Raw genomic sequence first — 1,015,618 nt, forward strand, 5'->3', positions numbered from 1 at the left:
TTTGTCTAAAACGTACCACTGCTGTGTCCAATGCACTTGCTTTGTCCACAAGTGAAAATAAAATATAAGCTTCTTTCCTTGCTGAAATGTGCATTCATTAAATCCTTCTGTTTTTGTTCTCTGTGTATTATTTTATGCTTCACTGTAAATGTCACCACTTGAGTGCTGTCTCAATAACTGAAAGTGATGACTTTTTAGTTCATTCCTACTTACATTTTCAGAACATGAACAGAATATACCTTCATTCTTTGCCAGCTTTATAAACTGAGTGGATTCAAATCCATTTACCAACAGGGTTCTCCTTGCCATCTGAATCTTTGTAAGCATAGTCCTTACTGTCTTGTTTTCTATGTGATTTTCATCTTCAGTACTCTGGTTCAAATCTCTCATTCTGTGGAGCATACAGCTATGCAGTGCTTCTCCAGCCTACATCTCCAAACTTCTCCTTGTTCCTATTGTAAATAAGTTCCAAAGTGTAAAAACCACATGATCAAGTTTATCATACAAAAGTTCCCAGATGTTTTAAATCTGTCTATCACTTTTCTATTTGCTGGCACAAAATGTCTGAGAGAAGTAGGAAGTTTTGGCTCATGGTTTCTGAGAAACTTCAGATAGTCAGGTTGGGTAAGGCATCCCAAACTTCAAGGCAGGGGAAGCATGTGGCAAAAATATGTCACATGAAGGCTCACCTGGGGGCAGGCAAGAACTTGAAGTGGGTATAAGCTTCAATATCTTTCCTTCAGTGATAAACTTCTATCAGCCTAATGCTTCCTCAAATAGAGACACAATCTTGGGACTTACCAGTCAAATAATGAACCTGAGCAGATCATTTCATATTAAATCTATAACACTTGTACTGAAAAGAAAGATTAAGGATTTATTTTGTACTTTGATCCCATGTATATTCCTTTTATGAAGATTAATAACTGTATCTACTATTGATAATCACTGCTTCTCACACAGTTATTAATTATTCATAGCTATGTTGCTACTGGACTTTATGGGCAACACCTAATCAGTTGCAATGAATAACACTAAAGAGGTAAGAAGGAGTATAGTGAATTATTGCAAAACATTTATTATAGTGCACTATTGACACTTTCACTAAACTGAAGTAGAAGAGAATTTACAGTAAGCCAATAGCATAAGAAAAAGAAGGGGACAATTCCCAAGCAACCATTCATAGAAACCATACAATTTTTCAGTGACTGAGAACTGAGCATCCTATAATAATAGTTCAACAAAGAAAAGAACCCTCTAATTTCAAGTTCTGTACTATTTATATATTTTACAAATTTGCCTTAATTTATGGCATAGTTGTTTGCTTTAATATTTACACATAATATTCTTTTTTTTTGTTGTTTTGTTTTTTTGGTTTTTCAAGGTAGGGTCTCACTCTGGTCCAGGCTGACCTGGAATTAACTCTGTAGTCTCAGGGTGCCCTTGAACTCACGGCGATCCTCCTACCTCTGCCTCCCGAGTGCTGGGATTAAAGGCGTGCGCCACCACGCCCGGCTACATAATATTCTTTAAACCAAAGAATTAAGGGCAGTGTTTAGAGGCAGTACCTGGCAGAGCCTGACTGCCTTGGAATAGATTCCTCAGTACCCTTATAAAGCAAGCACCAATTGGCACATGGGTCTGACATTCATTTACTTTGGCAAGAGGCCCTGACACTCGCATTTTCACCCTCTCTCCTTACAAATAAGTAAAATAAAAGATAAAAATAACAAAATATCTATTTTGTTATTGTCAATGACAATAAATAGCACAATTAATAGAGATGCTGAAAAATCATAGTATAGATAATCATTTTGAAAACTTTTACACTTTGTTCATTTATATATAGCATCTAACAAACATAACCTTGCAGGCCAGCAGTCTAAGATTATTTTACATTTAATTCAAATGCACACAGTAACTCCCCAAAATTCCATCCTCTGTTGCCAATCAGTATTTAGCATTTCCTTCTATATCTTGGATTTACAGTGTAATGACTTCTCAAAAACTCCTACAGATCATTGTTTTGATGTATTGATGTCAGTTCATTACCCAATATATCAAAGTAACATTACATTTTAATAGAGTGTCAAAGGATTAATGTCCAATTTCATGTGCAGATAAAAATCCAGATAATAATGTGGATAGAAAAAAGTACCACTGAGAGCTTCCACTATAGGCTTTTAATGTCTGTCATCCTGTCATTTTTTGTAAAGAAGTTTGTACTGAATGAAATTGAACAAGGTAAAACTAAAAAAAAAAAAAAAAAAAACAAACTTTCCAATATATGGTACTCATTTAAATCCATTATATGTAGCCAACAAAAATTTCATTAGAATTATATGCACTGTACATTTTCTTTCTATTGAAAATTAATCAAAATAATTATGGATCATTTATAAAATTTTAAATTTATTCTTAGAATAGGACAAATGGCCAACATACTTATTTGAAAAGTATCTTTGAGGGGTAATGTTTGCAAATATGTGGCATTTTATCCAGAGTAAGATCTAAGTAAGTAGGATTTTAAATTCCACTGAGGATACACTTCTCATTTAAATTATTGCGAGGAATACTAGAAGGATTCTCAATTGTTACTGTTTTCATACTTGTTATGGATATTACCATCTCTGTTATGGAAAATTGAAAAATACTCATGTTGATTAAGATTCCTACAGATTTTAAATGTCTCCTATAGGCCCATGAGATTTCAGAGTTGGTCTTTAGGTTCTAAGGGTACTTTGTAGGTTGTAGAACCCTTTGGGTAGTGAAGGCTAGCTGCAGGGATCGAGTTTCAGTGGTGGGGTGGGCAGAACTCCTTTATGTCCTGTTTTAGCTTCCTGACTAAGGATATGTGAACAGAAAGCATCATCTCCCTTCCCATAGAGCTACCTACTGCAGTGCCTCACCTTTTCCACAACTAACTCTTGTTTATCTTTTATCATTCAACTTAGCCATTACTAGGACCTTTTAAACAAACATTGTTTAACAAATATCTCTCTTTAGCTATGTATATCTAGGTAAAAAATATATAGCATTTGCCTTTCAGGCTCTACAATACCTTAATAGCTTTTAGTGTTTATGCTGTTGCACAGAGATGAGAAGGTTTAATACAATAAGTTGCTATGTAGTCTGACTTTTCCTCTGTCAGCTTATAGAAAAAGAAATGAAGCAATAGTTTGGTGATAAATTATGTGCTGAGATCAATATAGGTCAATATTTGGAGGGAAACAAATATAAAATTTAATTTTGTAAACCATAAAGGAGTATGTCTTTGTTTTTCATATTTCCCTTTGCTGAGGGTTGATCATCATCATCTCAAAAAATGTGTGTTAGCTACAAATACAGTACCAGGAGTTAAGGTTAGCTTTGTGGTGCAAGCCTGTAATTACATGGGAGGGATAGGCAGCAGGATCAGGAGTGCAAGTCAAGCCGCAAGTGCAAGACAAGCATAGATAACATGAGACTCTGCATTAAATAAATCAGTAGGGCTGGAGACATGGCTCAGAGGGTAAAGGTGCTTGCTTGCAGCCAGATGCACAATGTAGAGCTTGCATCTGGAGTTCTTTAGCGGTGGCGGGATCCCCTGGCTCACCTATTCTCTCTCTCTCTTTCTCTATGTTTGCAAATAAGTACAAATATTAATATTTATAATAATAAATAACTGCATATTATTCCTATGTCCATACATACATACATACACACATACCTAGAACTAAGCTAAATCAAAATGCCAGGGATTAGGTGCTATGTAGGTGTGTTGGTATTTGGTTAGTAATTAATATATGTGAAGTCTTATGCAAATAGTATGCAAATATGCTGAGGTCTCCCTCATTTTACATGAGACAAGAGTTATACATCAGGCAATGGCAATTTTTTCAAGTTCAACATGAAAGTTAAAACAGACATTGAAATAAAAGGAACTGGAGAGATTACTCAGTGGTTAAGGCACTTGCTTGCAAAGCCTTATGAACTGGGTTAGATTCCCCAATGCTTACATAAAGCCAAATGCACAAGGTGACACATAAATCTAGATGTTTGCAGTCATTGGATGCCTTGGCACACCCATTCTCTCTGTTTTCTCTCTCTGTCTTTCTCTCCACAAATAAATAAATAAATTAACCTATAAGAGGAGTGGATAGTATCAACCGTTTTTTTTCTAACTGTCTTTAAATTCCTACTGTAGAGGCAGACCCATCAAATGTTTATTCATTCAAGTAATTCAGTTTATTCTGTTTATGGGCTAATGGAACTGGTGATTTACATTTTTGGCCATGCATCTCACTGCAAATGACAGCCATCATTGCTCAGCCATCCTTGGGTCTGCAGAAATTCTCATGACAGTAGTACACATCTTGATTCATTAAATAGTTACTTGTATATATAACATTAGCGCGGTAAGTTCTTTTACTTTAGGGGTGTGTGTGTGTGTGTGTGTGTGTGTGTGTGTGTGTGTGTAAAACACTTGTGTGATGTTCATCTCAGGAACAGTAAAAAATTGAGGTGCTGAGTTTCCAAAATTCAAGTCGAGGTCACATTGATTTAAGCACCTGTCTTCTTCAAGAACCTGATTCAATTTATTTTTATTTTGTAAAACTAGGGATAAGGAAGTTAAACTCTTGTTTTTATAAGGGAAAAGTATTTTATTTTAAGGGAGTTCTTCTCACAGAGCAAGAGTGTTATGTCTGAATCAAGATACTTGGAGAATAAACATATTTCGAGTTTTTAGTTGAATAGAGTCAATTTGAATAACTGCTGTGAAAACAATGTAAAGAGTTAGGATGCAGAAATGACACAATGGATAGAAGGCTTGCTGCTGCAAGCATAAAGACGTGAGTTTACAGTCCACATAAATACTAAGCAGGTAAGGCAGCCCACATCAAACACCCTGTGGTTCTTTGCAGGCACTGAGAGGAGATTCGCAAGGCAAGCTGCCTAGCTAACCTGTCCCCAGTCAAAAGCTCTGGGTTCAAGTGAGAGAGCCTGTCTCAGTGCATGCAGTGGAGAGCAACTGAGGATGATACCCATTGTCAACCTCTGGCTTCCACATGATATACACATATGCATGACTGCACACATGCATATGAGCACACCTATGTGCAAGAACACTATGCCCACATACACATGCAAAACATATGAATAGTGATTATCAGGAAATAGAGGAAAATAGGACAATATGAGATTGATCCACAGTTGTTAGGAATTACTGATTTTGGAGATCAGGTATACACACTGGTCACTTCCTCAACTCACTTATTCAGTCATTTTCCTCTTCACTGTAGTGCAAGCTTTTCCTGAAGCATTCAGACACACGTGAAAATGACTAATGGTTAAGTATGATCACAGGAAGTCTGCTTTGTAAAAAGGCTTATAAAGGGCAATGAAATGTAGAGTTAACAATATTGGCAGAATGATTTCTGCAGAATGATGGAAACTCACACAGTATGTGACAAATATTTAAGTATTAAATTGATGAAAATCTAACTTTTATAAATTCCTTGATCCAGCATTTTCATGTTTAATAATTTGTGCTGCAGAAATTCTTACAGAGGACACAAACTTGTAACCACAGAGGCATATGCCAAACAATTATTTATAATAAGACAATTGCAAACATAATTATACATACACCACAATATAGAATATTATTAGGCAGAAATTACAATAAGCATAAATATAGAAAATTACTATTTTATGATTCTATGTTAAATCATAGTATGATTAAAATATTAATAGAAAACTTAAAAATAAAATGCAAATATTATCTAATAACTATTGCCTCGCTGTGGATTAGTGTATTTTTTTCACTTTTACTTCATATAATCTTAACTTCAAAATTATCTTTTTTGAAGCACATATCATAGTTTTTTCTTTAAAAAATGGCAGGAATTAATTTAATCTAAACTGGAACACCTTAGTAACTAAGCAGATAATTTGCTCGTCAAATTAAATAGTTCTTCATGTCATTAGATATCAGATGCAGGCAGGGTATTTGTGCATCAAGTAGGTGTGAGGGTAAAAGTCATATATCTCTCAATACATACAGTTTTGCAGTTCTCAAAGAGAATTATCATATGGTTTATCATGTGGACATGGATGTGTGGTCAATGATTTGAACCTAAATCTCATCCCCATAGTTTATGTATAGATTATAAAATCTATAGGCACATAAGGACCTTTGGCCACTGAAAGACTGCAATGGTAATGGTGATCCCAGAGGATGTTAATGGAGCTATTCTTATTGCTAATTTTCTGAAACTGCAACTCAAATACCTCATATGACTCAGTCCATGGCCTCCTTGTTCATTGCTTTTGGGATGTTGCAAGACAGTATATCACAGCAAGAGTGCACAGTGAATACTGTTCACCTTATGGAACCCGGAATAAAAAGAGAAAGAATAGGGGATGAAGGTGATAATATTCCTTAGAGGGAGTACCTTAAATGATCTAATTCTCTCCTGCTGCTCCCCACTTGTTCAAGGTACTTGTAATGGAAAAGGCTGGTGACCCAGCACATTAACTTTGGGGAAAAATTTATTGAAACTATAGCACCCAGTGAATTCAGAATCCTCATAACATCAGAACACAACACATTATGCTCAAGTTTGTGGTAATCCAGAAAAAAAAAAAAATCCTACTTTGCTCCTTGTATAAAAGTATGATCTCAGTTATCACACTGCGAAGAATCTGGGAGTTATAAGAAATGGTGATGTTATTGTTAAACATTTATCTGCTTCAACCATTAGTTTAGATTATATTTGCTCTACTTATTAAAAAAATGTTACTACAAAAAATAGTCCCAGCAGGTCCTCCAGGGATATTCTTCAAAAGGGTATTGCTAATATAGGAGATGGCACCATACACATATTATGCCCTGAGACATCTTCCAGTGGGACAGAATGTGGAGCTGGCATACAGGGCTATTGATGACCCTGACATTGTAAAGTCATGCTTACATTTTTAACTTAGTTTTTAATAAAATAAAGTTCATTAAATGTAGAAAAAAATTAAGATTGTAAATTAAATGAAGAACTTTATAATAGTGACATAAACTATTTTGTATAATTGTATAATGTTCTTGTGTACATTAAACAATACGACAGACCTAAAGTTTAAATAGAAACATTCATAAAGAAAAACGGTTATAAAACAATATAGTTCATTTATTATTAAAAGCTAAAAGTTAAATTGTGTGTTGCCTAAAGATAGTGCTTATGGAGTAGTGTCACCTACTATTCATAGACTTCACATTTGCTTTCTCACCAGCAACACCAAGTCTCCGGCCTTCAAGCTCCACTGCTGATCAGTTCTGGATAAACCTCTCTGTTTCATCATACTGCTTTACATACAAACACATAATTGGATAAATACTTACTAGTTACTGGAGTAACTAAGCAGTGGGCATAGGGATGCACACATGCATGTTCTCACAGAGGCAAAACCTCCTGCTCACGTTTCTCAGAACACATCCTTATGTTAAGTGATATATGACTACAATAAAAACGCCAAGTCTTGGCCCAGCAGGAACGTTTTAAATTGCATTGTGATTGGATGATTCAATGCTATCTCTCCTTTTTAAATAAACCAAACATGTGGCATAAATAATTTAATAGAGTGATCAAAATTGAAGAGGCATTTAAAATGGGCTAAACAGAAAAAAAAAATGTAAACATGATCAAGAAGAGAGAATAGTTATACATGCTACACAGCCAGTCTCCATTAACAATCAGCTTCAGAAAATTCCTTTCACTGAAGTTGTTGAAAGATTGGGTGACATATGTGCAAATCTAATTAACAGATTGACACTTTAAAAATTTGTTTCTCTTCCAATTGTTCTATTTTATGATCCTTTCCTATAAACTGTTAACAACTTCTGAATTTTAAATTTGACATGTGCTTTGAGTCTTATTTCAAAACTTTCAGTTTTCAGCACCATTCTAGCTAACCTGCCATCTTGTCCTATACACATTGAAGAAATTTTGATGACAATATACATATCACATATATATGTATATATTGCATTTATATTGTGTGTGTGTGTGTGTATATATGTATTGAAAAAAAGCCACGTTTAGATCACATATAATTATTCTTCTGTATGTATCCTTTGGGATCTCTAATGAACACATTTGTTCTTTAAAATTTTGTTCTAACCTTTTAGTCTTCATAGTCTTTGCTGACACTTAAATTCACAGATCAGTTGCATTCATTGGAAGAATAAAAATTGCAGAAAAAAACTTAAGTGATATATTTTCAAAATTTTGATGTTTGGATGACATGGTGAAAATATTTAGTATCCCTAATTATATTATGTGTTACTATCATTTGTTACAGAGTTTTAGTTTTAATGTTATAAGACATATACATATATATTACTTAATTTATTAAATTGAGAGTGAGATGGGAAGAGAGTGAGATACATAGATAGAGAGGGAGAAGGGAAGAAGAAATAGAGAGAATGGATGAGCCAGGGCCTCCATCCACTGCAAAAGAACTCCAGACGCATGTATCACCTGGCTTATGTGCCTCATGGGGAATAAAAACTTGGGCCCTTATGCTTTATAGGCAAGCACCTTAACTGCTAAGCCATCTCTTCAGCCCACAAAATACATTTTTGAATTTTCTCATAGTAAATTGGAGGCTCTTCATCTTCCCCTGATGCTCTATTCCTCAGTAATCACAGACAGGCTATGATCATTATACCATACAATCATACTGTGGAAGAAGCAGTGTGATTTTAAAAGGTAGTGTCGTATAGCTATTTTGTTTTAGTAACAGTCCCTTGTGGAGGAAAAGGCCAAGTCTTTGGAGGCTCAGAAAACTGACAAGAGTCTCCGAGTCTGCAGATGGGGGACTCTTGGGTGATACAACTACTTTGAGGTGTAGGAACTCCACAAATGAAGCTTTCAGAACTCATTGGCCATGCTGGGGTCACTGGCATTTCACATTACTTTAAGTCACCAACCCGTCTCCTTTGTTGCCATAAGTGATCTCCAAAAATCTCTCTGGCTCACCAAGCTGGACATGGACAGGATAATAATTCCTGTTGCTGCCTTCTGTATCTAGGGTGAATAGATACTCCCTAGGAAAAGTCATACAACAGGTACAAATGGAAACTCTTGGGCCACTCGAATTAGTAACACATTGTCCAGAGGGTAAAGTAATGCATCAGAATGCATTTTAATTCTTGAACTTGCAATTTGTTCTGGAAAGAAAGGACAATCAAAAAAAATATGTAAGAATACACATAAAGGTTTTAAAATTGCATGCTAGCTATTAGCATAATAATAAGTTTGATATTTCAAAAATGAGCTTATTCACTTAAAAAGTAAAGAAGAAAGAAATTGCCTGATCTAGAATTGGTTATACTCATGTCTTCCCTGAAAAAGCTTGAAATTCTTAAATATTTTTCAACAACATGCCCTGTAGAAATATGTAGACATTTTTATGAAAAGGGTAAATATATTCATTTTATTCTTAAAAATATTTCCCTATGAAATTCATTAGCACCACATAACTATAAAATGAAAACAGTATCTAATTTTTATGAAGTATTAGTAGTATATATTCTGTTTTTGTTTTAAACAATGAATTAAATTATTTGAATCATGTAGAAAATAGTCTCTCAAACTTTCTAACTTACACGTCCTTTTAGCATATTTTATGAATGGTTCTAATGTAAGCATATTTCATTGACAGTAAAATTTATGTGATTATCTGTGAGTATCCTTGAATTCAATAAGCACGCTTTGTAACAAAATAGAAAATTGCATTTTAATTTGCAGTTTCTTCTTGATCTACTACTAATGAAAGTTTCAATGAATTATCTGCTTAAAGGTCAACATGCTAATTAGGAGTTTCTCGTCAAGGATAATTTAGATATGTGGGAAAATGATGACACCAGCTTTTTATCTTCTTGTGTTAACTTATTTTGTACTCTGTCTTCTCAAAGTTTCAATAACAAACAGCCGTTTGTAATAGTTACAATTTCCCATTTAACTCAGTACATGTGTTCTCCCCATCATGAGCTTTTCACATAGACTTCATTGTAAATTTCTTCTTTCCCAATGTGACTTCATAATACCCTGTTTCATGCCTTCAGTTTTATAGGATACACTTTAAATTACAAATTGAGCATTACACTTTAGGTAACATTCACAGTCATTACTCTTTATAAAACATGGTGTATGTTTAAAAATTCTCAATCCTATAGTTTAAAACTTCTAGATCTAGAAAGAACGAATCATTTTACCTCAGCTATTCTTTCATGGGTTTAATTTCATAATTTAGAGCATATAAAATGACTTCTTACTAGTGAATAGCTTAAAGAACATGAATATTCACTCATTTATAAGAATAACATTGCTAAGACACAAACATGTCTGTGTTTTCCAAATATATATTTTAAAGGGTGTGGTGGTTTAATTCAGGTGTCTCCCATAAACTTACATGTTCTGAATACGGGATTCCCAGCTGATGGAGATTTGGGAACTAGTGTGTCTTGGAGGCAGTGTATTGTTTGAGGCAGTCTTATGGGTGTTATAGCCAGCTGCCCCTTGCTAGTGTTTGACTCACTGTCTTGTTGCTATTGTCCACCTTGCCCTCGAGAAGGTAAGCTAAAATCAACCTCTTTTTTTCCCCTCACAACCTGCTATTGACTGGGTGATTTCTACCAGCAATGGAAACCTGACTGCAACAGTAATGTTGGTACCAAGGAATGGTGTCATTTTCTGACACCTAACTGTGTGCCTTTGGCCTTTTGGAGCTGATTTTCAAGAGGAATGTGGAAGGATTTGAAACCTTGGCCTAAGAGATGCCTTGTAGTGTTGTAAGTACAGCTTGATAGACTATTCTCATCCGAGCTGAAAAACCTGAATGCAGTAAGAACTAACAACTGTGAGGTTTTGCTTGTGAGGGTGAGAAAGAACTTTGCCTGGACTGGGCTAAGAGCAGTTTGTGTGAGAGCTTGCTGTTATGCCCATGTCCTGAGAATTTGTACAGGGGTGCATTGCATACAAATAGACTGGTGTGAGCAGAGGGATATGGCACAGAAAGAAATCTTTAGGCCAAAAGTGCTGCCTGTTAGGCTGTAGCTATATGAGAGATTACAGCCTTTGAGATTGGGCCAGCTGTCCTGTACTGGGGCAACTGGAAGAATGTAGACTCTTTTGAAGGGGCCTGAGTGCTCGAGTGTCCTGTTCTTCAAAGTCTCCTTTATTCCTCCCTGGGTTAGCCAATTGGCACCCTACGTGGTATTGTGGAGCATAATACCTGCAGGAAAGAGAAGGTCATTGAGTTTGCAACATGGTTTTATGTTTTAGAAACAGTCATGGTGAGTGTGAAGCAGCTTTGCTGGATGCCTGAATGGAGACCCAAAAGCAAGCAAATAAAACACTCTATATCCTGTCTGAAAACTTGTACTCAGTAGGCTGGCCATAGCAGTAAAGTAATAGCACATGGTGATAAAATGATCTAGAGAGTTTAAGGAGGGATTCTAAAGCCTTTGGCAGACTTAAGAGAATCATATTACAAGGAAGTTATATCCTGATAAACAGAAGAAAAGATGGAAACGTTAGAAGTCTAAAATACAAATAAAAGATGTTCCTTCTGAATATTATAGCTTAACAGCACAGGGCATGGTGGAGTTGCTGTGCCTTTGAGATCAAAGACGTTGGTGGGGCCTGTGCTTTCTGATGCTGCAGAAGAAAGTCAAAGTGACTGTGGCTCTCTAATGTGGCACAAGAAAGTGGTAGGGATTGTGTTCACTGACACTACACTGGCAGATCCAATGCCAAAGTATGGAGAATGGCTTCAATTGACTATATATTCTTGTGCCGCAGTATTGTTAGCAAATAACAATATTTAATGATGAGGCGGGAGCTACCTCAGTGGATAAAGGTGCTTGAGTGCAGAGCCTGACAGCCCTGGTTCACCTCTCTGGTACCCACATAAAGCCCAATTCACAAAGTGGTGCATGTGTCTGGAGATCCCTTGCAATCACAAGAGCATCCTCCCACCCCCTTGTCTTTCTGTCTGTCTTACTGAAATAAGCCAAGTGCTATCCTGAAAGCTGAGTCTTTGGTGAAGAATAGAGTGATCTCTAAATCACTGTGTCAGGAAAAGTGCAAATTATATTCCATCCTTTCTCATCTCCCCTCCTATTTGCCCAAGTCACCTGGAAATCAGAGAAAGAGACTTGATGAATCCCATGGATGTCAGTGAATTCCACAGCAATGCAAATGAACGAATTGTAGCCCTAGAGATAAAATATTTTTAATTTAGTTTATATTTTTAGTAAGTCGTATGTCTATGGATTATTACACAGTATAGAAAGAAGTCAAGATTTCTTTTCTTTTCTTCTTTTCCTTTTTTTTTTTTTTTTTTTTTTTTTTGGTTTTTCAAGGTAGGGTCTCACTCTGGTCCAGGTTGAAGTGGAAAATTAACTCCGTCATCTCAGGGTGGCCTTGAACTCATGGTAATCCTTCCTCCTACCTCTGCCTCCTGAGTGCTGGGATTAAAGATATGTGCCACCACCCCCAGCTAAGATTTCTTTTCTTAATGCACATGATGATTCAGCACTTAAGACCCTTGTCTGCAAAGCCTAACAATATGGTTTCAATTCCCCAGTACCCACTTAGAACCAGATGCACAAAGCATGTCCATTCTGTCCATTCTTTCTCCTTTCAAATATATATATCTGTATACAGACAAACCCAGCCCAATGAAAATTTGAGACAATAATTTTTTGAAGAAATGTGAATTCTTGGAGCTGGAGAGATTGCTGAGTGGTTAAGGCGCTTGCCTACAAAGCCAAAGAACCCAGGTTTTATTTCCCAGTACACACATAAAGCCAGATGCACAAAGTGGCACAAACATCTGGAGTTCATTTGCAGTGGCTGGAGGCTCTAGTGCTCCCATTCTCTCTGCATGCCTCCCAGTTTTTATCTTTTTTTTTTTCTCCCTGATAAATAAGTTTAAAATATCTGAATTCCAAAGTTCCAAGAGATGGCAAATTAGAATGTGCCTCCCAACACACAGAAACAAGAAAACGTATGCAGCCGGAAAAACATGAAGCATCCACACTGCTGCCTATCAAGACTTGCTATAAAGCTGCATGAATTAAGATGACCTGGCATGGCTTCAGGGAAGCAGAATGACAAGAAGAACGCTGAACTAGAAACACCGTGTAGATGTGTCTTGACAAGCAGCTGCAGAGTGCTTTCAGTGTCATTAATGTCAAGAGATAGCATGAACAAATAGTTCATAGCATCTAATATTTATTAAATGGTAATATAAAATATTTTGAAAACAGGCTTATGGAAGAACTAATGTTGTAGTGATTAGGAAAAACAAAGTATCTCTGAATATGTGTTTCATTTATTTTCAGAATGAGCTAGGATTTCAACAGTCATTTGACACCATGTGTATTATTGATAGTTATAATCGCTGACTATTGTGTTTCTCTACACAAGTAGAAAGAAATCAAACTCTTCAGAATATTATATCTTCAAAAACTTTCCTAAGCTGTACTGATGATAGATTTTTTTTCATAAAATTGTATCTTTCCATAAGTAAATGCCAAGTTTAAATTGATTTCAATTTTCAACATAATAATTTGGGAATAGTCTAAATTGGCTTTGTTTTTCAGGCTTTGGATTCTTTTAGTTATTTGTGGAAATTATATTATCGACAGACCTTTTGTTACCACTTTTCCATTCTCCGGAATTGGTTGTCAGGCTAGCAGTGAGATCAGCACTCATATTTAATTTTCCATTTCCTCTGTACTGTCTCCTGGGGCCTGGAAAATATGGCTTAACCCCACTAGGCTATCTTTTCTTGTCATATTGATGCATCTTGGCACTCATGGTTTTTGCTGCCTTTTGTAAAAAAAAAAACAACAAAAAAAACAATAATAAAGTAGGTTATCCAACCAAGAGTAGGATTAAAGAATATAAGTAAAGTTATTTATGAGAATTTTTGGTGTGTATAGTCACTCTTCTTGTCCAAAGACTAGTGGGAGCTTCTCTCAGGAGTCTATGACCTTCATATCCATAGGATACTGACCTGTTTCTCAGTACAAGACACGAGTCCTCTACCCCTGAACTGGTCACGTGTCTAATCAGAAGGATGTGTGCCACCATGGCACAGGAGGGTACACCTTAGTGTCTAGTAGGACCCCTGCTTATTCATGTTGGTATCCATTGTCTCCTCCCAGAGCAATTTCCAAAACCACGAAGGAGAGCCTGCAGAAAGCTGGATAGCAGCACCTCCGCATTTTTGTTAAGCATTACTTCAGTCATTATGCACATATTTAAGGATTAGGAATACCGAAATGTTATGCATTTTGTTTATATCTTCTGTTGAGAAGATTGCCTAAATCATTGTCTGCATGTATTCAAAGGTATTGATGTAAAAGATCCCACTAGTAAACTTATTCCTGTCAAATAAAACATGGAAAAAGATAAAAATGAACAAATAAGTTGACATTATAAAATATGTAGATCCCACATATTAGAGAACACGTGGTATTTCTGTTTATGAAACTGGTTTATTCCAGTTAGCATAATGGCTCTCAGTTCCACTCATTTTCCTCATAATATAATTTCATTTTTAAAATTTTATGAATAAAACTTAATTATGTATTTGTGCCAAATTCCTATACCTTTATCAAGTCAATAAATAACTGGAACAATGATCTGAAGTAGATAATTATCAAAAGAGAAAATACTTGAAATAAATAATTAACATCTCCTTTAGTCATCAGGCAAATGCAAATTAAATATATTTTAAGATCCCATCATAATTCAGTCAGAAAGAAGGAATCATCAAGAAAAAAATGAACAACAAGTTCTGGTGAGGGCATGGGCAAAGAAAAAAACTTACTTATTATTAATGTGAATGGGAACTGGGTCAGACACAATACATCAGTGTGGTGGTTCTTAAAAACTTACATCTGGACTGAAGGGATGGCTTAGTGGTTAAGGTGTTTGCCTGCAAAGCCAAAGGACCCAGGCTCTATTCCCCAGGACCCATGCTAGCCAGATGCACAGGGCGTGCACACATCTGGAGTTCGTTTCCAGTACCTGGAGCCCTGGTGTGCCCATTTTCTCTCTCTCCCTCTTTCTCTGTCAAATAAATAAATAAATAAAATATTTTTAGAATAACTTAAAACTATTGCACACAAAGGGCTCTAAACTGAGGTCTCAAGGACATCTGCTTGTCCTGCTGTGGTGATTTGAATGCGAATGTCAGCCATAGCCTCAGGTGTTTGTCATTAAGCTTCCCACTGAGCCCTCAGCTGGTGGAGCTTTGGCGAAGTGGAACCTTGCTTAGCTGTGTCACTGGGGGAGGACTTTGAATTAGTCCTACTCTCTGCTCAGAGCTAGCTCTCCTCTCTCTGCTAAGGATGTGTGGTGAAGACAGCCAACTTCTTTTGCCACGATGAAACTTCATCTCAAATCTGTAATAAACCCTTTACTCCCATAAGCTCCTTCAGGTCAGGTGTTTGAGTCCCAGTAACATGCTTATTAAAGCTATATTTAGAATAGTTAGACAACAGACGTACCATCGATGTCCTCTTCAAAGAATAATGCTGAGAAAGAGGAGGGCATTTATATGAGGAAGAATGGAACTGTAGCTATACTACATCACCATGTACAAAAACAGATAAAAATGACTGAAAATCTTAACAGAAAGCCAGACAATTTGGAAACTGTTAGAGGAAAAACAGGTTAAAACATTTCAAGACATAGGCAGATGCAAGAAGTTTATGAAAACTTCTGTAATAACACAGGAAATATTCACAGGAATTGAAACATGAATACATGACATTAAAAAGTTTCTGTATGGGCTGGAGAGATGGCTTAGTGGTTAAGCACTTGCCTGTGAAGCCTGAGGACCCCGGTTCGAGGCTTCCCAGGACCCACATTAACCAGATGCACAAGGGGGCGCATGTGTCTGGAGTTCGTTTGCAGTGGCTGGAGGCCTTGGAACGCCCATTCTCCCTCTCTCTCTCTCTATCTGCCTCTTTCTATCTCTGTCTGTTGCTCTCAGATAAGTAAATAAAAATAAACAAAAAAAATTAAAAATAGTTTCTGTAGAGTAAAAGAATAAGCATCAAAATGAAGAGAAAGCCTTAAGAAAGTGGGAAAAGTTATCTTTTTTTTTTTTTCTTTCCCAACTGCACATCAAAAAAAGGGGAGTGATTAGAATATATTTAAAATAATAATGAAAATTCCAAGTATAATTTTTTGGGTATCAGTTAAAGTAATTTAAAAACAGACAGAAGAATAGATTTATTTCATAAGCTGTAGCTTGTTGAACAGTTTCGTAAAGGAACAACTCAAATTTTACTTTATAAGAGATAAATTAAAGTGATTCTCATCTCTTTTTGTAAACGCAAAAAAATACATCATGAATATGCCCAATCTGATGGCCATTGAGCCTGTCAATTGGCTGCTCAAAAATCAAGGTAGATCATTTTGAGATTTGGCTCAAGGGAGCAATGAATTACCAACATGACAGAGAACACACTGGTCTTGACTGAAAAGCAGCACAGAGAGGCTCACGAGGGACCACAGACAGCAAGTGTGTTCACTCATCTGGCACCTGGCCCACAGGCAATATGCCAAAGGCCACCAAGAATAAAAAAATAAAAATATATTTTTTTCCCAATTACAATATGGAATTGACCTTATTCTACTTGGCTGAATTGGAAGTCCAATAGAATGAGATATATCAACTTCTTGGATGCTATTTTTCTTCAGTAACTACATGACCCAGCCTCAAAGACTTCTAAAAGGGCAGTGGGAAAAAAAGTCAAATACTGTTACAATTTTAGACAACAATCATAAAACCTAGAGCTACATTAAACTTTGTATATTATGAAGTTTCTACCTATTTATTATGTGAACCATGAAGAAATAAACTTTATAAAGATATTTTTGACATTTAAAATCTATGTTACAAAAATATGTACTACATAGTTTATTGTAGTTTCCTCTCTAAGATAAATAGATATGTGCATACATACAAACAGTGACCCATTCATAAGCAAAACATTTGAAACAAGTTAACATGAAGCACACCAGCTATATATTTTATGGCACATCAGATGCAAGGGACCTGAAGTTACTGATGCAGACATTCATTCCCAAATATCCATGGAAAATCATCTCTTATAAGTAAGAATCACATTAATCAGCTTTCATAAATTGTACTTTTGTCTTTCATTTCTATTTTCTGAACATTTTTCGTACATCAGATTTTTATTCTTGAAGATTATGGAGCATGCAGTTAAGTTTTTATAAACCTTTGGTGATTATTGCTTTACAAGTTTTCAAATTTCTTTTAAATCATGAAGGATTTTAAGCACTTTTGCATTTCTTTATTTCAGATAAAAATTTTATAATCCAATTTAATAATTCTGGTTTATGCCTATAATCCTAGCATTTGATGGAAAGAAGTAGGGACTAACCACACATTCAATTAAGACTGATCTACATAGTGAGTTTCAGGCCATTGTCAGACTCTATCTCCAACCAAAACCAAAAACAGCAAAAACAAAACAGAATAGATACGTTTGAACAGGTTTTTATCAAAAATGTTTAGCTTAAAATTTCTGTTCCTATTCTTTCTATAAAGAATCATACTTCATAATCCAGACTGGCATGAAACCCATGGTGCTCCACTTATCTCAGCCTTCTGATTGTCAGGATGCAGACTTGGACCGTCAGGCCTGACTTTGCTGGTGGGCGGGCTGATTATTGGCATGTACAACTCGAGAACAGGGTTTGTTATTGATGTTTTCTGTCTGTGTTGACTGAATTCCCATTCTGTGTCTGCTCTTGATCCTCTTGCTCTGCGCTGTTTTGTTTACAGGGATAAATATTACTTTCTTCTTTTTTTTCTTTTTTAATGAGGTAGGGTCTCACTCTAGTCCAGGCTGACCTGGAACTCACTATGTAGTCTCAGGGTGGCCTTGGACTCATGGCAACCCACCTACCTCTGCCTCCCAAGTGCTGGGATTAATGGTGTGTGCCACCACACCTGGCAAGGATAAATATTTCTATCCACAGACATGACCACAGTAGTTGGAACACAAGAAGACATCAGTAAAATTTTGATGAACAAAGGAACATATATGTCAGTGAAGATTGTATGTGCATAAAATTCACATATTTTTTATTCCATACAAAAATGTACTTTTAGGCTGGAGAGATGGTTTAGTGGTTAAAGTGCTTCTCTGTAAGGCCTAAGAACTTACATTCAAATCTCCAGGTCCCATGTAGCCAGACACACAGTAACAGGATCCAGCCGTGTCACATATGTGCACAACAGGTGTATGTGTCTTGAATTCAGTAGCAGCAGCTGAAGGTCCTGGTGTACCCATTATGTTTCTCTCTGTCCATCATTTTCTCTCTCTCTCCCTCGTTCTCTCTCTTTCTCAAAATAAACAATAAAAATGTAGTTTTGTACCACTTCAGCATATACATCACACTACAGAGTTTTACTATCCATCAGTTTAACCACCATTTCCTGGGTTCCACATGCTCAGCATTACAGCTAATAAGTGGCACTCAGTGCCAGGACAGATTGCAGAAGAGAACAAAGGGTGTTACACTCCAGACTATATATCAGTATTGAGTACCTTGGAGAGCTAAATCTTTATTGCCAACTTGTTTATATCAGGGATATCACACCAGAGATAAGCCGTTTTGGAAGGTCTGTGAAGGCATTGCCAAGAAGGATTAACTGAGGTAAGAAGACCTTCCCCCAGAGTGGGCAAACCTACCAGTGGCAACCTGTAAATAAATAAAAGTTTTCCTGCAAGAAGGGACCTTTTCTGCTTAGCTGTCCTCGCTACTTTCTGATGACTGAATCCGCCTTGTTGCTTCCGTCCTTTGCCGACTTGGAGCCTGGCATCTTCCAACTTTCCAATGTGGACAAAAGGCTTTCCAGGAGTCCTGCTGGCCATCAACCCCAGATCACAGTGGCTGAAAAAATCCTGCTTTGTGGCAGAAGAGCTACTGTTTTTTCAGAGTCACCAACCTGTAGACAATTGGAATGCCCACACCATATTGTATAAGTTAATCTAGTTATGTCCTCCTTAAAGAACATTCATTCTAATAATTGTCTCTCTACATGAATCTAATACAGTACAGATATTCCAAAGTACAAAGAAAAGGCCTACTTTTATTAAACAAACCCTCCCAGTGCTTTACCATGACCTCTCTACCTCTCTGCCTCCAGCCACTTGATAACATGGTGTGTCTAAGTTGGTTCACTAACCAGCTATTGTTTCTGAAGTAAACCTTGATTTATTTGTACCTGTGTGATATGTTGACTTGGATTTTCTCAGGTAATTATATAAGGACATAAGGAAGTTCTATTTCAAAACTACAAACAACTTAATTTTATAGAATACATTTCAATCTTTTATCTTTGTAGTTTTTTTTCCTGAGCCTCTCTGTCTGCTTCCTTATTAGCTAAGTAGCTAAAGGAAGGGGATGAGTAGGCTAACCGAATAGTCTCAGAGTATTCAAGAAAAGGGCAGAAGGAAACCTAAAGCAGAGTTTAAGCTTCTGAAATTTAATTTAAAAATAGTGCTAGAAAGAAGTGACTGGAGTACTGAGGAACATCTCTATCACACCTTCCAAGGCTCAGGGTCTAATGCGGAAGAGGTGGCGGTGGAAAGAATGTAAGAGCCAAAGGAAGGGTAGGACTCCTTACAACGTGCTCCCTCCAGGCATAGGATGGCCTGCATATCCATGACCTCATAGTGCCTGACACTACCTGCACAAGACCATCATAAGAGGAGGAAAAGATCATGACATCAAAGATAAAAGACTGATGGAGATGGGGAGGGGGATATGATGGAGAATGGAATTTCAGAGGGGAAAGTGGGGGGAAGGAGGACATTACCATGGGATATTTTTATAATCATGGAATGTTAATAAAAATTGAGAAAAAAATCAAAATAAAAATAAATTAATAAAAATAAATTAATAGAATTATCAAACATATTTGGAAGGTGGAAAATAAAGTCTTTATGTCCTTGTAAATTTTTTGGATATTAGTTACAAGTATATCTGTAAATCTAGCTTGGAGAATTGTTACAAGGATCCTAAAGAATTAGAAAGTAGTGTTTTATTTTTCACATATATAATAATAACATGAGATAAGCAAGTAAACTTTGTTAAGTATTTACATATCTCAAGAGAAAAAATCCACTGAGCTTAAATATCAAGCTGTTGTTTACCTCTTATGATGGAAGCAAATTTGAATTCAAGTGGATTGGCCCAGGATCCTTTCTTTCTTACTTATATTTTATAAATCTTTTTTCCACAATTTTTATTAACATTTTCCATAATTATAAAAAAAAATCCCATGGATAAATCTTCATGCTAACAGTACACTGTCTCATGTTCTTGGGTTTTCCTTGACTAACAACAGTTATTAATCAGTTATAATGTGACCACTGTGGTTTTGCATAGGCCTGGATTGAGATAGGAGAGGTAATTTATTCCCTCAGGTCTCGATACCTTCTGAAAAAGAACAACAGAATCTTCAACAGAGAGTGAATTCTGTATAGATTAAGTGGAATAAACTTCATTATTTTAGGTGCATTTTGATGGGTGTATCCCCACTTTTAGCCAAAGACAACTGGTAGCTTGACATTGGAGAGCAAAATCTTTGTCTTCATAGGATTAAGATTTTTAAAATAGTTTATTTTTATTTATTTATTTGACAGAGAAAGGGAGAGAGAGAGAGAGAAAGTGTGCACACCAGGGCCTCCAGCCACTGCAAACAAACTCCAGACACATGCACCACCTTGTGCATCTGGCTAACGTGGGTTTTGGGGAATTAAACCTTGGTCCTTTGGCTTTGCAGGCAAATGCCTTAACCACTAAGCCATTCCTCCAGCCTGGATTAAGATTTTTAAATTATTTTTAATGATGGGGAAAAAATAAACACATCTGCAATCAAAACTTCTGGAAGGACAGCTTGTTCTTGTCCATCCTGTATTTCTCCACACTTGACCTTGGCCTCCCATCTCCCCACTTGTTTCAGAGCTGGGTCTTTGAAGACAACTTTGTTGGTAACAGTTTTGTCAAAGGGGATATCTACAGAGTATCTTGTGGGCATGCGACGGTTATAGTTATAAACCTTCACAAAAGAATTGATCTTTGATTTTTTTTGGCAATATTCTTGCCCATGGACGCTGTCACTTTGCAGGGATAGCAGTCAGATCCAGACAGTAGAGTATGGCTGTAGGGACGATTGGAGGTGCTGTCATCCATGTTCTCAATGATGTTGGCTCTAAGTGTGTCCGGAGTAGTGTCCAGACAGGACAAGCACCACTTTCTTGAGTTTCATCAACGTGCCCGTTTCCAGAAATCTGACCCCCAGGCTGCAATGGTGGAAAATTAGAAGACCCTTAATAGGCCTCTGTTCACCGACCAAAAGTTCTTTCTTTGTGTGTGTGTGTGTGTGTGTGTGTGTGTGTGTGTGTGTGTGTATTTTCAAGGTAGGGTCTCACCATAGCACAGGATGACCTGGAATGTACTACTTAGTCTCAGGCTGGCCTCCAATGAACAGCAATCCTCCTGCCTTAGCGTTCTGAGTGCTGGGGTTATACACAAGCTCTACCATGCCTGCCTAAAACACTAATCTTAGTGAATATTTTCTAAAAAGGTTTCTCCAAGAAATTATTGCCTAATCACTAATGGTTTGAGTGCATCTATATTATAAATAAGTAAACAATTAAATCAAAAGATGTTTTTTTTTTTTAAATTTTTTATTTATTTATTTGAGAGCGACAGACACAGAGAGAAAGACAGATAGAGGGAGAGAGAGAGAATGGGCGCGCCAGGGCTTCCAGCCTCTGCAAACGAACTCCAGACGCGTGCGTCCCCTTGTGCATCTGGCTAACGTGGGACCTGGGGAACCGAGCCTCGAACCGGGGTCCTTAGGCTTCACAGGCAAGCGCTTAACTGCTAAGCCATCTCTCCAGCCCTCAAAAGATGTTTTTTACAACTTGCTAATTGAAAAAATATATATATAGGAATTTTCCCTTAGGGTATGTGCTAACTAGAACAATTGATTCATAAAGAGTCTTAATAATTACTTGCTTTCATGATCTGAAAAATTCATTTATCATTTATTTTCTTTGTTTTACACACTACAGAACTGGGGAAAACAAAGGTAAGATTGCCAGATTGCTATGTAGGAATAGTGAAGTGATTTTAATAAACCATTCTTTATAAGAAACAGTAGACTCTGCAAGTTACACAGCTGGCCAGTCAGGCAAAATGTGCCAACTGGTGCAATGGTGCATATCTGTTATGGGGGACAATAACTGTTCTGTGACTGGATTTGAGGCACACTCCACAATGTATAGATGTATACATTTTCATAAGCTAAATGAAAGCCAAAAACACTGACACCTATTTCAATGACTTTTCCTTTTTTTGATTATAGTTTCACCATAAGCTATATCTTCTATTTCCTTTACACTTTTGTTGTCAGTTCTTGTGTCAAAGAGGGCCACTCATTTATCTGTACCATATCAACCATGGAGGTATGCAGAATATCTTCTGCATTTCTCCTTCTGGAAGTGGCTATCTAAACTCTGTCTGAAGAATAATGAGGTTCAGAGGTCATATCTACTGTGCTGAAGTAGCAGAAGGAAGAGACGTAACAATTCATGACCGTCAGGCTCTCCTACTATCAAGGGCGAAAGGACTGCCTTTGAAAGTTCTCTGCCAGCCAATTCTTGCTAAAGAAAATAATACAGCACACTCTAAAGTAATCTTGTTCTAAAAGTATTGCCGCGTAGTGGCTTTATCTGTCAGTGTACTAGCATTCCAATAAATCTAATTTCATCTAAACTTAAAGTCCTTGTGGTTTAGTTATAGAGAAGTAGGTATGTGTGCGTGTGGTGTGTGTGTGTGTGTGTGTGTGTGTGTGTGTGTGTGTGTGTGTGTGTTAGAGTTGGGTAATGGGACATACAATGGCAATGACAAAAGAGATTGTCCTGGAAATAATGGAACTTGTATTCACCATGAATCTTACACACCTTTGCATTCTGATTCATTTTTCATAATAGCCACAACTAGTAGATGAAGTAAGCTTCAATACTAAGAAGAAAAATTGTTGCATAAAGTTTTAGATAATTTAACATTTAGATAACTAGTTCTTTAAGTATGCATGCAGTTTATAATATGGTAGTTAAAGTCAGTACATAACATTGACTGCTCTCTCTGATTTCTGATCAAACCTAATAGAAGAAGTATGACTATATTCCTGACAAGTGGGAATAGCAAACATGCTTCATTGACATTTCATTAACTTGGTGATTGTCCTCAGTGTTTCATTACTTTTCAATCTGAAGTTTCAAATAGCAAGCACTATTCATCTATATAATAATGACTGTGTCATCAAGCATATATAAGCAGTTTGTTTTCATTTCCTCTAAGTTACCAAAGTCTACCTTTTATATTTTTAATCATACATATCAAAATATTTATGGTTCTGTAACCTCAGTGAGTCTAAGATTGTCATGCAGTCTTTTTTTGTATGTTTTTTTTTGTTTTTCGAGGTAGGGTCTCACTTTAGCTCAGGCTGACCTGGAATTCTCTATATAGTCTCAGGGTGGACTCGAACTCATGGTTATCCTCCTACATCTGCCTCCCCAGTGCTGGGATTAAAGGCGTACACCACCATGCCCAGCTATCATGCAGTCTTTTAAAAAATATTTTATTTGTATTTGAAAGAAAGAGAGAAAGAGAGGGAGAGAGGGAATACCAGGCTGTTGAGATGGCTGAGCATTTAAGACACTTGCCTGCAAAGCCAAAGGTCCCAGATTTGATTCCCCAGGATTCATGTAAACCAGATGCCTAAGAGGGCACACACATTTGGAGTTCTTTTGCAGCAGCTAAAGGTCCTGGCATGCCCATTCTTTCCCTCTTTCTCTACCTGCCTATTTCTCTCTCTCAAATATGTACATACACACACACATACATACATACATGCATAAATGTAATTTAAAAAGAAAATACCAGTAGCCCAAGATTTCAGGGGAGAAAGATTCTTTAGTATTTTGAGGGATGTGCTCTCAAACACCCTCATCATACCTCAGTAATCTCCTTCTGTAGTAGGAACATCAGAATTGTCTGAGTTGATGTAGATGATCCAAGTGAAGGGAGACACTGGAATACCTCCAGCTTGCTTTCTGATTAATGGTGCATTTATTCAAATGTGCTAAGAACAAAATGGTTAAGGAGACAAGCAGAAAGACAAAGAAGAGTAGATAAATAGTGTCACTTGGGCTGGAGAGTTGGTTCAGTGGGACAAGTGCTTATAGTACAAGCATGAGAACCCACGTGAAATATCAGGTGTCATGGTATGTCCCTGTCATCCCACCTTGGAGGAAGAAGACATGGAATTCCTGGGACTCACTGTCTAGCTAATCAAGGCAAATTGGTGAGCTCTAGGTTCAGCAAGAGACCTTGTCTCAAAGTATAGGGTGGAATGTGATAGAAGGATCTGAATAGCAACTCCTGGCCTCTGTATGCATGTGCACACACATGTGCCCACACAAATACACAATCACACACTTACCTTCATATACACCACATGCCCCCATTCATATGCAAAAAATTGTGTACCTTGAATACTGTCATAAAAATATTTAATAATACTTAAAACGTTGGCAGATAAGAAAATTTGGGAGGTGTATGCACACATAAAATAATGAAATATGAAGCAGGTGACAGGTAAATGGAGTATTTCAACATTAAGGGAAATTGTATGGTAGATGATTGATAAACTGAGTGTACTGGGGCTAATTTTCGAGAAAACAGTTGTGCTTTTATGACAACAAAATAGGAGCTAACTCCTACTATATTACCATTGTAGGAACACATTAAATAGTTAATATCTGTTTTGTCTCTTTAAAAAATATATAGCATAAACCAGGTGCTAGTAAATGACAAAATTTTCATTCTCAGCCATCTGAGTAGTAGGAAGTCCCCAATGAAAACGTAGTTGAGTTTGTGTCTATTCCACCTCAGTTTCTCATGAAGACACTGTCACATCTTTCCACATTGTCCATCTATGGCAGAGGGATGAACTGGCTTCTGAAGTCTTTTTCAAAATGGCAACTATCTCATTCAGGTTGCATCTGTGCTTATGACCAAATCATGCCCCAATTCCCTGTACCCTAGAACCTTCACCTTGACACTGAGGATTTCAGCATATGACTCTTAGGAAAATTCATATATTCAGACTTTAGAAATTCATATATTCAGACTCTAGAGGTTACTTTTCATCTTTTAAACAAAGAACACTGCACTATATCTCAGGGGTGGATGTGTGCTTCTCCTTACCATCACTGAGGAAGAGGGAGAGGAGCATTGTGCTGGACAGCATGTTCTCATGCACCCTGTTTTGCTGAAAGTCATAGGAAGGTAAGAGTTACACAGATTTCATACTTGAAAACTAAAAGGAGCATAATCAGAGGCCTTTGCTAAATATTTGTTTTGATCTCCTCTGCTTTGGCACCTCACTCTTAAAAATTCATCATTTTATACATACTAGAGTGGATGTCCTTTTTTCAGATAAAAGAAAGCTGCATCACTCTTCAAAAATATTTCATTTGTAGTTCCTGAAAAATTGTGAAGTTTCAGCTAATGGAGCATTAAGAAAATAAAATAGAAAATAATTTAAACATAATTTATTATTTCAGGGTTTTACTAATGCTAAGCTTTAAGCACAAATACAAGAAACTAAAACATTCCCTGACCTTTGAGGGAGAATTGTCATTTCAGTTGATGAGCCTACAAAGCCAATATGGAGTATTGTCCTCGGAGTTTGGCATCTTTGGAATTTCAGGATTGTCTGCAATAAGAATTTCTTGAGCAATACTTTCCCTCCTTAACCTTCCCATACAAATCTATAGACACCAGTGCTTTGACAATGGCTTCACAAATATTTAAACAGTATGAAATATTTAAAGTAAAATCAAGTCTTGATTTCATCTACTGTTTAGAAAACTCTTATTTAATCCAAGAACATAAGACTTTATTTTTTTGGTTCACCAATGTTTGGCTAAAAACATGAAAAGTTTATAGAACATTTTATAAGCAATGACAGCATGGATTACAATGAATGGGTCCACACAGTGACTTTTATCCATGTACCAAAATGAGTACATAAATGTAATAAACACTTAATTATTCCTAAAATTGTTACAATAATTTCTGGTCCAAGGTAAAAGAAATGATTTAAGTATAAATATATGCATAACGTTTAAGTAGAGGTATTGGAAAAAGCAAGGATAAATATGGGGTGCAGAAGAAGGGAAAAGAGAAATTCAAGGTGTCATGCTGATAAATGGGATTATTGGAGTTTGTCTATTATGCTATGGTCATGACCTATTTAATAAGTTGTAAAATCATATAAAATAATTTGTGACATGTCATAGACATTATATATCAATAAATACAGAATCACCTTTCAGACCACTGAAATATCTTCTTGATTCATACTCTCTGTTGGAAGAAATCAAGTAACATATACTATTTTTTGGTTGCCTACATGCGTGCATATAGACTGTGTGTGCATGTGATGTATACACATGTGTGGACAGAGTTCTGACCTGCATGGTAGAGCAGATGAGAACATCCTGGTGCCCTTCTCTGCCCCTCAATCAAAAGCTGTTGTTTTCAGTAGAAAGCCCCCAGGGTCCTCTAATCTCTGCCCCTCTTCCGTCGGTGCAAATGAATTAAAGTGTGCGTGGCCATGCCCGGGTTCTGGGGGAAACTCCAGCACCCTGAGGCTTAATTGGCAAGCTCTCTAAACTGCTAAGCCACCTGCTCAGACAACATAACTATTTTTTGTTGAATAGAATGTTATTAATTCTTAAAAAAAATAAAAACATGGAAAAAAAGTGCAAAAGTGCTATGAAGTAGAACTACAAAGACCTGGCACTACAAAGACAAGTTCCCACATGACAGACACTTTCAAAATGCCCTAGATCTCTAACAGAGTCTTCGTTGATCAAATCAAAAGCTATTCCAAGTGTTTGTGTAATTTCTGATCTCATATTGCTTGGTTTATTTTTTTTTATCCACTCTCTGTCCTATATATCAATGTGATTTGCTCAATTGTGATGAGATATCCAGCTCTATTGTTCCTTGCTTCATCACCACGATTGTCCTTTGTTACATTCTGTGTTCCACACTGCCCTACTCTGTCCTTATTATGATAAGCATGTACACATGGGCATCATTGAGATCCACATGAAAAATAAGGCAATCAGGACATACCGATTTCATCTGTCTCTCTTACATTGTTATACTATTCTTACATTTTAAACTGTAGTAGAAATAATATTTTGCATAGTGTTTGTTTAGATGTCTTTTTTTCTATTCTTTATTAATTGAATCTTCAAATGCCAGCTACATCATATATATATATATATGTATATCTATGTATGTGTGTATATATATATATATATATAGTAATATAATATATAATATAATATATATTATATATAAAATATATTATTATATATTTAAACATATATATAAATTAAATATATATTTAATATACACTTAATATATATTTAAATATATATTATATATTTATAATTTATAGTATGTATATTATATATTATATATTATATAAATATTATATAATATATAATATATATATACACACACATATTGATATATATATATATATATATATATATATATATATATATATCTACCAATATAATTGTCATCATGAGATGTTACCCAAATTGCTGAAATATATATAAAGAGTATATCAGCAATCTGACCTGTTTATGATTGAACTTTTTATACCTACTGAAGTTATCATTTAAGAGGTCATTTTGTTTTGTTTTGTTTTTCAAGGTAGGGTCTAACTCTAGCCCAGGCTGACCTGAAATTCACTATGTCGTCATCTCAAAGTGTCCTGAAACTCATGGTAGTCCATCTACCTCTGCCTCCTGACTGCTGGGATTAAATGCATGCACCACCAAACCCGGCTTTAAGAGGTCATTTTTAACTTAACACTTACAACTTTTTCTAAGGTTCATTTTGTTTCCTTATAAGCAACTTGCTCTCCTTTGAAGAAAACATTAAGAACCCAAATGTTACTGTTGTGGTCTGGTTTGCATTGCTGCTAAAAATCACCCAAGCAAGAGCAGCTTGTGGGAGAAAAGCGGTTTATTTTTGCTTACAGGCTTGAGGGGGAAGCTCCATGATGGCAGGGAAAATGATGGCATGAGCAGAGGGTGTACATCACCCCTTGGCCAAAATCAGGTGGACAACAGCAACAGACGAATATGCCAAACACAGGCAAGGGGAAACTTGCTATAATGCCTATAAGCCTGGCCCAACAATAACACTTCCTCCAGAAGGTGTTATTTCCAAATCTCCATCAGCTAGGAAACTAGCATTCAAAACACCTACGTTTATGGGGGCCACCTGAATCAAACCACCACATTCCGCCCTTGACCCCCATAAACTGATTACCTTTCATGATGTAAAATGAAATGCATTTTGTCCAACTTTAAGAGTCCCAATATTTTTTATCAATCATAATGATATTCAAGCATTCCCATAATCCAAGGTGTTTTAACTGAGCCATAATACCAAAAATACACCCAAAATCCCATAATGGCATAGAACAAAAACACTGCAAAAGATGGCATTGGGCATAGCAAAGAAATACTCAACCAATAAAAGATTTAAACAGGGCAGACATCAAACTCTATAGTCAAAGTCCAACAATCGTAGTAAGTGAAAACTCTCCAAGGCCAATAAGTTTAACCAGTAACAAGTCTCTGGCATTCCAATTCTACCCCTCCAGCTAGGCTACTCAGTCCTGGAAAACTTCATCCAGGGCTGGTATCTTTCCTTAGCAGCCATTTTGTGGTCCCAGCAGCTCCACTGAGTCTCCATTGTAACCCATAATTCATCCTCATGGCTTCATGGGTCTCCGTTGAGGCATCCAGCAAACCTGCTTCACACTATAAGAGGCTTTAGTCCATGGGATCATGGTGCATACATTCAATCTGGGTCTTTTCTTTTCAGTGAAACCCTTATGATGATAGCCTCACAGATGATTCCACAGGTGGATTCCAGGTGATTCCAGTTCTTACCAAATCACCTATAAAGATTAACCATGTTAAGTCCAGAACCAACTGTGCAATAGTACACTGAAATTCCTTATCCTAGTTAACTTTAACTTATACCTGCATGGCATCCCCACTCCCCTGTAGACTTTTTCTCAAAAGATGTTTTAAAGTGTCTGTTATAGAGTGACTTTCTGGTTTATCACCTGTCTCTTACACTCTAAAATGTATGTTTCCTACAGTATGGCCTTGACAACAAGAGCAATGCCATGCAATTAGTAAAAGCCAACAACATTTATTAAAACAACAATCTGACATAATTTTATTTTTGTGTTTGAGTTTGTTTGTTTGTTTTTTGAGGTAGGGACTTGCTCTTGCCCAGGCTGACTGGAATTCACTAAGTAGTCTCAGGGTGGTCTTGAATTCACAGCTATCCTTCTACCTCTAACTTCCATGTTCTGGGATTAAAGGCATGCGCCACCATGCCTGGCTGTATCTATCTTCACTATGTCATTGATGAAATCACTAAAAATATAGAAAAATGAAATGGGTTATATCCTTGGCTACACTTATCTACAAAGAAATCCACAATGCATAGAATTTCTGAATAAATATAGGTAATGCTAATCCATGTCTTTTTGTACCTTTGTTAAGAAGTTGTCTTTGTTCATTGTTCAAATAATGGAATGGTGAGCCCACTAGTCATATTTAGTATTAGGATAATACCTATTATTTTAAGAATTCTACTACATAATATTGGTATCATTTTAAACTATGTTATTTCATATTACCATATTAAGAGCAATATAGATTAATATTACTAGCTAAATGGTGTTTTATGATTTTTGGTTTTCTGTCAGAACTTCACTTTAAAAAGTTATATGGGGCTGGAGAGATGGCTTAGTAGTTAAGGTGCTTGCCTGCAAAGCCTAAGGAGCCAGGTTTGATTTCTCCGTGTCCATGTAAGCCAGATGTACAAGGTGGTGTCTGTTTCTTGAGTTCTCTCTCTACCTCTCAAATAAATAAATAAATAAATAAATAAATAAATTTTAAGTGATGTTATGATTTTCACAAGAATATTGTAAACATTTGTTTCAAAACAGAGTACCCAAGACAGCTAGATTGCCCTAAATGTTGGAAATATTTTAATATTGGAGTTTTTTGAATTGCCCCACTGTCTTCATTCCCTCTTTCTTTCATGAAATTTTAGAGGCATATAAAATGATACTTCCAGTTGAACTTCAGTTCTTTTAAGTACTTTACAAAGGAATTTGCCTGATAATGGGAAACTTGTATTCACTTAGAGAAAAGTATCTCGACCTCTGTTACTTTTCAGTACTATCATTTTAATTCTAAGTATTTCTTTTAAATTTTGCAGTAACTATATTGGCTAGAGAATGTAGATACAATTTATCTGCTCTTTATTCAAAATTCAATGCATGGTACTATGCATATCTTGTGTTTTGAATATGGCCACAGTAACACCTCGTGCTGTCCTTCTCTTTCCTCTGAAGCTTAAGTTAATTCTTGGTTTTAACCTTCCTTTTCTATACCACTGTATGTGCTCCTTCACTTTTGAATTGTTAGACACTCCCCTTAGCCAGTTTTAAATTTACAATATTGTGCCCTTCATGGTTAGATCAGTTTAAGGATATAAGTGAAACATGTAAAGTGTTCAATTTGAATACATAAAACAATGCAGCAGTCGTTAAAATTGCATGTACCATATAAAAACTATGAGCCTTGAAGTACCACTCCATTAGCAAAGATCAATTAAGAAGCATAGCTGCTGCACTCTTCCCTGACGGTCATTAGAAGAAAGGTTTGAGACTGAATTATCAGAATCACCTATATTTCATATTTTCCCACCTCTTCGCAAAATTTCAGACAGATTGTGAAATATAATTTTAATGTTGATTATCCTATAACAATATGCAATATATAAAATCAGGAAAGGAAATCATGTTTATTCAAGAAAGCATCTTTGGAATCCTTTGTCAACAAAGCTCTTCCTAGTTACTGCACATATCTCTTTACTGCAAAACCCACTACTAGTTTTTCCCAGGCTTGACTTGATCCTCTCAGACCACGGTAATTGCTATCAGAAATAAGACTATACCTGATGTGGATGTGGGACTGTGCATTTGTTGGAACAAGTTTATACCTTATGGATTGAGTCATGATGATTGCTGAACCATATATTTTGAGAAGTGCCTGAAGACTATTGAATAAGACAGCCTGATATATACAAGACCCCAAAAGACAAGAAAACTAAAAAAGAATAGCATATGTAAAATAAGAATTAAAATGTACCCTTTTTCCTAAGTAGAATCAGGGAGAACAATAGATTATGTTTTCTAAATTTGTTTTACCCGAATCCTATTATTTATGCTCTAGATTTTAGCAAATCTTATTGAAAGACTAAGGATTCTAAGTGTTTAAATTACATCTCAAAAAAGTTGCATCTCTTTAGAAATTAAATCATTAATGTAAATGACATTTGGTGATGGGATCACATCTCAACTCTTTGATAAAATCTTTGTGAATTGTTTTACAGACACATTTTACAAATGTTAGTCATTTTTGTGTTCCTGTTTGCCTGAGAATTGTTGTTGGGCTTAGAATCTCAGTAAAAGTCTTTTACTTGGATGGGACACCTCTAGTAGAGATAAAAGATATTAGCCTAGCAATAATGATGGTGTTTAAGTTCAGTCTATTTTTTATAATTATTTCTGTTGTAATCACTATCTGAGTTAGTCTCGTGAGTGCATATTAACAATATATCCTATTAACAGCTAGCATATGAATAGTTTGTCTGAGGACATGGCTCAGTTATTGGTGCTGCTTGAATGTAAAGCCTGCTAATCTGGGTTTGATTCTCAGTAAGATGCACAAAGTGGGTCATGCATCTAGTGCTCATTTGCATTGTCAAGAGAACCTGAGGGGCTTGCTCACTCTCTCTTAAGTAAATAGAATATTTAAAACAATCAAGTCATGTTTATTACAAGTGGAATTTGAGACATGCATCCTTACACAGAGATTTTCAGAGCGTCTTGAAGAGAATATAGCAAATCAGTGAAGGCTAGCTAGATGTCTTCATAGAAAAAGTCGCTATGCAAGCTATTGAGGGGAAAAAAAATATCAACAATCCTACCCAGCTGTGGACCATGTGTATTCCACAACTGATGTGCTAGGCAATGTATGACCATTGGTACAATAGTAGCATGAATCTTATGACTGTATCCAAAGACTTACCTGTTGGATTTAAAGTCCATTCCACAGGAAGAAATTCCTGCCTTATACAGTAAATCTGATCAAAAGCCTATGACTAGGTAACACACACAGACACACCCAGACACACACACAAACACACACACACACACACACACACACACACACACACACACACACACAGATAGTAAGGCTGTGAAGGACACATAAAGGTATCCTTCATACAAATGATGTATAATGGCTGAAGAGATTGTTTAGTGGTTTAAGTACTTTCTTGCAAAACCAAAGAACCCAGGTTCAATTCCCCAGTACCCACATAAAGCCAGATGCACAAGGTGATACATGTGTCTGTAATTCATTTGCAGTGGTTAGAGGTCTTGGCACTCCCATTTCTCTCTCTCTCTCCCTCACATAAGTAAACAAAATAAAATAAAATAAAAATTTAAAATACGATGTATAAAAATTGGCCAGGGTAACAAGAAAGGAAAACGTGAGATGAAGCTTTATATCATTTGATTTCATGCTTGTCTCTGGAGCATGTATTAAATACCAGAGATCATGCTATCCAAATATAAGGTGATTGAGCTCTGTTGTTGATTAAAGGCAGTGATGAGAGTGAGGGAAGGGAATTTCCTCCTGGATATCTTCTAGGAGGATTTCTATTAGCTACAGGAAATCTGGGATGAAGATGCAGTGAGATCCGGACACCTCCAGCATCTCCTGGTGGGGGTTCTAGCACAGTAATGAAAACCTTAGTACAGCTACATAAATACCTGCTACATGGAAAACACAAGCAGTGAAGAATACATGATGTTGAGAAGACTTCAGAGTTATTTCTTTAAAGGTCATGATTATGCTAGTAAAGCAATTTGCATATTTTAAAATGCAGAGAAAATCATTTGCCACCATGAAATATGCAGATGAATGGAACCAGACAGTCCCCAAATTCTGTTTCACATTTTCTCTCTTTAATTCATTCAAGGTTTTCCCATATCCAGTGGCACCTCACATTCACACAAGCCAAGCATGTATTCTTTTCATTAAAAAAAAAAAGATGAATGGGGGCTGCTTCACTTATTTAAATATGCCTTATACACAGGAGAAGAGATTAGAAACCTAGCTAGGCAAAATGCAATGTCAGTGGTCCAAGGAGGAAATAACAAACAAGCAACAACAAAAACAACAACAAGACAGAAAATTATTTGTTGTAGTTACCTTCTCATTGCTTGGACAAAACACTGCCAAAAGCAGCTGATGTGAGGAAGTGTTTTATTTTGTATTACAGTCTTGAGAGCAAGCTACATGATAGCAGATCAATTTTAAATATTCCTTGATATCAGTTACCTGCTGCCTAAATAGGAGAGGAAATCATGCTTGGATTTTTACTAAATATTAATCTGAACTACAAAGTTTTGTATTATGCATGAAGCAACTATCATCTGAGGAAACTGATGATGTAAAAGTTGTCATAAAACATTCAACAATCAACTAGAAAAGAGAACATGTGTTCACCTTGTGAATATAATGATAAAATACTGCAGTACTTGATGCTGACAGGATATGTAAATACTCAATTCAAATAAATTCTCAAAACACTGAAAATATAAAATATAAGAAAACACTGAAATAGCAATTCTTTTAAACCTACAAAAATTCCTCTGTTGAAAGTACATAATTTGGTCACAGATCATCCAAACATTTCTGAATTCATTTGAATGTATGAACATACATTAATATGTGCTATATATATATATATATATATATATATATATATATGCATATGTATACATTTCATTTTCAAAACTGATTATGATCGCATTCTAACAAGGCAACAGAAAGAATAGACTGTGGAATCTGTTCACAGTGTTCTCTTATGCTCTGAGGCTACATCCTCTTATGTTATTATGACTTATTCTCTAACGGGCAATTTAATCAAAATAATAAAAGAAATTGAACACTGCGAATCCTCTGCATATAGAGTTTTCCCAGTTTCAGAGCACAGAGCTATTTAGCATAGGTGTTTCTGTAACTGTGATGACAGCGCCAGGTTTTGATTTTGTTTACAGTGCCGTAGGGAGCCACCTGTAGCCTGGAGCATAGCGGGTGAGCCAACATCTGGCACAGCGTGATGGGAGGAAAGAATTCAACTTGCAGAGGACTAAAGCGTTTCCTAGTACAAATTATTTCAGGATTTCCTTTCTACTTGCTCTCCAGTAATTTCATTTCTCTCCATTTATACAAATTCAAATAGAGAAAAGCCATTATTTTTTTGAAAATTTGAAATATCTGGGTGAGACATTTAATGTACATCAATTAGTTCACTGTTTGTAAAAACGAGATTATTTATTTATTTTTGTTTATTTTTACTTATTTATTTGAAAGTGACAGACAGAGAGAGAAAAAGGCAGATAGAGAGAGAGAATGAGTGTACCAGGGCCTCTGGCCACTACAAATGAACTTCAGACGTGTGTGCCCCCTTGAGCATCTGGCGTACGTGGGTCCTGGGGTATCGAGCCTCAAACTGGGTCCTTAGGCTTCACAGGTAAGTGCTTAACCACTAAGCCATCTCTCCAGCTCCATACTTTTAATTTACACCATTTCATACACGTTGTTCTACAACATGTAAAAAATTGACATTTAATTATATTTGTTATTGTAAGATTTGTTAATAATTTCTGATGTAGAATGGCTTTTAAGCAAATGTAATCCACTGATTAAATATAATTTATATGTAAGAAAATAAAATGAATGCAGGGCTTTTCAGATATATTCATCTTTGTGGCTATAGTACTCAATTTCTTAGTACCACTTTATAGTTTAAGATTTTTGACTGCTTCTTTATTTTGTCATTGTCAATTTTTAAATCTTTATTTATTTGAGAGATAAAGAGTCAGATAGGTAAAGGGTGTCAATGGGTGTACCAGGGCTTCTAGCCACTGCAAAGGTACTCCATATACATTTGCCACCTTGTTAATCTTGTTTATGAGTATTGAGGAATTGATCCTGGGTCCTTGGGCTTCACAGGCAAGCAAATTAGCCTCTAAGCCATTTCTCTAGCCTCGTTATTACAAAGGGGAAGGAGACCAACGCAGAGAAAAATCAACTCCTACCAAATCAGAGAGCCAGAGCCTTAGATGCCCCCAACACCTCAGCACTGAAGCAGACCAAAAATGAACCCAACATGGCTCAGGGAAATTTTGAGGAAGAGGGGGTGGAAAGAATGTCAGAGTCACATGTTGGGTCATGATTTGCAGAGACATTTAGCATACCAATAACTGGGGACTAACTCCACAATGCACAACCCATTTACATCAACAAGGAGGGTCTAATGGGAGGGGGTAGATCATAGATGAGCCTAAACAATGGTACCAAACTGCCTGTATTTGATGAAAAGAAAACTAATAAATCAAATTTAAGAAAATGGTTGTAAATATGACTTGATTTCAATATAACACTCTTATACCTACCTATATCATGTGTTGAGCATGTCCACATTAACTCTTTTCTGTTCCTGTCCTCCCATGTTTTCTCTTCCCCAATAACCTTTACCTTTTTGCTCCCTGATCATACCTGTTCTACTTTGAAGTCATTTTATAAAATTTATTTTCTGTCTATATTTTCCATATTTCATTTCAAGATGTTCCATTCAATTTTTTAACATTTTTATTAGTTTTGTACTCAGGTAATACATTCATGTTGGCACCGTAGCCTCCTCTCTGCCCTCCTCCCTCCACCTGGACCCTCCTTGTTTGGGTATGTGGGTCGTGCATTGTGGGGTCAGCCATCAGCTATGGGTAGGAGGAAATGTCTCTGCATGTCACAACCCAACGTGTGGCTCTGACATTCTTTCTTCCCCCTTTTCCACAAATTTCCCTGAACCATATTGTCTTCATTTTAGGTCTACTTCTGTGTTGAGATCTTGGGAGCCTCTGGTTCTCTGGATATCTGCTTTTGAAGAGGTTGATTTTTCCTGTGTCTATCTCCTTCACCATTGTGCTGGTTTCTGGATCATCAAGAAAACAGTGCCCTTGCATGTTTCCCCAATTATCCTTAGTTTCATCTAGGGCCCTTTTGAGGTATGATGGGGTGGTTCTCTCCTTAGGATCAGCATTTATCTGTAAAAGAGAAGCAGATTCTCTGACAGAGAGTAAAGTTAGCACCAGATGAATGGGATAACCATTATTTTTTTTAGAGAGAATTTAATAGGTGTAGGCCCTCTTGTAGCCCATGATTGGTGGTACCTTGATAATGGAGAGTGGGCTCATTTTCAAATAAGGTTTTGACTTGTTTCCCAGCTCCAGCTATGGGTTCCATTCCACTGAGCAAATCAGTTACCCAAATCAAGAGCAGTTGCTTTCCCACCATGGCTGTGTGCCACTTTTGAACTTTTGTGAGCATCATGACAGGTTATTTACTGCTAAGTAGGTTATACCATGAGTTGCTTGGACAGATATTGGTCATTTTCCCCAGTTGCCTATTTACCACCTTCTGGCACTAGACATGCTGTGTGGAGACTGACTCTCTTCCAACTTCCAGACATGCCACTCCATGTGATGTGCCAACAGCATATGGTGACTTCAGCAATAGGGTCTTACCACTAGCTTTTGGTGGGCCATCAAGTACCCTGACAGAAATCTGTCATTCTTTTAGGAAATCTTGTAGGTCTCTCTGATCAAAAGCTGATTGTGGATGATAGCCACCTGCTGGTACTGGGAGTTACAGGTCAGTGCCTATGAAGGAAGAAAAAGATAAGGAATATTAAAGTTGGAGATAGGAGGAAGAGAGAGAGAGAGAGAGAAGCTGTAGAAGATTAAGGTCAATCTTCATCATACCCTCTCCAGTGCCTTGTGGCTCATGTGTTCCCTCTGAGGGCCTGGTGAAGGTTCGACCATTTGGTCTGCCTTTTAGAATGTAGAATATTATGGTACTATTGGAGTTTGGGTCCAGATTTGTGTCTCCCATCCCCTCCTTTGCCCTCCCCTCCCTCCCCACCCACCCTATTGCCCGACCTTTGAGATGCTTGCTAGGTATGTCAGCATCTTGGGTAGATTCATGTTATGTGCTATAGATGAGTGAGACTATGTGGTAATTATCTTTCTGTTATTGGGTAAGTTCACTGAGAGTGATTTGTTCCAGGTTTGACATTTTTCTTCAAATTTCATTGTGCTGTTTTTTCTTAGTGCTGTGTAGAATTCCATCATCTTAGTTATCCATTCGTCTAATAATGGACATCTGGGTTGATCCCAGTTCTTAGCTATGACGAATTGAGGAGCTATAAATATGGTTGAACGAATCTGTCAAGACTAAGGCTTGGAGCTTTTAGAGTACATGCTCAGGAAAGGAATACCTGGTTTGTTGGTCACTGTATAGTCAGCATTTTAGGAGTTTCCATATTGCTTTCCAAAGTGATTGTACCTTCTTACATTCTTACCAACAGTGGATGAGGGTTCCTATTTCTCCACATTATAACTAGCATTTATTTCCATTTGATTTTTTAATGCTTGCTATCCTTACTGGGGTAAGGTGGAATCTCATAGTTGTTTTAATTTGCATTTCCCTGATGATTAGGGATGATGAATATTTTCTTAAGTGTGTTTTCCATTTGTATTTCTTTCTCTGAGAACTGCCTGTTCAGTTCTTTGCTCAAATTTGTGAGTGGGTTGTTTGGCTTTTTATTGTTTAGGTTTTTGAGTTCTTTGTAGATTCTAGAGATTAAGCCTCCGTCAGTTGGATATTCAGCAAATATTTTCTCCCATTCTGTGGGTAACCTACTGGCTTTTTTTTGAAGCTATTACAAGAGACCAATTTGATTTCCTGGATGGAGAACCACTGCCTGGGGAAACAAAAGCTAAAATGGCTATACATACTTTAAGAAGCTTATGGATAGGACAGGAAACATTCAAACAAGTGAAGAGATATATTACTGAAGAGAAGAACATCTTCCCCACTTATTCTACTGATAGGAAGAAACAGGGAAATGTATACAGTGGGCAAGACGAATCATTGGAATAGCCATTTTCCCAAAGGACGAACAATGAAAACTCAATATATGTAAAACTGTTAGTATCATTAACCACTAAGGAAAAAAAAAAACAAAAAAAAAAAAAAAACCAGAAAGTTTCCCACAAAAATGAAATCTTATCTGCTCTACCTAATACTGTTTTCAGATACATACACAAAGGAAAAGGAGTGGGATTACATAGATGACAAAAGCTTACATATTTACTGTGACCATATTTACAGCAGTCAAGATATGTAGTCAACCTATGTCCCTCAACAGAGAAGTGGACAAAAATAATCTATGGTATTATGAACTGAAGTTCTCAGAAACCACCCTTGTGTTAATGTTCACTAGATATTCCTGATGCCCTGATTAAAAATTCAGTAATTGTAGAGAGTTGGAAATGGACAGTCTGGTGGTCAAAATTATTTTGGGGTATCCTCAGCTCCTTCCCCTCTTAAATAACTAGGCATTTCCCACATCTATGTCTTATCCAGCATCTTTCTGATAATTAAGAGAAACTTTTTGGAATATGCAAAAAAGACCCTTAGCTCCTACCAACCATGTATCTATGAATTAATTAATGTTTCCTGCAATGACTGTCACAGAGATTTTTCCACTTTGCTGTAACCCCAGTGATTTTTTTTTTCTTTTATTCACTGAGCCATCTTCCCAATATATCCTGAGGGGAATTTTTTTTTTAAAGATAAGCCAGATTTTTAAAGATGTTTTATAAGCGGATGATATTTTAGACTTAATCCTGACATAAAATTGGTATATACTTTTCCATGAATTGATAGAATAATAAAACATTCTTAAGAATTTTGAAAAAAAAGTGCTTTAAGCATATTGCACTTCTTGGCCTATACAGATGGCTTAGCAGTTAAGGTGCAAACCTACAAAGTTAAAACACCCAGGTTTGATTGCTCAGGACCCAGGTAAGCCAGTTGCACAAAGTGGCACATTTTCTGAAGTTTGTTTGCAATGGCTGGAGGCCCTGGCAAGCCCATTTTCTCCCCCCCCCACACACCCCATCCCTTTTTCTCTCTTGAATAAATAAAATAAAATATTTTAAAAATATTGTACCACTAAATTCCATATTTAAAAATTTGTCAAAGCATATTAGTAAGTCGATGTCCTGAAAAAGAAAAAGAACAATCATTGATACTTCTGGGAAATAGAGAAACTTAAATAATCAAAATAAAATGACTTAGGAAGAAAAGAAATGCGTAAGTGTACATTAGTAATATTCTGCAGTATAGAGACATTGAGGTAGGTACAACAGTATAAGTCTGCATTTTCAATAATTCTTCCAACTAGGCCATTCAATGTGCATCCAGCTTCTATTATGTCAACCAAGTACAAACTCATCAGTGGATTCATATGTTGGTCATGTCAGAACCCCCATGATGTGTTCACCAGTCAGTCATTAGATCCACCAGATCAGAAAAAGTTTCAACCCATAAACTTTTTGGGAAATTTATTTCCAAACTTACAAGCTATTTAATGCTTCATAGTGACCATATCATCATTTTCTCAGAAAAGTATTATTTTATAAGAAAACCAATACTAAAACATTCAAACTAAGATGCTTTAAAAACCAAGCAAGTAAGACCTTTAAAATCACTATAGATAAGTTGAGAGACAATAGACAAAGGGTTTGGAGGATATGTTAAAACAGGGTTTTCTTGAGTAGCAAATATAATTTTATAGCCTATAAAGTACATAAATTATATCTCTAAATATAATATCACACAAATGTGAATAATTTTGGTATTAGACTTTGCAACTAGCTAAAACACAAATTTTAACATTCAGTTGAATAGAGAACAAGAAGAAAATATTTGCTTAATACTCACTGACATATGATAGCATGTATAATATTTATTTCTATAATGTTTTATGGCTGGAAAATTAAAGCCTTTATGCAAATGTTATTTGTGTCAAAGATTCTGCATTGGAAGGCATTATACATTGCTAATTTGATACTGGTTTCAACAGCAGTATCAATGCTTAGGGAAAGATAACATGTGCTTGTTTATGTATATCCAAAATATTCCCTGAGGACAAAGGCAGGCTTATATTGAATACTTTCCTAACAGTAAATGCAAGCACACACAGTATGGAAATAAGTTTACAAGACAATGTTTAATTGTGGTAATAGTGCATTGCTAGTTTGCTTAGAGAACAGAAATATGTATCTGGCAATGGTGAGCTAGACACTTTCTCATATTTACTGCCCATTAATCCTGACAAGAGGTTACCTGATACATTATTCGAACTAAAACTATATTCCAGCAATTAGCATAGCAAGAAGTCTGAGTATGAATTATTTCCAACAACAGCTGCATATACTAACCATGGGTAGATACTAATTAGTTAAATAGAATGGGAAGAAAATATAAAGCAGTGGGTCTCATTTTCAGTAGTATGTGTTAATATGTACGTACTTCATTGAAAGAATTATGTTTCTCAAGTGCTAGGACATTATTGGAATAATAAATGCACAATTACATGTATGTAATTATTATGCTTAAAAGTGACAAATATTCATTTTACTAAGTTAAAATTTTATTTATGACTGATCTGACTATTGCATCTGAAATTGAATTACATGCACTGTGTTTGCCTTAATCTGTTCAAAATTCTATCACAAAGTACCATCTATACATACCAAATAAGTGGTTTACATGATACAGGAAATGATCATGGTTGCAGTAAAGAGAATGTAATTTGAATGAGAATACTCTTTCTGTTGTGTAGATTATATGTTCTAACTATATCCTCATGTTGGGAGAGATGAACTAGCCTTTAAAGCCTTTTATATAAGAACATTAATAACTATTGTTAGGCCTTTGGTCTCAATATATTAATGGCTAGATTTCAATATTTGAAATTAAGAGGACAAGACTTTTAAGAACAGAGAAGAATATTATGATGGGTGACATATTTACCTCATGGTAAATAATATGGAATAAATCATTACTAAACTAATTCACATCATAACCCAACTTGTATTATTTACAAAGATATATATATATTATGTAAAATTAATGTTTCCCATTCAAAGATTTAAAATCTCTAGAAATAAAAACCTGTGGTTATTTCTAGTATAGGTGTGATTTGGAATTCTAGCCTCAATATTGTTGTATATGTAGGAAGACTAAAATAATTTTGCTGTAATTTTATAGTTATGCATATTTCTGAGATCATAATTTTGGCAGACTGGAATTAAGACTATGCCTATGTAAGGATTTTGTTTTATATTTATATTTTTTATCTCTTTAATACTACTGTTTTCCTTTCACCCTCCATTCATAATTTAATGACTTTCTTCCCACAGGAACTCATTAAATACATGACATGTTTTCTCCCAAGCTATTTCTGCTATTTCTTTGCAAAGAACTGCACACACACACACACACACACACACACACACACACACACGACAGAGGATTTTACAAGAAAACATATACCTGTATTTTTAATGAAATACAAACAATGTAATTCCTTAGTGTTTATGTTTAGAGCCATTTAATTTGTTCTAGGTTCATATCACTGAGAAAATGCATAAGATTCTGGAAAATGTATTGTTGCTTAACTACAAAGCACCATGTGTCTATCCAAAGGAATGGTGACTGCACTTACATCTCTTGTGGGGTTCATTTTATGTGTTTGTAAGAATCATAAAACAGGCCTCATTAGATTTTTTTTTGTTGGTTGCCTATTGCCAGTATAAAAAATTATGTATTTAAACACATTTGCTGGGCTGGAGAGATGGCTTAGCGGTTAAGCTTTTGCCTGTTAAGCCTAAGGATCCCGGTTGGAGGCTCATTTCCCTAAGACTCACGTTATCCAGGTGCACAAGGGGGCGCAAGCATCTGGAGTTCATTTGCAGTGGCTGGAAGCCCTGGCGCACCCGTTCCCTCTCTGTCTGTTTCATTCTCTCCTTCTTTCTCTGTCACTTTCAAATAAATAAATAAAAAGTGAACAAAAAAAATATTTAAACATATTTGCTACGTATCAGTTATTTAAGTCACAATGAAGGTGGGGTTCTCAGGAGTGTTTTTTTGGTGTGTTTGTAATCCAGTGTTTCTTTTTGGAGAGATCTAGAGAACATGTTCCTGTCTCATTCAGGTTCAAGGTAAAATTCAGATACTTCATGTCATCAATCACAGCTGATCCCAGTCTCCAGAGTCTGATTTCATTCATAGCTTCTGGATCTTTGTTTTTAGCACAGGAAGACAAGTGGTACTTTTCTAGTGCTTAGAAGATCTTGTCTCTGATGTGTTTGCATTCCTCTGGCTTAAGCAGAGAATTTCTCTGGATTTGAAAAATGTAAGTAGATTATATTTATTTGGGTAATATAGGCTGGTGCCTACCTCTAGGTCCCTATGTCTACAGAGTTCTGTGTGTCATACATAACACATGGGCAGTCTCTACGTCTTTACAAATGGATTTTAGGATTTTAGAGGGGAAGGGTGAAAAAGGTTTTTAGTGTCATCATTTTGTCTTCCAGAGATTTTATTTTATTTAAAAATTAAAGGACTTGGGCTGGAGAGATGGCTTAGTGGTTAAACACTTGCCCCAGTTCGAGGCTCAATTCCTCAGAGCCCATGTTAGCCAGATGCACAAGGGGGTGCGAGCATCTGGAATTCGTCTGCAGTGGCTGGAAGCCCTGGTGCGCCCATTCTCTCTCTCTCTCCCAGTTTATCAATATATCTGTTGACAATCATCTTATTTATTTGTTTGTTTTGACAATTGTGCATGAACCTGCTATTAATATTAATGTGAAAGGTTTTGTATGGTGAGGCACTTACAGTTCACCTTATAAATTGTGTTTGATGTATATATGTATATCTATGTGGGTTCATGTGTGTGTGGGTGCACGTGCATGAGCTGTTGTATGTTGACCAGAGGTTGACACTGGATGTCACCTTCTACCACTGTCCACATTCTTCTCTGGGGTGGGGTCTGTGGATCTGTGGATGAACCCAGAGCTCATTGGTTCATTTTTTTTTCCCTAGTCACTTGCCTTGCGGTTCCTTCTTTTCTATTTTCACAAAGGCAGACTGCCAAGTGCAGCACCTCCTTTGAATGTGTCTGGATTCTTGGAAGCTTGACTACCCTACGTTCTTCTACAAATGGACCCTGAGAGCTTGTTTGGACATTCTAGCAGGGAAGCGCAGCAACTCCTACACCCCTGACTGAAGACAGGTCCTCCTCTATTAGGGGAAGATCATCATTTCAACCTAGCATGCAGCTTCAGAAGGAACTCACATGGAGTGCGAGGGAGGAAGAGGACACCTGCCTAGCCAGCCAGATCAGCCAAGTCAACCCTGGCTATTAAAGGGGTGACAGATGTTGCAGCCAGATCACCCTCACATCCGAGTTCCTTCTATCTCTTACTCACGAGCAAGGAACACTCACATGCCTGGTATTTATGTGGATTTTAGAGATCTGAGCAGGTCCTCAACCCCTGTACCCACTGGGCTATCTCTCTAGCCAAAAATTATACAATCTCCAAATCCTAATACAATTTATACACATAGCTTCACATATTTGATTTTCTACTGTATATATATAACCACAAAACAAAGTTAAATTCAGAAAAAAAAATGCTTAGAATATTTGGCTAAACAAAACATTTTCTAAAATTAAATATTAAATGTTTATAAATTAAACTTCTAAAATAAATTGTACTTGATAAATCTCTTGTGCTCCAGTCTGAGTTTATGATGCAGTGGGAAAATGCTGCTGGCGTTCTTGGTAACTGCAGATCTATCTGTCCAGGCAGCCCCTGCCTACTACTACTTGATGATTTTTCCAGAGTCTCATTTCTGCAACTACATGGGCTGTAAGAGTTTCCTAATAATCTTAATCCCACCACATTGATAACAACTGATGTGCCAAGACCCCTGACCAGGAGGCAAAGAACCCTGTCACCCAGGAGTCACCCAGAGAACCACCACAGAAGCCAAGATACTCAAATGTAAACGCAGCAATTTCTTTACTGCAAGCCTAGGCCTGGGCTCCATCCCCACAGTCCGGCACAGTGATAGTGGGGGAGGGAGCCCCGACCCTCAGAAGGAAGGGGTTTATAAAGGAAAAAAAGACAGATGAGGTTACATCATATTGCAACTTTTAAAATGATCAGTACTAAGAAGGCACGCTTGGGAACTCTAGCCTACTTATGTTAGGTCAGTAACTTGTTTGCAGATCTTGTCTCTTGCAAGAGGCTGGGGCCCCTGTGGCTAGGTATTTCTGGAATGTCCTTGAGTGTGGTGGGGAGGTAGTTGTGGGGCTATAGTTAAGCAAGCACGGATACAGAAGCAAAATTAGCACATTAGTCAGCTAGTTCCTCATCTGAGCTGGGCCTGGGTTTTTATTTACTCAAAATTGTTGTCTGTATTAAAATGGCAGTACTATTGTCTAACTATTAAGTGAGGTTACAGATGCCAGATGTAGCATGTTATTTCTTTTTGGTCTCTCACAACTAGTTTTCCAAGCAAACACCAGATACTCATTTTTGTGGATTTGTGTGCTGGTAGACACATATGTGTGAATGGATGCTCATGCACATGCATGCTGAGGCCAGACATCAGTAGCAGGTGTCTTCCCCATTTGCTGTGCATGTTTAGTTTTATTGAGGCAAGATCATTCACTGAACCAGCAGCTCACCAATTCAGGTCGTCTAGATTGCCTCCTTGCCAAGCACATCTGCTTGTCTTTCCATCCATGGTGCGAGGAATGATTCCATGATGCTGGGCATTTATGTGACAGATAAGAATTCACACTCAAATGCTGATGGTTTTTGACAAACCTTATGAGAGAGAGAGAGAGAGAGAGAGAGAGAGAGAGAGAGAATGAGAGAGAGAGAGAAAGAGAGCATGATTCCTTGTACCAGGGCCTCCAGACACTGCAATCAAACTCTAGAAATGTGTGTCATCTTGGGCACATTCAAGACCTTGCCTATGGGTTACCTTGTGATTCTGGCATACATAGAATCTGGAGGTTCAAACATAGGTCCTCTAGGCTTCTCAGGCAAGTGCCTTAACTGCTAAGCCACCTCTCCAGCCCAAAAGTAAAATTTAAATGATTATCAGTAACATACGCTCATGTGCATATGATTGTGTACATAGTATAACATTATGAATTGTTCACCACTACTTGTTTAATGATTAGTAAATTCATTTTGTATCTCTTACTTCATTTTCTTGTTAGAATTTCTATATTTGCAGCAGCAAACTGATTGTAAAAGCAACCATTCAATATCACAATTTCCCATATGAATGTGTTTTTGTGTTGATTTATAGGCAAATAAGTGAGGAATAAAAAAGATGTAAGTGTATCCCAAAATTAATAGATGAAAAATTTAAATACAGAAAATCTTTGTTTTCTTTGTAATGTGTTATAAAATATTGTGTGAAGTAGAAAGACATACATCCATCTAGATGGAATTTTTTTTTAATAAAAAATATTTTATCTTAGTCATTTTATAATAAGTGTGAAAATATATTGTGTGTTAAAGTGAAAAGTAATATAAATATATTTTATTTTTTGGAGAGTAATGGGAACTCCAGTGGAATAATTACTCATTAAAATTGCAGAACTCAAAAGAAAGAAGCTGATAATGATTAACAAGAAATTACAGAGTATCAATGAACCTGTGTAAAATAATGGCACATGCAGACTACACATGACATATATTTAAATAGAGGAGTTATCATTTTTTAGAGGAAAAACATTTGATAATAAAATTACAAAGAAAAAATGAAAACTTATTAGGATTGAAAGTAGAAAGACTGATAAGTATTAAGATTTGTAAACACAAAGGAAATTTTGATAAGTATTAAGGTTTGAAAACTGTTTGTATTATTTTTGGGGTTGAGAGATGTCTCGGTGTTTAAAGGTGCTTGTGTGCAAAACCTGACCACTCACGTTCCATTCCCCATTACCCACATAAAGCCAGGTGGCCAAAGCGACTCATGCTTCTGAGTTTATTTGCAATGGCAGGAAGCCCTGGGATGCCCATTCTCTCTATCTTTCTCTCTACTAATATCTCTCTCACTCTCTCTCTGAAGTAAATAAACAAATAAATAAATATTTAAAATATTTTGAACAGGTCTGGAGATATGGTTTAGTGGTTAAGGCATTTGCCTGCAAAGCCCAAAGACCCAGGTTCAATTCCCTAGTACCCACATAAACCAGATGCACAAGGTGGCACATGCATCTGGAGTTTGTTTGCAGTGGATAAAGGCCCTGGCATGCCTGTTCTCTCTCTGTCTATCTGCCTCTTTCTTCTCTCTTTCTCAAATAAATAGCAACATAAAAATATTTAAAGAAAAATGAAAAAATATAACAAACAAAACCTAAAAATGCTGAAATGAAGATAGACTTAATTGATAAATAATTCATATGTGTGAATAAAAAGAGTAATGTCAAGAGAAACTCTGCTATTAGTATGGTAAAATGAATATATTTATATGATGCTTTCATAACTATGATTTCCAGGAAAACCATTAATTTTTAAGGAAAGACATGTTTTATTATTTTTTTTTCTGTAACATAAAGTATCAAAAGACAAAGGAAAATCACTACTTTATTTTTGAAAGGAAAGGTTTATAATGTAAGAATTGAAAACACAGCCCTTTGTTATTCATGTGTGAAGATAATCAAGATATTCTTTAGATATGCAAATCTCAGAAAACCAATCATCTACTTTAATGGAAAAAAAATCCCTCCACAAGTTTTATTCTAGTAAAAATTGATTTTAAAAAATGAATAAACAATGAAGGTATGGTAAAAAGATGTCAGATAAATTTGAAAACAGTTACTCATACATGGCATGTAAACAAATCCTTGCAAATCTACAAATCTAAAATGCTATTTGAAAACTAAAGCTTGAATCTAATGAAATGGGGAAGATATAATAAAAGGGAAGTGTATTTATACACAATATAGACAATGATAACTTCATTATATATTCCCTTAAAAAAACATGTTTAAGAATGGATTTTGGGTTTTTTTGGTATGCCATTTTTATTTATATATATATAAAACATACAATATATGCTCAGGAAACATTTCAAATATATCAGGATGCAAGAAATTAGCTATTAATTTGTAATTTATGCTCATAAGATTTCACATCAAAGATGAAATGAGTTTAAATTTCTCATTGTGTTTCTTTTCATAAATATGTTTAAAATAATTTAAATAGTGTCTGGAGAGCTGACTTAATGTTTAAGGAGCTTGCCTGTGTAGCCTAAGGACCAGCGTTCATTTCCACAGTACCCACTTAAGCCAGATGCTTATAGTGACACATGCATCTGGAGTTTGTTTGCAGTGGCTAAATGCCCTGACATGCCTATTCTCTCTATATTTTCCTCTTTCTCTCTCTCTCAAATAAATAAATAATTAAATATAATAAAGTAGAAACATTGCAAGAATTTTAATATATGTTTTATTCTCCAATAAAATACTAAAAAAACTTTTACCAACATTAGTAAATTGGAAATAATTTCTAACAAAATGAATAATGCTGAGAAATTTTCTCTTAGGGAAAATAAGATTGGAATAAGAATTAAATATAACTAGATCAATAATTTATGTTCACAGGAATATAGATGAATTTTAAAGAGAAACTATATGAAAGTAAAGTTATAAGGTCTCAAATTATGTAGGGCACAAAAATTGGCATATGGAAAATGCTTCCAAATATGGGCCTAGAATAGGACATTCTAACTTGGCCTCTAATCTATGTCAGGACATAGAACCAAGCAAGAGCAAATGAAGCTGCATGAAATTACAAAACTCTGTATAGAAAAATAAATAATCAAACAATAAAACAGCCTGAAGGAAGAAGCCTTTGTTAGCTATAAATCTAATAATGGATTAATATCTAGGATATATAAACAATTCAAGAGACTAAATGATAATCCACCAAATCAATAAATAAGAAAATTAAATAGTTCATACTCTATAGAAATCAATGTGGAGGTGTCTCAAAAAGAATACCTTAAATTATATTATCCATATAATGCAATTAGACCATACTTAACTATATATACAAAGCATTCTAAGTCAGCATATCACAAAATATCAGTAGAATAAATGAATAGAAGAGTAAAATCAGCTCCTCCTGGGTCTGAGTTCCTTGTACAGTCAGTGCGTAGGCAGGTACAGTGGTCTGGAGTAGGTAGGCTGGACCCATTTCTAGAGCCCAATCAATAAGACAGGAGAAAGAAATAAAAGGGTTTCAAATTGGAAAGGAGGAAGTCAAGTTAGCCCTACTTGCAGATGGAATGATCCTACATATAAGTGACCCAAAAGTCTCCATTCCAAAACTTCAAAAGGTGATAAATTCCTTCAGCAAAGTGTCCTGATACAAAATCAGTGCACAAAAAATCAGTAGTTTTTCCACATGCAAAGGGCCAATATACAGGGAATGAAATCATTGAGACTATCCCATTTTCAAAATCCACAGAAAAATTAAATACCATGGGATAACATTAAAATGGATGTGAAGGAACTAAAATGTAAACAAGAAAACACTCAAGAAAGAAACAAAGGAGAACTTAAGAAGATGGAAGGACCTCCCATGTTCCTGGATAGGATGAATTAATATTGTGAAAAAGGCAATTCTACCGAAAGCAATATATAGATTTAATGCAATACCAATAAAAATACCAGCATTGTTCCTCACTGAGACTGAAAAATAATCTCAAAATTCATATGGAATGGCAGAAGGCTTCAGATATCCAAATATATCCTCAACAACAACAACAACAACAAACACCTCTGGTGGTATCACTATACCTGATCTAAATCTATACTACAAAGTCATAGTGACAAAAACAACATGGTACTGGAATAAAGACAGAAACATAGACCAATGGAACAGAATTGAAGACTCAGACTTAGGGCAAGCAAGTAAAGCTGCTTGCTCTTTGATAAAGGGTGCCAATAATGTATACTGGAGAAAAGACAGCATCTTCAACAAATGGTGTGGGGCAAATTGGATGACCATATGTAGGAAAATGAAATTAGAGCCACTCATTTTGCCATACGGAAAAAAATCAAGTCCAAGTGGATTAAAGACCTCAGTATAAGACCTGAAACTCTTCAACTACTGGAAGAAAAAAAAAAAAAATAGGAAGCAATCTTTATGATATAGGACTAGGTAAAGACTTCCTGAACAAAAGCAAACAAAACCCAGTTGCCAAGGAAATTAAACAAGCACTCAACCAATGGGATCTCATGAAGCTAACAAGGTTTTGCCCAGACGAATATACCATAAGCAGAGCCAATAGATTACCCACTGAATGGGAGAAAATCTTTGCCAGCTATACCACTAATAGAAGCCTAATATCTGGACTCTACAAAGAACTCAAAAAACTAAACAATAAAAAAATCACACAACCCATTCCAAAAATGGGGCAGAGAACTAAATAAGAGTTCTTAGAGGAAGAATTGCAAATGGCTGACACACACTTAAGAAAATGTTCAAAAGGGGCTGGAGAGATGGCTTAGCGGTTAAGGCATTTGCCTGCAAAGCCAAAGGATCCTGGTTTGATTCTCCATGACCCACATAAGCCAGATGCACAAGGGGGCACATGCATCTGGAGTTCATTTGTAGTGGCTGGATGCCCTGGCACACCCATTCTCCCTCTCTCTCTCCCCCCTCTCCCCCTCTTTCTCTCTTTAAAATAAATAAATAAAATAAAAAAGAAAATGTTCAACATTCCTAACCATTAATGAAATGCAAATTAAAACAGCTATCTAATTCTACTTTAGCCCAGTAAGAATAACAAACATTAAAAAATATGCCAAAAACAAAAACAAATTTTGGTGAGGCTGTGGAGAAATATGAACCCTCATTCACAGTTGGTGGGAATGTAAGCTTGTACAACCACTGTGGAAATCAATTTAAAGATGCCTGAATAGGATGAATATAGAGTTACCAGCATATCCTATTATTCGCTTGCTTGGAATTTATCTTAGAGCTCCACATCTCAGTTCAGAGGTATTTGCTCAATCATGTTTATAGCTGCTCAATTCATAATTGCTAAAAACCGGAATCAACCCAGGTGCCCATCATTGGATGAATGGATAACCAAGATGTGGTATATCTACACACTGAAATTCTACTCAGCAGTAAGAAAAAATGACACACTGAAATTTGTAGAAAATGGTAGAACTTGGAACAGATTATTTTAAGTGAACTCACACAATCACAGAAAGACAATCAACATATGATTTTACTTATGTGCAGTTCCTAACCTGGACCAACCCAAGTTGCTGAAATAACTGACTACCATCTTGAAGCGTGGACAATAGAGAGGGTAGGGCTTGGGGTAAAGGGGAAGAATGGTGTGGGCACAAAATCTGAAACCAAATTGAACTGATACCATAGAATCCTTTGTCCTGGAAATCAGACTAAAAGTTTGAACCCTCAAGAGGACCTTAGAGGGACTACATGAATTGAAGGGCCCTGCAGAGTATAAGATGAAACCTAACTTCAAATTTCTCCTTTTCCTCCTTCTCCTCTGGCTTTTTCTTTTCTCTTTTCCCTTGGCACAGGCTAGTAATTCCCTCTACCAGTATGTGGTCTACAACCGCAATGAGCTGTTGATCTGAGAGACCTACTAGATCTCCCAAAACAAGCAAGACAGACTTTGATCAGAGCATTTGATTACCCACCAGAGTTTCATGCTAATATCCTACTGCTGAAGACACCAAAAGCTGTCTGCCTGGACCATGGAGAGACATGGTTGGAATCCAGAGGAGAGTCATTCCTCAGATAATTAGCCACTCTAGTGCTGGAAGGTGCTACATGAGCTACCAGGGTAAAATGGCCAACATCTGTCCAAGCAACTTAAAGTCTAAGCAACTTAGAAGCAAACAACATAACCTGATGCTCACACAAGTGCAATAGTGGCACACAGCCATGGTGGGTAACCAACTGATCTTGGATTGGCTAACAGATCCACTCAGTGGAAAGGAAACCATATCTGGAACTGGGAAACAAGTTAGAATCATATCCATATGATGATTATGCTTTCTATTGTCAAGCTCCCACTAATCTTAGACTATAAGAGTGTCTAAACCCTTTTACTTCTCTCTAAAGTAATAATGGTTATCCCATTTAACTGGTGGTGACTTCACCCTCCATTGGAGAATCTGCTTCTCATTTTTTGATGGGCACTGGACTTGAGGAGATAAATGACCCAGTGCACTCCACCCTGGCCGCAGCAGAAGCAACAGAGGAATTGGAGCAAGAATGAGAAAGAGAGTAAAAATGCTGCTTTCTTAGTTAAGCTGATATCAGCACAAAGGTGATGGAGAAAGATACTGAGGACATTCAAAACGTGCCAAACCAGAGATCTAGATGCTCCTTAGTGTCCATCACTGAAGTAAACTTAAAATGCTCCCAGCATGGCTCAGAGAATTTTGTGGAAGTGGGAGCAGAAAGATTGTCAGAGCAACAAGTAAAGATATTTTGCACAGAGACATTGCCTCTACCCCATAACTGACTGCTGCCCCCATAATGCATTAATGCATGATCCACAATCCCGATGGAGTACACCTTCATCCTCTATGAGAAAGGCCTTTTCAGAAAAGGGTCAAAGAGGAGGGAAAGGATGGTATCAATATGGGATTTTTATATACAAAATATGCCAATATCTAAAAATAGAAATTACACACACACACACACACACACACACACACACACACACACACACGGCTATCAACCCTCAACAGTCTCAATCAAAGAAAATTTCTTAGTTGCAATTCTCAAAGGCACTCCACAAACACCAGTATATCTCCTTTCAATAAACATACTGCTTTTTCAAACATAACAAAAAAGAAAATTAAAATCACATACACATATATGATTTAGGCAAAAGAAGACTGAAACTATGCTGTTAAAAAATGGGCTGGAGGGATGGCTTTGCTGTTAAGCACTTGCCTGTGAAGCCTAAGGACTCCAGTTTGAGGCTCAATTCCCCAGGACCCACGTAAACTAGATGCACATGTCGGTGCATGCATCTGGAGTTAGTTTGCAGTGGCTGGAGGCCCTGGTGTGCCCATTCTCACTCTCTCTCTCTCTGCCTCTTTCTCTCTGTTTGTTTCTCTCAAATAAATAAATAAAAATAAACCACAATTTCTTTTTTAAATTAAAAAATGAAAAAATGGATGTAGCTGGAGATTACCATAGTAAGAAAAATAACTCAGATTTGCAAAGACTAAAGCTATTTGCTTCCTCTTACTTGTGGATGCCAGATTTTATATAATTATATTCATCATGTATACATATATAAAGTAGTTGAAGTAAGATTATATTGAAGAATGAAATTGAATAGCAGGAGGAATATAGGGAATAAAATGGAGAAATGGCAAATTGAGGAGTTATATATGGTTCAAGTATATGCTATTCATAAAGGTACATAATTATATTTACTATAATAAATGTGTAATGTAATAACTATATAAAATTATATTCTATTATAATGAGATATGTCAAGAATTTTTAATTAAATTTGTGTTGTTTTGGTAAGCAAAGTGAGTACTGAATTTAAAGACAAGGTATTCACTCAGAATTTCATGAATAATTTTGAACCAGAGAAATTAATCTATTATAACCATCCTTAGAAATTTCCTTTTACCCAGAAGTATAAAAGTTTATTTCTTTTACATGAAATGATGGATATTGATATTTTCAGCCTTTTTAGCATTCATTACATAAAATTTATACACTAGCACTTTTCTTTTGAAAAATTATATCTACCACACCCTAATCTTATATGCTTACAATCTTTACTTCATTTAACTATTTTTATAATAAATATTGAATGTGTAAATTTTAGGAAATAAAATTTAATTAAAATCTCCTTTTGGGGGTAGGAGACATGGCTCAGCAGCTGCTTGCAAAACCTGAAAGTCACTTGCTTGCCTGAAAACCTGAGTTCAATTTCCCAATACAAATATAAAGCCAGATGCACAAAGTGGTACATCTGTATGGAGTCCTTTTACAGAGGTATTAGGCCCTATTACACCCAATTCAAAAATTCTCTACTCTCTTTTTCTGCTTGTAAGTAAATAAACAATATTAACATTTTTATGTTTGTTTGCTTTTAAAAATGTTATTTTATGCCTTGCACATTAACAACACTTGATAATTAACTATAAGGTGTTTTATGTAGTCAAAATAACAAGTTTCAAAACAAGTATCCGATTACTGTAATATAGGATAATTTACTTCAAATGCTGGCCAAAAGGAACAACATAATAAAAAAAAGCAAGAGTGTATGGGTAGTTATAAGAAAGAATGTAACTAACTTTCCTATGGCTGTTTTACTATCTTATTAAATATGGTTTTCTTTTTCTAGATTGAATTTCCAAATATTACACTCTTATATTGACCCTTTCTTTATTTTACCAACCAAAGATAAATAGCATTATTTTAAACCCTGAAAACCTTCAGTTTTTTGATCATATTCAGTCAAATATTTATCTAGCTGAATCAAATGTGTTAGAAATTATAAAAGAAACACCACTTATTGTGTGGTGTATTGAATCACATCTCCCCAATAAGCTCATGTGTTATGAATGCTTGGTCCTAGCTTGTGGTATTTCAGAAGTGGAGTCTTGATGGAGAGCTGCTTTGCTGAGGGTGGGCTTAGGGATGCTATAGACAGATTCCTTTTGCGAGAGATGGGCTCACTCTCTTGCTACTGTTTTCCACCTCTCTTGAGACATAAGTCAATTCTAGCCACTGCTCTTGCCATACTTTCCTCTGCCATCCCAGATTTTCCTCTCAATTTTGTAGGCCAAAATGAAACTTTCCTCCCATCATCTGCTTTTGGTTGGTTGCTTTGCCCAAGCAATGAGAAGGTCACTGCAATAGAAAATAGGTGTCAGGGAACAGAGATTTTCTGCTAGAAACCTGTGGGACTCTTGATCTTTCAGAACTGATTTGCAGGAGAAATGTGGAAGGATTTGAAAAGACGGCCTAATGATAAACCATTTTATCAAGAGCTGAAAGTCCTAAATGCAGAATGAACTATGGTCTGTGCAGGCTTGGCTTATGAGGGAATTTATGAGCTTTCTCCAGAGTGCACTAGAGGTAGTTTGTGTGAGATCCTTCCAGTGTTGTGCATATATCTTGTGACCTTGAGGATGGTTGAATTTAGAGGAAATCGATTATTGTGAGCAGAAAGATATGACACAGAAAGTAATAAAAGTTTGGAGGAGACTGCAGCCTGATTCAGCTGCAATTGTTTGAGAGATTATCACCACTGACACTGGGCCATATGTTCTGCATTAATACAGAAGAAAGAGTGCTGACACTTTTGAAAATAGGGAGCCTAGGGCTGGAGAAATTGCTGAGCACTTAAGGCATTTGCCTGTGAAGCAAAAGGACCCAGGTTCAATTCCCCAAGAGCCATGTATGCCAGATGCAAATGGGTGGGGGGGGGGACTTGCATCTGGAGTTGGTTAGAAGTGGTTAGAGACCCTGGCATTCCTATTTTCTCTCCTTTTGTCTCACTTTCATTTTTCTCTCTGTGCTTGTGAATAAATAATTAAAATTAAAGTAACTTAAATTTTAAAAAAGGTAATATGGAGTCTCAAGACAGAATATTGAAGGCATTTTCTTGCTCTAATACTCAACTTTATTATTTCCTGGATTAAAAATTTGATGGTGAACCCCAATTGACACTGGTTTGGGAAGTATGATAAGTGCAGGAAACAAGGAGTCATTGGGCTTGAATTATTATTTTTTTTAACAACTTTCCTACCATCAGCTGCTTTGGTCAGGTGCTTTGTCCCAGAAACAAGTCTAAAATTCTTTTATGCCAGGAAAAGTTTTTGTGTATTGATCCAAATATATATTGTGCTTACAACCATACACACACTTCCTGAGATGGCCAAGGAAGGTTTAAAATAACTTAATGATCTTCAAATCCAAGTTATTTGCACATAAAAAGAAAACCTAATGCTATTCCAAACATCCAAAATACTAAATTAAAATATACATTTTGATTTTTTAAGTGCTTTTGAATCTAATGATGATCCAGTTTTAATATTTTAGAAAACTGGAAAGTTTTAATTTTATGCAGTTATTACAGCAGAGTAGAAAACACATTGACAGTTGTATTATAAAGTGGACCTGTTTCTAAATAGTTAATCTTTTCATTACAAAATGGGAGCACACTATATATAAAATCTTGTAGTTTTAAATATTGTAGTTTGTAAAATAGTATTTGTTAAAGTGGTTTTGACAAATTAGTCTTGATTTTTTTCCTGGCCATTTGTATTTTCATGTAAATTTTATAACCAAGTTTTTAATTCTCATAATAACTGGCATTCTCATTATGATTGCATTGAAAACATGTGTTTGTTTTTGGTAAATGGGCATCATTATTATGCATTGGATTATACATTTTTACACTTATTTATTCTGAAATTGGTATATATCCAAATTACTTCATCATATTTTGACATAAAAATCTCCATACAATCCAAGTTCCAAATTTATTAATTCAAAGTAAAGATCTAAAAGACATATTGGAATGAGAATGCAGGGCAGATTTGTCAGGAAGGCTCAATCCCATGTGAGTAGAAAGAGGATTGCATGAATTTCATAGCTGACATGGTAATTGGAATCTCACACAAACATGTAACTTTCAATCAATCTTTACCAATTCCATCATTTTTTTTTTTTGTTTTTCAGACATGAGCAATTTATTCAAATTTGATTTGGTGAAGTATATCTAAGGATAGAATATTATGTAACTGACATCAATCACATTTTCAACAGTAATTGGCCATGGGATAATATCTAGAGGAAAGGAAACATTTAAAAAAATAATTTAGCATGTGTGATATCACACATATTAGCAAAGTAAACAGTCAGTTTATACAACGGAGGCACAAAACATGCTAACACAAATAGTGACCCTTTAGTTTACTTAACTGAATACACAGAGCAACTAATTTGTGCAAGATACTGAGCTAGGTGTGTTGTGGTTATGGTCAAAACACAAAAATCACCAAGACATGATCCACCCTCCTAAGTAGTTTACTTACAGCACATGTTAAGGTGGTGCAGTGTATGGTACAAACACTGTTCTGAGGCCAGACAGGGAGAATTTAGCTCCTAGTGAAATTTAGTTGAAGTTGGGTTCCACTACAATCTGGTGGTGTGGTGAGGCAAGTCCCAGCATGCTAAGAAAACATGGCATAGCATGTTCTTGCAACAGGAAAGGGTCTATCTCCTCCATGGCTCCATGTTTGACTAAGGGAGGAGTATTCACAGGTAAAACATTGCTCTCATCTTTGACCTATTTAAGAAATGGCTTAACAGAAGAATGACAAAAAAATAGATCCCAGGGGCAGGGAAATTGACAAGAAACAACCTTCTGCTTTCAGTGAAATTCCAATATTTGTATCTAAATGCACAACTGCTCCAGGTAAACACTATCAGAAGGAAAGCAAGCCTTGGCAGTGCAGAACATCTTGGCTACAAGATCAGCTTCACTTACTTCCAACAGAGGACAGTGAGGGCATATGAACACTAAAAGCCCAGACATGTTCCTTTCATAATACTTCACAAACAATACAAAGTTTACAGATCCTCTGGTAATGAAATCTGTTTTTAGGTTAATAGACGTCATGATTTAGTATACACTCTTTCTCATTAAAAAAAATAAATTAATTAAAAAAAAAAAAAAATATATATATATATATATATATATATATATATATATATATATATATATATGAGAACAAGTCACTCCAGAATAAAAAGTACTACCCTAAAAACAACAGTAATTCTTTTAACACTTTTCCTGATCTAACAAATACAGAAGATAGAAAAATGCTTGGCAATTTAGTCCTGTATAATATCACTGAAAAAATAATAATAACAAAATACAATGTATCTATAACAAGTTAGAAAATAATAAAATAATGTATTAAGACCAAACATTTCCAATATGTCAAGATAAAGTTTCATCATTGCAACTTGCACAACCAACTCTGTAATACAATGAAAAAGTCAAGCAGAATTATGCTGCTTCTGAGACCTTTTCATTCTTATCACACTCATTTTTTGATAGCTTCAATTTGCAGCCCAATTTGATATATCAAACAAAATTGTACTGTCAAATTTATTTTTGATTGCTTCTTTCTTTAAATTGCATGTTATTTATTTATTTAAGAGAGAGTGGGAAAGAGAAAGAGAGAGAGAAAGAGAAGTGTCACACCAGAGCATCCTTCAGCCACTGCAAACAAACTCCAAATGCATTAGCCACTTTATGCATCTGGCTTACATGGGTCCTGGAGAATCAAACCTGCGTCCCTTGGATTTGCAGGCAAACGTCTTAACCACTAAAGCCTTCTCTCCTGCCCTTGAATTGCTTCTTTGAAACAAGGTCTAATGATGCTGTTTTAACTGGCTTAAAGTTCCTTATGCCCAGTTTGGCTTCAAGCTTATGATTTGTTTGTCTTGTTGTGGCCTCCAAAAGCTGGCTTATCAGATGTGTACTGCTATGCTCAGTACCATCCGATGTGCATTATCCTGGGTATACCACTGTTCTCAGATCCATCATTTCAGGTTCTCTTAGACAGACATTAAGGCTATATTTTTGGTCAAATTATTTTAAAAATTAGAAAGTGAAATTTTCAGATATATTTAAAGTTTTCATTGATTACTTAATTTACCATGTAAATTACCATCTTGCCAGCTAAAGATTGTCAATAAAATCAATCCTCTTCATCTTGATGATATTATGATTTTTATCAAAACCATGAATGTTAGATGAGAATAATAGAATCTATTAATATCAGATATATATTTTAAGATTGAATGCAAAAGTATATTTTAAGATTGAGATGGGTCAGTGGTTAAGTACATAAGCATGAAAGCCTGAGAGGACCTGAGACCACCCATCTTTGAATCCCCAGAACCCACATCACCAGCTAGGCATGGACAAACATGTCTGTATCCTCAGTCCTGTTGGGACAATTTCTGGATCTTGTGATCACTAAATTACTTCTATCCCAGGGAAAAAGTAGGTGGGTGAGTGTTTTTCTGTCTTCTTCAGTCAAGTCTACAGGGTACTGATAAGCACATGCCATGCATGTATATGGAACATATGCATTACATCTTACATCCTGTGTACACACAAGAGAAAAAGATTGAGTACAATTAAATGAGCATTGTTGAAATTGGATGATTTCTGAAATCAGTAAATGAATGACACTCAACAATCTTTCTCAATATCTCAAATTTCTGATGTGATTGTAGGAGCACCTCATATTTACTCATATTATTGTGCCTATCAAAAATGGTACTCACAAAACTATGACTTCTAATAAAAGCTTACAAAGGAAAAATTTATTAAGGTATTTTCTTTTACTAATATAAGCCTTATAAATTTTAGTTAAGAACATTACACTCATAAGTAGGAGATGTGGCTCACTCTTTAAAAACACTTTTCAGCAAGTCTTTCAATCATAGTTTACCCTTCAACACCCACTTAACGCAAGATACAACTTGGCACAGATGCATACTGCCAATGTGCCTATAGGAATGTGAGACCAAGGAGGAGATCCCCTCTCCCCAAAATTAGTCTGGCCTTTCCAATGGCAAATAAAATAAGACCTTGTCCATTCCAAGGTTAAAGAAGAGTACCAAGATTCTGAGGTATTCCTCTAGGCTCCAAAGATAATCATAGCACCCAAATACCATACACACACCTCCCCCCACACAGAGTCACACACACACACAAAAGAATATTTCACCCATCTTTTGGAAATAAAATTTTCAGCAAAATTTTATAGCTACCAAAGCACTTCTGTTGTCCTGTATTAAAGATAAAACAAATACACATTCAACAATGTACATTCACAGGTAACTTTTAAGAATGCAACAAAGGCTACTAAATTGTTAAAAGAAGTTTTTCCCTACCCATATTATATAGAACACACACTTGATAATTGTTGGAGATGAGGAGATGAGCCCTGAACAGACCTTTGCCCTGAGATAACCTCTGTCCTGAGCAACCTCTGCCCTGAGCAACTTCTGACCTTTCCTCATCCCCCCACCCTGCCACACCTAACTGATTCCATCCCCCCACTCCGCCACACCTAACTAATTAACACCCTGCCTGGCAACTGCAGAGACATGAGGAGTGTACCTGAATTTTTGGAATAACCGCAAACTGTCCTAGGCCAAAGGCCAAGAAGATTCTGTAACTTTCCACCACCTGCCTCCTCCAGCCCCCCTCCTCACCCAAAACCCTAACCCTTAAAAAGGCCACTGTGGCTCAATAAAATTGGACTCTTGACAAGTGTACATTTGCTTGAGTCTCTTCCTCTCTCTCGCCCATCTTATTTCAGGTTAGGGTCCTCCTCGCCCCCATGAATAACTAAGTCCCACGGGATGGGACAGATAATTTGGCATTAGAACTCATGGGATATAAACATGATCTTATAGCTAATATTGGCTTAGGTATAGTACTGAGCCAAGGATAATAGAATATGCTATTTAGAATGGAGTTTTTGCTCAACACCATAAATTACAGAAAACGTACTTAACTTATCTCGAAATGGCATACATTGGACTGCTTATATTATTGTATACTAATTGTACAAAACAATGTGTTTCCTTTGGATATTTTCATATATGCATATAAGAATTTTTTATCATATTTAATCCATATTGAAACCTTGCTTGGGTTTCTCCACTCCTACTTTTTTTTTTTAACTTTTCCAAACAACCATCATTCTACACTTACCAACAGTTTACAAATATGCACTATGCATATGACAAAATCATGCAAGTTTTGTCTTTCTTAGAAGTACTTATATATCAATATAATACCCGTTTAATCCACTTTTTAAAATTTCTTTTAATTTTTTATTAACAGCTTCCATGATTATAAAAATTACCCTATGGTGGGCTGGAGAGATGGCTTAGCAATTAAGTGCTTGCCTGTGAAGCCTAAGGACCCTAGTTCGAGGCTCGATTCCCCGGGACCCATGTTAGCCAGATGCACAAGGGGGCACACGCATCTGGAATTCGTCTGCAGTGGCTGGAAGCCCTGGCGCGCCCATTCTCTCTCTCTCTCTGCCTCTTTGTCTGTCGCTTTCAAATAAATAAATAAAAATAAACCAAAAATAAAAAATAAAAATAAAATTACCCCATGGTGATACCCTCCCTCCCCCAACTTACCCCTTTGAAACTCCACTCTCCAATATACCCCCTCCCCCATCTCAATCAGTCTCTCATTTTCTTTTGATGTCTTGATCTTTTCCTCCTCTTATCATGGTCTTATGCAGGTAGTATCAGGTACTGTGAGGCCATGGATACCCAGGCCATTTTGTGTCTGGAGGGAGCATGTTGTATGGAGTCTTGCCCTTACTTTGGCCCTTACATTCTTTCTGCCACCTCTTCTGCATTATACCCTGAGCCTTGGAAGGTGTGATGCAGATATTGCAGTACTGAGCACTGCGGTGATTTCTTTCCATCACCATGATACCTTCTGAGTTGTCCCAAGGTCACTGCCATCTGAAAAGAGAAAATTCTCAACCAAAAGTGAGAGTAGCATTAATATAAGGGTGTGAACATTAACAGAAATGCTTATTGGGCAGTTTGATAAGCATGGTATATACATTTGGCCCAACAACAGCAGATGTTAAACCCCTAGGGCTTATGACTACCTGCTTTAAGTTTTCAGTATCAGGGATGCATTCCCTTCCCATGGAGTGGGCCTCCAGTCCAGTTAGAGGGCAGTTGGTTTCCCCCATAGCAGACGTGCCACTATTGCACCCATTGGCTCATTTGGCCTGGCTGGCCAATTATAAGGCTTGCAGTGTCCCCTGATGAGTATCTTCACTGGTGATTTCTCTTTCTCCCATTGAACTGCATGCAGAATGGCTTCTTCCAGCTTTCTGTTACCTGGTCTACATGGAGGAGGTTATCAACTCAGTTCCAGTAGGATTTCTCAGTGGCCTTGCAGCCCAAGTATATGGAGTCTTCAGCAATAAGGTATTACCATCTCTTCCTGGTGGGTAAAGGAAAGGTGGAGTGACAGTTCATCAAAATCTAAGTGGATATAAATAAAACATATGTAATACTACTTTTTTGGACAATGGAACACTCAAGAGCTGTAGATTGTTGCTAGGAAATTTCCATCCACTTTTTATAAACAACACAATTTTCATCCTTCTTCATGTCTAAATTATTTTCATTTTAAAATTATATCATATTTTCTTTATTCATTTATCCATTTGTGAGCCTGTAGGTTGATTTAATATTTTCTTTCTCCACTTTTCATCACCTCTCAATCCCCTGCCATGGTTTCCTATTTAGATTCACATCCTGGATGCATTTTCAGATGCCCTTATTTGCCTATAAACGAACAATAGTTAGTATGCACATATGAGAAAGAAGGTGTGACTTTTGTCTTTTGGGCTTAGGTTGTCTCCTTTAGTATAGCATTTCTTTCATTTTTATTCACAACTGATTATATCTCCAGTGTATATATTTACCATATTTTTATCATCCCTTCATCAGCTGATGGACATCTAAGTTGATTCCATTTCCTAGTTATTGAGAATAAGGCAGCAATAAATATCGATGTACAAGTTAAAGTCATTTGGTATATATATATAAACACTAGCTTCTTTGGGAACCAGCTTGCTCATTTTCATAGCAACTATACTAGTTTATACTTCCACCAATAGTGAACTAAAATAATGCCAAGACAACAGTACTGTCATTCTCATAAGAACCTGCTAGTACATTCATGACCCTGCAGTGGTTACATGCACCCCCACGAGACCTGCACTGTGCTTTGGTTATTAACATTTTGATATGGAGGGCAGAGGAGGACAAAAAGAATGAGATAGCAAAGCATAGGAAGAAGTGCCTAAAAAGAAGAGATATTCCACTGAATGGGAGTAGGAGAAAGGGAACAAAAGAAAATACTGGGACAATAATGTGATCAAAGCACAGTAGGTTCATATATTAAAATTCTCAATAAAAATAAATAAATAAATAAATAAATAAATAAATAAATAAATAATGCATGAGTAATTTGTACCTCTATCTCCACAAATTCACCAGCATTTGTTGTCCTTAGTTTTCCTGTTGATCAGCATTCTGAGTGCAGTGAGATGAATACTTAAAATGGTTTTAACTTAAAATGGCTTTAACTTACACTTCTCTAATGGTTAAGGGTATTGAACATATTTTTAAATATTTGAGGCACTTAATTTTTGCATTACTTTATATATCCTAGATATTGACTCACTGATTAATATGCAGTATGTTCTCCCATTTCTGTTTGTATTGCTAATAATGTTTATGCACAGATTTTTAATTTCATATAGTCCCATTTGTTGATTCTAGGGAATATATTGCATGCTACTAGGGACTAGTCACAAATATCTTACCTATAACTTTCAATGTATTCCCTAAGTTTTCATTTGGCAGTTTCAGCATTTGGGGTTTTAAATTAAACTCTGATTCATTTTAAATTTATTCAGAGTGAAAGATGTGGATCTAATTTCATTCTTCTGCAGGTGGGTATTCAGTTTTGCCAGCACCATCTGTTGACTAGTCTGCTGTTTTTGTCTCACTGTATATTTTGGATGCTTCTGTCAAAACTTAAGTGACCACAGCTGTGGGGGTTTTATTTATGGGACCTCTATTCTATTCCATCGGTCTATGTGTCTGCTTTTGTGCCAGTACCATGCTAACTTTGTCACCATGGCCCTGTAGAGTAATTTTGGAACAGAAAAAGTGATTCTGGCAGCACTGCTCTTTGCCTTGGGTTTGCTTTGGCTGTATATGGTCTCCTGTCATTCTACATGAATTTTTGTATTTTTATATTTCTGAGACAAATTGGAAGCTTGATTAGAATTGTATTGAATCTGTAGATAACTTTTGCTAATATAGCCAATCCTGGAATATGGAAGGTCTCTATAACGTGTGGAATCTTATTTTATCTATATTTTCAGGTTCTTGAGTTTCTTTGTAGGAGTTGTTCACATCTTTGGTGAGTCCTATTTGTAAGTATTTTAGTTTGGAGGTAGGTATTGTGAATAGGATAGTATTTATAATACATGTTCTGGCAAGTTCATTTTGAAATACATGAAAGATATTGATTTTGTATTCTGCACTTAACCCGAATTGTTTATTCAATCTAAGAGTATTCTAGTAGCGTATATAGAGTGTCTTTGGCACAGGATCATATCCTCTGTGAATGGGAATCTTTTAATTTCTTCCTTCCCTAGTTTACCCCATTTATATTTTTTCTGTCTTACTGCTCTCTTTAGGACATAGAGCATTATATTGAAGAATAATAATAGAGATAGATATTGAGCATATGTCATTACCATAACAACTCCGTCTTCATCTATAATTTTATTTTTCTTGGACTCTTTTCTCTTTCTATTGACTAGTTTGGCTGGTTGCATTCCATATTTTAGGGATCATATTTTTATTTGTGTACATTTAGCATAATGTTGACAATGACTGTTATATTTAGTCTTTAATATTTTGATACATATTCAATATATTCCTAATTTCTTCCAGGAGGTTCATCAGGAAGGTGTGTTAAATGTTGCAGTTTCTGCATTTATCAAGATGAATAAGTAGTTTCTTTTCTTAAGTTTATTAAAGTAGACAATTTCATTTATTGATTTAAATATGTTTATCCATGTGACATATTAGATATCCCAAAAAACTTTGACACAATTCATCAGTGTATCTATTTTGTTCTGGGCTTTTGTTTTTAAAGAGGCTTAGTTTAATTATGGTTTCATCTCATTGCTTATTACGGGTTCTTATAAATTAGATCATAACACTTTCATCCTGATAGGGCCTATACTTTTAGAAAATTAATTATTTCATTTAGGTTTACAAGGTCTTTGGAATAGATGTGTTCATAATATTCCATAATGATCTTTTTAATATAAAGTGGCTTTATCATAACAACTCCTTTTTCTTTTTTAAATTTATTTATCTGGGTCTCTTCTCTCACTTGGTTAATTTGTCTGGGAGGTTGTCAATCTTGTTGACATTTTCAAAGGACCTAGTATTATTTTGACCACTTCTGTTTGTGTTTATTTAGTCTATTTTGCATTAATCTCCTTTTATATTGTCATTATGTCTTAAAATTTTTTTTTTTTTTTTTTTTTTTTTTGTTGTTGTTGTTGTTTTTTCAAGGAGAGAAAGAGACAGAAACAGAGAGTGGCAGAAAGATAATGGGTGTGCCAGGGCATACTGCCATTCAGAGGAACTCTGGATACATGAAACATTTTTCATTATTAAGTAGAAATTTTTTTTTTTATGGCTACATCATGTGTTGATACCACCATTAACCTCATTCCCCTCAATGGGATTGCTGGTATTCATCATGGCAGGTTTTTTTTTTTCTTTTTTTTTTTTGCATCTGGCTTTATGTGGATAATTGGATATTATATCTGGGCTGGCTGACTTTGAATGCAAATGCCTTTAACAATTGAATATTCTTCCCAGATCCAATTTTCATTTTTTTTTTTTTTTACATCTACTGGGTGTGAAGTTACCTTCTTGTATATCTAGCATTTAAGTTATTTATTTGATATCTCTCCAAGTTGTTTTATGATTATTTTTATTTTTCTTACAAAGTCATATATCCCCTCTTTCCCTGTCCTATTTTCCCTCAAGCCTTTTATCACGAGGATTATTAGTGCTCACTATGGGTTAACTAGGGCCTCAGTCAGTCTCTGGATGGGGCTCTGTATCAGGATATTTCCATACACCCTGTGCCTCTTACAATATCACCCCTCTCATTCCACAAAACCTGGGCCTTGGTGGGACTGTTAACACTCTAGTTTAGTGTGAAGTTCTCTGTAGCTTTGGGGTTTCTGCTTTGATGCATTTTGATTAACCTCATTGTCTGTCAACTTTCACAGGGAGCTGGTTGTCAGGCTAGTGATGGGAGCAATACTTGTTTTGCTCCTGGTCCTGCAATTTCTCAAGGGCCCCAGAAGATGTGGTAGAAGTGGCACGTCTTACGGTAGGCAGTCAGCTATCTTTCCTTGTTGTATTGAAGAATGCTGGATTTACTCTGTTTTGTCTACCATCTATAAAATAAAATAGATTCTCCAACCAACAGTGTGAACAACTTGTGCTAAAGGAAATACACATAGTTATCTGACAGACGTTTTTGTGTTTAAGCCCACTCTGTTTATCCAAGAGAAGTGGAGGCTTTTCTCTGGAGTCTATGATTCACTTGTCCATGGGATTCTGACTTGGTTTCAATTAACCAGATATGATTCCTCTCCTACTTGAAGAACTAAGTTCTGGCTTTTTCTTTTTTTAAATTTTTAAAAATATTTATTTATTTATTTATTTATTTATTTATTTATTTATTTATTTGAGAGTGATGGAGAGACAAAGAGGCAGATATATATATATAGAAAGAGAGAGAATTGGCGCTCCAGTGCCTCCAGCCACTGCAAATGAACTCCAGATGCTTGCGCCCCCTGTGCATCTGGGTAACGTGGGTCCTGCGGAAACAAGCCTTGAACCGGGGTCCTCAGGCTTCACAGGCACCTCTACACTAAGCCATCTCTACAGCCCTGGGTTTTTCTTTTTGAGCAGGCTTCATGACCAATCAGAGGACAGTTGGTTACTGTTAAAGGCTGTGTGCCATTATCACACAACTGTGTACTTCACTGCTGGTTGGCTGATTTCATGGCTTGCAGGGTCCCCAACTTACTTATGCTATCTGTGAGCATTGTCTCCCATCAGCTCCAATACTGCTCTTCAGCAGTATGAGGGCTAGGCAGGAGGGAACTGGTTTTGTTCTCAGTTCCAGCATGGTTATTTCCAAGTCTTCTAACTACAGCTTGTGGTGTCATCAGCCAAAGCGTTTTACCTTTTAGCTCTTGTCAGGAAATCGAGTGTTATTTTGGGGAGCCCAGGGGTCTCCCAAGCAAACAGCTCACTGTGAAAGGTAACCCTAGTGAGCCAGGGCTCATAGTTTTAGAGTTACACTTAAAAAAAAAAATTCTCTATGGCACTTCTTTCCAGACATCTCTATACTCCATTTATTGCTGATTATACCTTGTAGAATGCTATCGAGGAGGAGGGCTTCTATGGAAAGGATGCATTGTGTCATAAATTATGTGTAATTTGCTCTTTACTCTAACCCCTAAACCTCCCAAACCTTCCCAACCCCAATATTCTGTCCCTCCCCTATCCTATTAAGTATTTTCTCCCTATCTCCCTCCCTATTTCTTCTTCCTCATGGTCTGATTGTAGTTTTATGCCCATGTTCTTGATGCTTACTACCATTTACACTCATCTCCAATTAATCCCGATTAGAAACCACATATGTCTCTCTGAATTTTTACTGTTTATAGCCATACTCTTTCCTTATAGGAATGCCTTGTCCTATCTCTGCCTCCCAAGTGCTGGGATTAAAGGTAGGCACCATCACACCTGGCTAAATCCCATCTTTAAATGTATATATTTGCTGTGTATTCATGCATGTGTTCTCAATGAAAAAAATATGCATATGTATATGTATATATTCATTATTTTGACCAGAAAGAGACAGAGTAATGGGGGAATATAAGTCCACCAGATAATATTGCCACTGCTACGTGCATCACTTTGCACATCTGGATTTATGTGGATACTGTGGATTTATGTGGATACTGTGGATTTATGTGGATACTGGGGAATGGAACCCAGGCTGACAGGCTTTCTTTTTTTTTTTTAAGATTTTTTTTCTTCATTTTATTTATTTATTTATTTGAGAGTGACAGAGAGAGAGAGAGAGAGAGAAAGAGGCAGATAAATAGTGAGAGAGAATGAATGGGCGCACCACGGCTTCCAGCCACTGCAAATGAATTCCAGACACGTACCCCCCCTTATGCATTTGGCTAACGTGGGTATTGGGGAATAAAGCCTAGAACCAGGGTCCTTAGGCTTCACAGGCAAGCACTTAACCACTAAGCAATCTCTTCAGCCCTGGCAGGCTTTCTAAGTGAGTGCCTTAAATAGCTTAGCTATCTCCACAGTCTGGATTTGCATTTTTTGTTTGTTTGTTTTGCTTCATTTATTTATTTATTTTTTATCAATTATGCATTTTATTGCATGAACACATATGTTCTGGTTCTGTTCTCCTCATGTTAACCTTTTATTTCTCCTCTCCCTGCCCTCATTCCACTGAGTGCTATCCTGAGTGTGATTATTGGTATTCACCATGGGGTTATAAATGCATAAATAAATCTGTGCAGGGGTTGCTATGGCAATGCCTCAGGATACTCCTTTCCACCCCATGGCTCTTACAATCTTTCTGCCACCTCTTCTGCAATATCCACTGAGCTTTGGCAGCTGGACTATAAGTCTACTTTACACTTGATCTTAGCCAAAAGTCCAAGTAATATAAGTCTACTTTAGAGTTGAACTGTCTGCATGGTCTGGATTTCTTCATCTCCCTGAAGCAAGTTTTTAGGGTTGCAAGAGAGTAGGACTCTCTTGCTTGTTTCAATGGCCACTTTCTCTGTGATGTCTGTGATTTCTCTGGGGCCCTTGCAGACATGCTAGAGGTGGTTTCTCTCATAGATTTTGGATTTATTGTTTTTGGGGGGTTTACTGGTTTGCTATCTTGAACATGATTGATTAATTTCCACAACCACCTCATTCCTTTGTTCCTTTCTTGCTGTGTATTCATGCATGTGTTCTCAATGAAAAGACTGTTTCACCTGGTCCCCCTTACATAGTATTTCTTTAAGAATTCCCTGTGTTGCTGGTCTCCCTGTCATTACCTGAAGTTACATTTGTCTTGGAATACTCATATTTCTAAGTATATTAACTTTTACTTTGGGACTTGATATATCTTTTTCTATGCTTTCCTGGCCTTTAGGCTAGCTGATGAAGAATCGGAAGTTATTCTGATATCCTTGCGTTTGTATATGAGTAGCATTTCCCTGAATAATTTTTAGTATTATTTATTTACTTGGCATTTTTGACATCTTGGCTATGATGCATCCTGTACAGGATGAGGTTTGTCTCTGGATTGTGTGTTGGGGTTCTAAATGTCCTTGTGTTTACATGCTTCCTTTTATTCTCTAAGGTTTGGAATTTTTCTACTCTGTTTTTTTACTAAACAATCCTTAATTTCTTAATATATGTATTTTTTTTATTATTGTCTCAACTTTGTTCTCCTTTCCTGAAATTTATTCTTCTGCTTCATCCTATTTGTTAGCAATGCTCTTTGTTGTTATATTTTGTTGGTGAACTCTTTCTTTTATCTCTAGAATTATTGTTTACTTTGTTCTTCAATGTTCTAATTTACTTGCTGAATTTTGTTCCATGCATTGGACTTTGTTCTCTAATTTTCTAATTATTTCATTCACTTTGGAGATTTTCTTGTCAAACTTTTGAATAGATTGGTTTGCTTCATTCATCTACCTGTGCCTTTAATATGTTAAGTGATCCTTTTCAGAAGGATAATTCTGGTTTCCTCATTGTGGGAACAGGGACTTCCAGTCTTGGGAAAATATTAAGCAGAGGCCAAGGCCACTAGATACAGGGGACAAGTATTAGTGGGAAAAATGAACATAGGGCGAGCCACTGCCAAAGACACGATGAGAAAGTATGAGAAAGTGGCACAGCACAGTGTCGCCTGGATCAGGAAAACATTGCCTGGTGTGTGGATAGAGGCTTCTTTTATGGCAATGAAATGTGGGCAGGTTCAGGGATTCTCTTACCAGAGGCATGGCAAGTAGTTGCACTGGTTAATGCATCTTTCAGATTCCCAATGTAATAAAAGGTGGGGTGCACATTTGACAGCATTTGGTGGCCTGGATGGAGCCTGGAGAAGGATACTGCTCATGAGTCACACTAATCCCACCATGAAAGTGTCAACTGACTCACCAAACAAACAAATACACCTGACTGAACTACCCAGTGTTAAGGGAACATAAAGGAAATACCACATTTACTTTGATAGCAAGCTCTGGATTCTGGTTAGATTTCATTTTCATTTCTCTGATGACTAAACTTGCAGTCATCTGTGTTTCTTGTGTGCATTGCCAGTTTGTACCTCTTTATGTGAGAAGGGCTAGTGCAGTTAATCATTCACATATTGATTGGATTATTTGTGCTTTTGTTGGTTTTATCTTTGAGTTATTCATAGTTTCTATGTCTAATTCTGATGCCAGATAAAATCCTGACAAAGACTTTCTCCCATTCCACAGGCTTATATTCACTATGGTCATTATTTCCTTTGCCATGCAGCTTTTACAACTTGATGCAATCCAGCTGGTCAATTCTTACTATTATTTTCTCATCTACTGGAGTCCTTTTGAATAAATCCTTGCTTATGTCAATACCTTAAAGTGTTTTCTGCATGTTTCCCTTTAGTAGTTTCAAAATTTCAGATCTTCTATTAAGATTTTGATTGCAATTGAGTTTTCATTCATGGGAGTGGCATTTCATTTTGCTACATTTGGATGGGCAGTTTTCCTTATGACATTTATGGAATCTATCTTTCCACCAAAGTAATTTTTGGACACCATTTTTGAGAATCAGATTTTTCACAAAGATAGTGCCCAAAGCAAAGAAGGGAGTTCCTACCCCTCTAAAGTGGAAGCCAAAGCAATGACTTTGAAAGCCAAGAAGGCAGTAATGGAGGATGTTCACAGCTGCAAAAAGAAGATTCCCATGTCATCCACCTTCCAGCCACCCAAGATGCTGCTCTTCTTCAGAAAGAGTCTGAGTCCCCTTAGAAGAGCACCCCTAGGAGACAAAACTTTACAACTATGCCATCATCAAGTACCCCTGACCACTGTGTCAGCCATGAAGAAGACGGAAGGCAACACCACACTGGTGCTCATTGTGGACGTCAAGGCCAACAAGCACCAGATCAAACAGGCTGTGAAGATGCTATAACATTGATGTGGCCAAAGTCAGGACACTGATCAGGTCTGATGGAGAGAAGAAGGGAGAATCGGATTGCTGTAGCTCTGCGATTTTACATGTGTATTCACCAGTGCATTCTATTCCTTTATGCATCCGTTTTTACATCATCATCTTGTTTTTCATGGTTTCTTTGTCTCTACAGTTTATGCATTACTTTTGGGTCAGAATTGTTTTGGACAATCAGTATACTTGCTGTGCTTCCACTTGAAATTAAGGAATAATATATATATATATATATATATATATATATATATATATATATATATATATATATTTTGTAATTCTATGAGGAATGCTAGGGGCTGTAGAGATGGCTTAGTGGTTCAGCTGCTTGCCTGTGAACACTGTGGACCCAGGTTCAATTCTTCAGCGTCTACGTAAACCAGAAGTTCAAGGTGGTGGGTGCATTTGGAGTTCATTTGCAGTGGCTAGTGGCCTTGGCATGCCCATCCTCTCTCCCTACCCTTTCTACCTCTTTTCTCTCTCCCACGCTTAAATAAATAAATATATTTTGATAAAAGAATATAGTGTATGTACTGACAGGAATTAAATTACATCTGTAGGTCATTAGAGCCAAGTTTTGGTAGGCAAATATGAGACAATTAAAATCTGTGCAAAAGGCTGATATGTGACAATGTCTCTCTCTTTCCCCATTGCTACATTCATGGGGTTTGTAGACTATGCAGCATACATGCCTAAAAAACTTAAAATGCTGTCAAGTTTTAAAATTTTAATTAGTTTTCTCCAGTAGTCAATCATGGCATTATGCATGCTCAATATATAGGGATCATAGTCATAAAGACTTAATCAACATATTAAAAAGAAATATAAATTTTGCCCATCAGTACAGTATACAAAATACCAATATGATTGTGGTGGTTTGATTCAGGTGTCCCCCATAAACTTAGGTGTTCCAAATGCTAGCTCCCCAGCTGATGGATATTTGGGAATTAATGCCTCCTGAAGGGAGTGTATTGTTGGGGGCGGGCTTATGTGCTTTATAGCCAGTTTCCCCTTGCCAGTGTTTGGTACACCCTCCTGTTGCTGTGGTCCACCTTCTGTTGGCCAGGGGGTGATGTCCACCCTCTGCTCATGCCATCGTTTTCCCCTGCCATCGTGGAGCTTCCCCTCGAGCCTGTAAGCCAAAATAAAACTCTTTTTCCCAGAAGCTACTCTTGTTGGGTGATTTCTACCAATGCAATGCGACCCAGACTGCAACAGTAAAGTGGTACCGAGGAGTGGGGTTGCTGCTAGACACCTGACTGTGTGGCTTTGGCCTTTTGGAGCTGATTTTCAAGAGGAAAGTGGAAGGAGTTGAAACCTTGGCGTACAAGATGCCTTGTGGTGCTGTAAGTACAGCTCGATGGACTATTCTGGTCTGAGCTGCAAGACCTGAATGCAGTAAGAACTATGGTCTGTGAGGTTTGGCTTATGAGGGTGAGAAAGAGCTTTGCCTGGACTGGGCTAGCAATTTGTGTGAGAAGCTTGCTCTTATGCCCGTGTCCTAAGAAGTTGTGCAGGGTTGCTTTGCGTAGAAATGAACTGGTGTGTACAGAGGGATATGGCACAGAAAGAAAAATCTTTGGGTGAACTGTTGCCCGTTCAGCTGCAGCTGAGAGATTACAAATTTTGAGACTGGGCTAGCTGACCTGCGCTGGGGCAACAAGAAGAATGTAAACTCTTTTGAAGGGGCCTGAGTGCTCAATGAGTCCTGTTCTCCAAAGTCTTCTTTATTCCCCCCTGAATTAACAAATTGGCACCATACCTGGTATCATGGAGTATAAGAAATGCTGGAAAGAGGGTCATTGAATTTGCAACACGATCTTGTGTTTTGGAAATGGCCATGGGCAGTGTGAAGCGGGTTTGCTGGTTGCCTGCATAGAGACCACATGGGGCCATGAGGATGAACCGTGGTTTGCAGTGGAGACCCAGCGGAGATGCCGGGACCATGAGATGGCTGCCAAGGAGCTGCCGGCCCCGATGAAGTTTTCCAGGACTATGAGTAGCCTAGCTGGAGGGGCGGAATTGGAATGCCAGAGACTTGTTGCTGGTTAGAATTATCGGACTTGAAGATTTGTCACTGGCTAGAGTTGCTGGACTTGAAGCTACAGAGTTTGATGTTTGCCCTGGTTGTTTTAAATCTTGTATTGGTTGAATGTTTCTTTGCTATGCCCAATGCCATCTTTTGCAGTGTGAATATTTATTCTGTGCCATTATGGGTTTTTTGAGGTTATATTTTGGTATTATGGCTCAGTTAAAAGATCTTGGACTATGGGGATGTATGAACATCTTTGGGATTGATAAAAACTATGGGGACTTTTAAAATGAGATGAATGCATTGCATTTTACATCATGTATGATTATCAGTTTATGGGGGCTAGGGGCGGAATGTGGTGGTTTGATTCAGGTGTCCCCCATAAACTTAGGTGTTCCGAATGCTAGCTCCCCAGCTGATGGATATTTGGGAATTAATGCCTCCTGGAGGGAGTGTATTGTTGGGGGCGGGCTTATGTGCTTTATAGCCAGTTTCCCCTTGCCAGTGTTTGGCACACCCTCCTGTTGCTGTGGTCCACCTTCTGTTGGCGAGGGGGTGATGTCCACCCTCTGCTCATGCCATCGTTTTCCCCTGCCATCGTGGAGCTTCCCCTCGAGCCTGTAAGCCAAAATAAAACTCTTTTTCCCAGAAGCTACTCTTGTTGGGTGATTTCTACCAGCAATGCGACCCAGACTGCAACAATGATATTGTAAAATATAGCATTTTTACTGTGAGTAGTTTATACACATCATATACTGTTTAAGGAATAGTATCAACTCGAGTATTACTCTTGATATGACAAAAGACATGGGTCTTCCATCTTTTCAATCTTTATTTCTCTGATTTGCCACCAGACATGACTTTGGAACGTTGAAGAGTGTCATTAAAATTGTACTCACTTATCTCAGGAGATAATGCATGCATTTCCCCCCCCCCCCCGACCCCACACTCAGCTTATTTATTGAAGAGAAATATTCCAAGTCCCATCACTGATGAGCTGTATAATACTTTCAGAAAAATTCAACATCAGAAGACAATAACAGTAATAACTATAAATTTAATTTTATTAAGTAAAAATTTTAACTTTGTCAATTTTTAAATGCAACTTGAAGGTAGGATCAAAATAATTTGAATAGCTTAAAATTTAATTTATACATTTAAAGAAACAAACATTTCATTTATGTTTTCCAATGCATTAGTTAAATTTTCCTCTTATTATTTTTTCTAGTTAATATGCCACTGTGCTGGATTACTCAAACTAGTTTAACCAGGATATTGATAATTTTTAATATTTTAGGCTTAATAGACCATAGAGCAAATCATTTATACTATTACTTGATGGCATTCTCTAGTATATAAATAGCTCATATGTTTCATTCACTGATAAAATTATTGTCCTATATTCTGAAAGCTGGAATACATACTATGAAGATTATCATTTTATGTATAATAAAAATATAAAATAATTCTATTTGTCAAAACAAAAGCTCAGGAATTCACAAGCAATTTAAGATTCCCCTCTCTACTAACAAAATTCTTATTTCTTTCAGATCACTAAGCAGCAATTGTGTAATCTTACTGGTCCTAGTGGTGTGAAAACTTTGAAAGACTTACTCCTTTTGGTGTTACTCTCAGTAAGACCCTCTTCCATAGTCTGCATGGTGAATTACAGAAATGAATATACTCAATGTAGTGACTTGTGATTTCAAAATAAATACAAAATCAAAAAAATATTTCAACAATAATTGTAAAGATATTTTCTATATAATTGTTTCATTTATATTTTGTACCCTTCATACAAATAAATTACTCTTAGCCAGGAATTTATTATAACTTTGAAAAGAAATTTGTTCTTTATTTTAGCCAACACTTTTACTCTTTATGTTTATATCAAAGTATATTGATGTTTTGTGGGCTGGAGAGATGGTTTAGCAGTTAAGCGATTGCCTGTGAAGCCTAAGGACCCCAATTCAAGGCTCTATTCCCCAGAACCCACATTAGCCAGATGCACAAGGGGGCGCACACGTCTGGAGTTCATTTGCAGTGGCTGGAAGCCCTGGCATGCCCATTCTCTCTCTCTGTCTCTCTCTACCTCTTTCTCTCTCTGTTGCTCTCAAATAAATAATTAAAAATAAAAATAAATGATGTTTTGTGAGTTTGAGTTAAAGGGAAAATGCATGTGCACAAAAAATCTGACTACATTTTGTGTATCTGGGGTAATTTGATATGTGGCAGACATATTTTTGACAAAATTCACCAAATGTTTGTCTTTGAATTAAGAAAGTTCTTTTTGTCATACATCCTATCATCTATATGCATCTTTGTGCATAATGTGAAGTTCTTTTAGAAATGCAATTTTGTTTTAAATATAAATGTCTACAAAATGCATTTTGAAAATAGTTGCAGAGCATGATGACATGTCAATTATTTTAATGATATTTTATTAATTTTTAAAAGCAAGAGTTTGTTATGGGTCAATATCCACTTCATGAGAAAACTAAATTAAAAGTGATTATATTAGAGTCTTAAAGAAAGAACCTTAATTTGAAACAGATTTTTACCTGCATTTGGTACCACAGCAGGAGCCAAAATTAAAACAGTATGGCAAGGATCTTTATTAGTTTTCTTTTACTTCAGTGAATAAAGATGGAAATTTAAAATAAATATATCAGAATCACTAGAGCTTAGCTTTAGTCCAAGACCATTAAGATGTTAGTCTTAAGTTCTATAAGATATGATCCAGTTATTACTAGTTGCTTAGGAAATATAATTACTGCATGTTTTCAATATAGAGGTTATTTATAAAATAAAAAAAAAAGTGTATTGACCGAATAGAGAAATGATAGCACAACCCAAATGATCTATAATCTTGCACGCAGTATAAAACTTGAGAGTGGCTTTGAGGTTAGTTGTGCCCATGCCTGGAACTAATTTGGAGGTGAATAAAATAGGATAGCAATTTCTATGCCAACCTAGGCTATGTCAGAAACCCTGTCTCACATGTCTTAAAACACACACACACACACACACACACACACACACACACACACACACACACACAAATAAACATAAAAAATATAAGTGGCTCTGATAGAAGTTTGGATATGCAAGTTGGTCCCTCAGCTATAACACTAAATCAATGAGGCTAAATGCTTTCAGAATTCATAATAATATTTACCAGAATTGATCTCTTTCATTTAACATATTATAGTTGTATTCTGGATAAATCAAAATCCCTTTCTACCTATGTGTCCATTTTAACTTTACACCATCTTCACATTTCTATTTTCTATAGCTGACTGATTCTACAGTGGATTGTTTTTAAATTATCAAGTATCATGTGGTCCTAGGATTCTGAAATTCCTTATATAGAATTACAAGATATTGGTATATGTAAATAAAGGGTAAACTTCTTGACTAAACTTGATTGTACAACAGCTGAGGTTTCAGTGGGGTTTTGGTCACATAAAATAGCCTGTTCCATTTGACAGAAAAGCAGCACAAGCCTTGGTCTTGCACGTAGGATGGCTGACTGCCATTCACTTAAATCTTTCTGTATCATTTGTTATGGGTGTGTCTAGCCTCAGAGCTCAGAGCTCACGCCAGGTTTTTGTTTTCTATGAGACCATGTTCTGAGTACACTAAGACATAATACATGCCTTTTGTAATCAAAATGTTGAAAATAATAGCTTTCATGAAAATTTGAATGTTTATTAGAAGTAACTGTGATTATTGCTTAGACTGTTGGAGATTTTTTGTTTTATCCTGCCAGGAGACTTGCTATTTTTTCCTATGAACTATAACATATATGAGGAAAAAAAATCAACTGTTCATATCATGTCTTAATTTATTGATAATAGTATTAATTTTGCGCCTAAACATATATGTCTTAACCTGAAGTTTCATGATTTATAAAAAAATTCATAAGATTTTTTTAAACAGATCTATATCATGGATATTAAAATTGGCATTCTTAATGGGATATCTGTTATTTGACAAAACAGATTGTGTTCAAGGTTAATAATACATTTCAGTAACATGCCTGGTGCTCCTGGCAGTTGTGTGCCCAGTTTCATCATTTTGATGGGCAGATCCTATTTTTCTGCTATTTGTTATAAATAAATTCCTGCCAAAAGTCAATGTTCTGAATTGCTTTGAAATTCATTTTAATGTAAATTTGGATGAATACCTTTTCTCTTTATATCAGACTAATCTGTGCAAGAAATGTGACTGGCTGCAAAGGAAGATGATATTAATAGGAACAAGACACATTAAATGGGATAAAATAGTCTGGTGGGAAATTTTAAGTGTTTGATATTTAGTGTGAGAAACAAAGGGTCAATGGACTATTGATGGTCATCAGGACTAACACTGGATTCTTATATCAACAAATCATGATATTTAATTTGAAGTATTTTATGCTAATTAATATGACTTAAGTCAAGAATTGGAATTCTGGATAGACCTTACAAAAACTGCAATAACATTTATTTAAAAAAATTGGGAACTTTAACACATGGACCTTTTACAAACTGGAGTTATCCCTATCATATGTTATCCTCTTATGCTTCTTTCATCTCTCCCCTATTCCCCTGAGAAGTCTAGTCAGTGTACTCACTGTGGGGCCATGGTTGCATCAATCAATTCCTTTGGGAAGGATGTCTCATAATACACCATCCTTCCTCTGGCTGTTCCACAAAGTTGCCTGAACCTTCAAAGACTTGTTAGACGTCTACATTAGTCTTGAACTCTCAGCAGTTCAGTTACTTTCTGCTTTGTTGAGCTTTGAATCTCCTCAGTATCTGTCATCATCTCACCAGAGTAGCTGTCAAGGTGCAACAAAACACTAAACAAGTGCCTGGGAGTTAATAGACACAAACAATATGTATAAGCAGTGGATCCAGAAAGCTACAAAATCAACCTGTCAGTTAAGATGTACCCACCAGTCTAATAGTGGTACACTAATTATAGGTGTAATCAACTACCACAGGTTTTCAATCATAGATAGCTGCAAGCAATCTTAGTTGGCTATTATGATTATTTGTGAATATATTTTCCAAAATCATGTTTTATTACCAATCCAATGCATTAAAGAATTCATGTTGTACATCAACATGTTTTTTTTTTCCAGAAAACAAGATGGAATTAGAGGTAATCCTTATAAAGAAGATAAAATAGATGCATAAAAAGTAGCATACATTTTTTTCATATGTAGAAGCCAGTTTCCAAAGAAAGATAATCTGACAGTGATAGGGGGGTGTTATACAAGTGTTAGAGACTGAAAGAAGTTGGATGATAAGGGAAAGAGTATGAAGAGTAGGAATGAAGATCTGTATGGCCAGTAAAAGAATGTGTGTGTGTGTGTGTGTGTGTGTGTGTGTGTGTGTGTGTGTGTGTGTGTATTGTACATAATTACGGCATGCTTGTTGTACTTATTTGGTCTTTCATAATATACGACGAAACATAAAACCTGAAGGCAAAAAGATGTTAGGTTTTCTGAAAACTACTCAATAAATTACTGTTTAAACAAGTACTTAATAACTTAAATTAAGCTATAAGTGAATTTTTTGATGTAATAACAGAATTGATGTGATTTTCCACAAGGAAGAATCATAGGCATTCATTTAACAAAGCTACCTTTCAGTTAAATCCATACTTTATTTAGTTTCTTATTGATTCTTTTTTTTTTTCAGTTACTTTTTGTGTATTCTTCTAGCCTGAAATGGCTTATCCTCAATCAACTTTCAAAGGAGAAGCTCAGTAAGAAACCAAACATGCTCTGCCACTCCCAGTGTCCTCACTCACCAAGCACCCCTATGACTTCCAAGGAGAAAAGCAGGTGGGAGAGAAGTGGGTGGAGAGTGACCTTGAATACTTTTCCAAATGAACTAGAATGTCTTATAAAATAATTTAAATTGCTGTCAATGATAATTTTTAGCTAAATAATTTTTTCAGTCTTTTTGTTCTAGATTAGCATGTTGAGATTCTGCCTCAGATTTACTGGTCCCTTATTGACTACTGTGAAGTCAAGACAGAGGGTGAGGGAATTAAACCTTAACTCCACTGATAGGTGTCATTTCCCTTACCTGCTAAGAAAACTAATCAATATTTCCAAGATTTTGATATTTTATTATAGAATAATAATAATAATTGGAAAAATAAATTTGCATTATCAGGTCATACATAGGTTACCATTAATCTAGCAAAAGCCCAGAATTATACCAGGTAAACTGAATATTTAATAAATTTAGCCTAAACACATCCATTCCATTGTGAGGATGTAGTTTAGGAGATATGAACAATGAAAGTCTCTTCAAGCCCTACTATTAGAAGTATGGAGTATAGGCTGGAGGGATGGCTTAGACTTAAGGTGCTTGCCTGCAAAACCAAAGGACCCAGGTTCGATTCCCCAGGACCCACATTAGCCAGATGCACAAGGGGCGCATGCATCTAGAGTTTGTATGCAGTGGCTGGAGGACCTGGCACACCCACTCTCTCTCTCTCTATCTCTCTCTCTCTCTTTCTCCCTCTTTCTCTCTGTCACTCTCAAATGAATAAATAAAAATAATCAAACAATTTTTATAAGAAAGAAGTATGGAGTATATCATTTGTAGGAAATAGATACTACTATATCTAATAAAATTAAGGGAATTAAGACAATCTCAGTATGAATATCATAAGTTTCCTCTCACTTGTGACTACTGAAGTTTATATGGATACATAAAATTCTGTAAGCATGTATATGGAATGAAGATAGTAGCAAAACTTGCTTGAGGGACAAAGAGAGCTACAGGGAGTGGTCACTAAAGAAGGGCCACTGCCTGGAGACACAAATATAGAAGGGGTCATTCGAGAAAGGATCATGCATGTGACAAAGAATACCTCAACAAGTGACATGTACATATATGAAAAGAGTATGGAGAGCTTTAGGAAAGCAGGAGGAAGAGGAAGAGTGAAGGGATGTATGTGGCATGGAAGTAGAAGAGAGGACCATCTGAGGGAAGTAAAAGGATCAGCAAGAGGTGATAAAGGGAATAAGGGATTAAATGCAGTTATGTATAGATATGTACATGCCACTGTGGATTCCATGACTTTGCATGGTAGCTTCAGAACTCAATTATTTTCAAAATATTTTCCATATCTTATAACACACTCTTTATAACTGTCTCAGAAATAAATACAATTTGTAAAGGGATAAATTGTGTCTCCAACAAAATTCATATAATCAAGTCCTAATACCATTTACCTCAAAAGGCAACCTTATTGGTTAATAGAGCCAATAAAAAGGATTAAGATAAGAATGAAACCATTATTGAAACCTAATCTTAAATAGGTTAGGATGTATATGAGAATGATCAAAGAGAAGGGCCCTAAGAGACACAGTGAAAAGGCCAGCAACTTCAATGATGGAGAAAGAAGTTGGGTGCTGGCCCTTTATGTTGGACTTCCAAGACTGTGATAAAATAGATCACTGTTTCCTAAATAAGTCATCCAGACTATGAAATTATAAGAGTCATTAGAAATAAACTCATACTATTATCACAAAATTAACTAACAACCAGCATAGGCATACTAATTTAACATAGTATTCTACCATGTTTATTTATAATATACCTGGTTTAACTTAATTGCCAAAATGTGTGTTAATGCTGAATTTGGAAGCACATATACTAAAATTGGAACTATGCAGGGAAGATTGGCATGGCCCATGTACAAGGATGACAAACAAATTTGTGAGGTGTTCCATAAGTTTTTCTCTGTTGAAATATGTGTTTTGAGGCTGGAGGGATGGTTTAGTGGTTGAGGCATTTGTTTGCAAATCCAAAGAATCTGTATTCACTGAGTACAAAACTCATTAATTAAAAAATGATCAAGTTTAAACATATGTTTAAACTGGAACTTTAGTATATGAAAAAAAAAGTAAAATACAAGTTTAATATGCCTCACTTCACTGATAAAGCAGGAAACAAAGTCTATATGTAAAGTGTACCTATGATGTTACACATGGTGGTGAACATGTCTGCGTCATCTATATCACTACATTAATTATGAACATATATATGTGTATATATAGGTACTTATACCTATCTATGTGTGTGTGTGTGTTCGTGTATGTGTGTATAATTTTTCAGATAGAAATAAGGTTGTTAACTGTTCTTTCAAGAATTTGATTTTGGGCTGGAGAGATGCTTAGTGGTTAGCGCTTGCCTGAAAAGCCTAAGGACCCTGGTTCGAGGCTCGGTTCCCCAGGTCCCACATTAGCCAGATGCACAAGGGGTGAACGTGTCTGGAGTTCGTTTGCAGAGGCTGGAAGCTCTGGTGCGCCCATTCTCTCTCTCTCCCTCTATCTGTCTTTCTCTCTGTGTCTGTCGCTCTCAAATAAATAAATAAAAATAAAAATAAATTAATGAAAAGAATTAGATTTTAACTGTAAATATAAAACTGTTTTGAAATAAATAAAGCATGAGTTGTTTGCATCATCCTCTTAAAAAATTGTATCCTGGTTTGACTCTCCAGGATGCAAGTAAGCCAGATGCACAAGAGGGCATGTACATCTAGAGTTTGTTTTCAGTGGCTGGAAGCCCTGGAGGCTTTCTCTCTCATTCTCTCTCTCTCTCTCCCTCTTTCTCTCTCACAAATAAATAAATAAAATATATTTTTAAAAAGTGTGTTTGAATAGGCTTTATTTTTAGTTTAAATGAAAGAAATGTTGAAAATAAAGATGTTAGATTTTACAAGAGATTTACTACATTTCATCAATCATATATTAAGTTTCACAAAGGAAGATTATTATTAAACCCAATGATACTGGTATTTCTTGAGGGAACTTTTTTTTCTTTGAAGAATATTGAATATTTTGTGATTAACAAATATTTTATTTAAGGATGGAGAAAATATTTTTAGTAACTTACCACTCTAAACAAAGCTACTATAAGTATTTATGAGCAAATGGAAAATAATGAGTTCTGTGTCTACATAACAGAGTCATCACGTAGTGAACTTTGAAAGCACACTCTATGTGACCTGATTATGGATATTTTTCACCACCTTCAATAATGAAAATGCAATGTAATCTTAAGGTTTCTATCTAAGGCACTAGTGCACTGCCAACATTGGGGTAATAACTGAGGTAGAATACAATATACACCCAAACGTGATTTTGAACATTGGCAGTCGATGTTTTTGAATGTGCTTTATTGTTTTGGATAAAAATCTTTCATTGAATACAGACACATTAAGGTAGAGTTTTATGTATTTGAGTATTTTCCTTATCACTAGAAATTTGTATGAACATTAACCTATGGACCTTGAAAAACAACCTGGCAAAGAATATTGGCAATACTTCTAGGAAAACTCTGGCATGCAAGTATGCATTTACTAAACACAAAAGTGGAAAAAACTCAAGGTAACATCTTTCAATAGGTTCCATTTGAGAAAATAAACACCAATGGAAAAAAATCCACAAGTAATTTTTACATATATGATGTCTCAAAATAGAAGTTATCATTTAAAAAAGAGTAGGTACTAAGAGCACAGAAAAAAGAATAACATGGAATTTTGGATGTGAACAGCTTATAATAAGTACAGTCAACAATATATTATTTGAGTAAGCATTTGCAGTCAGTAACAATGTGTATCCTTCATTACTAAGAGGCTGTTTAAGATCTTTGCATGTATTCAACATTCAGTCTTTAGTATACTTTGATTTATTATGCCTCTTATTTTATATTATGGACCTCAAACTGAATATTTGACTGAGAGTCATATAACTTGATAGTTTGTATGTTTCATAACTAAGGTGCAGACAAATGTCATGTCTTGAGTGCCTCTCCTCCGACAATCCACTAAGAAAACTTAACCTCTGCTGGTGCATAGAAGACTAGTATCCGCAGTGGAGGATGGCTATATGGCCATCACTAGAGATTGGTGATAATCCAGTAACATGTTTAGAGTTATACAAGATTACCCCAAAATGGTCAATATGCAATCATGTAACTAGTGGGAAAATTGTTTCAAATGAAGCTAAAACAAAAGCATTTTCAGAGGAAGATACCTAAGAAAATTTGTCTCCAACAGAAGGTAATTACAGGAAATGGCTCAAAAATGTCTTGACAATGAAGGGAAATGATACTATAGAGAAGTATAGACCTGCAGGAGGAGAGCCATAGGAAAATGAAATGAAAGAGAACTTTGAATCACCCTTCATATTTTTTAGAAGTTGGTGCATGAGTTCACTTACATATATGCATTTTATAAAATATTACTGACTGAAGCTAAATTATTACAAAAAATATTGTGGGGAAAATGTTGTAATGAGAAGTGACATTCAGTTAAGACAAAAGCACATACAAAATACAACATAAATGGAATGTTGCAATGTGGAAGTAATGTGACATCATTTGATTCTAGGTAAAGGGTTAAAGATTCATACTATATACCTGAAAGTAGCATTGTCCAACAAGACTTTATTTTTATTTCTTTATTTTTTATTTTACCATTTTCTGTTCTATCTTTATTCTTTTAATTTGTTTGAGTTCATACAAATGTTAGCAAAACATTCCTCTATTGGGATAATCAATCTACACATAAAGTAACTATGTAAAACACTTTGCCACTACCCATTTGTATATTATTGTTTAACATAATAACCTATATTTTATTAAGTAGAAGCTTTCTGTGGAGGTATCATGTGTTAGTACCATCATTCCGTTCCTCCTGCCCTGATGTGACTGAGGTCCCACCTCAGTGGGATTGCTGGTATTCCCTGTGGAGTTTGGGTTATGAGTTGTGAAAGCAAAAGTCAGTCATTGTTGGGGGGTGAGGGGAAACCATCTCTGGATATTCCCTCCTACCCTATGGCTCTTACATTCTTTCCACATAGTCTTCCACAAAATTCCCTGAGTCTTGGGGTGTGCTTTAAGTCTACTTAAGTGTACATAGCAGGTTCTGGATTTCTGCTTTGGCACATTTGAAGTGTCGTCAGTGTCTGTCTCCATCACCCTGGCACAGGTAGTCAGGCTCGCTGTGGAAGAAATCCTTAAATTCATCTTGAAAATTACTCTGTGGTTTCCCCTGGCCCTAGCTGATATTTGAGGGGTGGTTTGTCTCCTGCCAAAGAGTCAGCTATTGTTTCTTGCCTTGTTAATAAATTCTCCAACAGTTCTTTGGGGGGAGGCAAAGGGCTTGCCATCTAGGTAGGAAAATTTTTCGGAAGAGTTTAAATGGAGGAGAGGTGTCATGGAGGTGGCTGTGTTCCCTTATCTGGAAGCCATACAGGGAATGTTCATTAAATGCAAACAATTTCCTGCCAAACATAAGCAAACTCAGATTCAAGAGGGACAGAAATAGGTTCTATATTCTAGAACTTGTGTTGATCTATAACATATGTCCAAGTGGTTCAATGACCAGGGTGTTGAATATAATCATGAGTGTATTTGACTTTGTTACATAATCATCACATTGCATGTCCTACAGATCACAGTGACATCCCTCCATATGTTGACTCCTTTTTCATTAGTAGATTCTGATCCCAGTTCTGCATTATGAAATTATTTATATTAGCAAAGAATTTAGGATATATATATATATGTATATATATATATATGTGTGTGTGTGTGTGTGTGTGTGTGTGTGTGTGTATGTGTGTGTGTATATATATATTGCAATTTTATTATAATCACTATGCTTTTGAGACTACTAGCTGACCTGATGATTCCACTAAACTTTCAATAAAAATGTTTTTTAAACCCAGAGATACAGAAGGATTAAGTATTGATGATAAAACCTAGGAAGTGATTAGAAAATAAAACCAAACATAAACTGGAGAAAATATATAATCAAGTGATGTGGGATTGCATTTTCTGTCAACATGTGATAAATTAGTGAAGTAGAATATTTTAAACTAGCTGATGAAATGTAATCTTTACATAGTATTCATTTGCCCTTATTTTTTTTAACCCAAAATATATTGGAAAGTATGTCTTAACAAATTTCTTAGCTTAAACTCCTCCTGGTGGAGTTAAAATGAATTTATAGCCAATTCATACAGGGAGAAAAGAAATGGAGCAAAGAAATATAACACATCCTGTTTAGTCTAAAGCTTATTTTGCTCAAAATTATCACGAAGGTAATTGTCCCCTGATTTGTTCACATATTTTGTCAATCAATTTGAGTAGTGCAGGATGAATATCTGTGATTTACAGAATGTAATTTCCAATTAGGAAAATATGAATCAAAATTTTTATTTAATCTCTAGACATATACGTTAGTAAATATATAAGGAAAGGAAGCTACAGTTATGCATGTATGCAATAAAATTTATCTATGGCTAAGGAACTAGACAAAAATAATTACATGTCTTACAATTGATGGGATTTAAATTTTATGATAATGTGTATAACAATTAATATTATTGGTTTACTTCTTACTGCAAAATAAAAGGATATATTTTCAGCATGATACAACTTTTCCATTTACTTAACAATTTTCACTTATTAGAAGCAGATGGTGTTTTGGTGGAAAATACAATTAATTTACATTTTAGAGAATGTGCTTAATTAGAATTGGACTTCATGCCTCACATCTATTGGATTTCATTGTCGTATACACTGTGATTCTGCCAGCTGTTACAAATATACACTTATGGTGTTTTGATGTTTTTCATCATCTTAAAGTCTATGCATGTTCATGCATAGCTTACAAGTAATAATAAATTTTAAACTTTAATTTTAAATACTGCTATAAGCCACTAAATTGTTTTAAAATGTGTGGGAAACTCAAAATTTAAATAAATTTTTATATATATCCAGATTTCCAAGTGATCATTTATTAGTTTTTCCTTTTTATTTCTTACTTCTAAAAGTACTAATGACAAAACAAAAGGAGAAGCATTCATCAAAATTATAAAGATTATGAATAAGCCAAATGTAAACCCACTTCTTAACTAGCAAAATTATATATAATTTAAAAGAGCGAGTTTGAGTAGACATAGACTGTGTGGTAGATAATGTTGTGACCACCAGCCACAAATGGTTATAAGAATATTACAGTGCAAATGCTGGGCTACCTTCCAGTGAATTGTTGGTTAAGGAGACCTGTGATGCCCCTAAAACTTTACAGGCTTTTGCCAAGTTTCTTGGTAGCACACCAGACAAGATGGTAAGACCATATTTCTGAAGACACCACAAGCTTTGGCTGAAAGGCACTGAGATATCAAGGAGGACATATGAGGAGCTGTTGAGGAGCTGTTAGGGTACTTGAAAGATGTAGGCAGTCTGTTGAGGAGTAAAAGGCATCAACACTCTTAAATAGCAGTGGACCCTGCAACTTGTATGGCTGTCCAGACAGGCCAAATATACCAAGGGGAGCAATGGTGCTATGTCAGTTAATGGCGAACCAACTGCTCTATGATTGAACTCCAAGTGAGGAAATTTGTGCCTGGTACTAAAAACCTAACCAAGAAATATCCTGAGGTACCCCTCACAACACCATAGAGACCGACTGAAGCATCAATACCCTAACAGTGAATACCAAAATCCCCATGATGAGGTCACTTAGGGAAAGGAGGATGGAGAAAAGGGATATAAGACTCATATCGCCTTTGTTAATAAAATAAAAATAATAATTGAAGAAAAGCCCATAGTGTGGGAGGTCATAAATTCTGGGGCAGAACTATGACTGTTGCCTGGCTAAATCTATTTATTATGGCCACAAACTCTTCTTTAAATACTAATATTTATGCCCACATATTAAGGCTTCCCTCATTTGTGGTCAGAGTGCTTCTGTTTAAAAATGGTGGTGAACCCTGGAAAGACTCAAACTCACCAAAGTGTTTAAAAGTGACAGTGGTGTGTTCAGCACTGACACATTCCTACAACAGTCTCAAAGGTCAGCAACTATTATGGAAGGGATAAGGGGAAAAACCACAGAACCAAAGGAAAGGGTAAACTATTTTGCAGTACAGTCTTCTAGACACAAAGTACCTGAAGATTCATGACTTCATAGTGGCTGACGTTTCCTACATAAGACCTGTATACTAGAAATTAAAATAATTGATGAGTTCAAAATAGATGAGAGACTGGTTGTAAAGAAGAGATTCAGTGGAGAGGGATTTGAGAGGGATTAGGGGAAAGGAAGATGGTGAGAGGTAATGATGATGGTATATCTATATGTATACACATTGTCAATAAAAAGTTTAAAAATAATAAAGTTCTCTATAAAAAGATTAAAAATGCTTATGTCACAAACTCAGAGTGTTTATTTAAAGACTTCACCATATTCAATATACACATCCATTGTATACATATCACTTACCAATGCTCACTAGAGACCTGAAAAACTGAAACCATTTTTTTCTAAAACTCTTTTGCACAATTGGAGAGCAGGGAATCATCACTGACTTCTTTTATGAAGCTAGCATCACCCTAATACCAAAACCAGACAGAGATACAACAAGAAAAGAAAGCTATAGGCCTGCACCTTTGATGAATTTATAGGCAAAGATCCTGAACAAAATGCTAACAAACTGAATTCAACAATATATCAAAAGCACTATCCACCTTGATCAAGTAGGCTTCATCCCAGGGACACAGGGATGGTTCAACATATGAAACCAGTCAACATACTATACCACATAAATAAACCTAATCATAAGAACCACATGATCATCTTGATTGAAGCAGAAAAGGCCCTTGGCAAAATAAAACACTACTTCATGATCCAAGAAGAGAGGATAGGCATGGAAGGTTTATATCTCAACACAATAAAGGCGATATATAAAGCACTTAAAGCCCAAATAATACTTAATGGGGAAAGACTTAAGGAGTTCCCACTGAGATCAAGAACAAGAAAGGGGTATCCACACTCACCGTTGTTCTTCAAGATAGTCCTAAATGTCCTAGACCAAGTAATAAGACAGGAGAAAGAAATAAAAGGGATATAAACTGGAAATGAAAAAGTCATGTTAAACCTATTTGCAGATGATATGATCCTATACATAAGTGACTCCAAAGTCTCTATCTCAAAATTTCTAAAGGTGAGTAATTCCTTCCGTAAAGTGGCAGGATAAAAATCAACACACTAAAGCAATTAGACTTTCTATAAGTGAAGGAGAAATATACCAAGAAAGAAATCAGTGAGGTAGTCTTGTTTTCAATAGAAATAAAAAAAAGTGGAGTAACACTAACAAAGGATGTGAAAGACCTATGTAATGAAAACATTTTAAAAAATCACGAATAAATCAAGAAGGACTTGAGAAGATGGAAAGACCTTCCATAATCCTGGATCTTGTAGAATTAATATAATAGAAATGACAATTCTACGAAAAAGAAAATGCAGATTTAATGCAACACCAATAAAAATTCCAACATCATTCTTCACAGAGTTAGGAAAATCATGTCTCAAAATTCATATGGAATGGCAGCAGGTGTTGCATATCCAAACATATCCTCAGCAAAAGAAACACCTCTCCAGGTATCACCATACATGATCTAAAGCTATATTACAAAGCCATAGAAACAAAAACAGCATGGTACTGGCAAATAATAATAATAATAATAATAATAATAATAATAATAATAATAACCAGAAACATAGACCAATGGAAGAGAATTGAACACCCAGACCTTAAATCAAGTAACCACAGCTACTTGATCCTTGATAAATTTTCCAATAAAGTAGATTGGAGAAAAGACAGCATCTTCATCAAATGATTCTGGACAAATTGAATAACCATACATAGCAAAATGAAATTAGACCCACTTATCTACCTCTCAATATTCAGCCAAGCCACACCTGAAACCACAGAGGATTTCAGGAAATAAGAAAGAGTGCTGCTTCCACACTGAACTTGATAATCAGTGCCAGGGTGAAGGAGACAGACCCTGAAGATACTCAACACCAAAGCAGAGATCCAGAAGATCCTAAGAGGACTTTAATCTCACAAACCATGGCTCAGGGAATTTTGCGGAAAAGGGGGTGGAAAGATTGTAAGGTCCACAGATTGGACATCATCATTCCCTCTCCCCAAAAGAAACTGAGTGCTGCTCCCACAATGTGTGAACCACAACCCCACAGGGAATACCTTCAACTCCACTGAGAAGCATTGACAAGGGAAAAAGTATGCCAACACATTATAGATCCATATAAATATATTGGTAATAATAATAATAATAATAATGGAAAAATAGAAATAGTTCACTCACTTTATTATAAAAAAGAATTATAAAAATACCAAAAATATGAATAAATATAGAAACAACATAATCATTCAAATATTAAAGCTAACTCATGATATGTAATATAGACATCATATATTCACATCATATCCTACAACTGGATAGGATAGCACCTGAATATTATTCTAGAACTCAGGAATCTGATCAAAAATTTAGTTCAGAGCTAACCTAGATTACATAGCCAGAAAATATCACAAAAATAAAATAAAAACAATTGTAAGTAAACAAGCTTTTCCTATATATAAAAGCCCATTGTAATATTTAAGTATTTTCTAAAGAAGTAACATCATTTTTTTTCCCATTTACTGCAACCAATGGAAAAGGAAGAAAGAAGCCCTAACTATACCAATATCACTTTGTTTTCAGTTCTTGACAAACCAGTTGATCAAAATGAACATATATACATACATGTGGTACAGAATATTAGTTTGAATATATATCCCCCATAGACTCAGGTGCTTTACAAAAATTTATAATGTGAGTCTCCAGATGCTTGGCTGGAGACTGTGACGCTGGTGGACATCCTGGGGTCTAGCCTTAATTATGTGTTCAATAGTGGAACTGCTCTCCAGGCAAAAGATACGCAGGGAGAGCTGGTCCCTACCTGGGTCACTGCTGTTTGCTACTAGTTCATGCTTGTTTATTTTGGTTTTCATGGGCTGATTAAAAAAAAAAATAACAATATACACCTACATAGATAGAAATACTATGTATAGTAGCTCAAAACGGAAAGAAGCTAAATGTACACTGACAGGAAAAAGTAGGTATCAATTTAATGGAATGTTTGTAAATAAATTATAACACAATAAATATGGAAATATGTTATCACATGGATTAATTTTGAAAATATGCCAAGCCTAAAAAAGGAACCATACTTACTAAGCCAAATTTTCTGTGACCTTCTTGATATTAAATGTCCTAAAGACACTAATCTACAAGCAGTGAAAGAAGAGTAATAGCCACTGAGATGTAGGTTTACTGAAGTGGTTACATGAATGGGTTTCTTTTAGCGTGAGGAAAATGTTTCAAACTAGATTCCAGTGATGGCTGCAGAGCATTGTGAATATACAGAGCACAGCTCATACCACATTACCCATTGTAAATTACAGACATGAATTATGTGCTGATTACATACCTAAACATCTAAAAATACAACCTGATCTTTAAATGAAGATGACTTTAAGAATTTAACTTCTGTGAACTAGGGTTCTCTTTTCAAAACACTTCATTATTCATGTAGAAAATAAGTAGAATTCAAAAATAAAAATATGAAGTAGAAATCAAGTCTATCAACCAACAAATCAAGTCTAATCCAGATACTTTTACTATTAAACATGTAATTTTTCCTACTTCCTCACTTGTCTCTGTAGACGAGTTATCTGGAATGTAATTAAATTACCATCTTCTTGCTAACTTGGACTATTTATTTAACATCATCATGTTTCAATTTTCATCTATGTAATTCAAAAGATTCACTGAACACTAATAAGCTCAATATATATGAATTGAATATGATGATAACTGGCCTGAAATAGGGCTTCATAATTGCAAGTGATATACATATAAAAGTACAATTTACACATAAACATGTACTTGTTATTACAAATATGCACATGTGTTAGTAACTGTTATAAATATTATGACTGGAAATTTATTCGAATTAGGATTTGTAAAATTAGTGGATATGAATTTGTTTCGCTTAATTGTATATCAAGGTTAAATTTACCTACTTATTTATAATTTCTCATTACAGAGATTTATGTAATAATATTAGGAGTATAGTAAGTAATAACATATATGTGCAAGATTATAGCACAAAAGATAGGCTAAAGAAATAACAATATAATGATACATGTGAAGTGTTCAATACTGTTATTAATACAGAAGTGTTTTTAAACCAAGTTATTTTATTTACAGTGATTATATCACTCCAAATCTTTATGATATATTAGATATAAAAACCACTGGAATCGTAAAAAAGGAAAGAAATGATGAAATGCCATTGGACACCAGCATAATTATTTATTGGTTGCTATAATTCTGAATACTTGGAAACAAAGTGATAAAATGTGAGAAAATAATACAAAGGGGAAAGAGAATGAGACAAATAATTATTAAATATTGTAATGTTTATAACTCAATTTAATAAAGGAGGAATTCTCTGTGAGGTAGACTTCCATATTAAGGACTTAGGTTAATTCACTCTGCACTTTCTTTATGAGTTGAAAATAGAATATAGAGATATTCTTTATGTTTATGTGTATAAATGCATGCTTGTCAGTGTTAATGAACAAACAAGGAAATAATTTCTCCTAATTAAAGGCCACTTTGCAACATGATTCTGTACTTTAAAAATATATACTCCTATTGATTTTATCTCTAAAGTGGCCACTGAACCTATCACACATGAAGAAATTGCTTCTAAGAGGACCAGATTTATCTAGGAAATTACTGTGTTGACTAAAGAACCAAGGAGGCTAAGTTCCCTCTTAACACAATTGATATTTCATTGAGGAGTATTAAGTGAAAGGCAAGAGGCAGAGTCCAAGGACACAGAAACAATTACCCTCTCTTGGGAACAAAGCCTGATGCTCTGTGGAGCCTTGATTCTGGAATAAATCATTGAAATAGTATGGGCAACACTATGAATCCACTGTCTGAAAGTACATTTATCACAGTGCTTAGCATATGACTGAAATGAATGCCTTGCAACATAGGCAGCCAACATTGCTCCGCAGTTGCAATTATTTTAGTTATGGCCATATATTTTTGTTTGTTTGAATTACATCCAAGGTATTGTTAATAGATACCTGGATATGTATTAATGTCATACATAACAATAAGCTAATTTGGCAACATGACTATGCTTTTACTTCTAGTAATGACTGTTTTTTAAACCTAATTTTGACCTTCAATTGCTAACACAATTTTCAGTCTAAATTGTGTGATAAGCCCAATTTTGTCAGAAAGAAAATGACCATTACTAGAAGGCACATTATATGTATTATATGCAACAATTAGCCACAATAAGAAAATTTTCACATACTGTGGTGTTTAGATTTTCAGTGTAAGTTTTTTGTTCATTCAGTCTCATTTTTTGATGAATGCAAATAGGCAAATAAGCCTGGTAAAAATATATAAAGACCTCCTCTGTTAAAAAATATAGAATATGCTTTACATTCACACTTTTTTCTTTCCCACCTTTAGGTGTGTGACCTACTTGTTTATTTATCCGTACAATCATGACAATACTAAATCCTATTTGTTGAACATCCCCTAGCCTAGACTTGTCTCCAGATCTGGTTTGTATTTCTATCTCCTTTATAGGGAGGATTTAATGTTTAACATGCAGAAAATATAAGTATATTTCTGTCCTGCATTTTTATTTTCATCTACTCAACAAGCATTTATTGAAGACTTTTATGTGAATGAGTACAAATAGTCACTTTAAAAAGACCTATATTGGGCTGGAGAGATGGCTTAGTGGTTAAGCGCTTGCCTGCGAAGCCTAAGGACCCCGGTTTGAGGCTCGATTCCCCAGGACCCACGTTAGCCAGATGCACTAGGGGGCGCACGGTCTGGAGTTCGTTTGCAGTGGTTGGAGGCCCTGGCGCGCCCATTCTCTCTCTCTCTCTCTCTCTCTCTCTCTCTCTCTCTCTCTCTCTCTCTCTCTCTGCCTCTTTCTGTCTCTGTCTCTCTCAAATAAGTAAAAATGAACATTAAAAATAGACCTATATTAACCTATTTGCCAAAAATTCTTGCTTTTGTTTTAACATATGGATGATAGTACAAGGATCTGGACACTGAATTAATGAGTGCTTTATGTATTTTTTTTTTTTTTGCATACTTCTGGTATCAAAAGCTCTGAAAGGTAAAACAAGGGAATTGTTAGTTCCAAGCTAGCCTAGCCTGGCTGTATAAGGTGTTAGAGAATAGCTTTTGATTGTGTTAAGTTTGGTGGAAAATATGTTATGGCTGACAAGCTGAATTAGCATGGGCATCAGCTAAGGTGAAATCACTTTTAATAATAAAATATAATGAGCTACATACAAAATATTTTTTAAAAAATCTGTAACTGTTATGTTTAAATGCTGACAATTTTACTGTCAAACCATTCTTTGTACTTATTCACTTATTGTAATCACAAGATTGGATATATGGGTCCGGAAGATGGATATTATTTTTTATACTTTTTAAAATTTTTATTTTTTTTGAGAGAGAGAGAGATGGATACAGAAATTGGCAGGCAGAAAGAGAGAGAGAATGGGTACTCCATGGCAAATGAACTGCAGATGCTTGAGCCCCCTTCTGCATCTGGTTTACGTGGGACCTGGGGAGTAGAACCTGGGTTGTTTGGCTTTGCAGACAAGTGCCTTAACAACTTAGCTATCTCTCCAGCTCCTTTCTTTCTTTTTTTTATTTTAATGATACATTTTATATAATATACTTTCATAATAATTCAAAATGAAAATAAATGCATATGTTTGAATTATTTTATGAGACACTACCTAAAACTAGCAGTCTATGTCTTTATAGGCAGGCAATCAATAGATTATATTCAGAAGGTTCTCTTAAATATATTAGGATCAATTGTGGTTGATAATCTATTGACTATTTTATGATTGTTTTTTAGAAAAATGTAGTCTGAGAAATACAAACAATAATATTCCTTCAAGCAATGAAGAGAGATGTCAGTTAGGTAGAAAATAAACTATGATCGGAAAGGATAAATGATCATGATCAAATGTTGTGGGTACTGTGTTGAGATAACACAAGATTTTCAGAAGAATATAGCAAACTCACAGATGTATAATACCAGTTTCAGGATCAAAGTAATGCAAGATAGGGTGAGTGTGAAACTGTCATAATTTGAAGTATCTTCCAGCTCACTTTATTTATCTAAAATGCTTGCTTTTACAAGTTCTGAAATTAAAAGCATAGCATAAAATCTAATTTCATAGAAGCAAAAAAAGTTTGTCTTTATCTTTCAAGGATGCATTCACAATGGACAGTTGACAGACACTAAGAGATTAATATTGAAATCAATGCTATGAGGTTGGACTTGCAATCATTCCAATTTATAGGTAAAGAAACAGTGAGTGGAGAGAGATAAATATTCTTCTAAAATATCTTGCACCAATTACAAAAGCTCATATTCAAGTACCTTTGAGAACAAAAGAAAATCTCTTAAACAGTATGCTAAGCACCATAGCATATTCAATTTTATGGTTTTCACTATGGCAACTAGATCAGACAAAACTAGCTTACACCGATTCTACTCAATCAGTGTCTCACAGTCTGGACCTTACTTGTAAACACACTATTACTAAGTAGAGTAAAATTATATCTGGCTTCTAAAGAAAGATAATTTTATCAATAATTACAAGCAAGAATTGTATGACTTATAGTCTGTGGTAAGTATTAAAAATTTGAGGGCTGGAGAGATGGCTTAGTGGTTAAGCGCTTGCCTGTGAAGCCTAAGGACCCCGGTTCGAGGCTCGGTTCCCCAGGTCCCACGTTAGCCAGATGCACAAAGGGGCACACGCGTCTGGAGTTCGTTTGCAGAGGCTGGAAGCCCTGGCTCGCCCATTCTCTCTCTCTCCCTCTATCTGTCTTTCTCTCCGTGTCTGTCACTCTCAAATAAATAAATAAAAAATTTAAAAAAAATTGAATGTTGAAAAATGGCACATTACTTTTCCACAGCACTAGAAATATCAGAATAGTAGAAGCAATTAAAGTAAGCATAATGAAAAATGTGGGTTTTTTTTAGTTTTTGTTTATTTATTTTATTAGTTATGTACACAGTGGATACAGTCATGTTGGTACCATTGTTAGCCTCCTCCCTGACCTCCCCTTCTTCAGGGACCCTCTTCTTTGGGGAATATGGGTCATGTATTGTGGGGTTAGCCACCAGTTATGAGTAAGAGGAAACGTCTCTGTGCATACTGACCAAACGTGTGGCTCTAACATTCTTTCTGCCCTGTGTTCTGCAAATTTTCCTGAGCCTTGTTGGTCTGCTTCAGTGATGATGTCTTCAGAGCCTCAACTGAAAAATGTTATTTTTAAAAAAGATGAACTATTATAGTTTACCCTTTTAAGCAATATTTAAATGACAGTATTTCTTTTGAAAAATAGCATTATTAGATATTTCAATGTATCTCTAAAAGTACCAAAAAAAAAAAAAAAAACCCTGACAACCTCATAAAGGGTGTGTAACTAAGAATAATAATTATATCTTAATTCTTTAAATTCAGGTTGAGTTTCAGAACTGGTATTGTTGCAAAGAAGCTAAGAAACTTTGTATTATCCTTTAACTTTTCTTAGCCATAGCATTCTGCGCCATCATGGATGTAACAGTAATCATAACTGCATGATCAAGATCTCTCAGAGTACAGGATGGTGTGAATAAATGGAATTAGTACTGCTGAAGTAGAATGAAGTCAATAGAGATAAACATGCCAATGTCCATAGACTTATTTATAGGTTCGTATCTTCACAGAGTTGTGTGAATATAGTCAATAAAAAATAGTGCTAGATAAAATGTTTCAAACTATTGTTAATACTGAAATTGTTCATTCTATTAATTTAGGTAAAATTTTGGAAAGCTTTTTAAAAAGAGTTTATTTTTATTTATTTATTAGAGAGACAGGGAGAGAGAGACAGAGAGAAAGAGAGAGTGCGAATGGGCTTGCCATGGCCTCTAATCACTGCAAATGAACTCCAGATGCATGTGCCACCATGTGCATCTGGCTTACATCAAACATGGAGAATTGAACCTGGCTTCTTAAGTTTTGCAGGCATGTGTCTTAACTGCTAAGCCATCTCTCCAGCCCATAGAATAAAATTTTGAGTCATGTAAAGTTTACTTAACAACTATTAGTGACAGAAAGACTCTCATGCATCTGACTTTGTGCTACAACCCTGTTCATATTTACTTACACATTTGATCCATATAACTGTTTTCTGTTAGATGAGCATCATCTCACCCTTGTTTACTAGTAAATACTGAAACCAGGTAGGAGAATTTGTAAAGTATGTCAACTGTATTTATGTCTATTTGGCAATTTCTAGAAAAAAAAAATGTGCTAAACACTTTCTTGGAAAAGCTAAGAATCATATTTTAAAGGAATACTTCCTATGGTATTCTTCCCTTAAATTTAATGACAAAACAAAACAAAGATGAGAAACTGTCTTTTTTCCCCCCTTTTACAGAAATGTTACATAACTAACGAGATTTTCTGAGATTGCAAAAGTGACATCTCTGTAGTCCTCACATTGCACAGGAAAAACTGCCGTAGACATAGCTGTCTTTAAAAAGTATAAGCATGAAATTCATGATATGACTTCTGTTCATATTGATACCAGTATATTTATGTGATGATTTCAGTTAGTTACAGAAGGCCCAAATGAGACACAAGAAAATATTTGGGTGCCCAGAAAGCATAAAACATCTTGGTTAACATTTGGAAACTCAGTCATATTTGTGGTTTTGTTTTTTTTATTTAATACTGGTATTAAAAAAAAATCCTACTTTAATTTTATAATGAAAAATGGGTGATGGTGTGCTGAAGAAATGGCTTAACAGTTAAGGCACTTGCCTGTGAAACCTAAGGACCCAGGTTCCATTCCCTAGGACCCACAGAAGCCAGATGCACAAGGTGCTGCATGCAACTGGAGTTCATTTGCAGGGATTGGAGGCTCTAGCACACCCATTCTCTCTCTCTCTCTCTCTCTCTCTTTCTGCCTTTCCCTCTCACACACACATTCTCTCTGTCTCTCTCTAAAATTAAATAAATAAATAAAAATATTTTAAAAGTGGCTGATGGCCTCAAAGGAGCATCCTAAAACTTTGAGAGCAGACGGCCACTCAACTATGTAGCAAATATAAATGTTTTAGCTAACATTAAGTATAAGAAAGCCATAACAAATATTGTTATCATTTAAATACTTTTTTAAATATTCAAGAAAACATTCCTAAGCAGTAGAGAAATAGTTGTTTTATTCCAATAAATAAGGTAAATATAGTAATGGTCCCATGTAAATATATATATTTGGTTATGTTTTTTCTTTACTAGCTTTTTATGATTATTTCTTGTGCTTTATATAATAGAATGTATACAAGTTTTACATCATTAAATTAATTCCTACTGTTGTAGTCAGCTCCATTGCTGAGATGAACATCCAACCAGACATAGTTTATGAGAGAAAGGATTTTATTTCAGCTTAAAATTCATGTTAGTATACTCAGGCAGAGAGAAATAATTATAGCAAGAAAACTCTAACAAGCAGCAAGCATGAACCACCAGAGCTAAAACTGCTCTCCACACACCTTGGCACAGAAATTCAGATCCACCGCCAGTGACATCTCCAGATGACAGCTTGGGGAAAATGACAAACATCTGTTCAAGCAACATGTGGTCTAAGCTACTTAGCAGCAAACAACTTGATGTGATGCTCACACAAGTTCAATAGTGGCACACAGCCATGGTGGGTAACCAACTGCTCTTGATTTGGCTAATGAATCCACTCAATGGAAAGGAACCCATACCTAGAACTTGGAAACATATCTACAAAAAGAGCCAACTCTCCAATGTCAAGCTCTGACCAATCATGGGCTAAAAGAAGGCCTACACCTATTAAATTCTCTCTGAAATAATAATCGTTACCCCATTATCTGGTGATGACTTCACTCTCTGTTGGAGAATCTGCTTCTCTTTTTCAGATGGACACAGAACCTGAGGAGATAATCAGCCCATCACACCTCACCAGGCCCCTAGTTTAAACCAAGAGTAATTGGGGAAATTAGCAAGAGTGCTGCTTTCTTGGTGAACCAGGTACCAGCACAAGGGTGAAGTAGATAGACACAGAGAATACTCAAGTCCTACCAAATCAGAGATCCAGAGACACAGAGGCTCCCAATATTTCATCAATGAAGTAGATCTATAACAAACTGAACATGGCTAAGGGAAATTTGCAGAAGAGGGGGCGGAAAGGTTGTTAAAGCCACAGGTTGGGACATTATGCACAGAGACATTGCCTCTTCTCCATAACTGATAACTAACCCCACAATGAATGAACCATATTCCCTAAAGAGGAATATCCCTTTAGAGGGGGGAGCACAGGAAGGAGGCTAAAATGGTACCAACATGGCCGTATACACACTATGTGCATAACTAATAAGGTATTATTAAGCATTTTCAAACCTTTATGACAATCTCTGTTCTGATTATACCATAATCAAAATCTCTTACACAGCCATCCTCCTTTCCCCATTCTGAATTCTCCCTTAACTAAATCTTCTTCTATTCAAGTAGTCTCTTTACTCTTCGGTGTCATCATTTTTTCCCTCCTATTATGCTGGTCTGGTGTACTTAGCGTCAGCCACTGCGAGGTCATGAATACCACTGCTATTTTCTGTCTGGAAGCAAGGCATTCCTCCCCTTCCTTTGGCTTTTACTTTCTTTCTGTAACCTCTTATACAATGATCCCTAAACTTTGGAGGATGTGGTAGAGATGTCTTACTTAGTGCTGAGCACTCTACTGTCACTTCTCAGAATTTTGATGAGTTTTGAGTCACCCTAGTGGGCCTTGCCATCTGAAAAGAGAAGCTTCCCTAACCAAAATGAGAATAGCATTAACATATGAACATGTGCATAAGTATTTAGAGGGCTGTTTGGGCATAATACATCAATTTAGGCAGACAACAGTAGCACTTTCACCTTTAGGGCTCATGGCATTCCCAGCATTAGGTTCTGGATTAGGTTTTTAGTACGTGGTGGGAATTCCCGTCTGTGGAAGAGGCCTGAGGCCCCATCCCAGAGCAGTCAGTATCCCCCATGACATTCATGCCAACCTTGCACCAGTTGGTACATTACGCCTGCTTGCCACGCTGCACAGCTTGCAGGCTCCACTACTTGCTAAAACCATTGTTGAATTTTCCTTCCCCAATGGTCCTCATGTTGCATGCTGCACAGCTCTTTTGAGAATCCTGACAGAACTTGATTTCTCATTATATTGCATTATATTGTTCAAGCATTCTCATTATATTGGCACTAGGCTTTGGTGTGCCTGTTCTAATTTATTCTCCCTCTGTCCCCCCACTATCTTTATGTGGTATCTTCAGGAATAAGGTCCTACCATCTAGTAATGGTGGGAAATTAAGAGCCTTAGGAATAGCCCATAATGTTTTGAGGCATCTTGGGACTCCCTGACCAACAACTCATGGAAAGATATCCATTCCACCCCTGACAATGAAGTTTCCTTAACAATCTATGTCTTCTGGGCACAGAATTATCTATCTTCACCAGGCACTTTTCCCAAAACCTATGTACTTATTAACATATATATTATTTTGATAGTAAATAATTAAATTTCCATATGACTTCATAATGTTTTCAAGTTTGTTCAACAATTTTCCTACTCCTTCCTCTCCATCTTCTCCTCTGACTAGACTTACACCATTTATAGTTGATATAATAGATAGAGAAATACCTTAAATATTATATACCATGTCTATGAATGTTAAATTTAAGAATCAAACTCAGGGGCTGGAGAGATGGCTTAGCAGTTAAGCGCTCGCCTATGAAGCCTATGGACCCCGGTTCGAGGCTCTGTTCCCCAGGTCCCACGTTAGCCAGATGCACAAGGGGGCGCATGGGTCTGGAGTTCGTTTGCAGTGGCTGGAAGCCCTGGCTCGCCCATTCTCTCTCTCTCCCTCTATCTGTCTTTCTCTCTGTGTCTGTTGCTCTCAAATAAATAAATAAAAAATGAACAAAAAAATATTTAAAAAAGAATCAAACTCAGATGAGTATCAGCCATTTTTTATTTTCTTTTATAAGCCTAAAGAGTAACATGCAGAGATATATTTCATGTTGTAGAGCATTTAACCAACTTTGCTGTGGTGTAATTGCATCATGCATTACTGAATATTTAACATTTCCAGCTATAGTTCACTAATAGTAGTACCATACAGACTGGTGTGATTATCACCCCCTCAAAATTAGCAGACAGACATAATTTACTTTTATAATAATGTGATATTATTGTGTAGGTATTTAACATTTGTGTGTATATAACTAATATATTTGAGAGAATTCATTTTCAATTTGCATATATCTAAATCAATAATATAAGCTACAGTTTAGTGTAAAAATTAAGCATATTTGTTTCTATTTCACAGTTGATATTAAATTGGCATTTTTTCAAGATTATCGAGATTGAGTTAATCGTATGTGGTTTGATATGAAGGTATTTAAAATTACTTGCTGCCAGATTTTTTTTGAGGCATCACAGAGCAGAGTGCTTATTGTTAAAATCTATCATGATATTTTCAGCATCAACTTGATCCACAGTCTGAAAATCATTTCATTTTTACAACCTGTGAAGGTTCTAGTTTTACATTTCATAAAGGTAAACACAAAACTCAAAAAGGTTTTTTGGGGGAATAGTTCAATGAGATTTAGGATCAGAGTGCAATGTAAACCCAGGTGTCAGGCCTCTTCCTTTACTCTCCATCATTGTATGACTCTGCTGCATTTTACTTTGGACTTTGAAGACTTATTTGCAATCATGGAACTCTTCTAAGCAAGACCTCGGTATGGATTGAAATGACTCTTCAAATGAGAAGCTAAAACATCATTGTTTAGAAATTAGGGGAATATGAGCTATCTTGCCTACAAGATCCTATTGCATTTATCATTTGCAATTGTCTAGATCAAAGTTGAAGGGCGGGGGAGGTTCACTGTGAGGCTGCAAGCCGCAGAGCATTCGGCATATGTTTCTTCAGCTTGTTTTTGTACAAAAGCTGGAAATTTGTCTATTCATTTGGAACATATTTCTCATAGGCATTATTTTTCATTGTTGGTTTGATGTCAAATAATAACAAATGCAATTTCCTTGAAAAATATCTAATTGTCTGGGCTGGGAAGTTGGCTCAGTAATTAAAGGTGCTTGTTTGCAAAGCTCAAAGTCCTGGGTTTGATTCACATAAAACCAGATGCACAAAGCAGTGCATGTGCCTGGAGTATGTTTGCAGTGGCACTAGGCTTTGGTGTGCCTATTCTAATTTATTCTCCCTCTGTCCCCCCACTATCTTTATTTGAAAACAAATAAATAAAATAATTTTTAATTGTAATTGTCTGAAAATACCAAAAGCATTAATGATTCTTGGACTGAGTCAGTAACTGTGTGATTTTTGAAACACAAGCATTTTATGTCATTAAAATATATGTGCTTTATTTTGCTCTTTATTTTTCCTCTAATTCAATATTTTACACAGATTATCTTATATCTTCTGAAAAATCAAAAGACTAACAAGCTACATAAAGGAATCATAGAGAAAAATACATTACAATTCATGTATATTTTCTTTCCCTATTTCACGTTGGTAATACAAATTTCTGCTTCCCAGATTGAAAGTACCTCAGAACAATAAAAAAAATTAAAATCTAAAATGAAATTGGCATATTATTTGTGAATTAGGGATCTGAAATGAGCTTAACTTTCTTCTTTATTTTTGGGAACAAATGTAACAGTTCTGATTCAAAACAGTAATGAAGCAAAAAAATATGAATGAGATTGGTGTAGTTTGACTGAATTTTATGTTTGCTGTTGTTTTTATTTCATGTGAAGAAGTCTATATCATTGAATGTGTCAGACACTAATGAAATATAATTGATTCAATGTCCAGGATCTTTGTATCACCAACAAACCATTTTATACTCATTTCTTGATTTCAGGCAAAGAAATTTGAGTCAGTGAACAAAAGTGTCAGTGAAAGTTGAGGGATCTGCAGTGCATGTGAATAAGCTGGCTGTGCAACATAAACAAACAAATCACTACAAAACAGCCTTTCATTCCTGAGGCTTCCCTCTAGGCCCTTTGACATAAAATTTACTTGCTGGCAAAGTATGTTAAATTACAGAAAAGAAATTTGTACATATATAAAAATTGTCAGTAAAAAAGTTTAAAATATGAAAATAAGGGCCAGGAAATATGTGTGAATTATCATAAATTCCTTCTTTAGACAAAATTTAGAAATGTAAAAAAAAAGTCTTAAAATTTCATTTTGGAAAAATGCTTGAAAACATGAAACTACTAGAGCAATGTAATTCATGAATCTATATAATTGACCAGTAATATAGAAAAGTGTTTGGATTAATAACCAAGAATATATGAATAAATGATATATAAATGAATACAAATCGTTACATAATAGATGTAGTCATTGCAAAGAATAACACATTTATGGGCTGGAGAGATGGCTTAGCGGTTAAGCGCTTGCCTGTGAAGCCTAAGGATCCCGGTTCGAGGCTCAGTTCCCCAGGTCCCACGTTAGCCAGATGCACAAGGGGGCGCACGCGTCTGGAGTTCGTTTGCAGAGGCTGGAAGCCCTGGCATGCCCATTCTCTCTCTCTCCCTCTATCTGTCTTTCTCTCTGTGTCTGACGCTCTCAAATAAATAAATAAATTTAAAAAAAAAAGAATAACACATTTATGACTGACAGGTATATATATGTGTGTGTGTGTGTGTGTGTGTGTGTGTATACATGTATACATGTATTTATATAATATGCATATATGTATATGATTCTGTGTGAGTACATGCAAGCATACACAAGCAGTACATGAAACTATTTTATTTTCCATTCACCCACCTATACAGTTGAAGTACAGCCTATATGTTTTACCAACTTATTTTTGTTATATAGAACTTCATAAGATTATCCATCTGCAATGCATTCTTCATTACGGATTTCATTAGCCTTTAATGATATGTCATAAACTAAAGTACTTTAATATTAATATAATATAATTAATATGTTATCTTGAGAATGTTGACATTTTTACCATAAATGTATAAATAAATAGATTATAGATATAGACATAGACATAGATAGATATAGATTAGATATAGATATAGATATAGATATAGATATAGATATAGATATAGATATAGATATAGATATAGATAGATATAACACACTAAAGAAATACAAGTCAGGGACTGGAGTGATGGCTTACTGAATAAGGCAGTTGCCTGGAAAGCCTAAAAGCCCAGGATCCATTACCCAGCAACCATGCAAGCCAGATTCATATGGTGTCTGGAGGTTTTTTACTGTGCCTAAATGCTCTGGTGCACTCATTCTCATTCTTTCTCATAAATAAAATAAAGTAGTAATATAAATATAGATGATATATTTATATGTGCACATCTTAAGTTAAATTATCATGTGTGTATGCCCACATATGCATATTGTAATCGGAGCTAAATAAGGCTATATGAAACTCTTTTTGTTCTTATTAATTGTTGGATGTTCTGTTCAATCTTCTAAAATTAAAAAAAAACCTTAATTGATCCTCAAAAGCGCTCTCTCTCCCTCCCTCTCTCTCTCTCTCTCTCTCTCTCTCTCTATATATATATATAGATAGATAGATAGATAGATAGATAGATATAGATATAGATATATAGATATAGATATATAGATATAGATATAGATACAGATACAGATATATATAGATATAGATATTCAATATCTAAATTAAAATAATAATGAGAAAATTGTATAATAAACTGTGGCAGAAGCTTGCAGAAGGGCTTTATACTATATTATCAACAGATGAATTGCAGCAAATATTCTTTTCAAAATTACTGCTAGGACCAAAATCCTCTGATGAATATCCTTTGGACCCTAACAGAACATGTCATATTTAAACCCATCATTAATGTTGTGGACAGCAAACATTATAAATTCTAGAGAGAAAACCTAAATTGGCCCCATGTGATGCTTCAGCTTCAAGCTGTAGGCAGACCTGAAGAGCTCTAATAAAGCTGGAATCCCTCACAGGGGAAAGATCTCTGACCTGAATGAGGTAGATCTTATTTCTCTTTTACAAACCATTTGGAAGGTCAATGTTTTGATATTGGCACCATTTTTCTGTTGTGTAAACTTTATAGGATTTCAAGATGGAAGGTAAGAATCAAGCATTCCTTCAGTCATGGTAAGCTCATGGTTTCTATGTCTAGATCTGAGGTCAACACAATAAATCTTTTATTCTGTTTTGTTCTATGACTGATGAGAATATAAGTAGATTATCAGCTGTTATAAAATTTTTCCACATATCCTGTGTACTTAAAAAGATAAAATACATTAATATATGGCTCACTGTACTTATAAGAATTTTGCTTCTACATAAATTTCATAGATATGTAAAAATATCTGAGCAATTACATGTTATAATATTAAATAGAAATTCCTACAAATCTTTATTTTAAAGTTTTAAATGTTGGGAATGATTTAAAGATGCTTTGCTTATTAGACCTTCCCCAATAAACAACAACAACAACAACAAAAAATACCAACTAGAAATTTCTAGAGAGCCAGTTTTATTTTTAAATGCTTCAAATTGCAAATAGTTATTTATATTACAACCATTTAAGATGTTCAGAAGCAAACCTAGAATGTCAAAATGCATAAGAATTCATAGTATGCACTGATGTATATTGTTTAATATACAAATAAATCACATTTTCCAGAAATTTAAATTAATGAGAATATTGAAAGTACTATAGAAATGACACATAGCTTTAGATATGTAAATGCTTGCCTTTATTTGAATTCCAATCAGCTCTGTTTATGATCTTAAATATATGTGGTTTTTTCTCTCATTATTTTGTTTAAATTTTATATTATTTATTTATAATGGGAGAGAGACAGAGAGAGAAAGAAAGGGGGCTGGAGAGATGGATTAGTAATTAAGGCACTTGCCTGCAAAACCCAAGGACTCATGTTCAACTCTCCAGATTCCATGTAAGCCAGATGCACTGACACAATTGTGCAAGGTTGCACATGTGCACAAGGGCACACAAGTCTGGAGTTTGACTGCAGTGGCTTGAAGCCCTGGCACTCCAATTTTCTTTCTCATGCTCTCTCTTTCACTCTCTCACTCTCACTCCCTTGCATAAAATAAAGGCCAGTCTGGGCTGGAGGGATTGTTTAGCGGTTAAGGTGCTTGCCTGCAAAGCAAAGAACCAGGTTCATTTACTCAGCACTCACATAAGCCAGATGCACAAGGGGGCGCATGAGTCTGGAGTTCATTTGCAGTGGCTGGAGGACCTGGTGCATCCATTCTCTCTCTCTCTCTCTCTCTCAAATAAATAAAAAGAAAAAGGCCAGTCTGGTAGGCTTGCCTCAAAAAATAATAAATAAATAAATAAATAAATAAATAAATAAATAAATAAATAAATAAGAATGGGCACACTAAGGCCTCTAGCCACTCACTGCAAATAATATCAGATGCATGTTTCATTTTGGGCATCTGGCTTTAAGTGGGTACTGGGGAATTGAACCCGGGATACTAGGCTTTGAAGGCAAGTGCTTTAACTGCTTAGCCATTTTCCCAGCCCATTCCCTCATTTTCGTTTTCCTTAAGTGAGAGCTTATGCAAGTGAAGACTTCATTTATTTAACGATTAGAACCATAGTTATGAAATAATCCATGTAATGGTAAGAAGGGTTCAGTGTTAGTGCCATTGTTATTGAAGATGAATATATTCATACAGTATCTAGAGGGAGCCTACCTTATTAACAGTGCATGTATACTTTACATGAAGTTTAATGAGTCTCTTCTAGAAAAATTTCATAAATGAAGAGAACACAGTTGATTTTTTTTCATAAACTATAAGTGAGAATTTTATGTTATTGTTTTAGAACCTTATTTATTCCCACTCACATATATATATATGTATATATATATATATATATATATATATATATATATATATATATATATAATTTTAAGTTAAAGTAAAATTTCTTTATCAGTTTTCTTAATAATCTTACAAAATAATTTAAATGTTAAAATGTTTGTCACTACAAATAAATTCAAAGTAATTACAATATAAAATATACCTGTCATATAACCCGTTTGATAAGAAAACATGAGTTATGATTTTTTTTTTTGTTTTTTTCTAGGTAGGTAATTGGTCTGAACCAGGCAATCCTGGAATTATGTAGTCTCACATTGTTTTCAAACTCATGCAGATCCTACCTCTGCCTCCCAAGTGCTGAGATTAAAGGTGTTAGCCAACATGCCTGACATGTATATATTTTATTTATTATTTATTGACATGGGGTAGAGGGAGGGAGGGAAAGAGAAAGAGAGAGAGAAAGATAGAAATAGAGAAAATGGGTATACTATGGACTCTAGTCACTGAGAACGAACTCCAGATGCATGCACTACTTTGTGCATCTGGCTGTATGTGAGTAATGGGAAATTGAAGCAGTATCATTAGGTTTTGCAGGCAAGTGCCTTGATTGCTGAGCCACCTCCCCAGCCCTAAACAATATAAACAATATAAACAATATAAACAATGTGTGTGTGTGTGTGTATCTGGTTTTCAGAGACAGGGTCTCACTATTCTAGCCCAGGCTGACCTGGAATTCACTCCTCTGTAGTCTCAGGGTGGCCTGAAAGTTATGGTGAACCTCCTACTTCTGTTTCCTGCATACTGGTACTAAAGGTGTATGCCAACATACCAGGCCTGGATTTCTTTTAGAAAATAATTAAATAAACATATTGTAAATGAAAATATTACATATTGCATGCAGACAGGACTGACTTTTGTTCTTCTTGTGAAATAATATTGAATAACTAAGAAAATGATAGAATATTTCCTTTACACATTTCCGTTATAATAAATGTATCTGTCAAATGAAATTTTCTAACTTTGTGGGGGAGTGGGTTACTTGTGGCAATCACTACTCAGCCATCTTTCAGGAAAACTTGCAGATAGAGGAGAAATTGACTTTATTTTTTAAAATACAGGTCATTCTGATCCCCTCCTTCCTAGTAGAGTGTAATTAAAATAGATAATTACAGAAAAGTAATTACTGAGTGCTTCTTTAAGTCCTTGCACATTCACTAAGGATTATATATAAAACTAAATTACCTAAAATGTATAACAGACAGCTGGGAAGGGATCTTGAAGCCTATTACTCAAAACAGTCATTTTTGATTACAAGTATCTGTTTTTAACTTTGGTCCATGACAAGTTTTACTAATTTGTAAAACCTTTTATTAAAAAATGATTTAGAGGGGTAGATTTAGTATTACCAGGACAGTGGAATTTATATCTTATATTTATCATGTCTGGGGAAAATAGAAATAACTGTTTCCTTTTGCTATTTTCTAGACAGACATTTTCAAAATTCTATATGCAATGGTAAGTTTCTGTTATTTCTCTCAAAGTGTATATAAATTGAAACACTTTCCATCTGCTTTTACCTATTCAAAACATATGACTTATGGGCAATATCTTTGTAATAAAAACAGAGGAATAAAAGATAATGTGAAAAGTTACCACATTACAGCCCCTGGTTTCTCTCTTGGTGAGTCAAATCTGAATAAAATTCATGATTTATAAAAGAGTCATAATAGTCAGTAGTGACCTGAAGGCATGAATTTGATGAAAGGAAGGAGTTGTGTGTGTATTTTAATGATTTCAGTATTTTTTTTATCTCCCTGATTCTCCTCACCATTGATGACTGCTTTTTCTCACTTGGCTACCCATGCTCATTTCAAAATGATTTATTTATTTTTTTTTTCTCTTCGATGTCTTACTTTTGGTTGAAAACTGAAAAGGATATAAATATTAAAACAGAATGTAGTATTTCCAGGCATAGTTTTCTTGCACCATAAAAATGGTTTCTTGGTCAGTTACAATAGTTTCGTATTTTAAGTGGAACAGAGAGAAATGTATATCCAGAAATTAAGATGTTCCAAATATTTTGAAAATTATTATTTTATGGTTTAGATTATTATTATTTTAACAACATATTTCATGCAGATACAACATGACTTGATATCTTCTTTTACCTCATCTCTGCCCCCTTTCCTTTGGGGACTCTCCTCAGTGGGGTTGCAGGTATTCCCTATGGGGTTGTGGTTCATGCATTGTAGAAGCAGCAGTCAGTTATTTTGGAGGGGGAAGGAAGGGGAAGGATGGAAAACTTCTGGGCATGATGTCTCAACCTGTGGCTTTTACAATCTTTTCCGCCCCTTCTTCCAAAAAATTCTCTGAGCCATGGTGGGTGAATTTTAAGTCTACTTCAGTGTTGGGCTCTTAGGAGCCTCTGGATCTCTGCTTTGGTAGGTGTTGAGTATCCTCAGGGTCTGTCTCCCACACCCTGCCACTGATTATCAGGATCAGCATGGAAGCAGCATTAATGCCCTGCTCCTCAATTCCTTTGTGGTTTCAGAGGTGGTTTGGCAGAAGTGTGAGGGGCAATTTATCTCCTCCACTCTCACTAACTTCTGTAAAAGAAGAACAGAGTTTCCAATGGAGACTGAAGTCAGCATAGTTTAGATGACATAAGCATTATTAATTTATGGAGAATTTGATATGTGTAACCCCTCTTTTAGCCAAAGACTAATGAATGCTTGACACCGGAGAGTATAATCTTTGTCTCCATAGGATTCTGATCTGGTTCCCAGTTCTAGATATGGGTTCCTTTATACTGTGCAGATCTCTTAGACAATCAGAAAACTATTGGACTATTGCAATAAAATGTTAGTTTTTATCTGTTTAGTTAAATAACAATCCACAGTAACTCTAAGGTTAATCACTCAAGAAAACGAGGAAATCAAATATTCATAACCATTTAGGAAGATGAATATAAAAGTGATTTTTTCTGTGAGATATTAGGACATTGAATAGTTAGTATGTAAGGGTATGTTGCAGTCCGGTTCACATTGCTGGTAGAAATCACCCAACCAAGAGCAACTTCTAGGAAAAAGTTTATTTTGGCTTACAGGCTCGAAGGGAAGCTCCACAATGGCAGGGGGAACGATGGCATGAGAAGAGGGTGGACATCACCCCCTGGCCAACATAAGATGGACCACAGCAACAGGAGGATATGCCAAACACTGGCATGGGGAAACTGGCTGTAACACCCATAAGCCCTCCCCCAACAATACACTCCCTCCAGGAGGCATTAATTCCCAAATATCCATCAGCTGGGAACCTAACTTTCAGAACACCTAAGTTTATGGGGGTCACCTGAATCAAACCTCCACAGGTTATGAATATAAAGGAAAATATATTATTTAAAAAAACTGAATTGTCATAATGACATAAGGATGTCTGATATGTGTCATTTGTAGCATTTCATATTGCTGAGAAAATAAACACTATTTGTCTTTGTGCATATTCTGTGATATAACAGACTGGGCAATTAACAATTCATAAAGGTTTATTAAGCCGACATTACTAAACACAAATTTTATCGGATCTAGGGACTATATCTGATGAAGCAATCCCAAGAACACAAACCAAAATGGATTTTACAACACAATCCCTGTGAAATAATCTCTTAATCCATTAGCCCATTAATGTGCCTTCCTATTCATGAAACAAGACCACTTATGACATAATCACATGACACTGTTTCAGTTTCACAGTGCTGCCTTCTCCTAATAAAGAATGGGGATTACACATCAACAAGAATTTTGTTGGAGAGGATCTCATAATACACTATCTAATATAGACAATCCAAAAAGATGGGTACCCATCAAATTCTTTATAAATGTAAAATACATCATAATTTCAGTTGTTAATGGGATAAAAATCGTAATATGAATATTATGTTAACAATAAATTTAAATTCTCTTTTATACAATAATTTTGGAATGTTTTTGTTTATATAAGAGAGATATAGAGACAAAGAGGTAGATGGAGAGGGAGCACAGGAGCACCAAAGCCTCCAGCCACTGCACATGAACTCCAGATACTTGTTCCACTCTGTGCAGCTGGTTTTCGTGGGTACTTGGGAATTAAATCCGGAATGTTAGGCTTTGCAGGCATGCGCCTTAACCAGGGAGCAATATCTCCAGTCCAATAAAATAAATTGGACATGAAATCATATTAATATGAACAATTGCTCTGTTTCTGTTTCCTAGAATATATGTTTTACATCAGAAGCTATGCAACACCTATATGGTCCAGTGTAAGGAAAACATCAGTGTAAGAATAGCATCCATGACTATTGTCTGTCAAATGATAATTGACATAGGGTATATACATGCAAAGCAAAATTCAACAAATTATAATCTGAGATATTCACCTATAAGATAAAAGCATAATAATTAGTAAGGAATGAATAATGCAAAATTGAAAAGAGTGCATAGAAATTAGTAACACAAATGAGATTCACAATTGAGTTAATGCTTCATTGCTTAAGGAATCTGGTCATGAAACAGCTATTAATTTAATCAGAAGTAATGTTAATTAATGAAAACAATTATAGCAAGTAATAAAATTATTGTAAGTATACTTCTTGATATATGTGAAATGAATCATCTTTGGTCTACCTGAAGGTAAATACAAATAAAATATAATGAACCCTGGTATACAAACATTTTTATGGTTAAAAAACATGCCAAGGTCAAACAAAACTTTTAGTTAATAAAAGTTTAATATAATATAAAATGGGATTGTAATCAAGTAATTTTTATGTATAAAATAATGTTGGATGATATATTCAGATTCATATGAATATTGACTTGATTTCAAGACAAATATTTTGGAAACAACACACTGATGAGAGTATACTACTATAGATAAGAAAGAAATGAAACAGAAGCCTCCTCAATATTTAAAAATTATTTTCCTCAGGGGCTTGAGAGCTTCAGCAGTTAAAGGTGCATGTTTGCAAAGCCTCCTGGCTGAGATACAATTCTCCACACACAACAAGCCAGATGCAAACAGTGGGCAAGAGTCCAATGCTTGCAGCAGCAAGAGACCCTAGCACTCCCATACGTACACATGTATAGATAGATACATGATGATAAATAGGTAGATAGATAGAGATGGCAGATGATAGACAGACAGACAGATAGATAGATAGATAAATAGATGACAGATATCGATTAATAGATAATTATTTTCCTGAACTAATAAATGGAGAAGCTCCTTGTGAATAAAAAGCAATAATGCTGCTTTCTTAGTGAATCTGATATCAGCACAAGGGTGAAGGAGATAGACACTGAGGACACTCAACACCTACCAAAGCAGAGATCCAGAGGTTCCTGAGAGCCCATCATTTCAAGTAGATAAAATGAACCCAACATGGCTCAGGGAATTTTGTGGAAGAAGGGGCAGAAAGATGGTTAGAGCCACAAATTGGGACATTTTACACAGAGACATAACAGATTGCTGTCCCCACAGTGCATGACCCACAATCCTCATGGGGTTGACCTGCATCCTGCATATATTAAAACATTTTATTGAAAAGTATTAGAAATTTTACATAAAATATTTTTATGCATTATATAATTCCTGATCAATTATGTATGAGAGATATCAAATGGGCTTAAATAAATTATTAATTATTTCCCTTAAATATACTTATTGACAATGACAAATTAATATTCCAATTTTCTGCAAAAGCTAATTTGTAATATTTTATGTTCAGTCACATCCTATGAAGGAACCTTTAATCAATTAGCCACTACATATATGGTGTTTGGTCCTTAAAATTGCACTGCGACAGGCCATATGTCAGAACCATGCCACACCATGGCAGGATGAGTTCCTTCAAAATCGCCCTCTAAATTAAATGACTCATGGCTACATAGTGAAAATCCCAAGTTTGCATGTTTTGTTTCTCAGACTAAATAGTGGTCTTGAGAATAATATGATAAAAATAACATTAAGCTATAACATAAATGCCATTAATTACACAAATCCCATTTTAAGATGAATGAAACAATGACATCTGGGTTTAATAATATAAACCCAATTTATAAAGAAATGGGATATATATGAATATATACACACATACATAAATTACATATATATGCACACACACATATATTTATATGTACATATATATATGTATATATATAATACAAAAATAATGACCTAATTTCCTCTTACATGAGGAGAAATTATACATTCATTCCATATGTGACTCAATTTATTTTTCCTTTAACATTTTACTGTTGCAATATTGAACAAGTTTTCATTGTCTCTCTAGGAAGAAAAGCTTAAGAATGACATTTGATCACAGAATCTTTTTTTTTTCTTTTTTTTTAATTCTTTTTTTTTTTATTAACAACTTCCAAAATTGTAGACATTAACCCATGGTAATTCCTTCCTTCCCCCGACCTATCCCTTTGAAACTCCACTTTCCATCATACCCCTTCCCTCTCTCAATCAGTCTCTCTTTCATTTTGATGTCATCATATTTTCCTCTTATTATGAAGATCTTGTGTAGGTAGTGTCATGCAATGTGAGGTCATGGATATCCAGGCCATTTTGTATTTGGGGGAAACACATTGTAAGGTGTCCTACCCTTCGTTTGGTTCTTACGTTCTTTCTGCCACCTCTTCTGCAATTGACCCTGAGCCTTGGAAGATGTGTTAAAGATATTTTAGTGCTGAGAAGTCCTCTATCACTTCTTCTAAGCACCATGTTGCCTTGAGTCATCCCGAAGTCACTGCCATATGAAAAGAAGCTTCCCAAAGCGTAAAGCTTTCCTCATTGAATAACTCCATTGTCTTCCTCATCCAGATTTTGATTCTTCTCACATCAGGCAGCCTCTGGACAGTAATGCAGGATTCGCTTTCCCAGTGTGGCACTCCTGAGTCCTGTCTCTTGTGTTTGGAAGTGGAGCAAATAGTAGCTCTGCTCTTGCTGTTGGTTCAAGTAGGCGGGCGGTCCCTGGACAGCTGCTCTGTTCGCTGCAGCTGGGCACTGGCGGTGGAGGAGGGGAGGCTGCCGAAGCTGCTCTACTTCTTAAAAATATGGAACGCTTCTCCAATTTGCGTGTCATTCTTGCACAGGTGCCATGCTAATCTTCTCTGTATCACAGAATCTTTTAGTAATAAAATCCACAGCGTTATTCACTGTAGGTAAGCTCACACCTCTCCTGGTTCTCTACCCTAGCTTTTTCTGCATTGCCTCCCCTCTTTGAATGACCTGGGAATGTCTATAACTTCATACTAGGAACTTTTCTACCATTTCAATTTATTAAGCTGGGATTGTTTTCTGTTTTCTCTGTTTTCTCTAATTTTCATTTTCACTATCCTACTAGACTGGCAGCTTCTGGAGAGACATTCTTTTAGCTGAAAGACCTTTGGGCTTGCCCACCTTTAGGTGGCTCTTGGTAACATACTGTCCAACATCAAATTACATAGAATTGAGCTTAATTTGCTGTTCTGTCATTTATGTTTTCCAGGAATTTCTCACTGAATTACATCATTGTGTCAGTTATGTGCCTACGACTTTGATTATAAGTACTGTGTGATAAATGTATATCAGTTTGTAAATATAATTGGAAAAAAGATGTTAGTGGAGTACTGTATAACAAGTTTAATTTCAGGGAAAGTATTTCTTTTGAGCTATAATGTGTTGCTTTCCCTTCAATATGCCACAATCCCATTAAAATTTATCTGTGAGATGGGTTAAATTAGTTAATCATTCTAAGGAAACTGTGAAATGATTATATCTCAGCAGAGCTGACAGTGAGCTTTAAGAATGGAGAGCGGATTCAGCATTAAATGATGGTAGAGAGAGGCTGAGGAAATCAGTTATGGAAAACAGGATTCATTTCAGAGAGTGAAGAAGGATAGTTGTTTGGGTATGTATAAGTGTTTATTCAGTATAGCTGACAAAAATTATTGGGAAGTTTAAAATATGAGCACACTGCAAACTGATCATATCCCCATCAGGCTATCCTTGTTATGTCTCCTCCTTGCCCCCATTCCACAGGGAGCTCTTCTCCCTGGTGGTACCAGTAGTAAGTATGGTGTCATGAATGTACCAGTATGTTCTGCTGGGGAGTGCAATGACTCACAGTACAGCTTCCCACCCTGGGGAGTAATGTGGCTGGCTTTAGTTCATAATTTGATAAAGTTTGGCATTTTTTGAAATTGGAGTCTTCTGGTTGTGGACAAATACAATATATATACTACATCTACCTAGACTCATTTAAATGATTGTTATGGAACTGAAGAGCAAACACAAATTTTAAAAAGTCATTGCAGTTATTTAGCTGTGAGTTAAGAACAAAAGAAATCAGAATGACAACTGAAAGTAAAAAATAAATCACCGTAGTATCTGATACATGGGTCTGGAGTTAGCTTTGGAAAGAAGAAGTATCAATCCATACACAGTTCCTGACATCCAGTGTTAGCTATGCATTTTCAGACATTCAAGGATATGAGTAACAAAAACACAAATCATTATTGATTTTATAGATTTTGTTCTTCTAGGGATGCAAAATTTTAAATTCCAGGCATCTGGAGCTTTGAAAATCTAAAGTAACTACCACATAAAAATATAGGAGTGAAGTAATTCTCAAAGAAAATAAGAGATAAAGGCATTTTTTTCAAAGTAGTATAAAATGTAGTACAGAGAAAACAGAAATGCTACATAGTAGAAAATGGAGGTAAGTTCATTGGTGATGGAGAGTAAAGGAGCATGGAAAGAACATCTATCATAGCCAAGTAGGAAACAATTAATGTTTATTTTAAAATTTTATCACTGGTTGAGATAGGAAACACATTAGCTTCTAATTTTTTAAAGGAAAATTGTTTGGCTACCATTCTAGCATTTATGGTAAAACAGGGCTGTTGAATGGCAAGAAAAAGAGAGAGATTAGTCTGAAGTTGTCAGAACTAAAAACCATGATAGTAAAAAATAAATAAATAAATAAATAAATAAATAAATAAATAAATAAATAAAAAGTCTCGAAATCAATTTCCTAAATACCTGCTAAGGGATACTGCAAATGAGAGAAGAAAAAAGTTCAAGCAGAGATTCCAGTTAATGTCTCAATTGTGTGAGTCTGAGATATAGTAAGATATAGTAAGATTTCCCATTTTAAAACTCATGAAATAGTTGAAATTTTGGATTGAGAACTTAAAATGAAACATGAATGTGTGAAAGATGTGGTGTTAACTCTAGAGAATCAATAATAAAATCTGAGATAGCACAAAAGTGGAAATACAGATGACTATGAAAATCTTTGAATCACACCATTTCAGAGGGTTGCACCAAAATAATAACATTAAAAAAAAAACTAAAAATAAACAGAAAACAAAGAGGCAGAAGGAGTACACCAGCATTTAGGACTTTACAGGTCCCTGAATGTCAGAATAAAAGACAACATCAGTGACACAAGAACTGGGATACTGTAAAGACTGATGAGGCAATTTTAGCACCAGTGGAAAGATAGCAGATGACTGAATTTATTGAGAGCAGAATAATATATGTGGAAGCAAGACAGCTTCAAAATATATTTTAACATTATCTAAAATTGCTAAAATAACTTTAAATTTGACACCATGCATGTTATCTCTGTTGCTATTTTTAATAAACAGAAGTAAATTATATCTCAAAAAATTCTGAGTAAACAAAACATTTTATTTTAGAATTATTTAGACACAACTTAACCTTTGTCTTTAAGCTCCTCCAGTATAGTGAATTGAGGAGTGGTTAGGTCTACCCATCATTACTTTATTTGCTGTGTTTCCTCTGTCTTACAATTGTGAGTTTTGTGGGATTTTCATAAGTTTCTTTTGTCTACTCCACAGATTCTAACTGATGGATAAAATGGCATCTTTAAGTATGAGCAAGAGAAATTGAGTTTAATTCTGTATTTATTCAATTTTATATTAACAACTTACATGTCCTTATGAAAGAAATTATTACTATCTGTACTGCTTTTTAAATTTTTTATTAACAACTTCCATGATTGTAAACAATATCCCATGGTAATGCTCTCTCTCCCCCCACATTCCCTTTTGAAACTCCATTCTCTGTCATATCCGCCACCTCTCAATCAGTCTCTTTTTTATTTTGACGTCATCATCTTTTCCTGTTATTACGATGATCTTGTGTAGATAATGTCAGGCACTGTGAGGTCATAGATATCCAGCCCATTTTGTGTCTGGAGGAGCACATTGCAAGGAATCCTACCCTTCCTTTGGCTCTTACATTCTATCCACCACCTCTTCCGCAATGGACCCTGAGCCTTGGAAGGTGTGATAGAGATATAACGGTGCTGAGCACTCCTGTCACTACTCCCCAGGACCATGATGCCTTCTGAGTCATCCCAAGGTCACTGCCATCTGAAAAGAGAAGGTTCTCTACCAAAAGTGATCGTAGAATAAATATATGGGTATGAACATTAAGAGAAGTGCCTACTGGGCAGTTTCATGAGCACAGAATACATCCCTGGGGCTCATGACTACCCCTGTTATAGGGTTTCAGTATCAGGGATGTATTCCCTCCCATGGAGTGGGCGTCTAGTTCAATTAGAGAGCAATTAGTTTCCACCAAGACAGACATGCCACTATCACACCTGTTGGCACATTTGGCCTAGCTGGCAAAATATAAGGCTAGCAGTGTCCACTGTTGAGTATCTTCACTGATGATTTTTCTCTCTCCCATTGAACTGCATGTAGAATGGCTTCTTACAGCTTTCTATCAACTGGTCTACATGGAGGAGGTTATAAGGTCAGTTCTAGCAGGATTTCTCAGTGGTCTTGCAGCCCAGGTATGTGAAGTCTTCAGCAATAGGGTCTTACCATCTATTCCTGGTGGGAAACCAAGGGCCATGGCAATGGCCTGCAAAATTCTGGGGGCATAAGGGACCACCTTGGCCAACACATCACTGGAATGTATCCCATCCCTGGCACTGAGTATTCCATTGCCCCAAAAAGCAAGTTTCCATATCAGTTATTTATACCCTCTTAGACTTTGATTATCCCTCCATCCACCTTTCCTTTATTCAATCTCTTCCCCTGACCTCACTTGAGCCTTTCCACCCCCATTCATCTATTCTTCTACTTACAATACCATCCTAATAAATATTCCCTCCGTTCCTTTCTCTTCCCTTCATATGTCCTTTCTAGCTTACTGGCCTTTGCTACTGAGTTTTCATCCTACTCACACAGAATTCCAATCATCTGTAGCTAGGATCCACATATGAATATGTGAAGTTTGGCTTTTGGGCCAGTTACCTCACTTAGTATAATCCTTTCCAGATCCATACATTTCCTGCAAATTTCATTTTTCTTTACCACTGAGTAGAACTCCATTGTATAAATATGCCATATCTTCATTATCCACTCATCCATTGAGAGACATCTAGGCTGGTTCCATTTCCCAGCTATTGTGAACTGAGCGGCAATAAACATGGTTGAGCAAGTATGTCTAAGGTAATGAGATGAGTCCTTAGGATATATGCTGAGGAGTGCTATAGCTGGGTAATATGGTAGATTTATTTTTATCTGTTTTAGGAACCTCCACAGTGATTTCCACAATGGCTGGGCCAGATTGCATTCCCACCAATAGTGTATAAGGGTTCCTCTTTTTCCACATCCTCACCATCATTTATGGTCATTTGTTTTCATGATGGTAGCCAATCTGACAGGAGTGAGATGGAATCTCAACATAGTTTTAATCTTCATTCCCCTGATGACTAGGGTTGTAGAACATTTTTAGGTTCCTCTATGCCACCTGTATTTCTTCTTTTGAGAACTCTCTATTTAGTTTGATAGCCCATTTGTTATAATTGGCTTGTTTGATTTCTTATTATTTAACTTTTTGAGTTCTTTGTATATCCTAGATATTAATCCTCTATCAAATATATATCTGGCAAAGATTTTGTTTCCCATATTGTAAGTTACCTCTTTGCTTTAAGCACAGTATCCTTTGCCATACAAAATCTTTGGAATTTCTTGAGGTCCTGGCAGTTAATTTGTGGTTTTATTGTCTGAACAATTGGGGTCATATTCAGAAAGTATTTGCCAAGATCAATATGTTGAAGGGTTTCCCCTACTATTTCCTCTAGCAGTTTCATAGTTTCACATCTGATGTTAAGGTCTTTAATCCATTTGGACTTAATTCTTGTGCATGGAGAGAGAGAAGAATCTATTTTCATCCTCCTACAGATACATATTCAGTTTTCCCCACACCATTTGGTAAAGAGACTCTTTTCTCTAGTGAGTATTTTTGGCATTTTTGTTGAATATCAAGTGAATATAGCTACCTGGGCTTACATCTGGGTCCTCTACTCAGTTCCATTGATCTACATGTCTTTTTTTGTTCTAGTACCATGCTGTTTTTGTTACTATGGCTCTGTAGTATAGGTTAAAATCCCATATGGCAATACCACCAGCCTTATTTTTGTTGCTCAGTATTGTTTTAAATTTTGGAGACTTTTTGGGATTCCAAATGAATTTTTAGATTTCTTTTTTAATTTCTGTGAAGAATGCCATTGGAATTTTGATGGGGATTGCATTAAATGTATAGATTACTTTTGGAAAGATTGCCATTTTCACAATATTGATTCTTCCAATCCAAGAACAAGGGATATATTTCCATTTCCTAGTAACTTCTGCAATTTCTTGCTTGAGTGTTTTAACATTTTCATTGTAGAGAGCCTTCATTTCCTTTGTTAGGTTTAGTCCAAGGAACTTTATTTATTTATTTTTTTATGCAGTTGTGAATGGGAGTGATTCTCTGGTTTCATCCTCTGTTTTTGCTGTTAGCATATAGGAAGGCTACTGATTTTTGTGTCTTTATTTTGTATCCTGCTACATGGCTGTAGGTGTTTATCAGCTCTAACAGTTTGCTGGTAGAGTCTTTAGGGTCCTTTATGTATAGAATCATGTCATCTGCAAATTATGACAACTTGATCTCTACCTTTCCAATTTGTATCCATTTTATGTGTATCTCTTGTCTTATTGCTATGGCTAAGACATCCAGTACTATATTAAGTAAAAGTGGGGAGAGTGAAAACCCTTGTCTTGTTCCTGATTTTACTGGAAATGCTCCCAGTTTTCCCCCATTTACTAATATGTTGGCTGTAGGCTTGTCATAAATAGCCTTTATTATGTTGAGATATGTTCCTTCTATTCCCAGGCTCTGTAAGACCTTTATCATGAAGGGATGTTGGATTTTGTCAAATGCTTTATCTGCATTAATGCAATGATCATGTGATTTTTGACCTTCAGTCCATTTATATAATGTGTTACATTGATCGATTTGCATATGTTGAACTATCCTGCATCTCTGGGATAAAGCCTATTTAGTTGAGATGAATGATCTCTCTGATATATTTTTGTATTCTATTTGCCAATATTTTGTTGAGAATTTTTGCATCTATGTTCATGAGGGAAATTGGTCTGTAATTTTCTCTTTTTTGTTCTATCTTTGCCTTGTTTTGTTATCAGAGTGATGGTGGCTTTATAGAAGGAGTTTGGTAGGATTTCTTCTTTTTCTGTTTTTTGGAAAAGCTTAAGAAGCAATAGTGTTAGCTCTTCCTTGAAGGTCTGGTAAAATTCACCAGTGAATCCACCTGGGCCTGGAATTTTTTTTAGTAGAGAGATTTTTAATAACTGCTTGGATCTCCATACTTGTTATAGGTCTATTTAAATGATTAATTTCATCTTGATTTAATTTAGGTAGGTCATATAAATCAAGGAAATCATCCAATTTTTTCAGATTTTCATACTTACTACATTATATGTTTTTCTAGTATGTCCTTATGATTTTTTGCATTTCTTTACTATCTGTTGTGATGCTGCCCTTTCATCTCTAATTTTATTAATTTGTGTCTCTTCTCTATTTTGGTCAGATTTGCTAAGGGTTTATCAATCTTGTTTATCCTTTCAAAGAACCAACTCTTTGTTTCATTGATTCTTTGGATTTTATTTTTATTTATTTTTTGGTTTTTATTTCACTAATTTATGCCCTAATATTTACTATTTCTTCCTGTCTACTGATTTTGGGTTTGCCTTGTTCTTCTTTTTCCAAGGCTTTAAGGTGAAGTATTAGGCTGTTTATTTGAGACCTTTCTAATTTCTTAATATAGGCAATTAAAGCTATAAATTTCTCTTAGGATTGCCTTCATTGTGTCCCTACAGTTTTGGTGTGTTGTGTTCTCATTATCATTTGACTCTATGAAATTTTTGATTTCCTTCTTGGTTTCTTCATTGACCCACTCATCATTTAGTAGTCTATGGCTTAGTTTCCATGATTGTGTGTATGTCATATAGCTTTTCTTGCTATTGATCTGTAGTTTGATTCCATTGCAGTCAGATAGGATGAAAATAATTATTTCAATTTTCCTGTATTTGTTAAGATTTGCTTTGTGTCCTAACATATGGTCTAGTTTAGAGAATGTTCCATGTGCTGCTGAGAACAATGTGTATTCTGTAGCATTTGGATGAAATGTCCTGTATGTATCTGTTAGGTCTATTTGTTCATTGACCTCATTTAATCCAGATGCCTCTCTGTTTATTTTTTGCTGGATTGACCTGTCCATTGACAAGAGTGGAGTATTGAAGTCACCCATTACAACTGTGTTTGGTATAATCTGTGACCATCTGCAAACCTATGTCTTTTGGTTGGGGCATTGAGGCATTTGATATTAAGAGATATTATTGAAAGGTGTGCAATTACTTTTGCCATTTTTTTGTAATTCTTCCAGTTTGACCTTTTCTCTCTTGTATTAACTTTTATTTGAGTATGGTTTGTTATTTTCCAGGTTCCTTATATGTGTGCTTTTCTGTGTCTTCAGCATGGAGGATTCTGTCAAGTATTTTTTGTAGAGCTGGTTTTGTCTTCAAATATTCCTTTATCCTGATGTGTGTGTGTGTGTATTTCTCCATCTATTTGAATGGATACCTTTGCAGGATAAAGTAAACTTGGTTGACAATTCTTATTTTTCAGAACTTGGAATACAACACTCCAAGCCCTTCTGGCTTTTAAAGTTTGTGTTGAGTAATCTGCTGTGATCTTGATGGAATTGCCTTTGTATGCAACTTGATTTTTCTCTCTAACTTCTTTCAATATATTTTCTTTATGTTGCATGTTTGGTAGTTTAGTTATACTATGGCAAAGAGAGATTCTTTCCAGGTTTTATCTGGTTGGTGTTCTAAAGGATTCCTGTATCTGCATTGGCATTTCTTTCCTCATTTGGCGGAAGTTTTCTTTTATGATTTTGTTGAAAATGCGTATTAAGCCTTGTGAAATTCTTCTCTGTTTACTATACCCTGAATCCTTATGTTTGTTCTTTTCACAGTGTCCCAAATATCTTGAAATTCCCATTCATACTTTCTTTTTAGTTTGTCTTTCTCTTTGTTGGACTGTAATAGATCTTCCATCTAGTCTTCTAGTTTAGATATTCTGTCTGTCATCCATTCTACTGGTGAGATTTTCTACAGAGTTTTATTTCATTGCTTGTGTTATTCATTGCTAGTAATTCTGACTAGTTTTACTTTATTATTTCTATTTCCTTATTGATGTCATGTATTCACCTTTTTATTTCATTAAATGGATTTCCTGTGTCTTCTTTGATTTCTTTGATTTCCTCATTCATTCCTTTGATTTCCTCTCTGATTTCTTTGACTATATTTATAATCATTCCTTTGAAATCTGCCTCAGGCATTTCCTCTTACTCATTCTCACTGGAGGTCATTTCTGATGCACTAATACTTTTTGGGTGACTTGATATTGTCTTGATTTTTGGTGTTTCTTGTGTTATAATGTATATATTTTTGCATCTTGGATTAATTTAATGCTTGGATCTTCTAATTAGCTACAGTATTATTAGATGTATCAATCAATCTGATGTTTTATGTCTTCAGGGTAGGATCTTATGGTGCTAGGTGTGGCTCTTAAGACTCTCAGAGTATCAACAAAAGTCACCCTAGATATTGGGTATGCCTGCTATGAGAGTATTTGAGTAGGCTGAGTGGAACAAAATAAAAGCAAATTCAAAAATTTAACTAAACAATGTACACATTCAATGAAAACAGCACAGGGTATTTATCCAACAACAGGTATTATGACAACCAGATCCTCTAACAAAGTCTCAGTCCCTTAGGGGGTGTGTTGCCCCACACCCTTAATCCTGTCAACTAAGAGGTTAAGATTTCTGATCTCCTTAGGGTTCCAAGTCAGCTTGTGACCAAGTGAAATCCTTTTCTAATGAACAACAGAAGAGGAAACAAAGCCACTATAAGTCAGGAAGTAACAAATAACAAGCCCAAAATATAGCTCACTTAAGAATGGCAAATCAGACCATCCATCAGATTTAAGGTATAATTAATCCTGATATGGAAGGTGCAATTAGCACTTCCGTTTCAAGCCTATACTCCAAGCTTATTTGGTGGGTACTGACCTGATGTAATCCTAGTTACCTTTTGGTATGATTTTGATCTCAGTTATGCTGTACTCCTGCTTGGGTCCCTCTTTGGTGCACTGTGGATTCAAGTAGGCTGGCTGGGATACTGGATTGCTACTCTGGTTACTGGTGGTGGATGCTGTGATCTCCCTTTTCCAGGTCTCTGGTGGTTTCTGGCACATGCACTGTGGTGGGGGAGGGGAGGCTGTGGATGGTGGCTCTAGTTCTCCCTCTGGTCCACGTGATCCTCTACCTTATGATCTACTCCTCCACTGGTCGCTTTAGTCTTCCCTTCACATTTCTTCAGTCTGAGGGATCACTAGTGTGAGTGGAAATTCCCTCACCTGGCTTGTCCTGTGGCTCAAGCCCAGGCTTGCAGCTGTGGCCGCATGGATGTGCTATCATAGCTGACCTGGTGCCATTGCTGGAGCCGCTTCTGCTGCCTATGTGGCTCTACTGCTCTGGATCTCTTTCACTTCTCTGCTACCTTTGGTAATTTCTTATACACCTCACGTTTTAGTAGAAGAGTGTATTCTGCTGTTTTTTCTTTTCTTTTCTTTTTTTTTTTTTGGCTTTTTCTCCCCTAGGCTGCTTTGGCGTGGTTCCTACACTACCATCTTAACTAGAAGTCTACCGGTATTGCTAATTTTTTATATTAGGCAAATAGTAGTACATACCACAAAATTACTTGAAAAAATAATAAATTTCTAAGCAAATAAAAATGAAATAAATGTATAATTTAACATTTCCTTTCAAAATTCTTTAAATACTTTGGATAATACTTTATCCTATTAACTGATTTGCCAGTTTTACTTTATTAAGTAGAAGTACAATAGGACGCATTTTCTAAAATGTATATGTATTATAAAAAAAAATTCACTCTAGTGCTGCACAGTCTTAGCAAAAAGCTCTAATTTTATGGGAAATTGCTGATTCGTAAAAAATAACTTTTTTGTGTGTTGCAGTCCAGTTCGCATTGCTGTTAGAAATCACCCAACCAAAAGCAGCTTCTGGGAAAAAGAGATTTATTTTGGCTTACAGGCTTGAGGGGGGGAAGCTCCATGATGGCAGGGGAAAATCATGGCATGAGCAGAGGGTGGACATCACCCCCTGGCCAACATAAGGTGGACCACAGCAACAGGAGGGTGTGCCAAACATTGGCATGGGGAAACTGGCTATAAATCCCATAAGCCCACCCCCAACAATACACTCCCTCCAGGAGGCATTAATTCCCCAATCTCATCAGCTGGGAACCTAGCATTCAGAACATCTAAGTTTATGGGGGACACCTGAATCAAACCACCACATTCCGCCCCTGGCCCCCATAAACTGATATTCATACATGATGTAAAATACAACGCATTCAGTCTGACTTTAAAAGGCCCCATAGTTTTTATCAATTCCAATGATGTTCATACATCCCCATAGTTCAAGATCTTTTAACTGAGTCGTAATACCAAAAAATAACCCTAAAAAACCCATAATGGCACAGAATAAATATTCACACTGCAAAAGATGGCATTGGGCATAGCAAAGAAACATTCAACCATTACAAGATTTAAAACAACCAGGGCAAACATCAAACTGTAGCTTCAAGTCCAACAACTTTAGCCAGTGACAAATCTCCAAGTCCAATAATTCTAACCAGTAACAAGTCTCTGACATTCCAATTCCACCCCTCCAGCTCACAGTCCTGGAAAACTTCTTCGGGGCCGGCAGCTCCTTGGCAGCCATCCCATGGTCCCGGCATCTCCACTGGGTCTCCACTGCAATCCACAATTCATCCTCATGGCCCCATGGGGTCTCTATGCAGGCAACCAGCAAACCTGCTTCACACTGCCCATGGCCATTTCCAAAACACAAGACCATGTTGCAAACTCAATGACCCTCTTTCCAGCATTTCTTATACTCCATGACACCAGGTAGGGTGCCAATTTGTTAATCCAGGGGGGAATAAAGCAGACTTTGAAGAACAAGACACTTCTTGAGCACTCCGGCCCCTTCAAAAGAGTCAACATTCTTTCTGTTGCCCCAGCATAGGTCAGCTACCTCAGCCTCAAAGGTCGTAATCTCTCAGTTGCAGCTGAATGGGCAACAATTTACCCAAAGATTTTTCTTTCTGTGCCATATCCCTCTGCACACACCAGTTCATTTCTACGTAAAGCAACCCTGCACAACTTCTCAGGACACGGGCATAAGAGCAAGCTTTTCACACAAACTGCTAGCCCAGTCAAAGCAAAGCTCTTTCTCACCCTCATAAACCAAACCTCACAGTCCATAATTCTTACTGCCTTCAGATCTTTCAGCTCTGACCAGAATAGTCCATCAAGCTGTACTTACAGCACTGCAAGGCATCTTGTACGCCAAGGTTTCAAATCCTTCCACATTCCTCTTGAAAATCAGCTCCAAAAGGCCAAAGCCACATAGTCAGGTGTCTAGCAGCAATCCCACTCCTCAGTACCACTTTACTGTTGCAGTCCGGTTTGCATTGCTGTTAGAAATCACCCAACCAAGAGCAGCTTCTGGGAAAAAGAGATTTTTTTTGGCTTACAGTCTCGAGGGGAAGCTCCATGATGGCAGGGGAAAACGATGGCATGAGCAGAGGGTGGACATCACCCCTGGCCAACATAAGGTGGACCACAGCAACAGGAGGGTGTGCCAAACATTGGCATGGGGAAACTGGCTATAAATCCCATAAGCCTGCCCCCAACAATACACTCCCTCCAGGAGGCATTGATTCCCCAATCTCCATCAGCTGGGAACCTAGCATTCAGAACATTTAAGTTTATGGGGGACACCTGAATCAAACCACCACATTGTGTAACTTTGAAAAACAAATACTTTCCATTTTTTTCAGATGTAGTACCATTTTAATGTGCTTATCAATCTCTGTATCATCTTAAATAAAAAGTACAGTGTCTCATTGATGTAGTAATATTTACAAATTTGAAATGAAGTTTCATATAACTATAACTTGTTGAAGAAAGTAAAATGAATATTAGTACAGCATTAATTACTCTGATGTGTGCTACTTTAGTGGCTATGTAAAAATTTGCAGGCAGGATTGATGACTCAGTGTACAAAAGGGCTTGCTGCGCAAGCAGAATCTTATAGGACCAGTGATGATCTGAATTGGATCCCTGTCTTCCACATAAAAAGCCCAGCATGGCCTCTTATGGCTGTAACCATAGTCTTGTGGAAGGCACAGGCAGAAACTAACTACAAATTTGAAGTTAGACAGAATGCAAGCACCACCCTCCACCAAGTTGTATAACCCACAAGCAAATCTGTCCAGAAAAATGGAACTCCTAAAATAAGCAATGGGTCTTAAATTGACAGACTTTTTCCCTCATGTAACAAAACTCATGTAGTCTCAGAAAATGTCAAATGTCAACCAGCAAGGTACAAGAGAGGATACTTTAATAGTGAGATGGGCATAGCAGTTGCTACCACATGGAGATATTTTATTATATTCTAATAATATTTTTATAAGAGAGAGAGAATCTGTCAGTCATCTACTTATCATCCTTTTATCTATCTATCCATGTGTGTATCTATATATTAAAATTACAATTTAAAATGATTTTTAATATCATCATCTATTTCTTCCTTTCTCAAGTGTTACCAATCCATAATGTACTTTTATTTTTTTTATTTTCACATTCCATAAAAATTATGACCATAATAAGAGTGATACAATGTGTAAAATAAATATTTATAAGCAATGGTTATATTTGAATAGTTGAAGTTTCAAAAATAATTCAGAAATTATAAAAATTAAGTTTATTTCAAGGCCCAAATTTAAAAGAAAAACATGCCTATAAAAATCTGATGCATAGGGCTGGAGAGATGGCTTAGCGGTTAAGCGCTTGCCTGTGAAGCCTAAGGACCCAGGTTCAAGGCTCAATTCCCCAGGACCCACGTTAGCCAGATGCACAAGGGGCGCACGCATCTGGAGTTCGTTTGTAGTGGCTGGAAGCCCTGGCATGCCCATTCTGTCTCTCTCTCTACCTGCCTCTTTCTCTGTCTGTCACTCTCAAATAAATAAATAAAAATTTTAAAAAATGTGACGCATAGATGCATTTGATATGTTTTTTTCTTAATAAATACCTATTTTCACATGGATAAAATAATCTGATGTCTGAATTTATCCATAAAAACAATTTAATCTATCATTTTTTTAGGAAGTAATTAACTAGAAATTTTTATTGCAGAAAAATTGAAAATATATGTTTTTTTCTAGTGGTATATTCAGTGTCTGCTGTATGCTGCCTGGATCCAAGTATGAGTCAGAACATCTTCAACATATTGCAAGAAATATTCAATTTTCTCTTCTAGGAAACATTCAATCTCAATGGTTTATTTCACGTTTTATGGCAGAAAGTAAAGTCAAGAAAATCTTAGGATTGAAGTTTTACTTAAACATTACTTAACTAGTGCAGGAGAGATGGCGTAGCAGCTGAGGTGATTGCCTATGAAGCCTAAGAACCCAGATTCATTTCCCCAGTATGTTAGCCAGATGCACAAGGTGGTATATGTGTCTTGAGTTCATTTACAGTGGATAGAGGCTCTGACACAACCACTCTTTCTCTATCTGCCCCTTTCTCTCTCTCAAATAAATAAATTAATTAATTTACACATTATTTATTTATTTATTTGCATGTTTGTGTGTTGGGGGTATTTAAGGGTTTCCTACTGCTACAAATGAAGTTATGTAAAGCTTTATAAGAGTGCTAGGAAAGTGAACTCAGATTGTAGGTTTTGCAAACGTTTTTAAACTCTGAGACATCTCAGTAGCCATGAATTTTTATTTTATTTTAATTGCTTCATTTTAACTAAGATATGGTAATTAAACATGGTTATGGGGCAACCTGTGATATTTCATTTAGTGGGTAACCAGAGTATTAGTATCTCCACCTGTACATCCATTGCTTTGATGTATCTATGACCAAATAATTAGCATAAGCAAATTAAGAGATGCATATCTCAATAAGTACAATGCATAGTGACAAGGAGGGCATCATTAGTAGCATGCCCTTCACATGGCTTAAGGCATTGAGTTATATGGAGAAACAAAGTACTTGGACAGGAAACAGGACTGGGTTATGAAACTCAAGACTGCCAGCCTCCCTAGCAACCCACTTTGTCTCACTAGACCCTAGCACTTAAAAGTTATACAACGTCCTCAAACAGTGCCACCAGATGGGAACCAAATATTAAAACACATGAACCTGGGGTAAAATACTTTATACTCAAATCTTAGCAATTTTCTATTATATGTTTGTTTAAAGCTTTTGATCTGATCTAATTCAGTTCTTCATAAAATATATAATACAATCAGTGCCAGAACTTACTCCTCATAACTCACTGTGTCCCAGTTCCACTATCCAACCTCCAATTTCAGCATCCATGCTTCCAAAAGTTATTAGCATCTAGTGTCAACTATTTTACTTTTCCATGTTTTCTGACTGCACGCATTATTTAACTTACTATAATGTCATCTAATTTCCCATCAATGGCACCTTTTAAAATATTTTCTGAATATATACTATTCTATTTTACACACACACTCACACACGTATGTGTGTATATACATATGTATGGTATATATGTATTAAATACATATATATGCATATATATATACATATACATATATATTTGTGTGTGTAATAGTTCATTCATTTAAATATCTGATGGTGGACACTTATGTTTCCATAATTCAACTATGGTGAGGAGTAATTTGATTTTAAATGCGGGTGTATGCATTTTTTATGCTAATGTCATTTGCTTTGGAAATATCACCACAAGTGTGGTTGCTGGATTATATAGTTATAATATCATTAATAAATTTTTAAGACTCCCACATACAATACTCCATAATAGCTATGATAATTACTTACCAATAGTTTATGAAAGTTCCCTTTTTTCTACAGCCTCACTCATATTTCCTACTTTTTTCATCATAGTGATATATATGGTAATTTTGTTTATCTTTCCCCTGATGCCTATTTATTTCTATTGATTGACATTTTGTGAAGACATATATAATGATATACTTAGTATATTTAAATACAGCCCAGACAATAATGAAATAAAGATGGAATGAATGTATAACTAAATGGTCTCATAGAAATGATAGACAAAAATGAAAATATTAGTAGTAAATACAAAAAAACAATGTAAGAATATTTGTTGAATATATGTAAAGTTCAATAGTAAATTAAATATATTTTACGAGTGCAAATAAATAACAGTAAAATATGAAGGCCAAGTGTGACATGCTTCAGTCTCACTTTTTGAAAATATGCACATATGTATGCAAGTGTGATGGTGTGTGTGAGCGTGAGAGAGATGGTATGTGTGTCAATATTGGTGTAATAGGGTCTCTTGCTGCTGCAAACAAATGGCCACTTGACTTATGTTCATGGCTGGTAATTGAGTCCATGCCAGGCACCTTTGCAAGTAAGTGCCTTTAACATCTGAGCGATCACGAGGGCCCATCAATATAGAGTTACCAACAGGCCCTGTTATTCCTTTACTGGATATTTACTCTAAAAGCTCCATATCTCAGTTCAAAGATATTTGCTCAACCATGTTTATAGCTGATCAATTCATAATAACTAAGAGCTGGATGGAATTCTATTCAGCAGTAAGAAAAATTGACACAATGAAATTTGTAGAAAAATGGTAGAACTTGGAACAGATCATACTATGTGAACTCATAAAATCACAGAAGGGCAATCATCGCATGGTCTCGTCCATGTGTGGTTCCTAACCTGGATCAGCCAGAGTTGCTGAAATACATAAATGGCCTCTTGACACTGGGACAATAGGGCTTGGGGGAAAGGTAAGGGTGGTGGAGGGACACAAAACTGAACCCAATTTGAAATGGTACCATAGAAATCTATATCCTGGAAATTAGAATAAAAAATTGAAATTCCAGCAGAACATTAGGAGGAGGACCTGAATCAAAGGGCCCTGGAGAAGGTGAGATGAAGCCTAACTTTAAATTTCTCATATTTCTCTTTCTTTTCTGTCTTTTTATTTCTTCTTTTTCCTTGGCAATGGCCTGTAATTCCTTGTATCAGGATGCAGTTAACACACAAAGTGAACTCTTGATGAGAGAGTCCTAAAAGGTCTCACAAAACAGACAAGACAGACTTCTGTCAGGGCACTTGATTACCCACCAGAGGTTAATGGTAAGACCCTTCTGCTGGAAACACCATACACTGTCAGCACAAACTATGGAGAAACACAGTTGGAATTTGGTAGAGAGTCAGTCCCCAGACAATTAGCCCATATAGTGCTCGAAGGTGTTATATGAGCTACCAGGGAATGTGGCTAAAATCTATCCAAGGAACTCAAAGTATAAGATACTCAGAAGCAAAAAACCTAACGTGATGCTCACACAAGTGCAATAGTGGCACATAGCCATGGTGCGTAACCAGCTGTTCTTGGATTGGCTAACAGATCCACTCAGTGGAAACACATCCATACCAGGAACTGGGAGACAAGTCAGAATCATATCCATTTAATGATATTGCTGTCCATTGTCAAGCTCCTACTAATCTTTGACTATAAGAGTGCTGATACCATTTAAATTCTCCCTAATGTTTAGCCCATTTAACCAGTTCTGACTTCACTCTCCACTGGAGAATCTGCTTCTCTTTAGCAGATGGGAAATGGACCTGAGGATATAAATGAATTAATGCACTCCACCCCAGCTCCAATTGTGAAACCACAAAGGAATTGGTGTAATAAGCAAGAGTCCTGCTTTCTTGGTGAACCTGATATCAGCACATGGTTAAAGGAGAGAGATACTGAAGACACTCAACACATACCAAAACAGAGATCCAGAGGCTTCAAGGAGCCCATCACTGAAATAGATTTAAAGTGCACCCAACATGGCTCAGGGAATTTTGCAGAAAAGGGGCATAAAGATTCTTAGAGCCACAAGTTGGCACACTTTACATACAGACTTTGTCTCTCCCCCATATCTGACTTCTGCCCCCACAATGCATGGCCTACAATTTCCTTGGAGTTGACCTGCATTCCTCATGAGGATGGCCTCCTCAGAAAAGGGGCAGAAATGAGCAAAAGGGTGGTAGCAACATGTGTTGTTTACATACTTAGTATGTCCATATCTAATAAAAATAAATTTTAAAAAAGATAATTCACCCTGACCAAATAGGCTTCATCCCAGAGATGCAGGATGGCTCAACATATGCACATTGATAAGTGTAATACACTACATAAATGGGCTGAAGGACAGGAATCACGTGATAATTTCAATAGATGCAGAAAAAAGCATATGACAAAATCCAACAGCCCTTCATGCTAAGAGTACTACAGAAAATTGGAATAAAAGGGACATATTTCAACATAATAAAGGCTATTTATGACAAACTTATGGACAACATAATACAAAATGGGGAAAACTTGAAGCATTTCCACTAAAATCAGGAACACCACAAGGGTGTCCACTGTCCCCATTCTTATTTAATGTAGTACTGGAAGTCTTAACTATAGCAACAAGACAAGAGGCACTCAGGAAGGGGGCACAACTTGCTAAGGAAGAGATCAAATTGTTATTTACAGATACATAAAGAACCCTAAAGGCTCTGCCAACAAACAGAGCTGATAAACAATTTTAGCAATATAGCAAAATACAAAATAAATACACAGAAATCACTAACTTTTCTATACAATAACAACAAACATTCAGAGGATAAAATATGAAAATCACTCCCAATCACAATTGCCTCAAAAAAAAAAATAATAAAGTACCTTGTAATAAATCTAACCAAGGAAGTGAAGGGTCTCTACAATGAAAACTTTACAATACTCAGGAAAGAAACTGCAGAAGACACTAGGAAATGGAAAGACATCCCATGTTCTTGGATTGGAAGAATCAATATTGTGAAAATGTCAATCTTACCAAAAGCAGTCTACACATTTAATGCAATCCCATTAAAATTCCAATGGCATTCTTCACAGAAATAGAAAAAAAATCCTAAAATTCATTTGGAAGCACAAAAATCCTTGAACAGCCAAAATAAATTTGAGGAACAAAAATAAGGCTGGTGATATTACCATATCCAATTTTAAGTTATATTACCAGTTATAGTAGCAAAATAGCATGGTACTGGCACAAAGACATGCACTTAGATGAATGGGAACACAGGACCCAGATATTAATCCAGGCAGCTACAGCTGTCTGGTTTTTGACAGGTGGGACAAAAAAAAAAAAAAAATCATTGGAGAAAAGTCAGCCTCTTCAACCTGGGATAACTGGATATCTATATGTAGAAGGAGGAAATTAGATCCTTGTCTCTCTCTGTGCACAAGAATCTAGTCCAAATGGATCAGCAAACTTAATATAAGACCTGAAACACTGAAATTGCTAGAGGAAAAGGTAGGGCAAGTCCTTCAACATATTGGCATAGGCAATGACATTCTGAATATAACCCTAATTGCTCAGGAAATAAAACCACTAATCAACCACTGGGATCTCATGAACTTACAAAGCTTTTGTACAAATGAACACTGTGAACAGAGTTAAAGAGACAACCTACAGAAGGGGAGAAAATCTTTGCCAACTATACATCTGAAAGCAGATTAATATCTAGGATATACAATGAAGTCAGAAAATTAAATAATAAGAAATTGAATAACCCAGTTGAAAACTGGGCTATGGAACTAAATAGAGTGTTCTCACAAAAAAAAAAAAAAAACCCAGATGGAATGTAAACATCTAAAAAAGTATTCTACATTCTTAGTCATCAGGGAAATGCAAATTCAACTATTTGAGATTACATCTCACTCTTGTCAGAATGGCTATCATCAAGAAAACAAATGACAATAAATGTTAGCAAGAATGCAGACAAAGGGGCTGGAGAGATGGCTTAGCGGTTAAGCGCTTGCCTGTGAAGCCTAAGGACCCCGGTTCGAGGCTCGGTTCCCCAGGTCCCACGTTAGCCAGATGCACAAGGGGGCACACGCGTCTGGAGTTTGTTTGCAGAGGCTGGAAGCCCTGGCGCGCCCATTCACCCCCCCCCCTCTCTCTCTCTCTCTCTCTCTCTCTCTCTCTCTGTCTTTCTCTCTGTGTCTGTCGCTCTCAAATAAAGAAATTAAAAATTAAAAAAAAAAGAATGCAGACAAAGAACACTTCTACACTGTTGTGGGTAATGTAGTCTGGTATTGCCATTGTGCAAATCAGTGTGGAGGTTTCTGAAATAGCTAAAAATACACTTGCCGTATGACCCAGCTCTAGTACTCCGAGGCATATATCCTAAGGGCTCTTCTCGATACCTTAGAGATACTTTCACAGCAATGTTTACTGCTGCTGTATTCACAATAGCTAGGAAATAAAACCAGCCTAGATGTCCCTCCACAGATGAATGGATAATAAATATGCGGTACATTTACACAATGGAGTTCTACTCAGTGGTAAAGAAAAATGAAATGATGTAATTTGCAGTGAAATGGGTGTGTCTGGAAAGGATTATACTAAATGAGATAACTCAGGCCCAGGAAGCCAAACTTCATGTTTTCTCTTATATATGGATCCTAGCTACAAATGTTCAGGTTTGTGTGTGTGTTGGAGTAAAAATTGATAGCATAGACTAGTAAGCTGGAAAGGGGCTATAAGGGAGGGAGGAAAGAGGTGAACTTAAGAGTGTGGTACTGTATATAAGTAAGTAGATGGAAAGATTACTGCCGGTGGAAATGCCTTAGTGAGGCTGGGAGAACAGATTGAGTAAAAGGAGTATGTGAGGCAGGACAATCAAATTTTAGGATATTAAGAATAAGCCACATGATAACCTACTTTTTTGGATAATGGCATACCCAGAAGCTATAGACTGTCACTAGAAAAATTTCAGTACCAGGGATAGGATGCTTTCCTGTGAGTTGTTGGTCCCACAACATTAGAGGCTATTACCAAGACTCTTGGTTTCCAACCAGGACTAGATGATAAGAACTTATTGCTGAAGACTCCACATGCCTAGAAAATCAACTGTGGATGAACTGAAAATCTTCTCCTGGTAGACCAGCTGACAAAAAGCAAAAAAAGCAAAAAAAAAAAAAAAAAAAAAAAAGCTGCAGTGCATGTACCTTATCAGAGACAGAAGCCAGCAGTGGTGATAATAGTAGTTACTGCAAGCCTCAAATTTGGCCAGTCAGGCCAAATGAGTCAATGGTTGCAATAATAGCATGTCTGTTATTGGGGAAACCAACTGCTCTCTAATTGGACTGGGGACTTACTCTATGGAAGGGAATACGTTCCTGGTACTGAAAACCTAATCAAAAGCTTATGGAGGAGGTCATGAGCATTAGGAGTATAATGCCTGCTCTTGTCTGGCTAAATATATATATATATATTATGCTCACCAACTGCCCTGTAAGCACTTTACTTAATCTTCATACCCATGTATTAATGCTACTCTCACTCTTGATTAGAGAAGCTTCTATTTTCATATGATGATAATGACAGAAAAGACACCATAGTGCTGAGAAGACATGACAGAGGAATGTTCTGCACTGAAACACCTTTACCATACCTTCCAAGGCTCAGAGTCCATTGTAGAAGAGGTAGCAGAAAGAATGTAAGAGCAGATGGAAGGGCAGAACTGTTTATTATCAAGTCGACCAGACAGAAATTGGCCTTGATATCCATGACCTTGCAGTGCCTAGCCCTATCTTCACAAGACCCTCATAATAGCAGAAAAAGATGAAGACATCAAATTTAAAAAGGGAGACTAATGGAGAGAGGGAGGGGGATCTGATGGAGTATAGATTTGTGAAGGGGATAGTGGGGGAGGGAGGGCATTATCATGATTTAGTATCTGTAAGTAAGGAAGCTGTCAATAAAAAACGATACAATGCAATTTGTAGGAAAATGGATGAACTTAGAACAAATCATATGCAGTGAACACACACAATCACAGAAAGACAAATGCTGCATGTTCTCACTCATCTGTGGTTCCTACAAAGCTTCAGTTGCTGGCATACTTGATAGGTAACTCAAGGCCAAGACAGTAAGGGTGGCAGGGTTTGGGGAAGGGTTTGTTGGGGAGAAATAAACATAAAATTAAATCCATAATGAATTGGTACCATAGAAACCTTTCTCGTTTTAGGTTGACTAAAAGATTTAACATTCAGCAGGAATATGGGGGGGGGAGCATCTGGAAAGAATGGCCCTGGACAGGGTGGGATATAACCTAACTTTAGAATATTTGGCTCTGGCCTGAAACTCCCAGTACCAGAAATCGGTTGCTGTGCACATTGAGCTGCTGATTGGAGAGACCCACAAGGTTCCCCAAACAAGACAGGCTTCTGTCAAATTACTGGATTATTCCCATGAGGTAAGAGTTAAGACCCTATTGCTGAAGATACCATTTACTGCTGACACAAAACACCTAGAGACCCAGCTAGAATCTGGAAGAGAGATAGTCTTCCAAATGGTCAGCCCACCTTGTGCTGGACATGAGCTACTGGGGGAAAGTGGCCAACAGTGGTGTGAGCAAACAGAGGTCTATGCTATTCAGAAGAAACCACCCCGACAAGGTGCACACACCAGTGCAATGGTGGCCCATGGCTTTGGTGGATAGCTAATGGCTTTCTGATTGGCTAAGAGATCCAATCTGTGAAAAGGAACCCATAACTCAAACTGGGAACCAGGTCAAAATCTTATGGAAACCAAGATTATGGTCTCCAACAATAAGCTCCCTATAGTTCAGGTGAGATGGCTTAGTGGTTAAGGCATTTGCCTGCAAAGCCAAATGACCCAGGTTCAATTCACCAGGATCCATGTTAGCCAGATGCACAAGGGGGCGCATGTGTCTGAAGTTCATTTGCAGTGGCTGGAGGCCCTGACCCACTCTCTCTCTTTCTCTGTCAAATAAATAAATAAAAATAAAACACTTTAAAAATAAGCTCCCTACAGTCTTTGGATAAGAGAAGGGCTACATCTATAAAACCTCCCTATATTAAAATGCTTATCCCATTTCACCTATGTTGACTTCACTCTCCACTGGAGAATCTGTTTTTATTTTTCATAAATTAGAGAGGTTTGAGGAAATAAACCCCCTTCACACTTCAGTCAAGCCCAGGTGAAACCACAGAGGAATTGGGGACATGAGCAAGATTGCAGCTTCCATGGCAAGCCTGATAATCAGCACCTGGGTGAAGGAGACAGCTGCTGAGGTTACTCAACACATACCAAAGCAGAAAACTAGAGGGTACTGAGAGCTTATCACTGAAGTAGATGTAAAACACACCCACCAAGGCTCAGGGAATTTTGCAGAAGTGTGGGCAAAAAGATTAAAAGAGCCACAGGCTGAAATGTCATACCCAGAGGCATTACCTCCCCACAATAGCTGACTGCTGCTTTCACAAGATATAACTCACAGACCCATGGGAACACCATCAATCCCACTGATAAGGACACTCAGCATAATGTGGATGTGGAAGAGAGCAAAGATGGTATCAACATATGATACAAAGTATGTTCTTAATAAAAAATATGTAAAACACAAGAGAGAGCAAAAAAAAAAAATGTTCAGAAATTCGGGGATCCACATTTGCCTAAGCACTGAAGTATTTTAGTGACTGATGGCATATTTTCCCTCCTGCAGTTTTTAAAATTTTGAATTACTTTTATTTTTCAAGTTTATGTTGCATGCTTAAGATTTTTCAATGCTATGTCAGTGTCTGCACCAATTCTATTGTGTTTATTCTGTTATACCCTCATACCTTCAAACCATGTCCTTTCTATCTCATTCTAACATTTTAATCTCTTTTGCCCTTTTACCATTCACTCCTCTCTTTACTTCTTAATTATTAATATATTTAGCTTAATAAACATTAAACTCCTGGGGTATCCTGTCCTTATTCTAAGTCCTTCAATACTTAACTTTTATGATGCCTTAAGTAATGTACCCAGTTGCCCTTTATTGCATTTTAGTGTTTGATTTGGTACATTATGAAATCAATTTTTTTTTTTTTTACTGTTTTCTGTCCAACCTTCCTAAATGGCAGTGGAGGTCAAAATTCTAAGATAAAATTGTTCATTAAGAGGACCCATGTGAAATAAAACAATAAAAGTGTAGGAAAGTGGGCCATGAAACACATACAGCCTAACAAATATCAAAAAGGACAATATTTTCACAAGATATACAGAAGTGCATTAAATATTGAAAAAGGAACATTCCATTAAGATGCATAACCAGGGCTGGGGACATGTCTCAGTGGATAAAGCACTGGCTTTATCAAGGACTAATGGTGCAGGTTCAATTCCCCAGTATTCATGTAAAGCAAGATGCTCACAGACGTACATGCATCTAGGATTTGTTTGCAGAGGCTAGAGGGCCCTGGTGTAAACATATTTTCTCTCTCCTCTCCTCTCCTACAAATAAACAACTAAATATTTGAAAAGAATGTATGATAATTATGATTTCCCATATATATGTATATACAAATAATATGATTTTACCTATTTGACCATTTCATTCTATGTATATACATTTATGTACAAAGCCATACATTCATATACACATGCATATTGTTTTACTTATTTTTAAAAATATTTTTGTTCATTATTTATTTACTTATTTGAGAGTGACAGACACAGAGAGAAAGACAGATAGAGGGAGAGAGAAAGAATGGGCAAGCCAGGGCTTCTAGCCACTGCAAATGAACTCCAGACGCCTGCGCCCCCTTGTGCTTTTGGCTAATGTGGGACCTGGGGAACCGAGCCTTGAACTGGGGTCCTTAGGCTTCACAGGCAAGTGCTTAACCACTAAGCCATCTCTCCAGCCTTTATTCTATTTTTTTGAGGTAGGGTCTCACTGTAGCTCAGGCTGACCTGGAATTCACTATGTCTCAGGGTGGCCTCAAACTCATGGCACTCCTCCTATCTCTGCCTCCCAAGTGCTGGGATTAAAGACATGCACCACCATACCTGGCTTGTTTTATTCATTTAAGTCCAATTTTTTATTCAACTCTATCAAAAATCATGAAAGATACAAGGTAATCTACTGTGTAATAATTAAAATAAAAGAGGGTGTAGAGTCTGGCTTTTCTCTGGGGAGTATGAACTGAGACCAAGAATATGAAACCAAGGTCCACATTCAATGGGAAGAGAGTAAAAGTTGTGATACTTCTTTTTCCTGCTTTCTCCAATCAGTGTTTCATAAATATGATTGATAATTATATTTGATGTTAAAAGAATGTGAATAAGAAGAAAGCATGAGTGAAAACATTTAGAATTACAGGAAAGTAGAAGAAATTGAATTTTAAAAGAAAGTAATTATAGCATTTGAGTACTATGTATCTCAAGAATTTAAATGTTACATTTAATACTTACATTAGCATTTTATTACATATATCACTATGCTCTTTCAAGTAAACATTGGCATATGATTTTATAAGCTTAAACTATTTGTAAAAGATAATTTATTTCTTAGGCTTTTCCCATTCAACCTTCTATCTCAATATGGTAAAGAAAGTTGTAGAATTTGTATTTGGTGAAATGATATTTGTCTGGAACATTAATCAAGAAGATATAGGGGGAAAAGTATTAAAAGTAAGATTTTGGAAAAGTGACTGCCTCTGTGAAGTGTTAGTCTTGGCTCACTTGTGACTGAGCAATGCATAGGAGTTCAAGGGAGGTTAACATGGGCTATCTGAGACGCCATCAAGAGTGTTTAAAGGCACAATACCTCTGAGAAGACATGTGATGGGAGAAGTTCAAGTGGGTCACACTGGAAATATGAACTTGTGGAAATCAGATGCACTATTTTAGGCTCCTTCTGTATGTTCAACAAGTCAACCTTCTTGCTGTGGCTTTTAATATTTTCTGTGTGTGTTTCTGTATGTGTGTTTTCTGTGTATTTTCATGTGTTGCAAGGGAGTTCAAATGAGTGCATGTGCACATGGATTTAAAGGAATATAGGCACTCTATTTTTACTGAGCCATTTGAGAGACATAATAACTATGGAATGCAATTGAAGAAATAAATCTTGTAGAAATGCAGATGTTTTAAAACTTATAAAAGTTTCAAAAAGATTTTAGAAGACTATCAAGGTCACAGTCAGGATGCAAGATATGGTACTTAGACATAGCAACATGATGTCGCCTGCCTTATAAAAGAAATAGATTCTCAGCTTGGGAGGATGTCGCTGTGAGACATTCTCTGCTATCAGCTCTTACAGGACATTTCCTCTTCAGCATGCTCTATCTCTATGTATCATACACTTTTCTGGCAGCTTGTATCTGGTGACATATCAAGAAGCACAAATAAAAGAATGTCAATTTTATCTCAAGGATTGGCATCCTAAGAAGCAATCCTCATCCCTGAGATGAAAATGGGGATTGGCTAATCCTTTGTGAGGTCTGTATGTTGTTTGATCTCATGCCTCTCAGTCATTGATCAGTTTTACATAAACAAACCCCAAGAAGAAGGTCAAGCATGCAACATAGGATGCTGTTAGACCAAACTATGTGGTTCCTGTGAGGGAGGAAGAAATGAAAAATGAGGTAGGGAGCTGGAAGAAAGGGAAGAAGGAAGAGAGGAAGGGAGGGAAGACAGAAGAAAAGGAGGGAAGGAGGAAGGGAGGAATGAAGAAAAAAAGATAAAAGGAAGGAAAGAAGAAAAGGAAATAAATAGTTTTTTTTTTTTCCACAAGATATGTAGATACGTGCAGGGTATTTAAAGATTGATTTGTTTAAAACCAGTTGCAGATAAATGATACAAGCAGCACTTATTTATGAAAATATCTAATCATCTTCAATGTACAAAATGTTGAAGCCTAAACAAAGACTGGAACTCAATCTGCAACCCACTCTTTATTCGTTATGTAAATGTTTACATGTTGCTTATAAGCACCATGCATCAGTTTGTTCATTGGCAAAATAGTATATTCCTTAAGACAGTAAGTTTCCTCTCTCTTATTTCTCTCCTACTTCTGGAAAGCATTTTCAGTCCCTCCTCTGTTGCCCCCTGTTACCTAAAATAGAAAGTCCTAGCAAAAAAGGCTGAGATGATTTGTGTACAGGATATAATTATTAAACTGACAATTAACACTTCTAGATTTTGGAAAATAAAGCTGTTCCCAAGTGTTTTACTGTATTCACTTATTGTTAAAGTAATCATACTGCATAAATAAAACTTTACTTCTCATGAAAATTAGAGAAGTAGAACAAAGTGGAGGTTAACTCAAAGATTATATAGGAAACATTGCCTCCTTTAATGAAAACTTTTTTAAAAAAATTCTACAAGATGGTTGTACCATCCTGCATTCCCACCAACAGTGAATGAGTGTCCCTGCTTCTCCACATCCTCGCCAGCATTTATTTTCATTTGATTTTTTGATGTTGGCTATCCTTATTGGGGTAAGGTGGAATCTCATAGTTGTTTTAGTTTGCATTTCTCTGATGATTAGGGATGATGAACGTTTTCTTAAGTGTGTGTTTGCCATTTGCATATCTTCCTCTGTGAATTGCCTGTTCAATTCTGTGCCCCATTTTGTGAGTGGGGTATTTGTCTTCTTATTGTTCAGAATTTTGAGTTCTTTGTAGAGTGACTGTTTAAGAACTTGAGCCACTGGGGTTTTGTTCAGGAAGTCTTTTTCCATTCCTATATCATGGAAAGTACTTCCTAAATTTTCTTCCAGTAGTATTCGAGTTTCTGGTCTTATGTTGAGGTCTTTGATCCATTTGGATTTGAGTGTAGTGCATGGTGAAATGTGTGGATCAAGTTTTAGTTTCCTGCATGTGGTTAAATGCCGGTGGTAAAACCCTATTGCTGAAGACTCCATACGCAGCTGACACATAAAATGGAATGGCATAGCTGGAAGCCAGGAGAGAGTCAGTCCCCAGACAGTCAGCGTGTCTAGTCCCAGAAGGTGCTACATGGGCGACTGGGAGAAATGACCAATATCTGTCCAAGCAACTCATGGTCTAACCTACTTAGCAACAAATAACCTGTTGTGATGCCCACACAAGTGCAATAGTGGCACACAGCCATGGTGGGGAACCAGCTGCTCTTGATTTGGCTAACTGATCCCCACAGTGGTATGAGACCCATAGCTGGAGCTGGGAAACAAGTCAGAACCATACCCAAACACAAGCCCACTCTCTAATATCAAGCTACCATCAATCATGGGGTACAAGAGGGCCTACACCTATCAAACTCTCTATCAAAAAAGTAATTGTTATCTCAATTTTCCGGGTGCTAACTTACTCTCCATTGGAGAATATGCTTCTCTTTTTCAGATAGATGCAGATCCTAAGGAAAGAGATGCCACAACATACCTCAAAAGAGGCCCAACTGAAACTAAGGACAATTGGCGAAACAAGGAAGGATGTTGTTTTCCTGATGAACCAGATACCAGCACAAAGGGGAAGGAGACCAACACAGAGAAAAATCAACTCCTACCAAATCAGAGAGCCAGAGCCTCAGAGGCCCCCAATACCTCAGCACTGAAGCAGACCAAAAAATGAACCCAACGTGGCTCAGGGAAATTTTGCGGAAGAGGGGGCGGAAAGAATGTCAGAGTCACATGTTGGGTCATGATATGCAGAGACATTTATCGTACCAATAACTGTGGGCTAACTCCACAATGCATGACCCATTTACATCAACAAGGAGGGTCCAATGGGAGAGGGTAAATCATGGATGAGCCTAAACAATGGTACCAAACTGCCTGTATTTGCTGAAAAGAAAACTAGTAAATTAAATTACAAAACAATTCTACAAGAATTCTGCAGGTCTCCATCAAGACATTCATATGATGACATGTCAAGCATGATGAATAAAATGAGAGAGTCCTTTTTTTCCCATCCCATCTAAAGGTCAATATTTCTTTTAAGACATAAGGGAGCTTAATAGTCTTTATTTGGTTGATTTATTGTGATTTTAGAGAAAGTCTTATCCTGCTTTTTCTTTACTTGTCTTGCTATGTTTCCCAAGTTGATCATCCTGCTTCAGCTTCCTGGGTAAACACCTAAGGGTACAGGTGTATACCACCAGGATCTACTAATTCTTTTGGTTTTTCTCTGCTGGGTTACAACACATTCTTTTTGATAACCATATGAATTCTTCATAACAAGAGGTTTGCAATTTAAAGAACATGTTATTGGATAAAAATAAATAAAATTAATTATACAAATATATATATATATATATATATATATATATATATATATATATATATATAAAACTCAAAGAGATGACTAAGGAGATGGCCCAGTTGGTACAGTGCTTGCTAGGCAAGCTTGAGCACCTTACTTGGGAACCCCAACATCCAAGTTAAAACTGTGCATGTTGGTGTATACATGAAATCCTAGTGTTGGGAAGGAAAAGACTGAGGATTCCTTATTTACTGGCTACCTTGTAGAATGTAATCAATGAGCTCTGGGCTCAAGGAGAGAACTGTTTCAAAATATGAGGTGGCAGGGAGAGAGGAAAACACTGGACATCAAACTGTGGTATGTACACACCTGTGTACACATGTGTACCCATATATACACATGATCTCACAGACATATATTCATGCTTGTACATATTTATGTATACCACACACTTATTCACACAAAACAATAGTTGAAAATAGCAACCTGGTTGTGAGTATATATAAGTGTACTGTAGCCCTTAGTTGAGTTCCTTAAACTTCGTCATTTCCGGGCTGGAGAGATGGCGTAGCGGTTAAGCGCTTGCCTGTGAGGCCTAAGGACCCCGGTTCAAGGCTCGGTTCCCCAGGTCCCAAGTTAGCCAGATGCACAAGGGGGCGCACGCGTCTGGAGTTTGTTTGCAGAGGCTGGAAGCACTGGTGGGCCCATTCTCCCTCTCCCCCTCTATCTGTCTTTCTCTGTGTCTGTCACTCTCAAAAAAATAAATAAAAATTAAAAAAAAAAAACTTAAAAAAAAAAAAAAACTTCGTCATTTCCTTAGATGGAACAGATCAATATGGGGAACACCCCCCTCTCTCTCTCCCTCCGTCTCTCTCTCTCTCTCTCTCTCTCTGTCACACACACACACACACACACACACACACACACACACACACACACACAGACACACATTTGGTTTCTTGCTGTAATATTTCATTCTAGCCCAGGCTACCTGGGACTCACTGTGTTTGCTCAGGGTGGCCTTGAACTCACAGTGATCCTTTTACCTCTGCCTCCTGGGTGGAGTGCTGGGGTTAAAGCCATGTACCACTACGCCTGGACTTTTTTTTCCCAAGTGCAAAGTAATTCTATCTTACTTCATTAAGAAATGAAAATCATGACACACTTGTATACATATGCTTGTGCAATTTCCCAACATTGTGGCTTCATGGAGCCATTCTTCAGTTTAAGGCTACTGTATTTGCAGTGATTTTACTAAATCCTACCTCCTCAGGCATCTTTAAGGAATAAATCAGAAGAATGTAACCTCCTGATTTGGGGCCTACAGGCTAGTGTGCATGAAAGTAAGCATTACTCCCACACTAAACAAACTAATGGTTCGTGGTAGAATGAGTTTTCTCCAAGTAGAGGATGATCTAGGTACCGAAGAGACTGTATTAGCAGCTTTGCAGATTCCAGATCAGTGCTACATACAGTGCACAGCTTATGCTGGCACTCAGACTCTGGCAATTTATTAATATTATGATGGGTGTCAAATTCTGAGAGCTATAAGAAGCACTTCTCCCACACAACTCAAACTGGATTATCTAACTGCTACATATTAAGAAAAGAACAGTACTTTTATCAATATAATATTTCACAAGGACTGCTCATTTCTAGCTTCCTTCAAACAAATTGATTAGCAGCCTGCCACCACAATGCTAGACTGCAATTTGGAAATGTCTTCAAAACTTCTTATCTCCTGGTTATTTATCCTTCTTACACTTTTATCCTTCACCAAAAATGATGTGCAAATTCCATTTCTTTTTCTCTAAAATTGTGATAGTAAGAATGATATCATAGAAATGTGTGACAATCAAATGAGACAACAAGCTGGGGATTCTTGCTCGTGTGATGACAGAATCATACATTTATGCTGTGTTTGCGTAGTATGTTTCTATTAGGAACTTTGCTCATGAATTTTACTTAATATATTTCTTTTTTTTTAAATTTAATTTATTAGTTTTCATTTCAGTGTATACAGGCAGTTTGGTACCATTATTTAGGCTCATCTGTGATCTACCCCCTCCCATTAGACCCTCCTTGTTAATGAAAATGGGTCGTGCATTGTGGAGATAGCCCCCAGTTATTAGTATGATAAATGTCTCTGCAAATCATAACCCAACAGTAACTCTGACATTCTTTCCGCCCCCTCTTCCGCAAGATTTCCCTGAGCCATGTTGGGTTCATTTTTGGTCTGCTTCAGTGCTGAGGTGTTGGGGGCCTCTGAGGCTTTGGCTCTCTGATTTGGTAGGAGTTGATTTTTCTCTGCGTTGATCTCCTTCCCCTTTGTGCTGGTTTCCGGTTCACAGGAAAACATCACCCTTGCTAATTTCGCCAGTTGTCCTTAGTTTCAGTTGGGCCCCTTTTGAGGTATGTTGGGGCAGCTCTCTTCATAGGATCTGCATCTATCTGGAAAAGAGAAGCAGATTCTCCAACGGAGAGTAAGTTAGCACCCAGAAAATTGAGATAACACTTACTTTTTTGATAGACAGTTTTATAGGTGTAGGCCCTCTTATACCCCGTGATTGATAGTAGCTTGATATTGTAGAGTGGGCTTGTGTTTGGGTATGGTTCTGACTTGTTTCCCAGCTCCAGCTAAGGGTCTAGTACCACTGACTGGATCAGTTAGCCAAATCAAGAGCAATTGATTCCTCACCATGGCTGTGTACCACTATTGCACTTGTGTGGGCATCACATCCGGTTATTTGTTGCTAATTAGGTTAAACAGTGTGTTGCTTGGACAGATCTTGGTCATTTCCCCCAGTCGCCTATGTAGCGCCTTCTGGCACTAGATACGCTGACTGTCTGGGGACTGACTCTCTCCTGGCTTCCAGCCATGTCATTCCATTTTACGTGTCAGCTGTGTATGGAGTCTTCAGCAATAGGGTCTTATCACTGGCCTTGGAACAGATCATTCTCAGCGAACTTACCCAATCACAGAAAAAAAATCGACACATAGTCTCACTCATCTGCAACACCTAAACTGAATCTGCCCAAGATGCCTTACATACCCAGCAAGCACCTCATGGACTAGACAATAAGATGGATGGGAGGGCAGGGAGGGAATCAAAGGGTGGAAAACAGTAATCCGGACCCAAACGGCAATGGTACCATAAAATTCTACTTCCTAAAAGACAGACCAAATGGCTGAACCTTTACTAGACCCTTACAGGAAACACCTGAACCACAAGACACTGGAGAGGGTAGAATCAAGACTGACCTAAATCTCCTACATCTTCCCTCCCTCCCTCTCCCCCTCTCCCCTCTATCTCTCTCCTCTCTAACTCTTGTATATTAGTTATCTTTTTCCTCAATTTCTTAATGGACACTGACCTGTAACCCCCACTTCCAGCTTGGGCCTACCATCCACAATGAGCGTTTGATCAGAGAAACCTACAAGGTTTCCCTAAACAATGACAGACTTCTGTCAGAGTACTTAATATATTTCTAATCATATGGAATACATAATAATATATACATACTGGCATGGGGAAATAAGTTGGATAATGGTATTAGAAATTTTTATTTCACAAACAATCTATGTTTGCATTAACTTTTTCTGTTAGTTATTTCCATGGTAAAGTCATTTCCATTTTGTGTAACATAATATTTACTAGAACGATTATAATTTTAAAAACCAGGCGATACAACAGGGCCAAGTCATCTGACAGAACATCCAAAAAATATTTTACTTGTGATTGAAATAGCCTGTGAAATAAGATCATAGTGACCTTAGTTACTAGTTGGCAAGTGTAATGAAGTAAAATTTATAAATATATGTGAACTTAAAAGATTTCATTTCTCTTATGAAATTTGAAAATTTATGTAAGTTTGTGAACCATAAAATACATTTTTGGGAATACATAAGAAAAATTCCAAGATACTTATATGCATTAAAGATGACTAATCATTTCATTAATCAAAAAGTCTGATAACAAGAATAAATATAGACAGTTACCTGAATTTTATGTATATATTCTATCTTTATCCATGTATTGTGTATTTTTTGGAGTTCCAGGGATGGAAAATACTGTGTAATATTGATTCATATAAAATATAAATTTAAAATCTAGATATTAGTACACTATCCTTATTACCTTTCTAGTTATTTTATCCGTATCTAACCTATCAACATTTGTTTAATTTTTCCTTTGTTTAATGTCAGCCATTTTAAAATTAGTAGAATACTAGAATCAATTTACATATAATTTTAAATATTTCATTTGAACTATTCATTTAATGCAATGATTACTATTATTAGCAAGATAGCAATGAAAATTCTTGAGTATTTTTATCTTTCATTTTTCTATAGTTCAATTGAATGAGTTATCATACCACAAAGATTTATCCATGTATAACATACACTTTGGGATTTATTAACAGTGTCAGTGAATTTCCATTGCTTTGTTTGTAGATGTAGTTTACTGGGACTTTGTAGTTCAAACTGGAAATTTTAGAGTAGTAAGTACTATTTTAATTGCTTTTGTGCTGTGTGTAATCATGTTTGTATATGTGAGTTAAGGTATGTACCAGTTTATTGGTATGCATGTGTGTGTGCACATGTGTGTATGCATGTGTAGACTAGAGGCCAATGCTAGGTACTTTCCAGAATCTCTTGCCACCTAATTTCTATGAGACAAGGTATCATGCTGAACATGTAGCTCAGTGAGAAATGTAAGTAATTTAGCCAATAATTAATGAAATATCACTGTCTCCACAAGTCCTATAATGGGATTAGAAGCATGCATCACTGTGCCCCAAATAAATAGCATTTGACTATGAAAATTTGGGGTTGCTGTCTTTCTTAAAAATATCTTGTACAAGCAGGTAAGGAACACTTATCAATCGTTGAATATTCACAGGGATTCTATTTAGTAGATGCTTTTTTATCATTGTAGGTGAGGAAAATAAGGGCTTATTTATTCATAGATCATCTGAAATAATGTGCTTAAATATTAGCCCTAAAAAGAGAGTGGCATGGTTGCAACGGTTTCACTAATGGAAACAATGGATGTACAATTTTTTGGATTCAGTTATACATTTCTACTCTTGTGTTGTCCTTCCTCTGTTAAATTCTTTTGTCCTCTTATGTCTAAGAGATAAATTCCCCTCAAATACTCCTTTTGCCAGAATCAACTGTTATAAACTTCTTTTTCAGTAAAAAAATATTTTTATTTATTTTCAAGCAGGAAGTGACAGACAGAAAGACAGTGAAAGAATATACATGACATGGTCTCTAGCCACTGCAAACAGACTCCAGATGTATGTGTCACTTTGTGCATCTGGCTTTATGTGAGTATTGAGGAATCACACTTGTGTTATTACATTTTGCAGGCATGTACCTTAACTGCTGAGCAATCTCTCCAGCCCCATAAACTTCCTTTAATAACTGAAAGCTTGACACAAGCCAGTTAAAATACCCAAAATTAGATGGAAAATTTATCCTTAGCAATGTATTATACATTTATTGGGTTTTAAATGTGATGTTGTCACTTTCAAGAATAATGATTTCAGTCATTTTAATTTCCTTAATTTACTTCCTTTAACACATTTTGACAAAGAAATGAAAAACTGAAAATTTAAAGATAGCCTATAAGTAATATGTGTTCTTTACAGTAATATCAATTAAGAGTGAATAAACACAAATATGTTTTCAATGAGAGATGATATAGCATTTTCAGTGTGTAAGTGAACAGACTTCAGAGGTGGTATAGTTTTTTTTTTTATAAAGAACACAAGATCGATTATGAACTTTTTGGATTCTGTTCATAGTTCTAGTGTTGCTTATCTTTGCAAGATTTAAAATCTAGTCAACCCTTCACTTTACTTCATGGAGATGAACTAAATAAAATGATTCACCTCCTACCCATATGCTGGTTATTCTACACAAATGCACTTAGTAATACAAGATGTAGAAAATCCAAGCTGCAAATTAAAAATGGGGCTTTCACTTATTCTCTATTTTTAAGTGAAAAACATATGTAGGATGAATGAAATTCACATTATTAAGTAAATTCTTAATATATGTATGTTACAAAAGGAAAAGTTTTTAAAAAACAGAGACCAACAATAAAATGTCCTCAAAGTTCTTTTAACACAAATAAGTTCTCAAAGAGAGTCCTTTGCCTCTGTTTTATTCCAAAGGGCATAAGAAGAAAACACAGTAGGGTCTCCACAGTTTTTCACATAAATATCAGTTACTATTCAATTGTTAACATACATAATTTTTAGTTTAAAATTCAGCTTTAAGATGGGTGAATTTGGGCTGGAGAGATGGCTTAGCGGTTAAGCACTTGCCTGTGAAGCCTAAGGACCCCGGTTTGAGGCTCGGTTCCCCAGGTCCCACGTTAGCCAGATGCACAAGGGGACGCACGCGTCTGGAGTTCGTTTGCAGAGGCTGGAAGCCCTGGCGTGCCCATTCCCTCTCTCCCTCTCTCTGTCTTTCCTTCTGTGTCTGTTGCTGTCAAATAAATAAATAAAAAATTAAAAAAAAAGATGGGTGAATTTTAGTGGACTAGTTTCTGTAGCTAAACACTTCTTGTGATGAATTTATGTAAAAATTATTGTTAGCGTCCATATTCTTAAAGGTCCCTGTTTCCCCATGAAAGAACCAGACTTACATATTTAAGCAAAATGTCAACTATATATGGACAGATCTATCAGTGGTATGTATGCTTGTATATACACCCCTCTGTGCTTGTGTGTGTATGTCCGTTTCTCTCCCTACCTCCCTCTCTCTCTGCATGTGTGTGTGTGTGTGTGTGTGTGTGTGTGTGTGTGTGTGTGTGTGTGTGTTTATGTGTACCCAATAAGAAGAGGCATAGATGGACTTGACTATGTTTGAAATTTTTTTCAATATATCACCAAATACTGTCACCCAGAAGTGTGTTTAGATAAAATACCATTCTTTCAGTTAAAGTTATGTAATTGTCTATGTCACTAATATAATCACCTTCCTTTTTCCTCCTTCCATCACTCATTCTTTCCTTCCCTCCTTTACTCTCATTATATCACCTAGGTAGACCTCTCAGAGTAATTTATATTCATGGTAAATACTCAGACCTAGAGTATTAGGAGCTTTATTTATATGGAATAAAGTTTCAGTAATATTGCAACTTTGATGAAAAGAGTAAGATCCAACAAGTTCATATTCCTCCCAAATGTCCTCCTATTTTTATTACACTTGCACATATTAAGTTGAGGCCAAATTACAAAAAGAATATAAAGTTCACTGTTTAATTTCTATAGTATTATGTGTTATGTTCTTTACCTAAACATGATCTCTAATGACATGTAATATATCTTGACAAGCAATCTATTTCTAGAAAAGGTTAATATCTAAATTGTTTTTATTCTAATGAGAGAATTTTATAAATGCTTGCAAATTACTAACTAATATACTTACCTAAAATTATATATATATATATATATGTACACACAATATTCCAGAGGATTTCAGCAAAATTAGTATACTGGAGCCTTCATGGAAACTAACCAAAATAATCAAAATAATGTGAAGACAATTGCCCCTCTCTGAGAATGGTCAGTGTAGAGCACCCCAAAGCGGTGGGGACATGGTGATGTTGTGGCACACAGTAACACACAATGGCTTCATAAAGAATGGAACGATTAGCCCTCCCTCTACATTTACTGTACTCAATCTACTCCCCTGACCTCACTTTGGGCCTTTTAACCCTCATTAATCTATTCTTCTATTTACATATATGCAATACCAACCTATTAAGTACCCTCCTCCCTTCCCTTCTCTTTCCTTTGTATCTCGTTTTTAGCTTACTGGCATCTGCTACTGAGATTTTTTTCCTTCTCACATAGAAGCTCAATCATCTGTAGCTAGGATCCACGTATGAAAGAGAACACGTGGCACTTGGCTTTCTGGGCCTGGCTTACCTCATTTAGTATAATCTTTTCCAGATCCATCCCTTTTTCTGCAAATTTCAGAACTTCATTTTTCTTTACCACTGAGTAGAAATAAATGTGCCATATCTTCATTATTCACTCATCAGTTGAGGGACATCGAAGCTGGTTACATTTCCCAGCTATTATAAATTGAGCAGCAATAAACATGGTTGAGCATGTACTTCTAAGGAAATGAAATGAGTCCTTAGGATATATGCTGAGGAGTGCTATAGCTGGGTCATATGGTAGATCAATCTTTAGCTGTTTTAGGAACCTCCACACTGGACCAGATTGCATTCTCACCATCAGTGTAGGAGGGTTCCTCTGTTTCCACATCCCTGCCAACATTTATGATCATTTGTTTTCATGATGGTAGCCAATCTGACAGGAGTAAGATAGAATCTCAATGTAGTTTTTTTTTTAATATTTTTTAAAATTTTTTATTTATTTATTTGAGAGCAACAGACAGAGAGAAAGACAAATAGAGGGGGAGAGAGAGAATAGGTGCGCCAGGGCTTCCAGCCTCTGCAAACGAACTCCAGACATGTGCACCCCCTTGTGCATCTGGCTAACGTGGGACCTGAGGAACCGAGCCTCAAACCAGGGTCCTTAGGCTTCACAGGCAAGCGCTTAACTGCTAAACCATCTCCCTAGCCCAGAATCTCAATGTAGTTTTAATCTGCATTTCCCTAATGACTAGGGACATAGAACAGTTTTTAGATGCTTGCATGCCATCCGTATTTCTTCCTTTGAAAACTCTCTATTTAGCTCCATAGCCCATTTTTTTGATTGGCTTGTTTGATTTCTTATTATTTAACTTTTTTTGTTTGCTTTTTTTAAAATTTAATTTATTAGTTTTCTTTTCAGCAAATACAGGCAGTTTGGTACCATTGTTTAGGCTCATCCATGATCTACCCCCTCCTATTGGACCCTCCTTGTTGATGTAAATGGGTCCTGCATTGTGAGGTTAGCCCACAGTTATTGGTACGATAAATGTCTCTGCATATCATGTCCCAACATGTGACTCTGACATTCTTTCTGCCTCCTCTTTTGCAAAATTTCCCTGAGCCATGTTGGGTTCATTTTTGGTCTGCTTCAGTGCTGAGGTGTTGGGGGCCTCAAAGCTCTGGCTCTCTGATCTGGTAGGAGTTGATTTTTCTGTATTAGTCTCCTTCCCCTTTGTGCTAGTATCCGGTTCATTAGGAAAACATCATCCTTGCTTGTTTCGTCAATTGTCCTTAGTTTCAGTCGGGCCCCTTTTGAGGTATGTTGGGGCAGCTCTCTCCTTAGGATCTGCATCTATCTGAAAAAGAGAAGCATATTCTTCAACGGAGAGTAAGTTAGCACCCGGAAAATTGAGATAACACTTAATTTTTGTTAGACAGCTATGGGTCTCACACCACTGAGGGGATCAGTTAGCCAAATCAAGAGCAGTTGGTTCCCCACCATGGCTGTGAGCCACTATTGCAATTGTGTGGGCATCATATCAGGTTATTTGTTGCTAATTAAGTTAGACAATGAGTTGCTTGGACAGATATTGGTCATTTCCCCCATTCGCCCATGTAGCACCTTCTGGTAATAGACACACTGACTGTCTGGGGACTGACACTCTCCTGGCTTTCAGCCATACCATTCCATTTTACGTGTCAGCTGCATATGGAGTCTTCAGCAATAGGGTCTTACCACTGGCCTTTGGTGGGTCATCAAGTACTCTGACAGAAGTCTGTCATTGTTTTGGGAAACTTGTAGGTTTCTCTGATCAAAAGCTCCTTGTGGATGGTAGCCCCAAGCTGAAAGTAGGGGAGACAGGTCAGTGCCCACTAAGTAATTGAGGAAAAGCATAACTAATATACAAGAGTTAGAGAGGAGAGAGATAGAGTGGAGAGGGTGGGAGGAAAGATGTAGAAGATTTAGGTTAGTCTTGATCCTACCCTTTCCAGTGTCTTGTGGTTCAGGTGTTTCCTGTAAGGGTCTAGTGAAGGTTCAGCCATTTGGTCTGTCTTTTAGGAAGTAGAATTTTATGGTACCATTGCTGTTTGGGTCCAGATTACTGTTTTCCACCCTTTGATGTCCTCCTCACCCTCCCCATCCATCCTTTACAGACAAGAATATAATAAGCAAAGCCAATAGAATACCCACAGAATGGGAGATAATATTTGCAGGTTATCCAACTGATAGAGGCCTACTCTTGAGAATCTACAAAGAACTCAAAAGTCTAAACAATAAGAAGACAAATACCCCACTCACAAAATGGGGTGCAGAGTTGAACAGGCAATTCACAGAGGAAGATATACAAATGGCAAACACACACTTAAGAAAATGTTCATCATCCCTAATCATCAGAGAAATGCAAATTAAAACAACTATGAGATTCTACCTTACCCCAATAAGGATAGCCAACATCAAAAAGTCAAATGAAAATAAATGCTGGTGAGGATGTAGAGAAGCAGGGACACTCATTCACTGTTGGTGGGAATGCAGGATGGTACCACCACTTTGGAAAGCAATATGGAGACTCCTGAAAAATCTGACTATAGAAATACCAACAGACCCAGTTATACCCTTACTGGGCATCTACCCTAAAACCTTCAAACCACAGGCCAGAGAGATTTGCTCAAACATGTTTGTAGCGGCTCAATTCATAATAGCTAAAAGCTGGAATCAACCCAGATGTCCATCATTAGAAGAATGGATAACAAAGATGTGGTATATCTACACAATGGAATTCTATATAGCAGTAAGGAAAAAACAACACAAAGAAATTTGAGGAAAAATGGTTGAATCTGGAACAGATCATTCTCAGTGAACTTACCCAATCACACACAAAAAAATCGACACATAGTCTCACTCATCTACAACACCTAACCTGAATCTACCCAAGATACCTTACATGATTTCTTATTATTTAACTTTTTGCATTCTTTGTATATCCTAGATATTAATCCTGTATCAGATATATAGCTGGCAAATATTTTTTCCCATTCTGTAGGTTGTCTCTTTGCTTTATTCATAGTGTCCTTTGCAGTAGAAAATTTTTGTAATTTCATGAGGTCCCAGTGGTTAATCTGTGGTTTTATTGCCTGAGCAATTGGGGTTTATAAAGAAAGTCTTTGCGAAGACCAATATGTTGAAGGGTTTCCCCTACTTTACCCTCTAGCAGTTTCAGAGTTTCAGGTCTGATGTTAAGGTCTTTAATCCATTTGGACTTAATTCTTGTGCATGGAGAGTGAGAAGAATCTATTTTCATCCTTCTACAAATACATATCCAATTTTACCAACATCATTTGCTGAAGAGAATGTCTTTTCTCCAATGAGTATTTTTGGCATTTTTATCGAGTATCAGGTGGCTATAGCTGCTTGGACTTACATCTGGGTTCTCTATTCTGTTCCATTGATCTCCATGTCTGCTTTTGTGCCATTACCACACTGTTTTTGTTACTATGGCTCTGTAGTGTAGGTTCAAATCCCATATGGTAATTACACCAGCCTTATTTTTGTTGCTCAGTATTGTTTTAAATATTGGATACTTTTTGTGATTCCAAATGAATTTTTGGATTGTTTTTTCTATTTGCATGAAGAATGCCTTTGGAATTTTGATGGGGATTGCATTAAATGTATAGATTGCTTTTGGTAAGATTGCCATTTTCACAATATAGATTCTTCTAATCAAAATCTGAGAGGATATAAATAAATCAAATGGAATCCTTTAGTTTTGGATAATGGAACACTTAGGAGCCATAGATGGTTGCTAGAAAAGTTTCAGTGCCAGGGATGTGAAACCTTGCAGTGAGTTGTTGGTCAGGGAGGTCCCTGATGCCCCCAAAACATTATAGGCCATTGCCGAGGCCCTTGGTTTCCCACCAGGAATAGATGGTAAGACCCTATTGCTGAAGATTCCACATACTTGGGCTGCTGGAATCCTGCTGGAACTGAGCTGATAAACTCCTCCATGTAGACCAGCTGACAGAAAGCTGGAAGAAGCCATTCTACATGCAGTTCAATGGGAGGAAGATACACCACCAGTGAAGATACTCCACAGAGGACACTGCAAGCTTTATAATTGGCCAGCCAGGTCAAATGAGCCAACGGGTGAAATAGTGTCATGATGGAAGCCAACTGCCTTCCAACTGGACTGCAGGTTCACTCCTAGGGAGGGAATACATCCCTGATACTGTAAACTTAAAACAGGGGTAGTCATGAGCCCTCAGGTTGTAACATCTGCTGATGTCTGGATTATGGTATATATTATGCTTATCAAACTGCCCAATAAGCACTTCTCTTAATATTTTATACTTTATACTTTATGTTAATGCTACTCTCAATTTGGATAGAGATTCTTCTCTTTTCAGATGGCAGTGACCTTGGGACAACTCAGAAGGTATCATGGTGCTGGAAAGAAGTAACTAGAGTACTGAATCTCGATCACACCTTCCAAGGCTCAGAGTCTAATGTGGAAGAGGTGGCAGAAAGAATGTAAGAGACAAAGGGAGGGTTGGACTCCTTACAACATGCTTCCTCCAGACAAAAAAAAATGCCCTCAATATCCATGACCTCATAATGCCTGACACTCCCTACATAAGACCATCATAAGAGGAGGGAAGGATCTTGGCATCCAAATAAAGGAGAGACTTATTGAGATGGGGAGTGGATGTGATAGAGAATGGAATTCAAAGGGGAAAAGACGGGAAGAGGGTATTACCATGGGATATTTTTTATAATCATGGAAAATGTTTAATAAAATTGAAAAAAAAAAAACAATGGAATGAGACAATAAACACCTATAGTCTTATCTCAATGTTCAAAAAAGAGGACTTTCTCTCTCTCCCTCCATCTGTCTTTCTCTCTATGTCTGTCACTCTCAAATAAATAAATGAAAATGAACAAAAAAAAAAAATTAAAAAAAAAAAAGGGCTGGAGAGATGGCTTAGCGGTAAGTGCTTGCCTGTGAAGCCTAAGGACCCCGGTTTGAGGCTCGGTTCCCCAGGTCCCACGTTAGCCAGATGCACAAGGGGGCACACGCATCTGGAGTTCGTTTGTGGTGGCTGGAAGCCCTGGCGTGCCCATTCTCTCTCTCTCCCTCCATCTGTCTTTCTCTCTATGTCTGTCACTCTCAAATAAATAAATGAAAATGAACAAAAAAAAAAAAATTAAAAAAAAAAAAGAGGACTTTGTTCAATGGGTTCATTGGTTCAGGAAGCACCATAGGATTCTTATCTACCACCATAGATGCTTGATGGAGAATCCTGCCACCTGCTTCAACTCTGAGACTAGTCTTAAATGCTGCCTATTAATCCATTCTGCATTACCCCATGTGGAGAACAGGCCCATGTTTCCCCTTCTCCACGTAGTTGGCAGATACACAGTGCCATCTTGAATCTCCACATCAGAATCCCAAAGAAGAAGTCAAAGAATCCAGGTAGGTTCTTCCAAAATCTCATCAAGCCTGGCCTTGAGAAATATCTGAATGTCCTAGCCTACCCTCCCCTGGGTCTTCGACACAGCAAAAGCCATGCTTATGGCTGTAAAAACTGCCCGGAAAGTAAATAGTAAGCACTAATCACTGTCATTCAACCCCCAGAAACAGAGAAGCACCCTACCCTAATAAATTCCAAATACTGAAGACTTCAGAAGAAGTTTAATGCTCTTACACAACTTATCTGAGTTTTTGAGAAAACAATAAAAAAATGGGGTAGTCTGTTCTGAGTGACGAGTTACACTGGGACATACAATAGAATTTGAATAGCCCAACACTTGCCATGAAAAGCAGGCAGGCTCCACCCTGAGCATCACAGTAGCCTGGGTACCCATGTATGGACTTATGCAGGTTTTGAACACAAACTATGGAATAGTATGAAGAGTAGCCTTGTTATTATCCTCAGACAAAAGTGCCAATGCCAGGCACACTGCATCAAACCTTCTTGAGGAACCAGAATAATGAATATTATATGGTTCTGAGTGAGCTACCTCTACTCCCACATAAGATATACTATGCATGTGTGAGACTTCAACAGTGGGCCTCAATCCCTATGAGCTATAGGCACTGACAGGTTCTTTGATGAAATAAAAGTAGAACCACCTGACCTAACAGTGCCACATTTAAGCTAGCAGAGTGGTCTCAGAACTCTTGCAGCCTAGAACTGTGAGCAGCTTGTAGGCATCATTGACTTATTCTAGGAGAAACAACTTGGACAGTTTGTCATTGGGGCTACCAAGAACAAAGATATATATACTCTACAAACCTGACTCACTAAGATGCATCTCCAGAGGAAATCATCGTAGTACAAATGTAATTAGGATAGCCACTATGGAAAGCAGTGTGAAGGTGCTTTAAAAATATAAAAATATAAACATCATATGCATGGCATAGATACATCATACTGGATATATATATTTAAAAAGGTATTCAAATACCAAAGATATATTTGTTCTGCCATACTGGTAGCACTATTCACATAGCCAAAATGATTTCAAATATGGTTTCTACTCAAAAATGAATGGATAAAGATATCGGAGTCAAACTATAAGGTCGATTATTATTTAGTCATAGAATACACTTGAAGTTCAGTAACATGTTTGTAAAATAAGTGTGTTATTTTAGGTGAAAGAGCAGTCACAGAAATTGCCACATGTTCTCATTTTTTAATTAGTCACGTACACAGTGTGTATACAGTCATGTTGTTACCATCAACAGTCTCCTACCTGTCTCCCCTCCTCTCCAGGGATCCTCCTTGTTGGGGAATATGGGTCATGCATGGTGGGGGTAGCCATCAGTTATGGGTGGGAGGAAGTGTCTCTGTGCCTAGTGACCCAACTTATGGCTCTAACAATCTTTCTTCCCCCTTTTCCACAAATTTCCCTGAGCCATGTTGGGTTCACTTTAGGTCTACTTCAGGGAAGAGATCTTGGGAGCCTCTGTGTCTCTGGATATCTGGTTTGATATTTGTTGAGTATCTTCTGTGTGTATCTCCTTCACCCTTGTGCTGGAACCAGGTTCACCAAGGAAGAAGTACTCTTGCTCATTTCCCTAATTACTCCAAGATTTCATCTGGGGCCCTGGTGAGGCATGAAGGGCTGATTCTCTCCTCAGGAACTACATCCATCTGAAAAAGAAGCAAATTCTCAGAGAGTGAAGTTAGCACCAGATAAATGGGATAGTCATTATTACTTTAGAAAGAATTTAATTGGTATAGGCCCTCTAGTAGCCCAAATTGGTGGGAGATTGATAGTGGAGAGTGGGCTCATTTTTGGATACAGTTCTGATTTGTTTCCCAGGTCCTGATATGGGTTCTGTTCCACTGAGCATATCTGTTAGCTAAATCAAGAGCAATTGATTACCCTCCATGGCTGTGTGCCAGTATGACACTAGTGTGAGCATCATGCCAGGTTGTTTGCTACTGAGTAGCTTAGACCATGAGTTGCTTAGAGAGATGTTGGTCATTTTTCTCCAGTTGCTCGTGCAGCACCTTCTGGCACTAGAAGAGATAACTATCTGGGGACTGACTCTCTTCCAGATTCCCACAAGGTCACTCCCTGTTCTATGCCAACAACATATGGTGTCTTTAGTAGGGTCTTACCCCTAAACTTTGGTGCATCATCAAGTACTCTCACAGAAATCTGTCTACTTTGAAAACATGTAGGTGTCTCTGATCAATAGCTCATTGTTGATGTTAACCACATGCTGTTACTGGAAGTTATAAGCCAGTGCCAAGGAAAATAAGAAAGAAAAAGATAGGCAATATAATAGAGATAGACAGAAGAGCAAGAAAAGGGAGAGAGAGGGCTGGAGAGATGACTTAGTGGTTAATGCATTTGCCTGCAAAGCCAAAGGATTCTGCATGACCCATATGTAAGCGAGATGCACAAGGGGGACATGTGTCTGGAATTCATTTGCAGTGGCTGTGCCCTTTCTCTCTCTCACACAATATCTGTCTCTCTCTCAATCTCTGTCAAATAAATAAATAAATAAATAAAAATAAAATGTATTAAAAAATAAGGAGAGAGAAAGTGATACACACACACACAGAGATAGATAGAGAGAGTCAGAGAGAGAGAGAGAGAGAGAGAGAGAGACAGGTAGGCAGAGAAAGAGGGAGAGAGAGAAAAACAGGAGAAGATGAAGGTTAGTCTACATCTGACCCTCTCCAGGGCCCTATGATTCAGATGTTTCCTCTAAGGACCAGATGAAGGTTCAATCATTTAGTCTGCCTTTTAGAATGTAGAATTTTATGGTACCATTGCTATTTGGGTCCAGTTTTATGTCCCCACTCTACCCCTACCCTCCCCTCCTGTCCCACCCTCCTTATTGTCCAGTCCTCTAGATGCTTATTAGATGTCAGCCTCTTGGGCAAATTCAGGTTAGGAGCCACATATGTGTGAGGCCATGTGCCAATCATCTTTCTGTGATTGGGTGAGTTCATTGAGAATGATCTGTTCCAGGCTCAACCATTTTTCTTCAAATTTCAATGTATCATTTTTTCCTTACTGCTGTATAGAATTCCATAATGCAGATATACCACATCTTGGTTATCCATTCATCCAATGATGGACATCTGGGTTGATTCTAGCTCTTAGCTATTATGAATTGAGCAGATATAACATGGTTGAGCAAAACTGTCTGAACTTGGGGGAAGGGATTTAAGGGTAAATGCCCAATAACGGAATAACTGGGTCTGTTGGCAACACTATAGTCAACCTCTTTAGGAGTCTCCATATTGCTTTCCATAGTGGTTGTACCATTTCACATTCCAACAAGCAGTGAATGAGCGTTGCCATTTCTCCACAACCTAACCAGCATTTGCTTTCATTTGATGTTTTAATGTTTGTTATCCTTACTGCGGTAAGGTGGAATCTCATAATTGTTTTAATTTGCTTTTCCCTAATGATTAAGGATGATGAACATTTTTATTAAGTATGTGTTTGCCATTTTTCTATCTTCCTCTGAGAATGAAAGGCCCAAGAATTCAGAAGCTCAGAAATACTATCACGCTCCAAAGGGAGCTTAAGCGGGCCACCTGCATACCTCAAACTCCAGGTTTTACTCTCTGTCAGAAGCAAGTAAAGAATCCCTCTTCTCATTGTATCAGAGCCCACTCCTAATATAAAACTAGGTAAAAAGGGCATGAGATAGCCCTCAGGGATGGGAAATAAATAATAAAGTAAACCACTTATTTAGTTTCTGTAAATAGCCTGCACCATAAGCCTTAATAGCCCACACTGTAAGCCTTAGTAGCCTACACTGTAAGCCTTAGTAACTCGCACCATAGGCTGTAGCAGCCTGCCTCAGACCACCAAGGTCATAGGAGGCTGATACCATACTCTGTTACCCCCACCTAAGGAATTGCACAAGTGCTGACCTCCAAGGTCACAGGAGACTGATACCACACTCTGCTACTCCCACCCAAGGACCTGCGCAAACGCTGACCACCAAGGTCATAGTCATAAGAGAGTGATTGGTCCATGAGGGGCTTGAGCAAAGTAAACTAATTGGCTTAGAAACTGTGGGGTGGCACAAACTGACTGGCTAACACCCTGCAGGGGCTCCTGATATTAAATAATAATTGGTCTAATACACAGGCTTTGTTAGAAACCCTATAAAAACTACCCCATTCCTGCATTCGGGGCTCTGCAGTCCTCTACCCCTGTGCGGTGTACGACTGTGGGCCCCAGCGCGCTTGGAATAAAATCCTCTTGCAGTTTGCATCAAGACTGCTTCTCGTGAGTGAGTGATTTGGGGTGTCGCCTTATCCGGGCAGAGCGTGGGGACCCCCAGCGGGGGTTTTTTCCTACATTGGGGGCTCGCCCGGGATGTGAAGGCCCCCACACACACCCGAGAACCGACTTGGAGGTAAGGGGGCCCCTTCTGGAGTTAGTGTGTGCCGGCCGGTGTTTATGTTCTGAGTATCTGGTTTCTGGGACGCGCGCTTTTGGCTCAGTCTGATTTGCAGCCGTCCTCTAGGGCCTTAAAGGGCCAGGGGACTGTGATCAGCAGACGTGCTAGGAGGATCACAGGCTGCCACCCTGGGGGACGCCCTGGGAGGTGAGGAGACCCAGGGACGCCTGGCAGTCTCTTATACCCAGTCAGAAGACCAGGTGCTGTTATTAGAGCGGAGGCTTCCTCCTCCGCGGCCGTCCGATTCTTTTGCCTGCTTGTGGAAGACGCGGACGGGTCGCTGGTATCTGGATTTGTTGGTCTCAGTTGTGTGTGTTGTTGTTGTTGTTCTTTGTGTCTTTGTCTATAGTTCTAAGATGGGACAGACGGTGACGACGCCCCTTAGCTTGACTCTTGACCACTGGACTGAAGTTAAAACTAGGGCCCATAATTTGTCAGTTGAGGTTAGAAGGAGACCCTGGCAAACGTTTTGTGCCTCTGAGTGGCCAACTTATGAGGTCAGATGGCCACCAGAAGGAACCTTTAATTCTGAGACTATTCTGGCCGTTAAAGATATTATTTTTCAGAGTGGACCAGGCTCCCGTCCCAACCAAGAGGCTTATATCCTCACCTGGAAGGATTTGGTGGACAACCCCCCGCCGTGGGTCAGGCCGTGGCTGAATAAACCCAGGAACTCAAGCTCCAGAGTCCTGACTCTTGAAAATGAAAAAAAACCCTCTCCTCCCCCTCGCATCTACCCTGAGATCGAGGAACCTCCTCCGGCTTGGCCGGAGACTCAGCCTGCCCCTCCCCCCCTTATCTAGTCCCGGGAGCTGAGAGAGGGCCTCTCGCCCCTCCCGAAGCTCCACGCTCTGGCGTGACTGCTCCGCCCCTCGCCCCTCCTGAAACTCCGCCCTCCACCCTTCCCAAGCCTCCGCCCCCCTTCCTCCCAGAGCCTCCGTCCCCAGGCTTGCCCGGGCTTCCTTCCTCTGCCCCTCCCGAGCTCCTAGAAATGGGAGGGCCAGCTGCAAGGACGCGGAGCCGGAGAGATGCTACCTCAGAGGGAGCAAATGGAATTGTAACACTGCCGCTACAAGAGGCAGATCCTCCCATGCGGGGGGGGCCAACTACAACCCCTCCAATATTGGCCTTTTTCCTCTGCAGATCTTTATAACTGGAAAGCTAACCATCCCCCTTTTTTCAGAGGAACCCCAATGCTTCACGAGGCTGATAGAATCTCTTATGTTTTCTCATCAGCCCACCTGGGATGATTGCCAACAGCAGTTGCAGACACTCTTCACAACCGAGGAACGACAGAAAATTTTAATAGAGGCCAGAAAAAAATGTCCCTGGGGCCGATGGGCGACCCACGCAGCTGCAACATGAGATAGACATGGGGTTCCCTCTGACTCGCCCTGTTTGGGACCACAATACGGCTGAAGGTAGGGAGAACTTAAAAATCTATCACCAGGCTCTGGTGGCGGGTCTCCGAGGTGCCTCCAGAAGGCCCACCAATTTGGCCAAGGTAAGAGAGGTGATGCAGGGGCCAACGGAGTCTCCCTCAATGTTTCTTGAGAGGCTCATGGAAGCATTTAGGAGGTTCACACCCTTTGACCCCACCTCTGAGATTCAAAAAGGCTCAGTAACATTAGCTTTCATAGGACAGTCAGCTCCTGATATCAGAAGGAAACTTCAGAGATTGGAGGGATTACAGGAAGTTGAGCTACATGACTTAGTAAAAGAGGCAGAAAAGGTATATTACAAAAGGGAGACAGAAGAGGAAAAGGAGCAAAGGAGAGAAAGAGAGAGAGAAGAACGTAAAGAGAGACATGAGAAAGAGAAAAAAGAAAGGGAGGATAGGCGCAATAGACGACAAGAGAAAAATCTGACCAGGATCCTGGCCACAGTGGTAGAGAAAAAGGAAAAAGGAAGAGAAATTTTCACAAGTTTAGAACAGGCCCTAGGCAGATAGGGAACCTGGGCAACAGGACCCAACTTGATAGAGATCAATGTGCCTATTGCAAGGAGAAAGGACACTGGGCAAGAGACTGCCCTAAGAAGAACAGCAAAAGACCTAGGGTCCTAACCCTTGGAGAAGATGAAATCTAGGGAGGACGGGGCTCGGAGCCCCTCCCCGAGCCCAGGGTAACTCTGAAGGTGGAGGGGAAGCCAGTCAGATTTCTCGTGGACACTGGCGCTGAACATTCAGTGCTTTTGGAACCAATGGGAGGGCTAAAAGATAAAAAATCCTGGGTTCTGGGTGCTACTGGACAACGGCAATATTCATGGACTACCCGAAGAACCGTTGACCTGGGAGTGGGACGGGTAACCCACTCATTCTTAGTCATTCCTGAATGTCCAGCGCCCCTCCTTGGAAGGGACTTATTAACCAAGATGGGTGTTCAAATTTCTTTCAAATCAGAAAAACCAGAAGTGTCTGCTGGAGGTCGACCCATCACCGTGTTGACCCTCCAGCTAGATGATGAGTATCGATTATACTCATCCCCGGTAGAGCCTGCTCCTCACCGACAGGATAATGTTTGCCTCTCCTGCCATCCTCAACCCCGCTACTCTTCTGCCTGAAGAAACTGATGAGACAGTGACTCATGACTGTCACCAACTGCTGATTGAGGAAACTGGGATCCGAAAGGATCTCACAGATGTCCCACTGACTGGAGGAACATTACCCTGGTTCACAGATGGAAGCAGTTACATTGTAAAAGGTAAGAGGATGGCTGGGGCGGCAATAGTAGACGGGACACGAACAATCTGGGCCAGCAGTCTGCCAGAAGGAACTTCAGCACAAAAAGCTGAGCTCATAGCCCTCACACAGGCCTTACGACTAGCTGAAGGAAAGTCTATGAACATCTACACGGATAGCAGGTATGCTTTTGCTACTGCACATGTACACTGGGCCATCTACAAACAGAGAGGGCTACTTACCTCAGCAGGGAAAGAAATTAAAAACAAAGAAGAAATTCTAAGTTTGCTAGAAGCCCTACATCTACCCAAAAGACTGGCCATTATACATTGCCCTGGCCACCAAAAAGCCAAAGATTTATCTCCAAAGGAAACCAGATGGCTGACCAAGTGGCCAAGCAGGCTGCCCAGGGGGTCAACCTTCTGCCTATAATTAAGAAACCAAAGAACCAAAAAAGTGAGCAACGATATACCCCAAGTGACTGGCAAGAAGTCAGAAAGTTGGGCCAGTTCTCTGAAACTCCAGAGCGGGCCTGTTTTACCCCAGAGGGAAAAGAGACTCTACCTCAAGCAAAGGGACTAGAGTACGTTCAACAAATACACCGCCTGACCCATCTGGGAGCCAAACATCTACAAAAACTGCTACAGACGTCTCCTTACCATATTCTGAGGTTGCCAGAGATAGCTGGCTTAGTAGTCAAGCATTGTGTACCTTGCCAGATGGTCAATGCTAATCCCTCAAGAATGCCTCCTGGGAAGAGGCTAAGGGGAGACAGCCCAGGTGCTCACTGGGAAGTGGACTTCACCGAGGTAAAACCGGCTAAATATGGTAATAAGTATTTACTAGTTTTTGTAGACACTTTTTCAGGATGGGTAGAGGCTTATCCTACCAAGAAAAAAACCTCAACCGTGGTGGCTAAGAAAATACTGGAAGAAATTTTCCCAAGATTTGGAATACCCAAGGTAATAGGATCAGACAACGGTCCAGCCTTTGTTGCCCAGGTAAGTCAGGGACTGGCCAAAGTATTGGGGATTGATTGGAAATTACATTGTGCATACAGACCCCAAAGCTCAGGACAGGTAGAAAGGATGAATAGAACCATTAAAGAGACCCTCACCAAATTGACCGCAGAGACTGGCGCTAATGATTGGATAGCTCTCCTACCCTTTGTGGTCTTTAGGGTCAGGAACACACCTGGACAATTTGGACTGACCCCCTATAAATTGCTATACAGGGGGCCTCCTCCATTGGTAAAAATAACCTCTATACATAGTACTGATGTGCCGCTTTCCCAGCCTCTGTTCTCTAGGCTCAAGCGCTCAAGTGGGTGAGACAACGAGCGTGGAAGCAACTCCGGGAGGCTTACGCAGGAGAAGGAGACTTACAGGTCCCAGATCGTTTCCAGGTGGGAGATTTGGTCTATGTCAGACGTCACCGCGCAGGAAACCTTGAGACTCGGTGGAAGGGCCCCTACCTCGTCCTACTGACCACTCCAACGGCCATAAAAGTTAAAGAAATACCCGCCTGGATCCATGCATCTCACATCAAGCCTGCTCCGCAACCGGGCCCCAAATGGCAAGCCAAGAGGACAGACAATCCCCTTAAACTCAGGCTTCGCCGTATGGCTTCTCCTTCTCCAGCTAGGTGATGCCTCCAATCCCCATGCCCCCCAAAAATTGACTTGGCAAGTGCTTTCTCAAACGGGGGATATAATATGGACTGCAACTAAGGAAGCGCCTCCCTGGACTTGGTGGCCTGTCCTGACCCCAGACATCTGTGCCCTGGTAGCCAGGATAGAATTTTGGGATATCCCAGACCTCACCCCAGAGGAGGTCTCTAGAGAAGTCCACTCTCATGTGGCAAAGCGGGCCCTCACACAAGGGGTCATCTCCCAAGGCCAATACATGGCAGACAACCCGGGGTGCAGCTCTGGGCCAACCCAACGTAAGATGCAGCATACCCCATTTTATGTCTGCCCCCGAACTTCTACACGAAGTTGTGGAGGGACAAAAGAGTTCTACTGTAAACACTGGGGTTGTGAAACTACAGGCAATACCTACTGGCACCCAGCTTCCTCCTGGGACCTGATTACTGTGCAGGAAGGATTAGATGGGAAACAAGCAGTTCCTCTCAGCATCTCTTTCACCCCCCAAGGTCGAGCATCCCGAGATTGGATAAAAGGAAAAACTTGGGGACTCAGGTTTTATATGACAGGATGGGATAAGGGCCTAACCTTTACTATACGACTTAAGATAGAGCCTCCCACCCCAAGACCAGTAGGACCTAATAAAGTTTTGGTAGAACAGGGACCCCCTAAAATGGCATTACCCAAGCTCCCACCCACAATGGCAACTAAGACCCAGCACATAACGACTGCTAGGACACCCTTGACTAGCCCACTCACGGAAGCCCCACACGCGACAGGACAGAGGCTCTTTAGCCTAATCCAAGGGGCCTTCCTCGCCATAAACGCCACCAACCCCAACATTACCTCTGCTTGCTGGCTTTGTTTATCCTCAGGACCACCCTACTATGAGGGGATGGCGACTATGGGAGAGTTTAATATAACTAAAGAACATGGTAGCCAGTGTTCATGGGGGACCAAAAACAAGTTGACTATCCCTGAGGTCTCAGGAAGGGGGGCATGTATAGGAAAGGCCCCCCCATCCCACCAACACCTTTGTAATGTTACTCTGACCTATAGACAGACTTCAGACAACCAATATTTAGTGCCAGGATATAACAGGTGGTGGGCATGTGATACTGGGCTGACTCCCTGTGTTTCTACTTCAGTTTTTAACCCATCCAAAAATTTCTGTATTATGGTCCAGCTTGTCCCCCGGGTTTACTACCATCCTGAGGAAGTAGTCATCGATGAATATGACTACCATCCCACCCGATCCAAAAGGGAGCCTGCAACCCTTACCCTAGCAGTCATACTTGGCTTAGGGATAGCGGCCGGTGTGGGGACGGGGACCACAGCCCTGGTCATGGGACCACAACAATTAGAAAGAGGGCTTGGTGAACTACATGCTGTCATAAATGAGGATCTCCAAGCTTTAGAGAAATCTGTTAGTAATCTAGAGGAGTCCCTGACCTCCTTATCTGAAGTGGTCTTACAAAACCGGAGGGGATTAGACTTACTGTTCCTAAAAGAAGGCGGATTATGTGCAGCCTTAAAAGAAGAATGTTGCTTTTATGTAGATCACTCAGGAGCTATCAGAGACTCCATGAGCAAGCTCAGGGAAAGACTAGAAAAGCGTCAAAGGGAGAGGGAAACTGACCAAGGATGGTTTGAGGGATGGTTTAACAAGTCCTCCTGGATAACTACTCTGCTTTCCACCCTGATGGGACCCCTAATGGTTTTGCTCCTGATGCTTTCAGTTGGGCCTTGCATACTTAATAAGATTTTTACTTTTGTTAGAGAACGAGTGAGTGCGGTCCAGATCATGGTACTTAGACAACAATATAAGGGCCTTCAAGGCAGCAGAGAGGAAGATTATGTCTAGTCTTTCTAAGTTCTAGGATTAGAACTATTGACAAGAGAAAAAGTGGGAAATGAAAGGCCCAAGAATTCAGAAGCTCAGAAATACTATCACGCTCCAAAGGGAGCTTAAGCGGGCCACCTGCATACCTCAAACTCCAGGTTTTACTCTCTGTCAGAAGCAAGTAAAGAATCCCTCTTCTCATTGTATCAGAGCCCACTCCTAATATAAAACTAGGTAAAAAGGGCATGAGATAGCCCTCAGGGATGGGAAATAAATAATAAAGTAAACCACTTATTTAGTTTCTGTAAATAGCCTGCACCATAAGCCTTAATAGCCCACACTGTAAGCCTTAGTAGCCTACACTGTAAGCCTTAGTAACTTGCACCATAGGCTGTAGCAGCCTGCCTCAGACCACCAAGGTCATAGGAGGCTGATACCATACTCTGTTACCCCCACCTAAAGAATTGCACAAGTGCTGACCTCCAAGGTCACAGGAGACTGATACCACACTCTGCTACTCCCACCCAAGGACCTGCGCAAACGCTGACCACCAAGGTCATAGTCATAAGAGAGTGATTGGTCCATGAGGGGCTTGAGCAAAGTAAACTAATTGGCTTAGAAACTGTGGGGTGGCACAAACTGACTGGCTAACACCCTGCAGGGGCTCCTAATATTAAATAATAATTGGTCTAATACACAGGCTTTGTTAGAAACCCTATAAAAACTACCCCATTCCTGCATTCGGGGCTCTGCAGTCCTCTACCCCTGTGCGGTGTACGACTGTGGGCCCCAGCGCGCTTGGAATAAAATCCTCTTGCAGTTTGCATCAAGACCGCTTCTCGTGAGTGAGTGATTTGGGGTGTCGCCTTATCCGGGCAGAGCGTGGGGACCCCCTGCGGGGGTTTTTTCCTACAAGAACTGCCTGACCAGTACTTTATGGGTGGGTTGTTTGACTTTTTATTGTTATGTTTTTGAGTTCTTTATAAATTCTAGAAATTAGGCCTCTATCAGTTGTATAGCCAGCAAAAATTTTCTCCCATTCAGTGGGTAATCTACTGGTTCTGTGAAGAAACTTTTCAGCTTCATTAGATCCCAATGGTTGAGTGATTGTTTAAGTACCTGAGCAACGGGTTTTATTCAGGAAGCCTTTTCTCATTCCTATACCATGGAAAGTTCCTCCTATTTTTCTTTTCCAGTAGTAGCTAACTTTCTAGTCTTATATTGTGGTCTTTGATTCAATTGGACTTGATTTTTGTTCATGGTGAGATGTATGAATTGAGTTTCATTGGTCTGCGTATGGTTATTCAGCTTGTCAAGCAGGATTTGTTGAAGGTGCTATCTTTTTTCCTGCCTACATTGTTAGGGTCTTTGTCAAATATCAAGTAGCTCTAGTTACTTGACCCCAAGTCCAGATCCTCAATTATGTTCCATTGGTCTATAATTCTGTTTTTATAACAGTACCATGCTGTATTTTATTACTATGGCTTTGTAATATAGCTTGAGATCAGTTATGGTGATGCCTGCAGAGTTGTTTCTTTTGCTGAGGATATGCTTGGATACCCGAGGCCTTCTGACATACAATACAATATATTTTTATTTATTTATTTATTTATTTGAAAGAGAAAGATGGAAAGAGAGTGAAAGAATGGGTGTGTGCCGGAGCCTGCTGGCTGAAAGGCTTCACGCCTGATGGGGAGTGAGGATTAAGGAAAGACAGAAGAAAGAGTGAAAGAATGGACTCCAGTCCAGGGCTGAAGCCAGGACTGAAGACATGGTTTATTTCACACCATTCCTTTTTATATCTTTTTATAAATAGTTTTTTCATAGACAAAGATTTTATGAGCTTTACAAATTCCTATCAAAAAACCTTCCTGTTACAGAGTTTTTGTATTTCAATCATTTTTAAGTACAAAGGACCAGCCAAATGGCTGAAGATATCTAATCTTGCTTACAGGTAGGCTGCTATAGTTTTGCTAATGCCTTGCTGCCAGACGGCTTCCTGACACTGCTTGTAGGAAGGCTGCTATAGTTTTGTTAATGTCTTGCTGCCAGAAGCCCAGAGCTATGGATACAAGTCCAGCCATTCAGAATGGCTCCTGACAATTCCCCCTTTTTTATTTATTATTTTTATGAACCGGGCCTCACCGGGCCTAGGTGCAGAAAGACTGTGTCTGTCCTAGGTTGCCCTCTACGATATTTAGGCCTTACCCGTCATTGGTACATGAATTCCATCATTCATGCCCTGTCTTAGGTTGGCCTAACTCGAGAGAATCTTACCCATCTTTGACTACCAGCCTCTGCAGGGGCTTTAAGATAATGTCTCAGGAAACTGAGGTCGGGTCTGTAGCTGTATCCTATGTATTTCTGCACGGATATCCATAATGGATCTCAATAGGCATTTAACGAGTATGGGCAGCAGACACAGAATAAGCAAAAGACAAACACCTGTAGCAGCAAAGCTTCCTACCCAAGAAGTGAGAGAATTCCATCCAGGCAAGGCAGACTTAAAAGCAGATATTAAGTCATCAGCAGCTTTGGCTGCATCAAAAGTAAGATGATTATTTTGCAAAGACAAAATCTCTGAATGTAACTGAATCAGATCCAAGGAAATATTATCATTATGCCAAATACCTCTTAGATGCATTTTTATCTTATCCCAACGCTGTTGACTGTCATTATATTTTTTAGAAGTAACACAGATCCATTGAAAATCTACATGACACTCCAAATGAGTTTTAACTTTTAACCCTAGTATCTCCTCACCCAAATATGTAACCTCATCATACAGAGCATCTATTTTTTCTTCCAGTTTTCTATCTATATCTACTTGAGTTCCCAGAGAAATAGAAACATTTTTGGATAAATCATTAACAAAATGTGCAGTTTGAACTTCTTGTGACAAAGCAACAGCTGCAGTAGTAGCAGTAGCTAACAATGTAATAAAAGCTAGGATGCCTGTAATTACTAATCCTATCATTCTTTTTGGTCTACTTAAAGTATTCTTTACTTCTTGTAACACCTGTATTCCCTTGTCAGAATACCAAGGCCTAGTTACATTAACAGGAATCATGACAAATGCTGGTTGCTTAAAAATCATAACTCTATCAGAGGACAATTCTGAAACACAATTAGACAAAGTACAATTGTTACATGTAACATTGAACATTTCCTCAGCCCATGTAATATTTATGTCTCCCATTAACATAGCATAGGGTGGAGTAACACAAGCCATGACCCTTCCTTTTGGGAGGGAAGAACTGTCACTCCTGGGGGAGGTGACGTTCACTCTTCCCATGGCTGTAGCAACTTTCCATAAGTAAGTCTGTTGGAAGCCCTCATCAGACCACCAAAGTCCAGCAGAGAGTCCATCAGTCCAGTCATTATTTCATTTACCACTCCCTTCTGCTCCAGGATTTCCTGACCAGTCCTTAATATGTCTTTTAGTTCCAGAGATGTTACACATGATGTAAGCAGTCCCAACACACCTTTTCCAATGTAAAGACCTATTATACCAAGGTGATTGTCCCTCACAGGGGGCAAAAGCATCTGGTGACTCGGCTCCTCTGACTTGATTCCCTGAGGGGAGCCAAATAGAGACTTGTGAAATAGAACCTTGACTTGCCTTCTTTCCTTTATCTGCTGAATGCTTTACAATCACATTCCTTGGTTTAATTTTTAAACATCCAGTTACTTCTGTTTTAGTTAGGCATATAGGAATACCAGTGCCATGACCACTATAATTGACTCCAAATTTCCGATGAGCCTGCATATTCCTACTGGATGGCATGCCTAGTAAACGAGTATTGTTTACCAAGACTATAATTTCTCTATCTTCCCAAGTTGCTGGATGTAAGATGGGTGGGTCAGGAACATAAGCCCAATACAGCTCACTGTGGATCATCGGGAGTTGAATCCACATCATCAGGAGCAGAGGTAGCACTCTTCTGATGTTCAGTCCCTGCGAACCGGACCAGCCTCTCTGGCAGCCACCTGGCATTGTCAGCATCCTGTGGGAAAACACAAACATACCCTCTTCCCCATATTAATACTGGGTCAGGTCCATGCCATTGTCCATCAATGGGGTCCTTCCATCTAACTTGAGCATAAGTGTCCAAAGTTCTAGGATGCCATAATCTGTCTGTAGCAGAATGACCAGATGCATCCACATTTAAAAAATTTAAAATAAAGAGTACATGATTTAAAGCATTCTGTGGTGACCAAGGATATAACTCTCCCTTTTTTATTTTTTGTAATTGATTTTTTAAAGATCCATGAGCACGTTTAACAATTCCTTGTCCCTGAGGGTTATAAGGTATGTCTGTTTTATGAACAATTGATAATTGAGTACAAAAGCGCTGAAAAGATTGACTACTGTAATCTGTACCATTATCTGTCTTTATAATTAATGGCATACCTGCTATAGCAAAACATTTGATGCAATGTGCTATGACATGTTTAGTAGCTTCCCCAGTCTGTGCTGTAGCCATCAGAAATCCTGAATAAGTATCAATGGATACATGAACATATTTAAATTTTCCAAATTCAGGAATATGAGTTACATCCATCTGCCACAGATGATTTGGTTTTAATACTCTAGGGTTTATTCCATACTGAGGAACTGAGTGATATTTAGGACAGGTATTGCATTGTCACACAATTTGCCTAGCAGCTTCTCTAGTAATTTGAAACTGCTTTCTTAAACTTTGACTATTTTGATGATGTAAATTATGAGATCTTTGAGCTAATTCCAATTGAGATATACCTATGATCTGTGTGGCTTTATCTGCTAAATCATTTCCCAATGCTAAAGGACCTGGAAGGCCTGAATGAGCTCGTATGTGACCCACAAAACAAGGATGAGAACGAGCATGTATGCATTTCTGTATTTGACTAAACAAATCTTGCATTTGAGTATTAGCAGTTTTAATACAAGACACAGTTTCAAGTACCTGTAAAGCTCTAGCAATATATTGACTATCAGTATACAAATTAAATGGAGTTGCAGCTAAAACATTAAATACTGTAGCTACAGCTCTAAGTTCCACTATTTGAGCTGATGCTAGAGGAGTAAAAAATGAATAAGACTGTTCTTGAATAACATATGCTGCTATGCCATTAGAGGACCCATCTGTAAACACAACTAAAGCATCTTCAATAGGCTCTTCCCTGACTGTGCGAGGGAAAATGAAGAGATGAGAATTTGCAAATTGTAACAACTTGTCTTTAGGGAAATGATTATCTATAACACCAGGGTAATTTGCAAAAGCAATAGCCCAAGAGTCCACATTTTGAAATAGCCAATCTACTTGTTGCTTTGTAAAAGGAATCCCTATAATAGCTGGTTCCTTACCAAAATATTTTCTGGAGTTTACTCGAGCCATTTGAATTAAACAAGCTACTGCTTCATAATAAGGAGTCAACACTCTAGCAGGAGAAACAGGTAAATGTAGCCACAATAGAGGTCCTTCTTGCCATAAAACTGCAGTTGGAGTGTGTTCAGTGGCCAGAACATATGCAGCCCATCCCCGAGAATAATCTATATATTGAATTTGTTGTTTTTCAATAGCTTGTTTTACTAAGGCTAATGCCTTACGTCCCTCATCTGTTAACTGACGTACAGACTTTGGATTTGGATCTCCTTTTAAAATGTCAAAGAGAAGCTTTAATTCTCCAGTACTAATTTTTAAATGAGGTCTAAACCAATTAATATCTCCCAAAAGCTTTTGAAAATCATTTAAGGTTTGTAACCCATCCTTCCTGAGTTGAATTTTTTGAGGGAATATGGTTTTTGGACATAATCTGTGTCCTAAATATGAATATGGTGGCTCAGTTTGAACCTTATTAGGAGCTATAATTAATCCTTGCTCTTTTAAGGCTCCCTGTAAATGTAAGTAAGCTGTTAATAATAATCCCTCTTGTTTGAATGCCAAAAGAATATCATCCATATAATGAATAATATATACCTGAGGGTAGGCCTGCCTAGTCTTTTTTACAGCTTGAGCCACAAACTTTTGACACAAGGTGGGGCTGTTAGCCATACCCTGGGGCAATACTTTTCAATGATATCTTTTCATAGGCTCCTTAAAATTGATAGACGGCACACTAAAGGCAAATCTTTTACAGTCTTGAGGAGCAAGAGGAATAGTATAAAAACAATCTTTTAGATCCAATATAATTTTATAAGTATCTTTAGGAATAGCAGAAGGCATGGGCAATCCCGGTTGCAAAGTTCCCATCAATTCCATTGTTTTATTTACTTTTCTAAGATCCTGTAATAACCTCTATTTTCCAGACTTCTTTTTTATAACAAAAATAGGAGAATTCCAAGGTGAATTTGAAGGGGCAATATGACCGCTTTCAAGCTGTTCCTGTACTAACTGCTCTGCAGCCTGAATTTTCTCAGCTGTAAGAGGCCACTGATCCACCCACACAGGGTCCCCACTCTTCCAAGTTATGGGATCTGCATGAGGTACAGGTTGTCCAGTGACCCCCTCTAAAAATACCCCAAGCCTGCCCTTGGAGGCCTAGGTACTGGTGATATGGGTTCTAGCCGCCCTTGTCCATTCTTGCCCAAACCTTGAGTCAGCAAGAGCCCCCGATTTAACATTTGATTGGAAACAGTATCACTAGGACTATAAAGATAAATTCCCATACAACTCATGACATCCCTTCCCCACAGGTTTACAGGTAAACCTGGGACAATATATGGCTGAAAAGTTCCTCTATGTCCTTCTTCATCTCTCCATTGTAACAAATCACTACTCTGTTCTGGGCTTTTAGTTTGCCCTATTCCCTGCAACTGAGTCACAGAGAATTGTTTAGGCCAATTAGGAGGCCACTGAGCAGCTGTAAGCACGGAAACATCAGCTCCTGTATCTAATAAACCCTGGAACTTTCTACCATTAATATACAAAGTTAATTCTGGTCTCTGTGATCCAATGGCCTGGATCCAGTAAGCATCTGAAGAACCAAAAGTTGTATCACCTCTTTTGTCCCTTTTGTTAGCATTCTTAGTTTGCAACTGGGGGAGCAATATTAATTGTGCTAATCGCTGTCCCTTATTGATTACTGATATTCCTCTAGGTGAATGCGTCATAACTTTAATTTCCCCTTCGTAATCAGAATCAATCACTCCAGGTGCTACTAAAATTCCTTTCATGGTAGAGCTACTTCTCCCTAACAGTAGCCCAACAGATCCTTTAGGCAATGGCCCATAAACACCTGTTGGTAAGGCCTGTATTCCCATCTCTGGTGCTAATACTGTATAGGTGGCGGAACTGAGGTCCAGTCCTGCACTGCCTGGGTTTGCTCTGCAGAGGTCCTGAACAGATTGTTTTGCTGGGGGATAAAGTTCTGTAGCGCTCCATAACATTGTTGCGGGGCCTGGAGCAGGCCCCTCCCCCCGTTTCCCTGCGGGAGAAGATTCCCCATATGATCATATTTAGATTTACATTCATTGGCCCAGTGTTTGCCTCTTTTACATTTTGGACATAACTCTGGTTCCTTTCTGGGTGAATCATTCCTTTGCTTCTGAGGACATTGTTTCACCTGATGTCCCATTTTACCACATCCAAAACAACTCCCTGGAGGAGCATTAAATTTTCTCTTATTACCTTTTTGTTGCTGAAAAAGAACCTCCTTTATTGACTTCCCTTGAAGGGCGGCAGCCAAGGTTAGCCCTTGTGTATAGGATGGACCTATGTCAGAACATAGACTAATATAATCAGTTATGTTCCCCTTTCTCCTATATGGCCTCAAGGCTGCTTGACAAGCAGAGTTAGCATTCTCATAGGCTAATAATTTTACAAGTGCAAGTCCTGCTTCAGAATCTCCAACCAGTCTGTTAGCAGCCTGTAATAATCTATCCACAAAGTTTTGATATAATTCATCAGGCCCTTGCCTAATTTTTGACAAATCTTCAGTCCCCTTCCCATTGGATGGATGGAAGTTTACACCAAGCCTTTTTAGCTTGTGCATTAACCTGAGCATAAACACCAACATCAAACTTCAATTGATTCTCAAGTTCCCAATATGGTCCCTCTCCTGCCAGCATATCAAAAGTAATAGGTACCCCCTGAGCCTTATTCACCTCAGCAATAGTCTGACAGTTCTCCGTATATTCTGTTTTCCACAATAAATAGTCTCCCCCTGACAAACATGCCTTTGCTACTTGTTTTCAGTCCCCTGGAGGGAGTGCCTCAAATGCCATAGAGTCTATGATAGCAAGCGTGAAAGGAGCTGTAGGGCCATATTGCACGCAAGCTGCTTTTAATTCCTTCAACCGCTCAAAAGGTATAGGGCTATGAGATCTTACTTTATCCCCTTGACTATCTTTTTGTTCAAAAACAGGATATACATCAAATCCCTGCATATCTTCTCCTCTTTGTGCTGCTCCTGCAAGAGTTGCTTGCAGGGGTGAGACAGAAGGCCGAATCAAAGATACAGGATGAAATTCACCCTCAGGTTTTGACACTACCGGAATAGTGGGAGGTTTTGTTACAGCAGAAGGATTGGGAGTGACTGTACTTCCTGGAATACACTTTCCCTGAAGTTGCTGTACTTGTAAAGACAGTGATTTAACCATACTTTGCAAACGTTGCATCTCCTCTAAATGTTTTTCTTTCTGTTCATCCTCAGATTTGGTAAAAGTTAAAATAGATGGAAAGTCTTCCTCTTGGTGACCTTCTGTCACCTCCTCCTCTACTTTTGCTTCCTTATCTGGATCTGAATGATCAAGGCAACATTCTTTTCTTCTAAATGATAACTTAGATTTGGACTCTGGTTCCTCAGGTGAAATGGAAGGCTTAATTTCATTTTCTAAATTCACGCTGGGAAGCAGTCCTTTGTCTTTAATTGTACCTAATCTAACTTTATCTCTTTCATGTCTAGGATCTAAACTATCTCTAACTAAAGCCCACAAGTTAAAAGTTTCCACTGGTACCTTACTTGGCCCGTGGGTATTATAATAATCTTGAAGCTCAGTCCCTACCCTTTGCCAGATTTTTAAATCAATAGTTCCTCCTTCTGGGAACCAAGGACAGACTTTTTCTATAAATTCCAAAAAGTTACTAAGTTGCTGCAGACTAACTTTAGTTCCCCGGGTACGTAACATATTTTTCAGCATATGTACAAAAAGCATGCGACTACTACCTTGTCCCATTTTTACTTATTATTACTCTTACTTATTATTACTCACTGCTCCCTTTTTTCTTTTTCCGAGCGCGCTCCTTTTCAATCCAGCGGTGTCCTTCACTGTATCCCCGTCTTCAGGCCACACGTTTGGGCGCCACTTGCCAGAGCCTGCCGGCTGAAAGGGTTCACGCCTGATGGGGAGTGAGGATTAAGGAAAGACAGAAGAAAGAGTGAAAGAATGGACTCCAGTCCAGGGGTGAAGCCAGGACTGAAGACATGGTTTATTTCACACCATTCCTTTTTATATCTTTTTACAAATAGTTTTTTCATAGACAAAGATTTTATGAGCTTTACAAATTCCTATCAAAAAACCTTCCTGTTACAGAGTTTTTGTATTTCAATCATTTTTAAGTACAAAGGACCAGCCAAATGGCTGAAGATACCTAATCTTGCTTACAGGTAGGCTGCTATAGTTTTGCTAATGCCTTGCTGCCAGAAGCCCAGAGCTATGGATACAAGTCCAGCCATTCAGAATGGCTCCCGACAGGTGTGCCAGGGCCGCCAGCCATTGCAAATGAACTCCTGATGTGTGTGCTCCCTTGTGCATCTGGCTAACGTGGGTCATGGAAAATTGAACCTGGGTCCTTTGGCTTTGCAGGCAAATACTTTAACCACTAAGCCATCCCTCCAGTCCTTGAGATCATTATTTCCATGTCTGTGAAGGACAATGTTGGGATTTTTATAGGTATTGCATTAAATCTGTATATTGCTTTTGGTAAGATTACCATTTTCACAATGTTAATTCTTCCTATCCAGGAGCGTTTAATTTTCCTCTGAGGACCTAATTCATTGTGTCCCAAAAGTTTTGGTACAATGTATTCTCATTGTCATTCATTTCTAGAAGTTTCATTTTTTTAAAAATCCTCTACCCATTTATTGTTTAAGAGTGTGTTGTTCAGTTTCCAGGAACTTATGGGGTTCTTGATGCATATTTTGTTGTTAATGTCTAGCAATACAGCATTGTGATCTGATATCATGCAGACAATTAAGTCTATCTTCCAAAATACATGGAGGCAAGTATATTATCTATTTTAGAGAAGGTTCCATGGGCTGCTGAGACCAATGTGTAATCTGTGGCTTTTGGGTAGAGTGTTCTGTAGATGTCCTTTAGTTCTAATTCATCTATGGTTTTGTTGAGCTCTTTCATGTCCCTGTTAATTTTCTGTTTACATGATCTATCTATTGCTGATAGTAAAGTATTGAAGTCTCCAACTATGATGGTGTTGGTTATTTCCATTTTGTTATCAAGAAGGTTTTGTTTTATGAATAGTGGTGCACCTGTGTTTGGTGCATAAAGATTGATGATTGTGATATCCTCTTGTTGAATCATTCCCTTCATATGTAGGAAGTGGCCTTCTTTGTCCTTTTTGATTACTTTTAGTTTGAAGTCTATTGTATCTGATATTAATATAGCTATGTATGTTTGTTTATTTCCATTTGCTTAGAATATCATTTTCTACCCTTTCATCCTGAGGAGATTTCTATCTTTAGTGGGGAAGTGGGTTTCTTGAAGACAAAGTATCAAAGGGTCTAATTTTCTTATCCACCCTGTTAGCTTATGTCTCTTGATAGGTGAATTAAGGCCATTGATATTTAAGGTAACTACTGTGAGGTTTGATTTAATTCCTGCCATATCATGGTGGTTTTATTTCTTTTGGACTTTTTAGTATTTTTTTTATTGTTGTTGTTGCCTTCTCTGAGTTTGGTTATTGTGATCTGCTTCTTGTAGGCAATTCAGGTTGATTATTTGATTTTTCTGCATGGAGAATTCCCTGAAGTACTCTATGCAGATTTTGCTTTGTGTTTACATAGTTATAAAACTCAGTTTTATCATGTAAATATTTTCGTTAACTATTTATTATGAGGGACACTTTTGTTGGGTAGAGTAGTTTGGGTTGGAAGCCATAGGTTCTTAGACTTTTCAGTATTCCATTCCAAGCCCTTCTGACTTTCAGGGTTTCTATTGAGAAATCTGAAGTAATTCTGATGGGGTTACCTTTATATGCAGTGCATTGTTTCTCCCTAGCTTCTTTAAGGACTTTCTACTTGGTATCACTGTTTAGAATCTTAATGAAAATCTGTCTTGGGGAATTCTCTCTTGGTCCAGTCTGTTTGGAGTTCTGTTAGCTTCTTGTATCTTGATGGAACTTTCTTTTGAGAGAGTTTTCTTCAATAATTTTCAATAATTCTTCAAATAATTTTGCTGAATAAGTTCTACATGCCTTTGTTCTGAATTTCTTCCCTTTCTTGTATTCCCATGATCTGAATGTTGGAATGTTTAAGGGTATCCCAAAGTTCCCTCATGTTCTGTTTACAAAAATTTTTGAATTTATTGAAATTTTTGGTATCACAAACTATTTTTTCTGTTTTGTCTTCCAGTTCTGAGTTTCTATCCTTCACATGGCTGACTATATTCTTGAAAGCTTGTATAGAGTTTTGGGCTTGTTCAATTTGGTTTACATTTTCTACTACTTTTTTTGTGAAAAGTTTCCATCCCTCATTGAGTTCCCTTTTCATGTCAGTTTCTGATTTTCTTAATGCTTCTTGGAATTTATCTGTGCATTTCTTTATGTCTTCATTGTGCTTAGCCAGCTGGTTATTGAGGTCCTGTTTTTTTTTTTTTTTTTTTTTTTTTTTCACTCTCCTTCAGATCATTTAACTCTCTTTGGATTCCTTCCTGGTTTTTATCTATTAGGTCTAATCTGGCAAGGACAAAATTCATATGATTATTGGCTCTTTGTTGCTTTTCTGCAAGTTCTTCTATTTGCTTGGTCAGAGTTACATAGCTTATGTCTTCATTTTGGGGTTCTGATCATAATATCTCTTCTATGTCTTCATTAGAGACATCCACTGTGGGACTGTGTGATATTGGGTTTACTTGCATTTGATTTTTCATGTTATTCTTTTTTCATTGTGTTCTTCCCATCACAGTGTAGGAGTCTTATTTGATTTAGGAGGAATCTGTATCTACCTGTAGGTCAGGTAACACATAAGGGTGGGGGGGCTTGGAGGTCCTCTATGGTGGGGGATCTTAGGGAGGGGGGACCCTATCATGCTGGCCTGGGTCCACACACAGAGGAGCAGTGGCATGTGGAGATCCCTGGTGACAGCAAGGGGAGTGCTAGCCTACTGATCTGGGCCTGTGTAGGGAGGTGTGTGATCTCCGTGAGTGGGACTGTGTTTGCATGTAGAGGTGCCCTGGAGTAAGGCTAGCCTACTGGCCTGGGTTGGAAAACTGGGGTGAGAGGTAGTAGTGGTGATTGGAACAGTGTTTCTGTGTGGAGGCCCCTTGGGGGAATGCTAGCCTGCTGGCCTGTATCTTCAAATGGGGTTGGGGGAGGCAGCAAGTGGGAAGGTGTTCAACTGGAGGACCCCTTGTGGAATGCTAGCCTGCTGGCCTAGGTATGCACACAGATGTGGGGGTTGGTGGTGAGTGGCAGGCATTGGAGCATGTGGAGGTGTCCTGGGGGAATGTTAGCCTATGGGCCTGGGTCCACGCATGGGAGTGTAGAGTATCAGTAAGTGGGACAGCATTCGCAAGCATGGAGGTGCTTGGCCTGAGTTCCATAGTCTGTTGTTAGTGCAGAAGGAAGCTGTAGCTGGGACTGTGCCGAGGGTGACTACTTGAGGGGATAGGGAGACTGGTGGGCTCTCTCAGAGCCTGGGAATCAGTGGATTCCCTTTTATTGCTCCTCCACACCCTCCCACTGGAGGTCTATTAGAATATGCTCACCCCTAGAAGACCCAATGAACCCTCTACATCTTGTCTTTCCTTCACCAGTAGGTGTGGCATGGTTAGGCGATGCCATCTTGACCAGAAGTCCTCCATGTTCTCATTTTTATCTGTAAGATTAAGTAGTGTAGAATAAGTCACAAGAGGCTGTCAAGGGCAGAAGACTAGTGTGATGAAGGCTTATATAATAAATCCAGAAATATAGTTGTATAAGGGGATTAAGACCAAACATTCTACAGCAAGGTAGAGTAGCTATAGTTCACAGCAAGTAGATATTTTAATATTAAAATAAAAACTTTGAGAGAGAAGTTCAAACGCTCCATTATCATCTCAAAAATTAAAAAGAAGATAATTGTATAAGTGGATGGTAATATTAATTATAGTGAGTTTATTATTATGCATAGCATACACATTTAACATTATATTGCATAAATATATAAAATTATACCAATTTAATTTTATGTAGATAAAAAAATAATCCCAATATACTAAATAAACAGAATGCTGCATATTTCTGACTTGCCTTAAGCACACCAAAATTGTGTGAAATAGCAAGATTTTCTCTTTGAGTTATTTCTAGACTACCATTTCATGAGCAATGGCTTAAGACAACAATATTTATTTACTTGACCACAGATAACAATATCTAGGGACTTAGGTGGAGTGGCTTTCTTCTGTCCACAGAGCTGGCTGATTCTGAAGACTGCGGCTTGAGAATGCCCACCTCTAGGGCATCCCTTTCGTGTTGCCATAAACACATCTGCTAAAGCGGCCAGCATGGACCTCAGCTCTTTTCCTAAGAAGCATTGCCACAGTGCTGTCTGGAGCTCTCACTAACACTTGGCTGAGTTTTAAGACTGATCACTCCAAAATATATGGAGTGGGAATTGTTCTTAGCCTGGAAACTAACACAGTGAGTTTTACTTTATCTTCACAGAATGTTTCCATATTGAAGAATGAATATCAACTTTATCTCTTGATAGAAGATTTAAATGACTTGAAGGAAGCTTTAATTGTCCATGATTAATAATAAGAATTAAAAGACAGATGTAGTATCTTTGGAAACAAGGACTTACCATCTTGTTTTGTTGGGCAGCAGAAAGCAATGACAATAGCCTATATTGTCTAAGGTTCCTCTATGTCCTCCCTCACCTAAATTCATCCCTAGCACTGAGATCTTTAGTTAATCTCACAAAGCTTAATGAACTGTATACACTCATGTAGAGGACGTTAGGTCATACTTTTTAAAAATTGAATTTTAATTTGGTTTGCCCTGTAGTGCGTTTCTATATATCTTATTCACATGTGCTTAGTTTTGATTCATCTTGCCAACACCTTCATGCCTCTCTCATACCCTCATGCCCACCCTTGCGTAAGCCTTTTCTCCCACTGTGGTATTCCTCTCTGCTTTCATGGTCTGTGTATTCTACTACCCGCATGTATGACTGGCTCTCCCATGGTCCTTTTTCTTCTGGCTTCCTGGCTTCTAAAGACATTATGAAAATAAGCTGGAAGTTAACAAAAGCTTACTACCTATCAGCTAAATTTCTTCATGCCAGAAAGAGCTATTCAAGATATTGGGAGAAAAAGACATTATCAATCCTACTCAGCTCTGGACCCCATAATCTTCTCAACTGACATGCAAGGCAAGCTGTGTCCACTGGTGCAATAGTGACTGGATGGTTATAGATGGTTATAGGGGTAATCAATTATTCTATGATTGATTTGAGGTTTTCTCTACAGGAGAGAAACCATGCCTGTTACTGTAAATCTGGACAAAATCTATGGTTAGGAATCTAGGCCTTATGGGGGAATGCAATACTGTGGTTATGCTCATTGAATGCATGTCAAACTACTTTCAAATATGTTTATTCTCACACTTTGTAGTATTTGCAGCCTCAAACACTGAAGCTTCTTTATGTGAAGCATAGAAGTTAATACAGACATGCATAGATGGCAGAGTTACCAAGAATAAGTGACTAGCTTGTGTTCATCCCTAACCACACCATCAAAGGCTTAGAGGATCTCTAGAAAGAGGAAGAAGAATAAATGGAAGAGCACAAGGATAAGGTAAGATGTTGTGAATGCTACCTTCTGGATACAACAAATCTACTATCCTCATGGACCTCACATCAGATCTGGCTTCATGTACATGATTGGGCCTGTCTATATCTTGTCATAAATAACAGAAAGTCTATGAGACCTCACATCTCCTATAGTAAAAGGAGATATTGACGCCTACTGGAAGAGGAAAGTCATGTCCTTTTGTAGTATAATCACTGGAGTATTTCCCATTTCCTTTGTATATCCTTTCATCTAGGATTATGCAAATAATCATAGTTTAAATCAGTTAGTAAAAAAAAAAACAGTATGAAAGTAGAAATTTTTGATAAGAAGAATATTAGTGGGAGTGGAAGAGTGAAGATGGGATAGATAGGTGAATTAGGATCAAAATATATTATGTAGACAAAATAAGAAAAAGGCATTAGTATTTTAAAAATATTTTATATATATACAGAAAATCAGTAAATTGGGGTGGAAATATGAAGGATTTAGAGATGTTCATTCCTCACACTGTATTTTCACTGAATTTCAATTATATGTGTATGTTGGGAAGGGCTGAAGAGAGTTTTCCTTATTTTTTTTATATAAATAACTGTCTTTGGAAAGAAGTGACCTTAAATAAATTCAGTAATTTTGATTACCTAGCTTTTCATTCCTAATATTCCTTACTATTTTTTAATAAAAATCATGTCAAAGTAGTCAACATAATTATGATTGGTCTATTAAATTATGAGTATTCAGCATTTTAACAATTAATTATTTATGAATCAATACACAAAGCTATAAATGTTATAATAATGTTAGTATATGTAGCTATAGTTGTCATTTGCTTTAGTTAAATTAATTCACTTTAAACTATATATATATATATATATATATATATATATATATATATTAAATTTTTAGTTTAATAAAATGTCACAGAGCCAACTTATAATTCTTTTTTCCTCACTTAAAAAAATTCTTAAAGCAAGTCATGACATCACTATAAAAAAATTAAGTTTATTTTTTCTTGCTTGAAAAACCAAATGTAATACCTCTGCATTCTAGTGTATGTCTATCAAAAAACCATCTGTGTTAAGCCATGATCAGGAATATTTTTGGTACAAATTAAGCACAAGAATGTAGAGCACCGGTATATGAAATCTGTAACCAGGACTTTGTTTGAGTATCCCTGCATTTGCTGACTATCCTACAAGATACAGTCTAATGATGTAGGTGCCTGTTTGTTGTTGTACTGATCTACACTATATTGAATTTTACATTTAGTAGATTTATTAACAGCAACTCTTTTTCTGTGTCTCCCTCATGAGGAACCTTAAGAAATACTAGATAACTCTTTTAACCCCTGTTCCTCTTTATGGGTAAAGCCTTTGGATTCCTCATTTGTTAGCACACTGGAAAAATGAATTGACAGTCACTTTAGCTGAGGCTGTGTTGTCATTCTTTCCCAGCTTTGAAACTTGAGGCTTTGTAGCCTGTATCACAAACTGGCAAAGCTGTCAGAGGCAAGCATTTGTGATGGAATAAAATGTGAAAAGGAGCAAGAGATCTTAAAGGATCATATATCTGTGATGAAAAAGGAAAATATCATTACCTCTAGCAGTCAGTCTATCTCCAAAATATATGATCACCAGTACTCATGAAGCTACTATAATTATTTGAACCAGAGCATCAAATCCTCATAGTGGAAGTGATAGGCAGTACCAGCAACAATGAAACCCACCTGCTGAAAGGAAGAAAATACATTAAATATTTAGGAATCTGTGTTGATCATGAAACCTGTCACAAGCAGCAAAATAGCTGGGGCATAAATTTCTGGGTTTCCAGTTTGAAAATATATTTTGCAATTTTCTACTAAAATGCCCTTTCAGCATAACTTATTTGACAGAATACTTTGTCTTTGTTGTTTTAGCCACTGTAGAAGAAGTTATCTTTGGTTATTGCCAATAATTTCCTGAGATAGCAGGCACATTATTAAAGGAGGCATGCAACTGATAGTTAGTTTAGAAGATATACAGTCCCATATTCCTGCTATATTAGCTGAAATGAGCAAGTTATATAATACTGTCATTCCTTGATATTCCTGAAGAATTGACTCCAAGTTTCCTGTGAATAAGAACACCTACAAATAATACTTTCAATAAACCATGTATCATTTCAGGTAACTTATTCATATACTTACATGCATACTTTAAGTCATCCCTGGATCATGTATATTCCTTAATATAATGTAAAGGCTTTCTAAGTGGTTGTGACATTGCACTATTTAGGAAATAATAACAGGAATAAACGTACATATAAGATAACTTGTTCTCTGAATATATATCTATTTCTTTATTAGTTATGTACACACTTAGTGTGTAAACAACACATGTTGGTACAATCGTTAGCCTCCTCCCTGTCCTCCTTCCTCTGAAGTGACCCTTTTTGTTGGGGATTGTGGGTCAGGAATTGTGGGGATAGCCACCAGTTATGGGTAAGAGGCAATGTCTCTGTGTATAACGTCCCACCTTGTGGCTCTAACAATCTTTCCATCCCCTCTTCCACAAAATTTCTCTGAACCATGTTGGGTTTGTTTTAGGAATACTTAACTGATGAAGTCTTAGGAGCCTTTGTGTCTCCAGATGTCTGGTTTGGTAGGAATTGATTGTTCTCTTTGTCTATATCCTTCACCTGTGTGCTGATACCAGGTTCACCAAGAAAACAACACTCTTGCTCATTTCCCTAATTACTCTATGGTTTCAGCTGGGGTCCTGTTGAGGCGTGATGGACTGATTCTCTCCTCAGATTCTGCATCCATCTGAAAAAGAGAAACATATTCTCCAACAGAGAGTAAATTCATCACTGGATTAATTAATACTTATTATTTTAGAGAGAATTTATTAGGAGTAGGCCTTATTATAGCCCATGATTGGTGGGGGCTTGATATTGTAGAATGAACTCATTTTTTTGGATATGATTCTGACTTGTTTCCCAATTCCAGCTATGGGTTCCATTCCCCTGAGCAGATCCGTTAGCCAATTCAAGAGCAGTTGGTTACCCAACATGGTTGCGTTTGTGTGAGCAACATGTCAGGTTGTTTCCTGTTGAGTAGCTTAGACCATGAGTTGCTTGGACAGGTTTCTGTCAGAGTACTTGATGACCCACCAAAGGTTAGTTGTAAAACCCTACTGCCCAAGACATCATATGCTGTTTCTATGGAACATGGAGATACCTGGGTGGAATCTGGAAGACAGTCAGTCCTCATACATGAGCAACAGGGGGATAAAATGGCCAACATCTGTTCTCTGAATATTTTTGAGCTTAGATTTATTGATTCTATGGATGCAGTATCCAGATATTGTGTGTGTGTGTGTGTGTGTGTGTGTGAGAGAGAGAGAGAGAGAGAGAGAGAGAGAGAGAGAGAGGAGAGATATGCTGGCACTTGTGTATATGTCTGTCTGTCATAGTCCATTTGTTCTGAAATAATGACATATATGAGGCTGTTTGATCTATAAAGAATATAAGTTGGGTTTTCACATATTTGAAGGCTGGAAAATGAAATAAGTCTATACCACATGATGAAATCTTTGTACTGCATCATCACATAGTGGAAAGTAAAAGGACAGGAAAGTTATGTGTACCAAGTTCTTATATTGCAGGAGAAGGTAACCCTTTCTGTTTTGAAGACTAAATAAAGAAACTAAATATTTTATAAACAATCACCTTCCAAAAGCTTTTCCTTCCAATATCATCACCTTAGTGACTAGATTTAAGTTCAGTGTAGTTTTAAATAGAGTAGCACATCCTAACTATAAGTAATGATCTCAAATCTAATCTATCATCTTTATTTAACTATCATATATCTACTCTTAGATAGAGAAAGAGAGTCAAGTTTAAATTCACAAAGTTTAGGTCCAGGTATAGAAAATGAGCAGGTGTTGCAGAAGCCGTGTGTCCTATGTGTAAAATGACCTAGTTTGCTTAGGATTATGTATTATATTATTTTGTATTGATTTGTAACTCTCAGATGATATCTGAGTTGGATAAAACATCTATCTGTTTACTGTAGATAGGGTGTTTTTGAATCTCAAAATGACAGGCAAGTGCCATGACTAATGGTAGACATAAGAACACAGACTATGATAAAAACCAAAAGAAACATTTTTTGCTTATGAATGGGGACACACCAGCAGTGACCATCAACACACTGAAGCAAAGGGTCAGGAATTAATATATTTCAACTGAGATTGAACAAGGAACCTTACTCCAATACCAAACATCTGGTAGCAAATCTTTTACTGAAAACTTTCAATGTTGTTCAGATGGAGACAGTTTCCACAGTAACCCTTATCAGCCTGGCTTCCTGGGAGAAATAATCATTTCAGTGAAATAATTTAATGGAAATATTATACCTCACAAATATGGAGAGACCTGGCTAAGCTACATAGGAACCAACAATAAACACATGCTATTACTAGGTGGAAATGCCATGTTTCTTAAGCACTGAATGAAGTGATTCTCAACTACTTGGAAGGGTATTTGAGAGTTCTTAAACCTGTCTTCCTTATAGAGCCAAGTAGGTACAGCCTACATGGTGGCTGAGAACTGGTGTGGACTCTACAATCTGCCCGTGATATTGCACAAGGTCCTCTACAGATAATCTCTATATGAGGCTATGAAACATAATCAGTTTTGAAAATGGACACTTCCTGCACCCTTCTATAATGTAGAGAATACCTCAGAGGGAGAGAGAGATTGATGCCAAATTGATTGAACAACACTGTTTTGTCCCCCGTAGTGGTAAACCTATTCCCCATAGATCACCCAGGTACAGAGGAGACTCCTCTGAGGATAATTATTCTAATAGAGTATCCACAAAGAAATTTGTAAGACAGAAATGCTTTCTTGCCTTTGAAAAGAAATTATAAAATGGTGATTGAGCACTTAGTCTCTGTATATGTCAAAAGCATATAAGAGACTGAGATAAATAGAGGATAGGTAGAAGAGTATATTTGCAAATTAAAATAAATTCATCTTTTCTAGAAATATAAAAATCTGAAAGGATACAATTGAGTTCTGATTAATTAAGGTATGGTGATGTGCATTTTCTTGAAGTCAAGGGACTACAGTGATATTTCTATTTATTTCTACATATGTGTCAGGAATTGTAGTAATTAAACAATTGATATATATAGTAACTTTTAAGAGTCACTTTTAATGACTGACAACAATTTATCTTAGTTACATTGTCTATTGTTCCCCTTTGTGTGTGTAATTCGGTATTAATGTGTGGTGTATGTACATGTATGTGCCCTTGAAATCCACCATATGCTCATCTGAAGTGGCCTTAGTGAAAGGTCAGCTGTCAGACAAAGCTTATTAATATGTATACTTGGGGACCCATGAGAGGCAATATAGGAGAACAACTTTCTAAGCTCTCAGGACTGAGGCTTATATGGTATGTAAACAATGATCAATCTTCTTTAAGAGCAGCATCACATGGGCTTTTTAGCTTGTGGACTTCTATGTGAGTAGGAATAAAACTGAGTAGGGCATGACAAAATTGAGTCAACTTTAATCCCAGGGATGTGCCCAGTGAAGATGCAGGATAGTAGTAATTATTCAAGAAACTAACTAAATGAATATGCACACATGAGCTTATCTGCTTATCACGGTTGCTGATGTGAAGTTTAGAGACTGTATTTTTCATGCATTTAATGATTATTCATGCTTATTTAATGTGTTAATCAGTAGGAAAAGTTAAAATCAGAAACATATGACTATATTATTATTTATTGCAGAAAACTGCAAGATAAAAATTCATATTTTAAAAAATCTCCTCATTTGTATTATGCCTTTGTAACTATAAGAAAATGTTATATGAATAAAATATGGAAATAAGCATATGAGCTCAAGACCAAAATTGCTCTCACATGTAAGAATTACTAATGATGAATACTAATGGCTTCAGGTAGTTCTGACTTCAGAATTAGAATTAAATATCACATCTTCAGGCTTTGGAGATACCATATTCAATTGCCAGTTCACAAGATGGAACTCTGTTATATGAGATGATATAAACTACACAGTCTTAGTGTTTATGAAACATGTTTTCTTTAAAGAATGATTTGAAAAATGTGTACAAGGGATGATTTTTCCAAATAATAGTCATATAAGCCACATTAAATTCACACAAACTTACATAAAAACTGACTAACCCAAATAAGAATATCAAACTGAAAACTTTAACATTTGAATAAGGAAAGACAAATTTATCAATGTGACTATTTTCTTAACAATCATGTTACAAAGTGAAGCTATGCATTTTTGTGAATTATAGCTTATTCTTTGTATTTTTTTTTTTTTGAGACAGGGTCTCACTTTAGCCCAGGTTTACCTGGAATTCTCTATGTAGTCTCAGGGTGGTCTCGAAGCCATGGTGATCTGCCTACCACTGCCTCCCAAGTGCTGGGGTTAAAGGAGTGTGCCACGATGCCTGGCTTATATAATTTTTTAATAAACAATCAATGTTTACTAAAACATTGATTTAGTGTTTTAATGAGTATGAACATTCACTATCCTGTATACAGTGTCCAGATTCAGGGATGACCCTGCTTAGTAAGCACATTACTGAGATTGTGAGTAATGGGAATAACTTGATATTTGTGTGACACAAAACTCTCAAGATGGAAAGTTTATATTCTGTTTTGTTGGACTTCTTCTGTTGTCTGGAACTTGCTTTGCTATGACTAGTAAAAGTTAACTGCTGGCCTATTATCCACTTCCAAACTTTCAGGAAGGTGATATTTTCACAAATTCCCCATTTGATGGCTTGTAGCTTCTAGCAATAATTCTCACCTGAAAAAGTGCTAGGGTTCTTTAGTTTCTGATGCCACTCCAATCCATGCATGAATTATTTGAATGGATTGATTAAATTGATTTTGTTCATGATATTTGCTATCGAAATCCATATTTTCTGATACCAAACACACAATGTTATTATAACTTTTATCTCTACATCATGACATAAAATTCCATAGAGAAATACTATCAAAAATATCTATTGTATTAAAAAAAAATCATGTTTCTTCTAAGTGGTTATCCAGTAAAATAGGCTCCACTTGTCAACTGCTCATCATAAATGACACAGTATAGTAATAATGCTACTATGAGGCAGGGAGAACAATTTTATCTTTGAACAGCTAAAGAAAATCTTACCAAAATGATTCTTTATTGCTAGATTCATTTTCTTTTTTGACTCAGAAAAGCTGCTTGCTGCATTCAGAGAGAAAAGGAAACATTCTGACTTGGGCTAGTGCCCACCACTCCAGCCAGAGTGAGACTGCTACTTTGATCTGGACAAAAACGTATGATTTTATTCATTTTATTTTGCAAGATTAATGTAAGCATTTTCTCTTTCTACACTTCATCATGGGGGTTATGTAGAAATGGGAAAAAGTGCTACTTTTTCCAATTTTTCTATATCAATATAAAAATGGGACTAAATAAAGAGAGATTATTTGAAAATATTATTACTAGAGTAGAAGATCAGCATTCCAAAAGGGAGAGTAACTCTGATCATTAAGTTGGCAAGCATCTACAGGCATAAGAAAAAAAAAAAAAAGATTTCCTGTTATAGAGAGGACTGAACAAGTTTGAAGAGCCAGGTTGGTTAACTAGGAGAATAGAAGATGTATAAAACATGAGAATAGTCCAGCATATTCTGTAAGACCTGTTAAGGGGAGGGCTTTGCAGTTTTGCCAAAGGCACAAAGTTATTTTGTTATTTTGTTGTTATTTGTCTTATAATCTCCAACAGACATGTTTTTCTAGTTGAGAAGTAGTAACAAGAATTTCATATAATCATTTATGAAATAACAAAAATTTGGGGAATTCTGTATGGTAGACTATATGTGTCAACTAGATGGGTGGCAGTGTGTAGCTCTGTATGTAGCTATTAACTGAGGGTAGAAACTTGCATGCAACGTGAGTGCTACTACCTGCCGGATGGAGGCTGGAACAGGGGCATACAAGCACAGTGCTATCCTTCCCATTTCCCTGGTGACTGATCCACCAAGAAGGGAGCAAGTAGCCTCCTGCCCCTGCTGCCACATCAACCAGTAATTTCCCAACAACAATGGAATACACTCAAACTTTCACCTTCCTTCTGTGATACGATCAAAGAACTTAGATGTAATTCAGCATTTCATAGAGAACATTGTGTGTAACACCATAAATACTAAAAAAAAAAATATTAGACATAGTAACAGACATACAGCTTATTTTTTTAATTAGTTTTCTATTCAGCAAATACAGGCAGTTTGGTACCATTAGGCTCATCCGTGACCTACCCCCTCCACATTGGCCCCTCCTTGTTGATGTATATGGGTCGTGCATTGTGGAGTTAGCTCACAGTTATTGGTACGATAAATATCTCTGCATATCATGATCCAACATGTGGCTCTGACATTCTTTTCGCCTCCTCTTCCGCAAAATTTCCCTGAGCCATGTTTGGTTCAATTTTGGTTGGCTTCAGTGATGAGGTGTTGGGGGCCTCTGAGGCTCTGACTCTCTGATTTGGTATGAGTTGATTTTTCTCTGTGTTGGTCTCCTTCCCCCTTGTGCTGATATCTGGTTCATCAGGAAGCTTCAAATTAACAAAATTCAAAATGAAAAATGAGAGATCACAACAGACATAAGTGAAATTGGGAGAATCATCAGGACTTATTTCAAAAACCTCTACGCCACAAAACTGGAAAATGTGGAGGAGATGGATAAATTCCTGGACACATACCATCTATCAAAGCTAAACTCAGAGAAGATTAATCACCTCAATGAACCCATCACACTCATGGAGATTGAAAAAGTAATGAAAAACCTCCACAAAAAGAAGAGTCCAGGACCAGATGGCTTCTCAGCTGAATTCTATCAAACCTTCATGGAAGAACTCAAACCAATCTTCCTAAAACTGTGCCACACAATTGAAGAACACGGAAAGCTACCCAACTCCTTTTATCACCCTAATTCCAAAACCAGGCAGAAATGCCACAAGAAAAGAAAACTACCGGCCTGTTTCCTTAATGAACTTAGACACAGCTGTTTTTTTTTTAATATTTCTTATTTTAATTTATTTATTTGAAAGAGAGAGAGAGAGAATGAGCACCCCAGGGCCTACAGCTGTTGCAACTAAACTAGAGATGCATGTGCCGCCTTGTGTATCTGGCTTATGTGGGTCTTGGGGAATGGAGCCTGGGTCCACTGACTTTGTAAATAAGCACCTTAACTGGAAAGCCATCTCTCTAGCCCACAGAAATGCAGTTACATTTCAAGTAAGCTTAATATATATATATATATATATATATATATATATATATATATATATATATATGTATATATGTATATATGTATATGTATATTTGTGTGTGTGTGTGTGTACTGTCATAGGTGCATGGTGTAATGGTGCATATGTAGTTTAAAGAACAATTGTTTTGGTCAGTCACTACTTCCAGGCAGGGTATTTAAGTAATCTTTAATTCTGTGTTCTTAAACTTCCAGAAAATTTTCCATCTCCACTTCCCTTCTCACTGTAGGCACACTGGGATAACTTAAGTCTGCCACAGCTTCTAGGTTTTATTTGTAAACAAGGAATCCAAACTCAGGTACTCAGACTTATGCTGAAGCATTTCAAAGCCCTTCAACATATGGCTAGATTCTACTTTAAATGAAAAAAAAATGAGCCCATTCTAAATATATATTTCATTTTAATATATTTTTTACTTTATTTAGTATGTAGTAATCATACACACACACACACACACACACACACACACACACACACATATGTACTGGAGCACAATGTGACATCTCAATACAAGTCTATAATGTGTAATGATCAGAAATGGTAATTGGCATATGTATCACCTTATTCAGATATCAGCTATTTTTCGTGGCAACATTTGAAATCCTTTCTACTAGCTATTTTGAAGTATTCAATTAATTGTTGTCAACTATAATTATCCTACTGAGCTAGAATTATTGTCTTTCATAAGTAGCAAATGCATACCCAAAAAAGAAGAAAAATGGTATGTGTTAATATTCAGCAACTAGAAAATTATAAAGTCATATTCCTATGACTAGTAATATAATTATGAATTACATGAGTTTTCATTGTCAAATGAAGTATTTTTTTTTTCATTTTAGAATGCAACTAGAGTAGATGCCCTTGCTTCTATTTTTCACTCAAGTTCAGGAAATGAAAAAAAATAATTATTCCAAAATTACACGTAGGCCACAATGTAAAGTAATTATGGATAGAATCCTTTTCAGTTAATAGTGGACTTTCAGGTAGACCTATCTTCAGTGCAGATTCCAAAATTCATGACATTGTTTTTATGACTTGGACAAATTATTGTCAAAAGGTCATAAGATGTCTTATGTTTTACATCTGTAAACCTATCTCTTTACTTATGTTATTTTAAATGAGAATGGTATACAAACCCTAATCCATGATATAATTCAACACCTAAATAAAACTAAGAATCAAAAATTCAGTGCAAAATTTCCATTAACTTCTCAAATATCCTTATGAATGAAGTCTGGTAAAATAGTTTGCTTTCTAAGTTCTCTCTTTTCTCTATCCAGATAGCACATAGACTATCATTCTTTTTCTGTCCCTAAACAGTTAAAAAAAATCCCCTGTTCATACATTTTAAGCCCTATATTTGCTTCTAGCTCTATAAAAGTATAAACATCAATGAAGTTTCAAACGTAATAATTTTGTGTCATAGAGTTACCTCAAATACCAGAATATACCCATGTCTTTCTTCTTTTGAGAACTGAAAATAAGTGTCCATAAATAATTTAGATTTGAACCTGTAATAATAGAGGCTTCTATATATCATATTTACTTATCAAATTCACCTTTTATTCACCCATGTAATTTCAATACTTCGTATATACTATGCATTATTCCTCTCTGAACCATTATATCTGGAGAATGGTAATTTTTTTTGTCACAATTCAACCTTCAAGGCAAGTATATAGCTGTATTTGAGATTATTAGTTACTTAAGGGCCACCTGAATACTTAATCCTTATGAGGACTCTTGAGGAGAATACTATACTATCTACTATGATTATCAGAGAACAGTGAGGTGAACTTAACATTTAATAACAATTAAGAAGAAGGTTTTTGTGGTTTAATTCTTTCTTTTATGTCCTTTTCTGTCAAGAAGATTTCATTACCACTGTAGAGCAAATCTTTTTGGCAACAATGGTACAAGTCTGCTAAAAAGTAAATTGGGCAATAACACAGAGAGAAGATGGGACCATTCAAGAGCTACATGCAATTATCTGAGGGCCCTAAGGAGAACAAAGTGGAACATCTGTTGCTACGGGAAGATTCAGCAGCTGATGTCTACCTACACAGAGTGAAAAATCAACAGGGTAACACAGCAAATGTTTTAATATGCTATCCATCTGCAGCCTCACTCACCTTGCATCTAACCAGCACAGAAGCCATGGAGACCAACACTCCAAGAGTTCAGATAAGACTGTGTGAAGTTAAGGGAAAAAAATGCATTCTAGGGTCATTACTAGTGCTTATTTTACACACATTTTTATTTTTTTTTTCTACTCAATCTATTAAAGATTTCTGAGTATAAAAGGCAAAGGTGAAAAGCTTAAAAATGGATTTTTTAGAATTTTAAATTACTTCTCCATAGTCATTTGCCTAGAAAATATCTATATGGACATTACACACCTATCCCTCATTTTTTTTTTTTTTTACCTAAGGGAATATTTAAGAGATACTGCTTGTAATATATGTGTGGGTGGCAGCATTAAGTGAACATACAACCTTTATAATGTTAAGACTCTGTTTTCCTGATCTGTGGCACTGGCAAAATATTTTCAGTTACAATTATTGACAACATGTGCTTAAGCAAACACATGTAGAGTATTTCATATATCTAAAATTTTCTCATGGATATGACATACCTTTTATAATTGTAATGTAATCCCTTGCTATTTTGTGAGTACATTGTGATTCAAATAGTTTAAATATGTTTCCAGATTTGCAACAAGAAAGCTACAAAATTCTAAGAAATAGAACTTAATCAGGCTGAACCTAGGACATTTTAGTAAGATTCTATGCTTCAGTGATTAGAAAATTTCAGTTTCAAAATGGACCAAGTCAATGCATAACACCGGTAGAAAACTGCTGAGTTGAGTGAGTGGTTAGCTAAAAGGAGCTTCCCTTTGTAGAAAGGAACTGCTACTCAACACAAGCTGATTGAAGCAGTGAGAAAGTAGGCCAGATTTTCAACACATCTGATGTTTCAAGAGAAACTGCAAAGTCCAGATTTAATGGCATCATTCACATAATACATGTAGCCAATTAATATACTGCTGGGAAAATACTTCTCTAAACTCAACAGCATGAAGGTGAGATCCAGCTGTAGCCAAATCTTTCACTTCTCTTGGTGGACACTATAATCTGAAAAAAAATCCTAAAAGTAAAGAGACTCATGCAAAAATACAAAGATTAATATTCTAATCTATTTATTTTCTTGATTAACAGGCAGATTGCCAAGGCATTTAAATCATGGTTTCAGAATAATATGGTCAATTAAATTCATAAAAAGAAAAGATGCTTTTAGTCATCCTTATTCTTGGTTTACACATAGAAAGGATGGGGTTAAAATATATTTAGGTCAATTTAAATAAGGAAATTTCATAGCTTAATGGAAGGTTAAAACATGACTGATATTAGTGCATTTCAATGACAATATTGCTACCAAAGACTGCCTTACAGGGCTGTATGCTGTATATTTAATCTCTTGAAATATTTATTTCATCCAATATGAACACTAATATATGATACATACATACATATATATATATATATATATATATATATATATATATATATATATGAAGAAAAATTCTATAGGTAGAAATAAAGAATTTGTGAGAAGCATATACAGGATAACATTCTTTGGACCTTGTTTAAGATATAATTATTACTTTATGTTTAATAGCTATGGAATATGGAATAAAAATTAAAGTACATGAAACATAAACTTAAAAATGAAAGTCAAATAGAATTAGATTGGGAGAGTTGTTTTGAAAGTTTAAGAGAGAAAATAGATTTTTAAGCATTATTTGTACAAAAAGAAACCTTGCTTTCAAAAAATGATATTTCTTGTGTGTATTCAAGGGGGTAGTATTTTGATATGCAATATATTGTGCATGCACATGTGTGTGTGTGTGTTAGGTATGTAGATGTACTTGTGAAGGTGCATGTTTATTTTGTATGGGTGGAGATCTGAGGGTAGAGCTGGTTGCTCAAAACAAAGTCTTTCCTTAAGACAGAATTTTACATTCTGTAACTTGCCAATAGCCAATCCCGGGGATTCTTGCTTTGCTTCCCACAGGAATGGGGTAATAGTGTGTGTCATATCCTGATATTTATATGAGTGTTAGGTAATCACCTCAGCCTCAGTTAGGCCCACCATTCTTTCTCAGGAAATACTGAATCATTTAATCATTTTTCTACTAGCTCTTTCATTGCTTTTATAATCCATCTACTATTTGAATATATAGATATATAGATTATTGGTTTGGGTAGTCTAAACACACCTGACATACACATAAATCTAAAAGTAAAGAGAAGAAAAATAGATGAGAGATTAAAATGTGCTACTATAACAAATTATGATAATCTCACTCCTGTGCAAATGAAAGGAAAATAGCCAACACACAAAATCAAGTAACAGTTGAATGTTATGTAAACACAATTTCAGTATATCTTCTTTCCCACCACTTCCAGCTAATTTCTTTCCTTTATTTAAACAGTGGTGCCAGCCGAGATAATACATAATGGAAATCCAGTCACAGGTCACAAACTTTGCATTTTTACTTTGCAAGAACACATTTCTTGGAACATAGGGAATGAAATATATTTTCTTCTTGGAAAAACCAGAGAAGAAAAATTACTCTTCTGCTCATTCTACTTAGTCATATTAGTGTGCTCCAGTTCTAGTCACATCCCTTCTCAAAAATGGATTAGCCAAATTTCAAATCAAACTGATGATCACTTTCCCTCTCTGCTCCCCTGACACCAACACAGTAGTATCTATGCTCTGGAAAATGCCTGTATGTGAAGAGTGATTAAGCGATTTTACTGTATCATTATTTTCCTGGTCTTATTGACCATAGATACACTTAGGTTCTTGATAAGTAAATGGACATGCACAGACCAATATGGGGGAAAAAATGACCCCTTTTGATCAGGTCCAAGGTATGATGGGTAAATCCTACAGAAGCATGAGTTGTAGCTATCAAGATCCAGAGGTGCAGATAATAAGCATATATTTCACTTTAATGAAATAAAATATTCTGGAATATTCTACAGCTTCTTGACTGGCCACAGGATGATTATTGGTGAGGTCATTCTAGACATCATGTGGATTAGCAGATAATACCAGATGTATGTAGTGCACATTCTTCATCTGTTTTGTACAAAACAGAGACTTTAAGAGATAAAAGATTCCCAATGAAGGTGATCCTAGAATTGTAACATTCCCTATAAGAGCATATTTCAATATGAATACACACAAATTCTCCATTGGGAATGCTAAAAATGCATTCTTTATTATTTATTATTTGGTATTATTTTATTTTACTTTTCAGAAAATGAAGGGAAGATAGAGAAAGAGAGAAAGAGGAGGAGAGACAGAGAGATTTGACATGCAAGGACCTCAGCCACTTAAATTGAACTCCAGATGCTTGCACCACCTAGTGGGCATATGTGACCTTGTGCTTGCCTCACCTTTGTGAATCTGGCTTATGTGGGATCTGAAGAGTTGAACATGGGCCTTATACTTCACAGGTAAGTGCCTTAATGTCTAAGACATTTCTCCAGCCCTAAAAGTGCATTTTGATCAGGTACTGTAACAGAAGAACCAAGTATAAAGACAACACAATAAAATGCATATGAATAACCTATCTCACAAATTTGTGTTACAAATTTAGACTATATAGATCAGTTATTAAGATGTTCACACCAAGCTAAACATGATCAAGAATATTTAAAAACTGCTTTGGATTAAAATATATTTTGACAAATGGCAAGATGGCTCAGCAGTTAAGGCATTTGCCTGCAAAGCCTAATGAACTCCATTCAAGTCCCAGTGCTCACATAAAACCAAATGAGAAAAGTGGCACATGCATTTGTTGTTTGTTGGAAGTTGCTGGAGGTCCTGGTGTGCCTATATTTTCTGTCTGTCTTTCTTCTTTCTATATCTGTCTACTTGCAAGTAAACAAATAAAGTATATTAAAATAATAATAATTTAATAATAATAATATTGAAGATTTCATAAGAGGAACCTTTAGCTAGAGGTATAGGTGATACTTTTGTGGAAAGCTGTTTCTGTGCCTAAACTTTGTGATGAATTAGATGAGATACAGCAAGAAGCAATTTGGCATTTTTGATTTGCCAAACATGTTGATTATATATTTTCCCTTCTAATTGACAGTCAAGACCCATTAGCTTTTCCAAGCACATTTTCCCCTTAAAAATACCAACCATGACAGGAGAAAACCTCCTTCACAAAACACATTACTGCCTTTTTCTTTATATATGTCACAGATAAAAGTCAGAGGCTCATGAAATGAATGAAATTTGGCTTAACAACATTGTTATTATTTCAAAATTAGCAATAAAATTGGGAACTGTTACAGAAATGCCAAGTATAAAGAAGACATAAGAAATGTCTTGTATAATTATCATAAGTCATTATCAGGCCTGGTAGAGACATATTCACAAATCACGATCCTGCCCAAGCAAGAGGGACAAAAGCAAATCAATTAGTCTCATGTATAATTAAATAACACAGATGTCAAGAACTTATTATAGTGTATGACATACTTACAAAGTTCTTTAAAATAGATTGGCAGGTAAATAGAAAATAACGTTATTACTAAAAAATCTTAATGCAAATAAGAGTATATGGACTCCTACAAACTTTGTCCAAAAAAAAAACTACTAGAAAGATAATAGATTATAGAATGTGTGAGAATAAAAGATAAACTTTAAAGATGGATGCTAATTAGAAGAGTGGGTAGGTACCAACATATCAATCTAAGGACATTTGAACAGGTTCAAAGTCTTGTTGGTGGCACTGCCATGGAGGATATGATGTTTGCTTTACTCAACCAGGTTCCACATCACAGATGTGAGCTTTCATATTTACTGCAATGTTTTAAAAAGACTCCCTCCACTCTTAATCTGGTATTGAAAATTGCCACTATCAATTATTAGGAGGTGGGGATAAGGAAACATCAAGTCTACATAATACATACAACACTATAGAATGCACTCAGAACCAATGTAGAGATATTTCTTAGGAGGCTGTGTACATCTAACCAGAATATGAAATTGAATTCATTGTTTTCTGTTTTTCTTATACTATGATATGTTCTGGATTATAAATTATTGGAAAACGATTTTTTTTTTTGAGGTAGGGTCTCACTCTAGCTCAGACTGACCTGGAATTCACTATGTAGTCTCAGGGTGGCCTCGAACTCATGGTGATCCTCCTACCTCTGCCTCCCGAGTGCTGGGATTAAAGGTGTAAATATACAGTACAGGGAAAATATACAAGTATATAAGAATATACTTCTTCATTTATATTTTTGTGATATTTCTTATGGACAAGGAATGTCTGTCTCATAATAGCTTTTTCTGTGTGTGTGAATGGTTTATTCCTATATTTATATTAGATAATGTGACTTAAGAAGTGACTATGGAACCAGTTCATTTAGGATTTGGTTTTGTGTTTGTTTGCCCTCTTCCCCTCTTCCACAAACCCTTCCATCTACATTGTCTGGTCCTTGAGTTGCCTATCAAGTATGTCAGCAACTCATGCAGATCCAGGTTAGGAACCACAGATAAGTACTGCCCAGAGGAATTCCCTCCCTCCAAAAATAACTGACTGCTGCTCACTCAATGAATAAACCACAACCCCATAGGGAATATCCACAACCCAGTGAGGAGAGGCCCCAGTGGAATAGGGGCAGTGATAAAGGAAAAGAGGGTACCAGCACATGATGTGCACATGAAATGCCTTGTTAATAATAATTAGAATAAAAGAAAAAAAAGGAGAGACTATGAGAAATAAAGTAACCTTCAAGTGACTTCAGAAAGATATCCTTATATTTTTAGTGTAGGTTTTCTTGAAGAGAAAAATAATTCTAAAGTTTTCCTAGAAATATAAGAGTATAATCCTCAAATTTTTTGTAGTTAGGTATTTGAAATCAAGTATTAGATTTGTATTCTAAAGCACAGTAAGATGTTTGTGACAATATCACTGATAATAACTTTATAAACTGAGACACTGATTATTCCCATTGAATGGTTTGGAAGTTCGTCTTAGCACCCTTAGACTGTATGCTACAGAATTGGTACCGAGGAGTGGGTTGCGATAAATCTTACCATGTGGATTTTGGATGTTTTGGGAGTTTTGTTTTGGAGGAATGGGCATGAACTTGGTGCTTGCAACTGCTTGCCTTCCAGTGTGGTGAGCCAAGTATTATGGGCTATTATGAGGAGAGTATGAAAATGATAATTGCAGAGAGAATTGAACTTGGAGGCTTGGCTTATGAACTTTCTAAGGAGAAGGAAAGACTTCAGTGAATTTTGTTCGAACTAAACTATTGGCATAAGGGTGCCTGCATTCTGTTCCCCATGCCAAGAGAGTTTGATTAAGGTTAAATTTGCAATGGTATGATGTGCTTGGCTTAAGTTATAGGATAGAGAGATTTAAGATTTTTTAGCTGGAAAAACATAAGCAACTTTAGAATTAGTGGCACAGAGACAGGTTGCTGAAGATGCGATTGTCAAATATGTTAGCATTTGGAAGAAAGATGGCCCAGCTACTTTATATTGAAACAATGGAAAGGATGCCTGAAGAAAGACTATCATAGAAATGCAAACACTTTTGGAAAAGAGTTGATTGGATAAGGAATTTTCTTTTCTAGATTATAATTTATTCTGTTCCTGAATTAAGAATATGGGTGTGTCCTATACACCTAGTGTTGGTTCCAATGCCATGAAAATATGTGGAGTGGTCATAAACTGCACACAGTACCAGGAGCCATGGCTAAGATGTGGCATTAGACAGGGTGTGATGACTCTTATATGTTGTCAAAGTCATTGGAAGATGGACCATTGTTTACATGGAGATTCAAGGACTTTTAGGATATAGCAAATCTGTACAAGGGCTACTATGGAGCACACTATTGCCCTTGTATGGAAGTTTTCTGGGAGTAGAATAAGTAGTTGAATGATACTGAAGTTATCTAGTGTCTCCAGTTAAGCATGATAAAACATCAACTCTGCTATTAGGAGTACAATTAAGAGAAAAATGTGACAGGGAAGGAAAAATCAGTATATGAAACACATAATTTAAATATTTTAGAGGATGCTAATTGAGGAAAATGTGTCATAAACTTCTCGATATTTATCTCAAGTTCTATGCCCTATACTTAAGATCTTATTTATAATTTTAATATTGGTTCCTACTTATGAATTCACAATTGCTTTGTTGTCTCTGAAGAACTTCATTTCTCTATATTTCATGTCTGCCTTTGTTAAGTCAATTAAATTCAATTGAATTTAGCTAACTAAGACACAAAAGTAAACCCCCAAATACCACATTAACCAAGACATACTGCTGCTTTCATCACAAATGAATATTTAATGGTGTCTATATTTTCTCATTCTGATAGCTTACCTTATTTCTTATTTAAGTCTGTAAATAGAACAGGATTGTTAGTCTTAAAATCATAGCCACCATTATCTAAAGGCAAGAAAATCTATCAGTGGAAAATAGTTGTATTCATGAAAGCTATTCTAGTTCTAAAACACAGTTTAAACCAGGGTCCTTTGAGAACTTGACAACACACTTCATGTGTACTGCACTTTTATGAGCTACAGTCCATCTAGGTGACTCATATGCAGGAATTCAGCATGGATGATGGATAATGGGCTAGGCTGTGATAACAAAGGCTGTCACATAAGCATAATAGTTGGAAGATTTGTGGATATTTTACTACTTCTTTTGCTTTACAAATGTACCAAGTTTCCCAGAGAAATGGACCAGTAAAATTGCCAGAAGAGGAAGGTCAAAGCAATTAAGAACTAATAGGATCTCAAGGGGAAAGGAACAAAGCAGGTGGTTACCTAGATCAAGAGATTGGTGGAAAGAGATAGACTGATGATTGATGATACATTATAGATAGATAATACTTAGATAAATAGATGGACAGATGATACATAGATGAGAAATATCACAACTATTTCAGTAGCAGATCACATAAAGTTATTGTCTATTTTTGTCATTTCTTTCAAGTGAACAATTCCACAGAATTTTCTTTCTTCAAATAGATTTAATATAGCTAAGCACTTAAAATTTACATAAACTGCTTCAGAATGGGGCGCCTACAATTGGGTCATTACTATTAATTAAACAATCCCTGAACAATCAGTACAACCAGCACAACATAATGTTGGGAATAACTTGGTATCAGTTTGATTATTAAAAACTGATGGTTTATCTTCAATGAATCTATGGAAAATGAGTAATTACCTTTTAGAAAACTATTTCTATAAATAAAATTTTATATGGATTAATAAATATACTCATTTTGGAGGCTACTATACCTTTATTATAGATCACAAAACAAAAGATTGCAGACACTTTCACATAATAAGAAAGAAAAAAATCTGCAAATTAAACTTCTTATCACTTAAAGCTTCTTCAGGAAAGTCAGGCTCAGATGTTATTAATCAGCCATCAGTATCATCCATATGTAAAATTAAAATAACATTAAAATTAATCAGTTAAGGTATTGTTAAAAAATGTTAACATTCAGAATAAAATTTTAATCACTTTACCATCCAGGTTTATTATGCAAATTAATAATATTATCTTCTATGTAATTAAGAGTTTTGGATATAGCATCACTTAAAAAGTCAGGGGCAGTGTGCTTTGGGGGTAGCTTCATTATAAGACGATTTTGAGGTCATTACTCAGAGTTAGAGAGATGGCTTTAAGGTTAAGTGTTCTTCCTGTACAAGAGGAGGCCTGAGATTCGCAAATTTGAATTAGAAACCATGCGAGCTGTGGGGTGTCGCTATGTAGGACTATACCCCCAGTCCTATGCAGAGTGGATGACTGTGTACTGCTGGGCCTTACAAACAGAAAGCTCCAGAATCAGGAAGAGATTCCATTGCAAGGAAAAATATAGGCAAATCAGTGATGGAGAAGAGCAGTCAATACTTTTCTCCAGCCATCACCTTCCAGCACATGGGACAGGTCATCAACATATGAAGACTTGCATACACAAAACACATCACAACACAACACACACAAGCATGTGCACACACACACTACAGAGGAGAGGCAGGAAGAGAGAGAAGGGGAGGTAGGGAAAGAGAGAATATTAGTCATAATGTCTGATATCCAAACCCAACCATACCTGCCCATAGTAACCCTCAGAATAAAGGAACACACTTACATTAACATTCAGAGTAGCTCCCATGAGTCTTCCACCCATTTACAGGTTTTGAATACACACTTGGTATTCTGAACATCCTTTATATTAAAAAAAAAGCTGCAGGAAATAATAACTATAGACAATAACCGCTATGCTATGGCATGATTACTCTCTCACTAATCTCAATTTTAAGATAAAACCAATTAAACATGAATAATGGTATGAAATATTCAGTTTGGTATAAGCATGTACCCTACTGAAAGATAAAGAACTAGTAATACATTTCAAGCCAGGATTCAAAAAACATATACGATAACAGAGATATCAGAGTTAACACTATTGAAAACTTTTAATTGGAACTATCTATCAGAAACACCTATCTAGTTATATTCCAGAGTAGAAATAAGAATTTCTAAAAGAATTGGCTTTCACATATTTCTCATATATATAACACTTCTTTAACTCTCAACCCACTTTGAAAGGAGTTTTAGAAGTTAGAAGTTAGGTAAATATTCAAGAACTACAGGTTAATGAGACAATTCTTCAAGCATGGATTTATATTTGAATGTTTTCTTCAATGATCCACAATGAAGTGTGGTACATAATGATTGGAAGAATGAATGAATGAATGAATGAATGAAGAGCTTTCTCAGTCTGAAAAAAAAATATGAACATTTACCTATTATGAGTTAATTGTCTAGGAAAGTCATGAAAGTACCCTCACTTTCAGTATTTTTCACAGACAGCATCTTTCAATAAATAATTTGTGTTTATTTAGATAAAACAATAAAATTAAATTTAGAAATTAACTTCTACCTTCATTTTATTTATGAGCATACCCTATTGTAAGACAAAAGAGCTCTTTTGTTTTCAATACATTTCTGAACAATGAAAAAAGATGTTGAAATATGGATACCTAGTTTAATGAAAGAAAACTAAAGTAGCTTTCTAAAAGCATAAAAGCTGTCTCACTCTCTCAATAATTGAAGAATTATTCACAAGCACCAATTCATGGGAGAGATTTTAGTCTCTACTGATAGATGAATCAGTAATAGATTATTTCTACTGAGGATTGCTTTGGTGATTCAGAAGTCTCTCTCTCTCTCTCTCTCTCTCTCTCTCTCTGTGTGTGTGTGTGTGTGTGTGTGTGTGTGTGTGTGTGTGTGTGTGTTTGCATGTAATTTTTCTGATGTTTTTTTGTGAAGAATGTAATTGGACTATGCTGAAGATGCCGGTTATTCATATTATATATTATATTTATATTATATATTAACTCTCCTAATCTAGGAGCATGACAGTTCTTCTCAATGTCAAGTATATTACTCAATGTCTTCAGTGTCTTAAAGTTTTAATTGGTGTGGCCTTTAACAATTTTGATTAGATTGATTTCTACTTACCTAATTTTCTATTATGTATGGGATAATTTTTCTAATTTTATTTTCAGCACGTTTGTTGGTAGTATGTAGAAAAGCCAATGAATCTTTGCATCATGCTGCTTTTTGGAAGTACTTATTAGAATTGATGTTCTTCTGGAGGAATTTGAAGAGTATGTAGGGTCTTTCAAATACGAAACTTACTTTTATGATATTTTCAGGATTGTTTATAATTATGCTCTTCAAGGTCTCATGACACAGCAGATAAAAATCCTGACACTAACTAAAAGGTACATGTCAGAGTATGTACATTACCTCCCCTGGAATTCAAACAATAAACTAAGGCAAGTATTATGTTTTGCCAAAAGCAAAAATCACAACTCAAATGGAAGCATAGCTGACAAAAAAAAAAAAAAAAAAAAAACCCTCAGCACCATGTTCCTCATTATCATTTCAATGAAGAACTAGCCCTAGACAAGGTCATTCATTGACCTCTAGAAGTCACCCTGGGTAAAAGACTGCAAGCATCACTACTAACCTAATTGCTGATACCAGTAATGGCAAACTATTTTGGATAACTTATTCACCCATGTGTAAACATCTGTGTACACCCTTTCATTACAGACCCAGGTAAAGCCATCTATCACATAAAACCATTTCTGCCAGAAACTTGGCCTGAATAAAGCTGCCTTTCCTTTTTTCTGTTCATTTCAGCTATCTCTTGGCTGTTTTGTTCTGATATCATTTCATGTTTCCTTCAGTGCTATGCTGAAGCCAAAATGAAAATTCTCCTATGTCCCTGAATTTATTTATTGGAATTTTTTGCTTCTGTGTTCCCAAGGAATTGAAGTAGACTAAAAGTCAAAAACCTCATCTCAGCCCACACCTCCGTAGTTGAGCAACACATCTTCAAAGGACTGGCTTACTTTAGTTGTTCTGCTTATACTTCAAAGGACAGAGACTAATCTACTATGCATTATTCCCTTAAAAAAGAAAAAAAAAAAAAAAACTTGGCTTGCTTTAAATGTCCCTCCTAAGTCATATTCTGTTGAAATGAATTTAATTTTCTAAAAATCACCACAGGTGCTTACTCTGTACTTCCTGGCCAATTAACCAGTTGTAACAGCTTCAAGGAACTCCCCAGTTCCACCCATTCCCTCAAGAGAAGGAGCTATATTAATTCAACTGCCCAAGAAAAGCAGCTGCTGCATTAGTCAGGGTTCCCTAGAGGAACAAAACCACTAGAAGGATGATACAGTATTGAGGGGATTTATAAGTTTGCCTTATTGGACGCAAGATAACCAGCCCAATAATGGTTGTCTACATGCTGAAAAATCTGAGACGTGGGTAGCTACTCAATTCACAATAGTGGATGAGTGAGCAGTTGGTCTTTTGGGCCATACTGTAAGGAAAAAAAAGGTTGGGGGTGGTGTTTCTAATGTCCATGAAGAATAGCAGCAACAGGAGAGATGTTCTCACCAGCAAGGAGCAAAGGCAGCCAGTCAAATGACAGTGTTCTCCAAGAGCCTTTCTCTATAGAGTCAGCAACGGGAGGGGCTTCCCACTCTGGGGAAAGGTTTTCATCACCTCTATTAATCCTGTCTGGAAATAACCTCAAACCCTGCCCAAGATGTGTATCTCTAACTTGATTCTTGATCTGATCAAGTTGATAATAATAATTAAATCTCACACTGCCATTCCTTAACAAGAGAGGACATACCATTTTGGGTCCTCATGAATTGCAATGCTCCCATAACCAAACAGCTTCTTCTAGTAAATACCATCAAAATTTTGGATGACTTGAGCCCAAATCCTTTGATATCCCCATTCATAAATTACTTTCTTTGCTTTGTGATATTACAACAGATAACCTACAACTCCTTGGGGAAAACCTGCAACCCTAATGAGGAGGATCCCCAGTGGAATGGAGGCAAGGACAAGTGAAAGGGTGGTACCAACACATGATGTCTAAGTATGTCTGTAATTAATAATAAAAAATAATAAGCCATGCATGGTGGTACACATCTTTTATTCCAGCACTCAGGAGGCAGAGGTAGGAGGATCATTGTGAATTTGAGACCACTTGAGACTCCATAGTGAATTCCACGTCATCCTTGAGTAAGACCCTACTTTGTAAAAAACAAAAAACAAAATGAAACAACAACAAAAATAAATTTAAAAAAAAGGAGAGCAACAGCCAGGTGTGGTGGTGCATGCCTTTAATCCTACCACTTGGGAGGTAGAGGTAGGAGGATTGCCTTGAGTTCAAGGCCACCGTGAGACTACATTGTTAATTCCAGGCCTGGGCCATAGTGAGACCCTACTTCAAAAAAAAAAAGGAGAGGAACATCTTTCCACTAGGTAAAACCTGATCAGCCTTTTTGTAGAGGTGTTCACCTGGAAAATACAGGGTCTCTTTCCACATTTTGCCCAAGTCTTATAAGCATGGCTTAGTTATATTCATCCAGAATCTTAACCATAACATGCATGGGCATTACATGCTCAGACACCCAGAGAAAGAGTCAGGAACAATTTTCACCAATGTTATGACTTTGAATTCTAATCTGAACATTGTCACAAGTATAGTATTATTGTAACAAACTCACTTCTCTCTAAACTGACAATTCCCATTGCTTATGTAGTTTGTCATTAATCCTGACTTACTTCATTTGAAATATAGATGTCCATATAAACAGAATTACAGATTTTTTCAAAAGTTACTTTTGTAAATTGTAGTCTGTTACTTGCCATTGCAGCATTTAAATGCAAGTGCTATATATAAAATCTTTATTCCAGCATTTACAGACATAATACCTCCTGGGCATTTCTCAACATGTGGCTCTTACAATGTTTCTGCCCCATCTTCCATTCTTTCTTAAGGTCACCAACCTCCCATCTTTAAGGATCATCACTTACCTGGCTCCTCAGAGGTACCAGCAGTAAGGTATTGACTGTTAGGACCCATGGGGAAAGCAGTTGAACCATCTGTCCTAACTGCAGTAAACCCTTTCTAGTACTTAAAATTATACATTTCAACTATTTATAATTACTATCTTTAAAATAACTTCATTGTAGAAATTTACTCATTTCACTTGCATTATTGTTGTATTATTGTTAGAGATATATTTTTAACATCTCTGTAAATTCCAAAACACAATACTATGCAAAATAGTAAAGAAAAGATAACTAGACCCAAGTTTACTATGTTAATGTTGTATTTTGTAATCATAAATTCAATACAAAGTCTTCATTATGAGCTCATTTTTAATAGGCAATTTATCTTCATATGTTTTTGTAAATTGTCTAATTATAAAGATAAAACCATAATAATTATCTCAGTATAGTAGGATTCTAAGTGATTTTTATTTTCTTTTTGTTAGCAGTCCTATTTTATAATTATTTTAAATAACTTTTTATTATTCAAAACCAAAATGATTTTAAGCCAAAGGTTACTTCTGGACAAATGTAAAAGGATAAAGCTTTTCTTTCTTCAACTTTTACTAAATAATCTATGGCAAAATTGATACCCAACTCAGGGTCTTTGGGAGGAGAGCTATGCATAGGACTTAAGTGAGACACAGCAGATGGCATAACGTATAATATATATGAGTTTATACATGGAGGTAAGTTAATATTCTCAGCTCCCAGACTTTTAAATTTTACATCAAGATACTCACTAAAATTTTTATCACTTATTTGTTCGCATTTAGTTTTTTTTTTTAATTTCAGCAATTTTTCATTTTAATTTATGAAATTGTCTTATTGATACACATGATGACATATACTACTTTGTATAGTAACATTAATATTTAAATTTAGCTATTATTTACCTTATTGTGCTAGAGGTAGTGTTTTTGTAACTTCCAAGAAATTTAGGGTGAATTATCATAGTTCAAAGTCAAAGAAAGTAAAACAGGTGACCTTGTAATAAGTTTACTAAGGTTATCTATGTGCAAACAATAAAATAGAAGAAATGTACATTCCTTTCTTTCTTCTTATTAACAACATAATTTATATGGATACATCATGTGTTGGTACCCTTATTTCCCTTACTCCTGCCCCCATTCTGTTTTGGCCCCTCCTCAGTGGGGTTTCAAGTGTTCCCTGTGAGATTGTGAGTTATGCATTGTAAGAGCAGCAGTCAGTTCCTGGGGGAAGGCAGTACCTTTGGGCATATCTCAACATGTGGCTTTTACAATCTTTCTGTCCCCTCTTCCATATAAGATACTATCAGGTTCCATGGAGAAAGCAGTTGAGCAATTTGTTCTAACTGCAATAAATGTGGTTGCCTGCTAATCACCAAGAACAAACATGAGAAGCTGTAGGCCTTAGACCATGGTGTTAAACACACCATTGATTTCAGGCTTATCTCCCGTCTCTCTGTCTGAATCCACCATTGAACACACATCTGAATTCTTGTTTCTGTGAGAAAGCCAGTTACTGATTTGAACAAACATTGTCATCATTTGACATAATATACCAATACTATAAAATGAGAAATTTGACCTATCTAATTGATTCATTCATGTAGAATTGTATTTTAGAGTGGCCATACTCTATGAAAGTTCTTAGATATATTGCACCAACTACTAGCACATATTAAAGTAGCTTCACCTCCACTGACTATGAGTGAAAGGCTGAATGCCCTGACTTCAAATTTCCAGAAGAAATTTAGCATGATGTTGACTATGCGTACAGACCCTTCGGAAATTTTTTCCTTACTTAAATAAGCTGAGCTTTCTCAGCACTTCTGTAATAGCTAAATGACCTTCCTTGTTCTAATGTCCTTGTTAAATCTCCCAAGATATTCCTTGGGCTTTCATGAGAGTATATGGGCTTCTTCAGACAGCACCAAGTAATATGGTGTTGGGTGAGGTAGGTATCTGAGAAGGGGAGAAAAGTAAATACCACTCTTGGCTTTAACTAAAGCCTCAAGTAAAATTTTTAACTGCCAAGTGTTTAAGTATTTACAGAAAACAAAAGCACATTTTACAGGAAATTACATAATCTGTAAAAAGAAAAAAATATATATATGTATCAGTTAATACTTCTTTGACTCTTTTTTGAGCTAATGTATCTCAGTCCAAGAATTTCACCTCTAAATGATGTATTTTAAGTAGTGCTTTCTTTTCTCTGTGGAAGAAAAAATACTTTATACATCATTAAATCATGCTAAACAAACAATAATAGTTCAGCCTACTGAATTTTAATGGCTCTTATTACTTTATATTTATTTATGATAAGAGGCTTATATAGCCTGGGGGTGGCCTCAAACATGCAATACATCCATAGGATGACCTTGAACTCCTTGATCCTCCTGGATCTAGTTTGGAAGTGCTGGGATTATATTAGTGCAGGACTACATCTAACCTTCTTTTTAAAAATGTTTTTAATGTAGGTAATTAGCAAAATAATGTCATTAAGATGAATTCTAAATATATTGTGAAAAATACTACTTCTCTCCCAACTAGAACTTTTATTAACAGAATTCATCAATATTTACTGTGTCGCTGGATACACTAGAATCATTGTAAATTACACAATCAAGAGCAGAAATATGAAAGAAGTAGCAGGAAGGAAGTGTCCTTACTAAGCATTTGTCACATTGTTATATTCTAGAGGAATTAAAAAAAAAAACAATTATACTAAATGCAAATGTTCCTGACACTTTACAAGGGAAGAAAATATCTTATTTATCAGAAATCACTATTAACTGGCACTGGTATTCTAAATTAGAAATTGTTTATGCCTACAAGATTTTATTCACCTGTGTGAGGATTAATTGTCATTGTCAACATGACCACATTTAGAATTACCTAGAACACACACTTCTATGAGTGTGTTTCCAAACAGATGTAGCTGAGGAGGGAAGACCCACATGAATTTTCACACTACCATCACATGTGCTAGCATCCAGAACTGAATAAAGAGGAAAAAGGAGTAAGCCAGTTCAGTAACAGTGTTAATCTTTCTCTGCTACCTGACTGCAAATGCAAAGTTGCCAGATATTTCTGGTAACATGCCTTTCCTTCCATAATGTACTGTATAGCCTTAGGCCAAGTGCCAATCCTTTCTTCTCCAAGTTGCTTTCTCCAGGTGTTTAGTCAGAACAATGATAAAAGTAATATGACATGCATTTTTCTACTCAAAGGATCATCCTGGATTTCAAGAACCTTAAGATTTTCTAGAATAATTATGCATGATCTTATTATTTTATTTGTGTCTGTATCCATATGCAAAACTGTGCACATTTTTGTGTGTAGAGACCTGTGAACCCACACATGCATGTGAAGGCCAGAGAACAAGTTTAGGTATTGTTCTTGAAGTATCTCCCGCATGTATACATTTTATACTTATGTAGTATAGTATAGTGAGTATGTATATATATATAATACATATATATATACATAATATATACATATATATATATATATATATATATATATATATATATATATATATAATCATTCTGGAGAAATGCAAGGGTCAGGAAACAGAAAATTCCTAAGAAACAGGAATAATGAAGATCCTGGCAAAACTTGATTAATAGTGTTTTCTCAGACCATGAAAATAAAATGTCACCCTGTGGGTAGAAGAGAAATTCAATTAGATATAGAGAGTGAATGGATGTCAAGGGCCAAGGGTTCTTGCTAAACAGATAACAACATAGTTGCTGATACTGGATTTTACATGGGAATCCAATAGTTTTTACATGGAAGTAAATATGGAAGGCTAAACAAGAAGGCTGGCTAAACCTTGATGAAGTATTGACTTATGTGTGACAGAGATACAGATGCTTTCATTAATGTGTGTACACACGCACATGCACACACACACACACATACACACACACACACACACACACACACACACACACACACACACAGGAACTGTTCTACTTACTCATCTACTTATCTTTAGAGAGGGCACTCCAAGCCCTCAAGTGGGTGCCTGAAATAAACCCTGTGTCAACTATGTAGACATACTAATTCGATATTGTGTATACCAAGATTGTGACATCTTGATTCAGATGTCCCCCATAAACTTAGTTATTTTGAATACTAGGTTCCCAGCTGATGGCACCATTTGGGAATTAAAACCTCCTGTACTCAGTGTATATAGTGTGTATGTGTGTGTGTGTGTGGGGGGGATTATGGGTGTTATAGTCAGCTTCCTCTTGCTGGTGTTTGGCACACTTTTCTGCTGATGTTGTCCATCTGATGTTGCCCAGGAGGTGATGTTCATCCTCTGCTCATGCTATTATTTTCCTCTCCCATCATGGAGCTTCCTCTCTAGTCTGGAAACCAAAATAAACCTTTTTTTTTTTTTTTTCCTTGCAAGCTGCTCTTGATTGGATGTTTTCTGCCAGTAATGCAAACCTGACTACAATAAGGATATTAGCAAACATAACAGAAAAAATATGACAATAAAAGTATGAAAATAGATGTCTCTCTCTCCTACAGTATAATCACCCTTCTTTTGATAATGTGAGGTCATGCAATTCCTACGGGATGAGACGAAGTGAGGTGAATGATAAGGCATTATGAGGTAGTATTGGGCTGGTGTTAGCCTTTTGCTGATGCATCACAAACAGATCATGCTACCGTGACCATGCCAGTTGTCTATGGGCAACTACAAGTGTAGGCAATGAACCTGCAGATAAATGGGGACTCATCCATAGTGTTCTAACATTACATTCTGCTTCAGCGGCAGAGCCTCAATTTCTTTTTTTTTTAACCTGTGAAAAACAGGTTTGAAATCAGTCATAAGACAACATTAAAACAGTAAGACCTGATACATAGTGAAGTTGGCAGGGGTAGAAAAAGAAGTTAGTTGAGACTGAGACAGAAGAACTCTTTGTATAAGGGTAGAATTTAAGAGAATGCAGGAGGTTAAAAAAAAGAGAGAAAAGAAAACATTCTCATCTAGTGGCACAGTTATCACATCTCATAGATAATTTGACAAAACGGTTCTTTAGATTTAGATTTCTTACTTTAATAATGTTAAGCACCATTCACTCCCTGCCAAAGAGGAATACATATTGAGTATTCCTTTAGGGGAAAAACGTCTATTGATAGGAATGAAAATAGTGCTAAAACATGTACTCTGCTCAGGCAGTTAAGAAGAGTTATCAAAGTTGTATTTTAAAGACTTCTGAGTTACAGAATTTAATTTTAAAAAATCTAAGCTTATGAATTTCTTTATCAATTAAAATTAAAGTAATGCAATATAAACTGTAATTTTTGAAATCTTTTTTCTTATATATTTAAATAATTGCAAGAATAATATCTACATTCACCTCTACATTTGTGTGCCCTGGAAAATCCAGGCTCTATGTTTCTAAAGAACAAACACCGTAGAAATCCCAAAAAGAGAGAAACAAAAAAGTACTTTTTAGAAAATAACATGAAGGTATATTTCAGTGTTAATTAATTCAGCAAATATGTATTAAGAACAAATCATAAGCTGGGCATACATTAGGTAATGGGAATTTATGCCCATACTGCTTATTATGTTGAACATAGTTTAGTGAGTAGAATAGGACTTTAGTCATCATACAAAAATAAATGTAAAAGTTAAACTACAGTTAGAAGTACAAAATAGAGGAGAATTTTGGTGTTAGGACATGCATGTTACATTTTAAGTGGGTCACAATCATGATAGAGGTCAGCATAGAGGAAACAACACTGAACTTGGAAATGAGGAAGGATAAACAGTAGCAGAGATATTTGCAGGGAGTTGTTTAAGACACACCTGGGCAAAGACACAGGCTCTCAAAAGAGATGGAGTGTCTCTGAAATGGAAAACCAGTAGAAATTTGGAGAAAATACCTGACTGAGAATGACACTATCCCATGTATATTTGAAAGTGACCAATCTGTTTTGAGATATATGGAAAATAGATTTAATGACACAAGATTTGATGCAAATTCACTATTCAAAAAAGTGCTTCTCCATTACTCCATTACATGTGTAGAAAAATGCTGGCATTAGAGAGATAAGGAGAGTTGAAAAATATCAGTGGCATAAAGTTAAGAGTATTTGAAAATGGAATAATGACTCAGGGTCTAATGAAGACAGATAAGGAAGGAGAAAGGTTTCTGCTTTCCCACCTGTTTTAAGCAATGGGCATTGGGGCTGGGTTAGAAGTAGAGGTCCATGTTCCACAAGTCGGCCAACAGGGGTTCAAGTCCTTAGCACTCACTCCCCATATAAAGCAAGGTAAGATACTAAGTGGCTTATTTTATCTGCTGCATATTGCTATGGCAATGGGAAACAGAGCCAGGCAAATACTGAAGCTCAAAGGACTAACTAGTTTGTCATATACAGTGTAAAAACAATGAGAAATCCTTTCTCATTTAAGGAAGCAAAGAGTATACCAGCACTAAGAGGTTGTCTTCTGCCCTACACACATGCATCCTAGTACATGTATGCATGTGAAAGCACACACACACACACACACACACACACACACACACACACACACAGAGAGAGAAAGAGAGAGAGAGAGAGAGAGAAGGTAATACTACAAAAAGTGGATAGTAATTCAGTGAAAAATGGTCCTATTTCAAATAAAAGGAAAGATAATCATTTTAATGTAAGATGTGCTCAATGATAAGAAAAGTTTGTGTCATGAATATATCTGCACATCGATTGAGTAGTGAGCATTAATATCATGTGTAATGATTTTATTTAAAAAAATTTCACATATACACCTAAACAGTGAGACATACTTTTTTATAACCTGATGAATAGAAAATGGGAATTATTTGGATTTTTGTGAGGGACAGGATTGGATATTTTTTGAGGAATCCTCTTTGAACACCAATTCTGACTACTTTATGTATCACATTTTCTTTCCTTTGAACTAGAATTTTGGTATGAAATCCCTTCCAGTGGATAATACCACAAAGGTTCCCAGTGTCTCCTTCTCGGTGCCTCCACCTCTGCTTCATGAGTACCCAGAAAGAAGGTGACCTTTCACAGTGCAGGAAGACAAAGATGACCCTTACAAGAACCTTAGCATCCTGACAGAGTAATTTCAGAATTCAAACCCCAGTACTGTGGGGAATTAAATTTGCAGTTTAAATTATCCAGTCTATATTATTCTGTTAAGTTATCTATGTTAATAGAATAGACAGCCTTTCTAAGGAAAGAAGGCACCACCTTCCAAATGCCTTCTCCCAACTTGGTCACATAGGATGTGTACAATTCCTGCAGCAATGAACTATGACAACATACTATTGTCTCCAAGTGAATCTCATTACAGACTTGGAGCCCAGAGTTTAATTGGAGGCAATTTAAGTAAGAATCATTTGTCCAGTGTAAACAGAAATTTCACATACCCAAAGGAAAGGAGATGCTCAGTACAAGTCATGCTGTTTATACAAAGAAAGAGTTTGCCATGTTCGTTCCAAGAATGCTGGAAACTCTCCCTAAACTCCATAAATCAGCCATAGGGAGGCATTTCCAAAAATAGTAGTATCAGATGAGCTTATGTCCACTGCATATAGCTCAATCTAGAAACTACAAGGTACAATAGTCTCAATTTTCTTAAAAAGGAAGCAAAGCGAGTGTAGAAAAATGGGAAGGTGCTACATGACAAGAAGAAATGTGAGCTCAAGGAACTCATCCTATGCAAGCATCAGTTAGCCAATCTAGCAGCGAAACGTGGGGTGAAAGCCAAGCTGCAAGGTTACCTGTACTTGACTAGTTCCTGGCATTCGATGAATTTGATAGCATAGAAATTGCGAAGGAAAGGATGTGAACCCTGTGAGGCCATCTGGCATAAGAAGTTTAGAAATGCTTTAGATCTGTAACAATGAGACATGGTTTGCAGAAGGCAAGATGGAGAAAGCCTGGTGAATGAGGCTGAGAGACTTGGGCAATGACCATGACATGTAGGTAGCTTACTTCATGTTATTTTAACTTCAGCTCTAATCTGAAGTCTTACTTTTAAGATCGTTCTTTATTATCTCAGTTAGTGTGGAATAAGGGGAATTCACAAACACTCTAACTTTGGAAAGGCATCATTTTCACGTTCTATGGTGTTTAGTGTCCTACACTTGAGGCAGAGAGCAGCAACCACATTCGGTGGATGACTACTACTTTTCTACTTTGCTTCACTCAAAACACAGAACACATGCTGAACTTCTATCTTTGGAACTATTGATCAATTCACAAGAATTAGGAAAAAATAACTGAGGACTATGGCTAATGGTGTTCAAGAATATTTTGAATGTTATTTGACAGAAATTTACTAAACAAACAGAATATTTATTACAAACAGTCATTGATGTTAGCCTGCTTTTTTTCAGTCTATCAATATTAAAAGCTATAGCAATAGAAAATTTTGTACTCAATCTGATAGACAAGAAAGATAGTGCCCTATTATCAACACTGAGGCAATTGACAAGTTAGGAATAATTTATAAATGCCTATATTTGGTAGTAAAAATTAAAATTTATATGAAAATATCATAGATTGAATATACTAGATATCTATTAACCCATTTGTTTGTGCATATATCAATAAATTAAAACTGAAATGCTTACCTAAACCAGACTCATATTAAAGCTTCCAAGTACTGATTTAATTAAGTATAACCAGCCAACCAAAAGGAAATCTCTTAGACATTAGGTCACAGAGGGTGACATCTACAGTCAGAATAACACCCTCAGCCTGTATATATTGCACTTGGATGTCAAACATTGAGAATATGAATATGGAAGCAATTGGAAATTCTCAAGGTATTTATGTATGTTAGAGGAATGCAACCTTAGGGTTGGTGAATACTTTCCAAAAATGTGCATTAAAGGTATAATAAACAATACTCTGGCACAAATTAATGTCTAAATCAATAAAGAGATAGATTCATTTTCTGAGTGGAAGAGGAAAAGTTTTAATGAAGTCAAGGACAACCCTCTGAAAATAGGAACATGGAGGAAGATATAACTATAGGATATATGTATGTTTCTAAACATCCTCAATAAAAAGCCTCACAATTATTTACAATGTTACTTAAATTGACTTTGGAAGGATACTCAAAATATGAATTCAAGCAAATGGACATCTTAGATTACTGGAACAAAATATAAGAAGCATTTAAGGGCTGGAGAGATGGCGTAGCGGTTAAGCGCTTGCCTGTGAAGCCTAAGGACCCCGGTTTGAGGCTCGGTTCCCCAGGTCCCACGTTAGCCAGATGCACAAGGGGGCGCACGTGTCTGGAGTTCGTTTGCAGAGGCTGGAGGCCCTGGCATGCCCATTCTCTCTCTCTCTCCCTCTATCTGTCTTTCTCTCTCTGTCTGTCGCTCTCAAATAAATAAATAAAAATTAAAAAAAAGAAGCATTTAAATTTTAATTCACTGAGTAAGCATCCCCTCTAAATCTTGATTAGAAAATTTTATCCGTTTTTGCACTTTTTCAAGTAGCTTACTGAGTTTTTTTATGAAGTGGTGCTGAATTTTAGTCCAATTTTGCCTTTTTCCTCCTTGAATGTCCTTGTTAAGATTTTGAATCATAATTTTATTAATTTCTAAAAGGTAGTAAGGAAAGGTCACTCTCCATTTTTCTCTGCATTTCTGAAAATGTGTACAAGACAGGGAGAGCTTCATCCCTAAATACTTGGAAGAATTCATTTTAATAACCATCTGTCTTGAGTTTCCTTGTGGGAACTTTTATAAGATAACAAATTTCATTTATTTGACAGATACCTCATTAGTGAGATAATTTATATCGTCTCTTAACTTTGTTATATTATATTTGTGGAAAAATATGTTCATTTCAATGAATATCACAGTTCTTACAAAATTCATTTGTAACTTTTGTTATGTTTGAGTTCTATTTACTTCTCCAATTCCTTTTATTTTTACTTGAAATTTTCAGTGTGTGTGTGTGTGTGTGTGTGCATGCACATGACAAAACATGTGTGTAGAAGTCAGAAGGTATCCTTTGGTGATTTTTTGCTTTCCACTTGGATTGAGGCTGGGCCTCTCATTGTAACCCCCCCCCCCCACATTTTCTAGACTTGGGTAGGTGGCCCATAAGCTTCTGCAGGATTCTCTCATTTCTTCCTCCCATCTCACTTTAGGTGTGCTGGTGTCAAAGATGTTCAATTCACTTCCCAGCTCCGCATGGCTTTGGGGTACCCTCTTTCAGAGCCTAGAGAACATCAAGGATGTTGTTCACTGAGATGTATCATCAGCATTTCTTTTTACTTTTATTACTCTATTTTCACAGTTTAAAGACTTATTTGTCTTTATTTATTAGAGACAGAGAGAGATATAGCGTAGAGAGAGAAAGAGTGAGAATGGGTGCACTAGCATCCCTAACCACTGCAAAGGAACTCCAGACACATGGGCCACCATGTGCATCTGGCTTATGTGGGACCAGGAGAATCAAACCTGGGTCATAAGGTTTTTCAGGCATATGCCTTAACTGCTAAGCTATCTCTCCAGCCCTGATTTCATCTTTTAAACATTTGTTAAAGTGTTCATAAGTGTTTATAAGCTGATGCATCTTTTCAAAATTTAGTTGTTGATTTTATTTTTCCAAATTATTTATTTCACTATTTCTGCTTTTCATTTTTATTACACACCCTTTACCACAGTCTTTCTTTTTTGAGATGAAAGTTTAAATGACTGATTTTCACTCTTTCTTTGTCTTCAGATATGCATATAAGGTCATGGTGATTTTTTTATTTTATTTTATTTATTTATTTTTGGTTTCTTGAGGTAGGATCTCACTCTAGCTCAGGCTGACCTGGAATTCACTATGTAGTCTCAGGCTGGCCTCGAACTCTCAGGGATCCTCCTACCTCTGCCTCCCAAGTGCTGGGACTAAAGGTGTGCACCACTATGCCCGGCTAGGTTATGTTTCTTATTTAAACACTCGTGATGGTTAATATGGCTTGGCAGCAGGATTCACGATCACCTTATGAAGAAATCTCTAAGGGCTGGAGGGATTCTTTAGTGGTTAAGGTGCTTGCCTGCGAAGCCTAAGGACCAGTGTGCCATTCTCCAGACCCCAGGTAAACCAGAGGCACAAAGGTGAAGCAAGCACAAGGTCACACATGCCCATGAGGTGGCGCAAGTCTAGAGTTCGACTGTCGTGGCTGAGGCCCTGCTGCCAATTCTCGCTGTCTTTAAAATGAAAACAAAACAAACAACAACAACAACAAAAGTTCTAGGCATGTCTGCAAGGAGTTTCTAGATTAGGTTCATGGAGATGGGAACATCCACTTGAACTTTGGGCAGCTCCACCATGGTGATTGGAGAAAGGTAACTGAGTAACAGTATTTGTGTCTGTCTTGTTTCCTGATTCTGGGTACCATAGAGCCAGCTGCCTTACATTCCTGCTATTTTGTCAGGTATTTTGTCACAGCAATGAGGAAAGTAAGATAACAGAACAATAACTTTATCCTTCAAATTTGATCTCTATAAATAATTATAACTCATACTATGATAATTATAATAACATAATTATATGTAGATATATAAAACATATATAATAAAATACTTATAATAATATAATTTTCCAGTCTCCATTCTTGCCACTGTTTAGTCCTCAAGTTGCTTAGAAGTATGCTATTTGCTTGTTAGAAAATAAATCTTTCTTATTATATTTCTTGGCCCATTTCCATTTTAATATCATAATTAGAGAATGTATTTTTGCATTATTTTAGCATTTTAAATTTTGTCATTTTATCACATGGCAGATTTTTATAAACTCACATAGACATGAGAAAATATAAATTCTGTTACTGTTTCATGCAATGTTCTACAGAAATCAACTTCTTCAATATTTTGAATTTCATTTTCAGAATATTGTGCTATTATTTATTTTCCTGTAACTTTTAGCAGCTATGGAGTGACACTTTAGTTAATTAAAACCCAAAACCTCCGACTGAGTTTCAGGTATACAGATATTTTAGTAATGCTTTGGGTGATTTCAATTTTCAGCCAGCTTTGAGAGCCTTCAGCTGAGAATCCATAGTTTAGTGGTTGGTGTAATCCTTAAACAGATGACAGTAATCTGTGTAAGGTACAGGCTTTTCCTAAACACACCTTCCAGAATGGTTTATAGCATAATTTTTTTTTAGCACTTTTAACATATAAAGCATTTTTTTGCAGTGAATGTAATAAAACAAAGTGATATTTTCATAGAAAAAATATATTATTTCTAACACTATGGATAAGAAATGGCAAGACAATATGCTAATTCTGTACAATCTTTAAAATTTAACTTTTCTGTGGTTTTTTGAGGTAGGGTCTCCCTCTAGCCCAGGCTGACCTGGAATTCACTATGTAGTTTCAGGGTGGCCTTGAACTCATGGTGATCCCCTACCTCTGCCTCCCAAGTGCTGTGATGTAAAAGCATGCACCACCACACCTGACTTTAAGATTTAACATTTAAAAAATATTTCAAATATTCTGCATTATTACTTATATAGTGGAAGACAAAACTCTTTTAGTATAAACTATCTTTCTCCTTGAACATAGCCAGATTGTATTCCGGTACAACAACTCAAAAAGAAGATTAAAAATACAATCCACAAATTAGACTTATTCATGGCAAACTCATAACCTAAGAGCAAAATCTGAACCTTAGCATTATTTATTTAATCTATATTTCTGTTTTATTTTATTAAAATTGATTGACAATTTTCATTTATGCATATAATTTACTTTGTTTGTGATTCCCTTCCATTACCTCTTTTCCTCTCTCCCCAATTCTCTTTGTTCTAAATCCCTTTTTCAATACTACCATCCCCTCTTCTATGTTCATGTCTATTTTTCCTCTTTTCTGTAATGGACTATTGATGATACCATTCTACAATTAAAAAAAATTGTTTATTTATTTATTTAAGAGCGACAGACAGAGAAAGAGGCAGATAGAGACAGACAGAGAATGGGTGTGCCAGGGCTTCCAGCCACTGCCAACGAACTCCAGATGCATGCGCCCCCTTGTGCATCTGGCTGACGAGGGTCTTGGGGAATTGAGCCTTGAACTGGGGTCCTTAGGCTTCACAGGCAAGCACTTAACCACTAAGCCATCTCTCTAGCCCCCATTTTACAATTTTAAAAGAATAGAGTAATATTTTTAAAATTGAGAAATCATATAAAAGTAAATATTTCAATGATTTGATGATATCAGAATTTGACAAGCATGTTCCCATAATTTTCCCAGAGCATGTCCACAAAATTTTCTAGTAGAGTGACCAGTATAGTTGTCTTTCAGCAAACATTCACAGCCTCCCAATAGACTTGATCAGGTTAGCAGTCATAAGTAGGAGTATTCACTGCATATCATCAAACAGATTTTATTTTGTGTTTGATTGGTTGAAAGATATTATAAATCCATTTATAGTACATATATGTGGAAGAATTGGGCACATTTGTGAACATATATACATAAAATTTATAAAATCCTCAGACAGGTTATATTTCTAATAAAGTTGCTGTAGTTTTAGTCATGTGGAAGAGTCTTTAAAATTTTAATTTAAAAATATTCATGATACAATCTTAAGTTATATTAACACTTAGAGTCATTTATAGGAGTATCAATGGAAAATAGTGTAGAGAAAGAAACAGAGAGGGCTGGAGAGATGAGTCAGTGGTTAAGGCACTTCCTTGCCAAGCCTAATGACCCAGGTTTGATACCCCAGTACCCACATAAAAGCCATATACCCACGGTGGCACATGCACCTGGAGTTCATTTGCAGAGTCTGGACATTCTGGCCTACACACTTCTTTCTCTCTCTCTTCTCCTAATTTCTCTCTCTTTGCTTGCAAATTAAAAGAAGAAAAAAAACAAAAAGAAAGAAAAAAAATGAGATTATTTATTAAGAAATACTATAGCTTCCCTAGTCAACCTTCTTGAAGCAGAGAAGCAATTCTCTGCCATAGGAAATAGATATGCAGATTATGTTATTAAAGTAGCAAGGGGGTTCTATAAAATAGAAGACAATTTGGATATACTTTTTAATTTTTTATTTATTTTTGGTGGTTGTTTTTCAAGGTAGGCTCTAGCCCAGGGTAACATTTTTTTTTGTTTTGTTTTGTTTTCATTTTTCAAGATAGAGTCTTGCTCTAGTCCAGGCTGACCTGAAATTCATTATGTAGGCTCAGTCTGGCTTCAAACTCACAGTGAACCTCCTACTTCAGCCTCCTGAGTTCTGTGATTAAAGGCATGTGCTAGAAAGCCTGGCTAGATATACTTTCAAAATGAAAAATACCATTACCTGATTTCTTTTTTATTTTTACTTTTATTTATTTATGTATTAGCAGAGAATGAGCAAGGAAGAGAGGCAAAGTGTGAGAATGGGTTCACCAGGATCTCTTGCTATATTACAAACAAACTGTAAATGCAGTTGGGAAATTGTGCATCTGGCTTTACATGGGTGCTGGGAAATGATCCAACCCAGACCACCTAACTTTTCAACCAAGTGCCTTTAACCACTGAGCCATCTCTCCAGCCCAGTTACATGATTTCTGTGAGTTGATGTATACTCTAAGATGTGCTTTAACTGAATAAAATTAGTAGGTAATATATTAAGGACTAGTAGCTAACTTTTTCTAGGAACATTACACACACACACACACACACACACACACATTTATTTATATATTCATATATATATATGTATATATATATATATAAATGAAGAGAGAGAGAAAGTCACTATTTAAATATAAGAAAGAGAAACAATTTAAATGTCTGCACAAATAATCTAGATTTCTACACATAAAGTTGATACACACAGGAAGATTTGTACTTTTGAAACTTAATAGTAAAAGAAAATTTACTTCCTAACACAAAAACTTAACTGCAATTGCAATAAAGAGAAGGTGTTTTTTTTTTCTTTTGTTAAAGTGTCCAATATAACATTTGGCAAAAACTGTGTAAAGCTCAGATAAAATACTACTATGCTTAAAATTTCATTGGAATATGTTTCTTCCACATAAATTACATATAATTAACCAACACATTTAGATAGGGGATGTACAGCTAATTTTTATGCTCTGCCCTTGCTTCTCTAGGGAATTACTGCATGAAATATATGAAGATTTCCCCTTAGTGTATCTTATCTCTGTTCTGTCTGGAAATTTGGAATAGGTCCTTGTGACGAAATGGTATGAAAATCTTGTGGGGTGTGGTGGTTCATGCCTTTAATCCCAGGACTTGGGAGGCAAAGGTAGGAGGATTGCCATGAGTTCGGGACTACCCTGAGATTACATAACTAATTCCTGGTCAGCCTGAGCTGCAGTGAAACCTTATTTGTAAAAACCATCAATAACAACAAAAAACCGTCATAAACATGTTTGATATTAACTATATAGTAGAATATTTACCCATTTTCATTGAGAAAGAGAAATTATTATGGCTGGGGGTTAGGGTGTTTAACGTCTGCAATGCAATTTTTAATTTTATTTCTATGTCATTAATTAGAATATAGGCAGAAATCTCAAATTAGGCCAACAAGAAGGATGACATTATTTTAAAGAGTATTTTTCAAGTGGTTTATACATTCTAAGATGTCTTGATATTATTCAACAATTTTTAGTCATCTTATTGGTAAATTTTCATTGCTGTTAAAATAATAAAAAGTAATCATAAAGTGAGTAAGAATTTTCCTATCATAACTATAAGGCAAATAAGTTAGTGGGATGAAACTTCATTTTTATTTTCTTTTTTTATGAGAGAGGGAGTATCAGGGACTCCGGCCACTACAATAGACTTTCAGACACGTGTTCCACCTTGTGTGCTTGTGTCACCTTGTACATCTGGCTTTCCTGGGACCTGGAGAGCCAAACAAGGGTGCTTAGATGTTGCAGGCAATCACCTTAACTGCTAAGGCATCTCTTCAGCCTCTACAATTTAATATTTGTTCTAAAACCTCCACAGAATTTTTTCTATAGTTATTACTGAGACACTTTTTCACATGAGAAATTTTTCCTAAAGAGAAAGTCTCCACAAAGCGTTTAAGTAGAGTGGAAATTATCTAAGGGAGAGGCATTCCTGATGATGCAGGTACAGTAGTGTTAAGGGAGCAATCAGGTTTCTGTGGCTAAATCAGGAGTATGAGTGGCAGGTGCATGAAACCTGAGTCTCTAGATCATCTCAGACTAGCTCTCAAAAGGCCAGATATAAATGTTTACATACATTTAACTGGATATAACCCCAGAAAACTGGCTTCATTTTAGTAAAGATATCTCCATAGCTTTCCTGCACGTTAATAGATTGGAGGAAACAGTGGTAAACAAGATAGTGGAAACCAAGATAGAGAGGAAGTGGAGGTATATCACAGAGATAACCTGTTAAATAGAAAGGATTCAGAAGCGGAATCCTTAAGAGAAATAAATGCAAACTATTTCTTGGAGAAGAAAATGAGTTCAGTGTTAATTCCCATAAACAGAAGATAAAAGATAAGAACATGTTTCATAGGGCAGATAAGGGGATTTGTCTGAAGCATATTAATTGATATTTCAGTGATACTCTTAATGGATGATCTGGTACGGTACTTAAAATATTTAATAGCACATATCAAATACAATGGTGAATTTGGAAGGATGTCAGCCAACTCACTATAGCAGTGTTCTGGAGGCTACTGATATGCCAGGCATCGGTGAGGGACAGAGGTGATTAACCATATGAAATGTGGCTGGAAAACCCATCACATAAAGTTTGAACCCAGAATCACCAGTCCACAGTCCATAGTGATGGCCCATAGAGACCACAAGAACAATAGACATAGTTCTTAGGGTTTAAGGTGGGCTTTGACTAGCATACATAGTATATTTCACACATCCACAACCATGCCACTGTATGAGAGCAACAGTCTAAAGTATGTGGTCCTGTGGCAGGAATGCACTTGATATTATACACATTTTGGGAGCCTTTTGCCTTGGCATTGCTTACAGATTACTTTCTGCTGAGAACCCTTAATATTTCCACTGCAATATTCAGTATCATTTGTATTCAATTATCCAAAGCATTATTCTGAAGAACAGAAAAATCTTCCTTTCTCTGGTCATGTACTAAAATAATTAAATGGTTCATTTATATGACTATCAAAGAAATATTTGAAATAAATATGTTCTTATAAAGTTGTGATCATGATTCACTTAATTTCCTATTTGTGGTGCCACTAAATAATGACAACATTGCTAAATATTTGGTTCTCAGTATTTCCTTAATAATTTCTTCTTTTTTCTTTTCTATTCTTTTGAAAATATGTCTTGATTAGTTTATGCAAGTACCATGTCCCATGATGTTTCTTGGATCACTTCCTTCTTGAAAAGTGAGATGGTTTGAATGTATGATGCCCCATAGTCTGTGACTGAAAATTGATCAGCAGCTGGGGGAGTTGTTAAGGGTGGTTGTGAAACATTAAGGAGGAGAAGACATTTTGGAGGAAGTGGTCACTGGTGGCATGTGATGAGGTTTTATGACCCAACTCTATGGTTCTTTTCTCTGCTTTATGACTGTGCTTCAATGTAAAGTAAGCTTCCTGCTCAGTCCTGCCCAGCCTTCCCCACCATGATGAGCCTTCTCCCCTGACTATCAGCTGCATTAAACCCTTTTTCCTCTATAAGCTGCTTCTGATCAGATATTGGTTGGCAGTAATGAGAAAGTAACCAACACACAGTAGTAATCAGTAGGCTGTGTCTGCTTTGTGGATTACCATAGCAGCTATGAAATCCCTAAGTAAGGAATGTGTAACAATATTAGTAACAATGAGACCAGGAGTCAGGATACCATCATGTTCCTGAATGGGTTTTTCAAGTCCACTTCCCACAGAACAGGCCAATGACAAGTGAATCTTACACACAAAGTGAGGTGTGGTAATAGGAGAAAAATCCTGAGTTAACCCCCTCTTTACTCCAGAGGTATCATTACATTGTACTGTGCAATAAACAAATGTAATCTTTGTGCTCAAAGGAGGCATTCTTTCTGGCTATGAGGCTGATTATTGTTCAAACAACATTGAAAGGAGTCCAAACAAGTATGTTCAGAAACAAAATTAAATCATTGAGTGTTGTTTCCATCTGCTCATTTCATTACCCTTTTGCCTTCTGGAAAATTTTGCCACAAGTACATTTGTCTACTGGTCATTATAATGAATCTTACAATTATAAGCTGGGCCTGACTCAGTTAAAATTGTCTCCTTCAGCCTTCAACTTATGTGATTCTCAACAATATGGCTGTAAGTCACAGGATGAGGCCTGCCTATAGATTTGAATTATCCCATAAGCCAAAAGAAACTACCAACTCCACTGGTTCACCTTATGATCATTCTACTTGGTTCATGTTATCCAGAAAAGAAAAACACATTCACAACTACAGAAGGTCCACCTTCAAGTTTTAAGAAGGAATTTCAGGTTGTTTCTACCTCCTAAAGTGGCTGAGAATTCACCTGAACAACAATCAAGAATATTAGTACTTAAATATTTATAATTCTAATATCACCATTCCAATGAACATGGCTTTCAGAAAGAAGGAATGTGATGCCAAGAAATAGAAATATGTGATGTATTTGCTTTCAAAGTTTTAAAAGAGAAATTCAATTGAAGAAGAACACCGTAGCATGGGAAGCCCCACTTCCTGAATTAGCCCTCCTTGACATCAAAAGAATCAGCAGTCCCTGAGACCAAACTGGAAGTGTTAACAGACTATAAGACCAAAAGAGTTATTATGCCCTGAGACCAGAAATGTTCATAGTTCCTAAGACCAGAAAAATTATCTTTCCCTGAGAACAGGAGTGTTAAAAGTGTATGAGACCCTAAGAGTTAACAGTCCTTTATACATAAGTCAGCCATCCTCTAAAGCAAAAGTCAGCAGTCATTGAAAGCAAAGGTCTATTTCTGCATCTGGTGTAATGGCCTTAAATCTTCCCTTTCTTTTAGTTTTACACAAGAAATTTGATCATTTTTCTATTAGCCATCTAGGTGAGCTTATAAGGACAAACCCTTACCCTGAGTAATGCCCATGATTCTGCCTGCATTGGGGAATATAAAAACACTAGCAGACCTCCCTGCTCCTGTGCTTGCTTTACAGAACTCTTTAAAAATCTCTGTAGAAGTAAGCATCATATTGCTTCAGGTTGTATGGTCATTTTTGTAACCTAGACTTGTATCTCACAGTGCCTCACTTCTATTGAAGTAGTGTTTTGCAATGCTTCTCAGGTTAGCTTGAATCACTAAGCTTATCTGTGACAGGTCTTCCAAATGCAGCGTTTGTTCTGTGCTACTTACATTATTAGCTGACTACGTGCCTCTCCTCTGAGACTGACAGCTAGAGAAATGGGCATGATACAGAAAACCCACCTCTATTGACTTCTAGCTTGAGAAATCTAGAATCCAAAATCACATTCTGAAGCTACTTAAATGTTTCTTTATAATATTATGGAGTGTGATGTTTGATTTTTGAACAGATATCTCTTTTTTGGTGGATATCCTATCCAGCTGGCATTTGCATTGAATACACTTGCAATCCCTTGAGAGAACTGTGAAAGGGTATTTCTTTCAGAAAGAAGATGCCAAAGTTGGTTCTGAAAGAAAATGGTTACCAGTGTGACTCCTTTAAGAACAATTTTCAGAATCATACATGTCTATTTCTTGTGTACGCAGCCCCAGGTACACATGAGTGGAGGTCAAGATAGAAACTAGGGTGTCCTTTGTCACTATTTTATGTTGCTTCCTTGAGATAGTATCCCTCATTGGACCTGAAACTGCCATTTTTTTTTCCCATCAGATTGGCTGAGCAGTAAGTCCCAGAGCTCTTTTCTTCAGCTCCCACAGGACCAGCGCTATATCATTGTGTGATTGTGTCTGGATTTTTATGTGAGCTTTTAGAATTGAACTCATATCCTCATTCTTGTATAGTAATCACTCTTACTCACTGAGCCATCTCCCAGGCTGCAACTTTATTTGCTCTAGAGTCATCCTTTCTTACACTTGGAAGTTTTGCCTAGAATGACAATGTGTTGGAAGGTAAATGATATTTTACAGATCTATTGTAACTGACCAACTGCTTTATATTCAACTGAGTAGTCACTATCTTTATGCTGTAGCACTATGACATTAAAACATAGAGTATAGGTACTAAAGTCAGAATCAGGTTTAAATTCTCCAGTATCCCTTTTGTCCATTTCATTTTTCAATGCCTAGTTTCTCCTGCATTGTGTAAGTATGTTATACTAACATTTAAAAGAAACAGAAGCTGACAATTGTTACATAAGGAACTATTGTGACCATGAAGTTTCCCTTTCTAATGCATTCATCATTCCAGATCAAATCAGATTTTTCCCTATTACGCATGCACACTAATTTGATAGGTCTGTATAACAAAATACCAGAGGCATTATTTTTCTTATAGCTCTGGATGTATAAAGTGTTCCTAGATACAGTCTCTCCTGAGGCTTCTCTCCTGGCTCTGTAGATGGCTGCTTCTTGCTGCTACTTTACCTAGCAGGTGACCTTAGTAACTTTTTCTATTTAAACTCCCTTTTCTCACTTAGCATGATGGTTCACACTTGTAATCCCATCACCAGGAGCCTTAGGCAGGAGAAATGTCACAACGTCAAGGCCAGCCAGGACTATGTGGTTACTGCATTCTTTTTTCACACTTCTCAGAATGCTATATAACTATTTTTTGTCACATAGTTGGCACCTGTTTGTCACTTTCTTCCACTATTGCAAAATTATGACTTCATATAATTTTATCTATTTTCTAATTCACCTAATGATGGTTTTTCCCAAAACTTTTGCCTAAAATAATGAGGGTAAGGATATCCTTATGGGACTGCAGATCTATACAGGAAGACCATACAACAAAACTGCAATAAATACTCCTAATTATATGAGCATCAGTGGACCCAAATAAATGTTCACTGTAAGATTTATCCTAATCTTAGTTGCATTTCAAAACCCTTTTATAGTAATCAAATTATGTTCTGAGATACTGGAAGGTAAGATGTGTGAGTTTTGGATAGACATTAGTCCATATGGCATCATTTTGGAAATATTTGTCTTCTGCTTGGTTTTACCAGGAGAACTACATCTTGCTTAGAATGATAATTTACCACTTCTGCATACTGAGTCGCAGTTTCCATTTAGCTCCCCAATTCTCACAGACCAAAAGGTTGCACTGAAATAAAGAAGACCAGATAACTACAGTGGAGGAGCTGATATCTCAGTTTCACGTACCTTCTCAACTGTAGTGTGTCTTTATGGTTGACAACTATTCTACATGGAAGGCATTTCTCTTCACAATTCAGGGCCACAGCAGGCTACCTCATGACAGCCTTTGCAGGGGAGGGAAGAAGCTGTCCTTGGTGCCATTTTTTTTTTTTTTGTAAGTTCCCTAAAGCTAACTTCTGCTCATTCAGGCCATGTTGAGGACTTGGGGTCATTTGTAGATACTCCTACTCATTTATCATATATGATAACTCAGTGCTAACTAATAAAAAAAACCTGAATCATATGCCAGACAAAGATGAATTTCAAATAATTTTTAGGAACATGTTGTTCCTAAGGTCACAGAATTTTAGGAAAAAAATTAAGTGTAGCCAAGTACTCAAAGATTCACTAATGGGGATTAGCTAACATTTTCCCTTTGGTCTTGCTGAACATAATTTACAAAAAGCCATGACAGAAATATGGTTATGTTATGAGTTGTCCTAAGGTGCTTTGTTAGAAAAAAAAAAAGTTTTAGATGTTGTAAGTTTTAAAATGCCATAGCCTTTTTTAAGGTCATTTGCCCTTAAATTATTCAATGTTAACAGATAGTTGGTGCCATTAATGCTAGTATCTGTGTTATTTTACTTCTCTTCAGGTAAATCACAGCACAGTGTAATGATGGGTTAGATCACTTATGGTGTCTGAACACCAGAAACTAAAAAATGTCCAAGAAGTTTTATAAGAATAAAAGCTCTGTTTTACATTTCACTCTAATATGAAACACCATCAGATTGCCATCATCATACCAAGATTATAAAAAGACTCATTCAAGAAAATATCTCTTTAGATGTGGCATGTATATTATATTATCTGATTTTTCAAAATGTGAGCATTTTAATCTTCTCTACTGCCATAACAGCATGTGATTTTGTAAAATTCATATTCATGCAGATAAATTAATGTCATTAACCAAATGATCATGTAATTTTAGTTCATCACCTTGGCAAGAGAAAAAAAGAAAATGCATTATAGTGCCTTTAAGTTAAACATTGCAAAACTAGCCAATTTTAATAACCTATATTGCTTGGGAGACATGAAAATAGAGTGCCAAGAATCAGCTTGGGAACGCACAATGAAGATAAGTCAGATTGTGTATTCAATGTCATACCTCATAGCATCTAATTAAGCTGTACTGTATTAGTTTTTCCCAGCAAAGCAAACTCACCAGAGAAAGAGGAGAAAAATCATTAAAACATCAAAAAAGTGAGTTAGATTGGTCATCAAATACAGTAGCTTGGAATTATGGGAGTAAAACTTCAAGGGACTTGTAATATGACCTGCTGAGGTATTAAAGAAAGTAGTGATAATTCCAATCACTTGTGATATATTTAGTCTTTATTTTACTTTGCAACATCTAAATGTGTCTATATATTAACATTGCTAATATATGATTATGCATTATAGTGTCATACATATTATGGCATACAAATAAAAGAAAAATGTTAACTGTGTATACTGCATAATTTTTGTTTATAAACTTAGAAAACCAACCTTAAGAAATAAACAGAGTTCATTTCCCTCTTTTTAGGAAAGATGTTGCTATACTTCAGTTTGTGCTTACTTAATAAGAGTAAAAGCTACCATTATACTTATATTTGTGGAATGGAATATTAAAAATATCTTAGTGGTGAAATAATAATAGTATTCAAGGAGCTCAAAACTAATTTTATTTATTTACTTTCAACTATGCTTAAGCTTTGCTCAAAAGTCAACTTTCAAAATAATCCCTTGGATTAATTTCCTATTACTGATATAGCAAATTACCACAAATTTCAATGGGTGAAACCAGAACATACAATATTTTGTGGGGTTGTAATGATCTGGAGGTCAGAGTCTAGCATGGTTCACCAGAACTCACATTCTCTGGAGGACTCAGGAGAGGCTCCAGTTTCAATTTCATTCACTCCTCACATATTCAGAGGCTGCTAGCATTCGTTGGGTCAGAGCCTTTTCTCAGCTGTCAAATATCAGACATTCAGTGTCTCCACACTTCGTCCCCCTTCCCCTGCTTAAGGAGGTGAGCTATCTGTTTAATGTATGCAGTCCTTCTCACATGAGCCTTTGTGATTACAGTGGACAACCTACACAACTTTATCATCTAAATATCTTTAGCTGGATTTCCTAACATTTTCAGTTCAATTATGCAGAAATATTTATAGGCACTTGATATGAGTAAGATACTATGGTCTAATAACTGATATTTACCAATTAAAACAAACCAAAGTAATAGAAAAATCAGGACTAGGGAGATGGCTTAGTCACGTGATTGTTATATAAGCATGAGGACCTGAGATTTGATTCCTACTACCCATGTGAAAGCTTTGGTGTGGTGGGTTCAATAAGAGACCCTGTCTCAATAAATAAGTTGAAAAACTGAGGACAGTCTTTGGCCTCCACATACACACATGTACATGTGCTCATACCCCAACTAGAACACATATATTGATGCACACCACACACATACAAATAGAACAAAAATTTCAAGATGAAAATAGCTTAAATATGTTTTCTTTGTAAGAAATATAAATGTATGCATATTTATAAAATTTTATTCTCTGTAAAGTAAATAATTCTTATCTAATATTTCTAACAAGTCAATACTACAAAAATAGGAACAAAAATATGCTGTTTAAAGCTGCCTTGCTCATTGTTCAGTGATTTGGAAAATAACTCAAAGCATTTATTTGTATTCTGTAATGTAGACTGGATAATTATGGACAGATTTTCTACTTCTAAACTGATCTAAAAGGAGGAGAATTCAGAAGAGCACTATTGGGAGAGCAGAATCTATAGAGAAAAGGCAGGTGAAATAGAGTGAAAGAAAGAAGAAAAGAATTAAAATTCTGTACTCAAACAGGGCAAAAATTTACCCCAATGAGACAGGATTTTACTGACAAATGTACAAAATATCATTCAAAAAGATTTCTAGGTTGTGTTTAAGACCACAAAATAAAAATTTTGCTAAACCATTTTTTTGTAGTTCTATGTCTTAAGTTATTAATATTGTTCATCTTTATGCAAAGTTTTGATTAGGTTTATATCGACAGATAACTTTCCAAAGTATCCATTGTTTTTGTTCCCTAACATATTTATGAAAATGTTCAAGTTTTATTCATAAAAGGCAATTCCCCTAGCTATAAAATCATTGGGAGGACAGACCACTTGTCCTTAGTTCTGAGTATATTGCTTCATCAGATTATGCAGTTATAACAGATTAAAATTCCATCCTAGTGGGGTAACATTCTTATTTTATTTGTGAGCCAAAATCTTTAAAAAATGTTTTAATAAGTAACGGTATTTTAACCTTAAATAATCTTGAGATTTATACAGTCAACCCATTTTAGAAGTAAAAATTTTAGGTAACTAGTCAGATATGAGTAGGCTTGAAGATCATTGATGATGTACCTCCTGCTCATAATCATTATACTTAAGTCATAAAACTTGGAACTGAAGCTGTGGGACTATGATTATTGGTCTAAGGAATTATGATATCTTGATACCTACATAGAGACATGACATTTTATGCAAGGTAGACAATAAGATTACTAGCTAGATATAGACTCTCTGGTAAAGAAAAAGTCCCTTCAACAGTTTATCCAAATGGACCCATACATCAGCTGTGTAGGAAAATGCTGCTAAGAAAATCATCTGTTATAGAATGGTCATACCTAAAGATATAGGCTAGTGGATTAGTTACTTTTCTCATTGCTGTGCCAAAATGCCTGACAGTAAGCAACTTCATGGAATGACCTTTGTTTTGAAGTTCCAAGGGCTAAATTACATCAAGTTGTAAAAGCCATAGCAGCATGAATAGGAGGCTGCCAGTCATATTGATCCATAGTAAGAAAACAGAAAGCAATGATCATGGGTATTCAACATGCTTGCTCATTTTATTCATTCTAGGACTTTTACCCACCCATGAAGGTCCTGCTCACACTTCGAGTGAGTATGTCCACCCCAGTCAACCAAGACTAGAAAAGACTTACTGTCAGGTTGATAATCAATATTATAATTCAATCCTTTGTCAACTTGACATAAAAAAAAATTGTCACTTTTAAGCTGTAACCTTCATCTTTTATCTCCATTGGTTCATAAGCATCAAATAATACAATATTTACTTAATCTAACTTCTGAAATTTTCATAATCTTTAACAGTCCCAACACTGTTCAAATATGGAAGTTTACAGTCCCTTATGACACTAATGAAATCTCTTATCTATGATCTGATAGATCATCAAAAATAGGTTACAAACTTCCAGCATACACATGGCCCAGGGTAAATATTTCCATTCCAAAAGAGAGGAATGGTTGCATAACCAGAAGAGATTGCAATGCACCGTTTTCTATAGCTCCATATCTAACAGCCAGGGATTGTGATGACATCAACTGCGTTTCAAAGGGCTCGGGTAGTCCTAATCCTCCAGTTCTGCAGTCTGCTCCATGCATAGCTTCTCTATTAGGTTTGATCCTCTCAGTGCAGGCAGCTTTCCTTGGTGTGTATCCCATGGCTTTGGCATTTTCAGATTCTGGGGTTGTCCTTTAACACATAAGCTTTACCTTTACAGTTCTGTGCAGTGCCTTCTTTGCAGTGATGCGAACTCTACTTTTCCTTTCTGGTTTCAGTGACTCAGTAAAACAATTGTGCAAGACTCCATGATACCCTCAATCTTGCATCTTTCAATACCACATGGATGATGCTGCCAAGTTGTGCTATCTTCTTGGGATGCACAGTGACCCCATTCTGCTGGTCCCAGAAGAAACACTTTCTTTGGCACTTACTTCCCATCAGGGAACAGATTAATAGGAATTATGAGTGTAGGCTCTCTCTTGTTTGGAATAAATTCACATTTTCATGAGCTAGAACCTTTGGTAGGTGAGGTCTTGACCTCAGAACACTTTTTATACTGTCATAGTGGATAATGTTTCTCATTAATGACATTAATCTCTTCAACAATTACAGATGCTTTGAAATTAACACTCTCTTATTTAACTTTCACACATAACTTTCTTTGCTAAATTTCAAATCTTTCTTGTTTTTGTTCTCTTTCAGTCTAGATGAATCATCAGCTCTGAATAGTAACTATTACATAGCCTAAATGCTATCTTGAAATTTCCTACACCAAACAATAGTCCATATCTTTTTTTTTTTTTTTTTTTTGGTTTGGTTTTTCAAGGATAGGGTTTTACTCCAGCCCAGGCTAGAGTTCATCTGGAATTCACTATGTAGTCTCAGGGTGGCCTTGAGCTCACAGCAACCCTCCTACCTCTGCCTTCCAAGTACAGGAACTAAAGGTGTGTGCCACCACACCCGGCTTAGCTCATTCCTTTTAAGTTTAGCCTTACTCAAATTCTTGGGACATGGACAGAATTCAAGTCAGAGCACAACCTGAATAGCTTCTTGCCTTGTTTCTGATCAAGTCCTTGTAGCTCTTGGAAGCCTAATGAGTCATGCCTCTACTGTCCAGGTTTCTCTTAGCCTTCTGGCCTTGCAAATTCCCACAAGAATGACCCATTAGTATTTTCTGACAGCTGTCTAGGACTCTTCTAGCCAAAGGTTCCAAACTTTTTTGCCTTCTGCAAGCAATTTCCAAGAGGCCTCAGGGTCCAGTTTACCATAGCAATAATCACTCTTATGGGTACCAGTGTTGTACATTATTATTTTTTTTCTCATTATGTGAGCAAGTATCTACCAAGAAGAACTAGCTTAAGGGAAAAAAAAAAAAATTGGCTTGCAGTCCCAGGGGATACAACTTATTTTCATTGAAAAGGCAAGGCAGCAGGAGCAGGAGACAATTGGTCATATTGTATTCATAGTCAGGAAACAGAAAGAAGTAACAAGAACTGGGGCTTGGTAATAAAACCTTAATAGCTGCCCCTCTTAACCCATGTCCTCCACCAGCATGTCATCTCTTAAATTTTCCCTAAAGCACCATCACCTGTGGATGAAAACTTCACAGTCAAACCACAAGATTGTTTTTATTGTCCCATAGCCACTAACCATTTTCATCTCTTAAGAGTTTTCTACTGTGGTCTGTCTGATCATTGTCAACTGTCTGTCCATTACAGTTTTTTTTTTTTTTTTTTAACCTTACTGACACTGGCTATTGACAACTTGTCCTGTGAGAGTTTGTTTCTCTACAGTAGTCCTTTTGGCTATCATCTAATCTCATTTTATGAGAGTGCTCCAGTTTACTCTGCAATGAACTCTTTCTATCTTTGTTAGTAAATTCTAAGTATTTTATCTGAATTATTTCAATAGATATCTATGTTAATGTTCTATATAGACCCTGATAAAAAGAAAATAGAGTCACACAAAGGATATTTTATAAAATTTTACTCTTCAAATAAGGGAAGAAAAGGCCTGGTTTAATTTGTCTGCTTTGCCTTCTGCTCCTGTATTACATATACCTTAAATATTGTTGTGATTTGAAAACATCTTATTTCCTAAACATCTATCTGCCTGTGAGGGGCAATGAGATGAACCATTTATTTGGTAATTTGAGGAAGAAAATGTAGCATACCAGTAGGGAGTTTAACTAGTGATCAGATCATTTTAGATTTGGATCAACTGCAAGAACTTTGTCCATGTTCTATCTTGTCTGTCTTAGGACATCTACACCTGGAAACAGAATAAGGACAAAAAGCAAATGTACTACTGTGTCAAGCAAATGCCACAGATAAGAAAAAAGGCAGACAAACTTCATGAGAAACATCCATTCTAGTATTTGTTGGTGGTGAAAAGGCCTAAGTGAGGTCAGGGGAAGAGATTGAGTAAAGGAAAGGTGGAAGGAGGGCTAATCAAAATCTAAGAGGACATAAATAAGTCATATGGAAACCTAGTTTTTTAGACAATGGAACACAAAGGAGGCATACATTGTTACTAGAAAAGTTTCAGTGTCAGGGTTGGGATGCCCTCCAGTGAGTTGTTGGCCATGGAGGTCCCTGATGCCTCCCAAACAGTACAGGCCATTGTCGTGGTCCTTGGTTTCCCACCAGGAATACATAGTAAGACTCTGTTGCTGAAGACTCCATATACTTGGGCTGCAAGGTCACTGAGGAACCCTGCTGGAGTTGAGCTGCAAACATCCTGCATGTAGACCAGCTGAGAGAAAGCTGGAAAAAGTCATGCTGCATGCAGTTCAATGGGAGAGAGAGAGAGAGAGAGAGAGAGAGAGAGGGAAAATCATCAGTAAAGATACCCAACAGTGGACACTGCAAGCCTTATGTTTGGTCAGCCAGGCTAAATGAACCAATGGGTGCAACGGTGGCATGTCTGTTATGGGAAAAATGAATTGCCCTCCAATTTGACTGGAAGCCCGCTCCATGGGAGGGGATACATCCCTAATACTGAAAACCTAAACAGGGGTAGTCATGAGCCCAGGTGTGTAATGTCTACTGCTGTCTGGCTAAAAGTATATACTTTGTAATACTGTGCTTATCAAACTACCCACTTCTCTTCATGTTCATGTCCACATATTAATGCTACTCTTACAGATGGCTTAGCGGTTAAGCGCTTGCCTGTGAAGCCTAAGGACCCATTAGCCAGATGCACAAAGGGGTGCACACGTATGGAGTTCGTTTTCAGTGGCTGGAGGCCCTGGTGTGCTCATTCTCTGTCTCTCTGTCTGTCTGCCTCTTTCTCTCTCTGTCTGTTGCTCTAAAATAAATAAATAAATAAATAAATAAATAAATAAATAAATAAATATAAAAATAAATACTACTCTTACTTTTGGCTAGAGAAGCTTCTCTTTTCAGATGGCAGTGACTTTGGGATGACTCAGGAGGCACCACAGTGCTGAGAAGAAGTGACAGAGGATTTGAGAAAGCCTAGGTCACCTTATACAGTAATTCAATTTATCTCTGTTTTCAATCTTTTTACAAATACTGATTCTTAATGAATATCAGGTGATCGAACCTCTGTCAGTGGATATAAATAGACAGTCATCTTGCAACACAAATGGTGAAATTTGGAGTCAGGCTGTGAGATGATGCTTATAACCTCTTTAAAATAATGTTTAAATATATTTATTGTTCAAGAAAATTTTCATAAAATGTCTCCTAGAAACATTCAGTGTAATACTGTAATATCTGGTCCCTATTATCCAGCCAACATGAAACAAAAATAAAGTCACAACTCTATCATAGGACTTCTGGTGCACTGGAAATCAGAGTAGCCCTTGTTAGTTAGATCTGATCAGATTCACTAATTAACAAAGGAAGGTTTCCTTAGCAATATAATAGCACATGAACTTCCTTTAACAAATAAATTATACTGTTGTGATTAGGCCAGAATGTGACCTAAAGGCAGAAGGAAGGTAAAATCAAGCAGACCAAGACTCTATGGATTTCCATACTATTGCATATGAGACTTCTCCCTTTAAATTTTACCAAGGCTTAGGATAGTCCTACAAAAGTATTAAGAAGTTTAAATAAGGGACTGATGGGAAGCCTTAGCAGTTAAGGCACTTGCCTATGAAGCCAGGTTCAATTCTCCAATACCCATGAAATCCAGATGCACACATGTGCATCTGGAGTTCGTGACTGGAGGCCCTGGTGTTGTGACCATTCTCTCTCTCTCTCTCTCTCTCTCTCTCTCTCTCTCTCTCTATCTCTCTCTCTCTCTTCTCTCTCCCTTTCTCTCTCTCAAATAAATAAATAAAATAAAAATGAAAGACAAAATTAAAGTCAGATAAGAAAAAAAGTGTAGGAAAACATACATCTTATTTATAAATGATCAGATTCACTATGTTCTTGCAAATACCACAGTTCAGTCACCAAGGATTATGGATGATAGGTGGGGAGAGCCCTCCCAATGGCAGTGATGCAGGAGCAGTATCTTGTTAAGTAGGTTTCAGGGAGGAAAAGGAAACTCAGATCCATGTGGTCTTACAGTCAGTGGCAAATGACCTGGTCAGTTGGTCAAGGCCTTGGAAAGAAAATGTCGAGAAAATAAAACCATGGAAATTAGAGGAATAGGGGGATGAGAATGGTTGCACATTGAGCATATACGGGTACAAATAGAGCTCGTTTTAATAAGATAGTCACAGCTCCTGGATGGAGGACAGATCATCACTGAAATTGTATTAAATGACCTAGTAGACAGAATGGCTGGGTAATAGAACAACCACATCCTCTGTCATCAGCAGCACAGAACTCATACATTAGACACAAAAATGAGGGGTCACTGAGGCAAGATGGGATATATTCATGATCCCCACAATGAAGAGATTCACTTTTCGCTGCTGAGTAACCTGCACCGACTTTGTCAAATAGACACGCTGTTGGGAAGCTACCCATGCTAAGTTCCCAGTGCTGCACCATTCCTCCAAGAGCATGTCTGGTCTTTTCCTCACAAGAAACAAGCCACATTCTGATACACTTTACTTTTCTTGCCTTCATAACAGGCCTCAATTTCACTAGTACCACTTATGAACAATGCATACAATTTTTGCTTATGTGCCGGACCCTAACAATGGGATCCACTATTCAGATACAACAGACATTGACATAAATAAAAATGAAGTGATGGCCAGCCAACACACACCTGAATCACACTGCCAGCATTTTGAAATTGATGCCGTCCTCTAAAGCAATATGCACATGGCAGCAATGACCTTAATGTGGCCCTATGTCTCAAAAAAAAAAAAAAAAAAAAACATGGTTTATAGATAAAAAGAGGTAGCAGAGGAAGAGTTATAATTAGAGTTTTCTGTGGACAACTTTATGATTCCTATGCCTGCAACACTGGGACATGGATGGTGGACATCTAAATTTCCTAAAAAGACATTTTCCAAAATAGACAGCAAGTATTCTGTATAAATAGTAATGCAACCTTTATCTGGGTATCCTGAGAATTTTGTTCAAAAATAAGGATAGACAAGTGGACATTAGGAACTGACACAGATTTTTAATAAGATATTAGAGTATTGTGACCCAATAGAAAAGTGAACAATATGTGTGGAATACATGTGTACCCCAGGTAATTAAGATATGCATCTCTGGGTAATTCTTTACTAAGTTGTAATTGTAAAATGGTAAAGTTAAGCAGTGCATGAGGGCATACACCTTTAATTCCAGCATTCAGTAGGTAAAGGTAGGAGGACTGCAATGAGTTCAAGGCCACCCTCAGACTACAGAGTAAATTTCAGGCCAGCCTGGGCTAGAGTGAGCCCTTACCTCAACCCTCCCCCCCCCTCAAAAAAAATGGTAAATTTAATAACTGGTCTGAATTGGCAGAATGTTCCCAGGATTTAACCACAGAGTCATGTCTGAAGCCAGCAGAGTTAATAGCTGAGGGAAAATGGTGCAAGGGAACAGATAATAAAAGAATCTATAAGTATTTTCAACTGGACCAGGAGGATAAATGAAACATCAGGGTTGTGATTCTCTGAACAAGCCTGCCTATTTCAAGTTTCTCCTCAGGAGAAGACATTATAGATTCCTGGGCACACTAATCACTGAAAGTGTATGAAAAGTAAGATCAAGTGCCAGGCGGCACACAGTGGTGGTCCTCCCAATGTTCCATTCAAATCTCCCTTCCAGCAGGCACTTGCTGCTTAGCTGCAGAGCAGACACATTTGCATCTGTCACCCCCTGCATGCCCGAGAACTGTCTCACTGAATGCCACATGCCACTCAGAACAAACTTTAAATGGCATCTGAAAGAGGCAGGGAGACAAAAGCCTGACCCTTTCATCCTAACAGCATATAACCCTGCCAAGTGATATTTGCTTTACTGTTTCTAGTTCTCTCAGTCAGGGATGCACAAACTCTGGCTTCTACATTATGGGCAAATGTGCTATAGAAAGAAGTATGAGCATGTATGAAGAAGAGGTGCTTTGATCCTGAGGCTATGCATCTAGAGTATTACATTCCCTGGATGAAGGTTTTTTTGAAGAAACTAGCTGCTTTTGAATTCACCAGCATAACCACAAGCTATTTCATAACATCTCTATTGTGTTATTTTTTAATAGAAATGAAATTCTATTTTATATTATTTTTGCATGATGGTAAGCTTAATATTTTATTCTTATTAAGTTATGATCCTCTTTTATCGTTACTGCTTCCTCTGCAGAAAAACTATCCACAAATCTTGTTGGGTTTCTGCAGGAGATAACTTTTATATTGATGTGGTTCTCTATAACTTTGAGTTCTGTATCCAGGAAGGAATCCAACTGATTCAGGAAAAGAAAATTCTACCTGCATCTAACTGAATGTCTACACATGTTTTCATTAACATCACTGTCTAAACAAGTCAAAACTATGTGCCTGGCATTTGCATGTCCTTGATTAGTCTTGGGGATATAAAGGTTAAATGCAAAAATGAAATATTGTGGACACACTTGTATTTTGGTTTCTATTACTCTCCTGGAGCCATGCGACTGTGGATATAATAGACTGATGATATTTGCCTCTATATGTGTTTACCATCTTCATGGTGGGACTTCCTTTACTTCACTTTTAAGTAAATTCATAAAAACTCTGCAGGATTTCTGGTTCTTCTTTTCTTAACTGTTGACCTAGCTAGGCATTTATTCAGGTACTCTAGAAGTTTGTGTATAACATGTCACCCTCAGTTTGGCGGGTTTGTGAGTTTGTTTCCTACTTCCCCATATAGTCGAGCTTTTGGGAGGTGGAATTCTTCTAGAAGAGGAGAGTTATTGGGGGTTAACCTTGAGCTTATTTAGTGTGGCCCACTGGGGGTTCAGTGTTAGTGCACTCTCTTTTCTCTCTGTGCTGGGGGTGTGTGACTTCATAAGACCAGTGTTATCATTTTCTCCTCTATGATGAAACTTCCTTTTGAAATTGTGTCTAAAATGAAACATTTTATCCCACACACTGCTTTTGGTCAGGTGCTTTGCCTCAGCAAGGTGAGGTGACGGCTACATTTACAGATGCAGATGAAGGAAGAATATCCTTTGCCTGGTCACTGTTTCTTCACAGCCCAGGGTAAAATGCCTTGTCTACATCCAGAATAAACCATGAGTTGGTTTTTGGAGTTCACTGTTCTGTTCTCTTCTCATAAGCTAATTGCATTCACCAAACACAGATTTCATGTACTCACAAATAAGACCAATTCTTAAATTCATAATAACATAAAAAATTGGTAGCATAATGCTGAAAGCTGAATACTTCTGGGAATTTTCCTATATCCACCCTGCTGAAAATGTTTCCTTTTGGATTAAATTTTCTGAGTTGCAATACTACATACTTACATAGTACTTTCAGTCTTCCTGACTCCCTGTTTCATCTATTGATTTATTTACTTTCAGAATTTTAGTTTCTAAATGACTACCAAACTGTAGGGAAGATAATAGAGTCCTTGAGAACCAGTATGAAATGCTCGTGGTGACTGCAACTTTTCAGTTTCCCAGTTAGTAGAAACCTGGATCACATTGTAGTTAGAACACAAATGAAGATTCTATATCTCTTCTGATGACTGGCCTCCTTGGTATAATTCTGTAGCTACTACTCTTAGTTTTGTCCCGTATATTTCCTAGTTATCACAATAATTTTCTCTGTGTTTTTGCTCTGGTGATGCTCAGGTGACTTAACATGCGTTTGTGCTGATGTGTGTGAGTATGGAGACACCCATGCAGAGGTCAGAGCACAACTTCCCCTTCCTCCTTGTTTGAGGCATTTGTTAATTTACCCAGGCTAGCTGAACCATGGACTTCTGGAAGATTCTCCTATCTTTACTTCCCTTCTTGCTGTATGCATGCTGGGATTACAAACACTCATGTGACAGAATCCAGCTTTAAGTACGTTTATGGGGAGCTGAACTCAGGTACTCATGCTTGCATGGTCAGGGCTTTATCCATTGAGCCATCTCCCCAGCCTGAGTTGCATGAGTTTCTAGCTTAGTCTACTAAAATTCTTATAAAGTCACTGATTACTTCAGTAAAATATATTTTCACTGGCATGGGTTTTAATCTTACATTCTTGACCACACATTAGCAATTATCAATTAACAGTGACCTTCACATCTGTCTTTTGTTTTGTGTCAGTTAAGTTATGTTTCTGCTTCACCTCCACTCTCTGTGCTTTCCTTTTTTATTCTATGAACTCTACAAACCATTTAGCTAAACTAATTACCTGGCATTGGGGAGTTATAAAGCAACATAACTATTTCTAAATATATGTTATTTTTAAAATGACATATCCATCTGGAAAGATTCCTCAGCATTTAGAGGCATTTGCTTGAAAGGTCTAATTTTCCAGTATCTACAAAATAGTGCCTGTGTCTGGAGTTTATTTACAGTGGAAAGACTCTGGTGTGTCCATATTCACTCTCTGTCTGCTTCTTTCTCTCCATTTCCTTCTCTAAAACAAATAAATGAAAATATTTCAAAAAAAGATATATCCCCATAAAAATGACTGCTACATGATTTCATGTACATATACATAATATATGCATCATAATACATATGTGTATTATCTTAGGAACTATAAGTTTAAAATGGTAGAAGTCACAAAACAATTTTGCATAAAGTATTTACTGATTAGAAGAATATACTTAGAAGTAATCTTAAATGACTTGATAATCTCATGAAATTTTTTACTTAATATTGATACATTTATTGGGTGAAGATTTTAGATCAATTTTAGAAAAATGTGAGTGGATTGATCCATATCTAAGACAGGAAAAATAAATCACAATTTCAAAAGCAAAATAAAAATGCATCCAAAATTCACAGTAAGTGTTACGTAATGGATTGTGATGGAAACTTATTGGATGTTAACATTCTTATTTTTTAAATGATTTTTTAAAATATTTTTTGTTCATTTTTTTATTTAGTTATTTGAGAGTGACAGACATAGAGAGAAAGACAGATAGAGGGAGAGAGAGAATGGGCGCACCAGGGCTTCCAGCCTCTGCAAACGAACTCCAGACGCGTGCGCCCCCTTGTGCATCTGGCTAATGTGGGACCTGGGGAACCGAGCCTCGAACCGGGGTCCTTAGGCTTCACAGGCAAGCACTTAACTGCTAAGCCATCTCTCCAGCCCAACATTCTTATTTTTTGATGCTTTTCTCAGCATGCATGCAATCAGAAATCCAAGATGCTGTGTAAGGATATTTTAAGGTCAAAGTCTCAATATGAAGTATTTCTTAAAATAATTAGTTTTACTAAGATGGACGTTGTAGACAAACAAAAATTTAGTAGTAGTATTTAAAACAAGAAAAGGCACCACAGAGGATAAGAGTGATGAAAGAGAGAAAAAAATGAAAACTTTGTGAGAGAGAAAGTTTTGTATCTGAAAAATTAGTTGTCTTTGTCCAAAACTTCATGTGATGTAGGCAATGCATCTGCCCTCCTGGTTGATAGCTGTTTTCAGGATGAGAGAGAGAAATGAAAATGGTTTCTTCACAATGAAAACAGAAGGTTACTTAAACGTGTAAGTTTCTGAAACTGAAGATGACAAAAGCAACAAGAATTCACTTTGCACATAGTCTTTATTTTGACCTTTTACACTGCTTGCCTATTAGCTGCATTGTAAATTCTATCCTCTGTTGTCGTTAATGTAATCATATGCATAAGAAAAATAAATCTGTTCACTAAAATGGTGCTTTATTTTACATACTGTTACAGTGTCTATTCAATAATTGTATTTATTTTCAATTGTTATGCACTATTCTATGAACAATTTATTTCCTTTTATATTAACTGAGGTGCATTAAAGCATTATTGACATGCTTATTAATAATTTTAAATACACTTATAACACCACAGGTATCCAATATCCCTATATGTGTAAAATTATTTTACTCTACTTTAGGTACTTAGCTATACGAGTCTATAACTTTTAGTACTAAGGCCAATACAAAAAAAAAAAAAAAAACTCTTGAAATTTAGTAGTATTCTTCCTGTTTTTTTACTGGAGACAATCAAAAATATTGAGACTGTCATTTTTTTCTCTAGATATCCAGTAAAACGTTTCCTCAAGAGCATTCATTAAGAGACAGAGACAGGTGCAGACCAATCTGAATGTTCCTCTAATCCTTGAAAAATAAAAATAAAAACATAAGGCAGAGGTAGGAGGATTGCCGTGAGTTCAAGGCCACCCTGAGACTACATAGTTAATTCCAGGTCAGCCTGGACCAGAGTGAGACCCTACCTCAAAAAACAAAACAACAACAACAAAGAATAATAATGTAAAAATTTAAAAAAAAAATAAAAAGAACACTGGCTCGTTGCCCAAGTGACAGTGTCTAGAATCCCTTAGGAGACAAGCCTCTTGAATATCTGTAAGGAGCTTTCTAGATTGAGTTAATTGAAATTGGGAAGACTCACTCCAACTGTGCATGGCATCACACCATGGGATAGGAGTCCTTAGCTGAAGGAAAAGAAGCAAGCAGAGCCTTGCATCCATGCCTTTCTGCTTCCTGAAGGCGCTGTCACTGCTACCAGCCAGTGCGTGATTCTATTAACATGTAACATGCTATGGTGGCTTCTACTCTCAAACTGTGAGCCAAGATATGCTCTTTATTCATTAAGTTGCTGTATGCATGTATAAGTGAGTGAGTGTGTGTGTGTTGTGTGTACTATTGTGGTATGTGTGGGTTAATGAATGCATGTGTGCAGACATGTATGACTCGTGCATGTGCATGAAGAGGCCAGAACAAATATTGAGTGTCCACTCTCCATTACTCATCCACATGCCCCTTTGAGACAGGATCTTTCACTAATTTCAGAGTGGGTTCTGGGTAACTGAACTCAAGCAGTCTTGAGCCCCCTTGGCTATCATATTGGTACAGGCAGAGCACTTAGCACAGAGCAGTCCCTCCAGCCCATTTTAAGTTACTGTTGCCAGTTATTTTGTCACAATGAAAAAGTGACTAATGCAAACAATACTGCCCACTGTCTTCAGTAAACTTTTCTGTTTTTTTTTTTTTTTTTTGTTGTTGTTTTTGAGGTAGGGATTCACTCTAGCCCAGGCTGAACTGGAATTTACTCTATTTCTTGGTGACCTTGAACTCACTGAGAACCTCATACCTCTGCCTCTCGAGTGCTGGGATTAAAGGCATGCGCCACCAAGCCCAGCTCAGTAAACTTTTAGTATGATTTAAAATATTTCAGCAGATGAATCAAAGTAAAGTTTACCCTACAACAAACTCCTCCATAGATGATCCCATGCAGATTCCTCACAGTAATCAAAAGTGAAGCCACTAGGATTGAACTTAGTTCTTCTGGTTGAGGCAGGGATATGAGAGTTTTGCTAGGAAGGCTAGTAAATCTTAGAGAGAATGAAAAATTAGCCAAGACCAAAGGAACTCCCCCCCATGCCATCCTCATAGATGATATATCAATTTTCACAAAGTGATGGCTCCAATTCTGTCTTTTCTTAGCATAACCCATTGAGAGCTCTGCCAAGGCTGGCTAATATATCAAGGGACAATTGCAGACAAATTCTAAAGAACAAATGATATAGCTAACCCAGAGATGTAAGAATCTAATAAATTACATTGTTGTTATCTTGGTAAACTATTTCAAATTGCAGCACACACAGCTTCCAAATATATCTAACTGTTAAAGCAACATGAGCAAATGCTCCTATCTAAATTTGGGCAACTTTAGGTTACTTCTTGTTGCTAAAAATGCAAGGTTTTGTAATTTACTGTTATATTATTTTGAGTGCTGGAGTATAATTAAGACTTCTCCCAGTTATATACCTGTAAACATAGATCATATACATATATACATATATATACATATATATGTGTATATACATATATGTGTATATATACATATACATATGTATATATATACATATATACATGTATAGATATATATCTATATATCATCTATATAAATATATGTTTGTATACATTATACATATTTATATATTGAAATAGAATTGTCCAAGATTGGACAAAATTAATGACCACATGTGCCTACATGCTTACTAATGCATAGACAATAAAATATTATGTAATATGAAATCTCACATTCAATATGAACATTTGAGACTATCAGCTAATAAATTATGTTGGCTTTGGGCTAGAGAGATGGCTTAGAAGTTAAGGCACTTTCTGTGAAGCCTAAGTACCCAGGTTTGATTTTCCAGGTTCCACATAAGCCAGATGCACAAGGGGGCATAATGCGTCTGGAGTTCATTTGCAGTGGCTAGAAGCCCTAGCATGGCCATTCTCTCTCTGTTTCTCTCTTTCCCTTTCTCTCTGTCTCAAATAAAAATAAATTTAAGAAAGTTATATCCGCTTCTTTTTGAGCACACCTGTCAATTTTTAAATGAGCATTTTCATAAAAATGTTAATTTCTCTCTGAAACTATATTTTCTGCAATATAGTAATACATGTAAAATTTAATTTTTGTTCTTGACTTACCCACTTTAATAAACAATATAGCAATTATATGTCATAGGAAACAAAGATTAAAATGTAGAAAATAAATGATTTTCAAATTTGTTTTTATAATAATTGAGTAAAAAGTTAGCTATCATATGACTGTTAAAAATTAATCTTTATTTAATATATATTAAATAATAATCTAATTAGTCTATGTTTAATACGTAATACAATTTGCACTACATTTGTGGTAGGTAGCACATTTTATATATGTACAGAGCAGAGAAAGATGTTAATATCTGTGTTCTACTTCATAGCTAATCTGTGGTAGAGTAGGAATTTGAACTCTATCATGGCAACTTAATTAAGCATATGCTTAGTTTGGTACTTTCTATTTTACACCTTACCTTCTTTTTCTAGATTTATATTGTTATGTTTATGTTAGTCTTATTTCCTTAATCTTTCCGCTAACATTGATTAGGTAACAAAATTTTTGTATCACATGTAATTTTATGTAAACATACTGTGGACTAGCATTCAAAGTGCCAATAAGTAATATAAAATGAAATAGTCTTGTGATTTGAATAACTTCATTATTATGGGTCATATCACTTGTTTTTCATCAAGAAGAAAAAAATGAATTAAAGAAAAAGAGGAAGTGGTAAGTGTTCTAAGTTGATGCTGAAAAAGCCAGAAGTGATTGTCACATGCTAAGCAGACACTGGTTCATATTCTGTCAGGCTTTAGGGATGTGACTGATAGTTGAGGAAGATGAAAAGTATACCAGTACTAGCTTCTGATGTTATCCTATGATGTTTAACTTATTTGTCTGTGATCTTAGTCTGTATATGTTTTATAAAATATAAGCATTGATCCAACAAATGATAAACTATATATAATAAGTCCCATAACATACATGCCTGCAAAAATAGTAAGTATAAGGGAACTGTCAAGATAAATTGTGATTTTTAGCTATCCTTTATGGAAAATAATACATGGAGAAAAAAAAAAAACTTAAAAATAAAAGCTAAAGGGCTGGAGAGATGGCTTAGCCATTAAGCACTTGCCTGTGAAGCCTGAGGACCCCAGTTCGAGGCCCAATTCCCCAGGACCCACGTAAGCCAGATGCACAAGGGGGCGCACGCGTCTGGAATTCGTTTGCAGTGGCTGGAGGCCCTGGCGCGCTCATTCTCTCTCTTTCTCTCTCTGCCTTTTTCTCTCTCTGTCTGTCGCTCTCAAATAAATAAAAATGAACAAAAAATTAAAAAATAAATAAAAGCTAAAAAGCTCTCCTTCTCTCCCTCTCTCCCTCTCTCTCTCACTTTCTCTCCCTCTAGTTGTGCCCGAAATTTCAATATATTTTAAGAAGCACATGAGACTAGTTACAACATGATACTAACTGATGTTCAAGTCACTGTTGTAATAGGAAACTTTGTTCTTCCTTGGATTTTTTTAAATGGCATCGCTTTTTATTCTTTCCCCAACGAGACCTCTAAATTATTTTTGAAGGACCATCTACTAATCACTGTTGTCATGCTTAGTACTGAATAGATCTGTGCTGCCCAGGGAGGAAGAAGCCAAATGTGGTAGTTACATCAACCCAGAGTCACATGTCAAAACAGGTATGTACAAAGCCACATGCATTATGAAAATCATTGTCAAAATGTCTGCCACATACAATTTACACTTAGCCACATGGGAATATAAATTCTTCACTCTCTATTTTTTTCTCTCTCTCTCAAAAGAGACCCCCTTAAAAAGTTGTGCTGTAACATTCATCTTTACAATAGAAGTCTGATAATTTTGCACAGACATTTCCACAAGTAAATCTATAGTTGTTTCATGATAAAAAAAAAATGACAAATAATAAATGGCACTAAGTACACAACCCCAACATCCCCAATCACAATCTTTTTAAGGGATTAAAAAAAAAAACATAGGAAACTTAAATGTATAATTCCCTCTGAAAATCAAGTTGCATCCTATTTGTGAGTTTTAATTTTAATTGTGGTTAAATTGTTGTATTTATAAACCTATGTAAAAATGCTGCCAGGCCAATAAGTAAATCTGTCTCAGTTTGGTTTACCTGAGGAATGACATCCAAAGTTGTCTTCTGGCCTCCACATACACAAATACACCCCCACATATTCATATGGAAACAGAAATTTAATTATTTGAAAAGCTTGAAGTAAATTCTTCACTGTCAGTTTGGTACACATTGTGGTGATTCAAACTAAAAGATATTCTCCTCAAAAAAAAAAAAAAAAAACATTTAGCTCGGCTGGAGAGGTGGCTTAGTGGTTGCCTGTGAAGCCTAAGGATCCAGGTTTGATTCTCCAGGTCCCACATAAGCCAGATGCACATGGTGGCACATGCATCTGAAGTTTGTTTGTAGTTAGCTAGAGGCCCTGATGTGCCCATTCTCTCTCTCTCATAAATAAATAAATAAATAGAAACAAATCTTAAAATAAAACACATTTAGCTTATATTTCCAACATAACCCAACCCTATGTCCATTATTACATGGCATAGAGCTAGAAGTTATTCCTTTTGTAAATCTTCCCAGACAAGTCGGCTCCAAATATTACCACTAAAGCACTGTGCCTATCTTTCCTCTGTTTCATACATAAACTCTCAAACTACTTAAAGTGAAAACTAAACCTCACTCTGTTCTTTTATCTCTGCAACTCCTATTTTAACATTTGTCACCATTGAAATTTTTTTACTTACCATTAATAGCCAACTGCTTATAGATCCTTTACAATCACAGGTATCTATTTCAATATGTCAATGTCTTTCTTAAAACTGTGATAAATCATGTGCATGTCTGTATAATTTGATTGGAACATAACACATATATTCTCTTACATACTATACAGGTCTATGTCAATTTTAAAGTTGACTAGGTATGATAGACAGCATTTAGCTTTTAAGTACGAAAATGCCATTCATCTAGCCCAAAATATCTGATACAAGGTAACTCTTTACTCTGTAAACTGCTCCTTACTTATAGTCAAGATTCAGATGTGCACATGATTTATTGGAAAATAATGGAGAATATGCATGCTGCATAATTGAGATTAATATGCCTACTGTGCAAGTCTTTTCTCTATACAATTGTTCTGCTTAGACCAGGGCCTTTTCAACTGAAATTATTTATTTTCCTGCTTTCACAGTACTCTCGGGTTTCAAAGAGATCCTATAAGATTTTTGTACCACATGCCTGGAACATAGCATACAGATAATACTGTTCACAGATATTTACTGCTATGTAATAAGAGATTTCAAGAAAGATATTAGTTATGTTAAAGGGATATCAGAGTGTCACGGAAACTATTGTGATTAATAATTAGTAAAGTACAATAGCATATGAAGAAAGTAGTTGAGAAGATAAAAGTTAAGGGTAAAAACAACTAGTAGATATAAACAAACTTAATTATCCAGAAAGTATATCAGGAGAGTTTATACTAATGATGGATACTTTTAAAAATAGATTTGGTATGCAACTCTGAGCCAAATAAAATGCTGTTTATAATGGTCTAATGTTCTTACATAACTAAGGCTCTAAAACTGAAAAAAAAAAAAAAGAGAATCAAAACCAGGAAACATATAAGTGTTAAATGTCACCACTTTCTGAGGCTCTATGCTTTATTAACCAAATGGGACAAGGTTGCTCTCAAATCTTTAATCTGGGAGAGTTTTGTGGGGACTATATTTCTATTAAACAGTGTTAAGTCATGCATAAAAATGTTTGATTGTCTCTTTTTCTGTTTTACAATGAATGGTCCTTTTAAAATTTTCTTTCCCAATGAAAGGTAGGTTTTTAAATAATATCTTATGGTGGTACTATCAATAACTATGGTTACTTAAATTGTCTTTTCACATTCTTCCTCACCTAAGCACTGGCATAAACAGTACAAAAAGGAAAAAAAAAAAAAACAAACAAACATGGTGCTTCAATGATGATTGTATTTTTACTAAATTGAGAGCTATAAAAAAAAAAAAAAAAAACCTTCGATGATAGTAGGGGATTCTGGAAAGACAGAACTTGGGACTAGCACCATGGACCCTGGGGCTAGGATGGATCTTCTGTCCACTTCCATTCTAGTTTTTCTTTCTATCTAATAGCTTTTCAAATATGACCAGTTCCTATAACCTAGATATATGTTACTGCAAACAAACAAAAAAATATATATACAAATAAGATATTTGTAATAAATATGTTAGTAGTTACTATTGAATTTAAATAGTCAATATTTTCACTTAATATATATTATCTATTATTGTATATTTTAAGCACATTGATTGAGAATGGAACATAAAGATGTTAAGAGAATACACTTAACATGTTCATGAAATACATGTGTATAAAATATTTTGAAATATCTCTTTACATGTGTATATTCAACAAAGTATTAGTAATACATTTTGCACATTTTCTTGCATAAGAAATTCATGAAGGGCTGAAGAGATAGCTTAGTGGTTAAGGCACTTACCTGTGAAGCATGAGGACCCAGGTTTGATTCCTCAGTACCCACATAAAGCCAAATGCACATGGTAGCACATGCTTCTTGATTTCATTTGCAGTGGCTAGAGACACTGGTGTGCCCATTCTCTTCCACTCTCATAATACAATAAATAAATAAATTATATATATATATACATATAATATATACATATAAATAAATAAATTATATATATATATATACATATAATATATACATATAATTATATATATATACATATAATTTATTTGAAAGTGACAGCCATAGAGAGGAAGAGGCAGATAGAGATAGATAGAGAGAGAGAGAGAGTGAGAATGGACACACCAGGGCTTCTAGCTGCTGCAAACGAACTCCAGACTTGTGTGACCCCTTGTGCATCTGGCTAAGTGGGTCCTGGAGAATTGAGCCTCGAACTGGGGCCTTTAGGCTTCAAAGGCAAGTACTTAGCCACTAAGCCATCTCTCCAGCCCTAAATAAATACATTTTTAAAAAGCATAAGAAAGTCTTGGAGGCTTGAAAATTCTTTCATTCCTTTTCTCTATTATGCTTAATAGCTCAAGATTTGGATGTATTCTTTTCTTCTGAAACATATTGCCATCCGTTTTCCTTCTGCAACAGTGGGCTGCTTTAACCAGAAATGTGTCCTTCAAAGAAAGATACATGTTCTCTGGTTATGTTTGCCCCTAGCAAACAGATCACATATTACAACTTTCCTATGTATCCTCTCCCATAATAGCTAAGTCTCATTTTTACTAGTATTTTCATAATTGAACAAACTCCCTGCCAGTGGTCAGTATGGCAGCTTTCCCCATGAACACACAAATCCACAGCTAATTGTGGTGGTATTATGAGATAGTTTCTTGGTTTGGTTTAGTGCAGTGAAAGGGAAAATTAAAAATCTCCAAGCAATGTAACTCCTTCATTCTTTTCTGCAATCCAGAAACATGGAGACAGGTATTCAAGAAGCAGGTGCTGGCTAGAGTCACAGTGAAACTAATAATATCCATTAAATTCACAGAAATATTTATAATGCTCTCACTTGTGTGAGTATGAAATGATGCACCTAATGGCTCTTTTTCTTTTCCTTTTTTTTTTTTTTTTAATAACAAATGAAACAGAGTATGAGGGAGAAAAAGAAAGAGACTGTATAGGCATACCAGGGCCTCTTGCCACTGCAAAGAAACTCCAGATATATGCACTGCCTTGTATATGTAGCTTTATGTTTGTACTAGGGAACTAAATTGAGGACATCAGGCTTTGCAAGCAAGTATCCACAACCATTGACCCATCCATCTATCCATCTCCTTTTTGTTTCTTTATCCTTGAACCCAGTGGCAAGAAATAGGCTAAGATGCGACTATTTGACGTGGCATCTCATTAGTACAGATGGCTCAACTGTCAGACAAGAAAGGCTCACTGAAAATAGGTAATTCAAGCCATAAAGTAAGATGGGTAGTGGCTTGAAAGGGCATGGTATGCAGCGACACCTACAATGTATAGAATATTGGGATGTAAAAAATAGTGAAAAATAAAGAGAGAAAGTGAGGAGAGAAAATTTGTCAGTACAAGATGTGAAGCAACCTAATATGTCATATTTAATATTTTGAGAGCAGTCAAGAAATTATTTTCTAAAATCTATTACTATAATATGTGTGTGAGGAATTTTCAAGAACATATTTTATATTTTCTTTAAGAAAATCTGTCAACATCAAGTTCTTTATCTTTATCTAGAGGTTAACATGAAAACAGGTAAAATTTATTATCTAAAAACTGTTACTTTAGACGGATAAAATTCTCCATATGAGTTATGTACTTTAAATTTTAACATCAAAATGTGAATTCATAAATTGAAGATAGTTCAGTTTACAGCTCTGCAGGACCATTCTGAGAATGAGACCTGTGAAATAAATACAAATGAGGAAGACATTTAATGGTGTCCTGACACCATCAGACTATTAGGATGGATATCTGGAAATCATTAAGCAGATACACAAAAATTGTAATCGTTCTGTATATTCTGGAAGCTCTAATTTACCCTGAGTTATATCCCAATTTAAAGGATATGAACTCTCTGGGTTTTACAATGGATATTAAAGGAAGTCATATTATGTAAGGAGAAGATTTTTATAACTCTGGAAAGAAAGTGCCAAATAGTATAAAAATCTGGAAGGATGGTTGAACATTATCAGTTTCTAAAGATAAAATAGGAAATTCTCTGCATAAAAGTGATATACATTTTATTCTGTGTTCTCCAGTAATAATATTCACTATTTCAAGTGATGACACCTTTATCTATAAGTTAACATTAAAATGTCAAAATCAGAATGCTTAATCAAAGGAAATGTTCAAATATGTATAAACATTGAATAGGATTTCCAATAAAGGGCTCAAAATAAAAAGAAATGGAAGGTGCATTAGTGAGGGGGGAAAGAGGTGATGATAAAGGGTGAAGATAGTAGATAATGTAAGTACAAGGTTTGGGAAACCAAAGAAAATGGATTAAAATGGGCTGGAAAAATGGCTTAGCAGTTAAGGTGCTTTCCTGCAAAGCCAAAGCACCTCTGTTTGATTCCCCAGGAAAAGTTAGTTGTGTGAAAGTGCTCAAAGGGATTTAAAGAGAGAGAGAGAGAGAGAGAGAGAGAGAGAGAGAGAGAAACTTACACTCTAGAGGAAGATGATTAAAATAAGAGTAAAAATGTGTTGTGGTTATTTATGTCAGCCTCAATGGTGCTGGGGACTGAAGGACTTGATGAGGATAGGATATATAGTAGATGGGAAAGGTATGGGGGTGTGATCATTAGAATATATAATGTCTCCCGAGGGTCATGTATTGAATGATTAATCACCAGTCGGTAGTGCTATTTTAAGAGTTAGTGAAAGCTTTAGGAGGCAGGCCTGGTTTGAAAGAAGTAGTAGACAGGGAGTATGTCTTCAGGGGCTGCACTTAGTCTGAGCTCCTTCCCTTCCTGTATCTCTGTCTCTGTTCCTTGTATGGCATGAGATGCAGCATCAGTTCCTTCAATCCACCCTCAACTGCTGCTAAAATCAGGTCCCAAATAACCAAACCAAAACTGACCACGGACTGAAACCTCCAAGCCATGAACTAAAATACTTTTTTTTTTTTTCCTGTGATTAAGTGGTTCTTGTAGGTACTTAAAAGAGTAAGATAAAACTAATCTAAGCAGGTGTCTAATGCCAATTTTTAACTTGTAACTTTTGATAATCTTTGGGTAAATTGTAAGATTTATAACAAAAGTTACAGAAATACAGGATGATAGCAAGTTACACAGTTTACTAATATAATTGTAGTCCCTAAAACAACAAGGACAACCCCGAGTATCTTTAGAAGAAAGAAAACATATTTGGATCATCTGGATTCAATCGTACAGAAATATCGCCACTGAAATGTGTGCCATATTTACTAGCTCACTTCTAAAACTAAAATATAAAACAAAATATGGGGATATGGCCCTAAAAGCAATGATATAAACAGTCTGACTTTATTATGGATGGTGACCTCTCCTTTTTACCATTTTCTTCCATGACCACTTATGTTTTCATGGAATTTATTTATCACCTGTTCTACTTGAGTCTGTCAATAGTGGTAACTCCACAACAGCATGGCTGGGATTTCCTTAGAAATTGTGGTCCACAGACATGCAGCTGAGGCCCACCTATATCCCATAGTCATGATACTGTAGAAGAAAATACACATTTACTATTCAAAGCAGCTTCCCCAGCAACAAATACTTTATAAAATATATCACATATGACATACTTAAAATAGTCACCAAAAGATTAAGAAAGAATCAAGACGAGGAACCAAAGAATTAAAAACCACTCAATAACTCAAGAATGGTAACATCAGTGCAAAGTGGTACTTTAACGTTTTAGTTGTAAGTTTCTAGAAAGAGGGTCCAATTGTCTGATTTCAGAAATATGCTCTCATTTGGGCTATATAAATTAAAAATACTCTGCAAAATCTGTCTTTCATAGAATCTGAAAATTCCATTGAAATCTAGAAGGTCTCCTGGGTTGATAAGAATGCATGCTATGAGAGACATAAAATAAAAATAAATAAATAAAAATTTTAAAATGTTGAGAAGGACAATCAGTTTGGAATATACAATGCACAAAATATGTGCTTTGTTCAAAGATAAAGCAATTCAGTACTGAACATCAAAGTTTGGCATTTAAGTAAGGGTGTGCATAGATAGTTTAATAAGCCAATTTACCTAATATATTAGATATACTTGGGATTCATTAGTACTTAGCTACCCATTGGAATTAAGAAATGGTCATTTGGTCCCTCAGGAAAGGAGGAATTATAAAAAGCTTCAACTGTGGGAAAAATTCTATGCCATAACAAAACTGATAGAAATACTGAGAAAAATATTAACTTTTTAAAGAAAAGAACCTTATAAGGTTGAAGAAGAAATAGCAGAGTGATTGTAGGAGAAAAGACAGAATTATGGTCACTAAAGTAAGAAATAAGAATTTTTAAAAGGAAATAACTTGCATTATCAGCAATAGCTTAGAAAAATATGAAATAGTATATGAGTCTTGTTGTTTGCTTATTAGTGTGATACATTACTTTGTGTAAAAGCTATAAATACCAAACTTGGTTGATAAAATTGATAGATATTATTTAACAATTTTATTTACCAAATTTTTATTTACCAAATATTCCTTACCAACTCACCAAATATTCCTTACCAAAGATGAAACTTTTGGACTTTCTTGGCAAGACTCTCACATAATTTGTCTACTTTAGGCCTATAAAAATAGCCTGCCTCAGGCTGGAGAGATGGCTTAGCAGTTAAGTGCTTGCCTGTGAAGCCTGAGGACCCTGGTTCGAGGCTCGATTCTCCAGGACCCACGTTAGCCAGATGCCCAAGGGGGCGCACGCGTCTGGAGTTCGGTTTGCAGTGGCTGGAGGTCCTGGTGCGCCCATTCTTTCTATCTGCCTCTTTCTCTCTCTCTTTGTCGTTCTCAAATAAGTAAAAATAAACAAACAAAAAAAATTAAAGAAAAATAGCCTACCTCACTGACAATGGTATGTTCCCTTGGAGATAAATTGTATCCTACATTCTATTTCCTGCATTTTTCTAGAGCTAAGAAAACAATAGGACATATATAGATCAGTGTCAGATGAACGGTAGGAATACAGCTCACAGTATGCTTATTTATCCTAAGTCACATTTTTACAAAATCTAAACTGTAACTAAACTAGCATAAACTATAAAACTAATGCTAAGTATAGTTTATCTTCCTCTTCTTCCTTTTCCTCCTTCTTTTCCAGAAACATGCTTTTCTGTATCACACATGCTAACAAGAGTGTGTTTTCTACATGTTTATTCTCTGTCCACTTTTTTCTACTAATTAGAAGAGTTCAGCTACAAATTTATGTTATTTTAATGACATGCTTTGATAACATCATTTTCCTTTTGTAAAAAAAATAATGCACTGGATCACTTCTGCATAACCCATCTTCTTTTTTCATGAATTTTATAATGCACATCAAATGGACAAACATATTTGAACTTTGAAAACCACAGCTGGATTTATAACAGTGAATTTAATTCATATGTTCAAATGTGAATGTCATTTCTGGGAAAAAGAAATGAGAAATAAACCAGAAGTAAATATGAAGAGTTATCTGTACCTTCATCCTTTTAAAATCAGGATGTGTTGCCACATTTATTATATGCTAGATTTTGTTCACAGTGAAGCAAAGGGGGAAGCACAAAACTCATGTAAAAGTTGTTCCAGTTGCATTCCACTATTTGAGCTATGATTCTAAAAATACTATACAAATGTGGGGGAAATATTTCATAATCCTCTTTTTAAAAGTAAAACATTTTTAGTGTTTGTTTTATGTAGCTGGAAACACAAATAACTGATTTTTCCCAAGGTTAATATTGCACTGCGTAGTTTTTGTGTCTGATGATGTTAATATTTCATGTGTCTTACATGCAATCTGTGTGATGTGACTTATTAAAAGTTAGGAGAGCCACTTTATCCTTTGCCAATTCCAGTTCACAGACTAAATACATATTTTCTCATGCAACTCAGCCCCTGCATAAATTTGAAAAATCGAGAATCATGAAAATGGTATTTCAATAGCAGCTCAGTTTATCACTGAGACAAAATTTAACACACAACATAATACCTTGAGCAAAGTTAATGCTCTGTGGAAATCACATTTCCCTAAAGAAGATGTTGCTGTTGTTAACAACGGTAACTTCAAACAAATGCACACATACTTCCTCTACAATACATGTTTTTTCCATCATGTAGAAACTCGATATTGCCAAAATATAGGTGTAAATTCTTAAAATGCAAGACTGTAGTTTCAGCAAAACATTGTGTAATACACACAAAAACAAAGTACCCAGAGCCAAATGGAAGTAACTGGATATTTCTTTCTAAATATTGAGTAGCTTATCTATTGCCAAATGCAGAAGAAATGACAGTTTTGATGGAATAGGAACTTGTAATATATTCTACATGAAATAAACAGCCAATTTTAATCTTGTGTTTTCTCTTTCAACAAGAACTGATAACATTGTAGTATAAACACACACACACACACACACACACACACACACACGCACACACACACACAGAAGCACAGGAACAGATAAAAAGACAGAAAAAGAAAGAGAAAATAGCAATATATCCTCTGCCACTTAGCTTCAACCTCTATTAGGAATTTTCTCTGGTTGAAGTGTCCAATATGTGTAAAATGTGGGTATTTATATAAATTTAAAATATGTATGAATAAAGAAAACAATCTGTAATGAATGATGCTTCAGCCTTCTTAAACATATGTACATACTAACATGAAGGCATAGAAATGTTACCACCAATAAATCAAGAAAACTAGTGAAATCATTCCAACTAAACATAACAGGTAGCAGTTATTGGATGAGTGTATTTTGGGGAGGACTGGGAATCACAAAATAGAAAAAACTCTTTAGTAACGATTTACCAATTTTCTGTTTTGTTTTATTCGGTTTAATATATTCAAATTGTACAATTAACATGCAAATTTAAATGTAAATATATATAAAATTAATCTGCAAAGCAATTAGTGTTCTCAGCCTTAGTTTTTAAAGGTAAAGGCTAAACTTCCCAGAATAAAACAGAGTTACATAGCATTTATCTAGCATATGAGAGGCAATAGGTTCAATTAACAGCAAAACATGGACACATATGCACTCGTCTACCTGCAAAATCACTCATTGTTGTGCTCTGACCTACACACACACACACACACACACACACACACACACACACACACACAGAAAGAGAGAGAAAGAGAGAGAAAAAAAAACACACCAGGGCCGACTGCCACTGCAGACATATGTACCCTTCTGTGCGTCTGGCTTTATGTGAGTGCTAGAGAACTGAACCCGGGCCACCAGCCCTTTGCAAGCGAGCACCTTTAATGGTTGAGCCATCTCTCTAGCTCCAAGCTTGCATTATTTTTTAAATGCTATTTATTTCTTATAGTGGAGAATGGTATTAAAAACAATCAAGAGAATTATTTCCTCAGGATCATTACCCCCAAACTCTGGAACATTCTGCTTATTTTCTTTCCTAAAATAAAACTTGCCCTTCAAAAACTGAAACACAAAACCAATTAAGTCAGCAACAATTTATGCAATTAAACTTTGTAAAATTGCTGTGTGTGTGTTTATTTCCTATCCATATAGGAATTTTGCACAAAAAGTACAAATTAATACAAATATAGAAAATCCCCTTTCCCAGCACAGAAAAATATTAAAAACAGAAGAGACATGAAAAATAAGAAATAAGTTTCCTTTATCATACATGATTCAAAGAGACATTTCTTCCTTTACAAAATGGTGTTTGCTTTGAAAATAGGTATCTTGGGATGTGTTGCTATTTCACAGAAAAAAGAATAGAATAAAAGATCTGAAACAGCCTACTGCTCACTACCCAGAGTTGGCTGCAGAATAGTTCCCTTGAAAGCTTCTGATAGAATCCAGAGATAAAGAGCCAAAGGTGGCAGGTAGGTCTGCCAAAACAGTCTACTGAATCATGAATATTTGTAGAAAAGTGCCCCTGAGGTAATTGATAAAAGCCAGAGGTGGATTCCTCTGGGCTAAGAAACTACCAAACAGAAGAGAGTTAAAAAATAAAAAAAAAATCTGTGGAATACTAAGCAAATCCATCAATTTGATTTTTTTTAAGTTTCTTTCTATTTCCCAGTCCTTCAATAAAGGCTTTATTTTGAGAATCTGAAAAGGCTTACACCAACAGCCAGTAATGGAAAAATATAATAATCCTTATATTCCCCTGCTATGAAAAATTTACTCGGTACAAGAGAAGGTGAGAAGCTGGCAGTTTTCATCATATTTTAGCTAACTATAAAAAAGCATAATTGACAAAAATATTGTGGACGTTTAACTAGCTTGGTATGCTTAATAGGATGATGACCTTTAATGTAGGAGGGAAACAAAGTAAGTCTTATAGGAAACAGGCAAAACTCATTGTTGATTCTGACCTTAAAAGTATGACAACATAGCCGGGCATGGTGGCGCATGTCTTTAATCTCAGCACTCGGGAGGCAAAGGTATGAGAATCATCTTGCGTTCAAGGCCACCCTGAGACTATGTAGTAAATTCCAGGTCAGCCTGGGCTAGAGTGAAACCCTACCTCAAAAAAAAAAAAAAAAAAGTATGACAACATAAAAATAACTTTCAAATGTGTAAAATTGTTTAAAGTGTGTCTCCATTCATTGCCTTAGACTTGGGATTCAGATACCCACTGGAAAAAGAAAAAGACATTCAAAATCCATCTCCCAGAATAGTAAGGAAACAAGCATACCCAAGTTAATTACATACTAACACTTGTTTAATAAACATTTGTATATTAAAACAATTCCTTACTTGTATAGAATGACTTATAGAATTATAGGAGAAGCACTTAATATATTTTTATATTTTTATTATCAAGACATACAACATATTTTATTTGGTACTATGAAAAATGCTCTAAAACTTGTAAGCTTAAGATTCACATGAAATTTACATTGGCAGTTTGCTTCTAAATTTCTTGGGTGGGTGGGATAATAAACACTAAAATAAAAGCCACAATACCACCCCTATAAGGGCTTTAATAGTATCCAAGATATAGCTGTAACAAACATCCTACTATCTCATGCCCCATAGGACTCTGACCTAATTGTTCTTTTACAAGATACTGACTTCTGTCTTGTGGGGTCTATTTGATGTCAATCCTCCTACAGCAGTGTGGATGGGAAGGGTACATTCCTTGAGCAGAATCTTTAGTCCCTGCCCTATACTTGATCTCTGGCAACCTTGGGGAAATTAATCCCTTGGCAGTCACTACTTTGAGCTCACCATTTTCTGCTCTCTGTGTTCAACTTCTACTTCTTTCTCTGGGACACTAGGAAATAAATTCTCTTTATCACCCCTGACTCTTGTATAAAATAAGAATATAAAGCCAAGTTTCTTGGCTTTGCACTTCTTATCACATGGCAATACAACTCTTGAAAATCTTACCATGCAGTCTTATTTCTAAGATGGTAGAAAGAAGACTGTTGACAGACTAACAAAAAAAACTTTACTAAGTGTCCATCCAGGCAGGTAGATCTATGCTGAGTCAGCCCCCACCAGCACACACACCACAATTTTTATTAACCATATCTTTTTCTAAGGCCACTCATCATATTTTCTTATAATATGATTTTTAGGACACGCTATTCCTACCTCCATTTTGATACATAGATTTAAAATGTTTCTTTCTATATGCAGTGGAAATCTGAACCAGTAAATCTAAGTCAAAGGTGGAAAAGAGCTTCAAGTAATCTTACATATTTAATGATAATAAAGGTATCTCTGCAAGTCTAAAGACTATCTGAGGATTGGTAGCAGGATGAAACAGATGGAACAGCCTAATCATTTTTATTTATTTATTTATGAGCAAGAGAGAGAGAGAGAGAGAGAGAGAGAGAGAGAGAGAGAGAGAGTAGATAGAGATAGAGATAGAGATAGAGATAGAGATAGAGATAGAGATAGAGATAGAGATAGAGATAGAGATAGAGAATTGATGCCACTGCACAACAACCCTAGACATATGTACCACGTTGTGCATCTGACTATGTGGGTACTAAGAGGACTAAGCCATCTCTCCAGCCCCTGATCAATTGTTTTTTCCCTCCAAATTCAACAAAAGGATAACTATTACACAGGAACTGAATCTTATGTGGCATTAGTAGATTATCATTTCTTTCAATGTTTTTAGAACTACCATCTAATGTTTTATAAAGCAAAATGTTAAAATATACACAAATAAATGCTTACTTTGGAATAAACAAGCTACAACTAAATTTTGAAATAGAGATACCATTATTCACCCTGCTATGAAGTGATCATAATAATTAATTTTCTACAAAACAATAATACTGGACAGTATTATCTTTAAAGCTCCATGATATGGTTTGATATTGTCAAATAAGATTCCATCTGAAAATCCTCATTAGAGAGCAATATTCACCACAAAAATCTCATAAGTTTGAAATATCAAGAATTGATACAACCTTCATTATTTTCTTCTACCTACTAACAAAGTACTATGAGAGGCAAGATATATACTTGTTAGTATCCTAATCTCTGCTATTCAGCACCAGGCTTTAAAAAGTCTTCCACCTATGATTGGAGGTAAAGGATTTCAGATTTTTACCTCTTTTTTTCGTGTTTGAAGAGGAAGTGGCATGTTACCTATATAACAATTTAACATGATGTGGCACTTAACTAAATACAAATATTAGCTATTTTAAATTGGGTAAAATATAATATGTAAGTCAAAATTAAAAAGCAGAGGAGTGTGTTTAAACTACACATTCCTACACTACAAATATGTTTGGTAAAACCATTATAGAAAAAAATATCAAATCTTATGTTTAATTTATAACTTCAGTTGATTATGGATTATGTATTACTTATTAATAAGCATAGATGATGTTGGAAAGTGGAACAGAAGTTGGTTTTAAATGGGAAGTTAAAAGCACTTTATAAGTTTGCCTGAACTGCAAGTCAGTATTAAGGGGCAACATGCTGTTAGCAGGCCAAAATTTAAAGTTTAGCCAATCTGCAAAGATGTCTTTTTTGGACATTCAGTTGTTTGTTCATAGAGGCTAAAGACATTAGGAATTATCAAACATTTATTTTTAGCATGAGACGTCAAAGGTTATAAGAGCTAGCTGTATCAGTTCAGAGGAAGCAGGTAGGCGCAGCAAGTATAGCTCACTAGAGTGCTTGGCTGGCATGGACGGGCCCTGAGTTAGAAGATCAACTGTAGCAACAGCCGAGAACAAATACCCCAAACACCAGCAGCACAGGAAATGATAAAGTTTATATTGACTTACAGTTCCAAAGCATAGAGTCTTTTGTGTCTTGAGAAGCATGGTAGAGCAAAAACTGAGTTCCTTGTTGTTTTAGCAATGGACGTATAGTGGCAGAACAGCAACTAGGACTAGAGTTTAATGCCACAAGTCATGCCCAGTGATCTACTTCTCGGAGGTCCACCACCTAAGCCTTTCGCGACTTTTTCAAATAGTACTGCTGGCTGCACATCATTTGTTCAAAAACATGAGCTTACGGCAGACATTTTATATAGCAACCACCATATCAGCAACAAATTTTTAAAAAATGTTATATTGCAAGGAAAGTAATACTCATTATATTAAAACAATGCAAGATAATCTCTTAATAACCAGTGTAATTGAAGTTAGAGTCTAGTTGTATTCATATATAATGTCTAATTTTAAAAATCTCAGTGTCACATCCTAGGTGTAATTTACTTTTCTACTTACAATGCATGTGACGCAATAGGCAGCTGGCTACTATACAGAAAAGCAACCAATAAAGACATTCTTCTGTGGCTGGGAGACAATAAAACATTTCATACCAATATAGATGCTTGATATATGCTAGAAAGTAGAAGGATCATTTGTGTATGTACTAAAGTTCTTTAGAATAGATAAAGGGCAGTGTTGGAATCAGTTTTAATTAGTAGAGGGTCACATTTTCAAAGAAATGAAAAGCCTACTGCTATGCAATTTATGAGCAAATGGAAAGAATAAGATGGGTAAGAGGGAGGACAGTCTGGTCAGAAGTGTGTTATAGTGGTGACAGGAAGAATGAGACCCCACGAGAAGGAAAACCAATTCTCTGAAGAAATGCAAATAAGCGCCCACTTTCAGGTTCTGCTTTCAAGGGCTCCAGATATAACCCGCACTCTTAGGTATAAACCAGGTATCATTCAAAGTAAGAGGCTGAAAATGACCAAGAGTCATTGGGGTTAGATGTGTTTGCACTGATAATGGCTCCTGTGATTTACAGAAAACAAAGGAAGAATTTCAGAAGGTGAGGTAAATGGCAGATGGGGTCAGATTAATCAATGTACAGATTCTTACAGAGTGGAGTATGACCCTGACTTTTGCAGAGATACAGGTGCACCAATGACATGATGGGAGACATTAAAGGCTGTAACCTTTGAGAAACATTGGTCCCATCTACTCTGCGTCACTTCCACCATCCCATATGTTGAAATCAGAAAAGGTAATGTTTTAACATAGCACTGGCATATGCCTGAAAGGTTTGAGGCTCAGTAACAGTAGCATCAAACAATACAATCTTAGAATGCATTCCAGGTTCCTTCCAAGTTACTAGAAGACCAGACTATAGTCTATTTTCAGTGTGGATGAAGAGCCTAATAAAAGTCCTAATTAGCTCGACATTCACTTCTGTGAGCTAAGTAATGGGTATGTACATAATTAGATGTTGGACTAGAGAAATTGCTGATATTGTGTATATGATCTCATTGCTAAAAATTTGTTATAGTGATGAGGTTTTTGCCTGTGTATTCTATCCAGCAGAATTGTTGAGTAGATAATTATTGTAAAAAATAGATCTATTCAACTAAGGGATTAGAATAAAAAGCTATTAAAAAGATAGTGATACAATTTGGGTTTTGACCCACTAACTGGTAACATAAGGAGATAAAAATTTTAATCACTTAATTTATCACATACCTTTTTATAGTTTCCTATAATTTAAAACCATGTTTTTCAATCTTTACTTTTAATGAACTCTTTACTGATTAGATCAACCTGAGTGTTCCTCCAAGCTTGGATTATTAGATGTTTATACAATAAGTGGATTGCACACCTTGCCTGATCAATTAAAATGTCAACCCTAAGAATAAAGGTTTTGAATTAAACATCTTATAAAAGATAAACATAGGTAGCCTTGGAATAGCAGTGGTGTACTCTTTTAAAATTAAAAGTTTGAACTCTCTTCTATAAATAATATAAAAAGGGATATGTTTTATTAATATGCTGAAATGAATGTCAAGAAAACATTTCTAAAACTTAATGGTTAAAGAACAAAACACAGAATAACAATGATCTCAGCTTATCAGTAAACTGACATTTCCAAGTCACTTTCTGGGTGCTTCAAAAAAATCAGCTCAACTGAGGATTTTTGGCAGAGAAATTCACCAGGAATCTTCTCTTAGATAAGATTGTAACAGCAAATTCAATGTGAAATATCCCAAATCTCATGAACATCCTCTTTCTAATGAGTGTGTGATTTTTTTGGGGGGGTAGGGGGGATAAGATGATAAACATGGACCAAGCTCAGCCATCTGAAAGGAAAGTAAGCCAGGAGAGCTACAAAGAGAAACTTCTCAGATGAGACTTCAAGATGTTAAGGAAATCTCACCTAAAAAAAAAAAAAAAAAAAGGTAGTTTGCCCAGGATTCTATTGTATTCATGAATATGACTATATATAAAAATATTGAATACCATATCTGAAGAAATGTACAAGGGCGTGGGGGAGCTAAGGATTGTTCACTGTTGGGGTGTGTTGGAGTCAGGTTTGCATTGCTGGCAGAAAACACTCAACCAAGAGAAGCTTGTGAAGGAAAAAAGTTTATTTTGGCTTACAGACTCAAAGGAAAGCTCTATGATGGCAGAGGAAAATGATGGCATGCGCAAAAGGTGGACACCAGTTCCTTTATAACATCAGATGGACCACAGCAACAGAAGAGTGTACCAACATTGGCAAATGGAAGCTGGCTATAATACCCATAAGTCCGCCCCCCAACAAAATATACTGGATTCAATTCCCAAAATACCATAAACTGCAGACCTAACATTCAGACCACCAGAGTTTATGGGGACACTTGAAGCAAACCACCACAGGATGTTTATATGTAATGTCCTGAAGTCAATTCTAAGTATAAAATGAAGGGATGAATGAATGAATGAATGACTAAATAAATAAGCATTTATATATGTATAGTCTTTAAAGTGAAGCATAGTGGTTTTTTTTCTCTTGTTATATTAAAATAAATAAAGTTGGAATTCTGAAGTTGGAGAAGAGGTTTATTTCAACCATTCTTTTGGAGACAGAAAATTTAAGATAAAATGGCATTCCTTTTGTCACAATGAGATAGAGAGACAGAAAGGGAGCTGGCCACATGTATTAAAGGCTGACAGTGTGAGGTAGCCTCACTTATACCAATATCCTCTCAGAAAACCTATGCTACATTATGATCAGCTAATCCTCCTGCACTGAGCTCTACTTCCTGAAGGTTGCATCCATGTTTCCATTACCACAGAGGACAAAACCTCAAGCACATTAGCAAATGAAGTGCATATTTGAGCTACATCCAGACCATGGATATGGGCTTGAGGATGCTGTGGAGACTTAACTTTTCCTTAGATACTATTTCAGATGAATTAGTGTGCCAGTTAAATTGATAGGCAATGAACAGGACTGCAACTGCTTTCCGAGGGGCCAAAGAACATGATCCAAAAGAGCTTGAACAATGAAGGGAAAATAAAGACATCACTATTGTTTTAATGACTGTGTTTTGCTTTAGGCGTGATTGAAATACGGGTTGTTTTACAGTGTGTGACTTACTCATAGGTAAAATGCATTAGTTCAATAAAAACGCACTTTTGAAAATTGCAGTTATTTGTTGATAATTCACATACAATTTAAAGTTATTCACAGATTTAGGTATACTGATTATGAAGCTACTCTCTTAGTTGTTCTCAGGCTCAAATAGGCTGGTAAAAATTAAAGGAATTTTTTTTTTCTTGGGAAACGTAAGACATATCTCCTCAGGTTGGTGAGGACAATTTGTAAGTTAAGTAATTTGTAGTTTAAAACAGTACAACCTAATTTAAAGGCCTTATATCTATTTAACTACATTGATCACATAAATATGGGTCAGAAATATGTATGTTGTTAATTTTAAATTGCCTAAGTCTTAAATATTAGAATATTAATAACCTTGAAAATTTTCATATTCTTATGTTCTCAGATTCTTCACAGAACATACCAATAACTGTCTTTCTTCCTATTGTTTAAAAAATGGTACCATTTGGCAAAAGATTAGTTTATGTATAAAAATGTATATATTTGTAAATAGTATATTTAGCTCTAAATTTTAACATGGCTAATTTAAAGTTTTATAACATGGCAATTCAAATTCATAATTAGTTAAATATTTGCTTTAGAAATTTGCTTGTAACACTCACATTATTTTTTATATTCTTGAAATTTCAATTCATTGTATTCAGAAGAATTAATCTATTATATTTCTTATTTTGTTTCGTTTATACATATGTATTTTCTTCTTACTTGGAATATTTGTGCCTTTCATTTATTGCCTTTCATTTATCCTGGAACACCTATCTTAGAAATGATCCTCAAGTAAACATTCCCTTATAGCCTCAGGCAAATAACTCAGTCTCCTAGACTGTACATTTAATTCATTGTCCTTCCAAACTTATATTTATTAAATGGATTCATTATATACATTTTCTTTTATATAATTCCTTTAATAATATTTGTAGCAATGAATTTAATTGGGCACTCTTTATTCTTTATGAACTTCAGAAAAAAAATTGCCAAACAATTATGTATAAATGACAATTTATTACTTGAATGAATAAACTGAGGTTTACCAGAAAAAGGTCATACTTTCCAAGTCCTTAAACATTTGTATTTGGGATGTGTTCATGCCAGAGAAATTTATCTCAGCAACCTTCTAAATTCTGGAACATTAGGAGTGTTGCTCAGGAAATCTTTTGTACCCATAAGTCTATTATTTCTGTATTCCAGCACCAAGTTGGCTGTAATTCCAATAACATATTATGTGAAGGAATGTGAGTAGTTGCCATTCTGAACATTTATGGCTTGAGTCTGTAAGACATGCTCATGTTTTCTATCCAAAACTTTGTGTAATTATTGTCCAACTATGCATATTTGCAAACACTTTATTAAAACATATTATATTTTCTGATAGTAAAACTATTTAGTTGCAGTTTTCTTTCCTTTTTTCTTCTTTCTTATTTTTCTTTTTTCCTTGAGGTAGAGTCTCATGCTGAGGATGACCTGAAATTCACTATGTAGTCTCAGAATGGCCTCAAACTCACAGTAATCCTCCTACCTCTGCCTCCAAAGTTCTGGGATTAAAGGTGATATATACAGTAATGTAAAAATAACATATAAGCTTTTTTTCTTTTACCTTTATCCATATAAAACTAATAACTATATGATCTTTCAACTACTTTAGGAACCAGAATATTTGATAAATATTTGGGTATACATGTGTAAGTAGAAATCCTTACAGAAAGTATACTTCATCTACAAACATGCTTGGACCAAGATTAGTAAAGCCTCATGATCAATAAATGTTTTAGACTTACAACTGTATTAAGAGCTATGAAAGACAGTGTGGTGGTTTGAATGTAAAATGCCCACATAGGGTTATGTGTTGGAAACATACTACTCAGCAGGTAGCCACGCTCAAGATTAATGTAGAAGCTTTTGGAAGAAGAGTCCTGCTAAAGAGGCCATGCTTGCACTTTTCTGTCCCCACTACTTCCCTGTTGATATTACCCTTTGACTTCTGTTTTCCACTCTTGTAATACTTTCCCTGCCATAATCAGCTCTACCTTCTGGAACAATAAGCGAAAGTAAACCATATGCTTTCCATAAGTTGCTTCTGGTACAGTATTTTGTCCCAGTGATATGAAAGTAATGGATAGAGATAGAATCATGCAATATATTTAGGAACTTGTTACTGACTACTCTAAACGTAAAATTTGTAACAGGAGATAGTATAAAATGTAGATCATATAGAGAGAGATTGCTGAAGTAAATCAGCATAGGGTAGATAATTGTCTTAACCTTTCTCATAATAGACTTATACCCAACCTACCTACCCATTGTATGATTTTCTCATTCATTCTGTAAGAGAAAATTATGTACTTATTTCACTAAATTTTAGGTCTTTTATATGATGTGCGTTTTGATCAGTGAAGTGAGAAATAACTTGAAATTTGTGTCACAGCAGAATTCAAATATAATATCAAGGTCTCTCTGACACTGTCTTTTTTTCTTTATTCTTCTGAAGATAGCACCATGTTCCAAACTGTCCGTGCTTCTTTCATCCTCCAGTGAGACATGAGAAACAGATCTGAGGTAAACAGCTGCTAATTTGTTATCCTCAGTTGGACACAACTAAAATATAACTCTACTACAAGGACTAATATTTTTAGATTGTTGTTATTGCAGGATTCATACAGAAATTAGCACTTGTGTAGAAGTGCTGCTATAGCACAGATAACACACACAGAAAATGAAAGGTGTGCTTGTTTACTTGCGCTGATCGGCAGAAAATACGCACACTGCTTACTTTACACAGGCCTTATGTAAATAACTATAGTATTATAGCTAAAATATTTGGCAAGTCTCTGGCCTACCATAACTGAGGTGAAGTGCATGAAGAATTTGTGAGCCTACATCTGTAATTGCTGCAGTGTGGTGTGTATGTGGGAAATTTGGGTTCTTTGAGAACCATGGGACTTTTCTCAGCTGTATTGGGCTTTAACTCCGGAGTTAGAGTAGTATATGTTCATTATCACAAAATCTTCCAGAGTCACTGCCCTCCAAGTTCTTATCTTATGAATTTCACAAATTAAACCGACAGACCATAAAAGGTAAATTTTGGAGTTTGGAAAGGTTTTGTTGTTGATGGCAGTGGTGTTTTATTTATTTATTTATTTATAAGGTATGATTTCACTCTAGCTCAGGCTGACCTGGAATTCACTATGTAGCCTCAGGGTGGCCTTGAACTCACAGTGATCCTCCTAACTCTGCTTCCCTGATGCTGGCGTGAGCCATCAAGCCTGGCTAGAAAGGTTTATTTATGCAGTTTAAGAGAAGGTAAGAAGAAAAGGCTCTTGTTCTAAGATAGAAGGGCATCCTGGAAAATGGGAAAGCTCACTTGGTGTCTTTGTCTCAGACATTTTTTTTCTGTTCTTTTTTTTTTTTTTTTTTTTTTTTTTGGTTTTTTAAGGTAGGGTCTTTCTCTGGTCCAGGCTGACCTGGAATTAACTCTGTAGTCTCAGGGTGGCCTTGATCTCATGGAGATCCTCCTACCTCTGCCTTCCGAGTGCTGGGATTAAAGGAGTGCACCACCACGCCCAGCATTGTCTCAGACTTTTATAAGAATTTGTTGCATGCAAGCAGAGTTGGTCAGTTTAGCCCTTGTGCCATGTGTCCAGGCACTTAGCCAAGTTTCTCACAAGGGTTTCAAAGAAGAAAAGGTAAGGAAAAAGTGAAGACTTCTAACATTTCTGGCTTTCAGCCCCAAGGTGGCTATGAGAACTCCTTTAGTGAAAGAGATAGGGGAGGAGGAGATTCTCTCACAGGCTCATAGACTTTTCTCTTTGAGCAGACACTTTTTGTGTCTGCTAACCTCTAAACAAGTGAAAGATAAGCTCAGAAAAAAGCTAGGTTGTTAGAACTTAGAGAAAAAAGACATAAATGGTATTAGCAATATGACTTACATATTGGAAAAATGACCTACAGTCTACTTAATTCATGAAATTAGAAAAGGAACAAGTCTCATAAAGTAACAAAGAAAGTACTGGATGAATACCAGATCCCACTAAGATGACGTTTTGCATATTAAGAAGGAAAACACTGCAAATATGTGGTCCTCATAAAACAATCCACATATCACAAAATCTGGAAGAGGTATGTCTCAAAATTAATTGTGTTTATTGGCACAGGGCAGGAACTTATTGCAAACAAATTGTTCAAGTTCAAAAAGGGCTTTGCAATTATATTCCAAAATGCTCAATATTGGTTTATAAGAAAAATTAAAGGTCAACATAACCTATATTCTCTAAATTTCTTCCTAGAATCTAGTCACAAATAAATGACGACAACAAAACTCAGCTAATGTGATGGAAACAACCTCCCAAATCCTTTCAAATCCAGGTATTGACAGTGAGAAAAAGGGTTTCCCAGAGGAAAGAGCTAAAGTTATCAGAAACAAGGGTTGGTGACCTCCAGCCAGGGAAGGAACTAAGGTGGAATGGGAGAATATATACTACATTCAGAGATAGAAGGACATCTGCTACTGAAGAGCAGTCGCTCTGATGTTGTCTCCCTATAACACCGAATGCTACAAGGCATTATACTTTTATCATTAGTTCACATGTGGGCAAATAGACAGAAGTAGTTAGTTGCATCTGGGCCTGATTGCTTTCTTGAGATCTAGCACTCTGAATCAGGTCTGTTGGAGGAGTCATTTGTTCTATTCCTAAGTGAAAGACTGAGTTTATGTCTTTTATTGAGAGAAAATCAATTATGTTCTGTGTAGAGTGTTAATTGGGGTTAAATGGTATTGTTGTGTAAATATTGACTTTCTCTACTTGAAGAGTATTATAGAATGGTATGTTCCAGAAAGCAAAGAAAACTCTTTTCTTTAATGTCATGATCACATAAATTATTTGTTTTAGGCAACCAAATGAAGCTAAGCATGGTATTTAAGACAAAAATTTGAGTGAGCTCTTTAGGTCCATATATATGTATATATATCTTATATATACATATATATATATAATTTTTTTCACTGCTTATTATTTATTTCTATTAATAAAGATAGGATGCTACAGAAGAAGTGCAACAGGACATAATTTGACAAAGGACAGAATTGTTCTGTGAGGAATGGGAATAGCCAGAAATTTCTTTAGCCAAGCTTTTACACTTGGTTACACATTTACTTAGAAATTTGTGCTTATTCCTATTGTGTTGGGCTCCTTCCCACACAGGTAGTGCAGAGGGAAGAACCAGGCCTGCTGGTTCTTTCCTAGGGATTGAGGGGATGATGAGCGTTGGACCACCCAGAAACCTCTCCTGGCCACCAGAGAAAAACCACACTAGTCCGGAGCCCCTTCGAAGCAGGAACTCAACTTTATTATTACAGGCGGGTGTTTATATAATGTTGAGAAAGAAGGCGGAGACTTTAGGGTGGGGTGAGATGTAAGGGCCAATAGCACACTGCGACCTTTGAGATGATTGGTTGTAAGCGGCATGAGCAAGGGACTCTAACTTCCTGTGTGGAAGTAGCAGGCCAGAGGCCATTTGGTCCCCTGCTGAGTCATAGCTGGGCGGAGGCAGTTAGGCTCAGGAAGTTCCACTAGGCCTCATAGGCCTCACGTCTGGGCCTCTCAAGGCCCAACACTATTGATGAATGTTTATCCTACACTCATATTTTTACCTTAAGAATAATACATAACAGGTAACAAGAAATGCTAGATTATTTTCAGGAATTTAAAAGATATATAAGCCAATCCTAGAGCTTGGTCTGGCCTAACCTATAGGATATCACTTTGCAAAGTTAACCAATATCTCACAATCAGTTGCATATAGAATTCAACTGTTACCTGATGAAAATAAGTTATTACAATTATAAGAAATACAGAGCCAACAGGAAATTTGTGGAATATTGGTACTTGAAAAATGATATGAAGATTCAATATCTAGATATGAAAAATCTATAAGGTCTTTTGAACTTAAAGCAAAGGTAAAGTTCATATGTGGTTTCCATGCTTTGCTTTTAGTTTTTGGCTGAAAGTCTCATGCAGCTCAGACTAGCCTGGAATCACTCTGTAACTGAGGTTGGCCATCAATTTCTCATTTTTTTCTGCTTTCACCTTCTAAATGCTGAGATTACAGTGGTGTACCACCACAGCTGGCTTCAAGCAAGAACTAATGCAAAACCATGGAATAAAATGAGCATGTGGGAAAATATTGTGATTATTGAACCCAGCTGAGGATCAAATGCAATTATGAAAGATCTAATGATCTGAGCAAATGCTATATTATTCAACAGCTTTGTGTCTTGGTAATGCACACATTACCTCACAGCATTGGAATTTATAAGGGCTAAATATGCAGTGTTTCAAACTAAAAGTGGTAAGCAAGTGATACCTATTAAATAGAGAACATATGCCATATTTTGAAATTTGAACTTTATCTGGGCTAGTAACACACAGTTGACAGAACTGGGTAGAGGATATGTGATGGTTAAATTCTGATGTCAACTTGATTGTATTAGGAATCCAGAGACATTCTCTTGTTTGAACCTCTGAGATTGCTTCCAGAAAGCATTAACTCCAGGAGAAAGTCCTTCCTCCAGAGTGGATGGCCTCCTGGAGGCGAGGCCACAAGGGGAGTATGTAAAGACTGGAGAAAAAATACCTTCCTCCCAACTGGCTGCTTGCTGTTGAGTGGTTCATTGACACATGTACCTTTCCTGTTTAGCTAGCCTCCATTGGTATTGGAACCAAGTTTCCTCAGCCATCTTGTGTGGACTGAAGACCAGTGTGGACTCAAGACCAGTGGCTCTCCAGGAAACCTCCAGGCCTCCGGTGCTGGATTGGGACTGCTGAAACATCCAGCCATTTGGACTGAGCAGCTACAAGGTTGATTAGCTCTTGGACCTGGAAACTGCCATAGTTGGATTGCTGTAAATGAATACAATAAATCCTCTTAATACAATTCATTCTATCAGTTATATTCCCCCAAAGAACCCTGACAAATACAGGCAGTCAGCAGAAGCTCCCATTCATTGTACCATGCAATCTTGAATACAAACAATCCAGATTGTATTTTGAGGTTAAGCAATGGCATCTTAAATGTAATTTACTTGTGCAATACAACTTTGTTCACGATGAGTTAAGTACTAATTCTATCATCAAGTAAAGCAATCTATACTTTAGTCATGTGTTTATAGCGTTTGTTGTCTCATGACTTATAATGTGTTTGCTGTCATGTGTGTTATTTAGGTAGGGCATTTGTAGTGCTCACTGATAGGGTTTAGAAAAGAAGAAAAGAAGGTATATTTATAGTTCTTTGTATTCATATTATGATTTGTTGGAACATATATGGATCTTAAATTTGATGTTGTGAAAACATTTGAATAGACATCTGTTAAATTCACATCATAAAATTAGATGCAATATTAATATGAATTTAAGAAATATAGTGTGGTGGATTGATTCAGGTATCCCCCATAAAATTAGGTATCCTGCATGCTAGGTTCCCAGCTGATGGCAATTTGGGAATGAACACCTCCTGGAGGCAGTGTATTGCTGGAGGCAGACTTATGGTTTTTATAGCCAGCCTCCTCTTGCCACTGTGGCCACTCTCCTATTCCTGTTGTCCATCTGAAGTTGACCAGGAGGTGATGTTTCTCTCAAGTGTGTAAGCCAAAATAAAACTTACCCCCCCTCCTCACAAATTGCTTTTGGTTGGGTGTTTTCTGCCAGCAATGCTAACCTGACTTCAAAATATGGCAACAAACATCATTGAAGCAGCAGGAAGTATTGAGAAATATCAATACATACATATATCATACATACTTGATATGGCATATTTATGGTATTCAAAGAGGATAGGAGAAAGCTAGCTTTTGTGGGGCAGTTTTATTGAGTGACTGAGACACAAAGGGAACCATGGCATGCCACCACACATGCCACTACACAATTGGAACTCATGTCTGCTCAAGACTGAGCTACAGCATCTTCTGCTGCCCAGTCTAACATGCTACCTAGACTGATGGCCCTGGATGGGCTGGACCAAAGGTCTTCCTTCAATCTACTAACCAATCTGGTCTTCCCCTTGCCTGTCAGGCTCTTGTATTCTTCCTGTTCCAACCTCCACCCTGCTCTGCTCTGCTCTGCTCAGCTTAGTTCAGCTCAGCACACCTGGGTTTCTCTGCTCTGCCTGCCTACCTCTCTTCACTGGGGCCACAAGGATACCCATGAGTCTGGCTTCCCCCTCACCCTGCTTGTCTCTGCTTTGTAGTTTGGGGTAAATTCTCTCTTTGATTATATTTGTGGCTTTCCTATGTTTTCTGAACCTATCATGTGTGAGTTCTTCCAAAGTTTCCCTACATAAGCTCCTACACTATACTTCCCATGTGCCAGCAGCTTTACTCTAATTACTCTTTAAAAGTCCACATGCTTGTGCCTGTACACCAGTTTCCTATCCCACTCAAAAAAATAAATAAATAAAAGTAAAACCTTCAATTTCCCTCAAAGGAACCTTAACAACTGCGCAGTGCTTCCACCTGAGAACATGTTTCCTGAACCCCCACATTTGGGAATTCTCCCTTAGATAGACCCCACAATTTGTGATTTTCCCCTCAATACACTTAATAATTCATAATTTATTCCTCTTGAATCCATCTTTATCAATCCTTTGTTAAAGATAGTTCAGAACCCAAAACTTGAGGTTCAGAAATTCTGGGAGATACTGCCTGACCTCCAAAATCCTGCATCAGTATCATATTCAGTAATCGAAAGGCATAGTCAACTGCTGGGAAAGGCTATATTTGAACTATGTGACCTAAGTCCTGTGGTCCATAAGGTAAAAAACCATTAGTGGCATTTTTTCAATATTGGAGGGGACACATTTATTTCAAACTGGCAAGTGAACATTGTAACAATTTTTCTTATTACCTTTTGGCAAAATGTTTTAAATATGCTTAATGTCCCCAAAACGCCTGCAACTGGTGGTAGTAGTGAATTTTCCCCTGGGTGCAGCATCCAGAACAGGCTGGGCGTGAACTCCACCTGCACCTGGACAAAACTGCAGCTTCCTGGCAGCTGCAGCAGGTAGCGGGCAAAAGTGTGATGTGAGCCACCAGAAATCAGTTTTAAGATCTCTCTCATGAGCATGCTCCTAAGAAATTCCCTCTCACAACGATAACTTGCGGTGTTCCCTGGTCATGGTCCTATGAATTTGAAGAATAAAATCCACAGGCCAGATTATAAGGTTCAGAAATATTTTATTATAAATTGTATAATTCTAAGATTTGTTCTCTAATCTGAATTATTTCTAAAATTAAATATAAAGTAGCATCTTATAAATTCCTACTTATGTCTTTCTATGTGGTAAGCACTATTGCTTCATCCTATAGGACTCAGCTCAGTCTGGGAGATGGCTCAATGATTAAAGACACTTGCTTGATAGAAATTAGTTAAGTTGGGGAAAGTTTCTGGCTGAATGTAGAGGTTGTTATAAATCTAAAAATTTTAAGGCCAAATATGACTCCTAAGAATGTCTTATACATAGACAAAAATCCTATAGTTAAATCTCTCAAGCACTTTTAGACTTGAATGAATGTCTTCTCATTAGCGGGTGATATTTTTATCGAAAATCATTCTTTATTGGCTTTCTTTAATTGCTTATCTTGGTAGGTATTTGATGATTGTAACATAGAGGTCAAATAAGCCCTTTAATGTGCTTTTCTGCCAGTTATTTAGACTTCCTGCTAGTTAAGTGAAAGTAAAAATAAAGAACTGCAATATCTTTTTTTTTTTTTTTTTTCCCCTAATTGGAGCAGGGTTTTATTACTATTTTGAGTGCTGGTATTTCTTCTGTGATCTTGAGGTAGCTACTGCCTAATGACTCCAGCAGAGGATAGAGGTCGTGGCACACTTTGTATTAGCATTTTGCTTTTGTCTCTTCTCAATGGGAGCCATAGCTCAGTTGCTTGTTTAAAGAAAGGAAGAAATTTGTAGCTTTTATAAAGATGATTGAGAAACTGAAACTGCACAATGTCTGGGTAGGAGGTTAATTAGGAAAAGAAAAGGCTTAACGTACTTTTGAGGAGGTCACTTTTAGAAAGATACAAATACAGAGCCCTCTGAAGTGAATTTTTAAAGGGGTAATTTAAAAAAAAATGGTGCATGTGTGTGTATATGTGTGTGTGTGTGTGTGTGTGTGTGTGTGTGTGCGCGCGCGCGCGCGTGCACATGTGCACACACACAGGCACGTCACAGCAAGCCCAACTGGGGGTCAGAGGTTTCTCTGTGTGGTGGTCCTCACTTGCCACTGCATTTGACAGAGGGAGTCTTCTTCTTCCTGTTGTCCCCGGCAGCCTTTACCGGGCTAGCAGGCCAGTGACTTCGAGGAAGTTTTCCCATCTTGCCCATATTTCTGGACGCAGGTTATCCTAAAGGATCTCCACTCAGGTACTTAAACAGAAAATGTTGTGAGCTATCTTCCTAACGCAAGAGGACATTTTAACAGGTATAAGAATGTTCATAGAACCAAAGTCACTCAGGTAAGGACAGTACACACTCAAGTATGAGTGTGGGCCTTTCAAGAGCGTTATTGTTAAGTGTCTTTACATATTTCACACACACACACACACACACACACACACAGTTTAGGTAACAGCTGTTAAAGTTATTGCTCAACGAGCTGCTAGTTAGGGTCAGGATTCTGAATGTTTCTTAGTTTTAAGATTTCACTGCAGTGGGAGTGGAGAGGGCGGGGGTTCAGAGAGTAAAAAAAAAAAAAAAGGAGGATGGGGGGAAGGAATTGAGGGTGGAAGGGAGAGAAGAAAGAGAATTGGAGTGCATGGATCTGGAGCAAGAAGCCCAAAAGGGAAAGCAAATGGACCAGAGAGAGAACTGAATGGAGAGAGGATTGAAACTACTCTCCGAGGGAGGGTACTTGGGTGGGATGCTGAGGTAGGAGTGGGGTATGGTGGTGGGGCATGTCCTTCCCTGAGCCCAGAGGTACCCTTGGCTACCATAGCAGGGGATGTTCCCAGAGCCTCGGCTGTAGTTAGGGCATGGCTGGTTGGGAGTGCTGAGGGGAGGATAGGTAGAGCTCTCGGGCACTCATGCTTCTAATGAATAGAAATCCCGTAGAAGGGTGGCTCCTGGGACACGCTGAATAGGATTGCAAAGCTATGGTCATGAGGATAGAAGCAGGGAGTTTTACTGTTTTACTGTAAACAAAGTTTATGGCCTTGTTTGTTAAATTCCCAGAACATTTTAAGCTTGCGTCTGGGAAAAGAGGAAGGTCATGCTCAAAGGTCACACATACTCTGGCTTAAGCATGATTTATTGCTGTTTTGGCATACTTATTGAAACATCTATATATAAATAGTGACTCTACACAAGGCTTACAGTAGAACTCTTGATTGCGCTGTAGTTCTTGAGTCTCAGCTGTTGAGAGACTTTAATCAGCCTCCAGAGTAAGGAGGAAGCTCTCCCTTCCCATGCTCCCTTAGTTTTTCCTATCTTTCTATCCTGCCTTGGATTAGTTTATTCCCAGTTCTCCAAACATACCATCTACACTAGCAGTGGAATGGAACAAAACCAAAAATATTCCTTCTGCAATAAAGCATGAGGCTGCCTGTACAGAATCCGTATATAGCTAATGCTCATGACTTTCTCTTGTTCAATGGCAATGGCTCCTTCCTTGGGCTCACAAAGTAGCTAAAAGCAAATAGCATACTGGTACCTTTGCCTTCAGCCTGTGCCTGTCTCGTTTATCTTGGGTCTAAGCTTGCGTGACTCTGCCTGCTAATCACTTAAGAAGTATGTTGCTACATACCCTATCTCTTCCTCTGGTTGCGGGTTCATAAGTAAAATATTGCCCTAAACCTGAAGTTGAACCACTTTACAGGATCAGAGCAAAGACAATGACCAGTGGGAACAGATGGTAACCAGGGCTGCTTCATTATACATGTGTCTTCACTGTGTTCTTTATTTACACCTAAAGTTCATGCCAGCACCTTGAAGTTAGACTTGGTGTCACTATATCTCTCCATTTCTTCTTCAGCCCAACAAATTTATTAAATTCACTTTCTCTTCTCTTCATTACTTTTCTTTCTTTGGCATTTGGAACCTATGGTTGACACTGCCTTGTTGAGACTGGAGGACATGGGCTCTTGTCAACTCCAGTAACAGGTACAGTGCGAAAGGAGAGGTATTTGTGGGAGTATAGTGATCAGATTTGGGGTATTATTTAGGATGGGTGTTCTGTGAGAACACATAACTAGTTAAAAATAAGAAACATAACCCTCTGCCTGAGATGGCAAGCATACCGTTTTAGGATCATGAGGAATCAAGCACTAAAGAGCTGCATGCCACAGTTCCAGCCCAGCTATCTCTTCCTTGGAGTTCAATGTGGCCGCTCTAGAGAAAACATCTTTGGCTTTCTATGCCACAAAGATCTATGGTTTTCTGTATAATGTTTGTCTTTTTCTGTCTTTCACTTGGTGCACCAATCTCTAAGTTTATTTTTCCAACAAAAATGGATGCTATTGAAGTGTTGGGCAATGTATCTGAAAGAAGCTCTGGCATAGAATTGGAAAAACAAGAAAATGGGTCAGAAATAATGGTTTTCCTTAAAGGCTTTAAAGGAAGTCAGGCATGGAGTACAGTACACTGAGGAGGAAACAATGAACCTCCTGGAACAATGTAAGAATTGTTCCATGACTAATTTTCCTGAATGGTGGCAATTGCAGCAAACTATGACTCTTTACTAACAATCCTTACAAGAAAAAAATAAATAAACAAGGTCAGAAAGAGTTCAATCAGGGGGAACAAATTCTAAGTATTGGAGGGATGTAAAAAGGGAAATTCAAAAGAAATGGCTGGGGGATAAATGAGTTTATTGGAGCAATGATAGAAACCCCCATTCTGTGGTTGTTCTGTCTCTCACTTTTAATATAGTAATTGAAACTAGGAGCTCATGAACCCACAAGTGCTTGACTGAACATACATGGGAGAGTGTGAAATAGGTAATCATTATAGGGGCCTGATGTCTGTGCTTGAGGTAAATAATTATGGGATTGTTTGATGTAAAGAAATAGCAAAAAGTTTCCATGAATTCTGTGGAGCTGTACCTTTCTTGAAGTTGGCTTTTACATGACATGATCAGAAAGTAAAAGACTGAGGTTAAGAGCTGTGGCAGGAGAGGGAGGGAGGGAGGGAGGGAGAGAGAGAGAAAGAGAGGGAGAGGGAGAGACAGAGGGAGAAACTCAGCTGACTTCAGCATTAGCCTGTCAACTTGCACTAGAACTTGACTTCAAGTCGTTATTGCATGGCTCCCTTTTACACCTCTCTTTCTTTAAGGACTCTCCTTCAAACCAGGGCTGGACCCTGGCAATCCTCCATAGTTAAAAGAAAAAGAAAATTGGTATTCAACCTCCTTTTGCATTCACATAGGAAAGCAGGTAATCTTTCTTGTCATATACATATATATGTATATACATATACATATATATATGATATGTAATATATATTGTGTTTACTATATATGTATATGTATGTATATATATATATATATATATATAGTATATACATATTTTATGTATCTTCAGAGTAGCTCTGGCAAGGAAGGGGAACCATCATTATGAAATATACACACCAAAGGAGATATCAATGCTTTTTTTCTTTTTTCTCTTTCTTTCTTTCTTTTGCCAGCTTCTATGTGACAGATAACTTTGGAAAGCATTTGCTCTAAGATGAGGAATTACCTCCAGTCCTAAGTTATTTACACAATATGAATTATTATTATATTAATTATCCTATAAGCATTTGTTTTATTTTCTATACTTAAATAATATGTGCTACGATTAAGCATATTCCCAGTTACTAATTAAAGTTAAAAATATAATGAGGAGGGTCTGTAGAGGTGGCTTATGAGTTCATGTGCTTGTCTGCAAAGCGTAAAGACTATAGTTTGATTCCGCACTAGCTATGTAAGGCTGGATGCAGAAAGTGGTACATATGTCTAGAGATCATTTTCAGTGACTAGAGGCTCTGGCATACCCATTCCCCCCCCACCCTTCTCTCTCTTTCTCACACACACATAAATAAATACAAATAAAATACTTTTTAGTATAACAGTGAACATCCCATTGTGAGTAGTGCTTTGATTTCTTCTCATTTTCCCTATTATTATGACTTTTAAGAAAAGCAAGATTCACCTAAAATAACTAAGATATTAGGTAATAAATAGTCTTTCTTTGGATTAGCAGAACTGAGGCCATCTGGTGCCCTGTCGATACCATCATAATGTCTGATACTTCTCCTTGCTCCTTTCAATGACAGTTTCTGGATCAGTTTCATGCTGTTCTCTTGCTAATAATATGGATGTCATATACATCCATTGTCATATATTAATTAAATAAATTATTTAAGAAGGTAGTTCTCTGCTCACATTTATATTTTTGTTTTTAATCTGGCAATTCACCTATCATTCTAGAAATTATTCAGAATATGACATGTAAGGTTATATGTGGATTGGATTAGGACACATGTCCATGCCTTGCCTCAACAGATAAAATATTAATCTCAAAAAATGAGATAAATTGATATGATTAAACTGGCAAACAGTAATAAGACAGCCAAGACAAGACAGAAACAAATTATAATACTTACATGTGATAATATGTTATGTAATTAGAAACAATTAAAGTATATTCCAATTTCATGTCATACTATGACATGAATTCCAAAGGAATTAACACAAGAAATTCTAAAAAGTAAAACCATTAAGTAGTTTCAAATGAACCCATTTTGATATTGAGATCAAAATATGTCTTACATTGATATAAAAGTATAGAAAATGGAGATGATCAAAAATTTAGTTTTAATTACAGAGACAATAGTATTCGAGTTTCTGGTCTTATGTTGAGGTTTTTGATCCATTTGGATTTGAGTGTAGTGCATGGTGAAATGTGTGGATCAAGTTTTAGTTTCCTGCATGTGGTTATCCAGTTTGTCCAGCACCATTTGTTGAAGATGCTATCTTTTCTCCAGCCTATATTGTTCGGGCCTTTGTCAAATATCAAGTAGCTATAGTTGCTTGACCCAACATCCTGGCCCTCAAGTCTATTCCATTGGTCTATACTCCTGTTTTTATGCCAGTACCATGCTGTTTTTATTACTATGCCTTTGTAGTATAGCTTTAGATCAGGTATGGCGATGCCACCAGAGGTATTTCTTTTGCTGAGGATATGTTTCGATATGCGAGGCCTTCTGTTTTTCCATATGAAATTTGAGATCATTTTTTCTATCTCTGTGAAGAACACTGTAGGGATTTTAATTGGAATTGCCTTAAATCTATATATGGCCTTTGGTAAGATTGTCATCTTCACAATGTTAATTCTGCCTATCCAGGAGCACGGGAGGTCTTTCCGTCTTCTCAAGTCCTCCTCAATTTCTTTTTTGAGAGTTTTTATATTTTCGTTGTATAGATCTTTTACTTCCTTGGTTAATGTTATTCCAAGGTATTTTATTTTTTTGTTGTTGTTGCTAATGAAAATGGGACTATGTCCTTTATTTCTTTTTCTGTATCTTTGTCATTTGCATACAAAAATGCTACTGATTTTTGTGCATTGATTTTGCATCCTGCTACTTTGCTATAGGACTTAATCACCTTCAGGTTTATAGTGAGTGTTATCATGCCTCACAACAATTCTAAAAAAAAAAAAAAGTTATGAATATTTCTGTTGTTGCTCAAGTCAATGAAATTTAGTAGAACATTTTTGTTTAAATATTTTATTTATTTATTTATTTGACAGAGAAAAAGGGAAGGAGAGAGAAAGAGAGAGAGAGAATGGGCATGCCAGGGCCTCCAGCCACTGCAAACTAACTCCATACATGTGTGCCCCCTTGTGCATCTGGCTAGTGTGGGTCCTGGGGAATCGAACTTGGGTCCTTTGGCTTTGCAGGCAAACATCTTAACTGCTAAGCCATCCCTCCAGCCCCTAGTAGAACATTTTTGATTATTGCTCCATAAATAAGCAAGAAACAAAAAAAGGTTGTGACAGAAAAGCTACTATTAACCCCAAAGTTTAAATTTCTATATTTTCCACCATATATAATTATACTATGTATTTATATATTAAATAAATATATATTTATATATTATATTACATATAACATGTAAATTCTCTCTCTCTATCTATCTATCTATCTATCTATCTATCTATATATATATATATGTGTATATGAGTAATGATATATATACATATATATGTAACTATCTATATATAGATAGATAGATATAGATATTTACAATATGTAGCTTCATGAAGAAAAGATTTTAAAGTTTCAGAAAAAGGCAGAATTAAAAATAGCTATAATTGTTAATGTGATCAGTTATATTAAAAAGAAACATGGATTAAACAATGTGTTGCTTGGACAGAGCTTGGTCATTTCCCCCAGTCGCCTATGTAGCGCCTTCTGGCACTAGACACGCTGACTGTCTGGGAACTGACTCTCTCCTGGCTTCCAGCCATGTCATTCCATTTTACGCGTCAGCTGCGTATGGAGTCTTCAGCAATAGTGTCTTACCACTGGCCTTTGGTGGGTCATCAAGTACTCTGACAGAAGTCTGTCATTGTTTTGGGAAACCTTGTAGGTTTCTCTGATCAAAAGTTCATTGTGGATGGTAGGCCCAAGCTGGAAGTGGGGGTTACAGGTCAGTGTCCACTATAAATTGAGGAAAAAGATAACTAATATATAAGAGTTAGAGAGGAGAGAGATAGAGGGGAGAGGGGTAGAGGGAGGGAGGGAAGATGTAGGAGATTTAGGTCAGTTTTGATCCTACCCTCTCCAGTGTCTTGTGGTTCAGGTGTTTCCTGTAAGGGTCTAGTGAAGGTTCAGCCATTTGGTCTGTCTTTAGGAAGTAGAATTTTATGGTGCCATTGCCATTTGGGTCTGGATTACTGTTTTCCACCCTTTAATTCCCTCCCTGCCCTCCCATCAATCTTATTGTCTAGTCCATGAGGTGCTTGCTGGGTATGTAAGGCATCTTGGGCAGATTCAGTTTAGGTGTTGCAGATGAGTGAGACTATGTTTCGATTTTTTTTCTGTGATTGGGTAAGTTCACTGAGAATGATCTGTTCCAGCTTCAACCATTTTTCCTCAAATTTCTTTATGTCGTTTTTTCTTACTGCTGTATAGAATTCCATTGTGTAGATATACCACATCTTTGTTATCCATTCTTCTAATGATGGACATCTGGGTTGATTCCAGCTTTTAGCTATTATGAATTGAGCTGCTACAAACATGGTTGAGCAAATCTCTCTGGCTTTTGGTTTGAAGGTTTTAGGGTAGATGCCCAGTAATGGTATAACTGGGTCTGTTGGTATTTCTATAGTCAGCTTTATCAGGAGTCTCCATATTGCTTTCCAAAATGGTTGTACCATCCTGCATTCCCACCAACAGTGAATGAGTGTCCCTGCTTCTCCACATCCTCACCAGCATTTATTTTCATTTGAACTTTGGATGTTGGCTTTCCTTATTGGGGTAAGGTGGAATCTCATAGTTGTTTTAATTTGCATTTCTCTGATGATTGGGGATGATGAACATTTTCTTAAGTGTGTGTTTGCCATTTGTATCTCTTCCTCTGTGAATTGCCTGTTTAACTCTGTGCCCCATTTTGTGAGTGGGGTATTTGTCTTCTTATTGTTTAGACTTTTGAGTTCTTTGTAAATTCTAGAGATAAGGCCTCTATCAGTTAGATAACCTGAAAATGTTTTCTCCCATTCTGTGGGTATCCTATTGGCTTTGCTTATTATATGTTTGTCTGTAAAGAAACTCTTCAGCTTCATATGATCCCATTGGTTGAGTGACAGTTTAAGAACTTGAGCCACTGGGGTTTTATTCAGGAAGTCTTTTTCCATTCCTATATCATGGAAAGTACTTCCTAAATTTTCTTCCAGTAGTTTTCGAGTTTCTGGTCTTATATTGAGGCCTTTGATCCATTTGGATTTGAGTGTTGTGCATGGTGAAATGTGTGGATCAAGTTTTAGTTTCCTGCATGTGGTTATCCAGTTTGTCCAGCACCATTTGTTGAAGATGCTATCTTTTTTCCAGTCTATATTGTTTGGGCCTTTGTCGAATATCAAGTAGCTATAGTTGCTTGGCCCAAAATCCGGGTCCCCAAGTCTATTCCATTGGTCTATACTCCTGTTTTTATGCCAGTACCATGCTGTTTTTATTACTATGGCTTTGTAATTTAGCTTTAGATCAGGTATGGTGATGCCACCAGAGTTATTTCTTTTGCTTAGGATATGTTTGGATATGTGAGGTCTTCTGTTTTTCCATATGAAATTTGAGATCATTTTTTCTTTCTCTGTGAAGAACACTGTAGGGATTTTAATTGGAATTGTGTTAAATCTATATATTGCCTTGGGTAGGATTGTCATCTTCACAATGTTAATTCTGCCTATCCAGGAGCATGGGAGGTTTTTCCATCTTTTCAAGTCCTCCTCAATTTCTTTTTTGAGAGTTTTTATATTTTCATTGTATAGATCTATTACTTCCTTGGTTAACGTTATTCCAAGGTATTTTATTTTTTGTTGTTGCTATTGAAAATGGGAATATGTCCTTTATTTCTTTTTCTGTGTCTTTGTCATTTGCATACAGAAATGCTACCAATTTTTGTGCATTGATTTTGTATCCTGCTACTTTGCTATAGGAGTTAATCACCTTCAGGAGTTTTGGGATGGAGTCTCTCGGGTCTCTTACATATACAATCATTTCATCAGCAAATAGAGCTAACTTAACTTCTTCCTTTCCAAATTGTATCCCTTTTATTTCCTTCTGCTGCCTTATTGCTTGGGCTAGGACTTCCAGAACTATATTGAAAAGCAGAGGTGAGAGAGGACATCCCTGTCTTGTTCCTGATCTCAATGGGAATTCCTCCAGTCTCTCTCCATTAAGTATTATTTGGGCCTTTGGAGCTTTGTATATTGCCTTTATTATGGTAAGATGTGAACCGGCCATGCCGATTCTCTCCAATGTTTTGATCATGAAGTGATGTTGTATCTTGTCAAAGGACTTTTCTGCATCTACTGAAATGATCACGTGGTTTTTATGTTTAAGCCTGTTTATGTGGTGTATTACATTGACAAATTTTCGTATGTTGAACCACCCTTGTGTTCCTGGGATAAATCCCACTTGGTCAAGGTGGATAATGCTTTTGTTGAGTTGTTGGATTCGGTTTGAGAGTATTTTGTTGAGGATCGTTGCGTGTATGTTCATTAGGGAAATAGGCCGATAGTTTTCTTTTCTTGTGGCATCTCTGCCTGGTTTTGGGATTAGGGAAATTTTGCAGAAGAGGGGGCGGAAAGAATGTCAGAGTCACATGTTGGGTCATGATTTGCAGAGACATTTATCATACCAATAACTGTGGGCTAACTCCACAATGCACGACCCATTTTCATTAACAAGGAGGGTCTAATGGGAGGGGGTAGATCACAGATGAGCCTAAATAATGGTACCAAACTGCCTGTATTTACTGAAAAGAAAACTAATAAATTAAATTAAAAAAACAAAAAAACAAAAAACAAAGAAACATGGAGCTCTACAGTGGGACAAAAGGAAAGGGGCCCCGAGGGCTATACACAGTACATCATAGGCTTCATTGTATGGAAATATAAATTTATTTGAAAGATGTTTCCCTAATCTGAGAATACCACTGGAGGGATTCTCTGCTTGCATTCAGCTGCCTAGGGAAGTGTTTTTCTAGGATCACCACACAGAAGCTAATACAGCTTTACTGTCTGGGCTCTAGGCTCCATGTCAAGGTGGTAACCAAACTTGGCAGAGTATTTTTACATGGTCCTGGTTTTGCAGGTATGGAAGATGCAAAAATGAGGAGGTAACAGAGTGTTTCGCAATACAGAGAACTGCTGAGACCAGACAATGTGTAACAAGATCAAAGTCCCTCTACGGAGGATCAGAGATGCCACTAGGTGAAGCTGTGACATGGGTGTCTAACATGCAATAGAACCCCACGTTGCTTTTGACACCAGGATCATAAGATATCTGCCAAGGAATAAAGCAGGCATGAAGTAGTCCAATTCTTCTAGCCCAAGAGAGTGGCTATATGTGCTTAAGGTAGAAAGCGGGGGAGAGGGGGTGGGAATGATAACAGCTTTTGGAGTCAGGTTTTAATTTCATCAACAGCATTGGAATTCACACATTGAACTGCAGGATTTAGTGTTTTTCCTGGTGGGATTTATTTTGCTTTGCTTCATTATTTCCTTGTCACTTTTTTGGAATGGGAATGTGTAGTGATTTGAACGTGAAATGTCTGACATAGCCTCATGTTTTTGTCATTATTTAAGCTTCATACTCAGTCGACAGCTAGTGGAAATTTGGGAGGTGAAGCCTCACTGGAGCTGTGCTACTTGGGGTGGTCCTGGGGGTATTATAACCCAAACCACCCTGCTAGAGATAGCACCATCAGACTACTTCATTCCACTGCTGTCTTGCTTATTGTGTGCTTTCAGCAATGAGGAAGCTTCCCTTCATCTGTGATCTTACAAATCTGTAAACTTGAAATAAATTATTTCCTCCTATAAGCTGCTTTTAGTCCAATATTTTTACCCAGCAGAGACAATGACTGTGACATATTATTTTTCTCTGTGACTTTGTATATTGGCAGAATATAACTTTTCCTTTTTTCTTTTTAATGTTAAAAGGGCTCACAGTTAAGAGATAGCCTGAATCTCAGAAAAGTCTCTGAATTTATTACTTTAAACCGTGTTAAAATGATCAATGACTATGGAGAGCTCTGGAAGCTGGACTAAATTATGAGCTGAGTATGAACTCACTACGAGTGGAAAGGTGTGGCTTAAAAATTATATCCTTCCATGCCAAGTTGACAAGAGGTGAACTTATGATAACGAATATTGTTAAGTGGAGTGTATATGTACACCAACCTAACAGACAAGTCTCTGGACATGTTGTGAGGTGTTTTTTTAGATTAGATTCATTGAAGTAGGAGTATCTGTTCCAAATGTGTGTGGGAACATTCCATGGTCCAGAATCCTGTACTGAATACACAGGGTAAAGTGAACTGATTACTGGCATTCAGTATTCTTTGTTTCCGGGCTGGAAATGCAAATTGCTACCTGCCTTCTACTCCTGCTGCCATGCCTTCCCAGTATGAGGAACTCTGTCCTCTCACACTGTAAGCCCAGAGGCACCCTTGCTACCTTAATTTGCTTTTTGTCAGGTATTTGAATATGCAACATGAAAAGTAACAAAAACATGGGACAAATTCCAAGAAGCAATCATTGGTATCTTTAAATGGATATCTTCAATGGATATCTTTTCAGAAATAAATATATATGACGGTAGTCTCAATGGAGTGAACAAAATACTGTGTTTTAGATAGAAATTAAGGTTAATAAAAATGCTTGATAAATAAGTAATTACTTCAAAATAATTTCCTATTAACTTTTAGAATATATAATTTATACCTTCAGAGCATTTATAAAGAATTTTGAGAATTACAGAAATTTTAGTGGTCTAAACATTTTTAAACTAGAATTTATGTCTAAATTTAAAGTTGAGGATTTAGAAGTTAAAATATAAACAGACATGTCAACATTTTGATTTTGAAACTCAATAACTCAAAACAGCTTGTATTTTGTGGAGGAAGATTCTATGAAAGAAAAATTCTGTTAATAAAATAATAGCATAGAAATTTGAAGAATGAGATATTACATGTTTTACCACATAATTCAAGTAAAGAAAAACATTTATTTTTTTCAAATGACTGATAAGCTCCCATAAGATACCAAAAAGTTGAAAATTAACTACTTCTAATGTTTTAAGCGCTTTGTTTAAAATTGATATTTTAAAGAATTACAATGGTTTCAAATTAAAATTACAAACTTATTTTGTTCATCCACAGCATGGAAATAGGAAATGATCTAGTCCTTTATAATGAAGAAGACTGTAGTCGTACATCTCAGGGTTGAGAATCAGAAACTGCTCCAGTATATTTATCTGTTTGTTATTTATCTATTTGCACATGATTGCATCTGAATTTACTTAAGATGATTTATTTATTGAATATCATTTAATATTTATGCAAACACTCACCAAATATTACTTTATAATATAAATTTGCCTTTTGTTTACAGTTTACATTTTGTTTTTCCCAAGTATGTATCTCAATAAGCATATCAATTTTTGTCTAGATGTTTGTTTTGTGTTTTTTTATCTTTACAAAAGAATTCCTAAAATTCCTGGAAGTGTATATCTGTATATGTGCATGTTACATATTTGTGTGTGGTGGGAGGAAGTAAACATTAATATGTTACAGACAAGTTGGAAAATGTATGTCTCAGCAATTAAGGTGGTAAATCCCCTCTTAGGTTGATCATTATATTTAGCAGACTTTATGACCATTGTGAATGGGTTGCTCCTTCATTAATAACAACTGATAAAACTGGTAATTTAAAGGGAAAAGTTTGAGTTACTGGTTAAAAGAATAGGATATCTGACCCTAGTGGGAGAAATGTAATTCTAAACTGCCAGAAAGATTGTAAACCTTTTATCATACCAGAGATTTCTAGAACATATCAAAGATATACTCATTGTTTCCATAAGAGTTAATCCAAATGGTTTGCTAATTACCTCAGCAGAAATATTTTTTTCAGAAGCAAGTTATTCCAGAAACTCTAAGAAATAATATACAGTATGAATGAAGATTTTTTAAAAAAATTATTTATTTATTTATTTGAGAGCGACAGACACAGAGAGAAAGACAGAGAGAGAGAGAGAGAGAGAGAGAGAGAATGGGCGCGCCAGGGCTTCCAGCCTCTGCAAACGAACTCCAGACGCGTGCGCCCCCTTGTGCATCTGGCTAACGTGGGACCTGGGGAATTGAGCCTCGAACCAGGGTCCTTCGGCTTCACAGGCAAGCGCTTAACCGCTAAGCCATCTCTCCAGCCCTGAATGAAGATTTTTTGACACATGGTCTCTTTGGCCATCTTCTATGATTTTCTTATAGGTGGTGCTCTACAAATTTTCTCTCTATTACTCAGGCTGCCTTATAAGATTGTTGTCTTTTGAAGAAGCCACTGAGGCCATCTACCACTCTTACCCCTCAAGGGTATACACAACATCGTGGTTTCTTGGCTACTATCCATGTTAACTTGGAAAGAATACTTTACTCCATTTGGTCCTTTAGCTATGGCTGCTCTTGCTCCTGACATCAGTTCATTCTCAAGTGAACTGATATTAACTTTCTGTGACTGAGGAAAGAGGTAATAATGAGGATCCAAGACAAGTTATCATAGGATATGTAGCTTCCTCTTTCCCCTTAAGAGCCAGTCATCACCCGCCTATGTTTCTGACTTGACATAATAAAGGGAAGAATGCAATTATAAAGTATTTAAAATGTATTGCAGGGCTGGAGAGAAGGCTTAGCGGTTAAGCGCTTGCCTGTGAAGCCGAAGGACCCTGGTTCGAGGCTTGGTTCCCCAGGCCCCAAGTTAGCCAGATGCACAAGAGGGCGCATGCATCTGGAGTTCATTTGCAGAGGATGGAAGCCCTGGCGCGCCCATTCTCTCTCTCTCCCTCTATCTGTCTTTCTCTGTGTCTGTCACTCTCAAATAAATAAATAAATAAAAATTTTTAAAAAATGTAGTGCAAAGATTTTCTTACTTTTTTTGTACCTTGCCTAGTTAATGCAAGTGTGGGAATATAAGGAGGCCAGAGGACAACATCAAGTATCATTCCTGAGGTGTGGTCAAGATGTTTCTGTAAAAGTATAATAGTATAAAAAAATTATGGAGATTTTGTAAATTTTTTGAAAAGTAATTTTATGTAAGATAGTAATTTTATTTAACCTTTTTTAAATGGTAGAATCTAAGTAGTTTTCCATTTTCATGAAGTTTAGTCTATATCTACACACAAATATGTTTTTATAAATATCAATTTAGAAATTATCATATACTTAAAGTGTGATGCATAGAAAACATAGAAACCAACTTTGTTCACAGGCTTGATTTAGCCAAGAGTCACACAATAATGTAACAGTAACATAAATTCATAAATGATTAGTTAGATCAGTCAGTAGGTTTAAATATACCTAAAATAAACTAACCTATGGAAATGAGGTGAAAGTAGTTTTTAAACAAAAGCATTTGGTTTCTCCCATTCCTCTAAATATTTCTTTGAATTGGGTTTGGTTTGTGCATAATAATCAATATACCTTAAAAACTAGAGGTTACCTTTGATATGAATTTCATGAGTAGTGATATGATATGGAATTTTTTTATAGTGGATTATCTGGGAAAATATATTAACATCCTGATTTTTGGCCCTTGTAAAACATTATTTTGTGAATACTTCTATGCTATCTTTTTAAGTAGTACTATGCAGCTGTTGAGAACATATGCACATAATTACCTATCCTAAGTGACAGAACCTAACTATATACTGTATGTGAAACACTGTCCCCATGAGCACTGCTCCCATATATGGCATTAATAATGTGGCTAGTGTAATTTATGACATGTCTCTCGAATCCTGTCAAGAATCAGTGTATTAGTCTTCACTTTGTGCCTGAATAAAATGCTAGAATGAGTGTTAACTAATTAACTTTTTTTTCAAAAATATTTGGACTTGTGGGATAAAAGATTTGTGTACTCCCCCCCCCAATAAACTTAAAAACTGCTCTTGGAATTTCAAAGTTACTATGTGTGATATGTTATGGCTGTGGTTATATTCCAATAAAACTTTATTAATAGAAATAGGTACAGGTTTCTGCAGACTTTTAATGGTTTCTTTTGCTCATGAACTATGGACTTTATATTATAGCCTTCATCCAGCTGACATCAGAGCCATGATCCTAGACTAATATGAGTAGTTCTTCCATCCAAGTACTCAATGGAGCTATATAGAAAAAAAAAACAAACAAAATTTCCTTTTACTCAGCTTAACTCCCTCCTACAAAACCAAGAAGTAGGAGAGCATAATTAAAGTCACTCACCTTACTTCTTTTTCCTTAATTTTTTTTCTTCTTTTAATCCCCCTCAGAATGGAAAGGCAAACTTATTTCTCCCAAGATGTGTTACCCTTTTGCTAAAGATGAAAGATCATATAGACCACTTGTCATGCCAGGTAAAAGTATTTTGCTTTAATAAAAGACTGTTTCTTTAGGGCTGGAGAGATGGCTTAGCAGTTAAGGCACCTGCCTGCCAAGCCTAAGGACCCAGGTTTGATTTCCCAGTTCACACAGAAGCCAGATTCACAACATGAAACATGCATATGGAGTTTGATTAGAGTGTGTGGAGTCCCTGGTGTGCCCATTCTCTCTATATATCTGCCTCTTCCTTTCTCTTTCCCTCTCTCAAATGTATAAAAATATAACATATTTTTAAAAGACTTTTCAGGAATTTAGCACATTTTTAGTATAAATGTGGACTTTTAATTTCTGCCCTGCCAAAATATCCAAGGATGACCCCTCCCTTGATAATATCCTCATGAGTTAGTTATTAATGGAAAATTATTTAACTAGGAAAAGTACATTTTAAAATCCATAATTTTATGAATATTAATATTTAAAAGCTCGACTAATTTTTTTCTCATATTAAATTTTTAAAGTGTTATTTAAAATCAAGAAGACTATGTACAGACTATAAAAACAGTTTAGAGAATGTATATTTATTTCACAGGATTGAGAGGAATTTGAGAAAATAGAGCAATAAACAAACAATGATAAAGAAACATGGTTACAGCAAGTAGAGCAGAACCCCATGCCAAAGCTTGTCTAATAGTTTTATCTGCAAAGGCAAATAACCATGCAATGGGAATGTTGCGCCAGATGCTCCAATTCTCCTCAGCCTAAACTAATTACTTTTACTGGTCAAAGAAAAAGCACAGAAATTCCAAAGCAGTAGGATTTGTATTATGTAATTATCATCTTTCCAATGTGCTTCTTAGTCCAATCCTTTAAAATCTGAAAAGAGTAGGAACATTTTATTTAAATTTTTACATTTAAATTATAGACAAATATGCTTTTGTGTTGCATAGTGCTTGATATCTACATTTGAATTTATATTAAGGAGCTATTAAAATGAATAAAGGTATGGAGATTTGGCAGTGTGTCTGCCAAATACATTTTCATAGTTCAATTTTATGTGAAAGAGTCTTTTGAATCTTACTTTATTTGTTTCTGCTCTAATTAAGGGTAATTTTATCTTTTATCCATTCAGAACACATTTTAGAATATGGTCATAAAAATTTTAGGAGTTAAATATGTGTTACATAAATCCCTGATATGAAAATATGATATATGAAATTAAATTACTCATGGATTCTTTGGGAAAGTGTCTTTGGGGAAAGCACCAGGCCAGCAAGAGGAGAGGAGTTATGTAACAAAGATTTTAACAGCTGGTCAATATGCACCAGAAGGAAATGAAATTTCAGGGTATGATGGTGGATAGTGGCTGCTTTATATATGAGCTGGTGAAAGAGTCTTAAAATGTTTCCTGGAAGAGTGATAGAAAGGAGAAGCTAATTCCAAAGGCAATCTGTTTTCTCCTGACTTAAAGGTATTGGTCAATGGGCCTTCAAGAGCAGCCTGGACAACAAGAAAATGGCCCTCAAGATTAGAACAGATGTCCAAACTAATCAGATTCACAGATCTGATTATAAGAACACAAAAAGCATGAAATGAAAAAGCAAGGAAAACTGCTCTGTCAAAAAGGCATAACCACTAAACTAGTGAATTCTGGGATATTGAAATAGGTAAAATGCCTAATGAACATCTCAAAAATCTTCTCATCAAAATGGTCCATAACTCCAAAGAGGACTGTGGTGGTCTGAATATGATAACCACTATGGACTCATGTATTTTGAATATTTGGTCCCCCACTGGTGCCAATTTGGGAAATATAGCCTTGCTTAGAGGAGTTCCCATGCTCAAGGTGGGATTCATGGTGTTATACCCAGACTTCCCTGCTGATACTACTTCAAATGCTAGCCACAAAATAGGCATAAAACCTCCCCCCACCATCAGATGCTTCTGTTCATTTGTTTTATTCCATCAATGTGGAGGTAATTACAAGGATACAAACAAGTAGATGAAATTAGCACTGTATTTGGAGAAGAAAGCAACTGACATTGAAGAAGATGTCAGTAGAATAGACAAGAAAAATAGCAATGTGGGTAAAAATAACATCAACATGGAAGAGAAAAATTCAGTAAGGAAATTGAGATTTTAGAAAACATAAAACAATTACCTATGTTATAAATTAAAAAAAAATGGAATCAAAATTTAAAAGTGAAATATATTTCCAACAAACTGTAGCAAGTAGAACTAAAAATATCAAGACTCCAGGATAAGGTTGACCAAGTACAACACTGAAATATCAATGAAGAAAAATAAATAAATTAGTATGATCACCATGTCTTAGAACTCCAAAATATAATCAACAGACAATATCTAAAAATCCATGCAATAGAAGAAGGAACTCACATAAGCACTAAACTCAAAATATTCAATAAGGTTATAGCCCAAAATTTCCCCAAACTAGAAAAATAAATATATATACAAACAAAAAGTTGTTTAGAACTACACACAGGCATGACCAGAAGATAAGTATTAGTCATTATGTCAAAATACAAAGCAAAGCAGCTTCCAAAAAGTTATATGAACCAGTGAAATAAAATAGAATACCCTATGATAAACTCACATAGTGAAAGTCATCTAAAAATTTTTTTAAAAGTAGCAAAAACATAAAATGGAAAAGAAAGTCTCTATTACAAAATGCTTGTAATAAAAGTGCACAAGAATAAAAGTATGTCCATAACTCTCAACCTGCACAGAAATCAGTTCTAAATGGGTCATAGATAAAACATTGGCAATTTTAGAGGGACACATAAGTGAATCATTGCAAGAAAATGGCATAGCCAAGGGTTTTCTGAAAAAGAACTCCAATTGAGCAGGAAATATTCAAAAAACTTAACAAGTAGCATCATATGAGATTTAAAAGCTCCTGCATAACAAAGGGAATAATCACCAGAGTGAATAGACATCCTACAAAAGGGGATAAAAGCTTTACCAACTGCACACCAGATATGGGATTAATAGTTAGAATAGAAAAAGACTGTAAAAATTAAATACTGCAAAACTAAATCATACCATCAACAAATAGGTTAATGAACCGAATAGACATTTTTTTTTTTCAAAAGAAGAAATGCAAATGGATAATAAATACCTGAAAAAGTGTTCAACATCTTTAGCTATCAGAAAAGTTAGTTAAAGTTATTTTGTGATACCATCTCATTCACCTCGGGGGCAACTGGCAAAGACATGGGGAGAGAGGGACATTTATTCAGTGTTTTGAATGTAAACCTGTGCATACACTGAAGATATCCACATGAAGTTTTTCAAATCAGGAAAATGATATAAACATTTGATACAGCTAATGTGAACACAAGACTCCAAGTCCAGATTCTGTTAAGATTCTTGTACATACATGCCCATTGCTCCATGATTCACTATAGGCAGTGTGGTAGTTTAAATGAAACCCTCTCCCTCATATATTGAGGATATTATGATAGTTTGTAATTTAGACCTGTAGCTACTTTGGTGGAGGAGGTGTCACTGGGTGGATCTTAGGGTCCAGCCCTAAGGTGTGGTGGTGGATTTGAAATTTCAGTCTAAAGATAAGCAGTATCTGAGTTCCTCTTAGAGTCCTGAAGCGTGCTGCACAGTCTGGCTTTATGGATTTAACCTGTGGCTTCACTCTCTCTCCTTGGACCTGTGGAAGCAGGCAAGCTTCTTCTGCCATTATGAAGCTTGCCCTGGATCTGTAGGATTCAATAAGACCCTTCTTCCATAACTGTGCCTGGCCTGGAAATTCATCTCAATGACCTGAAACTGTCTGCTACAGATGGGAAATGAATATGCCTGTATTTCCATCAACTGACGGATGGGCAATGATTATGTACATATACAAAATGAAGATTTACTCAGCCATCAAGAAAAATAAAAACATGATTTTTTCAGAAAAATAGATATAACTAGAAATAATTTTATTAAAATAAAGACATAGTATGTTACCATTATATTTTATCAAACATCACTATAATAAAAATTACACTATTAGCTCCATAGACAAGAAATAAAAATGCTTCTGTTAGTAAATATATGCCATTATAAATGACATTTATAACTACACATTTTCATAATTACCTTCATTAATTAAATGTCTAGGAATTAGTACTAATCCTATTGTTTCAAATGATTTGATTTAATGCTTTTTCACATCTAGCAAGATAATGAACTCTTTAAAAATACAGATATCATCAAGGACTTATTTTTTTTAATTTTCTACTATGCAATTGGCTGAAAGAATACGGAGAAAGATAAATTTAAAAATTCAAGATGTCACCCAGATTATTTTTTCTATTTATAATGGAGGAAACTCAGATACCTATAGAGTCTCACTTCACATACAGTGGCAAAGTACTTATTTCAAATTAGCTTACATATTACCAGTGGGTGCTGGAGTAGAGAAGAAAGGAGTAAAAATATGAAATTTAGAGGTAGCCTCATATCCAGGACTACTGTCATACTTGCATTGTTCAAAAATAATGCTGGGAAGGGGCAATTGTGAAAATTTGCTTCTTTGTTTTACTTAGCAGATAAGATATATTCGATTTTGTGATTTCTCCATTTCAGCTGGAATAGAACCACTTATTTAGGGGAACCATGTTTCTTTATTTGATATTCGGCTTGGTTTCTTGCCTGTTGTTTTCTTGTTATGAATACATGATAGAGATACTCCAGGGAATCTCAAAAATATGAAAACACATTTTCTAAGTAGCATTCCTTCAAAATATTTTACTAAATGTTAGTTACTACTGTGGATTAAATTTCTTATGGGAAACTATTTTCCAAAAGTGCAAATTCCTTGCAGAATGGTAATTTGTTTTATGTATAATATTAAGTCTACATTAAGAAAGGGTTATGAGAAAAAGAAAAAACAAAGTTAATGAATGTTGACTTGTTCAAATGGTTATTCTAACCCAGACCTCTAAAATTATAGGCAGTGATATTCTTGGCATCAGATTTTACTGTAATTGGTAATTTCCCAGGCAACTGTGGGAATTACATATGATTTTATTTCTATTTTTCTCTATGTATGTATTTTTAGGACAGCCTGATATATTTTTTTTACATGAAAATGTTTATTTTTAGTTATTTTTTCAAAAGTTCCTTGTAGATTTCTGAAAGTACAGGAAGGAGAAAAGAAGCTACTTAAAAGGAAAAACTGAAGAAACTATTGGTGCCATTAATCATGATTCCCTCTTGTCTCTGGGGAAGTGGAAAAAAAAAATAAAGTTAAACCCTGTTTTCTAGAGACTAGTACTTTGCATCTCAAAGAATGGTTGTAATCAGAAGTATTGGATAATTTTATTGAGTTATACATTATCTGTCTTAAAAAATTTATCCATAGTCCTAATATCCATGTGTGTTTCATTTAGGGTTACCTAAAATTCATGTTTAATTATTATTATGAAAATCTGAGGGGCACCGTCATCTGGACATGAACTGATTGATGCATTCATGACCTCACAGTGATTGTGGTCACACAAAGAAAACCTGCACAATTCTGAGTCCATCAACAATTTGACATAGAGGACTGAGAAGGATAAAAAAATGAGACATAAAAACAGAAGAATGACAACTGAGGATAAGAAGGATGTTCAATGTAGTAAGTGGAAAGGGGGCAAAAAAGAGGATACGTAACAGAATGGGAATGTGATTAAACTGTACTGTGTTTAAAATATAAACTTTTCAATAGAACTTTTTTTTTTTTTTTTTTGGTTTTTCCAAGGTACGTTCTCACTCTAGCCCATGCTGACCTCGAATTCACTATGTAGTCTCTGGGTGGCCTCAAACTCACAGAAATTCTCCTACTTCTGACTCCCAAATTCTGGGATTAAAGGTGTGTACCACCACACCTGTGTTAGTCAAACATTTTTAAAAATTTGAAAATCTACATTTTTATTTTACCTACATATTTTAAACATGTTTCTGTATTATAGTCAAATCTCTAGTTTTACAGTATTAAGACTTTCAGTGTAGATTTTCCTGCTTTCCTTAAGGGCTTAAAGTGATCCCTCATAAACAGAAGATAAGCTGAGACCCACAGATAGATAGAGAGGGTAGATAATGAGGAGAGAGAGAAGGAAAGGATGCAAGCAAAAGATGTAAATTCTAAATTAGAAGGAATGAAGTTGTCTTTATTCATTTATTAAGAAATGATTAATCATAAGAAAAAGGATCAATTTATAGCAGAAAATATATGAACATTTGACTTACCCATTTACAGCCATGACTAAATGCCAATTTTGTGCTTAAAGTCTTGAAAATTAATATATTGGTTAAGTATGATTAATATACACTTCTTTCCAAAATCCCTTATATAGTATAATTTGCATCTCAGCCAAGATTAAATTTGTTAAAAACAGGGATGTTTTTTCAGGCATTTTAAAAATTATCATTTTATCTATTCAGAAAGAAAAAGAAATGACAGATACAGAGGAAACACAAGGCCTGCTCTGGTGAAAATGGAAGCCCTCAGAAGGCTGAGATTAATCCCCTAAAAAGTATAACCTAATTAGAACTGTTCTCTTTACACAGAAACTAGAATGTTGTCCCTTTGTCATTAGAGTGAAATCATAGCTTGAGCAACAAAACATGAAAGTGCTGCTGATAAGTGGTGATCACAATTCATACCCTCAGGAGGGACTGTTATAGGGAATGTCCTCACAAGCCTTCCCTCCCCTCTATATGGGAGCAGTAGTGAGCCAGGCTCTGTGAGAGTCCACTCTGGGTTATTATAAGTGTTCTGATTTCAAGACATCAATGCCCATGCCATGCCTTGCAGACAAAGCTCCACAGCGATTAGGCACATGTGCATCTTTGTTATCAAAAAGGACCTCTCTGTTTCCCATTAGTCATCCTCCTCTATTTTCTCACTTATGATGAAGGTCATCGGTTAGAGTAAGGACAGCATCATCTATTGATGCATGACAAATCAGCACAAAGAAGTGGCACTTTGGTATGACATTCAATTCACAAAGGTTTTGATAGAGCGTAGAGTAGTTGATTACAATATGATAGATTTATGGGGAACTTGATAGTTCCATTCAATTCCAAATTAGCATGCTTTCCTTTAGCATTGTTATTATATAATTCTTTTGTTAGTGTGCATTAGGAACAATGATGATCAGCTGTGGATTATTTTGAGATTTGGAGTAAGAAATAAAACACTGAGTCTTGGTGCATTTATACTTAACTTATTTCATACCTACCTGATGTTGAGTTTCTTGGTATATATAACCTCATAAAATTATATCTTTCTATTACATTCCTTTGTTTTTCATACTATTAAAGATATTACAAAAAATACTGGATATCTGACTTAATATTTCTCTAATAGATTTAAAATGTCATACAAATTAAGAATGGTAATAACCTCCAATAGGTCTACTGAATTTTAATGATTAATTATTTGAATGTAATTTTCACAAATTTAAAAGCAAATGTAATTGGAAATTATGATTCTGCACAGGGTTTGGGATAATTTGTAGATTCAGGGTTTAAAGGATCTCTTCCAAATTCTACTGAGAGGTGGCAAAAGCCCTTAAGAGGGATGTTAGAAGCCTAGTCCCATCTTCCTTTTGTTTTTTTTCCTTTGGCTTAAATGTGATTGGTTTTATTCAGTTACATGTCTCTGCCATTGAATGCTCTCTCCACACAAGTAAAGCAATAAGATCAATCAGTCATGTTTTCTTTGTATAAGTTAATTAACTCAGATTCTCCGTTATAGTTGTGGAAACTAGCATAATATATACTAGGACTGTGAGGCATTTAATAGTTAAACACTCTATCAGCATTCATCAGACATTTCACTGACAAAATGACAAATGCCATAAATACAGATGCTATAAGAGTGCTTATGAACAAACATTCATCATTTTGAATATATGTTGTCCAAAATATTTGTTGTTGTACAACTGAAGAAAAAATATAATTTTGGGCCCAAAATTTTGAGCTGTTGATGATAAAGGATTCATAAAATGTGTGAAATGTAAATATAAATAATAACACTTTTGGGAAAAAATAATACTGATGTGTTTTATAATCATAAAGGGAAGTAAAATAGGCCTTTATTTTATTTGGAAGTAAGTTCTTCAATGCATATTACTTTGACAAGTGAATAAGACATATCTATGAAGAGACACATGCTATGGAGGAATAATTTTGAATTTAAAAATATAAATTTTATGTGTGTTAATATTAATGAGCTATGTATGGTAAGTATATCACTTACTAAATTTCCATAATTAAAAATAAGCATTTGAAACGACATAGGAGAGACCTTTTTTCTACAATTCTGCAAGCTATATATCTCTGCTTTAACCACTGTTCATTGCAATAAGAAATTTCTATGACTGAGGGTCTGAGCAGTATTAATCTGTGGGTTATTGAAGAAGCAGGTTGGCATGCTGCCTGCTTAGCAAAACCCACAGAGTATGTTCCTTCTAGTATCTATTCTTACCCGTAGTATATTTGGCCAGTACCTGCAAGAAATCCCTTTGTGGACAGGGTCTCAAGTCCAATGAAAAAGGAGTTGTCTACTTGCTTGGCACTCATTCCACAAGTGCTCCACTGAACAAAGCAGAAAGTGGCTGATACCATCTTGAGAGGCTCCAGCCTAATGACTACCCATTTCCAACCATCTCTCAAAGACCCAACTCCACACATGACAAATAAGTTTGGAAGAGAAAGTAAGTATTTTTTAAAGCACACTTTATAACATTTACATCTCAGCAATTGAATTGCCTTATTGTGTTTTTATTTATAAAATAATATAGATGTAAACAATGAATTTGAATATTAAATAGTTCATCTAGTTAACTATTAAGTATAACTTAGAAATATTTATTTACATGTGTATTTCATAGTTACATCTAGAACCTTTGTGACATTTAGCCATACAGCTGAATAACAATTGTCATAGGAAAGTTTTTCTCCCTGAGGAGATGAGAACACATCTATACCACACAGATAGGGCTCAGAGGACGAACCAAAGTGTGAGTACACCCAAATAAATTTTGGCAAACCAATGAGTTTATTGGGGTTACTTACAAATCAGTCTGAAGGACTGCTTCCAGTAGCAATGGATGATTCAAAGACAATTATATCTTGGAAAGGCAACATCCCAGCATAGGTGAGGAGTTATGGAAGCTGCATATCTCTGGCACCATGCACAACCTTCAAGCAACATGGCGGTTGGGGGAGAATCTCTCTAAGCAGGTGTTCACCCTTTATATATACTTAGGGAGCAGTCTTGCAATCTTTTTTCCAATCTTGTTGAACTCCTTATTTCCTTTTGCCTCCAGGAGAGAATATTTCACTTCAGAAAAGACTGCTGCACAAAATTGTTAAGAGTTTCCCCTCAACAGTTGTTTTCTACTCCTATCACCTCAGAGAGTGATCACATGATTTTATTTATTTATTTATTTATTTATTTATTTATTTATTTTTGAGGTAGGGTCTCAATCTAGCCCAGGGTCACCTGTAATTCACTATATAATCTCATGGTGATCCTCCTACTTCTGCCTCCCAAGTGCTGGGATTAAAAGTGTGCACCACCATACCCAACTCCACATGACATTTTTTTTTCTCAATTTTATTAAACATTTTCCATGACTATAAAAAATATCCCAAAAAATGCCCCCTTTTCCCCTTTGAAATTTCCTTCTCCATCACATCTACTCTCCATCTCAATAAGTCTCTCCTCTATTTGGATGCCATGATCCTTCCCTCCTCTTATGATGGTCTTATGTAGGTAGTGTCAGGCATTATGAGGTCAAAGGAAGGGTTGGACTCCTTACAATGTGCACCCCCCAGACAAAAAAATTGGCCACATGACATTTTTAATTCACTTCTAGATGTGTTGACTCCTTGACTTCTATTTCAATACCTCCAGTAAGGAATATTTCAAATATGAGGGATTTTTCTATATGAGAATGTTTCAAGAATTTGACCTTTCTTGTCATATGCAAATATTTGCTAATTATGGTCAAAGTATGTTGGGTTGTATTGTGCTTAGGATTTAACAAACACATACTGCTTGGGTTACATGACATTGAATCAAAAATTTTATTAGGTGATTTTATGAAGTCAAGTGTTTCAGATATGTAAGTACAAGTACCTATGACTCTCTGACTATATGGCATAAACAGAAAAGGGTGCACTTTGTCCATGATTACTTAAGACTGACACTGTTGACACCATGAGCCCAAACATTGCCAATTCAATATACGTCAGCATACAACTCTATTGCAGAGGACACTACGTACATCAGTCATTGGACACTGAAAATCATGCTAGAACAAATCTGGAACCCCCAGCCTTTCTGACTATCTGCCATAGTGCTGCAAAGTACTATTCAGTGTTGAGCATGGGAGCATACACCATCAATCCCAGCACATGGGAAGCAAAGGTAGGATGATCATCATGAGTTCAAGACCATGCTGAGACTACATAAAGTGAACTCCAGGTCAGCTTGGGTTACAGTGAGACCCTACCCCCAAAACAAACAAACAAACAAAAAAGAATGCATTGTTCAGGCTGCCAGGTGAGAAAAGTTCTTAACAGGATTAGCCTACATGCTAAACAAACTACTGGCCAGACAAGAGATTCCGACTGGTATGGTATTGATATGACATTGATTGTGTAACGAATTATTTTCTGATTGGTTGTGAGGCTGGCTCTGTGGGTTAGGAACTCGTGGCAGGTACTGAAAACCACCCAAATAGCCTATGATTATGGATGTTAATGACAGTAGAAGGAAAACAGTATTGTTATTTGAGTAAGTTGGTGTGTTGTGCCAATAAAAGTTCCCTCTAAATATTTATACTATGCTTATCCTCACAGATTAGTTCTAATCGCACCTTTGGTCAGAGAAGCTTCTTTTTGCAGATGGCAGTGACTACTAGGGAGACTACAAAGTCATCAAAGTGATGAGATTAAGTGACTTTTCAATGTTCCATATCAAATGAGTGTGCCATATCAAAAATACCTTTCTCAAGGCCCCAAGTTACAAGGAACATAGGCAAAAAGATGGTGGAAAGAATCCAAGAGACCGAAGATGAGGAGGAGTGCTTTAGGAAACTGTGGTAGCTTGAATATAAAATGCTCCACATAGACTCATGTCTTTGTGATTAAACCTCAGACTAAATGCCCAGGTAGAGACATTGCAGGAAGGAGTATGTCACTGGGGGGTGGGCGGAGTGGACCTTGAGGTTACTTAGTTGTGATTGTTAAGTTTTGTTGTAAACTTGATCTGATTAGGCTTCCAAAGACATTCCTCTTGGTTGGGTCTCTGAAGTTGCTTCCAGGAAGGACTGACTGAAAGAGAAGATCCATCCTCTACAGTGAGAATTTCCTCTAGACTGGGCAGCCCTCCTGATGATGGAGTTTACATAAGGAAGCACTGAGAGCAGAGAACCCCTTCCTCTCACCTGCGTGCTAGCACTGTTTGCTGGTGACTGCCTTCATTTGTGTGTGCATCAATCCTGTTTGGCTATCTTTCACTGACATTGGAACCAAGTTTCCTCAGCCTTCCAACATAGACTGAAGCCCAGCGGCTCTCCAGGACGCCTTCAGGCCTTCGGTGCTGCACTGTGAATGCTGAGGCATCTAGCCCCAAGGACTTAGAAACTACCAGGTTCTTAGACTTCCAAGCTTGAAGGCTGCTACTGTTCGACAAGCATACTTCCCTTTATTGATACAGTTCATTCTTTCAGTTCTGCTCCACTAAGGAACCCCAACTAGTACATTAGCCAAGTTCCAAAACAAGTATTTAGACAACTTTCACCCAGATATGTGAAGCTGGCTGTTGTGGCTAGTGCCATGTTTTCCCCACAATTATGAAAATTTTCCACAAAACTGTAAGCTAAAATAGACTTTTTCTCCTCTTCAGCTTCTTTTAGTAGGGTATTTCGTCCCAGTAATGGAAAGAACAGCTGCAAAAGACACTACCATCAGGACATGAAGTGCTCATACTTTCAAATCTCACAGTGGCTGTTGTTACCTCCACAACACCTGACAGTATTCAGGCGATCAACTTTTTGACACAGAAGGGGGCAAAAATAGCTAAATATAAATGTGAGGAGGGGCTAGTTGGAAAGAAAAGTGAGTTCAATAGAATGCCAAAGGGGAAAGAGGGACAAAAGAAAATAATTTGAGCTGCTTATGATGAAATGACATTATGTTCAAGCATGAAAATTATTAACAAAATCTTGATATAGAGCATATATTAGTAGAATTATATATATGGTTATTTATACATATTTACATTTTGTGTTTTTATAGTTTATTTCATATTTTATTATATATTTATACACATAAATATATATAAAATAATTGGTGGGAATTGGCCAGAGTGGATCACTGTTTGCCCATTCTCTAAAATAGATCATATACTGGGTCACAAAGCCTGCCTCCATATATTTAGGAAGATTGACATAATTCCCTGCATGATATCAGATCACAATGCTATATTGCTAGAAATCAACAACAAAGGACCCACCAAGAATCCCAATGGCACCTGGAAACTGAACAGCACACTATTAAACAATAAATGGATAGTGGATGAAATCAAAAATGAAATTGCAAAATTCCTTGAATTGAATGACAATGAGAACACATCATACCCAAACTTATGGGATACGATGAAGGCAGTCCTCAGGGGAAAATTCATAGCACTCAATGCCTTCATAGAAAAGACAGAAAGATCCCAAATCAATAACCTAACCATCCACCTAAAGGTACTGGAAAAAACAAGAAAAATCCAACCCAAAGAGCTCCAAAAGGAGAGAAATAATTAAAATCAGAGCAGAAATTAATGAATTGGAAGCCAAGCAAACAATTAGGACATGTGACAAAACAAAAAGCTGGTTCTTTAAAAAAATAAACAAGATTGACAAACCACTGGCCAATTTGATCAAGCAAAAAAAGGAGAAGCTTCAAATAAACAAAATTCAAAATGAACAAGGAAAGATCACAACAGACATAACTAAAATTGGGAGAATCATCAGGACTTATTTCAAAAACCTCTACTCCACAAAACTGGAAAATGTGGGGGAGATGGATAAATTCCTGGATGCATGCCATCTATCAAAGCTAAATTCAGAGCAGATTAATCACCTCAATGAACCCATCACACTCATGGTGATTGAAAAGGTAATAAAAAACCTCCCCCAAAAGAAGAGTCCAGGACCAGATGGCTTCTCAGCTGAATTCTATCAAACCTTCATGGAGGAACTCAAACCAATCTTCCTAAAACTGTTCCACACAATTGAAGAACACGGAAAGCTACCCAACTCCTTTTATGAAGCTAGTATCACCGTAATCCCAAAACCAGGCAGAGATGCCACAAGAAAAGAAAACTACCATCCTATTTTCCTGATGAACTTAGATTCAAAGATCCTGAACAAAATCCTTGCAAACTGAATCCAACAACACAACAAAAACATTATCCATCTTAATCAAGTGGGATTCATCCCAGGAACACAGGGGTGATTCAACATATGGAAATCTGTGAGTGTAATACACCACATAAACAAGGTTAAACACACAAACCACATGATAATTTCATCAGATGCAGAAAAGGCCTTTGAAAAGATACAATACCACTTCATGATCAAAACACTGAAGAGAATTGGCATGGTTGGTTCATCTCTTAACATAATAAAGGCGATATACAAAGCTCCTAAGGCCCAGATAATACTTAATGGAGAGAGACTAGAGAAATTCCCATTGAGATCAGGAACAAGAAAGTGTTGTCCACTCTCACTTCTGCTCTTCAATATAGTACTGGTAGTCCTAGCTCAAGCAATAAGACAGGTGAAAGAAATAAATAGGGATACAATTTGGAAAGGAATAAGTTAAGTTAGTTCTATTCACTGATAACATGATTATTTTACGTAAGAGACCCGACAGACTCCATCCCCAAACTCCTGAAGCTGATTAACTCCTATAGCAAAGTAGCAGGATACAAAATCAATGCACAAAAATGAGTAGTCTTTCTATATGCCAATGACAAAGATACAGAGAAAGAAATAAGGGACATAGTCCCATTTTCAATAGCAATAACAACAACAACAAAAAAACCTTGGAATAATGTTAACCAAGGAAGTGAAAGATCTATACAATGAAAACATAAAAATACTCAAAAAAGAAATTGAGGAGGACTTGAGAAAATGGAAAGACCTCCCATGCTCCTGGATAGGCAGAACTAACATTGTGAAGATGGCAATCCTACCAAAGGTAACATACAGATTTAATGCAATTCCAATTAAAATCCCAACATTGTTCTTCACAGAGATAGAAAAAATGATCTCAAATTTCCCATAGAAAAGCAGAAGGCCTCGGATATCCAAGCATATCCTCAGGAAAAGAATTTTTTTAAAAAAGTATGTTTATTTATATATTTATTTGCAAGCAGAGAGAAAGAGAGAGAGAGAATGGGCACATGGGCACACCATGGCCACTTGGCATTGCAAATGAACTGCAAAGCATGTACTGGCTTTACATGGATCCTGGCAGATACCTAGACCATTAGGCTTTGCAAGTAAGTACCTTTATATGCTGAGACAACTCTCAAGCACTGATTGTCTGTTCTTAATGGCAAAATCAAAAGCTGAAGAATATAAGATCCTCTAGTCTAAATAATGTTCTTCTATTTAATGTGTACTCTGAGATACAAGTGACAGAAAACTGCTTAAATCATTGTATTGTAAAGATCAAGTCATGTATTTCATTACAATACAAATTTGTAGCCCCATTATAGTTTTAGAGTATGTATGATTCTAGGGTAATATATTTTGCAAAGATCATTTCTATACGAATAAAAAAACTTTTAAAAGGATATACTGAGATTTAGTGGCACATATGAAGTATACAGAGGTTATCTGTGAACATTTATACTTCTGTGTGTTTGCTTCCTGTTACAAAAAGGCACACATGTATAATAATGCCCAGGCTTAGGTTACCATTATACCTGTCTTTTACTGTAAACTTCATATATCGATAATGAACTTCATTGCTATTTGTATTGTTCTTTGCTATATTAGTTTTTGGTAACAATTTGCCATAAATTTGGTCATTTAAACTAAGAATTTATTATTTCTCCCTTGCTAAAGGTCAGAAATCAAAATACAATGTAATATGTGCACTCCATTGAAGGTTCTAAATTAAAGTGTGGACGGAGATTACTGATTTCATTTGGGGCTCTGAGGTCTTTCCCAAGATCATGGTGTTGGGAAATTAGTTTAGTTGTTGAGGTACTAAGTCATTGTTTTCCTGACAATTGTTGGGTGCAGGAGGCAGTCAGCATCTGCTGCCTTCTGTAGTTCATGGCCAAATGGCTAATGAGCCAGATCACAAATTGGAAGTCCTGCTTTGTTTTAAGAAAGCCAAAACACATCCACCAGTCTTCCCTTTTGAACACTAGCCAGAACAGGAAGCACTGCCACAGTGAACACAGACCTGCACTCCTTCACTTACAGCCTAGGCCAAAGCTGGAGTTAAATGTTAGTGGTCCAGCGCTCTGGCAGGTACTCTCCAAAATGCAACACACCGCATCACCCAATGTGGGACAATAAACTGACTGATTCTGTGCGCCACCTTCCTAGATATAGCCGCCTACACACGGAGCTCTGCACGTCCATGCCACTCTTGAATTCTTCTAGATATATGGTTGACTCAACCAAGTGTATGAAGATAGTATATTAGAAACCTTAATGTGGGGAGCACAGTGGATGTATGCTAATATTTGTCTGGGCTCTTGAGGTACCCTGAAATCGCTATATTGCATAGCTTATCCTGGGCACTGGGGAAGGTTTGGGACTGCTAGGCATGGGATTCTGGCAGGATTCCCTGCTCCTAGTGCAAAGTATTACTTAGAGCCTCTTAAATTTTCTGACAAGATGCCCCTAAACCGTCCCTGGCCCACTGCAATCCATATGCAAGTTATTCCTCTCAGTTCTGGCCCAAGAGAAGTCATACTATATGTTATTTTTATGCAAACAAAACAAGATATACATGTGTTTTTCTAAACTCAGGTGACTTTTCATTACAAAAAGAATTTTGTAGCTACTTCCCTCCCAGCCATATGGAACACTTGAAAGTTTTCTCACAATATTTCAGATGTTATTGGAGCATAAAACTCTTTTGTTTTGTATACTGTAGAGACCAAATGCATTAACATAGAGTAGACAATCATTTCCTCTCATTTTTCTTGTTCAAAAATATCTCAAAATCAAATTTCTTCTCCAGTTGGATTTTATAATGAGGTATGACTTTTAAATCTGATTTTATCATATCCTGCAAAATAAATCTTTAACCCACAGGGCTATAAAATTCCATTTGTATTCATCAGGTCTATCATTTTGCCTTTAGTCATAATCTCACCCAAACCATCACCTATAGCACAGATAGAAGGATATTTCATTTTTTTCAAAAGTCTTCTAGTTCCACGTACTCCTTTAGGAACTTGTTCACATATTTAATAATCTCTCCTGTCAAGAAAATCATTTTTCCATCTTTCACATTTTCAACCTTATTATTCAACCTTTTAAGATTGTCTACAAAACTTTGGGTTGACCAATTTTTAACCATTCTAGTAAAGCAGCACATATACTGAGTATTATTAAATGCAAGAAGTAATTATCATTTTTAAAGTTCCTAATTTTTAATTGAGTGACACCAAAACTGAATAAGAGGTGTATACAGAATATATAAGATGATAGGAAAGTTTCTACTTTCTTTGAATTATAATTATCCCTGAAAATTAACATTATATGATGTTGCCACACATACCTTATATTAAAGTTTTATTTTCCTTTTAGAACAACTAAGTACTAGTCTATAACAAATTATAAGACTTGCATATATTTGGAGTGAAATAAGACAAAATTATCTTACATACGTACTTTATGTCCCCTGTGTATGTGTCTAACTTCTAAAACGGCATTTCTCAATTTTCCTTTGATTAGAAGAGGTACAATATGTTTTAAATAAATAAATAAAGTTACTGAATATGTTTTAGCTGCTTAGTCTTACTTCAGACTCAAACTGAATGAGAAACATGTTTCCAGTCCCAATAGTCTCACTTTATAGGAAAACATATTAAAATTCTGAAGTTTATGTAAATTTTCCCATTTGTGTTTATGTGCAATTCAAATAAAGTAAAATATAAAAGCCTAATGCTTCTGTACTGACACAGAAAGTCAAATCACTGTAAATATAACGAATTAAATGGGCATTAACTTTTCATTTTTGATACACTGTAAAAAAATTAAGATTCCTTTTTTCCTGGGAAAAGTATGACTCTCTTGGCCCATTTTATGTCCCCCAATTGTTTACCTGTGTAACTATAATGACCATATGATTATTGTTTCTCATGTATAAATTAGCAGGCACAGTATATGCATATTCAGGCTTAAGGCAGGAAAGGCTAAGGCCTGTAGGTCAAGAAGACAGGGCTAGAAGCAAGGGCTATAGCAAGCAGATGCTGGAGAAGGAACACTAGAGAGAGACAATTATTAGGAAAGTTCATGGTTTGGTTCCAGCCTGCATCCCAATCCCCACAACCCCCTCCAACCCCGCCACCCATCTTCCCAGCCAGCAGTATAAATGCACACAGAACAGGACTGGCAGTGAACACAATTTCTACAACTTTGGATTTGTCACATCCAAAGTCATTGATCTTAATTTCTAGTAATACTACATAGTAATTATAATCTTTGCTGATACAAAAAAAGTGTCTTATAGTACATAGTTGTCAAAAAGAACCAATTTACCCTGGAACAACAGCCTCAGTATTCAACAAATTAAGCAGAAAGATTCAAGTTCAAGATCACCTTGGCAAAATAGTGAATTTGAAGTTAACCTGGGCTACATTGGGAAGACTGTTACATCAAAGCAAAATCACCACCATCACCATCATCCTCATCATTATTTTATTTTACTATTAAGCCTCACATTTTCCCTGAGTGCCTGCTCCTAACTATGCCAACCCTGTTTATACACTTAAGGAAATGCAGAAAGTGAAATATTAATCTTTTAAAGCTAATGCAGAGTTAAACCATCATCAGGGTTCTCTGAATTTCCTGGAACAAAAGAAATATACCATCAAGAGTCCTTTTTTTTTTTTGCTATAAAATATTTTAGAATTAGCTGAGAGAGGGGGAAGACTCACAGCCTAATGGGAAATGGGAGTCCAGACGCCAGAGACTGTGCATAGGAGCACAGTTCTAAGCTGCCCTTTTAAAACTGCTTTGAGGCCCACCTCCTATGCTCCTCAGTACCTGAAGCACTGAATAACTGTGCATGTTTGTTTGGGGGTCTATATATTTTCCTCTTGTCATTTGGCTGTGAAGGTCATGAGGAAAGAAAAAAAGTTTGACACAAAAGCAGAGTATTTGTGGAGAAGCTATCTTCTCTTATTTGGATTTCTGCCATCTCCGATCGTAGTTCGATTGATTTATAAAGTACATAAATTTCATTCTTATTGTTTTGACATGTAGAAGAGGTCAGTGATGAAAGTCCCAGTAGGTTCTGTTTTTGTAAGAGCACACTCCCATCTTTTGCAGAGATCATCTCACTGTGTGATTGTGGTTTGGAAGGTGTAAGTGCCCTCTTCAGGACGCTCATCCCCTTTGTGAGAACTGCACCCTGGGGTCTTTATCCCTGCTCAGGGATGACCTTCGTGTACCGCAAATGTGTGCTCCTCACAAGCTCGTGTGAAGGAAACTCGGCTTTCTCTCTCATTCATATATATATATGTTTCCATCTGAAATGCCTCCAATGTCCAAAGCGTTGAAGCTTAGCTATCTGATGTAGCACTGTTCACCCGAGGACTTTTGGAGAAGTGACTGGATCACGAGCCTCTGACTTCATCCATTGCTTAGTTTGATGGGATATTGGGAGATGAGGAAACTTCGGAAATCTGACTTAGTTGAAAGAACTGTTTGTGGTGGGGTGGGGCCTGACATACTTTACCTCAACCTTCTCTTTCTTTGCTTTCTGACTACCCGGGAAGTAAAGAGTACTCTGCCCACACATTTTTGCTATCGTGGGGTCTGCTTCACTTCTGGTCCAAAACAATGGGGTCAGCCAGGCCTAGACTGGACCCTGTAAAACTGTGAGTCGCACACACTTTTAATGCCAACACTAGTTGGCTGAGGTTTGGATTGCTCAGTGTGTAGAAATTGTAGAAAACTAAAAACAAAATTAAATTGTTACTGCTTCTGGATAAAATATTTTGAGGGAGGTAAGAACTGGATCCCCACATATGCCATATATAGTTTTCATTCCTCCAGATGCACTTATTTTCTCTGAACTCTACACTGAGTTTTATTTCCAAAATAGAGATGACTCATAGATTACTTTTCTTAAAAAAAATAAAGCAAAGACACTGGAAATAATCATAGGATATTAGTTTGGGTTGATGAGCTAGAATATCATATTGCTTTGAAATTCCAGTCTCTCCCATCACATCAATCCTATGTAAAAGTATAACTGAGTATTTTCCTCAAAGGTTTTATGAGCACTTACTTCTTATTATTTTTGTTTTAGAAAGAGATGATTAGCATGCCAGGGCCTCAGCCACCCAAACCAAACTCCAGATGTTTGCCCCATGGGCATGTACATCCTTTCACTTGCCTCACCTTTGTGGGGCTGGATAACATGGTATCTGGAAAGTCAAACATAGGTCTTTAGGGTTTTCAGGCAAACGCCTTAAATGGAAGCCATGTCTCCAGCCCATGAACATTTAATTCTATTTATGATAAGTTTCTCAAGCATTTCTGATTATTTATTTTTTCTATTTTCTTGTACGGAACATGCTTTCTTATGTCTTAAAAATTCCACCTTTCTCCTGTCCCTGTCATTATTTTTTTTCCCTTTATGAAGACTATATGTACACGTTTTAATGACCCCTTTAGTAAAGATAAGAACCATAATCCCACCTACCCATGTTGTATTTCATAAGTCCCTTTTGAGTTTAAAGTTCTCTTTTAAATTTCTAGTATTCATTTAAATATTTTACACTAAAATGGGCCTGACTACTTTCTATATAATTGTCCTCCTCACTCACTGTATCTAAAACAATGGGCTTATAGCAAATAATCAATAACTACTTTTTTGTTCATAGAAGAAAATATCAATTTCTAGATTTTATTAATTTTCTTTGGCTTCTTTTTATTTGTTATGAATCCCTTTCTTTTACTTATAAATGCCATATTTAAGCAACAAAATGAATCAGTGCACAGGTATGAACCACTAATGGGAAGCTTTCAGAATAAGAGATGTGATCCATCTACATTACCCTGATTCAATAGGGTAGGTTTACAAATAGCAGTTTGAAATTCATTTCTGTCAGCTTTTCCTTCTTTTCTTTCTTTTTTTCTTTTTCTTTCTAAAGTAGGGTTTCACTTTAGCCCAGGCTGACTTGGAATTCATTATGTAGTCTTGGAATGGTCTTGAACTCATGGCAATACTCCTACCTTTGCCTCCTGAGTGCTGGGATTAAAGGCATGTGCCACCATGCCTGGCTAAAGGTTTTTATTTTCTATGCAAGATCCTTCAAATTTAATAAGAATAAATTACTGTTACTTTTCTTCCTTCTACCATGGCTCCATTTAATAGTTATGCATATATTGCAATTAAATTTTATGTGTGAAAGCAACAGTGGCTCCATATAAAAGATCGAGTGGAAAGATATTCTCCCAACAAATATTTTTATGAAAAGATCAATGCAGTATTATGCTCTGCAGACAAGAAGGATCTAAGTACATTCTGTTTTTTAACAAGCAGTGGGAAAATTACCAACGGAATCAATATGTCCAACAGTATGCCTGTTCATTTGCTACTGACTCAGGCTATTCCTGGGGATTCTTGTGCAGCTGTCTCTTCATTTTTCCTACATTTTGTTTTCAGAACTGACACTGGGGAACTTGAGGATTGAAATGGAAAAGCTTCAAAGCTGCCACTCTGTGTGGGCAACAGCTTTCTCCAGCATCAGGGATGTCACAGCACTTTCATCATTGGGCTGAATAATAAGCTGTCCTCCAGGGGGCTAGTCTGTGGAGTAAGCTCCCTATACCCATCATGTCAGGCTACACTTTAGCAACTTGAGGAACTGTGGCTCACTTGCACCTACAGTGTTGGTATTTTCTGCAGGCTTTTGCTCAAGTGATGATTTCATGGCTGTTTTTAAGTTTAAAAAATATCTCACTAAAATTTTTCTTCTGGGCATTTAAAATATGCTCTGAATCCCACAAAGTGATATTATTGTTTTAGTACAAAAATATTGCTTGTAATATAGTTTTCCAACAGAGAATATTACAACAAACATGGAGAAGTCAACATTGTCCCAAGTGTTTGAAAATGCATCATGTTGCTTTATCATTTTTGTTGGTTGCAAACAAAAACATAATGCAATTCTGTATCACAGATGACAACTAGGATAATAGGAATATTTTTGAGGCGCTACATTTGAGATGTTCAATATTTTTGGATTATGCAATTCTAACTGCCTATCAACAATTTTCCTTCTGAGTCCTAAGGAATCTACAGTGACATTGCCTATCATGGATCACAGTAAGTGTTGGCACTTAGGTGCCTTTGCAGTAGCTTTACAGCTTCTCATACAATTCTGAGTCCTGAAGATAATGGCTTTATCTACTGTTTTGCTATCCATACCTACCACTTCAAATTGATCATATCTTTATTTGGGATTCAATGCACAGCCTTGAATTTCAAGGGCCGGAGAAGTTTAACAAGTAAAGACTTAGAACTCTTTTAGAACAGCTCTACTTACTGGACTGCTCAGTGGGTTCATTTGATTTAGATTCCAAACCTCCAGTGGATTGTCAACATCTTTAGAAGCTTTAGCATTATTTTATTTGGGAAACAACTGGAAAACTTCTCTAAAATTACCAAGCGAAGAAAAGATATGTGAAGGAATTTCATTCAGAAAGACCAGACACCATTTCAGCAGCCTATCTAGGAGGAGAGCATTATAGATACAATATGTACTATACTAACATAACACTGACATTTAAATTACCTTGTATACATGCATGAGTGGAGAAGGATAGTGGTACAATATGTGAAATGCTAACACAATAATAATTTGTAGACATTTGAGTACCAAGTCTCAGCAAACTGTGGTGTTATTTGGATTAATTAATGCATAGACTGAGTTTGAGACTTGAGGCTGTAATAATAGCAACAATGATAATAATAACAAACAAAATAATAATACTTTGAGAGCAATTCATTATTTCTTGTTCCATCAACATTAACTACCAAAATGATCATATCATGTCTATAATCAAACTAAATTCAAGTAAAACAAGCTATTAATTCGATGCCTGAGACAATTAACATTTTAATATGCTTACTGTCTCTTCATTAGTTTAAAGTAAGTGTGTTTCATCTCCTTTGTAGCTGGTATTGATTGGAATGAGCTTGCGTGGGTATGGAAATAAGAGGAGAAAACATGAAGATAATACATTTTGCCCATTTTTACACTAATGTTAAAATTAGATTCAAATTTATAGGTAATTCTTATATTTTTATTTTTTCCTTCCTGTTATCTAATTCCTCTGGCTCTAGTGCCTAGTAAAAATGTTTTTAAAGTAGACAAATTAGGTGTAAGAGTCCCATGCATAGGCATACATACATTATATTAATATAATTTCATAAGATATATTAATGTACACATGTATCCCTAAATGATAGAAATACCAAAACAAAGTCAAAATGAAGATATAAGAAAATGAAATTGGAAAGTTTGACCCAGTGAGATGTCTGTTGGAATCATGTTAATGTGGTAGATTTTGCTATTTTCATTACTAACAAAAAAAAGAACTAATTATAAACTACCTCTTGACCAAAATAAAAAAAAAATCACACATACAGTTAACAAATTATTATATGAATACACTTGTCTTTCATGCTGGGATTACAGGCATGTGCCACTACAACTGGTTTCTAATTGAATTCTTAAACAAATATATGGTTTTAATTAGTGTATGATTAATATTGTGCTCTCATGTGTCAATATTTAGAAAAATGGATTTCTACTTTCAATATTTTCAGAGGATATTGTCTTAAGAAAACAATGACATTTAGTTGCCATTATGAGATACTAGACACAATTATCTCTACTTGTGAAATGTAGATGTAATTATTTCTTGTGGGAGGTATAAGTCTAAATTGGAATACATGACTGTTATTTTGTGAATTCTTTTGACAAATCCTTTATAAAACAGAAAAATAAGCTCAGTTCAATTCTGTTGCTTAATGTTTATAAATCAAATATTTTTATAACTTTAAAAGGGAGGGTTAAGAAAAATAATCTTCAAGTTTTCTTCCAGGTTTGAAAGTCTATTATATATAATTTCCATGTCCTTCAAGTTCTAGGTTCTTTTAAACTGTTCCTTAGTATGTCATGACTTCTTCCTTCCATGGCTCATCTCCCCCTTTTCAGTTGTTTTTTATTGTAAAATAAGCTTGGAGAAGTTTAATCACCAATAATTCTATTTAGAAGAATTTATTTATATCAATTTTGGAAGTTTAGTGGCTTTTGTGTTTTCATTTTAAATTAATATTCACAAGCTCCAATGTGTATTTAATTTATATAAAAATAAATATTTATGCAAGTCCCCAAACTATAGACTGTTTGCTTGGGGAATTTCTCTTTTAAAAAATCATATATCAATGCAGAGAAAAATCAACTCCTACCAAATCAGAGAGCCAGAGCCTCAGAGGCCCCCAACACCTCAGCACTGAAGCAGACCAAAAATGAACCCAACATGGCTCAGGGAAATCTTGCGGAAGAGGGGGCGGAAAGAATGTCAGAGTTACATGTTGGGTCATGATTTTCAGAGACATTTATCATACTAATAACTGGGGGCTAACTCCACAATGCACGACCCATTTTCAATAACAAGGAGGGTCTAATGGGAGGGGGTAGATCACAGATGAGCCTAAGTAATGGTACCAAACTGCCTGTATTTACTGAAAAGAAAACTAATAAATTAAATTTAAAAAAATCATATATTTTTACAGTGATCTTTAGGGAAAGAATGACCTTGTGCATGTATTAGAAAAAAATAAATAATGGCAAACTGTTACAGAAAATTAGGAAATTATAATGAAAATCTAACAATTTTGGACTATGGTGATTTGAATTAGGTGTCTTTCCTAAAGTCATGTGTTTTGGATGCTTGTTTCCCAGCTGAAGAGCTAAGAGGAAGTATTCAAAGTTAAGAATTCAATCATTAAAGCTACTATTAATTGCAGTAAAGTATGGCTTCAGAGAAAAACAAACATATCTAAAATTATGCATTATGTATGGTGAATGAAGCCTCAAAATAAAGTGGCAGGGTGCAGTGGCTCATAACTATAATCCAAACCTTATTGAGGTAGGAAGATTGCTTCAAACTCAAGACTAACTTGGGCTACAAAGTGATACCCTATCGTCCACTCCTTACGAAATGAATGAAACAGGATTCTACAAAAGAATTTCATCTATCTTCACAGTGAATTAATGTTACTCTTCAAGACAAATTTCTCACATACAACATTTTAATAAATATAATTTTTATGTTTACTAAATTTCACTTTTCAAGCATGTTGGGAGAAATATTTTATTTTCTTAAACATTAATTCTCTCCCTATGTTTATATGTATTTCCTTAACTTGTGCATTCTGTTATTTTCTTTAATAGTGGGATATATTTGTGTAAAGACTTGTCAGAATCTTTGTTTTAGTTCCAATATGATTTTACTTAATTGATTTTTGTTGCATCATGGTCATATTTTCCTCCATATTTTATGCATATTAAATATTTATTTGTGGGAAGACATCACTGTTTTCTTATTGTTAAAGCCATGCTGTAATTTTGTTTTACTTACTAGGAGTTTTCTTTGTACTTCTTGAAATCCTTAGGCAATATGATTGCATATTAAAGGTCAGGCTTGCTGTTTGGTAGCATATATACATTTTAATAGGTTGAAAAAAACCCTAAAGAAATCTGTCATTCTTTTAGGAAACCCTGTAGGTTTCTCTGATCAAGAGCTCATTGTGGATGATAGCCACATGCTGGTACTGGGAGTTACAGGTCAGTGCCCTCTAAGAAAATGAGGAAAAAGATAACTAATATACAAGAGTTAGAGAGGAGAGAGAGAGAGAGGGAGGGGGAGAGGGAGGGAGGTAAGATGTAGAAGGTTTAGATTAGATTTGATCCTACCCTCTCCAGTGTCTTGTGGTTCAGGTATTTCCAGTAAGGGCCTGGTGAAGGTTCAGCCATTTGGTCTATCTTGTAGGAAGTAGATACATCAACAAGGAGAGGCCATTGGGGAGGGGGTAGGTCAAGGATGAGCCTAATAATGGTACCAAACTGCCTGTATTTGCTGAATAAAAAACTAATAAAAATAAGAAAAATTAAAAAAAAATAAAAACTAAAATTCATCTTGACATACTTGAAATGCATACTTATTTGATTGTATTTTCCTTAATTTAATGTTGTAGCTAGTTAATAATCTCAAAACAATCTCATATTGTACTATGAAGTAACATTTCTCATTTTGGTGTCTTTATTGGCAGCTAAAGGACTGAACATACTGTGCATTCCTCTGGTAGCGTGGGCCTTCAAGTCATAACATGCGATCAACCAGGAGAAGCTGGGGAACAGGCTGTGGGGACTTCTGTCTCAGAGCCTCAAGAAAGGATACACTTGACACTGACTTAGTTTCAGACTTCTGTTCTAGTAAATTGTGAGAGAATGAATGTCTTCTAGTTACTTTGTGATGTTTTGTAAAGCAGCTCTATAATATTAATATACTGTGGAAGCAAGATTAAGTTCAATAATAACAAATCTAAGAACTTGGTTACATATAAATGAATAAATTTAGATATTAAAAAAAATCACATCTTCCAATGGAAACTTTCAAGAATTGTGAATCAGCAATAAGGCTTTGTTGTTTTGTATCTTCTCTTTTTGTATTTCAATTTTAATATTTCATTTATTTATCTAGTTGCAAGGAAAGACAAAGGAGAGAGAAGTAGAGAGGAAAGGGGAGGGAGAGAGACAGAGAGGGAGGTAGAAAATGGCCATACCAGGGCTTCTAGCTGCCACAAACAAATTTCAGATACATGGGCCAATTTGTACATCTGGGTTTATGTGGGTACTGGGGAAAAAAACCCTGGTCATTAGCTTTTATAGGAAAGTGCCTTAACCACTGGGCCCTCTCACCAGCCCCAGGTATCTTCTCTTTTAACACAGAATATTGGAAGTAGCTTTTAAAAAACATTTTAGGGCTGGAGAGATGGCTTAGCGGTTAAGCGCTTGCCTATGAAGCCTAAGGACCCCGGTTCGAGGCTCGGTTCCCCAGGTCCCACGTTAGCCAGATGCACAAGGGGGCACACGTGTCTGGAGTTCGTTTGCAGAGGCTGGAAGCCCTGGCGCGCCCATCTTCTCTCTCTCCCTCTATCTGTCTTTCTCCCTGTGTTTGTCACTCTCAAATAAATAAATAAAAAATGAACAAAAAAAAATATTTAAAAAAAAACATTTTAATGTAAAATTTGTAAATTATTTTTAATAAACTGTGATATTGATTGATAGCTATATATTTAAAAAGTCATTTAATTTTGCTGTTATTCAGAAACTTTCTAACTTACCTACTCCAATCTCTAATTTTAGAAAGATTGGTCAGTGACTAATTTAAAATTCACAATCTTCAATGTTTCCTGATATTAACCCATTTCAATCCCCTGAACCACAGTCACACCAGTAAAAAGCCTAATAATATCTAGGTATTGAAGTGATGACTCTTTGAGAACACATCCTTTAGAAGTTAGAACAACTTCATAAAGGAACCTTGGTCATCAACTAACTTTAGTAGCTTTTCCTCTGTTTCTTTGCTCCTTACCTTCATACTCTCATTTCATCTCTTTTCCCTAATCCTTAGGAATCATGTTTCCCATGATTCACATGATATATATATCCTTATCATATATTCCTTTTATATGTTAAATATATGCTATGTATATACTATATGTACTACTGTCATACATATAAATATGTAAAATATATATTTCTTAGTAAAACACATATTCATATATATATATATACACACACACACACACACACACACACACACACACACACACACACAATTTCCTAGTAAATTGATTGTTCTAATGATCCTTTAAAACAAACTCTAGAAACTTACTTTAAAACATTTTATTTTGGTCTGGAGAGATGGCTTAGAGGTTAAGGTGGTTGCCTTGGAAGACTAAGAATCCAGGTTTGATTCCTCAGTCCTCATAAAAGTCAGATGCACAAGATGGTGCATGAGTCTGGAGTTCATTTACAGTGGCTGGTGCCCCTGGAACACCCATTCTCTTGCTCTCTCTGTCTCTGCCTCTTTCTCAAATAAATAATTAAATAATATATATGAATCAATTTTTATTTATTTTTTTTTTTTTTTTTGGTTTTTCAAGGTAGGGTCTCACTCTGGCTCAGGCTGACCTGGAATTCACTATGTAGTCTCAGGGTGGCCTTGAACTCTCTGCGATCCTCCTACCTCTGCCTCCCGAGTGCTGGGATTAAAGGTGTGCGCCACCACGCCCAGCCAAAATATTTTTAATATATTGTAAAATACATTATTTATTATAATATATATATGCTGTATTTGTAGATTTTCTTTTTCTTTTTCTTCATTTTATTTATTTGAGAGAGAGAGGGAAAAATAGGTAGAGAGAGAGAAAGAATGGGCACTCCAGGGCCTCCAGCCATTGCAAAGGAACCCCAGATGTGTGCACCCCCTTGTGCATCTGCTTTACATAGGTCCTAGGGAATCGATCCTGGGTCCTTTGGCTTTGCAACCAAGTGCCTGAACCACTAAGCCATTTCTCCAGCCCCTACTTGTAGATTTTTTTTTTTTTCTGCTTTTAGTTTAGTCTACAAGATGCCTATAGATTTCTACTTATCATATTATGGAGAAGTACATTAACTACCATTTTAATTAGTCACTACCATTTTAGAACAAAAGACCTTTGTAAGAACAATATTCATATTTAATATTTAAGATAAGCTTCATTTTGTCTAAAGCTGGTAACCATGGAAGTTATAATTAAAATGTCTGGGGTGAAAAGATGGTTTAGTGGTTAAGTGCTTGCCAGTGAAGCTTAAGGACCCTGGTTCGAGGCTTGATTCCCCAGGACCCACATAAGCCAGATGCACAAGGGGACATACACATCTGGAGTTCGTTTGCAGTGGCTGGAGGCCCTGGAATGCCCATTCTCTCTCTCTCCCTTCCTCTCTGTCACTCTAAAATAAAATTAATTAATTAAAATAAATAAATACAATAAAATGTCATATAACTAAGGGTGAACTGTCTTTTAAATTCAGCTCTACAATGTTCACATGCATTCATTAATTTCAGATGCAATTGAAAGGAACAGAATGAATGCTATATTTCTTAATGTTTTTCAACCTACTACCAATCATCAGAGTTCTTAGATTCAGCCCTGCCTTATACTACATGGACATCAATAAAATACTAATTATAAATTACTAATTGTAATGGCTGAGCAAGACCTAAAATACAGCATCACTGTTTAAATTAAATTAATTTAGTTTCATTGACTTAATTATTGAAGGATGAGCCATTTCAAGCTGTAAGATTCTCAATTGACATTTTAAATTACTCCTACTGTTATAATTAATGCCATTCATTCAGAAAGTAGGAACCACAAACAGGAAGATGCTGAGGATAGTCGATCAACCAAATTAGCACTTGCTTGCTTAATAGCTGCCAGGAAGTAAGAGAAATAATAAAACATGTACATGCATTTTTATTTTAGCAGTTAATTGGACAGGTTCAAACACAGACATAAGAAGCAAAACTAACAGTCTTTCAATAATTTTTAGTACTTTTTCTTACATTCTGTGCATGGAAAAGTCCCTGACATTTAGGAGACCACTGACAGACCACCAAGGATTTTCTGTTAGCATTGAAACATCATGGCCATCAATTTGCATTCCTATGTCCTTGACCTCCCCTGCTATCTGACAGCCAGGAGAGCATTTTTCTAAGATGACTTTTTCCTATTTTAAACTGTGAAGCAGTAGTCATTTAATCAACGAAGTTATGTCTTTAAGGAACAAATTAAAATTAATTAACTTCTGAATTCATTGGATTGTAACTTGGTGCAGAAACACAGATAAAATTAAAGTATTTAATTTGGAAATTATTTAGGCATGTCACAAGTATGTATATCATAATTTTTTCCACATTCTTACTGACAAGTGGAGTAGGCTTGTTAACAAAGACAAGAAAGGTGTCAGAGGACAGGTTCTGTCTGATGTTCATACACTCAGTTCTTCTCCAGGATGATGAACTATTTGATCTCAGGCTATGAATCCCTGAAGGGCAGTGAGGGAGAACAGAACCAAAGCTGGCAACTAATAAGTAATAACCACAGTCCTGACAACCTTCTGGAGTTTTGCTGTTGGAAACTCTACCATTCTCAAATTTATTTATTTATGGGTTTATTTATTATTGCATATGCATGTTATCATGGCATGCATGTTTTCATGTATGCTGGGGCAAACACATATGTGGGTACAGGTATGTATTTTTAGGTATGTGTGGAGGAGAGATTGACTATTGCTTTCTACCTTATTTATTGAGGCAGGGTCTCTTACTTGAACTCCAAACTTACTGACTAGGGTATTTATAACTAGTTAAGTTGCCCTGGCACACACAGCCAGCACTGACTGGAGTACTGGGGAGCCAAACCAAGGTCTCTCTATTTATTTGCATGGCAAGCACTTTACTCATTGTGCTATCTTCCCAGCCCACAATCAAATGTAAGCAAAGATTTTTTATAAGATGTGAATGCAGCTAAAAGAGACCTTCCAACTAAACAAAAAGATCTTAATGGAATTTTCCATCATTGGCATTGTTACAAAGCAGTCATAGCCACTGCCTGTTTGTGTAATCATAACCTAAGAGCAGCAGGATATGATATTTCAGATTAACCCAAATCCATTCAAAGTCAGTACATAAGCTTTGCTGTACATTTACCAAGACACATGTTTTTCTTCCCCCCTAATATATTTGAGCTAGTATTGCCTTGCCTTGAAAAACTTACAAACTGCTCCAGTTTCAAATACCAGATCCATGTTGTCATATTGGGTAATTTGAATCATTATCAATCTATGTGATTGCTTCAGCTTCCAAGAGAAGGGCTATTATCCCATTCAGATGCCCTCACAAGTGTCTCCCTCCAGAGAAATACTCATGATCTTCCCCTCATTTTTCCACCTGTTCTTTCAAGACAGAAAAGGGAAAACATATTCCCTTAATATATGCTTACTATAGTAATCAAGATAGCATTAGTTTTCATAATTCTACCAGTGTGTATTTGTTCTTCTCAGTCTTTGAATTTCTAAACTTCTAATTGAAGTTTCTTATATAATTTTCTGACTAAATGGATTTAATAACATTCATGTGAATGATACTTTATGAAAATATACTTTGGCTCAAGTAATATAGACTACTCAATCAATCACCTGGGGAGATCATTCAGTCTGCCATGGGGAATTAAATAATGATCAGGTTTATTAGTAGAATAAAGGTATGAAAACAGAACTGACACTTATTTATGAGAATTCCAATTGGTAGGAATTTTCCCAAGATCTTTTATGATTTGGAATAACATATTTGTAAGATTAAAAAATAACTTCTGGTACTGCCATTTCTGAGGTTCTATATATACCTCTGTTATTACTCAGAATGTCTTTGGTTCTTTGTTTAGGAAATGGTGAGTATCATTGGGCAAGAATGTCAATTCAACTTTAAGCATAGTTCTTGCTTTCTAAGCAGTAGTTAACGTATTAGGTTGGAACATATGTGTCAACCATGAAGAACCTTGGCCATCTTCTAACTGCAGAGCTTGCAGAATCCAGGCTAGCCTAACCACAAGGTCATTGATCTTAAGCACATGATTCTGATCACAAATAATGAGCTTGATACATTACACTCATCACCCTCTTCTGCAATGGCATACAGACATACAGTACTTTTAAACCTCTTAACCCAGCCTGTAACCACAAAGCTACTATTTTTTCAGCAAAGTCGAATTTATAGATATCCTTTGTCAGTTTTGTCATAGACTTGAATAATATCATCTTTGTCTAAGATTTCTTATAATTTTTTCTGAATACTGTGAACCATAGAACTAATATTATTCATTTGCATATGTAATATATGAATTAAGTGTAACAAGGAATATTCAAATGGCATCTTGTCTGTGTTCATGAGAATCATCATGAACAGTGATAGCTTCTTTGGTAGAGTATAACTCAGATAATCAATCTGAAGTTTTATTGATTATTAATATTAAAAGGGAGACTGAAACAAATAAAGCACTAGAAACTAGCATATATTATAGAAATTTCCTACATGAAATTCTAGTAGGACTTTGGAAAACTAATAAAATAAGAGCTATGACATCAGACATGTTCCTCATGTGGAATAGCCTGGCTAATTTCAACTTTTCAATTAATGTAAGTCATTCCACAGAATCAACCCTAGCATATATTACTGACCTCAAAGCACCTATATCCTAATTGTTCCTAAGATTAGCAATTGCCCCATGTTCATTTCACCAGTTAGCTGATCTGATCCCCCTACCCAACTACATACATCATTTATAAAATTGAGTTAGCTCCAAGATTTTTCTTTTGCTCTAAAACTTCAGGAAATATTATGTTTTGATAATAACTCCAGTGAAAGTTTTTGTTCCATTTCCTTTGCAAATGCTGTAGACCTATCTAATGGAAGAACATGAAGAAACTTAAATTCATGTGTGTCTTTTCATAATTATTTGTTTGATTGTTTACTTACAGTCATATCACTGGAACCATCAGAGCTCTATTATTATTTACTTTTAAATATGCTAAAGTAAGAGAGAGAATGGGCACGCCAAGGCTTCCAGCCAGTGCAAACAAACTCCAAATGTGTGTGCCCCCTTGTGCATCTGGCTAACATGGGTCCTGGGGAATAGAACCTGGGTCCATTGGCTTTGCAGGCAAACGCCTTAACCTCTAAGCCATCCCTCCAGCCCCATGCCCATATTTTAATGCTACTCTCATATGTATTTGGAGAAGATTCTTTTTACAGGTGGTAGTGACCACTGAAGAGACTCAAAATTCATCAAAATGCTGAGAAGAATTGACATTGTTCAGAGCAGAAACATCTCTATCACACTTACCTAGGCTCAGGCGCCACTGCAGCAGTGGTGGCAGAAATCTGTAAGAGCCACAGGATAGGGAGGAAACCTTGGACTACTGTCTTCCAGATATTAAGTGACTATTGCATTGATAACCTCACAGAAACAGACACTAAACGAGATCTGCAAACTATGAGAATAAAAATGATGGCATCAAAATAGAAGAGGGAATAGTTGGAAAGAAGAAGGAGTTTAGTAGAAGGAGTGGGGACATGGACGGTGACGTGACCAGAAAGCATATAGGAGGGGATTACAGTCATGATAAATTGTGTGGATGAATGTATATAGTCAATAAAAATTTTGAAAAGATTAGAACTGCATACACTGACTCAAATAAAACAATATTTATTATGGGCTACCAGTGGGCTAGACAGATAAGTTTTAAGATCTTGTCCCAGGGGCACACCTCCTCCAGCAAGACTCCACCTTCCAAAGGCTCCACAAGTTGGTGACCAAGTAGTCAGTATTCATGAGCCTATGGGGAACATTTATTTGATTCAAAGTACCATAGTTAATTTCCCCTTAGAAAGTCAATGTATTGCTCTTCAGTTGCATAAATGAGCATGGTTTCTGAAAGTATGGCTACTCAATGAATACTTTCTAGGGTTTTGCCTGTGTATAGGTACAATATGTGCTTGTGTATGTGTGTGTGTGTTTGTACATGTTCATTTTTTGTTGTTACATGTGTTTGCATATGGGTGAAAATTGAAATATGTGCACATGCATGAGGACATCAGATGTAGACAGAGGATTCTTCTGCCATTGCTTCCCACTTCTATTCTTGAAGACAAAGTACCTTGAGCTCAATAATTTGGTTAGAATAGGTATCCAGCAAACTTCTGGGATTCCCTGTCTCCATTTTTGCAGCACTGTGGTTATTGGCATATGTCATTACTTCTGTAATTCTGTAGTATGTGTTTTCAAGATCTGCCTCATACCCTCATGCCACAGCAGTAAGCATATCACCAAATGACCCAATTGATGCACATTTTCTACCCATTTATAAGATCATTTTTATGATGAACTATCATCCACAGAAAACCAGCAAAGAATTAGAATGAAATAGTAATAAGACCTCAACAAAAGTACACAATGACTATGTCAGTAAATAATATATATATATATATATATATATATTTTAAATATGCAATGAAACAAAATTTAAATATCAAACTGGACAATTTGACCTCACAGTCTTGTTCTTACACAGTTTGAGAATGAATGGTTTATAATTGCCTTTCATTTAAAAAGCTCACATAATGTGTTATGCAATTAGGAGTTTTTAACATTTGTGTACGATTATTGCCAGCAGATAAAAATAGTAGTATTAAGACTGATGATAGATACTCAAGCAAGTGAAATTTAACTGGCTTATTGATTTTCCAATACTAGTGTTTTTTCTAAAGTTAAGAAAACATTAATTAATTTTATCTTATTTATTCATAATTTGTCTAATACTCATTAAAAGCTAAATACTACACAAAAATGGAATAAAAAATGGGTGTTTTCCAAAGCCATAGTGGTAGTAAAATAATGCATCTAATATGTTGGGCATTTTTTTTTCTGAATACTCATATTAGCTACTGGTAGATTTATATAGTGCTTTTGATATTTGTGTTGTGTTATTACATGAATTCATATTTTACTAGTCAATTGTTATGTGTATAAATATTTAAAAAATATATCTCCAGTAATGGAAACAGTAAATCAGAGACTCATTGAATTGTATGGGAAAGTCTGTTGTCAGACACTTGAGGAAATTCTGCCTACCAATCTGCTCACTCAAACATACACAAACAGTGTGCAAAGAACAACACACACACACACACACACACACACACACACACACACACACACCAGTTTTAGGAGCCTCACACTTTGTAAGCTAAAAGAATGAACTATTTTATATTCAAAGCATCCTAACCCATTTTAGCATGTAGCACTTAGCACACCAACACACAGTATATGCACCAGATTGAAAATTTTGAACTAAAGATGAAGTAAATTTCAGTGAGACTGGAAAAAATAAGTCTCCTACAGAGTTACTGTTTATCACACTTGTCACTCTTTCCCCAGAAAATATTTGGAACTGGATTTGAAAATGCTCAGATATTGAATGATATAATTTTTCGATAGACAAACTTGAACTTGACTCAATATGTATTTTAGTTCAAATTTTAGTTTAGTTACTTTGTAGTGAATGATTTTGGTATAAAAATTTCCATAGGAATGAATTATAGATTTTTTTCACGTCAAATCATTGCAGCTGAGTTCTCATACTGGCTCATGTTAGATTTTTTTTAATGTGTTAAAATATGTACATCAGTGCTGTTTCGAAATGGATCTCTGATACTACCTAGAAATGTTTTCATGTCTTTAAGAGGAGTTATATCTTCCCTTTCTATTAATTATCTATTGAATCGTATTTGATAAGGTATAAGCTTTGATGCACTGTATGAGGACCAGGCTCTCAGAAGTGGGGTTTCTTTTGAACAAGCATAGACTGAAGAAACACAGCAGTATGTCTGCAGTTAGGCTGCTTGGATAGAGTGACTGGGATTCCTCTAATGCACAGTTATACATTTCAGGAAGAATTATTTCCTGAATGCCCACATCACTGCCTCAATATCTCACTTTAACCCAACAGAAATAAAGGAATATTTACTGTTTTTTTTTTCTTTTAACAGATTAACCCAGCAGATCTCACTAGAAGCTCAAATATAGAAAAATAAATCAAGTATATTTTATAAAAAATAAGTATGACTAAGCATATTTTTAAACTGTATGCAATTTCTGACTGGTGCCAATATATGAGCAAAATGGAAAGGAAACCTTACATAAGTATGTCTGCTTTAACTGCAAATTTCACTATTTTATTTTTGCTTTTAATTTACTTAATACACACAGAGAGAAAATAGGAAGAGAGAGAGAAAATGAGAGAGAGAATACACATGTCAGAGCTTCAAGCCACCACTGCAAATGCACTTCAGATGCATGCTTCACGATGTATATCTGGCTTATGTGGGTCTTGAGGCTTTGCAGGTAAGCACCTTAACTGCTAAGCCATCTCTCCAGGTCTAATTGAAACTTAAAAATATAATAGTTGCTTTTCTTGGTTTCCAATCCAAATAATATTACATTTGTTTCACACTAAAGAGTATATACAGAATTTTCTGTATGATAAAATTTATTACCACATTCCAAGTTATCAGCACCATACATTTCTGTCCCATTTTCAAAATGAGAGATGTCTAAAATATGCTGACTAAAATTTAACTTCTTTTCAGATACATTCTACACTTCTGTTCAATGGCTAGTGTTTTCAAACTTGAAGTGCTTGAAGACTGACAGATGCAATAAAATGGGAAAGATGATTTTAGCCTTGGGAGGTTGAGTTACTTAAAGACTGTATAAAGTAAACCATGCAAAAAATAAATAAAGAATAAGAGTGTTGAGAACAATGTTCAAACTCTCTATTAAAAACTTTAATGAGGGCTGGAGAGATGGCTTAGTGGTTAAGTGCTTGTCTGTGAAGCCTAAGGACCCCGGTTCGAGGCTTGGTTCCCCAGGTCCCACGTTAGCCAGATGCACAAGGGGGCGCATGCATCTGGAGTTTGTTTGCAGAGGCTGGAAGCCCTGGCGCGCCCATTCCCTCTTTCTCCCTCTATCTGTCTTTTTCTCTGTGTCTGTCACTCTCGAATAAATAAATAAATAAAAATTAAAAAAAAAACCTTAATAAGAAACTTCCAGTTCAAATATTTAGTTGATAATGTTCATATGTATACAAAATATAATTTGATAAGAATCTGATCTTATTATCCTCTTTTGTCCTTATTCATCATTCCTTGATTCCACCTCTACTAAAGTCTCTCTTCTGTTTTTCAGCTTCCCTCTCTCTCTCTCTATCTCTCTTGGTAGGGTCTCACTCCAGCCCAGTCTGACCTGGAATTCACTATGTTGTCTCAGGGTAACCTGGAACTTATGTCAATCCTCCTACCTTTGCCTTCTGAGTGCTAGGATTAAAGCCGTGTACACCCATAACCTGATTGATTTCTTTTTTTAACAAAATGAGTACTGCTCTCACTACGAGTTAGAATCTTTCCCTATGCATATTTCAATAGATACTGGGGAGATTTAAAACTCAACATTAAGGATACGTCTGACACTGCCCTCTAAATCTCAGAAAACATTGCAGAATAGGGGATGAAAAGTGAGAGTACCGTTAATATAAGAGTATAAATATTAAGAGAAGTGCTTACTTGGCAGTTTGATAAGCATAGTATACACACTTATCCAGACATCAGCAGATGTTATACCCCTAGGGCTCATGACTACCCTTGTTTTAAGTTTTCAGTATCAGGGATGTATTCCCTCCCTTGGAGTGGGCCTTCAGTCCAATTGGAGAGCAGGTGGTTTCCACCATGACAGACGTGCCACTATTGCACCTGTTGCACTCATTTGGCCTGGCTGGCCAATTATAAGGCTTGCAGTATCTACTGTTGAGTATCTTCACTGGTGGTGTATCTTTCTCCCATTGAACTGCATGCAGAATGGCTTCTTCCAGCTTTCTGTCAGCTGGTCTACATGCAGGAGGTTATCAGCTCAGTTCCAGCAGGATTTCTCAGTGTCCTTGAAGCCCAAGTATGTGGACTCTTCAGCAATAGGGTCTTACCATCCCTGGTGGGAAACCAAGGGCCTCATCAATGGCCTATAATGTTTGGGGGCATCAGGGACTCACTGGAGGTATACCATCCCTGGCACTGAAAATTTTCTAACAACGATCTATGGCTCCTGAGTGTTCCATTGTCCAAAACCGGAGGGTTCCATATGATTTATTTGCATTCTCTTAGATTTTGATTAGCCCTCCCTCCACCTTTCCTTTACTCAATCTCTTCGCTGACCTCACTTTGGGCCTTTTTACCCCCATTTATCTATTCTTCTACTTACATATATACAATACCAATATATTAAGTACCCTCCTCCCTTTCTCCTCCCTTTATATCTTCTTTTCTGTGTGAGAAGGAAAAAAACTCAGTAGCAGAAACTAGTAAGGTAAAAAGGAGCTTCTGTTCCCTTTTTTTTTTTTAATTTTTTATTTATTTATTTGAGAGCGACAGACACAGAGAGAAAGACAGGTAGAGGGAGAGAGAGAGAATGGGCGTGCCAGGGCTTCCAGCCTCTGCAAACGAACTCCAGACGCGTGCGTCCCCTTGTGCATCTGGCTAACGTGGGACCTGGGGAACCGAGCCTCGAACCGGGGTCCTTAGGCTTCACAGGCAAGCGCTTAACCGCTAAGCCATCTCTCCAGCCCTTCTGTTCCCTTTTTAATAGTGATATCTTCTTTCTTTTTTCCATCATCTGTGATACTTTGATAGTGGGCTTATTATTATGCAGGTTCTGTTCAGGTAATTATAGTCCTTGTGAATTCATGAAAGCAACCACCTAGAAGATAGCATTCCAAAGTACTCTTCTCCATTTTCCATCATATCTTGTAAAGTGTTACCTGATCCTTCATAAAATGTGATGAAGACATCTTATTTAGAGCTGAGCACTCAACCATTCATTCTTAGTGCATTAATGATTTGAAGTCTTCCTGTTATGTATTGCCATCTGCAAAAAGAAGCTTCTTTAACCAAAGGTGAGACCAGCACTGATCTATGGACATATATATAATGCCAGTACCCAAAGTACAATTATATGGGAACCAAATCTCCATATAGTCAAATAGCAGTAGTGACTACCCAACTAAGGTTCTATGACCATCTCAGCTATAGTCTTTTGATAGCAGGTGTCATCTGGTTGCTGAGAAACACAGTGAAATGAGAAGCTTATGGAAGGAAAAGGTTTATTTTTGGAAAGTTTCACCATGGCAGAAAGATCACAACAGGAGCAGACAGCACATAATCATATCTCATCATTAGAGCGGAATAAATAGAGTGAGCTTCCTGAGTGTAGTAAGTAGAGCTGGACAATAACATCCCAAGGTTGGTTCCAGTGCTACACCTTCTCAAGCAAGGGAGAACTAGCTCAATCACCTGGGGATTAAGTATGAAGCTTAATCATGAAACATGAAGGTATTGGGGACATTTATCATTCAAACCAACCTAGCTATTGACTAGGTTTTAAGTACCAGCCATGAATTCCCTCTGTGGAGCAGGCCTCATATCCAAACAGAAAGCAGATTGTTAAATACATTAACGTTGTGCCACTCTTGTAAAACGTGGATACCTCTTGCCCTGTTAGTCAGGAAACATGTTGTATGTTTGTTGCTGTGTAAGGCTGTTGGCGACTTTTGTTCTCCATCAGGGTGCATAGTACATTCCAGCACCATGGCAGTTAGGCAGCCACCTGCAGGCTTCCAGCTCTCTGCTCCAGCTTGATTTCTCATTGTCCTTAAGCCAGTACAAATAGTGTCTTCAGCGAAAGACTGACAGGTAACCGAAAAACTTGACAATAGCCTTCACAGTTTTGTTCTTTGTTTTGTTTTGTTTTTGGTTGGGGGGATTCCCTAAGTGTCCTCCATGACCAACACATCTCTGGGAGATGTCCCTTCCCTATCACTAAGGTTTTTCTGTAATAACTTATGGATTTTGAGAATAGTTGTCCATACTAGAGCTCTTTTCATTCCTTAATTGTATGTTTTAATTGGTTAACATTGAAATGTGTTTCCCTATTGCTTGATCATAAAGTCTTTCTGTCTTTAACTTTGTGTAGCAAACAGCTTCAGGTTCACAAAGATGAACTTCCAGACCAGGCACAGTTATGGAATAAGGGGTATTTATTGAAGCTTACAGATCCAGGGGAAATTCCATAATGGCAGAAGAAGCTGGCCTGCTTTCATGGGACCAAACACAGACAAAGCATCACACCACAGCACACTTCAGGAACTCCAGCATGCACACTTTGCATATTTTTAGATTGAAATCTGTAACTCACCACCACACCTTAATGATCTGTCCAGTGATATGACCTCCAGCAAGGTGGCTGCAGATGCAAAATAAAAACTAATAAAACACTGAATATATTGGGGGCCATCTATTCAAACTGCCAGTTTTGTTAACCTTATATTATATTATACTTGTTTATAGACTTAGTTATATTCTTTTTAATTTAATTTTATTTATATACTTATTTATTTATTGGAGAGAGAGAGAGAGAGAAAGAATGGGTACAAATTCCAGATGCATGTACCATCATATAAGTATCTGGTTTATGTGGATAGTAGGGAATCAAACTTGGGTACTTAGACTTGCTAGCAAGTGCCTTAACCACTAAACCATCTCTCCAGCTCCCTATCTTATTTTTATATTTCTAGTTGTGTAGATTTAAGATATATAGATATATAGTGGCATTCTAATTTTGGATGTTTTATTGTATAACTACCAGTATTTAATGTATTATCATATATAGAAAGTCCTATTACTTTTTATACCAAAATTTTAGAGTTCCTTTGAAAGGATGTGCCAGTCTTTATATGAAAGTGTGAATAGCTATTCATCACAAATCCTTTCTTACTGCAAAAAAAAAGTTGCATAACTATCTCAGTTTGACTTCTACTAGAAGCAAAACTGGATAAAATATTAAACAAATAAATTATCTACTACTGGCCTCAGAAGCACATTAAAAGTACTAAGAAAAACAAACAAAGGAAAGGAAAGGAAAGGAAAAAAAAAAAAACAAAACTAAGAAGACCTTTAGAGTTAAAGCACCTGTGTGGGCAGCTGTAGCTCAGCTTGGAAGCTTGAAAGACAGCCTGGGACAAGGACTAGAATTATCCCAGCTCAGGCACAAGAAGCCATGGCTCCTAATGCATAATGCTTCCCTTCAGTCCATGACTGATTAAAGTGTGTCTCAGAGTATTATCACTTATCACTAGCTTTGTATTTCCCTGGTCGTGGATTGACCCCTTACTAATGGCAAAAATAATATTAAAATAATATAAATCGTCAAACTTGAAGTGCAACTTTTATTATGAAGTAGCATCATTCTTATAAATATGTGAAGAAAATATCAATATAAGGTTGAAAGAGTCTTCTATATTACCATTTGTGTTGCATGTTCATATTTAATTTTATAAATGATTTTCTCTGCCTGGCAGTGTATACACTTTCCCAATGACCATACCATCCACAAAATTCACAATATTTCATATTTGGTGAGTCAATTATTAAAATAAATTCCATCTTACTTCGGTTTCAGCAGCTTCATTAAGGTTGGAGATAAAGCTTTTAAATCTTCTGTCATTTCTTTCTTTTTATGATCTATCTGTTCACATATATGTAAATTTTATTACCCAGTTGCTCTGTTCTTTACAATATCGACAAGTGCATTGCATATAGAAGAAATAAAATATTTGCTATTTTAGAGGAAATACCCTTCATTAACCATGAAAATGTTTCACATTTCATGTGTTTAGCATAGAAATGCAGCATAGATTTTTAAAAACTTATTGGTCACTATAATATTATTGAGCTTTGGATAGATTGACACATGTATATAAAGAAAGTGTTATAAATTTAAGTAATTTCCAGGAATACACATGCTTTTGAAAAAATATGTATATCTTAATATATATGAGAAAGGTAGACAGAGAGGCAGATAGAAATAGAATGGGCACACAAGGGCCTCTAGCCAATGCAAACAGACTCAAGTCTCATGTGGCACCTGGTGCATCTGACTTACATGGGTTCTGGGTAATCGAACCTGGTTCCTTCTGCTTCACAGGCAAGCACCTTAACTGCTAAGCAATCACTTTAGGCTAGTGATTTTTTTTTTAAATAATATAAAAACATTTTGAATTTAATAGGTTATTGAAATTATTATAATAAAATACATAGCAGTAGTACTTGAGTATGGAAATCATTACAGAAAATGTCAGTTCAATGGTGGGAAGAAGAAGGGGTTCAGTGCAAGTAGGAGTGGAATAATCCATGGTAAAATAGCTGTACATGATTAATTGTCAAACAATGAAAGTGTGTAACAAAAGAAGTTGGGAGGATGAATATAGGTTTTTAGCAATAAAAGCCTTAGAAGAACCAGGGAGACTTGTAAGAATTCAACCAAAACTTCAAATAAACATGGTTGTCAGAGAAAGATAACTAGGATGTTCTTACTTCTACAAGTGACATGCACAACAGCATAAGTACTTGAATCACTCCAACAAGTTTGGCAGGAGGTTGGTCCTGCAAATTTTGCTGGACAGAAATGAATGACTAGATTCTGAAGGTACTTACATATTCTTGCAAGGGCAAGAGGGGGACCATTGAAGGTTCTTGAATCAGCTGAGGGGAGGCTGATTCAAAAGATGTCTTCAAAAGCTGGCTTTCTAAATGTACATAATTTGTGGTGGGAGGAGGTGAAGTGAAAATTTTAAAAAATACAATAGATTATAAAATACCCAATAATGTGTGGTCAAATAAAATCAATCGGAAGGCATTGCCAAACTTTAAATGGCTCCATTATATGCATACAGTGTAAAATGGAATTTTTTCTTGAAATAAGTCCCAGAGTTATGAGAAAGGAAAACATCTGAAGATCGTCATCACAAAGTATTATATTTCCTATATAAAATCCAATGATGATTCTAAGTATATAATCATAGAAAAGGGAAATGTTATGCATATATTTGTTGGACTTTGATTATTCCAGTATATTATGTATAAAACAATGGAAAATGAATCAAAGTTAGAGTTAGTCTTTTGGCTTTATTTTGCATTAGAAAAATAATTATTTTATAAGAATTTTATAATATAACTTTCATGAATTATTGTTTTTCATCTAATTTTGCCTCTACAACATCAAATCTACAATGGGAGTTTAAGATTATTTTAGTAACTTCTTTTTTTTAATATAGGTTAATATGTTCAGTCAACCCAAACAGTACAGAACATATTGTGCTTTTTGCTCTAATGAAAAGAAGAAATCCAACATGCTGGGTCAAGATGGATGAAACATGTGTTGTTATCATTGTTACTGAAGTATCTGTAATTTGTTTTTCTTTGTTACAAAATCATCATGATGAGAGATTTTTAGGGCAGATCACTGTGCTGTCTCATTCATTCTTATCCTTATTTTGTGGGTTCCTTGCTCCAATTCTTTTGCTTTGACTTGTCACCTATTTAACACATGTGGAGTTTAGAGCTGCATGCACACTGGTAAATGCTCAGGTAAACAAATCACTTCATTGGAACTGTAGCACCTGAATCCTTCCCATAAATATTCCCTTTCTTAAAAACCAATGAGTTTGGTAACAGAGTGCCTAGGAAAGGCAATGGAATAAGATTTGCAGATTTCTTTACTCATTCATCTCAATAGTTTTCATGAGCATGTCACAGGATTGAGAGATAGCAGTTAATATAAAACTAACCTTATCATAACCCTGAATGTATATTCAAAGTATAATAACAATGTGGGAAATCATTTTGATCATTATTTTAAGAATGTATCTCTATTTTTAGATGATATCACTTCATAAACTTAACTACAAATATTACCTAGCCACCATAGATCCTTGGAAACAGTATTTACAGGAGATTAGTATATTAATAAATATAGTCTTAGAACTTTGAAGCAACTGAAATGAGGCAAAAAGTAGTAGCTGACCAGAAAACACAGTTTCTCTTTATTCTGAACACATATGAATATAATATTTTTCACCTTTCCTTACAGACAAGGGAAGCAATATAGTTAGGTTCTATCCAAAAGCATGAATTCTTGTACTATACAACAATATATTTTCCTTAAATGATTATCTAAGTCCTTCCTTCCTGTGAACTTGCAAGGTATAAGGCTGGTATACATAAAATTACTGAAGGAACACCAGCCCAGTGAAATTACTTGTTAATAAAGTGCATTTGTTTGTAATTATAGGAGCAAAGAGTTTATTTTTTTCTTAAGCCATTGTTATTTTACAATTTATATGCTGAAACAAGTAACTTAATCTCAAGTACCCAAGAAGATTTGGAAAGTATCTGTTTCCCTATCTTAAGGTTATGTTAGCTATACCTTAGTCTAGAGGTCTAAATACTAGGCATTTATTTTTTTTTATAGTTTTGGAGGCTGTAAAGTCCACAATCAAGGTACAAGCAGGCTTAGCATCTAAAGACAACTTGCTCTCAACATTTCTGATCACAGTTCTTATCAGTGTTCTTAAAACACTACTGGGCTTGCAGCTCCTATTCAGTGCTCAGGACTCAAAATACTTCCTCGTAATATACCTTTTAATTATTAATTAATTAATATAATGATTAGTTATCATTATTGGCAATTAACACATGGCTCTTGGAGGACTGAATGTAACAAAGTCTAACAATTTTAAGAATTATTTAAATTATTTATTTTTCAACATGGGAAACATAAATGTTAAAAATAACACAAAATGTACTTAATGAGTATATGGGTTTAAAGATGCTCCTTTGCTAAAATCTATTTTCTATAACAATGTACTTTTTCCCTATTGAATGTTCCTTGCCCTGCACAGTATCTAAGATTAAAAAAGAAATTTTGTAATATATGAAAGACTTTAGGTCCGTCCCCCTATAACACAAACTTTGGGGAAAGTGAACTGAAAGAAACTGAAGTGACTATACTTTCCTTATTGGAAATTTTAGTATTTCCCACTACAATGATTCACCAGCTTGAAAAACAATGACAGGTATATGTCCTCAACTGTATAAACCAATTACGTCACCCCACAGTGAGGCACCAAAGAGACAAGTTATATCAAAAGCTCACAATTTTCAAAGTGCATTGAGCCGGAAAATGAAGAAAATTAAGGATGACCAGAGCTAAGGAAACACTTTAAATGAATAAAATAATAAATAACATCAATTGGAATGAATTAGGTTTTATGGAGTAGAAGAGGGAAAGAGAACTAGCACTGCTATGAACCACTAAGCAGAGGCTGCACTCCACCATGAAGAAATGATGCTATGAAAAAGGTGAAGTCAGACTTTATCATTTAAACCATAATAGGTTGCAATAAGAACACAAGAAATGTCAATTTCACATATATATTTTAATACGGAATTGTGACAGTCTCATTGAAAGAAAGCAAAATGAAAATTAAAAAAAAAAAAAAACTAAGGGATGAATAATATAAAAAAATCAGAAGCTTTCTCCAGGAAATACAATATTTATGCAGATACCATTTAAATAACATAGGAGATTAAGAAAAACACATTTCCATGTAATTAATGAACAGAATTGAACATGTTCAACACAATGTTTGTGAGCATGACTGCATCAAGGCACATCAATTTCCAGAATGACTGGGCACAGAATTTTTTATAAGATGGAAGGAGAAAAATAGCCAAATGCAAATAATAAACACAGTGAATTCAGACTCCTCAGCAGCAACTCAGTAAATTTACAAGCTGTGGGACAATACTATCCACAGTGAACAGAATGATTTGCCATGTCAGAAAAGAAAAGAACATTTTTGTTGCAGTGAACAAGTTTACTATTTTACTAAACTCATGTAAGTTATTTTCCAATGGCATTATAGGCTTATAATATGTGTAGTGAACAACTAGAATAAAACAATCCACTCCCAGGGGTTGAGAAGATGTGTCATTGGTTAAAGGTATCTGCTTGCAAAGCCTGTTTGCTGGCCAGGGTTCAATGCCCCATCCTTCCATGTAAAGCCAGACAGGTGTTCATTCTTAGTAGAAGAGACCCTGACAAAGCATGTACACACACAAATATATACACAAATTTTTTAAAAAAGCATATTTAAAAATTAAAAATATACACTTCCTATAAACAAAGATTTTAAGATGGTGTAGATATTTTATTAAGAAATTCTCTTTTCCATCTATGAAGCTAGCCAGATACTCAACTCCACTTATGTAGCTTTAAACTATAGCTTAGGAAAGTAGAAATTTCCCTTCAATTCTCTACCAAATACTAAGTTACAATCACACCCCATATTGTAGAAATACTATGTAAAACAAGGTACTAAATCTTGTTCAGTTAGTCACTTGCCAAACCTAAGATCTTTGTTTTATGCTTTTTTTTCTAATTTTTATTTTATCATCTACAGTATTTTTCTTCTGTTTTCCCTACTGGGAGTACAACAGTAAAAGAGAAAATAAAACTAAATAAAGGAGGAGAAAGCCTTGGAATTCATAAACTAAAAGTTGATTCAAATTCACAGGAGAAGTGTTAATAGAAACTTTGAGGTGACTACTATTTCTCTGGCCTAAGGGACAACTAGTCAGAAAAGTTAAACCTCAGAGAGATTCAAGAGAGAGATGCATAGAACGCTGAAGCTCAATGAATATCTGGGGGTCTCAATGATATCAGAAGAGATGTACACATGCATGACAGCAGTGACATTGTGCCTTCAAACTTAAGCAAATTCCAACTACCATCCCCAGCAGAAAGTGAAATGACTAATTAGAATAAGAAAAAAAATAAAACGTGGTGTAAACAAAGATAATTTATTACAAGGCAGCTCTAAGAAATATTTGCACTTTTTTACAATATAAAATTTGACTAAACTACAATCATTATGTGACTGTTGAAGGAAGAGGATATTCTAGTGAGTAATTAGAGAAGTAAGAGAGTTAATCTTTTATGTTAGAAAATCAATAAAGCTTAACCTCAAAATCTCAAAGAGAGCAATACAATTATAAAAATATAGTAGTAAACTCAAAATTAGACTAATAGAGAAGGAATCTTAAAAACATGGGGTAAGAGAGTTGGGGCAGAAAACACAGATTTTTATGTGTACTTCTCATGGAAACACTGCACTATTTCAATGAGCTAAACTTAAAAAATATTCAAGACATTTCTAGTTTGTTTCACTTCTTTTTTCTTTCTATTCAATTCTTTTCTTCCATCAATTATGTAACATAAGTTTCAATATGTGCAAACTAAATTGAAATACATTGACAGATGACAAAACATGAAGTAATTATAAAACAACCCAATTTCTCTAATATTTAACTGTAACTTTGTCATCAAATAATTAAGACATTAGATGGAGAGATGGCTTAGTGGTTAAGGTTTTTGCCTTAGGACCTTAGGTCCTTAGAACTGCTCTTGAGTTGGCTAACTGATCCCCTCAGTGGTACCGAGACCCATAGCTGGAGCTGGGAAACAAGTCAGAACCATATCCAAGCATAAGCCCACTCTCCAATATCAAACTATTATCAATCATGGGGTACAAGAAGGCCTACACCTATTAAACTCTCTATCAAAAAGTAAGTGTTATCTCAATTTTCCGGGTGCTAACTTACTCTTCCTTGGAGAATCTGCTTCTCCTTTTCAGATAGATGCAGATCCTAAGGAGAGAGCTGCCCCATCATACCTCAAAAGAGGCCAGACTGAAACTAAGAAAAATTGGCAAAATAAGCAAAGGTGCTGTTTTCCTGATGAACCAGATACCAGCACAAAGGGGAAGGAGACCAACACAGAGAAAAATCAACTCCTACCAAATCAGAGAGCCAGAGCCTCAGAGGCCTCCAACACCTCAGCACTGAAGCAGACCAAAAATGAACCCAACATGGCTCAGGGGAATTTTGGGGAAGAGGGGGCAGAAAGTATGTCAGAGCCACATGTTGGGTCATGATATGCAGAGACATTTATCGTACCAATAACTGTGGGCTAACTCCATAATGCACGACCCATTTACATCAACAAGGAGGGGCCATTGGGAGAGGGTAGGTCATGGGTGAGCCTAAACAATGGTATCAAACTGGCTGTATTTGCTGAAAAGGAACCTAATAAATTGAATTAAAAGAAAAAAAAAAAGAAAGAAAAGCCTAAGGACCCAGGTTCAATTACACAGAACCCATGTAGTCCAGATGCATGTGGTGGCACATGCATCTCGAATTCTTTTTCAGTGTTTTGCTTTGTGAAAGAAAACTCAAACATTCAGAATATGGGAGGTATATGAAAGGGAAATCTCAAAGCAGAAAAATTAAATCCAAATCCAGTGTCATTTCTCTTTAAAGTAAATTGAAAAATAAGGTTATTGTTACATGAATAGAAAGAGAAAAGCACATGTCATACAGGTATCCCAATCCACATTGCCACCATGGCTCAATACATTAATCTCAAATTCTAAAAATGTGTAGGACTTGAGAAATGCTGAAGGATACTTGGTGATGCTGCTCATCAGGCTGAAATAAATAGTGCTGGAGAGATGGCTTAGTGCTTAAGGCACTTGCTTATGAAGCCTAAGGACACAAGTTCAATCTCTCTTCAGATCCCATGTAAGCCAGGCTCACAAAGGCAATGCAAGTGCAAGGTTGAACATGCACATTAGATGGAACATGGGTCTAAGTTGGATTTCAGTGGTTGACGCCTGAGTGCACCAATTCTCTCTCGCTACATATACATATCTCCCATGGGAGGCAGAATTAACCATATAAGAAAGTGATAAATGATTGCTGAATTTCTCAGGTAATCTTTGGCATGAAAAGGGTAGTAGTCTGGATTGTATTTCCAGAGAGTAATATGAAAGCTGAGGAAAATTAGTAAGAATTGATGAGATGAAGAAAAGCAAACTCTGAATTACTCTCATGTGAGTGACTCTGTTGAATTACTGAACACAATGCCCTTCATTCTGTGAATTTGTCATGACAATGAAATGGGTAAGCTTTCATAGTTGAGGAAGATCCTCTCAATGAATATTTAATTTTTTTCCTGCTAAATGTGAGAATTTTCATATGTCCATTGTTAGGATTAATTCAGTAGGTAAGGATAAAAAGGAGAATACCAATTTTTCATTAGGTGTTTGCTTTTCTACCATGAGGGTATGAACTGTAAATATTGGGTCTGCTCTCATCACTTTCACTTTGTTTGCATGATGGCATTAAGGATATTCATCCACATTTTCTCACCTTGTGATTGCCAAGAGTAGACTTGACATGATAGTTAAAAAGTCAGCAAAGTTGTCTATAAAACCCAGTATCTATATCATATGCTAAGAATATTTCCACCTCATTTTAGTTCATTTTCTTTGTATAAAACATTCTAAATACACACTGTGAAGTCATCTTCAGATGACAAACAGTAGGGTTCTATCAGAGAGCAGATATTCACACATCATGAGCCAGTGGCATGGCATTACGTATCAGTAGTCTTATCAGAATGAAGTAAACTTGGTTTCATTCTTAGTGTCTGCTATGCACAGGCACAGAGGACTACTGTTCTCCACCCTGATAGCTATCTACTACCCAAGCCTTACTGGATGGCACCCAGAAAATAAAACAAGCCAGAGACGACAAACTATAATGTAACTATAGTTACATCAGTGCTCTATCACATTGTTGCTAGGGCCTAGAAAGAGTATCAGAAAGCATCTACACTGAAAACTCAGAGAATATAAGAGGATGTCTTCAGTTCGCACAGTATCTCTAACGCATGATGCTGGGGAATGTCCTTGGTGCTCTGTGAAAGCTTTTCTTCAAGAACTTGATGTCTGTCATAGAGACGTGTGTTGTTGGGAGCATGCACACAACGGGTCTCTTTCTCTTAGGCCTGCAAAGTCAGACCAACTATACCAAAATTTTTATAAATTTTGCATTAGGGATGAGAAGATCTGAGATGTTATTCTCTCTACCAGGAAGTAAAAAGGTACTAGAAAAAAAAAAAAACTAAAAGCCGGGCGAGGTGGCACACGCCTTTAATCCCAGCACTCGGGAGGCAGAGGTAGGAGGATCGTCATGAGTTCGAGGCCACGCTGAGACTCCATAGTGAATTCCAGGTCAGCATGAACTAGAGTGAGACCCTACCTCGAAAATCCAAAAAAAAAAAAAAAAAAAAAAACTATTACACCAATTTAACTCAAATTTCTTATCTTATAAAGTTGTAGTAATTATAGGAACATCCCTTATCTACCTTACAGATATTATGAAAATCTAATGCTTATGCAACAGTCTTTTTAATTTAGTATATTATAAAGATGTTAGAAAAAAACATGTTAGCTATTTTGTGGCAATACTATTATTTCTTAATTTAACAGCGAGGGCAATGAATAATTCTTGTATCATCTGTTATTTGCATATAAAAATAAAGTTTATACATATAATACTTAGAGCTAGTTGGAATCCAATATTATTAATTCTGCAAAAAATGTATGTTTGAATGGATTTGTCTATAATTCTAAACAGTAAGCTATTTTCTATATGGTATTTTTATATCTACTCCAAGTAAATGTGGACTTAAAATAGTCTGGATCAATTCTGCAGAAATTATAATGTCAAGATGTATTCTCTACCAAGACTCATACCATTGTAGAAATTGCACATTTATATTTTCATTAATTCGCACCTCTGCAAAGCAACATTGTAGGTTTAATTTTACTGGGAGATAACTCACATTTGAATGTCTACAAATGGTACATATAATCTGAATCTAGGTGCATGAATAATGAAATCCAAGAATTTAATGTATTGAATTTTTTATACATATATTTTTTTTATTGACAACTTCTATACTTACAGATGACAAACCATGGTATTTCCCTCTCCTCCCCCCCTCAGTATTGGATTGTGAAATTTTGAAAATTTCAGTGTTAGCCAATGTTATCTTTGTCAATGGGATGATACAAAAAGTAATAATGCACTTTTATTATTTAGGATTTATAAAAATAATAAATCTTGAAGTAGTTTCAACATCATTTATCGAATGTGTTATATATAATTATTATATAGTTAAAGCTTAAACTTAAGTAAGACCCTTGGGACAGCTGTAAGCCAACTGAGAGTCAAGTATTGCTCTTTACAACAGAGTTGCATAGCTGTAAAAGAGATACAACATTCTGACTTGCATTGTATCAACAGGGTCATTGAATTTTAAAAATTCCTCTCTACATGGGACTTAATTTTGATATTTTACTTTTAGGCATAACATTTTTTTTGTTCCTTTATAGAAGTATTAATGTAGTGCTCTCCTGACTCCATTTATTTATTTATGAATTTGTTTATTTTTGGTGTTTCAAGATAGGGTCTCACTCTAGCCTATTCACTATGTAGTCTCAGAGTGTCCTCAAACTCATGGCAATCCTACCTCTGCCTCCCAAGTACTTTCTGTGACTCTGATCTTTTTTGTATTCTAGGCTCATAGAATCCCTGAGGTTTTGTAATGCCTACTTGTTTTTATCAGCCAAAAGCTACACTGTATCCCTTGAAGAAAGAATTCACAGGCAAAAATCCATTAAAAACCTATAGCTGCACACACTACTCCCGTTTGTAAGGTAGACCATTAAAAATGATGTACTTCTTGAGACAAGATCATACATGAATACAAGCAATTAAATGGAAACAGTTCTTTCAGTTGTAATATCATGCCTTATGGCATGCAATCTAAAAACTTAAAACTTCAATTATTGATAACACAACCAACTTTGCGGAGTGGAGAGAAAAGCCCGTAAATATAATTTGAAAACCTAATATAGAAGATTAAATAGGAAAACGGGCTGGAAAACCATATGTTAAGTAAAATATATTTTTTTCAATTTCAAGTGAAAATGCTTTTTCTAGAATTCTAGTTTTCAGTGTTTACCTCCATGGATTTTAAACACTGTTGGCATACATGTAAATAGTAATATTTTCAACACTAAAGATGAATAAAAATATTTATGTAAAGCACAGGAAATTCTTTAATAAATAAGTTTACTTTTGAAGCAATTCTCTGAAGTATGAAACATTGTGCTTCAGGTGAAAAATAAGTTTTCTCCATATACTGTTCACTATTATTTAACTGTTATGATATAACTACAGGTAAAATATCAGACAAAGAGAAAAATAATTCTCGTTGAAATTTTTTGGCTCATTCTCCCCACTCCACCTTCAATCAAATTACTTATCAAATTCAGAGGCAATTTGTTTGTTTTTATTTTATTTGAAGGGAAAAACAAACTAGTTTTGTTAAGAAGATTAATGTATCAAAACAGTTTCTGAGAGAACGAAAATAGAGAGAGGCAGCAGGTGGTGCTGGGGGCATATATTTTCCAGAATACCAGTTATCTTGTTTGCACAGTTGTCTCTAGACGTATCAACTAATGTGCATTCCCAAGTTGTTCTGCCTTCAGATGGGCACTGCTTATGAATGTTGAAATAGCTGGTGTACACAGGGATTGATCTTCTGCTTCCTATTCAAGGTAATCTCAGCATTAACCACTTTGAAAATATCTCTGCTTCCTTTTTCCCCCCACTGCACCCAATTAGTGCCACTTGCTTGAAATTTTGTTATCCAAACACATACATATATTATATGCATATATGCATATTATAAACAGTTTTTTAAAAATTTTCTGAGTAAGAATTAGAAGTTTTATACAACATAGAACATTTTAAAGATTAAAAAATAGTATTATGGCAGAATTATGGAGCCTATCAATATTGTGATCATTTTTACAATATTTTTAATTGTAGGATTAATGATGGTTTTACCCTTCAAATGTATTGGTTTTCTCATATATTTATTGTAAATATATTCATACATTTATACACACAGTTCATATATATGTAGATATATGTGTTTTTATATTTACATGAAATGAAAATTAAGCATGCTATTTTTCTAATTGGACATTTTATAGTTGTTAATTTTTAATCTTATTTACTTATTTTTATTTTTTCTTGAATTGCAGAGGTTTAGGTATTTATGCTGGAATTTTCTAATTCAATCTGTCTTTTTTGATGGGCACTCCCCTCCCTATTTCCCGTTAGTTCTTATTATGATATTTAGCATGTACCTTTTCTTTGAATTCCATTGGATAAATGAAATTAAAGATGTGGTTGAAACATTTTACCAATGTTACATGCTTAAAATGCTCCATGACTGCCCATAAAATTAAGTATTCATCTAGAAGAGTATTGTGTGAATTTGTGCTAATGAAGAAATTTATTCAGGAGGATGTGAAGAAAATCGCTATTCACTTCAAAATTAATGAAACAGAAAAAAATTCCCTTTATAATCTAATGCTTTCTTTTTTCACTCAATCAGATATTAAGATTCATGTTTTTTATTAAGTGTAGCTTGATGAAGTTTCTGCATGCTTACATCACATTTGTACATCAATAATTGGAGATTCAGTTTCCTACACTATTATCTGGAATTGAAGACAAACATGAAAATGAATAGGACTGAGTCAGTACCTCTGGAGGGTACCAGGCTATGCACTCTCCTGGGCACTATTTTCTGATGCTTTATGAGGATTGGATTTTTTTATAATCTGTTCTTCTACTTACATATGTACAATACCATCCTCTTAAGACCTTCCCTTTCCTCCCTCCCTTATAGCCTTTTTCTAGCTTATGGGCCCCTGCTACTAATTTTTGGTTTCAGTTCACACACAATCTATATATTTGTAGCTAGAATATACATATGAGAGAGAACATGTGACATTTGGCTTTCTGGGCTTGGGTTACCTCACTTAGTAGAATTCTTTCCAAACCCATCCATTTACCTGCAAAGTACACAATTCCATATTTCTTTACTGCTGAGTGGACTTCCATTGTGTAAATGTAGCACATCTTTATTTTCCATTCATCTGTGGATGGACATCTAGGATGGTTCCATTTCCTAGCTATTGTGAATAGCATAGCAATAAACATGGTTGTGCAAGTATCTGTAAGGTAGTGGGAAGAGTAATTATGATATATACCTAAGTATGCTATAGCTGGCTTACTATTTTTGCTGTTTCAAGAACCTCCACACTGATTTATACAATGGCTGTACCAGATTACATTCCCACAAACAGTGTAGAAGGGTTCCTCTTTTATTGCATCCTTGACAACATTCATTGTTATTTGCTTTCTTGATGGTATCCATTCTGACAGGAGAGAGATATAATCTCAAGGTATTTTTATTTTGCATTTCCCTGAAGGCTAAGGATCTATAATACATTTTTTAGATGCTTATATGCCATCTGTATTTCTTTGGGTGAGAACTCTCTATTTAGTTCCATAGCCCATTTTTTAACTGGGCTGCTTGATTTATTATTGTTCTGTTTTTTGAGTTCTTTGTAAATTCTGGATGTTAATCTTCTGTCAGATGTGTAACTGGCAAAGTTTTCTCCCATTCTGTAGGTTGTCTCTTTGCTCTATTCACAGTGTCCTTTGCTGTACAAAAGCTTTGTAATTTCATGAGTTCCCAGTGGTTGGCTGGTGGTTTTATTTTCTAAGCAATTGAAGTTATATTTAGAAAGTCATTGCCTATGCCAATATGTTGAAGGGTTTTACCTACCTTTTCCTCTAGCAATTTCAGAGTTTCAGGTCTGATACTAAGGTCCCTGATCCACTTGTTTTTGATTCTTCTGCATGGAGAAAGACAAGTATCTACATACATCTTTCTACACATTGATATTCAGTTTTCTCAGCACTACTTGTTAAAGAGGCCATCTTTTCTCCAGTGAATATTTTTGGCATTTTTGTCAAAAATTCAATGGCTGTAGCTGCCTGGATTAACATCTGGGTCCCCTGTTCTGTTCCATTGATCTACATGTCTGTCTTTGCGCTAATAACATGCTATTTTTATTACTATGGCTTTGTAATATAGCTTAAAATCAGGTATGGTGATACTGCCAGGCTTATTTTTGTTGCTCAAAATTGTTTTGGCTATTTAAAGTGCTTTGTGCTTCCAAATAAATTTCAGGATTTTTTCTGTATTTCTGTGATGAATGCCATTGGCATTTTAATGGGGATCACATTCAATGTGTAGATTGTTCTTGGTAAAATTGGCATTTTCACAATATTGATACCTCCAATCCAAGAAAATGGGATGTTTTTCCATTTTTTTGTGTCTTCTGCAATTTCTTCTTTGAGTGTTTGAAAGTTCTCATTGTAGAGATTTGAAAGTTCTCATTGTAGAGATTCTTGACTTCCTTGGTTAAGTTTATTCCAAGGTGCTTTTTTTTTTCATTTTGAGGTAATTATGAAGGGGAGAGATTTGTTAACTTCATCCTTTGCATGCTTGCTGGTAATATATAGGAAAGCTATTGATTTCTGTGTATTTATTTTGTATCCTGCTAAGTTGCTAAAAGTGTTTAACAGTTCTAACACTTTGTTGGTAAAGTTTTTAGGGTCTTTTATGTATATAATCATATCATCTGCAAATGGTGATAACTTTATCTCTTCCTTTCCAATTTGTACTCCTTTTATGTGCATCTCTTGCCTTATTGCTATGGCTAAGATTTCTAGTACTATATTAAAGAAAAGTGTGGGCAGTAAATACCCTTGTTTTGCTCTTGAATTTAGTGGGAAGGATTCAAGTGTTTTTTTTCCATTTTGTATTATGTTGGTGACAGGTTTGTCATAAATAGCTTTGTTCGTGTGTTGAGATATGTTCCTTTTATTCCCAGTTTCTGTAATACATTTACCATAAAAGGATGTTTGATTTTGTTGAATGCCTTTTCTGCATCTATGTAGATGATCATGTATGCAATTTTTGTCCTTTCAACCACTTACATGATGTATTACATTTATTAATTTGTGTATGTTGAACCATCCCTGCATCCCTGGGATGAAGCCAACATGGTCAGGGTGAATAATCTTTTTTATATGTTGTTGTATTCTGTTTGCCAATAATTTGTTCAGAATTTTTGTATCTATGTTCATGAGGGAGACTGGTCTGTAATTTTCTTTGTTTGTCCTGTCTTTGTCTTGTTTTGGTATGAGGGGGATGCTGGCCTCATAGAAGAAGTTTGGTAGAATTCCTTCCTTTCCTACTTTGTGGAAAAGTTTGAAAAGCAGTGGTATTAGTGATTCCATGAAGGTCTGGTAAAACTCACCAGTGAATCCATTTGAGCCTTGACATTTTTTAGTTGGGAGAATTTTATAACTGCTTGGAGCTCTGTACTTGATATAGGTCTATTTAAATGGTTTATCTTATGTTAATTTAATTTTGGTAGGTCATATGAATCAAGGAAATAACCCATTTCTTTCTGATTTTCAAACTTAGAGGCATATATTTTCTTAAAATGTGTCCTTTTAATTCTTTCCAAAGATCTAACTCTTATTTCATTGATTCTTTGAATATTTTTTTGGGGGGGGTTCTATTTCATCAATTTCTCCCATAATCATTATTATTCCTCCTTGTCTACTGATTATTTGTTTACCTTCTTCTTCTTTTTCCAATGCCTTAATGTGAAGCATTAAATTGTTTATTTGTGAACTCTCTAATTTCTTAATATAGACACTTACACCTATAAATTTCCCTCTTAGCACTGTCTTCATTGTCTCCCAAAGGTTTTGGTATGTTGTGTTACCATTTGATTCTATGAATTTATTCATTTCTTTTTTTTTTTTTTTTTAGTTCTCCAATGACACACTAATCATTTAATAGTGTACTGTTAAAAAATAGCATACTGTTTACTCTCCATGAATATCTGTATACTCTGTAGCTTTTCTTGGTGCTGATTTGCAGTTTAGTCCCATTGTGGTCAGACAGAGTACAATGGATTATTTCAATTTTCTTGCATTTGTTGAGATTTGCTTTGTGTCCTAATATATGGTCTATTTTAGAGAATGTCTCATGTGCTGCTGAGGAAAAAAGTATATTCTGCAGCATTTGGATGCAATGTTCTGTATATATCTATTATTTCCATTGTTCTATGACATCTTATAATTCAGATGTCTACCTGTTTAATTTTTGCCTGGATGACCTGTCAATTGATAAGAGTTGAATATTGAAATCACCCACTACAATTGTGTTTGATGTTATCTGTGACTTTAAGTCCAATAGGGTTTGTTTGTTGAAAGTGGGAGCCACTGTGTTAAGTGCATATTTGTTTAGGATTGTATTGTTCTTCTGTTGGAGTCTTTCTTTAATCACTATTAAAAAAAAAAAAAAAACTTCCTTATCTTTCCTCACTAATGTTGGTTTGAAATCTCTCCTGTGAGATATTAGGATATCAACATCTGCTTGTTTCCTAGCTGTGTTTGCCTGAAATATTGTTTTCCACCCTTTCACCTTAAGACAGTGTCTATCTTGTATTGAGACATGAGTTTCCTGGAAGCAACAAATGGCAGGATCTGGCCTTTTAATCCTGTCTGCAAGTTTGTGTCTTTTGGTTGGTGCATTGAGGCCATTAATATTAAGGGTTATTATTGAAAAGCATACATCTATATGTGTAGGTTTACAGATGGCATGTGATAGATAGCAAGATGAAAGATAGAGGACAGAAAAATATATGATAGATAAATAGGTAATTTATAAAATTACACAGAAAGAGACCTATCTATGAAATTGTGATCAGTTAACATATTTTATTTAAGGGCTAGATAAATGGCTCAATGGTTAAATGCACTTGCTTGCAAGCCTGAAAGTACCCATTACCCCTGTAATGCCAAACACACAAAGTGGTATCTGGAGTTCCTGTGCAGTGGCAAAAGACACTGGTCTCATCTTTTTCTCTTGCTTTCTCCTCATCTTTTTCTCTTGCTTTCTCCTGTAAATACATACATACATACATACATACATACATACATACATACATACATATATATATATATATATATATATATATATACACATTGATCCTAAATACCTGTAGAAATCAGTTACAATTAGTCTGTATTACTTAGAAAATAATTTGTACTAAGATCCAAAAGTATTCAAAAATCTGTGTATCTATCTTTTGTTTTTACAACAGACATTTTGATTACTCTTAAAACAAGAGAGCTTCTGTTAAGATTCAACAGACTCAGAATTAGGGAAGCAAAAGACTAAAGAAATGTCTAAAAAGTCAGGAAGACAGTGATTATGTGTTAGGCATAGTGAGAATGGAGAGAGAAAGATAATGAAAAGAGAGAGAAAGCTAGACAACAGAGTTCAAAGAAAATAGGATTTTACAGTTGATCCTAAGAAATTAACACATTTTCACAATTGTCCCTCCTGCACCCAAGAAAAGGTCATCACACTAACTAAAATTCATTAAAATGTTTATCATACTATCTTAAATTATTAAAAAACACACCTTCTTTGTGCAGATCTCTGTTCTGGGAATACTTCGAGATCGATGATGGACTTTTTTTAATTGTCAGTTCTAATTTTTCTAAGACTCTCCATCTGCTACTTCACCTTTATTTGATAACAAAATAATCTCAGCTATTAACGCCCACATTTGGAAAGATGGCAATATCGAAAGAAAGATTGGGAGGAAGATCTTAGCTAAGCCCATGGAAGATGCCATTACCATGGTGTATGAGTATAGACCAATTCCTGAACAAATGCTGACCTTATGTGCTAGTTTGCCTAAGTCTTTTTACATGCTATTCAATCTTAATTAACCATGGATGCTTCTCGCACCACCAAATTTCCTACTTTCATATTAAATTTCATTGTTGTCTTATCTATACTCATCCTGGTCAAAGGCTGAACTCTGGGATGGGATCAGTTTTTTGTTGAAATATATGTACAAGGTGATGTGTGGAAGATATCTTGATGGCATAATTGTCAATGAAGTTACAGTGACTCATCCCACTCCCTAAGAATATTGAAGCTTTAATCCACACAAATAATATATTTGGAAACAGATTCTATAAGAATATTATAATGATCATTAAGGTCAGGTAGAATCTTAGAACAAAAGAACTGTATCCTTATTGGGAGAGGAAGAGGAAGAGACATAAGAACTCTTCCATTCGGCCCAGGTACATAGGTAAGGAAAAGACAGATATAACAAGACAAATATGATGTACAACACAGGAATAAAGACCTCACAATGCAGGCCCATTCATTTTGGACTTCTAGGATCCAGAGTCTGAGAAGGTACATATTTGTTATTCAGTTAGTGGCATTTTGTTATTTTGGCACTGATATATGACTATGTATATAAATATTCCATTATAAAATATAAGAATTTAGCTGTGAAACTGGGTGCTTCCAATCATAAGTATTTGGAATTTTCTATATGTCTACTCCATCTGCCTCTGCATTTAGGATACTCTAGTTCTAACTGTGGAACTAAAACCTCCACTCTTTGGATGATATACTAAATGCCATGCAATCCGTTGGCTTTCAAAGTACCATATGTTATGTGTATATTCTTAGACAATTGGGAACTACTTTAGAATTCCTTTATGCCCCACTTATGGGTTGAATGATGTGTGTTAGCTTTGATAGTCTTAATTTAAATCCTGTTTGAATTGTATGAAAAAAAAAATCAGAGATGCTTTTAACAGGAGATGCAATAGCATTGTGAAGGGTCCCAAACAGAAAGATTCAATCAGAATTCTACTATATTCATGGCCTCAGTTTGGGAGAAAGATAGCTTTCACAACAAAAGACCCCCAAACATTCCTCAAGTCTGTGACCTTGTGCCTGTGTGCCCCCACATACACAGTTTGAAAGCTTTTCTGATAGAGAACACCAGGTCCTGGAGCTATTTCTTCGTAAACAAACAGACGCTCAGGTTATATTATTTGGGTATTATATTAGATTTGCTTTCTATCAAGTTTATTAAAGTATATTTACAAAGATAGTGACTATATAACGTAGTCACTTATTTTCTGAACATGGGTTGAAATGCGTGACAAGAAGGAGCAAGCATATGTCTTCTGTCAGGTGCTATCCAGTACGCTGAGCTGGTCTCTTACTATGTCATCATTAGCTTGCAGCTCTCTGGTCTCAAACATTTGTTTACATCTTTACTGTAATTTATCACATATTTATTTACATATGTATTACAAGCCTATTTATTTACATAATTATTGAAGGCAATGGTTGTATCCCAATCTCCTTCTAATTGAAACATTCCCTCCTGGTAGGAGGACTAAAGAAGAATTAGGAATTAAGTCTTGGATATATAGGTTGCAAGACCCCCCCCCCCCAATATTAGATAAAGAACAAACAAATGCTGGAGGAGAGACTCTGTGGCAGGTGGGGCCTCCTGCAGATTGTGTAGTGAGCTCCAGGCATGCAGCTTCTGTGGGTCCTCACCTGTGCTAGGGCTGGGCTTTGTTGGTGAGGCAGCTGCCTTTGAGTCATCCATTGCTCCTGTAAATAACCCTGTAAGTAAACCCAACAGACTCAATGGCTCACTAAAAATTATTTTGGTACAATCATACTTTGATCTGTCTTCTGAGTCCTACGTGGATGATTAGTTTTATTTATAACCCCAAGGGGAGGGAATTCCCAGGACAAAGACACAAAATTTGATTTTTTATATGTTTAATATCATGTGAAAGAACAAATTTTAAATAAACAAATGAGCATTTCTGGAGTAAATATGCATACTCACCTTATGTACAATAAGGACAGTTAAGTTAGCTATTTTTCTGAGGGAGCGCAAGTCACCCTGGGTTACCATCTTCATAACAACAGCAGCAACAACAAAATGCCTTTTGTTTCAAAACTGGGTGAGGAAATACAGACATGCAAAGTGTTACCACAATCCAGATTTATGAAAAAAAAAAAAAATGACAGCGAGAAGATGTAATTTGTTGAACTGCAAATCCCACCCCTCCCAAACAGATATGTGATGTCATTTCACTAAGACACCAGAAAACAAGGGAAGTCTATTGTCTGAGCTGCTGAGAAAGATTTCTTGGAGGGGATGGTGTTTTGTCATTTCTCAGTTGTATTTTTATGTTAGTTACCCTTTGGTTTTCCTTGCCATACAAATTATACACCCATAGCTTGGGTACAAACTAAAGGCATTCCAACATGATATTTCAGTGTTTTTTTCTGGGAGTGGGAGAAAGGGCTAAGGAGGAGAGATCAGGTTGTAGTTTTCTTTAATATTTTGTTGACTTAATTATTTGAGGGAGAGAAAAGTGGGAGAGAGAGAGAGAGAGAGAGAGAGAGAGAATGAGGATATGGACATGGCAAGACCTCTAGGCACTGCCAATGCATGTGCCACTTTGTGCATCTGGCTTTGTGTGGGCTATGAAGAAACCAACCTGTGTCCTCAGGCTTCACAGGCAAGCACCTGAACTTCTAAACCATCTCTCCAGACCAGATTGTAGTATTTATTAAACCATGTGTGGACATTCAGACAGTGTCCTGGAAGTAACAGGAAAAATGATTGAATAAAGATATTATGTGGTCATGGCTAATAGAGGTAAATGAGCTAACAATACAAGTATTTGTAGATAATTAGAAAAGAAAACTGAAAAGTCTGAACAACATATATATTTTTTTGTAAATAAGGCTAAATGAGGTCTAGAGCAATGGATCAGCAGTTTAGACACTTGCTCACAAAGCTTAACAACCCAAGTTTGATTATACCAGTACCCACATAATGCCAGATGGAGAGTAGCACATGAAGCAACTGGAGACCCTGGCATGCCCATTCTCTCTCTCTCTCTCTATCTTTATCTCTTTCTCTGAACATAAATAATATAAATTAATAAATTGAACATAAATAAATAAAATATATATAATATATATATATATTTAAAAGCTAAGTGAGGTCTGGAGAGATGGCTTAGTAGGTATGGCACTTGGCTGCAAAGCCAAAGACCCAGGTTTGACTCTCTAGGACCCCTGTAAAACAGATGCACAACGTGGTGCATGCATCTTGACTTCATGTGCAGTGGTTGAAGGCCCTAGCACTTTCTTTTTATATATCTACCTCTTCCTCTTCCTCTCTCTCTCTCAAAATAAGTAAATAAATAAATATTTTTAAAAGGTGAATATTTACCTTTCATCCCCACAAAGATCAAATTCCAATATCATTGTAGAAATTCAGATGCACTCTTCTTCCCAGTGTTAGGAAAACAAATGATTATTAGGTTCCTTAGTATTAAAAGAGGCAGGGCTGTTTCACATAAGGTCAGGGTGCAGCCCATGGCACAGGTTAGGATCAATTCCTGTAGGCAATTTGAAAATATGCTCACCTAATTTGAAAGAGAATCTTTCCATACTTTGCTAGCCATTTTTTCATATTTAATTAATCAGCTTTGAATTTAAAATTCACTACTAAACCCTTGAGGAGTGAGAATAAATGCTACCTTTCAGATACATAATTATGTCCCTGTCTCCTAATGTATCATCATGAGACAACAATGCAACCAAAATATGAATTGACAGTTCTATCTAAAGTCATTGCTCATTGGGTAAACAACATGCCAATACTGAGCTAATGAAAAATGCAATGCTCTTATAAAAGAAATAAGGGTAAGAAAATAATATGTTAAAATTTAAATGTAAAATATCTTTTCTGAATGTACTGGAGTACATCAATATTGAGAACAGAAAGAGTCAGGCAAAATAAGGTGTCAAAATTTATAATGAAATATCAAACTCTTTGATGAGTAAACAACATATTGTCTAAACATTTCAAGTTACTATTGCTTTTCATGTCCGTATGTGGAAGAATTAACTATGATAGCACTTAAATAACAGAAGAATAATTGAAGTTCTTGTCAAGTTCCTTATGATGAAGCCCATGGCTTCATAGTTTGCTGTTACTCCCCTCAAAGCTGAAAATTAGGGGAGAACTAGAAGATAGGCAACTTTCATCTCTAAAGGGGTAACTGAGGTAAGTATGTACGTACCCTCCTAGGTGTAGAAAAATATGATTATTCTATTTAGCTCTGTGTGGCTGTAGCCTATGTAACATATATTATTAAATTAAAAAAATAAATATTTTAATGTAAGGTTTTCAAAAACACAACCAATTTTAACTAGACAACAATTATTCGTCTCTGAGCCACTTTCTATTTTTTCTGCATCAGTGGTTTCTTCTCTGTGGCATCACTTCCGTCAAACATCAAGTTAAATTACACACACACACACACATATACACCATATAATTTGTGATTATGATTTTATTACACTTTCTATTTAATTGTACTCGTATCTGCTTTTGTTACTTACTGTGAAATGAGTATTTGAGTTTCAACATAAAATAAAAGTGTTGATCAATAGTTTAGAGATAGGATGTCCTAATCATTTACAAAGGCTGAGCAGCTGCAGACCTTGTACTGAACCACCTACTAGTTCTGCTTACATGTAGGTTAGTAAGGAATATTTTATTTACTTTACTTATTTGCAAGGAAAGAGAGAGAGACAGAGAGAGAGAGACAGAGAGAGAAGAGTGAATGGGTGTGCAGGGCCTCTTGCCACCTCAAACAAACTGGAGTTATGTGCCATTTTGTACATCTGGCTTTGCATGGGTATTGGGAAATAGAACCCAGGAAGTCAGGCTTTGCAAGTGAGTGACTCTAACCAATGAGCATTCTCTCTAGCCTGAGAATTACTCTAAATCTCAATTTTTATTTATATGCTCTGCTTGAATGTTTTGTTATTATCATTTGTTTTAGTGAAAAAAGGAGAAAATCTTAGGTCATTAAAATGTTGACTTAATTTTTGTGGTGGTCCATGCCTGTACTCTTACCCCTAGGGAAGTTATTATGTTCAAGGAAAGACTGGGCTACAGGGTGAAATCCTTACTAAAAATGGAAAGGAAGAAGCTGAAGCGATTACTCAGTGGTTAAGGCACTTGCCTGCAAATCTTCACAACCTGAGTCAATTCCTCAGTATCCATGCAAAGGCTGATGCCCAAGTTGGCACACACGTTTGGAGTTCATTTGCAGCAGCTGGGACCCTGGCACTTCCATTCTCTCTCTCTTTCTGAGGGACACAAATTTAATCCCAGCACATAGGATATAGAGGGTTGCTATGAGTATGAGGTCAGACTGAGACTACATAGTGGATTCCACTTCAGCCTGGGCTATGGTGAGACTATGCTTAAAAAAAAAAAAAAAAAAAAGGGCCTGGAAACGTGGCTCAGCAGTCAAGGTGCCAGCCTGTAAAGCCTAACAACAAGGTTTGAATGCCCAGTACCCACACAAAACCAGACACACAGTGTGCCACAGGCATCTGGAGGACATTTTCAGAGGCTCGAGGCAATGGCATGTACATTTTCTCTCTCTCTGTCTCTCTTTTCTCTATCTCTTGATGCTTGCAAATTAATTAAATTAATTAGATAGTAAAAAAAAAAGTTGAAATTCATATGGTCAAAGTAAAGAAAACAAGGGATAACAGGCTTTGTTTGGCTGGAAATGTGTATGATTACTCTTTATCCCAACCAGGACGCTGCAGAACATTTCCATGCAGCATTCTGAGAGAAATCCTGTGTTAAGTTGCTTGCTTATGTTGAAATTCAAGCACTCAGTAAATATAATTCCCAGATGAGCATATTTATGCATATCAACTACTATTAACTTCTGTGAAATATTAAATATAAAATATAAACCATTTTCAGGCATCCTAGCATAAATTACAAAGATGAATGTCACCATGCTATTGATTATTGTTCTACATGGTTACACTTTAATATGCATAGTAATGCAAAATAAATATAGTAATAATATTTTAATAATAGATACTATTCCCTTCAAAGTGCTATGATGAATACTATGGAAAATTCAAACACTATGTATATATATATGTATATATATATATACATATATGTATATGTGTGTGTGTATATATATATATATATATATATATATATATATATATATACACACACATATACTCTTAAATAAAAAAATACAAAATTGTTTAGTACTAAAAATGGAGTTCTTTATTACAGTACATTTTAAATTGCTAGATGTTTTATATATGTAGTTTTCAGCAAAGATACTAATTTGTGAACCCAGTGACATAATCCATGGTCCCACGTTAAAAACAAACAAACAAAAAATAAGAAGGGGTAAAGTAAATGAAGAATTATCACCTCAAAGACATCTCACCAAAAATGGAGATGGGGGAGATAGATTTCAAAGAGAAGGATGTCTACAAATACAAAGTATTTTTTCTTCTTTTTGAAGATAAACATTTTAATACCCTTCTAAGTAATAAAGTCAGTTGTAATTGTTTAAAATAGGTTTATGTGATATGTATACATGCTTGTGTATTTGTATAAAAACTTAAAATATAGTTTGTATTACTTCTGATACCATCTATAGATGAAATGATATTAATCTCATTTAATTTGGAACTCAGTTGTATTCAGTCCAAAAGTTAAATTGTTTTCTACAACTATATCAGAGTCAGCAAGACATTAGCATTCAGTTCATAGTTGGGATCCTGGGGTAAAGAATCATTATTGTGAAGAAATGATTTCTAAATGCAATTGCCTTTAGATTCAGTCATAGAGCAATTGCCAATTCTAAGCTACAGTGGTCTGAATTTCCTGGTAACAAATTTGATAACATAGAACCCTGAAAATTAATGCTCCAACCAATACTCTAAACTTATGTCCTCAAGAAATAATATTGGTGCATTAAAATAAAGAATGACACATTAAGTTCCAACTTAAAACTCTCCCAATATTAATGTAAAAGTAAAACGTGATACATTTGCTTTATTTTGTTAAAAATTTAAAGGTATGGGAGCTCTGGAGGGATTTTTAACAAAGATTAAAAACAGTAAGGGACTTCCAGCCAAGATGGCGACTGCCTAGCTGCCCTGCAAAATACCTGGGAAAGAAAGGCAAGAAATCAAGGGTTTTCTGGGTCTTCTTTTCAGTTGGAGGGCACAGGGGGGGGAAAGCAGGGAATTGTAGATCCCTTCTTGGGCAGGTACACACCCCCCCTCCTCCAAGAAGCTGCCGCTGTGCTCCAATCGCATGCCCGCCAGGTCTCTAGCCATGCTCTGATTGTGCGCCCTCCGCTGCAGGTGACTCTGCACTCAGATCGCACATTCAGGGGATCCAGTCCCACAGCAAGGGCCACAGAAGCCCAGACTGAGTTTCTCACTAGCGATAGCTCAGGTGCCATATCCTACCTGTCTGTCCCGGGCCATCCCCCACTCCTCTGTGCCAGGGGAGCACAGACTGTTTCCAGGTCCCAGTGTTCCCAGCTAGTTTGGGAAACCTCAGGGCTTGGTATCTCAGTCCCCCTCCAAGCTCTAAGGCAGGCAGCTTTGGCAGCATTACCACTTGAGAATTCAGGCAACTTTGGTGCCCCTGTCAGGCAGTAGATAGATGGCTGTGGCAAGTGAAAGCCAAAGCCCAGGCTGCTTGGGAACTGCCCCAAGCTGCCTCAGATTCCCATTGCGCTACAGTGTAGGCTGATCTACCAACCTACCTGCCCATACACTGTCATACATAGAACACAGCACAAAAGAAACACCATGAAAAATCAAATGCAAGAAAATCCAGGTAGATCACCCAGTCCTATAAGGAATACATCTAACCAAAACACAGAAGAGTTGTTACGATCATAACATCAAATGGAAGCTATGAGCAATGCAACCCTGACAAACCTACTGCTAGAACTTGCAGGAAAGCAACAGAGGACCGATAATGGTGTGGATGCTACCATCACTAAGTTAGAAAACTTTGATAATAGATTGGAAGAAGTTCAAAGAGAATTAAGATATTTGAGGGAGAGTGAAAAAAAGAGGACCTTAAAAATCAGCTGGCCACATTAAATGAAGACATGAAGAAATGCAAGGATGAATTCCAAGAATCACCAAGATGATACCTTACATACCCAGCAAGCACCTCATGGACTAGACAATAGGATGGATGGGGAGGGCGGGGAGGGCATTGAAGGGTGGAAAACAGTAATCTGGACCCAAATGGCAATGGTACCATACAATTCTACTTCCTTAAAGGCAGACCAAATGGCTGAACCTTCACTAGAACTTTACAGGAAACACCTGAAACACAAGACACTGGAGAGGGTAAGATCAAGACTATCCTAAATCTTCTACATCTTCCCTCCCTCCCTCTCCCCCTCTCCCCTCTCTCTCTCTCCTCTGTAACTCTTGTATATTAGTTATAATTTTCCTCAATTTCTTAGTGGCCACTGACCTGTAACCCCCATTTCCAGCTTGGGGCTACCATCCACAATGAGCTTTTGATCAGAGAAACCTACAAGGTTTCCCAAAACAATGACAGACTTCTGTCAGAGTACTTGAGGACCCACCAAAGGCCAGTGGTAAGACCCTATTGCTGAAGACTCCATAAGCAGCAGACGCGTAAAATGGAATGGCATGGCTGGAGGCCAGGAGATAGTCAGTCCCCAGACAGTGTGTCTAGTGCCAGAAGGTGCTACATGGGCGACTGGGGGAAATGACCAATATCTGTCCAAGCAACTCATTGTCTAACCTAATTAGCAACAAATAACTTGATATGATGCCCACACAAGTGCAATAATGACACACAGCCATGGTGGGGAACCAACTGCTCTTGATTTGGCTACCTGATCCCCTCAGTGGTATGGGACCCATAGCTGGAGCTGAGAAACAAGTGAGAACCATACCCAAACATAAGCCCACTCTCCAATATCAAGCTACCATCCATCATGGGCTACAAGAGAGCCTACACCTGTCAAACTCTCTATCAAAAAAGTAATTGTTATCTCAATTTTCCAGGTGCTAACTTACTCTCTGTTGGAGAATCTGCTTCTCTTTTTCAGATAGATGCAGCTCCTAAGGAGAGAGCTGCCCTAACATACCTCAAAAGGAGCCCGACTGAAACTAAGGACAATTGGTGAAACAAGCAAGGGTGATGTTTTCCTGATGAACTGGATACCAGCACAAAGGAGACCAACACAGAGAAAAATCAACTCCTACCAAATCAGAGAGCCAGAGCCTCAGAGGCCCCCAACACCTCAGCACTGAAGCAGACCAAAAATGAACCCAACATGGCTCAGGAAAATTTTGCAGAAGAGGGGGTGGAAAGAATGTCAGAGTCACATGTTGGGTCATGATATGCAGGGACATTTATCGTACCAATAACTGTGGGCTAACTCCACGATGCACGACCCATTTACATCAACAAGGAGGGTCTAATGGGAGGGGATAGATCAAGGATGAGCCTAAACAAAGGTACCAAACTGCCTGAATTTACTGAAAAGAAAACTAATAAATTAAATTTAAAAAAAGTTCTTCATAGTGAATTGTACCTTGTACATGATAACTGTACCTTGCACAAGGCTATATACTAACTGTATTTGACCATGCACTTCCCAGAGACCATGTTTAAATGAATTGTTGGCTTACAGAGTTCATATAAATTGATGATATAATCTTAAAAAAACAGAGAAAAATCAGAAAATGATGTGAAAAAGGAGCTAGACAGAGCAATACAAATGATACATAGAAAAGTAGTAGAAAATGCAAACTTAATTGAACAAGTCCAGAACTCTCTAGAGGCTCTCAAGAATAGAGTCAGTGAAGTGGAGTATAGAAACTCTGATCTGGAAGACAAGATGGAAGAAACAGTTCGAGAGTTCAAAAATGTCAGTAAGTTCAAAAGTTCCTGTGAACAGAGCATGAGGGAATTGTGGGATACACTTAAACGTCCTAATATCTGAATCATTGGAATATCAGAAGGAGAAGAATTTTAGACCAAAGGCATGGAGAACTTATTTAAAAAAATAATTGAAGAAAACTTCCCCAGTCTCTTAAAAGAATGGCCCATCAAGATATAAGAAGTCAACAGAACTCCAGACTGACTGGACCAAAGGAGAAACTCTCCAAGACACATTATCATTAAGACACTAAACATTGACACCAAAGAGAAAATCCTAAAAGCAGCTAGGGAAAAATAGTACACCACTTTCAAAGGAAACCCCATCAGAATTATATCAGACTTCTCATTGGAAACTCTGAAAGCTAGAAGGGCCTGGAATGAAACCCTACAAAGTCTAAGAACCTATGGCTTCCAACCCAAACTATTCTACCAGGCAAAAGTATTCCTCATAATAGATGGTGAAAGAAAAATTTTCCATGACAAAACTCAGCTTTACAATTATATGAACACAAAATCAAACCTACAGAGAGTGTATCAGGAAATTCTCCACAGAGAAGAAACAAATAACCAAACTCAAATGCCACAAGAAGCAGATCACAACAACCAAACCCAGAGTAGGCACAAAAAACTGCAAAGCCCATGAAAACACCAACACACATCTACCACCACAACATGGCAGAGATCAAATCAAATCTCAAAGTCATTACCCTAAATATTAATGGCCTTAATTCACCCATCAAGAGACACAAGCTAACAGGATGGATCAAAAAATTTGACCCCTCAATATGATGCCTTCAAGAAACCCACCTTACCACTAAAGACAGACACCTCCTCAGGGTGAAAGGGTGGAAAACAATATTCCAAGCAAATGGGAATAAGAAACAAGCAGGTACAGCTATATTAATATCGGGTAAAATAGACTTCAAACCAAAAATAATCAAAAAAGACAAAGAAAGCCACTTCCTACTTATCAAGGGAATGATCCATCAAGAGGATATTACAATAATAAATCTGTATGCACCAAACACAGGGGCACCACAGTTCATAAAACAAACCTACTTGACAATAAAATAGAAATAACCACTAACACCATCATAGCTGGGGACTTCAATATGCCATTATCAGTAATAGACAGATCATCCAAACAGAAACTCAACAGGGTAGTAAGAGAGCTCAACAAAACCATACATCACTTAGACCTAATGGACATCTACAGAGCTTTCCATCCCAAATCCACAGACTACATGTTCTTCTCAGCAGCCCATGGAACATTCTCCAAAATAGACAATATATAGGGTCACAAAAACTGCCTCCACATATTTAGGAAAATTGACATAATTCCCTGCATGACATCAGATCACAATGCTATATTGCTAGAAATCAACAACAAAAGACCCACCAAGAATACCATTGTCACCTGGAAACGGAACAGCACACTATTAAACAATAAATGGATAGTGGATGAAATCAAAAATGAAATTGCAAAATTCCTGGAATTGAATGACAATGAGAACACATCATACCAAAACTTATGGGACACAATGAAGGCAGTCCTCAGGGGAAAATTCATAGCCCTCAATGCCTTCATAAAAAGGCAGAAAGATCCCAAATCAATAACCTAACCATCTACCTAAAGACACTGGAAAAACAAGAAAAATCCAACCCAAAGAGCTCCATAAGGATAGAAATAATTAAAATCAGAGCAAAAATTAATGAATTGGAAACCAAGCAAACAATTAGAACATATGACAAAACAAAAAGCTGGTTCTTTAAAAAAATAAACAAGATTGACAAACCACTGGCCAATTTGATCAAGCAAAAAAAAAAAAAAAAAAAAGAGAAGCTTCAAATAAACAAAATTCAAAATGAAAAAGGAGAGATCACAACAGACATAAGTGAAATTGGGAGAATCATCAGGACTTATTTCAAAAACCTATACTCCACAAAAGTGGATAATGTGGAGGAGATGGATTAATTCCTGGATGCATACCATCTATCAAAGCTAAATTCAGAGCAGATTAATAACCTCAATGAACCCATCACACTCACAGAGATTGAAAAAGTAATAAAAAAAAACCTCCCCCAAAAGAAGAGTCCAGGACCAGATGGCTACTCTGCTGAATTCTATCAAGCATTTATGGAGGAACTCAAGCCAATCTTCCTAAAACTGTTCCACACAATTGAAGAACAGGGAAAGCTTCCCAACTCCTTTTATGAAACTAGTATCACCCTAATCCCAAAACCAGGCAGAAATGCCACAAGGAAAGAAAACTACCAGCCTATTTCCCTAATGAACTTAGATGCAAAGATCCTGAACAAAATACTGGCAAACTGAATCCAACAACACATCAAAAGTATTATCCACCTTGACCAAGTGGGATTCATCCCAGGAACACAAGGGTGGTTCAATATATGGAAATCTGTCAATGTAATACACCACATAAGAAGCTTAAACATAAAAACCACATGATCATTTCAATAGATGCAGAAAAGGCCTTTGACAAGATACGACATCACTTCATGATCAAAACATTGGAGAGAATTGCCACAGTTGGTACAAATCTTAACATAATAAAGGCAATATACAAAGCTCTGAAGGCCCAAATAATACTTAATGGAGAGAGACTGGAGGAATTCCCATTAAGATCAGGAACAAGACAGGGTTGTCCTCTCTCACCTCTGCTTTTCAATATAGTACTGGAAGTCCTAGCTCAAGCAATAAGACAGGAAAAGGAAATAAACGGGATACAATTTGGAAAGGAAGAAGTTAAGTAAGCTCTATTCGCTGATGACATGAGAGACTCCATCCCAAAACTCCTGAAGGTGATTAACTCCTATAGCAAAGTAGCAGGATACAAAATCGATGCACAAAAATCATTAGCATTGCTATATGCAAATGACAAAGATACAGAGAAACTAATAAGAGACATAGTCCCATTTTCAATAGCAACAACAAAAATACCTTGGAATAATGTTAACCAAGGAAGTGAAAAATCTATACAACAAAAACATAAAAACACTTAAAAAAGAAATTGAGGAGGACTTGAGAAAATGGAAAGAACTCCCATGCTCCTGGATAGGCAGAATTAACATTGTGAAGATGACAATCCTGACAAAGGCAATATATAGATTTAACACAATTACAATTAAAATCCCTACAGTGTTCTTCACAGAGATAGAAAAAGTGATCTCAAATTTCATATGGAAAGGCAGCAGGCCTCTCATATCCAAACATATCCTCAGCAAAAGAAATACCTCTGGTGGCATTACCATACCTGATCTAAAGCTATATCACAAAGCCATAGTAATAATATCAGCATGGTACTGGCATAAAAACAGGAGTATAGACAATTGGAATAGACTTGAGGACCTGGGCTTTGTGTCAAGCAACTATAGCTACTTGATATTTGACAAAGGCCTGAAAAATATAGGCTGTAAAAAAGACAGCATTTTCAACAAATGGTGCTGGACAAACTGGATAACCACATGCAGAAAACTGAAACTTAATCCACACATTTCCCCATACACTACACTGAAATCAAAGTGGATCAATGACCTCAATATAAGACCAGAAACTGCAATACTACTGGAAGAAAATTTAGGAAGTACTTTCCATGATATAGGAATGGAAAAAGACTTCATGAACAAAACCCCAGTAGCTCACAATCTTAACCAGTCACTCAACCAATGGGATCACATGAAGCAGAAGAGTTCCTTTACAGACAAGCATACAATAAGCAAAGCCAATACATTACCCACAGAATGGGAGAAAATATTTGCAGATTATCCAACTGATAGAGGCCTAATCTCTAGAATCTACAAAGAAGTCAAAAGTCTAAACAGTAAGAAGTCAAACACCCCACTCACAAAATGGGGCATAGAGGAAGAAACACAAATGGCAAACACACACTTAAGAAAATGTTCATCATCCCTAATCATCAGAGAAATGCAAATTAAAACAACTATGAGATTCCACCTTACCCCAGTAAGGATAGCAAACATCAAGAATCAAATGAAAATAAATGCTGGCAAGGATGTGGAGAATAGGAACCCTTATCCACTGTTGGTGGGAATGTAAGATAGTTCAACCACTTTGGAAAGCAATATGGAGACTCCTGAAAAAGCTGACTATAGAGATACCAACAGACCCAGTTATTCCCTTACTGGGCATCTACCCTAAAACCTTCAAAGCACAGGCCAGAGAGATTTGCTCAACCATGTTTGTAGCTGCACAATTCGTAATAGCTAAGAGCTGGAATCAATCCAGATGTCCATCACTAGAAGAATGGATAACTAAGATGTGGTATATCTGCACAATGGAATTCTATATAGCAATAAGAAAAAAATGACACAAAGAAATTTGAGGAAAAATGGTTGAACCTAGAACACATCATTCTCAGTGAATTTACCCAATCCCAGGAAAATAAAAAATAAAAATAAAAAAAAATAAAAATAAAAAAAAAAACCGCCACACAGTCTCACTCATCTACAGTACCTAACCTTAATCTACCCAAGATACCTTACATACCCAGCAAGCATCTCATGGACTAGACACTAGGATGGAGGGGGTGGGAGGGGAGGGCATTGAAGGGGTGGGAAACACTAATCTAGACCCAAGTGTCTATGGTACCATACAATTCTACTTCCTAAAAGGCAGACCAAATGTCTGAACCTTCACCAGGCCCTTACAAGAAACACCTAAACCACAGACACAGGAAAGGGTAGGATCAAGACTAACTTAAATCTTCTATATCCTCCCTCCCTCCCTCTCTCCCTCTCCCCCCTCTCTCTCTCCTCTCTAACTCTTGTATATTAGTTATCTTTTCCTCATTTTCTTAGTGAGAACTGACCTGTAACTCCCAGTACCAGCATGGGGCTATCATCTGCAATTAGCTTTTGATCAGAGAAACCTACAAGTTTTCCAAAAAGAATGACCGATTTCTGTCAGAGTACTTGATGACCCACCAAAGATCAGTGGTAAGACCCAATTGCTGAAGGCTCCATATGCAGCTGACAGGTAAAATGGAATTGCATGGCTGGAGGCCAGGAGATAGTCAGTCCCCAGACAGTCAGCGTGTCTAACGCCAGAAGGTGCTACATGGGCGAATGGGGGAAATGACCAATATCTGTCCAAGCAACTCATGGTCTAACCTACTTAGCAACAAATAACCTGTTGTGATGCCCACACAAGTGCAATAATGACACACAGCCATGGTGGGGAACCAACTGCTCTTGATTTGGCTAACTGATCCCCTCAGTGGTACGGGACCCATAGCTGGAGCTGGGAAATAAGTCAGAACCATATCCAAACATAAACCCACTCTCCAATATCAAGCTACCATCAATCATGGGCTACAAGAGGGCCTATACCTATTAAACTCTGTATTAAAAAAGTAAGGGCTACCTCATTTGTCCTGGTGCTAAGTTACTCTCACTTGGAGATTCTGCTTCTCTTTTTCAGACAGATGAAGATCCTAAGGAGAGAGCCACCCCATCATACCTCAAAAAGGCCCAGACTGAAACTAAGGAAAATTGGCAAAACAAGCAAAGGTGCTAGTTCCCTGATTAACTGGATACGAGCACAAGGGAGAAGGAGACCAACACAGAGAAAAATCAACTCCTACCAAATCAGAGAGCCAGAGCCTCAGAGGCCCCCAACACCTCAGCACTGAAGCAGACCAAAAATGAACCCAACATGGCTCAGGGAAATTTTTCAGAAGAGGGGGTGGAAAGTATGTGAGAGCCACATGTTGGGTCATGATATACAGAGCCATTTATCGTACCAATAACTGTGGTCTAATTCCACAATGCATGACCCATATACATCAACAAGGAGGGGCCATTGGGGAGGGGGTAGGTCACAGATGAGCCTAATAATGGTACCACACTGCCTGTATTTGCTGAATAGAAAACTAATAAAAAAAAATTAAAAAAAAAAACATAGTAAGTGTCTTTTCTTAGAAATTGCCAGGACTACTGCAGCAAATAAGATGTAGAATTTCACAATCAGTTAATTCCCATTGCTGCCATATGAAACACCTTTCACTGTTTCTCATTCTTTAAAATGGTTGTGTGCCACATAAAAGCCTGCATGAACTCTGACCAACTGTGAATTCCTTTGCTATTCCATTTCTAGGGAACCATTGTTCTTTCCTTCCTCTTCTCCCCGTCCTTTCTGCACACTCCTCCAAATCTCTTTCCTCCTCTTTGCCCTCTTGTGCCCTCCATTCTCTTCCTACTTCCATTCATTTCTTTCATTTCATCTTTCTTTCTTTTTTTCCTTTCTTCCTCCCTTTTTATTTCCTTCTTTCTCCTCCATTCTCTCATTCATTTTTTTCTTTCATCTCTTTTTCTTTCTTTCCCTCCCATCCTTGTTCTCTACTTTCTTTCTTTCATCCTCTTTTCTTTCTCCCTCTCCTCTATTTTTCCTTCCGTCCTTCCTATCATCCTTTTGTTGTTGTTGTTGAAAATTTACTTATGCATTTGTTTTGTTGAGGAGTGTGCTAAATTTGGAAGTGAGTTGGAAAAATTAACCCTGACAAACAAACATGATCTCATCTTTCTCACTGCACCTCACCTTGCTGTATGCGCAGTTTTAGAAAGTCTGACCCAATCTCAGATTGTTTCCTTAAGAATAAAACACACACAAACTAGTGAAAGCCTCATGTTAAAGACACATCTTCTACTTGTCATAACTCATCTTGAGAGATATCTGAGAAAAGGCTGAAGTGATTTCTGATCTACTACACCATAGACCATGGATAAAACACCCTACCACTGCTGAAGCGGCACATTTAATCCCGTACATGAATCCAGCTGTGGCAAGGGCAGGTGCTCACTGTGAGTGAGATGTGAATCAGTGTGATGTGTTTACACCTTTGTGTGCAATTTGTTAAATATTTTCTATATCACCACTCAACAGCCAGGTGTTCTTAGACCAATCTCTTAGTTTTTCAACTGTATTGAGAAGTTTGTATAGGGAATCAAACTCTTTCAGTCATTACAAACTATTAATAGGAGTTTAACTACATGCCCAATGAAAATGAGAAGTGATGCATAATTTTAAAGCTCCTGAGAATTTTCTAAAATATAGCAATATAGCCACAGAGCTCAGGAGACACTGTAAAATGATTGAAATAAGTTTTAAAATACATGCTACAGTCTTATTATTTGTGTCTTATGTTCATTCATGTATGTATGCATGTTCATATTATTGTGTGTGCGTGTGTATGGGAGCTCGTACATGTGTATGTATATGCATGTAGAGGCCAGAGGATGAGGTGGGGTGTCCATCTCAGTAACTCTCCACCTCATTTAATGAGACAATATCTTAAACTCAACCTAGAACTTACCCACTTTGGTGAGTCTAGTTAACCAGTAAGCCCTAGCCTACTTTATGCCCTGTCTCTCCATGGGAATTATAGGCCTATAGCACACAGCCAGCATTTTACATGATTAGCTGGTGATCTGAACTGAGATTATCATACATGTGTAGCAAGGATGGATCTGACTCATTAATTCATCTACCCAGCCCCCAAACTACAAACTTATAAAATCACTATTCTCAATTATACACCTTGTGTGATGATTTGATTCATGTGTCACCCATAAACTTATGTATTCTGAATGCTGGGTTCCCAGGTGATGGGGATTTGGGAATTAGCACCTCTTGGAGGCAGTGTATTGTTGGAGTAGGCTTATGGGTATTATAGCCAGTTTCCACTTGCCAGTGCCTGGCACACTCTCCTATTGCTGTTGTCTACCTGATGTTGGGGAGGGAGTGATATCCACCCTCTGTCATGTTGTCATTTTTCCTGCCACCATGGAGCTTCTCATAAAGTCTGTAAGCCAAAATAAACCTTTTGTCCCAAGGCTGGTCTTGGTCAAGCAATTTCTGCCAGCAATGCAAACCTGAAGGCAACAGTAATGTTGGTAACAAGAGCAGTGTCAATTGCTGCTAGGCATCTGACTGAGTGGCTTTGGCCTTTTTGAGTTGATTTTCAAGAGGAGCATGGAAAGTTTTGAAACCTTAGCTAAGAGACAGCTTGCAGTACTGCCAAGGACAGCTTTATGGACTTTCCTGTATGCAGTAAGAACTATGGACTGTGAGGTTTGGCTGATGAGGGTGAGAAAGAGCTTTGCTTGGACTGGGCTAGAAGCAGTTTGTTTGAGATGTTTGCTGTTATGCTCTTGTCCTTACAACTTCCACAGGTTTGCTTTGTATAGACATGGACTGATGTGAACAATGGAATATGGCACAGGAAAAAAAAAAAAGAAAAAGAAAGAAAGAAAGGAAATCTTTGGGCCAAAACTTCTGCCCATTCATCTGCAATTATATGAGGTTACAACCACTGAGACTGGGCCAGTTGACATGCATTGGGGTGACAGGAAAAAAAATGCAAAATATTTTGAAAGACCCTGAATGCTGAAGGAATGTCCTATTCTTCATTCCAGACTGGATTAACAAATTGGCACTGCACCTGGTATTATAGAGTATAACTGCTAAGCCATCTCTCTAGCACCCCCCCCACTTTTTAAAATGTAATTTGGTGATGTTAAATATGCACTGTTATTTAAGGAGATATTTCAGGGTTACAAAACTAGGGCAGAGGATTTACCTCTGCTTAGATTCACAATGTTATCATAAGCCTTAAATAGTAGTGCCTGCATTTATCATTCTGAGAACTATACATAATTTGCCACTATAGTGAAGTTGTATCACTTCAATTTCTGCTAATAACTTTGCATAGCTCTGGGCCACTCTCCATCTTCCATATCTCACTATTTATCTTTTTAGTCTATAAACTGTAAACTATAATTCCAGTAATTTGATCAGTCTCTCTCCCCATCCCTCTCTCCCTCCCTCCCTCCCTCTCTCTCTCTCTCTCTCTCTCTTTCTTTTTCACATACAGACACAACACACAAACACACATATTAGCAATCCTACTCTGTAATACTCTGTAAGCAATTGATTCTCTCCTCCTAATTGCAACTCATCAAACAATGTGGTAAACACCTGAGTTTAAATATCCATAATATTCATGTATCTACTCAGATTTGAAAAATTACTCAGACAGTGCTCAAACTTTAATTTCTTTTTAGATCATACCATGACACCATTAAGATATTCTTAGAATGAGATTTTTTTTTTCCCTTAAATGAAGCAGTAAGCAAAAATCTCAGTGTAACATCTGAAAAACAAATTATTTTTAACACGGCCCTTTGAGTCTATTTTAAATATTGTATTTGTTTATAAATGGATTGCTGAGTTGATGGAAAATAAGGAATGGCCTCCAAGGTATCGCAAGATAACAACAAAAATAGAAAACAGCAGCCTTGGTTGAAAAGACAATATGAAGCACCATGAAATAACTTCAAAGTTTAGTGTAAAAATTGTTGGGACAATTTTGAACCAGATTTATAGAAAAGGTCTCTGGAGTTGTCATGAAGCCACACTTTCAGTAGTTAGACCCTCACCTCACTTGCTTCTCTCCATGTGCTCATGTTAATATGTTTAAAACTGTAAGATATCTGTAGCTGATGTACTGAGGCCCTGAGACAGCAGGGAAAAAGGGGAAAGTAAGTATGAAGGGAAAAATAAAATAGACCCTTGGTAGTATACTTGCCCAACTTCTGCAAACTTCCCTCAAATTCCTCTGTTCATAATACCCTTATTTAAACAAGGAGTATCTTATATTATAAAACAATAACTAGACATATTTTTTTAAAATTTTTTGTTAGTTTTTATTTGACAGCAACAAACAGAGAAAGAGGCAGAGAAAGAGAGAGAATGAGAGAGAGAGAGAGAGAGAGAGAGAGAGAGAGAGAGAGAGAAAGAGAGAGAGAGAGAGAGAGGAGAGAGAGAAAATGGGCACTCCAGGGCCTCCAACCACTGCAAATGAACTCCAGACATATGCGCCCCCTTCTGCATCTGGGTAACGTGGATCTTGGGAAATCAAGCCTCGAACTGGGGTCCTTAGCCTTCACAGGAAAGACCTTAACCACTGAGCCATCTCTCCAGACCAACTCAACATATTTATGAAGTACAATATTATGGTTCCCTACTTCTCAGTATGGATACAATGATTCATAATAATTCCTATCTGGAGATACACATATTTCTTCTTTATACAATACTTTCAACTAATTGAATTGTTACTTTTACTCATTAATTATTCATTATCTCATTACTTACATCAAAATAAATTTCCTGCAACATGGAACTTACATTCAAACTTCATTGTTGAATCTATATTACAGGCAACAATGCTTAGAACATAGAGTGTATTCAAGAAATAACTGTTAAAGTAATGCAGCTTCAGATTAATCATATATACTAGATGATTTTAGGGAATGAGTAAGTAAAGGGAAACCCTTTAGATATGACATACTTAGCTATAAATATACAAAGGAATTACTTTAAACTATTTTTGTTTCTAGATAGGTTTGTAATAAGATGCGTATTTCCACTTGTTCCCTTTACAAGATACAGACACTTTTATGATCAATAGGAACTGCACAAGCTCAATTAAAATGTGACAATTTTAAAGTTTTATCTAATTATTTCATTGTTAAAGAGAAAGAGAGAGAGAGAAGATGGCCACACCAGAGCCTCTAGTCACTGAAAAAAAAAAAAAAAACAAACATGCATTGTTACTTTGTGCATCTGGTTTACATGGATACTGGGGAATCAAACCTAGGTCCTGGGTTTTCACAGGCAAGTGCCTTAACTGCTAACACAGATCTCTAGACCAAAAATGTGACATTTTAATTAGTTATGATTATATGTTGTTCTATGAGACCTGGACACCTAGAATAATATGTTTCCCAAGACTGTACTATATTTATTCAAATCTTCTTATTTTCATTTTCTCATAAACTATATATGACCATTTAGGTCAGTGTTGACTCGAACTCTCTGACTTTCTGTTTATTTAGGAGAGAGAGATAGAGAGAGAGAGGCAGATACAGAAAGAGAATGGGTGCACCAGGGCCACTAAGCACTGCAAATGAACTCCAAATGCATGTACTACTTTGTACCTCTGTCTTTATGTGGTTACAGGGTAATCAAACCTGGGTCCTTCAGATTTGCAAGCAAGAACCTTAATCACTAAGCTATCTCTCCAACCATTTTGATTTCTTTAATTTATTTATGAGAGAGAGACAGGCAGATAGAGAATGGACTCCATAAATTTGAAAATCATTTGGGGATTGCATTTTTTCATGCTTCACTTATCCCAATTAATGTGAAAACTGATTAATTCAACTCATATTTCCAAAGTATTGGGATAATACTAAATCTAGATTCTGGAATTTATAATGTTCAATATCAATTTCAGACTGGTGTTAAGCGCAAACTCGATGAAAATATTTCTTTGCTGTAGAATTTGTAGTAAAGTCTCAAGGGTTAAACTGAGTCACATAAGTATTTCTCATAGTTAGGAATACATAAGTGATATTTAAGAAGGTGATACTTTCCAGTGGAGCTTTGCAAAATATCAAAATCTTGGGCTGGAGAGATGGCTTAGCGGTTAAGCGCTTGCCTGTGAAGCCTAAGGACCCCGGTTCGAGGCTCGGTTCCCCAGGTCCCACGTTAGCCAGATGCACAAGGGGGTGCACGCGTCTGGAGTTCGTTTGCAGAGGCTGGAAGCCCTGGCGCGCCCATTCTCTCTCTCTCCCTCTATCTGTCTTTCTCTCTATGTCTGTCGCTCTCAAATAAACAAATAAATAAATGAACAAAAAAAAATTTAAAAAAAAATCTTGGTGGCTTGTATCAGATATTTCTTCTTTCTTGATTACCATCCATAATTGTGGTTTTTATAGAGTCAAGCATCCTCAATTAGATTGCTCTGGGGAAGAATTCTTCACTGTTTCTTGTACTGTGATGTACACTGGCGATCCTAGCACATTTCTTGCCTATAGAGATTGATTCAATACTATGAAACCTTTCTTCCTGTGTAACTCAACCTCAACTTCCCTCCAGAAGCATCTTCTCCGGTATCATTTCTTCCTTTTATCATCTTGGGTTGGGATCCAACCAGAAGACCTCATTTTAAGTTGGTTAAACCTATAAAGAACTGTCTTCAAATATACTCACATTCTGAGGTCCTTCAAAATATATTATTGGAGAGAGTAAGGTACAATTGAGCTCATAATGAAACTAATATGTGATGTGTTCTCAAAATCATATGTATATGTAGTTCATTATAAATGATGTCGTGTGGGGTCTGGAGAGATGTATTACTGGTTAAGGCATTTGCCTATAAAGCCAAAGGATTCTGGTTTGACTCTCCAGGACCCATGTAAGCCCAAGGAGACACATGAATTTGGAGTTCATTTGCAGTGGCTGGTGGTCCTGGCATACCCATTCTCTCTCTTTCCCTCCTTCTCAAATAAATCAAATTTTCTTTTTTCTTTTCTGGTTTGTCGAGGTAAGGTCTCACTCTAGCTCAGGCTGACATGGAATTCACTCTGTAGTCTCAGGGTGGCCTTGAACTCTCAGTGATCCTCCCACCTCTGCTCCCCAACTGCTGGGATTAAAGGCATGCGCCACCAGGCCTGGCTAAATCAAATATATTTTAAAAATATTTAATAATTAATAAATGAATGATGTCATGTATATCATATCTTTTATACATATATGTAAGTGCAAAATAATACTTGTATGCCAAAATAAATGAACATTTTACATATGAATTATCTATGTCTCTCTATATAACTTTCTTTCTAGAATCTTATCTGGTCATGTTACATGTGTGTGTGGTGTGTATTTGAGTATGCATATTCATATGTATATATGTGCATGTATGTTTGTGGGTATATGCTTAGGCCTGAGGTCAACATTGGGAATCTTCCTTCATCATTCTTGCACCTTATGTTTAGTAGGCAGGTCTCTTGCTGAATTTGGGCCTAAACAATTCAGCTAGAGTACTTAACAAGCAAGTCCCAAGGATCTTTCTATCTCTGCCTCTCCAGCACTAGCAAAAAAGACATGCTCCACCATGCCCAGTATTTTACATGGGTGCTTGTGTTCCAAACTCAGGTCTTCATGCTTGTGCAGCAAGCCATACAAAGATATAACAAGACCTAAAGCATCTTTCTAGCCTTCCATCATATTTTAGAAGAGAAACAAAAAGAAGAATCTATTATTGTCATTGTGCTGGAGGACTAAAGTGACATAATATCTATTAATACTATTATATATTTAAAATATCCAAGAGAAAGCACAAATTTCATTTAAGTCATTTTGAAATTGAGGGAAAAATAATTCACATGTGAATGCGAATGTGTCTAGAAATTTTTAGGTTAAAATAAGACACTCCATATTTTATTTGTCTAGCACTCATTCTTGAAGAAAACAGCCATCAAATTGTGTATTTTTATATAAATTATAGGGTAAACAACCCACTATTTTCAATTAGGAATATGTATTCGTTAAACAATGAAGCATGTAAAGAAATAAGGCAAAATTAAGTAGTGAATTCTAATTATTTTCAGCACAGTGTATACATCTAATAAATATGTAAAAAAGTGCTTTAAATAATTCATAAGTTTCCATGAACTTTGTGGTGGGGTAGCATTTAATAATACCAACGGGACTCCTGCATGTGAAATCTTAGCTCAAATCTCCAGTCATATTTACTTACAAACCAAAGTTTCAATCTGTGCTCCTTGTACCTGGAAGATGTTTCCCAGTCAAGAAGTACAATAGCAATACTTCTTGTTTGTAAAACCCTCATGAATTTTTCTAGACTAGCTGGCTTTCTCCTGTTTTGCATGTTCTACATGTCATCCCAAGGAGGGACATTTAAATGAAGGTCTGGATTATGTGGAGAGAAATAATAGCTGATAAGCAAGCCAGAGAAGCAGGTCCCTTTAGTAATTTGATTTCTATTTGTCTATAAAACAAATCAAGTTACATTCTTCTAGGACTTCTATACATCATTGTTGTATATTCATATTATCCAATTGAAAAAATTGTGATCATTTCTCAAGGTAGCTAATATCTCTCAAAGACACAACAATATATGTATTGCTGAAGGATTTATTTGACCATTTAAAATATTTAATAAATGATAAATGAACTTTAACAGGATAAAAGATCATTTTTTTTTTTTGCTTTTTCTTCAATATATTAAAATTTCACTCCAAAGATTCCTTTTCCCTGGCACATCCCAGCTCCTTGGTCCATGTAGATGCCCCCATTGCTGGCTTGAGGTGGCGGATTAGGACTGCTTGGACCTTGGCAGGTTAGGGAAGAAGCAAGTTCATTGCTTCACCTTCTTGATTGAAGTGCTTCTGGGTCCCAAATTCCCAGATACCCTGCACCTGAGGGTGTGCATGGCACAGAGTGAGTAGGCCAGATCCCTATTCCCTGGCTCCTCCCAGTTCCCTGGTCCTCAAAGATCCCCCTGTGGCTGGCTTGGGGCTGCTCAGACTCTGCAAGCTTGCTGCAGAAAAGGCCCCTTTCCCTACCTTTCTGATTGAAGCGCTCCTGGGTGCTCAGTTCCCAGATACTCTGCAGATGGTGTGCTCAGCATGGAGTGAGTAGGCCAGACACCTCTTCCCCCAGCTCCTCCAAGTTTCCTGGTCCCTGTAGGTCTGCCTGGGCCTTTGCTGGACCTACAGCCTTGACAATCTGCACATCTGTGGTTGTAAGTCCATCATGTACCAGTACTCCAATTCAGTTTTCACTTAAAACAGAACACCTCCTGAAGTTCCTACAAAGACAAAAACTTTCTTCTTCCTGAAGAAGATAAAGCTTCTCCCCAAGGTTGGTAGAACGTAATGCAAAAAGCAAACACAAGTCATAAAACAAGTATCTACACCAAGGATGCCTCATCCCGCAAAGGAAGTTACCAAAGTAATTGTACAAAAATCAACAGAAATTCAATCCCCAAATGAGAACGCAACAACCAGTGAGACCCTGATCAAAAAAATTGCTAAACAGGTGTCAAACAATCAAACCATCAAAAACCCATCAATTGTATCAATGAAATTGAACGGAAATGTGGCTTAGAGAAATCAGCTTTTGGCAGTAGGCTTAACATGATTGAAGAAAATGATAGTACCCTCAAAAGAGGAATGAATGAATTGAAGGTGAGTCAAGAAATGGAAAATCTCAATAACTGATTGATTAAGGTCAATTAAAATATAAGAATGAATTCTAGGAAGGATCAAGAAAATCAGAACTTAAATAGAAATTTTACCTCAAAAGAGAAATGGACATGATGGAAAAATAACACAACAGAATACAAAAATAAAATAGAGCTTATATAAACCTTCTAGATGTCCTCATTAACAGAGTTGCTCATGTGGAAAGCAAAACCTCTGACCTGGAAGATAAGACAGAAGAAATTGATCAGGAAACCAAAAACTATGTGAAGTTCAAAAAGTCAAGCATATGCAGTGACTGTGGGATGCCCTAAAATGACCAAACATCCATATCATGTGTATACCAGGAAAAGAGGAAATCTAAGCCAGAGGTATAGAGAACATATTCAACAAAATTATTGAAGAAAAATTTTCCAATCTCTCAAAAAAGAAACCCATCCAGATATAAGAAGCCCACAAAATAACGAATAGACATGACCAAAGAAAAAACTCTTCAAAGCACATCATAGTTAAAATTCTTAACAATGTAAACAAATAGAGGGTGCTAAAAGAAGCAACAGAATAACAACTCATTACATACAAAGATAATCCCGTCAGAATTACCTCAGATTTCTCAACAGAAACCTTGAAAGCCAGAAGGGCCTGGAGTGGAACACTTCAAAGTCCAAAACTGTATGCCTTCCAACCAAAGCTACTCTACCCAGAAAGAGTATGTCTCATAATAGATGATGGAAGGAAAACTTTCCATGAAAAAAGTCAACTCTGTGATTATATGAACACAAAGCCAATCCTATATAGACTACTTCAGGGATACTCCACACAGAAGAATCAAACAAACAATCTCAAAAGCCAACAAGAAGAAGATCACAATACTAAAAGTAAACCAGGCTCACAAAATTACAAAACACAAGCATGCACCAAACTTCATAAAGCACCTCATTCTGGCAGGGATTAATTCAAACCTCACAGTAATAACCTTAAATATTAATTGTCTTAATTTATTCATCAAAATATACAAGTTATCAGGATGGATCAAAAAATGGGTCTGGGTTGGAGGGATGGCTTAGTGATTGAGGCATATGCCTACAAAGCCAAAGGATCCAGGTTTAATTCCCCAGGACCATTGTTAGAAAGATTCACAAGGGGGTGCATTCATCTGGAGATTGCCTGCAGTGGTTGGAGGCCCTAGCTTTCCCATCCCCCCCTCTGTCAAATAGATAAATAACAATAAAATTTTTAAAATGGACCCTTAAATATGCTGTCTTCAAGAAACCTACCTCACCACTAAAGATAGACACATCTTCAGGGTAAAAGAATTGAAAATGTTATTCTAAGCAAAAGGGAAAAAAAATAAGTGGATGTTGCTATATTAATATCTAAAAAAATATACTTCAAACCAAAAGTAATCAAAAGGACAAAACAGGCTACTTCTTACCCATGAAGGTAATGATAAAACATGAGAACATCACAGTCATAAATCTACATGCACCTACATGTGCATATACATGCATAGGGGCATCACAGTTGATAAAACAAAACCTTCTTGACAACAAAACAGAAATAAACATCAACACCATTATAGTCGGATACTTCAGTACTCCATTATCATCACTAGACAGATCATCCAAGCAGTAAATGAACAGGGAAATAATAGAGCTGAAGAACTAAATATGTCAACTAGACCTTACAGACATCTACAGAATTTTCTACCCTTCCCAACTCTTCAGAATATACATTCTTCTCAGCATCCCATGTAGCCTTTTCCAAAATTTCCCATATATTAAGCCATAAAGTGTGCCTCCATAAAGTCATGAGAAATGAAGTTACTTCCTGCCACATGTCAGATCTCAATGTTTTAAAGCTAGAAATTATATAACAGACACATCGAGAATTCCACTAGCTACTGGAGACTAAGCAACATACTTTTAAACAATGAATGGCTCATAGAAGAAATCAAAAAAGAAATTGTGAAATTCCTAGAATCAAATGATAATGAAAATACAACCTAGCAAAATACAACAAAGGCAATAAAGAAAGAAATGGAGGAGGACTTGAGAAAATGGAAAGATTTTCCATGCTTCTGCATAGGTTGAATTAATATTGTGAAAATGGCAATTCCACCAAAAGCAATATGCAGATTTAATGCAATACCAACAAAAATACCAGCATCATTCTTTACAAATATTGAAAAAATGATCTCAAAAATTATATGGAATGGCAGCAGTCCTCAGCTATCCAATCATATCCTCAGCCCAACCCCCCCAAAAAAAAATACCTCTGGAAGCATCACCATACCCAATCTATAGCTATATTACAAAGCCATAATTATAAAAAACAGCATGGTCCTGACATAAAAACAGAAACATAGACCAATGGAACAAAATTGAAGACCCAGTCCTTAAATCAATTAGCTACATCTACTTGATCACTGACAAAGTTGTCAGTCCATAAAGTAGAGTGGAGAAAACAGCATCTTTAACAAATGGTGCTGGACAAATTGGATAACCATTTGTAGAAAAATGAAAGTAGACCTACTCATCTTCATATACAAAAATCAAGTCCAACTGGATTAAAGACCTCAATGTAGAACCAGAAACTCTTCTACCATAAGAAAAAATAGGAAGCACTCTCCATGCTATAGGAGTTGGGAAAGACTTGATAAAAAAAAAAAACAAAAAACCAGTAGCCCAAGAAATTAAACAATCACCTAACCAGTGGTATCTCATGAAGCTAAAAAGCTCTTGCACAGACAAACACACCATAAGCAAAAAAAATACAACAACCCCAAATAACTCCAAAAGTGGGACAGAGAACTGAATAGGGAGGTTTTATAGGAAGAATGCAAATAGCTAACACACAATTCAGAAAATGTTCGACATGCTTAACCATTAGGGAAATGCCAATTAAAGCAACCATGAGATTCCACTTTACTCCAGTAAAAATGGTTATCATTAAAAATTCTAACAACTATACAAATGTTGGTGAGGATGTGGGGAAAGAGGAACCCTTATCCACTGTTGGTGGTAATATAAACTTGTACAATCACTATAGATATCAATATGGAGATTCCTAAAAAGGATGAACATAGAGCTACCAACAGACCCAGTTGTACCCTTACTGGAAAGTTATCTTATATGCTCCTTGCATCAATATGTACCATGCTTATAGCTGCTGAATTCATTATAGCTAAGAACTGGAATCAACCCAGATGCCCGTCACTAAATGAATGGATAATGAAGTTTTGGTACATTCACACATCAGAATCCTACTCAGCAGTAAGAAGAAAATGATCCAATGAAATTTGTAGGAAAATGGGCAGACTTGGAACAGATCTTATCAGAGAAATCACACAAACATAGAAAGACAAATGCCACACAGTGTCACTTACGTGGAGTTCCTAAGCTGGACCTGCTCGAGTTGTCGTAACTGATAGGGATGGAAGGGTATATGGAGAGGGAAAGGGTATTGTGAAAAATCAAACACTAAATTAAATCCAAAATAAGCTGATGTCATAGAAACCTTTATCCTTGGGGTTAGCCTAAAAGATAAAACCTGCAATAGGAGTAAGAGGGGAGCTCATGAAAATACAACTCTGGCAAGGTTGGGATGACACATAAATTAAAAGAAAGTTTTATTTCTGTCTCCGACCTGTAAATATCAGTACCAGAGATTGGTTGCTACCCACATTGAGCTGTGAGGTCTACAAATCAAGACAGCTGTCTGTTGAAGCACTTGGTTACCTGCCTGAGGCAAAAGCTAAGATCCTATTGCTGAAGACACCATATACTGGTGAGACAGAGCATGAAGAGACCTGGCTGGAATTCAGAACATCTACCACAGCAGAGAAGCAGAGGCTCCTAAAACCTCCTCACTGTAGTAGATTTAAATCTCACAGTTAAAGACAGCATGACCTGGGCTGGAGAGATGGCTTAGCGGTTAAGCGCTTGCCTGTGAAGCCTAAGAACCCCGGTTCAAGGCTTGGTTCCCCAGGTCCCACGTTAGCCAGATGCACAAGGGGGCACACGCGTCTGGAGTTCGTTTGCAGAGGCTGGAAGCCCTGGCGCACCCATTCTCTCTCTCTCCCTCTATCTGTCTTTCTCTCTGTGTCTGTCGCTCTCAAAAAAAAAAAAAAAAAAAAAAGACAGCATGACCGGAGGCATATTCTTTCCCCCCAAATAACTGACCACTATTCCCACAGTGCATAAACCACAACACCATGGGGGAATACATGTAACCCCACTGAGAAGTGTCCCCAATGGAATGGGGACAGTGACAAGGGAAAAGAAGGTCCTAACACATGTTGTATCCACATGAAACACCTTGTTAATAATAATAAACATAAAAACATAAATAAGTACATATATTCTCTAAGCATCTTGTTTAAATTAGTACCCTATCTCATTGCAAATCATTCATCTATCACCCTCATTCATTCTATTATAGCACATATAGCCAAGACACAAGTATTAAATAGTTATTTATTTGTTCATTTTCCCTGCCTAACCATATTATGATGATTGTGCATATTATCTGAACTTACCACTTTTAATTCACATGTAGATCCCCTAATCTCAAGGAGAAAAAGGCAAGAGAGGACAGAAATCTTTCTTCCTGTCAACAATGTGATGAGAGTATCCTTCTTTAAGCCAGAAAGGGAGCTCTGGCTAGAACGTATCTGTACTGACACACTGATTTTAGACATCCTAAACTGTCTAACTGAACAAATCAATAACTTTTATTCCATGCAACCCTATAGTACTTTGTCATAGCAGCTGAAGCATAGAATGTCACAAAACATACACCCAAACATGGATGAAAATTGATTTAGCTAGATCATATTTGAGGTCTCTCTTAAAATTGTTCCGTTATTTGCTATTTCATACAATTACCTGAGACTCAATTATAGTTAGGGATTTATTTACAAAATATATCTCTATAAATATCATATATCCATATTTCCATGTATCTATCAAAACATCTATACACATTTTATGTGTCTATCTTTAAGACCTTTATTATAGCAAACTGTTTACAAAGTGACCATCATATTTAAAATTGCATGAGAGATCCACCATGCTTCAATCCTTTTGACTACTTTGATTTCAAAATAAAACACATATTTGTGATTTAAATAAATTGCATTCCAATAATAAAGTGCAAATATCATCAAAAACATCAGTTAGGCTTATGATAAATATACCTTAAGATGTACAACATCTATGTAGCTCTCTGTTTTTGATTCTTTGCTGACACTCATATAGACATACACTTATATTATTATTAATTTTTTTTTTACTTTTTATGTATTATTTTTTATTAACAACTTCTGTGATTGTAAACAATATCCCATGGTAATGCCCTCCCTCCCCCAACTTTCCCCTTAGAAACCCCATTCTCCATACTGGCCCCTCCCCCTCTCAATCAGTCTCTCTTTTATTTTGATGTCATGATCTTTTGCTCCTGTTATGACGGTATTGTGTAGGTTGTGTTAGGCACTGTGAGGTCATGGATATTCAGGCCATTTTATGTCTGAAAGAGCACGTTGTAAGGAGTCCTACACTTCCTTTGGCTCTTACATTCTTTCTGCCACCTCTTCTGCAATGGACCCTGAGCCTTGGAAGGTGTGATAGAGATATTGCAGTGCTGAGCACTACTTCTTTCCAGCACCATGATGCCTTCTGAGTCATCCCAAGGTCACTGCCATCTGAAAAGAGAAGGTTCTCTACCAAAAGTGAGAGTAGCATTAATATAATGGTATGAACATTAAGAGGAGTGCTTAGTGGGCATTCTGGTGAGCATAGTATATACTTTTAGTGAGACAGCAGCAGATGTTACACCCCTAGGGCTCATGATTTGCCCTGTTTTAGGTTTTCATTATCAGGGATGTATTCCCTCCCATGGAGTGGGCCTCCAGTCCAATTAGAGGGCCGTTGTTTTGCCCCATGACAGATGTGCCACTATTGTACCCATTGGCTCATTTGGCCTGGCTGGAAAAATATAAGGCTTGCAATGGCCACTGTTGAGCATCTTCACTGGTGATTTCTCTCTCCCCCATTCAACTGCATGCAGATTGCTTCTTTCAGCTTTCTGTCAGCTGGTATACATGGAGGAGGTTAACAGCTCAGTTCCAGCAGGATTTCTCAATGGCTTTGAAGACCAAATATGTTGAGTATTCAGCACTAGGGTCTTACCATTTATTCCTGGTGGGAAACCAAGGGCCTCAGAAATGGCCTGTAATGTTTTAGGGCCATCAGGGTCCTCCCTGGCCAACAAGTCACTGGAAAGTATCCCATGCCCTTGACCAAGTGGTTGACGCCAATTAGGAACAGTTTTATATGTAGCTTCAGTACCAGTTGCAGCAGTAAATCCTATTGATGACTCATTGCTTCTCTTTTGCAGGGATTCTTTTTGCTTTGTTCTGTCTTTTGACTCTCACTTTCACAGAGAAACATTACCATCACTGAGAGGAAAGAATGTGGGTTTGAGTGCTCTAAGATATTGACTTATCCATATTCTAACATTAGTATAGTTCATTCATGACAATGGATTATTATTCATGAAGGCCCACCCCATCATTGCCAATTAGCCCACTCTGTGTTGTTCATGATAAGTATTTAAGAAGAACAACAACAAAAACATAATAGGGAAGAAAATGGCTTATTATGTGAAATGCTTGGATCACAGTTTGGATTCTCAGCATCCATGTGAGGGCAGGGAGTATTTGGTAGACTACCTATAAATTGTGAGGTAAGGAGGTGGATTTCTGGTACAAACTGGTTAGATAGTCTAGATGTAAACTCTGTGTTCAAGTGACACATGCCTTAATAATTATAGTAGAGAGTGATAGGGAAATATACCCAGCATCAAGATCTGGCCTAAACAACCACATGTACACACACAAGTACCTACATAGCTTTAATTTTAAATAGTTTATTTATTCATTTGCGAGAAAGAGGCAGACACAGAGAGAGAATGCGTGAATATGGGTGTTCCAGGGCCTCCTGCTACTGCAACCAAACTCCAGATACATGTGCCACTTGTGCATCTGCCTTTACTAAGGAGTTGAACTCAGTCCATCTGGCTTTGGAAGCCACTGCCTTTAACCACTGGCTCTATTATGGCTGATTTTTTGTTTGTTTGTTTTTGTTTTTATTTGAGATAGGTTTTCACTCAGCCCAGGCTGACGTGACACTCACTCTGTAGTCACAGGCGAGCCTTGAACTTACAGCATTCCTCTTACCTCTGTGTACTGAGTACTAGGATGAAAGATGTGTACTATCATGCCTGCCACCCCCACATATTTTACTCATACATACGTACTTCAAAAAACATATCCAGGGCTGGAGAGATGGATTAGCGATTAAGCGCTTGCCTGTGAAGCCTAAGGACCCCGGTTTGAGGCTTGGTTCCCCAGGTCCCACGTTAGCCAGATGCACAAGGGGCGCACGCGTCTGGAGTTCGTTTGCAGAGGCTGGAGGCCCTGGTGCTCCCATTCTCTCTCTCTCCCTCTATCTGTCTTTCTCTCTGTGTCTGTCATTCTTAAATAAATAAATAAATAAATAAATAAAAACATATCCATCATTAATTCCACAACTCTGAAAGTTCCCTGAGTTATGCCTGTTCATCCCTCACTCCTATGTCTACACAATTTGGCAACTACTGATCATACCATTTGTTTACGTTTGGCTTTTCCTAAACATCAAATCATTGATACCTTTATTTTATTTTCCTATGTCAGCTGACAAAGTTGCCATCACAATGAGTTCAGGGCTGGGAGTAAGGTTTCTTTTATCTCAACCTTTAGTGGTAGCTCCTCAAGCTGAGTCTTTGGACACTTTACATGAGCCCTTGTACAAAACTAGAAGGGGGAGAGGAACACATGTTCACAAATTGTTAGCTATTTGCATTCATCTTCAAGAAATAGTTCAATTGCATTAACCATCTGAGCAACAGTCCTGGGAGGATAAATATTGAAAAAAATATGTACAGTGTAACAAATATAATTAAAATTTTAAGGGAGAAAAGTCCACAATTCTAAGTAAGAGTTGCATAGTAGAGATGAATCATACCCATGGAGAAACCAGGCCTGTATGTTTGCCATGGAAAGTGACTTGAAATGTATTCTTTATTTATTTATTTATTTTTTTAGTTTTATTTTTTATTTATTTGAGAGCAACAGACACAGAGAGAAAGACAGATAGAGGGAGAGAGAGAGAATGGGCGCGCCAGGGCTTCCAGCCTCTGCAAACGAACTCCAGACGCATGCGCCCCCCTGTGCATCTGGCTAACGTGGGACCTGGGGAACTGAGCCTCGAACCGGGTCCCTCAGGATTCACAGGCAAGCGCTTAACCGCTAAGCCATCTCTCCAGCCCCTTTATTTTTTTAAATAAATATGTAAATCAAAATGTGTAACCATGACATGACATTTAAAAACAAATGCTCCATTTGTCTTTTTTTGTTTTGGTTTTTGGAGGTAGGTTCTCACTCCAGCCCAGGCTGACCTAGAATTCACTATGGAGTCTCAGGGTGGCCTTGAACTCACGGCAATCCTCCAACCTCTGCTTCCTGAGTGCTGGAATTAAAGACATGCACCACCATGCTCGGCTCCATTTATCTTTTTTTTTTGTGATGTTTGTCACTGTACTGTGTAGCTCAACACTTGAATTGGACATGGTCTTTCTTGAGATTTATTGATGAATTTATACTGTGATATTTTCATTACCTTTTAAGTTATTGCTTTTCTCCAGACTTGGAGAATCATAGCCATTGAATTCACATGTCTGCCTATGTTCTTTGTATGTTTATTATAACTATAAGCAAAGTAAGCAGATTTTCAAATGACAGAAATGTTTTGAAGATAGGCAAGAACAAGTAAAACAAATATAAACACAATGTTCATTGGCACTTTATCTATCATAGAAAGTACCTGTTTATTTTCCATCTATACTAGCAAATTTTTTGATTGTCTACTAATCATAAAAATAACCAAATAAACAAACAACCATGAACATTTCTCTGTTAGTCTAAGAAGCACGAATGTCACTTTTAAATCATTAACTAAGCACCTAAACAATATGTTTTGTATAAAATGTATTTAATATTACCTTTTAAAATTGATATTAGTATTACCTAATTTCTGAAATTGTCAGTTTATGGCAAAAATGCAAAAATATTTTAACTTAGTATTAGCAAAAAGTCATATGAGCATTTTATATACTATATCATTATAACTTTATCATTTATTAGGCAAATATAGTTTATCTAATTTCATTACATTTTTTTGTCATACTTTTGGAACAAAAACCAGGGTTATAAAGTTAACAAAGTTATTTACAAAATAAATATTTTGATGCAATTAATTGAAATACAGAAATATATGTGCATAAATATGTAAAATATATTAAAATGTCATTTTTAGGGCTGGAGAGATGGCTCAGAAGTTAAATGTGCTTGAATTTAAGCCTCCTGGCCCTGGTCTTATTTCCCAACGTCCATGTGAGGCCAGAAAAATAAAGTGGTGCATGTATTTGAATTTCATTTGTAACAGCAAGATGCCGTGTAGTGCCCATATGATTTTTTTCTCTCTTCATCTCTCAGTATCTTTGTCTAAAATAAATAAATAAAATATTAATTTTTTTAATTTTCCATTTTCACAGAATGACAATTGTCATTTTTATATATTATGTGTTTCCAGCTTTCAACAAAATCTACAATCATTGTATTCAATACAATTAATATACCAATGAGCAATCTGCAGAAAAACACTCTTAAAATTTATAACTTTTTTTTTGAGGTTTCACTGTATCCCCAGAAAACCTGGAATTCACTATGTAGTCTCAGGGTAGCCTTGAACTCATGGCGATCCTCCTCCCTCTGCCTCCCATGTGCTGGGATTAAAGATGTACAGAACCACATCTGGCTTAATAACTAATTTTTTTTTTTATTTTTTAAAAATTTATTTATTTGAGAGTGACAGACACAGAGAGAAAGACAGATAGAGGAAGAGAGAGAGAATGGGTGTGCCAGGGCGTCCAGCCTCTGCAAACGAACTCCAGACGCGTGCGCCCCCTTGTGCATCTGGCTAACGTGGGACCTGGGGAACCGAGCCTCGAACTGGGGTCCTGAGGCTTCACAGGCAAGCACTTAACTGCTAAGCCATCTCTCCAACCCTTAATAACTAATTTTTGATGAGTAAATCCTTTTTAGATTATAGTTTGTTAGTTTATATCATGAAGTATATCTAGTATTTGTTTTGGAAAACACTTTGAAGTAAAAGTTATGACTCCAAATTTGAATATGCATATAAATATTTGGTTTCCAATGTAAGACCCTACCTTGTGAAAAAAAAGAATATCATAATTTTACTTCTTAAATCTTCGTCCAAGGAAAATAATGCTAATAACTCTTATGTTTGTAGAAGTATACTAGCCACCTTTAGAGCTGTAAGAGGAATACCAATTGTAATTAAAAGTTCATAGAGATAATTTTTACATTGGAAACCAAATATTTATATGCATATTCTGAGTTTCAGCTGGGGCTCTTTGGAGGTATGATGGGATGGTTCTCTCCTTAGGATCTGTGTCAATCTGAAAAAGAGAAGCAGACTCTCCAACAGAGAGTAAAGTTAGCACCAGATAAATGGGATAACCCTTATTTTTGTAGAGAGAATTTAATAAGTGTAGGCCCTCTTATAGCCCATGATTAGTGGTAGCTTGATAATGTAGAGCAGGCTCAGTTTTGGATATGTTTCTGACTTGTTTCCCAGCTCTAGCTATGAGTTCCTTTCCACTAAGCAGACCAGTTAGCCAAATCAAGAGCAGCTGGTTTCCCACCATGACTGTGCACCACTATTGCACTTGTGTGAGCATCATGACAGGTTATTTGCTGCTAAGTAGGTCAGACCATGAGTTGCTTGGGCACATATTGGCCATTTTCCCCCAGTCACACATGTAGCACCTTCTGGTGCTAGACATGCTGACTGTGTGGAGACTGACTCTCTTCCAGTTTCTAGTCATGTCACTCCATGCTACATGTCAGTTACATATGGTCTCTTCAGCAGTAGACTCTTACCACTAAGCTTTGGTGAGTCATCAAGTACTCTGACAGAAATCTATCATTCTTTTAGGAAATCATGTATGTCTCGCTGATCAAAAGCTCATTGTGGATGATAGTTACCTGCTGGTACTCAGAGTTACAGTTCAATGCCCACAAAGAGAAGGAAGAAAAAGATAAGTAATGTAAAAGACTTATAGAGAAGAGGGAGGGAGGGAGGAAGAGAGAGAGAGAGAAAGAGAGGCTGTAGAAGATTAAGGCAAGTCTTCACTGTATCCTCTCCAGTGCCTTGTGTCTCAGGTATTCCCTCTAAGGGCCTGGTGAAGGTTCAACCATTTGGTCTGCCTTTTAGGATGTAGAATTTTATGGTAGCATTGCCATTTGGGTCTAGATTTGTGTCCCCCACTCTCTCCCTTGCTCTCCCCTCCCTCCTTACCCACCCTATTGTCCAGTCCTTCAGATGCTTGCTGGGTATGTCAGCATCTTTGATACATTTAGGTTAGGTGCTGTAGATGAGTGAGACTATGTGGCAATTATCTTTCTGTGATTGGGTAAGTTCACTGAGAATGATCTGTTCCAGGTTCAACCACTTTTCTTCAAATTTCATTACGTTGTTTTTTTTCTTACTTCTGTGTAGAGCTGGAATCAACCCAGGTGTCCATCATTAAATGAATGGATAACTAAGATGTGGTATATCTACACATCCAAGTGTTTGCAAGCATAGTAACATATCCTGATTTTCATCAAGGAATACAAAGCAATTACTTTTGGGTTCTGTTACACTGACTACCTATCAAGTTTCTGTCTCCTGGCACTATTATACTTTATTTTACTAGTATTTGTTTCTGTATATTTCATATGACCCTAGATATCTAATTTCCAATACAAATTTGTGTGACTGATACTCCCTGCCCACATGTATATTATTGTTGATTACATTAATCTCAATTGGGTAATTTTTTTGCACTTCATAGATACCATCTATATTTTCTCAATTTTATTTACTTTTAATTTTTTCTTATGCATTATCACTTAATGTGCAAATATTAGAATATTTGAATGATCTAAACAAATGTCTTCATTTTAGTGTCTGTGTGAGCTGGAGGAATTCTGAAGTAAAGTGTTTTTAGTTTCAAAAAACTTATGGAGCACGTGTCCAAGCTCAGGGGCACAGGGAGTCAATTAAGTGTTTGTTCTGCATGCAGTTTTCATGCAGTTTTGATGATAGAAAATAAATGTACATTCGCACAACATTAAGAAATGTTTTACCAACAGCAATCTACAAATAAATGCAAATTGATATGAAGAAATTGAGAACATATGTGCCAGCAATAAAGTCATGGGTAATTGAATAGAATGTCTCGAGGGAGGGAGACTGGAGGTAGAAAAAAACAAAATATTTCAAATTTTTCATATCTTCTTTGGTGGGTCTTTCATGCATCTGTGAATTATTCTACTTTAAATGTTTTGGCTCAAATTGAACATTACATACTTTCTTCTAGTACAATAAGATCCAGTGACTATATATATATATGCTATAAATGTTTAATCACAAATGCAATATTTAATTCATTTCCACGGAAATTTGAAAGCAATAGATATGATTAGGAAAGTAATTCTTTCCTTACCAGCCATGCACAGAGTCCCCGTCAGCTTCCCAGCTTTGCTTTATAACAAATTTGTTACAAATAATGTTACAAGTTCCATTGCAGTGGTGAGGTTATAATAAGACACAGAATGATCAAAGTCCTCATGGCATCTGAGATGGGGCAAGATAATAAAAACAAATTCATTTTTACTTTCAAAAATATATCTAATAACAATAGTAACTATTGACAGATTATACTCATTTGGAGTAGGAAAATAATTGCAATCTTGATGAAAACATAGTAGAGGCATTTTCTCAATATTTCGTATTTATAACATCATTTTTTTATCATGATTTCTTCTCCTTCTCTCCAGTATTGTTCAACACTTTTCACTAATATGAAAAGAAACATAATAAAGTGATGAAAATTATGAGATTGACATTTTTCCAGTTCTTTGTGAATTTTGTTGTCTAAGCTGTTTTGTTTGTTGTTTTGTTTTGTTTTTGTACACTTGGTTTCAAATGATTCAGTTCCAAAGTATAATGCTATTCCTATGAGGCCTACCCCTCTTGAGAATATAAATTTTGAACAACTGATGAGCAGGACAGGCATATTCACATTACTTCAAGTCAAAGATATTCAAATTATGCTTCTCTTTCTTGGTTCCAAGCTAATTACTCAACACTAGGCTACCTGCTAAGCAAAATCTTTTAAGATTAAAATTTACCCCTTAGAATTAACTTTTGTTTTAAATATTCAAATCCTTCTGTCTCTTCCATATCCCATGGCCTATAGATATCTCTGTTCCTCCTCAAAAAGAAAGGGATAATGCAAAATGAGATGAATCGGTGACAAGTTTCAAGTCTGTAGAACTGTTAATTCTTTTTAACCCTAAATTTCTGTCCTGTGATGCATTTTGTATTTTATTGTCTCATTACCATAAGCATCAACCTCATCGTTCGTTTCAGCCTGTTGTATGATAACATGCCATAGTCCAAAACACATACTATTACTTAAGGGAATAAAAGACTGACTTTTAATGTAGAGAACAGGAAAACGTTGAAAGAAAAACCATTCTAAATGTAGAAAGTACTCCTGTACATGGCATGCTTTGTTGGGTTACAGAATTACCTACACTGGAATTATTATAATAGAAAAGTAAACAGACATAACAGTCAGGAAAATGGAAATATTCCTATCATGGCACATGGTGATTAAGCACCACTTGGCCATTTTTGTCTTATTCCTAGTAAATAGAATCTTAAAAATCATTATTCAATTTAAATTTAACTACTCTTTGAACCAAGCAAGTATATTTACTTATCTGCCCGCACTCCTCTTCTGCTGAGTTTTCTTCATCATTCACTTTTATTTGCCCTTTAACTAGCTCTTCACATGTCAGTCTGGTCTTTCAGTATATTTTTTGATCCTCAAAACTGGGCCTGTTTCCACTCTCATTGCACCCTCTGGTGGTCATTTCTAAATTTATCTTAATTGATTAAACCAATTTCTCTTTATACTAATGGCAGATTCAGAAAACATCTCAACTAATCCAACTGTAGCCTGTGGTGTTAGAAGTGAATTCTCTTGGAAGACTTTTAGGGGAAGTTCTCCAAATCACAAAACTGAACCACAGGAACAAAATGTATTTTCTGTCATAAAATTGTGTGTTGTGTGTGTGTGTTACTGCTGTTTCTGATGGTGTGACTCATTTATTTTACATGATGATTGCTCCAGTGTTACTTTATTTTTTCATAACTTGAGCTTGAAATAAATTAAAACTAGAATAATAAAGAAATGAAATTTCTTTGCATTGCTAAATCAATTCCTTAAGCTCATTTTAAACTTCAAGGTTAGAATATCTGAATTACCCTCATATTGAATTTGCATTCTGTACTTGCAGTATCTTCTACCCTTTGAAAAGAAGTCTGAAACTCCATACCACATCTGGAAATGTCTTCTATTTATTCTCTTACCTTTACTTATGTTGCAAAACATTTCCCCATGGATTTCTTGAATTCATCCACAGTCTGAACATTCTGAGCAAAAGCTTTTGCAGCCTACTTTTTGTTTATGGAGATATTCCTGGATAGTAAAATACTTTCTCTTTTGGAGAGAGGATGCTTGTTTCTATCTCTCAGTAATGGATGTAAAGACATCTTTTTGTTTGCCCCCAGAGATATTTCCCTACATCCCAAACTGAAAAATCTTCAATCTTACCTCTCTTTTGAGGGGCAGGTCATCAGCAACCCCAAATAAAAAGAACGTTTTCTACTTATTAAGTTTATTAAGTTGTTTTCCTGTGGTGCACCACTGCCCTGGCATCTCTTATCTGCCTCCAACTCCTGTATATCAATTGTTGGCAGGAAACCCAAACAAAAGGCAACTGGTTTTTGTTTCTGAGTAAGGGGAGATCTGTACTATGTTGCTCTGCTAGAACTATGTATTGTAGATGGCAGCTGCTGTCATGATGATGCACAGAGGGAATTCTTTCTGGCGGCACAGTTCTTGGTTTTCTAGGGCTGAGTCATTTGTTAGTTTGCATGTAGGGTAAAATATATCATATACCCTTCATAATTTTAGTGTGAATACTGAATGGCTAACATATTGTCATATGACTTTGAGTTCAACTACTGGCAATACTTGCTCTATATTTTCATTTGAAATTATTGCTATGAAAATTAGGTTACATGGTTAATTTATAAAGTCACTGGTGCTTATGTTTGCAATGCAAGCTGCCCTAATAGGGCCCATTGACAGACATTGCCAGCCCTGAAGTTCTAAAATGTATATCAGTTCATGTCACTCCCATGCTATCTCTTCTCAGCAGAAGAATTTACTATTTTGCATCACAATTTCTCAGTTATTTCATTGTTATTTCTTTATAACCTATACATTTATTGCTCACACTAGAATATAATCAATATAAAGAAATTGTTTATGTTATTTTTTCTGATCACTCATGAGAAACTAATGTATTCCTGAGGAAAAATAAAATGATGTATTTGGTAAATAATTTTTGATTTTAACTATTTTTCAGACCAATTATTCATTATATAGGGTAAATAGATATTTCTTAGGTATTTTCTTAATTGTCTGAAAAATAAGTGGAAAAATAATGATAAAGAATAAAACATCCCAATATACAGTTGATTCATATTTATAGTACTAACCTGTCAATAAGAATTGCAACTGAGTTATTTAGCTCCAAATCTCAGTTGCTTAAATCCCACACAATTGTCATGGATGAAGGGACCTGGAATAGCCTCACTGAGCAATTCTGACTCGAACCTCTTGCAAAGTTACCAAACCTGTGATTATTCTTTCACTTACTAAAATACTGGAAAGTAGTTGGTGACCTTACTCCATGATGGATCCTCTCCTGGAAATAGAAAAGATCAGGACATAATGAAGTCATTGAGGACAGGAGGAGGGTGACAGAGACATCAGTAAGTGGGTCATCCACATTCTGTGGAGAACTGCCCAGCCATTATCCCCTCTTTGCCTAACAATGCCCCAGGTCTAGGTTTCCTGCCTCCTTATCTCCCATCTGGTCACTGTTCTGGTCTCACACCCTATTTCCCTTTCCCCAACTGAAGAACTCTCTATAGCCCTTTATCTGTATCTCAAAGATTGACTGTGTTCCACTCTTAAGTGTCAGTGCTAGCAGCCTGTGTTTTCTCCTAATAAAGGTTTCCGTCTTTAACTCACAGTGGTCTCTGTGGTCTTGGTCAGTCCTGAAACTTACAGAAAACTCATCGTGTTTGCAGGAATCCCCTGCCTCTCACTATTAGAGACCCATCCTTGAGGGTGCTAAAGTTAACTAGATAGGGACATAAAATTTCCCCAAAATGTTGAACCATTAGATCAGCATCAAAACATTATGTGTTTTGATAACATAGCCTTGAAGATGTATTCTTCAATTTTCACATCTTATTGACTACACAATGTAATTGGACTCCACATTGGAAAAAAGGTAACATGTTCAATGCCTATCTACGTGACACTCCAGGCTTTTCAGACCAATATTTGCCATTTTGCAAGTCTTATCTTCTAGGAAGAAAAGAAGAGATTACCAGGAGACTGTGAAACATTTTGATGACTGATAAAGGAAATGATTACGCATACATGCTCCATAAAGAAAACAAAGTTAATATTTTTTTTAAAAAAATATTTATTTATTTTCTTGAGAGAGAGACAGAGAGAAATAGAGAGAGAGAGAGAGAGAGGCAGAGAGAGAAAGGGAGAGAGAATGGGCATGGCAGGGTCTCCAGCCATTGCAAATGAACTCCAGACATATGTGCCCCCATGTGCATCTGACTAACGTGGGTCATGGGGGAATCAAACATGGGTTCTTTGGCTTTGAAGAAAAATGCTTTAAGGACTAAGCCATTTCTCCAGCTGCATGCAAAGTGAATAATTTTGATATTAGCTAAGATAGGTTGTCTAAGCCGGGCATGGTGGTGCACGCCTTTAATCCCAGCACTTGGGAGGCAGTAGTAGGAGGATCGCCGAGAGTTCGAGGCTACCAACCTGAGACTACAGAGTGAATTCCAGGTCAGCCTGAGCTAGAGTGAGACCCTACCTCGAAAAACCAAGGAAAAAATAAAAATAAAAAGATAGGTTGTCTACATATCTTCATTGATTCACAGCTACTCAAAGGGTATCAAATTAAACATATATGTAAAGAAGGCTGATAAAACACTTCACTAATTCAACAATTTTAGCATATTAGAAGTGAGTACATAATATTATGATTTCCATCTTCAGGAACATCTCTGCTGCACAGAATTCCATATAGGTATAATTTAACCAATAGATAGATTAAACTCATGATAAAGTTCCTGAAGCTTTTGGATGTCAGCATGCTACATGATAAACTGACAACTCATTATTTCCTCACATACAATAAATATTTATTTCACTTATGCTATTTCCTGACAGACATTTCTAAAAATCATAAGCTCTGGTGAACTTAAACATATCACTATTAATCAGATGGAATCCAATTTATCTTTACATTTTAGTCAATATCAAAAGTATATATAACCTCTCTTGAAGCATGTTGAAGACATACCTAAGAGTATATTGCATAACTTATTTAAATATGTTCTACATCTCAATATATAAGCCTCTGAAGAGACATTTGTATAGTGAAGCAGTTGTGGTGGCTAGCTAACCCTATTTATATGACATTTTGATATTTTTTATACTCTTTGCTCATAGTAACAAGATCTATTTTTCTTTTTCTACCTAGTACCAAGTGGGTTTATCACAAAAATCCATGAACATTTCCTCCTGGTTCTTATATCCACATCATTTCCCTTGGGCATCAGGTTTAGTGAGAATATTAGCTATATAGTTAATCAAAATAAAAACTGTACCCAATATAAAACTAATAGGTTCATATAGCTATAACTGCTCATGTATTCACACATCCAAAGATAATAATAAGATATTGTCTAAATCTGATAGAATACCTTTAATTTTCTATTATTAAAAGTACTTATGTGGCTTCCGGGTCAGACGGCAGCCTAGGAAATGAGGGATTTAAGCAAAACCACAGCAAAATACACACTTCTAATGAAAAGTGAAGGAGTATAGGTTATTCTTAGACACAGCAGAGAAATCGGAGAGACCGAGATCCACCAGGAAGGAGGAAAATGGCCAGAATCCCACTGAGACGCTTGTGGCCCATTGACACAAGGGAACTGCGCACCTGCCAGGCACTGCCCATGTGCAGCAAGTGGTGGCAGCAGCAGAGACCAAACAAGGGGATTTTACAACCTAGTAAGCCTTCTTGCAAAGTTAAGACATCTGAAGATCAACTAAGGAGCTACTAAAAGGGATACAGGTGGAACTTTGTGTGAAAGTCCAGAAGTCTGCACTCTCACATCTCCCAATCATCAGAAATGAGAACCTCCAGCATTCAGCCCCCAGTGGCAGTGCAGCCAGCACAGCTGATGAGAGCTCCAGCTCCACAGCACAACACGGAGGGGTCGTGGTGAGCACCAGCATTGGTGAGATTGGAAGCCAGCCCAAAAGGTAATGAGGCCAGCTGATGCCCCCCCCCACAAAAACAAACAAACAAACAAACAAACAACAACACACAAATAAACAGGTACATAGACCTGTATTTGAATAGCTAATCCCTCTTTCCATGTCAGGGCAGATTATGTGTTATATATTCTTGGTTGGTTTTGCCATTTTCAAATAACCTGTATGTTGGGATTGAATACTGTTGCCTGTGATGCTTTCAGATTCATAGGACCTTTGTCTTTTGCTTCTGTCTTTATTGAGGGCAGGGTCTGATCCATATCCAGGTTGACCTGGAACCCAATTCAGAACAGAAATCTTTACCTCCCAGCTGACAAGATTAAGGGTATTGAACAACACACACCCTTAAGGATATTGGCTTAATAAGATTATCTGTTTGTGTTAATCCCCACAATTACATACTCTGTGCTAGTTTTTATTGAATGTGTTTATTGCTCAGTTGAAGTTTAGAATTTTCCCATAAATTATTCCACCTGGTCCACTAGAATAATTCCTTAGCAAACGAACTCAACACCTAGAATTACTTCTGTGACTGGATTGGGGTACAAGACCTACAACTGACACCTTATACTCATCGTGAAAGTATATAAAGGTGGATTGCAACATCTAAGAACATTGCAGATAAGCAGTAAACCCAAACATCAAATCAATTCAGGGTGCAAAAATTGCTACATTATAATACAAGAAACACAAAGAATCAAGATGACAAAGTCCCACCAAAAATTACAAATCCATTAAAAATGATAACTAGAGACTGTTTTAGATGAAATGCCCGAAAAAGATTTTTTAAAATAATTGTATCTATACTCAAATACATCAAAGAAGAAATTAAAGGAATCAAAGAAGAAAACAAACTCTTCAAAGAGAACACAGAAAACCAGCCTAATGAAATAAGGAGGTCATTACAAGATCTGAGTAAGGAAATAGAAATACTGAACAAAAATCAGGCTGAAATCCTAGCTCTGAAAAACATAGTCAGTGAAATTTAAAAAAAAAAACAAAAAAAAAAAACCTCTGTGGAAAATATCACCAGTGGAATGGATGAAGGAGAGAACATCTAAACTAGAAGACCAAATGGCAGACCTAATATAGTCCAACAAAGAGAAAGACAAGCTAATAGGAAGATAGGAATGGGTATTTCAAGATATCTGGAACACCATGAAAAGATCAAACATAAGAATTCAGGGTATAATAGAATGAGAAGAGTTTCAATCTCCTTGCCATGTTGTAAGTAAAATGAAACTTGCAAACCAAAGAAAATATATTTAAAGCAGTTAGAGAGAAAAAGCAAGTCACCTAAAAGGGAAGCTCATCAGAATAACTGCAGATTACTGAACACTATTTTTAAAAGGCAGAAGAGCTTGGAATGATGTATACCAAGTTCTGAAAGATAACAACTGTTAAAACATGGCAAGGAGAGGTTCTTTCCAGGTTTTGTCTGTTTTGTGTTCTAAAAGTTTCTTGTATCTGCATTGGCATTTCTTTCCCAATTTGGGGAAATGTTTCTTCTATTATTTTGTTGGAAGCACTTACTAAGCCTCTAGAAGTTATAAGAAGTCTCTCAAGTAAAAAAAAAAAAAAAAAAAAAAAAAAGTACAGGCCCAGATGGATTCACTGGTGAGTTTTACCAGACTTCATGGAAGAACTAACACCACTGCTTCTCAAGCTTTTCCATAAGGTAGAAAAGGAAGGAATTCCACGAAATTCCTTCTATGAAGCGAACATCACCCTCATACTGAAACCAGATAAAGACAGAACAAACAAAGAAAATTACAGACCAATATCCCTCATTAACAAAAAGTTCTGAGCAAAATAAAATATTGGAAAACAGAATACAAGAATGCCTCAAAAATACTATTCATCCTGACGAAGTTGGCTTTATCCCAGGGATGGTTCAAGATACACAAATCAATAATGTAATACATCATATAAATGATCTGAAGGAAAAAATCAAATGATCACTTCAATAGACACAGAAAAAGCATCTGAAAAAATCCAACATCCTCTCATGGTAAATGTATTACAGAAACTGGGAATAGAAGGAACATGTCTCAACACACAAAAAAAGCTATTTTTGACAAAACTATAGCCAACGTAATATTAAATAGAGAAAACCTTGAAACTTTTCCACTAAATTCAGGAACAAAACAAGGGTGTCCACTGTCTCCACTTTTATTTAATATAGAACTGGAAGTCCTTGTAGTAATAAGGCAGGAGGCATTCATAACAGGGATACAAATTGGAATGAAAGAGATCATATTATCAATACTTGCAATTGATATGATTCTATACATAAAAGACCCTAAATATTCTACCAGAAAAACTGCTAGAACTGATAAGCACTTTTAGCAACATAGCAGGATACAAAATAAGTACACAGAAATCAGCAGCTTTCCAATACAACAACAAAAATGTGCAGGGAATCAGGGAATCACTCCCTTTCACAGTTGCCTCAAAAAAAAATCCCTGAAGTATCTTGGAATAAACTTAACCAAGGAAGTGAAAGATCTATACAATGAGAACTTTAACACATTCAAGGGAGAAATTGCAGAAGACACAAGGAAATGGAAATACATCTCATGTTCTTGGATTCGAAGAATCAACGTTGTGAAAATGTCAATCTTACTAAGAGCAATCTACACATTTAATGCAATCCACATTAAAATGCCAATGGCATTCTGCACAGAAATAGAAAAAGCCATCCTAAAATTCATTTGGAAGCACAAAAAACCTCCAATATCCAAAACAATTTTGATCAACAAAAATAAGGCTGGTGGTATCATCATACCCTATTTTTAGCTATATTATAAAGCCATATTAACAAAAGCAGCATGGTATTGGCACAAAGATATGTAGATCAAAGGAACAGAATTGAGGACCCAGATGTTAATCCAGGATAGCTACAGCCATCTGATTTTTGACAAAAATGCCAAAAAAATTCATTGGAGAAAAGACAGCCTCTTCAACAATTTGGGTTGGGAAAACTTGATATCTATATGTAGGAGGATGAAAATAGATCCTTCTCTTTCTGCATATACAAGAATCAAATCAAAGTGGATCAGAGACCTTAGTAACAGACTTGAAACTCTGAAATTAATTCAGGGAAAGTATGGGAGACCCTTCAAAATATTGGCACAGGCAATGACTTTCTGAATATAACTGCAATTGCTCATAAAATGAAACCACTAATCAACCACTGGGATCTCATGTAATTAGAAAGCTTTTCTACTGTAAAGGACACTGTATAGAACAAAGAGACAACCTACAGAATGGGAGAAAATCTTTGCTAGCTACACATCTGGAGGATTAACATCCAGAATATACAAAGTACTCTAAAGACAGAACAATAAGAAATAAAACAACCCAATTAAAAAAATGGGCTATGGAACTAAATAGAGAGTTGTAACCAGAAGAAATACAGATGTCATATAAACATCTAAAAACGTGTTGTACATCCTTAGCCATTAGGGAAATGCTAACTAAAACTACTTTGAGATTCCATCTCTCTCCTGTCACAATGGCTACCATCAAGAAAACATATGAAAATGAATGTTGGCGAGGATGTGGTAAAAGGGAAACTCTTCTACACTGTTGGTGGGAATATAATCTGGTACAGCCATTGTGGAAATCACTGTGGAGGTTCTTGAGACAGCTAAAAAGAGATTTACCATATGATCCAGCTGTGGCACTCCTAGGCTCATATCATAGTGACCCTTCTCAGTACCTTAGAAATACTTGCACAACCATGTTTATTGCTGCTTTATTCACAATAGCTAGGGAATGGAACCAGCCTAGATGCCCATCCACAGATAAATGGATAAAAAAAGATGTGGTCCATTTCCACAATGGAGTTCTATTCAGCAGTAAAGAAAATTGAAATTTGCAGGGAAATGGGTGGATCTGGAAAGGATTATACTAAGTGAGGTAACCCAGGCCCAGAAAGCCAAATGTCACATGTTCTCTTTTGTATGTGGATCCTAGCTACAATTGTATAAGACTTGTGTGTGAGGTGGAACCAAAAATCAGTAGCAGAGGTCCATAAAGTTGCAAAGGATGTAAAGCATAGAGGAGGGGGAGGTCGTAAGGTGATGGTATTGTATACATGTAAGTAGAAGAACAGATTACAGGGAAGGGAAAGGCCTAGGCGAAGTCAGGGGAAGAGATTGTATAAGAAGGGTGTGGGGAGGATCAACCAAAATTCAAGAGATTCTAAATAAGACATATGAAAATCTACTTTCTGTTTTTTTAATATTTTATTGTATTTATTTAACAGAGAAAGAGACAAAGAATATGGGTGTGCCTGGGCCAACAGCCACTGCAAATGAACTCCAGATGTGTGAGCCCCCTTGTGCATTTGGCTAATATGGGTCCTGGGGAACCCAGCCTGGGTCCTTTGGCTTTGCAGGCAAACACCTTAATTGCTAAGTCATCCCTCCAGAATAATGGCCCATCCAGAAGAAATAGCTTATTCCTAGAAAATTTTCAGAGTCAGAGGTACCTTCACTGTGAGTTGTTGGCCAGGGAGGTCCCAGTTGTCTCCAAAATATTGAAGGCTACTAGCAAAGCCCTTGGGTTCCCATGAGAAAGAGATGGTAAGACCCTATTCCTGAAGACGTCACATGCCTGAGCAGTAAAGTTACTGATAAATAAAGCTGGTGCTGAGCAGAAAATCTTCTCCATATAGCCCACACAACTGAAAGCCGGAAAAAGCTTTACAGTCTTATGGGAGACAGAAGTCATCAGTGGTGAAAGCAGTGGACACTGGAAGCCTCAACTATGACTAGACAGGCCAAGTGACTAAATGAGTGCAACAGTGGTATGTCTGATCTGGGGGAAACCAACTGTTCTTAATTGGACTGAAGGCCTGCTCTATGGGAGAGAATATATACCTGGTACTGAAAACCTAATCAACAGCCTATGGCAGGGGAGGCCATGAGCCTTAGGGGTATAAAGCCTTCTTCTGTATGGATTAATGCATATATTATTCTCACCAAATTGCCCTGAAAGCACTATACCTAATGTTCATATTCATGTATTAATGCTATTCTCATTTATGGTTTGAAAAGCTTCTCTTTGGTGATGACCACTGGGATGACCCAAAAGGCAACACAGTGCTGAGAAGAAGGTATGAAGGAGTGTCCAGCAGTGAAACATCTCTATCACATCCTCCAAGGCTCAAGGTCCATTGTGGAAGAGGTGGAAGGAAGAATGTAAGAGCCCAAGGAAGGGTACCAGTCCTTATATACAACTGTCCAGATAGAAATTGGCCTCTATATACAAGACCTCGCAGTGACTAGCAATACATACACAAGGCCCTTATAATAGGAAAAAAAGATGATGACATCAAATTAAAAGAGACACTAATGGGGAGAGGAAGGAGATATGAGGATACGATGCAAAGCATAATTATGGAGAGGAAAGTGGAGGAGGGGAGGAAAATACCATGGTTTGTTGTGTGTAAGTATAGAAGTTGTCAATAAAAAGTATATATATATTAAAAAATAAAAAAATAAGTACTTATGTTTTCCAATAATTAAAAAATACTTTAAACTGTGTCTAAATAAAATAAATAATTTAAATTGTTATATTATTCCCCTCCCTTCACTGTTTACATGGGAATATCCACATGGGTTAATGGCTTATAAAAACTGCCAGTCTTATTTAGAAGGAATTTTTCATTACTTCCTGTGACCCTATTCAAGCTTGTATAGCTAAACTTACTTTTTATATTCCTTCAAAGCAAATATAAAACAAAATTTGAAACATGTATATCTAAGCTTTTGTTTTTTAAAAAAAAAACACTTTCTCCTTATGTTCAGTGTCTATTTCACTGTCTGTAACTATTAGGTGTCTTCTGGCATTATGTTACTACAGGTTGCTCCATCCCACTGAAAATCTGTTCTCATATTATTTCTCCCAGATAACAAGTATAGTGCTTTTTCAATGTTAATTTTTTTCCTCATACATTTTTAATGAAATTGATTCATGATAGAAAACTAATTTGAAGTTTACATATATTCTCATAACTAACATTCTGTGAAGTCTACTTTATACGTAAGTGTTAACATACGATATGTGCTCCCCAGATAAAATATTAAAGTTGTGTAATAGCAATAAAATAGGCAACAAGAGCTTCTGTTTTCTCTCTAGCAAAACTAAGATGTTAACTCTAAGTGATTCTCTATATAAATGAAATGTGACTCAAACAAGCAATTATTTCATTCTGTCCATGTTTTTTTTTTTTTCTATGTACTTAGTCATTAAGTTGATCATGGAGGTAAACATTCAGTGATGTATTAGCTAACAATTGTCTATAGAAACATAGTCGTGAAACCAAACAAATGAAACTATAGTATTGGTACTTGATTAAAAAAAAATCTTTAATGTTTTAAGTAAGCAGGAATGATTTATTTTGCAAGTTAGATTACTTTGAAGTTTTACATGTCTGGAAGAGTATTTTGGTTTTCACACTTTAATATTTAAAAAGTCCTCATTTTTAATGAAGCTAAAAGTGTCTCAGAATAGAATACCCTCATTTTTACTTTATCACTCCTTATACAAAATGTTAATTGGATACTTTTGTTTCTTTTGGTAAATACTTGGCTCCAAATCCCCATTTCCTTGGCATATCCCATGTCAATATATTCAGTAGTTCTTATTTGGGACATTAAACCTGTGTACATTTTCTCAAGTATGATTTCCAAGCACACCTTACTAAAGAACTGTATGAACTCAGGATTGGAAATGGTCTATAATATCCAGTTGGATTTCTTAATTTTACACTTGATGGCAATGCTGTTAAATTTTTTTTTAAGTCATAGAGCTTATCAATTGAAGGCAAAGCAAATGCACAGTTCACTAATTCAAAGTTAAGCACTGAGTAAGCAACAACTACACAGGTGTATGCTCCTCATAGTTGCAATCATGAAATCCAGTTCAGTTTGTCTCACACTTTAGACTTCTTAGTATGACTCTTCCTACTATGTATCTGCTGGGAAAGATATTGTTGTTTATCATTCTCATCCACAGAAAGACCAGTAGCCATTTCATACTGAAAGGCCAGTTTCAGCTCAGTAAATAAAATCTCAGCATATTACTTAATGCTAAAATTAACATTTAGTGATAAGATGGTTTTCTTTGTTTTTGACAGCTAAAGCCAGCACTAATGAGTTTCCAGCTGTCTTAAAATGTAGTACTTTATCTTCAATAATCATTTATGAATTTTTCTTTCATTTTTGTCTATTTCAGCCCCACAAAGAGAAAGTTTAAGAAAATCAGAAAGTTGCATTCGCTTACAGTATATAAGATGGCTTTGTGTTTTTCTCTCTCTCTCTCCCTTCCTACCCCAGTGCTGGGGGTTATAATCAGGGACTCACCTCACAAATTACACCAGGCAAACATTCTCTTCCTTCATACATCCCACATCCCTACTCGATTTCTTTCAAAATTGTTGTCAGAGGTGATTTGATGTGTCTCTCAAATGTTTAGACACTGACTCATACTTAGGTATATAGATATATACACATATATCCACTTCTGCCAAAGCAAAGTTCATCCTCCTGGTACTGGTACTAGTGTGTGGCATCCTTAGCAGTCTTTCTCTTGTGCTAACCTTTTCCTATGGTGCTTTGCCTTATCTGTGCCCAGGAATCACACATAGTTGGTCCACTGGTTGAGAGGAGTAAGGGTGTCTTTGGTTTTCTTCTTGATGGCCTTCTGTCCACTTCTTAAATGTGGTCCCTGAATTTTTAACCTGCTTATCAGTCCATGCTGTCTAATGTTCAATAATTCTATCTCTTGATGGTGCTTCTACTAACTCAACTTCTGCCTGTGGAAGCTTCACTTCCTATAAGTCCCTAGGACCAAGCAACCTACTTTCAAAGCCTTTTAGATCCTTATGCTTCTCTTTTGTGTCATCCCAACATAACAATAACATAATAGGTAAGCCCAATAACACAATAACAAACAATAGGTAAGCCCAAGGTGTTGCACCTGCTCAGCTGAAAATAGATATTGCAATAAGACACCCTTAACCATTTCCTCATGATAGGCTTGTTGCTTAATAAAGAGGCTGGGGGATATAGGGAGAATACCAATTATCAGGGTCCAGAAAATGGAACAGTTCTCTACTAGGGCATTTTTGCCAGTGAGGTCCAAGAATACTAAACTGTTAGCCCCAGAATGTGATTACCTTCCAGTGACCTGATACTCTCACCAGGACTGAACTTTGATCATCAAAGGCTGCTATCATTTGTGTGGCATAGCACAATGTGACTTGCGCTGACCTCAGAATGGCACAACTACTTCTCAATTTGTGCACCTGCAGGGCATAAATTACATGACTGGGAACAAAGAAACTCATGCTAACCCTTAAAGTACATCTCCCAAATTGAGGCACCCACCACCTGCTGCCATGCACCACAGGAGGCATTTTAGTGACTTCCCAACAAAACGTACTTGCAGTGCGCTCAATAAACTGTTCTTCCCAGACTTGTCTGAAGGGTGAATTCATACACTGCCTGCAAGTCATTTACCCACGACTCTAGTGGCTGGCCATCCACTCCACTGTGGTTATAACAGTTACTTGTAGCTTTATTTTTTTTTTTATTATTTTACATTTAAAATTTAACTTCAAATTTGTGGTCACATACACATTTGTAGTCGTTTCCCCTCTGTATATATTTAAGCAAACATATACTTGGGCATGGGTTACATATTATAGCTGAGAAAAATGTGTGCTAATACATTTATACATATATATCTAAATGGGATATGCATGCATATCCAGTAGATTCTTTTTTCTTTTCCTTTTTTTTTTTTGAGGTAGGGTCTCAGGCTGACCTGGAATTTGCTATGTAGTCTCAGGATAGCCTCAAATTCAGTGATTTTCCTACCTCTGCCATCCCAGTGCTGGAATTAAAGGCATGCACAACCACACCTGGATCTATTTTATTTATTAAAATACATTACAACAGATTATACACTTTTATCCCCTTTTCCCTGTTTCCCTTTCCCTGGGGCCCTCCTCCTCCTTTTGCAACGTTTTCTGAATGATAGTGGGCCTGTTGGCAGTCTAATTTAGTGTTGAGTTCTTTGTGGCCTCTGGATTTGTGCATTGATGGGTTTAGATTATTCTAAGTGTCTGTCACCATCATCCTGGGGCTGGATGTCAGGCTAACATAGGAGCAGTATTCACGATGTCACTTTCCATGCAATCTAAAAAGCTACTGTGCTTTTAGTTTTAACTCTTCTTTCTGATACCGTTATACATCATACATGATACTTTGTTCATGTATAAATCTATATCATGTTCTCTTGCTTAACTTCTAACCATGAAAAAAAAAAAAAAAGAAAAAGCAATAAAGAAGGCCTGAGGACTGAACTATTTGATGCTTGTCATAATCAGAACTTTTGTATTTCCCTAAAATCAAGTTAAAACCTAGTCACTAAGGGGTAGTGTTAAGAAACAAACCTTGTGGGCCTGTTTAGTTTATAGGATATGTTCCCTTATAAAGCATACCTGAGAGTACCTGAATTTTATTTTTATTTTGTTTTGGTGAGGATCCAGCTACAAAGTGTTTTCTTTAAGTCAGAAAGTTACTTTTCCCCAGACAACAAGCTTGCTGGCAGTTTGATCTCAGATTATTTATTTTCCAGAAATGTGAGAAATGAATTTCTTTTTTTTACAAGCTATTCTGCTTGTGGGATTTTGTTATAACAGCCCAAACCAACAAAGACTGAGCTAGAGATTAGAGAAAAACAGTTCCACTTACTACCATCTTGGTATAGAATAGATTAAGGCTCAAAATGCTTCCAAAATATCTGTCCCAAAGCTCATCATTTAATGAAATTCCCAAACATTTTACATGATACATATAAGCAAGGGAACACTTAACAGTTATCAGCTTTAAATCTCCAATGGACCAAAGAATTCTTTTGAGATAAAATAAAACATGTACTTCAGTCTTTCAACTGAAAGCTAGAATTTATCTTTCTACTGTGACTTTTATATATTGGTGTTAGAAATGCTAGAGGAAACAAAAAGTCTAATGGTCTACCTGCTCATAGAGCTTCATGCGTTTTTTTTTTTTAATTTTGATTTTTTTTTTTTATTTTGACATAATGCTTAATACAAAAAAAAAAAAAGGTGGAAACATTTATGTGGGCTCATGGTTTCAAAGGGATTTCAGTCCATCATGATAGGGAAACACTAGAAGATAAAAGCTGAGGAATAGCTGTTCACATGACAATAAAGACAGAAGCAGATAGCCAGTTAAGAACCAAATGTAGTTGTAGGTATAACCTTCTTGCTGTCAGCTTCACATAGCTGCTAGAAAACACCATGACTCATTCACAGGATTTCATCAGACCTCCACATAGATAATGCAACAAGCCCGTTTCACTCTGCCATGGCCATTTCCAAAATACAAAAATGTGTTGCAAATTCAATGACTTTATCTTTCCTGCATGCTATGCTCCACAGTACCAGGTGGGTTGCCAATTTGTTAATCTAGGGGTGGGGGATAAAGCAGTCTTTCAAAAACAAGAAATTATTCAAGCTTCCTCAAAAGAGTCTGCATTCTTCCTGTTGTCCCAATGCAGATCTCTTGGCCCATTCTCAATGGTTATAATCTCTTAAACAATTGTAGCCAAACAGGCAGAAGTTTTGGCTCAAAGACTTCATTTCTTTCTGTGGCACATGACTCTACTCACACCAGTACATTTCTGCAGTACAGTGAAATACTGCACAAACTCTCAGGGCATAACCATAACAGCAAGGCTGTCAAACAAACTTTTATCGAGTCCAGACAAAACTTGTTGTTTTTTTTTTTTTCCCTTCATAAGCCAAACCTCACAGTTTATAGATCTTACTGCTTTCAATTCATTCAACTCTGACCACAATAGTCTATCCAGCTGTACTTACAGCACTTCAAGGTGTCTCTTAGGCCACAATTTCAAATCCTTCCACATTCCTCTCACAAATCAGCTCCAAAAGGCCAAAAGCCACACATTCAGGTTTCTAGCAGCAATGGCCTGTCTTCTGATACCAATTTTACTGTTGCAATGAGCTTTGTATTGCTGGCAGAAAACACATGACTAACGCAACTTGTAAGAGGAAGTGGTTTATTTGGGCATACTGACTGAAGGGGGGGAGCTCCATGATGACAGGGGGAAATGTTGGCCTGAGTCCAATGTGGACTTCTCCTTCTGGCCCATATCAGGTGGACACCGGTAGCAGGAGTGTGACAAGGCAAGGGAAAGCTGGCTATAACACCCAGAAGTCCACCTCCAGAGATACACTGCCTCCAGGAGAATCCACTTCCCAAATTGTTACCAGCTGGGGTCCTAGCATTCAGATCACATAAGTTTATGGGAGACACCTGAATCAAACCACTACCATCATTAAAAGCCCATCTTAGTGACCTACTTCCAAACAAGAAGTCTACCTCTTCAAGGACACCAAAATAGCACCACAACTAAAGAACCAAACATTCACACCTGGTTCAAAGGTATGAAGGAATTATGCTCAAACCATTACACACAGCATCTAGAAGTAAAACCAAGCATCATTCAAATTATAAAAACAAAACTAATAAATTATAAATATGTAATCAGCTTTTGTAGAGGGAAGAAAATGTATCTCTGAGATTCATCTTAGTTGGTCCAACAAAGAGATCAGTAATAGTTTCTAAGGCAAGAAATTATTTACCTGAGTTCTGATGTTAAGTACAAGTATTCTTCATAACAAAAGCATTCTATGAGTGTTAGGCGTAACACATTGTGAAGAATGAACACTTAGCAGCACATTGAGGTATGGAAAATAATAAATATCTTGCTGGTAGTTAGAGAGAGAAAGGATTTCGTGGTTCACAACATGAGGCTTGGTATTTTTCAGAGAACCAGAAGATACACAGGGTATGTTAGACAATATTTAGTATTTAATTTTTAATATTGAATGCAGTATGACTATAGTAAAATATCCTAAAATAAGGACATAACTCAGAAATGTAATTTTTTTTGAAAAATGTATTTTCACTGCAGTTTAGATAAAAATACCATGTGGGTAGAGACAAATTAAAGATACAATTTGGAGATTATTGGTTCTTTCTGAGTATTTTTAGCCACTATGTGGTGGACGTTATAACTTGAACTTAAACCTTATAATCTTACTTTGTACATGTTTTAGAATGCCCACTAGTCTGGATGAAAGACTGGGTAGAGTTTCGGCAAGATTCTGAAGTATGCATTTTACATTGCACATGATGTCTACCAGGGAAGTCTTACAGAAAGTTACCCTAAGTCTATACCTTTAAGATTCATGTACCATATGCTATGACTTTAAAATCCAATATTTTATAAATATAGGATGATATTAAGATTGGCTAGCTACCTGAAAGCAAATGAATTATATTTTTGCTACTTTCTATGAATGAATATTCACATGGCTTTTAAAGAAATGACATGAGTAGAATATATTGTTTGCTTAGAACACTATCTGCCATGATATTTGGAACTCCTTCCTCTGTCAACTTTTAATATTTGCAGTGAAAGGGTTGTATGACATGGTTGACATATATTATTCAAAAAGAAAGTAATATTCTGATAGTATCCACAGAATATCTTATAATTAAAATTTAATAAAGCTAGGCTGTCCCTGGACCTACCAAGTATTTATATGTCTATGGAACTCTGTAAGAGCCTTGGCCTGAATAAACACTGTGATCCTCCTATTCTCCTATATTCATAGTTCTCATTTGTGATCATTTACCTTAGATGTAAAAATAGCCAGGAAGCCTTCTAGCTTTGGTTAATATCCAAACTCCAATCCTCAAAGGAGAAGAAAGAAACTTTAAAAAATTATTCTTTGCACTTGTTACATGTACTTATGTTTTTATAAGTATCAAGTTTTTGCCTCTAAACTATTGGACAAATTTCCTTTCAATTTACTTGCTCCTGCCTTGAACTTTTAAAGCCGTGAATGACATATACTGGGATGTATTTGCTGGAGTAAACTGAGCTGGTGTTCCATAAAATGCTTCTAAAGTGCTTACTGTGAAAACACTTCTTTGAAAAATGTGCCTCATAACATGTATCTTGGCTTTCATGCTTATTGTTGAATGTAATCATTCACTCAGGACATGCACCTTACCTTTGACACTAATTAGATGGAATCAGTTAATAAGATTGCCATGGCATGTTTGTGATAAAATAATGAAAATAAGTTATTATCCCTGTAGAAATATTTCAAATCAATTTAACATTTTCTTTAGTTTATTTTTATTATTATATATTTTTTTAATAATTTTTTTTTACTTTTTCATCTTGGTATCCACCAAATAAGGAAATTGGGTATTCATGTTTTTAAAAAAACGTATTTTAGGAGCAATTTTGAATAGTGAAGTATTGAAATAGTGTTCATTTATCATTAACCTCTTATTTCAGTGCTCAAAATGATAATTTATTGTTGCATTCCTAGCAACTAGAACTATAGAAATGCATTAAAATGAGACTATTATGTTTTTTTTTTCTTATAACTTGCTCTTTGGCAAGCAAAAGTTAAATTGTTTTAAGTGCTGAAAGGATATTTTGAATAACAAACCCCATAACATTAACATTTCATATCAATATGCATTTTGCAATAGGCAAAGTCTCTCAAATATATCAGTATTTCATTCAAAATTGTTTTTCTTTTGTATTTATGGCTAATTGTGTATGTTCTATAGCTATTTTTCTCAAAATAAAATATTACCTCCTGAAGATAGGTAAGTATACATAGGTGCCAGAAAGCCAATGACAGTTACAAAGCTCAATAGCTTAAAAGGACTCCTCTGTAAGGTCCCAGACTCACTATAACTACTGAACAGACAGAGAATATACTAAGTAGCTTAAGATGAAGCTTTCCTGAGCCCTCTCCTATGTTTAGATGAGATTTTCAGAATCTGCTTCTGGGTTATCCTTGCTACTATAGAGTCCCTTGCCCATTGTTCTATAATTTATTCTGAATGTTTGTTACTCATTGGTTCACCAAGATTGTCTTTATTACAATCATATCTTTGCTCTGTTATCAGTGAGGAGATGTTCATTCACATTTCAAAAGGGAAGCCACACTACATGATTGGAACTTTAATACTAGCCAAAAGAACTGAAGGTAAGTTGGTAAGGCGAAGCTTCATGATGCCAATGATGAATGAGATGACATGAAACCGAGCTCATCTCTCTAAGAATCTGCAGAAGTGACCCTGTTATACCTGCTTTTCCCTACAGAGTCTGGCATGAGGTGGAAGTGGGAAGACCCACTTATGGTGGTTTGAATGTATGTTTGAACACCTACTGTGTAGTTGGTGGCACTGTTCTGTAAGGTTACAGAAACTTTAGGAGATTAAAGCCTTCTTGGAGGAAGTGTATGGGCCCTGGGATATTACAACCCAGCCCCATTTGACCTCTTCTTTCTCCTTGCTGATGTGATAATATAACTCCAGCTCTCTACTCCTACCGTTCTTTTGCTGCTATGATAGTCCTTGCTTTGAATCTGTAAGCCAAAATTAAACCTTTTCTATCTTGAGTTGATACTGGTCAGGTATCTTATCCCAGAAGTGGGAAAGTAGCTCACATGCCACGTTATCTATTGGCAGCAGCATTCCATGTGCCTAGGCCCTGCATTGTGTAAAAAGGAGGTGGCTAGCTGACCACCGACAGTCCTTGCTTTTTCCTTCCTGATTCCAGAGACGATGTCACTAGCTACATTTTGATCCTGCTGCCATGCCTCTTCTGACATAGTAGCATGATAGACTGCGGCCTGTAACCGTAACCTGAGATAAACTCATTGTCCCTTAAAGTTATTTTTATCAACAATTAGAAGGTAATTGATACACATACTATTAAGCAAAAGCACTTGGGTATTAGTGTATACTTTAATCCAGAGTACCTTAATTCATGGGAACCCCCTCTGGTAACATGAGCACTTGATATTAGACAGAAATGAGCATTGTACAATGAGAGTATAAAGACTGAAAGTCTTTCATGTGACAAACTAAATCACCCCCCCAAAATATAATGTATATATTTCTCTCTTGCAAACGAGCATACTGGGGCACACCTACATGCTACTTTTGGAATTTTACCTGAAAGTGAAAATTGTAAATATAGCTATTAATAGTTGGGTGAGATACTATATTTGAATACAAAGGGAAAGATTGCAACCGTCAAACAGTAAAGGCTACACAGAGACTATAGGCATATTATAGAAACTATTAAGAAGTTAAAGACATTAAAGATGATTGACAGGAGCCCTTTCAACAGTCTACTGTGGCTACACAGCTTCTGAAGAAAGGATATTTTTGGATTCCCGTCTATGATGCTGTATGTAACATTTAGACCTGACATCCAATAACACATATTAAACTCTGAGTCATAGAACTTCAGCATACTCTTCCTAAGATTACCTTCACAGTTTTACTCTTTGTCATGATCAACTAGCCATGGACACTGTTTTGCTATTCTGTCCAACATTTGTTAAAATGTTACATTACACAGATGACATGATGTTAATCTCTGAATGTTTTATAGATTAAAAAAAATCTGAAAGACATGAAAGTATGTCACCTTTCTGTTCTCTTGTTGCCAGCTAGCTTTCATATTGCTGGACATACTTTGTAAGCCCCAGGAAGAGTGTTTTCTGGATATGAACTTTGCATGTTATAGGACCAATATTACAGGCAAGATATGATGCAATAGAGGCATGAATGTAATAGGTGCAATCATAGAATACGATTAGAGAATTGAATAAAATTCTCCAATTTTATTTAAGAACTAGTCCATAAGATGGAGCCCATATCTGGTACTATAAGCCATGACAAAATTTTGTGAATAGGAAGAACATAAGTGCTAGTATTATTGTATGGCCAAATGGATGTGATGTGTTTATAAAATTGCCTCAAAAAATTGTGTTTAATCCCATGTATTTGTTCTCTTGTCATGAAAGAAAATTTCTTTTTTTATATATTTTATTTACTTATTTGACAGAGAAAGAGGGAGAGAGAGAGAGAATGGGTGCACCAGGTCCTCTAACTACTGCAAACAAACTCCAGACACTTGCACCCCCTTGTGCATTTGGCTAACGTGGGTCCTGGGGACTCAAATCTGGGCACTTTGGCTTTGTGGGCAAGTGCCCTAATGGCTAAGCCATCCCTCCAGCCCAGATTTCTTTTATGCAACAGATAGTTCTTACTGGAGAAACTCATAACACAGAAAGTTGCTGAGAGCCAGTGAAGCTTACTATATTATAGTGGCTAAATCAACAGCTACACATGAAAGAAAACAATCAGAAATCATATCATCTTATACAAGAATAAAATAGCATGGAAGAGGAGACACAAAGAATGTATGAGTGCTGTGAAGCTACAGGCTCCATTTGAAAACATTACCTCCTGATGGGTAGAAAGAGACTCATAATGACTAGGAAACTTGTAAAACAAACACGGCAGAAAAAGCTCACAGAACTTAAGGAAGCCCAGCAAGTTCTAAGACTTATGAGCTTATATAACCATCAAACAATTACAGGGAAAAAGAGAGAATTTTCCTTGTGTCTGCCTACAAGTTGAGCAGGGACATCCAGGGATACAGCTTTATTGAGTTGTCATTCATATTGGTTGGGCAGACGTTTTGGTGATGTTGCTGTCTTTGAGTTATCCATGTACTTATAAGTAAGTGCTAATCTATGGTTCTACAAGTAACTCTAATAAACTCACAGATATACCAATTGAGACTTGGGTAGACTCATTTCTTTGGCTTGTCTTCAGTGCTTTGTATAATATATATATGCATATATATGTAATATATAAAATATATACATATATTTGTGTAATATATATTATTATGTATAATAACATATTGTGATACATGTTTTTTCACTTTGTATATTATAAACATATATATGAAATTTGCTCAAATCTTCCTGGGGAAATCACAAAAATCTGCAGGGCTAAGAATTTAGTATACAAAAATGAATGTGAGCTGGGTATGGTGGCACACACCTTTAATCCCAGCATTGGAGAGGCAGAAGTAAGAGGGTTGCCATGAGTTCGAGGCCACCCTGAGACTACATAGTTAATTCCAGGTCAGAGTGAGACCATACCTCAAAAACAAACAACAACAACAAAACAGTGGATTGGTTTTTAACTTTTACTTTAATTTATTTTTTAAAAAATATTTAGGGCTATAGGAATGGATTAGTGGTTAAGGAGTTTGCCTGCAAAGTCAAAAGACTCAGGTTTGATTCCCCAGGACCCACATTAGCCAGATGAATAAGGGGGCACACATGTCTGGAGCTCTCTCTCTCTCTCTCTCTCTCTCTCTCTCTCTTTCTCTGTCAAATAAATAAATAATATACTAAAATTATTTTGAAAAATTACTTTATATATTGATCTGCAAGCAGAGACAGACAGACAAAAAAAGAGACAGAGAAAGAATGGGTGTGTCAAGGACTCTAGTCACTGCAAACTCCAGATGAATGCACCACTTTGTGAATCTTGCTCTACGTGGGTACTCAGGTACTTAGGTTTTGCAGGCAATCACCTGCGACTAATGCGTTTAGGTTTTGCAGACAATTGCCTTAACTACTTAGCTATCTCTTCAGCCTAATTTTATTTCAATTCTTGTGGTAGTTTCATACATATAAGGGATTGCTAGAATTAGAGGCAACGTGTGCTTGTTTTACAATAAGGGACATGATAGTGAGGGAATCCCTATGAAATATGAACTATGGAAAAGGCTATTGAGTTTTAAGAGAGAAATTGATTCACATAGAAACTGGTTTCTAAGTGAGATGATATAACTGGTAATTTATTGGATGTAGATATCACATAAAATAAGAAATAAGTTAATCAGAAGAGAGGTTGATGAATGCAATATTGGGATCATAGAAGCAAATCTAGACATTTTAGTTAGTGAGGTACCCAGGACAGTTTGAAACTTATTTGGATTGATCTCAATTATCCTAGTTCTATGGTTATGTTTTATTATATTCTTAAGAATATTTCAGTGTTAATGCCATAAACTATTAAGAATCCTCTCTTGTATTTAAGAGGACTCTTTTATGAAGATGAAGAAACCTTTATACATTTTGTACTTTGAATTATTGTATTAGTGTAACATGCTGACAAAAACTAATACTTTAATAGTTATCTTGTCTTTATTATAAGTCTTCTACAGGACAAAGAAATCATGCAGATTATCTCAAGATAATTCTAATATCCATGCAAATTACATTTCTTTAGGTAAATTCATTTAATATCTATCTGCCATTAAGAAGTGATATGTCTAAAATCACATAAAGAAATCAAGTTTCAGAGCCAGAAGACTGAAGGTTATACTAAACTGATCAAAACAAAGACAATTTAATTGTAAAACATCAGAGAATAAATGTATAATAGTACACTAATTTATTTCACTGGAGTGGTTGTATTAAGAAGTATTTCTTTATATGTTTGAAAGATTTAATAACTTCCAACTTATTTATTAAAAGAAAAAAAAAAACAATGTTGGGCGTAGTGGCACATGCTTTTAATCCCAGCACTTGTGAGGCAGATATAGGTGTATCGCCATGAGTTTGAGGGAACCCTGAGGCTACATTGTGAGTTCCAGGTCAGCCTGGACTACAGTGAGACCCTACCTCCAAAAACAACAAAAAGCATCAAAATCATTGTATTACTCTAAAGGATGCTGATATTAAGCAGTTTTAAGCAGGAGAGGATTTAAGGAAGGGAATAGTGAGTAAAATCATTGGCACACCCAGAATACCATGTTCTAAGATCCAGTAATGATATTCAGAAGAAAATACACAAACAAGACATTCTGTATCCACAAGGAGCAGTGGAATCAGAAAACTTCTGCTCCTGTTAGTGGTGGTGATTTCATAAACACGTGATACTCAGGTCTGTTCATTGTTCAAAGAGCAATAGTTTCAATATATGGCCTTAATTCTGTACCCTCTGTCTTGGATTGTTAATTGATGTCTCCTGTAGAACTGTTGGCATTCTCTCTCTTACTAAATTGGCTCCAACTTATTAAAATGGCTAGAGAACATCACTGTACACACAAACTTATGAATTGAGTTTGGAAATATATAGAGAAAACAAAGCATACTGAGAATTTTACTCAAAGTAAAACAATAACCCCAGTTGCAAGGAAGTGCACACAATTCATCTTAGCTTCCTAAAATATATAATGCAAGGAGGGTAAAGCACTGCATAACTATAATGCGCCACCACCAATACACTACCTGGAAGAGGTGTTAATTCCTAAATCTCCATCAGCTGGAAACCTGGCATACAGAGCACCTAAGTTTGTGGGGACACCTGAATCAAGTCACCACAAAAGGGAACATTGAGTTCATACATTAAAAGCATGACATAATGAGATGATGTTCAGGGGAAGGCAAGCTTACTCAAGCTATAGTTAAATGATGACAGGGAGGGATGTGATGGCATTGATGGAGCTGCCCTCTCATCAACTTTCACAGATTTTCAACATTATGCAGCCCTTCCTATACGAGATGAGAAAATGATGACTAGCATTTATTAAATGCCACAACCAAGATTGGACACAGATTAAAGTATATAAAGACCTTCTCTTACAAACTCATTCATCATTGTAAGACCAGGAGTTTTAGAAGTGACAAAATTGCTGGGCATGGTGGTGCATGCCCTCCTTCAGATCTCAGTACTGACTGTGGTAGGAAGGAATAGGATCAACATGAGTTCAATGGCAACCTGGTTCAGCGGGTGAATTCCAGGTCAGCATAAACTACAGTGAGAGTTGGACTTTAAACAGAACGGAACAAAATAAAATAGTACAATGCCACAACAACCACCAACAGAAAGGCAGAACTGAACTGTATTGAGGTTCAAACATGCTTTATTCCTCTTCTCCCATTTAGAAACGTATAACTAAACTTTGACTTATTTGCCAAAACTTCCAAGTTATACTTCAAACCTTCCATTTTTAAGCAGATCAATTAAGAATGATTTACTGAAAAAGACAAGAGATAATGAAAAAAGAAAGAAAGTAAAAAAAAAAAAAATCAACTCTTGTACAACTTTAAAGCTGTGTGTAATTTTCTCTAAGGCAGAGCAATTGTTCTGGGAATACTCAAAGACAAGGAAAAGTTTATCTATTAAAACACAAGAAGATAATTACTACTTTGAATTCCTGATTGTGTAAGAAGCAATTTATTTATGTTTCCTGTATCTATTGATATTGCTTTTTACATGAAAAAAAATCATAAATCTGTATTTGTTATGAAGGAAAAAAAAATGTCCAATTGGTTACAAACGCCAAGAAAGAAAGAAGTAAGGCATCTTAGTCAGTCACAGTGGAAGAAGCACCATATTCCCAGTGGGCGCACTACTGAGACGAACATGGGCTGCTGGACACCAGAGCTCAATCCTCCCAACATAAACAGAATCACAGAGGTGAGGGGGAGGGGCGGAGACGACAGCAGGAGCAATTGCTGGCCTCCCATTGAGATTCAGATACCAGCCAGGTAAATATATCACCATGAGGGGAAATCCTGAGGGAAGACATCAAACAACGTCAAGACCTGTTTTCCCTCATTCACTCATATGCCACATTCTAAAGACTCTATATATCAGAATATAACTATGTGTGGGGAAAACAGCCTTGTTAGAGGTGATTTTAATAAAATGAGTTCATTTGATAGGCATGAACCAAAATGATTGGTGTTATTGGAAGAATAAATTATGACAGACACAATAGTAGTCCCAGAGCTGAGATCTGCTGACACCTTGACCTTGGATCTCCATCCATTAGGCTTATCATTTATGCTAGCCAGTTTCTGGTAGTCTCGTACTGAAGCCTTCATAAGCTAATACACAGAGGCAAAAGACATATCTTGGCTTGTTTCTTGTAATACAACAGTTCTAAATGTTTACCCCCTGTTGGTAAATATTTCAATTGACTTGAAAACTGGAAAATATGGTTTCTGGTAGATGCCTTACCTGTTTAAATCAGTGAAATAATGCAGGCAGAGTGAAAGAGTAGTATCACACACCTTATAACAAACCAGATATCACAACATATGATCATCTTTCTTTTAATGGGAAATACATTATAATTCTCAGGTTTTATACTTATCTGAAATCACAGATACTTATGGATTCAAAGCCCGTGGGTTGTGATTAAGAAGCCTATGAATAGCTAACAGCTGATGACATAACAACCTTCTTTTTGTGATCCTCTGTACAATATTCAGTGAATATCAAAGTGGGACTTGGTTAATGATTAGAAAGCTGAATTTGAAATTAGAAATCTCCTACAGTGTGTTCAAAAAGTGATTTAAGTAAAGTGTTACTAATTATTTGAAATATCAGAATCCTATTTAGAAGCCATGAATATTATTTTTTTATCTTTGTTTGGTTAAGCATTTTGTTTTCCTTTTATTCTTTTAAAATTTTTTATTGACTATTTTCATACATGTGCAAATGCACTTTGATCAAAATATCTTCCCTATTACCCTGTTTTACTTTCCTTATATCCCTTTCCTTAAATCCATCTTCTTTCCAACTATTCTCCCTCCCCCCCCCTCTCTCTTTTATTATTAGTTTTGTAGTCTGTGTATACAGTGAAGTTGGTACCATCATTAGTCTCCTCCCTGCTCTTACCCCTCTACAGGGACCCTCCTTGTTCAGATATATGGGTTGTGCATTGTGGGTTAGCCTTCATTTTTGGGTATGAGGCAATGTCTTCTGTGTATCATGACCTGAGATGGGGCTATGACATTCTTTCCTCTTCCTCTTCTATAAATTTCCCTGGGCCATGTTGGATTCATTTTAGGTCTGCTTTAGTGATGAGGTCTTGGGAGCCTTTGTGTAACAAGTCTCCTTAATTTTTTTTTCTATTTAAGCAACCTTTTTTTATTAGATATGGACATATTTAGTATGTAAACAACACATAGTGGTAGCATCCTTTCCCTCCTCCCTGCCCCTTTTCTGAAGAAGCCTTCCTCCTTGGGGATGCTGGTCAACTCCATGGGAACTGTGAGTCATGCTTTATGGGAGGTATAGAGGCAATGACTCATACAAAATTTTCTGAGCAATGCTGGGAGCATTTTAAGTCTATTTAATTGATGAGTGCTTAGGAGCCTTTGGATCTCTGGTTTGCTAGATATTGAGTATCCTCATTGTCTATCTCCATTGCCCTAGTGCTGATATCAGATTAACTAAGAAAGCAGTACTCTTTCTCATTTCCCCAGTGCCTCTGTGGTTTCAGCTGGGGCCAGGGTGGAGTGCACTGGGTCATATATCTCCTCATGTTCAGCTCCAGTCTGAAAAATAGAAGCAGATTCACCAATGGAGAATGAAGTAAACACTGGTTAAATGGAATAACCATTATTAATTTAGAGAGAATTACAAAGGTGTAGTCCCTCTTATAGTCCAAGGTTAGTGGGAGCTTAACAATGGAAAGCAGAATCATTACCTGGGTGGGATTCTGACTCGTTTCCAAGTTCCATATATGGTTTCCTTTCCACTGAGTAGACCTGTTAGCCAATCCAAGAGCAGTTGGTTACCCACCATGGTGGTGTGCCACAATTGCACTTGTGTAAGAATCATGCCAGGATTTTTGCTTCTGTCATTTAGACTTTGAGTTGCTTGGACAGATGTTGGCCACTTTCTCCCACTAGCTCATGTAGTGCCTTCTAACACTAAATGGGCTAATTGTCTGGGGACTGTCTCTCCTCCAGATTCCAAACATGTCTCTGCATGATCCATGCTGACAGAGTACAGTGTTATCAGCAGTAGAGTCGTACCATTAATCTCTGGTGAGTAATCAAGTGAACTGACAAGTCTGTCTTGTTTGTTTTGAGACATCTAATATGTCTCTCTGATCAATAGCTCTTTGTGGATGTACACAACATCCTGGTATAGGGAATTACAGGCCAGCACCAAAGAAAAAGAAAAAAGACAGAGAAGAAAGAGAAACAGGAGAAATTTGAGGTTAGGTTTCATCTCATTCTTTCCAAGTCCCCTCAACTCAGTTACTCCCTCTAACGTACTCTTGAGTGTTCCACCTTTTAGTTGGACTTCCAGGGTATAGGATTCTATGGTACCAGTCCTATTTGGGTTCAGTTTTATGTCCCCCACCCTTTCCCTTTCCCCAAGCCCTATCCACCCTACTGTCCAAGCCTCAAGATATATGTTCAGTTATGTCAGCAACTTGGGCTGATCCAGGGTAGGACTTTCAATGTGTCTTTTTTTTTTTTTTTCTCATTGCTGAATAGAATTCTGTTGTGTAGATATATGACATCTTGGTTATTCATTCATCCAGTGATTGGTACGGGGGTTGATTTCAGTTTTTAGCTATTAGAAATTGAGCAGGTATAAATATGATTGAGCAAATATCTCTGAAGTGAGAGGCGGAGCTTTTAAGGTAAATGCACAGTAAGGGAATAACAGGGTCTGCTGGTAACTCTATATTCATCCCTTTTAGGAGTCTCCATATCGATTACCCCAGTGATTATACCAGCTTACATTCCTAGCAACATTGAATGAGTATTCCTATTTCTCCACAGCCTCACCAACATTTATTTTTAATTGATTTTTTAATGTTTGTTATCCTTACTGGGGTAATGTGGAATCTCATAGTTGTTTTAATTTGCAATTCCCAAATGGTTAGGGATGTTGAATATTTTCTTATTTTTTAGCTATTTATGATTCTTCATCTGAAAAATATCTATTTAGTTCTCTGTCCCACTTTTGGAGTGGGTTGTTTGATGTTTTGTTATTTAGATTTTTGAGTTCTTTATAGATTCTAAATATTAGGCTTTTGATAGTGGTATAGAGAACAAAGATTTTCTCCCATTTAGTGGGTAATTATTGGTTCTGCTTTTGTGTGTTTGTGTGTACAAAAGCATTTTAGCTCTGTGAGATTCCACTGGTTGAGTGCTTGTTTAATTTCCTTGGCTACTGGGGTTTTGTTCACAAAGTATTTTCCCAGACATATATCATGGAGGGTGCCTCTTATTTTTCTTCTAGCAGAGGAAGATTCCCAGGTTTTATATTGAGGTCTATAATCCATTTGGACTTAATTTTTGTGTATGGTGAAATGAGTAGGTCTAATTTAATTTTTCTACATATGGTCATCCAATTTGCTCAACACCATTTGTTGAAGAAGCTGCACTTTCTCCAGTCTACATTATTGACACGTTTGTCAAAGATCAAGCACCTGTAGTTATTTAATATAAGTGCTGGGTCTTCAATTCTGTTCTATTGGTCTATGTTTCTGTTTCTATTCCAGTATGGCTTTGTAATGTAACTTTATTACTGTTATGGCAATACTACCAGAAGTCTTTTTTTTTTTTTCCTCTGAGAATATGTTTGGATATCCAAGGCCTTCTGCCATTCCATATGAATTTTTGGATAATTTTTTTCAATCTCTGTAAAGAATGATGCTTTTATTTTTATTGGTATTGTATTAAATCTGTATATTGCTTTTAGAACAATTGCCATTTTCACAATATTAATTCTACCTATGCAGGAGTGTGGGAGGTCTTTCCATCTTCTCCAGTCCTCCTCTATTTCTTTCTTCAGTGTTTTTATGTTTTCATTATATAGATATTTCACATCCTTGGTTAGTGTTGTTCCTAGGTATTTATTTATTTATCTATTTATTTATTTATTTATTTATTTTGGTTGCTATTGAAAATTGGGCAGCCTCACTGAATTCTTTCTCTGTATATTTGTCCTTTGCATATAGAAAAGCTACTGATTTTTGTTCATTGCTTCTTAATCCTGCTACTTTGCTGAAGGAATTTATCATTTTTGGAAGTTTTGAGATGGAGATTTTCAGGTCACTTATGTATAGGATCATGCCATTTGCAAATAGGGCTAACTTGACTATTTCTTTTACATTTTGAACCTCTTTTATTTCTTTTTTTTTGTGCATCTGGCTTTTTTTAAATTTTTATTAACATTTTCCATGATTATAAAATATATCCCATGGTAATTCCCTCCCTCCCCACCCCCACACTTTCCCATTTGAAATTCCATTCTCCATCATATTACCTCCCCATTACAATCATTGTAATTACATATATACAATATCAACCTATTAAGTATCCTCCTCCCTTCCTTTCTCCACCCTTTATGTCTCCTTTTCAACTTACTGGCCTCTGCTACTAAGTATTTTCACTCTCACACAGAAGCCCAGTCATCTGTAGCTAGGATCCACATATGAGAGAGAACATGTGGCGCTTGGCTTTCTGGGCCTGGGTTACCTGACTTAGTATAATACTTTCCAGGTCCATCCATTTTTCTGCAAATTTCATAACTTCATTTTTCTTTACCGCTGAGTAGAACTCCATTGTATAAATGTACCACATCTTCATTATCCACTCATCTGTTGAGGGACATCTAGGCTGGTTCCATTTCCCAGCTATTATAAATTGAGCAGCAATAAACATGGTTGAGCATGTACTTCTAAGGAAATGAGATGAGTCCTTTGGATATATGCCTAGGAGTGCTATAGCTGGGTCATATGGTAGATCAATCTCTAGCTGTTTTAGGAACCTCCACACTGTTTTCCACAATGGCTGGACCAGATTGCATTCCCACCAGCAGTGCAGAAGGGTTCCTTTTTTTCCACATCCCTGCCAACATTTATGATCATTTGTTTTCATGATGGTGGGCAATCTGACAGGAGTGAGATGGAATCTCAAAGTAGTTTTAATCTGCATTTCCCTGATGACTAGTGACGTAGAACATTTTTTTAGATGCTTATATGCCATTCGTATTTCTTCCTTTGAGAACTCTCTATTTAGCTCCATAGCCCATTTTTTGATTGGCTTGTTTGATTCCTTATTATTTAACTTTTTGAGTTCTTTGTATATCCTAGATATTAATCCTCTATCAGATATATAGCTGGCGAAGATTTTTTCCCATTCTGTAGGTTGCCTCTTTGCTTTTTTCACTGTGTCCTTTGCAGTGCAAAATCTTTGTAATTTCATTAGGTCCCAGTGGTTAATCTATGGTTTTATTGCCTGAGCAATTGGGGTTGTATTCAGAAAGTCTTTGCCAAGACCAATATGTTGAAGGGTTTCCCCTACTTTTTCCTCTAGCAGTTTCAAAGTTTCCGGTCTGATGTTAAGGTCTTTAATCCATTTGGACTTAATTCTTGTGCATGGCGAGAGAGAAGAATCTATTTTCATCCTTCTGCAGATATTTATCCAGTTTTCAAAACACCATTTGCTGAAGAGGCTGTCTCTTCTCCAATGAGTATTTTTGGCATTTTTATCGAATATCAGGTGGCTATAGCTACTTGGGCTTACATCTGGGTCCTCTATTCTGTTCCACTGATCTACATGTCTGTTTTTGTGCCAGTACCATGCTGTTTTTGTTACTATGGCTCTGTAGTATAGGTTAAAATCAGGTATGGTGATACCACCAGCCTCTTTTTTGTTGCTCAGTATTATTTTAGATATTCCAGGTTTTTTGTGATTCCAAATGAATTTTTGGATTGTTTTTTCTATTTCCATGAAGAAAGCCTTTGGAATTTTGATAGGGATTGCATTAAATGTGTAGATTGCTTTAGGTAAGATTGCCATTTTCACGATATTGATTCTTCCAAGCCAGGAACAAGGGATGTTTCTCCACTTTCTAGTGTCTTCTGCAATTTCTCGCTTGAGTGTTTTAAAGTTCTCATTGTATAGATTCTTTACTTCCTTGGTTAGGTTTATTCCAAGATATTTTATTTTTTTTTGATGCAATTGTGAATGGGAGTGATTCTCTGATTTCATCCTCTGTGTGTTTGTTGGTAGCATATATGAAGGCTACTGATTTCTGTGTATTTATTTTGTATCCTGCTACATTGCTGTAGGTTTTGATCAGCTCTAACAGCTTGCTAGTAGAGTCTTTAGGGTCCTTTATGTATAGAATCATGTCATCTGCAAATAATGATAACTTGATTTCTTCCTTTCCAATTTGTATCCCTTTTATGTGTGTCTCTTGCCTTATTGCTATGGCTAAGACTTCCAAAACTATATTAAATAAAAGTGGGGACAGTGGACACCCTTGTCTTGTTCCTGATTTTAGTGGAAAAGCTTCCAGTTTTTCCCCACTTAGTAATATGTTGGCTGTAGGCTTGTCATAAATAGCCTTTATTATATTGAGATATGTTCCTTCTATTCCCAGTCTCTGTAGGACTTTTATCATGAAGGGATGTTGGATTTTGTCAAATGCTTTCTCTGCATCTAATGAGATGATCATGTGATTTTTGTCCTTCAACCCGTTTATGTAATGTATTACATTTATAGATTTGCGTATGTTGAACCATCCCTGCATCTCTGGGCTAAAGCCTACTTGGTCAGGGTGAATGATCTTTTTGATATACTCTTGTATTCTGTTTGCCAATATTTTGTTGAGAATTTTTGCATCTATGTTCATGAGGGAGATTGGTCTGTAATTTTCTTTTTTTGTTCTATCTTTGCCTGGTTTTGGTATCAGGGTGATGCTGGCCTCATAGAAGGAGTTTGGTAGAATTCCTTCTTTTTCTATTTCCTGGAAAAGCTTAAGAAGCAATGGTGTTAGCTCTTCCTTAAAAGTCTGGTAAAATTCAGCAGTGAATCCATCCGGGCCTGGGCTTTTTTTAGTTGGGAGATTATTGATAACTGTTCGGATATCCATGTTTGTTATAGGTCTATTTAAGTGATTAATCTCACTTTGATTTAATTTAGGTAGGTCATATAGATCAAGGAAATCATCCATTTCTTTCAGATTTTCATACTTTGTGGAGTATATGCTTTTATAGTATGTCCCTATGATTTTTTGAATTTCTCTGGAATCTTTTGTGATGTTACCTTGTTCATCTCTGATTTTATTAATTTGTGTCTCTTCTCTCTTTCTTTTGGTCAGATTTGCTAAGGGTTTATCAATCTTGTTTATCCTTTCAAAGAACCAACTCTTTGTTTCATTAATTCTTTGGATTGTTCTTTTTGTTTCTATTTCATTAATTTCTGCCCTAATCTTTATTATTTCTTCCCATCTACTGATTTTTGGTTTGCCTTGTTCTTCTTTTTCCAAGGCTTTAAGGCGAAGCATTAGGTCGTTTACTTGTGACCTTTCTAATTTCTTAATATATGCATTTAAGGCTATAAATTTACCTCTTAGAACTGCCTTCATTGTGTCCCAGAGATTTTGGTATGTTGTGTTCTCATTATCATTTGACTCTATAAATTTTTTGATTTCCTTTTTGATTTCTTCATTGACCCACTCATCATTTAGTAGTGTATTGTTTAGTTTCCATGATTTTGTGTATGCTCTATAGCCTTTCTTGCTACTGATTTGTAGTTTAATTCCATTGTGGTCAGATAGAATGCAAGGAATTATTTCAATTTTCCTGAATTTGTTAAGATTTGCTTTGTGTCCTAATATATGGTCTATTTTAGAGAATGTTCCATGTGCTGCTGAAAAGAATGTATATTCTGCAGCCTTTGGATGAAATGTCCTGTATATATCTGTTAGGTCCATTCCTTCTATGACCTCATTTAGTCCAGATGCCTCTCTGTTTATTCTTTCCCTGGATGACCTGTCAATTGATGAGAGTGGGGTGTTAAAGTCACCCACCACCACTGTGTTTGGTGTTATCTGTGACATTAGTTCTAATAGTGTTTGTTTGATGAATTTGGGAGCCCCCATGTTAGGTGCATATATGTTTAGGATTGTAATGTCCTCCTGTTGGAGTGTGCCCTTAATCAATATAAAGTGACCTTCCTTATCTTTCTTGACTAACGTCAGACTAAAGTCTACCCTGTCTGATATTAGGATAGCAACCCCTGCTTGTTTTCTAGGCCCATTTGCTTGAAACACTGTCTTCCAACCTTTCACCCTAAGATAATGTCTATCCTTTGTAGAAAGGTGAGTTTCTTGGAGACAACAAATTGTAGGATCCTGCTTTGTAACCCAGTCTGCAAATCTATGTCTTTTCGTTGGGGCATTGAGACCGTTAATATTAAGAGATATTATTGAAAGGTGTGTATTTATGTTTGCCATTTGTGTGTGTGTGTGTGTTTCTGGTTCTACCTGTGCTCTCTTCTGTTAACTGGTATTTGAGTATAGCTTGCTTTTTCTAGGTTCCTTATATGTGTGCTTTCCCTTTTGTTTAGCATGGAGGATTCTATCAAGTATTTTCTGTAGAGCTGGTTTTGTCTTCAAATACTCCTTTAACCTGTTTTTGTCATAGAATGTCTTTATTTCTCCATCTATTTGAATGGATAACTTTGCAGGATAAAGTAACCTTGGTTGACAGTTGTTATCTTTCAGAACTTGGAATATATCACTCCAAGCCCTTCTGGCTTTAAAAGTTTGTGTTGAATAATCTGCTGTAATCCTGATGGGTTTGCTTTTATAGGTAACTTGATTTTTCTCTCTAACTGCTTTCAATATTTTTTCTTTGGTGTGTGTGTTTGGAAGTTTGATTATAATATGGCGAGGAGAGGTTCTTTCTGGGTTTTGTCTGGCTGGGGTTCTAAAGGCTTCCTGTATCTGTATTGGCACCTCTTTCCCAATTTGGGGGCAATTTTCCTCTATGATTTTGTTGAAGATGCCTACTATGCCTCTGGAGTGGAGTTCTTCTCCTTCTACTATGCCCTGAATTCTTATATTGGATCTTTTCATAGTGTCCTGAATATCTTGAAATTCCCACTCATACTTTTCTATAAGTTTGTCTTTCTCTTTGTTGGACTGCATTAGGTCTGCCACCTGGTCTTCTAGCTTAGATATTCTGTCCTCTCCCTCATCCATCCTACTGGTGAGATTTTCTACAGAGTTTTTTATTTCATTAACTGTGTTCTTCATTGCTAGTAATTCTGACTGGTTTTTCTTTATTATTTCTATTTCCCTATTTATGTCTTGTATTGCCTTCTTTATTTCATTAAATTGCTGTCCTGCCTCTTCTTTGATTCCTTTGATTTCCTTTTTGATTTCTTCTTTGATTGTTTTCATGTGTTCTTTGACCTCTTTGAACATATTTATAATTATTCTTTTGAACTCTTTCTCAGGCATTTCCTCTAACTCTTTCTCACTGGAGGACATTTCTGATGCATTAATACTTTTAGGTGGATTTATATCGTCTTGCTTTTTAGTGTTTCTTGTGTTATAATGTATACATTTTTGCATCTTGGATTAAGTTAATGCTTGGATTTTCTAGCTAGCTGTGTATTCTTAGCTGTATCAATTGATTTGAAGTAATATATTTTCAGGGTAGGACCTTAAGGTATTAGGTGTGGCTCTTAAGACTCTCAGAGTATCTACAAAGATGTTCTTAGGGGTTGAGTTTCCCTGCTATAGGAGTATTCAAGCAGGCTGAGTGGAATAAAATACAGGTAGATTCTAAAATTTAACTAAACACTGTACACATTCAATCAAAAACAGCCCCGAGTGTGTATGCAAGTGTAGTTATTATAATGACCAGATCCTCTATCAACAAAGAGGTTTAGATTTCTGGTGTGTTGAGGGATCCAAGTCAGCTTGTGACCAAGTGAGACCCTTCCCTGGTGCAATCCCAGTTACCTTGGGTGATTTTGGTCTCAGTCAAGTTGCTGCCTGGGTCGTCGGGCTGCTGTTCTGATTTCTGGAGCTGGGCACTTGCTTTTCCTACGGGGCAAACTGAGCCGCTGCTGCTGCCTCTGCTGCTGATGTAGCTGCCACTGCTGGAGCCACCACTGCTGCTGAAGCTGCTGCTGCTGTGTCCACTGATGCTGCTCCCCCTGAAGCTGCTGCTGCGGGATCTGCCGCCGCTGCCGCTCCTGGGTCTGCTGCTGCTGGGGCTGCTGGTACTGGTGTTGGAGCCGCTGATGTTGCTGCCGAACTCTGCTCCTGCTTGGGTCCCGTTGTAAGCCCAAGTTGGCGTGGCCGGGTCCCGGGCCGCTGCTCTGTTCGCTGGAGCTGGGTTCAGGCGGTGGGGGAGGGGAGGGAGCTGCGGGTGCTCTGGTTCTCTCGCTGCTCCAAGCGTTCTTCTACCTCGCGGTCAGCTCCTCCGTTGCTCGATGCCACTCTCCCCTCACGTTTCCAAGTTGTGGAGAGCGCGGTGTGAGGGGAAAATCCCGCACCTGGCTTTTCCTGCGGCTCGAGCCGAGTCTGGCGGTTTTCTGCTGCGCTGTGGCCGCGGCGGTTGGCCGAGCTGCCGGAGCCACTTTTCCCACCTGTGCAGGCTCTGGATGCTCTATAACTCTTCTACTTCTCCGCTGCCGCTTCAGTTTCCTATACACCTCACTTTTTAGTAAAAGTGTGTATTTTGGTGAGTTTTTTTGGTCTTTTTCCCCCCCTAGGCTGCTTTGGCGTGGTACCTACGCCGCCATCTTAACCAGAAGTCCTCTTTTATTTCTTTATCCTGTCTTATTGCTGGGGATAGTGCTTCTAGTGCTGTGTTGAAGCCGAATAGTGAGATTATGAACCTCTGTCTTGTTCCTAATCTCAGTTTATCCCCATTAAGTATTATTTGGGCTTTAAGAATTTTATATGTAGCCTTTATTGTGTTCAAATAAAAACCCTCCATGACTATTCTTTCCAGTGTTTTGATCTTGAAGTGGTGTTCTATTTTGTCAAAGGCCTTTTTTGCATCAGTTGAGATGATCATGTGGTTCTTATGGTTCTGATTATTTATGCTAAATTCACCAATTTACACATGTTAAACTATTCCTGCATTCCTGGGATGAAGCCTACTTGATGAAGGTGGGTAATGCTTTTGATGTGTTGTTGAATTTCGTTTGCCTGGATATTATTCAGGATCTTTGCATCTAAGTTCATTAAGAATATCAGCCTATAATTTTCTTCCTTTGTTGCTTATCTGTCTGGTTTTGGTATAAGGATGATAATAGTGTCATAAAAGGAGTCAAGGAGGATTTCCTGGTCTCTGATCATGTAGAACATTTTGAGAAAATTTGGTTTCACTTCTTCAATGAAGGTTTGATTGAGTTCAGCTAAGAAGCCATCCAGTCCTAGACTTTTCTTTTTGGGGAGGTTTTTGATAACCTTTTCAATATCCATGGATGTGATAGGCTTGTTTAGGAGATTAGTCTGCTCTGAGTTTAGTTTTGGTAGGTGCGTGTGTCCAAAACTTCATCCATTTCTTCCAGATTATTTAATTTTCTGGGGCAAAGGTTTTGGAAGTATGCCCTGATGATTCTTCCAATTTCATTGATGTCTGTTGTGATCTCTCCTTTTTCATTTCTGATTTTGTTAATTTGAGACCTCTCTCTTTTTTTAACTTGGTCAATTTGGCCAGGTGTTTGTCGATCTTGTTTATTTTTTCAATGAACCAGCTCTTTGTTTCATGAATTTTAAAAAAATTGTTTTATTAGTTTACAACTCATTAATTTCTGCTCTAATCTTGATTATTTCTTTCCATGTGGAGCTCTTTGGGTTGGATTCCTCTTGCTTTTTGAGCATCTTGAGGTGGACAGTCAGATTATTGATTTGAGATCTCTCTGTAGTTGTAATAAAGGCATTTAGGGCTATGGGTTTTCCCCTTATCACTGCATTTATTGTGTCCCATAAGTTATGGTAGGTTGTGTTTTCATTATCATTCAATTCTAGGAATTTTGTCATTCCTTTGTTGATTTCTTCCACAACCCATTCATTGTTTAAAAGTGTGTTATTTAGTCACCAGGAGCTGGTAGAGTTCTTGATGTGTCTCTTGCTGTTAATTTCTAGCTTTAAAGCATGTGATCTGACATGATGGGGGAAGTTGCTTCAATTTTCCTGACTTTATGAAGGCATACTTTATGGCCTAACATATAATCACTTTTGGAGAATGTGGGCAGCTGGGAAGAATGTGTATTCTGTAGAGTTGGGGTGGAAAATTATGTAGATAACTATTAGGTTTAGTTGAGCTCTATTATTTCCCTATTGATTTTCTGCTTGATGATAGTGGAGTACTGAAGTCTCTGACTATGATGGTGTTGGCGTTTATTTCTGTGTCTTTGTCAAGTAGATTTTGGTTTATAAATTGTGCTGCAACTGTATTTAGCACATATGTATTTGTGATTGTGATGTGCTCATGTTGGATCATTCTCTTCATGAGTTAGAAGGGGCCTTCTTTGTCTTTTTTGATTACTTTTGGATTGAAGTCTTTTTGTTTTGTTTTGTTTTCTGAGGTAGGATCTCACTCTATCTCAGGCTGACCTGCAATTTACTCTGTAGTTTCTGGGTGTCTTCAAACTCATGGCTGTCCTCCTATCTCTGTCTCCTAAGTGCTGGGATGAAAGGTGTGTGCCACGACACCTGGCTTTGAAGTCTATTTTATCAGATATTAATATTGCAACACCCGCTTGTTTATTATTTCCATTTGCTTGGAATATCATTTTACAACCTTCCACCTGAGGTGTCTATCTTTAGTGGTGAGGTAGGTTTCTTGAAATCAGCAGATAGAAAGGTCCAGTTATTTGATCCATCCTGATAACCTGTGTCTTTTGATGGGCAAGTTAAGACTATTAATATTTAATGTTATTCCTGTAAGGTTTGAATTAATCCCTACCATGATGAGGTGTTTTATGTAGTTTGGTAATTTCTTGTCTTGTGTACTGTTTTGACCCTAGTCTCTTTTGATTATTGTGATCTTCTTCATTTTGGCTCTTGAAATTGGTTGTTTGACTGTTCTTTCTGGTGTATTCCCTCAAGTATTCTCTATAGGTTTGGCTTTGTGTTCATATAATCATAGAGTGACTTTTTTATGGAAAGTTTTCTTCACATTCTATTTTGTGCGATACTTTTTCTGGTTAAATTAGCTTGGGTTGGAAGTCATAGTTTTCAGAATTTGAAGTGTTCCATTCCAGGCCTTTCTAGCTTTTAGAGTTTCCATTGATAAATCTGATGTAATTATGATGAAATTGCTTTTGTATGTTGTGAATTGTTCTCCCTGTTGCTGCTTATAACACTCTGTTTTCAATGTTAAGAGTTTTAACTATTATGTGTCTTGGAGAGTTTCTTCTGTTGTCCTGTCTGTTTGGTGTTCTGTGGGCTTCTTGTATCTGGATAGGCTACTCTTTTGAGAGATTTGAAAAAGTTTCTTCAATAATTTTTTTGAATATGGTCTCTTTGCCTCTGACCTGAATTTCCTCTCCCTCTGGTATACCCATGATCCATATATTTGGTTGTTTGAGTGTCCCACAATTTCTTTGTTTTATGTTCATTTGATTTTTTTGAGCTTAAAAAAACTTTTTGGTCTCCTGATCAATTTTTTTTTTATTTTACCTTCCAGGTCAGAGGTTCTGTTTTTCACATGAGTACCTCTGTTACTGAGGGTTTCTAGAGACAGTTTTATAATTCCTATTTGATATTTGTTTGCCTTTGTGTTATTTTGTATCATGTTCATCTCTTTTTTGAGGTATAATGTCAGTTTGAATTCTGATTTTCTTGCTGCTTTCCAGAGTTCATTCTTGCATTTATCAAGTCTTCATTAAGCTTAATCAACTGGTTTTTGAGGTCTTCCATTTCTTGACTTACCTTTATTCACATCTCTTTTGAGAGTTCTAATGTTTTATTCAATCATATTAAGTCTACTCTCTAAAGCAGAAATCTTTAGATTCTGTCCAATTTCATTGATTGGTTCTTTAATAGTTTGCTCCTAGCTCAGTGATTTTTATTTTTTAATCAGGGTCTCATTGGTTTCTATGTTTTCATTTTGGGGATGAATTTCTGTTGACTTCTCCATGATTTCATTGGATGCTTTCATTATAGAACTATGCATCCTTGGTGGAGGTCTCTCAGTTTTCTGACTTTCATTGGCTTTTTTGTGTTGTTGTCTACCCATTTTTTAAAAAAAAGACTCTTTATTTTATTCAGGGGAAAGCAAGTTTAAGTCCTATGGCCCAATCACCCTCAGACTCAGGTTAACATGGATGTTGGTACCCAGTGGCTAGTCAGGATACAGAGCAAAAGGCCTAATTCTACAGCTCTTACAGGTACCAGGCCCCCTCAAGCAAGGAACAATGGGATCTACCAGGGCCTGGGGACTGACTGGGAGGAGCGAGGGATCTGGCCTACTTTGTGCTGTGTCCTCTAGCACACAAACCAGTGCAGAGAAACCAGAGCAGGGAGGTGGGAGGAGTCCAGAAATAGGGGTCTGTCCTACTCACTTTAGCCCTCCAGGATCCCCACACACTATCCATGCAAGGTGCTCAAACAGGGGAGGTAGGAATAGTCCAGAAACTGGTGTCTGGCCTACTTACTCCAGATAGTTGTGCCTGCCCACACTGTCCATGCTAGAAACTAAGACCATGGAGGTGGGAGGAGCCACTAACCACTATATTTTAAGCATTTCTTTAAACTGAAAGGTTTCTGATAGAATTTAAAAATATATAAATAGGATCAAAATCACACATCTCATGTAAAACAGTAGTGTTTAAATTAAGCTTTATGGCATTTTTGTTACTTTCATGGGCTAGCTAGAGTATCATTTTATTTTCTTTTTACTTCTACAAATATAACGGATTTGAATTTATCATTTTGTAGTTTTCTTAACATAATTTTTCATTTTAAAGGAAACTAATAAATTGGTAAGAATAATGGAGGCAAGCAACTCACTAAATGTGCAATTCTTACCTCTGAACCAAAAGACAGAAATGTGTTTGTAGGTGTTAAATGCATAATAAGGTTCATAACATACAGTTTCAACTTATTCTTCTTGTTCACATTTAATGATTGTTTTGTAACTAACACCTATTATAATTACTAACAATTCCAATGACTGAACATTAACATTTTCCATCATAAGGAGACACTTAAAAACACAGTCAATCTTGCAGGGCAAGTAAATATAACTGTAAATAAATATAAATTATCATGGAGGATATAAGGTACACATTCATGGACATTTTTCTAAGTACAAATTTTAGCAAAAAAAACACCATGATGAAGTCATGCTGTTACTTTATAAATTATGCTTTTTGTACAAAAGAATGACCCACAAAATAAATAGCTTGCATTACTGTGCCAGATGTTTTTTCATGTGGCATTGGTTCTTTCACTAGTATAAAATTAAAAATTTAACCTCACATTCATATATCTGTTTAAAGCTTTAAGACATTGAGGAATTCTTATAAGTCCATATTAACCTTGAAAGAAAAACTCAGATGGTCTTATATGTCACGGGATCCTGAAGATGTGTCATCTTTTTAATAGGATCTCTTGGTTGTTTTTGCATAATTCATGGCTCATGTAGGAGTATAACAAGGAAAATGCATAGTTTATAGCATGTCTTGCTGGTATTCTGCATATTGCTTGTCTATTATGTTTAATATCTTCATTGCAATATTTTTTTCTGAAATTATTCACTTTTAAGTGGTAGGAATACAGTACCAAGTGACTCAGAGATCTCTACACTGGTATCTTTTCCTGTTGGTAAACTGAAAAATAGGAAACAATGATAAATATTATTAAGCTCTAAAAGTTATATAACTGAAACACTAAAATACAATGTGTAACCAGAAATATGTAGGAACAACTCCCATTCACAATTATAAGGGGAATAAAAAAATTGCTACTTTAGAAGACAAATTTCCATCAGAGTACTTGATGACCCACCAAAGGTTAGTGGTAAGAACCTACTGCTGAGGACATCATATGTTATTGTCATATAACATGGAGTGACATGGCTGAAAGCTGGAAGAGTCAGTCCCCAGACAGCGTATCTAGTACCAGCAGGTGCTACAACTGCAACTGGGGGAAAATGACCAATATCTGTCCAAGCAACTCATGGTCTATGCTACTCAGCAGCAAACAGCCTGACATGATGCTCACACAAGTGCAATAGTGGTGCACAGCCATGGTGGGAAACCAACTGCTCTTGGTTTGGCTGACTTATCTGGTCAGTGGAATGCAACTCATAGGTGGAGCTGGGAAACAAGTCAGAATCATATCCATAAATGAGCTCGCTCTCTATTAAAGCTCCCACCAGTCATGGCCTACAAGAGGGCCTACACCTATTAAAATCTTTCTTAGAATACAATGGTTTATCCCATTTATCTGGTGCTAACTTTATTCTCTGTTGGAAAATTTGCTTCTCTTTTACAGATAGACACAGATTCTAAGGAAAGAACCACCCCATCACACCTCAAAAGGGCCCCAGCTGAAACCCAGAATAATTGGGAAAATAAGCAAGAGGGCTGTTTGCTTGGCGAACCTGGTACCATCACAAGGGTGAAGGAGACACAGAGAACAGTAAACTCCTACCAAAGCAGATATACAGAGAAACAGAGGCTCCCAAGACCCCATCACAGAAGCAGACCTAAAATGAACCCAACATGGCTCAGAGAAATTTGCTCAAAAGAGTATGGAAAGAATGTCAGAACCACAGGTCGGGTCATTATGCACAGAGGCATTGCCTCCTACCCATAACTGATGACTAACCCCAAAATGCATGATCCATATTCCCCAACAAGGAGGGTCACAGTGGAGGAGGGGGGATAGGGAAGAGGCTAACAAGGGTACCAACTTGAATTTATTCATTGAGTATAAAAATAAAATAAAAAGGGCTGGAGAGATGGCTTAGCAGTTAAGCGCTTGCCTGTGAAGCCTAAGGACCCGGGTTCGAGGCTCGGTTCCCCAGGTCCCACGTTAGCCAGATGCACAAGGGGGCGCACGCGTCTGGAGTTCGTTTGCAGAGACTGGAAGCCCTGGCACGCCCATTCTCTCTCCCCCTCTATCTGTCTTTCTCTCTGTGTCTGTCGCTCTTAAATTAATTAATTAATTAATTAATTTTAAAAAATAAAATAAAATTTGCTATTTTAGATGCTTAAAAATTATCAAAAATATTACACTCAACTACCAAATAAATTTTACAATTCAAATGAAAACAATAACTTACTGTGAAGATATATTACTTTCAAGACTAACAGTGCTGATCAGGGTGTGGTGGGGGCACACCTTTAATCACAGCACTCAGGAGGCAGAGGTAGGAAGAGCGCTATGAGTTCAAGGCCACACTGAGACTGCATAGTGAACTCCAGGTCAGCCTGAGCTAGAGTGAGACCTTATCCTAAAGAACAAACAGATACACAACAACAACAACAACATAAAGAATAATAGTGCTGCTAAAAATATTAACTAAATAAACTTCATTGATGAAAAAGTTATACTTGTTTAATACACCTTGAAACTGGGTTTGGGAGATGGCTTCAGTTAAAGGTGCTTGCTTGCAAAATTTGGCACTTGATTTTGGGCAAATATGTTGAAAGCTACTCTACCTTGCACATCACATAAATTGTGATTTATGGATTATAATTAATACCAGTATGGAATATTATATGTTACAAAATCCTATTTATTATTCACCTGAGAAATATTTTATAAACATGTGCATGTGGGAGTCCAGTATTTTGTATACTGAGAAACAAGTGTTAGTTACTGAAAAGGCAGACAGCTGTGAAAACATATTCTGCCTATGATTGTTATAAATATAGAAAAATTAAAAAATATATAAAATTTTTGTGTCAAAAAATCATACGAAATATAGTCCATAGCATATTGTTTCTCAGCTACATTTAGAAGAATGTATGAGGAAACTCCCATGAGATTTTCTTCTGTGATTTATTATAATCTACATTCTAAGCTTCATGGCACACATGCCACATTCTTCTCATAGAAAAAAAAAATCACTCATTGTTCATAATAGTGAAATACTTTGCATTCAAACTTGAATGTATAATGCTCTGTTTCAGGGCCTGATTACCATGGAGATGCTTCAGAATTGTCAAAGATCTGAGTGAAGTTGGGCTGGAGAGGTGGCTCAGCAATTAGTACTTTCTTGCAAAGTGTGATGGACCCAGTTTGATTCCCCCGTAACACTATAAAGCTAGATGCCCATCTGCAAGAACAGGAACCTTAATTTTCCCATATTCATTCTCATTTTCTCTCTCTCCAAAATAAATACATGAAAATATTTTTAAAATATCTGAATAAATGCAACAAATTCATATTTGCCTCAATTTTCTTTTTCTGTAGTTGTTGGGGTTTTACCTGAACGTTAAATCTTATGAAATCATTTGTGTTGTGATGAAGCACCTTGTGCATCTGGCTTTATGTGGCTGCTTGTAATTGAACCTGGATCCTTCAGCTTTGCAGGCAACAGCGTTAACCTCTAAGCCATCTCTGCAGCCCCAGGAGTGACTTATAACAGGTACAACACTATTCAAAACTGTAAGTAAAGAGTCTAGTTGGAGACTAGGGTGAATTTTTTAACTGTGAGCTCATAGATGGGTATTAGAAATAGATGCCCCTCATACACTCGTGCACTTTCAATGCTTGGTCCTCAGTTCGTGGCATTTTGGAGGTAGAGCCTTGATGGAGGAGGTATTTTGGGGGGAGGCTTAGAGGTGTTATAGCCAGCTCTCCTTGCCATAGCTTACCTCATTTCTGTTGTATGTTTTCCATTTCAGTTAAACAAATTGATATTATGTTAGGTACATGAAAACACCTGAGTTCTGTATAAGTCTTATTTTCAAGAATAAGTGCAGGTAGAAAGTCATATAGCAAATTTGTCTGTGCACTCTACCAAAATTTGAAAAAAGGGACATAAATCAATTTCTTTATAATAGTCTGCACTGCCCATCTCTCATGAAAGTCTGAGATTAACTTCAGGCATAGGAACCTCATGAGCACAAATCCTAGTTACTCCTCTTATTTCTTTTTATTAATATTCTGCAAACAAACTTAGGTACTTATTTAGAGAATATTTCCATTGCTTATAAAGAACAATAAGCTACATTCTCCTAAGACTCTAAATGTACTTATAAAGCAGATTTCCATTATAGAGTCAGTTTTAAAACTAGATGAGTGTTTCATTTTCCCATGGGCACAAGTCATGCTTTATTTTGTCAGGCTTCTGTCCACTTAGGAGGGGGAAAGTTGTTAATTCTGGGCAAGGGAATGTAGGAAAAAAAGTGATTCAGTTTTTCTCTAGTCATGCCCATCAAATATAATATATATTTTTCAATTCATAGGTTTTTTTTTTCATTTTTATTTTTTTAGCCAATCCTAACAAACTGGTCTCTTTTATTTGAGAGAGTGAAAGTGAAAGCAAAAGTGAGAGCATGCATAAGAGAGAAAGAGGGAGACAGAGAGAGAGAGAGAGAGAGAGAGAGAGAGAGAGAGAGGGAGGATGCACCAGGGCCTTTAGCTACTGAAATCTACCTCCAGTTGCATGTGCCACCTTGCACGCATGTGCAGACTTGTTTGCTTGCATTTGTGTCACCTTGTACATTTGGCTTACATGTGATCTGGAGAGTTGAATATGTGTCTTTAGGCTTTGTAGGCAATCACTTAACCACTAAGCCATCTCTCCAGTCTTAATTCATAGATTTTAATGACAAGGGTCAGAGGACGAAGCAGAGGACAGAAAATCTCAACACGGTCACAGTAGCGACAAATGAAAGGCATTTACTAACAAAATTCACCCATTAAAACAATTCTTGCTTAAATTATGAGTGAGAAATAACATTCAATACTCATAAGCCATCCAGAATTGATATTTTCCTCATAAGCATCCATCTATTTGACTAACACATAAATCTACTAATGTAATAAGATGCCTCAACATAAACAAGCAAGTATGTATCAATTTCATATTTGTTGTCAAATATGGGTTACCAAATTTCTATTCCATCCTTGCATTTTACTATGTACTGGATAAGAGTTTGCATATTCTTCACTAATGACCATTACAGACTGACTTAGGCTTCCTATCACAGTAACATATCACAAAATTAATATTGTCTGTACTTAATTCTTAGAACTAGTAAAGAAACTAATAATCTGGAAACTTGTATTCTACAAATTAGGAAACACAACAAAGAGGTGGTTACTGTGAGGCTACTCTGTAGGGAATTGACTTTTACTCAGCAATTTTCCTCAGTCTTCCAACCCAGTTTCTATTGAATGATAAACAGTTCATAGTTGACCTTGTGAGTGGTTTCTCGTGTGGACCTTTAAATTCAACCCATCCTGTTTGTACCATTTGTATTGCCAGGGAGGGTCCCCTGGACCTTGAGTAGTGTACTTCACTGTAATTATTTCAGAACCTCTCTAATTAATTATAGCATGCTTTATGTTCTATAATGATCGAATGAGTAACCTACTATCCAATAGAACCTGAATGCATTCTCTAAGTTCATACCAAACCACAAACTGATATAAGTACTTAATGCCTTGAATATTAATGACATATCATAGTTCTTGTATCCCCAAACTTAACCCCATGAGACTATGCTTTTCATACTGACACTAAGAAGAAAAAAAATAAGAAAAATGAAAAGCTGACCTCAGCTGCCAGTCCCCCCAAAAAATCAATACTCACACCCACCTAATTTCAAAATGCTGCTTCAGCCTGACTAAGGTAAAAAGGTGCTGTCAGTGGACACTTCAAGATTAAAAGAAATCTGCATTGTCTGCTAGATCAATAGCTCTCTAAGAATGAAAAAGTCATTCATCTGGTCTCTAATCATGATTATTATGTTTTAAACTTATTAAAAATGTTATATATATTTTTATTTTTATTTATTTATTTGAGAGAGAGAGAGAGAAAGAGAAAGAGGCAGAGACAGAATGGGTATGCCAGGGCCTCCAGCCACTGCAAATGAATTCCAGACACACGAACCCCCTTGTGCAACTGGTTTATGTGGATCCTGGGGAACTGAACTGAGGTTCTTTGGCTTTGCAGGCAAATGCCTTAATTGGTAACCCATCTCTTCAGCCTCCCAAAATGTTATATTTTAGGTGTAGAATTTTAAAAGTGTGGAATCAGGTAGCGTCCAGTACTCAGATTTATAAGAAAATAAAACAAGGTGAATTCCACTCCTAGTTTTTTTTTTTTTTTTTTTTTTTTTGTGGAGGGATGAATGAAGGAAGGAGAGAGAGAGAGTGAGGGGAAGCATAAGAGAACAAAAGAGATAGCTTTAGAACTTAAAGGACACAAAAAGAGGCATGGAAATTTCTAATGAACTGTCTCTTTTGGATCATGAATCGAATAATTTTTGATGCATTGAGCAATTAATTTATGTCCAACTTCATGTCTAGGCTAACATTAGCTATATAGTGCAAGCTTTTCTTCAGTTACAACGTGTGATAAGTTTGTAGCCCATCTTTTATCCAGTTAACTGTACAGCGAGTGATTTATGTTGTTTTGTTTTTCATACATTACAGATCAGTGGTGCTGTGGCATCGCCGGGACAAGACTGACCAAAAGCAGACGATGGGAGGAAAGATTTCATTTTGGCTTACAGTTTGAGGGGAAGATGCATGATGGCCGGGGCAAGGATGGCATGGGCAGAGAATAGGCATCACCTCTGCTACAGAGGTGGAAACAGCAACAGAGGGGTGACCCAAATTCTGACTGTAAAATTCCTAAGCCCACCCCCAGCAACATAACTCCTCCAGCAAGGGTCTACCTTCCTAGTTTCCTACAGCTGGGGACCAAGCATTCAGAACACATAAGTTAATGGGGGAAATCAGCTAAAAACCATCACAATCCACCCCTGGCTCTCATGAGCTCACAACCCTTCATGATGTAAAATGCAATGAATTCAGTCCGAGTCTGAAAGTTTGCATTGTTTTTACAATATCAACACTGTTCAACTATCCCCATAGTTCAGAGTTTCTCAACTGCAAGCCTCTAATACCAAAACCACTTAATGGCACAGAGTAAACATTCACACTGCGAAACAGGGCATTACAAGGAAATATAGAACTACTGTATGATTTTAAAATGAGCAGGGAAATCATCCAATTATGTAGCTCCAAGTCTGACATCTGTAAGCACTGACGAATTCTCTGGTGTTATGATTCTGCCCCTTCAAATGGGCTACTCCCATCCCAAAGAAAACTCTACTCTGACCTGGCAGTTCTCCTTGGCAACCATCCCACAGTCCTGGCATATCAAAAAGTCCTGGAGTCTCCACTGCAACCCATAAGTTATCTTCAACACACTGCTGGTCCTTCATACAGGGGCTCCAGCAACCCTACCTTACATTGTTACAATAGCCATTTTCATAACAAACAAACCACATTCCAAATCCAGTGATCCTTCCTTACATTACTTGTTGTACTCCCATACTACCAAAATTTTTAATGCACCATGGAAGAACACTAGCTTTGCAGAGCAGGAATGGGATGCTGGCCTCTTTCAAAAGTGTTGGTATTCTTTCTGTTGTCCCAATGCAAAAGAGACAGAGTAAATTCAATGGTAGTACTCCCTCAAACAATTGTAGCTGAAGTGGATCTGCTGTCTTCTGCCCAATATTCATTTCTTCTGTGCTATATCCTTATGTTCACTCCAGTCCATTTCTTCTAAATTCAACCCTGCTCACATTTTCATGACAAAGGTTGAACACAGTAAGCCTCTCACATAAACTGTTTCAATTCCAGTTTGGACAAAGGTATTTCTTCCCTTATTAAGCCAAGCTTGCATAGTTCTTTCTGCATTTAGGTCTTTCAACTCTGATGCAAATTGTCCACCAAATTCTGCCTTCAGCAAGGTGTGTCCTAGGCCAAGGGTTCAAGTCCTACCATATTCCTCCTGAAAATAAGTTCCAGAGGGTCAAAGGCCACACTTTCAGGTTTGTAAAAGCAATAGCCCCATTCTACTTCTCATTGCTGGGACAAAACACCTTCCCCAAAGCTATAACGCCCCAAAACCTGCCCCCAACAATGCACCTCTTTTTAAGGTTCACCTTCCAAATTGTCATTAATGCAGAACCAAACATTCAGAACACACAAGTTTATGGGGGACATCTGATTTGAACCACTATAGATGGCCACCCCTATTTTTAAAATATACTATCCTTGTGAGTGATTTCTTTACTTCTAATGAGAAGAAATTCCATTGTTTTGTTTCTGTGTTAAAGAAAGATAAAAAGAGTTTTTGTATTTTTATTTCTAGAATTTTAAGAATATTGTATAATTCAATACTTAAAATAATTCACATGAGATAGAATTATAGTCTCTTTATTTCTCTTTTTTTAACCTCCTCCCAAGAATGACCATGAACTCCTGACCCTCCTTTTCTATCTTCTATGTGATGAGATTACAGGTCTATACCACCATACCTGGATATTCATTTTGAGTTTAAAGTGGTAAAGTACAGAAAATCAGTAATGGAACTGTCTTGAAAACTTTGGAAAGATAGATGATAACTAGATATGTGATAGAAAGACAGACATAAACAGAAAATCAAAGAAAGATTTACTAGTGACTGAACTTTATATTGGTACTTCAGTCAAATGTGAAATTTCATTTATTGAATTTAAGCATTGTATGACAATGTTCAGTGATTTTTCATTTTTGGAGATAGCATAACTTAACTTTGAAATTGAGGCTATAAGAAGAAAAACAGGTGACACCCCTACCTGAGAATAATTTTAATACTTATAAATTCTGCACATTGATGTGAAGGATAATTAGTTGTGGGATCAAAACATCACATGAAAATATTCAACCACAAGTTGAGAGTATTAGAGAGATCTAGTATACTTAAGTTATTTTGTAAGGTAAAATATGAAATTGCAAATTAGAAGCCTATGTAGTATGGTAGTAATATTCTAAGAACAGCATGGTTTTTGATAGAAAGATATTGACACTCTTAGATCTGAAAAAAATACACTAGCATAATATCTGAACTGCCTATAAAATCAAAATGAATGACTTCATCATCTGGAAATAAATATTTCATATCAAATGCCTGCAGATTTTCTCATGCCTACTTGCACAGAATGCCAAAGAGTAAGGGATTCCAATCACTCTCATTAATACAGCTTAGCTTTTGTACGTGCTAAGTAGGATTGTTCTATGTTTCTGAGAACTGTAAGTGGATGAGGAGGATGTTGAGTGAAAAACAAGCATGTCCAAACAGAGAAGTTTTGATGATTCTGTTTGCTAGAATGTACTAAAGATAAATTTAAGCACATTTCTTTCTGCAAGTACAGCAAAGTAGTATAAAAAGAAGAGCTTGGTCAAATGATGTTTCTTATGCAAGGAAACACCACAATAGCCAGAATCTGCTTATTCTTAATTATATAAGATAAAAATAATTTAAATAGTTGTGTTTTTAACTCATTAAAATTAGATATTTGTGAAAAGCTGCTGCATTCAATTTCTATCCAATGTACCTTTGCAAAGTGTGGCTATTTTCTTTTGATTCCCATACTTTGCTTTACTTACAAAAGAAATATTTGTGTTTGTATTCTCTACCATGAGTGTTTATGATGTGATGGTACTGGGGACATACACACCAATGGGAACCAGGCTAAGATCAGCATATTAAAAAGTAATGGTAGTTAAGGATCCATTGACACAATAGTGTTATCTGTAAAGATATAACTCTTAGGCTGAAGAGATGGCTTAGTAGTTATGGTGCTTTCTGGCAAAGCCAAAGCACACAGGTTCAATTCCCTGGTACCCACATAAGCCACTCAAATGCACAAAGTGGTACATGTATTTCATGTGTGTTTGCAGTGGCTAGAGGCCCTGGCGTGCCCATTCTCTCTTGTCTCTCTAACTCTCTCTCTCTTTCTCTCTCTCAAATAAATAAATAAATAATTGAAAAAAATAAGCACAGTTCTTTAAACCAAGGTGAAAGCAGGTGTGAAAAAGTTATAAATCATTTCAAAACTAGTGTGTCTTCATATAAACATTCAGGCTAACATAAGGTTCTATGGAAGAATGTTATGTTTTGGTACAAAATAATTTATAATTGTGTTCAAAAAGAGTATATTTACACATAAGTCTCTAAGGGATAATTTGTAATAAAATTAAGCTGTGGTTTGCCAAAGCATGCACACTGAATAAAACAATTGTCAAAGCTCTTCTTTGTTTGCTAATAAAAATGGCCTCTCATGAAAGTTCATTGCCACACTGACATTTACAGATCTGAGAGATGATAAAGAAGGTGACACTTTAACAGATGTAGACTCTTTTCCTTTGAGATTTTATGTTTAGATCCTCAGATAGGAAGTAACAGGATACTTTAGTAGACAATGACATGAGAGTTTGTCCCCTGATTTTCTTATGTGAATCCTGGTGTCTCTAGTAATACAAAACAGATAATATTCAATTAGCACTGTTATAGTTTGGAAAATAAATAGCCAAAAGTTTCTGTGTTAAAGGCTTAAACCATGCTGGGAGATCTAACCATTGAGCTGTGACTGGATCATGAGGACTATGAGCTGGTAAATGGATTAATCCACTGGTGATTCATATTTTGATATATTGCCTTACAAGGAGATTCTGGAAACTGGAAAAGTGAGACTTTTCCAGAGGAAGCAGATCACTATTAACATGGACGCATTACTTATTAGCTATCTATCATCTAACTAACCTATTTATCTATAATCTATCTGTCATCTATCTATATTATATATCTACGTCTCTTATCTAATTGAATATATATGTGTGTGTGGGGGGGGATTAAGGAAAATCTTTCAAATGTCTTCTTGGTATTTATACCCTAGAGGCTGTAATATGTTGGATCTCACAACTTCCTCATACCCTGCATCTATCTAACACATTCCAGACTTATGTGACAATGGCCAAGGGAACTCATTCTAATCACTTACGGATCTGTATAGATAGCTGAATTAGTAAAGTACTTGAATCATAAGCAAGAGTACTTGAGTTTAATCTCTAGTACCTACATAAAAATGCAGGGATTGATGGTGTATTCCCATAATCCTAGCACTGGGGAGGTGTCTAGCATATTTGGTGAACTTGTGGCTCATGAATCTTTCTCAAAAAGTTGTGTATGGTGGAGTTGGAGTAATTGTAGAAGTTAGACCGAAGGTTGTTCTTTGCTTGTCACACACAGGTGCACCCACATCACAGCTTGTGACCACATACATACAGATGTGTTTCCATACGGACATGCACATCCCTTGAATACATAAAATTCACTTTGTATACTAATAATATTGATTCTTTAAACATATAAAACGGATTTACACGTAAAGATCATATCATAGAGTATCACTATCTTATTACTTTTTTCAACTATGAAATATATCTGCATTAAAAAGAAAAAAAAATAGATTCTGACAGATTGTAAACAGTTTTTTCCAACAGATATGTTTTAAAGTAATATGCACTAGGGATAACAAGTATTAAAAGAGGAGTTAAAATGTTCAATGTATTTATGCAAGTTGGTTTAATTTCCTATGGCCTTTTTTATTAGATTTTTTTTCTGTTTATAAGTTTTATAACTTACTTCTAGAATCCTTTTTTTCTGTAAGACAGTTCTTGTAGGATTAATATTTGGTCACTATGCTAGTAAGGGTTTTCTAGAGAATCAGAAACAAAAGAAAGAGGGAAGGAGAGCAAAAGAGAGAGAAATTAACTTGGTTCCCTTGTTCTGGTGGCCCAGAAGTACACAGCAAGAAGAACTTCAGTCTCCACCAAGAGAGTCAGTGCTGTAACCCAGTCTGAATCAGAGACTGAAATCACTAGACTCAGATTCCAGTGCAATAACAGTCTGGAAATTAGAAATAATTTCTTTATTCACATAGAACATTTTATTGTATCTAGATTTTCAACAGGTTGGATGAAGTCCTCTTATATTTGTGAGTACAATGTGCTCTATGACACTAAAGATACAGGGTTAATCCCTTCCAGCTCTGCGCCCCTACCACACACACCAACAGACATTATGTTTAAACAAATACAGTGCAGTGTTGTCAAGCAGAGTTGATACATTAAATTACAAACTTTACCTATATATTGAGGTCTGCTTTTGCCTGGAAGAACATTCAATATTAAAATTTATGTGGCTGAGGCAACCTTGCCTGCCTGAAGGACAATTTAATGTTATCTCGTACTTGGGTACCTGATCTACTTTGGGGGAAAATTAAGAACCAGATGATTTACGGACAGATCAAGCATGATTACATCACTCTTTGTTTAATTAAACTTTGTGGTTCTTACTGAAATCTTAAGTGCATATATAAACTCTAGCACGAGTTAACAGCTAAGGACATGTTATTGAGAAAATATCTAGGGAGACTCTGTTTTGATCTACAACAAAGCTAAAATGCTGACAGAATTAAAAAAAAAAATAACTGAAGAGTTTAGAATCTTGTTACAGATTTTCACTAATGAAATAAATACCATTGAAATGGCAACAAACCCCAAGAGCAGTCACATTCTAATGAGCTGGCAGTTGAACTGAAGGCACCAATTCATTCATTGTTTCAACCAGTACTGTCTTTTCCCAAGTCAAGGTCTAGAATACTAATCCACACAGTCTTCCCTTTTGTATAGTGGGCAAGGAAGTAAATTATTTGGGCCTTCTAACCCTTTGAACTTGATCCCTGTACTTTTGTCTTCCACTTACAAGTCATTTAATTCTAAACACCAAGGGCCTTTTCTGCCACCAATACATCACCCTAACCCTGGCATCAGGCACTCAGCATCCATCATCCCTCCATCGTGTGACTCAAACCTATTTAACGATACATGAGGAAAGTTTGGCCCTGTGCTAAATCAACATTCCCTGACAAGGGAATAAATAGATGCTTGCGTTGGAAAGCTTTGTCAGCTCCTGCCCCACTTGCAGCCGAGACTAAGAGAGCATCGTCAGCAATTTGTCTGACCCAGCCCACTCAAATGTGACTACACTTCCTCAGTTTAGCTATGCGAAGGAGACAAGTCATACTGGGGAAGGTTATATTTGCAACCCAGAAATTAAATCACCAAACATTGCATAGGACTCCATGCATTGAGTAATGTCACTTATGGAATAGTGGGATTGCTATGAATTGAAGAGCAGGTCAGAAAACGCTACAGGTGAGGAGGCATTCTATTATTATACTGAAGAGGTGATGGTAGGCCTCTCATAGCTGTCAGGACTGAGACTCAACCCCACTGCAAATGATTTCAGCAGCAGGATTGTTTAAAAACTAGTTTCTTCTTTTCACAGGAAGAGTTTTAATACGGTACACATCTGTACAGTCAGTTAGGTGATATATGCCAGAAAAGAACTGTGTTCTGCACAAAAATATTAAAGGCTAACAAATAATGGTACAAGCTATATTATTTCTATTTCAAGCTAAGTTAAAATGTTTCCTAGGCTTTTTGCTTCAAGATTTTTCACATATGCACAGATACATACATATTCCTATTTATCAAATGATATATGTAACATGTGAAATTACTGGCACAATGTCCCAGCATGCTGATTGCATTATTGATTTATAGGTGTTTTAATTACACAAGAACAATTATGGTTTTAAGGATTTTGACTTTTTTTCCATAAGACATGGCATTTTTATTTCTTTAAGCAGCATGGCTTAGACTGCTATGCATATGTTCATGGTTTTAAAAATTCAACAGTAACCAGATATTTTCAGAGTTTTATTCCAATAGCCTTAATCCTTTGAAGGTTCTTTTATATCTAGTTCTGTTTGGTTGTGTTTGATTTTCCTGATTATTGATTGCCTCTATCCTGTCATGCATCTCAGTCATGACAAACAAGATGAAAACATTTTGGCTCTCTAGGAGAGAATTTCTGCATATACTGCAGTTAATGTGGGCTTGAGAAAGAAGGTCTTATGCATCAAGTGGTAGCTGAGAAATCTAAAACTGGATTGCTGTTAAGCTGGCAGAGAATAATACATTTTGAGATTTTCTGCCAAAAAAAGACCATGGCACAAATGAAACAATATCTCATGTTGCCAACAAAGATCTTTCGATTTTTCAATATTAACATGAAATTCATTTATTTACCGATGTGGAGATGGATCATGTTTTCTGTGTGAGGACAAGACTTCAGATTCTCAGGGCCAATGAAATACCTGATAGATTCAGCAGTCCCCTGTGATGCTAGGGCTACAGCAATAGTATATCCTTGAGATAAGCTGGCTAGCTACACTAGCAGAATGGGTCAGCTCTGGGTCCAAGTGAGAAGCTCCGTGTACATAAATGGGCAAAAACAGAAAAAGACCCTCGGTGACAATCTCTTACTCCCATTCATGCACACACCCTCTCCCTATATATAGACACACAAGAAAATAAACATCATCACAAAAAGAGATCGTCATTTTGTGGCCATTTTATGTATATAAATTGACAAACATGGATGTAGGTTAACAATTAGATTGTATCTCCCCCCAAAAAAACACCGGGTCCAATTTCATTCACATTTGTTGTATTAAATCTATGCAATTTAAAAGTACCTTCTCTGGTTCTTATAATGTGTGGTCAAGGTTGGGAATCAATGGGTTAGGGTTGTGTTTCCTAAGTTTAAATGTGCAATAAAAATTACTTTAGAGACTTGATAAAATGTTTTAATAGGCATTTAGTAATAAAACCTTCATTTCACTAGAGGGGGTATTTAGGAAAAATTCCCTACATGATGATGACAATACCAATGTCCCATTTTATCACTGTTCAGCAAGCAGAAGGCAGGAGCATGATGCTGTGATTGTGAGCTTCGCACAATGCCACCATTTCCATCATAGCTACTGCACGCAATCACACAGAGCATGAAAATTTAACTGTGAAAGGGAAAACATTTCCAAATGCAATCAGACATAATTTTTTTAAATTATTTATTTATTTATTTGAGGCCGACAGACACAGAGAGAAAGACAGATAGAGGGAGAGGGAGAGAATGGGCGCGCCAGGGCTTCCAGCCTCTGCAAACAAACTCCAGACGCGTGTGCCCCCTTGTGCATCTGGCTAACGTGGGACCTGGGGAACCGAGCCTCGAACCGGGGTCCTTAGGCTTCACAGGCAAGCACTTAGCTGCTAAGCCATCTCTCCAGCCCCAGACATAAATTTTATTTGTGTGTTTCAAATGGAGATAAATGTTAATGTGCAAAATTACTCCAAAATTGTTTATGGTGTCCACATTCCTAATTTTAGCAACTAAGGGGAAATGAACATTTCTAAATATTAGTCATATATCTAGTATTCTAAGTATTAGTCATTCACCTATTAATCTTGACATTTAAGACTTTGTGTACATGGTACTTATAAGGTGTCAAAGTAATAAATACTGATTAGTATGTTTGAACGATAAGCTTACTCTTTCACTGTTGAAAAGTGTAATCCATGACAAGTCTTATGTAAAATTATTAGGTAGAGCATTAAAATTGCTAATCAGTTTGCCAAATGCTGTTTCCCTTTGAAGTTTCTAAAATACACAATGGAATGTACTTCAGTCATCTGTGGATGAAGAAGCCTGAACATGGGCACCATATTATTTTATACAGAATGTTATATTAATTTAGATGCATCTATCATTTCTGCTGTTGTCATAGTAGGATGACATCTTTTTGGTATACACAGTAAGTAACAGTTATTATTGTTGCCCTCACCTGAAATATCATATATATATATATATATATATATATATACACACACATATACATATACATGACACAATGTGTGTGTGTGTGTGTGTGTGTGTGTGTGTGTGTTCATCATGGTTCTCTAGCAGAAAGCCTAAGGTTCTTGGTTATAAAATTTTAGTGAGCTGATGTCCCTTAATATTCTTTGCTCTTGTCCAGAGGTATTCAGAAAAGAAGTAAGGTTTCATGTATCTGCCTTCTTTGTTAGTGCTGTGTGCAACACCATCTGTTCCCCTCAGAGCAGTTGTGATGACTTGCAGGGGATCATGAGAGCTTGTCAGCACCTGGAAGGTGGTCCTCTGCATAAATCATTACTTGTCTTTAGTTTTGTAGGCACTGAACCCTTTTAGACTGCATTTCTGTCTCAGCTTGGCATACTCTGGGGAAAGAACATCAGAGTCAAGGAGAGTTTCATATTAAATTACTCATCTTACTTTTACAGAACAGCTGCTAAACCAAACTGGCTAAAATATCTTAGCAGTTATCCACAACATATGTTTGAATACAGTTGCTTACTCTAATCAATTCAAAGGCTTTGGAAGTTGATAAATACTCAGCTTTTAGACACCAAGTATTGGTTAAATGGATATGTCAAGATGCTTAGTTGCCCTGTGATTTTAGCTGAAGAATAAACAACAAACTTCCATGGGTGATCTAATAGCATTAGCTTTTAAAATAAATATTAATGAAAATATCCATTATTGTAATGATTCATTGACTGCATTTTATTAGACTGCAATAAAAACACCTCATAGGGTGATGTGCTCATATGTTCAATAACATGTTCAAGTTCATAAATCTCATATAACACATTTTGGTTATCACTGTATTGGGAGGGAGCCAAAAGATTATATGTTTACCTTATCCCAGAATGGTTTACTTTTTAAATTGGTTATATGCCTTAAGAATTAGTCTGAGTTGGGTCATTCTGTCTTCAGGATTTGAAATCGGACCACTAGCAAATCCTTATAAGTCACTGAATATCCATCAATTTGTAGCTAACTTTAGTCGTGACTAATCTTTATGGTGTTTGTACTGGTGACATAGAGATGAAAGGTGTTTCTTTTAAGGCTTACAGAGACTTTATTACATTTAGTGAAAGAAATAAGAAAGTGCAAAGGGCTCCTGTCATGTGGAGGACAGGAGGAGACACAGAGCCCATATAGGAGTAAGGGCAGGGGTCTCCTCTTCTCTCAGTCTCTGGCCGAGAGGAAGGAAGGTTACAAGAACCTGGAAGATCAGGAGCCAGCCAAAATATGAGATGAGAGGTTTTTGTAACCCACTAAAAATCTGTATTCGTTAAAGTGACTTTGATCTGAATATAAGGAGTTTCTTCCTCCCCCACTTCATTTTGCAGGCAAATCAATTTTTAAGTTAATTCCTCAGTTGAATTTAGCTATATATTGAAAAGTAATAAAAAAGAAAACTGGTTTCTCTCTGAATTATTTCCTACAATGTGACTAATTGGCTTATTAATGTCATTATTAATTACTAATTTATGGAAACATTGAAGAATATTCTAGAACAGGCTGTTCAAGTTTGAGTTTGCATTTTATATTTTATGGTGCATCTTTATTAAATATACTTGAAGTAAGTCCTCTATTTTTAATACTTATGCATGTAAACGTATTCCAAGCTCCAGCAATTCCCCAGGCAAATAGAAGCTCAGCCTTTGATATATTCTGTGATTAGCTAGATACTTAATCACTTTCATTCCCATACTCAATATCATATTTACTGTTCAATCCACTATATCATTACTGATTTAAAAATACCTACATCTATCTCTTTACATATTCAGATTTAATTCACATTTAATTTTTATACCAAGCTGATGAAATATAAAATAAAGCTCAGAGAAAGTTAAAAATAATCTATGACTGTATTATTCTTCAGCGGAATGCCATCCTTTAAAATATTGTAAAAAATTTCTTTTGTGGAGAAAGGATTCGCCATATGTTCAGGTTTGTGGCATTGCAGTATATATATGGGTGTGACACTGTTATAAGCAAGAAAGAGCCAAGTTGAGTGGCAATTGTCCATCCTTTATCAAATATTAAAACCAAGGTCACATTTTAAAAATGCTAAGTAAACAAATTTTTATGCAGCAGACAACATACACTTTGTAGAATATATTAATTGAATTCTCTAATGTGGATAATATTGCCTAGAAATGTGAGGTTTCTAAATCCCTATAGGCCCCTTCACCTTTTCTTATTTTTGGGGGGGGGTGCTGTGATAATAGTAAAAATCACTTTGACTTTAGAAATATTAACAAATATAATGAGTTATTCTATAAATGCCTCTATTCATAAATATTAAGTAGATATATTCCTAGTGGTTCAATGATGGCATGGGCTAGCCTGTGTTTTCTGTTACTTTCAAGAACAAAGAAAATTATGGCCAGTATTAGTCTAGAACACTGTCTGAATGACTTTTGGTCCTCACTCCTCTCAGTTATTGAGAACTCTGTACACTGTCATGACTGTAAGATTGTTTCATATAATGCTTTCTTCTTCTTCTTCTTCTTCTTTTTTTGCTCAAATTGCACTCTCTGACTAATTTTTTAAAGGACACATGAAAATAATTATATATAAATAAATAAATAAATAAATATATATATATATATATGAAGGTTTAGAGAGAATTTATTATATTAAGTGAAAGAAATAAGAAAGTGCAGAGAGCTCCTGTCATGTGGAGGACAGGAGGAGACAGAGAGCCCATATGGGAGTAAGGGTGTAAAATGAATATATTTTATATATATATATATTTAAGAATTTCTCCAATGAATATATATATATATATATATATTCATTGGAGAAATTCTTAAATCTATAACTATATATAGTATTTTTCCATCATAGCTAGTAAATTATTAGGTATGAAGAAAACATTCCTAAAATTCACTGTAATATATTCCATTTTACTGGTATAGCATACTTGATATAATCAGTTTCCGTTGATGGAATTCTTTTTTATTTTACATTTTTTTTTTTGCATTTTAAAAGTAAAAGATTTTTGTATGAGTATTTAAGTGCCTGTACCCTCATATGTCTTTCTACTCATAACTGTAGAATAACTTTTTAAATTAGCTTGTTCTTTCATTTCATTGAATCATCAATGACAAAGATTATTCATTTAATTTGGACAAACTAAATGCCATTTCTCAAAATTTCATCTTGACTACTTTGAAAAAATGATTTCAGTCAATTAATTTTCCTTCTTGCATATCCCTGCTCTTCACATTTCAAAAAATACTCTCTAATTGGTATTTGATCTAGGTAGTGTAATTCATTTAAACAGATACATAGCCATCCATTTCTTTCAGAATGAGCTCCACAAGTGGGTTCTATTTTAAGAGAAACAAATGGCATAATCCTGATGGTAATAAAATATTGCCTCCAATATTGTTCTTTCTGAAACTTTTTCCTAATAATCTACTTCTAGTTCTCCATAGTCTAACATGTATTATCTGGAATCCCTTACCTAGTTTATCAAATATAAACTACAACTTATCTGTGGCGTCTATTTTATGCTTTGCCCTGATTGACTAATCAGTTTCCTGTGATTTTTTATTTATTAGATAAACAATATAGGCACAAATGGATATAAATCACAAACGTAAATCAAGCCTGATATATTTTTAAAAACTGAACATATTTCTAGCAGAGAGAATTCAAAGATGACCTCTAGACCTTCAATGCCACCTGATTTTTCTATTCCATTTCCCCTGAGTCTTAGCAAGGCATATGAATTTGAAATTTACTCATGTCACTTAAAGTTCTAATTCTAATGTTTTCTGTCCAAAGTTAGTTGAGGAATTTAGTTCAAAAAGAAGATGACAAGGTTGGAGAAATAGCTTACTGATTAAGGCATATTACTGTGAAGCCTAAGGATTCTATTCCCTAATACCTGCATGAGCCAAGATGCACAAGGTGGCACAGGCATCTGGACTTTGTTTTGCAGTGGATGGAGGCCCTGGCACTCTGATTCTCTATCTTCCTCTTCCCCATTCTCTCTCTCTCTCTCTCTCTCTCTCTCTCTCTCTCTCAAATGAATAAATAGTTTTTTTTTAATTTCAAAAAAAAAAAAGGTAACAATGGTAATCAATTGAGTTCCTTTAGGAGTCCAGACTCTCTTTGAATAGATATCATAAATTAGAGGTGTTTTCTCACTCTTTGAAGGAGGAAATATTCTACACAGGGCTTGAAGAGCTGAAGACAGCAGCCAGAAGGTAAGAATAGTCAAAGACTCCTCGCAGCATGAAAGCAGAAATGGGACTGCTTCACCTGACAGAAGCTGCAGGCTCCTAGTGTCCAGGAGATGTGGGGGCTGGACATTGAGTTCCAACCAGCATGTTGATTGCTGAGACAATACAGTGCATTCTTCGTATTGTCTGGTATTGCTGCAGAAAAATCATCTTCTGACCCAAGGAAGCTGTGGCTTCTAAGCTGTGGGCTAGCTGCACTGCCAAAGAAGACCAAAGTAACACCAAGGTAACAGATAACGATGAGACCAGCAGAAGCTTCAACATAGCAAGGATACCTCTTCCCGCTCTGGCCTAGGCTGTTGATGACACTTACTCCACAAAGGAATCCTGCCAAGTTTGTGTTATGATTGAAGTGATATACTCTATGTTCACGTCATATCCCACCCTCAGCTAACATGATGTTTTTAAAGGCATGTTCAATTCTTAAATAAATCTTTTGATATTCTGAAACTTATAGCATGAACATATTGCACAGAAGTCATATTCCCATTTGAATTTTACTCTTATATCACCTCACTGCAGCCTCAATTCCACTGAGTGCCCACTTAGGTTGGTTGGTATTCATTGTGGGGTGAGAATACACCAGTCACTTTCAGTGGGTCCAAATATACCTTCCCACCCTGTGGCATTTTATTTTTTTTAAATTATTTTATCTAGGAGAGAGAGAGAGAGAGAGAGAGAGAGCGCTAGGGCCTTCAGCCGCTGCAAACAAACTCCAGGTACATGTGCCACCTTGGGCAAATGGCTTATGTGGGTCCTGGGGAACTTAACCTGGATCTTTTGGCTTTGCAGACAAGTGCCTGAACCACTAAGTCATATCTCTATCCCACACCCTGTGGATTTTACAGTCCTTCTGATCTTTCTGCCTCCATGTTCCCTGAGATTTGGTGGATGTGTCATAGGCTGCTTTGGTGTTGAATGCTCTGCAATGTCTTAATTTCTGCTTTGATAAGTTTTTAATATCCTCAGTATTTACCACCATCTCTATGAAAGAGGTTGTCAGAACATCATTGAGAGCAACATTCAAGTTTATATTGCCACTTCCTCTGTAGTGTCTCCTAGGCTCTGGTGGATGTGATACAGATGATCAATGTTCTACAGGTGGCTTTCTTTTCTTATCATACTGATGAATCTTGTTTCTTCTTGTAAAAAGAAAGCACATTCTCCAACCATAAGTGAGAGTAGCATGGATCAAAGTTGTTAAATGTAATGATTTCAGAATTTTAATAGACATATCCTCATTCCAAAGAACAATGGATGCTTCTGTATAGAGTCTATGATCTTCCTGTCCAGAGAATTCTGACTTGGTTCTCAGTGTAAGATATGAATTTCCTCCTAATGAGCAGGCCTTATATGCAATCAGAGAACACTTGGTTTCCCCCATAGCCTGTATGCCTCTATTGCACAGTTGTGTGTGTCTTGCCTGCCTGCTTGTTCTTCTAGCTTACTGACCCATTGCCTGTTCACATTGTTGGTGTTCATTGTCCTCTCGCATCTCCAATAGCACTTTCCAGCACTCCAAGGGCTGGGCAACATCAGGAGGCTAGCTGGCTTCCTTCTCAGATCCAGTGTGATCACTTGTTATGCTGGCAGCTTGTTGTATCTATATAAATAGGGTCTTAGCAGTTAGCTCTGGTGGGCAAAGAAGTGCTCTGTCAATAGCCTGCATTGTTTTAAGGAGATGGATCAGTGGAAATAGACACTGAATTATAAAGCCTGACAACCCAGGTTTGTTTGCACAGTACTCACATAAAGCCAGATGCACAAAGGGGCCTATGTTACTTCTTTCTATGGCCCTAGAACAACCTCTTCTATTGTACAGCTTTCACTTTATGAACATAGAAAAATCTATGTTATTGAGTAGAATTCCGTACTTTTATTTTTCTCTACAATTCTTTCACATGTCTTGTCTATAAGAACTAATACATATTCTTAATTGAAACGTCTGAGTTCTGGGGTTTGCATATGGTCAGCTTTACTCTGCGTGGCTCACCAATTTTACACAAGGTTAGAATGAATCAGGTCTCAGTATCTTTTCTTATTAAGTTACAAGGGCTGTGTAAGTATGTTGGATAGGGACCTATCATCACAGCTCTGTTTTACAAATACCTTCCCAAGATATTCTTAAATTACATACACCTAACATTCACGTATATTTGGGATATTGATTTCCTTGTCAAATATTTAGTTTGCAAATAAGATTTCTTCACAGTCAAAGATACTCTCTTCAAGCTATTATTCATTTCCTAAGTTATGTAGAAGTTTTTGAGCTTGATATAATCCCATTTGTCTGTTTTTACTCTGTTTCCTGTCTTTTCTGGTCTTGCTTCCCCCACCCCCAAATCCACCAAAAATTTCTTGCCTATTCCATTGTCTTAAAATGTTTATGAAAGCAGGTTGATTTTAGTAGTTTCAGGTCTTACATTTTTGTGCTTCATATCTTTGGTCCACAGTGTATGTGGTGAGTGATAAGAGTTCTCCTTTCATTCTTCTGCATAAAGATACCTGCATTCCTAGAGAAGTTCACTGAAAAAGATGTCCTTTCTTCAGTATGCACTCAGAGCATCTCTTTGGAAAATTGGTTGGCTGTAGATACATGGTTTGTTTGCTGGTTGTTTATGCTGGAGAATATTTTTTATAATTAATTGATTTATTATGTTTATGTATAATATATTTATTATAATACATTTTCTCTCTTTGTATTTACTATTCTGATCATTGTAATTGCATAATAAGTGGGTTATTTTATTTCTTCTTCAAGATTAACATATGTATCTTTTACTGTGGCAGCTTCTCATGATCTATGACTACTTGTTTATGAATACATTCTCCCTAACTCACAAGCATACAAGCTACACAAAATATACTGGAACAATATTACACTATCCTAGACTCCACTCAGTAATATACGTAAAGTATCATATGTTTATTGCTGTTTCTTCCTATCCTTCCTGTGATGGGGTCTACATTTTTTATGCAATGACATTTTGTAGTTTGTAATCATCTATCTTGCTCTAGCTAACCCTGACCTGGAATGAGCTATATAGTCCCAGGGTGGACTTGAACTCACTATAATCCTCCTACCTCTGCCTCCAGGGTGCTGGGATTAAAGGCATGTACCACAATGCCTTACTTCCAGTGCATCTGTTTTTAAATATATTTTTATATTAGCCGGGAGTGGTGGTGCACTCCTTTAATTTCATCACTTGGGAGGCAGAGGTAGGAGGATTGCCATGGGAATTTGAGGCCACCCTGAGACTCCATAGTGAACTCCAGGTCAGCCTGGGCTAGAGAGACCCATGCTGAAAAACAAAACAAAACAAAACAAAACAAAACAAAACAAAACAAAACAAAACAAAACAAAACAAAACAAACAGGGCTGGAGAGATGGCTTAGCGGTTAAGCGCTTGCCTGTGAAGCCTAAGGACCTCGGTTACCCAGGTCCCACGTTAGCCAGATGCACAAGGGGGCGCACGCGTCTGGAGTTCATTTGCAGAGGCTGGAAGCCTTGGCGCGCCCATTCTCTCTCTCTCCCTCTATCTGTCTTTCTCTCTGTGTCTGTCGCTCTCAAATAAATAAATAAATAAATTATATATATATATATATAATTTATTTATTTGAGAGAGAGTTAGAGAGCGGAAAAGGCAGATAGAGAGAAGGAGAATGGGCACATGAGGGCCTCTAGCCACTACAAATGAAGTGCAGACACATGTGCCCCCTTCTGCATCTGGCTTATGTGGGTCCTAGGGAATCAAACTGGGGTCGCTAGGCTTCACAAGGAAACACCTTAATGGCTAAGCCATTTCCCCAGTGCCCAATATATCTTTGATTAATGAATATTCATTACTACATCTTTGATTTTTATTGAGTATTTGATATTTTTAATGATGTAGTATAGTGGATAACATGTCAAAAATAGCAGGGTGCTTAATTTCTCAGGTTCTTATAATTTTTCTTTAATATGATTTCCTTAGTGGAATTTTACTTCAGTTTATTTGTTAAATACTAGAATTTCTACAAAATTTTTGGCTGCCTATAATTCATATATTAGTTTTCATTCCTTTTCCTTATATTTCTTATTTATTGCTTACAGTGGGAACAGCATAAACATGTTCAAAAATTCAAAAATATCTAGGCATGAGGGTTCACACCTTTAATTTCAGTAATGGAGAGGAAAAGGGAGGAATTTGCTGTAAGTTTGATGCCAGCCTGAGACTAAATAGTGAATTCCAGGTCAGCCTGGACTAGAGTAAGACACTCCCTCCAAAAACATTAAGGATATATTTAAACTAGGTAGTTATTGAGACATTTAAATTTTTAAAAATTGTATTTATTTATTTGAGAGTGACAGAAAGAGAAAGAAAGAGAGAGAGAGAGAGAGAGAGAGAGAGAGAGAGAGAGAGAGAGAGAGAGAATGGACTTACCAGGACCTCCAGCCACTGAAAACAAACTCCAGATGCATTTGCCACCTTGTGCATCTGGTTTACATGGGTACTGGGGAATCAAGCCTTGAACTGGGGTCCTTAGGCTTCACAAGCACTTAACCGCTGAGCCATCTCTCCAGCCCGACATTTGAATTTTTAATGCCAACACTGGTGATGACAAAAACACATTATTCGTGTTTTTACATGACACATTTCCTGAAAATTAGGTGACTTAATTATTCTAATTGCAATTGTTGCTAACTTTTAGTACCATTAGTCTTTAGACTATTTTTTAAATTCACAATTACTTTGCATTAGGATTTAATTACCATTGTTTGAAGTCAATGTTCACCATAGAACAGAGATCAACTTTCCTCTGAGCTTTGTTTCTGAACCTTGAAAGAGAAATTACTATAGATCTAGAGTGTGATCTGACTGAAAACTGGGAATGAAGGAGTTGAGCATAAGAAAGTTGAAGAATAAAGAAAAACATGAACTTTGAAATTAGATACATAATATCTCATTCACTTCTGGAAATTTCAGATTATCTAACCAAAAACTATCCCTTAAATGGTGTCATTCCAATTCTTCCTAGCTTCGCATTACTTTATTTTATTTTTTTATTCCTTACTCAAGTTATCTCTTTCAACATTTGCAATGCTTCAAACACTGTAGCTCAAGGTTGTCTGCAATTTTTATAGAATAATACAATAACACTTTCAAATTCATCTGTAGACAATTACTATTGAGTAATTTGCTTCAACCAAATAACACAAGTTTATAAGGAAGGTGTTTAAATGTCACTTGCAAAAGCAATTATCCCACATTTCTGTTGCAGCTGGGTCAACTCACTTTTCAGAATCATAAAGATTACTAAAATTCTCTTTGACTCCATTCCTTCCTCTTAGTTCATTCTTCATGCTCTCTCCTTCTCCTGCCTCCCCTCCCTCTCAATTCTTTACATGTGCTCAGTTCCAGTGTGCAATAAATTAAATATTGTATGTAGATAACATATGGACAAGGCATGCTTATCAAATCACAGCTTCAGCTCATATCCATAATGTATACTTCATTCACTTACATTTTATTAATTATCCTCTATGCTGTATTTGTGAAATAGTACTGAAATTATGATGGTGTGATATAAAATCCTCAAACAGAATACTTTAAAATGTGAACAATTATTTTGTGATAAGCATTTATTATTTCAAGGCAGGGCTTGTAGATTTATTCTAAGATGAATGATGTATTTTCAATAAAGTTAAGTAGATGAAAATTTAAGCCTCTTAGTATGAAGGCCTTTTAAGCCTAATAATGAAAACACTTTGAAATCAAAGTTCAGTTTATGCCTAGACTATGATTTGCCAATTTTGTTCAAGAGATGAGAGCCATGATATAAGAAATCAGAGACATATTTACCTTCAGCATATCCTGTTAAATTATATGGAGATGTGAAAACATGAGAAAGGGAAGAAGAGTTAAGAGAAATTAATAGAAAAGAGTTTTCAAAGTATTAACTGATAGTAAACCTTGGTCAAATACAAATTTTAAAAGCAAAAGATGGTCAGATACATGGAACTAGAGGAAACGTTTTTCTGAACTAATTCCAGTCTGTATTTCACTGATGATCAAATTGATGATTAGAGAGTTTAAATTGTTTGCGCACACTAATGATTGTAGATAATATCAGAGCTAGTCATATAACTTACCTCTGTAAACACATTGTACTTTGTTCTCTGTCCTATTAGGAAACAAATAGCCAAAGCCACAATGTTCTCCAGTCATTGTTCTCTATGCTAAAACTTAAAAGCATAAATCCAACATATACAGACTGACTGGACCTAATATCCATCATTTCAAAAGGTGTATTCTGAATGTCACTTCATATAAGAACTTTAATAGAAAACAACAATGATGTTTTGGATGTCTAATAAAGTGTAAAGAAACTATTATCCCTAACCACTGTACACATATAATCTGCCTAATGACCAGAAGTATCTTTAAGCTAAATCTATTTAAATTGATATCACTCTTCAGTTATAATAATAAATAATTCTTATTTGTATCTTAACAGTAAATATGTAAGCTAATATTGTTCCACTAAAAAAAATGACTTTTGGGTAATGCAACTCTGTTATTTTCTGATGACTTATGAGAGTCAAGACATAAGTCTAATACTCATTTCTCATAATGATTTCTTTTCAATATTGGGAGCTTTTCTTGAAGCTATGGACTGAAGGATTGGAGCTTGAGACATTTCCTTTAATTTACTGAAATAATTTTATTGCAAATATGCATGTGACTTATGAATAAAATATGCTGTCTTGAAATCACTTAACAACTCAACCTTAAACCATGTGTGGTGATTTGTTCATTATATTTAGAGGCACCAATTTAGAGCCAGTCTATAGGGACTTACAAATGTGTAAAACATCCAGGCTGACTCATAAAACTAATCTTCACTGATTTTAAAATTCATTTCCTTCTTGAGCCATTAATACACAGAGTTTATTTTCATATAGCATGGATATATGAGGATTCTGTCAAGCCTCACTCAGATGTGAATGTAATAATTCAAGATCACTCAACCACAGACCTTATCAAGAATGCCATTGGGAAAATTCCAGCCAAAACTACATAGAGATTCCAACTCATGCCAGCCAAAAATGGTTATTATAAATAATCGTAATTACATTTATATGTAATATGTTGTTTCTCCCTAGCTGCTTTTAGGACTTTCTTTTTTGGTATCAATGTCTACAGTCTTAAACATAATATGTCTTGGAGAATTTCTTCTTTGGTCCAGTCTGTTTGGAGTTATGTTAGCTTCTTGTATCCTGATGGAACTTTCTTTTGAGAGAGTGGGAAAGGTTTCATCAATATTTTGCTGAATAAGTTCTCCATGCCTTCAGTCTGAATTTATTCCCTTTCTGGTATTTCCATGAACCAAATTTTGGAACATTTAATGGTATTGCACAGTTCCCTCACATTACATTTACAAAAATTTTTGTACTTATTGAAACTTTTGGATTCATGAACTGTTTCTTCTGTTTTGTCTTCTAGATCTGAATCTCTATCCTCCACATGGCTGATTCTATACTTGAGAGCTTCTATAGAGTTTTGGGTTGTTCAATTTGCTTTATATTTTCTACTACTTTTTAATGTATAGTTTCCATACCAATGTAGAGTTCTTTTTTCACATCACTTTCTGATTTTCTTAATACTTCTTGTAATTCATCCTTGCATAGCTTTATGCTTTTACCAAAAAAAGGAAGAACTTTTCATGATATAAGAATGGGAAAAGACTTACTGAATGAAACCCCAATAGCTCAGGAACTTAAACAATCACTCAACCATTGGAATCTCATAAAGCTGAAAAGTTTCTTCACAGACAAACATACAATAAGCAGAGCCAATAGATTACCCACAGAATGGGAAGAATTGTTTGCACGCTATACAACTGAGAGAGGCCTAATTTCTAGAATCTACAAAGAACTCAAAAGCCTACACAATAAAAAGTCAGACAACCCACTGAAAAAATGGGGCAAAGTACTGGACAGGCAGTTCTCAGAGGAAGAAATACAAATGGCAAAAACACTCTTAAGATAATGTCAATCATCCCTAGTCATTAGGGAAATGCAAATTAAAACAACTATGATATTCCACCTTACCCCAATAAGGATAGCAAGCATTTAAAAAATTAAGTAAAAACAAATGCTGGCAAGGAGGTGGAGAAATAGGAATCCTCATTCACGGTTGATGGGAATTTAAGATCATACAACCACTATAGAAAGCAATATGCATACTCCTAAAAAGGTTTACTATAGAGATACCAACAGACCCAGTTAATTCCTTTACCTGGCATTTACTCTAAAAGCATCATGCCTCAGTTCAGAGATATTTGCTCAACCATGTTTATAGCTGCTCAATTCATAATAGCTAAGAGCTGGAATCAACCCATATGTCCATCATTAGATGAATGGATAACCATGATGTGGTATATCAACACTATGGGATTCTACACAGCAGTGAGGAAAAATGACACAATGAAATTTGAAGAAAAATTGTTGAACATGGAACAGATTATTCTCAATGAACTCACCCAATCACAGAAAGATAATTGATGCATGGTCTTACTTATCTGTGGCTCCTAGCCTGAATCTGTCCCAGATGGTGACATATCTAATAAGCATCTCGAGGACCAGAAAATAGGGAGGGTTGGGTGGGTGGGGAGTGTAGGGGCAGAGATGGGGGACACAAAACTGGACCCATCATTATGGCAATGGTACCATAAAATTATAAATGGTTGAACCTTTATCAGGTCTTTGGAGGGAACACCTAAATCCCAGGGCCCTGGAAAGGGTAAGATGAAGACTAACCTTAATCTTCTCCTGTTTATCTCTCTCTCTGTGTGTCTCTCTTCTCCCTATTTCATTTGTATTACCTATATTTTTCTTCCTTCTTTTCCTTATCAGTGATCTGTAACTCCCAGTGCCAGCATATGGTTAACATCCACCGTGAGCTGTTGATCAGACAAACCTTCAAGATTTCCCTAATGAGGACAGATTTCTGTCAGAGTAGTTGACCCACCAATGGTTATTAGTAAGACTGAAACACCATCTGCTGTTGGTATGGAACTTGAAGTGACCTGGCTGGAATCTGGAAGGGAGTGAGACCCCAGACAATTAGTTCGTCTAATGTCATAAGATGCTACATGAGCAACTGGGGGAAAATGACCAACACCTGTCTAAGAAACTAGTGGTCTAAGCTACTCAGCAGCAAACAACTTGATGTGATGCTCACACAAGTGCAATAGTGGCACATAGCCATGCTGGGTAACCAACTGCTCCTGACTTGGCTAATTAATTGATCTCCTCTGTGGAATGGAACCCATAGCTGGAGCTGGAAAACAAGTTAGTACCATATCCACAAAAAGAACCTGCTCTCCGATATCAAGCTCCCACCAACTATGGGCTACCAAAGGGCCTACACCTATTAAATTCTCTCTGAAATAATAATGGTTATCCCATTTATCTGGTACTGACTTCACTCTCCATTGGAAAATTTGCTTCTATTTTTCAGATGGAAGCAGATCCTGAGGAATCAGCCCATTGTACCTCAATTGAACCCAGCTGAAACCAAGACTAATTGGGGAAATGAGCAAGAGTACTCCTTTCTTTTTCTTTTTTTTTTTTTAGAGCAACAGACACAGAGAGAAAGACAGATATATATAGAGAGAATGGGAGAATGGGTGTGCCAGGGCCTCCAGCCTCTGCAAAGGAACTCCGGATGTGTGCGCCCCCTTGTGCATCTGGCTAATGTTGGACCTGGGGAACCGAGCCTCAAACCGGGGTCCTTAGGCTTCACAGGCAAGCGCTTAACCGCTAAGCCATCTCTCCAGCCCCAAGAGTACTCCTTTCTTAGTGAACCTTTTACCAGCACAAGGGTTAGGGAGACATACACAGAGAGCACCCAACTCCTACCAAGCCAGATATACAGAGACACAGAGGCTCCCAAGACCATACTGAAGTAGATCCAAAATAAACCCTTTATGGCTCAAGGAAATTTGTTGAAGAGGGGTGGAAAGATTGCTAGAGCCACATGTTAGGTCATTGTGCACAGAGATATTGCCTCTTACTCATAACTGATGTCTAATCCCAAATGCACAGACCCATATTCCCCAGTGAGAAGGGTCCCTGCTGAGGGGTGAGGACAGGGAGGAGACTAATGACGGTACTAAAATGACTGTATACATACTGTGTACAAAACTAATGAAAAAACTATTCCGGGCGTGGTGGCGCACGCCTTTAATCCCAGCACTCGGGAGGCAGAGGTAGGAGGATCGCGGTGAGTTCAAGGCCACCCTGAGACTACAGAGTTAATTCCAGGTCAGCCTGGACCAGAGTGAGACCCTACCTCAAAAAAACAAAAAACAAACAAACAAAAAAAAAAGAATGAAAAAATAGTAATAACCAATTTTGGTAAGTATATAGGGGAAATGCAAACCTCACATACTACCGGTAATAATGCAAATTCATAGAACTAATATGAAAAAATTTGGAGGTTCCATTAACAAAGTAAAAATAAATCTAGCCAGTGCTTTAGCTAAATATTTCCTTACAATATACAAGGAGGAATTTAGCTCATAATACAAAAGAGATATGTGAATGCTATTTGCATGGAATTCTTCACAATTGCAAGATCATGGAATCAGCCTAGATGTGTGTCATCAGACAAATGGATTGAAAACTATCTCACGAAACTGAGGATTTTCATGAATTAAATAATCCAAGTACAAAAAGCACACATCAAAGTTTTCTCTCCGAAGTGCAATCTAAAATTGAGTTCTCTCAGATGTAGAATCCAAGCATAAAAGAGTTGAGGATCTGAGTACAGATTCTAAAGAGAATGTAAAGAGTGTGGGGTGTTCAGAGAGTAGGACGAGAGATGGCATCAGTGAAGCTTGCTTTGAAGGCAAAGCTCATCTATACAAATAACATAAATCAGTGATAAAAAAGACACATCCATACTCAGAATTTCTACAAAATCCCAAATACTGGAGATTGTGTAACAATTTCAAATTTGTTACTCATTTACACACATGTGAAGATTAAAATCCTATAATTTATTATTATGCCCTGAGATGCCAAAAAGGGGGCCAGCAAACTTTTGTTTGTTTGTTTGCTTGTTTGTTTTTTCAAGGTAGGATCTCACTCTACTTCAGGCTGACCAGAAATTTGCTGTCTTGTCTCAGCGTGGCCTTGAAGTCACAATTATCCTCCCACCAATGCCTCCTGAATTCTGGGATTAAAGGAGTGTGCCACCACGCCTGGTCTCAAATTTTTCTTCATCTTAGAGATAATGATATTATTTAGTTTCTTCAGGCTTATGGGAAAGCTAATGGTATTATAAATGTAATGGAATTTATTTGAATGCATTTTGTCTTCAAAAGCACATAACCTATATATGCATAATATTGTAATTTTTTAAATGTTATTAACTTGGAGATTTATCATTTGCATTATTCTATGTTCACTGCTTATCCTAATATTATACCAATAAAAAACATACAGAAATCCAATATCCTGTGTTTGATGGTCTATATTAAATATCAATTTAACAGGATATTAAACCAACTAGAGGCATATCCATGAACTATTATCTTGAATTGGTATCTTGAAGTAGAATGACTCACTTTAAATTATTTATTTATTTGAGAAAGAAAGAAAGGAGAGGGAGAGGGAGAGGAAATAAGACACACACACACACACACACACACACACACACACAGAATAACAATGGGTGCCCCAGGACTTATTACCACTTTAAATTAACTGCAGATACATGCACCACTTTGTGCTTTGGGGTTTATGTGGGTACTGGAAAATTGAACCCAGGTTTTACAAGTGTCCTTAACACCTGAGGTATCTCTCAAACTAGGGCGGCCCACATTTAATTAACTGTGAGTGGTACCATATCATTGGCTTGGTCTTAGTCAGTTTATAAAGGAGAAAGCGGCAGAATGCCAGGATTCATCTTTCTCTTCTTCCTCACTCTGGCAGCAATATTACCAGTCACTCAGATACCGTATGATCATGATGGATTGTCTCTCTTTGTAATGCAGATTAGAAAAGAAAAAAAAAACACTTCCTCCTTAAAATGATTCTGGTGAGGTTTTTTTTTTTTTTTTTTTTTTTTTTTTCCCATCAAAGAGCAAAGTAACTAATAAGTTGTGTCTATGGAAATCATTGGCTAACATACTTTTAACAAATCCTTGAGTAAGTGACTGACTTTAGACTCAGCTTTTTCATGTGAGCACTTGTATTTCTTGTTGAAGTGTAGCTAATGGGGGCCGTGGAGACAGCCAACTGTCAGTTCTCTTCATGCTCAAGGTGTTCTTTACCTATGATAATTTGTCTTCATTCTTCACGACAGTTCCTCATCCAAGTAGCTGTCTTCCACGTCCCTCTGTAACAGTTGACCTTGTAGATTTAGTTTTCTATCTGGTCATTTAGAGAACAAGTTGTACTGTAGGAAAATTATGTCCCCAATTTTCTCTGACAACTGTATTATTTTGTCAAACAAAATCCTCTCAGAGTTGTCAGCTCTACTTGTCTTCTGGTGGCATGGGATGATTTTTAAACAATTCACAGAATGATCTGTTTCCCACAACTTTCATGAGCATTTTGCATTATTTTCAGTATGCCCGAATCTGCACAGAGAAGAAGCACACTTATTATTTAATTTCTGATGAAAACTACTATTGTTTCCTCATTGCTATTTCTTATAACTCTTTAGTCTGTTATTGTTATAACTCTGTTAAGTTTTCTCAGGATTTCAAAGTTCAGAGAGAACTTTGCATATATTATCTCATTTAAATATGTACATGCCATATGGTCTACAACACGTAACTTAAGGCCTTTATTTTTATTAAATTATTTTTAAAAGGGAGAACCATTTTAGAGAATACTATATTAGCACATTGGTAGGCATCTGATGTATGTTTTCAGGGACAAGTGGCCTAGGCAAATAGCATGACAAAGTGCCTTCATTAATAGATGTCTACATGGTATGACTAAATATTATGTTCACATTGATGAAGCTCACATATTAACATGCATATATCATAAAGTTCTTCTATTTGTTAGGTTGGAATTTTACTGGGGAGTACAGTTCACAGAATAATACTTGCACAATTTAAAATCTGTGTGTCTCTGAGCAAAACAGTTAACATTTATAAGAATAAAATTTTTCATATATAAAACTAGAATGAAAACAGTAACTGCTTTATAAATTTTTTATTTCAACTGAAAAAAATAGACATAGTGAACAAAACCTATCACAAAGCCAAGCTTAAAGCCAAAAAACTTTGTGAATTAAATATTGTTCAATTCACTTATTTTATAAATGTTGATAATAAGACAATAAGAATAACCAATAGATAGATATAGATAGATATAGTATAGATATAGATATAGATATAGATGTAGATACAGATATAGATATAGCCATATATATAGATATAGATGATATAGATATAGATGATATAGATATATGAAAGGGCAAAATTTTTATCTTTCTCTTGATAGGCACTCTTTTTTGGTGTAAAGATTTATTTTTATTAGATATGGACATATTTAGTATGTAAACAACTCATGCTGGTACCATCCTTTCCCACATCCTAGCCCCATTTCTGATGAGGCCTTCCTCCATTGGGATATCCTATGGGGATAGTGGGTCATGCATTATATGAGGAGAGGCAATGCTTTTACACTTGGACAAACATTTATATGAAAATCTCACATTAAGAGCCACTTTGGTCTACACATGAGGTCCAGAAGAGCCTGAGAGCATGATTTAATAGCCTTCCTATATCAAAAAAAGATACTCTGGAAAAAGATCCAAAATACCAGTTATGAATGAAAGGAAGTGGTAACAGAGTGGGTTGTCAATTTTTATTGCTCTCATGCCTTTTTGAAGAGGGAATTTTACAAACTGAGGAAATTTCCTCATGAATAATGTTTCTAAATTAAGCCTTTTCTTTTGTCTTTATTTGTTTTACTTTATATATTTTCAAGGAGAGAGAGAATAAATATGAAAGTGCCAGGGTCTATAGCCACTGCAAACAAACACCAGATGCATGTCCCACTTTTCTATGTGTTTGGGAAGAGAGTAGATGTTAGGTATGTTTCACATGAGGTCTGTCATCTTAACACATCAAGATATGTACAATATTATGCTGTGAATTTTAAACATTGTGTTATATGGTGTGTTTCTGTAAATTATTCATTCACCATAATTAAAATTTATAACCTTTGAAAAATATATTTGCCTTTTTTACCAATGCCCAAATCCTGGCAGCCATATATATGAACTGTTTCTATGAAAATGGCACTTTCAGATATTTTGGTTATATTAGTTTAACTTACACATCCTTTGAAATGTTGGTGAGGTGAAGTTGTAAAGAAGTTCAACATTTTTTATTCTGGTAAGAATGCAAAGCACTGCAGCAAAGATATAAAGAATTCAAAATTTCCTCAATGAATTTGTAAAAGAAGCACCATATGATTCAACAATCCCATACTTGGGCAGAAATACAAACAAATAGAAATTAATATTGTAAAGATAAATCTGCAATTGTATGTTCTTTGCAACAGTATGTATAATAGTTAATATATAGAATTAATAATAAATGTGCATCTACAAATTAATGGATGAAGAATATATGTATGAAGTGCCATTCAAATCTTCATCCAAAAAGAAAGTGTTGCTACTGTGCAATATGACTGATCCTGTAGGATAAATGAATTGTTTTTAAAAGCATAATTTCCTGCTGGTACTCACACAAAGAGGAAACCATTCAATTATCTGTGGGCCTCAAGTTCATTTTGCATCTTCGTTTCTTTTCACATAATGCCACTTGTGAATCACACACCTGTCAGAATTAGACCCTTCGTGTACTATAACATCTATATTTGAAGAGTTCAAGGCTGCTGAAGCTCATGGTCAAAGCAGATGACCAAAGGACACCTCTAATGGTTGCTACAAGATACTGTAATAAAAGGCATTTTGTAACCAGTGAAATGCTGAATTTTTGGCAAAATAATGTCCTGTAATCTTCATGTTTCTCTTAAGATCTGGGTATGCATTTTATAAATGGAACTTAATATCACAGTAAATTTTTAAAAAATTGTGGTATCATTACATATCTATAGCTCATGCAAATTTTTTATAATTTATGGCCAAACAACTTGTACAAAATTCTTTAAACTGGGTAGACCATTATTGAAAATTAATAGTTCTCTGAACAATTTTTGTTACTCTGTGCTGGCATTTATATCACTACTATCTGGTATTACATTAGCATGAGACAAAATGCATTTTTGGATATGTATTTATTTACATGTTAATGGTCTTTAAATTTTGTCTGTTTCCCAGATTATGGTTATGGCCACATACTTATTTCATGATGAAACATATTTACTTTTCACTTATTTCTTATAACCCACTAAATTAATTTTTTTAATTTATTCATCATTTTCAGTATATGTGTTGACATGTTTGAACAATAATTTATCATTATGTTAGGTTTGTTGTCATGTTTCTTCTTTAATTAAAGCACATGATTAGATTTTTTGTTGTGGTTGTTTGTTGGTTTTTTTTTTTTTGAGGTATGGTCTCCAGCTCAAGCTGTCCTGAAATTAACTATGTAGTCTCAGGGTGGCCTTGAACTCAAGGTGATCCTCCTGTTTGTGCCTCCTGAGTGCTGAGGTTAAAGATATGCACCACCACACCCAGCTATGATTTGATTTTCTGATCTCATCTATTTAAGTATGCTCCAATATGTTATACTTGTTTTCAGTACCTCTAAAACAACAAAGGTTCCTTTATTCCATGAGAAGCAAATAGGTTTGAAAAAAGAAAAATCACTTGGAGAGATGGCTTAGTGGTTAAGGTGGTTGCCTGTGAAGCCTAAGGATCCATGTTCTATTCTCCAGAGCCCAAGTTTGCCAGATGCAAAAAGGTGAGGCAAGCACAAGGTCACACAAGTGGCTCAAGCATCTAGGGTTCAATTGCAGTGGCTGAGGCTCTGTCACACCCATTCTGTCTTTCTCTCTCTCACTCCAACTCTAAAAATAGGAAATAACAATAATAATAGTAATAATAAAGGAAATTTATTACAATGTGTTTGGGGGATAATGAAAACAGAACTCTGGAAATAGGAATTGTCATATAGAAAATATATAGAAATTTTATTAAGTAACTTATAAACTTCATAAAGACAATGAATTTAACCTGCTCCATTCACATGAAGGTTTACATGTAGCTACTACTCTAGTAAACTATACTTAATTACCTTTTATTATCTAACTTTCATTACATCTTAGCGGCTTTTCTTGATGCTTGATGGACAGATCCCCACACATGTACACATATATTTAATTATAAATATTTTATTGTTGTTCTATTAGATTTTTTTTCAGTTTTATCTTGTACTTGCCTCTTTTATGTATAAACTTTTAAAAATAATTATTTATTTATTTGAGGATGACAGGCAGACAGAGAAAGAAAGTGGCAGATAAAGAATGGGCGCACCAGGGCCTCCAGCCACTGCAAATGAACTCCAGATGCATGTGCCCCTTGTGCATCTGGTTTATGTAGGTCCTGGGGAATTCAAGCCTCGAACTGGGGTTCCTATGCTTCACAGGCAAGGGCTTAACCACTAAGCCATCTCTCCAACATTCATGTATAAACTTTCATATGATTTCTATAATTCTGAATTTCCTAAGTTTATCAGTTGCCTACTCATACATAGCTTCATTTCCTTAGAGAAAATATTAGATCCATGTATGCCATGTGGCCAAGGTTTCAGGATGAGTAAAGAGGATGTAATGAGAAAAAGATTGATGTAAAATAATAAAATAGTTAACACTTCTTTTCACTGTGATATAACAAATTCAAGTTCATCTACAAGGGACTGACTGAAATAGGTCATAAATATTTAATTCGGTTTCAAATCCCCTGCAATTTTCTTTGAATGAGTACATCAGCAATGTGCTGACCTTTCAATCATGGCTCTGTTGATATTTTGTATATATGCCTTATCCTTTCCTAAGTCTTATTTGTACATGTGATTTTTTAAAAAATTTTTGTTTCTTCTGCATCTGAGGATTCATCTGGGGAGACATAGTATGTAATATATTAATGTAAAATAATGATTAAACAAGGGTTTATGTGTTCAGTAGGTCAGATAGAAAACAATTAAAAAATGATATAATGTTGAATAATAGTAAGGTAAGACAAAATAAAATGTGTGTGAGTGCATTTATTTTTATGTATTATTTCTTTTGGTCTTTATATGTGTGTGGCATGTGTGGATATGTATTCTCATATGCTTGTGGACACCTAGGTGTGTGTTTTTAGTACGAGTTTGTGGAGGCCAGAATCTGTCTCACCAATTTGGTTTAGCCAAAATGCAAGAATGAGGAATTCTCTGTCTGTATCTCCCTGACACCAGGATTTCAGGTATTCTCTATCATACTTGGCTTTTATCTGGATGCTGGATATATGAAAATAAAATTCTGATGCTTGTTCAGTAAGTGATTTACCCGATGACCAGTCTCAGCCTCAAATGTGTACATTTATGTGTATTTAAAATTTTCAGTGTTGGGCTGGAGAGATGGCTTAGCAGTTAAGTGCTTGCCTATGAAGTCTAAGGACTCCAGTTCGAAGCTTGATTCCCCAGGACCCACGTTAGCCAGATGCACAAGAGGGCAGAAACACTTGGAGTTCATTTGCAGTGGCTGGAGGCCCTGGCACACCCATTCTTTCTCTTTCTCTCTCTCTCTGCCTTTCTCTGTGTGTCTGTCACTCTCAAATAAATAAATAAATAATGAACAAAAATTTTCAAATGAATATTTTTATATTATTAGTCACTTTGGATTATCTATATTTCTCCTTGTTATAAAGTATACGCTATGCCAAATTTTGAAAGTAATTCATTATCATTTCAAATAATAGAAAGATGAAATAAATGTTGAGAGAATTTTGGGTATTTCTCCACGAGGTCATCTTGAAGATACATTGATAGTAATAAATAAAATGAAACTGAAAGAAAGAAATACTAACTTTGTTTTCACATGATGACTTTACAAAGTAAAGTCATGAAGTAATTTAGTATTGACAATGTCTAAATGACATTTTTGAGTGTATTTTTCCCATACATTGGAGAAATTGGCTAAGCCTTTCTATGGGGTTGGAATATCCATTTTAGTTGTCTGAGGATAAAATTTCTAGGACTTCCACTTAGACAAACACAGAGTTCATGGACAGCTCTGCCTTGTACTGCTAGCATGCTTTCCCTGATGTCCTGCTCCCCATGGCAACTGGTTCTGTGTGGAATTCTGAGAGCACAGAAGCAGGAAGCAAATTTCCCAGCACAGCATCTGCATGGGGAACTGGTCATGCCCCCCTTCATTACAAGGAGTACTACATCACTCAAGCAGAATGTAACCAGATCACCATCGGACTGGCATGAAGACAGAGAAAAGCCATATAACAAGGGACTGTGGTTACACACTGTGAAAAAATGGTCAGAATATACCAATATGATTTTAGCAGATTTGAGATATATTTTGTGAAAGTTATATTCAAGTTCTAGCAATACTTCCACAATTCCTTGAAGTAGGTAATTCACTGCCTTTCGAAACTTTGTAATCACAGTGGTTATGTTAAAAGGCTGTTGTTGTACCAATGAAACAAATATTCACTTTTCCATTTGTACATTCAGGTCATATGAATATGATTTTCCCACTGTATTACAACTACTTTCAGAATTTTTTGTGATTTATTGCATGCCTACTATATGTCTATTATTTGTCTTGCCAATATATATGACAACCATGTTTTATTTTTAATATATTTGCATGACTGCTAGTATTTAATGGAAGTATTAGTGAGGTTTTTAAATTAAAACAAGAAAAACATACAGTACCAACAAATTAATAAGCCATTTTTATCAGTCTGCCATACCTTAGAGGACCTGATTAATATTTGTCGTTGCTATGGTGAATCCCTAGAAATCAGGAAATGCTGTTGAAATTGGAATAAATACACGAGGGATTTGCTCTGAGAAGAGAAAGTAATGTTCGTATGTCAAACAGGTGTGTGGGAGCTCAGCTAGGCAGATGGTGAGCAAGGGCCAAACATGCCATCGTGGTTGGACAGGCCTCCAACCCAGGTTTGAGCTTTGCTTTTCTTCTCGGCGTGAACAGGGCACAAAAGGGGAAACAACTAATAATCCTGCAGTTTGAGTTTTTGTTCTTACAATAAAAACTTCAGTAGAGGGCTGGAAAGATGGCTTAGCGGTTAAGCGCTTGCTGTGAAGCCTAAGAACGTTGGTTCCAGGCCCGATTCCCCAGGGCCCACGTTAGCCAGATGCACAAGGGGGCGGCAGGCGTCTGGAGTTCGTTTGCAGTGGCTGGAGGCCCTGGCGCGCCCATTCTCCCTCTCTCTCTCTGTCTGCCTCTTTCTCTCTCTGTCTGTCACTGTCAAATAAATAGATAGATAGATAGATAGATAGATAGATAGATAGATAGATAGATAGATAGATAGATAGATAGATAGATAGATAGATAGATAGATAGATAAAAACTTCAGTAGAAAGAACAGAGAACCCCCAAATTCAAAAAAGGCTCTTACCATCGAGTCCTAAACTATGAATATGAGGAATCAGGAGAAGCAGGCGTAAGTGAAACTTGAGAAAGTTATAATGATTCTGGACCGTAACTTATTAGAAGTTAACACAAAATGTATGTAGGAGAGTAAAAATGGATGTAGTATTACAAAAATTGGCAAAGATTTCTACTTCCTACTCATTACCATGTAGGTTCAATCAAAATTTATGGAAACACTGTGTGGATTGGGGTAGGTAAAATATATTTCTGATGACCATGCAACATTTTATTGTGCCCAAAACCTCAAGCAATACCAGCCATCTACCCTCCTCTAGTACTATCTAATTATTATCTCTATAAATGTCTGTATACCATGATTTTGACAGAAGGTCAATACACTGTACTGGAGAAAAGATTTGTAAATATGATAATGTATTTTCAATAAAATTACAACATTTATATGGGAGAAGTCTAAAGGTATAATATAATTATCCAAGGTTTGTTATCAAATGCAATATGCTGAGTGACTCATAGAAATTCCATTATATTCCAACATCAGATGAGACCTAAGCATTTTTAGAATTTGCTGAAAGAAACTGAGAACATTTTTTTCAATACTTTTGGTGCTTAATGGGAATATTGTTATCCAAATATTTAAACCCGCACACATATCTTAGGAATTGTGATGAACATCACACAAGTGATATCAGTTTATATGATGATATCTGTCCTTTTCAATTTTGATCCTTTTGTTCTGAGCATCAGACCATTTCGTCCTTACATCAGGCTACATGTATGTTGTTCAATTTTCTTAGTAAAGTTTTCTTATAGTTGTAAATCTCACATGAATGTTTCTAATAAAATAAACATTTTTGTATATACTATATTTTCTTCATAATATATCTTTGAAATTTTGTAGTATTGATAGTTCTACTTCCATATATTATTTGTTATGGAGAGATGGCTTAGCAGTCAAAATGCTTGCTTACAAAGCCGAAGGACCCAGGTTTCATTCACAAGGAGTCACATGCATCTGGAGCTCATTTGCAGTGTCTGGAGTCCCTATTGTGCCCATTCTCTCTCTTTCTCATAAATAAATAAATAAATAAATAAATAAATAAATAAATAAATAAATAAATATAAAATTATTTTGGTTTGGTTGTTAAGGCAATTGCCTGCAAAGGCTAAGGATCCACGTTCAACTCTCCAGATCCCACATAAGACAGAGGTCACACATACCCACTAGATGGCACAAGCATCTGGAGTTCTATTCCAGTGGGTGAGGCTATGGTCTGCTCATTCTCTATCTCTCTCTCTTTCTCTCACACACTATCTCTCTAAAATAAGGTATATATATAAAAGAAGTCATGTAAGTAATCCAGCCAATACGGCCATTCTTTTTTATATGGAATAAAAATAACATTTTAAAGCTCAAACATCTCTTCCTACATGATGATGCCCAAGACAGTTTAAATACCTGCCACTAGAGAAAATAAATATCCCTTAAACTGCAAATGTGCAGATTTAATTTACTACTCAGTACAAGAGCTTGCATACTATATAATATACATTATTTTCTTTTCTTTAAAGGTTGTTTTAAGTGGAGAAAAGTATTAATGCAGAGAAAGGGAGAAGTTGGTAGACATTTCTGACAGTTGTAGAGGGTAAATATTGTCGAAAGAAGAGCCCCACAAATGAAAACAACTTCTGTCATTCGGCAGAATGAGTAGAAAGAAAAGCATTGATTAGTGAAGTCAGATGGTGATGCACATTACAAATAGGAGAAAAGGGGCTGGAGAGATGGCTTAGCAGTTAAGCTCTTGCCTGTGAAGCCTAAGGACCCCGGTTCAAGGCTTGACTCCCCAGGACCCATGTTAGCCAGATGCACAAGGGGCCACATGCGTCTGGAGTTCGTTTGCAGTGATTGGAGGCCCTGGTGCGCCCATTCTCGCCTCCCCCCTCTCTGGGCCTCTTTCTCTCTCTGTATATACCTCTCAAATAAATAAACAGAAAAAAATTAAGAAAAACAAATAGGAGAAAATAAGAAAACAATGAATTTTTGAGAAAGTTACTTAAATTACGTATCACATCTATAAAACAACCCAAGGCATTGCTTTTCAAGTGAAAATTAACAATAATATTTAAAACTTATTCCACAAGTTTTATAGTGATGTTTCAAAAGAAGATATGGCAGTCTCATGGCTAGATTAGTTACTCATACAAATGCACATTTTCTTTGTTCTCCACTTTTAGTATAGTGTACTCCTTTTCTATTACAGAATGTACTAAGAGAACATGAAACATCTAAAAGAGCAAAACTGAAGGACACTAAGCATGTATGACAAATAAATTATAATTTCATGTGATATAACAATAGAATTACTCTGATGTGTAATTGACAAACACTTTTATGAAGCTTTAAAAATGAAAGTTAGAAATACTTTATACATTTGAAAATTACCCCCTCCCCCATAATAGAAATGAAACCAGGACCCGGGTGTGGTGGCACAGGCCTTTAATCCCAGCACTTGGGTGGCAGTGGTATGAGGATCACCATGAGTTCAAGGCCACTCTGAGACTACATAGTAAATGCCAGGTCAGCCTGAGCTAGAGTGAGACCCTACCAAGATAAACCAAAAAATAAAAAATAAACCAGGAAGTATCAACTCAAGTGTCATATCTCACTGCTGAGAGAGCCTGTTTGGCAACATGCAATGACAAGTCCTGTATCAAAGGATTCACCAAATTAAAAAATAATAATAATAAAAACACTGAATTTCTATTTTGTCATTTCCAAGGGCATAATTTGAAACTGGCTTTGCTTATCTCTATGTCTGAATTTTTTACATGGATTAAAAGCATGGCAAAGGAACCATGGCATGATAAGGAAGTAGAGATGACAAAGAGGCTTAGAAGTGTGTCATCATTTCCAAAACAATAAAGACAAATACCTGTGAAAATGACAAACAGATTGTCATTAACAAGGGAGAGAGGACAGAACCAGTAAAGTGAAAGTTAAAAGCCAAAGGACTGGAGATTGGCTCCGGTGTTACCCAAGTTGCTGTAGAAACTGTTCCTGCTTTTCTGTTGTAACAGAAGCACAAAGTAATTGAAGGATAACCTATGGTGCAGCTTGTATTCTAATAAAGCTTCACTAAATTAAGGTACCCGTTGCTGTCTTCCCTTCTAAACTGTGGATTTGACTCTGTATATTAAATCTGCTTTGGAATAGTATGACTGATGATGTCACTGCAACTGCTTAGAGCAGGGTGAGGGGACTTGGGCTCCCTCTGCTGTCTGTCTAGTTTCTTTCAGAAAAGCTGAAAGAACTCAAAAAGGATCAACATTCAAAAATAAATTCTAAAGTAAATATCAGGAATGATTTATATTTTTATATTGCTTTTCAAAACAAGCCAGCATGATTTTAAGTTAATATGAAGAAATGAAATAGGCATTCTTATTTTAGGTGTTTAATACTCAGAGACTTGTTTGCTCAAAAAATATAAAATGAATGTAATTTATGAATGATATTTAGTAATTTTGTAATTAAAATCTCTAAACTCTGTTGGAACATGTTCTTATTAATAAGAAAACTACTGCTTGTATTTGTTTTAATAGTTCATCAAATTAGAAATACTATTTAATCTAGTAAATGGAAAGAGTACAAAAACATACCATATTTTAATCATTAATATTTACACCTTCAAACAAACAAAATTCTATTTTTTGAACAGAGAAAAAAAATGATATCATTTTCTAATAATTCAAGGTTTATAAATATTATAAAAGACTATTATATGACTTAAGAAAAAGGAAAAGGAACCACTTTAAAACCATGTGGAAGGTCAACACTTTTTCATATATGATGATTATTATATACAAAATGCTATTTTAAAACTACATAATTAAAGTTAGATAAACTATGCACTAACCAAAATAGAATTAAGAACTATTATTATTTTTGAAAATCATACTATCTTGCATGTACTCCAACTCTGAATAAGAAAGTAAAATTTTAGAAAACATAAAAGACAACACAAGGATAAAAATATTATAAAAATGTCTAAAAATATTTTTTAAGATAAATATCTAATAAATTAATTTAACCCAGACACAAAAAAACACTAGCTAATAAGAAATTTAACAATAGTCCATTCCTTAATTTTCGCATTAAAAATTTTAATCGGTTTCAAAATATGTATATTTCCTATACAATAAGTATTTATAATTTCAGTATGATTCAATAATTATATCAAGCATATTACATAGAGATGAAAAGAGTATAACATTAATTTTATTTCTCAAGAATAAAAGTAGAAGTAGAAATGCAATGTAAAAAATTCAATATGCTTGATTTTACATTGCATTACAATACACTAAGCAGTGATTTTGTCCTATAGAATATAATAGAAATGGGAAAACTAACCCAGGCCTGGTGGCCTTTAATTCCAGCACTCCAGAGGTAGAGGTAGGAGTATCACTGTGAGTTCGAGGCCACCCTGAGACTACATCGTCAATTCCAGATCAGGTCAGCCTGGGCTAGAGAGAGACCCTACTTCGAAAAAACGAACAAACAAAAAATCAATTAATTGATTAATTAAAAGAAGGGAAACTAAATAAGTTTAGCAATATAACTGGGTTAAAAGACATTTGGAAACAAATTCAGAATTAGCACTACTAAGAAAATGAGCTCAGGATCTGGCAAAATGGGAAGTTCAAGGGTGCGAATGAGGTTCCACAGTCATCCCTTCCATCTCCGTCAGCAGGTGTGCGTTCTCTCAGACAGGTAGGGAGGGCAGAGGACAGAGGAAGTAAGTCATTCTACCCGGTGCAGATGTGTATCTGTGATCCTGGTGTCTCACTTGATTAAGGGAGGATACCAGATGTGAGGTCAACCCAGAATACAAAGTGAGACCCTGTCTCAGACAAAACCAAAACAACCACCAGAAAGGAAATTCAGGCTTTCCCTTAGATTTTAGCTCAAATGTAGCTGCAGGTTATAGAGGACGTTCCTGGTGATGAGGCAGAATCATGGTTTTGGTTCACAGATGCCAACTTCCTACTAATGGGTTTAGATTAACTTCTTAAAAATAGGCAGCAGCGCAAACAGTGGTGTGATGCCTGTCTGCTCACAGTGTAGAATAAGTAGCTATTGTGTCCAGTGACACAAAAGATACCTATATCATCATGGAAGGTCTGAAAGACTGTGAGGTCCCCATCCTAGGGATGAGTGAGGAGAAAAGTTTATTTACTCTGTTACTGGCATTTCGGGGAAAGATTAATGCAGGGAAGGGAGTATGGTATAATGGGATTTGGCAACACTGGTCATTCAGTCATAGACAGTGTTGTGAGTCAAAGGTGGGGAGGGGGCTGACACACAGAGAGCTAGCCATATTCTGCAAGTTTTTCTCTCCTAACAAATGCTGGGAACACCTCAATATCTCACTTCGCAATGTCTTAGATTAGTGGGCTGTTACCTATGATAGAGAGAGTCAGGAAAAATTACACCCAGGTTCATGAAAATAAAAGGTGAACATGTATTTCTGGATTTTCAATTGTTCTCAGTCACACACCACAAAAATAAACAAACAAACAAACAAATAAATAAACAAGGGAGAAAAAAAAAATCTCCGTAGGATTTGTGCTCCTGGATGATGAGTGTTTATCAAATAGAACACTATGGTAGAGAATTGTGAGCTTTTTATTAAGGAACACACAATCTTATGTGTTCCTTTGTGTACAAATATAAGTATGGTTTTGTACCCCCCCAGAAATACCTTTCAGTACAAATTTTGGTTTAACAATAGTATATTTGCATTTGCATCAAATGCCCTCAATAAATTCTTCTTTGTGTTCTGTAATAACATTTTCCTTTCTGTCCTGTTTGCTTAGAAGGACTGTAGAGAAAATTTAAAAAGTTATTTATTGATGTCCTGATATTTCTTGTAATTAATATTTTGATATTCATTTTTCGTGATCATTATTTTCATAAACAAATAAACATATGGACCCAGAGTTCTTTTGCTTTTGTTTTGTTTTGTTTTTAATTATTATTACTGATACCAAAGCTTGCACATATTCCAGAGCTTGGAAAATTTCCTTGTTTCTGCTCCCCTTTTTGAAACTGGAGTTTCAAGGACTTGTAGACATGCCCAGCTGTTTCCTTGAGATTTGAAGATTTTAGTTGAGAAGGTTTTAGGGTCCCTCTGGTACTTATGCTTGTACAAGAAGAGCATGTACCTTCAGAACCATCTCACCACTCCATAACTAACTGTTTTAATGTAGACACACACAGAGTACAAACTAAAGTAAGTTAATGTGTGCCAACTCAAGTCCTCTGGTATTATTCATGTGATGAAATGTCAAAAGTAAAAGGAGACATATGTAATGCCATAATACGTGTGTGTAAACAAAATTGCAGGCGTCTTCATTATTGTCATTATTTCTCATATCAATGGGATGTAGAAAGTTTGCAGAATTATTTAAAGGAAAATAATAGTGAAACCTAATGCATTTTTATTTGTAAGTAAACTGTTAAAATGTTTTATTTTTATTTATTTTAATTAATTTATTGTTTATTGACAACTCCCATGATTGTAAGCAACATCCTATGGTAATTCCCTCCCTCCCCCCACTTTCCTCTTTGAAACTCCATTCTCCATCATATCCCCTCTCCCTCAATCAGTCTCTTTTTTATTTTGATATCATGATCTTTACTTCCTATTATGATTATAGGTAGTGTCAGGCACTGTGAGGTCATGGATATCCAGGCCATTTTGTGTCTGGAAGGGCATGGTGTAAAAAGTCCTACCCTTCCTTTGGCTCTTACATTCTTTCAGCCACTTCTTCTTCAATGGACCCTGAGCTTTGGAAGGTGTGATAGAAATGTTTCAGTGTTCAACACTCCTCTGTCACTTCTTCCCAGCACCATAGTGTTTTCTGAGTCATCCCAAGGTCACTGCCATTTGAAAAAGAAGGTTCTGTAACCAAAAGTGAAAGTAGCATTAATATATGGGTATGAACATTAAGAGAAGTGCTTACTGGGCAGTTTGATAAGCATGGTATATACATTTAGACAGACAGCAGCAGACATTGCACCCCTAGGACTCATGACTATGCATGTTGTAGGTTTTCAGTATCAGGGATGTATTTCCTCCTATGGAGAGGGCCTCCAGTCAAATTAGAGGGTGGTTGGTTTCCCCCATAACAGACATGCCACTATGGCTCATTTGGCCTGGCTGACCAAATATAAGGCTTTCAGTGTCCACTGTTGGGTATCTTCACTAGTGACTTCTCTCTCTCCCATTCACCTGCATGCAGTGTGGCTTCTTCCAGCTTTCTGTCATCTGGTCTACATGGAGGAGGTTTTCAGCTCATCTCCAGCAGGATTTCTTAGTGACCTTGCAGCCCAAGTATATGGAGTCTTCAGCAATAGGGTCTTACCAGCCTCCGCAATGGCCTATAAAAGTTTTGGGGCCATCTGAGACCTCCCTAGCCACCAAGTCACTGGAAGGTATCCCAACCCTGGAACTGAAAAATTTCCAGTAACAATCTATATACTAGTCCCAAAATAAAACAATATTCATATTTTTATTCCAACTATATTCTAGAGAATAGATGACATATAGAGGAGTTCAGTGCATACAGCAGATATTATGTAAAAATAAATCCCCGTGTGTTTAGTTACTAATTTTTAGATTTATTTCATTTGCTTCATGATTTTTTATTATTTATTTATTTATTTATTTGAAAGTGACAGGCAGAGAAAGAGGCAGATACACACACACACACACACACACACACAGAGAGAGAGAGAGAGAGAGAGAGAGAGAGAGAGAGAGAGAGAGAGAGAGAGAGAGATTGAGAGAGAAAGAGAGAGAGAGAGAGAGAGAAGAGAGAGGGAGAGGGAGAGAGAGAGGGAGAGGGAGAGAGAGAGAGAATGGGCATGCCAGGGCCTTCAGCCACTGCAAACGAACTCCAGATGAGTGTGCCCCCTTGTGCATCTGGCTAACATGGGTCCTGGGGAATTGAACATTGCACCAGGGTCTTTAGGCTTCATAGTCAAGCACTTAACTGCTAAGCCATCTCTCCAGCTCCATGATTTTGAAACAGATCAGATATGGATACACAAACAAGAGTATTGAGATAGGCCTATTAGCATTGTCTCATAGAGAAGGGATACTAAATGACAATGAAAGCTCCAGGGGTTTCTGTGAGTCCCTTCCTCTCCTTGGGGTTGTAAAGGAGATGGAAGTTTAACTGAGACAGACATTCTTGAGGCATCTACAATCTCACTCAAGTAGGACTTCTCATTCGTACAGTGTTTCATAAGTCATCCATGCTACAGGCAAGACTTTATGGTGGTATAATCTTTGAGTCACCTCTGCTCTTATAAGACACCCCCAAAAGCTCATTAGATTAATCAGTTGGGGGCTGGAGAGATGGCGTAGTGGTTAAGCGCTTGCCTGTGAAGCCTAAGGACCCCGGTTCGAGGCTCGGTTCCCCAGGTCCCACGTTAGCCAGATGCACAAGGGGGCGCACGCGTCTGGAGTTCGTTTGCAGAAGCTGGAAGCCCTGGTGCGCCCATTCTCTCTCTCTCCCTCTACCTGTCTTTCTCTCTGTGTCTGTCACTCTCAAATAAATAAATAAATAAATAAATAAATAAAGAATTAAAAAAAAAAAAGAAGAAGAAGCTGGGAACTTAAATTAAAAAAAAAAAGATTAATCAGTTGGACTTGGGCAAAATCCTTTCTTTTGTCTATTGGCATATGTCTCTATGGGTGAATGGACACAGACATTTTTTGTTTGTTTGTTTCTGTTTTTTGAGGTAGGGTCTCACTCTAGCTCAGGCTGACCTGGAATTCATTATATAGATTCAGGGTGGCCTCAAACTCATAGCAATCCTCCTACCTCTGCCTCCCGAGTACTGGGACTAAAGGCGTGCACCACCATGCCCAGCTCCAGACATTTTTTTTTTTCTTTTTTTGGTACAATTCCCCTGAAAAATTCACATGACCACCATTATTATGCACCATTATTATGTTATACTATGTATTCAAGTAATAGGTTCTGAATCCATAATCTTAAGACTTGTTGAAATTCTGTTATTAATGTATCTGACGATTTTCTCATTTTGTGGATCATATAAGGTGTTTGCAGTAAGGTGAGGTAACAAGAATGCCTGTGGCAAAAAAAAAAAAAAAAACAAGTTAGAAATTGCTTCAGTGTTCTAAACAAGGAAAATAGAAAAAAATTAGGAAACTCAGAATATTAAATTTATAAAATCACTAAAGCAATATATATACATATATATATATTTAATTAGTTAGATCAACAATAATTTCTAAGCATGATAGCATGTAAATATATGTTATATTTTAAGGGTATTATATAAAATGTTTTGTAAATATTTTATTTATTTGAGAGTGATAAAGGGAGAGAGAGATAGATAGAGAATGGTAACACTAGGGCCTTCAGCCACTGCAAATGAACTCTAGATGCATGTGCCACTTTGTTCACCTGGCTTTATGTGGATACTGGGGAATGGAACCTGGGTCTTTTTGGCTTTGCTGGAAAGTGCCCAACCCAATGAGCAATCTTTCCAGCCCATACAAAATGTGTTTTTTGAATTTTTTTTTTTTTTTAATTTGAGATAGAGTGAGAGACAGAGAAGGAGGCAGAGAGGGTAGTAATGGACACTCCAGGGCCTCTATGAACTGCAAACAAACACCAGACACCTGTGCCACCATGGGCATCTGGATTATATGGATACTGGAAATTGGAATCTGGATCTTTAGGCTTCCCAGGCAAGCACGTTAACTGTTAAGCCACTTCTCCAGCCCAAGACGTCCATTTAAACACAGTGATTGTTCTATTACTGTACTAAAACAAACAAACAAACAAACAAAAAACTGTGTCTCATTAGATTTTTGATTTTTGAGAGGACTGTGGAAACTGTCATTCAATATTGAATGACTCTGGCAATGTCACTTACTATCATTTGGTTGCAATTTTAAGTTTCAGGGCTTGGGGGAGTTCTACTGAAAAGTCCAGTGGACACAGCCTCCTGTAACCCTCGGCCACGCTTTGCTCCTCATGTACTCACATTGGTCATGTAGTTACCAAAGTGAGGACATGACACATGGATAGCCACGTGGGCCACATTTGCTTTGCAATCCCCGTGCCAATGTTACAGAGAACATTGCAGAGTGATATTTCATGTGGGCTCTGATTTTCCTCTGTTTTCACTCTTTCCAAAGTTCATGATTCTGTTCTGTCTTTTACAAATGCAAAATGACCTCAGGAGGTACATTAAATTTTCCTTTAGGACAGGATAGCACCTACTACAGCAATTCTTCGTTTAGCTAGTATATTTTCCAATAAGTTCCACAGCAAATAATTAATTTCACTGCAGAAAGGTCTTTTGGTGTTATTAAATTGATTTCTGTAGGTTATTATTCACCAGGGTGAAAATCCAACTGCACACCAGGTGTTGTCAGAATACAAGTTAGTCTCCTTCCCACCCACTAGGCCTAAGTGTGATCTAAATTAAACTGGTAAATCAAACCAACAAAACACTGACAGTTCTCACAGCACACTGGTCATCTCCCAGAGCAAAAGAGGCTGGAAGGTGGTGGTATACGGCTAAACAGTACCTACCAGTTTGCTACATCTTCAAAATTATGTTTATTTTTATTTAAGAGTGACAGAGAGAGAGAGAGAGAAAAAATGGGCATGTCAGGACTTCCAGCCACTGCAAACGAACGCCAAACACATGCGCTCCCTTGTGCATCTGGCTAATGTGGGACCTGGGGAACCGAGCCTTGAACCGGAGTCCTTAGGCTTCACAGGCAAGCGCTTAATCGCTAAGCCATATCTCCAGTTCCTATAAGTGCTTTTCAGAAATTTTAAAAATAAAAGTATAACAATAATATATTTGTAGCTAAATTCACAATTTCCTTTCCAAATTAAAGAAAAAAAAATCAATACATTGGTGTATTTTCGTACAATTATATTTGTGCCTCTTTAATTGTGTTTTCAGTATTCACAAGGAAGCATTCTATTGGGATAATTGCTCATGTTGATGAAGATCAGTAAATTGGATCATAGCACTTCAGAAAATTACTCAAAATCTTGCAAGAAGATATTTTCCTGCAAACAGACCTGAAAAATATATAAAGAAGTAATTTTTTTTTATGCTCCTTACATTAGAATACTTTATGAATTTTTACTAAATATCTTTCTGCTTTTAAGTTGCTCCTAAGAGGGTCTTTGTTTTTTTTTGGTTAGAACAGAGACAAGTATTGTCTTTTTCAGGCATACAAAGTTTGATGGTATTACAAACAATATTTTATGATATAAACTTTAAATTTTATGAATGTTAAAACTTTGAGGAAATTAAAAATGCTAGTATCATCAAAAATATGCAATAGATATAATAAAAGAAAATATGAAATAGCATAAAAATACATATAACATCATAATACATATTTAAATTATAATGGACACTATTTATTTGTGTCATATATATATATATATATATATATATATATATATATATATATATATATATACACATATATTTGTAATTTTTTGTGAGCAAAAGAGAAAGAGAATTGGCACACCAGGGCCTCCAGCCACTGCAATGAAACTCCAGGTGCGTGTACCACCTTGTGAACTTGCATCAGTTTGTGAGTCTGGTTTACATGGGATTTTGAGAATCAAACATGAGTCCTTAGGCTTCACAGGCAAGCAACTTAACCATTAAGCCATTTCTCCAGCCTTATTTCTGATACAAGTTGAATATACTTATTAAGATAGATTATGTTTCTAAAATTATAAAACATGTTATGGATATATATTTCTAAAATTTCTTATATGTTTCCAAAATTATAAAATATTTTATGGATATCTATGTACATATATCTATATCTATATCTATCTATCTATCTATATATGTTGCTTGCTTGAAAACAATGGATATAATTTTGAAATTTTCCCAATTCTTCTTTTTAAAAGTTCCCAATTTTTTTCATTATACATAGTATTATTGATTATATTATTATACAAAACACATATTTCTTATGTTTTTTCTATAATAATCTTTAATCCAATATCCTGTTCTTTGCACATTCTAACTCACATAATAAAGAGTTTAGAAATTTATACTGAGGGCAGTTCACTTATAAATTTTGCCTTCAATAGATGTCTACATATACCTTACAATGACAGTGTAAAGTTTGGTGGCATAATGTTACTTGAATCTGTGTGGTTGAATTAAGCATAAATTTTGTTCTATTTTCTTTCTCTACATTAGGCTTAAAAGAATTGATAAAAGCTAGGTAGTTATTATTTATTGAATGTCTATAAATGTATGCAATACCTTCAAAAATATAAACTGGCTATTTTGGGAATCTTTAGGCCACAGATTTTTATCTTGTGCTAATTTGATCTTGCTTTATACTTTTAAATCAGATTTTTGCATTGATATCTATAGTCATTCTAGTAATCAGAAATGAAATCAGAACTAAGATAATAGGAATCTATTAGCATATGTCATCCAAGTCACTATGAAATAAAACTCTTTTGAAGTCTTTAGAACAAAATTTACCATAAACATGTCTTAAAAGGTGAAACTCAAAGTTCATATATTAAATTAGAAAATAATTATAGATTTGTGTTATATAGTGATTAGAAAAAAAAAATCATCTTTTATTGTTTTTTGCTCTTATGTATTTTGAAGCAAAGAAAAAGCATTATCCTGTATTCCAGTCAAAACTTTGTGCTTGAAGCTGTGAAATTGAACAAGTCATTTAAAATGTCTTGGTGTGGAGCTGGAGAGATGGCTTAGCCATTAAGTGCTTGCCTGTGATGCCTGAGGACCCCAGTTTGAGACTTGATTCCCCAGGACCCATGTTAGCCAGATGCACAAAGGGGCCTGCTGGAGTTCCTTTGCAGTGGCTGGAAGCCCTGGCACGCCCATTCTCTCCCTCTCTCTCTCTCTCTCTCTCTCTCTCTGACTCTTTCTCTGCCTGTTGCTCTCAAATAAATAAATAAAGATAAACAAAAAAAGTTTTAAAAAGGTCTTGGTGTTAACATTTCATATATTAACTTAAAGATTTAAATGTTATAAACAAATTGTTTCACAGTATAGCTATGACTCAATTATGGTACATTGGAAAACATGTTTAGATAAATACTTTACATTTGATTCTTTGTGATGGAAAATCCACACTTAGGAAACTTGTTCCAAATGCATTATTCTAAAACTATCAAGTGATGAATTGAATAAATACAATGAGGAAATAAACATTGAAATTGATACAACTTTGGCCTTGCAATATTCCATGAACTCATATTCTGTTTATCATTTGATGTGACTGTGATCCTTTCTTGAGATACCACCTGTCATTGGAAGAAGATATACAGAAAGGTCAAACTTTCTGAACACTCACTTTCTTCCTTGTATGAACAGTGAATTTTGAAATTACATTTATGACCACTCCATTATTGCCATTTGCTAATTTCAAGGTGCATTAGGTATAATTATTCATCTAATAAGGGCAGCTGTAAAATGTACATTCGAGCAGTAGGCTTCACTGAAGTTGTCATATTCCTAGTTCCTCTCCATAGCATTTTCTATCTGGAAACTACAACCAGAAATTGTATCAGCTGCTCAGTACTTGATTTTTAAATGCAATTGCAGTATTTCAGGGAGATTTAAACATCAGGTCCTTGTGGTTTAGGACAGTGCTGCCTCAGCCCTGAATTGCTAGATGAAGCTAAAATTACTTTCAGATTAATCCTATCCCTTCATTCAAAGTACTGTAGTTAAGTTTGCAATTCTACTCAGGTGGTATTACTGAATGTCATATATATATATATATATATATATATATATATATATATATATATACTCATATATACACTCACATTCACATACATATATATAGATTAAGTAATATATATATATTATATATAAATATATATTACTTAATCTACTAGATTAAGTAATATACATATATTACTTAATCTATTAATACATAATAAAATATTAGTGGTATTATAGAGATCTTTATGAGAACAAAGGAGAGGTTAGTCTTTATGTGGGTTAAAGAGGGGTCCATTAGCATAGTGGTTTGAGGTTCTAGTAAAATAGCAAAAGCCATGAATTCATGTCTTGAGAAATGGATAAAATGAAAGTTAAGATCAAAAAGACTATTGAGTAAATATGAGACACCTACCCCTAAAATAATGAGCAACCAAGGTCTAAAATGAATGCAAAAGTAGGGAATCCAAGAAAAACATGAAAGTCTAGATTAAGAATGAACAAACCCATAGACTTATCTATCAGAGGCCTCCAAATCCCTCATTCTTCTGTTTTCCCTGATGTTGTGGCCTAAATGCCTTTGTCCTTCCAAATGACAGAGAGAAATCTAAACACTAGGATGAGGCATAGGGCCGCAGAATATTTGGTAAAAACTAAAGAGATCCCAAGGCCAGAATCCTTATGAAAGGGACTAGTGCTCTAATAAAAGGAGGCCCCAGGGGCAGGAGAGATGGCTTGGTGGTTAAGGTGTTTGTCTGTAAAGCCAAAGGACCGCAGTTCGATTCTCCAGGACTCATATAAGCCAGATACACAAGGGAGCATATATATCTGGAGTTAGTTTGCAATGGCTGGATGCTCTGGTGCACCCATTCTCTCCCTCTCTCTCAAATAAATAAATGATTCAAATATATATTTTTTAAAGGATGCCTCAGAGAGTTAATTTGTTTTTTACCCATAGGAGAGCACCTTTTGAACAAAATTTTGTCCAGATAGTGTGTCTTAACAGACACCAAATCTGCTAGTAACTTCATGATGGACTTCCCCAATTCCAGAGAAAAGAAGAATAAATTTCTATTGTTCACAAGTTTATCATATTTTGTTCTAGAACCCCAAGTGAATATTAGTGTCTGGGAACATTGTGAAAGAAAACAAGACATCTACATCATTCATATAAACTTTAATGTCCACAGATCACTATATGGCACAATCCTAGATTCTGTTTAGTCTATGGAAGAGTATGAAGTATACTGAAAAGGAATCATGTAATTTAATGACATAGCTCTTGTCACTACTAGTACTTTGTAGAAAAATGAAATTTGTGCACAGAGTAATTAAAATGAATTTTAATTCTGTTTTGATCCTGATTTTACTCAAAAGACAAAAAAATGAGGTAGGCACAAGTTATCTACATTGCTATATTTTCTTCATTAATTTCACACATTTTTTCAAGAAATATGTATTAAATATTTATTATTCTCAGGGTGCTATTTTGTAGTCATTGAAAATATACCCATGGGCAAAATAAACAGTTCTTTCTATTTCTTTTTTTCACTCAAAAATGCTTTTAGTGAGTCCTTATGGACACCAGGCCAATATTTCTATTTCCTAATATATTTCTTATCTGTGCACTGTTCCAACAACATTTACTATATGGGGGCAAATAAACTGATAAAGTTAGTTTAGCCTCTAGATATATAATGGTTTTTTGAGTGGATCAGATCTTAACATGTTGTAAGCAGCCATTTCAGGAGATTTTTAAAAAGCAATTTCTGTGTTTTTGAGCATAGATCAGATATGCTTCCTTTCTTGCTTGAGTTCCATTGACAAACACATTTCCATTTGAAGATGTAAGAAATTAACAAATCTTTTTTTCTTCTTCTTCTTCTTCTTGAGTCCCTGTCACTTAATGAAGTCATCTGTGTCCAGCTGCTTCTACCTGAAGCTTTAAAGTCATTAGCAAGCCACTAATTAGATATATGATTAGTAGAACAAGCCTTTTTAAAAGCAAAGTTTTCCTATTTCTTTTTAATTTCATGAAGACTACACTGTCAAGTTTTGCTCTGAAGGGTAAGGTTATACTTTTAGAATATTTCGTAGAGAAAATTGCACAAGCTTTGATTTTAGAGAAGCAAACAAACTTTTCTTTTGCCAGGACCTGCAGGGAATTGTTCCTAAATTCAGCTTAGTGAAGAACTTTAAGCAAGGTTTCTCAATCATATCTTTTGTAGGGCTTTCTTGTGGACTGCAGTATGCTTCTTGTACCTTCTTCTGCTCCCATCTTTCCCCAGTAAGATCATACTCCACCACAGCAACTAATGAATCATTTCCAAGTACCATCTAATGTTTCCTCAGGGAGAAAATAGTTCCCAAGTGTGAAAACTTTCAAAAAATCTTGAGTTTTTAATTGGAGTGCAAAAATCATCCCTGATTCCCCAAATTCAGTAATGGGATTCTTTTTTGTCTTTAGTAGTTATGTACATACTCAGTGTGTAAACAGCCATGTTGGTACATCCTTAGCATCTTCCCTGTCCTCCCCCATCAGAAGGGATCCTTCTCATTGGGGATTGTGGGTCTTGCATTGTGGGGATAGCCATCAGTTATGGGGAAGAGACAATGCCTGTGCATAATGTCCCAAGTTGTGGCTCTAACAATTTCTCTGTCCCCATTTCCATGAATTTTACTGAGCCTGTTGGGTTTGTTTTAGGTCTACTTCAGTGATGAATTCTTGGAGCCTTTGTGTCTCTGGATATCTGGTTTTTTAGGAGATGAGTGTTCTCTGTGTCTATTTCCTTCACCCTTGTGCTGGTAACAGGTTCACCAAGAAAACAGCATTCTTGCTCATTTCTCCAATTACTCTATGGCTTCAGCTGGGGCCCTGATGAGGTGCCCATCAAAGGTTAATGGTAAATACCTATTGCTGAAGACACCATATGCTGTTGGTGTGGAAAATGGAGATACCTGGATGTAATCTGGAAGTGAGTCAGTCCCCAGACAGTTAGCTTGTCTAGTGCCAGAAGGTGCTACATGAGCAACTGGGGAAAAATGACCAACATCTGTCCAAACAACTCATGGTCGAAGCTACTTGGCAGCAAACAACCCAATGTCATGCTAACCCAAGTGCAATAGTGGCACACAGCCATGGTGGGTAACCACCTGCTCTTGAGCTGTCTAAGGGATCCACTTAGTGGAATGGAACCCATAGCTGGAATTGGGAAACAAATGAGAACCATACCCCAAAACTGAGTCTTTTCTGCAACATCAAGATCTCACCAATCTTGAGTTACAAGCAATGTGATTATTTTTGGAAAATGAAGAAGTTGGGAGTACAGTCCAGGATAACAGATATCTATTATTCAAAGTTTTGTGATTTGTGATGCCTCTATTCTGTTTCAGTATGCTTCACAATGACTTTCTGTTTTAAACCAGAAATTAGAGCAAGAGGCTCTGGTCAGTTAAATGAAGAGGTATAAACATGTACAGGTTACCAAAAGACAGAAAAAGTAGTTTCATGAGAGTACAATGAAAATGCAACCATTGAAAGATGCTGTAATTTTAAAACCATTTTATGGACAAATTTCATACATAAAGATGATGTAGTTTGAATATAATCTCTTTCCAATATCTTATTTTTTCTCACAACTGACCCAATCTCCTTATCTGAATTCCTTATTTCCAGTTAGGCACTCTTCTATTTTGATTATTTTTTCACACTTCATCAAACCTGCAGAAATGTGGAATGATCCCGATTTTTGGAGATGGCTTTAACCACTGTGAAGTCATGATTCATGGTCTCTTCACACCTGGATGTGCCCCAAAATGCCCTTCCCCATCCTCTGGCTCTTACCTTATGTCTGTCACTCATACACATTGTTCACTGAGCCTTGGGGAGGATGCAATAGCTATCTCATTTAGCACTGAACACTTAACCTTGAGCAATTCTCAGATCTTTTATGAGTTTTGCATCTCCCTAGTTGTTGAAACCATCTTCAGAAAGCACTTCTTACTGAAGGTTTGATCATCACTAAATCTGTGAGGATAACCATTATGAACCTCTTTAGAGTGCAATTTGATGGGGTAAGCATGCATGGAACATGCTGTAAGTACTCAATCACCTTCAGAGGTCCTTAGTAGAAAGATGGAGTGGCATACTTAAAGTTACACTTTATAGAATCAGCGAGGAAAGAAGAGTGAGAATGATGTTGAAGACTTTTATGCAACCATAGTCACAGACATATTTTAATCATATAATTCTCACAAGTATAATATGAATTTTAAGATCCTGAAGCACAAATTAGGATAGATACAGCCTAGAACTAAGGAACAGTCTTTTTAAATATTTATTTATTTATTTATATATTAGAGAAAGAGAATGGGTGTTCCAGGGCCTGCAGCCACTACAAAAATCTGTAGATGCATGTGCTACTTTGTGCATCTGGCTTATGTGGGTTCTGTGGAATTGAACCTGTATCCTTGGGCTTCAAAGGCAAGAACATTAACTGCTGAGCCATATCTATACCTGCTAAGGAGCATTTCTACCACATGCCACAGATTTGACAAATGTGAACATGTAAATTCATCCAGAATCAGGAATTTCCTTTAAGGCAATGAAAGGAAGAAATCATGCCAAAATTTCTCAAGATAACCACATAAAAGTCTATGTTAAAAAAGTCAGTGTTTATGAGTGTGACATTTGTTTTTTTTTTACATTTTGTGGATGATAGGATACATTACATACTTTGGGGAATGAGTCATGTGAATCAATACTCTAAAGATTTAAACCACAATATGTTTTCAAAGCACTATAGGCAAAGATTTTCATACTGTAGTATTACTTATAATAATAATACAGAATAATCCTTAGTGCATTAGCATATAAATATTGTTTAGGATATTAAGGTAAAATGTAGAGGGTGGAGAGATCTTACTTCTAAAACCATGGGTTATGGCTGGAAAATTCCAATGCCAGAATTGGGTTATCCCCCTACACACACACACACACACACACACACACACACACACACACAGAGAGAGAGAGAGAGAGAGAGAGAGAGAGAAAGAGAGAGAAAGAGAGAGAGTGTGTTAGTTTAGTCAGGATGACCTATGAGGTCCTCAAAACAGTGCAGGCCATTGCCAAAGCACATGGTTACCATTAGAGCTAAATTGTAAAGCCCTATAGCTGAAGACACTACAGGTTCAGACACAGGACAGTAAGAGTTCACCAAGGAACTTGAAGGAATCCCTGTCTGCTGACTGGCCCTCAAAGTGCTGAAGAGTGCTATATGGCTGCTTTGGAATAATGACCATGAATAGTATGAAAAGCAGAAAATACTGAAAGCTAGGAAATCAACCATCTGGGCAAGATTTACAGAACTACTGTGCAATACTGGCACATAACCTATGTAAGTAATCATCTGCTCTCTGATTAGATATGATGCAGTGGGAGAGAACTCATACCTGGCACTGAGAACCAAGTCAGAATTCTATAGACAGGAAGGGAATTGATTCCAGACAGAAATCCCCACTGTTCTTTGGCTAATAAGAGTGGCTGTGCTCACCAAAAGGTATCTTAAATAACTACGTGTATCTCCTTTAATCCTTGCTGCTCTTACTCTTGGTTGGAGAATGTTTTTTTAAATAAGATAGCAGTAAAATCTGTGGAGAGCCAAATCCATCTGCATGATGAGAAAAGATAGGTCACTATCTAGCACAAGGCAAGTCATCTCTATCACATCACATCTGCCAGGGTCCAAGAGACATTACAGAGGAAGTTGGGATTTAAACATTAGCGATACTCTATATCTCGGCTCATGAAAAATCATAATATATATGATGATTTTCTAAAAGTATTACAGGGGATATTGTCTAATAAGGTATTCTACACAGCCTTAAGAGATGGCTTAGGGGTTAAGGTGATTGCCTGCAAAGCCAAAGAACCCAGGTTTGATTCTCCAGGACCCATGTAAGCCCTATGCACAAGGTGGCACATGCATCTGGAGTTCATTTGCAATGACTGCAGGCCCTGGCACATCCATTCTTTCTCTCTCTTTCTGTGTGCCTCTCTCTATCTCAAAAAATAAGTATAAAATATTTTTAAAAAGACATTCTACTTATCTCTTACATGAAAAATGAATAAATACATAAGTAAGTTATTTTAATAATTTTATGAAATATATGCTATATCTCCTCACAAAGTTAATATTGTATGTCCATATTTTCTCTGTTTCTGAGAAAATTTAAAATTAGTTATAGCATTTAATGAAATGAAAAAGATACTTGCATTGACAACTTAAATATGAGTGTTGCTCATACTTCTAGCCAGAGAACCTCCTTCAGGGATATGGGGTAGACAATGATGTGTCTCAAAACTCATTATAGTAGAATCATAAGCTGCAAAGAGCTCAACACTGAAGGTGACTTACACCCTTCAATCAAAGGCTCAGGAAACATTGCGGAAAGAGTGAAGGAAAGATTATAAGAGCTACAGGGTGGGGAAGAATATCCTGAGCCATTGTCTCCCCCCACAAAGAAGCTAATACACTCATTTTTATTATTTATTTATTTATTCCTTCATTTACTTATTAGCAGACAGAGAGAGAGAAAAAAAATGGGCTTCCAGGGCCTTTATCCATTGCAAACGAAATCCAAACACATGTGTCACCATGTGCTTCTGGCTTATGGGTTCTGGGAATTGAACCTGCATCCTTAGGCTTTACGGCAAGTGCCTTAACCACTGAGAAACTTTACAACTTGAAACTAGTGCATTAATGACCCCCACATTATATACCTATAACTCCACTAAGGAGGGCCCTCAGTGAGATCGGTAAAGAGACATAATAATATAACCTGGTTGGAATATGTGACCAACATGTGGCATGTTAATACAGTAAAGTCAATAATTAATAAATAGAATATTTAGGCATAGTCTGTCATTCAATAAATTTACTGAATTTATGATTCTAGAAGTTAAAGACAATGCAAGTTCTTTCAAAATTAAACAAAGAACTAAGAAGCTGCAATTTGAAGGCACACTGAAAATATTTATGAGTAATGAGGGAAAATGTGTAAAAGTGTCAACAGATATAATCTAATGGACAGTATACAGGCATTTATAACTTTATTTTAACTTTATTTATAGCAGATTGTTTATTTGATTTGAAAGTTAACAGAATCAATGCTGCACTACCAGTTCTGTGTTCATGTGATTCTGTGCGAAATTTTAAAGTTGTTTAACATCTTAGTTCATTATGAAAGTGCTTTGGGTCAACACCATGCAGCCCATCAAATGGTATTTTATATTATATGTGTCCTGAAAGGAAGGATTTATTGTTATCTAGTACATGATAACTCCCTTATAAATGAAAGGATTAGTGCAGACATCATTTTGTTCAATATTATCCATAGACAAAAATGTGACTTGAGTGCTTGGATCAATATTTGGGAAACCTGTATTTCACTTCACCATTCTTGTCATATCAAATTGTTTCATTGGTAGCCACTCTTTGATTCCATATCCCTTTCTTATTTTGTCCTGAATATATTGTTGAAATTGTGTTGATCACTGCTTTGTCAATTTTCTTCTCTGTCCATCATTATATTTGGCAAGGATGTCTTGGTAAAAAAAAAATAATAATAATAATAATAATAATATCCCCTTAGAGTTAAGAAAATATTAGTCTGGCAAGTGTCAGGTTTGAAGCAGTTAATGCATAATTTCAGAGAGAAGTGAGCAGTTATTTCCCAGAGGGATCATGAAGTAGCCATGAAGGAAAATGACCCCATGCATCTGATAGAAATTAAAAAGTAAGAATCTGTCGCAACTAGGGTTCCTTGGCACCATGAATCTTCTTCTCTTTCTTAATTTCAGAAAAGAACAGTTAAACTAGTAAGACATTGCCAAATGAAGGTGTTAAAATCTAAATCTACCACTGTAGGTCTACTGTTACATGCTTACAAATAGTCTGATAAAATATCTAGGATGTTGTTGTACCATGAGAGTAGAAATTACTTACAAAGGCACAATCATTAGAAAAAGTGGCATTAATGGGAAAGAGCAGGCAGACACAGGCCATCTATTTATAGAGGTTGCAGGCTATCTGTCTCTCTCTCTCTATATATATATAGTGTTTATTTTTCTTCTTTTGTGGTAATAAAAAAGCCAAACAGGCAATTTTCTAGACAAGTAAATGAATAGGTGTAATGGTTTGTGACATTTTAAAAATATAAACGGACACAGGGAATGTCCTACTTCCTAAATTGTGTGATTTTGACACATTCTAATTCTGTCAACAGAGAGAGTAAACAAAATAACACTAAACATAAAAAAGATGCATTGTTAAAATATTGCCCATAGACTACCATTTGTACTTACCCTCATGTACAAATTCTAGACTTGCATGTTTTTTGCAAGAACAGACTGCAGATGTAAGAGGCCAAGCTGCCCAGGCAGATAATTTCCACATATAATGCACCTTATCGTTTTCTATCTCCTTGCTACTCCTTCATGTTCATTTTATTGATTCTTCTAAATCAAATTTATCTGCTCTCATTTAACCATGCAACCAGTCCTTTTGTCATTTCTTACTATTCAGCTTTTCAGATTCCTGAGTTCTGTTCAACCTGCTTTGAATTTTACAAGTGACATAACTTAAAGCACCAAACTAATCCTCTTAAACCTTTTTCTCAGAAGGGTGGGAAAATTAATTTTAATTAGTAAAATTAATATTTTTTCTTAAATATAAACTATCAGCCACATAATAAATGGGAAGTATAGCTTCATGACCTTCAATATCATGCACAGTGTTCATGGCTTGGTCAGTCCTTAGATATGTAACCTGGATCATATGACTCAAGCATGTTTTTGGACTGGGGGCCGACACAATGACACAATTATTTTTTTCCTGTTTTTCTATACATTGTCTTTACACCATCAATATGTTTAAATCTGAAGGCAGGTCTCCATGCCAATGGAATGGGAAAGTAGGTGCTTAAGATGAAAGTTTTCCAGAGGCAACTTGGCTTTGAGCAAACACCCTGTGATTTGTAATCCAGCCTATAGCCATGTGGATAGACACACTCAACACTCAATCTCTCCCTCCCTCTCTCTCTCCCTTCCTACTTCTCTCCTTCTTTCCCTCCCTTCCTCTCTCCTTTCTTCTCCTTTTGTGGTATGGTGATTCCAACCCAAAGCTTTATTCATGGTAGGCAAGTGTTCCACCATTGACAACATTCTAAATATTTTCACTTCTGCACTATGGAAGTTGAAAGATCAGTTTTCTTCCTTCTTTTTTCCTTATTTCCTTTGTTCCTTACTCCCTCCCCACACTCCTTCCCTCCTTCTATCCATCTTTCTTTTTTGAATATTCAGCCACTAACCACCTTTCTCAACTCAATGACACCTTTGCTTTCCACAAGCTGTACTTTCATAAAGTTAGAATCTCTCTTCTTCATCTCAAGTCACTGTTCTCATTCTCGCAGGCTTTGCTTCAGCTCCAACTTGGCCTGTCGATGCCAATTTCCTTTTTCCTTCCAAGCTCCCTGAAGCCTTTCTTAATAACTTTGTTCAGAAATTATTTCTTTTTTTTACTGATCGCAGTAGCAGTTTTTTTTTTAATACAGTGTTCAATTACCCTTCCCATGCAAACAGTGATCCTCCCTCACAAAAATACACAGACAGACAAGCATGCATCAAGTGCACAAGTACAACCACAGAAGTACATTGGATTTTCACACATTATTGTTGTACATACCTCTTCAAAATTTTATTTATGCCTGATAGAACCCTTATTCCTTCCCTCCCTTAACCCTAAGAAAATTTAATGTCCTAATTACTTTATAGATTGCCAAATTGTCTTCTGTCTTGCTTCATTGCTCTTTTAAAAATATTTTATTTTTATTTCTTTATTTGAGAGAGAATGAGGAAGGGGGAAAATGGGCATGCCAGGGCCTCCAGCCTCTGCAAATGAGACACATGTGCCATCTTGTGCATCTGGATTACGTGGGTCCTGGGAATTGAACCTTGGTCATTTGCAGACAAGCACCTTAACCACTAAATCATCTCTTTAGCACTCTTATTTTTTTTAATTAAAGACATAATTAATATGGATACATCATGTGTTGGTACCATATTTTCCCTCATCCCCGCCCCCATTCCGCCAGAGGCCCTCCTCTATGGGGTTACTCGTATTTCCCATGGGGTTGTGGGTTATGCATTGAGAGCAGCTGTCAGTTATGAAGTGGATGTCTCTTTACTGTAGATAAAAGTCATTTGTCTCTTCATAATATATAAGAACACAGAATTGCTAGAAAGGTATTTCAGTGTGTGTGTGTGTGTGTGTATGCACGCGTGCGTGTGTGTTTTATGCACATATGTAGGCAAATGTGTGGTGTATGTAGTAGTTTGGTTAGCACTCCTGTGTCAAATTGAGAAATTGTAGCCTCTGTGGTGAAGAGACCATTTGGCACATGCAGTCAATTTTTAAGAGTCGGCTGTGATTGCTTATACCTATGTATGTTCTTTTAACTCCCCAGGGAAACCAAGCAACAGTAATTTTACATTAGTCATTTGCTTTTCACACCTATGAAAACGCTGCTTCCAACCGTTAGAAAAAAAAGAAAAGAAATATCCCAGTTGATCAAGAATTTATTCAGTTCAGCTGGAATCTCTGAAGTGGAGACGGGTACAGAGGTGTTGTCTTGGCAAGAGATTCCCCTAAATGGAGTGCCTACCCTAAAATCAAGAGGGGAAAAAAAGTTTCTCCAATTGTGACGTGTGTACAGGGATACTAGTCAAAGGAGCTCGGCCATGGGATGCATTCACCGAAGCCTCGTCCCCGCCTGTCTTCCTAATCACCCTGTCCCAGGATACCAAGTGGAGAGAAAACAGGAAAATCCCAAACAGCCCCTAGATTATCCACACCAGCTCATGTCTCCTCCTTACCCTCTGCCCTTGTGGTAATCATTGGCATATTCTACTTGGGTATTGAGTCCCCAGGCTGATGACAGGCTTCCGGGCCTTTGCTGCTCTTTCCCATTCAGCGCATCTGTCCTTGCTGATAAGCGAAGCACCTAGACACCTCTGGTGAGACAAGTCATCACTCTAAGGACCAGCACAAAGGTGCTGACTTAAGAACCTTGTCGGATGCAAGGGTGGCTCTGACCTGTGGCACTACGGCAAGGGCCCCGGGGCCAGTGACTCTGCCTCTGCCTCTCATCAAGTTCTTGCCACAGAGTGACATTACAGTGACACGTCTTTTCCTACCTCACCAGAAGAAATGATTTCCTCCAGCCTTTGCGGACAAGAGTTAATTCTGCGCGCCTGACACCGTCCTACCTCTGCTACCACCCTTGCGCACCACTCTCGCAGGTGTGTGGGGCTAGAGCAGGACTTCAGGACAGCAGGACGAGACGGACGTCCGCCCAGTTGTACCTTTCACAACAGTGGTACCTCCCCCGGGGGCACTCCGGCGGGCAGCGGGCACTCCCTGTTTTGCGAGGGGTACTGGGGACCCAGAGGTGAATCCAGACCCTGTCTGAGAATGCCCCGAGGCTGCCAGCGAGCTGCCGGCCGCCCTCCTACACTTCATCCTTCATTCAGTCCCCGGAGGGGTCCCTCTCCAAGTCCATGCGTCGGGATGTTCTAGAAGCTTGGCACGCGGCTGTCCGCCGACCCTCTAGCGAGGGGACCCTCCGGCGCGGTGGACGCGAGAGGACGCTGGTTGCCCTATGCTGTGGCGGAGCGGACGCGTGGCAAGGGACCGGGGCGGACACACAACCCGCCCGCCCCGCAGCCGGGAGAGCCCAGGGATGCTGCGGCGCTTGCCTATCTCCCGCAGCCGCTGAGCCCGGTGAGCTGCAGGCTCGGCGGTGTGCGGAGCCGCATCCTTGGTACGTTCCCCCCCGGCGGGGAGAGGACCAGGAAATCGCCCCCTCCTGCGCGCTACCACCGTCCCTTCCCCGGCTCAGGGCTGTTGGCAGGCCGAAAGCTGGGCGAATTGGCGTCAGGTGCTGTGCTGCCAGCCAGCTCGCTTAGCAGGAGGCGCGGGGGCTCGAACCCGTGGCCCGCGGTGGTGGTTGGCGGGGGTGAGGGGGGGAGGATTGCGCTGCGGACGGATCTTGGGATGGGGGGGGGATCTCCGCTGCAGGGTTAGGGTGAGGCGGTGGCGTGCGCGCGCGGAGGGATCTCTCCGGGGCCGCGCCTCCCACTCCCCCCCCCCCAAACCCCAGCCCCGTCCCGCCCCCGCCTCCCTCCCGCCAGGCTCCGCTGCCGCCTCGGCGGCCGATGCTGCCGCCGCCGCCCGCCGCCGCCGCCGCCGCCTGGATATAGTGCGGCAAGGCGCGGAGCTCGCAGTCACTTGGCGAGGAGGGAGGAGGAGGAGGAGGAGGAGCGGAGCGCGCGGGCTGCGGGCGGGCGGGCGGGCGGGCGGGCGGCTGGGGCACCGGGAGCAGCAGCGGCGGCGGCGGAGCGGCGAGCGGGCGAGCTGAGGCGGCCCGGGCACCGGCGGGAGCTTCTCTCTCTCCATCTCTCTCCAGGGCTGGACTAAATAACTTTGGAACTGTCCACCAGCGGAGTCACGTCCTGAACATGAGCCTCCTCCTCTCCGTCTACCTGCTCGGGTTGCTTGTCAGTGGCGGGCAAGGTAGGAGTGTGCGTCTTGATGGCTTTTCACTCACCACCAACCCCCCCGCCCGCCCCCCACACACCCCATTTCCACCTACCCGCGGGAGGGATGCTTGCGATGGAGAGAACTAAAGTTGCAGCGATTGCGGACGCCCCTGCGATCATTTCGGCTCTTGCTTTACGCTGCCACCCTGAGAGCTTGGCATCTGGTTTGTGGAGACCCTTCAGTGAAGGGAAGAGAACAGACAGAATTGGAAGATGGGCATGTAGGGGGAGAGAGAGAGAGACCCAGGCAAACTGCTGCTGCTTTCTTTTCTATTTATTTGTTTTTATTTATTTACTTATTTATTTTATTTTTTTTTCTTTTCTGTGTGGTTGGTCTTTTCTCGTTTTCATTATCTAAAATCGGATTGAGTCTGTTGACGTGTATTTTATAGTTAAATATCTGGGGGTGCACAAGGGAAGAGTACAATGATGTTTCAGAGAACCTGCAAAAAAAAAAAAACAACTATCAGCGTTCAACTCGTTTGTAAAATAGCTCCGTCGATTGCAAGAAATTCAATTCTTAGAGATTCTGCTCTTCCCCCTTTTCCCAAGAACAATTCCTGACCATGAAGTGCATGGTGATGGCTTATTTACGTGGGGTACTAAGAGGGGCCGCGGGTGCTTGTGTTTAAGACAGCAAATGGCTCTAACTAGGGTGGTGTTGCAGTCATTCATCTTGGCCCCCACCCCTGTGTTAAACAGAAGAAATCGGGGAAAAAAACGTGATAACATCCGATTGCAGTTACACCTGTGAGGAATTTGGGAGGTTGTGGAAAACTGGGGAGAGCTTTTATTTTATGGCATGGAGGAAGTGGTGGTGGGGGGGTATCATGACAGAATAACCTAAGGGAGAATTGATGGAATCTACCTCTGCTGATCTGTATACACATCATATGAATTTATCTTGCTTGCTTAGCTGCACACATTCAACTAAAATATACTCACGATAAATGGAAAGCATTCTCAAGAGTCCAGACAAGTTTGCACATTAATTGGGGAAATATAAATGCTTAAAAAAAAAACGTGCATTGGTAGATATTTCAAAAGAAAAGGATATACAGATAATTTGGTGGGTAATAATTGTGGAGAATGGTATAGTATGCTGTAGGGGTATTTTGTATAAATTAATAAATGGCAAGATTAGTTGAAATATCTTCACTATATCCGATGCTAAGCATTTTTTTTTCAACCCTTCTGCGTTGCTCATTGGGTCCAGCAGGGGGTGGTAGAGCTCCATTTTAATCCCAGACCTGGTTGATCCTCTTACAGAGTCCTATCAGTCTTTCAGCAGGGCTTGACATTTTGGATGTGGAGCCTTCCACTCTCTGCCCTTACCCTCCCCAGAACTAGTGTGTTAGTAGATGATGAAACGCGAGCAGATGCAGCCTTTAGGTTGAGAAGTATGAATGCAAATGCTGGATTTCGTTATACTTTTAAAAGTGTCTTCCTGAGATGTGGCTTATTTTCTTTCCCACCACAGCATACAGTAGTAAAAATTTCAGTTTTAGAAAAATTGCAGATATGCTCATCCGGAGCTAATATTAGTTCAGTTTGTTAGTTCAGTGACTCCTGTGGCACCAGCATTCCTTCATGAGGTGAGGCTTTCGTTTTAAGAAAGCTGCTGCTGGTGGTGTTTAACTGCTCGTTTATAATATAGACAGATATCTCACCATACTAAGAAGCAGCCTCTGGAAATTGCAGCTAAGCTTAATCACAATTAAATGAATGTGGACATGGGACATGAATGTGAATGTGGGAAATATGGGGGCAAGTTAATGCAGATTTAGGTTAAATGAAAAGAGGTTGGAGAAGAACATCCCGGTTGCGGACTTTGTGCATTTATCATTGCACATGCTGTGTGTGCTGGAATTTTGAGATACAAAGGAGGTGCGGGGATGTTTAAGTACCTAGGTTTAAACTGCACATGCAGAAAGAATGTGGGTCTCTATAGGTAACCTATATTTGAGGTTGTGATTCAGTTTATTTGTAGTCAGCATACAGGCTGGCTCTTACAGAATGGCTCAGAAAGGGAAGCGTGCCTGAAGAGGGGCCCATATTTGCTGTCATGAAGCAGGGCAGAAGGGAAGCATCTTTGTTGTTTTTTTTTTTTTTTTTTTTTTTTTATCTCTCTCTGTCTCTATCCAGTGCAGTTCGGAATGCATGGCATTACAGAGCCTTAGATGCAGAGCCAGGAGACCTAGCGTTTATGTGAGCAAATGTATACTACTTCTGCCACTCGTGCTGTAATGAAGTCAGAGATGCCTGGATCGAAGTCCTCAGGCTGGAGGCTAATTTCTTGGTGCTGGTGTGTCGTTCTCTCATTAAGAATGCAGCGACACAGAGCAGAAGCACCACTGGGAGCAGATTTTTTTTTTTTATGAACCTTGTGTAACTCATAATTTTGTTTATTTTTTTTCTTAATGTGGCCTTGGCAAAGCTGCCAGTCAGTGGTCCCTGGGTATGCCTTGGAAATAGTAAAGCCTCAGCTTGCTGATTTATGTTTCCAACAATATACTTGCAGGGGATTTTATGAAGCATGATTGAAGCTATTGCTTTAGAAAGTGGTGTGCAGTTAGACTGGGGGAAAGCAACGATGATGTATTCCCTTTTAAGTAGTCAAAACGTTTTCAACCACAGCAGTTGACTGGCATAAAATGACACAGAGAAACACTGGCTGACTTAAGTGGATGCCAATGCCATAATTAGCTAACAAGCCTAATAGTTATGCTCCCAACTTTCTACACAATGTTATTCCTCACTCTGGTGAAAGCTTTTATTTTTTTTAATTGAAATATAGATACCCCTTGAAAGGCCTTTCTTTTCCACAGCAAGATTAATATCTTATGAAGTAAGGGTGTCAGTTCTGACTTTAGCTGTCCATGGACAGGAAGTCACATAATTCTATAACTTTTGCAATTACTTTTGCTTTGTATTCAACTCTTGGCCTTGAATTATGGCCCCACTAATCTCAAGTGATAATTTGAATCTGTGATTAACATTGCATGTCCTATTTGAAAATTCAGATCCCTAAATTGTAGTTTGAATGGACTGTTTTCTTGAAACTTTTAAGTTGTTGATATTCAGGTTCTTCTGTTTAAAAATGTATGTGTGACTAATAGTCATTTATCACAGATTGTTCACAGATGTAATGCAGAAGCATCATTTCACCAAAACTGAGCAGTGCTATTATCTCTCTTGTAATTCTTGCGTACTACATGTAGAATTCATACATAAGTCAAAATCACAGAAAGAGGCCCACAAAATGATCAGTTAATGAATGAAGCCAGGCATCTGCTCTCTGGTATTCTTTCTGGGCAAGTGCTAGTAAGTCATCATTCATTATAGGGATGGACCTTCTAAAAATAGAGCAGAGATGTATGGATGTCTACTAATCACAAGTCTAAAGGAGTGATTTTTCAGATATTTCTCTTTCTAGGTGGTCACACACTTGCAGCCTTTTCTCTGTCTGTCCTTCTCACAGTCTTTGAGGGCAGCCTTTTTGTGCAGGGGTTCTATTGAACCAACTGCATATCCTTTTGTACATCAAGAAGATAGGCTTTGTAAATTGTTATCTCATTTATATTTCAAGGAACAGCTCAGAGGATTCTGTCCCTTGCCCATTTGTCCCAAATGGCTGAAATTGATCCATTTCTCCCTTTCAATTCTCATGTTGATTCTGAGCCCAGGATAGAAGAGAAGTTGGTGGGTCATGATTGTCAGATGTGTTTTTTTCAATGACATGGGGAGCTGATGTTCTCTCTGAGGTAACATCTGACTGGGGCAGCAATTAATGGGAAAATCAAAAAGAACAAACAAACAAAAATAATATAGAGTACAAGACAAAAGTAAGACTTCACGTAATTTTTAAACAAAGTGGCATTTTTGCAAAATGAGCTGGTTTTGTAGTGAGACCAAGAAACTAGCTGCACAGATTTAAGCTGGTAACCAGGCTGAGCACTGTCATGTTAATTTTTCTGTTTCCTGGTGCAAGAGCTCTGAGAATACTAGCAGGATGGATCATCTGACGACTTTGGAACTGCTGCTTTCACTGGCTTCTGACATTCCAGAAATCACCTTAACTGATCAATTTTCAGGTTCATCTCTCAAAGCAGTGAACATCGCAGAGCAGAAAGTGTTCAGAAACTGATGGGGCACATCTGAATTTTATTTTGTGATTTTTGTTGTTTTATTTGTTTTATCCAAAATAGCAGTAGCCTTCTGGGTGCTGGTGTATGCAAAATAAATTTAATAATGTTGGTATTCTCATGAAAATAATATGCTTATATTTAAGTTTTACTGACCCAAATTCTGAATTTCTTGCACATTTGTCTTCTGCCAATTATAATGAAACAAGGGCTTTTAAAAAGATTATAAATTGGTTTTAATTCTCCAAATTCCATGATAGGAGAACATGTTAAGATATAATCATCAACTTGGTGCTTTTATTAAAAGTAATGCTCTACCCCTTAAAGGAGCTAAGCTATCTTTAGTTGTTCAGCAAACACATATACTTCTCGATGGCACTATTTTAAGTATTTTAGTGACTCTGATGTTCTTAAAATTATGGCAGCGCTGATAACCACTACGTAGAACTGCATTTCTGTTTCATATCCTAGTGCTACCCTCGGTTCACCAGACACTAGCTGACATGTGAGAGTGGAATGATGTCATGAATCAGACATTAATCAGAGATTGACCTAATTAAGAGAGACGGTAGAGAATCTTGAGACTCTGTAGAAACAATCAGAAGATGGGCCTGAAGAATTTCAGGCTGATTTTTCTAAAGTTGCATTTTGTTGTACTTTGTTTATCAAAAATCTGGCAGGGAAGGGTGGTGGAGATGGCTCAGTGGATCAAGCACTCTCAGCTCAAGCTTCAGTACCTGAAATGATGTCCACACCTCATGTCGAAATGCAGAAGCTCTCATGGACTTCTGTCACCTCAGCACACTAACACTGACTGTGATGGCAAGATGGGAGTCAGAGGCAGGGGAACAACCTAGGAAGCAAGCCCAGCAAAGAACATTAGGACAACAATCTAAAGCAAGAAACCCTGTCTCAAATGAGGTGGACAGGTGAGACCCAACCCAAAAGATCTGCTCTGACCGACACCAGTGTGCAATGACACGTGTAAGTGCACCCCCCACAAGTACACACACACACACACACATACACACACAATAACTAAGTAAATACTAAATTTCTGTTTGTTTGTTTTAATATGTCAGGAAAAAGACTACAGCCTTTGCTCTGGGGGGCCTACAACCCATAATTCTAAGAGGCTCTTTTACTTATTTTAAAAGTTTTGTGTGAAAATATGCCCTGCGATGACTGTTGATCCTGAGGAGTGGTTGTGACAACAGAGACGCATGGACACCTGGAAAATTGTCAAGCACACTATTCCAGATATTGTTTACCGTTTTTTATAATAAACAAATACAATTTTACAGTTAGGACATATCTCTCTTATTCAGTTAATACCCTAAAATCTGCTTTGAAGTTAGAAAACATACTACAGATGTAGATATTATTAGCTTCTTTGATGAGTGCTCTCTTATTACTTATATATCATTTTTGAAATGCATGTTTTGTTGCACATATCACTTTAGGCACAGAATTGTGTACTGAACAATTCTAAGGGATGCCACTTATAGATTCATAAGAAATATTTATTTTCCCAGCATCCTGCAGATGGCATTAAAAAGTCTTGAGTAATGTGTAGCTCTTCCAATACAGAGATCCTTTCTTAGGGATGGGGTTAGGCCTCTAAACAATTAAGGCGGCACCTAGTTCTGATAACTGACTTAATTAAAAATCAAGTAGAGAAAAGTAAAATGGATAATAATTAGTGTTCTGGTGAACACATTCTTTTTTTTTTTTTTAAGATTTTAGGGCTGTCCAATGTCAGTGAAGGAAACAGACATGCAATATTGCTTTCTGCCTCTCTGGAGGGTTTTTATTTATTTATTTATTTTTTTAAAATTTTTTATTTATTTATTTGAGAGTGACAGACACAGAGAGAAAGACAGATAGAAGGAGAGAGAGAGAATGGGCACGCCAGGGCTTCCAGCCTCTGCAAACGAACTCCAGACATGTGTGCCCCCTTGTGCATCTGGCTAACGTGGGCCCTGGGGAACCGAGCCTCGAACCAGGGTCCTTAGGCTTCACAGGCAAGTGCTTAACCGCTAAGCCATCTCTCCAGCCCGTGAACACATTCTTAATAGAATTTGCAAAGCAACAAACCTTTGTGTGAATTTGAAAATTCAGGGTGAGGAATGTAGCAATTTCATAGTGTGCTTTGCTCTTCATGAAGCCCTGGGGTTGATCCCCAGCACCACAAAACCATGTGGTCAGCCACCAAAGAAAATAATGAAAAAAAAGTGTAAACTAGGATGCCTTCAGATAGGTACATCTTTAAATCTTGTTCCATTTTGTCAGTAATTAAATTACTAACAACCACTTTCTGGGATCATTTCTATAGTTTCTTAACAACCACTTATGGTGGCCTTAAAGACTGAGTGGAATGTAAGTACTGTGTCATAGGTAGACCCTGTGTGTGTGCTTTGCACTACTTTGTAACTTCATCACAGATCAGTCCCTAGATGCCTAGAGAGATGCTTCAGCAGTGAAATGTGCTTCCTGTATGAGGTCCTGAAAGGGCCTGAAACTGCCAGAATCCCACCATTTAGAACCCACGTAAACAACTGGGTGCAGCAGCAGAACAAAGACCTGAGAATTATGTGAGCTTTGGAAAATAATAATAATAAGAGCCAGACGTGGTGGCGCACACCTTTAATCTCAGCACTTGGGAGGCAGAGGTAGGAGGATCGCCACGAGTTTGAGACCACCCTGAGACTACATAGTGAATTCCAAGTCAGCTTGGGATAGAGTGAGACCCTACCTCAAAAAGAAAATAATAAAAAAGGAAAATAATAATAGTAATAATTAATAATGACAAGTTCTAGAATCAGTAAGAGACTGGCTCAAAGCAAAACCAAGCAGAAGAGCAATGGAAAAGACAAAGATGTTCCATTCCAGCCACCTTAGGCAAGTGCACCATGCCCCAGGTGAGCTTCTAGCACCCCACAGAGGCATATACCTGTACACACACACATCAGAGGCAGAAAGGAAAAAAAAGCAATATTTTTATGGATGAAGAATTTGAAATACAGAGAGGTTATCTGAATTATCTTTATCAATTCTTAAATAATTATTTTGAATTAGTAATTAGCTTTTACTTCTAATACCTTATATTAATGTGATATTTTTGTTCAAAGAGATGCATTTGTGTTTACTGATTTTGAATAGAATTCAAGATTGATAGTTGAGACTACAAAAGTACAGATTTGCAAAACCAAGTGAGCACAAGGGAAAGCAGCAAGACAATCAACAAGATGTTGTAAAATAGGAGAGGGTAGCATATAGCATATAATTAATTATTAAAAGATTATACAGAGTCCTTGGTGTTTAGCCCCTAACTTACCTAAGAAACTCTTGAAGGTTTACTGGCAGGTTCAGATGTGCAAATGCATTCATTGATATTTTACTAATATCCTCCCTTTATACTTTGTGACCATTTGGCATAAACAGTACAAATGACTTTTTAATATTGCACACATAAGGGACTGTATCAGTTACTTTCTCATTGCTGGGACAAAATACTAGACCGGAAGCAGCTTACAAAAGGAAAAAGGGTTTAAATTGGCTTACAGTTCCAATGGATAGAGTCCACCATGACTGGGAGGGCATGGCAGGCTAGAGCAGGAAGCTGAAATCACATTGTTACATCTTCTGGAATGAAAGAGAGAGAGAGAAGAGGGAGAGAGAGAGGAAGAACGGCAACACCTCAAGACCCTCCCACAGGGCTCCACTTCGTCTTGCAAGGCTCTGTCTTCTAAATATTTTACAACATTCCTGCACCACCATCTGGAGATTACACATTCAAACCACTGAGCAGAAGTGGATCATTTTATAATCAAACATCCACAGGACCCTGAACAACTTGAGACACATCCAAACAGAGCCTATCACCATAACACCACATTTTAACCCACTTCATCAGATACAGCCCCATGACTGAATGAGTAAATGAAGAACATGGTACAGGAGGCAAAGATGAGAACAAGGTGAACAAACTGTAGGATAGTGGAAATATACAGTTGAAATATTTCCCATCAGTTTCTAAAAGAAGTTACCATAACTAATATTTTGTGTGCCAATTATATGCTGTGGAATTGAGTGCACTTTTTGACTCATTATCAAGTTTAATCCCAATTAAGTGATATTTCATATATACTGTAACAGAGATTGAGAAGGAATAATTAACCTGGAGCTTTTAGCTGTATTCTATAGGCTGAACTCCAAAATTTATAGTCAAACATAATTCAATACTTTTACTATATATGGTAGTGTAGTCAAATAGTGTACCCTAATGCCAGCATTATGTTGACATGGGAAGGATGTTTCCAGCCATTTAATATTTAAGTGACAAAATATGCACTTTCTCACAATTAAAGGAAAAATTTAGATGTACCTAGGGACAGTGAAACAAGGTGTGAAAAGTCCATGCATGTACCTTCTTTTATTAAAAATATTAGTGGTTTGGAGAAAATCTTGATTTCTACTTGTAATGAGCAAGGTGAAAAGGCAGCTGAAAAAGTGAAAAAGAAATCACTATGCTCTGTGCAAAGTGTTCTCGGTTGAGTTCTTGATTTTTTTAAAGGCATCACTGTGGACCACAGATTTCTTTAGAAGTGACTTTCCTTCGTGGCCTGCATTGTGAAATAAGAGGCAAACACTGGGTGCAGTTATCAATGGGAACTTCACTTACCTAATTTATCATGGTGTCTGCTATGTGGAAACCCAAATGTCATTGTCACTGTGCTGCTGTTTGTCTGTGCTACACTACAGATGTCAAGGGCTTTAGATGCCCTGCCTCCTAACACTGTCTTGTTTTTCAAGCCACTATATTTGATTTTAAACACTTTGAGAAACCAGATTTTAAGGATTCTACATATGCAGCTATAACACCATATGCATATCTCTACTTGAAAAATATGCTGATGACTTGTATGTATCTTTCCTCCCTTTAGCAAAATAACAACACTTGTATTTTATATTAGTGGGAGAGGTTTTTGGAACAGTGTATATGAATGTTGCTCTGTATATCTGATATTGTGGGGTGAACCTAAATGAGATCTCATGCATGCAAGGCATATAATTTACCACTTAGCTATATCCCCAACCCCCCTTCTAAAAATTCCTTCTTAAAATTATGGTAACTTCTCCACTTCATAAAGTTATTTATTAATTTTTGGACATAATTTATTTACCAGAGAGAGAGAGAGAGGGGGGGGGATGGGCACACCTGGTCATCCAGCTGTGAATGAACTCCAGACACATGAGCCACCTTGTACATCTCCTTTAAATGGGTCCTGGGAAATTGAATGTGGGTCCTCTGGTTTTGCAGACAGGCACTTTGAGTGCTAAGCCACCTCTCCAGCCCCATGAAGTATTTTATTTTGATAGTTCTAATACTAGCCCAATTGATTATTTTTATATCTATGATTGATTTTACTTAATTTCTCTTTGAGGTTTTACAAATCACAAATACCAATCATAGTGCTAAGGAAGAGAAGTTGCATTGTGTGTGTGTGTGTGTGTGTGTGTGTGTGTGTGTGTGTGTGTGTGTGTTATGTGGGAGGAAATGCTAAGAACAGACCATATAAAGATCAAATATAACATGACATATATGCCATATATTTTAGGTACCTACTTAGAATCCATACTTTTACTTTGAACCATTTGTAAATTTCACCTTCTTAAATTAAGTACACACTCAACTCTCTAAAAATGGATTTCTTTTCAAACCTTATCATACAACTCTCCAATGCTGATGAGATTTTTAAATCAAGTATAGTTTTTGACTTATAAAAGGTTATAATTTAATTATGAAAGTCACTATTTTAAGGTGCATATATGACACATGAGAGTCACAGTAGCTGGAAAGGGTTCTCCCAGACCATGTTAATTTACCTGTTTGAAGTGCAGCAGTGATCCTCAATGTTAGACATTGTTGCCAAATTGGATAAAGTACAATGAACCTTAAAGTGGCGAAATTGCTTAATCAATAAGAAAAACGTAAAAAATTTCCTAGGAGTTGATTTAAGTGTCTTACACTGTGATTTTACAATTTTCTATTTCAGTGTGTGCACTTTTACAATGTTTGTTGTACTCTTATATGAAGGAAATAGTTATCAAATGCCTTCTTAGTTGAGGACATTGAGATCCTAAAAGTTACTTTTGAACTTGATGTATGAATGCTGGTAATTTTCATTAAATATATCTACTTCTCATTTCACATATTTAAGAGTCCCTTAGTCAGAACTATTACTTTTAGGTCTATTCATTTGTATAATACTATTTCTTCACATCCAATGATTCTTATTATGCATGCCAAGTATACTTGTGCTAGCTGGATGTGGTGGTGTACGCCTTTAATTCCAGCACTTGAGAGGCAGAGATAGGAGGATTGCCATGAGTTTGAGCCTACCCTGAGACTGCATAGTGAGTTGGTGGTTAGCCTAGGCTAAACGCTAGACCCCGCCTTGAAAAACAAACACACACGCACACACACACACACACAAACACACTAGTACCATTCTCAAATTCTCAGATCTCAACTCTGTCTGTGTGTAACCTGTGTATGTTACACTTTTCCTGCCTTTCTTTTCCTGGGAAATTTCACATTTCATGATTCAGCTTTAACATCTTATTACTGAAGATATCACTCAATTATTTAAAAGAACATAAATTGTCACATGAAGTTACTGTTCAAGAGTACAACGTACTTGAACTCAGAATGTCAAGTGTAGTATACTCTATTACAGCCTGCAGTATGAACAAGCAAACCTTGTCACTGAGTGAATGTGATTGTACTTGATTAAGGACTTCCCTGTAAACCCATAGGTGTATTCTTAGAAAACAGTGGATTCTTGGGAAATAAATACTGAGTCACATTTTTCATCAATAGCCACCTATAGTGGCTCGTTCACTTTTAAATGTATTTTCTTTTGGCTTTGGATAATGATTCAGCTTCTTGTAATTTATGATATTTTAATCTTTTTAGTCATTTAAAAATGTTTCATTGCCATGAATGTGGCAGCCCAATGTATGCCGTGATGTCTATTCCACAATAAATTTACAGTGATAAATTCTTTCATAAGAGGTAGCAAGGATGGCCTGCTTTATTCCTGCTCTGAAGAGTAATTATCCTGAGCATAAAGCAAAATTAAATCTTTATATAATACTTGGCATTTTAAGACTTATTTAAGTACAGTATGGGTGATGGTAATATAGATAGATATTGGAAAATCTTCATAGGCATATATGTGTATAGACATGGATATTTGAATACACATATAAATGAGAATTGTAGAATGAATTGATTATAGAATAATATTGAATTCTATTAGATACCATTGAGAGTAGATGTCTGTTATGTCAATAAAGCAAGTGTGCAAAGCCCTCTAAATCAGCGAAGCCCCATGTGGTTAATTAAAAGTTGATCATTTATTCAATGCTTATTGGAATCCAATTTTCCCTTGTATTTACAGGAAGAAAAGAGAAACAAAGGAAGAGTTAATTGTTTTACTTTATTTTTCACAAGCACTTGTATTTTCTTCTTTTAAAACGAGACTTTATTTAAGCTTAAAAAAAAATCCTCCTTTGTCTAGTAGCCATGTTTTGTTCCTTTCCATGATTTTTGGTGTTCAGTACATCTGACTATGGAGATAAAAGCATTTAAATACTCAGAATACCTTTTCAGATACCTCAGAATACCTTTACAACCTGTTTATTATTCTGTGTCCTATTTATCCACTAATGCAACCCTGATTATGCAGGCCACTTTGAACTTCAGATAGTTTTCAATTAGACATTGTACTACTCTTTCTGATTTATCCAGTTCTGCTTTCATTTTCCCAATAAATTTTGTCTAATTTATAATCACTTGACTTGGTCATCTAGTTGAGTCATTTCATTACCAAAATCCTCCAAAGCCCCATGCTAATGTATTCTACCTCTATGGGGAGTGCAGGAGCCTTGCGATTGAAATTACAAAACTAAACAAAGGTTCTATGTGACCTTCGGTCATCCTGCATGCTTTATGACAACTCCCCCACACTTATCAAAAATGGATACGCTATGTTCTGAGTCAGTATTCTCATGACTACAGAATATTAGTTAGCACACAAGTATGAATTATTGTGAAACACTCCAAGTACATAATGTACCTTCTCTTTCAAGTCCCTGTTTCTTTTTTAATAATGAAATATTTGATTGAAAGGGCATTTCTTTCTGCACTGTACATTAATACAGTGTGGTTAGTGAATACTTATTTTACATATATAATTTTTTTTTATTTATCTAAGAGAGAGAGAGAAGGATAGAATAGGCTTGCCAGGACCTGCAGCCACCTGCAAACAAACTCCAGATGCATGTGCCCCTTTTGCATCTGGCTTACATGGGTCCTGGAGAATTGAGCCAGGATCCTTTGGGTTTGTAGTCAAATGCCTTGACCATTAAGCCATCTCTCCAGCCCCTAGTATAAACTTCTTAATCAGAGCATATCTCTGCCTTGCTAGGAAATTGAATAATGCAAGTGTGTGATAGAAAAGATACTTCTGTTGTCAGCTTTGCTGCACTTTTACTGCTCAGCTGCCTCTTGGCCTGTACCTTCCTCCTCAGTTGAAATTCTCCATTTCTCTGTGATGCATAAATGTGGATGTGTGATAGGAGAAGTTAAGTTTTCATTAAGACTCCAAAGGACAGTTTAACCTCCAACTAGACATGCATGCAGGAAGTTGAGGTGAGTGATTAAGGAAAGAAAATGTTCATATAAAAGATCAATCACTTTTGTTTCAAGGAAGGCAATCTTTAGCGAGAATAGAGTGAGGGTGTGGTTGGTGACATGTTTGAAAAGCTTGGATAGAATTTTAAAATGTTATCTAAATAAAGGGGTAGAGGTGCTACCAAGAGTATAGGGTGACTATACCAACATCTTTGCTTCCTGCATGAAACTTTATGTTCATTTGGTGAATTACATTAAGGAAAAATAAGAAATTGAGTCATTCTGCAGTGTGTTTTTGTAGGAGTTACTTGAGTTGACTATTCAGTCACACAAAAAAGTTTCTCAACTATTACGTTACAGATGAAGAAGATGAGTTTTATAGAGTATGCACCATTTGATACAGGCAAAAACTGTACTCATTCCCCTGATGCAAGCATTACCACTTGAAGAAGTAAGGAATTGCTGAAGAAATGAAACCCACACAAGAAAAACCTTTAGTTTCAGCTGCTATTCAGTCTCTCTAGTCATTTGCTTTAAGCCTCAGCTCTAAAAAATTAGAGCTTTAAAAACTGCACAGATATACAGGGGATATAGGACGACCATATACATTATAAGATTATTAGTCAAACATATGAATATATTCACAAAATTGTGTTTCCATACTGAGAACATTCAAGATATAACTTAACAAGGACTCAATGCATCATTAACTATAGGCTGAATGCTCAGACATAGAGTTATTTATCCTTTTTCATTGAATCCTTGTCCTTTTAAGCAACATCACCTCATTTTTCCTCTCCTATCTATTCTACATGACTGTTGCTTCTATGAGATTTAATTTTTGATTCCCCAGATAATAAGCTCATAAAATATTTGTCTTTCCCTGGCCAATTTTATTAAGTATCATGTTCTCTAGGTTCATTCATATTTTGTTTTTGTAAATGACAGGATTTCCTTCTTCTTTGTTGGTAGAATAGTATTCCACTATGGTACGTTTGTAAGTGGGTGTGTGTAAACATGTACATCTCACATATTCCTTGGTCATGTATCCATTGACGTATATGTGGCTCTTGTGAAAAGTTTTCCTGTGCTTGGGGAAGCGCAGATGCTTCTGCAGGTCACAGACTTGCTTTGTTGTACTACTTGCTTTTCAGCCAACTTCAAAGTGACAGGGCGCCTGACAGTAAAAGCCACAAGTGTCCTGGAGCCGGTGAGGGACGATCTATTGTTTTTCTTTTTTCTTATCTCCTGTTCCCCAAAACCTCACCAGAGGGGTGAACAGGTTTCCTTTCTCCTATCTTTTCCTTTTTCCAGGACAGGCAAATATAAATGTTCTTGAGAACCTGATATAAACAAGACCCCTGGTACCAGGCCTGAGCTGACCCGTTCAGTCAACCATCCAGTAGACTCCCTCAGATGTCTCTAATCCATGTCTTAGATAGGCTTTTCCTTTTTTCTGGGGATGCGACTCCTGTGCAACTGGCCAGGAGAACTATATTCCTTCCTTCTCTTAAACTGCCACTTAAATTTTATAAGGCCTACCGCTATAATCTTCACAACAAAATTCTCTCTTAGTGTTTTCCCCTAGATTGTGGGCTTCCTTTCTTGAGTTTCGTAGGAATAGAATCCAGAAGGCCACTGACTCCCTGGAAGCTCTGTGTGACTGTGACCTTCTGGCATCTTGTCTCCTTACGTATCATCCAAACGCAAGTGAATGCTATGCTCCCTGAGCCAGGTTACAGTGTCAGAGTAACACAAACACTGGTACACTTCTCCATACCTTTAAATTTAAGAATGATGGTCTGGATTCACATCAGCTACCATGTTTTTATTTATGTACTAGTTAAACCACATACAACTTTCTAAATTAGACTACCAAGTGATAATTTGTCCTAGATGACACATTCATGAAATGGCCAAAGTAAGATTTGAATGTAGGCTGCTTTGATGATGCAGGGCTTTTGGCTTCAACCACAACACCCTTGATGACTAGGGTCAATGTGGAGGAAAGATAGTGCAGCAGATGTGGAATAAATTACACTGCATCAATCTGAATCATTTATCAGTACCTGGTAATATAAGATGATAAACACTTAAGCATATTTGATTGCTTTCATTTTAGTCCAGACCAGACAGGAGGATAATATTTACTGAAGCAAAATAATTATATTTCTTTGATTTCTGGAAGGGGAAAACTTGGATAAAACATACAAATGGAAACATAGGTATTTAGGGGGAAAAGCTTCAACTGAAAATGAGTATTGATTTCTACTTGACATTGAGGTGGGTTAAATATTGAGATGCAGGTGTCATGTAGATTCATTTACCATGGCTCTCGTCCCATTCTGAAATTGAAATGTGAGCTGTGACTCTTCTCTGGATATTTTACCTCTGAAACCAGACAGTCAATAAAACAGTAATCTAAAGTAGTGAACGAGGAATTTTTTGAAAAAAAAATATATGTAAATAACATTTAAAAGTTTTATAGAATATATATTTGCATGAATATAGATGTATGTATATACATCATAAAATTATATATAATGTACGTGTGTGTGTGTGTGTGTGTATAATCACTTAAACATTCAACAGTATACCAAAATAATCATTGACTTGTTTCATTTTACATCAACTGGGAAACTCAGAAATATTTAAAAGCATTGTTTTATTTGATTATTTTTTTTATTTCAGTAGAAAATATACTACTTGAAAAAAAGCATTTCAATTATGATTCACACTTTGTTAAACCGTAAAGCTAATTAGCCAATGTTTAATTTCTCAAAGCTACAAAACAATACCAGTTGTCTCTGTTACATGAGAAGAGCATCTGAAGAATTCTCACATCTTATTTTTAAATGAAACTCCAAGCATACAAGTATTCAAAATTGATGATGTTTTCTATCAAAACATATTCATTGAACAGAAATAAAATTGGCATTTGGAGCATGAGTGTTTTTTGGTTCCAGCTCAGGTACTGTGACTGAACTCTGTGCACAGGCGTGGACTTCCCCTCAAATTGTAATTGAAGAGATCAGCTGTGTCTCTGACAGTTCTGGCCTCTTTTCCTTTGCAGTGTGCAATAGCATTATGACAATTTCAGTTACAAAATTGCTAAACAATATGCTTAAGGTATCTGTGACATCACAATAGGGTCTGTATCATAAGATTGTTGCTCCAAATTATTGTTTACCTGAGTGGTTGATTGATCACTACTTCCATTCTGAGCTTCTGTTTGCTTCTGTGTCTGGTGATGGAGAACAAATGCATTTGGATAAAGCATTTTTGTGAAGATGATTGATTATGATTTTCCATATAGAGCATTTCCAGTTTGCAGGTATTCAGGACAAATATGTGCATTTATTTGCAGCAAGGAGTGTTCAAATTAGATCTCACCTGTTAGTTTTATCATTGTATGGTTTATAGTTTAATGGAAACAAAAATGTGTTTTGAAAGGATCTTTTCTTTTCCTATAATCAGCATCAAGTAGACAGCTTTAAAAACAATTACTTCATTTTCCTTTATCCATAATGGTTTGGTCCTGCCAGTCATTTCTTTTTTCTTTTTTTTTCCCCACTCAAGTGTTCAGAACTCACAACATGTATCTACTCATTGAAGCATTTAGGCTGAGTGGTTGGTACTGACTGGATTTAAACCAGCACAGGCCAGTTCCAGACACCAAGGTCAATGATTGCTTAGTGTTGGGTTGAAATAATTTTCCATGAACATGCTCATACTCGTTTCCTCTAAAGATCATGCATTCTGGGGCCTACATGGTGTTGTGAGCAAATAATTCAATATCTGTTCTGTATTTCCAACTCCACTCCATGCTCAGTGAAGTTCACACTGAAAATTATGTTTAAACAAACAAAAAAATATGTCCTAGCTATAAGTTTAAATTTGACATTATTTTGTAGTTATAACTTTTTTGTGGAACAAAATAAATAAATAAATAAATAAATGTGCTTTCCATGTAGTTTTCTAGGCCAGAAGCTCTATGGTATCTCAGAGAATATAGTATGAATCAGGTAGGTTTCCTTCCAAATCCTGATCACAAAGATTCCTAATGTGAGATCCTGACCAAGGGACTCATTTCATTTCTTACAGAGTTCCTCATATTTTCTCATTAAGAAACATTCTGAAGACACATTTAAGTTACCATCTGAAAAAAGTGAGGATAATTCTAGGGTTAGCCACATAGGGAGTATCCAGCTGATGCTGCTTCTCTACAACCTGCTTATAACCATACAATTTTAGCATCTTGTTTATCAAGCTTCCATGAAACTTTCAAAGATAGATAATACTAAATGAATGTTAGAATGTTTGTGTTGGGTAATTATTAGTTTTGGTAAACTAATGTTCCAGATTTACCACTGAATGCATGCTGTTTAGTTTTTCTTTTCCACTTCACTAAAGGCAGGTGACAGCTGAGAAGCTTAGCATCTGGGGCCAGGAGCAAACTGTGTCTCTGTCTCACCCATTTACCAAGATGATCCAGGATTGGGTAGCTGAGACAAAAAAAACAAAACAAAAAAAAAAAAAAAAACACCTCAGGGTAATTATCAATTTATTACTTGAGAAACTCAGTACTGTCTCAAACAATCTGAAGAAAGTTGAATTTCTCCTTGGAGCTTGTAAGGTATGTATTTTCTGGGATTGTTTCTCTGTGAATGTATTTCCATCTCTGTCTCATGTGAGTATTACCAAAGATGCTCTTTGACTGGTTCTCATATTGAATCATCTTCTTCAGAAAAAAAGATTTATAGCCAGAAGGGTTGATACATGGCAACATCTTGGTCTTTTCTTCACCAAGAATTCACTATGTCGTCTTAGGCTGGCCTCAAACTCACAATGATGAGCCTCCTTCATCCGCCCCCCCCTGAGGGCTGGGATTAAAGCCATGCACCAACATGCCTGGCCACACTTGTTCATACTTAATTTCAGTGTATAAAGATGTTGGCCCCATGTAAGCTTTGACAGACTTCTGACTGGCATTTTTTATGACATATTTTCATAATGGGCTAAGAACACAATGATGTCCACATTAGAAAATACGTGTCCCATGTGAGCTTCCACTGACTCAAATCGTAATTAGAAGCTTAGAAGTTCCTCAGTCATGGCATCATGGCTTCTGCTGTCCCAGCAGTCCATACTACCTGATTTCCTAGAAAGAGCCTTAGAGATCTTCCTATAAAATCAGTGACAATGTATTTCTTCTAATATCTTAATTTTCATAATGAACATAGGAGAAAACCTTTTTTTTTTTTTTTAAGTCTCTTCACATTGCAGTAGAGCCAATAAACCCTATAAGGGACAGGAGTAAGTAAGTAGCTCTGTGGTCAAGTGGATGCATCTTTATCTGGGAATTAATACAACTTGCATAGTTCTATGTGGAAGATAAAGTTAAGGTCAAGCTTGCCATCCGTCTTTCAGTGGAGGCTACGGTATGGAGTGTGATAGTAGGGATGTGAGGCTATACAGTTTTCATCTGCCTCCACCAAGAGTTACAACATGGGAATGTTAACAGTACTGTGTTAAGAAATGCTTAAGGCATTACTGTTTTTAGTTTTCCCATCACTAGTTTCATTCTAATATTTTGGCAATGGTACCATAAAATTCTACTTCCTAAAAGGCAGACCGAATGGCTGAACCTTCTCCAGGCCCTTGCAGGAAACACCTAAACCACAAGACACTGGAGAGGGTAGGATCAAGTCTAACCTAAATCTTCTACATCTTCCCTCCCTCCCTCTCACTCCCCCCTCTGTCTCCTCCCTAACTCTTTTATATTAGTTATCTTTTTCCTCATTTTCTTAGTGGGCACTGACCTGTAACTCCCAGTACCAGCATGGGGCTATCATCCACAATGAGCTTTTGATCAGAGAAACCTACAAGGTTTCCTAAAAGAATGACAGATTTCTGTCAGAGTACTTGATGACCCACCAAAGATCAGTGGTAAGAACCTATTGCTGAAGACTCCATGTGCAGCTGATGCATAAAATGGAACAGCATGGATGGAGGCCAGGAGAGAGTCAGTCCCCAGACAGTCAGCGTGTCTAGTGCCAGAAGGTGCTACATGGGCGTCTGGGGGAAATGACCAGTATATGTCCAAGCAACTCATGGTCTAACCTACTTAGCAACAAATAACCTGTTGTGATGCCCACACAAGTGCAATAGTGGCACACAGCCATGGCGGGAACCAACTGCTCTTGATTTGGCTAACTGATCCCTTCAGTGGTGTGGGACCCATAGCTGGGTCTGGGAAACAGGTCAGAACCATATCCAAACATAAGCCCACTCTCCAATATCAAGCTACTATCAATCATGGGGTACAAGAGGGCCTACACCTATTAAACTCTGTATTAAAAAAGTAAGGGTTATCTCATTTGTCCTGGTGCTAATATTTCAAAAATAATTAAAACTATTCTTTTATGAAATGCATTCCTCTTTTAAAAATATTTTTAATATTTTACTTTTATTTTTTTATTTGATAGAGGGAGAGAGAAAGAGAGACAGAATGGGCACACCAGGGCATCCATCCACTGCAAACAAACTCCAGATGCATGTGCCCCCTTGTGCATCTAAATAATGTGGGTCCTGGGGAATTGGGTCCTTTGGCTTTGCAGGCAAATACTTTAACCACTAAGTTATCCTTCCAGCCCCATTTTTTCTTTTTTTTATAGGGCATTTTTCATAACTCTTGTGTTTGTTTTCTCAGGTACCAATACTTAAAGGGGTTGGTTATTCAGAAACTAGCCTTATGTTTTGCATGCATGGCTCTTAAATAAGTCTAATATTAAAAGATATTCATTCTAACTTATACATGATATTGTTTTGTGAACATCAGAGCTGATGATAAGAGCTTCTTGTTTCTGAACTATTGAAGTCCTGTAAGAAACGAGTGACACCACTCACTGGGAACAAAGCTGAAGGGTCAAATTTGAGAGAATGTTGGCCTGGAAATCACCATGTATGTAATACTATGGAATAACACTCTGTGACTGCTACATCATTGCATGATTTCATGCAAGAAAAACAATGAAAGAAACTTAGGGGAGACATTTGGGTAAGCTTATGTATGCACTCAAAAACAAGAAGCATTGATTTTCTCTAATGTAAATTCAGGAATTATGGTTTAGAATATTTTCAGACCCTTCAGGAACTGTAATTTTAAAAATTCTTCCCATTAAACTTTAAGGATATTTTACAAAACCAAATTTAATTGAGATACCATTTTTGAAACCTTATTTTCTCAAAAATTCTCTGCATATTTTAAATTGAATCACTAGGATAATTGCTTGTTTTGACACCTGCATGATATAGACAAGAGTTGGTTCATTAATATTGTCTTTTATATTAGGTTGTAAAATTTTACACAGAGATTTTATGTTGTGTACTTCCATCATAGATGCTCAGTAAATAGTTGTTACAGTAAAGGATATTTGCATTTAGATCAGTTAAGCTTTAGAAAACAGAATTTGGTATGATTAAAATAAGTAGTTCTTCTCAACCATTATTAATATAAACTATGAAAAAAGAACATACATGCATGTAGAAACCAAAATTCTTGAAGATTACCTTGCCTTTAATGCTTTGATTAGTTATGTTTAGATCCTATTTGACTAACTTAGTTTAATGATGGTTTGATACTAAATATCATGTAGGATAGGTTATAGTTACAGAAAACATGACATGGATTTTCAAATGAGAATGTCTGAATAAAAAATTGATTTTTTAATCACTAAAACTATCATTTTATGGTTCTAAACTAATTATTACTAACCATCCTCTGTCTTGTTATTATGTTATACATACATATGTGTGTGTGTCCTTTACAATACTAACATACTATTTAACAACATTCTTTCTAAAAGTTCATAATGGTAATATAAGAATGCTAATAAAGCTATGTGGGTCTAATTTTAATGTTTAAATGAAACAAATATGTTAAAATTTTAATCTTGAAATGCTCAGACTGTCAGAAGTGCCTCTCTATAACAAGCATGAAACTATCAAATGAATAATGAATAATAATTATAATGCAAGAAGAGCCACTCACAAATTTGTCCTTAACACCTAACTTACTTTATTATTAGTTATGAATCATAATACACATGTGTAAAAATAAATTTGTGGTCTTCTATTAAAGACATGCACATAGCAGGGGTATTTAAAACCCTGGAGAGATGGCTCAGAGGTTAAATGCATTTGCTTTTAAAACCAGATGGCCTGGGGTTAGATTCCCAAGTGCCCACATAAAACCAGAGTTTGCAATGGCAGGAGGCCTAGCTGCACTCATACCACTTCTGTCTGTGTCTGCCTCTCACTGTCTCTGTCTATCTGTCTGTTTGCTTCTCTCTCTCTCTCTTTATGGTTCTCACTGTGTGACTGTCTCACCAAATGCATACATAAATACTTAAAAATAAATAAATAAAACTCAAGAACACATATGGGAAACAGGAAGAATACTCTCATAAAAAGTTTCAAGTAACTTACAAAATTAATTGTGAACTTTGTTGTATGACAAGTTGGTCATATTTCCATTGGGTTATGCTTTTATGATCCCTCCCCACAACCACCATTCCACTGAGGTCATTCCGAAGTTTGGTTATAGGTTTTCACTGAGGCATCATGAATGCACTAGAAAGTCTCTGTGCAGGGTGCAGAGGGAGGGTTGGGAAGGCAGATAATGCCTCAGAATATGTCTTCAAACCCTGTTGTTCTTACATTCTTTCAACTCCCCCTTCTGCAAGATTACCTGAGCCTTGTAGGCATGATAAAGGTCTCCTTTGGTGTTGATTTCTGTGCAGTCTATGATTTTTTACTGTAATGAGTTCTGGGTCTTCTCATTGTCTACTGTCATCTCGCTGGAAGAGATTCTCAGGCTTGTAGTGAGAGCAGAAATTACAATTAATCTCCCACAAGTAGCTTTTTATTTCATGAAATGTTACATGTAATTCTGAATTTTCTCAGAAATAGAGAGTAATATAAGTATACAATTTTAATTGAGGAGACATAGTACATATTCAGAGGAAATAATGAAATAACTTTTTTATATAATTATTTATCCTTCATGCAAAATAGAACTGCTTATTAGACAATACTCTCAATACTAATTTTAGAAAACATATCAGAAGCATTTTATTATTTTATATGCTTGGATGTAGCATACTTTATTTATCCATAATGTAATTCTCTCACATTCTTACCTATTTGCATTCTTATACACCTATATGTATGTGTATAAGCAGTATTGAATATTTTTCTATGATATTAGATTGTACATGTAAAACAAAGTGAAGAATAATTTTTAAATATTTCTTTGAACTTTTTTATTCTATCTCATGTAGTCCTATAAGTAATAAGAAATACATTCACACTAGCAGCAATAATAATACATATTCACAATGCAATAATACAAGACTATTTCATGTTTCAATGCAAATATAAGATATGATACAAGCTATTTCATTGTATAGATATGCAAAAAACTTACACTGAAGTAGGGCATGGCCTGGTGGTACACACCTTTAATTTCAGCACGCTGGAGGATTGCTATGAGTTCAAGGACACTATGAGACTACGTAGGATTATGTGACTCAGGAAGAACTCAAAGTAGTCAGTTATTATTCTGCCTCCTACAACATATGATACTCTCACTCCTGGAATGGATTTCTTCGTTTTGATGATGACTTTCTAATTTGTAGCAAAGGAGACAGCTTGGTTTTATGCTTTCCAAAAGTATCTCTGAATAAGCAGAAGGAATTGAAAAACTTTGAGTATAAAATGTGGACTGGCAAGCCTTTCTAGACAAAATGTAATTATTTCACAAATAAAAAGTAAATGCTTTTATGAATAAGTTTCTTCTTCAGTTATAAATAGTGGGTACAATTGCTCATATTAAATCAACTTTTTTTTAACTCAAGTGCAGAAATTTGTAACTAGTTCTTACAAAGGAAACATGTTTTCAGTCCCAATTTGTTTTGGATTTCAACAGTTACTATAGATGTACCATATTATCATTTCCAACATTTCATCAAAGAAACCCTTATAGACTTCTATTAAATATGAATTATTTAGGACTTTCTTTAAATCACTGTGTTCTCTCCAGGAGTGGAAATCCTGCCATATGTGAAAAATAGCATATCCAAAATACTGGTATCTGCTGGTTCATTAATATTCTATATAGTATGACTTCCCTTTAATAATTTTATTCTTTTTAACAGAATTTTAGTATATTTTAATTGTTATATTTATATTTATTTAATTAATTTATTAATTTTTGAGGTAGAAGATTGCTTTAACCCAGGCAGACCTGGAATTCACTCTGTAGTCTCAAGTTGGCTTCGAATTCACATTGAAGTTGTATTACACCAACCACAGCTATATTTATTTATTTTTGAGGCAGGCTCTTATGTGACTCAGACTTGTCTTGAACCTTTTATGAAGTCAAAGCTGATGGCCATTGTGTCCACTTTCCTCCATTCTTCCTTGTGCCGGAGTTACCCATATGATTTACCATTTTCAGCCCCTTTCCATCTTTTTAGATGTTGAAACTACCATTGAAATCAGTTTTTATTTTATTATGGGCTTTATTGATTTTATTTGGAATTGAAACAATACATTTGATTTTTTTAGAAATGTATTCTATTAAATGTTCAATATGTTTTAATTTGAATTCTGAATGATATCAGGAGTCAGGTTGAAAAATCACTGAAACTTTTTTTTTTCTTTGTGGAATTATTTATAATAGTAAAGTTAAGAAATTGGTATGATAAGTGTATGGACAACCTGGGAAGTGCTGGTGTCACGTGCATGTACTCAGTGGGAATGGTGAAAGTAATGAGGATATATATATATATATATATATATATATATATAGTTTTATAAACATATATATGTATTATGACAATATATAATTTTTCTTGTTTTCTAGTTATAGCATTAGTTTTCTTAGATATTTTTATTGGGAACTTCAATATATGAACATTGTAAATTGCTAGTTTTGTCATCAGTATATCTTTTAATATTACCTTCTTTGTATGTAATTCACAATCTCCTTATAATATATTTTTCTAAATTATACCTTAGGAACAATCATGCTATTTGCTATCATGTCTCAACATGTTCATAGTTTGCTGGTTGCCTTTAATTTAGGCATTTTTCACATACACTGAATTCGTTCTTTTAGTTTTCATAAGAAGCTATTCAGTCTTCCTGATTTCAATCATCTTCTTATTAACAATTACTGCTAAAAATCATGCATTAATTCCAAAATCTATGTTGTGTGAAACCAGGTTGCTTGTAAGACTCTTTAATGAAGCTTAGACAGCTCTTTGGAAAGAATAGTCAACACAGTGATTCACAGTACACATACACCTTCAATCTAAATGATTTTGGGTCATATTTGAGGTAAATTTCTTGTTCTCATTGTATTGAATCTTCCTAACTTCTTGGCATCATTGCCTGAAAACTGTAGTGTGCAGCCTGCATAGAAACAGGAAGAGGCAACTGAAGCAGGGGACAGCCTTACATGAATTAACATGAGAGACTGCAATGCAGCCTGCAGAATTGTGTGAGGCACAGATATGAGTCGGGTCACACCATATAGTCTCTACTTTTTGCAAGATGAAACATGCATATTATTCATCTATTATTTTCTAATATTGCTATAGAAAAATCAGTATTTCACAGGAATCTTTCTTATTCTACTTAAAATGCTACTGAAGTAAAGGGAAACGAAGTAAGTATGCCTGGGGAATTGGCATTATAATAGGACTCTGTTAAAAAAAAAATTGAGTATACTACCATCATGGATCTATAACATATAGTTTTTATTGATATGGAAATTCCAAATTACTTGTAGTAGTAGAATTCATATGGAAAAACAAAACCCTAAATCCTTGGAGTATTTATGTTAATGAAGCTATAGTTCAAATTTTATTATGGTGAAAGGTGTGCTTATGGTCGTAGCTAAAATAGTAAAATGAATTAACCTACTCATCAAAGTGAGGCAGTAACTTATGAACAGAAATCTAGACTATCTTCTTTAAAACATATAGTATGTCCATTTTATTGCTGTAGATTTTTACACAGATATTTCCAAGGTTTCTTCTTTCCTTTGGTTTCCTGCATTGGCCTACTGTATAGTAATTTAATTTTCCAGATAACATCTGTGACACTGATCAAGGTATACTGACGAAATCACAAGCATTCAATGAGAATGGTGGAACAACAGATTCTTTCTGATGGAAAATTCTTGGATGTCACATTAATAGTGTACTGTTTGTGCCCGGAATGTGAAGTGGTTTTAATCCATACATCCTTTTTCCCTGTGCTGGGATACCTGCCAAATTAATGTCTGTGATTAACATTTGAGGTAGTCAGCTTGAGACAAATGTAGGGGCAGGAAAATTTAGGACAGAGAATGTGTTTTTAATGCATACTTAGCAAAGAATGTGTTGGCTTTCTGTTTTGCAAAATAGAAAGTAACCTCATAATCTAATCCTTTACTTGACATTATGTTTGTTATTCTAAGCATCTCCCATGATTTTAATATGAATTTTTGGTAACTTTCAGAAAAGTTGATAAAGTTAAAAATTCATATTAAAATCACATTATTTAAGTGCTCACAGTATGTAAATATTTAAAATTGCATATTCCATACTTTTTAGCTGGAAGTGAAAGTCTACAGTGTGCTTTTAATTAATTTTGTTTAGTTTGTTATTTATTTGTGTGTGTGTGGGTGTATGTGTGATTGTGTAAAGGTATGTGTCTCTTGTGCATTCTGTGGAGGCCAAAATAAGACATCAGGTGTGCTCCTTTATTGTTTTTCTTCCTTTGTCCTGATACAGTCTCTTTCACTGAATCAGGAGCTACCTGTCAGACTGGCCGACCTGGGAGCCTAGAAATCTTTCTGTGCTCTGCTCAGCACTGAGGATACAGGCATGCAAAGCTATGCCTGGATTTTTTAGAAGAGTGCTGGTATTGAATTAAGTACTCACCCACTGAGCTACCTCCCCATTTTGTGTCTTCATTGTTTGTATTTATCTGTCTTCAATTTTACCTTAAACTGTTAAGTAGTTTGTTAAACAAATCTTCTTTGCCTAGGGGATAGAATTACTATGTCTAAATTTAAATTAATTGCAAGATCTACATATCTTCATAGTATTAATATAGTATACTTAACATTTGTTGTAGTCATTAGGCTGTACAAATCATAGAGGCAGAGTAGGAAAGAAAGCAAACTCAAGTGTAATGATTACCATCATCTGTATATCAGTATATTTGTATATCTACACTTTTATATGAACCATATTAGTTAATCTGGGAGAAGTATTCACATCATATAAATTACCAGTTTAGAAAGGGGAAATCAATTATACAAGGCTGATGCATAAAAATTCCATAACACAAATCTGCTTCCTAACATTCAACAAACTTTTCTCATGACTCCACATGTCCCTGACTCCATGTAACTTGGGCGACAACTTTCATTTCCATTTTGTGTCACACTTGTGATGAAAGAGAAAGAGTTGTGTTATGATCATAAAAGTGTATCCATGTATCTTGGACCCTTATGATGCATGACAGTATGTTTAACATTTGACATGTATTATTTTATTTGGTTCTAAGTGTATCTTAAAAGATAAATATGATTACTGACATGCTTTATACAGGACAAAAGCCATGCTCAGAAACCTGAAGTAACTCTTCTATTTCCAGACAATGTCACCTTTCAAGGGCATGTCTTTGCCCACTATTGCATTTGATTTGCATTGCTACTGGAAAAAGTATTAACTACAAATGAAGTTGCTTAAAAGATACAGATGTACTATCTTTTCTTTTTTCAGATAAAATGTCACAGTAGTTAAGAGTCAAGAGATTTGTTTGAGCCTGTAGTCAAGAGTATTTGCTGTGTTCCATTTTCAAGGTCTTAAGAGCCTCTTGCAATTCTTTTGTGTGTGTGTGTGTGTGTGTGTGTGTGTGTGACTTTTTCTTCAAATCCATGTGAGAAGAATCTTCCTGTTCCAACTCCTCTTTGTTTATTCTTCTGACTTCACATCTTCATCAAAATTTCTTGCTTTATATTTTAGTTATAGAAGTCACTGTTTATATATTGAGGCCAATCAGAGAAGTCAAGATAATATTCCTGATTCTGAAGCATTTTAGTAATTGACTTGCCCCATATGGCAATGTGCACATGTTCTTGAGAATTTGAAGTGGACATTTTTTGTGGGAGAAATTCTTTTACTTACATGGTCAATCAATGCTTGACAAGACATTTCAAATCAGAATTGGAAGAGTTAAAACATGTAGAGAATGTATTATAACTCTCTGCAAGTTGCTGTAAACTGATGATTAGGTATTAATTCACTTCTCTGGGTGGTATTATTTAATCTCAGCTAGCACTATTCAAAATTAGATAATGAATAGAGAAATTAATGATATAATGTGTATTAAAACTACATGAACTTTAATAGGAAGAAATTGATTGCAAATTTAAATAAGTTTCAGTATACATACAAAATTAAAATCACAATGATAATGTCCAAGGCTCAGGTGAATCATGAAACTTTTCCTTTTCAGCAGGATGATAAAGTAGTTTGGTTAAGAAATGCATTACTAGGCTGAAGAGATGGCTTAGAGGTTAAACACTTGCCTGTGAAGCATAAGAACCTTGGTTCGAGGCGCAACTCACCAGGACCCATGTTAGCCAGATGCACAAAGGGGCACAAGTGTCTGGAATTCATTTGCAGTGTCTGGAGGCCCTGACATGCCCATTCTCTCCCTCCCCCCCCCCTCTCTTTCTCTACCTGCTTCTATCTCTCTCTCTCTGTCTGTTGCTCTCAGATAAATAAATAAAAATAACAACAAAAAGTTTAAGAAATACATTACCTGCATAACACTTAATTCTCTTTGAAATGAATAGGAAGCTTATGTTCTTTAATTTCACATTATTCTTAGAGGTAATGGAAGTTAGCTTTCAAAAAATTTTTTTAAAGTAATTAACTTTGTTGAGACAAAATAGCTAACATGCATTGCCAGCTTTATTAGTCATTTTGTGCCATTTAATAAGTATGCATGCCAGGTATGGTGGTGTATGCCTTTAATCTCATCACTCTGGAGGCAGAGGTAGGAGGATTTCCATGAGTTCAAGGCCACCCTGAGACTACATAGTGAATTTCAGGTCAGTCTGAGCCAGAGTGAGACCCTACCTTGAAAAACAAAACAGCGACAAAATAAGCATGTTTCTTGCTGGGCATGGTGGCACACCCCTTTAATCCCAGCATTCAGGAGGCAGAGGTAGGAAGATAGTTGAGAGTTCAGGGCCATCCTGGGATGACACAATGAATTCCAGTTCAACCTGGGCTGGAGTGAGACTCTACCTTGAAAAAACAATAAATAAATGAGTAAATAAATAAATTATAACTGTACATTTTTCATTTTATATTAGAACATTTTGTAAACTGATATAATTTTAGAGACTTGTTAAGCTTACCAAATAAAATACTATCCACTGAGTCATGGGCCATTTTACTAAATTCCTCTAGCCACAGACATCCTACCCCATCTCAGGACTCTTGATAGAAGCAATCACAGTATATAGCCACATCCTCAACCATAGACAGATTAATGAATTGGCCAACATTTTAGCATAATCTATGCAGTTTCTTCATACCACATTGTATTCAGTGATATTTAGTTGTTGATTGGTCCCATATAACCTATCTTGACTGTGGAAGCTAACGTAATCCTCAGTATACAAAAAGATGGCAATGACTCTCACTTGGAAAGCAAACCAGAGCCATATGCTCTCAAAAATGGCATATCTGAATTATCTGAACATGTGGTACCTTAACCTTTATTAAATTCATGCCATCTCCTCTCATTGTCATGTGTGCCTCTGCATACACACATGTGACTGAATGCATGTGCACGCATACGCACACCATAGGATTTCATTTTTATTCTTTTGTAAGAACAGAAGCTGAATAGTGTCTTGTTCCTTATTTTTTGTTGAGGTAGATTTAATCTTCATCTTCATACACAGATGTTAGCATGTAATTTGCTTTATAGAGGAAGCCTAAAACAAATACTGTCTCATAGACCTTACTGTTAATGAGATGGATTTATAATCTAATAAATGATTGTCAATCACGTTCCTCAGTGGCATTTCAGTGCAATGCTGAACATACCAATTAAAGAAAACTATCTAGCTGACATAGATCTTTTAAAATGACCTTATTTCCTACTATGTTGATTCCATTGCAAATAACTCCATGGATAATCTTTCTGCCAGTAGTGATCTTCACTGCTGTCTGGACCATATGCCCCAAATCATGGAACTTGAGGAAAGCTACAATGGCTAAAATATAACCATTTATTCTTCAGTAAGCAAAATAAATTATGAATTATGTTTCCTGAGGCTACTTTGTAAAAATGGATAAAGATTTAAATTTTACCATGATATTTCCTTTGTGATGCAGGCTAATCAGTCTCTCTGACTCCTTCCAGAAAACCAATGTCATTAGTCTGTAATTGTGGGGTGGGTATGAGTGAGCACCAGAAAATGTTATTGTAATTGCCAGGAGTGCCATTAGCAAAGTAGTACTAATGTCTGCACTACTTTAATTTGAAGAGAAAAATATGTGTTGACTAATGCAAATCAAAATAAATCTCCTAGGATTTCACATCTCCTTTCTTTATTTTGCCTTGGCTCTAAAATATGGATTAGCTCTCAGTGTATTTCCTTACAAAATGAATGTAAATGCAGCGCATTATGATAGTAAAAAACAATATTAAAGTACCAAATAAACCGACTAATAGAGTAGACACAGACATAATTATTGCTTTATTTCAAAGGTAAGTCAATGTTTTTTGGGTATCTACAACAAGCTTATCAGTACTTTCATATAATCCAATTTTTTGTTTGCATGGCATTTATTGATTTCCAATGCACAACACATTACTTTCAAACACATGGAACAAGAAGTTGGTTAATGATTATTGTTATATGATCTTTGAAAAATATTCCTGATCTTTATTACATATGTAATGATATTTATTATAAAATGTAACTTCATGGCAGAACTTGCCAGTATTTTTTATTGTATTCAATAAAAAGCCTCTAAGCCAGCTAAGGATTTTCAAGAAGATAACCTGTTTTATAGATAATATTTAACCTCCTTAAAATAAGTGAACATAACTTATAATTGATTATTCACTTACTGTTGTTTCTGTTTGGTGTAATTCATAATAAAAAATGCTGGACATTCAGTGAAGCTAAACTCTGTGTTAGCCTAAGGTTTACTTAGAGGTGACTGATAAGCACTGGGCTTGTTAATTTGTGGCATGTGATTAACAGCTCACAAGCCAAATCAGAATAGCAATCTGTGGAGATATTCTAAAAATTCAGACTTTTACATATTCAAAAATAAAGCTGGTATAGACAAAGATAAATGGTGTTCATTTCTGAGGGCTATTCCAAGTGGACATATTGTTTCTTTATATACAATATACTCAGAGTTGGTATTGCACATTTATTTGCTTGAACTTAGAAAATAACATTAAAGTCATTTTATGTTCTGATAATTTGGTGGTAGAAATTTTTATTTGACAGGCTACAAATTTTGAAAGTGAAATAGTACATGTATCAATTTTCTCAAATTTTATTAGGTTGTCTCTTGTGCCTTGTTCACAATATTCTGACAATAGGAAGGAAATAAGTATTAAACATGACCTTCTCTGTCTTCTAGCTTAAAGTATCATTTGTATTGCATTGCTCTGACACACAGTTCTCTTGAGAATTTTTTAGCCTCTACTGATTAATGATCGATTGGCAAGGTATACATCTTAATTCTATTTAATACCTATAAGCAGTGACTTTTATTGAGACTACAAAGAATGAAAAGCACTGTGATAACCCTGCTAATTTTTTTCATTTATTTATGAGAGAGAGAAAGAAGTAGATAGAGAATGGGCACGTCAGGGCCTCCAGCCATTGAAAATGAACTACAGATGCATGTGCATATGGCTTATGTGGGTCCTGGGGAGTTAAACCTGGGTCCTTTGGCTTTGCAGGCAAACACCTTAACTGCTAAGTTATATTTGAGGCCCCTAAGTAATTTTTTTAGTTAAGAATTCTTCCTTGAAAAAAAGAATTACTGCTGTACACATTTTCTATTATATAAAGTCCATATAGTAATTATTTTTAAATATTTATCTTATGCTAGAAATACACTATAAATATTTTGCTTCTGATTAAATGTAAACCCATGTTTTACACTGTTTCACCAGAAAAAAAATGATTTTTTGTTCATCTGACTTGAACTGAAAATTGAAGGCATAGTCTCAGCTAGGTTTCAATGAGAATGTCTCTGCAGAAGCTATAATGCCCAGGCTGGACCCTTCCTTTCACAGAGGAAAATCTGACATGGTCAGTTATACCCAGAATAACTCACACAGAGTCAACCCCATCTTCCAAAGTTTGGGTCCAGACAGTTATGTTTTCACTGAGATCACTAAATGATACATGTTTATTGATCAAAGAAGCTAAGACCCATATTTAAGTATATGGCTGTCCATTCCATTAAAAATCACTATAAGGGAATTTAGTTCCCTTAATTGGATTTTAATTGATGATGCTTCAGCAAATTACACTTCCATTGACTGTAGTGGATTGATTAGTGATACGTTATAACAGATGATACCCTACCCAAATTTTGCTTGAAGATAACATGATTTCAGGAAGAAAAGCAAGGCTATATTCAAATGTATGTATATTTTAATTTAACATTTGAATAGTTATTTTAATACTTCAGGTATGGAAATATTAAAAATTAAAATGAATCCTTTTCTCAGTACTAGTATAACTTTTTAATGGTAGACTTTTATGCAGATGACTGAAGCAGCCCAAGGGTCACTTACGGAATACCCACTCAAGTGCAGCACTAAATGTTAGGTTTGCTTGTTGATGTGCAATCCTCGGTGAGCACCATAAATCAGCACTTGTCAGATCAGGGAAGCATATTAACTAGAGTTATTGTATTTCAAAACAGTTAGGAGTGTTTGTTATTCTGACAGCTTCCCAGAGTGGAGAGGATGCGATGAGTATCTGCAGATATTTCATACCAGTGAGGAGGATACTCATTGCCAGCTATGACTGTTAAGGGCAACCTTTGCTAGCATGTCATAATTCTCTCTCTCTACAAGTCCTCAGTTCTAATTCCTGTCATGCCACAATATTATTTACACCCCTTACCAAGCTACCAGCTGCCAGGCACATACATTTTAATAGAGTTGTAGGATTTTAGGGGGAAAAATAAAACTATAGAGTATTTTCTATCTGAATCTTCCTTTTCCTGTTGATGATGCAAACGCCATTTCATTATCCAGGGCTGACTGTTTTGTTCCATGTCTCAGATAATGTGTTTACCTCACTCTGTTGCAGTTACTCAGTGGACTTGCCACTGCCACTCTTTCTACCCCCTCTCTCACATTCTGCTGTTTCTTTCTCTGTCTACCTTTCCCTCTCTTTCAAACTGCATGATTTTAACTATCATCCATCCATTCTCTGTCTATCTATCTATGATCTATCTATCTATGATCTATCTATCTATCTATCTATCTATCTATCTATCTATCTATCTATCTATCATCATCCTTCTCTCTATCATCCATCTATCATCTATTAAACATCTTTGTACCTATTTATCTACCTATCTTATCCATTCAACCATCCATCATATATCTATTCATTGTCTGTCTATAATACATCATTTATCATCTACTGGCATGCATATCTCCTAGTTTGCCATGTTAACTATTTTGTATTTATGGGAATTTAAAGAGAAGTAATATCCACTTCCTCCGACTTGGATGGAAATTTTAATATAAACATATTATTAATATTCAGAAAATTATTTTCCATACCATAATTATGTAAGCTTGAAATTTTCCAGCTACAAATGATGGATGTTGCCAAGGAAAATTTGCCAGTTGCAAATGAGGTGTGAATTACTCTCTTCAGACCTTCCATTTCCCTTAGCATCTATTCACACAGGGTTTATGTTGGGCATCTGAAATGGACTACAGGTTCAAAAATTATGACAAATTGTTTTGGCTGGAAAAGTGGAATGCAGGCCATCTGCAATTCATTTTTTTTTTTTCTGCAATACCTCCCTTAGCCAAGGGACTTAAGTTACTACATAAATAGAGCACACATCACCGTGTATATTCAAGGCAAGACAAACATAAGAAAGTACATAAAATCCAAATATTAAAGTCAGTATTCAATTTCTTTGCCACATGTATTATCAATGTAATTTAGTCACATTTATGTACTTCAGACATTATTAGAATCAATTTGTAAAATATCAATTTGTAACAAAGTTACATGTGCTGATGATATATAGGAAAATATTTATATTCTAACTTTTTATAAGATTACTGTTACTTATTCAGCTATGTGCTGTCTATAAAGATATATCTGTTATAGTTCTTGCAATTACCAAAAACATTGTAATTGAGCTTATATAGGAAAAAAAAATTCTCATTGGCTAAGAATTATGGCTTCAGACTCATTACAACCTTACAGAATTCCAGCAACACAGTCTATTGTCTCTGATAAATAATGTGGCCATTAGTAATTGGGAATGGTTTTAATAATAAGTATCTTGTTACATGCATATATTTGCAAATATTTCATGCATTATATATATATATAACATATTTGCATGTTAGATAGGACACATTTAGCACCTAGTAAATAGCTTTTTTTTTTTTTTTTTTTGAGATAGGGACTTGCTCTAGCTCAGGCTGGCCTAGAATTCACTGCTTAGTCTCAGGCTGGCTTCAAATTCACAGTGATCATCCTATCTCTGAATCCTAAGTGTTGGGATTAAAAGAGTTTGTCACCATACTCAACAAATAACTTTTGTTGTGTAGTAAAATATTCTCTAGAAACCCTTATATATAGTGTTAGAAAGTTGTGTTTTCATTAGATAATAATATTAATTCATGTTTTTACATAAGTATACATATATGAATACACACATTATATAGATATTGAGGTTAAAATGATCCAAAATATAAATCATGAAATTTAATATGTATATTCTGGAATACTCCAAAAATATTTTTCACAAATGTAATTGGCATTTAGATTATCTCAACCATAGGAACAGTAGTTTTTGTAAAAATATCTTTCATTTGAAGACCTTATATTTTGGGGGGGTGGAGAAGTTCAAGCCTACTTCCCTGCACTATGTAGGGCATCAATATGCTGTTATCAAAGATACGCCTTTTAAAATAGGCCAATGAGAAATAGTAGAAATGTCATGTGATACAACTGTTAATTTCTTCTCCCAGATGGATATTTTGGTGCTTATTTTATGGCATAATTTATATATTACAAATGATTTTAAAATTAACAAAGTTACTATTCAAGACCTGCACCATTGTAGGTAGAATCAATAATGATAATGCATGAATCTGTGTTTCTTTTGCAGATATTTTTGCATTCAACATTGAAGTGGTTCAATTTTCAATTTACTGGATACAACAGCTTCCTTAAATTTAACAAAGTGAGATACTTAGTATAGTAAAAATATCTCACATTATGTAAGCCATATTCTCTTATTCCTTTTCTGCCTGCAGACAAGCTCCAAACCTTCAGGGCCAATTTTGTTGACCTATCTGATTGACCAAGTAGATAAAAGAAAAACAAACAACAACAAAAACTTGTATGTGATTTGTGTCCTTTAATCTGCTGGGAAAACATTGAGTTTAAAATGTTTTAGCAACACCTAATGATCTTAATGGTTCCCTGAGTGAGAAAATTACTTACCTTTTCTGGGATTTCCTTTTCTTGCTAATAATATCAAGATGCTGTACTTAATAAAGTACTTCCAGTGCAAGTATGAGTACCAGAGGTCAGATCTGCAACCTCCATGTAAATATCAAGTGAGTGTGGTGGCCAATCTGTCATTCCTATTGCTTGGGTGGTAGAGAAATCCTCATCAGGGCAAGATGGCTACCAAAACCAGAAATTATCTCTCAGTAAATAAATTGAAAAGCAATTGATGAAGACACCTGACATCAACTTCTGACCTCCACTTTGCATATGCACACATGAGCCCAAACACACATGGACCAAAACACATGTGATTAATGCAAACATACCACATGTTTCTGAAGCTGTAAAAATCTATATGGTGATACTACTAAATTAGTGTGTGAATGGACATATAGATTAACTACAATGATGTATGTGTATCACTGGAAAAACAGCATGTATCATCTATCATGTTCTGCATAGTACTATCTCAAGATACTAGTTCATGAATTTGCAGGACACTGAACTGTGTGACCTGAGAACACTTGTATATTAAAATCTATTTCTATAACAAATGAATTAAGGACTTAATATTTTTGTCAGACTTAATTTTATTCAGTTTAATGAAATACATCAGATATTATCAGTACCTTAAATTTGTGACCCAAGTAACCAGGCATAAGTTTTGTTCAAAGTACCACAGACTTATTTTTTTCATGAATCCTAACAACTCAAAGACATTTTCTTGTATAAATATCAATATACATTTTGAAGATACATATTACATATATATATATATATATATATATATAATATATATAATATATATGTGTGTGTGTATATATGTGTGTGTATATATATATACACATACACAGATACACACACACACACACATATATATATAGATATATATGTACACATACACATTTTGAACACAAATACATACACAAATACATAAGTACATATGTGTATATATGGTTCTGTTCCAGGTCCTTTAGACAAACATTTTATTGATATACAGTTATAACTTATTGTCACATTCTAGACTCTCAATGTTGTTTTCCTCATGTGTGTTGCATTTCTTTGTCAGATTTTTGACAACACTAAACTGTTTTGAGGGCTTGTTTCTCATTACTATGATTACATGTATACATGAATTTAGGAAATTGTTGTTTGATTTATTTCTTTAAGGGTTTCATATGACGTAGCTTTTATTCTTTTGCAGAAAGGTGTTACCCTCAGAATTTTAGAGGTCAGAGAAGCTATGTGATTTTATCTGAAGTGGTTTAATAAAGTAGTTTTTAATGAACAAGTCTCTACCTTAAATTGTATGCTAATTGGTATGATAAAAGCAATACCTGTAATGTTTGAATTACTTCTTTGGTTTAATTGAATTTTGGAAACTTCACTATTTTTAAAGTAGGCATTTTTGGGAAAAGAGAAAATAAGCCTGCAATCAATGCCCATTGCTAATGTTCTGTAGTTTAGATTCTTCTGGCCCAGGAGTGGCTAATGAACAGATGTTTCATGAACAACCAAAGTGCAGCTAAAATTGGTTCTACTTTTTGATTTTCTTTAGAAATTTGGTATTGGCTGAAGGTTTAGCTATATTTATGAATTAATTAATTAAAACTAAAATGTATTCAACTTAATTGAGCGTAATGGAAAATTTCCTAGTAATAGAATGGAACATGGTGTGAATGGTTTCAGTAAAAATTTATGGAAAAAGTTAAATAATTTTAGAAAAACTGACTAATCTATGCTTCAAAGAGCATTAGTATACTGAGGCTATAGAAACAATAGTAATAAACTTACAAAATGAATTATGTCATTTTAATTTCATTACGTCTTATTATCTTGCTAATACCTAGCTCACCACTCATTTGCAAGAACAAGAAGTTTGTAGAATTTTTTTTTTCTGTTTGATTTCACTTTCCAAATATATATAATAATGAATTCTGTCACACTGGTATAAATTACACTCTACTAGTTATCTTCTCAATGCTTTCATCAAATACCTGACAAGAAGCAACTTAAGGAAGGAAGGGCTTATGTCAGCTGACAGTTCCAGGTTACTGTCCAATTTGGAGCGGAAGGAACGGCAGCAGGAGCAGGGGCAGCTGGTTACCTCAGGGAGTTGAGGAGCAGAGGGTGGTGAGTTCTGTGTACTGAGCAGGCTCCCCTGTCCTCATGCAGTCCTGAACCCCATCCCCACGGAATGTCACAGCGCACAGCTAAGGTGGATTTTACAACTTTATTAACCTAATTTAAGTAATCCCTCACAGGCAGGCACTCATGCTACACCAATCTGCATAATCTCTTACAGGTTATACTAGGTCCTGTCAAATTAACACAGTTTAAACCATCACATATGCTGAAATTAGTTTTATCATACAGTATGCCTCTCAGAAAATAAGCACAAAGAACTAAAACTAAAATTCACATTTTTTTTATTTATTCCTAAAATTTTAGTAATAATACACTTCGAAAAAGTGTTAAGAGTTAGTTTCTCTTCAAGTAACAGAGAACATCCTACCATTCAGATGTTTCACGTTTGAAATCTTTTTCTTTACCTCTTTCTTCTGTCATTTGAAACTAATGTTCATGTACAGAACTCTAAAGTTTGGTCTGCGATGTGATCATTTTCCAAAGAGGAGGTCAGTAGGCCTCTGTCTTAATGATACCCTTTACTGGTCGCTCTGTGTAAATATTTTCCTTTTAAATGGGTCCTCAAGTACTACATTTTTTTAATTGATTAGTTTAACTATAGTTTGCTTTCATACAGTTTATATAAAATCTAATCTCAAAAGTTTTTCCCCATGCCTGATAATGAATTAACATGGCTTTAGCACTATCTCTATTTTCCCATCCAAGAGGCAACACATCTTGGGAGAGTGAATTTGTACTAATTCATTCCATGAATGTGTCTTTGAAATTTTACATATTTATTTATTTATTTATTTTTATATACTGTATTTGTTTGTGAGAGAAAAGAGGAAGAGGCAGATAGAAAGTATGGAGGGCGAGAGCAGAATTGGGGCATGGGCAAGGGAAAAGAGGATACATGCTTTAACTGTATGAAATATATTGTTAATAATAATAAAAAGAAAAAGAAAAGAAATGAAAAAAAATGCCTATGAATTTCTTACCAAATAAACCTTTTCAAGGGCTGCTTCTAGTTTCTTCAATATGAGGTAGTTTTTCATATAATGGATGCTTAATGAATGGATATTAATGAGGTACAAACAAAAATCTGAAATCCTTTTTGCTCATAGTCCAAATAATTTACCATGTTGGCTCTGTCAGGCTGGGAATAAATTTGACTGTAAGTGGTATTTTGGCTTGCTATTGTTGACTAGTTTCTCCCACCATCAGAGGCTCACAGCAAACATCAGTGTGAAGAAGAACAAGTGGCATTTCAGGAAATTTGGCTGCATTTGCTGGGCCACAATTTCTGTATCTAAGTCACAGTTTTATTTTCTCTTAAAAATGTAAGTAACTTATGCCCTTGCCTGGAAGACAATTAATTATAAGGCCCTTTGCTATTCTGCACAGTTAAAATTTAAGTTGTACTGCAATCAGGAGCATTCTATACCATGATAGTATCCCTTAACCCTGACATTGATGAGGCCTTTCCCAGGTATCCAAATCATAATGTTTTACTTCTATTTTTTTCTCCATTGTTTTGTAGAGATTCTATTGCAACTTGCATATCAAATGTGACTTTCATAATCTTGCTGTGTAGCAGGTGGTAAATACTCAGCACCAGCTACACACATATCTAAGGATTGTCTACAAAACTAATATTAAAAATCAGTTCTTCCTCAGGCCCACGCTCTGTTCAACTAGGAGTCAATTTTTCCCTCAGAGACATATCAGTTCTTGGGAAAATAGACTTCTAGTGACCAACTTCTTAACCTTGCCAACCAGAAAAGTTCAGATAGATAAGAAAACCCATAATGGACCCAATACAGAACTCCATCCTGGGTTTCCACTATAACTAGAAAACAAATCACTGTGTTCCTATTTGGTCTTCAAAACTAAAAGCAGAAGGAGGAAGTGTTCCACAACAGCATGGGCTTGTTAAGGAAACTGAAATAACATGAAGTAAGCCTCAGTAAATCCGTAATGAACTCTGAGTTGGTTAATTTGAATTTTGCTTTATTTCATGGTTGCCCTCACCATTTCTCACCACTCACTCGCTTTCTAAATTTCCTACATTTAATTTATTTTAATTGCAGCTATTTCCTTGAATAAATGCACAATGAATTTAGTGTACAATTGCTTTGTAGTTCCTTGTGATGATTCTGAAGAAAAAAAATTTTGTCATTGTATAAAATTGCATATTGTATTAATATTCTGTAACTGGAATTAAAAAAAAATACCCTGGGTACTGTTTATAAGATAAATGTGCATAAAAATTCTCAAAGAACAAACACGTTTGCATTATGAAAAATTTCAGGGGTTCCAGAGTATGGTATAGACCTTTTTGTTGGCACGATTTTGTTTTCCGCCTTTCCAATACTCTTTTCATTTGAAAAATTAGTATTCCTATTAATGTTAGTATCACATATTATTTTGTATTTGTTTTGTTATAAAGTAATTGTGGTTTATTTGTTTATTTTACCTTGCTTCACTTTGAAATAGGGTTGATGTAACTCAGGCTTGCTCCAAACTTCCTATATACTTGAGGCTGGCCTTAACCTCCTGATACTGCTGAGTGTGCCTCCCATGCTGGGATTGTAGGTGCCTCCATGCTTGGCTAATTCTGTGCTTTCTTACACAGTCTGAAGAACCTTGCTTATGAGTTATGTGTCCCTCATAAATGATTTTAAAGTGTGTTACCTTCTGGGTGTGTGTGGTATATGACTGTGTTCATGTCTGTACATGTATATGTGTATGTGTGGGGACATGCTATACATGTATATGTGTGTGTGCTGTGTGCAAGTGTAAATGGGTACTCACCTGGCTGGCGTGGTACCTGCTGAAAACAAAGGCCGATGTTGTTTATCCTTTGTACTCATGTTTCACATTGTGTTTAGAGGAATGATCTCTCACTGAACCTGGAACATATAGTTTGCTAAGTATAGCTAACCAGAAAACAATAAAAAACTCCTGCTGTCTTCACTTATCGCAAAATGGGTTTTTAACCCACTGAGATATCTCCCTAATTCTTTAAAAATAATAGTAATAATATTTATTTATATTTTTATGTGTCTGGAGATTGAACTTTGACTCACACATGTTTACCACATATTTATTTCCAGTTTTCTTTATGCTTTTTCCCTATATTTATATGATTTATTTTCCTGATGCATGTCTATACCCTATTTTGTAATTTGTAATGGTCTGCATTTCCTCACTGATTTACTTTTATGCCTATATCAATGAAAAACATGTTTTAATTTTTAGTGGTCTCCTTTTCATTATTGTGTGCTTTGTTTTTATTAACTCTGCTATTTTTCTTCTCTCATTTGTACCTTTTTTGATGAAAGGTCTCATTTCATAGATGAGACTGAACTGAAGTTTGTGATATTGTGATATAAGCCTGGATGTTCGCCCACTCATATTCCTCCCGCCAGCACATTTTGAGAGCTGGGCTCATTGGAGGGCACTACATATTTGGCCTTACTGATGTTTTTCTACTTAGTATTTATGTTATTTATATTTTTTAATCATAAGCATTTCACTTTGAAAAATCCTCTGAGCACAGCCTAATTATTCTCATAGGTTTGATTTTAAATTGCCTTTATTAACCCTTCATCTCTTTGTTATTCTGAATGTTAGGTAGATTTCCACATAGGTTTCAAAAAGGATTTTCAGAAACATCAATTACTATGTGCAAATTAAAAAGGACATGTGACATTTTTCTGGATTCGATATAAGAATTAGAAACTCACTTTGATAAAATAAGCATTAAAAACTATAGTTCATTTTTATTGAATAAATTTTACTCAGTCTTTCCATCAGTGTGTGACTGTTACATGATCTGAATTGCAAATCATTTTCAGTAATATTGTATATCAGCTGGAAATAAGCAGAAATAAATATTAATTTCTGAATATATATTGTCCAATGCCACTTTACAGTGTAAAATGTCAGGTATTCAAACATATGGTTTGTTTATAAAAAAATCACTTTATCTCTTAGTTAAAATGGTGAATTTATTATTATTATACACCTGTGATCTAATAAGTCCTTATATAATGTCCAGGCTGTAACTATGATTTAATATATGATGATATAAACTCACATGCTCAGATATTACCATATTTTGTTTAACCAAAACATGAAAGGCTCAGTTAATAATCTGAGATTAAAAATACATATCTAGGGCCAGACGTGTTGGCACATGCCTTTAACCCCAGCACTTGGGAGGAAGAGGTAGGAGAATCACTGTGAGTTTGAGGCCACCCTGAGACTATATTGTGAATTCCAGGTCACCCTGCGCTAGAATGAGACCCTCCCTCAAAAAACCAAAAATAAATAAATAAATAAATAAATAAAAATATGTTGCTAGGTGTACAAAAAGACTAATTACTAAATACTAACACTCATCAGATAAATTCAACGTATAAGAATATCTTAACTTATTATTATTAATAAATATTATTATGATAATAAGTATTCAAATTATATTCTTTTAAATATTTATAAAACTAGAAATAAATACTAGGATTCAGTTTCAAAACATAGGAGGATGGAAATCTCCAAGTAGTTATAAAGCTAATGGCTACATAGGAATGATACATGAAGGTAAAGAATAGTTTCTAAAAGGCATAAAATCAAACACCATTTTAAGTGGTCATGAAAGAAAATAAAGTTAATATTTGATTAATAAATTCACCATTTGAACTAAGAGATAAAGTGATTTAATGCATTTTTTGTTAAATCGACTGAGTTTGTTAAATTAAGATTGTTTCTTTTTCTTTAAGAGAACTGTGATTGTGGGAAACTGGAAAATTAGAAGGCTAGATACTAAAGGTTTCAAGCAAAGCTATTCTTCACATCTTGGTTCTTCATGTCAGTTCCTGAAGAAATAATCCATGATGCTGTTTCAACTTTATAAGTCTTCTCAGTTAAACACTTTCTTAGACAGAATTAATGTTAATGTAGAAATAAGTGTATTATTGCTTAAGACCCAAATGGAGTGATTTTCTTCTTGTGATCCATAGAAAATATGTGTATCACAAACCCATTAGGACAGAGGAAAAGGAAAGAAAAGGCCAACAGAAGAAGATAAATATAGATATATTTCTTTGTCTGAAATCTCATACATTTTATTCAATCATAATTCATTAAGTACTTAATATTAGTATTTGATTGATTTGTGGATTAACTATAAGAGGAAATTAAAAGAGAGAAGCCAATTGAACTACTGAATATGCCCACTGACTGACTGCTCACTCACATATTGAGTATGTGACCATGCTTTGAAAACTTTCAAATAACTGTGTGTGTGTGTGTGTGTGTGTGTGTGTGTGTGTGTGTGTGTGACAGAGAGAGAGAGAGAGAGAGAGAGAGAGAGAGAGAGGGGAAGGGAGGGAGGGAGGGAGGGAGACAGACTATGATTGTCTTTTGCATAACCTAGTATGAGGTTATATAGCTACTTTATTATCTCTCTTGATTCAGCAATTTATTTAGTAAGTCATAAGATTAAATTGACAACTGACATTTATTTTATTAAAACATAGTTTCAATTTATTGCTAGGATGTGATTTATTTAGGTAATAATGGCAGGGCCTCATAATAGCTTTGCAAGGAAACATGCTTGACCACTGTCTCCTTTGGCTTTACTAATTAGTTTGTATTTTAATAGTCTCAGATGGCAGAAGGCCCTGAAGTCATGAGGATAGAAGCCCCTGTCACCACAATAGTTGGTACAAAGAGAAATAGGATTCTAGTTTGTCAGTTTGTAGAAAGCTCAGGAAACCACATGTGATTTGGGATTATATTACCTTATTACTGAACAACTCTACTTTTCACTAATAGTTTTAATTCCCTCATGTTGAAATCATTAGAGTAAGGGACCTGAGTCATAAATGTGACTTGAGATTTTTGAGAGACAAGCCACATCAACACAGGTCTGGCTCAACCCACGTTCCTAACGAGCAAGCTTTTTCCACCGTGGTTATTACATGAATACATCACTAAAAGCATATTTTACTTTCTGTGGGAATATTAGTCCATTAGGATAGATTTTTAAAAAATCAAATAACATCCCCATTCTGAAAGCACCCCATTTTAGAAATATGTTTATTGCCAATAAATGTTTTTCTGTCTTGTCAGAGAAATTTGTGCTTACACATTTTCTTTGGTGCTGAATTAACTGCCATCCTTACATGCAATAGCCATGTAATTATGAGACAGAATGCTGTATATAGTATTTATATATTAAACATACTTTACAACACTGACATGATCCCTTTTAAGATCTTAATATGAATGTAGGGAGTTTTACGTATTCATTAAATATTACAAAGCATAAATTTTTCAGTAATATATGGTGACAATGTTGAGGGAAAGTAGCAGAGATATTGAGAGTTCCAATTGAAATTAGTAAGGAAGTATATTTTATTTTCTGTTTTACTATGTGGATGCTGAATTTATGAACTCTATGTTTGAATGCTTTTCTGGCTCATTAGTGAAGTCGCTGACATTCTTACAGAGATGAACTGAGAGAAATGGATAACTGCCAGTGGAGAACAAATGACACAGATATTTGTTGGTAGTCCACAAAAGACCTACTGTTCCTCGAAAGAAAAAGAATTCTGAGTGGAGCCTGGCACCAAAGAAGTCAGACAATGATTTGTCAAAAAACAGTAAGCATCTAAACTCCTTGGTCATGGAAGTGAACTGAGGGATGCCTGCTCACCATAGGAATTCATAGTACAGTTTTGATTTTAAGATTTCAAATTGAGTATAAAGAGACTAATAAGTATAAACATGAGTAAGTGCTGGCCAATTCAGAAAGGTGCTCATACATTTTCATAGTTGGACAGTATTATAGAACAGTAAAAGCAGAACAAAACAAAAAACAACACTAAATGCTGAACTCTGTACTACTCTCAACTTTTTCTCTGCCATTAAATCCCTTTAACTTTCTTTAAGCGTGACATAGAATTTTGTTTTCATTGTGGGCAATATTCTTCTTTGATATTTTCTTTCAATATATGTATTTCTAACTCACTTCAACAACCTGTATGGACTAAATTACCATAATATTAAAAACAAATCCTGCCAAAAGAAAAGTATGAAAGTCTTCAACTGTAAAAAAAAAATAAATAAATAAATAAATAAAACCCTGGATATCTAAAGTCATATTTAAATACTTATTTCTAAAATCAGATAAAATGTTTTCTTTGTAAACACATTTAGCTTCATATTTTAAGCATGAATTTTGATGAAAATAATACTAAAAGAGGACAGCAACAGTTACACGAAGCTTGAGGCAGTTACTGGTAAAGAGTGATTTCATGACACACAAAGGAGCTTTTGAGATATAATAAAGGGATATGATTATCTGAGAGTGGGCAAACCAGTTATATATTCTGTTTTCATAGCTTGAGATCATTTTAAATTTGAAATGGTTTACAGTATAATACCAGTTCTATTCTGACTTTGTTTAGTCATATAACCTTAATAGTTTTCAAGGTTTCCATAATTCAGATGAGTAACCATTATATAATGTATGATGTCTACATATTTTCATTCCATAAACATAAATGATCTATGCCACCATAGATTTCTCACTTATCCTGAAAGGTTTTTCAAAGTGCCATCTTTCATCTGACTTCTGGTTCTATCATTTTCATGGTCATACATGGTATTCATAGCAAATTTTCCAGGCAATTATTATTCATATATATATATAAATTTTTTGTTTTATGTTTATTTATTTATTTGAAAGTGTCAGACAGAGAAAGAGGCAGAGAGAGAGAGAGAGAGAGAGAGAGAGAGAGAGAGAGAATGGGCGCGCCAGGGCCTCCAGCCACTGCAAACGAACTCCAGACACATGTGCCCCCTTGTGCATCTGGCTAACGTGGGACCTGGGGAATCGAGCCTCGAACCGAGGTCCTTAGGCTTCACAGGCAAGTGCTTAACTGTTAAGCCATCTCTCCAGCCCTATTCTTATACTTAATGTAATAGTTTGTTTACTGAATTTCCTCTTTTAAAATGTTAGTTACTATATACTTGTTATACACAATAGGTTTCATAATGACATATTTTCTGGTATTTTTTTTTCTTTTTGAAAATTTTATTTTATGTACTTTGAACATATTCATTTCACATTACCCTCTCCAATGTCCCCAATCTGTTTTCCACCCCCTCTTTCCAAATAGTTCTTTTCATCCTATCCTAAGAGATGAGGATAGTAATATACAATTATATCACTGACAGTTTAAAATTGGGCATCTAATCTTCTTCTATATGCTTTGAGGTTTAATCCTTTCCCTATGAAATCTACTGTTTCTTCAAACCCTGGTTTGTGTAGATATTTTTTTTTTCAGGTGGCATTTTTATTTACCCTATTCAGAGATTCCAGCTTCTATATACTTGAGACCTCAGACACTGGGGTTAGAGGAACAGAAATAATGTCTAGGAAGAATTTCTTACTCCCATGCAAAAGGTGGTCCATGTGCTGTAGTTATTGCTCATTTGACTTTTCATTTTCGGTAGCTTCAATTGTACATGGTCAACTGCAGCCTAGGAAAACTGAAGGAAAAAGTGTAACATGAGTATTGCATGGTGTTCTAAGTGTCTTAAGGAATTCTGCCTTTCTCTCCAGAACTGAAACTAAAACTTTAGAGTTTAGGAGCCTTGTTAGTTGTCAGGGCCATTGTTTTTGTTTTCCAGCACTTCTATTTAACTGTTTAATGGCACTGAGGAGCATAGTTGAAATGCTGGCTATTTTTACACATTAGTGAATCTATAGAGCTCTTGCTTTGGGGGAAAAATAAAAATCCATAATAAGGAAAAAAGAAAACATCTCAGAGTGAGATTCCTAAGGTTGCCAGTTAAATAAAATCATGTAAGGAGAAAGAGTATAGTCATCAAACATTTATTAGATCATATTGTTATGTTTATTATATTTTATTAATACTTATTAATCTCTCATTGGGTACAATTTAGAAGATAATCTTTATCATAGGTATGCATGTATTTGACAATGATCAAATACTACAGTTGGCATTATCTAAAGTTTCAGGAATGCATCTGAGGTCATGGAAAGCATGATCCTGAATAAAGAAGAGACTTCTAATTAAAAGTAGTTATTCATACTTTATCAACAACTAGCTGCTCCATTGGACAGTAATACCCAAGAAGACTGAATATGCACAAACGCATAGATAATCTTCCATTAGACTACTATTTTTCCTTAGCTCACACTAAGTAATCAAACACAGTAAGATTTTATGGTACCTTATTTAATTCATATGCAACATTTTTGATTAATTTTTAAAAATTCACATCTCAAGACTGAATTTAGTTATTCATTAAATTTTTCATATATGAATCTCATTTTTACTTGATGTGGGAGACATTATATCATGTAAATTTGGCTTCTGTCATGTGCCATATCTTGTTTTTTGGCATATTTCATTTTAACTACACTCAACTTTATCATGTATAGTATGTATATCAACTTCTTTGCAGTTTTGTTTTTAGGCCAATGCATAATATTTGAAATGTAAGAAAAATATATGTGTGGCTGCATGAGAAGACCTTATTCAAGCTAGGAAAGAGCCTCATACTATTTATCATGTACAGACAAATGTATTTAAGGCATATTTAAGGCTGGACTATGAAGCCAAATAAGTCAAAGATGTGAGGATAGTGATGAGGAAAAATGCATCAGAGGTAGTTTTAGTACTGTGGATGCTGTGATTTTGTTAGCTAATTCAAATTAAATTCTTTTAAAAAATATTTTATTTTATTTATTTGCAAGGAGAGAGAGAGAGAGAGAGAGAGAGAGAGAGAGAGAGAGAGAGAGAGAGAGAGAGAGAGATCGAGAGAGAGGAGACAGACAGAAAGAGAATGGGCATGCCAGGGCCTCTAGCCACTGCAAATGAACTCTAAACACACGTGCCCCCTTGTGCATCTGGCTTACGTGGGTTCTGGGGAATTAAACGTGGGTCCTTTGGCTTCTCAGGAAAATGCTTAAACTGCTAAGCCATCTCTCCAGTCCCTAAATTCTTAATTGTATTCTTTGGGGCTGCAGAGTTGTTTATACCTATTTTGTTAATATAAATATGAGCAATTGAATAAATGATCATGCTATTGGGGGGCCATTTAATATTAATGTCAATTTCTCATAGAGCTATTTTATATTAAGAATATAACAAGTTCTTGTGTGCAACAGTGTAGGCTTATCTTTTTCATAGCTTCTCTGAAACAAGCCATGCATTATTAAAAGAGTAAGACTTATATAGCACAGTATCTTCTTTAATATTAGGTTAATAGACATATGTGCAAAGGTGATGCTTGTCAATGTGTAGAGATCTCTTTAGTTATCCACTACTCCTCTGTAACACAGGTGATATTTATGTTGAGTGGCTGAAGATCAGATAAGCTGTATATTTACCCCAGGCTCAGCATAATTAATTACAATTAATTATGTAGTACAGAATGGTAATAGTACCAAGACAGAATTCTGCTATAAAAGTTAAAAGATTATCATGTTATAATAATCATTTTTAGCAGTATGTTTGTTGAAATATAGAAAAGCCTAACTCTATCATTATAGTATAATTATGTAAAATATTCCATTATCTTGTCTGAAGAAACTGATAATAAAGTGTGAGTTTGGTTGTAAATTCTTGACTTAAATTGTAAAATTAGTAGCTGTATTAATTCACTAGTAAAATAATACTTACTCCATTTTAACTAAGTTTTACTGAAATTCACATGCAAAGTCTACAATTCAAAAAAGGCAATATTTTCATATATTTCATCTGAATTCACATTTAAATGTAGGAAATAACGATATCATCTGTGAAAATCATCACTGTATTAGCCAACATCACATAGGTGGGACAAAACTGCAAAATAAAAATGAGTTTAAGGGAAGAAGGTTGTATTTCAACTTAAAGTTCTTACCTGATATAGTTTTTCATGCCAGGAAAGGCATGGCAACAGGATCTTGAAGCAGCTGGTCACATTCAGCATAATTAACATGGGGCATAGTGAATGCTGCTGCTAAACCCCTTTCTCCTTGTTATGTAGTCCATGAAACCAGCCAGTTAAATGGCGCTGTTCTCAATTACATTGGGTCTTACCCCAATCTAGGTAATGTGTGTGTGCATGTGCGTGTGCATGTGCATGTGCGTATGTGTGTGGTCTCAGTTGCTCCCTGTCTGTTCCCTGAGACAGAATCTCTGCTGAATCTGGAGCTCATTGATTTGTCTAGACAACCTAGTTAGTCCCTGAGATCTTCCTGCCTCTGTCTTCCCAGAACTGGAATTACATGTGTGTATTAACATCTTTGGCTTTAAGTGGGCTCATGCTTATATGATGAGTACATTACAAACTGAGCTATCTGCTAGTGCAGAGACCATTTAGAAATTTTATGTCAAGCAATTAGAATGATGATTGTAAACTATACACATATGAAATAATTAAAATCAATGATAGTGTTCTTAGAACCTGAAATACATTATACATATTTCTACTTGAAATGCTAAAAATTTTATTGCAATTAATTACCCTATGATTTCTCTAGAATAGACATGGACAATATCAGGACCCAACAAAATCAGTGTAACCTCATTATTTGCTTTTATGTACTTGTCACAAAATGACTTTTATAGCTCATGTTAGTAGTTCTTAAATCTCTGTCACTCATTATTCACTCTTATCCTCACTTCCCAAGTAAGAATTCTCATTTTCCTTATAGATTTATAACAAATAAATAGATGGTTTAGAAAGCTAATTCAAAGTAACAATAAATTTCCTACTTAATATTATATTCTTGATGCTATGTGTGTGATTTTTAAAATGTTTTAGTACACCTAATGACTTACTAGTGCAGGTGGTTTCATAATATTTATTGCTGGCCCCCTTCATTTAATTCAAATTAGTTGAGTAGACTTCTTAAAAAATCATTTGTTGTTCATATTGCTTAAGAAGTGCCTTTAACTCCGGAGCCTCTGATTTTAATATGTGTAGCCTATTGAATATGGTGGCTTTGATTCTGGAGGAATGGAAAGGGGCCAGATTATATGACCATGTAAGGACATATTAAGAATTATGACTATGGGGGCTAGAGAGATGTCTTAACAGTTCAAGGAGTCTTCTTGCAAAGTGTTCTGACTAGGGTTTAATTCTCCAGGACCTATGTAAAGCCAGGCACACAAAGTAGCATATAGGTCTGGATTGTGTATGCAGTGGCAGGAGCCCCTAGCCCACTCATAATCTGTCTCTCTCTCTTCTCAAATAAATAAATAATACTGTTTAAAACAAACATTTGTGACTTTAGTCACTATACAGTACCCTCTAAATCTACATTGTAGTAAAAGTAAACTCAGTCTAGGGGACTTGAAAATCACTGTTAATATTTATTCTTGGCATTCCTAAAATATAAATTGTGGGACTTTTACAAAATGTATTTTGTAGAAAATTTCTTAGGTTTTTATTTCTCCTTAGGATTACTGGAAATCATTGACATTTGCACCATTCCATGATCTTGATGTCTCCATGTAGTTCCTATAAAGATATCTGGTCATTTGTTTCCTTTGCCTCTACTAAAACATCCTGCCTGCTCATGATAATCAGTCATGCCAGTTATTGTAGGCATTGCTAGAAAAAATGGTCTCTATGTCCTTGTGAGGACACTTTCTGAAAAGTGTAGATATTCTGACAACTTGCTTGTTTTAGTAAAAATTTACATGCAAGGTGTCTGGTAATGAAATCCTACATTATGTTATAAAAACTGATAAATACTAACATTCAGCCTCAAAAAAAAATTAATCTATTATAGCTTTATTCCTCTGTGGCCATTAACTAGCAAATCAGTGGAACCTGGGCTCTGGGCTGGTTCCTTTATCCTGTCAACCCTTTCTTTCAAGGGCCTAGAAGCTCACTTCCATGCAACTGTAAACTATAAACATTATAGGCTAAGAATGTTATTTCATTTATATTACATTGATTATTAAATTTTGTTGAAAATATCAAATCATGGGGCCATTTTTTTTTCATTTTATATGCTCCACATCTACCTTAAATTTAAAGCTTTCTTGCTCTTATTTCTTACTAATCATTGTTTCAAAATAATTTCATAAACTAACACAACCAGCATCAGCCATGATTTGGCACTGACTGAACACATACTTATTTTTGTGTATGTCAATTTTCTTTACAAAGGGTTTATAGTTATAATATATATATATATATATATATACATATATATATATATATATATATATATATATATATATATATATATATATATATATGTCTTGTTATTAACAATGACTGCTTCAAATGTTACTCCTATGTGTATGGGAAGTTTTCTAGTTCTCATTGAGAATTGAATCATTGAGAATTGCTATTACCTGGCAGTTCAATACTCGTAGTTTAAAAGTTATTGAGTTCTAATTGCTTTTCAAGGTTACAAAAAAATGCTTATTTTGATCGTACCATATCAAATACCATTAATATATTTATTCGTAGTCATTTACAAAGTGCTTTACATATAATAGTTTTGCAATAAATTTGATCAAATTAGAAAAAGGAGTGTTCTATTTCAATTCAGGTATGATTTTATCTCACTAACACTTTGTTAGATTAATGGTCACACTAAAAATTATGGACTCCCCAATGCATGCCATGTGTACCAAATGACCTCATTAAATAGGTATACGGAGAACAGATGCCTCTATGACCTATCTCCAGATTTACTGAGTGGGGAGTGTCCTTGGTTATTGTCCCTTTGATAAGTGAATAAATTTCAAATTAGGGATGGCAGGACATTTCTTTATGGAAGATTATCAATGCAATTTGAACATTTCTTAATACAATTCCATAATTAAGTTGGCAGAATTAAAATATTATATAATGATCATCTTTTACTGATGAATATATTTTTTAACAGTAATTCATCTTCACAGTCTTCTAAAATATGAATTCAAGTTTGATTGTGTCATTAACTTTTCATCTTTGGATAAAAATTTTCATTGCCATAAAATTACTAAGAAAAGGGAATTACTGTCTGTGTTGATTTTTGTTAATATTAGAACTAATTTGAATTAAAATTAAAACTAACTTGAATAACCAATTTCATGTTTATGACTATAAATACATTGTTCTTTTCTCTTTTTGCATCTTTCTGTGTTTCTGTCACCTATGTACCTATTTATCATGAGAGAATTTAAGCCAGTCATTACTTGTGAGCTGTTTACTGTGATTGTTGGATCTGCTAATGTTATTTGTTTTAGAGGATACTGTCAGATAAACAAAATGTAGTCTTTACACAAGTATTTAAATTTAACCCTCATCATAGCAGCCTGGGTAGATATTTCTATCATTCACAGACTTTGCTTTTATTTTAGGAAGATTAAGGTACTGACTAACTTTAGAATTTGGCATAGTGGTGAGGTGACCTCCCCCAAAGTCATCTTTGCATTTCCAATTTTTCATGCATAAGATAACACTTAATAACCTTCATAATGTATCAAGAACTAAGCAAAATCTCAAGGACAATATGAAAGAAATTCGTTGTAACCTCTTGGTAACTTTCACCGGTAGACTTGCCTCTGCTTTTCACAGAGCAAATTGTCAGTTAAAATGTCACAAATTAATTTCATATAATTAATGTATAATCCAGAATAGTTATTCATTCATTCTTAGTCTTTACTATATTGAAGATATTAACATAGAGTCCTGACATATATCAGTAACTGGTGGTGTCTGGGGAGATATAAAAATGTTGTTTTTTTGCCTTGTCACACCCATTCCCATTCTCTCTTTTTCTCAAGTAAAATAATTTTTTTTTTAAAGTTTAACTTGCAAGCATGGGACCCCGAGTTCAATTCCCACAACCAACATAAAAAATGCTAAGTGTGGGAGCACACTTTTAATTGCAGAGCTGGGGGAACTGGAACAGCAGTATCCTTAGGCCTTACTGGTCAGTGATGTTAGCCTAATTGGCAAGATCCAGGCTAATGTGACATTTTCTCACCAATAATGTTTTTTTTCTGAGGAGTGTCATCCACAAATGTTTTCTGACCACCACATACATAAATACATGCACATCTGCAAAATATGTACATGCACTTATAGACATGCATTTACACCCAAACACACACGTAGTCATAGTAGTAATGATAATAAGAATAAATAAAAAGATAAATAATAATAAGTGGAAGAATACCTTTAATATTATGATGTGTAGTGGGTTAAAAAGAGATGTCCTCCATAAATTCACATGTTCTGGGCTGTTGGTACACAGTTACTGGAAATTTTGGAGGTGGAGCCTTCCTGGAAGAGGTATGTCTTCCGTCAACTGATTTTGGTCAGATGCTTTGTCTCAGCAGTGAGAAGGTAACAACAAGAAGAAGTTTTGTGTTTTGAGTGCGATATCAATGTATTGTTTCTTCCATTTCATCACTCATGATGTAGTGCCCCACAATCCAAGGTAGAGCAACTAATTAAGGGAAAAACACATCCAAATAAAAATTAAATGAATGTTGCATACAAAGTAATAAATGAACATCTTTGAATATCCCCATTATACCTTACGTGTCAAAGTCTATGATTTACTTATCACACAATTCCTATATATGAGTGAAGAGTACTATGAAGTTTTTCTTAAAGAAAGTAATATTCTCTTTCATGAAATAACCTTATGAGTTTTCATAACCTTTTAATTTTAATATACATATCAACATTTCCTTTACTATTATTTTAACACTATATTTTAGTATAAATACAAAAGTACAATAATCTTTACATGGCCATATATCATTCTCTAATGATATTTTTTCTAAACTGTTTTTTTGTTATGTCTGGAGTGATGCAAATCTATGTTAGTTGCAAAAGTGCTTTCAGTGAATGATTAGTGCTTTAAATGAATTATGTATAATGTATTTAAGAAGATATTAAAATTCTATTCATTATTGAGAATATTGAGAAACACACATAAATTCAGTACCATGTTTTGAGGTTTGACTTCATATAAATATTTCAACTTGAAGCCAGGGAAATTCAATGTATAAAAGTAAAATTTTATGATTTATTAATACTTAATATTTATGGACCTTTATGAGTTGTGGCATATCACTTTCAAGAGGTAGAAAACAGACATTATATGTGAACAAAATATTTAACATTGAAGATTATAAGAAGTCACTTAAGGGAGAAATACTTTTACCTATCACTGTAATATATTTTTCAACTTAAGGATCAGTCAAATATGGCATATATCAAAATACCTAAATCACTTAAATCACTATGTAAGAGAGGCAACTACTGAAGAAGTTGCTGGCAGTGATAAGAGATTAGGAAAATTGTAATGGGATTGAGTTCAGAAAAGTGAATGTGAAGTGAGCAGAAAAGATGGGAAAAGAGATGTGGTGGCATACAATGAGTAGTGACTGAAATGTGAGGTCATACCATATTTGGGTACAGAGCTAGGGGGCAATAAGTATCCTCTTTATGTTATGGATACGGGTGCCATGAAATCCTTTTAAATACAAAGAAAATGAGATTGTATGATCAAGATTGTATTGTCAGGAAAAACTAGGACAGAATATTGCAGATGGACTAAAGAAGTGTGATGACTGAAATAAGTGAATATTTCTACTGGCTCTTCCTAGTTACATGGGTGAATTTTGGGGGAAATATAACTATATTCAGTTGGCAGCAGTGAATATAGATAGGTATTGTGTATCTAATAAATATTTTCTTGGGATGATGTAAAATTTTAGTTACTAAACTTCAAAATTATTTGAACCAGAGATGATTCTGATATTTTGAGCTTGGAAAAATGAAGTATTATGATATCATAAAATCAGTGTATTGGGGTTATAGAGGGCAGGCAGCAAGTGAGAAATGATGCTTATGAGAGTACATTTCTAAATCTAATGAATTAACTACAGATTACAAAACTATAAATGGCAGGTTTCTACTTAATGATATATAATCTAAAATGCCAATAAACTCAGAGAATTTACTAATTGAGATAAAACTTTCAACATTTTCATGAAAATATGATTGACAAATTAATGTGAGTAAATGATAGAAAAGGAAGTTATTTGTAAATAAAGTAAGGCCTGGCGCTCAGTTTCAGTGACCACAAAATTTTGAGGAGAAAGAATATGAAGTGGGAAAATACACAGTAATATGATAGTTAGCACTGTAAAGCCAATGAAACAAATTAGTAAAAAGTTATAAAGTGTGAGGGTCTTCATGAATGCATCTCTCAACCTCCCCTGCCATAGGCTTTTAATTAGGTTTTCAGTAAAGGCACATATTCCTTCCCATAGAGTGGGCCTTCAGTCCAATTAGAGAGCAGTTGGTTTCCCAAAGAGAAGACATGCCACTATTGCACTTGTTTAGTCATTTGGCCTGTGTGGCCAAACTTGAGATTTCCATTGTTCAATGTTTTCACCACTGATGACTTCTATCTCCCATAGGACTGCATACAGTGCAGCATTTTCCAGCTTTCAGCTGGCTTGGCTACAGGGAGAATGTTGTCTGCTCAGCACCAGCTTGATTTCTCAATGATTTTGCTGCTCAGGAATGTGAAGTGTTCAGCAATAGGGTCTTGCCATCTCTTTCTCATGGGGAACCAAGAGCCTTGGCAATAGCTTAAAATGTTTGGGAGGCAACAAGAGTTCCCTGGTCAACAACTCACTGGAAGGTACCCCATTTAGGCACTGAAAATTTCCTGGTAACAATCTATGGCTTCTGGATGTGTCATTTTTCAAGAAAGTAGATTTTCATATGTCTTATTCAAAATATCTGGAATTTTGATTGACCCTTCCCCCCACCTTTCTTTTATACAATCTCTTCCCCTGACCTCACTTAGGCCTTTCCCCTCCCTGTAATCTGCTCTTCTATTTACATATATACAATATCATCCTCTTAAGACCTTCACTCTCCTCCTTCCTGTATAGTATTGCTCTATCTTATGAGCCCCTGCTACTGAGTTTTCGTTCCAGATCACACACAGTCTACACATTTGTAGCTAGTATCCACATATAAGAGAGAACATGTGATGTTTGGCTTTCTGGGCCTGGGTTACCTCATTTAGTGTAATCCTTTCCAGATCCATCCAATTTCCTGCAAATTTCATTTATCTTTACTGCTGAATAGAACTCCATTGTGTAGATGTACCACATCTTTATTATCCATTCATCTGTGCATGAACATCTAGGTTGGTTCCATTCCCAGCTATTCTGAATAGAGCAGAAATAAACATGGCTGTGCAAGCATCTCTAAGGTAGTGAGAAGAGTCATTAGAATATATGCCTAGGAGTACTATAGCTAGATCATATGGAAAATCTGTTTCTGACTGTCTCAAGAAGCTCCACACTGATTTCCACAATGGCTGTACCAGAATACATTCCCACCAACAGTGCAGGTTTCCCCTTTTATCATATCTTTGCCAGCATTTGTTGTCATTTGTTTTCTTGATGGTAGCCATTCTGATTGGAAAGAGATGGACTCTCATGCTAGTTTCAGTTTGCATTTCCCTGAGGGCTAAGGATGTAGAACACCTTTTTAGATATTGATATGCCACCTGTATTTGTTCCGGTGAGAACTCTATATTTAGTTCCATAGCCCATTTTTTGATTGGGTTGTTTGATTTCTTATTTTCTGTTTTTTGAGGGTTTTTTTTTTTTTGTATATTCTGGATATTAATCCTTTGTCACATGTGTAGCTGGCAAAGGTTTTCTCCCATTCTATAGGTTGTCTCTTTGTTCTATTCAAAGTGTCCTTTGCTATACAAAAGCTTTGTAATTTTATGAGATCCCAGTAGTGGATTAGTGGTTTTATTTTCTGAGCAATTTGGGTTATATTCAGAAAGTCATTCCTATGCCAATATGTTGAAGGGTTTCCCCTACCATTTCTTCTGGCAATTTCAGAGTTTCAGATCTGATATTAAGGTCTCTGATCCACTTGGATTTGATTCTCATGCATAGAGAAAAACAAGGATTCATTTTCATCTTTCTACATATAGATATCCAGTTTTTCTAGCACCACTTGTTGAAGAGGCTGTCATTTCTCCAATGAATACTTTTGGAATTTTTGTCAAAAATCAGATGACTATAGCTTCCTGGATTAAGATCTGGGTCCTCTATTCTGTTCCTTTGATCTACATGTCTGTCTTTGTGCCAATACCATGTTGGTTTTGTTACTATGGCTTTGCAATATAGCTTAAAATGGGGTATATCATCAGCCTTCTTTTTGTTGTAAATCATTTTGGCTATTCAAGGTTTTTTGTGCTTCCAAATGAATTTTGGGATTGATTTTTCTATTCCTGTGATGAATGCCATTGGGATTTTAATGGGGATTGCATTAAGTGTGTATATTGCTTTTGGTAAGATTGATATTTTCACAATAAAGATTCTTCACATCCAAGAACATGGGATGTCTTTCCATTTCCTTGTGTCTTCTGCAATTTTTCACATGAGTGTTATAAGTTCTCATTATAGAGCTCTTTCACTTCCTTAGTTAAGTTTATTCATAGATACTTTATTTATTTAATTGTTTTGAAGCAATTGCGAATGAGATTCCCTGATTTCATTCTCCACATGTTTGTTGTTACTATATAAGAAAGCTACTAATTTCTGTATTTATGTTGTACCTTGCTATGTTGCTAAAAGTGTTTATCCACTCTAATCATTTGTGGTAGAGTTTTTAGAGTATTTTATGTATACAATCATATCATATGCAAATAGTAATCATTTGATCCCTTCCTTTCCTGTTTGTATCCCTTTTGTGTGTGCCTTGTCTTATTGCAATAGCTAAGACTTCCAGTACTATATTAAATAAAAGTGGGGATGTTGGACACCCTTGTTTTGTTCCTGTATTTAGTGGAAAAGCTTTGAGTTTTTCACCATTTAGTATTATGTTGGCTGTTCATATTTCTTTTTATCATTGCCTTTCAAGATCTTAATAATAATAATAAAATTGAAATTCAATGTTTAAAACAACATTTGATCAATAGCAGATACAACTTTTGTTTATATATTTGAAACCATTAAAATGAATGAAGCATCTAAATTTTGGCTCTTATCAAAGAAATAGGATTTGAAGGACATATCATGCATATAAATCCTAGTTGCCTTTAAAATTTAATATTCATCACATTACATTTATCATTTTAATTATTTTGGATATGCGTTATTCATAATGAGTAGCCTAGCAGGAAGCTCAGTCATGAGATATGTGCTATCAATAGTGAATAGTCTAGAAGCAAGGACATTCTCCAGATACATGCTTTCAATAGTGAGCAGTCTGTAACAGGACATACATTCATATTGTTTGGATCATCACCATTGTCAATCTCCAGAATATCTTCTATCTTCATTCTCTCAAACAAAAACTCCATACTTATTGAACAGTCATTCCCAAAGGCCTGTGTTCCCTTGAAAGTACCTTGTTATTTACTGTTTCTATGCATTTGACTGGTCTGCATCTATCACATAAGGGCAAACGCAGAGGAGGTGATCTTGGATTTTTTTTTTTTTCTCTTGGCCTAATATTTTTAGTGATCCTTATCAGTGAAAGTGCATATGAAAATTTCCTTCTATGCTATGCATTCCATTATGGGTACCTGACACATTATGTTTGTCCTTCAGTTGAGCAATATATCAATACATATAATTCACTACTTAAATTCTTTTAAAAATTGTATGAAATTATTACTTCAAATCCTGTAAATATTTACTTGAAGATTTAGAGGCAATTAGATTTTAGATATACTATTAAAAGTTAATATTGGAAAGATAACTGTATTACAATGTTCAATGAGGTAATTTCTCTTTAGCATTTTATTTGGAGAAGGCTATGAATAAGATCATAAAATTATCATTAATCTTTCAAGTAATTTATATTCCTTTATATTGTGGGTTATATACTAGTTACTTTTATTAATTCTGTGACAAAAATCTTTATAAATTTAATTTAAGTAAAGATGGACTTGTTTGGCTCAAATTTTGAGAGTTCACTGTGGCAGGAAAATCATGAGACAGGTGGACACAGTGCATCCATAGTTAGAAAGAAACTAGGTGTGAATGGTTTCTCTCATAATTCAATCCTGGACCCTGGCCCATAGGATGATGCCACACACTTCAGTTTAGCATAAATGTCAAATTTATGGTAACATTTTTTATCTTCAGTTATATATTTCTAGAAACAACTTGCTAGACTCACCTAGAGGTATATTTCCATGGTGATTTTAATTCTCAACTTGATGATCAATTTTAAGTATCAAAGACTGCATCCATTGAGACATTCCTCAATCATAATGTGAAACTCTGTTTGTTCTGTAAAATTGCCTGGAAAAAAGATCTATTAACTAACCCTGCTTTTCCAGAAACACCATAAAAAGTTTGAACGTGGATGTAGAAGTCAGCAAGGGATCAGATTCTGGTCAGTGCATAAGGTGAAAAGAATGAGTCACCAATGTGTTTGTGTTTTCTGAGATACCAAACAGCCCATCATGATTAGATTAGCTTAGGTTAATGTTATTTATTGTTTCTTGTCATTCTTCTGAACCACTTTAATGCTGCTATATTTAGAGAGAATTTTCTAACAAAATAACTTTAGAGACTGTTTAATGGAGATGTACATATATCATTATATGTTGGTGATGACTGTTTCACGTTTGAGGAGTGCCTATGTGAAGACCTGTCTTATTTTTAAGAGTTACTACGAGAGAAATATTTTGTTACTTGACTCATCAGTATTTAGTACTGGAGAAAGATCAGACACTCACAAAGATTCTGATTTATACCTAAAGCTCTTCTACCAGTGCTTGTTGGAATGGACATAGTCTTTAAGAATTAAGGTGGATATAGTAGCTTATAAATCATATCCAGTCAGTTAAGGTAGGTTACAATTGAGGTAGATGACAATTCTTTAGCAGCCATGCTGGCTCCAACAATGATAAAACATTGCCTTAGCGAGCAGCTTCCTATATATAAGATTAGTTTCTGTTGGAGGCTTTTATTTGTTTATTTAATTTAATTTTTTTTTTGGTTTTTCAAGGTAGGGTCTCATTCTAGCCCAGGCTGACCTGGAATTCACTATGTAGTCTCAGGGTGGCCTTGAACTCATGGTGATCCTCCTACCTCTGCCTCCCGAGTGCTGGGATTAAAGGCGTGCACCACCACACCCAGCTTTCCTGTGTACTAATTCCTAAAGGGCTCAGGGTTTTGAATAAGCTGTATCTTGTAACAAGGTACAGAGGTTCTGGCAGATCTATATGGCAGGTTTTAAATTTCCACCATGAGATTAAAGTAAGCTTCTACTTTGTTTCAAACATAATTTACCAGGTATAATTGCATGTGGTTTACATATGTGTTACCTTGATTATATATACATAATTAGTTTTGAAAACTCATTGAATGTACTAACAATAAATCTTTAGATGACATATCAGACTGCCTAGACTGAATGGCATTTAAACAAGCGTATTTTGTTTTATGAGTTCTGGAATTTATAACTGAGGTCAATGTGCACTGATGGTACGGTTCTGATTAGGGCTGCCTTGCTGGCTTATTGGTGATATTGTCCTGTCTTACATATTTAGAGCAGAGAGAAAAAGTTAACTTTTCCATGTGTTTTGATAAGCGACTAATCCTGTTAATCAAACATCCTCATGATTCACTTATCTCCCATCAGTCATCTTCTTAAAACCCAACACAAGCCCGCATGTAATAGCAAATATTATTCAGTAGAACACTATAAAATGAAAAAAAAAAGTGCAGTAATTTTTTAAATAAGAATCTGTGAGGAGATACTAAGATTCCAGCTAAAAGACCATTTTTTTTATTTGTGATGATTTAATTTAAGAACATGATTAAGTCATATTGATTGATCTTTGTTTCCCATGGTATCCAATGCCATTCATTAAAAAAAAAAAAAAAAAAGATTCTCTAAGCAACCGTGAGCACCTCATAGATCAAAGGGAACATGTATCATCATTTAATGCCTTTTTAGCCAAATTAACTGGGAAGTTCTCTCTGACTTGGTTCTCAGCACCATGTATTAATTCCCTCCACTAAGCGGGCCTCATATCTTCTCATAGAGCAGTTGATTGCTTCTAGTCCCTCTGTGCAACTACTGCATAGGTATGTATATTGTGCCTAGTTGGGTTTATTTTGTAGCTTGCAGGACCCCCTGCTTGTTCTTGCTATTGGTACCATTCACTTTCCATCACTATGAGGGCTAACCAGGAGGGAGATGGCTTCCATCTCATTTACAGCAGGACCTCTCTATGTCTTATGACCACAGCTTGAGATATCTTCAGAAGTTAAGAGGTTATTATTTAGATCTGCTAAGTAACCAAGTGCTTTAGTAATGGCTTGTATTGTTTTGGGAACATCATGGACCACTATGACCAATAGCTCACTGTAGTGTATATCCCCGTTCTGGCACTGTGATTCACCAGTCATAGTCCATATTTTAGGGCTAAGCTTCCTCTACACCTTACAGGACACTTCTGCCCAGACTATTTGAATCCTCCTTATTAAGAGTTACATTTTTTTTTTAATTATCTAAACATGGGGAAGGTTTCTGTTGTACTGATTCATTCTGTCATTAGTTTTGTCTTTCCCTCTCCATTCTCCTTTTCTCCCTTACCCTCTAAGACTCTTTTGCCTCCTGCACTCTGCCCTCCTCTTGCTTGTCATGTACCCCTCCTTTTATCTCTCCTGCTCTCATTGTCATTCCTTAACAGCATTGCTGATGCTTAGTACAATTTACAAATCAAGCTATTTCATTTCAGAACCCACATATGAGAAAGAACATATTGCATTTGTTTTCAGCTTGCATGGGTTTCCTTAGTATGATTTCTTTTTCCATGTCCAATCATTTTCCTTGAAATTTAATTATTAATTTTATTTAAAAGAAAAGATAGTTGACTGATAATCATGAGTTAAGTCATTTCTTTTCACCTCTTCCAGGACCTAGGAGAAATTACAGAGGAATGGCAAAATAACATGAGTTCTGGTCTCACCTTTTGCTTGACAACTTTCTCCAGGGAAATGGTGGAAGACACGGAGGAAACTCAAAACTTATCAAATCAGAAATTGAGAGCATCCAGAGATCTCAGCACATACAGTAAACATTCAAGACATCTGACAATGCTCAGGCAACATGGCATAAGAGGGGGCAGAAAGACTGTGAGAGCCATAGGGTAGGAAGAATAATCCTGAGGAATTGTCCCTCACAGAGACTGACTTGTGCATTCATGATCCCTTGAATACTAATAATCTCACTGGAGAAGGCCCTCAGTGGAATAGGTATGGGGAAGAAGGGTTATAAAAATATAATCCAATGGGTATATGAACAATATGTAACATGTTCATATAGTAAAGTTCATAACTAGTAAAAATATAATCATAAACATCAGCATTTTATAGGTAAATTAGTTAATGTGTAATTAATATTCCATGAGAAACACACTGACTGCATTCCTTTGTAGGATGTTACAAGGGGTGTTTAAGCTGACTACATATCTGATGCAAAGCACAATTCAACTGGGACACAGAATTTACTAAAAAATCAATGTAAGCAAAACTCATATTCTTAGTTTCTTTCCTTATGCCTTGAATGCTTTACCACACAATTATTTCAAGGCTAAACTTTAAAAAAAATGTGTTGGAAAATTGAGTCATTTATTCTTTCACAGGCCATATTGTATCTGACCCTTTAAAATTGCCTGTGTTGAGGATCCAACAGTAAATTTTCAAGGTTGTGTGCATTTGAATCTGACAGTCCAATTTTGTCACTTATATAACAAGAGAACAGCAAATCTTTCTCATAGTGATAGCAATTATAAAGTTAGTAAAATGCAATTAATAAAAAAATGCTATGAAAATAATTTAAAATAAAAATATCCTATCAATATGGAGAAGTTATTGTTTTTTCTTCCTTTTATTATTGTATTGTGCTTTAATTTCTTTGTGTATTAGAGTATTTTGATGTATTTCAATCACACAATAATTATACTTATTAAATATTTTATTGTTTACTTACTAATTGGAGAGAGAGAATGGGCACACCAGGATCTCCAGCCACTGCCAATGAACTCTAGACATATGAGCCACATTGTGCATCTGACTTACATGGATACTGGGGAATAGAACCTGGGTCCTTAGGTTTTTCAGGCCAGCATTTTAACTACTGAGCCATCTGTCTAGCTCAAATATTTCATCTTATTAATCATTTTGTACTACAGGGAGAAGATCCTAAAATTCACAAATAAGTTGGCATCCTTTGGTGATTTTCATTTTGTGGCAGAATGGAACAGCTTATAGAAATTCAGATATATACAAAGTGATAGTTTTCTGCATCCGATTTTATATAAACTTGTTACTCTAATGTTTCATTTCATCTTAGAGATAAAAGTTTTATTGATATAAAATTGCATTGATAAAATACTTACTGCCTACCTGAATGAGGAATTGAAAGAAATTTTTGAGTTTAAGAAAATTATATGTAAAAAAGAGACGAATATAAATATATTCATAGGGAACCTTACAACTGTATTTTCAAGGACAAACAAAATGTTGTACTACTTAGTGAGGAGATTCTTACCCTGTTTTCTAATTTTGCTAGATAAAGTCTACTGTCTTATTTCTTTAGTCACTGCCTTTTCCATGAATATTTCTGTCCTGTGCTGTTGCAACTTTTTTCACTTAACCTTTTTTTCTCCTTCCTACTCTCCTACATTGTATTGATTATGTCAGAGACATTGCTGAGGCCTCCTCTCTGTAGCATGAAAATGCGTTTCTAGGGTTTTTGTTTGTTTGTTTTCTTGTTTTACCTTAACAGTTTCTTCATCTTCTTGGAACACTTTTTCATAGATTTTTAAGATATTCATTGCATTAGCTGTTAGTCTAGTAGCACACACAGTGTGTATCTTCATTCATTTTCTGTTCATTTTGTTTAAAACCTGCTTAATTTAATTCATATCTGGAATGTAAAATTATGCTGATCTTCACTACAATGAAAAATACATCCACAAAATTCCTGAAATTAGCAGTAGTATATTAAATCCTAAAACGTTTGTTAAAGAGTAGATATAAAGCCAAACTTTCTTATTATCAATGCACAAAATCCCCTCAGAAACATAAAACAAAAGATTTTTTTGTTGTTGGTTTTTGGTTTTCTGAGGTTGGGTCTTATTCTAGCTCAGGCTGACCTGGAACTCACTATGTACTCTAAGGGTGGCCTCGAACTCATGGTGATCCTCTTACCTTTGCCTTCCAAGTGCTAGGATTAAAGGTGTGCGCCACCATGCCCAGACTAAGCAAAAGTTTTAAAAGAAACAATTGGAAGTGATAAATATGATTATTATATTAATTGTAGTAATGGTTTCATGGGTATTTGCACAATTCAACTTCACCACATTATACATATGAAATACATAACATTTTTCTGTCTAATACATACACCTCAATAAGCCTATAGGTACACTAGTAAAAACTAATACAATATTAGTGAAGACACTAAAATTTTATGTTTCCATGAAATCTTAGACTTATGAACTCAGAATTATTTGTAGCATGTAACTTTCATATTTGGGGCTGGAGAGGTTGCACAGCTATTAAGACACTTGCCTACAAAAGCCTAATAATCCCAATTTGATTCCCCAGAACCCATGAAAACCCAGATGCCCAAAGTGAAGCATGCATCTGGAGTTCGTTTGCAGCAGCTGGAGGCCCTGGCATGCCCATTCTCTATTTCTCCCTGTGTCTCTCTCTTCTTCTAAACACATAAATAAATAAATAAAATTTAAAGAAATTGTCATATTAAGCAACTTTTTTATTCATTATTTGCTTTATTTAAATTAATTTAAATATATTTTGTCCTCATTCTTCTGGAACATAAATGATGGCACAGTATGTATTTTCAAATATCTTGTATTTTGTTTTTATTACAGCTCAAAAATGATATGCATGAATTGCAGTATTCACCGAACAAAATAATTTTTTATGTTTATTTATTTATTTGAAAGTGACAGACAGAGAAAGAGGCAGAGAGAGAGAGAGAGAGAGAGAGAGAGAGAGGGAGAGAGAATGGGCATGCAAGGGCCTCCAGCCACTGCAAACGAACTCCAGACACATGTGCCCCCTTGTGCATTTGGCTAACGTGGGTCCTGGGGAATCGAGCCTCAAACCAGGTCCTCAGGCCTCACAGGCAAGCACTTAACCACTAAGTCATCTCTCCAGCCCATAAACAAAACAATTTTTATGTCTTAATTTTTTTATTAAAAATTAAAAAAATAAATTTTCTAATTACACCAAAATATTTTTAAAGATCTAAGGTTATTATTTTGCTATTTTCATAGTTTGCCTTTATTTTAAATATGCCATTCTGTAATCTTCATAAATTAAATATCAAAATCATATACACAAACAGCTTTAATAGGTTTGTATTGCATATCACTACTAATTTGTTTGGCATTGACATGACTACTATATCCAAGGATACAAGTCTACTACTGAAAGCTGTAAACTATACATTACATTCTGTATTCTTTCTGAGACTTTAATGCTAAAGAAAAGTTTTAGTAGTTGGACTTGTTATGGTCATTCATCTGTCTTATATTTGTTCTATAAAAGTGTTCCGTTTTCTCTCTTCTACACTTTGTTCCACTTGTTACTGTTTGCTTTGGATTTTCACAAATTCATTGTATCTTTTAGGTCTCTTGAGTCTTCATTTCTGTTACATTCTCTGTTTGCAAAACATTTGTTTTCCATTGGATTCAAAAGCAACTTTTAGGATTAAGGTCAAATGTCCAAACATTTCTATAAGCTATTGTGAATAGTTGTGTTTCAGCCTAGAGGTCCACCATTGAGTGGAAGACTGGATACTGAAAATTTGCTATATTACAAACTAGCGTTCTTTATAGCTGTCAAGGAAAACAATGCTAAGAAACTACAGGAAAATGGATGGAATTAGAACAAAAATTAGATTAAGTGAGGCAACCCCTGCCCAGAAAGACAAAAAATACATACTCTCTCAAGTTTGTAACTATTAACATTAATGTTACTATGCATGGAAAAAGTATATTCAGAATGGAAAGAATAGAAAGAATATAAGAATGATGTTAGGGTATGATTCACAAAAAGTAATCACAAGTGAGAACAAATTAGGAAAGAACCAAAGAAAACATGTGGTAGGGAGTATAAAAAAGATTTTCCTGGGGTGGTGGTGGGGGGGAGAAAGCTGGATTAAGATGGGGAAAGGAGTTGGAGAGATGCCTTAGTTGTTAAGGTGCTTGGTTATGAAGACTAAGAATCCAGCTTCAAGTCCCCAAATTTCACGTATGCTAGATGCACATGGCTGTACAGGAATCTGATGTTTATGTTCAATGGCTACAGGCCTTGGCATGCCCATTCTCTCTCTCTCATAAATAAATAAATAGGTAAATAATAGATAATTAATTTTTAAAGATGGGCAAAAGGGAGGAGACAACATTTTTTGAAAATACCATAATTAAGCTTAATTCTTTGCATACTAATAAAAAAGTACAATAGGGAAATTGTTTCTAAATAGCCAAGCTTTACCAATTTTTCTCATTCATCTTCTTCCTGTGAGATCTAGTGTTCTTCTATTCCCTTATAACCTGCTTGTCCTTTTCTTAACCTTCAGCCTTGAACTTTGTTTTTGGCACTGTCCTCTGCATTGATTTATGTATAATTTTTTTTTTTTATTGATTTTGGCAGTCATTGAAGCAGCAGGCTTGGAAGTGAACATGTCTGCTATAGCAGTAGTAATATTAAGAGCAATGGCTTAGCATTTTCAGTTGGTAAGCATAGTATATAGAATTCATTTCATTCTCAATATTTGTGATCAATGAATGGATGGATGGGTCCATTAATGAGCTAGTGACTTTGTCATAGCCATGATATAAATTTAACAAGGAGAAAACCGATATTTATATAGTTAAAACTATTTCTTCATAGCATTAAATTTAGACCCTCTTTTATACTAAACAAGTGATCTTATTGAAAAATTGAGATTTTTTAGTTTTAAGATTACACTAACAGGTATTCCCAGACAGCCTCACTTCCAGGTACTAACTTAGGCTGGGTCCTGCTTAGTCTCCCAAATCAGAGATCAGCGTATTCTAGGTGGTATGGCTGTATAAGACAATTGAGTTATTTTTGAAGTAATTGAAGATACACATGAAAGTTTTCTTGTAAATAGTCATTATACAACTTCTAGTTAGTGACCTTTTACTTGAAAGGAACTGGGAGCTTATAGAAGCAATGCATGTGCTTAGGAGTCCGAGTAGAAGCAAATCGCTGAGTCGTCGCTATCACCGCTGAGAATTGTCTCTTTATCCGTCACATTTCCATCTGGTCATGCACTCTGCCTTCAGCCATACATTCTCTCTAAACCTGTGCTCTGAATGTCTCTTCTCTGGGGTCCTCACACCCCTCACTCTGTGTGTTCTTCTCATCTCTCTTCTGGTGGGGTCCCCAGCTTAAGTTGGCCTCCTCATTGCCCTTTCCAGTTCAAGCTAGTTCACAACATTTTCAAAGGTCATATCCCTTCCTGCTGATCCCTGGCTCCACTATTCGAGTTTTCACCACTAGCCTGGATATCAATGCTGCACACATGCGGCCCTGTAACGACACAGGACACCTGGGGACCCCCCTCTGCAGGGCTGTAGGTGAGGAGGTGAGTTTCTAAGACTGTCTAAAGCCTCAGAACAATGAACAAAGTGAATTATTAGGTGTTTATTGCAAGTCCCTTGAAAGATAGTATCATTTCAGTTTGAGTACCAATCTATTCACTTTCAATTTAGGAGCAAATCTATTATTCAGCATGTATATTTTATTACAGAAATTTGTAGAAAAAAAATAATTTATTATGACTTTTATGGAAATTGTCTAAGGCCTTCTGATTTAATTAAATGTTCTTAGATTTATTTAAGTGGAAAGCTTAAGGGAAGTTTAACAGTTCATTTACAGAATAACCTTTTTCACTGGAATAGTGCAAAACTTCTTATTTGACCTATGAATAACATGACAGGTCTCATTATTTAAATGAAAGAATCCTTCTTATGGTCAGACAACACATTTACTGTAAATATGATAATTAGTGAAACTCAATGTGAAATATGAAATAATCAATCCCATAAATGTTAAAAATTGAATGGTGATTAGTGGACACTTAGAGGAAAGGGGGAGGCAAGGATGGGATAAAGTTAATCAATAAGTGTCATGTTAAAATTTGAAAGGTATATTGGGTTCTAGCATTGTAAGCTCCTAGAAAAACTATGGATAATGATTATGAATTTTTAGTTTTAAAAATCCAGAAAAAATGACTTTGAACATTCTTACTGTAAGGAATTGATAAAGGTATATGTAACCTGGTTTAACCATCATATTTATGTATCAAACCATTATCTATTTTCCAATTCAAATGTACAAAGTTTATGCTTTGATGGATAAATTTAAAGGAAGATCAATTTTAACAATGTTTAAAGGGGAATACAATCTGAGAGTGATATTATCCATAGTCATACTGATACTGAGCTGCCAGAGTACATTACACTAAATTATAATGCAATTTCAACACAGAATAAAAGAAGGTTGGGATGACACAGTTTATGGAAAGTCTTTAAATCACTAGCTTATTGTGCAGACATCGGGTTATATTTATAACCCTTTCCATTACAATTGAATTAGATTTCTTTTCTTTCTTTCTTTCCTTTTTTTTTTTTTTTTTTGTTTGGATATTTGAGGTAGGGTCTCACTCTGACTCAGGCTGACCTGGAATTAACTACGGAGTGTCAGTGTGGCCTCGAACTCACAGTGATCCTCCTACCTCTGCCTCTTGAGTGCTGGGATTAAAGACATGCGCCACCACGCCCAGCTAAATTAGATTTCATACTTGTCAGAAGTCTATGAATTTGGGGGGGAAACTTAAGAGACCTCAGTCCTTCTAGAGAAGCTATTGGCAGTTAATGGTTTCTGGGGTTAGGGAATTCATATTCTTCAGTAGTGTTACCATTAGTAATACAGTCACTAGCCCATAATACTTACCCATACTCATACAAGCAATGCTAATTTAACTGATTGCTTGACCAAAAATTTGCATATATACATATAGTAGAGAACATGAAAGTTGGAAGGTTAGTAGCTAAGGGATTAATTTGAAAGAAAGGGTTTAGTGAAATGGGAGAATGATTTTTTAAAAAGGTGCAATGATGTTGAATATGATATAAGTAAATTGAATCTATGTGTTAAATTGTCAGTAATAAAAGATAATAATAAAATATATAAATATATGTGTATGAAGTATATCCGATATGGTCAATCTAAGTTTACCTCATTACATCAAACACTGTTGATTTTGAAGTGTCTCAAGGTTCACAAGCATCAGGAAGAATTAAATGTGCTTTACTATAGTGAAATGCAATACCAGAACTACATGTTTAGAAAAAAAAAAAAAAAAGAAGCATAGCAGTAGCTGTGATAGTGCTAAAATATGGATCATAAATAAAATGGATTTAACCAGAACACATGAACTAAGAATAAAACTTTGTGTTAGGAGTGATGCAGTTCATGCTTTAAGAAATTTCCAGGTAATGTCTTATATAAATATGTGCATATTATTTTCTTCATAGTATCAGTCTTTGCAATTTTATACATATACTTAATTCATGCTGAGTTTTTACCAAATTGTTATAAAATGAGTTCATCCCTTATTTTTCTCCAATTATAGTGACATTCATCATCTCCTGGACATATCTCTCATTATACTCTATCTTCCTAGAAAGCTGACAAAATTACTTGAGGGCTGACATTGTCTCTGAGTTTATATGATTTCCTTAAATCTTGTTTTGGGGGTAGAGGCTAGTATGAGTCTCCCTTTAACCCAGGCTGACCTGGAATTCACTACATAGTCTCAGGGTGGCCTCTAGTTTATGGAGATCCTTCTACCTCTGCCTCCAGAGTGCTGAGATTAAAGTTGTGCACCACCACCACACCCAGCTCCTTAAATCTAATCTTCATAATCACTACCTTTGTAAAGGAAGTGTTTGTAAAAATAAACTTAATTTCATTATTCCTTTGAGTATTTATTTTCATCCAGTCCTATCAACTCTGCCCCACTTGCCTCAGCACGCTGTTCTTATTACAGGAAAGTATGAGTTGATCCAGCTAGAATTTTCCAGTCAGTAGTCAAGATAAGAAACTGAAGAAAAAAAAAAAAAAGAAGTAAAATTCTCATGTGTTTTCACATGAACACACTGCTGTCCCATTGTGATGCAGTTGACATCACCCTGTGTCCTCCAGGATTTCCAAGCTATTTCCTTCTCATGGTCCTTTGCACCAAGGGCCAGGCTATTTTTTCTGTAGCCAGCATTGCTGCCTGACCTTTCCCTCATGGCTCCCCAATACCTCACCTATATCTTTCTAATTAATCCCTTTGTAAATAATGTGTTGCATTAATTTAAGTGTGCCATCTGTTTTCCTTTGGGATCATGGGGAGTTGTAGCATCCTGGGTCATAGACAGGACTAGACATGCATGAGACAAGAAATTGTTAAACCCTTGCATAAGGTACTTAGCATAGATGCTATCTGGTCCATGGCCTTGAATTTTAGATCAGAAACTTCTGTTGGCTTTGACTTTTGCCTTTGGAAGGATAAATATTATTAGTCTTGAAAATCTGCAGTTAAACATGATCACTAGTTGTGTGGTCAAAAAAGGGACCAGCTTCAATGACTAATATTAACGACTAAATCATACCATTGACCTCAACCGTACTTTTACAACACCAGCATTCAAATGCAAGTGAGCAGTCCATATTAGCTTAAAACACTTTTTTCCCCCTGTGGTTTACATATAGAAATCATGAATAGTAATGCTGAAATGAAGCTGTATGAGGTACATCCATGCTGCTATACAAAATAGATTTTGTTTAACTTTATAAAATAATAACTATCAAGCCAGTATGAACTGGCTAATTTTCAGTCCAAATATGAAGAAAGCACATTATCTACTCCTTCTGAAGAGATTACATCCTTTTTGAGTCAAGTTTATGTTCATCTGGATGTAAATAATGCTAAGCCAAGACAATATACTATTTTCCCATAATTAAACTTAATACTGTGTTATTGAATTTTCTATGTCTCATTACATCTAATGTTGTAAGAGCAAAGAAATATACTTAGATAAAATGTAATTGAATTTATGTAATTCAGATTTTTGAAGGAACAAATTATATTTTGGAATAATTGACATGTTATGAGAACCAGTTGAAACAATGGTAATGCAGTCCTTTTGGGTGTCTCTGTGTGTAGAATGTGTGCATGATGTGTTGTTTGTGGTCTGTGTGATGTATGGTGGACACCTGTGTATGTAGATGCACCACCCCATATGAGTGTGTGGGGAGGTTGGAGGGAGGCAAATGTCTGGTGCCCTTATTTCATGACTTATCCCCATGCTGCCTTGAGATGAGGCATTTCCCTTCACTCAGAGCTGCTTGTCAGTGAGAAGCCCCAGGGATCTTCTGCTTTCTGTCTTCTACCAGAGTTATAGATGTTTTGACACTCCCCGATTTTTTTTTTAAATTTTTTAATTTGTATTTATTTGAGAGCGACAGAGAGAGAGAGAAAGAGGCACATAGAGAGAGAGAGAATGGGCGCGCCAGGGCCTCCAGCCACTGCAAACGAACTCCAGATGCGTGCGCCCCCTTGTGCATCTGGCTAACGTGGGACCTGGGGAACCGAGCCTCGAACCGGGGTTCTTAGGCTTCACAGGAAAGCGCTTAACTGCTAAGCCGTCTCTCCAGCCCCTGACACTCCCCAATTTTATATGTGTTCTGTAGAGTATAAATGTTGGTGTTCAGCTGAAAGGACCTCTTGTTTAACCAGCTAACACTCTTAACCAGAGTCATCTCCCCTGTGCAATATCAATATTATTATCTCAGATCTTTATATGAGGAGAAAGCTGGAGTTCCACATACCAACTGCCATGATATATATTATTTTATGTAGACAATTTTGGGCAGCCTTGATTTTCAGCCTCTCATTTTCTGACTTTGTTTTCTTTCAGCCATGATCTACTTTAGGGGATTGTTGACTTTTACACTTGCAGTTGACACATTTAACTGAGCACATTCATAGTCATCGTAGATGGTGGCTTTTAGGTTTCAGGGACCATAAGTTTATATATTCAGTGTATGGTTATATTTTGCCAATAGTTTTTATGTCTTGCTTTGCTCTTTTTCAAGAGCTTCACATAAAAAGTCTTCCCCACAATATAACAATAATTTTAGATTTATAATAATAATAATAATAATAATAATTTTAGATTTATAATAATAATAATTTTAGATTTAGAGAACTTGTATATCCAGAAAACTGATCTTTATTTGAAAACTAAATTATAAAATTGTTTTCATAGAAGTATTTGGGTAAAATACTAACACAGCTAACTATCCTATAAATGATTATGTTTTCTGAAAAAAAAATCTTTCACCATAATTTTGCTATTCTCATTTATGATGTAACTAAAGTACAATCACTTATTTTAGCTAGAAACTCTCTTTGGCTTTCTTAACATCTCTATCCCAGGTATCTGTCACTGAGATCACTGGATTCAAAGTAATGAATCAAATTAAAACAGAACATTTTACTTTCTGTTATTTCCAGAGCTTTTATCACATAGTATTAGTGCAGCAAGTTCTAATATTTCTCTGAGGACCCATTTCAATCTGAATCTCAGAGCTTGTACCACAGTGGATCTGGATGCAGCTGTGCTTAGAGTCTGAGCACACAGGTTTGTACAGCAAACACTCTGCTTTCTCAAGTTTTCTCTACCTTTTAATTTTTCAACTGTTCTGTAAACTTCCTCTCCTTTCCACCACTGCCATCTTTAGAGTGTATTTAAACTTTCTGGTCATGTTTCCTAAAGTCATCTGCCTATATTTCACTGGTAAGATATATGATTTTATTTCTGAGCATGTATGTAGTTTGTGTGAAATCACTAGCAACACTGAATAGCTTAGAATTTGCCATCCGTGTATTAATGTGCTTACCTAATATTTAAGCCTTATTTGGCATTAGAACACCAATCAAAAACCCAGTAAATATTAGGAGCATAGGGGCAGAAGGCTAGTGAGGAAGGGTAAACTGCTACTATCTTCCAGCCCCTTTCTTATCACCATTGTTACTTGAGACCCTGCAGAGTCAGCAGCAGGAAGACTTCTTGGAAATGCAAACTATCATGCCTCACCTCAGAATTCAATAATTGCCACATGTGTTCTGACCCACTTGTTAAAACAGATGATTCGAAGAGCAGCTCTGATGAAAATATGCATTCTCATGAGTTAAGATATGGCCATCAGTCATTCTAAATTTTGCTTAGGATGTATGTGGATAGTAAACTTTCTGAAAACAGTTTACTTTACATTTCTTCTTTCTTTTGTCTGTTAGTACTGCCAGTAGACAAAAACTAACTAAATGAACAACAACATGATATATGGAGAGAAAGAATGGGTTAAGGAAACAAGACCTGTCAGAAATGCCCAGTTACATAAATAAAAGGTAGTTCTTTGTACGTATTTATCAGTGTTAATTAAGCAAATTGTGGTGAAAAGGGACTATTATTGAAGCTTATAATATAGAGTAGAATGGAGTTGATCATGAAAACACCTGTTTTTGACCTCTTAAAATATACTATGAAACATTATTAAATTACTCTGGAAGAAAATTCTGAAGGATTTGTACTAGTTCATTAGCAGAAGATTTTGGAGATTTCTTAATGATATTTTGATTGAAATTTAATTTAAATATTGATTCAAATTAGCACAATCTTACTACAAACTTTACCACTAGGCTAAAAGAATTTACCACACAATAATATTGGTTTTATCTCAATTACATGAGAAATATGTTTTCATGTATAAATACTTTGTTTATTTAAGTAATTCTGAATCATGGTAGCTTTGTTTTGAATGTGTAAAGTCTATATCAATGAGAAACACATCTTAGAATAACACGAGAGGTATTAACTCAGTATCAGGTTAGTTGATCTAATATTTAAAAAAAGAATATTCCAATTTCTACAAAGGATAATGAGATCAAAATAATGAGAAGTAATGGAAAACACTGACACATTTATGTTACAAAACATCAGTACATCAGTATGTAATATTTTGGTGTCATCTATGACAGAAAAGTACCACATTAACTTTTACATGTATTTATAGTATCTCCCAAGTACAGCTTTCTTCAAGTGCTATTTATGATGTGATTGTATTCATGTTTTCATTTTTATGGCTAATCTAGGCAAGTACCTCCTAATTAAGGGAAATCAAGAAGGGTAGAATATTGTATTTTCCCATCAGAAATTGATGGATGTAACATTTTAAATGAATTGGAAATAAGAACAAATGAGAAAAGAGACTAATGAGGCAGCATTGTGTCAGAGGGAATCAGTGCAGAACATCTGCTTAGGAGAATCAGGAAGTTCCTAAGTAATGCAGAGAGCACCGTGGAGACTCTTGGTTTCTCTCTGTATTATTTTCTCTTACAGAGACTCCTTAATTGTTACCATTAATTATAGTTAATACATTAGAAAATCACATTTATTTGTATCGGTACAGATAAGCTTGCCAGGCCATTCTGAATTTATCTCAAAGAGGATAGGCAAGAAGCTGATTTTAAGTTCTAATTCATTTATTTTTACTTTTGCAATTGCTTGCTATGAATTTCATTTTTCTCCTTTTTTTAACTTTATGTTTACTAGGCTCATTGTCAGTCATCTCTTATAGCACCTCTAGAGAGGATTCATTTGGCCAGAGTAGGGGAATAGCGTTAACATGGCAGCACATGCCAAAACCATGCATGCAGGTCAATAAAGTTATGAAGGAGTCTCTTGATATTTCCATGTTTTCATCAGATTTGAAAACATCTCATTCTTGGCTGTAAGCACAATGATAAAAGGGAAGCTACTGGATTAATATTTGTTTAATAAGACAATATTCAACATATTGAGAATTACATGTTTTCTTTCCTTTATTTATATTAAGAATAATTTGAGAGTGTCTCCCTCCTCCTTATGGATTTCTTTGCTAGTGCTTAATTTTGGAAACTATCTTTCTGTGGTATTTCTCCCTAAATTTCAATTAGCTTCCAATATACTTTTCCTGGAGCAACTTTATGGCTTTTGTGAGTCAGTTGCCTCTTTCATGTTAATGTAGACACTCTGCCATATCTGCTGCCTATCCCATACCTTTTCAGTGAAAAGATCAAAACAGTTTCTGCAAGTAGGTTTTCTAAAAGTCTGTTAACCTATCATGTGAAATTTGCTTGCAGTGTCACTGTTTGTTAGCCAAATTCTCCTTTCATTTCACATGTTTGTGTCTCATCTTACAGATTTATCACTTGGAGATAATGAGAGCAAACACTGGTTTTAGTCTCAGTGCGCCGTACCCAAATACGAACAACTAAGCACTAAGTAGTGTGCTTTGCCATTGGACATGACATGTATCTATTTGTAACAACCATGTGTGCCTTGAATATCTCGGAGTTGCAGTGTACATGGCATACTCTATGGGTAGCTGATATTCTTTCAATGGTTGCAACTGACATTCAAATATTTTGAAACAATGAGGATTTCAGGACTATGTGTATTTTAGTACTGACCATGAATATTGCTGTATTCATCACATATTTGGAATATTTCTATTTTTCAAAGTAAGATAACAGCCTATGCTTCATAAATTGCGTGTTTTCATTTTTCCATTTAATACAGCATCAAATTATATAACACAAGCTAACCTTGCACTCGTGATAGGACATAGGCTAGCCTCAAATTTACTATGTTCCTATTTCAGCTCCCTGAATACTAAGCTGCCATGTACACATGGCCCATGCCTCTTGTTTGCACTAACATAATGTAGACCTCATGTGCTTTGGGACTATGTGCCAAGGCTAATGTGTGCAGCTGTCTTCACTGCAGTCACTTGAAGGATAATAGATTGTTCTGAATGAAAAGAATATGACAAAAAAATCTGATTGTGTCATGACTACCACAGGCAGAAACTGGAGAGAACAAAAAAACTTTCTGTACATTTGGACATCCATAAAAGCTGGCTCACAGAGATTCTCACTAAGTATCTAGTACTCTGAGCTCACTTTATTCTTACTAGCAAAGCAAATAAATAACTGATAATTCAATTAGAACTTTTGAACTGATAATACCTTATATTTCCATTCATTGAGTTAAAATTGTCAAGGTAGATTTATAATATACATTATGCATCTCAACCCTACCTTCATTTGAGCAATTTTGATAGGCTTGGGCCAAGGGCAAAAGCAGAACTAAAGATTTCAGTTGAATAGGTCTCTTATAGAGGATATTGCCATTGTATTAAAGTATATTCTGCAGTAAAACATCACAATTTGGCATTCATTTCACTTATAAGTATTATTGAGTGGTTGAAATATTGTTAGTCTAAAATGACTTGCAAGTATAAAATGCAGTCAGGATTTTTAAGGCTATGAAAACCTAAACCCATTATATTATCAGAACATATTCGTTTAAATAAAATCAAAAATTAAAAGTAATTTCTTCTTTTCTTATTACATTTTAAAATGTGTCTGCAAAAACTGTAAAGTTTTAAATGAAATTCCCAGGACAGTGTTAATCTGAAATTCTTTGTAGCTATATCTTTTAGTTCAAATCAAAACATTGCATTTTTATGTATACTATTAGACCTGTACTGCTCACTTTTTTCCTCAGTTTACTTATCCATCAGAGGAATAAAAAAAACAGTATATTTAAGTTTGAGTTAATAGTAAATGTTAAACACCTGCATGTTTGCCTGGCATTTAATGGGGCAATGATACTTATAGCTCTTAAGTATGGGACAACAAATATCCTAACATGTTTTCCTATTAAAATCTATTCAGCATGGTTTTCTCTCTCTAGTACCACTTAACCTCTCTGAACATATTCCATTATTATTGAGTCAGGTTGCACTTTCTTTGCATCAGCCAAATAAAGACATGGTTTTCTAAGAATTCACATAGGACTGTTGATTGTTAAACACATCACAATTTCATTAACACATAGTTTTTCCTTTATCATGAAGAAGTTTATACACCCTAGGTGTGCTGTGTATATGGGAACTTTTATATATATATATATATATATATATATATATATATATATATATATATATATATATATATGGTATTTTGTTGTTGTTTTTTCAAGGTAGGATCTCACTCTAGCCCAGGCTGACTTGGAATTCACTCTGTATTCCCAGGGTGGCCGTGAACTCATTGCAATCCTCCTACCTCTGCCTCCGGAGTGCTGGGATTAAAGGCGTGTGCCATCACACCAGCTTAAAAGATAGTATTTTTGTTGGGCCAGGACAAAGAAGAAACATTTTGAGGCAAATAAGTTGTGATGCCCTCTTTTGGATTTAATATGATTATAAATTATATGTAAAAATTGAATGGAATTTTTAATATGAAAAAACATTTAGCAAAGTATTTGTTCTCAAATTATTATTTATATTGCTAAGTATTTGTTGGGTGTTATATAAATGATGATATATTATTATAAAAAATTGGTAAGTTTTTAAATAAATTTTTGAAGGGAAGGGCTTTTAAACTGGGAGAAATACCCAGATTTTTGTTATAAATTGTCTCTCTTATCTACATATCTTGAGAAAAAAGTGCTTAGAAATAAGTAATATAATTTTGCATCATTTTAGCATATAGAATTATGTATCAAGATTTTCTGTAATTATATTCTTTTACAAAGTAAATAAAAATCTTAATTCAAAATAATTTTATTAAAATAGAACCTTCCAAATACATAACACTATTTTTATATTCTTATATTATCTCAGTGTCTTCTCTTATAGATATATAATTTCATAGGTAAACCACAAATCTTCCACTGCTTCCAATAAGAAGATTTATTTTAACAATTTATTTTAGCATACACCTCCCAATATATTCTACTAGATTTTATGTCTCATGTCATAGCAGCTTATCTACACATATAATCTGATGCTATTCATTGAGAGTTTTTCAAAATCTTGCAACTACAAGTTGAATTTCAAAGACTCTGAGTAGTCAGAATTTCAGAATATTATAATGGGCTTGCTAAGCATGACCTCCCTGGTTTAAATGCATGCTGCGGTAATTATACAAATTATTCTTTAGCAGTGTGTATTTATTGTGCCCTCTATATATGTTTTCTTGAACATAATTCTGCTGTTTCTAACATTGTTTCTTCTTGTTCTTCTTCAATTGTTCATTTATAACCTATTCTGTGGTTTCAATAGTTATTCAATTATCCAATAATGTTCTAATGAAGCACTTCATCTTCTAAGGTGATTGGGTAATTATTATTACTGAAATCCCTTAAAGGGTCTGGTCTCAATACTGTAGACATCACAATCAATTACAGGAAGAAATTTTACATTAACATCTATAAGAGTTGTAAAATATAATTTATTCAATGTCAAGGAAAACCATTTTGCTTTATTCATTTTTGAAAAAGAACATACGTTCTCTGTGGTAGTATTTATCCCAAAGGACAGACCTCACAATCAACCTCAGGAAGAAAGCCCCCCCTTTTTTTTTCCTGAACTGTATTGTGATTTGAAAATAATAGAGACCTATTGTGTTGCTAGCAGATCAAAAAATGTGCCTAATATAATTTAGGATAATAACTTAAAGCATTTATCATCTACTAGGAAAATGACACCATGACATATGCAATTAATCTTTAATACGTTTATGTATGAACATTATTTAGCTTTGCAATCTGGAAACAGTTATAAGAAAAGAATGGAAAATCCTTTTATTTTTTGTTAAGAAAAAAAATTAAAGTGTATTGTGTTAGTCACTTTTTTTTTTTTCAATACCTGAATAAGTAATATAAAAGGAGAAAGATTTATTTTGACTCGTGTTTTCAGTGGCTTCATTGCAAGGTCAGCTGAATGTATTGCTTTGGGCTACTGGTGATTCTTGAAAAGAGGCTGCCTGCCTCCTGCTGGCATGCAAACAGAAAGACAAGCACAATATAGAGATCAGCATGTTTCTTTGGGATCTTACTTTATAGATCATCATTATAACTTTGTAGATTTATTTCATTCTGATTTGGCAGTCAACGTATGGTACAGTTGCTACACTGTTAAAAACAGTAAGTTATCTGTGACTTAATAGCATTTATAGATATTTAAATTCAGTATTTTTTTTTTAAGTCATTCTCTTTTCTGTTTTTTGAAGTGACAACTACAAAAGTAGAACCAAAACACTTTTCAGGCCTGGCAAAAAAAGAAATGAACAAAACAATGAAACTTAAGTTTACTTACCTCACAGTTCCCAGTTTTCTGTGTCTTTGTTGTCTCTTTCTTTGTGTCTGGCACTCTCTCTCCCTCTCTCTCTCCCATTACAAGGGCTATTACTGCACCAGGGACCTAGCTTTACTCATTTGTATGTTGTGGATATATAGGATTTGATTTACTCTTTTTTGAAAATTAGCCATGACAAGTGACAAGCTTCAGACAATAAAATATGAACCCTGGTGGGACTTGTCATTACTGTGTAGAATCCTTTCCCCTAATCAAATGGTTGTGGACAAATGAAACACTTTTCAGGGCCCATTATATCTTGCAGAGTCACTGTGATGAGAGTGCCCCCTACCGACCTATGTAAGAATATGGCGAGAAAAACAAATACATGTTAGTTATACCAGCAACCGGACTGAGGAGGGCCACTTACGGAATGGGGAAAGGGAAAGGGAAAAAGATGGTGACAACACTTGATGTATCCATACAAAATATGTTACTAATTAAAATAAAAAATAAAGGTTTTGGAATTGTATGTACTTGTAACATAGCCCAAATTATACCTTGTAATAAATATTCAATTTTAGTCATTGCTGATACTTGCTTTTATTCCATAATGATAACAGTATAATAGATAACAGAACACACTAGTAAAGCAGTGTGTATTCCTCAAATTAAATAGCTGTTGTTAAGTTTTTTCACATTGTTTTTGAATATATTTTATTTATTACTTTGAGAGAGAGAAAGAGGCACAGAGAAAGAGAGAGAGAGAGAATGGGCTCATTAGGGCCTCCAGCCACTGCAAACGAACTGCAGATGTTTGTGCCCCTTTGCACATCTGGCTTACGTGGGTCCTGTAGAGTCGAACCAGGATCCTTTTGCTTTGCAGGCAAATGCCTTAACTGGTAAGCCATCTCTCCAGCCCCACCTTGTTTTTTTTTTTTTTTAAATCCTGAAAGTGTAATACTTTTAATGTTGTACATCATAAGGGTATGCTATATGTAACATGCATTTTCTTAAGTTTAATGGATCATATATGAAGATTTAAGCATAAGAGTATGTTTGAGGGCTGGAGAGATGGCTTAGTGGTTAAGGAGCTTGCCTGTGAAGCCTAAGGACCCTGGTTTGAGGCTCGATTTCCCAGGACCCACGTTAACCAGATACACAAGGGGGCACACACATCTGGAGTTCATTTGCAGTGGCTGGAGGCCCTGGTGTGCCCATTCTCTCTCCCTCTCTCTCTCTCTCTCTCTCTCTCTCTCTCTCTCTCTCTCTCTCTCTTTCTCTCTCTCTCTTCCTCTTTCTGTCTCTCTCTCTCAAATAAATAAATTTTTAAAAATGAACAAATTAAAAAAAAAACGTATGTTTGAGAGAGGTGAATATGGCATGTACTGGGAAAATTTTATTCTAAACACATTAAAAGGGTGAATACAAATTAAAATAATTTCAAAAAAATAAAAGTCAGGGGAATTCGTTAAATGACAAGTACATATTTAAAAGCACACTTGAAGTTTTGATGGAAGAAAATTAAAGAAAAATATTTTAATGACTTTCAGGTAAGATTATAAACCTATTTGATATTCACTTACAAAAATTTAAGCAAGAAATATTGTTCTTGTATTTCTCAGTAGTTGTACAAGGACTATCTGTGAATCATGCTGTGTGTGTGTGTTTGGAATGAATGAATTAGTCCATTAATAATGAAAGAAAAGCAGGGAAGAATGAAAGAAGACCGAAGAGAGAAATAAAGGATATAGAAATAAAGAGAGCAGGAACCTTACTCTGTATGTTCTTATTTTCTTAAAAGGTTTTACCATGAGTTGAAGTAGTATTTTTCATTTATTATTAGATATCTTAATATTTAATCATACCGTTGTAACAATAGTGCTGTGTGAAATCTGTCATACTTGTAAGTTTCATCACCTAATGCATGCATTCTTGCCTACTCTTTTTGATCAAAGGATTCTTTCTTGTGAATCAACCAGAGTTAGACACAGACTAAAGAGTGCTTTCATCGTTTTTTAAGAAAGTGAGGCTAGCTTACAGTCTCCTAGGAAACTCAAAAATTCAGCAGCTGTACTAAGTCCAAGTTTTACAAAACACCTATTTATGTGGGGGTAAAATCTTCCACAGAATTATTCCTTCAATATCACCTTATTTTTAAGTTTAGTTAAAGATTGATTTTGTAGCATTCCTGTTAATTTGTTTAAAGCCAAAATAAAATTAACAAAACCCAGACCTGGATTCTTTCCATTCCTTGATCTGTGTGAAACTGGAATTAAACCCAGACAACTTAACAAAAGGCTGATTATTTGAAGGAAATGGCCATCAAACAAACCCTCAAATAATACAAATCTAGAAATTACACTTAGAATAATCTATATGTATAATAACAGTTACTTATGAAAAATTTATTTTGGAAATTTTGTATTTCAAAACTGACAATATGTCGTGTAATAGTCAATTTTTCATCATGAAATTTAACCTCTCACTAAATGAACTTTGAAACTATTATCAAGAGGATAACTTCTATGGTGTTTCTACTTATTTATAAATGCATACCATGATCAACAACTTGGTTAGTTTATTTTGTTATGCTGAGTAATGTTTAAGGAAATATTTTCATAAAAATGTGTGTATGTGGTGTGTGTGTTCTATACTGCTAAGCAGGTTTGGAAGACAGGCATTTATTTTTCTGAGAACGGAAATTATGCCTTTATGGTTTTGTGTACTGCCAGATTTTTGTGTTTTAATCAAGCCTTTTTATCAATGAGTACTTGTGACACACACACTATGCTTAATTAAGAAAGGTGAAATATATTAGTACTCTTTCTGTAATAATGAGAGAACAATTTATGAAATCATTTGTTTGAGGAAGTTTTCGTATTTTGCCTCTGGCTTGCCAACATGGAAACAAAAACAGTACTGCCTTCGAAATCAGCAAATGAAGTCAAAAATGTTGATTTTCAGTTGTATTTATGTGAGTTATGAAAAATTCAGTTAGCTTCTTGGAAACTTAATTTCTTCTTGAGGAAAACTTTATATTTGAACATGTTATTATGGCTTGGAATATATGAAATATGTTCTATTTCATTAAATAAATATTAACTTTGTTTCTTATTTTCCTTTTCATAAGAAATTAAGTCCTTTTCAAGAAATAATTACACACATATTTATCACTCACACATGCACATGAGCATAAGTGTTTTGCAAATATCTGCACATCAAAATTCAAAATAAATAGACAATGCATAAAAAAAAATGGGGGCTGGGGAAATGGCTTAGCAGTTAAGGCATTTGCCTGTGAAACGTAAGTACCTTGGTTTGATTCCCCAGGACCCATGTAAGCCAGATGCACAAGGGGGCGGGGGGGCGCATGCTTCTGGAGTTCATTTGCAGTGGTTGGAGGCCCTGGCATGTCCATTTTGCCTTTTCCTCTCTCTCTCAACTTAATAAATATATACAATATTAACAAAATAAATATTTGACTTACATTTTATGCGATGGAACTCTTCCACCACTGTTCTTCATAGTTATCATAACCATTACCATCGTCTTCATTTGTGACACAAATCTCACGGTGTAGCCCTGGCAGGCCTCAACCTCACTTTGTAGCAAAGATTGACCTAGAACTTGGAATCAACTTGCTTCAGCCTCATAAATGCTAGGATGAAAGGTGTGCACCACCATGCCTGATTCACACATGTATTGAATTTATTTATTTTTATTTATGCAACATAAAGTATAGCATAGGTACTTTGTAAAGTATTTTTTTTTCATTTAACAACTTTATTTTTTTTTATTACTTTTGTATTCAGCAAATACAGGCAGTTTGGTACCATTATTAGGCTCATCCGTGACCTAACCCCTCCCCATTGGCCCCTCTTGTTGCATTGTGGAGTTAGTCCACAGTTATTGGTATGATAAATGTTTCTTCATATCAAGACCCAACATGTGGCTCTGACATTCCTTCCACCCCTTCTTCCACAAAATTTCCCTGAGCCATGTTGGGTTCATTTTTGGTCTGCTTCAGTGATGAGGTGTTGGGGGCCTCTGAGGCTCTGGCTCTCTGATTTGGGAGGAGTTGATTTTTCTGTGTTGGTCTCCTTCCCCCTTGTGTTGGTACCTGGTTCATCAGGAAAACAGCGCCTTTGCTTGGTTAGCCAATTTTCCTTAGTTTCAGCCGGGGCCCTTTCGAGGTATGATGGGGTTGCTCTCGCCCTAGGATATGCATCTATCTGAAAAAGAGAAGCAGATTCTCCAAGGGAGAGTAAGTTAGCACCAGGAAAAGTGAGATAACCCTTACTTTTTTTTTTTTTTTTTTTTTATAGAGAGCTTAATATATGTAGGCCCTTTGTAGCCCATGATTGCTGGTAGCTTGATATTGGAGAGTGGGCTTATGTTTGGATATGGTAATATCTGTCCAAGCAATTATGGTCTAACCTACTTAGCAACAACTTGCCCACGCAAGTGCAATAGTGGCACACAGCCATGGTGGGGAACCAACTGCTCTTGATTTGGCTAACTGATCCCCTCAGTGGTACGGGACCCATAGCTGGAGCTGGGCAATAAAAACTTTATTTTTAAGCACAACATGGGCAAAAAAGAAGTATTTGCTCTTATGCAGAGGAGAATATTTTTACACTGAAAAGAATAGGAAATCAAATAAAAAAAATCAAATTACAGTTTCAATTATTTTGCACTTTCACTATAAAACTAATAATGCATTCACATTAAAAAAAAACTAATAAAATCTTTTAAGAAGATGATGAACTTCCAATATGTAAAAAAAAAATAGTAAGGTTTATAGCTGGGATTCACTTAGGAATGTGTGAGGTCAAACTATGATGTCAGTTATTAATGAACTATGCTGTGCGGTTTTCTGATATTGTGATGGCATTTGCTTATGTTACCAGAAGAAGACAGTAGAATTGAGTTCTGAAACGTCAAGGTGTAACTGTGTTGTGTTGTAGGGAGCAACATGTGGAGGCTTACGTGAAAACTAAAGAGTGATAGAATAAGGAGCACCATTGTGGTTTTAGTAGGTCTCCTGGCCCCTGCTAGTCTTTAGACTTCGCGTTACTAGCAAAAAGATAAACTGTAAATCCATTAAGAAATTGAGACAGAATTGCTTGGTTATGCTCCTCAAAAACTTTGGATAATATGAAAGAGTAAATATTTACTCTTTTATATGCCTGTTTAATAAGTTTGTGTAACAAACCAAAACCAACACAGAAGACAGTGGAAAGAAATGCAGTAGTATTTTTTTCAGGATGCTATGAACATATGCTAACGTTAGGAATTTTCTTAATGAGAAATTTTAAATTATAAAATCTTACTACAGAATAGCGAGACCTTATTTTTCACACACACAATGAAAGACACAATTGTACTTACCCTCTCATTACTGAGATAAATTGCCTGACAGGAAACAGCTCATGGAAGGGAAGGATTTATTTCAGGCTTACAGAATCCAGGAGAACACCGTCACTATGGAAGAAGCTGACTTTATAGCTAAAAGCAACTGCCCAGAGCTAAGGTTACCAATGTACCGACATATAGGTCTGGACTCAAGGTTCGCTTCCAGTGACATACCTGCTCCAATGTGGCACTGTCTTCTAAAGTCTAAGTAGGAAGTTTAACCACAGATACCTGAGTCTGTAGGGGACATACACTTAACTTCAAACCACCACAGATATGTATTAATCAACCTTAATCTTGTGATGTTTAATATATGCTTCCAGCAATGGGGGTTGGTTCTAAATCGCTGTTATGTAATCCAGGTATGTAAGAGATATTGATTGGAGTCCCAGTAAGAATAAGTGGCGGGCTCTGTCACTGACAAGTCCTGTTACAGATAGCAATAACCTTATTGTACTTGAGTACTTACAATCAGTCAAATAAAGGACAAATAAATAATTGATTTATAAGGTTCAGAAGTACATTTTAAGTGATGAGCAGTTTCATTAGTATTGACAACAGAATCAATAATAGTGCCAAGATTTTCATCTTTAAGAATTAATACGTAATAAAAACTCTTGTCAGTAATGGAAAATGATTCATCCTCCGTTGAGAGAGCTATATGAAAACAGTGATATGAACTCTCTGAAGATAGTATTTAAAACTTGGGCACTTTTACTTAGGGGTTCCAAGTCTAGGTATTTCTCCAAAACAGATGAACCCGATCTCAAAAAACTCTTGAGTTCACTGCAAAGCTATAATGCATAATGGTAGAAATTTGGGAAAAAATGCTGAGATTATCATGTTTTATGTATGATATTATATTGTACTTATGGTATTATTTTCAGGGAAACATTTTTTCCCTTTGTTGTTTATGTCAAATTCCTATATGTACTTTTTAAAGTGCACATTATATTTTCTGATGTGTGGGTGTATTTAAAAAAATGTTGGAAAAAAGTCAGCAAGTGCTATTATTTCTGGATGGTGAATGTAAAAAAGGTTTTTTTTTTTTAAATAATTATTTTGTTTTCTGTCTGTAAAGGCTTGTTTGACAAAGTGTTTTTACAAAACAAAATAAAATCTGTTCACTGTGAAACAGAAAAGATAATGGAAGAATTAAAAATGTATTTCCTTATTAAGTCTGGGTAGAAGATTTACTTAGGAAAATATTTCCCATGCAAGCATGAAGTCTTCTAAGAAATTCTTTGGGTGTCTATAGTCCCAGTGATGGGAAACCAGAGACAGGAGTATCCCTGGGGCTTGCTGGCAAGCTATTCTTGCTGAATTCATGATCTCCAGGTTCAGTGAGAGACCCTGTGTCCAAAAATAAGGTAGACAGTGGTTGAGGAAAACACTCTATGCTGACCACTGGCCTTTACATGGGTATGCAGACACACACACACACACACACACACACACACACACACACACGTGCGTGCATGTTTACAAAAACCTGTGCAAACACGTGAACATATGTATATAGATACAAACCTAGCTTATTTTCTCTTTCTGTTGCATGAAACTACAGAATAATTCTAATGCTGTCATTGTTTTTTCATTTAAATATTGCCTTTACAAAGATATTTTTAGATACATTGCAGTCTTATCCTGTGTTCATTTATATATTTTTTTCTTATTTTGATAAGTTTTCCATTCTTGGCATTAATGATTTCTAAATCAATAGTATTAATAGTGTTTAAATAAGGAAAATAGCATTGATTGGTCAATCATCAATGAGAAAAATATCCAGTTACTAATCAAGAAAATAGAAGCATATCATCTTCATTTTCATAATAAATATGAAATACTTTGTTATTTAAATCAGTAAAATGCTATTAAAATGAACAAATAGCTTCTTTTAGTCAAGCCTATATAAACAATATTTGCTTTAATAACCTATTTCTTAACACATTTATTCTCACACAGAATTTCAGTTGTTCAAAACTTAAGATAGCAGTGGTTAAGAAAAAAATAGTTTTCAGTATTACCTTATGTTTGCTGCTTTGAGAAACCTAATTCTAGTTATTGTGAAATCTGGGCTTTCCAGATTTAACTCAGTACTAATGTATCTTGGGTAGGGGTTACTGTGGGGACTAAAACTCATGGCAGTAACAACACTTTAGTGGTATGTTGCATATGTCATGATTGGACTTATTTTTACTCCACAGTTATTGTCTCCTTTGCTCTTATTACAGCACAAGGTAATGATGATGAATATCTTCCAGTGGAAGGGAGGACACCTGAGGCAGGGAGTTCATTGATCTCTAGTTTCACAGAGCCAGTAGGAATGGGACAAGAACATAACTTCAGAACTCACAATGAAACTGTGTTTCCTGGGGTCGTCTATAGGTGCATGTATATGTTTATGTGTGGGTCTTGGGGAATTGAAACTAAATCCATTGGCTTTGCAGGCAAATGCCTTAACTGCTAAGCCATCTCTCCAGTTCTATAGCAGACTTTTTGATCATCCATTCTATCAAACGTACCTCCTATAACACATTACTTACCAACAATCACAATCATTATGCATACTTGCTTTTGATTTACTATATGGATGTAATTAATTCTATTTAAATTAACTATTGGTAATTTCTATTATAATGTTTACTGTATGGAAGGACTTGACGTAAGGTAGCATTTCTAATGGCTCTCTATATAGCAATTCAGGATGTACAAAACTTCACAGTGTATACTTCTGAATAGTGAGATATACAGTAAACAGGAACTGAACATGACCATCAGTGATATGTTGAGACTTACCTCATGTTGAAAGTGCTATCAATGGATGACATGTAAATTGACATGCATTCACACTTATGTCACTGCTAAAAGAAAACTATACTTAGTGGATAAAAAATTATGTAGTTTTCTTTCATAATACTGGACACTTGAGAATCTTATGTACAATGAACCTCTTTGACATAGTTTAGTATTGTTCCATGGATTAACAAACAAAATGGTTTAACAAATATTTGAATCTTCATCATATATGTGATAAGGGTTAATTACCTGGCTTTTAGGAGACAAATTATAGTATTTTACCTTAAAACATCTGAAGTATATGAATATATGCTATAGGTGAATATTTAAGTAAACAGTGAGTTGTTTAAATCTTGTTTCTTAATTTTGTCAATTTATATGCATGTATAAAATCAAAAATATCATTTTTAAAGCCAATTTAATTCACAATTGATATTGTAAAGTGTGTTTTGACCCATCAAATTTATTTTAACATAAAAACTCATTGAAGTATACTGTATGCCAAGCTTTGCTCTAAATATTCCGCAGAGATGTTATATGATGCTATATTTTCATATAATTGAATTTAATTTATAATTTAATGTGTCTGTTGTAAAGGTTGAAAAATAGCAATTTGGAGAATATTTAGCCATTGATTATGCATTCACTTTGGAAACTGTATTGAAGCTGTTATACTCCTATCCAAATTGCTGTCAAAAGCAAACTTGCTATATGAAATATTCTGGCTCTGAAATTAAGTGTTAAAATTTTATCAAGCATAGATAAGAACTCTATTTAATGCAGGAATTTTAAGGTAAATTAAATTATCAGATTTAAATCAGATTGCAATTTTAAAATTATACTGTAGTAGATGTATTTTACAACTTCTAATTTGTTTTTAGTAATGATGTCCAGGAGAACACACCATGTCTGGTTGCATTCCATATTTGGGCATTTGAGGAAAAAAATGATTCTCTTTGTTCCCCAAATTCAAAAGTAGCATAGCTTATCAATCTTCCCTTTTCCATGTTATTTATTGAGAAAACTGCCCAGCATAAAAAAAAAAAACATTGAATTTCAATGCTACAAACAGATCACTGATAAACTTCACCATCTATTAAATCGCTGGTATTCCTACAAGTTGGGCTAGTGGTACAAGTTTATTTTGCTTTAGATTATTTATAATAGTTTCTAGTTTGAAAATTTTCATGAAATGAAATGAAGCCATGTAAGTAGGGTTTTTTTTTTAATATTAAGTACACATGGCCAAATAAATCTTTTAAAAAGTGAACATATCTAACAATGAAGGGAATGCAAATGAAATTTGTATTGAAATTCCAGCACTCTAGCCAGACTGATTTTAATAAACAACAAACAAGCAAACAAAAATAACCAGACAAAGTACTCCAGCAAATTTTAAATTTTAGTGAGGATGTGGGGTAAAGGAAAACATTACACACTGCCAGCTGAAAAATAAAATAGTTCAACCACTGTTGAAGTTAGTAAGGGCCCAACTAGTCCACTTCTGAATATATATAAAAATGACTATGTAAACCTGCCACAGAATTACAGGTACATCTATGTTGTCACAGAATTATTCACAATATCCAATTCATAGAATCCATGTTGCTACCCATCAACAAATATATATATATACATACACATACATACACACACACACACATACATACATACATATACATACATACACACACACATATACATCAACAAATATATATATATATATGTACAGTGTAATTTATTCAGCCACTGATATGAATAAGTATATGAATAAGTTGATATAACTGGCAAGAAAATGCATGCATGTAATTAGACATCATTTTAAGTGATATAAATCAGAGAGTGAAGGATTGAAATCACAAGTTTTCTCTAATTCGTCGATCCTAGATTTTCTATAGACAAATAAATCCCATTATACACATACATGCATACCTACATAAATACATACATGCATATTTAGTAATAACTTATAAGATGTGTGATAAGAAATTTGTTTCTCAATCTTTTTTTATTACCATGCAGAAGCTTTTTCAATTTCATGTTTGCTTTCAAAGTTTCAGTGTTCATGTGTTCCATTAAAGTCTTTAAATAGTGAGATATGGTTATCTAGTTTGATTCTTCTATATGTAGGTGTACAATTTTCCTGCACCATTTTGTTTTGTTTGTATGTGTTTGGAATGTGTGTAATGTGTGGCTTATGAACATGTGTATGCAGAGCATGCCATGCACAGGCCAGCAGAAATCTGGGCTCCCTTCACTGTAGTTCAGCCACATATTTTATTTAAACAATACTTTCTCTTCTTTACCTGGAGCTGAAATTCATCAGCAAGCCCCAGTGATTTTCCCCTCTCTGACCCAGATGGACTGATGCTACAATTGTGTGTGGCCTTGCCCAACATTTTAGATAGGATCTAGCTGTCTCCAGCCAAAGAGGCACTTACGGTTGATCACTGAGCCATCTCCTATGACACATTCCAACACAAGTTTTTAAAGTAGTTCTCTTTGCTCCAATGTACTTAAAAAAAAAATCTATATATAAAAACTCAAGTGTCAGTAACTGCACGTTTTACTGTGGGTCCGCTATTCTATTCCACTGGTCTGTATCCCTATTTTATGCAAATTTGATTATACATTTTGGTTCTGTCTGGGTAACTAAATTTGAATAAATGTTATTTATTTATTTAGTTTTACTTTTTATTTGAGAGAGAGAGATAGAGAGAGAGAGAGAGAGATGGCAAGCCAGGGAGGGCATCAGCCTCTGCAATCTAATGTCAGATGCTTGCACTACCTAGTGGGCAAAAGTGACCTTGTGCTTTCCTCACCTGTATGAGTTGAAGATGGGTCTTTAGGCTATGCAGGCAAGCGCCTTAACTGCTAAGCCATCTCTCCAGCCCCTAAATGAATGTTTTATAGTGCCTTTAAAGTTGTACTTTTTACTTATGATAAATGATAGATTTAATTTTGGGGGTCTTTTCTAATTAATTAGGAATTATAGGATTTTTTTTTTCTCTAGGTCAGTGAAAAATATTGGTGACATTTTCATGTGGATTGCATTGAACTTATAGATAATATCTGGTAACGTGGCCATTTTCCCAATATTATTTCTTGAATATATGCACATAGAACATCTTCCAGTCTTACAGTGTTTTCTTCAGTTTGTTTGATCAATGCTTTAAAATTTCCATTGTAAATAAATTCTTTGGTTAAATTTTTGCCCAGTTTTTTTTTTTTAACTATTATGAAGGAAGGTATATTATGTTAGGAAGGTTTTATATGTCTTTCTCAACATGTTCGTTATTGCCATATAAAGAAGCTACTCATTTGTATTTTGATTGTACCCTGATAATTTATTGAAATGTTTAATAATTTATTATCCTCCTAGCAGAAATTTCAGGGATTATGTTCAGTGGAAAATATGAACATGCTTGTCTCAATACTGATTTTAATTAAAATGTTTTGAGTTCTTAATTTTGTATAATATGGGATATATATTTGTGGTTGTTTGATCCAGGTGTCCCATAAACTTAGGTGTTCTGAATGCTAGGTTCCCAGATGATGGTGATTTGGGAATTAACACTTCCTGGAATTAGTGTATTGGTGGGGGCCAGTTTATGGCTGTTATAGCCAGTTTCCCCTTGGTGGTATTTGGTACATTCTCCTGTTCCTGTTGTCCATCTGCTGTTGGCCCGGGAGTGATGTCCACCCTCTGCTCATTCTTTCCTTTCCCCTGCCATTATAGAGCTTCCCCCTTGAGGCTGTAAGACAAAATAAACCTTTTTCCCCACAAGCTGCTCTTGGTCGGGTGATTTCTGCTAGCAATGCAAACCTGACTGCAACAATGTATGTAAAATATAGCTTATATTATTTTGAGATATGTCCTTTCTATTTCTAGATTCTTATGAGATTTTAACATGATTGAATGTTGGATTTCTCAACGACTTTTCTTCATCTATCGTTTGATATCTGTCTTTGAGTCCATTGATGACATCTATCATTTTTATCAGTTTGAACATGTTTACACATCCTTGCATCCATGAAACAAAGCAAACTTGGACATTAATTTTTTGGAATTAATTTTTTTTCAGTTGAATATGTATTCCAAGTATTATTTTTAAAGTTCCTGAATTAATGTTAAGAACCTCTTATGTTTTAGGAACTTCCAGAGACATGCATTGTCCTCAATTATGTTTACTTCCTGAGCCTCTATGAGCTTCCTGAGTTTTAAGAGCCTCCCTCCAAGATGAGGTATTTTAAATGGAGGAAAATGCTTTACAACATAGATTGTTTTTTATAGGGCTGAAGTGACATTGGACTATGATCTACCTTTTTCTAACCTATAACCATGCCAATACACTTTTTTATTTCCATCCTGATTCCTTTGATATCCCATCCAAAACTGTATTTTTAAGGCCTTAAGATAGTATATATTGTATTGTTTCTGATACTGTCATTACTTTCTGAAGTCTCATTGTTATTTTCTCTGGATAACCAGTTTACTTTTGCTTGAAAAAAATCATAAATCCATCATATATTCTTTCTAATGGATATTATTACATATCTTTTTTACAAAATTCAATTTAATAAACTCTAGTAAACATTTATTATTAATGTTAAAGAATATAGTTGTTTTGTTAATATTTCTAAATATAAGCCAATAGCTCAATAAAGTGAGTTTGACTAGTATATATTATGAATTAAAAGCACAGATATGATACTGCTTCTTGTAAGATGAACATGATCAGTTAGAGAGGGACTTCTGTGGCAGAGTATCTTTGGTTAAACTGCTATATCTTCTCCTTGGAGGTCTGGAGGACGAACTTAGTCATCTCAAAAGACAGAACTGGAACACAGTAACAGAGATATGTTCCATATTTCAGGTGTTAAAAAATGCAATAGGATTGGAGAGATGGCTTAGCGGTTAGGAGCTTGCCTGTGAAGCCTAAGGACCCCAGTTCAAGGCTCAATTCCCCAGGACCCATGTTAGCCAGATGTACAAGGGGGTGCACGCATCTTTAGTTCATTTGCAGTGGCTGGAGGCCATGGTGTACCCATTCTCTCTCTCTCTATCTGCCTCTTTCTCTCTGTGTCTGTCACCCTCAAATAAATAAATAACTAAAAATGAACAAAAAAAATTAAAATGGAATAATACAGTAGTCCTTAACGCCAAGCACTGCATGGGAGGGCCTCTGAAGACTTGGGTTAATCTATTTACTGAAAGAAGAGAGAAAAAAAAAAAAAACAAAATAAAACATGGTGGCTAAAGAAATAAGGAGCTCATGGTTATAGTAGAAGAGAGAGTGTTAGTTTTTATTAAAGTTTTGGCATTTCTTTTTACAATAGAATTAGAGGGTTATTCATGTGTTGCATTGGAAAAGGATGTCTGAATACAGACATAGCATGGAGCCCATGAAAACTCTGGAAAGCCAGAGCTTAAGTTTTCTGGCTCAAAGTAAATCATCTTGCACCATTATTGTTGTTGTTGTTGTTGTTATTATTATTATTATTATTTGGACCTATTTTGTATGTAAACAACACATGTTGGTACTGTCCTCTCTGTCCTCCCTGTGTCTTTTCTGAAAGAGTCCTTTCTCTTTGGGAATGCAGGTCAACACAGTGGGGATTGAGGGGTCATGTTTTATGGGAGGGGGTGACTTTGTGCAAAATGTCCCAACTTGTGGCTCCACATCTTTCTGTCCCCTCTTCTGCAAAATTCCCTAGATATGCTCGAGCATTTTAAGTCTACTTCAGTTGTAGGCACTCATCCAATTTGTGCAACACCATTTGTTGAAGATGCTGTCTTTTCTCCAGTCAACATTATTGGCACTTTTGTCAAAGATCAAGCAGCTATAGTTGCTTCCCCTAAGGTCTGGCTCTTCAGTTCTGTTCCATTGGTCTATGGTGCTGTTTTACTTCCAGTTAACATGCTGTTTTTGTCAGTATGACTTTGTAATATTGCATTAGATCAGGTATGGTGATACCACCAGAGGGTTTTGTTGTTGTTGAGGATATTTGTGAATATCTAACGCCTTCCATCATTCCATATGAATTTTCAGATCAGTTTTTGAATCTCTGTAAAGATTGATGCTGGTATTTTTATTAGTACTGTGTTGAATCTGTATATTGCTTTTGGAAGAATTGCCATTTTCATAATATTAATTATGCCTATCCAGGGTCATGGGAGGTCTTTCCATCTTCTCAAGACCTTCTCTGTTTCTTTCCTGAGTGTTTTTATGTTTACACTAGATAGTTATGCTTGGTTAATGTTATTCCAAGGTTTTGTTGTCATTGTTGTTTTTTGCTGCTATTTAAAATGGGACAGCTTTACTGATTTCTTTTTCTGTATACTTGTCCTTTGCATATAGAAAAGCTATTGGTTTTTGTGAATTGACTTTGTATCCTTCCATTTTTCTAAAGGAATTTAGCACCTTTAAAAGTCTTGAGATGGATGCTTTCTGGATCATGTCATCTGCAAATAGAGCTAACTTGACTTTTTTCTTTCTAATTTGAATCCCTTTTATTTATTTCCCCTGTCTTATTGCTTGGGTCAGTACATCTATTACTATGTTGAAGAGCAGTGGTGAGAGTGGGCACCCCTGTCTTATTCCTGGTCTCAGTGGGAACTACTTGAGTTTTTTTCCCATTAAGTATTATATGGGCTTTAGGAACTTTTTAAATAGCTTTTATTGTGTTGAGATATAAACCCTCCATGCCTATTCTTTCCAGTGTTTTGATCCTGAAGTGCTGTTTTATGTTGGTCCTTCTCTGTATTGATATGATCATGTGGTTCTTGTGTTTCAGTTTATTTATGTGGTGTATTATGTTGACCAATTTCCATATGTTAAATGATGCCCACATCCCTGGGATATAGCCTAGTTCCTTAAGGTGGATAATGCTTTTGATGTGTTGTTGAATTCAATTTTCAAGGATTTTGTTCAGAATCTTTGCATATAAGTTCATTAGGGATATAGGCCTGTAATTTTCTTTCCTTGTTGCATATCTGTCTGGTTTTGCTATTAGGTTGATGCTTGCCTCATAAAAGGAATCAAGACAGGATCCATTCCCTGGTCTCCCATTATGAGCAACAGTTTGAGAAAAATTGGTTTGAGTTCTCCTATGAAGGTTTGATAGAATTCAACTGGGAAGCAATCTGTTCCTGGTCTTTTCTTTTGGGGGAGGTTTTTGATTACTTTTTCAATCTCCATGGATTTGATAGGACTGCATAGGATTTTAATCAGGTATGAGTATAGTTTTAGTAGGTACTATGTGTCTAGGAATTCATCTATTTCTTCCAGGTTATTTAATTTTGTGGGTTAGTGGTTTTGGAAGTATGGCCTGATGAGTCTTCCAATTTCATTAATGTCTGTTGTGATCTCACCTTTTTCATTTCTAATTTTGTAAATTTGAGACTGCTCTTTTTTATTTTATTTTATTTTTTGCTTGATCAATTAGGACAGGGCTGTGCCAATCTTGTTTATTTTTTCAAAGAACCAGCTCTATGTTTCATTGATTTTTTAAAAAATTGTTTTCTTAGTTTCCAGTTCATTAATTTATGCTCTAATCTTGATTATTTCTTTTCATCCGGAGCTCTTTGGGTTGTATTCTTCTTGTTTTTCCAGTGCCTTTACATTATTAATTTGGGATCTCTCTGTAATGAAGGCATTTAAAGCTATACAATTTCCCCTTATGGCTTTCTTCATTGTGTCCCTTAGGCTTTGGTATGTTGTGTTTTCATTATCATTCAATTCTAGGAATTTTGCAACTCCTTTGTTGATTTCTTCCACAACCTATTCATTGTTTAAACGTGTGTTATTTAGTCTCCAGGAGTTGGTGGAGTTCTTGATATTTCTCTTCTTGTTCATTTCTAGCTCTAAAGCACTGTGATCTGACATGATGAAGGAAGTTAGTTCAATTTTCCTGACTTTATGAAGGCATGCTTTATGCCCTAATATATGGTAAATTTTAGAGTAGGTCCATGGGCTGCTGAGAAGAATGCGTATTTGGTAGAGTGGTGGTGGAATGTTCTGTAGAAATCCATTATGTCTAGTTGATCTATGGTGTTGTTGAGTTCTATTATTTCCCTGTTGATTTTCTGCTTGGATGATCTGTCTATTGGTGATAGTGGAGTATTGAATTCTCCAAGTATGATAGTTTTGTGGTTTATTCCTTTCTTGTTGTCAAGTAGATTTTGTTTTATGAAGTACAGTGCACTTGATTTGGTGCCTATATATTTATGATTGTGATGTGCTCCTTTTGGATCATCCCCTTGATAAGTAAGAAGTGGCCTTCTTTGTCCTTTTTGATTACTTTTGGTTTGAAGTATGTTTTTATCAAATATTAATATAGCACCATCTACTTGTTTTTTTTTTTTTTAATTTCCATTTGCTTAGAATATCATTTTCCAACCTTTTACTCTGAGGAGGTGTGTATCTTTAATGGTGAGGTGGGTTTCTTGAAGACAGTAAATAGAAGGATATAGTTTTTTGATCCATCCTGATAACCTGTGTCTTTTGATGGGTGAATTAAGGCCATTAATATTTAACATTATTACTTTGAGGTTTGAATTAATCCCTGCCATGATGAGTGTCTTGGTGGCTTGGGCTTGGTGCATTTTTTGTGTTATGTACTGTTTGAGCCTGGTTTACAATGGTTATTATGATCTTCTTGTTGGTTCTTGAGAGTGGTTATTTGACTGTTCTGAGTAAAGTATTCCCTCTAGCATTCTCTCTAAGTTTGACTTTGTATTCATATAATCATAGAGTTTAGTATTTTCATGGATTTTTTTTTCCTTTCACCATCTATTATGAGGAATACTTTTGCTGGACAAAGTAGTTTGGGTTAGAAGCCACAGATTTTGAGACTCTGAAGTATGTCATTCCAGGATCTTCTAGTTTTCAGGATTTCCATTGAAAAATGTGATGTAATTCTGTTAGGGCTGCCTTTGTTTGTTGTGAATTGCTTCTCCCTTGCTGCTTTTAACAGTCTCTCTTTGTTTTCATTGTTAAGATTTTTAACTTTGATGTTTCTTGGAGAGTTTCTACTTTTGTCCTATCTGTTTGATGTTCTGTGAGCTTCTTGTATCTGGATGGGCCTCTCTTTTGTGAAATTGGGAACATTTTCTTCAATAACTTTTCTGAGTATGTTCTCTATGCCTCTGGCCTGGATTTCTTTTCCTTCTGGTATAGTCATGATCTGGGTGTTTGGTCATATCAAGGTGTCCCACAGTTCCCTTGTATTTGTTCACTTGATTTTTTGAACTTAGCAAAGTTTTTGGCCTCCTGATCAATTTCTTTTGTCATGTCTTCCAGGTCAGAGGTTCTGTCTTCTACATGGATAACTCTTTTGGTGAGGGATACTAGAGAGATTTTTATAATTTCTATTTGATTTTTGTTTTCTTTTGTATTGTTTTGCATTGTACCCATCTCCTTTTTGAGGTACAATTTCAATTTGAATTCTGTTTGTCTTGATGCTTCCTGTAGTTCATTCTTGCATTTGATTGAGTCTTCATTGAGGTTAATGAACTGGCTATTGAGGTCTTCCATTTATTGACTTACCTTCAATTTATTCTTATCTCTTTAGAGAGTTCTAACATTTTTGTCAATCAAAATGCCTACTTTCAAAAGATGAAAGCTTTAGGAGACAATTCTATTCAATGTCATTGATACAATTGCTGGTTCTTTGATTAATTTGCTTGAAGTTCAACAATATATATCTATATTTATAATGGTGTCATTGGTTGCATTCTCTTTTCTTTTCTTTTCTTTTTTTCAAAGTAGGGTCTCACTTTAGTCCAGGCTGACCTGAAATTCACTATGGAGTCTCAGGGTGGCCTCTAACTCACAATGATCCTCTTCCATTTGCCTCCTGAGTGCTAGGATTAAAGGTGTATACAACCACATGCAGCTGGTTGTTGTGTTTTTATTTTGGGAATGAATTTCTCTTGATTTCTATATGGTTTCATTATCTTCCACTGGAGGACTAGATATCCTTGGAGGAGATATCTCAATTTTCTGGCAATCATTGGCTTTTTTGTGTTGTCTACCCATTTTAGGAAGATTCTATTTTATTGAGGAGGAGGCATGTTTTTGTCCTTTGGCCTGTTTACACACTGACTCAGGTGAACAGGGATGTTGGTACCTAGTGGCCAGTTAGGATACCAGGGCAAAAAGCCTGATTCCAAAGCTCACATAGGGACCAGGTCTCTCCAAGCAGAACACAATGGGACCTACCAGGAACAGGGAAGTGGGATGAGCAAGGGAAGAGTGATCTGACCTAATTCATGCTGAGTCCTCTAGCACATAGACCAGGGCCTGCAACTGAGACCTAGGAAGTGAGAAGAGGCAAGAAATGGGTCTGGTCTACTCATTCCAGACTGCCTCACTTGCCCACACTCAGTCCAAGCAAGGAACTCGAACCTGGGGAAGTGGAACAAGCCTGGAGATGGGTCTGACCTACTCATTCCACATGGCCAACGCCTGTCCACACACTGGCCATTCACGGAACTCAGGCCTGGGAGGTGGGAGGAGCCTGTAAATGGGACTGGCCTACTCATGCCAAACCACAGTGCCTGCCCACACACTGTCAGAGCCAGGAACTCAGACCTAGGATTTGGGAATAGCCCAGAAATGGGTTTGGCCTACTCACTCCAGACCACAGCACCTGTCTTACTTATCTTGATTTCTGAAGTAGATGATTAATGTTGTAGTGACATTTATCAAGTCATATATTTATTGGACTTATTAATATTTGCACTAAGGCCAGTCATTAATATTTTAATTGCTATTAAAACAAAGTATGCTGTTTTACCATTATAAATTATTGTAATTACTTTTTATTTAATATATGTTATAGAGGGATTCATTGTCTTTTGTGTTTACTTTGTGCTTATTCTCTTTCTCTTATTTTATCTTTCCTTTTTAATTCTCAAATCATATGTTACCGTTTTTTCAGGTTCTACTCTATTTTTTTCCTTTAGACATACTATTTGTACAGAAAAGAAAAGAAGCTTGGATCAACTGGTTATTTTTTCTAAAGATGTGGCCGGGCGTCATTTTTACACTTACTTCCTTGTTTCTATTACAGCTTCTGTCAGCAGTGTTGATTTCCTGTTTCAAAAAATGGTGAACCATATCTGGTGGCCTCAGTGTCCTTTAAATACACCTCAAAAAAATAAATGGAAATATCTCTTTCTCTTCTTGTACTTCAAGGGCTGCAGTCAGTGCCCTCTAGATGTTATAATATGGCATCCCGATTGCCAGATGCTCTCAGTGCTGATAACTCCATTTAAGAAATATGTGTAAAATAAGCTTTTTCTGTCTGTCACCATCAGTCCTTTATCATCGACAAGCAAGTGGCCAAGCAAAAAGCATGCTGCAGATGATAATGTAGACCCTTAAACAGATTTTGATTGGAGGAAGGACAGTAAGATGGGGCAATTTGCTCAGGATTCTTCTCCTTTCACTCCTGAATTATCAGCAGGTATGATTGAAGCCAACTAACACTTAGAGTTGGCATCATAGGATTACAGGTAACAAGTGCATTCAGATTCTTTCCTGCAGGGAGCCTGTGCATTAGCTGCACTTTTCATCACATGACAGCTTGTCTCCAAGTGGTCACCTCTGCCAAATGTCATTAGTCACAATTTCATTTGATGTATTGGGACTTTTAGAGGGTTCAGAGGCTAAAGGTGCTTGCTAGCAAAGCCTTGCAGTCTGGGTTCAATTCCCTCCTGCTCCCGTAAAGCCAGGTGAACAAAATTGCACATGCATGTGAAGTTCGTTCACAGAGTCAAGAGGACCTGGTATGCCCATACTCCCTCAGTCTGTCTTTTTTTTTTTTTTTATCTCTGTCTATCTCTCTCAAAGAAACAAATAAAAATATTAAAATAGAATTCAAATCATATTTCAATGATTCTCAAAGTGAGAAATTCTTCTACATTAATTAAAAAATATGGGACCTATGAATTAAAAAAGAAAAGAAAGATAAAAACAAAAGGCTGAAATGTAGCTGAATTCCTTGCTGTATGCATGAAGCCATGAAGGTTTAATTCACCCATATTTGCTTCCAACACACCCACTTTAAAAGCTGGAGATGGTTCTCTCTATTCCCTGTCTGGTGGGCCTCAGATGCTACAGTACCACTAAGGCTCTCTGGTATGCTAGTTTGAAAGCTTTATTTCTGTGTTCAGTAAGAGATTGACTCTCAAGTAAACAGGTAAGTGAGCTATAGAGGAGTGCGCTTGATGTTCTCTTCGGCCTCCACAGATGTGTGCAGGGGTTGCAGGCATCTGAACATACTCATGGATTCACCACACTACATTTACACACACACACACACACACACACACATTTGATGATAATAATACTAAAACAGTCTTTGGAATTTTTCAATCTGGCATGTTGCAAGAAAGTCACATCTTGCACATTGTTCTTTGCAAAGTACTGAATTATATTCATGTTTTGTGCTTCTGGACTTAAATACACATCTTCTTATTTTTCAGCATGACATCTTGTCAGCTGCCAATCACCTTGAGGAAGAAGCAAATGAGTACTCTGACAATTGTGAAAAGAACTCACATTTTTTTCTTAATTTAACATAGACCATGATCTTATAAAATCTAACAACAAGCCATGATAATTCAAAATTGATTTCCTAGAGGATTTCCATTCAAAATTTACAGAGATCTTGCAAATACAAATAAATAATTTTTTACAATTTAGGTTGTCAAAAAATGGTGTTTTCACCTTTACAGTTGATCCATATGAATGTTTGTAGTCTATGTCATATTTAAGTTACTTGTCCACATATTAGGGCCTAAATTAATATTTGTGTGTCCATTTCATTTGTGTAATAGTAATGAGTATCAATAATACTCCTTAGAATGGATAATATTATTAAACTTTTCTTATTTAAATTTTAATGGCAAAAATATGTTAGCAACTTATTTTAGGGTTATGATGTCACAGAGTCAGTGTCATTTTTCAGTTTTACCAGTAAGTTATCATTAGTTGTATGAATTAGTTCATCTTACCATGGCTGTTAAATTCCATTCTCTCCCTCTTGTAGGCTGCTTCTGCATTTCCTTTTTTTCTTTTCATTTCTTTCTTTTTATTTTATTTTATTTTTGAGGCACAGTCTCACGCTAGCCCAGGCTGACCTAGAATTCACTATGTAGTCTCAGGGTGGCCTTGAACTTACAGCAATCCTCCTACCTCTGCCTCCTGAGTGCTGGGATTAAAGCTGTCACCATGCCAAGCTTTGCATTTTGTTTTAATAATAATGCTGTGTCTATGAACCAACAAAACTCTCCAATTTGTTTTTCACATTAGTTATTGAAAATAACACATGATGAGTAATGACTTTTATATTAAACAGTACGCCATAATATTTTGATACTCTAGGTTTGTAGTGAAACTTCCATGAGAATATTCAGACATGTACACACTTTAACATAATATAAATTCATATGATATCATGTAGTCCTCCTGATACTATTTTAATTAATTTTTTTCTATAACTTGATACTAATCTACAAACCATCATGTGGGTTGTTATAATTGATATTTTATTTTATATAATGTATTTTAATGTATTTTTATACATTGCTACTGGATATTCTTGGACATATTTAAAATTTATTTGGAAATACAAATGTAATTATGTACTAATGGAGAGTTTGAGATAAAATTTTAAAAATTGAAAAGTCAATATCATTACTCTGTCAATGTTAAATGGCACATTAGTAACAAGTGAAGAGTTGTCATTGTTGACAGAAGCAATATCTAATGTATGATGCATGTGACCCAGGATATATACTTTAGGCTTTTTTCAAGAAGCCAAGGGTACTACAAAAAGTGTTTTATTACCATGGAATTTTTTTTATAATCATGGAAAATGTTAATAAAAATTGTGAAAAGATAAAAAATAAAATAAATTTAATTTTTTTTTTTAAGTTTTTTACTGTGAACTCAAGAACAGAATCTTCTTCAACTAAGCAGGAGGACTCACAGAAGTCAGGGATTTGCAAGGCATCTTTCCCAATTTATCTGTTCATTTCATTTGAAGACATAAATTTACAGCATAAAACTATGCAAAAATTATATAAGGAAGTCACGTCAATGAGTCCTTCTTATAAATTTGTATTAGATTGGGCATATATCTAATACTATTACTCATCATGAAAGATGGAGTTTTATTAGATCTGTATTTTTATTTGTAATACTGTTTATCAGTCTTCACCAATTCTGCCCAGCCTAAAGCGCTCATTATATCTACATTACATTATATCATTATTCTTGATCTTTCATATCTTTTTAAGGTGCAATGTTAAATTAAAATATAAAATCCTGGGCTGGAGAGATGGCTTAGCGGTTAAACGCTTGCCTGTGAAGCCTAAGGACCCCGGTTCGAGGCTCAGTTCCCCAGGTCCCACGTTAGCCAGATGCACAAGGGGGCGCACGCGTCTGGAGTTCGTCTGCAGAGGCTGGAAGCCCTGGCGCGCCCATTCTCTCTCTCTCCCTCTATCTGTCTTTCTCTCTGTGTCTGTCGCTCTCAAATAAATAAATAAAAAATTAAAAATAAATAAATAAATAAATAAAATCCTGTACTTAGTTTTTCATACATATAATCAATGAATGTTTACATTTATCTTCTTGGGAGTTGTTGGTTATGACTGGTCTATCTTGAGAGAGCATATCAGTAAGTATTTGGTTTTCATACATTATTTTCATACTTTTGGAACTTGGATTGACCCAAGAATCTTGCACATAATTTGTGCATGCTTTGACACTATGCGGTTTTCCCAATGCCTGCTCTCTCTGGGTGTTAAATCCCATTTTCTGTCTATTTACATAGGTTTATGTACTATCCCTGCATTAAATAATTAGTAATTAACAAGTTGTCCAGGTTATAATATATCCTAAGAACAGCTTTTTAAGATGACTATTCATATAGCCACTTCCCTGTGCCCAAATTCTCTTCATATCTGTCTTCCTAAAACTTATACCATATTTTTCCAAAATAAGTCTAACTGTACATTCAAACTCATGGGAATAGTGTATGTATGAAAAATGGACAGTGTATTTTAATGGACTGAAAGCAATTCAAATTTCCATAAGGAATTAAAATATGTCTTGGAATGTATTAGGACATTCTTGGGCAAGGCCGGAGTTCAGTATTTGTGCTACACTTTTCTGAAATTCTCTGCTTTGTCTTTCAAGAATTGTTTTATGTTCCTTTTTTCCCTAAATCAACCTTTTCATACATCCATGAGCAATTCTAAGTAACATATCTATCAATGGTGTCTATCATCTCTTTGAATAATGTCTCTAGAGGAGGAGACAATATTTTTGTATTCTCTAACTTATTTATTTGACAGAGAAAGAGAGAGAGAGAGAGAGAGAGAGAGAGAGAGAGAGAGAGAGAGAGAGAGAGAGTGTTTTTGGACTAATTTTTATATTAATCAACATACTAACTTAAATTACCTGAATTTGTTTTTGTCAGTCATTTGATCATAATTTATTTTTTTTGTTTTGTTTTACATTTTATTTTGAGCATATTGTATATTAATTTTCAAAGGTTCAACTATACTTTTTCATGAGGGAAGTCTTGATATTACATTTTATCTTCAGAGTCTAGCTAATTGGGCATTTTCTTTCAGTTCTAATTTTTTGTATGTTCTAATTAGCATAATGATTATTTCACAGTAATATTATAGTCTTTTCCTTTCTTTAATTAATGTCACATCTCAATTCTGGGTGGTTGTTTTCAGCCCCAGGGTAATAATTTCATATCTTGTTTCTTAAATTAGCAGACTATAAGCTCAGATTTCAGTAGTTTGACAGTCATGCAGCTACACTGCATCCCCATCAATAAGAAGAAATTAGTGTTTTAATGCAGAGAGTTTTTTTTTTTTTTATCTCTATTCCGTTAGGAATTTCACTTTAAAAGAACTGTAGTATTGTTCTATGGGTCTAAGTTGCATAATAAGCAATAATTGCTCCACAGCTAATAACTTCTTGTAATTGCTAAAATCTTTCATAGTTTGTAAATTGGAAGAAAATATTTAAATCTAATCAGGTACATCTTAAAAATAACTATTTCATTATTATCCAGTTCAACAAATCCATGTAGAAAGTAGTGCAACTTTTAGAATCTTTAAGATTTGTTTGTTAATTCATTTGATCTGGGATAATAGTATCTAGGAACAAAACAAAAGAAATTCTCTAGGGAAATTCTATTAACACAGCAAGTAAACTTTTAGGAAAAAAAATGTGCTCCTAACTATGACTTGTAAATATAGAAATGAATATTTTTCACCTGCTTTGTATTTTTTCTCAACACAGTATTAGTTAACTTAGTGTTAGATTTAAATTAAATCTATTCTTTGTATTGATGTATAACATACACTTTGGTTTTGAAGTTTTGAAATCCCCTCTAGGATTTTTTACCCGTCTTTGTCCCTAAGCACCTTAGAATTTGACTTGTTGCCCAGTTAGTTGCGAAGTAAACATTGCAGAAAAGATCACTTGTTGTTTGATAATTGCTTTAATTCAATGCCTTGTTTTGTTAGAAGATGATCTTTGCCTTATTTGTTTCTCAGGTACTGTGGACCATAAGAACTGCTTCCATAGGCTTCATTATTTGTTTTTGGTAAAGTCATGAAATTTGCAAATTTACTAAAATGTATTACTAAAATCAAGTAAATCTTTTATCAATGAATTGAAAGGCTAATAACAGATAAATTCAGGTATAACTATAATTTAATTCAAAGTAGAACATTGAAATAAAATATTTGTTGACTACATACAGTGATTATATCTTGATTTAAAAATAAATCAAGTGATTTATTATATAAAAAAGAGAAAAAAAATTAGTGTGGGACTGTAAGCAGATTATATTGACATTGTTTGAGATAGTATGTGTTTGATCCTTAGCAGCGGATTTTATGCTCATATTTGGTGCTTGAGATAAAATGAGTTTTGGTAGGAGGTAAGTATTTACAGCTGCTTATGCAGAACATCTACACTGAAAATAAAATAAAATAAAAATCTTATGTGGTGCAAGCTTCTAATCCTAGCACTTGGACCCTACCTCAAAAAAAAAAAAAAAAAAAAAACAAAGAAAAAAACAAACAAACAAACAAAAAACAATCTTTGTGTTGCAAGAATAAATCCAAATTAATCCAATCTTTCAATCTAGAAAGGGAAAAGGTTTTGATATTATTGAAGGTAATAATAATTTTAAAAAGAAATTTATATTTATTTCTATAATGTGGTTTTGCTCACTTAACATTTGCTCATTAGACTTCTCTTTAGTTCAATACTTCATAGATTAGTATTTATATTATTTATTTGCAATATATATATATGTATATATATATATATATACACATACACACACATACATATACATATATATATGAGTATATATGTATATGTATATAGATTGATTGGAGAGAGAGAAAGAAAAAAGAATGAGAGAGAAATAGGAGGAAAGGACGAGAATACTTGGGCCTGTAGCCACTGCAAACACACTCCATGTCATGTACTACTTTGTGCATCTGACTCTGTCCACATGGCTACTGAGAAATGAAACCCTGAGCAGTAGGCTTTGCAAGCAAGCACCTTTAAATACTGAGCCATTTCTCCACCCTACTTTTTAAATTTGAAAATTTTCTACCAAACCCTCAAAAACCTATCTTCCTAAAATTGTGGATGCTAAAACAGCTGTTCGAGACCAACTGCTCCTCATCACTGCTGTGAGCACCATTGAATACTTTGTACTTTGCCCATCATCTCTTTTTGCTCTACATTCAGGATGATTTTGTTTTAGTTCATTTGACATATGACTGTAATTTTCTGAGAACATTGATATCAGTAATAGATTTTTGCCACCACTAGTCCTACCTAATACTACTTGAAACAAACAGAAAATATTGGTGATATAACAATAAAATGTAGTTATTTATTTATTTGTTAGTAAGGATGATTTAGTATCTTAATGCCACTGACAGATTGTAGCATAGCAATACTTTGAAGATCTTTGAATTAACTTCTAAATATCAATGGAATAGTATGAGATTTAATGTTCTTTTTTCTATGTTAATCCGTCATTATAAGTCAGGATATAAACAAGAATATAAATTTAGCCACAGGGATGGCTCAGCAGTTAAAGATGCTTGCTGGCAAATCCTGTCAACCTGGGTTTGATTCCACAAATCCCATACAAACCCAAATGCATAAAGTGACACTTGCATCTAGAGTTTATTAGCAATGGAAAGAGGATCTGACACATCCTTTTTCTCTCTTTATCTCTTTCTCTGCTCACAAATAAATAAAAACATTAAATAATCCAAGGAAGTTATGGTCTTTATATAATCATTTGGCACTTAGTTAAAGACAAGAGTTCATTGTTTTCCCATTCAAGCAGGAAAGGATTAATCATGTATTATAGCTTGGCTCATTGAATGTTTGGATTGCTGTTGGAATGGACTATATATAGGCTGATCCTGCAGCAATTCCTGCCAGAATTATGCTGTTCCAGGGGCCTGTGACAGCTCTGAAGTCTGTGTCTGATTGCTGTATGATAAAGCAGAAGCTAATACCACAGCCGCAGGCTCCAGAGCTACAATTCTTCAGAATAGATGGGACAGATTGAATGAAATCATAATTCACTCAGTTCAGTTTGGAAGAGTCATTGTACATATTGCAAGAATAACAGTAAATGTGAGGGTATAAGCTTCTAAGATGGATGAATAGTGGGTCCTGCTGAGGGTTTAGTTCATAGATTTTAGACAAAACTAAAACCAATTAGTAATGAATGCAGGCCTAGAATGCACCTGACATCCAAGCAATCTGAAGGTGAAGGGAAGAGAATCATCAGTTTAAGGCCAGCCTTTGCTACCTTCTTTCAAAAATCTTGATCTGAAGAAATGGCTTAGTGGTTCATGTGCATGACTGAAAAGGCAAAGGACCTGGGTTTGATGCCCTGGGAATAACAGAAGCCAGATGTGCAAGGTGGCATACATATGTGTTTGGTTTGCAGTGGCTGGAGGGCCTGGCATGCCCATTCTCTATATGCCCCCCCTTCTCTGCTTCTTTCTCTTCTTCTCTAATAAAAAATACCCTAAACCAAATCAAACTAACCACACATAAAATCAATTAGTAATGGTCTAGTAATGCTTCAAAATTATGAGGTTAGATATCAAATGCAGAGAGAATGGACCAAAAAAAAAAAAAAAACTGTGATCAGATTTTCAGCTGGAAGTATTTTCTTCTGTGTTGCCCATGAATAATTTAATAATTTAGTAAGTAAGTGCATAAAGGTACATTATATTATTCATTGATTTACCCTCTTAATGGAATCTGATAAGGTGATTTCATGAAATGGTAAATGGCCATGATAACAAAGAACCCAAGTCCTCAACAATCTTTAAGCTTTACTTGGCCACACTCACTCAATTTATATCCATGACTTAAGCAACTGACCAAAGACGTCATGTTTACCTTGCTATTACACAGGAATATCCACAAGGATAATGTGCTAGGAGAGTTACTACTTAACATTTCCTGCTAACTGTATTAGTTCCGTGGATTTTTTTAATTTTTATTTTTATCAGGGTCTGGATTGGTTTTTCTAAGCTCTAGCTATGTCAACTCCAGTTCTCATTATCTTGCTTAGAAACTCTGGACTATTCAGGTGTCTCTCACATAGCAACTGATCTTCTAGCAAATTAGCTTTATGTTGTTGTTGTTCTTTATTAGATATTTTAAACATTTTATTGACAACCTCCACACGCACAGAAAATGTACCCTAGCCTTAATCTCCTGCCAACATCCTCCTTTGTCCTCCTTTCCCTAACCCCATCTACTGAACCTCCCTTTTTGTCCAGGTAGTCCCTCTTCTATTTTAATGCCATCATTTTTTTTGTTCCACCCCCTTCTGCAAAAATCCCTGAGCCATGATGGGTGAGGTTTTTGTTTGTTTGTTTTTGTTTTTGTTTTGTTTTTCAAGTTAAGGTCTAGCTTTAGCCCCAGCTGACCTAGACTCCTGGGATTCTCTTGGTAGTCTCAGGATGGTCTCAAATTCACTGCAATCCTCCTACCTCTGCCTGCCAAGTGCCACCATTCCCCACATGGTGGGTCAGTTTTATATCTATCTCAGTGGTAAGCTTTTAGGAACCTCTGGATCTCTGGTTTGGTAAGGGTTTAGTATCCTAAGAGTCTGTCTCCTTCATCCTGGCACTGATTATCAGGTTCAGCATGGAACCAGAACTCTTGCTCATCTCCCCAATTCCTCTGTGGTTTCAGCTGTGGTTTGGCTGAAGTGTGAAGGGTAGCATATCTTTTCAGTAGCTTGCCTTCTGAAAAAGAACAGATTCTCCAATGGAGAGTGAACAATGTAGTTTAAATGGGATAATAATTATTAATTTAGGGAGAATTTGATGTACGTAAACCCTCTTGTAGCTAGACTAGTTAGAGCTTGCTTGACACTGGAGAGCATAATCTTTGTCTCCATAGGATTCTGATGTCGTTCCTAATTCCAAATATGGCTTCCTTTACATTAAATACATCTTGTAGCCAATCAGAAAGGTATTGGTTACCCAACAAGGCTGTGGGCCACAGATGCACTGGTGTATACATCCTATCAGGGTGTTCGCTTTGGAGTAGTTTAGATTTCTGGTTGCTCAGACCCACTGTTGGCTACTTTCCTCCAGTAGCACATGTAGCACTTTCCAGCACTAGATGGGCTATCTGGGGACTGGCCCTCTTCGGCATTCCAATCAGGTCTCTCCATGATCTTTGTCAGTAGCATATGATGTCTTCTGAACTAGGGTTTTACCTTTGGCCTCAGGAGAGTAATCAAGTTTTTTGAAGAAGCCTATCTTGTTTTGGGAACTTGGTAGGTCTCTCCAATTGACAGCTTACTGTGGGTAGCAATGGATTTCTGCTACTGGGAGTTATAGGCCAGAGAGTTACTAACTAACTAACTAAACAAATAAATAAATAAAATTAAGCTTAGGCTGCATCCTATGCTCCAGGGCCCTTCTTTTCAAGTATTCTCCCTTTACTCCCGTTGAGGGTTATACCTTTTAGTCTATTTCCAAAAATAAAAGTTTCTATGGGAACAGTTTATTTTGGATTTAGTTTTGTGTTTGTGTTTCCCCACTCTCATCTTCCCCTCTCCACAAACCCTTCCAGCCCTGTGGTCTGGGCCTTGGGTTCCCTGTCAGGCATGCCACCAACTCCACTTGGTCCAGGTTAGGAACAGCAGATAAGCGAGACCGTGTGGCATTTGTCTTTCTGTGATTGTGTGAGTCTGCTGAGTATGATCTTTTTCAATTATTTCTATTTTTTTTTCTTTTTGATCAGTTGCAGGAAACAAAATGGTTTGGCAGCAGGCTGGAACATTCAGGTCCTACAATCAGAATTGACACACTAACTTAAGCTGCATTCTATTACATTACACAAGTCAAAAGTTTTTTTTTTTTTTTTTTTTTTTACTATGTATATAGGATTGGGAGATTAAAAAAAAATAACTGCATCTACATAGGAAACCTGCAGATCTCCATTGCATTCCATACTCTTGAATATTTGTGACAAGCAAATACAGACAAATTCTCAATAAAGCTTCTTTACTATTTTCTTTTTCAAAACATTCACTCGGTTTCAAATAAACACATTTCTAATTATGCTTGGATTTTCCTGGTCAATGGATTTATTGTATTTGAAAATTCTGCAATACACATTGAAATTAATGTTACATAATTGTGAACATTTCTAATGTATTTTGTTGTAAACAATTAAATATCCATTAGAAGAGTTCATACGTACAAGTTGACTATGATAATCAAAATATATTCTCTGTAGCAACTATATGATGGCGTTATTACTATAATCCCTACATTATAGATGAAAAAGTGGAAAGTCAGAAACATATTACTGTTTTACACACGTAATTACCTCTGGTTGCTAGGACAAAACCCTGAGCCAGAATCAGCTTATAAGAGAAAAGGATTTCATTCAGGCTTGTGGTCTCAAGGGTGACCTCTAAGAGGTCATGAGCAGAGGCTGGACATGCCTTCTGTTGTGGCAGGTAGAAAACAACAACAAGAGAGTGAGACAAATTCTGACAAGAAGGTGGTGGATAACACCCCCCCCCCAAAAAAAAATACCCTCACCTCCAAAATTGCCACTATCTGGGGACCCAGCACTCAGAACACATTAGCTTATGGAAAACATCTGATTCAATTCACCACACCACAGTTCCTTAATCATTTCCAAAGAACTTTAATGAATTCTTGGGGCGTACCATACAGATGTCTCTGTGTACTCCCATGATCTCATAGTGTAATCTTTGAATGACATAATACTTATAAACATGAAAAGCCCTATCAGGTTGTATTTACTAGATGCTTGATTTCTTTTAGGGTTTTCATTATTGTGAGATACAGTGTCCAAAAGATATGGGTCCAAGAACTATGTAGTCTCAGGGTGGCCTTGAATTCACGGTGATTCTCCTACCTCTGCCTCCTGAGTGCTGGGATTAAAAGTGTGCACCACTACGTCTGGCTGTACATTTCTTTTCTTAGTTTTCATTCATACATTCATGCACTAATTTATCAATCCATATTTTACTTGTTATGCCCCAAATACGAAGGGACATTCTGGATTACAGATGTATATAGAAGTGGATGATGTTTTTGATGCATCTACAAAAAGACATATATTTTCTTTAATTTTTGCTACCTGGATAATTCTAAATACACATTTTATGTCAGCTGAAGATCTGTCCATGTAATCACATCTTCTGAGTGCTATTTTCCTTATGAATCAACCTATTTGCAGGCTTCTGAGATTGAAGAGATATACATTTTGTGTGGCACCATCACTCTGTGTACCACTGTTGACATAAATATGCTTGTGTGTATTTGTATTTCTCATATTGAAGCAGAGTACAATAGATTTTGTGTTTTAACGTAAAATCTACATATATTAAAATCATTAAACCCACTACTAAATTATGTAACATTATGCAAACTACATATTTTATTTTGTATTATTAGCACATATAATTCTCAATTTTACAAATATATCTTATTATAAAATATCAAACAAGTAGGGGAAAGTAAATAAGCAAAAACTTGCAGCATAATCAATATTCTCATATTCATGTGGTGCATGAAGCTGCCACACAATGTAAGAATAGAACCCTTCCAGCATTTTCCACTTCTTCACATATCCATTCTAAGGGAAAACCCATTAGACTTAACCACTGCCCTAACTTCTTATAAGTGCTTCCTGAATACTTTAACCACTTACATGTATAGTTTTAAATGATGTAGCAATATGCTTTCACAACATAAATCAAATTCAGCATCATATGATGTTTTATTTATCTCTTATTATTATTATTTTATTTACTGAAATTTTACTTACAAGAGTTGTGTCTACATCTAACACTTGTTTGGGGGTTTTATTTTTATACTGCACTGAACAGAATTAATTTATACTATAGTTACTTTCAGAGCAATGTTAAAAATAAATCACAACTCATAAAGCTGGGTGTGGTGGTGCATGCCTTTAATCCCAGCTCTTGGGAGGCATAGGTAGGAGGATTGTTGTGAGTTCAAGACCAGTCTAAGACTACATAGTGAATTCCAGGTCAGCGTGGGCTGCAGCAAAATCCTACCTCAACAAACCAAAAGAAAAAAAAAAAAATCACAACTCATGACAGTAATGAAACAATTCTGAGTTGGTTACAAAACACTGTGGCAACAGTCTCCAAACAAAGACATCCATTTCTGTCTCAAGACATATCCATTATTAAGCCTGTCTGAACTGATAGGCATAATCATAATATTAACACTTTGCCTGGCAAACGCACTGAGTAAAACATTTGAATGAATGAGTTCTGTTACTTCAAGCTTCTGCCCAGAAAGAAAAGACATGGTTGACTTCTACTCTTAATTCATTAACCACACTAAGTTGCATACCCATGTCTGATTTCATGGAGGTAGGGAAATATAATCACAAGGTATGTGGAGGCAAAAAGTCTGCAAGTTTTTTTTTGTTGTTGTTGTTTTATTTTTTTCTAAATAGCACTAACTAGGCCAATGACTTCAGTGTTAGTGTCCAAATTTTCATCTCCTTGTTCTTTCTGTGCAGAAAATATACTCATATTCCTTGACAGAGTCAATCTAAATAGGTATTTGAATCCAAAAATCACACTTAGAATGCAAGGACCTAGAAATATTATTAGTACTTTCATTATTAGTATACAAAGGAGTATTGCCTTCTTAATCTAAATCTTCTAATCTGGAGGCTTATGATATTAAAAAATGCATGCTGTACCACTGTCCAGCATTCAATGTTGGAATATGGAAAGGACAATCAGAAGAAAACACTCTTATCTGAAAAATCAAAGAAGTTGACATTTAACTGGTACACTTTTATTTCAAAATAACCCTGGAGAGATGCAGGGTGTGGTAGTTTGAATAGATGGCCCCCAATATATTGGTTTTTTATTGTTTGTAATTTGCATCTGCAGCCACCTGGCTGGAGGAAGTGTCACTGGGTGTGGTGGTGGGTTTCAGATTTCAATCTAAAGATATGCAAAGTGTGCCTAGCAGGAGTTGCTGAAGTATGCTTTTTGGCTTTTGGCTTGGGCTTCTCTCTCTGTCTGCTTGGCCCTGTGAAGGCAGTCCAGCTTCTTCTGCCATGATAGAATTTTCCCTGGATCTGTAAGCTTCAATAAATCCCTTCCTCCATAACTGTGCCTGGTCCAGAAGTTCATCTCTGCTACACAGGGGTATTTAAAATCATTGATTTCTATGGTTGTCTCCTTCTCAATAGTTTTCTGTGGCTTGTAATTTCTTGCATTGGGTGATCTTCCCTTTTGACTTGTTTCTTCCATATATCTGAAGGAGATTTTGAAGAATACTGTAGTGACCATTCTGTTCCACTTAACTTTTTTAGACTGATGTTGAATATCAACAGACTCTTTAGTCCTGGGGAGTTTGATTCCATAGTGTAAATATTATAAAATTTAGTAGTCTTTTTGTTGCTTATATTCTAGCAGTTTTCTTTTGTGAATACCAAGTGTAACATTGTCCTTAAGTTTACTAAGCTTCTTTGCATTATATCTTAAGTTCTATTTTCTAGAATTCAATTATGTTTTCTGTAGCTATTTTAGAGCTTACGTGAGATAGCCACATTTGTTTTTCCTTGTGACATTTTATCCAATAGAAATAATTTAATTTGTAGCAAATAGAATACTCACATTTTTGTTGTGAAACATCTCCACAAATGTGCAGTTACTTCCAGTGCACATTAGAGCTTTACCATTCATTCTATCCTTTCTTCGATTCTAAGTTAAAGGGCCATCTCAGCTTTAAAAATTACCTGTTCCCTTCTACAAGCAATTTCCTTTGATAACCATTAAAATGCTTTCTCTGCACCGTCAGTAATCACTAAAATTCGTAGGTGTTAAATTTATGATTACTTTGTGATTGTTTCTTTCATGACATCTTGGCAAATTCAAATAACATGAACCAACTCTTGTGTATTTTCAGAAACTTTCTACTAAAACACCATGTCCAATATATTCATACGTTTATTTACTAGGTCATTATAGATGATAGTGTACCTAAAAAGTACAATGATTATTATGGACTCCCTTTCTCCTGCTGATATAGGAGATTTTGTGACAAGTCCCCCTAAGTCAGTGTCCCATATATTTAAATAAAGACACATACACATTTGTGTGTGTGTGTGTGTGTGTGTGTGTGTGTGTTTGACCTGTTGGTATTGGTTTCTGTTGTGATGAGTGGTTTTATGCTGAGGTTATGAAGAGTTTTCAAGTTTTGAAGTTTCAGTGTTATTTTCTTGATCTTAGATGTGTTCCTCATCAATTGGCTGGATTTCTTTTTCATTATGTGTCCATCATTGATTGATATCTTTCTCTTTTTGTCTAGGAGTCAAAACTGTTCGGAAAAAAAAATAAGAAAAATAGAAAGAAATCTGACATTATTTCTTCTTGCTTGCTACATTCTATTTCTTATTGTTAACATTTTGACACAGGCCATTGCCATTAGTTTAGCTTAAATTAATTTTCAGGATACAAAGAATGAAACCAAGCTACATGTTCAGATAAGGAAGCAATCAGGAAGGCTGGTTAAGAGCTCTATCACATATTGCATATAAGAAGGCTGACATCTCGCTGGTTGTCCTAATATAGGTGACATCTAAATTGCATGCTACCCATTTTGTTCTTAATTGTTTACTTTCCATAAAAGAAAAAGGAATTCTTTCTCCTGATTTTATATATATATGTGTATGTGTGTGTGTGTGTGTCTGTGTATGTGTGTATATATATATATATATATATATATATATATATATATATATATATATATATATGTGCATATATATAAATACATCTATGTGTGTCAATAAAAACTACAAAACTTAAAATAGTTTTCCTACAGTGAAACATTGAATGTTATTTGGTGCATAATAATTAAATTCCCCTATTTGCCTAAAGGTGATTTTAGCAGTGTGCATCAGTGACAAAATTATGCTTTTTAAGGAGTTGTTGCAATGAATGAACAGTGATGAGTGTTATTTCATAGAGCCTTGATCTCTGGTTCCATTTTGTGGATCAATAATAGATTCATTTTGTTAATACCTTTGGTTAGTGGTTACTTGAAGTTCTGTTAATTTCCTTTCTACTATATTTATTCTCTTGTTAAATCAGTTGTTTCTGAGAGAGCCACTGTGTCATGGTCCAAAATACTATGCTGGGGAAAGTGATGTTTCTTTATTACTCTCTGTTTGTTTTGCTTTATTAGAAAATCATCAAGACACATCTGTAGAAATACTTATATTTAATATGTTTTACCTATAAGTTTTGAGTGTTTTATTTTATTTTTTTTTCTTTTCTTTTTTTAATTTATTTATTTGAGAGCAACAGACAGAGAAAGAGGCAGATAGAGAGAGAGAGAGAGAATAGGCGTGTCAGAGCCTTTAGCCACTGTAAATGAATTCCAGATGTGTGCGCTCCCTTGTGCATCTGGCTAACGTGGATCCTGGGGAGTCGAGCCTTGAACCTGGGTCCTTAGGCTTCACAGGCAAGCGCTTAACTGCTAAGCCATCTCTCCAGCCCTTATTTTATTTTTTTCTAAAACTTGACTTCAGTGGATCATTTGGAACTGGAAGGAGCTTACTAGAATTCTTTATATCTTGACACATTTACATGATGCTATAGTATACTAAGTAATGAAGTGCCTTCAGATCTCTCCAGTTCCACAGTCATTTCAATATAATCATCTGTGATGTTGACAGCATGTAGTAATTATTTCCAGAAAAATTATAGCTCAGAAGACACAGTGAGGGAAAGTAATATCACCAAATTATTTTTTCCTGGTTTTAAACAATTATTTGATTATATTACTGAATTTTAAATGTTTATGTTAGAAGGTACAATATCTCTCATATCCTGTGTCCACTTTTAAATTCTATTGGCAAGGTATCAGAAAAAATATATTACTTTTCTTATATACAGGGATTTTGGTGGTGATGTGTATCAAACTCATAGGACTGTCCATTCTCGATGTGTACTACAACTGGCTTTGGAATGTAGACTTTTTTTTTTTCTTTTTTATGCAGTTCCTAAAGAAACCAACAGAGATTCTTTATTTTGGTTTCATAATTACACACATGTCTCTCTTTGATTTTCTTGCATGCTTATGTTTCACTTCTAGTATGGCATTTAAAGAGTTGTATTGACATGTATCATACAATTTTAGGAATTTTCTTTCTTCCTTTAAATGTGGTGTGGTGTGGTGCAGTTGTGAAGTTTTGTGGACACATTCTGTTCAGTACTTGACTGTCCACCTCATATGAAGTAGAGTTTATGGTCCTGGATTCTTTCTGCTCTTCTTAGGAGCACTAGCTACAAGCTTCTGGGACGCCCTCCTGTCTCTTTCTCCCATTTCACCTACAGCATGCTGGGGTTGGTTGTGGAATCTGGGGGCCATCTTCTACTCTTTAAATATTTTTATTTATTCATTTATTTGAGCAAGAGACATAAAAATAGGAAGAGAGAGAGAGAGGAAGAGAGAGAGAGAGGAAGATAGAATGGGTAAGCCAAAACCTGTAGCTGCTGGAGACAAACTCTAGATGCAGGTGCCACTTTGTGTATCTGGCTTATGTGGGTACTGGGGAATTGAACCTAGGTCCTTTGGCTTTACAGGCAAGCACCTTAACTGCTAAGCCATCTCTCCATTCCAACTTCTGTTCTTTAGCTTGAATGGTGAATGCTATATCTAGCCATCTCCCCAGGCTCTCTTTATTATATTTTTAAGTATGTGAGTTTTTCTTATAAATTATCACACTGATGGAGGTCTTTCTCTTAAAATGTAATTTTAATCCACACTGTGCTTAATGTTATTCCTAATTCCGTAGCCATAGTATAAAGGGACTATTAGATAGATAGCAACATTATTGGGAGAATCCACATTAAACTCTTTGTGACTGCATTATATGTGTTTAGCATATTACTTGTAGATTTTATAAGTATTAAATATATTACCAGTAATATATAAACATATAGTTTTTATGCCAGAGTAACATTAAAAGCTGTTTTATTTGAAAGAAATAATTTATAAGCTAGAACTTTAAAAGAAATATGTGTTTATGCCTTGTGACTTTCTGCCACATGTCACACTTTTTTAAATGTTACTTCTTTACAATGCCTACAAAGAATTTTTAAATTAGGTGAGATATTTTTGTGGCATTTGTCATAACCTAGAAATAATTTTGGTAGACAAAAAGAATGTAAGCTTATTTCCTTATTTTACTTTCGTCCAAGGCCAGAGTATTACCTGTTTTAGATAGCTACTGTTCCTTTTCTGTCAGTTTTGTGATTCTTAGTGTCCACTAGGATAGCATTTTTTTTTTTTTAATAAACCTGGAGTAATAGGGAAAGGTTATGCAGAGGATAGTGTTGCTGTGAATGGGAAGAGAATTTTTAAAGAACATTTCATTAAATGTAGCCCATTTGCAGACACCTTCATTAGTCTCATAAAGAGAACTTGGAAACATAACTCATTCACCCCAGGTTCAATCTTTGATCAGAGCCTTTCACCAAGTATGTTCATGCCTACCTTGGAAAGAGCTTCATTGCATATTTCCTAAGTGGGAGCAGGCACACAGATTTCTTCTTTCTCTGCTGGAGTGAAATGTCAAAGCAAAATTTCGTCTTCCCAGTAACCCTTCTGCTGAAACAGGCATCCTAGTTCTGCTTTCCGTCCTTCAAACCATAAACTGAAGCACATTCCAACTACTGTGAGGAAGTGGAAGCGGATGCTGCAGCAAATACAGGGTTATACATGCCAACAGATACTGTGCTTTGTTTTCTTTAGTGTAATGTGGTGGTGTGTGCAGTGTGTGTGAGCGTGTGTGTATTTGTCTTTTATGCACATTCATGTCAGCATGTGATGTAGGTAGTGGTGCCCTCTTACTGTGGTGGCCAGAGGGAGATGTCATGTGTCCCCCCTGCTGCTTTTGTACGCACATTTACTTTCTTATTCTGGAATTCTCCAGTCTTTGTTTTCTTGTGGGACTAGGGTTACAGATGCACATGAGCAAGGCCAGCTGTTTATGTGCATCCTGGAATTGGAACACAATTAGTTTTTCCAGCCTCCTCAGATTTCATAGGAAGTGTTCTTAACTGCTAAGTTATCCTTCAAAATATGGAACGTTTCACAAATTTTTATGTCAGGGTTGTACAAGAGCAATGCTAATCTCTGCTTCCTTTCAAATTTTGGATAGATATTTTCATTTCTGCAAATTAAAGTGACAATGATAATCATAGTTCATGAGCATGAAATTATATATATATTATATATATTATAACATATATATATTATATATATATATATATATATATATATATATATATATATAATTTATTAGAGGGAGAGAGAATGTGCACACCCGGGCCTTTAGTTGCTGCAAATGAACTCTGAATCCATGTCCCACTTTATGTATCCAGATTACATGAGTCCTGGGGAATTGAACCTGGGTCCTCTGGCTTTGTAGGCAAGTGCGTTAACCGCTAAGACAACTCTCCAGCCCATGAAGTTGTATATGTTTAATGTCTCCAGGGATCAGTGGCTGCCAGTCATTGCATGACCTCTCCCTTTCAAGTTTGTGAATGAAATGAGAACAAGCATTGACTGTTTCTGTTGTAGACAGCTTCAGGTTCACTGAGATGAACTTCCAGACCAGGTACAGTTATGGAGGAAGGGATATTTACTGAAGCTTACAGACCCAGGGGAAGTTCCATAATGGCAGAAGAAGTTGGCCTGCTTTCACAGGTCCAAGCAGAAAAGAGAGAAAACCACACCACACAGCACACTTCCAGAACTCCAGTGGAACTAGACAGTTTGCATATCTTTAGATTGGAATTTCAAACCCACCTGCACACTTTAAGATCCATCCAGTGACACCACTTCCAGCCAGGTGGCTGCAAATCCAAACTACAAAGTAATAAAACACTGAATATATTGGGGGCCATCTATTCAAACTACCAGTTACCATAGTATTGAGGACTTTAAAGTTCTTCTGTAATATTACAAGGTGAAACTGATCCCTATCCACTTGGTTTTCCTAGGATATAATTAACTGCAGGAAAAAAAAAATCCAAAATGTAACTGTACTTAACATTTGCATTTTCTCTTTTGGCTCTACTCCCTAAACAGTACAGGATAAAAACATGTATACTGTGTAAGGTATCATCTATAATCCGGAAAATATTAATTTATGCAGAAAGAAGTTCAGAAGTCCTGTCAAACATTGTGACTCTTTATGTAAGAAATGTTAACATCCTAGTATTTTGCTCTTGTTGGGGATGTAGTGCCAATTCACAAAGGTGTAAGGGATGACTCTGTATTACCAACAGGTTCTACAGGCGCTTTTTTAGCAGTGATGTGATATTTAAAATGGCCCCAACACATGACGTTACACAAGGTGTTACAATGAAGCATTTTCATACTATCAGTATATTTCTCATTATAACATATTATTGAACATCTATTTCACTTGGTAAGATAAATAACCTGGGAATTCCAATCCCATTGTTCATGTTTTGTCTTACATGATCATAGCTTGTGCATGTAAAGATACTCGTCTTAGTAATGTGAAATAATTAGATGACTAGTAATGTGAAATAATTAGATGAACAATGACATTCTCAAAACCTTCTTCCCTGATTCTTAATGTTACCCTATTTAGAAAAGGTCTCCATAATCAAAATTGACTAAAATGTTGATATAAAGGACAAATACCCAGTTCTCTGGTAGATTTTAAATCCAGTCAGAAGTCTTTAAAAGAAAAAAGCTAGAAAACAGTTTTAGAGATAAGAAAAAAGAAGGCTATGTCACCATGAACTGGGAAGCAGTGTGATGCAGCTGAGAGTCACCACATGCTGAGAGACTCCGACAGCTGCAAAGAGTGGGGAACATATTCATCCCTACATGCCCAGAGAGAGGATGGCCCTGTCAGGTTACAGACTTCTCCTCTTCAGAATTGCGAGAAAATGCATTTCTGTTTCCTTTAAACCCTAAAGTCTGTGGTAATTTCATATGGAGGTGTGAGAAAACTAATAGAGAAGTGTGAACATCCCTAGTTCTTGGAGACTATTCCAGAATATTTGGCATGATTAAAAAAAAAAAAGACTCCTTCAAAGGATATAAGAAGAGGCTAACTATATATTTTATAGGATAATAATAACCACTTGTAGCTGTCTATAAAATATTATATTTCTTCATTTTAATAACATTTAAGTTTTCACATAGATTTCTAAAGTTCATAGTTTAGATATACTAAAGTGAAGATGGTTTGAAAATATACATATTATCCATAACACAAATACTGAAAGCATCAGTAGTCACAAATGTTCATGTACATTAATATCCAAATATACAACATACAGATACTAAAATATTTATTTATGAGAAAAAATGCTATATCTTTTTTCTCATTAATTCCAATAATGCTAAACTAATCATTAAAATTCTCTCATTAAGTATAAATAAATTAAAAGTTATTTGCACAGTCATGTATTATTAAGAAATACTTTACTGGAGCTGGGCATGGTGGCACGTGCCTTTAATTCCAGCACTTGAGAGGCAGATGTAGAAGGATCATGGTGAGTTCAAGGCCAGCCTGAGACTGCATAGTGAATTCCAGGTCAGCCTAGACTAGAGTGAGACCATACCTCACAAAACCAAAAGGACAGATAGACAGAAAGAAAGAAAGAAGGGGAGAGAAAGAGGAAGGAAGAATGAATGAATGAATGAATTACTTTACTGTAAATATGAATAATGAATAATTTTTGGGACAAGAGAACATTCAAAGACACTGGTTTATAATGTACCCAATGACGAAGCAGTAGCTACAGAATTTAGGATATAAAACAGGCATGTTGGACTCTGAATTTTGTTTGGTTTTGGTTTCAGGAGTATATTGCTGTGGCTGGAATTAGCAGTCAAGTTTTAGAAAATGAACAGAAAAAAAATGAATCTCATTTTGACATCATTGTAACTAACATATTGCTTTGTTTTAATGTTACATGCTATGGAAAGTAAGTTAAAATAATAAAAATGAGAAGTAAACAAACTAAAAATTTAAACTCCATTTTGTAGGATATAAAGAAAAAGTATTACATTTTCTTTCAAACTAAGCATTTCTATTTCAGTCATGTTTGATATGAACAATGAAAAGCTTAGGGCAGTGCTTCTTAGCATAAAAAAGTTATCCCTTTAAGTAAGCCACATCACTGATAAAGGATTCATGATAGAAATAAATGGACAGAAACAGAATACTGAAAAAAACACTGGTTAAGTCCATCTTCAAGAATGTTAACAGAAAAAAAAAAAAGAATGTTAACAGGTTACAATTCATGAATCCATAGGTTGCATTTCAAGAATAATGAGTAATGAAACCAGAGGAGTTAAACTGATTCACTGATAAAATTTTTCTTGTTGTGAGGCTCAGCAAAAAGTTTCTCTGTGGAATCTTAGTGTGAGCAGCAAGAAAAGATCCCTGCCTTTTTTGTTTAAGTTTAATCCTGCTTTGAGGTGCATTGTGTTTTGAAGTGCTATATAATTGGAACTGTTTGTTTACAGTGCAGAAGTTAAATATTCTTCCCATTCTTGAAGGAGTGGTAATATTTGAAACAATGCATTTCGAATAGATTTGTTATTTTATAATAAAAGTTTTCAGTTAGGAAAAAATAGTTTTTTTTAAGTATTTTGCTTGCAATTTTGTTCAGTACAAGCATGGACATATATTTAATATGATTCAGTTTAACTCACTATATCCTGCATAAATTTCTTCGACTCAGGGGTTTAAATTGTCTGTTGTGTCTTTAAATGATGTTGGCAGCAGTTGATAACTCCTTGCCTAGATCCATTAACTCAACAGTAGGTGGAAATGGTGGAATTTTTATTACATCATTATGGTCTGACTATGTTCATAAAGGAAAATGTCCTCATCAACTATGCAGGTTACCAGCAGAATCGGAGACTTCCTTACAAACTTATCCTTCTCAAAACTTGAAATAATTGAATTTGGTTAGAACTTAGTTTATTATGTTATGAATATTACTGCCTACAATAGCAAATAAAAACCATTATGAATAGTCTAAGCAGGTTAGGACAATTTCTCAAACTTCTGCTCTGAATTTATATATTGCTATAAATATAATAAAACTATTTATTGTTAGTCTCTAAGAAGAATCCAAAATAATTTCTCTGTGTGTGTAATTGTATCTCTGTCTTTTCCCTTCTGTCTCTCTAAATATATTAATTTCATTTTCTCATTTTCATATTATTTGAAAAGATATACAATATAATGCCTTGTTCTTGGAAAATAAGATGGTAAAAGATAAATACATAGAATATAGCTGCACTGACAAACATGTTTCTTTTCCATTTTGTCATACTGCATGCAAGAGATTCAAACAACATGTGTGTATAAAATAATTACTATTGTTTCTTAGAATTGATGAATCTTGCTTTATGTGCACAGATCTTCCTTGATGGGTTGCCTGAGTATGTACATTTTGAGAATGTCTCTTTTGTCACATATAATTTTTCAATTTTAAATGTGGGTATAAATCTCTAACAAAATGATTTTATCTAAATGTGTCTTAGGTTAACTAATATGGCCATGTATGCCAAGTGATTTTATGATGCTTTTGTTTCACTTGCAGTTTTGTGTGTGTCACTTTAGTCACCTGTACTTATTGAATTTTTGTATATATTTTTGGAATGAAATAACAGAATAACAAAGAATATGAGTTCCAGCATCTAGGTTATTTTCTTCATTGCTCTTTGTTGAGGATATGCATGCCTGCATTTTTTAATGTAGAATTTTTTGCCTTATTTCAGATAAACTATCTTATGAATATTAATATGTTGGTATTTTAGGGTTAGACTTTTGTTCTTAACTTCCTTTTCCCTATTACATTTCTTGTGGCATCTTTTTCCATTCATGATTTTTATGTAATATACTTCATGGAGCCTTTTCTTAAAATACTGTTGCTGAAATTTGTATTTTGAATGTGAATGGCATTTCTTATCCCATTTCCATAAAAGTAAAATAAATGTCTACATTGGCATGTGGTTATATCTCTTGACTTATGGGTATGCAAATATTTGAGAATTTAGCCTGTTGTATATGATGAATGGATCTATTTTTTATGTTTTATATTATTAATATCTTAATATTAGTAAAAATCCTTGTTCTAAAGTACTTTTACCCAGCACTTTTAAACAATTTTGTTCCCCTGTATTCATTTATTTGTTTATTTACTTATATATTATTTATTTTTGGTGTTTTGAGAAAGGTTTCCCCTCTAGCCCAGGCTGACCTGGACTATTCTATGTTTTCAGGCTGGACCTGACTCACAGTGATCCTCCTATCTCTGCCTCTCAGGTGCTAGGATTAAAGGCATATACCCCCATGCCTGGCAGTCCCCTTTTTTTACACCAATATGTGCACTAAATTTTTGTTTTGCATTGCATAGAACATGTGACAATGCTTAAGCATCTCACAAGCTTTTTCCCTTATGCTAATTATTTTATTCAGGACGTTTTGCTACTTATTACTTGTACTTATTTTTATTTATTTACTTACTGGTATGTATGTGGGAGTAGGTGTGGGGGTGACCATGAGCATGACATTGTATGAATGTGGAGGCCGGAGGAGTTGCCCATGTTTCACCTTCTTTGAGACAGGCTCTCTTGCTTCTGCAAATGTTTGTGGCCTGCAACTCTGAATTTTCTTTGTGCTGTCTTCATTGTGCAAGGGTGATGGGATAACAGACATGTACCTCTCTTTACCTTTGGAGCTATATGAATGCTGGGGAATTGAATTCCAACTGGATAGCTTTGTAGAAAGTGCATTTAAACATTGAACTATCTCCTCAATCCAATTACAATTTGTCTATCTATCTATCATCTATCTATCTGTCTGTCTATCTATCTATCTATCTATCTATCTATCTATCTATCTATCTATCTATCATCTATCTATTTAAAGAGTGAAGAGAGAGAGAATAGGTATGCTAGGGCCTTCTGCCACTGCATATGAAATCTAAACCCATTCATCATTTTGTGTGTCTGGATTTATGTGCTCACCAGGGAACTGCAGCCAGGCTTGGCAGGCTTTTCAAGCAAATGCCTTTCTCTGCTAAGCTATCTTCTCCACACCTCAAGATATTTTTCATGATATTCACAAATTTCAAAAATGAGGATATTTTAAAAGCAATGCTAGATTATAAAGAACTCATAGCTTTGTTATATATTCTTTTTCTCTAGTAATTGAATATATTTTGCAACATTTTATTTCCATCTTTATGCTTTTTAGTGATCATTTATATTGTTTACAACATCAAATTGTGTTGGTATTTGCTAGAAATATAATGCTTATAATACTTATAATACTATTAAAACCAAAATAAAAAATAGAAATGAAATCACCAATATTGACACAGAAATAATTTGAGATGTGTGCTCTGTGGCCCCAAAAGATTTCTAAGAAAATCCAAATGAAATTCAAACACCTTGAAACACACACTGTGATAATGAGTTAGGGGAGTCAATCATATAAGTTTGTCAATGTCTCTGTGTTGATCCCTACATGAAGTTTAACCACATTCTTCATTACTTAATTTTCCAACAATACATGCATGCAAGAGTCATCTATGAATTCTCCTTTTTATAACGTAGAAGACCCACCCTTCCTAATACGAGACCAGCAGCTATGCTCTGTAATGATCAACCCCATGACTCCTCACACATCCGTCTTCACCTTGGCTTCCTCACAACCTTAACCACAGTCAAAGTTTGAAATTCCACTGCATTCTAGGAAACCTGCTTAGTGAAATACAGTTCCAGTAAATGTGATAAGAAAAATGTCACCCAACACAAGTAGGAATCTTGCCACCATTACTGAATCTTGTACTTGGAAAGTCAAAGATCAATGTATATGTGAACAGCAAATCAGTAAGTGAAGTTGAAAGAAATGATGATCTTAGAGAAACCATAACTTTGTTGACACTGACCCAAACATTCTTCAAGGAAAATCATTGTTTGGGCTAGAGAGATGGCTTTGTCATTAGGGTGCTTGTCTGCAAAGCCAAAAGACCTTGGTATGATTCTCCAGTACCCATGTCAGTCAGAAGCACAAGGTGGCACATGCATGTGGAGCTCATTTGCAGTAGCTGGAAGCCCTGATGCACCCATTCTCCCATTCTCTCTCTCTTCTTTTTTTTCCCTTTCTCAAACATATACATACATACATACATATATATATGTGTGCGTATATATATATATATATATATATATATATATATATATATATGATTACTCTCTATGTGAATGCATTCCAGTGCAGAGTTAGATTGACATATGTAACCTAGCAATGTGGTTTCTATAGTTCTGGTTATTTTTTTAATTAATCTTGCATATTTTTCAAACAAGAAAAAAATTGAAAATAGTGATGGAAATGAAGGATGGGAGACTTAAATCATTTTTGGAATACATTCAATAAAACTATAAAAAGGTACAACAGTAAACATACTAACTGAAGATGGTAAGTAATGCTCCTACCATATTGACCATTATTTGGTTGTTTTAAAATTGAGTAATTTGAAATGTTATATAAATTTATAAATTACTTATATTTATTTTGTAACAAAAAAGATGGAGACAGTGATATTATGTTTGGATTTCTCCACTGAGCAATGAAACTCATTTACTAAAACATGCTAATGAAAATATTAGATACTCAGGGGAAATGTTATATAGAATAGTCGTTTTGTTAATTGATATAAATTATAGTCCTTTATAGTTATGTATAATGTATGGTAATTTAAATATTGAATGCCATACATAAGATGAAGTGGATTACAAGTGGACAAGATAAATATTGCAAAAAGAAAATATGGCTATTACAATAGAATCAAAAATGAGAATAAATAAATTCAAGATTTATCCCCTGTTGTTTTATAAACTTCAAAATGCATGACACAGGTTTTAACCATATATTCACCAACTCTTGTAGGTGGAACAGGCAGTGACCCAAGTGAAATAACAAAAAGAGTGAGTTTAAGCTGCCTGAGTGAAACAGGGGAGTCAGTAGGCCTTCACACAGGAGCTGGTATGTGAACAGTAAAAAACAAACAACATTAAATGGCAGCTATTTCTTGAAAGACCAGAGCATATTTACCTGTAGGCTTCAGGACAACCAATGAATGACTGAAAAGAATGAGTTGCACAAATGTGTCACAGTAGGCTGTTACATAGTTTGAATTTTTATTTCATAATTTTTAATAGAAATGTTCATGTTTTCTCTTAACAAGATGCTTTTGAAATATTATAGTTCCCTAAAGCCAGAAACGTTGGATGTGTACAGTAAGAATCACTTTCACAGCACTGAAAAGGTAGCTGAGTCATTACAGTGCCTGCTGTGAAATCATGAGCACCTGATATTAAATCCCAGGCACCCAAATAGAAGCCAAATATAGAAGTACATCCTGTAATCACAGTGCTAGGAGACAGAGACAGGGAATCCCTGCTGCTTGACGGTGAGTTGTGTCTTACTGAATTAGTGAACTCCAGATTTAGTAAGAGACCATGTCTTAAGAAATTAAGTTACAGAAGGATTGAGGACAAAGACCAATTCCGAACTCTGGCCTCCTCACACAGAGGTACACTCATGGTTGTGTACCTATGTGTACATGTACATACATGCACACACATACAATACACATGCAAACACTCATACTAAACCAATACAAAACACATTGATGATATAAAACAGAATTAGTTTTATTTACTAAAAGTAATTTTAATTTCAAATAGAAATAAATAAGATGTTGTATTTACTATGCCCAACATTTGTAATTTAATATAATTGAATATTGTGCTTCATAAAATTTATATATATATAATATACTCACTCATATCTATGAATATATAGAGCATATGTAAATATATTGTACAGTGTTGTCTCACATGCACATAGTCTGGTCACCCAGGACTATGTGTTGTAGGGTTACAAAGTGGGAATACTATTGGTTTAGTTGATACTCTTGACTTTGAAGAAGCCAGAACCTTGAGAAACAGAGACAGGTTAAGACTGATGTTCTAGGTCATACCAACAGCAGAAGAATATCTTATCTTCTTCTCATTTAATCTGTCACTTTCACTTTTGATTGGCTGAAGATCAGTCCACACTGACAAATGTCATACACTTTATTAGATACAACATTGGAAGTAGTAATTTCTCATAAAAGACTGTGACAATCAGATAGACCCAAAACTAAATTTTCATTAGACATCTGAGCACTCTGTTCCCAGTGCAGTTTACAAATAAAATTAACATTAAATTATTATTACAGACATTCTGTTCTTAAGAATTAGGACCTTAGGGAGCTGACTCAGATTTGTGTGTTACTGTGAACTAGTTACAGGAGCTGAGCTCTTGAACGGCACCCGTTGGTCTAGAATAAGCCTCATTCCAGGGTCATCTGTGCAGAGATCTTCTAAAGCTTGATTGGTCCCTTAAATGTAGTTGTGTGTTAAAAACAGCATTGAGGACGCATTGGTGATGTGTAGCTCCCTCAAGAGCACAGTTGTCTGCATTATAAACTCTGAGTGCTTTCATTTTGTGAACCGCATAGACCTGTAGCTGTTTGAAGTGTTAAGTGTTTTGCAAGTGTGGACTTCAGTACTTGAGCTCCTCTCTGGCTGCTGTCAGTTCTCCTGCTGCCAACGTGTGACTCACAGCCTTGTGGAATCTCTTCTGCTTTCCTGTTAGGGGCTCATACCAGGATTCAAGCCTGTAACTTGGGGATTACAAGGTGCTGAGTGTGTTGGTAAGCATACTGCAATACACCTCCAGAAGAGGGTTCAGATTTTTATTTTTAAAATATTTTTTTCTTTTTCCTCTTGAATTTTATATCCATTTATCCACTCATACATTTCTGGCCTACAGAAAGGGATATATATTAAGAAATGGTCATTTTTCTGAAGAGAATATTTTGCTTGAAATGCGAAATTCTGAGAGATTTGTAGGTTGTTGATTTTGTTACTTCATACTGGAACTTTTAAAAAGTTTTCATCAAATAAAGTTTTGTTTTCTACTTTAAAAAAAAAAAAAAAAAAGAATTAGGACTTCAGGAAAGATGGCTATCTGTTCTGTGCCACCCATATTGTGGAAAAGTCAGCAATGTGCATTCTGGCTTTGTGTGAAAATAGATTATCAAATAAATAACTCTGGGAGCAACTTCTTATCTATTGCCCTATGGTTTCCATTAATCAGACAGGCTTTCTGGGAAAAATGTCACTTTTTTCCTATTAATAGATTAAGATATGCTGAAAAGGTATGAAAAACACACCTAAAATAAGGCAAGTAGACACCTTCATTTTTAATTTTCTTTTCATATCTTTACAAGAAGAGATGAATACTAAGCCTGAAGTTTTCTTTGTGGGAAGCTTGTTGGTAGCTATGGGGGAAAATGTTCACAAGCACTTAAGTTGCCATAGTTATTCATAGCATATCCATGTGATATTCAAATTTTTGTATAAGTTCACCTGAATTTATTTCTTAGTCTCCAAATAGTTCTTACACAGCAAGTAAAATGTGAGTTTAACATTGCTTATGCCATATGATATTTATTGTACTTATTTACTTTGCAGGTAATGTATTTTTCCCCAAATTATATCCAGGTTTTCAAGCAATATTGAATAATATCTACCTATCTAGATTTAATGGTCAGATGACCTTTGTTCCGATGAACTGATGGAATATTGAGGAGTATTGAGGAACTGCTAGATATGAATCTGTGTTACTATCATAATTGTAACACTATCTTTCTGTTTTTTAAAGGTATCTATATTTCTCTATCCAGTAACATACATTGTTTGATTTTGTTCTTTGGTCAAAATTATTTTTGTCTTTTAATGTATTTGCTTTGAATTTTCCTCAAAGTACAATATTTGCAGGAGTTGTTTGAGATTACATTAAATTTAGATACTAAGTTGGAGAGCATTAGCATCAGAATAATATTGATTCTGCCAGAGCTGGAACATAGAAGTTTTGCCAATTTTTTTGGTGTGTTTTAATTTTTTCCCAGTAGTTTTTCATGATGATTTCATGTCTTTACAGTGTAGTAAAAAGCATTTTCTCTTAGCAAACACACTTTTTAAATTTTGATTAGAAAATAAATAAGTTTGGATATTAGCATGTATCCTGAACATATGCCTAGTTACTCTCATGTTCTTTTTAAACATTATATTTGTTCATTTATGAGAGAGAGAGAAAATGGGCATTCTAGAGCCTCCAGCCGCTGGAAACAAACTCCAGACACATATACCCCCTTGTGTGTACGGCTTACTTCTGTCCTGAGGAATTGTACTGAGGTCCTTTGGCTTTGCAGGCAAATGCCTTAACCTTTAAGCCATCTCTCCAGCCCCACTCTCATAGCTTTTTTAATGTAGTTTCTACAAGAAATAACACATCTGTGAGTTAGTTTTCCTTTGATTCATCTTCATAGTTATCTCTTTTATTTACTTTTAGAATATTTTGCTTATTATTATTTGAGAGAGAGACAGAGAGAAAAAGGCAGACAGAGAGGGTGAGTATAGAAGCACCAGAGTTAATGTCAATACAAATAAACTGCAGACAGATGTGCCAGTTTGTGCATCTGCCTTTTACATGGGTACTGGGCATCAAACCTGGCTTGTATGGCTTTGGAACCAAATATTTTTAACTGCTGAGCCACTTCTCTGGCCCCTCTTTTCCTTTCTTGGGTATTCTTGCTTCATGGGTATTCCATGACGATGCTGAACACAAATGGTAAGAACACATATTATTTTTATCAAAAATTTTATTCAGGTTTTCACTAAGATATATGTTAAATATAGGCACATTGTAGATACTATTTAATGTGTTGTGGATGGATCTTTATATTCCTTTCTTTAAGAAGTATTCTCTATTTATTTTACTTTAGTTATTTATTAGGGAAAGAGAGATAGATAAAGAACAGGCACCACAGGGCTTCTAGCCATTGTAAATAAACTTCAGACACATGAATCACCTAGTGCATCTGGCTTGCGTGAGTACAAGGTAATCAAACCTGGATCCTTAGGCTTTATAGGCAAGTGCCTTTGCAGCTAAGACATCTCTCCAGCCCTGTATTCTTTATTTCTATTTTTATTTTTGATATTATTTGCCAGATTTATTTTGGGAAATTTGTTAGGAAATTCTCATTGTTTCTTTTGAACTCAGATATTTAATACTATGTTTATGGTTAATAATAAGCACCAGCAAAACTGCCATTTGGGAATTTATCTGTGTATGGACATATGTGTGTGTGACTGCAAGTGGAAGATTGAAGTTGATATCACAAGCTTTAATTAATCACTCTACACCTTCTTTACTGAGGCAGGGTTTGCTTCTAGGGCTTGCCAGTTTGGGTTTTAAGTAGCCAGCTTGTCCCAGGGAACCCCTGACTCTGCCTAAGGAGTGCTGTAATGAGAGGCGGGTGTCATACCCTTATAGCTAGGGATCCAAACTCAAGTTCTCATGCTTGCTGAACAAGAACCTTATCCACTCATTCATCTTCTCAGCTTGTGAAAATATTTTGATGTACCATGTTTATATCTTTGATGTACACCTTGAAACTATTTAGGTGATTTCTGGAATCTTTTCCATTTCAAGAGAACCATTGTGCACAATTTTACATGACTATTTTCCAATATCAATGGAATCTCATTTTTTTTTTCTCCAAAAGGCATCACCATACAAGTTTCCATGGAGTTTCCCAAAGTGCTATACAAATCCAAATTCACACTTTGAGAGCTGTTTAGAAGTTATAGCAGAAGAGTGCAGCTATTCATATACCCTTCACCAAAGAGGGTCCACCTCTATCCAGAAAGGCTGTCATCTTACACAGAGGACACAGCTTTGGGAGGGACACACATGGAGTGGTGAGGGAGGAAGGGGATGCCCACCTAGCCAGTCAAATCAGCCGAATTAACCCTGGTGATCAATAGGGTGACAATGGCACAGCCAGATCGCCCTCACATCACCAATTCACACTTTGATCTATGAATTATTTACAAGTGCATTGTCATTTAAAAATAATTAGACAATAGAATAACAATAGAATGTGTTATTGGTAGCATTCAGGTTAATTATATTTATTTATATTTTGTGTGCTTTCCTAATATTAAGTTTATTGAAATGTTTTTATAGATGAAAATATCTACCTTGGAAAATACTCAGTATGTGTTTGAAAAGTATATCTAATTATACAAAATTTTACATAGGTTACTCAAAATCTACAAACAGAACCACTATGCAATTTAGCAATCTTAGATTTGTGTGTATATAAGAAAAAGTAATTGGACTCAGTATGTCAAAAAATCAACTGTACTTTCATTATTCACAATAACCAAAGCATGAAATCAAGTGATGGGTTCATTGATGGATTAATGTATGAAGAATATTTCTCATCAATACACTGTTAAATTTTTACCTGAAATAATATAATTCTGTCATTTTCCACAACAGGGAATATACTGGTGAGCATTATGTTAAGTGAACTAAATTACACACAAAAATACATATACCACATGTTCTCCAAATTTGAAACTAAGATGCTAATGTCACCAGAGAATACAATAGCATACACTAGAGCTTTTATAGGATGCAAAGGAGTCAGCAAGGCTGTCTGAAGGGTGTAAGGTTTCAGACTGATAGAAGGAATGACCTCTAATATTCTACATTGCATAGTAGGGCAACAATGGCTGACAGTGATTCAATAAAAAAATTCAAAATACCTAGTAGTAGCTATTATGAATATTCACAGTACAAAGAAAAATAAATGAGGTGGTAGATATGCCAATTATCCTGATGTGAAAATTGCACATTGTATTCATAGACTAAAATGCCACAATATACCCTATAATTAAGAATAATTAGTATGTACCAATTAAAATTTATATGTGTACATATATTAAAGCAGCTTATTCATTAGTGCTGGTTATAGTATATTGTTAATGATTATTAGTTTAAGTGTTTGTTAATAGTCATATTGTGTCTTCTGTGTTCTTAGGCACTTTAATTTATTTGGTTTAATTACTAAAAAAAAAGAACTGTTGAAACATAACTATAATTGTTGATCGTTTTCTTTCCTTTTTATCAAGTATGTCTTTTACTTTATCTATGTATTTTGAGATTTTTGTGTTAAGTAGCATGTACATATTTGAATATTTTATTTTTATCTTTCTTGTGAAATTAACATTTTATTTTATGAAACTAATTTATTTCTAATTATGTTTGTCAGAATTTGACTTCTGATGGTAACATAGGCTTTCCTGCCATCTAATAGTGTTCACAGAGCCTTATTTTGTCAAGTTGACACATTAAAATATGTACTTCACTTTTTTGTGAATTGACTAATTTCTGATATGATATAAATATTAATCTTATATATACACTAGTGAACATAAAGTGATTTATTATCCAGTACTCCTAAGATTTTTACCACTGATTTTGGACAAGATTTTTTCTCCCCACTAAATGTGATTGCTTTATGTTTATCCAAATACTGTTTGGAGAAATTAAATTGATACTTTTCAAAACATTCAATAATTTTCACTGATTCTATTTTTCAAGTATTTTATGTCTCTTTTCTGGACTCTGACTTTTATATTGGACTCAGTATTTCAGAGATTTGGTGATTATTTTGATAGATTTTGTTTATTTAATTACTTGTCTTCCCTCTTTAATTCATTCTGAGCATATTTTTACCACATATTAGAAACAGTGCATTGTTATTTTAGTCTTTCTTACATATATCCATAAATGCCTTATTTTAAATAGCATACACATAGTTTAAAGTTGAAGTATGTCCCCGTCTCCTGCATGAGTTTAATTTTCTCTTAACCTTAATCCATATTTTAACTCAGATTGTTGAAGACATATGGTAATATTTCATTTTTCATTAGTGAGCATTATGTTGGTATGTTTTCTGCTGATTATTCTAGGACACCATTCCATGATCTGATCCTTGTTTAATGTATTATTTTCATTGTTTCATGTTGGTAATTTTAATAATCACATTGTTAAATTTATGGATGTCAGTGTTTTTAGTGCTTTTAGTGTGTGGGAATATTTCAGAAAATAACTATTCAATACATTTTACAATTAAGTCAATGTGTTTAATCTCCCTTTAAGGCATTTTGGGGAACATTTTAAAGAACAGTCTCTTCAGAAACAGATAGGCCTTATTTCAAAATCCTGATAATTAAGTCCCTACAGAATGTACTAGTCACTTGATTAAAGATTATATCTAAGTCAGCTATGGTGGCTCATACCTTTAATCCCAGCACTTGGGAGGGAGAGGTAAGAGGACTGATGGGAGTTTGAGGCCACCCTGAGAATACATAATGAATTCCAGGTCAGACTGCGCTAGAGCAAGACCTTACATCAATAAATAAATATATATATAAATATTATAATAATTTCGTCTATTCAAATGAAATTAGAAGATTCTTAACCTTGTCAGTACTGATGGATTTTCCTCTTACTGCTCCCCTGTAATCATTCCTTGTCATTTTAAAGTTTACTTACTACTAACTCACTGCTCCAAGAGAAACCCAGACTGTTCTTTGACCTCTGCTCTCCTATGACTTTTTTTTTTTTTTTTTCCTACAGGACACTTAGTCTCTTTGTTCCAGCTGAGCTTGGCTTTCTGTGTAGAACTTGTGGGGCCCATGTTGTTCTCATTTTACTCTGCACCTGTATTAGTAAGTGTCCCCAGGGAGAATGTCAGGGCGATCCTTGTGCTGTTACTGTCCACCAGGGCCAATGTTCTGTGTTGCCTGTTTCCCAGATGGAAAATTCTTGTATTTTCTTATAACAAGGAATGACATTTCCTGTTCTTTCAGTTGCTTAGATAAGAGATGATTTGTAGAAATATTTACAAATTCTTGATAAGCAGTGAAAAAATATACAATTTTCTCTGCTTTGGGAGACTTTACAAAACGTTGCTTTTACATCTGGCATACATGTCATTCATTATTGTATTGTTTGAATCCTTCACATATTTATTTAAAAAATCATATCATCTGTCCCCTTCCCAGGAAGCTCTCCTAGTTCTGTATATTTGCCTTAATAGTGTTCTGGGATTTCTGTGTGTGCATTTCTACTACAGCATTTTCCCATTGATTTATTATATCCAAAAATGCATTTTTCATAAAATAAAGATGCTGTCACAGTCACCTTCAACACACAATTTGAAATATAACTGCTTAGGACTTATACAAACAAATTGGAAAACACAGTTTGCAGGCATTCAAGGAAATTTAGTAATAATTGCAAATTGAATGATAATAAGCTACTGTCTTACAAAAGTAACTGAAAGAATGTCAGGGAATTTTCATTTAAAGCCACTTTCTGTAAAGATACTGTGATGACTTAAAGGCCAGGTTTCTCCTATAGGTTTATGTATTTTAAACACTTGATCCCCAGAAGGTGTCAGTTTGTGAGGTGGAGCCTTGTTGGAGTTGATGAGCCATGAGACAAGCCTGACCTTGTTGTTTATTGACCAGGCTTGTCAGTGCTATGTAGATCATTCTCATGCTGCCTCCAATCATGCTCTTCCCACCAAAACTCTTCCACTTGAAACTGTAAAACTGAAACCCTCTTCTACAGTAAGCTGCTTCTGGTCATGTCTGTTCTGTCCCAATAAGAAAGTAACTGCTACCCTGTTTAAGTTTAGTAACATCTGGTTCTAGTTCAAACATGTATGTCAATGAGAAGATAACTTCAATAATTATATTGTGAGCCTTTAGATAATATAATGTATCTAAAGGCTCACAATGTAATTTATCTATAGGCACTATTGTTTGGGAAATATGATATTTTATATTCAAACTAGAACAGAAAGGTAGCTGGTTGTGTAGGTAGGTAGAAAACTTACAGATAGATATATGATAGAGGGATAGTTAGATAATGGATTTAATTTAAGTTGAATTCTTAAATTAAGATCTTATAAAACTAATATATAACTGAGTTGAGAACAGGTAACCTTACATAAAGGAATGAAGAATTTCCTAAAGAAAAGGAAAGAAAAGAAAAAAAAAATGCATCCCTATCCAAGATGTCTTGGTGGCATTTCCTAGCAAAGGGGTCAGAACACACACACCCCTGGCCCATGTTGAAGGAGAACATATGTTTTATTAAGAGCTCAGTGAGTCCATTTCCGTACTCTGGTTTTTCTCCTTATCTTCTCTAAGAGTTTGTTGTGTCAAAGCCCAAATTGTCATTACTAGACATTCCAAGTTCATGCACCTACAGGATTTTTAACTCATCTGAAAGGAGTAGTTCCATGCAATAGATTTGTATCCCCCCTTTGTCTGCTCGGCTCTGTGAGCACTGCCCTGATCTTCTTCCCAAAAAGAGATTTCTCTCTTCATCTGTGAACCACAGCTGCATCTTGCACTCAACCGATGTTACTCACGACTATGTTAATATAAAGAATCCTGCTCTGAATTTTTGCAGGAAGAATAATTGACTACTTGAATCTCAACTAAAATAAGCTTCCACACCAGGGAGAGATCTCAACCCCTTCTGCTGCCCTGTGAGATCCCATTCAACATTTTCCCATGGAGGATGCACTTTTGGTTTCAGAGAACACTATTATGCATACAATGTTATAAATGCCAGTACCTCTATGGATTAGTTAAATTTATGTTATTTCTCTTCATAAATTATTTTGGACACAGGATACTGGGTAGTCTGGAAGAATATTGTTTGACCAATTACTTATTAAAATTTCAGAAAGTAATTGTTATCAGCACATTCACATATTCTTAAGCAAATGAAGGAAATGAATTAAGTGAATTACACTTTAGACTTCCAAGTTCTGAAATCCCTAGAGTGAGAAGTTCCTTTAATGGAATCATCTGTTTTGAAGAAGCATCTTCATAAAACATGCAAAAAACAGCTGCCTGTACTTGCAACTGCCAGACAGATATATTTTAGTACATAGTTTCTGTTTGTGCCAGAGCAGGTGAGGCTTAGAAGAATCCACCCTAAGAAAATGGATGTGCTTTTGAAGACTCCTTCCTCCTGGATCCTTCCAAGGCAAGGTCTCAAGAGGGAGCCCAGGCTGTCGTCAAACTCACTATGTTGACTAAGCTGTTCTTGAAAATTGCAGTGATTCTCCTGAATTAAATTGTTGTTATTACTGTGCTTAAACACAAATTAAATGCTGTTTTTCTTGTAGAAAGTAGATATGTAGTTCTTCAAAACACTCCTCATTCTTTTGGTATAGAAGGTGCCTATACTTCATTGAAGGGATCATTTCAGGAAAAGGACCTGCTTGTGAAATAAACACAGTGTGGATTTGAATTTCACTTCGGTAACATTGTCATACAGTCTTCGGAATTTACCACTGATTTCTTATCTAATTATTTACTCTGAAATACTGAACTTTGCTAGGTATATGGGTAATATACTGTAGAGCCAGCATATTCTTTAAAAATATTTTTATGGGGGATGGAGAGATTTCTTAGTGGTTAAGGCACTTGCCCATGAAGCCTAAGGACCCAAGTTCAAATCCCCAGTACCCACATAAGCCATATGTATAAGGTGGCTCATGCATCTAGAGTTTCCTTGCAGTGGTTAAAGGCTCTCCCTCTCCCTCTCCCCCCCCCCCAATTTCTATCTCTCTCAAAAAATAAAGAAAATATTTTTAAAATATTGTTGTGTATTAGTGTGCATGTGTGCAGGATGTAACTTAGATAAAAGAACAAGATACAGAATTTTAAATCATTGATCGCTCTTGGTTTTAAACTCCAGTTGGTGTACTACAATTCAGTTCTGAAAATTAATGCCCAAATCAGTGCAGATAGCACAGGTTACAGTGATTCAGAAGTCTGTTTTCACATTAGATGCCTGCTGTAATAAACTAACCAGGTCCCTTCAGTTACTCACTGGCTGGTTAAGAATTCATGGGTCTGCATGACATGCAATTTGTGACTTACATAAGTGGGATAGATAGAATTGTAACAAATGGATGATGTTGATCACCAACTCCCTCTTCTCCCTGTAAATTGGGCAATGTTAAAGTTTTAGCTCTCTAATCACAAGTTCTCAATCAGGAAGCTATGCCGGGATCAAGAATAGTTCCTTAGCAGAGCTATCAAGTGTAGTCCTAGGAGCTCATGTACAACAAAGAAACTCCTCTTTTGAAATTTAAGAATGCCAGACATTCCTCACAGAAACCAGGGACATAGATCAGTGACTTGGTTATTGTACAATACCCATAAATTGTATCATATTTAAAATGAGTTTTGATTATTATGATAACATATGACTTTGAACATAGTAAAGGCGATTTTGGAATAACTTAATATGCAAGACATGATGGAATATAAAACAGTTTAAAATATTTAATTTCTCCCCTCTTTTAGTCTCCCTTATATCATTAAAAAATGAAATGAGGAGGATTTATGGTGAATACTACTGAATTATTCAAGTAATATTTAGGGATACTCATAAAAGTCAACATTACACATTCACATATATCTTATGCCACTTTAAGGATAGTCTACTTTTATGAAGCATGCCATATTTAGTTGCAGAAACAAATTCAAATATGATTTATTTCATATCACTTTCATCTTTAATGTATTTAGTTACTAATAAAGTTTGAATAAAACAAATTCTGAGACTTTATATTCCTTATAAATATTTCATAGACTTAAAGACACCACTACATGTAATTAATAAAAAAAAATTAATGAAAGAAACTGAAATGGGTCATGATGCTAAAAATAAAATAAATACATAAAACAGAGAGGGATGTTTGCTGATTCACCAGACTGTAAGTTTTCATGAGTATTTGTGTTTAAAAGTTTGTATAAATATCTGTGTAGCAAATTACTAGCACAAAGTACCACAATTTCATATGAGTATGGGATATTAAGAGAACTGGAATATATTTAGATTAGCAGATTTATACTATGAAAATAATGGTCTATTCTAGTTACTTTGTATCCTCCTGTTTAATGACAGAATCCAAATTGTGTACTTTATATTCCAATCTTACATTGGACATATATGAGTAGATACTTAAGTAATTGAAGCTATGGAAGCAGATCTTGACCATGATTGGCATATACTACAATATAAAGGCCTACAAAAACTGAAAAGTTTTACATTATCCCTAACTGTTGTAGTCACGTTCACATTGCTGGTAGATCACCCAACCAAGAGCATCTTGTGGGAAAAAGAGGTTTATTTTGGCTTACAGGCTCGAGGGGAAGCTCCACGATGGCAGGGGAAAACGATCGCATGAGCAGAGGGTGGACATCACCCCCTAGCCAACATAAGGTGGACAGTAGCAACAAGAGAGTATGCCAAACACTGGCATGGGGAAACTGGCTATAACACCCATAAGCCCATCCCCAACAATATACTCCCTCTAGGAGGCATTAATTTCCAAATCTCCATCAGCTGGGAACTTGGCATTGAGAGCACCTAAGTTTATGGGGGATACTTGAGTCAAAGCACCACATTCTGCCCCTGGCCCCTATAAACTGATAACCATACATGATGTAATATACACTGCATTCATCCAACATTAAAAGTCCCAATAGCTTTTATTTATTCCAATGATGTTCATACATCCCATAGTCCAAGATTTTTTTTTTTTTTTGAGGTAGGATCTCCCTGTAGCTCAGGCTGACCTGCTTCACACTTCCCATTTCTAAAACACAAGACTGTGATGCAAACTCAATGACCGTCTCTTTCCTGCATTTGTTATACTCCACAATACCACAATACCAGGTAGGGTGCCAATTTGTTAATCCAGGGGGGGAAATAAAGCAAACTTTGAAGAACAGGATGATCCTTGAACACTTAGGCCCCTTTAAAAAAGTCTGCATTCTTTCTTCTGCCCCAGTGCAGGTCAGCTGGCTCAATGGTTGTAATCTCTCAAACAATTTGCAGGTGAACAGGCAGCAGTTTGAGCCCAAATATATATATATTTTCTTTCTGTGCTATATTACTCTGCCCACAACAGTTCATTTCTACACAAAGCAATCCTGCACAAGTTGTCAGGACACAGGCATAACAGCAAGCCTCCCAAACAAACTACTAGCCCAGTCTAGGCAAAACTTTCTAACCCTCATATGCCAAACATCACAGTCCATAGTTATTACTGCATTAAGGTCTTGTAGATCTGATCAGATTAGTCCATCAAGCTGTACTTATAACACTGCAAGGCTTATCTTAGGCTAAGGTTTCAAATCCTTCCACATTTCTCTTGAAAATCAGCTCCAAAAGGCCAAATCCATACAATCAGGTGTCTAGTAGCAACCGCACTCCACATTACTACTTTACTGTTGCAGTCAGGTTCACATTGCTGGGAGAAATCCCTAACCAAGAGCAGCTTGTGGGAAAAAAAAAAAAAAAAAAAAAAGAGGCTTATTTTGGCTTATAAACTTGAGGGGCAGCTCCACGATGTCAGGGGAAAATGATGGCATGAACAGAGCGTGGACATCACCCACTGGCCAACATAAGGTAGACAGTAGCAACAGGAGAGTGTGCCAGACAGTGGCAAGGGGAAACTGGATATAACGCTCAGAAGCCAAGAATACACTCCTTCAGAAGGCATTGTTTCCCAAATCTCCATTAGCTGGGAACCTAGCATTCAGAACACCTAAGTTTATGAGGGACACCTAAATCAAACCACCATACTACCTTAGGAAACAAGTAAACATCAATTCTTAACCTTGTCAGTATGAGCACTGATCTGATATATCTGAGATGTGTGTGTGTGTGTGGAGAGAGAAAGAGAGAGAGAGAGAGAGAGAGAGAGAGAGATCGATCCTTTATTTTCCAAGAAACTGGGTTGACATTTAATCTGTCAGAAATATTATCAACAGTAGTGTGAGTATGAGTTTTGTCAAAAATTTGGAAAATCCGATGAGAAGAATAAAACGCTTCTATCAGTAGATAAAAGAGGGAATCCCCAATAGCAGCCAGTCCTTGTGCTTAAAATAATGAAGAGTTCAATTAGCATATTCTTTCATCCTCTTTCCTAAATAATACATTTAAGCAAAAATAAATGTACATATATAGTCATGCCTTCCTGTCCTTGATGCGTGACATTGAATTAATGATGTCAGGAATACAAACTAAGGCTTGAAACTCATCAATTTCCCCAAGGAAATTTACACTCCAGTTAAAATAAAGATAAATGCATTCCTTTCAATGGTGACAGCCAAAGTAGAGGTCACTGATTACGTGTAGAAGGGGGCATGATTGAAGTACTTCAAAGGCAGTTTACTAAAGAGAAGAGACACCAGAGACACAGGCAGGAAGCAAAGAGATTAAAAGCTCTGTTATTATCAAGAGTGTAGCTGCTCTGGCTGCCTGCTTTTTTTTTTTTTTTTTTTTTTTTTCTTACCATTCTCAGTAGTTTTGACTGACTATTCAGAACTCTTCCCAAATTTAAGACAATTTTGTTTTGAAAAGTGATATTTTAAATCGTCAATTCCTTTCTTATCTCAAAATACAACACATAGAAAAAATGTATTTGCTCCACCAACCCACGTGTTTTGTTTTATATACTTTTGTTTATGGAGAATGGCATGAATACTCACATTTAAAACATTGAACAAGCCAGGTGTGTTTAAAGCAGGGCCTTTAATCCCAGCACTGGGGAAGCAGAGGTAGGATCACTGAAAGAAAGGAGATAGAAACAAGCAGGTTACAGAGAATGCAAGGGCCAGGGCCTCTAGCTACTAGAAATTGACACAAGCACCATTTTGTGCAGCTGGCTTACTGGTGAATCAAATGTAGGTCTTTAGGCTTTGCAGGTAAGCACCTGAATCACTAAGCCATCTCTCCAGCAAGCCCCACCCCCATCACCATATTTTGGTCTGGAGCTCACTGAAGATGTTAGATTGGCTGATTAGAAGGCTCCAGGAACACTCAGGTTCCTCAATCCTAATATTCAAGCTTGCACTGACATGCACAACCTTGAGAATGTGATTGTCCTCCCTCTGCCTCACAAGTTACTGAGGTTACAGGACTTGTTAAACCAGGGTGGGCTTTGTTGAACAATCTTGGCAGCCTGGCTGGCATGTTGTACATGAGTGGTCATGGGGTACATATAAGAACTCGTGAAATTTCTGTTTTCCTTTCTGTGTGCTTATATCCTTCAAAATTAAAATGTATGGGAGGGCTGGGGAGATGGCTTAGCGGTTAAGCGCTTGCCTGTGAAGCCTAAGGACCCCGGTTCGAGGCTCGGTTCCCCAGGTCCCACGTTAGCCAGATGCACAAGGGGGCGCACGCGTCTGGAGTTCGTTTGCAGAGGCTGGAAGCCCTGGCGCGCCCATTCTCTCTCTTCCTCTATCTGCCTTTCTCTCTGTGTCTGTCGCTCTCAAATAAATAAATAAAATTTAAAAAAAAATGTATGGGAAAAATCTTAAGAAACAAGTTGTATACTTCATCTTTTCATTTTGAGGTTCTTTGGAATCACATTTCAGGTTTAAAATTTAACGCTGCAATAGATTACATGGTCAATTACACAAGGGTGTGATGATATATTTATAATGTGACACATGAAGCCATTGGTGTGATATATCACCATGCATTAAATATTGCCTGAGAAATCACACCTGAAAATGATCATGGGATTATTACTATTTAAACATGTTCTAAATAGGAGAATGTCAAAGACTTGCAAGGTATTTTTCTGAGGAAATACTTCAAGTCACAAATAAGCCCATGCTAACATCCTTAGTAAAAGATAAAGCATGAGGAATTTCAAAGGAAATTATAATGCAATTAAACTCTCAGGGACACTATTTGTGTGCCAGTCTTTGATAATGAAATATCTTGCATGGATAATCTCGTTTAATCCTTCAGTTACCATAGTATATTGGGCTACATTTCTGTCTTGTTTTGGCATGAAAAAACTCAGTGAAGGCACTCAAAAGTAAGTCAATTGCTCCAAATCTAACAGAAAGAAACTGCTAATTCTGACATATAGCAGATTTCACATGCCGTCACACATCCATTGTGGCACCATTTTGTCTCTTAAACACCATTGACTGCCACTGCATGGAAAACCAGCAGCACTAAGGCTTGACGAAAGCATTCACCATTCCCAATTTCTAGGTCAGTAGCCATCTGAGAAGACTTGTGGACAAATATCAAAAAGACTTAAGGCACATCTCATATATTTTTATAATTTAATACATGAACTACAAGTGGATTTAATTAAAATGTAAACTGTTTTAAATAACTATGGTAATATAAGTGGACAGAAGATTTCTTTCTTTCAGTAAGTTCATTTATTTTTCTGATAGGTGGAGATTAAATGGAAAGAACTACGGTAGTTGCTATATTAACTATCATGGTTTATATATTATTTATGTTTCCAAACTGAAAGACTTTCTCTGTATACTTTAAAATATTAATCACTTTTATAAGCATATGAATTAATTTGTTTTATGCCCAATGGCATTAATAATTCAGTATTACAAACATGTAAGTTGATATTTCTGATTTTTTTTATTTCACTGATTACAGATAAGTTTCCAGTATAAGTGTCCTATTTAAACTTTTTGCAAGCTTGCATTTGTTGCTGTTGTTTGCTGACAGTGTGTGACAGTGTCATTAGTTTGCTAAATGAGAAGAAAAGAATCTTTCAGACTGGAGCCTCAGGCTAAGTGAATAATAATAATAATAATAATAATAATAATAATAATAATGGTTTTGTAAAAGAATATTGTTGCATTTGGTGACATCTACAATTCACCATACAACAATAAAATTATGTTCTTAGGCATTACTATGTCATTTAGATCTCATAAAATTTTAATCCTGGGAATGGAGACATGGCTCAGTAGTTAAGGCACATGCCTCCAAAGCCTAACAACCAAGGTTTAAATTTAAATTTAAATTATATATCTAGTAGAGTATAGTGTGCATACCTTTAATCCCAACACTTGGGATGCATTGGTAGGAGGACCACTGTCAGTTCGAGGATAGCCTACAACTACAGAATGAGATCCAGGTCAGACTAGGCTACAGTGGGACCCTACATTGAAAATCCAAATAACTAAGACAATAATGAAATGTTTCTAACTTATTATGTACATATTATACTCTATGAAGCTTGCTAATGTAATGTCTGATTTTTTTCATAAAACTTAAAAGTTTAGAAAACCTCTTCATATAAATGTGTTAGTGTAATGGAGCACCATTTCCCTTGGGGATACTCCAACTCATTTCTTCTACTCAGATAGGGCACAGATGACAGACCAAAGGATAATTATACCAAAACCAGTTTTGGTGAATCAATGATTTTTTTTCGAGGCCACTTACAGAACAGGGTGAAGGGTTGCTTACTGGAGCAACAGCGGACTCAAATGCTGCTGAAACCATGAGAAGTCTCTTCCAGTTCTGGGTGAATACATTCCCATAGCTGCTGCTTCAACAAAAGCAGCTGCATCACCAGAAAGTCCATGGCAGCATAGATGAGGCCTCAGGAAGCTGCATCTCTGGAGCACACTTGTCTAGCATATAGCTTATCATGAAAAATATTTAATCTAAGATTTTCCTTAAAAGATAAATGCTTTATAACACAATTATCAAATATTTAAATGCAAACAGTTATAGAACAATTAATGTTTAAGAGTATTTTATTTGTTAAATAATTTATTTATTTATTTGAGAGAGGGTAGTTGAGGAGAGAAAGAGAAAATGAGTACACCAGGGCCTTTAGCAACTGCAAAGAAACCCCAGATGCATGCACCACTTTGTCATCTTGCTTTACATAGGTACTAGAGAATTGAACCTGAGTCCTTTGGCTTTTCTGGCAGTCACCTTAAATGTCAAGCCATCCCTTCAATCCTATGTAAAATATATTTTTTGTTTTTTATTTTATTTTTCTCAATTTTGCTAACATTTGTAAAATATTTTAAATATTTTCCAGAATTTAATTTTCCACAAGAATGACTGAAACTATTTAAATTAAATATAAATTTATTTTACTGATTCTTTTAAGAAAGGGTCTCCTTCTACACTAAGTTGTCCTTAAACTTATTCTGATTCCCCTACCTCAGTACGAACTTGTTTCTTATATTTATGATGAGGCCTTGGTGAGGTGCGATGGGCCCTTTGCTTAATGAAAATATATTTTTTCCAAGTTCCACACAACCATGCATTTATATTAAATCACCAATTTGTTTCTATAGATGACATAGTATAATCTTTATAACTAAAATTAATTTATATTAGCTTATTACTATGAATTAATTTATGCCTACAAATTATAGATCTATTTTTAAGTGTTAAGCAAAAAAGTGTAAATCACAATGAGAGAAATGAAATATGTGAATGTCATTATCTAGTACAACCAAGATAGGCATCTAAATTCAAAAGTATAGTTCTGTGGTCATCATTATTAAACCATCTTTAACAATTTCCATAAAAATAATGCCAACAACATGGAAAAGTACAGACTGAGACGAAAGAGTAGAGAAGCTATATTGTAGGAACTAATATGAAACTTATTCCTATGCAACTAAGTGAAAAATGGAGCCATGTTTGTATTTATATCTACATTGTATACAGCCTCACATATATGATACACACAAAATACAATATTGACTATTATATACATCTAAAATTCATAAAGTGAATGCCATTTCTACTTATGAAAAAAATATTTTTATAAAATCAGATTATGTTAACATGTTTCTTTCCATTTCTTACCCTCTCTTTCTTCTGTTTACTTCTCTCATTTTTTTTCTTTCCTAGACCTATCTCCTTCTTGCTCTTATTTCCTTCTTCCTTCCCTTTATGCCTAGCTTTACTTAAATTATAAATGGGTCAATTGAATAAATTATAGTCCATTGTTATTACCATATTCACCATCACAGCTTTTATATGTTATTACTGATGTATAAACTCCTGAAAAACATGAATATTTTACTGGGAAATATCTGTCATATGTTTTGTGAAAACATGTCATATGTGATTAAATTTAGTCTGAATAAGAATTAGGCTCTCATTTATTTATTTTACTTTGAAATGAATAGTTTAATTAGATAATCAGTTTTCCACATCTTATTAATTAAGCATGATAATATTTATTCAAATAGTACAAGAATGTATAGCTAATTACTATTTTCTAACATTTGTTCATAATGAAAATTCACACATTTTTCCTTATCAAAAAAATTTGTGTGTGGGCTGGAGAGATGGCTTAGTGGCTAAGCGCTTGCCTGTGAAGCCTAAGGACCCCGGTTCAAGGCTCGATTCCCCAGGTCCCACGTTAGCCAGATGCACAAGGGGGCGCACGTGTCTGGAGTTCGTTTGCAGAGGCTGGAAGCCCTGGCGCGCCCATTCTCTCTCTCTCCCTCTATCTGTCTTTCTCTCTGTGTCTGTCGCTCTCAAATAAATAAATAAATAAATAAATAAATAAATAAATAAATTTGTGTGAATGTCACCTCTATTTTTTTTAACTGATGAAAAACAAAATATTTAGTGATTTTCAGAAAGAAAGTGATCCAGCTAGTTCTGCTTATTACACATGTGCTCAGCACACAGTTTTCTTTCAATTTATCAAGGATTAATATTTACAAAGTTAGTTATTTAAGTATTTTAATTTTCCTCAATTTTTTCAATTTTCTTATAATCTTAATATTACTTTAGATAAACTTGTGAGCTTATGCCAGAGAAATCAAAAGAATAAAATGTTATGATTTTTATTAAGAGAATAAAATACAATGATAGAACTGCTATTCATGTGATGAACAATATGTAGGAGTGTGATGGAGTCCTGTTTGCTGCTAGCCTCATATTTCAAATCTGCATTTATAGTTTTTGTTCTGGGAGTTGAATCCAGGGCCTTATACTTTCAAAGGAAGTATTGTAACACTGAGACATACCTCAGCCCTTGTCTTTATGGTTTAAGCATATTAAAATGTGGACTCTATATTTACTCACACTATAATTGCAGTTTTATTATACTCTTATGAAAGCATTATTTGTTTTTAATTTATTTAAGATTAAGAGCCTTTATGTGCTATGGATAACCAACTTTCTCCTTGTCCTTTCACAGAGACACTTGGAAAAGTATTCTAAACTTAGTTTATAAGAGTATTAATACATTCATATACTTTCACATGATGTTTTCCTCAGAATGTATATGTGAAAGCACAAAAAAAAATACCTTCAGTTGCCTAAATTTCTTATTTATATCCATGCTTTCTTCCCTTTATAAAATACTTGGCTTTAATTTTTTTTTTCTTGGCATGAAACCACTAATTATAAATTACAGTCAATTTTAAAATGACATTCTCCCAATTTCTCATTTGTGTTAACTATAATTAATCTCGGCATCTGTTGAGTGTTTTGCATGTGTGACATTCATCAGAAATCCATCCTTATAGTTTTATCTTATTATGGTGTTTCAGAGCTGTTTTATTCATTAGCAAGTATATTTACTTCCTTATAGAAATGAATATCTTCAGTGATTTTCCATGCTGATTTCATGAGGAATGCTCACTTGTTCCCGTCCATTTTGCCTATGCAGCTGCAGGAGATATCATGGACTGATTCCAGTATAAGCTGTATTCATATTAGATACTCTCCCAGGAAACAGTGCAGGGAGTCCACAGGGAGACCACTCATCTAGATTTGCTGTTTCACTCTGATGTGTAACAAAGCTGATCGAGACTTCATAGCTTGGGAGAAAACAGTTTGTTGTCCCTCATCCTTCTATTGGTGGGTTTGGTATACTTCAGTATTAACTGAGACATTGAAGTATGCAGACATTCAAAACTAGCCTAAGGTAAATGCCTGACAGGTTGGTAGCATGACATCTAAGTATCTTTTGGTGAGGACATCCCTTGTTCTTCATTCTTGCTTCCTAGTGTCACTGATTGGCTCTCCTCCAAGAATGGTGGCTCTCTTCCAAGAAGTAACGTTCCAGGTGGTGATAGTAAAAGTTTTCCAACTTTAAGACCCAGGCTTCAATACTGTACAGTATCTATCTTTCCATAATCACTTTGTTGAAACTAGGTAATATCCCAAATAGGCAAATCCATTTTGCCTCCTTTAATCAGTAGTAAATATATTTTATTATTCAGTTAATATTAATATCTTATGTTGAAGATCCCTATGATATTGAATATGTGAACATGTTTTATCCATGGGAAGATTCATGTTATCATCAATACATTGCTTTATTTCAAAAAATATTAATAATTTACTGAAGTTGAGAAATAAGGATGGCATCATGTTAAAAAAAAGAGAGAGAGAAAGCAAAAGAAATTATGCAGAGAAATTCATCTGTTGCATTGCAAGCTCAGGCCTCAAGCTTTATAATTGTTTAGGTTCTTCCATTAATGTTTTCTTATGTTGAATAATTCGTGTGATATTTCCAAGAAATGTGGTGTGTGCATGTGTATTTGTCTTAAAAGAAATGTTGTGATTATACTGTAATCATGTCAAGTACAGGAAAGTATCATTTTCTTTTCTCCTGTCCTCTGTTAATGAGTAATTTACCTACAGTGTTGCTGAAAACAAGCTATAATCTCAAACCAATTTGTTGATAGAACTGCACATTTCCACATTAAAAAAACAGCTTGCTTGAATGCATTTGCAAAAATGAAAACTCATTTTTGTCATGTCTTTCTCAAAATATGCCCCTGCCTTGAGTATTCATGAAATAAGGAAAACATTTTGAAACATGGTCTTACTCTGTAACCCAGGCTGACCTGAAACTCAATATGTAGCCTAAGCTGGGCTCAAACTTTCAGAACTCCTCTTGCTTCAGTTTTCTGGATGCTGGGAAGAAAAGTGTTTATGTACGCACTTGGGGAAAGGGGTTACATTTGATTTGATTTCTAATTTCATGTCATCTTAGATGGGACAATTCCTCATATTTCCTCCTTAAAATAGGCATTTGTCTAATGTGTCTCTTTGCAGAATTTCAGTTCTGCAGGGCACAATCATATGTGTGTGTGGGTGTGGGTGTGGATGTGTGGGTGTGTACTATGTGTGGTGTGGTGCATACAAAAGCGAGTGCAGATGCTCACACAAAGGTGTGAGAGCAAAGATGTGTGAGTTGCAGAAGAGAGTTGTGTGTGCAGATTAATTTTTTTTATTTTTTTTGTTATTTTTATTTATTTGAGAGCGACAGAGAGAGAAAGAGGCAGAGAGATAGAGGAAGAGAGAATGGGTGCGCCATGGCCTCCAGCCACTGCAAACGAACTCCAGACGCGTGCGCCCCCTTGTGCATCTGGCTAACGTGGGTCCTGGGGAACCGAGCCTCGAACCGGGGTCCTTAGGCTTCACAGGCAAGTGTTTAACCACTAAGACATCTCTCTAGCCCCAGATTAATATTCTTTATCCACACACTTCCTTGAAATTATGTCTCTCCTTCACTTCAGAGCTATAGTTTTATGTCAGGAAGCCCCAGTGTTTCTCTAGTTTTCAGCCCTGGTAGGAATGGGTTTCAGTAACGTGTGGCCATGCCTAGCTTTTTGTTTTTTAACATTAGCTCTAAGGAGCCAAACTCTGTCCGTCTCATGCATCATGCCACTTCACTGCTGAATCATTTCTACAGGCCTTGATCATTTCTTACAAAGAAATACCTAGTCTCTCCTAATTTTAGAGGGTGGTTTATAGTATGCTAAATGTAATAAACCATGTTAAGATAGAATTATATGATTTTCAGTGACATATTATCACACCTTAAATGTACTCAATGTTGCTACATTTATGGTAATACACACACATTGAGGTTGTTAAATACCATTTATATTATATTAATGTATTGGTATGTGTTGGGCACACACCATTTGCAAGACACCTGTTCCCCTACTAGGTTAGGTTCTTCTAACTTTGTAAAACTTTTCCAACAACACCTTTCTTGGGAGAGCTTGACAATTGTCTTCTTCATATAGGTCTTCACTGAAATCCATTCTTCTCTGAGATAGTACCCTCAGTGTTCCAGTATTTTTCATCTGCTTCATATATTGTCCTGCACACATTTATCACAATTAAATAGGTCATTTATTGTGTTAATTTTTCAGCTTGCTGTTTGTCCTTTTGCCCCACTAGATGTAACCATCATGCCTGCATGATATCTGGTTTAGTTTAATATTAGCTGTTCCTCTATCCACAGCACTTTGTATAGTTACCAACACAGAAGAATCATTTAGCAACAGAGTTTAATTAATGTATTATTATTGAGAAAATTATAACTCAAGATTAACATTAGTGAAATAGTTTACATATATACATACATATGTATATATATATTAGGTAATACACATATGAATATGTGTACAATATATTCCATGTATATTCATAAACACAAACATATATATTATATTACACATTTATCTGTGTAGATAATTATTCAGTAAATTTATGTCCTTGTTCAGTTCTACCATAGCATTAAGATCTCAGATATTTCACAGATTTTATTTATTTTGAAATTGCACCCATCTTGTCAAATATTTGGGCTATACTTTTAGTTCTTCACTTATATCCAACACACCTGCACTTAATTCTTCTTGCATAGTTTTCTATTTTCAAAATTCCCCATGAGCGTTGGAATCAAATACTTCCAAAGTCTTATTAATGTGGAGATTTTGACCTCTTCCTGTGAATCATGAATTCTCTTATCAGCATCTAGATTGGTGCATCTTTTCATGATGTTTTCAATTTACTTTAGTCTGATCTGCAAGGCACATCACTATCCATGGATTGTATAGCTTTATGAAATATATTTCTTAAGTAACAAGACTTGACAGTTAAAATTATGCCTTGATCCCAGAGTTGCAGGATGGATGATATGCTAGCATGCATGAAAATATCATTAATCTCACATTACATCTGTGACAGAGCTCTTGGGTGACCAGGTGCATAGACAATGAAAAATAACAGTGTGAAGGACTTTTATTTTTCTGAGCAATAGATCCCAACAATAGGTTTAAAATATTTTTAATCAGTTGTAGAAAGAAGTGCTTTCATCTAAGCTTTGAGGCTGAATTTATTGAGCATGGGGTGAATATGCTACAATTCTTAAGTGTGCTATGATTTGGGGAAATAAGAAATCTCTATTGAATTTAACTTCAATTCACCAGTTTCGTTAACCTCTCACAAGGAAACTACCTCATACTTTGAAACTTTGGACTAGGCATTAGCTTTAAGCTGCTTCATTTCACTGAAAAAATCTGCTATTTACAACAAATCGTTACAGGAAAAAAGGAACATTTACACAACGTGAGTGGGGAATTTAATGGTGGTAGCCATTGTGGAAGTCAGCATGAAAATTCCTCAGAATCAAAAATAAAGAGCCTAAAATCAAGGCTGGAGAGATGGCTTACTGGGTAAGGTGCTTGCCAGCAAAGCCTTAGGATCTGGGTTCAATTCCCCAGTATCAAAGTAAGCCGTATACATAAGGTAGTGCTTACATATAAACTGTGTTTGCCATGGATAGAGGTCCTGGCACACCCATTCTCTTTTTCACTCTCTCTAAAGTAACTAAATACATTCATAACTAAAATATTTAAAAATAACCTAAAAGTAGAACTACTGTATGATTCTCGTATCACAATGAATCAATGGCAATCAATACACATGAACAAAACCTGTATGCATGAGTTTACAAGGATAAAAATCACAGACCCAATATATATAATCACCTGTTTTCCATCAGTCAATAAATAAACAAAATGTGATGATATATATACATGTATATATCATTATCTAATTGTTAAAACTAATTAATCCATGCTGTTTGCAATTAAATGGTGGAAACTGGAGATCATCATATTAAGCAAATCAAAGAGAAATGCCAATATATTCAAGGTACAGGATAAAGACTTAAAAATATATGGATTAGAACAGGAACTACTTAGGCAAAAGAAAAGGACAGAGAGGATGAGGTAAGGAGATGAATATGAGATAATGGAGTATGGATATGCTCCAAGTACATTGTAGACATGTATGAAAATGTCACAATTGAAACCTCTTTTATTACATATGTTCACAAAGTGGATGAACTAAGAAATAGAAATAAAACCAGGTCTTACTTACATAGAAAACAAAAATAACATCTACTACATGATATGAGATTATTTTCTGTGTATATCACCAAAAGAATGAATAGCAGAGACTCATTCCCAAAATCAAATGTTCATTTCACATCCATTGCTGCAGTCCTTACAACAGTGATAAGTTACCAATAAACAAATGAATACATAAATACCATGCCCCATATCATAAGATGTAATAAAACTTAGTTACAAATCTGTTACTATTAGATACAAGAGGAAAAGTTTCTGATCAGGTCTTCCTCACTAAGCACAGTGATTTATATAAGACATGATTGACTCTTCATTTCACTTAAACATTTAGAGGTTAAAGTTAATTTACCTACTTTGAATGTTATTTTGTATCATGGAGTAGGTAAGACCAAAAAAAAAAAGATGGAGGATGCCTGTGAACAGCAGCGAGTGGAGTCCTCAGAATACCAAGAGCATTAAGTACACTTAAAAAAAAAATTACAGACACACTTATTATGGCTACATCATGTGTTAGAGCCATCCTTTCCCTCATCCTTGCCCCCATTCTGCTGTGGGCCCTCATCAGTGGAGTTGCAGGTTTTTCCCATGGGGTTGTGGGTTATGTGTTGTAGAAGCAGCAGTCAGTTATTGGGGACAGGCAGTGCCTCCAGGCCTGATGTCCCAACTCATGTCTCTAACAATCTTTCTGCCCCCTCTTCTGGAAAAATTCCCTGAGCTGTGTTGAGTGCTTATCAAGTCTACTTCAATGATGATCTCCTAGGAGCCTCTAATCTCTGCTTTGGTATGTGTTGAGTGTCCTCAACATCTGTCTCCTTTACTCTGGCACTGATAGTCAGGCTCATCTTGGAAGCTGTATTCTTGCTCATCTCACCAATTCCTCTGTGGATTCAGCTGGATCTTGGCAGAAATTTGAGAGGTAGTTTATCTCCTTGGGTCTCCCTACCATGGAAGCTGCATTCTTGGTCATCTTCCCAATTCCTCTGGGATATTAACTCCAGCTGTGGCTTGGCTGAAGAGCAAGGAGTATTTTTTTTTTCTTTTTCCCAAGATTGGAAGCTTGACATTGGAGAGCATAATCTTTTTCTCCATAGGATTCTGAACTGGTTCCCACTTCCAGATATGGGTTTTGTTTCAGTCAGGTTCACGTTGCTGGCAGAAATCACCTGACCAAGAGCAGCATTTGGAAAAAATATATATATATATATATATATATATATATATATATATATATTGGCTTAAAGACTAGTGGAAGCTCCATGATGGCAGGAGAGTACAAAGGCATGAGCATGAGTAGTGGGTGGACATCACCTGCTGGCCAACACCAGGTGGACAACAGGAAAAGGAGAGTGTGCCAAAAACTGGCAAGGGAAAACTGACCATAATACACATAAGCCAACCATGTTTATAGCTGCTCAATTCACAATAGCTAAGAGCTGGAATCAATCCAGGTGCCCATGTTTGGATGTATGGTTAATGAAGCTGTGTACATTTACATGATGGAATTCTACTAAGCAGTAAGAAAAAAATGACACAATGAAATTTGTAGAAAATAGACAGATGGAACAGATCATACTCAGTAATTCATACAATCACAGAAAGACAATAGCCACATGAACTCATTCTATCTGAAATTCCTAACCTGAATCAGATGGAGTTGCTGACATGCCTGATAGACAACTCAAGGCCCAGGCATCTCCAAGAGGCATTGATTCCCAAAATTCCATCAAGGGGTAACCGATCTCCAAACACCTAAGTTTATGGGGGGGGGGCACCTGAATCAAACCACAACAGGTTCCTTTACACTGAGTGGATCTCTTAGGCAATCATAAAGCAATTGGTTACCCTCCCAAGGCTATATGCCACTACTACCCTTGTGTGGACATCTTGTCGGGGTGTTTGCTTCTGAATATCTAAAAGCCCTGGTTACTTGGAAATTGTTGACCATCTTCCCTAATAGCTCATGTAGCACATTCTGGCAATGGATGGGCAAACTGTTGGGTGTATGGCTTTCTTCTTGATCCCTGCCAGGTCTTTCTATTTCCAATGCTGGCAGCATATGGTGTCTACAGCAATAGGGTTTTACCATTTATTTCAGGTGGTAATCAACTGCTCTGACAGAAGCCTCTCTTGTTATGGTGACCTTGTAGGTCTCTGATCAACAGTTCATTGTGGGTAGAAACCACACTCTGGTACTTATAAGCAGAGCTGAAATTAAAAATAAAATAAGGTTAGGTTTCATCCCACCCACTCCAGGTACCTTCTCTCAGGTGCTCTCCCCATGTTCCTGTTGAGGGTTCAACCATTTAGTCCATCATTAAAAATCAAATGACAACAAATGTTGGTGAGGATGTGGACAAATAGAAACCCTCATTCACTGTTGGTGGGGATTGTAAGCTTGTACAACCACTATAGAAATCAATATGGAAATTCCTGAAAAGGATGAGAATAGAGCTGTTAGCAGACCCAGGTATTTCCTTCCTGGGCATTTACCCTAAATGCTCCATGATTCATGAACTGCTACCTTTGAAACCTTTATCCTTGAAGATAGACTAAGTGCACTGTTGTTTAAGCATGATTTAAGTTCCCAAAGCAACTATAATAATTACTTCAAAGATGCTCAATCACATCTTACCATGGAATGTTTGAAATATAGTAGAATCTACAAACTGCAACAGAAAAATGAAATATCTGCTATGGGGCAAAAACAGTAGATATAAATTCAATTGAAACAGGATTGCCACTGACCTTCAGTTTTTTTTGTTTTTTTTTTTTTTTTTTTTTTTTTTACATATGAAGCAGAAAAAGTAAAACTATATTTATTTATTTTCTCAAGGGGTATCTGCATTAATTTCCACATTAACTACTTTACTACATATAAGAAGTAAATATACTTATCAGCAGATATTAGAAAATCATAAAAATATACCTAAATTTTGGTTAAGATCAAGGGTAGGAGCTGCTTTCACAATATTTCAGAATAGACAGAATATTAATATTAATATTAATATTTTTGGATTGTAGATAAAGTAGCCTCAACTTTGATGTTTGACTCCATTATACAACATTAATATGTTTCAGGGTCTCAAATAACATCTATAATTTTTTGTCCTATATCTGTTTTATTATTTTCATTAGTATTTTGCTCTACATGAATTCAGCTTGGGAACAAAAAAAGATAAATCATCCAATTTCACCAACCAATTTTATTTTAGCTGTTCAATTTATTTTTATTTATTTAAAAAATATTTTAATTTTATTTATTTATTTGAAAGAGAGAGGGAGAAGCAGTGAGAGAGAAAAAATGGGCATGCCAGGGCCTGTAGCCACTGAAAACTTCAGACATATGTACCACCTTGTGCATCAGGTTTAAATGGGTCCTGGAGAATCAAACCTGAGTCCTTTGGCTTTTCAGGCAAGTGCCTTAACAATTAAGCCATCACTCCAGCCCAGCTGTTCAATTTAGAATGTTACTTCACAGTCATTATCATACCTCAATGCACTGAAAAACCACTATGTTCATTAAATATACTTTTGTTATGACTTTGACAAAGATTACTCCTTGACAACATGTACATCCTTGGCCCAAAGCCATTTTAGTTACTTGCTGAACATATTGTACTGAAAGGACATTTTCTCCCCATCAGATTAAAAAATTAAATAAAAAGCAGGGCAAGGTAAGCAAAATAAATATATAGCAAGCTATAAATCCAAAATTTGAAAATACTTTTAAAACCATTAAATATCACAATGCTCATGATAAATCAGAATTAATTTTTCATAATACTCCTGATGCTAAATAGTATGTCATCATAACAGGTATTTTTACATGATCCTGTGTCTTAGATTGTCTGTATCCTTTCCATTCTACAGAAGAGTATACCCAGACAGCAAGGCTTAAACATCTTATTTGAGACACACAATTGGTTCATTATGAAACCAGAGTTAAATGCTTGTGGTTTGACTTTAGAAGCAGATCTCTTATTTCCAGGGTCGGGGTTGCCTTCTATAACTGTGAATAACAGAACTTGAAGAAAGCATTTAGAGGGAGAACAAAGAACCAATCTATATTTACTGCACTTTGAGTTTTATGATAATGGTGAGAAAGGGTTGCCCCATGATCACAGTAAAATAGATAGCTAATCTAGGTTTGAAAGGTAAGGAAGTGAATAAATATGCTGAAAGGCTGTTTAACCTGGCAATAGCAGGTCTTTCCCTGGAGATAAACTAATCACACACAATTAAATTGGTCAACTAAATGAACAAAACCTGTCAGCAAAATCTTAAAATGTCGAAGTGGGACATCTCAAGAAGTCTTCATAAATAAAGATGATTAAAAATGTATAGTTGGGGCTGGAGAGATGGCTTAGCAGTTAAGTGCTTGCTTATGAAGCCTAAGGACCCCGGTTCGAGGCTCGATTTCCCAGGACCCATGTTAGCCAGATGCACAAGGGGGTGCACGCATCTGGAGTTCGTTTGCAGTGGCTGGAGGCCCTGGCGCGCCCATTCTCTGTCTCTCTCTATCTGCCTCTTTCTCTCTCTGTCACTCTTAAATAAAAATCAACAAAAAAAATTTAAAAAATGTATAGTTGGCTAATAATAATTGTTTTTGTGTTTATTTTTATTTACTTATTTGAAAGAGAGAGAAAGAGGCAGATAGATAGAAAGAATTGGCATGGCAGGGCCTCTAACCACTGCAAACAAGCTCCAGATGCGTGCACTCCCTTGTCCATCTGGCTAACGTGGGTCCTGGGGAATTGAGCCTCGAACCGGGGGCCTTAGGCTTAACAGGCAAGTGGTTAACCACTAAGCTATCTCTCCAGCCCTAATATTTACTTTTTAAAGCCCTGGTATATTGTTAATGAACAGCACCTAAAAGAAAACCACATTTTTACTGACAACCGACACCTATGTACCAATGATTAATATACTGAACTGAGATTGAACGAAAAGGTAATAGTAATATAAGATCAAAGGAAAATCTATCAACTTTATTTTCCAACATTTAAAATTTTTTGAAGTTGTGGTTGATATACATATAGGCACATGTATGGCTAGTGATTACTATTTTTAAGGCAATTGTGATCATAATAAAAATATATACCAGGTCGTTAATTAGCTGTGACATTAATGTATGAAAAAGGAGAAAAAATGCCATCTACTACATTTGTTTCTGAAAACTAATACTATGGTATAATATGTGTGTGTGTGTAAGTGCTTTGGAATAGTTTTATTATTGTGCAGTGTCTGTGATATACATAAGGATTTTTATTTAAGTGATTAATTTTATTGATTTTCTTCAAAACATACAACTAAGATTAGCAAATTTGTGGAGAAAAGCAAAAAAGGAATCTTTTTCTATAAAAGCATGAAGAATGCTAATGACTTCAAATGTCCAGAGAACACTTTGAAGTTGGGATGTGTAAAAGGAGAAACAAGGAGTGAAGTAAAGAAAAGAGGGTGTAACATGTATTAACTTCAAAGAATACTAGAATGTTCTGTGCTTTGACTGTGGGGTAGATATTGACACTTTAAAGGCTGTCTTCATACAGTGATTCTGAAATTGGGTTGGGTCTTGTAATCACCATGGAGTTCTTTAAAAAAAAAAAATAAAAGAAAAATCTTATGTCTGGGCTCCCCCTACTGTTTAACTTCTAATTTATACTGCATGAAGACCTTCCAGTAAATGTATCCTAGCAGGTTCCTCAACACCTCTAATGCAAGTCATTGTTGATAACTATTGTGACCATAGCAAATTAAAAGCAAAGCACTTACTTTTTGGAGAGAAAAATTCAGTAATTCATAATAGTTATATCCCAGTTTCTTGCCCATTTTTTACTAAAGCAAATGCTTAGAGTAAATGCCTATTGGAAGGAATTCTTTTTCTCCCCAATGAGCTTCAAACATGATGAATCAGCAATGAAAAGTCATGCTTGCTTCTGAGAAGGGAAAGTGAAATGTATTTCTGTGGAAACTGCTCACTGCTCACACAGTACTGTCATCTTTACACTCCTATTGCCTATTTTTACACACGTAAAAGAAAAGAATAGAAAAGAAAGGAAAAGAAAAGAAAAGACAGGACAAGACAAGACTTGATGTGGTGTAAGAGGCTTTTCTATATCACACCTACTAGTATGGTTTCAGAGGTGAACGAGGAGTCAGCACTGCCAATGTAGAAACAAGACATCCTTGTCTCCAGACGTGGGAGAGTATGCATACAAAAACACTACAGTCTCCACAAATTTCATAGTACTTAAAAGCTAAATTACAAAAACTGTTTAATGTTTTATGGATACAAAATGCATTCTAACACTCTCTTACACAATAATTCACTATTTTAACATGGGAATCAAATAAATAAGTATGCCTATCTAAATATCACAGTGCTCTAGGGGTGTGTGTTATTTTTATTATTTATTTTCTTGTATTTTCCAATTCAGCCAAATAAGTATACTTTTATCAAAAATAGAAAACACACTGTTGAAGTATATTCCTTGCTGTCTGGGGTGCCATTATTTTTTGTAAATGCTTTGCAAGTTGCTGATATTCAATAAAGGTTCATATTCTAAGATTTATAATTATCACTCAGATACTTATCAGATTCCTTCTAAACTATTTTCCATATGAAATATGATATATTTTATTTTATTTATTTATAAGAGAGGCAGAGAAAAAGAGGGAGAGAGAGAATGGATGTGCCAGGGCCTCTAGCCCCTGCAACTGAACTACAGATGCTTGGGCATCTGGCTTTACATCGGTACTGGGTAATTGAACCTGGTTCCTTAAGATTTGCATGCAAGCACCTTAAATGATGGGCAATCTGTCCAGCCAATATGAAATATGATTTTTACCTATATTTTATAACTGTGATAAAAATTTCCCTATCAATCAATCCAATTACATTTGCTAAAATCCATCCTATGTCCACTAATATGTAAGTCAGGTGTAATGGAGGACATGAAAGGAGGAACCATCTGTTAATCTCTGTATATCTCTCTCCTTTCCAATTATGTCTTAAAATTTATATGGGTTACATAATTTATTTTGGTCCTTCCCTCCCCCCAAAATAAAAGAAAAACTATTATATGACATACACCAGGCAAACAAAAGGTCATGACACAGACAGTAGTAGTGACTAAAACTTTATTGTCTCCTAGGGGATTACACCATGTGACTTTCCATAATTGCTTTATCTTGAGTATTAATTAACCTGGGCTCACTGCTAAAGGACATATTAGAGAGAGAACACATGAAATTGGCCTGAGACTTGAATGCTACATAGGATTTATGTCAACAGGGGCCAAATACTTATCTCTGAACTTGCAAATGATACAAAGATTATGCCTAGACTCTCATTATAATGAAAATGAATAGAAAATATGTAATTTCACTGCATTAAGAAAACAAGTCTTTCAAAATAAAGAAGTGATTATAACTTTATGCAATATAACATAAATACTCATGAATTAGGTCACTATTATTCTGTTATTTATGCTCTCCTTGGACGTTTGCAGTCATATAAACACATTTCCCATGAGGAAGTCTATGGCAACTAGTAATGATGAAACTGATAATTAAAAGTAACTGTAATACATTAATAAACTAATATTTATTAACACCCAGGAAAAGAAGATATTTGGCAAAATACCCTTTACTTTAACAAAAATAGTAGTATGTGTAAATCAGAGTAAAATTTTTTTTTTTTTTTAGAGATAATCCTGGACTTCCATCCATTTACCAGGGTGTGTCATGGTTTTAAATGTATTTTTAAAAAAAAAATTTATTTATTTTATTTGAGAGCAACAGACACAGAAAGAAAGACAGATAGAGGGAGAGAGAGAGAATGGGCGCGCCAGGGCCTCCAGCCTCTGCAAATGAACTCCAGATGCATGCGCCCCCTTGTGCATCTGGCTAATGTGGGACCTGGGAACCGAGCCTCGAACCGGGGTCCTTAGGCTTCACAGGCAAGCGCTTAACCGCTAAGCCATCTCTCCAGCCCCGAGTAAAATTTATAGGAGATAGTTCCTAACATTCAAGAATCATCTGTACTGTCATAATTGACACCTTTAAAGTTTCTTGAAAATATTTTAAAAAGATTAAAAAAAAAACAAAACACTTTTCTATCTGACTTTGCTTTAAAGTAGCCCCAAATGTTGTTTCCTCAGGTTTGTATCATAAGAAAGCTTTTTTTTTTTTATTAAACAGAAGCACAGGAGGTTCTGGCTAGAAATACACCCTTAGCAGTCAATCATCAAAACTGTGAATTAGAGCAACTTTTTGATAAAAATTTCAAAACACTTTGTGTTTCTGGGTCATGAAGTAAAGTACTAGTCAGTATGCACTTTGCTGGTTGCAGCGGAAAGCAATTCTCTTACTTGACAGAAAGGCCAGAGCTGACTGCACTATGTGGACTGTCTAGCACCGGAGACTCAGGATGAGATGACGGGTGGATGGTTCTGGGCACTTAAGAACCAGTGTAAATAAAGTTGGATGTGCTCAAGGGTCCTTTTGAAATAATGTGATTTTATTTAAAAATTCAAAGCCATGGAGCATTTTCTTCAAGTGCAATTTGATGTAGGGTGTAGCCATATTCAAATTACAAATGCAGGACTGATGAAGATGGGTCAAGTGTCCTGGAAACTCGCCCAGGAACTTAGCCGAACCTCCAGGGACACCGAGCATTCAGCAGTGCACACACATGTATGTTTTGAATAACACACTGCAGCACTTAATCAACTTTAGCATTCTGTAGTCTCAACACTTAACCATATAAATGGAATATCAAAAATTCAACTGATTTTGGGTGGGGGGGTTGTCGTTAACAAAACTTAAAATAGCCAGAAATTGCCTATTGAGTCCAATGTTATTAAAATTTTGTTCAATTCATCCATGTTTTTATAAAGAATGCATTTTTCAAAATATCTTATCTTTATTTTATTTATTTACAAGCAGAGAGAAACAGAAGAGAGAGAAAGAAAGAGAGAGAAAGAGAGAGTAGGAGTGGCAGGGCCTCCATCCTCTGCAAATGAACAGTATACACATGCACCACTTTCTGAATCTGGCTTTACATGGCTACTGGGGAATTGAACCTGAGGTTTTTGGCTTTGCAGGCAAGCATCTTGACCATTAAGCCATCTCTCCAGTCCTGGAATATCTTATGTTAGGCAAAATTATTTGTCTGCGACAAACTGGAGAGAATCAACTTTAAATGAGGCAAAATATTTTTACCTCTGAGTCTAGAGGTCCCATCTATCCATGACCAGTTTTGTTGTTTATAAAGCTACTCGCACGATAGTAGTACCATGGAGGAAGGTGAGGGTTTAGTAAAGCTCTTCACCAGATGGTAGTTAAATAAAGGGAGTGGCGTGAAAACTGTAAGATAAATATATAACACCCAAAGTCATGTCCTAATAATCTACTTCATAAATTAAGTAACAAAATGTTTCTAGCATCCCCTTGGACCCTCAGACTAACACACCCAGCCACAGAATAATTCACTGCCACATGAATATGTGGAGAAGATATCACATTCAAATAATAAGATGCATTTTAATGTGAAGTTTTAAATATATGACAAAACTAAGAATAAAATGGGCCACCTTGAAAAGGAACTTTGAAGTTAATAACAAATATAAAATTACTTAATGTTTGGCAAAATATGTTTTGTGTATAAGGTGTGTCAAGGATTAATAATTTGATAATAAAAATTTGACACACGGGGCTGTGGAGAAGGCACAGTGGTTAAGAGCTCTTGCCTCTTCTGCACGATGACTGCTCAGAAGCCCCCAAGTTTAATTTACAAGAAAGTGTATAAAGAGCTGGACTTTGTCTTGCATGTCGCTAAACCCAGTCCTGAGCCACTGCACAGCTTCACTGGATTATCTTTAAATCCTTAAGAATACACGAATTGTGATTTGTAGGTTATTATAATATGATTTTTTTTCTGTAGAAATATATTAAGAACCTACTCCTTTTTGATTCAAAGTCAAGAATATTGATACTTATATTTTTCCCCCGTCTGGTCAGCCTTTAAAAACACGTACTGGAATATCTCAATTTCTATCTCCTTAGTTGGAGAGATGGGTGGAGATGACATTTATGATCCCACAATACATGATACCAGTGACCTAAATGTCACCCCCATAAGGCTCTGCCTCTTAAAGATTAACAATATCTTTGTGAAATGATCTTGGGAAATTAAGTCATCACATTTGGAAACTTGAGGGAATATTCAACATCCAAACAATAGAGGTATTGTGGAAGGAGGGACTTCATTTTATTTCTGTCAAATTAAGTAGCCAAAACCAATCAGTCAGAAGTTATAGAGAGATAATTTGGGTCTTATGTTTGAAAACTAAGCAATTAATAGCTAGCCAATTTTCTTTAAGTGAGGAGAGGGCTCCAAATAAAAATGAAGTGAGCTAGGATCTGACAAGTGGGTTCTAACCTTTTCTCACTTGTGGGAGGCACAAGATCAACCTTGAAATTAGTCATTAATGAGACTTTTGTAGACTTTTTACGTCTCATGTTATACCACCAATCTCCAAACCTTCATATTTAAACTGGGAATAAAAAAAGAAATTTCCCTTGAGTTAAACTGAAATGAAGTGATGGGGCAGAAAGTATTAGTTAGACAAGTATTCCTATTTTTTCAATGCTCTGGTTATTGATGCTAGAATTAACAACTGGCTCTAGTAACAGAATTAAATCCAATTAAATCCTTGGTTATATTTCAGATTATGACTTTGTCCTTGACATAATTCAGTGCATTTGTTTGACAAATGTACCTGGAATCAAGTTCATTTCACCACTTAAGGATGGTAGACCTAGGGAAATCTACTTGATTTCTTGAGCCCTTATCTTACTTATAATATATATGATAATAATATATAAATATATATAATAATTAGTAGATATTAATTAATATAAATAATTAATTAATATATATTAATATATTGTACATATATAATGTATATTATAATGCATATACTTATATTGCATATATATATATATATATATATATATATATATATATATATATATATATATATTAGGGGTAAGGGAATATTCCCTGGTAGGAATCTTTCACATTGTGAGAGCATTATGCATTCCCAAACCTATTCTATAAAAGGATCCATCATTACTAAAATTTCACAAATAACAAATCCTGGCAGGCTCTCCATGTTGTTACTGCCACTGTTAGATCAAAGGTTTTATATATATGTAATTTACTATATACTGTGAAAGTACCTTCTGACAAATTTTCCAATAATTCTAAATTTCAAAGAAAAGGCTAGGATAAATGGAGGACATGTGAAGACACACGGCAGGAGGTCCCTTTAGTGATGAATGATGGTTTTTAGGAAGTCAGCCAACCTCAAAGTTATTTGGGAGAAATACACAGAACAGGTGGACAGTATGACCTGCTTGCCCTGTGAAAATTGCTGTTTGAAATGACCTTATTTCCAACCTGAGAATTTTCAAAGTGACAAATTATGCTCATTTGGCTTGTAATAATGTTCTGATTATAGAGTAAGTTCAATGATGGATTTCCTTGACTTCTTTTCTCAATATTCTCAAATCCTCTCATGACCTTTCTAGATTTGAACAAGTAGCAATATTTTTAGGTTCAGAGAAAAGTTCCTAATTACATATTTACATCTTTTTTTTCTGAAGAAAAAATAAAAAACTGTTGCATGTTTTGCCTAAATGAACACTTTCATGTGCTGTTTAATTCTTATGATATGCCATTAACTTATATGTGTAAGAATAACATGTAATAAAATGTTTTCAAACTTACCTGAATTTTCATATTGTTGTATAGAATTTACAAAGCCTAGCAATTCAGATATGCTTTAGAGATCTTTGTATAAGAGGCTGTTGGATATGCTCACTTTCAGTATTTTTAATCAGTGCCCCTTTAATTGGATCATGTTACATGTACTATTATTTATATTTATGGTTATGTGAGAAATCTAAAAACATATTTTTCTCTTATCATTTTTTTTGAGGTAGGGGCTCACTGTAGTTCAGACTGTGTATTCTTCATGTGGCCTTGAACTCACAGCAGTCCCCCTACCTCTGCTTCCTGAGTGCTGGGATTAAAGGTGTACACAACCATACCCAGCTTAAAAACATATTTTTCAAAAGGAAAGACAAAAGTAAAATCATGTAGGTAAGACTATAACATGTTAATTTTATTTTTTGTGACAATACAATTTAAAATTTATGTTTTATGATAATTTTCTGATTCAAACCCACAATAAGGAAATTTCTATCATTCTGAATACATTTAATTCCTCTCTTAATAAAGGAAGATTGTCATTAGTACATTATTTTCATTTACATATGTTATGTTTTGTCAAATGAGTACTTATTTCTTTGTTGATCAGAAAGCATTCTGGGGTAAGATGATTTTTAAAAATGGGAATATATCTACATGTATGAAACACAACTGGTGTGAAATTTTGTGTTCTGAAAACAAGGTATGACTTGAACTTTCATCTGTATTAATTTTTTTTTATATTTTATTTTTATTTATTTGACAGAGAAAGAGGGAGAGAATAGGTGTGCCAGAGCTTCCAGCCACTACAAATGAACTTGAGATATGTGCACCCCTTGTGCATCTGGCTAACCTGTGGGTACTGGATAATCAAAACTGGAACCTTTGGCTTTGCAAGCAAACACTGAGCCATCCCTCAAGTCTTGTATTACTTTAATTCTTATAAGCATTGAGAGATATTTCTTACTTTAAAAATGAGAAAATTTAAAGATGGAGAGGCAGATTTCAAGGTGTGTGGAATAGATTTGCCAGTTAGGGACTAACTCAATGTCACCCTAGTTAGTCTACTGCACTCTCCTGTGTTTGTGCTTGCTCAGAGAAAAATCGCTAGATTAATTCCTACTAGTACCCCTGATAATGTGACTATAAAATTTAAATAAAGCATACAAGCTTATAGTTGATTTTTATATTTTGTTTTTATTTAAAATTATTAGATAAGCATAGTTTTAGAAAATCAAAGCATTCAATGTGATAGTTTGGTTAACATGTACACCATACCTGTTGTACATACTACACATATTACACATCCTTTGTCATTTATTCAGTATATTAGATCCCTGGAACTTCTGATCACAGAATGTTTATGCCCCACTTCCTCCATCCCCAACTCCCTTAACTACCACTGTTCCCTTGGTCTGCATGAATTTCAGTGTCCATCTGAAAAAGAGAAGCAAATTTTCCAATGGAGAACCATTTTAGAGAGACTTTAATAGTTGTAGGCCCTCTTGTATAGCCTACAATTGGTGGGAACTTGATAATGGAGAGCATGCTCATTTTTTGGATATGGTTCTGACTTGTTTTCCAGGTCCAGCTGTGGGTTCTGTTCCACTGAACAGATCAGCTAGTCAAATCAAGAGCAGCTGGTTACCCACCATGGCTGTGTGCCACTATTGCACTGATGTGAGTATCATGGCACGTTGTTTGCTGCTGACTAGCTTAGACCATGAGTTGCTTGGACAGATGTTGGTCATTTTCCCCCAGTCAGTCATGTAGCACCTTCTGGCATTAGACCAGCTAACTTTCTGGGGACTGACTCTCTTCCAGATTCAAGCCAGGTCACTCTTTGTTCCAAACCAACAACATATGGTGTCTTCAGCAGTAGGGTCACACAACTAACCTTTGGTGGGTCATCAAGTGCTCTGACAGAAATCTGTCTTTTTTGAGGAAATATTGTAGGTCCTACAGATCCACGGCTCATTATGGATGTTAACGACATGCAGGTACTCAGAGTTACAGGCCACCTCCAATAAAAAGAAGTAAGAAAAAGGATATTATAAAAAAGATAGAGAGAAGAGTGAGAAGAGGGATATAGAGAAAGTGAAAGAGGAGAAGATTAAGGTTAGTCTTCATCATTCCCTCTCAGGGCCCTGTGACTCATGTGTTCCCTCTAAGGACATGATTAAGGTTCAGCCATTTAGACTGTCTTTTAGGATATAGAATTTTATGGTACCATTGCCATTTGGGTCCAGTTTCGTGTTCCCAACCTCCACCCTTACAGTTTCTTCCTGCTGCACACTCTCTATTGAGTGGTCCTTGAGATGATTATTAGGTATGTAAACATCTTGGGCACATTCAGGTTGGGAGATGCAGATTAGGGAGATGATATAATTATCTTTCTGTGATTGGGCGAGTTCACTGTTCCACGATCAACCATTTTTTCTTAAATTTTCATTGTATCATTTTTTCTGACTGCTCTGTAGAATTCCATCCTGTGGATACACCACATCTTGGTTAACCACTTGTCTAATGATAGGCATCTGGGTTGAGTTCAGCTCTTAGCTATTATGAGTTGAGCAGATATAAACATGGTTGAACAAATTTCTCTGAACTGAGGCATGGAACTTTTAGGGTAAATGCCCAGTAAGGGAATAAGTGCATCTGTTGGTTAATTCTATAGTCAAACTTCTTAAGAGTCTCCATATTGCTTTCCATAGTGATTGTACCATCTTATAGTCCCACAAATAGTGAATGAGGGTTCCTATTTCTCCACATCCTCACCAGCATTTGTTTCACTTGATTTTTTAATGTTTGCTATCCTTATTGGGGTAATGTGGAATCTCATAGTTGTTTTAATTTGCATTTCTCTAATCATTAGGGATGATGAGCATTTTCTTAAGTGTGTGTTTGCCATTTGTATTTCTTCCTCTGAAAATGCCTGTCCAGTTCTTTGCCCCATTTTGTGAGTGGATTGTTTGACTTTTTATTGTTTAGGTATTTGAGTTTTTTGTAGATTCCAGAAATTAGGCTTTGGTCAGTTGTATAGCCAGGAAAAAATTTCTCCCATTCAGTGGGTAATATATTGGTTCTGCTTATTGTATGTGTGTCTGTGAAGAAAATTTTAAGCTTCATGAGGTTCCAGTGGTTGAGTGATTTTTTAAGTTTCTGAGCCACTGGGGTTTTGTTCAGGAAGTCTTTTCCCATTTCTATATCACAGAAAGTTCCTCCTGTTTTTTGTTTTTTTTTTTTCCCCAGTAGTAGTTGAGTTTGTAGTCTTATATTGAGGTCTTTTATCCATTTGGACTTGAGTTTTGTGCATGACAAGCTGTGTGGATCAAGTTTTATTTTCCTGCATATGGTTATCCAGTTTGTCTAGAATCATTGGTTGAAGATGCTGCCTTTTTTTCTAGCCTACATTTTTTAGGGCCTTTATCAAACATCAAGTAGCTGTAGTTATTTGACCCAAAGTCAAGGTCTTCAGTTCTGTTCTATTGGTCTATAACCTCGATTTTATGCCAGTACCATGCTGTTTTTATTACTGTGGCTTTGTAATATAGCTTTAGATTAGGTATGGTTATGCCTCCAGGGGTGTTTCTTGTTCTGCTTGGATATCCAAGGCGTTCTGCCATTCCATATGAATTTTTTAAATTTTTTTTAAAATTTATTTATTTGAGAGTGACAGACGCAGAGAGAAAGACAGATAGAGGGAGAGAGAGAGAATGGGCGCGCCAGGGCTTCCAGCCTCTGCAAACGAACTCCAGACACGTGCGCCCCCTTGTGCATCTGGCTAACATGGGACCTGGGGAACCGAGCCTCGAACTGGGGTCCTTAGGCTTCACAGGCAAGTGGTTAACCACTAAGCCATCTCTCCAGCCCTCCATATGAATTTTGACATCATTTCTTTCTGTCTCTGTGAAGAACAATATTGGGATTTTTATTGGTATTGCATTAAATCTGTATGTTGCCTTTGGTAACATTACCATTTTCACAGTGCTCATTCTGCCTAGTTTTGGTATTAGGGTGATAGGGGCTTCATAGAAGGAGTTTGGGAGTTTTCCCTGTTCCCGATTGTGTGGCAGTTTTAGAAAAATTGGTTTCAATTATTTCATGAAGGTATGATAGAATTCATCTGAGAAGCCATCTGGTCTTGGACTCTTCTTTTTTTTTTTAATTTTTATTTATTTATTTGAGAGCGACAGACACAGAGAGAAGGACAGAGAGAGGGAGAGAGAGAGAATGGGCACGCCAGGGCTTCCAGCCTCTGCAAACGAACTCCAGACGCGTGTGCCCCCTTGTGCATCTGGCTAATGTGGGACCGGGGGAACCGAGCCTCGAACTGGGGTCCTTAGGCTTCACAGGCAAGCGCTTAACCACTAAGCCATCTCTCCAGCCCAGGACTCTTCTTTTTAAGGAGGTTTTTGATTACCTTTTCAATCTTGATGGATGTGATAGGTTTGTTTAGGAGATTAATCTGCTATGAGTTTAGCTTTGGTATGTGGTATATGTCCAGAAATTCATCCCTGTCCTTCCTATTATCCAGTTTTGTAGAATAGAGGGTTTTTTAAATTTTTGTTTATTTTATTTATTTATTTAAGAGCTACAGACAGAGAAAGAGGCAGAGAGAGAGAGAGAGAGAGAGAGAGAGGGAGAGAGAGAGAGATAGTAAGAATTGGTATTCTAGGGCCTCCAGCCACTGTAAATAAACTCCAAATGTTGCGACATTTTGTGCATCTGGCACTATGTAGGTACTGGGGGATTGAACTCAGAGTACTCAGCTTTGCAAGGAAGAACTTTTAATGGCAGAACTGTCTCTCCAGCCCACAATGTGAGTTTTTATCATTATGTAATGCATTAGTGGCCTAATGCATACTATTTCTGCAATTTTTCATATGAGGAAAAGGCCTTGCTAAGGTCTGTTCAAAACCATGGCTAAGGGTTTTTCAATGCAGAATTGGCAGAGGTCTTAAGAATCACATAGCAGATGGCAGAGGATATTACTAGGAAAATCTTGAGGATGGTGGAAGAGAACCTGAAACTCAGATAACATGGAATTGAAATATGAGTTTGGGTTGGTGGCATAGAATGCGTACATATTTCCAAATAAAATATGGAGTAAATATGAATGCTGTCTTCAGCTCATAAAGTAATAGTGAGAAGAAAGATAGACATCCCATTAGAAGTTTGATTTTCAATTTTAACATAGCTAATTATATATATGTATTTGCATGTTGATGCAAATATGTCAGTAGTTTTTATGTTAGTGTGAAGTAGAATTATCATGTAAAACACAATGAAATAAATAGCCAATTCTATTTGAGCAGAAAATATTTTCATGGACAGGAAATGATATTAATGCTACATTGAATTAGTGCTGTTTTCACCTTGACTAGAGAATCACCTTGTGGACATGAATTAAAATGCTTTGGAAATTGAATGGAAACTTGCTAGTTCACTTAACAAAATTAAATGTTCACCAACCAAGGATGGAAATGGGTGGTAACAATTTTTATAAATGTGACACTTATTATGATTCACTTTCTTATAAAAGATGATTTATAACTTTTCATGGTCCAATATGGAAACAGAAAGAAAAGACTACTTGTGTTACTTAAGAATCCTTCCCAGTTGGCTATGAAGTTCCCTGTATTATTACTATAATATCTCTCAAATCAATATCACTGTGTTTGACCTACAATATCAGAGTATTAAGTTACAATGATTGTTTGCTGTCTACTCAGAAACAATATAAGTAAAAACACAGCCAGATTGCTTTTCTACCATGTATTTAAGTGGTAAACTTAACCAGTCTGAGGCCTCCTATAAGTGGGTTTATATCCTAGTTTGGTAGGGTGGCCCCAATTTTGTTTACTGCCAGAATATTAAAAACAGCTTTCTTGATTTAAAGCTCCATTTAGTGCTGGAGGGATGGTTTAACCAATAAGGTGTTAGCCTGCAAAGCCAGAGGACCCAGTTTGGGTTCCTCGGGACCCACTTAAGCCAGATGCACAAGGCAGCACATACTTCTAGAGTTCATTTGCAGTGCCTGAAGGCCCTTGCATGCCTATTCTCTCTGTGTCACTCGATCTGCCTCTGTCTCAAATAAATAAATCCACATTCAGTTTGAATACATTTAAACTATTCTCTCTGACTATGATATACTTTTTCTTATCATGGCATGTGGGAATGCTTAATCGTCTTGCACAGTCAAGGACCCCTATGAAGAGATTTATTGATAGCCAAGAGATCATGATTTAGAAAAAATTAGAACTTCTTACCTCAGACTGGAGATACAGCTCAGAAAACAAGCACAAGTACCTGTCTTCAGATCCCTAAAACCCACAAATAAATTAGATGTTGTAGCAATCATTTTCAATCCCAAAAAGCAAAGGAGAAAGAAGGCAGAGACAGGAGAATCTGCCTGAAGTTCCTGACCCAAGTAGCCCTACAAACACAGGCATGGACAATTGAATCATGGTAGAGTGCTCTTCAAATGAGGTGGAAGGTAAGAACTAGCATGTGAAAGCTGCCTCTGACCTCTATATATGTGGCATTATGCCCATCGATTTACACTCACAATACATGCATCACACACACAGAGACACACACACACAGACAAATAGGATAAAGAAAGAAAGACACAGAGAGAGAGGGAAAGGGAGAGAGAGAGAGAATGTTTTACCTCAATCTATTTCAAACATGTTTCCATTTGAAGACTCATGTCTTTTGGACATTGCTAACCTTGACCATGCATCCCATCTCACCAACAGTAAGTCTTTCCTTCATGATTTCAACAGAAAACAGGAAACCAATCTGAAGTAATTCATATCTGTATTTGAACTATCCATATAACTTTGAGTACTTTATTACCAGTATAATAGGATATGTTCAGCTTTCCTGCTATGCCAGTGTCTGAAACTCCTGAAATGTTCTTGATTGTGTAAGTTGTTAATTTTCTTCTGTGTTTATATATATAACTTGCTTCATGGAGGGGGAAGGCACTTTGAATACTACAAAGCATTTATTCAGTCCCTTATACATGCTAATAAATGGCTATTGAAAAACATTATAAACCAATATAATTCACTCGGTTATAGTTACACTATGAATATTAAATCAAAATATTTTTTACTGCCGCAAATATTGTTTCAACAGAAAATATGTCCATATATATGTTTAAATTTACAAGAAATCTAACCAAACATAAAAGAGAATGGGATTTCAAGGTAAAGTGGAGAGAGGGGTAACTCAGCTGACAGATTCAATAACTACCCTCATGAAATGGTGGTTTGACCTCAAATAACAGTGCTATGAAAGTGCACTCTGAGAAGGGGCTCTTTACTTTGAATAACAATGAAATGGACTTACATTGATGTCAACACTTGCATTTTACCAGGAAACTCTCTGTGCTGTGTTCTGAGAAGTCACATGACTCATATAGTAGATCAACCCTTAGGAATGGGTTCTGAGAATTTCACATTAGTAAACACCATACCAGGAAGAAAGTTGAAGCTTCTTCTATCATCTTTCATTAAAAGTTTTACTAGGTTTTTATTTTAGTTTCATTTTGTTTCAGTTTTAAAGACCAAAAAGGACAGGAACAAATGAGTGCAAAACTGCCAAAATATCACAAATTATATTACCTTAGAATTTTCTCTTCATTCTGGTACCTGGATATAGATACACAGAAAAATAAAATCACATTTTAAAATATGTTTATTTAACTTATCTAACACAATTCTGATTCTATCTTCCACTTACTGGGGCAAATTTGCTTTAATGACAAGAATAAAATCATGCATTGTTTAAAACATATATTTTAATTGATGTGATCCTTTCTTTCTTTAAACTTAAGCACTCCAGAAAGAATTTTTGGTTCTGAATTAAGAAATAAGATTGGTTTTTAAATTGGGTATGTTTATATACAGAGTGGTGGATATCCTTTCTTATTCTTCAACCACGGATTAAAATCATTGATGCCATCACCAATATATCTATGTATATTTATTTTACAATAATTCATATGGATAAATAATAAAAACCCATTTCATATCTTTGGTGAATTTTCACCTCCCAAACAGTTTGGCCATAATTAATGTGAATCACAATGTGGGGGATTTTACCAATATATAAATTATAAAACAATATATATCATATATAATAAAAAGTATATAATGAAATATGTTTCCCTTCTTAATTCTATTTCACTTTTATGTTCCCCTTTTTTTTTTTTTTTGAGTTAGCATCTTCCTGTAGCACAGACTGACCTTTGAAATTCACTATGTAGTCTCAAGCTGACCTTCAACTCATGTTGAGATTAAAGGTGTGAGTCACCAAATCCTATTTCTTTATCAGAAATGTTTGCAGTTTTGTTTTAGTTCAGTCAGGCTCTGAATTTGAGTTTAGTTTCAATAGCAGAAGAATGTTCCTTCAGATTGATATGAAGTTGCCAGAATGTAAATAATACCAGGAGTTACAATTATTCTGTTCTAATTCTTTTGTTGGAAAATGCAGTGATCTTTCATGATTGGTAGATGTGTGCCTGGATAATAAACAGAAAATATATTTCCTGAATATTGCAACTCAGATAACCTAAATATGGCTCTATAATATCACATGAATCTTAAATTCTAAGTAAAGGACAGTACTGACATTTTTGTACTGTAAATTAATGAAAACACAGTCACTTCAAAGGAGCAAAGCTAGAAGACATGAGCCAATTACATATCCCATAGATAGATATCTGTGCTATGGGAACTCACTGTACAAAATACTTCATTCAATTAAATAATATACAGTGTTTATTTTTCACAACACGTTTAATAACATTAGAGCATTTAAATTGTATAGACTTAAATCTCTTGAAGTCATACATCAACATTCTGACTTTCTGTTTACACTGTTCTGGGGAAGTAGCTCTCAAAGTAGAAGCAAGAGAGCAGTTGCAATTTCATGTAAGTGCTGAATAGGCACCTGGGCTCTCAGAGTCTACCCTCGATTCCTGCCTTAGAGAAAGTGTCTTAGGGACTATAGTGGTTCTGGCTTGAACCTCCAGCAAACAAAAGCTGAGGTGTATCCCTAAATATTTTTCAAATAACATAATAATCTGTATCTTTGACATTTCTCATTTCTGTGACAAGTCACCTGACACAGCTCATATAGAATATAAGCTTTTTATTGAGTTGCACTTCAAAACCTTGGCCCATTATGGCAGAAAGTCATGGTAACAGAAACAAGACAAAGGTTGTCACCTTGCTTCTACCATCAACAATAACAAAGAGATAAATGCTAGAGTTTGGTATCATTTTTATTCAGTCCTGGATCACAGCTCATGTTATTTTGCTTCCTATATTTTGGGCAGTTTTTCTTACATTAATTAACATAATATAGACACAGTCATCTACATTGGTAGAGGTCTGTCTGTCTCCTAAGTAATTCTAGATCCTGCAAAGTTGACAATGAATATTAAACTTCACACAGTCCTTCTGGGAGAACCTAGGAATGGAGTGCATGCTAAATTTGACAATTTATATGATGCACACATACTAGCTCTTGTAAATTCCTTGGGAATGTAAGACAAGTAGATTTGAGAACCACAATTAACAGACCTTCTTTAAAGGAGGAGTCACAATAGTAATGCAGTTCTGTAGAAGTGGGTACAGCCATGGAACCAGTTTTGGAGCCAGATACTTAGGCTACAATTTATACAGCCCTACTTCTGGTTTAGTGAACGTCTGCAAATGACTTATTCTGTCTGTGACACACTGAAATTATTGAACTGTAAATGTGATGATCTTTTGCACTTCACAGTGTGGTTCAGATGAGTACACTGAATTAGCAAAGGAATGCATGTAAGAGTGTAAGACACATAATGAATGGTCAGTAATTATAAATATTTCACTTATCTGCAGTTACAGTGAAGACTAAATCTGCAACCCATATCCTGGAGTTTAATAACACCAAAAGTTCATATATGAATGACAATAACATAATTTAACATAATTAGTGTTATAATTTCTTTTGTAAGTTCTAATTATCATTCTGTGTCATAGCCATGACAGTGTCAGTAAGTTTATTGTGCACATAACTTTTTAAGTAAAATATGTTACATATTCCATTTAAATGAAATATTAATCTTAATTACTTCTTTGTAACTATAGTATTCAGCTAATGTTGCTTTATTCTATTTTAAAAGACTCCATTGCACCTGATTATTTATTTGTGCTTATGTGTTTATTTATGCTCTTAGCATAGGAAATCTGAAAAAAGAACTAATAATTACACTCTAAAATAAAAATATGTAGTTTGAACAACTCACAAGACTAAGAGTACATATCTCTACTTGATGAATTTAATTGTGTTCATGGTTGTCTGTCCTTCACATATAGAGTAATGACTAAGTGACTTAAATATTGCTTATTAACTTTTTATAGTGTGATTTTCTATGAAAATTATTATTTTGTGCTGAATCTCTGGGCTATAGTGCATTTCCTGAAGCATGGGAGAATCTCTGCCAATATTTGATGCATGTAGGAAAAGCATAAGAACAAGTACATCAACCAACAACAAAACAAACTCTATGTTAAGATTTGATCTAATTAATTTTGAAATGTATAGATATAGAAGTATTGATTGCTTTTTCTTTTAAAAAATATATTTTATTTATTTTTTTATTTGAGAGAAGAGGGAGAGAGAAAGATGGAGAGAATGGGTGTGCCAGGGCATCCAGCCACTGCAAATGAGCTTCAGACGCTTGCGCCCCCTTGTGCATCTGGCTTGCATGGGTTCTGGAGAATTGAACTGGGACCCTTTGACTTTGCAGGCAAATACCTTAACTACTAACTTGATTGCTTTTTCTATTTCCACTGTTCAAATTGGTTAATTGATGACTGTGATCCAGGCCTGTTTAAAAATTATTTTTTCTTACAAATTTCTTTTATTATGAAAATTTAAAATCAATTAATCTATGTTACTCAAATAACTAATATATACTTTATATAAATACAGAATTTTATGTGCTGGTAGATTTCTTGCATTTCATTTATAGCCCTGAAAAATCATACATTCACCAACTAAGCACCAAATAGGAACAAGTATGTTCTAGCTTTTAAAAAAATAAATTTAATTTTATTTAATTAACTTATTTATTTATTAATTTTTAATTTTTGTGCTCAGTGAATACAGTCAAGTTGGTACCATTGTTAGCCTCCTCCCTGCCCTTCCCCCCTCCACAGGGACCCACCTTGTTGGGGTATATGTGGTGTTCATTGTGGGGTTAGCCTTCAGTTTGGGGTAGGAGGAAACGTCTCTGTGTGTCATGACCCAACCTGTGGCACAGACATTCTTTCCGCCCACTCTTCCATAAATTCGCCTGAGCCATGTTGGGTTAATTTTAGGTCTGCTTCAGTGATGAGGTCTTGGGAGCCTCTGTGTCTCTAGATATCTGGTTTGGTAGGGGTTGATTGTTCTCTGTGTCTATCTCCTTCACCCTTGTGCTACCAGGTTCACCAAGAAAACAGCACTCTTGCATGTTTCCCCAATTATTCCTAGTTTTCGCTGGGGCCCTTTTGAGGTATGATGGGGTGGTTCTCTCCTTAGGATCTGCGTCTATCTGAAAAAGAGAAGCAGATTCTCCAACGGAAAGTAAAGTTAGCACTAAATAATTGTGATAACCACTATTTTTTGGAGAGTTTAGTGAACAGAGGGGTCATTTTGGATGTGGTTCTGACTTGTTTCCCAGTTCCAGCTATGGGTTCTGTTCCACTGAGCAGATCAGTTAGCTTTAACCTTCATTGATGGCATACGTTACTCTGTGCGCTTATTGACTCAAAAATCTCATTCAAGTGATCCTACCTGCCTCTCTTCATTCTGACGATTTTAGAGTATAGTTCAGATAGTGACATGCACTACTAAATATATCTTAACATAAAATTATTAAGAGAAACATATGCTATGTAATAAAAAGACAAAGTGAATACTTATAGTATACCACATAGTTATTGCTGACATAATCTTTTGGTTATGTTTTTATCTTGGATATTTTTGCAGCTCTGCTACATTTGATACAAAACATCCTCAAGTCTCTTATTACATCACAGATATAAATCAACCAGGATGAACATATTGCTTTGGAACAAACAATAATATTTTTGTAACTTAGTTTCTTTTCTCTTTTCAAAAATAACACTTTCAAGCTTGGGATCTCTTTTAAACCTTGGAAGATGGCCATCTTGTAACTCAGACCTGGGGGCTTGCTACTATTCTCACAGAACTATGTAACCTCAGTGTTTAGGTTTTATCAAACCCCTTACTTGCAACCATGGACGCTCACATGACTGAAAGGGAACCTGTCCTCTTCATTCTAAGGAAACTTCATGAAATTGTTGTCTACTGAATAGTAAAAATTATAGAAAAGAATTTGGCTATTGACAATTTGCCTGTATAGTTGCATATAATTATCTGGAAAGTATTTTTCTTAATTGTATTTTGTGATTCTATGCAGAGGAAGAAAAAAAATTATAGTTTACAGGATTATAATTTTTATGTTATTATTGATATGCATGTCATATATATATGTATCTACAGATGCATGCACACACACACACACACACATCTGTGTATGTGAATATATTAATTAAAACTAATATATCATATTATCACAAAATGGTATATACAGAGTTTTACACTGAGCATACATGAGAATATCAGCATTAAATGGCCTATTTTAAATTAGTTTTAAATTTAATCATTACATTGGCATTGTTAGAGACTAATTTAATAAGATTATATTGGATAATAAGCAGAACATATCATTTATTTTGTTTCTTCAGATAGCTTTTGTCAGACCTAGTATTTGTTATATACATTATCACTGACTTATATATTGCTTTAGGTATAGAGAATTCACAGCACTTTGCAATAAGTTATTATGCTTAATTTAAGGGCAACTGGAGAAATTTTGTTAGAACTAAATGTCAATAATGAGTAAAATTATTTTACATTGTATCATATATCTATCATATATCACTTTCCAACAAATATCAAGAGTGATGTTTCATTCCCACTGAAGAAAATGGCACAACTGGGTGGTTCATTGAAATTTTTTTTTTTTTCTCATAGACATGAAAGTGCAGAAGTTCAAGATCAAGATCAGAGAATATACAGTCTGTAGTGAGGGGGCATTCCTGGTTTCAGACTTGCAACTATCTGCTTATACTTACATGATGGAACACAGCAGCTCTTGGATCCTCTTTGATAAGGGAACTAGTCCTATTTGTGCAGTCTTTGAACTCATGGCCTTCATTTAAAACCATTGCATTCATAATTATCTGTCAATATTTGAATTTGGTATACATTAATATTTTGAACAGAGTAACACTTTCTAACTTTCCCATTTTTCTCACAAAATAACTTATGAATAACTTATGTGTGTTTTTGCATCTCATATATGGTTTGAGCAGGTGGATTTAATCAATAATGAATTATTTGTGTTGGAGAGATGGCTTAGCAGTTAAGGCATTTGCCAGCAAAGCCAAAAGATCCCTGTTAGATTCCCCAGGACTCATGTAAGCCAGATGCACAAGGTGGTGCATGCATCTGGAGTTCATTTGCAGTGGCTGGAGACCCTGGTGTGCCCATTTTCTCTCTGTCTATCTCTCTCTTTCTCAAATACATTAAAAAAAATTAGAAAAAAAAGAATGATTAGAGGATTATGTAGGTTACAGGATGGTGCTTATCTTGAACTTTGATTATACTTTATTTAGTAACTTTCCCAATTCCACATTAATATTCTGCATCTTTATGTCATAATAAATTCATGGATATATCTTGATGGACTATATTTGCATATAGTACATTATGATTGTCTTAGACACTTACTGAATTATTAAAATGCTATTCCACAACTTCTTTAAATGATATTTATATATGTAACAATATGAAAGTAGTTGCACTCAACTGTAGCTGATTTACCTAATAGTTCAAAGCAGATTAATGTCTGTAACACTACTGTGACCTTGCAGATCATTTTTTTTGCATTGATCTTGGATTTTTTCCACAAGAAACTGATTTAACAAAAAAAATTATTTATTTATTTGTAAGGAGATGAGAGAGAGGGAGAAGAAATTAATATGGGCATGCTAGGGGCCCCTGTCACTGCAGATGAACTCCAGATGCATGTGCTACTGATCTGATCTTGTATTTTTTCATGCCATCTGAAAGAACAAACACCTGAAAATTTTTATAACAAATTAACATTACAATTTGTTTATGAATAGTGACTCTATTAAAATTCTCATAATGAATTAGTATGCAACATATAATTGCAACATGTAGTTTCACAAAATACAGTTATATAATTATTATTTTTTAAATTTTTCTATATTTAAAAATCTTAGCTACCTAAAATTTAAATTTTTAAGCCAGGCATGTTGGAGCACACCTTTAATCTCAACACCCAGGAGTCAGAGGTAGGAAGATTGTCGTGAGTTCAAGGCCACCCTGGGACTATGTAGTGAATTTCAGGTCAGCCTGGGCTAGAGTGAGACCATATTTTGAAGTCCTGTCCCAAATAAACTTAAATTTTTATTTCTTCAATTTATAAGTTTAAAGTAATGCAACAATTTTGGTAATACTAAATAAAATGTTAAAACACGAATAGATAAAGTGTACACAAAAACTAAGACAAATAGTTTATTTGCTTTGTACCTACAATGTTTATAATTAAGTGAGATATTGTAGATTTAAAACTGCCCCTGCCAGCGGGGAGTTAAACAAGGACCCAAGGAGAAATTAACCTGGATGAGAGACAAGAGACACCAAGAAGGAGACCAAGTCTAGAGTATGATCAAGGTCTCAAATTTATTCAGGCAAGTACAAGCTTATATACAGAAGATAAAACTTTCTCAACAATGCCTACATGTCTAAAGTCTGCTCCACAAATGCCTCTGTGTCTGAAGTCTGTTCACCAAGGCCATACGATAAGGCCTCTGTGCCCGGAGATCCAAGACCAGCTGCAGTTCCCACGGACAACAAGCAGCTACAGCTCCCAACATAAAACAGTCAGCTGGGTGGTGCATGGGTAGAAGTAAGAGGATAGGCACAAATCTGAGGCTAGCATCAGAGTACAAGGTGAGTTCCAGGTCAGCTTGGGCAAGTATGAGACACTACCTTAAAAACAAAACAAAAGTCCTATAAAAATTATAGGAATGAGATCTGGGAGATGTTTCAGCAGTCAAAGGCCCTTGTTCTAAAAGCCTCTTCTCTTCAGTTTGATTCCCCAGCCACTCATATAGGTCAGATGCAAAAATGGCACAGATATCTGGCATTCTATGTTCAGTCACAAGAGACCTGGGTGCATGTTCAAAGAAATAAAAATAAAAGTTTATAGTTTTAAATATCTGTAGACAATTAAAACACTCATTATGATTATTATTTTCTATGAAAATGAGTTAGAAAAACAGAGGAGGGTATTCTGTACAGCATAGATGCATATTGGTTTCCTTGCATGTCACACACAAAAGAAGTGAATCAGATATTGTGTTATAGTTTCAAAAGCTACATATGTATGCATTTCCTATTGTCTTAGGTATAACACAGAGCAAAGGTAGAGAAAGTGGTATGAAGTGTTTCATGGTAAGTAAAGTACTATACTGAATGGATATTTCAAGTAGGGAAATCAAGAAGAGGACTGCATAATGCATCAATTGGAAGTATGTATTTCAATAGAGCTTGCCAACATGGTACTGAGAACAATCAGATTGTGGGGCTGAGAGTATGCCTCAGCTGTTAAAGTTACACACATAAGTCTAATGCAAAAAAATGGTGCAAGCATCTGGTGTTTATTTGCAATGGCAGGAGGCCCTGGCTTACACATACACACACACTCACACATTCACATGTGTGCACAAAAAATTTAAATGAATAATTTTAAACCTGATGATTAGGAGGAGAACATGAAGTCACTAAGCCAGATACTCATTGCTTTTTCTTCAGCAGCACCAGGTACAATTGGATAAAGGTTCTTTAAGTTTTTTTCAGGTACCTAACACTGGTATCTATTCCATCACTGCATGTATTGTGATTCACATTCATCCCTCTGAGGATCTGTAATGAGAAATTCAGCTTTTACTATGAGGCCCCTTCTCATATGGTTAAAGATAAAATATTTCATGCACAATACAATTCACAATAGCTAGGAAATGGAACCAGCCTAGATGTCCCTCAACTGATGAGTGGACAATGAAGATATGACACATTTATACAATAGAGTTCTATTCAGCGGTAAAGAAAAAATGAAGTTATAAAATTTGCAGAAAAGTGGATGGATCTGGAAAGGATTATACTAAGTGAGGTAACCTAGGTCCAGAAAGCTAAATGTCACATGTTCTCTCTCACATGTGGATCCTAGCTACAAATGATTGGACTTCTATATAAGTATGAAAAAAAAAAAAAAACCCTCAGTAGCAAAGGACAGTAAGCTAGAAAAGAGATATTAAGGAAAGAGAAAGGAAGGGAGGGGGGTACTTAATAGAATGATATTTTATATATGTAAGTAGAAGAATAGATTAATGGGGGTGAAAAGGCCCAGGTGAGGTCAGAAGAAGAGATTGAGTAAAGGAAAGGTGGAGGGAGGGCTAATCAAAATCTGACAGGATATAAATAAATCATATGGAAACCTACTTTTTTTTGAGAATGGAACACTCAGGAGCCATAGATTGTTACTAGAAAATTTTAAGTGTCAGGGATGGGATGCCTCCCAGTGAGTTGTTGGGCAGGGAGGTTATTACAATTAGAAATAAACTGCATATTATCGAAAAAAAGGGTTTTGGCCTGTTCATTTTATGTGATTTGTCAATAAGAATTGAACAGTACCCCAGGATATTATGCTGCATTGTAAAATATGTTTTTTTTTTTTAATTTATTTATTTATTTATTTGAGAGTGACAGACAAAGAGAGAAAGACAGATGGAGGGAGAGAGAGAATGGGCGCGCCAGGGCTTCCAGCCTCTGCAAACGAACTTCAGACGCATGCGCCCCCTTGTGCATCTGGCTAACGTGGGACCTGGGGAAACGAGCCTCGAATCAGGGTCCTTAGTCTTCACAGGCAAGCGCTTAACCGCTAAGCCATCTCTCCAGCCCTGTGTTTTTTAAAGAAGCTACACCTACCAGTATTCTAACTTCAGTAGTCAAAATGTTGCCTGTTAATCATGAGATAACTCTTTATTACATTATTAAAATTTGCAATTGTGAACTTGAGTTATCAAATTGATAGAAAAAGTACATGAGATCATAAGTGCCTTTAATATTAACTGTAATTATTGGCTAGAATAAAACTTATTGAAAATATAACAAGCTATAAATATTTCCAAACAATTTGGAGAAGAAAATGTTGAAAATATATAATGTAATACTGGGTCTATGACCTTGAATTAGTTGACAGTGAATAAAAGAGAACACATTAAAGTACCATTTTAATTATTACTTCAAAGCATTTAAATATCTTCTAACTAATAAAATCCATCTATACTAAGCAGCAGGGAGTCTGGAACTGACATCTCTGTGGTACTATTAATACCAATTAAAGAGTTTGTAATATTAAGTATCCTGGTGAGCAGACATGCACTAAATATCATCATTTTATTCCTAGACAATTTTTAAAATGTTAAGATGACCTTGGGTAAAATATTCAGCATCTTTTACTTTATCTTCTTTACTATAGAAAGTACATGTGAGTATGGATTTGAGCTCATCTTTAGTGGACATACTTAATGGAAAATCTGATTCTGATTATAAACCAACATGAATGCCTGTAGAGCTATACCTACCTCGAGATTATGGAGAGGGCCTTTGGGAAGAAAATTGTTTATAGCTCTTTCAGTAACTGCTTATATTAGAGAGAAAAAAATCCTTACAAAATAAAAAAAAAATATTCAATATTTTTACATTTCCCATATAAATTCCCTTACTGAATCATTCCACCTATGCTCAGCTGTTAAAATTCAACCTAAGATAGTGTGCATAAACTGAGGAAAACATGCTTTGCTCCCAGGGTTGTACATTCCATAGGCTTACCTGGTTGAGATGTGCTATAAAACTTTACTCCTTGATCATCAGTGATTGAACATAATCGGTTTAAAACAGGGCCTGGAGCATTCAAATCTTTTCAGTGTTCACAGTTGTCATAAAAGTGACAACAATTCTTAAAACTACTAATTTATCCTTCGGTGTGTCTTCCTTTTTCAAGTTAAGAGAGAATTTATTCCATGGAGTGAAGAAAAATGCTGAGAAGGTAGGAGCAGCTGAAGCACACCAGGGAGTCAAATTGGAGTCATTTGTAGGTTCTGTGCTAACTAGGCCTTGGGCAATGTTTTGGGCTGAACTAACCAACCACACAATGACATCTTGAGGTTTAATTCTAGGAAGGAGGAACTCTGTCCTAAGCAGGGAGTTAGATTATTTATTTAAACCCAATGTAGGGAACTCCTCTAGGCTAGAGATAAGAAGCCTGATCCTTCTCTGACATTCAACAAAGTGAGGAATGCTAGCATAGGGTCAGGGCATCTCTTGCTTTAACATGTGGGGACCCAGTCACTCTAAACGGCCCCAATCCCTTCTCTGAAAAAGCAACCCTAACTACCTTTGGGAATACAGGCGATGACTGATCCCACTTCTTGGACCTGAGAGGGGTCATCACTATGGACGCTACAATGAATCTATTTAAGGGACCCAGAAAGCCATTGGTGGAGTTCATGAAGATAGTCATGAAGAAAATGTTGTGGAGAAAGAATAAGATCCAGGCATCAGAGAAAGCACTGGCTAAACTGGGGCTCTTCAGGTTTCCCATTCTTGTAGACTTTCAGGCCTTGGGAGGTAATGGAGGGGGATCCAGGGAAATAGAAGTAAACCAAACCATGGCAGGACTGTTGGAGTGTGGGCTAACTGCAGAAAAGAGGAGATAAGGTGAAAATAACATATCAACACACAAGTTACAAAAGGTAACTGTTATGCCCAGACAACAGAGTCCCCAAAGACCACTGAGAGTCTGACACATATGCAACAGCAAAGAGCTTGATTTTGGCCTTAAGCTCAGACTCTTGACTTCTCCAAGGCAGTGGATCCCTACAAGAGCTCTGAGCAGCAGGGGGCAGGTATTTTATGGAGATCTGAACAAAGAAGTAGGGAGAAGTAGGGGAATGGTTACATGATTCTTTGATTTAAGCAGTAACTGCACTTCTATTTTTCTGATAGGTTTAGGATACTGGTGATCAAAGCTGGTGGGCAGATGTCTAGGGGGATTCCAAGCAGATTAGGTAACCTTGAACTTTAAACAAACTTATTTTAAGCAAACTTTATCTATGACCACAGGAACACATGGTGCAGACAGTCTATTCCCGCTTATCAGGAAACTGACCTTACTGGGAAGTAGAAACTTAGGCCTATTGATGATTCTGAGGCTTATTATGGCTTCCTGAGTCCTTCAGTAACAAGAATTATTGCCAGAAATTCTGGGCATAGATTCCTAACTGCCTTTTAAACTTTTTCCACATTTCTAACCTCATGATGTTGTCTCTGGGAGAAGGAAAAACCTGTGAATGTGACAGGTAAAATAAAAGACATCACTGATAGTCTTGAGCAGAGGAGTGGTTAACTAAAATGTAGCCTATAGACACAGTAACATGTTGCACAATATTAAATGGAATAAACTAAATGCAGATTATATATATATATATATATATATATATATATATATATATATATTCCTCCAAACTTACCTAATATTAAGACATTACACATTACACATAAATGAGACTGCTGCATAGTGCTACTGTTCTAAAGGAGAGTAGAATTACCATGGAGTTTTCCAAAAATGATTAAAATTGGCACTATCATATGGTTCAGTAAACCCTCTACATATTATCCATCCAAAGCAAATTGAATCACTGTGTTGAGGAAATACCCACGCTGGCATTGGATTGTGGCAATCATTCCCAACAGCCAGGAATTGGAATCTATGAAAGTAGCCAACAAAAGGTAAAAATATAACTGACTTAGTTCATGATCTCTCTCACAAGGTATATTAGGAAGCAATATTGTTAGAATTTTGAATACTGAATACTTTCTTGGGAATTTTTAAAAATTATTTTATTTTTCTTAGTAATTTCATACATACATACACACATATATATATGTGTGTGTGTGTGTGTGTGTGTGTGTGTGTGTGTGTACACTCATACTCATATTCAACATCATTACTTATCCTTGTTGCCCACTCCACTGACTGAACTCTTTCTCCTGACCTCATGACATTTGTGTGTATGTATGTATGTGTGTGTGTGTGTATGTGTGTGTCTGTGTGTCTGTGTGACTCTGTGACTTAAGTTTATTTGCAAGGGCAAGAAGGAGGGTATCACTTATTCTCAGTACTTTGAGGAGCTCTGAGTTCCTGTAATAGCTAATCCATTACAAAAGCAGGCTACTCCAATCAAGACTAGTTGCATAATCTATGGACATAAATATAAGTATTTAGAAAGCAAGTTGACACACATATTTGTTAGTCAAAACTATTAGTACTAGTACTAGTTATTTTCCTTTATGAGCCTATCACTTCCTTAGTCATGGACTTTTGACCGTGTTTAGAGTACACAAATTGATATCTCTTCTGTGGGGATTAAGAGATTGCTCAGTGGTTAAGGTGCTTGTTGACAAAGCCCAAGGACCCTGATTAGATTCCTCAATACCCACATAAGGCCAAACAGGTGGCATATGCATCTGGATTTTGTTTGCAGTAGCTAGAGGGCCTTGCACGTGGCACACCTATTTTCTCTATATATGTCTATATCTATACTTGTCTATTTCTGTATTTATATCTACATCTATATATCATCTATATCTATATCTATCTATCTATCTATCTATCTATCTATCTATCTATCATCTATCTACCTATCATCTATCTACCTAAGCAGTTGGTTAGCCCCATCACATTCATACATTGTGCTTGGAAGATGGAGCAATGCAGTACAGGGTCTACAGCTAGGTAAATTTATTTATGTCTGTTGTCACCTGACAGCCTGCTTATAACCTCTAAAACAATGACAGGGAAATAGCAGTGTTGTAGTCAGGTTCGCATTGCTGACAGAAATCACCTGACCAAGAGCAGCTTTGGAAAAAAAAACAAAAGTTTAATTTGGCTTACAGACGTGAGGGGAAGCTCCATGATGGCAGGGGAAAATAATGGCATGAGCAGAGGATGGACATCACACCCTGGCCAATATAAGGTGGACAACAGCAACAGGAGAGTGTGTCAAACACTGACAAGGGGAACCTGGCTGTAATACCCATAACCCTGCAGCAAAGCATCCAGCTCAGTTCCAACCGGATTCCTCTATGTTGTGCTTCCAAAGTTTAAGCTTTCTTCAGGAATAGGGTCTTACCATCTAACTATAGTGGGCAAAAGAGTAGTGGCAATAGCTGACATTCTTTAGGGACCTCCAGGAACTCCTTGACCAACAATTGGTATGGGTGTATTCAATTTCTACTGCAGTTATCAGTCAATAACACTCTGTGTTTAATACTTAACATAAAATTTTTAAACTAGTAAATTAATCTAACCTGTCATAGTGTACTTGCGATAAGCTTCTTTTTAGAGCATAAATATGCTTTCTTTCTAAGTAAAATCCTATATAATGTGGACGATTCTACTTCTGCATAAGAACTTTCTCATTTGAAAGGTATCTTCTGGTCATAATATGTTATATTAACATATAGAAGTTATTTCAACTGATGACATATAACTAACATTACACATTCGTATTAAGAGTGCACATTCTGACCTTTAAGATGCCCTATTAAATATTCTTGCCCCATATACAAATATCCCTACTAGTAAAGAAACCACAGATACCTGGAAACAGTCATCCTGATCTGCTCTGATGCCCACTACATTTTGTTGGATGTCCACATGTGTATAAGCCTTTAAAATTTTTGTTTATTTTTTTAGAGGATACTATTGCAAAATGAATATGTGCTTTAACTAAAATTCAGTAAAATACATAAAATATGAACTCTAATTATTTGATTTTATTCTTACCTTGCTACTGTGAATATTTCAATTACTTTTCCACATGTGTGGGAAGTGGAGCTCATGACACTATGTGGGTGGGATTTTGTCCTTTATTTCTGAGTATCTTTGCAGTATTTGAGAACTATAACCTTTCCAAGCAAAGCATTTTGTGAAAAATGTGCATGGGTACAGATTATTAATATAAATATGGTCATTACCCATACTCTGGATTCTATAGTAATGACAGTATTTCTAAATCACCATAACCAAATTGATTTCTATGATATCTCATTTATGTGAAACAGTTAATAAATTGTAGAAAAATTATTTGAGTAAAATATCATACTAAAAGAGGATGTCAAAATATCATATATATATATATGATATATATATATATATATTAATATATATATATATATTAGCATAGCTCAGTGCTTTGACAATTAGTACATCCTTTTTCATTTTGTATTTTTTTTAAATATGGACAAAATTTAGTATGTAAACAATACTTGTTGGTACCATCCTTTCTTTCCTCTCTGCCCCTTTTCTGAAGAAGCCTTCCTTGTTGGGGATGCAGGTCAACCCCATGGGGATTATGGGTCATGCATTATGGCAGGAGGAGGCAATGTTTCTGTGAAAAATGTCCCAACTTGGGGCTCTAACAATCTTTCCACCTCCTTTTCTCTAAAATTCTGTGAGCCATATCAGGAGCATTTTAAGTCTACTTCAGTGATGGGAACTTAGGAGCCTCTGGATCTCTGCTTTGGTAGGTGTTGAGTGTCCTCAGTGCCTATCTCCATTACCTTTGTGTTAATATCAAATTCACTAGAAAAGCAGCACTGTTGCTCATTACCCCAATTCCTCTGTGATTTCAGCCAGTTACAGGGTGGTGTGCACTGTGTCATTTATCTCTTCAGATACAGATCCCCTCTGAGAAAGAGAAACAGATTCTCCAATGGAGAGTGAAGTCAGCACCCATGGGTTAAATGGGATAACCATTATTAATTTAGAGAGAATGTAAAGCGTGTAGTCTCTCTTACAGCCCAAGGTGAGTGGGAAAGTGGCAATGGAAAGTAGAATCATTATTTGCATATGATTCTGACGTGTTTACCGGTTCCAGATATGGTTTCTTTTCCACTAAGCATATCTGTTAGTCAATTCAAGAGCAGTTGGTTACTTGCTGTTGCAGTCAGGTTCACATTGCTGGGAGAAATCATCCAACCAAGACCATCTTGTGGAAAAAAGAGGTATATTTTGACTTACAGGCACAAGGGGAAGTTCCACAATGGCAGGGAAAAATGATGTCATGAGCAGATAGTAGACATCACCCCCTGGCCCAAACTACCCTGTTGATAATACCAACAGGGTAGTGTGACAACCACTGGCAAGAGGAAACTGGCTATAACACCCATAAGCCTGTCTCCAACAATACACTCCCTCCAGGAGGCATTGATTCCCAAATCGCCTTCAGCTGGGGAAGTAGCATTCAGAACACCTAAATTTATGGGGGACACCTGAATCAAACCACCATATTCCGTCCCTGGTCCCCATAAACTGATATCCACATATGAAGTAAAATACAATGCATTCAGTCCAACTTAAAAATTATATTTTTATCAATCCCAATTATGTTCAAATATTCTCATAGTCCAAGATCTTTTAACTGAGCCATAATACAAAAAAAAAAATCATCCCAAAACTCATACTGGCACAGAATAAGCATTGACACTGAAAAATATGGCACTGGGCATAGCAAAGAAATATTCAGGGACTTTGGTTAAGATGGCGGTGTAGGTACCACACCAAAGCAGCCTAGGGGGGAAAGAGCCAAAAAAAAAAAAAACAAAAAACAAAAAAACAACAACAACAACAAAAAAAAAAACTCAGCAAAATATACACTTTTACTAAAATGTGAGGTGTATAGGAAATTGAGATGGCAGCAGAGAAGTAGAAGAGATCCAGAGCATCCAGAGCCTGGCATAAGCAGCTATGGCAGGTCCTCAGATACTGGCAGCAGCCATGAGCCAGAAAGCTTCCAGGCTCGGCTTGAGCCACAGGAAAAGCCAGGTGAGGGGAGCTTCCACTCACACCGGAACTCTCTGCAAGCTCAAGAAATGTGAAGGGAGAGTGGCAATGAACAAGGAGGAGCAGATCACAAGGTAGAACACGTGGAACAGCGAGAGAACCAGAGCAGCATCAGCAGCCTCCCCTCCCCCACCGCCAGTGCCCAGCACCAGAGAACAGAGACCAGGGACCTGGACACTCCAGCTTGAACCGACAGTGGGACCCAAGCAGGAGCAAAGGCTGTATAGATGGCTCAGCTGTTAAGGCGCTTGCCTACAAAGCCTAAGGACCCATGTTTGATCTCTCTCCAGATCCCACATAAGCCAAACACACAAAAGTGAGGTGAGAGCTAACTTTTCCATCAAGAACAGAATAACAGACCTTGAAGAAGAGGTGAGGGGTTTGGAACATTCAAATAAGAAGGAAGATAGATTATTAAGAAGGTATGAGTGGCAATTTCAAGATATTTGGAACACTAATGAAGAGATCAAACATAAACCTGAGCATAGAGGAAAAAGAATATTTATAATCAAATGCATAGTAAGTATTTTCAACAATAGCATATGAGAAAATTTCCCAAAATTAGGGAAAGAGATGCTGTATGATTTGATTCATGTGTTCCCCATAAACTTATGTGTTCTGAATGCTAGGTCCCCAGCTGGTGACAATTTGGGAATTGGATCCTCCTAGAGGTGATCTATTGTTGGGGTGGGATTATGGGTTTTATAGCCAGCTTCCCCTCGCCAGTGTTAAGCCCACTCTCCTGCTGCTGTTGTCCATCTGATGGCGGCAAGGAGGTGATGTCCATCCTCTGCCATCATTCCCCCTGCTATTATGGAGCTTCCCCTCAAGTCTGTGAGCCAAAATAAGCCCTTTCCTCACATGAGCTGATTTTGGTCAGATTCTTTGCTCCATCAACATGAAACTAACTGCAACAGATAACAATACAGATACAGGAGGCAATTAAAACACCATCCAAGTCCAGAAAAAAATATGTATATATTCTTCTGTATATGTACATGATGAAAGCAAAAAGAGAAGCACCTAGACACCAATAAGTGCAGGCCCATCAGAATCACATCAGATTTCTCAATAGAAGTGTTAAAATCCAGGAGCACTTGGAATGTTGCTTTGCAAGTTCTGAAAGACAACTGCCAACACAGACATATCCAGAATCTCTCTGTCATGATTGAAAGAAAAAGATTTTCCATGGTTAAAAACTGGCTAGGTCTGAAGAGGTGGCTTAGCAGTTAAGGCATTTGTCTGCAAAGCCAAAGGACCCAGGTTTGATTCCCCAGGACTCATGTAAGCTAGATGCACAAGGTGGCACATACATCTGGAGTTCATTTATAGTGGTTGAAGGCCCTGGTGTGCCCATTCCTTCTCTCTCTCTGTCTCTGTGTCTTTTTCTCTCAACTGAATTAAATAACATAAAAATTTTAAAACAGAGAAAAAAAGAAATATTCAGCCAATATAAGATTTAAAACAGCCAGAGCAAACATTAAACTCTGTAGCATTAAGTCTATCAAATCTAGCCAGTAACAAATATCCAAGTGCAATAATTCTAACCAGCAAGTCTCTGGAGATCCAATTCTACCCCTCCATCTAGGCTGCTTACAGTCCTAGAAAACTTCATTGGGGCTGGCAGCTTGCTTTAGCAGCCATCTTGTGGTCCTGGCAACTCCACTGGGTCTCCACTGCAACCCACATTTCATTGTCAGGGGCTCCATCAGGTCTCCATGCAGGCAATCCTGCTTCACACTGCCCATGTCCATTTCCAAAGCACAAGACTGTGTTGCAAACTCAATGACCCTCCTTTCCTGCACATTTTATACTCCACAATACCAGGTAGGGTGCCAATTTGTTAATCCAAGGGGAAATAAAAACAGACTATAACTAACAGGACACTTCCTGAGCACTCAGCCCCATTCAAAAGAATCTAAATTCTTCCTCTTGCCCCAGTGCAGGTCAGCTGACCCAATCTCAAAGGTTGTAATCTCTCAATTGCAGCTGAACAGGCAGCAGTTCACCCGAAGATTTTGTTTTTTTTTTTTTTCCCTGTGCCTTATCCCCCTGCTCACACCAGTTCATTTCTATGCAAAACAACCCTACACAACTTCTCATGACATGGTCATAACAGCAAGCTTCTCACACAAACTTCTAGCCCTGTCCAAGCAAAGCTCTTTCTCACCCTCATAAACCAAACCTCACAGTCCATAGTTCTTACATTCATGTCTTTCAACTCTAACCAAAATTGTCCATCACGCTGTACTTTCAGCACTGCAAGGAGTGTCTTAAGCCAAGGTTTCAAATCCTTCCACAATTCTCTTGAAAATCTTTTCCAAAAGACCAAACGCACACAGTCAGATGTCTAGCAGCAATCCCACTTCTTGGTACCATTTAACTGTTATAGTCAGGTTTACATTGCTGGTAGAAATCACCCAACCAAGAAGAGTAGCTTGTGGAAAAAAAAAAAAATTTTTTTTTTTTTTGTTTACAGGCTGAAGGGGAAACTCCACAATGGCCCAGGAAAACAATGGCATAAGCAGAGGGTGGACAGCACACCCTGGCCAACATGAGGTGGGCAGAGGAGTGTGCCAAATACTGGCAAGGGGAAACTGGCTATAACACCCATAAGCCTGTCCCAAACAATACAATTCCTCCAGGAGGCATTAATTCCCAAATCTCCATCAGCTGGGAATGTAACATTCAGAACACATAAGTTTATGGGGACACCTGAATGAAACTGACACACCCACAATAGCTGTGTGCCACAATTGCACTTATGTGAGCATCACATGAGATTGTTTGCTTCTTAGTCACGTAGATGTTGAGTTGCTTGGACAGGTGTTGGCCACTTTCCCTCAGTAGCACATGTAGTACATTCTAGTACTAGGTGGACTAATGACAATTAGTACAGTATTTTTTAATTTTTTAAAATTTATTTATTTGACAGAGAAAGTGGGAGAGGGAGAGAATGGGTGTGCCAGGGCCTCCAGTCACTATAAACAAACTCCAGACGCATGTGACCCTTTGTGCATCTGGTTAATGTGGGTCCTGGGGAATTGAACCTGGGTGATTTGACTTTGCAGACAAATGTCTTAACCACTAAGCCATCCCCCAGCCCAATTAGTGCATTCTCAAAAAATGTGGAATTCCATTCTCTTCAGAAACTCATAAGCACTGTAGTCTCTGAGGAAATGATGATGTTCTATATGCTAAAGCATTGCATGGAGGGAGAAACACTTGGAATCAAGTTTAGGAGAGTAATGTTTGTTTGAATAAATGCATGAGAAGATCAATAAAGCTCACTGTCTTGAATACAGAAAGAAATGTAAAAGGGAAATGCACTTAAAGTTTTCTTATAATGAAGACTACAATATAACTTGAAATACTATTAAAGAGTATTTTTTTAAGGCTTATGATGTAATCCTGAATACATGCTTGATCAGAAGATATTTGAATTCAGGTATCTGTGGGAATCTTTTGTTGTTGTTGTTGTTATTATTATTATTATTATTATTATTATTATTATTACTACTACTATTGGTTTTGTTTCAAATTTGAGCCTAAATGTAGCCTAGGCTGAATGTAACTCACTCTTTAATTCCAGGCAAACCTTGAACTCACAGTGATCCTCCTTCCTCTTCATGAGAGGACTGAGGGCTAGAATTAAGGTCATAGGTCATTTGAAATTTTGAAGGTGAGAAGCTACTTTTATGTTTATTGATTATTATATTTGCTGATAAGCAATGCCTTGAAAAGTTGAGATAATAATGACATGATGCAGCACTGAGACATTTATAGAGCCTACCTTTCACCTTCATGTGGTATAAAATGTTCTTAATCATGTATGTTGTTGTTATGCAGAGTATTATCTCCTGTGTCAGGTAATATTAGGATAACGTTATTTTGTAGTGTGTATAACAGAGTCATAGATAAATAGTCAAAGAATCATGACTGTGTAAGAGGATTAGAAAAATAAAATGCAGCTAAAGACACTATTTAGGAGAGAGAGGTCACTGATCTAAGAATTATTAAATGTTAAGGAAAAGATGAAAGAAAATTCATACTTTCATTGATTCTCTTCAGTAGTACATAAATATACACACATTATATGCACATATATCTATGCATGCATTTATGAACATATGTATGAATATACGCATGTTAATGATTGTGAGGTGTCTGATAAAAATGCTTAAATTTATAGAGGTGAAAGAAATAATATTTTCATATTTCTCCCATTTCTTTCAACTTGTTTTGAATATGAGCAGCATAAAATTGAGAGAGAGAGAGACATTGAACAGCGCAAGAAGAATGCTAATTAACAATTTTTTGTAAGGCTCATTTTGAAAAAATTGCATAACAAGCCTATTATGCACAAGATAAAGTTTATTATTTTAGCAAAAATAGTAAAGATATGTTAGATGATGGTGATAATTATCATTATTATTATTGTGTTTTAGATATCTTGCTAAGCACCAGAAAAACACCAAGTACTCAACATCTAACATACTTTAGCATTATGCAATAAAAGTTTGGGACATCACTCCAAGAAAGATAGCAAAGAAGAGAAATGAATGAATCACAGAATGACAGTATGGGGTATGTTAGAAGGGCAGATTAAAAAAAAAAAGTCAGAGTAGATATATACTTCTGGGTTTGGAAGGGTCACGATTAATCACATTTTTCCTCCCCTGTGTGTTACAAACCAACTGAAAAATAGACATGACTTTCAACAGATGGAGAGCAAGCTAACTTTAGTGCTGCTAAAACAAATTTGAAGGACATGGCCTAGATATGTAGCTACAAAATGACTTTTTAATACTTTCTTTCTGACATGAACTTGTTCATCTAAAACTATCACCCTGACCCATTAACATTAGCATTGAATTCCAAACCATAGTTGATAATAGTATCCTGTTTAGACAGGGATGGCTAGCTCCTTCTTTATAGACCTCTTATAACATCATAATTTTCCTCTTACAATGGATAAAGGGATGGTTTACTCCAATTTTTGTTGCTCTTCCTGATCTCTACACATTGGATAATTAACACAAAATAATGAGTGTATTTAGGTCATGGGGCTATAGATTACACTAGACTAGAATAGATTAACATGGCATGAAAATCTGCTCAGCATGTAATGAGGCTCTCGTGACTGAATCACAAAATGACCAAAGGCAGCACTTGGTATGACAGAGGAAGTTCACTTTCTCATGTCTCCCTTGCTTTTTGTATAAAGTCACTGATGCAAAGGGGATGACCCATCCTCCTAATTCCACCTAAATTCTATTACCTCACCAAGGTTTCTGCCAACATCACTCATACATGAATTAGGGAGATGGTTTCCACTACAATTTTTGGGTAAACACACTTTAACCATAGCAGGAACACAAAGGTTAACCAGGTTTCTTCATACATTGCATGAAGATCAGAAACAAAATTGAGCATGCTGATAATAATAATAATTTTTATTATACACATTAAAATGTTAATGTAATAGAAATAAAAGAGAGAAAAAAAAGAACTGTAAGAAAAGGGTTCTTTCATGCTCCTCCCATTAAGTAAGCCTCACCAAAATGAGCCAGAGTTATATGAATCAATTTGAAACTATTAACTTCCTAAAATGTTTATCAGGAAGAAACTTTGGCTGAAATACTGTAAACATTGGACAAATTATAATATTTGTCAAGGAAAACTTTGCTGAAAAAAATGCACTTATATCAACTTTTGCTATGTGTTTCTGAGTGTGTACGCATGGCTGTTTGTGAATGTGGTGATGTGCATAACATGACAATTGTGTGTGGAGGTCAAGGACAATTTCAGTGTTTGTCCTTGCTATCCTCCATGCCTTTAATGTCATTATTATTCACATCTTCATTTGTCAGAGTAGCTGGGATATTTTCTTCAATCTGCTCCCTTACTAAAATATGGAACTCAGACAATTGTGTACTATGCATCCAGATTTACAAGGGAGCTAGAGATCCAAACTCAAGTTGTCAGCACAGCAACTGTGTTACCCACTGAACCATTTCCACAGCCTCAAGAGGCTGTGTGTGTGTGTGTCTGTGAGAGACAGAGAGAGAGAGAGACAGAGCAACATTGCAAGAGAGCGAGCTAGGGCATGCTAAATCTGTGTAAGTGTGTGAGTCAGGGGATGCTGAATGCATGTGAGAGGCTGGGGAGGGTGGTGTATACCGAGTGCAAGTAGCATTTTTCCTCTGGGTACTACAATAGTCTTTTGCTGTTAGGATATGTAGTCCACAGAACAGAATTAAAGGTGTGGAAAATATCATCCTAGACCCACAATGACAACCATTCAAATGTAATATGCCAGCAAGTAAAAAGATATGAAATTTGGGAAGGTAAATATTCCATGGTGCTATAATTCTTCATGCAATCAATAGAACACAAACTCTGAAAAAAATCAGGTGCCAGGTAACTTGCGTTGCGTTGACATACAGAAATTATTTCTGGGTGAATTTATGGCTATAGCATCATGTCCACATCTGTGTATACATTTTTTTTTATTTCTCTGCCTTATTTATTATGACTGTATTCCAAGTTTGTCAATCACATTTTCATTTAAAATTGAAAAGAAAGTGTTTAGCATCATTCATTCACAGGAGAGGTTAACTCTAGGAAACTTCATATTCCCATTATGTGGTTATCAAACAAATATCGTTCCAGGTACTTCTGAACAGGGACTGTGAAGATAGAACTGTATATTTGATCTTGAAATTCATCATTTTAGGTTATCTCAGTGATCCTAATATTATTACATCCATTTATTTAGACATCAGGTTAGTCTGATATGTACCTAGTGAAAGACATCATCCCCAGGAGATATATAACACACAGAATGTCAGAGCTACTGAAAACCACAATCATGATTGCTAGTATTAAACATGGAATAAAGGTAGCACCTGGATGTTTACCATACCCTCAGATTTAAAGGAAAGAAAAGGGAAATCTTAGTGCTAAATCACTTGAAACTGAATTTGGCAACAAAACCCTAGGACTCCTGAAAGTGGTTTAGACAGTTTGCAGGGGACAAGCTCATGTTGTGACCTACATGAAAATTGTCAGGTATTAAGTACAGGACCATTTGATTGTGAAATCCTGTTAACATGATACAGCAAAGCACCTCCTCCAAAGTAGGGGGGACCCTGTGAAAGACTCAGTGGTGATGAAGGATGAGCCACTAAAACCCAATAATAAATGATTGGTCCAGAATCAGCATTGTGAGGGATACTTGCTTGTTTTGTTTGTTTGTTTGTATGTTTCTTTTTTAAAATTGTTTTTTCATGGTAAGGTTTCTCTGTAGCCCTGGCTAATCTGGAATTCATTATGTACTTTCAGAGTGGCCTTGAACTCATAGTTATCATCCTAACTCTGCCTCCCAAGTGCTGGGATTACCATGGCTGGCAAGGGAAACTTTTTAAAATTTGTTTACTTCATAGTTCTACCTAAGTACTGAATGAAAGAGGATTGCAGTTTCCATGTGTTTTGCTGATAAATTACACACATTTGCCAGCAGGAACTATGATAAAATGTGAATTTTTACATAAGAGCTTCTAAGTAGATAATAAGTTATTGTATTTCTACAGTTGTTAATTGCACAATACATTTGAGGACAATCTTATATCCCCTATGATGTAGCTGATGGTTTTATTGTGCAACATGGAGGCAATAGGTCCTAGAGAGTGGTTCACGTAAGACATTCTGTAGAAAAACTAGTTATTATGAAAATAAGGCTAGATGAGGTATAAAGTAGTAAACTATGCTCCACATTAAGATGACTTATAACATTATAGCATCTAAATATAGAACTGTCATATGGAAGAAATGAAACCAAAATGCACAGTATTTTATTGATTCATAACATTTTACATATATATATATATATATATATATATATATATATATATATATATTTCATATATCAAACAAGATCAATTTTGAAAAACAATGTACAGACCTGACACTATAAAATTCTGACTTTATGCTGAGGACACATGTATATTTAACAAATTAAGAATTGTCATAAAGGATGGAGCTTCCCATAAAGGTGTCTAATATGTGTCCTGGCAGAAGTGAAAAATATGTCTAATATGTTATTCTGTAAAGTAACCAGAGATAGGAGAACTAAGCAAACAAACAAAAACCTTTGTTATATTTCTCTAAATTTCGTATAAAATCAATGTTTGGAGAATTAATGATTATTCTTTTTGGGTATGCACTAACAGAGCATTGGACATGTTGTCTTATAGTCTCTTGATTTTGGTACAGACTGGATAAAAGTCAAATGATCATGTCTGCTCTTATGTGTAAGTTTAAAGATCATCACCTCCCTTTGAAAATAAGTACTTTGTTTCCAAACATAGTCATTATTCCCAAGGAGAGCTATAGCTAGGTGATATTTGACAGAAATGGTAAGTTTATAGTAATTTCAAGAGATGATCTAAGTAAAGCAGTGTGTGTCACATGGTTTATCACTCTCTTACTCATCCCTCTTAGATGTAATTCATTATCTTGCTTGGGTCTATGATAAAGGTTTTTACCATACACAGTCATCAAGTGTACTTTTGAAGCTAACATTTTAACCTTATCAGATGAACTACTGCAGAATCATTAGTAATAGGCCTAAAACATTTGTGTACTTTACTGACTATTTTGTTTGGCTTTCTCTTCTCCAAAAGATTTTAGGTGATTCTAGCTGTTAGCCAGTCCAGGGTTAAAATATGCCAGTGGAATTGCACATTCTTGCAGTAACTGACACCAGAAACAGGTGGACCTTAAGAGCTTTATATAGGTATAGTTGGCATTGAGGTCATCTAGAACTATAAGTGTACACTATGTAACCTGAATCTACCCAAGATACCTTACATACCCACTGCGTTTGAGGGATTTATATGAAGCAAAAGACAACTAAACACTATTTGTATTGACTGCATGTTCAGTTGATGTTTCAGGTTACATAGGTGAAATGATATCTTTCAAATTTAATTTTCCTTTTCAGTTCTCTGCTACAGAATTACTATTGTTCTGAATTGCTAATTAATATTGGATCACCAACAATGATAAAATATTTATTTCATTGATTGTGGTTGTTAGAGTTTCACTGTATATCTGAACTTAACATATCAAAGTCCTCTGAAGAATTCTTGCAACAGGAATTATCCTTTCAAATATAATAATTGAAGAAACAGTTTTTTCTAATATATGGAAAAATAAAACTATAGTTTTTTTTTTGCCAAATATCTATATCTTCATATGTTTGAGAAAAAAGTAGGTGGTGAATAAGTAGTGTATAACTAACTGTACTCATTTTTGTCATTCTCTGCTATATCCAGCTTTTGACACATCTGTATTCTTAGTTCCTTTTTAGAGAGAATGAGACAGAGAGAGGATAGATAGAGAATCACCCTGCCAAGTCCTCAGCCAATGCAGTTGAACTGCGAATGCTTGCACCATCTAGTGGGCATGTGTGACCTTGTGCTTACCTCTCTGGTGTGCATCTGGCTAACATGGGGTCTGGAGAGTAGAAATGGGTCTTTAGGCTTTGCAAGCTAGTGCCTTAACTTCTAAGTCATCTCTCCAGCTCTTTATTCTTAATTCTAGAAGGGGGAATATATTTTTATAGGATAAATTTTATCTGATTTAGCAAACAAATTATATAACCCTTCTCTATGAAGGACTGACTTTTACTCAGCCAGTTCTTTTACTGTAGAGGAGAATATCAGAGAAAACATAAGATCTTTAACTTTTATTACATATTCTTAGAAAAAATGATTTATTGATTCATATGCATCTTCTCTGTATTGTTGAAATTCTAGCTCAGGCTGTCCTGTAATTCACTATGTAGTCTCAGGATTGCTTTGGACTCATGGTGGTCTTCCTACCTGTGCCTCTGAAGTGCTGGTACTAAAGGCATGTGCCACCATACCTGGCTTTTTCTTCCTGTTTTGAGAATAAGTATATCAAATGTTTGAGATTTCAACTGAATTTAAATTATGTTTTAGTACTATGAATACAATATGTGTAGAAATATTAAAATTATATTCATAAAATAAATGTGTATAATAACTGTATACATATATCCTATGTATAAGAATTATATGATTTCTACATGAATATGACTACATCCCATGTGTTATGTTTCCTCTTTTTAGTAGTGGTCCTCTTGTTTCTGCTTTTTATATACATTGATACATTCATATTTACAAAAATATATATGGGCACAGCATTATAGTATAAATGATGATAGATAGATAGATAGATGGATAGAATAGATAGATTATAGATAGATGATAGATAGCTGTTTGGCTGTTCCTCCTTATTTATGATTTTTTTCAGTGTCTTTCATAATCTCACCCAATGACTTTACTTAAGTTCAATTTTATAGCCATTATTAAATTAACAAGTAGATCTTAATACATGTAATCTTATCCACTAAATTATAAATTTGTTTTAATCCTAAAAATGCCTACTAGAAGGCATAATAAGGATCCTGTCAGTAATGCCAATTACTTCAGTGGATACAAAGGAAGGAAAATATCAACTAGCAGGTGAAAAATCATCAGTGAAATTAAATTAAAATATTTTAAATTATAATGAATTTGTAATGTTTTACAAGTAAAAACTTCACTATTTTTATTTAACCTAAATCCTATGTATTTTGTATGCCATGAACAAATGGGACAAACAGTGTTAGGTTTTTAAATTTATACATATTCTAAATAAGTTTTCTCAGCTTGCTTTTATATTTATATATTTATCTCAAAGATTTGTTTATTGAGTAAGTTTCAAATCATGGTTACCAAGTTCATTATGAGGGAAAGAAAGAAGAGTTGAAGAAATGCAGATTTAGGTCCCTGATGCATGTTGAGTGTGAGTTTATGGACAACTCAGCTAATCTTACTACCATTAGAAAGGATAATCACTAAATTACCTGCTTGGTGTTTTAATATAAATCTCTTGGCATGAATAAAAGATATTAGCTTGGGCTGGTGGTACATACCTTTAATACCAGCACTCAGGGGACAGACATAGGAAGATTGCTGTGAGTTTGAGGCTAATCTGAGACTACATAATGAATTTCAAGTCAGCCTGGACTAGAGTGAGACCCTCCTTCGAATCCCCCCCCCCAAAAAAAAAAAACGCTTAAACAACTGGGAGATAAAATAATAAATGACATTTATATTATGTTGCTAGAGCTCTACAAACACATTATTTATCTAATCTTCTTTTTCAGATACCTATGTACATGACTATTCCTGTGTTTTGATGTACAAAACAATCTATTATGACATTACAGTTCTTGCTCTTTTTCCTTCATGTGTGTGTGTGCATGTGTGCGTACATGTGTGTGCATGAACACTAGTGTGTGTGTGTGTGTGTGTGTGTGTGTGTGTGTGTGTCTAGGTATTATTGTCCCTAGTGTGTATGGGTAAAGTACTTTAACATAATTCCTAGCAACAGGAGTCAGGATTCACAGTGAGACAGTCCTCTGTAGTGGAAATTCTATCCCACTCTTGAAGCTATTCTATCAAATAGTGCCCAATTCTCAAACACATTTATATCAAATGGCCTTCCAAATCATATTGAATATTAAGAAAAAGAATGAGACAACCAAATTAAAGAGGTGCTTCTTGGATAGAGGAACAAGTTCAGTGAAATTGGGTTGGGGGAAACAAAAACATAATGGGAGTGGATTATGATCAAATTACTATATGTTCAGGTATTAACAGTTTTCAATAAAAAATTTAAAAAGAGTATAAAAAACTGGTATGTATACTACAAAAGTGCTGACTAATGTCTGCTACCTCAATTTCTTTTAATCCTATCTTCCTGATCATTCCATCAATTTATAGTGTCATCATAAAGAGAGATAATGTCTCTGGAAAATATTTTGAGATCTTGAGTGTCACTTTCTTTGGGACATTTTTTTTTTCAAAAGAAAATATTTTAAAGCTAGAAACAGACAGAAGGAAAAAGGGAGAGATAGAGAGAAAGAGTGGAGGTGGGCATGGTGGTGCACACCGGGGCCTCGAGCCGCTACAAATGAACTCCAGATGCATGCTCCACCTTGTGCATCTGGCTTTACGTGGTACTGGGGATTCAAGCCTGGACCCTTTGGCTATGCAGGCAAGCGCCTTAACTGCTAAGCCATCTCTCCAGCCCATAACATTTTTTATTTTTCATCCCATGAAAGAAAAAACAATGACCGATCTGTTGCAGGGTGGCATGCTATTTCAAAAACTAACGATGGTAAAATACCTAGTGTCTTAGATATGTTACTGTTACAATGTAAATTTATTTCTGGAGTTTCATGGTGAGATTGCTATTTTTTTATTTGTTTCATTGTTTTTTTTCAGACAAGGTACTGCTATGTCACTTAGACATCAAACTCTTGTTCTTACCTCAGCCTCTTCAGTGCTGTGATTACATGCTCTACCACATCCAGCTTAAACAAGTTTACTAAAGATAATTTTTGCCATTAAAATATGCCTCCCCAAATATTGCTTTAGATAAGAAGCTTAAACACACATCCAGAATATTGTTTCACCATGCCTGCTCCTCATAATTCATCTGATTATATGCCTCAGGTACATCTCTCCCCTTCACCCTGTTCACACTGGCTACATTCTTAGCTGACACATTAGGCTTTGCTCTGTTTTACCTATTCTGTGCTAATATCTGTTCTGAAAATAGCCTCCTAATGCATGCATTTCATCTTACCACATGGATTGCAAAATAGGCAGTGACTACCCATTGCTATCCAAAATTTAAAAGTCGGGTACTTTCCATTTATTTGAGAAACACTCTAAATTTTGGCCTCTGAATTCATCATCACATTTTGCTTTCCTACTGATACAGAATTACTTGTTGCTTATCCAAATATTCTATGCAAAATTGGAAAGACTAAATGTAAGTTTCCTTATGGTAGCATTCAAGTATTAAAGTGTTAGATATTAAGAGTAGTGTTTAGATTTAAAATCATTAGAAATCTTCTAAAGAATGAAATTTCTGTTGCAAATTTTCATTGATCCATTCCTAGGACAACAATCCTTATTTTCCTGTTAGTGAATACAATATGCACACTTGCGCACAGCCAGTTACAATCATATTTACTCAGTTGCCTTTAATAGAGAACACCTTTGTTTTTAATTCATTAATAACTTTTGTTTCTGGAACTGTGAAATTAAAATAATAAACTTCAACATTTGAAAATATATGGCAGATAAAATATCACTTATTATTTAAATAAAAACACTGATTGTTTCCTTTCCTATATATAAGAACCGTTACACATGAGCGGTGCTATGCTTTTAAGTCAGTCGTCCAGGTAGCTTGTGGACAGTAGTGTGCTTCTTTTCTAGTTTGTCACAAAAAATAACAATTTAATTTATATAAAGCAAATTAAGAAGAACTGGGGAGGAAAATATTACCTTTCTTTTGAACCACTTCTTCACCATTTGTACATGAAGTCGAGCTGTGGAAGGTTCTAGATAGGCGACAAAGTTACAGAATTAAGGAAACAGCCTTGCATTGAATATTTCTTTCCAAGCACAGCTTGAGCAAGAGATACAATTGTGGTGTTGCCTAGACTAAAAGCAAGTACTACATTTTCTGAATATTGTAGGGGAAATTTCCATTTCCCCTATTTAGAATGATTTTAGTGAATATTTTCTCACATGTTATACTAAAATTGTTGATCAATATTATCATAAGGAAATGTTAACTTTATCACATTATTTCTATACCTTTTGGAATGCTTATGACTTTTATCATTGATCCTGTTACTGTAATATGTTAAGTTTGATCTTTGATATCAGAATTGGCCATTCAAAGAAAACTGAGGAACAGATGTCAGTGAGATACACTAAGCAAACATTAGCCAAGATTTTAAGTAAACACAACTCAGAGTGACACTTAGAAATTTCTGATACAGATCTGTCAGAAAAGATCAAGAAGAGATGTGGTCTGATATTTAGGCCAGGAAGTTCTACCTACCTATATGTTTCTATACCTATGTTGCATATGGCAGAGACATACAGACATATGAATAGGAAGAGGACAAATGTGCTCTAACATGAAGTGCTTAGCATCATGTGGAGATGTCTATACAAAAGTTTGTTTTTAAAAAGAAAACCCTGCTCAAAACCAAAATACCACTATAAGGAAACAAGAAACTGTTAAGTATTTGAATTGCTACAAAAGTACTTTAGAGTTTTATTTATTTATTTATTTATTTGAGAGGGAGTGAGAAAGAGAAACAGAATGGGTGTGCCAGGGGTTCCAGCCACTGCAAATGAACTCCAGACACATGCACCACCATGTATATCTGGCTTATGTGGGTCCTGGGGAATCGAAATTGTGTGCTTTAGTTTGGCACGACAGTGCATTAACCACGAAGACATCTCTCCTGCTCTAGAAGTGTTTTTTGTTTTTTTTTTTTAAATAATTGAAAGAATACAAATGTCCTTGTAATGCAAAAGTGCTGTGTCCTTACAAATTCTAATAGTCCTTTATGCATTGACAGATCAAAGGAGAAAATTAAAAGCACATCTGTGGGATTATCTCAGCTGATGTAAGAAATTGATTGATTCATTGGTAATTTATAATGCTTACACTTAAATAAAAGAGACAATTAATGGTATCAGTCTTAATGAGATAAAGTCTGATATGTAAATATAATAAGAGGCTATGACAGACATTCTTATGGGAAAATTCAGTGATCAAGCAGAACACTATGATTTACAACACATATGACAGGGTACTTGTAAATAAAAAAGAAAATGTCATGTAAAATAATTAATTGGAAAAAAAAACATTATCAAAGCCAGAGATGCCATAGTAGTGGAAATAAAAATTTAATTAATAGAAAGATAATATACCATAAGGATGGATGATTCAATACACTAAAAAATAATTCAAGAGTAATTCCAAGATAAGTGTCACTATTTAAATGCATATAATCATATAATATTATTTGAAAATTTTAAATTTAAATAGCACTGAAAGAACACTACAGTGTTGTGGGACTTTCCTAAGAGGTATTAAGTCTTTAAATATATGAAACTCTAACATAATAATTCAGTTAATAATTTTACAAAAGAAAAACTATCCATCTGTATTTGGAAGGTAAACCCCTTGCTTTATGAAGATAATTATATGATAACATGTTTTAAAATCAGAAATAATGAATATGATTTCTATTTTATTTAGGTAATGGAAATACCAAATGGTAAATGCTGATAATTAATATTAATAATTGTCATTTTAGATAGAAAATATTCTATAAGATTGGAAAGACAATAAAATCCTAGGACGAAGAAAAGTCACCCAGATCAGCATAAATAATATATTTGATCAGATGACAGGACACATTATAAAGGTACTCCAGTAGCAAAAGGGCATGGATCTGATCAGAAATGTACAGAAAATCCATAACATTATAGAACTAGGAAACTAAATGGCTGACAATGGCTTCACTAGTGATAAGAAAAATGATGCTCATGAAATTACTTACTAAATAAGAGATTTCAAAATAGATGTGTTTCTAATAAAATGTTGGACAGTTGTCAGTACACAGGAACTCTGGTACATGACCAATGGGCTTATAAAGCCTCATATATTATCAAACCTAGGAAGCTGGACATTCATATCCCTGATATGTCAACAATTTCCTGACTCATATCTATTCTGCCAAAACTCTTGAATGTGTGGCTTGTCATCACTCATAACTACATCGTGTGAAATAGTAGGGAATCAGTATAAGTGTCCTACACTTAGCTTAAACTGTGATTTATAAGAATGTTTTTCTAACTCTTTTTATTAGAGAGAGAGAGACAGAGACAGACAGTCAGACAGACAGAGGCATGCCATGGCCTCCAGCCACTGCAAATGATCTCCAGATACATGCACAACCTTGTGTATCTGGCTTTACATGGGTATTGGGAAACTGAACCTAGGTCCTTATGCTTTGCAGATAAGTGCCATAATTGCTGAGCCATCTCTCCAGCCCTAAACTCAGTCTTACTGAATCATAAATAAACATGACAAAATCAAACATAGAAAGAAGACCTAAATATTTATTGAACAAAAATACAGCCAAATTGGATTGAAGACATATAAGGCTATAATGTACACAAATTGCACCTTTTATTTTTATTTTACATAATTGAAGTCTCAATATAGAAAACTTCAAAAAACCTCTCAACCCTAATATGGAGTGATCTTTTTTTTCCTAGGAAGAGAAAAGGAAAGAAAATGGTGATGGTTAAATATAAGCTGAGCCATTACAACTCATCATGTTTTGTTTTCTTATTTATTTAAATGACATTGAGCATGGTTGTTTTCAACCATTATCATCTCTTTGTGGAACAACACATGCTGAATACTTGGTTTTAGCTTTTTTGAATTACACATGGCATAATTATTATCTAGGGCCATTTCACAGTGCAAAATAGTATCAGAACATCTTTCTTGGGTTTAACTGCACATTAGCTTCCATGGATCCACTTTTCTACACACCTGCCTTCCGTGCTTCTCTCGTGTCTGAAAACTACCATTCTTTCCTCTCAACTCCCAGTGATTCATTTTCTTTAGATTCCACATAGGCAATATCATGTGGAAATTGCCTTTCTTTGCGGGGCTCATATCAATTATTAGAATTTTCACCTGTGCCATCCATGCTGCCATAATACCCAGCATTCTTTTATAAATATCTGAATAGCAGAACAACATTGTTGCCATTCACCAATTGATAAACAATACAGTTATTGAAAATTTTGATTTGTGGGGTAATAAATATGGAAATACATATTTCCTTGCTATATGGATATATAATATTATATTTTATATATGTACCTATGTATTATAAACGTACCTGCACACACACATACATATTCACATTATGTTCATATTAATTCAGTAGCATGATTTTTATTTATTTATTTGAGAGCAACAGACAGAGAGAGAGAAAGAGGATGATAGATAGAGAATGGGAACACCAGGGCCTCTAGCCACTGCAAAGGAACTCTATATGTGTGCGCCTGGCTAACGTGGGTCCTGGGGAATCGAGCCTCCAACCAGGGTCCTTAGGCCTGACAGGCAAGTGCTTAACTGCTAAGCCATCTCTCTAGCACAGTAGTATGATTTTCGAATCATACTTTTACAGGAACTGCAACACAGTTTTCCTTAATGGCTAAATTATATTTCAACCAACCAAGTTTTCTCTTTTTTATACAACTTCATCAACTCTCACTTTCTTTTGTTGTATTAGTAAGAGCTGTTCTTACTAGAAAGAGATGATGTTATCTAGATTTTAATTTGTGTTTCTATGATCATTTGTATTGATGAATGTCTCTATTATACTTCTTTTTGCATGTGGATATGCTACCTTTGAAAAATATCTACTTATATCTATTGTTTTCAATTTAATTTGATTTTAATCTTATTAATTTTGAGATACTGATGTAGTATGAACATTAAACTGTTACAAGATCTTTAATTTACACATATATTCTCTCATTCGTTGATTCTTAAACTGCTGATTGTTTCCTCTGTTGAGCACATTTTGTTTATTTATTTATTTTTTGGTTTGTCAACATAGAGTATTGCTCTAACCCAGGCTGACCTGGAATTCATTATGGAGTCTCCTGGTGGCCTCACACTTTGGACAATCCTCCTACCTCTGCCTCCCGAGTGGAGTGCTAGGAATAAAGGCATGTGTCACTACACCTGGCGAGTACAATTTTTAACTTATTTAAAGAATCATGTAATTGATATTTTGCTTTATTTTTACTTGAGATGAAGTTGATCCAAAGTTCATAAGAGTCAAGGAAAATGGTATCTGAGGTGTGATGTTGAGGAGAAATAAAAAAAACCTCAGGCCAGACATGGCAGTGCACAGCTGTAATTCCAGCACTTGGGAGGCAGAGGTAGGAGGCTCACTGTGAGTTCGAGATCACGCTGAGACTACCTAGAGAATTCCAGGTCAGCCTGGACTGGAAGGTTAAGAGTTGAAACCTTTGCACAATAAGAATGCATCCTTGAGATGGGGAGGTAATAGGACGGAGAATGGAATTTCAAAGGGGAAAGTGTGGTGGGGTGAGGGTATTACCATGGGATATTTTTTTTTATGATCATGGAAAATAAATAAATACCAAAAAATTGCTATAGGAGCTTAAAAGTCCAAAAAAAGAAAAAAAAAAAAAAAGGAATGCATCCCCTTTTCAAACCTTGTGTCAGGAAGGCAAAAGTCTATGTTCTTTGCTTTTCTTGGGTCTCCAGGAAAGTGACAGAAAGTTGTTTTGACATTGGGTATTTTGAGTAAGGAAGGTGTCAAGTGGTTGATAGAATTCAGGTCCATGTTATCCGTGCTTGTCCTTTGTCTTGGAAGCAAGTAGGGTGAGGGAAGTTGATCACTAATTATATACCAGAGGTTTCTGGGGTTGTGACCTAAGGTTGTAGAGGTTTCTACAAATGTTTTTGCAACTGAAAACAATGACAAGGTTGCTGGGAGAAATCATGGAAAGAGTCACAGGAAGCTATGTGGATTTGGGGTGAAACTGTTCCCATTCACTTGAATTCCCTACAAATATCCCACTACAACATTAGCATACTTATATCCTTATCATTATAGCATTATTCATATCAGTTATAACTTATGTGTATTTATTATATATATGTACTATATATTTTATAAGATATATATATATATCAGTTATAATTATATCAATCATTATAGCATTACTTATATTATTACAAATCTCTTCCCTTCTTTGTTTCCTTTTTTTTAAAATTTAATTTATTAGTTTTCTTTTCAGCAAACACAGGCAGTTTGGTACCATTGTTTGGGCTCATCCATGATCTACCCCCTACCATTGGACACTCCTTGTTGATGTAAATGGGTCGTGCATTGTGGAGTTAGCCCACATTTATTGGTACGATAAATGTCTCTGCATATCATGACCCAACGTGTGACTCTGACATTCTTTCCGCCCCCTCTTCCACAAAATTTCCCTGAGCCATGCTGGGTTCATTTTTGGTCTGCTTCAGTGCTGAGGTGTTGGGGGCTTCTGAGGCTCTGGCTTTCTGATTTGGTAGGAGTTGATTTTTCTCTGTGTTGGTCTCCTTCCCCTTTGTGCTGGTATCCAGTTCACATGAAAACATCACCCTTGCTTGTTTCACCAATTGTCCTTAGTTTCAGTCAGGCCCCTTTTGAGGTATGTTGGGGCAGCTCTCTCCTTAGGATCTGCATCTATCTGAAAAAGAGAAGCAGATTCTCCAACAGAGAGTAAGTTAGCACCCGGAAAATTGAGTTAACAATTAGTTTTTTGATAGAGAGTTTGATAGGTGTAGGCCCTCTTGTAGCTCATGATTGATGGTAGCTTGATATTGGAGAGTGGGCTTATTTTTGGGTATGGTTCTGACTTGTTTCCCAGCTCCAGCTATGGGTCTCATACCACTGAGGGAATGCCTTAGCCAAATCAAGAGCAGTTGGTTCCCCACCATGGCTGTGTGCCACTATTGCACTTGTGTGGGCATCACATCAGGTTATTTGTTGCTAATTAGGTTAGACAATGAGTTGCTTGGACAGATATTGGTCATTCCCCAGTCGCCCATGTAGCACCTTCTGGCACTAGACACCTGACTGTCTGGGGACTGACTCCTGGCTTCCAGCCATGCCATTCCATTTTACATGTCAGCTGTGTATGGAGTCTTCAGCAACAGGGTCTTACCACTGGCATTTGGTGGGTCATCAAGTACTCTGACAGAAGTCTGTCATTGTTTTGGGAAACCTTGTAGGTTTCTCTGATCAAAAGCTCATTGTGGATGGTAGTCCCAAGCTGGAAGTGGGGGTTACAGGTCAGTGCCCACTAAGAAATTGAGGAAAAACATAACTAATACACAAGAGTTAGAGAGGAGAGAGAGAGGGGACAGGGGGAGAGGGAGGGAAGATGTAGACGATTTAGGTTAGTCTTGATCCTACCCTCTCCAGTGTCTTGTGGTTCAGGTGTTTCCTGTAAGGTTCTAGTGAAGGTTCAGCCATTTTGTCTGTCTTTTAGGAAGTAGAATTTTATGGCACCAATGCCGTTTGGGTCCAGATTACTGTTTTCCACCCTTGGATGCCTTCCCCGCCCTCCCCATCCACCCTATTGTCTCCCTCCCTTGTTCCCTCCCTTCCTGCCTTCCATGTTCTCATGTCTCTCTTCTTTCTTCTTCCTTTCTTCTTTCCTTATTATTTTAGAAAAAAAATGACAGATACAAACCTTTTAATCATAATAATATTGTTACCATATGAGGATAGATTGCATTTTCTCTGCTGATAAATTAATTTCAGGCAGAAAAATTTGAAAGTCGAGCTGAGCAAAATTTTACTCAAAACTCAAGAGAAGGAAATCTTCTACCTGTTGACTCCAATACTGGACTTTCATAAAAAGGGGAATTCTTTAGGGAGAAAGATTTTGGGAGTCAGTACATTTTAAGGGAAAAAAAAAAAAAAAGCCAGATGCACAAGGAACCTGCATCTGAAATTCTTTGCAGTGATTAGGGGCTTTAGCCCAGCCATTCTTTCTCTATGTTTGCCTCTTGCTTTCTCTCCCAAATAAATAAATAAATGAATAAATACATAAAATTATTTTTACAATGAGTAAATGAAGTAAACTTGGATGTCATTTTATTAATGTTTTTTAACATATATCAAGTTCATTTCCATGACATAGTGAAATTACCTACCTTGTCTTCCTAGTTATGGGTGAGCGGAATATCTCAAAAGAAAATACAGGAGATGCATTCAAATATAAAAGAGTATAAGACATTACCTAATTGGATACTAAAATTCTGAAGTCCTCCAAAAATTGCCTACCAATTAACAGTGATGTCAAGACTAGCAATTGACAAATTAATTATTGCTAAAAACCTAGAAGTAGTATATTGATTTGCACTCAGTAAAAAATTTAAAAGTGTAATGCCAACAGCACTCAGTTGTCCAACTTTTGAAGCCATAGAGCTGATTTAGTAGATAAGAAGATAGTAAATTTCACAGAACTTTTCATAAAAGAGAGATATGCATAGAACATCCAAAATATTGCCTTATAAATTGAACTAGCCTAGGATTTATATGGCAGTTCTCCTTGTTATAATTTAATGGGCAAAGTCCTGACAAAAACTTACAGGAATATACGTATCATTCTCAAACATTTCCTGGGAAAACACTTTGAGATATGCACTTTTTGAGAAAGTAAAGGACTATAAAATTAAATATGTGTCAAGAACTTGGCTTATTTCAACTATAATTTTATACTGTAACATTAATGAATATTATCATGGAATATAGCTGGTTAATGACTCTATATTTCACTACTTAAAAGGTAGTGTGCAAGGTTTAATCTTTCTTGGAAATTAGTAAAGTAACAAGATTTAAGAGTAGGGGTATTTAACATATTGTCTTGTTTTGAAACTTGAAAAATATACCCACTAAACATTAATATCCAATCATTTATTTAGCATGACCTAAATAAGACAGTCTTAAATACTTAATTTTTTTTTTTTTGTTGTTGTACTCAACTCATAGAAAGCAAGTGAAGGAAAGAATTGAAAAATGTGTAGACACAAACACTAGCTTTGAATAGCCAATGCACTTGGTAAATGACTTATGGACAAATACTATGTTAACCATAATGAGAGCTGGTTAAAAAAAATGACCAAATTTATAAAATCTCTTAGCTCCCTACTTTGGTGTTCCTTGCCTGTGAGCTCTGTCATTAGTTATTAGCTTCTGTTTTGTGAATTTGAATATTTCTAAACTTGCCACTTGATGTCATTGCATTCATTACTCTATTAGATTTGTAGCTTGGGTCACACATATTTCATCCTTATTATTTAGTAATATTGAATTTTAATCTGATATTAGAATAAAATCAGGTGAAAATATTAAGTGAATTAATATTATAATAAATAACTGAGCTTTGAAAATTAACTTTATCTTTTTATGTTATGCTGTTATCTATGGACTACTAAGGATATGTAAAATTTACAAATGTTGCATATATGAATGACAGTTGGTATACACACAATATAAAAAGAGGGAATTTTACAAACTTTATAGAGAATTTACTAATATTAATCTAAGGAAAATTAGTATTTGGCACTGCTTAAATAAAATTCTTAAAATCTACTTTGTTACTTCAAAATCTGTCATTTTACTAACAATATAATATGTACAGTAGCAACAAACCTAGTATAACTGACAGTCTAATAGGTAAGACAAAAAATTTAAAAGCTGTACTGGAGAGATGGGTTAGCAGATAAGACACTTACCAGCAAAGTCAAAGGATCCAGGTTTGATTCCCCAGAACCCACATAATGTCAGATATACAAGGTGGTGCAAGCATCTGGAGTCTCTTTGCAGTAGCTAGAGGTCCTGCATGCCCAATCTCTATATTTATTTGCCTCTCTCCCTCAACTAAATAAACAAAATTTTAAAGTTTCTATGTTAGGAAATAAAATGGACACTATATGAGCACCTGATAGAAGCATTAAATATAGTTTTGAGACTGCAACACTTATACTTCCTGTAAGGAAATACACTAAAGAAGTATGTAGACATTTTAAAATCTGGTATACATATAAAATAAACTTAAATTTCACTTATTTGTTTTTCTTAAAGAACGTTGGATTTGATTCTTTCCATTCCCAGGATATCTTTTTTTTGGTTTGTTTGTGTGTTTTTTTTGTTTGTTTGTTTGTTTTTTTTTGTTTGTTTGTTTTTTTCACGTAGGGTCTCACTCTGGTCCAGGCTGACCTGGAATTAACTCTGTAGTCTCAGGGTGGCCTTGAACTCATGGCGATCCTCCTACCTCTGCCTCCCAAGTGCTGGGATTTTTTTTTTAATATGCTTTATTTTATTTTATTTTTTGTTTGAGAAAGAAAGAGGCAGAGAAATAGAGAGGCAGATAGACATAGAGTGGGACCTTCAGCTACTGCAAATGAACTCCAGAAGTATGCACCACCTTGTGCATCTGGCTTACATGGGTCCTGGGCAATTGAGCCTGGGTGCTTTAGCTTTGCATGCTAGCACCATAACCACTAAGCAATCCCTCCAGCCCAATTCCCAGGATATCTTTGTCAGAAAATATTTATGAAAATGAGATTCTATTTTTTTAAATTAATAATAACTATATTTATTGATGATATTCCTCATCAACACATTACCCATAGTGTGAATAATTTATGTATTTTTTTTTCTCTCAGAATTAACAACATCTTGCCTCAGCTCTACAATTCCCTAAAATTTAATGTGTCTGGAGTACTTGGTACTTTGAAGCAAAGGAAAAATCCTTCAATGCATAAGGCCATTTCCTTATAGGAAATACCTGACCAATAGGTCATAATGTCTTCTACTATGCTGAGAATTAAAATATGGGGCTGGAAAGATGCCTCAATAGTTAAACATGCTTGCTTGCAAAGCCTGATGGCCTATGTTCAGTTTCCCAGTACCCCGTAAGAATAGATGTACAAAGTGATGCATCCATCTGGCGTTTGTTGGCAGTAACAGAAGGCCTTGGTATGCCCATTCATTCTCCCTCTCCTCTCTTTCTCTCTGCTTCTGAATAAATAAATAAAAAGACTTTGCTGGGTTGGAGAGATTGCTTAGTGGTTAAGGTGCTTGTCTGTGAAGGCTAAAAACTCATGCTCTACTCTTCAGATCCCATGTTAGCCAGATGCACAAAGATGTGGCAAGTGCAAGGTGGCACATGCCCACTAGGTGGTGAAAGCAGCTGGAGTTCAATTTCAGTATTGAGGACCTAGCAGGTCAACTTTCACCCTCTCTCTCTTTCTCTCTCCCCCAGCCCCTCTCTCTCTAAAAATAAAAGTAAAAAATAAAAAAAGATGTTCTTGCTCATAACTAAATAGAATGTCAGCCTTTCTCCCCATTTTGAAGTCTTGTTTCTTTTGATATCTGAAATATATAACAAGATGCCTTTCAAGAGAGTAAAACATGTAAAATTCATTTTTAGCTCTTTTGGTAACAAGCAGTAAGATGATACTCTGCTTTGTAAAGTGTTGCTATAAGATGGGCTCTTGCTGCAAACAAATCAAACAGAGGTTCACAGAGTTTTTTACTTCAATTTCCTGGGGTTGCAATGTGGCAGCTCCTCAGATATATATTAAAATATTGGTACCAGCTTCAATCACATGGCACCATCTCCTCCAAGCAATTCCCTCTGGTGGGTCATTACCACAGATAATGGAAGCATTTTAATCTCTAGATGCGATTGGCCTAAATGAAATTAGATTCTCAATTTCCGTCATATGAGAATATTTCATAATGCTGTCAGTAGTCATTGAGCAATAAACTGGAGTTTGATGTAGTTCAAAGGAGACAGATACAGAACATGACCTCATCTTTAGTACTGCTGCTAGAATGTTTATTTGTTATATTAAACCTGCATGCAAAGTGTACATTCAAATATGAGTAAGCCCAGTGTTGAATGGCTAGGAGAGGAATTTTTCTAGTAGGCATTTGTAACTCATAGTAAAGACATATACAAGGATTCAGTGCGGAAAGTGAGAATGCCTGGCATTTAACCATCTTCAAATATCATGATACAAGGGGACATCTAGAGCAGAAAGGGGCAAAATGGTAGTTAATGAAGGACACAGTGAGAAAGTACTCTTATGTCCATAACCTGTATATGAGATATAGCCCTTTAAAACAGCATATGCTAGCACAAATGAATATACATTAAATGTATTATGTGGTAACCTTAATACTTTTTCATCAGCTGATACTGTTTGGGTATTTTGACCCAACAACTAGAACAACTATAAGTTAGCAACAACAATATTTTGTTTTTGTTTCTATATTAGGTACAAGAAAAATATGCAATGCAAGGAATACATGTCCATGAATAAATTTATACATAAAATGAGTAAAACTTTGCCAGGGAAAGTATAAATGAAAGGCACAAAAGTCATAATTGAAATAAAAATATATAGAAAGATAATTGTTCCCTGAGCATTTTATAATTCTTTTTTTTTTAATTTGAAAGAATGAGGTATCAAACCTGCTACAAAGCCCAAACTGACAGCTGAGATTCAAGACTTCTCTTAACTATGAGTCTTGTAAAATCAAAACAAGTTACATTCTTCTAACATAAGTGATAAAGTGTAAACATTTGTGTTGCTATAAGACATAACCAGGAGTGAAAATACCAATACAAAATTAATAACTGTGAAGTAAACGTCAATCATATGCACCTCAAGTACAACATCCACTACCAGTGATGACAGTCTCTAGATTTTCAAGTCCTATCTGTCCAGCTTGACCAAATAGACAGGACAAAAGCCAAAAGCACTCCATGGTATCCTTGGCACAGTCCTGGTAGATCCAAACTATGTCCGAGTCCCCACTGCAAACCATGGTCCATCTTACAATGGCCTCATTGGTCTCTCTGAACTGGGACACTGCTCTGATTCATATGCAACATCTCAGCAGCTTCTCCTGGATCAGTATGTCCTTTATGAACCACTTCTTTATATTTTCATGCTCCCAAAATCAGTGCAAGAGGTGCAGTGGCACAATTACTGTGTTAGTCCAGTGTGGAAATAAATCTTGATCTTGAACTTTCTAAGTTCTTCCTTTAAAAAGAATTTGCATTTGTACCATTCAGCCTTTCCTGGGTGGACTTCAACCACGGGCATCTTTTCCATTGTTTTAATGTAAAACAGTTGGTCCATGCTTGATGGTGTTATTCTGTTTAACAATTGCAATGTCCATTCCAGTACCTAAATTTGTTTTATTTTATGATTTTTTTCCTGTGATAACCTGCATATCTTTCAGTTCTGTATCTTTTACCAAGCACACCATTCCATTGCTTTCAAATTCAACCTTGATCAAACTTTTTGGGCATGAGCAGGAGAATGCAGCCCATCTTTGTGACAGTAGCCCGACTCTAACAAAGTTCTCTGCTATCTTTCCTTTCCCTTTGAAAGTTTATAAGCCAACACAATTCTCTCTGCTGTTAGCATTTTGAAAATCACAACAAGATAGCTCATAAAATTCAGACTTACCTTGTGAGACTTCTGTTGTTCCAAGTACCAAGCCCATCCATATTCTTGTAAGAAACAAGTTCAAAATACTAAAATTACATGGTCAAATTCATCTGCAACAACAGTCCAACCTTTTGTAACCAAATGCTCTTGTAGTCACCTTCACATTGCTTAATATATGGAACAGTTTTTCGAAGGAAGGGGTTGATTTCAGCTTAAAAATTCAGGGGAAACTCCATAAGTGGTGGAAGAAGTTGTTTCCTTCCATAGATCCAGGCAGAAAGAAATAGTTGCAGCAAGCCAATACTAACACCATAAACAAACAAACAAACAAACAAAACATCAGGGCACAGACCACTCTGCATGCACCTTTGGGCTGGAATTCACAACTATTCACAATGGCATCTCCTCCATCCAGCTGCTAGAGGCTTAAGCAGGCAGTTTAAACTTAATCAAAAATACCTGTGATGGGGCTGGAGGGATGACTTAGTGGTTAAGGCATTTGCCTGCAAAGCAAAATGACCCAGGTTTGATACCCTAGGACCCAAGTTAGCCAGATGTACAAGGGGGTGCATGCATCTGGAATTCATTTGCAGTGGCTGGAGGACCTGGCACACCCATTCTCTCTCTCCCTCTCCCTCTTTCTCTGTCAAAAAATAAATGACTAAAATAAAAATATTTTTAAAATACCTGTGACTATGGGGGACTAACATTCACATTCAAACAACCACACTAGTAGAAAATTTTAGTGAATAAAATGAAGAACTGTGTATCATGGTGTTTATCACAATAGTGCTTATTTTGTATAGATTCATCTCACCATGTATTTATTATATTAATTAAAAGTATAAATGTATTAAAAGTACACATTCAAGTCTACTGAAATGTGCTTTAATTCTAGGTAACATTCATACAAAGTAGACACCTATTAAGTTGACCTGAAAGAGACAGTTTTTTTTTTTTTTTCAATGACTCTTCCCTGCAAACTCCAGACACGTGCACCCCCTTGTGCATATGGCTAAGTACATACTGGGGAATCGAACCTGGGTCCTTTGGATTTGCAGGCAAAGACTTTAACTATTAAGCCATCCCTTCAGCCCCCTGAGGTATTTTTATTAAGCTTGCAACTTAAGTCTGTAGCAGCCTGCTGAAGGAGGTGTCACTGGAGATAGACCTTTTGGTCTAGGCTTGGCTGTTTTTGTTGGATGGCTATTTTGTGGTGTCTCTCTGCTATGCATCCAGGGAAGTGAATCAGCTTCTTCTGCCATTAATTGTGTTTCCCTTGGATTCTGTAAGCCTAAAAGAGACCCTTTTTTCCCATACGCTGCTTCTGGTTAGGTGTTGTCCAAGGAATGAGAAAATTACTTCAGCCCTTCCTTCCTTCCTTCCATCTTTCCTTCCTTCCATCTTTCCTTCCTTCCTTCCTTCTTTTGTGCCTTCCTTCCTACTTTCCTTCCTTTCTTCTTTCCTTTTTTCCTTCCTTCCTTTCTTCCTTCCTTTCTTCCTTTTTCCCTTCCTTTCTAATTCCTTCCACATATCCCTATCTCTTTTTCTTTTTCTCTCTTTCCTTTTCTTTCTTTCGTCCTCCCACCCTTCTCCATATTTTCCTCCACATTCTTCTTCTCTTGCTCTTTCTCCTAGTCAACAGTGGATTATCAATTTGATTTATCAGTGTTACTTTTAGTATTCTTTACATTGTAAATGGCATGAGAAGGTTCAAGATCACCCTTATCTTCCTCTTTCTTTTCCTCCTTTTCTTCCTCCTACTCCTCTTCAGTTTGGTATTTTTAAAATTTTTTCTTTGATTCTTTTATTGTAATAATTTAAACTGAGCATTTTTAAGTGATAAAACATTCTCAGAGATGGGAAAGAAGAAGTGTTTGTTATACATACATGAAATATGAATACATTTACCTGGGCATGTTCTGATAGCTCAGGTATTAAGTGTGTCTGCTGCTTAAGCATGAGGACCTCTAGTGCCTGAGACCACATGTTTTGACTTCCCAGAACCCACAGTAAAAGTTGTATGTGGACAAACACGTCTACATTTTCAATCCACAGGAGAAAAGGAGAGGAGATCAGATCACTAAGCAGCTGTTTTGTGGTAGAGTGGGTGACCCTGTCTCCAGGAAATACACACATGAGCTGTAGGAGAGTATCCAGTGTCCTCCTGTGGCTTCTGAAAATACATGCATAGAGTGCAAGAGTCTGCACATGCGTGCATACAATACACTTCACACAGCCCACACAAGTCATTGACTGTGTGAGGCTAAATTTATCTTTAATTCCAGATAAGCATAATAATTTATGGGAAAAAAAAAAAACTTTAGCTTTCCCTGATTTTGTAGCTTTAATTTCCGGTCACAGTGTAAAAAATATAGTAAAAATAGAAATAAACTAATAATACAATATTCATTAAAAACCAAATCAAAACAAATGTTGATTTTTCCTGAAGCCAACAATACCTTAGGGTAGTGGAGATTAATATTCACACTGAAATGTGCGTCAGATTACATATGCTCCACTTCCCTCCTTCCCCTGGTAGGGCATATAACTGAAGTCTATTAAATAGAAATTCCAACTTAGTCACCTTATAATCAGAATTCCAGATGTCTGACATTTGGATATGTCCTACAGACAATGTATATTCATCAATGTAACATTTGTCCCCCCTCTGGATAAATTTTAGTTTGATGAAGGATGTAGAGATGGCTAAGTGTTTAAGGTCAACTTTGCAGACCCAAGTTCAATTTTCTAGTACCAACATAAAGCCAGATATGCAAAGTGGTGAATACATCTGGAGTGTATTTGCAGTGGCTGGAGACCTTAGATCACTCATTGTCTCTATGTCTCTTCTCTCTCTGTCTCTCTCTCTGTCTCTCTCTCTCTCTCTGCATACAAATAAATAAATAAAAAATAGTTTTAAAAGTTAGCTTAATTAATGGCCTACTTTATAAGAAATAACTTGACAAGATCGCAGAAACTGACTTCCTTTATCAACAAATAATCACTACTTATAACTTTGCACTTGAGGGGTTGAAAGATTATTTAGTGGTTAAGGCATTAGCCTATGAAGTCCTAGGAACCATTTTCAGTTTCCCAGGACCCAGGTAATCCAGATTCACAAGGTGGCTCATGCATGTGGAGTACATTTTCAGTGGCTGGAGCCCCTGGCATGTCCATTTTCTCTATCTGCCCCTTCAAATAAAGAAATAAATAAGATATTTTTAAAAAATAAAACACATTTTCATTTGTAGGTTGCCTGTTCTTATGGACTATAATATAGTGACCCTATAAAAATACTGCAAAGTTTTACATACAGATGAAATGTGACAGAAAATAACCTTGAATTAATGAAGCATCAGGTTGTTTGAATTGGTCTTTTCTTTGATTCTGTCTAGTTGAGTACAATGTAAAGTAGGATCTGATTCATCATGACTGCGTACAATTATTTCACAAGAACAATGGGATAATACTGCAGAGCATCGTACCAGGTGAACTGTGCCTCTCTGTTGTCAGGCATTAGTGTGATTTCAAGAACCACTGCTCTGAGGACCTCTTTTGTGCTGGAAGATAATGTTCAGTAATAGGTTCAGATAGACTAATTTGTGCCTAAGTGATAGCTAATATATCTTCCTCCCAGGTAGTATTTAACTTGATTAAAATAGACAGGTCAACATAAGGCATTTCAAGGGGGAATTTCAAGCACCATTGAAAGCTAATTGGGCAAGACATAGCTTCTGAGGAAGAAAGTGCATGGGGAGTAGCCTAAACTCTACCTGCAAGCTATGGAAAAATATATCTACATCTCGTTGGATACACGTTTTTTGGTGCTGCTCAGTGCTCCCTACCAAGGTTGTTATGCACCGTGCCTTTGAATTTTATCCCAGTACATATTAGCAAGCTGGAGCATAAAATTTATTTGCCTTCATTAATAAAGAATTCATATACAGCAGATGCTTTCTAAGATTTGCAATTGAGGCATTTGTTTTCTTTCACATTTTTAATATGAAAACAGGGACCAGCCACTTCCTTTCTTCTATTTTTCATAAAAATAAAACAATAATCAGACAGGTCATAATCATAATATATGTGGGTTCAATTAGGGCCTTGGAGGCAATGATGTAGTATTAGCAAAGAAACAAGTTGGAGAAACAGGCATACTTGTCAATGGCTTCTTCAAATGAATTCATAATGATGTTGAAGTTCAAAATAATTATTTTTATAGAGTACACTATGTTCACATAGAATCAGTGTATAAAATCTGATGGAAAAAAATCAATTCCAAACACGTGCTTCTTTTTGAGTATGTCATAAACTATATTAAATTTCACCAGTGAAATTATTAGTATGATTTTAAAACATGGATGAATAGCTATTAAACCAATCCCCATTCTCTTTCATTGTATTTTGTTTATGAAAGACAGTTGATCATAGATCCAACTCTGTAACTATGCTTATTGGTAGATGTCCATAATTTCCGAAAGGCTTATACTATGGAACAAACTAAATTAAACTTAAGTGCATGATTTGTTTTACACCTGGCTCATCTATTCTCTCTCCAGGGGAAAAGATTAAGTGTGCTGTGATTTATTTCTTCATGATTACATGTCATTAGAGGAAGTTAAGCACTCTCCTCTGTAACTCACATCAACTGGAATTATTCTTAATAAGATAACTTTGCCTATCAGTGAATCAGATACTTTTGATTCAGAAGCTATCATAATGCCTTTTTAACATATGACATGTAATCTGCTTTACAGGATATCAAAAGAAGCCAAACCACAGTGCTTCTACTAGAGATCCCATAAGAAGACAAAGTAAAAAAAGAACAGAGACATAAATCCACTTGCTGAGTAACAGTAAATGAAACAAATCCATATCAAGCAATTTAACAAATAAAGCTAATGACATTTTTAATGTATTTTAGTATGTTCATAATTACCTGAACAATTTCACTAGATACATTCACAGCCAAAATCAAAGTAAAAGTGGAATCATTTACTGTCAGTCACAAGATCTCCTGTCAAGTATAAGAAGCATATAGTTGTATGTTTATCTTTTCTTCACACTATCTCCTGATTCCTTATTCTTTCACAAAGACATGGATTTGCACCACCTTTCTGGTATCAACCTCCTAAGTGCTCTGACTATGCTGTGTGTCAACATGCCGGGCTAAACTGCACAGATCTTACAATCACAATGAGCCTATGGGCACCCTTGAGATTTGGAGAGTCTTCCACCTTTGAAGTGTAATTTGCTGGTGACATACAGATCTACCTCTGGAGCATAGGCATTTTCTAAAACATGCCATGGATACAAATGCTGGGATCAGAGCCTTGCAACAAATCTGAACAAAACAGCAATGTACCGTATACTTTGAGGATAGTGTAGTCTCTGTATTTAGATAGTCAACAACTGTCCTGTTAATGGAGGCAGAGCCGTAATGCTAGTATGGTGGAACCATCTGTGGTCACTGTCTGCAATAAATGCTATGGATGCTGCAAGTTCAGCTCCAAAACGATCCACAAAGTGGAACATGCATCTGGAGTCCTTTTGCAGAGGCTAGAGGCTCTAGTGTGCCCATTTGCTATGTCTGTATCTCTTCTATCTCTGTCTTCTTGCAAATAAATAAATAAAATATTTATGAGAAATACAGTGAAAAAAGGTGCTGCCACAAAGTTGTGAATAATTTAGTAACTCTGAGAAAGTAAGAGTTCTTTCTTAACAGCTCAGGGGCACATCTGACAAGGGCTTTATGATTTTCCTCCATTCACTCCCCTGAATTAAACCTGTGGCCAGACTTCTTTTAATCAAGCTTCTAGGATGAGATGGGTTTCTGCAGTGATTTAGGAGGTTCAGTTCTGGGATACATTATTACCAGCTTTCTTCATGGATGGAGAGACACTTCTACTCCTCCAGGTTTCTGATAAACAAGTAATGAAAAAAGAAACCAATAGTCTAGAATGGCTATTAAACTGTGTGCCCTTTGGCTTATAAAAGAAAGTGATGGATTGGCTTTGAATGCAAACAAATTTATTTGGGCAAATGGAAGAAAAGTTGGTAACTGAAATATTCACTCAAAGAATTGACATCCAAACACTTTTTTCTATCAGTTAAGTGCCAATAATGTAGAATGATGATTTTAATTTTTTATCCAAAAATTTCCCTGAGAGGTGGAAACTTCTGGAATCTTTGAGGACAAACAAGCTGTCCATTGGTGTATCTTTAATTAAAATAGGCTATTTGCCATCTGAGACTGTAAGAGAGTAAGGAACATAACAATATCGTCTAAGGTTTGACAGAAAGAAAAATTGTACCAGAATAAAATCAAGAGTCTAGGAATCAGAGATTTGAGAGGAAGAACATGCAATATATTACTTTTATGAGACACTTACCTCTACACAGTACCACAGGTACAAGGACTGGTTTATAATAACTTACAGTTACTGAAAAAGCCTCTGGTGCTTGCAACAATCTTTTCTTTTTTTTTTTTTTTTTTTTTTTCCTTCTTGGATTTAGGATCTGCTACTTTGAAGCAAATAAATAAGAAAGCTTTAAAAGGACAAGTTAGAACACATTCATTGCTTTTCTTTAAATTTCATTGAGAAGTAGCACTGGGTTGATAGAGCATTGATAAATTATAGAATGTGCATTCTTACTGTAAACACTCAAAAGCTTATGCATTGGCATATCCTAATAATATTCCTCAATTCAACTAAGGTAAGTAGGTAATGGATCATATGGCTTTTAATTTTTTTTTAATTTTTGGAACAGGAATATATATATATGGAGAGAGAGAGAGAGAGAGAGAGAGAGAGAGAGAGAGAGAGGCAGAGAGGTAAGTAGATATAGAGAGAGAAAGAATGGGCATGCCAGGCATGTAGCCACTGCAGTTAAGTTCCAGATGCATGCACCACCATGGGGGGTTGGTCCTAGAAAATCAAACCTAGGTATTTTGGCTTTGCAATCAAGTGCCTTAAACACTAAACTATTTTTTAATCATAATATATATATATATATGTATATATATATATATATATATGTATATATATATATATATATATATATATACATACATATATATGTATATGTATATGTATATGTATATGTATATGTATATGTATATGTATATGTATATGTATATATGTATGTATTTGACAGAGAAAGAAGGAAAGAGAGAGAATGGGCATTCCAGGGCCTCTAGCCACTGCAAATGAACTCCAGATGTTTGCACCCCCTTGTGTATCTGGCTAACGAACTCCAGACGTTTGCACCCCTTTGTGTATCTGGCTAACAGGGGTCCTGGGGAATCAAATCTGGGTCCTTTGGCTTTTCAGGCAAATGCCTTAATTGATAAGTCATCCCCCCAGCTCAAGTATATGTTTTATAATCCTATAATTTTCTATTTCTATGAGATGTATTTAGAAAAGGTTAATAAGTATGTGAGGGCACTAATATACTAGTAATCAATTTTCCTTGCAGTCAACTAATCTCATTATTTATAGTCAAATGCATTTGTCTCTATCATTTGCCTGATGTTTAAATAATATGGTCTGATTCTAGAAACTATTTAAGATGATATAAAATAATTTTCCTATCACTCGTAATGAAGCAGAGAAATAGTGTTGTATGTATTCATTTATATGGGGAGTAAATATTCAATATATTATCTTTTTCAATTAATGCAGTTAATGTACTGATTCATTGTAGTCTGTCAGCTTCTGAGATACAGTCAGGTTTGATAAGTTACAAAGTTATTATCGTTTATGAGTACAAGTTGCACTCAAATTAGGGATATGGTAATATAAACAAGTAATTACTCTTAAACTGTAGTAAGTTAAACTCATTATGTTTACAGAGCTGCCCAAGTTTATGTACACACATACATACACACACAGACATACACATTGAAGGGATGAAATGAGAGAGAAAGATAAAGAGAAGAGTGGGAGAAAAAAGAAGAGATTGAAAGTAAACAAAACAACTTTTTTTTTGTTTTGTTTTTTGAGGAAGGGTCTCACTCTAGCCCAGGCTGACCTGGAATTAACTATGGAGTCTCAGGGTGGCCTCAAACTCACGGTGATCCTCCTACCTCTGCCTCCCGAGTACTGGAATTAAAGGCATGTGTCACCATGCCTGGCTACTTATTTTTAAATAAAATATATACATCACATTTAATTGGCAATTTAAATAAATACAAATACATAGCTCTCATATAAAATAACCAGGGAAAGTACTAAGTTTGTCTTTCAAACAACTCCAGAGCTAATTAAAAGTAGACTTTGCATTACATAAAAATAAATATGGAGTACTGATTATGTATTAGACACTGAGAGGAAGTTTTTATATTAACATAAATTTATTTGCCCTACATTATTATATCCACAGAATACCAAAACACTAAAAAGAGAATCTTGTTAATTTTACATACTTAATTCAATATTGTTTATTATAGAATCTGAATCTAATACACTTTTGTGAATTTTTAAACATATTTATGTGAATTTTTAAACATATTTAATGAATTTATTTATTTGAGAGACAAAGAGAAAGGAAGAGACAGAGAGAAAGAATGGGTGTGCTAGGGCCTCCAGCCACTTCAAACGGACTCCAGGTGCATGTGTCCCCTTGTGCATCTGGCTTATGTGGGTCCTGGGGAATCAAAGTGTGGTTCTTAGGCTTCGCAAGGAAACATATTAAGTGCTAAGCCATTTCCCAAGCACTGAGTTTAATACATTTTTTTACATTTCTATATCATGTTTGTGCTTGAAGAAGTGGAGAAACCCCCTTATGCAATCTGCAACTATGGGGTACTTCTTAGACATATATGGTACCTATGGTCCTTGGTGAGCTGAAGTTTGTTGTTATTATTTTTTGGCTTGTTTGGGTTTTTATTGTTTGTTTTCTTTTACTGTATCTCTAAGTCCTTGAACTCATGTCTTTATGGAACTTTCTGATGAACATATAGTTTGCATGTTGCTGGCATGTGCCTCAAAGTCAGTCATTTATATCTCAGCAGGGAATATCCCACAGCAAGCCTAATGGCTGAAGCATTCTGCAGTATGTGGAACACATTAGAATTTCAGGACATTATTTGTCCCACTACCCACAAGGATCGCAAATGACACAACAATTTAGGATTGGCCTTCTTTTGAACTAACTGTACTGCATGAACATTTGTTCTAAGATCATTATCTACAGAGTTCTTTCAATGTGTTCATCCCTGAGTAACACTTGGGCTGGTCTATTTCCCTTTCTCAATTTATACAAAGCTTTCCACAAGGTTATTGTAGCTCATCCTTGTAAGCCTTACAAATGCAGACATCCTAGGTAAGCATCTGTTCCAGTTACTTTTCATTGCTGTGACCACCTGACCAGAAGCAGCTTATAGAGGAAGGGGTTTCTTTCAGGATTACAGGTTCCAGGGGAGTCTTCATTATGGCAGGAGAAGCTGGTTCACATCTTCATACATCCATAGCAAAGAAACAGAACCAACAGCACTAGCAAGCACAAGCAGCCAGAACTCACGATGGCTCCGTACACACCTTAAGTGTGGACTCAATATCCACCCCACAGTGGCATACCTTTTGCAGCAGAGCAAACTGCTGAAGACTAATAAAAGATACGTGAGTCTAGAGTCTAAAGAGATGGCTTATCAGTTAAGGCACTTGCCAGCAAAGCCAAAGGACCCAAGTTTGATTCTCCAAGACCCACACAAACCCAGATGCACAAAGCATCTGGAGCTCATTTGCAGTGGCTGGAGGCCCTGGTATACCCGTACCCCCTCTCTCCCTCTATCAAAGAAAATAAATAAAATATATTTTTTTTTAAATACCTGAGTCTTTGGGGCTACTTACATTCAAACTACCACAGCATCTAATAACTCTGTTCAATTCTCATGATTGTTCTAATTCACTCTGTTCCATGAGAGAAGGGCTGGCTATCTGCAGTCTCTTTCTAATCTGATATAAGACACACTGGAATAAGATACATGTCATCCTCTCCACTCTGAGAGGGTACTTGACTTGCTCATTCATACAAATTCTTAAGATATATGGTCAAAATAATGTCATGTCTTTAGAGAATTCAAGTTATTTCAGGTTGAGATAGTAATCAAAGCAAGTGTTCACATAAACTTCCCCAAGTCCTTCTATCAGAAAACAGAACCAATGTTTTCAACCCACCTGCAACCTGGATCACTAGGGTACAGACGCTGGAGGTACTCCCAGGATAGACTCACCTAAGATGCTGAAAATGTTATCATTGGACAAACAGCCATCCCATCAAAGGTGGATACACTATTTAGCCATTCAGAATATACCTTTTTGTCCCTATCAGTATGGAATTGTTTGGACAATTCATTAGTGAGTTGTATTTTATTTTGGTTAACACTTAATGCTGATACTAAACATAAGTGTCTTTGGCAGTATCACAAGATGTTTCTGCAATTGTATTTGTATTAAGAAGCATAACTAGTGCTTACTTCATGAAACATGTTTTTTTACCTTCAAATAGTGTCAAGTGTGTATAGGAAAATGACTCAATAAATGAACTAATTGCCACATAATCATGTGTTCCTGACCTCAGAGCCTCAGACACCACATGAAGCCAGACACAGGAGTCCCAGTGGCTGTAATCCCAATGTGCCACTGGTGAGAAGAGAAGCAGATAACAGGATAGCCTGGTAGCTCATTGGCCTGCCAGCCTGACATACACAGAGGCTAACCAAGACAATTTCTCAACAAGGTGGAAGATGAGGACGGATAGTGGAGCAGACATGCTATGGCATGTGTGCATACACACACACACACACACACACACACACACACACACACACACACACACACACACAGAGAGAGAGAGAGAGAGAGAGAGAGAGAGAGAGAGAGAGAACACACAAGTATAAAATGTGCCATCTATTGAAATGATTTTCCAATGAGTTAACCCTTTTATTTTTAAATGTCAAGCTATTCTGCTCATCACTGTCACTATGTACTATTTAAAAACTATTTAGGAATGTGACATATTAGTTGTAATAACTTTATAAATTGTTCATTTGAAGCTTCAAATTCTTATAGAAATATTTTAGAATTTGTATTAGGCAAAGCCTGTTTTAATGATTTTATGAGGTATGTTGTACATCCAGTATTGCAATACTCTAATATTAGGTGAATATCTTTCATATATGTATATTAAGGTTTTCTGTGACATATTTGATTTCTGATATGGAAGGCCAATGAATAAGGTTTATGCTGGCTATAATCTGATTACACACATGGTCTGGATAGAAAACTATACAATCACCCAGAGAATAAGGCATTGAGCTAGTAAAAACACTCTCATAATTTAATTTATTGCTGCTTTGTAAGAACTCTGATAAAAGTTTTACAAGTTGCCCTAAGTTTGCTTCTTTGATACAGTCTGTAACTCCCATGCCTAAGTGGTGCTTGTTGAAATAAATTTGTATTGAGTGTAGAATTTTGAATGGATGACACTTTAAGATATTTGCATTTTAACTAAATGTCACACTCAAAATAAGTGGTGAGTGACTTTTTCCTTGTCTTCCTTTGGACTAAGACCATACTAAAGCAACAATACCTCAGGCTTAATGTGTTGCTAGGACAACATTCCACATCTAATCTGGTTTAAGGCATAGTTTTTCCATTGGCTTACATTTAATTTTTTAAGTCTTTACTTAATTCTTAATATTATAAATTAAGTTAATGCTATTTAAATTTGAATGATGCATTTTAGGAGAAAAAAATAAATTTCAAATCAAATATATTCAAATATATTCAAATATATTTCAAATCAAAAATATAAGTTCCCATCTGTATGAACTTGACTTCACAGACTTCTCTTGTGTGATATATTCACTTTAAGCCCAAGTTTGAATGTGGGACCTATAAATAACCTCAGTCCACACTGAGTTTGACAGATTTCCATGCTACATAACGACCATTGCTTGTGACCATCCTACAATGAATTGACTGATCATCATTTTCTTCTTTAGCTTCACACTTGTTGTTCCTTGTTGTTTATTTATAAATTTCCTCACTTTACCTTTTTGCAAACCAACTCACATGTCTTAGCTCTCATAGGACCTCTTCAAAAAAGTGTGTGTGTGGGCTGGAGAGATGGCTTAGCGGTTAAGTGCTTGCCTGTGAAGCCTAAGGACCCCGGTTCGAGGCTCCGTTCCCCAGGTCCCACGTTAGCCAGATGCACAAGGGGGCGCACGCATCTGGAGTTCGTTTACAGAGGCTGGAAGCCCTGGCGCGCCCATTCTCTCTCTCTCTCCCTCTATCTGTCTTTCTCTCTGTGTCTGTCACTCTCAAATAAATAAATAAATAAATAAATAATAAAAAAAAGTGTGTGTGGTGTGTGTGTGTGTGTGTGTGTGTGTGTGTGTGTGTGTGTGTGTGTTGAAGCTGACACCTATATTGCTCGTAGAGTAATAAATGTTTTGGTAACATTCCATGATCATTAATATAATCGGTACATTTTGAAATGTTAAAGGAAAATTATAACAGGATAAAAATTGAGTGTGTAAATAGGTTTAATTCTGATTTTTTAGGAGGAAAATAGGATAAGATTTTATTTTTTTCTCAATTTTTATTAACATTTTCCATGATTATGAAAAATATCCCATAGTAATACCCTCCCTCCCCCTACTTTCCCCTTTGAAATTCCATTCTCCATCATATCCCCTCCCCATCTCAATCAGTCTCTCTTTTACATTGATGTTGTGATCTTTTCCTCCTCTTATGATGGTCTTGTGTAGGTAGTGTCAGGCACTATGAGGTCATGGATATCCAGGCCAATTTATGTCTGGAGGAAGCATGTTGTAAGGAGTCCTACCCTTCTTTGGCTCTTACATTGTTTCCACCACCTCTTCCGAATTAGACCCTGAGCCTTGGAAGGTATGATCGAGATGTTACTCAGTACTCCAGTCACTTCTTTTCAGCCCAATGTTATCTTCTGAGTCGTCCCAAGGTCACTGCCATCTGAAAAGAGAAGATTCCCTACCAAATGTGAGAGTACCATTAATATAAGGGTATGGATATTAAGAGAAGTGCTTACTGGGCAGTTTGATGAGCATAGTATATACATTTATCCAGACATCAGCAGATTTTACACCCCTAGGGCTCATGAATACCCCTGTTTTAAGTTTTCAGTATCAGGGATATATTCTCTCCCATGCCTCCAGTCTAATTGGAGGGCAGTTGTTTCCACCATGATAGAGATGTCACTATTGTACCCACTGGCTCATTTGGCCTGGCTGGCCAAATAAAAGGCTTGCAGTGTCCACTGTTGAATATCTTCACTGGTGGCATCCCTTTCTACCATTGAACTGCATGTAGAATGGCTTCTTCCAGCTTTCTGTCAGCTGGTCTACATGGGGGAGGTTATCAGCTCAGTTCCAGCAGGATTTCTCAGTGGCCTTGCAGCCCAAGTATGTGGAGTCTTCAGCAATAGGGTCTTACCATCTATTCCTGGTGGGAAACAAAGGGCCTCAGTGGTAGCCTATAATGTTTTGGGGGCATCAGGAACCTCCCTGGCCAACAACTCACTTGAAGGTATCCCATCCCTGGTACTGAAAATTTTCTAGCAATAATCTATGGCTCCTGAGTGCTCCATTGTTCAAAATCAGAGGATTCCATATGATTTATTTATATCCTCTTAGATTTTGATTAACCCTCCTTCCACCTCCTCTTTACTCAATCTCTTCCCCTGACCTCACTTTGGGCCTTTTCACCTCCATTAATCTATTCTTCTACTTACATATATACAATACCAACCTATTAAGTACCCTCCTCCCTTCTTTCTCTTCCCTTTATATCTCTTTTTTAGCTTACTGGCCTCTGGTACTAAGTTTTTGTTTTTGTTTTTTTTTGTTTTTTTTTTTGATTTCTTGTTTTTCTTCTCACGCAGAAGCCCAATCATCTGTAGCTAGGATCCACATATGAGAAAGAGCATGCGGTGCTTGGCTTTCTGGGACTGGGTTACCTCGCTTAGTATAATCCTTTCCAGATACATCCATTTTCCTGCAAATTTCATAACTTAATTTTTCTTTACTGCTGAGTTGAACTGCATTGTATAAATGTGCCATATCTTCATTATCCACCCTTCAGTTGAGGAACATCTAGACTGGATCCATTTCCCAACCATTACAAATTGAGCAGCAATAAACATGGTTGAGCACATACTTCTAAGGAAATGAGATGAGTCCTTAGGATATATGCCTAGGAGTGCTATAGCTGGGTCATATGGTAGATCAATCTTTAGCTGTTTTAGGCACCTCCACACTGATTTCCACAATCACTGGACCAGCTTGCATTCCCACCAGCAGTGTAGAAGGGTTCCTCTTTTTCCACATCCCTGCCAGCATTTATGATCATTTGTTTTCATGATGGTAGCCAATCTGACACGAGTGAGATGGAATCTCAATGCACTTTTAACCCTCATTTCCCTGATTCCCTGCATTCCCTGATTAATGTAGAACATTTTTTTAGATGCTTATATGCCATCTATATTTCTTCTTTTGAAAACTCTCTATTTAGCTCCATAGCCCATTTTTAATTGGCTTGTTTGATTTCTTATTATTTAACTTTTTGTGTTCTTTGTATATCCTAGATATTAATGCTCTAACAGATATATAGCTGGAAAAGATTTTTTCCCATTCTGTAGGTTGTCTCTTTGCTTTATTCACAGTGTCCTTTGCAGTATAAAATCTTTGTAATTTCATGAGGTCCCGGTGGTTAATCTGTGGTTTTATTGCCTGAGCAATTGAGGTTGTATTCAGAAAGTCTTTGCCAAGACCAATATGTTGAAGGGTTTCCCCTACTTTTTCCTCTAGCAGTTTCAGAGTTTCCGGTCTAATGTTAAGGTCATTAATCCATGTGGACTTAATTATTGTGCATGGAGAGAGACCAGAATCTATTTTCATCCTCCTACAGATATATATCCAGTTTTCCCAACACCATTTGCTGAAGAGGCTGTCATTTCTCCAATGAATATTTTTGGCATTTTATCGAATATCAGGTGGCTATAGCTACCTGGACTTACATCTGGGTCCTCTATTCTGTTCCTTTGATCTACATGTCTCCTTTTGTGCCAGTACCATGCTGGTTTTGTTACTATGGCTCTGTAATAAAGGCTAAAATCAGGTATGGTGATACCACCAGCCTTATTTTTGTTGCTCAGTATTATTTTAGTTATTTGAGGGGTTTTTTGTGTGATTCCAAATTAATTTTTGGATTTTTTTTTCCTATTTCCATGAAGATTGACTTTGGAATTTTGATGGGGATTGCATTAAATATGTAGATTGCTTTTGGTGAGATTGCCATTTTCATAATATTGATTCTTCCAATCCAGGAGCAAGGTATGTTTTTCCATTTCCTAGTGTCCTCTGCAATTTTGTGAGTGTTTTATAGTTTTCATTGTACAGATTCTTTACTTCCTTGGTTAGGTTTATTCCAAGGTACTTTATTTATTTATTTTTGATGTAATTGTGAATGGGGATGATTCTCTGATTTCATCCTCTGAGTGTTTGTTGTTGGCATATACGAAGGCTACTGATTTCTGTGTATTTATTTTGTATCTTGCTTCATGGCTGTAGGCGTTTATCAGCTCTTCCATTTTGCTAGTAGAGTCTTTAGGGTCCTTTATATATAGAGTCATGTCATCTGCAAATAATGATAACTTGATCTCTTCCTTTCCAATTTGTATCCCTTTTATGTGTTTCTCTTGCCTTATTGTTATGGCTAAGACTTCCAGTACTATATTAAATAAAAGTGGGGACAGTGGACACCCTTGTCTTGTTCCTAATTTCAGGGGAAAAGCTTCCAGTTTTTTCCTACTTAGTAATATGTTGCTTGTAGGCTTGTCATAAATAGCCTTTATTATATTGAAATATGTTCCTTCTATCCCCAGTCTCTGTAGGACTTTTATCATGAAGGGATGTTGGGTTTTGTCAAATGCTTTCTCAGTGTCTAATGAGATGATCATGTGATTTTTGTCCTTCAGTCCATTTATATAATGTATTACATTTGTTGATTTGCGTATGTTGAACCATCCCTGCATCTCTGGGATAAAGCCTACTTGGTTAGGGTGAATGATCTTTCTGATACATTCTTGTATTCTGTTTGCCAATATTTTGCTGAGAATTTTTGCATCTATGTTCATGAGGGAGATTTGTCTGTAATTTTCTTTTTTTTTTTTTATTCTATCTTTGCCTGGTTTTGGTATCAGGGTGATGCTGGCTTCACAGAAGGAGTTTGGTAGGATTCTTTCTTTTTCTATTTTTATGGAAATGCTTAAGAAGCAATGGTGTTAGTTCTTCCCTGAAGATCTGATAAAATTCAGCAGAGAATCAATCTGGGCCTGGGCATTTTTTAGTTGGGAGATTTTTGATAACTGCTTGGATCTTCATACTTGTTATATGTCTATTTAAGTGATTAATCTCATCTTGATTTAATTTAGGTAGGTCATATAAATCAAGGAAATCATTCATTTCTTTCAGATTTTGATACTTTATGGAGTATATGCTTTTATAGTATGTCACTATGTTTTGTTTGTTTGTTTGTTTTTTTTAATTTTCTGGGCATCTGTTGTGATGTTACCTTTTTTATCTCTAATTTTATTAATTTGTGTTTCTTCTCTCTTTCTTTTGGGCAGATTTGCTAAGGGTTTATCAATCTTTTTTATCCTTTCAAAGAACCAACTCTTTGTTTCATGGATTCTTTGGATTTTTTTGTTTGTTTGTTTGTTTTTGGTTTCTATTTCATTAATTTCTGCCCTAATGTTTATTATTTATTCCCATCTACTGATTTTTGGTTTGCCTTATTTTTCTTTATCCAAGGCTTTAAGGTGAAGCATTAGGCTGTTTACTTGTGACCTTTCTAATTTCTTAATATAGGCCCTTAAAACTATAAGTTTACCTCTTAAGACTGCCTTCATTTTGTCCCAGAGATTTTGGTATGTTGTGTTTTCATTATCATTTGGCTCTAACCATTTTTTGATTCCCTTCTTGATTTACTCATTGACTCATTCATCATTTACTAGTGTGTTGTTTAACATCCATGGTTTTGTGTATTCTCTGTAGCCTTTCTTGCTATTGATTTGTACTTTGATTCCATTGTGGTCAGATAGAATGCAAGGAATTATTTCAATTTTCCTGTATTTGTTCAGATTTGCTTTGTGTCCTGATATATTGTCTATATTAGAGAATTTCCATGTGCTGCTGAAAAGAATTTATATTCTGCAGCATTTGGATGAAATGTCCTGTATATATCTGTTAGGTCCATTTCTTCTATGACCTCACTTAGTCAAGATGCCTCTCTGTTTATTTTTCCTAGGATGACCTCTCAATTGATGAGAGTAGGGTGTTGAAGTCACCCACTACCACTGTGTTTGGTGTTATCTGTGACTTTAGTTCTAATAGCATATGTTTGATATATTTGAGGGCCCCCATGTTAGGTAGATATATGTTTAGGATTGTAATGTCCTCCTGCTGGAGGGTGCCTTTACTCAATATAAAGTGGCCTTCCTTAATCTTTCTGAATTAATGTTGGACTGAACTCTACCATATCAGATATTAGGATAGCAACCCCTGCTTGTTTTCTAGATCCATTTGCTTGAAAAACTGTTTTCCAACCTTTCACCCTAAGATAGTGGCCATCCTTTGTAGAAAGGTGGGTTTCTTGGAGGCAACAAATTGAAGGATCCTGCTTTTTAACCCAGTCTGCAAACCTATGTCTTTTTGTTGGGGCGTTGAGGCCATTGATATAAAGCAATATTGAAAGGTGTGTATTCATTTTTGCCATTTTTTGGTAGTTATTCCACTTTCACCTTTGCTCTCTTGTGTTAACTATTATTTGAGTAATGTTTGTTTTTTCCTGGTTCCTTATATGTGTGCTTTTTCTTTTTCTTCAGCATGAAGGATTTATCCAAGAGTAGGTAATATGATAACCAGATCCTGTGTCTGTCCCTTAGGCCATGTGGCGCCTCACCCACTCCCTTAATCCTGACAACAAGGAGGTTAAGATTTCTGGTCTGTAGGGGGTTCCAAGTCAGCTTGTGATGAGGTGAGACCCTTCCCTAATGTCTAACAGAAGAGGAAACAAAGCCACTATAATTCAAGAAGCAACAAATAACAGGCCCCAAACACAGCTTATTTAAGAATGGCAAACCTGACCATCCATCAGATTTGACATTTAATTTATTCTGATATGGAAGGTGCAATTAGCACTTCTGGTTAAGGCCTATATACCAGGTTTATTAGGTGGGTACTGACCTGGTATAATCCTAGTTACCTTTTGGGATGATTTTGGTCTCAGTTATGCTGCTCCTGCTTGAGTCCCGCTGTCAGGTCAAGGGTCAAGTAGGCATGGCCAGATCCCTGGACAGCTGTTCTGTTCACTGGAGCTGGGCACTGGCGGTGGGGGAGGGGAGGCTGCCGATGCTGCTCTAGTTCTCTCCCTATTCCACGTGTTCTTCTCCCTTGTGATCTGCTCCTCTGTTGTGCACTTCTATTCTCCCTTCAAGGTTTTGAGTTTGCAGAGAGCTCCAGTGTCAGTGGAAAATCCCCTCACCTGGCTTTTCCTTTTCAAGCTGAGCCTAGTGGCTGGCTGGCACGCTGCTGCTACAGTCCTGCAGACCTGCCGGAGCCACTTCTGCCAGCCTGTGTGGGCTCTGGACCTCTCCTACTTCTCTGCTACCATTTCAATTTCCTATACACCTCACTTTTTAGTAAAAGTGTGTATTTTGCTGTTTTTTTTTTTTCTTTTTTTTGGCTTTTTTCCCCTTAGGCTGCTTTGGCGTGGTACCTATACTGCCATCCTAACCAGAAGTCTAATTCTGATTTTTAATTGACTGAAATTTTAAAGTGAATAATATTTGCTCACAAGAATTTTCATTTACTTCATTCCACTATATCATAATCCATTTGCCCAGAAATAAATCAACATTTTTAAAATTATCACTATTATTAATATTATCAAAAACATATTTTGTATCCATAATATGGCAGTCAGTCAGGTTCATGCTGCTGGTAGAAATCACCCAGCAAAGAGCAGCTTATGGGAAAAAGAGGTTTATTTTGGCTTACAGGCGAAATGGGTAGCTCCACAATAGCAGGGGAAAATGATGACATGAGCAGAGGGTGGATATCAACCCTGGGCCAAAATCAGGTGGACCATAGCAACAGGAGAATATGCCAAACACTGGCAAGTGGACACTGGCTATAATACCCCTAAGCCTGCCTGCAACAATGCACTGTCTCTAGGCTTTTTAATTCCAAAATCTCCATCAGCTGGGAACCTAGTATTCAGTACACCTATGTTTATGGGGGACACCTGAATCAAACCACCACATTCTGATCCTAACCCCCCATAAACTGATATCCAAACATGAAGTAAAATACAATGCATTTAGTACAATTTTAAAAGTCCCCATGGTTTTTATCAATCCCAATGATGGTCAAGTATCCCCATACTCCAAGATCTTTTAACTGAGCCATTATTCCAAAAATACCCCCCCCCCAATCCCATAATGGCACATAATAAACATTCACACTATAAACTATGGCATTGGGCATAGCAAATAAATATTCAACCAACACAACATTTAAAACAACCAGAGCAAACATCAAACTCTGTAGCTTCAAGTCCAACAACTCTAGTCAATGACAAATCTCCAAGTCTAATAATTCTAACAAGCAACAAGTCTCTGGAGTTCAATTCTGCCCCTCCAGCTAGGCTACTCACAGTCCTGGAAAACTCCATTGGGCTGGCAGCTTTCCTTTAGCAGCCTTCTTGTGGTCCCTGCATCGTCACTGGGTCTCCACTGCAATCCATTGTTCATCCTCATGGCTCCATGTGGGAGGGATAAATCAGACTTTGGGATACTCCTTGAGCATTTACTCCCACAGCTGCACCACCCAGTGCAGGTCAGCTGGCCCAATTTCAAAGGTTGTAATCTCTTAATTGCAGTGGAACGGGCAGCAGTTCACCCAAAGGTTTCTGTTTGTTTGTGCCATATCCCTCTGCTCTCACCAGTTCATTTCTGCACAAAGCAACCCAGCAAAATTTCTTAGGACATGGGCATAACAGCAAGCTTTTCATACAAATTGCCTCCATCCCAGACCAAGCAAAACTCTGTATTACCCTCACAAGCCAAACCTCACAGTCCACGGTTCTTACTGCTCCAGGTCCTTTAAATCTTACAATAGTCCATCAAGCTGTATTTATAGCACTGCAAGGTGTCTCCTAGGCCATGGTTTTAATTCCTTCCACATTGCTCTTGAAAATCAGCTCTAAAAGGCCAAAGCCACACAGTCAAGTGTCTAGCAGCAAGCCCACTCTCAGTATCAACACTACTGTTGCAGTCAGATTCACATTGCTGGTAGAAATCACCAACCAAGAGGATCTTATAGGAAAAAGAGGTTTATTTTGGCTTACAGGCTGAAGGCATAGCTCCATGACGGCAGGGAAAAATGATGACATGAGCAGAGATTGGACATTACCCCCTGGCCAACATAAAGAAGACGATAGCAATAAGAGAGGGTGCCAAACACTGCCAAGGGGACACGTGGTATAATACCCATAAGCCCACCTCCAGTAATACACTTCCTTGAAAAGGTGTTAATCCCCAAATCTCCATCAGCTAGGAATTTAGCATTCAGAACACCTAAGTTTATGGGGACACCTGAATAAAACCACTACAGATATATCATGTGTTGGTACCCTCTGTCCCTCATCCCTGCTCTCATTCTGCTGGGGACCCATCTCACTGCAGTTTCATACATAACCTATCCAGTGAGGATAAACTAAGAAAAGATTTGTATCCTCCATTTTCAGAATTTGCTCTCTAGCAGATAACAAAATTGAATATGGTTCAATTGCTAGTGAAGACTAATGAAGAAACTGAAATGAGTACATGTCTTAGTTTTACTTTAACTCTATTTAAATATCATTCCATGGTTTTGGATAGTGGGATACTACATCTTTAAGTTAAAATATATGTGAATATATTATGCATTTTATGGTTATAAAATTCTTATTAGCATAGTTCATACACTATTTTAAATATTTAAACTAAGAAAAAAGTACTGTAGAATACATTCTGAATATTATGACTATAAAAATCTTATTAACCTATTTTATGCAGCAGAAAAGATTCGTTAGATAGGAATAGCACTTCTTTATGTAGAAAGCAAGGAGTGAGTTAATAAACAAAGGTAAACATAAAACCAGCATGACATGCCATAGATATTAATATCCAGTTTAATATCCAGAATGATATTTGCATCAGGAAACATAACTTTAGTCTCAAAGTTTGGAAATGTTTCTAAATTTTAAAAACGATAATTACTTTCTCTTCCTCTATTTCCATCATGATGCCTCTCCTTATCTCTCTCCCTTCAGTATTTCTTCTCATTCCCTCATCAGCATTCAATTGTAAAATTTAGAAGGAAAATGCTCATTGTTCTTTTGGAATAAACATAAATTTAAAGTATGTTTTAATCAGAAAGTCATACAAATTTTGTATAATCTATGATTTACAAGTAATATGCAACAGAAAGGCTATTTGAAAGTATATATAATTGCTAAATGTTGTAATGTCCCAATTCTTCATATCTAGAGGTGTAAAGAAAAAAAAAGTCCCGCAAAAAGGCTACAAGACTTTGTATCAAGTTAGTTCTGTGTCTTGAATAAATTTTGCATACAATTTAATTTTTATTCTTATTTGACAATTTCATACACGTGTATAATATATTGTGAAAATAGTTACACTTTATTACCTTCTCTTGTCCTACTCCCATACCTCCTTAGTTTCTCTTCTTTCAAAGAAGTCGTTCTTTTACTGTTATGTTTTCTTTTTTTGACCAGATTTGCTTAATTATGGTTGTTAACATAGATGTGTGACAGATTACTTACTACAGCATGTGAAATTTACTAGTGGCTGTACTACTGAAGAAAATCTTTTTAATGTACATTTTATTTATTCATTCATTTATTTGAAAGAGATATATAGAGAGAGGCAGATAGAATGGGTGAATCAGGGCCTTTAGCCACTGCAAATGAACTCCAGATGCATATGCCCCCTTGTGCATCTGGCTTATGTGAGCCCTGGGGAATCAAACTAGGGTCCTTCGGCTTCACAAGCAAACACTTTAACTGCTAAGCCATTTCACTAGCCCTGAAGAAAATCTTTTAACGTGGCTTGGCAGCCATTAACTATTATTAACTCTTCAGAAACTGGACCAGCCTCATCTTTTGAAATTTCAGTCAGCTTTGTTGTAGTGTGATTAAAATATAAGTTTTAAAACTTCTGCTGGTTATAAACTGGTCACTTCAAATGTTATTTATAAAATGTCTGTCAAATTACAAATGGTAATTGATGGTCTCCTGATGAAACTTAAATGCCAAAGACTTCATATATTACTATGGAAATATATTTTAAATATCTTATACTTGTTATACCAGTTTGCTTCAATTGTAAGTGTTATTTTGAGTGATGTTATTGTAGCAAATTTGATATAATGTTGCATAAGTTCTATATTGTAGAATAATTATATTTCATAGCAAGGATTGTGACTTCAAATTTTGCACAAAATTGCTATGGTAAAAGAAATATCGATTTTCACTACCTTTTTTCCTTAAATGGGACATCAGACTAAATTTCTTACTCAAGTTAGTGACCCTTTCTGTCATAGAAATTGAGACACAACATAATAGATCTTGCCCTTCACCTGTAAGGTCAAGTGATCCCATTTTCTTTGATACCAGTCAAACCAGGCACTTTTGGCAGTATTCCTAAGTCTTTAAACAATCTCAGTAATTTATCTGGTCAATGCTCTTAGTTGCAGACCAACTGTTACTAAGTAATTATTTTACCATGTTAGTCTATTTATACGTAAGTGAAGGACAAACACTTAAGTTCAAATAGTCTGCCATGAATTTTTATTTTGTCATGAATCTTTTGTAAATTTATTTTAGAAATGGTATTTCAATATTAATCATGCTAATTATATGAATTAAATGTATTATTTGTTTATTTTTCAAAGTAGAGTCTCACTCTAGCCTAATCTGACTTGGAATTCACTATGTAGTATCAGGGTGGCCTGGAACTCATGGTGATCCTCCTACCTCTGCCTCCCAGTGATAGAATTAAAGGTTTGTACCACCATGCCCAGCTGAAATGTATTTTTATTGATTTAGTAATACTTGTAATAGTAAACAGTTCTGTTTCTCTCACCGAGTATGACTTGGAGAAATAATGGAAAGGGACTTTTTTCTTTGCATATTTTAAAGATATTTGGCAATGAAGATATCAATGTACCTATTAACCATGTCTATGCAAAATATGGTACTCATTAATGGGAGAATGGATAATTTATATTGAAAAAATAATTTACCACTTATTTTAGTATTGGTTAACTATTAAATCACATGGACAATGTCATTTTTTAAAGGTATAAGAGCAGTCCAATGTTAGAATGGTCCAGAACATTATTTGACTTCTAAAATAACAGTAGTTTTCAACATCTCATTCTGTAATTTTCTAGCCAAGAAAATTTACCTTAAAAGTCAGATATGGGATGTTTTAAAAGTTTATTCAACTATTTATTTGTTTGTTCATTTGAGAGAGAAAGAGAGAGAGAGAAAGAGAGAGAGAGAGAGAGAGAGAGAGAGAGATGTATATATAGAGAGAATGGACACATCAGGGCCTCTAGCCACTGCATATAATTTCCAGAGGTATGTGCCACCTTGTGCATCTGGCTTTAACTAGGTAGTGGTGAATCAAACTCAGGTCATTCATTCGGCTTTGTAGACAAGCACCTTCACTGCTGAGCCATAGCTCCAGCCCAGAAATTCTTTCTGGAATTGGCACAACCTTCTCTATTTCCTTCATAAGCATATTAATTTAAAGCAATAAGGCCATATTTAACATTCTATCCTGAGCAAAGAAGATGCTATAAGCATTTATAAACATTTATCCATTGCTTTGTCATCCATGCCTGTACCTCAAGTAGGAAAAAGAAACATGTGTGTATAGATATATATTGACATCATGTATATATGCATATGCATGTATGTGCATATATAATATATATGAAGAATTAAATATAATTTTAAAATATCTTTCTTTTTTTTTTAAGACTTTCCTGCTTCAGTTTCTACCTTTATTTTTATTTTTTATTTATTTATTTGAGAGTGACAGACAGAGAGAGAGAAAGACAGATAGAGGGAGAGAGAGAGAATGGGCGTGCCAGGGCTTCCAGCCTCTGCAAAAGAACTCCAGACGCGTGCGCCCCCTTGTGCATCTGGCTAACGTGGTACCTGGGGAACCGAGCCTCGAACCGGGGTCCTTAGGCTTCACAGGCAAGTGCTTAACCGCTAAGCCATCTCTCCAGCCCCTAGAATATCTTTTTTATCAAGAGTGTTCATTTGTTGAGACCATAGATAGGGGATCAGATATTATTTTCTAAAGTTTTTGAAATTTTAGATTTATTTTGAAGAAAGAATGTAGTCATATGATTATGTGAAAAGTAAGCTGATGATATGAAAGATATAAGCAAAAGCACACTGGTAGTAAAATGTGTCTCAGTCCAGGGATACTGAGAACCAATATTTAATGTATTATAGCTGTAGAAATATTAAATAGGGTTAATTAATAAAACATGTTTTATTTCAATTAATATTTTATGCAAATTGACTTATGGAAAAATGAATCTTTGGAAATGCTGGAGTAGCAGCATGATTTGAAAATAGTTTGGTAATGGTGCATTCCATATTCATGGAAATATTTTACACAGAAACAGATTAATGAGGCAGAAGTTAGAAAAAGATATGAAGGAAAATGAAATATCATGGACTAAAATTAGTGATTACATGGTTTTATATAAGAAGTGACAGTAGTTTTAATTCAGCATTTATATCTTCAAGACTTGGAAATTGATAATTGCAAAATTTGGAATAATGACTAGTGATCATATATTGTAGAAAGGGGATACTTTCATTTTCACATGCATGGAAAGTTCAAAACGAAAGTATTAATTTTTGTCTAAAATTTGAAATCGCAGTATAAAGTTTGGGGCAATATAGACAACAGAATTAAAAAGAACTAGAAATTTATGTCAGGGAATAAAATGAAATGTAAAGAATTTTATATTATCAAATCTTTCAAATTCTGTCTTTGACATAATTCCTTAGAAAAGTAAGTTTATGTCAAAGGTTGAAAATTTCATATGTGAATATATTTCTTAATATCCTCATTGACACTTTTAAAGTTTTTAAGGTGTGGGAACCTCAGAAAGTAAAACTAAGGCCGGGCATAGTGGCACACACCTTTAATCCCAGCACTCAGGGAGACAGACATAGGAAAATCACTGTGAGTTCGAGACCACCCCAAGATTACATTGTGAATTCCAGATCAGCCTGGGCTAGGAGTGCCTAACAAAATAAATAAATAAAGTTAAAGTATGAAAAAATACAATTAAAAAATGACTAATTTGGGCTGGAGAGATGGCTTAGTGGCTAAGCGCTTGCCTGTGAAGCCTAAGGAACCCGGTTCAAGGCTCGGTTCCCCAGGTCCCACGTTAGCCAGATGCACAAGGGGGCGCACGCGTCTGGAGTTCGTTTGCAGAGGCTGGAAGCCCTGGCGCGCCCATTCTCTTTCTCTCCCTCTATCTGTCTTTCTCTCTGTGTCAGTCGCTCTCAAATAAATAAAAAATTTTAAAAAAATGACTAATTATAAAATTTTCTCTTTTAGGAGCATATGGCTATTTCCTGTCTACTTCACTTTTATTTCAAGGTTCACCCAAGTTCTCGGCCACTTTTATTAGATCCCTGACCTCATGCTCAGATACAAAGAACCCATCTCTTCAGATTCCAGATTCTTATTAAATGGGAATTTTAAATTTATAGAGTTCATCACTTAACACTTTAGTCACATGTTATGTACAGTAAAAAATATCACTTGCATTTTCACAAGAACTGAAATAATTCTTGTAGTTTAGATAATTTCCCTCATGTTTATAATAGGTGTTTCTTTGACTGCTAATATTTCAAAATGGTGCTTTCCTTTACTACTTCTCACTTAGATATTATTTACTTGGACATTTGTTGAGCCCTTATAATGCAACTGTTGAAAAATTATAAATAAATTCAGGACTCATGACTGAGTGGAGAAGAAAAGATCATATAGCTCTCCTCAATTTTTGCAGAAAGATTTCTGAATAAGGCATTTATCTGGGCTGATATTCCTCAGCAGTTAAAGATAATATTTGCAAAACTGGCTGGTCTGTGCCTCAATTCCTTCAGTACACTCATAAAACCAGATACAGAAAATGGTATATTGTCTAGAATTTGTAGTGGCAAGAGGCCCTGGTATGCCCACTTATAATAATATAATAAAAAGGCATTTATCAATAAAAGATAGAGAGCTTGATTAAACATTTTTTAAAATGTTAAATCAGGGGCTAGAGAGATGGTCCACCAGTTAAGGTGCTTGTCTGCAAAGCCTAATGACCCAGGTTTGATTTCACAGTACCATGTAAAGACATACACAAAATAGTACCTACCTCTGGAGTTCATTGTCACTGCCCAGAGGCCCTGGTGCGCCCATTCTCTCCCTCTCTCTCTCTCTCTCTCTCTCTCTCTCTCTCTCTCTCTCTCTCCCTCTCTCTCATTGCAAATAAAGACATATAAAAATATTAAATCATTTAGTAGGTAATTTAGAAAAATGTTGTTTTTTTCTTTTCTTATAATTTTAATGAAATTTATTTTAACCCAGATATAAACCATTGTAAATATTGGTTACTGGTATGACAAAAAGTCTTGACCAAAACAGTTTCAGAGATTTTGATTGAAGGAAGGATACAGAACATCTTTGTGGGAAAGTCATTCTATCAGGAACCTGAGAAAGCTGACAGTGTTCCTGCAATGAGGAAGCAGAGTAGACAAGTCGTGAGGCAAGCAATGAAAGGGCAAGTTCCTTCCACAGTAATCCAGTTCTTCCGGTAAACATGCTTCACGTAAAGGTAGTACATCCTTGCAATACAGAACACACAGCGAATAACAAAGTCATCATACATTAAAGCCCATGAAAGACATTTTTCACTCAAACTTTAGCAAAATATTTTGGGTTACATTTGATGTTTCAACACATGAATAAAATAGTATTTCAATTAGATTACATATATCTCCGTTCTCAAACATTCATAATTTTGAGACGAAAAGCAGAAATCCTCTCTTCCAGCTTTAAGATTGGTTTTGTGTTCATCTTCTATTTATTTCAAAAAAAAATCCACACAGTTATATTATTTTCCTAGTGGGATATAGACATTGTATTTTTTGGTTCTGGTATTACTCATTGTATCATGTTTTATCATTTTTGTAAGATTAGACCATGAGATTAGATTGTAGAAAATGACATTTATGAAACTATTGGGCAGTCTAAATTGTAGTGTTTCTCCTTCAAGGGTATTTAATCTTACTCTTGCTATGTGTGAACTGCCCATGTCATTCTATTTTCATAACTATTTTCTTGGAATTTTTCAGAGAAAAACATGCTTATAATTAAAATTCTACACATCAGTTTAGTAGAGTTGTTATGAATATAAAGAAAAACACCTTCCCATATCATGTCCAAGGGAGGCAGGCCTCATTGTCATCCTTCTATGACAGAATGTTGCTTGTTTCTATGGATAGAGATCTTACTGGTCTTATTTAGGCTCAGTGTTATGTGCAATTTTATTTTATTTTTTTCTGAAAAACTACCATTCATTGGGCTAACGTGAGTCCTGACCTGCTGCCATCTGTTCTCACTTTAAAATAAAAGACCTTTTGGCCCCTTTGGTCTGCATGTTCCCAGCACATGCTTGCATTCTATTTTTAGATTATTCTCCATTTATCGCCTGTACCTCTATTCTGTTAAACTCAACTATAACTGAGAAAAAGAGACTGAGGACCAATTTTAGAGAATGATCACATTTCTTTTTTCTGTAAACCTTCACTGTCTTGGCTTGTAAGATTTCACATAAATTCAGACAAAAACTTGTCAAAATGGTTGCTGGATAATTTCTTCCTCAAAGTTTGAAACATTCAGTAAAACTTTTTTTTTTTGATTTTCATTGCATGATGTATTTTTTTTTTAATTTCATTTATTTTTTTGTAGTCAGTGAATACATTCAAGTTGGTACCACTGTTAGCCTCCTCCCTGTTCTCCCCCCTCCACCAGAACCCTCCTTGTTGCGGTATATGGGCGGTGCATTGAGGGGTTAGCCATTAGTTTCAGACGGGAGGAAGTGTGTCTGTGTGTCATGACCCAACCTGTGGCTCTGACGTTCTTTCTGCCCCTCTTCAGCAAATTTCCCTGAGCCATGTTGGGTACACATTAGGTCTGCTTCCTTGTTGAGATATTGGGTGTCTCTGGATATCTTGTTTGGTAGGGGTGGATTTTTGTCTGTGTCCAAGAAAATGGCACTTTTGCTTGTTTCCCCAATTATTCTTAGTGTCACCTGAGGCCCTTTTGAGGTATGACGGGATGGTTCTCTCCCGAGGATCTGCTTCCATCTGAAAAAGAGAAGCAGATTCTTCAATGGATAGTAAAGTTAGCACCAAGTAGATGTGTTAACTGTGATTTTTTAGAGACAGTTTAGTGGAACGCCAGTTTATTCTTGGATCTGTTTCTGACTGGTTTCCCAGCTCCAGCCATGGGTTCTGTTGTACTGAGTGAGCAGTTGTTTTCCCACCATGGCTATGCACCACTATTGCACTTGTATGAGCATCATGCATGCCCTGCCGGTTGTGCTGGCGCAGTGGCACAGGCGGTAGGATATTGGTGAAGAAGCAGAGGCAAGAGGATCAGAAGTTTGAGGCCAGCCTGTGCATGATGTATTTTTATTGCAAATAATGTAATTTATACCAGGAGTTATTCTGAATGACAATTAAAAATTTTTCACTTTATTTTTTAATGAATTTATGGGATTGTCATGGGTAAAAAGAGGTAGGTATGTAAATTTTTATGAATGAAATATTTACATATTTTCTGAAATTATATAATTTCCAGTTATTCTAATTTTGAATGCAATGACATTTATAATAATGAGCATCTCTCCTATTTCTTCACCATCATCTTGGTTCCATTGTTGAGTTTTGGCTTGTAAATGTTGATGCCAACTAACCTTCCCTGGGCAACGTCCTCTTTCTAGTTTTTGCCTCTTTTTATGGAAAGATCATATGGGTCAAAATAAATAAATTTATGCATCTTAATTCAAAAATTATAAGATATGTGTTTAGCCAATTTGGTTTGACTCTGGGGGAAAAGTTTCTTTAGCTATTACTTGATTGAGCTAGACATATTAGACCTACCTGCTCTATAGTTAGTGAACAACATTCTGATTGTGAAATTGCTCCTTTACATACCTAGCAGAATTTAGATAAAACAATTTGGATAAATGGTATATTTAGACTCATTTAAAATACGTAACAAACCTAGTATAGATATTGTGCTTATTACTGATAAATTATAGCTCGTAAAACTGCCACTTCATGCTAGAAATGAAAATTTAAAAGAAACCATTGTTGTTTAGTCCATGAGGCTTATCCACAACTTATTTATTCAAATTTATATTTAAAACCATAATTAATTGTTCCTCATTTTTTTTTGTTGTTGTTGTTGTTCCAGCTCTTCTCCAAGTGACAATTTCACTTAGCAAAGTAGAGCTTAGCGTGGGTGAATCTAAATTCTTCACATGTACAGGTATGTACTCATATAACATGGTTTGTGCATTAATATTTGATAAAATATATCAATTGGCTATTGGCTAAGTTCAAGTATCTGAAAGCCATATTTCTAAAAATAGTACCTTTCACTGGCTAACATGATAGCGATAATGTCAAATACATTCTACATGTTAAATATGGAATTTAATCCTATTGCTTAGTTATTTTACTGTAAAAGGGGATAATTAATTTAAAAATAAATTATTATGAAACTTAATGATTTAATAAGGATAGTAGATCAGTTAAAATTTTACTTGTATCTAATTGATGATATTAGGATTAATGTGAAGATTAAAATTGAACTGTCTATACAAATAAGTAATGAACAAATTACCGTTGGCACATTGTATAACAGAGACATCTGAATCAAAGTTAATGAGAAAGATTAATTCTATCCTTATAAAAGTAAATATTACTTTAAAATATGTTTGTTCAATAATTCTTGAAGAATACCTATTTATTAAGCAAATATATTGAATGTCACAATGTCTACAAAATAACATTTAATTTAGTCATGATTCCAAATTCTTTTAGAAGATCCTCATACACTTTAAGCTTTAATTTACTGTCTTACAGAACTCTTAACAATCATATTTATGCAAAGAAACCTTTACAACTAAATATTCAAAAGCATTCACTCAGTGCCAAAAACTCATTGTGAGTATTTTAGAATATTTTGTGCATCTGAAAATACTACAATAAAGGAAAATCATATAAAATATTCTAACAAAACACATTATAAAACTTTATGTAAAAGAACCTGGATCCATGATGCAGTAAATAAACTGGTGAGTTAAAAAATCAAAGTAGGGGGGCTGGAGAGACGGCTTAGTGGTTAAACACTTGCCTGTGAAGCCCAAAGATCCCGGTTCGAGGCTCAGTTTCCCAGGACCCACGTTAGCCAGATGCGTCTGGAGTTCGTTTGCAGTGGCTGGAAGCCCTGGCACTCAGATTCTCTCTCTCTCTCTCTCTCTCTCTCTCTCTCTCTCTCTCTCTCTCCCTCCCTCCCTCCCTCCCTCCCTCCTTCTCTCTGTCACTCTCAAATAAATAAATAAAAATAAAACAAAAAATCAAAGTAGGGGCTGGAAATGTGCCTTAGCTCTTAAGGCATTTGCCAGAATAGCCTAAGGACCTAAGTTTGATTCCCCAGGACCCACATAATCCAGTTGCACAAGGTGGCACATGCATCTGGAGTTCTTTTTCAGTGGCTGCAGGCCCTGGCATGCCCATTTTTTTTTTCTCTCTCTCTCTTTCTGTCAGCCTCTTTCGCTCTCACTCTCTCAAATAAATAAATTAAAGAAAAAAAAAAAAAGAAGACAACTACTTAAAAAAAATTGAGCAGTAGCAGCATAGTTCAGTGTTAGAATACTTGTCAAATGTATGCAAGAACCTGAGTTCAATCTTTAGTAACCTCCAAAATATGAAAATTGAGCCAGGATGCTATTTGTCTTTCATCCCAGGACTTGGGAGGCAGAAGTAGGAACATTGTTGAGAGTATGAGGCCACCCTGAAACTTCATAGTGAAATCCAGGTCAAGCTGGGCTAGAGTGAGACCCTACTTCAAAAAAAAAAATTACCTTGAGACTAATAAAGCCTAATTAAATCATTATGAAATAATTCCACATGACATCATAGCTGTAATAACATTCTTATTAGATAAGATGTGCATTAAATATCCCAAAGGTGTTTCACATGTTTGACTTCCTAAACTTCTGAATATTTTTGATGTTGAGAAATAAAAAGTTCAAACTGAGTAATAATTGGTCCAGGGTCACATATTATGTCAGAATAACAACCTTGGTTAAAAAAAAAATATGTCTCCGTGTGTGTATACATATATACAGGTTACTGTTTCTTAATCTCATTTAAATTTTCTGTACAAATGCAAAACTTTATATGCACTCCCAATTTTATTATTTAAATACAGATTGCAGGAATAATTTAAAATAAAAGTTAAAGTTATATGAATTATATTTTGTATATTAGTGTACCTAAAGGATACATATTACTTAACATTCTCTTAGAACTGATAATTTTGAATTGATCAGAGTTTCTTAGTAGGGAGACAAATTAAACAAAGAGATAAGAAATAACACAAATCAGAAATTCTAAGACATTTTTCTCCTCAATATGCAGAGACGACTTCAATGTTTACAAACGCTTTAAAATGTGGCTATCTGAAACTCATTGAGGTCTAACTGAAAGGTAGACATACATGCTATTTGAATGTGAATGTTTTGTGTATAATGAATTTTTATAATTGTGCATTCTGTTGTTGTTTTTTGGAGGTTGGGCTTCACTCTAGTCTTGGCAATCTGGAATTCACTCTGTATTCTCAGGATGGCCTTGTACTCATGGCAATCCTCCTACCTCTGCCTCCTGGGATTAAAGGTGTGCTCTGCCACACCTGGCGATTATAATTGTATTTTTATAAAAGTGAAAACACATAAGAATATTAAAAATGTTTTCACTAGTTCACCTTTTTTTCATGATATGAGATTTTTCAATGCAAGTTGCTTTTGATTTGTGATTCTTAGAAGAATTATGACTCATCTACGAACATCCAAAGCAGCCTCTCTATGATTATGATAATTAAAGTTAACTATTTTGTTATTAGGATATTGAATGTCTGAAATATTCTTATAATAACTTACTAAATTTTCATAATACAGTGAGATTTGATGTATACTCAAACTGATGCTGAATTAAATCATTTTTTTCTTGTCAGTGGAGGGAATAATAAAAACCAATAACCATCCTCATAATACAGATTCAGGGTTCTGAATTGTAAAACAAGTTATATATCTAACCAATTTAAATCTCTTCTTAAATGCCCTTTAATATTTTGATTTAATATGTGTTACTGTTTTGGAAAGTAAGATAATTTATATTTAAAACAATTTCTTAAAAGAGGCCTGCAGAAATATCTCAGCAGTTATAGGCACTTGCTTTCAAAGACTGACATCAAAGTTTTGATTCTCCAGTATACATATAAAGTCAAATGCACAAAATAGCACATGCATCTGGAGTTTATTTGTACCAGCAATAGGCCCTGGTGTGCCTGTTGTCTCTCTCTCTCATTTTCTTTCCAAATAATTAGATAAACATTTTTTAAATAAAATAAGAAACTAAGAGAATGAGAGGTATAATTTTTCTTCAGTTAGCATTTGTTAATGTTATTCATTTCACTATTTTTCAGCTCATGGTGTATGCTGCTTCCACAAATGATTTATCTAATAATTAAGTGCAATAAGCCTTTTTGGTGAATGAAAGCTAATTCCAGAAGCACTAGCTTTCACAAACTGGTTAATAATTTGAAATCTCAAGTAAATGTTTACAGTTCAATGGTTTGATTGTGATTGTCTAGCTGTTTTGGTATTATTTCATTGTATTCTAATTATAATATTATTATATAGTTAGTAATTTTAGATTAAAATGATCAAACAACTAACTTCATTTGGGGAAAGTCATTTCTAATTTATGTTATAAATGTACAATTAGCTTTATCTTTACAATTTGAAGGACCTAAGAAGTTAATTTAAAATTGAGCATTATTGAATTATGTATATACCATATCTTACATAATATTATATATACTTATATTTTTATATATTTCTATAAGATCTGCTTTCTTAGGCCAAATTTTGTTGCCTTTTGAGCCTACCAAAAAAAATTAAAATGTGAAATCATGTTAGTATTTGTTACTGTTCAGATAGGTTAGGCAGTTTTAGTACTTAAGTGTAATGATAATTCATATATTTTAGTGTGAAGTTGCAACTCTCAAGGCTGAAACACTCAAAATGGAATTGCCTATGGAAGTTTTTGAGTTTCAATACTTGGGCAGGAGTGGGTCTTTAATGTTGATTAAAGAGATGAACATTTGTGTTTACTTTCAGTTTTGTACCTTATTCAGATTTCTAGTCTTCTATTTACAATCTTTTTTTTTTTTACATGCTGACTTTTTATTATAGTATAACATGTCAGTGTCAAAGCAAACACTTGGCATGGATTTTCAAACATTTCTTCTTCCCTCATTCTTTGTAGCCATTGGTGAACCTGAGAGTATAGACTGGTATAATCCTCAAGGAGAGAAGATCATTTCCACACAGAGGGTTATGTTGCAGAAGGAAGGTGTGAGGTCACGGCTTACCATCTACAATGCAAACATAGAAGATGCTGGGATATATCGCTGCCAAGCAACTGATGCCAAGGGACAGACACAAGAAGCTACAGTAGTTTTAGAAATTTACCGTAAGCCATGCATTTGGTTTCAGTGGATCTAAATTGAATTATTTTACAAACAATTCAAATACAATAAATGGCTTTTAAAAACTAGGGATCAACAATAAATTATGCAAAATACAATATTCTGAAATGTGTACAGACATCAACTTATTGGCACTTGACCTTACTCCATCTTAGAACAGCTAATAGGTGATTATAGCCCTATTGTCAATTATGAACCGTGCAAAATGAGATAGCTGTAACACTACTTCAAAACTCAGGAGATATTGTGTAACAGACAGTAGAAAGATGGGGTAGTTGGAGTGCCAGAGTGGGTTAGATTAATTTTGGCCTCTTTCCTCCAGGGATGAAATGACTGGTGCATTCATGACCTCTTAATTGATGGTGTAACCTCCCCAACACAAGCATATTATGGAACCAATCAACGTTAAGATGTAGATAATGGAAAGGCCCATAACAACAAGACGTCAAACTGGGAGAAAGATTACTAAGAAAGAGGAGTGAAATAAAGGCAGGGAGTGGGAGGAGAGGGTAATAGGAAGAGATCATGATTAATTTACTGCATGAACATGTATTAAAAGTTTCAATTAAAAAAAAAAAAACATTGTCTGAGGGCTGGGGGGATGGCTTAGAGGTTAAGGCATTTAACTGCAAAGCCAAAGGACCCAGGTTCAATTCGCCATGACCCACTTTAGCCTGATAAGTAAGGGGTGCATGTGTCTGGAATTCTTTTGCAGTGGCTAGAGGCCCTGGCACACCCATTTTCTTACTCTCTCTCTCTCTCTCTCTTTCTCTGTCAAATAAATAATAAAATTGGAAAAGAAATGCCTGAGTGGGGCTGGAGAGATGGCTCAGCAGTTAGTTGTACTTCCTGCACAGACATGAGGACCTGACAGGCCTAAGATTGTCAGTCTAGAATCTTTAAACCTCCAGATCCCAGGAAAATAGTTGGGCATAGACAAACTCACCTCTAACTCTAATACCATAGGGGAGTATGCACCTTAGAATTGTCATGTTCCCCGAGCTCAGGAATCAGTCAAGAGACTTGTACTCAAAACAAAGACCTAGAGGAAGAGCTATGGGGTGGGATACCTACTGGAGTCAAGCATATGGACACCAGAGCACGCATACTCATGTCAACCCCACACACAACACACAGTCCACACCATACCACACCACACCACACTATACCACACCACATACATGTGAACCTACACACACACACACACACACACATGAAAGGATTTTCTACAATAATTTGTTAACAATCTCAAACCATTAGGAATCCATTGTGGACATGAGAAATAGTTTTTACTTGGTTGTATGAAATATTCTTGGTGTTAAATTTCAATTTAAGTAGAAGGTCACATTTGACCAAATTACATTACACATGACATAGGACTGACCATTCTAGAATGTCACCTTGGGATCAGGGGAGTTATAAAGGAAAAAGCTAGACATTAATCTTCTGAAAACTAATATATGGTCAGGATTCTTTACTGCTAGGTGTTTGCATTAACAAGATTTAACCAATACATTCATGTTATGCTTAAAATGAATTATACTTCAGGTCAATTCCTATTTACTATATTTAGAAATTAGCTTGTTTAGGATCACAGTGAAGTCTGTTGGCTCTCTGTATGCGAAACCAGGCTCTAATGTAACCATTCAGACCTTGAACACATCACTTAACCATTGGGCCTCCAATGTTCTTTTGTATAGAATAGAACTCCGTCATACATAAGAAGTTTATTACTGTTACAGAGGGCAGGGAGTTCCTTGACTGGAGAGTTCACAAGTTATTTTTCTCTACACAATAAAGAATCTGAGTGCAGGAGTTATAGTAAAGCAAGTAGATTTTTAAAAATATGTCATTTATTTATGTGAGAGAAAAAGAGAATGGGCATGCCAGGGCTTCTAGCCACTGCAAACTAACTCTGGACACATGTGCCACCTTGTATATCTGGCTTATATGGGTCCTGGGGAATCGAACTGGGGTCCTTAGGCTTCTTAGGCAAGTGCTTTAACTGCTAAGCCATTTCTCCAGCCCAGCAAGTAGATTTTATTTAGGCAAAAACACAGTAGGAAAAAGCTCGCTTCAGAATTTGGAGGGGCCTCTGAGCAGGATATCCACTGATCTCTTTGTGATCATGGATTTTATCTAGGACCATAGCTCCTTCCCCAGCTGGCATCATGTTTATCTTTATAGTCTTGCCTGTCCATGTATTCTCAGTTAATGAATGGAACACTCAGTTCTGCCCTTGAGCCTGGAAGTGAGCTTCAGGTTGAATTCCCCTTACCACCATCACTCAAGCCCTGATCACAGAAACACTAAGTGAACTAGTGGCCATGGCTGTGGGCTATGGACCAGTAGGGAAAACCTACAAAGGCATTTGCTTCCTTGCAGCTGTGGCCGTGGGTTATTAGGGAAAGGCTTCATCTTTCTGGAGGCTTCTGGACAAGATATGATCACTGCACTACTTGCCATACATCTCAGTTACCTAAGATTGCAAGAAAGACTTGTAAAAATGACAAAATTAATATTTGGTCATCATCATTTCTAACATTGAAGAAATGCATAGCACTTCAAAGTACTAATTCACAAGCTTTTTTTTTTTAATTGGTTTTTAAAAAGTAACTCTAGAAATAGGGTATGGAAAAGTAAAGTCAGATCTTTCTTTCCATAGTAAAGTGTCACCATTACTAAGAAGGAAAATGTATTCATATGTTCTGGACCTCATTTATAGTATTTGGACTTTCTCTACTGCTCCACATAGCTCCTCCAGTAAAAGACGGTTTCCTCCTTTGTGTGCCACCCAGTGGTGCCTGCTTTACAAATTGCTGAAATTCAAGGTGAAGTTCTTTATTTCCTAGATATACCATTAAAAAGATGTTTTATTATTTAAAATTATTCATAGGGAGCTGAGCTTGTGGCCCATGCCTTTAATCCCAGCACTGGGGAGGCAGAGGTAGGAGGATCACCATTGTTCAATCCACCCTGAGACTACAAAGTGAATTACATACAGGTCAGCCAGGGCTAGAGTGAGACCCTACCTCAGGAAAAAAAAAAAAAAAAGGAATAAGAAAGAAAGAAAGAAAGAAAGAAAGAAAGAAAGAAAGAAAGAAAGAGAGAAAGAATTTAAAAATAGGGGGCTGGAGTGATGGCTTAGTGACTGAGAAGGTGTTTGCCTGCAAGGCCACAGGACACAGGTTCAATTTCCCAGGACCCATATAAACCAGATGAGCAAGGTGGTGCAGGCATCTGGACTTCATTTGCAGCAGTAGAGGCCCTTGTGCACCCATTCCTTCTCTCTCTAGCCCCCCCTGCATCTCAAATAAATAGAAATTTATAAAAGAAATTATTTAAATTTTTTAAAAACTCTTCAAAAGAAAAAAAAAATCACTGTTGTTTCACATATGAAGTATTTCGGACATAAACAGTGCATTCCTGTGGTGACAAGAAAATCTCCATCAAACACTACTATCTGTGCTGATTTAATGCCAACAGACTTGTGCTTACTGGCACTGTTCTAAGCCAGATACAATACATAGTCTAACACATCATACGCAGATTTTATGGAAAGGAACTTAAATATGGGCAGAGAATGAGGGAAAGTTAAGGTGGGAAATTAATTCTCTGGATTTGCAAATCTCCCAACAAGAAAATTCTGGAATGTTTATGAAAATACAAAGACAACTGGGTTTCTGTAAACGAGTGACAAAGAGAGGACAAATTGGGACCAGGGTCATGATGTGACATGCCCCCAAGTTCTCATCATACTACATGTGGCACTACAGGGCCAGGAGTTTATTTTCAATGCGACAGAAGGTACTCGGTAAAGATATTGCCTTATTTGGTATACAGTTTTTAAACTGTATTACATATTTCCTTAATAATTGCATTTTCATTGCTAATTATGTATCTCATTAATAATAATATGGCCATTCTTTCATTTTTTAAAAAATTTTCTTGGTACAGAAAAACTCACTTTCAGAGAAGTGGTGTCTCCTCAAGAATTCAAGCAAGGAGAGGACGCAGAAGTGGTTTGCAAAGTTAGCAGCTCGCCTGCACCTGCAGTCAGCTGGCTGTATCACAACGAGGAAGTCACCACCATTTCCGACAGTTAGTATTTTGGTAACTCCCTAAGTTATATGTTCTAAAAATAATGCAAGTTTTAGAACTACTTAGTCAATACTTTTGAGTGAAACAAAATGTGGATTCAGGTACGGTGGTGCAAACTTGTAATTGCAAACCTCAGGAAACTGAGGCAGGAATGTAACAGGTGGAAGACCAGCCTAGGATATATATCATGACTAAGAATCTAACAAGCAAATAAACAATAATAAAAAGATACTACTTTTGTATAAATTTCAAGCAATTATTTTGAGCACTTACACTAGAGGTGTAGGCTGACTAAAATATGGGCTCTGGGCCAAACTAAGCACTGCTGTTGTTTTTATGAGATGTTATCAGAAGCCAGCCATGTGGCCAAGCATAGTAGTACACACTGTGATCTCAGCAATGGAGAGTTGGAAGTGACCAAATGAGCACTTGAAGATGACCCTTTAAATACCATGACTCCTTCCTAACTAGCTTGGCCTATATGGCTACAAGAGCCCCTGTTTCAATCAGTCTATCAATAAACAAAGAAAAAAAAATAGCCATCCACAATATTTATGCTTGCTCTATGACTGTTTTCACAAAACAGTTAACAAGTGGCTAGTCCAACAAAGACAGTTTAGCTACTTAGGAGAGACCTACCAAAAAGTGTACCTACCTTCTTTTTCAAGCAACATTTTAAAACATACCAGCACTTGAGAGGCAGAGGTAGTAGGATCACCAGGAGTTCAGCCACCCTGCTACTACGTAGTGTATTCCACGTTATCCTGGGATAGAGTGAGACCATACCTTGGAATAAACAAAAATTTCCATATGTCATATTTTATCATGAGCCCATGAGTATACTATTGGAAAGCTTACAATAACCTCTGTATGAATTCCATCTAATACTGCAGGGATGTTCTTGCAAATATGCTTACATGTTCTATTGTGTAAGGTGCTTAAGTACAGTAGAGAAAATGAACATTTATTCCAATTGTCCTAATGATTTTGATTCAGATTGAGCTAAAATTTCAGAATAATGTGACAAGTCAAGTTGAAAGCAAAATTTGTTTGCATTATGTTACTGCTGTGCATAGGGGTTGTTTTTAATTTAGAAGATTTTTTTCAGTGCACCTGCACTGCATAGAGGTACAAAATAATTGAATCTGCTTCAGTATTCTCCATCTTACACAATTCTGTTTTGTCTTTGGAGGAGACAGGTTTTCCACAGCATACATGACAAAAGTAAAGAATATCATATTTTAAGCACGTAGAAAAAATTATCATAATCATATTTTATAATCACTTTCAACTTTATTTTTTTTTCTGAACCTGGCATATTCGGTTCTTGTAAGTTTCTAATTAAGTCACATTGTTTCTATTGTAAGTTAATGACTTATTTAGTATAACTGCTTTAGAGTTTATTAACAAATTATAAATTGTGTCATCTATTTTCCACATTGTCCTCTCAGCCTTAAAGAAAAGACTTGTTCTTGTTAAACAGTTAAATGACAATGACTAAATATGTTCAGATTATTTAACACTGGAGTTTATGTGTACACCCAGTTTCATGTAAACCTTAATCATAAGAACATTTGAAATGACTTATACTTAAACCTAGAACAAAGACACAAAGGAAAATTCTAACTTCAGTGTACCAGTGATGGGTTACTATTCTTCCCAGATCATAGCTGACAGGTTTCTTCCCCCAACCCACCCACCTATCCCATGATGGAATGAGAAAAATCTGGAATTCTCTTGTGTTTTACTACTCTCTTTGGCCTTGAATTGTTGAAGAACTTTTGTAATAGTTGTGTTCACAAGTCATGTTTGCATGCAAGTAATCATACAAAATAGTATGGAAAATTAATGGTGAAATCTCTTCATTCCTGAAAATTATTTTGCATCTAGCTAAAAACAATTCCTGAAATAAACTCAAGATATAAAGCATTTATATGTTTTATATGACTTGAACATTATTGTGTCTTCTAGCTGCCTTCTTAGGAAAGAAAAATTGGTAGTTTATTTATTGTTAGGGAAGGATGCTGAATAAATTTTGAAACTCTTTTCCGTAGCCCAGTTGTTGCATATTTGCAGTCAAAAGTTGTTGGGTCAGCAATATCTAATCTCTCTGCTCTTTTCTTTTGTGTGTCATTTCTACATTCAGAGCACCATGAGGAAAATAATAGCCAGACCATTTTATATGAATATAAAGCCTTAAATGTATTCTAGGGGGGGGGGGGGGAAGGTATAACAAGGCAGAATAGATTGGAAAAATTGAGGTCATGAAATTACATTTTACTTTCAAATTTGAATTTTTTTGTTGATGAAAAGTTGGATAGTGTCAGGAAAGTGTCATATTTTAAAGCTTAGCAATTTTGAACATGCTGGACTCAGCTTCAACTACTTACATCATTTCCTCCCACTTGCTTGTTTTCCAGATCGGTTCTCTGTGCTAGCCAACAATAATCTGCAGATTCTCAATATCAATAAAAGTGATGAAGGTATATACAGATGTGAAGGAAGAGTTGAGGCTCGGGGAGAGATCGACTTCCGAGACATCATTGTTATTGTTAATGGTAAGCAGGAAATCATTTCTGAACATCATTGTTCATTTTAGGAATGTGTTTATTAAAAGGGAAACTGTCTATAATCAACAGAATTTCCCTAGTAAACATGTCAGATGCCTAGAAGAAATGCTTACTCTTCCAGTGGCCTTGATGAATGATGTGGATGCTTCAACGGCATGATCTCAGACTTATTTAATGATCTAATCACTTTCCAGAGTCGGAAAATTGCTTTTTGTCAGGTTTCTAGTTGCTGAAAGAATGCCAACAGAATGAGAGTGCAGATGCGTATTAGAGTGATACTTTTAAATTATAAGAATTACTTATTGCTTAGATTAACTTTGCATTATTTGTATTTTCATGACCTTAATAATTTAATTCAAAAGGTTATTTTTGAAGATTAATGAACAGTAATATCATAAGTTTATGAAATAATAATATATATTCTTCTAAAATTGCTTTTCATACTGTACCCCCTGCCTGCATGGAGAGATGATGTATTAGTTATTTTGTGTCTTTAGTTTTGTTTTACAATCTATTATGAGGAGTAACCCCTGTACTGCCCTAATATCTTTGCAATCCTTAACATTTCTCTATCATTACATCTTCGTGAGGATAATATGATTTTACATAATTTCTTCTTCAATGTTTTAACTTGGTTTCTCTATACTTAAAAAAAATCTTTGAGGGCTGGAGAGATGGCTTAGTGGTTAAGCGCTTGCCTGTGAAGCCTAAGGACCTTGGTTCGAGGCTCAGTTCCCCAGGTCCCACGTTAGCCAGATGCACAAGGGGGCGCACGCGTCTGGAGTTCATTTGCAGAGGCTGGAAGCCCTGGCGCGCCCATTCTCTCTCTCTCCCTCTATCTGCCTTTCTCTCTGTGTCTGTCGCTCTCAAATAAATAAATAAATAATTTTAAAAAAAATCTTTGAGTCTCTCTCTCTCTCTCTCTCTCTCTCTCTCTCTCTCTCTGTGTGTGTGTGTGTGTGTGTGTGTGTGTGTGTGTGTGTGTGTGTGTGTGTGTTTCTGGATTATAGGTGGGAATGTGACAGAATACAGGGATTTAGATGGCAAAATAACCTCAGTTATTGGTTCCTCCCTTCTTTGCTAGAAACATGGTGACATTGTTGTCTGAGGCTACGTATACTCCACTAACTGGCCCATGAGTTTCTGTAGAGTTTCCTCTCTGCCTCCTCGCTTGTTATAAGATCACTAGGTTTATAGATGATTGCACCATAATATCCAGCTCTATGTGGGTTCTGGGATCCTTATCATAGCTCACACTTATACCTTACCTACTGAGTCATCCTCCAGCCAGGGCTCTAATTTAATTTCTTAGTTCTATCTTAAACTCCACTCAAACTTCCCATCCTAATAATTACTCAGTACTTCATATTTCTATGAAGACAAAAATCAAGATTTCTTCTGGCATGGGAAGTCTGTTGTGATGAATGTATTTCCTCGTTATCATACCATGGGCACCCTATCCTTCATCCCTAAGTATACCAGGACCCTCAGAGGGTTAGTATTAGCATCATTTAACTATTGTGTAGTCTAGTGATTATCAAGACTTCCTTAGTCAGTGGAATATGTGTACTTCAATAAGTGAGTACAATTTTAGTATACCTAAAACTGAATTTGCTATTGATATGCTGTTCATATCTGCATACATATGTACATATGAATCCCATAACTCTTGATTTTTTATTTATTATGAACAAAGTTTATTTTATTTATAGTAGCTATTTATTTTTATTTTTTATTGTTTTGAGGGAAGCCCAACAGACTGGCCTTTTTATGTGAGAGAGAGAGAGAGAGAGAGAGGGAATTGGCACTCCAGGGCCTGAAGCCACAGTAATAGAACTCCAGATGCACTTGCCATCCTGTGTGCATGTGCTGCCTTTCACCCTTGTATCACCTTGTGCATCTGACTTATGTGTAGAGTCGAACGTGAGTCCTTAGGCTTTGGAAGCAAGTGCCTTAACCACTAAGCAATCTCTCCTGCCCTATAGTAGCTATTTAAATTTAATGTATCTATCAAATACATACATATGTATATGTATATATATATATATATATATATATATATATATATATGGTGTAAGTGTACATACATACATACATATATATATGGTATCAATATGGCATGTATGTCACACATACGTACATATAGGAAGGAAAGAGAGATAGAGAATAGCTTCTCAGTTATTGATCATATTATTCTCAACCCCTTTTTCCTAAAGGACTTAGGAAGCATTGCATCATGGATAAGTCTTTGATCTCAGTTTTCTTCTATAAGCAAGGCAGTTATAGAATAAATTAATACTTATAAATCTCTTTAAAAAGTGTTAACCTTACAGATAAAAAATGTATGTACTTATTGTTACAATACTTTTACATGTTATTGCATATGCATGTGTATGTTCATATCTATAACACTCTGAAACGTAATGTACTGAACATTATTTGGAAGATATGTTATCTGGTGGGCCCAATATGGTAATCCAATGTTATTCATCCTGATGCTATAATTACTACTATAATGCATCCTTGCACATTTTAGTATGCTCCTATAACTATATGATCTATATATTCGGAGCATATCTCTATGAAGGAAGGACTATTTGATCATAAGTATGGATTTGAATATAAGTTTGCTTGTAGCTTCAAATCCATTTTAGTCAGTTTTAGAAGTAGAATATTTAGTTCTGAATAGTTGTGCAGAGGATACCTTGTTTGTGTGTGACAGGTTGATCGTCCTCAAACTAGCCATCCCCTTCATCCTTTTCTCTGATACAGTCATTCATAATATCTGATCTGACCTTCTCTGAGTCACTAGTGGTAATTAGATATTTTTTTTTCATTTTTTTTGTTTTATCTTTATATATTTATTTGAGAGAGAGAGGAAGAGAAAGAGAATGGGCGCGCCAGGGCTTCCCACCACTGCAAACAAACTCCAGACGCATGTGCCCCCTTGTGCATCTGGCTAATGTGGGTCCTGGGGAATCAAGCCTTGAACCAGGGTCCTTAGGCTTCACAGGCAAGCACTTAACCACTAAGCCATTTCTCTAGCCCATTAGCTACATTTTTCTTCACAGTCACAAGCTTTTATCCCTTAGACTTCCTGGAACTGATTTTCTCCAAAACAACAATGCCTACAAACCCCCCATTGATTGTTTCTTCTCTTGCATGATGCAGTTGGACCCTGTGCGGGGCCTGCATTTGTTAATGCCACAGGAAAGCTTTGCTTCTCTCTCACATGTGCCTTTGACTTCAGGTAGGGAATCATTGTATTCCAGCCTTATGGACACTGGCTTTGCTCATTGGATTCTTTTAAATATTGGCTGTTACAGGAAGATTTCCCAAGTATGCCTCTTATGAAACCTCTACATGATTTTTCAGTGAAAAGTTTGAGCAAATAAAAATAATCCACTACTTTTCCCATATTAGTTTATCTTTTCTCAGTTTCAAGCTTGAGTCTTGTTCTATTGCAACAATTTTCATTTAATTGCTTCTTTTCCCTTACTAATGTGCCCTTGATACTGGGCTTCTGTTATTTGTCTCCTTTTCCTTTTACGTATTCTCAAATTTTGACAGTAACTCAAGCCGTCTGTCTTCATATACATGTCTCCCTTATGAGATCTTGCTCCTATAGGAAGGTATGCTCTTAACCCAGTATCTGTTATTTCCAAGAAATCCTTCATGTTCTGTTTTGCTAACTCCTGATCTATCTAAATTCTGTCTGTCTATCTATCTATCTATCTATCTATCTATCTATCTATCTATCTGTCATCTATAATGTATCATATATCTATCTATCATCTATGTATCATCTATCCATCCATTCAGTGGTAATAAATACTGCAAATCTTTTAAAGCTAATGTATGGGTCTTTTTTTTTAAATTTTTTATTTATTTATTTGAGAGTGACAGACATAGAGAGAAAGACAGATAGAGGGAGAGAGAGAGAATGGGCACGCCAGGGCTTCCAGCCTCTGCAAACGAACTCCAGACGCGTGCGCCCCCTTGTGCATCTGGCTAACGTGGGACCTGGGGAACTGAGCCTCGAACCGGGGTCCTTAGGCTTCACAGGCAAGCGCTTAACCGCTAAGCCATCTCTCCAGCCCTGTATGGGTCTTTTGTTGTTGATTGTTGAGGAAAGGTCTCACTCTTGCCTAGGCTGACCTGCAACTAACTCCATAAACTTGACAAACTCATGATCATCCTTTTATGTCAGCCTCCAAAGATATGGATTAAAGGCTTGAGTAAGTAACCACACCCTGTTAAATTTGAAACAAAACCACAGCCAAAAGCAAATAAACAAAAGGTCACACTTTACAGCTCAGACTGATCTAGGAATCTTGATTCTTCCTCAGATCCCTTAGTGCTGAGGTCATCAACATTGGAAACCATGGCCAGCTTGACTTTCTTACTTTATTCCTCATCACAGTACATTATAATTCACTAATAAGCCTTTGTTGCTTTCAATATCTTTAAAAAGATTAACCCAACATTATATGAAACATGGTTCTTAGAATGATTTTTTATACCACCTAGTCACTTGATCCTACAATTTGCTCAGGCCAATGTTAAAAAAGCAAAAATACTATATAGCATGGCTGAAATCACCTTTCAACAGTTGTTTCTTTTTCTCCCTAATACAGTCAGGTGATACCGTGGTAAACATGAGAAATTCAACTTAAAAGCTTTTTTTTTTTTTTTAGTGAGTTATTTTTTTTTTCAATTTACCAGCTTTTACTATACTTTTAAAATTGTTTTAAGCACATCCATGAATTACTTTTGTTGGTTCAGTACAAGTGCTGGACATATGTTTACTGCTATTATGATTTTAATAGTTTTAAACTAAGACTGTATCATATCTGCCAAGATAATCAATGTTTTTTTTTTCTTCTTTTCAACAGCTCAGATTTACTAAAGTCATTTCATTGTTTTCAAAATAGATGGATGCTTATGTAGTTGTGATGGATTGTATCAGAATTTTTGTATTGAGAAATGTTGCTACTTGTTTATGTACTTTTGATGGATAAGGACAATACTTTAAAATGATAAATATTACTAATGTTAGCATCTACAGTCTCATTACTATCACAAAACCCCAGACCAAAAGCAACTTATGGAAGGAAAGGGTTTATTTGAACTTACAGTTTCCACGGAAAGTTTCATCATCTTAGGAAAAGCCCAACGCAGGGGATCCAGTGTGCAACATCATGTCACAGCCACAGAAAGGCAATCAACTGAGCTAGTTTTAGACATGCAGTGTGCTCAACTAAAAATGTAATAGTACACCCACAATGACAAACCTCCTCCAACAAGCCCTTAACTCCCAAAGTCTCCATCCATTTCTGAGTAAGTAAAAGTTTAATCATAAATTTGAGGCCAAGGGATATATTTTATATTCAAACCTCCCCACCAATATAGGTGGAGAGAGAAAATTTCTACGTTATTGGGAATAATTGTAGTAATCAAAATGTGTTATTTACTGGAAAAGGGATAGAAGAAGCATATTTCAGTCAGCAACAAAATCATAACAAAAAGAAAAAATGGTGATGAATTGGAATAAACTAATGATGATGTTAGGTGTATTTGAGATTAAGTGCATATGGGGTTAGAACTTGAAAGAATATATTTGTGCCATTAAAATCCTTAACTCATATACTAGACAGATGTTTCAGCAGTTAAACATTCCTGAATGCCAAACATACTGGTTTTGGTTCAATTCCCCAGTACCCATTTAAACCCACATAGAAAAATTAGTGTACATACCTGGAGTTCATTTACAGTGGCAAGGAACAAGAGGCTCTGACATGTTCAAACACACAAAATAAATAAATAAATGTTATAAAACCTATCTTCTATGGAACAATTATCAATTATGAGCTACCTTCGAGTATTGTGAAGTGCAAGATAACTGACAAAAGGATGAATTCAGAAAGACAAATAAGTTGGTCAATAGTAATGAAGAAATGAACAGGTGGACATATAATTTGTTCATATTGAAGCACAGATGTCATGTTGCATTGATGACACAAAAAGAAGGAAGGGTTATTTGCAGGTAGCTAGTGTAGCTTTCCTTTATGGTATAACACATGCTAACGACTATAATAGTTTGAAATGAACTATTTCCTATGAATTTAGACTTATAAACTTATTAAAACAACCATTAACGTGAACTGTATTTAAATTACATTATCACATTTCAGAGTACAGTGGCTTGAAACATGAAGTTATAGTTGCATTCATTAAAGACAAGGCATAATAACTTACCACTTCAAACCACTGGATGCATGTATTAAATTGGAAGTTAAAGATATCTTTTATATATTTAATAAGTGAACATTGAATGAGGTGGTGAATAATTCAGTTAGGTTTGGTCAATATTTTAAGTAGAACCTTGTTACATGGCTTCAGCATTCCATTGGTGAAAGAAAGAATTCTCTCATCTAGTAAACATATTTTCTGTGAATCTCCCAAATATATTCCTACATTTTATATATGTTATATATCTGCTTTTGATTGGATATTAAGGTAAACTCCCTGACAACTTTTTCATATTCTTTGTGTCTGTGTTTTTTTTTTTAATTTTAACTTGCTTGAATCTTGAATACCATGAAAAATATCTCAAAAGTAATTATTTTACTGAATTTGATACTAATCTTTATGTAAGATTGTGTACTTTTTCTCCTACATAATTACTGTGTGCATATACATATATATGCCCACATTATCACAGTGTACTCTTTAAAAAGAGGGGAACATCATCTTCATTTCCCAAATCAATATGAGTCTCCCACTGCCTGATTTCTCCCTCTGCAGAACAACTGAGAAACTATTCTTACATAGGAAATAACTGTAAACGGCCTTTCAATATAAAATAGCACAAGTGCAGGGTTATTTCCATGAAATGTTATTTTCAGGCATTAGCTTCTAAATCTTTTGCAGATCTGTAGAAATGATCCACTAACTACAGGCTCACATTTGGGGCAATGGAGGCAAGAACAGATGAGGATGGATGAAAATAACTAGGTGGTATAATTTTATACCAATTTTTATTTTCATCACCATGTCCTTCAGACATCACAATCAGTACTGGATGGTAATAGCTACAGTGTTTACACACATGGGTGTCTGACTACAGAATTGGCTTTGTTATAAGGGAACCTCAATAGTGATTTTGTGCATCTTCTAATATGTACTCATTTTTGACATTCATTATAATGAAGAAAGCCACTGTAGGTTCTAACCCATGAACAATTACTTCATAATTTTCTGTTTAAGTAGTATGCATTATCACTTAGCATAAGGCTAAAGTATTGGAAACGATAAATAACCTCATATGCCTTAAGAATATAATTGAATCAATGATATAAGCACATATTTACATGAAATTAATTCGTGGATTTGTAATAACAAGAAGTTAAATATTTTTCCTCTTTTATTTACTTATTTATTTCAGGTAGGCTTTTGCTCTAGCCCAAGCTGACCTGGAATTCATGAGGGAGTTTTAGGCTGGCGTCAAATTCATGGTGATCCTCCTACCTCTGCCTTTTGAGTGCTGGGTTTAAAGGTGTGCACTATGATGCCCATCTGATCCTAGCAATCCCATTAAATTTCAACAACTAAAAGTCTGGGCAATGCAAGTGTATATTTCTTTTCATATTGAACATTTAAATAGCATTATTTCAGGAATTTTCAGATAAACATTATCTAGATTCATAAAGGGATAGGTAGATGTTTATAAAGCCAAAGATAAATCTCTGACACAGGTATAATATTATTTATTTCCCTTTCAATACTTGAGTGATTGATATGAGGAAAATACAGTTCTTTTCTTTTTCTTTGATCTTTACTACTCTTTTATCTGAATTTTTCTGAGTATACTTAAAGTAACATAATATCCTATTAGACAGCCTTGGAAACATGTGTATTGATTTGTAATACACTACTTTGATTACCTAATGAGAAGGCAATTGTCTAACTTGTGAATAAGCTTCCCACTCTGACATCAACCAATTTGCCCATGGCTGTCTTCAGCTGTCAGCTGTTTACGTAAATTTTGTGTTTTTTTGATTTTTTTTTAAATCTAGCATGAGGTTGGTAAGTATAAAAGTGGATTTTATCTGGGATGGGAAAAATCACCCCAGCTGCAGCAAGAATCAAGGAATTTATTGGGAGAGTTCACAGGATGTAACTAATTTGCAAATGTTTACCATTTGATAAAATTTATAAAATAAAACATGCAATCAAAATGTGATATAACATTGCGCTGATGAATGACATTCAGGGCAGATGGTATGTAAATTACTCTAGAGAGACATCCCTGGTCCTATTGAATTGTCATGCTGTGATGAGATCAGAAGAGCATCAGCAGGCTTCTCTCTCGAAGTTACTGGTGGTTGTTATTCCTTGTCTTTGTCCTGAGTGTGTTGCATATTCATCGGTATCAATTCGGAGTTATAATTTTGAAAATGCATGTGCAAACAACTCACATTGGATAATTAGATATAATTATATAACCTTCAGCTGGGCATAGTAGCCCACACCTTTAATCCCAGCACACAGGAGGCAGAGGGAGGAGGGTAGCTTTGTGTTCAAGACCACCTTTTCACATACAATATATTTTATTTTTTGTATCTGTTTTCCCCCTCTTCTCTATACCTATCTCCTCCCCACCCCTTCTCATTTCTCTTACCACCCTCCTCCTCTTGTTTCTTTCTCCTTCCATCCTCCTTTCCCGTGCTACCTCCCCCTCTCTTCTTCTTTTTTTTTTGTATTTTTTTAAGTTTTCTTTTTATGATCAGACTGATTTCCATTTTTTCTTGTATTCATGAATGTTCTTTTGAAGAAAAAAGATAATTGAATGAATGTGCATAATCAGAGGGTTATACTAACTTGGCTTATACAATGAGGGCTGGGAAGTCTATCATTGTTTCTCTGAGCACTGGAGAAATGATCACTCCAGGAGGCTGGAAGCATCAACAGCTTCCTTCTGACACGGAAGGCCTGGAAGATTACTGACTGGAGAGCTGCTGCTCTTCATCACAAGTAAGAAAGCCCAAGAATCTGGAAATTCTGATGGCAGAGAATTCTGGACAGGGAAGTAGCAAGAGCAGCTGGAGAGATTTAGTTAGAAGTAGGAAGCAAAAGCAGGCAGTCAAGCTGCATTATTTTTAATCACCTCTCCCCTTTCTTGTCTTGTTTGTGAGTGGCTGACTGAAGGGGCTTCCAATGCCTTCTCAGTTAATCCTTTCACAAAATCTCTTCTTGAACCTACTGAGAGAACAATCTATTTTGTCATTAACCCAGATCCAGTCAACTTAACAATCAAGGTATTGAGTTGAAACTTTATTTCCAGGAGAAAATTCAAATTTTGTCTGTGCTGCTATATAATTTTCCCTCTTGAGCTCTCCTAGTACTAGGTAGTACTAGGTTTACTTCTGCAAATATTTGAAAGGACTTTACAGAGTCCAAAGACTGTATTGTTTAAAGAATATGGGATAGTTATCAGAGAAAAATGTTTGTAAGCTTCAGGACTGTTAAGAAACAATTGCACGTGCAAGATACCCAAAGGCTAAATATTCACACAAGACACTAACAGTTTTACCTGCGGTATCTGAGTAAATTCATCTATGAATTTAGTAAACTTCAAACCAAGCCATATAAACTGTTTAGGACAAGTGCAAACTTGGAATAATCTAAACATTTATTATCTAAGTGGATGTTTTGTTCGAAATATCCATTTTTGTCCTTTTTTAATGCATTCTGATCAATTCTTGGAATTTGAATATTTGAGTAAACTTACAGAAATATATTTATTTATGTTGATTTAGGTAAACATTAATCTATCATGTTGCTACTTGACTTGTTATGACTATTATTTGTTTCTATTTCTACTTCTTCCTTCTTTAAGATTTGAGTATTTTTAAATCGTATTATTATTAGCAGCATGTTTTGTATGAATACATCAAGTGCTGGTACCCTCTTTTCCCTCGTTACTGCCCCATTGGGTTAGGAACACTGCTAAGTGGGATTGCAGGTATTCCCCATGGGGCTTCACCTTATGTGTTGTAGGAGCAGTTGTCAGTTATTTTGGGGGACAGGGAATGCCACTGGCATGCTGCCTCTACCTGTGCCTCTTAAAATCTTTCTTCCCCCTCTTCTGCAAAATTCCCTCAGCCATGGTGGATGAGTTTTAAGTCTATTTCAGTAGACTCTTAGGAGCATCTGGATCTCTGCTTTGGTAGGTGTTGAGTATCCTCAGGGTCTGTCGCCTACACCCTGGTGCTGACAATCAGGTACAGCATGGAAGCAGCTCTCTTTTTATCTCCCCAATTCCTCTGGGGATTCATCTGTGGCTTGGCTGAAGTGCAACAGATAGTTTATCCCCTCTGGTCTCACTATCTTTTGAAAAAAATAACAGATTTCTTAATAGAGAGTAAAGTTAGCATAGTTTAAATGGGATAGGCATTATAAATTTAGGGAGAATTTCATGTATGTAACCCCTCTTTTAGCCAAAAACTAGCAAGAGTTTGACACTGGGGAACATAATCTTTGTCTCCATAGGATTCTGAACTGGTTCCCAATTCCAGGTATGGGTTCCTTTACACTGAGTGGATCTCTTAACGAGTCAGAAAGCTATTGGTTACCAACCATGGCTGTGTGCCACTATTGCACTGGCAAGTCCATCCTATCAGGGTGTTTGTTTCTGACAGCTTAGACTCTTGGTTGCTTAGACCATTGTTGGTCATTTTCCCCCAGTAGCTCAAATAGCACTTTCTAGCACTAAACAAGCTAATTGGTTGAGGAATAGCTTTCTTCTGAATTCCAGCCAGGTCTCCCCGTGCTCTGTGTCAACTGTATATGATGTCTTCAGCAACAGGGTCTTTGCCTCAGGGGGGTAATCAAGTGTTTGACAGAGAGCTGTGTTGATTTGGGGATCTTGTAGGTCTCTCTGATCAACAGCTCAATGTGGGTAGCAACCAATCTCTGGTACTGGGAGTTACAAGTTAGAAACCAAAAACAAAACAAAACAAAAAAACTTCTTTAAGCTTGGCTTCCTCCCACCTTCACTAGAGTCCTACTTTTCAGGTGCTCCTCCTTTACCCCTTTTGAGGGTTATATCTTTTAGGCTATCTCCAAGGATAAAGGGTTCTTGAGTAGTTGTTCTTATTCAATGAAACCTCTAATATTCTTATTAAATAACTATTTATTAATTGTCCCTCTTCTACAAGTGCATTGTATAAAAATATCCTTCTCACCCTTTTTGTGTGAATGTCAGTAGAAAGTGACCTTGACAAAATTCAACCATCTTTTATTCTCAATAGTGTGATGAGTTCTGAGTCTTTCCTATAGTCACCATCATTGTATAGAGAAGTGTTTCTGACCAAATGTAAAAGAAGCACTAGTCTATGGTAATAATCCAATTTTATTTTTATTTTTGAGAAAAAGAGACATAGAGCTGGGGGGGCATGCCCAGACCTGAATACTGATACAAACAAACTCCAGATGTGTTTGCCATCTTGTAGCCCATGTGAGACATTGTGCTTTTATGACACTGCACATCTGGCTACGTGGAACCTGGAGATTTGAACATGAGTTCTAAGCTTTACAGGCAAGCGCCTTAACCATGAAACCATCTCTCCAGCCTAGCATTTCTATACTCAAATCACAAATTAAAAAAAAAAAAATAGACAGGATAAGTTTTATTAGATGATATTTTTCTTTGCAATTGTGTATGACCTCCCTTTAAATGATAAAGCTAAATACTAAATTGTTACAGAATATACAAGCTTTTAAATTACAAAAATTGAGAGTCATAAATGATGTCTTTGTAGATTAGTGAATCTTTCTTCATAAGAAATCCTCATTCTAAAAAGTTAAGAAACAAGAGAATTATTTTCTCTCATAGGTTTCGGTCATTCAATTCAAGGTTAGCTGGATCAATTACTTTAGGCTGCAGATGAGCAAAAACATCAGGACTGTGGGTTCTGATGGCAGAGAAAGCTGCTTATCATATGGTGCAAAGACACAGAGAGAGATGAACCAGACAGGGACAAGAAATGCAATTCAGTTACATCCCAAGTAAGCTACTACTTCCAACCCAGTCTTTCCTCATACTTTACACCTCCTTTTGAGAAATTACTGCAAAACTCAGAAGAATTATGACTAGCTGAGGTTTTTTGCTAATAACTGGTAGAATAAAACTGTTTAAATAGTTGTATCTTGTATTTAAATAATAAGTGTTGAAAATGACATATTGAATGTTGATCATAGCCTCATACTGCTAAGATTCACAGTCCTACATTCTTACTCCAGTTAAAGAATTAAACAGAAGTTTTCCAGAAAGTGTTAAATACTTTCTAGGTTCAGAAGATTAATATTGGTGAAAATATTAAAAGTGAATGCTTCAGATGTTGTCAATTTTAAAATGAATCAGTTTTTAAAAAGAAAAAAATAAGTACATCTTCAACATCACATCATATGAATGAAATACTAATTCAATCCTTTAAAAATTATTTAATCCAATTCAACAGGACATTCAGAAAACAAATGAAATTATTACATATAAAACATTTTATGTAATCTGAAACAGTGGATAACCAAAGTACTCTTAGCTTTTAATAATTTATTCATCAGAAGAATTCAGAACAATATTTTCCAAATATTGCATAAGTATTCAATGTGAATAGGACTATGCTGGTCTACACTTTTACAGAGAGAGGAGCAGACATATTATTAACAAATTCAATGTAAGATAAATGTACACATTAGAATGTGTCAGTGCTTATAGTCATCTATCTGGGAAAGCTTACTTTATAGACAACAGTGTTATGATATGTAATACACAACTTAATTCACATAGTAACATCAGCAGAACATGAATGGGAATATAGACTCTCATGGAAGAGTCCCTATGTACAAATACTAACTATAGAGAGAATTTCTTCTTAAAGTCATTTCTGTGTTATTCTCTAATGTGGTAAACATTTGTAGTTATATAAAAGAAGATTGTGGCATTATTTTTACTACATCTGTAATAACAAAAGATGAGAGTGCATTTTATTGAAACTTTCTATTTTATATTTACAAGAAAAACAAGATGCAAAGATTCACATGACAATGTACTTTAATTTTAGAGTAGGTGAAGAAACCAGTCTTGTAGAATACTAGTAGCAATGTGCAACTTCAGAAACAGCCTATCACATCGTGATCCTCATAACCAACTTTATAAGACCAGAAGCCAGATTGTGTGTGTGTATGTTTATCTATAGAATTCTTAGTCCCTTCCCTAAAGGGGATAAGACCTCACCCATAGTGACCTGAATGACATTGTAAAGAAAGTTATTTTGTAATCATGTTACTAACTGCTGTTTCATATTATGGCTAAGGAAATGTAGGGAAGAAAAAAGTGAATCTATTACATGCATAAATCTGAGAAGTATTACTTTGTCATATTGAACTAATATCATGAAAATGTGCACTGAGTTAAAATTGATGCTTTGTGGGCTGGGGAGATGGCTTAGCGGTTAAGTGCTTGCCTGTGAAGCCTAAGGATCCCAGTTCGAGGCTCGGTTCCCCAGGTCCCACGTTAGCCAGATGCACAAGGGGGTGCATGCGTCTGGAGTTCGTTTGCAGAGGCTGGAAGCCCTGGCGCGCCCATTCTCTCTTTCTCCCTCTATCTGTCTTTCTCTCTGTGTCTGTCACTCTGAAATAAATAAAAAAAAAAATTGATGCTTTGTGATTTTGTCTGAGTTCTGATACTAGTGGCTTGTTTATTGCAAACAATGTGTTTCAGTAGCAGTTTCCTCCTGTCCTAAATTTGCAACGTGTACAGTTTTAACAATGTAATTAGTTTGAAATTGAGGAAGCTTAATTTTAAAATTGAATTGTTCATGAAATCTATTTTCATACTCTCTATGCTTTAGCAGTTTCTCTTCATAAAATGTTTTATAGTTGTTTGAAGAAATTAAGTGTAGTTAATCAGAGAGAACATTATGGTTTGACATCTAATTTGAAAGCCCTGTCTTAAAGTAGTGAATGATTGCTTATGGAATTACATATACCAATATGAATCCAAATAGGAAACCCATTTATGCACAGAGCAGATCATGGTATGGATTAAATCAGTCTTGTCTGATCTTTTTGAGGTATATGTTTCATACAAGTATGTAGGCTTACCAAAATACATAGTCCATTATTTAGTAAATCAAGAAATAGTAAAATAACATCACAGTGAACTTCTCTAATTATAGTACTTAAGAAAATACAGAAGTAACCTTTGTTACATTGTCTGCTTTAGGAAAAATTAAGTGACAAGTTTTCCAGTGCTCAAAAATAATCTAAAATGTTTATCATGAAAATGCTTGCTTTTATGTCAATTCATTCTATATTCATTTATTCTTCAGTGCCACCAGCAATTATGATGCCTCAGAAGTCCTTCAATGCCACCGCAGAGAGAGGGGAGGAGATGACACTATCCTGTAGAGCCCTGGGCTCTCCAGAACCTTCCATTTCATGGTTCAGGTACGTGAGATACTCCAGCACACTTCAGCCTTGTGCTTAGAATTTGCTCAAGAGTTAATACCTGCAACTTTATTCATTTGACATGAAACAAAGCCTTGTTTCTAGTTTCATTAAAACAAAAAGATATTATATTTTCAGATAAGTAGCTTTTGTTGTGTAATTAAAGAAAGCAATGTTCTTTTAATATGATTCCTGTGTGAAAGGCTTTATGGATAATACTTATTGTGTCTATAAAGTTATACTCTGACTTACTTGGGCCCACGAACCCTGAAAATTGTGCTATTAATACATTGTTACTACAACAATATTAAAATTGATATCTTGGGCTGGAGAGATGGCTTAGCGGTTAAGTGCTTGCCTGTGAAGCCTAAGGACCCCGGTTCGAGGCTCGGTTCCCCAGGTCCCACGTTAGCCAGATGCACAAGGGGGCGCACGCGTCTGGAGTTCGTTTGCAGAGGCTGGAAGCCCTGGCGCGCCCATTCCCTCTCTCTCCCTCTATCTGTCTTTCTCTCTGTGTCTGTCGCTCTCAAATAAATAAATTAAAAAAAAAAAAATTAAAAAAAAAATTGATATCTTACTATGGTTTGCAAGATTATTGTATTGATATGTAATAATATATTATTAAAATCTAATAAATTGAATATTTTATTTTTGTATTTTATTATAGAAAAAAATATTGTATGGATGAAATTTCAAGAATTAACCTTTACATTTACCCTGGATAGGAATGTATCCCAGTTGATAGACTGTTGGCTGGCCTAGCATACACTAGAAAGCCTTGGTGTGATTCCTAGAACTGCATATACAGACCCATGGTATTGCATTCAAGATATGAATGCAGGAGGATCAGAAGTTCAAGGACATCTCTGCTATGTAGGGAGTTCCAAGCCAGTTGATATACAAGAGAAAATTGGAAACAAAATATCAAACAAGCAGAGGCAGCAGTAGGAACAGCCGAAGTCCACTAGCCATCTGCTGTCCTCCACCCTCTGGCTCTCCTCCCACTTCCTCCTCCTTACCACCCCTCTTTTCCACCCTGTCCTTATTATTCTGCCTCCAACCTCTAGCCCTCCCTCTTCCCGCCTGCAGGTTTTGGCTTTGTCCAAAGGCTTGATTGCTCACTTCCCAGCTTCCCTTAACTCTGCTCCACATAGAACCAGCTTTCATTCATTTTGGATTAAATATGTGTCACTCTCAAAATCAATTTATCAATAAATCCTGGTATTTATCAATGAAATGAAAGGAAGATCTGCTCAAAAAGTGGCTTGAGAAGAACATACTGAGAGAATTATCACTTTGGCTGGACCACTCATGCAATTGTCAAAGACTTTGCTGTGCACATTGACAAACTGGAAGAGGATACTAGCATCTGTCAGATAATCATTTACCTAAAGGCTGGCCATCCCTGCTAGACTGTGTGGCTTTGCCATTGGAAAAGGCAGTTTCAGGGTCAATTAAATCATATAGTACAGGGACTCAGGTCCAGGTGGCATGGATACTTCCATAACTTGTGCTGGCTGGCCGTCACTACTGCTGGCATTCCACAGTCCATCAGTGGTGTGTCATACAGATTTTCACATTCATGTCGGAGACTCTACCCTAGAGTCTCTGAAGGATGTGGTTGTTTCACATCTTCCCAATGCTCCAGCCACCTTTGTAGGCTGTCAGTACAGCGACAGCACAGGTAGCAACAATGAGATCTTGACCCACAATACCCCACCTATGGGACAGCCCTGACCCGAAGAATACCTTCTAGGTCTAGTGTGTCTATTCTGCAGCCTGTTTTGATCAGGAGGCACCACTTAGCAATGAAGGGCCCTCATTTTTCCCATGACTTACTGCAACACTGGATTTTCAGCAGCATGTCTGTCTGCTCTCCAGAGCTGAAAGGCATTTGGGCAGGTTTGGATGCATCTGCTCAGATTACCCATGAACACTCCATATCCAAGGATTCAATTGGCTGCCTAATAGGGCATCAAGATGCCAATAGATTAAAATTGCAAACTTAGAGGAAAGTTTTACTGATAGACATTTATCATCAAGGGATCTGTTGTCAGCATTGGTCTCGTACAACATCTCATTTTTATCAACTTTTCCTCAAACATAGCTGAGCTGGAAGCAGGAAGAACAGCACATATTTATTCACAATCCCCTGCTGGTGTCATGACCATCACCCAGCTGGGTAAACTATAAACTCCAGCAACTCCAGTTGTTTTTATTTTTTTTTTAAGTTGGTAAATTTTTGGTTTCCAAAAAAGGATCACCTTATTTTGTGTTTAGTGTGTTTTTATAAATTGTGTTGGTCATGGCTATGTGAGTTATTCTGGTAGTACCTTTCAGTTCTTTCTTCTCAGGGTTTTTTCTTAAAAATAAAAACTAAAAGACAGACTGAAGCTTTTCCTTTGTAACTAGAAACTGGAGGAAAACTGTTTACCTCATCAGATAAATAAACCTTAACTTTATAAAAATACTTTCATTTCATTAAGATCAAACATATATTTCAAATGTTATTTTAGGTGGTTGTTCACATTACTCAATTAGAGACAATAAACTTTAAAACTAGGGAACTATATACATATGGATTAAAAGTGTACTTTACTATGGAATTATTGATTATAAATATGCATACTTTCATTCTATACTTTATAAATTATAATATTTAAGAAAACAATAAAACTTTGTAGGAATATTATAAGCAGTGTATGATAAGGACTAGACATTAAGTCACCTTAAGGACATTAATTATAATCTACAACCATTTCCACTACTTTTTCAGCATTTGTTGACAGCATGTTTTTAAATATTTAATTTTGTTTACCAATTTAATATAGTGTGTCAATAAACATGGTATTTCTTTAACAACATATTTTAATTACTATGGTAATATATTATTCTTTGTGATAGGATAGTAATAGAATCACAAATCAAGCATTAACATGTGAATACCAGATAGTTATCATGTATTATGTATCCCAAGAAGAATGCTGGGTTACTGGTATAAATCCTTGAGTAAAGACCTGCTCTAAATGTATTACAGAAATCCCTTTGGTCATCTATTACAATGAACATATTTTGATCAAGAAACTAATCTTTTTCTTTTTCCAGGGATACTTATATTGTGCATATTATTTTCAAATATGGTCAAAGTTATTTTCTCATATTTACATGGAAATAATTTTATCATTTTGACTCAAATAAATATACATTAGAAGATAATATAATTTAAACACCTGGCATTTCATCTCCACACTTTCACTCAACATTTCTAAATGCCTAGGATAGTATGTAATAATAATTTAATTATGAGCTTAAGATAGCTTAGTCTCTGGTTAGAAAATGTATATTGCCAGAGTAATGATATGCTTTTATAAGATTTACAGACATTCAGTTTTACCAAGAACCTTGATGAACATTTTTGCCCAGAAATATGTTCATTTCTTCAGAATTTTATATACTGACCTAATGTCAGAGTGTTCTTTTGTTATCTATTTAATTTCCATATTGCCTATTGAGATTTTCCTGTTATCCTAATTGCTTTGTAGTTTTTTCCTATTTTGCCTTCTATCCTATTGAGTATAGATACAGTATCATGAAAATTTAGTAAGTAAAATTTTAGTTTCATAAAGTTTGCATTTTTTTCTATTTTATCAACTGTTACTTTTAGTATTATCTTATGGTTAATTTGAATTTAATTTTATTCTTTTCAGCTTATTGAGGTGATACATCTATTAATATAATGTTTACTCTTTTTCAAAATAAGCATGCTTTTTCCCTTTATAACTTATGTTCTAGTAACATGTATTTAGTTTCCATTGCTACATTTTCATTTTTATCTTAGATACTTAATTCCAGTGAAATTTTAAATAAATGAAATATTTCTAACTGAAAATTTGTAAGCACGTGGTTTTGTTTCTAAATATTTTAGGCATATTTCACATTAATTTCATTTTTACTATACTCAATACCAATCAAGTAGCAAACATCTTATGAGATAAATATACTTTCTACTGTACTAAGAAGAAAGAAAACTAGAAAACATTTTAAGGATACAAATTTTAAACACATATTTCAGTGTTATTGGTAGATTACCTTATTTTAATTTAAAAAAACACACAGTTATAGAAATGTGTACTCCACTTCTTCTCTATAACAATATTCCCAATTCTATATCAGAAATAGGTCAACCTACTTCCTAGTATTGACTTTATATACGTATTTTCTAAATGTTGTTCACTTTTATTTCTAAATGTGGGCATTCCTACATGAAAATTTTCCCACATATTAGTTCAAGCATTTATATCTATATTTCTATCTGATCAAAAAGACAAGAAAATTTAATGTTTTTGTTTTGTAAAACATTATTTCAGTTGTATTTCCTCTGATTTTCTTTTTCTATGTCTTTATGTTCAGTGATTTACAATTCTGTATCTTCAAGTTAATTAATATTTGCTGCTGTGATTTTTCTGTCAGAAAACTTTTCATCATTTTGTTTATATCTCTGTAATTTGAAGGAGACATTTTAAAATGTTATTATTTTTTCAAACTTTATCATACTTTAACTTCTTGAACACATTAAAATATAGTTTTATAGATGTTTGACAACACCCCAGTAACAGATTTTGTAATATTTTTGAATTATTTATTTAGATTTATTTTCTATCTTTTATATGGGCCATAATTTCATGCTTATTTACTTTGCTTGTGGTACTAGGCACTTGGATTTTTTTCTTTTTTTAAATGATGTGTTGGCACTTCTCTCTTGCTCTTTCTCTCTCTCTCTCTTTCTCTCTCTCTGTGTGTGTGTGTGTGTGTGTGTGTGTGTGTGTGTGTATTTTCTTTCTTATAGATGCAGTTAATTACTTGTAAAGTGTTTTACCTCCGTGATGGTTACTTATTGGCTCAATTAAATATATCCAGAATAAGTTTCCATTTAGTGCTAATGTAGGTACATTATCAAGGCACTGTTGTTTTATGGATCTGACTAAACCTTCATCTACTCTAGTTGGTTGGGGAGCAAATTAATACAGGCCTCATGTGAATTTATGTGAATTTTATGCTTTATAGTTGCCAGTGTATCTTTCTCTGGGTGTTTCTATTTGTTTCTGGTGCACACATATCTACCAGTGTGCAGCCAAAGATTTATTGGGACCCTGTACTTCTATTTTACATACAGTTCTACCCTTTCACTTTCCATGGCAACAATATTCCATAATATTTTACTCCCTTGCGCTCCAAACTGTCTTCAAGCCAGGCATATGCCCTGAAATGAGAAAGAGCCTGGAAACATTATTCATGCTCTTCAGAGATCACTGTCACGTGCTACTCAATGAAAGAGAGTTGAAAGTCATTTCTTCATATGAAAAGTCACTATTCTTGTTATTTAAATGGAAAAAAAGTAAGTCCATCCCTTCATTGCATTATGGTTAAAGTACATTAATCACCCATTCTTTATTATTTGTATTTATTTTCTAGCTCTGATAGACCTGGACTTCTGATTTTTCCTTCTTCCTTCCTCCCTTTTTTCTTTCCTCCTTCACCCTCTTCTTTCTTAAAGTTCTCACTGTCTCTTTCCCTTAATTCATGTTTGGCATGATAATGGAATACTTAGTAAAATGATTTAAGGCTCAAAGACTGAGCTTAAGAATTTAACACAATAAACTATCATTTCCATTTCACAATGGAAAAGGTCAATTGTAAAAATATTTAATATATTTAAAATGTTTTATTATATTTGTTTTATGCACTGTGAAAAATAACCAGCATGAAGGATGCTATACCTCAGCTTGATTTCTTCATGTCCTACAATCAATGGGAATGGTGACTTCAGTAAAAGTGTTAACATTTTAGTTCTGGTGGGCAGCCAAGAGCCGTGACAACAGCCTGCATAATAAGCAGGAGTGCAGAAGTACTGGGGAGAATAAGGGTGGTTAATGTGGGTTACACACAGTCAAAAGAAATGTATAAAAAAAGAAATTGCAAAAGGCAGACATAATATGCTTTATTATAGAATTAACTTGGAAATATTGGTAATTATTCATGTCTATGAAGAGACATAAAAAGTATCCATTAGCCGGGCATGGTGGCACATGTCATTAATCCCAGTACTCTAGAGGCAGGGGTTGGAGGATCACTATATGTCTGAGGCCACCCTGAGACTGCAGAATGAATTCCACGTTAACCAGGGCTAGACTCTCTCTTAAAAAGCCAATATATATCTCCATTAAAGAAATAAATCAAAATAAGCATTTTTTATCAAATGACATATTTCCCACTCTTTTACCATAAGTACATATTTACAATGTAATGTCACTATATATGTTACTCCTCAATTTTCTCATACAATTTTTGAGCACTCTGTCACATGTAGCCATAAACAATTTTCACACACATGTGCTAGGTCATCAACAGTTAAAGTGTAAATTTAGCAAAATTCATAAAATAAACTTAAAATTTACTAACAAAGTACAATGGAATTATGCTGCCTATTTTTACCTGAATAATAACAACATTTCAACATCACCCAAATGTTGCTTGCCTCTAAAGTCAAAATGATATCTACGGTGGAGAGATGGTTTATTGGTTAATGCCTGCGAAACCCAAGGACCCAGGTTTCATTCTCCAGGTCCCAAGTAATCCAGATGCACATGATGGCATGTGTTTGGAGTTCATTTTCAGTGGCTAGAGGCCCTGGAGGGCCCATTTTTATTCTCTCTCCCTCTCCCTCTTCCTCTCTCTCTTCCTTTGTCTCAAATAAATAAATAAAAATAAAATATTTAAAATAATATTTTTTGCACATATATTTATGCATTCTTGTCTAACAAAATGTTCTTTTAACCTGGACTATAATTTTGTCAATAACTGTAGCCATGAAATAATTTGATAGGTGTTGCACAAATATTGATTATGGTCTACTGAGTCATGAAATAAATTTTGTGGAACCAACCTATGTTTTTTTTTTTGTTTGTTTGTTTTCTGTTTTTTGTTTTTTGTTTTTTGTCACCCTCCTTAGGAATGGCAAGCTCATAGAAGAAAATGAAAAGTACACACTGAAAGGCAGTAATAAGGAACTCACCGTGAGGAACATAATCAATAGTGACGGGGGCCCTTACGTATGTAGGGCCACAAACAAGGCAGGAGAAGATGAAAAGCAGGCTTTCCTTCAGGTCTTTGGTAAGTGTTGTAGCACCGTGGTTACTTATAGCTGCAGGTTGGAGTCCAGGTAAACCTCATCTTCTCTAGCTCAAAAAATTCTATTGCAAGTTGTTGTGTGGCAAATTCCCTTCTGAATTGAAAGGTACAAACAACCATTGCTAGATTTCTCAGAAGTAGTTGGGTCAACTCTCTAGAGAAGGCTGGTGAGGGTCATCAGACCCCTACCTTAGATTTAGGTGCTCCCTTGTAGGAGCCATATACAATAACACACAAGAGTTCCTGATCTCAGGGGGAGAGAGAATATACGAGAGGAAGAGATCTAGGAACAAGGAGCTCCATGTGCAGGATTTCTTTGGCGTCTCCATGCTCTGTCAGGCTGAGGGAAGAACATCCATATGGTGAATTCCAAGTGTTGTGTCTGAAGTCTCCATGCTATGTAAGCTAGCCCTCACCCCTAGGCTTGAGGGAAGAACAGCCTTGGGGGTGGGTGGTAATCCTAATACAAGGAGCTCCATACATCTCTTTCTTTAGAGTCTCCATATTCTGTAAGTAAGCTCTAATCCTAGGCTGAGAGAGGAGTTATCTGTGGAAATAATCTCGGCATAGTGAGCCCCACTGAAGTGTGCTCTGGGGTCTCATATCCTTGGACAGATACAAGGAAGTTCTAAGAGTGGCCAGAAGGAAATTGCCATTCAGGGAGGAATGATACTTCTCCATGGTGCAGGTACTCTGGGGTTCTGATGGTCTATAAGTAAGCCCTCATCCTGGGACTGAGGGAGGAGCATCCAAGGAATAATTTTGACACAGGAATCTCCACCAAAGTGGCTGCTTTGTGAGCCACACTAATAAATTCATTGTTTCACTGAACTGGTATTGGTGTAATTGTACTTTGGGGGTGAATATGTGTGTGTCTGCATATCCCCAGGGGAAAAGCTTCCTGTGACACAAATACAGCTTCTGAATAGAATTTTCCTAAGTTACATGAAATAGCACATCAACATTTTTGTAGGATATTGACTGACTTCAACAAGTTGAAAGAAAATGTATTTTAATTGTATCAGCTGAGATCTATCATCTCTATGAGGATGATCTTCATAAGTGCTAAATGACACATTATAATTAGTTTAATATTCAATATTTTTAAAAATAGCTCATATAAGGCTCTAATTAGAAACACTTATGTGTTCAATTGTATTAAAAGAAAATATTATATAAATATATTCAACATTTACTAAGAATTATATGGTTTGTTTTAGAGAGTTTATTGAGTATAGATAATGGTATCTTTAAAAATATTGATGTAGGGCTGGAAAGATGGCTTAGCAGTGAAGGCCCTTGCTTGCCAACCCAAGGACACACATTAGCCAGATGCACAAGATGGCACACACATCTAGAATTCATTTGCAGTGGTTGGAAGTCCTGGTGTGTCCACTCTCTCTTTCTGTACCTGCTTCTTTCTCTCTCTATCTCTCTCAAATAAACAAATAAATAAAATATTGACTTAGGGTTGGAGAGATTGCTAAGTGTTTAAGGTGCTTGCCTGTAAAGCCTAATGACAAAGGTTTAATTTCCCAGTACCCATGTGAAGCCAGATGCACAATGTGGCACATGCATCTGGAGTTTGTTTGCAGTGGCTAGAGGACCTGTCACACCCATTCTCTCTCTCTTTCTGTCCATCTCTTGTCTATTTCTCTTCACTTATAAGTGAATAAATTTACTCTTTAAAAATATTGATTTACCCTTTATTATGTTTGCAACAAGACAGAAATTTACAGTTTGATTACTAAAAATTTTATCATTTAAAATATATGTCCATGAAAGTTATATACACTAGTATCATTTAGTAAGTTTCATATATCTTTACACATAGATTCAATAAATTCTTCCACAACAAAGACAAGAAAGGAATGAATATGAAATATATAGATAAGAAGAATCTGCATTTGCATGGGGGTAGGTGTAGTGGCCCTTCTCAAAATTAACACATGATTTAAAAAAATGGACTGATTAAAAATATATGACAAATTGTATAAAATGAAATTTGAATAGTAGGATAGTCTTAGATGAGTCAATCTGAATAAATTAGAAAGATTTGCATAAATATTATTTTAAATATTATAGTATTGTCATTTTTTTCAAAAAAGTAATTTTTAATTGTCAAATTTTATTAATTTCTCCATTTATGACAGTTTCTTATATGATTTTGTGGTATTTTCAAAACCTCATTTACAGCCCTTCTTCAAATTAGATCCCCATCTTATTTCCAAGGCTTATTTATTTATTTATTTTGTGACCCAACATTTTAAATTAGGATGCTTTGCTTAATCATCAGGAGGAGGTTATTTTGTGAAGAATGAAAACTCCTATAGTAGCTAAAAACCACTAAAAGATACAGCTTCCCTTCTCTGAGGAATCATTACTTTTCACTACTTAATTTGGGAGGGTTGGGGTGTCATGACCTCTCCCCCATCTATGTTGAGATGCTGACAGTCTATCATGTACAGGCAACCCCAGCTGCTGTGAGTCCATGAGTATAGCAGATTTGTGCATGCAGATGATAGCCTGTCCCTGCCCCTCTTGTCATCTTCCTGCTCCTATTTCTACCCCTTCTTTTGAGAGTTTCCTACAATTTTGAAGGGTGTTGTTTAGATGTTATTCTTAGAGCTGAGCAGAGCTAGTAGTCACTTAGTTTTGATAATTTTGTCATGTGTATAATTCGGTAATCACCTGTATTCTTTGCATAAAGAAACATTAGTGCCTAAGGTTGTGTGTTATAACAGTCTATGGGAACAGACAAATATTTAAAAGTTAGTTTCACAAGCTGGCAATTAGAATAACCACATTATTAGGTCCCCCTATAGGGCCTCTCTGCCCAGCCACAGACTTTTGGCCAGATACAGGACCAGGCATGATTTCTCTCCTCTGTGCTAGGCTTCATACCAACTACAGAGCAATTGGTGCTTCCACAGTTTTCTGTCACCATGGCACCAATGGTCATATCTTGCCTTGTAGATAGATCTGCTGTGAAGTATACAGGGTCCACAGATGAGTAGGGTTGTTAATACTTTTTCTTCTCCTGCAGCTCTGCAGCTCATGTCAAAACTGAAGTGTAATCTTACAGTGCTGTTTACACAAATCTTCAATGGAGAGATATGGACCAAAACTGGAGCTTCTAAATATGATTGCTAACTTTAAACAATCTGAAATAGTTAAAATTTATGGAGAATGCTTAACTTATTCAATCAATACTTGTTCCTTAAAACTGTTTTCTTTAAAACCTGTTTGAAATCTGAAACAATACACAGATTTTCCCAGAAATAGTATAGAAATAGCATATGAATTAATGGGAGAAAATCTCAACTTCAATGGGCTCAAATAAAGCACTACTTAATCAAGACATTTTAAACTGAAGTCTAATTATGTGAGAACACAGAGATTCATGACAGTTTCTGATGCCTTGTTCCTTTCAACTAGGAAACGCAAAATAGTGCATTATATAACTTGTGTCCACATGTGCATAGTAGCACTGAACAAATTTATGTTGAAACAAAATGTTGTGTTCATGAAAGACAGGAAAAGAAATGTTATATTCCTATATGCCACATTTCTGGAATAAGGTATTTAACTCTCAGATTAAGATAAGCTTAATTACATGCTCCTCTATTATATGAAAATGTGAAAAAGTAACTTGTACTAAAATAACAAGTAACACATTTTATGATTTTATCAATTTTATCTCTAAACAATCAAAAATTTCAAAACCAAAGGTAATACAGAGTTTTGAAAATAATGTTCGGTTACTGTTAAGAGCATAGTGTCTTCCTGTATAAGTGATGTAATTATGGAAAAAAGCTTAACATCTGAAATATCCTTAAATAAATTAAATTAAAGTAGGTCTGAGGAGATCGCTCGGTGGTTAAAAGAACTTTATTTCAGAACCTGATGTCCCAGTCTTGGTTCTCCATTACCCACATAAAGGCAGATGCATAAAGCAGTGCTTGCATCTGGAGTTTGTTTGCAGCATCAAGAGGTCCTGATGTAGCTCTTCACACTCTCTCTCCTCACAAATAAGGAAATAAAATATTAAAAAAATAATTAAAATGAATCAACTAAAGTAATGTGATTGACTAGATTGTGAATATATTTATGACATAAATATTTCCAAAATTGTATAATTTTATAATTGTAAATGTTATATACTCAAGATACACTTTTTGTTTTACTCATATTGAAATTTTTATTAAAGTTTAAGAATAGTATGAAAATTAACAACATATGTAGAGATTATGGTTATTATTTTATAATTATATGAAATATATTTATATTTTTTAAAATTTTTGCAACTTTCTTCATACTTTTATGGTATGTTACTATAACTACTATGCAGTTAGTCATCTCATACTATGTTAATGTGAATTTAAGTGTCTATATTCAATTTTCAGTTACAATAGTAATGATTTTACTCCAATACCAATGGAATAATGTATACATTTTTACAGTACAGCCTCATATCATACAACTTAAAAATGAGACTACATCAGAGAATGGTCATGTCACACTCACATGTGAAGCCGAAGGGGAGCCTGTTCCAGAAATCACATGGAAAAGAGCTGTGGATGGCGTCACCTTTTCTGAAGGCGATAAGGTAACACAAACATGGTGATTTCCAGAGTTTACATCTAATGTAAGTTTGCAATTTACCAAGTGACTTGTACAATTCAAACAAATGTTTCAATTTCTTTAAATGCTTCCTCTCCCAAAAGAGAAAAAAATAAATAAATTAGTAGGTAGTCCTTAAAATATTTTCATTAAACTACAAAATCTTACATCATTTTTGTTTTACTTAAAGCTAACTCCATAAAATCTCTGAAAGAAGTCATTGGTAAATGAAATCAATTTGGTTTAAAGGTGTGACAATCTTCACACTTTTGTATTTTTTGACTATTTTCATTCATTCAATTGCAAGAAGAGAGAAAGAGTGACAATGAGATAAAGACAGAGAGAGAGAGAGAGAGAGAGAGAGACACTGGGTGAGCCAGGGCCTCTAGCCACTGTAAACAAACTCCAGATGCATACACCGCTTTATTCATCTGGCTTTACATGGGTCCTGGGAAATTAGACCCAAATCTTTAGGCTTTTCAGGCAAGCAGCTGAACCCTTAAACCCTTAATCCATCTCTCCAGCCCCTTTTACTCTTTTCTTTTCTTTCCTTTCTTCTTTCTTTCTTTCCTTCTTTCTGTATTTAGCTAGTAAGATTCAGCTTTCCTATAATGAATACTCAATAAAAAAGATATAAATCCCAACAAACAGAGTCTTGGTGATATTCCACATTGATATTATTTAGAAATAAATTATTTTTATTTATTAGACTACACTTAATTTTTCACAACCATTCATCTTCAACTCCAACTATAATAAAATAAAGAAGACATGATGTGTGATGGTTAGCCTAATAGTTCACCTGTAAATATTGTAAAGTTAGGCTTTTAGATTATCTTATCAGTATTAATTTAAATTACTCTCAAGAAAAATATTGGAGTCTGAGATATATAGATAGCTCCACTTCTGTAATAGCAAGAGAATCCAAATTTATTTTGTCTTAATATTCTTTCTGACCTTACAACAGAACAGATATTACACATTAGACTTATAATTTGATGGAAAATAATGGCAAGAATCTTGTTCATTTCTGGTCTCAAAGAATATGTTACCATGGCTATCACTCTCCTTTGCTCTGTGCTTTCCTATTTATTGTCATTTTTATGACAACGCATATGTCTCTTTGGTTAACAGCTATACATATTAATTTACTTAATTCATATATTCAACTGGAAACCAATGTTTAAAATGTGACTATTGGTATCTGTCTTTGGACAGTGGGAAGAAAAGATAGAGATTTGGTGTGGTACAGTTGTCTGTGCTGAAATGAGTTACATTTCCATATAACTAGGAAAACTTAAATCATGCCTAAAATTACAGGCTACTTTTTCTTAGTTTAGTTTCCCATATTTCTGTGGATCACACAAGCATAGTTATGCCCATATCCTGAGCCTTTTGTTCACTGCATGTTCGTGTTTTTTTTTTAATTTTTTATTAGTTATGAACATACTCAGTATGTAAACAGAATATGTTGCTACCACCTTACCCTCATCCCTGCCCCCCTCTGAAGGGACCCTCCTCATTGGAGATGCCAGTTATCTACATGGAGATGGTGGGTTATATATTGTGGGGGAAGCCATTATGAGGAAGCAGCAATATCTCTGTGCTTAATGTCCCAACTTGTGGCTCTAACAATTTTTCCACCCCTGTTCTAGGAATTTTCCTGAGGCATGTTAGGTTCATTTTAGGTCTATTTCAGTGATGGGTTCTTGGGAGACTCTGTGTCTCTGGATCTCTGACGTGGTAAGGGTTGAGTATTATCTATGTCTATCTTCTTCAACCTTGTGCTGATACCATATTCACAAGAAAGCAGCACTCTTGATCACTTCTCCAATTGCTCTATGGTTTCAGCTGGGGCCCTGGTGAAGTGCAATGGACTGATTTTCTTCTCAGGTATTGGGTCCATCTGAAAAAGAGAAACAGATTCTCCAGTGAAGAGTGAAGTCAGGACTGGTTAAATGGGATAACCATTGTTAGTTTAGAGAAAATTTAGTAGGTGTTGGCCCTCTTGTAGCCCAAGATTAATGGGAGCTTGCTATTGGAGAGCAAACTCATTATTTGGATATGATACTGACTTGTTTCCTAGTTCTAGCTATGGGATCCTTTCCACTGAGTGGATCTGTTAGCCAATTCAAGAGTATTTGGTTACACACAATGGCCATATGCCACTGTTGCACTTGGATGAGCATCACATCAGATTATTTGCTGCTGAGTAGTTTACATGATTCTTATAAGTTCATGATTCTTATTAGATGAAAAGTGCATTCTAAAGTACATGTTGAGCTGGTTAGATGGCTTAGCAGTTAAGGCGCTTGCTTGCAAAGCATAAGGGCTCAGGTTAGATGCCCCAGTACAAACGTAAGCAAGATACACAAGGGGGCTCATGTGTCTGGAGTTTACTTGCAGTGGTTAGAGGCTCTGGTATGCCCATTCTCTATCTCTCTCTTTCTCCCACTCTCTGCCTTTCACTCTCTCTCAAATAAATATATCAATAAAATATTTAAAGTATATGTCAAGGCATTCAGCTAAGTAAGTGGTTAATATGGATTTCTATCTGCAATGTTACAATATTTTTGTAGCACAGTTTATCTTGTTTCTCTTATTCAGACTGAATTTTAATCACTTAAGTATTTCCATAATGTTTGATATCTAACCTTTGTTTATACTTTAACATTCACAAATAAAGCTGAAATCATAACATGCTTGTTGAGAAAGTGGCATGGGCTTGTACTTTCCAAGAGTCACTTGTAGATCACATCACATTACAGATTCTGTAGTTTTAGTTTTGAGGTAAGTTCAGTACTTTTTGCCCATGGTCTGGGTGTGCATACTCCGTTGGTGTCACATGGTGGCATTTCAGTTTGTACTTTGCAAGCAGCTCGTCACTTCCGAATTCTCTAAGTCAATATGACATTTAAGAATGAAATCTTTCAGCAGAAAATATTCTTAACAATTTGTTAAGCTCATGATGGAGGCTTGGGAAATGGAATACCAATGTGACCACCCTAAATGTATCAACCGAAGCTCTGATAAAAATCAAATATATAATTCATGAAGAGGGAAATATTTGAATAATTTTAAGTAGCAACACCAGAGTTACTAAGTAAATATGCTTATCCTTGAATATTTTGGATTAATTGGAAGCCATATTTTCTCTCATAACTTCATCATAAACCCCGTCACTACCACATACATCAAAATATGTAAATGGGCATATGAGACTCCATGGATTATAGTTGCATGTAACTGAAGGTTCTTATGCAAGACTAAAGAATTACTTAAGTGTACCCAACATAGCCCCACTAATTTTAGATTGTGTAGCTTTTCTGTGTGGGAGAAAATATACCACAGTTTCTGGCATTGATGATAACACTGTAGATCGTGATGAGGCAGTCCGTTCTAGGAAGCAAAAAGGAATATACAGGAAAATATCATCAAATTTTATCACCATCTTTGTCAATCAGATATGTCTTCATTTCTCATAGGAATAGGTAGCAGAAATATTAGTAGGATACAAGAGTTTTCTCTCCCTTGAATAAACATTAGAAATCCATGAGAAGTCTTAAATGAACAGTAATCATCATGCTAATAACACTCACTATTCACTGACCACATTGTATCAGCTTTCTAATATTATTATTTCATTATAAATGACTAAAACACATGGATGAAACATCATTTTATTTTGATCATTAGAATGTACATAATACATCTGAGTAAGGAATCATGAAGTCTCCAGTGTGTTTGCTCTTAGCTGCTGCCTGTAGTTACAGTTCCAAGGTTCAGAAGTGCTGAAAACTCAAGTTGGCTCATTTCTTGGCTAGTTGCCAGGACTGGTGATGGGCAGAGAACTGTAAGCAGCCCAGGCTGTCCCTTGGAACACCCACATAGAGTCTTGACTGAATAATAGGGTAGATGGCTCTCTTGAATGTTAACAGCTACCTGCAGAGGGAGCATTTGAAGACAATCACACCACACAGATGGTTTATGGTATTTTCTGATTTAATCTTAGTAGTTACACATTGCCATTTCCACCACAGTCTAACAGTCTCCAACAAATGATAAGATCCTCTCAGAAACAAGGTGAGAGAATGACTGTCTCTAGCTGATGAAAGCATTATGATCACATTGTAGGTGCATTGTATGATAGGATCTAATCTGTCTTTTTTTTGAGTATATAGCTCTTACAGTTTGTATCCACACACATAATATTCATTACAACTTACCACTTAGTATGACTGACTCTCATTTTCAACTTAAGGTTTCTTCATATCACTAAGTATTATCATTTTTATTGATGAAAAGAAAAGTCCTGATGAGCTACAGAAATATTTTTTATGGCTATTAGGAGATAAAACAAAGACTCATTGAAGTCATTTGTTGTCCTAGGTCACTCAAGGAAAGAGAAAGGGACAATATCAAGATTTGAACTGTTATCCCCAAGTTCCATATAAATGTGATTCAGTATAGTATAAATGTGAATGACTGTTCTCTGTTAACATAAAAGAATTTTTCATGAAATAAAATATAATGGTGTTTGAATGTGCATGTGTTTGTGACATGGCACATATGTGTTAATTTGTATGTGTACTTGGAGGATGCTCATACATATTTATACATGTATGTGTGGAAAATTATTTTTGATATCCAATATTATTTAAGGGTAATATTTCTTCCAAATTTTATTGAATTAATTTTCACTAACAAAGTTAGCTTAGTTAAAATGTATAGTGAATTGAGTTTACTAGTAATGAGTATGATGATGCTATTTCCATTAAATATTATTGATGGATTAGGTTTATCTAAATATCCATTAAGTTGATAGCCCAATTTTAACATTTTTTTAAGTTATCTTGTAAGCAAAGGGAGAGTGAGTGAGTGAGAAAGAGAGAGAGAGGAGAATGGGAATGGGTGCACCAGAGTCTCCTGCCACTGCAAATAAAAATCCAGACACATGTTCCACTTTGTGCATCTAGCTTTAAGTCAGTATTGGGTAATTGAACCCTGGCCATCAGGCTTTACAAGCTACTGCCTTCACCTCTGAGTCATTTGTTTCTGCACTCAGTTTTTAAAAAATATTATTTATTTGGAATATATATAATATTATATAATATATATATTTAAAAGAGTAGACAGAAACATATATACACACAGTGTACCTTTTGAAGGTGTATGTTTTTCATAAAACAATAAAAAACAAACAAGCCAGGCATGGTGGTACACACCTATAACCCAGCACTCAGGAGGCAGAGATAGAAGGATCACCATGAATTTGAAACCACCCTGAAACTACATAGTTAATTTCAGGTCAGCCTGGGCCAGACTGAGACCTTACCTCAAGAAAACAAAATTAAAATAAAATAAAATAAAATAAAATAAAGAAAAATAAAATACCAGCATATTTATGTAACTGATGTTGAATACCTAACTGCAATATTTAAATGCATGTAATAAAGTTAAGCCAGAGTTAAAATACTCCTACAATTACCAAGTAATCATGTATTAAAGTTCTAAATTGTTACATATACAGTAAGTGTCCTAGTTTCTTCAAATAAAATTTTTTATGAAAGGCTTGAATCTTCCAAAGTGTTGATGGGAAGGTTATGTGAGATGGTGCTGTGTTCTATCGGAGACCCAGGTACACAACATCCATTACAATCTTCAACTTTATATTAACACCTATTCTTGCTTCCCAATCAAGGCTTCTTCACATCATTCATTCTTATCAATTTTGTTGATGAACAAATGATAATTTTGTAATCATGGATACTAATGAACTATCACTGCAAATCGATTAAATGTGTCAGAAGGAATGACACATATTGTAACTTTCCTAGCCATTACATGTTTGTTTTAGTTTATGTTCTGAGAGTTACCAAGAAGATCTCCCTGAAAAGGAGGTATCCTAAGTGTGAAATTAGATCACAGGTAAAATATTTCAGACATGAATTAATATATATATATATGTATGTATATGTGTGTGTGTGTGTGATTTCTCATATTACCTTTTAATTTCCATAATTATGTGTATATTGAAGTGAAACTTTCAAAAAATTAAACAAAGTCATGTTAACTTATCACTATCAAAACTAGGTGAGATAAAATATTTTATGATTATGTATCTTTGTCCTATATAGAAGAGTTCCATCCTCAAGGATCATTGTTCTCTTGGTTGGCTTGATTTTGTTTCTCCACATAGTTGCCAAGAAGTCCACACTACTTGTCAGTAATGTTAATTTAGCACCTCAAATATTTAGCTTCCACAATAAGTTTCAGGTCATGTGGGACACAGGTCACCTTCCTCTTAAACCTTGGTGGTGTCAAAAGTCTTCATTTGTGGTTCTTCTTCAACACTATTTTTTTTTATCTTAATTTGCGTCTATGCAGTGAAGTGGTTTACCAGATGTGTTTATGAATGAGTATGGCCTCAGGCTGCTCTGATGTATTCTGCAGGATGGCTTTGTTGTCTGTTGTAGTCAGCTTTTCATTGCTGGCGGAAAGGACCTAACCAAGAGCAGCTTGTGAGAAAAAAAAAGGGTTTATTTTGGCTTTCAGACTTGAGGGGAAGCTCTATGATGGCAGGGAAAACAATGACCTGAGCAGAGGGTGGACACCACCTCTTGGCTAACATCAGATGGAACACAGCAACAGGAGAGTGTGCCAAACACTGGCAAGAGGAAGCTGTGTATAATACCCCAAACAATACACAGCCCCCAACAATATACAGCCTCCAGAAGAATCCAATTCCCCAATTGCCATCGACGGGGGACTTAGCATTCAGAACACCTAAATTTATGGGGTAACCTGAATCAAACCATCACGTTGTCCAGTATCAGAATTTTTATAAAACTCTTGCATCAGCATCTTCCTTTCGGTCATATACTTGTACATTCCTTTATGATTTCTCTCTGCAGAACAGATTCAATATTTCTCTTTTGTGCCATGTTACATCCCTTATATCACATAGAAATACTTACTAGTTTAGACTATTGGAAGTAAAATGCATGGTGTACTTCATGTAGCAAGGATGGCTTAAGAATGTGTTTTTCTGGCAATAGGGTTAGTTCAGTGGAAATGGTACTACTTGTGCAAGTATAAGGGCATGAGGAGGCACAAGAGACTGCTAGAGTTTGATACCCAGGACCCATTTAAACAACTGGTTGTGGAAATGGGTTTCTGTAACCATGTCCCAAGGGGAGCAGAGTACTTGGAATCACTGGAACTCATGAGCAATTGCAAGGTCCAGGATAAGGAAGAAACTCTGTTTTAAATATGAATGGGCAGAAGAGTGATGGCTTAGGATACTCAGTGTTCTGCCCAGGTTACAACAGACAAACACACCCTGTAGCAGAAAAGCACATGAGACGGGATGCTGCAAGGTCACATGCACATGCATAAAACACACACACACACATGTGCACAAACACATACACACACATTCTAAACCGTGCTTGAATAAAATATATATATATATATATATATATATATATATATATATATATATATATATATTTTAGATTAAGATTTTCTGACCATAAACTAAAACAAGTTTCTTTTAAACATCCCTAGGAATGTTACATGTTAATTTTAATCTTAAGTAAAAATAAAAAGTTCTGCCACAGAAGTGATGCCTGCCAGTAGAATTTGTAAAAAATTGTAAACATAGCAATAACCATTTGCATGCATCTGAATAGAAAGTTTTATGTAATAATTATAAAGTGTGGATTATACTGTCTAGAGGATGCCATCTCTTTTGTATGATTTATATGCTCTTTAAGTTACAGAATCTATAATTATGTTATTGCTGTTACACTTTCCTACTAGTAAATTATAGGCTTACCTCTATGAGAAATTAATCCCACTGTACATTAAAGAAGAAATATTAGGAATACATGGCAGTAAGTAATTTGCATCTTAAGGCAGCATTTCTCAAACTCCACCTGCTTGACAAGCAGCTCCTTCCCTTGTCTATAGCTGTGTGCTGTCTGTGAATTCTATATACCTCATTATTTTCTCTTTAAAATGGATTGAATGAAATCAAATGTCACAAGGAAGGGCTGGGAAATGGGTCAGTGGTTAAAGAGCTTTCTTGAAAGTCCTCCTGGTGGCCCAGGTTTCAGTTTCTCAGTACCTACCTCAAGCCAGATGCACAAAGTAGCACATGCATTTTGGAGTTTGTTTGTAGGACCTAGCATGTCCATACTAAATCTCTCTCTCTCTTTCCAATTTTTCCTCACTCTCCCTCAAATAAATAACCATACTTTTTAAAAGTGCACCATGATATATCATTTAAATATTTCACAATGCACATTAGATTACTAGAAAGTATCTATGAGATAACAAATCTTGGAATGGGGAGATGGCTCATTGGATAAAGGGTTGATATAGAAACATGAATTTCTTAGTTCTTATCCCACAGCACTCATAATAGCCAGATGATCTGGCTTACATGGGTAATACCAGTGTGCATAAGGGAAACGGGAGGTCGAGACAAGAGAATGTCATGGACTAGCTAGCCTGGCCAATGTAGCAGTGGACAAGAGCAAAAGGCACTGTCTCATACAAGATTGAATGAAAGGATGGGCACCCAAATTTCCCTTGTGACCTCCAAATGCATTGTGTTTTGTGTACTTCTGCACACACACACACACACACACACACATGCGCAAGGTAATATGCAAGTGTGCTCACACACACATACAAATATAGTTGCCATACACACACCAAAAAAGGCAAACGTTAAAGTATTACCTAAATTTGATATGTAAATTTTCACGGTTATACAACGTTCTGACCAACTACTTCTACTGAATATGTTTTGAATTAATATAATTTTTTATTAGTTTTGTACTCAGTGTATACAGTCAAGTTGGTACCATTGTTAGCCTCCTCTCTGTTCTCCCCCCTCTGCAGGGACCCTCCTTGTTGGTGAATATGGGTCATGCATTGTGGGGTTAGCCATCAGTTATGGGTGGTAGGCAATATCTGTGTATCATGACCCAACGTGTGGCTCTGACATTCTTTATACAGGACCTATTTAAAGATTCTTCCAATAGGATGTAGCTCATTCACCTTCCTCCCACTATTTATTAATGTTCTCTTCCTGTACATATAGTGTACCTTGATATAGCAAGGAATGTTGGCTAAAAATAATTTCACTGTAATTCCTAAAATATGGTCCTTTAAATGTGATAGTATTATCCTGTGTTTTTATTAAAGCAGAATAATAGCCTTCACATGCAATTTCTTCTTTTTTTTTTTTTTTTTTTTTTTTTTTACAAGGCAGGATTTTGCTGTAGCCTGGGTTGACCTGGAATTCACTACAAAGTCACAGGGTGGTCTCAAACTCACAGTGATCCTCCTACCTCTGCCTCCCAAGTGCTGGGATTAAAGGCATGCACCACCATGCCAAGCTTCCTTTCATTACAAAAAGATATATATTATTTATTTATTTATTTATTTGACAGAGAGAAGAAAAAAAAAAAAAAGGGTGAGAGAGAGAATAGGCATGCCAGGGCCTGAAGCCACCACAAACAAACTCCAGACTCATGTACCCTTTGTGCATATGACTTACTTGGATCCTGGGTTAGCGACCACAATTTCTGAAAAATTTCTTCTCTATAGCTTAACTGTTTCCTGTGGTTCCCAGTTGTGGTGTCATTAATCCAGTAGGTATGTAAACAATTTTACATGGGAGAATGAATGTTTATCCTTGACCAGATAAAACATTCCAAATAGACACCTTTCTTTTGTCTTTTGAATGTGTGTTTTTCTTAGGGCCCAACTAGGTTTTCTATGGAATGTTGGGTGAACTTTCACTATCAAACTAGGATGCCACCCATTTGTACCCAACCAACTCTAGTAGGGAAGATGGGATCCGTGTCATCAGAAAACCAAAATAAATAAATAAATAAATAAACAAATAAATAAATAAATAAATAAATAAAGTAAAATAAATGCTAATTCTGATCGGAATGTAGATCATTTTGAAAGTTTGTGATTATACACATGAAGGTATTGCAGAAGGACCATTCAAAGCTAGTCTGGGTTTCAGATTGAAGACCCTGGCTCATATATTAATAATCAATACTAAAATATTTAATAACATTTCTACATTTATCAAATGCTACTTCCATAATCCTTTGGATACATTGGGCTAAATAAAATAGTTTTTTTAATGCTGTGACAAAATAATACGTTTTCTGATCTCATCATATGCATTTCAAAGATGCACCAATAATGTTAAATAAAACAGCTTTACTCATTTACCTTTTGTGATTGAGGCTATTTTACCCTGTTTTACCAAATAAATAATTATCAAGCAATGCCTTATGAATATATGCACCTAAAATGTGCACTTAGAAGCCAGGAGTTGTGGCGCACATCTTTAATCACAGCACTCAGGAGGCAGAGGTAGAAAGATCATGGTGACTTCGAGGCCACCCTGAGACTCCATAGTGAATTCCAGGTCAGCCTGGGCTAGAGTGAGACCCTACCTCTTCAAAAAAATGTGCACTTAGAATATTTAAAATATTTAAAATGTGTAGTTTCAGTATGGAAAAGAGTTTCAAACAGAGCTCCAGCTTCAGCCTATGGGTACATCTCTTCCCAGTCAGAATCAACTAGCTTGCCTCTCCACTGGTATATAAGACACATGATGTCCATTTTTGTGAGAACATTTCCTTTAAATTTGCTTCATGCTAAACATATTTGTTTACATTTTGTTTTGTGAAAAACTTCAAAATAAGTTGACATGTTTTAGAAAATCTGACACTTTTCCTTAATTAAATGGTAATAATAAAAAAGACGACACTTCCAACACTTTTTAAAATGGTCTGTCATTTCTTTATAAAAATATTTCATTTATTTATTTGAAAGCAGAGACAGAGAGGGAGAGAGAGGTCTCAAGAGAGAGGGAAAGAGAGAGAATATAAGAGAATGGACATGCAGGGACTCTTGCTACTGCAGATGAAGTCCAGGCTGTCAGGCTTTGCAAACTAGGTCCTTTAACTGCTGAGATATGTCTCTATCCCTAGTCTGTCATTTCTATCTGCATTTTTGCAAGTGCTCTGGTAAAATGAAATCTGAAATATCAAAATATAATGCCATATTCATATTGTATTTAAAGAAATTGAAGCCCATCTCATATTTTTGCAGCTGAATATTGTCACTTTATGAGGAATTTTATTTGTTATCATTTTACCAATCCTGGAAAATGAATTTTGAGATGCAATTTATATGGAATTACTGGAGTTTGTTTCTAAGAATTATTACAAAATAAAGAAAATGAAAATAAATTAAAAAGTACAAAACAAATATCAATAAGATAAGTCTAATGCAAAAACAAATAAGTAATTTATTTAGCAAAAAACTGGACAATTGTGGCATTTCATATAAAGTTGAACCAGGTGCATTACTTTCTATGGCCAATAACATTAAAATGGAAATGATGTAAAATTGGATAGATTTTTCTAACAATAGGGATTATATACAATAAAATGGTTTCAAATCAGGATGCATGAATTACATTGAATTCATCTAGCATAAGTAAGATCATTAAAGTCTAAAAGAACTGTCTTCATATTTGATGTGGTTGCATCAGTGGACCTTGACTAAACTTTGATTCTGATATATTGCCCCAAGTAAAGTTAAATTTGTGTCACTATCCAGTCTTGTCTTTTACAGAAGTTTGTATGTCACAGTCACATAAGGAGTAAAAACAACATAAACCTGTATGAGCTTCACTTTCTGGGATCTGATTAAACCTTGCTCTTCTAGCTTCATTAAATCTTTGAGTGGGTTTAAAAATCATTGGGAATACTACAGTTCAGAACTGCCTGTTTTATACTTATGGATAAGTTGAAGAGAACAAACTGTATGCTCTAGATATAAAACAATGATAAATAGGTGTAAAGGTTAATTCTGACTTGATTGATACATTTGCTATCATGTGTATACTACCATTTCATACCCTATAAATATGCATCATTACGGCATGTTGTTATATTTTATTTATTTATTTATTTATTCATTAATTTAACAGAAATAGGGACACACACAAAAAAAGAGAGAGAATGGGGCTCCAAGGCCTCTAGCCACTGCTAATGAACTGTAGACACATGTTCCACCATGTGCATCTGGCTAACGTGGGTCCCGGGGAATTGAACCTGGGTCCTTAGACTTTGCATACAAACACCTTAACCACTAAGCAATCCCTCCATCCCAGTTATTATATTTTAAAAACACTAACAAAGAAATTAAAAGGATACCTCTTGATGTTGCTCAAGCATGACTCATGTGAATACTAAATATTTTAGATAACTAAAATTATGTTCATCACAAATGCATAGAAAAGCATACACACCCGAAAACATTCATTCAACAAAATTATTGTGATTTTGATTAAGTTACAACTCTCCATAGAATGATGTATAGGTGAATTAATATACATAACCCAGGCCTTCCTACTTGTTTTAGTATTGGCATTCCTGGATTCTATGATAAAGCCTAAAGATTGTGTGCTATGTGTACCAATGACTTACCTACTTTGTGATCTCAGGTAAACTGTTTTCCAGACCCACCTTGTATAAATCCTCTACAATCTACAACATTTCTTTGTCTGTGGCTTGGTTCAGTAAAACTGTTTTTTAAGATTCAGTTTGTTGCAGTCCGGTTCGCATTGCTGGTAGAAATCACCCAACCAAGAGTAGCTTCTGGGAAAAAGAGGTTTATTTTGGCTTACAGGCTCGAGGGGAAGCTTCACGATGGCAGGGGAAAACGATGGCATGAGCAGAGGGTGGACATCACCCCCTGGCCAACATAAGATGGACCACAGCAACAGGAGGGTGTGCCAAACACTAGCATGGGGAAACTGGCTATAAAGCCCATAAGCCTGCCCCCAACAATACACTCCCTCCAGGAGGCATTAATTCCCAAATCTCCATCAGCTGGGAACCTAGCATTCAGAATACCTAAGTTTATGGGGGACACCTGAATCAAACCACCACACAGTTTTTATTCCAGAGCCACAATATTATTAACCCCACATAATTATTAACAAGTAATGATTTTATAATAACTTATAGTGAAGATTTACCTTTCCTAGTTTCTTATTCTCTTTAGTATTCCTGTAAGTACAGCATGAGGAGAGTAACATTACTTTCATCTTCATTGGGGTTGGGGGGGCACAAGTCAATTTCTGATTGTAGACAAGAATGCTGAACAGCATACTACTGACTCCTGGCACCTGTAGATTTTTGCACCTTTAGTTTTTTCTTTCCAGAGATAATGGGCTTTTCTGAAGGATTTTTTTTTTTATTTGAGTGACATTTTTAAGATCTACCTAATGCATTTTTCCTGGTAGTGCATAGAGAGCAATAATATAGGTCCCTGCTGGGCAATAGGCAAAATGGATACTTCTATTCACCGTCTGATGTAGGTGGTAGAATATAATTAGCTGTGCTGGAAATCTTCCTTGATGCTTCTAAGCTGGCTGAGAGGTGAGTTTTCAATCATTTACAACTTTCTAAAATCTATTCCAGACCACAGCTTGAATAAAGATAATAGAAAAATCTAGTCATATGTAAAACATATCCTTTTAAAATCTATTTTGAAATAATTCCAGTAAATAATTCTAAAAATGTCATTCTTCACTTTAAAACACCATCTATTAATGATGCATGTTGAAAATTTATAGGAGATTGTCATAAATCCAGCCATCATGATTCCAAGACAATAGTATAGTGATGTCCAATTTTACAATAACTGTTCTGGCTATAATGACATTTATAAATAAAAAGTGATTTTTAATAAGGCTTTTTAGAATGGATATATTATTTATATAAGCATGATTTATGAAGTGATATACTAGTATTATTGAAAAAAATTGTCTTTTTAAATTGCCTCATAAATAAGAAACAATCAGTAAATATACACAAATGAACAAAACTAACAATTTTTCAAAATTCTGTGGTACAATTTTATTAATTATGCATTAGAAAAATTAGTTGTGAATTGATTCATAAATAGATGCAGCATATTTATTAGAATTCTGTGGAAATAATTCAAGAAGCTCTTCCAGCAAAATAATACATTTAATGCATTCCATTGTCAAGCTTAGCATGGGACAAAAAATTTTCATGGAATCATATTAAGCATTCAAATTAATGAAAAATTGAAGGCATTGCAATGAAAATGCTCTAACAGAGTACTTGTAGCACCCTCATTATATTAGGGTTAGGGTTTATTATATAATAAATGTAAGATATGTGAAGAGAAGTACTTAGCCACAATTCATCATTCATGTATTTAGTAGCTTGTGAATTTTTTGAAAATATCTCAAGTCTTTCATCAGACATTTTTGGGGTATGATTTGGTGCTTTGATCCATCAGTTGATGTAGTGTCATTGCTTTTGATTTGTGGTCTATGACACTACTTGTTTTATTTTGAGATATTAATTATTAAATGATAATTTTACATCTGTATTTAAATGTGCATATAATAATAGTAATATATAATATTGTGACAAATATGAAGTAACATAATTTTGATATGCATGTATGTATCACACAATTTTTCCCTCCAGTCCATACCATTCACCATGTTGACATTGTTTAATGTACAACTTCAATTCTTTCATCTGTCACACTCACCACTACGCTCCTCAATCATTTTGTTTTCCTTGAAACATAATCAATTAGGGTTATAGTCATTGTTACACTTACTGCAAATGTATAGTTGAACAGCTGAACTTAGTTAGAAAAAGTCCTTCCCCGATATTCACTATTTGGCATTTTGGCCTACTTTTAACAGCTTCCATAGGGTAACAAGAGGCATTGGTTTCTTACTGGTTGTCTTATTTACTTATGTAATTGCTTCCAACATGTCCACATCTCCATTTTGCTGTAAATGACAGGAGTTGAATGTTATTAGGTCCAAACATCATTTAGTTATGAATATTTACTACATTTTAACTCATTCATCTATTAATTAACACATAGATTGGATATGACATATATACACATATATGTAATTTATTAATCCACACATAGAGTAGATAGTATACAAACACACACATGTATTTTTTTTTTTGCAAAAGGATAAATATAAATGGAAACAAAGATTTGCAAAAATGTTCAAACCTCTTAGGCATCAGGGAAATATAAACTTTCAAATGCCTGAATTAAAAAAAAAAGAAAGAAAGAAAAAAACAGAAGGCAAGTATTACAAGTAGAATGAGGAGTTGCTGGAGACATGGGGGTTAGGGATAGAAAAGAAGAATAGTTAAAAATCTATTTGAAAATGCACATTGAATTATACCTAAATATCTGCATCTCAACTAGAATAATATTAAAAAGTTACAAATACTAAATATGTATGTTTACATCAATCCCTTTATTGCCATGTGTAAAATACCTGAAATTTTATATTAACACTAGAATTGAATCTTCACATACTATAACATAAGTGATTTATCTCATCCAATATGTTATCAATGTTCAAAATTATCCATTGTCCACTTTATATGACTATGTATATCCATATATTTCAAAAATACTTTGACCCATTACTCTACTAAATCTCTGGTAAGTTTATAGAATATAAGTTTTCCCAAACCTAATGTCAAGGTATTTGTTCTCATGTGTGTGGTTCATTGTTCTTGAGCAGTAGTGATAATGGAGTTAAATATTTTCTGTATGAAGCTTGTTATTTGTTTTCTTTATGTATGTCATTCTAATTGGTATTATAAGTTTAACTATCGCTGGATTCAGGAAGCTGCAAATTTCACTATGTTCCTCTCCAGTGAACTCTAATCTTCTGTAAATTTTTATAAGTATATTTATGTATCAAGTGAACCATTGAATATGTTGTCTATTCACTTGTTCCTCAGTCACATCCTAGCCTCATTAATATGATGTCACTTTACTACCAGCTAAATGTGCTAACATGTGGGGCTGAACAGATGATCCAGTAGGTAAAATGTTCACCACACAAACATTAGATTCTGAGCACAGTGTCTTGATTCTAATGTAAAACTCAATATCAGGGCTGGAGAGATGGCTTAGCAGTTAAGCGCTTGCCTGTGAAGCCTAAGGACCCCAGTTCGAGGCTCGGTTCCCCAGGTCCCACGTTAGCCAGATGGAGTTCGTTTGCAGAGGCTGGAAGCCCTGGCGCGCCCATTCTCTCTCTCTCCCTCTGTCTTTCTCTCTGTGTCTGTCGCTCTCAAATAAATAAATTTAAAAAAAAAATAAAAGTCAATATCAGTAGGACATGCCTATAATCCCCATTAAGAGTGGAAGGAAACAGAAAGACCACCAGGATTTTGCAGACAGTTGGTCTAGCCAAATCAATGAATTCTAGATGTCGGGAGAAACCATGCCCCTAAATCAAGGTGAAGACCAACTGTGGAAGACACCTGATGTCAACAGCTGGCCTCCACACACATGCACACACACACACAAACACACAGACACACACTCACACACACAAAAACAACACTTATACACAAAACTAGAAAGGCATACAAGTTTAGAGTCAGTTTTACTCTTTTCCATTAGCATAATTATGCTTTGTATTGCCACAAATAAATAATGTAATTGATATTCCAAAACTCACTGTTTGTCTTGATCTGATATTGTCATCACTAGTCAACTTTATTGAAATCAATTACTAAGACATTTCAATGTTTTCACATTTCATGTTTGTTTCTCATTAAAATAGCTAGTGTGAACTATGTCACACAAACCAAGTGATATAACACTTCTCTCAAAACCTCCTCCATTCTGTTATAGAATTCAAACCCTTCTGATATTATCTATTCAGATCTACATGAAAATTCTTCTAATTCCTCCTATCTTGATTTTCTTCATATAATGCCATTAAAATGAATTAATTTTACCTAAATGAAAATTAATATTTCTTTAATCAATCCATGTGTATTACAACTTCATGCATCATAGCAAATCCATTTGTAAATGTGAACACATGTGTTAATCATAAGTGCTTTGAAAACATTCTCAAAAGTTTGAATGCACTTATTCAATTTTCTGATTAATTTTAGAATGGCTAAGACTATTAAATGTCAAACTGAAGTCCATATAATGGGCAATTGATTTTTAAAAGGCATTAACTATGTGGATGTTCAGTTTAATTGTTGGACACTTTAGGCTAATAAACTACAGTCTACTATTATTCAAACTCTGAAATTCTAGAAATTTTTAAAGAGAAAACTATACATAGTGCACTGGAATACCTTTAATATATGGAAATATGCACATTTACGATTAATTATGAAAGTCATTGTACCTACTAGAGTGTTAGCAACTTTGATAATTAAGGACTGAAAATGGACTCCTGTGGGGACAAATACCAGATCTTAGACAAGCACGTAGAGGCAAGACATTTCCATGGAATACAATGGCACAATTTTGTTGGCTACCTTGGAGAACAAAATTTTGAATATCTATTATGATCTTACCTATTTCTTCACAAATTATAGTAAAAAAGGTACTGGCTGTTTTGATCACCAGTGTGAGGTAGTACACTGCATATTTTTACCAGTAAGTCATATGATTTTAATACCCTTTCATAAAATTAACACAATATGCCTTGTAACATAATTACTAGAGTACTTCTACTATCTGTGAACTCCAATATTATTAGGAAAAAGGACTGTTTCTCATGATTATTATGTCCTGTTCCAAAGGGACTGAAATTTCTCAACCAATTTGTAGATTTCCTAGGCTAGCTGTAAGTCCTTAGGATTTCTTTACCTAACTTTTCTCTAATGATAATGTTCCTAATTAATTTGTATCATATACTAATTGATATCACTGGGAAGATTCATCACATTTTTTGGCAAATATTTTAAATACTTTTAGAGAGGGATATGATATAAAATTATTGAAAATGTAATTGTTAAAAATATTATGACATAAATAACGTATTTTTCACATCATGTTTTTATGGTTATGTATTAATTAATATGTTACATGGCACCATCACTTCCAACACTTATTATTTCTAAAACTACATCATAATTTTATACAAGATAATTGAGTACTGAGTTAGCAATCATATATGAGGCATATAGCAAGATATCCTGAGGGGAGCTCAAAGCAAAGATATATAGTTGTTTTCCACCTTCCAGAACATTCCTCATTATACATGGTCTTGACACAGCATAAGTTTATAATAAAATAGTATATTTATCATATGATACCATCAGCATATGTGGAAATAACTATACACCAGAATTAATATGAGATGTTCTATATATAGTTGTGTTCATAACAAACTCATATCATTCATTAAATGTTAAAGACGAATACATGTGCATAATGTCTTATTTTCAGTTTTGTGTAGTGAGCTCAAGAAAGCTAAAATGAGTAGATCAGTTATAGCTGTGACAAAACATAGCTATTAATGGCAAATATATTCATGCTGGATCATTCCTTTGATGAGTAGGAAGTGGTCTTTTTGGTCATTTTAGACTACTTTTGGTTTGAAGTCTATTTTATTAGATATTAATATTGCAACATCCACTTGTTTTTTATTACCATTTGCTTAGAATATAATTTTCCATCCTTTCCCCCTGAGGAAGTGTCTGTCTTTAGTGGTGAGGTAGGTTTCTTTTTTTTATTTTTTTTTCTCAAGTTTTATTAACATTTTCCATGATTATAAAAAGTATCATCTCACTCCTGTCAGATTGGCTACCATCATGAAAACAAATGATCATAAATGTTGGTGGGGATGTGGAAAAAGAGGAACCCTTCTACACGCTGGTGGGAATGCAATCTGGTCCAGCCATTGTGGAAATCAGTGTGGAGGTGCCTAAAACAGCTAAAGATTGATCTACCTTATGACCCAGCTATAGCACTCCTAGGCATATATCCTAAGGACTCATCTCATTTCCTTAGAAGTACGTACTCAGCCATGTTTATTGCTGCTCAATTTATAATATCTGGAAAATGGAACCAGCCTAGATATACCTCAACTGATGAGTGGATAATGAAGATGTGGCACATTTATACAATGGAGCTCTACTCAGCAGTAAAGAAAAATGAAGTTATGAAATTTGCAGGAAAATGGATGGATCTGGAAAGGATTATACTAAGTGAGGTAACCCAAGCCCAGAAAGCCAAGGGCCACATGTTCTCCCTCATATGTTGATTCTAGCCACAGATGATTGGGCTTCTGTGTGAGAAGGAAAATACTTAGTAGCAGAGGCCAGTAAGTTAAAATGGATATATAAAGGGAAGAGAAAGGAAGGGAGGAGGGTACTTAATAGGTTGTTATTGTATATATATAAGTACAATGATTGAGATGGGGAGGTAATATAATGTAAAATGGAATTTCAAAGGGGAAAGTGCAGGAAGGGGAGGGTATTACCATGGGATATTTTTTTGTAATCATGGAAAATGTTAATAAAAATTATGAAAAGAAAAAATAAAGTATCCCATGGGAGGTAGGTTTCTTGAAGACAGCATATAGAAGGTTCCATTTTTTTGATCCACCCTGATAACTTGTGTTTTTTGGTGGGCAAGTTAAGACCATTAATTTTAAGGTTATTACTATGAGGTTTGAATTACTCCCTGCCATGACAGGGTGTTCTATGGGGTTTGGTGCTTTCTTGTGTTTTGTACTATGTTGAGCCTAGTCTATTTTTGGTTATTGTGATACTCTTCTTTTTGGCTATTGAGATTGGTTGTTTGACAGTTCTGTGTGGAGTATTCCCTGAAGTATTCTTCGTAGGTTTGGCTTTGTGCTCATATAATCATAGAGTTGACTTTTTATGGAAAATTTTCATCCTCTGTTATGAGCGACACTTTTGCTGGGGAGAGTAGCTTGGGTTTGAAGCCATAGGTTTTCTTTTTAATTCTCTTTAAAAATTTTTATTGGCCACTTGTATACGTACAGACAATAAACCATGATAACCCCCACTTTCCCCTTCACAACTCCACTCTCCATAATATACCCTTTCTCTCTGCCCACTGTTAGTTTCCCTTTTATTTTGATGTCATTGTCTTTTTCTTTTATTATGAGGGTCTTACAAAGGTATTCCTAGGCACTGCTAGGTCATGTATATCAAGGCCAGTTTCTGTCTAGACAGTTGCACATAAAGAGTGGTACCCTTCCTTTTGCTCTTACATTCTTTCTACCACCTCTTTTGCAATGGACCCTGAGCCTTGGAGTGTGTTCAATGCTGGACACTCCTCTGTCATTTCTTTTCAATACTATATTGCCTTTTGGTTCATCCCAGTGGTCACCATCATCTAAAAAAAGAAGCTTCTCTACTCAAAAGTGAAAGTACCATTAATATATGATTATGACTATTAAGCATAGTGCTTTTAGGGCAGTTTAGAGAGAATAATATATGCATTTAGCCAGACAAGAACAGGCTTTACTCCCCAAAGACACATGACCTCCCTTGCCATAGGATTTTGTTAGGTTTTCAGTACTAGGAATGTATTCCCTCCCATAGATCAGGCCTCCAGTCCAATTGGAGAGCAGTTGGTTTCCCCCAGAGCAGACATGCCACACCCATAGTCATTTGGCCTGTTTGGCCAAACTTGAGGCTTCCATTGTCCACCATTTTCACCACTGATGACAACTACCTCCTATTGGGCTGCATTCAATGCAGATTTTTCCACCTTTCTGTTGGCTGGTCCACAGGGAGAAGGTTTTCAGCTAAGCACCAACTTGATTTCTCAGTGACTTTGCCAGCCAGGCATGTGAAATATTCAGTAATAGGGTCTTACCATCTGTTACTGATAGGAAACCAAGGTCCTGGGCAATAGCCTATAATGATTTGGAGGGAACAGGGAACTCCCTGGCCAACAACTCACTGGAAGGTACCCAATTCCTGGCACTGAAAATTTTCTAGTATCTATCTAGGGCTTCTGGATGAGCCATTATCCAAAAAAATAAGCTTTCATATGTCTATTCAGAGTACCTTGAATTTTGATTGACCATCCTTCCCACCCTTCAAGTACTTATTCAGTCTCTTCCTCTGGCCTCACTTAGACCAATCCACTGCCTGTAATCTGTTCTTCTACTTACGTATATACACTATCATGCCCTAAAGTCCTTCCCTCTCCTCCCTCACTTATAGCATTTTTCTAACTTACTAGTCTCTGCTACCGATTTTTGGTTCCAGCTCACACACAAGTCTAAACATATGTAGCTAAAACCCACATATGAGAGAAAACATGATACATGCTCCTTCTATTCCCAGTTTCTGTTGGAGTTTTACCAGGAAAGGGTGTTGGATTTTGTCAAATTCTTTTTTCTGCATCAAGTGAGATGATCATGGATATTTTGTCATACTGTCTATTTATATATTGTATTATATTTATAAATTTACATATGTTGAACCATCCCTGGATGGTTTTTATATCTGGGATAAAGCCTCCTCAGTTAGGATGAATAATTTTTCTGATATATTCTTGTATTCTGTTTGCCAATATTTTGTTGTGAATTTTTGCTATGTTCATGAGGGAAATTGGTCTGTAATTTTCTGGTTTTGTTCTGTCTTTATCTGGTTTTGGTATCAGGATGATGCTGGCTTTATAAATGGAGTTTGGTAGAATTCCTTCTTTTCTATGTTATAGAAAAGCTGGAGAAGCAGTTGGTGTTAGTTCTTCCATGAAGGTATAGTAAAATTCACCAGTGAATCCAACTGGGCCTGGGCTTGTTTAAGTTGTGAGATTTTCATAACTGCCTAGGTCTCTGTACTTGTTATAGGTCTATTGAAATGGCTTGTCTCATCTTGATTTAATTTTGGTAGGCCATATGAATCAAAGAAGTCATCCATTTTTTTCAGATATTTAAACTTAGATATATATCCTTATGAGTTTCTGAATTTCTTTTTTGTCTGTTGTTTCTAATTTTATTAATTTTTGTCTCTGCTCTCTTTCTTCTGGTCAGATTTGCTAAGGGTTTATCATTCTTGTCTATATTTTCAAAGAACCAATCTTTGTTTCATTAATTCTTTCATTTTTTTTAAAATTTTCATTTCTCCTTCATTAATTTATGCCCTAATAATAATTATTTCTTCCTGTCTAATTATTTTTGGTTTACTTTGTCCTTCTTTTCCAAGGCCTTAAGGTAAAGTGTTACATTGTTTACTTGTGAATGCTCTATTTTATTTTTTTTAATATAGGCACTTGGAGTGATAAATTTCTCTCTTAGGACTGCCTTCATTGTGTCCCAAAGGTTTTGGTATGTTATATTGTTATCATGATTTGATTCTAAGAATTTATTTATTTACTTTTTGATATCATCCATGACCCATTCATCATTCAATATTGTACTGTTTAGTCTCCATGAATTTCAGTATGCTCTATAGTTTTTTTCTTATTGCTGATTTGTAGTTTAATCCCATTGTGGTCTGATAGAGCATTATTTCAATTTTCCTGTATTTGTTAAATTTTGTTTTATGTCCTAATATATCATCTATTTTGGAGAATTTTCCATGTTCTGTTGACAAAAAAAATATTTATATTCTATAGCATTTGAATGGAATGCTCTATAGATATATTTAGGTCCATTTGTTCCGTGACATCATTTAATCCAGATGTCACTCTATTTATTTTTTGCTGGGATGACATGTCAACTGATGAGAGTGGGTATTGAAGTCACCCACTAAAATTATGTTTGGTGTTATCTGTGACATTAAGTCTAACAATGTTTCTTTGATAAAATTTGGAGCCACCTTGTTAGATGCAAATAGGTTTAGGATTGTAATGTCCTCCTGTTTGAGAGTTCCTTTAATCAATATAAAGTGACCTTCTTTATCTTTCCTCACGAATGCTGGTCTGAAGTCTATCTTGTCAGATATTAGAATAGCAACCCCGGATTGTTTCCTAGGCCTGTTTTCTTGAAATACCATTTTCCATCCTTTTACCTTAAGACAGTATCTATCATTTATTGAGTGATGAGTCTCCTGGAGGCAACAGATAGCAGGATCCTGCCCTTTAATCCACTCTTCAAGCTTGTGTCTTTTGGTTGGGGAATTGAGGCCATTGATATTAAGAGTCATTATTGAAAGGTACATGTTCATTCTTACCTTTCTTCTTTGTTGCAATGTTTCCTGTTTTCCTTTACTCTCTTGTTGTAACTATTATTTGAATATGGTTTATTTTTTCCTGTTTCCTCATGTGTGTCCTTTGCTTTCTCTTCAGTCTGAAGGATTCCTTCAAGTATTTTATGTAGAGCTGGTTTAGTTGTCATAAATTCCCTTAGCTTATTTTTGTTGTGCAATGTCCTTATTTCTTCTTTAATTTGGATATATAGCTTTGCAGGATAAAGTATTCTTGGTTGACAGTTGTTATCTTTAAAAATTTTTAATACATCATTCCAAGCCCTTCTGTGGTTTTTTTTTTTTTTTTTTTTTTTTTTTTTGAAAGCAACAGACAGAGAGAGAGAGAGCATGAGAGAGAAAGAGAATGGGTGTGCCAGGGCCTCCAGCCACTGCAAACAAACTCCAGACATGTGTGTCCCCTTGTGGATCTGGCTAACATGGGTCCTGGGGAATTGAGCCATGAACCAGGGTCCTTAGTCTTCACAGGCAAGCACTTAATTGCTAAGCCATCTCTCCAGCCCCCTTTCTGTTTTTTTTAAAGTTTATGTTTAGTAATCTGCTTTTATCCTGATGGCCTTGCTTTTATAAGTGACTTGCTTTTGTTCTCTAACTGCTTTCGATATATTTTCTTTGGTTTTCATGTTTAGTAGTTTAATTATAACATGACAAGGTGACATTCATTCCAAAATTTGTCCATTTAGTGGTCTAAAACCTTCTTTTATCTGCATTAGGATTTCCTTTCCAATTTGGGGAGTTTTTTGTTTTATGATTTCATTGAAAAAGTCTAGTAAGCCTCTGTAATGAAATTCTTCTCCTACAATACTATGAATTCTTATGTTTGATATTTTCATAGTGTCCCAGATATCTTGAAATTCCCATTCATATTTTCCTATTAGCTTGTCTTTCTCTTTTTGGACTTTATTAGATATGCCAACTGGTCTTTTAGTTTAGATATTCTATATTCCATTCTCTCCTTCATCCATTCTACTGGTGAGGCTTTCCACAGAGTTTTATTTGACTGACTGTGTTTTTCAGTGCTAGAATTTCTGCCTCTTTTTTTTTTTTTTTTTTTTTTTTGTATTTCTATTTCCTTAGTCATGTCTTATAGCACCTTCCCTATTTCATTAAGTTGGTTTCCTGGGTTTTCTTGGAAATCTTTCAGGAGTTTGTTTCCTTCTTTGATTACTTAATTTTCTTCTTTGATTCTGTTGATTTCTTTGAGTATAGAAAAAAAGTCATTCTTTTGAGAAATATTTCTCAGGCATTTCATCTAAAATAGTCTCATCAAGGCCCATTTCTGATGGATTTATGTTTTGGTTGGATGGTATTCTCTTGATCCTTTGTGTCTCTTGTATTATAATGTTGTGACTTTTCATACTGCATTGATTGATGCTTGTGTATTCTAATAATCTGTGGTGGTTTTAGATTTGGAAATCCAAATTTATATACCTTCAGTGTAGGAGCTTATGGTGCCAAGTGTAGCTCTTGTACTTCAATACAACTGTAGAAGTAGTCCTAGGTGTTGAGTTTGCCTGCTGCTCAAGTATTCTAGTAGAATGGGTAAAACAATTTACTGGCAAATACTAAGATTCAACTGAACAATATACATATTTCATTGAAAACCAACACAGAATATGCAAGTGTAGGGATTCAAACAAACATAACCTTATAAAACCAAGATCCCTAAGGGTGTGTGTTGCTCTACACTCTTAATCTTGTCAGCTGGGGGGTTGAGATTTCTGTTCTATATTGGGTTCCAGGTCAGCCTTGATCTGAATCAGACCAGTAATTCCCCAGTAATGACAGAAGAAAAAGACAAAGACCCTATGAATTTGAAAGCATCAAAGGCAACAACAGTTAACCCCCAAGTACAGTTTAATTGAGAATGCTAAAGCCAACCAAGAATATATAACCCATAACCTGCCCTAACATGAAAAGGGAGATTAGCATTTCCAGGGCAGGCCTATGTAACTGCCTTTTTGTCAGTAAGCCTCATTACCTTTTGAGGTGGCTTCCAATCTCTCCAAGATACTGAGTGCCCACATTGATCCCTCTGTGTTGTGCTGTGGAGCTGGTGCTCTGATCAGCTGTGCTGAATTCCTTGCCCCTGGGGGTGAATGTGTTCTTCTGAAGTCCATGGTTCTGACAGTTGGGAGATGGGAGAGTGCAGGAAGCCTGGAGTTGTACTGGAACTGTGCAGCTGGTCCTGCCTATGCTGCGTGCAGCAGCTCCTCTGCTTTCTCCCCTTCAGGTTTGTTGACTTTATAAGGAGGCTGATGAGGTAAGAAAATCCCCTTGTTTGGACTCTGCTTCTGCAGCTGGGCACCAGGCAGGTGCACAGATCCACATGGGTCTGCTCAGATTGGGTCTGGATCTGATTCTACAAACTCCTTAGTAGGGATCTGACTGATTTTCTTCTTTCTGATAGATTTTTGTCTCTCCCACTTCTCTGCTGTGGCAAGAAAACAAAACAAAACAAAACAAAACAAAACAAAAAAAAAAACTACACACCTTCACTTTTTAGATGGAGGTGTATTTTGCTGTATTTGCTGTTGGTTGATTGATCAAATCCCTTCCTAAGCTGGATTGGTGTGACTTCTATGCAGCCATTTTACCTGGATGTCCTGAAGCCAGAGATTTTTAGACTTTGAAGTGTTTCATTCCAGGACCATCTGGCTTTCAGAGTTTTCATGGAGAAATATGACATAATTCTGATGGTATTGCCTTTGTATGTTGTGAGTTGTTTCTCTCTTGCTATTTTAACACTCTCTCTTTGTTTTCATTGATAAGAGTTTTAACTATGATGTGTCTTGGAGAGTTTTTTCTTTGGTCTTGTCTGTTTGGTATTCTTTGAGCTTCTTGTATCTACATGGGCCCCTCTTTTGAGAGATTGGAAAACATTTATTCAATGATTTTGTTGATTACGTTCTCCATGCCTCTGGCCTAGATTTCCTCTCCTTCAGGTATAACCATGATCCGGATATTTGATTGTGTGGTGGTTTGATTCAGATGTCCCTCATATACTTTGGTGTTCTGAATCCTATCTTCCCAACTGATGGAGATATGGGAATTAACACTTCCTGGAGGCAGTGTATTGTTGGGAGCAGGCTTATGGGTGTTATAGCCAGCTCCCCCTTTGCTAGTGTTTGGCACACTTCCTGTTCCTGTTGTCCACCTAATGAGGGCCATAGGTAATGTCATCCTATGTCCATGCCATTGTTTCCCCTTTATCATGGAGTTTCCCCTCAAGTCTATAAGCTGACATAAACTTCTTTTTTCCCACAAGCTGCTCTTGGCTGGGTGATTTCTAGCAGCAATGCTAACCTGACTACAATAGTAAAGTGGTACTAAGGAGTGGGATTTCTGTTAGATACCTGACTGTGTGGCTTTGGCCTTTTAGAGCTGATTTTCAAGAGGATTTTGGAAGGATTTGAAACCTTGGCCTATGAGACACCTCACAGTGCTGTGAGTACACTTTGATGGACTGTTCTGGTCAGAGTTGAGATACATGAATGCAGTAAAAACTAGAGACTGTGAGGTTTTGCTTATGGGGGTGAAAAAAAGCTTTGCTTGGACTGGGCTAGGGCAGTTTGTGTGAAAAGCTTGCTGTTACTCTTGTGTCCTAAGAAGCTGTGCAAAGTTGTTTTGCATAGAAATAAACTGATGTGAACAGATGAATATGACACAGAATGAAAAATCTTTGGGTGGAATGCTGCCTATTCAGCTGCAATTGAGAGATTATAACCTTTGAGATTGCACCAGCTGATCTGCATTGGGGCAACAGGAAGAATGTAGACACTTTTGAAGGGGAACAAGTGTTCAAGGAGTGTCCTGTTCTTTAAAGACTGCTATATTCCCCCCAGATTAACAATTTGACACCCTACCTGTTATTATATAGTATAAGAAATGCAAGTAAGACAGGGTCATTGAGTTTGCAATGCAGTCTTGTGTTTTGGAAATGGCCACGGGCAGTGTGAAACAGGTTTGCGGATGCCTGCATGGAGACCCAAAGGGACCATGAGGCTGAACTATGGATAGCAGCAGAGACCCAGTGGAGATGCCAGGAGCATGAGATGGCTGCCTAGGAGAATTGCTGGCCCCATGTGAAGATTTTCAAGACTGTGAGTAGCCTAGCTGGAGGGGAAGAATTGGAATTCCAGAGATTTGTTGCTGGTTAGAATTATCAGACTTGGAGAGTTTTCACTAACTAGATTTGTTGGACTTGGAGCTGCAGAGCTTGGTGTTTGAACTGCTTAAATCATATATTGCTTCAATATTTCTTTGCTAAGCCTGATGCCATCCTTTGCAGTGTGAATTCTATGCCTTTATGAGATTTTTGAGGTTATTTTTTGCATTATGGCTCAATTAAAGAACTTGGACTAAGGGAATATATGATCATTGGAATTGATAAAAACCATGGGAACTTGTAAATTTGGATGGTTGTATTACATTTTACATCACGTATGGTTATCAATTTATGGGGGCCAGTGGAGGCATGTGGTGGTTTGATTCAGGTGTCCCCCATAAACTTAGCTGTTCTGAATGCTAGGGTCCCAGCTGGTGGGTATTTGAGAATTAACACCTCCAGGAGGCAGGGCATTGTTGGTGATGGGCTTATGGGTATTATAGCCAGCTTCCCCTTTGCTAGTGTTTGGCACACTCTCCTGTTTCAGTTGTCCACCTTATGTGAGCCAGGGGGTGATGTCCATCCTCTGCCCATGCCATCATTTTCTTTGCCACCGTGGAGCCTCCTGTTGAGCCTGTAAGCCAAAATAAGCCTCTTTGTCCCACAAGCTGCTCTTGGTTGGGTGATTTCTACCAGCACTGTGAACCTGACTGCAACAGGTTGCTTCAGGGTATCCCACCATTCCCACATATTCTTTCCAGTTAATTTTTAGAACTTCGTGGAGTTTTTGGCTTCCTAATCGATTTCTTCAGTCTTGTCTTCCAGGTCAGAGGTTCTGTCTTCCACATGAGTAATTCTTTTAATGAGAGGTTCTAGAGAGGTTTTTGTAAATTCTATTTGATTTTTGTTTTTTGTCATGTTATTTTGCATCATGTCCATCCTTAGTTTTGTTTTGTTTTTCAAGGTAGGGTCTTCTCAATCTAGCCCAGGCTGTCCTGGAATTCTCTACGTAGTCTCAGGGTGGCCTTGAACTCATAGTGATCCTCCTACCTCTGTCTTCCAAGTGCTGGGATTAAAGGCGTGCTCCACCACGCCCAGCTTGTCCATCTCTCCGTTGAGGTACAATTTCAGTTTGAGTTTTGATTTTCCTGATGCTTCCTGGAATTCATTCTTACATTTGATCATGACTTCATTAAGCTAAATAAATGGATTCTTGAGATCTTTCATTTCTTGACTCACCTTCAATTCATTCGTGTCTCCTTTGAGGTTTTTAACATTTTCTACAATCAAGTTAAGTCTGTTGTCAAAAATTAAATGCTTTAAGAGACAATTCTGTTCAATTTCATTGATACAATTGTTATTCCTTTGAGGGTTTCATTCCAGTTCAGTGGTTCCTTTGATCAGGGTCTCATTGTTTGTTTTTTTTTTTGTTGTTGTTGTTGTTCTTTTTGGGATTGAACTTCTGTTGATTTCTCTATGAGTTCATTGGGGGCTTTATTATAGGACTAGGCATCCTTGGAGGAGATCTCTCAGTTTTCTGACTTTTCCTAGTTTTTTTGCATTGTGTTCTACCTATTTTAGGGACACTCTTTATTTTATTGAGGAGGAAGTAAATTTTTATCCTTTGGCCCATGCACCCTCTGACTCAGGTGAACATGGGTGTTGGTACTCAGTGGCCAGTCAGGATACCATAACAAAAGGCCTGATTCCACAGCTCACACAGGAATCAGGACTCCCCAAGCAAGGCACAGTGAAATCTACCAGGACCAGGAAACTTGGAGGAGTCAGGGAACAGGGACTTAGCTTATTACTGACAACACCATGGTGCACTTACCCACACACCCTCTGGTGCAGGGAACCAGGACCATGGAAAAGCAAAGTAATTCTTTATCTGAATTTTAATTTTGGTCTTTACTGAGTATCTTACATTTTGTTCATGACCAAATTAGCATAAGTAATTTCCATGCTCATAAAATCAGGAGAAAAACCTAGCAAAAATAATGTACTGTAAATTCAAAGTAGAACATGAGAGAATCATTGTTAGTTCTCTTTGTATAGAATGGCTTCACAAAAAAAAGTGAACAGGGAATATATATGAAATTTGTATATTTATTTGTTAGATCTAGATATCAGATGTTCTGTGCCAGTTTTCTAAGTCCCTAATGTTTTATGTCAGTTTCTAAGTCCTCAATGTATTTTAAACTTTCTCCAATTTCATTATCATAACTAAACCTATGATATATACATTCTTATTGTACTCATTTTCCAAAAAAAAAGAAGAAAAAGAAACTGCACTTCAATATTAAACAAGCTTCTCCAAGTCTAAGAGCTAGTATGTTTTTAGGTGTCACAGACAAGTTGTTAATCCTTTCATTTATGTTCTGCACTCTGTTTGTAACTACTGTAATAAAAGAGACAGCAGACTCAGTCAGGAATATGAAATGTAAAGACACATTCTAAACCCAGCATTTTGATTATTGTCAGAATGAGCCTAGTCTATTCTTTAATAATAATCTTTGAATAGTTTCTTCCTCATTAGCACGATATTTTAATTTTAAATATTGGTTTAAAACTACTGAATGTATAATACTGGATGGAATGTATTCAGATTATTAAAATATTAGTGATCGTATTTCAATATTAGCATGCACATACATATGTATGCTTTTCTATCCATATGACATTCTACTAATGACAGATAATATATTTATATATAAAGACTAAAAGGTATATAGATTAGGCAGTTAAGCAGAAGCCCATTTCTTATGATCACTGATGCTGGGAAATCCAGTGTCAAGGTCTAGAAGGGATGATTGGGTGTCCTTTGGATGCTTTAATCATTGAAGTTTTATCTCACTTAGGGGAAGGCGTTCACTTGATTTTTGGAATCTCCTAAAGCACAAAACATATAGTCATGAGTTCTTGGTGATACTATATGCAAATACCATTACTATGGTATTTATAATTTCAGCACACTGGCTATAGGAAACTCTAGATATTCAGATAAAGGCTTGCTCTTTAGTTCACCCTTCACTTTACTGCCTGTTTAGTCTTCCCTAAGTAGAAATGCACCCATTTACTCCTTTCCTTAAAACATTTCATGTATTTTCCAGTCGTATGTATGAAACCCAAACTCATTTCCTTGGCAATTATTTGGGAAGTGTCATTTACATATAATTGACATAGCATTCAGTGATCCTATAAAGTGGTCTCCCAAAGCACCTTTAGTATTCCCTTGGAGCTGTGTAATTGCCATTACAATGAATGTTATACTATTTGAATCATCATCTCATATCACCTTCTATTCGCTTGAGAGGTTCCTAAAACCATTATTTGATTTATGCTACTATATATTATTTGTTACTATATCCTATCCTGGCAATTTCACATAATCAGAAACCAGAATCATTCAATACATGGCATTCATTACTGCTTCTTCCACTTGTGATAATATTTTCTAAATTCATTCAAATTGAAACATATAACCACTCATTTTTTTTTAACTAGAAAATATTCCATTCTGGGGCTATTTTATTTGGGAGAAAGAGGAAGGGGGGCAGAAACAGAGAGAATGTGAGCATCAGGGCCTCTAGCCTCTGCAAATGAACTCCAGATGCATGTGTATCTGGCTTTATGTGGGTACTAGGGAATTAAACCTGGGTTGTTTGGCTTTGCAGACAAGCACCTTAACTTGTAAGCCATATCTTCAGCCCTGGATATTTAATATACATGGCAATTAGAAGTTGTTTGGGCTGTTCTTTTGTTTTGGGTGTCTACATCATGGAAGTAGCAGAGAAGCATTGTGGTATGAGATTTTGTGTGGACATGCATGCTCATTTCTCTTGTGAGTACAATAAGAAGTCTAATGCTTATGATTTTGAAATTTTTACACTTTATTCAAAGCTCTAATGCATGTTCACATTCCTAAACTTATAGTTTGAGGGTTCTAATCTCTCTAGATTCTCTCCTATATTACTTTGAATGTCTTTTTTCATAGCCACACATTACATATGAAGCAGTTTGACTTACTTCATTTATAGACCTACCTAAATTAAATCAAGATGAGATTAACAACATAAATAGACCTATAAAAAGTATGGAGATTTAAGCAGTTACATAAAAAAAAAAAATTCCCAACTAAAAAATGTCCAGGCCCAGATGGATTCACTGGTGAATTTTACCAGACCTTCATCGAAGTACTAACACCAATGCTTCTCAAGCTTTTCTATAAAATAGAAAAGGAAGGAATCCTACCAAACTTCTTCTACAAAGTCAGCATAACCAAAATACCAAAACCCAACAAAGATAGAATTAAAAAAAGAAAATTATAGACCAATCTCCCTCATGAATATAGATGTAAAAATTCTCAACAAAATATTGGCAAACAGAATACAAGAATATATCAGAAAGATCATTCACCCACAATAAGCAGTCTTTATCCCACAGATGCAGGGATGGTTAAACATACACAAATCAATAAATATAAATATAACTGGGCTGAAAGACAAAATCACATTATCCTGTCATTAGATGCAGAAAAAGCATTTGAAAAAATTCAACATCCTTCATCATAAAAGTCCTACAGAAACTGGGAGAGGAGGGAACATATCTCAACATGATAAAGGCTGTTATGACAAACATACAACATAATACTAAGTGTAGAAAATTGAAGCTTTTCCAACTAAAGTAAGGAATAAGACAAAGGTGTTCACTGTCCCCACTTTTATTTAATATAATACTGTGAGTCTTAGCCATAGCAATAAGGCAAGAGACGCACATAAAAGGGATACAAATTGGAAAGGAAGAGTTCAAGTTGTCATTACTTGCAAATGATTTTTTTTTCCTAATGCTTAGTGATGTTGGTATGTTGGGAGCCACTTTGGCTGGACTTGTATCCATAGCCCTGGGCTTCTGGCTGCAGGACATTAGCAAAACTTTAACAGCCTTCCTACAAGTAAGATGTGTATCTTCAGTGTCAGAAGCCCTCTGGCAGCAAGACATTAGCACAACCATAAACAGCCTACCTGTAAGCAAGATTAGGTATCTTCAGCCATTTGGCTGGTCCTTTGTACTGAGAAATGATTGAAATGCAAAAACTCCATAACAGGAAGGTTTTTTGATAGGAACTTGTAAAGCTCATAAAATCTTTGTCCATGGAAAAACTGTTTGTAAAAAAGTTATAAAAAGGAATGCTGTGAAATAAACCATGTCTTCAGTCCTGGCTTGAGCCCTTGCTTCAGCCCTGGACTGGAGTCCATGCTTTCACTCTTTCTTCTGTCTTTCCTTAATCCTCACTTCCCATCAGGCTCGAACCCTTTCAGCCGGCAGGCTCCGGCATTGGTATTTTCAGAATATTATAGGTCTTCTTTTGACATTAGAAACTCATTTTTGTTTCCATTATAATATCTTTTATTACACTTCTCTACTTTATGTAAAATGAATATATCATCCTCAGTTCAGTTCAGATCAAGGAACTTATTTTTTAATTAAGGGCATGCTTTGTTTGGATTTATCATGTGCTGGTACCATCTTTACCCTCCTCCATGCCCCTATTCCACAGGGAGCCCTCCTCAGTGGGGTTGCTGGTATTCCCCATGCAGTTGTGTGTTACGTGTTTTGGGAGCAGCAGTCAGGTACTGGGGGAAGCCAATGCATCTGGGCATGACATTCCAACCAGTGGTTCTTAACAATTGTTCCATCTCCTCTTCTGCAAATTTCCCTAAGCCTTGGTGGGTGTTTTAATTCTTCTTCAGTGATGTGCTCTTAGGAGTTTCTGGATTTCTGCTTTGGTGTGTGTTAAGTATCCTCAAGGTCTGTCTCCTTCACCTTGGTGCTGATTGTCAGGGTCACCATGGAAGCATCCCACATTTCTTCTAGTATGAAGAGTGTTTCATCTTCTCAGGTCTTGCTACCATTTGAAAAAGGAAAGCAGATTCTTCCACAGACAGTGAAGTCACCATAGGATGCATTGATAAGCATTAATAATTTAGGGAGATTTTGATGAATGCATCCCATGTTTTAGCCAAAGACTAATAGAATCTTGACACTGGAGAGAACATGATCTTTGTTTCCATAGGATTCAGACTTGGCTCCCAGTTTCAGATATGGGTTCCTTTCCACTGAGCAGATCTCTCAGCCAATCAGATAGCCATTGGTTACTCACCAAGGCTATGTGCCTGCATTGCACTGGCGTGTACTTCTTGTCAGGCTGGTTGTTTCTGAGTATCTTCGACACCTGCTTGCTCACATTGTCATTGGCCACTTTCCCCTAGTAGTTCATGTAGCACTTTCCAGCTTTTAAACACAGGCTTTCAAATTTTGCATTTTCATCCTATTTCCTTCAGTACTGGATTCGTGCTAACTCTGTAGATGTGTTGCTTGTTGCTCGGCAACATGCTTTAATAATTGTATTGCTTATGCCATCATGAAATCTACAGTAATTCTCAACAGGAAACATCCACTTCATTTCTCAGCAACTCATAAAAACTATGTCAACATCATAATGTGTGGTGTGTCATTGTTTTCTTCCTTTTAGGATAGACATAAACTCCTACCACTGAATGTTATTCGTCTTTGTAAACTTTATCAGTTTTCACTTCTGAATGTCATCTATACCAGTAGAAATTTTAACTTCATGTAACTTGCGATTATTTTTTTTTATCTAAACTCAGGATCCAAGACAATCATGGATTTACCATTGTTGTCCATTTTTGTATTCCCATAACCCAACACTATGCCTTTCAATATAGCTATATGGAAATTTGTAGTTTATAAACATAATTAGGACACATATAATGAACAATATAGTGATGTGATTAAAAATTACATAATTTAACAGCCTTGACATTTATTTGACATCTGTTAAAACATTAAAAAACACAAAAAAATATCTAAAGTGGTCTGGCAAACTGTCATTTATCACATGCTATGGACCAGAATTATTTATTTCTGATTTGTTGAGAAAAGTGTGGATTGCAAACACAAGGAAAAGACAAAGACAGTAGGAACCTGAGAAGAAATAACATAAAGTAGGAATTTTATTGCATTTTTTAGTCTTTATTACATACATTTATACCACTTATACTTCCAGGAGGAATTAAAAACAGACAAAAATCTACCAAGATCGGAGGAGCCCACAGGGAAAAAAAAAATCATACACACACACATACACACACACACACACACACACACACACACACACATATATATATATATGCAAGAAGGACACAGACAACTTCTGGTTAAAATTCTTAATATGGGGCTAGAAAGATGACTTAGTGGTTAAAGCACTTGCCTGTAAAGCCTAAGGACCCATGTTTGCTCTCGGTCCAGATCCCACTCAAGTCAGATACACAAGGAGAGGCAAGTGCAAGTTTTCACATTCCCACCAGGTAATGGAAGCATCTTGAGTTCTATTGCTGTGGCTGAGGTCCTAGCACACCAATTCCTTCTCTCTCTCTCTCTTGCTCTCTCTCAAAAAAATGAATCTCAGTATGGACTGAGGAGATTGCTTAGTGGTTAAAGTCACTTGTTTGCAAAGCCTGGAAACCCAGGTTCAGTGCTCTCATATGCACATAAACCCACACACACAAAGTGGCACTTGTAACTAGACAACATTTGCAGTGGCAAGAGACCCTTTTATTCCCACACTCTGTCTCTCTCTCTCTCTGTCTCTGTCTCTCTCTCTCTTTGTCATCTATCTATGTTATGTATTTATCATCTATCTCCATCTCTCTTTAACTGCCTTTCCATATGCAAGTGACAAAGATACAGAGAAAGAAATAAGGGACATATTCCCATTTTCAATAGCAACAACAACAACAACAACAAAATTCCTTGGAATAACATTAACCAAGGAAGTGAAAGATCTATACAACAAAAACATAAAAACACTCAGAAAAGAAATTGAGGAGGACTTGAGAAAATGGAAAGAACTCCCATGCTCCTGGATAGGCAGAATTAACATTGTGAAGATGACAATCCTACCAAAGGCAATATAGAGATTTAATGCAATTCCAATAAAAATCCCTACAGTGTTCTCCACAGAGATAGAAAAAATGATCTCAAATTTCATATGGAAAGGCAGAAGGCCTCACATATCCAAACATATCCTCAGCAAAAGAAATACCTCTGGAGACATCACCGTACCTGATCTAAAGCTATATTACAAAGTCATAGTAATAAAAACAGCATGGTACTGGCATAAAAACAGGAGTATAGACCAATGGAATAGACTTGAGGACCCGGACTTTGGGCCAAGCAACTATAGCTACTTTATATTTGACAAAGGCTCGAAGAATATAGGCTGGAAAAAAGACAGCCTTTCTCAACAACATTTTTAAAAGTTTGCAGTTCTTGGTATGATTGCAAGAGCTGGTCATTGAAGTAGTAGCACGAAGTTTAATAATTAGTTTAGAAAATATATTTGTTGTGAACATTTGACAGTATTCTGAATATGTATTTAGTGTTATGACTTGGATTTATCTGGAAATAATTGAAGCTAAGTTGAAATGACAGTCAACTCCTACCAAATCAGAGAGCCAGAGCCTCAGAGGCCCCCAACACCTCATCACTGGAGCACACCAAAATGAACCCAACATGGCTCAGGGAAATTTTTCAGAAGAGGGGGCGGAAAGAATGTCAGAGCCACATGTTGGGTCTTGATAAGCAGAGACATTTATCATTCCAATAACTGTGGGCTAACTCCACAATGCACGACCCATATACATCAACAAGGAGGGGCCAATGGGGAAGTGGTAGGCCCCGGATGAGCCTAATAATACTACCAAACCACCTGTATTTGCTGAATAGAAAACTAATAAAAAAATTTAAAAATAAACAAAATGTTGTATATGAATAGTGCAGGTCAATAACACCAGTCTTTGGGAAGCAAGAAGTTCCTAATTTCAAGGCCAGTCTGGTCTATTTAGTGGAGCCCTACCCTCCTCCAAAATGAAGCAAAATGGATCATTAGCATGAAAACTTTCAAGGACAAATTACAAAAAATAAGGATGTAAGGATACCTGTCATTTCAAATATGCTTTCCATAGATTCTGAATTGTCAGTAAATACCTAATCATGTAACAATAACAGCGCGCACGCGCGTGTGCGCGCACACACACACACACACACACACACACACACACACACACACACAAAGATCTTTAATAAACAGGTTTTATAATCTTGACTGCCTTAAATTTTAAAAGGCCAAATATTTAGAGTGAAACAAAATTCAGAAATGATAGTTATGTGGCTATTTTGTTGAGGGATTCTTTAAAGAATAATAAACTCTAGGAGTACTCATTTTACAAACATATTGAAATGACATTGACATAGCAGTTGTTATACTGACCTTTAAGAAAGGTAAAGACTGTAGCATCAAACCAAATTTCAGGTTGTGCTTTTCTATGAGAGAAGGCAGAATGATGCACAGGAAGACACTTTTCTGCCTAATCACTGACTTAATTCAATGGTAGAACCTGGCAATACTAGATAGAAAACTAAAATGCCCATTAACCTGTCTCAATCAAATATCAGATATCCTGAAAAAAAATTTCAGTCGCTGTTGAATCAAAGCCAAGATATAAATGAATTTCCTTTCAAATATGTGTAATGCCTTTTTGAAGCACAAAGAGGCAGATGTCCTTTTCAATGTCAGATATGTAAAGGATTGACTTTGGTATTCGTCTACGTATTTGAGTCAAATGCTCATAGTGAACTTTACAAAGCTAGAGTGGAATCTCACAATGACTTTATCATTTTTCCTTTGAATTGCATAATTTCTTAAAGATTCTGATGGTTTTCAGAACTTCTGTTAATAACTTCAAATTATTGGATTTTTGCATCATCTACAACAGGTAATAACAAAAGAATCCATTTACTTTTAAAGAAAAATTATAACCATAAAATTCAGTTTCAATACCTTGAATGAACTAACTTTCTTTACTGAAAATACAAATACCAGTCCCATTATTAATAATGTGAAAATTTGCTACATTTGAATATAGAATCATACAAGTTTTCAATCCATAATAACCCCAATGGGATTGCATTCATTTTCAACCACATGAAAATGTCACCAAAACTTAGTATGCCTTATTTCTATAGTACTGCACATGACTTCCTGTTGTCAGGACTAGTTTATGTGACTTTACCATATAATACAATTAAAATTTGTTCTCACTTGTATAACCACATTATCAACATACTCTGTAGAAAGAAACACTACATATTATTCCATCAGAAATATGAAACATGTACTGTATGGCATTCAAAAGTTCTCTAACCATTTAACTAGGCAATCAAAGGCAAACTATGGTCAGATAAGCAAAGGATCTATTGGAGAAGCTTGTCATGTAAATATAGAAGAAATAATGCTGAAATTACTTAAGACAGGTATGAGATGTGTTTATATTAAATTATGAATAAGAACTTTGAAATAATAGGAGTTGAGGGTACACAAATTAGCAAATGAGTTTGCATAGAAAGGAGATTATAGACTGTGATCCTTAAATGTCAGCCCGAATGATTGTAGTTTGTTTGTGAGATGATGATATTTATGACTGTAGAGCCAAGATGATATGAAATATTCATGATTTTTGGTGGAACTTAAAAAAAAGTTTGCTTTAAAAACGATATGCATTCCTAGTAATACAAGATATGCTTTTTGCACTTGGACTGTGTTATGCCTGAGAATCATAAAAGAAGTCAATGTGTTTTACAAAGCTTGAGATTCTTCATCACAGCCAGCTTGAAAATGTAACTGTTTTCTCTGAAATCAATAGATACATATCAGTATCTTTTACAGCAGTATATCTAGAACTTGTGTATTGGTGAATCAGAGAACGTACTAATAGAGTTAAGGGAAATGGAAAATGATGTTGAGCAAGATGGCAGCCTCAAATATTGCAGCACTTAGAAAATTAATTAATTCAGAAAATAATTTATACCATTTATAGAAAGGAATAAGATGGCTCTGAGCACTCCTAGTAGTAGGCAGGCAGATCAATGACAAGTTTGAGGCCAGCATAGGCTGTATAATAACGCTTTGTCTGAAAACAAATCAAAACTAAATGTCAGGGTCAAACTGGAGAGATGGCTTAGTGGTTAAGCGCTTGCCTGTGAAGCCTGAGAACCCCGGTTCAAGGGTCGATTCCCTAGGACCCAGATTAGCCAGATGCACAAGGGGGAACATGCGTCTGGCATTAGTTTGCAGTGGCTGGAGGCCCTGGTACACCCATTCTCTCTCTCTATCTGCCTCTTTCTCTCTCTGTCACTCTCAAATAAATAAATGTAAATAAACAAAAAAATTATTAAAAAACTAAATGTCAGGCTAGAAAGATTGCTTAGTGGTTAAGGAGCTTGCCCAAAAAGCCTGACAAAGGTTCTATTCCTCCAATATCCATGTAAAGGCAGAAGCACAAAGTGGCATAAGGATCTGGAGTTCATTTGCAGCAGCTAGAAGCACTAGTGTGCCTCCCCCTCACCCCTTCTCCTCCACTTCCTCCTCTTTCTCCTCCTCTTCTCTTCCTCCCTCTTTTTCTGTCAAGTAAATATTAAAAAAAAAAAAAAAATGCAGGTGCATGCTGCTTTGAGATGCACATCTAATAGCCACTCAGTAGATTGAGAAGTGAGGTTCTGCTTTAGAAGGAAAAGGTGGAGATAAACAAAGTACTGGAAAGAGAAAGAATGAACAAAGACATCAGTTACAATGAGGATGGAGCTGAGTGTTCCTTAGTAGGCTACATTGAAGGAACAGAGGACACAATCCAAGACAGAAGCCAGGGTTATTACAACATTAGGAGTTGCATGGTCAGAGTCCAGCTAGTATTCAGACAGGAAAATAGAGAAATATTGTGTACTGTTGGTGTAAATAAAATTAAGAGAAATAAGATATTACTTAAGGAACTTTCTCCTTTGGGCTCACACTTTTAAAAGAAAAGGAAATACCAGGGAATTCCTACATAATCATTAAAAGTTGTTAACACCCTTGTATTAGAAACTGCTGATTTGACTTTTCGGTTTTCTCATCTTCATTTTAAATTCCATGAATTCTTGCTTTTTTTGTTGTGGTAGTTCTTTTAGTCAATTAAATGATATAGGAGTAGATCATCATAAAAACTCTAAGCATAAGAGAATGTCTTATTTCTTAAAAACAAACTGCAATATTTGGGAATTAGAGAGCATATTTTGGGTGCAAACTTTCTTATATAAAGTGTGATTTGTAAGATTATTTTTTCCTGATAACTAAATAAACAATCAGTAACCTGACAAAATAAAGGCTATACAATACCTATATTAATAAATAAAATTACACTGCAATAATTCATCTTATGGTGACTGTCACACAGTTTCTTGTTATAAAAATAGATCTACATGACTTTGATATAAATTAAAACATTTTTTAAGAAGTTTAAGTATTTTTTAAAATTTTTTGTTTATTTTTATTTATTTATTTGAGAGTGACAGATAGATAGAGAAAGAGGCAAAGGCAGAGAGAGAGAGAGAAGAGAGAGAGACAGAGAGAATGGGTGTGCCGAGACCTCCAGCCACTGCGAACGAACTCCAGATGCATGTGCCACCATGTGCATCTGCCTAATGTGGATCCTGGGGAATCAAGGAGGGTCCATTGGGAGGGGTAGATCATGGATGAGCCTAAACAAACTGCCTGTATTTGCGGAAAAGAAAATTAATAAATTAAATTAAAAAAATTAAAACATTTTGATGATTGTAAACTTATCATGATAAGATTTTATACATGTACTAAAACTTATTTGTATTGAAGTCACATGGTTAGCAAGCCATTTTTTTTTTCTTACATAAACAATACTTGGGGCTGGAGAGATGGCTATGGTTAAGGTGCTTGCCTGTGAAGCCTAAGGAGCTATGTTTCACTCTCCAGATCCCACATAAGCCAGATGCACAAAGGCGAGGTAAGCACAAGTTAACACATGTCCGCGAGGTTGTGCAAGTATCTGAACTTCAATTACAGTGACCCTGGCACCCTAATTCCCCCTCTCTCTCTCTCTCTCTCTCTCTCTCTCTCTCTCTCTCTCTCTCTCTTTTTCTCTTTCTCTCTTTCTCTCTCTGTAAAATAAATAGAAATACTTGGACTGAAGAGATGACTTAACAGTTGGGGCACTTGCCTATGAAGCCTGAGAACTCATGTTCAAATTTTCAGGCCCCACACAGCCAGAAGCACAGTGATGCAAGCACACAATGTTGCACATGTACACATAGGGGCCTATGTGTCTACAGATACTGAAACATCCAAAAACTGTACATATCTCTAATAAACTGTAAAATTCACAAGTTCAAAAATATAACGTATAGAATAGTTTTGTTTGCATGTAAGTCATATAAAAGTTGTAACCCTGGTTATTAAGTTAAATACAAAATTCCAATTCAAAATGTATTCTATAGATGATTGAATGACAAAATATTCATTGACTTAAATAAATATTCCTGAAATAAGTGAATATGAATCTCCACATTGCTACCACTGAATTCCATACAAGAATTTAATTAGTGAGGGATATTTTAAATATTTTCTTATGATGCATATATGAAACAAATTTTTTCTGTTGAGCAATCTCATTTTTCTTATTCAAAGCCATATGCTTTGATAAATTGTTTTGACTGACAGAATAAAAAACACAGAAAATATTTTTCATTCTAAATTTTAGGCAACAATGAATGAAAAATGCTGTTTTTTTGTGATTGTAAGAAATATAATTGGGGGGCCGGGCTTGGTGGCACATGTCTTTAATCCCAGCACTCGGGAGGCAGAGGTAGGAGGATCGCCAAGAGTTTGAGGCCACCCTGAGGCCACATAGTGAATTCCAGGTCAGCCTGAGACAGAGTAAGACCCTACCTTGAAAAACCAAATGTGTGTGTGTGTGTGTGTGTGTGTGTGTAATTTGAAAGGCAACATAATTCTTTCAAGAAGTACAACCTGATGATAAAATGTGCCTATGCTTCATTCAATTCATTGCTCCACAGAGAAAATGGAGAAGTTAAGAACATTAACTAAAAATACAGAAACATTACTGGTGGACTTTTGAAAATGGGACATGGGCTTCTTTTCATTTAATTATGTGTATTATAAATGTCATAAATTTTATTGCCACTTTGCACAAACATAAAGTCTTCCTTTTTCCCTGAATCACTGCAAACAGAGCTCAGATGGCCGCATCGAAGTCAGAGGGCAGCATGGAAGCTCATCCCTGCACATTAGAGATGTGAAGTTGTCAGATTCAGGGAGATATGACTGTGAAGCTGCAAGTACAATTGGAGGGCACCAAAAGAGCATGCATCTTGACATTGAATGTAAGTTATTTCCAATTTATATGTTAAGGAAAATAATGTCCTCTAGTTTGAAAAAAAAAGTGGATTTTTGAAAAGAAAATATAAGTGTACATCTAGTTCATTGTTTTGGGGATTTATTGCATTAGGAGGATTGTAGCCATTCAGTTAGATATTAGAGACATCTAGTGGATGAGAGCGACATTTCTCAGAGCTTTAAAATTAATGATTCATATTGAAAATGGTGACTGTTCTCTTAGCAGTTTTTAATCCACAACAGAGAATAAACTGAGCCTTATTTATTTTCAGTAATAGTCCAATAACTTACAAGGCTTATACAGTTTGTCAATGACATAACTTATTTCTGTGTCTCAGATATGTAGTGTCTCCAGTTCATTCTCAGGCTTTTTGTTGAATAGTTTTATATCTACATATGACATGAACTACTACTGTTAGTACAGTGTGTGTAAAACAACTTTCATTTCATTGCTTAGAGTTTATTATCTGTTAAATGTGATTATTATAGGAATTGGTTTTGAAATAAATTTCACAGGCTTTACTATGTGGAATTTAGAAGCAAGAGCTAATGTAATTCAGCTTCTACCATGCCTTTACATGGTATTTAAAAATACTTGTTGTATATGTTATTGAGAAGGGAAGAAGCATAACAGCATTCTTGATAAATATGTATGAATCTTCAATGCTGGTGACTCTTTGATGCTTGAAAGAACTCAGCTGCTTTAGTGAGAATGTTCAGGGTACTCTTGTTTACACAACATTTCTATTGGAACATTTCCACTACATTAATATTGATAGAAAGACCTTGTAACTGAGAAGTAAGATGTATCTTCTACTGAGAATGATTTTAGAAAAAAAGTTTATAAATAAAGACTGATGTGAATAAACTGTTTCTGTTTATGTATTTATAGACTATGCTAACATTAGGCAACTTTTAAAAAGGTCATTTCATTGGCCCTAAAATCATTAAAATGATTTATAATGTAGAATAAAGACAATGAGCTAATAACTTACTTAAAATATATTTTTCAATACTATTTGTTGCTATTTTCCATTATCATAAGTAGATTTATTTTTCAAGTCAACATTGTGAGCAGATTGAAACCTTTTATTGTATTTTGTACAAGCTTATTCTAATTTTTTTATTTGAAAATTATAAAAATAAAGCAAATTTTATGATTTTTAATTTAAGCTTGAATCCAAATGAACAAAAAGATAAAATAAAAATATATGATTATATTAAAAAGCATATTATACAGAATCCTTTGGATTTGCTTGGCATCTTTCCTACTGGTCAAAACAAATTAAAATAAATAAAAATTAGTGCTAGACAATATAATCTTCTCAACTAAACAGTATTTTGATCTTTTTGAAGTTGCATTTTTAAAAAGTATAAAACTAGAGGCTGGGGAAATGGTGCAACCAGTTAAAGCATTTTTCTTTTTAGCCTTCTGGTAGGGTTCAATCCTCAGCACCTATTTAAAGGCAGACGTCAGCTGGTGCTTCCTTATGTGACCCCAGCACACACATGTCACTGGGAGGCAGGACTAGGACAATGTACATCTTTTGTTCAGGATAGATTCTTTGTGTGTAAAGTAGCCATGGCTGTCTCAAATTTGTTGTTACCCTGATTAGCCTCCCAGGTTTGTTCCATCATACCCAGCTTCAGTTGTGTGTAATTTTCTGAGAAATATCAAATTCTCTATATCAGAATGTTCCCTCGTCTTAACTTGAATGCAACTTATATTGTGAATATATTAACACCATAGAAAATGCATGGTTGATGAATATTTTTTCTATTGTTTTAAATTGCTTTATAATGCTACTATTTTAGTTAAAGCACATTTGCATACATGTAGATGAATTATTTGTACTATTTGATTTATTTCATATAATGTATCTGGTATTATGTAGCACTCGTTAGCATTTTTTTTTCATTTTTTGCTTATTTATTTGAGAACAACAGACAGAAAAAGAAAGAGTCAGAGAGAGAAAGAGAGTGAAAGAAAGATAATAGGCACCCCAGGGCCTCCAGCCACTGCAAACAAACTCCAGATGCATGTTCCACTGTGTGTATCTGGCTTATGTGGGTCCCGGGGAACTGAGCTTCGAACCGTGGTACTTAGGGTTCACAAGCCAGTCCTTAACTGCTAAGCCATCTCTCCAGCTCTTGTTAGCATTTTTTATTGCTATAGTAGGTTGTATATTTAAAATGTAAAAATTTTTAAGATCATGTAAGCTTATATTTTCTTTTATGTACAATACATACCTTTGTTCAAACTTTAAGGTAGAATTTGAAGAACTATTTCTGATTATGCCAATTGCCAATTTATCACCTATATCAAGTTGTACTTTTGTAATTCGTGCTCTTCTGAACTATCTAATAGTTCCCTACCTCCCCTAATGTTAGGAAGCCTTCCTCTGTCCTTCTTTCTAGTGTGTGAGCTCTGGCTGATATTAGGGTTGTATCAGACAGTTTCAGGTTCATTGAGATGAACTTTCAAACCAGGCACAGTTATGGAGGAAGAGATTTATTGAAGCTTACAGATCCAGGGGACGTTCCATAATGACAGAAGAAGCTGGCCTGCCTTCACAGGACCAAGCAGAAAGAGAGAAGCACAAGCCTAAAGGTCAAAAGCCACAGCACACTTCAGGAACTCCAGCTAGGCACACTTTGCATATCTTTAGATTGAAATCTGAAACCCACCACCACACCTTAAGATCACCCAGTGACATTGCCTCCAGCCAGGTAGCCAGCAGATGCAAACTACAAACAAACAACTGAATATACTGTGGGCTATCTATTCTATTGAAACCACCACAAAGGGCTACAGATTATTTTGTGTTCATATTTTGTAGGCATTTGTTCTTTCACTTTCCATGCATATATTTAGATAGCAAAGGGTTATTTATGAAAAATGCTTGCTGTTTTGTTTACTTGAATTGTTGAAATTTTCAGAGTAGTAGGTTTTAGTTTTATTAACTTATATTCTCTATTAAATATTTCCAGTTTGTGTATTACTCTTTTAGTGCATTACTCATTCTGTTTGATATATTATAGATTCACATTCCTCCTTCCCTAAAATTACTGCCTTAAATTTTATGTATTAATTTTTATGGTGCTGTGGAGAGAACACAACCCAAATTTTTCATACAGACCTTTATTTGATAAATTACATATTCTCAAAAAAAGATGGTTAATATTTTCTAAAACATATAAAGATAAGTATTTTTGATGAACAATACTTTAATCATGTTCTGAAAATTATAATAATTTTGTATTTTATTGTTACATATATCCTGCTCTACTCTGCATTGGTAACTGATCTTTTTAAAGTATTAGTATCTTAAATGACTAATAATTTTTAATACTATCTGGTATATAATATTATAATACATTTTCAGAAGTTAAAATATTTTAAAGAACTGAAGAGAATATTTTTAATAATAGTCATTCATTTAGATATAATTTCTTTTGCTTTTCCATCATCCTTAAAGTTCAAAATTGACTTCACTCTAAATAAATATGATTTCTGCCAGGCGTGGTGGCACATGCCTTTAATCCAGCACCCAGGAGACAGAGATATGAGGATCATCAAGAGTTTGAGGCTACCCTAAGACTACACAATGAATTCTAGGTCAGCCTGAGCTAGAATGAGACCCTACCTTGGAAAACAAAACAAAAAAAAGAAAATATGTTTTTCATTTTAGGGGAGAGGGGAAGTAGAGGAGAGTCTCATTCTGGAGCTTAGACTAGAGTGGAACTCACAACAGTCATTTTTTTTTCCCCTCCATAGTGCTCTGGGCTGTGTTTGAAGGTACGCACCACCATGCCTGGCTTACATTTTTATATATCTGATTTATGTTTAAATGTGTAAAATATTTACATCCAGTAAGCTCAACTCATTAACCATTTCCTGTACATGGAAACTATTTTGGTGTATTTTAGTAAGAATTCTGAGTTGACCTTTCTCTCAACATTTGGGTTTATTATACTGTAGACTTCTAGGTTTCTAGTGAAAAATCCACATGACTGGCTTTCCATTAACTTTGCTTGCCATGAGTCATTATCTCTGCCTGCGTTCTGTTTTCTTCACCTGTGTTGTATATGCATTTTGTAACGTGTCTAAATATGGCTTCTTTGAACTTTTCTATTTATTCTGAGTTGAGCTTCTTCTATTGATGGATTTATGCTTTCTAATATATTTGGATAGTCTTGGATTACTGCTTCTTTGATAATTTCCTATATGTAATCTCTCATGTGGGTCATATCTTAGACATGCCAGACCATCATCTCACAGACCTATATGACATTTTTTGTTGTTTGTTTTGTTTTTTGAGTTAGGGTCTCAGTTTAGCCTAGGCTGACCTGGAATTCAGTACATAGTCTCAAGCTGGTCTTGAACTCACAGCAATCCTCCTACCTCAGCCTCCCTAGTGCTGGGATTAAAGGTATGTACCACCATGCCAACCCATAATTATTTATTTAATTCTCTTTAAGCAAAGAAAGATAGAAGAGAAATGCACAGAGAAAGTGTGAGGATGACAGGACTTCCAGTGTCTCCAGGTTCATGGTCCACTTTATGCATCTGACTTTAAGTAGTTATTGAAGAAGAATCTAACTCTGGTCCTTTGGCTTTGCAGGCAAGCACCTTAACCACTGAGAAATCTCTCCAGCCCCCATTCAATCACTTTTGATGCTGGTTGAACACGGATCTTTGACTTCCTGAGCACTTGGCCATGTTAGGCCAAATGCACCAACACTGAGCTATAGGCCTTGCCCTATTTGGGAATCTTTCAAATACCCATGACATTAATTACATCTATGTCTCTAGCAGTCTAATATATTACCTTACTACCCTAGGTTTTTGTAGTATTTTAGTATTTTTCATGTACTTAATCAGCATTTCCTCATCTCCTCACTCACTCATTCTTGCTCTAACTCAAGGTTCACATCCAGTACAAATTAGCCGAGAATTTACAGTCCTCCATTCTCATTCTCATATGCCCAAATCTTGGGATTGTAGGAAGGTCAGCCATGATCAACAGTATTCTAAATTGTGTCCCTTAATTGCAAGATAGTACAGAATACATTGGAAATATCCTTGACCTTCCCAATGTTTCCTTATACTAAGGAATAATTTAAACTTTAATATGATACTTGTTCTTTTTCATACCTCACCTAGCCTAGTCACATTTACTTGCTTATAAAATATAACCTTCTAGGGGATTCATGATAATTTATTTAAATTCCCAGCTCAAGTAAATAATATTCAAGTGAGTAAATATGGAGGAAGTTCCTATATAATTTACATAATTAAGTTAATTTATTCTTAAATTATCTTTAATCATAGGATCATTAATTGGTAAATTTCAGATTAGTTTTGGGATAAATCCTTGTCATAAATAGAATAATAAATAGAGAGTAATAAAATTAAAATCCATTGTGTACTATGTCAAGAAATATTGCAATAAAAATCTTTCTACTTAAACATACACCTATAGTATAAAAGTGAGTGGAAAGTATGGTTCCATTTATAATTTGATACCAGTCTAATTTACTACAATAGCTCTAAGCCAAAAGTGTTATAAGATTAAGCCTTTTTCTCTCAACTCTCTTTTGTGTTACAGCTTAAGCAGATTCCTTGGCATTCTGCCAGTTCATTTTCTGTGTTTCAAAGGTGTTACCTTACTAAGAATCAGGAGTTGAACCAAAGTTCTAATTTAGAAAACAAAGGAGATAACAGGCATGTGATATGTGGTTTAATGAAATAAGCACCAATTACATAGTGCGTCTGATTCCAATTAGAATGTCATTAAGTTTTGGGACTAGGTAGTCATTACATATCAACTATTAATTAGACTTAATTATTTCTTGTGATAAAATTTAATTTAACAGTTACCTGGTAACAATGCATGTTAAGAAATATTGAAATTTTAATTATTTCTATATGTGTGATTTTTATTACATGGTAGGCAGAGTAACACAATTTAAATGCTCAGTCTTTTGCACTTTAAAATGTAGTTCACAAAATCTGGTACAGGCTAAAGTCACATGCTTTTTTTTTTTTTTTTTAATTACTCCAACAAATAAAAATTCCTCCAAATAGTAGTTTGTAGTGGTTTGAGTTAGGTATCCCCCATAAACTCTTTTGTTCTGAATGCTTAATTCCTAGCTGATGGCTATTTTAGAGGTGGAGCCTTGTTGGAGGAGATGTGCTGTTGGAGGTGGATCCTCATGGTTTATTAGCCCTAGCTTGCCAGTGTTAGTTTGACTCACTCTTATGCTGCTGCTTGCTCCCTGCTCTGGCAGAGGTGATATCAAGCCTCTGCTCATGCCATGTTTTCTTCTGCCATCATGGACCTTCCCCTCAATACTATAAGCCACAATACATCTTTGCCTATTCACCTTTTGTTTTTTTGTGTGTATGTTTTTGGTTTTTTGTTTTGTTTTGTTTTTTGAGGTAGGGTTTCACTCTAGCCCACGCCGACCTGGAATTCACTCGTGGTGGCTTGGGACTCAAAGCAATCGTCCTTCTTGTGCCTCCCAAGGGCTGGGATCAAAGGCATATAATACTAGGACTTTTATCTGCTTCGTACAGTTGGATAATTTGTCCCAGAAACACTAAGGGAACTATAGCATGGTTATTCTAACACAATTGAATGTACATGAATGTCATATTAAAAGAAAAAAAAAAAAAACTTCAGCAAATATTAGAAATTAGAAAAATTTTTGGTCTTCATATACAACACAGATCTGTGACTAAAATCTATGTCTTATGATTCTGACATTTACAATAATATACATATTTTGGCGGTTGAATGTTTAAAGCCAACTTCCCATTTGCACGTATAAATTATGTATACTCCCTTCAACTATTTAGGTTTTATTCGGCATAGTAATTTCAAGGAGAAAACTGAGAAAATATATATTTTTTTTCATCCAGAAGTTAAAAAAAGAGATGAACATTAAGCATAAAAGGTGAGGCTTTTTGTTGCTCAGTTGTGATTTTTAACCCCAAAATTTCATGAACTTCCAGATAAAATGTTCAATGTCATGTTTTTCATGGTTCAGGTTCCATCAGTTATTTTCCTTTGATGGCTGTTTTCTGTGTGATAAATATTATTTAATTCAGTTCTGATATTCTTATTAAAACATATAGCAAAAAAGACAGTGAGGAAACATTTTTAATGAATTTTGAGAGCCAACCAACCTTTGGAAGATCAAGTTTTGGACTAGAGCAAGCACAAAACAGTAAAGTTGGGCATATTTAAGAGCTAGTATACTGCTTCCCCACACCTGTTTATCAACCAACAACAAAGAGCTTTGAAATCACTTTGCATGGCTTTTTCTGCTTCTACTTTTGACTCATTGCTAGGCTGTAGCATGTGGTTTTGACCCTAACTAGGACAGGAAATTAAATTGAAATGTCTTGGCCAAGCATCCTAAGGAACACACAGCTCTTTCTCACCATTAAAGATGCTAAGAGAGACATAAATGGTCTCTTTCCAATCATATACACATGTGGCCTTTCTGAAACTGGAAAATACACAGAGCTTTTATGTCTTTGTTGCTTATAATGTCCCTGGTCCTATCATAGGATTTCCACTCTCATCACCTCACCATAAAGTAATTAAATCCATAAAGCCCTGCTTATGGATTTTGGGGGAGGGGATATATTCATTCCACAAGTCTAATGACCTTTCTAAGGGAAACACTTTCCCAATATACCCAGTGTTGAATTATTATAGGCATACATACTTTAAGTCAGGGTGGCATCTTACTATATATGACTATCATGAATTCAAACTGTTACTTTTTATTTATTTTAATTTGTTTTTGGTTTTTCGAGGTAAGATCTCACTCTAGCCCAGGCTGACCTGGAATTCAATATGGAGTCTTAGGGTGGCCTCGAACTCATGGCGATCCTCCTACCTCTGCCTCTTGAGTGCTGGGATTAAAGGCATATGCCACTATACCCGGCTTAAAACTATTACTTTTTTTTTAAAATTTTTTTTAAGGTTTTTATTTATTTATTTATTTGAGAGTGACAGAGAGAGAAAGAGGCAGATAGAGAGCGAGAGACAGAATGGGCGCGCCAGGGCCTCCAGCCACTGCAAACGAACTCCAGACGTGTGTGCTTCCCCTTGTGCATCTGGCTAACGTGGGTCCTGGGGAATCGAGCCTTGAACCAGGATCCTTAAGGCTTCACAGGGAAGTGCTTAACCGCTAAGACATCTCTCCAGCCCATAAAACTATTACTTTTTAATAAGGCTTTTTTTTAAATTTTTTAATTTTTTTTTTTGTTGTTGTTCATTTTTTTATTGATTTAATTGAGAGCGACAGACATAGAGAGAAAGACAGATAGAGGGAGAGAGAGAGAATGGGCGCGCCAGGGCTTCCAACCACTGCAAACGAACTCCAGAGGCGTGTGCCCCCTTGTGCATCTGGCTAACATGGGACCTGGGGAACCGAGCCTTGAACCGGGGTCCTTCGGCTTCTCAGGCAAGCGCTTAACCGCTAAGCCATCTCTCCAGCCCTAATAAGGCTTTTAAGTAAAGATAGATTTGCCTAGTACTTCACAGTTCTTTTCTATTAGGAAAAACATGATATAGCTATAAACTTTTTTTTTTTTTTAACTTTTGTTGTTTGTTTTTATTTATTTGAGAGCAACAGAGAAAGAAAGAGATAGACAGAGAGATAATGGGCATGCCAGGGCCTCCAGCCACTGGAAACAAACTCCAGACCCATGTGCCCCCTTGTGCATCTGGCTAACGTAGGTTCTGGGGAATTGAGCACTGAATCAGGGTCCTTACACTTCACAGGCAAGCACTTAACCACTAAGCCAACTCTCCAGCCCTATAAACATTTTTTTAATGGAGAGCATTGGACAGGAAGGGAAGCCCCGTAATGTTTAGAGGACAAAAGAATCATATTAATTTCTGTTCAGAGACTAACTCTATCTACAGTAATGAGAATTAATTGAAATTGTTATACAGGTAGGGACACAGAGAGTAGTAAAGAAAACATTACAGAACAATAAGAAAATTCTAGTCTAAATGAAAATTAGTGGGATTAATTTCAGTATATATACTTACATAAAAGTTCATCAATGTCTTATAAGAAGAAAAATATATATATATATTGCCCTGAGAGTAAAAGAATATATTAAAATAAATTTAGGGGCTGGAGAGATGGCTTAGCGGTTAAGCGCTTGCCTGTGAAGCCTAAGGACCCCGGTTAGAGGCTCGGTTCCCCAGGTCCCACGTTAGCCAGATGCACAAGGGGGCGCACGAGTCTGGGGTTCATTTGCAGAGGCTTGAAAGCCCTGGCGTGCCCATTCTGTCTCTCTCCCGCTATCTGTCTTTCTCTCTGTGTCTATCGCTCTCAACAACAACAACAACAAAAAAAAAAATTATTGTATTATTAGTTTATATGCATTTTAATTAATTGTAATGCATAAATATTTTATAATAAGTTGTCTATTGTTTTTAATAAGTATAAGTAATACTGAAGAGCAATAAAAACTGATTTAGTCATTGCATTTGGTATAATGCAAAAAATAAATGTACTTTGTTTTTAAGATTGTGATGAAATAATGCTTAATGTTACAATGTGGTTCTTTTTCAGCCCTATTATTATGAGCACAAAAAATGTGTATTTTCATGTAATAAAATTTAAACATTATCATAGTGATCTATCTCTCCCAGAAAATGCTTTGTGGTCCTTGGTATCATGCACACATCATATGCAGCAGGGTTAGAGTAACATGTATGGAACTTAGAAGTTTTCCCAGTGGTAGAGCAGTTTCTTCATCGGTGTGAGGTCTGGATTTAGTCTCCAGGACTGCTAAGATACATAAACAAAAGATTAATGGTAAAATCAATAAAATATTATCCAATAAATTTTGTAAGAAAGTCTTGGATTTTTAGGCCAAGATTTTTTTTTTTTCAGGTGAATTTAGAGATTTTTTTTTTTTATTATTGAATGTTTTTATTAAGCAGAAAGTTGTATGGATACATCATATGTTAGTGCCATCTTTTTCCTTCTCCCTGTCCCCATCCCACGGAGGGCTTCAGTGGAATTACTGGTATTCCCCCTAGGTTAAGGGATTATGAGATATGAGATCATCAGTCCATGATTGTAAAAGGGGAGCAATGCCTCTGGGCAACCCCTTCCACTATGTGGCTTTTATATTCTTTCTGCCCCCTCTTCCACAAAATTCCCATTGCATGTATGTTTTAAGTCTACTTCAGTATACTCTCAGAGGTTTCTGGATTTTGCAATTTTTCTGCAGCCAATTTTAAACCTTTTCTACAACTAAAGGAACAATTATCAGTGTGGATACCCAATATTCTAAAACAGTTTCATAAACCTCTTACCATTTTGTTTTTCTTCCCATTATGTTTTCAGTCATAATAAAATAATTAACTTTTGTCCCAATTATATTTGATTTACTAATGTAAACAATTATTCTATGTATTTTTCTTATACAGCCAATTTTTTATGACTGTTTTTCTAAGTAGGTTCCAAAGATCTTTTTAGAGGTAGAATGAGATATATTTTCAAATATATCAAGTTATGTCTTTATGAGCAGATATTATGACTTAACGTAAATATATGCTCATTTACTTTACAAATCAGTTTCCAGAGAAACTTGACTGATAGCTATCTATAAAACAACATGAAAATAAATATATTCCTATTTGATTATTTGCAAATTCTTAACTCTTGCTAACTCAGAAAGTTTTATGTAAAACATTTTCAAACCTTTTATATGTAAAGTATTTTTGACTGTGTGGCATGTGTGTGCTTGGTGTGAAATGGCCTCTGTGCTGCGTATGCATGTTTGCCCAGACCTCGTGTCCACTCTCCACAGGGCTAGGGGCAGTCATTCAAACCACAACCTGCTGTTGACATGGGTGCTGGAGAATGAAATCCAGGCAATCTAGGGCCCTCTCAGGTCTTCATGAGAGAGTGGCAAGTGCTCTTGCACACTGAGCCATCTGCCCAACTTATCTGTGAAGTTGTATATGTGACATGATACCAAATCAAAATAATCTTTAAAATAATGTAGCTATGGGCTGGAGAGATGGCTTAGCAGTTATGTGATTGCCTGTGAAGCCTAAGGACCTCGGTTCAAGGCTCAATTCCCCAGGACCCACTTTAGCCAAATGTATAAGGGGCACATGTGTCTAGAATTCTTTTGCAGTGGCTGGAGGCCCTTACACACCCCTTCTCTTTCTCTCTCTCTCTTTCCGGTGCCTCTTTCTCTCTCTGTCTGTTGTTCTCAAATAAATAGATGAAAATGAACAAAAAAATTAATAAATGATGTAGCTATTTAGGAAATTCAATGACATAAGTCCTCAGTTACGCAATGTATAAGAGCACAACTGAGGAGCATGATGCATTTCTGTTAGTAGTTAATATATGACAAGGAGGAAAGATACTCAGTAAAGAGAAGGATTAAGTAGTTGAATAACACACCAGTCTACTCTTATGGATAGTAACAATTATATCATTAATGAAAGACAAATTAGAGAAAAGTATAAAGTTGGCTAAAAAGTCAGATATAGAAATCCCTTTATATAAATGATTGTTATGATTTGATTGATGACCATAAAACATGTTAAGATTTATTCATAAGTTGACTTTCCAAATTTAATACAAAAATGAATAGTCAATGGTATAGTTAATTGGCAATAAGCACATATCTAATTTCATGTTCCACATTGCCATTAGAATTCCCATGACACATGCTCTGAATACAGTTAATTGCTTGAGCTGATTCTGCCTATGACTGACTATATAGCAGTACTGGATCTATGAAATCATTAATTGAATTATCCTAGAAATGTGACAATGGATATATTAGCTTTCACTTTCTTGATAGTTTCTGTGAGCATAAATCAAATGATAAAATTTCAATGACAGAAAAATAAAGAGTTAGAATACTTGAGAAAATTTTTGGAGTATAATTAATTTTTCCCTAATTAAATTTTTTGGAGTAGTTAATTTTTTCCCTAATTAACTTTTTTCCCACAAAATAAGAAAGAATCAAAGAAAGAGTGGATTAGAATAAAACTTAAGTGTTGTGTGAAACTTCAAAATACTGTATGCACTGTTTGTTCTGTTATTGAAGACATGAACCTATAGTACGTAGTTATCTTAGATTTTCACTTATTCATTTTATAACTTAGTGAGTGTCTATTTTATGTCAACTACAAACTTTTTAATTTATTATTAAATAAGTTCCAAATAATGCTTTTGCAATTTGATTCAGTAAGGGAATAATATACACTTGCATAGTTTATTAAGTGGTATTATCATTCATGATTTAGTGGTAATTTAGGTGAAAAATGTTAACCTTTCAGGCCCAGATGCTTTGGAATGCAATGTAATCAGCTGTAGCTGGCTGATGTGGATGCAGGATTAGGGCACAGATCATCATTCAAATCCCACCCCTTCCCCACAAACATATCACATACAGAAGATTTCAAAGGCCGAGGCATACAAGCAAAAATTAACAGTTTACCTTAAGCAAGAATTTGAGTCCAAAATCCCCTTACAATGCAGAGTGCAGTGAGGAAAATTGACTCTAAGTACAGTTTTGCATCTCATCAGAAAAGAGAAAATAAGAGAGGCACTTTTTTTTCCCCAAACATTATACCATGGCACCAAGGGAGTATGTACATTTAGAACATACTTTAATTTTACTATTATTACCCACTTCAGACTTGAGCTGGGGTTGTTGTTAACACAACTCTTAAGAAGGATATAGATGCAGACATTGACACATACTATTTCTTCTGACACTGGTGAATTTACATCAGACATTCAGCAAAGTGCATGGACATAGTAAGTGTTTAAAAGGTTCAGCTCAACTTCTGTCTGTATAAGCACTATTTAATTAAATAATTTCTCCCTAGGGCTTATTTCACTTGAATTAGTAGCTATGAGAAATATACTTACTTCATCACATAGAGTCAGAATTCTAAAACAGTATGTTGATGCATTCTTATGATCCCGACACTTGGCAATCTTAAGCAAAAGAATCTTCACAAGTTGGAGGTCAGCCAGGGTTACTGGTACCATGTCTGCTAGAGCCAATAGGAAGATTCTCTCTCAAAAGAATAACCCCCCCCCCTTGCTGGGCTGGCATGGGGGCGCATGCCTTTAATCCCAGCACTCAGGAGGAAGTGGTGGGAGGATCACTGTGAGTTCAATGCCACAGAGAATACAGAGTGAATTCCAGTAAGCCTAGACTAGAGTACCAGAGTGAAATCCTACCTAGAAAACAAAACAAAACAAAACAAAACTACCCCCAAATTAAACTTGTCTTTCTTCTTATTTATGTTTAAATTTATGCAGTCTATTTAGGAATGCATATATTTTCTTTATCCATAGCATTGTTAAGATAGCCTGTCAGTCCAAGCTAATCTACATTTTTCCAACCAAGGATTACTACATTATTTCTCCTCATGCATACTTTGATATGAAAAAGGATTTCATAAACATGAAACAATTAGCTTCAGCAAACACAAGAATATTATTTAACTTTGGCAAAGCAAATGCTACTTTTCATATGGTCAGATGGTCCTTATTTACAGTACATGTCACATGTATATGTATTATTAATTTTTCCAAATTTGCATAAGTCCTGTGGGTGGGGGAGGCTTCTAGGACTTAAAAACTTTGGAAATCGCTTATCCAGCTAAGATTAAAATTTAATAGAAAGACAGCTCAAGTTAAAAAAAAAAAAAAAAAGCCGGGCATGGTGGCGCATGCCTCTAATCCCAGCACTTGGGAGGCAGAAGTAGGTGGATAGCTGAGAGTTCGAGCCCACCCTTAGACTGCATAGTGAGTTCCAGGTTAGTCTGGACTAGAATGAGAGTGAGACCCTGCCTCAAAAAGAAAGAAAGAAAAAAGAAAGAAAGAAAGAAAGAAAGAAAGAAAGAAAGAAAGAAAGAAAGAAAGAAAGAAAGAAAGAAAGGAAACCAAACCACAACACTGGTGATCAGCTTAGCTTGGAATCACTTTCAATACCATCAGAAATGGCATTTCATATGTATCAATTTCAAAATTATCTTGTTCATTCCATTAATCTACTTTATACATATACATGTATATTTAATGTTTAGTTTAACATATCCAGATACTTTGTAGTTGCATATAGTTTGTGGCACAATAAGGTATTTTGATGCATGGAACAGAGTAATATACTTAAAACAGTTTAACTAACATATAGACAATCATTTCTGTGTGTGTGTGTGTGTGTGTGTGTGTGTGTGTGTGTGTGTGTGTGTGGAGAGTATATATGGTGTGATGCGTCATGTGCTATATATGTGGTGTATGCACGTGTGTGTCCAGGTACTAGTTTCCCATGTCCATGTGTGCAGAATGTGGGATACTCTCCTCTAGCTCTCATCTGGGTATATGCTTAAGACAAAACCTCTCCTACAGACAGCTGCCAGTTTTTGGTCAGTGAACCCCAGAGACTTTCATGACTCTACTTCTTCACATCTGGTGTGGCAGATGTATATTTGCCCATGAACTTTTCCTTGGAAGAAACAAATAGATACCTATTCACCCCTGAAAGGATAGCAGGCCAAATATATGGTGACACTAGAGAGTAACTTTTGAACCAGTGAGATTATTGGGGTTACTTATTGGGAACATGGACAATTCAAAGGATGTGCATCACCACAAAAACAGCATGGGTGAAGATTCAAATTCACTGCATACTTGTGCTCAGTGCAGGAATTTCAGACAGCTTAGCTGTTTGTGATATAGTTTTCAAACCACAGTGAGCCTTTATTGTCTCTCAGTGGACTTAATTTGAATGAATGCATTGCTGAGAATATCACTGACCACTGGAACCCATCCCCATCAATATTTCACAGGATTTGTTGTCACACATCAGAAAAGTGGTGAACAAGAAAAATTGTACTGAGATAGAAAATGTCCCAGGCTGGAGAGATGGCTTAGCGGTTAAGCACTTGCCTGTGGAGCCTAAGGACCCCGGTTCGAGGCTCGGTTCCCCAGGTCCCACGTTAGCCAGATGCACAAGGGGGCACACGTGTCTGGAGTTCGTTTGCAGAGGCTGGAAGCCCTGGTGTGCCCATTCTCTCTTCCTCTATCTGTCTTTCTCTCTGTGTCTGTTGCTCTCAAATAAATAAATTAAAAAGAAAAAAGAAAATGTCCAAAGAAGGGGCAACCAGACACAAAGAAACCACCTTTTGTGGGATTGATAGTGGGGTCTTGATAGAGACTGAGCTCAGCTTTAGTGAGTTGCACACACCATGGGCTGAACAAATGAGGGACTTCACACTCCATTGCCTATGGCTTGCTCAATCAGAGGAAGAGTCACACATAGCAATTAATTTGTTCATTCACTCTTCTTATTGGTTGTACTTTTTCTGAAGGTGATTGAGTGAGTCACTTTCCTTCTTTGTAGTTGTGCTAGATGCGTGATTTAAAAAGGGTTCTGTGACTAGGTTGTAATGTACCATATAAATTCTCCAGAAGAGAATGTATCAATTCTGAGAAACTTACTCTACAAGTTATATACAGGGAAGTAGGATTGCTAAATCATGTGGCAGTTCTACTTTTATTTTAGAGGGACAGCTCCATAAACCTTTTCATAATTAATGTATTAATGCACTAATGTACTTTTGCTTTAAAATTATAAAAGACTTCTCTTTTCTCCACACATTTTATAGTAATTATCTTGTGTCCTTTTGATAACAGTCATAATGATTTGAGGCACTAGTTACTATTGAGTTTTTTTTCTAAGAATGAGAAATATTGAGATCTTTTGAGTTCCACTTATCTTGTTGGCATTCATATGTATTATTATTATTATTATTATTATTATTATTATTATTATTGGTGTTGTTGTTTTTTTGAGGTAGGGTCTCACTCTAGCCCAGGCTGACCTGGAATTCACTATGTAATCTCAGGGTGACCTTGAACTCATGGTGATCCACCTATCTCTGCTTCCCAAGTGCTGGGATTAAAGGTGTCTGCCACCATGCCCAGCTATCTGTATTATTTTGAGATATATCTGATGACATCATTTGCTGATTTTCTTCTCAGGATATTTGTTTTCTTGACACTGAGTTGTAGCCAGAATTTCTAATGTGAGATACTTTGTGACAATCCATGAAAAGTACTTGGCACAGTGTCTAATTTTATGTGAGCCAAGGATGGAAGAGATTTTAAGTACCTGCAGGATGTTTCTTCCGACTCAGTTATGTAGCAGAATAATCGTTTATGTTTTTCCTCTGGCCCAATATGATAAGTTTCTTTTGACATGAGTCTCTCATATTTAAACAGTAACTTGCATTAAGTTGATTAACCATGATAAGTGGAATAATGAATTTTAAATAACTGTCTTCTCTAGAGCATAAAATAAAGAATTATTGATAATCAGGATGAAATACATAATATTGTTTACACAGACATATTTTACCACTTAGTGTTTCATTCCATGAAATTAGATAACAACCTAGCTTTTTAATTAAGATCCTAATAGAAAAATTCATACTGAGCCTAACTTGGGTAATTTCTTGTGTATACTTCTTAGGAAAAAAATTGCATAACATGCACATTTTAATAAACTTTATGATTTAGAAAGTGTTGCAAAATAAATTATTACATTTCAAGGCATTAGAAAATATGATTATTTAAGAATTATTTCTTTCATGTCAATGATGTTTTCTAATGTGTTAAGCAAAATGTTTTAAATGCAAGACTTGATTTGCTGTGCTCAGAAACAGAAAATATACCCATATCTATTCTCACAGATTCTGAATCATAAAAGAAGCAATGTTTCTGAAGACAATTGAGTTATCATTCATCAGTGTTAAATACTGATACATGTTAATCTCTTGAGCCAGAATCTACCCATTGTTTCCACTGGGCCTAGTACTAATTCCTGGCTACCATTTTCCTGCTAATCATATACTTGTGACTAACTTTTTTCTGCACTTAGGATATTTGCAAAACATATAAATTTTATTGCTATTTTATTACAGACAAAAGTTATCAATATTTTGCTTCATACCATAAATACATGTTAATGTGGCTTATAATATAGTATGTATTAAAATCAGTTGTTCTGAATTCAAGTCTCATTGAGATTATCAGTCAAGTAATTAATGAGTATTATTTTAATTTATTGAAAAGTTTTCTTACTCTTGATTAATAGAAAAATTACAATAATATAATACATTTCCATTCCAATCCCACATTGTGGGCAGAGTATGATTGCAAGTCAGTCTGTAATAGTTTCATTAGCCTACATAATTTGTATGTAGTTATGCTTTATGCAAATTATCAATAAATCTCTCCTTAAAATACTATATATCAAACATTTTTTTTGTTTGTTTTGTTTTGAGGTTGGGTCACTCTAGCTCAGGCTGACCTAGAATTCACTATGTAGTCTCAGGGTGGCTTCAAACTCATAGTGATCTTCCTATCTCAGTCTCCCAAGTGCTTGGGTTAATGGTGTGCACCACTATGACTGGCAAAACAAGTTTTACATATTTATTACAAAACAAATGAAAGATTTTAAGTTATAAGAATAAGCCCCTATTTTGACTTTGAATGCTAGAGATCATCTTTTTAAAATAACTTTTCCTTTAGGTAAATTTTTCATTTTAGCATCTTTGAAGCTGTTTAGACATTTTTCTTTTCTTTAAAATGCCTTCTTTTCAATGTAACTGGTCTCCTGAATTCAAATATACAACTGATTACAATTCTCAGCCAACCAAGGTGCATGGTTTTGTTGTGTTTTATGTTTTAGTTTTGAAAGCCCCATGTAAACCATCACATGGATAATTGTAGCTGAGGCATATACTAACCCTCCAGATACAGATGATTCAGGGAAAATGTAGTCGGAAGCCTTTTTCCAATACCATATGAAAGGGATGAAGGAGAATATTTGACATTAAGGAAACAGTCAGGAAAAAAAAAAAAAAACTCACCATGAAAGAAGGATTTGGAGCCAGTGTTTTATAAGATTGGAGCTTTGTTTCAGATGAAGAAAAGTCAGACATATCCCAAGGCAATACAAAACCATAAGTGAATAGAGGCATGTAAAATTTAGCACACGTGAATATTGAGATGCACATTTTGTGCATCCAATACTCTTTATGTGACATTATGCTGTTTAATGTTTTTGTTGAAGTAATTTAATGAATGTGGTCTGCATTATATAGAGAGAAACAGGAGAAGATTAAGGTCAGTCCTCATCACACCCTCTCCAGGGCCTTGTGATTCAGGTGTTCCCTCTAAGGGCCTGCTGAAGGTTCAAACACTTAGTCTGTCTTCTAGGATGTAGAATTTTATGTTTCCATTGGCATTTGGGTCCAGCTTTGTGTCCTCCACCCCCACCTTTGCCCTCCCCTCGCACACCATCCACCCTATTGTCCAGTCCTGGAGATGCTTATTAGGTATGTCAGCATCTCAGGTAGATTCAGGTTAGGAGCCGTAGGTGAATTAGACTATGTGATGATTATCGTTCTTTGATTGGGTGAGTGCACTGAGAATGATCTGTTCCAGGTTGGACCAGTTTTCTTCAAATTTCATTGTGTTATTTTCCCTTACTGCTGTATAGAATTGCATAATGTAGATATATTATATCTTGGTTATCTGTTCTGCTAATGATGGACATATGGGTTGATTCCAGCTCTGAGCTATTACAAATTGAGCTGCTATAAACATGGTTGAGCAAATCTCTCTGAACTGAGGTGTGGAGTTTTTAGTATAAGTGCCCAGTAAGGGAAAAACTGGTCTGTTGGCAACTCTGTAACCAACCGTTTTAGGAGTCTCCATATTGCCTGTCAGAGTGGTTGTGCCATCGTCAATTCCCACCAACAGTGGAAGAGGCTTCCTATTTCTCCACATCCTCACCAGCATTTGTTTTCATTTGATTTTTTAATGTTTCCTATCCTTACTGGGAATTTTTAAATTTAAAGTATTTTATCTAAATATGAATTATCTTATTTTCATTTTCATTGAGTTTATTATTACATTCTTTCACTTGTAGTTTAGTGTCCTTAGAGATAAAGTGACTTTCTTATAGAAAAGTTGGTGGCTCCATTTTTTCATTCCTTTAGTCCTTTTATGTGTTCTAAAAGAAGTAGCTAAACAATTTGCATTTACTATAATTATTGATGTATCAGGTATCACCTAAAATATCATAACATACTCATCATTCAGTTGAATGTCCTTTTTGTCTCTGTTGCAATCTTCTTTATAGTCATATGCTTTATTTTAATTAAGGTTTGACATTTTATTCTTTTGCCCTGTCCATCATAGATTGTTCACCATTGTTCATACTAGTACCATAAAGAACACTTTTTAATGATAAAAGCCAATGGAGAGATGGCTTAGCAGTTAAGGAGCTTGCCTGCAAAGTCAAATGACTCAGGTGAAATTCCCCAGTACTCACATAAGACAAATATACAAGGTGGCACATTTGACTGGAGTTCATTTGCAGTGACCAGAGACCCAGATGCACCCATTCTCTCTCTCTTTCTCTCCCTCTCTCTCTCTCTCCCCAAATGTCTCAAAAATTTATAAATAAATTAAAATATTTTAAAAGCTTAAAATATCCTTAAAGATACCATTTATAATAACCATAAAACTCCTAGAAATGAATTTAACCAAATAAGTGAAAGTGTTTCCAGTGAAAGCTGCATAACATTGATGAATTAAATTAAAAAGACTGGAGGAATGTAGAATGAGTTCATCTGTTGTAGATGGGGAGAACAAAAGGTATGAAAATGCCAGGACTGGGAAGATGCCTCAGTAGAAAAAACTACAACCCTGATGACCAGAAACCAGGTGTTCTGAACCACATGAAGCTGGACACCAGTAGTGCCCTGTCTGTAACCCCAGCACACACATTTCTTTTTTTTCTCAATTTTTATTAACATCTTCCATGATTATGAAAAAGATCCCATGGTAATACCTTCCTTCCCCCCACTTTCCCCTTTGAAATTCCATTCTCCATCATATCCCCTCCCCATCTCAACCAGTCTCTCTTTTATTTTGATGCCATGATCCTTCCCTCATCTTATGATGGTCTTGTGTAGGTAGTGTCAGGCACTGTGAGGTCATGGATATCCAGGCCATTTTATGTCTGGGGGAAGCACATTGTAAGGAGTCTTACCCTTCCTTTGGCTGTTACATTCTTTCTGCCACCTCTTCCACATTAGACCCTGAGCCTTGGAAGGTGTGATCAAGATGTTACTCAGTACTCCAGTCACTTCTTTCCAACACTATGATACTTTCTAAGTCGTCCCAAGGTCCTTGCCATCTGAAAAGTGAAGATTCTCTACCCAAAGTGAGAGTAGCATTAATATAAGGGTATGAATATTAAGAGAAGTCCAGCACACATATTTCAATAGAAGGGAATGTCAGGAGAATTCTGAATCTTCTGGGCAAGACAGTCTGGCATCCATAGTGGCAAACATCAAGACAGTTTATGTCACAAACAAGGTGGAAGGTGAGGACTGACATCCCAAGCTGGTTCTCTGCTTTCCATATATGTGATGTGGCATGTGTGCATCCATACATTGACAAAAACCTTCCCCAAAAGGAATTATGTAAGTATTCTAACTAACCAAAGTTATCTACACCTTCAGTGGAATCCCAGTCAAAATATCAATGGCATTCTAGACAGAAATAGGCACTATAATACTAACATCTATGTGGCAGTGCAAACACTTTCAAATAGTCAATGCCATCTTAAGGAGAAAAGCAGCAAGGCAAGGCATTGTACCATACCACAAAATGAGGTATAGGGTCACATTACTCCAGAGGGAATAGTACTAACGTGAACTCTAATATACAGATGAATGAAGGTGAATGAAATATAATATAGTCTAGACATCTGAGGTAGGGTCTCACTCTGGCCCAGACTGACCTAAAATTAACTATGTACTGTCAGGGTGGCCTTGAACTCAAAGAAATCATCCTACCACTGTCTCCTGAGTGCTGGGATTAAAGGTGTGCACCACCACACCTAGCCCTAAATATTTTTATTTTTATTTATTTATTAGAGAAAGAGAGAGAGAGAGAATGAGCTCACCATAGCCTCCAGTGACTGGAAACAAACTCCAGATGTGTAACCCCCCTTGAGCATCTGGCTTACGTGGGTCCTGGGGAGTTGAATTTTTTTTTTTTTTCCTTTTCAGGCAAGCTTCTTAACTGCTAAGCCATCTCTCCAACCCCAAGTACCTTATTTCTGATAAATATTCCAGGAATATTCATTGGAGAAAAGACTGTTTTTTCAACAAATGGTATTGGTAAATTTAGATGTACACACTCAGGACAATGGAATGAAAGCTCAATTCTTTGTTTAAAAAATTATAAATGGATTAAAATCTGTTGAAATATAGACCAGAAGCCATGAGGTTATAGAAAACAGAGAGTAGGAGAAAAATCACTAAAAATTATACATGCAGGGAATGGTTGAAATATAAAAGTATAAGAAACAAAATGAAGTGAAGAATATTGAGATAGCCTGATTTTAAAATGAGCAATAGATCTAAACAAACATGTCAAAGTACAAACTCATCAATATATAGAAACATGATTACTACCACCTATCATAAAATAATTATAAGTAAAGCTTTGGTGATGGATAGGGAAGAAGTAGGTTATCAACAGGAATTGGAGGGCTAAAATAGAATAAAAGGTGCCGGGCGTGGTGGCACACACCTTGAATCCCAGCACTCAGGAAGCAGAGGTAGGAGGATTGCCGTGAGTTCAAGACCACCCTACCTCAAAAAAACAAAACAAAACAAAACAAAACAAAAGGATAAAAGGTAATGAATATGATCCAATACATTGCATACATATGCATTTTCAAAAAGACAATAAAACACTACCCAATCTCAGTGAGATTAACTATTATCAAATTTTAGAAGCTCGCAGCATTTGGGAAGAAGAGGTAGGAGGATTGCCAAGAGTTTGAAACTACTCTTAGACTATAGTGAATTCCATGTCAGCCTGGGCTAGAACAAGAAGCTACCTAAAATAAATAAATAAATAAATACAAGATAATTAGCATGATGTCAATACTGTGAAGAATAGGAAACATTTGCACCATATTGAGGGAAATGTATGGTTACACATACACACATATACACTTACACACACACCTAGAAAGTCCATCTGATCAAGCAATTCCACTAGTGTAAATTCATCTAAAAGGAAGTGAACTCAGTGTAGAAATAAAACTTCTGCACTTCCATCTTTAGTTCAGCCTTATTCACAATGGCTATGAAATGGAAACAACCAATCTATTTCATTAATTCCTTTGAATGTATAAAGTTCGGTAAATCTATTCAATGTCATACTATGGAGACATAAATAATTCCTGTCATTTCAGACAACATACACACACTCCTATGTTAAGTAAGTTAAGCCAACCACAGAAAGAAATAATTCATACCTGCTCATAGATTGGTGCTACTAGAGTTATTATGGGATTAATGGGAAAAAGACTGATTGACTAAATTGTAGTCAGAAAGCAGTAAGAAATTTTAGTGTGCTATTGCACAATAGGATAGCTGTAAAAAATGATACTGAACTGTACATTTATAAAAAGTATAAGGAAAATAATAAGTTCACTGTATCACAAAATAATGATGGCTGCTAGAGGAGCTAGACATGTTCAACTTAATTTCATAAGGTACAAACTATATACAAATACTAAAAGATCATAGAGTCCTCCATTCATAAACACTGTGCTATGATTTAGTGAGTGGATTATGACTAAATTTAACTGATTTTTATTTCATATTTCAGTATCTCACTATGTTTTTTAATACTGTTAAAATTATTCCATTTAAAATTGATGGCTTGTGATTTAACTGGGTAAGTGATCTTTGTAATAGATAAGCTATTTATAAAAATGAAAAAAATATTCTAATAAAAGTTCTGTGATTTTAATGTCATATTTTATGAGTTCTGTCACATATTAAAAGTCATGAAATTATAATAATTATGCATTATTTTTGTAACCAACTAAAATGCCTAATATTTATGCTGATTAAATAGTGATCACATTAGAATGTCTAATATCTAATATAAATGTATAAATATCATCTTACAGATGCTCCTAAGTTTGTATCAAATCAGACAATCTATTACTCATGGGAAGGAAATCCAATCAATATAAGTTGCGATGTGAAATCAAATCCACCAGCAGCAATCCATTGGAGAAGAGAGAAATTAGTATTACCAGCCAAAAATACCACTAACTTAAAGACATACAGTTCAGGAAGAAAAATTATATTAGAGGTAAGTCTTTAAATGTACATAATTACATTGCATTATTTAAGATGGATATGGCCTACTCACTCCACACTGCCATGCCCATCCACACACTGTCTGCAGGGAACCCAGGCCAACCAATTAGAGCTATTTTTAAATCTGCCTATTTCTGAAATTTTACAAAAATTTCTTCATGAAGGTACATTTTTTTTTTTTTTAATTTTTTGAGGTAGGGTTTAACTCTATCTCAGGCTGACCTGGAATTTACTATGTAATCAAAGGATGGCCTGAAACTCAGGGAAACCCTCTTATCTCTGCCTCCCAAGTGCTGGGATTAAAGGCACGCACCACCACACCTGGCAGAAGTGCATATTTGACATATCATTATATTACATTTTTTTTATTTCTCATTGTGTTTGTAAACAAGAGCAGTAATCAGTAAACATGACACAGATTAAATACTCTTTCTATAAATTTCTTCTACCAAACATAGTCTATTGTTAAATTTTGTCTAGGGCTAGAGATATGACTCAGTGTTTAAAGATACTTGTTTGCAGATCCTGACTATCTGAATTCAATTCCCTCATAATAGACGGTGAAAGAAAAACTTTCCATGAAAAAATTCAACTCTATGACTATATGAAGATTGTATTAAGTTAAACTTCAAAGGTCCTTATAGTCCTTATTAACTTTATGGTTATTCCAACCAAAGTCGCAAGCCTCATCTGGGTTTCAAGAGTGTCTCTTATCTGTGAGTCCTGTAAAATCAAAATAAGTTACATATCCCAACATGTAATAGCACAGAGTAAACATTGCCATTGCTATAAGGTATAACAAGGAGTCTGTACCAATGAAAAGTCAATAACCATCGGGCTGGAGAGATGGCTTAGCGGTTAAGCGCTTGCCTGTGAAGCCTAAGGACCCCGGTTCGAGGCTCGGTTCCCCAGGTCCCACATTAGCCAGATGCACAAGGGGGCACATGCGTCTGGAGTTCGTTTGCAGAGGCTGGAAGCCCTGGCGCGCCCATTCTCTCTCTCTCCCTCTATCTGTCTTTCTCTCTGTGTCTGTTGCTCTCAAATAAATAAATAAGAATTAAAAAAAAAAAAGAAAAGAAAAGTCAATAACCATCACATAAACATCAAACATCTGTAGCTTAAGCTCAGTATCCATAACAAGTGATGACAGTCTCTGGATTTCCAATTTCCAACATTCCAGCTGAACTGAACAGCTGGGGGAAACTTCCATCCTAAGACAACAGTGCTACGTGGTAGCCCTTGCACTGTCCAAGTATATCCAAAATATCTGTGGTTCTCTATTGCATACCACAGTCTATCTTAGAATGCCTTCACTGGTCTCCAATAAGAGCCCTGTGTGCATTCTGCATTTCAGCAGTGGCGTTAGGAACAGTCTGCACTTTATTACAGCTTCTGTGATTTTTCATGTTTCCAAAATCAGTACCAGGTGTGCAGGGACAAAGCCATATTTTTAATCCAGGGAGGAAAAAAAAAATGTGACCTTGAATGTTTACTTTTCCTTTCAAAAGAGTTTATGCTTCTACTATTCAGTCTTTAACTGGGTAAAATCACCTCAGGCATCTTTCCATTGTTTCAATGCAAGGTATTTTGGCCACCCTGAATCATGACAATCTGCTTAAAAACAGCAGCTACAGTAACCTACAACCTATCTCTGTACTTGTAATTTTAAGCTTCCTTGAATTTTTCCAACTTTAAATTTTATATCTTTCAGTTCTATATCTTCCCCAAAGGATATCAGTCCATTACTTTCAAATTCAACCTTGATCAATCTCTTTGGGCATGGATAGCAGAATGCAGCCAGCCCTTACATACCCTAGCCCAGTTCCAACAAAGTTATCTCCTGCCTTTCCTTCCCCTTTGAAAGTTCATAAGTAACCCCCTCCCCATACAATTCTCACATTTTCAAACTCTCACCAAAATGGCCTATAAATTTTGGCTTATCATACTCTGAGGTGTCTGTGGTCACAGGTTCCAAGTCTATATGCATATTTCTCCTATATAACAAGGTGTTAGGGGTTCAGGAAAGTCCTTGAAACCTATACCCTATGTTCTTAACTACTTTTGTTATTGTGTTTTTTTTATTTTTTTATTTATTTTATTTATTTATTTATTTATTTTTTGTTTGTTTGCTTGTTTTTGTTTTTTTGATTTTCTAGGTAGGGTCTCACTCTAGCTCAGGCTAACCTGGAATTCAGTATATAGTCTCAGGGTGGCCTCAAACTCAGGGCAATCCTCCTATCCCTGCCTCCCAAGAGGTGGGATTAAAGGCATGAGTCACCATGCCCAGCAATGGCTATTTCTAATCAAAGAATTGAATAAAATAATTCTGGAGAAGAATAATTATTAAATTATTATGTTTATTAGGGAGGTATAGAACCAAGGAAAACACCCACATGGCTTGAGAAACCATGTAGATGGCCTGGAAAAAAAAAAAAAAAAAACATGAAAAGAAATAGTTTAAAGAGCTTTTTGTCATGTGGAGGGCTGGAGAGGACAAAGAGCCCATGCGGAGAGTAAAGGTTAGGGGTTTCTTGCCTCTGCACAGCCTGTTGGGCCTGGGATGAGCCAAAGGGAAACACACCAGCAGCTGGAGGTTCTCAATTGTTCAGGAAGCTCAAAGAGCATGGTTTCTCCTCTTAAATATATTTATAACATTACGGTAGTGTACCCTACATTCCCGCTCAGGTGAGCCAGAGGGACAGCTGGTTGGTTAGGGCCAGGAGCTACATCAAGAAGAGGCTAGCCATGACACCAAGTTCTGGGGACTGAACTTGACTGACTACAATGTTTAATTCCTAGGAAAGGCCTCCTTTCCAGGTAGGGCCCAGGTTGTTTGTGGAAAAACAGATCAGGGGAAAGATGAAGTCAGATCACACTTTGATCTTTCTTCAAGGATACTTTCAGGCACTCATTCACCCTAGTTGCCTAAAAGAGCTACCTGATCCCCTCTCACCTCCACCACATAAGTTCTAAAATACCAAAGTCCACATTGTCAGATTCACCTCAGCAACTTCCCAAAACTCTGGTTCCAAATTTCTATGGTAGACAGCTTCATGTTGCTGCAATATAAGGCTAAACCAGGCACAGTTTAGCGGAGGAAGGGATTTCTTTAAATCTTAAAGATCCAGGATAGGTTCTATAGCTGGTGGAAGAAACTGGCTCCCTTTCAGTATTCAAACACAGCGGAAAACTATAACATGCAGACCACCAGCATCAGCAGACACACCCAAACCAGCAAGCAACAGGGACCCCTACCAGAGCTCATATCTCTGTGTATACTTTTAGGCTGGAATTCAGATCTGCCCTCAGTGATACCTTTTTCAGTCAGGAAGATGAATACCCAAGTTACAAGCTTTAGTAAAAGTGTGAGTCTACACGAGAAATACAATCAAACTCCCCCAGGCAGTAAATTCCAGGATTTATGTGCAGATATTTGAGGGCAGAGAAAAATAGAAGAAGACAAAGATAGCTGCAAAAAGTTTGCTTATGAATATTCAGTACAAACTTAAATGCCTGACTCCAGTAGTCAAGGCTACATTCCAGGTTTGATAGATGAAGGGCAACCTTCCCAAAAGAATATTCATGATGTGCTGAATGTAGGAATAGTCAAATGGGCCTCTCTAAAATCTCAACCCCTCATGTGGTTCACACTAAAGTAATCAATGTACCAGTTTATTGTATTTATCATGGCATAACTGTAACCATTCCAAGTCCATAGCAAGTGGGCTTAAATCCATGCTCAATCATACACACACACATACAAACATACAGAGAGAGAGAGAAAGAGAGAGAGAGAGAGAGATGCTCCCTCTCTCCCTCTTTAGGATCATCTGCATCATGATTTTTATATAAAAGTTACTGAACATTTATTTCCTGATTTTTTTAAGCAATGACTACATAAAGAGGAAATACTTCATTTGTGGGACCTGAGAAAAATTAGCCAAGCATCTTTATTACCATTAAAATCTTAATCTATATTCTGTTGTTCAAGACTAGCTTTTCCTTGAGTATTTAATTATATTGTATCAAAGCCTCATATAAAAAATTAACTTAAACTTATTGAAAGTATGTATTTAAAAATGCTCCATGTGTAGACGCTCTTACTACTTCCTCAATAAATATCAGCAAGGATTTAAGTATATTGTTTCAAGTTTCCTATTACACATTAGTGTATATTTTGACAAAATTTTGTAGTACATTTTGTGTTGCGTGTATTACTTCTATAGTGTCATTAAGGCAAAACTTCAAGGAGGGAAGATTTTGGCTTAGCATTTCAGAGGGCTCAGCTGATAGTTGTTTTTGTGAACGTCTTTCAGAGATCATCAAGGCAGGTGGAGGCTGGCTTCTTCACGGTAGATGGGAGGTAGAGAGTTGGAGAATGCTGTCTTCTTCCTGTTGTCCATTTATACCATAGCTGAGCAAAGCTCATGGGATTGTGCTTACCATATTCATGTTGCATGTTCCCAACATTTTCTGGAAAAATCCTCACAAATCTATGTGAATCTAAATCCCATAAAGTTTTCAATCAAAGTTAAACATCAAACTGAGTTTTCATGTCCAACAATAATTAGTCTACAGTTCCATATTACTTTCTGAAGAATAGAGCATTAAAGGTGTGAGATATCTTGGTTAAGTCTAGAGTTTTATTCTTCATTTTTCCTTTCTTCTGTCCTTCTTTCTTTCATTTCTTTCCTTTAGGATATGTTATATATTTTGTGTGGTTGGTGAACATAGCACAATAAGAAATGACTTATTTAAGATACAGTTGTAAAGCTTTTGCCTGTTGACAGCTGAATCCCAAGGGTGTGATGGACTATAAATTGAGTCTTATGAAAACAGTTCCAGTGAAAATGGATGTATATACATTATTAATCTTCAGGAGTTATAAAACAGACAGTTTTTTCTTGTGGCTATCTTACTTCTTGTATTGATTCAAAACACACATTCTTCCTGTGGAATGTACAGAAAAATTATTTTCATATACCTGTAGAATAAAAAAAAATACTTTTTTCTGCTCTTTTTCATTAATTTATTTTAATGTTAATTTACCCTGGTTTATTAAAGTGTGAATATAAAAATGAATAGTTGAATAATTTGGAATTTAAAGTTCTCAACACTAAGCCAATGGTATTTTACTAGATGGATAGCTGACTAGAAATGAATGACATAGCTCTTTTAAACTTACTTGTTCAGAATTACCAACTTCAATGGACCTCAAAATTGCTCTTAGTTAATAGAGTCCCATTACCACAAAATCGTTTTTCCTCTTTTTGGAGTTAGAATTAATGCCGATTCTTGTTGTAAGTATATTCTCTCTAAAAAATTACTCCTGCAATTGAAAATTATATCTATTACCATCATCAAATCTCCTTTATGAATTGGCACTTCAGAATTGCTGCACACTAGAATTGCAGGGTTGGTATTACCTTTCACCAGTGGAATCTCCTAAGGTTAACTTAATGATTGATTTTAAATGTTTAAAGATTGTGGTCACCTATTTTTAACCTAAGCTAAAAAAAAGAGTGATGTAAATTGAGCAGAAATGAAAGCAAGATGTTATTATTATAAAGAAAAATACTACTTCAAACATTTGCCAAAACCAATATTTCCTTAGAAAATACCTTCATGAAAAGAGTTTTTAAAATAATGATTCCTCATCTTTTGTTAATATTTCATGTTCTCACGTCAAGAAATGGCAGAAACTTTGTGTATTTTGATCTTTTCTTGAACTGAAAATCAACCAAGCCAAAAAATACCTAACAAAGAGCACAAAGCATGTTTGTAGCTCACATGTGTAATAGCAGGACTTGGGAGGCTGAGGCTCAAGGAATGGTAAGGGTTCAAGTCCAGTACAGAATATCAGATCAGCAAGTGCTGAAGAGTGAGACCATGTTTCAAATTAAAGAAAAAGAGAAACAAAGAAGAAAATAGATAGAACTGCTTTGTAATCACAGCTTCCTTTTCTTCAAGTCATACTATCATTACATTAAAATCTGTATTTTTTATTCAAATGTTGTACTAATTTTGATGTGCTATATATTGGAAAGTAAAATAATTTTTGTTGAATATACTTTTCAAAATAATGGTGTTGATCCAATTAATGAATATCTTGTTAAACTATGTATCACCTAGACCTGTGGATGTGTAGGTTTGTTGATCATATGTTGAAAAGGTATACATAGTTTGTCATGCTTGCTAGATAGTGGGAGAAGTTAAGACATGGAGTTATGCGGTGAATAACTGAGCATATGTACAAATTGAAGGCAATAGACTTTTAAATTTTCTGTGATATTGTAATTTTCATTTTTATAATTTAGATTGCCCCTACATCTGACAACGACTTTGGACGGTATAACTGTACTGCTACTAACAGCATAGGAACAAGATTTCAAGAATACATTCTTGCTTTAGCTGGTAAGTAATAGGAATATGATTTTTGAGAAATTATAATTTACTTTTATAGAAAATTTTACTTTGATAATTAGCAACATTTAACTTTACAAGGTAGCAAATATAACTTCCAAAATTTCTTAAGTCATAATATATGATATTATTTAAGAATGAACCACAGTTCACGCAGTTGGAGCAGAAGAAACAATAGAGTAAGGAGTTAGTGGATTTAATAAGTTAAGTTTCATTTAAAAGTTGTGTTTTAATTTTCTAAAATGTGTGTGAGGAAGAAGCAGAAGCTGTTGCTGTGGAGTGTTGCTGCCAGCTATCTTGGATGACACTGGATCAAAAGTGGATTCTAGTTCTGCAAGGGCAGGCAAGGGGTCAACCATGTTCTTCTCAGTCCTGTGTCCCTGGCTAATTCTCCTTCAGTAAGAGACTCTGATTCAAAATAAGAGACTTGCTCCTGCCATCACAGGCAAGCAAGAACATGAGGTACCATGGGGTTTATACACACACACACACACACCACATTTTTTTTATTGTGAAGTGTGCATATATATGTATATTAAAAAGATGTCCAAAGTCAGAAATGGTGGTACACACCTTTAATCCCAGTACCCGGGAGGCAGAGGTAGGAGGATCACCATGAGTTCAAGGCCACCCTGTGATTTCCAGGTCAGCCTGGTCTAGAGTGAGACCCTACCTCAAAAAAAAAGAAAGAAAGAAAGAAAAAAGATGTCCAAAATAAATATCACATATGAAAACCATTTAGAAATACATTTATCAAGCAATACAGTATCAATGGTTTCTAAAGCAGATATGTAAAAATTAGATATAAAATACAATAAAAAATCATAAAATAGCTATTTTTAAATTAAATTTATTTTAATAGAAGATAGAGTAGGTTGTGTATGCTTGGGGACAGAAGACATGGTGACAGGAGTAGAAATCACAGGCACTTGAGCAACTTCCTCATGTTACTTGTGCCTTCAGGACCTGCTTGAAACTGATCACATACATACACTTCCACTTAATGATGGACTGCTGCTGTGTACATCCAACTCTATGGCCTGGGGGGCCAGATAAACCCAGTTTATAATGGGCAGCCAGGTCACATCGTTACCTGATGGCCCATTGTCAAGTGTTTAGTTTCCACTAGGGACCAATAGCACACCAAGAACTATCTCTCAGAGGGAGAATAAATGCAGATGATGGCAGGACCTTGCTCCAGAATCCTGCACTGTGATTCACCTATGGGGGCTTGCCAAAGGCTCCAAATAGTATCCCTACCTGCCACCAATACCTCAAGTACCATCAGATCTGTGGAATCATATGGTCCAAGTGGCAGAGCAGCCTGTACAACAGCCTGGGACCTCTTGAAAAGCCTTCTCTTGTTCAGGGCCTTACAGAAAACTAGTAGCTTTTCAAGTCCCTTGGCATATGGGATGGAGTAACACACCTAACTGAAGAATGTGCTGCCTCCAAAATCCAAATATGCCCAGAAGACGTTGTGCTTCTTTCTTAATGGTAGGAGGGGCCAGTTGCAACAACTTATACTTCACCTTAGAAGGAATATTCCTGCATGCCCCATATCAATGAATTCCTAGAAATATCACTGAGGTGGAAGGTCCTTTATTTTTGGATGGATTTATTTCCCATCCCTTGATATGCATTCAAGTAAAGAAAGCACATCTGGTACAGCTGCTGCAATTGGAGTCACCACTTGATTGAGTTTCTGATAATCCAGTGTCATTCTTCAGAATCCATTACTCTTTGGAACAGACCAAATGGGAAATGTGGTGGGAATTAACACCCCTGATTCTTTCAAGTCCTTTTTTTTTTATTTATTTGAGAGCGACAGACACAGAGAGAAAGACAGATAGAGGGAGAGAGAGAATGGGCGCGCCAGGGCTTCCAGCCTCTGCAAACGAACTCCAGACGCGTGCACCCCCTTGTGCATCTGGCTAACGTGGGACCTGGGGAACCGAGCCTTGAACCGGGGTCCTTAGGCTTCACAGGCAAGCGCTTAACCACTAAGCCATCTCTCCAGCCCTCAAGTCCTTTATAATAGCATTAATTTATGCAATTCCTCCAGGGATGTAATACTGCTTTTGGTTCACTACTTTCCCTGGTAGAGGGAGGTTACTTTAAGTGGAGGGCCACCATGCTGTTTGGAGTTTCCTGGAATCAAAGTCAGTTCAGAGCCAGTGTCCAGTATATCCTGAAAGCCTGATTATTTCCTTTTCCCCAATGCACACTTACCCTAGAAAAAGGCTGTAGGTCCCTCTGAGAAAGGATAGGACTAAGCATAATATTGAAAGTATTGGTGATTATGGGATGGTCCTTCCTTGAGGGTACATGGCCACCCCTTAAATCAAAGGGCTCAGGATCTAGAAAATGACTCAAGAAACTGGTTAAGAGACCTTGATTCTCTGATGCTATAATTCAAAGTGGCCTTTTGCTTCTTTACTCTGGAACATTTTGCTTATGCAATTCAAGAAGGAACTTAGTAGGCTTCTTGTCTATTTCACTTCTGGGAACAGCATGATTAATCAGCCAGTACCAAAGGTCTACAGAAGTCATACCACTATGAGTATTGTTTTGCCTATGCTGTTCATTATGGTAAACATGCTCACCTCACCTTTGGTGATTCAGTGCTGCTACTTGGCCTTTGTTACCTCAAGATTCATTTAGACTCATTGCATCTAAATCACCTAATGCAGCAACTGCAGCTTCCACTGTGATGTCTTCTTTACATATTATGGCCACTACTGGCAACTTTAAGTCTGCTGGGGCTCCCTTCACAAATCTGGCAGCTCAAACTCACTTACACTAGGCCATCTTTAATCCAACCTGCAGCCAACCAATCAAATAAACTCTTGGCATCTCTTCCAGTTGCATGAGCTGCAGTGTTAAATCTAAAATCTCTGCTCAGTGGGTCCATTTCAATAAACTCAGCCTGATCTAACCTTATATTCTTTCCTCCATCATCCCACACCCTTAAGATCCATTCCCACACATATACCCCATGCTTCTGCCTGCACAAGTTAGAAAAGTCTGAAGTTCTTTAGGGATGTACCTCACCTCCTCTTGAGCCACACTTTCTACCTCAGATTTAGGAGCTTGCCTAGCCTTATTCCTTGTTATAGGCCTGGAGGGAAAGATTGGTGGACACCCAGGAACCTTAGTACCTCCTGCAGGGAGGTTCATTTCTGCTTCCTTAGACAAAGAAGGATTAATTCCTCAGGCCAGGGTGGGGAGGGTAATACTTTAGGGTGTGGGGTTGGGATACAACTGCTGCTAAGGAAAGGGAGGTCACATTCCCATGCAAAACAACTTCTTTAGAATCTGATAGTTCAATGCCCCAGATTCTTCAGGGTCTTCCCACATGTCCCCATCCCAAGTTATAGGACCCCACTCTTTTCCAATCAGGGCCCTCCCTTTAACATCTGATTGCTTGTGGGGCTGGGACTTGTGTTTACATTACAATTTAGCCAATCTTACAATGAGAGTTTGGGTTTGGCTTTCTGCAATTTGAGCCCTGTTCTGGCTACAGAGGAGACTCTCTTCCAGGACACCTTGAGAAACCTTCAGATCATCTATGTGGGTCTTAAGCTTGGAAATTTTCTTTCTGAGCTTCTGCTTTTCCCTTAATAGTTTACCAGAGATGCTAGAAACACCAACTGCCAAACTCATTTGTCTTACTATATTCCTTGCTCTTCACAATACATGACTCAGGTCACCCAATACATTTATCTCATGGAGTTATTTAAATAGTTCACACCATGGATTATTAGTGCCCTACCTATTACCAGTCAAACTGCTCTCCTTATTACCAGTAGAGCCTTTAAGGCACTGAAGTTGAAGAGCCAACTCCAGAAAGCACCAAACCCACTAGGCAAGTCCATTCTCAAAATTCTTTTTCTTTTGAACCACTCCTGGTACAACAATCTGTATTATGGTACTCTAGAGGAACAGAATTTATAGAATGAATTATATTAAAAGGGAATTTATTGGATTAGTTTATGGCAGTCCAACAATAGCAGTTTGCAGGTCTGAGAGTCAATGAACCTCATAGCTGCTCAGTCTACAAAGCTGGATTCCTTAGCAGTCCCAATCCAGTACTGAAGGCTGGAGGCTTCCTGGAGAACTACTGCTCTTCAGTCAATGCTGGTCTTCAGGCCACACTGGAAAGCAACAAGCAGTGAGCAGCCAGGTGGGTGGAAGGGCTATTTTCCTTCCCTGATCTTCCTTAGGTAAAGCCCCCTCACCAAGAGGGGTCACCTGCTCTGGGGGAGGGGTTCACGCTGGGGAAAGGATTTCTCCTTTAGTTAATCCTCCCTGGAAGCAACCTCACAGACCCACTTATGGGTAATGTCTATGGATTCCTAAACAGACCAAGTTGCTACAAAACTTAACCATCACATACAGTAACTTCAGAACTGCCAAAGATAACATATACTTCACCAAATGACAATAGTAAAACATGATCACAAGAAAATTATAGTTGAGTTTTTCAGAAGTAGCTAACCAAAACAGCATAGATAAATTCTGATATTTCTCCTAAACTGCATAATGATACTCTAATCTGAGAAGTAATATACAATTTCTTTTTATTCTTTTCTTTCTTCTTTTTTTTTTCCATTTTTTATTGTCTTAAACTGAAAGTAGTGACACTAATTCAGTCAACTGGCTATAAATTTTTCCGAAGTAACCTAATGCTAATATATACTTTTGTTGTAAATATCTGTAAAATGATATAATTTTGAAATTCAGGCCTGCAGAGATGTCTCAACACTTAAAGATGCTTCTTTGTAAATCCTGATGGCCAAAGTTTGATTCCCTAGTACCCACATAAATCCAGATGCACAAAGTAGCACAAGCATCATTTGTAGTGACAAGAGGTTCTGGTTTGCTAATTTCTCTCTCTTTTTCTCCCTCCTTCTTCCTCTTCCCTTTTCTTCTTCCTCCCCCTCATCTCTGTTTGTAAATAAATTAAAGTATTTTGAAAATCAAGGAAAACTGAAGGAAACTAAAGACAATAAATAAATATTCATAAAGATCCAGTTTTAAATGCAAAATAATTATAGCTATGCCAATAGGTCAAATTCTGTAAAAATAGACAACATATTTTGTATGTTTATATAATGACAAGGAATAGGCTCAAAGGTTTATATACTGCATGAAAATGCATTCATTGAATACTAGTATTTGCAGAATGAGGATGTATATTGTATTCTATAATGACATGACTACTTAAAAGTTGCTGTTAAGTATCTTAATAAGTATCTAGTGTGGTACTTCACAATTGAGACAGAATATTTAGCAGCAGTGCAATGATAATGGTCTGTGGGGATGCAGCACACAGATGCCAGGCACATGGATCATGAGGTGGATTCTTCATGACACATGCTCCAACTTTCCATACATAGCCTCTGACAACTACTCTGATAAGGCACATTGTGACATACAGGAATTCTAGCTAAACTTTCATGAATAGTTATCATAATAATTCTCATTGCAATTCAATGAAATTATGTAGTATGTTATTTTTGACTGTTCATAATATATGAGAGTTTCATATATGGTGAAGCAATATATTCAATGTACATATTCATACACACATATGTTTGTGATATATAAATTCATTTTAATATAATGGGTATATATGAATTTTATATCATATGATGAAATTTTGTCTCAATTAAAGGGGTCTTTTGAGGAGATTCAGGCTGAATACAGCATTCTTGTTTACTTAATTACTTCCCACTTGTCAAGTTAATGGACCAAGTCTATTAACAAATTCATTTATTATTCATGCACTTTTAATTGAAAAACTGCACTTACTTGAATATACTTTATGTATGGATGCATATGACACAGAAATTTTATACATTTGTGCAATCTATCATGGCAAGGTTAACATAAGTCTAAGAATTTGATGACGAAAAAGTTGTCTTATGATTTTTGTCAACATTGTCCCCTCTTTCTTAGTGACCAAGTCCTCAAAAATAAAGTCATAAGGCATCAATGCTTAAATTAGGAACAGTACATTTAAACACCAAGTCAAGAAGTGAAAATAGAGTGTATTGCCTCAAGAGAAATTAGCACTGTGAGAATGTTGTCTTTCTATGAATATTTACAGTACATGTTGTCATGGTTTATATTGCTTGGCAACTTGACAAGACCTAGAATCACCTGTTGAGTGCTTATCTAGATTAGTGTCAGGACATGCCTCTCAGGGATTGTCATGATTAGGTTTATTATAGTGAAAAGATCCATATTTCCTGTGTGTGGGTGACACTATTCCATGGGCTGGGCACCTGGCCTGTAGAACTAGAAGAGAGCTGGTTGAGCATTAGCATTCATTTTTGTGTCTGCTTCCTCCTAACTATAGAATGAATGGGACCTCTTGCCTCAAGCTCTTCACCAGTATTCCTTTCTTGCTATGAGAACCTGGAATTGTAAACTAAAATATAGCCTTCCCCCTTAAGGAGAACTTTTGGTCACATATTTTGTCTCAGCAGCAAGAGGTTAACTGATATACATTGTAATGAGAATGAAGAGACCAAATTTCCAAAATGATTTTTAAAAAAGACAAATAGAATTATAGAGAAGATAAAACTAAAAGAAATGCTACTAAGTGATAGAACATATAGCTTCAAAAAGGAGATAGGTTTCTGTAATAGGTTTATCAGAAGTCGATAGCTCTTCATGTCCATTACTTAGTTCATTGTAGTGTTATTTATCTTAGACAAGATATCCAGGATATTGGAGCACCTTAAAACACAGATGCATGGATAAAGAAAGTATTTACTAAGTGCAAATGTGAAAACACATTTAATAGATTTCTGTAGTCATCTCCACACCTCTGGGATGAAAAGACACAGCTTATAGGATGAACGGAATTTATTCCAGGCTTACAGATCTGGGGGGAGTTCCATAAAGATGAAAGAAGCTGGTTCCCTTTCACTGATCCAAGCAGAGAATCACACAACCACACAGCCAGCACACAAGCAGGAGTAAAACAATCTTTGAAGTTACAGTTCACCTCTGCACCAGAAAGGTCAAATAATACAGACACACCACAAATACCATATTGAATGGGGGGAAAGTTGAAAGAGTTTTCTCTAAATACTGAATAGGTAAATCTTCTTGCTTTTATCACTTCAAATCATTCCTAGCCATAGCAGTTAGAAAGGGAAAGGAAAACAAACCTCATTTCCAGAATGGAAAGACTGGAGTCAATTTGCAAACTTGCATGACCTTGTGTGTGGAAACCTTAAAGACTCCCATACAAGATATTACAAGTGACAAGTGAATTTAATGATGTAGGAAGGCAAAATTAACAAATTGGTAACATTTTTTATAAGCTATTAGCAACTATTTGAAAAAATAATGATAATATGGAAAAATACCATTTACAATAAATGGTTACAAAACACATAGTCAGAAATGAACCAAAAAGATGAAATGTCTCCACAATGGAAAACATCAAAGATGAATGAAAAGGGCTCGAAAGATAGCTCAGCAGTTTAATGTTGCTTCTGCACAAACTTAAGGGGAAGAATAACCATTAAACACCTAAACATATATAAAGAGCTGTGCATGGTCATGCATGCATGTGACCCATGTCCTTTGGGGAGCAGACACAGGAGAATCCCTGTGTATCACAGATGACAAACTCCAGATTCAGTGAGAGATTCCATCACAAGGAGGAGACAGGTAGGGGATAACTAAGGGAAATGATGATTGTTTCTTGGTGCTGAAGGCAAGCATATAGGTACCACATCCACACAGACATGTACTAATATCCCCTCCTCTCTCTGTCTCTCTTTCTGTCTCTCTCTCTCTCTCTCTCTCTTTCTTTCTCTCTCTCACACACATATATTTTAAAGCACACATCATTAAAAACATATTTGCTTTCCTTAACCTGGGAGAATTAATTTCATTAATTTTCTCATATCACCCAATGTTGTATAAAGATTTCATATAATCTATGGATATGCTGGTAGCATGGTATTCAGAAAAAAGTAAAAACAATCCTTAAACTCATCAGGAACTATCAATTATCCCATATTGCCAAGATAATATTGAACATAAAGTATTTCTTAAATCCTATTTATCAAGCTCTATTATGAAGGCATATATTACTTATTAAGCATCTTCTTTCCTTTGATGGTTGCAGTATCTCAATGCATGTGCTAGGCTGTGTATTCATTTTGAGAAATGATAGGAAAACTTATTTCCATATACTTCTGTGAATGTGTTTCCAGCTGCTTTTTATACATCTGAATATTTTAATCTGCCTTTGCTATGAAGTTTTCTGTATGCCTTTCCCCCTAGCTTTTCTATCTGCATTTGTTGGAGTCTTAGGTCAGAATAGAGATAAAACAGAATAGAGAAAAAAACATCCCACTGTTCACCTATATGACTTCAGGCATGTGGACACATGTCAAGAGATGTATCAATTGTATTCATATACACACATTTTAGTATAATATAACATTAATACCAATGTTTGTGAATGTCCCATGTTTTATATCCATCAAATAGCCTCATAGCAGCAACTTAGTGAGCACTGCTGTTCCATTTTCCTTATGAGAAAACTGATACCCAATGAATTTAATGTGCTTATAGTTCTAGTATGACAACAGTGGTTGTTCCTATCTCACCTCTAGATCATAAAATTAGTATTTACTATATTATAAAACATACCTATTTAAAGTGGTATTCTTTTATATTGAACCCATCCAACTTTATTTATTTGAGAATTTATAGAGATATACTGATATAAAAACAATGTAACATTAGACATACAAGTTGTCATAGGAAATAACCAGAATCCTACTCACTCACACCAAGTACTTGTTGAACTCAATATTCTCTATTAAGTGCTCTCTAGTTCTTAATATTTCCAATACACAAAGAAGTGTGTGTTACTAACCTAACCTATATTTTTAAAGAAAAAAATTATTGGTTTATGAGTTGTTTGAATGATTTATCTAGGATGGTGTTTAGCAAAACTCATAAGGACTAACTCGGACTTCCTACCTTCTGGTCACAGTGTATATAAGCCCCATAAAATGCAGGAACCAGCAGAAGAGAACATGAAGATGAACTAAACACATTCTTGTTTACTAATGTGTTTTCTCCCACATAATGCATCCATCCATTCAGTGAGCCAGTGAGTGGTGGGTAGTATTCACTATTGACATGAAAGATACAAGTACATTGTTTGGAAAATAAATATGGTTAAAAGTGTGTGCAGAATATGTAGAAATGAGGATGAATGACCTCTATTTGAAAACATTGAGCCATATTTCCTATTATGGCTTTTATTTTACATTCATAATGTATGATGAAATTCAGGACTATAATGGAAATACTTAAAAGAATAATCCTGATGTCATAAAGAGCATACATTTGCTGAATTCCTCTTTCAGCCAAATGATGGGATTACAGTGTCTCATCGGAAGCATGGTATATGAGTTGGAGATTCTGTGGCACCTTCAAAGGAAAGGGAAGGCAAGATCCACATACAGCATCACAGAACCAGGGAGAGTTAATTATGGACATGAGAAGAAACAGATATAAAACCTCTGATGCAAAAAGTATTAAAATAATTATGATGTTGTAATACATAGAATTTAAGGATGAAGTTGATTACCTAGCAATTGAAAGGATGAAAATAATTAGAAACAGTTTTTTGGGGGGAGTTCCTTAGATACTTGCATATGTTCTATATGTCTGTATATCAAGATTATCATCAATATTGTATGCACTTACTATTTTCTTCATAGTGTTTTAAAATAAGAAAACATTTAGAATTATGAATTCTGCCTTAATGATATATTTAAACTAAAATAAAAGTCATTTAACCTGAAAAGAAAGATTCTGTCAAATTCTAACTGACAAGCCAATGGCCCATGTTGATATGGTACTGATATTTCTCTGTTGACACACAGCATCAGCTTCCATATCTTAGTGAAATATATATATCACACACATATGTGTGTGTTTGTGTACTTCTATAATCAGAATAAAAACAAAGGATGGTGCACATGCTATGTATCAAAATGAAAGCCCAGGAGGACATTTCACCCTCATCATTCAGTATATTTTTTTCCTTCACTTGTGACCTATCTAAAAATTAGTTCATAATGGCTCAGTGTAGACTGAAGGAATGTCAGTCTGGTGCCAGGCTCTCTGTTTTCTTCCTATTTTGGTACAAAAGTATAGAACAAAAATTTTGACACTATTTACAGAAAATTTTGTATCAAATCTAAAGATAAAAATACATGAAGCTTGTGATACATGGAAACAAAGTTTATGCCTAACTGCTAACTACATTATTTTAAATATTTTATTTATTTATTTTAGAGATAGATAGAGAGGGGTGAGGAGAGAAAAGAAAGAGGGAGAAATAGGAAGGGTAGGAGGAGGAGGAGAAGAAGAAATACAAAGAAGATGGGTATACCAGGGCCTCTATCCACTACAAATGAACTTTAGACACATATGCCACCTTGGGCATCTGGCTTTTCATGGGTCCTGGGGAATTGATCCTGAGGCCTTAGGCTTTTCAGGAAAGAGCCTTAACCACTAAACCATCTCTCCAGTCCTCCTAAAACTTTATTTAGATAATTTAAATTTGCTTTTTCTGAATAATTTTTTTTGTTTATTTTAAATTTATTTATTTGAGAGTGACAGACAGAGAAAGAGGCAGATAGAGAGTGAGAGAGAGAATCGGCACCAGGGCCTCCAGCCACTGAGAATGAACTCCAGATGCATTCACCCCCTTGTGCATCTGGCTAACATGGGTCCTGAGGTCCTTAGGCTTCTCAGGCAAGCGCTTAACCACTAAGCCATCTCTCCAGCCCCTGAATAATTTTAAATGCAATCACTTTGGGTTGCATTGGTTTTCTGAACTTTTATATAATAATCTTCCAACCATGACACAATGCATTTATATCAACTCTGAAATTATACCTAAGTAGAGTTGAAATATACAGTGATATATTTCATTAAAATATTCACGTTCCAAAATTTATATGTCTGCCCTGCTGACTATTGCCCAGTGCCACTTATAAAGCAACTTTGTAACCAATTTAAAGAGCTCTTCTTTCTTTCATGAAAATATGGAAAATTTGATTTGCACAGCAAGATTTTATTTTTATGAATACTAAGTTATCAGGATATTATTTCATATAAATACACGCACACATATAATATTTCTTAGCAAATGTCATATTCATTTTCCTAAAGCTAATATCATTTCATACATCATATGGGAAAAAAAGAGAATGAGAAATTTCCTCACTGTTTAATGTAAATCTTGAAGTTTCTATAATACTTGTTTCATTAATTTCCTTGTTAAAAATATTTTCTTTCTCATTTTATTCTCCTGATTTATTTTATCTTGCAACAATTCTTTTTATAAAGGTATTCACAATATTAGAAACTGAAATAAGCACCTAAGATATCTTTTTGTGCTTAAACAGATTTATACCACAATATACCCTTGAATACTTCATAACTATTTTAAAATATTTTTATTTATTTACAAGCAGGAATTGAGAAAAATGGAGAGAAAGACAGGCAGACAGAGTGGGGGTTAGCTGTACCAGGCCTTCTTGCTACTGCAAATGAATTCCAGATGCATGGGCCACTTTTTGCTTCTGGTTTTCCTGTGGATTCAAACCTGGGCCACCAAGTGTTGATACAAACACTTATAGCTGTTGAGTCATCTCTCCAGTCTGTTTCAAACAATTTTAAAAGGGATTAAATAGGTTCTGTGTTTCAGTGGTAGAAGGCTTGCTTTGGTTCACCTTCCAGTACTATCAGGAAAATGGGATTAAAAACTCAATAACTGTTGTAAAGATATATTTTCATTAAATGAAAAATAAATGATGGTTGGACAACTTGTATAGAAATACTAACCTTTACCTAAACACATAAGAGAGATATAGACATAAAATATTTCCAAAACAAAAGGAGATTTTCTTGTATAATTGCTGAATATTTTAATTGTGATTTGCTGTGGTGACAAACATTGACACATTCTTTCTTACAAAGGGTTTATTTATACCCCTTTATAAAGGGGTTGTAATTTAAGCATGTTAAGTGATATGCAGAGCAATTTTCCTTCCTTGCTAGTTCCATAGGATCAAGTCTTAAAAATAACCATCCACATTTTCTGGGTTGTGTTTAATTTGTAGATGTTCCCTCCAGTCCCCATGGAGTGAAGGTCATAGAGCTGTCACAGACCACAGCCAAGATTTCATTCAACAAACCAGACTCCCATGGAGGGGTGCCTATTCACCACTATCAAGTGGATGTCAAAGAAGTGGCATCGGAGATCTGGAAAATCGTACGCTCCCATGGAGTTCAAAGTGAGTCAGAGATGTCATTGTATGATTAATATATGCTGCTATTTTCATTGATTCATGATTAATGTATACTGCTATTCCATATACCTGTGTGATAGCTCTCCAGTATCCTTCAACCTTTCTTTTCCTTTAATGCTCTGGGTTTGAGAGGACCTGTTATTTTCATTGAGAATAACAATATATCTTCAATAGTATGTATGTATAAGTGTATGTATGTATGTATATAATTTATATATTACATGCAAGCATGTGTGTGTGTGTGTGTGTGTGTGTGTGTGTGTGTGTGTGTGTGTGTATTGATTATATGTGGTGCTTGTGTGTGTAGATACATACCTTTATAGAGGAATAAAATGTTATTTGTAATTTTTAAGACAGAAAGAAAGAAGGTGTTGGTGAGTGGCAGAATGTTAAAGTAAGTATGTCCCTGCAGCACACTAAAGGTGGGTTCTCAAGCACAACCATGAAGAAAGGTCATACTATATATGGATACTCTAGCATTAACAATGTGTCCTCACTCTACTCTTCCCATGCCATAAACTTTCCCCAAGCTTCTTACAAGATGACAGTATCATGAATGAATATTATTGGTTTTAATCCATTCAAGGTGACTGTAGTAGGCAGCTTCAGGTTGCTGAAATGAACCTCCAAACCAGGCACTGTTATGGATGAAGGATTTCTTGAAGATTTCATATCAAGGGGAACTTCCATAATGGCAGAGGAAGTTGGCTTTCTTTCACAGTCCCAAGGAGAGAGAGAGGGAAATTGAGGGAGATAAACCACAAGTGACCACCAGCAAGCAAGCACACTTAGGATCTCCAGGAAGAACTCAGGCACTTTGCTTATCTTAGAGTGTATTTCCAAATCCACCACCACATCTTAGGACTGGACTGTAGGATCCACCCATAGTGATATGACCTTCATAAATTAACAACTTTAATACAACACTGAATATATTGGGTGCCATCCATTCATACTACTATAGTGATCAGGTAAAAAAAAAAAAAAAAAAAAAAAAGACTTCAGGAGTGGAGAGATTGCTTAGTGATTAAGGTGCTTGCCCCCAGAGTCTAATGAACTTTGATTCCCCAATACCCACATAAATCCAGATTCTATAAGTGGCACTTAATTCTGGAATTCATTTGTAGTGTCTGAAGGCCCTGGCATGTCCATTCTCTCTCTCTCTCTCCCTCCCTCCCTCCTTCCCTCCCTCCTCTTTCACTCCCTCTCTTCCAAATAAATAAGGTGGAAGGTGAGGAAGGACACCCAGATGTGGAAGTCAGAGGAAAATATCTGGGTGTCCTTCCTCACCTTCCACCTTATTATGCAAATCACTCTTGCTGTGTTCACTTTTGTAATGCCATACCAGCTTGCCTGAGAGCACAAAAATTAGTATGGACAAATGGGGAGGCAAACTGGCAACAAAATCCATTTGGCCAAATCCTACCATTATGAAATTAGGCCTATAGAATTTCTCTCCCATTAATAAAGTGGTAATTGTTCTAAACATACAGTTAAGAAGTTCATGCTTATAAAACATGAAACAGGATATCCTATCACATTTAAATTTTATAACTATCCATAATTGTGTTTACTATAAACTAAAACAATGATCTGATGGTTAGGGTGGGTTACAAGGTTATCACATAAACTTTATACTTTATGTCCATTTTCATTTAGTGACTTTGATTTTATCCTGTCAACGTGTCCTTCATGAAATAGCTTAGCCTTAATTACACATTTCTTATTCTCTTACTTGAGTTCTTTCAACATTTCCTAAAAATGCTCATTTATATTAAACCACCCCCAATGTGATCTCACTATGTCTCCTCTTCTGAGGGGCTTTCACAATAAGCATTTGATTGCTTTATTATAGGTAACTGGCAAACAAAATCATATTTTGTACATTGAATTGTACTGTATTATTTTAATACCATGTAATAATATAGTTATCATAATTATTCTCTACCCTCTTACAGCACATAAAAAAAAATTTAGCCTAAGATGCTCTACTAATCTCAGTATTTCAAGTGCCAACTTTTTGAGATGGGAACATGGGAATGACTATCATTTTATCTACTGTTGGAAATGTTATAAGTCAGTCCTTATGCTTTCTCTTGCAATAATGCACATATCTATAAGTCCATGATAAATGGTGGCTAAGATTCAAGGTGTATAGTAGAGATCAATAGTTATTAAAATAGGCAGGAAGTAGAACTGAAAAATAGAGTAAGTGGTAATGCAGACTCAAAAAAAATAAAAAATGCCTGGGCCAACTGGATGAAAAACTCTAAAGAGAGCATTATCCCTCTCAGAAATAGCACTCTTCTTATGGTAGATTGTTTCTGGGCTGTGTACCTGGGGATTTATCTGGATAGCTATTGTCCCCTGCCTCCATTGAACAGTCATAATGTCCTGTTCAGTTGTTTTTACCTTGCATTCGGTCAGTAGCATGACATGACTTAAATATAAGAAAAGATATATAATTCCATAACACATCTGGCTATAACATCACCAAGAAAACGGGGAAATTCACTGTAATTTCCCCATTGGGTCATGTAAACAGATTTTCCAACATCTAAAATAGAGAAGCAGGCCAGGTGTGGTGGCTCACATCTTTAACCCCAGCATTGGAGGCAGAGATAGGAGAATCACTATGAGTACTAGGTCAGCCTGAGACTACATAGTGAATTCCAGGTCAGTCCGGGATAGAGAAAAACCCTACCTTGAACCCCACCCCAAATAAAAATAAGTAGAGAAGCAGATCCAAGCTCACCAAGTGAATCATTTTGTTCCCCGTGACAGGTTTGCAGCACAGCTCATGCGTCTTTCATGGCTCTTCTTTAATATTTTATCCTTATTTATTTATTTGACTGAGAGAAAGAGGGAGAGAGTGAGACAGTGAGAGAGAGTGGGTGTGCCAGTGCCTCCAGCCTCTGCAAACGAACTCCAGATGCATGTGCCACCTTGTGCATATGGCTAACATGGGTCCTGGGGAATCAAAGCTGGGTCCTTTGACTTCACAGGCAAACACCTTAACCACTAAGCTATCCCTCCAGCCCTCATGGATCCTTTTGATTTCCTCATAGTTTATTGTGAATGTGATAGCGTTATATTCCACTTAGTGATCTGGTAGCTATTGCATTATACATCACAATGTTCTTAGCCACTGTTTTCCTACACTACACCATATCTTATCACCTGCTTCATCCAGAGCTCATGCATCTTCTTCCACTCCTGGTATCTACTGTATCAGATATTTATTTTTGTGTTTTATCATTCATTAAACAATATAGAAATGGAGTCAGAACCATAAAGTGTCCTGTAAAAGGAGGCAATGCGCAGATTAGAAAGAGGGGTATTAGTCCTATTTGCTGGTTTGACAATTGGATTATGGCAGGAAACAGTGGACTGAGAATTTCTTGGAGATTGCCCACCTGGACACTTCTTTTATTCTCCTAACTCCTCATCCACTCGTGTCCAAGCTTATTGGGAAAGTACGTGGAATGCCTAATATATCTTCATTCCTGAGCAGAACATAGCTATATGACCTTAACAGGAAAAGATTGTGCTGAGGTCTCTATATTGCAATAATGTTTTTATTTGTTTATAGGTATTTTTTAGAAGCTGATTTGATTATATTGATCTTAAAACACTAGTGGTATGCAATAAACTTTGTAGTGCATAGGTCTGAGTATAAATAGAAATGAGGGTAAATAAATAGATGAGTTTATTCCATTCATTTTAGCACCATGCTTAAACATTTTCTATTGTAAAATATTTTAATTGGTATATTTTAATTTCCCCCTCAAAACATTTTATGAATCCTTTCCAAATAATCCATTAACTGGTAAAAATACCAAAATTGACATATTTCGAGTTAGCAATTTTACCATTTATCACCTGAAAATTTACAGAGTATAACTAACGCTATGAGGGAGGTCACTATTTCATTTTATTTTTTTAAGACAATTTTCATTTATTTGCTTACAGGTATTTAGTTCAGAGTTTCAAACACAGTGTAGCTAGGTCTGCAATCAGGCTTTATCACCAAAAGTGAGGTATTGGCTAGAAAATATTCCTTTCTGAATTTTCTGTTGGAATAAAATATTAAATTTTTTTTCTTTATTTTTTAGCCATGCTCAGTTTTCTTCTTGCTATCGAACTAAGGTCCCCATCTCCTTGCTGGGAGCTGCTATTGGGAACTTAAACTCACCCATATTTCTCAAAAGTGAAATTACTCTTAAAATGTATTTGTGCTAGCCAGAATATCATAATTTTAACCTCATAAAGAGATCAATGTACCTATAATCAGATAATAGCAACATTAGAGATAACTAACATTTCTCAGCATTCATTATGTGCTGCTTACTGTGTTAAGTAAGAAAAACATATTAAATTAATAGATCTTGGCCAACAAATTAAAAGTAGGACATATTTAGGATAGAAATGAGATTGTGTTCAATAACTTTCCTTAGGTCAAGTGAATTACTAATAATAAAACTAAAATCAAGGATAAATAGGAAGTATGATTCTAAGTTAGCTACTATTAAAATTATTAATTTTCTACCCAGTATTCAATTAATAATTGAGAAAGCAAGCCAGGTGTGGTGGAACACGCCTTTAATCCCAGCATTTGGGAAGCAGAAATAGGAGGATTGCCATGAGTTTGAAGCCACCCTGAGATTACATAGTTAATTCCAGGTCAGCCTGGGCTACAGTGAAACTCTATGTCAAAAATAAATAAATGAATGAATGAATTAATTAATTAAATAAAAGAAAAAGCATAATACGGACTACTGACTTGTAAAGTCTGAAAGTGTGTGCGTGTGTTTGTGTGTGTGTCTGTGTGTGTGCTGTATATGTGGTCTTTTTACAATATGTATTAAATGCCTAGAGAGAGATAAGATGTGGAGCAATTTGCTTGACATAAATACTAATTCAAAATTTGAAACATCACTAGTTTCGAAGTGTGTTATTATGAAACAAAGTCATATGTGAATATAGAAAAATAGAATGGAGGGCTTTATACAATGTGCTATGATGAAAACAAGGCACAAGTTTTTTATGTCTCCATTTACTAAGCTTCACACATGTATGATTAACTAGATTGCAGGGTGAGTGTGAGGCTCTGAACATGTATGATAGATTTCAGATATGTATGTTTTGGGGGTAGCTAGTGATTTCAGTGAGAGAATGTTGAGAGAAAACTTAATCACATGCTTCTTTATTTTCATTACATGTGGATATGAAGCAGATATATAAGAATCAGGGTATAATAACATGTGAAAACATTGTTATATAGGGTCTAAGACATTGGATCCTGTATACAGAATTCTTATGTAGCTTTCTTTATTTATAAAATCTATTATTTACAATCATCTTTAAAAACTTTCAACTACTGTGAAAAATTTGAATGTTATAGTCACACTTGCAGTTGCCTAAAACTTTGAGGGGGGTCCATAAGTTCTATTCATTTATGGAAACATTATATTTTATAATATTTCATTTTTTTGCAAGGAGAGAGAGAGAGAGAGAGAGAGAGAGAGAGAGAGAGAGAGAGAGAGAAAGAGAGAGAGAGACGGAGTAAGAGAAAGAAAGAAAGAATGTGTATGCCAGGGACTCCAGCCACTGTAATCAAACTCCAGATGCATCATTGTATCCCTTTGTGCATCTGGCTTTAGGTGGGTCCTGGGGAATCGATCCCGGTCATTAGACTTTGCAGGGAAGCTTCTTAACTGCTGAATCATCTCCCCAAGCCTTGAAGCATTATCTTCTTAATGGTCTTACTTAATTTTGTTTAAAATCTCATTCACAGACTGGTTCAGGTTTGATATTTACATCACTTGACAACCTAAGGAAATTTTACTCTCTGTTGGTTTCCATTGTTACTGTTTATGAACTTTCTCTTTGTCCATATTCTGACATTTTCTGTTCGGCTGTTTTTACTTAAAGGTAATATTCAGCATTTAATTACATGATTTAATGTGTGGTTCCCTTATTTACTTTGCTTATGACTCAACATGATTTCTAAATCTGGAGATGATGCATATTTTTCATAATTGAGATCAGTTGTAAAATCAATGTGTTCATGTGGTTTCCTTCCAATATGATATTCTTTCATTCTGAAATCCACATCCTGTTTCTATGCTATTTTCTTTAACTTCAGAAATGAAATTATCTGATATCATCACACATACATTTAATTACATTTCACTCATATTCATCTCTGTTCTATATTTTTAGTAATTTATTCAACTCTATGTTTCATATTTGTACTGATGTTTAATCCAGGGTTTCTTTCTTTCTTTCTACTGAGATCTTAACTTAATGACCATACTTTGAATGCATGTTTTATTTGAATTTTATCATAATTTACTTGATATGTTACATGTTTTGTTCATTTTGTTGCTTCTTTGATTTGTAAGCTTTTTAAACATACATAAAACATAAACTTGGATTCTGAATATGTAGTTTCTGAATTTACTGCTTGATTTGTTTTCTGGATTTGTTGGTTTGCTTCAGTGGAATCTCATGTTGATTACTTGCTTGTATATTTTATGGTTTTGCTTCTACTTCTCCCTGAGACTTGTTCATGGCCCAAGTTTCTATGCATATCGCATCATACAGATTACACTCCTTCAAATTTGTTCTGTGTTTCCCAAAGCACTGTAAAGCTGGGAACACCAAAATACCATATATTTATTTCTGGAGTTTGGATTTTCTATTCTGTAAGAGAATGCCTTTTATTACTATTTTTCAAAGCAGGGGAAATCAGACATTTTGTCAATCTAGGGTCCTGTTTCAACGACATACAATATGATTTTGTGTGTGTGTGAGTGTGTGTGTGTGTGTGTGTTTTGAGGTTGGGTCTCATTCTGGCCCAGGCTGATCTGGAATTAACTATGTAGTCTCAGGGTGGCATTGAACTCACAGTGATTCTCCTACCTTTGCCTCCTGAGTGTTAGCATCCCTGGCTGATTTTTTTTTTTTTTTTTTTTTACTAGAATTCAGCTATGTGTTTGTGTGTGTTTTCAAATCTACCCTTTTATTGTTTTCCAGACATTCCCAGAGTCCTGGGTCCATGCATTTATCTTGGACTCAACTCCCAACTTGTTTCTGTTTTCCCAAGGAGGCTATTCCACTTCTACCTTCTTTACAGGACTCTGTATATTATTATATGCCATATTGCTTCCTTCAGCACTGCTGTATTTGTTAGGAAAATGATGAGATCGATGCCCCTCTACAATTAGAGCTCTTGTCCTCTTCAATTTTAACATCTTAGAGTTTACTTATTATTCTATGAGATCACCTTTCCATTAAAACCAATGTTGAAAATAGTATATTTAATTTTGGCATGTTTTAAAAGGTTTCCTTCTCTAGCCACCTATGTGAACACGATTGTAAAAAGCTGAAAATATGTTTTAAAATGCATAGGTTTGAAGAGTGAAGACATAATTCTTTGATACTTTCATGTTATACATTTAGGTTGTTTGTAGAGCATATTAAAATTTAAAGAATCTATGTGAACACAATTATATTCAATGACTATGCTTCATTTGTGAGAAGATAGATACAGTTTGCATACGAAAACACAGATGTGCTGAGTTTGGAATTTTTCAGCTATTTATGTTTGTCCTTAGTGTGAAGACTTTTTATTTAAATTTATGTGAGTTTAATTGATATTCAGCTTCTTCTTTATAAATTCATCATATAACCTTCATGAATCACTGCCTAATTGCTTATATAACTACCAAGATATAAAACAATCAGCTTTTGCTTTATCTTAATAGCAGGGAAATATTACTAGACAACTATTTTCCTATTAGTAGGTCCCTTTCTGAAATAACTGAATTTCACCTGCTCAGTCATCCTTGATACTAGGTTTAACATGCAATTGAGATTTGACCATTTGATATACTTTTCTTCAATGTTAAGCTAGAGTGCTCTTTTTACTTCCAACCAGTGAGGGACATGCAACTATTTTTTTTTTAAATACACAGAATTTCAAATAAATTTGTGGTCAACACCCTGGCCATTTTGAGTAACTTATGTGAGAAACAAGTGTTACAAACCTAGCCAGACTTTTTGTCTGGTATGTACATGAGTTCTACTGGCAAGTAACTTAACTTACAAGTCTGTAAATCTGTTTGCTCTATACGTATCATTGGGTACTAAATGAACAGAAAATAGTAATCATGCAAACATCCAGTTTTTTCTCAATTTCCAAAGTAAAAATGAAAAAAAAAAAATTCAAATATTAAGTTTTTGTTAAGAGATTAAATAATTATATGAACTAGCAAATTTCTTTTGATTTGTGAGATGTTTAATTGGTAGAGACATACATTCAAGTCTTGCTAATCTCAACTAAAATAAGTGAATATTCTCCCTTTGCAGCGATATTACAAAAGAAATTCATTTTGTTCCCAAAGATAAAGCAAATTTTTAAATTTGAAAACAGTATTTTCTAAACTGAAGTTTAAATGGAAGTTTTTTAGTTTTACTCCCTCTCCCAATTTTCTCTAATTGCATACTGTAATGACTAACTACAGTCTGAGAATGACAGCACAATAGGATTTTTCAGATATTTCAATGCTTAATTTCATTGAACTGTCAATATGATTTTACAGATTATATACAGTATGTACATGCTAATTTTCACATGGTTATTAAATGATATAGAGTTTAGCATGTAAACTGTAATTGAGGGTATATATAGTGCATACTATTAAATAATAATAAAATATTTCAGTAAACGTAATTAGTCTAGTGAAAATATTATGAGAGATAGTTTGTATAATATAGAAATTCTTTCTTATTTGTGAATAATAAGTGCTCTCTTATTTTAATACATCTATTATTTTGGAGATAAACTTAGACATACAAGGTAATGCCTCTACTTTATGAGGCTTAAGAAGAAAATTAAATTAGAATAGAGTAAAAATTAATGGATAAAGTATTGCAATTTAGGTGCCAATTACTAAGTGAAATCAGTAAGTAATGCCAGCATTCCTCATTCTTTAGTAGCAAATGTGAAAATGTTTTAAAAATCAAGCCAGGACTTGTGGTACATACCTATGATCCTTAGCACTTGTGGATGAATTAGAGAGTGATAAAGAATTCAAGGCATGCTCTGGCTACATGGTAAGTTGGATTCCAGCCTGGCAACATAAGAACCAGCTTCAAGTGTTGGAGAGATGGCTTAGTAGTTAAGATGCTTGCCTGCAATGTCTACGGACTCATGTTTGACTCTCCAGATCCCATGTTAGCCAGATGCACAAAGGTGAGGCAAGCACTAGGTTGCACATTCCCACTAGGTGGCACATTGTCTGGCATTCTAGTTCAGTGGCTGAGGCCATAGGGCACCGATTATCTCTACTCTATTTCTGTCTATTTCTCTCTCTCTAAAAATAAACAAACAAATACATAAAAGATGCAGTTTCAATAAAATGAATGTATATAAACATGTATAATCAAATAAACATTTATAATCCAATAAAGCATCTGAATATGTGAATTTACTAAATCATTAGTTAAATTAAATTGAATAGTAACAAGTAACTAATGTAACAATCAATGTATCTTTACAAAGTTAACTGAAACCCACTATCACAGCAGTGCAGAAACAATGCTAGACTGTAATCAGAATTTGAAAGTAATAACGGGAATACTCTAAACTCTGTAGTTGGTGTATATAAATCATATAGAATCTGTATGAGAAGTAGTCAAATAAATTATGAAAAATCTAATCATGGGAGTTGGAGAAATGGTTCAGTGTTTAAAACACTTGGTCGCAAAGCCTATCAGTTCAGTTCTCCAACCACATGCATAATGTGACACCTGCAGTTGTTTGCAGTGTTAAGAAATTGTGGTATGCATGTGCACACGCATGCAAATAAATGAATATTTTTTTTAAAAAAGAAAAAAAATTAAATTGTGAATTATTTTCACAACTACTAATGAGCAGTATAGTGCAGGAAAACAAAGATTAGAGAAATAGACCTAAAGTGAAACCAATATGGCTCAGGAAAATTTGCAGAAGAGGGGGCAGAAAGATTGTTAAAGCCATAAATTGGGTCATTATGCACAAAGCCATTGCCTCTCCCCATAACTGGTGGCCACTCCCACAATGCAGCACCTATAATTCTCATGGGGGGGATGACAGGGAGGAGGTTTAATGATGGTACCATCATGGCTGTATAAACAATATATACATAACTAGTATAAAGATAAATAAATAAAAGAATACAGAAGACAGAGAGGCATTAATAATCTTGTATACATTTTTCAAGGTGCAGGTGTCCTTAGACAAGTGTCTATGTCTCTTTTTCTCTTGATATGTCACAATGATGGGCTTTAAAGACGATTAAAAATAGCCTAAAGGGCTGGAGAGATGGCCCACATGTTAAGGTACTTGTCTACAAAGCATAATAACTCGAGTTCAGTTTCCCAGTGCCCACATAAAAGCCAGATTCACAAAGTGGTGTGTGCATCTGAAGTTCTTCTGTAGCCACTGGAGGCCCTGTCGTGTCCAGTTTCTCTGTTCCTCTTCTCTCTATCTCTCTTTCTTCTTGCAAACAAATAAAAAATATATATAAAAAAGTTTTAGAACACAACTTAAAGTACTAGTCCAGGCATAACTGTTGGGATAAATGAATAGGGTGGTATACTGTATATTTCTTTTGCATGCTTTTGAATTAGTTAACCCATCAACCAAAATCACTATAAACTTTAGACACAGGAAACATTTGGCACAACTAAAGAAATGCTACTCTCTGAGCTTCCCTTCCTCTCTAAGCAGGTGCCAAAATTTAATTTGAATTTTAGCTTCCTAAAACCAGCAGTCATCGCCACAACAAAACATTGTTAAATTCTTAAATTCTTTATTGAATTTCATGCAATTTTCTACCATACACCATTATTAAATAAATTTTCTGTATTGTTATCACTAAGAACAATAAGGATATTTTTCATATTGCCCCAATCAACACTAACTTTATTTTATTACAGCTTGCTTAGCATGACATATACAGGATTATTTTACTGTATTTGATTAGAAAATGTGTTTAGTTGATCATTAAATAAAAAAGAAAACCACAATAACACTTTGTGCCTGTTATGGTGGCTATTATCAAAAACAGAATTGGTAAGGAACTAAAATAAAACAAAAAAAAATCAAACCTTGAAATGTGAAAAATGAAATTGAAATAAAAAAAAATTAAAAGTAAGGGCTGGGGTGATGGCTCAGCAATTAAAGTGTTTTCTTATAAAGTCTACCAGTCTAAGTTCAAGTCCCTAATACCACCTAAAGCCAAACATACAAAACGGCATATGCATTGGAAATTTATTTGTGGAAGCAAGAGGTCATTGTACTCTTTTGCTCTTTCTTTCTCTCCTGGCAAATAAATAAATTGTTATACATGACTATTTAATGAATCACTAAATAAATGGACAACAGACTTATATAAGCATTTCTCAAAAGTAGATGTATATCCATATGACAGTTTTACCATTTTCAAATTTTTCTTGGATTGTAGATGAGATGAGACAGAAGAGAAAAGATAAATATGATGTGGTCACACTCTAGGAAATCTCCATCATAGAACTGAAGTTAACTGGTTCCCAACAGACAGGGAAAAGTAAAAGATGATGGTCATAGAATACTAAGTTTCAGTTAAGCAAAGCAAATACATCCAAGGCATTTTCCTATAGTTTAGGGTCTGCAATTAACTATAATGTATGATATGTGAACTTAAAATTTTCTAAGAGTAAAATATAAATCTTATATGAAACATGGGGTCACAAAAGAAGACACTGTGATATGTTTATGTGATATGTTTATGCCATTGTGGTGCTGATAATAGTGTTTACTTATCTACAAACTCATCAAATTGCAACCATTTTTTTTTATCATTTATCAATGCTGGAACATTTCCTCAAGTATTTGGTGAACTTTGTATTGCTGGATATATTTTAAGGCAACATGAAGACCCTGTCCAGCTTTATTTACAGGAGGTGGGGTTCTGGAATTGGAGCTCAAAGTATGCAGCAGGTGTGCCCAAGGGAAGTCTGAGTTCTGCCTGGCTTCCCAGCTACTTGGCTGCCAGTTTTTTGTTTTTTGTTTTTTTGTTTTTATCGGGGGGTTGGTGAGGTAGGGTCTCACTCTTGTTCAGGCTGACCGGGAATTATCTATGTAGTCTCAAGGTGACCTCAAGCTCATGGCAATCCTCCTACCTCTGCCTCCCAAGTGTTGGGATTAAAGGTGTCTGTCACCATACCAGGCTCTGGCTGCCAGTTTTTGTTCTTGCTTTTTGTGGTGAGTTTTCTCCTTTTCACAATTATGCAACATCCTCTGGATCTGTAAACCTGAAATAAATTCTGTTCCTTCTATAAACTGTGTCTGGATTGGAGGTACATCCCAGCAATGAAAAGCTCACTATGACAATGTCATACCTACATCAGTCTTTTCTAATAAATAGCACTATACATTAGAAATTTTCTTGTTTTATCTGTGTGGTAAACAGGTACATTATAATCATACAAATTTGGTGATGTTTGGATATGTGTATATACTGGGTATTAATTAAATTCAGCTCTTACTATTTTCTGTTAAGATTTATTTTGAAGGCTTTATTTTTCAGCATTAAGTAATTGTCTGTGTTTCTGTGTTTTCCTTCCTGCTGTCTGTATTTTGCTTTTGTTTTACTGAATAGTTTTCATTTATACTTTAATGAAATTATTGATAGTTTAAAATTATAAACATTCTCATCACTGGTTATTTCATGTTTGTGATGTGGTCCTCATCTCTCCTACAATGTATTTATTTATTTATTTCCAAACAGAGAGATTGAAGAGAAGAGAGACAGACCGAGAGAGAGAACAGGCACACCAGGGTTTCCAGCCACTGAAAATGAACTCCAGACACATGTGCCCCTTGTGCCCCCTGTGCATCTGGCCTGCATAGGTCCTGGGGAACTGAACCTGTGTCCTGCTTTGGCTATGCATTAACTGTTAAACCATCTCTCCAGTCAAATACTACTTTTTTTTTTTTTCTTTTGGTTTTTCAGGTAGGGTCTCACACTAGTCCAGGATGAACTGGAATTCACTCTGTCATATCAGGGTGGCCTTGAATTCATAGCAATCCTCCTACCTCTGCCTCCCAAGTGCTGGGGTTAAAGGTGTGAGCCACCAGACCTGGCTTTTTTCTTTCTTTTTTTTTTTTTTTTGTATTTATTTGTTTTATCATTTATCAATGCTGGGCCGTTTCCTCAAGTATTTGGTGAGCCTTGTATTGCTGGATATATTTAAAGGCAACATGAAGACACTGTTAAGCTTTATTTACAGAAGCAGAATTTTTCACATTCAGTTAAATGTTTGCCTTCACCATTATCAAATGTTGCAGAAATGTCAGCTAATTTTTATTATTAATTAGTTTTATACTCAGTGAATACAGTCAATTTGGTACCATTGTTAGGCTTATCCACGTCCTACCCCCTCCCCCTGGCCCCTTCTTGTTGAGGTATATGGGTCATGCACTCTAGAGTTAGTCCACAGTTATGGGTAGGATAAATGTCTCTGCATATCATGACCCAACATGTGGCTCTGACATTCTTCCCACCCCCTCTTCTGCAAAATTTCCCTGAACCATGTTGGGTTCATTTTTGGTCTGCTTCAGTGATGAGGTGTTGATGGCCTCTGGTTCTCTGGATCTCTCATTTGGTAGGAGTTGATTTTTCTCTGTGTTGATCTCCTTCACCCTTGTGCTAGTACCCAGTTCACCAAGAAACAGCACCCTTGCTTGTTTTGCCTATTTTTCTTAGTTTCAGCCAGGGCCCTTTTGAGGTATGATGGGGTGGCTTTCCCCTTAGGATCTACATCCATCTGAAAAAGAGAAGCCTATTTTCCAATAGAGAGTATGTTAGTACCAGACAAATGAGATAACCCTTACTTTTTTATAGAGAATTTAATAGGTATAGGCCCTCTTGTAGCCCATGATTGGTGGTAGCTTGATAATGGAGAGTGGGCTCATGTTTATATATGGTTTTGACTTGTTTCCCAGCTCCAGCTATGGGTCCTGTTCCACTGAGGGGATCAGTTAGCCAAATCAAGAGCAGTTGGTTTCCCAACATGGCTGTGTGCCACTATTGCACTTGTGTGAGCATCACAACAGGGTATGGCTGCTAAGTAGTTCAGACCATGAGTTGCTTGGACAGATATTGGTCATTTTCCCCCAGTTGCCCATGTAGCATTTTCTGGCACTAGACACGCTGACTCTCTGGGGACTGACTCTCTCCCAGTTTCTAGCAATGCCATTCCATTTTACCACATAAGGTGTCTTCAGTAGTAGTGTCTTACCATTAATCTTTGAAGGGTCATCAAGTACTCTGACAGAAATCTGTCTTTCCCCCATATTTAGGAATCTAGATTCTAGAGTAGGAAGTTGTTTTATTTTTTCTTAAGCATTACTGTTATGGTGAAAAAGATGTATTCAACCAAATAAAAGGGCATGGGAGCACATTGTGCAAATGTTTGATTGCATTGCCTGTTTTTAACTCCTTTCTCTGAAATGATAATCCTGAGGTTTTCTTGAATGTTATGGGTCTAATGTTGAACTCTCACTTTTGTATGTGGTAGCTTGTGAATTTTAATATATTTCAGGATTTTTTTTTTAATTTAAATTATTAGTTTTCTTTTCAGCAAATACAGGCAGTTTGGGACCATTGTTTAGGCTCATCCATGATCTACTCCCTCCCATTGGACCCTCCTTCTTGATGTAAATAGGCCATGTATTGTGGAGTTAGCTCACAGTTATTGGTATGATAAATGTCTCTGCATATCATGACCCAACATGTGACTCTGACATTCTTTCCACCCCCTCTTCTGCAAAATTTCCCTGAGCCATGTTGGGTTCATTTTTAGTCTGCTTCAGTGATGAGGTGTTGAGGGCCTCTGAGGCTCTGGCTCTCTGACTTGGTAGGAGTTGATTTTACTCTGTGTTGGTCTCCTTCCCTTTTGCTGGTATCCAGTTCATCAGGAAAACAACACCCTTGCTTATTTCGCCAATTGTCCTTAGTTTCAGTCAGGCCCCTTTTGAGGTATGTTGGGGCAGCTCTCTCCTTAGGATCTGCATCTATCTGAAAAAGAGAAGCAGATTCTCCAACAGAGAGTAAGTTAGCACCCGGAAAATTGAGTTAACAATTAGTTTTTTGATAGAGAGTTTGATAGGTGTAGGCCCTCTTGTAGCTCATGATTGATGGTAGCTTGATATTGGAGAGTGGGCTTATGTTTGGGTATGGTTCTGACTTGTTTCCCAGTTCCAGCTATGGGTCTCGTACCACTGAGGGGATCAGTTAGCCAAATCAAGAGCAGTTGGTTCCCCACCATGGCTGTGTGCCACTATTGCACTTGTGCGGGCAGCACATCAGGTTATTTGTTGCTAATTAGGTTAGACAATGAGTTGCTTGGACAGATATTGGTCATTTCCCCCATTCTCCCATGTAGCTCCTTCTGGCACTAGACATGCTGACTGTCTGGGGACTGACTCTCCTGGCTTCCAGCCATGCCATTCCATTTTACCTGTCAGCTACGTATGGAGTCTTCAGCAATAGGATCTTACTGCTGACCTTTGGTGGGTCATCAAGTACTCTGACAGAAATCTGTCATTGTTTTGGGAAACCTTGTAGGTTTCTCTGATCAAAAGCTCATTGTGGATGGTAGTCCCATGCTGGTAGTGGGGGTTACAGGTCAGTGCCCACTAAGAAATTGTTTCTGATTCCCATTTGCTTGGAATATTGTTTTCCACCCTTTCACCCTGAGAAGGTTTCTGTCTTATTGGTAAGGTGGGTTTCTTGAAGGCAGCAGATTGAGGGGTCTAGTTTTTTGATCTACCCTGTTAGCTTGTGTCTCTTGATGGGTGAATTAAGGCCATTAATATTTAGGGTGATGACTGTGAGATTTGATTTGATCCTTGCCATGTTGTGCTGGTAGAGTGTGTTGGTGTTATCATTGAATTTGATATTTTTTGTGTCTACTCTGGGTTTGGTTGTTGTGATCTGCTTCTTGTAGGCATTTGTGTTTGGTTCTTTGTTTCTTCTCTGTGGAGAATTTCCTGCACTACTTTCTGTAGGTTTGGTTTTGTGTTCATATAATTGTAAAGCTGAGTTTTGTCATGGAAAGTTTTCCTTTCACCATCCAATTGATTTTATGTAACATAGACATTTTTATTAACATAAAATAATTTACGTATTACCCAGTCTTAAAATTCATAAATCTTAGACAAACTATCCCAAATATTTTACCTAACAGGAGCATAAAGGTTATAGTGACTGAAATTAGATCACTTAAACCTAAGTGATTAAATCTAGTAATGACCATTGAATAGAATTAGTATAATAAAACAACATCTATTTTTTAAAATCACAATGTCTTTGGGTATGAGTACCTCATCTGTGGAAATTAAATACCTATGCATGAACCTTTATCTTAAGACTCAGATTTTCTAATAATTAACACCTTGAAGAACCTAATTTACTTTACTGAGTGTCTTAAAGCCATTTTTCATAATCCTTAAACCATGACAAATTAGCATTAGTGAGCTGTTACTAGTTGAGGCCTTAACTATAAGACTCAGTTTCTCTGCTGGTTGAAACCTTGACATTAAGTAAACAGAGTTTATATTTTACCCAATTAAATGTTCCAATGAATGTGCCCTTCCCTGAGCAACCTTCATTACTGTTATGATTTCCAGGTGACATCTATCCTTTTTGCTTTATTTCCCTTTCTGATGCCTTTTTATTTTTCTTGGCTTCCTCATTATAACAAAACAGAAGTTGCCACCTGGAGCAACTGTTTTAAGATTGTATCTTGTTTGGCTACCAATTTTTGTAATTTTTTAAAAATATCAGGTGCTTACTGAGTTAAAAATTTATCTGTAAGAATAATTTCCTCCGTGGTATCTGAAGTTACATTAGTATGTGTTCCAGTTGTTTCCTGAAGTCTCTGGAGAGAAGCAAGGGGCAATTCCTGTTCTCCTTGTGTTATTGAAATGAGCCCTGTTTTTCAGGAGACAGGGAGCAGATACTTTTGGGCTATCTTGGAAGCTAGCTGTCTCATCTGAAACAAAGTGGAGGAAATTGAAAAGAAGAGTATAGATCCAGGTTGTGCCCAATCCTGCCTCTCATTTTTTAGTGGGGGGGGGGGGGGCGTCACTCCAACTGCATTTGGGAGAAGAAATTAGGGTTCTTTTATCTCCTTCCTAAAGGAGTTCTCACACAAATTTCTTTGTTTTCTTCCCAAACACATGGCACAGAGACACATAGTGTACTCTATGTGGCTCCAGGAGCAAGGAAGGTCCAGAATAGGATGTCTGTGCTCATCATCCTGGCCATCTCCCATGCCTAAAACCCTCCAGCATTCCTCCAGCCCTGCATGTGTCTTACATCAGGGCATATAAGCAGAATCATTGATAAGAGAGGCTCAAGTATGACGACTTTCACATCTACTCCTGTCTTAACAGTCAATATGACCTTGTGGGGGAGAGGTTTCTTTGAACCACCATCCCTTCTCTGCTCTGTGTGGGAGACTGGGTTAAGGGTGCCTATTTGTGAATGTTTCATAGTGGTCTAGGAACTAAAGGTTATTATTTTAAAGGTAAACTTTGGTTTTATTACCTTGAATATAAGGATCCTACCCTTTGTTGATTAGAGAGAGAGAGAGAGATGGATGAGAGAGAGTGTAGCAGGGTTTCTAGCCATTGCAAACAACACCAGACACATTTATTTTAGAGAGAGGAAGAGGCAGAGAGAGATAGAGAGAATGGTCCAACAGGGCCTCTGGCCATTACAAATGAACTCCATATGCATGTGCCACCTTTTGCATCTGGCCTATGTGGGTCCTGGGGAATTAAACCTGGGTCTTTTGTCTCTGCAGGCAAATATCTTAACTGTGAAGCCATCACTCATAATTATATTAATAATAAATTATAATGAGCACTTGTTCTGTCTAATCTAAATATATGAAATATATGTATATCTATATATTAACATACATTCACAAATATTTACACAAATATATATAGAAGGTATTCTTATATAGACATATCTCCTCAAAGTTGTTTTATATATGGGGGAATTTTTTATCCTATGTTATGATGACATTTAAAAAAAAAAACTAATAGAATACCCACTGTATTAGCAAACTCAATATCCCACCATCCCACCACCTAGGAGGCAGATGTAGATGTATTATGAGCTCTAGGAAAATTATTGAAGGAGCTGGAGAGATGGTTCAATAGATAATGTGCTTACCATGAAAGTATTAAGACAGGAATTTGAATCCCAGGATACAGGCATATTTGAAGTGGATGTCACAGTTGTCCTGTAATTCCAGTATGCTGGATGCAGAAAATGATGATCTCTGAGGGCAAGCTAGCTAGCTATAATGGATGTGTTTGAAAGCCCTGGGCTCTAGTAAGAGACCTTGCCTCAATAAAATAAGTAATTGAGAAATCAGATAAAATATCTACTGTTAATCCCTGGCCTTTCCCAACCCCCCCCACACACACACATATAAGCACACATGTATTCCCACACATATGCCCCCATGCATACAAACACATATGCACACAAGTTCACACTTTATTCACATAGAAAAATTAAATAAGTAATAAACAAGTTCAAATTAGTATGTTATCTAAAAAATGCTTTTATTGGAGAGAGTGAACCCTCCTCAGAAATAACTGAATGGCATAAAATCAATCTTTCTCACTCCGTCTCTCCCCCATTATAACATTTACATTTCCCATTGCTGTGACCAAATTACCAACAAGAAAAAATAATAAGGCAAAAGGGCTCAGTTTGGTTTGCAGTTCTAGGTGCTATAATCCATACAACATGAGGAATTTGAATCTGGTCACATTGAGTCTACTATCATAAAAAAAAAAAAAAACAGTGATGAGTACCAATGTGCAGCCAGCTTTCTTCAGGAATTCATCACATGGAATAGTGCTGTCCATAGTTATGGAGGGTCTTCATACCTCAATTAACCTAATCTTGAAACTACTTCCTAGACATGTTCAAAGATTTGACTCTTAATGATACAAATAAGTTGACATTTTCAACTAACTATCACATCATACCTTTCCAACTAACAATGAGTCATACTAACTAGTAAAATAAATATTCCCTTTCTTTATGACTTTTATTTTTTTTGTGTAGTCAAAAATGTATTATTGTACTTATTGTTTTTATTACATTGTAGCAATATTTTATATTCAGTGAATGAATGATCATGGAAAATGACATGAATACTTGAATTTTAACACATTTTTTAAATGTTTTGATGTACATTTCTCTGTCTTGAGGTATGTCTAAGTGACATTTTTTAGGAAAATAGTGACTATACTCCCCAAATTATTGCATGTGTATCTGTTCTATAGAAAGATCTATAGACTCCTATCATTTCCCAGTTGATAAGTGTTGTTGTGACATCATTATAAGCTAGGATTTGTTGTAGTTAGATTCTTGTTGCTGGGACCAAACACTAACACATAATCAGTTTATAGGTGAAGATTAAAAAGTTAATTTCAGGTTTACAGTTTCAAGGAGAAGGCTCATTATGATGTAGGATGCTGGCTCACTTTATCATACATCCACAGCAGAGAGCAAACAGCCACAGGTCAAGCTAGCTCTGACACGCCTGTACTAGTAGGGCTCCAACTGCTGGAGACTAACTAATCAAAGATGCCTGTGATTATGGGTGGCATTTATATTCAAACCATCACATAGTTCAGCATGTTTTCTTCCTCCACGCTGTCTGTTAATATAGTTGTTTATAGTTTCATGGATAAAGTTGTCTTCATTTTGTTCATAAGATACAACTTCACTATTACAGGAAACGATTGAGATAATCAATGTTTAGAGTTAGCTCTAAATAGGCATTCATTTACAAATCCTAATAGGTTTCAATGTTTAAAAAATTCTTTACAGGAACATTTTCTATGATTATACTATTTCTAACATAAATGTTTCCAAAGAAAAAAGCCTATCATTTCTAAATGACTGTATTTCATATGGTAAAGGAGAAATTGACTGTAAAACTCATCTGCCTATGTTAAAAACAAGTGCAATACCCTTCTATGAATTGCTAAGAAAAGAGTAAAAAGTAATGCACACTAATTCCATATTTTCAATGAAAGACATTCTGTCCTAATTTGCATGTAGAAGAAACATTTCTGCTAAAATTAAAAGTGAGAATATTTATACGATTTTCATTTGGCCCATAAAATTTAGAATTACATATAGATATATAACTTAATATAAATGATAACCTAAGCTATGTAGATAAAAGTATACAGACACTACCATAAAAGAAAAATTGGATGATGTAAGAATTTCATAAACAATTACTGCTCTGACAGAAATTTTCTCAGTCATCTTAAGAAAAAGACATAAATCTGTACATAACTCTATAAATAGTGTGATCTCTGATATATAATGAAAGTGTCCATCAAATAATTCTTAAAATTTCATTAATGAGCAGGAAAGATAACTTAGTATTTGAGGTGCTTGACTACAAACTCTAACAGCCTGCACCCATGTAAAGCCTTATGCACAAAGTGGATCTTGCTTGTGGAGTTCATTTGCAGTGGACTAGAAGCCCAGGAACACCCATTATCACCCCCCCCAATCTCTCCTCTGTCTCTCTGCTAACAAATGAAATAAAATGAAAACAAAATAAATTCAAGAACATTTATATAATTTCTATGCTTATGCACTTTTAAAATAAGAAAAAAAAACTTTGATGTAATGAGATTATTTTATATATAAAAGACATTTGTGAGTAATGAGAAAAAACATGAAATTTTATGTGTGTTTTATAAGAATGAACATGTTGGGCAATGAAGGGCAGCATACTCCCTTACTCCCAGCACTTGGGAGGCCACATTAGACTACAGAGTGTGACCCAAATCAGCTCAAGCTATAGTGAGTCCCTACCTAAAAAATGGAAACATATTCATATTTTTCTTTAATTTACATAGTATATCTTATCTTACTCCTACTCTTATGAACACTAAAATGTTTCATGAGCGAGTTTTCTAAAATGCAGTATGCAGGCAGGCAGATTATTCATAATAATGATTAATCTCTATTGGCTGATCATTATATTTATTATGATAGCTCAGTTATTATTTTTACATTAGAAGACATAAATTTGTACATGTGAAAACATTTAAATTGTTACTAATATATCCTAAGTTATTTTTGAGTTTTGATATTTGATTATGGCATCTGTTGCTATTTTTCTGTTATAGTAATGCATACATTCTGAATTTTAGGAGTAATATGTTCACTTAGCAGAGCAATCCATGCAGAGAATAGTGAGCATGACAGGCTGTTATGGAGCAGAACTGGGTTCAGAGACTGGTGCTATATTGATTTTCCATACATCTTGACAAATTTTGCATAAATCTAGAAGGTATCAACTAAGGGCGTTTCTAGAGGCACATAACAAAAAATATGCTCTTGGAGGGCAGTTTGTTGTTGCAGATCACCTGTGAGGCAGGAAGTATCTGAAAGAGTGGAAGAAACATCATGCAGCAGCCTGTGAAGTAAGAAGCCTTCCATCACTTTTCTTTCATGTAAAGACCAGAGGGAAAATATTCTTGTTTCTTTTAGTGATGGTATCTCATGCATTATTTTTCTTAGTATTGTATCTACTAACATTGCTCTTACCATTTTAAGCCTTGATTTAGTCACTACCTGTCAAGGACATTATTAAACATAGCAATGTTTTCTACGTTAGTATACATCCAAAGTTTATTAAAGAACAAACCATTTGGGTGCATAACTAAAAACCAGAAAATCTATCCCATTTAAATAATCGATGATATATATTACAATTCAAGTAACCACATGAGATAAATGACTTCAGTATTCTGAATTTATTCATTTATATATATATGTAATACACTTTTGCCATGTATCCATGTAACATGTGCACATGTAGGCTACATGTGTCTTAAGAGCTTAGCCTTTCTTTTCTTACTTGGAAAACCAATCTACTATCAATGCTAAGCTTGCAATTCCCTTTCTTAAAGTTCATGTTATCCCTCTTCACAAGTATTTCATTCATACTTCAAAGCCCAACATAAATTATAACTTCTGTGTGAGCTTCATACCAGTATTCTGCTGAACGCCCAACTTTTAACCCATATGGATGTGTGTGATATCACCTGATCTTCTCTGATGTCAGATAACTAGTGCAACATACATCTTTGAATTATATATTCCCTCAGATGAATGAATGGTTTACTTATGTGCTTCTATTTTTAAATGAAATTATATAGTTTTTACTTTTTTAGTTTATTATTATTGATTTAAATTAAAGGGAAATAAGTCTATTTATTAGAGTGACTAATTGGTTTCCTGTCCTAGGAAACCTGGCTTTGTTCTCACAGCTGGATATGAGCTCTCTCCCACTGAGCAGTCAGTTCTCATGCCCAATCTGTGAGTAGTTAGTTCCCTGCATTGGCTGTGTGCCACTGTTTCACAAGTGTACACTACTTGCGTGGCTGGTTGATTTTGTATTTGGCAGATTCTTCTTGTTCAATCTTTTGGCATTCATCCTTCTCTGACTGCCCTCATAGCACGGTACAGCACTATGATTGCTAACTGGGAAGGAACTGGATTCCATCTCAGTTTCAGCATGGTCACTTGATTTCCTGTGGCTACAGTCTATGGTGTCTTTAGCAATAAGGACGTGCCTATCAGCTTGTGTGGGTAACCAAGGTTTTTTCTTTTTTTTTGGCAATGGCCTATATTATTTTGGGGACTTCATGTCTCCTTTACCAACAGCTCTCTGTGGGATTAACCAAATTCTGGTTTAGAGAATTAATGTCAAAGCCCATGGTTTTAGGGTTATGTTTTTCTTCACCTCCTATGCAGCTTTTTCTCTTAAAGTACCTCTTCTCCCTTATTGAGGGTTAATGACTTGTAGAATGGTACCCAGGAAGAAGGTTTCTATGGAATTGACTCATGTTGCCATTAATTTGTTTTTTCCATCCCCATCCTCCCTTTCTCTACCCCTGTGGCCCTCTCATCCTCTTTCTTTTTATTTACCTTGTTGTAGAATAGACCTTCATCCCCTCCCTCTCTATTTTCCCCTTTCCTAGCTTCATTTTAGTACCATATACCAACTGTTGAGATTTAGTATGGCTTACAGTTAACTGGTGCTAGCCCAGGTATGAACCACTATGAGAGAGGACATGTGGTATTTGCCTTTCTGAGCCTGTGTGACCTCACTTAGCATGACTTTCCCAAGTCCCTCCATTTTCGTGAAAATTTGATTATTTCATTTTTCTTTATCACATAGTAAAATTACATTGTGGCTATATTCACCACATGTTCGTTAACTCTTCATTCGTGGAAAGGCATCTTGTCATATTCTAGTTTCTTGCTATTGTGAATAGAGCATCAATAAAAATGTTGGAGCATATGCCTCTGTGGTATGTAGTAGAATGCTTGGGATATACGTCCAAAGGAGTATAATGGTAGTTCTAGTTTCATCATTTTGAGGAGTCTCCATCCTAATGTCCATAGTGGCTGTGCGAGTTGTCACTCCCACACACAGTAGGTGGGGTTCTCCCCCACCCTCCTGCCAGTATGCACTATCACTTGATTTTTTTTTTTTTTTTCATGGATTCCATTCTAACTGGGGTGAGATGGAATCTCATAGTTCCAGCCATGCCATGCCTGTGTGAGGTGGGTAAACATTTTTCCCACCATGCACGTATGGGTGAGTAGAGATTTTACTCTTGTGGGGCAAATAGGCATCAGGTCTCCCATGGTCTCCCCAGGCTGGAAGCACCATAAGAATTGATAAGGCATGGTCCTAAGCTGGGACCTGCCTACAATAGATCGACAATATCCATTAGCATGTGACCCAGGCAGGCCCCATAACCACAGTAACTGAGATCTGCCCCTCCTCCAAGTAGGATCCCACAATCCCCTTTACTGTGCCTGCCACCACTTGTCATTACCAAGTGTACCACCAAAGACCAGGAAGTGAGTCTCAGATAATCAACAGGAACCTCCTTGGTTATTGAGTTGGCTAAGCACTCCAGAACTCCACCCAGAATTTCCAAGAGCATATACACACAAAAAAAAAAGACACAGGTCAGGCTCAAGAGCACCCAAACAAAACCTGCAAATATGACTCCTTCCCACTCCTGAACTAGAGAATCGATTCATATTCCACAAGTGATAGTGATTGCTACAGTCTCAGCAAAATAAGGCAACTACCTCAAGGTAGGAAGACCCAAATGCAAAACAAAGAACACAAGACACCATGCCAAGAGATCCCCACTAAAGACACCTAGATCCACAATGGAAGCCTCCATTGCAAACCTAGATGAAACTCCAGCCACAGACGCCCCCCCAAAAAAAAAAAAGAAGCTATAACGAGTGTATTCAACAAAATTAATGAAGCTATAAATAAAAATATGGAAGAACAAAAATTAAAAAACAAATCACAAAGGAATTTAAGGCATGACTAAATGAAGAAAATAAAATATAATCCAAGAGTGAACTCACCACATGTATGAAGGGAACAGAAATAAACCGTCAAAACAACTTAATTCTTGTCTCAAAAATTGAAGAATATCAATAAGAACTTGATAGACAGTTAAAGGAAATGGAGGAGAGCCAACAAAAATCTGAAAATAATGAGCAATGAAATAAAATCAATGAAGACATTACAAATGCAGGAATAAGCTACATAAAATAAGCTAGAAATGAAACTGCAGGCTTGAGAGATGGCTTAGTGATTAAGGCACTTGCTTTCAAAGACAAAGATGTTAGGTTTGATTCCCTAGGACCCATGTAAGTAAGATGCACAAAGTAGAATATATGTCTGGAATTTGGTTGTTAGGGATGGAGGCCTTGGAACACTTATTCTCTCTCTATGTGCCTCTTTCTCTTCTTCTTTCTCTCTCTAGAGAAATTCTTCAATGGTTACCATGCTTGCCTGCAAAGCCTAAGGACCTGGGTTCAATTATCCAGCACTCATGTAAAGCCAGATGAACCAGGTGGTACATGCATCTGGAGTTCTTTTACAGTGGCCAGAAGCCCTGCCATGACCATTCACTATCACCCTGTTTCTCTCTCTCTCTATCTTTCAATCTCTTTGTCAAGTAAATACATAAAAATTAATAAAGAAATCAATTGGAATTCCATAATACATGAAAATGCTGAAAAAAAAATCATAGACAACAATGAAAAAAAAAAAAAAAAACTCTTTTAAAAGGCTCCCAAGAAAGCCTCGCCAACAAAGTTGACAATATATAGGGTAGACTTTCAGAACATGAAGACAAGACAGAGTAAATAGTCTGGCAGTCCAAAACAATGATGAATTCCAATAAAACATGTGAACACAATATGAGGGAACTATGGGATATGTTAGAGACACCACATATTCTGACACTGGCAAGAAATGAAGAACATATTCAACAAAATTATCAAAGAAAATTTTCCTAGCCTCACAAAAAAGAGCGCTATCACAGTAGAAGGGGTGTTGAGAACAACAACTAGACAGGACCAGAGAAGAATTTCCCTACATCACATAATAATTAAAACTGTCAACAATAAAAAACAAAGAAAGGGTTCTAGAAAGAGCAAGAGAAAAACAGCTCCTTACAAGTAAAGGTAAACCCATCAGTATTACCTCCAAGTTTTCAGTGGAAACTATAAAGGAGGATTTCAAATCCTAAAACATCATGACTGCCAAACCACAATATCATACCCAGCAAAATATTCCTCATAATTGAAGAGGAAAGAAAAATTTTCCACCATAAAAGCTAAGCATATGACTATATGATAGCTAAGCTAACCCTACATAGAAGATTGCATAGAATTATCCAAACTGAAGAGACAAACAATCATATCCAAAAGTCTACAAGAGGGAAAAATAATAATCATGACTATAACAGACATGAAAACATTTAAAGTGCAAGAAAACACCCAAAATTTACAAAGCTTACAACCTGTCAATGTTTAACTTGCACCTCATAGTTAGAACTCTGAATATAAATGGTTCTCATTACCCCAATCAAAAGACACAGGCTAAAAATCTGGATCATAAAAAAGTTTTTAATTATTTCTGAATACCAATTATGCTATCATCATGTGTAGGTTAAATAAAAATACATCATCAGACTAACTTGATTGTTTTCTTCTTCATAGATATTTCCAGAAAAAAAATCACAAGGAATTATTGGATCTCATGTTATCTAACTGGCTGCTCTTCAAAAGTAGTGCTAATGAATATGAATTAACATTTATACAACTTATTGATTTCTAAATTTATTGAAACTTTTTATCAATTGTAAGTCTAGTCATGAGATAGAAGTTTTTTTTTTTTATTTTTTATATTTTTTTAAATTTGATTAATTAGTTTTCTTTTCATCAAATACAGGCAGTTTGGTACCATTGTTTAGGCTCATCTATGATCTACCCCCTCTCATTAGACCCTCCTTGTTGATGTAAATGGGTCGTGCATTGTAGAGTTAGCCCCCAGTTATTGGTATGCTAAATGTCTCTGCAAATCATGACCCAACATGTGACTCTAACATTCTTTCTGCCCCCTCTTCCGCAAAATTTCCCTAAGCCATGTTGGGATCATTTTTGGTCTGCTTCAGTGCTGAGGTGTTGGGGGCCTCTGAGGCTCTGGCTCTCTGATTTGGTAGGAGTTGATTTTTCTCTGTGTTGGTCTCCTTCCCCTTTGTGCTGGTATCCAGTTCACAGGAAAGCATCACCCTTGCTTGTTTCGCCAATTGTCCTTAGTTTCAGTCAGGCCCCTTTTGAGGTATGTTGGGGCAGCTCTCTCCATAGGATCTGCATCTATCTGAAAAAGAGAAGCAGATTCTCCAACGGAGAGTAAGTTAACACACAGAAAATTGAAATGACACTTACTTTTTTGATAGACAGATTGATAGGTGTAGGCCCTCTTGTTCCCCATGATTGATGATAGCTTGATATTGTAGAGTGGGCTTGTGTTTGGGTATGGTTCTGACTTGTTTCCCAGCTCCAGCTATGGGTCTAGTACCACTGAGTGAATCAGTTAGCCAAATCAAGAGTAGTTGGTTCCTCACCATGGCTGTGTGCCACTATTGCACTTGTGTGGGCATCACATCAGGTTATTTGTTGCTAAGTAGATTAGACAATGAGTTGCTTGGACAGATATTGGTCGTTTCCTCCAGTCGCCCATGTAGTGCCTTCTGGCACTAGACACGCTGACTGTCTGTGGACTGACTCTCTCCTGGCTTCCAGCTATGTCATTCCATTTTATGTGTCAGCTGCATATGGAGTCTTCAGCAATAGGTTCTTACCACTGGCCTTTGGTGGGTCATCAAGTACTCTGACAGAAGTCTGTCATTGTTTTGGGAAACCTTGTAGGTTTCTCTGATCAAAAGCTCATTGTGGATGGTAGTCCCATGCTGGTAGTGGGGGTTACAGGTCAGTGCCCACTAATAAATTGAGGAAAAACATAACTAATATACAAGAGTTAGAGAGGAGAGAGATAGAGGGGAGAAGGGGAGAGGGAGGGAGGGAAGACGTAGAAGATTTAGGTTAGTCTTGTTCCTACCCTCTCCAGTGTCTTGTGGTTCAGGTGTTTCCTGTAAAGGTCTAGTGAAGGTTTAGCCATTTGGTCTGTCTTTTAGGAAGTAGAAGTTTATGGTACCAATGCCGTTTGGGTCCAGATTACTGTTTTCCACCCTTTGATGCCCTCCCCGCCCTCCCTTCGATCCTATTGTCTAGTCCATGAGGTGCTGGCTGAGTATGTAAAAAGTTATCCATTTTATTCCTACATATTTCTTCCATTATTCACATAGAAAAACAGCATTCAATCACTTGTTAGTAAGCCTGCTGTTTATGAGGAAATATTACTGTTTGGGAAAAGGAGAAACTCCTATGCTAGCACAAACCTCCATAGCCTTGGTGATCTGGCATATTGTTGTGAGGTGGTGTTATCTGTGGTATTTCCCAGTAATGTCTGTTGCAAGAAGCTTCTTCAACTTGGAATTCCTATGTGATCTTCTGTTCCTACTCATGCTCTCCTTGCTTACTATCTGTAGGAGGTACCTCAACCTGCATTCAGTACCTTCATCTGATACCATATATAAGTAGCTTTTGTATAATCTTACAGGTATTTATTTTGTTTCCTCTAAGTTATGGTACTCATTTTGAATAGATTCATGAATTGTTGTTATTGTTGTTGTTTTTTTTGTTGTTGTTGTTGTTTGTTTTTTTCATTTAAGGAGATAGTTTAGTAATGGGGAGAACTTTTATAGAGCATGGTCAGGGCCCAGCTCCGTGAGGAAAGCAGATCTTAAATGCAATGAGAATGTGAATGAAAGCTGTCCTTGGCAGAATTCAGCGATAACACCCTTTAGACTGAAATGGCTTGATCAGAATATAATTTAGTGAGATAGACAAAAGATAAATATAAAGAGCTATACCTAATCAAGCCTTGCAGACCCTGGAGAAGGTTTTGCATATAATCCTTATTACCATGGAAAAGACACCATAAGTCTTCAAAATGACCCTGCCAAGATGAATCAATGTTTTTTTTTGTGTGTGTGTGTTGTTTTTGAAAGGACTGGTATCACTAAAGATCCATCTTATGTCTTGAGAGCCTTCTTCAAATCCTCCTTTGTCACAGGAAGTAAAATTTTGGTATTATGAAAATAAATATGATCCCTTTTGTATCTGTCTTCTAATTTGTTTTGTAAAAGTGAATTATCAGTTGAGTATATCAATTTATGTCAATTACCACTTATTGGTTACTATGTATGTGTGTGTGTGTGTGTATGTATATATATATATACATATATATACATATATATATATATGTATATATATATGTGTATATATATATATATATTAACTATATACATATAGTATATATATATATATGTATGTATGTATATAGTTGTCAAATGTGCTAAGGCCAAAAGTTAACATCAGGGATCAGCAATGTATTTTTTTCTAATTATTTATTTATTTATTTGAGAGTGACAGACACAGAGAGAAAGACAGATAGAGAGAGAGAGAGAGAATGGGCGTGCCAGGGCTTCCAGCCTCTGCAAACGAACTCCAGATGCATGCGCCCCCTTGTGCATCTGGCTAACGTGGGACCTGGGGAACCGAGCCTCGAACCGGGGTCCTTAGGCTTCACAGGCAAGCACTTAACCGCTATGCCATCTCTCCAGCCCTGTATTTTTTTAAATTAATTATTTATTTATTTGAGAGCAGCAGACACAGAGAGAAAGACAGATAGAGGGAGAGAGAGAGAATGGGTGCGCCAGGGCTTCCAGCCTCTGCAAACGAACTCCAGATGCATGCGCCCCCTTGTGCATCTGGCTAACGTGGGACCTGGGGAACCAAGCCTCGAACCGGGGTCCTTAGGCTTCACAGGCAAGCGCTTAACCGCTAAGCCATCTCTCCAGCCCAGCAATGCATTTTTTTGAGATAGCTACATTCTTTGAAACTGGAGTTGCCATTTTGGTCAGCATGGCTGAGCAGTAAGCATCAGTGATTCTTTGGTCTGTGGTCCACATAGGACTAGTGTTACAGGTATGCATGGTCATGCCTTGTTGTTGATATAGTTGCTGGGGATGGAACTCAATGGGTATCAACTCCTCTCTAACTTTAATGCTGTGGTACAAATATTCTTGCCTGCAAAATTTTGGTTTCCCTCACAATATGATTTAATGAAGTGATATCTATTGCTAGTTTTGTTTCCCTTTTTATTTTTTTTCTTTGCATTTTTTTTCCTTTTCGTATAGTTTGTTTTTCTGATAGTCTTAGAGACTTGAAATGTTTGTAGTCAACAGTGTTAATAATTTATCATTCTTGAGGAGTATTGGTAAGGATGCTAAATTACTGCCAATGTTAAGGAACAAGATTGCAAAACAAAGAAGTACTGCTTTGAAAGAGGAGGATCTGCAAGGAGAGGCATCAGAAGAACATAATGGGACAGGATCACAGTCAAATATACTATGTTCATATGTCAAAATTCTCTCTAAAAATAATTTTCATCCTCTGCATGTTCTCTTTGAAAACTGAATAGTATAGAAGTAAATTATCATTTACGAGACCAAAGATCACTATCAGAACAATGTGGAAATGTATTTATCTGACTATGGAAATACACAGACACACTGACACACAGAAATCAGACACCTTCTGTGATAACTGCACACCCAATCATTGTTTTATTCTCTTCATGGTAAGTTTGAGATGGCATTTGATTCTAGGACTTGTTCTTACTCTATCTTGTATATAGATGTGATTAGTACATATGAGCACTTGTGATGCCATTCATATTATATACAAAAGAGTATGAAGTTATTTTTTATTGAAGAGCTGGAAATTGAACCTATGGGCTCATGCATGCCAGGCAAGCTCTCTAGCACCAATCTATATCTCCAGGTATAATAATAATAATAATAATTTTTAAGTTATTTTTAAAACTATAAAAAATCTATTGCTACTTCAAAAAAATAGTAGTTTTGTTAGAATTATTAAACATAATTGTTACTATTAATTAAGAAAAATCCAAGTAGACTGAAAAGCTCAATTTACCAATTAGTTAGGCACGGTACATTCATCTAAACTAGGAGACTTGAAACAGCAGGGCCTTCAAAGGAAAACACCTGCCTTGTGGATGCATGTAAGATATAAAGTATTCACTTGCTTTTTAATAAGTGGAGAATGAATTATGTAACATAAACAGGCTCTTACCTGCCCTTGTCATTAAGCAGGTGGTTAGTGCCATTATTTGCATTTTCATAGCTTAATTCACATTTTCCTTTTCTAGATACATGGGGAAATTAATACAGATTTGCCCTGGGGTAGCAATTAAGATTTGTAATTTATTCTCCTTTGCATTTTATTAAGCTCCTCTAAAAACAAGTGAATTTCATGAGGGAAGGTACAATTCTAACATTATAAATCTGTACAATGAATTAGATCACAAGGTGTCTTCTCCAAATCCCACATAATCTTCTACTCAATCATTGTCTTCTTAAAGACCATACATTTCCATTAGAGAAAAATGCTTATTTAACTTGTCCTACTTAATGACTTAATATAATGTGATTGTCCCAAAACAAAAGTTACTGAAATGAGATCATTTCATTATTCCTCCTTTTCTCATATTCCAATCTGTGTATTCAGCATGACAATAATTTCTGAACATTAATTATATGAGGATTAAAATTTAATGTTCTGTGGCTCTACAAATTTTACAAGGACTTGTAGTGGTTTTAGTTAAGTCAGTATCTTCATTTTATGAGAAGTATTCGTAAGGCAAAAATTAATGCACATAAATGTTGTCCAGAGAGTTTTGAATTTTCTCTCCAAGATTTGTACTATCAGACATATAGTGTCCTACTCAGTGTTAAGATACACTTTAAAACCAATTTTATCCCATTTGTCTTTTCAGATTATTTTTAATTATTTTGTTTATTATTATTAATTTATTTGAGAGTGATAGAGAGAGAAAGAGTCAGAGAGGGAGGGAGGGAAGGAGAGAGAGAGAGAGAGAGAGAGAGAGAGAGAGAGAGAGAGAGAGAGAGAGAGAGAGAGAAAGAGAGAGAGAGAGAGAGAGAGAGAAAGAATGGGCATGCCAGGGCTTCCAGCCACTGCAAATGAACTTCAGACACGCTCGTACCTTGTGCATCTGAGTCCTGGGGAACCGAACCTCGAGCCAGGGTCCTTAGGCTTCACACGTAAGTGCTTAACTACTAAGCCGTCTCTCCAGCTCTCACATTATTTTAAAATAGAGTTTCTATTGTTGTTGCTTTACAGTATACTCACTGTACATAGAGATGTACTTCATGAACATATTGCCATACAAGTTGTACTGGGTACTTTACTTGATGCCACGACATGTAACTGGCAGTTTCGCCTCAAGGATGGCAGAGGTGATTTTAGTTTGCACTTCCAGTCATCTATTCCACCATGCGGTGGGGGGGGGGGGCAGTGAAAGCAGGAGGCCACTGATCATAGAGCAGCCACAATCAGGAAACAGAAGGTGAACTGGAAGTGGGGCGATGCTGAAAATCCTCAGTGATAAATTTATCATAATCTGGTCTGGCACTTATTGTCTTTCTGAGCTTTAAGTACATTGTCTATACGATCCTGTATTTTAGATTTCCTGTTGAGAAATCTGGCTGTTTTTCTGATGGGTTTTTCTTTGTGTGTGATGTGGTACTTGCAGCTTTCAATTCTTTCTTTGTTCTACATACTTGGTGTAAGCTTCTATTGCTTGTTTTGCATTCCTAATGCTTCCTGTACCCGAATAGCCATCTCTTTCTCGACACTTGATACATGTTATGTCAGAATTTCTCTAAATATATATTCTCTGTCATTTGCTTGCATTTCTTCATTGTGTATGCTGATGATACATATATTTATTCTCTTAATAATATTTGATAGAACTACTTCATTTTCTGGTTGAACTTGCTTTTTACTAGATCTTTATTGTTACCTGAATGTTGCAGCTCATAAACCTTGATTTCAAGACCTGATATTTTCTCTTCTATTTATAAATTCTATTGGTGAGACGTTTCACTGAGTTTTTCATTTTCAATATTTCAATTTGTTATTTGCTATAGTTACATATCTCCAAAGACTTCATCTTTTATATTTTATATTCACTTCCTTATTTCATTTAGCTGTTCCTGTATATTCTCTTTAGACATATTAAGCAGTTTGTATCCTTTTGATATTTTAGACATTTAGATTATAATTCCTTTTATTCTTTTTCTGGTTGTTTATCCTCATTGAAACCCATTACTATGGAATTGATCAATTTTATATGCATGTTACCTTGATTTTTCATGTTTCTTGCTTTGGGAACTTTTGGATTAGGTCATTGGTTTGACTTTTCTTTTGGTGCATCCTTAAACTTGCAGTAGATATTTTTCTAATTTTCAATTTTAACTGATTTGTAGTACTGTTAAGGTGTCATTCTTTCACTCTGGATTTTCTTTTTTGTGATTTTGAATACACATTATATTTTAGCTCTTGTAATTTAAAATAGAACTTAGGCCTTCCCCTAATATGTGGGGATCCCAAGGTAAAGGTATAGATAGATACTTATTTAACATATGTCCTTTTTAATTTTTTTTTTAATTTTTTTCTTATTTTTTTTTTAATTCAGCAAATACGTCAGTTTGGTACCATTATTAGGCTCATCTGTGACCTGCACCCTCCCCTTGGCCCCTCCATGTTGAGGTATATGGGTCATGCATTCTGGAGTTAGCCCACAGTTATGGGTAGGATAAATGTCTCTGCATATCATGACCCAACATGTGGCTCTGACATTCTTTCTGCCCCCTCCCACGCAAAATTTCCCTGAGCCATGTGGGGTTCATTTTTGGTCTGCTTCAGTGATAAGGTGTTGGGGCCCTCTGGGTCTCTGGATCTCTGATTTGGTAGGAGTTCATGTTTCTCTGGATTGATCTCCTTCACCCTTGTGCTGGTACCTGATTCACCAAGAAAACAGCTGGTGAGATGGCTTAGTGGTTAAGTGCTTGCCTGTGAAGCTTAAGGACCCCGGTTTGAGGCTTGACTCCCCAGGACCCACCTTAGCCTGATGCACAAGCAAGCATCTGGAATTCATTTGCAGTGGTTGAAGGCCCTGGCGTGCCCATTCCCTCTCTCCCTCTATCTGCCTTTTTCTCTCTCTGTAGCTCTCAAATAAATTAATAAAAATAACAAAAAATAAAAAATAAAACCCAGCACCCTTCCTTGTATCACCAATTTTTCTTAGTTTCAGCCGGGGCCCTTTTGAGGTATGATGGGGTGGCTCTCTCCTTAGGATCAACATCTATCTGAAAAAGAGAAGCACATTTCCCAAGAGAGAGTAAGTTAGCACCAGGACAAATGAAATAACCCTTACTTTTTTTTATAGAGAATTTAATAGGTGTAGGCCCTCTGGTAGCCCACGATTGATGGTAGCTTGTTAATGGAGAGCGGGATTATATTTAGATATGTTTCTGACTTGTTTCCCAGCTCCAGCTATGGGTCCCATACCACTGAAGGGATCAGTTAGCCGAGTCAAGAGCAGTTGGTTCCCCACCACGGCTGTGTGCCACTATTGCATTTGTGTATCACAAAAAGTTATTGCTGCTAAGTAGGTTAGACCATAAGTTGCTTGGACAGATATTGGTCATTTTCCCCCAGTCGCCCATGTAGCACCTTCTGGCGCTAGATGTGCTGACTGTCTGGGGACTGCCTCTCTTCCAGCCTCCAGCAGTGCCATTCCATTTTACGTGTCAACCACACAAAGTGTCTTCAGCAGTAGGATCTTACCACTAACTTTGGTGGTCATCAAGGACTCTGACAGAAATCTGCCTTTCTTTTAGGAAGCCTTGTAGGTCACTCTGAATTTTGAAGTCATTGGGTACCTAAACTCTCAGCACATATGCTCTGGGAACAAGGAAAAGTCCTCACCCCTTCTCTGAGAGTAGAATATTAATTGCAAAAGCAAACTCAAGTAATGCATTGCCTTGCTGTGGAAATATAGTAACAGTCAATGAAAATTGTTTCCTCAACTGCAAATACTTTGGGAAAGTAAACTAGCAAGTATAGTATGGTATATATACTTGAGCAATAGTTATGAAGGATGGAGATGTAAGGAATGTAATCTGAATGACACTAGACATTAGTGTAAGAGACTGAAAAATTAAATAGAGGATAGAAAAGTAAATGGAACAGGGGAGTTGGAATATTTTTGGTGTTTATTCAATTTACTGATTATCATAGTTACATAAAATAACAATGCAAAAATATAGAAAGGAGGTGATATGGAGAGAGTGAAAAATATAAAAGCAGGGAGAATGCAAGGGAAATTTTATGGGATACATAAGAGAAATGGTATGGATGAAGAGATAGCTTATTAGTTAAGGTGCTTTCTAGCAAACCCAAAGGACCCATGTCCAACTTAAAGACAGATGTACAAGGTGGCACATGCATCTGGATTTCCTATTGAGTGGCTGGAGGCCCTGGGATGCCCATTCCCTCTCTATGTGTCTCTCTCTTTCTCTCTCTCTCTCTCTCTCTCTCTCTCTCTCTGTCTGTCTCTGCCTATTTCACTCTCTCTCTCAAGTAAATGAATAAATAAAGCATTTTAAATAAGAGAAATAGTAGAGAGAACAAAACACAGCAGGTACAGAAAAAGAACAGCAATATAACCCAGCAAACAATATAAAAAGTAAAAATAAAAGTAAAATATAAGTAAATTAGAATATATCCATTTTTCAAAAAATATCTCCTCTACTTATATACAGAGAATGTCTCCCATTCCATAGCTGAATTTGACTCTCCTAATAGAACTTCCAAAATGTCCCTCCAGATTAAATCTATATTGGTAGTATGCCCTGTCTCAGCCAATTCCAACATGATTCCTATAGGATTAAACTTGTGACTCAGGTTTAGCAGGGAACATAACTTTCTTAATAGTTTTCCAGTTCTTGATATGAAGTAAAACATTAGGGGGCTTTATATGCAGCCAAACTCTATTTTCTACACGTGCTAGGTGGATGTGAATTGTCATGTAATGTAGTTTTGCCCATGCTTGATTTTACCTTACAAATGGTAATAGCTTTCTTACCAGGGCTGGGGCACCCATCTGTGGTATCTGAGCCAACTTTCACTTAATGTCAGCATCCATGAGTATGTTCACATGACTCTAAGTTTCTGTGATTCTCTGACTCTGATTTTTAATGGGGGGAATTTTGGGCTTTGAATTTCAGAGACATTGTTTTGCAGTGTTTTCTCTGCTTCCAGGCACAGCAGTTTCCTTCAATTCCTCTTGGGAAATGCTTCTTCTCTACTCAGCAATAGGCCATGTGCCGAGTTGCTGCCCTAGGGAGTTTCCAGCAGGCACTTCATGAAGCTTGCTGGTTTGTTCTTCAGAATTTTCTTTGTTTACAGTACCAGTTTTAATTACTATTGTACTTGACATCCACAAGTCATTGGGATATTTGCTATTTTTTTATTGTTGGACTTCTTTCTTCACTAATTACCAAGCTCCAGTACAGTGTCCCTGGGAGAGCTCTAGCTTACTGATCTCAGCTTATTTATAAGCACACATTTGCAGTATTCTTGTTCTGACAGTAGCTAGGTAAAAGATTGAGGGACTGGATCTGGTCCACAGAATCATGCCTTCTTGGTATACACAATTGCACCCGTAATGTAGAAGCCTAATTTTTTTTTAAAAGTCAGAACAGCTATATATAAATAGTATGTAGTATTGTTATTAAAAGCTTGATTTTTTTACAAATAAATGTGAAATGCCTTGGCTACATTTTTAATTCCTTCAAAACATTTAAAACTTAAGTGAAAAATTAAATGAACTAATGTTAAGTAAAACACAAAAACATTCATGCCCACAAATATTCAGAGACAATACTCTGCACCTATGTCCCAAATTTCAATTAAAATATCAGAAATGTAATTAACGAAGGTAACAAGCTAGCTTCATAGTAAAATAACCTATGGAAATGACTTTTAAATATTATTTAATTTCCCAAAAATATTATTATAGCATCTGTAAAAACTAAAAAAAATGTAATCTTAAATTACTAAAATATAAAAAGAAAGGCAAAAACATGACCAGTTTTATATTAATGCACAGATTCTGCAACATGTTTTACTTCTTAGACTATCTGACATGTCTGCTTTGGTATGGTACACAGAAAGAATATAAATGCTAGAACAAAAAATATTCATTATTTATTATTTGAAATGTGATTTTGAATTTTAAAAGACACACATGCAGTAATCTAATGGGTTTAGTATTTGAAAAGTTACAGAATGAGTTGTCCAGAATGTAAAACACACAGAAGTGGTTGTAAGTGTCTCTTTTATTAAAGAGCTCTAAGAATAATAACTTTATTAATCACTTCATCTGATCTGACATTGTTGAGAAACTTGAAATCTTTTCATTTTCTCTGTGATTATATTATACTTCTGTGAAGTCTGAAAAAAAATTGTAGCCCAGGCTGGCCTAGAACTCCTGATCCTCCTGCCACTGCCTCTTCAGCAATATCCTACTGGCATGTTCACTAAATTTTATCTATATTTTAGGATGGTAGGAATTTATGAAGATCAGCACCATGAATTTGAACTGCTTAGTCTAATATAAACTCAGAACCACATAATTAAATAAATTATTCTGGAAGAGCCATTCTCCCCTTTAATGCTTCAACTAAATTTGAAAATCGACTCAAATTAGATGCAGAAAATGACTCAAAATAAATTTAAATGTTTCAAAAGAATTTCTGAAACCTTAAAGCTATTAAAAGATAGTTGAAATAAATTGAAACTTTGTGTTTCCTTTTAAATTCATATGTCAAGTATTATCCTCAATATGACAGCACTTTGAGGTGATGCCATTGGGAGATAATTATACAATGAATGTTAGCAGAATTCTCTGAAGAGGAATAGGATCTTTCTGGAAGTAAAACCTTCTATCAGGGTGTTACATGTCCCTTTTTACCTAAAGAAGACAGTGGCCTTCAAAATATACCAAATATTCTTACACTTGAATCATTGGCTGCCAATTATCTCATCTGTACAGCAGTAAGACATATCTTTTTGTTAATAAGCCACTCTGTCCATGACATTATATTCTTACTGACCTTGATGGATTAGGACAAAATCAAAAGGTGTCCATGTATATTAAGTCCCTAGAAATATGGTTGTAGAATTGGGATTGGATAATGTGCAAAGACTGTTAAAAGTGTTGAGGTGCTGTCTAGAAAACATTATAATGTATTGAAAAAACCATTAGAGGCAATTCATGTGAGAATCTTACAAAGTATAACAGAGTGGGGGCTACTTAAAAAGTTTATATCTTCTTGACCTTCTTGAAGGACACTTAAGTAATCCAGAACATAATGTAGTTGGAAATGTCAAAAATAAAATAAATAAAATAAAATAAACAGAACATTTTGATGAGGTCTTGGACAGAAATGAGAAGCATATACCTCTCAATGGAAGAAAGGACATCCCTATTATAAAGTTAGAGATGCAACCTGGCTCATTCATGAATTTAAATACTTTTCTTATTAAAACTAAAGTTTTGGTACCTTTTAATATATAAACGTATTGCACATCACTTTTATTTCCATCAGGTTATCCTTATATGTAGCCTCTCCCCTCCCTCATTCCCCTGAAGGCCTTCTTCAAGGGAATGTTAGTAGCTCTGTGAGGTCATGATTTAACCATTAGCTCCTGTGGGGAGGACAATGACTTCTAGTACACCTTTTTCACCCTGTAGCTCTCAAAACGTTTCTGCCCCTTCTTCCTCACGGTTTCCTGAGGGGGGCATGTTATAAGTCTACTTTAGGGTTGAGATTTCAAGAGCCTTTGATTTTCTGTTTGATGAGTTTTAAGACTCGATCGATGTCTACCTCCATCTCCCTAGATAATCTCCTGATTGTAAGGCTAGCCATGAGGGCAGCATTCATATTTGATTCTCCGTTTTCTGTGTAATGCTTTCAGGTCCTGGTGGTTTTGAAAAGAGATGATTTATCTCATTTTGGCTGTCAACTTCTTGCCATTAATTGTTTTTGGGGCCTAGTGAGCAACCTTGGCTAATAACTTATTTTGGGGATAGCCTCATTCTGGCACTGGGTTCACCTACCACAGCCTATGGTTTGAGGGGAAAGCTTTCTATATCCAAGGAGGGTACTTGCACGTAAACTACCACACTTTCTTTCTCTCTCTTATATATTTCAAGTAGCTATGAAAGAAGTAGGAATAATTCATCATATTAAATTTTGATAACCTGCCCTTTCTTCCTTTTCTTGCCTCTTTTCTTTCCCTAGGCCCTTCCACACCCTGTATTATGTGTCTCCACTTGTGCGTCTGCTATCCCATCCACTATTTCCCTCTAAATTCTCTGCCCTCCCAACCTCATTCTGGCTTTCTTTTATTTTCCTTTTTTTTCTCAATTTTATTAAACATTTGCCATGATTATAAAAATATATCCCATGGTAATACCCTCCTTCCCCCCTTTTCCCCTTTGAAATTCCATTTTCCATCACATCCACTCCACAACTTACTAAGTCTCTCCTCTATTCAGATGCCATTGTCCTTCCCTCCTCTTATGATGGTCTTGTGTAGGTAGTGTCAGGCACTATGAGGTCATGGGTATCGAGGCCAAATTTTGTCTGGAGGGAGCACGTTGTAAGGAGTTCAACCCTTCCTTTGGCTCTTACATTCTTTCTGCCACCTCTTCCACATTAGACTCTGAGCCTTGGAAGGTGTGATCGAGATGTTACTCGATACTCTAGTTACTTCTTTCCAGCACCATGATACCTTCTGAGTTGTCCCAAGGTCACTGCCATCTGAAAAGAGAAGATTCTCTCTCCAAAGTGAGAGTAGTATTAATATAAGGGTATGAATATTAAGAGAAGTGTTTACTGGGCAGATATTTGGCCAGTCAGGCCAAATGAGCCAACGAGTACAATAGTGGCACATCTATCATGGTGGAAACCAACTGCCCTCCAGTTGGACTGGAGGCCTGCTCCAAGGGAGGGAATACATCCTTGATACTGAAAACTTAAACAGGGGTAGTCATGAGCCCCAGGAGTGTAACATCTGCTGATGTCTGGATAAGTGTATATACTCATTCTAGCTTTCTGAACAGTGCTTCTGAAGCTTAGCACAAGTTGTCAACCAAACTATGCCATGTTAGTTTCTGCATATAGGAGAGAACACAGAGAACATGCAGAAGTTTTTTGTTGTTTTTTTTTTTTTTTTTTTTTTTTTTTCCTGAACCTGAATAACCTATGGCATGTTCTTCACCAGGGACTTGAGGGCCTAGACTGCTTTGTTCAAAGCCTGAATGGACAGACATAGCTAAGGTGGGTGGGTAGAGTAGAGACCAGGACTGGTTCAAGCAGAAGAGGAGGGCTTAACTAGGTGCTGTGGGGCCTCATTTGCTATGCTCCAGGCAGTCTTAAAATATTTTTTTTTAAGTGAAATGTAACTTTGAAGAGCCAGATGTGCTGGTGCACACCATTAATCCGAGCACTCATGATGTAGAGGTAGGAGAATCACTGTGAATTTGACACTAGCTTGAGACTACATAATGAATTCCAGGTCAGCCAGGGCTATAGCAAGACCCTACCATGAAAACCAAATAAATAACTAAATATAAAATAAAAAGAAAGAGAACATTTAAAAGCTATTGATACATGACACATTAAAATTTATATATAAATTTAAATTTCAAATTTAGTGAAAATTGTTGAATCTAATCATATATGCATATGTAAAATCTTAACACAAATCTGAAACATGGTCAATGTAATTGTTCCGTTCCTCATATCAACTTTACCCATGTAGCTAGAATCAAACTAGTAAAATTTCAACACATTAAGAAATAGTCAAAATATATACAAGGCATTTGCAAATCCTCATATAAAGGATTGATTCTTAAGAAAATTAATAATAAATGTTGAAACTTTTTTATTTATTTAACTTGATTACAGTGAAAACACTGAGTCTTAACTGAGATTCACGTAAGCACTTAGATCTATTGAAGAAGATTAGCACATGTGTAATCTTGTATGGTTTACTCTAAGCCAGATAAACATTTTCTTTTGCAATGGTGTCAAAATTTTTTTCATAATCTCTTGGCAAACTTTTCCACTTATGGTCAGTGATACAGTGAATCTGTTAGGGAAGAGCTTATCCGCTTATACCGGATGGCAGGCAAACTCTGCAGACCCAGTATCTAAGAAAGAGCTGAAATATGGAGAAAGATAATCTTGCTTTAGAATTTTGTTCAGTCCAATTATTTATCACATTATTTCTTTTTCAGTAAGGTCTGAAAATATTTACTAGCCTCTGCAGCTCGTGACAGTCAAAAGAATGAGATTTATTGTTGCCTAAACAAAAATATATTTTAGGGGCTGGGGAAATAACCCAGAAGATGCAAGCACTAACTCTTCATGCATGAGAGCTTGATTCCATTCTCAAGGAAACAGCTGGATGGCAAAAAAGGAAAGACAGAAACAAGAAAGGGAAAAAGTAGGGAACAAAGAAAGAAGAGAGAAAGAAAGAAAGAAAGAAAGAAAAAAAGAAAGAATATTTAGCCAATATTCTCCACTGACCTCTGTACACATGCTCATGTTCAAACACCACACCTACACTACACAGTTATGCAGTAAAACTTATTTTAATCCCCTGTAAAATATGTTTCTCTTATAAAAAGAGAATATAATTGATTTTTTCCTCTCCAACATAGTTTCTACAGTTGTGAAAACTGCAAAATGTTTGTAATTTCCTGACGTTCGCCAATTTAAATTGCATTATATTAAGGTGCACTTTTGCACTTACAGCTAGGTTTTTGCATTTAAATCCAAAGGCTACGTAAAAATCTCAGTCATATTTCAATCAAGCAGAAACATTAAATTGGTCAGGGAAACTGGCTTCTTTATGGAACTCCTATCTGCTGCCCTAATAGATGGACTTGAGTACTACTTAAATTTCCGTAGGATTGCATTGTGACTGCCAAGTCATGCTGACTTAATAGCATTATAAAATACATTAATTTATAGTACTTGTCCATGGAGAACTCATAGTCATTTCTAATTTAGTTCTACTTAAATGTAAGTTTTTAGTTTGTATTTCTAATAAATTATAGGGAACATACCCATCCCACGCTTCAGTCTATAGTTCTATTGTCCTATTGTATGGGCACATTTAAGGAAAGTATTTGTCTTTTTTATTTTTTTTTAAACTAACTTCATAATTTGAGGTGGAATTCTCCTATAGAATAGGCAGTCTTGCATTTTTCAAGTGTTGGATTGCTTTCAGGCTCAGTTTGAGGGATCAGAAACCCTATGATTGATCATAGGCCAGTAAATGATGGATGATTTAATGTATAGATCCTCTCAAGTAAGGCAAGCCAAATTACAGGTCCAGCCTTTACTCCCCTGGAACATTTTTCTTTGCTTCTCTTTAATTTGGGCTATTTATGCAGCTCTTCCTGGTTTACACAATAAACTGTATTTTCACAGAATGTTAATCAGCCTCATAATAAGTGTTATTGCACCAAATCTTTGGATTCAGGTCTTAAAAACAAACATTTCTTGTATATAAACTTTGTAAAGCTTCCATCAGTAGGTTTACTTTAATACCTCTTTCCTGTAATTTTGAAAGTTATCTGGAAGCCCTCCCATCATTCACTTTAACCTTGAGTGCTTTAACTCAACATTGTGGAATAGTTTAGCTCTCTTTGCTTTTCTCCCTCACAAATTATTCTGATGTGAAACTCAGTCCCCAGAGCAATCTGAACACTGAAAACAGGAATATGTGAGGAAATGTTCAAATTTACTTGAATTGTTTATAACATAAGTAAAGAAGTACGATTCCCTCTGTCTGAGCTGGTGGGTCATTTACAGTAATCATAATCCTATGAAGGGTTATGAATGGTTGACGAAGGAGCTATTGGCCATGCACAAGACAGAGTGTTTCTATTTATTTATTTATTCTTATTTATTTATTTGAAAGTGACAGACAGAGAAAGAAAGAGGCAGACAGTGAGAGAGAGAGAGAATGGGTGCGCCAGGGTCTCCAGCCACTGCAAATGAACTCCAGACGTGCGTGTGCGCGCCCTTGCACACCTGGCTAACTTGGGTCCTGGGGTAACAAGTCTCACACCATGGTCCTATGCTTCACAGGCAAGCGCTTAACCGCTAAACCATCTCTTCAGCCTGACAGAGTGTTTCTGAGTAAAATTCATAACCAATTCAAGTAAAATGTAGTGGTTATTTTTATTGTTTAAGTACCAAACTAGATTTTCTTTGTTTGCTTACATATAGACTGATACTTTAGTAACTCAGTTATTGCCTCTTGTGGGGTGTGTGTGTGTGTGTGTGTGTGTGTGTGTGTGTGTGATGTGTATCTGCACAGATGTGCATGTGGTGCATGTGTGCAGCTATGTGTCTGGATGTCAGAGGAAAACAAGGAATGTCCTCCTCTACCACTTATCTCTGTTCTTCCTTAAATTGAAGTTGCTAAGTGAGCATGTATTTTGAACAAGCCCCAGTAATTCTCAGGTCTCTGATCCCTACAGGACTGGGGTTTGAGACGTGTGTGACAATTCCAAGATGTTTACATGGGTGCCAAGGTTTAGAGATAGGGTGGTATCATACCATCTCGGGCCCTTGTGCTTGTGGGAAGCACTCTAACCTTAAAAAAATCTCTATATTTCTAAAAGATTAAACACCAAACCTAGACTGGGTTCTTTATACTTTTGATTTCTAATGAATTGCATTCATCATTTCAATCACAAAATTTAAATTCTGTTGTACTTCTTGAATACTTTTCCTACAATAGACTAGGAGGATGGCTGATTATCCTCATGGAAGCAAGTCTGTTACAGGCTGCTGCCTGATCTGGGATGATGCTTGCAGCTGCCTCTCCACGTCTCAGAAAATTTATTACAAAATTTATAAGACTATAAGATTTATATGATATTACATGTTGTTTATATATTTATCTAATTAGATTAATAAAATATAGTTAGAATTTAAGTATTTAACTGATGAAAGCCTTCATAATTCTGAGAAGAAGCTTTTTCCAGAAAGCACAGTGGAAACCAACTTCTTAGCAAAAATCTGCTGCATTTTATGTAGGTTGCCACCACCTATTCCAGGTTTATATAACCATCTCCATCTAATCTGTTCTCTGGAGTTTATAATATATATTTATTGATTTCCCTGTTCCTAAACTGGGGGATGGATTTCGTGAAAAAGCTTGCAAGTGTTTAGCAAGTCCGAAATCGTTTATCCAAGCAATCATTCTCCCCAGTTCTATTACCACCTCTAACCATTTGGTTTTCCATGACAATCAGCTTTTCCCCAGTTTCTCTCCCTTAAATCTGATATCATGTCTTGTTATAATCTGAGGCTGTGGCAGGTAGTGCACTCTCAAAGAAAAATTAAGTTGTCTCGAGAAAAGAAATTGATATATATATAGATCAATTTTCCATTTGTAATTGTTTCCTTTCTGATGATTTTATAACATGTATAGGGTATTGAAAAACTTGTGAAAAACGTGGGAAGAAAATATTGATTTGGAATGTTTTAATCAAAAATTTTGATAAATTTTCTAGGATACACATGTATTTACTTTCATTTAAACCTTGCATAAAAAGAATATGAACATCACTTGGCACCCTGCACATAAAATTTTATGTCTGTATAAAATTAAATTTAAATAGGTAGCAATATGTTCTGATTGGTATTTGGACTATTTTTGCATTATCTGTTGTTTGATAATTTACATAATTTATTCTGTGTTTTTACAAATTGCATTATATGCAATACACTGTATAACTTATTTTTCCTAGTGGTCAGTTAATTCACTGAAGATAGATTAACTATAAATACAACACATATAACAGACACCAAAATAATGAATGTTGGTGAAAAGAATGGAAGATATGAAATAACAAAACAAATGTTTTAAATAGCTTCCTGTATTATAAAATGAAAAATTTCAACTAGTGAATATGCATTATGTTGTAATTCATAATGATTGGTAGCCTATTAATAAATTATATTGAAATTTGGTTGAATATAAGTGATTTTCAGTAATAGTTAGCCTAATATGTAAACCAACAGTTTATATGCTCTTGTTTATAGTTTAGTCTTTCTTTTTATGATAATTTATATCTTCTTCTAATATGATTTGACCATTTGACCTGGTATTATTAGTTATTACTTAATGCATTTGACCTGGTATTATTAGTTATTACTTAATGCATATATAACTTCCTTTTGATTGAACTATGTCTTTAGCAATTCCACTAGTTATGTTTTCTGTTTATCAATAAGTGATCAGTAGAGAGTTTTGATGGCTGAATTAGAGAGAAGATGAAATGGACATATTTTCATATCTGCAATTGCATTCAATGTCATCTGTTGAAGTTACAAAGGGGTTGACATGTCACATTAAGGTTACATTTATGTAGCTTTTCAGGTTCATCTTCTTTATTTCTGTGACTTTGGACCCAGGTATGGAGCAATGTATAATTGAGAAAAGAGTTTTATAAACTAGTATTTAAAATGCTTGAATTTCATTTGTGAAATAAAATGTCTACTTTCCTCACAGATTCAACTTTCAGTCATTTCTTTGTCATGGCTGATGTATTTTTATTTGTCATGACTGAAATATTTCATACTGGAGGCTATAGTTCTGTACACTGAATTCTATGTCTTCACAAAATGATAGAGAATTATTTGAATTAGAGTAACCAACAAACTATGATTATATGCAAAGAAAACTTCTTTAGTGTATCATCATTCTTATTTCTAAGATATTAAAGAGTAAGAGAATTACTCTGTTTATGCCTATGAGTCTAGCTGAGCAGACACGTAGTTTACTTGCTGTGTCAAGCTGACAGGGAGGACACAGAGGACAGTCCACAAATTAGTCTCTTCTGAAGTAGACTTTCTATATGTTTCAGATAGTCTATGGAAAGTGTTAATAAGAAAATATTCTAGCTGGACATGGTGGTACACACCTTTAATCTTAGCACTTGGGAGGCAGAGGTGGGAGGATCATCAAGAGTTTGAGGCCACCCTGAACTACATAGTTAATTCTAGGTCAGCTTGGACCAGAGTGAGACCCTACCTCGAAAAACCAAAAAAAAAAAAAGAAAGAAAGAAAATATGAAAATATTCAATTGACATCTTAATAACCTGATTATTTATCCTTGTTAAAATGTATGAAGTATAAATGTATGCATTTTTCTTCTAGCACTGGTTGTTTTGAGCAACCTGGAACCGAATACAACTTATGAAATCAGGGTTGCAGCCGTGAATGGAAAAGGGCAAGGAGACTACAGTAAGATAGAAATCTTCCAGACGTTACCTGTGCGTAAGTAGTCATCACCATTTATCTTTCTCTGGATAGGTTCTTACCATGAACATTTAATGGGGGTTTCAAATGCAGAGAGAGGTTTTAACACTTTGGGGAAGAGAATTATATCTCTGTGAAAGTGGTTTCTAAGGATGGTGGCATCTCAGATAAAAATACCTTTGCCTTTAGAGTTAGACATAAAAGAAAAGGTGCATGTGATGTATACAGAAAAAATATTTTCTACCGAAAATTCCTTTTTATTCATAGTGTGAATAATTAGAGCTAGACTTTAGATACTATTCCGTGATCATAGGAAGATGTTTTTTATGATATGTCACATCTCCTGTTCTGTTAATGAGGTTTATTGCCTTAATCCCATAAGTTTTGTAGGGTCTACTGTCAGAAAAATGAGGCTCTAAATTATCTCTTACAGAGTGACTACAGAAGGTAGAAATAAAAACTACTGGAGTGTTCTTTTCATAATTATCCTGTTTTTTTGGTATTATGTTATTTGAATTTATATGACCTTATGATAAATTTTAATACATTTCTTTTTAAGTTAGTCATTGTAAAATGAAGGAAAAATTAATGAATATGAGTCAGAAATTCTTGTGAATAATCTTTGCATAAATCCCTTGTTCTGTATACAATTCTTTTTATAAAAACAATTAGGGAATCAAAATTGGTGATGACAATTTATTTTTGTTGTAATTTGATCAATAACTTTTCCTCATTTCTATCCTCTGCTCCAAGCTCCCTTTATCAGAAATATGATAGATAATTGGGGATGGTTTTGAATTTTATTTGATTTATCAATTATAATAAAAACATTGGTGTGTGTTATCCTTTATATATATGCATGACTATTTTAATATATGTATGTGGAAAAGAGTTGCTACTAAAATATAGCTTCTGCATTATCCCTAAATCTAATCATTAAAGAAATAAGATTACAGTTTCAGTATTAAATGAATATGTATTATACATGTAAATTATCAATTTGAAGTTAGAAATTATACTAATCTATGTAATGGTATGAGTTTTCTCAAAAAATCATTAAACAAGGTTATTTATTTATTTTCTTTGTATATTATTTTTAAATCTATTATATGAATTATAGTTGATGACTTACACACACAAACATACACACACACACACACACACACACACACACATATCATGGCATGCCATCATATCTGCACACTAATTTGAATACATTTATTGATACAAAAATTATTTAAAAATTCCTCTGTTCACCATTTCTATATAGCTCTAGCATACTCCGTAATTTTATTGTTTTTCTGTCAGCAATTCTTATTATCCTATTCTTTTAAAATGGCCTCATTTTCCTGGGATTACTTGTTTTCGTAAAGTTGTAGTCATCATATTAGAAAGGTAACTGGGCTGATAGAAAGACCAGTGGATAAAGTACTTGTGCAAACATGATTATGTGAGAATGTCTGCCATGAGATGGGAGCATTTCTCTGGAAGGTTGTAAAAGAGCTAGCCTGGTAAGCTGAGATTGTAACAAGAGAAGTCCAAACAAGATAAAGGCAAGGACTGACACGAAAGTTTCTCTCTGAACTCTACACATTCACCATGGTAGGTATATGCATGCCTATACTCACAATGCACACACACACACACACACACACACACACACACAGAGAGAGAGAGAGAGAGAGAGAGAGAGAGAGAGAGAGAGAGAGAGAGAGAGAGGGAGAGGGAGAGAGAGATTGAGACCAAGTTAACTTGCACAGTTATCAGTTAGCCCAGGTTCTCAGAATTGGAATGAAATCTTTCTCACATCCCTTTGCTCACATAGATTTTTGCCTTGGTCTTGCTACGAATAGACTAAGTATTAGATACTTCTTAAACACAGCAAATTTTAGTTTCTATTTGTGCTATCTATAATGAGTTCATATCCAATCCATCTCCACAGAGGCTACTTCCTGAGCCATCAGATCAATTTCACACAATAAGGAGTTCCTATTCTAACATATATCTAGTATATATGGCATCCTTGATGTAGAAAATTATTTGTTTCCAGTGATTCCTATTTTATTCAAGTAATATCAGCATATCTGTTATATATGATGAACGCTTACAAAATCAAGTATGTGCATGAAGCTCAGAGAAAACAAAATGTTAATATAATAATGTATAGAAATCTGGACTAATTTTTTATCCAAATTTATATTAAACGTTTTCAAAAATATTTTACTTATTTACACACAGAGAGAGACAGAGAAGGGAGAGAGAGAATGGGTACCCCAGGGCTTCTCTCCACTGTAAATGAACTCCAGATGCATATACCACTTTGCGCATCTGCCTTCATGTGGGTACTCGGGAGTTAAATCCAGGCTGTTAGGCTTTTCAGGCAAGCACTTTAAGTGCTGAACCATCTCTCCAGCCCCTAAATTTATATTTTAATGATTATTAAAGCATCTTACTAAATGTAAGCCATTATATGTCTTGGTAGATAGATACATATAGTTTAATGTGTTTGTATATTTATATTAATGACTATTTACAAAATAAATTTACATTAATAAAATAAACAGGATTACACTATGAGTAATAAGAGTTGTAAAGCTTTTTTTTTTATTAATTAGTTTTATACTCAGCGAATATAGTCATTTGTTACCATTGTTAGGATCAACCATGTTCTACCCCATCCCCCTGGCCCCTCCTTGTAAGAGTTGTAAAGTTTTATGATTGAAAAATTGAATGTATTTTCACAGAACTTGCATATTAATATCAATATTAAATTTTATACTATTATAGAAAATGCTTCTAGATTAGTATCACTTGTTTCTATATGGGTTAATGAGTGTAAAAGATTATAACAAAAAAAATATATCAAGTAGTTAATCTAGAAAAATGTCTTATAGTTTGGAGCTACAATAAGTGTTCATATAATATATTTTCTTCCTGGAGTGCTGGCACAGACCTTTAATCCCAGCACTCAGGAAGCAGAGGTAGGAGGATTGCTGTGAGTTCAAGGCAAGCCTGAGACTATATAGTGAACTTCAGATCAACGTAGGCTAGTGTGAGACCCTACCTCAAAAAAAAAAAAAAAAAAAACAACAGATAAACAAATAAAGATGAAGTTTCATGGACATATGAAATGAGTGAAAATAAAGCAATGTTGTACTGCATGCTTAGGTGAACCAAGCCCTCCATCCATACATGGACAGCCAAGCAGTGGAAAGAGTTTTAAACTCAGCATCACCAAACAGGATGATGGAGGGGCCCCTATTTTGGAGTACATTGTGAAATACAGAAGTGTAAGTATTTGTTTATTACAATTTTGTCTTTTTTGTTATGTGAAAAGTCACAACAAGTTAATATGCAATATGTGAGCATATGCTCAATAATACCACTAGTGTTAAACGTCCACTTTGAAATCTGTCATTCTAAGTTGCTAATATTTTTTAACTGAATTATAAGCATAGAACATTGAAACAATATGAGAGCTTTCAACTGATTTCTAGGTTTGAAGTACAACTTGCTAACATTACGGAAATAACAATTTAACATACCTCTTACTAGTCTGACAACTTTTGGAAGAAATGTTCTACCTAATATTCTCTTTGTTAGTAGTGCATGGGGCTACCTCCTAGAGTCCATCAGGCCACAGGTTAGTTACTTTTCCAATTGCTTTAACAAAATACCTGCCTAAAAAAACCTAGGGAAGAAAGTGTTTATTTGACTTGGTTTAATAATGGGATAAAATCCATCACAGTAGATTGTCATGAGTCATGGTCACACTGTATCTGTAACCAAGAGGCAGAGAGGAAGGAAGGCACTGATTTTACTGCCTAGTTTTTATTCAGTCTTGAGGCTTTAGACAAGTCACATGGGTATACTTGGTCAGTGCAGGGGAAGGGAGATTATCCTAGGCTTGAGATGATAAAAAAAAAAAAAAAAGCTTGCTTTTGGATATTTTTATCTTTTTTCTTTAGCTGAAAGTGAGTCCAAAGAATACTGAGAAGGATTTTCCCTCAAAACTTTCCAACAAACATTATCATCTATAAATATGTTAAACTTGTACTTCTTACTAAAGTGATGATAGAGCTTTAATATTTTTCTGTGATGGACCCTGTTTTAAATTATAATATGGTTGTTTCAAGATTCTAGACTTAGATGCAATATTAAAAAATGAATCTGATTTTAATGAAATATTTCATTAATTAATTTCAGATGTTAAATCAACTACTTAAATTTAATTCTATTATCACCATCATGAGACAATTCTTTCCAGGTGTCATTATTTTGCTATAACATTTTGTTTACAATACAGAAAATCTCTTGTCAATGGCTCACATTCATTATCTTGTTGATAGTAGCCCTAATCATTGTTGAAGGCAAAAATTGTCCACTTAAGTAACACACCTATCTAGAGCCTAATATCCTCACAAAATGCCAATACTGACATTTTATTCATTCAATTATATATGTGGACACATATTTTAGTTTATACTAAGCACAATTTTGTGTTTAAAATGACTTAATAATTATTTTGATTTATTTAAATTGGGATAAGAAATAACTTTATGAAAGCCAGGCATGTTGGCACATTCCTTTAATCCCAGCACTCAGGAGGCAGAGGTAGGAGGATCACCATGAGTTCAAGGCCACCCTGATACTACATAGTTAATTCCAGGTCAGCCTGGACTAGAGTGAGATCCTACCTCAAAAAAAACAAATGCCGGGCGTGCACGCCTTTAATCCCAGCACTCGGGAGGCAGAAGTAGGAGGATTGCTGTGAGTTCGAGGCCACCCTGAGACTACAGAGTGAATTCCAGGTCAGCCTGGGATACAGTGAGACCCTACCTCGGAAAACCAAAAAAAAAAAAAAAAAAAACTTAACATTTTAATCATAATGAGATTGATAAAATAGGATAGATCAGTTTTACAGAATGGCCACTTATATGTTTGTAAATTTGCAAATTCTTGATAAGGCATGATTGAAAATGCCTAGTCTCAGATGTTTATAGGCCATCCGTATTTCTTCTTTTGAGAACTGTCTATTGAGTTTCATAGTCCATTTTTTATCATCTTTTTTTAATTAGTTTTCTATTCTGCAAGTACAGGGAGTTTTACATCTTTAGCCATCAGAGAAATGCAATTTAAACTACTTTGAGATTCCATCTCACTTCTGTCAGAATGGCTATCATAAGGATAACAAATGACAATAAATGGTGGTGAGGATGCAGAAAAAGAGGAACCCTTCTACACTGTTGGTGGGAATGTTATCTGATGCAGTCATTGTGGAAATCAATGTGGAGGTTCCTGAGACAGCTAAAAATAGATTTACCATGACCCACCTGTATCAGTCCTAGGCATATATCCTAAGGACTTGTCTCACTATCTTAGAGACACTTGTACATCCATGTTTATTGCTGCTCTAGTCACAACAGCAAGGAAATGAAGCCAGCCTAGATGACACTCAAATGATGAATGGATAATGAATATGTGGTACATTTATACAATAGATTTCTATTCATTGGTAAAGAAAAACAATTACAAAATTTGCAGGGAAATGGATGAACCTAGAAGAGATTATACTTTGGTAACCCGGGCCCAGAAAGCCAAATGCCACATGTTCTCTTTCATATATGGATCCCAGCTGCATATGCTTAGACATGTAAGTGTCTAAAAGAGTAAAGATCGGTAGCAGAGAACAGTAAGCTAGAAAGTGCCTATAAAGTTTAGGAGAGGGGAAGACTTAAGGAGATGGTATTGTGTCTATATATACATATACATATACATATACACATATACATATACATATACATATACATATACATATACATATACATATGCATATGCATATATATATATGTATGTATATATATATGTATGTATGTATATTTATAAGTTATATTAAATTAAATTATATATGTAAAAAAGAAAATGCCTAGTTTTGTATTAAAATTTGAGTGATGGGAAATGTCATTTTAAAAATATTGTTTCCAGCTGGGCGTGGTGGCACACACCTTTAATCCCAGCACTCGGGAGGCAGAGGTAGGTGGATCACTGTGAGTCCTATGCCAATAGTGAATTCCAGGTCAGCCTTGGCTAGAGTGAGACACTACCTGGAAAAAAAAAATTCCATTAATATTACTTTTCCTATCTCCTATATAATGATAGCCATTCATTATTGTTGCTTCTCTTTTTCTTTGGCTGTGTATATTGGTGTGAATGTGGATTATGTGTGTGAGGGAATGGGCATGCATGCACCATGGCATGTTGGTGAAAGCCAGAGACCAATGGGTAGGTATTTTATTTTTCTTTAAAAAAAAAGTTGGAAAAACATATGATGTGTTTTTATTAAAATTTTGACATGCAGTGTCAAGTAAATAAGATAAAAGCATATATAAAACATTCTAAAATTTTGAATGAATGATTAGGTAGATACACAGGCAGATAAATGTACAAAATTGCTAAATGGCTATATATATCTTCATTCAATTATGTACTGATATATATTGGATCTGGTTCTGACTTGTTTCCCACTTCCAGCTGTGAGTTCCATTTCACTGAATGGATCAGTTTGCCAAATCAAGAGCAGTTAGTTTACCACCATGGCTGTGTACCACTATTACACTTGTGTGAGCATCACAACAGGTTATTTGCTGCTAAGTATGTTATACAAAGAGTTGTTTGTACAGATATTTGTCATTTCCCCCAGTCGCCCATGATAGCACATTTTGGCACTAAACACATTGAATGTCTGGGGACTGACTCTCTTCCAGCTTCCAGCCATGTCACTCTATGTTACATGTCAACTACACATGGTGTCTTTAGCAGTTGAGTCTTACCTCTAAACTTTGGTGGGTCATGGAGTACTCTGACACAATTCTGTCATTCATGTTTTTGTACATGTGTATAAATTTATATTTTCTTCCAAAAGATCACTGGAGGTGTGAAGATGGCTCAGTGGTTAAAGGCACTTGTTTGCAAACTTTGCACAGCTCAGTTTGATTCCCCAATACTCATGTAAAGACAGATGTACAAAGTAGCACATATGTCTGGGGTTTGTTTGCAGTGGAAAGAGGTACAGGTGTGCCCATATTCTTACTCTCTCTTTCTGTGAAATAAGCAAATAAATATGTTTTTTGATATGGCTTAATAGTTAAAGGTGCTTGTTTGCAAAGCCTGCCAGCTCAGGTTCAATTCCCCAGGACCCATATATATAGCCATATGCACAAAGAGTCACATATATCTAGAGTTTGTTTGTAGTGGCAAGTGGTCATGGCATCCTCTCTCTCTCTTTTTAAAATTTATCTATTTTTTTATTAATTAGATTTTTACTCAGTGAATACAGTCAAGTTGTTACCATTGTTAGGCTCATCCATGTCCTACTCCCTCCCCTGGCCAGTCCTCGTTGTGGTATATGGGTCATGCATTGGGGGGTTAGATGTCAGTTATGGGTAGGAAGAAATGTCTCTGTTTATCATGACCCAACATGTAGCTCTGACATTCTTTCCACCCCCTTTTATGCAAAATTTCCCTGAGCCATGTTGGGTTCATTTTGGGTCTGCATCAGTGATGAGGTATTGGGAGCCTCTGTGTCTCTGGATCTCTGATTTGGTAGGAGTTCATTGTTCCCTGTGTTGATCTCCTTCACCCTTGTGCTGGCACCTGGTTCACCAAGAAAACAGCACCCTTGCTTGTTTCGCCAATTATTCTTAGTTTCAGCTGGGGCCCTTTTGAGGTATGATGGTTTGGTTCTCTCCTTAGGATCTACATCTATGTGAAAAAGAGAAGCAATTTCTCCAATGGAGTGTAAGTTAGCACCAGACATTTGGGATAAACCTTATTTTTTTATAGAGAATGTAATAGGTGTAGGCCCTCTTGTAGCCCGTGATTGGTGGTAGCTTGATAATGGAGAGCGGGCTCATGTTTGGATATGGTTCTGACTCATTTCCCAGCTCCAGCTATGGGTCACATTCCATTGAGCAGATCAGTTAGCCAAATCAAGAAGAGTTGGTTTCCCACCATGGCTGTACACCACTATTGCACTTGTGTGAACATCATGACAGGTTATTTGCTGCTAAGTAGGTTAGACCATGAGTTGCTTGGACAGATATTGGTGATTTTCCCCCAGTTTCCCATGTAGCACCTTCTGGCACTAGATGCCCTGACTGTCTGGAGACTGACTCTCTTTCAGCTTCTAGCCATGTCATTCCATTTTATGTCAACAGTAGGGTCTTACCACTAACCTTTGGTGGGGCATCAAGTACTCTGACAGAAATCTGTCTTTCTTTTAGGAAACCTTGTAGGTCTCTCTGATCAAAAGCTCATTGTGGATGATAGCCACTTGCTGTTACTGGAACTTACTGGTCAGTGCCCACTAAGAAAAAGAAGGAAGAAAAATATAGTAATATAAAAGAGTTAGAGAGAAGAGGGAGAGAGAGAGAGAAGCAGTAGAAGATCAAGGTCAGTTTTCATTGTACCCTCTCCTGGGATTTATGACTCAGATATACCCTCTAAGGCCTGGTGAAGGCTTCCATAGTGGTTGTACCATCTTACAGTCCCACCAATAGTGAATGAAGGTTCCTATTTCTCCACATCCTCACCAGTATTTGTTTTCATTTGATTTTTTAATGTTTGCTATAATTACTAGGGTAAGGTGTAATCTCATAGTTGTTTTAATTTGCTTTTCCCTGATGATTAGGGATGATGCACATTTTCTTAAATCTGCATTTACAATTTGTATTTCTTCCTCTGGGAACTGCCTGTCCAGTTCTTTGCCCTATTTTGTGAGTGGGGTGTTTGACATTTTATTGTTTACGTTTTTGAGTTTTTTTGTAGATTCTATAGATTTGGCCTCTGTCAGTTGGATATTCATCAGATATTTTCTCCCATTCTGTGGTTATCAAGTTTCAATTTCCTGTATATGATTATCCAGTTTGTCCAGCAATATTTGTTGAAGATGTTATCTTTTCCTGACTATATTGTTAGGGCCTTTGTCAAATATCAAGTAGTTGTAGTTGCTTGAACCAAAGTTTGGTCCTCTATTCTATTTCATTGATCTATATGCCTATTTTTATTACAGTATCATGCTGTTTTTTTATTATTATTACTATGGCTTTGTAATTTAGCTTTATGTCATGTATGGTGATGATTCCAGAGGTATTTCTTTTGCTGAGGATGTGCTTGGGTATTGAGGCCCTCTGCCTTTCCATATGAATTTTGAGATCATCATTTTTTCTATCTCTATGAAGAATAATGTTGGAGTTTAAATTGGAATTCCATTAAATCTGTATATTGCCATTGGTAGGATTGCTATTTTCACAATGTTAATTCTGAAGTATCTCCATTTTCTCAAGTCCTCCTCAATTTCCTTTTTGAGTGTTTTTATATTTTCATTGTATCAAACTTTTACTTCTTTAGATAATGTAATTCCTAAGAATTTTATTATTTTTGGTTGCTATTGCTGTTGAAGATGGGGCAATGTCCCTTATTCCTTTCTCTATATCTTTTTCATTTTCATATAGGAAGGCTACTGATTTCTGTGCATTGATTTTGTATTCTGCTACTTTGTTAAAGTAGTTAATCACCTTCAAGTATTTTTGAATTAAGTCTCTCTGATCTCCTACACATAGAATCATGTTGTCTGCAAATAGAGCTAACTTAACTTCTTTCTTTCCAAATTGTATCCCTTTTATTTCTTTTTTCCTGTCTTATTGTTTGAGCTAGGGCTTCCAGTACTGTATTGAAGAGCAGAGGTGAGAGTGGACACCCCTGTCTTGTTCCTGATCTCAATAGGAACTCCTCCAGTCTCTACCCATTAACTATTATTTGGGCTTTAGTAATTTTGTATATAGCCTTTATTATGTTAAGATACGAACTGACCATGCCAATTCTCTCCAATGTTTTGAGCATGAAGTGATGTTGTATTTTGCCAAAGGCCTTTTCTGCATCTATTGAAATGATCATGTGGTGTTTGTGTTTAACTTTGTTTATATGCTGTGTTAGAGTGACAGATTTCCATATGTTGAAGCACCCCTGTATTCCTGGGATGAATCCCATTTGTTCAAGGTGGATAGTGCTTTTGATATGTTGTTGAATTTGGTTTGCAAGGATTTTGTTCAGGATCTTTGCGTGCAATTTCATCAGGGAAATGGGCTGGTAGTTTTCTTTTCTTGTGGCATCTCTGTCTGGGTTTGGAATTAGGGTAATACTAGCTTCATAGAAGGAGTTGGGAAGCTTTCTCTGTTCTCCAATTGTGTGGCACAGTTTGGAAAAGACTGGTTTGTGTTCTTCCATGATGGTCTGATAGAATTCAGCTGAGAAGCCATCAGGTCCTGGACTCTTCTTTTTGGGAAGGTTTTATTACCTTTTCAATCTTGGTGAGAGTGATAAGTTTGTTTAGGAGATTAATCTGCTCTGAGTTTGGCTTTGGTAGATGGTATGTGTCCAGTAATTTATCCTTTTTCTCCATATTATCTAGTTTTGTGGAGTAGAAGTTTTTGAAATAAGTCCTGATGATTCTCCCAATTTCACTTATGTCTATTGTGATCTCTCCTTTTTCATTTCAAATTTTGTTAATTTTAAGTGTCTCTTTACTTTTTTGCTTGATCAAAATGGTCAGGGTTTGTCAATCTTGTTTATTTTTTCAAAGAGCTCTTCTTTCGTCAAATTTCTTAATTGCCTCTTAGTTTCCAAATCATTAATTATCAATAATTATTTCTTCCCAGTTGGAGTATTTTGGGTTGGATTCTTGTTGCTTTTCCAGTGCCTTTAGGTGGACAGTTATGTTACTGATTTGGGATCTCTCTGTCTTTGTTATGAAGGCATTTAGTGCTATGAATTTTCCTCTGAGGACCACCTTCTTTGTGTTCTATAAATTTTGGTATGATGTGTTTTCATTATCACCCAATTCTAAAAAATTTGCAACTTCATTTTTTATTTCATCAACTACCCATTTATTGTTAGAAGTGTACTGTTCAGTTTCCAGGGGCTGATGAGATTCTTGTAGGGCCTTTGGTTGTTAATTTCTAGCAACATATCAATCATCGTAATCTGATATCATGCAGGGAATTCTGTCAATCTTCCTAAATATATGGAAGTCAACTTTCTGACCTAGTATATGATTTATTTTAGAGAATGTTCCATGGGCTGCTGAGAAGAATGTGTAGTCTGTGGATTTGGAATGGAATATTCTGTAGATATCTGTTAGGTCTTTGTGAGCTATGGTTTTGTTGAGCTCTCTGTTGAGGTTTTGTTTGGATGATCTGTCTATTACTGATAATGATGTATTGAAGTCCCCAACTATGATGGTGTTGGTGGTTATGTCTGTTTTACTGTCAAATAAGTTTTGTTTTATGAACTGTGGTGCCTCTGTGTTTGGTGCATAAAGATTTCTGATTGTGATATCCTCTTATGGGATTGTTCCCTTGATAAGTAGGAAGTGGCTTTATTTGTCTTTTATGATTATTTTTGGTTTGAAGTCTATTTTATCCAATATTAGTATAGCAACACCTGCTGGTTTCTTATTCCCATTTGCTTGGAATATCATTTTCCGCCCTTTCACCTTGAGGAGGTGTCTGTCTTTAGTGGTGAGGTGGGCTTCTTCAAGACAACAGATTGAGGGGTCAAATTTTCTGATCCACCCTGTTAGCTTGTGTCTCTTGATGGGTGAATTAAGGTCATTAATATTTAGGGTAATGACTGTGAGGTTTGATTTGATCCCTGCCATGTTGTGTTGGTATTCGTGGTTTAGTGTTTTCACGTACATTGAAGTTTTTTTGTGCCTTCTCTGAGTTTGGTTATTGTGATCTGCTTCTTGTAGGTATTTGAGATTGATTATTTGATTCTTCTGTGTGGAGAATTTTCTGAACTAATCTCTGTAAGTTTGGATTTGTGTTCATATAATTTGAAAGCTGAGTTTTGTAATGGAAAGTTTTTCTTACACCATCTATTATGAGGGATACTTTTGCTTGGTATACTAGTTTGGGTTGGAAGCCATAGTTTCTTGGACTTTGCAGTGTCCCAGTGTAGACTCTTCTGGCTTTCATGGTTTCCATTAAGATGTCTGAAGTAATTCTGATGGGGTTACCTTTAAAAGTGATATGCTGTTTTTCCCTAGCAGCTTTCATGATTTTTCTTTGGTGTCAATGTTTAGAGTTTTAATGACGATATGTCTTGGAGAGTTTCTCCTTTGGTCCAATCTGTTTGGAGTTCTATTAGCTTCTTGTATCCTGATTGGTCTTGCTTTTGAGAGAGGGGTAAAGTTTTCTCTGATTATTTTGTTAAATATGTTCTCCATGTCTTTGGTCTGAATTTCTTCCCCTTCAGGTACTCCCTTGATCAGAATGTTAGGATGTATAAGGGTATCTCCCTCATGTTCTGTTCACAGAAATTTTTGAACTTATTGAAACTTTTAAACTCTCAAACTGTGTCTTCTATCTTGCCTTCCAGATCTGAGTTTCTATCCTCCACATGGCTGACTCTATTCTTGTGAGCTTCTAAAGTGTTTTGGGCTTATTCAATTAAGTTTGCATTTTCTACTACTTTTCTACTTATAGTTTCCATCCCTCTGTCAAGTTCTCTTTTCACATCATTTCTGATTTTTGTGATGCTTTCTGGAATTCATCCTTGCATTTATTTTTGTCTTTATTTAGCATCACCAGCTGATTTTTGAGGTCCTCTTTTTTTCACTCTCCATTATATCACTTAATTGTCTCTGAACTCCTTTCATTTTCTTATCTATTAGGTCTAATCTAGTGATGGCACCATCACATGATTATTGGTACTTTGTTGCTTTTCTGCAAGTTCTACCAGTAACTTGGTCAGGATTCCATTGTTCATAGCTCATTTTAGTGTTCTAATCCTAATGCCTCTTCTATGTTTATAGATTAGAGACGTCCATTGTAGGACTGAGTGATCTTATTGGATTTACTTGCATTTGATTGTTCATGCCATTTCTTTTGCATTGTGGTCTACCTATCACAGTGTATGAGCAGAGAGAGTATGACTGTGGTCTCAATGGGCATGGGAAGTGGTGCCTCTTGGGTGACTGGGCTCCTATGCAGGCAAGAATACAGGCAGAGCAGGCCTGAGATCACATGTGTGAAGGTGGAAGGGGCCTGAGCTCTTACTTGAGTGGGTGACCACAGAGGCCTGAGTTCACACAGGGTGGGCAGATGGGCAGATTGTGTCTGAGCTTGCATGAGGATTGTCAGCCAGTGTGGCCTGAGTGTGGGCAGATGGGGGTTGGGCCTGATTTGGCATGGGCAGATGGGCAGAGCGGGCTTGAGCTCATGTGTGGGCAGGTGGAACTGGCCTGAGCTCATAATTGGACAGCTGGCCAGAGCAGCAAACAGGCAAATGGAAGGAGCTGGCTGAGCTAACATGGGCAGATGGGCAGCTTGGGCCTAAGCTCACACACACATACATGGTGGGCACATGGATGGATTGGGCTTGAGCTTGCACTGCCAGTGGGCAGAGCTGGCCTGAGGTTGCATGCAGGTGGGGGTAGGCAGGTGATTGCCCCTGAACAGTGAGGCAAGTGGAACTATGCTGGCCTGAGTCCCTTTTCTTGCAGTAAGTGTGGGAGTATCATGAGGCTGGGACTATGACTAGGGTGGCTGCTTCGGGGGGTTGGAGGACTGGTGGGCTACCCTAGAGCAAGGGAATCAGTAGAGTCTCTTTTTGTTCCCCTCTGTGCCCTCCCACTGACAATCTATTAGAAATTTCTCTCCCCTAAAAGACACAGTGAGCCCTTAATGCCTTGCCTTTGAGAGAGAGAGATATACAGAAATAGGTGGGGGGGATGGGTGTGCCAGGGCCTCCAGCTACTGTAAACGAACTCTAGACTCATGTGACCCCTTGTATATAGGTCCTGGGGTGTCGAACCTAGGTCCTTTGGCTTTGCAGGCAGGTGCCTTAACAGCTAAGGTATCTTTCCAGCACTAAGTAAGGTTTCTTAAATGTAAAGAGAAGCATATTATTCTAGTAATGTAATTGGGAAAATGTAAAGTGTTATAAGCACATTTTCCACCAACATTTTACTTGTAGTGTCAATATGACTGCATATAAGATTTTTGGATGTAGGGTCTCACTTCAGCCTGGCTGACCTAGAATTCATTCTCAACTCTCATCAAAGTAGTATTTGTTTAAAAAACTCATAGAAGCATGCACAATAACTTTTTAACTTAATAAGTAGTATTTTGTATGCTTCTATGAGTTTTTTATACAAATTCTACTTTGATGAGAGTTATTGGTTCATAACTATTATTTGATGTGGGCATGTTAAATTTTTCCTGATTTAAGAAGGGCTAAAGAAAATTGGTTACTTAAAATCAATTGTGATAAGATCTGGAGGTTGTATAATAATACATCAATGGGACAAGAAAATCAAAAGTACTCTTGAAAAGGGTATTGCAATAATGTATATATAACAATGAGAAGTAGTTGTTTAAAAAACTTGTTTTCCAGTTACTAATACTTTAATCTTCATATGGAAATAATTTAAAGACAAATCTTTATTATTTTAAAGTATCCTTGGACAGTGAATAACTATGATTACTAAAATACAGACCATTTTTGATTTCTTTTCTTTTATCTGTAGAATGAAGGGATGAATGTTGTTCATCTAAGTATTGACAATAGACTACTTGCTATTCAAATAAGCAAGTACAAAAAAAATCAACAAACAAATGAACTAATCACACACAAATAGCCCCATATTAAGGAAGTATGGGAAAAATACACAGAAGAAAAATACTTGTGTATATGTTCTAACTAGCAAATAGAAGAATTATATTTGGAAAATTCTGAGTCTTTCTATAGTGGTATAAAAACAGTGAGTAGCTGAAACATCCATGCAGGAAATTCAGCAACCTGAGAATTGCTTTATATACATACAGAAACTAAAATAGCACAACAGAGGAACCTAGCATGCGTCAGTTACCGTTAGCTCATTTTCTCTACAGAGAATTATTCATTTTCCGTTACACATCTTGTTGCTGCAAAATCCATGAATTCTTGAAAATTAGTTAATGTGTTATTTGTTGTAAGTAATAAAACCAGCAAGTATTCCTACACAAATACAGAACAGAGCACGCACCATAACAAATATAGCAAATATCATCTTATATGCTGATATTATGTTGAGAATCATTAGTAAGGAAGTGCTCTTTATTGTTGTATGGTCTTTAGATTTTTCTGACATAAAAGACTCCATAATAGAAGCTATCTCCAAGCAAAGTGACCACTTATTTTTAGCACCTGTTCTTCCCCATATAATTGGATTATTAATAGTAGCCCTATTCAGCAAATCATCTCATTAAGCTATCCAGGGGAACGTTTTGCTACCAGTTATCTTAAATCATTCCCTGGGTACTTAGACTCTGCAAATTAGGCACTCCACAAATGCATAATTGAGATTTTCATGCCTAGGGGAGTATTTGGTAACACCCACTTTAATTTTTTTCTATTCCCTAGGAATAGCAATTAGAAGACTGAAATACATTCCATGTCTAATGTTGAATAGAAAATGAAATTGATTTATATTAGCTAAATATTAGTCTTCCCATTGTTTCCTTATGCCATTAGTCTAAACAGTACTTTTTATTTTACCTCATTAAATCCTTGCAATTAAGAATTAAATGGCTGTTAATTCAGAAAAGACTATTATTCCAAAAGGTCAATTCTCAGAGACAGTATTTTTGAGGGTTAGAAGTTTCCCCTAAACTTCTTCAAAATTACATAAATTAAATTTATGGATGCTTGTTTGAGGAAAAAGCATTTATCTCTCCATTAGTTTGAAGAAAAATCTTTTTTCCTGAGTAATCCAGAAATCATTTGTTGACTAGAAGTATTTCACTTATGTCTTCATTCATATATAATTCTAGTTTCCATATATTGCACTTAACGCTACACAGTTATAGAACATGTTCTGGATCATTGGGGTGATACCACATCTACAAGGAGTTTCAAATTCTTTAGACATGTGTAGCCCTTGTATTTATATAAATTTAAGTATGTTTAAGAATTTTTGAAATAGTTTACCTAAGGTATATTCTACATCTTCAATATATTATATATTCTTTTAAATTCCCATTAATATGTCAAATGTCTCAGATAAGTTGTAAAGATGCATGTTTTATTTTGTATTTGGTTTCAAAAGTTTCACAGCATGATTGTGTGGTTCAGTTAATTGTCAACCTGTGGTTAGATAGGTCACTATGGGTTAATTTTCACAATTTAATTTTAGGCTATAGTAGTTGCCTTATCATTCCTGGAACACAATAATAAGCAGAACTGGCTTAAAGAAAGTAAAAGGGTCTATTTCAGGGTATAGATATAAGATCAGGTTTTATCATGGCAGGGAAATCTGAAAGAACTGAAAAACAGATCTTGTCACATCAGTTTGGAGGAAGCAGCAAGAGTTACCAATAGCTAGGAAAGATGGATTATCCAATCCCAAGACCCAACCCCAGTGACACACCTTCTCCAGCAAACCTCCATCACCCAGAGAATTCACAGCTGGGAATTGAGTATGAGTATTAAAAATGAAAATAGGAGAAGCCAGGTGTGGTGGCCCATGCCTTTAATTCCAGCACACCTTTAATCCTCTGGAAGCAGATGTAGGAGGATCACCGTGAGTTCAGGATGTCCTTGACCCTGAGACTGCATAGTGAATTCCAGGCCAGCCTGGACTAGAATGAGACCTTACCTCAAATTAAATAAATTAATGAATAAATAAATAAATAAATAAATCAATAAATATAATAAATAAACATAGGAGACTATGGGACACATTTTACCTCAAACATTCACAGAGACTAAAGACATTATTATTTCCAAGTCTCTGAGCATGGCTACCACTGAAGTCATAGAAGTGTTATAAAATTTTGACCCCAAAAATATTTTGCACTGAGCTGTGAGCCCAAAACAAAGTTGTCTTTCAACCACTCTAGGTAATCTACTCTTTACTTACATTTTTAATTTGAGAAAGTAACTTGGAATTTCAGAAATACATTTAATGAGGTACATGATTCTACAGAAATACTTCTTTGCTATATAGGTAATTGCCTTCTTTGGTGTCACAGACCTAAACTTGTAGGAGACTAACTTCTGGAATTTTCCCACCCAGAAGTGTGAAACTGCTTCTAGGAGTCAAGCCTAACAGGTGGAAGTGGTCTAGTTGTCTCTAGCGGCAGCCTCCAGGAACAAGAAACCGAAGGGGAGTTTAGTTTAAATCCATTAGTAAACCTGCCATAGGTTTTTATCACTGCTGTTCTGATCCTACTACAGCTGTGGCTTCTTCTGCATACAGGTACACATCGACATATTGAACAGCCAAAAAACAGTCATATGTGAACAAGTAATGCATTGTATGAGCAAAGAGAAAGGAACTTTTGACTTTTGATAATCCTTAAATATTTGTATTGGTTTAGGAGTATGATTTGCTGGTCCAGAGCACACATATGCTCTGATCACAAATGCATTCATATGAAGACCGCCTATTATCTTCCACAAAAGTAAGGGCCTTACTGACTAGCCATCTTGTCTTCCACACTATGATCAGCACTTGCTGCACGTGTATGGTTGCTCTGCGATGGGAGTCCAAACTGACCACTGTGGAAACTGAACAAAGTACTGAGCTTTAGATTAGGCAGAATCTGTAAATGTTGCTTGTCACTATTACTGTTCAGACAAAAGTTATACCAAGGCAAATCTAATCACATTGCTTTAACTTGTTGGATTACGTAGGACAAGTTACAAGTAAGGAATTTAGCATTTCACATCAATAATCTCAGAAAAGTTACTTGTAAAATTCATAAGAAATATTCCCATAGTTCTTTCTCATGTATCAATTAAGCCTACATTTTTAGTGCTTAAAATTGTTGTGTCAACAGGACGCACACTTTCTAGTTTTCCTCACTTTTTTCTTAAGATATTTCCGTGAAGCAGGTAATACCATCATCTCTTTAATAGACAAGGAGACTGAGGTAGGAGGATTTCTGGAAGTTCAAGACCATCCTGGGCTACATTGAAAGACTGTGTCTCAAGTAAATAAAAAATGATGGAAGGAAAGGAAGAAGGTTAAAATAAAGGAAAATTAACATGATTTAATTTTGATATGCTATATTTCCTTGTCTGTTGTTTCATTATGGTCCATAAAATAATGTGAGTTAAAAACTATTCCTTGTAATATGACTTTAACTAATTTCCAGAGTTTATTTCAAAGACAATTCTACTTCAGGAAACATCAACAATCACTTCTGGCAATTACTTCAAGTATTATAGTAACATTAACATTAGATAATGTATACTATATAATATATAACAATGTTATAGTAATAATAAAATGTGACCAAAAGATAAGCTTATGTGAGAAATAAAAAAGTTATATGCTTTAAAGTAAGGTCCTGAATGATCTAAGGTTACTTTACATGATTGTTATTATTTGGCTAATACAAAGTGTGTTACATAGGTAAATAATCCTATGCATTACGAAGTAGCATACTGTAATTTTGTACAGGAATCTGATATAAAATTACCTGCTCCATTCCAAAATTTAAATTTAATAAAGTGCATAAGAGTATCAACATTTACAGAATGAACTCATTTTTCCATTAACAGAAAGATAAGGAAGACCAATGGCTAGAGAAGAAAGTGCAGGGAAATAAAGATCACATCATTTTGGAACATCTACAGTGGACAATGGGCTATGAAGTTCAGATTACAGCTGCTAACCGATTGGGGTACTCTGAACCCACAGTTTATGAGTTCAGTATGCCCCCAAAGCCCAACATTATTAAAGGTAAGCAACATGATATGCTTTCTTGATTTTATTAGTATATGTTTTAACTACCCCAGAGGGTTTTCTTAAAAATGAAAATGAAACATGATAAAAATAAGAATAATCCTGGGTTCTACTCATGTCTGTTTAATTGGTCATAAAGAAGGTGACTCATTTGCTTACACTCAGCTCAGGCTATTGATTCTTTTGTGCCAGTGCTTTGATGGCCTTGGCAGTAGAAATGATGAAGGATGAGTCAAGGAAGAAGTGAGAGGTGATAATGACACATTAAAATCACTATGAAATATTTATGTAGAGTCCAGATGAAACTTTCACAGGAATATCTTCTCTGCCACTCATGTAGGAACAAGTGTGCCATTCTAGTTAGTTTGGGTCAAAGATTATGACATGCCTGCCCATGCCTAACCAATGATGCTGATTTTTGAAAAGTAAAATAAGTGATACAGTAAGTCAGAAACACATGGAATATATATATATATATATGGAGAGAGAGAGAGAGAGGATAAAAGGAATGGTATATATCAGTTCAACATGATACTAATATGTTATTAAGTTGCAATATCAGTCATATATTAGCTTTTTACTATCAAGGACTGCCATTATTATTTGTTTAATTAAGATCACTTTGTGAAGGTATATTTTATTTATGTCTATATTTATGAATGATGATATCTCATAAAATCATGTATGAAGTTTTATTAACACACAATATCACTATTAGTACATAACAGTTTTGAAATTAGTAAAGAAATAAAGGTACTTCAGTTATATTTTTTCAATTATATTATTTAGCCATTTGTAATTTTGAAGTGTTACCAATTTCACTTAATACTTTGTTGCATACCATGCTATTAATGTTGAAGGAAGATTTATTAAATTGATATAATTATTGTGCAAATATACTACAGATTGTAAGATTAGAAGAAATTAAATTTGTAACTTGGGTTAATTCATAAATTCTAGAATATACATATTGTTGAAATTATAAATACATATCCTGAAGAAATAATATCTTATACATGATGACAGTTTTTTTAATTTCAAAAGTACTTCTGCATTAGGTATCACATTTTATTCTTAATTTTGTGTAATATAAAGCAGTACTCATTTTACAAGTGTGATTATAAGAGGTTACAGTATCAAGCCTTTCTTAAGTATATATAGTTATATCTGGCCCTTAAGAAATGATTCATTTAAGTGTTATTGAATATATTATCTCTAATCAACTTACCCTTGTGAATTTAGAATGTTAGTAATTGCCATGACACTTGTGCTATGGGATAATTATACCCTTTTATTATCAGGAGCATGATATAGACATGATCACAACCTGGGTCAAGGTATATACAAGTGTACTGAAAATCTATGACCATCCTCATAAAGTCTTAGTTTGCTTTTTGTATGTTAATATCATTATGATTTTTTTTGCAATGACAAAGATATAGTTGGAATAAGTTCTTTGTCCTTAAATAAAACATTACAGATTGGGTAGTTCACAAAAATCATATATATATATACACACATACACACAAAAGCAGAGAGTGAGCAAAAGCAGAGAGGAGAGAAAGGCAGAGGGAGAAGTTTGAATCCTTTGAGAATAAAACATGAAAATATTTAAGGAGAAAGAAATAATATTTTTTTCTAATTTTATCATCTAATACTGTATACAAATATCAAATTATAAAACTTCACCACATAAATACTTTTAAATATTAAATATCAAAAATCTACATATTATCAAGTAGAAGGCAGTATTTTATTAGTTGTTCATAGCCAATATATGATGTCAAAAATAAAATTTGCCCAAGGTACTAAAGGTTGTTATACTCAGAATGCCTGATAACTTTGTAAGCCATTGAAAGCTAAAACGACATTTGGGGTTCGAGAGATGGTTTAGAAGTTACGGACATTGCCTGTGAAGATTAAGTACCCAGATTCAATTCCCTAGTACCCACATAAGCCAGATGCTCAGGGTATGGCTTGTGTCTGGAGTTCATTTGCAGTAGCTGGAGGCCCAGGCATGCTCTCTCTCTAGTAAATAAATATAACTTTTAAACTTCACATATGGACAAAAAAACATATAGATAATAAATTCTTCTGGGTGTGATGGCACATGCTTTTAATCAAAGAACTAGGGAGTCAGAGGTTGGAGAATCATTGTGATTTGAAGTCAGCTTAGGACTACAGAGTTAGTTTCAGGTCACCTTGGACTACAGTGAGACCATATCTTGAAAGGAAAACAACAATAAAGTAATTAACTTTCATAATGTATGCGTTTATTCTTTCCAATGGTCTATAAATATAGTAGTGTATCAATTCTAATGACATTTTTTTTATGTTTCAGTCTGGAAAACTCGCATAGTGATAGCTCTTATACAATCCAAAAGGACATGTAGTGAATGATCAAATTTCATTGTCTCTATAATATTAAAAGAGTTCCATGTGGATGTTGTCCATCATTACCAGTAACAAGAATTCATCTGAGGCAAAAAATATAACACTAACTGTTCCCCAATCACAGACTTTTCCAATCTACTAGAGGATTCAAACATTGATGATTATTCATACCTGTCTGTGAGTGATGGCACAATGAAAGGAATCATATCATGAGGACATGTGAAGTGAGCTTGACTAAGGATTAAGACCAGTTCTCCTTGGAATTGATTTTCATAGTAAATTTGCAGTAATGAACTTTCCATGTAATGTGCATTACCTGGAAGAAGTAAGTCTCTGACATAAGCAATTGCACAAGTAGAAGAGAATTTGGAGAAATTTAAATTAGGAGAAGTCTAGAGATGTAGTTGTGGCTCACACAATTCATGGACTTTAAAAACCACCTTTAGTCCTTTAGCCTCAATCTTTACATAAACAAGAAATATATTGAAGCAGATAAGTTACATGCATATGTATAAATGCAAGTGATGTTTGAAGATGTATTCTTGAAGGAAGATAGCAGAATTAGTAAAGAAAAAGACCATGAAATCTTTAGCCATGTTATCAATGTAGAGTCATATGACCTGCCTATTAGAGTGATTTGACAATGATGTCTTTTGTATTTCTTGTACAGAATTATAGAGTAAATAAATTTTACATGGAAAGATTGGCCATGCAGTTTGATATTTTTAAGATTGAAATGTCAAATCATTGATTACATATATATGAGTTATAAATGAGAAATATCCCTGGCTTAGCAATTACATTGAGCAGCTATGAGAATTGACAGGCAAATGGATTTTTAGGCTGGATGAGACCCAACCAACAAGAGTACTGAAGCTCCCTGAAAATAGGTTTGTGCCTACAATACTTGAACTATAACTATAAGTTTCTTCAGAACTATAAGACTGACATAGAGCTCATTGGATGAATGGGTAGATGTGTCACTGAAGAAAGAACTGATGACATAAAGTAAGGTACTGCAATATAGGAGGAAGAAAACACACCTTCCTCTCATACCCCATATACCTCTCCTTAAAATAGGTGTTGAGATTTAATAGACAAACACAAGAATGTCATACCTTTTTTTTTTTTTTGTTTTTTTGAGGTAGGGTCTCACTGTAGCCCAGGCTGACCTGGAATTCACTATGGAGACTAAGGTTGGCCTCGAACTCACAGCAAACCTCCTACCTCTGCCTCCCAAGTGCTGGGATTAAAAGAGTATGCCACCAAGCCTGGTTTATCTTGAAAGTTATGAACAGTCTTATTTCATCCTGAAGAATAAATACAACATAGTAAATGCCTCTAGGGAAAAAAAAAAAAAAACTGAATGAGACTCCTTGGTTGCTTGCATTTTGCCAAAGATATTTGTAGAGGAATTACCTAGGAATGTATTGAAGATCTATAAAAAATTACAAATTTTAGTTCACTTGTTTATGACCATCTATATGTAGTTTTTCTATCACAATGAACAGAGAAAAGAAACTCTAGGTGATGAAGATGCTTACAATGGAATGTAGTTTTTCACATCTAAGATAATATCACTAGATATAAGGAAAGGATGCACATTGTTTATCATCTTTCAAGTGTGCAATGAATTTAAAGCCCATACATCCTATTGAAAAGGGAGAAATAATATTCATTTTAAATATAAAACCATTTGAAAATATTTTCAAATTTACTGAATATGCTGATTGACAAAGTCTCATAAGCTATGTCAAGGACATGTCCTAATCAATAAGAATTGGTCAGTATAGATATGAGTATGTGTCTTAAGGCAACTTTAAAAGATGTGATCATGGTAAATTTTGGAACTTTTAAACCCTCAAAATAGTATCACTTCTACAGTTTTGATATAATGAAAAATTATTTTAATACATCTCCATCAAAAGTCTTATAAATATTATTTATTTTCCAATTTTATCTTATGTTATTTTTCATTTTTTTCAAGTTAGGGTCTCACTCGAGCCCAGGATAACCTAAAACTCACTCTTGTAATCCCAGCTGGTCTCAAACTAAGAAATCCTCATACCTCTTCCTCTTGAGTGCTAAGATTAACGGTGAACACTACCATACCAAGCTTCATATTTTAAAGGATAAATTCACTGTCACATCTGTTATATGTCAACTATAATAAACTGGTAAACATGATGTTTCTTGGTTTAAATGGAGAAAATATGGAATTAAAATATTACTTATCTTGATTTTATTTTACATAGTATGTATTATATTTGGCATGTTCAAATTAGATTATACCTTTCACATTTCTCCACAGATTTTATTCTGATTTTTCAAAATTTTACAAATATTGTAATATTTATTGACTCTGAAGGATGTGTCAAGTATACAGACATAGAGTGTGGATAACCAACCATCTTGCCATGTGGAATATGTCATACAGCATACCTCCACATTAACTGCATTTTATTAATAATGACATTAGTGGATATATGTGGCAAATTGATCAGTGAAAATGACTGAAATGTCATCTATTGTATTAAATGGTGAAAGCACATTTGTTAATTTTACATTATTATTTAACAATAATAATATTAAATTTTTGAATTGGTCATAATATGCTTTTAAGAGTTATTAAATATATTTTGTAGTAATAACTGCAATCAATTCAGCTTCAGTTTGTTTTAACTTGCTTGCATATTACCTCAGTATTAATTTATTCTTCTTTTTCTTGCTGTAAAGATAAAGTGAACACTTGTGTCCTTTGGTCTGTTAATGCAATTTGGTGGCAAATTTTCTCTTCATATATCCTTAAAATTTGATGGAAAAATATTCTACCATCTAGAAACATGAAATGCATACATAAATTCTTCAAAAGTAAAATGAAGCACCACTATGAAATATATTGCTAAAATATGAGTAGTTTATATTTTCATGGAATTTTTAATATTTCTACAGAGCGATAAAGTAAAATTATGTTGATGACCATCACACAAGTTCAAGGCAACACAGTATTTCCATGGATAGATTACTCAACAAATTAAGAAAACAAGTTAATAGCAAATTCACAAGTAATTTGTTATGATGTATTTTACATTCTGGTGTTTTAAATAAAGAAATTGTAGAACAATGATGAAGTTGTAACCTAATTATTCAAGAAAATCCTGATTTAACTTTGTAAATCTCAGTTAAAAAATTAAACACTGACACAGTAATAGTCATATGATTAGTACATACTAAAACCTAGGTTTATGTTGCTTTCATGTCTATTTATTTTGAAAATTATTTCAAAATAGGTTCAAAAATATAAAGAGTGTGGCAATGACCAATTGAATTATTATTTGTAACTACTGTTAATACAAGATGTTACTAGGTCATTTTCATTTACATGGTATTTAAAAAAATAATATTTTATTAATTATGTGTTTAAATGTATGATAGAAGATTATCATAAAACAGTATAAATTATGGTAAGGCTACCTGTAATATAGCACTTTGAATTTTCTTATAGTGAGATTGGAGGGTTGGTAACTTTTCCCTTATCAGTTGTAATTTAAAGGTAAATGTGAAATGTTTATATTTAAATCTTTATAAAAATAAAGTCTAATTATGTTTAAGTAAACATTACTAATATCTGCCTTCATCTACTTTATTATAAAAAAATTACTGAGAAATAGCTCATACAAAAATTTAATCTATTTATCTTATATCACTACTTTTCTAGAAAATTGTTAATGCCTATATGTAAATACTGCATTAATTCTTTTCTCTTTTTTTCTTTCCTACTTTTTTTCTTTATTTTCATGTTCACAACATTATTCTTTTTGGTTACTTTTTTTTTTTTAACCTTCTCTACTTTCAAAAAACAAATTATTCTGCAGATAACTGCTGTGAAGCGAATAAAGGCGGAAATGGAAGGCAATCATGGCAGCTGAGCGCTGCTGGGTTTTCTGTCATTATAGCCTTGACTTTATGTTGCATGCTCTAATAGTATTATTATTATACTTAAATATTATTATATTTAATAATATCATAGTGCATGGTAGGTCCTTTTGTAGCCTGAAGAATGAAAAGGAATACAGTAAATAATTATAATCATTTTTTCTAAACTTCAACTACACATGCACAATTAGCCATTTTCCTCTTCCCTCTGTTGTCAATTTCTTACAAGGATAACTTTACAGATAAAAATCACGAAGGAAATTCGCCTGGGATTATTTTTCTAGCTTCCATCTTTTTAAGGAGCAAATGAAAGGAACACATTGATTTCCGGAGTTAAATCTGGTTACATGTCTTTTCATACGTATTTTAAACTTAAGCATTTTCTACAAGTTGACTTTTCACTTGCTTATTTTCCAAATATACCTGTATTCATGCAAACATAATATGTATATGATATCTTATCATTTATATACTTCATATAACTCAATTCTCTTTATTTTGGTTAAATTTGTCAATTTTATGAATATTTTAAAAATTTTATAGTATCTACATTTTATATTAAACATAATTAGGATATTATATTAGATTTATATGCCCATTTTTCTGCATAATTCTCTTTCTAGGTATAATATGTATGACAGAACAAATATGAGTCATTTTTTCTTTTAAATTTATATATATATATATATATATATATATATATATATATGCAATATATATTGCATATATTTGCCAGTAAAATGTCTCTCTGCCATTACAGCAAAGTAAACTATATTTGGATCTGTTTAAGATGTTGCATCTAGCTCAATGAATTCTTAACAGTCTATGTGGTAACTTATTGCATTTTTTGCACTCCTGAGAGATAATGCCTTTATAAGCAAAATAGATAAAGAGAGAAGAAAACAGTCACTACTTACAAGATCTTGAGTTGAGATAAAATGAGGGATTATTAAATGCTAATTTTTGAAAGAAGTTCCCTTTGGAGAGTTAGCCCAAAGAACGTTTTAAAATTCTTCATTTTCAGTTATTATAAAATGAGAATGTGGTATTTTTTTAAATTTGAACCACAACCTATCAAGTGAGTTTGACAGCTTATTCAAGAAATTTAGACCATACCCAGATGACAAACATACATGTGAATGCATGAACACACACACACATGCACACACCATTTATGTAAATGCACATAAAAGGACTTACTTGACAAATCAGATGATAAAATTTAAGTCTAAGATCCAGTCCCCCAAAGTGTTTCGTTGTTATGATAATATATTTTGGCTATTTAAAATATATCTAAAATATCTTCTCATGTGAGGTCTATGGTTACACTTTCATTTAGTGATCAATATTTTTCAAAAACTTAGATTCCCATGGCTATTTTTGTTGTTGTTGTTGTTTTTTGAGTCAAAGTTAATTGCAGAATTGACCCACTTACAGATTAAAAGAAAGTTTTGGTTTTCAAATTACCATAACTAATGCATTCTTTATTAGATAACTAATGAAAGTTCATTGATATTTTAAAAGTTTATATTCTATGATTATAGTTCAATCAAAAGTGATACAAAGAACACTGAAATCAGGTTTACTCAGAAATGTAACATTTCTCTGGACATTTAAGAAAGAAACTTTTAAACTAATATTTATTATCTCTCTTAATACCTGTACTTTATTTGTAGATAAACCATAAAATATGATAATTTCCTTTTTGGTTTAGTTAGTTTGTGATTATTGGTTATGATTATTTGAAAAGAAAACATAAAAGTTCAATCTTATTTCAAGTATGCTCCAAATTTATCCTAGTCGTTTTTCCTATAAGTTATTTTAAAGTAAAATTAATACATTGCAGATGTCCAAATGTGAATTTGTTTGATGTTTTAGATTATGTATGATTAGATGTATGCATATGTTTAAGTATGTGTACTCTGTATCCCAGTATCAAGCTGTTTCTATAGCTTGTTTTTACCATATCATACTAGTGATGGTAATTAATGGATTTACTTAGGCTTCTGTAAGCAATCGCTGTTATCTCTATGGAGTATAGTAAGACACCTTCGTATTTTATTATATCTCTATTTTATTTCATATGTTTCATTCTCTCTTCAATCTATCAGTTTAACTGGTCTCTCTAATCCGGTCAAAATTCTCTAATTGTATGACCCAGCGAAGTCCAAGGATACTGTAGTAAGTTCTTCCCAACAAAATTTCTTCTATGACACACTGCCATTTTAAATCCCCCTTTATTTCCTTACCTTTCCTTTCTCTCTCTCTCTCTCTCTCTCTCTCTCTATCTCTCTCTCTCTCTCTCTCTCAATAGTACTTCTCACTAGCAGTATATAACTTCTTACATACGATCCTTTCAAAATGTCATGCAGGTTACTCATCAGTGTATTATTGGTGGACTTGAGCTCGGCAGAAATAGTTAATGTCTCGACATATATTCTTCTCAGTTCCTCCTTCTGTGCTTTTATTAATGTATCTACAAAGGTTAAAAGTTTAACTATGTATAAATATATTTGAATGGTTACATTAATGTTATATATATATATATATATATATATATATATATATATATATATATATATGAAATTCAGTTCTATAATTTCATTTTATTTATAGCAAAAATTTTTAAACATTCTCCATTATTTTTTTAAATTAAATGTCTTCTCAAGAATGCATAATACCTCACAAGTTACACATCTGAGGTAAACATGAAACTATCACAATTATTTCAAACATTGTCAATATAACAATGTTCATTTATTAAGTTTGATTTAAACCTCAACACAATCAAGGAAACTTCCAATGTAATATGGGTGTTTAGAAAGTTGTTTTTTTTTTTTTTCAGGTTGGCTATTGGTAATGGAAATTTAGCCATGGATATTAAGAACTAAATCACTTGAGCAATTATTGATGGGTACATTTGATGCTAACAAAAAGTGTTAGTTCACATGACTCTAATTCCCGAGACATTATCATACTTCTCAATGAGTAAATACCTAATCAGACATACAAATAAAGGGCATGACTAAATGTGTAATTTTATGTGATTCATTATGATTCATATCTGTGTAGTATGAGGTAATGTATTTCTATGAATATTTTAAAAGTCTATATCAAGTGAGCTTTCTCTCTTCAAAACTTGTTTCCATTCTCTTGTTCTTTTTAATTCTCTTTCTACCATTTTTATCTTTTCTTTTTCTCTTAGTTACTCTCTTTCTCTTCTGTCCATGAATAATTATAATTTACTTTTATTAGTCATGTTAGTTAAAAGTGAAATGTAAAATCTTGGCTAAATAGAGGAAGAGATGTGCATATTAAAATGTTAATAAAGACTCATAGATTGTACAGGTAGCTCAAATTTGCATCGTTAAAGAAATTATATATAATAAAATGCCACAAAACCTCCAAAAATTTTATGATATAAATTTAAATTAACACCCTTATTAATTGTATAATAAATTCGAGTATTATTAGTCATTAACATTTGATAAATTAATTTTTTTTCAGAAGACATTAGTATTATAAGTTTTAGGACTTACACAAATTAAAAATAATGTTTTGAATATTTCATTACATTTTCTTCATAATTGAAAAAAAATGAGCATTATACTAACATCAATGTTTTCTAACTTTTAAATACTAATTTTTAGAAGGATTTCATTTTTTCTAAACTTGATTTAAAAAACAAACTTTTTGTTTATTTTTATTTATTTGTTTGAGAATGACAGAGAGAGAGAGAGAGAGAGAGAGAGAGAGAATTGGCACACCAGGGCCTCTAGCCATTGTAAATGAACTCTAGATGCATGCACCACCTTGTGCATCTGGCTTGTGTAAATCCTGGGGAATTGTGCCTTGAAACAGGGTCCTTAGGCTTCACAGGCAAGCCTTTAACCACTGGGCCATCTCTCCAGCCCAGAAGTGTCTTCCTTTAATGCACCAAATTTAAAACTTTGAAATACACACAAAAATTAAATATGTATATAAGCATGTTGTAATTTTTATAGAAGAAAATCATGCATTCACTTTAAATCTAATTTGCTTAATCTGAAATAGAGCAATAATTGCTTTAACATTTCACTTTTCATAACTATTACAGTAGTGTCACCTTGTCAAAGGTAATGAATGAGATTAAAAGAAAACTCATGTAGTAAATCTCCACAGATCTATGGTTAGAAACTACTTTCTAAGAAGAACCTATCTGGTAGTAAATGTGGCAATGACAATACAACATTCTATATTATTAATTTAGTAGAATTTGATAAAATATAGTTGTAATTATGTAAAAATGTATATGTTTCTGTGATTTTGATGTTTATCTGAGACACTCTGATCTACACTGGTCATCCACTGTTTGCAGACATTTATCTTTGTAGTGATACATTAATCCAAATGATTAAATTTCATTTTAAGTATGAACTACACTAACAGTGACTATTATATCTAGCTGTATCACAAACACTTTTAATTAGTGTATGTTTAGGTTAACTTCACTATCTTTTATCATTCCATTTTAGCTAAGAAAATGTAAGATTGCACATTATGGTGATGTCATAACATAATGACATAACATCATTTTTAATTAATTTGATTTGGTTTCATTTTATGTATGTATTCAATTAGAAATAAGAAATAAATATTTTACTCCCTTAACCTCCAAAAGTAATCTGCTAAAGGGTACATATGTCATGAATTTATTCTTAGAATATCTTATCTCATATTGCATTGATTCAATGTATAAAGCCTGTTTTAGAGTTACTATTTTGATCATTTCAATTGTCTTTGTTTTCATCATAGATTTTTTTAATTGAAAACTATGTACATTATAAATGTATTGTCATTGGTATCATCTCTTATTTAAAACCCAAACATAATATCCAGCACTATGTGTAGCCCTGTGCATGTGTTTCATAGTATATAAAATGTCATTTTAATTTCTGTGCTTCTGTCTTCTTCATTGTTGTAATAAAGAAAACTGAGGAAAATCTCTGTTATATGTGTTTTCTTTATTACTAGTACAGCCTTCTCTGTCCTTATGTGTTTTCATTTTGAACGTGATCAAATACAACATCTCAACTACTATTTATGTAGTGAGGAGCTAGTAACAAGCATATACTCAGTAATTTCAATTTTAGGTAACCAATAGGTTATTATTTAAATTCTATCTTATGGCATGATTTAGCCACAATATTCAACATTGGTCATATTACACTGATTCCAGTGTACTCTCAGAAAACATAATCACTCCTTGGAGGTATAACTGAACAATGATTTAAAAAAACAAATGAACATAGCTAAAATTGATAAATTCAGTGATAGTAGTAATGGCTCAGTAGTTTTCTCTGCCCAAAAATTCCATGAAAGAATACAAATGCCTAATATTATTTTTGACAATGTTTTGTTTTATATGTTCTAATAATCTATTTCATCTTCAAAAAACATGGAAATACAGTAGTAAAAATAAACATTTAGCTCAGTGTGGTGAACACACCTTTAATCCCAGCACTCAAGAAACATAGGTAGGAGGATCAACCATGAGTTTGAAGCTGCTATAAAATTATATAGTGAATTTCAGGTCAGTCTGGGTTACAGAGACATCCTACCTAAGAAAAAAAAAAAATCAACATTTATTTCTGTTCATCCACTTCTAGGACAATAAACAAATAAAATGAGTATGAACTTTTACGAATAATTACATTATCAACCACATAAACACAGCAGGATTTATTTCTAACATTCAACTATCAGACACTAGGGAATGATTTATGTGATATGCATAATTTATTTTTGTTGATATTCATGTGAAATAAATAGCATTTCTCCCATACTGTAAATAAGAATAATGTGACTTAAAATTTTATAATTTCAAACTATTTATAAAGACTATCATGACTAGTTTCAAATTGTTACTTTGCATTGTAGGATATGTTAGGTTTTGGAGTGATAAAATATTCTGGTCTAGACATGAACAGAAAATTAACATATTTTCACATAAAAAATGAACTACTGCATTTCCATATAGATATTAAAAGGCATAGAAATTAAAGTAAAAATGTTCATTTTAAATATCTCTATTGTTTTAAAATATATGCACATATTTTGTAATACATACATACTTGCTAATAGCAGATGCATCAAATATTTTCTTATGCTTCCTTTTTCCTTGGATTCATAAACTGATAGAATTTAAAACCATACATCGCATGAGAAGTAGCCTCTTATTTTCCCAAACTATCTCAAATGTTACCAACTATGTCATGCATTTATAACCATTACCCATAAGTTTACTTGTTTCTCCCACTATTATGCCCTGGTTATATTAGTTTTGCCAATAGGAAAGCAATAGAACACATTGCATCTCACTGTCTAAATTCTATGTGTCATTCTTGTCTCACAAGACATATCATCCCACAGAAATGAGTCATTTTGCTTCACTCTTTCTGTCCTCAAATTTGTCTCCTAGAATATTTTAATATTATGATATAGAAAAATGAATATATATGTATATATATTATATATATGTATATATATATATCTACATATATATAATCAGTTTACATCTACATAAAATGTCATTTTATATTAAATAGACATGATAAATAAGATATTCAGTTTCTTGTAACTTCTTAATATATGAACATATGTATGAAAATAAAGTGTTATTAAAAGATGTAAAAGCATAAACATTGTTTAAATGTTTGTAATTTCCTTCCACTTGCAATTCCAAGTGCCATTCTATTAAGTCAGATACAAAAGGAAAGAAAAATGCATCTGGTTCTTAATGGCTGCCATTTTCATGCATCCTCTTTTGGGATAGATTGTCCCTTTGTAGAGATAGTATTTTTGTTGTTGTTGTTGTTTATTGAGGTAGTGTTTTGGTCTAGCCCAGACTGTCATCAAATACACTATGTAATCTCAGGCTGGCCTCTAAATCACAATGATCTTCTTACCTCTGCCACCTGAGTGCTGGGATTAAAGGCATGTGCCACCATGCCCAGTGAAAATTTATTATTAAGTAAATATTCGGCTGGCCACACATAAAATAATTACTCATACATATCACATGATGATGACATACTAGAAGGAGGGAATACAGGAAACCATGTTTTATACTTTCTGACTCGTACAGTCAGCAGGAATTGACTGAGCATGGAAACTGAAGCTGTCCATACATTCATTTCAAATTTAAATTAAATGTGAACCAAAGTTAAATTGCTCTATCCAGTAACTATGGTACTCAAGGCAACCTGATGCTGGGGGATACTTGTATAATGCAGGTGAGAAATGTGTTTTTTAAATACATGCAAAGAGTGGCATCAATTTTAAAATATTTTTGGTTTCACATAAACCTTAGTGAATTTCATGAAAATTAAATTTTTTCATGCCTTGTTTCGTTTGTTATTATATATATGATTGTGATCTGAATAATATTTTAAAAAATATATAGAATTTATATAATGGAATACATTCTTAGATACATCTAAATATTTAAAAATAGCATTGTAATTTCTGCATTGTTTTGTATAGTTGCGATATTGATGCAATAATATACAAATCTAATTTTAGCCAATTTAGGTACTCAGTATCTTTATCAATCTGTCTTTTACATTTGTGGTAGGAACAGAAAGTAAAATACATCCATGTAGATTGATAAGTATCAGTAATTCACCTTATACTCAATATCTCTTCCATTATAAAGATGTTAAACATAAATCTTTTGGCAAACACAGTATCTCTTTTCCCGAGTACATTAACTTTTTCTATTACATTTTCTTAGTACTTGTTTCTTGGAGTGAATCTTAGTGGTATATTCTAAAAAAAAAAGTATCAACTTTTGATAACTTACAAGTTTATTATAAACAGATATTCTTGGAAACAATGCTATCCTTTAAAAAAGTAGTTTGGTCATGGTTGGGAGAGCACACCACTAATGTCAGTACTTGGCAGGCAGAGATAGGAGAATTGCCATGAGTTCAAGGCCACTCTGAGACTACATTCAGAATTCCAGGTCAGCCTGGGCTAGAGCCTTATATTGAAGAAAAAAAAATGAAGTTTGTCTAACAAAATAAAACAAGAAACTTTGAAATATTTAAAGATGACATGTGTTTTGAAATCTGTATAATTAACATATTTTTCTTTAAAAACAAGTATGACCTTGGAAGGGAATTTCTGCAAAGGAAGGATAGTAACAACACTGACAAAAGCTCTTTTTATTAACATTAAACCCTTAGATATATAAACAACTATTTATTACTTTCTTTAGAATCCAATGAATGAAATTGTATTACAAACCTTATCAGGCTTCATATATAAATATGGACTTAAATTAGTGCATAATAATCCTAAATGCCAGTTAACTCTTAGTAATATTGTATATTTCTCTACTTTATGAAAATGCAATCAGTTAATCTTTGTAAAAACTAAATGTATTAATGAGATTTTACTTTACTCAATAGTCACAAAATACTTCATGTAATTCAAATATATACAAATATACCATTTCTATCCACATGAATGTTCTAGCTGCCATTGAGTAAAGGGTTGCCACTGTCCCACACTTTTGCACTCTTAATACACCAATAAAGCTAAAATTTATTGAATATTGTAGTACATGATGAATGTCACTTAAATTTTTAAATATAAAAGTTTAGGGCTGGAGAGATGGCTTAGCAGTTAAGTGCTTGCCTGTGAAGTCTAATGACCCCAGTTGGAGGCTCGATTCTTCAGGACCCACGTTAGCCAGATGCACAAGGGGGCGCACACATCTGGAGTTCGTTTGCAGTGGCTGGAAGCCCTGGCACGCCCATTCTCTCTCTCTCTCTCTCTGTCTGCCTCTTTCTCTCTCTGTCACTCTCAAGTAAATAAATAAAAATGAACAAAAAAAAATTAAATATAAAAGTTTAAATTTAACAAAGAACACAGACACTAGCTTGTTTATTTTACTAATCTCAAAACTGTATAAATCAGGGTACTTAGAATCACTATGAAATGCAATATAAAAAAAAAAATAGTCTTAGGCTGGAGAGATGGTACAGTTTGCAAAAGCACTTGGTAGCTGAGCTTAACCACATGAATTTGAATTCCCTGAATGCAGGTAAGGCCTGATACAATAGCATATCTATAATCCCATTGTGCCTAATGCAAGATAGGACATGAAGATGGGTGAATACATGGTAGCTGACCATGGGACAGCCAGCCTTTTAGGCAACAATAAATAAGAAACTGCCTTAAACAAAGTGAAAGACAAGGGCCAACATCCAAAGTTGTCACCTGATCTCATAACATACAACGTGAAAGGCACCCTCTCACAGTCACTCACACAATAATGCAAATACTTCGTACATATGTCCACATATACACAAAGCGTAAAAAGAAAACTACTAAAATTTCATAAATGAAAGTAATTAGGCTATTTCCATGTTTAAGAATGAATATTTTCACTGAGGGAAATAATTAAGCTTCTTTGAGTACTATGTATGACGTTAAAAAAAAATGTGTTCAAACATTTGGCCACTAATTTTATTTCTGGAGAAATTACAAACTGAATTTGTTGAACATTTGGATTATCCATAGGAATGACAAGGATAATACTTTTTGAGTATATTTTATGGCATACGTGTCCTAAAATATTTTGCAGACCCCTCAAAACAATTGGTTACTTAATACATTCATTAAATTTAAAATATTGTTAACATACCTCAACAGCATTGAATTAATTTCTACAGAATATTATAAAGTAAACCAAGATATTCTCAATGATTGTTCCTCAAACAATAAGATTTCTGAGAGCATATATTGAATTTTTAGTTTTTTATCCTCGCTGTACAATAAATACATACATATATATATGCAGATTTTCCAGTTGACATTTTTAAATAAATTACCATTACAAGAAAACACAACACATATCAGAAGATATGAAGACTTATTTTTTATGTAGGAACATGGAGTGTGTTATGTATAATATCATTATGAAAACCAATATTATTTTTTTTACCTTATTGTGTTTCATACTTTTAACCAACATTCTTACTGGATTAAAGAAATTTTCTCATGGAAACAATCCTACCATTCTGGGGTAATTATGAACATGAAACTTAGCACTCTGAATTTGATTCCCATGCCCCTGCCAGAGATTTTCACATCTTGAATGAACTTTCACTCTATTCAGGGAAAATTAAATGTACATTTAGAAAAATAGTCAAATAAATTACTAAGCTATGTAGTCAACAGTAAGGCTACTTTTAGTAAGTTTGTCTGTTAACTGCTTAAAAAATGACACACACTTAATTGAAAGGAAATCTAATTTATGGCAAAATCAATTTCAGTAATGCTTTCTATCATAGAATTGTGAAAGAACATAACACATTTGATGATAATGTTTCTTCTTCTAGTGCACTGATTTTACAACTAGATAAAAGTCAAAATACAGCAACATAAAGATCTGGGGGACAGGTTTATTTTAGTAATATAATTTCCACATTCTTTTTATCTAGACATATGCAGTCCAGAGGGAAATTACACAGACTGGCAGACTGTTTCTCTTGTTTCCTTCAAAAAATTAAATATGAAGCAAATAGAGAAGCTTAAAATGTTATGCTTAGATGATTTATTTTATTTTAACGTGAAATTTTCCTTTTAATATGAATAAAACACAATGATTAGTATAAAGGAAGCTTAAATCAAAAATATTATATAAGGGGATAGACATAGTAGTGCACACCTTTAATCCCAGCACTAAGGAGGTCAAAGGATCACTATGTGTTCAAGGCCTCCAGTGACTACAGAGTGAATTCCAGGTCAACCTGGGCTTGAGTGAGACACTACCTTGAAAAACAAATTTATACATACATACATACATACATACATATATATATATATATATATATATATATATATATATATGGAGAGAGAGAGAGAAAGAGAGGGAGAAAGAGAGAGAGGCTCATTGGTTAAAGGTATTTTCTTGCTGGCTCAGGATTGATTCCCCTGTATCCATGTAATGCCAGAGACACAAAATGGCACAAGCATCTGGAGTTTGTTTGCATTGGCAAGAGGCCCTGGTACACACACATTTCCCTCTCTCTCTCTCCATGCAAACAAATAAATAAAACTATTTTAAATTGTATGATTTATATTCTCATATTTAACTTGTATATATTGACTTAAATTCATGAAAGCCTTAATAAATACTGAATTTTTAAAAATGTTATATAGGGCTGGGGAGATGTCTGAATGACTAAAGGAGTGCTTGATTACAAAACCTAAAGGCCCAGGTTCAGTTCCACAATGACCCACATAATGCCAGATGCACAAAGTGGCTCATGCACATAGATTTTATTTTCAGTAGCAAGAGTCCCCCACCCATGCAATTCTTTCATTCTCTCTCTCTCTCCCTCTCTCTCTCTCTCTCTCTCTCTCTCTCTCTGTCTCTCTCTCTTTCTCTCATAAATAAATTTTAAATAAGTATGTTACATACCTGAATTATCAACTATATATTATTCCTGTTATATTTCATTATATGATGGTGAGATCCAATGCAAAATATTGATTCTAACACATATAAAATATGAAATCTTGAGTAATATAGTTCTTCACTTTTACAGTTTAAATTTTTTAAAATTATTTTTAAAATAGGGTCAATTATCCCTTTGGACATCAGTTTTCCTATTTTTGTGTGTGTGTGTGTTGAATTTTTTTTAAATTTAATTTATTAGTTTTCTTTTCAGTAAATACAGGCAGTTTGGTACCATTATTTAGGCTCATCTGTGATCTACTCCCTCCCATTAGACCCTCCTTGTTAATGAAAATGGGTCCTGCATTGTGGAGTTAGCCCCCAGTTATTGGTATGATAAATGTCTCTGCAAATCATGACCCAACATGTGACTCTGACATTCTTTCCGCCCCCTCTTCCGCAAAATTTCCCTGAGCCATGTTGGGTTCATTTTTGGTCTGCTTCAGTGCTGAGGTGTTGGGGGCCTCTGAGGCTCTGGCTCTCTGATTTGGTAGGAGTTGATTTTTCTCTGCGTTGGTCTCCTTCCCCTTTGTGCTGGTATCCGGTTCACAGGAAAACATCACCCTTGCTTGTTTCACCAATTGTCCTTAGTTTCAGTTGGGCCCCTTTTGAGGTATGTTGGGGCAGCTCTCTGCTTAGGATCTGCTTCTATCTGGAAAAGAGAAGCAGATTCTCCAACAGAGAGTAAGTTAGCACCCGGAAAATTGAGATAACACTTACTTTTTTGATAGACAGTATGATAGGATTAGGCCCTCTTATACCCCGTGATTGATGGTAGCTTGATATTGTAGAGTGGGCTTGTGTTTGGGTATGGTTCTGACTTGTTTCCCAGCTCCAGCTATGGGTCTAGTACCACTGAGTGGATCAGTTAGCCAAATCAAGAGCAATTGATTCCTCACCATGGATGTGTACCACTATTGCACTTGTGTGGGCATCACATCCGGTTATTTGTTGCTAATTAGGTTAAACAATGTGTTGCTTGGACAGATCTTGGTCATTTCCCCCAGTCGCCTATGTAGCGCCTTCTGGCACTAGACACGCTGACTGTCTGGGGACTGACTCTCTCCTGGCTTCAAAACTGAAGCCAGGAGAGAGTCCAGTTTTCCTATTTTTAATGATCTTATAACACTATGCCTGATTCATGTATTTATCATAAAAATTAGAGTATAAGCCACATGTATAAATACTTTTCAGAACTACAATGGAAAAGATTAATTTAAAAAATGTTATAAGGTATAATTCAAATTATACTTAGCTTGTATGTGAAAATCCTTTGCTAGGTCAGTATGTAATCTAGTTTCATTGTTTATTTCATGGAGTTACATTAGTATGTGTGTGTTCCATTACAGGAGGAAGTTGATTACATAAAGAGACAGGGCATAATATAACAAAAAAATAAAGTTTTCTCAATCTGCAAGCTCCTAGAATTATTGCAAACATTGACATCATATACATTTCATGCAAACAGTAAATATAAACATGGGGCTTATTTAGTTTTCAATATATGATAACAGTTTTAACAAGTGTAAAATATTCAATGTCAATTTGTTAACTTTTGATATAGGGTAATACCATTTCTCCTTATTCCCTTTCAATCAATAGTTCTTCAAGTAATTGTTAAAATATTAAAAATAAATTTAAAGATTTACATTTGAAAAATGTTTTCTCACTGATATTTTAGGCACTAAGGAATAAAATAAATTCTACTGGTAATACTTATTTTTGTTTTGTATCAATTACAATGTGATCATTTAATTTGTAGAAAAATCACCTGGGACTGACATGGCTGAGCAGTTAGGTGCTTGCCTACAAACCCTGATTTGATTCCCACATAAAGCCAGATGGACAAAGTGACATATGTATCTGGAGTTCATTAGCTGTGGCTGAAGACCCTGGCATGGCTATTCCTTCTGGCTGTATCTTCTCTCTCTATCTCTCTCTGCTTGCAAATAAATAAATAAAAGTATTTAAAATGCAACTTACCTTTGCAAAAAATAATTAAAATTTTATAATGTTAAGAAAATTCTTAAAACCTGTAAGTGATGAATAATGGTGAATTTCTATAAAATTATCACATCTTCTTTAACGCCTTGTCATCAGTTCAATTACATTTATTTCCATTTCTATGTTCCTACCTATACTACTATAGTTGTATAATTTTTCTTGATAATTTGTAAATACATGGCACATGAGATATTCCAATTACCTCTTTACAAACAAATTATTCATGGTATTTAGGATTTCCTTCAACCTCAATTGGCTCCCATATATTGATATCTTCTTAAAATATCATCATAAAGATTGTAAGAATCATTACTATTAGCAAAACCTCTTATCTGTAAAAACATAAATAAATAAATAAAATAAATAAATAAAAAACTTAGAAAAAAGTAAGTACACTGGGGAACTATCTCAGCAGGGAACAGTGCTTGCTTGCAAGCATGCTTGCCAACATGAGTTTGGTCTTCCTCAGTACCCATGTATAGCCCTGAGACAAGCAGCATATGGATCTGTAATCTCAAAGTACCTCCAGTTATGGGAGGTGGAACCAGGAGAATTTGGCATCTGGCATCAGAAATAAGGGACACTCTATCAAAAGAAGACAGACAGAGAGGAGACAGAGGCTGAAGTTGCCCTCTGGCCTCCACCTTCATACACATATCAGCATACTTATGCACACTAAATGAATCATAAGATAGAAAGTAAATTGAAAAGGGAACCTACAAGCAAACCACTGTTTCTAGAATGTTGATTGCAAAATTATTCACAGATAGGAATTTTAAAATCTGTTCTCTGTCAAAGTGCTTGGAGCAGTCAATTTGCAAATTTAATCTCAAAGCTAAAATAATACCATATATTGTATGCTTACACTTACATAATACTTCTCCAGAAGGATATTTACCATGTTTTCATTTGAACATTGTGACTTTCTGATAAATTTGGAATATGATACTATTCATTTTCTTCTCCACAGGGAATCTACAACTACACTGAAAATGAAAGTTAAACTTACACTTCCTTCCACAGAAAATTTGACAAATTGTTCAAATATTTAACTTTCAAGTGGTTAATTTTGCATTGCCAACCAGAAAAAAGTTTCCAATAATAAATAATTTGAAGTGTTCCAGTCACTAATACATTTACCTATTCTTTTTATTTGAAGATGTGTCTTATTACAGATTATTTTTTTTTCAAATAATTACAGGGTGCTTGTAGGGTTTGTAGATTTTATTATGCCATTTTTCTTTTTTTTAAAGACACACTTTTTAATGGTCTTGGGCTTGGAGCCATCATCGGCCTGGGAGTTGCTGCACTGTTGCTAATCCTTGTGGTAACAGATGTTAGCTGCTTCTTCATTCGACAGTGTGGGTTATTGATGTGTATCACCAGGAGAATGTGTGGCAAGAAAAGTGGCTCCAGTGGGAAAAGTAAAGAACTTGAAGAAGGAAAAGCTGCATACCTGTAAGTATTATATCTGAATGTATGCAAATGTATATGTATATACATATATATATACATATATATATATATATACACATATATATATATATATACACATATTCACACACACACACACACACACACATGTTGTTTGCATATATATGCATGTATGTGTTTTATATAAGTATAATTACACATATATGTTTGTGTATAAATACATACATATATACATATCAATTTATACCTTTATGATTATTGTTGTTATCTTTATGTTATTATACTTGTGGAAAAAATATAGCTATAAAAGCTACTTAGCTTACTGAATTCTCATAAATGGAACATGCTCAGATTCAAAGATATTATCAAGGACGTTGTGATTTAAGGTTTCTTTACTATTCTTATTTATCCTCAAAACAAGGACTCCTATTACTTCTAACAATACACTATAATTGTAATTGTTAGCCCAGCGTGATGGTGCACGGCTTTCTTTAATCCCAGTACTTGGGAGGCAGAGGTAGGAGGATCACCTGGAGTTCGAGGCCACACTGAGATTACATAGTAAATTCCAGGTCAGCCTCAGCCAGAGTGAAACCCTACCTTGAAAAAACAACAACAACAAAAAAAAAATTGTTACTGTTTTGTGTAAGTATTGTATCAATAAATACAATCCTCATCAGCCGTTTTCATATGTTTGCATCCTTCTCCCATCAATAGTAATGTATTGACAGGCTCGGTCTTGTGGTAACCATAGCTCTTGTGAGTTCATGCGTGTACTGGCCATATAGTATACAGGAGGTCTTCTCACCCTCCTATTATTGCATTTGGTCCACTCCCTCTTTGTCAAGGTTCTCTGAGCCATAGAGGGGGTGGCTTACTTCGCTGTTTGAAGCTGAGAACACATTAGTCTGCACTTTCTTTAGCTATGAATCTCTGTATCAGCCTCTTTCATTGCAGTAAGGAACACTTGTGATGGAAGCTCCAAACAATACTAATTTGTGGGAATGAATATCACCATTTAGAAGACAGTTTGGTATGTCATCTTTTTTACATAACCACAATAATAGGCTCCTTCCCAGAGCTTATGTCCATTGCTACTGGTTTTTGGCCATGATTAATTGTTCATTTTTATCCTCTTTTGAATCTTTGACTATAATGTCACTAAAGATTTGTTCTATATTACCCACTAATATCTGTTATACATTTTATGTTTTGTATTTCAGCATACAATCCACTTGAGTTAGGAGTCCAGGCAGTTTTCTATTGTTTTATTTTTAATTATGTTAAGACAATGGTACCTTTGGTTGAAAATACTAGTTTCCTCAGTGATAGCATTGTCATATTCATTGTACATCAGATGTACAAATAGGAGGGGCTCTGGGTTATTTTTTTCCTCTCTGATTTTAAATATCCAGGTTTCTTACTAATGAAGTTTAAAGTCAATTCAGTCTTTCAAATATAGGATACCACATATGTGCACATCTTCATTGACATGCATACATGTCAAAATAAAAGTCCATTCATGTTGAGGACAAAACCAGTGGTAACCCTTGACTTGGGCAGTTAATAGCACTGATGACAAATGACCAATTTCCTTACTCTAATACAAAGTTATCCATTACAATGCTATCACTGGACAATTAATGTTACAAATTATTTCTGCCTACAACCCATTATCACACACATTTTAGCTCATATTCACCACTTACAGTACACAAACACAACTTTCCAAGTGAGAAAACATAATGACTATTGTTTATTATTTATGAGTCTGTATATATATGGGGAGTTGGTGTAACAATTTCTTTTGAATTCAATTTCACATATATTTTGATTTAATGGTATGGGAAATGAGCATATTAAGTTTAAGATTATCTTCATTTTCTCCAAATAACTTGTAATCTGCTATGGACATCAAAAGTACAGAGCAAGGATAAGTGAGGTTCCCCTGCATGCTTGGGTGAAATATTAATGACAAATATGGTAAATACAATGGGATTGACTTATCCACTTCTCTGGCTTTCTTCTACAAAACACATTTCAGTTTTTGGTTTGATGTATGAACAGATCAATAAGCTCACATTTTTTTTTAAATATAGAAGTACATAATAAAATTCATTGAATAAATGATATTATAATTACATGAAGTTATGTAATTTATGTTATATAATCCTGTGCTTATGTGTATATGTGTGTATGTGTGATGATTACTTTGAAAGGCATAAATTCATATACTGTCATTCTTGTTTGCTCACTGAGCATATAGTCATGAAATATAGACTTTGGAGAAGGTACTATTATGGAGCCTGGAAACAAGTTAAGAAAATAAAGAACTTCATTAACATTTTTTTTAATTTATTTATTTGAAAGTGACAGAGAGAGAAAGAGGCAGACAGAGAGAGAGAGAGAGAATGGGCGCGCCAGGGCTTCCAGCCACTGCAAACAAACTCCAGATGCGTGTTCCCCCTTGTGCATCTGGCTAACGTGGGTCTTGGGGAATCGAGCCTCGAACTGGGGTCCTTAGGCTTCGTAGGCAAGCACTTAACTGCTAAGCCATCTCTCCAGCCCAACATTTTAAGATTCTAATACATAAAGACAGTTAATAGCATTAAAATTGAAAATGTAAAGTAAGGATAAACATGGAAAAATTAGAAAATAGAAATATTCCTGTTATTGAAGACTGGGTGGCTACATACCTCTCAGGAGAGTTCAGCTCAAGGGCAAGTACAAAGGACCAGAGAGAAATCAGTCAGGAGGTGAACATTCTATCAGGTGACACACTGTCACAAAAGCTGTGTGTTATGAGATTTCTACAGCCAAGGACAAACAAATTCAGCATCATGAAACATAAATACGGGTATGAATGTCTCATGGAAATGTATTGAAGTATCTAGGGAACAAAATATTTTCTTCTTGTGTAAAAGAGGGAATGAGAATACTCTGGTATATAACTCTAAGGGACTACTGAAGATTACTTTAGCTACTGAATGAAGGGTGGTTTAGAGTGCTAGAAGTTTTAGATGTCATATTTAGAATCAAGGATATAGGAGAGAGGATACTGCGACATTACAAAAGCAAAATGATGCTCTTCTGGCCCACGATGGTATTCTTGTAAGTATGTGAATGTCTAGATTCGAACTGGGTGTGATGGCTCACATTTGTAATCCCAGTACTTAGAAGGCTGAGGCAGGAAGTTGGCAATTAGTTCTAGGAAGTTCTGGAGTGAAGAGAAAAATCCTCTTTCAAAAAGGTTAAAAAGAATGGTAGATTCAATATGCAACTTGGGTGGTGTTAACTACTTACTTATTAATTTTATTTTAGTGTAAAGGGAAGGCAGAACTGAGAAAAAAGGACATTTGTGTTTGTTCTTGACTATGACGAGGGAGAGTGACAAGCAATTCAAGGAAGGTCTGCTTTACTTTGATTTGATGTGATGACATATCAATCTGTCCATGAGCTCAGCTCTTAAGATATCCTGCTGAGGTTAATTAAAAAAAAATGGGAAACATGAAAACACACACTTATCCCATGATGGGTTCCCCTGGCAGGTAGTGCTGTGAAAGGACCAGGCCCGCTGGTTCCTCCCAAGGGGTTGAGGAGGAGGTGGGAGTGTCCACCACCAGGAACACACCACCTAGCTGGGAGTCTCTTCAAAGCAGGAACTCGCTTTATTATAATAATCAGGTGTTTATATAGTGTTGAGAATGAGGGCGGGGATCTCAGGAGGGAGGGACAGTAGCATGATTGGTTCTAAGCCCTGAAGAGAACTCTAACTTTCTATGTGGAAGTAGCAGGCCAGAGGCCAATAGGCATCTTGCTGAGTCATAGCTGGCTAGAGACAGGTCGCCAAACTTTTGCTAGGCTTAGGAAATTCCACCAGGCCTCATGTCCGTGCCTCTCAAGGCCCAACAATCCCATGCCTGTAATCTATCATCCAATTTTAGATAATTTCCTTTGCTTTGGAAAATAACTTTTTTTAAATTAATTAGTTTTGTACACAGTCAATTTGGTACTATTGTAAGGGTCATCCATGTCCTACCCCCTCCCCCTGTCCCCTCCTTGTTGAGGTATATGGGTCATGCATTCTGGAGTTAGCCCACAGTTATGGGTAGGATAAATGTGTCTGCATATCATGACCCAACATGTGGCTCTGACATTCTTTCCACCCCCTCTTCTGCAAAATGGGATTATATAAATGTACAAAATATCTAAGAATTAGGCTGCAACTTATTTGATAATGATATTGGGTATTTGGTATTTGCAGAGACTAGTCCATTCACATTATAAAAAACTACAACATTATATTAACGTAATTCAAAGCCCAATAATAATAAACATACCATTTGAGTTATTATGGAATTAATTATGAACACAAAGAGAAATGAAGAATAATATCATTCAAATAGCACAACACAAGTTTTTAAAGAAATCATTGGGCTACTTTTAATTCAAACAAATTCCATTTTGCATTATCAGAGATTCTCTTAAAAACATGCCTAATCTATTCAATTTTATGGAATTATTTATTTATTTATTTATTTATTTATTTATTTATTTACTTTAAGTCTCCAAAGCGTTGATTTATGTCAAAATGCTTTCTAAAGGTCTGTGTAATCTAGGTGTATTCTAATTCTGCATTATAAGTAAAGAGGAAGCCTCCCCAGCCTTTACACTCAGCACACATCTATTCTGGCAGGAAATGCTTTCTGTTTACAAAGTTTAATAAATTAATAAATTTTCTATTATAAGTCCTATGTGAAAAAAATCTAGTCAGACTTTTTAAAATTTTTCGTATATTTTTATTTATTTATTTGAGAGCAATAGAGACAGAGAGAAAGAGGCAGATAGAGAGAGAGAATGGGCGCGCCAGGGCCTTCAGCCTCTGCAAATGAACTCCAGACACATGTGTCCCCTTGTACATCTGGCTAACATGGGTCCTGGGGAATGGAGCCTCGAACCAGGGTTCTCAGGCTTCACAGGCAAGTGCTTAACCACTATACCATCTCTCCAGCCCTCTAGTCAGATTTAAATAATAGAGGCACGAGAAACTAAGTTATGAAGGAAAAAGATGAATTAACTGACATTTAGTATGTGATTAACTGGTGTGTATATTCAGGAATGGGAGTGATCGATGTTTTCTTTAGAACCTACTTAAGATTTTGAAAATGATTTTTATAAGACAATGGATAACCTCTTTTGAATACTGAAAATTAAACATATATGAAATATCACAAATGAATTGTCAGGTAGTCCAGATAGAAAACTTCAATAGCTACTTCATGCTTCCAGATGTTCCTACAAGGAGCTTAGAAACTGCCTCTACTTTATAACAAGTCATAAACTCAGCAAGCTGAAAATGGGCTGCTTGTAAGATAATAGGAAAAGTAATGCCTCAAAAGACAGACCAGTGTCATAACTTTCCAGAGAAGATACCTGCAAGCAGATACTCCGTGTAAGCCTTTGTTAGAGTGCAGGACTATGAAATGTGATAGAAAGGTTTCTGGAGTCTCAATATTGACAAGTCAAAATGACAAAAATAATCAGTGGAGAGCAAATCACATGAAGTCCTCATAATTATGTGCTCTTTGGTCAGGTTCTCTGAATATTCAAGCTACAATAATCAATACAAAATATCAACCATCAACAATGGCACAGATGAGGATGAGGAAATAGGAAAAGTTTGTTATTACAAAATATTTCTACTAATAATCAATGAACCAGTACTGTGTCTTAAAGGTTGAGTTAAATCATGTATATCCTATTCATTAAATGGGCATGTACTTAACAACAGATCACCAAAATATATGAGGTAAAAGGTAATAGAAGTGCTTGATGTTTCCAGTTGATCCTATAGAGAAAAAAAAAAAATATATATATATATGTATATATGTATATATATGAATCTGTTGTACTTGGCAAGCTCAATACTAATACCCTTCTATCAGGAATGGTCACCTCTAATAATCAGAAAGAAAAAAAATGATGGAAAAATATAAATACAACTAAAAATTAAGAAAGTGGGAAAATTAAAGTTGTAAACACAAAGTAGAACTTTAAAGTACTAATCACCAACAGGACATTATTTAAAAACTGCATAATATATCCTTTCTCACGCTCAGTAAGATATGCTATCTATTGAGAATTTTTGGAAGCGGGAGTCAATCTCTGCTCTGAGAAATAGTAGAATTAAACTGGAAATGAATAAAAGAAAGAACAGATGGGGAGAAGGTTCCGTGGGTAAGAATGCTTGCCAAGCAATCAGAAGGGCCTGAGAGGTTTTGATTCATAATGAGTTCAATTCCCAATACCCGTGTAAACAGCTGTGTTTGGCCAAACACCTTTATAACCTCAGTCTCAAAGGAACCAGAGACTAGAGAATCACTGGGGCTCACTGTGAGCCAGTCAGCCAGAAAAATAAAATGGCAGCTCCTCTTCAATGAAGAGAATGGGTCTCAAGGAAGCATAGGGATGTGTAAGAAGAGGAGGATGCATGACCTTCTCCTCTGGGGTCTATACAAATGCCTGTGTATGTGCAAATGTATACATGTGCAAGCATACAGCATTCACAACACCCCCCCAACACACACAGGGAACAAAAGGAGGGAAGACAATGAGAGAGGATGTTGTAAAACATTCCAAAGCATACTTCTAAATACTACATAGGTTAAAGAACACCGCAAAACATAGATTTATAAATTTTAAAACAAAATGAAAATATGCTGCAATTTAGAAAAAAATGTAGATTGGAATAAAGGTAGGGCAAAGCGAAGATTTTTCACTATAGAATATTTTAAATATTTAAAATATAAAAGAGGGCTGGAGATGGCATAGCAATTAAGGCACTTCTCTATAGAGCCTATGGACCTATATTTAATTCCCCAATACTTGTGTAAGACAGGTGTACAGGTGGCACACGCATCTGGAGTTCATTTGCAATGGCTAGAGGCCTTGGAGTGCTCATTCTTTCTTTATGGGCTTCTTTTTATCTCAAATTATATATATTATATACACACACACACACACACACACACATACACATATATATATGATATACAATTATATATGAAATTATATATATATAATTATATATTAAATAAAATTAAAGGTAAATAAGGAAAATGAAGAAATTAAATTTAAAGTAAGAATAAGAAAATAATATATATTTGAGTACAATTAAGTACATGAAAAATAGGAGATCAATACAAAAAAGTCAAGGAAACTAAAAGTTAACTAACTGTGCAAAAGCGTCTTAAAGTCTCAGCATCTCTATGTCTGTTAATCTCTGGGTCATTATGGAAGTATTTACTTCTTCTGTTTGTAGCTTTTGTTTATATTGTTTCAACATTGACTTCAGCATTAAGTATTACTATTGTTACCAAATTGAGTATGTGTGGTGCCTGTAATGTTCCCTTGGCTATATCTATCTATCCGCTCCACATCCTAACCACTGGTGACCACTAATTATTCTCACAATAGATTGTTTTGCTTGTTCCAGAATGTCATATAGTTGCAACTTCAGTCTTTGAAACATTTGTATGTTATCTTTCTTCCTTTGGTAATACACATTAAGTTTTTTTTCATAGTTCCCAGTGTCCAAATGAATCTTTTTATCCATAATATATAAGTGTGGAATTGTAATAACACAATTTTCAAACAAAATATTTCTCATTCTTTCCATTTACTCTGAGTGAAGATGCACGTGAATGTGAATATATTTTTTTTTCACTAAAACTCGGTAAATTATTTTCTTTCTTTCACTAGGAAAGATGGATCAAAAGAGCCAATAGTAGAGATGAGAACAGAAGATGAACGAATTACGAACCATGAGGACGGGAGCCCAGTAAATGAACCAAACGAAACCACACCATTGACAGAACCTGAGTGCGTAGCTTCTAAAGTCTGTTATTTGAGTGTAAATATTAGGAAAGTGAAAACACTTTTTTTATTATTTGCAATGTGAATTTATAAATAATCATTATTTCTATAGCAATTATAATGTTTATTATAAAACAACAAGAGAAAATCTAACTCCATTTTATTAAGACATTTCACATGAAAAATTTGCATCACTACAAGAAAAAATCCATTCTTAAATCATAAAGTTTCAATCTTATGCAAAACCTGTGGGGAGATATATATAGTTAAATATACTTACAATGTTACATTTTCAGAAAAGAACTATGTTAACCTCCTCTCATTGCCCTAAATTTATGCTAAAAATGAAATGGGGCTTTATAATTTTGTTTTATTTTTTATTCTTTCATGAATTTCTGAAAAGAGAAAAGGGATGGAGAGATGGCTTATAGTTTAAAACACTTCCCTATGAAATCTAAGGATACATGTTCAAATCCCTAGCACCCATGTAAGAGAGATGCACATGGCTCTGGAGTTTGTTTTCAGTGGCTAGAGGTTCTGCCCATATTCTCTCTCTAATTAATTAAAAAATCCTTAAAGAAAAGAGAAATCATTTATTTATATTACTCATGTGTGTATGGGTAGGTTTGTGGGAGATGCACTTTTGTCCATGTGTGTACGTGTTTACATTTGTATAGCAGTTACTTTCTCATGCTAGGAAACAACACCCAACAAAAATTATATTTCGAGAATAAAATTATTATTTTGCTTACAGTTTCTGTGGCGGTTTCATCAGGGTGGGGAAAGAATAGAGAGAGCAGGAAGCTGGCTCGCATGGTCACATATCTGCAGGAGGTGGTCTGTGTACAAGGCTTAAAATTGGCCAAAGCCAGCCCCAACCTCCTCCCGCAAGGCCCCATCTGACAAAGCACCAACATCTTTCTGAATTGCTACAAGCTGCAGACCCAATATTCAAAGCCCATGAGCCCATGGAGAACATATTATTCAAATAACCATGGTGGGCATGCACATATGGAAACCAGAGGGCAACCTTGAGTGGCTCTGAAGCCATAGTTCACCACTTTCAAAACAAGGTGTCTTCATTGCCCTATACCTGACCACTTAGGCTAGACTCGCTGATCAAGTAAATGTTAATTTTTGTATATCATTTGTATATCTATTTGGGTAGGTCATTTTCACATAATTACTTTAATAGTCATGAATTATTGTTCTCAACCAAAAAAGCAAAATATGTTTCAAATGAATCCCAGAAGAATTAGGGCAGCGATGTCTATTTCTCTATAAAATGTGGTGATTAAAACCATTGGTGAATTGATACTGTATCTGAAATTAGGTATACCATTTTTTCATGGATGGAAGTTGTATCTTCAAAATTATCATGTGTGTGATAGAATATTAGCCTAATAAATGGAACAATGTAAGAAAAGAATGTAAACAAAATATTCAATGGCTTAATAGGGGAATCAAACCTCAAATTGGGGTCCTTAAGCTTCACAGGCAAGGGCTTAACTGCGAAGCCATCTCTCCAGCCCCATGAAGATTCTTAATCTTAACAAGTTTGTTATTGCTTCATATCTTACAACTGGAAATAACTTACATATATATTATATGTATAATATATATATGATATAAAAGTGCTAACCATAGTACTGAAGAGAGCAAAGAAAACTTACATAGTAAAAACAAAATATAACAAAAGAGGTTTCCAACCTACACTCATCTGTACTAATTTCCTAAGAACATTCCCAATTTACACAATTTTGAATTTTACAAAGCAGAGCATGCAATAAATTACTGTTTATCCTTGAATGATATGAGATCTACTAAACAATGTGGTTAACATATAAATGCCTTTTGGGGTTTTTCCATTTTAGAAAACTTAATTTTATTTTTTATATGACTTAATTATTCAATTGAATCTACCCCACAGTGAACAAAATATCACATCTATAGCCATTCATACCTTATTTTATACATTTCTTTATCACATTTTTACAAAAAATTCTAATTGTATTATCTGTTAATCTACTTTACAGTCTATTTTATACCTACAAGGTTTTGATCTGCTTCTCAGGTGATAAACATAGCATATTTCTTTGGATGTTATTATCCAGCGTCCACATGCCCAGGCACCCCCACATCACACAGTCTTTTAAAAGGTATTGAGGTGACATGACAAAATTAGGTTATGATTATTTTTTCTATTCCTTACAGAAAACTGCCTTTAAAAGAAGAAAATGGGAAAGAAGTCTTAAATGCAGAAGCTATAGAAATCAAAGTTTCTAATGACATCATCCAATCTAAAGAGGATGACGGCAAGGCATAACCCCCGGGTTGGAGCAACTGGACCACCAGTACAAAGCGCATTCAGATTGCAGTGACCCTATGACCAAAACTATTCCATTGACCTTAATTTCTTGGGGAATGTCTAGCTTGGAATAGCTTGTACACATATACATATGATCAAACCTTCCTTCTCATTGTCCATTTCCTTTGTTGTTGTGGTTGTGGTGGTTGTTCATTTTGTTATAAATTTTCAGTATAAAAACTTGGTTGGCAGCAACTTTGGGTATCAATTTGACTCTCTGATTGAAGTCCTGCAAACTATTACATGTCTAAAGTGCTCTCCCTTGTCTCACAGGACACCAACAAATATATATTAAGCTCTTTAAAATATGTAGGTGCAATGGAAAACAGAACAAAAAGCTTTGTGAGCTGAATGTATAAGCAAGCGCTGCATGTTTATGAATCTTATCTTGGACACACACATGATGAGTAGGGTTTTCAGCTTAAAGTGAAGGTGCATAAAAAATGTTATTCCATTTTATCAGGAGAATTTCAGGGAACCCAGATTTGAAAGAGCCAGTTAATGATCACCTGCAGGTATTAAAGAAATGAGGATGTGTTGGGGAATTATTTGATGATGATAGTACATTTTCAACACTGATCTTTGATACAATGAAGTACCAGGTCAAAATTGTTACCCATATGAAAGAATATAAATCAAGTGTAAAATTAGAGTAGAAGGACTCCCTAAACCTCTATATGCCATAATCACTCACAATGAATGACACAAAAATTCAATGTATTTATAATGTTGATTTCTGCCCTCAGCTTCAAAATAAAATGAATTGACATGGGAACAATGTGAATATGTTATCTTGAGATATTTATAATTATATAATATTTTTGTTTTAATATAATTTACCAAAAACAAAATTATTACTCTATAAATACTTTAAATCAAATTGTCAGGAATGTTTTACTGTGTAGTTGGGGGATAGTTTTTAATAACTAATTTCTTAACACTATATTTATGTATATCCCTCACTAAATGAAATCGGCAATTAATGCTCAGTTAAAAGAACAAATTTAACATACAATTAATGTTGCAGAAAATTTTCAATAATGAACAAGTTACCATTATTGCTTTTTCTTTCTATAATGTTGCAGCTAGAACCCATTTTAAGATTTTGATAAACAAGTCTAGTTGAATTAATTTTTTGACTATATAACATAAAATTTCTAATATAACTTGTTATGGCCTATATCATAATGCATTACTTACTAACTTCCAAGCTATGCAAGCTCCCAGTTTAAAAAAAAAAACTTTTAAAAAGTCTCAACTGTGATTTAAAGTATAACATATTTGTAACTATAAATACACAAACCCATTGGGAGCAGGGTTTAGATTAGTTCTTAAACTAGAGATCCAAAGGATTATTTGGTCCCCATTACACTCATAACCCTTGGTGATTCAGGCATAGACTGAATAACTCCAATATTGACTGGCTAGAGAATACAACCCACTATTAGAAGGAACTGTTGGCAGCACAGAGGACCTGCTTTGAAATGGAGGCAATTTGAAGAAAATTAAATATAATGTCTATGGCACTCACGAATTGGTTTATGAAGTGCTTAAAATTGTCAGGCAAGGCATTATTTTGCTCTGTTCCTTCCTTGGCTAGCTGTCAGCTGTCCAGAACATGCCCACCTGCATCTAAAGCACCACAGCTTCCAGGTGTCATCTTTGTAATCTCAAGGCTAAATGTAGGAATCTCTCCGCTGCAATTGATGGCATCTTCTCAAGAGGAAAATAACAAATCTGTGCCTAACTAGGAATTAGAGCAGTGTCTAAAACAGTTCTTTCCATCCTTCTAAGTAACTTGACTATTCAACTGGTTCTTGGCAGATTTGACAGTGGATGTTTAATTTACATTTGTCTGATATTTGCTTTGCTTAAGTTAGGTTTGCTGTCATTTATGTCCTTTCATTTTTTTTTTTTTTTGCAATGGTGTGATAAAACTAGTCAAAATACTTGAATTAGTTTGTGCAAAGTGAATAAGCTTAGTAGTGTCTATAAAGCAATAGCCATGAACACTGATTTTCACTGAATAGGGCCACTTTGTTTAAACAGATAGTGAACTAATTGGGATGACTGAGAAATTAGCTCCGCATGTTTACTCTTGTTATGTTTGTGCCACACTGCAAGAACAGAGGTCAGAACAAAGAGCAGAATATTGTGTCTTCTCAACCTGAAACTTCTGTTTTCTCACTTCTTTGGATTTTCTAGATAAATCATCTGATGTACATTTATAGGTGTGCTGTTAAACTTCTTGCCACTCATGTGGAGAGTCCTTCATTATAAAAAAATAATATAAAATTTGGAAATCATTTTGACAGACTGTTTCAAGTGCACAGTTTCTAGTGTCTAATCGATGCTTAATTCTTGTTCTGGAAATCTGGCCATCGCTGTGAAAAACTTTTTTAAAACATAACAGAGGAATGCTCCAAATTCCACTATTTGTAAAGGTTCCAAATAAGACATGTCTCATAGGAAACTGAAAGATATGACTTGGACAGAAATAACCTGTTTCTATATCTAATTTTTCTCTTAGACAAAATTATTCTGTGTAACTCTGTAAATATTTTTTTTACTGTCTTAAGGTCCTCTTAAATGTCCAGAGTTGTCAAAATTTATAATATAAACTGTACCCAATCCCATTTTAAACCAAGAGGCAAATGCTAGGTTATGCACAAACAAATAATGACAATCTATATTCAGCATCCTAAAAGAGAAAATGATAATGTCAGAACTTCAGTAAATATTTTGTTGTTAAAATGCCACAGATTAAAGTGTCAATATATTTTAAAATGATTAAGAATTGTGACATCAATAGATTATTTATTGTTTTCATGGTGAGATGTATTGTTACTCTGTTTTTATTAATGTCTAACATGAATGTAATCTCTCTACTTTTCCCTTTAACCTTAGTAGAAATGCCTACAATATCAATTTGCAAAATATTTTGACTCCATAAACTTCACATGAATCCTAGACATTGAATTAAATGTTTATAGAAATAGAAAGATTATATCAATCAAATTATTTACAAGTGCCAGCAATGAATTATAACTTGGCAACCATGCCTTTATTTTGTGCTTCTTATTTTGAATAATTAAGAGGTATTTGTGCCTTTGAATTAGTAAGTCACTACTTTATAAAAAGAAAAAAAACATACTACAACTTCCATCACTATTGACGTACATGGATTAAACCTGTGACACTTGAACTACACTGTATTATTTACTTTCATTGAGTAAGCTTGGTGTAAGGTCTTTTACTTTGACTATAAAGTCCAAATATAAGAAATTATAGTAACACTGACAAAATAATTTTATGCATACATGAAATATTTTTATTTGTTCTACATTATCTTTCTCAAAGTAACTATATATAGATATTGGAGAATAGAGTTGTTAGCAGAGAGAAAAAGTCAACAGATAATTTTGAGAAACAGGGCAAATTACTGTGGTGTCATTTTCTTCACTATTCCTATTGAGATTAAAAATAATCCCTGGGATAACATACACATCATTGAAAATATATAAATTTGAAGTGTTAGAAAGGGAATTTTACATTTCTTAAGGAATATTGGTATAACATAATTATTTATGAAATTAGCAGTGACCTTTTTCATGGAGAATAATATAAACACCACTGGAATTTCTCATGGAGTTCTTTTCTAAAGTACTTTTACAACAAACTATTAGGAGTTGAAAATATTTTAAATGAGATAGTTTGCATTATTTAGTTATAGAGACAAAGTATTCACCTATCTTTATTAACTCTTAGGAGCATTCTTACATAGTCCCTGTAACAGAAATTGCATGCATATACTAAAATTAAATGGTGGGATTTTCAAAAAAATACTCAGATCACAAAATGATAACGTTTTAACATGTTATTTACTTCAATATGAAGCAATGATGTGTGTAAATTAAAATGTTGTAAAAGGGCTTATACATAGTAGTTGCTAAGGACATATAAATTTCTTTCAGGTCCCACCCTTCCTGTTTTTAAAAATTGCATTTACTTATGCAGATGCAGATATGTAACATCACTACAGAAGAATATTAACATATTAATTACTTTCCCTTGTATAAAAGTCAAAGACTTTTATATTATATATAATGATAAATATTTATTTGATAACACTTTTAATATTTTTAGTAAAACAGTTCATTATTTTTAATGACTTTATCAATAACTTGAATCTTTTAGTTGATGTATCTCTTTAATTTTTCACCTTAAAGTAAATTTTTAGGCTTATGAACACACAATGTTCACAAACGTTGTGTAAATTCCCAATATAAATTAAATATTACCACTTTGTTTTCTTGTCTGAAATGAAAATACATATCTCTTAGCATCTAGTTTTAGCTTTTCTGGGAAAAGAATAAGTAAAGAATGACTGTCAGAGCACGTCAATCATGCGAGAAAGGAGAGCAGAGGACAAAAGAAATTTAAGGACGCTGAAAGGCAAGCCACAGGCTTACATTGGAATGGGTAAGAAAGACCCGAATGTGAGCAATGCTGCACCAGTGGGTAGGACCATTTTTTAAACAAAAATTCCAATAACACTAAAGCAAAGCGGGGGGAAAGCTAGTGAAATCTGGAAGAAAATGGTTAACAGTCAAAGAATCCATGGTTCCACTTGCAAAGAAGGCTTTTTTTTATTAAGAAAAAATGTTATTATAAAAGAAGTGGTATTGTTGCGAGCAAACATAGTTTGTCCAAATTTTAAGAAATGTTTATGGTTTAGCATTTGCCTCTAACCCCTGTTAAAAATAGACCAACTTGTTAGAGAAGGTAAACAAAACACATTTTTGGTACGTGAATTCTGTGTTCTGATCAGTATGCATTAAAACATGCAATCATTTATTTTCTTTAACTTATATATTTCGTCAGAATTCTATATTCTTCTGTTGACTATCATGTTTTCTTATTGTTTCAATATAGTATGTCCCTATGAAATGCTGTATATATATGTCTAAACTGTAAAAAGTATACTGCAAATGTTGAAGTTTTGTATTTATGAGAGACATTGAAAGTATGGCTTATGGTATATCAAAATTGTCACTCTTCACCATTTGTATATTAATAGTAAAGATACTTTTACTTTAATAAAGTGTTAAATTTTATGTTTTTTTCTAATAATATATCTTCAATGAGTGAGTTTATAATTTTAGGTCTAAGGAAATCTACAAACATTTCTATATATTCCAAAAAAATAGCCATTATATATTTTTTGTTTGTTTTTATTTATTTATTTGAGAGTGACAGAGAAAGAGGCAGAGAGTGAGAGAATGGGTGTACCAGGGCCTCCACACACTGCAAACGAATTCCAGATGCGTGCACCACCTTGCGCATCTGGCTAAGGTGGGTCCTGGGGAATCAAGCCTCAAACTTGGGTCCTTAGGCTTCACAGGCAAGCACTTAACCACTAAGCCATCTCTTCAGCCCCATTATATATATATTTTAAAAATTTATTCTGTTCCAGGGATAGAGGTTGGGGATATATGCAAAACAGCATCTTTGGTGTTAACTGGGAAACTGTGAGATATGTAAATTTTTTCACAACTGTAGGGAAAAGCGCCTGCATAGACAAGGAGAATGGGCCTCAGTTTAGGTCCCAATTTAACTTTCTTGTGATTTAGGTGTACAGTAGAATGTGATGTCCATTAGATTTGAAATATATTCTTTAATATTCAAAATGTTTATTTTGTTAGTAAATGGAAGGCAACCTAGAGCTTACAGGAAATTATGCTTTATCCTAACATATGAAATGCTCCCACACCTAAGACGGTACAAAGTCATATACTTAAGAAATAGTACCTTGGGCTGGAGAGATAGCTTAGCAGTTAACCACTTCCTGTGGGGACTAAGGACCCCGGTTCAAGGCTCCATTCCCCAGAACCCACTAGCCAGATGCACAAGGGGGCACATTGGTCTGGAGTTCATTTGCAGTGGCTGGAATCCTGGCACACCCATTCTCTCTCTCTCTCTCTCTCTCTCTCTCTCTCTCTCTCTCACTCTCTCTCTCTCTCACTGCCTCTTTCTCTCTGTCACTCTCAAATAAATGAAAAATAATAAACAAAAATTTAATTTTTTTCTCAATTTTTATTAACATTTTCCATGATTATAAAAACTATTCCATGGTAATACTCTCCCTCCCCCACACACTTTCCCCTTTGAAATTCCATTCTCCATCATATCCCCTCCCCATCTCAATCAGTCTCTTTTTTATTTTGATGTCATGATCTTTTCCTCCCCTTATAATGGTCTTGTGTAGGTAGTGTCAGGCACAGTGAGGTCATGGATATGCAGGCCACTTTTTGAAGAAGTAGTACCTAGTAGAATATTTAACCAGTGACTTAAATTAATAGTAAAGTAAGTAAAATGATATATAAAATACATTTTGAGGAAAATCTGATAGTAATTTTTGCTGTTCATTATAATTGACTATTAAAAGGAGAGAATCTAATTATTTTTTCAATTTTTTAAAAAAGTTGTGTCCATTTTTTTTTTAAATTTTTTTAAATTAATTAATTTATTTATTTGAGAGCGACAGACACAGAGAGAAAGACAGATAGAGGGAGAGAGAGAGAATGGGCGTGCCAGGGCTTCCAGCCTCTGCAAACGAACTCCAGACGCGTGTCCCCCCTTGTGCATCTGGCTAACGTGGGACCTGGGGAACCGAGCCTCGAACCGGGGTCCTTAGGCTTCACAGGCAAGCGCTTAACCGCCAAGCCATCTCTCCAGCCCAGTTGTGTCCATTTTTTTAAACCAGTATAAAATTTAATTCATTCTTAAAAAGAAAGAAAATGAAAGACAATGATGTTACATGTCAGTTTTCATCACACAAAAATGCTCAGCAAGGCCCTGTTCTCCCAAAACAAGGCACCCAATTTTGTATTTTAGCTTTTTTAAATAACTTAAATCATTCAGAGACAGCATTTTTAATTATTTATATTTTATACAGAAGATACTATACTAGCATAATGTAAAATTCATGAAGACTTAATATACTCTATTAATATTTCAGACTAAAAAGGTGGATTATTTAAATGCCTTAGCACTTGAAGTGACAGATCCACTTATGATTCAGTAGTAGTAGCTTCAATTTCTATAGCCTCTACTTGACTCATCTTCCTATTACTTGCATCTGGATTAATAGCTAAAATGGACACAGAAGGATTGATGCATAGAAGAGATAATTAAAAGAATAAATCCATGACATTGATATTCCATAAGATCTAGAAATCAAAATCATGAAACTAGAAATCCTATTAGGAAAAATCTGAAATGGAGATATTTTTTAATAATATAATTACATTTCTTTTGCACTTACATGAATTGGGTAGTGGAAAGGGAAATAGACATGCATTTTCAAGCAAGTACTCAAGCTGAACCCAAGTGGAAGAATAAGAGACAGACACAGTTTACTCAGGGGCAGCTGGAGTCTGTGCTTCACTATCTGAAGACTTTATTCCAATTTTAATGGGAAACATCCTCAGAAAAGTGCTAATGAAATTTTCACCAAGTTAGAATCAAAGTCATGCATTTCTATTCAGATGTATGGACAAATGAAGTTATATTTGCAGGAAAAATGATGAAACTAGAAAGGATTAAGTGATGTGACCCAAACTCAAAAAGATCACACCTCATGATGCTCTGGTATGTGAATACTAGCCTACAATATCTATAAGCATACAAAAGTGGCAAATACAAAGAAAAACTATAAATGTAGTGTGGTAATGAAGACAGGGTATCAGAGAGGAGCTGAAGAGGGGTATGGAAAAGGTGGAAAGACACATTTGACCTGTAAACTGATGGGGATGATATTGGGGCTTGAGAGGTTAATTGGGGGAGATAAGAGGAAAAGACCATAAACTACAACAAATTACACTTGAAAAATGCAGAATGAATAATCCTAATTTTTGTATGCTAACCAAACTATCAAATTAAATTTTAAAATGGAGATGAGAGAAATGAGCCCCGTAATTTTGAAATAACAATGCAAAATGGATTGAATTGGAATATTTGGAATAATATTGGAAAATAGATAGAACCTGGATGTTGAAGTAAAATTAACCTAGATTCAACATCCTAATTCTATCAGCTATGATTATGTCTGGACTTCAACAATTTACACTAAAATAACTTATATTATAACTGCATTGTGTATGAAATGCTCATGTTAATTTGAATTATACCATCATAGATCATTTGAAGATTTATTGAGATAGTATTTGTTTTTTTTTACTCATTGAGTACCTAAATCAGAGCAGTTATCTATAATGACCATGACTGTTTCCCCATCTGTTGAATTTCAACCAAGATTCTGATGGTAAATTGTTTTAAAACGTTATGTTACTACTGGGCAGTAATTCAGTCTGACATATGGTAGCCTGAAAATATCAACATGTTAGTTTTCATAATTTTGTGCTTATTAACTACACTTAAAAGAAGCTTTCCAAGTGGAAGCATCCATCTGCAAAGTCGTACCAAGCCTTTATTACACTGTACATGCATTATGCATGTGTCAGTTAAGACCTAGACAAAACATGGTCCACACGTGTGCTTGAAAGGCTAGTAAACCAGGTGTGACTCGTTGAATACCAACAGTGTTAGTAGCACAGCACCAACACTTCATGTGATTTCTAAGGTTTCAAATTTTTCTTCTTTGAAAAGGCACCCAAGACTTTTAATTAAGTTGATTCGGAGGGCAGAAAAGTCATCTAAGGACTACATGTCAAGTTGAGTTCTTTAGTGTAAGGTATTATTTACTGAAGGCACTGTAGCTGCCTCAGAAAGTCCTACAGCAAGACAGGTTCAAGGTAAGAAGAACAGAAACCTTTACTACGAATAAGTAAGAAGCTGAGACAGATAGACCATCTTGAGCTCCAGACCTATCTGGACTAGAGAGTGAACTCTAACTCATCCTGGGTTGGATTGACATGTTTTGTGTCAAATCAAAGGAAAAAATGAAGTAGCTATAGTTATTTATCTACAGACCTACTGAGAAGCCATGGAAATCGTATTAGTTGCCTTGCCTGAATACAAGGGTCTTTCCTTGATTATAATGTGATTTACTGGCCAAGAGTGGTAAGCAATTTCCTTTTTTTTTTCTTCAGTAGCCCTTGATATCTCTTTGAGATATTTATGAATTTCTGTATGAGCTATTTAATTAAATTTCTTGATGTGATTATTAACCAGATATATTTAGTACTGAAAATATTTTTGTTTAAAGCCTATTAACTTCATACAATCCTTTTAAAAGGTTTATGATATTTTAATTAACCAAAAGAAAAATATGACCAAAAGCGATATTATTAGAAATGAAAATGGCACCAGTAAAACACATAACAAATTCATAAAATCATGAGGACATAGCTTAAGAACATACACTCCACCTAACTGGAAAACATAAAGTTGATAAATTTATATATATATATATTTTTTTTTTCTACCAACATTAAGGCAGAATGAGTTAAACCATTTAAATAAGCCTTTACTAAACAATGATTTCAAACCAGTTATAAAATAAAACCTCTCAAACCATAAATCATCCAGCCCAAAGGTATTCATTGGTGAAGTTTTATCAAATAATAAAAGAAAGAAAAACTAAAACTGATGATTCTCAAATTATTTCACAAAATAGAAAAGAAGGGTACACTACCAAAGCCCTCTATGAATCCAGTATTTCCCTGTTACCAAAACCAGATAACAATAAAACAACAACAAAAACAGAAAAAGTATTGACAACATCAGGAATGGATATGCAAAATTTCTCAGGAAAATACTGCAAAAGAGAATATAGAAACACATCAATGTGATCATTTATGCTGATCAAGTTATTATTATTATTATTCCAGACATGCATCAAGGATTGTTAAATTCATAAATCCATAATTGCAACATATGACATCAATGGACCCAAGAACAAAAAGAAATCATATGATAATCTCAATAGATGTGGAAAAAGGGCATTTGAAAAAAAAATCCACTCTCCCTCCATGATAAAAGTCTTAAAGAAGTCAGGAATACAAGGAATATACCTCAACTAAATAAGGGTGAATATTCAACAAACTTATAGCCAACAGTAAATTAAAACCAAGAACTAGACAAGGTTATATACCTTCCCTACTCTTATTCAATATAGTACTAGTACCTTAGCTAAAGCAGTATGAGACATAAATAAAAGGGATACAAATATGAAAAGAAAAAAAATATTGTTATTGTCAGATATGATTTTACATCTAAGGTACCCCAAAATATTTACTAGAAAACTTTTAAGCTGGCAAAAACTTTTATCAAAGTGATAGGATACAACATTAATAACAGAATGAAGTAGCCCTCCTATAAACTAAAAACTAAGGGCTAAGGATGAAATCAGGGAAACATGCCAATTCACAATTGCCTGAAAATAAATATCTTGAAGTGAATGACCTCTACAAAGAAAACATTATAACACTCAAAAAAGAATCGAAGAAGACACTAGGAAACAGAAAGACATCCTATGTTCATGAATTGGAAGGATCAATATCATGAAAATATCCATTTTACCAAAAGCAGTCTATAGATAATGAAAATCCCTATCAAAATTCTAATATCATTATTCATTGAAATATGAAAAAATCATAAAATTAATTTATAAGCACAAAAACCTTCATATAGCTGAAGCAATCCTGGGCAACAAAAATAAGGTGGGATGTATCAATATACCTGCTGTTATAGTCAATTCCACACTGCTGGGGTGAACCTGTAAACCAGACACAGTTTAAGCGAGAAAAGTGATTTATTTAAAGCTTACAGATCCAGGGGAAATTCTATAATGGTGGTAGAAGCTGGCCATCATTGAAAAAATTCATGCAGAAGAAAGTTCCAACTCTTGTCTAAGATTTATTACTTTCTCTTGTATTGGAGTCCAGTGTCACACAAGCAAGACCATACACTCACAAAGTACGGGATGTGAACTGATCCATCAAGGCTGGCAATAATAGCGCAGAATCTCTGAGAGTAGCACAGTACTGCTGGGTGTGTCAGGTTTTATTGAAAAAAAAAAAAACACAAAATGTTTATTACAAAAGCAGGATGGGAGTTAAACCATAAATCACAATTCACATGTGACAGTTACAGGCGTAAAATTAATTTTAAACATAGTGAGGAATTTGGTGCATCTTACAAGATGATAGTGAAGAAAAAGAAAAACAAACAAACAAACAAACAAACAAAAGGAACTTGTAAACAGGTCTGTTGGTAAGTTACAGGAAGCTCCTGGTGGGTGTGAGGTAGGTCTGAGACCAGGAGTCTCCCAATGCCCAGCTTATCTTCCCTTAAGGAGTTTGCTCAACAGTGCAGACCCAGGTTAATGATATTCAGACCTGCAGAGCCTCCTGTTTAACTGCCATTAGCAGAGTCTCCTATTTATCTACCCGCCCCATCGGCATAAACTAGTGTTTAATTCCATTATTTTATGAGCTTCTACAAGGAAGTGACTTCTATTTTTCTCAAAGCTAGGTATAAAGAAATGTAGAGAAATATAATATTTTGGTCTCTTTACACTCTTAACTGTGAGTGCTGTAAAACCAAATATATACTGTCATAGAGTGAACATTTCCATAACTGTAAGGCATAACAAGGAAAGACCCAAGCAAGCTCAACAACCATTAGGCAATCATCTACAGTTCAAGTCCAATATCCATAACCAATGCCAGTGATGAGTCTCTGGATTTTTCAGTTCTGCCTCTCCAGCTAGTCTGAGTCTCCAGGGAAAACTTCCATCCTGAGCCTTCAATTCTGCATGATAGTCCTTGCACAGTACTGGCATATTCGAAATTCAGGTATCCATGCAACTATGGTCCATCTTCCAATGGCTCCATTGGCCTATCACGGTACTGAGAGTCTGCCTTACCTGCCATGTATCAGCAGTAGCTTCTTCAACCATGTGCACTTTCAAGCATGCAGTACACAGCCATGTTGTTAATTCAGGGTTGATATAAATCTTGACCTTGAAGAGCAAGTTACTTCCTTTCCAAAGAGCACATTTTTACCACTCAGTCTTTCCTCAGGCATCCTTTCCATTGTTTAGGTGTAAGGAAGTTGGGTGGTCTTCCTTAAGATTGTTAATGTGTCTGACAATAGCAGCTTCAGTAACCTGAAACTGGTCTCTGTGCCTGTAAATTTTAAATTTGTGTGAATATGTCCAATTTTAACTCTTAGATTTCTCAGTTTTATATCTTTATTCAAGTTCATTACAAATTCAACATTGATTAAATTCTGTGGGAATGTATAGTGGTACACAGCCAGCCTTTATGTCATAGCCTAGTTCCAACAAAGTTCTCTGGTCTTTCCTTCTCCTTTTAAAGTTCATTAGCACAGTTTCCAAATACAATTCACTCTATACTTAGCATTTTTAATGTCTCCCAAGAATAGTCCATAAAACTTGCTTTCTACACTCTGGAAGGTATCTTCAGTAGCAAGTACCAATTTCTGTCCCATTCCTACATAACAAGAGTTCCAAAAGACCAAATTATACATGGTTACATACATCATGAAGCAATCCTACACTCTCTGGTACCAGTTTCTGTCATAGTGAACTCCTGGGATAAAGCTCCAAACCAGACCCAGTTATGGGATTAAAGGGATTTATTTGAAGTTTATAGATCGAGAGGAAGTTCTGTAATGCCAGAAGAAGATGGCATCCTTTTTGCAGGTACACAAAGAAAGAAAAGCAACAGCCACCAGTACCACCAAAAGTAAGCACATTCTGGGAACCTAAGCAGAACTCAGAATGTTCTTTGAATAGCTTAGGCTGGAATTCCAGATTCCCCCCAAAACAACCTTAGGAATGGACCCTAGGATCCACCCTCAGTAACACCTCAACCAGCTACACAGGTGGAAATCAAAGTTACAAGCTTGAATAAAATTCCTGAATATATTGGGGACCATCAATCCAAACTACTACATTGACTCAAAGAAGACACTATGAAATTGAAAGACAGACATCCTATGTTCATGAATCGGAAGGATCAATATTATGAAGATATTTATTTTTCCAAAAAGTCTACAGACTTAATGCAATCTCCATCAAAAATCTAATGTCATTCTACATTGAATTAGGAAAAAAAAATCTTAAAATCATGTTGTAAGCATGCAAAGCTTCATAAAAGGAAACAATCCTGAATAGCAAAAATGAGGCTAGAAGTATCACCATACCTGATTTTTAAGCATATTACAAAGCCATGATATGATAATAAAAGAAGCATGGTACTGGCAAAAAAAGTGACATATTATTTATTGAACAGTATAGAGAATTTAAATGTAAAGCCAAGCAGCTATAGCCATCTTAAATTTTGACAAATAAAGTGCTAAAGATATCCAATGGGAGGAAAACAGCTTCTTTAAGAAAGTTGTTGGGGGCTGGACAGATGGCTTAGTGGTTAAGCACTTTCCTGTGAAGCCTAAGGACCTTGGTTCGAGGCTTGATTCCCCAGGACCCACGATAGCCAGATGCACAATGGGGTGCATTCATCTGGAATTCCTTGCAGTGGCTGGAAGCCCTGGCACGCCCATTCTCATTCTCTCTCTCTCTCTCTCTCTCTCTCTCTCTCCCCCTTTCTCTTTCTCTCTCTGTCTGTTGCTCTCAAATAAATAAATAAAAATTAAAAGAAAAGAAAGTTGTTGGGAAAAGAAAATAACTAGATGTCTGAATATAGAGCAATGAATCTTGATCCTTATTTTTCCCAATATTCAAGAATTAACTCCAAGTGTATTGAAGACCTTAATATTAGACCTAAAACTTTGAAACTGCTAGAGGAAAAAGTAGGGGAAATACTTTAACATATGGACTTTCTGAATTGAGCACCATTCATTCATAGAAGTAAGACCACTAATCATCCAGCCAGTGGAACTTCATGAAATTAAAAAAAAAAAAAAAAAAAAAAAAAACTTTTGTATAGTTAAGGACAATTTTAACTGAGCAGAGAGACAGACCACAGAATGGGAGAAAAATCTTTGCAAGCTAAACATTTGACAGAGGATGGATATCTGGGATATACAAAGTACTAAAATACTAACTACAAGAAATCAAACATGGCAAACAAAAATTGTCTATTCAGGAACTGTAAAGAGTGGTTAGTGGTTACAGTGCTTTTCTGCAAAGAGTAAGGACCCATGTTTGATTCCTCAGTACCCATATAAGCCAGATGCACAAGGTGGTATGCATCTGGAGTTCCTTTGCAGTGACTGGAGACCCTGGAGTGCCCATTCTTTCTCTATCTGCGTCTTTCTCCCTCCCTCTCTCTCTCTCTCTCTCTCTCTCTCATAAATAAATAAATAAACTTTTTAAAATTTGTCTATATAACTGCAGAGGTTTTTCAAAAGAAGAAATACACATTACACATGGAGAAATTATAAGCCTAGGGGAGGAGATTGAACTGTTGTTTGGCTAAATTAATATATTATGCCCACTAACTTACCCTCTAAATATTTATATTTATGCCCATATATTAATATTACATTTACGTTTAGTTAAAGAAGTTTCTGAGTTCAGATGTCAGTGTTGGGGTTAGGCTACATTAATATATGAATCAAGTTCCTGCAAAGGAACAAAACAAACTGAAATTATATGTGGAAATACTATATGCACATACATATTATAATTGCATTATACTTATTATATAGAGATACATTTGTGTCTTATATAGAATTAATTTTTGAGCCTCATGTCCTTTACTGAGACATGCCATCATGGATTCTGTTATACTTGTGAACCTGTTGTTTGCAAGCAAAATCTCAAGGAAGCCAATAGTGCAGGGCAACAAGTTATTTCTTCAGAAGCAATGCCATGCAACTCTATGGTGTTTGTTGATAAGATGTTCTATAAGTCTATATATAGCTGCATCAGAAGCAGTATATGCAGGGAAGTATAATTACATAGAAAACCAGTACTTTCATCCCTTTAAAGTGAATGGGATCTCCCTAATATAGTCAACATTGAATTTGGTAACTGTGTAATTATTTGTAACAATGATGTGTTGGGGGGGAAAGTATTGTTTTCTGTTGTGAGCATATTGCTAACTCAGTTGTGGTTTCTTTTTGAACCTTTGAAAAATTTAATACTAATATTAGTCCTCAGAAATACAAAGGGAAACCACTCTACCATCTGCCAATAGCTGTCTCCACATGAGAAAAATGTTTCTTCACTAGTATAGACTTAAGTCTTAGACATAGGCTATCACACTCCTATAAACTTAGAGCTGCTCATTATAAACAGGATAATATCTGACTCATAAAGCCATAAATTTTTGCAACCACAGCGACACTTCCTCATTAGACAAAAATGTTAAAAACATGGCCAGGGCAAAATAATCCTTAATAAATATAAGTTGCATGAATATCTGCCTCAAGTACCCATGTCGCTCCCAGTCAGTGTCTGTGCTTTGCCAGACCGTCATAGGGGTTTACCTCTACAGTGAAGTAACAAAGAAGCAGCGGTCTCAGATCTGAGTGCAGACGGTTGCCACGGAATGCAGCACCAATCAAGGGTATTCTAACTACTACGCTATAGTCTCCCCTGGTAGCACCTCTGATCTATGGTGAAGGAAAATTCTCCTAGTACACACAGTGTTCAGCACTGCCCTTGACTGCTCACTTTTCTTGAAGGTTGAAATAGCCAGGTATGCCATTATCTGCCGATTTATGGACACAAGAAAGTTATTAGCCAGGTAAATTTTGGGGGAAAAAAAAAAGAAGAAGAAGACTGAGTTGTTGGTGACCATGGAAATGTGGTACGAGTAGTTGGTGGTACGTGAACAGATCTCTCTGAGCAGACAAAAAAGTTGAAGAATCTTGTGTTCAGTTACAGACTTCACAAGAGTCATCCCAGCAAGGAGGGTTTTCAACACCAAATGATAAGGATGACACATTCTACGGATGTCCTTCCCCATTCACCCCGAATCACTCAGCCTGCCGACAAAATCCTTGTGGTGAGAGGGAGTGACTGGACGCAGAGACTCCGGAATACATATTTCTGCGTGTGCTTATGAGCCACTTGCTGCATGAGTCAGCGCTCACTTTCCAACAATAAATCAAGACTATGTCACTTTTAAACTCAATCACTTTTGAAAGCCAATACCTGAAATCCCAGAACCAAATTAGGAATATGATCTTCAAATCTTATTTTGCTAGCATCACTCTTGGTTCCAAAATCTGTATGATTCAAATTTTGGAAAAGGAACGGACAGACTTAGGTGGAGATATATCCTTACTTATATGCATTTTTCTCTATAATATAACAGCATTCTTAGGATTTGGCTATATATTTTATGTATGCATCTATAAATAAGTGCACAAGCAAAACACATTAGTCTAAAAATACACAGAACATTTTCCAGAAGTCACTTCAGAACATTACAATTTATATTCAGGGAAACGTTCATCAACTTCAAATAACTGTTTTGGGTAATCAACTGCCTTGCCTTTACCACAGAGTGTTAAACAACTCTGAAGGAACAATTTGACTATCAAAAAGTGCATGGTGGGGGCTTAGCAATTAAGGTGTTTGCCTGCAAAGCCAAAGGACACCAGTTTGATTCCCCAGGACCCATGTAAGCCAGCTGCACAAGGGGGTGCATGTGTCTGGAGTCTGTTTGCAGTGGCTGGAGGCCCTGGTGCACCCATTCTCCCTCTCTCTCTCTCTCTCTCTCTCTCTCTCTCTCTCTCTCTCCTTGCCTATTTCTCTCTCTCTCTCTCTCTCAAATTAATAAATAAAAATAAGATATACAATAATTTTTTAAAAGTGCATGGTGCACTTATTGCTTTTACATAAAAATATATGACTTATAAAGAAAGTTAAATTTAAACTTTCTTACAATTTCTGTTCTCTCTCCCATTTGCAAGTACTTAGTCATAGACTGCTAATTAAAATATAGATATTTATAATAGCTTATGTTTCTTAGGGATTTTAAATCAGTGACTTATTGATTTCTATCTTACAATATACTATAACTTGCAAGTTAAGAAACACATATTTTTCATTTATGTGTTATATGTGAAAGAACTCATAAACTTTGTTCAAAGGACATGCTTTGTGGGGTTTAAATGCTTAAAATTTATTAAAGCTTATTTTTTTATTAGTTTTCTACTCAGCAAATACAGGCAGTCTGGTACCATTATTAGGCTCAACTGTGACCTACCCCCTCCCTGTTGGCCCCTCCTTATTGAGTTAAATGGGTCGTGCATTGTGGAGTTATCACACAGTTATTGGTAGGATAAATGTCTCTGCATATCATGACCCAACATGTGGCTCTGACATTCTTTCCACCCCCCTTCTGCAAAATTTCCCTGAGCCATGTTGGGTTCAGTTCATTTTTGGTCTGCTTCAATGATGAGGTGTTGAGGGCCTCTGAGGCTCTGGCTCTCTGGTTTGGTAGGAGTTGATTTTTCTCTATGTTGGTCCCCTTCCCCCTTGTGCTGGTATGGGGTTCATCAGGAAAAGAGCACTCTTGCTTGTTTCACCAATTTTCCTAAGTTTCAGCCTGGGCCCTTTTGAGGTATGATGGGGTGGCTCTCTCCTTAGGAACTGCATCTATCTGAAAAAGAGAAGCAGATTCTCCAATGTAGTGTAAGTTGGCACCAGAACAAATGAGATAACCCTTACTTTTTTTTTTATAGAGAGTTTAATAGGTATAGGCCCTCTTGTAGCCCATGATTGATGGTAGCTTGATATTAGAAAGTGGGCTTGTATTTGAATATAGTTATGACTTGTTTCCCAGCTCCAGCTATGGGTGTTGTACCACTGAGGGGATCAGTTAGCCAAATCAAGAGCAGCTGGTTCCCCACCATGGCTGTGTGCCACTTTTGCACTTGTGTGGGCATCACCACAGAGCATTTGCTACTAAGTAGGTTGGACCAATGTCTGGCCAAGCAACCCATGGTCCAATCTATTAAAGCTTATTTTAAGATTAAGAATACAATTTATTTTGGCAAAGGGTCTATGCAAACGAAGTGAATATCTTATGTTACACTTGTATCGAGTGTCCTGTGAATGTCAATTATGTCAATGTGGTTAATAATGCTGTTTAAAAGTACTCTGTTTCCTTATTGATTTTCTGCCTCATGGTTTTATCAATTATTCAGAGAGTACTATAAAAGCTAATTCTAAATTGTGAATTTGTGTTTTCCTTTCATTAAATATCATATTTTGCTGCCCTTAATTTGAAATTCACAATTAAGTATGTTAGGATTATTATGCCTTCAGGATGAATCAGCAAGTTTATTACCATAAAGATAACCTTACTTCTCCCATATAATGTCCTTTTCTCATTAACTTGACCCTCAAATATATCACCTATCCAGAAGTTTTTTGAAGTATTAATGTATTCAACAAGATTACTCTCAAAGTTGTTAGTGGAATAAAAAATTCAATATCACAAGAGCTCATACCTTTCATCACATTATTAAATTAAACAATACATAGAACATTCAAAGAAAAAAATATCAAATAAAGACCAGTAAGTTTCTGAGCATGGGGAAGATAAGGTGGGATATTAGAAAAAGTTTATAAAAAGTGGCAGGAGAAAGTTTGGAAGGAATAGATGATTGGTTTCATCTTTCTAAGGTATGTGTAACATGGAGATAGACTATATGGAGAAAGACTATATTATGCACATATCCAAAAGCATAAACAGTTTACCACACAGCAGTTATGCCTCAATAAGTCTACTTCAATTCAGTCCTTGCATAACTAAATTAAATCTATGAACTATTGAGAAGATCAATTAGTAATCCCACATCAAAGCACATATTACATAAAATACATTAAGAAGTTAGAGAGAATAAACTCCAGAAAGCACAAGGTAGCTAATGAGGCATATAAATTAATCAATCCTCACAATCAAATGCTTTGATAACCAATCTGCTAAAAGCTAAAGTATTGACCAAAATGGTTGATATAATTAAAATATTTCTTCTTCTACATTAATTAAAGATGTTAAACTTTAAGCAGAATAAATTTTTGAAACTACTTGGAAACAAATTGTCTAAGCTTTACTTTTTAAGAACATTTATAAATCACTAAAAATGACAAATACAAAATATAACAAATATTTATTTTATCAAACTCAAATTTAGTGCAGTTTTTTAAAATACAAAATAAACCATGATTCACATTCAAAAATTCTCAAAATATTGAAAATTGCCAAGTTTAGATGCATATTAGGAACTTTATTCCTATGTACCATTGACATAGCTAGCTGTCTCAAGGTCAGCATTTTGGTAAGTAGACAAAAAGTTGTCATGGTATCGATCACATCAATCCACCTCCAAGGTCTGGGGCCTCCTTCTTCATTGAAATTTAACTACATAGAAAACACAAGCCTGCCAAGAGACTTGGAGAGTTATTGAGGACACTCTCAGGCCCTGTCCAATAGGACAACTTCAAAGAGATAGAATAAAATTTGTATGCTTTGGATCCCAAAAGCAGCTTATGTGATGAATGGGTTTCTTTCAGGCTTACAGTTTCCAGGGGCAGCTTCAACACAGCAGAGGAAGCTGGTTCATTTCATCATATATGCACAGAATAGAGGGAATACAAGCAATCCGCAGCAAGCACAGTCTGACTCTGATCACACAGGTCCAGACTCAAAGCCAAAGACTGCCTCTGGTAACACAATTCCTCCAGCAAGGTTCCACCTCCCAAAGACTACTGCACTAGGTAGGGGATAAGTAGGTTCGTTATTACAACCACCTGAGTCTAGCATGTCAGTTGTGACACTGAAGTCTCTTTTCTATAATTCCTCACACTGACCAAGTAGTGAGGCATCTCTTGGGGCCAAAACAGCTTGAAGCATTATACAAGGAGTAAAGGTTTAATACACACAATGGCACATGTACCTTCATTTATCTGTTTCCACAGGATCTCTGCTTCCCCTTGCCAGTGCATCTCAAGTAGAAAGACATGGATTTTGCAATCTGAGAGGGTAAAAAAGAGGAGTATCTTAAGAGTCCCTTGGAACCTTTACTACCACTATGCCAAACTGCCAAGCACTTCTGACAAATATAAAGGGGTATCAGGTCAATAAGGTAACATAGATTCATTAGAAGGGGAGACCTTTGTTGTTATAGTTTGTATGATTTATGATAGATTTCCTACTCCAGCTATTGTCAGAGCCTTATTTATTTATTGCAAGGAAATAACGAGCTACTCTGCCTTCTACAGGAAAAGCAGTGAGTATACCTTTTGTATCAATCGTTAGTCTCTCTCTTTTCTGAGCATGCCCACACATAGACACACAATCAGTCAGACTTTCCATGGCTACATCAAATACCGGAGAGAATGAGTTTAAAGGCACTATTTATGCTCATGGTTTCGAATGGCTACATGTTATGTGGGCTGTGGTGTTGCAGAACATTATAGGTATAGTGGTGGATAAGAACTATTTACTTCATGGGATAAAAAAGCAGCAAATAAAGAGGCCTTTCAAAGGTATAACCCCAGTGATCTAACTTTTCTATGTAATTTTTACCTACTAACATAAACTAATGTGGACCGCACATCAACACATGAGCTTGTGTGGGGCCATTTCACACTCAAATTGTGTAAACATGTCTTTGCTGGCCTGCTTGTCTTCTCTGCTGAACCTCCACTTGGCTTGTCAAACACTCCCCTTGCACTGCCTTTAAGAAGGTTTTCTGGTTGTCTTGTAGCTGAGTCCAGGAGGAATGGGAATGGAATGGAGAAGGAGAAAGTCCACATCATCTTGTCGGGAAAAGAAACTTCTCATTGCTCTGAAAGAAGCAAAAACAGGAATGTAAGAACATTCATCTCTTGTAAGTTTTAGGGAGAGAGGAAAATGATACGTTCTAAAATAATAATGATCTAAAAATAAATTCTTAAGTAATTATAGGGTACATTCCTGAAAGATTATAAGATGTTTGTCAAAAACATAAGTTTCTCAACCATATTGTTTTTGAAAGAACTTTTTCTTCTGAAAGTGGAAGTCAAGAAAATGTACTCTATGTTTATGAAAGAAAAAAAAAAAATCTTAAATGTCATGGCTCAATAGGCACCCTGGGATCTATATCAACAAGTAAGTTGAAAGAACAGATTTTCATACATTTAACTCTAAGATAAATTTAAACAGGCTTAAGATCTTTCAGCTTATTACAATTAACTGATTTTGGGTAAAGTATTGAACTCTGATATCAATTAGGTAATATTAGTTTAAGTCATAATTTATTGCCATGGTGATTCATTGTTTCATATACTTTCAAAAACTTTGGTTCTGGTCTGCATTTTCTCATCTGTGAGGACATGTGCACTTTGCTAGCCAGGAAGGAAACCATTTGGAATACCAACAATACTCCCCTCTGACCAGAGCTGGGCATGAAGAACAGTCTGCTTCAAAGATGCACGGTGGGATATCCGCAGAAACCACCTACTAAACAAAGGCGTAAACTTCAGGGATGGTCTGTGATGTGTAGAACACATGAATTACCTAAATGAGAAAAAATTAATTGATTGGGAAAACCAAAATTTTTAGTACATTAACTACCTTTAAACTAAACGGAACCTAAATTTATCCTGTTCCTTTGCACATTTCAAATAGAAAAAGATAATGAATCCCTGGTATTAAGCCAATTTGATTTATTTCTTCTTGAATGCTTCTTAAATAACCCTAAGTAGTACAGAGACTGTTACATACTTTCATGTTTAACTCACTACACTTCTCCACACTTTCCCTAGTAGATTAAAGTTTGATGAGCCTGTCCATTTTTTGTTTTGCACATTCTTTTATAGGTATTTTAACAATGCTTCTTCCAGTATGATTTCTCTTACTCAACTACTTAAGAGTGTCCTAGAAGAAATTCATGAAATTATTGATTATTAGCAGGCTGGCCATTTGTGAGGTTCCCAAAGGTAAATAATAAGTGATGTCAAACAATCAACAATGGGGGACTCAGCAGGGTCTCTAATGTTTTAAAACAAGAGAAGCCATGAGTGACTTGTGTAATAATGGTCACAAATTATTATGCATACAAATGACAAATACGTTAAGGAGTGTGACAAAAGTACTATAGAACATTAAAATATCAGTTGTGAGGCATTTAAGTAAGAACAACGGGATTTAAATCTTACCTTTTCCAGATTTTCAAATCTAAAATGACTAAATAATGTACCGTATATATATATATATTTTGAAAGGGCTGGTCAGACATGGTGATACATGCGTTTAATCCCAGAATTTGGGAGGCAGAGGTAGGAGGATCATCGTGAGTTCAAGGCCATGCTGATACTACATAGTGAATTCCAGGTCCACTTGGGCTAGAGCAAAACCCTACCTAGGGGGGCAAAATATAAGGCTGAAGAGATGGCTTAGCACTTAAAGCACTTGCCTTCAAAGCCTAAGAATCCAGGTTCAATTCCCTATGACCCACATAAGCCAGATGCACAGGGTAGAACATGCATCTGGAATTTGTTTGCAGTGCCTGGAGTCCTGGTTCACCCTGTCTCTCTGTCTATCTTTCTCATTCCCCTTCTTTCCCCATCTCTCTCCCAAATGAATAAATAAATATAATTACCACATATTTGTATGTTAGCCATTTTACATAATTTTAGATGAATATTATTTGTAGATTAATATGGAGGTCACCAAAGCATTCTAGTACTCGATGTCCTCACACTCTGTACATGTCTTTTCATTGCCACGTGGTCATAACAATGGCAAACTCTGTAAAAAGCTTTTATTCCATGTAGTGACTCAAGCTGTCCACGATGGATCTGCATTAACAGAGAGCAAGGTGAAAGTCAAAGAGACAGGAGAAACTTGAAGTTTAGCAATGAAAGAAATGTGAGCAAGTTTAAAGTTCCAGACACTATATCAAAGTGCTGTGATTTTTAAGGAGGTTAACACAATTAAATATAATCCTAGAGTTCTGCACTGGGACAGTAGTCCAAGATACGGGATTTAGAGCTGCAGAATTTGGTGTTTAACCTGTTGAGTTTCACTCTCACTTTGTTACAACCTTTGCTTATTGTGCTCCCTTTTTTCCCTGTGGAGTGGGGATGTTCACCGTGTACCATTATTTGTGGGAAGGATATAGGTTGCGTTTTGCTTGTACAAGACTGACAGTTAAGTTGAGTCTCACATGGGAGTTTGGACTTGTTGACAGTGGTGAGGCTGGTAAAAGTTAGGGGGAATTTTGAAGTTGAGCTGAATGCATTTTTTGTAATGACATGTCCATGATTCTGAGAAGGCCAGGGTTTGAATGCTGCAGCTTCAATGTGAAGTGTCTCCCATAGACTCATAGGCTTGATGACTTAGTCCCCAGATATTGACCACTTTGGAAAAGTTGTGGAATATTTAAGAGGGGGAGCCTTTCAGGAGGAAATGGGTCTCTGCGTGTGGGCCTTGCTGTGATGTAGCCCATCTTCACGTGCTATTCTTTCTTTGTTTCCTCCTTGTTAAAATGCCAATGTTACCAGCTGGAGCCCAATCCTAAAAAATGTCCCATGTAAGATGAAAATTAACTATGTTCTTCCCTAAAGTGCTTCTATCCATGTATAAGATCACAGAAATGTTCAGAAGAAACTGTTATTGATATTTAAGCAATCCCACAATTATTCCAGGTGGTACATTCTTTCTTTTAAAGTTCAGTCATGCAGGGAACCTTCAGAATTTGGTTGTTTATACAAGGAGAGAGAGAGAGGGAAGAAAAAGAGGGAGGAAAGAAAGAAGATCAGGAATAGAAAGAGGAAGGAGAGAGGTAATATGTGCTTCAGCACCTCTTGCATTTACGAATGAAGTCCAGATACTTGTAACACTTTGTGCATCTGGTGTTATGTGAGTACTAGTGGATTTAACCTAGGCCATCAGACTTGCAAGCAAGCACTTTTTTTTTAAATTTTTTTTTTGTTATTTTTATTTACTTATTTGAGAATGACAGACAGAGAAAGAGGCATATATAGAGAGGGAGAAGGAATGGGCAAGCCAGGGGCTCCAGCCACTGCAAATGAACTCAAAAATGCGTGTGCCTCCGTGTGCATCTGGCTAACGTGGGTTCTGGGGAATCGAGCCTTGAACCGGGGTCCTTAGGCTTCACAGGCAAGTGCTTAACTGCTAAGCCATCTCTCCAGCCCCACAAGCAAGCACTTTTAACACCTGAACTATATATCTATATCTCTAGACTTGGAATTGTTGAAATGATTTAAATATTATATATTTTTACTTATGGGTGAATAAGAATAAAAAGAGGTATCTTGGTCAAAACGGTTCACAAGTACTCCCTTTATAAAATAGGAATTCAGTACCATGATTCCAAGACATATGGAAAGAAAGATGAAAATAGAGAAAAAGGAAAGAGGTCTTTTATTTTTTATGAGGATATTTGAAGGATTATGTAGGATTTTGTAACACTTTCATGAAGATAAAACAATATCTTAATGTCATCAGTAATTTTATAAGGACATGACCATGAAAATTATTACTGGCCCCATATACAATTTTTTTTTTAAATTTTTATTTATTTATTTGAGAGCGACAGACACAGAGAGAAAGACAGGTAGAGGGAGAGAGAGAGAATGGGCGCGCCAGGGCTTCCGGCCTCTGCAAACGAACTCCAGACGCGTGCGCCCCCTTGTGCATCTGGCTTACGTGGGACCTGGGGAACCGAGCCTTGATCCCGGGTCCTTAGGCTTCACAGGCAAGAGCTTAACCGCTACGCCATCTCTCCAGCCCCCATATACAATTTTTGAGACATTGGTATGAGTTAGAAGTTACAAAAAGAAAAAAAATTATTTAAAAAAATGTTCATTTTTTATTTATTTGAGAGTGACAGACACAGAGAGAAAGGCAGAGAGAGAGAATGGATGTGCCAGGCCCTCCAGACACTGAAAACGAACTCCAGATACATATGCTCCCTTGTGCATCTGGCTAACTTGGGTCCTGGGGAATCGAGCCTCAAACTGGCGTCCTTAGGCTACACAGCACTTAACTGCTAAGCCATTTCTCCAGCCCCCAAAATAAAATTTTAATGTCGCCATACACTATGATGTTTGAAAATAAATGCTATGCTTTTATGCTACATCACTGAATTAATAAATGAAACAGAAAACAAGCAAACAAAAAAAATTATTTATGTGCAGTTTAACAATTAAAGCATTTCATCTGCCCTAAACTTGGTAGAGGCTAAACAGCAACAGAAGAGCATTCACGTACTGAGTTGAAACAATAATGATCAATGATATGCTGCTGACACAGGTTTGGGAGCAAAGTAGTAATTCTCTTGTCTCCTATTATCAGCTCGTGGTCCATGCTATTGGATCTAGTCCACTTACTGCTATCTTAGCCTGTTCTTTCCCTGTAGGAAAGGGACCCTCTCAGGAGGGTAAGAGTTCTTTGTGTCAGGCTGCTTTCCTGCTTTGTTTTGGGTAAGTTCCTTCTTTACCACCTGTGTCATGTATCTTTAGAGTTCTGTGCTGCTTACTCTCCTAGTACCCTTTGACCACCCACTGGGATGGATATCTTTTGGCTTGGGCACTTCTCCTTTGCCATCCACATGTGTGAGTGTCCAGAAACTTCTCTGTAGGACAGCGATTTTTCTCTATCTTAGCTCCCACTTCCCAGCATGGCTACAAAGGGGAAGAATTTATTTTAGCTTGGGCTTTCTTGCTTGCCTTTCCTTTCTCTTTGTGTATCTACTTGCAAATAAATACTAAATAAAAAAAAAAATAGGGGTAGGGGCTAGAGGCTGGGGAGATGTCTTAGCAATTACTGCATTTGCTTATGAAGCCTAAGGACCTAGATTTGATTCTTCAGTACCCATGTAAGCCAGATGCACAAGGTAGTCCATGCAGTTGGAGTTCATTTGAAGCGAGAGGCCCTGGTATACCCATTCTTTCTTTCTCTCTCTATCTGTCTCTTTCTCTTGCTGCAGACATTATCTGGCATAATCAGTCTGATACCAGTATGTGTGAAAGTAGGGGAATTTATCTACCTGAGGCCCAAAGTGCTGTGATAGCTCACAAAAGAAGCTCCTGCCCCAAACTGAGATTTTACTTTCATTTGATAGTCAAGAGGAAAGTTAAGGGAGCAAGAAAGATATAGCAATTTGCATATCAATCATTCCTTTAGTCAGGCCACCCTAACCATGAAATCCAATTTACCTTATTTTAGTCTAAACTGCCCTTTTTTCTTGTTTCCCCTCTGGGGCCATTTCAGGACAGTTAGTTGGGATTTTTCCATCTGCTGACAAAGACAAGTTTAGCTCCCCAGCAATTAAATACTACAGTAACTCAGTTAATCAATTCAACTTTTAGCTTCTTTTCTACCATATTCCTTCCTCTTTATCTTCATTATACCTTATGATCTTGTATGTAATGCCTGATACTCCTGTTGTATCACTTATATTTTAATTGCTTTCATCCTACATTGGGCGAACCTGGACAGAGCATTTAGAACATAGTTTTTTTTTTTAATAAATCCCAATATAATTATTGTGAGAGGCCCCACTGAAAGAGATATCCACATGGATATTCACATAGCGGGTAGGCTAAAGTATGGAGTACATCAGCTATAAGGCCTTTGCAGTCTTGGGTAAGCATGATCTTTAGGACCAAGGGTTTGCCATTCATTGTTGGGAGCTATGACACTGTTAGCATTACATACTGTATTTCCGTTATCAGAAACAGAAACTGGTTCATGATTATTGTCCTTGAAAATATGGATGGAAAACCGAAAGAATGATTATGCTAAAATAAAGGCAAAGAAAGAGAGCTAGGAGGGCCTCTCTGTACAAGATTTGTCAGCAGGAGTGAATGTGACTAACCTATTGTGAGGAGGAGAACAAAAGGCACTCCTGTAGTTAGAGGGAGGAAGATATACCACATTCCTCAGAAGAAATGAACATTCTTGTGGTAGAAGGAGAAGGATACAATACAAAGCAATTGTGGTGGTTTGATTCAGGTGTCCCCCATAAACATAGGTGTTCTGAATGCTAGGTTCCCAGCTGATGGATATTTGGGAATTAATGCCTCCTGGAGGGAGTGTATTGTTGGGGGCGGGCTTATGGGCTTTATAGCCAATTTCCCCGTGCCAGTGTTCGGCACACCCTTCTGTTGCTATGGTCCATCTTATGTTGGCCAGGGGGTGATGTCCACCCTCTGCTCATGCCATCGTTTTCTCCTGCCATCATGAAGCTTCCCCTCGAGCCTGTAAGCCAAAATAAATCTCTTTTTCCCACAAGCTGCTCTTGGTTGGGTGATTTCTACCAGCAATGTGAACCGGACTGCAACAGTAAAGTGGTACCGAGGAGTAGGATTGCTGCTAGACACCTGACTGTGTGGCTTCGGCTTTTTGGAGCTGATTTTCAAGAGGAATGTGGGAGGATTTGAAACCTTGGCCTGAGAGATGCCTTGCAGTGCTGTAAGTACAGCTTGATGGACTTTTCTGGTCTAAGCTACAAGACCTGAATGCATTAAGAACTATGGACTGTGAGGTTTGGCTTATGAGGGTGAAAAAGAGCTTTACTTGGACTGGGCTAGCAGTTTGTGTGAGAAGCTTACTCTTATGCCCATGTCCTGAGAAGTTGTGCAGGGTTGCTTTGAGTAGAAATGAACTGGTGTGTGCAGAGGGATATGGCACAGAAAGAAAAATCTTTGGGTGAACTGTTGCCTGTTCAGCTGCAAGTGAGAAATTACAACCTTTGAGACTGGGCTAGCTGACCTGTGCTGGGGCAACAAAAAGAATGTCAACTCTTTTGAAAGGGCCTGAGTGCTCAAGGAGTGTCCTGTTCTTCAAAGTCTGCTTTATTCCCCCCCTGGATTAACAAATTGGCACCCTACCTGGTATTGTGGAGTATAAGAAATGCTGGAAAGAGGGTCATTGAGTTTGCAACATGGTCTTGTGTTTTGGAAATGGCCATGGGCAGTGTGAAGCAGGTTTGCTGGTTGCCTGCATAGAGATCCCATGGGGCCATGAGGATGAACTGTGGCACACCCTTCTGTTGCTGTGGTCCATCTCATGTTGGCCAGGGGGTGATGTCCACCCTCTGCTCATGCCATCATTTTCCCCTGCCATCGTGAAGCTTTCCCTCCAGCCTGTAAACCAAAATAAATCTCTTTTTTCCCACTAGCTGCTCTTGGTTGGGTGATTTCTACCAGCAATGCGAACTGGGATGCAACAGTAATAATAAAGAGCCGTATCTGTTTGAGGGTGAAAGACATAAAAGTCATTTGGAGCCAAAGATTCTTTATGGATTCCATAAGGTCATCAAATGAGTTGATTAGTCAGTCTAGCAAATGGAAGGAGTTAGGATCCTTACCATGTGTCTGATTATCTCTGACTTACAGAGTTTAATAGAACACATGTTGCTATAAGAAGAAGTTTTTTTTTGTTTTGTTTTGTTTTGTTTGTTTGTTTTTTAACCAGTCATAGCAAACTCCAGCAGGACTGGTGTACATTGTGTTGACTTTTGTTTGTTTTATTTGTTTTTTTTTTTTTGTTTGTTTGTTTTTTTTTTTTTTTTTTTTTGGTATCTCATGATGAATTCCTCAGGCTTCTGTCATGCATGGACCACTCTGCTTTCAGTATTGTGACTAGCGTAGGACTGAAGTCTTCTTGGCAGGGGCAGATGTCCCCCAGAGCTTGACCTTGAGAGGAAACTCTGGGTCCCTTGTTACCTGTTAGTTGTTACAGTTAGCTGAGGAAACAGTCTTCTTGAGTCTGGTGTGATGAGTTCTACCTTGGGTGTGGGCCCAATTTCTCAAGAGCATGTAGATACAATTTTGTTATAAATTTTAAGGAAGCATCATCAATAGCAGGGAAATCTGGCTAACTTCTATAAATCTAAGCAAAGAAAAACAACAAAACAACTAAAACTAACATTAATAAGTACAATCAGTCAGAACTGAAAATTGTCTTTACATCTTAGGGCAAGCCTTCAGATTTGTCCCAAATGTACCTTAGGGGTAGGTTCTGAGACCTCTCATTAGTGATATACCTCCTTCTAACAAGACAAGTCAAGGAGTTATTGGAGTAATGTGAATCAACAACTATCAGTAAACATAATCAATGAGGACAATTTTTGGATCTTTAAAAGAAAATACTGGCTGATTAATCAGGGCTAGTCAGAGGCAGAGGGTACAGGTTAATCTAAAGCAACATTTATGATTGTTAGAACATATGAAGCTTAGACAAACTATATTAATATGTTTGTATATAACAGATTTCTCCAGGACATGAGGAGCTTTCTCAGTTTTCCTAAGAACAAAGCCACAATAACTAAATAACCTTTTATAACACTTAGATTATAACCTCAGTGATTACAACCCAGCAAAACCAGTGTGAACTCACACCTTTATCCACATACTTCTACCTTAAAATCTATGTAACCACCTATAACAATCTTTTTTTAACAAAAATTTTAACATCCAACCTTTAAAGTTTCCTTTTCAGTTTATCCTTTTATCTAGCATAAGACCTTTCAATATGACCATTTAAGCTTTTTTCTATTATACTTAAGAAGGTTCTTTGAAATAACCTTTTATAAAAGAGTAGACAAGGCTTGATTTATATTATTTATCCAGAATATGTATATAGATTTTATCATTTGTTGATTTTGGAACCTTTTTCTTATAAGTTTGATGACAAGTTCAGTATTGAATACTTTTGTATATAAACCTTAATCTTGAGGCTGCTGTCTGTTAGCAATTTCACAGAAGCAAACAGAGATAAAGTAAACTTAAAAGTAGTTACAGATTTCTTGTAAGAAGTCCTTGTCTGTCCACAGTAACTTGGGACTCACCCATCATCATACTTGGGACAGGACCCTGAGAGTCCCTGTGCCTGTCTAAGCCCTGGCTTTGCAAGGTAGGGAATCTAGGGAAGCAGAGATCAGGGATTTCCCTTGGGGGGGGGGGTGTTGATATAAACCCTAGAGAGGTCTTTGCCTCAGCTTCTCTATCCAACAATAACAGTTGTGTGTCTGTCTCCCCCTTCTACTCCCGGGACCGACTGGCCATCATAGAGGCCAAGCCTTTCAGGAGAAAGCAGTAAGTAGCACATTGCAGGTGCCTGTTCACGTGCAGCCCCACAATTTTTGTCCTTGCCCTGGAAAACCACCCCAGCTGCAGCATGTGAGAGCAAAATAGGTAAGTTCCCCCCAAGTTTCTAGCATTTGCTTGAGACTGGACCCAGAACTCAGCTAATTTCTAATTGATGTCTTGCCTCTGAGGAAACACAGCAGGCCAGCATAACCCTTCTTTCCTACTGTGAAGCATTCTTTTGGTGGGTGTATGGTTGGGTGTAAGGCTTGAGTGGCTTCCACTCGTGTTTTCTTTAGCCTAGAGGCCTTTGTGAAACCTTGTAAAGAGACTTCTACCTTAATTTGCCTTTCTTCCATGTTTAACACCTTTCTCAGTGTCAGGCCTTTGAGTGGTGAATTTCCTTAGTAGCCCAGACAGCACTGTCTCCTCCAAAATGCTTTCTGTGGCCTTGGGTTTAGCCATTTTGAAGTTCAGCCAGCCAGCACCTCATTACTGGAAAGTGTGTCTGGAGCCAGCCATGTGTGGGAGGATGAACTTTGGCTGTGAAGCTTCTGGACTGAATTTTTTTTTTTAAATGTGTGTGTGTGTGTGTGTGTGTGTGTGTGTGTGTGTGTGTGTGTGTGGTTTACTTCGGGGAAAGTTTCAGAATTTTTCAGGATGCAGGGCATCTCCCTGATCTTGCCATCTTATAACTTTTAAGAATAGGAGAATCATGAATTTTTCCCTGTGTATCATTTTACTTAATTTCAGTATTTCCACTGGGGGCCATTTAAAAGTAAAAGCTCGCTATCCTAATTTACAAAGGCCATTAATTTTCCTGGTGTGATCTTCACTCCATAGCCAGCAGTGACTTCTTGTTTGAAGTTGTTAAGCATAGTTTGCAGAACTGTGTTGGCCTCACATCAGGATTGTGTAGACTCCATAATGGAAGTGACTCCCTACCATTCCCTATTCATGGATTTGGTGAATTTTATATGTGCCTATCCCTGTGTTGTATGTAGAGAGGGGTGGACAAGACTAGGTTCTCCCTCAAACAGATGTTCACCTGGCTGCCCCCTCAAAGTCTTAAGGAATTCTTACCATAGGGCCACATGTATAAGCCCCTTGCTCAGTCAGAGCCCCCTATTATGGAAGGATGAGTGCCTATTAAGATGAAATGAACTTCAGTGGAACTACAGGTTAGGACCCAATCATACCCCTTAGCCTCAGAGCTATGGGGCCATTACAGTCACTCACACATTTATTCATTTATTCACTCAGAAGCTATGCATCACCATTTTAAATTCCTGTTATATGAATAACTCTGGAGACCAAAACCAAAACTTGAATTGCCACAGGAATAAGTCCAGACCTCAAGATTACTTTCAGTACAATTCCAGACCTCAAAAGGGATCAGTGCAACTTTTCCAGACCTTAAAGTCACTTTGTGTATAATTCCAGACCTTGAAATTGCCTCATATATAATTCCAAACCTGACTAGTCTCAATTTTAAATTCAGAGCTCTTACTTGGTCTGGATATCTGGCTCACTTTCATCTTCTTTGACTCAGGAGAGCTCCAGTCCCAGGTCTCACAGTCACTTTGGACCACTTGGAAGGGTACCTCACAGTCATGTTGGGGGCATGCACTTCCCAGTTCAGGCACCTTTGGCAGGCTGACAGGTTCAGGAGCAGCAGTCCTTCTGACCAACAGGTCCTTGATGAAGAAAAATCTCATTGGGGCCTCCAGACATGTAGCAGAAATTCTCTGGAAAGATTATTCCAATGCCAGCATGGGTGAAAGTAGAGGAATTTATTTACCAGGGGCCAAAGAGCTGGGATAGCTCCTAAGTCTGAACCCAAGCTGAGATTTTTCTTTAGTTTTATAGTTTTCATAGCAGAGGAGAGGGGTAAGCAAGCAAGCAAGTTGTGGAAATTTTCATATCAATCGTTCCTGCAGGCAGGATGTCCTAACCATGAACTCCATTTTACTTTGTTTTAGGCTTAATGTCCTTCTTTCTTATCATCCCTCTGGGCCCTTTCTGGACAGTTCTCTCTTTGGGACTTTTCCATCTGCTGACAAAGATCAGTTCAGCTCCTCAGCAATGAATTCTTATGGTAACTCAATGTATCAGTTCAACTTTTTTTTTTTTTTTTTTTACCTTATGTTCTACCACACACTATCTCAAATAAACAAATAAAATTTTATTTTAAAAGACAAATCTCATGTAAAAGAAACCTACAGATCTACAGAGCATTACAAATTCTTGTATGATATAGTTTTTCTATTTTCTTAAAAAAAAAGGAGATTTTGATTTTGTTTGCACTTTTGGGTGATGCAGTCCTGTGAGAGAAACAATGATCACCATCTTTATCAGAAGCAATTGTCTGCAAATGAGTGACTCTTAGGATTTAGCCTATTGCCATTCCTCCAACAGGAATAGAGGGAGAGTGGTGGAGGAAGACACCCAAACCTTCACTGAGCTACATATTCTTTAAAACATTTTTTTATGAATCCTCCTATGTTCAGAGACCAACACACTCAAGAATGCGACCATTAAATCCTATACTTGCACATTACTTACTAGTACTACAGAACAGCTATGATTTAGTGGATGAAAAGACCACAACCATTTACCTGAAATATAAATATATTGAAGTATACATTTTTCTTAATGGTTCTATGTAAATTTGTGTGGCTTAATAGTTAATGCTTATTAAGTCTTAACTTTTCTAAATTTAAATAACATTTGAAACGATAATGTGCTTTTTAGTTTAGCTTATTATGGAAGGGATCATCTCCAAAACAATAAATAAGTACAATAATTAAGATCACATGAAGTTTATGTCACCTTAATGAAGAATGTATTGTCACTGATTTATTTTTTCAAGATTACCATGTAACTTATAGCACATAATACAAAATTTTAAGACTTTGTAGACCTCTAAAATGTTTTATGAGTCTGTAAGTGGCACTCTGTCTGCATACAGGAAGTAATCTCAGTAGAAGCACGTGGTACCCACATGGGCATCTTCACTTTGCAGACACTGAGGCAGATGTCCAGGTAAGACAAATGTGGAAAAGCAACACACAGAGTGCTATGCAAAGCGATACACAAACTTAGATGTTCCAGATTCCAAAATCTTTACGATCTAGTAACTAGGTTTGGCTAATCAGTTTTCCTGTCACCTACTAAATGTGTAAAGAGGAAAATCACTTATTTCATAATTTAATAAATGTCACTCAGAATCATACTTAAATCCCCCCAACTTATATGATATTATTAAACAAGTAAATATAGTAACTACCTTACATAGAATCAAAATCAGTCAACATTTTTCAAAACACTGCTATTTGAAGTGATTTCCCCAAGATTGAAACTTCATGTATATTTTTATCTAACTCAGTAAAATTGTCTCAACTGTTGCCTTCTCCTGCACACTATCAGTGTTCTTGGTTATAATTTCTTTGCACTGAATATCAAAGTTAAGGAAAAGTTTAAAAATATATGAATAAATAATATACCATAAATAATAAAATATTAATAAATAAATAATATATATTATAAATGACTTGTCTTCTGAATTCCATATGAAGTAGCAAGAGTGGAAAAGAGGAGTTGGAAATTGGAAAAATAGCTTCTTATCACAAATTTCTGATGTTGACACTTAAATTTATCTGTGGCTAATCATTAGCTTGTTTTAAGGAATATAAAATATGTTTACTTTGAATTATACTATGTATTTAATGAGTTTAAGTTTATTGAGCAGCCAACCCATACTTCCACTTGGACTGAACTATTCTTGGTATTTAGTATTAATTTTGGATCACCTACAATGAATCTGAAATGTTATGGATGGAATGTAAAGGAAGAAAGAAAATTATTGGATATTACTTCACTGCAAAATCAATTAGTGAAAGATCTGGTAATATGATGGAAAGTAAGTCAACATTCTTACCTCTGATTTTTCACTCTCAAGTGAACTACTATTATGGATTTTGTATTATATACTTTTTTCCTACTCTGTTTTTATCTATATGCAAAATAATTGGCTTGACTATAATTCTGGTCTTCTGAGTTTTATATATAATCTATTGGTATATGGGATATACTGGCTATATTTTTCTAGATCTATTGAACATAGTAGCTTTAAATTCCTATGTGTAAGCATTATGGCTTAAAATTGATTTGTATACTTTTCATTTCACCTTCAACTTTTCATGAACCATATATCTCATAGTTAGAAAATTCATGAACTTACATTTACAGTTGACAGTAACTTATATAATAGTTCATCCCTGGAAAGGATAGATGGCTTAGCAGTTAAGGCACTTGCCTAAAAAGTTAAAGGGCCCAAGTTTGATTCCCCAGGACCAACATAAGCCAGATACCCATAGCAGCATGTGCATCTGACCTTTGTTTGAAGCAGCTGAAGACCCTTGATTGCCATTCTCTCTCTCTCTCTTTCAAATAAATAAAATAAATAATCTTTAATAATAATAATATGTCCTTACTCTTTATGGCATGCTTTATACCTACTATGCACAAAGGAAGGTAAGGATGTTTTAAAGCTACAAAACAAACATGTAAGAAAACACTGAAAAACAACTCACTGGAAGTATTCCATGTCTGGCACTGAAATTTTTCCAGTAACAATCTGTAGCTTCAGGCTATATCATTGTCCTAAAAAAAGGTTTCAATATGGCTTATTCATACACTCTTAAGTTTTGATTAACTCTCCTCTTATCTTTCCTTTATTCAATCTCTTCCTCTGACCTCACTTGGCCCATTCCACCCACAGTAATCTGTTTATCTATTTACATATATGCAATGCATTTTCTTAAGTCATCCCCTCTTCTCCCTCCCATATAACCTCTTTCAAACTTACTGGCCTCTCTACTGACTTTTACCCCAACTCACCTAAAAGTTTAAACATTTGAAGCTAGGATCCACACATGAGACAGAACATGCAGCATTTGTCTTTCTGAGCCTGGGTTACCTCACTTAGTATAATCCATCAATTTCCCTGCAAATCTTGTTTTTCTTTGCCACTGAACATAACTCCATTATTACAAGCCATTTGTAGATCTTACATGGTAAGACACTATCGCTCAAGACTCTGCATATTTGGGCTGCTTGACTGAGAAATCAAGCTAGCGCTGAGCCAAAAACCTCCTCCCTGTAGACCAGCTGACAGAAAGCTGGAAAAAGCTATGATGCATGCAGCCATATGGGAAAAAGAAGTCATCAGTGGAGATAAACAACAGTGGACACTGAAAGCCTTAAGTTTGGCCATCCAGACAAAAGTGATCCAACAAGTGCAATAGTGGCATGTGTGTTATGGGGGAAACCACCTTCTTTCTAATTGGACTGGAAACACAATACATGGGAGGGAATGCATGCCTGTTATTGAAAATCTATGATGAGGGAGATTATGAGCCCTAGAGGTATAACTATTGCTTGTGTGTGGATAAATACATATTCTAGACCCACCAAACTATCCAGTAAGCACTTCTCTTAATGTTCATACTCACATATCAATACCACTCTCACATTTTGGTTAGAGAAGAGTCTCCTTTCAGGTGGTAGCAGCCTCAAGGATGACTCAAAAGGCTCCATAGTACTGAGAAGAAACAGAGGAGTGCTCAGCACTGAACATCTCTGTCACACCCAGCAAAGATCAGGATCCATTGCAGAAGAGGGGACAGAAAGAATATAGGAGCCAAAGGAAGGGTAGGATTACTTGCAATGCAGTCTTCCAGGCACAAAATGGCCTGGATATCTATGACTTCACAATGTCTTGTACTACCTGCCTAGAACCCTCATAATAGGACTGGAGCATTCCTGGAAAGGAAGAGTTGGGAATTAATGTCTACAAAGGATGACAGCAAGAGGGGAAGTGAACTTACCAGTAAGAGGCAAAATCAGGCAGCAGTCTTAAAGGGATGATTTTCCTTGGAGCTGCTTTGTATTTAAAGGGCAGCTCACTCCATGGGAATATTTCACTTCTCATTTCTGGAAATGCCCCTCATCACAGACTTGCTGGAGAGGTGAGTCTCTTATCTGACTCTTTATATCAACTTGGAAATAAAAACAAACCTGCCCAAAATCCAGGTATGGGGTGCACATCTTTAATCCCAGGACTCAGGAAGCAGAGGTAGAAGGATCACCATGAGTTTGATGCCACCCTGAGACTACTTACTGAGTTCCAGGTCAGCCTGGGCTAGAGTGAGACCCTACCTCAAAAAAAAAAAAAAAAAGAAAGAAAAAAACCACAAGTAATAATAATAATAAGCCTGCACATAGCTTTTGAAATATCTGCATTACTTTGCTAAAGTGTTTTCTTTGCTTTTTTGTTGGTTTGTTGTTCGAGACAGGGTATTTTTCTAGCCTAAGGTGACCTAGAATTCAAGGTGGTGTCAAACTCATTCACAGTAATAATTCTACCTCTACCTCCCAAGTGCTTTGATTAAAGTCATGTGCCTCCATGACCACCTCTAGTATTTCCTCTTTTTTTAAATTAAATTTAATTTTTTAAAGTTTTTTATTGACAACTTCCATAATTTTAGACAATAGACCATGTTAATTCCCTCCATACCCCCCTTTCACCTTTACAAACCCCCTGTCCATCATATTCCCTCTCCCTCTCAATTAGCCTCTCTTTTATTTTGATGTCATCATCTTTTTCTCCTATTACACAGTTTGAGGTTATAGTACATGATGGCAAGAGAGGTATATATCAATAGGAGCATGAAGCAGCTGGGTCACATTGTACCCACAGTCAGGAAGCAGGGAGAGATTAATGTGGGTGCTCAGATTCCCTTTTGTTTTTCATTCCAGTCCAGGACATCAACCCATTGTATGGTGCCACACACTCAATTAACTGGGTCTAGATTTTGCCTCAGAGACATGCCCGGTGATTTGTTTCCATGGAGAGTATAAACTCCATCCAGTTAGCAATCAAATTAGCCATCACATATCCACCACTCATCAACTTTTAACTCAACCACAACACCTTTAAATAATAACCTTCCACTCATTGCCCCTATAGTCTCGTGAGCATGTCATCTTGTAAAATACATGGAGTTTGAATTCAAACATACCCACAGTCTCCAGCACTCCCAACAGTGTTCAAATGTGTGACTACAGAGTGTCTTTTGAGATTCAGATAATCTCTTAACTATGATCCCATATAACATGAAAAACAAGTTACATACTTGCAACACACAATAGACTTAAAGTAAATATTCTCATTCCAAAATAGAGGAATGAAACATAGCTAGGAAATTTCAAATTGAACATGCCTAGAATCCAAGAGGACAAACAGCAAATCCTGCAGTTCCATTTTTAGCATCTGGAACTTGTGACAAAAATGCATAGGTTAACCAAGGTTAACCCAATCCAGAAAAACCTGCACAGGCAAGTACAAAAGTTTGACTCCATGCTTATTAAAAGCCTCAGAATATTCACAATAAATATTAACCATCAAAACTAACATTTACTTGAAGTCTTCTAGCTCTAGCAAGTCCATTTGTATCAAGATGCTTTGTAATGTTTATATTATACCCAAATTGAAGTATACCCTTAAATTTTCAAACATAGTTCTATCTACCATGGATTCATAATGCTTTAATCCATGTTTATATAACATTGAATATATTGTTCTGAAATATGTATAAATATATAATTAAATTCAGAGTGTCTCACAACTTCATAAAGGTGATTCTCATATGAATAAATTAAATTTTTTATTTGGACAGAAAATTAAGCCTCCAAGATAAAACATTATTTCTATAAATAATGTGTTTATTCAACATTTTAATCCTATATCTGAACTTATATCATAAGTCATATATCCTATGTTTTTTAAATATCCATTATCTCTTTGAGAATAAGATAAGCATTAATAATAATTAGCTAATTTCTAGATGTCGATGTGTTTGGTATGCATGTGTGTATGCACGTTTGTGTGTGAGTGGGTGCAGGAGACATAGGCTTATGTGTGCATACGTACTGAAGATGGACGTGAAAGTCAGATATCTTCTTTTCAGGCTCTCCCTTTTCTTGAGACAGGGTCTCTCACTGAACTGAGATTTCACGGATTTGCCTAGGTAAGCTAGCTAGTGAGGTTGAGGGATTCCCTGTCCCTGCCTCCTGAATGCTTGGATTATAGGCATATGTCATGGAACAAGGCATTTCATGTGGGTTCTGGGGATCAGGACACACTTGTGAGCTATCTGCCCAGCCCCAGATTAGAAAATTATTTAATTCCTTTTTAAAACCAATTGATATGTCCATAACTTTCTTCTCTAATTTAAAAGATTTTTTTAAAATTTTTTTTGTTCATTTTAATTTATTTATTTGAGAGTGAGAGAGAGATAAAAAGAGAGAATGGACACGCCAGGGCTTCCAGCCGTTGCAAAGGAACTCCAGACACATGTGCCCCCTTGTGCATCTGGCTAACGTGGGTCCTGGGGAATCGAGCCTTGAACTGGGGTCCTTAGGCTTCACAGGCAAGTGCTTAACTGCTAAGCCATCTTTCCAGCCCTCTTCTCTAATTTATAAATATATGTTGCTATCATTTCCTCAAAATCACTAATAACTATGAAGTTAGGTAAAGCCCAGAGAATCTGTTTTCCTTTCCATGGGTTAGTATATTCATATTATAGTATCTTTTCTATTTCTGTATTTTATGCTGTCAAAATCAGAGAAAAGTAAACAAATATTCAACTGTTTGGGGCAATACAATTATAAGAATGGTATCATAATATCAATTAAACATTTTCACACAGGGTAACTCTCAAACCATTATGTTCTGGCATAACTTTCTAGGCAAACATCCCTCATTAGCATTTAATCAAGAAAGTCCTCCACCACACATATGCCATAAGCAACTGTCAGGATACTGCATTTAAATGATGAGCAAAGTGATACTGGCAACATACACTCCCTCAGGCTTAGAAGTGTCAAATTTATAATAAGTATAAACCATTAGTCCCAGACTGTGTGCATGTGAAAGAAATATTTCCTTCTCATGTTCTAGCATTATTTTCACATCCCTTTGATATTGATAAGCAAATAAATCATAGATTAAAATGGAAATATTATATAGCACATAGTATGAATGATTGTAAATAAAGTAGTTATAATTTGTCATTTTATCTCTATATGGTTTAGAATTATTAACAAAGTAGTATGTATCATCAGTGAAAACATTTACTTACTATTCCTAAAGCTCTCATTAGATTTCAGAATATCTTATATTCAGTGCAGATGAGCAAAAAACAAAATACAGATGATTTCTACTACTAATAAAACACAAAATATGCGTTGTGCAAAGTTACTTATGAGTCACAACACTCCCTTTACACAGTAAACACAAGAAAGTTTTAATAAGAGGAATTTGACAAGTACAAGTGTGTTGAATATTCTTAACAAGCAGGCCATAGTTTGTGATTCCAGTTATGAGGAACAAGACTGTCTGAGACCAGAATGACAACCTTGCTGCCTTCCTGTGATCCAAAGGATTATGAACACCAGAATGTTGGGGTTGGAACCAGGATTCTTTGGAGAACTCCCTCACAGCAAAGCACTATTGGACTGTAGTCAGTCCACTTTTATAGAATGTAAACTGGTAAAGGAATTTAGATTTTTGTTTTATTTGTAACTATCCAACCTCTAAGTACAGGAGAGTAGAATAAAGTTGGTTTACATGTCTAGGGAACCTATCTGACAATTCAGTCAGAAGGTGCTGATATATTTTCCATGTAAACTATTATATTCTCCTCCATTTCCTATTCTTTTATCTTTAGCTTTCATCTCTTCCAATCTAGTCTCCTACTGCCAAATCCCTTTGCACATCCTTTGCTTTTAGTTTTACCTCAGAACCATCTATGACTAGGTGACAAAAAGATATTTGATAAAAAATAAAATCCAAATATATGTATCAATGCTATGTAGCATTTAATGGCTTCCCCTTTCTTTAAAATATAAAAAAGAGTCATATTATAATACACCAACCTTCACATTACCCATATCTCCAGCATTTTTTTCTAGGTTTACTTCATCCAATTTTCTTTTTAAAGAGTCCCCAATAACTTCCCATACTTTGAATTATCTATCAATCAATTTATATCTGTTCACTTCTTTCTTCCTTCCTTATCATCATGTTCTTTAGGTTACTGACTTCTTGAAAGAGTCTTGTATCTTATTCTTACCTGAATTTAGGAATAGTATAACTTCCAAGTACCCCTATACATATGTAGCCATGAATAATTATTCCTTATCTGATGACACTATTCTGTGTGTGTGTGTGTGTGTGTGTGTTTGAGTATGTGTGTGAGACAGAGAGAGAGAGGGAGGGAAGGAGAGAGACAGAGAGAGAGAGGGAGAGAGATAGGGATTTTTTCAAATAAAAATCTGTATGCTTGGAGTCATCATCTATTCCTTAAATATTCTTATATTCTTAGCTTCTAAATACAGTGTTTATCCAATAATATAATAAACAACCTAATAACAGGGATCTTAGCAGTATCATGACATATATCCTGAGATATCAGAAGGAATAATATTAAACTGCCAATATTTCTAACCACTTAAATGACCAAATGAAAACTATGCAGGGAGCCATGATCCAGATAAACAACTTTCTATAATGTTAAAGTAGTGTACTTGATGTAAGGCAGGGCTTCATAGATCATTTGCTTTTCTGCATGTTGCTTCATCCCCAGAAACCTGTTGCTTGTGGCCTGTGTGTCTCCAGGTGTCAGCCCACAGGCTGTCACTTAAAACTGGGACATACCAGAGTAGTTTCCATGGAAGCAGAAATTAACCCCTAGGAACCTTACATGCAGCAATAACTTCAAATATTCTATCCAGTACAGCCTCCATTGGAGATAACAGTTGAGGCAAAGTCTTCTTCTACAGCACAAGAAGGGAATTTACCTGAATGTTCATTTAATGTTATAAAAATATTGCTTTTTATAGAAATAGCTAGAGGAAAATGAAACAATCTTTCATTTCAATGATTATTTTCCTTCTCAATTTAAGATATAACACATTAGTCATACTCATCATAGATATTTCAGATTGATACACATTTTTACCAAGTATCTTGTTTCTGTTTGTGCTTTTAAAGCTGCCTATTGACAGCCCCCATACATATGCACCATGTATACTTGTCAGAATTTCCTCTGACCACACTCCTTTCCCCTCCCCTATGTTTGTGCTTCATGAGATTATGTTTTCCTATAAAAAATCATTATATTTTCTCAGAAAAGGTTTTAATATACAACTATTGAACAAATATTTTACATTCTTCATTAATATAGCTTGGTGATTCTCATAGTTAATGACCATACAAAATTTATTTGAATCAAACACTGTTATAAGTAACTCGTAAGTAGTAATTCATTATCATTATAAATATGCAATCATTAATTCATTTATATTTCTAAAAATGCCCTGAAATGGGAATAACTTTAATCTACCCACTTTTACCATTAAAGGAGTTGACCAAGACTATCCATGCAATTTCACTGATCACTTCATTAAGAGGCAGAAAATACTCAATTGGACAGTATGCAAGTCTTCATCCAAATTTCAGGGTCCTAACAGCTGCACCAAATGGCATTACTGTTGTTTATTTGAAAGACAGAGGAGGCTGAATATTCCAGAAATATAAGCTGAAGTAGGACTTTTCATATTTCATTTTATGTAAAGACTCAAGATTTTGCAATAAAAAGGATTTGAAACCAGGACTTGAATATTGTTCTTATAAGATGTTCTTCTATAAGTACATTTCCTAACTCTTAACTGGAACTCACAACTTCTTAAGCAAACCCTTCTGCATTTTTATTTCTACTACTGTCACTGGACTAAGAATTCATAGTGAGCTGTGACTAGATAAAAGGGATGATTTTGCTTAATAAGCAGACACAGAGCAAGCATCTGCCTCTGTTTTCCCATGCCTATTTTAAAATCGACTTTGTGAAGTACAATGTAAGAATCAAAAATTGTAGCATGATACCACTTTCTCATTGCCTGGATTATAAATGTCAATAGAACTATATTCAGTAGTATTTTTCTAGCTATCTCTGCCAAAATTTTCCAACAGAAATTGTAATCCCCAAATTTGTACACATGTCTATATTCTTGTGATTGATGTTATTTTCCACTAAACAATCAGAGCTCTTTGGATAAATAGTTGTTGATAGTTTGGGCTTTAAGATACAAAGCAAGCCTTGAAAGTATTGTTATCAAAAAGTAAAATACTTTTTTTTTCAGATTTAATTGGTTTATGTTGAATACTAAATTATTAAACAAACTGATTCACTAACTAGAGACAATTTAATATTCAAAATTATTAACTAGATGTATTTAATTTATATTGAATATGAACAAGTAGGAGTCCATTATGAATTTCATAGAAAGCATACTGAGTATCATTGAAGGTGAAGATGGTACGTATGCCTGCCAAGACTTGGTAATCAGTCATTTTTCTATTACTCACTGGGTTATTAGATCAGGATTTGATCCAAAAAATGGTAAATGTAAATAGAAATGCTAGAAAGTATTTTTCATTGTATTGATTCAAAATGATCAAAGATGTAGGCCTCTTGGACCATAAGAAAGAAAGAAACATATCTTTAACTCAATTGGATATAATTTTCAGAGCCCTTAATGAGTTTTTAAATAATATTGAATATTTGTAATTTTTTCTTCCAATTAAGGAGTTTAAACTTGTATTTTTATTGGACAAGTTTTTCAGATAGATAGTATAAGAATATTTGTAAGCAGGTTAGTTGAATGTGAAATATCTCTCACACCTTCAAGTGTTTGTGATTAAGTTAAATATTCATTTGTCAGCTTTTGGCAATTGGAAAGATGTAGCCTTGATAGAGTAGTTACATTTCCATTAGTGGACTTTGCGTTATTTGCTAAGCTTGATCATCAGCTCACTCATGCTGCTTCTTTCCAGCAAGATATGATGATGTCTTGTTCTGCTCTGTCAGGCTTCTCCCCATCATCATGTACCTTCTCTTTGAAACTGTGTTAAATAAACCCTTTCCTCCTATGTGCAGAGCAAAGATAACTACTACAGGAAGTTGATATCAGGAATAGAATAATTGCTCTAATATGTCTGTGGATTCTTTGGGGGTATTTTGGAATTGATTTGGGGGAGAAATATGGAAATATTGGAACTTTAGATAAGCCTTGCAGTGCTGTAATCAGAGTGTAATACAACTTGCTGATGAGACTTTGAAATACATATATGCAGAAAAACATCTGTGGAATATTGAGGTTTGACTTACGAGGTCTAGAAGAGGAGGAGTTCTTTTTCACAAACTGCACGTTACTAAAATCTGTGCATTGCTCATGTCCTGAGAACTAGAGCAAACCTTAACTTAAAAGTAATGAACTGGTGTGTTGGCACAGAAAGAAATGAAAGTCTTACATCCCAGACACTGCAGTCCATTTCAGCTGTGATTATTTAAGAGGATAACCACCATTGTGATTGGGCCAGCATCTCTATTTGGGGACAGTAGGAAGAGAGTCAATTATTTTGAAAAGAGAGAGCTTGAAGGAAGAATGCTGATAGATTTTTCTGCTCCTCCAAGTCATATTGTTCTCCCCAGGATTAACAATTTGGTAGCCCGCTCAATACAAATTTTGGAAGTATGCCAAATGTTGGTCACAAGGCACTGTAGCAAAGAGCTGCAATACCTGTGTGGAGGACCTGTTAGGCTATGGCATGGCTCACTGAAGATGAACCATGGGTTTCAAGGGAGAGTCCACGAGTATGGAGATGGCAGGACTATTGGATGGCTGCCAAGGAAAGCTACTTACTCTGGTTTGAGTAGACTAAATTTAGCATATGATAGGAGACATGACTCTAGATATGTCTGTGAGTGCCTTTCCAAAAACATTTCACTGAGGAGGAAAGATATTTCACTCAAAAAGAGAAAAGCAGAAAGTGAGCTGAGAAGCTTTATAATCTTATGTTTCCAGACTATGGATACAATGTGACCAGCCACCTGAGACTCCTGTTACCATGCCTTCCCACCATTATGGACATGGCTTTAATCCCAGAATTTTGAAGGCAGCACTAGAGGGTCATTCTGAGCTTGAGGCCAGACTGGGACAGCACAATGAGTTCCAGTTCAGCTTGGGCTATAGTAAGACCATCACTCAAAAAAAAATACAATAAAAATACTATGGAAATTAATATTAATGTCCAATATTCTAGATACATAATGTCTGCTATTTTTTCTCATCCACAGGTTTTTTTTTCTGTTTTGTTTTTTCTTAAGTTTTTAAAATTCTTTCAAAATGTCAAATATACAGATATGTATGTTTGTTAATAGATATATATATGTTAAATCATATGAACTATATGTGAATGCCAATATTCATTAGAAAGCAGTTGCTTTTTTGAAAATTATACAGTAAGTTTAAACTGATTTTACCAAATTAGGAGAGCATTACAATGGAAGGACCAATATCATTGATTTTGTGCTCTTTCAAGAAAACTTGATGCTTGAAGGAGTACAAAATACTAGTCAGGGCATATTGCATTTTTGCAAGAATCACTGTTCTATTTATAAACAGTGCATAACAAGTTGAGATAGTATCACTTTGGATTTTAACCAACTTGTGCCAAATGACTGTCAACCATTTACTCTGAAGAACTAAGTACATTTCGTTTTGTATCTCAGATTTCTTTTGGCTACAAAATATAAACTGTCAAGAAGTATTTGTTGCTGTAAAAATTGCGTGAAAAGTTTATTAGATATAGTCAATATAACATAGTTTGGGTCCTGATTATTATTAATGCAAGTGCCCTTTCTTTTCTATTTATGTTTAGAAATTTTCAAATGAGGTAAAATAATTTGTAGGTTATCATCTATTCTAAAAATTACCTCTCCTCAAATATGGCCACAGTTATTACTTTCCTTGTACTTGTGCTCTTTCACAACATATCCTGGCAGTAATTAACATCAACAGATAAAAAGCAAGGACTTTTATGCAAGTCTGTATAAAAATGAGAACCTGCTTTCTAGACCCCAGCATCCATGTGGAAGCCAGGTGTTAAGGTGTGTTCTACTAATCCAAGTATTGCTGCAGAGGTAGAAAAAGGAAACTCTGTGGGGCTTGCTGGTAAGCTAGTCTAGTTGAATCGGTAAATTATGTTTCAAATGAGATTCTCCCTCAAAAAATAAGGTAGAGAATGACTGAGGCAGATATGCTATACCAACTTCAGATATTCTTCTTACATACACATGCATGCATAAGCACACATCCATGTGTACCCACATGTATACAAGCACACATACAACCATGTACACCAAATACACATGCCACAAGTAAAGAAAGATTGTTGTTTCCCTTTAAATCTGAGCAGAACTTGCTTTGAATAATAGACTATAGTGAATATGCCATATTGCCATTTCTGTATCTAGTTTCTACCCCCCTCTTTTCTATATGTTCACTTTTACTTCTGGCTGTCCATGTGAACAAGTCTTGGCTAATATGCAGTGGGTGAAAAATCACAAAGACTATAGTTGGGTTAAATTAATTTATCAGGTGAAGACACACATATGATAGCTGAGCATATCCAACAATAGAGAAATGAACAAAGGGAGAGTTGCTTCTTCTTTAATTATCTCAAGAACTAACAATAACCCTGCTGTTTTAAACCACAAAATTTTAGATTGCTGAGATTCTCAGCAATAAGTAGCTGGCATATCCATTTCCCCTGTCTGCCAACATCACATTGCAGACTTTTATTCACTTTATCTTCACTTTATCGTTTGGCTTGATTTTGTCTTTTGTCCTCTGTTGGCCTTAGATCTAAAGAGACAAAGGCCATTTCTTGCTCATCTTTTCAACCTTGTATGTAGGTTAAATGCAAGACACATAATAGATTAAGAATGAATGGTATTCACTGGTGAATTTATTCAAAGTTTCAGGCTACTTGTAACCTGGTGGCACAATTTAGGTTTTCTCTTGTTTCTAATGCTCATTCAGATAACGTAGTGATAACTTGTTTTATGTTCTCTAATAGCTGCACGGGCCTGAGGAGTCCAGGGAGATTCAGTGACATTTGCTCTTCAAACATTTTTATTCCAGTTAATAGTGGTGCATCTCAAGGGGAGTTCAACATAAATGACTGTTCTCAGGGACATTTTCTCCTTAAGAAAACTTGAGGGGGAAATCAAAATATGCCATAGTTTTAATGAAAAAGAGCCTGCAAAAAGTCTCAGTGGAAGTAGAAAACTGGGAATTATGTTGTGAAATAGAGCATATCAAACGGAACACCACCATTGCTCTCAGCAACTAACTCTGGAATAAGTCAACAGCAAAATCAACGAATGACCTATTTCTCTCCTTAGCAAACCTGTCAGAATTTCACTATTTTATGATGAAAAAAAAAAAAACAAACACATTCCATGCATTTTTGCTTTAGGCTTCCTACGTGTTAGCCATAAAGTGATTGTGATTTAGCTATATTTTAATATAAACTCATTATAATCTTAATGAAACTCAGCATTTTATACCCAAATAAACATTATCACATACTTCCATAAAGTATTATTTATTTTTAGTGTCTGTGTGTGTGTGTGTGTGTGAGTGTGTGTGTTATTGTTTGTGAGTATGGGTAGGCACATCATCACATGGCATACATGTAGAGGCCAGGGGACAACTTTCTGGTTGGCTTCTCTTTCAATCTCATTTGAAGTAATATTTATGTCTCTCTCTGGAGAACAATATGTTCTTGAAAGCTTCACTGTGTTTGCCTCAAGCTTCTGAGAAATTCTTCTGTCTCTACATCCTATCTCATAGTCAGTATACTGGGACTACAGAAGCCACCCTGTTTGGTAGTTCTGGACATAAAAAATGGGTACTTGGCCTTTAATGCCAAGTGCTTATCCACTGAGTCATCTCCCTAACACATATATTTTTAAACATGGAAAGCATTTTTCAAGAGTACAGTATACTGTATTATTATTTTTATTTATTTATTTGAGAAAGAGAGAGAAAGTCAGAGAGAGAGATTGGGTGTGCTAGGGCCTCCAGCCACTGAAAACAAACTCCAGATGCTTATGCCACCTTGTGCATCTGGCTTATCTGGGTCCTGGGGAAGTGAACTTGGGTCCTTTAGCTTTGCACGCAAGTTCCTTAAACACTAAATTATGTCTCCATCCCTAAGATACTATTTTAAAAAAATATTGACAACAACCTCAGAAAGTAGCTCCAGATAGAATTGCCAGTTTCATTTAGTATTAGTTTCAATAAACTTATAAGGAATAAAGGCATTAAGTGAAGAATCAAGATGAAAATAAATTATTATTTCAAAACCACTGTCCTTTACCAAACTGTGTAAACAGGATTTTATCTTTTCAAAAATATAATCTTTATGCTATTTGTTCATTTGATCTTCTGCTATTGTTTCCCTAAATTCTTACTTCCCTTATGGTTTTACTTCAGCACACCAGAGAATCACAGGAATTTTTAATCTGATTTTTTTAACTATTTATTTAGGAGACAGAAGGGAATTTGAATGTAAGGGCATATAGCTGATGCAAAAAAAAAAAAAAAAAAAAAAAACCTCCTGATGCATGTGCCATTTTCTGCATCTGGCTATACATAGGCACTGGGTAATTGAACCTCAGTCCATTAGACTTTACAAGCATGTGCTTCGAGTGAGGAACCATCTCCCTAGCCCCTTTAATCTGATTTCTAATGGTAGCAATATTGTGGACAGAGAGAAACAAATTGCCTATACTGAAAAGTGTATCAAAGCAAAGAGCTTCAGGTTTATATTGTGTGAGGTTTATAGCCTGAAGGGAATCTGAACTTACCTGGAACTACCTGAGGTTTTAACCACTAATGTTTGATATTAGTTAAACCATAATTTTACTTCCACCTTAAAACATAGAATCACTATTACATCCATTTAATCAACAGATTCATAAAAATGTTTGGTTTCCAATTGTGTTGCTCTTATTTTAAGCTAAAGCATGTTGTATCTATTTTTACAAGTCTCGAGCTCAACTAGAAGGCAGATTCTTTATATAAATATATATGTGTATATATATTATTTAAATGATGCAGAAAGAGGGAGAGAGAGTGAGAAAATAGGTGTTTTAGGGCCTCCAACCACTGCAAATGAACTCCAGACACATGTAGCCCCTTGTGCATCTGGCTAACGTGGGTCCTGGGGAACCAAATCTGGGACCTTTGGCTTTTCAGGCAAACAATGCCTTAATCACTAAGCCATCCCTCCAGCCCTAGGAAGCTTATTCTTAATAAGTGCACATGAGGTACAGTGTCTGTCATTGTAATATGTGCTACTAAGGAAAAGAAGCTGAAAACTGGGTATGCTGGTGCACGCCTTTAATTCCAGCACTTGGGATGAAGTAGGAGGATCACTGTGAGTTCAAGGCCAGTCTGGGAATATAGGGTGATCTCCAAGTCAGCCTGGACTAGAGTGAGATGCTGCCTTGAAAAAATAAATTAACAAAACAAAATAAATAGAAAGGAAAGGAAGAAGCTGTCACTACATAATGAAACAAGGAGGGTGCAGATTTATACAGAATCAGAGGATAAGCACACTACAGAAGCTAAAGAGCAAATTCTGGAGCATGAGGAAAGGTTGGCTTGAAGCTTCTCTATGAAGTTTGATTACAGTACAGGAATCCAAGAAATCAACTCCAGGAGGCAGGAGCACCTATCACATAGGACTTTAAGACCATAATGAACAGCTCAGTTTTTTATCATGAGCAGTAAGTCACTCAGATATCTTTTAAGGTGAGAAAAGTAATTTGGCTTGGTTTTAAAAGATAACTGTGTCTGCTATTTCGAGATATTAAGAGAATGATAGTTAAACAAGGTATAAAAAGACTATGATAGGAACATAAGAAGAGGTATTTTTAGCTTTAACATGCTAAATTGAGACCATGTAGGCAAGGTGAACTGTACACAGGTTTTAATTATTTGATGAGAAAGTGTATATACAAGTTCAGGTAACATACATTTCAGCATGATTTTTCTGGTGAATATGAAACAAAGATTTTGTTTTGAAGTTTTGCCAGATTTATAAGTGAGAATGGACATAACAAGGGTTTATCTTAGAATACATACCACCACAAATCACACTGATGATCTTAGGCTAAGTGAAAAAACCCGGTCAGAAAATTTGCAAAAGTACTGCTAAGATTCAGAAACTAAATAAAAAAATAATAATAATAGAATGGTAGTTTCCAGGAATTATGAGGAAGGGTTACAGAATTCATGTTTAATGAATATAGTCTTTGTATTTTTTTTATTTGTGTGTGTGTGCATGAGTGTGTGTGTGTGAGACATGTGTGACTGAGGGCACATGCACGCCATCACTCCCATGTGCAGGCTGGAGGACAACTTTCTACTCAGTCTTTATCTTCTTAGGAGAGGCACAACTTCTCATTCTAGACTTCCATTCTGCTATGCTACTGCTTTTTGTTGCATTTACTTTGAGCTTTCTGGAAAACTCTCCTGCCTCTGCCTTCTACCATGCTCTCTGCATGAGTGTTACTAAGCTTGTCACAGCCTCCCACATTTTACATAGTGTCTGGACATAAAATTTGAGTATTTTAGCTTTAGAATAAATCACGTTACCTATTGAGCCATTTGCCCGGCCCTATGTTGTCTTTCAATCAGGGAAATGAATCTTTATGTACCAAGGGGTATATTTGCACAAAAAAAAAAAGGTACATGTAGTCAGCAACTCTGAACTTTACTCATAAAAGGGCTAAGTACTAATTTTATATTAAATATATTTGAGTAGAATAAAAATAGGAACAAATTATTAAATGCATCAAACGGATTATGAAAGATTATTTCCCCTGCTGGGTGAGTTAATAAAAACTGGCATAGATATTTGGGAATATGTTCTATATCAGTTTCTTATATGATATTAATTTGTGTGACTTAAATATAAGGAAGAAACTGTCATTATTGTTGTAGCTGAATTTTGAATTTCATTTTGTGTAGTAGCTGAATTTTGAATTTCATTTAGCATCACTTCAAGAATATTCTGCAAGCTCCCTGTGTCAGGTTTGTGGCATTTTCATGTCCTTGTTAAGATCCAGCACTCCACTTTTCCTCATTTTAAATAACTTTTACCTGACTTTCATTTCCATACGAATAAGTTCATTCTAGCAATAAAATTTTATTGTCAATCTTTCCAAGTTTTTATTTTCACCTTTTTATGAATACTATCAAGAGTCCAGAAAGAGCTTTACCCTTATATACCAATATGCCACTCAAATTTATATCCTAAAGCTAATCAAAAAGTTTTCTGGAGGATTTATTTTCTCTTATGATTACCCAAATGTGTCAATTCAGTAACATACTGGTGTTCTGAAAACTCTGTCCACTAAGACCATTTTAAAGCTGCCACAATTATTGACCTGAGTAGATCCTAAGCTTTTAAAAGTAAAATATTTCATCCAACCACCTCCTAGCTTGGTTCAATATCTAACAAAATAAAAGGTGAAGAAAAATCAAAGGGTGGAAAACAGTAATCCGGACCCAAACGGCAATGGTACCATAAAATTCTACTTCCTAAAAGACAGACCAAATGACTGAACCTTCACTAGTCCCTTACAGGAAACACCTGAACCACAAGACACTGGAGAGGGTAGGATTAAGACTGACCTAAATCTCCTACATCTTCCTTCCCTCCCTCTCCCCCTCTCCCCTCTCTCTCTCTCCTCTCTAACTCTTGTATATTAGTTATGTTTTCCTCAATTTCTTAGTGGGCACTGACCTGTAACCCCTACTTCCAGCTTGGGCCTACAGTCCACAGTGAGCTTTTGATCAGAGAAACCTACAAGGTTTCCCAAAACAATGACAGACTTCTGTCAGAGTAATTGATGACCCACCAAAGGCCAGTGGTAAGACCCTATTGCGGAAGACTCCATACGCAGCTGACACGCAAAATGGAATGACATGGCTGGAAGCCAGGAGAGAGTCAGTCCCCAGACAGTCAGCGTGTCTAGTGCCAGAAGGCGCTACATAGGCGACTGGGGGAAGTGACCAAGATCTGTCCAAGCAACTCATTGTTTAACCTAAGTAGCAACAATTAACCGGATGTGATACCCACACAAGTGCAATAGTGGCACACAGCCATGGTGAGGAATCAATTGCTCTTGATTTGGCTAACTGATCCACTCAGTGGTACTAGACCCTTAGCTGGAGCTGGGAAACAAGTCAGAACCATACCCAAACACAAGGCCACTCTACAATATCAAGCTACCATCAATCATGGGGTATAAGAGGGCCTACACCTATCAAACTGTCTATCAAAAAAGAAGTGTTATCTCAATTTTCTGGGTGCTAACTTACTCTCCGTTGGAGAATCTGCTTCTCTTTTCCAGATAGATGCAGATCCTAAGAAGAGAGCTGCCCCAACATACCTCAGAAGGGGCCCAACTGAAACTAAGGACAACTGGCGAAATAAGCAAGGGTGATGTTTTCCTGTGAACTGGATACCAGCACAAAGGGGAAGGAGATCAATGCAGAGAAAAATCAACTCCTACCAAATCAGAGAGCCAGAGCCTCAGAGGCCCTCAACACCTCAGCACTGAAGCAGACCAAAAATGAACCCAACATGGCTCAGGGAAATCTTGCGGAAGAGGGGGCGGAAAGAATGTCAGAGTTACATGTTGGGTCATGATTTTCAGAGACATTTATCATACTAATAACTGGGGGCTAAATCCACAATGCACGACCCATTTTCAATAACAAGGAGGGTCTAATGGGAGGGGGTAGATCACAGATGAGCCTAAATAATGGTACCAAACTGCCTGTATTTACTGAAAAGAAAACTAATAAATTAAATTTAAAAAAAAAAAAGAAAAGAAAAGAAAAATAGTTGATTGATGGAGAGGGCATGTGTTATTTCTGAAATAGTTTTTTATTAACTATTTTTGGGTGAAGAAACTTCCATGTTATTCAACATGGAAAAGACCTCAGACGAAACCTTCCTTATGGTTAAGACATGGACAGGTGGACACAAAATTGGGTCAGTCCTTTCTTTTCTCAGAGCATGGGTGTTACAGGTGTTTGATTTTATGAGTCACAGTGTTGGAGATAAGATGTCAGTACATGAATAGCATCCGTTTTGAGCAGGAAAGCCACAGAGGTATGAGCTCCCTTGCATGGAGTCCTAGGCAGTGGAGATGCCCTCTGCCCCTTGCACATTCCTTCATATATTTTTCCTACAAGGATAGCCTTGATTCTGTGTATCTCGGCCTCATAGTAAACCTCTTTGCCACCTAATATACTTGTTTATATACTTCCTTTCATTTATTTATTTACTTTTATTTTATAAATGATTAAACTCTAGATCCCTTTCTCCTAACACCCCCACTCCCCTTTTCCTGAGGCCCCTCTTTGTAGAGGTGTTGGTATTTACTGCAGTGTCATGAAGGCCTCCTTCTAGGTGGGGTACTATGCCTCAGCATATCCTTAACCACTCTGTGGATGTAACAATCTTTCTGTTCACTCTTCTCCAATGTTCTTTGAAGCGTGGTGGGCCTGTCAGCCATCTGACTTAGTGTTGAGTATTCTGAGGCTTCTGGGCTTCTTCTTTGATTGGTCATGATGTCTGTTGCCTTCTCCCTGGTGCTGTTTGTTGAGCTAGCACTGAGAGCCTTATTTGTGTCTCTGCTTCCTTTGCAGTGTCTCCTAGGCCCCTAGTGATATACTTTTAATTAATTATGTTTCTGCTTCAACCAGTAAGAATTGATTCTATTAAGAAGAGAGAAGATGATATGAAGTTGATAAATGCTTTTATTTATTCAGCCTGTCCTTTATCAATGGCATTTGTAAGTGAAATTTATCAAGGAACCAGCAAGAAAGTCATTCAGACACTCAGCTGTGTTGGGTGTTGGGAAAGGAAAAATTAATGACACGTGTCTATGCCTCAGAAATATTTACCTATTGTCAAATGACTTCCTAAGGAAGTTGACAGTCATCAATGTTGTGATGAGGGATAAAAATACCCAAAAGTACTGTCATGTGAAAAACACGTGGAGTGCAACTTTTCCAGAGTCACGCAATCAATGATTTCTTCTCAGGAGCAATCAGTCTTTCCCTAGTATGATTTTTAGAGTGCTCATTCAAGAGCCATCAGCTGGTGTTTCTGCATATGGCATTGCTAGCTCCACTCTACATCAACTCTGGAGAATGATTTACGTGTTTACTGAGGAATCTTTAAGTGAAACAAACATTTGTGGAATATTAACTGGGAGAATGAAGAGAATCTGGGAAGATGCTTTTTCAAAAACCTAGAAGGAATATTTGAAGGACTCCCTTTCATAGGACCAAACACTTCACAGATAGAAGAGCCTCCAGCATCTCTCAATTACAGGGCTTTAACACTTCAGAAGCATCAGAGTTTTGTAGTAAAAAGATCTAGATTGATTCCCCTATTAACAAATTGGCATGTGCTCAGTTTTTCAACTTACAATTATTTTTTTTTTCCATTTTCAAAATGGGAAGGGTGAGAAATTCACAGGAAGACAATGAGGGTAAAATTTAATTAATGATATACAGGAAACCACAAGTAGAATTAGTTTCATTGACTTCATATGTATTTTTGTCCCCAAAGAATTGACTGGTTGGCTTGCTTTCTTTTTTGTATTTTTAGCAGAAAGAGTTCTTCAGTTGTTAAATGTCAAACGCCAAAAGCAGGTTATCTTCTAAATCACTTCATGTAGACCCCAAAAGAGTAGCTATGAGATGGAAATTTAACAAATGGCTTTTAATGAGTGTCATGATAGAGTTATATACCTTAAACTGTGTTTAATATTTTTTTAGTTCATATTACATTCTCCTCAATAAACTTAGACCTTTGTAAAGCATATAGGCTTGCATTTACTGAATTTATGAAAATTAGATATGATCCAGCTTGTAAAAAATTAGAAATGAGAGAAGGGCATGTTTAACCAAATGTCAAAAAATGTATTTTAAAATGTCTTGGAATTATTTTAGCAGATTTACCTGATATTTAATCATGTTCTTATGAAGCTCAGTATTGATGTAAAATTTTAAATTTAATATAAACTATTAAGCTCTTAATAACATAAAAATTATATTCACCTATTTTCTAATTTTCTGTTTTGTATTGATTTGAATAATATGAAAAAAAAAAAACCTAAAATCACTTACTTCAATTCACTCTATGTTAAGCCTTTCTATTTTGGTCTTTCATGCTAGCCTTGCTTTCCTGATTTCCCATGAAATCAGATATTATTTTCTAATTATGACAGTAAAATAACAGCTGAGATACAGAAGGCATTGTGTGTTGATGGCGCTGTGAAACAAGGTGTTTATAATTTCAACAAATGGTTTTGATTTGAGAGTCTTATTCTCAGTGAGACAACAGACAAGTTTATGATTGCCCTTTTCTCTTTTATTATTATTATTAGCTGTTCTTCTTTGAGTCAAGACATTTTTCACCTTCTGTGCTCCACTGATTATTGAAGCAGTAAAATTAAAAAACCATTAGCCAGGTAGGTGTGGTGGTGCATGCCTTTAATTCCAGCACTTGGGGAGGCAAAGGTAGGAAGATCACTGTGAGTTCGAGGCCTACCGAGTGAGACTCTGCTTTCTAAGCAGAGGATGATCAACCTGTAAATAAAAGCTCACCATACTAGCAACTCAACTGGTGCTATATCTCATTAAACTGTATTTCATTTGTTTTTATTTCATGAATAGTTTTATAGTATGTATAAAACAATTTATCTTATTGCTTCCTGGCTTTCACTTTAACACCTACATGTCTTCACGTGACTCTACAGTATTCTTTTATTGCTTTGAAATGTGCATATAAGTCTACAGATGTACATCTATGTATTTATATGGTTACTTTTACTATTTGTGTCATCCACTGTCCACAAAAGCATATAACAATTTTCTAATTTTATACAAAACCTTCCATGACTTGCTATAACCACTCTTGTTAGACATACCAACCATTTTATTCTTTACAAAACTCACATTTAACTGAAATTGATTCTGTAAAAATATGCCTGTTTTGGTGGTATTTATTTATTTATTTACTTACTTACTCTTTCTCCTGTCATATTTTTTGATGAGGCCATAAAGGCCATTGTACATTGTACCCTCTACCTATGGACATTTAGAAGAGTTATAAGTTTTTGCTATCACACAAAACTGTTGTGAGCAAACATGTATATATTTTTGTGTGTATGAACAAGAGTTTTAAGTATAAACACATGCTCACTTATTATATGGAATTAAAGTATTGTAATTTTAAATTTTGAAAATTATGCTAAATTTGGTTCTAAACAATTATACCAGTTGATACTGCTGACCAACAATGTTTACTAATTCCCAAGGGTTCAATGCTGGCAGGGCTGTCATTTAATTTCAGAACACCTAAATTTCTAAGGCATTTTATAGAATGTGATTCATACTGTGATATATATATATATATATATATATATTGTACTCTTGATTAGGCCAAGACAACACTAGGAATATTATCATATGTTATTTCTTGATAGGTTTGTGAGAATGTTTTCAAATTCATTTAGATGGGTGAACTGGATGAAAAAGGTGGTTTTCTTCCCTGGGTTGAGTAGGTACCCTCTAATACTTGAAGGCCCAAATGGATATATATGCACATTATATATATACATATATATATACATATATACATATATACATATATACATATACATAAAATCTCATTTTCAAAATATGAACATTCCTAAGGAGGAATCTACTGTACTCTTACAATGGACTAAAACGTAAGTAAATTAAGGTAAAAGAGCTCCATGATCAACAGATAAATCTTATAGATGAAAATATTAAATGAGTATGGTAAAATCATTTGTCTTCCACTATATATAGTAGGATATAATTTATACCAACTCTAAAACTAGATATTTGAGGAGCATATGGCTTATGCACACATATACAAGCAGAAAAGATGGCTATTTCTGTGACTTTAGTAACAAACTGTCATTGCAAAGAGGTACAGTATACTTCTTATGAGTCTGGAATAATTTAGTTTTAAATATTTTATTTTATTATGAGAGGGAAATGGGTGCACCATGGCATCCAGCCATTGCAAAGGCTCACATGTGTCATAATTTTCATTTAGGGATTATAGCTCAAAAATTCTGTAATGTTTAAAAATAAAATTCAGATTTGATATAAGCAACTACCACGTTTTTTCTCTGATACTGGCAATTGCCAAAAAGTAGAAGAAATACCATGAACTGCATTGATCCCCTTTTGCATAGTGATCCCTCTCTTTTAAACTGCCATGGTCACCTTACTGTATTCCTGTAATTGCATACTAAATAATATCCCTGTCTCTTGATCTCTCTTCATCTATCTATTTTATTTTGAACATTGTCTTTCCTTTTTTCAAATATTTAGGTTAGACTATATCACCTTCCTTTCAACCATGGTAAAAATCAATTTCATACAATGCCCTTAAGACATCTATAAATTCATGACCTTATGTTTTATTTATCTACTGATCACAAATTAATGGACTAATACTTTAGAGCATTGTAATTAATGACACAGGACTTTTGCAGTATCCTTGAGAGTAATGGAGCTTTATCTAGGCTCTTAGGTGGTTAGTAACCCTAATGGTCACACAGAGCTTCAACTGCTCAGTGGCCTTTTTGGATTCTTGTCTTATGAATTCAACAAATGAACATCACAGGCAACAGATGTGTTAAACATAGATTTGTGGGAAGAAGTTTATTAGAGCTTGTTAGAAGGGAAGAAGGACTCCTATGAGGACAGGAGGAAGTCTTCAGGGAGAAGGAGAACTTGTCAGGTAACTTTGGTTAGAATTTTTATGGGAAGTGGAATTTATGTAGGAGAGAGAGAGGGGGGGGCATATTTTTCAGGTCTATAAATGATAACAAACAGTTTTCACAGGTCGTTAGGTGAAAAAGTCCAGGTTTTCTGGAAAGGGCAATACTCCCAAAATCTTAGGTAGGATCAGGGTTTGTTTTAAAGGACAATATAAACTATAAATCTTTCCTGAAAAGGTAATTTTTAGGGAAGAAAGAAATAAGGAAACAATCAGGATGCTTTTTGCACATTTAATGACATTGTCCACTTTTAGTTAATGGAAAACTATTCATTTTGGGGTCCAATTATCCGAAATTGCCTACCTAATTTCTGTCTGCTATCAGTAACAATCTTATTGAAACATTCAATTTTTTTTAAACAGATGAAGTTCTTAGCCAATTTCTTCACCTCCATGTATTTTCTTAGATCATGATTTCTTAATGTTTCCTAAATGAATTTAAACCGTGTGTTGTAACTTGCCTCTCATCACACCACTGTACACATTCTGCTCCCTTTCTTCCATTTTCAATTTTGTGATAGTTGTTCAGGATGATTTTCATCTTGACATAATTTTAAATAAGCTAAGAGACAAAACTCAGGAGCTGTCTTCACAAAGTGATTCCAGAGAGGTCTAAATGGCATAGGAAGACCCATCCTGAATATGAGCAATATGATCCCATGGGCTCTTTTGAATAAACAGGAGAAAGTAAGTAGAGGGCCAATTTTCATATTTTTGCTTCATTTCCTGTAGGATGGTGCCATTTGACCAGCCACCTCATTGCCTCCCTAAAAGTACAACTGTTTTTGCCACAGGATTTTTCCTCACCACGATGAACTTCCAACTATGAGCCAAAGTAAACCCTACATCCCTTAAATTGTGTTTTGTCAGATATTTTGTCCAAGACATGAGAAAATATTAATTCCAATAAAACTTGTCAATTTTGGCATGCATATAATTTACTGTCTTATTGAGGTATAATGTTTGTTTTTTTCTATATACTAGTGAAGACTAAATTGGAGAAAACTAGCTTCTTTTAGGCAGTTTCAGGTAGAATCTGAGGCCCAAAGAGAACTGACTCCACCTTGACTATATGTTGGAATACCTTGGAGAATGTATAAAGGGTAAATCTTTAGTAATCCCGAAGTGGAGAGACTGAAGCAGGAGAATCACAGTTTGAGGACAGCCTAAGCTACATAGGAAGACCTTATCTCAACAAAACAACAGACAGATAACTCCAGTAGATTTTGGATAGCTCTACAATAACCAGATAGTGGTCAATCTGAGATGAATATTTTTTTAAATATTTTTTGTTTTATTTTTATTTATTTATTTGAAAGTGACAAACAGAGAAAGAGGCAGATAGATAGAGAGAGAGAGAGAGAGAGAGAGAGAGAGAATGGGTGTGCCAGGGCCTCCAGCCACTGCAAATGAACTCCAGATGCATGCGCCCCCTTGTGCATCTGGCTAACGTGGGTTCTGGGGAATCAAGCCTTGAACTGGGGTCCTTAGGCTTCACAGGCAAGCACTTAACCACCAAGCCATCTCTCCAGCCCTGAGATCAATATTTTGTCTCCACGTTTATTTACTTATTTTCTACTAAATAATTATATTATTGAGGGAAGTACAGAGCCAAGGAAAAACACCTACCTACAAGACTAGAGATCACATGTGGAGGTCTTGGAAAAAAAAAAAAAAAACATGGAAAGAAAAGAGAGAAAAGAAAATTCAAGGAGCTCCTTCCATGTGGGGCGCTGGAAGGTGTAAAAGGAACCATGTAGAAGGTAAAGGCTAGGGCGTCCTCCCCTCCATTGAACCCAGCTGGGTCTGGGCCAAGCCAGCTCAGGCACAGCCATGGGGAAAAACTATCCTACAGCTGGAAGTTCCCAAGTGCTCAGAGATGTGTCTCCATATTTAAAACACACAATTCAGATATAGTCTTTAGATACTGAGGTTTGTATCTAAAGAAAAAAATAAGGGTTGTTAGTTACTCTTCTATTCATAGTACTGGTTCTAATGAAGCATGATCTCCCCACCTCTCACCTTATTTGTTGCTATTTATATAAATGAAGCCTTCAAATAGATTTAGTCTATAGCATCTCTTTTAATCATTATTAATAATAGAAAATAATTGACATACTAAATTTTAAGATTAAAAAATACAAAATTGTTGAAGAAACATCTTTCTGGTCAAAACCAATGTTCAATATGTTAAAGAAGTAACATGGGAATGTCTAAAAATTCTGCCCACAAATTTTATTCATATTAAGATTAATCACTAGTATTCTTGATCATCATATGCAAGTTTCTCCAACACAATTGGAAGGATTCACTCACACTGAACAATAGGCATTTCTACTTTCCTAGGTGGGTTTTTATGAACAGGTGCACTTAGGTTACATTTATCTCAAATTAGCACTTTTTCCACATTCAATCATATAGTCATTATTACACACGATATGTGCATTCTAAATTGTGAAATCCCAGTGCAATATTGAGTGCTGACAGCCTAAAACTGATATGAAGGCACTTCCTTGAGTATTTTTATAATTTCTTTAAAAAATAAAGCACACTAAAAACAGAATATATCGGAAAGTTAATACATTTCTCTAATTACATTTCAAATTCCTTTAAATTTATTAGTATTTCAAATGTAATCCTAAATAGAATGGTATAAGAAAGATAACATTTCCTAGAAATCAAAAAGGAAAAAAAAATCTCAGTAAAAGTGATGGTGTCCTGGCATATAAGAGAATGAGTTTTACCTCAGAGAAAATGAGCAAGGGATCTAGCTTTAAAGAATTGTAAATCAGAACAGCTCAGCTAGTCATAGAGATGTCAAGTCATACACAGAAAATATAATAAGGTGGCTATTTTAAAAGTCCTAAAATAATTTTGACTCTGTACCAATAATATTCAACTATCCATAATTGCCGGAGCCCATTGTTAAAGTTCTAGTAACACCCAGCAGCCACAGCTTTCAGTTTCCTTTGGCTAACACCATGTCAAGCTGTTATTCCCTGTGGCTAGGAGGCTTACTTCTAGGGTTCATTGTATGTAATGGAAGGAAGCTCTTCAGGAGAAAGAAAATTAACAGAGCCATTCGGAAAGAAATTCCTAAGTCACATTAATACATTAGCCATTATGATCCAGTATTTATCTATATACATTTTTTTTTCTGTATGCAACATAACATTTTCAACTGACACACTACAGAAATATTATACCTAAAGTTCAACAGCTAAACTAACATAGGCAGAAGGTGAGGAAAAAAGATGGTGTCTGTAGAGATAAAAAATGAGACTTTCTTAACTTGGAAGAGTTAACTGAAATTTTGGAACTATGAAGACTTGGGTTAGGTAAGGTAGGAAGTATATGAAACTGATGCTTTCTTAATTATAGTAAAGATAGCCATATTTTTATATATTGAACAACATTTGAAATAGCTTAGACAAGTCAAAATTATTTAAACATGAACTAATTTAATAAATTAACCAATTTTCAACGTTTTAGTTGTTAGGTTGTAAGGTTTTTTTTTTTTATCATGGCAATGTTTTAATATAGAATTATATACTATCTCTTATTTTTCTATCTAGTAGCAATCCCTTGGTGAGTAATGGGTGATTCTTCCCTTTCTAATCTTAACTTGGGAAAAGAAAATTAGGTATGTCTTTTAATAATTTATAAGCCTAATGTCTGTCTAAACATATTTTTCTCCCTTCAAAATTTGAGACCCTAAACTCATTTAAGACATGAGTTTTAACGCAGTCTAATTGCATCATACAGGAGTGGGACAAAGACCGTTTTTTTTATTCTTGTTGATTTCTTGACCTTGGAGAACAATCAAAAGAGACACAAATAGGTGGAACTAGACTGTTGTGAAACCATTCCAGATAATTTTTAAAATGCTTTTATTGTATTTATTTATTTATTTGACAGAGAAAGAGGGAGAGAATGGGCACCCAGGGCCTCCAGCTACTGTAAACGAACTCCAGATGCATGTGCCACCTTGTACATCTGCCTAACGTGGGTCCTGGGGAATTGAACCTGGGTCCTTTGGCTTTGCAGGCAAATACCTTAACCAGTAAGCAATCCCTCCAGCCGCATTCCAGATAATTTGATGGAACTATGAAACCCTTTAAAGGTTCCATGTTGCCTTACTGAAAACCCAGAAGGTCAGTTACCCTAATTTTATACTTTTGGCTTTCATGTAATATGTAGATAAAACATAAACAACAATAGCAAAAATGTTTAACTAAATTTTTATTTTGTGTTGTTATGAGTCATTTTCCAAAGTAAAGGTCTTGGAGACATTGAAGAAAATATAGGTATCTTGACTGAATATTTTAGTTTCCATAAAAACTATCATTATTCTTGGGGCTGGAAGGATTGCATAGTGGTTAAGGCATTTGCCTGCAAAGCCAAAGGACCCAGGTTCGATTCCCCAGGACCCACGTTAGCCAGATGCATAAGGTGACACATGCGTCTGGAGTTCATCTGCAGTAGCTGGAGGCCCTGGCATGCCCATTCACTCTCTCTGCCTCTTTCTCTATCAAATGAATAAATAAATAAATAATTAAAAAAAAAAACTATCATTATTCTATTCTATAGCATTCATTATGAGCAGATCAATATCAGTGAACTGAATTTTACTCTTGATATCATAAGATGTAGTAACAAACAAATTTACAATTTATTAAAATAAGTTGCATCTGAATTACATTCTAGGGAGCACGTTTTCAGATTACTGAACTACCAAGAAAAAAAAAAAAAGACAGTGACATATCTTGTTATCAATGAAGTCAGGAGAGAAAATACTGTGAACTGAACACTTACGTTAATCCTTTTTCCTTCAAACTATTTTTTTCCATCTAATTTCCGTAACTTTTTACATCAGCTCTAGTTTTTATAACATACATTAACCTTCCAGTTTCTTGATCTCTATTTCCATTTTGAACAATAATTTACCTTATAATGTCTTGCCATCTAAAAATATGTCTTTTTCTGTATATTCTTATTATTATCATTGTTGTCATTTTAAATATTTTTGTTCATTTTTTATTTATTTATTTGAGAGCAACAGACACAGAGAGAAAGGCAGATAGGGGAACAGAGAGAGAATGGGCGCGCTAGGGCTTCCAGTCACTGCAAACGAACTCTAGATGTGTGCGCCCCCTTGTGCATCTGGCTAACGTTGGACCTGGGGAACCGAGCCTCAAAACGGGGTCCATAGGCTTCACAGGCGAGCGCTTAACCGCTAAGCCATCTCTCCAGCCCCATTTTTGTCATTTGAAAATGTGGGAATTATTTCTAAATAATGAAACTTGAAAGTTTATAAAATGTATATAATATAAAAAAACTGTCATTTGTCATTTTTTTAAAATATTTTGTTGATTTTTTTGAGAGAGCGAAAGAGAAAAAGAGACTGTCAGAGAGGGAATGGGTGCACCAGGGCCTTCAGACACTGCAAATGAACTCCAGATGCATGCACCACCTTGTGCATCTGGCTTAAGTGGGTCCTGTGGAATCTAACGGGGGTGCTTTGGCTTTTCAGGCAAATGTGTTAACTGATAAGCTATCTCTCCAGCCCTTCATTTTTCTTTTTTTAATTTTTGATTTTTTAAAACATATTTTATTTGTATTTATTTATTTATTTGACAAAGAGAGAGAGAGAAAAAAAAAGTGGGGGCACAGAGAAGTGGAGAATGAGTGCATCTGGGCATCCAGCCACTGCAAACAAACTCCAGATGGCTTTTGTGTTCCCTGGGGAATTGAACCTGGGTCCTCTGCCTTTGCAGTCAAGTACCTTAATGACTAAACCATCTCTCCAGCACGAATTTGTCAGTTTTATAGTAAGACTGCTGTCTTGATTGTCTTCTTACTTCTGAAACACAGGCCAGCTACTAGAGTTTGGATTCGAAAGCAACATTTCTTTTGTTTGTTTTGGTTTTTGAGGCAGGCTCTCACTCTATCTCAGGCTTACCTGAAATTCACTATGCAGTCTCAGGGTGGCCTTGAACTCTTGGCAGCCCTCCTACCTCTGCCTCCCAAGTGCTGGGATTAAAGGTGTATGCTACCATAAGCAACATTTTGTTTTTAATTTTCCTACATGAAGACTCTTACTGTGGGTGCAAAAGCAATACTCCTACATGCCCTGGGTTTAGGGGCAAACCATGAAGTTGATCGACCAATTACATTAACTGGGCACCATAAAAAAAGGTCCATGTGGATACTGCTCATGACCATTATATGTAGGCCCACCAATGGAGGGGGGCGGTATTCCTATCATACCATGTGACTGTTGGCCATAAGGAGATTTCTCTGGGAAAGCAAGTGGTGTTGGAAATTCTAAGGCAGAATTCAAGTGGTACAAAACAGGAAGCCAGCAGACTATGAAGAAAGGGCTAGAGACTACTCTTAAAGGCCAGTTTTGAAAGTGCACTTTGAGTAGAACAGGTTAAGCAAACCCTACCACAGATCACAACTGCATTTTTGAAAAGAGAAGGAGACTGATCTTGGTTAGGACACAATCAGCCCCAAAGCACCTAAGCCACCCATAAAAATAACCTTAATTGCTGTTAGCTAATTGGTCCAGTGTTAAGGGAACTTTTTGGAGAGCAATTTAATATATCAGAGGGAATTTACCAGTTAGCCATAAATTTCCCTTGTAGACTAACAAACCTACCAGGTCATGGGGGTACACAGAGTCAGGTTGTTCCCCAAAGTTAGTTCGGTAGCCTCAGGTATTAGAAGAGCCATTAGTTTCAGAGACTGGAATCAGACTGGCCTAGAACTCTTGAGTTTTCTTGTCTCTGATTCTTAAGAAATTATTTAATGGTGTGTTCTCTCACAATGAGAACTTTGTGATGCTCAAAAATTTCCTGAGTCATTTGAGGGTTCCAAGGAATGAAGAGATGACAAGCCTCATCTATCCATTAAAAGGCATGGTCTCTGAAAAAAAAAAAAAAAAAAAACTCAAACACTTCACAGTATCTTGATCCAGCTTAGCCTTGGAACTTAAAGCTTTAAGTCTCTGTCAGGGAATTGGGCAGTTTGAGGTTTCTCTCAGCTCTGGATGGTCTCAGAGATTTAAAAAAAGAAAAAAACAAAGCGAGTTAGGTATAGAGGATGTCAGTGCATTTCTTTCTCTTCTTATAGAACATGTTAGTATCAATCCCTCAGGGGTCCATAGAGTCTGTTTTTTGGGATAAAGAAATCCATGTTGATGGCCCTATTTTATGTGGGAGTGAGTGGGTTGCAATGGAGCCCTAACATAAAGGCAATTGACTCACAACATCCATCACTCCCTTGTAAAACTTTCTTTGTGAAGGCACAGAGAAAAGTATCATTTACACATTGGAGGACACTGTTTATAAATGCTAGCTTCTGTGTTTATAATTTGGGTCACCTAATTTTGTCTCAGTAATAGAAAATGGAGAACCTCAAAAAAAAAAAAAAGAAAGAAAGAAAGAAAGAAAGAAAGAAAGAAAGAAAGAAAGAAAGAAAGAAAGAAAGCAAGCAAGCAAGCAAGCAAGCAAGCAGGCAAATAGGTTATTAGACTATGGGGAGAATCCCTTGAGTCCCTAAACTTAAAGTCACAATGAATGCATCTAGATTGTTTCTTTTACTAAATGTAAGTTGCAAACACAGCAATGACTATTTAGCAGAATTATCTTTATAAAATAAAATCAGTAAGTAATAAATAAATCTTAATCTCATCAAGACTCAGTTTTTTCTTGTAAGGAAAAAGCTTGACACATAGAAATATTGCTAACTTCAATAGTTTGAAGTAAGCTTTTGTAAAAGCCATCATGATCAAATTAATATGAATTAATTGAATTTTAATCCTAATATAAGAAAATCTAGTACCTTATTAAAGGTTTGAATCTGAATTGCTCACCTTGTGCATCCAGTTGGGATTTTGTATGATCTCCATGGATGGCTAGCTGCTTTAGCCAGTCTACATGTGGCATCAACTCTCTGAGGTCAAGATTTCTGAGAAAGGGCAATCTTCTCAAAATTTTTAATTCTCTAGCTACAGGCCTTCTCAGAAAGAAGTGGACATATCCCTAACAGGGCAGGGATAAGGAAAGGCTAGACACTTCTGATGATTCTGACCTGTAGTAAAGTGAAATGACCTAGAATGTCCTCTAGCAGCTTGAAACAATTTCTCTGTTTACGCAACAGAAGACTATTCACTGCCTCACTTGCTCCTAATCTCTATCAGTGTCCTTCTGTGTGAATATTATAATTTCTGTTAATAACAGCAAAAATACCAATGTCATTATTGACAATCAGAATGCAACATTTCCTTTTGGCTGTTGGGATAGGTTATCAACAAAATATAAGAATATCCTGGCAACAAGTTTTTGTTACATGGTTCTTAATTTGATAGACAAATATATTATATATAAAGAGATAGATAATGTATAAATAGATGATAGATAGATGATAGATGTTGGGCAAAGCAAGTATACATGTAGTCAAGGAGAAAATTACTTCTGAGCGACAGACAACTTTTATAAATACAGCTATGGAAAGTTATGATGGGAGAGTGATTATTTAGTTCTCATGTTACTTTATTCCTATTACAATTATAATGTATGTGGTGAAAGGTAATTTTCATAGCTATAAATCATTCAATATTGATTTAATTAAAATTCATTTTATTTTTAAACACCAGTGATACACTTATGTCTGTAGCAAATATGCAACTTTAAAGAAAGACACATTGCTCTACAGAGATTCCAGATCCTTTTAATGTTAATGTGATTATGACTTGCCACATTACTTATAAAAATTGAAGCTCTCCTTTAGAATTTCCTCAGTAAGTATTTACAGAACTGACTGGACAGCCATATTTTTAAATAATGCCCACAGCTGGTAATTTTATGAGAAATATTTAAAAAAATAAAAAATTAAAATCCAATGAATTAATATAAAAGTTTTATTTCTCAAAAATTAAAAATGGATAAATTTTTAGATCACTTAAAATCTATGCCAGCATTTTTCACTGCCAAACAACTTTTACTTGCAGTTTCTGACTAATCCTAATCCTAATTGAAAGTGCATATTTCTTGGCACTTTGAAAAGACTGAACTGTGTAGACTTGCCAAAAATTTCTGATTTTTAAGAATCATGTATGTAAATAAAATAATCAGAGACATTGAACATATAGGAAAAATTTAAATATTATATTTAAATTAGAAATGTCAATCATCTCCTATGTCCAGAATCTAATATTTTTAGTGTGTGTGTGTGTGTGTGTGTGTGTGTATGTGTGTTTATGTGTGGTGCAAAGGTGACTTTCTTGACATGATCACTATTTCCCACTTGAAAGAATTTTAATAAAAATGCTTTCCCAGCATGTAAACTGGGGAGTTTTTCATAGAAAACTCATATTGCGAAGTATTTTTAGATGATACAAATCACTTTATTTCTTCATTTCTAAATGTGGGAGGGAGTGGTTAT

General features: G+C 35.9%; 2 protein-coding genes, 1 non-coding gene and 2 pseudogenes across 7 annotated transcripts; 3 read left to right on the plus strand and 2 right to left on the minus strand.

Annotated features, from left to right (window-relative positions):
* Positions 1-69,020: 69,020 nt before the first annotated feature.
* Positions 69,021-70,597, plus strand: LOC123460713 (annotated as a pseudogene).
* A 9,467-nt stretch (positions 70,598-80,064) lies between these two features.
* On the plus strand, positions 80,065-80,177 carry LOC123461151 (annotated as a pseudogene).
* A 32,279-nt stretch (positions 80,178-112,456) lies between these two features.
* On the minus strand, positions 112,457-112,562 carry LOC123461187. The gene has a single exon (XR_006637495.1). It is a non-coding gene; the product is annotated as a U6 spliceosomal RNA (small nuclear RNA).
* Positions 112,563-172,264: 59,702 nt separating this feature from the next.
* On the minus strand, positions 172,265-174,170 carry LOC105943859 (endogenous retrovirus group K member 10 Gag polyprotein). The gene is given in 2 exon segments (XM_045149190.1): positions 172,265-172,951; positions 172,953-174,170. Coding segments are annotated over 2 exon segments (1,905 nt in total).
* A 316,122-nt stretch (positions 174,171-490,292) lies between these two features.
* Ncam2 (neural cell adhesion molecule 2) lies at positions 490,293-954,383 on the plus strand. Of its 5 annotated transcripts, none has more exons than XM_045149438.1 (19): positions 490,293-490,369; positions 491,015-491,121; positions 731,970-732,044; positions 736,112-736,318; positions 740,292-740,435; positions 742,856-742,993; positions 757,402-757,519; positions 764,529-764,689; positions 769,171-769,316; positions 810,721-810,871; positions 834,001-834,188; positions 840,514-840,610; positions 852,808-852,981; positions 898,830-898,949; positions 902,100-902,221; positions 917,544-917,724; positions 938,827-939,031; positions 946,769-946,888; positions 949,097-954,383. In XM_045149438.1, the coding sequence occupies exons 2-19, from the start codon at positions 491,067-491,069 to the stop codon at positions 949,206-949,208; spliced, it is 2,514 nt and encodes an 837-aa protein (XP_045005373.1). In that variant the 5' UTR covers positions 490,293-490,369; positions 491,015-491,066; the 3' UTR covers positions 949,209-954,383. The 5 variants fall into 5 exon arrangements, with proteins under 5 accessions (XP_045005373.1, XP_045005374.1, XP_004654430.2 ...); XM_045149439.1 differs by lacking the exon at positions 490,293-490,369 and adding an exon at positions 490,404-490,486; XM_004654373.2 differs by lacking the exon at positions 490,293-490,369 and having other exon boundaries at positions 490,931-491,121.
* Positions 954,384-1,015,618: the final 61,235 nt, after the last annotated feature.

This window comes from Jaculus jaculus, chromosome 5, assembly GCF_020740685.1.
Source record: "Jaculus jaculus isolate mJacJac1 chromosome 5, mJacJac1.mat.Y.cur, whole genome shotgun sequence".
Lineage (NCBI taxonomy): Eukaryota > Metazoa > Chordata > Mammalia > Rodentia > Dipodidae > Jaculus > Jaculus jaculus.

Excerpts from the sequence above, each read along its gene's own strand:
- Ncam2 (XM_045149438.1), top strand. The coding sequence starts at position 491,067 with ATGAGCCTCCTCCTCTCCGTCTACCTGCTCGGGTTGCTTGTCAGTGGC. Across the intron at positions 491,122-731,969 it reads GCTTGTCAGTGGCGGGCAAG|CTCTTCTCCAAGTGACAATT; the intron begins GTAGGAGTGTGC and ends TTGTTGTTCCAG. Across the intron at positions 764,690-769,170 it reads GGCTTTCCTTCAGGTCTTTG|TACAGCCTCATATCATACAA; the intron begins GTAAGTGTTGTA and ends ACATTTTTACAG.